Genomic DNA, 1153433 nt, shown 5'->3' on the forward strand with positions numbered 1-1153433 from the left:
GTTGGTCGTATCCATATAGTTAAAATGATGATTTTACCAAAGTTTTTATATTTATTTCAGAATATCCTTGTTTTTTTTGACTAAGAAGTTTTTTGATTGGATTAATTCTATTGTTTTATCTTTTATTTGGAATAATAAAAAACCAAGAATTAGTAAACGTCACCTACAAAATTTGAAAATGGGTGGAGGTCTTGCTTTGCCTAATTTAAGGATGTATTACTGGGCTGTTAATGTGCGATAAATGTCCTTTTGGTTTTGTTGGTTTGATAAGAAAGATCGGTCAATTTGGGTAGACCTGGAATTGAAAGCTGTGAAACAGTTTTATTTAACCTCATTATTGGGAGTTGCTTTACCTATATAATTAGCTAAAGTTACTAATTTAAACCTATCCCCTGTGATTAAACATTCTTTACAAATTTGGCTCCAGTTCCACAATTTTTTTAATCTTAAAAAAATTTAAACTTTGTAGTTTAATTTATCGAAATTACTTTTTTAAGCTTTCTTTGTTGATCCAATTTTTTTACTTTGGAAAAATAAAGGATTAATTCTTTTTTGGATTTATTTAAAGAAGATAGATTGATGTCTTTCGAACAATTAGTTGATAAATATTCTCTTTCAAACTCACACTTTTTACAATACCTTCAAGTTAGACATTTCTTACAAAAATACTTAAGTAATTTTCCTTACATATTGGAGGCTAACCTGTTAGATATTATTATGAGTATGAACCCTTCGATGAAAGGTTCTATTGGAAGAATTTGTAATTTACTTTTACAATGGGATAAGTGTCCTTTATTTAAGATTAAACAAGATTTGGAAAAGGAACTCAATTTGACTTTTATGACGGAGGATTGGACGCGGATTCTGAAGCTGGTTAACTCTTCTTCGATCTGTGCAATCATTCACTGATTCCATTTAAAATTGTACATCGTTACCATTTGACGAAGGAGAGACTGTCTAAAATATTTCCTAGTGTTGATAGTTGTTGTGATAAATGTAAAACTGAGACCGCTATATTGACACACATGTTTTGGTCTTGTTCTATATTGGAACAGTTCCGGAAGTCAATTTTTTCGACAATTTCTAAAACACTTAAAATTAATTTACAACCTAACAAATTAACTTTGCTCTTTGGAATAATTCCTCAAAATATTTGTGGTAGTTCTGTGTCTGACCAACATGTTATTGCATTTGTTACATTGATAGCTAGGAGGGCCATTTTGTTGAAGTGGAAGGATACATCAGCTCCCACTTTGTCACAATGGTTCTCTTAACAGATGCTATGTCTTAGTTTGGAGAAAATTAGATGTCAAACCTTTGAACCTTTATTTGATTTTGAGAAAAGATGGGGTTCATTTGCTCGTTATTATCATTTGAGTTAATTGATAGATTTCCTCTATGATCTAATTGTAAATTTTTGGGATATTTTTTTCTTGCTGGCGGTTTGATGTTTATCTTTAGAAGCTTTTTGTATGACGTATGGCTCCGGGTTGTACACCTGATGAGTTTTTTCCTTCCCAGTTTTTCTGTTTAGTAGGGTTTTTTTTATTATCACCAAAAATTTTTCAATCCTTAAAATAACGTATTTCTTTTTCTTGAGACATTGTAAGTGTTGTTTACTTCGATGTACTCTTGTTAAATTCAGAGTTCAGCAAAGGAGGACAAAGGGTTTAATTAGGAAGGGGAAAAAAGATTATGAGAGAAAACTGGCAGCGAACATAAAAACTGACTGTAAAAGTTTTTATAGATATGTAAAAAGGAAAAGACTGGTAAAGACAAATGTAGGTCCCCTGCAGACAGAAACAGGTGAATTGATTATGGGGAGCAAGGACATGGCAGACCAATTGAATAATTACTTTGGTTCTGTCTTCACTAAGGAGGACATAAATAATCTTCCAGAAATAGTAGGGGACAGAGGGTCCAGTGAGATGGAGGGACTGAGCGAAATATATGTTAGTAGGGAAGTGGTGTTAGGTAAATTGAAGGGATTGAAGGCAGATAAATCCCCAGGGCCAGATGGTCTGCATCCTAGAGTGCTTAAGGAAGTAGCCCAAGAAATAGTGGATGCATTAGTGATAATTTTTCAAAACTCATTAGATTCTGGACTAGTTCCTAAGGATTGGAGGGTGGCTAATGCAACCCCACTTTTTAAAAAAGGAGGGAGAGAGAAACCGGGGAATTATAGACCGGTTAGCCTAACGTTGGTGGTGGGGAAACTGCTGGAGTCAGTTATCAAAGATGTGATAACAGCACATTTGGAAAGCGGTGAAATGATCAGACAAAGTCAGCATGGATTTGTGAAAGGAAAATCATGTCTGACGAATCTCATAGAATTTTTTGAGGATGTAACTAGTAGAGTGGATAGGGGAGAACCAGTGGATGTGGTATATTTGGATTTTCAAAAGGCTTTTGACAAGGTCCCACACAGGAGATTAGTGTGCAAACTTAAAGCACATGGTATTGGGGGTAAGGTATTGATGTGGATGGAGAATTGGTTAGCAGACAGGAAGCAAAGAGTGGGAATAAACGGGACCTTTTCAGAATGGCAGGCGGTGACTAGTGGGTTACCGCAAGGCTCAGTGCTGGGACCCCAGTTGTTTACAATATATATCAATGACTTGGATGAGGGAATTAAATGCAGCATCTCCAAGTTTGCGGATGACACGAAGCTGGGTGGCAGTGTTAGCTGTGAGGAGGATGCTAAGAGGATGCAGAGTGACTTGGATAGGTTGGGTGAGTGGGCAAATTCATGGCAGATGCAATTTAATGTGGATAACTGTGAAGTTATCCACTTTGGTGGCAAAAATAGGAAAACAGATTATTATCTGAATGGTGGTCGATTAGGAAAAGGGGAGGTGCAACAAGACCTGGGTGTCATTATACACCAGTCATTGAAAGTGGGCATGCAGGTACAGCAGGCGGTGAAAAAGGCGAATGGTATGCTGGCATTTATAGCGAGAGGATTCGAGTACAGGAGCAGGGAAGTACTACTGCAGTTGTACAAGGCCTTGGTGAGACCACACCTGGAGTATTGTGTGCAGTTTTGGTCCCCTAATCTGAGGAAAGACATCCTTGCCATAGACGGAGTACAAAGAAGGTTCACCAGATTGATTCCTGGGATGGCAGGACTTTCATATGAAGAAAGACTGGATGAACTGGACTTGTACTCGTTGGAATTTAGAAGATTGAGGGGGGATCTGATTGAAACGTATAAAATCCTAAAGGGATTGGACAGGCTAGATGCAGGAAGATTGTTCCCGATGTTGGGGAAGTCCAGAACAAGGGGTCACAGTTTGGGGATAAAGGGGAAGCCTTTTAGGACCAAGATTAGGAAAAACTTCTTCACACAGAGAGTGGTGAATCTGTGGAATTCTCTGCCACAGGAAACAGTTGAGGCCAGTTCATTGGCTATATTTAAGAGGGAGTTAGATATGGCCCTTGTGGCTACGGGGGTCAGGGGGTATGGAGGGAAGGCTGGGGCGGGGTTCTGAGTTGGATGATCAGCCATGATCATAATAAATGGCGGTGCAGGCTCGAAGGGCCGAATGGCCTACTCCTGCACCTATTTTCTATGGTTTCTATGGTTATTTTTGAATAATATAATAATAATAATAATAAAAAGATTTGAAAAGAAAAGAGGAGCGTGATAGGCATAAGACTGCTTTATCAATCCCGTTTGGTCTGTATGAATATCTTCGCATGCCATTTGGGGTCTGCAATGGACCGGTGACTTTTCAAAGGCTCATGCAGGCAACCATGAATGACTTAGTCTTTCCAAATCATGCTTGTGTACTTGGATGATATTCTGGTGTACTCACAGACTGTCCAAGAACACCTGGAGAGACTTGACACTGTGCTTAAGCACCTCAAGGAGACTGGTCTGAAGGTAAAACTGGAGAAATGTCATTTTCTGCAGTCAGAGGTCAAGTTCTTAGGACACCAGATATCATCCAAGGAAATAGGCACCGATCCTGAGAAGGTCTCGTCTGTTCAGCAGTGGCCAGTACCATCTACAGTTAAGGACTTAAGATCGTTTCTTGGCTTTTGCAGTTATTATTGACGATTCATTCAGGGATTCTCAAAGATTGTAGGTCCACTGCATGATGTAGTGAATTTGTGTACTAATGTAGGGAATCCAAGTGAAACAAACCAGCTGTTAGAACAGTCTTGGACGGAAGAATGTCAAACTGCCTTTGACTTGCTCAAAGAGAAACTGACCAGTTCCCCCATCCTTGGCTTTGCCGATTTCACCCAGCCCTTTATAATGGAGACAGATGCCAGCAATCATGGGCTCGGAGCTGTGTTATACCAACAGCAGGGAGAGGCAAAGAGGGTTATTGCATATGCAAGCTGGCAGTTAAGGAATGCCTAAAAGAATGATAGGAATTATAGCAGCATGAAATTGGAGCTGCTTGCACTTGTGGGCTGCAGTAGAGAGGTTTCGTGGATACTTGTTGGGTTCCAAATTCACTGTTTTGTTCAAGATTCAAAGATTCAAGATTCAAAAAACTTTATTGTCATTCTAACCATACATCAGCTCTGCAGGGCAGAATGAGACAGCGTTTCCCAGGAGCAGTGCAATCATAACATAACAAACACAACACTAAATAATAAACATAACAATAAATACTAAAATACAACAGCCACATGTCCATTAAAATCAGTTATAAATGTCCAGTGCAAGTTAAAAGTGTCCAAAGCAGAGTCAGGTAGAGCAGCTATTTAGCAGTCTGACTGCCTGTGGGAGGAAGCTGTTTAGTAGCCTTGTGGTTTTAGTTTTGATGCTCCTGTAACATTTGCCTGATGGCAGAAGAACAAACAGTTCATGGAGAGGGTGTGTGGGGTCTTTAATGATGTACCGTGTCTTCTGGAGGTCTTGGACAGAAGGTAGGGAGACCCCAATAACCTTCTCTGCTCCCCTAACCACCCTCTGCAAGGCTTTTTTGTTGACGGCACTGCAGCTGGAGTACCAGATTGTGATGCAAATGGTCAGCACCCTCTCAACCATGCCTCTGTAGAATGTAGTTAAGATGTTAGTGGGGAGTGATGCTTGTTTAAGCTTCCTCAGAAAGTGCAATCTCTGCTGGGCCCGTTTCACAATCCCAGTGGTGTTCCTGGACCAGGTGAGATTGTCCGAGATCTGCACCCCAAGGAACTTGATGTTTTCCACTCTCTCCACTGTGGAGCCGCTGATGCTGAGGGGTGTGTGCTCTGGCTGAGACCGTCTGAAATCGACGATCATCTCCTTGGTTTTGGTGACATTAAGCATCAAATTGTTATCCCTGCACCAGCTCTCTAGGTGTTTGACCTCCTCCCTGCACATAGTTTCATCATTTTTGCTGATAAGCCCCACCACTGTGGTATCATCTGCAAATTTAATGTTCAGATTCTCCTTGAATCTGGCTGCACAGTCATGTGTTAGCAGTGTAAACAGCAATGGGCTAAGCACACAGCCTTGTGGGGATCCAGTGCTCAGTGTGATGGAGTCAGAGATGTTCCTGCCAACACGGACTGACTGTGGTCTCTCTGTCAAGAAATCCAGAATCCAGCAACACATGGCAGTGTTAAGGCCATGCAGCGACAGTTTCTCCACTAGTCTCTGCGGGATGATGGTATTGAACGCTGAACTGAAATCTATGTACAGGATTCTGGCATAAGTGTCTTTGTTGTCCAAGTGAGAGAGAACTGTGTGCAGTGTGGTGGATGTTGCATCCTCCGTAGGGCGATTTGGACGATAAGCAAACTGCAGAGGATCCAGCGATGAGGGGAGGCTGGCTGTGATATGAGGCTTGACAAGCCGTTCAAAACATTTCATCACTATGGGGGTCAGGGCAACGGGACGGTAATCATTCAGACAGGCTACAGCTGATTTCTTTGCTACAGGGATGATTGTGGAGGTTTTGAAGCATCTGGGGACAATAGCTTGACTAAAGGAGAAGTTGAAAATGTCTGTCAGGACATCTGCTAATACATCAGCACATTCCTTGAGCACACGTCCAGGGATGTTGTCGGAACCTCCCGCTTTTCGTGGGTTGACCCTGGCAAGAGTCCTCCGTGTTTGCTCTGGATCAATGATTGGAGCTGGCTGGTCAGATGGTAAAAAGGGACTGGCTCTCCCGCTTCCATTGCCTCCTTTGGATAATCTTCATAAAAACAGAGCTCAGATTCCTTAAATCTAAAAACTCTCTGTTTTCTTGCCTGTCGCATTATTTGATCTTTAATTTTAAAATGATGAAAACAAACCAAAACAGATCTTGGTTTATTTGGATCTTTAAATTTCGAAGTAAAAGCTCTGTGTGCTCTTTCTATAGTAGGCGGCTGTGATAATATGGTGGGAAATAAAGTATGAAAAAGCTTACCAAAGTAAGCAGTTAAATCTCCATCTTCAGCTCTTTCTTGCAGCTCAACAATTCGTATATTCCTTTGGCAAGTCTAGTTTCCAGGTCTATAATCTTATTTTGATATCTTTCCAAACAGGTTGTAGCTTCAAACAATTTTTGCTTAGTTATCTTCAATTCCTCTTCCTGTGTAATAACTTGAGTTTCCAAGTCTTTAAGTTTTCCCAGAAATGATTTTATTTCATTACTATTCTTTTCCAGTTGGTCTTTAATTGATCCATTCTGATTTTTAATTGAATTCAGTGTCTGAACCATATCTTCAGCCCATTACCTTTGGCTCTAGGTTCAGACAAGTTCTTCCCACTCCTCGTAGACATAGACTTATTGTTCCCCCTCAAGAATCAGCAAATAAAAATTTTAAATTCAAAGTTTAAACTAGGGGGAGAGAAACAAAACTAAGAGCAGCACAAGATTGCTGCTACTCCATTCGCAGACAGTCCTTGATGAGGCCTCCATAAGTCCGGCAGCAGTGTCTGAGATACTGGCTAGTCTCAGTTCAGTTCTATTTAGAGAAGCAGTTAAGGAAGTTAAAAGTACCCTTGTAGTGAGCGAGTAATCGAGGACAATTACTTGAATGCAGGGGAGAATGTAACCAGGTGACCTTCGAATCGTATTCATTCTCGTTAAAAGTGTACTTAGGCATCCATTGGGGTAATACTAGAATAGTTGTCTGTGCCTTTAAGTGGAGACGGTGATGTCATTACGCACACGCGGGATAGTGGGGAGACCATTTTTGTTTTCCGCAGAAGAAGCTGGTGGGGCTTTGGGATTAAGTTCCTCCCAGAGATACTGGACATGGTGAGGAGAGGTGAGTGTTAATTGACAATATCCATGTGAATTCGTTTATGCTTGTTAGAGAATCGAGAATATCGGTAATTTGACATGTTTACATGTGAATGCTTTAGATTTTCATGAGTGAAGGCATCGGTGCTGGATAGCGTGGCTTGTGCAAAGTTCCTTACCGGCCAAGTAGGTCAGTCTTTCTGTAATTTAACCACCAGGCAATATCTTGTAAAAGTTGTGCCAAAGTGTACCTTTTGTCTAACTTCATTGTATCATGATTGATTGTGAATGTAACAACGTAACGTGAATGTTTAGTCTGTGTTTGGAAGTTCAGCACGTGTGTACTAAAAAGTAGTAGACGTCTTGGATGAGATGTATTCACCTACATTTTCACAGCTGTGTATAAGGTACAGGGTTGGTGGGATTCTAATGTTGTTCGTATTGTGTTCCTTCAGAATTGCCTCTACCGTATTAGTTCTGTACGGTTTGCTTTATATACTTTTATACTGCATACGTGATTTTTTGATACACAAGTGTGTAGATCGAAAGTTAAGCTAAGATTGTAATGGCAGGAACTGGTTGTAAATTGGTTCGTTTTGTTTTGCGACCCTCTTCCAGCACTAAAACATCTGAAACAGATGAAGGAATTAAAAGCCGAAAAAGTATTTGTTGTCCTGAGTGTGTACTTTTCCCCAGGCTACAGAATATGTCTAGGCTTTTGTTGTGAAAGTTGCTTATCTGATGATATGTGTCTGCGATGCTACTGCAAATAAAATTTTCATTGCACCTGTGCATACATGCATTTGTGCATTATGACAATAAACTCGACTTTAACCTTGATTTGTTTGGTGTTTCCATCATTTTCTGATACAATGTAGTTTCAGCGATGTTAGTTCCGGGATAAATATTAAGCAGCAGGCCATGTTTTCACATTATGGCAGCTTTAACAAGTGACTATGTCACATGCTATGTTTATGATACATTATTGCAGCACACGCTGCTAATTAGTTGAGAGCTTACTGCTTTCAATAAAACAAACTCTTTGCAATCAGCCTCATTTATGGAGCCAATAATGCAAAAGAATCTACAAACAGTACATCAGTGTCTAGATTAGGAACTTGCTTCTTGAAGGTGTAACAAAACATAATCAAATGCAAATAGCTCAAGAATAATAAACACGAAAAATTCTGCAGATGCAGGTAATTCAAAGCAACACACACAAAATGCTGGAGGAACTCTGCAGGTCAGGAAGCATCTATGGAAATGAATTGATAGTCAACATTTCAGGCCAAGTTTCTTCAGTATGGAGTTTTAGAAATTACCGCTCTTGGAATCCAGCACCAACCTGATTTTCCCCATCTAACTGCATATTGAAATCACTCATGACTATTGTAACATAACCCTTTTGGCATGCGTTTTCTATTTCCCGTTGTAATTTGTAGACCACATCCTTACTACTATTTGGGGGGTCTGTATATAACTCCTATCAGGGATTTTTTTTGCTCTTGCAGTTCCTTAGCTCTATCCACAATGATTCAACACCTTTCATCTCTTTCTAATGATTTGATTTCATTTTTACCAACAGAAAAACGCTATCCCTTCTGCCTTCTTGCCTATCCTTTCAATAGAAAGCACATCCTTGGACATTAAGCGCCGAGCTATAATCTTCTTTCAGCCACGATTCAATGATGACCACAACATCGTACATGCTAATCTGTAACTATGCTACAAGTTCATCTACCTTATTCTGTATACTATGCACATTCAAATATAACTCCTTCAGTCCTGTAATCACCATTCTTGATTTTATCTATCTTTTACATTGCAAATCATCCTGTTGACCGCCATTTTGCCCTATCTTCAGTCTCTCCTTGCTAGGAGTCTCTCTATACATTGCCCCTTTTTGTCAACCAACTACATCTTCAGCAAGGTCACTCCAGTTCCTATTCCCTGCCAATTAGTTTAAACCCACACAAATCACTCTAGCCCACAAGGATATTGGACCCCCTCAGTTTCAGGTATAACCTACTCTTTTTGTACAGGTAATACCTTCCCCAGAGGAGATCCCAACGATCCATAAATCTGAACCCCTGCCCCTGCACCATTTCCTCAGCCATGCGTTCACCTGCCAAACCATCCTATTCTTACCCTCACTGACACTTGACACAGGCAGCAATCCAGAGATTACTACCCTGGAGGTTCTGTTTCTCAGCTTTCTACCTAGCTCCCTAAAATCTCTCTTCAGGACCTCCTCACCTTGTCTACCTATGTCGTTGGTGCCAATATGCACCAAGACTTCTAGCTGCTCACCCTCACCCTTGAGAATGTCATGGACATGATCCGAGACTGCTGATCCTGGCACCAGGGAGGCAATGTACCATCCAGCTGTCTCTATCGCGCCCACAGAATCTCATCTCTGTTCCTCTGACTGAGGAATGTCCTGTCAACACTGCAGTCCTCTTCACCTCTCTGCTCTTCTGAGCTACAGCAGTGGCAGAGACCTGGTTACTGTGGCTTCCCCTGGTAGGTCATCCCCCTCAACAGTATCTAAAGTTGTTAACTTATTATTGATGGGAATGGCCACAGGTGTACTCTGCACTGGCTGTGCATTCCCACCTTCTCTTTACAGTCACCCATTTACCTGTCTCCTGCAACCCAGGGGTGACTACCTCCTTGTAGCTCCTGTCCTTCACCTCCGCATTCTCCCAAAGGTCATTGAGCGCTGCAGCTTCTTAAGACATGCTCAGTGTACCTAATGCAGACGTGTCTATCTGAGAAACTGGACATCTCCCAGACTTCCCACATCCTACACAGTCAGAGTACAAAACACTGCATAGCTGGGGCCCAAGCCAGTGCCCAAAGCTATTCCTTGAGTTTGGAGAAAGATGGAGCAGCCAAAGGAAACAAAGTTCAAAGTGGGGACCAGTTTGGCCAGACAGAGATGGGCGGTGATTGAGGGGGATAAGTTGGTTATTTTGTGAAGCAAGAAGTGAAGAGCACTGAGGCCTTCTTGATGGGAGATAGAAGGGCATAGATAGGGACTGAACATGCATGGCGAGGATGTGGTGATCAGTGCCAGGGAATTGAAAGTTACTGAGGAAATTGAGGGCATGAAAAGTGTTGCAGATGTGGGCGGGAAGGGATGGAACCAAGGGAGATAGAATGAAATCAGGAAACGAGGACACGAGTTCAGTTTGGCAGGAGCAGACAGAGACAACAAGCCTACCTGGACAGTAAGGATTGTGGAGCTTGCGTTGGAGGTAGATTTCTCTAAGTAGAGCAGTGGTGATGACAGCTTCCTGAGATTCAGATAAACTCAGCCGTTCGCCCTGTAAGGAACAACTCAAGTGATCCAGCACTCTCAGGACCCTGGTGATGCTTGGCTGGCTGCCTTTACAGACTGCTGAATTTTACTCCTATTATTTCCTTAACAGACTTTTAAGATGTCAATGAGTAAATATTCTGCAAGGTGAATTGCAGAAAAATGCAACGACAGAGACAAAAGGAGCTCTCATCTGAGGACATGCTGAAAATGTTGAATGGATATTGCAGCCTGGCACTGTCTAAGCTACAAGTGTCGTTCATCATCCATCTACCAGAGGGAATGGCTTGCGAATATTACTCAGGTTAAGAACATCATCAGAGATAGTTCAAAGTACACTTATTATCAAAGTAAGTACACAGCATACAACCCCGAAATTCATCTTCCCCACAGAGAGTCACGAAACAAAGAAGAAGCGTGGAAAATCATCAAACATCAAACACCGCCCCCCCCCAGTGCGCAAAATAAATCACGCAAATGGAAACAGAAACACAGACTATAAAACACAACAGGCGTATTTCAGTACCGTTCAGCTCAGTGTTCATTATCTATAGGTTCCCCGCCCCCCCTCAACCACCAACCGATTCAAAAATCGGCCAATAGTTGTCACAAAAAAGAGAACAAGCAGAACTAGAACTAGAAATAGAACACGTCATAAAAACTGAATGAGAATTCGAATCTACAATCTGCATCGATTCAACCTTGCCCTGGCCCCACCTGCCATTAGCATCGAGGGAGAGAGAGATCATTTGAACACGAGGACCCTCCCTCGGGAGCAGCGAGTCAGACACCACCACACGTGGACACCTTGTCCGGAAGCAGTGAGCAAGAGGCTGATAGACGGTGTTAAACTCGGCTCCGCAACCGCCTCGATGATTTCAGTCTTCCATGTAGATCAGGAGCCGCAAGATCAATTAATGTGCAAACTGGTAGCTGAGAAAATTCAGACAAAATTATTTTTTAAGCAAAGAGCATAATATCTGAGGGAACAAGTGGAATGGCTGACAGATGGAGGTGGAAGAATATGAAGCAATTGAATTTAGAATATATTTCTAGAGGAAGAGGCCAGCAAAACTGGATAGGCATGGAAGCGTACCCTTCCTGGACCAAGTGTTATACAAAAGCATATTAGGGAATTAGTTGACCAATGGAAACTTCTTGAATCACACATGCCAAAAGGCAAGGGCAACTAGTAGATTCATGTTGGGAGCCATGAAAGACAGACCACAGACAGCAGTATTGCCAATATTCCAGATTGCCCCTTTGACTTAACATGTTCAAGGACATGAAGGCAACATACCGGTGATTACAGAGTCATGATTTTTGTAAATGGAAGCAAATAGAATTGGTAACTGATTCTGATCTCGCTCACTTGTCGATGAGCTACAGCAGGTGCTGCTGGGAACAAGACATTTGATTTGGCCATCTCCATTTGGAAGTTGCTGTACCTGCAAGTGAATCCTAGACACATCTTTCAGAATCTCATGGAAATGTTATGCACTGTCCAATATAATGTCATGCCTAGAAAGCTGTCAACAACCATGGTCAATTCAATGAGAAGGCAGATACTGATGGAGAATTCACTACATGCATTGTATTCTGACTGAACACAAGGGGTTAAAAAAGGATGTGCTCATCCTGGATAGGGTCCAGAGGAGCATCATGGGAGTTATCTGATGAATTATGTCTCCGGGCCTGTATTCAGTAGAATTCAGAAAGATAAAACTTACCAGATACTGAAAGTCGTGAATAGAGAGCACTTGAAGGGGATGTTTCCATTAGCAGGGGTGTCGAATATCCAAGGGCACAGCCACAGAATAAAGGGATGTCTCTTTAAAACTGAGAAGAGGAGAAATTTGTTCTGCCATAGGATGATGAACTGGGGAATTCCTTGGCACAGAGTGCCGTGGAGGTACAGTCATTGAGTGTAGTTAAGGCAGAGGCTGATAGGTTCTTAATTGGTAAGAAGGATAAGGGTTATGGGGAGAAGGTAGGAAAATGGGGTAGAAGATGAATCAGCCATGATCGAATGGTGAACCAGATTTGAAGGGCTGAATGGTTTGAAACTGCTCAGATATCTCATGGTCCTATGGTATTACAGGCTTCATTGGCACGGCACATAACATATGTCCTTTGAGTAACTCTTCACTTCCTCGCACAATGACATGAGACGCAAGCAAGTCCATTAGCGCCATGCGGCAAGGTCTCACAGGAGGTCTAAATGAATACGTTGCAGCCTCCACAACCATTCGCTCACTCCACCTCCATTGCACAGTGGCAGCAGTTTGTACCATCAGCTGGTACAAACTGCTCACCAAGGCTCCTTAGACAGCACCTCTCAAACCCAACACTTCCAAGAAGGACCCAGGTATCAGAATCAGGACCAGATTTATTATTACTGACTTACAAGAAGTTAAATATGTTGTCTTGTAGCGCAGTAGAGTGCGAAGATATAAAAATAGCTATAAATTGCAAAACAAGCAGTACAAGTAAAGGAATAACAAGGTTGTATTCATACATTTGTGGACAATTGAGGAATCTGATGGTGAAGGCAAGAAGCTGTTTCTAAATCTCTGAATCTGCGTCTTCAGCCTCCTGTACCACTAAGTCACACACCATCTGGACATGGAAATATATCACTGTGCTTTCACTGTCACTGGCTCAGTCTTCCGGAACTCCCTCCCTAACAACATTGTGTGGATAACTATACCTCAAGGAATGGAACGGTTCGGGGCAGCAACTCTCCACCCTACTCAAGGGCAGATGGTGATGGGCAATTGAACGCTGGCTAAACCTGTGATGCCCACATCTCTTGAATGATAAAAAGCAGTCATAAAAGAGCTTCCATCTTACTATACAAGCAGTACAAAATCTAGTTTTTGTGGCATATTGATGGAACTTGCCGCATTGCTTCAGATTAACCTAAGGGACTCATGATATCCTTGTAGATTATGTTTCCAATTTAGAGATTAGGGAATAGAAAGAGTGCAAGGAGACTGTAATATTCTAAGAGGGCATGATGGTGTAAGACGGGAGTGGTTATTTTAGAATATAGAACAGTATAGTCCCTTCAGCCCATGATGTTGCACCAACTTTATAAATAGACTAAGATCAAATCTAACCATTCCCTCCTACACAAGCTTTCAGTTCGCTATCATCCATGTAGTTATTTAAACATTTATTTTGAATAGAACAATGTCACATCAATTAAACTGAAAATAAAACAGTGGACAAGATATTCAGCTGTGCAGATGTCACACAAGGGAGGTCATGCTGGTGGATAACCATGGTCATGGCATTAGGGGACAAAGAGGTACTTACTGAAGTGACAATACTGGACTGAAGTGATTCAAATGGGAAATACTGCAGGGGTGGACTTGATGCTAAGTGAAAAGGGCACAGAGTTGAAGAGGGTGCAGGTATCAAGGGCGAACCTTAATGAAGCTCTAAAGAGGGTGGGAATAGTCTTTGATACCAACGTACAGAAAGGCAGATTGAGCTATGAAAGTGGATAATAGTGCAAGGGACCAATCGTGTGAAAGTTGGATGTCACCCATGCAGAATGAGAATCTAAACCGTGAATGAGATCCACAGCAGTGCAATAAATGCTTGCTGAGAATAGACAAAAGATTCTCAGACTTAGTTTGGCACTTGTTCAAAGCAAATCAGTCTAGAGACATTTTCTTCTTTTGTTTTCTTTATTTTCCTGCTGAGAACGAGAGAGTTTATTGCTGAAATTGGTCATTTTACACTTTGGGACCTCATTACATGACAAACATCATTCATTGTCAGGCTTGGAACAGATCAGATGTGCATTGATGCCATTTATCGTGTAAAAACTCACTTGAGACATGGAGCTGCCAAATCATTTTATGGGCACTGACAGACGAATTAACCTCAGGAGTTAAAGCATCAGTGAATTATTGCACTTCCGAATGCAATTACCCTGTCTCAGTGATGGCCGGTCTGAGGCAACATTAACGATCAATTCTTTCCTCACATAAAGGTTTTAATTATTTAACTCTTGAAATTAAATGGATTTTGCAATACAATAGTTTTAATATCAAAGTTATATGGAAATATCAATCATGTTAACACTTCAATATCCCAAGTTCATCATTTATCAAGCAAAAGAACTTGACCATGTTCCAACAAAAATACACATTGATATAGAATTTACATCACACTCGATTAAATGTGGACTGCAGTCTTGGCGCAATGTTCGCTGTACAATTCCGATGAGACCAGAGGCAGAGAAATAAAATTAACCAGCTGACTTTTACTGCTCGTTATTATTAGGTTCTCAGTTCTTATTTTTCATGCCATTAGGGGGGGTTCCATCAGATTATATTTGCATTTGGTAAAAATAGTTAATACTGCTTCTTAAGAACTTCAGTTACGTGATGTACCTATCCTTCATTCTGCTTGCAGTAATGTCATTTTGGAAAAACCTCTGTAAAATACGTCCTGCAAGATTGAGTCCAAGCTTCTCAGTAAGAAACATAGATGAGCCAATCAAAGTGCAACCAAGCAAGGATAGAAAAGAACAGAGACCGGGAACAGAAGAGCAAATAAAGCAAACTTGAGTTGCAGATTATTGCTGTAGCATCTGAGTGGATTCTCATTCTAACTACACATGTTGCCAGGAATGTATCAAATCACAAAGATAACTGCAACTGGCCAAAATACATGCATCTGATTTCACTTTCTCCAACTACTTTGTGCAAATATTAAAAGCGTACATCACATAGACACACACATTGCAGATGTAAAGTTTGCTTGCTTCACTACTTGGAATGTAGCCCACTTCCAATACCATGTCCTAATTCTTAACGGCCTCCAAAACCATTGCACTTTATTGACTATTTTTTAATGATCACCTACCCAAACCAACTAGTAATGAGGAGTAAATGTAGTCTTGTTCTTGAAGGCCTAAGTTTTCCAATATGAGAACTTTTATCTGCGGAGTTAAATCTGCCTAGAAATAAGTGATCTCTAAACAAACTCAATTCACCCTGATAAAAGCTACAGAGAGAAATTACTACATCACATCACCTCCAGTGTAATGTTGAAGGAATATGTCTTAAATTGCCATGTTAGGCATTTCCTGGATCCTTCACACTGTAGTTGAAAGTGTAATTACATTATTATACCTCATCCCCAGCCCATCACAGTCAAAAGATTTTAAATTCTTTGAATTAGCTTGGAATAGACCAGTTGGCTTAATTTTGATTTGTCGTAAATTGGAGAATTGCTTTGTCGAGCACATAGGCTTCAGCCACCAAAAGAGGAAACTCCCAGGGGCCAAACATTTTAATTCCTATCGCTACATGTCAGTGTGTGGCCTTCTCTTGTATCAAGATGAGGCCAACCTCAAGGTGGAGGGGCAACACTTTATATTCCATCTGGGTAACCTCCACCTTGATGGCATCAATATTGATCCATCCAGTAAAATAAATTTTCCCTCCCCACCTCTTCTACTCCCCAGTCTGGCCTTTTACCTCTTCTCACCTGCCTTTCACTTCCCCTGGATCCTCTCCTTCCTTTTCTCCTATGGTCCAGTCTCCTCTTCTATCAGATTCCTTGTTCTCTAGCCCATTACCTTTCCCACCCACCTGGTGTCACCTATCAACTTCTAGCTAGCCTCCTCCCCCTCCTCTCATCTTTGTATTCTGGCACTTTACCCCTTCCTTTCCAATCCTGAAGAAGCATCTCTGACTGAAACATCAACTATTTATTTATTTCCACAGATGCTGCCTGGCCTGCTGAGTTCCTCCAGCATTTTGTGTGTGTTGCTTTGGATTTTCAGCAACTGCAGACTCCTCGTGTTTACAATTTTGATTCTGTCATGTGCTGTTTCAACACATCCCACAGTCAGAGGTGAACCCAATGTTCAATATTATTGTTAGACTGCTTTACCGTATCTACTGTGAAAATGCCATGCAATTCCTTGTTCAGAGATTGTACAGTAGGAGCACAGATAGAGTAAGACATAAAGAAATAAATTCCTCCACTCCATTATATATCTGTGTCAGTGAACGTGTGCTTAATAACAAACACAGGATCTAAATCCTTCGAATCTACATGGTGTCCCTCCATCCCGAGAAAGGAAGTGCCAAATGTGAGACCCCTCTCATTTGAGTTCCACTTAACTGGTCATCCATGTGTTAATTATTCTTTCTGCGAAGAAATGTTTCCTGACACTTCCTTCCTTTACCAGGTTATTATTAAACTCACTGTAAAGAGTGCGGTGATTTTATTAAAAATTCAGTCTTAGGACTCTGGATAAAAATTCAATGATTCAATGTTTCTCAGCAACTGAGTATTGGATAAATTTCATTTGTCATGCTTTGGCCATGATAGAGACATTCTAACAAAGAGAATGATCTGAAAGTAGGATATAAATACTCAGAAGGTCATTCAGTGTCTGAATGGGGAAAATAAAGTAGTACATATATAGCCTGTTAAACTATACTGAGAAGGAGAAAGAATGGCATTCACCACTGATCGAAATGAAAAATTCCCATCAAGATCTGGGAACCGTGCTGGGGTGTTCTTCCCCTTTAACAGTAATGATTGCTGCCAAGCATCGGGACCCGCTCAGCCAGTCTGATGATATCTTTGTGCTTGTGGCTATAATAGCCCAATTGCCAATTTGTTTGCCTGAATTCCATGCTCACTGTGCCAGCCTGCCCTTGACAGCTCTTTTATGAAGTGGCCTGGACAGCAAGTGATGCTATACCTGGGGTAAGTGTACACTCTGTCCCCTCCACCAGAATATCCCAGTAGCTTTTTCACACTCTAAACATCTTTGAACAGCTTTTAAAAGAACCTTATAATCAGAGAAATGTAAAAATAGCGTGTAGGGTCTTTTAAATGTATAATGTAAAAATAAAATCAATGGATTCAATTTTGAACCTGTTGAGGTCCAAGGAATTAATTAAAACATTAATATAAGGTTAATTGAGGAAAATATGTATAAAACTACTAGCCTCCGCGTGATTTTCTTTTAGTCAAAGTTGGCAAATCCTATCAAATAATTTAAATAATCAAAAAGTTCACAGATGCTGGAGATCTAAATGAAAAGAAAAAAAAGCTGGATATACCTGACCAACTGAGTATTTACAGTATTTTCTGTTTTTTAAATTAAGTTGTGGTAATTGGGTCATCCACAACTAGCTTGAAACTGAGAGGCCCGGTGCAAAGTAGATCCACCTCCCTTAACTCTACCCTCATCCCCAGCAGCTTTGTACATCTGTTCTTTGCTTTGGACCCAATGGTCAGAGACAACAGAGCCCAAACTCTAAGGTACCTTCAAGAGGACCACAGTCTTGCAAAAGGGTTTGGAGGCTTGTGTGCCTCAATGACCTGAAGAGCTATCTCGGCTGGAGTTAGGGCCCTGATTTTGGCTCTTGGTAGGGTCACTCATGCCAAACAGGTCAAAGGGTAGAGGTCAGACTAAGAGTGGTCCACCAGTCCTCCAAATTCCTGCGTTCAACTCAGGGCTAACAACCCTGACTGGTCAAAAACTAATTGTTATGGGAACAGCTGTGAAGAATCTTTCTATACAGACAGAAATGGAGGACCTTTACACTGCCCTAAGATCCAGCAGTGTAACGGGCAGTAGGTAAGTAAACTGTGAGGTAGACATGTGCACAATCTGGCCCACATTTACTTCATTTCAACAGAATAACTATACTCCAGAAATACTTCATACCATCCTAAAGCATTAGGGATCTTTTTCGTAAGGATGTGAAAGGTATTACAAATACTCAAGAACGTATTACTTTTCTTGGAAATAATTGTCTGACGAAATATAATCTAGGTACATAAAATCAAAGTTTTAGGCCGTGAAAAATAGAAAAATAGAGGGCTATGGGTAAGCCTAGGTAGTTCTAAGGTAAGGCTATGTTCGGTACAGCTTTGCGGGGCCGAAGGGCCTGTATTGTGCTGCAGGTTTTCTATGTTTCTATGTTTCTAAAATTACCACATTGTCACTTGGTTTATTATAGCATTAAGAACCCACTTACATCTCATGATAGTTTCATGTTATTTTGCAGAATAACTGGTTATTTTAATACTGAAGTCACTGAAATGTCATTAATTTCCTTTAGATGACTTGGACGAAGATTGTGGAAATTTCACAACATATGTCAGTGACACTAAACCTGATTCTGAATGTGTTGAATCACCAAAAGCAATCTCAGGGCTTCAATGCTGAATAAAGCATGCTCAGAAATCACAAAGGTTGCTGTTTCACTATGTAATTAAAGTGAATCCTAATGGTTCCATTGACACTATTGCTGCAAGTTCTGGCCCATTCCAGGCTAAGGGAGCTTTGGAGAGACCTAACTGGTTGGCAGTTAGTTTGGGGGAATGACATTTGAAAAATATTCCTCTGGCCACTATTCTGACAGTGCTATTAATCTATTTCATGTATTTAATATTGCCAATAATAATTATTGATTTGTTGCATGTTTATTTGCACAATTGTCCATAAAATTAGAAAGAAGAGACTTTAACATTACAAAAACAAAACTGGAAAATAATAAATATATATAATTGACTGAAAACATAAATATCAAGTACAAAATAAATCAAAAAGGTTAATGGAATATTGGCCCTTATCTCGAGGGCAATGCATTATAAAAATGGAGAATTGACGTTTCTGTTGGTTACAGAGAGCTTTGGAGCATTGTGTTCAGATTTGGATATTGCACCTCAGGAAGGCTAGATAGACCATGAAGGAAACCATCAGTGCAAATACATAAAAATCTTACGAGGTTATGAATTCATAACAGATTATATGTTTGGTTTTCTCACTTTGAGGTTAGCAGACTGGAGAATTGTCAGACTTCAAATTATAATCCAGGTACATAAAATTAAATTCCCACAAGTATCTGATCGGATTTCGATGAAGGACAAATAAATAGAGATAAGGTACAGATCAGCCAGGATTTAGATAAAAAATGAACGGGTTTGATTGATATAATTTTTAAAGGAAAGATTAGCTTTATTTCTCACATGTACATCAAAAGATTGAAACATGCAGTAAAATGCATCATTTACATCAAAGTTTAACATAATCCAAGGATGTGCTGGAGGGAACCCACGAGAGTCGCCACACTTCCAGTGTCAATATAGCATGCCCATACTTTACTTACCATAAACCACAAGTCTTTGGAATGTGGAAGGAAACTACACAGTCATGGGGAGAATGTGGGTTTGTAGGAACTGATACATTGTCAGAGGTGCCGTTTGACAAATAAAATGTTAATCCAAGCCATTGTCTGTTCCAGATGATGTTAAACTAGCCTCACGCTGATTCAAGCAGTGAATTCTCAAGTTGTCCAGACCTATACATTTTCCCATCAACTAATATAAAGAAGGTAGATTAACTGTTGATTGGTCTTATCAGATACTTGAGGGAACTTGCTGTACACAAAAATTGGCTGCTATGTTTGACTGCACAACAGCAACTGTACATCAGAAATAATTAATTGGCTGAGAACTGTTTTGCAACTCCTTAATGAGTAGAATGTAAATAACTTTACATGTTCTACTAACCAGGAGTATTAAGGAGAACCTTACTTCCCATCCTTAAGAAACTGTCAGCAACCCAGATGTATACAGCTTTTTTTTCAAAAGAGAGTAAATGACTTCCAACACTAAACAACGGAGTATATGGGTTTGGATCTGATTGCAGTGCACATCTCAGTCCAGTTACTATGATGCTACTCCATTTTTCAGTTCATAGAAGTTGTTTTGGGAACAGCATGGGGAGTTACGGGTCAGATTAGGATTTAATAGAGGGATGAGGGGAGTGAGAGGTCATGGGAAGTATGTGAGGAGTCAGGAGAGAAGCTGTTGTTCAGAGCCCCTGCACTCCATGGTTAAAGGTCAGTGGTCCTGGAGGCAGGCACAGAGGATGGACCACCAGGTCAGTGCATCTTGGGCCTGAGGCCCATGTGGGTAAGAGGCACAAGAGTCAGTGACAAACACTCCCGTTCTCCACCCCCACCCCCCCCCCAACCTTGCAGGTCAGCACGTCCCGAGGTTGAAAGTCTATGCAGGTTCCAGGATTGAAGGTCCATGCGAGTCCGAAAGTCAAGGCCTAGGGTTGGGTCAGCAGGGACTGAGGACAAAGACCAGCGATCCCCAGACTGGTAGGTCCTGGGTTGGACATCGTGTAGGTAGGTGGCACGAGGGCCAGTGAATCTCCATGAATCTCAGAGTCGGAGGTATCCTGTATGTGAGTCCAGAAGTTGAAGGCCGAGGACTAGAGGTTTAGAGACGGCCTGACCTGGGGGTTGAAGGCCTGTCTGTGTGTTTGAGTTAAGAGTGGGCAAGGGGCTTTTTGCTGTTTTTGTTTTGTTATGTCATTGCAGTGGGCATGGTATGCTGGTGCTGGAATATGTGGCGACACGTGGAGGCTGCTCCCTACACATCCTTAGATGTGTAGGTTGTTAATGCAAATGATAGATTTCACTACATAATCTGACGTACATGTGATAAATAAATCTGAATCTGAATCTCACCTTTCTCAGGCAGTCATTCCACCTTCCCACTGCTTGCACACCACGCCTCTTTAAACCTTTTCCCTCTCACCTTAAACCTGTGCTCTTTAGTGTTCAACTCCAAAGACATGCAGGTTAGTAGGTCAATTGGTCAAATCAACGTAATTGAGCGGCGCAGTCTCATTGTACCGGAAGGGCCTGTTACCATGCAGTGCCTCGGAATTAAAACATAAACTCCTTATCCTGGGGAGAGACTGTGATTATTGACTTTACCACATAATTTTATAAACCTATGTAAGATCACTACTCAAGTTCCCATAGTGAGAATAAACCCAGACACTACAATCTCGACTCGTTACTCAAGCCCTACAATCCAGGCAACGTCCATGCAAATTTTACTTGCATACTGCCTAGTTTAATTGTATCCTTTCCCACAGCATGGCAACCAGAATTTAACAGAATACTCCAAATGCGGCTTAACCAGGATCCCAACATTTGAACTATTCTAATACGACATCCGAGCTATTTTGCTCATTGCTTAGATGGATGAAGGCAAGCATACCAAGTGCATTCTTCACCACTGTCCGCCTGTGTTGCAGCTTTCACAGAAGTGTATGCATGCTCCACGAGAGCTCACTGTTTAGTAGCACTCCCCAGGGACCTGCCACTGTGTATGACCAGACCTGGTTTAACTTCCCAAGCAGCATCACTTCTGGTTTGTCTGAGTTAATTTCCATCTGCCATTCCTTTGACCATCCTCCCAGATGACTGAGATCCTGTTGTAACATTGGACAACCTCCTTCACTCTCCACTATCCAATATTTGTGTCATTTCTAAATATATGAATCATGCCTCCTACAATCTCTTTCAATTTAGAAATATATATGGTAAACAATCATACACTGTATATTATAAAAATATAATATAATATATAAAACACAATTTAATTAATAAATTTAGTATAATATAATTTATAAAAATATAATATAAAACATAGTGCTATAATATAGCACTGATCCCTGTTGTCTCAGCCTCCAATCTACAAAGCAACCACCCTCTGTCTCCTAACTCCAAGCCAATTTTTTGTCCGACTTGCTATCTCACCCAGCATTCCATGTAATCTAACATTCAGACCAGCCTGTCACGTGAAGCCTTACCAAAAGTCTTGCTGAGGCCCATGCAATGTCCACCAGCTTGCTCTTGTCATTGCCTTTCTTCATCTCCTCAAAACAATCAGTCAAATTTGTGAGACATTTTGTGATCTCCCACGAGCAAAGCCCTGCTGATTACGGTAATCAGTCTTTGTATTTCCAAATTCAAGTGAATCGTGTTCCTTCCTGTAAGATCCCCACAACTGAAGTTAGCATTACCAACTTCCAATTCCCTGGCTTGTCCTTAAATAAAGACAAAACATTAGCTATCTTCCAGTCTTCTGGTACCTCACCTGTAACTAATGTAGATTCAAAAATCTCTGCCAGGACCCCAGCAATCTCTTCTCGTTCTCCCCACAAGAGATCATAGAAAAGTACATCACAGGAACAGGCCCTTGCCCAGTATATCTCCTTTGAAATTGCCTCCTCTCACCTGAAAGGCATGCACTCTAGATTCAGACAGTTTAACCCTGGGAAAAGGATACCAGCTGTCTGTCTCTCTTAATCTTATAAACTTTTATCTGTCAGATCTCCTCTCAGCCTCCACCACTCTGTCCAAGATACACCTGGTTCACAGCCAGATATCTGCCCACCTTTATATGCTTCAAGACTTCCAGCACCTCATTCTCTGTAATGCTGATATATTTCAGGCTACTACTGCATTCCTGGTAAGACTAAATTAGTTGGGTTTGATGTCAGATTAGATTTGCCTCGTACTTAACATGGAAATTCACTAATTGATGCATTTTGTGTTACTGCCTGTTTCATTTCTGCTACAGGAACCAATGTGAAGTTCTGAAGTGACTGCCAAGTATTGATTCAGGAATTAGCACATCTATTTTTTTCAGCCCCCAGTGATACTTTCTGTATTAATTATCTGAAAATCTGAATCACCAGTTTCTTAAGGCCGTTTCCTGAAATAGGCAGTACTTTTTATAAGTTAGAAAGCCACTTTCAGCACTGTCAACGTAAGCCATTAAATGTCTACAAGAAAGATCCCTCTTCAAATTGGAAGTTCAACATCATGGGCCCTACATTGGTCATTGGTGTGAAATCTAGGATGGGATAAGATGCTGAAAATATAACCAGCTCTGTTGCTAGTGGGTGATGCAGTTACAGACTGCAACCTGAGACCCCATTTAGTGCATTATGCTAAAAGCAAGGAATTTGTAAGTGCTCCCTCCTATCTATATGAATGTCTAACCAGAGGGTTTGGGAGAGTAACATTATATGTATTTATGGTATGACTTCAGAAAATAGAATGGAATAAGAAGAGGCCCTTCAGCCCACATTTTTGTCCCAGACTAATTAAGCCAATGATCCCTAATGAAAATAATCCCTTTTGCTTGCACATGGTCGATATCCCATCGATTCTCTCCACACTAATAATCTCTTGAATTCTTCTATTGTTTCTGCCTCCACCACCACCTTGCATCTTCGATGCATCTGCCACTTGTGTAAAAAGTTGTCCCACAAATTTCGTTTCAACTATACTCCTCACATATTAAATGCTTGTCCTCTAATAGTAGATATTTCAGCCTGGGAAAAAGATAGTAGCTATCTAGTCTGTCCATGCTCCCCTTAATTTTCTATCAGATCTCATTTCAGCCTCTGTACTCCAGAGAAAACAACACAAGTTTGTCCAATCTCTCATTATACCAACTGCCCCTTATTCTTGCTGCATCCTAGTAAACATCTTCTGAATCCTCTGTAAAGTCTCCACATCTTTCCTGTAATTGGGTGACCAGGATTGAATGTAATACTTCAGATGCAGCCTAAGCAAATAACTTCCTGACTCTTAAATATAATGCACCAATAAAGGAAAACATGTCATATGCTTTGTTTATCACTTTACTAAGTTGTGTGGCCACTTTCAGAGAGCAATGGACTTGGACCTCAAGATCACTCCGCTGTTCTGTTTTGGCTGCATATAACCCCTCAAATGACGAAGTATGATTTGGCCAAACAAATAGCTTTAAAACTGTTGCTGATTCTTGACAAGACCCTACATATGTGCATGATTGTCACCTAGACGATAGAGTTCTGTACATATCATCAAACTCAGACTCGCCGTTGCAATTAATGGATCAAGCATTTATTGCAGACTTCAAAGGATTCTACTTGTGTATGGTATTTGTTTAAATTATCCAGGCTAATGAAAGACAGAGTGGAACATCAAGCATTCTGTGCAGAAATAAGGTCGACAAATATGCATTGGGAAAGATTTAATTAGTAAATAACTTGTAGGTGTGTAGTGGAATCAGCCGGCTCCTTGCATGCTTTCCATCCGTGCTGGGTTGAGCGTTGAGCTACCAACTCAGCCTCATAAAAAAAACAGTCAAATGCTATGGAAACAGCAAAAATAGCACCCAATGCACCGCAAGGCTTGAAAAGGAACAACAATAACTTGTAGTTTAGCATCTGTTTCAATGCAGACAACTGGCGGATATTACCTCCTGTACCTAATGAAGTGGCCACTGAGTGTACGCTTGTGGTCTTCTGCTGCTGTGACCCATCAAATTCAATGTTCAACGTGTTGTGCATTCAGAAATGTTCTTCTGCACAGCACTGTTGTAACTTATGGTTATTTGTGTTACTGTAACCTTCCTGTCAGATTGAAACTGTCTGGTTATTCTCTTCTAACTTTTCTAATTAAAAAGGCATTTTCACCCACAGACCTGCCACTCACTGGATTTGTTTTTGTTTTTGCAACTTTTTCCGAAAACTTTATAGACAGATGTGTATGTAAATCCCAGGAGATCATCAGTTTCTGAGACACTTAAACCATCCCATCTCGTATCAACAATCATTGCAAAGTCAAAGTTACTTAAATCACGTCTTCCTCATTCCAATGTTTAGTCTCAACAAAAATAGAACCTCTTGATCATGCCTACATGCTTTTATGCATTGAGTTGCTGCCACATGATTGGCTGATTAGGTATTTACTGTGCCCATAATAAAGTGGCCACTGAATGTACATTGAGGTAATCAATGAATGTATGCACATAATGATCACATAGAAATGGAAAAGGCAAGGAAGTTGATGACCAGTGCTACTGTGACTTCAGATTTCCATCTTACCCAATTCTGGTGCAATCTGAGATTTTGCTTGCCTGCAGAATTGGAAAACTTTTCTCCTCTGTTGACTATTTAGCTCTCTTACATGGAAACTTCTGCACAAAGTGTTAAATTAGTCATGCACTCAGGCTAAGAAAGGAGTTACAATGCATACAATGCATAGACCAGTTTGTGTTGAATGGTGATAAGCAAAGACATTTTGCAAAGTTTTTGATATCAGTAGCAGTTCTGAAATTGTACAGAAAATGCTAAAATCTGTTTTGTAGATTTGCCTCCTCACTTAGTTATCCAATTAATTTTAAAATGATTGTTAATTCAAAAGTGCTCCTGCAGTGATTTGAGCAAGAACAAGAGATGCAAGAAACAATTTTACTTTGAAAGAGCCAATGAAGTCATTAATTTCATTTATATGTTGATTGTTGCACAGATTCACTTTCTCAAAGTGTTTCCAGCGCTTGGGCTACAGCTGACCTATATTTATTACCAATATATTCATTTAGAATCTTCAACCTGCACAAATACCATTGTAGCTTTTTCCCCTGCCTATTTCTCTATCCTCCTCCAGCACTGCAATATTCCATTTTATTTTCAGATTCACGTGCTCCCATCCATACCTGATTCCCCTTCGCTTTACCATTGACAGTCATGTCTATTGAAGTAACAGACAATCTGCTGGAGGAACTCACCATCTGTGGGAGGAAAGGAATTGATGATATTTCCTGTGAAAACGCTTCATCAAGACAGATTTCGTCATTTGCTTCTCTTGAGTCTCCTGGGCACTGCATCTCTCCTGTCTATTGTTAACTTGGCTCTGAACTTTGAAATATTTTTCTTCCTATATTTCCATTTCTTTCCATTCTGTTTAATAACACTCCCAAAGACATACCTCCATAATCAAGTTTTTAGTTACTCCTTTTTATCAGGATGTGTTTTGTATTCCCTAATAAATCATGTTCTTGTGCAACCGTGAAGCATATGCAACTTTAAACATGCTAAATAAGTATCAAATGTTTCCATAGGGAAGTTACATCATGGGTATTGACATGTCTTTTTCTATGTTGATACACAAAGTAGGACTGTTCGCGTGTTGTGTCTGCTTTGGAGTTACAATGGGCAGCTTTGAGACTACTGAGAACCGGGGAAGCATTCCCTAAATGGGAATGAATAGATCCAGTTTATTATTAACTATAAATATGAACCCTAGAACTTTTAACCCCTTCCATTTTTTGACGAATTCATATAGAATCATAGAGCACTACAGCACGGAAACAGTCCCTTGGGACATCTAGTCAGTGCCGAAATGGGACTAGTCTCTGCCTAGTCCCATCGACCTGCGCCGGAACCATAACTGTCCATACCCTTCCCACCCTTGTGCATATCCAAACTCGAACCTGCATCCATCACTTCTGCAGGCAGATCATTTTACCCTCATACCACCCTCTGAGGAAAGAAGTGACCCCCCCCCCATCATGATTCTCTTTTCGGACAGTTTGTTTGAAGAAGGGGGAAGTGCAGGGGAGCGAAGAGTGTGGGGCTGACAACAAAGTTCTCTAAAGAAACACGAGACAGAAAAATGTTTAACAAAATATAGGCCAGGCAGCATCTCTAGGAAGAGGTGCCGTCGACGTTTAAGTAACTTCCTTCAGTTAGTCCTGACGAAGGGTCTCGGCCTGAAACGTCGACTGCACCTCATCCTAGAGATGCTGCCTGGCCTGCTGCGTTCACCAGCAACCTGGATGTGTGTTGCGTGAATTTCCAGCATCTGCAGAATTCCTGTTGTAGGTTGTTGTTTAAAGAAACGTTTTTGTTGGTACTATGTGGTACCATTACTTTTTTCAGGACCATGGAGAGTGACCTGATTCGGTCTTGCTTCTTCGGCTCCGTAGAGAAAGAATCGCCGCTCAAACATCAGGGCCCTGTGTATGAAATGAAGCCACATGACTGACAAATCTGCATTTTAATATGGTAAAACGTGAATAAAAAGGGTCGGTGACACTGAAGAATGGTTATTAACATTTCCGGCAGTATTGCAATGCAGGCTGTGTAAGTGCTGAATATATGCCCTCAACTTATTCAGCAGGGCATCACTGCCACTTATAATTACAAAGGACAAGAGCGAGAATCAGTTCAGCTGCAGAAAGGCATGACCTGAGAGCGGCAGCTCATTTCACATTACATTTATTCAATACAACAATGTTCTATAATTTCCCAGAGCATTCTCAGTTGCATTTTTACACAGTCACACCTTCATTTGTTGCCGGCCGCTGGAACTGGCAGCTTGTCACAACTATTGATCGCAGCCGGGTTGCAATTTACGTGAATTCCTAGTGACTCCTCCCCCCCCCCCCCCCCAAATTCTACAGCGCTCGCCCTATGTCCCGGGGAACGAGCCATGGGTTTTAGAGAACCACATAGCCCGCAAGAATACGAAAACCTCAAACCAATGCCACCAGCCGCAAAGAAGAGATGCTACTTGTCAGAACAACAACTGTGTGCACGCAGCGGTTCCATAATCTTAAATGTCTCGTCCATCACGGTGATTTTTGCCCCTTCGCTTACGTTAACACAGAGTTGTTCAAGGTCGCTGCAGAGGTTAAGAAAGTTCCAATGCACTTTTTGTTTTGCCAGGAACAATGGGATTTCAAATTGGTTCATTCAAACGGGTAAGAGCGCACTTTGTTGTTAGCAGGGCACATTTCCTGGTTCTAAACTAGATCAGTCCCAGTGCGGCACTGGGAAAGGGATCGGCAATGTTTGCAGCTGTCAATAATGTTGGGCCTGACGCTGCACCCGCGCTGTTAATTCGAACACATTGCTTAATTAGCATCGATTAGTGTATAACCCCGGAGCCATTTACTGAAGAATTGCCAATCAGACACTATTATAAAACTAAAGCCAACCATGCAATTAGTGATCAACGGTGTGAGACTGTAATAGTGCCTGTGGCCGCACGAAACCAGAAGAGGCATCCTGGAGAAAATTTGTGTCGCGGTTGTAATCTTGGTGATTGCGTGGAAAGGCGCCAGTCGGCACGTTGAGTCCAAATTAGCCCTGTGCAAGCGTGGTTTATGTAGTCTCACTTCCCAAGCAGCTCGGCAAAGATTTTTTTTCTTTCAGATTCTTAATCAGATCCCTTTAAGCTCAAAGATATCACCAAAATTAGAAATCTTTTTTGAAGATGGAGGTGAATAAAAGTTGTATATTAAACATAATCTTTGGATTCGTAGATTGATAGAATCATAGAGTTATAGAGCATGGAAACCCGTCCTTCAGGCCAGCGCATTAATACCAAACAAGCTGGATACCGGAGCTGATTCAATTTGCCTGCATTTGGCCTGCTTCCCGGAGTCTTTCCGATCCGAATGTCTTTTAAATCATCTTCTACTGCCTCCTGTGGCAGTTCATTCTCATTACTGGCTGGAAGCATAGCGGTTAGTTCAAAGCCACTCCTGCGATCCAACTAGTATAACTTTATTAGAGCCAGTGACTGGGGTTCAGTTCTGCCACTGTCTGTGAGGAGTCTCTGTGTTCTGCCCATGACCACGCAGGGTTTCCTCTGGGTGCTCCAATTTACTCCGACATTCCACAGACGTGCAGGTGAGTAGGTTAATTGTTCACGTAGGGTGATTGAGTGCCATAGACCTATTACCTTGTTGTATCTCTAAATTTTTTTTAAATCCATATGCCTACCATCCTCTGTGTGGGGGGAAAATGCCTCTCAAATTCTCCCTTGTATCTTTCCCTTCTAATCTTAAATCTGTGCCCTCTGGTTTTTAACTCTATTGGCCTGGGAAGAGGGCCCTCACCATCCAGTGTGGAGACATGCCCAAATGATTATCACCTGTAACACTTGTATCAACCATAACAAAGAGCTTGCTGGTGGCATAAATCAATTCTTCCTCAGAGGTGACCTGGATCTCCTTCACTTTGCCTACCACTGCAACAGGTCACAGCAGATCTAATTTCACTAACTCTTCATTCTGCTCTGGACAACAGGAACACATACATCAAGCTGCTGTTACATGACTACAACTAAACATTCAACACAATCGTCCTCACCAGACTTATTACCTGATACATGGGTGATTTAAGCGGGGCCAGATTGAGAAGGTCAGGGTGTCAGGACCGGAGGTGAGAGATGGGCCAGTTCTGTTTGCTGCTCTGTGATGTTTACTCAGTTCTATGGTGAGGCGAGGCTGTGGCCTGCCATGTCTGCAGTGATGCCTAGATTCATGTCTTTTGCAAAACTTCAGTTCTGAATGTTAGCAACACACATCAAAGTTGCTGCCTGGCCTGCTGCGTTCACCATCAACTTTGATGTGTGTTGCTTGAATTTCCAGCATCTGCAGAATTCCTGTTGATTGAGTTCTGAATGCTATTTGCTTACCTTTACTGTTTGAACAATTTTCTTTCTTTGTGTGTACTGGGTGTTTGAGTCTTTTTGTAGTGGGTTCTTTTGGGGTTTCTTTTTTTTGTGGCTGCCTGTAAATAAATGAATCTCAAGGTTGTGTTAGAGTGAGTTTTTTTGGGTAGATGATTTGTTTACACTTAAATGACTTTGGCCACCAGACTTCTATTTGACAAAGTACTGTGGATTGAGTCCACCACAATGGGCTTCCTAAAAGGGTGTGAATATCAGATGCTTCTGGCGCCGTAGTTTGACCTAATGCTGTAGTTCGAAGACAGTATTATCTGTGCATTATAAATATTAATTGTCTTCTATGTCAGCACGTAAAATGCCAAATAAATCCTAAAGGCTGTGAATACTAACCCAGACATGTTGGCATCGGAAGGAAAGGATGGTGTGATATTTTGCATGTAGCTTCAAAAGGAAGCATTGTCTATGCATTGTCTATAACTTTTTAAGTAGCGATTGCCTTTGTGTTTAGCGTATAAATATCAAGTCCACATTTAGCTAGCAGACCTTTCTGTGGAAAGCGTCTCCGTCCGTAAGATGCCTGCTGTACCTTGTGTCGAATAAAGAAGCTGCTTTGTATCTACCGGTGACTCTGTCTCTCCAGTAATTTCATCCACGCTACAACAGTTGTATAATGTATACATACTGAGATAATAAAAGTACTTTGAACTTTGTCACCAAGTTTCAAGACTTGGGTCTCTGTACCCCTCTCTGCAATTGGATCATCAGCTTTTTCATTGCCAGACTTCAATCAGTGAGGGCTGTTAACAACATCTCCTCCTCAATGATCATCAACATGTGCACCTCCTGCTTTACTCCCTGTGCACACATTATTGTGGGCCTAAGCACAGTTCCCATGCTATTTACAAATCTGCCAATGTTATCACTGGTGTTGGATGAATCAGGTGGTGATGAGTCAGTGTACAGGAGCACGAAAGAGGTGCTGCAGCTACAACTTCTTCCTCGATGTCAGCAAAACTAAAGAACTTATTGTCGACTTCAGGAAGTGGGAAGAGGGCAAATGTCCACCAGTCTGATTGAAGGATCAGTGGTGGGGAGAGTCACCTTCTTTAAATTCCTGGGTGTTTATATATATATATATATTGGATGATCTGTCCTGACCCCGGCAGACAGATGTAATCATAAGGGAGGCACGTCAATGTCTTTATTTCCTTCAGAGGTTAAGTAGGTTTGACTTGTCACTGAACACGCTATCAAATTTCTACAGATCTTCTGCTGAGATTATCTTCGATGATTGCATCATGGAATGATACGGCAAACAGATTGCACTGGAGTGCAGGAAGCTACAGAGAGTAGTGGACTCAGCCCAGTACATCAGCACTCCCACCATCAGTGGTATCTCCATGAGGGGCTGCTGTAAGAAAGCACTATCCATCATCCACAGTCCCCATCATCTGAGCTATGCCATCTTCTTTCAGCTACCACTGAGTGGGAGGTACAGAAGACTGAACTCTCACACCAGCAAGTTCAAAAACAAATAATTCCCTGGTTTTTGAACTCAGCTGCACAACACAGATCAGCATCTCGATACAACGGCACTATGATCACTTTGAACACTGCAATGCAATGGATTTTGTTTATTTTTGGTTCTAATTGCATTATTTCCTGTACAATTCTTGTGCATATAATTTGTCTCTGATTTATATTTTTTCTTCTGAATGTCATGCCACCAATTCTATGTGACAGTAATACTACTGTAAGTAAGTTTTACATTGCACCTGTTCATTCACATACTTGTGTATATGATAGTAAACTTGGCTCAGCTCTAAAATAGCCTCCCATTTGCCAGATGTCCATTTATATCCTTACAGTCTCAACTTTTGCAAGTTCTTGTCAAATGCCATCAAAATTAACCCTGCCCAGTTTAGAACTTTAAATTGTGGACCAGTCCTATCCTTTTCCATCTCTAATCTAAAACTCAGTGCTGTTTGCTAAGCCCCCTCCTTTACTCTCTGTATACCCATGACTGTGTCGCCACCCACAGCCTCAATATGCCAATTAAATTTTCCAACGACACGACTGTGATTGGCCTAATCTCCCTAAACAGAGAAGAAGTCATCACCCTGACACAGTGATGTCAAGAAAACAACCTCTCCCTCAATGTCGCAAAAACAAAGGAGCTAGTTGTGGACTACAGGAGGAATGGAGACAGGCTAACCTCTATTGACATCAATAGATCTGGGGTTGAGAGGGTCAACAGCTTTAAGTTCTTCGGCATAAACATCACCGAGGATCTCACGTGGTCTGTACCGGCTGTGTGGTGGAAAAGGCACCACAGTGCCTCTTTCAACTCAGATGGTTGAAGAAGTTTGGTATGGGCCCCCAACTCCTAAGAACTTTTGATAGGGGTGCAATTGAGAGCATCCTGACTGGCTGCATCACTGCCTGGTATGAGAACTGTACTTCCCTCAATCACAAGACTGTAGAGAGTGGTGTGGACAGCCCAGTGCATCTGTAGATATGAACTTCCCACTATTCAGGACATTTACAAAGATAAGTGTATAAAAAGGGCCTGAAAGATCACTGGGGACCCAAGTCACCCCAACCACAAACTGTTCGAGCTGCTACCATCCGGGAAATGGTACCGCAGCATAAAAGCCAGGACCAAGAGGCTCCAGGACAGCTTCTTCCACCAGGCCATCAGACTGATTAATTCTTGCTGATATAATTGTATTTCCATGTCCATGTATGTCCTGTTGTACATTCTATTTATTATAATTTACTATGAATTGCACATTGCGCATTTAGACAGAGATGTAACATAAAGATTTTTATTCCTCATGTATATGAAGGATGTAAGTAATAAAGTCAATTCAATTCAATTATGGTAACTGGTCACAAAGTATATCCCCACTGATACACCAGATAATTCCCCAGCCTCATTTCCTTTGAAGGTGTTGAGAATAGCCATTGTTACGAGAATACACATAAAATTAAGATGTTTGCTGGCCTGGGCTAGCATCAGTGGCATCAGCAGTTGGTCTGCCACCTGCCCTCAGGGGAAGGAGAGATAAGGAACAATGGAGCAGCGTCTGGAGATGTGTAATGAAGGGATGTGGGAGGGAGAGCTGTCTGGAGCGGCTCCCCCCTTTGAACCCTGAACTGTTTGAAGTGATGGACAGGCGATACCCCAGCAGGGGGATAAAAAGGGACAGGTTCGCTAAGACAGACACACACGCCACCCGAGGTAACGAGACCCTGGAAGCGGTGCGCCTCTCACGAGTGGTGAGAAGTACCGGACAACGCACAGGGTGGAAAGGTACGATCAGCGGGAACCCGGTGTGTGTCCGCCCTTGCCTGGGTGCCGGGTTCACTGCAGAGGATCGACCGCATCTGGAGGAGGGGTCACAGTCGGTGACCTCAGGTGACATCACCAAGGACCTGCCCAAAAGCTGTTTGTGAGCCATCTCGCTGGTCTGTGAGCCATCCCGCTGGTCTGTGAGTGAAGCAGTGTTCTGAATGATCAGTTGTTCCTATTCTGTCTCTCTTCCCCCACCTTGTCCATCGCCATGGCAACGATTACTGCGAACTGAACTACAAACTGGACTGAACTTTGAGTCATTTTGAAATTGGTCATTTACCCCTAGACAACGATAGAGCTTGATTGATGCTGTTATCTTAATTCTGTGCACATGTGTGGTTATCATTGTTGAATTGTTGCATTTATTATCCTTTCGATTACTGTGTTGCTTGTTTCTTTAATAAAACTTTCTTAGTTCTAGTACTCCAGACTCCAACTGAGTGATCCATTTCTGCTGGTTTGGCAACCCAGTTACGGGGTACGTAACATAAGTGGGGTTCTCGTCCGCGATTTTGAACGCTAAATTTGGGACGGAGTAAATTGATTGGGTTAAAATTCCCGAAAGAAAGAAAAGACAAACAGCAGAAATGGAGGTTGAGGAATTTATAAAGGCGCCGACCTTGGAGGCATTAGAGGATGCCAGGAAATCGGAATTGATAGCTGTGGCCAAACGGTTGAATCTTTCTAAGGTGAAGTCGACAATGAGGAGAGAGGAGATACACAGAGCTATTGTAGAGCACTATGTATCTAAAGGTGTGTTTCCCCAAGGTGAGCTGGGGGTGGTGTCTATTGAAAAACCTGCTGGAGACGCGGTACAGGTACAGCTTGAAAAACTGAGACTCGAGCACGAGTTCCGGGTACGGCAGTTAGAACACGAAGAGAAGCAGGTAGAAAGGCAAGAGAGAGAAAGACAGTTGGAGAGAGAAGAGAGAGAGAGGGACAGACAGTTGGAGAGAGAAGAGAGAGAGAGGGACAGACAGTTGGAGAGAGAGGAGAAACAGAGGGAAAGGGAATTTGAGCTGGAGAAGTTAAAGATAAGGGCCGAGCAGGGGCTCGTGCCGAACCAAGGTGGAGGGTTCCGGGCGACCCAGGAGGTTAGGCTGGTTCCCCCATTTGACGATACCGATGTGGATCGGTACTTTCTCCATTTCGAAAAAGTGGCCATAAGTCAGGAATGGCCGAGGGATAAGTGGGTTGTCTTACTTCAGAGTGTACTGAAAGGGAAGGCCCAACAAGCTTACTCCGCTTTATCCGCGGAAGATGCCCAGAAGTATGAGGTGGTGAAAGAGGCCATCCTCAGGATTTATGAGTTGGTCCCGGAGGCATACCGGCAGAGGTTCCGGAATGCGAGGAAGCGGTGGGACCGCACGTATTTGGAGTTTGCTCGTGAGATGCAAACATATTGTGAGCGTTGGTGCGCCTCGAAGGGGGTAGAGGGGGATTATGACAGACTGCTGCAGCTGATTCTGATTGAGCAGTTTAAAGGTTGTGTCCCTGAGGGTATGAGACCCTACCTCGATGAGAAAGAGGCAGCCACGTTAGCCGCAACTGCTAAGTTAGCGGATGAGTATGCGTTGACGCATAAAATGAAGGTTGCCCCGAGTAAAGGCTACCAGAAGGGTAGTCAGGACGGCGGGGAGAGTCCACCGGAAAAGTCAGAAAGTAAGCCGGGGACTAGTGAAAAGGATAAGGTAGACCGGGAGCAGTCTGGTAGGAAGTCTCCTGGGGTCGTCTGTTATAATTGTGGGAAAGTCGGACACTTTGCGTCCAGGTGCTTTGCCCCAAGGAAGGAGACGGGGAAAGGAAAAGCGGAAATTTTGAATGGCTGTATCGAGCTGTTAAGCGAACCGCTAGGGAAGGACAGGTCTGAAAAAGTCCAGGAGGGGCGCGAGAGGTTTATCTCGGCCGGACTGGTGTCAGTGAAGGAGAGGTTAAAACCAGTTCCAGTGCGGATCTGGAGAGACACGGGAGCGTGTCAGTCACTAATACTGAAGAGTGTATTAGAGTTTAGCTCAGAGACCCAGACTGGGGAGGTAGAGGTCAAAGGTGTTGGGGAAGGGACAGAGTCAGTCCCTTTGCACCAGATACATTTACAGAGCAACCTGGTCTCTGGACTAGTCACGATCGGGGTGAGGTCCGAATTACCGATGAAAGACGTGGAAGTCTTGCTCGGTAATGACATCGCCGGAGGAATCGTGTTCCCAGTCGTGAGATTGACGGGTCAGCCTGCCAGCATGGAGGCCCCGCCCGCGATGGTGAATTTGGCTGAAACATTTCTGCCAACCTTGTATGAGACAGGGTGTAGTGAGATAAGAGGTAGTGAGGGAGCTGGGACGGACGTAGCAGTAGCCAGGAAAGAATTTGTGCAGACGCAGGAGCGAGACGAGGGGCTGATGGTTTTTGCCGAGACCGCTCTCTCTGACACAGCCTTGACAAGCTATTGTGCGGATGAGGAAGTGCTAAGGAAGAAAGGGAAATCAAGTACAGCATCCGCAGATGAGGAGTGGGGGGTGGTGCAAAAGAGTTATGGGGATGAGGTTTTTAACATGGCCCACGAGGTACCCCCCGGTGGACATTTTGCGGTGCTGGAGGAAACAGTTGGTGGAATCATGAAAGAGATTTACCGGCTGCCCAGGGGGAAGAATGTTATTGATCATGACCGACGCGAACTGAGACGGTCACCGGCTTTTGATATGCTAACAAACCTAGTCGGTGTTAGCGTGGAAATCAATGAAGCTAGGGGCCCCCTGCTAAGAGAAAAAAACCATTTTGAAAAGATTGGGATGGGATCGGTCAGATGGGAGAAGGCTATTGTTTTGGCCAGGTCTACTGATACGGTCTCTCCCTTAATCCCCGAAGGAGTAATTAAACGACTCGCACCCATGTGTTTGATTGTCCCGAGGAAATGCAAAGAACTGGGACGTTGGGTTATGTCTGTTACAATAGGGCAGCCAAGTAAACAACACCCATATTTTTTGAGTAATTCAGTGACTAAAGGGCTGATGAACACAGAGGTGTGTATTGGCAATTTAACACGGCTGTCTGAAGCCAGTTTGATAGTGAACCTTGAAAAAAATGAATTCGGCCACACGAGAGTCACTTACCTGGGAATTGTGGTGACACAGGGGCAGCTGGCAGTGATGCAAGCTACAGTGCAGGCTATCGCTGACCTCCCAACCCCGACAGACAAGAGGGCCCTCAGAAGGCTTTTGGAGATGGTGGGGTACTGCAGGAAGTTTTGCAATAACTCTGCGGTCAATACCCGTCCCCCTCCTACTAAGCCCTTGCGAGAGAAAATTGAGTCGGAATGGGACGACCCTTGTTGTGGTCCGGGACAAAACCAAATGAGAGGTTACATTGGTCGCAATTCATCAGTGCTTTTGGCCACTATGAAGTTTGCTGAGTTGGAGCCTGGTCTAAGGGATTATTAATAACACGTGTAAAAGGAACAGAAAATGTGATGACTGTCTGTCAAGGTGTTGACAGCTTCAAATTCTCTGTATTAGCTAAATAACTGTTAAAGATGTATATTGTGTATGTATCAGATAATGTAGTCATGTTTGTAATTTTTACCTCCCGGTAAAAATCCTTAAAGGGGGGAAGTGTTACGAGAATACACATAAAATTAAGATGTTTGCTGGCCTGGGCTAGCATCAGTGGCATCAGCAGTTGGTCTGCCACCTGCCCTCAGGGGAAGGAGAGATAAGGAACAATGGAGCAGCGTCTGGAGATGTGTAATGAAGGGATGTGGGAGGGAGAGCTGTCTGGAGCGGCTCCCCCCTTTGAACCCTGAACTGTTTGAAGTGATGGACAGGCGATACCCCAGCAGGGGGATAAAAAGGGACAGGTTCGCTAAGACAGACACACACGCCACCCGAGGTAACGAGACCCTGGAAGCGGTGCGCCTCTCACGAGTGGTGAGAAGTACCGGACAACGCACAGGGTGGAAAGGTACGATCAGCGGGAACCCGGTGTGTGTCCGCCCTTGCCTGGGTGCCGGGTTCACTGCAGAGGATCGACCGCATCTGGAGGAGGGGTCACAGTCGGTGACCTCAGGTGACATCACCAAGGACCTGCCCAAAAGCTGTTTGTGAGCCATCTCGCTGGTCTGTGAGCCATCCCGCTGGTCTGTGAGTGAAGCAGTGTTCTGAATGATCAGTTGTTCCTATTCTGTCTCTCTTCCCCCACCTTGTCCATCGCCATGGCAACGATTACTGCGAACTGAACTACAAACTGGACTGAACTTTGAGTCATTTTGAAATTGGTCATTTACCCCTAGACAACGATAGAGCTTGATTGATGCTGTTATCTTAATTCTGTGCACATGTGTGGTTATCATTGTTGAATTGTTGCATTTATTATCCTTTCGATTACTGTGTTGCTTGTTTCTTTAATAAAACTTTCTTAGTTCTAGTACTCCAGACTCCAACTGAGTGATCCATTTCTGCTGGTTTGGCAACCCAGTTACGGGGTACGTAACACCATTTCTCTAGTTAGGTCACAATCAACAAATTCAACTCCATCTAAACCCTGAGCTCTGAGGCAGACCCAGTCAATATTAGGAATGTTGTAATCACCAATGATTACAACCTAGTTATTCCTACTCCTATTTGTGATTTCTGTACGTATTTGCTCCTTTAATTCCCGCCAACTGTTTTTAGCTAATGTTAACACCGTCAAAGTGATCATCCCTTTTTTTTCATTTCTAAGATCTATCCAAATAACTATTAGGACATTTCCCTCCCACCCCGGAATATCCTCTCTAATCAAAAAATCTATTTTGTCTTTTCTTTTACCCAACTCTCCCATGCTTGTAGCCTCTATAATCTGGAACACCCTGAGCTCCCAGTACTGCCCATTTCTCAACCACATTTAGACAATGTCTACAGTATAATGTCTCATTTGCATCTACAAATCCATGACCTGAGCTCATTTGCCTTATCTGTCAGGTTTCTTGCATTAAAATAACTGCAATTTAACTTATTATATCTTTGACTTTCCCCTGCCTGCTTATCTACTAGTCTGAGTCCCACCTCACAGCCAGACTAGTGTAACCCTCTCATCAGAGCTCATATGCCAGCTTGGCTCATCAGCTGACACTGCTAACAGCCACGTGACTCAGCAGTGAGAAGGCCACCTATCTAAATAACTTACATCTGGGGTCAGTATGATTTGGGGTTCCCAATTGGGAATTCTGAAGAAAGGAACCTTAATTTTAGTGAATGCTGTGTGAATACTGCCCATACACAATTATCAGTCGCCAAGGAATAACAGATCATACACCAGTATAAAATTATAAAGGAAGTATATTTACTAATTTCAGCTTTATCAAACGATTAATAGGAAAATAAAAGAAAAAATAAATAAATAAAAGGGCCCAGTACAATTAAACCAGTCTAAATGCACACATAAACGTGTATCGCTTTACTCGCAGTGCATAACTCTCATCATCAATCACAGGTAGAACTTCTCTTCTTGAACTCCTTCGTCTCGCAAAGCACTCCTTGCATTAAGGTGTTTCATTTGGAAAGGATCTTCCAGGCATCTTCCCTGATCCACTCCTCTCCGCATAATCTGCCAAAAGACCACATACCTGACTGGTATCCATCAGAAATCTCTTTCTGCCCAGCTCTCTCCAGGACCTTCTCTCCATCCCGCCATCCTGATTGGCTGACACAATATTCCTAAGTTGAACAACATGGCGTCTTATCTTTAGTCGAAACCTAAGCACTCCACCAGCAGGACACAATGCTTTTACAGAAAACTGCTAAAATTAAATACCTCACAACATAGCAGTAGAAATATTAACCAGGCACATCACAGCAGTAGAAATCTTAACCCGGGCATTACACTGTTTAAATGTTCCCAAGTAGTTCAAGTGAATGTCCCCACATGGATGGTTATTTCCCCTCCAGTTCAGAAGCATCTCATCTTTCCTTTGCAAGCCACCTCTACCCAAAAAATGTTTCAGTGGTCAAGGAAACTGAATCCTTCTCATCTGAACTAGCATCTCAATCACACACATATTTGCTCAATCCTCTTTTTCCTATCCCCTCTATCATGTGGCACAGAGATCAATCCTGAGGTCCTGCTTTTTAACCTTCTGCCTAACTCTTTTCTTCACTTTCCAAGATCTCATCCCATTCTCTACTTATGTTGTTAGTACCAATGTACACCATGGTACTTGGATCTCTGGCTGCTTGGCAATCTCCTTGAGAATATTCTTCAACCATTTGGAGACATAATTGACCTTAGCAACAGGGAGGCAACACCTAAACCTGCAGTCCTGTGTACACCCACAATATTTCATGGCTGTCTCCTTTAGTATTGAATCTCCTGCCACTACTGTTCTCCTGGACTCTACTAGATATTAAGTTTTCGTATCATAGATGCAGGAGAAGAATAAGGACAATTGGATGTTGGGAGGCTACAATTTCTGAAAAGAACTACAGAGTAGGAAAAGAGGTAATGTATCTTCTTCTTAACAAAGGGAATTCACCAAAGGAAAACAATATAATGAGTGGCCTAACTTAAAATGGAGAAATGTTGGACGGGGGTGTGGAATTGTTATTTTTCTTGTAGTTTAACCTCCTTGTTTGGACTTGCATATAATTATCTATGTACTAGTATGTGTTCAGTGAATATTCCAGTAATTATGGTACTGGTGCTTCTGCATTTTTCTAGAAACTTCTTAGTTTTCAGTACCAGGTGTCATGCCACCTGAATCTGGTTGTTTTCTAGGTTAATTGTTATCACTGGAATGTCTAGGATTCACTAGAATTCAGAAGAATGAGGGGTGACCTCATTGAAACCCATCAATTGGTGAAAGGCCTTGATAGAGTGAATGTGGAGAGAATGTTTCCTGTGGTGGGAGAGTCTAAGACCAGAGGACACAGCCTCAAAATAGAGGGGCGTCCCTTTAGAATGGAGATGAGGAGGAATTTCTTTGGTAAGACTGTGGTGAATCTGTGGAATTTTTGCCACAGTCAGCTGTGGAGGCCAAGACTTTACGTATATTTACGGCAGAGGTTGATGGATTTTTGATTGGTCAGGCATGAAGGGATACAGGGAAAGGCAAGAGATCGAGACTGCAAGGAGAATTAGATCGGCCTTGATGAAATGACAGAGCAGACTTGATGAGCCAAATGGCCTAATTCTGCTCCTGTATTTTATGGTCTCATGGAATTTGTGCTATCTCCTCTCTGAGTGTGAGACAACAGCAACTGCTTTTCTCCTTGTTTCTTTTGCATGTTCTCTTGGCTCCTCTTTCTTGTTCATTTTTTGTTCTCGTAACATTTAATAAAATGGTCGTAAGCAACAAGTTTTGTCTCAGTCTTGACTTCTGATGAATCTATAGATTGCAAAATGTATCAGGGTTCATCAGGAACTAAGGAAGTACTTCAAACAATGAAGAAAAAGAAATAATTACCCTTTAATGAAACACGTTTCATGTCTTCAGGATCTCCTAAAATCCTAGCAGTTTTTGTAAATTTTCAATAGATTTTGCTGAGCAGGGAAGATTGTTAACAGGAAAAGGAGAAATGGCACAAAAGGCTGCAAAATGAAGGGAACATCAGTAATGGAATAGAAGGGAACTTCCACTCCCAAACAGAGGGAACGGTGGGATCTGGATCAATGTTACATTACAAAAGGCATTGTTAAGGATAATTAGCTTTGGTTGAATATGGAAAAAAGGTAAAGGAACCTTAAACTTGAAAGCCAAATAACTACACACATTAGAAATATAAAATAACAAAACAGATGCTGCCTGATATGCTGAGAATTTCCAGCATTTTCTGTTTTTATTTATTAATCTTGATAGATTTGCAATGAGTAAAATTCCACAGAAATATCAAAGGCCATTAATCAAACGTAATGAACTGATCAGTGTACCCGTGAGTGGAGGGAAGGCTAGGAACATCTGATGCAGGGTTGATGAATGTGCAGTTGACACATCAACAAAAGAGTGTTTGAGATGCATATCAGACAGTATCTGTTGGAGTTTATATTTCCTATATGTGCAGCTATTTGGCCTTCAGGTTTAAGGTTCCTTTATCTCTTTTCATATCAACCACTTTGCTGTTTGTAACCTAACACTGATCTAGATCCCACCATTCTCATTGTTAGTGAGTGGAAGTTTCCTTCAGTTCTATTGTTGGTATTCCCTCATACAGTTTGCTGTCTTTTGTTCCACTTCTCCTTTTCCTGATAGTAACCTTCCCTGCTCAGGAAAACCTATGGAAAATTTACAGACAGTAGGGAGGAGGTCACACAACTGAAATGATTTACATGGGCAAGTTACTGATGACGACTAGTACCTGAGGAAACCATGAATTAGAGTCACAGAGTTATATGGCACAGGGACAGGCCACTTACCCCAGCTTGTCCATGCAAACTAACCAAGTTGGTTCCATTTGGCTGAATCTAGCCCATTTCCTGCTAAACTCTTCCTATTCATGTACTTGTGTAAATACATTTCAAATTCTACAATTGCAGTCACCCCTTCTCTCGCAGCTTGTTCTAAATACCCACTGCCCCATGTGTGGAAAAACTTGCTCATTCAAATTTTTCCCCTCTTGTATTAAATCTGATCCCCGCCTCCCAATTTTAGACTCCCCTCCCCTCAGAAATAGATTGTGACCATCTAACGTTTCTATGCTGCTTCTGATTTTATAACTTGGTACAAGGTCACCCTCAGCCTCTTACACTCAAGGGAAAGATGCCACAGCTTATCCAGTTTCTCCTTCTAACTCTAACCCTCCAGTCCCAGTAATATGCCTGTGAATATTTTCTTCACCCTTTCCAGCTTAATGACATCATGATATAAAGAGAAAAACAGAAGAGACATAAAAAAAATTATAATGTTTGCAATTCAGTAGGATTTTTAAAGCAGTTTGTTTCAGGGAATAATTTTTCCAAAACATTAGATTAAATTATGAGGACACTCAGTCCTCGTTTATTGTCATTTAGAAATGGATGCATTAAAAAATGATACAACGTTCCTCCAGAATGATATCACAAGAAAACACAGGACAAACCAAGACTAAAACTGACAAAACCACATAATTATAACATATCGTTACAACAGTGCAAAGCAATACCATAATTTGATAAAGAGCAGACCATGGGCATGGTAAAAAAAAATCTCAAAGTCCCGATAGACTCATCATCTCACGCAGGCAGCAGAAGGCAGAAACTCTCCCTGCCATGAACCTCCAAGTGCCGCCAACTTGCCGATGCAGCACCCTGGAAGCACTCGACCGCAGCAAACTCTGAGTCCATCTGAGAACTTCGAGCCTCTGACCAGCCCCTCCGACACAGCCTCTCCGAGCACCATCCTCTGCTGAGCACTTTGACCCCGCCCCGGCCGCCAAGCAACAAGCAAAGCCGAGGACTCGGGGCCTTCTCCTCCGGAGATTCTGGATCACACAGTAGCAGCAGCAGCGAAGCAGGCACTTCAGAAGTTTCACCAGATGTTCCTCCGTGCTCTCACGTCCATCTCCATCAAATCAGGATATCAGGATTGTGTACGGCACCCTACTTGGCAAATAACAGACATCACCACCGGAGTGGCCGCTGCGAGCTGTTTCAAGTAGCAGCATTTATGGATGGGACAGTAGTGTACCAGTCAGCGTAACATTATTACAGCACCAACAACACAGGTTCAATTTCTGCCGCTGCCTGTAAGGAGCTTGTATGTTATCCCTGTGTCTGTGTGGATTTCCACCCCGTGCTCTGGTTTTCTCCAACATTCTGAAAGCAGATTGGTTAGTAGGTTAATTGGTCACATGGATATCATTGGGTGGCATGGGCTCATTGAGCTGGAAGGGTCTGTTACAGTGTTGTATCTCTAAATAAATAAATGTTAAATGTATCTTTAATTTGAGATAAAATGCATTCTACGTGCAGCAGAGAAAGGGTTAACTCACTTTCTAAAGAGTTTGGGACAACTCAGTGGTGCCACATCAACATTGTCCTACATTCAGCGTTTGGTCTGACTGTGTTGCACTACTTACTGATATCTGTGTTCTTCCATTATAGTTAGCAACACTTTAGGTCATGCTATGATAAGATGGCAGTGTGCTTGGATGCAGCGGGCATCTACAGGGTTATCTAAAGGTGTTATTGACTCTTTTAAATGACTTTTTTTATGATCACAAGACCCCGCTGGACATTAAGAACTTCAAATGCTACCCCATCAGTGAGTTGTTCATTGACGGAGGAGCTGGAGGATCTGGACCTGGTGCAAACTGGTGTTGCTGCCTGCTACAGAGAGTTGTTGTGCAAAGGTGCTGTGCAGACTAACAGCGAGTCATTGTCCTAGTCATTTTTCTTGTGATTGCAAGACCCTGTTGGACATTGATAATGTAGAATACTGCAAGCCTGGTTCACTGTTTTTTTTTTGGTGGTGCAGACGGCAAGGGACTGCGTGGCCTTGGTTGTAGCACAGAGTTGGCCTCATGCCGCAGTGTTGCCTGTTGCAGCCGCCCATGAGGGACCACACCAGCGACAATGTGGCACAGCATCCATGGTGCCATTGCTGCTGCCCTGCAGTGTATGCTCAGAAGAAGACAAGCTGGATTGCATTCATCTGCAGACTGCTGCGGGCTTGTTCTTGGTGACAACGTACAAGGACTCAGAAACTTGGACTATATTATATATATTGGGTGACTTATGGTTTACTGCTATCTTATATGTGCTATATGTGCCTTGTGCTGTATATGACTGTTTGTATTGTGCTTTGCACCTTGGCCCCAGGGGAACGCCGTATCGTTTGACTGTAGTCATGGGTAGTCATGTATGTTTAAATGACAATTAAACTCTCTACCATTGATCACATCTACATGGAGTGCTGTCATAGGAAAGCAGCATCCATCATCAAGGACCCACACCATCCAGGCCATGCTCTCTTCTCACTCTGCCATCAGGAAGAAAATACCGGAGCCTCAGGACCCACACCACCAGCTTCAGGAACAGATATTACCCCTCCACCATCAGAGTCTCGAACCAAAGGGGATAACTTCACTCACCCTATCGCTGAAATGTTCCCACAACCTATGGACTCACTTTAAAGGACTTGTCATTTCATGCTCTTGATATCCATTGCCTATTTATTCAAGTATTTATTTTTATATTTGCACAGTTTGTTGTCTTTTGCATATTGGTTGTCTGTCCATCCTGTTGGATGCAGTCTTTCATTGACTCAATTGTGTTTCTTGTATCTACTGTGAATGCTAACAAGGAAATGAATCTCAAGGTTGTATATGGTGCATATATGTACTTTGATAATAAGCTTTGAAATTTGAACATTGAACTTAAGCATTTGACTGTCTGCCCAGCTATAAAGAGGTTATGTCTCACTGTTCCAGGAATCCACATCTAATTTTGACCTTCAGTACTGCCTGCATGAAGTTTACACATTGTCTTTGTTACTATGTGGGTTCCTCTGGGTGCTCTGTTTTCTTCCCACATCCGAAAGGAGTGAGATTTGTTAGGTTAAATAGTTTGTAAATTGTCTTAATGTGTCAGTGACTCAGGATCTGGGGCAGATGATGGAAATGAGAGGAGAGGAAAATAGAATTAGTGTAGCATTAGTGTGAGTGGGTTTTTAATAGTAAATATAAAGTCAGTAAGTGGACTGGCCTGTTTCTATGCTGTATGAATCTGTAACTCTATGACTTGTGCCCCTGGGGAGAGAAATTTGCCGCCTTTATCTGGTCTGTCCCATACAGTACAGTGCAAAAATCTTAAGCACATATATATAGCTAGGGTGCCTAAGAGTTTTGCACAGTACTGTAGTAATTTTATGTATTACACTTTACTGCTGCAAAAAAACTCAAAATTCATCATATATGTGGGTGATGGTAAACCTGATTCTGACATGGGTCTCTACTGTGGACTGAGAGTGGGACATTCTGTAATGATCAATAAATGAATTGTTTGGAATCAAAGGACTTTGCCAGGTGTCTCAGGGCTGGGTGTGTCTGCACCCATGTCATCCGCTCTGTGTTGACAAATTACAGTATTGTGTAAAAGTCTTAGGCGCCCTAGCTATATATATATATATATATACCTATGACTTTTGCACAGTACGTACTGTATGCAGCATCAAACCTACAGCAAAGTGTCTTACTCATAAAATGCTGGAGGAACTCAGCAGGTCAGGCAGCATCTGTGGAGTGAAATAAACAACGTTTTGGGCCAAGACTCTTCATCAGGAAGAACCAAGGAATCTTAATTGTCTCTTCTAATGATCCATCCCAGTCCCAGGAGCATTTTGGGATGGGCAATTTATGCTGGCTTCATCAATAAGGCCTACATCCAATAAATAAAAATGATTAGTTATCAATAACCAGGTCAATGTTTTCAGGAGCATATAGACAGAGAGATTAAGGCAAAGGTGCAAATCAAGAAGGAAACCCCATTTGTTGTGTAACAGGGCTGTGTGCATTGCATTCTAAGACTGCAAATACTTGTGTAGTAAGGGGTGAGTCTTTGGAAGATTTTATCTGAACAGACTCATTAAATGGAAAGTTAACCATCTAATGTTGGAGGATTTTTTTTATTGGAATTAGGAACATTTTCTGCTGTCTTCACAACACAAAAAAAACGATTCCCACAGCATGCTGCAAAAAGCCAGGCTCAGAAGGATCTCTGAAATATTGCTTCTTTAATCTTTGATTCTGCATATAGTTTTGTAAACATCTTATTTAGGAATTCCTTTGCATTCATTGTCAGAATCCTGAGGTGAAGTATAACACTGGTGTGAGTTGGATTCCTCAACAGTATAGGGGATTGTCAACCTCAGCAATACAGCACCCCCTACTGCACTGGTGTGGCATTTCCATTTACCACCCCATAATTAGCACTGGGGCTTAAGGAGTCGCAACTTAATCCTAGGTGTCAATTCTCAGTAGGTATTTTTTTTCATGAGCTTTCATTCAATGGACTGAGTTCAACCGATGGAAGGCTTTGCTTTCAGTATTGCCTGCAGAGAGGGTTAACCATTATCCTCTTGTTTACAGTTATATTTAATCTCAAGTTGTGTAAGCGAATCAGGGAGATTTCCCGCCTGCTTGTCACATCTCCCTAGCCTACACAGCAAAGGAAATAAGCATGAGTGTTGTAACCAAACAGATCAATAAACATGATTGAAGATTATACCTATATTGATAGATAGAAAGATAGATATGATATATAACTCTTGCTCTTCAAGGTGAATGGTAAGTCTTTAACCACCTGTCCGATCCCAAGTATTTACAAAACATTGAAATTAATGGGTAATGCTGAATGACTGACAGGAAGGACATAATTTTGATGAAAAGTTTAGAAACCATCAGGTGCTGTTAGAACCCGCCAGCTGTCTTCATTATAATCAAATCCATGCACTGAATTCTTCTAATGTCAAACATAATACAATTGCTCATAGCCAAAAAAAAACAAATTAGCCTGAGCTGTTAATTCCAGGTGGAAATTCAAAATGAAAGTTAGCTTTTCACGGCAGCAGCACAGTACATATATAAGCATAAGTATGAGTTAACATCAACTTAAATTGACATAAAATTAAAAATAACTATATGACAAAATAAGCAAAATGGTAATCTGCAACTTGTGGGAAAGTAAAGGAATTACAGTCTAAGATGGTTTTGGGGTTTTTGATGAAGGGTCTCAGCCCAAAACATCGATTATACTCTTTTCCATAGATGCTGCCTGGCCTGCTGAGCTTCTCCTGCATTTTGTGTGTGTTGCTCGGATTTCCAGCATCTTTAGATCTTCTCTTACTTGTTAGAGTTTTTCAAGAACCTGATGGCTATGGTGAAGATGCTGTTATTGAACTGTAAGGTGTGGCTTCTTGAGACTCCTGTACCTCCTGCCTAATGGCAACATCAAGAAGAGGGCAGGCCTGGATGGCAGGAATCCCTCCTGAGACATGGCTTCTTACAGGCGTCCTTGATCATGGGCAGGGCTGTAACTCTGATGGAACTGGCTGAGTTCATAACTCTCGATCAGCTCTTGTATTGCCAAGCATTGAAGTATCCAGATCAGGCTGCAATGCAACAATTGAGAATGCTTTCCACTGTTTGCCAATGTCTCCAATGACATGCTGAATCTCCTTGAACTTCTAGGAAAGTAGAGACACTCATAAAGGCCTTGGTATCAGACGTCATAGAGAAACATATCATGAAAAAAGTTTGCAGAAAGGTTAAACGTGATTTATTAACAATGAAATTATCAAAATGTGGATTGTCATAAAATAATACCATTGAGTATGCTGAGGTTGATTGAACACACTGACTGGTGCATTGGTAATTTCTACAGTCCACTAAAGCCTGATCTGTGGCAGGTAGCATATACAAAATAAAGGAGAACTTATGAACTTCCACTTCAAATTGCCTCCAATTTAAAATTTTATCTGTTTACAACTCTGATCAGTTTCAGCAGAGGACACAACTCAGATTTAGAAATCAATATGAGTGACAGGTATATTTTCCAATGGATTTTGCATCATGTCTTTGAACAAAAATAAACACCGACAAATAAACACAGCAAGGTTTTCAGGAGAAACATTTTTAGACGAGAATGGTTAAACTGAGGAAATTCCAATCACATGGAAGAATTAAAGTGAATAGTGTTTGCAATTAAGGAGAACTTGGAGATGTAGGGCCAGAGTGTAACAACATAAAGAATTGATGAAGTACCTCTGAAGTGTATGAGGAAATATACCACCCGGTATAAAGCAAGCTCCCATGACCAGCAACACAATCAGAAATGGATTTAGTATCCCTGACATATGCATGACTATTTATTTTTTGTTTTGCAGCAGCAGTATTGTGGAAAAACGTAAAAATCTATAAATTTCAAAAATAAAGAAAATAGTGCAAAACAAAAAGGTATGATGAGGTAGTGTTCATGGTTTCGTGGACCATTCAGAAACCCGATAGCAGAAGGCACCTTTAGGTTCCTGTACCTCCTCGCCAATGGTTGTAACGAGGAGGGAGTGTGTTCTAGATGGTGATGGCCCTTAATCTGGAGATACTGCCTCTTGAAGGTACATTGGAGCCTCTGTCCCAGGCTGTGATGCTATCAACCAGAATGCCCTCCACCTTCTAGAAAACTTTAAGAGTCTTTGATAACACACCATTTGTGGAGGAAAGTACAAAAGCCTTAAGTCGCACGTCACCAGGTTCAACAACAGCTATTTTGCTATGACCATTCAGTTCTTGAACCAACCTGAACTATGCTTAGTAGTTTAGTATAGCCAATATTGCTCAATATACATTATGACCTCTTTGACCACTTTGCAATGCAATGGACTTTGTTCTAATGCAAATCTTTATAGTATAATTTTGTATAATTTATGTTTTATTTATTTTTCTTTAGAATGTTCTATCCCTGATCTTTGTGCTAACGATGCTTCTGCAAGAAAGTTGTTAATTCTAGCTCTGCATACATGTACCTCTGCATAAGACAATAAATATGACTTTAACTTTCCAGTGTTTGTTTAGATACTTTCCAAATGAAAGGACACTGACATAAAATGTTAAATCTAGTTTGTTTTTTTTTTGTGTTCTCTCTCTCTCTCTCTCTCTTCTCCCCCCCTCCCCCCACCCCAAATGCTGTCCCTCGGGCTGTGTATTTCTTGTGTCTGCTGTTTCTTATTCAATGAACATTATCCTTTCCTAAGTTGGAAACTCCATTTTGTACAGTACTGTGCAAGAGTCTTAGTCACATGTAAAACAGTTCCATAAAGCAAAAATGTTTTCAAAAGTAATTAAATGAAAAGTTTATAATAACAAAAAAAATACAATGAAGATCAATAAACAGTAAAAAAAAACACTAAATCAAATCAATATTTGGTGTGACCACACTTTGCCTTTAAAACTGCATCAATTCTCTTAGGTATATTGTTGTTCAACTTTATAAGAAAATTAGCTGGTAGATTGTTCCAAGCATCTAGGAGAACTTGCCACAGTTCTTCTGAAAACTTTGGCATTAGTCTCTCCAGGTAATCCCAGACAGTCTCGATGAAATTGAGATCAGGGCTCTTTGGAGGCCATATCATCTGAAACCATATGAAAAATCCAGGGAGCCTAAGACTTTTGCACAGCACTGTAGTATGGGAATGCCAAACACTGGAATAGGCCTTCTGAGGACAAAGACTCACAGAACAATACAAGGTAAGGACAGGATGCTCTGGTGGATGAACACGTGGCTGAGGAACTGGTGTAGGGGGCAGGGTTTCAGATTTCAGGATCATTGGGACCTCTTCTGGGGCAGGTGGGACCTGTACAAGAGAGACCGGTTACACCTGAACTACAAGGGGACCAATATCCTTTCAGGGAGGTTTGTTAGTGCTGTTGGGGAGGCTTTAAACTAGATTTGCAGGGGGATAGGAACCAGAGTGCCAGAGCAGATAATGGAGCAGGGGTGAAAATAAATGATGTTAAAAGTTCATGCTAATTCACAAATAAAAGGGTTGTGTGTGGTGGTAATAATCTTCTGAGGTGTGTCTATTTCAATGCAAGGAGTATTGTGGGGAAGGCAGACGAGCTGAGGGTGTGGATTGACACATGGAATTACGGCATTATAGCCATTAGTGAAACTTGGCTACAGGAGGGGCAGGACTGGCAGCTTAATGTTCCAGACGTGATAGAGGCAGAGGTATGAAGGGCGGGGGGGTGGTGGCATTGCTAGTCAGGGAAAATATTAAAGCAGTGCTCAGGCAGGACAGATTAGAGGGCTTGTCTACTGAGGCCATATGGGTGGAGCTGAGAAACAGGAAAGGTATGACCACATTAATGGGGTTGCACTATAGACCACCCAATAGTCAGCAAGAATTGGAGGAGCAAATCTGCAGAGAGATAGCAGACAACTGCAGGAAATATAAAGTTGTGATAATAGGGGATTTTAATTTTCCACATATTGATTGGGACTCCCATACAGTTAAAGGTCTAGACAGGGTAGAGTTTGTAAAATGTGTTCAGGAAAGTTTTCTAAATCAATATATTGAGGTACCAACTAGAGAGGATGCAATATTAGATCTCATAGAACGTAGAATAGTACAGCACAGTACAGGCCCTTCAGCCCACAATGTTGTGCCGACCCTCAAACCCTGCCTCCCATATAAGCCCCCACCTTAGATTCCTCCATATACCTGTCTAGTAGTCTCTTAAACTTCACTAGTGTACCTGCCTCCACCACTGACTCAGGCAGTGCATTCCACGCACCAACAACTCTCTGAGTAAAAAACCTTCCTCTAATATCCCCCTTGAACTTCCCACCCCTTACCTTAAAGCCATGTCCTCTTGTATTGAGCAGTGGTGCCCTGGGGAAGAGGCGCTGGCTATCCACTCTATCTATTCCTCTTATTATCTTGTACACCTCTAAAATGTCTCCTCTCATCCTCCTTCTCTCCAAAGAGTAAACCCTACCTCCCTTAATCTCTGATCATAATGCATACTTTCTAAACCAGGCAGCATCCTGGCAAATCTCCTCTGTACCCTTTCCAATGCTTCCACATCCTTCCTATAGTGAGGTGACCAGAACTGGACACAATACTCCAAGTGTGGCCTAACCAGAGTTTTATAGAACTGCATCATTACATCGCGACTCTTAAACTCTATCCCTCGACTTATGAAAGCTAACACCCCATAAGCTTTCCTAACTACCCTATCCACCTGTGAGGCAACTTTCAGGGAACAGTGGACATGTACCCTGAGATCTGAGATCCCTCTGCTCCTCCACACTACCAAGTATCCTGCCATTTACTTTGTACTCTGCCTTGGAGTTTGTCCTTCCAAAGTGTACCACCTCACACTTCTCCAGGTTAAACTCCATCTGCCACTTCTCAGCCCACTTCTGCATCCTATCAATGTCTCTCTGCAATCTTTGACAATCCTCTACACTATCTACAACACCACCCACCTTTGTGTCGTCTGCAAATTTGCCAACCCACCCTTCTACCCCCACATCCAGGTCGTTAATAAAAATCACGAAAAGTAGAGGTCCCATAACAGATCCTTGTGGAACACCACTAGTCACAATCCTCCAATCTGAATGTACTCCCACCACCACCACCCTCTGCCTTCTGCAGGCAAGCCAATTCTGAATCCACCTGGCCAAACTTCCCTGGATCCCATGCCTTCTAACTTTCTGAATAAGCCTACTGTGTGGAACCTTGTCAAATGCCTTACTAAAATCCATATAGATCACATCCACTGCACTACCCTCATCTATATGCCTGGTCACCTCCTCAAAGAACTCTATCGGGCTTGTTAGACACGATCTGCCCTTCACAAAGCCATGCTGACTGTCCCTGATCAGACCATGATTCTCTAAATGTCTATAGATCCTATCTCTAAGAATCTTTTCCAACAGCTTTCCCACCATAGACGTAAGGCTCACTGGTCTATAATTACCCAGACTATCCCTACTACCGTTTTTGAACAAGGGAACAACATTCGCCTCCCTCCAATCCTCCGGTACCATTCCCGTGGACAACGAGGACATAAAGATCCTAGCCAGAGGCTCAGCAATCTCTTCTCTCGCCTTGTGGAGCAGCCTGGGGAATATCTGTCCTAATGTATTTTAACAACTCCAACACCTCCTCTCCCTTAATATCAGCATGCTCCAGAACATCAACCTCACTCATATTGTCCTTACCATCATCAAGTTCCCTCTCATTGGTGAATACCGAAGAGAAGTATTCATTGAGGGCCTCGCTCACTTCCACAGCCTCCAGGCACATCTTCCCACCTTTATCTCTAAATCGGTCCTACCCTCACTCCTGTCATCCTTTTTTTCTTCACATAATTGAAGAATGCTTTGGGGTTTTCCTTTACCCTACTCACCAAGGCCTTTTCATGCCCCCTGCTTGCTCTTCTCAGCCCCTTCTTAAGCTCCTTTCTTGCTTCCCTATATTCCCCAACAGACCCATTTGATCCTTGCTTCCTAAACCTCATGTATGCTGCCTTCTTCCTCCTGACTAGATTTTCCACCTCACTTGTCGCCCATGGTTCCTTCACCCTACCATTCTTTATCTTCCTCACCGGGACAAATTTATCCCTTACATCCCGCAAGAGATCTCTAAACATCGACCACATGTCCATAGTACATTTCCCTGCAAAAACATCATCCCAATTCACACCCGCAAGTTCTAGCCTTACAGCCTCATAATCTGCCTTTCCCCAATTAAAAATTTTCCTGTCCTCTTTGATTCTATCCTTTTCCATGATAATTATAAAGGCCAGGGAGCAGTGGTCACTGTCCCCCAGATGCTCACCCACTGAGAGATCTGTGACCTGACCCGGTTCATTACCTAGTACTAGATCTAGTATCGTATTCCCCCTGGTCGGCCTGTCCACATACTGTGACAGGAATCCATCCTGGACACACTGAACAAATTCTGCCCCATCTAAACCCTTGGAACTAATCAGGTGCCAATCAATATTAGGGAAGTTAAAGTCACCCATGATAACAACCCTGTTATTTTTGCACCTTTCCAAAATCTGCCTCCCAATCTGCTCCTCTGTATCTCTGCTGCTACCAGGGGGCCTATAGAATACCCCCAGTAGAGTAACTGCTCCCTTCCTGTTCCTGACTTCCACCCATATTGACTCAAAAGAGGATCCTGCTACATTACCCACCCTTTCTGTAGCTGTAATAGTATCCCTGACCAGTAATGCCACCCCTCCTCCCCTTTTTCCGCCCTCTCTATCCCTTTTAAAGCACTGAAATCCAGAAATATTGCGAATCCATTCCTGCCCTGATGCCAGCCAAGTCTCTGTAATGGCCAGTACATCATAATTCCATGTGTGTATCCAAGCTCTCAGTTCATCACCTTTGTTCCTGATGCTTCTTGCATTGAGGTACACACATTTCAGCCCTTCTACCTTACTGTCTTTACACCATTTATTCTGCTTCTCTTTCCTCAAAGCCTCTCTGTATGTTAGATCTGGCTTTACTCCATGCACTTCTTTCACTGCTCTATCGCTCTGCGTCCCATCCCCCTCGCAAATTAGTTTAAACCCTCCCGAACCATGCTAGCAAACCTACCTGCAAGGATATTGCTCCCCTCGAGTTCAGGTGCAACCCATCCAATCTGTAAAAAGCATGGATTGGGACAGGTTGTTCTCTGGCAAGGATGTGATTGGTAAGTGGGAGGCCTTCAAAGGAGAAATTTTGAGAGTGCAGAGTTTGTATGTTCCTGTCAGGATTAAAGGCAAAGTGAATAGGAATAAGGAACTTTGGTACTCAAGAGATATTGGAACTCTGATAAAGAAGAAGAGAGAGATGTATGACATGTATAGGAAACAGGGAGCAAATAAGGTGCTTGAGGAGTATAATTAGATTAATTAGATTATGAAGACACGCAGTCCTCTCTTATTGTCATTTCGTGATGCATGCATTAAGAAAAGATACAATATTTCCTCCGGTGTGATATCACAAAACACAGGACAGACCAAGACTGGAAAAGAAACTAACAAAACCACATAATTATAACATATAGTTACAAAAGTGCAATAATACCATAACTTGATGAAGAAGTCCATGAGCACAGTAAAAGTTCGAAGTCTCTCAAATGTCCCACATCTCACACAGACGGGAGAAGGAAGAAAAACTCTCCCTGCCATACCAACCACAATCCGACTCTGAGTCATCCGAAAACTTCGAGCTCTGATCAGCTCTCTGACACCGAGTACTGAGCGCCATCTCTATCTGAACGATTCGACCTCCATCTCGGTCGCCAACAGCAGGCAAAGCCGGGGATTTTGAGGCCTTCCCTCCGAAAGATTCCCGACTGCGCAGTAATGACAGCAGCGAACGAGCGTTTCAGAAATTTTTCCAAATGTTCTTTTGTGCTTTCACGTCCATCTCCATCAAATCAGAATTGTCCTCGGCCCCTATTTAATGGATATGATATCATTTTCATCGGAGGGCTGCGAAAAGAATATTTAAGAAAGAAATCAGGAGGGCTAAAAGAAGACATTAGGTTGCTTTGGCAGTAGAGGTGAAGGATACTCCAAAGAGCTTCTACAGGTATATTAAGAGCAAAAGGATAGTAAGGGATAAAATTGGTTCTCTTGAAGATCAGAGTGGTCGGCTATGTATGGAACCAAAAGAAATGGGGGAGTCTTAAATGGGTTTTTTCCATCTGTATTTACTAAGGAAACTGGCATGGAGCCTATGGAAATAAGGCAAACAAGTAGTGCGGTCATGGAACCTATACAGACTAAAGAGGAGGAGGTGCTTACTATCTTGAGGCAAATCAGAGTAGATAAATCCCCAGGACCTGACAGGGTATTCTGTCGGACCTTGAAGGAGACTAGTGTTGAAATTGCAGGGGCCTTGGCAGATATATTTAAGATGCTGGTATCTACGGGTGAGGTGCCGGAGGATTGGAGGGTAGCTCATGTTGTTCTGTTGTTTAAAAAAGGCTCTAAAAGTAATCCGGAAAATTATAGGCCGGTAAGTTTAACGTTGGTAGTAGGTAAATTATTGGAAGGAGTATTAAGAGATAGGATCTACAAGTATTTGAATAGACAAGGACTTATTAGGGAGTGTCAACATGGCTTTGTGCGCAGTAGGTCATGTTTAACCAATCTATTAGAGTTTTTCAAGGAGGTTACCAGGAAAGTGGATGAAGGGAAGGCAGTGGATGTTGTCTACATGGACTTTAGTAAGGCCTTTGGCAAGGTCCCGCATGGGAGGTTAGTTAGGAAGATTCAGTCACTAGGTATCCACAGAGAGGTAGTAAATTGGATTAGACATTGGCTCAATGGAAGAAGCCAGAGAGTGGTAGTGGAGGATTGCTTCTTTGAGTGGAGGCCTGTTACTAGTGATGTGCCACAGGGATCAGTGCTGGGTCCATTGTTATTTGTCATCTATATCAATGATCTGGATGATAATGTGGTAAATTGGATCAGCAAATTTACTGATGATACAAAGATTGGAGGTGTAGTGGACAGTGAGGAAGGTTTTCAAAGCTTGCAGAGGGATCCGGACCAGCTGGAAAAATGGGGTGAAAAATGGCAGATGGAGTTTAATACAGACAAGTGTGAGGTATTGCACTTTGGAAGGACAAACCAAGGTAGAACATACAATGTAAATGGTGGGGCACTGAGGAATGCAGTAGAACAGAGGGATCTGGGAATACAGATACAAAATTCCCTAAAAGTAGCATCACAGGTAGATAGGGTTGCAAAGAGAGCTTTTGGTACATTGGTCTTTATAAATCAAAGTATTGAGTATACACTTGAGCAAGGCACTTAATCACACGGTGCTCTGTGACGACACTGGTGCCAACCTGTATGGGTCCTAATGCCCTTCCCTTGGACAACATTGGTGTCATGGAGAGGGGAGACTTGCAGAAGGGCAACTGCCAGTTTTCCATACAACCTGCTCAGGCCTGAACCCTGGAGAGTGGAGACTTTCCAGGCGCAGATCCATGGTCTCGCAAGACTAACAGATTGATTATAAGATTATAAGAGATTATAAGAGTTGGAATGTTATGGTGAGGTTGCATAAGGCATTGGTGAGGCCGAATTTGGAGTATTGTGTTCAGTTTTGGTCACTAAATTACAGGAAGGGTATTAATGAGGTTGAAAGACTGATGAGAAGGTTTACAAGGATGTTGCCAGAACTTGAGAAACTGAGTTACAGAGAAAGGTTAAACAGGTTAGGACTTTATTCCCTGGAGCAAAGAAGAATGAGGGGAGATTTGATAGAGGTATATAAAATTATGATGGGTATAGATAGAGTGAATGCAGGCAGGCTTTTTCCACTGAGGCAAGGGGAGAAAAAAACCAGAGGACATGGGTTAAGGGTGAGGGGGGAAAAGTTTAAAGGGAACATTGGGGGGGCTTCTTCACACAGAGAGTGGTGGGAGTGTGGAATGAGCTGCCAGATGAAGTGGTAAATGCAGGCTCATTTTTAACATTTAAGGAAAGCTTGGACAGGTACATGGATGAGAGGTGTATGGAGGAATATATGGTCCAGGTGCAGGTCAGTGGGACTAGGCAGAAAAATGGTTTGGCACAGCCAAGAAGGTGCTTATGGTCCTATGGTTTTTGTTTGTAAGTTGGTTGGTATCAGCCCAGACACCAAAGCCCATTTAAGAATTTTTCCGACTAAAACTGGTGTGGTTCTTTTTCTGGGCTGAACATATGTTTTCTCACTTTCTTTGGCATTGATTGGCAGCCAAAAAGGCTTTGAACTGCATAAACATGAATGATGGGGCTGTGGGACTTCAATAACATAACAAGCTCCATCTGTTAAAGCATTGGTCTGCATGGTTCTTGTAAGAATGCTGAAGAATACCAGGCTCCAGTGACAGGTTTACTTCTCCAAACAAAAACATTTGATTAGTCCCTTGATCAGTCTTAAATGTGTGGGATTATTGTCAAACTCAAAGGAGGGTTACCTAAGTGCTGACTTTTCTTCAGTGCAACGTCTTTCATCATAAAGCAACTCGGTCACTAACATCATATTCCTCTCCCGCCCCCACCCCACCCCACCATCTGACTATCCTCACAAAAAGGGACAAGCATAATTTTTTACATGAACAACAAGCTCAAGTCTGAGCGTTCACTAATCAAGAACCACAAGCAATACCATATATCATACAATTTAATGTTGGTCACCAGCCCCTCAGCCTCAGTGAATAAATGACTTCCATATTCTGTCTTTAAAGCAGTTCAGGTTTCCAACATCTGCAGAATCTTTTATGTCTATAGTACACATACTGTTCATTAGGACAACCATGGCTGTAAAAGGCCATTCTACTCTTGAAGTTCTTCTCCAGCTTCCTGTCTACCAGAATCTGCTTTAACTGAAACCTTGCAGCTTTGATTATCTGAATTCCTGCCGCCCAATATAGCAGATTATTTCAATGATCTATGACCGTATCATACTCCATAATATCTATTCTAAATTTTCCTTTCAGTTATTTAAATAGATGTCTTCATGTCATATTAACCTGAATTACTTTAAAATAATATTCCAGGTTTCCCTTATCTATATTGCTTAAGGATTTATATATCTCAATGAATTTCTTTGTAACATTCTCTTTGGATTGAAGGTTTATGTCTTCCTAATCTTTCCTGCATAGTTCCGCCTTGCACTTGGGATCATCCCTGGTGCTTATCTCTGAAGAACGTGCATCCATTTTATGCTGAGGTATTCAAGAAGGATCCCAGTATTCAGTGTGATCACCCTTCTTGCTCCATGTCCCAGGACACCTTGTGCTTCTTTCTGTTACTCATGCAACGTGCTCATTAAATGTTACAAAGCCTTCTGCTGCTTCTAGCTCTCCTTCCAAATCTTCACTTGTTACTTGTACACTTTCACTCAACACACAGCAGTGTGCAGTTTTGTGTTAAGTTTTAATTTCTTGTTAATATCTGGTTTTTACAAAATGCCTGTGCGATGGTTTTATCTTTCTGCACTTTTGTGTCACCCACAGATTTGACAAGTTTACAACTGGCTTTGACATCACATTATCTATGACAATTAGAAGCAACAGGAATCGAAGTGCTGATCTCTGCAGGCCTCCATTCACACCATCGTACTTCTGTTAACTAATTCCACGTCAATCACCCAGACAGGAGTGTCCATTACAAAATGCTATCTAGAACCAGCACAAGCTGGATCAAACACAGTATAAGGACCAGATAGAGCACAAAGCGGAAACCACTGAAAAGCTACAGAGACTTGCACTAACAATGGATCGTCCTTTGTGTAATTCTCACACAGGATGTATGATAACTACCACTGCAAAATACAAAATAAGAGTGTCAAAGGTTACAGGAGAAGGCAGGAGACTGCGGTTGAAAGGGTTGAGCAAAGTCAAGATATGGTATGTTATGTAGGACTAGATGCTAATATCCCTTATCTGCACTCCTGAGACGTGCTGCCTAGACTCTGTGGGGTGGCCAAGTGAGTGGTGGCATCTTCTGGGATATCAAGTGGGCGCCCTCTTTCCTCAGTGTTTCGCTGATAGGCCCACGATACCGCCGGAGGGGTGCCCTGGGAGGACGCAGTGGAGGAGGCCTACGAGCGCAAGAGGCTGAGGTATGCTGAGCTCGCAGCCGATGCGCAACAACGTGGCTGGAAAGCAAGGGTCCGACCGGTGGAAGAGGATTTGTAGCCACATCAACATCGAGGCTACTCCGGGAGTGGGGATTGCGAGGGAAGACACATAGACAAGAGGTCAAAGACCTCTCCAGAGCTGCTGAAAAGGGTAGTCAGTGGCTCTGGATGAAGAGAAAGGATTCCAGCTGGGCCCCCAAGTGAGTGAAAGGCATCTAGGGGGTGAGCCGGAGACGTGACAGCACTAAATAGCAACTACTTTGCTTGCATTTTCAGAAACAGCTCTATTTCTATCTTTGATATCTCTTTTTTTTCCTTTGCAAAGTTCTTTTGAAGACCCTGACCTGGAGTTGCACTCTGACTTTGGTTCTTTGCAGGAATGGGTCTCGCCCTATTTTGAGATCCCAAGGACGCGGCCTGGAAGACTAGCATACCTTCAGGGAGATGGATTTTCATGGCTCTGGAGACGGGCTGATTCAAGGCCGGTGCCCCTGACTGAGGCATCACAGGAGAACACGGAACATCGGGAGCAGTTGGTTAGCGGCTGGCTGTGTGTCTGGAGACCTGAGCCTTTCCGAGGCCAATTCACTGGGTGTAGAACCCTGAAAAAGTGACGCAACAGACTTTTAACTTCGTAATCAGCGAGTCGTTTGTTATGTCTCCCCTCTCGCTGTGAAACGGGGACACCCCTTTTTCTCTTATTAGTGAGAGAGAGGGAGAGAGAGAGAGAGGCTGTGGTATGTCGAATTACTGGGTGAACGAGTAGTTTTTGGGATATGGCAAGTCTACACCTTTATTGATACTCGCTGCACGCATCAGTGCTCGGTGGAGGGGACTGATGATTTTTTTGCTGGTGGGGGTGGGGGCGGGGTTGTCGCTTTGCTGCTTATGCGTGGGAGGGGGGAGCTGGGGGGGCTTTGGGGTTCTTACTTTTAACTGTCATTCATTCTTTGGGGCACTCTGTTTTCGTGGATGTTTGCGAAGAAAAGAATTTCAGGATGTATATTGTATACATTTCTCTGACATTAAATGTACTTATTTAAATTATTGAACCTTATTATTAATGAAATGCCGGAGCAGACTCAACGGGCTGAATGGTGTAATTCTGCTCTTATGTCTTATGGTCTTATGACATGACATCAGTGTCTAGCCAGACAGATTCAGCAAGTGTTGAGCAAGAAATGTATAAGCTATTCAAACTGTCCAGGCCACAGCAATCAGCTCATTTAACTTTCTGTTGAATTTAACTTCTTTAATGTCAACATGCTTCAAACTTTACCCGATTACTTCCAGTAAGATGGCGCCATTGTCGTGACTCTGGGTGCAGCTCTGTTGGGAATCATCAAATATTCCCATTTAGGATCACTACTGCTGAAATCTGTCATGTTTTGTAACTCCATAAACATCAAACTAATTGAAGGAAAAATATGGAGAGTCCAGAATGCACGTCATAGTTTCATTTTTACTTCAAGCGAGTCGCACACTTATGACATGGCGGTGTGATGACGTATGCCATTCACATACTTTTACATATAACACGTAATGAGTTATTTAAATGAACAAGAATGGTTAATCAAAAATATATTTATAATATTACTCAAATATTACATGTGTTTTAAATACACAACAAAATTCACAGTCATTGCTATGGATAGGCTTTCAGTGTCCATTCAGATGTTGGGTGGCAGAGAGAAAGAAGCTATTCTTGAATCACTGAGTGTGTGACTTCAGGCTTCTGTACCCCCTTCCTGATGGCAACTGTGAGAAGAAGGCATGTCCTGGGTGGTGGGGGTTCTTAACGATGGACAGTGCCTTTTTGAGGTACTGCTCCTTGTAGCTGTCTTGGATACTATGGAAGCTAGAACCCATGATGGAGCTGACTAACTTTACAACTCTCTGCAGCTTACTTAGATCCTGTGCAATAGTCCCCCCTCCCCACCTCCCCATACCGGATGGTGATGCAGCCAGTTAAAATGCTCTCCACAGTACATCTGTAGAAATTTTTGAGTTTTTAGGTAACATTCCAAAATGGCATTTGAGCTGTGCAAAGCCACACAGTCATGGTTGTCGAGAGTGTAGAGCAGTGGGATAAGCACACATCCCTGTGTTGCGCCAGTGTTTATCAGCAAGGAGGAGATACTATTACCAATCCGCACAGATTGTGGTCATCTAGTTAGGTGGTCGAGCATCCAGTTGCACAGGGAGGTACAGAGGCCCAGGTTCTGTAGCTTTTTGATCAGGATTGTAGGAATGATGCTATTAAAACACTGAGCTATAGTAAACAAACAGCATCCTGACATAGGTATTTGTATTATCCAGGTGATCGAAGGCCGCGTGGAGAGCCAATGCGATTGCGTTAGCTGTAGATCTATTGTGATGATAGGCAAATCACAGTGGGTCCAGGTCCTTGCTGAGGCAGGAGTTGATTCTAGCCATGACTAACCTTTCAAAGCACTTCATCACTGTAGATGTGAGTACTACTGGATTAAGGCAGCTCACACTGCTCTTCTTAGGAGGGGGGGAGCAGGGATCATCAACTCAGGCCTAAGAGGCCAGCGTTGGGCATTTTCATGCCTTACAAGGCGCGGAACGAAAGACTGTGTGGCGCGCCACTCCTCACACAGACATAGAGCAATGTGTGGTTAAGTGCCTTGCTCAAGGACACAACACGCTGCCTCAGCTAAGGCTCGAACTGGCAACTTTCAGATCACTAGACGAACACCTTAACCCCTTGGCCACATGCCCACACTCTTCTCAGGCACTGGTATAATTGTCGCTGTTTTGATGCAGGTAGTAACTGCTTCATCAAAAGCAGCATCATTTTGTTTAAAGAATAAAGAATGTTTAAAGAATCTATCAATACTTAAAATCGATGAACCTCAGACAGCAAACTTGGGTTGTGAGTGCAGTTCCCCTTTAAAAGAAACAGAAGCGGGAATGCCACACCACTCTACTGGTATGATTAAAACTCACAGATCTTAAACTTCCATTCCTGGTAATCTTACTGGTGGGTATACAGTCTCTGGAAAATAGAACTGAAAACCTTAGAGCAAGATTGCTGTACCAGAGGGCCATCAGGAATTGCTGGGCACTCTGCTTTATGGAAACATGGCTCACCCCCACTATTTGAAACACAGTGCTGCAGACCAATAATTTCTCTGCAAAGAAAGGACAGCTCAGTCTTTTAAAAGTAGAGGAGGTGAAGTATTCTTAATGATCAACTCATCATGGTGTACAAATGTGGCGGTTCTGTCCCTGTCCTGCTTACCCAACCTGGGACATTTAGTGGTCAAGTGTTGTCTATTTTATCTGTCGAGGGAGTTTTCCACCATCGTCCTGGTAGCTGTGTACATTCCGCCCCAGACCAACAAAAGGCAGGCACTGGAGGAGCTGAGCAACGTAATCAGCAGTCATGAACTGTAAACCTTGATATTTTTCCTATCATTGCAAGGGATTTGAATAAGAAAACTTGAAGAAGTCTCTGAACAACCACCACCAACGTATCACTTGTGGAACCAGAGGAGACAACACACTTGACCACAGTCTTACTGCGCCCACGTATTGAAAAGTCCGATCCCATATCTTCCAGGTATGACCAAAGGGAGGCAAAGGGTGAAAAAGCAATTCCAATTAAGGTCAGAGACAGAATCGGATGCACATCCTCTCAGATAGGGTTTACAGACCATTACTTCCGACAAAATGAAACCTAACATCGTGAATGGCTGTGACGCTTCACTTCTGGAATGGCACAACACCATTTATGCACATTTTGAAAGGGAGAATAACACCACACCTGTGCAATTCCCTGCAGTAAATGGTGAACCTATGATCTTTGTCTTGGAGGCCAGTGCCAGAACACCTTTCCAGAGGGTAAACCCTCATAAGGTGTCATGCCATGATGGTGTACCTGGTAGGGCACTGAAAACCTGTGCCAACTAACTGGCAGGAGTGTTCAGTCACATCTTCAATCTCTCACTGCTGCATTTGGAGGTTACGACCTGCTTCAAAAGGATGACAATCATACCAGTGCCCAAGAAGATCAGAGTGAGATGCCTTAATAAATATCACCCAGTGGCATTCACATCTACTGAGACGAAAATGAACCCATGAACACGACCTCAGTATTTTTTCCTTTCTTTTTGCACTATTTATTTAATTTAATTTTTGTATGTATATATACTGTACATGCGTACATCTGTATATATTTGTTATAATTTATAGTTCTTATTACGTATTGTACTGCTACCGTGAAACAACAAATTTCATGAAATATGCCAGTGATATTAAACCTGATTCTGATTCTGCCAACTGTACCAAACCTATTCATCCACCATCACCCATCCAATTCCCAAGAACAGGGAAAAGAAACACAAATCGTAAATGCTCTTTGAATAAAGGAACGTAAAATTCACCTTGGGAAACCCAAATTGACTGAGGTTCTGCTGAGCTATAGTCGCTGGGAGACACATTTCCCAATACACACTCAGCTTCGAGATCTAATTGTTGGTGGTCTGACATGGGAACTCATGCTGCTTTACAAGACTATTTAGAGTTAGTTACCTTATCCCAAGGGCAGACCTTTCATCACTAAACACGTACTTTCTCAAGTCTAATTCTGATGGATTCTCAGTGATCTGTCTGGCTTTTCCTGCGCTATTTCATACATCCCTGGATAAATGAATGTTCTAGTGAGGCCTGACTTGGAGTACTGCGAGCAGTTTTAGCCCCCTTATCTTAGAAAGGATGTGCTGAAACTGGAGAAGGTTCACGAAAATGATTCCAGGATTGAATGGCATCATTTCAAAACCATTTGATCGCTCTTGGGCTGTATTCACCAGAATTCAGAAGAATCAGGGGTGACCTCATTGAAACCTATTGGACGGTGAAAGGCCTTGATTGAGTGGATGTGGATAGGATGTTTTCTATGGTGGGAGAGTCTAAGATCAGAGGACACAGTCTCAGAATAGAGGGACATCCTTTTAGAATGGAGATGAGTAGGAGATTTGTTAGCCAGAGAGTAGTGAATCTGCAGAATTCTTCACCACAGGCAGCTGTGGAGGCTAATTCTTTATGTATTTTAAAGGCAGAAGTTGATAGATTCTTGATTGGTCAGGATCCGGGGAGAAGGCAGAAGATTGAGGCTGAGAGGAAAATTGGATGAGCCATGATGAAATGGAAGAGCAGACTCGATGGGCCAAATGGCCTAATTCTGCTCCTATATCTTATGGTCTTATGGTATATCTATCATTGGTCTGACCCAAGTGGAAAACACTACACTTACTTGTATTAAGTATCTTCAGTCAAGTATCAATTACTTTCTCATTACATCTAATTCTGGACCATCTAATCTTCTCAGACAGCTTGGACACCATATGTATTTTTGAATCATCTGTGGATCTATGCATTTTCCACACTCCAACCTATTGTTGTTAATTCATCAGTAACAATGATGAAATCAACAACTCCTATCTCAATTGTTCAAGCTCTCTTTAGGTGATTGGGCTTTCTGCAAAATCACTGCCAGAAACCTGGGACTCTGTTCCATTTAGAAATATGAAGAGTTGGATAGATTTACTTCTGCAAGACAGCAGAGGAAAAAGAAAGTATTCCATTTATGGTGTAGATTTATGATTTTGCTATAATTCATATCAATGTAACAGCTTTAATGTAATGGCACTTCCCATAGATTTTCATGGAATAATTATGAATTCAAAATATATCATGAAGCTACACAAAGAAATTATAGTTTAGGCAATCAAGTCAGATAGAGACAGACAGACAGACAGACAGGGAGTTTTGAGTCATAGAATCAAAGATAGATACATCATAGCCCTTCGGCTCACTTTGTCTGCCAACCATCAAATACATATTTACACAAATATTACATTAGGCTCTATCTTTTATTCTTCCCACATTCCCATCAACTCTCACTGAAGTCCATGACTCAGCTACATGCTTGAGGTAATTAAACTACCAACACTCATGTCTTTGTGGGAGGAAACTGGAGCAATTGGTTCAAATCCATGTGGTCACAGGTTTCCTGCAGTAATGTGGAGGAAAAGATATTAAAAGAGGTTTAGGGAGATGAGTCTGCCAGTTAAGGCCTGGACAATTGGAGGACAGCAGCACAGAGTTGGTGAATTAAAGCTGGGGTTGTGATAATGGACAAGATTGGAGTCTTGCAGAGTTTTCATTGGACCGTAGGCATGAAGAAAGATACATGTATAGAGGTGAATTGTGAGATCATGTGGGGTTTGAAATCAACAGTGTGAGAATAACTATTTGTAGAAATGAAACAGGATAAGCAAGCACACCAGTAAAGAATGAACAGGATCAGAATAATAATGATAATAATGGCTGAGTGTAGTTTTCAGATTTATATTTCATATTACTTACTTACTTAAGCCCATCACCCCTACAGGGGCATCGGCTACCAACAGCAGCTCACCAGAGTCCTCAATCCTGGGTTAGTCTTTCAAGTTGTATCCTTCTCTTCCAGGGATGGCTTCTTTGGAGCTTCAGTTGGTGTTTCTCTATCTCTGGGTTTTTATGGGATGGGGTTGCTAGCCCTATACCCAACCCTTCTCCTTTCACAGCCGGACTTGGGACCATCTATGGCAGGGTTAAATTTTATACATTTTTCTCATTTTCTCATGACACAAAATAGAGCAATTCCATCTTTCGAGATCACACCACGGATTCTTTCATGTTCACTCTCCTAAGAATTTCTCTGAAACGTACTCTTCAGGAGGGGAGGAGAAGATGGTGGCGCAACGCAGCACGCGCGGCCATTCCAAATTGATATCGTATTTGTTAAATAGGGGCCATGCACAATCCTGATTTGATGGAGACGGATGTGAGAAACATGGAGGAACATCTGGAGAAACTTCTGAAGTGCCTGCTTCGCTGCCGCTGCCACTGTGCGATCGAGAATCTCTGGAGGGGAAGGCCCCAATTCCTCGGCTTTGCCTATTGCCTGTTGCCGGGGCCGGGATCGAAGTGCTCTGCAGAGATGGTGCTCGGTGCTCAGTGTCGGAGGGATGGTCGGAGGCTCAAAGTTTTCGGACGGACTCAGAGTCGGACTGTGGTCAGGTGCTTCCAGGATGCTGCATCGGCAAGTTTGCGATGCTGGAAACTCATGGCAGGGAGAGTTTCTCCCTTCAACCGTCTGCGTGAGATGATGGGATTTTCGAGAGACTTTGAGACTTTTTTTTACCGTGCCCATGGTCTGTTCTTCATCAAATTACGGTATTGCTTTACACTGTTGTAACTATATGTTATAATTATGTGGTTTTTGTCAGGTTTTTTTAGTTTTGGTTTGTATTGTGTTTCTGTGATATCATTCTGGAGGAACATTGTATCATTTCTTAATGCATGCATTACTAAATGACAATAGAAGGGGACTGCATGTCCTCATAATCTAATCTAATAATCTAATCTATCCTCCTTTCCATCTGGAGGTCATTTCCAGTAGCCAATTAACCAACCAAGCAGCATATCTTTGAGATGTAGATAAAATAAGAGCACCACAAAAAATCCCACACTGTACAAGCAGAAGTGCAAACTCCACTGGAGGTTAACAGTGAACATGGATTACTGAAGCTGTGACCCATGTACCACCCCCAGGTGTATTGACACATGAAAGATTTCTGCACAAACTAAGAGGGCACAAAGTTAAATGTTATTTGTTAGCATGGGTTGAAGTGCAACTAAGCAAGAGAAAATTATCATGATAATGGATTGCGTTCACACTGGGGTAGAACAGGAACCTTTTCAGCTACTTATAATTTTTAAGGATAAATATTACCTTTCTTTGTCACACATGCACTGAAACATCAAAACACACATTGAAATGTGTCGTTTGCATCAATGACCAGCACAATCCAAATACTGTGTGTTGGGGGAAGCCCGCAGGTCTCACCAGGCTTCCAGTGACAAGATAGCATGCTCACAACTTAATAACCCTAACTCATATATCTGGAATGTGGGAGGAAAACAACATTGTAGTGATGGGGAGAATATACAACGTCATTAGAGGGAGCATCAGGAACTGAATCCTAATTACTAGCACTGTGCGGCATTACGCTACCCGCTACACTACTGTGCCGCCACCTGACTTGGAGTAAACCACACTCAGCTGAAATGAATATTCCAGGTCCATAACTCTCATTGCATTGAACAATTAATTTTTATGTCATAATTCTATTAGGGATTAAGAAGGTTGGAAACACTTGTGGGCTCCTAATGAAGTCAGCCTCGATCATTATTTTTTCCCACTTGGAGAAATGTTGTAAAGTATCAGCATTTCTTAAAGTTTTATTTCTTATTTCTAGAAATAACACATTTCTTCTTCAGCACTGTTTGTGTTACTCTTCATCTTTATTGTATTGTCTTTTTTTACTTAAGGAGTTATTTAAACTCAACAGGTCCATTCCCCTTTTGTCCAGCAATCCATTCTACTCAGATGCCCATCAGCTCCCCTTCGATTCTTCTGGCACCTACCAAGACGAAGGATGGTTGCCAATGGCCTGCACATCTTCGGGATGTAATAAGAAAGCACAGCACTCAGCAGAAAACAGTGTGGTCATGGATAGAATAGGCGATCTCCACACAGACAGTGCCCAGGGTTATGATTGTGCCTGGGTCCCTGAAGCTGTGAAGCAGCAGTAGTAATTGCTGAGTCCTCATAAAGGCACAATGATACTGGTTGTCAACGTCCTGTAATGCCCACTATCTTCCCAGATCACTGGAGGAGTCCGTCAAGAGTTATTGCATTATCAAGTAATCAATAAACCATGAACACAAGTTCACCAAAGTAAATGCAGATATGTTAGTGGTTGGCTGGGACATGTTAATTTAATCCAGTTATAACATACAAGTTCCGTTGGCTGATGAATGTTAAATGCAACTTTAAAGTCATTGCAAATACTACTTATTCCTTTATTCTTACATATAAAATCTTTCTGAGCAGATTTTCCTCTTGGGTGTTAAGCAGGGATGTAAAATTAACCAGGCGTCATAACGCAAATAAAGGACTACTACCTTATATGAACCAGTAGCACAGCATACCAGTTTTATTTACAAATGCATTACAAGTTAATGAGAAGCCTTTTTCCTATTATTTTTCCTTTAGACATGTGAAAGCTGCAACTTTGATACCATCCAGCCACAAGCCAGCATGAGTTTCTTTGGATATTTTGCTCTCTTGGCAGCCACCAGGGTCAATGTCATGGGCCGCCTGTGCTTATTACCAATGGTCCAGATTCCTTTGATTTTGCTGCGCTTTGAGCTACAGAATGAGATGTAATACACAACAATTCACATTCTGCAATCCAGTATCGCAGTACTTCTGATGTTGCAAGTGCTCTCATTCAAAGTGTTTTATTAACGGTAATGTATATTAAAGCACAGTTGTAAAAGCATTTCAAAATTCTAATGCTGATCACTTAACATTCTCCCAAAATGTTAGCTCATTCTGAGGTTTACTGCCTAATTCATTTAATTCCAACAATTTCCTGATGATAAATGATAGGTTAACTGATCTAACATTCCTCAATTTTTGTCTCAATCCTTTTTTTCAATAGAAGTATTATATTTGCTGTTTTCCAAATCTACAGGAGCTCTCCAGAATGCTATTATTTTGAGGATGTTTTAGTGTCTTCTATCATGAAGGCCAATCTAAAATAGTTACTTACGGTCTCTGTCGTTTCCTCATTTCTCATTATTAATACTGCAGTCTTATCCTCTAAGAGACTAGTACTTCCTTTAATTTCTGTCTTCCTTTTTAAAGACCTATAGATTTTTTTTACTGTTTGTTTTAATATTATTTACTAGTTTGCTTCCATACCATATCTTCTCCCCCTTTAAAAGTATTGTACTTGCTCATTGTTGGTTTCTTCAAATTTCCCAATCTCTAACCTTTGTGACATTGTATGCCATTAATTTCAAGTTGATACCATCCTTAACCTGTGGTCATATAGGTTAAAGGAACAGGCAGGTGAATGGGGTTCGGAGGGAAATGGATCAGCCAAGATGAAAGGGCAGAGAGCAGAGCAGAGCAGAGCAGACTTGAGCCGACTGCCTAATTCTGCTCATGTGTCTTATGGCCTTAACCTCCTTAGTACATCCTTCTCAAAAGCTTTTCTTTATTAATGGAATCAAACCTTGCTGAAATTTAAGTGTCTGCCTTTGCTGATCTACCACTTTGCTAACTCTCCCACATTGTAATTGCCTTTATTTAAACTTAGAATACAAATTTCAGACCAAAGTTTCTCTTGAGTTTGAAATTCTGTCATTCGATGATCACTCTTCCCTCAGGGGTCCTTTACCATGCGATCATGAATTAATCAGATCTCATTACACAATATCATATCTGAAAAGCCTCCCCAGAGTTGATTCCTCAACACATTTCTCTAAAATAGAAATCACATACTCTATGAAGTCTATAATTTCATTTTTAAAGTTGCCCTTGCCAATCTGATTTGTCTAATCAATATGATTTGGCAACATTGGCACCTTCGTGCAATGTATTAATAGAGTCATGCCTTGAGGAGTCACAGAGTCAAAAAAGTATACAGTACTAAAAGCGCCCCATATCCATGCCAACCTTTTTGCCCATTTACACTAATCCCGTTTGTCTGTACTTGATTGCTATCCTTCTGTGCCTTGCATACTTACCTGCCTATCTAGTTGACTTTTCTCTGACTCCACCAACTACTCTAGCTGAAAGTTTTAGATATTATTCAATTTCTGTTCAAAGAGAAACTATCACCAAAAACTCTTTCCCCTCACCTTAAACATGTGTGTTCTTGTCTTTGATACCACTAATTGAGAAAAGGATCTGATGATTTAACTAATCTATGCCTCATACATTTATATAGCTCCATGTAGTCACCCCTCTTTCAGTCCAAGGAAAATGAAAACCCAGCCCATGTTAGGAGGTCAGTTGCAAGGGAATTTACAGTAAATGCCAGGAAACTTGGAAGCATTGACGTAGAGAGAAATTTTCAGGTCCAAGTCCATAATACCCCTACAGTAATAACGCAAGTGGATAGGGTAGTAAAGATGATATGTGACATGCTTGCCTTTATTGGTTGGGGCATTGAATATAAAAACTGAGATGTTACATTTATAGCTTTACCTTGACTCACATCAATGCACTGCTGTAATAAGTGTGCGCTGTATGAACGGTAAGCAAGACAAGTTTTTCCATGCATCTCAGTACAAGTGACAACAGTACTATTGTAAACCAACTTAAGACCCTAAAAAAGGGTCTCGGCCTGAAACGTTGACTATTTACTCTTTTCCATGGATGCTGCCTGACCTGCTGAGTTCCGCCAGCATTTTGTGTGTGTTGCTTTGGATTTCCAGCATCTGCAGAGTTCCTCGTGTTTGTGGTCTTCTAATTCGGACATTATCCTGTGATTCTCCTTCACACTCTCTTCAGTGCAATCACATCCTTCATGGTGCTGCAAGCAGAATGAAACACAACACTCCAAGTGCACTCTAAGCAGTATTTTGTAAATTTGCAATATAATATCTTAACTTTAATATCCTATCCCCTGACTTATAAAGGCAAGCATGCCAGATGCCTTCTACACACACACTATCTACCTGAGTTGCTATCTTCAGCAAAATATGGCCTTGAACTCCAAGATCCCTCTGTTTCTTACAGAGGCACTACCATTTACTGTGCAAGACCTATCAATATATGACTTTCGAAAGTGCATCACCTCACACCTGTTGGGATTGAGTTCCTTCTGTCAAAGCTTCACCCAACTTTTCATTTGATCCGTATCTTGCTGAACCCTCAGACAAACTTCTTTTCTTTCCACAACTCCACAAACGTGGGTGTTGTAGCGACAGAAAAAGTGATCCAAAGTCAATTGCTGCCTGCCTGTGACTGTATAGACTTGTTATATTTGTGTGACACAGCCATAGCTCCAATGAGTCGTATTTATTATTTCAATCATTTATTAGCAATTAACAAACATAAAATTAAAGATTATTGAGCATTATCTCAGCGGTCAGCAAAGATATGACCTCCACCAGCTCCAAGACACAAAATTGCCATAAAATAAGCAAGAATAATTAACTTATTCCCATTACTTTTACCAAGCCCCCACTAATGTGATCTGTTACCATAATAAACACAATAAACATGCAACAGAGAATACATGGCTCCTGCAAGTGTCATTCACAAACTTATACCTACTAGCAATATTATATATCATAAGCTAAAAGGGTCTCTGCACTGAACTCTGTGGTACACAAACAGAAAGGGAAAAAGAGAAACACAAACTGAAAATAAATTGCAAGTTAGGACAATAAAAAAAAACTCCTCTTCAGTGTCTAAGTGGCCCTCCCTCAGCTGGGGCATTTAACCAGCACAGGAACCATTTATTGCTTCAGACAGAACTGACAAGTGCAAATTTCCACATCGTGCCATTATAAATCGTATGAGCCACAATCTTCTAATACATTATAAATCATAGATTTAAAAGAAAACACAAACAGATTTGACAAAGAGATCATGTAAAAGCAAGTAAAACATGAATCTGATGACAGACTAAGAGTTATCTCTACTTCAATATTTTATTTATCAAAAGCATAACTATTAATACAAGCAAGGGGAACCACCAGTCCCTTCAATTCTAAAGAGGGTTCAAAGCTCAAGTGTGACTTTTATTCTATGTTTTTGTTGCATTGTGTTGCATTCTTTTTTTAAAATGTGGACACGGTGCTATAATAGTCAATGCAGATATTGGAGATGTAAGTCACTAGTTAACGGCTAGATGTGAGGAAGGGCTTTTTTTAATTATGATGGCTAAATGTAATAAATTCTCCTTCTTAATACATGGGTCGATGGGTCTACCAATCCCATCCAGTCGCCTGTGAAAGTGAAGGCGACGGCTGGAACATTTAACCCAGCCGCGTCAAAATTTGAACTTGGCTGACGTAAGAACGTAGGCATTCAGTCCCTGGAGTCTGTTCTGTCTTTCAATGTCATCATAGTGAATGTGGACTTTAAACTTCAAACAACTCTGAATAACCGCAATCATCAAACAGCGACACAATGTTTGTCTCCCAGGTTTATGTCGGGGTCAGTGGAGGAAGAGGTCTATACCTTCTCCGCACATTTTTTTTTCCAAACACACGCATCCGTGCACAGCTCTGAGTAGGATTTAGTGAACGAGAGAGGGGGGCATGTGGAAGATCAAAATAATCCTGCAGATGTGTTTTGGTGTTCGGTCACTGAAAATATACAGGGAACCAAAACAGAGACAAAGTACACCTTCTTTTCTAATCAGTAGGGAAGCTTGAATGATTTGAAATTGCACGAAAATGTGCAAAATATTTAGGCTCTATTGGATATAATTAAGTGCTAATTAATTATAAGATTTGCTTCATGTGTGCAGAAGTAAAAGCGCCTTTTACGTTGAATAATGCAGTGCGAAGTAATAATGTGGTTATTATGGGGAGGTCCCGAAATCCCTTTTTACAATATGTCTCTCCCATAAACGTTGTCTTAGATTTCGGTGAGAATTGTTTTGTTTTATTCCCTGCAGTGTAGCTGTCAGTTCCGGGGCATCCATCAGACAAATGGGAGCTGAGTTTGCATTGACAGGGAGAGCCTGTGGGGGGAGGGCAAGGTGTGTGGAGGGTGGGGGTGTGCTACTGGAATGGGAGGGAGCTGGTCACCGTTGATGTCACAGCCAAGAGACGGTCATGATTGGATCTAATTATAATTTGCAGCAGCAAATAGACAGGCTTCCCTGCACGATTGACTTTAAAGTGTATGGTGCCGAGAGAGAGAGAGAGAGGGAGAGAGAGAGAAACTGATAGAAGAGGAGAAAGTAGGATTGTTGCATTCAAAGACCGGTAGGGCAAAGTAGAGGTGGCAACGTTGAAGGGTCGCCCGAGGGCCGCTTGTATATCGGCCCGAGCCAGAGCCACCTCGCTCTCCCAAGTGCTTTAGTGACGAGAGGACAGCTCAAGAACAGAGGTACAGAGGTTCAGAGGGTTGGCAGGCAAAAAGGAAAGAGAGAGAGAGAGAGAGAGCGTGCGCTGCAAGGGATGAAAGTGTGAGGGAGGTGGGAACGAGTGACTCGCGATCAATAGACAAGGGAAAACTGGAGTGGAGGAGAGAGGGAGACGAAGGAAAAAGCAACGCATTTAAAGCCACTCTGAACCAGCAGCGTGTTCTCAAACCTACGGCAATGGCATCGGTACTGGTGAGCAACAGAGCCTCGGCAACTCCGGGCAGCCAGCTGAAATGCAAGTTCAAGAGGAGGAGAAGGAGGCGATCGAAGAGGAAAGGTAGGATGCTCTTCCCTAATGTGTGACGGCTCGGTCCTGGGCTGTGTTATTGCCGCCCGGGAAAGTGATAGGGAGTCCTGTCGCCACTCTACGTTTCTGCTAAACAGGGATATTCCCCGGTAACGGTAGCTAAAAGTATAATTGATGAATAATTGAAGAGCATAGTGTTTATCCAGGTTTTGACGGCGCGGTCACAGTATGACAAGGAAAGACGCCGAGATTAGAGGTTGTTTTTGACTGTGGATATTTTCCATTCTGATTATAAATAGTATTATTTAGTGTCACGCGGAGCAATCCGGTTGTGTCGAGGTACTAAATAAAGCACATTCCATGTGTTGAGAGCAGCTATATCTTGCCTGTACACATCGCTCCTTTGAGATGACAGCTAGTGATTGCGCGGGACAGACGTAGACAGTCCGGTTACCAGAAGTTGGTACTCTCACCTTGCCCCCTTCCTCCCGCGGATTTCGGTATTTTGTCTGAGCTCGAAAGGGCAACGGTGCAAAATAATTCATTTTTAAAATCTCAAGTTGTTTGTGGAAGTTGACATGTTTGGGATTGTACTCGGACCTGGGGGATCTGCGCTTTTAACGGGCAAAGGCGTGGACAACCGACCGGGCTAAAGTTGACAACAGCGATTGCAACGTGCAAACTGCCGACATTGCTGAAGAATCTTTCGTGACAAGTGATTCTAGCAGAGGCCTGATGCGGGCAAGTCGGAGCCGAACCTCGCCAGGGCACAGTTGCCACGCCGCTCTGAATGAAGTGTCATTCCAAGCAACCTGTGCAGCAATTCCCACTCACCGCTGGCCAAGAAGTTCGCCGCTGTTGCTTCTTCAGGCAGCAACAAAAAAAAATCAAATCGCAAAATACTCCCTGTTTGACTCTAGCACACGGTTGTCATGGAAACGCAGCATAACACAAAAGTTGTTTGTTCCTGCAGTTTATCTTTTCAGTTGAGAATTTGTTTTGAAGAACTGTTCTGGTGCCGACTTCAAACCTGCTCTTGTATTCAACCTCCATCGCCCTCCTCCCAGCAGTTGTTCTTAATTTAACTGTTAGAAGTTTTTGTTTAAGTACTAGTCGGATATCAGGAACAAACCAGCTTCTGAAATGATCCTAGCATAATTGGTCAATATTTTAATCATTCTACTTGGTGCTACCCTGGGGCGAAATTGTTCCAGTATTCACTCGCAATACCTAGCAAAGGGATAACGACTGAAACAAAAACATGTTTTGAAATATTTTTGATGTTAAAGATAGAAAAGCGCCATGATTTGCAGGAATTTCATTACAAAGCAAGTGACAATCTCTCAAACTTCGCACTGTTGTTCTTGCATTTTGCGCTAAAATTAGCGTGGTCGTCGTTTCTGATTCGCATCCCAAGGACATTTCGTATGTAAAGTTCAATACTGTTTTGACGCCTTTCTGGCAATTTTCTGCTGCTCAGTAAAATGAATGACCGGCATTTTTATCTGTAAACTTTAAAGAAAATGAGTCTTCTCGCAGTTCGGCCCTTCTGGGGTTGAGGTCAAATTAGATTCGAAATCCTCACTCCTGAATTAATGTGGCCAACTATTAGCTCAGAGGGGCGGAACGCATTTAGTGACTAATTCACCGTGGAAGTACGAAAACGTAGCAGTATTGCTCCACAGCATGACACTACCTAGGGAGGGTAATAGCGGTGTCGGCAAGAGCAAGGTAACTCGAAAACAAAAAGATAATACTGGCCAAATTGCCGGAGGACAGCGGGGATCGGAGGAGTGAAGGAACCGAGACGGAAAACAGAGAAATAAATGGGTAGAAACTGCACTGGAAGTTAAGCACCGGAGCAGAGAACATTGGTGTATCTTTCCTTCGAGTTGTATGTCTGGGGTTGGGGTAAACAATATCGGCTGAGAAATGGCATCTGGCTGCTCAGCTCGCTTGTCCGTCCGTCTCTGGCAGTGGAAAAGGGCTTGTTTCGCCTTTACTGGGTTGAGCGACGTTGGTCTGCCTCTCCAGAGTCGGGCCAGCTGAGCTCCGGCAGAAGTGATCCCGTACCTCTGCCGCCTCCTGAGCCTTATCGCCGACACCCTCTGCTAACAGCCGAATAGAGAATCGTGTGGATTCCATGATAACATTAAATTGATTTTTTTAAAAAATCTCCATCCTTCATCTAATTCCACCAAGCTTTCATCGTCGCCCTTCATCCTCAGTGATCCGTGTAATGACAGCAATTTGAGATTGCATCAAGGGCATTAGCAAACGATGGCTGAGCTCAAAATACATAAGTGAAATTATCTCGGCATGGTGTGCCCGTTCTGGGTATGCAAGAAGTCCTGCTTTCCTGCCCAACACTTCCCCTTTTTATCCCTAACATTAGCTGGTGGTATGTATCCACGTTGGAGATGGCAGTTCTGTACCAAACAATTCATTCTCTACGAGCGCGAAGCGATTCGGACACTCATGGGTTGCTGTGAGCAATTTAGAATTCCTCCTTTCCTTGATTGATTCTCGGCAGTTGATTCTTTTTACTGCTGTAACAACCCAGCTTTGAATTTTAATTGCAGATTGTGGGGAAAAAAAGACAAGACGTACTAAAGCAAAACTCGCACTATCTGTGATGATCTCTTTTTATGTATACCGGAATGGATTAACCCTCACTCGTCCCATAACTTCTAGGCCAAGCCTTCCAGTCCTACAACCGAATGCGTATTCGATTATATTGTCATAGCTGATTTGTCCCTCTGTATAAACTGCCTGATGACTCCACTCACCTGAGAAACTCCCTGGCAGAATGCCGTTTGCCATGAAGAATGCAGGAAACGCCACAGATTTGAGAATGGGAGCTCCAGCATTTCCAGGCTGGAGATATCGGCGGCGGGGGGAGGCAGGGGTAGGAAGAGTAGGGGGAGCTAGTGTTTCGGTGCTTGGGGATGTTCAAGAGGGGAAAAAGAAACGAAACGGGGTGGAGGAAGAGACTGATAGCAAAAAGACGAACCAATTAAGCCAACACCAGGAGGTGCCCAGCGTGGAGTTATCAGCAGAACTTGGCCTCTGTGCAGACCAGCTCTCCTGGAAGCGAGGGGAGTTCGTGAAGGAAAGCAAACAAAATCATTGAAGCGGGTTTTTATAAACTGTTTAAAATGGGGATCTGGGGAGAGGGAGCTTTCAAGGACGGAGGGTAAATGGCCGGTGGCTAGGTCAAACCGTTAACTTGTTTCGTTCAGTTTGCACAGCCCACAAAAAAGTGACAAAGATTTCACTCAAAAAAAATGGTCAAATGGAGGATTCATGTCCCTTTTAAAACTTATTTTATGTTAAACATATTATGAGTTTTGTCTTTAACCACTTGCAGGTGTACACAATGTAATAAAACTATCCATTTTTCAAGGAAGCAAATGAGCATTATTTAAGAGTTTAATTCTGCCTTCATTCTCCGGTGGTGGAGCATGGCCTAGTAAATTGAAGACAACGTTTTCATGCTCTGAACCTTAGCTAATAGTTGTAATCTTCTGTCAGTGCGTAGCTTGCCTGCTCCTTCGCTGATCTGATGGCAGAATTGAATTCCATCTGAACAAGTAAGGCGGGGGGGGGGGGCTGCTAGCGCAACCTCGAGTGACACAAGGCCATCTTCCCGCCATGCTTGTAACGAGATGCCGCAATCATCTCGCGTCCTTGCTGACGGAGAGCGTAACTGAAGCGTGCAGATGTGAGCAGCCCCCCCCCCCAAAGTTAAACCTCGACTCTCCTTGTGCAACTTAAAATCGTGCAGCTAACAAGTAAAAAAAAGCAGGCTCGTTTTAGAGGATGATTACTTCGGGAGCTGGGGTTTTCTTTCACAGAGAAACACTTGCAAGCTGCTTTCTGGACAGAGATAGAGGTGGTCCTGTTAAAATTGTAATCTCAGCTGGGAGCTTTGCAAGGGAGAGGAGAAACGCCATTACAATAATCAATCCTTCCTCTTCAATAACCTAATGGAGAGCAAATCATTAGGGTGAATTATTAATATGCGTACCCAATACACAAAGCTCTGTGCTGGAACTAATTCATTCAGAATACGGGTTTGGGTGGCCCATCCTCAATCGTCCTCCAGAAGATGCAGGCGTGCTACCTTCTTGAAACATTTTTTTTTGTGCTGGATTTTATTACGCAAGACGGTTCTTTCAAGTGCAATTAACGTGAGTTACATGTAGGCCGGACCTGTTAACGGGAAGCTGAATTAATTTCCAAATAGACATTTGTGTATTTAGCATATTTCAATGCCTGGTATATTCAGTTAATTGACGAAATTCAAATCCTTAGTCTGGATCTCGGGTCCAGCATTAAACCAGAACGCCACAGTTCCTAAACTGACCGTATTTTTTTAAAAATGCTTCACTGTGCAATTAATTCTATTATTAAATATCAGATCAAAATGGATGATATTTCCGAAGCTATCTGGATGAGCTTCCAAAATCACAAGGAGCTGATGGGGTTGAATGATTTTGTTCTTGTGATGACCTTAAACTTTTATGTGTACTGACTATACAGGAAGGACCATGGACAGAGTGGAGTTCAGTTAAGTTTTATTAATTGCTACCTGGGTCACTATCCATTATTACACTGCATCACCCTAGTTTGGTCCCTGATCAGACTAGTTAAATGGCTTTTACTAGTACAAATTAACACCAGAAACTCAACGTGGAAATGTAAATGATTCGTACTCTTGCTGTTTCACCTTGCCCTGCTTCCCATTGAGATCTAGACAGCAGCAGAATTAGGACCTTCACCCCGTAGTTTGCTTCACCATTCTGATTTATCCCCCCCCCTCCCTTGGCCCCATTCTTCTGCCTTCTCGCTATAACCCTTGCAAATGAAGAACATATCAACCTCCTCTTTAAACAGACCCAATGATGGTTATCAGTGGCAATGAACTAGACAGATTCACCAACCCCTGGCTAGAGAAATCCCTCCTGATCTGTTCTATCGGGATGTCCTTCTGTTCTGAAGCTATGCCCCCAGTCCTAGACTCTTCCACTATAGGAATCATCCTCTCCACATCCACTCTACCAAAGTCTTTCAATATTCAATAGGTTTCAATGAGTATCTTCCTCTCCCCCCCCCCCCCATTCTTCTAAACACCAGTGAGTTCAGGCCCAGTGCCATCAAATGTTCCTTATAGTGCAACCCTTTCATAAACTTCCTCTGGAACCTCTCCAATGCCAGCACATCTTTTCTTGGATAAGGGCCCAAAAATGCTCTCAATACTCTCAATGCCTGACCAATGTCTTGTAAAGCCCTGGCACCACATCCTTGCTTTTGTATTCTAGTTCTCTTGAAATGAATGCTAAGATTGCATTTGCCTGCCTTACCACTGACTTAATTTAACCTTTAGGGAATCCTCCATGAGGACACTCTTTGCACCTCTGATTTCTGAATCTGCTTCCTGTTTAGAAAATGGTCTGTGTCTCTATTCCTGCTACCAAAGTGCATGACTATACACTGTATTACATCTGCCACTTCTCTGCCCATTCTCTCAATCTGCCCAAGTCCTTCTGCTGACTTTCTGCTTCCACAACATTACCTCCCACCCCCCACCAGCTTTGTTTGTATCATCTGCAAACTTGGCCACAAAGACAAAGGTTTGGTGGCTTTTAACTGGTATGTGCAGCAATTAATTATTTCCAGCACTTTTCCCCAGTCTGCTCTGTGTGTACAAACGTCACGGTTATACATTATGATTATTATTTCATAAATTCAGTTTTGATACGAGAAAAGATCTCTGGGCCAAACACTCTGAAAGCTGTCACCCCTGATTGATAAATACTAGAAATGGAATATGCTATTCGCCCCCTCGAGCCAGAGCTGGTATTCAGTTAGAACTCGGCTCTGTAATCCTTGAGACTCACAGCAAGTACTCCTGTCAATCTCACTTGTGGACTTCGATTGATTTGATATTTGCAACCTTAGTGGGATTTTCAATGCCCACCTCCCTTTGCGCGAGGAAGTGCTTCCCGACATCAACCTGACGGGCGTTATTTTGCTGGTGTTGTATCTAATGATTTCACTCACTCAGAAGAGAACATACTTTCACTCCTCATCTAATCGGCTCAGTTCTCTGAAACGGCCGCCTTTTACTTAGCGTTTTATTTTTCTGAACATCTGCACATTGCACCGCCGCTTGACCCGCCAAGTGTGGTAAAGGCAATTTCACTGATACTGTCCAGAACTAAGGTGTTTTAGTGACAGAACTCGACTGGAAAGCTGTCCCGCTGTCATCTATAGTCTCAGAACTTCCTGACTTCTTTCGTCGCCCCAGAGTATCTAAAGCTGCGGACTGGTTTCATGGAACAATAAACCCATTTGCTGGAGGAATTTAACGGATCGAGAAACATCTGTGTATGGGACGAGGAACTGTCCACTTTCCGGGTCGATAGCTAGCATCATAAACCTCCCCGTCACAGGTGCTGCTCGACCTGCGAAATTCCTGCAGCATATTTTTTTGGTGCTTCAGATTCCAGCATCTGTTTGCATTTGACCCATTTGATGGTCTCATCGATGCACATTTTTGTTTCAAATGTCTATCAGAAATTAAATATGCGCGCGAATAAAAAAAAACAGCGCAAAGTTTCCAGGTATATTTCATTACATTTATTGTACACTTCCTGAAACTAGTTTTCGCTGTCCGCTAGGTGCATGTGGCCGTAAGTAAATATTTTCATATCATAAATTAAATGCTGGAGGAACTCAGGCCGCACATAATGTTAAGGAATAAACAGTCGACGTTTAGAGCCGAGACCTTTCATGAAGACTCGGGCTAAAGCAGCGGAAGTTCACTCCTTTCCATAGAAGCTGCCAGACCAGCTGAGTTCTTCCGGCATTTTGTGTGTGTTTCCCTGCATTTCCAGCATCCGCTGAAACTCGTGTTTTCATAAACGTTTTTCTTCCGACCTCATGTACAGGGGTTTTCCCGGGGACCTCAATCCCTGGGGTGAATGGTTGGTTTGGGGGCGGGGGGACAATTTGTCAAAAGATTTGGCAATTCCAGACAACCGGCGAAACTTAGGAGGAGGGTGAACAGATATGTTGTGTGAATCGCCCAGCAAGTTTGCACAGACACTGCTATCGAATTGGAACATAATGTCCTAGCTGCAAGGTGCGGAGAACCACAGAAAACAAAGAGAAAATCTCCGCCGCCTTCTGGTTCTAATCCAACACGGGCGCTGGGTAGAAAAGAATGAAGTTGGCGGTAGTGATTATTTTGTACATGGTTTTGAATAGTGATGTTAAGCCATTCGTTTTAAAAATCCAGCTCTTGAGTTCGCAAGGTAGATGCGAGGGAAGGAGGCGCAATTCGCATGTGACCCCAGGCCTTTCACCCTCCACTCCCACCACATCCCCGCTGTTCCATAGGATTGTTTTAATCAGCCTTGTTTTACACAGTAATGCAGCTTAAGTGTGCAATCGGCATTGGATGTGAGTGTAACGTGTTATTTATCTACAAGCTCATTCTGTAATTCAGAAGCTTTCCATCGCAGGTAGATGCAGTACAGTATGTGCTAAACTTACGCAGTAGCGGCTTTGATGGACCAATCGCTAGGAAATGTTGCAGATTAATTTGATTTCTTTTGGGCGGGAGCCGTAAGTAGACCTTGCGCCGATTTCAGTAGATTGTGTTGGTCTGTTCCGGCGAGGCAAACCCATATTTTGTGCCAGATATGCATGTAATCCAAAGACTGTAACCTAAGCCAAAGTAGAACTCTTGTTCACAATCGGGCAGAAGACCTGTGCGCACTGCCACCGGGTGTCACAGTGACGCCCCACCCAAGGGTGAACAACCTGCCCGTACCGGTGAAGGGTCTCGGCCCGAAACGTCGACGCTTTATTCCTTTCACTAGATGCTGCCTGAGCTCCAGATTTCTTCCAGCATTTTTGTGTGTTACTCTGCATTTCCAGCATCTCCTGTGTGCTGTGATTTGCTACTTGTACTCATTGTTTTGGTCCACGCTTGAAGAACAGGAACAGCACCTGACGACCTTAATACTACAACAATACACCATCACAAACCGCCTCGGTAGAATAAGAGAGCAGAGAACTGGGGAAATTATATACGTACACACACAATTCGACAGTGCTGCGTCCGCCCAAACTCGAGTATTGTCTGCCCGAACTATTCCATTTTCCAAAAGCAAGCGGTACAATGCCTGTTATAAACTAGAAATGTGTTATAAGAGATGCCCCTAGTTCCTTTTCATTTCCAATTTTCAGCTCCACATCTTGACAAGAAGTACACGAGCGGCTAGTGTAACACAAAATCTGATTCTGTGTGCTCATTATTAGTTGTGAATGTTCCTTCATAATGGGATATTTTGTGTGCAAAACAGTTCCGCTCTTTTACTTCTACAGCGCTGAAAGATGCAATAGATTTATGTGGAGGTATAAAGCAATCAATATTTGGTTGCAATTCTTGGTGAAATGCTTCCTCGTAAATTGTAAGGATGTATCATAAAAATTCTTTCGCGTCCTGCCATTGGACACGGAGTATATGCAGAATGGATGGCTCTTCAATTTAATCTGAGTAATAAGTGTGATGCTGATTACTACCTTGGCACGACACTATGGACGCAGGTATATCGCTGGAAATCTTGTTCATCATTTTAAGGTCTAATTTCCTTATCGTTAACGGCTCTACTAACCCAGCAGAAACAAGTTCGCTTTTCAGTCATTCTGAATCTTTCGGCAGAAGTTCGGGGTCAAAAGACGAAATGAGAAATCGTGGAAATGGCGTTCCATATAAATCATTCACAATAACTTCGTACATGAGATATAAATCATATTGAAAACCTCCTGGTTGCTCGTGTACCTTGCTCACTCTTAAATCCCCACAATGAAACAATGTAACAAAAGTAAATAAAGTCAGTACAACATGTAAAACCAGAGATGTCGGCAATAACCATTTCCTTGTTATTGGTGAAGAATGCAGACCCGTGTTTTTTTCTTTGTTCTCTAACTACACATTTTGTTTCCTATCTGAAATAACAGAATAATTACCCTGTAACTAGTTTCCAATTTCAAGTTTATTGTCATTCAACCGTGCACATGTATACAGCTAAACGAAACGACGTTCCTCCGGGACCAAGGTGAAAAATACAGTGCGTACATCACATACGGCGCATGAAATATTAGCATAATTTTAAGACATATTCTGCAGATGTACAGGTTGACATAAAGTGCATGTACGTCATATACAACAGTATAACGCTGCTGGCGGGGCCATAAATAATGTGTACTGGCTGGGCTGGGAGTCTTTCAGCCTGGGATAAAAAGCTGTTGCCCAGTCCTTGTTCTATCATATGACACGATGCGATGTTCTATTTACGTTTTCTAAAGGAGAAAAAGTCGGAACCTTTCCACAAGTGATTGTTCATATTCTGAGATGCACGATGTTTTGTTTTACCTTGAGCCAAGGTAACTGTGCTACTTGGAAGTGTGTGCACAATTACGTGCAATCATACAGTAGAGAAACAAGCCTTCGTGACTATGCCGCCCGAATTACCTAGAACCTTTAACAAACTAAAAGGATTGGCTATCTTAACGCCAAAATAAATTAAGTACTTAATTTAGAACAAAAGATGCAATCCATTTGCCTGACAGATGAGGCAAAAGTTGAAGAGCTGTAGTTTACAAATCCTTTAATTGCGAGAACTTGGAATTATTGGAATTGCATGTTAATCAGATTTCGTATCTCTTATTTAAAACGAGAGACGAATATTTTAACATAAATAGACAATTGTTAATTCTCGTGGCAGACTCCGAGAGAGGCATTTACCTGTCTGTCGTGGGTCAATTCTGCTGAAGAATTACGGCGTTAAGTTTCTTATCGCCGATATCAATAGGCGAAGATGATGCACGAGTCACTTCACGTCTCATTAATAGAAGCTGCGTGTAATCTAGACATGTGAAATAGTTTCAGTTTGCACCGAGAAATGAAGACTGCGCAGAAAGGAAGCTCTGCATGAATAGACTAGTCATCGAGGAAGCAGTGGAGATTTATTTAATGGGGCGGGAGGAGGGAGATTTATCGAAAAAAAAACACGGTTTATCCGCTTTCAGAAGCCTTCGCCGATTGTTACATCGTTTAATATCGCAATCCCTGCTCGCTCGTTCGCCCCGTGGCTGCATAGCTCCAGAAGCCAAACAGGTCCGCAAAATGCCTCCGGATTTCCCAGCTTTATACATACTCTCACTGCCTTGTTAACGCACGGGGGGGAAAAACCCACTAGTTCGCTGCTAGATACGAGCCTTGCTAGGTTTATTTGGATCTCTCCTTGCAATCAAAATAAAATCTCCTGAAGCATTTAACGGATGCTCTTTCATAACCACAAGCTCTATTGCACTAATGCCTCTGACCCATTTATATCAATGTGCCAGTTTCCCCTAATGCTCCCCCATTTAATAGTCATTAATGGCCATGCTGTCAGTTTTAGACATGATGTCTGGGTGTGCGGAGTAATCCCGGTTAGTAACGCAAACACACACGCCGCAGACGCTGAGCGGGTCGGGCAGCAGAGTTGGTCGGAAAGGGGTGAGGGGAAAGCGGGCAGATGAACGAATTAGTGGTCATTTTACTGTCTACAAGACCAGCAGAAAGTGATCGGCAGGCCAGGCCGCGTCTGTGGGATGAGAAACGGAGTCGAGGTTTCAAGTGGAAGAAGTTGTATCCTGAGAACGTGTGCTGAGCGAGTTAACCAGGATCGGAATCTCCGCGTGGCCTGACGAGAGATCAACACACACTCTCGTTCAATTTCAAACGATTAGTTCATATTCACACTCTGACTGTTCCAACGGCCCTTTACATTTACACAGGGAGAGAGAGAAAGAGAAACGGTCTCCCCTTAAATTCTACAAATCACAACGATCAAATCAAGGCAATATACCACAGCCTGCTTCTAAAATGGCGGTTTCTCCGCCGTTAGCCACTCAGGATCACTTCCACTATTACCTCTGGATGCCTCTCATGTTTATTTTGGCTTTTTTCGGGCGCTTTATTAAAATTTACATTTGTTCAAGCTTCCGACATCGTCATCTGTGCCCTCGGGCCAACTCCTAGGGGAAAGTACTGAAGGTTTTGCAACGGGAGTTAGAAACGTTGTTGTTTGTCTACCTGAACCATTCGGTCCAATTAAGCAATCCGATCGTTTAATGAGACTGTGGCCCAGCCGCGCCGTGATCTATTTTCATTTTCCCGCGTTCCTGTACCCGGCACCCTAGAGGAACCAAGCGATTAAGACATTGAGAAAGAGAATTTTTTTTTCCTCTCTAAATGAAAATGTTTAAAGAAGCTGTGAAGGTAGGATCTTTTATATAAAATCTAGAAACACTCAGCATGTTGGAGAAAAGTAGGTGGAAGGAGAAATGGCCAACTTCAAAGACATTTTTAGAATATTTCTTCGAGCCTTATTGTTCGTTTGTCCTTGCTCTGAAAGGCGTTTATGCCTTGAGCTTATGCTCATTTGAAGTAGTTTTTCAGCAAATATCCTTTTAGAATATGTTGCATTATTACTAGTGCTGAAGACTAGGCCTCGCCATTCTGATTTGAGGAGAATAATGTTTCTGAAAGGCAAACATAGTTCTTTTTGCTAACTGGTTAAAATTTCTGCACCATGTCCAGCATGGAATGGGTATGGAGAGAATGTTTCCTGTAGTGGGGGGGGGGGGGAGGGTTTGGATCCAGAGGTCACAGGCTCAGAATAGAGGGACGTCCCCTTAGAAAGATGAGGAATTCCTTCATCCAAAGGGTGGCAAATTTGTGGAATTCATTGCCACAGATAGTCACTGGGTATATTTAAAGTAAAGGTTGATTGGTTCTTGATTAGTAAGGGGGTCAAAGATCATGGGGCAAAGGTAGGAGAACGAGGCTGATGGAAATAATAAATCACCCATAATAGAGTGGCAGAGCAGACTCGATGGGCTGAATGGCTTAATTCTGCTCCTATGCCTTGTAGTTAGCACCAACACCAAGAGAAAGATGAAGTAATTTTCTGGAATGTTGGGAATAAATAGTTGTTTCATTTTTTTAAAAGTCAAAAGACCTTTTAAAAGTGTTGGAAACATTTTGATAACCTTTTTCAGTTAAATTGTGACTTGCTGTTTTCAATACTGTATATCAGGCACAGAAATGCTGTGGCTAAATAATCAGAATATTGAAGAAGCTTTAACCTTTTTGAGGGTACAGTGTAAAATTGCCCAAAGCAGCAATGAACTAAATATAGAAACATAGAAAATAGGTGCAGGAGTAGGCCATTCGGCCCTTCGAGCCTGCACCGCCATTTATTATGATCATGGCTGATCATCCAACTCAGAACCCCGCCCCAGCCTTCCCTCCATACCCCCTGATCCCTGTAGCCACAAGGGCCATATCTAACTCCCTCTAAATTATAGCCAATGAACTGACCTCAACTGTTTCCTGTGGCAGAGAATTCCACAGATTCACCACTCTCTGTGTGATGAAGTTTTTCCTAATCTTGGTCCTAAAAGGCTTCCCCTTTATCTTCAAACTGTGACCCCCGTTCTGGACTTGCCCAATATCGGGAACAATTTTCCTGGATCTAGCCTGTCCAATCCCTTTAGGATTTTATACGTTTCAATCAGATCCCCCCTCAATCTTCTAAATTCCAACGAGTACAAGCCCAGTTCATCCAGTCTTTCTTCATATGAAAGTCCTGCCATCCCAGGAATCAATCTGGTGAACCTTCTTTGTACTCCCTCTATGGCAAGGATGTCTTTCCTCAGATTAGGGGACCAAAACTGCACACAATACTCCAGGTGTGGTCTCACCAAGGCCTTGTACAACTGCAGTAGTACCTCCCTGCTCCTGTACTCGAATCCTCTCGCTATAAATGCCAGCATACCATTCGCCTTTTTCACCGCCTGCTGTACCTGCATGCCCACTTTCAATGACTGGTGTATAATGACACCCAGGTCTCGTTGCACCTCCCCTTTTCCTAATCGGCCACCATCCAGATAATAATCTGTTTTCCTATTTTTGCCTCCAAAGTGGATAACTTAACATTTATCCACATAGGTTCATTAACGTGTTTCAAAGGAACTATCTGAGAAGCAGAGATAATTTGAATCCACATTATTTTTAAACTAGGTATTTTCTGGAGTTGTAAAAGGGCTAATTTATTCAGCTCATTCAACATGCAAAATGCATTGATATACAGCAGTCTCTCTGTATTAGGCATATATAATTGATTTCTATTAAGTAAATAACCCATTTTGTGAAAAACTTAGATCGGATTGCTATCAGGATTGTGGAGGATCGACATACGTCTGCATATAGTTTTAGATATAAGAATTTACATCATTCATTCAAACTTCTGTTTGGAATGAACTGAGTTTTGAGGATACTGACTGGAGTACTTTATCAATATCTCTCTTGTGATGGGGATTAAAAATTCTAGTACACATGTCCTGTGCAAGAAAATCCAGGGCTTCAGTGAATAGGCAAAAACCTAGCAGCAAAAGTGTGTTACTGCTTTAAATGTGATTGGGAGTGCACATTAGAGACCATGAAATCTTTGTGAAATGCTGGTATCTCAACAACCCAGTGCCTTCCTATACAACTTTCATTAAGAAAGCTACACAGTGGAATAATAGATGGTTTGTTACAGGCCAGCCAGCCTTCCCCCTTGGATGTCACAAATTACAGATTGGATTATTGCCTCAAACATTGCCATATATCCTTGATCACTTAATACATTGTGCTGAAGATCTTGCTAAGTTGGCAAGCTTATTAAACATGCTAACCTGACTTCACTGGACTAGTAAAACTCAGAATCAGGTTTATTATCCCTGTATTTCAAGAAATTTGTTGTTTTGAGGCGGCAGGATAGTGCAATACATTAAAAAAAATATACGGAGTTACAACGAGAAGTATGAAAAGCTAAGGTGCAAAAAGAGTTTCTGGGTTCATGGTCCATTCAGAAATCTGATAGTGGAGGGAAAGAAATTATTTCTTTCGGTGTGTGTCCTCAGGCTCCCGTACCGTCCTCCCTGATGGCAGTAATGAGAAGGGGGCATGTCCTGGATGGTGAGGGTCCTTAATGATGCCACCTTCTTGAGGCGTCACCTATCGAAGATGTCTTCGATGATTTGGGGGGGGGGGCTAGAGCTGGCTGAGTGTGCATCCTTCTGCAGAAAGACAAGTATGCTAGAATGTGCTGCTGAAGTTCACCAGCTCTATCTCGCCCACCCTCAGGCCCACCACCAGCAATTTCAAATACATTGAAAGGAAAATAAATGTACATTGCGTAGTAGTTAATCCATCTTTGGAATGAATTAATGATTACCTGTGCACAGTGACAGTGCTGAGAAACTATTGCTGCTTTGAGCACATTATCATAACACATACCAAAAGCCACTGAAATTTACACAGCATCTACCGTGCAGCATAACTCGAGTGACACTCAAATAAAATTTGACACGTAACCACAAAACTATATTGGGGCAGCTGATCAAAAGCTTGGTCAAAAGAACAGTATCGTGAAGGAACTCCAAAGCATAGATCCTCAGCGTTGAACGTATGATACTCATTGGTGGACATTATAATAATCATGCGATCAAGAAATCGAAATGGGAAAAGTTCCAAAATTTTGGTGGAGGTTGGGGTAGAGGGGGGGCGCGGGTGGGTTGCTGGTGGGAGGTGGTTAGAAATCATAGTAAAAGGCATGTCAAGTACCATGGATGTACTTGAAAGGAAGGCTGAATGTTTTAATCTTCGCGAGTTAAAGATGCTGAAACTTCAATAGACCACGTTCACACTTGGAACTAAGCCATGCCTAAAAAAAACAAAGGCTACTTTTTCAAAGATCCAACACACAAAGAAAAAATCTATATATATGTGCTGGAAATCTGAAGTAAGAATAAACGGGGAAAAAAAAGCTAAAAATTTTCAGCAAGGCTGACTGCATGTGGTGAGGAAAACCATTTATTTTCCAGTGGTCCTCCACTCAAAGTGCTAACTTTGCTTCTCCCTCCGCAGATGCTGCTTGACATACTAAGTACTTGCAGAATTTCCTGCTCTTGTCTATCTAATCATTAAATAGAGTAAGGATACATATATCAGGGCAAGGCATGTTGATTCCTCCAAAAACATTTTGTGGAAATGGGGCAGGGAGAATGGGGAACAGTGGTTGGGAGGGGGGGACATTCAAAACTAAGGTTAAAAAAAGGGCTGTTTCTAAACATTTAAAATGTTTCTGTCCTTTAGGAAAAAAAAGACAATTAAAATACTGAAAACATTTTAAATGCCAAAAAAATTTTAATTCTAAATACACTTAATTTAAAAGAAACTTAAAGTTGGCTATCTACTTAAATTAATATCACTTTCCTACTCCAGCCACATCTCCCCTGATTATCTTAATATCCAGAAATGTATTAACCTTTACATGAAATGGGCCAGCAAATGAGCTGCTGCCACTCTCTCACAGGAGCTGTTTACCTCCAACAAATTTATAGGGAAGCTCTCCAGGCTCCAAGATGTGTGTACTCCACTAGAGGGAAAGAGTTTATGTCGAATTACCAGACTTAATCCAGAGAGGGAAGGGTTTCTGAAAAATAATGGCAAGCAACTTTGGGGCTTGGCAGAGAAATTCAGAAATGTTCACAGGCACTGGGGGAAAATGTCAGTTTAATGTTTCTCCACAACGCTTGGATCAATATCAATTGCGTGAAGGAATCAAAAGTAATAGATTCAAGTTTGCTGACTTACCATGCACTTTGATTTGGGAAGGGGATACAGAAGATCTTAAGGTTATATACAAGCAAAAAGGATGTGTGAGGGCACCACATTTAATTTTGTTTACAAAACATAGAATCATTCATTTGATAGAAAAGGGAACCCCAGGGGCTCCGGGGACCATGCATGACGCGACTGACAGAAATTCTGCTGTGTGTTTTTCAAGCTAGCAATAATAGTAAAAAGTTTCATGGTATTCAGTAATATCCGGATACAAGTGCATTTGGAGTGATTAGTATTGTTACTATAGAAAATGGATAACATGCACAAAATGATGGAGGAACTCAGCAGGTCAGGCAGCTTCTATGGAAAGGACTAACCAGTCAATATTTTGAGGCGACACCCTTCATCAGGAAGGCTGAGTGTGATTTCCAGCATCTGCAGAATCTTCTTGTCTTTGTCCAAAGAGGGTATTTCTGATTTGCAGAGAAATCGGCTTATGGAATATTCACAGGAATGGAACCCTTGCTTAACCCAGGGACTATCTGTGCTGTATATATATTTTTTAAAACAGAGATTGAATGTGTTAGTGCTTGGAGTGACCTGCATAACTATTATCCTGGCTGTAGTGTTTAGAATTGTGGGTCACAGTCCCAAAATCGGGCATTCGGGATGGAGATGGAAAGTTTTTTTTTCCAGCCAGAATGCTGTGAATCTAGAATTAATTATGCAATGGGGGTCTGAATGTTCATGGTATTCATTAATGACTGGATTTATTTAATACAGAGGTTGATAGATTACTTGGATGCTAAGGGAAGCAAGGGATATGAGTTTAGAGTAGGAAAGTGGCACAAAATTAAAGCAGCCACCATGGTACTATTGAACAGAAAATCGTTATGAGAGCCCAAGTGCCTTCTATTTCTTGTGTATGAGAGTTGATTAATAAAATAAAAATACAAAATGCATTAGAATGACTTAAGGTGAATTGAAAATTTTGTAATCGATGCCAGTGGTGGGGATCTGAAATCAAAACAAAACTGAAAACACGCAGAAGGTCAAGCATCTTTCGTAGGAAGAGAAACAAATACCACTTGTTTCCCTTAAGGGATACCCTTAAGGTTAACCTCCAGGATGAGTCGTTGGTGAAGAAGGCGAATGCAATGTTGGTATTCATTTCTAGAGGAATAGAGTATAGGAGCAGGGATGTGATGTTGAGGCTCTATAAGGCGCTGGTGAGACCTCACTTGGAGTACTGTGGGCAGTTTTGGGCTCCTTATTTAAGAAAGGATGTGCCGACATTGGACAGGATACAGAGAAGATTCACTAGAATGATTCCGGGAATGAGAGGGTTAACATATGAGGAACGTTTGTCCGCTCTTGAACTGTATTCCTTGGAGTTTAGAAGAATGAGGGGAAGCCTCACAGAAACATTTTGAATGTTGAAAGGCACGGACAGAGTGGATTTGGCAAAGTTGTTTCCCATGATGGGGGAGTCTAGTACGAGAGGGCATGACTTAAGGATTGAAGGGTGCCCATTCAGAGCAGAAATGCGAAGAAATTTTTTTTTAGCCAGAGGGTGGTGAATCTATGGAATTTGTTGCCACAGACAGCAATGGAGGCCAAGTCATTGGGTGTATTTAAGGCAGAGATTGATAGGTATCTGAGTAGCCAGGGTATCAAAGGTTATGGTGAGAAGGTGGGGGAGTAGGACTAAATGGGAGAATGGATCAGCTCATGATAAAATGGCGGAGCAGACTTGATGGGCCGAATGGCTGACTTCTGCTCCTTTGTCTTATGGTGTTATGGTCATTGCAGATCAAAGATCCTCCATGAGGATGCTGCCGGATGTGATGAATATTATCATTAATAATGATTGAAGAGATCATTTTAGCATGTTTTGCCTTTGTATCTAAAAAAAATAATAATTAAAGTATCTGAGTTTGGGAAGGATGGATGTGTTGAGCTATTATAAGCACATAAGAATTAATAACAGTATCAATACACATATAGTAGCTAGTCTTGGCTCCCAGCATATTTTGGGAGGGAATCAAAGCATATTCTCTGTTGAACCAGATGATACAGGCTATGTGAAATGGATTAATAGATGCATCACCATCATTACTTATCATACTTGTGATAACACTGGTGTGAGTAACTGCTCCAAAGCCAATTCCCTGATGATGCTGTCAAGTATTAATTATTTAAACAAAACAAGACCTTGTTTTCACAAAAAAAAATATGCTTTCTAAGTTTTTTTATCTTCAAGCATTAATGTTAGTGTTTTATGCAAAATTCCTATAATTTATAATAATGAATTTTGAGGTAAAATATCATTCTCTATCTACGAATGCAGAAGGATTTTTGTTTTCTTCCTTCTCCTTAAAGATAAACCTGTTTTATATCTAGTAAAGTTCCAGGATAATTCAGTGGGAAAAGCTTCTTCAAATTGATGCATGTTTTAAAGAAAGCCTGGTGGTATTCAGGGTGCAAGGATCAGTGACAGACTGACCTTCTGTTGGTCAGATATTGTTCTGCGCCTCTTCGTAAAGGGCAGTGCCTTCAAGAGAAACTATTTAGTGAACTATATTCTTATGTCAAGGAAAGCCAAAGCAATATTTATATCATGCAGTGCATGTACTTCAGTGTCATTTACACTCAGTGGGTACTGTATTAAGTACGCCTGTACACCCAGTTAATACAAATATCTAGTCAGCCAATCACCTGGCAGCAACTCATTGCATAAAAGCATGAGACATGATCCAGAGGTTCAGTTGTTCAGACCAAACATCAGAATGGGGAGGAAATGCAATTCAAATGATTTTGACCATGAAATGATTGTTGGTACTAGACAGGGTGGTTTGAGTATCTCGGAAACATCCAGTGAATGGCAGTTCTGTGGATGAAAATGCCTTTTCAACGAGAAGTCAGAGGAGAATGGCCAGACTGGTACAAGCTGATAGGAAGACGACAGTAACTCAAGTAGCCACGCTTTACAACAGTGGTGTATCCTTGAATGCATAACACATCAAATCTTGAAGTAGATGGGCTACAGCAGCAGAAGACTACAAGCACACACTGTGACCACTTTATTAAATATGAGAGGTACCTATTAAAGTGGCCACTGTGTGTATATGATAAACTATATTCTTGTTGGGGATGGTTGAAAGCCAAAACAGCATTTTTTATGATGCAGTGCATGCACTTCAGCATGATTTATATTAACTTGCTGTGTATTAGAAAATGAATGGAAAGTAAACCATTTTGAAGAGCTCTTTGTGACTGCATTTGTTTTCAGACTTGCAGGAAGCTTGCTTTCACGATTGTTTCTCTTATCACCCATTACTATTAAATGTGCTGTCAGTGTTCGAAGCTCATGTTTGTTTAACATGCAATCTGTCAATTTATAGAACAGTTCCAAGTCGTCTTGGCCTTGGAATTACATTGAGGGATGATTGCATGTGAATGCATAATGCAGTCATCTGAAATTGTCTTTGTTCACAATTTTAATAGAGGCTTTACCCCATTGCAAGCTAATACCTCTGCTAAAGGAGACAAAGAAAATTCAGCTGAAAGCACAAAAACACTTGGGTGCCATTAACCTACAGCATTTGTTCTATTTTATACAATGTACTTTGGTTATTAAGTTGAGAGTCCAGTCTTTTAGGCTCCACAATGCTGATTGTAAAGCATTCTCACAACATTTGTTTTTCTGTGGAACAACACAGCAAAGGAACAGCCCCTTCGACCTACAACATTGTGCTGAACTAATTAAGCTAATGACAGCTAATTTCCAATCTACTAAAATCTAAGAAAGTGTTTGTAACAATTGGTTAGGCTTTAGATGAGTAAGCAAAGATCAAAATATTAATAATTGGCCCCAAATTTAGGTGGATCGAGCCAGCCCTATTAACTTGTCACATCCATTAACACACAAAATGCTGGAGGAACTCACCTGATCAAGCAGCATCTATGGAAAAGAGTAAACAGTTGACATTTTGTGCCCCAGACCCTTCTCAGGACGCAAAATGTCGACTGTTTGCTCTTTTCTATAGATGCTACCTGACCTGTTGGGTTCCTCCAGCATTTTATGTGTTGTTTTTGGATTTCCAGAATCTGCAGTTTTTTGTGTTTGTCACTTATCCATTACACCTATTCTTCGATGGAGTGGTTCACTAGGTGAAGTGCTCCTGACTTCAATGATTGTAGATCAGCAGCAAGTTGAGGCAAGCTGGAACCCGCTCTCAAAACAGTTCATAAATCTTTTCAGAAACATAGAAAACCTACAGCACAATGCAGGCCCTTCGGCTCAAAAAGCTGTGCTGAATGTGTCCTTACCTTAGAAATTACCTAGGGTTACCCATAGCCCTCTATTTTTCTGAGCTCCATGTACTTGTCCGGGAGTCTCTTAAAAGACCCTATCGTATCCGCCTCCACCGCCGTCACTGGCAGCCCATTCCACGCACTCACCACTTTCTGCGTTTTTTTAAAAAAACTACTTACCCCTGACATCTCCTCTGTACCTACTTCCAAGCACCTTAAAACTGTGCCCTCTCGTGCTAGCCATTTCAGCCCTGGGAAAAAGTCTCTGACTATCCACATGATCAATGCCTCTCATCATCTTATACACCCTTATCCTGTCACCTCTCATACTCTGCCGCTTTGAGGAGAAAAGGCCAAGTTCATTCAACCTATTCTCATAAGGCATGCTTCCCAAACCAGGCAACATCCTTGTAAGTCTCCTCTGCACCCTTTCTATGGTTTCTACATCCTTCCTATAGTGAGGCGACCAGAACTGAGCACAGTATTCCAAGTGGGGTCTGACCAGGGTCCTATATAGCTGCAACCCAACCTCTCAGCTCCTAAACTCAATCCCACCATTCATGAAGGCCAATGCACTGTATGCTTTCTTAACCACAGGGTCAACCTGCACAGCGGCTTTGAGTGTCCTATGGACTCAGACCCCAAGATCCCTCTGATCCTCCACACTGCCAAGAGGCTTACCATTAATACTATATTCTGCCATCATATTTGACCTACCAAAATGAACCACCTCACACTTATCTGGGTTGAACTCCATCTGCCAAATCTTAAAACAAAGATTGAAAAAAAAACTTACAATTAAAATTGTTTAATAAAAATAAAAGTATAACATTCCAATTATCAATGCCAGGAAACATTTAAAACAAATACATTTAAGAACGTAAGAGAAGAACAGGAGTAGATAACTCTGCTCCTCAAGATAGCTCCACCATTCAGTGTGATCTGTCCCAGGCCTTTTCTCTTCTGTAGAGTTTCTCATTGCTCTCAATTACCTGATTGTTTTAAAATGCTTCTGCTTCCTCATAACCTAATTTGATAATTGCCTGGAATAAGAATTCTGGGGTCTCACCACCCTCTGAGAAGTTCCTACATAATGTTCAATAACATAATGATGGAGTAGTCATTTAAAACTGTCACCTCATTCAAGGTTTGCCCATTGGTGAAATCGATATCTGCTGTCATGACCCTAAAAATCTGTTGTTTCAATCAGATCATACCTCTTTCTAAATTCCAAAAAGAATTTAATTCCTAGACCTGTGCCCTACCGCTGGCCTATGCCTGATACATTAATGTTTTGTTTTTAATCAAGCATAAATTGCATTTTGGGAAAACTCTAATTACCTTGACCATCGCCTTCATAACCATTCCTTTGCTGAACTGACTACCGTCACTGAACTTACGGTTTGTCTATTCTGAAATGAGTCCAGTTGGCCTTCATGAGGATTCAAACATTGAAGTAAGTCTGAATGATCTTGGTGGCTGGCAATGAGAGAGTTCAGACCTTTAGATACACTTGTTAAGGAACATGAGATGACATCTTGCTAATGATGATGAACATCAGCGGTACCACACAGGAGAGGCCACCACACCATGCTTTGTATGTTCCAATGGAACAGCAAGCACGCATGTGCCCCTTGAATGAGTCTTTCACTTGTATGCTATGGATATCAGTTCATGGGTCTTCAGAAGGGTTTCCTGGTGGAATTTCTGCTGAAAACCCACCACCAATGACACTACCCTGTGTCAGTATTTGTCCTTCGAGAATCCACAAGGATATCCTGGGACAGATTGTAGGAGGCAGTCGATGATTTGTAAACACAAGAGATTCTGCAGATGCTGGAAATATTGAGCAGCACATGGAGAATGCTGGAGAAACTCAGCAGGTCAGGCAGCATCTGTGGAGGGGTGAAAACAATCAACATTCAGGCCAAGACCCTTCATCAGTTAATAATTTGTTCCTCTTTATTTTATGACCTCTACCCTGGAAATGCTAAGACAAGCTTGTAGGACAAAGGAATTCAAAATTAGATTTTGATGACAGTTTTGGGCTTCCATGTCTCAAACTGCAAGAGCATCTTTGCAACATGCCATTGAAGTGGCACCTGTCAGACAAGGTTAGTAGATGGTAATGGATGATTCGTTTCTGTGTGAAAAGTGAGGCTTTGTTCCATTGTTTGATAATACTATTGTGAAGTAATCTGGGATTCACATATGTGACTGTCTGTCTGTCAGGGGGTTCCCAACCTGAGATTCACTGACTCCTTGCTTAATAGTATTGGTCCAAGACATTAAAAAAAATTTGGAACTCCTGATCTCTGATATATACATGCATCTGTATCTTCAGATTATATGCATGCAAGCATTATGTACTTTAGTGCGTGAATCCCAGAATTCTTAAAAATGCTATATGTACATTCAGTGGCTGTAATCCATCCACTTCAAAGTTCGATGTGCTGTGTTTTCAGAGTTACCTTCGGCACACCACTGTTGTAATGTGTGGTTATTTGAGTTGGTGTCACCTTCACTGGATATTTTTTCTCTTTTTCGCACTATTCTCTGTAAATTCTAGAGACTGTTGTGCATGAAAATCCCGGGAGTTTCTGAGATACTCAAACCACCCCGTCTGGCACCAACAATCATTCCATGGTCAAAGTCACTTTGATCACATTTCTCCCCTTTTCTGATATTTGGTCTGAACAACAACTGACCATGTCTGTATGCTTTTATCAATCAAGTTGCTGCCACATGATTGGCTGATTAAATATTTGCATTAATGAGCAGAGTGTACCTAATTATGTGACCACTGAGTGTATATACTATGAAAATGTGTACATACTAATAGCATATCCATATGTGTATTATATATACAGACATACTATCAATTTAGTACTTCTGTGCCTAAATAAGGTTAGCATATTACAACTGGCAAAATAACGTAAAAGGACATTGTACATCTTGTGAAACTCGAGTGATAAAGTAGTACTCCACGCCACTTGTAGTCTGTAGTCTGTTGCATTAGTTTTGCTGTAAGTTGCCTCATAGTGTAAGTTAGTGGCCCAATAAAATCAAATGGTCATTGGGCATATGTGAAAAGAATAAGATGCAGGGATATATGCAAAGAAGGAAGTAATGAGATTGCTCCTCTGGTGGCCAGTTTGAACTTAGTGGACTGACGGGCCTGTTTAGTCATTATAAGTATTAGATAAAAATTGTACGAGTAGTGCACTATGCAAATATTCCTAAAGATGTATTCCATGTAAAATGTCTTCCAGCTTGTATTGATGAAGAAATGTAATTTCACTGATAAATGATCTGGATGAAAATTGTGATAAAGTCTGCCTTTGAAAGGCAATTTGCTAACACGACATCATTCTATTAATCAAGATCAAAGACTCATGGTATTTGGAAGGTTAATGAAGGCCATTCATGTTGCGTTGTAGAAATCTAGTTTCCTATTCAAAGTCATCACTGAAATATTCCCTGGTTTAGGAGTCGCTGTCCTCGACTGAATTTTTAGCATCGAAGGTGAATGGCAGTTAATTCTCTGGAGAGTTGGAGATAAAATGACCAGGAAAGAAATAGCTCAACTTCTCAAATTAGCATAATTAGTAATTATCTCCTAATAGCCCCTCTTGGATTTAAAGACTTGGCACTTGAATTTCTGTTTAAAGTTCAGTGAGGAAAAACAAATTTCACACTGAAATGTCTCAATAACACAGCTGAGCTATTGGGGTAATCATCTGTTTTAGGTGCAGTTTCATTTAGAACTGAGGCTGAAAGTGTCTTTCTTTGTCTCTATCTGTATCATAAGTATGCATACATGTCTCTCTGTGTCATATGTGTGCATGACCGTCCCTGTCTGTGTGCCTGTGTATCATTGTCTGTCTTGTGTCTGTATGTCTGTCAGTTTGTGGGCATTTAACTACTTGAGTATATTGTACTGTGTGAAAAACATAAATCTAAGTGCTAGAAATCTAACCTAAAAACATAAAGCACTATATCTGGTAAAAGGGTAATGTATCATCATTTTAAATAGACATCTTTCATCAAAACTTCTGACAAAGAATTTCCAGTGTTGTGATAATACAATTCTACATTTTCTGATGTAGCTTAACATTTTTTTTGGAAGGAATGATAATCCTGTGGAGGAAACAAGGCACACAAATCTAAAACAAGACAGTCACAGAGCAAAATTTTAAAGGTATGTGAGACATTACATAGTGAGGCAACAAGGAAGCAAGAAGGAACTGGATGTTATGGTCATGAAAAGAGCACAGGTGGTGGGAATACGGAGAGTATGGACTTTGGAACAAAGTGAACAAAATAACCACTTACACTTTTAATTTTCCAAAGTCATGTCAAGAAATAAGGATTCTGGTGAGACAAAGGAAGAGCCTGGTCTAGAGCCCAGAACCTCCAAGCGCCAGAAGCTTTTGTCCCAAGCAACACAGTTCAACAGCACCGGATCAAGTGGCCCCCAGCCAGCAACAAGAACGAGTGGCTCCAGTTCGATGGGGATGTAGCAAGGATCATAGAGTTGACAGCCAAGGGAGATGTTGATAGACGGCTTCAGACAATGACCACCATCATTGTCAACTTTGCCACAGAGAGGTTTGGAAAAGAGGAGGGAAAGACCATCAGGTCCCAATACACTATGAACCGCAGGGCAGCCCAGATCCACCAACTGTGCTAAGAGTTCTGGTCCCTGGCATGGCAGTTCACGGTAGCAACGGAGGAGGAGAAACCTTCCCCGGTTGAGCTCCAGAACATCTGCAGGAAGAAGCTAATGACCCTGCGCAGAGCAGAATGGCACAGCAGGTGAGGGAGAGAAAGAGCCAGGAAGCGAACTGCCTTCATAGCCAATCCATTTGGTTTTACAAAACAGCTCCTAGGGCAGAAACGCAGTGGCCACCTTGTGTGCTCTAAAGAAGAGGTAGACCATTTCCTTCATGACATCCTGAGCAACCCTGCAAGGGAGCAAGAGCTGGGCCTCCACAGAACCCTTACAAGTCAACTACTCCCCATAGTGGAGTTCGATGCGAGGGAGCCCTCCTGGAAGGAAGACCAGGAGGTTGTGTCTTCAGCCAGAGCCAGTTCTTCGCCAGGACCCAGCAGGGTACCCTACAAGGTGTACAAGCACTGCCCGGAGCTTCTCAAGATTCTTTGGAAGATCCTGTGAGTGATCTGGCTCAGGGGGACAGTGGCAGACCAGTGGAGGAATGCAGAGGAATTTGTTGAACTTGGAGCAGTTCAGATCTATCTCGCTGCTTAGTGTGGAAGGGAAAATCTTCTTTAGTGTCTTGTCCCGCCGGATGGCGGACTTTCTCCTCAAGAACACTTACATCGACACTTAAGTGCAGAAGAGTGGAATTCCCAGAGCTCCTGGGTGCCTGGAACACTCTGGAGTAATCACACAGCTGATCGGGGGGGGGGGGGCCGCACATGGGGAAGGGAGACCTGGTTGTGCTTTGGCTAGATCTCACCAATGCGTATGGGCCAATACCTCAAACCGGTGGAGTTTACACTGGACCAACACCATGTTCCCAGAAAGATCAAGGACCTCATCATGAACTACTACAGGAACATCAGACTGAGAGTCACTTCTGGAGCTATGACATCAGGCTGGCATAGGCTGGAGAAGGGGATTATAACTGGGTGCACAATCTCTGTTATTCTCTTTGCCCTTGCCATGAATATGATATTCAAGGCAGCTGAGGCAGAGCGTAGAGGCCCGATGACCAGGTCTGGTGTTCGGCAGCCCCGACCAGAGCCTTTATGGATGACCTCATTGTCACGACAACATCAGTTCCTGGCAGCAGGTGGATCCTCCAGGGCCTGGAAAAGCTCATCGCATGGACAAGGATGAGCTTCAAACCAGCTAAATCCAGGTCTATGGTGTTGAAGAAGGGCAAAGTGGTGGACACGTTTCATTCTACCTTGGATGGCACTACAATTCCATCTATCACCGAGAAGCCAGTCGAGAGCTTGGGGAGGGTCTTCGAATGTCACCTCGGAGATGCAGCTGCCGTCCGATCAGCTTCCAAAAGCTTGAGAGCTGGCTCACCACGGTGGACAAGTCAGGTCTACCTGGAAGGTTCAAAGCCTGGATTTACCAGCATGGCATCCTACCCCGAACCCTATGGACGCTACTGGTATACGAGGTGCCTGCGACAACTGGAGCTGCTGGAGAGCAAGGTCAGTGACTACCTTCGAAGGTGGCTGGGCCTACCTCGTAATCTGAGTGGCGCAGCACTGTACGGAAGGTGCATTGAGCTGAGACTTCCCTTCAGCAGCCTGGACGAGGAGTTCAGGGTTTCCCACACAAGAGAGGTGCTGCAGTACAGGGATTCCAAGGACCCTAAAGTGGCAGCAGCAGGCATCCAGGTGCGGACGGGTAAGGAGTGGAAGGCACAGGAAGGGCTGGTGGTAGCAGAGTCCCGGCTGAGACACAGGGCTCTGGTAGGGACAGTGTCAACTGGGCGAGCAGGGCTGGGCTCCATTTCACAACCTTGCTATGACAAGGCCAAAGGCAAGGACAGACGCCAACTAGTCCTGGAGGAAGTACGGGCTGGCGTTGAAGAGGAGAGGAATAGTAGGATGATGGGCATGTGGCAGCAGGGAGCATGGACAAGGTGGGAAGGTGCGCTGGAGCGGAAAATCTCCTGGTCTGACATCTGGCAGGCAGAACCCCAGCTCATTAAATTTATGATCCAGGCTGTCTATGATGCCTTGCCAAGCCCTGCAAACCTCCATGTCTGGGGCAAGAGCAATACACCAGCATGTCCTCTCTGTCCAGGAGGAGGATCACTGGAGCACATCCTTCGCAGCTGCCCTAAAGCCTTGGGGGAAGGTCGCTACCGGTGGCGTCATAACCAAGTGCTGGAGGCAGTGGCAGAGAGCATTGCGATGGCCATGACCACCAGCAAACAGAGTGGTCAGAGGAAGAACATCTTCTTTGTCAGAGCTGGAGCACAGCCCCTACGTCAGCCCAGACCAGCATCATCATCGGGCCTCCTTAGCTCCGCAGCAGATTGGCTGCTTCAAGTTGACCTGGGGAGGCAGCTGAAGTTTCCCAACCAAATAGCAACAACTTCACTGAGGCCGGATGTGGTCCTTTCTTCAGTGTCCTCGAAGCAGGTTGTCCTCATCGAGTTGACAGTTCCCTGGGAGGACCACACTGAGGAGGAAAACGAGCGGAAGTGGGCCAGGTACCAGGAGCTGGTGGAGCAGTGCTGGAAGGGCCACTGCGAGCCCATCGAAGTAGGATGCAGGGGTTTTGCCGGCCACTCACTCTGCAGAATCTATACTCTACTTGGCATCACTGGGGCTGGCAAGAGGAAAGCCATCAGGACCATCACAGAGGCCTCTGAGAGAGCCTCCAGATGGCTATGGATCAGGAGGGGTGACCCGTGGGCCAGTGCTGCTGGGACACAAGCTGAGGTCTGATCAACCCCGGCTGGGTCACCTGGGCAAGGGTGTATGATGCTGAAAGACCCGAAACACCCGACGACCCCAGATGATGTGTCCCAGCGCATCCACAGCGTGTATCTCAGAATCCTTCTATTTCTTAAAATACGCTGCTGTGCCAATATCTCAATAACCTGCACTGAACATCCATGCAGAACCCTTGATGCAATTTTTGCCTGGATATTGTAGGAGTAATATTAAATTACAATGCTCATTAAAATCAAAACTTGATAAAATTCCAACAACAAATCATTTTTATGTATCATGCACCTTTACCAATGCACATCAGTGGAAGTTTAAATGGTTTGGCACAGACTAGATGGGCCAAAGGGCCTGTTTCTGTGCTGTACTTTTCTAATACTCCAGATTTTGAGTGGATGTATTCTCTTCCATAAAAACTTAATAATTCAGTTGAAATAGAGGTTAGAAAGGTACACACGCCATGCTTTTCTTCACCATAGAAAATAGAGTACAGAAGAGAACCAGGCCCTTCAGCCCATCATGATTGTGCTGACAATGACATCAATAAAAAAAACTACTCCCACCAGACTGGTTGTGGTCTATATCTCTCCATTCCCTGCCTGTTCTTGTGCCTGTCGGATTGACTCTTGAGTATTGCTTTCATCTCCTCCCTGGTAGCATGTGTGTGTGAGGGGTGGGGGTGCAGAGGAACCAGAAAACAAAGTGCCTCACAGATCTCCTTTAAACCATCCCCCCCACCCCCGTCATCAGGCTATGCCCTTTGTTATTTGATGTTTCTAGCCTGGAGAAAATGACTATAAGACCATTAAATATAGGATCTGAATTAGGCCACTTCGCCCATTGAGTCTGCTCTGACATTTAATCAAGGCTTTTTTTTTAATCCTATTTTTCTGTATTTAACCCATAACCCCCTTGTTAGTCAAGAATCTGTGTCCTGTCATTTTACACCAGCTAGGGTCCACAGACCCTCAGTTAATGGTAGAGGTCTGCAGCATTAAAAAAGGTTGGGAACCCCTGTTTTACATTTGTATGTAGTTCTATCACGTTTTCTCTGGCCTCAGACGATCCAGAAAAAAAATCCAATTTATGGTGTGTTAGCTTTCATAAGTCGAGGAATAGAGTTTAAGAGTCGCGATGTAATGATGCAGCTCTATAAAACTCTGGTTAGGCCATACTTGGAGTACTGTGTCCAGTTCTGGTCGCCTCACTATAGGAAGGATGTGGGAGCATTGGAAAGGGTACAGAGGAGATTTACCAGGATGCAGCCTGGTTTAGAGAGTATGGATTAAGGGAGCTAGGGCTTTACTCTTTGGAGAGAAGGAGGATGAGAGGAGACATGATAGAGGTGTACAAGATAATAAGAGGAATAGGTAGAGTGGATAGCCAGCGCCTCTTCCCCAGGGCACCACTGCTCAATACAAGAGGACATGGCTTTAAGGTAAGGGGTGGGAAGTTCAAGGAGGATATTAGAGGAAGGTTTTTTACTCAGTGAGTGGTTGGTGCGTGGAATGCACTGCCTGAGTCAGTGGTGGAGGCAGATACACTTGTGAAGTTTAAGAGACCACTAGACAGGTATACGGAGGAATTTAAGGTGGGGGGTTATATGGGAGGCAGGGTTTGAGGGTCGACACAACATTGTGGGCCGAAGGGCCTGTACTGTGCTGTACTATTCTATGTTCTGTGTTTGTCCAACATCTCCTTATAGCTAATACACTGAAATCCAGAGAACATCCTGGTGAACTCTTTTGCATCTTCTCCAAAGCCTCCACGTCCATCCTGTAATGTGTCCAGAAGTGCACACAGTACTTCAAATATGACCTAACTGAAGGGGTGTTGAGCTGCAACCTGACTTTCTGAATTTTGTATTCAATTCCCTGACCGATGAAGCCAAGAATGCCGTATACATTTTGTTTCAGCCTGTCCATCTACTTTTGTTTCCACCTTCAGGGAGCTGCTTTAGATCCCTGTGTATATCAGTGCTCCTAAACAACCTATCAATTACTGTATTCTCTTACATTTGACGCCCCAAACTGCATCACCCCATACTCGTCCAGATTAACCTCAATTTGCCATTTTTCCTCCCATGTTTCCAACGCCTCTATATCTTGCCATATCCTTTGACAACCTTCCTTGCTATCCACAAACTTACTAATCAGACATAAAGTGAGGTCTCACTTTAAAAGACTGACTTGCATTAACATAACTGAGAAAGACTGTGATCTCTTGGCACCACTCTGTTGCAGACATGTGCTCTGTGTTAGTCTTATTTACAAAATCAGAGTTGCCGTGAACATTAAACAGGTCATCACATTCTCATGGATCAAGGGTGTTACCCAGAAAAGTATCACTAGAGTTAAAGGGTGAAATTGAGAGAAGAATGAATTTTCATCAATTCCATCCCCATATTATTCTATTTGTAAGCAACATTTCAAAAACCTATTAATAAAATATTAATTCATCATATCCTTCAAATACACCACAGCATTGATTTTTTATTATTCTTATAATACAGAAGTTATGTGGCCTTTTCCAAAAAGGACTGATAGTGAACACATTTCCATCTTTAGACTTGTATCATATAGCTTAAAGGAGTAATTTGCATAATTCACATATCACACTAATCATTGAATGATGTGCTCAGATCAGCAAGATATACTGTCAGGCAATCTCGGGTACTCCACGATGCTGGGTAGATTCCTGAACTCTCTTCCTTCAGATTCTTCACAGGGATGCCCTAATATGTACCATCATTGGCCTTGTGAGATTTCTCTTTGCCATTCTGTTTTCCTTTCTTTCTAGATGCTAGTATTTTGGTGTGAATTCCTAAACATTTCCTGAGATTGTTTTAAAATTTTGGCATTATTTCATTCATACTATATTTGAAGACAAGTGTGATACAGCTGACAAGAGCCCACTGCTCCATTATATGATGCCATGACCTGAAATCTTTATTTGGATTTAAAATGACAGAATTACACTGAATTATAGCATAGAAACAGGCTGGTCAGTCTAACTGGTCCATGACAGTATTCAAAATATACATGAGCCTTTTCTCTCCGTTCCTCATCCAGCTCTTATTGACACCTCCTTTCTCCTTCGTGCACTGTATGTATCAAAGTTCCCTTTTAATGTTTTTACAATATCACCCTTGCCTATTTGCAGTAACATTCGAACTATATTATGTGCAAAGCAGTTTCTCCAGAATTATTGATGGGATTTATTAAAGTCTATCTTGAATATGAGAAACTATTGTGCAGTATAGAACTGTAGTATATTTATTTAATGTGTAAGTATCGTGTGATTTTTAGAATATTATGTGTTGAGCTAACTATACACACTACAATGTAGAGTAGTTTAAATCGCGCTGTACAATGTGCAGTGTTTACTAGGTTTGGCACCTCATGTAATGAGTATTATTCTTGCATTTCTATCCATTTTGGGCACAAAAAAGTGACCAGAACATGTTGCTAAGCTACAAGTGGCACGGGGATTGAAAGAAGGGTTAATTCTTCAAAAAAAAAAGGCCAAGATAGTATTCCTACATCAGACTAAAAATTGCATTTCTTTAAAGTTTATGCTATGAGCTTTGTAGATTACAAAATGATTTCAAACTACCAAGTGAAGGTGGGAATCCGTTTCAAATAGAAGAGGCTATAGTTTGAAACATGAAATGGCATTGTTTTTTTCTGAAACTTGAACAGTAATATAAATTGTATGCACCCAGGTCATGAAATAAATTGGTGTTTTTGAATTTTGGGCTCTAATCCCACCTGGAATGAATAGCGGATTTTCACTTGCCCTGTGTTGAAAGTGAATTGAACCCAGGCTTTCACATCCAGATCCTGATGGACAAAACAATACTGCTGATAATTTACCTTTGATTAATAATACAACTTTCTCTGAGATGCGATAATCATGATTGGTCTGAGAAACGGTGGTGGGGGTGGGTAGTGGAATCTAAGTTGTGTGCTCAGTGGATTTTATATTTAAATAACATTTAAGAAGCATTATTTGGTTAGCTCCACTATATCGATTCCCTGATCCCTAATGCTTTGGTTTCAAAATCCTGTCTTTATAGACAAATCCATACATAGACCATTCTAATGTTCCCCTATTACTTCTAATCAACTGGCATTGCTGCTCAGCTCTTTGCTGTAACAAGCTTGGCCTGCTGGGTTTCCTGCCCTTTTTATGCCAACATGTTGATGTTGTTCTCCGTCATTATGGTCTTGCTTTTTAATATTTGTTTCCTAAATATGTGCAATTGCCTTAGTTTGTTTTTATAAGGTGCCCTGTCTTCCCATTTCTGCCTTTGTCTGCTTTCTCTAGTTTGGTCCCCAACACCTGCTGAATGTGCAGAATTCCTATTCAGCATTGTTCTCTGTAGAACATCTGTCCTAAGAGTACTTGCGCCTGAAATGCATCCCCTTTTAGTAGCACTTACCATACTATTTCATACATAGTACTGAATAATGAAGGCAAAATAGAATAGAAACAGTTTTATTTATTTGAGATACAATGCGGAACAAACCCTTCCGGCCTTGCGAGCCACACCTCCCAGCAATCCCCTGATTTATTCTGAGCCCAGTCTCCGGACAATTTGCAATGGCCAATTAACCCATCGACTGGTACATCTTTGGACTGTGGGAGGAAACCAGAGCATCTGGAGGAAACCCACACGGTTGCGGGGAGCACGTACAAATTCTTTACAGCCAGCGGCAGGAATTAAACCCAGGTTGCCTGTACAGTAAAGCGTTGTTTTAACCACTACACTACCATGCCATCTATTACTACATCTCACTGGGAATGAAATTCCAGACTTTACACATGATAAACTTCAAAGTTTCAAAGTAAATTTATTATCAAAGTGCAGACAGTATGTTGCAATATACAACCCCTAAAATTCATTTTCTTATGGGCTTTTACTGTAGAACAAGAAAAAAGAATCAGTGAAAAAACACACTCAAACTGGTATTATCAATGTGCAAAAACAAACTGCAAATACAAAATAATAATGAATAGTAAATGAATAATACTGAGAATTATGTTGTAAAGTCCTTGAAAGTGAATCTGGGGGTTGTGGAATCAGTTTAGAGTTGAGGTGAGTGAAGTTATCCACTCCAGTTCTGGAGCCTGATCGCTTTAGTGTAATAACTGTTCCTGAACCTGGTGGTTTGGGACCTAAGGCTCCTGTATCTTCCTCCTAGTGGCAGCAGTGAGAAGAGAGCATGGTCTGGATAGTCACAAATTGATATAAATGGTAACTAGAAGATTAGCAGAATTTTTTCTGTCTCATCCTGAATGTCAGTTCTGGTCATCACATTACAGGTAATACATAAAGGCTTTGGAAAGGGCGCATAAGAAGGTGGCCAGGATGTTGCATGCATTAGGGCATTCAATATAAGCAGAGGTTGGACAAAATTGGATTGTTTTCTTTGGAATGTTGCAGCCTGAGGGATAACCTGATAGAAGTGTATAAAACTGAGGTATAGATAAGGTTGATGGTCAAGTTTTTTCTCCCTCCTGGATGGAAATGTCAAATATGGGGGTGTAGTTTTAAAGTGAGAGGAAATGTTGACCACAGAATTTTTTTTTTAACGTAGAGATGTAGGTGCCTGCAATTTGCTGTCGTAGGAGGTGGTGGAAGCAGAAATTATAACGACGTTTAAGAGGGATTTAGACAAGCCCTGGCAGGGGACGGCGGTACATAGACTAAGTGCAAGCAGATGTGTAGTTTAAATTTGAATCCAAGTGGCTTAATTAAGAGAATGCCATCTTAGCTGTAAATCCTAGGCATCTGAAATAAAACCAAAATTGCTGAAAACACTTGAATCAGGCAGTATCTGTGCAAAGAGAAAAGTATTTAACATTGCAGATTAAAAAATGTTTCCAACATTTTCTGCTATTTATACCACTTTAATTTACCAAACACATTCTAATCATGTTCAAAACTACATTAAGGGGTTAGATCAAGTTAAATCACAATACTTAGCAGCCTGAAAGATAATGTTACCATGGTGAGTATAGCAGCCAGTTTGTGGATCTTTTGTCAGCACCGAAATGGCCAAGCTCTGTTAAGTACTTATTCTTGCACCAAGGAAATACTCTTTTTAAGACCACCTATTCACCTCGCAATGTCTGAAACTTGGAACTTGGTGCATGGTTAGTAATATTTATCACAGTGTGGCATGCATCTGGGTTTTAAACAGACATCCCACCTCTCCCGGAAGTCTCCCGCATATTAATAGTGGCTCTCTGATGCCCACAAATTATATACAATATCACAAAAATCAATTTTTTTGAGAGAGAGCGAGAGATAAAGCGAGAGCGACCACGAGGGAGAGAGCGCGAGCGAGAACGCGCCATGGCAGAGTGTTCCAAAAAAAGAAACTATAAAACTTACGTCACCCCAGACTACACTAAAGTGTACCCCTGCCTAATAGGGGTCAAAAATAATGACAGTGTTGCTCGCTGCACTGTTTGCAACAGTGACTTTTCTATTGCCCATAGTGGGTTAAGACTGTAAAAGACATGTTGAGGTGAGTTTAACAGGTGTCATTCGTTTATTAGCATAGCTAATGTTATTTAAACTAGCTGGCTAGCTGCTCAGGAGCTACTCTATTGCAGACATTCCACTTCTCCTGGAAGTTCCGGGAGTCTCCTGCAAATTGATGGTGCTACCTCCCTGAAATGAGTTTTTGCAGGGTGGGATGTCTGGTTTTAAATCTTAACGTTTTCAAAGCATGAATTGAGATTGAGGTAAAATAAACAAGTTTAATAATCTGCTGCAATGTGTAGATTAATCTATAGTGGGGGACGGTGGGGGGGAATACTAAGTACTTTCTGAACCTATTTACAGCCATTGGATAACATTTGCCTCCTGAACCTTTAAAGGTGCTGGGACAATAAAGCAATAGTAAGCTGGCAGAGTGCAGTTTTTTAATCTGTAAAAATTCGGGACAAGACATTCTCGCCACAATTTTCCAAATACCATAAAGAGACAAGGCTTCTAATCTCCCCAAAGATATTTGCTCTGAAGCCAGTGTAGAGAAGGTAAATAAAGTGACAACCCCTGAAACAGCTACAGTCCATGAATGACAAACAAGATCTTGCAGAGTCTATTGCTTTTCCTGCAATCAACCGTTTTGACTTTCAGTAGATGATTGCCGCCAGCAGGGCCTTGCTGTGAACGTGGATTAGTGAAAGCGTGAATTAGGAAAGGTGTTGAGGGGGCGATTGTAGGGTTAAAAGGAGGCTTTCTTCCAATGTTGTGCGGAATCACTAATCATTTCCACCCTGGAATGTAGCAGCATAACCCTACCACTTAAAAAGAGAGAAATAGAGGAATTACCTACTAACTATCCTGGCATGAGGAAAATGTTGGAATCAGGTTTATGTCATGAAGTTTTGTTGTTTTACAGCAGCAGAGCAGTGCATGACATTAAAAATTACTGCAAGTTACAAATTAAAGAGTACAAAAGAAAATAATGGGGCAGCCAGTGTTCATGGGCTTATGAAATCTGAATGGTGGAACAGAAGCCGTTCTTAAAAAGTTGTGGGTCTTCAGGCTCCTGTTCTTCCTCCCCAATGGTAGTAACACAAAGAAGGCATGTCTCAGATGGTGAGGGTCTTTAATGATGGATGCTGTCTTGAGGCAGTGCCTTTTGAATATGCCTGTGATGGACTTGCTGAACCTACATCCCTCTACAGCCTCTTGCAGTTCTGTGCACTTGAAGCTCCCTACTGGGTTGTGATGCAACCAATTAGAGAACTCTGTACATCTGTATAAATTAGGAAGAGTCTTTATTGACGTACCACATCTCCTCAGACGCCAACTGACATAGAGCCACTGGCATGCCTTTTTTTAAGGTTGGGTATAGGATAGATTCTCTGAGATGTCGATGCCTGAGAAGTTGAAGCTGCTTACACTCTCCTCTCTGAACTCTTCCAAGCTGAAATTTAAAATTGCGTTGAAATAGCAGTAGGATTGAACAGACTCAACATAGATTAAGAGAATCATGCTTGTTGAATGTGCGTTTTGAAGGTATAACCAGCAGAAGACAAGGTTGAAACAGTGGATGACGAAGGGTCTCGGCCCGAAATGTCGACTGTACCTCTTCCTAGAGATGCTGCTTGGCCTGCTGCGTTCACCAGCAACCTTGATGTCTGTTGGATGTAGTGTTTTGTGTTTTAGAAGGTCTTCAGTAATTTATTGCAAAACAGATTGATAAATAAAATTAGAATATATAGTTTTGGGGATAGTATGTGGGGCTGGAAAGAGGACTGATTAACATAGAAAACAACAGAACTAGGCTGGAAACATAGAGAATGCAGATGCTGTGATCTGGAGCTGAAAAACTTTGGAGAAGCTTGGCTATTCAGGCGATATCTGTGGAGGCAAAGAGACAGTTTATGTTTTGAAGCGACACACTGAAACAGGCCCTGACCCACCGAGTTCCTCCAACTCTTTGTTTTCAGCAGTTGAGCTAAACTATTAAATCATGGATTTGAAGCCTGTGACTAATGAGGTGTTACATTACCAGCTGTTCTCAATACACATCAATGATTTGGAAATGGGAACAAGTGTAAAATATCCAGGTTTGCTGACAATGCAACACTGTGGCAGTGTCAGGTTGGGAGTAGAATTCAAAAGGGCTTCAATGGGATTTGGGTTGCATGTTCGTACCAAATGTAATGAGGAAAAATGTGAAATCATCCATTTTGGGAGAAATAGCAGAAAATCGGAGCGTTTGTAAATAGCTTGAGATTGAAAAGTGTCCTGATGGAGAGTCTCGGCCCAAAACATTGACAATTAATTTCTCCCCACAGATGCTGCCAGCCCTCTGAATATCAACACCTTTCACCTCAGAGGTACAAGAGGAACTCAAATGGACCTGGTTGTCTGACTAAATGAATCACCAAATTAACATGCAGTTGATCTACTTTTAAATTTCTTACTAGCTCTTCCTTTAGTTAGTCGTGACGAAGGGACTCGGCCCGAAACGTCGACTGTAACTCTTCCTAGAGATGCTGCCTGGCCTGCTGCGTTCACCGGCAAATTTGATGTGTTGCTTAACATACAGTTGATTAGGAATGACAGTAGTATGTGGACATTTTTGAAGAGGGGATTTAAGTATAGGAGTAATCTATTGTGATTACACAGGGCCCTGATGAGATTATATCTGGAATTTTGTGAATGGGCCTGGTCTTTCTTCCTCCCTATTACACTGTATGGATAATGAAAATTTACCCTTGCAGAATTCACAAGTCACTACCCAAAGACAGGTGTGTGCGTGTTTCTATGTGTGTATGTCTTTATGTATATGCGTAGTAAGATAGTTTTCATGGGTTGGTTGATTGTTCGTTCAGAAATATGACAATGGAAGGGATGAAGCTGTTCCTAAAATGTGTGTCTTTAGGCTTCTGTACCACCTCGCTGATGGGTGATGGAGGTCCTTAATAATGGATGCTGTCTTTTTAAGTTATCACCTTTTTTGAAGATGTCCATCGTTGGGGAGGTGAGTGCCTTTGGTGGAACTGGACATGTTTGCAACTTTCTGCAGCTGTTCCTGATCCTGTGCAGTCACCCCTCCATACCAGACGGCGGTGCAACCAGTTAGAATGCTCCCCATGGGATATCTGTAGAAAATTGTTGGAGTTTTTAATGACATCCCAAATCTCTTCAAACTCCTAATGAAATATAGCTGCTGACACTCTTTAATAGTTTTTCACTTAGGAAAATTGGAATAAAGACCTTCACATCGGACGTGGTTCCCAACCTTTTTTATGTCACCATTAACCGAGGGGTCTGTGAATCCTGGATTAGGATCCCCTCATCTGGGAATCCATGCTCCATACTGTAGGAGTCCTCTCTGTGTGATAGGTTGAGTACAACAAAGTTCAAACTAATCTCCCTGAAATGAGGGACTCTGAAGAGAGATGAATGACACTGGGCCTTACCCTTCAGAGTTTAGAAAAAAACTGGGATCTGATTGAAGTGTTCAAAATTCTCTTAAGGCCTGGCAGGATGAATACAAGAATGACATTTCACTGGTGGGATATCACAGTCTCAAAATGAGGGATTGACCTATCAGCCCAGGGCTTCCCATCTAGCAGCATGGTAAATCTTTGGAAGTCACTAGCCAAGAGAGTTGTGGAGGCTCAGTCTGTGATGAAGATTTTTGGGGATTAAATTAATCACAGGAAGTGAGGTTAGTGCAGGAAAATAACACTAGTAATAGATCACAGTGAGTCATGGAGCAGCACGAGGAGACAAATGGTCTTTTCTCCTATTTCCCTTGTTCTTATGCAAATATCATCTCAGTATGGAAATATTTTTTCCATGAGGTGTTAGTGCCTATTTGTGTAACATGCTGAGCATTGAGCCAGAATAGTTCAGAACCCTAAGACTGAGACTTAGTCTCGGATGGCACCCCAGTGTTGTGCAGGGGGAATGCTCCTTTGTCGGAGATGCTGCTAGACACGAAGGTCCCTGAGGCAGTATGTTGAAGAGCTGTGGATTTCTCCCTGTGGGACATCTAACTTTCCAAAGCACTCTCAATCAGATGATCTAGATGGCGTTAATGTTGCTTTCTCCATATAGGTTACAGTACAGCTTGCATCACATCCCCACAGTACTTCAGAAATGGTGAGCAACTTTTCAGAACATTCTGAGATTGTGACAGTCAGCACATAAGTACAAGTCTTTTTTTTCTAAATAATAAATTTCTTTTGAAATCTCTGCTCCCTGCTACTAATGCCAATAAGATGAAGACTTGGAGAGCAGTGTGTTCTAATGTGGCTAATCTCTAAGTGCCTGTTGTTTAAGCCTCTGAATCGCTTAAAATATATGGCTGGTTTAAATTAGAACACTGAGCCACTTAATTATAGAGAACGAAAGGACATTATTGCCGAGCAGAGGTATTGAATTTACAGTCGAGCACCTCTGCAGTTTAAAGGGTTGGTTGTCAGACGATGCAGGCTGCATCTCTCAATTACTCAACATAAAATCTGCACAACCTTCCTTATCAATGACCACCAGCTTCTGCAAATATTTTGGTTTATTTTTTTCTTCAAATAGCATTTTCATTACTTGCTGTCAACTTCTCTGGGAATATTAATCATAATGGGATGGGATTTTCTGTCAAGAGGGCTAAGAGGGCTGAAAGCAGTGCTGTCATGCATGTCATGTCTTATTAGGCTTTTTTTTAATGAATTCTGTGTGTGCAAATGCAAATTGGGCTCCGCCCCCATTATGATAGTGGGGCAGATGGGAAATCTGTTTGACATGTGAATTACAAATTCACTGTGTGCATCTGATTCTGATCAATAGTTAATTTCATGCAGATTGGGCTTTATATTTAAATTGCACTGCAATAAAGGAAATAATATTAATTAAAGTTGTTACAAATGCCACAATTAACCTTGGGCCATGATGTAGCTTCTGGCAGACATGGTATGCAAAACAGTGAGCATTTCATTGAGGAGAGAGGGGGAAAAAAAAAGAAATAAAAAGGACAAAGTGAAAAGGGAAACTAGTCGTAAATGTTGAACTGGCGTCGACTGGACCTGATGTAGATTGGGAGACCGCTTCGCTGAGCACCTATGCTCTGTCCACCAGAAAAAGCGAGATCTCCTGGTGGTCACCCATTTAAATTCAGACATGTCAGTCCACGGCCTCCTCTACTGCCGCAATGAGGCTACACTCAGGTTGGAGGAGCGACACCTTATATTCTGTCTGGGTAGTCTCCTACCTGATGGTTTGAACATTCATTTCTCGAACTTCCGGTTATTGCCCCTGCTCTCCTTCGCCATTCCCTATTCCTGTTTCCCTCTCTTACCTTGTATCTTTATCTGCCCATCACCTTTCTCCGCTGCTCCTCCCCCCCTTCCCTTACTTCCATGGTCCTCCACCCTCTTCTATCAGATTCCCCCTTCTCCAGCCCTGTAGTCTCTTTCACCAATCAGCCTTCCAGCTCTTTACTTCACCCTTCCCACTCTCCCAGTTTCACCTAGCACCTGCTACCTTGTATTTAATCCTCCCCTCCCATCACCTTCTTACTGACTTCTCATCGTTTTTTTCAGTCCTGATGAAGGGTCTCGGGCTGAAGCATCAACTGTTTACTCTTTTCCATAGATGCTGCCTGACCTGAGTTCCTCCAGCAATGTATTGTGTTACATAAATGCTGAAAATTGGAGTTGGGAATCCTCATACTCTGAGGTGACGACGAAACAGATGAAAGCAGGGTGGTAGACATTTTTGCATGGACTTTATCGACAATGTCACAGATGATAGACTGCTCTGGGAGGTCAGAATCTGGATGAACGAAACAATTGGATACAAAGTGATAGTTAAGGGTTTACACTCAATCTGTTGGAAGAGATCAGTGGGTCCAGCAGCATTGGTGGGAGGAAAGAAACTGTTGCTGTTTCAGGCTAGAACCATACCCCAAGTAGTGAAGGTTTGTTTTCCAGACCAAAGGACTGCGACCAATGGTGTTTAACAAGGATCTATGCCGTTGCTTTGGTTATCGTTGGGAGTGATCATAAATTGTATGATTAGCAAATTTGTAGATGACATCAGAAATTGGGGGTATAGTGCACAGTGAAGATGGTTGTGAAAGTTAAAACAGGCTATTGATTTACTGGGAAAGTGGGCAAAGGAATTGTATAAGACATTGGTGAGATCACACTTAGAATATTATGTAGGGTTCTGGTCACCCTGTTAGAGGGAAGACATCACTAATAATGTCTTTCCTATAACTGATCATTTACATGGATTCTGCTGGGACTTGAGTAATAGGGAGAGGCCAAGCAGGGTAGGACTATATTACTTGTATTGTAGGAAATTGAGGGGTGACCTTATAGAGGTGCATAAGGTCATGAGGGGTATAGCTAAGGGGAAAGCAAATAGTCTTCTCAGAGAAGAGGAACTAACAAAAAGTAGATTTAAAGCATGAGGTGAAAGATTTGAAAAGGGCCTGTGGGGAAACTTCTTCACACAGAGGGTGGTGCATATACAGAGTGAGTTGCCAGATAAAGTGGATGAGGCAGGTTAATAACAGCATTCGAAAGACATCTGGATGGGTTTAGACCCTTTAGAGGGAGATTGCCAATGGGGTTAACTTGGTGTGCACCATGATCATCGTGGACAAAGTGAATCTCTTTCCATGCTGTATTACTCCATGAATAGCAGTGATGCTTTTTGGAAAATATCACCATGGTCGGATATAGTTAATGGCAGGACCCTGGGGAGTGTTGTTGAACAGAGACCTGGGGATACGAGTGCATAGAGACCAAGAAATATAAGCACATGGATTTCTGAAAGTGGCAACATGGATAGATAGAGGTGGAGAATCTTGACTATTTGTGTCTTGGTCTGATTTGACAATTCAAATGTGCAGGAAGCTGCAGTGAGCAATGGACTCTGCCCAATACATCATAGCTTCATATGCATATGACAATAAACGGACTTTGACTATTTGTATGGACAGGAAAACTGCAGCTCAGCAACTTGTAAGGTGGAAAAACTCTGGCTTCCCTTTCACTAGGATGCCAGATGCAGACAAATGATCTCACTTGCCTCCTATAAACCCTCACAATCCTGTCCCATCTCTATTCATCTCCCTACCTACCCTCTCCTCTGACACAAACTCTGCCAATATCATCCAATGTATCTCTATTTTATCCCATGTTTGTTGCTTGTAGCCTTTTTCCTAAAAAGAAACTTGCATTTCTTCACAAACACGAGGAAATCTGTAGATGCTGGAAATTCAAGCAACACACACAAATGCTAGTGGAACGCAGCAGGCCAGGCAGCATCTATAGGAAGAAGTACAGTCAACATTTTGGGCCGAGACCCTTTGTCAAGACTAACTGAAAGAAAAGATAGTAAGAGATTTGAAAATGGAAGGGGGTGGGGGGAGATCTGAAATGATAGGAGAAGACAGGAGGGAGAGGGATGAAGCTAAGAGCCGGAAAGTTGATTGGCAAAAGGGATACAGAGCTGGAGAAGGGAGAGGATTATGGGACGGGAGGCCTAGCGAGAAAGAAAGGGGGATGGGAGCCCAGACGAAGATGGAGAGCAGGCAAGGAGTTATTGTGAGAGGAACAGAGAGAGAAAAAAAAGAGGGGGAAAAAATAATAAATAAACAAACAAATAGATAAATAAGGGATGGGGTAAGAAGGGGAGGAGGGGCATTAACAAAAGTTAGAGAATCAATGTTCATGCCATCAGGTTGGAGGCTACCCAGATGGAATATAAGGTGTTACTCCTCCAACCTGAGTGTGGCCTTTCTTTAAAAAAGGAAGACATCTCCTTCATCTAGTACTCCCAGTGTGGCCTTCTATATATTGGTGAGACCCGACGCAGACTTGGAGACCATTTCGCTGAACACCTACACTTTGTCCGCCAGGAGAAAGCAGGATCTCCAGTGGCCACACATTTTAATTCCACATCCCATTCCCATTCTGACATGTCTATCCATGGCCTCCTCTACTGTCAAGATGAAGCCACACTCAGGTTGGAGGAACAACACCTTATATTCCGTCTGGGTAGCCTCCAACCTCATGGCATAAACATTGATTCTCTAATTTCCATTAATGCCCATCCTCCCCTTCTTACCCCATCCTTTTTATTTATTTATTTATCTATCTATCTATCTATCTCCTTTTTTCTCTCTCTGACCCTCTCACAATAACCCCTTGCCTGCTCTCCATTTTGCTCTGGTGCTCCCCTCCTCCTTTCTTTCTCCCTCGGCCTCCCGTCCCATGATCCTCTCCCTTCCCCATCCTTGTATCCCTTTTGCCAATCAACTTTCCAGCTCTTTGTTTCATCTCTCCCCCTCCTGCCTTCTCCTATCATTTTGGATCTCCCCCTCCCCCTCCCACTTTCAAATCTCTTGCTATCTCTTCTGTCAGTTAATCCTGACGAAGGGTCTCGGCCCGAAACTTCAATTGCACTTCTTCCTCTGGATGCTGTCTGGCCTGTTGCATTCCACCAGCATTTTGTGTGTGTTGCTTGCATTTCTTCAGGGCCTTTCATGCCCCTTTTTAGGGTGCCTCATTTTCTTTCCAAATAAGTACTTTTTTTCTCTTGGAAGTACATTTGCAAATTAGATAGTGTGACAACCAATCTACGCACAAATAGCAATGTGGTAGTGAAAATAAAATCCTGTTAAGGATATTGGTTTACTGACAGTCCTGGGTTTTACTGGCCTGATCTGGACCCTGTTTAAATTTCCAAATCTGGATATGGTATACAAGTAATTGGGATTATGATAGGTCAGAGAAGATAACCATCATCAGAGACCCCCACCACTCAGGTTCTGCTCTTTTCTCACTGTTGCCATCAGGTTGAAGGTACAAGAGCCTCTGGTCTCACACGACCAGGTTCAAGAACAGTTACTACACCTTGAATAAAAGTGGTTAACTACACTCACTTGCCCCATCATTGAAATGTTTCCACAATCAATGATCTCACTTTAAGGACTATTTGCCTCATTATCTCATGTTCTCACTATTTATTGCTATTAATTTATATTTGCATTTACATAGTCTGTTGTCTTCTGCACTCTGGTTCATTGATTCTGTTATAGTTCTATAGATTTGCTGAGTATGTCCACAAGAAAATGAATGTAAGGATTGTATATGGTGATGTATCTGTACTTTGATAATAAAACTTACTTTTGACTTTGAGAGAACTTTATTTTATTGTCGCCATACAATTGATATTGGAGCATACAATCATCACAGCGATATTTGATTCTGTGCTTTGCGCTCCCTGGAGTACAAATCGATAGTAAATATTAAAAATTTAAATTATAAATTGTAAATAGAAAAGGGAAAGTAAGGTAGTGCAAAAAAACCGAGAGGTAGGTCCGGATATTTGGAGGGTACGGTTCAGATCCAGGTCAGGATCAATTTAGCAGTCTTATCACAGTTGGAAAGAAGTTGTTCCCAAATCTGGCCGTATAAGTCTTCAAGCTCCTGAGCCTTCTCCCGAAGGGAAGAGGGACGAAAAGTGTGTTGGCTGGGTGGGACGTGTCCTTGATTATCCTGGCAGCACTGCTCCGACAGTGTGTGGTGTAAAGTGAGTCCAAGGACGGAAGATTGGTTTGTGTGATGTGCTGGGTTGTGTTCATGATCTTCTGCAGCTTCTTCTGGTCTTGGACAGAACAACTTCCATACCAGGTTGTGTTATACCCTAGAAGAATGCTTTCTACAGTGCATCTATAAAAATTGGTGATGGTTTTAGGGGACAGGCCAAATTTCTTCAGTTTTCTCAGGAAGTGAAGGTGCTGGTGGGCCGCCTTGGCAGTGGGCTCTGCTTGGTTGGACCAAGTCAGGACATTCATGATATTGACCCCGAGGAACTTAAAGCTTTTAACCTGTTCTACTTGCGCACCACCGATGTAAATTGGGTCGTGCAGTCCGCTACTCTTTCTGAAGTCAACAACCAATTCCTTTGTCTTGCTGACATTGAGGGATAGGTTATTGTCTTCGCACCATGTCACCAGGTTCTTAATTTCCTCTCTGTACTCAAACTCATCATTACCTGAGATACGGCCTACAATTGTGGTGTCATCAGCAAACTTATATATTGAGTTCGATGGAAACTTGGCTGCACAATCATGGGAGTACAGTGAGTACAGCAGGGGGCTGAGTACACAGCCTTGTGGGGCACTGGAGCTCAGAGTGATTGTAGAGGAGAGCTTGTCCCCTATGATGGTTCTTTTTCTCCCTGCACTCCCAGAGTTTATCTTTAGAATCGTATCTGTAACTCGTGTGTTGATTCATGACCTGAAAATATTTTAACATTCTTCTAATTGTTGCTGGTTTGCTGTTCTGGGAGGCTCTATTCTTCCTCAATGGCTCAGGAAGGTGGTTAACCACCACCTTCTCAAGGGCATTTAGCAAGAAGGGCCAGTTTGTGAGCAGCAACTGTTAATAAATTAAGAATAATTGATTGATTGCCATGATTAGTCAACAGCTGTGATCATGTTGTGTCAGGTGACTACACGGGCAAGAGTCTTTTTAATCTGTTTAGCAATGCTTTCATCCCTAATTTTGTAGGCTTTGTGAGGACCCTTCTCTGAGCCTCATCAAATCAATCCTAGATCAAATTCAATACCGTCAGCGAGAGGTTAAAGTAAACACGAATTTAAATTTTATATGTGGCCCTGAGGCCCCATGGTGTGCATTATGCAACTTGCAAAGACAAACAACATGTACATTTGTGCCCTGTGGGGCTACCCAACGAAGAGAAGGAAGAATAGATAAGTCGCATATCAATATGCTAAATGCTAGTACAAAGTGGAGCTGCTAATGGATCCAGGAGCCACTAAACAGGGTTTCTCTTTTACACATTACATGCATGAAAGAGATGAAAACTGCTGGATGAGATACAAATGCCATCTCACTCAGACTGTCATAAGCCATTAGGAAGATAAAAGGTTAGTAAAACAGCTCCTGGATGGACTGGGGTAAAGTGAATGGGAGAAAAAGCAGGAAACAGCAAAGACCTGACACACCAGTGGTTAGTGTTCAGTCTTTACTCTAGCCTTTTAAGGCCATTTTAAATCTGCCTGCCTATTTACTCATGTTTCATTGGCTCCCGTTCCCTGGAGCCCTTTCAGATTCAGATACAGAAAATATGGTCTTCCAGCAAAGTACATTATAGCTATAATTACAACTGATAAAAGGTATTTCCTTTTCAACAGATAAATGCTTTGCACATCAGAAATACCAGCTGGCAGTGGAGAAAGGTTTCAATTTGGCAAAAAAATATATTTTCTTTATAATGGAGTTTTCTTTTGTCTTCAGGAAGGGGTAGTTTTAAAAGTAATGTTTCTTGGTGTGTGTCACTGCTATTTATTTGTATTTTGACATACAGTCATCACCATGTTTGTGGAAGGGCACACAGACTCCTGAGCGGCAAAAGAATAGATTTAACTGGGACAGTTCCGGATAGGAGGGATCTCAGCTACAGGATAAAACTGAAGAAACTGAGGCATTTCTTGCTGAGATTGAAGGGAGATTTTATGGAGGTGTATAAAAAATTATGATTGGTTGAGCTAATATAAAGAAAACTATTCCCTTTTGCTAATATTATGAGGTATGGGGAGACAAATAGTAGAGCAGCTACTATTAGGCAGGGGTACACTTTAGTGTAGTCTGGGGTGATGTACGTTTTATATATTTTTTTGGAACATTCTGCCATGGCACTCTCTCCCTCTCTCACACATGCGCTCTCGCGCTCTCTCTCTTGATCGTGCTCTCTCTAGCACTCTCTCTTGCGCTCGCTCACTCTCAAAAAAAAAAATCGATTTCTGGGATATTGTATATAACTTGCGGGCATCAGGGAGCCTGTGTGTGTGTGTGTAAGTGTAAGGTTCATCACCCCAGTGTGCGGGCTAGGGGTAGAATCTCTCAAAAGAAATTCAAAGTTAATTTATCAAAGTACAGATATGTCACCCTATACAACTGTGAGATTCATTTTCTTGCAGGCAATCACATTAAATACAAGAGACACAATAGAATCAATGAAAGATGGCACCCAACAGGACGGACAACAACCAATGAGCAATAAAAAACTACAAACTGTGCAAATACAGAAAGAAAAGAAAGGGGAGAAAAGAGCAATAATAATAATTAACAATGAATATCGAGACCAGAAGATGAAGAGTCCTTGAAATTGAGTTCATAAGTTGTGGGAACAGTTCAGTGATGGAGATGAGTGAAGTTGTCCCCTCTGGTTCAAGAGCCTGGTGGTTGAGGGGTTATGATTTTTCTTGAACCTGGCGGTGCAGGTCCTGAGGCTCCTGTACCTTCTTCCTGACAGCAGAGCAAGAAGAGAGCATGGCCTGGATGGTAGAGGCCCTTGACGATGGACGCCATTTTCCTGCAACAGCACTCTGTGTAGATGTACACAGTGGTGGGGAGGGCTTTACCAGAGATGGTCTGGGGAGCAGTTGTTAGGAAATGTGCTGCCTCTGGAGGCCAGAAACCTGCATTCAATTCTGACCCTTGGAGCTGGCATTAGTATATCTATTACGGGTAAGGGTGGCATGCTAGCATAGCGTTCAGTGTAATGCTATTACAGCTCGAATGACACGGGTTCAATCCCTGCCACTGTTTATATAGAGCATGTATGTTCTCTCCATGTTTCCTTCAGGTGCTCTGGTTTCTTCCCACATTCAAAAGGCGTACAAGTTAGTAGTTTAATTGAGTGGTGCGGGCTTATTGGACTAGAAGTGCCTGTTATGCTGTATTTCTAAGTAAATTAGTTAAGTTAGTTAACTAAGTGCTTTGGTCAGGTAATGCTTTGATTGAGCAGACTCGATGGGCCGAATGGCCTACTTCTGCTCCTTTGTCTTATGGTCTATGGTCTTTTGGTAACATTTTCTTTAATGTAGCAAATGGAAATGGCCAGGAACCCAATGCCTACAAAATTGATCAAAGTTGAGACCGTCGATGATTTCAAAAGAAAATTGGATGGGTATTTGAAGGAAGTACTGCTGTAGGGCTATGGGATGGTGACTGTCTGCATCACTTTACACAGAGCTGGACAAAGGGCTTTGCACTATTATTCCTGCAGTAGTATGTAACTGCAGCAAAACTCTGAGGGAGTGGGATCACAATTATTTATTCGCAATGAGAAATTATTCCATAAAGTACCAAAAGAAACAGTTAAGAGGAACGTTTCGACTCTTGAAGGGCCGGGGGGGTTATATAATAACTAAAGGTTGTCCTATAGCCGAAAGTTCACGAATGAATGAACACACACTTAAGGTAACTCTCCAAAGAAGCAGAATCAATGTAAGGAAAATGTCTTTTTATGCAACCTGGGGTAACAACTTTAAATTTACTGGTTGATATTGATTCAGCAAAGAAAATGGGACAATTACTGTAAAGGAGAAAACTTGCAGCTAGATTACAGTCAGCCAGATCAAGAACAGACTTGATGGGCCAAACGGCTCTATTGCATGGACCTAACCAATAATTACAATAATAAACTGGAGATTCTTAGCCCACTTTAATAACACAAATCTTCGGAATACTCTTGGTTCCTTCTTATGGAATTTGAAATGGGAAGCAGAATAGCAGTTTGTATTTATGTTAATTTCCTTAGAGAAAAGGCTTTCGCCTTTGTCAAAAGATTGTTTTAAAAATATATATAGTGCAAACACAATTTGCACAAGAATTTGACATCCTTTGCCCTGGCTGCACTAATCTTGGGGGAGGGGGTAGTGGGGGGGTGGAGAAAAGGTAAGAATCTTGTTTGAAATCTTTAAAATAAATAAATTGCAGTAAACACTGGAAACTAGATGTTGGACAACATCTGTTGAAAGAGAAAGAGTTAACATAACAGATCCAGGGCACTTTGTCAGAATGACAAAATGTTATATTAACTCTTTCTCACTCCAGCAAGTACTGCCAGACCCGCTGACTGTTTCCAGTATTTTTATAAGGTAATTCCTTTCAAACCAAGCAGCATAATTGAATAGTAATATCAGTATTCAAAATTCACCTTGGGCTGCAGAGATAAACATGATGAACAGTGAAAACTGCACATTATGAAGGTTCTGTTTCTTGAGGCCCATCTATTAAAACCAATAGAATTTCAACAATAGAACATACTGTATAGTCCGTATATTTTATATTCACAGCACTTGTGAAGTAATGGCTGCAATTAATGTGGATGCAGAAACCATGAGATTGTGGGGTTGCTTCCCACAGATTTCAGAAGCACCTTTCTTGGAAACGGTTATTTCATCCTATCTCTCAACCAATATGCAAATAATTGACATGGGCATTACTGGCGTACCATAATGTGAAAGAACAGATAATCTCTACAAAACAGACGTGGCTGTCGTGAACTGTCAGTCTGGAGGAACTTTTTATCAGGAGAAAGAGCCCAACGTCGTTCAAACATATGATAATTTTCTCTCCTGTGCAGGAGACAGAAAGTGTTTACAAGACATGAAAAGAACGTACAAGTGGAGAGTCTCCTGAGATAAAGGAAGCCTTAGCATACTGACTGCACCTCTGATATTCGGTAATAGTCCTTATGAATTCTGCATCTTCAGACAGTTAAGTGAGTGAAGTTGGCAGACACCACGCACTGAAACATCAGAAGAAAAATTGTGTTATCATCAATGGATCCAAAATGCAGTTAGCATTTTTCTATTTTGCCAGCTGGGTAATTGTTAATTTGATACATGTATTCCCATAATGTGTGAATCCTTTTGTAAAAACAAATCGTTCAAAATAGGCCCTCTGAATATTTAGTGCACAAATGCTTAACAACACAAGGCTTAGGTGGATTTTGGATGGATATATAAAGGATTCAAACACTGATATTAAAAGACTAACTCCAAGGCAGACAAATCCTTTGACTTGCACTTTCTGGATGCTGAACAACAAGAAGATGAACATCCCCAATTTGCCAGACTTGGAAAAAGCTGAATTCATTGTTTATCTTGGGGTCGCCAAGTCTAATCACTTGCAATGTGTATTTGACATATCTTCCTCATTATGAGATGGCTGTTAGCTCCTATCCCTTTTGCAGAAAAGACAGATTATCCTCTCATCTTTGGCAGTATTATAAGTTATTTGGTGAATGACAGCATCGTACAATAAACATCTATTTGAACTGTGGATCCAGATATATCAGTTTGGAAGTCTTAATTGTTCAAGCCACACTTTCTCTACTAATATACAGCTCTTGCACTTCCCAGTGACAAATGAGTTAATTCACAGCCGTTCTCGAAGTTCAAGTATATTGTTTTCTGACGGTACATATATACAACTGAAGGAAACAACATTCCTCTGGACCATAGTGCACCCACAAAAGATACATCACACCCAGCACATAAAACAAAATATTACCATAAATAGTTAATAAAATAATTTAAAGTGCATGCAGTGCACAGCACTGCTAAGCAGTAAACAGCTCGTCATTCTAGTGTTGAGACCTTGGTGGTGATAAGGTATTAGTCTGATAGTCTGAGGAAAGAGGTGGAAGGGTGGGTTAGCTGATGACATGAAGGTTGTTAGTGTTGTAGATAGTGTAGAAAGTTATACAGGATGCAGAACTGGGCTGAGGAGCTGCAGATGGAGTTCAATCCAGAAAAGTGTGAAGTGTTACACTTTGGAAGGTCAAATATGCAGGCAGAATACAAGGCGAATGTCAGGATTCTTAGCAGTATGGAGGAACAGAGGGATCTTTGGGTCCACGGCCATACATCCCTCAAATTTGCTGCACAAGTTGATGGGGTGGTTAAGAGGGCATACAGTGTGTGGGTCTACATTAGTCAGGGATTGAGTTCAGGACCCCCAAGGTAATGTTTCAGTGCTCTAAGGCTCTGGTTGGACAACACTTGGAGAATTGTGTTCAGTTCTTGTCATCTCATTACAGGAAGGGTGTTGAAGCTCTACAGAGGAGATTTACCAGCATACTGCCTGGATTAGAGAACATGTCTTTTGAAGAAATTTTGAGCAAGCTGGAGCAAAGCTTCTCCCTTTGGAGAAAATGAGGATGAGAGGAATCTTGATAGAAGTGTATAAGTTATGGCATATATAGATAGAGTTGACAACCAGCACCTTTTCCCCAAGGAGGCAATTTTTGCACAGAAAGCAGGTGCCTAGAATGCACTGCTGGGTGTGGTTGTAGATGTTGATACAGTAGGGACATTTAAGAGACTCTTAGGCACATGAATGTAAGCAGAAGTAGAGAGTTATATGCTGTGTAGAGGGGAAGGATTAGATTGATTGGGGAGTAGGTTTATATAGGTCGGCATAATATTGTGGGCCAAAGGGTCTGTATTGTGTTGTACTCTTTTATCCTTTAAAAAAGGAGCATTCCTTAAATATAAAGCTCCCATTTCACTTATTTAATATCTCAAAATAATAACTTTGTACAAAGAATTGGTTAAGGTTGTTACAACTTGGGTAGACTGGTGGCGCGGTGGCACCAGCGCCGGACTCCGGCCCGAAGGCTCCCGAGTTCAAATCCAAGTCGGGCCACCCCCCCGAGCACGCTTTCCATCCATGCCGGGTTAAGCGTCAAGCTAGCCATTCGGCCTCGTCAAAAAAAAAGTGTCGCGTCAGGAACGTTCATATCGTGACACGGTTATTCCGAAAGGAGACCAATCCTGACACCATGTGCCAGACAAGAATGGCTGGTGTGACACACTTTAAAAAAAAAAAAATTTGATCCACTGTGTTTGTAGTAACCCTTTGCAGAGGAATCCAGTCTACCCCATCCTTCCCCTCATCTCTCTTGACCCTGCATTTATTTTTTATCTATCAAACATTTATCCAAATCCCTTGTGAAGGCCACAATTAATACTGCATCTGCTGCGCTTTCAGAAAGCACAATTGGTGGCACAGTGGCATGGTTAGTCGAGCCACTGCCTCAGTGCCAGGGTTCAACACTGAGCTCAGCTGCCATCTGTATGCAGCTTGAATGTGATCATGTGGCTCTCCAATTTGCTTCCACATCCTGAGCTCATCTGGGTTAGTAGGTTAACTGGCCACTGTAAATTATCCCTAATTTGTAGATGAGTGTTGGAGGAGGTGAGTTGATGAGGATGTGGAGGAATAAAAAAGATGGGATTAACATAGGATTTGTGTGAATTATGGCAATTGAGGATGCGATGGGCTGAAGACCACGTATCCCCATGATTCCTGGTGATGGCTGCCCAACTTATTCCTTGCGTAACACAAAATGCTGGAGGAACTAATGAGGACAGGCAGCATCTCTGGTGGGAAACCAGTAGGCAATGTTTTGAGTTGAGATCAATCATCTGCACTGGAAGAGTGGAAGTGGCCAGAATAAAGTGGTGGAGATGAGGGATGGATCTAAAGCTGGCAGGTACTGGATGGACCCAGGTGAGGTTTGGTAAGGTGAAGGGTAGGTACTGCTTCAGAAGCGGGGAGGAGATAGATCAAAGTGACAAAGGGTGGAAGATAATGGAATCTGATTTAATAGAAAGGTAGAGCGTGGAATAAAGGGAGAGTGCTAGAGTGCTAGGGAAGGAAACAGATAAAGGACATTGTGGGTGATGGGTAGATAGGGTGATGGGGGCCAGGAGGATCAGAACAGGAGAGAAAGGATGTACAGAGGGCAAAGTTAATGGAAGTAGTTAGTGTTCATGCTGTCAGGTTGCAGGTTACTCAGACATTTCTCTTTCATCCCCACAGGATCTTTACCTTTTGCATCTGTGTTCTATGGTCCTTGAATTCATCATAAATGAAAACAGTTTATCCTGACCTGTCACTTCCGTAACTACTATACCAAGGTTTGATGCACTTCCATCAAATCTCCTTGCAACTTCGCTTCTGCCATGGAGATTGTCAGAGGTATTTTGTAGCATTTGTGGGGATAACTACCCACACAAAGCTGTGATCAAAATACTGCAGGTCCTAAAAAATTTAAATAAATGTGCTAGCAATTCTGCAAAATCAGGTGGCAGAGGGAAATAGTCAAAATTTCAGTTAGGTCATTAACCAGAAACACTATCTCTGATTCTCCTAAAACACATGCTTGACTTGCTCAGTACTTCCAGCATTCCTTCTTATCTTACATATTTGATATCTTGGTTTGGCTAGCATGGTTATTTTGCAAGCATTATATTTAATTGCCCTAATATCCATCATTTATCTTTTTCTCGCCTAATTGTGAAGTGTTAACCCAACCAGGCACCGTGCAAAAGGGACCTCAGTTTGAGTTATACGGTTAGTTGATGCGAGATTAAGACCCGGCATTTATCTTGTTTAGTCTAACTCCAGATGAAGCCTTGATAACACCCCAGACTTGGCGGTGATGCACAAAAAGAGCACTGTTACACTGGCACATAACTAATGGAGCCTGCAATGCACGCTGAAGGAACATATTGAATTGGCTCTGATATATGATTTTTCAAAGCAAAAGATAAGTGGAAGTTTTCCAATCTAGAATGCAGCACTCTTTGATCTGCTCAGCTCTCAAAACAAACACTAATAGGCCATTTGACCCAGTCTTCTATCAAACCATATTCCCTGTAAACAAACATCATCAGCATACCAAATTTCTTATACAGCCAGAAAAAAAAATGGACATAGTTTCAAGATGAGAAGGAGAAAAAAAATTAAAGAGAATGTGTGGGGCAAGTGTTTTTGTTTAAACACAGAGTGGTAGGTGCTTGAACATAGTGCGAGGGAAGCAGGTACATTAGTAGTATTTGAGGATTTTATTTAGGCACATGAATATGGAGGAAATGGGGGAATCGAGGGATATTGGATCAATTAGATAAAATTAGTATCATGTTAGGCACAGACACAGTGGGCTGAAGGTGCTTTTTTCTGTGCTGTACTGTTCCATGTTCAATGTAAACATTGCTGGTCCACTCACTCAGCCAAGCATTAAAGCTATTACAGCTCGACCTAAACAGGCGATTCTGCAGATGCTGGAAACCTTGAGCTACACACACAAAATGCCTGAGGAGGAACTCAGCACTGATGCCTCCTGAACTGCCGAGTTCCTCTATCTTGTCCTTTGGCTTTTCATTTTGCCAGACTATTGTTAATAAAAATGCTGGAATTTTGTTATTGTGAAGCTATTTAGCCCAGATTTCATTAGTGTATTGTAAAAAAAAATTCTTACAATCCACTACCTAAAATCCACTGCCCATGAATAGTTAAAACTTTTATGAGCAATGCGAATGGGAGCAGGCGTTTTTTTTTACAGAATGCAAAAATACTGCTGAAGCTAAAAATCTGAAATTAAATCAAAGATGATTGGAAATAGTCAATGAATTGGGCAGCTACTGCAAAGAGAGAAAACTGAATTATCATTTCAAGTTGATGACCTAGCATCAGAACTGCTAAAATCTTCCTGTTATGTTTTGTAACTCCAGAAATTAATCAAAAGAAAAGCATAGGAGCTTGGGGGTAACTTGCCTACTTAGTTTTCTTTCAGTGAGATGCTCACATATGATGTGGCATAATGACATGTGCCATTTACGTACTACTACGTACCTACAGTGAATTATGTAAACAAACAAAAAATGTTTAATCAAACAATATATTTACAATATCACTCAAATACTACTAAAGTATTGAATCTGGCTGCAATATGGCCTGGTATGGGGACACCAATGCCTTTGAGTGAAAAATCCTACACAAGGTAGTGGATTCAGCCAATTACATCACAGGTAAAGCCTCCCAACCATTGAGCACATCTACATGAAACATTGTCATGGAAAAGCAGCATCCATTATCGAAGATCCATACAACCCAGGCCATGCTCTTTTCTCTCTGCTGCTATCAGGTAGAAGGTACAACTGTTCTCAGGCCTTGCACTACAAGGTTCAAGAGCAGTTAGAGCTTTGACCAGTGGTCAATCCGTACATCAGAAGTTTGGGGAGGAGGGGACTTCAATTAGGTCCACTGTCCGAGGATAAAAGGCAGAAGCGGCTCGCAGCCGAGCAATAGAGCTTTGACCAGCAACTAATTGGCATTTGGGATTGATTAGTAAGAGCAAATTAAAGGAAGGCAGGGCAAGCGCATCAGCCATCATTGCAGTGGACGTCGTCTGAGTGGATATAGAGTGGTGACCTTAAGGCTTCAGCTCCTTGAGGCTTCAATGAAGAGTGACTTCACTCAGAGAAAGCAAAGAAAAGGAAAGCTCTTCTGTTTTTGTTCTCTTCATATCTGCTCAGCTAGGACAGCAGGGATGCCAGGCAGATAGTGAAATGCTCCTCTTGTGGCATGTAGGAAGGTAGGGAGACCTCCAGTGTCCCTGACGGCTGCAACTGTGAGAAGTGCATCCAGTTGCAGCTTCTAACAATCCGTGTTAAGGAGTTGGAGCTGGAACTGGATAAACTCCCAATCATTCGAGAGGCTGAGGGGGTGATGGATAGGACATACAGAGAAGTAATTACACCCAAGGTGCAGGGCCCAGGAAAATGGGTGACAGTTAAGAAAGGGAATGGGGTTAAAGAAACAGTGCCGAGTACCCCTGTTGCTATCCCCCTCAACAACAGGTATATCAATTTGGATGCTGCTGGGGGGCGGGGATGACCAAACAGAGGAAAGTGCTCAGTGGTTGAGTCTCTGGCACTGAGTCTGCCTCTGTGACTCAGAAGGCAAGGGGGGAGAAGATTTAGGGGAATGGACAGGAGGTTCTGTGGGTGAGAATGAGATTCCCGAATGGTATGGTGCCTCCCAGGTGCCAGGGTCAGGATATATCAGATCAAGTCCTCGGCGTTCTCAGGTGGGAGGGTGAGCAGCTGGAAGTTGTGGTCCATGTAGGTATCAATGACATGGGCAGGATGAGTGACAAGATTCTGCATAGGGAGTTCAGGAGTTAGGTGCTAAGTTAAAGGGCAGGACCTCCTGGATTGTGATCTTAGGATTGCTACTCATGCCACATGCCAGTGAGGCCAGAACTAGGAAGATTATACAGTTTAATACATGGCTAAGGAGTTGGTGTAGGAGGGAGGGCATATGATTTTTGAATCTCTTCCAGGGAAGGTGGAACCTGTACAGAAGGGATGGTTTGCACCTGAACTGGAGGGGGGACTAATATCCTAGTGGGAAGGTTTGTTAGTGCAACATGGTGGGGTTTAAACTAGAGTTTCAGAGGATGGGAACCAGAGTGCCAGAACAGGTAGTGGAGAGATTTCTGGATGCAATTCAGAAAGCACAGGATATATACATCCGAAAGAGGAAGAAGTATTCTAAATGAAAGATGACACAACCATGGCTAATAGCAAAGTCAAAGCCAGCATAAAATCCAGAGAGGGCATATAATAGAGCAAAAATTAGTTGGAAAATTAGAAGACTGGGAAGCTTTTAAAAACCAACAGGAGGCAACTTAAAAAAGTCATTAAGAAGGCAAAGGTGGAATAAAAAAGTAAGCAAGCCAATAATATTAAAGAGGATACCAAATGTTTCTTCAAATACAAAGTGTAAAAGAGTGGTGAGAGTGGATATCGAACCCCTGGAGAATGCTGCTGGAGAGATGGTAATGGGGGACAACAAAATGGTGGTAGAACTGAATAAGTATTTTGCATCAGTCTTCATGGTGAAAGACACTAGCAGTATAGTGGAGGTTGCAGGTATCAGGGGGTATGAAGTTTGTGAAGTTACCATAACTAGAGAGAAGATTCTTGGGAAACTGAACTGAAAGGTCTGAAGGTTGATAAGTTACCTGGACCAGCGAGTGTGCACCCTAGAGTTCTGAAGGAGGTGGCTGAAGAGGTCATGGAAGCACTCGTAGTGATCTTTCAATAATTGCTAGATTTTGGAGTAGTTCCAGAAGACTGGAAAATTACAAATATCAATCCACTCTTCAAAAAGGGAGAGAGGCAGAAGAAGGTAAACTATAGGCCAGTTAGTCTGACTTCAGTGGTTGAGAAGATGTTGGAGTCGAGTATTAAGGATGAGGTCTCAGGGTACTTGGAGACACGTGATAAAATAGGCCATAGTCAGCGTTCTCTCAAGGGAAAATCTAGCCTGACAAACGTGTTGGAACTCTTTGAAGAAATAACAACAGGATAGAAAATAGAGAATCAGTTAATATTGAGTACTTGGATTTTCAGAAGGCCTTTGACAAGGTGCCATGCATGAGGCTCCTTAACAAGCTACGAGCCCATGGTATTACAGGGAAGGTTCGAGCATGGATAAAGTAGTGGCTGATTAACAGGATGCAAAGAGTGAGAATAAATGGAACATTTTCTGGCTGGCGGTGGATGATTAGTGGTATTCCACAGGGGTCTGTGCTGGGACAGATTCTTTTTACGTTATATGTCAATGATTTGGATGATGGAATTGATGACTTTGTTTCAAACTTTGAAGATGATATGAAGATAGGTGGAGGACAGGAAGCTTTGAGGAAGTATAGAGGCTACAGAAGGACCTGAAACAGATTAGGAGAAAGGGAAAAAAATGGCGGATGGAATACAGTGTCAGGAAGTGTGTGGTCATGCATGGTGGTAGAAGAAATGAAAGGATTGACTATTTTCTAAAGGGTGAAAAAAAATATAAAAATTGAGGTGCAAAAGGGCTTGGGAGTCCTTGTGCAGGATTCCATAAAGGTTAATTTGCAAGTTGAGTCTATGGTGAGGAAGGCAAATGCAATATTAGCATTCATTTCAAGAGGACTGGAATATAAAAGCAAAGATGTAATATTGAGACTTTATAAAGCATAGGTGAGCCCTTGCTTGGAGTTTTCTAAGCAGTTTTGGGCCCCTTATCTTAGAAAGGATGTGCTGAAACTAGAGAGGATTCAAAGGAGGTTCACGAAAATAATTCCAGGATTGAATGGCTTGTCATCTGAAGAGTGTTTGGCTCTGCGCCTGTATTTGCTGGAATTCAGAAGAATGAGGTGTGACCTCATTGAAACCTATGAAATGGTGAAAGGCCTTAATAGAGAGAATGTGGAGAGGATGTTTCCTATGGTGGGAGAGTCTAGGAGCAGAGGACACAGCCTCAGAATAGAAGAGTGTCCTTTTAGATCGGAGATGTGGAATTTCTTTAGTCAGGATGTGGTGTATCTGTGGAATTCTTTACCACAGGCAGTTGAGGAGGCCAAGTCACTGGGTATATTTAAGACAGAGGTTGATAAGATACTTGATTGGTCAGGGCATGAAGGAATGCAGAGTGAAGGCAGGAGATTGTGGCTGGGAGGGAAATTACATCAGCCATCATGAAATGGCAGAGCAAACTTGATGGGCCAAATGGCCTAATTGTGCTCCTGTACCTTATGGTCTCATTACCCCTCAACCATCAGTCTCTTGAATAAAAGAGGATAACTACATTCATTCTATTTCTAGCATTCGCACCACCAATAATCTCACTTTAAGGACTCTTTATCTTGTTATTTTATGCTCTCTTTATGTATTACTATTTACTTGTATTTGCAAGTTTGTTGTCTTCTATACCTTTGCTCTTTCATTGAACCTGTTTACAGTTATTATTCCATAGCTTTACTGAGTATGCCTACAGGAAAAAGAATCTCAGGGTTGTATGTGGTGACATGCATATACTCTGATAATAAATTTAACTTTGAACTTTGAACTACATGGTATAGTATATAATGCAACTATTATGTAGACACGCACAGCATAGTAAATTTTAAATTGTCCCCTTCAGGCCTAAATATTTAATTACCATTGAGGATTTATTACTCTTGCAGGATAATATATTTCCTGACAAGGGGATGGTTATTCTGCTTGCAGGCGTGACTGTGAAACAATGTCAGATTCTGAGACTTCCTAGTGATGCTTGTACCAGTTGACTCTGGGACTGCAGAAAGTGGTTCTGACAGCTGTGGACACCTTTCTTCTTTAAAAATTGACTGATTGTTGTGTTGTCTCCAGTTGACATCAGATGCAATCTCCACAGTGTAGGAGATAGGATCACTTCTGTCCTTAATCTTTCCAAGTATCTACTTTTGATCAATCTGTAGTACCTCGCCAGTACTGCCTGTCAAGCAGTGAAAGATTGATCCTCCTTGCTTGAGGAACCCTGAATTTCTCTCAGCTGGTTCTTCTGTATACTCCTTCTGAGACTGGGTTTGAGGTGATCCAAGCGGAGCACAAGGGACAACCCAGGAACAACATAGCTGGTGAGTGTTGGTTGTGGAGTGTGCTGCATTGTGATATGCAAAGAGAAAATTGGCGAGCTTCTGATTCAGTGTAGTGTGCTTTGCTGGCATTGTCCATAGTGTGTTCTTTAGACTCTGGACAAACTTTTCCACCAAGCCATTATGACTGGGTGGTGTGGTGCAGATGTAATGTGTCTTATTCGATTCATTTTCATACATGACTGAAATTGTTCCACAACAAACTGTGGTCCATTGTCACTGACTAAGTGTTCTGGAACACATCAACAGTGTGTGAGGCTGTAGAGAAGGCTATTGGGAACACATCTGACCACTTTGTAGTTGCATCCTACTACCAAGTAATATGTGCCTATGAATCGTCTGGCTAAATTCACATGGATCCTCTGCCAGGGCAATGCAGGTCATTCCCAAGGATGGAGAAGCACTGCTCCTGGCATCTTTTGGATGTGTTGGCATCCCAAGCAGTGCATGGTGAACTGCTTGATCTGATGATCTGCTATCCCAGGCCACCAGGCAAAAGTTCAAGCCAATGCCTCGATTTTGACCATGCCTAGGTGACCAGCATGTAGCTCCTCCAACACTTGAGCTGTCAGATTGGATTGGTGCAACAACTCTCAATCCCCAAATAAGGCAACCCCCTCGTCGTCCCCACCCCCGCCCCCATCAAGGTTAAGTTCATCCCGGCACTGGTAAAAATGGGGGAGCTGGAATTTCTGCTGCACATTCCAGCCACGTAGACCTGAGACAGTGTGGGACTTTTTTGGTTTCCCTTTGGATCCTCCCTGTCGTAATAGGGTGACTTTCGGTTTGCATTTGGGAGAATACGTCAAGACAGTGTCTTCTTTTGTAAATTTTTCAGGTATCTCCTTCTGCAAGGGAAAATGGGACAATCCATCAGTGTTTCCATGATGAGTTGTTCTCTGGGATTTGATCTTGTAATGGTGTTCTCCAAGAAACAGAGCCCATCTCTGCATTCGTGCTGCTGATGGTAGTGAAACACCCTTCTGTGGATTGAAAATGGACATTCTGGTTGATGATCAGTAACAGGGATAAACTCTCTCCCATACAAGTACTGGTTGAAATATCTTATACTCCAAACCAGACTCAAAGCCTCTGTCAAGCTGTTCATAAATTTCTTCTGCAGCATTAAGGGAACGTGATGTAAAGGCTATGGGGTGTTTGCTTCCATCACTCATAACGTGTGACATGATTACACCTATACTATAAGATGAGGGATCATAGGCAAGATTCACTTTATGATGTATGTTATAATGTGCAAGTACACTGTCTGACATCACCACTTTCTTTGCCTTTTGGAAACCCACCTCACACCGCTTTGTGAATTGCCTTTTCTTCCCAATCTGCAGTAGTGAGTTCAAGGGGTGGTGCACATTAGCCAAGTTTGGCAGAAACTTGTTATAGTAAGTGATAAATCCTAAAAAGAACAACAACTGTAACATATCCTTTGGCCACTACTTTAATTTTCTCAGTATACTTGTGTAAGTCTTGTGCATCAATGGTGTGACCACCGTACAAAATGCTTGGTTTAGAGAATTCACAGTTGTCGTGTCGTGCTCTGATTCCCAAGCTTCAAATCTTTTTGACACTGTCTTGGAGATGTTGCATAAGAAACAGGAACAGGAGTAGGCCAACTGACCCGTTGAGCCTGCTCTGCTATTCAATAACATCATGGCTTATCCATCCATGGACTCATCTCCACCTACCTGGCTTTTCCCCTTAACTCTTAGTTCCCCTACTAAGCAAACATCTAACCATCCTTGTCTTAAATATATTTACTGACATACCCTCCACTGCTTCATTGGGCAGAGAATTCCACAGATTCACCATTCTCTGGGAAAAGCAGTTCCTCTTCATCTCCATCCTAAACCTACTCCCCTGAATCTTGAGGCTATGTTCTTTAGTTCTAGTCTCATCTACCAATGGAAACAATTTTCCTGCCTCTATCTTATCTATCCCTTTCATAATTTTATATGTTTCTACAAGATCTCCTCTCATTCTTCTGAATTCCAGTGAGTGCAGTCCCAGGCGATTCAATCTCTCCTCATTGTCTAACCCCCTCATCTCCAGAATCAACACGGTAAACCTCCTCTGCACGGCCTCCAAAGCCAGTATATCCTTCTTCAAGTAAGGAGACCAGAACTGCATGCAGTACAGGTTTCCCCCGCCATCCGAAGGTGAGCGTTCCTATGAAATAGTTTGTAAGCCGGAATGTCGTAAAGCGAAGGAGCAATTACCATTTATTTATATGGGAAAATTTTTTGAGCGTTCCCAGACCCAAAAAATAACCTACCAAATCATGTCAAATAACACACAAAACCTAAAATAACAGTAACATATAGTAAAAGCAGGAATGATATGATAAATACTCAGCCTATATAAAGTAGAAATACTTTTCTACAAACATCGCCGCACTGTCCACCGTAGCAAAAATCTCATGCAAGCGCTCTCGGCAGAAACACTCTCTCCAGTAACCTTTAAGCTATGAAGTGCCAAATCATATCAAATAACACATAAAAATACACATCCTATGTAAAATAGAAATAATGTATGTACAGTGTAGTATCACTTACTGGAATCGGGAAGACAGCACCGAGCACACTGATGATGGTGTGTTAGGCTGAGTCGTTGGAGGTTGGGGTGGTACAGTGGTCCCCACCCTCCAGACCGCGGACCAATACCGATCCGTGAAGAATGCAGCGGTGCAGCGGTAGTCGGGATGCACCCAGCACATCTTTAAGAAAAAAGCTGAAATAATCAAGCTAATTAATTAGGTGCCACCTGGTGAAGATGTCATCTATCCTGGGCAGAGGGTATTGATCTACTTTCAGTATTGGGTTGATGGTGACCTCAAAATCACAGATACCGACAGATGCGTTCTTCTTGCTACTGGGACTAGGGGCATTGCCCATGGGTCCACTTAAACTTGGAAAGAATTCCTTGAGTCCCCATGTGATCCAGCTCAATGGTTACCTTATCACAGATGGTCTAAGGAACCAAATGGACTTTGCAAAACTTGGGTGTGGCATTTTCATTTAATACGACTTTAGCCTTTATGTTTGAGTTTTCCAGTGCCACACTTGAGCACTGCTGTGACATCATCCAGTACCATCCTTAACTCGCGTTCAGTTGACTAATACAGGGGATGTGACATGCAAGTGGTGGTTGGATTCTCCAATCAAGTTGTAGTTGTCTTTGCCAATCACGGCCCCACAATGCTGGCTCTCCCATTTGTACCACGTACAGGCCCAATGTGGCTTGTTGGTTGTTATATTTCATTGTTAGGAATGTCATTCTCACAGGAGTTATCTTTTCTCCAGGGCAAGTTGTTAGTTGGGTATCTGCAGTTCAGCATCTTCAAAATGCCATTTAGCCTCATTTTCTGGAATGACTGAAGCAGCCGAGCCAGTGTCCAATTCCATTTTGATTACTTTCTCATTCACTTCTGTGTAAGCCATATTGCATTTTAATTGTTAGTTTTCTCACTGTAAATCTCAAGGGTACCTAGTCCTGTTTCACCTTCATCCCTATCAGATCTTTCATGAACAGCATACAGATTAGTGCTCCTTTTGAAACTGCAACTTGACTTCTTAACTTTTTCTCTTGCCTATGCAGCCCATTTATTGCTGTTCATGGCATGCTCTTTCTATTTGTCCTACTTTGTAGTATTTTCTGCAGTTTTGCCTTTGAACCTGCTTTGGTCTGGTGTATGTGAGCCCCTGCCACAATGGTAACACAAGTTGCTTAGCCAGGTGGGTTTCTGTTTAGATTTTGAAAATTTATTCACACACACTTTCATTCCTGACTTCAACTCAATTATGTCTCTGGCTGCTGTTTCCATTGATAAGCAGTTTCAACTGCTCTTTTAAATTTGAGTTGGGTTTCATTTAGGAGCTATTTTTGGAAGTTGTCTTGTAAGATTACATAAACTAAATGATCTCTTAGTGCATCAGTAAACTCATCACTGAACTGACAATGTTTGGAGCAATTCATCAATTCAGTCACGTAAGCTGAAGTGGATTCCCTTTCCTAGGGCATTCTGCAATCAACAATGTTTTTGTTTCTAAATGTTCCTGCATTATGCTCACAACATCAGCAATGCTCCTTTTGGCTGGTTTGGTTGGAGCAGTTGAACTTCTGAGCAAACCATGTGCTTTGCCACCTATCGCACTCAGCAAAGTTGACAGTAGTTTCTTATCGACTATTCAACTTGCTTTAAAATACTGCTCAATTCATTCAGTATACATCATCCAGTTACAGTATATGTTGTGCAATCAAACAAGTCTATCTTTTCTGATGTAGATACATAGAATAGATTCATAGCCAACCATTTCTGCTTTATTTATTTATTATTATTATTATTACCCAGTACTTGCTTTTTATGAATCCATGTATTTCATCTGTTTCCTACCTTTTTTTAAACTCTATCTTCTCCCTCCCCTTCCAAAGGGAAAAAAAAGCACTACACTTCAGCAGGTAGATTGTATACTCATTCGTTTTAAAATTTTCCTATTGCCACTGTTATGTTTTGTAACTCCATAAATTAATTAAAACGATAAACACAGGAACCTGGGATAACTTGTCCACTTAATTTTTTTTAGTGAGATGCTCACTTATGATATGGTGGTGTGATGTCATGTGCCATTCATGTACTACTTGCATATAACCAAAATGAATTTGTTAACAAAGGATGCTTAATCGAGCTAGATTTGCAATATCACTCAGCTATTTCTGAATATTAAATACACAACAGTTCCTTGCCTTGAAGCATTAACTGTATGATTTTCCTTTCTCCACAGATTTGCTAAATGCTTCATGCCACTTTTTGATAATCGCTCTCATTTTTTTGAATAGTATATTTTTAAAAAGGGAGGGTTGAAATGACACTATGTTCTGCTGAAAGAAATGTCAACCATAGGATGCAGACATCCCCGGCAATTTTATAAATTGATGTCCAACTGTGATAATTGCAGTAAGTAACATTCTTGGTTGTTAGCTTAAGGAACTGTCCAATTTGTAACAAAGAGCCATTGAAAATCTAAATGGGCTTTAAGAGAGGGAGCTTTTTGTAAAATCCTTAAATAGGGAAAGTGCTTCCCAAAGTATATTTTCACTCTGACTAAATAAAGAGTTGGATATTGATCCTAAGTTTGTAATAAGAAGCACCCCAATGGGTATTGATTTTGATGCGTAGTTCACAGTGGGGAACACCCAATTAGACAGACAATGAATATATTGTAACATAAGGAATGCCTCAAAGAAGATTGATTTCAGGATGTGGTAAAGGCCATTTTGTTAGGTAGTGATTTGGTTACAATAAGAAACACTTCCATTGACCTTTGATTTGTGCTGTGATTACAATGATGTTAAGTTGCAATGATGATGAAGGATGTTTCATTGAGATAGGACCACTCTGGATAACCAAGATATTCAGGGTCTTCCATTATCATTCAACCTTCTTTTCAGACACCACTCTAACCAGCTCCACTATTGTGATCCTGTATTTAAAATGAGATACCTACTGGAGTCCTTCTAAGAGTCATACACTAACCGAGTAAGAATGACAAGTTTCCCTCCCAAAAGGACAGTACTGAACAAGGTAGGTTTTTAAATACAGTCCAAAAGTTTTCTGATCACCATTATGAATTCCTGATATTTATTCTTGAGATTATTTAATTAACTCAACTTAGATCTCAGAGCTTTGAGCACCACAGTAGTGTAGCAGTTAACATGATGCTATTACAGCTCAGGGTGCCGGGGTTCAGTCCTGACTTCCTCCCCTTGGAATGTGTGGGTTTTCCTCGCCTGCTCCGGTTTCCTCCCACAGTCCAAAGGTGTACAGGATAGGTTAATTGGTCTTTGTAAATTGTCCCGTGATTAGGTTAGGGTTAATGAGATTTTTTGGGGTTTGCCAGGACAACAGTGCTCGAAGCGCTGGAAGGGCCTACTCTATGTTGTATCGCCAAATAAATCAAATCTTCTCTCTCTGGATCATCGGTCCGAGCGTTTGGAATGCAAGTCTAATAATAAACCGTGCTTCTACATCCTCAGCTTCTCACTACAGCAATTTACCACCATTAAAATGACTACAGTGATTATTAATTGGACAAAGATAACTGTAGAGAAGGAAGCAAAACAAAGCAATAATACAATTTCCCAATGAGATGATAGAAGATAAGCTTAAAAAATAAGAACATGAGGAGTATTAGAAGGAATGTACTATACTGCCATTTGTACCTGCTCTATCTTTCAATAAGAGCATACCTAATATATGGCCTCCGCTTCACTTTCTTGTCAAGTAATAGAGAAAATGAAGAGAAATCAATATCAATGTACTAAAAAAATAGACTTCTTAATGTTCTTTGTTTGAATATTGAGGATTGATTCCTTAATACTTAGTTTTTAGAATTCCACAAAGATGGGTTCATATAACAAGCTTATATGGCAGAGTTAGACTGAGTTTAACTTTTTCAAGTGTTTGACAAGGTCCTTCTTGTTAGTCTGGTCCAGACAATGATCTCTTGGGATCCATTTGGTATTCATTTTATCTACTGCATAAACCAGCTGCTGAAGAAATCCAGGGGGGTCAGGCAGTATCAACGGATGGAAATGGACAGAAAACGTTTTGACCAGTTGAATTCCTCCAGCATCTTGATGGTTGCTCCAGATGCTACCGTCTGTCTCCTCCTGCATTTCCATTATTCGCTGTGCCTGAAAAGGAGGATGAAAATTTAGCTTGGTTATAATATCAGAGGGGAGTGATGGATAGGCGTTTCTCCCACTGGAGGTCTGTGAACAGTGGTGTTCTGCTGGGACTTCTGCTGTTTGTAACGTATGATTTGGATGAAAATATGGGTGGGCTGATTAGTAAGTTTGCAGATGACACAAAAACTGGCAGAGTCGTGGATAGTGAGGAAAGCTGCCGAAGGATTCAGCAGGGTATAAATATGGGTGGAAAATAGCAGATGGAGCCTAATCGGAACAAATCCTCACCTAGAGGGTCTGGTTTAGGGGCAGCATGGTAGCACAGAGGTCAGCATAACACCATTACGGTCCTCGTGACCCAGAGCAACACACACAAAATGCTGGAGGCACTCAGCAGGCCGGGCAGCATCTGTGGAAATGAATAAACAGTTAACGTTTTGGGCTGCGACCTCTCATCGGGACTGGAAAGGAAATGGGAAGACGCCAGAATAAGTAAGTGAGGGGAAGAGAAGATGATGGGGGGAATGAAGTAAAAAGCCGGGAGGTGATAGGTAGAAAAAGTTAAAGGGGTGGAGAATCAGTGATCTCGGTTCAATTCCACTGCTGTCTGTAAAGAGAATGGACATGGTCCCCACGACCAAGTTCTGGGTGCTCCGGTGTCCTCCCATATTCCAAAGGGCACAGGTTAGGTTAATTGGCACATGGGTATAGTTGGGCTCTTTGAACCTGAGCATGTTACCATGCTGCTCCTCTGTTTAGAGAAGCAGCATTTTGGGAGGTCAAGTGCAAGTATACAGTGGCACAACGCTCAGGAACACTGATGCACAGAGGGATTTTGGGCTACCTGAAAACATCAGATGTCGTGGTGCACATCGGTACCAATGACATAGCAAGGAAGAGTGAAGAGGTCCTGGACAGTGAGTATAGAGAGCTTGGTAGGAAGTTGAAAAGCAGGACCTCAAGGGTGGTAATCTCAGGATTGCTACCTGTGCTAGGTGCCAGTGAGGGTAGGAATAGGATGCTCTGGAGGAGGAACAAGTGGCTGAGGAACTGGTATAGGGGGCAGGGTTTCAGATTTCAGGATCATTGGGACCTCTTCTGGGGCAGGTGGGACCTGTACAAGAGAGACGGGTTACACTTGAACCACAGGGGAACCAATATCCTTTCAGGGAGGTTTATTAGTGCTATTGGGGAGGCTTTAAACTAGATTTGCAGGGGAATGGGAACCAGAGTGCCAGAGCTGACCGTGTGGCTGGGGTGAAAATAAATGATGTTGAAAGTTTAAGCAAATCCGCTGATAGAAAGGTTGTGAGTGGTGGTAAAAAGCTTCTGAGGTGTATATATTTCAATGCTAGGAGTATTGCGGGGAAGGCGGATGAGTTGAGGGCGTGGATTGACACGTGGAATTATGATGTTGTAGCAATTAGTGAAACTTGGCTACAGGAGGGGCAGGACTGGCAGCTTAATATTCCAGGGTTCCGATGTTTCAGATGTGATCGAGGCAGAGGAATGAAAGGTGGGGGAGTAGCATTGCTTGTTAGGGAAAATATTACAGCAGTGCTCAGGCGGGGCAGATTAGAGTGCTTGTCTACTGAGTCCTTATGGGTGGAGCTGAGAAACAGGAAAGATATGGCCACATTAGTGGGATTGTACTACAGACCACCCAATAGTCAACGAGACTTGGAAGAGCAAATCTGCAGAGAGATAGCAGGCAACTGCAGGAAACATAAAGTTGTGGTGGTAGGGGATTTTAATTTTCCATACATTGATTGGGACTCCCATACTGTTAGGGGTCTAGATGGTTTAGAGTTTGTAAAATGTGTTCAGGAAAGTTTTCTAAATCAATATATAGAGGGACCAACTAGAGGGGATGCAATATTGGATCTCCTGTTAGGAAACGAATTAGGGCAAGTGACGGAAGTCTGTGTAGGGGAGCACTTTGGTTCCAGTGATCATAACACCATTAGTTTCAATTTGATCATGGACAAGGATAGATCTGGTCCTAGGGTTGAGGTTCTGAACTGGAAGAAGGCCAAATTTGAAGAAATGAGAAAGGATCTAAAAAGCGTGGATTGGGACAGGTTGTTCTCTGGCAAAGATGTGATTGGTAGGTGGGAAGCCTTCAAAGGGGAAATTTTGAGAGTGCAGAGTTTGTATGTTCCTGTCAGCATTAAAGGCAAATTGAATAGGAATAAGGAACCTTGGTTCTCAAGGGATATTGCAACTTTGATAAAGAAGAAGAGGGAGTTGTATGAAATGTATAGGAAACAGGGGGTAAATCAGGTGCTTGAGGAGTATAAGAAGTGCAAGAAAATACTTGTAATATAATTTTTATTGAGTTTTCAAAAAGAATACATGAAAAGATAAAATCTACCCTCCCCCCTCCCCTTAACCCTCCCCCCCCCCATATATAGTCCTACCTAAAAAGAAAGAAAAGAGAAAAAAAAAGAGCCGCCTGGGTATTGGAAGGTTTCCACATGCTCCATGGGATTCAAAATAAATTTGGTATAATTATTCGTTACTTTCCCCAAGGGACCAAGATCTTTATCGGAGCACTTAAATATGCCATCCTATCTTTTGTAAATAAGGGCGCCAAATATTCAAAAATGTTACATATTTATCTCTTAAATTATAAGTAATTTTTTCGAGTGGAATAGAACTAGCCATTTCATTATTCCAACGATCCATACTTAAATACGAATCAGATTTCCAAGTAACTGCTATAGTCTTCTTAGCTACTGCCAATGCAATTTTTATAAATTCTTTCTGATATTTATTCAATTTAAGTTTCGGCTTAATCCCTTCAATATCACCTAATAGAAATAATACAGGGTTATGTGGAAGTTGAGTTCCAGTAATTTGTTCCAATAAGACTCTTAAATTTATCTAAAAGGGTTGAATTTTAAAACAAGACCAAGTAGAATGTAAAAAAGTACCAATTTCTTGATTACACCGAAAGCATTTATCGGATAGATTTGAATTTAATCTATTTATTTTTTGTGGTGTAATATATAATTGGTGTAAAAAATTATATTGTACTAATCTAAGTCGAACATTTATTGTATTTGTCATACTGTCAAGACAGAGTCTTGACCAATTTGTTTCATCAATATTAATATTCAGATCTGTTTCCCATTTTTGCTTTGACTTATGGGTTCCTTGTTTAATTGTCTGTTCTTGAATCAAATTATACATACAAGAAATAAATTTTTTAATTTTCCGTTTTTGAATTAAAATTTCAATTTCATTAGGTTTTGGCAAAAACATTGTTTGACCCAGCTTACCTTTTAAGTAAGCCCTTAATTGAAGGTAACAAAAGAAAGTATTATTTGATATTTTATATTTATCCTTTAATTGTTCAAATGACATCAATATACCTCGTTCAAAACAATCTCCTATAAATTTAATCCCTTTTTGGTACCAATTATATAAAAGTTGATTGTCCATTGTGAAAGGAATAAGTCTGTTTTGGAACAAAGGTCTCCTTGCTAATAGAGATTTCTGTGTTTCATTATCAACATTTATCTTATTCCATAGATCAATCAAATGTGTTAGTATAGGAGATTCTTTCTTTTCCCGTATCCATTTAGATTCCCATTTATATATAAAATCTTCAGGTCTATTTTCTCCTATCTTGTCTAATTCTATTTTAATCCATGCTGGTTTTCGATCATCGAAGAAAGATGCAATAAATCTAAGTTGATTTGCTTTATAATAGTTTTTAAAGTTTGGAAGTTGTAACCCTCCTAACCCAAATTTACATGTCAATTTTTCCAATGATATTCTTGACATTTTACCTTTCCAAAGAAATTTTCTCACACATTTATTTAACTCTTGAAAAAATTTCTGTGGCAATTGTATTGGTAATGTTTGAAACAAATACTGTAATCTAGGAAATATATTCATTTTTACGACATTGACTCAACCTACTAATGTTATTGGTAGTATCATCCATTTGTCAAAATCTTCTTGAATTTTTTTCAATAGTGGTAAATAATTAAATTTATATAAATTCTTTACATCATTATCAAGTCTTATACCTAAATACTTTATACCATTTACCGGCCATCTAAATTGGGTTACTAATCGACATTGACTATAGTCTCCTTTAGTAAGAGGTAAAATTTCACTTTTATCCCAATTTATTTTGTAACCTGATACCTTCCCATATTCATCCAATCTAGAAGATAATTTATGTAACGAATGTTGTGGGTTTGTGAAGGAGATCAAAACATCATCGGCAAAAAGATTAATTTTATATTCCTCCTGATTAACTCTAAAACCCATAATATCTGGATCAATTCTGATTAGTTCTGCTAATGGCTCTATCGCCAGTACAAATAAAGCAGGTGATAATGGACAACCTTGTCTAGTTGACCTTTTTAACTGGAATGATGTTGAAATTTGAGAGTTTGTCACTACTTTAGCCTTAGGGTTAGAATTTAAAGTTTTAATCCAATTTATAAAAGATGTTCCTAACCCATATTTTTCTAATACTTTAAATAAAAAATCCCGTTCTAATCTATCAAATGCTTTTTCTGCATCCAAGGCTACTACTATACTCTTCTCGTCCCTTTTTTGTGCCAAATGAATTATACTGAGTAGCCGGGTTACATTATCTGCCAATTGTCTATTTTTAATAAATCCTGTTTGATCCATATGTATTAATTTTGGTAAATTTTTAGATAATCTATTCAATAAAATTTTTGCTATTATTTTATAATCCGTATTCAATAAAGAAATAGGCCTGTATGATGTTGGTTTCATAGGATCTCTGTCTTTTTTTTGGCAATACTATTACAATCGCTGTTGAAAAAGATTCTAGAAGTTTATGTATTTTTTCTGCTTGACGTATTAGTTCCATAAAGAGAGGAAATAATAAATCTTTAAATTTTTTATAAAATTCAGGTGGAAAACCATCTTCTCCTGGAGATTTATTACTTTGGAGTGATCCTAAAGCTTCTTCAACTTCTTTTAATGTAAAAGGCATATCTAATCCCTTCTGTTCTTCCAAATTCAATTTTGGAAGAGATATTTGTGATAAAAACCTTTCTATCTCATTAACATCATTTTGAGATTCTGATTGATATAATTCAGAATAGAAATTTTAAAGGTTTCATTTATTTCAAGAGGTTTATAAGATATTTTATTTGCCCTTGTTCTAATTGCATTTATTGTTTTGGAAGCTTCTTCTGTTTTCAACTGCCAGGCAAGAATTTTATGTGCTCTCTCACCTAACTCATAATACCTTTGTTTAGTTCTTATAATTGCTTTTTCCATTCTATATGTCCGAAGCGTATTATATTGTAACTTCTTATTGACAAGTTGTCTTCGTTTTTCTTCTGACATATATCTTTGAGATTCTTTTTCTATATTTGTAATCTCTTTTTCCAATTGATCTAGTTCTGCCATATATTCTTTCTTAATTTTAGATGTATAACTTATTATCTGGCCCCTAAGATATGCTTTCATCGCATCCCATAATATAAATTTATCATCCACTGAATGAAAATTTGTATCCAAAAAAAATTGAATCAAGAAAATACTTAAAGAAATCAGGAGGGATAAAAGAAGACATGAGGTTGCCTTGGCAGTCAAAGTGAAGGAGAATCCAAAGAGCTTTTACAAGTATATTAAGAGCAAAAGGATTGTAAGGGATAAAATTGGTCCTCTTGAAGATCAGAGTGGTCGGCTTTGTGCGGAACCAAAGGAAATGGGGGAGATCTTAAATAGGTTTTTTGCGTCTGTATTTACTAAGGAAGCTGGCATGAAATCTATGGAATTGAGGGAATCAAGTAGTGAGACCATGGAAACTGTACAGATTGAAAAGGAGGAGGTGCTTGCTGTCTTGAGGAAAATTAAAGTGGATAAATCCCCGGGACCTGACAGAGTGTTCCCTCGGACCTTGAAGGAGATTAGTGTTGAAATTGCGGGGGCCCTGGCAGAAATATTTAAAATGTCGCTGTCTACAGGTGAAGTGCCGGAGGATTGGAGAGTGGCTCATGTTGTTCCGTTGTTTAAAAAAGGATCGAAAAGTAATCCGGGAAATTATAGGCCGGTGAGTTTAACGTCAGTAGTAGGTAAGTTATTGGAAGGAGTACTAAGAGACAGAATCTACAAGCATTTGGATAGACAGGGGCTTATTAGGGAGAGTCACCATGGCTTTGTGTGTGGTAGGTCATGTTTGACCAATCTGTTGGAGTTTTTCGAGGAGGTTACCAGGAAAGTGGTGAAGGGAAGGCAGTGGATATTGTCTACATGGACTTCAGTAAGGCCTTTGACAAGGTCCCGCATGGGAGGTTAGTTAGGAAAATTCAGTCGCTAGGTATACATGGAGAGGTGGTAAATTGGATTAGACATTGGCTCGATGGAAGAAGCCAGAGAGTGGTGGTAGAGAATTGCTTCTCTGAGTGGAGGCCTGTGACTAGTGGTGTGCCACAGGGATCAGTGCTGGGTCCATTGTTATTTGTCATCTATATCAATGATCTGGATGATAATGTGGTAAATTGGATCAGCAAGTTTGCTGATGATACAAAGATTGGAGGTGTAGTAGACAGTGAGGAAGGTTTTCAGAGCCTGCAGAGGGACTTGGACCATCTGGAAAATTGGGCTGAAAAATGGCAGATGGAGTTTAATACTGACAAGTGTGAGGTATTGCACGTTGGAAGGACAAACCAGCGTAGAACATACAGGGTTAATGGTAAGGCACTGAGGAGTGCAGTGGAACAGAGGGATCTGGGAATACAGATACAAAATTCCCTAAAAGTGTCGTCACAGGTAGATAGGGTCGTAGAGTTTTTGGTACATTGGCCTTTATTAATCGAAGTATTGAGTATAAGAGCTGGAATGTTATGATGAGGTTGTATAAGGCATTGGTGAGGCTGAATCTGGAGTATTGTGTTCAGTTTTGGTCACCAAATTACAGGAAGGATATAAGTAAGGTTGAAAGAGTGCAGAGAAGGTTTACAAGGATGTTGCCGGGACTTGAGAAACTCAGTTACAGAGAAAGGTTGAATAGGTTAGGACTTTATTCTCTGGAGCGTAGAAGAATGAGGGGAGATTTGATAGAGGTATATAAAATTATGATGGGTATAGATAGAGTGAATGCAAGCAGGCTTTTTCCACTGAGGCAAGAGGAGAAAAAAACCAGAGCACATGGGTTAAGGGTGAGGGGGGAAAAGTTTAAAGGGAACATTAGCGGGGGCTTCTTCACACAGAGAGTGGTGGGAGTATGGAATGAGCTGCCAGACGAGGTGGTAAATGCGGGTTCTTTTTTAACATTTAAGAATAAATTGGACAGATACATGGATGGGAGGTGTATGGAGGGATATGGTCCGTGTGCAGGTCAGTGGGACTAGGCAGAAAATGGTTCGGCACAGCCAAGAAGGGCCAAAGGGCCTGTTTCTGTGCTGTAGTTTCTATGGTTTCTATCACAAAGTTGACAGGGCAGTAATGAAGGCGTACAACACAGTTGCCTTCATAGGTCGAGCTGTTCAGTATAAAAGTCAGGAAGGAGTGTACTAGCTATATAAAACTTTGGCTCAGACACATTCTGGTTGGCACACTGCAGTGTGGATGTGGAGGCTTTGAAAAGAGGTTCACCAGGATATTGCCTGGATTAGGTTCACTCAGACCCCGATGAGTTCCTCGGAGGTGGAGCACAATGTAACTTACTGCTATGCGGGGCCATTATAACAGTATGTAAATAGATATGTGTGCCTGATATTTAAAAAAAACAAATCTGAGATATATGATATGTTATTTTATGTATACACAGTAACCTGTGGAGTAACAGCCACACAAATAGGCCTAACCTGTACATCTGTGGAGCAGCAACGCATCACAGCAGCAGCAGGGGAGGGAAGTGGGTGGTGGTTACATCTCAGACGAGGGACTGGGCTGTGGGTTCTCCTCTAACTTCGGCTTCTTCTTCAAGTAGGCATTGGGATTTAATTGCTTTTTCTTAAGTTTCCTCTCATGAAGCAGTTCTTGGTAGCAGGAAATCATGTTGAGAATACCTCTGTTTGCCTCATTTTTTCGCTCCCAGTCAGGGTCATTGTTGATGAGCTGGTCCATGGTTTGTGTGATCATAACGATGCTCACGCTGAGGAATTTTGTGGTGAGGTTTCTTGCCGCTGTTTCCTCTTCTCCATCCGTGTCCTCAGGATGCATTGCTCTGTCAGGTCTTGAAACTTTGTTATTAAGGCTCTCGCCATGAGAATGCAGAAACTCTTCAAAATTCTGGTCACCTACTGTACCTAGAGGAAAGATATCAATAAGACTGAAAGTTAGTTAGTTACTGCCTGTTACTCGATGGTGTTTAGGGCTGAAACTAAGTCCTCCATCTCTGTCTCTCCTTAGCCATGTACCTTTGCACACAGATACAGAAGGATTTTCATTGCTGTTTCTGTAAAAAAAAAATTTTTGACCAGTCAGGATTGTTAGTGCTGAGCTGAACCTCTGAACCTGGGGGACCAGTGGACTACTCTTAGTTTGGCCTCTACCCTTTGACCTGTTTGACATGTGCCCCTACCAAGAGCCACAGCATAAGGCCCTGACTCCAGCCAACATAGCTCTCCAGGTGAAGGAAGCACGCAAGCCTCCAAAGCCTACAACAAGGCTGTGGTCTCCTCGGAGGAAGACTGAAAGAGTGCAGAGAAAATTTACAAGGATGTTGCCAGGACTTGAGTATGTGTGTTATATGGAAAGATTGAATAGGTTAGGAATTTATTCTCTCAAATGCAGGAGAAGGAGGGGAGATTTGATGGAGTTATTCAAAATTGGGAGGTATAGATAGGGTAAATACAAACTGGCTTTTTTCCACTGAGGTTGGGTAAGACTAGTACTTTAGAGGTCATAGGTTAAGGGTGAAAGGCGAACTGTTTAAGAAGAATATGAGGGGGAACTTCACTCAGGGTGGTGAGACTATGCTATGGGTTGCCAGTGTAAGGAGTGGATTTGGGTTCAATTTCAACATTTAAGACAAATTTGGGTAGGTATAGGAGGGATATGAGGGCAATGGTTCCAGTGCATGTTGGTGGAACTAGGCAGATTAATAGTTTACCATGGACTAGATTGACTGAAAGGCCTATTTCTGTGTGGTAGTGTTCTTATAACTATATGACTTTAGAAAGATATCCACTGCGTTAACATTTTCAGAAGACATGGCAAAATTTATCTGCAAATTTTTGCTTTGCATTTGTATTGTCACTTAAGCAGAAATATTTTCTCTTTAACAATAGATGAAATTTGTCACATTTTGATTATATTTCTGCAGCAGCATAGCACGTAGACGTAAACTGCCATTCACTTGAACAATAGCAAGACTCCAGTCTTTTCAGTTCAAAAGCTCAAAGGGTTTGAACCTTGAACACTAAGCCAGATAAAATAATTGAAAGAACAGTATAATTGTACATATTGTAACAGAGAGCTTAGCAAGAAGCATTGAAGTTGAAGATTGCTTTTAGTCAGAATGTGCAAATGGAATTGCCACTACAAAATGGCTCATGGTAATCAGGAAACGTGACCTTAACTTTGTCTGAGCTCAGTCTATCCATGAGGTCAGAGGTTCTGCATATTACTTTTCTGTGAGGTGAAAAATGTCTGAGGTAGCCCTTTGAAGGGACAATGGACAGATTGGAAATTTTGTAGATACAAGAAACTGCTGATGCTGACTCGTGGAGCAGAAGGATGGACTCTTGACTTCATAATCTACCTCTTTGTAGCCTCGCTCCGTACTGTCTGTTTGCGCTACACTTTCTCTGTAACTGGAACACTTTTTACTCTAGATTAGTTTTATTTGTTACACCTACATCGAATCACAACGAAATGCATCGTTTGTGTCAATGAACAACACGGTCTGAGGGCTGAGCTGGGGGCAGCCCACAAGTGTCGGCACATGTCTGGTGCCAAAATAACATGATCACATTATCCCACACTCTGCTTCAATGCCACTGTTTTAATGAAATGATCCATATAGATCACAAGCAAAACAATTTTACACTGCACTTTCAGTACACGTGACAATAATAAATTTTTTTACTAATCCCTCAAGCAAAATGTTTGGAGGAGCAGCACGGTGGGGTTCAGGGGAGGGATTGGCAGGGGAGGTGAAAGGAATTGTTGCTGTTTCAGGTTGAAGACCTGTACCAGGACAGATCGGGAGTTTTGCTTTATCTGCATGGTTTAGATTTTATGTATTTGACACTTCATGATAAGATGAGATACAACTTTATTTATCCCAAAGGAAATTGTTGTTGTAAGCATACAAAATGTGCATTAAAAAGTAATAGTGCAATGAAACCATATACATATACTTAAAGAGGAGGAGTTGTAGAGTCTTGTAGCCACGGGGAGAAAGGATCTCCTGTGGTGTTCAGTGGTGCACCTGGGTGGAGTCAGTCTGTTACTAAAGGTGCTCCTCTGTTTATCTAGTACGTCATGGAGAGGGTGAGAAGGATCGTCCATAATGCTCCGTAGCTTTTGCAGCATCCTCCCCTCAGGTACAACCTCCAGGGAATCCAATTCCACCCCCAGAACAGAATCAGCCTTCCTGACAAGCTTATCGATCTTCTTGGTGTCAGCTGCTCTCACGTTGCGGCCCCAGCAGACTACAGCGTAGAATAGCACTTTGGCCACCACTGAGTCGTAGAACATCTGCAGCATTGTACTGCAGACGTTGAATGACCAGAGCCTCCGCGGGAAGTACACGCGGCTCTGTCCCTTCTTGTACAGAACACCTGTATTTTTAGTCTAGTCCAGTTTTCTTTTTGCCTTTAACTCCGAGTGAAGTCATCGGGACACTGTCATGATGATGTTTTTTTAGCAGGCTTTCTTATTTTTATGAGGCCGAGTTGCTAGCTCGATGCTCAACCCAGCATGCAAGGGAGCCAGCTGGTTTCGAATTCGGGAGGCTTCGCTCCGAAGTCCAGCGCTGATGCCACTACACCACTAGCCGGCCAGGCCAGTTTGTTGTCCAGGTGAATTCCCAGGCATTTGTAGTCCCGGATGATTTCCACATCTGTTCCCTTGATGGAGATGAGAATGCATGTTGTTTTCACTTTCCTGAAGTCCACCACCACCTCCTTTACTTTAGTGATGTTGAGCTGCAGGTGATTCAGCCCACACAAGGCAACAAAGTTGTCCACCACTTTTCTGTACTCAGACTCCTAACCCTGGCTGATACAGCCCACAACTACAGAATCATCCGAAAACTTCTGCAGGTGGCAGGACTCCGAGTTGTATCTGAAGTCTGAGGTGTAGATGGTGAACAGGAAGGGGGACTGGACAGTTCCCTGAGGTGCCTCTGAGCTGCTAACCACAGTATCTGATACACAGCTCTGCAATCTCACACACTGTTCAATACTCAAGTATTCCAAATGACCTGTATATTGACCATGACAACATGACGCTCTGACTAATTTCTTCTTCTGTACCTTGACTGATGATTCTGTGTGCAAGCCCGAATACTTGTAAAAAGTAAATTGGATAAAATAAAATAAGTACTTGTTTTATCCAAACATGGATGCATATTTTTCTAAAAGTGCTGCTTGAAACAAAATGCCAATTGGAGAGCAGTATCTGAAGACATGCTGGCTGGTGGTGTAGTGGGATCAGTGAGTGGTCCCAGGTTCAAATCCAGCCAGCTCCTTGCACGCTTTCCATCCATGCTGGGTGGAGCACCGAGCTAGCAATTCAGCCTCGTAAAAAAAAACAGACAAAATGCTTAATAAAAGGCAAGGTTGTCACCAAACGCATCTCAAAGCGCGGAGAGGAATAACAACATCAGAAGGCCTGGACGGAGTTTGCAGTACACAGATGCTCTCTTCCATTCCTTTGTTTCAGTGGCTGCACTTCACAAGTACTTCATCGCCTGTGAAGCATTGTGTGCGGGGGGGGGGGGCACCCTAAAAGAATGGCAGTAATATTTCAGGCCAGAATGCTAGAAGCTGACAAGGAGCATATCATAATGCATGCACAGTTGGTCATATCACTTCTGTTTTCAAAAGAACAAGAAGTTAATTTTGCTTTCAGCTGAAGTCTGGGGAAAGTAAAAGTTACCTGGAAGAGAGATACAGTATAGTAATGGGGCCTTCTGCCCCAGCAAGCACAATTACTCTACTAACCTCTGTGTCTTTGGAGTGTGAGAGGAAATTGAAGTGCTTTAGGAACCCACACAGATGTGGGGAGAACTACCGACAATTTACAAACAGGGATGGAATTAAACCCTGGTTGCTGGCACTATAATTGTGAAGAAATTATGACTTTATTACGTGAAAACTTTAAATCATGCAAAAGCACCACTGAAGCCAAATGATGCTCAGATACTCCCGCGCATTCTGCAGAGAAAAGCCAGTTTTTCCCCACCTTGCGCCTCATAGTTTCAAACACCTTCTGAAACCACCTGATAGCAAATTTATGTAAAAGGATTAACTATTCCTCTATCCACAAGAATCTTCCCTGTCTCTCACAAACTGGGCTGAAGCCAATCTGATTGGAGTGCAATTTCCCCTGCAGCCAGCCACTAAAGACATGCATTATCATTTATTAAGCAGGTGTTAAATTTTATTGCTCTGTTATCATGATCCAGGCTTCTAGTACATTAAAGTGATTCACTTTTAATTTACAATCCAGTGCTGACTAAATTAACAGCTGCATGTTGATATGCTCACTCGCTAGCACCACCCCGGTAGCGGTCTCCATTTACTCCTGATGGCAAAACTTTATAGCTGAGATGTTATTTGTGGTTACAAATGTAATTAGTGATTTCTTAATTAGATTGACAGTTAACATAGGATTATCAGAACTGCTAATTGGACATGTCTCTGTGGTGTTTTGTTAAGTGCTATTTAAGTGATTTCTTTCTTGTTCCTTTTCACTGTATTGGCAGTCATTGGGCGAGCTCAGGTTAAAGTGTAGGAGAGAGGAGATGGAGGGGTTCAGAACCCCAGGCTATAAGAATGCAAGATGATAGATGGAGTGTGATGGAGTACTCTCCGCTTACATGGATGAGATCAGCTGTAGCAGGCGTAGGTAAAATGGGTAGCCAAGAGAACTTTTCCCAGGGCAGGAATGGCTCATACGAGGTGCCATAATTTTAAGATGGTTGAAGGAAATATGGAGGACTGTCTGAGGTAAGTCGTTTTTTAAAGAATGGTAGACGTGTGGAAGGCTCTGCCATCGGTGGTAGTAGAAGCAGGCACATTTGGGGCATTTGAGAAACTTTTAGATAGACACATAAATGATAGAAAAATGGAGGGCTATGTAGGAGGGAAGGGTTAGATTGATGATGGAGTAGGTTAAAATGTCACACAAGATCATGGTCTAAAGGATTTGTACTATGCTGTCATATTCTATGTACAAATGCTTAAGATGTTCACCAACGTACAGGATAAATCAACCCACTTGATAGACTCTGCGTCCACAACCATTCGCTCACTTCATCTCTGATGTACAGAAGCAGCAATCTGTACCATCGACAAGATGCACTGCAGCACCTTTCAAACACAACAGCTCTACCAGCTAGATGGACAAGGGCAGCAAGAACTTAGGAACACCACTACCTGGACGTTGCCCACCAAGTCACACACCATGGACATGCATCACCGATCCTTCACTGTCGCAGGGTCAAAATCCCAGAACATCCTCCCTAATAACATTGTGGGCAGACTGAAAGACAGCAGTGGTTCAAGAAGGCAATTCATTACCTCCAACAAAGAATGGGCATTTAATGCCGCATCCCTTGAATGAATATATAGTTTTTTTTTAAATGAGAAGTTAAAAGCAGGAATAGGTCATACATTTTCACCATATAGAATTTAGGGAGAAAATAAAATAGAATTGGATAGGATTAGAGCATAATTGGGCACCTGGTGGTCAGGATGGATTCAATGAGCTAATGGAATTGTATCTCTTGATCACTATGATTCATTTAAAATTCAGAATCATCAATCCAAGGACACAAGTCCAAACCTCATTACAGCTGTTGGGTGAGTTAAATTCAAGTATTTTTAAGTAAATCTGTTTTAGTACACCATTGTTATAACAGTGACTGTGGTACCTCTGGATTGCTTTAAAACTCTTCCTAGTTCACTTATGGGATGGGACTCTGCCTGCCTGGCCTGATCAGTGTGTCACTTCAGACCACAGTAATGTGGTTAACCTTTAACTTCTCTCCATATAGGGCAAACAAGCTAGTCTGATCAAGGGAAAATCGGGAGTAGCCTTGGCCAAATCATTTACACTCATGGCCACTTTATTAGGTAGGAGGTATGAAACTGGGAGAGGGAGGTATGAAGTAAAGAGCTGGGAAGTTGTTTGGTGAAAGAGATACAGGGCTGGAGAAAGAGTAGTCTGATAGGAGAGGACAGAAAGCCATGGAAGAAAGAAAAGGGGGAGGAGCACCAGAGGGAGATGATGGGTAGGCAAGAAGATAAGGTGAGAGAGGGAAAAGGAGATGCGGATTACCAAAGGTTTGAGAAATCGATATTCATGCCATCAGGTTAGAGGCTACCCAGAAGGAATATAAGGTGTTGTTCCTCCAATCTGAGTGTAGTCTCATCACAACAGTGTAGAGGCCATGGATAGACATATCGGAATGGGAATGGGAAGTGGAATTAAAATGGGTGGCCATTAGGAGATGCTGCTTTTTCTGGCGGATGGAGCAGAGGTGTTTGGGGCAGTGGTCTCCCAATCTACGTCTGGTCTCACCGCTATATAGGAGACCACACTGGGAGCACCGGACACAGTACCTGACCCCAACAGATTCACAAGTGAACTGTTGCCTCACCTGGAAGGGCTGTTTGGGGTCCTGATTGGCAATGAGGGAGGAGGTGTAGGGGCAGGTGTAGCACTTTATCCGCTTGCAAGGATAAGTGCCAGGAGGGAGATCATTGGGGAGGGACGAATGGACAAGGGAATCACGTAGGAAGCAATCTCTCTGGAAAGCAGAAAGTGAGGGGGAGGTGAAAATGTGCTTGGTGGTAAGACATCGTTGGAGATGGCAGAAGTTACAGAGAATTATGTGCTGGATGCGGAGGCTAGTGGGGTGGTAGGTGAGGACAAGAGGAACCCTATCTCTAGTAAGGTGGTGGGAGGATGGGGTGACAGCAGACGTGTGTGAAATGGAAGAGATGCAGTTGAGGGCAGTGTTGATGGAGGGAAGGGAAGCGCTTTCTCTGAAGAAGGCGGACATCTCCTTCACTCTGGAATGAAAAGCCTCATCCTGAGAGCAGATGCAGTGAAGACAGAGGAACTGAGAGAAGGGGGAGGCATTTTTACAAGTAACAGGGTGGGAGGAGGTACAGTCCAGGTAACTGTGAGAGTCCGTGGGTTTATAATAGACATCAGTAGATAAGCTGTCTCCACAGTTAGACACAGAGAGATCAAGAAAGCAGAAGGAGGTGCCGGAAATGGACCAGGTAAATTTGAGGGTAGGGTGGAAGTTGGAGGCAAAGTTGTTGTAGTTGAGGTGCTATGCATGGGTGCAGGAAGCAGCACCAATGTAGTCGTCACTGTAGCAAAGGAAAAGTGAAGGACAGCCACCAGTGCCGGCTTGAAACATAGACTGTTCCACATAGCCAACAAAAAGGCAGGCATAGCTGGGACCCATTCGAGTGCCCATGGCTACACCTTTTGTTTGAAGGAAGTGGGAGGAGCCAAAGGAGAAATTATTAAGAGTGAGGGCAAGTTCCGCTAGATGGAGGGGAGTGGTGGTGGAGTGGTGAACTGGTTGGGTCTGATGTCCAGAAAGAAGCGGAGAGCTTTGAGCCCTTCCTGGTGGGAGAAGGAGGTGTATAGGGAATGGACATCTATAATGAAAATAAGAAGATGGGGGCCAGGGAACTTGAAATCATTGAAAAGATCCAGAGTGTGTGAAGTGTCACCGATATAGGTAGGAAGGGACTGAACTGGGGGGATAAAACTGAGTCGAGGTATGCAGATATGAGTAGAATCCTTAACAGCTTTGATGTACAAAGGAATCTTGGGGGTCCAAGTCTATAGCTCACTGAAGGTGGCCACACAAGTAGATATGGTAGTAAAGAAGTCATATGGTATGCATGCATTTATTGGTCAGGGCACTGAGAATTAGTCAATAACTTGTGTTCCAGCTATATAAAAGTTATATTGCTTCATTTTAGGAAGGCTTTGGGAAGGTTGCAGACTAGTTTTACTGGGATGTTGCCTGGATTGGAGGGTATGAGCTATGTGGACAGGTTGGAAAATCTCGGGATGCTTTTTCTGAACAATCAGAGACCTGATATAATTTTATAAAATTATGAGAGCCATAGAGAGGGCAGTCAGAATATTTTCCCAGGGTGGAAGTATCAAGTACACATTTAAGCTGAGAGGGGTAATTTTTAAAGGAAATGTACTGTTTTTTTTACATGGGGAGTGATAAATGCCTGGAACAGGCTGGCAGGAGTAGTGTTAGCGGCAGATGCAATTGTGACTTTTAAAAGGCTGTGCAGGAAGGGGTTTTTGGGAAATTGATGATCGTGCTGCCTTTCTTTTCTTGGTTTCATGGCTACCCAGAGAAGAAGAATTTCAGAGTTGTACACTTTGCTAATAACTGAACCTTTGAGATGGACAGATGAATGTGCAGGGAATGGAGGGGTATGGATTATGTACAGGCAGAAGAGAATTAGTTTAATTTGGCATGGCACTTTGTGTGGACTTTGCGGAGTGAAACGCCTGTTCCTGTGTTATGTGTGACATGTATTCGCAGTGATTTACATTTCTAAAACTCAACAGCTGCTTGTAGATACTTTGTAAGATTTTCAGTTCACATGCGGCTGACAATTTCAGTGTCAATTGCTTGATGGCAGCAAGAGAATACGTCGTTCCTGAAAGCACATGACACATTTTCAGTTAGTTTTCAGGGCATAGCCTTGACTGATTTCAGTCCAGTGGGGTTTACCATTTCAAGATTCTGTTTCTTTCAGAAATATTTAGGTCAGAAATGAATTTTTAGATTTTTATTTTATCTTATTGAGATACAGTGGAGAATAGCCCCTTCTGTCCTTTTGAGCTGTGCCGCCAAGCAATTCCCTGATTTAATCCTAACCTGATCACAGAACAATGACCAATTAACCCACCAACCAGTTCATCTTTGGACTGTGGGAGGAGAACAGAGCACCCAGAGGAAACCTATGTGGTTACAGGGAGAACGTACAACCTCCTTACAGACAGTGGCGGGAATTGAACCTGGGTCGCATGTACTATACCGCTACACTACCATGCTGGTATTTTGTAGATTGTATAGGTACAGAGGAGGCCACTAGGCTTATAAGCTCCAAGCACTTTACACAAACAGGAGAAAATCTGCAGATGCTTGAAATCCGAGCAACACACACAAAATGCTGGAGGAACTCAGCAGGCCAGGCAGCATCTATGGAAAAAAAAGTACAGTTGACATTTCGGGCTAGTTGAGCCATTGCCTCATAATTTCAGGCTCATGTTCAATTCTGACTCTGGGTGCTGTCTGTGTGGAGTTTGCATTGTGATGGCATGGGTTTCCTCCCACATCCCAAAGATATACTGGTAAATTGACCTGTAAATTGTTCCTCCAGTGTAGATGGATATGATGTAAAGGTTGGGAGACTGAAAATGTGTTGGACTAGTGTCTTGTCTTGTCCATACTGCACCAAACGCCACCACTGGGCTATAAACGTGCAGGAGTAATGTGTGGTTAAGTGCCTTGCTCAAGTACACAACATGCTGCCTCTGCTGAGGTTCGAACTCACGACCTTCAGATCAGTAGTCCAATGCCTTAACCACTTGGCCACGTGCCATCTGTCACTGGACCTGTTACCATGTTGTTTTGTCTTTATCTCTCTAAAGCATGAAGAAATACATTGGGTCATAAATATAACAGTATACAAATTAGAAGCAGGAATAGATTGTTTGGTCTTTTTGCCATTTAATAATAAGATAGCCTCACTTTAATAGCAATTCTGCATTCCCAGTCTTTTATCCCCAAAAGGATCATGAATTTCTATTCCTCTGCCTTAAAAAATATGTAGACTTCCAGGTGCCCTTTGGAAAAAAAAGTTCCAAAACCTTGCAATCTTCTGAGAGAAAAAAAATCACCTCAAGTTGGTTTTAAATGGACAATCTCTTGTTTTAGTCAGTGACCCCTAGTTCTTGATTCTCCCTCAAGAGATAGTATCCTCCCCACACAATCCTGTGAACAGCTCTTAGAAGGTGTTTCTCTCAAGCCCCTTCTCATGCTTTTTGACTGAGGTAGGGAAGGCAGCAAGTGTCTTTGGGGGATTTGGAGGTGAGTCATTCTTTGCTTGGGGTGATAACAGGATGTTGGGAATTCAGCTCAGCAACTAATGGGGTATTGTGGCCGTGAACAGTTTTTAGGAGTGAACATCGAAGAGTGAGAGAATAAGGGAGGAAATGCTAAGGTTTCTGACTTTGTACCATTGCTAGAAAATGGTAGATGGCTTATTGGTAGCTTAGAACATAATAACAAAAGCAATAGAAGCAGGAGTAGGCCATCTGGCCCATTTAGCCTGCTCTGTCATCAATGTTCATGGCTGATCTGGCCGTGGACTCAGCTCCACCTACCTGCCCTTTCCCTGTTACCTTTAATTCCCCTACTACTCAGATATCCATTTTATCCACTTATCTATCTATCCATCTACTCATCTATCCATCTTTCCATCCAATAAGTATATTTAGTGAGGTAGCCTCTGCTGCATCTCTGAGCAGAGAATTCTATTGATTCACCACTCTCTGGGAAAAGCAGTTTCTCCTCATCTCCATCCTATTCCAATGAGTATAGTCCCAGGTGACTCAATCTCCACACATAGACCAACCATCCCACCACCCCCACATCTCTGAAATCAATCCAGTGAACCTCCTTTCCATCTCCTCCAAAACTAATATATCTTTCCTCAAGTAAGGAGATCATAATTGCATGCAGTTCTCTAGGTGCAGCCTCACCAGTTGCAGTATAACCTCCCTGCTCTTAAATTAAATCCCTCTGGCAATGAAGAGCAACATTCCATTTGCCTTATTGATAACCTGTTGACCTGCAAGCTAACCTTTGAGATTCATTCACAAGCAATCCCGAGTCCATCTGCACAACAGCATGCTGCATTCTTTCACTATTTAAATTATAATCTGATATTTTTGTTTTCCTTCCCACGTGGCTGACCTCACAGTTACCAGTGTTGTACTCCATCTGCAAGACCCTTGCTCACTCACTTAATCTCTTCGCAGACTCTCGGCATCCTCTGCACAATTTTCTTTTCCACTTAATTTAGTGTCGTCAGCAAACTTAGATACACTACGTTTGGTACTCTCTATCAAATCGTTAATGTATATCATGTACAATCGTGAGGCTGCCACCTCAAGGCACTCTGTTCACCATTGACCACGAACCAGAGAAACGCCCATTTATCACATCTCTCTGCTTTCTCTCTCAATGCAAATATATTACCCCCAACTTATCCTTATCTTATGGATAAACCTTTTATGCGGTGCCCTGTTGAATGCTATCTGGAAATACAAAGATATATTGTTCATCTGTTCCCCTTTGTCCACTAAGCTCATTATATCCTCAAAGTACTCCAGTAAGTTTGTTAAACAGAACCTGCTCTATATGAATCCATCGCAGCACACACAAAATGCTGAAGTAAATCAGCAAGTCAGGCAGCATTATTGGAGGAGAATAAACAGTTTTGACATTTCAGGCTGAGCCCCTACATCAGCACTGGTCTTTATGAATCATGATGTTGTCTGCCTGATGGAGCCACTCCTAACCAGATATTTCACTATTTCTTCCTTAATAATAGCTGCAAGCATTTTCCCCACTACAGATGTTAAGCTACCTGGCCTATAACTACCCACTTTGTGCCTAATCCTTTTTGTAAACAGTGGCATGACGTTCACTATCTTCCAATCCACTAGGACCTACCCAGTGTTGAGAGAATTTTGGTACTTTATCACCAATGTGTTTAGTGAAACACTTGCCATTTCTTTCAGTACCCTGGAGTGCATGCCATCAGGCCTTGTCTACCTAGTTTCCTCATCACTGACTCTTTAGTGACAATGATTGTATTGAGCTTCTCACCTCCCATTACATCCATAACATCTCGTTGGCATGTGAAATGTGTCCTCCACCATGAAGACTGATACAAAGCAGTTATTCAAGGCCTCAGCAATTTCCACGTTAGCCAATATTTATTCCTCTTCTCGTTTTTCAAGGGAAATACATTTAATTTAGCCACCCTTTTCCACCTTATATAAATATTAAGTATTTTATTTTTTTTATTTTGTGCTAGTTTACTTTCATAATCAGTCTCTCTTTTCCTTATTACTTGCTTGGCAGTTCTTTCTTGTTTTTTAAATTTTTCCCAGTCTTCTGGTATCCCACTTCTCTTGGTGACTTTGTATGAATGAGGTTTTAGTTTGATGCCCATTTTATTTCCTTAGTTAATCAGGTCTGGCTCTCCCCTTTCTCACTGTCCTTACTTTTAACTGCAATATTCTTTTGTTAAGCACTGAAAAAAATCTCTTTATTCAAATACAAGGTTCATTCAAACAAGCTTCCAATTCTGCCCTGAGCACAATAATTCGACTACTATTGAGAGATGTCAGTGTTGGACAAGTCCTTAAAGTGAGATCTCCAATCACAAGCCAAATACCTGGGGATTCTGCTACCACAAAAATACACCTAACTGCAGTGGCCGACTGATTTTAATGTGTAGACATGAGGAAATCTGCAGATACTGGAATTTCAAGCAACAAACATAAAAGTTGCTGGTGAATGCAGCAGGCCAGGCTGCATCTCTAGGAAGAGGTACAGTCGACGTTTCGGGCCGAGACCCTTCGTCAGGACTAACTGAAAGAAGAGCTCGTAAGAGATTTGAAAGTGGGAGGGGGAGGGGGAGATCCAAAATGCTTCACCTCTCCCCCTTCCTTCTCCCTAGGCCTCCTGTCCCATGAAACTCTCATATCCCATTTGCCAATCAACTGTCCAGCTCTTGGCTCCATCCCTTCCCCTCCTGTCTTCTCCTATAATTTTGGATCTCCCCCTCCCCCTCCCACTTTCAAACCTCTTACTAGCTCTTCTTTCAATTAGTCCTGACGAAGGGTCTCAGCCCGAAACGTCGACTGTACCTCTTCCTAGAGATGCTGCCTGGCCTGCTGTGTTCACCAGCAATTTTTATGTGTGTTGCTTGATTTTAATGTGTGTTTCTTTTACCATTGTCTCCTTGTTTTCCTTTGGCTGTTCTTTTGTTATTTTTTTTTACTTTGCTGTTTTTGCCTGGCTGTGAAATTTCATCATGTTCCCTTTACATGAAAGAAAGAGACAGCTGACGAGACAGGACTATTGGCAGCATGCACAGTAGTAGTGAAATCTTTTTGCTTCCTTTCAAGGGAACATGCCAATGTGCAGGGCCTCTATTGTAACTGACCATGTTTCTATAATGTAGATCTTTTTGATCCAGTGTAATATCTCCTCAGGTGGCGTGATGCCAAATCTAGTTAGATAATACTCTTGTAAAGTGTTTTGTAAATTGATATTAAATTAACATCATCTATGTTAAGGACACAATGTAAATACAATCTGTTCTTTGTTATGTTTTCATTACACTGCATACACTGTGGACCAAGCTGTGGAGAACCATGGTTATATTTTTAAGCTTAAGTTACAGTAGGTGTAGAGGAAGGTTGAGTTTAAATGGATTTATGCAAAAATCTCTGAACATTTGTTTTGGCACGTGGCCAGTATCCATCAAAGAGCTACCAGTTTAGCCACTCTCGGGAGATGGGTTGGCCATCTAAATGTGGCATTCCATGCCGATAAATTAAAATATATAGTGATGCGCGGTGGAATGGCTTCACAGACCATCCCATTTCAGTCTGTGCCAGACTACACTAATACAGGCCATGGAGAATTAAGTCATCACAAGGATCATGGGGTCATTGGCACGGGTGGTTGCCACAAACTCTGCGTGTTACACTTGTAGCTTCACTGGAACATGTTGAGGGTGTTATGAAGTGGATCCATTAAGCACTATTACACTTTCAAGGCAAGTCTGAATTATGTGCTCAAGTTGTTGGAAAGGATAGAGTTGGAATGTGATGGGAGTATAAGAACAGGTAGGTGTTATACTTCACTTTTAAAATTTGTTTTATTAATTTCAATGCAACCAGACTTTGGAAACAGAGTTCCAACATACAGTCCTATATCATATGGTTAATGTAAGGTTCAATAACTTAACTGCTTACTTTCCAGATCATTAAGAGGATGAGCAGTTCAGAATCTCACCACTTTTTAATCCCCACTGAGCCATTTAAAGCAACCACAGACTTGACCACCGAATGCTGAAGCTGTTCTCAGGTCTACTTCATTCTGAGAAAGTAGGGGAAAGTGCGATGACTGTAAGGTAGCATAGCGGTTAACACTATCACTTTACAGTGCCATCAATCACCAATCGGAGTTCAATTTCCACTGCTGTCTCCGAAGAATTTGGGTTCTTTCTGTGACCATGTGCTTTTCTTCCGGGTGTTCCCATTTTCTCCGACCTTCCAAAGACATATGAATTAGTGTTAGTGAGCTGTGGCCATGTTATGTTGATGCTGGAAGTGTGGCGACACTTGTGGGCTGCCCATTACAATCCTCGCTGATTTGATTTGATTTGATGCAAAAAAATGCATTTCACTGTACGTTCTGATGTTTTGGTGTACATGTGACAAATATCATTAAACCTTTCCTGCTTTGAACGTGAACCCAATAGCACAAGATTTCTCAAACGGCAACAAAAAGCCCTGTAATTATCACTGTGGTTTTCCATTGGCTCGCGTCTTCTACAGCCTGAGAGATGAGAGACCTGATCTGTCAGTACGTGGACAAGTGAATTTGAGTGTTTTTATTTTATTCTGGACAGAACTATCAAAATCAACTTCAAGGTAATTAGGTGATAGTTATTAAGAAGGTGACAGTGAGCCATCTTTCTGAGCTCTGCAATATTTGCAGTGAAGATTGCAAGTGTTAGTACAACAGAGAGACTTACTGAATAATTAAGGCAGGGCAGTGGTTAATTGCTCTGTATTTGGAGTCACATACAGACCAGTCTAGGTAAAGGCTATGGATCTTATTCCCTGAAGAAAACTGACTGTCTCTCGATCACAAGAAATTCTGCAGATGCTAAAAATCCAAAGCAACATACAAAAAAATGCTGGAGAAAATCACCATTTTGGACACTAGTGTTTTTTTAAAAAAAAATCCCACTTTATTTAACTACTTGACATTAAATTACTCACCACCTCAGGTGGGACTTGAACACTTGATTCTGGACCTTTTTGACTTCTTGATTACTAGTCCAGGTACTTAACCACGATACCACCATTCCCGATTGGGGAAGGTGGAGGGATTTGGGTGGTTGATAAGTTTTTACTTAAAGTAACCCCTCGCTGTTCATGGATGAGTGCCATTAACAGCTGTTTGCTATCACCTGCCAGGGAGATTAAACCGGACCAGCTTGTGAAGGTCCTAAACAGCTGAAGGGATAATCCATCCTCACCTGACTAGAATGGTTGGGATACTCTACTGGGCAGCGTGCTTGGTTCTGTTGAAGGTTTTAATATTGTTAGACAAACTACTGTTTGCGGTTGATTTAAGTGTTGAGCGATTCCTAATGGAGCTATCAGACCTTGCTCATTGGCTAATGGTCTAATTAGGCACATCTGCTAGATTGTGAGGAGACTGTCCCTGTTCTGATGCCGGCAAGAATGTAATTTGTCATCCTGGAAGCTGATGACCGGCAAGTGAGTGACTCCAGGCCCAAGAAGAGCACCAGCAATCTGTCTTACAACATAATGGCTGCATGCCATGGAAGTGTTACAGTGCATCAGTGCAGCCTATCAAGAGGGATATTTCCTCACACTTTCATATCCTTCAGGCAATTTTCCCTCCCCCTGACAAACACATACATCAATCAATCCTTTTAATCCAGATTTGAAAATGTGTCGGATTTGTGGCACTCTTTTCCTTTTAATATCTTAAGTTCCGATAGAAGGATTTTCTTATTCCTAATTATCAAGCTACAACAGGACAGTAAAGAAATATATCCTACTTTATAATTTTCTTACCTGTGATTGACTCGCTGGCCAGACCCTTCAAAATTGCTCTTATCGCACCTCAAGAAAGCCATGATCTGTAATGGGGAGGGTTCAACAAATCTTTGGGGGGACTCTCCCACACACAACTCTGAACAGATCATTTTCACTAAGAGGCTAAGTACTCGGCACAAACGGAAGTGCATCTGTTTTTAGCTGAGTTTAGTTGGAAGTATTCATGGAGTTGTGGAGATTGCTGTGGAAACATGTTTAATAAAATAAAACTGTCTAAGTTTGATAAATATGAGTGGGACAATTAGTGAGCTCTGCAGAAGAAGGGCATTTGGTCTGTTATATTGTTCTCTCAATGAGCTGTCCGCTTTGTCCTGTGTTCATGGATATTGGTTGTCCCCTTTCATAATTCTGCTTCATGAATTCCTACAGTCCATTTACTTCTTTAGCAGCATTTGGAAGTCTATTCCATACTTAATCTACTGAATAAAGTTCATTCCTCTATCTTCCTTAACCGATTGTAGATGAGCCCTCTAGTTATCAGATCACATGCATGTGTTTTTGTTACGTTTTGGTTTTTTTTTTGATTAAACCTGCTTGAGAGAACAAGTGATTTGAATAAGTGCTTCTTTATAATCTATAACAATTTGATTACGTCTGGGTAATCAGGAGTCTTGGGTTAGTCCGGGGAAGCAACACTGAGGTAAAAAAATCAGCTATGATCTTACTGAAAGGCAGAGCAGACAAGAAGGGCTCGCTGGGCCACACCTGCTTCTGTTATGTGTGCTTGAGCATTCAAAACCATTCCAGCTTTCAAGAAGGCAGATCTAGGCAAACAATTGTATGGGATAATTAAATATTATTGTTGGTTTGGATTGATTGTGACAGCACTTCAAGTGGCGTGCATAGTCATATATGTCAGCATGCTTTCAGCCGATTCGATTCTAGTTGTACTTTGGATGGAGAACATCCATTTAAGTGCAGTTTAACTATGAATTTGGGCTCTGTTAGTCCTCACTGGCAAGTAGAGACCTAACTCTAGTCTTCAGTGACTCATTCAATTACATTGAATACATTTTGGAAGCTGAGTGAATCACAGTAACCCAGCTATAAAGTATGTTTAGAACTACAGACCGTAATGCAATTGTAAAGCATGTATGTATGTTCCTGTTTATATACCAACAATATTGATTTATTTCACAAGGTACTGTAGAACATTAAAACTATTAACACATTGAGAGTTCAAGGTGGTTACATTACTATTCCAGACTGTAAACAAAAAGAAGCAGATACATGATTTAGTGTGAAGAGAGATACAATTAACATTTCATGTAAAATATCAGGCTAAGGGGTTTCCTGTTTTGATGGTGTCTTCAACTAGAAATTTTAACTCTGCACCTCTTCCCACAGATGCCTCCTAACCTGCTGAGTACTTTCTGCTTTGAGCTTAGATTTCCAGCATCTGTAGCTTTTTGTTGTTGATTTCATTTCACTTGGTTTTCTTGCCCAATCAGAATCACTGTTGAATATACACATTGATGCAGAGTTAATTGCCTTAAAGATACACTACTCAAATAGGGGGTGAATTTCCAGGCAAGTATGCTTCCATTTTCAAACAATCCAGGAGTGCTCATACTCAGCAGATTCTGACCTCTTTTTGTTATTATTGGCCTAAATTTGGACTTCACATCAAGGAGTGGACATCAATGAAATCTCCCCACAAAGATTCACCAGTCTCATTGGTGTGGATTTCACCACTCACAATGTCAGTTTTATTCTGAAATTAGTCATAGGGGATCTCTGGCATTCAAAAATGGTGATCTTATCAGGAATCAGCAAGGAGTTCTCAAGGACAAAAATAAAACGCTCGGCAGATTTTAGTCTTTATTAATATCTTTTTCATGGTCAATTACTATGAGATTGGGAGGCTAAAATATATTTGCTACTTGGAATTTGTGCTTGTACATGTTAACTGTTATTATTGTAATTCTGATATCTGTGTATCATTACTATTATTGTTATGTTTAATTTTGAAACCTAATAAAAAGATTGAAAAAGATTTTAGCCTTGTAAGCATTCTCCTAACATCAAAATAATCAGACAAGCAAGATTTTTGAAACACAAGATTCTGCAGATGCTGAAAATCTAGAGTAACACACATAAATTAGTGGAGGAACTCGGCAGATCAGCATTTATGGAAGGGAATGAACAGCCTATTCCCGCTCCCTTTCCAGTCCTGATGAAAGGTCTTGGATCGAAATATCCTCTGTTTATTGCCCTCTCTGGATACTGCTGACGTTTCATAAAGGTGTTTCAAAGTTATATATTTTCAAAAATTATTTTCTCCACACTTAGTATAAGTTTCTCCAGGGTGAATTTGTTCAGCTGTAGTTATAACCAATTTAAATTCATCTGCATCCCATTCTTCAAAGCTTAATTTTGTTAATTTAATAAACATTCCTGTCAATTCACTAATTTTAATTAAAAGCATTGGATTGACATGGCTTCGTAATGAAACCTAGGATGAGGCATTTCTGTGATTTACTTCATACTTACAGGTCCCATAACCTGTTGCCCATTACCCTATGTAATGGTCAATTGCCTGATATCTCAGTGAAAGTCCTGCTGCATGTTCCAGGCCATTATGTTAACTCTGTTCCCAATGAAAGCACGGTCACCTGCAAACCCAACACTTTCTCCGGCCACTCAGTGGACTGGCCTTGTGCTTGGGGAGGTGATTTCATTTGCCATTTTATCGGTATTGGTTATAGGTAGTCTATCCGTCAAAGGTTTACCATCCACCTATACAGTGAATATCTACAGTGCATATTCCTACATACTCTTGGATTGAAATTAAGGCAGTGCAGTCCATTGACGGATTCTCTCTGCTCTCCTATTAACCAGCCTACTTTCAATTCCCAACTGTACTATACATGGTAACACGAGTATTTAAATAGAAATTTACAGAGCATAATGTTGGCTCCACCGTAAATCGGCAAGCAATTTGTCATGACAAGTGATTTATCATTGAGGAGAGTTAGAAAGCCACCATTGTTACTGCCTATCGGATTTTTTATTGCAGGATCTCCGAATGTACAACAAACTGCACAACACACTGCAATTTGTGTGAACCAGCAAGGATAACTTCACTCACCACAACACTGAACTGATTCCACAACCCATCGACTCACTTACAAGGACTCTACAACTTGTATTCTCAGCATTATTTATTTATCATTACTTGTTTTTGTATTTGCACATTCTGTCCTCTTTTGTACATTGGCTGTTTGTCTGTGTGTGTGTGTGTGTGTGTGTATGTGTGTAGTTTTTAATTGATTCTATTGCATTTCTTTGTTCTATTGTGAATGCCGGAATGAAAATGAATCCCAGGATAGGCTGCCCTTTGAACTTTGAACTTTGTGCTTCTGTAAAACCACTGAGGGGTAAAATATGCAGAGTTTTGTGTAGACTTGGTACTTGAGTGTTTGGTCTAGATGAATTATAGAACTAAATTGTTTTCATATGTTGATGCTGGAAACCTTTCTTAGTTTTTCATTAGGGTGTTTATTAAACCTCTTGCCTTATTTAACAACGAATCCATAATTGCTCCAAAGCTCTTTCCAGTACATGCGCATGGTAGATTGGATGTAAAAAAAAAGAACTGTTCGTTCCAGCAACCTTTCTCCGTTATGTATTCAAATAAATTTTCTGCCTCTGGAAAAATAGATCTTATATGGTTTGTGCAAAATAATTATTTTTTAAAGCTGTCATCTCATTTTGTTTACTATAGCATTTTTGGTTTGAATTAGAACTGACTAAATAGTGGTGATGTGTTACGAGAATACACATAAAATTAAGATGTTTGCTGGCCTGGGCTAGCATCAGTGGCATCAGCAGTTGGTCTGCCACCTGCCCTCAGGGGAAGGAGAGATAAGGAACAATGGAGCAGCGTCTGGAGATGTGTAATGAAGGGATGTGGGAGAGAGAGCTGTCTGGAGCGGCTCCCCCCTTTGAACCCTGAACTGTTTGAAGTGATGGACAGGCGATACCCCAGCAGGGGGATAAAAAGGGGACAGGTTCGCTAAGACAGACACACACGCCACCCGAGGTAACGAGACCCTGGAAGCGGTGCGCCTCTCACGAGTGGGTGAGAAGTGCCAGACAACGACAAGGGTGGAAAGGTACGATCAGCGGGAACCCGGTGTGTGTCCGCCCTTGCCTGGGTGCCGGGTTCACTGCAGAGGATCGACCGCATCTGGAGGAGGGGTCACAGTCGGTGACCTCAGGTGACATCACCAAGGACCCGCCCAAAAGCTGTTTGTGAGCCATCTCGCTGGTCTGTGAGCCATCTCGCTGGTCTGTGACTGAAGCCGTTCTGAATGATGAGTTGTTCCTATTCTATCTCTCTCTTCCCCCACATTGTCCACCACCATGGCAACGATTACTGCGAACTGAACTACTAACTGGACTGAACTTTGAGTCATTTTGAAATTGGTCATTCACCCCTAGACAACGATAGAGCTTGATTGATGCTGTTATCTTAATTCTGTGTACATGTGTGGTTATCATTGTTGAATTGTTGCATTTATTATCCTTTCGATTACTGTGTTGCTTGTTTCTTTAATAAAACTTTCTTAGTTCTAGTACTCCAGACTCCAACTGAGTGATCCATTTCTGCTGGTTTGGCAACCCAGTTACGGGGTACGTAACATAAGTGGGGTTCTCGTCCGCGATTTTGAACGCTAAATTTGGGACGGAGTAAATTGATTGGGTTAAAATTCCCGAAAGAAAGAAAAGACAAACAGCAGAAATGGAGGTTGAGGAATTTATAAAGGCGCCGACCTTGGAGGCATTAGAGGATGCCAGGAAATCGGAATTGATAGCTGTGGCCAAACGGGTGAATCTTGCTAAGGTGAAATCGACAATGAGGAGAGAGGAGATACACAGAGCTATTGTAGAGCACTATGTATCTAAAGGTGTGTTTCCCCAAGGTGAGCTGGGGGAGGTGTCTATTGAAAAACCTGCTGGAGACGCAGTACAGGTACAGCTTGAAAAACTGAGACTCGAGCACGAGTTCCGGGTACGGCAGTTAGAACACGAAGAGAAGCAGTTAGAAAGGCAGGAGAAAGAGAGAGAGTTAGAAAGGCGGGAGAGAGAGAAAGAGTTAGAAAGGCAGGAGAAAGAGAAAGAGGTAGAAAGGCAAGAGAGAGAGAGGGACAGACAGTTGGAGAGAGAGGAGAAACAGAGGGAAAGGGAATTTGAGCTGGAGAAGTTAAAGATAAGGGCCGAGCAGGGGCTCATGCCGAACCAAGGTGGAGGGTTCCGGGCGACCCAGGAGGTTAGGCTGGTTCCCCCATTTGACGATACCGATGTGGATCGGTACTTTCTCCATTTCAAAAAAGTGGCCATAAGTCAGGACTGGCCAAGGGATAAGTGGGTTGTTTTACTTCAGAGTGTACTGAAAGGGAAAGCCCAACAAGCTTACTCCGCTTTATCCGCGGAAGATGCCCAGAGGTATGAGGTGGTGAAAGAGGCCATTCTCAGGATTTATGAGTTGGTCCCGGAGGCATACCGGCAGAGGTTCCGGAATGCGAGGAAGCGGTGGGACCGCACGTATTTGGAGTTTGCTCGTGAGATGCAAACATATTGTGAGCGTTGGTGCGCCTCGAAAGGGGTAGAGGGGGATTATGACAGACTGCTGCAGCTGATTCTGATTGAGCAGTTTAAAGGTTGTGTCCCTGAGGGTATGAGACCCTACCTCGATGAGAAAGAGGCAGCCACGTTAGCCGCAACTGCTAAGTTAGCGGATGAGTATGCGTTGACGCATAAAATGAAGTTTGCCCCGAGTAAAGGCTACCAGAAGGGTAGTCAGGACGGAGGGGAGAGTCCGCCGGAAAAGTCAGAAAGTAAGCCGGGGACTAGTGAAAAGGATAAGGTAGACCGGGAGCAGTCTGGTAGGAAGTCTCCTGGGGTCGTCTGTTATAATTGTGGCAAAGTCGGACACTTTGCGTCCAGGTGCTTTGCCCCAAGGAAGGAGACGGGGAAAGGAAAAGCGGAAATTTTGAATGGCTGTATCGAGCTGTTAAGCGAACCGCTAGGGAAGGACAGGTCTGAAAAAGTCCAGGAAGGGCGCGAGAGGTTTATCTCGGCCGGACTGGTGTCAGTGAAAAAGAGGTTAAAACCAGTTCCAGTGCGGATCTGGAGAGACACGGGAGCGTGTCAGTCACTAATACTGAAGAGTGTATTAGAGTTTAGCTCAGAGACCCAGACTGGGGAGGTAGAGGTCAAAGGTGTTGGGGAAGGGACAGAGTCAGTCCCTTTGCACCAGATACATTTACAGAGCAACCTGGTCTCTGGACTAGTCACGATCGGGGTGAGGTCCGAATTACCGATGAAAGACGTGGAAGTCTTGCTCGGTAATGACATCGCCGGAGGAATCGTGTTCCCAGTCGTGAGATTGACGGGTCAGCCTGCCAGCATGGAGGCCCCGCCCGCGATGGTGAATTTGGCTGAAACATTTCTGCCAACCTTGTATGAGACAGGGTGTAGTGAGATAAGAGGTAGTGAGGGAGCTGGGACAGACGTAGCAGTAGCCAGGAAAGAATTTGTGCAGACGCAGGAGCGAGACGAGGGGCTGATGGTTTTTGCCGAGACAGCTCTCTCTGACACAGCCTTGACAAGGGAACTAGTAGGCTATTGTGCGGATGAGGAAGTGCTAAGGAAGAAAGGGAAATCAAGTACAGTACCCGCAGATGAGGAGTGGGGGGTGGTGCAAAAGAGTTATGGGGATGAGGTTTTTAACATGGCCCACGAGGTACCCCCCGGTGGACATTTTGCGGTGCTGGAGGAAACAGTTGGTGGAATCATGAAAGAGATTTACCGGCTGCCCAGGGGGAAGAATGTTATTGATCATGACCGACGCGAACTGAGACGGTCACCGGCTTTTGATATGCTAACAAACCTAGTCGGTGTTAGCGTGGAAATCAATGAAGCTAGGGGCCCCCTGATAAGAGAAAAGAACCATTTTGAGAAGATTAGGATGGGATCGGTCAGATGGGAGAAGGCTATTGTTTTGGCCAGGTCTACTGATAAGGTCTCTCCCTTAATCCCCGAAGGAGTAATTAAACGACTCGCACCCATGTGTTTGATTGTCCCGAGGAAATGCAAAGAACTGGGACGTTGGGTGATTGTGGTTACAATAGGGCAGCCAAGTAAACAACACTCATATTTTTTGAGTAATTCAGTGACTAAAGGGCTGATGAACACAGAGGTGTGTATTGGCAATTTAATACGGCTGTCTGAAGCCAGTTTGATAGTGAACCTTGAAAAAAATGAATTCGGCCACACAAGGGTCACTTACCTGGGAATTGTGGTGACACGGGCAGCTGGCAGTGATGCAAGCTACAGTGCAGGCTATCGCTGACCTCCCAACCCCGACAGACAAGAGGGCCCTCAGAAGGCTTTTGGAGATGGTGGGGTACTGCAGGAAGTTTTGCAATAACTCTGCGGTCAATACCCGTCCCCCTCCTACTAAGCCCTTGCGAGAGAAAACTGAGCCGGAATGGGACGACCCTTGTTGTTGTGGTCCGGGACAAAACCAAATGAGAGGTTACATTGGTCGCAATTCATCAGTGTTTTTGGCCACTATGAAGTTTGCTGAGTTGGAGCCTGGTCTAAGGGATTATTAATAACACGTGTAAAAGGAACAGAAAATGTGATGACTGTCTGTCAAGGTGTTGACAGCTTCAAATTCTTTGTATTAGCCAAATAACTGATAAAGATGCATATTGTGTATGTATCAGATAATGTAGTCATGTTTGTAATTTTTACCTCCCGGTAAAAATCCTTAAAGGGGGGAAGTGTTACGAGAATACACATAAAATTAAGATGTTTGCTGGCCTGGGCTAGCATCAGTGGCATCAGCAGTTGGTCTGCCACCTGCCCTCAGGGGAAGGAGAGATAAGGAACAATGGAGCAGCGTCTGGAGATGTGTAATGAAGGGATGTGGGAGAGAGAGCTGTCTGGAGCGGCTCCCCCCTTTGAACCCTGAACTGTTTGAAGTGATGGACAGGCGATACCCCAGCAGGGGGATAAAAAGGGGACAGGTTCGCTAAGACAGACACACACGCCACCCGAGGTAACGAGACCCTGGAAGCGGTGCGCCTCTCACGAGTGGGTGAGAAGTGCCAGACAACGACAAGGGTGGAAAGGTACGATCAGCGGGAACCCGGTGTGTGTCCGCCCTTGCCTGGGTGCCGGGTTCACTGCAGAGGATCGACCGCATCTGGAGGAGGGGTCACAGTCGGTGACCTCAGGTGACATCACCAAGGACCCGCCCAAAAGCTGTTTGTGAGCCATCTTGCTGGTCTGTGAGTGAAGCCGTTCTGAATGATGAGTTGTTCCTATTCTATCTCTCTCTTCCCCCACGTTGTCCACCGCCATGGCAACGATTACTGCGAACTGAACTACTAACTGGACTGAACTTTGAGTCATTTTGAAATTGGTCATTCACCCCTAGACAACGATAGAGCTTGATTGATGCTGTTATCTTAATTCTGTGTACATGTGTGGTTATCATTGTTGAATTGTTGCATTTATTATCCTTTCGATTACTGTGTTGCTTGTTTCTTTAATAAAACTTTCTTAGTTCTAGTACTCCAGACTCCAACTGAGTGATCCATTTCTGCTGGTTTGGCAACCCAGTTACGGGGTACGTAACAGATGAAAGATCATTGAAATGACACTGTGAACACAAGAGATTCTGCAGATGCTGGAAATCCAGAGAAAAGCATGCAAATTGCTGAAGGAGCTCAGCAGGTCAGGCACCCTCAGGGCCTCGGCCTGAAATGTCAACACTTTATTCCTTTCCATAGATGGATTCTGACCTCCAAAATTCCTCCAGAATGTTCTGTGTTACTGTAAAGGCTGATCTATACTTGTGCATCAAATGTACGCCGTAGGTACGGCGTAGCCGCATGCCATATGCTGTACTCTACGCCGAACCCTACACCGTAGCCTAACGCACGCCTCTCCCAAAATGTAACTACATGTCGTGGCGACACAGACCACAACAGCTGTGATTGGTCTGCTTGGTAGCATCGCATTTCCTCCTATGCGGCAATAACTTCCCATTGGGCGACTGAAGGGCAGGGAAGGAACTCTGGCTGCAATGCTTTCCACAAAGCTTTACACACCTCCGAAATTATGGAGGACCCTGTGCTTGAAGCCAGTTTGTAGCTAGCTGCTACAGCCTGTTGACTTCCACCCGAAGCTAAAACTCCAATGGTGATTGCCGGTCTCTGAGTAGACTGTGCAGACACTGATGCAAAGTAAATGGTTGGAGACGATGAACCAAATCGTCAAATCTACCTGCCGACATCCAAAAATATTTGAAATGCATTTCCTCGTCCACGTCTCTCACTGGCGGGACAAGCACAGAAAATCCACCCTCCTTCAGTTTCAGTCTCCATTGTTTGAAGTTCGAGTTTCTTCGTGTTGAGTTTCAACATGAAGAAACTCAACACAGTGGCATAGAAACCCCACCGCCAACTAGCGTTTTGGCGGTGAATTGCAGAGAGATGCAGACACACCAACGCAGAAGTATAAACGCTAACAACGGCGTAGCCCACTTGCACAAGCATAGATCAGCCTTAACACTGGTTATGTCGACTACGTAAATCAAGGGAAACACGCTCCGGCCCTGCCAGAAATGAGAGGTTGAATTGCAAGCCTCCAAAATCCCTCTGTTTGTGTGGATGCTGCATGACTTGTTACCCTGTTACAAATCAGTACCATGAAATAACAGACCGTACACCATATACAATGGAAAGATTTAGCTTTATAATTCCTAATTTGACTAAAGGGTTAGGAAAGAAAGAGCAAAAAAAAGAAAAGGGCCCATTTTAAATAAAACAGTCTAACGTGTACAAGTTGGAGCTCATGATTCCCCTTCACTAATCCTCCCTTGATCTCCCCGGCCTTCATCGAGTCACGGCCCCACTCTGGGTCGATTCCTCCGACCTCTTCTCTCCGACGTCTTCTCTCTTCTCCCCTCACAAAAGCCCCAAGCTCAACCTTAGTGTCCCTCACCAGAGAAACCTCCCCTGAATCAGTTCATCCCAATTGGATGGCACACATTTCTCCTATCTCTTATCTTCAACAGTAACCCAAACAAGCAGCTTACACAGAGAACAGAAAAGCACAACAGAGAAAAAATATGAACCATGTGACCAGGGCATTACATTACTCTGAAATGACACCGTAATCATGTTCTTCTTTCCACAGATAGCCTGGTTTCAGTATTTAAAGTATCCTGATTTTATTTCAAATTTCCAGCATCTGCAGAGTTTTACCCCAATTTGAATCTCGAAGTTCCTGCATTGACTTTTTTCTTTCAACCTTTCTCTTTCCTCATCTACTTTAATTAGCTGCTTTCTGCTTGCATTGCATAAGTCACAGAAAGAGGCCCTTCAGCCCATTCAGTTCATGCTGATGCAATCTTCTAATAGATCCATGTACAGTACCCATCCAAGCTTCTCTTAAATGTTACAATCGAACTCTCATCTACAGTACTACTTCCACTAGCAGCTCCTTGCGCACTCGCACCACCCTATGAGTGAGGAAGTTTCCTCTCAGATTGCACTTGTATATTTAATTTTTCAGCATAAACCTATGACCTCTAGTTCTCGCCTCACCCAACCTGTGGGTCTAAAGCCTGCATTGCATTCACCCTGTCTCTACCCCTCTTAATTTTGTATAAGATCTTCCCTGATTCTTCTTCACACCTACGAACAAACTATTCAAACTTTCTCGACAACTTAGGTCCTCAAGATCCAGCAACCTCTTTATGCATTTAAAAACAAGGTTCTGCAGATGCTGGAAATCCGGAGCAACACACTCTCAAAATGGTGGAGGAAATCAGCAGGTCAAGCAGCATCTATGGAGGTGAATAAACAATCGACACTTTGGGCGAGAATCATGCGTCAACACTGGAGAGGAAGGGGGAAGATGCCAGAACAAAGTGGTGGGTGATAGAGGAAGGAGGGCAAGCTAGAAAATGATAGGTGAAACCAGGTGGGTGGAGGAGGGGGAATGAAGTAAGAAGCTGAGAGGTGATAAGTGGAAAAGGTAAAGAGCTGGAGAAGAAGGAATCTGATAGGAGAGGAGAGAGATCTTGGAGTCCGAGTCCATAGGACGCTCAAAGCAGCTGCGCAAGTTGACTCTGGTTAAGAAGGCATATGGTGTATTGGCCTTCATTAATCGTGGAATTGAATTTAGAGCCGAGAGGTAAATATAGGACCCTGGTCAGACCTCACTTGGAGTACTGTGCCCAGTTCTGGTTGTCTCACTTCAGGAAGGATGTGGAAGCTATAGAAAGGGTGCAGAGGAGATTTACAAGGATGTTGCCTGGATTCGGGAGCATCTCTTATGAAAATAGGTAGAATGAACTCAGCCTTTTCTCCTTGGAGCACGGAGGATGAGAGGTGACCTGATAGAGGTGTATAAGATGATGAGAGGCATTGATCATGTGGATAGTCAGAGGCTTTTTCCCAGGGCTGAAATGGTTGCCACAAGAGGACACAGGTCTAAGGTGCTGGGGAATAGGTACAGAGGAGATGTCAGAGGTAAGTTCTTTACTTAGAGAGTGGTGAGTGCGTAGAATGGGCTGCCGGCAATGGCGGTGGAGGCGTATACGATAGGGTCTTTTAAGAGACTTTTGGAGAGGTACATGGAGCTTAGAAAAATCGAGGGCTAAGGATAAGCCTAGTAATTTCTAAGGTCGGGACATGTTCGGCACAACTTTGTGGGCCAAAGGGCCTGTATTGTGCCGTAGGTTTTTCTATGTTTCTATGTAGGAGAGGGAAGGAGAAGGGGCACGAGGGAGAGGTGATAGACAGGGGAGGAGAAGACAAAGAGGCCTGAAGTGGAAGAATTAAAGAGGGCAGGGGGTTTGGGAGAAAAATTACTGGAAGTTGGCAACATCAAAGTTCATGCCATCAGATTGGAGTCTACCAGGACGGAATGAGGTGTTGCTCCTACAACCTGAGAGTGGCCTCGTCATGGAAGAAAGGGAGCCTATATGCTGCCGACATGTCAGAATGGGGACAGGGATAGGAATTAAAATGGTTAGCTACCGGGAAATCCCACTTTTTGCAGATGGAGCGAAGATGCTCGACAAAGCAGTCCCTCAGTCTCTGTCAGGTCTCATCAATGTAGAGGAGGCTGCATTGGGAGCACTGGATACTGTAGATGACCCCAACAGATTTGCAGGTGAAGTGTTGCCTCATCTAGAAAAGCTGTTTGGACCCCTGGAGGTGAGCAAGGAGGTGAAACACTTCTGCCACTTGCAGGGAGGGAGATTACTGGGGAGGGACAAATCAACAAGAGAATTATGGAGGGAGCAATCTCTGTGGAGAGTGGAGAATATCAGGAGGTATAAATGTTTGGTGGCAGGGTCCTATTGCAAATGGCAGAAATTGCAAAGAATGGTATGTTGGATGTGGCAGCTCAGGGGGTGGTTGGTGAAGACAAGAGGAACTCTATCCCTGTTTAGGTGGTGGGAAGATGGGCTGAGAGTGAATGTCTGGGAAATGGAGAAATTGACAAGCTCAGCATGGGTGCATAAAGCATCACCAATGTTGTCATCGGTGTAGCACAGAAAGAGTTGGGGAGTGTACCAAGGAAGGCTTTGGACATGGACTGTTCCACATAGTCAATGAAAAGGCAGGCATAGCTGAGACCCATGGAGGTGCCCCTGGCAACACGTTGAGTTTGGAGAAGGTGGAAGAATCCAAAAGAGAAATTGATGAGGATCAGGACCAGTTTTGCCAGAAGGAGGAGTGTAGTGGAGGAGGGGAACTGGTTGATTCTGTTGTTGAGAGAGAAGCAGAAAGCTTTAAGGCTTTCTTGATGGGGGATATAGGTGTTTTGGGACTGGACAACTATGATGACAATGAGATGTTCAGGCCAAGGAATTGAAAGTTACTGAGATCAAGAATATGAGAAGTGTTGTGGATGCGGGTGGGAAGGGACTGAACCAAGGGGATAAAAGTCAAGGTATGCAAACACAGGACAGAAGCAGGCAGAAACAATGGGCCTATATTGTAATGTAATTGCTGAAGCATTGTGTTGAGGCTCACTTTAAGAGGCTGGTCTTACACGATGATGTATTTCATGAGGTTCTGTTATTGCACTTTGTGTTCAGTTTTTGAGGTACAATAAATGAGTTGTTACAATTTGTCTTAACCATGAAACTCCTCATGTCATTTTATTTGTAAAAGAACTCCAGAATTCTGAAAGAGGTGGCTCAAAAGATCACGGAGGCATTAGTAACAATAATCATGAGAAATCACCAGTTTCTGTAATGGTTCTGGAAGACTGTAAAGTTGCGAATGTCATTCCACCTTTCAAGAAGGGAGAGAGGCAGAAGAAAGGAAACTACAGGCCAAGTAGTTTGACCTCAGTAGTTGGGAAGATGTTGGAGTTGATTGTTAAGGACAAGGTCTCTGGGTACTTGGAGGCATGTGATAAAATAGGCCATAGTCAGCATAGTTTCCTCAAGGGAAAACATGCCTGACAAATTTGTTGGAATTCTTTGAAGAAATAACAAGCAGGATAGACAAAGGAGAATCAATTATCATTGTGTACTTAGATTTTCAGGAGACCTTTGACAAGGTGCCATACATGAGGCTGCTTAACAAGCTACAAGACCGTGGTATTACAGGAAGGATTCTAGAATGGATAAAGCAGTGCCTGATTGGCAGGAGGCAAAGAGTGGAAACAAAGGGACCATTTCTGGCTGGCTGCCAGTGCTTCACAGGGTTCTGTGATGGGACTGATACTTTTTACATTACCTGTCAATGATTTGGATGATGGCATTGATGGCTTTGTAGCAAAGTTTGCAAATGATGTGAAGATAGGTGGAGGAGCAGGTGGCTTTGAGGAAGTAGAGAGGCTACAGAAGGACTTAGACAGATTAGGAGAATAGGCAAACAAATGGCAGATGGAATACAGCGTTGGGAAGTGTATGGTCATGTACCTTGGTAAAAGAAGTTGAAGGGTTGACTATTTTCTAAATAGAGAGAAAATACAAAAGATTGAGGTGCAAAGGGACGGGAGTCCTTGTGCAGGATTCTGTAAAGGTTAATTTGCAGGTTGAGTCTGTGGTGAGGAATGTAAATGCAAAGTTAATATTCATTTCAAGGGGACTAGGATATAAAAGCAAGGATACAATGTTGAAATTTTATAAAGCGCTAGTGAGGCCTCACTTGGAGTATTGTGAGCAAGTTTGGGCCTCTTATCTTAGAAAGGGTGTGCTAAAACTAGAGTGGATTCAAAGGAGATTCATAAAAATGATTCCAGATTTGAATGGCTTGTCATATGAAGAGCCTTTTACGGCTCTGGGCCTGTATTCAATAGAATTCAGAAGAATGAAGAGATGACCTCACTGAATCTTATCGAATGGTGAAAGGCCTTGATAGAGTGGATGAAGAGAGGATGTCTCCTATGGTGGGAGAGCCTAAGACCAGAGGACATAGCCTCAGAATAGAGGGGCATCCTTTTAGAATGGAAATAAGGAGGAGGAATTTCTTTAGCCGGCAAGTGGTGAATCTGTGGAATTCTTACCCACAGGCAGCTGTGGAGACCAAGTGTTTATACATATTTAAGGCTGAGGTTGATAGATTTTGATTGGTCAGGGCATGACAGCATATAGGGAGAAGGTAGGAGATGGGGGCTGAGGAAATTTGGATCAGCCATGATGTCAGAGCAGACTCGATGGGCCAGATGACCAAATTCTGCTTCTGTATCTTATGATCTTATGAAAACCTACAGGCCTACCTGGACAGTCAGCTTTGTGGACCTTGGGTTGGAGGTATAAACCAGCCATGTGGGGTAACAGAACTATGAGAATGGCCGCAGAGGCTGGGAGATCTCCAGAATTGAATAAGGTTGGTGATGGTGCGGCAGGCAATGGCCTGATGGTCCCAAATGGGGCCCTTTACAAGGGGTAAGTAAGTGGAGATGCCACCTGGCCACGGTCCGTCACACTACCCCTTTTGCAGGGTTTGATGGTGAGGTTGGAATTGGTGTGGAGAGAGTGGAGGGCAGTGCGTTCAGAGGGTTAAAATTTGAAGAGGAGAGAGGAGGGCTGAAGTCGAGCCAGTTGATGTTTTGTTAGGGATATAATCAGTTGGAGGAGTGGAAATTCACAATTTGTGGAAGGGATAAGAGAGTGTGGTAACTTGCATTTTTTTAATAATATAATAATAAAAAAGATTTGAAAAGAGAGTGTGGTATCAGAGATCACTGGAAAAAGAATTCATCTGATCCCTCCATATGGAAGCAGCCAAGGATGGGCTGAGTTCATGGTACGCATACGGGGTGCAAGGACTGTGTAGTAGGATTAAAAGTTTTCTTTGAGTCATATTACTAACAGTACACACTGTGCTAGAGCTACGAACCGGTCTCATTAACACAAATACGTGCGCATTCAAGTACCTGCGCCAAAAGAGAGTCCCTTCCGCACGAAGGAGGCCCAGTCAATTCACCACCCTATCAAGTGACTGCATGTACACCTGGCACATTCACACAATCTATCTGATACGGTACAGTTAAATAATATCAGAATATCCTCAATCTCCATGTTTCAATTAAGATCTGTGATATTCGGTTGCCTTTTGTGTGTGATACAACTTAATTCTAGTTTGCTTATTTTATTTTCTATTTAGCGATACAGTGTAGAGTAGACCCTTCCGGCCCTTTGAACCACGTTGCCCCAGCAACCCCCGACAAACCCAATAAACCCTATCTTAAACACAGGACAATTTGCAATAACCAGTTAACCTACCCAGTGCGCCTTTGGACTGTGGTAGGAAACTGGAAGATCAGGAGAAAACCCACACATTCCACAGGGAGGACATATAGAGACTCCTTCCAGAATGGCGCTGAAACAGAACCCCAAACTCTGGCGCACCCTGAGCTGTAATAGTATCATGCTAACCACTATAATAGCAAGGCATCAAAGAGGGTACTAGTCTTGGATGTCAGTGTACATTGACTCAATGGTATTTATACACATACACAACAATCATCCCATATTCCAAAGACGTATGGTTAGGGTCAGTGAATTGTCCCCGTACCGTGTTGACACCGGAAGTATGGCAATGCTTGTGGGCTGCCCAGCCCAATGCTCACTAATCTGATTTTATTGAAAAAAAACACATTTCACTAATCTTTTGAAATACATAAAGGACCCATAAGGAAACTTTGCTGAACCCATGGATAAAATTCGACTATGTTATCCATGAAAATGTTCTGTGCAACAAAATTTCTCGGTCTTTTCCTCTCACCAGTGAAGGCTGAAATTGGTACTCTTAAGATGTTCAATTGAATGTGATTTCCCTATTACTCTGGTTAATCAGACTGTGAGCAAGTCACTTTTATTAAAAAATAACATCCCTGTGGTAGTTAACTTGTCAAATCATTCATTAATGTTTCTGAGGCAAGGAATGTCATAATGTGAAAGAAGTGCTGACTGAAGCACAATTGCAAAAAAAAATAGGCTGACACTGAAGTTAACAATTTTTAATGTAGACCACGTCCAGGGACTGCACTGAATGACCTTTAGGGAAGGTTTTGCAGGTAAAGAATCGGCGTGGCCATAAATCAATCTTTTTTACACCTGTCAGGCTTCTGCATTGAACAGGAGCCCGCCACGTGCAAGTGGCCAGGACTTGGAGCAAATCTGCCTGCGGGCTTTTTCCGAGTATCAGATTTCACTCCTCGTCTGTACGAACAAGAGAAAAAACACAGTTGACAGAGAGCAATTACTTTGCATTTTACAATACTTTGCACTGTGTTTTCCCCACTGCTCTGAGCATTTGTAAGAAAGCAGCAAGCTGGTTCGGTTCAATTTTTGTCTAAGCAGAATTAATAAAAACCTATCAATCTCAAAGTGGAATTGCAATCCACACTGGTGCAGTGCCCTTGTCATGTGTGTAACAGGTAATGTAAAAGTCCAGCTACCTCCACACCATATTAAACAAAAAAACCCCATGATGCTGATGCAAAGCCACAAAGGCCTTGAGAGTATGCTGTGTGACATTGGTGTACAAATGTTTAATGTGTTCATGTAAAGTTATTTCCTCCGCTGTTTTAACTGAGGATTTGACCTTTAGGGTAGCAATCTATCTACATTCCAGTTCTCTAACTGCTCAGTACTGTAGTGCTGAGTCTTGGGGTGATAGACTTACCATTAACTGCCAGCGCATCTCCCCGATCCAATGTGCAGGGTTGGACATCTGGAAGGTGCTGAGTTGCCCTTTGCAACTAGCTGTAGTTCTCTTCAGAGCCATGGCCAGCCACCAGTGGTAATTTCATACATTCCAAGATCTCTTCTGTTTCTCGTTCCTGCACCTTGACCACCTCTAGTTTAGTCATGCCATATGGTGAATATATCCCAGTTGTCAACACCAGTAGTTTTGGAGCAAGAGGTTAAAAGAAACATTGGAGGAACCCAGCAGTTTGGGCAGCATCTGTTGAGGAAAATAGACTGTCAATGTTTCAGGTCAAAATCCTCCATCTGGACTGAAAGGTGGAGGAGGAACAAGGGCTGACAGGTGATAGGTGGCTCCAGGTGAGGAAACATGACAGGCAGATGGAGGACAGAAGAATAGAAATAGCAATAGGAGCTGAGAGGTGACAAAGTGCTGCAGAAGATGGAAGTGTTTCCAGTAATTGTGGAATTCCTTCCTTAAGCTTCTACTTCTATCTTCTTTCATCCTTTAATCTACTGCATCAAACTAATTCTGGTGAAACTTTTGGTCAGTTGCCGATTTCTGCTTAAAAAATTTGATATCAAATTTCCAATGGTGGTGTTACTGAGAATAAAGGTGTTGTATAAATTCAAGTTTGCTGCTGTTCAAAGACAGCAAAAGCCAATTTTTAACAATGATTATACAGCCATCCCCCTTTGATATAGGTTTTTATTGTTATTTAAAATGTTTATTTATACTTATTGTTTTCTATTGTGTTCTTTATGCATATTGTGTTTTTTAATGCTGCATCAGATCTAGAGTAACAATAATTTTGTTCTCCTTTACACTTGTGTACTGATGAATGAAAATAAACAATCTTGATTTTTTAATTTTCAAACTTTTGCTTTAAGAAAGAAGGCATTGACAAACATCTTTGGGTAGGTACATAATGTGCAATTGTTTCAACAGTGAAAGGGATTAGGAATTATTTCAGAGTTAAGCTGTTTGTTTTTGAATGTGAGATCCTTAAAACCAGCAACTCCAGTGGAGGGAACAGAGAAATAGTTGAATGAAATCATAGGGCCACAGATGGGGTGAATGCACCAAATCTTTTTCCTAAATTTAGGAAGTCAAGAACTAGATGGCATAGTTTAAGGGTGAGAGGGGAGAGCTTTAATAGGAACCTGATGGGCAGCATTTTCACCCAGAGTTTGGTCTATATACTGGATGAGAGGATGTAGATAAAGCAAGCACATTAACAACAATTAAAAGGTACTAGGGCAGATAGATGGATTGGAAAGGTTTAGAGGGATTTGGGCCATGTGTGGGCAATGGGACTAAATTGGGCATCCTGGTCAGCATGGAATAAATGGGCCAAAGGGCCTGTTCCCGTGCTCTATGATTTTATGACTTAAGATTCAATAAAATATTTTGATAAAAGTTGTAACAGGATTAGCCTTGCACTTTCCAGTAACTAATTTGGGTAGGGTGCACAGTTTTCTCGCTTGCTTTGAGTACATCAAAGCCAAATCCACAATCCAGGCTCTTGTGCTAACTTCAAAGGGTATTTGCTTAAAGCCCAGATGGGATGTGGCTATTGGCGACAGGTCATGTGTTCTAATGCTCAGTTCCATGTCCAACACAATACAACTCATTTTTCTTTCCACTGTATGCTGTTGAGTGAAAAGAAGGAATCTAATAGATGAGGGTTACAATACATCACCTTTGTTCATGTCTCCATAGAACAACACTTGTACTGAGTCAAAAATTGAAAATCAATAATGGTAGCAACAAAGGAGAACACTTCCAGTGTCCCCATCTTTTATTGTAACTTTACCATCAATGTCAATGAGATTGGGTCTGTTTCCATACAGTAAGGTTGGAACCTTATTCAGAAGAACATACACAGCTATTTCTGAAGGCACTTGATAGTAAACACATTGATACAGTAGTTCTGGAGTCACATATCGACTACCCTGGATGAGATCAGCAGATATCCTTTTCTGAAGGGAATTAGTGATTCAATCCCATGGTTTGATGATCATTGGTACTGATATGGGCTGTTGAGTTGCAGCATTAGTTAATCCCCAGGAATTTAAACTCCCCAGCTGTTGAGATTGATTTTAGGCTCCAATCTCCAGACCACTGGTCTAGGTTTCCAGATACATGTCTGGTGAATCGGATTCTGATTTATTTATCATATGCCCACTGAGTGTTGCCCCACATTCCGGCGCCAACATAGCATGCCCATCGTGCTCAGCAGAACAACACAGAACACAACGAAACAGGATGCAGTAAGTGTCAAAGCAACAACAGAACAAGCCCCATTACTCTCTCTTACCCACCCACCCACACATGCACATATGCAGCCCTCTAACCCCAGGGCAGGCTGTCTTCTCTGGCTTCCAGTGGACTTGTGAACTCTCTGACATTGGGCCTTAGGGGTTTATTGATCTTTGCATCGCCTACCCGCATGGAACTCTGATCCCAGACCTCCATCAGTCCCCTGTCTTCACTGGACTGCCAGCCCAGCATAAGACTGTGTCGATATTGCGAGCCTTCAAAGGTGGAGTGGAGGCTTAGACCCTGGCCTGTCCTCTAATTCACCTACATCTCTGTCCCTGAGCCCTAACCTGACCCCTGGTCCCCTTCTCTATCCCCAAAGCCATTCCTACAAACCTAAAAGAAATTTAAAAAGCAGCTAAGTCTGAGCCTCGACCTCGAGGGAGACCACAGCTCAGCTCTATCTTGAGCAGAAGCTCCACCAGGCAACCTATGTGACACCATTTTCAAAGACTTATGGATCTGTATTCCCGGATCTGTCTTTTCTACTGCATTCCTCAGTACCCTACTACTCACCATGTAAGTCTTGGGTTTACCCTCCCAAAATGCAACACCTCACACTTGTCTGCACTCAATCCCATCTGTTATTTTTCAGCGCAAACACGAGGAAATATGCAGATGCTGGAAATTCAAGCAACACATATAAAATGCTGGTGGAACGCAGCATCTATAGGAAGAAGCGCAGTCGACGTTTCTAGCCGAGACCCTTCGTCAGGACTTCTTTATTTTTCAGCCTTTTTTCCCATCTGGTCCAGATTCCGCAACAATCTTTGATAGTCCTCCTTACTGTCTACTACACCCCAAATCTTAGTGTCGTCTGTGAATTTGCAGATTCGGTTTTCCACATTTTCATCTAGATTGTTGATATACATTGATTATAGAATATAAAAGCAAAGATGTAATGTTGAAACTTTATAAAGCACTGGTGAGGCCTCACTTGGAGTATAGTGAGCAGGTTTGAATCCCTTATCTTAGAAAGGATGGGCTGAACTAGAGAGTGTTCAAAGGAGGTTCATGAAAATGATTCCAGGATTGAGTGGCTTGTCATTATGAAGAGCATTTGATGGCTCTGGGCCTGTATTCACTAGAATTCAGAAGAATGAGGGATGACCTATTGAAACCTATTAAATGGTGAAAGGCCTTGATAGAGTAGATATGGAGAGGATGTTTCTCATGGTGGGAGAGTCTAAGGCCAGAGGACACAGCTCAGAATAGAGGGGTGTCCTTTTAGAATGGAGATGAAGAAGAATTTCTTTAGCCAAAGGGTGATGAATCTGTGGAATTCTTTGCCACAGGCAAACTGTGGAGGCCATGTCTTTATGTATATTTAAGTCAGAGGTTGATGGGTTCTTATTTGGTCAGGGCATGAAGGAATATAAGGAGAGGCAGGAGATTAGGGTTGAGAGGAACATTGGATCAGTCATGGTGAAAAGGCAGAGCAGACTTGGTGGGCCAAATAGCCTATTTTAGCTCCTATATCTTGTGGTCTTATGGCAATCAATAATGTACCCAGTACAGATCCCTGTGACACACTACTAGTCACAGGCCTTCAGTCAGACAGCTACAACCACTCTCTGGCTTCTTCCATGACGCCAATGTTTAATCTAATTTACTACCTCATCTTGAATGCCAAACAACTGAACCTTCTTGAACAAACTCCCATCCGGGACCTTGTCAAAGGCCTTGCTAAAGTCATGTAGACAATACCTGCTGGATTGCCTTCATCACCTTTCCTGGTAAATTCATTGAAAAACTCTGTATAATTGGTTAGACATAACTTACCACACACAAAGCCATAAACATGCTGACTGTCCCCAATCACTTCTTTTAAACTCTCTCTCCCTCTACGAAATCTGGTGTCTCCTCGGGACTGTAGTCACAGAAAGTGCTGTTTGAACCACACGCTTTTTTTAAAGTCTCGCTATTCAATCCAGTGTCTCCTCAGGACTGTGATGTGTAGTATGTGTTCTCTGCAGTTTTGCACAAGTGCTAATTCCAGTCGCTTTTTGGAAGATTCCTGGATGATGTGATTCACATCCTGATGCATGTTCTATGCTGGTAAGTTAATTGGTTACTGTGTCCCTTGAGAGGTTTACGGGAAAATAATTTTTATCAAGGCACCGAAGAATGCATCCTATCTGGGTGCATGCTCTGCCCATGCTGGTAACTGGTCTGCCTATGACCGCAAGAAGCTGCTTAAGGCTGATTTATACTTCTACGTCAAATGGACGCCGTAGGTACAGCGTAGCCGCAAACCCTACACAGAGCCTATGCGGATCCCTATGCCGTAGCCTGACACGCACCTCTCCCAAAATGTAACTACGCATCGCAGCAACGCAGAACGCAACAACTGTGATTGGTCCGCTTGGTAGCATCGCATTTCCTCTTACGCTGCACTAGCTCCCCATTGGGCAACTGAAGGGCAGGGAAGGAACTCTGGCTGCAATGCTTTCCATAAAGCTTTACAGACCTCCGAAATTATGGAGGACACAGTTTGCTTTTACGATAAAAGACACTCGCTTTAAACTTGTTTACCCCAAGAAAGACTACCGTGACCATGAAGCCTTGCACGGGCAGATGTGTGCGCATGCGTGACGTGCGCAAATTGCAGAGCGATGCAGACACACCAACGCACAAGTATAAATGCTCACAACGCGCGTAGGCTACAGCGTTCATTTGACACACAAGTATAAATCAACCTTTAGAGTTGTGGCACATCTCAGCACATCACAGAAACAAGACTTCTCTCCAACAGATTCTGCTTTTACTTCTCTCTGCCTCAGTAAAGCAGGCAATACGTTACCTAATCACACCAGATATTCTCCCTTCATCCTCCCTCCCACTGGACAGATGTTGCAAAAACCTTTTGTTCACATTCAGAGACAGATTGTTGGCTCTGCACCAGTCCGTTAGCTGCTGCACCTCCTCTCTGTATGCTGACTCGTCATTCTTGCTGATGAGACCCACCACGGTCATGTCATCGGCGAACTTGATGATGTGGTTCGAGCTGTGTGTTGCAGCACAGTCGTGGGTCAGCAGAGTGAACAGCAGTGGACTGAGCACACAGCCCTGGGGGGCCCCCGTGCTCAATGTGATGGTGTTGGAGATGCTGCTCCCAATCCGGACTGACTGAGGTCTCCCAGTCAGGAAGTCTAGGATCCAGTTGCAGAGGGAGGTGTTCAGGCCCGGTAGACTCAGCTTTCCAATCACTTTCTGAGGAATGATTGTGTTGAATGCTGAACTGAAGTCTATGAACAGCATTCGAACGTATGTGTCTTTATTGTCCAGGTGGAGGTTGATACCAATGGCATCGTCTGTTGAACCCATGTCTTCACAGTCTAGCTCATTAAAGCCTTATGGTCTGCCTGCACTGCACTTTCTCTGCAACTCTAACTCTTTATTCTGCACTCTGTTATTGTTTGTCCTTGCATTAACTCAATGCACTGTTGTACTAAAATTATCCACATGGATAGCATTAAGACAAGTGTCTCACTGTGCTTTGGTTCAATAATAGTTCGAACAGCCGCTCTTCTTGGTCATGGCAGGAGGATGTTTTCGAAATTCTGAGATTAATGTGATTATTGGACTGTAGTTTATATTGCTGTCCTTCAATTTTCTGTTTTTTTTTCTTGTTGCCAATTGGCAGGTTGGGGTTCCGAGTGGGCGATGTGTTGGTTTTTGTGTGAGGGAGGGGTTGGGGATTTGGGGTTTGATGTTTTTGCTGGATTTTCTGTGTGGCCGATCTGTTGTTTTTTGTGTGGGAGAAGGGTTTGGGGGGATACAGTGCTGTTGTCGCTGTTCTTTTTTTGTGGAGGAGGGGGTTGGGGATTTATTGCTGTTTGTTTGCAAGGGAGGAGGTCGGGGTCACTGCGTTTGTTTTATCGTGAGGGAGGGTGTTGAGGGTTTGGGGTTTTGATATTCCAGCTGCTGTTTTCCAGGTTTGTTTTAGTGCGAGGGAGGGAGTTTTGGGAAGTTCAGGGTTCAGTGTTCTAGCTGCCACTTTTCATGTGGGCAATCTGTTAGTTTGTTTGTGCGAGAGAGAGGGTTGGGGCTTGCAGTTTGTGAGTTTTATTTCTTTATCCTTTACATGCGGGGGGTGGGGTGTTGATGTCTTTTCTTTCAACAACTCCCATAATTTTTCTGTATTTCGCAATTATCTGGAGAAGACGAATATCAGAGTTGTATTGCAGATGTGTATTTTGACAATAAGATGAACCTTTGAACTTTTGATAAATCAGTTTACCAATTTACCAAATAAGACGGGGGTGCAATTTTGAAGATGTTCTGCTAGCAGATGGAATGAACCTGATGGGATGAATGGCATCCTCCATTGTATTAATCAAGAGTATTGGACGCACAATGTGGAAATAACTGTTGATGTGATATACTGAGAGCTAGGTTAGCACCATAGCACCTTCTGTTCTCTTCATTCAAGTGACATACTAATCAGATGGAGAACTATCAACAACAATCTTATGTTGACTTGAATGCCTTAAACTTAGCAGCAGTCGTGCCTCATATCCAACTGGCCTACAGCAAGCCAACCTTCACTGGAACTGGAATTGTCATGTGCACCAAGATCACCAATCACTTATCTTGCACACTGTACATACAGATCAAATTATCACACAGTTCATGTAAAGAAATAGTGCGTCTGGATGTCTGGATATCTTTGATAATAGTTTCAAAGATACATTTGCTTCTCCAGGCTGGAATCCAACTACCACTCAAAAGGTCTCCACTTCAACTGTGTGCGAATTAAGTACCACCTGTTACATCTAAATCTGCGGAGATTGTCATTGGTTCCCATCTCCAGTTTAGTAAACAGCGTGCTAAGATAATTTTTGAGTTTTTTTTAAACTTGATCATGAGGGAAAATATTGGGCTATGTAGGAGGGAAAGATATATTGATTGAGAAGTAGGTTAAAAGGATGGCATAACATTGCAGGCCAAAGTGCTTGTACCATGCTGTACTGTTCTATGTTCTAGAAACTAAGGAAAAGAGGTTGAACTTCTTCCTGGATTTCAGTGTGGAAAGTTAGCTCCATGACGGTTTTTGGAAAGTTTGTCTTGTTATTCTGGGCTTCAACCTCCTCTCCAGGAATTGCCCTGCTCATCTTAATTCAATGCTGCAGCCTGCCATTGATAGTACTTGCCCATGTTCAGGGTGAGGTGGACAGGCAGCAGAGTGGTTGGACTTCTTCCTTCCATGGTAGGTTATGAGATACAGAGACCTTTCTCGACTCTCAGGCCAATATTACTAGGCTGTTCACCAACGTAGTGTATGTCATACTGTATTCCATTTTGAAAGTTCAGAAATATAGTCTGTTTGTGTTTTAGTCACCATTATGGTGTTTTTCTATTTGTGGCTCATTACGCAGGCATGGAAGTGAGACACTCACTGGAGGGAGGGAGGGAGGGAGAGAGAGAGATATTCTGTGTGGAACTGCTTTCTGTCGGTATAAAGAATATCTGTTCACTGAGTTCTTAATCTCTAAGTGAACCCATTGGAAAATACACAGACTATTTTTTGTAAGACACAATAAGCAAAAAGCATGTGCAGAGCCCTTGAATAACTACACACAATGTTGCAAATCCACATAGTAGCTCTTCAGATGACTTGCTCCTTAAAGGAGTGACAACTTTAAAACATTTTGTTCAGAACCTATATTACATACATAAATGTCCTTCCTTATATTCCCTTTAAAGCTCTTACCCCTTACCTTATACCTATTCCCCATTACTTTAGATACTTCTGCTATGGTGAATTTTACTCCACTTTAGAAGTTTACTCTGGCCTCAGTCCACTCCAAGGTAAACAAAGACCAGTCTATCTCATGTCTCCTCGTAAATGAAATGCTCCATCCAAGGAACCCCCTGGTGAATTCCTCAGTACACTTTCCAAAGAGTTCGGAGAGTAGGATTGAGAAGGATAATAAATCAGTCATGATGGAATAGTGGAGCAAACTGGATGGGCTGAATGGCCTAATTCTGCTTCTATATCTTATGATCCTACAGTCTTAATCCAATGGCCAAAATCTTTCTCTTCATCATATGGGAAACTAGGAGGATTATATGGGGATCCATGCAGTAATAATTGATCCTCCTGTTGTTTCCTGGCCAGAGTGTCACTTGGTATATTTTTTCTGGCATATAGAGCTAATGGACAATGCTGAGCATTGCTGGATAGGACCTTCTACCGGACAATGCAAAGCACAAAAGAAGGAATGTTATTCAGCCTCTCCAGCTTTCCTATTCACCAGCGTAGGTACAGATATTCCAAGTGTAGATTCTGTCCCTCCCATTTACTCTCCCCGAGGTAAACCTCTGCCAGCCTATTCCCTAAACCCAAAGGTAATATTGTGAAGCATGTAATTTATGTGCTGTATGGTCCCAAAATATGTCAGAGACTGAAAAATGACGCAAAGCTAATTTGTAATAAATTTTGGCTACAAGGGCTAAGGAAATTAGTTTGCCACATTGCATGTTTTTTTTCTTTAGAGTTTGGTCCAAGAACTTTCTTGGCCTAGTTTAGTTTCGGTCCTGTTTGATTAACGAGGTTGAGTTTGTGCTGACACATTTATATCTTCACAGTTCACACACAGCAATGAAGAATAACAGTCTGCTGGTGTTGTAAAGTGCATGCACTCTTTGGTTACATCTGGCCATGTTTTTCTGACTTTATTTGTCTTCAGCAAATTTATGTGTACTTGTGCTTTTATTTGTTAAAATAAACAAGTGAATTGGCAATAATATCACATGCATGCTCAGGGTAATATTCACAGTAATATTTCGTAGAACAAAAAAATAGTACAATACAGTACAGGCCCTTCAGCCCATTGTGTTGTGCTGGCCTATGTAAAACCACTCCAGGTTCAATCTAACTCTTTCCTTCTACATAGCCCATAACCCTCCGTATGACTATCTAAGAGTCTCTTAAATGCCTCTGTTGTATCAGCCTTTACCACGACCCCTAGCAATGTGTTCCAGACACCTAACATTCACTGTGTCGAAAGAAAACACTACCTCTGACATCTCCCCTAAACTTTCGTCTTCTCATCTTAAACGCTACCATGTTTTGAGTCACCAGAGAATGTAATTGTCCAGTGTATCCAACAAACAAGTAGGACTGGTCTTTAGCATTTGTGAGTATCTTGAAACCACGTGAAGTTATCTTAAGGCAGAATGAGAACACTAATGAGGAGCACTGTTTTGTTTAGCTGTATATGTGTGTATGGTTGAATGGTTAAACCTGAACTTGAACTTACTTGCTGGAGCACAGGAGAATGCGTAGAAGTTTGCTGGACAGTCATATTCTTTTTCCCGGTGTTTGGGAGTTCAAAACTGGAGGCCACAGATACAAGATACAAGAAAACAGACTAAAAAGAGACCTGAGAGATAACTTTTTTACACAAGAGGTTAAGGAGTTCCTGGAATGAGATGCCAGAGGAAGTGGTCAACATTGAGTAGGCATTTGGATAGGCATATGGAGCAGAAGGGCTTGGAGAGCTATGGGCCAAACATGTGCAATTAGTACTAGCAGGGACGATGCCATGGTTGGCCTGGACCAGCAAGACTGAAGAGCCTGCTTCCATGTTGTGTTACTCTTTGAAACTACTCGAATGAATGAAAATGTAAACTCCTAAAACTTAAAACTAAAACTGAAGCTTAAACAATGCAAAGATAAAATTAAAATAGATTGTTTTGAAGAATGCCTTGGGCATAACTTTTTTTGTTTTTCATTTAAAAAGAAAAAGTTCAATGATTTTTAATGTTTGCTGTCCTATATGTTTGCAGAAATCACAATGGAACTTCAACAGGTACATTGACGTGAGGTGCTTCTCAAAGGGAGTTGTTGAAATCCAATGATTTTGTCAGTGGTCACTTTCAGCAGACAAATCCATTCATCCAGAGCTGCCACTGTCAATAAGACATAGTGCAGTTTTTGAGACTCCCACCGTCCATGGATCTCGGAAGCACAATATATAATAATTTCTTGCAAATGCGCTGAATAAGCATTTGATGTCACCACAGAGAACTCTCTCAGTGCGTACATTGCACACAGGATGCAGATCAAAGACTCGGAAATGCAGTACTGATCCTCAAACAACTCAGTTGGGTTTTGATAACATTCTCATTGTGTAGATTCATCCAGCATGGAAACAGGCCTTCACTCCAACTGGTCCACGCTGACCAAAATTCCCATCTGTTATTTCCATTAGTCCGTGTTTGGCCTATATCCCTCTAAACCATTCCTACTCATGTAGATATCCAAGAGTCCTTTAAATATTGTTAATATGCCTGCTTCAACCACTTTCTCTGGCAGCTTATTCCATATAAGGACCACCCTCTGAATGAAAAAGTTGCCCCTCAAGTTCCTAGTAAGTCACTCCCCTCTTAGCATAAACCAATGTCCTTCAGCCTTTGATTTCCCCAAACCTGGGAAAATGACTGTGTGCGTGCATCTGATCTATGCTCCTCATCACTTTATATACTTTTATAAGATCACCCCTGGTTCTCCTGTAGTCCAGTGGATTCTCAGCGTGAAGTGTTTGTTGCTAGAATGTTTTATGTCCTGGGATTCTCAGGCCTGTGTAAAATTGTGCAAATTTTCAATTTCCATGTGGGATTTAAATGTGTATTTTTTGGGTTTAAGATCTGTTATAGGACTTGCTAGTCATAGAGTCACACAGCACAGAATTGGACTCTACAGCGTAATGAGTCCGTCACACATACAGGGGTTCCCAACCTGGGGCCCACATTCCCCTCAGTTAATGGTAGGCGTCCATGGCATAAAAACGATTGGGACTACAACCAGACGTCATGGGTTAAGGGGGAAAGGTGAAAAGTTTAAGGCGAACATGAGGGGAAACCTCCTCACTCAGAGGGTCGTGAGAGTGTGGAACGAGCTGCCAACAGAAGTGATGCATGCAAGCTTGATTTTAAGGTGTAAAAGAATTTTGGACAGGTACATGGATGACAGGGGTATGGAGAGCTATGGTCCCAGTTTAGACAGTTTAAATAGTTCGGCACAGTCTAGGAGGGCCAAAGGACCCAATTCTGTGTTGTATTTTTCTATGTTTTTATTTCCCTAAACAACTTCTGCACTCAAATTCATTATTCTTTCTTCATTGCCACTAGACACTAGACACTAAAATACTACAACACAGTACAGGCCCTTCGGCCCTCAATGTTCTGCCGACCCATATATCCTGAAAAAAAAACGTACTAAACCCACACTACCCCGTAACCCTTTATTTTTCTTTCATCCATGTGCCTGTCCAAGAGGCTCTTAAATACCCCTAATGTTTTAGCCTCCACTACCATCCCTGGCAAGTCATTCCAGGTACCCACAACCCTCTGTGTAAAAAACTTACCCGTGATGTCTCCCCTAAACTTCCCTCCCTTAACTTTGTACGTAGTCATCAGGACTAAATCCTGGAACTCCACACTTCCAACAGCTTTCAGCTGAAGGAATACAGTGACTCAAAAAGTTGCCTCACCATCACCTTCTCAAAGGTCGGTTGCAAGTGGCCTTGCCAGTGATGCCTGCATATTAACAAAAAATGAATAGTAGACATGAATGATCTTAAGAGTATTCCTGGCACTTTGTTTTAATTTCAAATTTTGGCAATCATCAGGAGACAAATCCGAATACAAATCCAAATCAGATTTATTATAAAACATTGAATATTACAGCACAGTACAGACACTTTGCCCCATGATTTTGTGTCTACCTTTTAACCCATTCCAAGAACAATTTAACCCTTTTCTGATTACATAGCCCTTCATTTTTCCTGTCTCCATTGCCTCTCTAAGAGTTTCTTACATGCCCCTAATGTACCTGGCTCTACCACCATCCCAGGCAGGCTGTTTCACACTCTCACCACTCTTTGTGGAAAAAAAAGCTTGCCGCTGACATCCCCCTATACATTCTTCCAATCACCTTAAAATTATGACCCTTGTCTTGATAGTAGAGTGGGAAAAGAATCCAGTGAGCAGCAATTCTGTGGGTGAAAAATGCCTTGGTTAATGAGAAAGGCCAGAGTAGTTTAAGTCTCTGGCTGAGGACCTTGCCTTATCATCTTGTACACATCTGTCAATTTTCATCTCCCATCCTCCTCCTGTCCAAAGAGAAAAGCCCTAGCTCCACTCAACCTTTCCTCATATTAGATTCTCTCTAATCTAGGTAGTATCCTGGTCAATCTCCTCTGCACCCACACTGTTACTTCCACATCCTTCCTCTAATGTCGCAGCAGTGTAATAGAGCTTTGACCAGTGACCAATCGGCATTTGGGATTGATAGGTAAGAAAAAATTAAAGGAAGGCAGAGGCAAGCGTAGTGGCCATTGCCCCTGTGGACATAGTCAGGGTGATGATCTTAAGGCTTTAGCTCTTCGAGGCTTCAGCGAAGAGAGGCTTCACTCGGAGAAAGCAAAGGAAAGAAAAGCTCAATTTTTTTTTCCTTTTCTTTATATCTGCTCAGCTAGGACAGTTGAGGTGTCAGGCAGGATAGGAAATGCTCCACTTATGGGATGCGGAAAGGCAGGGAGACCTCCAGTGTCTAAATTTGTGGGAATTTAGAGAATTGGGAAGCTTTTAAAACCCAACAGAAGGCAACTAAGAAAGTCATTAAGAAGGTAAAGATGGTATACGAAAGTAAGCTAGCCAATAATATTAAAGAAGATACCAGAAGTTTCTTTGGATACATAAAGTGTAAAAGAGAGGCAAGAGTGGATATTGGACCACTGGAAACCAATACTGACCAAGTAGTAATAGGGGCAACGAAATAGCAGATGAACTGAATAAGTATTTTGCATCAGTTTTCTCTGTGGAATACACTAGTAGTATTGTGGAAGTTCCAGGTGTCGGCGGCATGAAGTGTGTGAGGTTACCATAACTAGAGAGAATTGTTCTTGGGAAACTGAAAGGTCTGAAGGTGGATAAGTCACCTGGAACAGATGGTATGCACCCCAGAGTTCTGAAAGAGGTGGCTGAAGAGATTGTGGGGACATTAGCAATGATCTTTCAATAATCATTAGATTCTGGAATGGTTCTGGAACACTGGAAAATTACAAATGTCACTCCAAGAAGGGAGAGAGGCAGAAGAAAGGAAACCATAGGACAGTTAGTCAGACCTCAGTGGTTGCGAAGCTGTTGGAGTTGATTATTAAGGGTGAGGTCTCAGGGTACTTGGAGGCACATGATAAAATGGGCATGGTTTCCTCAAGGGAATATATTGCCTGACAAATGTGTTGGAATTATTTGAAGAAATAGCAACCAGGATAGGCAAAGGAGAATTGGTTGATGTTGTGTATTTGGATTTTCAAAAGACCTTTGACAAGGTGCCACATATGAGGCTGCTTAACAAGCTATGAGCTCATGGTATTACAGGAAAGTTTCTGGCATGGATGAAGCAGTGGCTGATTGGCAGAAGGCAAAGAGTGGGAATAAAGGGAGCCTTTTCTTTTTGGCTGCCGGTAGCTAGTGGTTTTCCTCAGGAGTCTGTGTTGGGACTGATTCTATTTACATTATCTGTCAATGACTTGGATGATGGAATTGATGACTTTGTTGCAAATTTTGCAGATGATATGAAGATAGGTGGAGGGGCAGGTAGTTTTCAGGAAGTAGGGAGGCTACAGAAGGACTTAGATTAGGAGAATGTGCGAAGAAATGGCAGATGGAATACAGTATTGGGAAGTGTGTGGTCATGCACTTTGGTAGAAGAAATGAAGGAGTTGACTATTTTCTAAATGAGGAGAGAATACAAAAAGCTGAGGTGCAAAGGGACTTGGGAGTCCTTGTGCCGGATTCCCTAATGGTTAATTTTCTGGTTGAGTCGGTGGTGAGGAAGCCAAATATAATGTTAGCATTCACTTCAAGAGGGCTAGAATATAAAAGCAAGGATGTAATGTTGAGATTTTATAAAGCACTGGTAAGACCTCATTTGGAGTATTGTGAGTAGTTTTAGGCCCCTTATCTTAGAAAGGATCTGCTGACATTGGAGTGAGCGTAAAGGAGTTTCACAAAAATGCTTCCAGGATTGAATGGCTTGTCATATGAAGAGTGTTTGATGGCTCCAGGCCTGTATTCGCTGGAATTCAGAAGAATGAGGTGTAACCGTATTGAAACCTATCAAATGGTAAATGGCCTTGATAGAGTGGATGATGTGAGGATGTTTCCAATGGTGGGAGAGTCTAGGACAAGAGGACACCACTTTAGAATAGAAGGGTGTCCTTTTAGAATGGAGATGATGAGGAATTTCTTTACACAGAGAGTGGTGAGTCTGTGAAATTCTTTGTTACAGGCAGCCATGGAGGCCAAGTTTTTATGTATATTTAAGGCCTTGATTGGTCAGGGCATGAAGAGATACGAGGAGAAGACAGGAGATTGCAGCTGAGCGGGAAAATGGATCAGCCATGATGAAATAATAGAGCAGACTTAATGGGCCAAATAGGCTATTTCGTCTCCTATAAGTTATGGTCTCATGGACCAGAAATGCTCGCAATATTCCAAGTGTGGAATCTAACCAGGGTTTTATTATCACTGGGTATGTTGTGATGTTTGTTGTTTTGTGGCAGGAGTACAGTGCAAGAGATAAAACAATTACTATAAGTTTCAATAAATTAATAACTTTTGTGAAAGTGAAATAGTGAGGTAGTGTTCATGAGTTAAATGACCATTCAGTATCATTGGAGATATTTAAAAAATTGCGTTACTTCTTTATGTATCCTTTGAATTGTTTCTCTTGGTTTAAAATGTTGGAAAATATAAAAGAGGGAAGAAGGTTATTTTGCTGAGTTATTGGCTAAAAGCAAGAATAGAATCCCATTCCCAGTGCAGTAATTTTTGGACATACCATGCGGGAAGGATTTGTGTGTTTGTGCACCTCTGGTTTAATGTAAAGTCTGTGCCTTTTCAAAATAAAGTAAGTACTTCAATGCTATTTCAACCTGCAGTAAATCTGTCCTTGGAGGTGAATAAGTTCAAGGTAAGTAAGTTCAAGGTGAGTGAGAGAACGTGAAGGAACGTGGGTGGGTAGCAACTTAAAGAATCACTCCAACGGCTTTTGCGAAATTCATAAATGTCAGGCGTTATACCACACGGCTAAGTCAGTAGTCAATAAGAAAATGTCAATCCTGTGCAAGCATCTCACTAACTTTCTGCTTAAAGATACAATGCGTGCACTGGCTGAGATATTTAATTTAATCAATAATCTTTTAATTCTGTCCAGGGGATCAATCTGGCATTTCCAGATATGTTATTAATGCAGGGAGAAGATGCCAAGCACATCGGGCAGTACACTTGCACAGCAGAAAAGCTTTTTTTAAAGAAAAGAAGAGATAATTGGGGAAAAAATATCTTGACAGTACAGAATCCTTTTACTTGCAGGAGGAAAGGAAGGAAGTAAAGGAGCATGGGGTCCTGGGAAGAATGAGATGGAAGAAACAGTTACAAATTCCTAGTTGAGAAGCATAATTTAAATGGAGGACAGAACTGAAATTTTGGAAGAATTTTCTTGCATCCTAATTCTACCCAGCTCTTAAAATTCTAGTATTAGGTTGTTAGAAGAGATGCATGGTCAATGGACAAATATTTAACAATGCATATTTACATTGAGGCAGCATTTTTAGGGTCATTCCTGGATTTTCCTGTCAAATTTTACTCACAACAGAATCAGAATCAGAATTAGGTTTATTATCACCGGCATGTGACGTGAAATTTGTTAACTTAGCAGCAGCAGTTCGATGCAGTGCGTAATCTAACAGAGAAAAAAAATAATAAATAAAATAAAAAAAAATAAATAAACAAGTAAATCAATTATGTATATTGAATAGATTTTAATAAAACATGCAGAAACAGAAGTACTGTATATTAAAAACAAGCACCACTTCAAGAATTGTGTGAAGGCCCAGCAGCACAGTTTTTCATTAACTAACCCGGATCACTGATCTGAGGGCACAGGTTCAAATAACTAAACAGGTCTAGTATGGAAATCTTTCATTAGTGTTGGAGAGCACTAAATTACTGGAATGGTGAAAATCCCATTTGGTTCAGTCTTTCAGAAAAGGCAATCTCTTATCATTCTCCAGTCTAGTCAATCTGTGTCTCCAGATCCACTGATGTGACTGACAACTGTCCTCTGAAAATGGTCCCATAGTCATTCATTCTTAGAGGCTATTAGGGATGTGCAATAAAACCAGCCTTCCCTGTAGATAAACTACACAGGCAATACAATCAATCTCAGAGGAGTTACACTAACTCAATTCAATAATCAGGAGAGCTGAATCTACAGGAATTCACAGATTTCTCATTCTGCGTCATTGCCATCTGATGCTGCATACACCCCATCACTAGAGATCAAAGTCAAAGTCATTGAGACCCATCCTGACGAAGCAACTTGGTACCCCCAGTTTTCACTTCCATCCATACATGATGCCTGATCTGCTGAGTTCCTTCAGCATTTTGAGTGTTCACACAAAGTCACGTTTACTGTCATATGAACAAAGTACACGTGTGTACAGGTGCAATGTAGCAGCATCACAGGCTCATAGCTTTATATAGTATAAGTAGTATTCATGAGGGTAATATAAATTAGGCACTTTTTAATGAGAAAGATCACAATTAGAACAAAAACAACAGGAATTCTGCAGATGCTGGAAATTCAAGCAACACACATAAAAGTTGCTGGTGAACACAGCAGGCCAGGCAGCATCTCTAGGAAGAAGTGCAGTGGTGTCTCGGCCTGAAACGTCGACTGCACCTCTTCCTAGAGATGCTACCTGGCCTGCTGCGTTCACCTACAATTAGAACAAAGTCCATTTTAGTACAAAGTGACCAAAATGTGAATAGTGTTGGAAGGTTCTTTGCTCCGGAGATTGAATTTGCCGTAGCAAAACTTTGGATTCCGTAAGTGTTATCAGACAGACAGCAATGATACACAGACTGGTGGAACTCTGCAGCTTCTGTAAACTGAAAAGGCCATTTCAAAAACAAGGGAATACTTGAATAATGCAAAACCTTTCGCAACTTCAAGACGTCACACAATGCTGCAGCCAGTAGAGATCCTTTGTAGTTCTGTTGGTTGTTGTACTGTTGGTAATGCCCAATCATCCACAGCCATGTGACAATAATTAGGTAATTTGTTCGCGTGATGTTGTTTCATTGGTAAGTATACATTGGGATAAGTACTTTGCTCTCTTTATATATTCACAGGATGTGGCAGACCAGGCTATTGAAAGTAGTATGAAACTCTCTCATACTTTGCTAGTTGCCACACTTTCATTGAAGCCACTGAACTGGTGTGTTCCTAATCCGAGAGTGCCATGCAGTGAAATTTACGTCACTGTTTAGTGCATCCTGAAATCCCTTCTTCAAGCCCCGCTGTGTGAATGGTTGTCATTGTCTGTAGACACCATTTTTTTGCAAACCACTTTGCCTCCTGTGTGATTTATAGAATTTTTTTAGGAATGATCTGAGGAAGTAGTGAGGAGCTCTGGGATTGAGGAAATGGTGGCAAGGAGCGATGCTTGCAGACTGAGGAAATTGTAAACTGGTCCTTACAGTAGCATTGCACAGTGGGAATGGTAAAGCACGACTGACAGGTCTGTGATAAGGCTACATGTCTCCTTGTCAACTGTACTGATAACCCCCGGCCTTCAAAGCTTATGCCTGAAAGGATAGGGTTGTATATGTTTTTCTTGGCCGAGTAAAAGGCTTGTTGTGATAAGTATGGTTGGCTTTTTGTATAATATACAGGTAGGTGATTAATTTGTTGCTGTAAGCCTTGAGCCAATGGGGATAAAAAAAAACTAGTCATGGCAGCTTAGGAAATATGATGGAATGTTGTCTCTAATGCAGTAACTCAGAGGCTGATGCATACGACGTGCCCACAAATACTACCTAATCTAGATATGGCTCCTGAGCAAAAAGGCTTCTATACCAAGTAATTTTTGACTCAGGCTCATTTAAATGGGTCCTCCTATAATTTACTAATTTAAGTTGAGTGTAAGGAGCATCATAGCGATAGGAATGACAGTCCCTTTTTCATCACATTACATTTTTTTTCTCACACTGCCGTCATTACGGGAAATAGGCAGGGGAATGGGTTTGAGAAGGAAAATAAATCTGCCATAATCAAAATGCGGAGCAGAGTTGATGGGCCAATTGGCCTAATTCCACTCCTGTATCTTATGGACCATTATTTCCTGCTGCCTGCCGACACTAGGGGTAATTTACACTGACCAATTACCGAAACGATCAGCACAAGTTTGAGATATAGGAGGAAACTCAAGCACCTTGGGAAAACTCCTGCAGTCACAAGGAGAAACTGGTGTCTCTTAAAAAAATACTTACGAAGCTTTAGAAAATCTAAAATAAATACGGAAATACATTTCATTCTGTGCTCTCCAAGTTCCAGTTCCAGCATGTTGCTTGTTTATTTAATTTTCGTTCTATCCGTCCTCATCCACCTAAGACAATGCCAAATGCATTATACCACCTGGACAACAGTGATCTCAACAATATTCCAGAACTTAAAACACCTTGTTTCCACTCATTTACAATTCTAATAAAAAGTCAGTGATTTGAAATGTTAACTATTTTTCTCTCCACATATGAATTAGAATTGGATTTAATATCTGTGTCTTACATAATGTAAAATTTGTTGCTTTGTAGCAGCAGTAGAGTACAAATATGTGAGATTACTATAAATGACAAAACAAATAAATAGTGCAAAAACAGGAATAATGAGTTTCCATTCATGGGTTCATGCATTGTTATGAAATCTGACGATGAAGAGGAAGAAGCTATTCCTGAATCATTGAGTGTGCGTCTTCAAGACTTCAGTACCTCATCCCTGATGGTAGGAAAGAAAAGAGGTCATGTCCTGGGTGGTGAGGGACTTTAATGATGGATGCCGCCTTCCTGAGGCACCAGCTTTGAAGATGTCCTCGAATGTAAGGAGCTGTGCCCCTGAGGGAGCTGACTGAATCTACAACACTCTGCATCCTCTAGTAATTTGTGTGTTTGAGTCTTCACACCAACCTGTGATGCAGTCAGTCAAAAAGCTCTCCAATATACATTTATAGAAATTTGCAAGAGTCCTTGGTGACATATCAAATCTCCTCAAAATCCGTTGGCAAATTTTCTTCATGGTTGTACCCAGGTCAGATCCTTGGAGATGTTGACACCCAGGAAGTAAGTATTTCCTGTGCATTTTTTTTGTACAATGACTGTTTTTCAATTTTCTACAGCCTCATAGTACTTGGTTACTTGTAAAGCATGATATAACGTATACATAACATTTTTAAATCTTTAAAAGATTGCACTCATCTTTAATTCATATTTATTTGTAATGCCAATATTCTTCGGTCTCAAGTAATTTGGACTGTTATCTTTCACAGTACACATCCTGCCATCATTGCACCAGTTCCTTAAAACTTCATCCAAAACCTACACGTCAATAAGATTTCTTAGGAACTTATGGATATCTGCACAAAACATTCTGCTGTAATTACTTTGAAGCTCATTGTGACTCTCTGAAGTGGGACTAGCTTAAATATGTATCTTGGTCAGCATGAATGAGTTGTGCCAAAGGGCCTTGGGTGTGCTGTATTACTCTATATCTCCACAAAACTCAGAGCAGGGTGTCTATCCAGTTGTGGATGCTATAGAGCCTCAAGGTGTTACATGTGGATGATAATCAGTTTCGTGAGTTGATTATCTTACTGGATTTAACCTCCTTACTCTGAAGTAGGCTTCAGCTCTTGGTTTTCACCTTTCTTGTCCAACTGGCTGTTCTTCATACAAGAGTGTATTTCAAAGGAGGAGGTCACCACAATTCCTACCGGTGGCCTCTCATCAGATGGACTGTGGAAACTTATTTACCCCTTCTGTCAACTGACCCTCCTCAAATATTTCATCAGCTACTTACTTTTCTCCATCATTAAGTAACATATTTCACCAAAATGTCATTCTAATTATTTTTATATAATATTTCAAAATTTCCAGTCCAGCAATTTCCTGCAAGAAAAGTTCTGATGGATCAATGGCAGCTCACCAGTTAATTTGATGATTTAACCAATCCTTAATTCCAGAAGTCGCTGTAAATCCGGAACATCTGACCTTCAGGTATTGATAAATGAAATCGCCTGATATATTTAGATTCATTCGGGATTGCACGCAGAATGACTTTCACTGTCTGCTATTGGTGCTCGCTAATATTTATTGATCTGTCTGAAGTAGTGAAAAATGATTGAGTAAAAGAGTGCTAAGTTTAGACATTGCATTAGCCAGTGAGCTAGATGAGTACACGAGTAATTAGTGTTACAGTAGATCGGAGCCATAGAGTCATGGAGCACAGAGAGAGACCTTTCAGCCCAGCAAATCCTTGTCATCTGTCAAGTATCTAACTGTCCTAATTCCACTTTCCTTCACACAACTTGTAGCCTTCAAGAACATTATCTTTGGTATAAATTATGTTTAACTGTACAGGATTGGGACAAAAACGTAATGGTACACAATTGGAACAAAAACGTAGTGCCAAATGGTCAAAGTGGCCATTGTGTTGCTGAGGGGGCCATTATTGAAACCTGTCAAATATTGAAAGGCCCTGATATAGTGGACATGAAGTGGATGTTTCCTTTAATGGAGTGTCTTTACAAGGATGTCCCTTTTGGAACAGAGGTGAGAAGGAACTTTTTTAGCCAGAGTGTGATGAATTTATCAAATTCATGGCCACAGAAGGTTTTGGAGAACAAATCATCAGGTGTATTTGAAGCGGAGGTTGATAGGTACTTGATTAGTAAGGACATCAAAGGTTACAGGAAGAAGCCAGGAGAATGGAGTGAGAGGGATAATAAATCAGCCCTGATGGAATGGCAGAGCAGGCTCGATAGACCAACTGACAGAATTCTGCTCCTATGTCTTATGGTCTAAATTGTAGTGATTGGGGTTCCAGGTTAGTTGAAATGCCAAATGATTGAAGGGAAGAAGCTGTTCTTGAACACGGTGGTGTGGGTCTTCAAGCAGCTATACCTCATGCCTAATGATAGCTGCAAAAAGATGGCATGGATGATGGACGTTCTTGTGGCAGTAACCCTGATGGTGGGGAGTGAAGTGCCAGTGAGATACTGGGCTGAGTCCGCTGCTCTCTGCAGCTGTGAATATAAAATGCTGTGCTAGACCCAGGATGCAACCCATCTGGAGAAGTTTGCTAAAGTATTCAGTGACTTGCTGGACCTCCTTAACTTCCTAAGAAAGTAAATAAGCTGGCTCACTTTCTTTGTGATTGCATCTATGTGCTGGGCCCAAAACAGGTGATGTGATATGTTAATGCCCAGGAATTTAAAGCAACAAACCCTCTCCACCACCAGTCCATCAACGTAAACTGGGGCATGTTCATCCTCCTTCCTATTCCTGAAGGTCACAATCAGCTCTTTAATTTTACTGATAGCGAGTGAGAGGTTGTTTTTGTGGCACCACTCAACCAGGTGTTCTATCTTGCTCCTGTAAATTGAATTTTTTAACATCCCTGAGATTGCCTGCCTCCATGATCACTTTAGGCAGCGTGTTTTCAAATTTTCATCGCCCATGATTAAAAATTACTTTGTCAAATCTCCTCTAAATTAGTGCACATGCGCCAGTCGTGCATGCAGCCTGGTACATCCATTCCGATCTATTCTCACTTTCTTTTTCTTACTTTTTAATTTACGTTATTTTTTGTATTTTTTTTCCTCAAGGTAACAAATCGAAGCTGCACCCTCTCTAACATGCTGGTAGAGAGAGTTTTATTTGGGTTTTCTTTAGTGCTGGAAATGGTTACATCCCGACACGCGGGACAGAAACAAGGTCGCATTGTGTATTCCACGGACCAGCAAATACCGGCCGGTTTAGCGAACAGAGCGGTGGACACCCCTGCTGAAACCCAGAGGAAAACACACAGAGGGGGATCACAAAGCCAAGGAAAGAGGACCGGGTGGAGACAACAGAGACTTTTGGAGAAGAGGAGTTCGGTGGTGAATACCGTTCCGGCTGACCGGAAGTGCACTGAGAACGGTAAGCGTAAAGGAGTTGGGTGCTTACTGTTCTGGCTAACAATGGATGGTGCAATCCGGGGTATATTACGATCGAGGAACGTGTTTGCAGACTGGATATTGAACTTTTTACTGTTGGACTTCGGCCACATTCCACCGTGATATAACACTTGGCGGCAGGGGAGGTCGTTCCTACCTGTGGCCATCGAACGTGCAGCTCCTCCCGTGGAGGGTCAGACACCCTGAGCCAATAGACTGGTCCTGGACTTATTTTCCATCTGACATAGTTTGCATTTTGTTGTTTGATTGTTGGGGGTTTTTGTGTTGCTATATTTACGCTCTGTTCTTGGTTGGTGCGGCTGTAATGAAACCAAGTTTCCCTCAGGATTAGTAAAGTATATCTAAATCTCCCATTCCTTACTTCAAACCTATCATCTCCCAGCTTGTACTCCTTGCCCTCCCCACCCTTCTTATACTGGCTTCTTTCCCCTTTCTATTCCCATCCTGAAGAAGGGTCTCAGCTCAAAACGTTGACTGCTTATTAATCTCCATAGACCTGCTGAGTTCCTCCAACAGTTTGTTACTTTAAACCAGGGGTTCCCAAGCTGGGGTCCACGGACCCCTCGGCTAATGGTAAGGATCCATGGCATAAAAAAGGTTGGGAAACCCCGCTTTAAACCTATGCCTTCTAGTTTGATATGGCTCTACTGTAATCCTTCCCCAACCTAACATAATCTTTCCACGCCGCTCAGTCATCCCCCAGTCGCAGATTCTACCATTTACCTTTATGCTTGGGGCACCTTACCTATCCAAATATTGGGATGTGGGAGGAGACGGAACCATGGAGAGGAAACACAAACCATCAGGGGAAGAACATCCAAATTCCGCACAGACTGCACCAGAGGTCTGCATTGATCCTGGCTTGTTGGAGCAGTGAGACAGCTGCTCTATCAGCTGTCAGTACTAACCCTGATATGCTGTGCTGCAGTGTCGATTGCTATAAAGTACTCTCGCTAAGTAATGTGGCGTCACAATGACAAAGCTTCTTTGAATGATGCAGATGTAGCTCAGTTCTGGGTATCGTGGAACATGCCTACCAGAAAACGGAACAAAACTAGCCAGTGTGCTTCAAAGCAGTTCTTGAGCCCTCAGATTAAAGCAGCAAGTCATACACAGAAAGCCTGCAAAATCCTCGCAGCTGCTGTGAAAATTATACTAACACGGGGGAGCTATTAACGTGTTTCTGTTCCTAACAGGAAAGAAAATCCACATTCATTATTCTGGTGTCGGTTTTGTGCTCTCACCTACATTAGAAACTTATGGCATCCAGCTGCTTGTCTGGAGACTGGACTAAAGAATCCATATTGACTTGTGTACGCAGTGTCAATGGAGCATTGCACTGTCATTCTGAACTGAGAAACTCTCTTCTGTCTCAGGCAGATATCAAAGATCCGGCAATGCTCTTGTGACTCTGACCAATATTTAATTTGGCATTTGATATCTATGGAAATAAACAATATACTCTAAATGGATAAATGTTAGAAAACACAGAGAAATGAAGAAATAGAAGTTTAGAAAAATAAATATCTGAGTTTCTGAGATTATAGTTATGGTATATGCACAGTTATAAGGATGCTGAAGCAAAATATAATTTTGTATCAGAGTAAGCAATTATCTCTAACGTTAAAGAAAAATGGACATTTTGATGTCTGAATCTAAAACTGCATGAATAGTGCTGTCAAGAGAAAATTTGCAGATGCTGGAAATCCAAACAACATACACAAAACACTGGAGCAACTCAGCAGGCCTGTTGAAGGGTCTCAGCACAAAACGTCGACTGTACTCTTTTCCATAGACACTTCTGGCTTACAGAAGTGGTTTGCCATTACCACCTTCTGGGCAGTGTCTTGACAAGACGGGTGACCACAGTCATTATCAATACTCTTCAGAGATTGTCTGCCTGGCATCAGTGGTCACATAACCAGGGCTTGTGATATGCACCAGCTGCTCAGACGACCATCCACTATCTGCACCCATGGCTTCACGTGACCCTGATCGGTGGCTAAGCAGGTGCTACAGCTTGCCCAAAGGTGACCTGCAGGCTAGTGGAGGGAAGGAGTGCCATATACCTCCTTTGGTAGAGATGTTTTTCCACCCCGCCTGCCATATTATTACCACTTTTATTACACAACCTTAATTGCCCTTGATATTGAGCTGTCCTATATCATTCAGATGATTCCACAGTGTTATAAGGTGGGGAGTCTGAAGACGTGGGCCAGTGATGATGAAAGACGTGATATATTTGCAAATTAGGATGGTGCGTGACTTGAAGGGGAACACACAGGTTTTCCATCCATCTGCTGTCCTTGTCCTTGATGGGGGATTATGAGTTTAGGATAAATTATTCCAGTAACTGCTGTGCATTTTGTAGATGGTAACTGCAGCAGCCACAGTGGCCCAGTATACAAAACTAGAAAAAAATGCCCATTTTAGTGCAGAGTGCAAATTAAATTAAATGGCTTAAAAGCATGTTGTTTACTGAAGTAGTCTCCACTGCTTTGGAATGGCTTAAAGCCATGTAGTTTAGTTTGGTAGTTTCCATTGCTTTAGAAGATCAGACCTCAAGTATGCAACTGTGTTGCTGTTAGCTGCTAGCAAAGTGTCGCCTTTGTCTGGAGATCAAGTATTCACCTTTAGTGCATGAGAGATCCATTCAGAAGACTGATAACAGTGGGCCCGAAGCAGTTCTTGAGCCTGGTGGTATGTGTTTTCTGCCTGATTAGAAGGCGTGAAGAGGGAAAGATTGGAGTCAGGGAGTTTCCTTGTTGACTGCGTTCCTAAGGCAGCAGGAAGTGTCGACTGAGTCACTGGAAACGAAGTTGGTGTTCACAATGTGTTCACAACTGTCTGTAATGTTTTGTGGTCTTGGGCCCAGTAGTTGCCACTCCAAGCTGTGATACACCCAGACAGAATGTGTCCTATGGTGCAGATGTGGAAATTGGTAAGAGTAATCAGGTGAATTAACAGGTTTTTGCATTTATTTTAAAAGGGGCTGTGCTCTTCACAGGCTAAACCAGCACTTAATTGTTCATCCCTAAATGCCCTCTGAAGGTGGTGCTGAGATGCCTTCTTGAACCCCAAGTAGTGCTGGGGCCTTTGACCTGTTCAAGTAACTCGTGAATAATCTGTGCCAGCACCTCTACATTCCCTGACGTATAACCATATAACCATATAACAATTACAGCACGGAAACAGGCCATCTCGGCCCTTCTAGGCCATGCTGAACCCTTACTCTCACCTAGTCCCACCAACCTGCGCCCAGCCCATAACCCTCCATTCCTTTCCTGTCCATATATCTGTCCAATTTAACTTTAAACGACAACATCGAACCTGCTTCAACCACTTCTGCTGGAAGCTCGTTCCACACAGCTACCACTCTCTGAATAAAGAAGTTCCCCCTCATGTTACCCCTAAACTTTTGCCCTTTAACTCTCAATCATGTCCTCTTGTTTGAATCTCCCTTACTCTCAATGGAAAAAGCCTAGCCACGTCAACTCTATCAATCCCCCTCATAATTTTAAACACCTCTATCAAGTCCCTCCTCAACCTTCTACGCTCCAAAGAATAAAGACCTAACTTGTTCAACCATTCTCTGTAACTTAGGTGATGAGACCCAGGTAACATTCTAGTAAACCTTCTGTGTACTCTCTCTATTTTGTTGACATCTTTCCTATAATTCGGTGACCAAAACTGTACACAATACTCCAAACTTAGGAACAATAAATACACAAAACTTGAAAGAGATAGTAAAATGATCTTTACATTCGGAAGGGCTCCTTTTTATATTTCTGCATAATGTTATCTGCTGTGATGGTGGCTTCACCACCCACTTACTGTCTCCAGTTTATGATGAGTTGTGGAGGTGCTTGCTAAAGAGATGCTGATGACTTTGGGACTGCATAAGATATCTTTCTCTTTTGTCACGCTTCTAATGGGAAGGAAAAGTGAAGCACCGACTAAGCTGTCATTATCATAAATAAACCGTTTATTGTCCTCATTATATTAGCCACTGGGAGGGGACTGGGTAATAGATAATGGCACAAAGCCCATGATCAAATCCATTTGTCGTTGATCCTGCTGATTGAAGTGTCGAGGAACGCTGAAGTCATCAAGCTGACAGCAGAAGGCAAGCGGGTGCTCAGCACTGTCCACCAACCTCTTGCTGGCAGCTTCCGGAGGAAGGTGGCTGTGTGTGATGGTCTCTCTCTCCCCCTTGCCTGCTGCTCTCAGAAGAAAGCCCTTTCATTTGAACTCTCTCTCTCTCTCTCTCTCGTTTAATGCTGCTGGATGATTGTGCTGGTGTCTTGGCTCTTGGGCAAGGTTTAATTGATGCAGTTTGTGGCTTTGGACTCTGTAGTTCACGTTATGATGCCTGGACTCTTTCGATTGTGTGGGTTATATTCTGTGTACTTTGCTTGTTATTTTTGCCGTTTACTCGATTTTTTTTGCACCTTGGGGAGGAGTGGGGTTTGATGTTTTTTCTTTGGTTCTGCATTGTTTCATGGCTGCCAATGGGAATTCAAACCTCGGTTGTATACTGCATACATACTTCGATAATAAATGTACTTTGAGTCTTTGAATCGTTAAGATGGGCAGCAGGATTAATCCAAGTGATTACAGGACTGTAAGCCTTACATCATTAAGAGGGAAGTTACTGAAGAAAATTCGAAGGCTTAGGTTTTACGTACATTTTGAAGGGAGGGCCTGATAGGGGAGAGTCAGTTTTCTATAAACACAGAGATACTGCAGATACTGGAAATCCAGAGTAACACACACAAAACGCTGAAGGATCTCAGCAGGCCAGGCAGCATCTACGGAGAGGGAAAAACAGTCGACGTTTCCAGGCAAGACCCTTCATCAGGACTCAGTCAATTTTGCTCTGTGTGGGGGAATATCCTGTCTGTATACAAACAAGAGGAAATCTGCAGATGCTGGAAATCCAATTAATACACGCAAAATGCTGGAGGAACTCGGCAGGCCAGGCAGCATCTATGGAAAAGAGTACAGTTGACGTTTCGGGCCTTTCGATAGGGTCTTGGCCCGAAACGGCAGCTGTACTTTTTTTTCCATAGATGCTGCCTGGCCTGCTGAGTTCCTGCAGCATTTTGTGTGTGTTACCCTGTCTGTATAATTTAGATTGGAGGATTTCAGTTATGGGAAAGATTGGATAGACAAGGTTTGTTTTCCTTGGAATGAAGGTGGGTATGGGGAGACCTGATAAATGTATATAAAATTATTAGAGGCGTAGATAGTCAAAATCTTACTATTGCCATGGTAAGGGTATCAAGAACCAGTTGACTTAAATTCAAAATAAAAGGAAGGAGTTTGAGAAGCAAGATTATTTTTATGCAGAAGGGATAAGAGGCAACACGATAGGACAGCGGTTAACCCGATGCTATTAGAGCTTGGGGCATTGGAGTTCAGAGTTCAATTCTGGCACCGTCTGTAAGGAATCTCTGTACATGCTCCCTGTGGAACATGTGGGGTTTCCTCACACAGACCAAAGATGTACTGTGTAAGTTAATTGGTCATTGTAAATTGTCCCGTGATTAGGTTAGGGTTAAATCGGGGTTGATGGGGCAGCACAGCTCGAAGGGCTGGAATGGTCTACTCGGCGCTGTATCGCTAAGTAAATAATATCTGGAACGTACTGCTAGAGGAGGAGATACGTTTGTAATTTATTACTTAAATTTAAGCTTCCAAACGCCATGGTGGGATTTGAACTCAAGCCTCAAGACCGTAAGACGTAGGAGCAGAATTAGGCCATTCAGCCCATGGAGTCTGCTCTGCCATTCCATCATGGCTGATCCCGAATCCCACTTAACCCTATACAAATCAATCCCTTCTGATCTTTGATAACAGACAAAGCCCCTCACCACTAATCTACCTCCCAGGCACTCTACTGCCTTTCAGGCGAGACACTAAACTAAGAACCATGTCATTTCTGTTAGGTGGACGTAAAAGCTCCTGTGTCATGACTTTAAAGAATGCTAGGGGTATTCTGTCCACTGACCTGATCAATAGCTTTCCCCCAATCAACATCATTGAAGAAAATGCAATGTATCTGTTTCTTTGTCGCATGTACATCAAAACATAGAAATATGCAGTGAAATATGTCATTTGTATCAAAGACTAACATGCCTGGGGGGCATGCCATGCTTCTGGCGCCAACAGGACTCACACTTCCAGTTACAGGAACAGTTATTATCCCTCAACTCTTAGGCTCTTGAACCAGCGAAGTTGAATAAGTGAACCACTTCAATCTGTTTCACTTGCCTGATCACTGAATGGTTTCCACAACCTATGATTCACTTTCTTCATTTCATTTTCTCAATATTTATTGCTAATTTATCTATCTTTTTATCCTCTTTTTGTATTTGCACAGTTCGTTGTCTTTTGCACATTGGTTGTTTGTCCGTCCTGTTGGGCGTGGTCTTTCATTGGTTCTATTGTGGTTCTTAGATTTACTGAGTATACCCACAAGAAAATTAATCTCCGGGTTGTATATGGTGACATATATGTACTTTGAGCATAACAAGACCACAACTTATTGACCTTAACCTTGGGAATGTGGGAGGAAATGACAGCACCCCTGAAGGCATGGGGATAGACTCCTTATGGACAATGGCGAGATTTGAACCCCAATCTTAAAATTGCTGGCACTGTAAAGCATCACACTAACTGTGCTGCCTTGGTTTCTTGTGTCTGTTGTTTCTGCGTCTTTCTGATATTACAACTATGGTAGGTTTCAGAAAGACTTCATTGTCCTTGGTTTGCAAAAGGTCCTCCATAAAAATAAGCCTTTTCTCAGTCCAGATATAAATAAATATGGTTGTAATGATAATTACAATTATAATGTGCTGTAGGAAAAAGTCTTGGAGCAAATTAAATGGAGAAAGGTCAGGGCCTACAGATTATTCCTTAAACATCTCATCACCTCAATTTACCTCTTCACTGTTTCGTTTCAATATACATAGACAAGTATTTTTACTCTGTTTTTATTTAATTCTCTTTTTCATCTGCTGGTTTATCTCCCTCAAAATTCTCCTTTCAGGTCGCTTTGTTGTGGAATATCTTAAATTCCAATGTTAATGTCTATTAAATCCTCTCTTTGTTATGGAGATTTTTAAACACCACTATCAGTCTCTGATAATGCCCTTCTCTGCCATTGCTATAAGAGCTAATAGAATTCATAAAATTTTGCAAACTCCTAAAAGCTTAAATATCTGTAAAGCCCAATTTTGTTTTTGAATACATTTTCAACAGATTATTGCCATAAACTTAGTATTCCACATATTCATATTCTTTCCAAACTCTTGCAAGTTCCTAACCAAAGTATCCGGTTTTACCAAGCTAATTCCATAGATCTAAAAAACTGAGAAGAATTGTGAAAAATATGGGACCTCACTTGGACAACATGTTCTGCCATTGACAGTTCTGGTTTAGACAATAAGACAATAGTGACATTCATGAAGGAACTGTAGAATGACCTAAAGATGCTACTGTCACCAAATTCTGACTCAAATGGAAACGTTTTCCTTAGAAAAGGGAGGGATAAGCAAAGACTCTAGATAGAGTTTGGTACTAAAAGAGACCATTTAGACCATGGACTCATTCCAATGATCTTATCAATCACACTCCTTCTGTTCCTTCCCTTTTTTCTCTCCATAGATGGTGTGTGAGATGCTGAGTTACTCCAGTTACTTCAGCATGGTACCCAGAACTCTAGATTTAGTAGCAACACTTATAAAAATAAGTGTTGCTACTAAGTCTAGAGTTCTAGGTACCATTCTGAAGCAGATTTTTCTTTTTAAATACTCAAAACTACACAAGAGATTCTGCAGATGTTGGAAATCTTGAGTAACACCCACAAAATGCTGGAGGGACTTAACAGGTCAGACAGCAGCGATGGAAGGGGAAGAACAGTCAGCATTTTGGACCCCAAAATTTTGCTCCCTTCATTTCTCGTTCTGATTAAAAAGTTTTGGCTCAGGAGAGTAATTGCTTATTCCTTTCCATAGATATTGCTTGACCTGCTGAGTTCCTCTAGCATTTGGCCGTTCTGGCCCAATGAGTTGTATTGTCTAATAAACCAGCTATTTAATCCTAGCCTAATCAAAGGATAATTTACAATCAGCAATTAACATACCAAACAGTACGAATGTGGGAGGAAACCAGAACACCCGAAGGAAACCCATGTGTTCACTGGGGGAATATACAAGTTCTATACAAACAGTGTCAGAATTGATATCTGAACTCCAACGTGCTGTAATTATGTTGCACAACTGCTACACTACTATGGCGCCCCAAAGCATACCAATAGATTTAAGGAATGTTGACATTTTGGATACTCTACTTTTTAGAAGGTCTGATGGAGCTGAAATTTTAAAAAATGCAAATAAATAACAAAAACAGCAGATGAGAGAGATATTCAATTGGCCAGGCAGCATCCGTGGGGAGGAATTTTGTTTGTGTTTCCCATTCTGTTTCTTTTTGAAAGCCCTGATTTACTCTTTTCCGACATTCTTACAGGCAGTGAATTTGGAACTTTAAGATAACGTAAGAGTTTGAAAGATTGGAGTGGAAAAATTATTGTTTCCAGTATTGTCATATGGGAGAGACAAAGCCAGAAATTACAAACATAAATCAGTCAATGATGTCTGCATCCTCTGAATAAATACAAACAACTGAGTCAGAAGAAGTTCTTCACAGAGAATGATAGAAAAATAGAGCTCACAGTAACAACAAACGTTTAAAAGCACTTACCCACGTAAAGAAAAGCTGGATATCCACATCAGGAATACAGGAAGGGGTTAGAGAAGGGATGGTGGGAGGGGCTATCTGAAGCCTGGGTGCTGTTCTCAACCAGTCTTACTTACTATTCTACTATAGTACTGTTGGCTCAATATAATACAGTTTAAAAAGCAGAGTAGAGGTACTCTGCAGGCCAGACAGCATCTCTGCAAAGAGAATTAAGGTTTTGACCAAATATCCAGTAACCATCAACCTGCAGCACCAGTTCTGTTTCCCTCCCCATGGATGCTGCCTGGCCAATAAAATATCTTTCTTGTTTTCGTTGATTATTTGTAGTTCTTTTCATTTTCAGTCATTGGAGTTTGATGGTACGCCCCCCCACTCTTCAGCTCCACCATACCTACAAAAAGCAAAGGATCCAAAATTTCAACCCTTCTACTTCCAATATTGCACTGGAACACATGAACCTCAGTTATGTTTAAAGTGGAACAGCTGATGCTTATGGTCATCAGCAAGGGCAAGAAACTCTCATACTTGGACTGGTTGTTTCCTGATTCCTTCCAATTTACATTAGCCAGTTAGTCATCATTACCCAGCCTTCAAAACAACTTTTTCACTAAATTTAAATCTCTGGGATATTAAATTGTGAACAGCACTTGAATTGCCTGAGATCTGAACTCAATGGGCTAAATTCGGGAAGATTGGCTTAATATACAGTAGATGGGTACTGGTCAGCATAAACATAGTGGGATGAATGGTCTGTTTCCATGCTGTATGACTTTATGATCAGTTCCCCTTCCAGGTGGAAATGAAGGATCATGTATCTGATTAAAAAAAACATTTAACCCTGGTTCCTGGTGAATATTTTCCCTCAAAATATCCCAAACATATTTCAAACTTCAAAGTTCCAAATAAATTCAAAGTTCAAAATAAATTTATTATCAAAGTCACCTCGTACAACTCTGAGATTCATTTTCTTGCAGGCATACACTGTAAATCCGAGAAACACAACAGAATCAATGAAAGATTACACCCAATAGAATGGACAAACGACTAATGCACAAAAGATCACAGACTGCTCAAATAAAGAAAGAAAGAAAAAATAAATAAATAGGCAATAAATATCGAGAAACTGAGATGAAGAGTTCTTGAAAGTGAGTCGATGGGTTGGGGGAACAGTTAAGTGATGAGTTAAGTGAAGTGATCTCCTCTGGTGCAAGAGCCTGATGGTTGAGGGGTAATAACTATTTCTGAACCTGGTGGTGTAAGTCCTGAGGCTCCTGTACCTTCTTCCTAATGGCAGCAGTGAAACGAGAGCATGCCTGGTTGTTGGGGATCCTTGATGATGGATGCTGCTTTCCTGCGACTGTGTTTCATGTTGATGTGCTCAATGGTGGGGACAGATTTACCTGTGATGGGCTGGGCCACATGCACTATTTTTTGTAGGATTCTCCATTTAAGGACACTGGTGTTTCCATACCTGGCCATGATGCAACCAGTCAATATACTGTCCTCTACATTTCTATAGAAGTTTGTCAAAATTTTAGATGTTATGCTGAATCTTTGCAACCTTCTAAGGAAGTAGAAGCACTCCTGTGCTTTCTTTGTAATGGCACTTAAGTGCTGGTCCTCTGAAAAGATAATACCTAGGAATTTGAAGTTGCTGACTCTTTCCATCTTTGATCCCCTGATGAGTACTGGCTCATGAAACTGCAGTTTCCTCTTCCTGAAGTCAATAATCAGCTCCTTGGTCTTGCTGACATTGAGTGAGAGGTTGTTGTGGCACCACTCAGCCAAATTTTCAATCTCCCTACTATATGCTGATCTGTCACCTCTTTCAATTCGGCCAAATACCGTGTTGTTGTCAGCAAACTTAAGTACGGCATTGCTTAGATTGTGCTTAGCCTCGCAGTCATAAGTGAAAAGTGAGTCAAGCAGGGGGCTGAGCACACAGACTTGTGGTGAAGCTGTGCTGGTGGAGATCATGGAGGAGATGTTGTCAATCTGAACTGACTGGGATCTGCAAATGAGGAAACTGAAGATCCAATTGCATAAAGATGTATTGAGGTCAAGGTCTTGAAGCTTATTGATTAGTCCTGAGGTGATGGTGGTATTGAATGCCGAGCTGTAGTCAATAAAGAGCATCCTGATCAGTGCATTTTGCTGTCCAGATGTTCCGAACATCTGTTGTGAACCTTTTGTGATAGTAGGCAAATTGGAGTGGGTTTTAGTTGCTTCTCAAGCAGGAGTTGATGTTTTATTGCCATCCTCTGAAAGCACTTCATCACAGTGGATGTAAGTTACCATATTCTTCTTAGGGACCAGTATAATTGAAGCCTGCTTGAAGCAGGTGTGTTGGAGTGAGCCATGTCTCCATGAAATGCAGAACACAGCAATTCTTCATTTCCCTCTGATGTAGCAATCTTGCCCTTAGGTCCTCAATGTTGTTCTCCAGTGAATGCACATTTGCTTGCAAAATGCTGGATAGAGGGAGTTTCAATCCTCTGCGTCTCATCCTGGCTTGGAGTCCTCCTCTCCTTCCTCCCCTCCGGCCATTGCAATGTACTTTTGTCTGCTTAAAGTTGTCATCCCTGCATGCTGGAGATTTAATACTGTCAATATCATATTGCCTTTCTGGGTTTATGCTGGGCAGAATTTGCTGCCACATTACAACAATGGCTAAACTTCAAATATTTCTTGGACTGCAAGTGTTTTAGGACATACTAGAAATTATATCTAAGGAGTTATTTATGTGCAAAGAAAATTTAGAAACTGCAGATGCTGGAGGTCTGAAACAAAACAAAACAAAACAGAAAAAGCTGAGATGCTCATCAGGTCAGGCACGTTCTGTGAAAGGCGAAAAGTGTAACATTTCAAGCCACTCTGATGAAGGGCTGCGGATATAGAACATTAAACCTTTCTCCTTCCACTGTTGCTATCTTACCTTATGAGTGTTAATTTCTGCTTTTATTTAACTGTAAAATTTTCTTTATTTTCTAAATGCAATGCTGGACTTGCTGATGCAATACCCATTTGCCCATTAATTAAAACATAAGATGGGAAAAAGAACATGTAAAATTAGTATTCAGTCATTTTTTGCTGTTGCGTGTTGGCCACAAAGCAAGGCACCTAATCTTGGTGTTCAGACCAGTATTTACATAATGGGAAATTAGGCACTTAAAACAGCTCTCCCCGACCCTTCAATTCATTTATCTTCACCTGCCTACTTGTATCTCAGCACCTGCTCTAAATTCCCACTACAATACTAAGCATTAGCATCTGAAAACAAACATAGTGGTTGTTTATTGTGTGGAAGTGACTAGATCCCAGCCTCCTTTATAAAATGCTGAGCAATCTTGTAAATATCGAATTGGAAATGGTTTGTTATTACATGGACCCTTCGTACAGAGAAAAACGTGTCTTGCATACTGTTCATACAGATCAATTCTTAATGCCTAGTGGTAGTACAAAAAAAAAACAACTGGCTACAGTATAAAGTCTAACACCTACAGAGAAAGTGCAGTGCAGGTAGACAATGTACAAGATCATAATGATTTAGACTGAGAGGACAAGAGTTCATTTTATCATACTAGGAAACCATTCAGTCATTATATAACAATGGGTGGAAACTGTTCTTGAGCATGCTGGTATGTGCTTTCAGGCTTTTGCATCTTCTGCTCAATGGGAGAGGGGAGAAGAGAGAATATCTAGGGTGGGGTCTTTGATTATGCTGCTTGCCTTACTGAGGGAGTGAGAAGTGTGAAAAGATACCATGGAAGGAAGGTTGGTTTCCATGATTTGTTGACCTATGTCCAGAACCTGCTTGTTCCAGAGCTCAGTCGTGCTAATGTTCAGGCATCTGTGGTTGCTAATGCCTGTGAGTTAATAGTGGCAGTGGATTACTCTGCTTAGGTCTGGATGTCCAAGTCAGTGCACTTACAAAAAAGATTCAAATTTTGCATTCTCTGGCTGAAGAAGAAAAGTATGTGAGATACCATTAGTGCTAGTGTGCAATAAGGGTCCTTAATGACTAACCACTTCCTCAACTCAAACTCAAAGTGCTCAAAATCCTCAAGCTTCCGTTATCTGTTAATACAACGTTTCCAGCAGCACCTTTGAAACAGTATGACGCCTGACAGGAAGGATATAATGCGCACAATCGCAAAATTCAGGACAAACCATAACATTTATCATTAACATTTATATCATTCATTGTGCCGTAAAGTATTTTAGCCCCCTGACCATGAACACACCAATGATCAATAGGTCTCCCATGCCATTACAGATGTGGGGGTGGGAACCGAACTGAAGAGACAGAGGAAGGGGTTGTTGGCTTACAAATAGAGAAAGTTTGGAGACAGTGCGAGAGGGAGGATAGGCAGGTCATAGAGTAGGGATGTGCTCAGTCCGATGGTTTGAGATGTGTCTATTTTAATGCAAGAAGCATGATGAACAAAGCGGATGAGCTTAGAGCGTGGATCAGCACATGGAGTTATGATGTAGTGGCCATTACAGAGACTTGGATGGCTCAGGGACAGGAATGGTTACCTAGAGTGCCAGGCAATAGATGTTTCAGAAAGGACAGGGAGGAAGGCAAAACAGGTGGGGGCATGGCACTGTTGATCAGGAATAGTGTCACAGCTGCAGAAAAGGAGGAAGTCATGGAGGGATTGTCTACTGAGTCTCTGTGGATGGAGGTTAGAAACAGGAATGGGTCAATAACTCTAATGGGTGTTTTATATAGACCACCCAATAGTAACAGGGACATCGAGGAGCAGATAAGGAGACAGATTCTGGAAAGGTGTAATAATAACAGGGTTGTCGTGTAGGGGAGATTTTAATTTCCCAAATATTGATTGACATCTCCCTAGAGCAAAGGGTTTAGATGGGGTGGAGTTTGTTAGGTGTGTTCAGGAAGGTTTCCTGACACAATATGTAGATAAGCCTACAAAAGGAGAGGCTGTACTTGATCTGGTATTGGGAAGTGGACCTGGTCATGTGTCAGATCTCTCAGTGGGAGAGCATTTTCGAGATGGTGATCACAATGCTATGTCCTTTACCATAGCATTAGAGAGGGATAGGAACAGACAAGTTAGGAAAGCGTTTAATTGGAGTAAGGGGAAATATGAAGCTATCAGGCAGGAACTTGGAAGCATAAATTGGGAAGAGATGTTCTCAGGGAAATGCACGGCAGAAGTGTGGCAAATGTTCAGAGGATATTTGTGTGGCATTCTGTATAGGTATGTTCCAATGAGACAGGGAAAGAATGGTAGAGTACAGGAACTGTGGTGTACAAAAGCTGTTGAAAATCTAGTCAAGAAGAAATGGAGCTTTTGGAAAGCATCAAGTTGGATAAGTCTCCAGGATTGGATGAGATATAACCCTGACTACTGTGGGAGGCAAGGGAGGAGATTGCTGAGCCTCTGGCAACTATCTTTGCATCATCAATGGGGATAGGAGAAGTTCCGGAGGATTGGAGGGTTGCAGATGTTTTTCCCTTATTCAAGAAAGGGAGTAGAGCTAGCCCAGGAAATTATAGACCAGTGAGTCTTACTTCAGTGGTGGTAAGTTGATGGAAAAGTTTCTGAGAGGCAGGATTTATGAACATTTGGAGAGGCATGATATGATTAGGAATAGTCAGAATGGCTTTGTCAAAGGAAGGTTGTGCCATACGAGCCTGATTGAATTTTTTGAGGATGTGACTAAACACATTGATGAAGGTAGAGCAGTAGATGTAGTGTAAATGGATTTCAGCAAAGCATTGATAAGCTACCCCATGCAAGGCTTATTGAGAAAGTAAGGAGGTATAGGATCCAAGGGGACCTTCATTTGTGGATCCAGAATTGGCTTGTTCACAGAAGGCAAAGAGTGGTTGTAGATGGGTCATATTTTGCTTGGAGGTCGATGACCAGTGGTGTGCCTCAGGGATCTGATCTAGGCTCCCTGCTATCCGTGATTTTTATAAATGATCTGGATGAGGAAGTGGAGGGATGGGTTAGTAAATTTGCTGATGACACAAAGGTTGGAGGTGTTGGGGATAGTGTGGAGGGCTCTCAGAGGTTACAGCGGGACATCAATAGGATGCAAAACTGGGCTGAGAAGTGGCAGATGGAGTTCAACCCAGATAAGTGCGAGGTGGTTCATTTTGGTAGGGCAAATATGATGGCAGAGTATAGTATTAATGGTAAGACTCTTGGCAATGTGCAGGATCGGCGGGATCTTGGTGTCCGAGTCCATAGGACACTCAAAGCTGCTACACAGGTTGACTCTGTGGTTAAGAAGGTATATGATGCATTGGCCTCATCAACTGTGGGATTGAGTTTAAGAGCCAAGAAGTAATGTTACAGCTATATCGAACCCTGGTCAGACCCCACTTGGAGTACTGTGCTCAGTTCTGGTCACCTCACTGCAGGAAGGATATGGAACCTATAGAAAGGGTACAGGGAAGATTTACAAGGATGTTGCCCTGATTGGGGAGCATGCCTTATGAGAATAGGTTGAGTGAACTCAGCCTTTTCTTCTTGGAGTGACGGAGGATGAGAGGTGACCTGATAGAGGTGTATAAGATGATGAGAGGCATTGATCATGTGGATAGTCAGAGGCTGAAATGGCTAACAAGAGAGGGCACAGTTTTAAGGTGCTTGGAAGTAGGTACAGAGGGGATGTCAGGGGTAAGTTTTTTACGCAGAGAGTAATGAGTGCATGGAATGGGCTGCTGGCGACGGCGGTGGAAGTAGATATGTTAGGGCCTTTTAAGAGACTTCTGGATAGGTACATGGAGCTTAGAAAAATAGAGGGCTATAGGTAAGCTGAGGTAATTTCTAAGTACGTATATATTTAGCACAGCATTGTGGGCGGAAGGGCCTGTATCGTGCTTAGGTTTTCTATGTTTCTATGCTAGATTTCATCACTTCAGGAGATATCCCCTCTACAGTCTCTAACCTGATTGCTGTCCATCAGATATATTCAGTAGCTATATTCTACTTCTATATATTGGTGAGATCTGATGCAGACTGGGAGATCGTTTCGCTGAACACCTACGCTCTGTCCACCAGAGAAAGCAGGATCTCCCAGTGGCCACACATTTTAATTCCATGTCCCATTCACATTCTGTTTTGTCAATCCATGGCCTCCCCTACTGTCAAGATGAAGCCACACTCAGGTTGGAGGAACAACACCTTATATTCCATCTGGGTAGCCTCCAACCTAATGGCATGAACATTGATCTCTCTAATTTCCATTAATGCCCCGCCTCCCCTTCTTACCCCATCCTTCCTTCCTTCCTTTCTTTCTTTCTTTATTATTTTTTCCTTTTTTTCTCTTTCTCTTTTTTCTCTCACTGTCCCTCTCATAATAACTCCTTGCCTGCTCTCCATCTTCCTCTGGTGCTCCCCTCCCCCTTTCTTTCTCCCCAGGCCTCCCGTCCCATGATCCTCTCCCTTCTCCAGCTCTGAATCCCTTTTGCCAATCAACTTCCCAGCTCTTGGCTTCATCCCTCCCCCTCCTGTCTTCTTGTATCATTTTGGATCTCCCCCTCCCCCTTGCACTTTCAAACCTCTTACTATCTCTTCTTTCAGTTAGTCCTGAGAAAGGGTCTTGGCCCAAAACGTCGACTGTACTTCTTCCTATAGATGCTGCCTGGCCTGCTGCATTCCACCAATATTTTGAAAGCTGTTTGTTTTTAAACTTAAATATTGTTCAATTATGTATTTGATGAATATCTGTAAATATTAGTTACTACATAAATAGAAGGGATAAAATAAAGAAAAAAATCATCATCTAAAAAGCCTGCTGAAATAAATATGGTTCACTGAGATTGAACTGTGCAGGTACACTTACAGATCTTTAACAAGAGAAAATGTGCAGATGCTGGAAATCCAAGCAACACACACAAAATGCTGCAGGAACACAGCAGGCCAGGCAGCATCTACAGCTGATGTTTCAAGTCGAGACCCTTCATCAAGACTTTCACCAGCTACATTCAAGAAGAATATTACATTGCATATTCTTCAAGTTTACTGAGTAGAAATAGTAGAAATAACCTACAGTTTTTCAACCATCTTCAATCACTTGGTACCAATGAATGCAAAGGTTGTACATTTTATCAACTACCTTCAATACTAAATGCAAAGGACTTTCAAAAAGACAATACAATAAATATTACGCTGGGCATCCAAATTATAATACACTGGAGTTACACAAAGATTGTTAAAGGGAAACAGGAGGTTTATGGTTTGAAGTCAGGAAAATCCTCTCAATCGGACGAAACAAAAAATAAGAGCAGGAGGCAGAAACCAGCAGTTCGATGCTGAAGCTAAGATGACTTGTTTCAAGTAATATGATAGGTCTCGTGGATCTGCTGTATATTTCCAGTACTCATTGCTCTAACTTTGCTTAAAAAGGATTTCCATAGATATCAACATCTTATTGAATCAATCAGAAATAAATGTAAAAGTAAGAAGTTACTTTGAAGACAGTTAGCAAAAGTGAGAACAATTGTGCACATAGCAGGATCCTGTGGACAGACATGAAGTGTTTGACTGGCTAATTGCAACTAATAACAAACCTGGTTCTTGCAGAGGGCTGAGACTGAATGCTACAAAGGAAACATATCTAGGGAGCCCACGATTTGTGCAGTGTTATCAGAGAAGCCTGATTAATTGTCCCCTATGATCTCTCTTCCGTAAGCACTTAAGGAGTTTTCTGTCTCGACAGCTGGGAGGGATGTGCCCAGAGACAAGTCAGGCTTGATGTCATCTCACATGTATACACTGAGTCGCTGCACATCTCGAAGGAAGCAAGTATCATAAAGAGCTGCCCCTCATCCTTTAATCTGTCGCAGTGAGATGACAACAAGCAATAAAGCACATCATCCCAGGGTGATAAACAAGTGCCAGAATGCTGATTGCTCTCCTCCATGAAGCTCTGGCACAAAACTACTTCAAAGCATATGTTCAGCCCTTCAGCTCAGGTTTTGCATGCACTAATCACTGAGAGAAAATTGCTACTTTGTAAACTGGTGTTGCCACTGTTAAGTCAGTCAATATTTGCATTAGCGCCTTGGCAGAAGATCCTAATACGAGTCTGAGAAGGAAATCTATTGAAACATTTGGAAGTTACATTAAAAACATTGGAATACCATATATTACATGAGAATTTCAAATGTTAATTGGGAGTATTATACAACATATTTATTTTATGCCTCTGCTGCTAGCTTCATCTCCATGAAACCTGAATTATTTTTTTAATTTTGACAAAAATGAATAAAATATACATTGAAGTGGCTGGAGTCAGGGTACACAGTAGTTCAATGTCGATCACTTTAGATAGTTCTATTCTAGACATCACAAATTTCAGGCTCAGATCAATATCTTGTGTTCTTCAAAGAACAAGAAATGCAAGTTACAGGCACGGTGGGGGGGTGGTTGGGGGGGGGGAAGAAGCTGACTTGGAAGGACTGGCAAGGACTTGCAGCTGGTCTGACTTTTAGTTAGTTACTGCCTGTTACGCCATTGGTATTTCAGGCAACAATGACAGTCGTTTATCTCTGTTGTGCCCCAAGTGTGGTTCTGGGTCCTCTACAGTATGGCGGTCTGGTCTTCTGCGTTTTCTCTGCCATTCAGGGATACAATGAAGTGCTGTCTTGATGAAGGAGTTGGCCTCTCTTTTTATCACATGCCCAATCCATCTCCAACGTTTCCTCTTGATGATGGTGGCCATGTCCTCTTGATGACACTGAAGGAGTAGAGCATGGTTGGAGATCTTCCTTGGCCAGAAAATAGGGAGGATCTTCTGGAAGCTCCTGCTGTGGAATGCCAACAGCTTGGCAAGATAATTCTCTGCCATGTGCCACCATTCTGACCCTTACAAAAATGTGGACTGAATATAGCTGTGGTACAGTTTCATCTTGGTGTGGACACTGTACTTGGTTGCTCATTGATCTGAATCTGGTTCTAGTTTTGCTGAGCATGCACTGGATATGGACTGACTTTTACTTCCTATAAAAGCACAGTCAGGTCATTTGCGAGCTTGCATTTAAGGGAGTTGCAAAGTGGATTGATTACATGCAAAGCTAAATGCTAACTCTAGAGATGTTGAGAAATAGGAGTAGGATAAAGGCACAATAGCCCCCAGGCTTGCTCTAGCATTCAATATCAACATGGCTGATCTGATCATTGGTCTTAACTCCACTAACTTGCCTAAATCCTCTGTTCCAAAAATTTGTGTAGCTCACTCTTGATTAGTTCAATAACTCATTTATCATAATTCACTCCAGCGAATTTCAAACATTCCATATCATGTAAAAAAAACTCTTTCTTTATCTCTGTCTGAGTGGGGGGGGGGCGTGGGATGCCTTATTCTAACATGATCATTGAAAGATGATCTTAGAGAGGTGTATAAAGTCATAAACATAGAGTATAGATGGGATATTGGCATAGACAGGGTGAATCCACTCAGGGCTGGGGAATAAGAACTGCAGAGTTTAGGTTTAACGTGAGAGTTTGAGGTCCCACCTCAATGCCCCTCCTCTTTCTTTATTCAACTCTTTCCTTTTATTCCATTATCTACTGACTCGCCTATCAGATTCCTTCAAATTCAACCTTTTGCCTCTTCCACCTCTCCTCTCACAGCTTCTCACATCCTCAGCCTTCACCCACCCACCCTCCTTCCGTCTCACCTAGTTGCACTATCGTCTGTCAGGTTGTACTCCTCACCATTCTCCCACCTTCTTATTCTGGCTTCTTCCCCCATCCATTCCAGCCCTGATGAAGGGTCCCAGCCTGAAATGTCAACTCTTCATTCCCCTCCATTGATGCTGCCCGGCTTGCTGAGTTCCTCCAGCATTTTGAGTGTGTTGTTCAAGATTTCTGGCATGGGCAGAATCTCTTGTGTTCCTCTCACCTTAAACCTGTAGTTTCTGCGAAAAGGGGAAAAGAGTTCTGATATCTGTCCTATCTATACTCTTCACATAATTGTACATACTTCTATCAGGTCACTCCTTGGCCTCAGTTACTTATTATGGAATCATAAAATTGGATAATTCAGAGGTTGTTCCCATCATGCCCAGGCCGATTCTGGTAAGCTATCCAGCGAATCCCATACTTCCCCCCAGCTAACTCCCACCATGTCCCCAGAGTCCAACAAAATCTTTAAGTTTCTCAAGCATTTATCAATTCCCTGGACAACTGCATCTATTTCCATCAGCCTTTCAGTCAGTAACTGACAGATCTTACTGACGTATAGAACATAGAACAGTACAGCACAGTAACAGCCAATTCATCCCACAATGGCTGTGCCGGTGATACCAAGAAAGGTTAAATCTCTTCTTCCTGCACTTGCTCCTTAAAGTGCTGTGGAAAAACTTCAAGCTCATAATCTGGCCCCTGCTTCTCCCAGTGATGACTTAAACCCGTGCTCTCTAGTTCTCGCTGCAATTACAAACTGGACGTAGTTTCCCCTTGTTTATTTTATCACCGTTCTAAGTGTCTCTTTCAAATCTCCTCTCAACCTTCATTACACCAGCATGGTTTATCCAAAGGGAGCAGGTTGAGGGGGTGGAGACTGGAGACGGGGTGGGACGGCTGGGGTGTAATGCTGACGGTGTGAACTACTGCAGTGTGAAACATGACTAGAACTTGCCCTTATTTCAATACTTCTCATTGTACAAGTCTGAAAAGTTGGAAAGCACTTGTGTAAAACAAGGGCAGGGACAGAATAATTTTCTAAATACCTAATTGAAATACGAGCTGATCAATCAGTAATTTATTACACCACCGGAAACATGTCAAGCCCTATTCCCTGGAGCTAGAGAAGTCAGTAACTTGTTGACATCCAAGGCATTTTCATATTAAAGACATTTTTTTAATAATTTCTTACATAAAATATTATTTTTCCTGTTTTCCCATTTAAGTGGTAAACTCATGACTTTGTGCATTTGCCACACATGACAGGTTTTAAGATACATTGGGATAATTTTCATCAGAAAGCCAATCATTTTAGCCCTCGTTGATCAAGCACTCTATCATACGAACAAAGTCAACACAAGTTATTATTTGGCTTGTTTCCAGCGTGTACTGTATGGAAAGGTCATATTTTTTAATAGCTTTGTACACCGTGGTAATCAAATTTGTAAGCCTAAAGAAATGAACTACTTGAATGCATCAAATTTCTTCTGCATGGTTAATCTCAGGCATTCTGTCCCCAACAATGTCACCCCTGCATAAGAGTGGGAGGCACCCAAGCTCCAACTTGCTTGTATGCATGGGACCAATTCTTATGAAGGCATGAAAAATATTTTCCCAAAAGCAAAGGCATTAGGGACTCTTTAATTTATTGAAATGATAATATCCCCTGGTTTTAGCTGACCACCATGTCCAGCACCAAGAGATTAATCTTGCAACATTCTGCAAGAGTTTGATACCAGAGTGTTATAGAATTTAATAGCCCTAATTCTCCTATTAGAAATGGTTTGAGCTATAGCTTTATGGACTTAGAGACTTTCTGGGACTACTCAACAACACCATGAACATTACTTGCTAATTCTATTTTATGATAGAGTTGCTGGGAGTTGTGTACAGGCCACCTAACAGTAGTAGTGAGGTTGGGGATGGTATTAAACAGGAAATTAGAAATGCGTGTAATAAAGGAACAGCAGTTATAATGGGTGACTTCAATCTACATATAGACTGGGTGAATCAAATTGGTAAGGGTGCTGAGGAAGAGGATTTCTTGGAATGTATGTGGAATGGTTTTTTTGAACCGACGTGTCGAAGAACCAACTAGAGAGCAGGCTATTCTAGACTGGGTATTGAGCAATGAGGAAGGGTTAATTAGCAATCTTGTTGTGAGAGGCCCCTTGGGTAAGAGTGGCCATAATATGGTGGAATTCTTCATTAAGATGGAGAGTGACATAGTTAATTCAGAAACAAAGGTTCTGAACTTAAAGAAGGGTAACTTTGAAGGTATGAGACGTGAATTAGCTAAGATAGACTGGCAAATGACACTTAAAGGGTTGACGGTGGATATGCAATGGCAAGCATTTAAAGGTCGCATGGATGAACTACAACAATTGTTCATCCCAGTTTGGCAAAAGATTAAATCAGGGAAGGTAGTGCACCGATGGCTGACAAGGGAAATTAGGGATGGTATCAATTCCAAAGAAGAAGCATACAAATTAGCCAGAAAAAGTGGCTGACCTGAGGACTGGGAAAAATTCAGAGTCCAGCAGAGGAGGACAAAGGGCTTAATTAGGAAAGGGAAAAAAGATTATGAGAGAAAACTGGCAGGGAACATAAAAACTGACTGTAAAAGCTTTTATAGATATGTGAAAAGAAAATGATTGGTTAAGACAAATGTAGGTCCCCTACAGACAGAAACAGGTGAATTGATTATGGGGAGCAAGGACATGGCAGACCAATTGAATAACTACATTGGTTCTGTCTTCACTAAGGAGGACATAAATAATCTTCCAGAAATAGTAGGGGACAGAGGGTCCAGGGAGATGGAGGAACTGAGGGAAATACATGTTAGTAGGGAAGTGGTGTTAGGTAAACTGAAGGGATGAAAGGCAGATAAATCCCCAGGGCCAGATGGTCTGCATCCCAGAGTGCTTAAGGAAGTAGCCCAAGAAATAGTGGATGCATTAGTGATAATTTTTCAAAACTATTTAGATTCTATACTAGTTCCTGAGGATTGGAGGGTGGCTAATGTAACCCAATTTTTAAAAAAGGAGGGAGAGAGAAACCGGGGAATTATAGACCGGTTAGCCTAGTATCGATGGTGGGGAAAATGCTAGAGTCAGTTATCAAAGGTGTGATAACAGCACATTTGGAAAGCGGTGAAATCATCGGACAAATTCAGCATGGATTTGTGAAAGGAAAATCATGTCTGACGAATCTCACAGAATTTTTTGAGGATGTAATTAGTAGAGTGGATAGGGGAGAACCAGTGGATGTGGTATATTTGGATTTTCAAAAGGCTTTTGACAAGGTCCCACACAGGAGATTAGTGTGCAAACTTAAAGCACACGGTATTGGGGGTAAGGTATTGATGTGGATAGAGAATTGGTTAGCAGACAGGAAGCAAAGAGTGGGAATAAATGGGACCTTTTCAGAATGGCAGGCTGTGACTAGTGGGGTACCGCAAGGCTCAGTGCTGGGACCCCAGTTGGTTACAATATATATTAATGACTTAGATGAGGGAATTAAATGCAGCATCTCCAAGTTTGCAGATGACACGAAGCTGGGCGGCAGTGTTAGCTGTGAGGAGGATGCTAAGAGGATGCAGGGTGACTTGGATAGGTTAGGTGAGTGGGCAAATTCATGGCAGATGCAATTTCATGTGGATAAATGTGAGGTTATTCACTTTGGTGGCAAAAACAGGAAAACAGATTATTATCTGAACGGTGGCCGATTACGAAAAGGGGAGGTGCAACAAGACCTGGGTGTCATTGTACACCAGTCATTGAAAGTGGGCATGCAGGTACAGCAGGTGGTGAAAAAGGCAAATGGTGGGCTGGCATTCATGGCAAAAGGATTCGAGTACAGGAGCAGGGAGGTACTACTGCAGTTGTACAAGGCCTTGGTGAGACCACACCTGGAGTATTGTGTGCAGTTTTGGTCCCCTAATCTGAGGAAAGACATCCTTGGCATAGAGGGAGTACAAAGAAGGTTCACCAGATTGATTCCTGTGATGGCAGGACTTTCATATGATGAAAGACTGGATCGACTAGGCTTATACTCGTTGGAATTTAGAAGATTGAGGGGGGATCTTATTAAAATGTATAAAATCCTAAAGGGATTGGACAGGCTAGATGCAGGAAGATTGTTCCTGATGTTGGGGAAGTCCAGAACGAGGGGTCACAGTTTGAGGATAAAGGGGAAGCCTTTTAGGACTGAGATTAGGAAAAACTTCTTCACACAGAGAGTGGTGAATCTGTGGAATTCTCTGCCACAGGAAACAGTTGAGGCCAGTTCATTGGCTATATTTAAGAGGGAGTTAGATATGGCCCTTGTGGCTAAAGGGATCGGGGAGTATGGAGAGAAGGCAGGTACAGGGTTCTGAGTTGGATGATCAGCCATGATCATACTGAATGGTGGTGCAGGCTCGAAGGGCCGAATGGCCTACTCCTGCACCTAGTTTCTATGTTTCTATGTTTCCATGATTTGGAGGAGGAAGCGCGATGTACAGTTTCACATGCAAAATGCTGAAGGGACTCTGTAAATCAGGCAGCATCCACGGAGGTGAATAAACAGTTGATGTTTTGGGCTGAGACTCTTCACCAGGACTACTGAAGGGTCTCCGCCTAAAACGGTGACTGTTTATTTTTCTCTCTAGATGCTGTTTGGCTTGTTAAGATCCTCCAGTATTTTGTGTGTGTTGCTCAAGATTTCCGGCATCTCCCGAATCTCCGGTGGCTTTGGGATGTAAAGTATTCAAGGTCATTGACAGTGCATTGAGGTAGTACAAGGTTAAAATAGTACCAACGTTACAACCATTGTAACCACAGTGTAACAGCTACAGAAGTGTAGTGATCCTAACAAGCGTACCAATTAATAGTCCTATGACAGTGGGTGAAGCTGTTCTGACAGTACATGATTTCAGACTTTTGTACCTTCTGCCCAATGGAAGAGGAGAGAAGAGCGAATGTTGGGGGTGAGGGAGTGTGAAAGATAAGAGGGCGATTGTTTAAAATTGAGATCTGGATGTTTTTTTTGGTGGTTACTTGGATGAAAAATTTGGCAGTATGTTGGAGAAACCAATGATAATTGGACGTTTTTGGCTTTTACCCAATTCCTCACCACCTTAGTATGATTCAATGGTTCCATTTAATATCAGAGAATGTATACAATAAACAACCTGAAATTCTTACTCCCCGCAGACATCCTCGAAACAGAAGAGAACCCCCCAAAGAATGAATGGCAGGAAAAAACATAAGAACCCAAAGTCCCTCCCACGCACGAGCAGCAGCATGCATCATCGAAATGAACAATTATAATTGTGAATTTAAGTCCCAGTAAAATACAATTTTTACCAGAGTGTAATGGAGGCACCTTGGGCACTTTTACATATCCCAAGGGCCGCATTCAAGTGTACAGGACAGCCACAGGAGTCTCATTTCATACATACTAGAGGGTCTTGTGTTAGCTGCGGGAGCCTGTTTTGGGATTCTGAGAAGCACATATATTGGCTATGTTCCTGCTGCTTACACCAAGTCCGAGCAATCAGAAGTCCGGAATAGAGACAGCGCCATAAATTGACAGAACTATTTCTATATGTGGCTTGTTCTTTGAGCCTTGGCTTCTCACCTTGACTGGTGAGTTAAAAGAAATAGTTCTGTAAAAGGCCAGAATTGTCTCCAAAAAGAATGAAAAGAGTATTGATTGATTCAGAGGTCAGAGATGAACATGCATTTTATTTATTTTTAAACATAAACGTAGCAAGTTCTTTACACAAGATTAACAGGTTTCTATTGACAATTGGCTTAGCTGTGTACAATACTGTGCATGGCATTCTGCATAATTACGACAGAGCTGGATTTTACAGCTTTCTAAAGACTACTTAGTTAATATTCAGTGCCAGGAATTGGAATCTGAGCTGCATTCAGAGCAGAGCCAAGCATTCCTCTCAGTGAGGTGGAAGGGAAAGTGGAAGCTGTAACAGCTGGCCCTCGATACCAATCAGTTTGGGGTGGATGCAATAGGGTATGGAGTGGGCACAGTAGCAACCCCCTTCATTGCTGCTGACAGAAAGGGAAATGACACACTTAGAGAATCACAGAAAATATGCAATTCGGGGAGGAGGCTATGTAGCCCATTGATAAAGTACTGTCCAGTCTGATCCCACCCTCTGTCACTATGTCCATAGGTGGTACATTTACTGGAGATGTAACTTCACATTTCCAGTCATCCACATTCAGTCCTAATCTTCAATGCTGTGTTGGTAAGGTTTGAAGTTTGTGCCTTTTACTCATTGATTGCTTGTCCATCCTGCTGGGTGTGGTCTTTCGTTGAGTCTATTATGATTCTTGGTGAATAGGCCTGCAAGAAAATGAGTTTCAGGGTTCTATCTGGTGACATAGCTGTCCCTTGATAATAAATTTACTTCGTATACTTTTGTACTTTCTACATTCTCCCTCTGACCAGGTGGGTTTCCACAGGCTACTCCAGTTTCCAGGCATAGAGCTTTACACCAAAGAAGGAAGCCCTTCGGCCCACTGGGGCTTTGCTGACCATGGTGAGTATCTATACCAGGGGTTCGCAACCTGGAGTCCACAGACTCCTCAGTTAATGGTAGGGGTTAATGGCATAAAAAAGCTTGGGCATCCCTGGTCTATACTAATCTCACTTGCCTGGATTAATTCCATTTCCCTCTATGATTTGCTTATTTAGGTACCTGTTCAATGTTGCTATTGTCCCTGCCTCCAAGTACTTCCTCTGACAGCTCAGTCTAGAATACTGCAGCACTTTCTGTAAAGAATTTACTCCTCAGATCCCCTTCGAACTTCCTCCCTCTCATTTTAATCCTATTAAATCTCCTCTGTTTCACCTTAAGCTTTCCTCCCACATGTTGGACTCTTCTGGGTTGATAGAAATCATTGGCCATTGGCGAGTGTGTGGGTGAGTGGTAAAACCCAGGGGAACTGGTGAGAGAACAAAAAAAAATGGAGTTAGTGTTGCATTAGTGTAAATAGGTGCTTAATGGTTGTTGTTGACTGGTGGGCCAAAGGCCCTATTAAATTGCTTATGACTTTATGATTGTGCAGGCAGAGACATATTGGGAGGATATTCCAAGAACTTGTTAAATGTGATGAAGATTCCTGCCTGTACTACCCTTTCAGGCAAAGACTTCCATACCCCTACCACTTCCTGGATCGAAATCGGTTCCAAATTAATCATCCTATAAATTAATCTCAGTCAGAATGAGAGAAGATCTCACTGAAGCATACAAAATCCTGACAGAGGTCTTCAAGCTGGATATCGTGAAGATGTTTCCTTTGACTGCGGCAAGGGAGCATCTATTCTAGAACTAGAGATGACTGTATCAGGGTGTCGGGTAAAACAATTATGATGTGGAGCAATTGAGCTCAGAGAAAAGGTGAATTTGTGGAATTCTCTTTGGCTGAAAGCTGTGAAGGCCAAGTTACTGGATATGTCTAAGAATTAGAAAGGGAAAGACAGATACACATGGAATATAAATGCATTTCTAGTCACAAAAGGTCAAGGGATATGGGAAAGGAATAGGAACACACGTTTAAAATATAGGATCGGTATTGGTTGTATTGAACGGTTGAAAAAGATTGAAGGGCTCAGTGCTGACTCCTGTTCAGATTTTCTATACTTTTTTAGGTTTTTAATCCCTCTATTAAAATAAATATATTCTTATTCTTCCTAATAGGTTTGCTTTGGCATAATTTTATCCACCTCAATTAAGTTTCAACTCTGTCCTTTATGTTCCAAAAACCTGAACTTAACTAGTCTAGGCTGCAACTTTCCAGAACTGGCCACGTCCTCGTAAATCTCCTCCACACTGCCTCAAATGTAGTCATTTCCCTGTACTGTGGTAACCAGACTGTACACGGTAATTGAGCTGTGGTCTAAAAAGTATGGTATGCAATACCAGCATACCTTCCCCGCTTAATTCAATTAATAAAGGAAAACATTCTGTAGGTCTTTTAATCCAACTTATTGACCTAGTTAGTTACCTATAAGCATCTGTGGATACAGTATATGCTCAGAGCCACTTCATTCTCTGCATAGTCAAAATTCTCCTACTTATTGTCTTGTTGCACCTGGGCTAACAGTACAAAAATGAAGAGTGAGTTCACCAGAGGGCAACTCAAAACTTTTAAGAAAAGTGCCTTTAGTAATATATTATTTTGAATTTATTGTGTGTTGGACACTTCAAACTGACTTTTGAAGACAGTGCAAAACACAGGAATTTTGGAAGTGTGTTTCCTGAAACAGAAATTATTCAATGTTGCTCTTGTTTCTTCCATCATTTCTTCGTATATCAGATTTCTTAGCCTTATACATATACTACATAACCCAAGGGACACTAATGAATAATTGGCAGTCAGATTGTGCCTACATACAGTATATCACATTGTAGTTCCTGTTTGCCCTTGACATCTCAGGTTCAGGGTCAACCACACTTATGTTAGATTGCCATATCCTTGGCTTTTGTTCACTGGTTTATGTTTTTGTGTATTAAAGATATTGCACAGAATGTTAATCTATCATGTTAATGGCATAATTTCTTTGATTAGGGAAAGTTAACTAAACTTTGTACCACAGAGAATACACCAGCCTGCATAGGCTGCTTACAAGATTGCTTTTTGTTATTTACTCATTCATGCATGGAGAATGCCGCCTTGCCAGCATTTAGTACACAGCCCTTGCTGAGCAATTAGCTGCGCGGTTAGCGTAACATTGGAACAGTGAGTTGCTGGTCTCCGCTCCCGTTGTTTCAGGAGGGACCTCTCTCCCTCGCCAGAGAGAGAGAGAGAGAGAGAGAGAGAGCCTGTCTGAGATGCCAAGGTGATGGATTACAGATTGTAGTTTTGATGGACTCTGGATTAAAATTTCATTGGGGATTGTATGGTGGAGTGGTCGGTGTTTCTGCTGGTGCTTGTATGGGGGGGGCAGACATTTCTACCATTCATCCTATGGGGTTTCTTGTTTCATAGATATCTGTGAAGAGTAAGAATTTCAGGATGTATACTGTATTCATTCCCTGATATTAAAATAAACCTTTGAAACACTGGATGCAGATAAAAATCAACATCATTAAAGGATCTAATAGTCATTTATAGGCCAGATAGATTAACAATATCAGAGGACATTGGTAAACCAAGGAATTTTTTACAACAATCCAATAGTTTCATGGTTACTGTTGCTGAGCCTATTTTATTTTTTTCCACAGATGTTTACAAATTAACATCAAAAGTAATTGGCAGAAGTTTGGTTAGGGGTAATTATCTGTATTATACTCCATTGCTTTGTAAAACAGACATCGTTAGAAATGTTGCCATATCTCTGCCAAATAGATACAGTATATAGGACCCTGGTTACAGCTACATAGGACCCTGGTCAGACCCCACTTGCAGGACTGTGCTCAGTTTTGGTCATCTCACTACAGAAAGGATGTGGAAACTATAGAAAGGATGTAGAGGAGATTTACAAGGATGTTGCCTGGATTGGCGAGCATGCCTTATGAGAATAGGTTGAGTGAACTTGGCCTTCTCTCCTTGGAGCGACAGAAAATGAGAGGTGACCTGATAGGGGTGTATAAGATGATGAGAGGCATTGATCATGTGGATAGTCAGAAGCTTTTTCCCAGGGCTGAAATGGCTAACATGAGAGGGCACAGTTTTAAGGTGCTTGGAAATAAGTACAGAGGAGATGTCAAGGGTAAGTTTCTTACGCAGAGAGTGGTGAGTGCATGGAATGGGCTGCTGGTGACAATGGTGGAGGTGGATACAATAGGTCTTTTAAGAGACTCTTGGATAGGTACATGGAAAATAGAGGGCTATGGGTAACCCTAAGTAATTTCTAAATTAAGTACATGTCCGGCACAGCATTGTAGGCCAAAGTGCCTGTACGATTTGTACGATTTGGTTTAGGGCCATCTACAGTATATAGTGAAATTACTTCATTTCTTGGCTTCCTAATGTCTCTGTATGCAACTAGGAACTATCTGTGTTAAATATGAAATTTAGACATTCAACCTGCATGACCTCCATGACAACATGAGCAAATGGTCAAACAGAGGAGTCGTCACCTGCTTCACAGTTGAGGGGTCCTCGTCAGATATTGATCTCTCACATCATGCCTTGCAACTCGATCAGATTTTACTGCTTCGACAGGACCACCAAGTAGATGAAGGCAGATAGAGTAGGAAAGCCTTTCTATTGAGGGTAATAATGCAACACCTGTAATGAATGGCCAATTGGCAATCCTCTTGGCAGCCCCCACATGAGCTCAGTTCCCTTATTCCTAAAACTACAACAGATCAGATTTCTATAACCAACAAGAATAATTAAAAGTCAACCGATTAGAAAGAAATTGAGTCACCCCATTTAAGGTTTATTTCATTAATGATAGGCATTGTGCTCCACATAACAGCCCTATGCAGAAATAAAATATCCTCCAACTCAAGCTGATTCATGTCAAGGGAGAATCATTGGAATAAGCATTTGAAATATTCCTGTGTTTGTATTCACAAATATATGTACTCTTTGTAAATGCAACAAAGGATGCATTGTGATAGACAAGGCCGTTATTTTTCTTACTTCAATGCAGAAATCTCATTTAAACATCATAATTAGAAATTATAGCATGTGTTTGCTTTTCTACTGGGTATTATGTACATATAACAACACACTTAACTAACCCTCGGGCATTTAAAAATACCAAGGTAAATTCAATTAAGCTTTATCTGCCAGGAAGCACATGAAGAGCTGTAGCATGAATGACCTTGTACAGCTTTCTGGAGATTTTAAAATGCAATGCTTCTTAAAAAGAAATCCTGTTAACGAGAGAGTTAAAATTCAGGGAAAGACAAAACCCATTGTGACCAGCATGTCTCTGTGCAATCATCAGTAGAACTAACTATTACAGTCAATTTAATAGCTTGAAAATGAACTCATTAGTGGTCTTTTATCAGTGGAAAAAGTCTATTAAATCCGGATGTGTGGAGAAGCAGTACGGAGCCTCATTTCCATCCCACTTGTGACCTGAACAAATCACAGGAATGGATTGTAAGGCACAGGGTCAGGCCTGAGTGCAAAAAGATATTTTTCACACTACGCCAAACTTGCTTTACCTTTCGGGTTTCTGATGCGATTAATTTTCATTTACAATCGGCTTTCCATACATATTTCATCTCCCATCACCTGCCACTACCTGTTTGCCCATCACTCCGAAGTCAGATTAAGCCCCGGAAATATTATGTTAAAGGAACAAGAAGATTTAATTGAATTCTCAATGATATTTGAACAAAATTATGATCACCACCCATCATACAAATTTTTTCAGCATGTGTGTTTCTTTGTGTGATTTAATTTATTCAAATAAGATTTGTGGCTACTCAACAAAAAAATGTTTCAAGTCCTTTCCGATCTCTAAAGAAAGTGATTAGTGGTTCATGTGAACCAAAATCCAGGGTCACTCAGATCCAAAATAGGGAGGAAAATACAATGCGCTCCCTATACAATGAACAGCTGATCTTAGAGAGAATGTAGATATAGAACAGTTATTGCGATCACAACAAAGGAATGAAACCAGATTATTGCTGGTAATGACATGCAAATTGTTGTATAAAATATTTGCCCAAAGCTTTTTTTTAAAATTGGTTGTGGTTTATACAGTAATTTTGAGCAATAATTATTACAATCCTGAACAGTCCTTCAGGCATTTTATCTAGAATGAAGGTTCATTTGCTAAAAAAAACAGTTTATTGAAAATCTACAATATTGCAATTACTATATCAATGTATTAGGACTTCACTTAATTGATTAACATACTCAGCCAAAACCTATCATAACACACTCCTCCTCAGATTCAGACGCAATATTTGGCTCATCTGAGGGGAGCAATAAGGTTTGAAGTCAAACTAATAAATAACTGGGAATCCAGCTTGTGGATACTGTGACCTCTCAGTGTGTCGGTTTCTAGAAATTGCTACAAAATCAAATAGTAGAAACCGAAGATGCTGAGAATACTCAGCAGCTCAAAGAGCTTCTGTTGAGGAAGGGACAGTTTTAATATTTTAGGTCAGTGCCTTTGCATTAGAATCTATCCTGATCATCTAAATGCCACCATTGTGAATAGATGCTCACCTCAAGCTAAGAACGTTGAAATGGTAAATGAGACCTTTATTCATTGATGCTATCCATTAAAGCAGGGACTTTGCACATATTTAATTATCATGACACAGAGGTCCACATGTAGCTTTTTCTGAATACTCACCTCCATTAAAAAGCAGCTCCCCCAAGTAATGAAGCATATTTTTAATTTGTACATGCTTGGATCCAATGTTAGAAACACAAGGGATTCTGCAAATGCTGGACTTCCAGGGCAACACACGCACAGAAGGGTGGCATGGTGGCATAGTGGCTAGCACAGCACTTCACAAGATCAGCAACCCAGGTTCAATTCCCACCGCTGTCTGTAAGGAGTTTGTACGTTCTCACAGTGACTACGTGGGCTTCCTTCAGGTTTTTCCACATTCCAAAGAAGTACAGATTGGTTGGTTAATTGGTCATTGTAAATTGTCTGTGATTAGGCAAGGGTTAAATTGAGGGTTGCCGGACAGCATGGCTTGAAAGGCTGGAGGGCCTATTCTGTGCTGTAAGTCAATAAATAAATAAATAGATGTTGGGGGATCTCAACAGATCAGGCAGCATCTACGGAGAGAATAAATAGTCAATTGTTCAGACCAGGAATCTCAATCTCTCTCCCCTCCCACTAAAGGACAAGGAACACATTGCAATTAGTGGTCTTTAATTCCCTTGCTGCCCCATAATCATTTAACTGCTGACATCTTCAGCTCTCAATGCTTTCATATGTTTTCATTTTAGATACCTTCTTGAGCTGTGACTGGGGGCAAGGGAGTGGTGGTCTGCACTTGCTTGTATTATATTAATAATTATATTCTAGAACAATTTTCCCAAGCCCTGCCGCCAGCATCATTGAGCAAACGAAAAACAGATATGAACCAATTACTACATCCTGCTGAATTGTATCTAGAATAGTCCATCATTCTGGACTGAATACCACACTGCAGAATATCAAATAAAACAAAACACCTCAAATAAATAGCTTTTTCCTTACTTACTTCATTAAGTTCATGAAAGGTACACCATTTTTTTCTACTTTTTTAAACTACTAGGAATTAGTTTATGTCGGTAGCTAAATCCAAACAGCTCCAAATATCCAAATATTCTCCCCAACATACCAACTAAATAGAAGATATCAGATTAGATCAGAGAGTTGGAATATAATCAATCACGTAATCTCACATCACATGAAACAATCTGAATATCCTATTCCTACTTCTATATTTTTTTTAGATTATGAGAACACTCAGTCCTCTTCTATTGTCATTTAGAAATGCATACATGCATTAAGAGATGATACAATGTTTCTCCAGAGTGATATCACAGAAAAACAGGACAAACCAAAGACTAACACTGACAGAACCACATAATTATAACATATAGTTACAGCAGTGCAAAGCAATACCATAATTTGATGAAGAACAAACCATGGGCACGGTAAAAAAAAGTCTCAAAGTCCCCGAGTCAATCGACTCCTGAGTCCCCGATAGCAGGCGGCAAAAGGGAGAAACTCACTGCCATAATCCTCCAGGCACCGTCAACTTGCCGATGCCTCGGAAGCAGCCGACCACAGCTGACACTGAGTCCGTCCGTCCGAAAACTTCGAGCCTCCGACCAGCCCCTCAGATACAGCTTCCCGAGCACCATCCTCTGCCGAGCGCCTTCGACCTCGCCCCGGCCGCTGAAACAAGCAAAGCCGAGGATTCGGGGCCTTCTGCTCCGGAGATTCTGGTTACCACACAGTAGCAGCGGCAGTGAAGCGGGCATTTCAGAAGTTTCTCCAGATGTTCCTCCGTACTCTCATATCTATCTCCATCAAATCAGAATTGTGCACGGTCCCTACTTGACAGATTACAGATATCATTCATCGGAGAGGTCGCAGGCGCTGCCGTCGCGCCGCCAACTTTTCCTTCTCCTTTCATTGAAGTGAAAAGCATGACATTAAAAAATCCTTGAAAGACATATGCTTCTCGTTATAAATGCAAGTTACATAGAGGTATATTCAGCTGGTTACAAAAAATAGATGCACACAGAGAACTAACAAGGAGGCTTGTAAAAGTTGGTTTGCTCGGTGAAGATTCCTAGCTTTTATAAGAGACCATAAGACTTATGAAGTTGGCCATTCGGCCCATCGAGTCTGCTCCGCCATTTTATCATGAGCTGATCCATTCTCCCATTTAGTACCACTCCCCCGCCTTCGCACCATAACCTTTGATGCCCTGGCTACTCAGATACCTATCAATCTCTGTCTTAAATATACCCAATGACTTGGCCTCCACTGCTGTCCGTGGCAACAAATTCCATAGATTCACCACCCTCTGGCTAAAAAATTTCTTTGCATCTCTGTTCTGAATGGGCGCCCTTCAATTCTTAAGTCATGTCTTCTCGTACTAGACTCCCCCACCATGGGAAACAATTTTGCCACATCCACTCTGTCCATGCCTTTCAACATTCAAAATGTTTCTATGAGGTCCCCCCCTCATTCTTCTAAATTCCAAGGAATACAGTCCAAGAGCGGTCAAACGTTCCTCATATGTTAACCTTCTCATTCCCAGAATCATTCTAGTGAATCTTATCTGAGCCCTCTTCAACGTCAGCACATCCTTTCTTCAAGAGGTTGCGAGATTAATGGTCACTCATTTTTAATTGTACCCAGTAAAAAAATAGAACTGTGTAATCAATTCTTTTTTCTGGTACTCATGGATATTTAGTTAGTAACTTCAGTGATCATTTTTACTAATCACTAATGCAAGTTTATTAGATGGATAAATCTTTGAGTGACATTTTTGGTGGCTGGGTTGGTAGTGTTGAGGAAGGAAAGAGTCTGCAGAAATCTGAACAGATTAAAGAATGTAGAAAGAAATGGCAGATGGAATACAGTACAGGGGAATGTATGGTCATGCACTTTGGTAGAAGGAATAAAGGCATAGACTATTTTATAAATGGTGAGAAAATTCAGAAATTGAAGGTGGAAAGAGACTTGGGAATCCTTGTGCATGATTCCCTGAAGTTTAACTTGCAGGCTGAGTTGGTGGTAACAAGAGCAACTGCGATTAACTTTGAGAGGACTGGAATATAACAGTAAGGATGTAATGCTCAGTCATTAATAAGGAATTTGTCAGACCACATTGGAGCTTTGTGAGCAGTTGGGCCCATATTTAAGAAGAAATATGCTGGCATTGGACAGTGACCAGGGAGGTTCACAAGAGTGATCCTAGAAATGAAAGAGTTATTAAAAGGGTATGGTCCTGGGCCTGTACTCACTGGAGTTTAAAACGACTGAGGATTTCATTGAAACCTACTGAAAATTAAAAAGCCTAGATACAGTGGACATGTACAGGCTGTTTCTGATAGTGGGAGAGCCTAGGACCAGAGGACGCAGCCTCAGAATACAAAGACATCCCTTTAGAACAGAGACGAGAAGGAATTCCTTTACACAGAGGGTAGTGGATCCATGGAATTCATTGCAACACACTGCTGTGGAGGCCAAGTTATTGGGCATATTTATAGTGGAGGTTGAAAGGTTCTTGAATAGTAATCAAAGGTTATGGAGAAAAGGCAGGTGAATGGGTTTGAAAAGGATAATAAACCAGCCATGATTAAATGGTGGAGCAGACTCAATGGGCTGAATGGCCTAATTTTACTCCTATGTCTTATAGTCATATGGCCTTAATTTCAGATAAATGGTTCATATTATACATAAGGCTTTCACTTGGGTATAAATCCTGAGGTAAGGGCTTACCAGTATGTAGAGTGACATTGTAAATGCTTACAGGTTTAGAGTTTAATGCGTAGGAATATATTTTCTGTTTGGTGCTTTCTTTTATAAGAAAATTTATTTTAGCAGATGAGTATGTTGCACTCTTACCAGACTAACTTCTAACACCAATGTTCAATTATCTTCATATGATTAAATTTTTAAGATATTTAGTATTAACACACCAAATAAATGGAATAATATTTGCTCAGTAAGTGATATTCTGTAGTAATTTTGCTATTTCAAGCAGATTCATTACCACCTGGGGAAGTATTTGTTAAAGTTGCAGCCTTCTATGCCTGGGAGAGGATATTTTAAGCAGAAAATAATATCAGAAGTATGTTATCAATTCTGATTTGTTTTAGAAAGATGCCCCAGTGAAATGTTAACATCGACCTTTGTTAAAAAGGGAAATGCTGAGCTGCACAATATTTTTCTTTCTATGCAAAGCAAACTGATAGCTGCAATCTTATTACCATTCCGAAGTAATCATCCTTCATCTTCGTGCTTACATCTTTTCTAATCTAGCGTCAAAGATTAAAGTCTATTGTGTAGACTTGACAGGTAGCATTATACCTACAAAATGAGGTTAGGAAAAGCACTGCATTCTGTACAAGACCACTGTAAAAACATAATTGGTCCCCCACTCCATTCAGCCACTTTCTATTTGTTCCAGGAAAGTGTGAGTAGAATTTGAATTACAAGGAATTTTCAGCACACTTACTGCTCAGATGGTTTTGTGCCAAAGTTAATGCTCAACATGAACATCCTCTCATTCCTCTTCTTCAAGCCCAATAAATATATTCTCCTGACATTTGCCCAAATAACCTCACCTTTAAATGTATTTGTGTTACTTGCCTCAGAGAGTAAAGACTTCCAGTCTCTGTACTTTCTAGACAAAAATGATTCTGGTTTACTTTGTTAAGTTTATTAGTGACTTTATGTTTTTTTCCTGACTGTTTATTCTCACCTCAATGTCAAACGTTTCGAAGGTACATTTAAAGTCAGAGAAATGTACACAATATACATCTTGAAATTCTTTTACTTCGCAACCATCCACGAAAACAGAGGAGTGCCCCAAAGAACGACAGTTAAATGTTAGAACCCCAAGGTCCTCCCCCCCCCCAGTTCCACCCTCCCATGCATAAGCGGCAGCAAGCAACAATACCCCCTCCCCACACCGGCAAAAAAAAAAGAATCGACACCTACCATTGAGCACTCAAGTCTGAGCAAAGCAACAGCAAAGACACAAACTTGCAGTTACCCCTAAGACTTCGCGTTTCACCCTGTATTCAACATACCACAGGTTTTTTCTCTCCCTAATAAGGGAGAAAGAGGTGTCTCCGTTTTCCCAGCGAGCAGGCAGACATAACAAACAACCAGCTGGTTTACGATGTTAAAAGTCCGCCACGTTGCTTTTCTCGAGCTCTTTGCCCAAAAGTCTGGGCACACAACCGCAAATATTCTGACTCCCCTGCCAACACACGGGTCTCCTGTCATGACACTGACCCTCGACCTGCCCAGCTCCAGCGCCCCAAGATCCTAGGCTTCCAAGTCTGAGCCCTTGGGGTGCCGAACAACAATGGGTAGTTATGAAACCCTGAGAGTGGGTCCAATTCCCACAGTAGTCAGCGTGAAACTCCAGGTCAGGGTCTTCAAAAGAACTCTGAAAGGGTAAAATAAAGATAGTAAAGATGGAAACAGCTGTTTCCGAAGATGCAAGCAAAGGAGCCGCCGTTTAGCGCCGTCATCACTCTGCTCCACTTCCCATGTGGAAACAACTCAACTTCTACCCCATAAAATCCTTCCATAGCGACCATAATGAGCTCATTCACTATACTTGCGATGAACGCCCCATCATTAGTGTGATTATCCCCATTCAACAATCATAAAATATAGTCATTTCAGTGTACACACACTCAACATTTTGGGAACAAATTCTTTCGCTCTTCCATCAGGGGACAATGTACCCAAAAACACCACCCTATGCACTACTTTTTTGTGTAGTATACACACACACATATACACTCAAAGCCTACTTTATAAGGGGCCTCCTGTACCTAATAAAGTGGCCACAGTGCATGTTCACGGTCCAGTCCTCTGCTGCTGTAACCCAATCATTTCAGGGTTCGGGGTGCGGTGCATTCAGAGATGCTCTTCTGCACACCACTGTTGTAACACATGGTCATTGTCACCTTTCTGTCAGCTTGAACCAGTCTGGCCATTCTCGTCTGACCTCTCTCTCATTAACAATAAACCGCTGCTCACCGGATTTTTTTTTCATATTATTTGCACCATTCTCTGTAAACTCAGGAGACTGTTGTGCATGAAAATTCCAGGAGATCAGCAGTTTCCAAGATACTCAAACCACCCCGTCATTCCACGGTCAAAGTCACGTAGATCACATTTCTTCCCAATTTTGATGCTTGGTCTGTACAACAACTGAACCTCTTGACCATGTCTGCATGCTTTTATGCACTGAGTTGCTGCTTCATGATTGGCTGATTATCGGTAGATATTTGCATTAACGAGAGGGTGCACAGGTGCTCCTGCGTATATTATCGTAATATATAGTATATTTTATGTATTACACTGTACTGACTCCATGAAACAACAAATACCACCACATATGTCAGTGATAATAAACCTGATTCTGATTCTGTACAGAAATCCCACATGTTTTTACAGAGATGTAATTACAATCTTGACGTTGCATGCCCATACTTTTTCACATTTTTTCCTCACAACACTTGATTCAGTGCATCAAGTCATTGAGTAATGCAGCATAAAATCAGGCTTTTTGGCCCAACTCATCCGTGCTGACCAAGGTGCCCACCTAGGTTACTCCTATTTGCCTGTGTTTGGCCCATATCCTTCTAAAACAGGGGTTCCCGATCGTTTTTATGCCATGGACCCTTACCATTAAGCAAGGGGTCAGCTTGGGGACCCCCCACTTTAAAGCTTTCCTATCTATGTACCATCCAGGTACCTCTGAAATAGTGTTATTTACCTCCCTTCAGCTACTTTTTCGGGCAGGTCATTCTACATACACACCATGCTCTGCATGAAGAGGTTGCTCCATAGGCTTCCTTTTTATCTTTCCACTCTCACCTTAACCCAAGGTCTTCTGTTTGTTGGCTTCCTATCCCTGGAAAAAAAAAGACTGTGCTTTCATCCTTCATGATTTTATACACCACTGTAAGATAACCCTTCAGTCTCCTATGTTCCAAGGAATAAAGTCCTACCCTGTCCAAACTGTCCCTATAACTGAGGCCATTGAATCCCAGCAACAGAGTCAAAAATCTTCTTTGCACTCTTTCCTGCTTATTGACACCTTTCCCTTGACAGAGTGACCAAAACTGCTCACAATATTCCAAGTACATCCCCAGCAATATCTTGTAGAAATGCAACATAAATACCCCCTACCAGTCGCAGAGCATTCCCATTTCCCCCCACTTATTTTGAAGTTCAAAGTAAATTAGTTATTAAAGTACGTTTATGTCACTATATACTGCATTGAGATTCATTTTCCCGCAGGCATTACAGGAAAAATAAATTAAGTAGAATCTTCGAAAAACTAAGCAAAAGCGAAAACTGCAAACAACAGGCATCAACAACTAACGTGCGAAGGCAAACGAACTTCACAAATAAATAAAAATGACCAAGAATATGAATTGTAAAAGAGTCCATGAATGCCTCTTAAACTCCGTGGTCACTTTATTACATACCTCCTGTATCTAATAATGTGGTCACTAAGTGTATGTTTGCGATCTTCTGCTGCTGTTTGCCATCCACTTCAAGGTTCGACGTTCCATGTGTTCAGAGATGCTCTTCTGCACACCACTGTGGTAACGAGTGGTTATTTGAGTTGCTGTTGTCTTTCTGTCAAGTTGAAACAGTCTGTCGATTCTCCTCTGACCTCTTTCATTAACAAGACATTTTCGCCCACAGAACTGCAGCTCACTGGTTGTTTTTCCTCACACCATTCTTCATAAACTCTAGAGACTGCTGTGCATGAAAATCCCAGGAGATCAGCAGTCTTTGAGATACTCAAACTACCCCGTCTAGCCACAATCGGTCAAGCTCGCTGAGTGTATTTCTCTGTATCCTATTCTCTCTCATGTCCACCAACTTTCAGCGGACTGAAAAGCTCAAGCATATAGACATTAAGAAAGAGGACGTGCTGGAGCTTTTGGAAAGGATCAAGTTGGATAAGTCACCATGACGATATATACTTCAGTCTGCCGTGGGAAGTGAGGGAGGAGATTGTTGAGCCTCTGGCAATAATTTTTGCATCATCAAAGGGGACAAGAGAGGTTCCAGAGGATTGGAGGGTTGCAGATTTTGTTCCCTTATTCAAGAAAGGGAGTAGAGATAGCCCAGGAAATTATAGACCAGTGAGTCTTATTTCAGTGGTTGATAAATTGATGGAGAAGATCCTGAGAGGCAGGATTTATGAACAGTTGGAGAGGCATAATAAGATTACGAATAGTCAGCATGGCTTTGTCAAGGGCAGGTCGTGCCTTATGGTATTTGATAAGGTACCCCATGCAAGGTTTATTGAGAAAGTAAGAAGACATGGGATTGAAAGGGACTTTGCTGTGTGGATCCAGAAATGGCTTGCACACAGAAAGCAAAGAGTGGTTGTTGACGGGTCATATTCTGCTTGGAGGTTGGAGACCAATGGTGTGCCTTGGGGATCTCTTCTGGGTCCCCTTCTCTTTGTGATTTTTATAAATGACCTGGATAATGGAGGGATGGGTTAGTGAATTTGCTGATGACACAAAGGTTGGAAATGTTGTGGATAGTGCGGAGGGCTGTCAGAGGTTACAGCGGGACATCGATAGGGTGCAAAGGTGGGCTGAGAAGTGGCAGATGGAGTTCAACCCAGATAAGTGCGAGGTGGTTCATTTTGGTAGGTCACATATGATAGCAGAATATATTATTCATGGTAAGATTCTTGACAGTATGGAGAATCAGAGGGATCTTGGGGTCCGAGTCCATAGGACACTCAAAGCTGCTGCGCAGGTTGTCTGTGCGGTTAAGAAGGCATATGGTGCATGAGCCTTCATCAACCGTGGGATTGAGTTTAAGAGCTGAGAGGTAATGTTACAGCTATACAGGACCCTGGTCAGACCCCACTTGGAGTACTGTGCTCAGTTCTGGTCACCTTACTGTAGGAAAGACGTGGAAACTATAGAAAGGGTGCAGAGGAGGTCTACAAGGATATTCAAGCAACACACATCAAAGTTGCTGGTGAACACAGCAGGCCAGGCAGTATCTCTAGGAAGAGGTACAGTCGACGTTTCAGGCCGAGACCCTTCGTCAGGACTAACTGAAGGAAGAGTTAGTAAGAGATTTGAAAGTGGGAGGGGGAGGAGGAGATCCAAAATGATAGGAGAAGACAGGAGGGGGAGGGATGGAGCCAAGAGCTGGACAGGTGATTGGCAAAGGGGATATGAGAGGATCATGGGACAGGAGGCCCAGGGAGAAAGAAAAGGGGGGGTAACCCAGAGGATGGGCAAGGGGTATAGTCAGAGGGACAGAGGGAGAAAAAGGAGAGAGAGAGAGAGAGAGAGAGAGAAAGGATGTGTGTATATAAATAAATAAAGGATGGGGTACGAGGGGGAGGTGGGGCATTAGTGGAAGTTAGAGAAGTCGATGTTCATGCCATCAGGTTGGAGGCTACCCAGACGGAATATAAGGTGTTGTTTCTCCAACCTGGGTGTGGCTTCATCTTTACAGTAGAGGAGGCCGTGGATAGACATGTCAGAATGGGAATGGGATGTGGAATTAAAATGTGTGGCCACTGGGAGATCCTGCTTTCTCTGGCAGACAGAGCATAGGTGTTCAGCAAAGCGGTCTCCCAATCTGTGTCGGGTCTCGCCAATATATAGAAGGCCACATCGGGAGCACCGAACGCAGTATATCACCCCAGCCGACTCACAGGTGAAGTGTTGCCTCACCTGGAAGGGCTGTCTGGGGCCCTGAATGGTGGTAAGGGAGGAAGTATAAGGGCATGTATAGCACTTGTTCCGCTTACAAGGATAAGTGTCAGGAGGGAGATCAGTGGGGAGGGATGGGGGGGAACGAATGGACAAGGGAGTCGCGTAGGGAGTGATCCCTGCGGAAAGCGGGGGGGGGAGGGAAAGATGTGCTTTGTGGTGGGATCCCGTTGGAGGTGGCGGAAGTTACGGAGAATAATATGTTGGACCCGGAGGCTGGTGGGGTGGTAGGTGAGAACCAAGGGAACCCTATTCCTAGTGGGGTGGCAGGAGGATGGAGTGAGAGCAGATGTGTGTGAAATGAGGGAGATGCGTTTGAGAGCAGAGTTGATGGTGGAGGAAGGGAAGCCCCTTTCTTTAAAAAAGGAAGACATCTCCCTCGTCCTGGAATGAAAAGCCTCGTCCTGAGAGCAGATGCGGCGAAGACGGAGGAATTGCGAGAAGGGGATGGCGTTTTTGCAAGAGACAGGGTGAGAAGAGGAATAGTCCAGATAGTTGTGAGAGTCAGTAGGCTTATAGTAGACATCAGTGGATAAGCTTTCTCCAGAGATAGAGACAGAAAGATCTAGAAAGGGGAGGGAGGTGTCGGAAATGGACCAGGTAAACTTGAGGGCAGGGTGAAAGTTGGAGGCAAAGTTAATAAAGTCAACGAGCTCAGCATGCGTGCAGGAAGCAGCGCCAATGCAGACGTCGATGTAGCGGAGGAAAAGTGGGGGACAGATACCAGAATAGGCATGGAACATAGATTGTTCCACAAAGCCAACAAAAAAGGCAGGCATAGCTAGGACCCATACGGGTGCCCATAGCTTCCGCCACCTCCAACAGGATCCCACCACAAAGCACATCTTTCCCTCCCCCCCGCCTCTGCTTTCCGCAGGGATCGCTCCCTACGCGACTCCCTTGTCCATTCGTTCCCCCCCATCCCTCCCCACTGATCTCCCTCCTGGCACTCATCCTTGTAAGCAGAACAAGTGCTACACATGCCCTTACACTTCCTCCCTTACCACCATTCAGGGCCCCAGACAGTCCTTCCAGGTGAGGCGACACTTCAGCTGTGAGTCGGCTGGGGTGATATACTGCGTCCAGTGCTCCCGATGTGGCCTTTTATATATTGGCGAGACCCGACACAGACTGGGAGACCGCTTTGCTGAACACCTATGCTCTGTCTGCCAGAGAAAGCAGGATCTCCCAGTGGCCACACATTTTAATTCCACATCCCATTCCCATTCTGACATGTCTATCCACGGCCTCCTCTACTGTAAAGATGAAGCCACACTCAGGTTGGAGGAACAACACCTTATATTCCGTCTGGGTAGCCTCCAACCTGATGGCATGAACATCGACTTCTCTAACTTCCGCTAATGCCACACCTTCCCCTCGTACCCCATCCGTTATTTATTTATATACACACATCCTTTCTCTCTCTCTCTCCTTTGTCCCTCTGACTATACCCCTTGCCCATCCTCTGGGTTCACCACCCCCCCCGTCTTTCTTCCTGGACCTCCTGTCCCATGATCCTCTCGTATCCCTTTTGCCAATCACCTGTCCAGCTCTTGGCTCCATCCCTCCCCCTCCTGTCTTCTCCTATCATTTTGGATCTCCCCCTCCCCTTCCCACTTTCAAATCTCTTACTAACTCTTCCTTCAATTAGTCCTGACGAAGGGCCTCGGTCTGAAATGTCGACTGTACCTCTTCCTAGAGATGCTGCCTGGCCTGCTGCGTTCACCAGCAACTTTGATGTGTGTTGCTTGAATTTCCAGCATCTGCAGAATTCCTGTTGTCTGCAAGGATATTGCCTGGATTGGGGAGCATGCCTTATGAGAATAGGTTTCGTGAACTTGTCCTTTTTCCCTTAGAGCAATGGAGGATGAGAGGTGACCTGATAGAGGTGTATAAGATGATGAGAGGCAAAGATCACATGGGTAGTCAGAGGCTTTTTCCCAGGACTGAACTGGCTAACACGAGAGGGCACAGTTTTAAGGTGCTTGGAAGTAGGTACAGAGGAGATATCATTGGTAAGTTTTTTACGCAGAGAGTGGTGAGTGTGTGGAATGGGCTGCCGGCAACAGTGGTGCAGGTGGATACAATAGGGTCTTTTAAGAGACTCCTGGATGGGTACATGGAGCTTAGAAAAATAGAGGGCTATGGATAGCCTGAGGTAATTTTAAAGTAAGTACATGTTTCGCACAGCTTTGTGAGCTGAAGGGCCTGTATTGTGCTGTAGGTTTTCTGTGTTCTGTGTAACTTCCTTAGGTTCTCCTGCTGCCCACCTATAGTAGGAATAATTTACGGTCAATAATTAAGCTACCAACCAGCATGTTCTTGGATGTGGGAAGAAATCAGAGCATCCAAAGGAAACCGACACAGAAAGAGGATGCCAAGTACACCAAGATAACCATGGTGTCTGGATCTTAAGACTTTCAAACCCATTTGCCATTCTTGATGAAACATAAGTTAAGGGTTTGATAGAGTTTTTAACCAGAGAAATGATTAGTGGTAGGGGTCCATGGCACAAAAAAGGTTGGGAACCCCTGGATTAAAGGTAAATTGATGAACAAGAATGTTCTTGCAAATCATTACAAGTTGCGAACGTATCAGAGTTTCGGAAACCACCACTCTGAACCCCATGTGCGTTGTGTGAGCTAAGCAATACCTGTTTCTTCTTACGTTAGGGTAATGGCATTGTTTTTTACATTCATCTCAATGGACATATCAACATCTCACCTGAAGAATTGCATCCCAGAGAGTGAAACACTCCCTAGATCCTGTACTGAAGGGTCAGGCAGGATTTTGTATCCTCATCTTCAGCTATCTGTCCATGGCTCGCCTGAGCTTTGTAATGTGTGAGACAATCTAATTTCAAGGCGAATGATTGTCTGATGGGCAGCGCGCTTTGCAGTGACACAAAGAAACCAATCAGACACCCAGAAGCCCACAAGGCATGGATGGAGTTACCAGTCAGTAGACATTTATCTGAAAATAGACTGAGTAGCACAGGCATCAGAATCCAGCCCCAGGTTCATTAAATTGAAATGAATAAAGAGCTTCCACAGGATGATTCAAAGTCACTGGAAATTACTCCAATATCTCTCTGTCAATTTAGAGCGGACATATCTTTTGTTAGGCATTTCCGTCTGTTCTTTCTGTGATTTGAGTTTTCCATCATTCACAGCTGTCCTGCTCTTCCGTCTGGTGATTTGAGCCCACTTTTAAATGCAATTGCTGCACAGAAGGCCATTCTACAGCTATTGGAATGCTGGCCTAATAAATATTTGGGCCACGATTCATAAGAATCACACAGCAAAAGAAAAGATATAGCACAAACATGGACTGTCTGGTTCATCTATGCCAAACATGATGCCGATCTTTATCAATCCTATTTGCCTGCATTAGGCCTGTATCCCTCTACAGCTTTCTTACCTGAGTACCTATCCATTGTCATTGTATCCAGCTTGATTCTATCCCCTATGTTGAAAAGTTTACTCTTCAGATCTCTTTTGTGTTTCTTCCCTCTCACCTTAATATTGTGTCTTCTAGTTCTGGGAAAAAAATTCTGATTACCTATTCTATCTATGGCCCCTGTAATTTTATAATTATCTGTAAGATCACTCTGTTCGACTCCTACATTTCACTGAGAATAAATGAAGCCTGTCCAATATCTCCTTGCAACAACAGCCTTCCTTTCTGGTGCATCTCTTCTGCACTCTCTCTATTGCTACCACATCCTTCCTACAGTGTAGCAACCAGATCTGTACATAATAATCTTAAGTGTAGTCTCAGCAACACATCTGTAACAGAACATCACAAATATTATACTCCATGTTTTAGCCTATGAAAGAAAGCGTGCCAAATTCCCTTTTCACTACCCTATCCATCTGTGACACTCAGCGAGCTGTGGACTTTCACCCCAGGATCTCTCTGTACTGTACATCACTGTTCTAAGGTCTCTCCACTTACTCTATCTGTCCTGTAAGAGTTTGACCTCCCAAAATGCATTACCTTACACTTGTCTGGATTAGGTACTATCTGCCACCACTCTTCCCAGCATTTCAGGTGATCTATGTTCTGCTTTATTCTTGGACAACTTTCTTTGCTACCTACAACACCACCACTTGTTCTGTCATCTGCAAGTATACTAATACTGAATTCTCATCTAAGTCAATAACATATACGTTATGAACAATAATGGTCCCAGAACTGCTCCTGCTGTAAGTTCAAGATTTCTGGTCGTCCATCCACCATTATGGTCTGCCTCTTATCCCCAGCTTCATTTTGCATTCAGAGGGGATTTTCAGGAGAATCCTGAGCAATAAACAAACAACTGGAAGAACTTAGTAGGTCATGCAGCATCTATGGAAGTAAAGGGATGGTCAACATTTCAGGTTGAGACTAAACAGTTATAGTCGTAGGCCAATGGAGTCAGGTGGAATAGATGGAGAGAGCAGTGGTGAGGCAGAGGTTGGAAGTGGAATGAGATAAGGATGGATATAATGGATAGATGGAACCAGAACCAAGGGAGAAGAAACCCAAGAGATAGGTGGATGAAACCAGATGGAGAAGGATAACTAGGAGATCAGGTGAGGGAAGTAGCAATGGAAAGGGTAAACAAAGAGATGAGATCCTGTGTGGACTGGGAGGGGGGACTGGAAAAGGCACCCAAAGAGAGTGTGTAACCTGAAACTAGATAATTCAAAGCAATAAACACAAAATGATAGAGGAAATCAGCAGGTCGTGAGGCACCTATGGAAATGAATAAACAGTCACTGTTTCAGGCCGAGACCCTTCTTCTGGACTGGAAAGGAAGGGGGAAGATGCCAGAATAAAAAAGGCAGGGTGAGGGGAAGAAGAAAGCTAGAAGGTGATAGGTGAAACCAAGAGGGTAGGAAAGGTAAAGGGCTGGAAAGGAAGGAATCTGATAGGAGAGGAGAGTGAACCATGTGAGAAAGGGAAAGAGTAGGGGACCCGGGGGAGGTGAGAAGAGGTAAGAGGCCAGAGTGGGGAATAGAAGAAAAGAGAAAGGGAGGAGTATTGGAATATAAGGTGTTGCTCCTCCACCCTGAGGGTGGCCTTATCGTGGCACAAGAGGAGACTGTGGACCAACGTGCCAGAACAAAAATGGGAATCGGATTTAAAATGTTCGGCCACCAGGAACTTCTGCCTTTGGTGGATGGAACGGGGATACTCGGACATTGGGAAGTTACGCTCCATTGGGTTGTTGGCTAATTCAGTGGAATATGAGATGCTGCACTTCTGGCTTGATTTTGGTCTCACTGTGGCAGTGAAAAAGGTAGACGACAGACAAGTCAGTATGAGGATGGAGATGCAGTTGAAATGACACATTCATCAGCAGGGAGATGTGAACTGAAGGAACCCCATTATGATATCAATGTCCAGCTGGCTGCATGTGCCTACCTGAAGTGTCAACACTCTGCATGATCACACGTCACCAAGTCTTGCTGAACTTACTGCCATTGCATACAGCAAGCTGCTGTATTCTTTGCAAAATTCTGAACGCGAGCCTCTCCATGGCTTTGGGCTGCCACTTGCAACATAGGATTTGATCTAAACCAATGGCGGTCCCAAAGACGCTGAAGACATGTGCCCTGACCTTCCCCATGACTTCCCTAATCCTCATGATAGACTATTTTCACAGCTCTTCCGGCACCCACAGAGACAACTCCTTTTGAGCTTCGACCTCCATCCCGTGCTTCTTTACAGAACTTCCAGGACCTGTTTTAATTCAGAAACCACGGTGAAATTTGCCCTAGTGGTTTCTGAAAGGGAAGATTGATAAAATTTGCTATTTTTAAGCAGAGGCTTCCAATTGAATCTTCGGAATTATGCATATGCTAAAGGTAAGCTCTATTTTTGAAGCAATAACATGTTGCTGTAGAGGGAGATTTTGCTATATTTGTTCTCTTTTTAATTTGAGAGGGAATGGCAAGATTCCTGTAACTCGGCAATATCAAAATACAAATTCCAGGACAAATTTCACTGAAGTCTGATTTTTTAAAAAGTATCCTACGGAACAAATGAGAAAATCTGCAGATACTGGAAATTCAAGCAAGACACACAAAATGCTGGAGGAACTCAGCAGGCCAGGCAGCATCTATGGAAAAGAGTATAGTTAATGTTTCAGGCTGAGACCTTTCATCAGGACTGGAGTAAAAGAGATAAAGAACATCAGTTTTTGTAACGGTTCCATTTTTCCTGTTTGAGAAAATAGACCGAGACTGAGTATTCAGCAAGTTCCTCTAGTGTAAGGAAAAATCTTGCCTTTGTTGTGCTTTCAGACACTCTCATCTAAAATATTGTAATGTGCTGATGCTCTCCTTTGGGATAATGTTAAAATTCCACTTCAATTATGCTCAATAGACAGTATTAGACAGTACCAGTCAATTTTGCATTCCATTTTCCTAAGTAGTTTGTGAGACTGACTGCTAACGGCCATTTTGTGCAGACTACTGATTGGTGGCCAAAATCTACAAGCTACTCCAACTTGGAAAGAGGTAAAAAATCTGAATGCTTGACCAAATAAACCACAGCCATACTTTTACAATAAATTCTCAGACATTATTTGATATCTTAAGTTGCAAGCACAGCACTTGAGTTGAGGAAAATCAATTTCCATTCCTGACCTGAATTTAACTGCTGTACAAACAGAATTAAACGGCTGAATTTGGAAAATAACAAATGGGGATTTATTATTGAACAGTGATTCTTGAAGTACATATTTCTGTCAGAGCGCATATTGCATTAACAGCATTGTACACCAATATACCAGTCAATTATATGTTCGGACTAAGATTTACGATACTCAGTAAGACACACAAATATTCCAGCAATGTGGAGACGGACCAGTTGTCTTCTATTGATATGTATTTACAATTCAGCTATATTCACAATTCAACAAATAGCAATTCAGATAAAAGGTCATATGAAGGCAACAAGGCAGGAGAACCATTCAGCTAATTGTACTTCATCAATTTACAATTAAGATCCCATGCGACATATATTGTGTCCAAGGATTTCTTAAATAATTGCAGGGTTATTGGCTCCAGTTTGTGTTTTGACCATTCTTATTGTGCAGAAGACTCCTGACAGCTTGGATCTGCCCTCTCTTCTGCTCTACAGTTTCATTTGAAGCATCTATTCTCGGTCTATCTTTGCCATTCCATGCACAGTTCTTTTCATTCTTTGAACAGAGTTTGCTTCCTTCTTGATTTTATTCATTTTAAGCTAATGGTCAGTCTTTTGAGTTTTTTTTAAAGAGTCAAGAGCATGTGTGGATGTGGGAGAGAAACTGAGCAACAGGGATAAAAGCTCCAAAAATCACTTAGTACATAGGGTTACCCAATATGCTCCTCCAGAAACAGTCAAACTTAAATTATTACATCTACTTTAAGCTATATTTGAGCTTGTCACTTGTGACATGGGTGTATTTAAGACAGACATTGATAGATTCTTGATTGGAAAAGGTTTTAAGGGTTACAGGTGAAAGGCGGGAGAACGGGATTGAGAAAAGATCAACCGTGATTGGTAAGAACATCAGACTCGATGGGCCAAATGGGCTAATTCTGCTACAGACTTATCACTGAGAGGACATTTTGAATCAGGGTGGCACAGGGGCATGGCAGGTAGATCTGCTGCTGCATAGCACCAGGGACCCTAGTTCAATCCCAAACTGATGTGCTGTGAAGTCGCATATTCTCCCTGGGACCCATGTGAGTTTCCTCTGGGGGCTCCGGTTGCTGCTTGCATCCCAGAGCCACGAGGGTTGGTAGCTTAGTTGGTCAGGGTAGGTTGCACCTGGTAAATAAGCGAGTAGTAGAATCTAAGGGAAGTTATTGAGAATACGGGAAGAATATAATAAAATAAATTAAATAAGCAGTGCAAAAAGAGGTAATGTTCATGGGTTGGGTTGTTGTTCATTCAGAAATCTGCTGGTGGACGGGAAGAGGCTTTTCTTATTTATATTTAACATGAACTGTTATAGATGGTGATGATGTGCTCGAGACTATGGCATTGATTATCGGAACAGTATCCTGATGTTTAATGATGATGCTTCGAGCAGACACAAAGTAACATTGAAGCTAGTTTCACAACTTCAGTGATTTAGACTGCAAATATCATGCATGGAATCACACAGCACAAAAGGTGTTTGTTTAAGCCATCTCACCTGCTTTCTGCAATATTCTCCTCTGTACTTAACCAGTTCCCTTTCCGGAGCGACTGTTGGATTGAGTGGCTGTTGCGTTTGTGTCATCCTTTCTTTCAGGATGTGTACTCTAGCTTATAGCATAAGTACTTTCTTTTTTAAATCTTTTTATTAATTATTATTGAAAATCAACAACAAAAAAATACATTGAAGTAATCAAGTCAACATATCAATATGTACAATAAGAATTAAACTATCAACCAAGTTAAACAATATATCAATAATAAAAAGAAAAAACAAAATGTTAAAGCTTTTTTTTTTGGAAAAAAGAAAGAAGGAAAAAGAACCCCTACTAACTAAAACAGAAAAAAAGACCCCTAACAAAAAAAAATGGAGAAAAAAAACCATTTGGAGCTCAAACCCGGAGCTATACGCCATTGATACGCCAACCAAATCCATTTACCCAAGAATCAGAAGGGGACCATCTTAATTAACTCAAATCAAATGACAGTAGCGGGCAAAAGAGCCCCACCTTTTCTCAAAGTCAAATCAAGGAGCAGAAGTTCGACTTCTGATTTTCTCCAAACTAAGACATAACATCACCTGGGAAAACCATTGTATCAAAGTGGGAGCAGAAGCATCTTTTCATTTTAATAAAATAGCCCTTCTGGCCAATAGTGTGGCAAATGCAATTACATATTAGTCTAATATAGAAACACTGTGAATATATTGAGGGATTATACCGAACAAAACTGTCAATTTATTAGGTTGTAAATTAATTTTTAAAGCTTTAGAAATTGTAGAAACGATTTATTTAAACCTTCACTTAGTGATCCTTCCTTTTCCCTTTGGAAGAATAAAGGAATTTATTCCTTTATGGATCTGTTTCAACATAAGTACATGGATAGGAAATGTTTTGAGGCACGTTGGCATAAGGTGGGCAAATGGGACCAGAGTCAGCATATTTCTGTGCTGCATTGCTCTGTGACTCCGTAACATACCAAAGGAAATCAGACAGCACTAAAACAAGCTCTTCAGGCTCTCATGGTAGACCATCAAGTGCTAATCCCGTTTCTAGCACTTGACCCATGAAAAACTTCATCCTCAGATCTCCTCTTAACCTTCTCTTAGACTTATGCACCTGCTTCCATGTGGCTTTGCCAGTGGGAAAAGTTTCTTACTATCTACCCTCTTTTTGTCCCTGATAATTTTGTATTCCTGAATCAGAAACTAAACCCCACTTGGCCCACCCCAGCCTCCATTGCTCCAGTATAAAAGTAAGTCTTCTCATTTTCTCCCTAAGCTCATTTTGTTGAGCTTAAGGAATAGGAGCAAGAGTTAACTGTGGGGCTGAAGAGCTGCTCCATCAGTCAGTGAAACTGAGGCTGAGTCAGAGTTGTACAGCAGAGCAAAGGGCCCTTCCCCTCATTTCATCCATGGTGCCTACCCACACCGATCCTATTTGGCTGCATTTGTGTCTATCCAAATGCCTTATGCCTCCACCACGGTAACTGGCAGCTCATTCCAAATAACCACCACCCTCTATGTGAATAACAACCCTGCTTTAAGCTTTAAGCTGAGGTGTCCACCCTCAGCTTGGACAATGTTTTGTTCAGCTGCTACATAATGTCCAATTCTTATACTTAATGCTCTGGTCTATAAATGCTGAATGCCTCCTCCACTACCTATCCACTTGGGTTACTATTTTCATAGAGTTGCACCCCAAGTTTCCTTTATACATCAACATTCCTGACATACCTAACATTTACTGTATGTACCCTGTTAGTACTGGACATCCCAACATGCACTACCTCACACTTAACTGGATCAAATACCATATCCTATTGCTTTGCCAAACTTTCTAATGTGTTATCCCTTTGCATCCTTCTACATCTCTGTCTTACTGTCTGCAACTCCACCAATTTTCCAGGTCACTTATATACCCTCAGTGGCTGCTTTATAAGGTACACCTGTACACCTGCTTATTAATGTAAATATCTAATCGGCCAATTATGTGGCAGCAACTCTTTGTATAAATGCATGCAGACATGGTCAAGGTGTTCAATTGTTTTGACTAAATATCAGAATAGGGAAGAAATGTAATCCAAGTGACTGACTGTGGAATGGTTGTTGGTGCCAGATGGACTTGTCTGAGTATCTCAGAAAGTGCTGACATCCTGAGATTTTAATGCATAATATTCTCTAGAGTTGACAGAGAATGGTGCGAAAAACAAACGAAAAATCCAGTGAGTGTCACAAAACAAGAGAAAATCTGTAGATGCTTTAAATCAAAGTGATACACACAAAATGCTGGAGAAATTCAGCAGGCCAGGCAACAGCTATGGAGAGTCTCGGCCCAAAATGCTGACTGTTTACTCTTTTCCATAGATGCTGCCTGGCCTGCTGAATTTCTCCAGCATTTTGTGTGTATTCCTGTGAGTGTCAGTTCTGTGGCCAAAAACGTCTTGTTAATGAGAGAGGTCAGAGGAGAATGGCCAGACTGATTCAAGCTGACAGGAAGGCGACAGTAACTCAAATAACCACGCATTACAACAGTGGTGTACAGGAGAGCATCTCTGAATGCACAACACATCAGACCTTAAAGTGGATGGGCTACCGCAACAGAAGACCATGAACGTACACTTGGTGGTGACTTTATTAGGTACCGGAAGTTCACTGAGTCTGTATAGCAATGAACAATGGTCCCAGCATCAATCCCTGTGGAACTCCACCCATTACAGATTTCCAGTCCGATAAACACCCCTCAGTCATTGCCTTCAACCTCCAGTATTAAATCCAGTTTGTTTACACATGATGCATCCAACGTGTTCTGACTTTCTAACTAGCCTACCATGCAGAATTTTGTGAAAAGCCTTGTTGGAATATATGTGAACCATATCTACTACCCTGCCTTCATCAATTTTCTCTGTTACCTACTTAAAATACTCACTAAGTTTTGTGAGACCGGTTTCCCCCTGAAGAAAACCAGGTTGCCTCTCCCTTATCAGTCCCCATCATGTTGACTCTTCCTAATCAGAGTAGCAAAAAAAAACTGCAGATGCTGGAATCTGAAGTAAAAGCAGAAGATGCCGGGACACGTAACAGGTCAGGCAGCTTCCACGGAGAGAGAAAGGCTGAATAATCCTTCTGCCTGAATGTTAGTTTGCCACTTAACCTCATACGGTCACGAGTAAATTAAAATCCACCCCAGCTTGCTTGCCTTGTGCTATTTGATTAAATAGTTCCTGCTAGTTTTTGCAAGGTGTTGAAGGAAAGGATGCTGGTAGAGAAATTTGAATGTAAGATCTTTTTTATAGTCTGATGCTTGGCATGATCAGTAGGAAACTGTGCACCCATCTGACATTGCACAGGGTCATAGATTCATTTCTTAATAGTTATCCAGTTTAGCCTTGACAGGCAGCGAGAACTAATCAAGCTCAACACCAAATGCTTCCTGTTCCTGTAGCTATCTGGACTCAAAAGCGTTCTGTAAAGAATCCAATGCTTAATTCATTTCAATTTTACTTCAATTTAACGTTATTAAACTCGACACACTGATTCCCATTTCACCACAGGCAATATCAAAGGCTTAGTCAATGATGTACGGACAACAGAACTGAGAAGAACAATGTAAACTGAGCTGCTAAAAATGGTATTGAGAATAAATTACAGCATTTACCATTGACATTAAAATAATCCCACTGGAAAGTTATCAATAAAAGTCCGCCTGGCCAGAATTATCTTGTGGATATTAAATATGATTTTACCCTCTTTTCATGATGAGTTGACTCAAAAGAAAGAACAGTTCAAATTCTATGGCACAGCATAATCTAAAAAAGAAATATTTACTATACTTAAAAAGGACTTGTGTTTACATAGTGCCTTTCCTGACCTTGGCATTTCCCAGATTAACTATCAGCCAATGGAGTATTTCTAAAGTAGATTTTTTTTGAAAGGGGAAAGAATACAGTTAATGGAAGGAGTCTTAATGGCACTGATGTACAGAGGGATCCGTTGCTTCTTGAAAATGGCCACACAAGTAGACAGAGTGGTAAAGAAAGCATATGGCATGCCAGGACATTGAGTATAAGGAGCAACAAAGTTATGTTGGAACTTAAAACAATACAGCACAGGAGAGGCTCTTTGGCCCACAATATTGTGCCAAACTTTTAACCTACTCTAAGATCAATCTAACCCTTCCCTCCTACATAGCCCTCCAATTTTCTTTTATCCTAAGTGTCTCTTAAATATCCCTAATGTATCTGCTTCTCCTACCCTGCCAGCAATGTATTCCATGCACCTACCACTCTCTGTGTCAAAAGCCTACCTCTGACATCCCAAACTTCCATCTAATGACATTAACACAAAATAATCTGCAGATGCTGGGATCAAAGCAACACTCACAACACACTGGAGGAACTCAGCAGGTCGGGCAGCATCAGTAGAAACGATGAGTCGACATTTCAGGCCAGAACCCTTCTTCAGGACAGAAGAGGGAAGGGGCAGAGGCCCTATAAGGAAGGTGGGGGAGGGTTGGAAGGAGAAGGCTGGTAGGTTCAGTTGAAAGACAAAGGGGTGGGGGAGGGGAAGCAGAAAGACAAAGGGGTGGGGGAGGGGACATTAAATGTATGTCGTCTCATATTGCCATTGACTTCCTAGTAAAGAATGGCTGTCCATTCTATCTATGCCTCTTACAATCTTATACACATCTAACGTTGGAGCAGTATAACACTTGGTTTTGACAAGACGGAGTAGTGTGTGCACACCATTACATGGAGGACGTGGAGGCTTTAGAAAGGATACAAAGAGAATTTATCAGGATGCTGCCTGGAATAGAGGGTATGAGCGACAAGGAGAGATCAGATAAACTTGGATTATTTCCTCTGGAGTGTCCGAGGCTGATGTAAGTTTATAAAATTCTGTGAGGTATATGTACGGTAGATTGTCAGAATCATTTTCCCAGGGTAGGAATGTCAAACGCTAAGGATCATGTATTTGCGGCAAGAGGGGTAAAGTTTAAAGGAGATGTGCGTGGCAGGCTTTTTAGACAAACCAAAACGAGCATTGCGACCTGCCACAATAACTACTATCTGGTAGCACTTACATTAACTGTCGTGAAATGCTTCAAGAGGTTGGTTATGGTGCAAATCAACTCTTGCCTCAAAGATTACCAGCATCCACTTTAAACTTGCCTACTGCTATAGCAGGTCGACAGCATATGTGATTATTCTGCCTCCTCACACTGCTCTGAAGCATCTGGATAACAGGAACTCATACATTTGGTTGCTGTTGATTCACTACAGCTTAGCATTCAACATTATGATCCCATCCAAACTCATCATTGTGCTGCAATACATAGGCCTCTGTTCCTTCCTCCTCGACTGGATACTCAACTTCCTCATTGGAACACCTCAATCAGTGAGGACCGGTAAAATCTTCTCCTCATCCCTGAGCACACAGCCGCCCCCCAAGGCCGTGCTCTACTCTCTATGCACACATGACTGTGTGGCTATGCAGAGCTCCAATGCTTTCCTCAAATTTTCCAATGACACTACTGTTGTTGGGCAATCATAGATGGCAATGAGGCAGCTTAATGGAGTGAGATAGGACGCCTGGTTGAGTGGTGCCATAACTGACGCAAGAGGTGGTTCCCAAAATCTTTTGGGTTATTACCTCCTTGCCTCCCAGAACCCTCCCTCCCTTTCCAGCCATTACATGAAAACTATTAAGAATGTTGATTTACAATGCAGTGTGAAAGAAAACAGGAACTGCAAATTCAAAGCAATGGCAAATAATTGCAAAAATTGGTCAAATCTAGTGTACTCAAAGCTGAAAATAAAATTATTATTTATTAAATACAATGATATTAGCTTCTAAATATCAGACTGAATGACAGTCAGAAAGAGTCTCAGATCCTCACATTCAGTAATTTGAAGTCTGTTTCGTTGCTTTGAGAGAAGTTGGGTGACTGCACTGAAACCATGCTGCACCAAATCTGATATTGGAAAGGCAATAAACAACGTCTCGACTGTTCAGTGATTTCTTTCTGCAAGCAGAAGTCTTGATGTGATTTTTTTGAATCTCGGCTTCAGCTCAAAGTCATTTTGTGGCAAGATCAGTTCTTCCTCCATCCTTCTTGGTAATTCCTCATTACAAGTGTTCAGGAATGGAGTTATTACCCTATCTGGAATTTGGATTGAAAGAAGATCCTGAAATCTCTATGACATGTCTTTATGAAGTTTACTGGGGAGGACACAATATACTTGAAAATTGTGAGCTGGGGTTCTGACTCAGAGAGATTTGGAAATTGGAAAAGGTCGGGACGCCCAATGTTGCACTTAAATGGGGTTAAGCTGGATGACTAATTTGACTTCGATAAGATTAACATCATTTCCTTGCAATTGAAGATTGATTTTATTAAACTTTGTGAATAATTCTGATAAATAAGTAATGTCATGCCGAATATTTTTGAGATGAATACTCAATAAAGCATTTGAGTTTTCAAAGAATTTTATCACAGTTTCAAAAAGTGCATGAAAGCTTCTCAGGCAGTTTTCTTTTGAGAGCCATCTGACTTCTGTGTGGAACAGCAAGTATTCACAATGTTCATCATTCTCAATACAAAGCTCTTGGAATAGTCAAGATTGAGAGCATGAGACTTGATTTTACTTATCACCATGATAAGACTATTTAGTGATTGGTGCAGCCTATCATTTAGGTTTTTTGAGACAAGATGTTATCTGTGAATTATGCAGTGAATGGTAAATATGTTAGGTACAGCTTTCTTCAAGAAAGTGATAACCTCACAGTGGCATTCTGTCATTGAATGTTGGTGAGTGGAATGTGCTTCTCTTTGAAAAATTGCTCAACAACCTAAAACATTGACTCCCCTTTGTATTTGTTTTGAGCCTCCTTGCAAAAACAATTCTTGAACTCTGCTTTCATCTTTTATGAAGCAAACATAATCAAGAAGCAAAGATTAGTTGCCTGGCAAAGGCTACTCATCCGATTGCAGAGCAAATTCTTTTGTCCTAATTATATCAGACAATGCTTCTTCCACGTTCTCAAACAATTCATCTATTTGTCTTTGACCAGATTTGTTGCTGAGCAGAATCGCTTTAATTATTTGGTCTGGTGACTTATGCAAAACCATACTCAAAACCCACTTTACTGCTGGCAGAATCAGTTCTTCCCCAATTGAATGGGGCTGTTCAGATTTAGCAACAAGCATTGAAATATTGTATGAAGCATGCAAACCATCACAGCCCCTTGCTCCAGGGCCCATAACTATTTAACCCTCTCCACAACCCCCGTCCATCTCCGATGAACCCTTTAATGACAAAAAAACCCTTAATTTCTGACTACTGCCTTATGTTCCCTCTCGTACCATGCCACTCCCTCCTATCCCTGCACCTGTCCATAACCTCACCAACTTCCCCAGTTATGGTAGCACCAACCAATCCCGCTGCTACTGCCACGCTCAACTTTAGTCAACAGATTTGTTGCTCACTACGTGATGCCGCTTACATCATCACATTGCCGCCAGGGCTGGTTTTGACCCAATCTCATCAAAGAAGAAATTCTCATCACGCCCCGGTGTTGATTAGAAACATTGCATATGTGTTTAATCAGTTCAAAGCAATAAATTTAATAAGTTAAGCCCTCAGCTGGCCTCCTTGCCAACAAGCACCCCCACTGCCCCCAGGTGGGTGATTTCACCCACTTTGGGAACTGTTCTAGACGCAGGAGCCTGGAATAATGAACAATCTACTGGAAGGATTCAGCTCAAGAGGTCCTCTCCCCCACAGAATGTTGCTGACACTCTGACTTCATCCAGCGGATTGTTTGGTGCACCTGCGACTTACTGCTGAAGAGACTCCCGCAAGAGAACGTCTCAATTGAATATTTGCTAATTAAAAATGTGTCTATTGAACATTTGTTAATTAAAAATATGATTAGGCCAGGCACTAAACTTCTGAGTTGTGGAGATCTATTTGAACTATTGGGCGGTCAATCATCTTTCACAGGAAGAGACTTTAAGTCTCTACATCTGCGGACGTTACTGGTGGCATGAATGAACTCCTCCATGTGCACGCGCATGCACACGCACACACACGCACACAATGCGGTCTGCAGCAGCCTTAACACAATGTAGAAGCTGACTCCATTAAAGTAAATAATGACAGGTGATTCCCTGTGGGTTTGCACTTGCACTCATCGCTATCTCCTGCAGCACAGGCAAATCAAAAGTGTCAGCTACTTATAGGCTACATTGTACTTAATTTAGTCAGTAATGATCAGAGAGCTCAAACTTTATCCTGGCAGCTGCAGACATTTTCCTTTCACTCTCCTACTGAGGAGGTGCTGTGGCTGACACTAAAGGCCAGGCAATTTGTGAGGACGATCATTATGTTTTGGGGCCACTTAATTCATGCTTGCCAGGATGAAAGTAAAGGAGCTATCAGGTTTTAAGCAGTTGACTTAATCACCTAAATGGTTCTTGCAGAGGTCTATGGAATAAAAGATGAATTAATGTGTGACTAAATGTTGCATACATATATGTGGTTGGGGAATTTCGTCCTACCCCATTCCCTCAGATGTGTGAAATTTAATATGAACATCAGTAAAATTAATCTTGCTCTTTGAATTATTTCCATAACTTTCCTGAATAATTTCTATCATTTTCATGAATAACTTCTATTATTTTCTAGCATTTTCCAGATGTCTTCAGATTCATAAAAAGGTACTCGTGTGGAGAAATCTATAAGCTGTAAATTGCCATTGGCAATATTAGAGAAGGAGGCATAATGTCTTTGTATAAAAAATGCGAAATTCGTTTAAAGAAAGAGTGAGTGATATGAAACAGATGGATTACCCAACAGTAATTTACAGCACTAAGTGTAAGTACGTTGGTCTGTTTCCGAGTCCTGATTCTTCAGTTGATCTTAAATTGCTTAGGGAAACAAATTCTGAAGAGTTTGGCATTCTGAGAACTCAGACTGGTGTTACATTTTGGCCCCACCAGCACTTCAGTTTGGAGATTGTTGAGCAAGGGCTAACTTTCCAGAGCACCAGCATTTACCACTATGCTGTGGAGAATGTACAAACCCCATTTCCAGAAAGGTTGGGATATTTTCCAAAATGCAATAAAAACAAAAATCTGTGATATGTTAATTCACGTGAACTTTTATTTAACTGACAAAAGTACAAAGAAAAGATTTTCAATAGTTTTACTGACCAACTTAATTGTATTTTGTAAATGTACACAAATTTAGAATTTGATGGCTGCAACACATTCAACAAAAGTTGGGACAGAGTTAAAATGAGATTGAAAAGTGCACAGAATATTCAAGTAACACTGGTTTGGAAGACTCCACATTAAGCAGGCTAATTGGTAGCAGGTGAGGTATAATGACTGGGTATAAAAGTAGCGTCCATCAAAGGCTCAGTCTTTGCAAGCAAGGATAAGTCGTGGCTCACCCCTTTGTGCCAAAATTCGTGAGAGAATTGTTAGTCAGTTCAAAAGGAACATTTCTCAACGCAAGATTGCAGAGAATTTAGGTCTTTCAACATCTACAGTACATAATATTGTGATAAGATGCAGAGAATTCAGAGACATCTCAGTGCGTAAAGGGCAAGGTCGGAAACCACTGTTGAATGCGCGTGATCTTCGAGCCCTCAGGCGGCACTGCCTAAGAAATCGTCATGCTACTGTGACAATTATAGCCACCTGGGCTCGGGAGTACTTTGGAAAACCATTGTCACTCAACACAGTCCATCGCTGCATCCAGAAATGCAACTTGAAACTGTATTACGCAAGGAGGAAGCCATACATCAACTCTATGCAGAAACACTGGTGAGTTCTCTGGGTCCGAGCTCATCTCAGATGGACCGAAAGACTGTGGAACCGTGTGCTGTGGTCAGATGAGTCCACATTTCAGCTAGTTTTCAGAAAAAACGGGCTTCGAGTTCTCCTTGCCAAAGATGAAAACGACCATCCAGATTGTTATCAGTGAAAGGTGCAAAAGCCAGCATCTGTGATGGTATGGGGGTGCATCAGTGCCCACAGCATAGGTGAGTTGCATGTATATGAAGGTACCATTGACTCTGAGGTGTATATTAGGATTTTAGAGAGACATATGTTGCTATCGAGGGGATGTCTCTTCCCGGGACGTCCATGCTTATTTCGGCAGGACAATGCCAGACCACATTCTGCACGGGCTACAACAGCGTGGCTTTGTAGACACAGAGTGCCTGTGCTTGACTGGCCTGCTGCCAGTCCAGATCTATCTCCTATTGAAAATGTATGGCGCATCATGAAGAGGAGAATCAGACAACGGACTGTTGAGCAGCTGAAGTCTTATATCAAGCAAGAATGGACAAAATTTCCAATTGCAAATCTACTACAATTAGTATCCTCAGTTCCAAAACGATTAAGAAGTATTATTAAAAGGAAAGGTGATGTAAGACAATGGTAAACATGCCTCTGTCCCAACTTTTGTTGAGTGTGTTACAGCCATCAAATTCTAAATTTGTGTATGTTTGCAAAATATAATTAAGTTGGTCAGTAAAACGATTGAAAATCTTTTCTTTGTACTTTTGTCAGTTAAATAAAGGTTCACGTGAATTAACCTATCACAGATTTTTGTTTTTATTGTATTTTGGAAAATATCCCAACTTTTCTGGAAATGGGGTTTGTAGATACTGGCCCTGAATTTTCAGAGAGGCATCAGCTGCTCAAGCCCATCCCTCAGCAACCCACTGCCCATGCTCACCTTTCACTGGTCTTCTTACAGCAGCCTGTTGGAGAGGGCTTGGTCAATGTCAATGTCAGATTCAATTTATTGTCATATGCACAAAACTACATGTATGTACAGGTGCAAGGAGAAACATGCTTATAACAGCATCACGGGTACATAGAGAAACATTAATTATGCACATTTTTAATGAGAAAGAACACAATTAGAACAAAAACAAAGTCCATTTTTGTGCAAGGTGATCAATGTTCTCATAGTGTTACATGAGTTATCGAGGAGTTATACATAGAACATGTATGCACAGGTGCAATGAAAAACTTACAACAGTGTCACATGCACACAGCATCAGAAACGCAACTGACAAGAAAAAAAAACTAAATTAAACTTAAATTATATAAAATGACACAAGAAAGAACACAACTAGAACTTTAAAAAGTGTGAAGTCCATTGTAGTTCATAGTGGTCATAGCGCTGTTACACTGAGGCCCTCCGGACATAAAGGAGAGAAAACTTCTTTTTTATTTCACAAGCTGAGATTTAGTCGAGCTGCAGGCTTTCCCCAAAGCATAGCTTTATAGACTTCATTCACAGAGTACTCCCCAGCACACATATCTAAGTGTGTTGCTTGTTAGCACAAGTGACACATTTCATTGTGGGTTTCGATTTATATGGGATAAATAAATCTGAATCTGAATCTGTTGCTGTTCACGGAGACCCCTGGGCAACTTTTTGCCAGGCAAACAAGAGACTGCAGGCCCCAGCCAAGGTGAAGAAGATCTGAACCCAGGGTAAGCCCAGGCAAAGCTGCAGGTCTGGACAACATAAACAACAGGAATTCTGCAGATGCTGGAAATTCAAAGGGTACACGAAGGGTCTCGGCCTGAAACGTCAACTGTACCTCTTCCTAGAGATGCTGCCTGGCCTGCTGCGTTCACCAGCAACTTTGATGTGTGTGGCTGGACAACATACCTGGTTTTGTGCAGAGAGATTAGGTGACCCAGCTAACAGAGGTCTTAACGGACATATTTAATATCCCTTTGCAACAGTCCACTTCCTTGCAAGCTTCAAGCAAGCCACCATCATTCCAGTGACCAAGAGAGCAACAGTAATTGGCCTAAACAATTACCGCCCAGTGGCACTGACTTCAACAATCATCATGTGCTTTTAGCAGCTGGTAATGGATCGTATAAAAATGCCAACTTCCAGCTAAATTGGACTCTTTCCAACTTGTCTACCACTCAAACCAGTCCACTGATGATATCATAGCCTCTTCCCTCCACTCAGTCCTGTCCTACATAGGAAACGATGCCTCATTCTCCAGGGTGTTGCTTACTGACTTCAGCTTGGCTTTTGACATGATCATCCCTTAGAGGATGGTGGGTACTCAACTTCCCTCTCTGTAATTGGATATCGGACTTCTTGATGGAAAGACCCCAGTCAGTCCGAGTTTGCAGCAACATCTCAGGTTCCATCACACTGAGCACTGACACCCCCAGTGTTGTGTGACCAGCCCGCTGCTGTTTGTGCTACTAACTCACGACTGAACTCCCAGATCCAGTTCAATCCACATCATCAACTTCGCTGATGATACAATAGTGGTTGGCCTCATTGGCAACAATGAGTTAGCATACAGAGAGGAGGCAGAGAGGCCTGTCAAAACAATAACCAAAGTCTCAACATGGACAAGAAAACAGAGATGATTGTAGACTTCAGGAAGGTGCAGGTCAACTACCTGCCATTGCACATCAATGGCTCTGCAGTAGAGAGAGTGAAGAGCACAAAGTTCCTTGATGTGCTCATTACTGATAACCTATCCTAGACCCTAAACACCTCCACTTTAGTCAAGAAGACACAGCAGTGTCTAAACTTTCTGAGGAGATTGAGACGTACAAGGTTCCCTGTCCCCATTCCAACAACTTTCTACAGGAGCGCCATTGAGAGTGTCCTGTCTGGTATGAAAGCTGCAAGGCATCAGACAGCAAGACAGTAAAAACTGTTGAGAGGATCATGGGGTGTCCCTCCATCCTATTTGTAACATTTACCATGAGTGTTGTATACGAACAGCCCAAAACATTGTTAAGGGTTCCTACCACCCATCCCTCAATCTCTTTGACTCACTGCCATTAGGAAGGAGGTACAGGAGCATCAGGACTAGTTCTGCCAGTCTAGATAGCAGCTTCTTCCCTCAGACTGTGAGACTAATCAATACCCTGCCACCACCAAGGTCTCATCACCAGGACAGTGAGCTGTTTACTACATTGTTTATTGTTGACCCGTGCTGCGCACTTCACGTGCATTTTCAATTGTATTTAAACTTATTTGTGGTAACATCTTCATTTTTGTGCTGAGTGTGATATATGGGTTGTTGGGGCACAGTGGTTCGGAGGACCGATGTTTCATTTGGTTGTATATATGTACAGTGTGATGACAATGCCTTCTACAGGATATCTCTTAATCAAGCTATCCAGATCACTCCAACGTTCTGGGAACACCTTTACACCCTGCTGTCATCATTTCAAACATCCGTTCTTTAAGTAGCAATACTCTGCAATATCTGGCAATCCATTCCATAGGTCATGGTAAGACCCTACGAATGCTGGCTGCCATGGTTACAGTTGCTAGACTAAAGGCAGGCTGCGGTGAGAACTTGCATCAGATTGATACAGTAAACTATCTCAAAAATGATAAAGGGAATCCCAACAATGTTGTTCTGAGAACCTGATAGCAGTTGATCTAAATGTTTATGGCACTTTTAATTACAGGGTTAGGAGGAAGCACGCTGCTGTTTTAACACCATTAATACCAGTACAGCAATTTCCAGCCTTAAATATCTCAGGACATTTTTATCAATAATTTTGTCAATGCAAATTGTACACCATGATAGCATGGCCGTTAGCATGACGTTATAGCAGCTCGGGGCATTCCGGCGTTCAGAGTTTGATTCCAGCGCCATTCATAAGGAGTTTGTAAGTTCTCTCCATGAACCGTGTGAGTTTACTCTAGGTGCTCTGGTTCCCTTCCGTGGTACAAAGACGTACCAGTTAGTAGATTAATTGGTCACGGTAAATTGACCTGTGATTAGAATAGTGTTAAGTAGCTTAGGAGGAGGAGAAGATGGCGACGTGACGGCAGCGCGCGTGGCCTCTCCAGTGAATGATATCTGTAATCTGTCAAGTAGGGGACCGTGCACAATTCTGATTTGATGGAGATGGACGTGAGAGTACGGAGGAACATCTGGAAGACTTCTGAAATGCCCGCGTCGCTGCCGCTGCTACTGTGTGGTAACCAGAATCTCCAGAGCAGAAGGCCCCGAATCCTTGGCTTTGCTTGTTTCAGCGGCCGGGGTGAGGTCAAAGGCGCTCGGCAGAGGATGGCGCTCGGGAGGCGGTATCGGAGGGGCTGGTCGGAAGCTTGAAGTTTTCGGACGGATGGACTCAGTGTCGGCTGTGGTCGGCTGCTTCCAAGGCATCGGCAAGTTGACAGTGCCTGGAGGTCTATGGCAGGGAGTTTCTCCCTTTTGCCGCCTGCTATCGGGGACTTGGGAGTTGATCAACTGGGGGACTTTGAGACTATTTTACCGTGCCCATAGTTTGTTCTTCATCAAATTATTGTATTGCATTGCACTGCTGTAACTATATGTTATAATTATGTGGTTCTGTCAGTGTTAGTCTTTGGTTTGTCCTGTTTTCCATGATATCACTCCGGAGAAACATTATATCATTTCTTAATGAGTGGCCACTGGGAGATCCCGCTTTTTCTGGCGACTCCCTTGTCCATTCGTCCCTTCCCATTGATCTCCCTCCTGCACTTACCCTTACAAGCAGAACAAATGCTGCACCAACCCCTACACCTCCTCCCTCACTATCATTCAGGGCCCCAAATGGTCCTTCCAGGTGAGGCAACAATTCACCTGTGAATCTGTTGGGGTCATCTACTGTATCTGGCGCTCCTGTATATTAGTAAGACTCGATGTAGATTGGGAGACCACTTCGCCAAGCACCTATGCTCCATCCTCCAGAAAAGGTGGGATTTCCCAATTGCCACCCAGTTTAATACAACTTCCTATTCCCATTCCGACATGTTCGGTTCATGGCCTCCTCTACTGTCGCAATGAGCCCACACTCAGGTTGGAGGAGCAACAACCTAACAACCTTATATTCCTTCTGGGTAGCCTTCAACCTGATGGCATGAACTTTCTTGAACTTCCATTAATGACCCCCCTCAGCATTTCCCATTCCCATTTCTCTCTCTCACCTTATCTCCCTACCTGCCCATCACATCCCTCTGGTGCTCCTCTCCCTTTTCTTTCTTCCATGGTCTTCTGTCCTCTCCTGTCAGATTCCTCCTTCTCTAGCCCTGTATCTCTTTCACCTATCAACTTCCCAGCTCTTTAGTTCACTCTTCACCCCTCCTGTTTTCACCTATCACCTTGTGTTTCTTCCTCCCTTCCCTCTTCCTTCTTAGTCTGACTGCACATCACTCTTTTCTCCAGTCCTGAAGAAGGGTCTCAGCCCGAAACATCGACTGTACTCTTTTCCATAGATGCTGTCTGTCCTGCAGAGTTCCTCCAGCATTTTGTGTGTGTTCCTTAATGATGGATGCTGCTCTCTTGCAACAGCACTCTATGTAGATATGCTCAGTACTAGGCAGGGCCTTACCCGTGTTGGACTGGGCCATATCCACTACCTTTTGCAGGATTTTCTATTTAAGGGCATTGGTGTTTCTATACCAATTGTGTGCAGTTTTGGGCTCCTTATTTTAGAAAGGATATACTGACATTAGAGAGGGTTCAGAGAAGATTCGCAAGAATAATTCCAGGAATGAAAGAGTTACCGTATGAGGAACATCTGGCAGCTCTTGGGCTGTATTCCCTGGAGTTCAGGAGAATGAGGGGGGGATCTCATAGAAACATTCCAAATGTTAAAAGGCCTGAGCAGATTAGATATGGCAAAGTTATTTCCCATGGTAGGGGATTCTAGGACAAGAGGGCACGACTTCAGGATTGAAGAGTATCTATTTAGAACAGAGATGCGGAGAAATTACTTTAGTCAGAGAGTGGCAAGTCTGTGGAATTTGTTGCCACGAGGGGCTGTGGAAGCCAAGTCATTTAAGGCAGAGGTAGATTGATTCTTGATTAGCCAGGGCATCAAAGGATATGGGGAGAGGGCAAGGGAGTGGGGACGACTGGAAGAACTGGATCAGTCCATGATTGAATGGCGGAGCAGACTCGATGGGCCCAATGGCCTACTTTTGCTCCTATATCTTATGGTCATATGGTCTACCAGGTCATAATGCAACTAGTCAATATATTATCCACCACACATCTGTAAAAGTTTGTCAAAGTTTGAAATGTCATCCCAAATTTTCACAGATTTCTAAGAAAGTAGAGGTACTGCTATGTTTTCTTTGTAATTGCACTTATATGCTGGACCGAGGACAGATCCTTCTGAAATGATAACACTGAGGAACTTAAAATGCTGACCTTGTCCACCTCTGATGTCCCAAAGAAGGCCAGCTCATGGACCTCGGGTTTCCTCCTCCAGAGGCACCAGACGGACTCCTCATTTGGCTGGAAGGGCCTTTTCCATGCTGTATCTCTAAATAAATACTAAATATATAAATTCATCCTGACAAAACATAACTTCATTCTTGTGTTTGGCATTTTCTCAGAAGATGATATTGTAGAATTTTGCTTTTATAAAAAGGATATGTCTTACTCTGAATAGAAAGATGAGTAAAGCAGAAGAATAGATATTTTTCTTAGATTAATAGCTGTTTCGGAACAGAATGACAAAGTAATTAAATTATGGCAAACAACAGGAATTCTGCAGATGCTGGAAATTCAAGCAACACACATCAAAGTTGGTGGTGAACGCAGCAGGCCAGGCAGCATCTATAGGAAGAGGCGCAGTCGACGTTTCAGGCCGAGACCCTTCGTCAGGACTAACTGAAGGAAGAGTGAGTAAGGGATTTGAAAGCTGGAGGGGGAGGGGGAGATCCAAAATGATAGGAGAAGACAGGAGGGGGAGGGATAGAGCCAAGAGCTGGACAGGTGATAGGCAAAAGGGGGATACGAGAGGATCATGGGACAGGAGGTCCGGGAAGAAGGGTCTGACGAAGGGTCTCGGCCTGAAACGTCGACTGCGCCTCTTCCTATAGATGCTGCCTGGCCTGCTGCGTTCACCAGCAACTTTGATGTGTGTTGCGTTAATTAAATTATGGGCTGTTTAAGATTTTTATTGTCAGGAACATGTGACATTGAGACCTTCTTGCTTTGTTAAGTCACAAACAGGGTTTGTTTCTCTTCAGGAGCAGAAAGCCCACATCTTGCAGATGCTGCTGCTTTCGTGACATGTCACCACTGGGATGCCACAGTAGAACAGCAATTTGTGTGATGCTATTACAGCAAAGGGCATTAGAGTTTGGAGTTCAATCCCAGTGTCCTCCCTAAGGAGTCTGTACATCTTCCCCATGGAATGCATTGGTTTACTTCGAGTGCTCCAACTTCCTCCCACAGTCCAAAGAAGTACCGGGTTGGTTAATTGGTCATTAATTGTCCCGTGATTAGGTTAGGGTTAAATCGAGTTTGCTGTGTGGTGTGGCTCACAGGTCCGGAAGGGCCTATTCCGTGCTGTATCTCCAAACAAAAATAAAAGTGAAAGGTCACAAGGGTGCTGACCCACTGGAACGAACTCAGCACTTCTGAGGAGATCTCTCCAGGGGGTAAGGGAGAATGGATATTGAGATGGAATGGTGGAGTGTGGAGATTGCGGAACAAAAAGATTGGAAGGAACAAACTATTGAGGAAAGTAATGTTTCTTTATCCAGTTCACAGATCAACAAGTCTGCAAGTGAAATTTACCAGCTCATGGAGCCTTGACATAACAAAAATCCAACCGCAATCATTCATAGAAATGTCAGGGGAGGATTAATTTAACATAAATCTGATATCCTTTGTGTGGTGGATGGTATATTAACTCACACACAATTCACTAGAAAACCCATTGGCACCCAGACCACTTCTATCCACTTTACCATAGTTTGAACCGCTGCACAGAGGCAGCTTCACTCCTCTCCTCAGAGTCAATCTGAGCAGGACCCTTCACATGACAAAAGACAAGTGAGAGCGAGTGTGGACTGGCATGACTACTCAACAAAAGTTGTCTCCACCAAGAGAAAGAGTACTTATAATATAGACCAATACTGAATAAATTCTATCAATTCAAACAATAGCTGAAAATGAATTGTAGATCATTGGAGATATTGCTTCTCATTCTAACAAATGTGCAAGTGTGTACAGACTCACACAAACTCTCTCCTGTACCAATGCCCATACAAAAGTCAGAATTCGAATGTCTTTCACCTCCATTTGGACAAAGCCAATGAAGAACAGGCGGAGGGCTTTGCTTATTGCACCATCAACAGGAGACTGTCTTGCAGCTTATGAACATGTGGATCTTGGGATCCACGTCCATAGGTCCCTCCAAGTTGCTGTGCAAGTTGATAGAGTGGTTAAGAAGGTATGTGGTGTGTTGGCCTTTATTAGTCAGAGGATTGAGTTCAAGAATCGTGAAGTAATCTTGCAGCTCTATAAAAGCCTAGTTAGACCACATTTGGAATATTGTGTTCAGTTCCATTCTCGACGTAGGAAAGATGTAGAAGCTTTAGAGAGAGTACAGAGGAGATTTGCCAGGATGGTGCCTGCGTTAGAGAGCATGTCTTATGAGATCAGGTTACGTATGCTCGGGCAATTCTCTGTGGAGCAAAGGAGAAAAGGAGGTGACTTGGTAGATGTATACAAAATGATAAAAGATATAGATCAGGTGGATAGCCGGAGACTTTTTCCCTGGACAGAAATAGCTAATATGAGGGGGCATAATTTCAGGCTGAGACCCTTCATCGGGACTGGAAAGGAAGGGGGAAGAGGCCAGAATAAGAAGGTGGGGGAGAGGAAGGAATACAAGCAGACCGATGATAGATAAAGCCAGGTGGGCAGGAAGGTACATGGAAGGGGGATGGGGGTGAAGTGAGAAGCTGAGAGGTGATAGGAGGAAAAGATAGAAGACTGAAGAAGGAATTTGATAGGAGAGGAGAGTAGACCATGGAGAAAGAGAAGGAGGAGGGGCCCTAGAGGGAGGTGATAGGCAGGTGAGGAGACGAGAAGGGGTAAAAGGGGAGCCAGAATGGAGAATGGAAAAAGAGAGACGGAGAAGGAGAGAGAAATTACTGTAAATTGGAGAAATCAATGTGGAAGCTATCAGGTTGGAGGCTACCCAAATGGAATATGAGGTGTTGCTCCCCAATATGAGAATGCCATGGACCAATGAGTGGGAGCTGGGAAGTGGAACTAACTATGAATCCTCTCTATGGATGCTGCCTGTCCTGTTGAGTCCCCCAGCATTTTGTGTGTGTTACTCTAACCCTATTTGCCTGCATTTCTAAACCTCTCCTCTCCATGTACCTGCATATTTGTGTTTAAAACATTGTAATTAGACTCTCCTCTATGTCTTCCTCTAGCCGCTCTTTCCATATACCCGCCAACATCTGTGTGGAAAAACCTGCCCGTCTTTTAAAACCAGTGCCTTTTTGGTTTAGGTTCCACTATCTTGGTAGATTTACCTTATCTACACCCCTCATGATTCTATAAAGCTCCATAAGATCACTCTTCAGAATCTTACACACTTGAGGGGAAAAGGCCCACATTCAGCCTCTCCTTGTAACTCAAGCACTTCAGTTGCAGTGTTATTTATTATATTCCTGTTATAAATATTCTGAGCATGCAAGAACTAGTAAAGTGACCCCTCATTCAGGGAAAATAACATGCTTCGCTTTGCAGAGATAAGTGATACTAATGTGGCAGCTGCAAGCATTATTGCAGATTGTACCATGCCTCCCTAGAAAGATTGCTTATGCAGTATTGCTCGTGGTCTCACTGCTGAGGCACCCGTTTGAATGTAATACTGGGAAAAATCTTCATGTCAGTCAAAGCTTAATCTGTGGATGTTGGAAGGCATTTGAGTCTAAAATTGTCCATTCAGAATGTGAAAGTCAGTATGTGTGGCCATCTGAATATGTTCAAAGTAGCCGAGTGAACCCTTAATTTTATTGTGTTTATTGCATGTTATAAATTCTACTCCCCCCCCCGCAAAATTGTATTGTTCAGTAGGTACTGTGCACAATCCTAATTTGATGGAGATAGACATGAGAAACACAGAGAAACATCTGGAGAAACTTCTGAAATGCCTGCTTCGCTGCTGTTGCTACTGTGCAATCGAGAATCTCCGGAAGGGAAGGCCCCAAATCTTCGGCTTTGCCTATTGCCTGTTGCCGGGGCCGGGGTCGAAGTGCTCAGCAGAGATGGTGCTCGGTGCTTGGTGTCGGAGGGTTGGTCGGAGGCTCGAATTTTTCGGACGGACTCAAGAGTCAGCTGTGGTCAGGCGCTTCCAGGATGCTGCATCGGCAAGTTTGCGGCACTGGAGGTTCATGGCAGGAAACGAGTTTCTTTTCTTTCTACCGTCTGCGTGAGATGATGGGACTTTCGAGAGACTTTGAGACTTTTTTTACCGTGCCCATGGTCTGTTCTTTATCAAATTATGGTATTGCTTTGCACTGTTGTAACTATATGTTATAATTATGTGGTTTTTGTCAGTTTTTTTTAGTCTTGGTTTGTCTTCTGTTTCTGTGATATCTAATCTAATCTAATCTAAACTCAAATTGACATTGGAGGGAGGAGCAGGTCTTTGACAATTTGTGGTATCATTGGGTCGTAGGGTCACAGATTTATACAGCATGGGAAATGGCCTTTCAGTCCGACTTGTCCATGCTGACCAAAATGCCCCCTACAACCTAGTCTAATTCTTCGGCTATTGGCCCCTAACCTTCTAAACCTTTCCAATCCAAGTACCTGTACAACAGTCTTTTAAAAGGTAATTAGTTAGGTGTTATGTTTTGTAACTCCAAAACATGAAGATAACTGGAATGCAGTCTGGAATGCGGGTGTAACTTTGATTTTACTTTAAGCGAGGTGTGTGCTTCTGACACGGCAGCGTAATAATATATGCTATTTACATACTCTTAACCTGCAATGCATTATATATTCAACAAAGATTGCGTATTCAAACAATACATTTACAATATTACTGAAATATTAAATACGCCACAGTTAAGTGCATACTTTGCCCATAAATGGGTCCTGCTTCATGGTTGGATTGTTTCCATCTAAGCTATTTTGGCTTTCAGTGGTTGTGTGAGCTAGTTCTGCAAGTTTGCAGGGTTGTGTAGTGGTATGGGACCATGGGGAGGTAGCTTATGACATAGAGTAAGGCCTTCAGAATATACATGGGAAACATTTCTGCATCCAGAGGACAGGAGAAATTTAGAACTCATTTCAACGAACAGCAGTTGATAGTGGGACAATTGTTAATTTTAGATTTGAGTTTGAAGGATTCTTGTTTACCAAACACAGAAAGGAATTTCAGTAGAACATATACAGTTAGGTTACTGATTAGTATTGCCTGCTGATTTGAAGAACCGGGCTTGAAGGGAGTAAACAGCCTGTTTCTATAATGCATGACATGTGGCTCTACAAATATCAATGATATGAATTTTTTTTATTAGCATATATGTTTTTTCAGCTTTACTAATTATATATATACTAATTTGTTGAACTTCTGTATTTTATAGCTGTAGAAGATTATATATCAATAAAAAGATTTTAAAGATGAAATGAAATGATATAACCATCACATTGGATGATAGTTAAGATACAAATATTGGCAGGATGCAAGGTAGAACTCTTCCTGCTCTTTTAAAATCCCTAAACCATTCTTCTTAGACATTTTGCCAGGACCAAGAATGGTTTACCTCGACTGTGGGTTATGAGATAGCTGATGAGGCCAATAAGGGAGCCACAGACTCTTCCATGGTTGAGGTGTGAGTTCCGTGACAGGATAGACAAGTGGGCAGTGCATTTCCTTCATTCAGCTCTGCAGGACGTCTGAGAGATCCCAATGTTTAGCCTTGAGGTCATGTGGCTCCTCCATTTTAAGTGGCAATGGGCAAGAGATTCACAGGAGTTAGTGGGGACAAGAACCATCAATGTCTCTGAAGGAGACCATTCAGTCCATCATGTCTGTGCTGTGCAATCAGCTATGCACATCTCATCCAAGAAAACAGCATGCATAGGCCGGGCTGCTTTACTTCTCCAAGGGACATCAATGAACCAATTGTAATCTTAGCACCATTCACACAGAGTTTCAGTCATTTTTACTGATGACACATTTTTCTTTTATTTCCAGGCTGCACATTCTCCTGCCAACAGATGACCCAGTTTATATTGATGACTTTATCAACATCTAAATTTGTCAGTCAGAATTCATCACTTAGGATAAATGGCACAGCAGAACTAAATAATTTTATCAGCTATTGCACGAAGCACCACAGCACTGATCTCTGGTCTGATCACAGCCCATTGTCAACAACATGTCATAATGTTAAAAAAGACAAATGTCATCAATACAAAGCAATTTGACTTTTCTAATGCTAGTGATTTTTTGAAAGGAAGATTTTTATCGGTATAATAACACAATAATTGCAGCTACCCAACTGCAGTCTTTCTATGAGAATTGAATCAAATTAAACTCTATTTTTATCAGAACTGTTTTAGTGAATCTGGACAGTTTCCTGCAATTAGCATAAATTAATCTGTGCAAGACAATCTTCCAGCTACTTATGTCTGTTAACTAGACTCCAATGAGTAATGATTTACAGTCAATTAATAACACATTATATCACTTTTACTATTAAACAGCCAAAGATAATTCTGTTTTTTAATAACATATTTCTGCAAAATAATCATGGCCGTAACTGTGACATCAGAGTTCCTTAATAATAAAAAAGCACAAAACTGAGGGCATGTTTCTCAACTTGGCAGAAGCATCGAGTAACTAAATAATGCATACAAGTACAAGAATTACATCTGGGGAGCCCTTGGTGTTTTAAAGATGTGGTGCATGTTTTAATGGAGGCCGTGGTCCTTTCCATGGAATTGATCAATTTTAATACTCTGTATTTTCCCCTGGCTCTAATAAATTGATGGATGAAGTACATTATATTCATTCTAACTTTTTATACTTCAGTAATATTTATCCATTAACCCATTGGGTATCTTTGCCTGTCTGCTTTCATTCTGGAGATGTAATCCAGTTTGGTCTTTCTGCCAAACTAGTGGTTTCATATACATTCCTTCCATATTTCTAAGTGTGAGGGGAATAGTCTGTAGGGCATATAAATGTCCTATTTGCCAGCTGTAGTTATTTGATTTAACATCAAAAGAAATAGGCTTCCAGCTGTGGTAAGGAAAACAATATTTCTCCTTGAATGTTGACAGCAGAAGGAAGGAGGGCTTCTTCTGTGATCTTCAGCAACATGTCCATGAGCTGTACTTCTACACTAATGGTTTCAAGGATTTGAATTAGCTAGGTGCCTCCTATACCCAATAAAATGGCCACTGAATTTATGTTCATGCTCTTCTGCTGCTGTAACCCATCCATCTTAAGTTTCGACGTGTTGTGTGTTCTGAGATTCTCTTCTGCACACCACTGTTGTAAAGCATGGTTATATGAGTTACTGTTGCTTTCCTGTCAACCTGAACCAGCCTAGACATTCTGCTCTGACCTCTCTCGCTAACGAGACATTTCTCCCCAAAGAACTGGCGCTCACATATTTGTTTTTCTCGTACCATTCTCTGTAAACTCTGAAGATTGTTGTGTGTGAAAATCCCAGGAGATCGGCAGCTTTTGAGATACACAAACCATCCGTTCGGGCACCATTAATCATTCCACGGTCAAAATCACTTCGATCACATTTCTTCCGCATTCTGATGTTTGGTCTGAACAACATTTGAACCACTTGGCCATGTCTGCTTGTGTTAATGCATTGTGTTGCTGCCACATGATTAACTGATTAGATCCTTGCATTAACGAGTAGGTGTAACCATTGGCTGAAACTGAGGCATGCATGTAATGGTGGCGATCAAAAATTAATCTCTCCTTTGGGTCTGTGTAATTTCCAGTTTCTAAAATGTTCAAAAATTCAGCTAAAATATGATAATTATTTCTTTCGATGAAAAAGCCTTATTTTTATTGTTGATGAAGAAAGGTATCTTTTTTAGTGTGTTGTTCGTGGCTTTTGCAGTTTGTGGAAGGAGAATCAGGCATACAATACCTTTTCATGGCTCTCACTTTTTGTTGATAATCAATGGAACATAAGGAAGCCAATGTTTTAAAATTTCTTAAAAAGGCTTAATTTTTAAATAAATTTTGTCATAATGAGTAAGTAGGTTCAGAGTTCCAAAAGTGATGTTATATCAGCACAATTAATATCCTGTTTCGTATGCATTTTAGGTTGAGGATTACTTACGAGGTGGTACCTCACAACCAGAATATGACTGCATTAGAAAACATTAATTCTCTCAACTTTGATTCGATTTATAAATTTCTCGGACCAAAACATCAACTGTTTATTCCTCACAATAGGTGCTGCCTGACTTGCTGAGTTCCTTGAGTACTATTGTGTGTGTTACTCAAGATTTCCAGCATCTGCAGAATCTCTTGTAGTTGTGTCTCCATTCTTTAGGGTCCGGAAAATGAGAGGTTACTTCATTGTAACATCTGAGGACTCAATAAGGCATAGAGGGATTATTTTCCCTGGCTGAGTCTAGAAATAGTATTCACAGTCTCAATAAAAGGAATTAGTACTGGAAGTAGGAGAAATCTGTTCAACGAAAGAGTAACGAACCTTCAGAATTCTTGACCTTAGGATCTAACTTGTGTAATTCAGAACAGATCAAACCAGTGACAGCCACTGAAAGGAGGAATGCATTGATGGATACAATTCTAATCCAGGCAAAATGAATTAATATAGACGGTCAAAAGGTCAACATGGCAGTGGTGGTCCATGTTGTACGGTCATGTATAACACCTTCATTCTAAAAGTGTTTTGGATAATAAAATACTCAAGCGATAATTAGATAGAGCAAAAAATCAATGCTGAAATGGAAGCTAAGACATAATGTTTCTGAATGGCAGAGCAGGCCCATGGGACTTCTCTCAGTTATTGGTCTTACTCTAACATTTTAAGCCCTTTTTCCACAGTCCCCCTTTTTCACCTCATGCCCCCTCCCATCTGCCTCTCTTAATCTTCTCTCCTCTTATCCAACCAATTTTCTTGTCTCTCTGTCTTTCTGTCTCTCTCCCACTCCCTCCTTTTCCCTCTCCCTATCTACCTCTACCTTAATCTCTCTCTCTACCTTTATCTCTATCTCTCTATCTCACTCTCTCTCTTCTGAGTCACTGCCCATCTTAGATTCCCTCTCTAAGTCTTGGCCCTTTCCCTCTCCTTCCCCAATATTACAGTTCAGGGCGTCGAAATTCAGAGTTCAATCCTGGCATCCTCTGTAAGGAGTTTGTACATTCTTCTCATGACTGCGTGGAATTCCTCCAGGTGCTCTGGTTTCCACCAATAGTCCAAAGACATACTGGTCAGTAGGATAGTTGGTTATTGGAAATTGTCCCGTGAAGACGCTAGGGTTAAATTAGAAGTTGCTGGGCAGTGTGGCTCAAAGGACTGGAAGGGCCAGCTCCACACTCCACCTCTAAGTCAATAACCTTTCTCTGCCTCTGTGGTGTCCAATATACAGTATATTGGGAGCTTTGGTTTCTTTCACTTTAGATTCATTCCCGTTTCTATATATTTGCCATCTGAACCAGCCAGATACAGAACTGCTTGTGTCCAATAGACATACTCTTGAGTTTGATCAACAGTGAGCATTTTCACAGATCCTATATCAATACTGTCATTCAGACCAAGGAACCAAAAGTAGTTGTCTTCCACATGCACCATACAGTGTCTAAAGCCAATATGAGAATGCTCCTCAGCCTTTCGTTGTTGATATAGCAGACTATTGCTAGACCACATTTGTCTGGTGGCTTTGTTGATGAATATATTTAACTCTAATATGATATACAAACTATGTTCCTTATATCTGTAGTACTTACTTAGTACCCATTATGCTACTGGTGTTTAGGGCAACAAAGAAGGTCCTCTGTCACTGGTGGTGTTCAGGGCTTCCTTCATCGTCATGAGCTTCCTCTTGGTTTTCACTACTGTCAGCCATGCAAGTCCCGGGTGGAAACGCAGGAATACCAACACATTCAGATGTAAAAGGATTCTTCATTACTGTTTCAGTAACAATTTTGTTTTACCAGTCAGGGTTGTTAGCCCTGAGGTGAACCCTCGAACCAGGAGGACCACTCTTTGTCTGGCCTGTACCCTTTGACCTGTTTGGCATGGGTGACCCTACCATGAGCCCAGACTCCGGCCAGCATAGCTTTTCACTGGAATTACCAATCCTTTGTTATCCAGCTCCTTCACCTCTACCTTTCAAATCTGTCTCTGCCACCTCCTCCTTTTGGCTTGACCCCTCCACCCCCTCTAATTAAGTCTCGTATCTAAGCTCTCATTCCCATCTTAAGGTGCAGGAATACCTTATGATTACCTCTCCATTGATGGGAAGCTTAAAAGTCTTCAGTTTGGTTTTTACCTAGCCTGCAGATGTGAGGTTCTTCTGGATACAGCCATCACAATATCACTCTGGATTTCAGACCACTCCTTAAATGCGCAAGCATTAACAGTCAAACTCAAGGGATCAAAGGTTCATTTATTCTCAAAGTATACATCCAGCTGTGAGACACCAGACCAGGTCATCTGATTCCAAACAATTGGTTTATTGATCATTACAGAATGTCCCTCTGGTGCTTGCCACTCCCTTCTCCCTTCCCTACCATGATCCCCCTGCCCTGCCACCATCCCATTATCCACAATTGACATATCTGAATCAGGTTTATCACATATGTCGTGAAATTATTTTTTTGTGTGGCAGCAGTACAATGCAATACATACAATTACTACAGTACTCTGCAATAGTCTTAGGCACTTTATATAGTACTGTAAGTGGATGAGAGAGATGTGAAGGGCTATGATCTCTGTACAGGTAGGTGGGACTAGGCTAGCACAGATTAGATGGCCCAAAGAGGCTGTTCCTGTGTTGTCGTGCTCTATGACTCTAAAATCCCTGATCCACTTCTTTGCTCTTTATATCTGTGCCCTCTCCATCCTAATGTGGTAGCACATGCCTTCCATTGTTCCTCTTTCGCTGCAGTCAATCTTCGGTGACAGAGCCTTCATCAATCTTAGCACTGCAGTCTGAAACTCTCTCTTTAAATCAATAAACCCTTTCGCCTCACAGTATTTGTTCCTTATTTCCAAATCCTCCACAGAATCTTATCACTTTTATGCTGTCTTTAATCACCTCCCCTTTACCACAATGCTGCTCGGGACCTGGATCAGTCAACGTGGGGGAACACAAGTTATTTTAATGCATGATAAAGCACCGTACTAGGGTGAACTATTATTTTTGGCCAAACTCAAGATTAATATATATATATTGCTATTTTTTCAATTTAGCCAATGATTTACTAAGTATTTATGAGATGCATATGATGTGTTTTAAATGATAAAGAGAACAAATAATAGAGAATTCTGACCTTGAGACAAATAGAAAATGGATTCTTTCTCTAGTGTCCTTCGTGGCCCTGGGATGCCTAAAACACTTTATCGCCATTGAAGAACTTGCCACTGTAATGCAGGCAAACGCAGAGCTCTCATGCACACAGCAAACTCCCACAAACAGCAATGAGGAATCGTCCAGAAAATGATTTAGGTGCAGAATGAGTGTTATCCTTGGCACAGGAACATCTCCCCTGGGCTTCCTAGAAATAGCTTCATGAGATATTTTACATCTCATGCAAAAGGCAGCACCTCAGAGGGATAAATGCTATCACTGAGTTAACCTCACAACTTGAACATATAGATCGCTGATTTGACCAGCCTTCAGAAGCACCAGTTAGAGACAGCTTAAACGCTGTTATTGTGCTGGCTTGAATTGATTTTTCATTTGAAGATCTTCACACTTGAGTGCCTTGTCTTGTGGTTCAGTTGCTATTCACACAGAATGTTGTGTTTGGAACATAGGAATTACAGATGATAAAAGCCTAGCATCACCTCTTCCCTTCATCACGATACAGAAATGTTGATGCTAAAAGCTAACTTTAGCTTTCAATCTCTATCGAGACTCTTGGCATTTGTAACAAAAATAAAAATGTAGATTGAGGCACAGGAAACTGAAAATACAGAGATAATTTTTAGGATGGCACATTGTGGAAAGCAATAAAGTGTATGTTTAATGCAATCTATATAAATGAGGGAACAAAGTGTAACATACAAACATAAGAGATTCTGCAGATACTGGAAATCCAGAGTAACACACACAAAATGCTGGAGGAACTCAACAGGTCAGGCAGCATCTATTGAAAGGAATACAAGGTTTGGGGCCAAAGACCTTTACCTTGACGAGATGAAAGGGGGAAGAAGGATAGCGCGGTAACATAGTGGTTTACACAACGCTTTACAATACCAGTGATCCGATTCAATGCCTGCCACTGTCTGTAAGGTCTCCCCATGACCTCGTGGGTTTCCTCCAACAGTCCAAAGATATGCTGGTTGATAGGTTAATTTGCCTTTGTAAATTGCCCTGTGATTAGGCTAGAGGTTAAGTCGAGGATTGCTGGGCGGCGCAGCTCGAAAGGTCGGAAGGGCCTATTCCACGCGGTATCTCAGTAAAAATAAAAACAAAAGCCAGAATGAGCAGGTAGGGGGAGGGGAAGGAGTAGAAACTGGAAGGTGATAGGTGAGGCTAGGTGAGGGGGAAGGTAAGTGGATGGCGGATGAGCGATGGGGGTGAAGTGAGAAATTGAAAGGTGATACATGGAAAAGGCAAAGGGCTGAAGAAGAAGGAACCCGAAAGGAGAGGAGAGTGGACCATAGGAGAAACGGAAGGAGGAGGAGCACTCGAGTAAGGTGAGAAGCAAACAAAAAGAAGAGAAGAGGTGAGAGGGGAGCCAGACCTGTGAATGGTAAAAGGGAAATTACCAGAAGTTAGAGATATCAATGTTCAATTGTACGCCAATTGTAATATACTCAGGTTTGCTGGATAAAAGCTTGGATGTCACCAATCTTAATGGGAATCCAATTTAGGTAAGAAAGTAGGCTGCAAAAGCATACAAAAGGTGTCAACCATATGGCTTTGATAAGGCCACATCTGGAATATTGTGTACAGTATTATAATCCACACTTAAAGAGGGACAGAAGAAGATTTACTGGGCTGATACCTGGAATAGGTAAGCTGCCTTATAAGGAAAGGTGGGGACTCTAGGTATGTGTTTGTTGGAGCTTGCGGCAATCTAATTAAAATGTAAGAGATACTGAAGGATCTCAACAGGACAATGTGGAATAATACATATCTAGATTCTCTGGTTAAAGAAGAGATCACACTTTTTTTTTCTCTCAGGGCTTGTGATTCCTTTCGAACCTGCTACCTCAAAGGCCAGAGGAAGTAGGATCCTTGAATATTTTTAAAGGCTGAGTTTAACATATTTTAGGTAAGCAAGGGGTGAAAGACTACTACTACTACTACTACTACTACTACCACCTCTACTACTATGAGGTGAAAGACAACCTTGGATAAAAGACAATGTGGAGTTGAGGTTACAGACAAATTGGACATCATGTTATTGAACTCCATCAGTATAGTAGTGCTAACAATAATGCGGCTGTCTCACACTTCTACCAACCCAGGTTCAATTCTTCCTGCAATTGTGTGTATTTCCCTGGGGTACCCTGGTTTCTTCCCAAAGGTCAGCTGGCTGTTAGATTGATTGACAGTGTAAATTGTTCCTAGTGTAGATAGGTTGTAGGAGAACCAGGGAGATGTTAATAGACATGTAAGAAAATATGTCACATGGAAATAAATAAGAAATGGGATTCATTGTTTTGAGAACTAAAGTAGGTACAATGGCCAATTATTCTCTTTCTATGTCTTTGCACAGCATTAGAAAGTAGGATTGAGAAGATAAGTAGTCTTTCCCTGGTCCTAATACAAATAATCGTGTGTATGTCGACAGGTCAATAGTCAACTATATTAACATAAATCTTCCATGTCATGATGGAATGAGACGAATACTCAAATGAGCAGAGACTCTCTAAACTGCTTCTACTGTTGTGAACAAGGTGAACCACTTTATCATGATCTGTGTTCTATCTGCAGGAATCACCTCTCAATGTTCTCACTTCTTGTGACACCTTTTCAACATTCAAAGCTGAAGGAACCGAGAAGATGTGGCAATGATGAAGAGCCCACTACTTAGTAATTCATTGCACAGAACCATTCTCTAACAATACTCTCTTGTCTACCTCTTGCTTCAGTGAAGAAAATCTGCAAAACCTTGTTCATGTGTGACTCCAGACCCACCAGTATGCCTCTGAAACGACATCGTCAACCGTTAAGTTCAAAAGCTAAACCAGATAACAGATGACTCTTCACTGTAGAGTCATTAAGCCAGAGGGTAATACAGAATGAAAGCAGGCCCTTCGGATCAACCTGTCCATGTAAAACATGGTGACCACCAAACTAATCCAGTTGCCTGCATTTAACCCCTTCTATCCACGTATTTATCCAAATGCCATTTGGATAAGTACTGTATGGAAATGGTCTCTTCAGCCTATTTTGTCCGTACCAACTGTAAAGCCTATCTATCCTAATCCCACTTGCCTATATGTAGCGCCCATCTCTCAACTCAACCTTCCTATACGAAAACCTGTCCAAATGTACATTAATCATTGTACTTGTTTCTGCTTCTAACACTTCCTCCAGCAGCTTGCATTAGGAGGACTTGAATCTTAAGTGAATATTGTCACACAAGTTAAGGCTGCTGCTGTATAGACAGGGAGTGGAGCCAAATCTGTGCTGATTTGCTGCTAACATTGGCCCTTCTTCAGTCCAATCCAATCACACAGAGAGGAGAAATGGCTGACAACTGGCGTCAATTCCCCACATTGCCCTGGGCACGAGAGACAAAGATCAATCCAATTTCAGACTGAATTTATATTGAGGAGCTACCTACCTGTACTGTCTATCAAGTAGCCCTCAAGGCATTTTTATAGAATCTTTGAAATCTGCAGCTCAAAATGAGGTCATACGGTCCATGCCAGCATCAGTTTAGTCAGAAGAAATGTAGATCAGAAATGTTATTTTATTGCAAATATAGCTTTTAAATTAATACCTCTAATAAAAGACAGTTTGAAACACTTTCCCAACATATCATCTTGCCCTATTTGCTGTATTTGCTTATAAATTACTAGATTTATAATGTACAGTTTGATGGTTACAAGCTGTAATCAAACGTTTTAAACAATTAATATTAAAGCAGTACAGCATCTCATCAAACATTGGTAAGCCTCTGATGTCTGCAGCTTTTTGTCAGCAATTTCAAGCCCACTGGAGAAATGACACATGGACTAAAATGGTTAAAATCAGCTGCTTCTTTTTTCTTGCAGTCTAGGAGTGCTCCTAATGTCTTGTGACAAACTCATTCAGTGGTAATGATCACCTTTGGGGATTTTCAAGTGTTGTGTCTTTTTGACCGCCGGCATTGAATTGTAATCAATAATTTGCCATGTTGGCTTTTCATGTTGTGTTTCCTGTTGGAATTGAATGAACACAGGCTATTACTGATCAGGAAATCCCTCTGGCTTTCTTTCTTGTATGTGTTAGTGGGAGTATGAAACAAGACAGCAATTAATAGTTGTTTCTTTCGACCTGAGGGGACCAGGTTCTTGGAAACAGCAAGGCGAGTGGTACTGCTTTTTTAAAATGAGTTTGGCTCCTCGGTGGTGCACCTTAATCATTTATTGGTCTCTAAGATTTGTCAGCAATGACAAGGCTTGCCATTTCTGGTTGGGAGCATTTCTGGAGGATAATGCGTGCATAATTGGGTGCTTAAACATATTTTGGTTCACATCCATGTCCTTGAAAACTACTTTGAAAATTACAATGTTGTAATGTTGAATATGAAACACTAAAGACATCTTCAAATTACAATTTACTTGAACAATATGCTAATGAAGCTACAGGTCTACAGCTATTCATAAGCATATTTCTGGTTTCTATAAAAATTATTGGCTCAAGTTTTTGCTGCAGAGGTTGCACTAGGGTGAACACAATTTCAAAGATTACTAATGAGCATCACCTCGTAATCTACAAGTTCAGGAGAGCTTGCGGTTAAATAGCAGTCCTGACTAAAACATGTCACAATCAATAAACAGTTTTTAAGATATATTTACTGTTGTTATGCAGTGAAATGCAGCATGCAGTTTGCAAGTGCCTACAAACGACAGAGGTAAATGACTTTATCTCTGGATAGTATACAGCTATATTCTGTATCATTGTATTTTACTGATATTCTATACGTGCTTGTTGTCTTGTATTGCAAGGACTGGGCCTCAAGCCACGGTGTCACCTGGGGTGGGGGCGATGTGGCAGAGTGTTCAGACTGGAGTTGGTGCTGCTCCCCAGTGTTCGCTAGGTGGAAATTGGGCTCCACTATGATCGACTGTGGATTGATGGTGCAAGTTTTGGGACTCGTTTATTGCCTGATTGTGCTACCATTCGTGCTTGTTATCTTATGTGTGCATGGTGCTGTGTGTGACTGGTGGTACTGTGTTGGAGTAATGTTTGGCTTTATTTGTGAGTATTCATATATAGTTGAATGAAAAATGAACTCGAAATGAGTTGAATTACTAGCTTGCCGATGAAGAAACTACCACGGAAACAGCCTGCCATTTTGGTGCAGGAGTGCTGAGGGTCCTTTTATAAACATTGCCTAGCAATCATGCCGAATCCTGTTGTGCTCTAATCAATTGCTAAATTTCTTGACCCCTGTCACAGAGTCTATGTTCCTTGAAACATCCCTTGAGCCATAATAGAATTTATCAGCAGCTATATTTTTATATTTTATCATTTTATTATATTTCATCATTACATTATGAAGTACTTTGGGATGTCTTAATTTTAATCATACTTCCATATTTTTTTCAGTATGAGGATGTTGCTGAGACTTGAGGGACTGAGTTATATGGAGACGTTGAGCAGGTTATGGGTCTTGTATCTTTGGAGCACAAAAGAATGAAGCAGTGATCTTGTAGAGATGTGTAAAATCAGGATAATGACAATGTACACAATATTTTTTCCCCAGGGTTTGAGAATCAAGAACTTAAAGGACATAAGGTTTAAGGGGAGAGGGGAGAGAGTTAATATGAACCCAAGGATCAACTTTTGCACCTAGAATGTGCTACCAGAGGAAGTGGTTGAGGCAGGTACATTAACATCATTTGAAAGGACAGGGACATGTATAGGAAAGGCTTAGACCTGGAGTTCCCAACTTGGGGTTAATGGACCCCTCAGTTAACGGTAGAGGTCCATGGCACAAAAAAGGTTGGGAACCCCTGGCTTAGAGGCATATGGTCCAAATGCGAGCAAACAGGACTTGCTGAGAAGGAAATCTTGGTCAGCATTGACGAGTTGAGCCGAATGGCCTGTTTCCAGTCCTATTCCTCCTACTTAATTCCCTGTTAGTTGTTATCTCTCTCTCTCTCATGCTCATCAACTCCACCCTGATTCCACAGCCAGCCACCTATCCAAGGAATAATTTATAGAACTATACCCACAGTGGCCATTTTAATAGGTACCTCTAGTACATAATGAAGTGGCCAATGAGTGTACGCTTGTGGTCTTCTGCTGCTGTAGCTCATCCACTTCAAAGTCCAATGCTTTATGTGTTCAGAGATGCTCTTCTGCACACCACTGTTATAATGTGTGGTTATTTGAGTTACTTTTGCCTTCCTGTCAGCTTGAACCGGTCCTCTGACCTTGCTCATTAACAAGGCATTTTCATCCACAGAACTGCCACTCACTAGATGTCTTTTTTTGCTTTTCACATCATTCTCTGTAAACTCCAGAGGCTGTTGTGTGTGATAGTCCCAGGAGTTCAGCAGTTTCTGAGATACTCAAACCACTCTGTCTGGCACCAGCAGTCAATACACAGTCAAAGTCATTTAGATGACATTTCTTCCCCATTCTGATGCTTGGTCTGAACAACAACTGAACCTCTTGCACATCTGCATGCTGTCACATGATTGTCTGATCAGATATTTACATTAATGAACAGATATACAGGTGAAAAATAAAGTGGCCACTGAGTTTATAGGCTACCTGACCTGCTGAGTACCTCCAGCATTTTGTGTATATTACCCTACAGAAGTAACTGCAGAATCTGCAGAATCTCTAATGTTAATAACTTATTGGACTTGATTAATCTATCATCACGTCTTTGCAGTGGCAGTGACTCCCGTCCAGATCCGTTTTGATCACATGTTGTTTTTATGTCACGTCGTGGATGGCATCAGGGAGGAAACCAGAGTACATGGTTCTGCTCTGCTTCCAGCTCAAGTGACGACGTGGCGTTTGTATGCTTTCTGACTGGTCACAAGAATCACATACAAACTTCACACAAACAGCACTTATGATCAGGACCGAGCCCAGGTCAGAGAAGCTGCAGGGCAGCAGTACTAACTACCGCACCAATGTCCCGCTTCCTTCACTCCTGCCCCTGTCCCCCACTCTACCATTCTACCATCGTGCGACTATATTTTGCAAATTGCCATATTAATTGACATTTAACTTCATTTTTACTGAAGTTCCTGCAAATGGTGAGATCTCTTATACTTAATGTAAAAGGGATTTCTATTACTATTTCTATGATGAGAGTTTAGCTTTATTTGTCACACGTACGGCAAGACGTACAGTGAAATGCATCTTCTATGTTGAGAATGTGCTGAATGTGCCCACAAGTGTTGCCATGCTGACATAACATGCCCACAATTTACTAACCGTAACTCACGCGTCTTTGGAATCTGGGAGAAAACCAGAGAACCTAGGGGAAAGCCATGGAGAAAACACATAACCAAAGCATCACTGGCACCTGCCTACCCGCCTTCGAGGACATACTATACAGAAAGGTGCCGGAAAAGGGCCAGTAACCTCATGAAGGTTTCCACCCACCCTGCTCAGGGACTGTGTGTCCCACTCCCATCAGAGAAGTGGCTGTGTACGTCCACCACAGGAACACCAGACTCAAGAACAGTTACTTTCTCCAAACAGTAAGACTGATCAACACCTCCACCCACTAACCCACCCCTCTACACCCCCAGTCACCACTGCCTTTGTCGTTTCCTGTCAGGCACCTTATGTACAGACACACCTGTAACTAGTGTCAATTTATGGATATGCAATCTATCTATGTATATAAGCTCTCTTATGTACTTAAATTTATAGTGTTTTTTCACTGTTGTGTTTTTTTGTGCTGCATCGGATCTGGGGTAACAATTATTTTGTTCTCTTTTACACTTGCATACTGGAAATTACATCAAACAATCTTGAACATACGAACTCCTCACAAACAGCGACGACAGCAGCAGGAATTGAACCCCGATCTTACAGCGGGTGCTGTAAAACGTTACGCTAGCCTCTATGCTGCCACGCCATTCATAATTCCATTCATAATGGAAGAACATAGATAAGGAGGAATTTCTTTAGCCAGAGGGTGATGAAATTCATTGAAATTCTGTGAAATTCATTGCCATGGGAGGCTGCGGAGGCTAAGTCATTCGGTATATTTAAAACAGAAGTTGATAGGTTCTAGATTAGAAAAGGCACTAAAGGTTACATGCAAGAGGCAGGAGAATGGGGTTGAGAAGGAAAATAAATCAGCCATGATTATGAAAGACATTGATTGTGTGGATGGCCAGAGGCGTTTTTCCAAGGCTGAAATGGCCAACGCGAAGGGGGGGGGGCATAGTTTTAAGGTGCTTGGAAGTAGGTACAAGGGGAATGTCAGAGGTAAGTTTTTCACACAGGGAGTGGTGGGTGCATGGAATGCACTGCCAGTGAAGGTGGCAGAGGCAGATACGATAGGGTCTTTTAATAGATTCTTAGATAGGTACATGGAGCTTAGAAAAATAGAGGGCTATGCGGTAGGGAAATTCTAGGCAGTTTCTCGAGTAGATTACATGGTCGGCACAACATTGTGGGTCGAAGGCCCTGTAATGTGCTGTAGATTTTCTATGTCTATGCTGTAATTGCAGAGAAAACTCAAAGGACTGGATAGCCTAATTTGCGCCTATGTCTAACAGCTGTATGGTCCAACATTAAACTTCTGTTGCTATGATCCACTAATCAATATATGCTGCAAAAGAGGAACGCTTACAAGTGATATCTATGTCAGTGAACATCTTCAGAGCATGTTCAGCAAACAGCATTTCCTGCAGTGCCGCCCTGCTATCCTCCTCTCTGACGAGGAGAAAATGTACACTTAAGTGTAGCTTAATTGTGCACTGGAACATCAAGGAACCTTACTGATTTTAGACAGCAGCTGACATAACCGAGTGGGGTGATGCTGCAGGATCGAACTACGTGTGTCAGGTGGAATTGTAATAAGGGAGTAAAAAAAAACCTGAAGCTGGTGAAAATGGAAAGTAGAAAAAAGGTTGTGATTATTCAGTGAAGGTGACAGGATTCTGCTGTGCATGCCATTTATCAATCAGGAGCTTGATTGATTGCTTCAGCTCTGACCGAGGACAAAGTAAGTGATGTATAATTTGTTAAAAAAAAGTAGAAACATCAGATTAAATTGATGAGTTTAGAGAGGAATATTAGATTTCAAACTGATTTTACTAAGTTGCATTGAGACACATTATTGCTCCTGATTACTATGTGATCTTCCTTGGCATTGCACATGTTAACAAGTTAAGTTGGAGGGTATGCTTTCCTGTTACAGAACAAAGTTCCAAGTTCAAAGTAAATTTATTGTCAAGGTGTGTATTTGTTACCATGTTTATTTTTTATGTATTTATTGACAATATTTAGTAACGTGAGGAAAGGAATTGAAGCAGCAGAGATGTGGTTTTTGAGGAGGATGCAAAGAATATCATGGACAAAACGAATATCTAACGAGGATGTCATGAACAGAGCAAACACAAAAAGAGAAATAATGTATAAGATCATGAAAAGGCAGCGTGACTTCATTGGACATGTGATTAGGAAAGAGGAGTTAGAATGCACGGTAATTATGGGAAAGATTGAAGGGAAGAAAGCAAGAGGAAGACAAAGACAAATGATGATGGAGGCAGCAGCCAGAGAACTGGAAATGAATACCAATGAATTGATCCACTTGACCCGAAACAGGAGTGTGTGGGCCATGGCAGTCAAAGCTCAAACTGGGGCACGGCACCTGATGATGATGAAGATTTATTGAGATAGAGTATGGAATAGGCCCTTCCAGCCCTTTGAGCTGCACAGCCCAGCAATTCCCAACTTAATACCAGCCTAATCGCGGGACAATTTACAGCGACCAATTAACCTACCAAACAGTGTGTCTCTGGACTGTAGGAGGAAACCACAGCACCCAGAGGAAAAACCCACGCGGTCACGGGGGGAGCATACAAACTCCTTACAGGCTGTGTTGGGAATTGAACCCCTGTCGCCTGCACTGTAAAGCGCTGTGCTAACCTCTACACTACTGTGTCACCCCACCCCCCCAATACTCCCCCGAGATTCATTTTCTTGCAGGCATTCACAGTAGAACAAAGAAATACAGTAGACTCCATGAAAAACTATGCACAAAGACCGACAAGCAAACAATTTTGTGCAAAAGAAGACAAACTGTGGAAATACAAAAAAAGTTATAATATTAAATAAATAAAATAATGCTGAAAACATGAGTTCTAGAGCTCTTGAAAATGATGGCATACAGTGAAGAGCAAGTGTTTTATGTTGAAATGAGTCCCAGGGAACGTAACACAGGAAGTGGGTGGAATGGTGGTGTAGTGGTTAGAGTAACACTATTACAGCACCAATAACCTGGATTCAATTCCCTCTACTGTCTCCCCGTGACCGTGTCAGTTCCTTCTGGGTGCTCCAGTTTCCAGTTTCCTTTCACATTCCAGAGACGTATGGGTTAATGGGTTAATTTGGCACGAGGGTGTAATTGGGTGTCACCGGCTCATTGGGCCAAAAGGGACAGTTACTGTGCTGTATCTCTAAGTAAAAAATTTAAAAATAATATAAACTATCAGTAATGATGTTACCTATGAGAAAGCATATGGTACTTTTTACCTTTTTACATTGGCTGCTACTTATGGCTGAGATGGAGATGATTAAATGATTTCCCTGGCAATGCCATTGGGTAATCACGCCGCTGTGAGTGACTGCGATTGATTTTATGCACATAATTTATATGTAACTATTCTCCACCCTCAGCATTTTTCTGGAAAAGAAAATATCTTGCAAGAGCTTGAAAAAGCTACTGAAGTTCCTGTCAGAAGTCAAACAACTTTTTTCGTGAATGCACACGGACTTTCCTAGGGAAAGTCTAGGGATGAAACCAAAGGGGAAAATTCTTCATGCATTGGGTGATGCATATCTGGAATGAGCTGCAAGCAGTGTTTGAGGCAGGTACATAATAACATTTAAAAGACGTTTGGGTAAGTGCATGGATAAGGAAGGCTTAGAGTGATATGGGTCAGATGTGGACAAATGGGACTAATTTAGGTGGGCTCCTTATCTGAAATAGACAAGTTCGGCCAAGGGGCCTGTTTCTGTGCTGTATTACCCCATGACTCAATAAGTCCTGTTTCCTCTGTTCTTTGAGTGAATTCTTTTTGCCTCAATGAATTGACTACCTTTACCTTGTAAGAGAGATTTTTTCTGTGAGCCCGGATTTGCGACTGCCTACCTCCAGCTGACTGTCTGATGGGTCTTGCAGCAGTGACTCTTGTCAAGCTCTGTTTTATCACACTCAGCTTTTATGTCATGTAATGAATAGCATCAGGGAGATTGGTTCACAGTCTGACATGAATTCAATTGCACTCTATTAACCAAACTTGTGGGATTTCTGCAGGTGGTTTGAAGATCAACTACCCCTACTAACAGGTCATTTGTTTGGGTTTAAGAGAAACGGCAGCCGAGGCAAATTGTATTTTGGGAAATTGTTATCACTATAGAAAATGTTGGGAAAAGCGTGTTTCTTCCAAACATATCACTGAATCGAAGAGCCATTGATTGCAAGATACAGACAAGATTCTCAGGGCTCCGCAGACCATAGAAATTCAGAAATAGAGTAAGTTCCAAAGGTGACTCTGGGGTGACAAAAACATTATGGTGATAGTGTGCCAAGACAGTGACTAACCACAGAAACCATAGAGCACAAACAAGATACAACAACCCAAGGGGAAGTGAACTAACGTCAAGACCTGATGTAAAACTGTGCCTGCAAATTATTGACCGGACATAAGGAACTGGTAGCTGTGTCAGGGCAGGGTCTAGGTCCAAGGCCACTCCCACAGGCCCCAACTAAATAAAACTAGGAGAGTGGCAAAGCCATTAAAATGGGTTTGAGGAATGAACTAGGAGCAACCTATCTTTACCCAGGAAGCAGTTACATGACTAGGCCTGAGTTTGATGATAGCATCTGGCACCAAACTAGATGAAAGTTTTAAGAGGGAAATTAATAATTAGTACATGTCGTGAATTAAAGATAATCTTTCCAGCTTTGACAATAAGCTTCAGAGGAATGGACAGAGGTGATTGGGTGAACTGGTCCCACCACCGTGACTCACCTACTGGCCATACGTAAATCATTCAGATGCAGAGGGGCAATTTCACTAGCCACTCGCTACATATAGTTCAGCAGTAAGGTCTCAGCTGGGTACCATCTGTAATACCAATACAGCCTTTCACAGCTGCAAAAGCTGGGGTGGTTGTTGTCAGCTATAAAAACAAATTGATTTTAATAGTTTTTAAATGCCTTTTATGTTCAGAGACATTTGAAGACCATTAAAATATGTGAGTAATTCATAAAATATTAAAAGTTATTAAAGAATATGGTAAATAAATTAAACATCTAACCAGAGTTACAGTAAAATACTTATAAATAATAAAAGAAACATTAAGGATGAAAGATTCTATAAGAATAATATGAGGGAAAGAGTAACTAGGGAGAGAGCAGGCCCCCTTCAGGATCAGTGTGATAATTACTGTATGTGTGGACCCACAGGAGTTGGGCAGGGGGTTAAATGAGTATTTTCCATCTGTATTTACCATGGGGAAGGATGTGCAAGCTAATGAATTCAGGGAAGAGGATAGTGATACCTGAAGCTTATCAACATTACAAGGAGGAATTGTGAATTGACTTCAAAAAAATAAAGGTGAAAGCAAGGAAGGAGGTTGCTGGAGCCCTGGCAAAGATTTTTGTATCTTCATTAGTCATGGGTAAGGTACCAGAAGAATGGAGAATGGATAATATTGTGTCTTCATTAAAAAGGGTTGCAAAGGCAAGCCAGATAACTGCAGGCCAATGAATCTTCCATCAGTGGGGGAAACCAACTAGAAGTGATTCTGAGTGATAGGGGTTATTGTATTATGATAGGCAAGGATTGAGGAAGTTTTGAGTAGTTGAGAAAGAGGATTGATGAGGGAAGGGCAGTAGATGATGCCTACATGGTCTTTAGTAGGGCGGTTGACAAGGTTCTGTATGGTAGGCTCGCCCAAATGGTTAAAATCATGGGGTACAAGGTGAGATAGCAAAATAACTTGGTGGTAGAGGAAGGTTGCTTTTTGGATTGAATACCTTTGGCCAGTGTTGTGCCACAGGGATAACTGCTAGGTCCTTTAATGGTCATCGTATTTGCAAATGATTTGGAAGAGAATGTAAGTGGCATGATCAATCAGTGTGCAGATGACATCAAAATTGTTGGTATACTGGAGAATGAAGAAAGCAGTTAAGTTAGTTGGGTAAGTGGAAAGGGAATGGTTGTTGTAATTTAACTATGGTGGTATAGTTGTATCACAGTTGGCACAACGCTTTAAAGCATAAGCTGCGAGATGGGGGTTCGATTCCCACCACTGTCTGTAAGTGTTTGTACATTCTCCTCGTGACCGCGTGGGTTTTCTCCTGGTGCTCTGGGTTCCTCCCACATTCCAAAGGCATACAGTTAGGGTTAATAAGTTGTGAGCCGCTAACATGGCGACAGTTGTGAACTGCTCGCAACAATCCTTACTGATTTGATTTGAAGCGAAACAACACACTCCACTGTATGTTTCAATGTACATGTGACAAGTAAAGCTAATCTTCATCTGACACAAACAAGAAGTGATCCATTTTTAGTAGCTAAACCAGGCCAGGACATATTGTGAATGGCTTGGCCTGGAGGAGTGCTGTATAACCATATGAATCTATGAATCCTTCTAAAGTAAAGCAAAATTGTTTAAACTATAACTTTCCTTCCCCCGGATTCTAAATGCACAGCCATCCAATCAGCTTGGAAATTAGCTAGGACTCAAATCCTGCACTAGGTTTGACTGCATATGTGATCTGAGATGCTCAGAAACCTCAGCCACACTGGGCCTGTTTCGAGATTTACGAGTATCCCTTTGGCAGAGAGCACACTGACAGCCTCAGCTTTCTGAAAGTGTCAACAAGTCCCAGACATACAGAGGTCACAGTGTGCACTTGTGAGTCTTGAGCTTAGTTTAGTTTAAGCAGCTAGATGCAATAGCTGATGGGATCCTACTCATTGTTTCCAAGAGTTCAACAAAAATATACAAAAAGAGGTGCAGGATATTCTCCCATTGCAAAAAGTAATATAAAACAGGTAAACTTATTCACTTTAAGACCATAAGAGCATAAGATATAGGAGCAGAAGAAGGGAATTCAGCCCATCGAGTCTGCTCCACCATTCAATCATGGGCTGATCCAATTCTTCCAGTCATCCCCAATCCCTTGCCATTTCCCCATACCCTTTGATGCCCTGGCTTATCAAGAACCTATCTATTTCTGCCTTAAATGCACCTAATGACTTGACCTCACAGCCACTCGTGGCAACAAATTTCACAGATTTTCCACCCTCTGGCTAAAGTAATTTCTGCACATCTCTGTTCTAAATGGATGTCCTTCAATACCCTCTTGTCCTAGACTCCCCTGCCATGGGAAATAACTTTGCCATATCTAATCCTTTCAGGCCTTTTAATATTTGGAATGTTTCTATGAGATTCCCCCCTCAGTCTCCTGAACTCCAGGGAGTACAGCCCAAGAGCTGCCAGACGTTCCTCATATGGTACCCCCTTATCTTTCACTTTATCCTCCATTTTATCCCCAGTCACCTGAGCTGCAGGATAGAGGATTGAAAATTATCCAGCTAAGTTACTGAATACAATATGTTCATCAAAATCAGAATATGTTTATTTTCATTGACAAATGTCATGAAATTTGTTGTTGTTTTGTGTCAACAGTACAGTACAAGACATAAAAATTATAATAAGGTACTAAATGAATAGATAGATAGATAAACAGTGTTCATGGTCCATTCAGAAATCTGATGCTGGAGGGGACGAAGCTGGTCCTACAACTTTGAGTGTGGATTTTCAGGCTCTTGTAACTCCTCCTCAATGATAGTGCCTGATGGTGACATCCTTAATGATGGATCTGCCTTCTTAAGTCATCACCATTTGAAGATGTCCTCAAAGCTGATGCAACAAAACACATTGATGAAGGTGGAGCAGTGCACGTAGTGTATACGGATTTGACAAGGTTTCCCATGCGGGGCTTCTTTAGAAAGTAAGGAGGCATGGAATCCAAGGAGACCTTGCTTAGAGGATCCAGAATTGGCTTGTCCACTGAAGGCAAATGGTGGTTGCAGATAGTTCGTATTCTCCATGGAGGTTGGTGACCAGTGACGTTCCACAGGGATTTGTTCTGGAACTCTTCCTTTTCATGATTTTTATAAATAACCTGGATGAAGATGTAGATGGATTGGTTAGTAAGTTTGCTGATGACACAAAGGTTGGGGGTGTTGTGGATAGTCTGGAGGGTTGTCAGAGATTACAGCGGGATAACGATAGGATGCAGAACTGGGCTGAGAAGTGGCAGATGGAGTTCAAGTGTGACGTGGCTCATTTTGATAGGTCAAATTTGAAGGCAAGATATAGTGTTAAAGGTAAGACACTTGGCAGTATGGAGGATCAGAGAAATCTTTGGGTCCGTTTCAGTAGGACACTCAAAGCTGTTGCGCAGGTTGACAGTGTTGTTGAGAAGGTGTATGATGTGTTAGCATTCATCAACCATGGGATTGAGTTCAAGAGCCATGAGGTAATGTTACAGCTATATAAGACCTTGGTCAGACCCCACTTGGAGTACTGTGTTCAGTTCTGGTCACCTCACTACAGAAAGGATGTGGATACTATAGAGGGAGTACAGAGGAGATTTACAAGGATGTTGCCTGGATTGGAGGGCGTACCTTATGAGAATAGGTTGAGTGGACTTGGCCTTTTCTCCTTAAAGCGACAAAGGATGGGAGGTGACCTGATAGAGGTGTATAAGGTGATGAGAAGCATTGATTGTGTGGATAGCTAGAGGCTTTTTCCCAGGGCTGAAATGGCTAACACAAGGAGGCATAGTTTTAAGGTGCTTGGATGTATTTACAAGGGGGATGTCAGGGGTAAGTTTTTCACACAGAGAGTCGTGGGTGTGTGGAATGCACTGCTGGCAATGGGGGTGGAGGCAGCTACAATAGGGTCTTTTAAGAGACTCTTAGATAGGTACATGGAGCTTAGAAAAATAGATGGCAATGTGGTAGAGTTATTCTAGACAGTTTCTAGAGTAGGTTACACAGTCGGCACAACATTTTGGGCCAAAAGGCCTGCAATGTGCTGTAGATTTCTATGTTCTATGTTCTATTGTAATAGAACCCCAAATAGTCAGTCAGGAATTAGAGTAAAGGAGGCTGAGGGATGATCTGTTAGAACTATGTAAGATCATTAAAAGGATAAATAGTCAAAATCTTTTCTCATCAAAAATATAATGATTTAAGTTGAGGCAAGGAATTTCAAAGGCAGAAGATCTTTACAGAGATTTGCTGGTGTCTGCAACTCGCTGCCAGAGGAGGTGGTGGAGTCAGGCACAATCTTCATGTTTAAGAAGCGTTTAGACAGTAAACAAGGTATGGAAAGATACATTCGTAGTGCAGGCAAATAAGACTAATATAGATGGGCAGCAGGTTCATCATGGACGTGATGTACCAAGGACACATTTCTGTGCTATGCAACTTTACGACTCTATGAACTTATGTGAGGAGGATTCCTCCCCAGACACCCCCACTTAGCAGCTCTGCACCAGAAGACTGGTGATTTAATAATTCTCCAGAGATATATGTCCAAATGTCTCATCTGCTTCTCCGCTGCAATTTTGAGGGCGATCATTTCAAGCTCATCTCAGATGCTTGTGCAGCAAGGGAGCAAGGGTGAAATGATTCCAAGGCAGTTTTGACGGCAAGGAGAGAACTTGGGTTGAGTTAAGGATTAATGTACATTGAGGCTTCTCCAGGTCAAATTTGACCCGTACCTATTGAAATGGATTTTACATCTCTGAAATATTAATTAAGGATTAATCACCCATTTATTAATGTCAGATAGGCTATTTATACATTCTATAATATTTTATAATAATTCTATACCGAAGGGTCTCAGCCTGAAACATCAACTGTACTCTTTTCCATAGATGCTGCCTGGCCTGCTGAGTTCCTCCAGCATTTTGTGTGTGTTGCTTGGATTTCCAGCATCTGCAGATTTTCTCTTGTTTGTGATGAGAGAACTTGTTTATCCATGGCTTTCTTGCCAATATTTGTCCATCAATAAGACAGATTGTCTGGCCATTATTACACTGTTGTTTAACAGCAGTTGATGTGTGCAGATTGGCTGCTGTGGATCCAATATTACAGTTGTATCAAATCACTTCAGAATTACTTAATGGTCTGGAAAAACACAATCATGGGAAAGGACATGATAGGTGCCATCTAAATGGAAATCTTTATCTTTAACCCTTATATACAGTTCATATTCTATACCTTCACAATATGGTCCGGGTCAATTTTGACCTGGCCCGTGAATCCCTTCATAACAATTGTCTATACCAAATTTTGAACCACAGATCTATTTAGATTGTATAAATAGCCTATCTGACATTAATATATGGGTGATTAATCCTTAATTAATGTTTCAGAGATGTAAAATCCATTTCAATAGGTACAGGTCAAATTTGACCCGGAGCAGCTTCAATGTACATTAATCCTTAATTAATGATTCAGAGATTTAATATCCATTTCAATAGATACAGGTCAAATTTGACCTGGAACAGCCTCAATGTACAAAAATTTGTAGCACCTGTACAAAAGTATGAAATTTTAAAATATTTTCATTTTTGCGCATTTTGGGTCACTTCAGGAAAAACCATCAAATTTTGGCTTAAAAAAATGGCATTTAGGGTGCTTTTACTGCTGTCAAATGTCAAAACAAGTCAAAGGATTAAATGATCTCCCTGTCCAAATTAAAGTCTTCAACCTTCTGGTCATATACACCTCAAGAGAAAACTTTGGAAGTTGTACAGCCAAGAAGATCGAGGATGTTGTTGCCAGGACCTTCGTTATAAGAAGCAGTTGGGCATCTAAGGTTTTACTCCTTGGAACATGGAAGACTGGAGAATAACCTTATAGAGGCGTAAAAAAGTCATGAGGGGCATAGTTATAGTGAATACACACACTCTTTTTCCCCATGGAAAGGGAATCAAAAACTAGAGTCCACAGGTTGAAGATGAGGGGGGAAAGTTTTAAAACGTACTAGATGACCAACTTGTTCATGCAGGGGTGGTGAGTGTGTGGAATGAACTGTCAGAGAAATTTGTTGACATGGGTACACAAACAATATTTAAAAGATTTTGGGTAATCAAGGACACGACCCACCTAGCCAACACACTTTTTGTCCCTCTTCCCTCCGGGAGAAGGCTCAGGAGCTTGAAGATTCGTACGGCCAGATTTGGGAACAGCTTCTTTCCAACTGTGATAAGACTGCTGAATGGATCCTGACCCGGATCTGGGCCGTACCCTCCAAATATCCGGACCTGCCTCTCGGTTTTTTTGCACTACCTTACTTCCCATTTTTCTATTTTCTATTTATGATTTATAATTTAAATTTTTAATATTTACTATCGATTTGTAATCCAGGGAGCGGGAAGTGCAGAATCAAATATCGCTGTGATGATTGTACATTCTAGTATCAATTGTTTGGCGATAATAAAGTATAAAGTATGTATATGGATAGGATAGGTTTAGAAGGATATGGGCCAAATGCAGGCAAATGGGACTAGCCTCAGTGGGTACCTTGATTGGCATGGATGAGTTGGGCTGAATGGCCTGTTTCAATGCTGTATTACTTTATACATCTATGGCTCAATACCTAGCTAGGACAAATCTCCTGCGTCTGTCTCAGCAATGGCATTCATTGTTCAATCCACTCAAGTTCAAATTCATTGTCATTTATCTGGACATATGCATACAGCTAAACAAAACAATGTTCTTTGGGAACCAAGGTGCAAAACATAGTTTGAATTTTAACTTGAATTGTATATATGTCACATACCGCACATAAAATAATATTAACACAATATATTGTAGGTACTATTTCCATAACGTTGCTTTTGTTTTACTGTTGCCAGTCCTCATAGTTCCTGTAGTTCCTCCCTTGCTAATTTACTCTTTTTGGTGGTTTGCCACTTTTCTTATAAATGTATAGTATCACACATTGTGACCAGAGGTTATTGCTGTGCTTCCATATGTGGGGATAAATGATCTACCTTTTTCATAATGTACTATAATTCAGAGTCAGGTTTACTTATTGCATGTGGTGAGGGTCTCAGTCAGTCAGATTTGACCATCGATATTGCATTCTAGCTGTCTAGAAAGAGAGCTACCTGGCTAATATCCTCACAGCCGGCAATTGAGACAAACATTAACTTGGAAATGTAGCAAATAGATTTAAAACTTTTATTAGCAATTTTAAGCGTCACTGATAATATTAGCTCATTGTTTAACGAAGAGAATTTGCAATTCCCGGATCTGCTTTACTTGAGTTTGCATAAAGATAGGCCATGGCCAATATATAATACACATTTCTATGCAAGTAGAAACAACTGCAGTGCCCATAGTCAGATTATATATGCAATAATTTTGTGGTTAAGCCACTAATGAATCAGATATAAGCATGTTATGCAATTCCCACTTCTTTATAAGTCTGTATGGTATTCAAGCTTTTGTTCCCAAATGGCTATTTAGTGGAAAACATACGAGTGCTAACTGACAATCCTTTCGCCTAGTAGCTGGAAAGCATCAAGTTGGAGTGGTTATTAGTGTCTTGGGGGTTGTTTATATAAAAAATAGACCAAGCGAATGTTCTCAGAGACTCTTTTAAACCTTAGTGCACCTAGTTTGAATGCATCCTCAGATGACTGACTCAAAATTTGAAGACTTCTCTTCAGGGGTAATAAATTCATCTTTGGTAGCTATTACTAAATGTGTGTTTAAGTACTAAACAGGATTATAGTCACTGGCTTCAATACCTGAAGGCAAGGATCACCAGTGTTAGTGATCAGAAACAATTTTCTCATCCTCTATTATATGGAGAAGGACCACTTTAATGGTAGTGTGACTTTTGATTTTACAACTGCATCATTTGTAGAAAATTGTCTTCCAGTTGTGGAATTCAGATTCAGGTTTACTTATTGCATGTGGTGAGGGCCTCCCTCAGTCAGATTTGACTGTCGATATTGTATTCTAGCTATCTAGATACACAAGCTTGGGCAGTACGATATGGAGAACAAATTGTTGCAACTGATGAACCCAAAGGATCGGCAGAGACCAATAGAATTTGGTATCAGCAACATCGCAGGAGTTGCCAGTCAGCGTTGAACTCAGTGTAGGACTGCCTTAGGGACTCCAGCTCTGGAATTTTCCCTCAGGGTTTACTTCAAAGCCTTCCCCCTGAGTAGGTATAGCCGCAAGACAGTGGAGGTTTGAGATAACACACACAAAATGCTGGAGGAACTCAGCAGTCCAGGCAGCATCTATGGAAAAGAGCACAGTCGACGTTTCAGCCTGAAACCTCGACTGTACTCTTTTCCATAGATGTTGTCAGGCCTGCTGAGTTCCTCCAGCATTTTGTGTGTGCTGCTCAGATTTCCAGCATCTGCAGGTTTTCTCTTGTTTGTGATTGGAGGTTTGAGATCAGAGTTTTCCTTCTCCTAGATGAGCTGCTAACCATGGCTGATGAGCCCCATCTGCCCGATACGAATGATTTTAAGGCGCCAGTAACCTGCCTTTTCCCCTTCTCCTGTCAGTAGAAATGGTTGTAGCTAAGCCACATGTGAAGGCTTGGAGCTGGACTTGGTTGTCAGAAGCTATTTGAGGCGCACGCCACTGGGGGCATTTAATACTTAACACATTTAATACATTAATTACTCTCATAACTACCTCAACTATACCTCTTCCCTCCCCGCCACATGCAAAAATGCCATTCCCTATTCCCAGTTCCTCCGTCTCCGCCGCATCTGCTCCGAGGATGAGGTTTTCCGTTCCAGGACATCTCAAATGTCCTCTTTCTTTAAGGATCGTGGCTTCCCTTCTGCTGTCATCAATGATGCCCTCACCCGCATCTCCTCCATTTCCCGCACTTCGGCTCTCACCCCATCCTCCCGCCACCACAACAGGGACAGAGTTCCCCTTGTCCTCACCTACCACCCCAACAGCCTCCGGATCCAGCACATTATCCTCCGCAACTTCCGCTACCTTCAACAGGACCCCACCACTAAGCACATCTTTCCCTCTCCGCCCCTCTCCGCCTTCCGCAGGGATCGGTCCCTCCGTGACTCCCTGGTCCACACGTCCCTCCCCATGGATCTCCCACCTGGCACTTATCCCTGTAAGCGCAAGTGCTGCTCCTGTCCCTACACCTCCTCTCTCACCACTATTCAGGGCCCAAAACAGTACTTCCAAGTGAGGCAACACTTCACTTGTGAACAACAGGAATTCTGCAGATGCTGGAAATTCAAGCAACACACATTAAAGTTGCTGGTGAACGCAGTAGGCCAGGCAGCATGTCTAGGAAGAGGTACAGTCGATGTTTCAGGCCGTGACCCTTCGTCAGGACTTCACTTGTGAGTCTGTTGGGGTTATCTATTGCATCTGGTGCTCCCGGTGCAGCCTCCTCTACATTGGTGAAATCCGACGCAGATTGGGGGACCGCTTCGTCGAGCACTTCCGCTCCGTCCCCCAAAACAGACAGGATCTCCCAGTAGCCACCCACTTCAACTCTGCTTCCCACTCCCATTCAGATATGTCCATACATGGCATCTTCTACTGCCATGATGAGGCTAAACTCAGGTTGGAGGAGCAACACCTCATATACCGTCGAGGTAGTCTCCAGCCCCTTGGTATGAACATAGAATTCTCCAACTTCTGGTAATTCCCTTCCGCTCCCTTCCCCTATCCCTATGTCATTCTGCCCCCTCCCCCAGCTGCCTACCTCCTCCCTCTTGGTTCCACCTCCTTCTGCTACCCATTGTGTTTTCCCCTATTCCTTCTTCACCTTTCATGCCTATCATCTCCCTTCCTCCCTTCCCCCACCCCTTTATCTTTTCCCTTACTGGTTTTTCACCTGGAACCTACCAGCCTTCTCCTTCCCACCCTCCCCCCACTTTCCTTATAGGGCCTCTGCCCCTTCCCCCTACAGTCCTGACGGAGGGTTCCGGCCCGAAACGTCGACCGATCTTTTCCACGGATGCTGCCCGACCTGCTGAGTTCCTCCAGTGTGTTGTGCGTGTTGCTTTTAATACTGTTACGAGAATACACATAAAATTAAGATGTTTGCTGGCCTGGGTTAGCATCAGTGACATCAGCCAGTGGTCTGCCACTTGCCCTCAGGGGAAGGAGAGATAAGGAACAATGGAGCAGCGTCTGGAGATGTGTAATGAAGGGACGGGGGAGAGAGAGCTGTCTGGAGCGGCTCCCCTCTTTGAACCTTGAATTGTTTGAAGTGATGGACAGGCGATACCCCAGCAGGGGGATAAAAAGGGACAGGTTCGCTAAGACACACACACGCCACCCGAGGTAACGAGACCCTGGAAGCGGTGCGCCTCTCACGAGTGGGTGAGAAGTACCAGACAACGCCCGGGGTGGAAAGGTACGATCAGCGGGAACCCGATGTGTGTCCGCCCTTGCCTGGGTGCCGGGTTCACTGCAGAGGATCGACCGCATCTGGAGGAGGGGTCACAGTCGGTGACCTCAGGTGACATCACCAAGGACCCGCCCAAAAGTTGCTTGTGAGCAATCTCGCCGGTCTGTGAGTGAAGCAGTGTTCTGAATGATCAGTTGTTCCTGTTCTCTGTCTCTCTTCCCCCACGTTGTCCATCCATCCTGACGAAGGGTCTCGGCCTGAAACGTCGACTGCACCTCTTCCTATAGATGCTGCCTGGCCTGCTGCGTTCACCAGCAACTTTGATGTGTGTTGGTCAAAATTCTGGTTTAGTTCAGTCTGATCCAGAAATGATCACATTCACAATGCAATCAGATCCAAAGTTGTATGCATTAACTAGGTGATATAGAATTATTCACATTGTCCTCACCTCTGAATATGAGACTAAGAAGCAGATCTTGATCCATCAGCTCTGTGCAGTCAAGAGGAGTTTTACCAGTAGAAAACCATAGAAAAACTACAGCACAGAAACAGGCCTTTTGGCCCTTCTTGGTTGTGCCGAACCATTTTCTGCCTAGTCCCACTGACCTGCACACGGACCATATCCCTCCATACACCTCCCATCCATGTATCTGTCCAATTTATACTTAAATGTTAAAAAAGAACCCGCATTTACCACCTCGTCTGGCAGCTCACTCCATACTCCCACCACTCTTTGTGTGAAGAAGCCCCTCCCAATGTTCCCTTTAAACTTTTCTCCCCTCACCCTTAACCCATGTCCTCTGGTGTTTTTCTCCCCTTGCCTCAGTGGAAAAAGCCTGCTTGCATGCACTCTAACTATACCCATCATAATTTTATATATCTCTATCAAATCTCCCCTCATTCTTCTACGCTCCAGGGAATAAAGTCCTAACCTATTCAACCTTTCTCTGTAACTGAGTTTCTCAAGTCCCGGCAAATGTATGTATGTCCCAAAGTATGTTTCCCCCACCCCCCCTTTGTCTATTCTCTACTCTGGCCCCTTAGCTCTTCTCACCTGCTTATCACCTCCCCCAGGTCCCCTCCTCTTTCCCTTTCTCCTATGGTCCACTCTCCTCTCCTATCAGATCCCTTCATCACCTTTCCTACCCACCTAGCTTCACCGATCACCTCCTAGCTATCCTCCTGCCCCCCTCCCCCAAGTTTTATTCTGTCAAGTTCCCCCTCCTTTCCAGTCCCGATGAAGGGTCTCAGCCCGAAACGTTAACTGTTTATTCATTTCCATAGATACTGCCTGATCTGCCAAACTCCTCCAGCAGTTTGCGTGTGTTACCAGGATGTTGCCTGGGATGAAGACTTTTAATTATGAGAAGAGAATAAATAAGCTGGGTGTGTTTTCCTTGCAGTGGAGAAAGCTGATGGAGTATACAATATTGTGAGGGACATTGATAGATTTGCTGGCAGGAAACCTTTCGCCCGTACATAGCTATATAAAACCAACAGTCAAAAGTTTCTATAGGAAGAGGCGCAGTCGACGTTTCAGGCCGAGACCCTTTGTCAGGACTAACTGAAGGACTCTTCCTTCAGTTAGTCCTGACGAAGGGTCTCAGCCTGAAACGTCGACTGCGCCTCTTCCTATAGATGCTGCTTGGCCTGCTGCGTTCACCAGCAACTTTGATGTGTGTTGCTTGAATTTCCAGCATCTGCAGAATTCCTGTTGTTTGAGTCAAAAGTTTAAAGGGTAAGAGGTTTGGAGGGAATCAGAATCAGAATAAGAACTGGGTTTTTTATCAGGGGATCTCAGAAAGATTTTTTTCACCAAGGATGTGTCTAATATCTGAAAAGGACGGCCTGACAGAGTGGTGTAGGCAGAAACTCTCACATTTAGAAATATCTGGACAAGCATGTGGATTCTGAGGCATAGATGCCTAAGGATCATGTGCTGGAGTTGTGGTTGGAATACAGGGGTCAGTATGGATTCTTTGGATCAAAGGGGTTGTTTCTGTGCTGTACGATTCTATGACACGAAATGAAAATATAAGCAGCTCAGTCCTCAGTAATTATTTCTTTTCACTGAACTGAATGGTTCCTCTGGCCTAGGCACCTGGCACAGGATGCTTGTGGTGATTTCTTTCCTATGTGCAATGGGAGAATCTCCACAAGATCACACCCCACAAGGAGTCCAGTCTCAAAGCACAGCTCATAAAGGACCTGTGAGTATCCATCATTGACTATGGGATTCCTGTATTTGTGATCACAAACACAGGAAGGCCACATTTGGAATACTGTATTGTGTTCAGTTTTCCATTGCTCTGTTGGAATTTAAGCCTGATGAGTTTGATATGGTGCATTTTAAAGGGATGCCGCTAAGCTAGAAAGAGTGAAGGAGAGATTTACAGGATGCTGAAAGGACTTGAAAGACTGAGTCATGGAGATAGGTTGAGCAGATTGAGACTTTCTTCCTTGGAAGATTGGCAAATGAAGGGTAATCGTATAGTGTATAAAATCATTTATTTATAGATTGAGATACAGCCTTCCAGCCTTCAAGCGGCACTGCCCAGCAACCCTCCGACTTAAGCCGAGCCTAATTACGAAGCCGTTTACAATGACCATTTAACCTACCGACTGGTACATCTTTGGACTGTAAGAGGAAACTGGAGCACCCAGAGAAAACCCACACGGTTCACAGGGAGAACATACAAACTCCTGACAGACAGTGGTGGGAATTGAACCCAGGTCGTTGGTACTATAAAGCGCTGTGCTACCGTGCCCCGATATGGTCAATGTGCACTGTCATTTTCCCAGGGCTGGGAAATCAAGAATTAGACAGCAAGGGCTTGAGGGGCAAGGTTTAATAGGAACTTGAGAGTCAACATCTTCATCCAGTCTGTGGTCAGTATTTGGAATGAGCCACCAGAGGAAGTGGTTGAGACAGGTACATTAATAACATGGAACAATGGAACTAGCTTAGAAGGGAACCTTGATCGGCGTGGGCCAGTTGGACTGGACGACCATTTTCGGTGCTTTGTGACTCTCTGTCTCTATACATCCAAAAGCTGCTGACAACTTGATTGAGGAATGGCAGTGGTTTTGCTGATGATTCGCCTAAGATTCCGTGCAAGTGTGATTATATCCTGTCAGCTGAAATCTGATGCATCGCACTCCATATTTCCACAGTCTTTCTGCACTGTCTGTCTACCACTGCCCCTGAGCAGAGAATCATACACGAAGTAGTGGATATGGCCCAGTCCACCGCAGGTAAAGCCCTGCCTACCATTGAGCAGAACCACACGGAGTGCTGTTGCAGGAAGCTAGCATCCACCGTCAAGGACCCCCACCCTCCAGGCCATGCTCTCTCCTCGCTGCTGCCATCAGGAGGAAGGTACAGGAACTTCAGGACTCACACCAGCAGTTATTACCCCTCAGCCATCAGACTCTTGAACCAGAGGGATAACTTCACTCAACTTCACTTGCCCTATCAATGAACAGTTCCCACAATTTATGAACTCATTTTTAAGGACTCTTCATCTTATGTTCTCGATCATTAATGCTTATTTATTTATCTATGATAGATTGATTAATTCACTCATTCATCATTCATTCTTTTGTATTTGCACAGGTTTTTGTTTTTTGCACGTTGGTTGTTGTCCATCTTGTTGGAAGTGGTCTTTCATTGATTCATTTGTGTTTCTTGGATTTACTGTGTATGCCTGCGAGAAAACAAATCTCAGGGTAGTCTATAAAGGCATCCATTAGTCTTGCGAGACCATGGATCTGTGCCTGGAAAGTCTTCACTCTCCAGGGTGCAGACCAGGGCAAGGTTGTATGGAAGACCAGCAGTTGCCCATACTGCAAGTCTACCCTCTCCACAACACCGATGTTGTCCAGGGGAAGGGCATTAGGACCCATACAGCTTGGCACCAGTGTCGTCGCAGAGCAATGTGTGATTAAGTGCCTTGCTCAAGGACACAACACGCTGCCTCAGCTGGGGCTTGAACTCACGACCTTCAGATCGCTAGTCGAACGCCTTAACCACTTGGCCACTTGCCCACACAGGGTAGTATATTGTGACATATATGTACTTTGATAATAAATTTACTTTGAAGTTTGAACAGCAACAATGTAATATGGGCTTCAAAGGTACATTTAATGTCAGAGAAATATATACAATATACATCCTGAAATTATTTTTCTTTGCAACCATCCACAAAAACAGAGGAGTGCCCCAAAGAATGAATGACAGTTAAATGTTAGAACGCCAAAGCACCCCCCAGCTCCTCCCTCCCACGCGTAAGTAGCGGCAAAGCAACACCCTTCCCACCAGCAAAAAAAAGTACTGGCACCCCCCACTGAGCACTCAAGCGTGCAGCAAAGCATCAATAAAGACACAGACTTGCAGTACACCAAAGACTACTCGTTCACCCGGTAATTCAACATACCACAGGCTCTCCCTCTCCCTAATAAAGAGAAAAGAGGTGTCCCTTTGCAGCAAGAGGAGAGACATAACAAATGACTCGCTGATTTATGATGTTAGAAGTCTGTTTTGTTGCTTTTTCTGAGCTCTGTGCCCCAAGAACTCAGGTATCTGGCCACACAGCCAGCAGCCAGCTTTCTGCTTTCGATCTTCTGTGTACTCCTGTGACACATCAAGCAGCGGCACTGACCTCAAGTCCACCCACAAAATCCGGAAAACCTGAAGGCATGCCAATCTTCTAGGCCCTGTCCTTGGTATATCGACAGCTGCCAGTCGTGAGCCCCCATGAGCGGGTCCCATTCCCACAAAGAACTGAAATCAGCATGTAACTCCAGGTCAGAGTCTTCAAAAGAACCCTAGAAGGGGAAAATAGAGATATTAAAGATAGAAATACAGCTGTTTCCGAAGATGCAAACAAAAGAGTTGCCATTAGGCGCCATTGTCTCCTAAGCTCTACTCTATAGAAGGTAAATTGAATGGGAAACACTGTTGCACAATGCAGATATTTTTACTGAACAGCACGAGACAACCTTTTCATTCACTGTGAAGGAAAGAATCGAATTCACCCTCTACTGTAAACATGATGGATGGTTAACTGACATTCATTGACCAGGGAAAGACCACAACAGGTCATCAGCAGGCAGGTTTAGCAAGGCCTGGTTTTTGGAGATGTCACACCTCATTAGCGGGTCTGCAGGTAGCAAAATAGACTACAAAGGCAGATTTTTTTTACAAGCCAAACAAACAAGTCTTGCAGTCAGCTTTATGATGACAACCTCCCCTCAAAGGGAAGGGGAACGTCGTCTGGGGAGAGATGAAACATGTTCTCCTGTCACCCAGCATACAGGATAAATGAATGGCCTAGAATCCTGCCATCAGCGACAATCCCATCTGGGAACAAATGGAAGAGAAGAGTTTGATGTTATAAATCACCATAATTTGTTACAATTTCTAAAGACAAATATGACAGGATGGAATTACTTTGTGCGCTGAGACAGTCATTTGCCGAAGCTATAAAGTGCCCATATAAATCTTTGGATGAGATATATTTAATCTGAGAGAAGAGAACAATATCATTTCAATGTGTTCTGTTTACATAGAATTCAGCCACAGTGCCTTTTTCTGTGTGATTTGCCTGTGAAAAGCGTTGTTTTATCTTCGTGTTATTCAGCTTTTACTGAATGATGTTTGATGTCATGTGGACAATTTGCAGAACATTACCCTAAGCTACAGACTGTGCCACATTAGAAACGCATATTTCAAATCTTACAAGTGGTTTCTTCGACTTTCTAGGACCTGCCATGTCAAATAAGGGTAAGCCTGGACAATTCAAGGTTCTGCACACTAAAAGATATTATGAGTTTTTAAAAATATTTTAAATGCCTTATAAATCCTCAGCATTATATACTCGCTTTTATATTTTAGTCCTCTCAAATTAATACTAACCTTGCATTTGCCTTCCTACCACTGGCTCAGCCTGCAAGTTGATCTTTGGGGAATCCTGGATGAGGACTCGCAACTCCTTTTCCTACTTTCTGAATTTGCTCTGCATTTAGAGGGATATGGGCAAGACAGAGGCAAATGGAACTAGCTTGTGGGGGAGGGGAGCATTGTGGTCAGCATGGATGAATCGGGCTGAAGGGCCTGATTCCATGCTGTATTACTCAATCACTCTATAACGTAGGTATCAGGAGTGAAACGTTTTTTTTGTTTTATTCTCCTTCAGTAGGAATATGGGAAAGGCTCCTAATTCTTCTCTGAGGTCTTATTTGCTTGTTAAGCAATGTTGATTCCTGATTTTAAATTTCTGACACTGGAAAGTTCATCATCATATAACAATTACAGCACAGAAGCAGGCCATCTTGGCCCTTCTAGTCCGTGCCGAACTCTTACTCTCATCATGTGATTGATCTTACATGTCCTTGCCTTTGTACATACAGTACATTCCTATTTCTTTTGCCTTACCATTGGCTCCAAGATCTGTACTTCCCTTCCCAAGCCTCCCTCCCTCTCCTTTGAGAATTCTGCCCCAAAACCAATCTTGAACACTTCATTCTGCTTAAAGTAAAAGTGAGATCTCTAAAGAAACCAGTTACTTAGAAGATGTGCCTGTAAACTACGGAAGCCTACAGAGTGAAGCTGTTGATCATGGTGGCAATCTGTGACATACAGTAAATACATTGTTCCGTCTGAAGCTGTGTCACACAGACCCGGAGACCTGAAGTTATATAATTCCCTTCAGTCTGGTTCCCGAGGCACTTACTCAATACAGGAATACATTTCCAATATAGGCATTGTTGTAAAGCTGACCTGGGCACAGCAAGCTCCCACACACAAGGAATTCTGCAGATGCTGGAAATTCAAGCAACACACATCAAAGTTGCTGGTGAACGCAGCAGGCCAGGCAGCATCTCTAGGAAGAGGTACAGTTGACGTTTCAGGCCGAGACCCTTCGTCAGGGTCTCGGCCTGAAACGTCGACTGCACCTCTTCCTAGAGAAGCTCCCACAGCAGGGTTGTAATTCCGAAATATTGATTGAATGGTAAATGTTGTCAAGGCTACCAGGGAGACCTCCCCCGCTGTTTCTACAAAACATTGCCACAGGCTCCTTTCCATTCATTGAGGGAGCAAAGGTGGCCTTTGGTGCTACACTTCCTCAGGGCTCTGGTTGCTGGAGTGGGTGTTAAACCTCTTGAATTGGAGTTAAGTGTTTGAAACTATGTTGAGCTAGCCAATATTAGACAGGCTCAAGTGTACAGTTGGCCTAAATTCACCTGGATAAACATCAGTCTATCCCATGACCATCAAGAAACATAGAGCATAGAACTGAGAACAGTAACGGGCCCTTCAGCCCACAATCTCTGTACTAACCATGGCAATTTTAACCTATCCCACCTTCCTGCACATGATCCGTATCTTTCCATTCTCTGCTTACTCATGTGTCTGACTAAATTTCTCATGAATGTTACTTTTGTATCTGCTTCCATCACTTCCCCTAGCAGCACGTACCAGAAACTAACCACACTCTGTGTAAGGAAAAACTTGTTACGTAAATCTCCTTTAAATTTTCTCATCTTAAAGCTATACCCTGTAGTATTTGAGGAAAAGACTCTGACTATCTACACTGTCAGTGCCCTTCACAATTTTTGAGTACTTCTATGCCCCCGAGCCTTGGATACTCCAAAGAAAACAATGCAAGTTTATCCAATCTCTTCTAATAGCTAATATACTCCATTCCAGGCAACATCCTGGTGAACAACTTCTGCACCATCTCCAAAATCTCTACATCCTGTATTAGAGTGATCAGAGCTGCACACAATACTCTAAATGTGGCCTAACCAACATCTCATACAGCTGCAACACAACATAACAATTTTTATACTCAGCATCCTGACTAATTAAGCCAGTATGAAATCTGCCTTGTTTATTAGCCTTTGTATCTGTGTTGTCATTTTCAGGGAGCTATGCACTTGCATCCCAAGATCCCACTGTACATCAGCATCTCAAAGGTTTCTGCCATTTACTGTATATTTTCCATGTACTGTATACTCCTGGCTTGAAAAGTACCTCATGTACAAGTTGGGCAGAGGTGGACTAGACTTGTGCCTTTTATTGGGCAGAGGTGTGAAGAAATGATTGAATAATAGGAGCTGCCAAGTAGGAAGATGGATGAGAGAGGAAACTCAGGTGAAGACCACAGCCCAATCTCTGGACCGAAGGAGGTAAAATTAAGGGGCTAAACAAATCCAGGGAGAAATATACGTGAATAATGTCAGCTAAGGTAACACAAATTTGTTCATTCAAACACGAGGAAACCTGCAGATGCTGGAATTTCAAACAACACACATAAAAGTTGCTGGTGAATGCAGCAGGCCAGGCAGCATCTCTAGGAAGAGGTACAGTCGACGTTTCGGGCCGAGACCCTTCGTCAGGACTAACTGAAAGAAGAGCTAGTAAGAGATTTGAAAGTGCGAGGGGGAGGGGGAGATCCGAAATGATAGGAGAAGACAGGAGGGGGAGGGATGGAGCCAAGAGCTGGACAGGTGATAGGCAAAAGGGATATGAGAGGATCATGGGACAGGATGCCTAGGGAGAAAGAAAAGGGGGGGGAAAGCTCAGAGGATGGGCAAGGGGTATAGTGAGAGGGACAGAGGGAGAAAAAGGAGAGAGAGAAAAAGAATGTGTGTATATAAATAAATAACGGATGGGGTACGAGGGGGAGGTGGGGCATTAGCGGAAGTTTGAGAAGTCAATGTTCATGCCATCAGGTTGGAGGCTACCCAGATGGAATATAAGGTGTTGTTTCTCCAACCTGAGTGTGGCTTCATCTTTACAGTAGAGGAGGCCGTGGATAGACATATCAGAAGTTGATCATTGTTGCATTCAAAACAGAAGATATTTGCACTGGTTCTGTTGTTACCATCTGGAGATTGATGCCTTGGACCCTATTATGCCTATTAAGCCAGTTAGTGAATCCTTCCTGCAGAATTTGCTGTTCTCCATTTTGGTGACAACAGCAGCATCATAAATACAAGAGGAACTTGCACTGTACTGGAGGAAGTCCACAGGTCAGGCAGCTTCTATGGCAAGGGATAAATAACCAGCGTTTTGCACCAAGAGCCACAGTCCTGGGGAAGGGTCTTAGCCCGAAACGTTGACTGTTTCTCCCTCTCTATAAGATGTTGCCTGACCTGCTGAGTTTCTCCAGCACTTTGTGTGTGTGTGTTCCTAGAGCAGCATCATTCTTATTTGTTAGAAACATTAGCTTGTACATTTACTTTCACAATATTCAGCCAGAGGAATAGACTAGATTACTGCAATGCAGTCTTTACTGACCTTCCAAAGCAATCCATTGACAAACTTCAAATCATTCTGAATGCTGCTGGAGAAGGATGAGGGAGCATATCACTCCTGGCCTCACTACTCTGCATTGACTTCCTGTACCTTTCAGAATTGCTCTCTCACTTGTTTTTATAGATCTCAATGGTCTGTGACCAAACTTCATCACAGAATCACATTCGGTTTATTATAACCCTGCTCAAGCTCCCAGGTCTTCTTCCACCGTTCTCTTAAATTTAAATAATCTTCCTCAAAATATAATTGGCAGGCCAGATTTTTTGAACTAGGCGCCTGAACTTCCAAACCCAAAGCCTAAAACTATAAGAGATGCAGACTCAGGTGACACTTTGAAATGCCAGCTCAAAACCTATTTATCTAACCTTGCTTTTAACTAACATCTTTTTGTCTTTTATTTTCATATTTGCACATTATCCCATTGTAAACCACTTTGAACTACATCACTTGTGTGAAATGTGCCCTGTAAATAAGTTATTATTATTATTTTTTTTATCTTTTATTTGTTCAAGCTGGTAAAACCTGAGGTACAGGCATAGCCAAGCACACTCATTTCTCAATTGCTAAGAACTCTCGGACTATTCTCGTGGTGTTTTGTGGCTTTCTGAAGATTTACATAGATATTGCTGTATGGGCCTAATTGTTTAATGCTAGTGTGTAGGGACTTTGGGATGATACGAGTTGTAGATATTACTAATGGGACAAAGTATACCCTGTTCATGTTCCATAGTTTTCAATTTACTCTTTTAATTTGGCATAGTTTTGATGTTCCTCACTTCTTGATTTATAAAAGTTCTGTGTGTCTGGAATGGCTCTAATTATTAAGTATGTTGTTCTTGTTTGTTTATCTTGTATTATTATATCTGATTATTATGGATTGTCTTATCTGTAATAACGGATCGATCGTAATATAATTTGTGGGGCTGTAGCTCTAAGAGTGGATTAGGCTCGTATTTACAGTAAGTATGGTGTCTTTTATGAGTTTGTATTTTAAAGCAAGACTTTGGCAAATGATATTTGCCACTTGATTGTGTCTGTAAGTAAAACTGCTGCAGGATAGTCACATTCTTTTTTGGTTTCTCTTGCCATTTTTTACATTTATCATCCTGAATTTCTTGGTCTTTTATTCTATATTTTGATAAGTTTTTGTGTTAACCACCTGGTCTTGTACGGCCACAAGGAAGCCCTTTGTTTCCGGGAAGAGGAATACTAATAACTATTCTAATTTTGCACAGGAAGAAAGAGAGCCCAGTTTTACCAGCCTCTCTAGATTAGAAAATCCATGCAATGCGGGTAAAATGAGAAGTATAGCCTGACTAATATTTACAATGTTTGTAGTTATCTTAGTTATTGAGAGACACAGCGCGGAACAAGATCTTCCAGCCCAACAAGGCGCACCATCCAGCTACCCAGCTATTTAACACTAGGCTAATTACAGGGCAATTTCCAATGACTAAATAACCTATTAACCAGTACATCTATGGACTGAGGGAGGAAACGCACGCAGTACATGGGGAGAACATACCAGCTCCTTACAGACAGCGCCGGAATTGAACTCTGAACTCTGGAACACGCCGAGCGGTAATAGTGTCGCGCTAACCACTACATTGCTGTGGTGTCCTTATTCTCTTTGAATATTACTCTCCTTGAAGTAGGTTGTAGAACTGGGCAGATATCCAGACAGTGTAACACCCAGTTATCCAAAGGGTAGATTAGATTAAGCTTGTCACCTCTCTGTAAAACAAAAAAAAATCTAGCTGAATACTTCAATATATGAACGAGCCTCATATATTGGAAAAGTTCCATTATAAAAACATTCTTCAGCACATTGATATTCAAATACGAAGGCAGGTTGTTATTTTATAAAATTTTATTATTGGTGTTATTTAGTAACCTTTTGTCTGATTTTCCCTTTGAAATTCTGAGGTACTTTTTTATACTGTCACAAACTCTATTGAGTCCTGTTTTTTGTCACTGTTTTTAGATTTTTCAGTCTATGTGTTGACAGACCTGCATAATGCATGGTAGCATTTCATACAACACAGTGCATACTGAGTACACACCACAAAATGATACAGGGAAACCTGTACACTATTTCTTCTGTTGTAAGGTACTTTCAAGTGTCAGGTGCAGTTCACCATTTTCAATGCATTAATATGGAAATAGCCCGCTGTGTGCTGTGTATTTCAATCTAGTGTATAATTAATTTTAAAAAAGCCTAATAGACGTACATGACAGATTGATAAAAGCACAATAGAGTGAAAGAACACGAAGGCAGAGATTTAAAACCACTGTGCAACGAATTACTGCCCCATGCCTGTGCAAATCCACCCCCACTGCTCGCAAAGGTGGCCCTTTTGTAGACTCCCACTTGTTAGTTGCAGGAGCCTCTTCAGTTTATGCTGTTTAAGTTCTTGTGTAATTCTTAGTGCTCAAAGGCACTGTCAGACTATATTCAAAAGCCCTGAGTCTATTGGACGGCACAGTGGCGTAGTTAATGGAGCTGCTTCCTCACAGCTGCAGTGATCCTGGTTCAATCCCGAACTCCAGGCACCACCGGTAGAGTTTGCACACTTTCCTGAGAGCCAGAATCCTTCAGTAAAATCGTTATTTCATTTGTGTCTTAAAGTGAAATTACAAGCTGCGATTTGCAGCGCTCATAGTCCAAAAGTGCATTTAGCAGAATATCTAGTAGTTTCATGAGCTACCCATAAAATATTGCCGTAAATCAACAGCGCCATCTTGAAAGAAAAAATAGAAGCTTGATGGTCAGAATATGCAGTAGGTTTAAGGTGAGATGGCTAAGATTTATCAGGAACCTGAGGAGCAATGTTTTTTCACACGGATGGTGGTTAAAATATGGAACAATCTGGTAGAGGAAGTGGTTGAGGCAGGTACGTTAACAACATTTAAAGGACAATTGGACAGGTACTGTACATGGATAAGAAAGATTTAGAGTTATCAGTAAAATGTGGCCAAATGGACTACGCTAGATGGATATCTTGGTTGGCATGAAGGGCCAGTTTTCATGCAGTATGACAAATTTTTAAAGTGAATGTAATAACACAAGGACCTAAGCTGCTAGTCTGGTTGTGGCAGGCCACTGCAAATTGACATTCAATCATTTCTATTGATACTTATGTAAGAGTACTTTCTTAAATGATATAACACGCTGTACAACCTTTGAAAGTGATAACTCTGTGAGTCTAAGGAGATGCTTCCTGAATTAATACCTCAGTGAGCTTGTTCTACTTTTAAGCATGTGCCTTCAGAGATAATAGCGATTTACTTTGTCACTTGTTATAATCTCTTTAAATACTGCTATTGGATTACATCTTAATCACATATATTGGCAAGAATGGAAGCCCAGAAGACCCCTGCTGAACACCACTAGTCACCAGTATCCAACTAGAAAAGGTCCCCTTTATTTCTAGTCTTTGCATCCTGCCAGTCAGCCAATCTCCTAACCGTGCTCTTATCATTTCCTGTAATACCAATGACTCCTATCTTGTTTAGCAGCCTCATGTGTAGCACCTTGTCACAGGCCTTCTGAAAATTTAAATAAACAACATCCACTGACTCTACTTTGTCTATATTACCTGTCACCCCTCAAAGAATTCCAACAGGTTTGTCAGGCAAGATCCCTTCTTAAGGAAACTGCACTGACTTCGGCCTATTTTATTACTTGTTTTCATGTACCCCGAAACATCATCCTTAATAATGGATTCTAACATCTTACCAACTGCTGAAATCAGACTAACAGGCCTATAATTTCCTGTCTTTTGCTTCCCTCCTATTTTAAAGAGTGAAGTGACATTTGTGATTTTCCAGTCCTCAGAACTATTGTTGATTCTAGTGTTTCTCGAAAGATCACTACTCATGTCTCCACAATCTCTTCAGCTACCTTTCAGCTACTACACCCTGTGGTGTAGTCCATTTGTTTCAATGACTTATCTACCTTCAGACCTTTCAACTTCTCAAGTACCCTCTGCTTTGTAATCATGCGTCTACTCTCACTTACGCACACTGGCACTCTCAAATTTCTGTCATGTTGTTGGTTTCTTCCACAGTGAAGACTGACACAAAATACACATTCACTTATTAAACAAACCATTGGTTCATAATTGTTGGAAGCACTCAGCAAATATATTATGCTTTTTGTCCTGTGTTTGCCCACTAGGAACACAGTTTTACTGTTTCTATCCACATTGGGCCCTTTCAGAATTTACTCTAATTCAAACCACTTCCATAGTTTTAATATACTTTGTGATTCAACTGTTCTACTAAAATACAAATTGTTTTCCAGAGAAAAAGCCTATTCAATATTCCCAGCTAATTCTAGTATATTCTGTATTCTAAGTCTACAGAAAGTGGCAGATACAGCCCAGTTCATCACAGGAAAAGCCTTCCACACCATTTTGCACATTTTAAATGTTCTGCCACATGAAATCAGCAACCATCATCAAGGACTCCCACCTCCCAGGCCATGCTCTCCTCTCACTTCTACCATCAGGAGGTGCAGGAGCCTTAGGCCCCACACCAACAGGTTCTGGAGTAATTATTACCCTAAACCACCATGCTCCCGAACTGGTGTGGATAACTTCACTCCCCACAACTCTGAACTAATTCCACAGCCTACAGACTCACTTTCAAGGACTCTACAATTCATTTTTGCAATATTGTTTATTTATTTTTGTCTTATTTGCACAATTTGTCTTCTTTTTCATATTATTGTCAACAAAATAGGGAGAGTACAGAGGAGATTTACTAGAATGTTACCTGGGTTTCAGCACCTAAGTTACAGAGAAAGGTTGAACAAGTTAGGTCTTTATTCTTTGGAGCGTAGAAGGTTGAGGGGGGACTTGATAGAGGTATTTAAAATTATGAGGGGGATAGATAGAATTGACATGGATAGGCTTTTTCCATTGAGAGTAGGGGAGATTCAAACAAGAGGACATGAGTTGAGAGTTAAGGGGCAAAAGTTTAGGGATAACATGAGGGGGGAACTTCTATACTCAGAGAGTGGTAGCTGTGTGGAACGAGCTTCCAGTAGAAGTGGTAGAAGCAGGTTCAATTTTGTCATTTAAAAAAAAATTGGATTGGTATATGGACAGGAAAGGACTGGACGGTTATGGGCTGAGTGCAGGTAGATGGGACTAGGTGAGAGTAAGCGTTCGGCACGGACTAGAAGGGCCGAGATGGCCTGTTCCGTGCTGTAATTGTTATATGGTTATATGGTTATTTGTTTGTCAGTCTTTGTTGTGTGTAGCTTTATTGTATTGTAATTTTTTTATTTTCCTGTACATGCAAGAAAATGAATCTCAAGGTAGTATATGGTTACATATATATACACTTTGATAATAAATTTACTTTGACTAATTCTGTTCATGGGGCACACAGAATGATACACAAATGCCCTCACTTGAGATTGGAAACTGTGGTGCTTATAGTGTGTTATTAGGCTAATTCTAATGCATCTCAAGGTTGTAACAAAAATAGATCAAGTTTACAGAGGCTTGAAATCTGTGAATAAAAATGCAAAATATTGTGAGTACTCGGCAGGCCTGGCAGTGTATGGAGTGAGAAGCAGAGTTAACATCTCAGGTCAGGGACTTCTCATTATAATCAGGAAAAGTGAGAAAAAACACAGACTGCTGGAGAAGTGCATCTATGGAAAAGACCATCTATGAACTCTGCCTATCCTGCTGAGTTCCTCCAGCATTTTCTGTGCGCTGCTCAAATTTCCAGCATCTGCAGGTTTTCTCTTGTTTGTGAAAGTGAGAAAACAAATAGATCTTAAACCGCAAAGGCATAGAGTAGTGATGAGAACAAAAGGAATGTCTGTGAGAGGTAAATATCATGGTTGTACAGACAATGCACTTGCTTTCAATATCATCTATGAGAAGATATTTTTTAGATTTAGATTATGAGAACACTCAGTCCTCGTTTATTGTCATTTAGAAATGCATACTTGCATTCAATGTTCCTCCAGAGTGATATCACAGAAAAACAGGACAAACCAAAGTCTAGCACTGACAGAACCACATAATTATAACATATAGTTACAGCAGTGCAAAGCAATACCATAATTTGATAAAGAACAGACCATGGGCACGGTAAAAAAAAAGTCTCAAGTCCCGATTGACTCCTGAGTCCCCGATAACAAGTGGCAAAAGGGACATACAGTGTGGACCAGGACCAGCCGCCCTGCTCAGCAATTCCCCAATTTAATCTGAGCCTATTTACAAAACAATTTACAATGACCAATTAACCTACCAACCGGTACATCTTTGGACTGTGGAAGGCAACCAGAGCACTTGAAGGAAACCTCCACGGTCACGGGGAGAACATACAAACTCTTTACAGGCAGCAGCGGGAATTGCACTTTTCACCAAGTTGAAGATCTTCCAGCAACACAACTGGGAGCTCTGGGTAACCCTTGGGGACTAAATGGAGAGGTCAATATGGTTAACCAATCCAAATTTGCTTCTTCCAGTATCCACGGAACCTTTACACATTTGTAGAAAGTTAAAGCTCCTGACTAGTTTTCCACCCACCAGTACAAATCCGCAGAGCCCCTAATACAGCAGGACTATTACTGTCCACACTTTGTGAAAGTGACGATGTCTCAGGAAGCCCTGCACCATGTTCAATAAACAACGGATCCAATCCTTTCATTTGTTCTGTTTTGAAAGCAGGTTGAAATCATTATGCTAATCATCTGCTAAGCCTATTGGACAGGAAGGTCTATAAACCTATTTACACTGTGTCTTCAGATCAAGAACACCGAACTAAATACTCATATCGACGCTTCAATTGCCTTTAATTTAAATACCCCATGTTTTTAAATGTCCTATGTTTTTAAAAGAAGCATTCATATCAATACAACCAACACACATCAAAGTTGCTGGTGAACGCAGCAGGCCAGGCAGCATCTATAGGAAGAGGCGCAGTCGACGTTTCAGGCCGAGACCCTTCGTATATTCATATCAATATAACACTCTGAGGTGTGCAAGCAAAGGAAGAGTGTGGCTGATAAATTCCTTTTAAAGTCAAGGTGAGAAGTGACTTCAATGACTTGGGTTTGCTGTTCTACTAACATAAGGAAGGATAAGCTGCTTAACAGAGGGCCTCACTCTTTTATGACCTACAGTGTTCTGTATTGCATTAAAAGTATTCAGCAATTGGCAATTGGTCTTTAATTTGACTTAATTAATCTTAATTATGTTAGGACCTACAGCTGTCATAAACCTAGCAAGGATTCCAATGGAAAACATTCAGCTTTGGGCTGTGATGAGCTTCTAAAAGGCCCCTGTGAGATTCTCTTTGAAAACCTGAAATAGCCATAGATTCATACAACACAGCAACAGGCTTTTTCACTCATTCTATTTACACCAGCTATCAAGTCCTATCTATACTAATTCTGTGACTGTGAATTGGTTCATCTTAACACAGTCACTCGAGGACCTCACGCAGGAGAACCATATCTCCTTCATTAATGAAAAGGCCCAGCAGAGGATTAACTCTAGTGGCAGTTGGTAACATTCCATCATCTGGTGCAATTCTACACTGCCATTATAGAGAGCGTCCTCACATCAGCTGTTATTGTCTGGTTTGGTGCAGTATCCTTTCATGGTACACGAAAACTACGATGAACTGTCAAGACAGCAGACCAGGTCACTGGCAGCAGCCTACCATCACTGCAGAACTTGAATGTGTCCAGGAGAATGAAGCAGGCTGGGAAAGTCATTGCTGATACTACCCACCCTGCAATCTCCCTTCTGCAAAGTGCTATAGGGCTACGAAAACCAAAACTTCATGCCACTTTAAAAGTTTCCTTTCCCTAGACAGTTAATCTAATCAACCATTCCACTTAACCTCCCCACCCCCCTCTATCTATTACCTCAGTCACTGTGTCGCACTGTCAACACTTTAAACCACTCTTTGTAATGCTGCTTAATGTAAATGCATGCTGGTATTTATGTATTTATGCACATTTTACTCCACATCTGTACTTTTAATTTTATTTTTACGTAATTCTTTATAATTGTTGAATTTTGTTGTTTTGTTGCATGTCGTGGCAACACACCACAGCAAATTCCTATTACATGTTAATGTATATGACAAATAAAATTGATCCTTGTTCCTTGATCCTTGATGACTTGAATGAATCCCACAAATTCAAATGAAAAGGCTCAGCATCATTCCACAGGAAATCATAACATTATTGACACACCCACGTTGCCATCATGGCAATGAGCAACAGCTCCATTTATCCAGCAACCATGGTGAAAATTACTTTGCACATTTAATAAGCCAGGGTGGAGAACTTCAGGTTTGGGAAGAGAAGTTTGGTGGTGGGAGAGAATTCTAAAGGTGGGCTCAAAGAAGATTGTTTTGGGCGAATTGGTAGAGGAGAGGTAAGTCACTTTCTTACAACACTGAAGGCCATTCAGTCTTTTGAGTTTCTGCTGGCTCTTGAAGCACCTGCATCAATCTCATTCTCCCAATTACTTCCCTGAAATCAATTCTCTCTCACCTGCCCATCCACTCAATTTCTCCTATCAGCCAACTCCACTAGAGACCATTTATAGTGACCAATACATACTGTATACTAGTACGTCTTTGGTATGCAGAAGGAACTCAGAGGAGTGAGAGAAATCCATGCACTCGGAGGAATAATGCAAACTCCTCAGAGAGAGCACTGAAGAAGTAAAGATTGAACCCTGGAACTGTCCAACAGCAATAACCACAGTGCCAGAGTGGTGTATTGTTTTTTGACCAATTCAGCAACAGATGTTTGCGATCTCAGAACTAACTTCTGTACCGATTCAAAACTTCCTGAGAAACAGAAGTGTATCGACTGCAACAGATAATGTGTAGAAGTTAACTTGGAGAGAAGTCATTGTGATTGTAATTGTGCAAAAAGTAGTCTTGAGGTCAATTCATTGGCAAGTGTTAAAACTAAGAAAGTGGCCAAGCAATGAAGCTAAATCAAAAGCACAAGAGATTCCGCAGATGCTGCAAGTCCAGAGTAACACACGCAAAATGCTGGGTCAGGCGGCATCTATAGGCAGGAATAAACAGTCGACGTTTTGGTCTACGATCCTGATGAAGGGTCTCGGCCTGAAATATCGACTGTTCACTGTTCCATTGATATTGCCTGACCTGCTGAGTTCCTCCAGCACTTTGTGCATGTTACAATGAAGCTGAATGCTTTGTGAGACTCTGTGCAAGAAGGGACTTGGACTATTGGCTCCTGAATTAGCTGAATGCTGTGAATGTTATTGAAGATATTTGTTCTTCAGATAATAGAAGTGTGGAGATAGAATTGCTCTTAAACGGCTTTATAAAAAATCCATTCATCCTTAGCTCCCACTTCTGTGCACAGATGTTAACTACTTTGACATGGTTCTTCTACTTTCCTGACATCGTGGAGAAAATAATTTAAAAGGAGTTTCAGATGTATGAATTTACAATTTCAACAGGATGCTGGAAAAGGCACCACTTTGATAATGTTATAAGTGTTTGATCTGTTCATTGGCAAGGTTTTTCCACAAAAAAAACTCCATTAGGGAGCTTTGAATAATACCTCAAGCTGCTCTGAATAGGCATTTTCAGCTCAGCTACACAACATCCTGGTTAAAAGGGGGAAAATAGAATAAGTCTAATGTAAGAATATTGATTAAAAATAAAAGTAGCACTATCGTACTGCTAAAAATTCCACCAGGAAACACAGGAACAGGAATAGACTATTCTTCCCCTTGAGTCTGTTCTATCTTCCAATATGTTTATGGCTAACCCTTATCACTATTGACAAAAGCACAGTCTCACGTTCCAAGTTTCAAAAAGTTCTATGACGGAGAGGGTACCCTTTGTGAGGGAAAAACCAAGAGCATTGTGCATGCCACAGTGCAAAGACAACATTGTAAATCCTGGGGTAACAAGCCACTTTGGGATCTTGAGATGACCTATTGCTTCCCGTAACATGGTGGCCTTTCTGAAAAGTCAGAAGCCTTCTGTTGTAGCATTTTCTGTTTGGCTGTGCTATCGCTAATCAAGGAGAGCTGCAGCAGTTGATCACATTCTTCACATTAACTTCACATTAACACCATGGCTGTCTGCTGCTGTCTGATAAACTTCAATCTCCTCTCAAATAAAACAAAATCCCCAACAGTAATAACACTTAACCATGAATTTAGAGAGACTGTGTAACGAACTTTTAGAACTCGGTTCATTTAAATAGTGTTTAACGGTATTGAGGCGCTAATCATAAGGAAAACAGGAGCTGATCAGTATTTAAACCTTTGTCCCATGGTGAATTTCTGTTGCAATATCCTGCAAAAATCCTTTGAAGTGTATTCATTTCAGGCTCTACTGCCCCAAAGGATCTATTCTGACTTAGTTAATAGCAAGAAGGTATTAGAGTAAATTTTTTTCACTTATGGTGTTCAATGAACATCAAAAATAAAATTAAAAGAGGCTCTCAAAAGAATATTTCATTGGATTTGCTAATGTTGTTGGCTGTAATGGTAAGGTAATAAAAGCTTATTCGCCACCCACAGAAGGAAGCACTTAATGGAGCCACAAGAGATTCTGCAGATGCCGGGATTCTTAAGTTACACACATAAAATGCCGGAGGAACTCAGCGGACCAGGCTGCATCTATGGAGGGAAATGAACAGCTGACATTTTGGGCCGAAATCCTTTATCATGTGTAGTGAAAGATGTACTTGTGCTGAACTGCAGTATATATGTTTGCTGTTTATGTCCAAACAAGGAATGGTTTCTACTTCCAGTTGCTTTCTTTTGAGTTGATCCACCAGCTTTTCTGTAAAATTCTGGTACTGTTCATTTACCCACCTTCAAAAGAAGAGAAAGAGCCTGTCAACTCACCCGGAATTTGAGCAGATGATCAGATCTTGTTTCTTGGATGGAATTGCACTTGCTATACCAGTTTTGCTTTGGCCACAAATAATTTTACAGCCCTGTGCATTCACTTTCCTGGAGAACTGGCCTCAGTAACCATCCTATGAGGCAGAGAAGTCTACAGATGTTCACTAGACTGTAGAGCAACCTCCAGCAGCCTTTTCACATCTTTTTTCGCCCTCAAGCACCTCCAAGCAATTTTGAAAGTTGTTTGGGGCAAGCTGTACAACACAGATACAGACCATTTGGCCCATTTCATTCATGCTGACCAAGTAGCCCAACACAGCTGATCCCATTTGCCTCTGTCGGCTCCATATCACATTAAACCTTTCCCATTTATGTACCAATCCAAATGTCCTTTAAATGAGGTAACTGGACACACCTCCACCACTTCCTCCAGCAGCTCATTCCATACTCCCTCCACCCTCTGTGTGAGGAGGTCAGTGCATATGACAGACATGGTCTTGAAAAAATCTTTCAATTAAGAAAGTTATAAGGAACCCCAACATGTATAATAAGGAAGCCATGTAACTAATGATGGTCATCAAAAAAGAACTTTATTAAATCAGCCTTTCTATTATAATTTATAGTTATTTTATTATTATGTTTTGCAATGTACTGCTGTTGCAAAACAATAAATTTCATGACATATCAGTCAGTCAGTGGGTGCCGTCCCGAATCTGGGGTTGGCGGCTATGCACCTCCATCTTCTTTGATCTTGCGACAGCACCAAGTACAGCCTGTCCTCCAGTTTGTTCTCGCTGGCCGCCTTGGCACCGTCCACTGCCGCCTCCGCCGAACTCGAGCCCAAGGCCGTGTCGGCCTCCAGCCGCGGCCGCTTCTTTGAGTTCGGCCCTTCCTTAGGCGGAGGCCTTGGACAGGTCCAGACACAGGGTGCAGCGCCCAAGTTCATCGTGTCCCTTCTAACTAGGTGCATAGCATACGATTCGTAGATACGTGGTGAGGCTTTAATCTCTTCCACGGAAGATGTCCGTTGGCTCACAAGGAGCTCATCCGCCCTTTGTCAGGTCTTGGTTTTTTTAGTCCTGCTGGGTGTCCTCACACCCTCCTCACCAGACTAAGTCCAGTGGGGGAGCCGGCCCAAGTCGCCGACCACTCGACCACGGCACCTGCCCCCCGCCGAATCTCTCTGAGCATCTGGCGCCCGACCGAAAACCATGGCATATGCCGGTGATATTAAACCTAATTCAGGCTCTGATTCTAAATCAAGCTTCTTGGCCAGGCTCAAAATGGTGGGTGATATTTTCTACAGATGGCAACTTTTACGTTTATGATGTGAAAAATTATTTGGAATGTGCACTGGAGACTATTCACCAGAAAATAGTGCCTTTACTTTCAAACTGTAGGCAATAAGTTCCAGCCAGAAGGGCACCCACTTCTCTGTAAAACCTTTGTTGTGAAAACAGAGTGGGGAAACAAATGAAAATGGTTCATCTGTTTGCAGCCATCTTTGTTTTTCTCTCCCCTTCAGACTTCTGCTGGTACGCCAAGCTATGGCAACCCAATGGAGTCAAACATGATGAGTTGCATAGTTCAATACAATGCATGCTCCTAAAGCATGGCCGCTTGAATTTGGAGGAAAGAGTCCTCAAATTCTCAGTTAGCTGTGGGGGAGCTGGAAGTAACACTGCTAAATGCACTCAGGAGGAACAACTTTAGGAACAGCCTGTTACTAATATTTGTTTCAATTGTTAGAGTTAAGAGGAGGAAACTGGGAGAATGGGAAAAAGAAGTTGGAGAGCTCTGTCCTGAAAATCTAAGGTCAGCATTCATTCTGGGGTAGCCCATTATAGAAAGGATGCGGAGGCTTTGGAGAGGATGTAGAAGAAGGTGACCAGAATGATGCCTGGATTAGAGGGCAGCTATACTGTAAGGAGAGACTGCACAAACTGGGTCATTTCTTCTGGAATAGTGGAGGCTGAGGAAAAACCTGTTAGAAGTTTAATAGATGATGAGAAACATAGATACAGAAGAGTGACAGCCAGTATCTTTATCCCATGGTTAAAATGTTTGTCAATAGAGAGCATGGATTTTAGATGAGAGGGGTAAATTCAAAAGAGATTTGTAGAGCACCTTTTATACACAGATAATGATGGGTGCCTGGAATGCACTGCCAGCGATGGTGGTGGAGGCAAATATGATAGAGGCATTGAAGAGATTCTTAGAGAGGCACATAAACGTACAGAGAAAAGAAGGATTTGAGCATTAGGTAGGCAGAAGGGATTCGTTTAGTTTGGCATTTAGTGATCAGTTTGATTATTTCAGTGTGACATCACGGGCCAAAGGGTCTGTCCCTGTTCTATCAGGGTGCAGTTTTATGAAGAGGTACTCACGAAGCCGCAGGAGCAACACAGAAGACAAAGGATCTCAACACAAACCATTGACACTCCACTTCCCTCCAGAGATGCTGCCTTAATGCACTGAGTTACTCCAGTGCCTCCCTTTGAGTTGCTTAACGTTATCAAAGTTGCTGGTGAACTCAGCAGGCCGGGCAGCATCTCTAGGAAGAGGTACAGTCGACGTTGCAACTTTGATGTGTGTTGCTTGAATTTCCAGCATCTGCAGAATTCCTCGTGTTTGCTTAACGTTATGTTTAGTTTGATAAAGCAGAAGGGAAATAAACCTTCCTGGTCATGAGCACGTCCGGGACAAGTGGTCACAAGTACAAAATTATACAGAAGTTCAGGACTGGTTGAAGAAAATAGTATTAATTCATTAAAGGGGAAATTCTAATTTTACATGCATTGCTGGATTAGAACGGGCTCAACCAAGGAATTCAGCAAACCCTGACATAAATCACTTGGGCAAAACATGAGTTCCTTCTGTTGAAGTTTCTCTTCCATTCCATGGAACACAATGGTTACTATGATAATCAGGAATGGTTAGGAGTACATGATAAACAGTTTGCAATCCAGCTACGTGCCTTTTAATTTACACTATTGAATTTGTCAATGAGGTGCGTCACTCATTAGAATATTCTGAATCAGTCACTTGAGCTTCATTGATGGCCTCCTGCCAGACTTGGCAGTTTACTTTAACAGTTCCTTTGCTTCCAGCTCATAATTTAACAAGAGGCTTATGTTTCCCATGAGTACTATTCTATACTGCAGATTAGATAGAAAATGACAACAGGGATTGGTTTTATTTACCAGCTAATAGCTGAAAGTTTGAAGGAGCACTGCCTTGTCTGGTTTGATACCGTATTGCAAATGCACTCACTACATTCTTCAAATCTGCATCCAGCTGGTCAAACATTCAGTGATGAGGTTTTATTTTAAAAGTTCAATTTCTTTTAAAAATGAAATCCTAAGTGGTGTTTGCATATTTCACAGATCCATGCAATTAACCCTTAAACCAACAGAACATTGTCTTCATAGATTTAGCCAAGGTCTTTGTCACGGTTGACAGAGAAGAGCTCTGGACAACACTGCCAAATTTGGGATGCCCACACAGGTTCAGCAGTCTTACTTGTCTCATCCACAATAACATGACTGGCCTTGTCCTCTCAAATGGGGAAGGCTCAGAGCCACTCCGTATCCCAAATGGTATGAAGCAATGGTGTGTGCAGTCCCCCGTGCCATCCAGCGTACTCAACCGTGCATTCAGGGATCTTGAGCACAGGGTGTACTTACAGTACAAACTTGATGGATCATCGCTTGATCTGTGTCACCTCGAATCCAAATCTGAGATGGTTAAAAGAGTCATTCTCAAAGCACTCTATGTGGACGACTGCACTCTAACGGCCCACGCAGAGTCTGATCTGCAACTGGTTATTGGTAGGTTTGCAGAAGCCTCATGTTTGTTTGACCTCCCCATCAATGTGGACAAAACAGAGGCTTTATTTCAGCCTGCTTCTGGATCTGCTGCTGTAATGCCTCCGTTACCATCGAAGGCACAACACTGAGGGTAGTAAAGGGATTTAAATACCTTGGTGGTGTTATCTCCACTGGTGGGTCTTTGGATAAAAAAGTCAACACCAGGATCTGCAAGGCTATTCAGAGTCTGAGCTGCCTTTGATCATGTGTGCTAAGCCAGCACAATATCCAGATGTTCAAGATCAACTTGTACAAGGCTGTTGTGCTCACTGGCCTCCTGTATGGTTGTGAAATATGGACCATATACAAAAAGGCACTTCCACATACGCAGCCTGAGATCCATTATGGGTGTCCACTAGCATGACCATATCACTAACTTAGAAGTCCTCAGAGAGCAAAGACTACCAGTATTGAAGCCATGATCCTGAAAGCACAACTTTGTTGGACCGGACATGTTACATGCGTGGAGGTCTCCAGGCTCCCTGAGCAGCTGCTCTGTGGCCAGTTATCACGGAGAAGCAGAAAGCATGTAGACCCTGTAAGAGGCATAAAAACTGTGTCAAAGCCAGCATTGCTTATAGTGGGCTTGCTCTCTGGCATTTGGAAGATGGGTCATGAGACAGACCTAGTTGGCACGCCTTGGTTAAACTTGCTCACAGCAACTTAGAAGACAGGTGTCACAGGGGTTTGGAGACCACCCAAGAGTAGAGCAAAGCACAGTAACAGCCATGCCTACATGATCAGGACAAATCCCTTGTCCCCACTGTGAACGTCTCTGCTGGCCAAGAATTGGCCTCCACAGTCACCTCCACACATCAGGTGAGCTGCATCATCGTCATTGAAATCAACAGATAACAAACAAACCCAGATATCATAGACAGCAACTCTGCAGATGCTGGAAATCCTGAGCAATACACACAAAGTGCTGGAGGATGTTGCCCGAACTACTGAGTTCCTGGAGGAACTTAGCAGGTCTGGCTTTATCTACAGAGGGGAATAAACAGTCGACTTTTCGGGTCGAGATACATCAGGACTGAAAAAGACGCGGGCCGAAGGCAGAATGAGGAAGTGAATGAAGGGGGAGGAGTACAAGCTGGCAGGTGATAGGTGAAACCAGGTGAGCGGGAAGGTGGGTGGATAATCGGAAGAGATGGAAGAAGTAGACAACTGAGGAAGAAGAGATCTGATACAACAGTGAACTAAAGGGGAGGAGGGAAGCCAGATGGGCAGGTCATGAGTGTGGGAAAGAGGAGGAGAAGGGGTAAGTTTTGTGTTTGGTATTCTGTGTTTCTCACTCGTTTTCTCTATTGTTGCAGTTTGTGCGATTTACTTAGTTTTTGCATGTGAGGGGGGTGCAGTTTGATATTTTTCTTTGAAAGAGTTCCATGATATTCTTTGTTTCGTGGCTGTTGGAAGATGAATCTCAATATTGTATACTGCATACATACTTCGACAATAAATGTACTTTGAATCTTTGAGAGGGCCACCAGAATGGGAGGGGGTGTGGTGGGAAAGGGGAGTGGTCACCAGAAATCAAAGAAACTGATGTTCATACCATGAGGTTGGAGACCACCCAGACAGAATAAAGGTGCTGCTCCTCCAACCTGCATTTGGCCCCATCGTAGCAGTAAAGGAGGCCATGGACAGGCATGTTGATGTGGGAATGGGATAGATATCAGCCCTGGTCAGCAGCACTAAGTGGATAATGTAGTGATAGCAGTAGGCTGTACTCTGCCTCCAACTTTCAGCCCCATTGATTTCAATATAACAGCTTCAGCTACTACGTACCACACTGGTGGGAGGTGGGGGTTGGGGTGGGTTTCCAGGTGCAAATTTTCTTTCTGCATCTTATTACTGGTTCCTTATTCTTTACAAAGAGATGGATTTTCTTCTTTTACTGCCTATTTTGTTTTGGAATTAAGATGGCGGCAAATAACATGGGACCACAAGAGGTTCTGCAGATGCTGGAAATCTTCAGCAATGCACACAAAGTGCTGGAGGATCACAGCAGGTCAGGCGGCATCTGTTTCTCTCCGTGGATGCTGCCTGACCTACTGAGCTCCTTTACCGCTTTGTGTGTGTTGCTGTAAATGTTGTGCGTTTGCTTTTGCTGCCACACCAGTGCAGTCCTGGTGCTGCACTGATAGAGTACTGCACTGAGTTACAGAATCGTGAATGTCACTGTTACGGATATATGAGTTACGATAGAAAAAAGGATGGCTGGAATCACTTAGCACTATAGTGCAGGGGTGCTTTTTTAACTAAGTGGATCAAAAATCAAACTTGTATAAAAATTAGCGAAAATAGCGTAAAGAAATCTGCGACTATTTACACAAAGACATCCAGCACATATTAACTCCGTACTTCTGCTTGGTCAGTGTGAATGCCTGGCAGCTCAACCTCTGTCTCTGCCCTACCAAGAGCAACCTGCCCCCTTTTTTTAGGCATCAGGACACGCCATTTCTAATTGACCACAAAGTTAACTTAAGACCACACATCAATTAGAATATGATGCACCCCACAATGTAGTTACAATCATATTACAAAATAAACAGAAGAATCTACCTTAAGGACAGTATACAAACAATATATATATACACATCCCCATTACTATATAAATGGAATATTGCATCGAGTGTGGCGGGAAAGGCACCATTAGGCCAAGCCCTTTATGAGGATACACTGGGGAAGACACTGAAGTGCGCACACCCAGCAGAATGACAAGACTGCGTGTTTGTGTGTGTGTGTCGCTTTCTTGGGTGGACATGAAACAGGGACTGTGTCACTCTCTCAAAGCACAGCAGAGCTGATTCCACTGAAGGTTCAGTCAGTATAACTAAAGAGTGATTATCTGGTCATCACTACGTTGTTCCCTGTGGGGAGCTTTCTGTGTGTACACGAGCTCCTGGATTTCTTGCATTGTTCCAGGAGTACAACTCAAAAGGCCACAAAGCCTTCTGGGATACCCTGAGGTCAGGAAAGTTGTGTTCAAAATGCAAGTCTTTTATGCATTTTGTTAAAATAATGTGCACGAGTTTACACATTCCCTGTTGACTATTTTAATAATCTATTTTAAAAGAATCAAAGAATTTTAGGAAAATGAGCTATACTTTCTTCTTTTGTTCTAATTGTGTTTTCTTGTAAAAATTGTGTTGTAGCGATGTGCTACACACAGAGCTAGAAATAAGACACACAGTCTGTAAGTCGCACTCGAGACTCGTTTATTCAAACTTCGCGGCACTGGCTTTTAAGCAGTTCCCCTCCAGCCCTCTCCGGGCAGAAATGACATCAGAGGTGCATTACAAAAGTATCTCCCCGCATGCGGGCTATTTTGTGAGCCGGTTCGCTTGTGTAGAAAGTGGGTCGCCACAGTATTATGCTTTTCTTATGTATACTGCTTATATAATGTTACATGCCTGTGATGTTGATGCAAATAAGTTTTTCATTGCACCCATGCATATGACAATAAAGTCAACTTTGGCCATAAGACCATAAGGTATAGGAGCAGAATTAGGTCATTTGGCCCATTGAGTTTGCTCTGCCATTTCATCATGGCCAATCCATTTTCCCTCTCAGCCCCAATGTCCTGCCTTCTTCCTGTGTCTCTTCAAGCCAACACCAATCAAGGATCTATCAACCTCTGCCCTAAGTTTACTTTGACATTGGTGCAACTGTATGTGAAGAGCCTCACGACAGCATCTGTAAAGTGATTGGCTGGTTGGTGAGCTGGGTCCTGTCTCCAGCCCGTTACCCCAGTCGGAGCTTTTGTCTGTCCCAACCAAGAAAGAGGACAAGGATAGAGTTCAAAGTTCAAAGTAACTTTCTCCCCAGCCTGTTTCACCCCCATTCCTTGCCGGCTGAAGTCTAATGGGTTTAACCGTCTGGATTAGGTTTGAAATGAAAAATGTTCCTCAGTATTTGATCAAAGTGGCTGGGACAAGTCACTGCCAATGCTTTATAAATTAATACACGATGGTGATATATTACCATATACTACTTGAGATTAATTTTCTTGCAGACATTACAGGGAAAATGATTTACAAAAAGCCAGACATAAACAAAGACTGACATCAAGCGTATGAATAGGAGTAGGGCACTGGAAACCTCGAGCCTGCGTCCTTGCTCCCTACAATACAATCACAATTGATCGAATTGTAACCTTGACACATTCCAGCCTCTACTTGTAACCTTCCTCTCCCTTAATTAACAGTAATCTGGTTTGGGTATCAGAATCACAATCAGAGTTATTGTCAGTGAATTAAATGAGATAAAATTCGTTGTTTTGCAGCAGCCAGTACATTGGTTTGCTATAAATTACAAAACCAAATAAGACACCACAATAAAAATAATCCTACATCTACCTTGCTTTGCCAACTCTTCTTTAAACAGTAACCCCCATTAGACTGTTCATCAAAAGGAAACGTCCTCTGCACATCCACCATGTCAAAGTTAAGCCTGTAAGTTAAATGATGTGCTATTATATATCTCCTCACATGGTTCCATTTTATATTGCTTGTCAGTGTGGTGAGTTGGTGCTGAGCAGGTATGGCACTGCACAGTTACTATGATGAAATCTTTCAAGGTGAAATATTGTTAGTACCGGTCAGATGCATCCAGGTAAGACCCTGAAAAAGTTGCTGCCACGATGGTTTCTATTCGGCAAGTCTCAAGATCAAGTTCAAGCTATTGCCATGGATACGTCCCCAGATTATACTGGAAAAGCTATGAGAGTTTGTCTAGAGAGGGCAGCCAGTGAATTTGACTGGAAAGGGAGCCATAGACTTTTACAACTTTGAAACAGTACATTCAGCTCCCCCCGCCCCACCCGCCCCTGATATCACACCAAACAGTGGGCATCCATTTCTATTATTCCTATCTTATTGCACTTGGCCCATTGCCTTCTATGCCTGGGTGATTCCAGTGCTCATCCAGATGCTTACTGAATTATACAAGTGCTTGTCAAGGAGAGGGAAAAGGTTTTGCAAGGGGAGAAATTTTTTTACGAGAGGCGCGAGAGACTGCAGAAGCTGGAATCTGGAGAAACATGCAATCTGCTGGAGGAGCTCATTGGGAGGAAAGGAATTGTTGATGTTTTACTTCAGAACTTTGATGTAAAAGTTCGTGCTTCTAGGTCAGGTAAGGTGATTAAAGTATGAGCTGCTAAATTGCCCTTGCTTAAATAGCAAGGTGGAACAGTAGTTTTGTAGTTAGTGCAATGCTTTAGAGCAGCAGCTGTAAGATCGGGGTTCAAATCCCACCGCTGTCTGTAAGGAGTTTGTACGTTCTCCCCGTGACCGCGTGGGTTTCCTCTGGGTGCTCCAGTGTCTTCCCATATTTCAAAGGCATACAAGTTAGAATTAGTGATCTTCTGGCACGAGAAGTATGGTGACACTTACTACACATTTCACTTTGTTTTGATATTTTGACATGGATGTAACAAATTAAGGTAATTTTTAATCTTTGCCAGGAGTTGGGTCATCAGGCTATCAAAAAATGTACCAATCCTTAGGCTGATTTGGCATTGAAAGTAAAGCTCGACCACCCCTTGCTTGTGTGTAGTTCTTTTATGTAAAATTCCCCAGTTATCCCAGTACTTGGTCAATATTGTACATCAACATCCTGCTAATCACCTGTATATCCCAATGCTGTTTATGATACTATGTTGCTGCAATAATTGCTTGATAAACACAAGAAAACTGCAGATGCTGGAAATCCAAAGCAACACACACAAAATGCTGGAGGAACTCAGCAGGTCAGGCAGCATCTATAGAAATGAATAAACAGTCCTCTAAATGCCTGCAAGAAAATCAATTGCAAGGTAGTGTATGGTAGCATAAACATATGTACTTTGATAATAAATTTTATTAAAAGTTTAAAAATGTTAATAACTTTTAACTCTATTTATGTGCTTTCATTATAATCTGATACACTGTTGTAAGTGCTATGGTGAATGGGAGTGTTTGGTGCAGAGCAGTGCACTATCCATTCTTCATGTACAAGCATACAGAGTTGTAGCAAGATGGTGCATTGATTCATCACCCCAGTTTCACTCCTAGTGGATGAAGAACAAAATTAAAACTGCAGATGGTGAAAATCCAACATAACAGCCGAGAAGCTGGAAATTCTCAGGCAGCTTCTGCAGAGACAGAATTGGAGTCAATAATGTTGGTTGGCAAACCTTGATTGACCTCATGAAATTTCAGCTCTGCTTTGTTATCTCTCTGCTGGTGCTGCTGATTATTGGCGGTGGGTTCTGCTTTTATTGTCCTCACTACTGTAGATTTTCTACAAATAAGAATTCGCAGAACTTCAGATTCATGTATTGACAGACTCATCACAAAAATAAGAAGCTAGATACAAAATGCATCCACCATCCTCGGCAGATTTTGTAAGAGAACTGCCTGTGGACTTGGTGCTGAGTCCAGGAGGGAGCAACAGATCCCTCAGTGACCACTGGCTAGCCAGCAATGTGATCCAACCCATTAATCTGAAGCTTTGACTCAGATGGACATAGAAGAACCTTGGTTAGAGAGCATCCAGAGGAGTTATCCCTAATACTTGGTCAATAGTGTATACTAACACTGATTGCTAATCTACTGTATATCCCAATGTTGTTTATGTTAGTATGTGAAGCAAAGATTGCAGCAACATTTCTTTCAATAATAACTACACATAAGAGTAACTGCACAAAAGTAATTGCACTTGTTGGTCGGGAAGTTCTTGGGATTACCCATAAATAATGTAAAAGAAACTATGCTCTTGGCTGTTGTGTTCTTCCTGAGCAACACACACAAAGTGCTGGAGGAACTCAGCGGGTCAGTCAGCATCTGTGGAAATGAATAAACAATCGACATTTCAGGACAAGACCCTTCGTCAGGACTTCCTTCTTCTGAGGGTTGGACCTAAATGTAAAGGAACATCTGTTGTATGAGAATATGAAATTGTTTGTATGTAGCATGAGAGGAGTTGGGTGAAAAAACAAATGTACAAAAAATACATTTTTTAGAATAATAACTGCAGTTTATAAAAATTATCCCTTGCTAGAAAATCAAATATTTCTTTAGTAAGTATCTTTTTAAGGAAGCACTGTTCTCAGTATAGTTTAGAACATAGAGCATTATGGCACAGCCTAGGTCCTTCAGGCCTCGGTATTGTGTTGACCTTTTAACCTGCTCGAAATCCATCTAACCCTTCCCTCCATTTTTCTTTCAATAGGAAGTAGATCACATTTCTGTTTAATGTATTTTGCATGTAATGAGTACTGCTCTGTTGGAGAGCATAGTGGTCAGTGTGACGTTATTACAACTTGGGATGGAGTTCAGAGTTCATTTCCAACGTCCACTGTAAGAAGTTTGTACGTTTTTCCTGTGACAGCATGGGTTTCCACCAGATGGTCCTGTTTCCTCTCTCAGTCCAAAGACATTTTGGTTAGTAGGCTAATTGGTCATTGTAAGTTGCTCCTGTGATTCAGCTAGAATGAAATAGGAGGGCTGCTGAGCCAAAAGAGCCTGTTGCGCACTGTATCTCTAACTAAAAATAATAATAAAATACATATAAGACCATAAGACATAGGAGCAGAGTTAGGCCATTCAACCTATCGCGTCTGCTCTGCCATTCCATCATGGCTGATCCCAGATCTCACTCAACCCCGTACACCTGCCTTCTTGCTATATCCTTTGGTGCCCTGACCAATCAGGAACCGATCAACTTCTGCCTTAAATATACCCACAGACATGGTCTCCACTGCAGTCTGTGGCAGAGCATTCCACAGATTCACCACTCTCTGGCTAAAAGAACTCCCTCCTTAATTCTCTTCTAAAAGGTCGCTCCTCAGTTTTGAAGCTGTGCTCTCTCATTCTGGATACTCCCACCAGTATCCATTCAACATTCGGTAGGTTTTAATGAGATTACCTGGCATTTTTCTAAATTCCAGTAAGTACAGGCCCAAAGCTGCCAAATGCTCTTCACATGTTAAACGTTTCATTCCCTGAATCATCCTCTTGAACCTCCACTGGACTGTGTCCAATGACAACATATCCTTTCCGAGATATGGGGCCCAAAATCCTGTTGACAATACTCTAAGTGTGGTCTGACTAGTGTCTTTTAAAGGCTCAGCATTATCTCCTTGCTTTTATATTTTATTTCCCTTGAAATAAATGCCAACATTGCATTTGCCTTCTTTACCACAGACTCAACCTGTAAATTAACCTTCTGGGAGTTTTGCATGAGGATTCCTAAGTCTCTCTGCAGCTCTGATGTTTGAACCTTCTCCCCATTTAGATAATAGTCCACACCATTGATCTTTTCACCAAAATGCATTATCATACATTTCCCAACACTGTATTCCATCTGTCACTTTTTAGCCCATTGTTCCAATTTGTCTAAGTCCTGCTGCTTCCTCAGCACTACCTACCCCTCCACCTCATCTTCGTATCATCGACAAACTTTGCCACAAAGCCATCAATTCCATTATCCGAATCATTGACAAACGATGTGAAAAGTAGCGGTTTCAATACTGACCCCTGAGGAACACCACTAGTCACTGGCAGCGAACTAGAAAAGGCCCCTTTTATTCCCACTCACTGCCTCCTGCCTGTCAGCCATTCCTCTATTCATGCCAGTATCTTTCCTATAACACCATTGAATTTTATCTTGTTAAGCAGCTTCATGTATGGCACCTTATCAAATGCCTTCTGAAAATCCAAGTAAATGACATCTACCTCTTCTTTGTCCACCCTGTTTGTTACTTCCTCGAAGAAGTCTAACAGATTCCCCTTTACAGAAACCATGCTGGCTTTGACTTATTTTATCATTAATCTCTAAGTACTCCAAAACATCATGCTTAAAAATAGACTCCAACACTTTCCCAAGCTCTGAGGTTAGGCTAACTGGCCTATGATTTTCTTTCTTTTGCCTTCCTACCTTCTTAAAGAGCTGTGTGACATTTGCAATCTTCCAGCCCTCCAGAACCATGCCAGAATAAGTGATTGTTGAAAGATTATGACCAATGCATCCATAATCACTTCAGCAATCTCTCTCAGGTCTCTGGGATGTAGTCCTCTAGTCCAGGTGCCTTAACAAGTCAAGTCGAGTCACTTTTTATTGTCATTTCGACCATAACCGCTGGTACAGTACACAGTAAAAATGAGACAACATTTTTCAGGACCATGGTGCTACATGAACAATACAAAAACTACACTGAACCACGTAAAACAACACAAAACTACACTGGACTACAGACCTACCCAGAACTGCATAAAGTGCACAAAACAGTGCGGGCATTACAATAAATAATAAACAAGACAATAGGCACAGTAAAGGGCAGTAGGTTGATGTCAGTCCAGGCTCTGGGTGTTGAGGACTCTGATGACCTGGGGGAAGAAACTGTAACATAGTCTGGTTCTAAGAGCCCGAATACTTTGGTGCCTTTTGCCAGATGGCAGGAGGGAGAAGAGTTTGTATGAGGGGTGTGTTGGGTCTTTCATAATGCTATCCAGCTTAAAGGTCTTTCAGTTTTCCTTGCACCTTTTCCTTTGTAATAGCAATGGCACTCACACCTGCTGCCTGACACTCATGGACCTCTGGCACACTGCTAGTGTTTTCCATTGAAGAGAGGTGCAAAGTACCCACTAAGTTCATCTGCCATTTCTTTGGCCACCATTACTACCTCACCAGCATCATTTTCCAATTGTCCAATATCAACTCTCACCTCCCTTTTTATACAACTGAAAAAACTTCTGGTATCCTTCTTTATATTATCGGTTAGTTTGCCCTCATATTTCATCTCTTCCCTTCTTATAGCTTTTTTTAGTTGCTTTTTCTTGGATTTTAAAAGTTTCCCAATCATCCAACTCCCACTCACTTTTGCTACACTATCTGCCTTTTCCTTGGCTTTTATGCAGTCCTTAATTTCCCTTGTCAGCCATGTTTGCCTAGCCCTGCTATTTGAGAACTATTTCTGTTGAACCTATCTATCCTGCACCTTGTGAACTATTCCCAGAAACTTCAGCCACCTCTGCTCTGCTGTCATCTCCACCAGTATCCTCCTGTAATCCACCCAGGCAAGCTACTCTCTCGTGCTTCTGTAATTCCCTTTATTCCATTGCGATACTGATACATGTGCCTTTTGCTTCTCCCTTTGAAATTGCAGTATGAATTATTATGATCATTGCTTCCTAAGGGCTCCTTTACATTAAGCTCCCTAATAAGATCTGAGTTATTACACAACACCCAATCTAAGATGGCCTTTCCCTGAGTAGGCTTGAGCACAGGTTGTGATGGCATCTGTTAGTCTCGCGAGACCATGGATCTGCGCCTGGAAGGTCTTGCTTCAGTCTGTGTTCGAGCAGCGTCTGTTGTGGCTGTAGGGGCCCACACGGGAGTGACCGTCTCGGCTGCAGCGAATGCACTTGAAGGCACTGTCCTTCAGTGTTGTCTTGGTGCTGTTTGTCCAACGAGTGCGCTTTTCTTCAGCAGCAAGCTTCAGCTTCTCTTCTCCGCTTTTTAGACCTCTGCATAGTTCCAGCCTCCAGTGAGAGCGATCGCTTGCGATATCTTCCCACCTCTCGATGTTCATATTCAGTGACTTCACGTCTCTCTTGCAAACGTCTCTCGAACGAAGATGGGGCCACCCTTGTGCTCTCTTGCTGGAGGCCAGTTCCCCATACAGCAGGTCTTTCGGGATCCTCCCGTCTGACATGCGGTGTACGTGGCCCAGCCAGCGGAGACGACATTGTTGGAGCAGAGTGAAGAGGCTGGGTATCTGGGCGCGGGCCAGGACCTCATTGTTGGTGACTCGGTCAGTCCACATGATGTCCAGGATGCGTCTCAGGCTGCGAAGGTGGAAGGCATTGAGACGCCACTCTTGTCGGTAGTAGAGGCTCCAGGTCTCGCTGCCGTAAAGCAGTGTGCTGAGGACGCAGGCCCCGTAGACTGCAAAAAGAAAGCTGACGGTGTGTGTCGTCAGCTTTCTGCTCTCCCAGACTCTCTTTGTCAGCCCGGCGAACGTTGAGGCTGCTCATCCCATCCGTCTATTGATCTCGGGGTCTAGGGAGAGACTGTCCGTGATGGTGGAGCCAAGGTATGTAAACTCATGGACTACCTCCAGCTTGTAGTTGTTGATGTTAATGGCAGGGGGGTGCTCAACGCCTTGGTCCAACACGTTGGTCTTCTTCAGGCTGATGGTCAAGCTGAAGTCCTGGTGGGCTCTTGAGAAGCTGTCCATGAGGCGTTGCAGTTGCTCTTCAGAGTGTGTTGCCAGTGCCGCACCGTCTGCAAACAACACGTCCCTGATGAGTACTTCACAAACCTTCGTTTTCGCCCTCAGCCGGGACAGACTGAACAGCCTCCTGTCCGATCTGGTGTGGAGGTAGACACCAGCAGTTGATGTTCCAAAGGCATGCTTCAGCATGACTGCGAAGAAGATGCCAAACAGGGTGGGGGCAAGCATACAACCCTGTTTCACACCGCTGCGGATGTTGAAGGCCTCCGAAGAAGAGCCATCGAACTGAACGACGCCCATCATGTCGGTGTGAAATGATTGAACTATCCTGAGGAGACTCGGGGGACAACCAATCCTGGCGAGGATTTTGAACAGGCCGTCTCTGCTCACAAGGTCGAAGGCCTTTCCCTGAGTAGGCTCGAGCACAAGCCGCTCTAAAAAGCCACTTCATAGGCATTCAACAAATTTCCTGTCTTGCGATCCAACACCAACCTGATTTTCCCAATCCCCTTGCATATTGAAGTCCGCCATTACAATTGTGTCATTACCCTTATTTCATGCCCTTTCCAGCTCCCTTTGCAATCTCAACCCCACACCTTGGCTACTATTTTGAGGTCTATATATGATTCCCATAATGGGTTTCTCAGCACCTATAATAGTAGTATTAGCTTTGCCTTGGCCCATCTGTATTTACGTCTAGCTTAGGCTTGTTATGAGCTGAAAACTAACTGTTACATACTTAATGACTATTGGTTTACTAGAAATGATCAGGGCCCAATACAATAAGAGCATAGCTGGTTTCATCTGGTGCACAGCAGGTTAGGTAGGATCCTGAGCAGTTTATAGCTGAAGAAAAAGAATCATATTATATGTGATCCAGAAAAAAAAGGCATGTAGTTTACTGAAGGAGCGTCAGTCGGCTTCATAACAGCTCTGACTTCATTGTTTCAATCCCCACAGTGTCCTGCTGTCATCAGCTCCATCTGTAAAGGTCAGATAGAGTGAAATGGATTGGATTTTACATTTTCACAATCTGGGGAGCTTTAGAGTAGAGAACTATAAGGAGTGTTCCATATGTCAGCTATTCAAATGCAAATCACAAGGGCCCTTCCATATTTGAAACATTTTACAAAAAGTCACAGGGAGCACCTTTCCACTCTTATCACTTTCCCACAAATGAGGGCTTCCCTTTTTATAAATATTTTTTCTTCAGTCGGAGCGAATTTCACGTGTGTTAGAAATGGCAATGCTCTGAACAGCGGAACATTTGGGCTGTGACATATACACTGAAGTGACACTGAGCATTTGTTGATCAAATAGATCAACCCAGCCCAGTGCTAATATCCCTCTATATAAATCAGTCAAATTCTGCTAACCTCAGAAGAGTAGTCCCTATACGCACAGGGAGGTTGATATCTAGAATGTACTGCCTGAGGAGCTGGAGGAATGAGATACAGTTTCTACATTTATACAACATTTAGGTAGACACTTCAATGGGCAAGGTTTAGAACGATATGGTCCTGACGCAGGAAACTGGCATTAGTATAGATGGGCAGAAAAAGGTCAGCATAGGCATTGTGGGCCAAATGGCCAGGTTCGGAGAAATACAACAGAAGCCTGAAGGTCAATTGAAAATCCAGATTGAAGCCAAAGGTCGATCCGAAGTCCAGATCAAAGCCCAAGGGTCAATGATAAGTCCAGAAGTTGAGACCTGATAACCGGAGCCCCAAGTCTGCGAGTTCACTGGGTAAGTCAAAGGCCCAGTGTCAGCAAATCCACAAGTCCACTAGAGGCTGAAGAAGGTTTGTCCTGCATGTGTGTGTACATTGGTGGGTGGTGGGAGGGAGGAACAGCGCTTGATTTGCTGTTGCTCTGCTTCATTGAGTTCTGTGTTGTTCTGCCAGACACAGTGGGCATGATATGTTGGCGCTGGAATATGTGGTGACATTTGCAGACTGCCCCCAGCATATCCTTGGGTGTGTTGGTCGTTAACGCAAATGACGCATTTCTCCGTATGTTTCAATTTACACATGATAAGTAAATCTGAATTCTATGACTGCACAATGGCAGCTCAATGGAAGAGGTAAATTTGCATGGCAGACTCTTTTGCTGGGAGCTAGTTTAAACTCACTGTGAATCAATTCCAATTAAGGCATGTTTTACAAATCAGTAACCACTGAATTATCCGTCCAAACTAGAACTGAACTTCATTCTCTGTTTTTTCATCATTCATTCCCATGATGCTGACCTCCCTGGCAGAGCTAACACTGATTCCTAACTGCCCCCAAACAAAGTTGGCCATATGGCCATACTGGAAAGCATGTCATCATGTGAAGGTGAGAATGCGTGACAATGGCAGATTTCCTTCCCTGTACGACGTTATTGAACAAGAGTCAGTCTTCATTGTGGAAGCCACTAGCAGTGTGACAGAAATTCAAGAGTGTCAGGAGGCAGAAATGAGTGTAGTAACTATTACTGAGGAGCAGGTGCTTAGGAAGCTGAAAGTTCTGAAGGTAGGTAAATCATCTGGACCCACTGGACTACACCCCAGGGTTCTGAAAAAGATATCTGAAGAGATTCTGGAGACATTATTAATGATCTTTCAAGAAACTCTAGAATCAAGAATGGTTATGAGGGACTGAAAAATCACAAATGTCACTTCACTCTTTAAAAGGGGAGAGAAGTTAAAGACAGGAATTTATAGGCCTACTAGTCTGACTTCAGTGGTTGGTAAGATGTTAGAGTCCATTATTAAGGATGGTGTTTCAGGGTACATGAAAGCACATGATAATATAGGCTGAAGTCAGCACAGTTTCCTCAAGAAGAGAGTTTGTCTGACAAACCTGTTGGAATTCTTTGAGACAGTAACAGGCAAGATAGACAATGGATGTTGTTTACTTGGTTTTTCAGAAGGCCTTTGACAAGGTGCCAGACATGAGGCTGCTTAACAAGAGAAGAGTACCTGGTATTACTGGAAAAATATTAGTATGAATAGAAGATCCAGGCCATGCCCTTTTCTCACTGCTGCCATCAGGTAGAAGGTACAGGAGCCTCAGGACTTGCACCACCAGGTTCAAGAACAGTTACTACCCCTCAAACATCAGGCTCTTGAACAAAAGGAGACAGCTACACTCATTTAAGGACTCTTTTATCTTATTAATTTCAGGCTCATTATTTATTGCTATTTCTTTATTATTTGCACAGTTTACAGTTCTTGATCTTTGCAGTTTATGCTTACTATTCTATAGATTTGCAAAGTATATACGCAGTAAAAGAATCCCAGGGTCATATGTGGTGACATGTATGTACTCTGATAATAAATTTTACTTTGAACCTTGAAGATTGGCGACTGGCAGGAGGCAAAATGTTGGAATAAAGGGGGCCTATTGTGGTTGGCTGCCGGTTACAAGTGGTGTTTCTCAGGGATTGGTATTGTGACTGTTTCTTTTCATGTTATACGTCAGCGATTTGGATGATGGATGGATGGCTTTGTGGTCAATTTGCAGGTCAGTGGAGGGGCGAGTAGTGTTGAGGAAGCAGGGAGTTTGCAGAAGGACTTGTACAGATTCTGAGAATGGAATAAAAGTGTAGGCTATTTTCTAAATGGAGAAAATTCAAAAAATCAGAGGTGTGAAGGGACTTGAGAGTCCTGCAGGATTCCCTTAAGGTTAACTTGCTGGTTGGGTCGGTGGTAAGGAGGGCAAATGCAATTTTGAGAGGACTAGAATATAAGAGCAATGATGTGATACTGAGGTTTTATAAGGCATTGGGCAGACCACACTTGAAGCATTGTGAGCAGTTTTGTGCCCCTTATGTAAGAAAAGATGTGCTGGCATTGGAAAGATCTCAAAGGAGGTAGATGAGAATGATTCTGGGAATGAAAGGGTTAATGCACATGGAGCATGTGATGGATCTGGGCCAGTACCCATTGGAGTTTAGGAGAGTGAGGGAGGGACCTCCTTGAAACCTATTGAATATTGAAAGGCCTAGATGAAATGGATGTGAAGAGGATGTTTGCTGTAAGGGGTGAGTCTATGACCAAAGGGCACAGCCTCAGATGAGAGGGACTTCCATTTAGAACAGAGATAAGAAGCAATTTCTTTCACCAAAGAATGGTAAATCATTGCCATGACAGCTGTGGAGGCCAAGTCATTGAGTATATTTAAAGCAGAGGCTGATAGATTCTTGGTTGGTCATGGCATCAAGGTTACGGGGAGAAGGCAGGAGAATAGGGTTGAGAGGGATAATAAATCAGCCATGATGGAATGGCAGAGCAGACTTGATAGACCGAATGGCCTGGTTTGTTCCTATGTTTTATGTCCTTCTGGTCTTATTTAAATACTTGAATCTGAATTCCCAGCTCCAGTTATGAGATCGAACTCATCCTGCCAGGTCACTGGTGCAGTTCTCTGTGTGCTAATCCAATTGTTTAGCCTGTAGGCTGCCTATCATGAGTCTTGATACATTGGAAGTTGGTGTGACAATCTAATGATTTGTTTTAAAGTGTAATTGACTGGGATATTGGAAAGTAAAGAGCTTGCATCTATTTATGACCTTTTTAAATCCTCAGGAAGTCTCAAAATGCTTTAGCCAATGGAATATTTTTGAGGCTTTGTAATGTAGAATAAACTCATTGATTGGATTAAATCTAACTAATTCCACTGTATATTGTAATTCCACTCCCAATTCCCAATCTGACATGTTGCCCCATGGCCTCCTGTACCACCAAGATGAGGCCACTCTCAGGTTGGAGGAATGCCACCTCATATTCCATCTGATTAGTCTCCAACCAGATAGTATGAAAATCAATTTCTCCAACTTCTGCTCATTTCTCCCCTCTCCACTTCCATTCCATACTTTGGCTTCCTTGCCTATCACTTCCTTCTAGTGCCCCTCCTCCTTCCCTTCCTCCCATGGTACACTCTCCACTACTGTCAGATTTCTTCTTCAGCCCTTTTCCCTTTCCACCTATTGCTTCCCAGTTTCTCACTTCATCTCCCCCTCCCCTGGCTTCATCTATTGGCGGCCATCGTGTATGTCTTTCCCTCCCCCACCTTATTATTCTAGCATCTGCTCCATTCCTCTCCAGTCCTGATGAAGGGTCTTGGCCTGAAACGTCAACTGTTTATTCCTCTCTATAGATGCTGTCTGACCTGCTGAGTTCCTCCAGCATTTTGTGTGTGTTGCTTTGAAACCGACTTTGACTCTGAGGGTTTCACTTGGCCACCAAGTAAAACTTCTGTACTTCTCTAGTATTTCATGAATGCTATGCAATGCAAACGCTGAAGTTCACACATTCACAAAGCCGTAATTAAACGCCCTGATGAAAGGTCTTGGCCCGAAACATTGGCTGTACTCTTCTCCATAGATGCTGCCTGGCCTGCTGAGTTCCTCCAGCATTTTGTGTGTGTTACTTGGATTTCCAGCAACTGCATATTTTCTCTTGTTCATAATTAAAGTTGTTCACTGAAAAAAGTGTTTCTGTGTAATGCCTTGCACTTTAGTTGGCCACATACAGATCACTGGATTGTCCTGATCTTGTCTTGTGGTTCCATTTCACCCTGCACAATTTCTATTGCAGGGCCTTCAATTATGCTTCATGTTTTGAGCCTTTTTATATTCTCTCAGTGGTCACTTTATTACATACCTTCTATACCTAATAAAGTGGCCACTGAGTGTACGTTTGTGGTCTTCTGCTGTAGTCCATCCAGTTCAATGTTTGACATATTGTTCATTCAGAGATGCTTTTCTGCATACCACTGTTGCAATGTGTGGTTATTCGAGTTACTGTTGCCCTGCTGTCAGCTTGAACCAGTCTGGCCATTCTCCTCTGATGTCTATCATTAACAAGTTACTTTTTCCACAGAAATGATGCTGACTTGATTTTCTTCTTTGCTTTTGTGCCATTTTCTGTAAACGCCAAGTACTGTTATGTGTGAAAATCCCAGGAGATCAGCAGCGTCTGAGATACTCAAACCATCCCGTCTGGCACCAACAAACATTTTACTGTCAAAGTCACCTAGATCACATTTCATTCCCATTCTGATGTCTGGTCTTAACAACAACTGAACCTCTTGACCATGTCTGCATGCTTTTATTCATTGAGTTGCTGCCACCTGATTGGCTGATTAGATACCTGCTTTAGCGAGCAGGTGTAAGGTGTACCTAATAAAGTGGCGGGTGAGTGTATTTTGCCTTATTTGATAACATTGCACTTTCTCTGACCCAATCAATCCATTATATTTTCAGATTACAGGGCTGGTCTGATCTATACCTTGGAAAGATGATTAATTGAAGTCTAAAGTGTCCTACTGAGATCAGGATGTACTGATGTTTCGGGCCCGTATGCTTTAGCTCTGAGAGTTGCAAGACCTAGCACTGAGTGGCTAGAAGCTGTGTGCATTAGCTGAGTGGTTGTTAATTCGGATATAAACCTGCTAACCCTGGAATTGTCCCCCTGTGGGGTACAATCTGCCCGACGTACAGGGAGTGCCGATTCCTTTTATGAGCAGCTGTGAAGTGTCCAGGACGGAAGTCACGTCTAGAGCTCTGGCGTCTCCAGCACTCAGCTGCTATCATGAAAGGGACCAGCTTAGGACATGCAACAGGACAAGCCCACGATTTCTGTGCCAGATATAACATCAAATTAAACTAAATCTCTTCTGTCAGCACATAATTGGATTATTATTGTCAAAAATATGAAAAACCGTGAAAATCTTTTTTTGTGTACCATCCAGATGGTTCATTCCAAACACAAGTACATTGAGGTAGTACAAAAAGGAAAATCAAATTGCAGAGTACTGTGTTACAGATGCCGAGAAACTGCAGTGTAGGCAGACAATAAGGTGGCCAATCAGGCAGAATGACAAATGGTGGTGGGGCTGGTGGAGAGAGGAAATGAACGGCTATTGAAACCAGTCTTAGATTTCCAAATTTAACTTCGACTGAGAAGATTGATTACTAATCGACTTTAATGGAGCTGAATATTAGGGGCTGGTTGCAGCCAATACCCTGAGAAATGATCATGCATATTTATGAAATGTTATCCACCCAATGCTTTTCCCAAGCCTCTATAAACTAGTCAGAACATAGAGCAATAGAACAGTACAATACAGGAACAGGCCCTTCAGCCTATAATGTAGTGCTAAATTAATTAAACCAGTAATTAATGCCTAAGTAAACTAATTCTTTCTGCCTGCATGATGTCTACATTCTTCCATTGTCTGCAGATTCACATGACAATCTAAGAGCCTTTTAATTTACCACCACCACTGGCAGTACAATCTGAGCACTCAGTGCTCTTCTGCACCACATATTTCTGTTGAGATTACCCACTCTCACATTAAATGCATGTCATCTAATTAGACAATCGACCCTGGGAAGAAGATACCACTGCCTGCTCTATCTATGCCTCTCATAATCTTAAAAACTTATATCAGGTCTCCCCTCAGCTTCCACCACTCAAGAGAAAGCAGTTCAAGCTCGTCCAAACTCCTCTTGGGATGTATGGATTTTGACTATTTTCAATGTCCTTTCTTGTCCAGATGCCAACATTACTTTGACATCAGTCTTGAGGTTGGAAAAGAAGTAAATGTTTCTTTTTAAAGGAACCTAATAGGAAATTGCATTGTGGTTACGTTACCAGGCAGGTATCATTGAGATCAGAGCCATTGGGCTAGAACCATGAGTTCAAGTTCAACCACAGCAGTTGGAAGATTAAAATTCAATTTACCAAATAAATCTGGAACTTGAGAAAGCAGTCTCATTAACAGTAGCCATAAATTAAAAAAACACTGCCATAAACACCCATAGTATTCATTAATGTCCTTCAAGGAAGGAAATCTATGTTCTATATGTCACTTCGATATTGGAGAGGGCCATTTGGCCATTGAGTCTATGCCAGCTCACTGAACAATCCCAGCCCCTTCTGATTTTCCCAATAAACTATTCTCCCACATTCCAATCAATTCTACTGCCCATCTACACAGAGGACAATTTGCAATGAACGTTCATCCTGCCAGTTAACACATCCCAGAATCTGATTAGAAATGACACTTCTTATCACTGACATATGTTATGAAATTTGTTGTTTTGCAGCTATTCAAAGGCCTAAAGGTTCACTTCATTGTCAAAACATGCATGAGAAATACAACTCTGATGTTCGTCTTCTCCAGATAGCCATAAAATACGGAACAACCGTGGGTGACGTTGAAAGAAAAGATATCAACTCCCCCACATGAAAAGGAAAAAGAAACTAAACTCGCAAACCCCAAACATCCCATTCCCTCCCTCGCACAAAAACCAATAGACCACCCACACCAAACTCCAAACCCATTGACAATTCCTTTCTTCCCATATATGACCATAAAATAGTAGGGCATCAACAGAATGGTTAAAAAGGTTTATAACAAAAAGAGGACACAGCTTCTGCAATAGTTGTCTGTAACACTGGGCAGGTCAGTACTGGGCTCTGCATGAATAGGGAGATGTGATTGTACAGGAGATAGTGCAGAGAAGAGATATAAGTAAGTTGACAAGACTGGAAAGTTGTAGCTATGAGGAAAACTCAGACTAATTTCTTTGAAAGATAGGAAGTTGTATGAAGGTGTGTAAATCTGTGAGAGACCTAAATGTTGTAAATAAGAAGACTTTTTTTCCTTAGCAGAAAGATCTAAATCCAGGGAGAATAGATTTAAAATAATCAGTTGAAAGATTAGAGTGAGGAGGAGGAGGAAAGACCTTTCTGCCCAGAGGATGGTGGTTACCTACAGCTCATTGCCGGAACAGGAGTTGAGAAGCAGAAAGCCTGCCTTGGGGGTGCTTCGGAGGAGTCCATGGACTTTGAAGAGCTATGGGCCTGGTGCAGGTTGCTGTCCCTGAACGTTGTCGACTCGGCTGAGCAAATGGCCCCCCATATGATAATATTTTCCGTGACTACAAGAGCAGTATCAGCACAGGGACTGGGCCTGCTTAAGAAGCCAGGGCAGTAAATGTCAGCCCTGTCAGCACTGCCCGTCTTTTCAGGAATTTTGTTTAAAATCCTCTGATTGGCAGTGCAGTTTTAAAAACCATGTAGCATGAAAAGATTCTTTTCAAATATGCCATGAGGATCTCATGTGACCTTTCCATTGTTGGTTTGAGAAGCTGGGGTGGACTTACATTCCACAGGGTTGTGCTTCGATCCAAATGCCTTTCAACTACTATGTTTAACATTTCTCGAAGATCGAAGCTTGTCACGTGAAGAAGATCACTTGGAGAAACAAGTTTAACTGAGGAGCAACAGCAAAAGCTGAAGGGAAACAGCCACATAAATGCCATGACTACTGCAATAGGTCAGAGCCAGGTCTTCTGCAATGAATGTTCAGCTCCTAATTCATTAAAAACGTTTCAAAGTTCAAAGTAAATTGATTATCAAGGTATGTATATGTCACCATATGCCACCTCGAGATTCAATTTCAAAGTAAATTTTATTATCAAAGTGCATATATGTCACCTTATACAACCCTGAGATTCAATCTCCTGCGGGCATGCTCAGCAAATCTATAGAAGAGTGACTATAACAGGATCAATGAAAGATCGATCAGAGTGCAGAAGACAACAAACTGTCCAAATGCAAGTATAAATAACTAGCAATAAATAATGAGAACATGAGATAATGAAATAAAGAGTCCTTAAAGTGAGATCATTGGTTGTAGAAACATTTCAATGATCGGGCAAGTGAGTGTAGTTACTCCCTTCTTTTCAAGAGCGGTTGTTGATTTCTTGAACCTGATGATGTGAGTCCTGAGGCTTTTGTACCTTCTACCTGGTGGTAGCAGCAAGAAGAGAGCATGCCCTAGGTGGTGAGGATCTCAAATAATGGATGCTGCTTTCCTATGACAGCGTTTCATGTAGATGTGCTCAATGATTGGGTGGGCTGAGTCCACTACCTTTCGTAGGATTTTCCGTTCAACGGCTTTGGTGTTTCCATACCAGACCGAGATGCAGCCAGTCAATATACTCTCCACTAGACTTTGGAAGTCTGTCAAAGTTTTAGATGTCATGCTGGTTCTCCACAGGCTCCTAAGGAAGTAGAGGCACTACCTTCCTTTCTTCATAATTGCACTTACGTGTTGGATCCAAGACAGGTCCTCTGAAATAGCAACCCCCAGAAATTTAAAGTTTTCTTGTGAGCATTCACAGTAGACACAGAGAAGCACAATAGAATCAATGAAAAGCTACACACAAGCAAAGATGGACAACCAACCAATGTGTATAAGAGGTGTAAAATCGTTAGTTTGTATATTCAGTTCAAAAGTACATTTCTTAAAGGGAAATTACAGGCTGCATCTTGCAGCGACAGTGGTTCAGAGGAAGTATATGTCAAAGTTTTTGTGAGCTATCCGCAAAACATCACAATTTATCACCAACTCCATCATTCATTCACTAGGCAGCAGATAAATAGGATGGAAGACTCTCCATTCGCCTGGACATGTGCAGCTTTAGCCTTACACAAGAAGTTCCAGTTTGACACCACTTGCATTAGCTTTGATATCTATTCCCTCCATCAGACGAATTCTATGCCTTTAGACCATCAGAACAGAATCAGAATCAGGTTCATTATCACCAGCATGTGACGTGAAATTTGTTAACTTAGTAGCAGCAGTTCATTGCAATACATAATATAGTAGAAGAGAAAAAAATAATTAAGTAAATCAATTACAGTATGTATATTGAATAGATTAAAAATCTTGTGAAAAAACAAATTATATATATATAAAAAAGTGAGGTAGTGTTCACAGGTTCAATGTCCATTTAGGAATTGGATGGCAGAGGGGAAGAAGCTGTTCCTGAATCGCTGAGTGTGTGCCTTCAGGCTTCTGTACCTCCTACCTGATGGTTACAGTGAGAAAAGGGCATGCCCTGGGTGCCGGAGGTCCTTAATAATGGACGCTGCCTTTCTGAGACACCGCTCCTTAAAGATGTCCTGGGTACTTTGTAGGCTAGTGCCCAAGGTGGAGCCAACTAAATTTACAATGCTCTGCAGCTTCTTTCGGTCCTGTGCAGTAGCCACCCCCCACCTCTCCACCATACCAGACAGTGATGCAGACTGTCAGAATGTTCTCCACGCTACATCTATAGAAGTTTTTGAGTGTATTTGTTGACATACCAGATCTCTTCAAACTCCTAATGAAGTATAGCCACTGTCTTGCCTTCTTTATAACTGCATTGATATGTTGGGACCAGATTAGGTCCTCAGAGATCTTGACACCCGGGAGCTTGAAACTGCTCACTCTTTCCACTTCTGATCCCTCTATGAGGATTGGTATCTGTTCCTTCGTCTTCCCTTCCTGAAGTCCACAATCAGCTCTTTCATCTTACTGGTGTTGAATGCCAGGTTGTTTCTGCGGCACCATTCCACTAGTTGTTCGCCCTCTTGTCACCACCTGAGATTCTACCCACAATGGTTGTATCATCAGCAAATTTATAGATGGTATTTGAGGTACACCTAGCCACACAGTCATGGGTATACAGAGAGTAGAGCAGTGGGCTAAGCACACACCCCTGAGGTGTGCCAGTGTTGATCATCAGCGAGGTGGAGATAGTATCATCAATCCACACAGACTGTAGTCTCCCAGTTAGGAAGTCGAGGATCCAATTGCAGAGGGGGGTACAGAGACCCAGGTTCTGTAATTTCTCAGTCAGGTTTGTGGGAATGATGGTGTTAAGTGCTGAGCTATATACAGGCAAGCTGCTTGCTTGGTTCTTTGCTTGTAGAAGTTGATTGATTCTCGATTGGTCAGGGCATGAAGGGATACTGGGAGAAGCAGGAGATTGGGGCTGAGAGGAAAATTGGATCAGCCGTGATGAAATGGCAGAGCACACTCGACGGACCTAATGGCCTAATTCTGCTCCTATATCTTATGGTCTTATGGTATTCTCCCTCCTCTTCTATCCACATTCGTTCCATCCACTACAAGCTGCAGTTTGTGGTATCTACAAGTTGCTCTGCAGTTACTGATTCAGGCCACTCGAATAGTATTTCCTAAAGCCTGAATCTCTCTCATGGGAAAAGGCAAGTACAGGAGGTACTGTATGTGAAAGCACCACTAAATACATATTCCCCTCATTGACTCAGACTGGAAATACATAGTCACTCGGTTTTAATCCTGGATCGATTACAATGGGGGAGTACCTTCACCAGAAGGACTTCAAACTCACTGCCACTTGCTTGAGGGTAATTATGGATAAGCAATAGATGCCAGCCTTGTTCAGCGATACCCTCATCCTGAAAAATAAATACAATTATCCGGCTTTGCAACAAACCAAGGCTTCCTTCACCACTGCCCAAGACCTGAGCACACTTCAAATCCCATGATTTGCGGTAAATGTTTTCATAAACAGCTTCGGGAAGGAAATCTGAATACTTGAGAGGATCCCAATGGATCTCTTTTTTGGTGTTTGAACGCAATTCATACTGCCTAGAACTACAAGGAAGCAAACACACACTGCAGGTAGGGGATGCTGTCAATGTATCCCCCTTTCCAAGTCACGCCAGAACAGTAAACACAGCTCTCCATAAATAATTCAATATCTAGAGGAGGTAAGGTGGCAGATAAATGACAACATCACCTTTTTCAGGTAACTATTCAAGTTACTAATGTCAGCAGAAACAAGGAAATCCCTCTCCTCGCACACCTTGTGCTCATGAACTGGAACAGTTTAGAAGGGGCCCACAGGAAGCTTCTCAAGACATATCAAGGTCAACATTTCCAATGCAAGTATCTTTTTAAAATGAATCGGGCATCTATTTGACAGACCATGATATTCTTTTCCAAACACCGAAAGAGACGGATGAAAATTGGGGGATTGCAAAACAATCTGATAGTTTGCTCTGACATGTTTTGCAAAAAACATTTGCAGTTTATTCAGTGTCTGCTACTCTGGATTTCCAGCTCTGCAGAATTGTTTGCATTATAGGAAAGATGTCAACAAAATTGAGAGAGTACAGAGAAGATTCACTAGAATGTTACCTGGGCTTCATCTCCTAAATTACAGAGAAAGGTTGAACAAGTTGAGTCTTTATTCTTTGGAGTGTAGAAAGTTGAGGGGGGACTTGACAGAGGTATTTAAAATTATGAGAGGGATAGACAGAGTTGACGTGGATAGGCTTTTTCCATTGACAGTGGGGGAGATTCAAACAAGAGGACATGAGTTGAGAGTTAAAGGGCAAAAGTTTAAGGGTAACATGAGGGGGAATTTCTTTAATCAGAGAGTGGTAGCTGCGTGGAACGAGCTTCCAGCAGAAGTGGTTGAGGCAGGTTCAATGTTGTCATTTAAAGTTAAATTGGATAGCTATATGGACAGGAACGGAATGGAGGGTTTTGGGCTGAGTACAGGTCGGTGGGACTAGGTGAGAGTAAGAATTCGGCACGGACTAGAAGGGCCAAGATGGCCTGTTTCCATGCTGTAATTGTTATATTGTTATATATGGTTAAGTTTTCTGCTACTTTGAACGCTTATCCTGAATCGGTATAAAGTTAAAGTGATCATCTATCTTCTATTGATCCTTAAATTCTTTCTTTCTAAGTAGAAGTCATACATTGTTTAGTAAAATAGGAGAAATTGTTTAGATATTGGCAAGAATTTGGGTACGGTGGGTGAAAATCCATTAGTCCTATCGGAGAAAACTTGATGCTGGAAGTCTGAATAAAAACAAAAATACTGGAGGTACTCAACATTATCAGGCAGCATCTAAGGAGAGTAAAACAGAATTAACATGCAAGGTTGGTAACATTTCATTAAAAAGGAATCGATGCCCCATTTTCATAAATTATTTACATGAGGCATGCTGTGGGATAATTTTGTAGTATTTAGTGGCAGGGAGAAGTCAGGTAGCAAGTACATTGGCAGCAAGTACTTTGTTTTCACCACCAGTTTGAAAGATAGAACTGCCTTTCAGTTATCATCACTATTTGTGCACAAGACAACATTGCCTCTGGAGAAGGGACTGTAGTTTCTAGAGCTCAAACGCTTTTGTACCACAGCAAAGCAAAAAGCAATCCAGGCGGATGAGCTTATCAATCATCACCCTACTAATGTCGTGTCAGTACAGTTAAGTGTTCTCCATGAAGTGGACACACAATATTAGAACATGATAAACTGCTCGTCGAACACATTACCTGTGGCATCTGTCAACTCCTCAGATGGAGAGAGGAGACTTTTACCGTTTACAAGACTAGGTGGAAAGTCATAGAGAATGAAGAATTCAATGTTATGCCACAGCAGTAGGGCACTTGGCTCATGAGGTTTACACTACAGCATCAGCCTCATTCTACTGCTTTCTCTCTGGAGCCTCCAAATCATTCCCTCTCAACCCATTACTGTTTTCAATTTGAAGATGCTGACAGTTTGCATTTCCACCAACTTTGTTAATCATTATTTCTACTTTTTGAAATGGACTAAATGGGCTAAAGGACCTGTTTCTCTCCTGTAGTGCTCTGTAACTCTATAGGAAGAGTTGGCATTAAAATATCAAACAGCAACTCTTGGCAGCCACAAGCCACTGTCCCTGATGTAATTCCTTTTGTCACCTCTTGTTTAAAAACTAAATGATCAGAAAAATCAGAAATGTATTTGCAATTGTTTCTCTTGCATTTAATTGCTGATGGTTGATTATAATCCCAAGCAATAAGTTCTAACATTCCCCAAAAGAGGATCATTAAGCTTGTGTATACTTTTTCCACACACTGTAAAGTTTATGACATTTCTTGTAGTTTGGCTTTTGATTGCTTTTTTTTCAATTTATTCTAACATAATTTGTGTGAAATCTTGCTAATTAACAGTCAATGCAACATTCACAGACTGGTGCAATGCATTGCATTTGCCGATGTTATGTTCTCATTTTCTAAAAAAAAATGACATGAATTTATTTCCACAACTATTTAGGTCACAATATAATTTAGTCACAAGCCCATCCTAAATGTCATTTAATGACAATTTCTCTATCAAAAATTAATCCAGATAAATTATTCACCTTGGCTGAAATTGCAAACAAGCTGAGATTTCGGACCAGGTGAGGTATTGACAAAGGCACGTTTGCTCATGAAAATGTTGGAAGATTTTTAAAATGCTCACTTTGATTATGGAGAGCACTTGTATTGAATACCTATCCTCTGCACAATCTAGTACTGTAAGTTTGCTTCACAGGATGGAAACTTCAATGGCGTTGTCCATTGAAACTGTTATAAATCAGCCACATTGATGGGTCAAGTTCAAGTATATTGTTAACAAAGGCATAAAGACAGGATATAAATGCCATGAAAATTAGCTTAATGCAGCAGCAGCAAAGTACACTACAAAAGGAGGACAAACATAAGTTAACATAAAGTTAAATTAACATAAATTATACATAACTTACATGTGTTCGAAATAAATGACACTAGTGCAAGATTGAAAGAGAGGAAGAGAAAAATATAGTCCAACTTAGTGTCTGGAGGCACATGCAAGTCAGACAGGTAAGTATGACAGATTTCCTCTCTTAAAAGATGTTCGTTGAACCTAATAGGTTTTTATGATAATGTGGTAGTTTCAAGGTTACCATAGCTGACACTGGCTTTTTTAAAAATATCTCAGCTAACATTGTGATATTCAGACTCTTGTCCCTAGATCAATAGTCCAGGTATTTGGACACTGTTTCTGCAACCTACCCAGTCTGCTACACGGCATTGTATTAGATTGACAGTTAAGTCATTTTAGAATGCAAAATTGGAATGCAAGAACTGTATCTAATGCCTTTGGGACACCCACAAAATACTGGAGGAACTCAGCAGCTCAGGCAGCATCTCTGGAGAGGAATAAAGAGATGTATTGGGCCGAGACCCTTCGTCAGGACTGGAAAGGAAGGGGGATGTAGCCAGAATAAGGAGGAGCAGGGAGGGGAAAGAGTACAAGCTAGAAGGAGATAGGTAAAGCCAAGTGGGAAGGTAGATGGGTGGGGGAGGGGGGTGAAGTGAGAAGCTGGGAAGTGATAGGTAGAAAAGGTGAAGAACTGAAGAAGGAATCAGATTAGAGGGGAGAGTAGACCATAGGAGAAAGGGAAGAAGGAGGGGCACCAGAAGTGAGGAGAAGGGTAGAAGTAAAAAAAGAAAGCCAGAATGGGGAATGCAAAAAGAGAGAAGGGAGAAACTATCAAGCCTTTTGCATAAATATAAACAGTTTTGCTGGGCTGAATGACCTACCTGCACTGCAAATGTTATGTTAAAAAAAACACATAATATAGCCTAATGTCAGAGTAAAGCAAGAAAAGATTCTATCCAATGGTAGACCGTTTTTCTTTATTGCATGCTTGAATGTAATGTGCCAGGACGTGGGAGGTACTATGTGTTACACAGTTAAAATTAACTTTACAAGGATTTAACACACTCGGATGTTAAGTTTAGAATAATCCTTAAAAATTATTCTATGTATTCTTGAAATGAAGGATATTTTTCATCCGTTTAATATCTATAATTTATTATTTATAATGGAAATTTATCCACAAACACTCTCTCTCTCTGCTTTCCTGCAAAAATTTATTTTAAGAATATGTCTCCAGACCCCTTTGGTGAGATGTCGGAGCTGTAAACCATTGTGTTGAAAATGCCAAGTACAAAATTGCTCTGATGTGACAAAAACAATTCACTCTTCTCTCTTCACATCTGCATGAAGAATGAGGATTCCAGTGAGCTACACATGCTGTGTGCTTAATATGTGGAGACACATGCAACTCTAATCAGATGCTGACAAAGGGACTACTCAAGGGCAAATCTTTTGCGCTTTGCAGTTAAATGAACCGTGTCTGCTAACATACCCCTGGAACACATCTTTTAAGGTTATAGCATTATAGAGCTATAATGAGAAATTAAACGGCATTGAGAAAAATGATGACCTCAAGAATAATGCTCTGAAGACAGATGTTATCGTGGTTTGCAGCTTACTGAAATTCCTGGAGCAGAATTTCCAGAAGGTCTCTGAAGGTTTTTTTTTAAAAGGTTCCTCTTTGGGTCCTTTGATATTGTGTCCTAACTTCAGCTGCTGGGCTCGTTGTAAAACTAAATTGTCATCTTCCTTCACACAAAAAAAAATCCACTGAATGCGTTTTTTTTTCAAAAGAATGACATCTGAACATCTTATGGTACAGATACCCATACCACGGTTTGCTGAGAGGTAAATTGGTTTCAGTGATGTAAACTGAGGAGGGGCATTGATCAGGATATTTGGAGAATTCCATTCTCTTCTTTAAAATAGTACATTTGAGCTTTTACATCAATCTGCAAGGGCAACAAGGGACCTTCCTTTAACATCTTGCCTAGAGGCAAGCCCTCTGGCAACGAAGCACTCACTCACAATGACACCCAAAGATTCAGATTACATTTTCTGTGTCAATCCTGGAATGGAGATTTGCTGTCTCATGGTAGAGAAGCCATTTTGCCTCTCAGTCCATTCCCACTGTTCAATAAAATAGTGGCTCTTTTGTGATTTCGCCTTCCTTCCTTTTTGCCAAAACATTCTACCAATTTAGTTGTCCAAGGTTATCTCAGATATACAATTAAAATTGATCTAACTTTAATAGTCACTTAGAAGAGTAAACCAAATGTACGTCACTACTTCCATATTAAAATATTTTGAAATTTCATTCCTTCATCTTGATTCTCTATCCCATACCTGCTTTAACCTCTGACCGTGACTCAAGGATAGTATCTCTTTTTTGACTAGTCACAGTTACAGCCTTTAAGAGTGAACTTAATTTTTTAAAAATGAGCTGCTGGAGGAACTCAATTGGTCAGGCAGCATCAGTGGAGGGAAATAGACGGTTGATGAAGAATCTCAATCTGAAACACTGTGATCTGCAAGTAGCTCTTTTATTTTGCTCCAGATTCCATAAAGCACCATCTCTTGAGTTTCCAATGGATTTACCAATTTCAGCTAACCAGCCTTTCAAGTTTATATCACAACCAGCCAGTTCTGATGAACGATGGACTGCTTATGACATTAACTCCATTGATCTTTTTTTTCTGAAGAAGGTGCCTTATCTGCTGAGTATTCCCAACATTGTCTTTCATTTCAGACTTTCAACAAAGACAGTGTTTCATATCTCACAGCTGCAGCAATTTTTCTTTTTCTTTCATCTGTTTTTATTGATCTTCTGCTTGCACTTCACCCAGACAGGTCAGTTGTAATTAACAAGACTTCTGTATCTTTCAACAGCTGACACCCACACTAAGCACTCACTAAAACTCCTGTACCTTATAAAGTGGCCACTGAATGTATGTTCGTGGTCTTCTGCTGCTGTAACTCATCCACTTCAAGGTTCGACGTGTTGTGCATTCAGACACATTTCTCTGCACACCACAGTTGCAATGCGTGGTTGTTCAGTTACTGTTGCCTTCCTGTCAGCTTGAACAACTCTAGCCATTCTCCTCTGACTTCTCTCACTTACAAGGCTTTTTAGCCCATAGAACCGCTGCTCTCTGGAATTTTTTTGCTTTTCACACCAGTCTCTATAAACATGAAAATCCCAGGAGATCAGTAGACTCTGAAATACTCAAACCACCCCATCTGGCACCGACATAGTCAAATTCACTTAGGTCAAATTTACTTCCCATTCTGTTGTTTGGTCTGAACAACAACTGAATCTCCTGACCATGTCTGCATGCAATCATGCTTGCCATTATTAGCTGAGGCATTGAGTTCAAAAATCAGGAAGTTATGTTATAACTTCTTATAAAACTCTAGACAGGTCGCATCTGGAGTACCGCACACAATTCTGGTCATCCCATTATAGGATGAATGCCAAGGCTTTGGAGTGGGTGCAGAAGATGTTTACCAGGATTGGAGGACACGTGCTAATACAAGAGTTTGGACAAACCTGGGTTGTTTTCTCAGCAGCGGTGGAGGCTGAGGGGAGATCTGATAGAGGTTTATAAGATAATAAGAGGCATGAATAACTTAAACAGTCTTTTTTTCCCAGAGTAGAAGTATCTGATACCAGGAGGCATGCATTTAAGGTGAGCGGGATAAATTCAAAGGAGGTGTGAGGGGCAAGTTTTTTTACACTGTGGTGATTGTCTGGAACACACTGCCTGGGGTGGTGGTAGAGGCAGACACATATGTGATTTTTAAGAGATGTTTAGATAGGCACATCAATGTCAGAGAAATTAGAAGGATATAAACATCGTGTAGGCAGAAGGAATTAGTTTAGATGGCCATTTGATTACTAATTTATTTAGATTAGATTAGATTATGAGGACACACAGTCCTCTTTTATTGTCATTTAGTAATGCACGCATTAAGAAATGATACAATGTTCCTCCGGTGTGATATCACAGAAACACAAGACAGACCAAGACTGAAAAACTGACAAAAACCACATAATTATAACATATAGTTACAACAGTGCAAGCAATACCTTGATGAAAAACAGGCCATGGGCACGGCAAAAAAAAGTTCAAAGTCTCTCAAAAGTCACATCTCACGCAGACGGGAAAAGGAAGAAAACTCTCCCTGCCATGAGCTTCCAGCGCCGCAAACTTGCCAATGCAGCATCCTGGAAGCACCGGACCACAGTCCGACTCGAGTCGTCTGAAAACTTCGAGCCTCCGACCAGCCCGCCGACACCGAGCACCATCTGTGCCGAGCGCTTCGACCCCAGCCCCGGCCGCCAGCAACAGGAAAAGCCTTCCCTCCAGAGATTCTCGATCGCACAGAAGCAGTGGCAACAAACCGGACATTTCAGAAGTTTCTCCAGATGTTCCTCTGTGCTTCTCACGTCTGTCTCCACCAAATCAGGATTGTGCACAGCTCCTATATAACAAATACGTTATCATTTCACCGGAGAGGCCGCGTGTGCTGCGTCATGCCGCCATCTTCTCTTCCCTCCTTCAGAGCAACATTGTGGGCTCAAGGGCTTGTTCCTGTACTGAACTATTCGATGTTCTATGAGTTTCTACCACATGATTGGCTGATTAGATATTTGCGTTAATGGCTGGTTTACCTAATAAAGTGGCCATTGAGTGTACATATGATTCAGTTGCCCTCTACCACCCCCATTGAGGGATATATGTGCCCTGTGTTCTCCTCACCTCTCCCACTTCTCTGCAACCTAAAACATGTTTGATTTCTTACTTTTCCTCATTCTGACAATAGGACATTAGCCTGTATTATGTTATCCTTGTTCCTCACTCCACAGATGCTGCCTTACTTGCAGAGTATACTCAGAATTTTCATTTCACTTTTGAAAAATTCTGGCTTCATTCTTTAGACTACACCTCTTTGTTAGATTTACCACTGAAATTATGTTCTTAGTCATGCTGTGCTTCAATAACTGGTCCCCCATTTGTTATTGAAATTAATATGGCTTCTCCTCAGACTATGACAGCGTTCACGATCCGAACAGTTTTCATTGTCAGAAATGTGTTCACGGACTACAGCCGTGGTCCCAGGCAGCATAAGGTGCCTGCGGCTTCACAGCACCTGGCAAGTGCACTCTGCCAGTCTCTCATATGGGCTGTACATAAGTCATGTGCTTGAAAGTGTGAAGGAACTGTTCTGTAAACTGCAAATAGCCAAAGACACTTTGGAATCCACTTGTAAAAGTTGGCACACAGTAGTAACAGTTTTGGAACAATCTGGTGAGTCAACATTTGCCAACATTGCCATATAGTTTGATTTGGTCATTTTACAAAGCAATATCTTAAAATGGGATTGGAGTAGTGAAAAGAGGGGGTGAAGTTTTTCTAGCATCTCTTTGCTATCTCTGGAAATTTGTTCTGCATATATTGCCTGATGTGTTTTCCTCCACTGATGTGGGAATTGAAGCTCAGCAAATAAACTCACTGGCTGTAGGGAACTTCGATGGTATTGGCAATACATGGCAATGCTTTGTGGGAAGTTCACAAAACTTCAAGACATACTTCTTCTGAACTACTATCACTGCAATTTGCAGCCTGACAACTTCCTTTCAAGTACAATTTATCATGTTTTGCACAGTGCGTGTTTGTTCACCTTTGTTTCTGTGCAGTTTTTCATTGATTCTGTTGCGTTTCTTTGGATTCACTGTGAATGCCAATGAGAAAGTGAATCTCAGGGTAACATCTGGTGACATATATGTACTTTGATAATAAATTTACCTTGACTTTGACTTTTGACTGTGGATGAAAGTTGGATGGCTACCCTCAGCACTGAGTCTGGGCAATGGGTCAGGTCCGATATGACCAAACTCAACGCTGTTAGCATTTCACTCTGGACAGTTGTAACAGCAAAGCTCAGGAAATCTCCTCTCTGTCAGAATATACTCGAAAATTTGGATATATCATTTCATATTAATTTAAATAGAATCACTGTATTTTTCATTTATTTTGTGTTATACCATCTTAGTGTTACTAACGTGCTAATGCCACAATCAACACTGTAAAAACTTGCCGAAGGAACCAATGAAAAATATACTAATTATATTTAATTTGAATTAAGTTGCAGTCATTCTACTCACGGTAATGCAATTACATTTTCTAACATTTTCATCTATAATTAATCTTAATTACTTTTATTTTGTTTTCTTCGTTCTTAAATGTTATCCAATGCCTTTAAATGGTTCCCCTTATCCTCTTGGATTTCATTTTCCTGTTCCACGAATTTCAAAGCCATCCATTTGGTTCCTGACAGAAAACTTGCCACATATTCAGAAACTGTACATCCTAAATAGCTGTCATCAATATAAGACTATTGGAAGACTATTTAACAGTCCTCTATTACAATCCGGTGGGCTCCTGACTTCATAACCTACCATGTTATGGTGTGACACATTATTGTCTGCCTGCACTGCACTTTCTTTCTGACAGTAACACTTCATTTCATATTCTATTATTGCTTTCCCCTTGTACATCTCAATGCGCTGATGTGATGAATTGATTCGTATAGTTAGCATGCAAAACAAAAATTTTCATTGTACCTCAGCAGCAGTGAGAACAATAAACCAAATTACCACTACTTAACCTGAGCAGCAGAGGCTATGAAACCCCTCAGACTTATGACACGGTTCACTAAGGTCATAACTGATTACATTTTTGGCATAAAATTAATTTTTAAGTCCTATTCCTTTCACCCTTAATTCTCTTGTAATCCAAAAATCTGTCAATCACAAATTCTGATGTTCTTGACCATAGCACTTTGGTGTGGAGAATTCTACAGCTTCACAGCCATCTTGCATGAAGCTTTTAACTCACACCCTGCACCTTACCAGAAGCACCTTCTTCCATTTCCAGATCTCCTGCTACCAAGCCTTTTCCCACACATTTTGTTGTAATGACACCCGACACAAAGACCAGTTGGCTCAAAGCTCTTGCACTTTTGTCCAATTTTGTCCATTCAACTAAAGACACAGCCCAGAATGATGTGGCAGCGTAGTTGACTAATTATCTGAAGGCGTAAGTTCAAATCCCACAGTGACAGCAAAAGAGCTTGGGTTCGGTTAATTAAATAAATCTGGAATTAATAAACTATTATCATTATTAATGATCATGAGATACTGGATTGTTGAAGACAAACCATCTGGTTCACTAAAGACTTTTGGGGAAAATGTCTACCGTCCTTACCGAGTCTGATCTGCATGTGATTCTGGACATATTTTGCAGTACAGATATCATTTGAAAAGGCCGAGCAAGCATCCAAGGGCAATTATAGGCAGACAATAAATCCCAAACTTGCCAGCAATGTCCTCACCATTCACACCAGTCTGCTATGGTACTATTTTCTTGTTTTTACAAGCCATCCTTTAAGGGTCAAGCTCATTCACCTCACCAAGGTATTGAAAATAACTGATAATTTAAACTGACGCAAGTTATCCGCCAGGTTATAACACAACTTCCATCTCTGTGAACTGTTCATAACCTCCAACAATTTGCAAGTCAGAAATGCGACTGCAAACTGAGTTCCCAGAAAACAGAAGATGCCTGGAAGCCCGGCATGCAGCAGCTGGTAAATCCATCACGCTGGTCTCCCAAATGCTCGTTCGTAAGTAAGAGCTGCATATAAATAGGACATTCATAAGCTGGGAAGGACCATCTCCCATCAGGCGTAAGATGTAAAAGCCTGAAGGCACGTTAAGCACCCCTTATCAGAAAATGCCAAAATTCAAAATATGAATTTTTTTTTTGAGTGCTAATATGGCATCTCAAATGGAAAATTCCACAAGTCACTGGGAAGATTCCCAGGCGATGTGCAGGTCTCTGTGCACCACAGTTTGAGCAGTGACCTCAGCAGGTATGTAATGAACAGAAGTTAATGAAAAATAGAAAAAACATTGCATAAAGCAAACAATGAAGATTTTGATTGTGTTTTGAAAGAGTCGATTTGTGAGTGTTAGAGTGAATATATGCCGCTCAATGGTATGCTGATCATGAAACAAGAAAAGATCTATCATGACAAGCTGAAAGTTGAAGGTGAATATTGTGAATATTCAGCAGGCTGGTTGCAGGAATTTAAAGAAAGGCACGGCATTAAAGTTTTAAAGATCTGTAGTGATAAAGCATCTGCTGATCACGTAGCAGAAAAGAAATTTATTGACAATTTTGCCGCTGATGAAAGTCTGACTCATGGAAATGCTGCATCAGTATGAATGTGATCAACAAGTGTAATGCAAAGACTGCTTCCCAGTAGCTCATGAATTCAGAGTCAGGAATCATAGTGATAATAAACAGCCACTGACTGTGCACCTGGGCAGCCCAGGTAGTGATAGCTTACCTTTCTGATGGTTCAATGTAAACATTATTGTTTCATGCACAAAAGTATTAAAAATGTTATATACAACTACCTTCAGGGTACATGTATAAGTTGCTGTTTATGTAACATCAATGGATTTCATGTTTAGGCTTGAGTTCCACCCACAAGGTACTTTATTATATGGATGCAAATATTCCAAAATCTGAAAAAAATCTGAAATCCGAAACACTGATACAATTCTGAGTCATGCCATCTGCAGAAATTCTCTGATGATTCAGCAATAGTTGGGTGTATAAAGGGAGAATGGAAGGCTGAACACTGGGCCCGGGTGGAGGACTTTGTCAAATGGTGCAAGCTGAATCATCTGCAGCTCAACATCAGTCAGTCAGGGGAAGATGGAGATGGACTTTAGGAAGACTAAGCCTGCATTGCTCTTGTTACTACTGATGATGAGGACATGGATGTGGTGAGGACCTACAAGTACCTGGGGCTGCACCTGGATAACAGACTTGAGTGGAGCACCAACACAGAGGCTGTGTACGAGAAAGGCCAGAGCCGCCTCCACTTCCTGAGGAAACTGAGGTCCCTTTGGAATATGCAGGCCTCTCCTTCACATGTTCTATCAGTCTGTTGTCACCAGTACAATCTTCTATGTGGTGGTGTGCTGGGGCAACTCAACACGGGTGATGCCAACAGGCTAAATAAATTTATTAGAAAGGCTGGCTCTGTTATAGGAGTCAAACTGGACGCACTGAAGGATGTGGCAGAAAAAAAAATACCCTGCAGAAAATCCTAGAAATTCTGGACAATGTTTCTCACCCCTTGCATGCCACCTTGGCTGAACAGAAGAGCACTTTTGGTAGAAGACTAAGACAACTGCACTGCTCCAAAGAGCGCTTTGTGAGGTCATTCTTGCCCTCAACCATTAGGCTTTATAATGAGGGAAGTGATGACCCCCCCACTCCTGTTAGACTGTTTGAGGTAACTTATCTTTTATTCGTTCTTACTTCTCTTCGAATATTTGTCTGTTTGTATATCTGTGCACTTGTAATGCTACTGTGGCACTATAATTTCCTTTGCGATCAATAAAGTATCTATCTATCTATCCATCTCTCTACTTCCAGCCCCAAGCATTTTGGATAAGGGGTGTTCAATCTGTATCACCGAGCTTTGGGGGAGCTTCTATCCCACTGTCATCAGTCTCTTCAACAGATCTCTTGTAAGATAAGATGGACTCTTGGCCTTACAATCTACCTTGTTATGATCTTGCACGGAACGACCACTCTCCGCTGAACATCGACGACTCTGCCGTAAAGATCGTTAAGAGCACCAAATTTCTTGGTGTTCACCTGGCGGAGAATCTCCCCTGGTCCCTCAACACCAGCTCCATAGCAAAGAAAGCCCAGCAGCATCTCTACTTTCTACGAAGGCTGAGAAAAGTCCATCTCCCACCTCCCATCCTCAACACATTCTACAGAGGTTGTATTGAGAGCATCCTGAGCAGCTGCATCACTGCCTGGTTCAGAAGTTGTTCCATCTCAGATCGCAAGACCCTGCAGCGGATAGTGAGGTCAGCTGAGAAGGTAATCGGGGTTTCTCTTCCCGCCATTACAGACATTTACACCACATGCTGCATCCGTAAAGCAAACTGCATTATGAAGGACCCCACGCACCCCTCATACAAACTCTTCTCCCTCCTGCCATCTGGCAAAAGGTACTGAAGCATTCGGGATCTCATGACCAGACTATGTAACAGTTTCTTCCTCCAAGCCATCAGACTCCTCAATACCCAGAACCTGGACTGACACCAACCTACTGCCCTCTACTGTGCCTATTGTCTTGTTTATTATTTATTGTTTTGTGCACTTTATGCAGTCCTGGGTAGGTCTGTAGTCTAGTGTAGTTTTGTGTTGTTTTTTACGTAGTTCAGTGTAGTTTTCGTATTGTTCATGTAGCACCATGGTCCTGAAAAATGTTGTCTCATTTTTACTGCATACTGTACCAGCAGTTATGGTCGAAATGACGATAAAAGTGACTTGACTTGACACTTTATCATTTACCTGCACTGCACTTTCTCCAGTAGCTTTTTACACTTAATTCTGCATTGTATTGCTTTACTTTAATCCTAGCTCAATGCACCATGTAATGATTTGATCTGTATAAGCAGAAGGCAAGACAAGTTTTTCATTTGCATTTTGCTTCATGTGACAATAATGAACCAAATAAACCTGTACCAATGCACTTTATTAATGAAAGAACTCACCGTCCAAGGCAGCATTCTTCCAAACTGACTCTATTTGGAACTATATAGTCATAGTCATAGTCATAGTCATACTTTATTGATCCCAGGGGGAAATATGTTGCAACACAGTGTAGTTAAACAGATGACACAATACTTGAGGGGGTGACAGCCTTAAATTTTTATTTTAATTTTATTTTATTTTAAATATTTTAAAGGTACTTGGACAGGTAGATGGATAAGAAAAAGATTTAGAGGGATAATGGTGGAATGCAGGGCAGATGGGATTAGTTTCAGCAGGATCTTAGTCAGGAGCAAATGGCCTGTTTCTGTGCAATATCACTCCATGACTCTATGACTGATATTCAGCAGCTTTGATGTGTGTTGCTTGAATTTCCAGCATCTGCAGAATTCCTGTTGTTTGCATTATGTATCACACTTATGTTTGATAATATCATGATTCTCCTGCCTGGAAATCTCTTCTTAATTTCACTTGGTTTGATTTTGACTTGGATTGAAGATAAATATTGAAAAAGTAGTAACATTTAATTGTCTGTTTGCTAATGAGACCAGTGCATCCAAATATTTATCTTATCTTTACTAGTCTATTTTCTTTTCTCATCAAGTTCTAATTTGTAACCTTTATCAAATTTTCTTTCACCTCTCAGTGCCTTGTGTACCCTCAGCTAATGCCACTCTAGCTCCAATCATTAGACTACATGTACTTAACAGGAGACGCTTTCAATAGACGATTGTATTTAACCCGAGACATATCTGTTGATCCCTTCTCATTTCCATTTCATTCTCCGCGTGCAGAAAGCTAGACTGGATCTAAACCATCCTGCTTTGTGACTTTGACATACTGGAACAATCTAATTTGATGTTGATAATTGTCATAGTTTCTTGGCTGCTTGGCCTCTTGTATAAATTACTGGATTAATGAGCCAAATAAGAGTGAAGAACCAAAGACAGTGAAAATAGACAAATTGGTGAACCTCAAGCAGGATGCTGCTTCTCGCCACCTTTCATTCTTTTGGATAAAGGTTAAATGGAAGGTGCATGCCAAAGTAATAAGATGTAACATGCCATAATTAAGGAAGTTTCCTCACGTATTCTCCCTGCCTTGCAACACTGCCTAAAGCTGCACCTGAGGAATTACTTCTTTCCTGATGTTATAGTCAAAAATACTAATGTTTCCTGAAATAGTTAAGTGCAGTTTCTTTTTATGTCACTTCCATAAAGTCTCTTAGTCTGTTTTCAATGTGCTAAGTGCTGCCGTGATAAAGTCAATGACATTTTTTCCCTAGAAGTTACCTTCTTGATCTAAATGGGACGATGAGGAATAGGTTTGCAGAGAGGAAAGGAACAAGGAAGAGAAGCACAAGGCCATAAAAGAAGTAACCACAGGCAAACAGCAGTGGTTATCAATTTTCCCTGATGATCTAAGTGAAATTGCTTGCACCGCTTTTGGGTCATAATGGAGTTTGTAACCATTTCCCCTCTCAGTGCGGTCAGGTCAGTTAGTTCAGACCTGAACACTTCCTTTGAACAGTAAAATAGGGCAAAGTCCTTCATGGCTAACAGATGTAAGTGCAATGTGCCTTTGTTTTACATGCTCTCAGTCACGACTGTCCTTAGACAGTTCATTCAAACAAGGTCCCAGTGGCAGCATGCAGTTCACAGCACAGATGAGCAAACATTGTCTGGATGTTCAGTCGAGTTCAATGCAAACCTGACCCCAGGGCCTTCAAACTTGGCCCTGGTCCAGAACTCTGAAACTGTTATCATAGTCAATAATCCAAGTGCAGATGTGGCTCAGTCCCAAGTCCTTTAGTGTGCTGAGATAACAGTGAAGAATCCAGGTGTAATAGAGGATGATCTATAGATCAGTTGCGCCAGGAGTGTCGGATTATTTTGTACACTTGAACCGCTCTCTAAAAGAATAAGTTTGTGGCTTTTGTTGCCAGAATAATTTAATGTAATTTAAGTGTCAGTTGTGGCTTAGTGCGCAGCATCCTTGTATGGGTCAGAAATGTCAGTGTTTATGTCCCTCTCTGCGAAAGAGCGCAGAAGTCCAGACTAAATAAAGCGAATGCGAACACGAGAGAGTCTGCAGACGCTGGAAATCCAAAGCAACACACATACAGAATGCTGGAGGAACTCAGCAGGTCGGGCAGCATTTATGGAGAAGAGTAAACAGTCGATATTTCAGACCGAGACCTTGTTCAGCACTAAAAGGGAAAGCGGCAGAGTCAGGGAAGAAACGATACCAAGACCCCACATGCACTTTCTAAACAATTTAAAAAATGGCCATATTTCCTACAAAACAGTTCAAGGGTTCTTTATCAGATATGGAGCACATTAGGATATCCTCACTCTCTGAGAGATGTCATGGAAATGCTCATTTTTCTAACATTGAAAAGAAATACTTCAAGTTTATTATCATTCGACCGTATATGTAAATACTGCTAAACAAAACAATGTTCCTCCAAATCAACTCACCCACAACATGAGGTAAAATAACCACAAACAATTTACTTTACTTTACTTTATTGTCACCAAACAATTGATACGAGAACGTACAATCATCACAGCGATATTTGATTCTGCGCTTCCCACTCCCTGGATTACAAATATTAAATATTAAAAATAGTAAAAATTAGTAAATATTAAACATTTAAATTATAAATAGAAAACAGAAAAATGGAAAGTAAGGTAGTGCAAAAAAACTGAGAGGCAGGTCTGGATATTTGGATATATATTATTTAACAAATAATAAGGTGCATTTATGACAGCAAGTTAAAAAGTAACAGACTACTCTGCTGGCACCTCATACATGATGAGACCTGAGTGGTTGCAGGAAATTCAGTAGGCTTAAGGAATGCCACTTCTGTGAAGTTTAAGTCTTTGATTGAGAATTGTTGGAAATTTTTAAAACATTTTTTTTCTTCCCCTGCTTTTATTTTCCATTGTTCACCTGATTCAACCTTGAACTGACCCACTCTAAATTTTCATGGCCTACACTTTGGCCCTTCAAATTGAATGGTTCACATGCTACACAGAAATTTAATCTTGTGGTCTTTTTATATTGCTCTGAAAATGCAGCTTGGATTTTCCCAATGTGAGTGGCTCTTGGTTATCCAGCATAAATTCTGTAGCTCGTGTGTATCAAGTAGAATTGGTAAATTGGTAAGTGTACTGAAGACTGTAGAAAATACCATTCACCCAGATCATTTCATTACAACAGTACAGTGAGGTAGTACTAGATAAACCAATAACAGAGTACAGATTAAAGTGCTTCATTATAGAGAAAGTGCAGTACAAATACACAATAAAGTTCTATGCCATAATGACATAGACAGCAAGCCCATCTTTTCAGACTATTTGTTCTATAACATCGGGATAGAAACTCTGAGCCTGGTGATGCACACTTTCAGGCTTTTTATCTTCTACCTGATGGGAAGAAGAGAGGAAGTCCAAGTTACATGAGGTCTTTGATTACAATGACTGCTTTCCTGACACAATGAGAAGTGTAATCTATGGAGGGGAGGCTTGTTTCCATAATGTGCTGAGTTGTGTCCACAACTCTGCAGTTTCCTTTGGCCGTGAACAGAGCAGTTGCTGAACCAAGCCAAGATACGTCTGGAAAGCATGTTTTCTATGGTGCATCTTTAAAAATTGTTAAGGGTGAGAGGGGAAGTGGAAACTGAAAACAGTGCATATGTTCAGGAAAACAATTACTATGTTCTGCACGATTATAGTTGCTATGAGATGGAGACAATTCCTTGTGGACTCTATGCACCAGTATTAAAAAGCGAGGCTCTCTGGACCTATCTGCGGAGTTGGAGATGGTTCCTTGTGGGTGAGCGGAGCTTGTCAGGACTTGCCCATGGAGAGGGAGATTACTTGTATTATTAATAAGTTAGCAAGAACCAACAAAAAGAGCGAGGTTTAAGCAGAGTGTTTCTTGTTGGAGTGGCCATTTTTGAGCGGACCAGTGTTAAAGCGGTCAGGCTCTGGCTCAACAGGCTTGGGCGAGAACAAAAGTTTGAGAAGTTATAGGCATAATAAGTACAGGCAGGTTGGTATTTCAGGCAGTGGAATGGTCTCCTGTGAGATGTGGGATTTCAGGGTACCTGACAAGTCTCCCCGATGAATGCATCTGTGAGAAGTTCATCCAACTGCAACTGCTGACTGACAAGGTCAAGGAACTGGAAATGCAGCTGGATGTATCATGACTGTCCGGGAGGCTGAAAACTGCATAAATACGTCTTTTACTGAAACAGTCACACCCAGAGTGCAGGTTTCAGACTGTAGATAGGTGACCACCAGGAGAAGTAAGGGGATAAACAGTCAGCACAGGGTTCCCCTGTGTCATCACCCTCAGCTACAAGCATACCCCTTTGAATATGGCTGGAGGGAGGGAACAACCTATCAGGGCACCGCAGCTGCAGCCAGGCCAGTGACTCTGTCGCAGGCTCTGAGGCTCAGCTGGGAAGGGTAAAGTCAGGCAGAGGGGCAGTGATAGAAGACTTGATTCTTAGGGGGATTGACAGCAGATTCTGTGGTTGCAAAAGAAGCCAGGATGGTGTGTAGCCTCACCGATGCCAGGGTCCAGGATATCTCAGAGCAGCTGCCGAAGATTCTCAAGAGGGAGGATGAGCAGACAGAGGTCATGGTGCACATTGGCACCATGGCATACTAGAAAGGGGGAAGAGGTCCTGTGCAGTGACTGTAGGGAATTAGGGAAGAAGCTCAAGATCAGGACCTCCAAGGTAGTATAGTAACCATATAACCATATAACAATTACAGCATGGAAACAAGCCATCTCGGCCCTTCTAGTCCATGCTGAACTCTTACTCTCACCTAGTCCCACTGACCTGTACTCAGCCCATAACCCTCCATTCCTTTCCTGTCCATATATCTATCCAATTTAACTTTAAACACCAACATCGAACCTGCCTCAACCAATTCTGCTGGAAGCTCGTACCACACAGCTACACTCTCTGAGTAAAGAAGTTCCATGTTACCCCTAAACTTTTGCCCTTTAACTCTCAACTCATGTCCTCTTGTTTGAATCTCCCCTACTCTCAATGGAAAAAGCCTATCCACGTCAACTCTATCTATCCCCCTCATAATTTTAAACACCTCTATCAAGTCCCCCTCAACCTTCTACGCTCCAAAGAATAAAGACCTAACTTGTTCAACCTTTCTCTGTAACTTAGGAGATGAAACCCAGGCAACATTTTAGTAAATCTCCTCTGTACTCTCTCAATTTTGTTGACATCTTTCCTGTAATTCGGTGACCAGAACTGTACACAATACTCCAAATTTGGTAATCACTGGATTACGCCCTGTACTACGCGCTAGTCAGCCAGGAACAGGATGATGGTACAGATGAATGAGTGGCTGAGGAAATGGTGCAGGGGGCAGGGTTTTAGACTTCTGGATCATTGGGATCTCCTCTGGGGAAAGTATGACCTGTACAAAAAGAACATGATGGGCCTGAGGATGGGGCAGTTTGTAGATAAGTTGTTGCATTGTGACAGGCAGATGATTCGGCAAAAATGCAGTCAGTGGGATGAGGTGAAGTGTAACATGGGGACACAATCTTACAGGATGATGAATACAGGACAGAAAGTGTTGTATTTGAGTGCATTCAGTGTATGGAATAAGATGGATGATCTTGTAACATAGTTAGAGATTGGCAGGCATGATGTTGTTGGCATCACTGAGACGTGACTGAAAGAAAATCATAGTTGAGCTTAGCATCCAGGAATACACTTTGTATCAGGTAAGCGAGGGAGTGGTGTGATCTGTTGGTAAAGAAAAACAGAGCCATTGCCTTTAGTACTGGCTTCACTTGCCTCTGCTGCTCATGGCTGTGGACTCAGTTTTGGGGAATCTGTGTTTTGATACTCAGTGTTTTCTGTGTTATTTGTTTCTTGTTCTTTGTATGATTTGTTCTTTTCTTCACGCTTTTGATGGTCTTGTTATGTGTTTTTTTTTAAAGATGTTCTGTGGTGTTTCTTTGTTTTGTGGCCGCCTGCAAAATGAATATCATGGTTGTAGACTGTATACAGTACCTACTTTGATAATGAGTGTACTTTGAACTTTGAAATCAAATCCCAGAAAGGATAGGCAGGTGGGTAGAGGGGGGGTCGGTGATTCTTTTGGTAAAAAATGAAATCAAATCGTCTGAAAGAGGTGACATAGGGTCGGAAGATGTAGAATCTTTGTGGGTAGAGTTAAGAAACTGCAAGGGTAAAAAGATCCTGATGGAAGATATATACAGGCCTCTGAACAGTAGCCAGAATATGGGATATCAGTTTCAACAGGAAATAGAAAAGGCAATGTTACAAAGGTCATGGGGAATTTCAATATGCAAGAAAATTGGGTAAATCAGGTTGGTGCTAGTTCCCAAGAAAAGGAATTTGTAGAATTTTGAGATTGCTATGACAAGGTTTATTGGAACAGCTTGTGGCTGAACCTTCTGGAGGAAAGGCAGTTCTGAACTAGAGGTGTTCTGTAATGAAACAGACTTGATTGGGGAGCTTAGGGTAAAGGAATCTGTAGGAGAGAGTGATCATAATGTGATAGAATTCACCCTGCAGTTTGAAAGGATGAAATAAAATCAGATGTACCAGTATTACTATGGAGTAAAGGGAATTACTGAAGCATGAGAGAGGAGCTGGCTAAAGTTGATTGGAAGGGGTCACTAGCAAGGATGACGGCAGAACTGCAATGGCTGAAGTTTTCTGGTGTTAGTTTGGTAGATGGAGGGTAGATACATCCCAAAGATGAATAGTATTCTAAAGGGACGATGAGGCAACCATGGCTGACAATCAAAGACAGCGTAAAAGCTAAAGAGAAAACATAATATTACAGCAAAAATCAGTGTGAAGTTAGAGGATTGGGAAGCTTTCAAAAACCAACAGAAGGCAACTAAAAAAGCCACAAGGAGGGAAAAGATGAAATATGAAGGTAAGATGGCCAATAATATCAAAGAGGATAGCAAAAGTTTTTCAGATATGTTGTATAAAAAGTAAAAGAGAGGCGAGAGTAGATATTGGACCACTGGAAAATGACACTGGAGAGGTAGTAATGGGGGGGGGGCGGGGGACAAAGAAATGATGAACAAATTTTAGCAGTATTTTGCACCAGTCTTCGTTGTGGAAGACACTAGCAGCATGCTAGAAATTCAAGAGTATCAGGGGCAGAAGTGAGTGTAGTTGCTATTACTAAGGAAAAGATGCTTGGGAAGCTGAAAGTAGATAAGTCATCTGGAACAGATGGACTACACTTCAAGGTTCTGAAAGAGGTAGCTGAAGAGACTGTGGAGGCATTAGTAATGATCCTTAGAGAATCACTAGATTCTGGCTTGGTTCCAGAGGACTACGAAATTGCAAATGTCACTCCACTCTTTAAGAATGGGAGGAGGCAGAAGAAAATAATTTATAGGCCAGTTACTCTGACTTCAGTGGTTGAGAAGGTGTTCAAGGCTATAATTAAGAATGAGGTTTCAGGATACTTGGAGGTACATGATAAATAGGCCAAAGTCAGCGTGGTTTCCTTAAGGGGAAATACTGCCTGACAAATCTATTAGAATTCTTTGAGGAAATAACAGGCAGAATGGACAAAGGAGAGTCAGTGATATTGTTTATTTGGATTTTCCGAAGGCCTTTGACAAAGTGCTGCATATGAGGCTGCTTAACAAGAGCTCATAGTATTAGTGGAAATACGTAAGCATGGGTAGAAGATTGGATGATTGGCAGGAGGCAGAGTGTCAGAATGTTCTGGTTGGCTGCCGGTAATAAATGGTGTTCCGCAGTGGTTGGTATTGGGACCGCTTCTTTTCACATTATATGTCAGTGACTTGAATGACAGATTTGATGGCTTTGTGGCGATATTTGCAGATGATACAAAGATAGGTGGAGGGACAGATAATGTTAAGGAAGCAGGAAGTCCGCAGGAGGGCTTGGACAGATAAGGAGAATTGGCAAAGAAACGGTAGATAGAAGTGTAGGGTAGTACATCGTCACTCAATTTTGTAAAAGGAATGAAGGTGTAGACTCTTTATTAAATGGGGAGAAAAATCAGGAATCAGAGGTGCAAGGAGACTTGGAAGCCCTTGCGTAGGATTCGCGAAAGGTTAACTTGCAGGTTGATTTGGTGGTGAGGGAGGCAAATGCAATGTTAGCATTCATTTTGAGAGGACAAGGATATAAGAGCAAGAATGAGATGCTGTGGCTTTATAAAGCATTGGTCAGACCATACTTGGAGTATGGTGAGCAGTTTTGGGCACCCTATCTAAGAAAAGATGCACTGACACGTGAAAGGGTCCCAGATGAGGTGCACAAGAATGATTCCAGGTATGAAAATGCATGAGGAGAATTTGACGGCTCAGGGCCTGCAGTCACTGGACTTTAGTGGAATGAGAGGGGATTTTATTGAAAACTATCGTATATTGAAAGGCCTTCACAGAGTGGATATGGAGAGGATGTTTCCTATAGTGAGTGAGTCTAGGACCAGAGGGCAGTGCCTCAGAATAGAGGAATATTCATTTTGAGTAGAGATGAGAATAAATTTCTTCAGGCAGATGGTGGTGAATCTGTGGAATTCATTGCCATGGATGTCTGTGGGAGACAAGTCAATTAGTATATTTATAGTGGAGTTTTGATAGGTTCTCGTTTAGTTGGGGTGAGGGTCAAAGGTTTGAGGAGAAAACAGGGTTGAGAAGGATAATAAATCAGCCATGATGGAATGGTGGAGCAGACTTGATGAGCTGAGTGGCCTAACTCTGCTCCTTTGTCTAATGATCTTACAGTTTTATGTCCTTAATTCTTCCTAATTAAGTTTCACCATAACTACTATTAAATGGCATACTGTATCTTTAATGATTAAGAGCTATTACACAAATAGAAATCATATATTCATTAAATAAAAAGGCCAGTGGTGGCCAGATTTTAGCTTATTTATTTCACTATCAGTCTGATCTATCCTGTGCTTGGGTTATTATATCAGGGGTGTCATTTTTACAACTGATTTCAGTCAAATGAAATTGGAGCTGCCAGCACCACCCCACTGGTTTGGATAAAAATAGTTTTCATTCTAAATATCTGGGGCTGATTAGGCTCACATACTTTAGAGCTAAATGATGTTTTGTTTTAAGTAAATACTGCTGTCAATCCTAGTTACCTAATAAACATCCATTTACTGCTTTGGACTTGTCTCAGGATAGATTTAGTAAAGCACAATTTTCACAGTTTTCTCTTTAGTCTTCTATTCTTGGAAGCCTTGTGGTAAGTAGGAATCTATCACTAATTGGTTAATGGCTCACGAGATTTTATTCTGATAAATGTTCCTTCACTGAGGGTTAACTGGAAAATACTGACAGAAAAAAATGTATGAAACAAGTTCAGTAATAGGTTGAAAAAGAATTGACTTTATATTTTACAAAGGAATGACAAGAGGGTTGTGGAAAAAAAACTAACAGAATAGCTCCTTTATTGAGCCACTTCAAAAAATATCAGCTAAATAGTCTGCTTTGATAGTATTTTAATTATCAGTCATTTTTAATTGAAGAAGTAACTTAAAATCTAGTCAAGGTTTAATCTGACTTTTGATTAAATCATCTCGAGCTTTTGCTTGCATACCACTTGAACTCTCCCTCCCACACTTATTCTGGCTTTCTCTATTGCCATAAAGAGGCCAAGCATAAATTGGAAGAATTAATAAACAAGAGAAAATCTGCTGGAAATCCAAGCAACACACATAAAATGCCAGAGGAACTCAGCAGGCCAGGCAGCATCTATGGAAAAGAGTACAGTCGACGTTTTAGACCGAAACCTTTCAGCAGGACCGGAGAAGTAAAGATGAGGAGTAGATTTAAAAGGTGGGGGGAGGGGAGGGCGAAACACAAGGTGATAGGTGAAACCGGGAGGGGGAGGAATGAAGTAAACACAAGGTGATAGGTGAAACCGGGAGGGGGAGGGGTGAAGTAAACACAAGGTGATAGGTGAAACCGGGAGGGGGAGGGGTGAAGTAAACACAAGGTGATAGGTGAAACCGGGAGGGGGAGGAATGAAGTAAACACAAGGTGATAGGTGAAACCGGGAGGGGGAGGGGTGAAGTAAAGAGCTGGGAAGTTGACTGGTGAAAGAGATACAGGGCTGGAGAAGGGGGAACATAACAGCAGAAGAAAGAAGGCTATGGAAGAAAGAAAAAGGGGGAAGAGCACAGGGGAGGCGATAGGCAGCCAAAGAGATAAGGTGAGAGAGGGAAAAGGGGCTGGGGAATAGTGAAGAGGGGGCATTACCAGAAGTTCGAGGAATCGATGTTCAAGCCATCAGGTTGGAGGCTATCCAGACAGAATATAACGTGTTGGTCCTCCAATCTGAGTGTGGCTTCATTGTGACAGTAGAGGAAGCCATGGATAGACATATCGGAATGGGCATGGAAAGTAGAATTAAAATGGGTGGCCGCTGGGAGATCCCACTTCTTCTGGCAGAGGAAGCTTAGGTGCTCGGCGAAGCGGTCTCCCAATCTGCATCAGGTCTCACCGATATACAGGAGACCACATCATAGTCATAGTCATACTTTATTGATCCCAGGGAAAATTGGTTTTCGTTACAGTTGCACCATAAATAATAAATAGTAATAAAACCATAAATAGTTAAATAGTAATATGTAAATTATGCCAGGAAATAAGTCCAGGACCAGCCTATTGGCTCAGGGTGTCTGACTCTCCAAGGGAGGAGTTGTAAAGTTTGATGGCTACAGACAGGAATGACTTCCTATGACGCTCTGTGTTGCATCTCGGTGGAATGAGTCTCTGGCTGAATGTACTCCTGTGCCCAACCAGTACATTATATAGCGGATGGGAGACATTGTCCAAGATGGCATGCAACTTGGACAGCGTCCTCTTTTCAGACACCATCGTCAGAGAGTCCAGTTCCATCCCCACAACATCACTGGCCTTATGAATGAGTTTGTTGATTCTGTTGGTGTCTGCCACCCTCAGCCTGCTGCCCCAGCACACAACAGCAAACATGATAGCACTGGCCACCACAGACTCGTAGAACATCCTCAGCAGGAGCACTAGCAGAATGGGAATGGGAAGTGGAATTAAAATGTATTGGAATGGGGATGGGAAATTAATCTTTGTATTGGGCAGCTTATGGGTTAATGGTATGAATATTGAATATTTTAGTTTCATCCCCAGTATTCTCTTCACACACAGACACTCATACCCCCAATCTAGTTTTCTTCTTTTGTGCACATGTCCCCTACTACTCCTCTTCTTCCGTTTGTTTATCATTCCTACCCTATCTGGTTCCATCTGTCATCTACCAGCCTCTTGACACACATTGCAATTCCTACCCCCACCTCAAACTGTGATATACCAGCAATCTTTCCTCTTCCCTCTCAGTCAAGATGAATGGTTTTCATCCAAAATGTTGATTTGCATATTCTGCCTCCACAGATGCTGCTTGACCTGCTGAGTTCTTCAAGTATTCTGTTCTTTATAAAATTTTTCATAGATTAATGTCAGTAGACTTCATAGTGCTAATAAAATGCTTCAAAATAAAAGGAAAGTGTTGCTTAAAGAGGTCAAATTGGTCCACAGTACTGATATGCTGTGTTAAGGAACACAGAGTATGTAGGCTAGATTTTCTAATTTATCCTTAACATAGGTGAATGAGCATTGTGACCTTGCAGAATGTTTTAATAACACTGTTGAGAGCACGGTTGAGGAACTTTGCTACATTGACTTGCATACTGGGTCTCCGCAATATCTTGGATTTAGAAAGAGAGGAGCAGAAGCACAGCTCTGATTCCAAGTCCACCAAAAAAGTCACGTTAATGCTCAGTCCTTCCAACTGGATGGTGTCCCATTTTTCTTTTAAACAAATAACTGTAAACAGACATGAATAAAAAAGGGTAGATTAACTTCCCTTTTAAGACGGACTATTCATTTTGATTAACTATTACTGTAAAGTTAAACATTCACATTGGCGATTGTGAATACACACACACACACACACACATACACACACACACAAGCCTACATTGTATTTGTACATAGTGTATGTGTGTGTACATGTATGTATGTATACATTTTTTCCTAGAAATACAACAAGGAGATAGCAAAATTCTAGCTTCACTTTTATGTATCCTCACTTAAAATTCCACAGTGATGTGCTTGTGGCATCTTCCACACAGAGTTCAACAGTTTAGTCTCAAAAATTACATGGGTGACTATTTTCTTTATTCTTCTTGATTGTGGCATCTCTTTTAAATAAAATATTTGCAGACCATTGGAGTCCCCAAGCCTGAAATAAAAGCGCATAAATAGCCGATAAAAGTGGAAAGACGTTTGAGTGGATCTGTGTGTTGATTTCAATTTAAATTCAAATTGCAATGTTGGACCAGGAGGCATATTTTTCAAAGAGTATTGAGCACAAGTGAAAGTAGATATAAATCTCGTGGTGCTTCTGATCAGAAAGGCTTTTGCTATTACATGCTGAGGCTTTCTATCAGTTCTATTGCCGACCTGTGACATGGAGGGAGATAAATATCCCTCTGCCATTTGGCTCACTTAGTAATGTCGGCGGGGGGAGCAGCTAAGGAGGGGGAGGGGGAGTGAGGAAGGATGACAAAATGATGTAGCTGGGTACTCATGGCATCACATTACCCTAAGCTGGCAAAATTTGTAATATGCTGATTCAGAGGATGTAACTGCAAGCAGCACAGGTATAGGTAAACATCGTCTTGAAACATGCAAAGGAACTAAAACAAGCTCCTGCTTCCTTCAAGGGAGATGAATTTGCCACAAATTTAAGTCAAGCCATGATCTGTTCCATGGCTTTCTGTCAGGTCGCTGTCTCTGCTATGCACAGTACAGAACATCTGACAAAATAGCAACAGAAATGAACCTCCAGATTCACAGTTTAGAGAAAATCTGCAGATGCTGGAAATCTGAGTAACACACACAAAATGCTGGAGGAACTCAGCAAGCCAGGCAGCATCTATGGGAAAGAGTAAACTGTCAATGTCTTGGTCCGAGACCCTTCACCAGTCCTGATGAAGGATCTTGGCTTGAAGCATTGACTGTTTGCTCCTTTCCATAAATGATGCCTGGCCCTCTGAGCTCCTCCAGCATTTTGTGTGTGTTGCTCCAGATTCATATGTTTAATAAAACATAAACCATTAGACACAACTGTGGTTATGCTACATCATATATGTTTAAAGTGTTGGCTCATACATAAACTTCAAAACCAATAAGTTTAACATCTTCAGAATTATCATGTGAAACATTCTTTAGTATTGGAATTGATTTATTACTGTCACATGTACCAAGGCACAGTGAAAATCTTGTGTTGCATACTGTTTATGCAGATCAAGAGGTCCATTCAAAAAACTGATAACAGAGTGGTAGAAGCTCCCTTTGAGCATGGTTGTATGTACTTTCAGACTTTTGTATCTTTTGCCCAATGGGAGAGGAGGAACAGGGAATGTCAGGGTTTGATGGGGTCTTTGATTGTACTGGCTGATCCACTGAGGTAGTGGAAAGTATAGGCAAAGTCTCTAGCATGGAGGCTGGTTCCTGTAGTGTGCTTCTTACAGAAAGCTTGATATTATGAAGGTGGCCATCAATAACAGCCCATTATAGTCAAATGAGCCTATGTTTATATATTACTTGTGGCATTAAAGTACAAAATAAAATTTTCGGAAGCACTGTCTGTAGTGGGAGCGATTTTCATTATAATCGTTAACAACACCTGCAGCTCCTCTCAATCTTCCATGTTCATATTTGGACATTGCAACAATTCTAAAATTTACTCCAATTTTTAATTAAAATTAAAAAGCAAACTTTTCCAGAAATATATGACCAACATTAATGCGTTTTAGGGCAATACAAGTGATTTTCCGTGACCCTTCTTAGTCTTACTGATTCATTTTTAAAGTACTCCCCTACACTTCTTATACTCCTGACAGGACTCCCCTATTATTAGTTCCTATGCCTGTTTTTTTCCCTCTTTATTCAACCCTCAATAGCTCTTGACAGCCTGATACTTGTTATTCCTGGCTTTTACCCTTATAGGAACAAGGTGGCCTTGAACTCTTGCTTTTTCTCCTTTGAATGCTTCCCTTTGTACAGATGGAGACCTACTTTCAAGAAAGTATTCCCTGTGTATCTTGGCCAGGTCCTTCATTACATTAATGAAGCTGGCATTTCCCATAATGTATTACTGGTTTATCCCTACTCTTTTCTATAACCACAGCACTGGAGACATAAGATTCACAAGGAAAATTAAACATGTTATATTAAATGATACAAAAGAGAACAAGAACAAAACAAAGCCCATTGCGGTGCAAATTGGTTATGGTGCTGTTACACTAAGGTTGTGACTAGTGTGGTGCAGCTTGGTTCAAGAACTAAATGGTTGAAGGGGAGTAGTTCTTTTTGAACCTGGTGTGGTATGATTTCAAGTTTCTGTACCTCCTGCCTGATGGTCGCTGCGAGAAGATGGCATGCTTCAGATGGAGGGGATCTTTGATGACAGGTGCTGCCTTCTTTAGGCAATACTTAATGTAAATACTTCAGTTAATGGAAGGGATATCCCCCTGATGGATGGGCCAAGTCCACCAGCTTCATACCAGAAGACCATAAGTCCATAAGATATAGGAGCAGAATTAGGCCATTTGACCCATCAAGTCTGCTCCACCATTTCATCATGGCTGATCCACATTCCCTCTCACCTCCAATCTCCTGCCTGCTCCCTGTATCCCTTCATGCCTGGGCTAATCAAGAATCTGTCAACCTCTGCCTTAAATATACCCAGTTACTTGGCCTCCACAACCAATGCAATGTAATGACTTCCACAGATTCACCCCTCTCCGGCTAAAGAAATTCCTCCTCATCTCCATACTAAAAGGACAGCCCTCTATTCTGGCCTGTGTTCTCAGGTCTCAAGCTCTCCCACCATAGGAAACAGCCTCCCTACATCCACTCTTTCGAGGCCTTTCAACATTCAATAGGTTTCAATGATGTCACCCCTTGTTCTTCTGCATTCCAGTGAGTATAGGCCCAGAGCCATCTAATGCTCCTCATATGACAAGCATTTCAATCCCAGAATCATTTTTGTGAACCTCCTTTGAACCCTCTCCAATGCCTGCACACATCCTTTCTTTAGATAAGGAGCCCAAAACTGTTCACAATACTCCAAGAGAGGCCTCACCCGTGCTTTATAAAGCCTCAATGTTACAGCCTTAATTTTATATTCTAGTCCTCTTGAAATAAATGCTAACTTCACATTTGCCTTTCTCACCACCACCTCAACCTGCAAATTATCTTTTAGGAAATCCTGCACAAGGACTGCCAAGTACCTTTGTACCTTAGATTTTTGAACTTTCTCTCCATTTAGAAAATAGTCTATGCTTTTATTTCTTCTACTAAAGTAATGACCAAACTTGGCCAAAAAAGAATCAGTCCCAACACCGACCCCTGTGAAACACCACTAGTCACTGGCAGCCGACCAGAAAAGGCTCCCTTTATTCCCACTCTTTGCCTCCTGCCAATATGCTAATGTTTTATCCATGTTAGTATCTTTCTTGTAATACCATCGGCTCTTAACTTGTTAAGCAGCCTCATGTGTGGCTGCTTACATTCGAATTGCTGTAACAGTATAACTTAAGAGGCCAATATTTCGAAGAATATAAATCTGTTGTACACCAAACAAGCAACATTTCCTTTTTGAGAGATGTTTTTACTGCAACTGTCTTTGAGTACATCTAGATAGTATAAAATAATCCAACCTATGCTTAAGGGCATTTATAGTTTTCTGGTTCATTGCTGCACCTCGCTATCTCCAGCCAACAATATTGACATTTAGTGTTTCCATGTAAACAGGCTGATTGAAGGACAACTGGCTGGAGGTTTATGCTGTGCAGTGTTTAATATCACTGCAATGTTTGTCAGTCATACAGATTAACTGCATAAAAATTCAAACCCAACAGCTAATTAATCATAGGAAATGAAAAATAGAGGTCATAATGAACTCAGCTCAGATAATTCACAATATATGAAGATGATAGAGTTGGAAGTTAATAACTTTTTACCTATCGTTCTCTTCTTCAAAGTACTTGATTCTACTATTAATTGGTCGGACAAAGTAACTCAAAAGTAAAACTCTTTGCATGCTGAAACTGTGTAATAATATCACAGAATGCTAGAAATACTCAGCAAGTCAGGCAGCGTATCTTAAATAAACAAGATTACCCTTTCCAGAATTTGGATCTTGGGAAGTACGTACATAAATTATTGCCGCATGCCAATCTTGGTATTTCTTGGCATTTACAATGACACTGTCTGTTCCTTGTTATCAACTACGCAGCAAAGCTGTAGCTCAGTGATAGTACAAAGAAAACTTGTTCCCTTCTTGCCGAGTCTTTGAATTGATATTTATTCGTGAATGTGAAAGCAAGTGCTGGTTGTTTCATGTTGTATTTCAGCTCTCTGCATGTGATTCTTTGCAAAATCTCAACTCTTCTCACCAACTGAACCATAAACTGTGCAAATTTGAAGTTGTTTGGTTTAATTTATTTAGTGTTCTATTTGTGAGATGCTTCACTGAGTTTAAAATAGCCCACTTTCATGTTGGTGAAATAGCCAGCTGGTGGTATAGTGGCATATGCACCTGACCTCGAGGCAAGTGGCCCTGGGTTCGAACTTGGCCAGCTCCTTGCACATTTTCTATCTGTGCTGGTTGAGCACCGAGCACATCAATGCAATGAGACCCTTGTTGCAACTATTAAGCAAATAATCTGCTTGGAATCAAGTAAGAGACTAAGCAGCATGCTGTGATAGAACTCATAGGACTAGTTCCTGAAGACCAGTCATCAATAAAATAACAGAGGAAAAGAGCAGTGCACAACTAAAGACAAAAGCGGGTGTTGAAGGGGATGACACACCTACAACAAAACCTGGTCTGTCACAGTGGAAGAAACCATCAGCTTTATAAAGGGATATTTATGAGACCAAGTGTCCTGTATAAATCTTTGATAACATGAAACATCATTTCAAACATAGAAGTTAGGGAATTAAAACCTTTTAGTGAAAAGACTACATGTTATTAGATTAGAATCAATAGAGTGAATAGTAATAGATTCATTTCTAAACTGCAATATTAATTTGACAGATACAATTTACAACATGCTTGATGTGGACCACACAGTAAAGATCTTAGACAATAAACTTTTTTTTCTGGAAATATGACATTTTAAAACAAGGTTTAAGTTGCTATTATCAGACCATTTTCAATTAACATTTCTGTAAATTATATATTACGTGGAGTCTTAGAGCAAGTAAACATGCTCTTCAAAGTTCAAAGTAAATTTAACATCAAAGTGTATTTATGTCATCATATACAACCCTGAGATTCATCTTCTTGTGGGCAGTCTTAATAAATCCATAACAGCATCAACTGAAAGACCACACCAGCTCGGAGTGTGCAAAAGACAACAAACAGTGCAGGCACAAAAAGAAAGAAACAATAATAATAATAATAAGTAAATAAGCAACAAATATCAAGAATATGAAATGAGAAGTCCTTGAAAGTGAGTCCATACTTATCTGGAGGAAACTTATCTGCTTCCAGAATGAACTTCAATCAGCAAACACGGGAGGATTTGAATCTGGGTTGCAGGAACTTTAAGGTCCACAGTGGTGTCCTTACATCTGTGACTGTAGCCAGTCATACTCAGAATCACATCGCAAGGGAGCAGATCCATTGGCCCAATTGGTCCATACTAACAAGATGCCCATCCAAGCGAGTCCCAATTGCCAGCATTTGGCCCATAACCATCTAAACCTTTCCAATCCATGTACCTGTCCAACTGCCTTAAAAGTTGTTATTCTATCTGCTTCAACAACTTCCTCTGCAAGCTTGTTCCATATTTGTATCACAATCTGTGGGGGGAAAAAAAGCTGGCCCTCAAGTTCCTATTAAATCTTTCCCTTCTCAGCTTAAGCCTTCAGTCCTTGTGAAGAAAATACTAAAGAAGAAACATCACTGCCACACACAGCAAATGACATTTAAGCAAGTGCAAGATGATAATTGCATTTTTTTTAAACCATCTGGTTAACCCTGACACTGGAAGAAATACTTGAACTGTCACGCACCGCTCAAGTTTATGAGCTCTCACCTGTTCTCACACTGATCACTGACACTATTACAGATTCTGGACCAGTTACACACAGCTCATTGACGCTTTTACTGTTACAGAATCTTGACTGGTCATACACCTGTGGCTGTTCTCATTACAAGCTTGATCCATTACGCTCATCACACTGTCACAATTATAGGCACCAAGCAATCACATACCACTGATGGACACAATTACAGACTCTCTACTTGTTAAACACCTTTCACTGACACTTCTTCAGATGCTTCACTAGACTCACAAATCTCATTGACATGCAACCCAATGAGTCTCACCTCTCACTGACACTAATATAGATACGAGATGGTTACATTCCTCTTACTGCCACTATTACACACTTTCAAACAGTCTTATCTCTCTTATTGACACTATTACAAGCCATGAATCATGCTTCTCACTGCCACTATTACAGACACTAGACAAGTAACATATCTTATTGATACCATTACAGGCTTTCAACAAGTCACACATTTCTCACTAATGCTATTATAGACATTCAACCGTATCTCTCACTGGCTGTAGACCAGAGTTGCTGGATAATGCATTTCAATGTTAAATTGAGCCTCCTCTGTTCTCAAAGGTGAATGTAGAAAAAATCCACATCTCCAATAGAAGGGCAATTAACCATAATGTCCTGAGCAAGGGGTACATCCCACCAAATAAAAGAAAATGTGGTCATTACTTCTGGGAATTGTGTGATTGCACATCGTCTCCACTTCCTTGTCTATATAATCTTAGACTTATTAGGGTTTGTATAAATTCATTTCCTATCCAAAATTAAGATGTTTGGGAAGACTTGCTAAATGCAAAGTTAGGGAGAATTTACTGTAAGGCAAAATGTACATCTTTCTCTTTGCCCAACCAACTATGACTTGGACTAACAGAGGGCACTTTATGCTTCCTGTTTGGACAGCTGTTTTGCTTTAGCACTGGTCATCAGTCAGGAGAAAATCATCCATGAGGTCTCCAGCAGAAAGAATCCAAACCATTCAGGCCACTGGTTCTACTCGTGAGTTAAGTCCCCTAATGGATCATCTATGGCACACTGATTGACCTGCCTAATTTGGGTATTACATGTCTTGTCACCAATTAGTTTGCAGCTACTTTGATCTTGAGCACCTTGAATGCACATACAAAATGTAAATAGATGTTAATTTATGTTAATATATTCTTTGTTTATCATTTAAACAAATAGAATCAGGTAAAATTAGACTGCTAGAAATCTGTACACATTGACTTTGTCATTTGCAGGTTTCTGCTGTTAATTCATTGATCAAATCAGCATCTAATGCTAATCAGGCTTGCTCACACTGTCTTTTGTAGCATTGCAATCACTCGAGTCGAGTATGATGTCATCCCATGGGGTTGTCTACTGGCTGGTCCTCAGGTGGTTGTAGAGGCTGATCCAGGATCCATGTATTCTGGTGCAGTGTGGGCAAGAGTAAGTGGTGGCTGTGATTGGTGGTTGGGTCTTTAGGTTTTTCAGTCTCTCCTTTCACAGTTGCTGCTCGTTCTCTGTGCCACAGCAGAGGTCGTTCTCATGTAGCACAACTCCCTGTTGAACAAATTTCCCCCAGATGTATCCAGTCTTCCCAGTTTTTAGATGAAATGCTGAATTTCTTCAGGCTGTTTTAATGTTATCTTTGAAGCATTTCCTTTGCCCACCAGGGGCTCGATGACCTTCTTTCTGTTGGGAGTAACGGATCTGTTCGTGGAGACGTAAGTTAGGCGTCTGAATGACATGACCTATCCATCGGAGTTGGTGTTGCTTTTATGAAAGAGGTCTTTTATAAACTCCTGCAGCAAATAAGCATTTCTTTATTGATATGAACCTCGTATCCTTAAAGGGAAAATTTGAAATTTTGATTAGCCAAAGACTTTTGGTTTTTGATAGAATCTAAAAAAGAATACAAATAATTAAACTGTGGAGATACTTCAACATTTTGTAGCTTGCAATGTTGCTTTTAATTTATTTTGATTTTGACAAGTACCTGTAACTTGTTGAATACCTTGTTGACCAGTGCATGCCATCAACCTCTCTGACTCTTGCCAATGATGTACAGAGTCAGAACCAGAATCAGCCTTATTATGTAACCGGGTAACCGTCAGATCTTATTCAGTATCGTTAAAAGAGTACTTAGGCATCCATCCGGGTAATGCTAGGAGAGTTGTCTGTGCCTTTAAGGGAGACGGTGATATCATTACACACGCGCGGGATAGTGGGGAGACCATTTTGTTTTCTGCTGAAGACGCTGGCGGGACGTTGGAATTGAGTTCCTCCCCAAGACTGGGCATGGTGAGGAAAGGTGAGCATTAATTGACGATATCCATGTGAATTGGTTTATGCTTGTTGGCGAATCGAGAATATCGGTAATTTGACATGTTTTACATGTGGATGCTTTAGATTTTCACGAGTAAAGGCATTGATGCTGGGTAGCGTGGCCTGTGCAAAGTTCCTCACCAGCCAAGTGGGTCAGTCTTCCTGTAATTTAACTACCAGGCAATCTCTTGTAAAAGTTGTGCCAAGGTGTACCTTTTGTCTAACTTTATTGTATCAGGACTGATTGTGCATGTAACCGCGTAACGTGAATGTTTAGTCTCTGTTCGGAAGTTCAGCACGTGTGTATGTCTCCGATGGGATGTATTCGCTTACAGTTTGCGTTGTTATCTATAAGATGCAGGGTAGGTGGGATTCTAATGTTGCTTGTATTGTGTTCTTTCAGAATTGTCACTACCGTATTAGTACCATGTTAGTTCTGGTATTTTTTTATGCTGCATACGCAATCCTGTCCATACACAAGGGTGTGGATCGAAAGTTAAACTGAGATTGTAACGGCAAGAACTGGTTGTAAATTTACATCAAAGTTGCTTGAATTTCCAGCATCTGCAGAATTCCTGTCGTCTGGTTGTAAATTTGTTCGTTTTGTTTTGCGACCCTCTTCTGGCACTTAAGCATCTAAAACAGATAAAGGAATTAAAACCCGAAAAGGTATTTGTTGTCCTGAGCGTGTACTTTTCCCTAGGCTACAAAATTATAATGACATATGAAAGTTCTTGTCTTGTGCCAGCAGTACAGTGCAAGACATAATAAATTGCTATTAAGTTACAATAAATACATTTTCAAATTTCAAACTTTCAAACTTAGTGAGCTGTTGTTCATGGGTTAATGGACTGTTCAGAAATCTGATGTCGGAGGAAAAGAAGCTGTTGAGAAAATGCTAAATGTTGGTCTTCAGGTTCCTGTAACTCAGGGGTTTCCAACCTGTTTTTTATGCCATGGACCCTTAGCGCTAACTGAGGTGTCTGCAGACCCCAGGTTGGGAACCCCTGCTGTACCTTCTCCTTGATGGTAGTAATGAGAAAGGGGCATGGCTTGGATGGTGACGGTCCTTAATAATCTGCATTTGTGGTTAATTTGCACTGCTAATGTATTTAAAAAGGAGTCATTAATTTCTTTGTTTCAGTTCCTTTTAAGCATCGCAGTATTCTTAATAAAGGAACATCATGCAGTTGTCAGGTGTGAGAGCAGGACTGGATGATAAGGTAGGGAGTAGGGGACGGTGTGACATTACTACATTTACTCCGCTGCAGAGGACCCAGGCCTTTGAGGAAACTATGATAACACAACAGCATTGCCAATAAGCACAGTGGTCATGATGTTCCATTCTCAACTCTGCAGTGTGAAGTGTGGATGGCAATTGTTCCTAAGCTGGTATTTACAAGGATAAACGCAAATGACACTTACTGTCTGTGATGGAAGTGGTAGGGTCAATCGTTCTAGCACCTGAATTGAAAGAATGGGACAAGGTTTAATTTTGAGTGCGAGGACAGAGTGAGAAAGAGGTGACTGGCTGGTGACAGCTTTTTTTTCTCTTCTGTCATTGCATTTAATACTCTTGAGAGAATGGAGGGGAGCTGGTGCACTGAGCGACTGCAGCCTTTGTGACAGGTTTACAGTGCTGTTTCATAGCGAGTTCTTGGATGTAGATGCAGCACTGCAGAGGAACGGTGAAGTATTTCCAAGTTGAGATAGTGTGCATCTTGGAGAGGAGTCAGCAGGCGTTTTCCACCGGCCACCTGCCTGTGTCCTTCCAGGTGGCAGATATTCTAAGCTTATCACGGAGGGCAGGAGTGGTGGGAGTTGATAACACGCTGCACATCACAGGCTGGGTTCTTGTCCAGTCTTCAGCTTGGTGGAGAGAGTGCCAGTCACTTGTATTGGTGGATCTGCGCTCAGTCAGATAAATAGAGTATCCAACCTGCTTAGTTTATCAGGTCATGTGTGGAACAGATTTGCAGCAAATTACTTGCAGATGCCACAATAGGCAAAATGTTTTCTGGCTGACCCACTGAGGAGCCTCAGTTCAATTCCTCCTGTTGTTTAATTAAGATTGATCAAAGGCTTGAATTAACTATTAGCTTAGAAAGTGGATCTATTAGCACACTAGTGATGCTTTCTAGGGGAAAGCATGTCTACTGGAAGATTGGCCCAGCAACTGGTGTGTGCACGATTTGCCCTAGTGTGCCAGTAATGAGATCACAGGTCATGTTCTGCATATTTCCTGTATTCTCAGTAGAAATAGAAAGCAAGTAGCTTTCCGTAATAGCACAGATTTACCAAGATGCTGCCTGGATCAGAGAATATGTCTCATTTTCTGTTGTTATTTGAGGAGAGGGGCAGTATGAGTGTGGGGGCAGTTTGTTGTTCTCGGTGTCAGATGTGGGAGGCCCTGGAGTCTCCAATTCTCCTGGACGTCTATATCTGCACCAAGTGCATCGAGATGCAGCTCCTAAGGGACCACATTACGGAACTGGAGCTGCAGCTCGATGACCTTCGTCTGGTCAGGGAGAGTGAGGAGTTGATAGAGAGGAGTTACAGGCAGGTGGTCACACCGGGGCCACGGGAGGCAAACAAGTGGGTCACGGTTAGGAGGGGGAAGGGGAAGAGTCAGGTAATAGAGAGTACCCCGGTGGCTGTGCCCCTTAACAATAGGTACTCCTGTTTGAGTACTGTTGTGGGGGACAGCTTACCCGGGGGAAGTGACAGTGGTCGTGCCTCTGGCACAGAGTCCGGCCCTGTAGCTCAGAAGGGTAGGGAAAGGAAGAGGAGGGCAGTTGTGATAGGGGACTCGATAGTAAGGGGGTCAGATAGGCGATCCTGTGGACGCAGTCCAGAGACCCGGATGGTAGTTTGCCTCCCTGGTGCCAGGGTCCGGGATATTTCTGATCGTGTCCAAGATATCCTGAAGTGGGAGGGTGAGGAGCCAGAGGTCGTGGTACATATAGGTACCAATGACATAGGTAGGAAAAAGGAAGAGGTCCTGAAAGGAGAATATAGGGAGCTAGGAAGGGAGTTGAGAAAAAGGACTGCAAAGGTAGTAATCTCGGGATTACTGCCTGTGCCACGCAACAGTGAGAGTAGCAATGCGATGAGGTGGAGGATAAATGCGTGGCTGAGGGATTGGAGCAGGAGGCAGGGATTCAAGTTTTTGGATCATTGGGTCCTCTTTTGGCGCAGGCGTGACCTGTACAAAAAGGATGGGTTACACTCGAATCCTAGGGGGACCAATATCCTGGCAGGGAGATTAGCGAGGGCTACTGAGGTGACTTTAAACTAGAATGGTTGGGGGGTGGGAATCAAATTAAAGAGGCTAGGCGAGAGGAGGTTAGTTCACAACAGGGGGATGGGAACCAGTGCAGAGAGACAGAGGGGTGTAAAGTGAGGGTAGAAGCAAAAAGTAGTAAGAAGAAAAGTAAAAGTGGCAGGCCGACAAATCCAGGGCAAGCATCAAAAAGGGCCATTTTTCAACATAATTGTATAAGGGCTAAGAGAGTTGTAAAAGAGCGCCTGAAGGCTTTGTGTGTCAATGCAAGGAGCATTCGTAACAAGGTGGATGAATTGAAAGTGCATATTGTTATTAATGATTATGATATAGTTGGGATCACAGAGACATGGCTCCAGGGTGACCAAGGATGGGAGCTCAACGTTCAGGGATATTCAATATTCAGGAGGGATAGACATGAAAGAAAAGGAGGTGGGGTGGCGTTGCTGGTTAAAGAAGAGATTAACGCAATAGAAAGGAAGGACATAAGCCGGGAATGTGGAATCGATATGGGTAGAGCTGCATAACACTAAGGGGCAGAAAACGCTGGTGGGAGTTGTGTACAGGCCACCTAACAGTAGTAGTGAGGTCGGAGATGGTATTAAACAGGAAATTAGAAATGTGTGCAATAAAGGAACAGCAGTTATAATGGGTGACTTCAATCTACATGTAGATTGGGTGAACCAAATTGGTAAAGGTGCTGAGGAAGAGGATTTCTTGGAATGTATGCGGGATGGTTTTTTGAATCAACATGTCGAGGAACCAACCAGAGAGCAGGCTATTCTGGACTGGGTTTTGAGCAATGAGGAAGGGTTAATTAGCAATCTTGTCGTGAGAGGCCCCTTGGGTAAGAGTGACCATAATATGGTGGAATTCTTCATTAAGATGGAGAGTGACATAGTTAATTCAGAAACAAAGGTTCTGAACTTAAAGAGGGGTAACTTTGAAGGTATGAGTCGTGAATTAGCTAAGATAGACTGGCAAATGACACTTAAAGGATTGACGGTGGATATGCAATGGCAAGCATTTAAAGATTGTATGGATGAACTACAACAATTGTTCATCCCAGTTTGGCAAAAGAATAAATCAAGGAAGGTAGTGCACCCGTGGCTGACAAGAGAAATTAGGGATAGTATCAATTCCAAAGAAGAAGCATACAAATTAGCCAGAAAAAGTGGCTCATCTGAGGACTGGGAGAAATTCAGAGTTCAGCAGAGGAGGACAAAGGGCTTAATTAGGAAGGGGAAAAAAGATTATGAGAGAAAACTGGCAGGGAACATAAAAACTGACTGTAAAAGCTTTTATAGATATGTAAAAAGGAAAAGACTGGTAAAGACAAATGTAGGTCCCCCACAGACAGAAACAGGTGACTTGATTATGGGGAGCAAGGACATGGCAGACCAACTGAATAATTACTTTGGTTCTGTCTTCACTAAGGAGGACATAAATAATCTTCCAGAAATAGTAGGGGACAGAGGGTCCAGTGAGATGGAGGAACTGAGCGAAATACATGTTAGTAGGGAAGTGGTGTTAGGTAAATTGAAGGGATTGAAGGCAGATAAATCCCCAGGGCCAGATGGTCTGCATCCCAGAGTGCTTAAGGAAGTAGCCCAAGAAATAGTGGATGCATTAGTGATAATTTTTCAAAACTCGTTAGATTCTGGACTAGTTCCTGAGGATTGTAGGGTGGCTAATGTAACCCCACTTTTTAAAAAAGGAGGGAGAGAGAAACCGGGGAATTATAGACCGGTTAGCCTAACGTCGGTGGTGGGGAAACTGCTGGAGTCAGTTATCAAAGATGTGATAACAGCACATTTGGAAAGCGGTGAAATTATCGGACAAAGTCAGCATGGATTTGTGAAAGGAAAATCATGTCTGACGAATCTCATAGAATTTTTTGAGGATGTAACTAGTAGAGTGGATAGGGGAGAACCAGTGGATGTGGTATATTTGGATTTTCAAAAGGCTTTTGACAAGGTCCCACACAGGAGATTAGTGTGCAAACTTAAAGCACATGGTATTGGGGCTAAGGTATTGGTGTGGGTGGAGAATTGGTTAGCAGACAGGAAGCAAAGAGTGGGAATAAACGGCACCTTTTCAGAATGGCAGGCAGTGACTAGTGGGGTACCGCAAGGCTCAGTGCTGGGACCCCAGTTGTTTACAATATATATTAATGACTTGGATGAGGGAATTAAATGCAGCATCTCCAAGTTTGCAGATGACACGAAGCTGGGCGGCAGTGTTAGCTGTGAGGAGGATGCTAAGAGGATGCAGGGTGACTTGGATAGGTTGGGTGAGTGGGCAAATTCATGGCAGATACAATTTAATGTGGATAAATGTGAAGTTATCCACTTTGGTGACAAAAATAGGAAAACAGATTATTATCTGAATGGTGGCCGATTAGGAAAAGGGGAGGTGCAACGAGACCTGGGTGTCATTATACACCAGTCATTGAAAGTGGGCATGCAGGTACAGCAGGCGGTGAAAAAGGCGAATGGTATGCTGGCATTTATAGCGAGAGGATTCGAGTACAGGAGCGGGGAGGTACTACTGCAGTTGTACAAGGCCTTGGTGAGACCACACCTGGAGTATTGGGTGCAGTATTGGTCCCCTAATCTGAGGAAAGACATCTTTGCCATAGAGGGAGTACAAAGAAGGTTCACCAGATTGATTCCTGGGATGGCAGGACTTTCATATGAAGAAAGACTGGATGAACTAGGCTTGTACTCATTGGAATTTAGAAAATTGAGGGGGGATCTGATTGAAACGTATAAAATCCTAAAGGGATTGGACAGGCTAGATGCAGGAAGATTGTTCCTGATGTTGGGGAAGTCCAGAACGAGGGGTCACAGTCTGAGGATAAAGGGGAAGCCTTTTAGGACTGAGATTAGGAAAAACTTCTTCACACAAAGAGTGGTGAATCTGTGGAATTCTCTGCCACAGGAAACAATTGAGGCTGGTTCATTGGCTATATTTAAGAGGGAGTTAGATATGGCCCTTGTGGCTATGGGGATCAGGGGGTATGGAGGGAAGGCGGTGCAGGCTCGAAGGGCCGAATGGCCTACTCCTGCACCTGTTTTCTATGTTTCTATGAGGCTAGGCTGAAGGAGCTAGGGCCTTTCTTTTTGGAGCAAAGGAGGATGAGAAGTGACTTGATAGAGGTGTGCAAGATGAAGAGAGGCATAGATAGAATTGAAAGCCAGACACTTTTTCCCAGGATGGAAATGGCTAATACAAGGGTTTACAGGAAGCATAATTTTAAGGTATTTGGAAAAAAATTAAAGTGGGGGGGGGGAATGTCAGGGGTACGTTTTTACACAGAGAGTGGTGGGTGCATGAAACACACTGCCATGGGTGGTGGTAGAGGCAGATACATTGGGGAGACTCAGAATATCATCTCAACCCTGTTTTGTCTCAATTCTATAGCAACCTTCTTTCCCATGGCTACCATGAGTTTTGTGAATCCTCAAAGTTTCAGGCCCTTACTCTGGGGTTCTAACCTTTTTCTGTCAATCATTCTTTGTTTTATTTTCTCTCAGTTTAGTGGATGTCTGCGAAGAGTAAAAATTTCAGGTTGTGAACTGCGTACATTCTCTGATATTAAATGGAGCCATTGATCTTTACACAGAAGACACTCGATTATTTCAAGTACATGTTTGCTTCCAATGATCAGCATGGCACTCTAAACACCACAGCAAATGCAAGCACTACCGAAGTTTTGTTGCGCATGTCATTCCCTGTGCAAAGTAGTATAACGCTACTTTTACAGAAATTTGCCCAATTTCATGTTTTTATTCTGGGGTCGCGCTCAAAGTAGACACTTATGTTGACCACCGCACATATTTAGCCTATGTCTTGTGGGGGCGTGGCTTATTTCGGTCAAAAGCCACTTCCGTTGTGTCGATGGTGATTGGCCGGCTTGCAAACGGCAGATGCTCTTCCCATTGGTTGGCTTGCGTGCCACAGCATCTAGTGTTCAGTTTCAAACACATCAGGGGTATAGAGAATAGCATGTGTGAGAGATTCTCTCTCTTTCCCTTTGTTTCCAGGCAATGCTGCACAAAACCCTTGGGAAGGTATGCTCCGTGCGCATTTTTAGCTGAGTATCTGTCTGTTAAATATTTAGTTCTGTAGTTTATGTAACATTAGGGGATCTTAAATGTTTGGTAGAATTTTTTACTGTTTGTAAATAAATGGTTAATATGCTTACTCACAGTCAATGTTTTCTGCCTCACTCACCAAACACATGAAACTGTTTCAACATTACAGCCGACCAAAACCTAATATCTCAATTGCTCTGTGCTATATTGTTATGTAATGCATTCAGTTTATTCATTGCTGAATAATATAACAGGTGGCCCCCCAGTGAAAAGATGCTGCACAAATCTGTGACAAAATCAGGTGAAATGTAACATTAGATTACGAGAACACTCAGTCCTCTTTTATTGTCATTTAGATATGCATACATGCATTAAGAAATGTTACAATGTTTCTCCAGAGTGATATCACAAAAAACAGGGCAGACCAAAGACTAACACGGACAGAACCACATAATTATAACATACAGTTATAGCAGTGCAAAACAATACCATAATTTGATGAAGAACAGACCATGGGCACAGTAAAAAAATGTCTCAAAGTCCTGAGTCGATCGACTCCCAAGTCCCCGATAGCAGGCGGCAAAAGGGAGAAACTCCCTGCCATAAACCTCCAGGCACCGTCAACTTGCCGATACCTTGGAAGCAGCCGACACTGAGTCCATCCATCCGAAAACTCCGAGCTTCCGACCAGCCTCTCCGATACAGCCTCCCGAGTGCCATCCTCTGCCGAGCGCCTTCGACCTCTCCCCGGCCGCTGAAACAAGCAAAATCGAGGATTTTGTGGCCTTCAGCTCTGGAGATTCCGGTTACCACACAGTAGCAGCGGCAGTGAAGCGGGCATTTCAGAAATTTTCCAGATGTTCCTCCATGCTCTCACATCTATCTCCATCAAATCAGAATTGTGCACGGTCCCCTACTTGACGGATAACAGATATCATCACCGAAGTGGCCACGCGCGCTGCCATCGCACCGCCATCTTCTCCCCCCTCCCGGGAGGTTTATTGTTATGCAACTGGGTAATCTGATTTTACAAATTTGATGCCTTGGAGATAGATGTTCCCCATGACTGTAAATTGCAGTATATTATAGACTGATTGCTTCTTATCTGCAATATGTGTTTGTATTTGACAGCGGTCTTTAAAATAGACCTTCCCCCAGATACCTACAAAGAATATATTGCTCCATGTCTATTGTCAACAGTTGCACCTACACCGTTTAATGCAAACAACGAGCTACAAGTTCACAATTCTTTCAGGGTCCATCTTTCTTTGTTCACCATTGGCTGCAGTAAAAAGGATAAAGCACTAAGGAAAGAGAAAGACTTGCAGCACAGCAGAGCAAGCAAACTTAGAGACGTTTGCATTTCAGGATATGACTGCACGTCTTACTGATGTGTTTCACGAACCATCAAAGGTTCAGACATTTTTGCCCTGATAAATAAATCACTCTAACATTCCACAAGGCTGAAGTGCCAGCACACCTACAAAGACTGAGCTTGTCAACTTCATTTTCTTTCAGAACGAGGGCTTACTGAATGGAAGAAAATCTTTTCTCCAACCTCAACTGTTCAAATCTACATGTTCTGAGCAATTGACTGCCAAACAAACACATGCTGAAAGAGAAGCAAAAAATGCCCAGTAACGCTCAGGAAGTTGAGCAGCATCTATTAAAGAGAAACCGTTAATTTATCGGTTGAGGACCCTTAGTCAGAACTGAGATTTAGCTTTCGGTAGCATGGGAAGTCAGAGAGCTGATAATAGTTAAGAAATATGTTACAAAATAGCCAATTATAGCTCCAAATATATAGTATTGTGCAAAAGTCTTAGTCACATACACTTAGCTAGGATACCTAAGAATTTTGCACAGCACTGTATTTGTCAACATGGAATGGACAGCAAGTTTGTAAATCTGGCAGGAATAAAGGATATTGGGAACGGCGAGGATGGAGCACCGCAGGAAGGGTGTAGGACAGGTGGCAAAGAAGGAGTGCCAGGCGAGGGGGTTGGTGCAGGTACAGATACACCCAGCCCTGAAAAACCAGGCAGGGTCGTTTGATTCCAAACGATTGGTTTATTGATCATTACAGAATGTCCCTCTGGTGCTTCCAGTTCCCTCCCCTCTCCCTGACCCTTTCCCACTCTCAGTCCACAATAGAGACCCATATCAGAATCAAGCTTATTATCACTCACCAATGTCATGAAATTTCCATTCTTGGTGGTAGCAGTACAGAGCATTACATAAAATTACTACAGTACTGTGCAAAAACCTTTTGCACAGTAATGTACACTCAATGCAACGGCCACTTTATAAGGTACCTTTTTACACCTGCTCATTAATACAAATATTTAATCAACTCAATGCATAAAAGTATGTCGACATGGTCAAGAGGTTCAGTTGTTGTTCAGACTAAACAGAATGATTGTTGATGCCAGATGGGGTGGTTTGAGTTTCAGAATTTTCAGAGAATGGTGAGAAAAACAAAACATAAAAACATCCTGTGAATGGAAGTTCTGTGGGCAAAAATGCCTTGTTAATGAGCAAGGTCAAAGAAGAACGGCTAGGCTGGTTCAAGCTGAACTCGAGTAGCCTTGCATTACAACAGTGGTGTGTAGAAGAGCATCTCTGAATGCACAATACTTCAAACCTTGAAGTGGATGGGCTACCGCAGCAGCAGGCCATAAAAATACACTCAGAGGCCCCTTTGTTAGGTAAAGGATGTATCTAGTACAGTCGCTAATGAGTGTATAAGCCATATGAAAAGGAACAATTAGAGCAGAGGTAATTAAACTATGTATTTCTAATTACTTAACTAGCAAATGTTTTCAACATCCTTTGACATCTGTCACAAAAAAACCCATAAACTAAGTTGATAGAATGGTTACGAAGGCATATGGTGTACTGAGCTTCATTAGATGGGACGAGTGAGTTCAAGAGCTACTAGGTAATATTGCAGCTCTGTAAAACTAGGTAGTGAAAGCGGCAGATACAATAAGAACATTTACAAAACATATAAATGGTAGAAAAATTGAGAACTATGTAGAGGGGAGGAGTTAGATTGATCATAGAGTAGGCTTAAAGTTTGACACAACCTCATGGGCCAAAAGCCTTTTACTGTGCTGATGTGTTCTACGATCTATGTTCATTTACAGAGGAAGTGCAGCACAGGTAGACAAATAAAGTGCAAGGGCTCTGATAAGTAGATTGAGAGATTAAGAGTTCAAAAGTTCACCTTTTAGTATATGAGAGGTTTGTTTATTGTGGGATAGAAGCTGTCTTTGAATCTGGTGGTTTGTGCTCTCTGTTCTTTGTATCTTCTGTTTGGTAGGAGAGGGGAGAAGAGAGAACATCCCAGGTGGGTGTGCCAACATGTCAGATGAATTTTTCTCCAATTTCTCACATGGGAGAACCAACCCTTAGCATCTGATGTTAATCTGTGATTTGAGCCCTTTTACAAACTGCATTCCTAGGTCAACCGAGTTCAACTTGCTGTCTCATGTGACAGAGGTTTACCAGGACTGGGAATAGATTCACCTCACTTACTTTATTTTCAACGTTAATTATGTGTGATACATGCAAGACCTTTGTTGCTCTCCACTTCTAGTTGGCTGTATGAAGATGGTAAGGGGCTTCAACTTAGCTTCCAGAGTCCTTCAAGTGGCCTGATAAAAATAAACAGAATTTTAGGACATTGTTTCAGCAGAGAAAAAGGATGGTGGTATACATCCGATGTTGAGTGACCTGTTCAGAGTGTTGAGTTATTCTCAGTAGTGAAGTGGACAGGAAGAGAGTTAGCTTGGTGAGTTACAAAATATAACTTACATATAGACCTGTCTCTGAGGACTGCTGAGTTATTCCAAGAAAAATGAACAGATATCATCAAAACCACCAGAGTTGCTAGTAGTATGAAATAAGGCAAACAATGGTGGAACTATTCAACAGGTTAGACAGCAGCAGTGGAGAGAGAAACAAAGTTCAGATGAAAGTCATTGATACCCTAAAGGTTAACCTCCAGATTGAGTCGGTTGTGAAGAAGGCGAATGCAATATTGGCATTCATTTCTAGAGGTATAGAATATAAGAGCAGGGATGTGATGTTGAGGCTCTATAAGGCACTCGTAAGACCACACTTGAAGTATTGTGTGCAGTTTTGAATTCCTTATTTTAGAAAGGATATACTAACATTGGAGAGGGTTCAGAGAAGATTCACAAGAATGATTCCAGGAATGAAAATGTTACCATATGAGAAATGTGTGGCAGCTCTTGGGCAGTATTCCCTGAAGTTCAGGAGAATGAGGGGGATCTCATAGAAACATTTCAAATGTTAAGAGGCCTTGACAGATTAGATATAGCAAAGTTATTTCCCATGGTAGGGGATTCTAGGACAACAGGGCACAACTTCAGGATTGAAGGACATCCTTTTAGAACTAAGATGCGGAGAAATTAATTTAGTCAGAGGGTGGTAAATCTGTGGAATTTGTTGTCACATGCAGCTGTGGAGGCCAAGTCATTAAGGCAGAGATAGATAGATTCTTGATTAGCCAGGGCATCAAAGGGTATGGGGTGAAGGCAGGGGAGTGGGATGACTGAAGAAATTGAATCAGCCCATGATTGAATGACGGAGCAGACTCAATGGGCCAAATGGCCTACTTCTGCTCCTATATCTTATGGTCTTATGGACTGAAACATTAATTACCAATCTTTAGTAGTCCAGGGCGACCTGCAGAGGCTGACTAGTTGGGGCCAAGTTTAATGGAATAGCTGTGGGACAGTCAGAAATCTGATGGCCCAGAAGACCTCTTCCAATGTCGTAAGAAAACATGAGAATTTGAAAATTTTTTTCTAATTTTAGCATGAAATCAGGAATGACAGCTACAGCAAATGGCCACTAATCTTAATCATGTGACCTACCATTTCTTAATATTTAACAGCAGTCTGAGAATAAATGTTGACATGTTCTATGTTAAAGGCACATCACTAAGCCTTCGTCAGCTAACAGCAAGATCTAAACTGTCCTTTTGACAATTGGAGAGAAGGTCGTCACACTCTGCAGTCATTTAACCAATACTCAGAGGTGATTGGGAGATGCAGACATGTGGAAGCAGAGTTGTTACTTCCTGATCATGCATGCTGATGGCCTCTTCTTTAGTTTCACAATGCTCTTCTGTTGGTGATTGCCAGTACCTCTCACTTCCCCATGATGTTGACTGATTTGATTTGAATAGAGTTGTCTCCCTCTTAGTGCATTTTAGCAAAATCTTTTCTGGCTTATATATAACATTTTAGATCATAAGCATTTTGATAACGCACTAAAATATTGCCAGAGTTCCCTTCCATTAATTATTTGGTGGCCACCATTGGCCAGCAATTCAATTGGACCCACCAGAAATATGTGTTTAAGATTACACCACTGGTTGAATAGGCATACTCAAAGCCTTATCACCATTTAAAAGGCATACATTAGGGATGCGAATGAATACTCTGTACTTGCCTAGATGAGCTCCAACAACAGACAAAAAAAACTGATACCATCCAGGACAAAGCAATTTGTTTGATTGGCACTCTATCAACCAATCCATCTAACATTGCGGTGTCATGACTACAGTCTACAAAACCCATGACCTTTACTACTGAGCTGGACAAAGTACATGACATAAAATCACCAAGTTCCATCTTGACTTGGAAATATGTTACCATTCCTTTGTTCTCTTTAGCTCCAAGTCTTGGAATTCCTTTCCCAACAGCATTACAAGAACACCTTCACCCGAAGGACTAAAATGATTCAGAAAGTAACTATCCACCGTCATTTCAAGGGCATTTAAGAATGGGAAATAAAAGTTGACTTTGCTATCAAAAACCATGTGATGAAAAACCAATTCTTTAAAAAATCTGCTGGACATGCTTTACAGTTTCTAATAGCACACCACACTATCACAATATTACAGGCAGCAACTCCAAAACAGCAGTAGGCTGTTGAGCTTCTGACACATTGCATTGAGTATAAAAGTCAGGAAGCTATATAAAACTCTAGATATACAGCATTTCTATTGTATTAAATTCAGGACATTCTTTGCAGAAGGGACGCGGAGGTTCTGGGGAGGGTGCAGAGGCATTTCACCAGGATGTTGCCCAGATTAGAGAGAATTAGTTACAAGGGAAGCTTGGACAAATTTAGACCATTTTTACTGGAGTATCAGAGCCTGAGGGGAGACCTGATAGACACTTATAAAATTATGCAGGGTAGATAGCCAGAGTCACTTTTTCAGGGTGGGAAAAAAAAAAGACATTGAATACTAGAGGGCCTAGTTTTAAAGTGATACAAGGAAAACCTAAGGGAGATGTACATGGTAGGTTTCTATACAGACTGTGGTAGGTGGCTGTATTCGTCTGCTAAGTATCATTGTGGAAGCAGATACAATAGTGATGATGAGAGGCACCTAAATTAGATAGGCACATGAACAGGAAGGAAATGGAGGGATATGACTCATGCTAGGCAGATGGGATTCACTTGAATTTGTATCATGAATGGCATAGATATTGTTGTCTCAACCGCCTATTTTATTCTGATCTACGTTTCATGTTTTTAGCACTGTTCCCACATTTTGTTGGATCATGACTGATCTTTATTTAAACTCCATCCATACAGTGTTGCTCCGTAACCCCCTAATGACCTTGCTATCAATCCCTGTATGTTTTAATTGACCCGGCCACAACAGATTTTTAGTGTAGGTTGATTTACATTCCCATTACCTGCAAAGTTATGGAGGAAGTGATATTCTCGGTGTAATTTTCTGCTAATGAACTAATGCACATTGTTACTGCCTACTGACCCTGCAAGAGTTCAATTAAGAAGCATTTTCTTTATCTGAAAAAAAATACCTGCAGATGGTTTTCAAGAAGAAAGGAAGTACAAACATGCAATGAACACAACCTCAATCATTGTCCTCTTGGCTAATCCATCACTTAATCCTAAAATATCCATGTGTAACCAGCAATGGGAAGTAATAGGTTGTAGTCACTTCAATAATCAGTTGCGAAGTGTATAGAATCCTTTCCATCCAATACCATCTGGGCAACAAGTATAGCCAAGAGTAACTGTCCATCTTGTGGTAAAGATAATGGATTTGAGACCCGGTAGTTTGGGATTATTTCAGGTACTTCTGCAGACCGTCACCCCTATGGGGGCAAAAGCCATGGGTACCAGCTCTCCAGAATCCTGTCTTTGGCAGTTCTAAAGCTCTAGCTTTTCACAGGATGGAGTTGCTAGTCTCAGGCCTAACCCTCCTCGTTTCACAACCAGGCCTGAGACCATCCATGGCAAATTATTACTTTAGATATTGTGAATTTTATTTATTGCTTTCACCAATTTCTTTACACTTCTTTGGCATTTTTTTATTTAACAAAGTGTCTTAATTAAAACTTTTAGCTCATGAGTCTGCACAATGATATTTGTGATGCAGTAAAATATTTAGTCAATATGTCAAAATTTTAATAGGAATTTTCCTAAAAGAGAGAGGAAAAGATTTTTACACAAGGAAAACACAATTTCCACCCTTTATTTATACAGTCAAATAAAAATTTCCTCAACATATTTAAAAACAGATTACTATCCACTATCACATATCAATCTGATAGCTTTTGAACTTTTAATTATCTGGAAAGATAGATCATAGATGTAACTTATCAGATTCAGTAATACAGGAAGAGATAAATGGCTTCTTCTCCAGGAATCCTATTCTCTCCAGGGACCAGAGATACATCACATCACTGAGGAATCTTTCTGATACATTCAATTTCAGGATTGAGGCAACCAACAGGAAAAAAAAATTCAAAGGGCCAAGTAATTTCTCTGAGAGTTGGAGAAAAAAAGTATTAATGAAACCACATAGATTTACAATCATGACCTATTTTCCTCCAGAGGTGACCATCTCTATCCTAGGCAGACCAGAAACCATCATACCTCATTAAATATTGTGACTGTATTTTTCCATGCTTATAATCTTCCACCGTCACTTCGAAACATTATTCATCCAGTTCTGTTTTTGAAAAGTTAATCAATAGAGCATTGATTGCTCTCTCTCAGAGTCTGCTGAACATTAACTAGACAAAAGAGAGAAAAATCTCCTAAGTAGCTGTAACATTTGAGTCCTTGAGATTGTTAGCATTATTGTCTTGATCTGTAATCATAATCTCTGTTAAATAACCTGTGGTGGACACCTTTATTTAAAACCTGTGCCCTCTCAATCTGTAACCCAGTTCCTCATGAATAACATTTTAGTTTTGCAGTCTATTTGTATCTTCAACCTAATCTCCTGAAATGGTTAGGCCAACTGGTGTCTAAAACTGCACATGGGGTTACAAATGTGCTCCTACCGGTGAGCTATAAAGGTTAAAGTGATCTCTTTCAATCATTAATCAGGCTCCCTTGTGAACTATGGCATTGCTTGATTATATCTGGTGCTGTTGCTGATTGGATACGTTCAGTGATCATACTCAGTGCTACCTCTTTACAGCAATCATGCTCCACATCCTTCCTTTACTTTTGTACTTTTTGTTATGGATATTCATTCACTGGGCTATGAGAAGTTGCTTTTTGCTTTTAAGTTTCTCAGTTCAAACCCTGAAGTGGTTATGTGCATCTGAATAATCAAGAAATTTCTTTACATTTCTGCTGTTCAGTTAGATCTGATCAATCCACACCGAGTTTTGTGAGTGGTTTTGAGCTCCTTATCTGAGAAGGAATGTGCTGGCATTGGAGAGGGTCCAGAGAGGTTCAGGAGAATGATCCCAAGAACAAAAGGGTTAACGTATATGAAGCATTTGATGGCTCTGGCATATACTTTAGAAGAATGAAGTCGAATCTCATTGAAACCTATCAAATATTGAAAGGCCTGGATTGAGTGAGTGGATATGGAGGGAATATTTCATATAGTAGGGGAATCTCAGACCAGAAGACAGAGGCTCGGAATACAAGGATACCCCTTTAGAACAGAATGAGGAGGAATTTCTTTAACCAGAGGGTAGTGAATCTGTGGAATTCATTGCCATGGACGGCTGTGGAGGCCAAGCCATTTGGTATATTTAAAGTGGAGATTGATATATTCTTGATTAGTAAGGGTATCAAAGGTTAACATGAGGAGAAGGCAGGACAATAGAATTGAGAAGGATAATAAATCAGCATGATGGAATGGTGGAGCAGAATCAATGGGCAGAATGGCTTAATTCTGCTCGGATGTGGTATGGTTTCACTCAGCAGAAGCAGTTTAATTAGAATCTGGCATAGAGGAGGAGCTGAAGTGTGGAGAAGATCTGGGTAGGTTGGTGGGGCAGAGTGACCTACTTCTGTTCTATTTTCTTGTGTTCATCTGCTTGGAACTGATAGTATCCAAAAGCAAAACACTATGAATGCTGGAAATTCAAAATGAAACCAGAAACATCAGAAATACTTTGCAGATCAGACTGCAGCGGTGGGGAAGAAAATGGATTAACATTCCAGATCACTGACCCAATGTCTAATCTGTGATAAATCAGGGATAAAACAAGTTTTAAGATTGTGAGAAGGGGAGGAGAAAACAAACATGATCTGTAACGGGATGTAGCCCAGGAGAGAGGAAGTGACTGAGGGAAAGATGGATCAAGAGGGCAGTAAAGGAGCTAGTGAATAACAAAAGGGTAGATTTGGAGAAGGATACTAAGAAAGCATGAAATGTGAAATGTTTGCTTCATGATAACAGTGATAAAATTATAATATTTTATTTAAAAGTAGGGGCAAGGTTTTCCAGCGGGTTACCACTTCTGGTCTCAAAGAGCAGGAAAAAAATCCAAATTCTCTTCTGCAAATGGCAACCAATGACTAACATTAAACTGAGAATAAAGAAGCTGGGACTAAGGTAGATAAGTTAGATCACTGATCAAACATAACCCTTGAATGGTGGAACAAATTCATGGATCTAAATGTTCACTCCTGACCTTGGGATTTTATCAATAGGGAAGAAATGATATATTACCTAAGTCTTCTAAATATCTTCTCAAAATTCCTAAATTGTTAGATTTCTTCTTAAGCTGTCCATTGAAGTGGAAAACGACTTATCTCCAGTTGAGTTCTGTAGGTGTTAAGGTGATGAATAAGGAAAATGTGAAAAACACCAACTTTGCCACAGAAGGGCTAGGAGATTCTCAATATGGCAGCTAAATGGGTGGTATGGGAGATGGTGCCTTCAATTTTTCCACTTTTTTTGGGCTCCCACATCCTTCTGATGAAGGGACTCAAGGTTGTCCAGCATCCTGTTGCTCTATTTGTATGTGTCAGAGCCCAGGGATTCCCATGAGTTAAAGCTTTTTTTTAATGCTGATGCTGGAAATCTGAAATAAAATCAGAAATACTGGAACCACTCAGCAGGTCAGGCAGCATCTTTGACAGAAAAAAGACAATCAATGTTTCAGGTCCAAGACCGCAGAGTGTTTCCAGTATTTTCTGTTTTTATCACCGATTCCCATGAGTGGTTAGAGATGTGAAACATTTTAAAGGGAACTCTGAAATCATCCTTGAATTCGTGTTGTGTTTATGGAATGAGCTGACAGATAAGGTGGTTGAGGGACTCACAGTAAAAATATTTACAAAACATTTGGATAGGAAGGGTTTAGGGAGATAGGGGCCAAACACAGGCAACCGACCTTGACGTTCTCAGTACCAGTCCAAATGCTCTCTGCTTTAAGTGGTCTGGGCTGGAGATTTCTAGGAGCCAATGTGGATGTTGCAATTCTTCAAGGAAGCTTAATGGGCACCTTGGTCAACATTGCTAAGTTGGGCTGAGGGGTTTGTCTCCATGCAGTGTTACTCTATGACTCTGTGACTAATCTGTTCTGGTTTAAGGATTCTGGTTTGTTTGCCCTTCTTAATTGCAATTAATGCTGGGACTGTGCGTCTAAGAGAAGACCTTGATGTGGTTACTCAACCAGTAGATTGACTGGATGTTGCAGAGCCAGTGCTGATGGCTCTTCTCAGGAGCTTTGAAGTGACTGCGCCACGTCTCTGAAATCTGCTGAAGGGCAGGGATCACTGCTTTGTACCAGGCTTAAGATCTTCATCGTCAAACACTCTTTTCCTCAAACAGTCACAGGTTTTGTTGCCACACCAAAGGCCATGATGAAATTCAACATCAATGTCTGGCTTTACTGAGTTGGTTGGCAGGGTATAAAAACAGGCCAATATTTTCCAGCGTGTTGTCACAGAATTTTATTGCCAGTGTTGTGATTGAGCATTAGAGGCAGCTCGGTAGAGGATCTTTGATCTATGAATGTTTAGAGTAAGTCCCAATCTTTCCTATGCTTTAGTAAATTAGTCAATGCTGACTTAGAGTTCTGGAATTAAAAAAAAATCAAAGATTACTGGAAATACGTAGCAGCTCAGAGCCCTGAAATAACAAGCAAAAAAAAAAAATCTGCTGAAGGAACACAGCAGATCGTGTAGCATCTGTGGGAAGACAGGGATTGTTAATGTTTCAGGCTGAAACTTTGCTCCAGGCTCAAACCTGAAGTAACACACACAAAATGCTGGAGGAGCTCAGCAGGTCAGGCGGCATCTATGGAAGTGAATTAACAGTCGACATTTCAGGCTGACACCCTTCTTTGGGACCGGAATGTTGGCTCTTTTTCTCTCTCCATGGATGTTACCTGATATGTTGAGCATTTTCTGATTTTATTTCAGATTTCCAACATCTGCAGCCTTTTGATTTTCCTGATTGGAAGCTTGATCTCCAGATGTTCACATATTGAAGCTTCTTCTAGATACTGTGATGGCCAAGCTTTGGTTCTTGGTTTCTAATTTGATTTTCAGATTAGCTCCAATTCAACAGGATGCATGTAAGGTGAAGTGCAACTCCATGGCATGAAAAATGCAGAGGAGTGTTAAGCCAACCTTGCAACCTTGCTTGACGTTATTCTATGCTGAGTAACGAACTGTGTGGTCTCATTTGTCTTACTATTAAACCCTTTCAAGATTTTTATTAATATTATATAAATTGCATAAATACAAATACAAAATTCATAAGGATACAAATAAGTAATCACAGTAATATGATCACAGTATCCCATATACCAGATCAAGTAGAAAAAAAATTGAATTATGAAATGAAATAATATAAGATAATTGTATTTTATTAAAAAAATCTACCCCCATGTCTTACTATCAACAAGCCAGATAAATAACATTCTTCTTCTTAGGCATTCCATTGGGATCAAGATGGACATTCCAGCACTGAGTTCTGTGGCTTCAGTGATGGCTAATGAGAACAATATGAGAAATGTGGACTCTTCCACAGATGGAGCAGAAGGTTGTTAACAAGGCAGGCAGATGAGCAGTTTGTGAGATGCTTTGCTACACCCACTGCTTGTATAGGTCGTCTCTAACTGATATAAATGGCCTTACATTTCTCAATACCAGTCCAAATGCTCTTCTGTACTTTGAGGTGTCTGTGCTGGAGATTTCTAGGAGTCAGCCTGGACGTTGTAATTATTAAAGAAGCTTTGAGCACATCCTTGAAACACTCCCTTTCTCTGTCTTTCCATAAAAGAGCTCGGGATTGTGGATATATTTGGGAAGACTAGTGTTGTGCAACACACAGGATGCTGGCAGAACTCAGCAGGTCAGGCAGCAAGAAGGAAATGGACAGTCAATGTTTTGGATTGTGACCCTTCATCTGGGACTAAGCAAACAGCTTGTCCTGTGCGATGTAGCAAAGTCAGTTTAGCTGGAGCCTCATTACTGGCGACTTTGGTCTGGAAGAAAAGAGAAAGAGACAAAATGTTTTATTAGATAATAGACTCAAAGACTGTGCTATAGAAAGGGTTTATACTTTGGGCTTCTGAAGCTCTGGAAAATACATCTGGGAATATGCAGATAATTTGGAAGCAGAGCAAGAAAGATTTTTGTACATCACTGAAGCAATTCATTTCTCTCATGACAAGCACTGAGACTAATGGATATTTTAATTTTAAGAGGGAAGGCTTATCACAGCCATTGGTTTTGAAGCCTTATTTAATGCTGATTTCTTCTATAAATAAAATAAATTTATTGCATAATACATAAGCAGATCTAGTGCTTGACTATTTATAATGGATCATCAAAAAATGGCTGTGATAACATAGAAAAGCAAGTTAATGAAATAATATATTAGTCAAGGGAAAATTAAGTTCATAAAAGCACAGTGATGAATGGCAATAAAGAAAGTAAAGCTTCAAATAAATAAAAATAAAAATTCCATTATTACTTCTTACTCATAGTAATAAGTAGTGCATTATAGCAACTTTCCCAAATTCCCCCAGCTATTCCTTTCGATTCCAAGCGGTCTTGCCATGACTACTTCCTGACTGCACGTCTTCACAATATTCTCATCAACATCCCCAGGTTTCAGATGACTGAATTGTACAGCACGTTCAACCCACTCAACCCGTGTCAGCTGTTAGCAAGGTCTGAGCAGTTGGTTGTAGTTTCCCACTCTACCGTATTTGGAAGGGTATGTGCAATTTTACTTTAATAGGTATTATTGGTACTTCTCTTCAGGCAGAGCTCTTCCAAATCATAACAAGTTGATAGCATTGTTGAGGAGGTGTATGGTGTGCTGCCCTTCATTAGCCAGGGGACTGAGTCCAAGAGATAATGTTGCAGCTCTATAACAACATTGTTAGACTACATTTGGAGTATTACCATAGAACCATAGAACCATAGAAACTACAGCACAGAAACAGGCCCTTTGTCCCTTCTTGGATGTGCCGAACCATTTTCTGCCTAATCCCACTGACCTGCACACGGACCATATCCCTCCATACACCTCCCATCCATGTATCTTTCCAATTTATTCTTAAATGTTAAAAAAGAACCCGCATTTACCACCTCGTCTGGCAGCTCATTCCATACTCCCACCACTTTCTGTGTGAAGAAGCCCTCCCTAATGTTCCCTTTAAACTTTTCCCCCCTCACCCTTAACCCATGTCCTCTGGTTTTCTTTCTCCCCTTGCCTCAGTGGAAAAAGCCTGCTTGCATTCACTCTATCTATACCCATCATAATTTTATATACCTCTATCAAATCTCCCCTCATTCTTCTACGCTCCAGGGAATAAAGTCCTAACCTATTCAACCTTTCTCTGTAACTGAGTTTCTCAAGTCCCGGCAACATCCTTGTAAACCTTCTTTGCACTCTTTCAACCTTATTTATATCCTTCCTGTAATTTGGTGACCAAAACTGAACACAATACTCCAGATTCGGCCTCACCAATGCCTTATACAACCTCATCATAACATTCCAGCTCTTATACTCAATACTTTGATTAATAAAGGCGAATGTACCAAAAGCTCTCTTTACGACCCTATCTACCTGTAACGACACTTTTAGGGAATTTTGTATCTGTATTCCCAGATCCCTCTGTTCCACTGCACTCCTCAGTGCCTTACCATTAACCCTGTATGTTCTACGTTGGTTTGTCCTTCCAACGTGCAATACCTCACACTTGTCTGTATTAAACTCCATCTGCCATTTTTCAGCCCATTTTTCCAGCTGGTCCAAGTCCCTCTGCAGGCTCTGAAAACCTTCCTCACTGTCTACTACACCTCCAATCTTTGTATCATCAGCAAACTTGCTGATCCAATTTACCACATTATCATCCAGATCATTGATATAGATGACAAATGACAATGGACCCAGTACTGATCCCTGTGGCACACCACTAGTCACAGGCCTCCACTCAGAGAAGCAATTCTCTACCACCACTCTCTGGCTTCTTCCATCGAGCCAATGTCTAATCCAATTTACCACCTCTCCATGTATACCTAGCGACTGAATTTTCCTAACTAACCTCCCATGTGGGACCTTGTCAAAGGCCTTACTGAAGTCCATGTAGACAATATCCACTGCCTTCCCTTCATCCACTTTCCTGGTAACCTCCTCAAAAAACTCCAACAGATTGGTCAAACATGACCTACCACGCACAAAGCCATGTTGACTCTCCCTAGTAAGCCCCTGTCTATCCAAATGCTTGTAGATTCTGTCTCTTAGTACTCCCTCCAATAACTTACCTACTACTGACGTTAAACTCACCGGCCTATAATTTCCCGGATTACTTTTCGATCCTTTTTTAAACAACGGAACAACATGAGCCACTCTCCAAGCCTCCGGCACTTCACCCGTAGACAGTGTTCACTTTTATAGACAATAGACAATAGGTACAGGAGTAGGCCATTTGGCCCTTTGAGCCAGCACCGCCATTCACTGTGATCATGGCTGATCATCCACAATCAGTACCCCGTTCCTGCCTTCTCCTCATATCCCTTGACTCCACTATCATTAAGAGCTCTGTCTAACTCTTTCTTGAAAGCATCCAGAGAATTGGCCTCCACTGCCTTCCACAGATCCACAACTCTCTGGGTGAAAAAGTTTTTCCTCAACTCCATTCTAAATGGCCTACCTCTTATTCTCAAATTGTGGCCTCTGGTTCTGGACTCCCCCAACATCGGGAACATGTTTCCTGCCTCTAGCATGTCCAATCCCTTAATAATCTTATATGTTTCAATCAGATCCCCCCTCATCCTTCTAAATTCCAGAGTATACAAGCCCAGTCGCTCCAATCTTTCAACATATGACAGTCCTGCCATTCTGGGAATTAACCTCGTGAACCTACGCTGCACTCCCTCAATAGCAAGAATGTCCTTCCTCAAATTTGGAGACAAAAACTGTACACAATACTCCAGGTGTGGTCCCACCAGGGCCTTGTACAACTGCAGAAAGACCTCTTTGCTCCTATACTCAACTCCCCTTGTCATGAAGGCCAACATGCCATTAACTTTCTTAGCTTTTGGTCGCCTCATTATAGGAATGATGTGGAAGCTTCAGTGAAAGTAGAAAGGAGATTTACTAGGATGCTGCCTGAATTAGTGTGCATGTCTTAGGAAGATACGTTGGGTGAGTTAGGGCTTTTTCTCTTTGGAGAGAAGGAGGATAAAAGGTGACTTGATAGAGGTGTACAACATTATATAAGACATATGTCGAGGGTGGACAGCCAAAACTTTTTACCAAGGTGGAAATAGCTAACACCAGGGGATATAATTTTAAGGAGATTGGAGGAGACTATGGGCGGGGGGGGGGGGCGAGGAGGGAAATGTCAGAAGTAGTTTTTTTACACAGATAGTGTTGGGTGTGTGGAATGTAAGGAAGGAAAGATAAATGTAGCTATTGCCTTGTCAGAAGCACCAATTATTAATCTAGAGTCTTTGGTCAGCAAAACCAAGGAGCTGATTACTGACTTCAGGAGCAGGAAACTGGAGTTCTCTTTGGGGGACCAGAGTTGGAGAGAGTCAGCAACTTTAAGTTACTCGGTGTTATCATTTCAGAGGACCTGTCCTGAGCCCAGCATATAAGTGAAATTATGAAGAAAACACGGCAGCGCCTCTACTTAGGCATTTGCAAAGATTTGGCTTGACACCTATAACTTTAACTGATTTCTATATTTGTGTGGTGGAGAGTATATTGACTGGCTTCATCACAACCTGATATAGAAGCATCAATGCCCTTCAAGAGAAAATCCTACATAAAGTAGTGGATATGGCCCAGTCCATCATGGGTAAAGCCCTCCCCACCATTGAGCATGTCTACATGGAGCGTTGTCGCAGCAAAGAAGCATCCATCATCAAGGTGTCCCACCACCCAGGTCATACTCTTTTCTCACTGCTGCCATCAGGAGGAAGGTACTGGAGTCTCATGACTCACACCACCAGGTTCAGGTACAGTTATTACCCCTCGTTCATCAGGCTCTTGAATCAAAAAATATAACTTCACTCAGTCAGTCACTGAACTGTTCCCACAACCTCGGGACTCATTTTCAAGAACTCTTCATCTCATGCTCTTGAAATGTTTTATTTATTTATTTATATATTTATATATTTATTATTATTATTATTATTTTCTTTCTCTCTGTATTTGCATAGTTTGTTGTCTTTTGCACACTGGTCGTCTGCCATGTTGGTGTAGTCTTTCATTGATTCTATTACGGTTATTGGATTTATTGAGTATACCCGCAAGAAAACACATCTCAAGTTTATATGTGGTAACGTATGTATACACCTTGATAATAAATTTACTTGGAACTTTGAGATTTAATCTAATGTATTCAAGACAATGTAAAAACAATATTCAATATGGAAACAAAGTTTTTCTGGAATTTTAATCAATTTCATTGCTTCATTTTGAAAGCAATTGACTGGAGAAGAAAGGTCATCAACTCAAAATATTAACTGTTCCTCACTCTCCACAGATGCAGACTGACCCGCTGAGTATTTCAGCATTTTCTGCTTTACTTAATAAATCTTTCATTTCACAGCTGTTTGGGAGACCTTGCTAAATACGAACTAGTGCCTTGTTTGCCTACAAAGAAATAATTCATTTGGTTTGAGATACCCTGAGGAGAATTTATGTGAAAAGCTTTTGCGATCTGGAACAAATTGTTTGAAAGTGCAGTGGAGGGAAATTCAATCACTTCCAAAAAGGAATTGGATAAATATTTGAAAGAGGTACAACTTGGAAGATTCTGGAGCCCTGCTTGAGTAGGGGCCAATTATATAACTCTTTTAGTGCATCTGTACTTAATATAAGATTTGTTTTTGAGAGAGCCTGAGGCCCTGTCAGTTCTGAGAAGCACTGTTTCTACATATGTACCCCAATCTCACTTGGAAGTCACCTAATCATGAGAGAGATTAGAGGCACAGAGCTATACAGCAGGCCCTACAACCATCATCCATTCTTTTACACAAATCCAACATTAATCTCCGCATTATTATATCAACTCCCCCTTCGATTCTAACATGCACTGGCACACTAGGAGCAGCTTATAGTGTCCAATTAACCTATCAACCCGCACAGTTTAAGGATATGTGAGGAAGTCAGAAGACACAGAGGAAGCCAGTGAGAAGAGAGAAACTCCAATCCACACAGACACCTGACAGTTAAATGCCAGACATCAATGCAAGATGAAATCATTGAAGATGGAGTCTACTGTAGGAACCAAGGTACTTACTTAAAATTACCAGTATTCCGTTTGTTCATCGAGGAAATGGTCCTTTTCCATCAGAACAAAACAAGTGTATTCACCCATAAATACTTTACGTCCCAATATGATACTGTTCTCATTTTACACAAATTTATGTTGATGTTCATTTAAGCATTGAACTACATCAGTATTTACTCTGTACTGACAGAGAGTAGTACCAGGAATGTCACAAAAAGCTGCTGTAAAAACATTACAGCAATCTGAGACTAAAAGGTTTTTAATGTGCGAAGCCTGAAAGACTCATAAATAGACAAGTCAAATCCACTCAACACACAAATACTAATCATGGTGCCATGAGGGGGAAGTCTACTAAATGCCATTTTAGATTCCACAGTAGATTTTTTAAAGACTATACAGCTCCTTTTCTCTGAAGTGATTCAGTCACTACGGTAACCGGGCATGCTGTGGAGCTCTAAGGATTTCTCAGTCATTTATTGTTTTCCCTCAAGGTGTTAGAAACACTGCCCTGATACTTGGAATTATGTGTTTCCTGCTGTAAACTGCATTGTTTTCACTTTACAGGCTGCAGTAATACTCCTTTTAAAGGTAGCATAATTGGATATTTAATATTAATGAGCAGCAGGTTTCCAACAAAAGTAGATGTTGTGACAGAGGCAATATGTCCTGCAAAGGTTATCCTATTGAACATAAAGCTTAGAATTAGCCTGGGTTCTCCACACTACTCCACAGGGCTTTGGCACTCTCTCCTGATTTCCCAGCAGCTGCCTTAGTCATTCTTGGATACTTAAATCAGACTAATCCCATGACCCTTTATAATCGACTGATTTTTCTTCTTCTTTTTCTTCTTATGTTATTATTATTATCCCTTGGAGTTCAGGATGGCTTGTACTCTTGTTCATGAGTTCTAAGGTGGCCAGTGTGGGACCCACAGACATGGATGGGTCAGGAGGAGGCAGTCTGTCAGAGTGGACATCGGTGTTGTTTGTGTGATGGTGTGCACATTCAGATTCTCATGCAGGACCCTTGCATGTGTTAATGATTTTATATAGAATGTGCTCTTAAGGTTGTCAGAAACACAACACACATTCAGGGCAGTCATGCCAGTGTTTCTGAGGAGACCAGAGGAGTCAAGGAGGTGTTGAGCAAGTTCTTGTGCAGCTTCCTCTCTCCACTTGATAATCCTCTCCTATAACAGAACTCAGTACAGGGAGTCTGTTTTTTGTGTCTGGTGTCAGACATATAAACTAAATGCCCTGCCTTCGTAGTCAAGTTAGTATATCTAGTGCCTCAACTGCTGGGGATGTTCACCTGGGAGAGGACACTAGAGTTAGTTCACTTATCCTTCCAGTGTTTTTGTTTTGGTCATATTATTACATTGCCTCAAGATGTCTCAGTAGTCTGTGTCTCTGGAGCACATCAGAAATAGAGTAAGATTTAATATGTCGTGAAATTTGTTAACTTTATGGCTGCAGTGCAATGTAATACATGATAAATAAAAAAGGTAATCCACTTAAAACATGAAGTTTCATAGGGAGAAAGTAAAGTCTGACATGGCAGTATTTCAGTGGAGTAAGGGAAATCACAGTGGTATGAGAGAGGAGTTCACCTGAGTAAATTGGAAGGAGCTGCTGGCAGGGATGTCAGCAGAGCAGCAATAGTGTGTGTTTCTGGGAAAAATGAGGAAGGTGCAGGACATGTGTATTCCAAAAATGAAAAATACTCAAATAGCAAAATTGTACAACTGTGGCTGACAAGGGAACGTCAAAGCTAATGTAAAAGCAAAGGAGGACATACAACAAAGCAAAAATTAGCTGTAAGATGGAGGATTGGGAAGCTTTCAAAAACCTACAGAGAGCAACTAGAAGAATCATAAGGAGGGAAAAGATGAAATATGAAACAAGCTGACAAACATTATCGAGGTAGATAGAAAAATAATGTTCAAGTATGTAAAAACTAAAAGAGAGATGAGAGTGGATGTAGGGCCACTAGAAAATGAGACCAAAGAAATAATAACGGGACAAGGAAATGGCAGCTGAACTAAATGAGTACTTTGCATCACTCTTCGCTGTGGAAGACACTAGCAGTATGCCAGGTGTTGAAGCATGTGAAGGTGCTCAAAAAGCTGAAAGACCTAAAAGTATATAAGTCACCAGATGAACTGCACCCAAGGGTTCTGAAATAGGTAATGGTAGAGATTGTGAAGGCATTAGTAATAATTTTTCAAGAATCATTGGACTCTGGTATGGTTCTGGAGGGCTGGAAAATTGCCACTGTCATTCCACTTTTTAAGAAAGGAGGGAGGCAGCAGAAAGGAAATTATGGATCAGTTAGCCTGACCTAAGATGCTGGAGTCAATTGTTAAGAATGAGGTCTTGGAGTTCCTGGTGACACAGCACAAGGTAGGAGAAAATGGTTTCCTTAACGGAAAACCTTGCCTGGTGAACCTGCTGGAATTCCTTGAGGAAATTACAAGGAGAAAAGATAAAGGGGATGTAGTGGATGTTGTGTATTTGGACTTTCAGAAGACCTTTGACAAGGTACCACATGTGAGGCTGCTTACCAGGTTAGGAATCCATGGCATTTCAGGTAAGTTATTAGCATGGTTAGAGCACTGACTGATTGGTAGGAAGGAGCAAGTTGGAATGAAAGGATCCTTTTCTGGTGCCTACCAGTGACTAGTGGTGATCTGCAGGGGTCGGTGTTGGGACCGCTTCTTTTTATGCTGAACATCAATGACATAGATGATGAAATAGATGGCTTTATTGCCAAGTTTTCAGATGATATGAAGATTGGTGGAGGGCCAGGTATTGTTGAGAAAACAGATAAACTGCAGAAGGACTTAAACAAATTAGGAAAATGGGCAAAAAAATGGCAAATGAATGCAATGTTGAAAAATACATAGTCATGCACTTTGGTAGCAGAAATAAATGTGCAGACTATTTTCTAAGTGGGGAGAAAATCCAAAAATCTGAGGTATAAAGAGACTTGGGTGACCCTGTGCAGAGCACCTTAATGGTTAACTTGCAGGTAGAGTCAGTGGTGAGGAAGGCAAATGCAAAGTGAGCATTCATTTCAAGAGGTCTGGAAAATAAGAGCAGGGATGTGATGCTGAGGCTTTATAAGGCACTGGTGAGGCCTCACCTTGGGTATTGTGAATTTGAGATTTTGGGCACATCATCTAAGAAAAGATATGCTGGCATTGGAGAGGGTTCAGAGGATGTTCACATGGATGATTCCAGGTATAAAAGGGTTATCATATGAGCAATATTTGATGGCTCTAGGCCTGTACTTGTTGGAACTTAGAAGGATGAAGGGGATCTCACTGAAACCTTTTGAACGTTGTGTGGCTTAGACAGAGTAGATGTGAGAAAAGGCGTTTCCATTATTGAGGAGTCTAGGACAAGAGGGCAAAGCCTCAGGATAGAGGGGCGTCCATTTAAAACAGAGATGTGCAGAAATTTCTTTAGCCAGTGTGTGGTGAATTTGTGGAATTTGTTGCCTCAGGAAGCTGTGGAGGCCAGGTAATTGGGTGTATCTAAGGCGAAGCTTGATAGGTTCTTGATTGGCCACAGCATCAAAGGGGGGAGAAGGCCAGGAGTGGGGCTGAGGAGAGAAAGTGAAGGATCAGCCATGATTGAATGGTGGAGCAGACTCAGTGGGCCAGATGGCCCAATTCTATTCCAATGTCTTATTGTCTTATAGTTGTATAAATATAGAAAAAAACTGTGACATTAAATATATATATGTTTATTAAATAGTTACGTTAAAATAAGCAGTGCAAAAAAACAGGAATAAAAAGTAGTGAGATGGTGTTCATGGGTTCAATACCCATTTAGGAATCGGATGGCAGAGGGGAAGAAGCTGTTCCTGAATCACTGAGTGTGTGCCTTCAGGCTTCTGTATCCCCTTCCTGATGGTAATAGTGTGAAGAGGGCACATCCTGGTTGGTGGGGATCCTTTATGATGGACACCACCTTCCTAAGGCACCGCTCCTTGAAGATGTCTTAGATATTATGGAGGATAGTACCTATGATACGCCTGACTAATTTTATATGTTTCTGCAACTTAGGATGGCAGGGAACTGATACCTGCTAGGCTGCAAATTTCTGCTATCTCTGAGGTCTTGTACACTTTTTCTCAACCAACTAAATGCTGCTGCTGCCTCATTGAATGCAGCAGTGAATGTCACCATTTATAATTGCTTTCCTCGAGAAGAGGTTCATGAGATGCGGACGGTAATCCCCATTTTCTAAGATCACATTGTGAACTTTCATTGTCGGAGGTCAGTGTAGTGGATTGGCACAGGACTTTGGTCTGATGGATGTTGAGATTAAGCACTATTCTCTTGAATGGTGAACAAGTTGATGATTTTCCTAAGGCTTGTCTGCAAAACTGCACAAAAACATGTGTCACCTGCATACTGCAGTGTGGACTACTGAGGTTTTTCCATTAGTTCTGAAGATTAGCTTCACTCCCACAGAAAGCTGATTAGAGGTCAAATGTAGCATTGCAGTGAGAAATAATTGAGTAAAGCGTTCTGGCAATGGCACAGCATTGTTTGACACTGAGATCTGTACTGTTGCCAATCTGTTGGTCGGGACCATGGCTTGAATGCAGACGCAAGATGGAGACAATTTTATGGGGGCCACCAAATTTCTACTGGCTCCCCCGATCCATGGAGTCAAAAGATTTAGTGAATTTGAAGAAGGTGCTACTCCCCGCACTTCTGTTGGAGTTGTCTTGCAGTGAAGGTCATACCCCTAGATTCACAGCATCCGCATTGATTCAAGTAACATCCACTGGGAGGAGGCAGTTGAGTAGGACACTATAGAAAACAGCTGTAAAACCTCTCTGTGGCTGCCGTATCTTGAAGATGTTCATGATTACAGCACCTCCGGTCCCTTAGAGTATCCCCCCCCCCCACCTTCCTGCTGTAAATTTCAGACTGAAGCACTTTGTTACCCAGCTTTAGGATTTTAGTGAAAATGCATGCCATTCATGCCCATGGTCTTATTGTTCTTGAGTTGGGTTATGGCCTTCTTGACTTCTTGTCAGTCAGGACTGTTGAAAAGACTTTTCTGACTAGATTGCTGGACAAGGGAATCGAGGTCTTTGAGTATTATTTGGTAGTATTTTGGCTGAGGATTTCTTTGAGGTTCTGTCCATCACCAAATACTACACAGAGATTCTGTTATTTTTCTGTGAATGCCTGTAGGAAAATGAATCTTAAGGTAGTGTTTGGTGACATATATCAGAATCAGAATCAGGTTTATTATCACTGGCATGTGACGTGAAATTTGTTAACTTAGCAGCAGCAGTTCAATCTAGCAGAGAGAGAAAAAAATAATAATAAAATAGCATAATAGTAAATAAACAAGTAAATCAATTACGTGTATTGAATAGATTTTTTTTATATGTGCAAAAACAGAAATACTGTATTTTTTTTAAAAAGTAAGGTAGTGTCCAAAGCTTCAATGTCCATTTAGAAATCGGATGGCAGAGGAGCAATCGCTGAGTGTGTGCCTTCAGGCTTCTGCACCTCCTACCTGATGGTAACAGTGAGAAAAGGACATGCCCTTGGTGTTGGAGGTCCTTAATAATGGGCGCTGCCTTTCTGAGACACCGTTCCCCAAAGATGTCCTGAGTATTTTGTAGGCTAGTGCCCAAGATGGAGCTGACTAGATTTACAACCTTCTGCAGCTTCTTTTGGTCCTGTTCAGTACTTTGATATTTTGATAATAAATATACTTTGAACTTTCAACTAATTTACCCAATTCCTGGTTGAAGCCTTGCTTGTTTGAATTATGAATCCCTTCTACATCACTGAAGACCTTGCAGGACCACAGTCAACAGCAGGTTGCTGAGACCCCTGTATTCTTTCCCACCACCATCTGTTCTTTAGGTCTTCTGCTGGACCTCTGCCTGTAGAGCTGTCTTTTTTTAATTTTGAAGGATAGTGGGGCTGACAGTCCAGGAATATCTTATGTTACCTGTCGTTTAGATTCTAAATCTCCTGGTCAATCTCACCCAACCAGCCCTAGTTCTTCTTAGCAGAGAAGTCTCTTCGCACGTGCCAGCTCTGTTGGACTTCAGGGCGGGCATTAGCTGTGGACAGTCTTCTGACCCTGTAGACTAGAAGTTGGCAGATGTTGGTGAAGAGTTGTTTGAGAAGAGTTAACTTCATGGGGCTCTTGAGAGCTTCAATATAGATATCACCCTGGCAACAATTTTAGTGACGTTGATGTTTTAGGGCCAGTTTGATGAGTATAACAGAGTGGATTAGGCAGCGATCAGTTCTAAAATTGTTGGTGCCCATCATGGTGCAGGTGAGATAAGCTTCCCTACTCAGATAATAACGTAGTGTGTCCCGTGCAAGTCCTTGTACTGGGTGTGTTACCATGACATCTTTCTTTTGTAGCAATCTGATAATGTAGGGTATTCATTGTGACGAGTCTGTGGTCCGAGCATTTTGTTAACAGCACTGTTGTAGTTAGCCTTCCCTGTGCCTTTCCTGCTGATCAAGCCCTTCCCTCAGCTTTTATACCACTGTTATAAAACTCTTGAATGGACACCTTGTACATCTTATTTGTCTATATCCAGCATTGTAACACTATATTCTGCATTCTGTTCTGTGAGGTTTTTTCATACTACCTCAATGTACTTCACTGTGAAATTATTTGTTTGGATAGTATTCAAACAAGTGCTGGATTCACCGTATTTCATACATATGACAATAATAAAATCAATCATGAGTGGTTTGCATCCGTTCGCACCTTTGTGCTGACATCTCCCAGGGTGATCAGTGTGACCCCCCCTCCCCCTTTGGGATGCAGATCGGAACATTTTCAAGGCCTCCTTGGTCTAAAGCTTTCAGGTTAAAACGTGCCCACTAATGACAACAGCATGTCAGCTCTATGTATAACTGAACTGATAGATCGATCTGCTATCTCCACAAAGGGAGTAGAGCTCACTCTGTGAAGGTGACAATATTCTTCATATTTGCCCTGCAGGAAGAAGTCACACCTGTTGATCTTTAAACTGGTGTTCTCCTTCCTGGTCTGTCTGGCTCAGTGCGACAAAGCAAAATCAAATCTCCTGAGTTCCAGTGCCATGATAGCAGAGGAAGTGTTCAGATCTGTCAGTGCCATGAATGTTGACGAGGGCCCTAATATTCCAGATCCCATCCCTCGTTTTTCATAGAGTCACTCAGCGCAGAAACATGCCCTTCTGCCAGAGGAAGTGGTGGGTGCAGGCTTGATTTCCACATTAAGAGAAGTTTGGATCAGCACACGGACGGGAGGTGTATAGAGAACTATTGTCCAGGGGCAGGTCGATGAGACTAGGCAAAATAACAGTTTGGCATGGATTAGATGGGCTGAAGAGCCTGTTTCTGTGCTGTAATAATTTATTGTTCTATTACTCTATGAAACACTGAGTGCATGCTGACCTGCCAGAACCCATCTACACTAATTCTGTAATAATCCCATTTTGTTGCCCCACATTCCCACCAATCCAACTGCACCCCCAATTTCTACCACTCACACTAGAGGCAATTTATAGCAGCCAACAAAGCTATCAACCAATATGAATTTGGGATAGAAATCAGACTAACTAGAGGAAACCCCCATCGTCACAGACAGAACATGCAAACTCCACAGTGACAACACTGGAGGTGAGGACAAAACCCAGGTAACTGGAGCTGTGAGACAGGATTCATCGAGTAATGTTTAGTATCTTGCTCCAACCTCACACACGGCTCACAGACCTGACCACCCCCACCTCCCCCTCCCCCCCCAGCTCCGGCCACACACTTACTCCCCCCATCCCATACCCTGGCCTCAGACGCATACTAGGCCCAAGTCCTTGTCTTCAGCCCCACACCAAGTCCAGGTCTCTATCTTTCTTTTCTTTTCAAATCTTTTTATTATTATTATATTATTCAAAAAATAACACGAGTACATCGAAGTAAGCAACACTGAAAATGTCTCAAGGAAAAAAAAATTATTTTAGAGATTGATAAATTTTGGTAATGATAAAAAAACCTACTAAGCAGAAAAAGTGTGGGGGAGGGGGAAAAAACCATTAGGTGTACAACCCTAGAGCCATGTGTCGTGCAAAGAGCTTCTAAAGATAAACATCAAACCACCAGCAAGAAAAAAAAAACAAAACTTTACAATTAGATCGTGGCGGAAAGAGCCCAGGTCTCTAAAGTCAGTTCCTCAATATCCACAAGCCACATCTCTGATCCTGCCTCCAGCTGCACACCCTTTAAATTCAGCTCAATACTTACTGCTTCTTAGAAGTTTATCAGTTTTTGTCAAAGTTCAAAGTAAATTTATTATCAAAGTACATGTATGCCACCATATACGACCCTGAGATTCATTTTCTTGCAGGCATTCACAGTAGAACAAGGAAATACAATAGAATCAATTAAAAAAACTACACTCAAACAAAAAGTGACAAAAGAAGATCAATGCATCAATACAAATCAATGAGTAGGTAATACTGAGGACATGGGTTGTAGAGTCCTGGAAGGGTTGTGTTCAGTGATGAGTTCAGAGTTGAGGTGAGTGAAGTTATCCACACTGTTTCAGGAGTCTGCTGGTTGAAGGACAATAACTTTCCCTGAACCTGGTGGTGTGAGACCTAAGGCTGGATTGCAGTTCTCCCCAGTTATTGTCTCAATGTGAAAGAAATACCGCAAGTCATTAGATATTAGTTCATCAAAGTTGCTGGTGAACGCAGCAGGCCAGGCAGCATCTGTAGGAAGAGGTGCGGTCGACGTTTCAGGCCGAGACCCTTCGTCAGGACTAACTGAAGGAAGAGTGAGTAAGGGATTTGAAAGTAGGAGGGGGAGGGGGAGATCCAAAATGATAGGAGAAGACAGGAGGGGGAGGGATAGAGCCAAGAGCTGGACAGGTGATAGGCAAAAGGGATATGAGAGGATCATGGGACAGGAGGTCCGGGGAGAAAGACGGGGGGGGGCGGGCGCTGGGAGACCGCTTTGCTGAACACTTACGCTCTGTCCGCCAGAGAAAGCAGGATCTCCCAGTGGCCACACATTTTAATTCCACATCCCATTCCCATTCTGACATGTCTATCCACAGCCTCCTCTACTGTAAAGATGAAGCCACACTCAGGTTGGAGGAACAACACCTTATATTCCGTCTGGGTAGCCTCCAACCTGATGGCATGAACATCGACTTCTCTAACTTCCGCTAAGGCCCCACCTCCCCCTCGTATCCCATCTGTTAGTTATTTTTATGCACACATTCTTCCTCTTACTCTCCTTTTTCTCTCTCTGTCCCTCTGAATATACCTCTTGCCCATCCTCTGGGTCCCCCCCCCCTTGTCTTTCTTCCCGGACCTCCTGTCCCATGATCCTCTCGTATCCCCTTTTCCCCTTTTGCCTATCACCTGTCCAGCTCTTGGCTCTATCCCTCCCCCTCCTGTCTTCTCCTATCATTTTGGATCTCCCCCTCACCCTCCTACTTTCAAATCCCTTACTCACTCTTCCTTCAGTTAGTCCTGACGAAGGGTCTCGGCCTGAAACGTCGACCGCACCTCTTCCTACAGATGCTGCCTGGCCTGCTGCGTTCACCAGCAACTTTGATGTGTGTTGCTTGAATTTCCAGCATCTGCAGAATTCCTGTTGTTTGAGATATTAGTTCATCTTTAATTTCAGTTGATGTGATGCTTCAACAAACGAGGAATGTGTTTTAGTTGGGGAATAATTACTTCAGAGGGATTTCCAACTGAATCAGCGTTTTATGATCAGTCCTCCCACTGAAAGAAATATATAAGATTCTGAGAAATATGGAGTAGAGAGTCAGATTTTTTTCCTCTCAGTGGGTATTTAAAGCAAAATGATATGGATTTAAGATGAGAGGAAGGAGTTTTAATGTGAATCTAAGGATAAAGCTTCATCTGCAAAGAATGTGATATTCGGAATGTATTGCCAGAGGAGATGGTGAAATCAGACACAATTACTACATTTAAGGGATATTTGGAAAGGCACATAATCAAGTAAGGCAGAGAGGGATACAGTGAAGCAAGTTGGGTTTGATGTAGGCACAAGCACTGCAGATGCTGGAATCTCCAGAAACAAACAAGAAGCCGAAGAGACTCAGCAGGTCGAGCAGCAACTGTGAAGGGAAATGGGCAGTTGATATTTCAGGTTGAGACCCTTTATCTGCATTGGAACTGGATTAGTGTAGAAAGGCAAAATGTTTCACTTGGATGCAATGGGCTGAAAACCACATTTTAATCTTGTACAACTCTTTGAAATCAGCAGAAGGACAGCACTTACAGGCGTATCAATATCCAGGAACCAGCAAAAGAGAAACACGTAAATATGGAGAAGCCAAGTGAGCAACCAAAACTGTCGAAATAATTTTTAGAGCATTAGAATTGCACTGGAAGAAATGTGCCCTCTTTTGGGGGGTTAAATGAAATCTACTGGTCAAAAGCTGGACATCCTGTCAGATTGGTTTTCTATTTTGGCTGAATCACAGTGAGTAAAGTAGGAAAGGGGATTAACTTGCTGACAATGGGAAATTGAAAATTGTTATTGTAGCTGATCCACTTTACTGTAAAATCTACCATGTCAGCATTTAAGTTGCTGGTTACCTTGTCTTTCGTTCTGCTTTTAATGGCAGTTGCTCGCAACAAAATGCACATTTAATATTCCACTATATCACAAGGCTGGGAGGAAAGGTTGAATGCAACCCGAGAAACCCTCTCTGTACAGAGTCCATGAAAGTTCACACTGCCACTGGCTGCCCTCCCACATCACGCACTCTTCCAATTTTAGATAATACTTTCTCCCACCATTCAACAAATTGAAATCAAGTTAATTAACTTTACAAACTTTATGTATCTCAATATGCACCTATTTTAGAGACTTGACTCTGTATTAACTAATTTAGCTATCTACATTAGCATGCGTATGGCATATGAGTGAGTTCATGCCACAAAATGGCTGCTTACGCAATGAGAACAGCACTGATAGCCTGGACTTTACAACAGGGATAACAGAGAGACCATACCAGCCCAAAACATTTGTTGCATAAGGAAGTAATTTCATGCTTCAGCATGGGTGTTAGCTCTAAGCTTATCACTGAAGTGCCTGTGGAACTAAACTTACGGACGAGTGAAGCAAGCAGGAAGGAAACAACAGGAGTTCTGCAGATGCTGGAAATTCAAGCAACAGAAGAAGGGTCTTGGCCTGAAACGTCGACTGCACCTCTTCCTAGAGATGCTGCCTGGCCTACCGCGTTCACCAGCAACTTTGATGTGTGTTGCAAGCAGGAAGGAAAGCTGGTTTGGATATTTCCATTAGTAGAAGAGCCTAGAAGGCTCTTCACACAGCCTTGGGCCACCTGGACAATACAAACACCTATGCAGGATGCTGTTCATTGGTTATATCTCAGCATTTAACACCATCATTCCCACAGTTCTGAATGAAAAACGACAGAACCTGAGCCTTTGTACCTCGCTCTGCAATTAGATCCTCAACTTCCTGACCGGAAGTCCACATCTGTACAGATTGGTGATAATATCTCCTCCTCAATGATGATCAACACTGGCATATCTCGGGGATGTGTGCTTAGCCCACTGCTCCACTCCCTCATGACTGCGTGGCTAGGCACAGCTCAAAAGCCATCTATAGATTCGCTGATGATATAACCATTGTTAGTAGAATCTCAGATGGTGATGAGAGGGTGTACAGGAGCAAAATATACCAGCTAGTTGAATGGTGTCACAGCAGCAACCTTGCACTCAATGTCAGTAAGTGAACGAGCTGATTGTGGACTTCAGGAAGGGTAAAATGAGGAAACATGAACCAATCCTCATAGAGGGATCAGAAGTGGAGAGAGTGAGCAGTTTCAAGTTCCTGGGTGTCAAGATCTCTGAGGAACTAACCTGGTCTCAACATATAGATGCAGCTATAAAAGCAAGACGGTGGCTATACTTCATTCGCATTTGAAGAGATTTGGTTTGTCACCTACAACATTCAGAAACTTCTATAGATGTACAGTTGAGCATTCTGATGGGCTGCATCACTGTCTGGTATAGATAGATAAATAGATAGATACTTTATTGATCACAAAGGAAATTACAGTGTCACAGTAGCATTACACTTACACAGATATACAAATATTAGGTGGGGAGCGCTACTGCACAGGACCAAAAAAACCTCCAGAAAGTTGTAAAATCGGTCAGCTCCATCTTGAGTACATAGTATCCAAGACATCGTCAAGGAGCAGTGCCTCAAAAATGAAGCGTCCATTATTAAGGACCCCCATCACCCAGGACATGCCCTCTTCTCACTGTTGCCATCAGGAAGGAGGTACAGAAGCCTTCGTTAGTAGAATCTCAGATGGTTCACACTCAACGATTCAGAAACAGTTTCTTCCCTTCTTCTTCATTCGTAAGATGCAATTTAATGTGGATAAATGTGAGGTTATCCACTTTGGTGGCAAGAACAGGGAAACAGATTATTATCTGAATGGTGGCCGATTAGGAAAAGGGGAGGTGCAACGAGACCTGGGTGTCACTGTACAACAGTCATTGAAAGTGGGCATGCAGGTACAGCAGGCGGTGAAAAAGGCGAATGGTATGCTGGCATTCATAGCAAGAAGATTCGAGTACAGGAGCAGGGAGGTACTACTGCAGTTATACAAGGCCTTGGTGAGACCACACCTAGAGTATTGTGTGCAGTTTTGGTCCCGTAATCTGAGGTAAGACATTCTTGCCATAGAGGAGGTACAAAGAAGGTTCACCAGATTGATTCCTGGGATGGCAGGACTTTCGTATGATGAAAGACTGGATTGACTAGGCTTATTCTCGCTGGAATTTAGAAGATTGAGGGGGATCTGATTGAAACATATAAAATTCTAAAGGGATTGGACAGGCTAGATGCAGGAAGATTGTTCCCGATGTTGGGGAAGTCCAGAACGAGGGGTCACAGTCTGAGGATAAAGGGGAAGCCTTTTAGGACCGAGATGAGGAAAAACTACCTCACACAGAGAGTGGTGAATCTGTGGAATTCTCTGCCACAGGAAACAGTTGAGGCCAGTTCATTGGCTATATTTAAGAGGGAGTTGGATAAGGACCTTGTGGCTAAAGGAATCAGGGGGTATGGAGAGAAGACAGGTACAGGTTTCTGAGTTGGATGATCAGCCATGATCATACTGAATGGCAGTGCAGGCTCAAAGGGCCGAATGGCCTACTCCTGCACCTATTTTCTATGTTTCTATGTTTCCCTTCTACCATCCGATTCCTAAATGGACATTGAACCCATGAACACCTCACTTTTATATATATATATATAGATATATACACATATATATATGTTTGTGTGTGTGTGTGTGTGTGTGTGTGTGTGTGTGTGTGTATATGTATGTAAATGTATATATAATTTCTGTTTTGCACTATTTTCAATCTAACTATTTAATATACATATATATACTTATTGTAATTGATTTACTTTTTTTTCTTTTTATGTTATCATCTATTGCACTGCTGCTGCTAAGTTAATAAATTTCACGACACGTGCCGGTGATAACAAACCTGATTCTGATGCTGAATCTAAGTGTACAACCGCAAAATGAAGGGATATCCCTTCAGAACTGAGGTGAGGAGCAATTTCTTCAGTCGGTGGTGAATCTGTAGAATGTGTTGCCACCAAGGCTGGGGAAGCATTAGGCGCATTTAAAGCAGAGATTGATAGGTTTTATAAGTTATTAGTTATGGAGAGAAGGCAGGAGAAAGACATTTTTAAAAAGTCATGATTCAATGGCAGAGGGGATTCTCTGGGCCAAATAGCCTAAGTCTGGTCGTATATCCTATGGACTTATTTCTACATGTGTGATTATGGAGGTTGGGGGTAGCCACTGGGGAACTCCAGGCCAATGTTGTGAATTTGAAGTTAAATTTTTCACAGCATTACAATTTTATTCCAGTGATTAGCTTTTAATGTGATTTAACATTAATCCCATGCTGCTGCCAGAACCTGGTTCCCTTTAGTTGTCCACTGACAACTGTCTGGTTGCTTTTATATCGAGGAGTGAAGGCTGAGTTTGAGCTTTGCTCCAAAGATGAGCAGAATATCTGGACCAGGGCCATCACCGAAACTGGCAGAAGTCCCATATCAGGTTCTACTGCCCACTGCCAGAGCTGGATCTGTTGCCCACTGCCATGGGGTGGCACAGTAGCGTAGTGGCTAGCACAACGCTTTGCAGTACAGGGTTCAATTCCTGCCACTGCCTGTAAGGAGTCTGTATGTTCTCCCTGTGACCGTGTGGGTTTCCTCCGGGTGCTCTGGTTTCCTCCCACATTCCAAAGGCGTACTGGTTGGTAAGTTAATTGGTCATTGTAAATTGTCCCATGACTAGACTAGGATTAAACTGGGGGATTACTGGGCGGTGTAGCTTGGAGGACCAGGAGGGCCTACTTCATGCTTAATCTCAATATAACTAAGTAGCAGGATCTGCTGCCTACTGCCACAGCTGGCCCTTCATTTCCAGTGACATTTAACTCTTTCAGTATGCCAGAGTCATTTCAGGCTGGAGCCAGAGGCAAAAGTCACAGCAACTGACAACATAGGAACAGGCTATAAGTGTGCTGCTTGTCTGGTTTAAAGCAAACATTGTATTTTCTTTGAACTCAACAGAGAAGTGCAGTCTTTTCAAATGCACATTTGTGAAACTCCTGCGGATGAGAGAGACCATTAGAACTAGCAAATAGCAACTCATTCATTTCTCGGAGTTAATGGGCATTACAAGGATTGTCCGTACATTATTCCGAAAGGCCAGCCTCACCCTGGTGAAGTGTCACTTCAGTCACAGTCACCAGAACACATTGGTTTAAGGTATAGACACTTAAAGTTGTCTTTTTTTTTGAGTTGTTGGCTTTTTGGGCGAGCACAGCCTTGTTAGCTTGATATTGCTTAATGTCCTTCTAGAAGTTTTGTAGGTTGGTACATGTGCTTAAAACATGACTATTAATAGCTAAGAGTTTCACTCACTCAACAGCAGCTGTCATCATGACATTGCTGAATGCACAAAGCTGAACTAAGGGCACCATTAATCTTCAGTGTCTTCCTAAGATCAGAAGTGAAAAACAATCCAGAACCAAAGAGCCATCAGTAATATAGCTGCTCCTCTCTGTCACCTCTGCTTGAGTCTATACCATCCTGTACCTGGTCAGCTGCACAGGGTAGGCAGGGTATGGGGCTCAGTCTTTAGCTCCGCTGTTATCTATTTCCATAGATGCCAGAAATTCTTAGGAACTTATCCGGTTCTGACAAGAGGTAACTTGATTTGCAGTTCACAAGACATTTGAGTGATTAGTTTGTGTGTGTGTGTGTAGTAGAGAGAAACCATAAAACCACAAGGTATAGGAGCCATTCAGTCCATTGAGTCTGGTCCAGTATCTAATCATACCTTATATACATTTTTAACTCCATTTACCTGCCTTCTCCGATACCTTTAACCTTCCGAACAATCTCCAGAAACTATCAAACTTTGCCTGAATGTCTTGGCCTCCACTACCCTCTGGCTAAAGCAACTCCTGCTCATCTCAGTTTTAAAGGGACATCCCTTTATTCTGAGGCTGTACCATGGGATCCTAGACTTTCCGACTGTTGTTGACGCAAACTATGCAATTCACTGTATGTTTTGATGTACACGTGACAATAAAGTTGATCTTTTATTTTATATTTAGTGGGAACATCGTCTCCCCATCCACTCTCTCCAGGGCTTTCAGTATTTGAAAGAAAGCGGAGAGAGGAAATAAAGAAAGATAAGGGGAGAGGAGGAATCATCTATGACTAGAGAAGTGTTGGGGGGATTTCTTAAGTGTATCCCTGTTATATATTCCTGTCTCCTACAGAAATCTCAGCAATGCTGGTTTTTAGGGTAACTGCACCAGTTGGGTTCATGAGAGCAGACAGAAGAGAAGTTCCTGCCACCATCTATGACACCCCCTATCTCTCCACATCTTGGCCAATATACAATGGATTCTGGTTAGTTGGGCCATTGGTTAATCAGAGCAGTCGCAGGAGACTGTTGCTGAACCATTTCTAACCAATGTCAGTCACATGCACTAGTTGGACACTATACCAGGCCTAAAGCGAAAATTTTTAAAATAGCGTCAATGTGTTTGTGTCCAAAAATCAGTGATTTTTGTCACAGTTAGTCGGCAAGAAATAAATAGTAAGACAATTCAGAACTGTTTTGCCCACTGAGATTTCAAGCATTCAGACTTGGAGATGTTAAAAATGACCAGGTGTGAAATGAAACAATTTTACTGCTTCAGAAAGTTAGAAGCTACAAAAAATTTGAAGGTATCAACAATCATCTTGAATGTTACATTGAAAATGAAGATTAAGAGGATGCAATCATAGAAAGCTTTGTGTGAAGGCAGTCCATTGTCTACACTAGGAGTCTGTGCTGATTTTGTTCATTTACAGTCAATCAGAAGAGCACTGCAGTGTACACTCATTGAATTCCTCTGCTGTTAACTAATTGGAACTAACACACAGTTTTATAGTACAGTAGTAGTATTGGTAATGTTCTAAGTTGTTCTGTATTTCATTTAAATACATAATTTGTTACTTAGTTAAATGATAGTTTGTCTTTTTTTATACCTTTTTACCTATTTCTTTGAAACTTCAGCAATTTGGGGCAGCCCCCTAATTGAGCCAAAATGTATGGGTCCTGATGTGTCCCAATTAACTTGACCCCACAGTGTACCCAGAACCAATATAAATGAGATGAACATGGAATAAATAAATCAATCTGAATCTGAATCTGAAATGATCACTGGTCTTTGGGGGAACCAACAATCTTATTTCTTGCATCATAGTGGTAACTACTCTCGATGGAAGTTATGGTGGACATACTCTATATGCAAGTTCTTTCATTGCAAATGAAGTGATGTGTACATTATAAAATGTAAAAAGTACTGTCACTGTTGCTGATTTTACTTTGTTCAGGCCTAATATTGCATCGCGCTAATGATTTTTTTGCCTTGCTATGGAGTTCTCGAGTCTTGTTATTGCTTTAGCTGTGCAGTGCATCATTTCAGACACAATGGCATATTGTGTCATTAGTAAGAGAAAATTCCCAGTTCCTTATTGTGTCAGCAGAGCTACTCAAAGGCATTCATGGGATAAAAAATAGTTATGCACAGAGAGATTAAGGAGGCTATTTAACCCCCGTGGAGGTGCCTACGTTTGCCAGTCAATTGTACCAGTGAGGCAAATGATCAGTTTTGATGGCTTTGATAAAAGCGAGATGGATGACTGATACCAATGAGACAGCTTCTTCTCCTCTGAACAGAGCAATGCAGTGACCTTTCACCTCAGCAGCCATACAGAAGCCCAAATGAGGGGGCAATGGCACCTCCCATATGACTATGAGGGATGGGCAGGGCGGGGAGAGGGAGTCAGACTGTGAGTCGAGCTGACACATTCTCTCATTCCTTTTTTCTCCTTCTAGTTTGTTCTCCTCCTCCTGTTCTGAAGACCCATGCTGGGGTATGGCTCCATTGCACCACCAGGCCTTCAGTCCCTCACCGAACAGAGTACTCTTCATGTGAGAGCAGCGAGCGTAAGTGTCAATGAGATTTTCAACCACTCGGGGTGCCATTGCCTAACCTAACATCTGTGCCCTACCATGTTCTGGCAGAACTCACTTCTCAGAGCAGCACCTCCCTCCTTCTTCTCCTAAGCGTACCATAGAGATCTTAGCGTGCAATGTTATAGTATCTCTGGGATTCCCTTGCCAAAATTCTTCATCTCTCAAGCTCTCTACCTCCCTTCCAGACCTTTTTCTCGTGTCGTCTTGACCAACTTTTTGGTCAGCTATCCTAATCTCTCTTTTTGCCTCAGCATCAGTTTCTTTAATCTTAAGATCTTGTGAAGAACCTTGGACCATTTTATCATCTTCCAGCGGCTACATAAATGCAAATTATCAATGCTTTCATGGAGTGACTAATGCATTTAAAATCAACATTTCATGATGCATTTGCAATGGACAACAGAATGGGCTGAAGCTGCACAAAGTACTTCCTATTCCAATAATGATTTGCCTCATCAGCCACCTCTGAACATCTGTTTTCCCATCCCTTGTCAGAAATGTCACTCAAAGGTTTTAGCTGACAGTTGCTTTTTTTTTGTGACCTCATATTGCTTTTCATGGGTACTCTGTTTTGCCATAACGTTGCCAGATATTGTTGCTAGGATGTTGTCCCTAATGACACCATGTATGCCGCGTGTGTGATGTTTGAAGTCAAACTTAAACACAAGAAGAAGCAGATCCACAGAGTTCTTCACATGCTCATCTTCGGTAAAAATCTGTAATTCAGTGTACACCCCAAACACAGTTTCTAAGTCTTTAGATCAATAATGTTTGAAATTTTGGAAAAGCTGACCAGTTAAGAGATGTTGTGAAAGAGTTCCCAGGAAAAAGCGTGGAAGTAGAAGGGATAATGTGGTTACATACCGAGTGCTTGTGATTTCTTATAAAAGCTCTTTAATATCATCCTTGAGTTTCAATTCTTAAAGATCAAAGATCATAAGGGTTAAAGATTAGCTTTATTTGTATAGTACAGTATATCGAAACATACAATGAACTATGCCATTTGCACCGAGGATGTGCTGGGCACAACTATCACCATGCTTCTGGCATTGTCAGTCAATTATCCATAATAGTTTCATAGCAAAAAACTATTATTCATGTGTGATTTTATTGTATTATCAATAAAATCACATATGAATAAATCCATAAGTTTTTTAATATAAAATCCTTCAAAGATATTAAAGGAAACAGAGGTACATGATTAAATGTGTTTAGATAAACAATAGCTGACAATAATAGATATGGTGGGAATAGCTATGCAGGTTGAGAACAGGAATTCATGACATTAATCATACAAACAGCTTATACAAATAAAAGTAGCAGTGTTTAACACATTATAAATAAATAATGTGCTGGCAATGTAGTGACTGTGTCAGTTTGTATTATTGATGAATACCCTGAAGGAAACAATGGCCTTTGCAGAATATGGGCTTTTGGATCGAATGGTCCTATCAGCCTCCTAAAGAATGCTGACTTGTGTTTTCATCTGCCAGCATCTGTAGTGGCCCAGAAGGTGCTGAGGTTTAGAAACAGGTGGCACTTTGCACAACAGAGTCCCAGTGGGGCCAACAACTGAAGCTTCTGACTTGCCATGTCTTTATACAGCCTAGGACAACAAAAACATGACAAGATGACAGATAGTAGTTTCAATATACAGTGACAAACAAATTAGTGCAAAGATGCTTTCTACTGAATACCAGATGTGTTGAATTCTGTGAAATGGAACAAGCAATGAAAAATTGTCAATCTCCCATCTGCGCCTTCAGTGTGCGATGTGTGTGTTAAGTCCTTGTGGTTTTGTTTAGTTGTCGACTGCACTTAAGTGGAAATTTGTAATTTTTGTCTCATTAATGGGTAAATTTCGTGGTTTAGCCAGAATTCTGGGAATGTACTAAATCCTTCTAAACAGAGTCTAAATTCTCCTGCTTTACCTGGAAAAAAATTGACATACACAAAAGCAGAATTTTTTAAGTTATGAGAGACTGGGGAACAGTGCTGTTCAAAGGAACTTGGGTGCCTTTGTACACAAGTCACTGAAAGTCAATATACAGGTTAAGAAAGCATATAGAATGTTACCCTTTATAATGACATGGTATAATTGGAGAATTTGTTATTCCTCTCCGCACCTTGTAGTGTATTGGGCAGCAACTTTGCCGTTTCTCTAGCATTTTGTCTGTTTTTCAAGGCAGCGTTGATAGCTTGACGCTCAACCTAGCACAGATGGAAAACATGCAAGAAGCCAACCGGATTTAAACCCGGGATCACACGCCTCGAAGTTTGGTGCTGATGCCACCACTCCATCGGCTGGCTAACTGCAAAATTAAGCAATTCTTAATGCAATTCTACATGGTCTTCCTCCCACCAGCCCTGCACCCCCGATCAATCTGACCTATCAATCTGTTCCTTTCTTCCTTATGTAGTAAACTATTTTCTTAAGCAGAGTTTCGGTGTCTCTCATCAACTGGCATTTATTGCTCATCTCAGTTCATCATGCAAGGAGGCACCTTCTGCAGTCCTTTTTCTGGGGGACACCACAGGGAGTTGGAGGTCAAGTTAGGTTTTAGGGTAAGGATGAGTGGAAGTTAAAGATCACGGCCAATTAGTGAAGAGTCAGGGACCAGACCCAGTGGCAGAATCCAGGCTGGAGTGCTCCACTATCAAAAGCCAGTGATGTCAGTTCGACAAGCACTGTGGATGAAGATCAGTGATCTCCATAATCAATGACTGAGGTCAATGGGCCCTATGGATGAGGCTGTTGACCCAGCATGTCAGCCAATCCCTGAAGGTTGGTGAGTTCTGGGATCAGAGGTCCATACGAGCTGGAGACATGAGAGCTGGAGAACCCCAACCCCCCAGGTTGTTAAGTCCAAGAGTTGGAAGTCCATGCAAGTCCTGAGTTCAAGGCCTGGAGTTCAAAGTCCATGATGGAGAGGTCTGGGTTGATACAGAATATCGAAGCTCAAAGGTCAGAGACTGAATATGGTGAACCTGGAAGTTGGAAGTCCCATGTCTGTGAGTCCATGACTGAGATGCTGGAAGCCCAGAGGTGGCCTGTCTGTGTGTGTAAATGGGAGGGAGGAAAGGAGCATATTTTTAGGTTATTGTTCTGTTTTGTTGCTGTTGATCTGTAGTTGCTATTGTTCTTGTTGCTTGTGTTATTCTGCTGAACATTGTCAGCATGCTCCGTGTGGCAACGCTTGTGGGCTGCCCCCAGCACATCCTTAAGTTGTGTTGGTTGTTAACATAAACAATGCATTTCATCGGATGATAAATAAATGATTTTGAGTCTGAATCTGATGAAACTATCCCACACTAATGTTGGATAGGGAATTTAAATGTAGCAAAATGAAGGAATGGCAGTAAATTCCCATATCAACGTTGTGCACCTTACAGGTATTGGTGTTCTTTGTAATAAAACTACTGTATTTGGACCCACAGTTGTTCTGGACATGATGCTATTCATTTGAATTAAGCTGAATTTATATCACTCATGAAACTGTATTTTTAAAGTCACAGCACAGCATAGAAACAGGCCCTTCAGCCCACCACGTCCCTACTGACCATCATGGCTTTCTATATTAATCCATATCTGACTGTGCCTTTGTCATTCAGCTATCTGTCCCCAGATGCCAACTAATCTTTCTGTGAAAAATTTACCTGTCTGATCCCCTTTAAGTCTCTTGCTTCTCATTGTAATCTTCTTCTAGTTTTAGTTTTAGACAATCTGACCTTGGGAAACAGAGCTTGTCTATCTACCCTATCTATGCCTTTCATAATTTTTTTACCCTCTATCACTCCTCAGCCTCCTTTACTCCAATGAAAACAGACCCAACCTATGCAATCTCCCATTATTGCTCATGTTCTCCAATCCAGATTTACCTGTAGCTCATACTTCAGGGTGACTCAGTGACTCGTAGAAGGGAAGGCAGAAAGTCTTCAATTTAAATATCATTAATCGTTATCTACTGGCTGCACTTGTAATCTATGTTAAGGCTTAAAGACAAAGTAATGATATCTTCTTTGAGCAGTGTGGTCATATCAGCTTTGAATAAATTTAGCACAAAGCCAGTATAGAATGAAACAAACTCTTTTGTGGATATTTAAATCATTGCAGTTCTCAACTTCGATGTGATAAAGTCAAAGTTAAAATTTCAGTCTAAAATCAAGATGTGGAAGCTAGTCATCTGGATGTAATTTTAACTTGCTACTATTAGAAGCCATGCGAAGTGGAAGAATATCTGAACCCTTCCATGTTATCCCGCTCCCTTTAATAAGCACATTTTGATTGAAGCACTTCAGATGAATCTCATCATAAAGAATGTACTTGGGTCATTTATAATCAGCACAGAACAAAATGCTGAAGCAGAGCTGTATGTTTTAAGTGTTATAAACAGAGGCTGTAATAAGCATCTTTGAAAGTGTGGTGATCTCTTTTTCCTTGTCATTCATCAATACATTTTCAACCATGCTAGACAGTTAAAAACAGATTGTACACCAGAAACCTTCACATGATGGATGAATGCACCATTTGAGAGGTTGCTCGTCTCCAGGGAAAATACCTCAGAAATGTGTCTGTGACAGCGGCTGATTATTATGTTAAATGGTCACCTAAAATCAGGTAAATATAAATAAAATGGACACCTGCCAGTAACGCAAAGAGATTTAAAGGAATCAAAGATATTGGAAGTTTTGCATGGAAACTCTGTAAAGTTATAAATTTGGCAATAGAATTCACTATCTATTTCTTTGGCTTTAAAAGCCTTTTGGATGTGGTTCACTGTGAGGCAGAAAACATAAAATTTCGTCTTGGTTAGCACACAGGTATTATCAGGGTCATAAACCTCTGATTCAGTAATACATTTAGCAGTACTTTACATACAAACACAGGTGAAGGCAGAACAAACTTGCTCCACTACTCAACAAAAGCATGGCTGACCTGATTTTGGCCTGAATTTTGCTTTGGCACCTGTCCCCCATAAGACTCGATTCCCTGTTTGCCCAAAAATCTGTCTTGAGTGTGCTGTTGATATTCTCGAAACTACAATATGCGTGCAATTGCAATGAAAGTGCTAATCATTGACCTCGATTACTTTGTAATTGATGTTCAGTTATGTCAGAATTACCTCCTACATTATGAAAATTCATGATTCGGAGGAAATAGTAAGGTTACAATTACAACTGTGTAGTTGACATTGAGAGGTTTCTCATTTTCATAGGTGCTTATTGCTGTGCAAATTTATAATTCTTAAAACATACATTGCATTAGTAACTATCCTTCAAAAGTGCTTAATTGGGTTGTAGAGCACTCCAAAATGATCCGAGGTCGTGCAAGACATTATTTCAGTGCAAGTCTTTTACTGCATACAAATTAATTTACAATTGCAGCTCAGAAAAGCTGAGAATGATGATTTTCCAGACACAGAATCATAGAATCATACAGCAGGGGAACAGACCAATCAGCCCAAGCCATTCACACTGACCAGTGGGCATCCATTCCCATCTCCCAGCATTTAATCCATATCCTTTTATTCCTATGCGATACAAATGCTCATCTCGACACTTCATAAATACTGTGACCCAGCCCTTACCAGTTTCTCAGGCAGCGTATTTTAAGATATTTTGGGTGAAGAAGTTCTCCCTCATGACACCTCTAAATCTTTTCCTCCTTACCCCAAACCTATATTCTCTGTTTTTAGCTACCTCCAGATATGGAGGAAGGTTCCCTGCAGAAGACACTATCAATATCCCTTGTAATTTTATATATCTCAGTCATGTTCCCCCTTAGTTTTCTCTGCTCCAGGAGGGAGATTAACAAAGAACATGCATCATAGAACAGCACAGTACAGGCACTTCAGCCCACAATGGTGTGCTGATCTTTCAACCTACTCTCAGATCAATCTAACCCTTCCCTTCCCTATAGCCCTCCATTCTTCTTTCATCCATGTGCCTCTCTTAAATGTCCCTAATATATCTGCCTCTCCCACTACCCATGGCAGTATGTTTCATTCACATGCCACTCTCTATGATAAAAAAAAACAGCCTACGACTTCCCCCATACATTCCTCCAATCACCTTAAAATTATTTCCCCTTGTAGCAGCCATTTCCACCCTAGGAATAAGTCTCTGGCTATCCATTTGATTTATGCTTTTTATCACCTTATACACCTCTAAAGAGGGAATTTCTCCAGTCTCTCATAGAGTCATAAAGTCTTTGAGCACAAAAGCAAACCCTTAGAGCACAAGAGCAGACCCTTTGATACAACTCATCAAAGTTGCTGGTGAACGCAGCAGGCCAGGCAGCAAGCAACTTTGATGTGTGTTGCTTGAATTTCCAGCATCTGCAGAATTCCTGTTGTTTGCCTTTGACACAACTCATCCATTCCAACCAAAATGCCTGTCCAATCCAGTCTCACCTGCCCACGTTTGACTCAGATCTCTGTAAACCTTTCTTATCCATGTGCCTATTTATAATTGAACATACCTATCTATAACTGAATTTCCTCATCATTGAAGTAATCCATCCCAGGCAAAATCTTGGTGAAGCTCTTCTGCAACCTTTCCAGTGTTGTCACATCCATCCTGTTCCACGGTGACCAGGTGTGTACATAGTACTCCTTCTGAGCTCCAACTAAGTTTCGAGCACAATCTCCCTACTTCTGTACTCTGTGCCCCAACTAATGAAAGGCAGTACCACATAAGTTATCAATCTGTGTGGCCATCTTCAAGGATTTATAGATTTATACGTCAATGTCGTTCTGTTCCTCAGTACTCTCTTAGACCCTACCATTCATGGTGTTTGTCCTGGCCTCATTATCACTCATGTCACATTTGTCTGGATTAAGCTCCATCTGCCCAATTTGCCAATTTGTTTAACACACATCAAAGTTGCTGGTGAATGCAGCAGGCCAGGCAGCATCTCTAGGAAGAGGTACAGTCGATGTTTCAGGCTGAGACCAACTTTGATTTGTGTTGCTTGAATTTCCAGCATCTGCAGAATTCCTGTTGTTTGACAATTTGTTTGCCCCATTTGCCACCACATCTGTATTTATCTGCAGTTTGACACTACTTTCCACACCAGCAACTCCATGAATCCATTAGTTGCTCCAAACTGCTAATTACATTTGAAGATAATACTACATTGATTGGCCTTATCTAAAATAATAACGAGGCAGCCTACAGAGAAGTCATCACCTTGACACAGTGGTGTCAAGAAAACAATCTTTCCCTCAATGTCACAAAAACAAAGGAGTTGGTTGTAGACTACAAGAGGAATGGAGCCAGCCTAACACCTATTGACATCAAGGGATCTGGGGTTGAGAGGGTAAAAAGCTTTGTTCCTTGGTATACACATCACAGAGGATCTCATTTGATCTGTACATACCAGCTATGTGGTGAAAAAGGCACAACAATGCCTCTTTTACCTCAGATAGTTGAAGAAGTTTGGCATGAGTCTCCAAATCCTAAAGACTTTCTTACAGGGACACAATTGAGAGCATCCTGACTGGCTGTATCACTGCCTGGTATGGGAATTGTTCTTCCCTCAATCGCAGGGCTCTGCAGAGAATGATGTGGACAGCCCAGCGCATCTGTAGATGTGAACTTCCCACTATTCAGGACATTTACAGTGATAGGTGCGTAAAAGGGGCACGAACAATTACCGGGGATCTGAGTTACCCCAACCACAAACTGTTCCAGCTGCTACCATCCAGGAAATGGTACCACAGCATTAAAGCCAGGACCAATAGGCTCCGGGACAGTTTCTTGCACCAGACCATCAAACTGATTAATTCACACTGACACAATCGTATTTTTAAGCTATATTGACTGTTCTGTAGTATGTCTTATTGAACATACTATTTACTAAAAATGACTATAATTTGCTCATTGCACATTCAGATGGAGATGTAACATTAAGATTTTTACTCCTCACATATGCAAAGGATGTAAGAAATGAAGTCAATTCAATTCAATTCAACAAGAGCTTTTCAGCCTAATGCCAATTCAAATTTCTTGATGCATGTCCCCTAGGTTATGCCGTACCCTGTGTTTATCAAATGATTTTGTAGGAGCAGTAAGTGATTCTGCCTCACTGACTTTCCATAGAGTGTGCTCCGCACTCTTACCACCCTACACTAACAGAAAGGTGTAAAATGTGTATAACCACGTTAATAAATGACTGTTCCCAATGTAAGTCTTGTTAAAACTCTTCTGCAACCTCTCCAGCGTTTCCTCTCCAATCTTGTGCACAAAGGGCATACACACCAATCCTCAGAGAGGGATCAGCATTCTAACTGGCTGCATCACCAACTGGTATGGGTGGGGTGGAGGGGCCCACTGCGCAGGTCCACTAAGCTGAAGGGAGTTGTAAAATTAGTCAGCTCCATCATGGGCACTAGCCTCCGAGTGTCCAGGAAATCTTCAAGGAGCAGTAGCTCAAAAAGGTGGTGTCCATTATTAAGGGCCCCCATCACCTAGGACATGCCCTCTTCTCATTGCTACTATCAGGAAGGAGGTACAGAAGCCTGAAGGCACACACTCAAAAATTTAAGAACAGCTTCCTCCCCTCTGCCATCTGATTTCTGAATGGACATTGAACCCATGAACACTATCTCACTACTTTTTCTATTTCTATTTTTGCACTACTTAGTTAAGCTGCCTATTTGATATCTATATACTTACTGTAATTCACAATTTTTTCTCTATTATTATGTATTGCTTTGTACTGCTAGTGCAAAGTTAACAAATTTTGCAACATATGCCAATGATATTAAACAGGATTCTGATTCCATAATGTCTGATGCATAGACTACAATATTATTCTCAAATGCAGCCCAATTCTCAGTACCAATATAACACACAAAATCTGTTCAAATGACAACCTTCATGGGTATTGTTTATACAGTGAGCAAAGGCATTTTTGAGACACCCCGCGAAGGTCTTTGTGGCATCCTAGTTATTCCGCAGATGGCAAATGTGAAATGTTTTCCTTAATTATTCTGCTTTTATTTTCATTCTGCTTCTCTAAAGTATTTGCCGTTTATGTTTGCTTACTGTTTCAAAAAATAAATAGCTTTCTGGCCTAATTTTCTAATTGAAATGAATGAATTGGATGGGGTTAGGAAAGGTTCACCAATTTATGTTAAATGAAATCCTTGGAGTTTGCACATGGATGAAATAATTAAAGGTGATGGCATGCTTCTGTTGGAGAAAGGCTCAGTTGCTTCTTGTTCTCTTAATTAACTGTTAGATTTACACTTTCTCTCTTTGAATGTAAACTCTCTTTGTTGAATTTAAGCTTATCAAGTCGAAGTGTGTCGCTGTTGAGGATTGGAATATTTCCCTGTACATCCTCTTGTCAGCATTAGGCTCACACAGATGTTGAGTAAAGCTCTCTCTAATCTTCTCCATCATCGAGACAAGAATTTTTTCTCCCTGTTTGGAATATATAAGTGACTTATGAGGATGAGGACAATTCGCCAGGGTCTCTATTTCTGGCAAAACCTTTAAAGTTCTCAAACAATTGGACTGTGATTATATAAGGAAAACTGTAAGCAGCAAGTATCATCTGCCAATACGTGCCTTGTTGATAACTCATAGTAACCAGATAAAGTTTTTGAGTATCTCTCAAAAAAGGATATTTGTGGTTTTGTTGCAAGCCAATCGTTTCTGACCCAGGACATCATTGTAGGAGTCTTGGGTTTTCCACCATCTTCAGCTGTGAAATGCAGATCAGTGCTGTTGCTCAATATGGAATTTAGGGAATAGCTCGGTGCCCATACAATGAGCAAGGTAGGAGAAAGTACTGGTGGGTTAGCTGTGTGAGTCTCTGTGCTTGAAGTGGATTTTGGTCACTGACCTCACTCCTGAGGCGGGGTTAGAGAAATCTCAGGAAGAAATGGAAGGTTCAGAGGTAGACTATTGAAAATGAGAACAGAATGGGAATCCAAATTATGGTCTTAAAGAGGAAAAACACCAATTTTGCAGATCTGTAGCTTTATGTCCTGATTAGCTTTTTGTTCTTCTAGCCCCCAAATGTGGTTAAAACCTTTTCAAGCCTGATGTTTGTTGTGCTCAGACACAAGACTCTCTTGTAGCACTCTTGTTCACTCAACCTGGAACATCTGATGATTAAGTGCCAACCATTCTACTTACCAAGGGAGTTCTCTGTGGTCCTCTGATACATACTGCCAAAAACACTCGATGCATTGAATGCTGCGATTACCAAACATGAAACAGCCTACCCTAACGCCTTCTAAATAATTGTTGGACACTTCCATCACATTTGTTTGAAGAAAGCTCTGCCCAATTATCATCAACTTATCATTGCCAACATTGGGAGTCCCAACACATTTAATCACTTTTACGCTATGATTCAGAATGGCTCAAGTTCCATGCCTAGCCTGCATTTTGGGAAATCTAATCACTGAGCTGTCCTCCTACCTGCATACAGGCAGAGGCTAAAGAGAAAAGCTTCAGATAGAAGGACAACAACTCAGTCATGGGAGACTGAGGATCAGCTTTGTGATTGATAGACTGGGCCATGTTCATGGACTCCTCAGTAGATCTGAACGAATACACCACAGACTTTATAAAAACAGTCATAGCTGAGTGTGTCTCCACAAAATCATTCTGAGTCTTCCCTAACCAGAAGCCCTGGATAAACTATGAGATCTGAAAACTGCTCAGGTATTCAGGTCTGGCGACCAAGTAATACAAGATGTCAAGGTACGATCTCCGGAAAGCCATCTCACACGAGAATGGCAATCCTGGACCAAACTTGAGTCACTGGGGGATGCTCGACAGCTATCACATGGCTTGAGTGCTCCTACAAAGTGAAATCAAGTGACAAGGCTTCATTCCCCAATGAGCTCAATGCCTTTTATGCTTGCTATGACCATTAAAACATGGAAGAACCTTCACAAACTCCCTTACCCTCCAGTGACCCTGTGATTTCAGTCTTTGAGGCCAACATGAGAGCATCCTTCAGGAGGGTGAACCGACAGAATGTATCCGGCGCAGATGGGGGTACCTGGCCAAATACTAAAGACCTGGCTTCAATTACATCAGTGCCTAAGAAAAACACGTAACCTGCCTCAATGACAGTCAGCTATTCGAACTTACCTCCACAGTGTTGAAGTGTTTTGAGAGCTTGGTGATGAAACCTGATCACCTGAACTGCAATTTGTATCCATTCCAATTTGTCTACCGTCATAACAGGTCCACAGCAGATGCCATTTCATTGGCTCTTCACTCAATCCTGGAACATCTGTACAGCAGAGATGTATACATCAGAATGCACTTCATTGACTACAGCTGGGCATTCAATACTATCAACCCCTCAAAACTAATCAATAATCTCAAGTCCTAAGCCTCAATACCTCCTTGTGCAACTGGGTCCTCAATTTCCTCACTTGCAGACCCCAGTCAGTTCACATTAGCAACAACATTTCCTCCATACACTCCATCAGCACAGGTGCAGCTCAAGGCTGTGTTCTTAGCCCCCTGCTCTACTTATGACTGTGAGGCTAAGCATAGCTCCAATGCCATATTTAAGTTTGCCGATGACACCTCTGTCATGGGTCGAATTAAAGGTGTGATGAATCAACATATAGGAGTGGGATTGAAAGTCTGGTTGACTGATGCCACAACAACAACCTCTCACTCAATGTAAGCAAGACCAAGGAGATGATTATTGACCAGGAGGAAGGAATCGGAGGCCCATGAGCCTCATTAGAGGATCAGAGGTAGAGGGAGTCAGCAACTTTAAATTCCTCGGTGTTACCTTTTCAATGTACCTGTCCTGGGACCAGCACGTATGTGCCATTATAGCAGTGCCTCTACTTCTTAGGAGTTTGCGTAGATTTGGCTTATCATCTAAAACTTTGACAAGCTTCTATAGATTTATGGTGGAGAGTATATTGTCTGGTTCCATCATCGCTTGGTATGGAAACACTAATTCCTTGCATAGAAAAGCCTCTAAAAAGTAGTGGATATGGCCCAGTACATCACGGGTAAAACCCTCCCCACTATTGATCACATTTATATGGAGTGCTATTGCAGGAAAGCAGTGTCTATCATCAAGGGTTCCACCATCCAGGCCATGTTGTCAATGTCTTCCTCTTCCTCTTTTGTATTTACACAATTGGATGGGTTTTTTTGCACTTTGGTTGTTGTCCATCCCGTTGAGTGTGGTCTTTCCTTGATTCTCTTGTGTTGCTTGTACTTACTGTGATTGCCTGCAAGAAAAGGGATCTCAGGGCTATACATGGTGACACACTGTATTTTGATAATAAATTTACTTTGAACTTTGAACTAAATTTCATTGCCAAGTGAAAGTTTCCCAATTATCGTTGAGGCAAGTTATTTGTTGGTATGTAACCAAGGATGAAAAATTTCAACAATGCAGGGGCCAGAGAAACCAGACTCCTTTTTCTTTATAGTGGAGAATAATTAAAAGTGATCCTGAAGATGTGTGCAAAACCACATATAGTTTTGTTTTTAATCACATAAGGAGAATCTGTGGTCACCATGTATTGGACGATGCAGTTTAAGTTAATTGGCAACAGAAGGAGAGTGAGACTCCATATGGACTGCATGGAGGTCAGCATCCAATGCACGTCACTGGACTTTGAGCTGCAGAACTGACTGCTGTGTCACTGTGCCCTGTCACCAGGTTCTGTGGTGTTACTGTTCTGTGAACTCCTCTGCCCTATACTTCCTTTTAAAAGCACTGAACAGTTTATTGGTCTCTCGTTCTTTCTTTCATTGTCTACTTCAGGCTGGAATCGTGTGTCGAAAGTGCCTGAACTCATTTCCTTATTAAATGCAAGCTGCATGCAGCTAGAGCTGTATAGTGAAGCTGCCTTCAAGTTGTTCTGTCTCTTTTAAGACCACTAAAGGTAATTGCTGCATCTTGAGTTCAGATGCAGGCTAATTGCTATTAATGTTAATATGAATCAATCTGAGACTGTTTTCTTGAGATAGCCTAATTGGTTTGACATGAAGTGCCTTGCCAGTATCATGATGGATGTGTTATAGAATACACACACACACACACACGTAAGTCATATGCTGGGTATTACTTTCACATTTGATCTTTAAGGGCACTGTTATGTTTGGATCACTTTTACAAATACACTGCTTGAGTGCTTTAAGCTTTTATCGATAAACTTACAACTTCGGCTTCCTGATACAGTTACTACCCAAAAGCAGGTTACCAAAAAAACATGTGTAACACTCAAACAACAGGAATTCTGCAGATGCTGGAAATTCAAGCAACATACATCAAAGTTGCTGGTGAACGCAGCAGGCCAGGCAGCATCTATAGGAAGAGGCGCAGTCGACGTTTCAGGCCGAGACCCTTCGTCAGGACTAACTGAAGGAAGAGTGAGTAAGGGATTTGAAAGCTGGAGGGGGAGGGGGAGATCCAAAATGATAGGAGAAGGCAGGAGGGGGAGGGATAGAGCCGAGAGCTGGACAGGTGATAGGCAAAAGGGGATACGAGAGGATCATGGGACAGGAGGTCCGGGAAGAAAGACAAGGGGGGGGGGTGACCCAGAGGATGGGCAAGAGGTATATTCAGAGGGACAGAGGGAGAAAAAGGAGAGTGAGAGAAAGAATGTGTGCACAAAAATGAGTAACAGATGGGGTACGAGGGGGAGGTGGGGCCTTAGCGGAAGTTAGAGAAGTCGATGTTCATGCCATCAGGTTGGAGGCTACCCAGACGGAATATAAGGTGTTGTTCCTCCAACCTGAGTGTGGCTTCATCTTTACAGCAGAGGAGGCCGTGGATAGACATGTCAGAATGGGAATGGGATGTGGAATTAAAATGTGTGGCCACTGGGAGATCCTGCTTTCTCTGGCAGACAGAGCGTAGATGTTCAGCAAAGCGGTCTCCCAGTCTGCATCGGGTCTCACCAATATATAAAAGGCCACATCGGGAGCACCGGACGCAGTATATCACCCCAGTCGACTCACAGGTGAAGTGATGCCTCACCTGGAAGGACTGTTTGGGGCCCTGAATGGTGGTAAGGGAGGAAGTGTAAAGGCATGTGTAGCACTTGTTCCGCTTACACGGATAAGTGCCAGGAGGGAGATCAGTGGGGAGGGATGGGGGGGACGAATGGACAAGGGAGTTGTGTAGGGAGCGATCCCTGCGGAATGCAGAGAGGGGGGGGAGGGAAAGATGTGCTTAGTGGTGGGATCCCGTTGGAGGTGGCGGAAGTTACGGAGAATAATATGTTGGACCCGGAGGCTGGTGGGGTGGTAGGTGAGGACCAGGGGAACCCTATTCCTAGTGGGGTGGTGGGAGGATGGAGTGAGAGCAGATGTACGTGAAATGGGGGAGATGCGTTTAAGAGCAGAGTTGATAGTGGAGGAAGGGAAGCCTCTTTCTTTAAAAAAGGAAGACATCTCCCTCGTCCTAGAATGAAAAGCCTCATCCTGAGAGCAGATGCGGCGGAGACGGAGGAATTGCGAGAAGGGGATGGCGTTTTTGCAAGAGACAGGGTGAGAAGAGGAATAGTCAGATAGCTGTGAGAGTCAGTAGGCTTATAGTAGACATCAGTGGATAAGCTGTCTCCAGAGACAGAGACAGAAAGATCTAGAAAGGGGAGGGAGGTGTCGGAAATGGACCAGGTAAACTTGAGGGCAGGGTGAAAGTTGGAGGCAAAGTTAATAAAGTCAACGAGTTCTGCATGCGTGCAGGAAGCAGTGCCAATGCAGTCGTCGATGTAGCGAAGGAAAAGTGGGGGACAGATACCAGAATAGGCACGGAACATAGATTGTTCCACAAACCCAACAAAAAGGCAGGCATAGCTAGGACCCATACGGGTGCCCGTAGCTACACCTTTAGTTTGGAGGAAATGGGAGGAGCCAAAGGAGAAATTATTAAGAGTAAGGACTAATTCCACTAGACGGAGCAGAGTGGTGGTAGAGGGGAACTGATTAGGTCTGGAATCCAAAAGAAGCGTAGAGCTTTGAGACCTTCCTGATGGGGTATGGAAGTATATAAGGACTGGACATCCATGGTGAAAATAAAGCGGTGGGGGCCAGGGAACTTAAAATCATCGAAAAGTTTAAGAGCGTGAGAAGTGTCACGAACATAGGTCGGAAGGGATAGAACAAGGGGTGATAAAACAGTGTCGAGGTATGCAGAAATGAGTTCGGTGGGGCAGGAGCAAGCTGAGACAATAGATCGGCCAGGACAGGCAGGTTTGTGGGTCTTGGGTAGGAGGTAGAAACGGGAAGTGTGGAGTGTGGGAACTATAAGGTTGGTAGCAGTGGATGGGAGATCCACTGAGCGGATAAAGTCGGTGATGGTGTGGGAGACAATGGCCTGGTGCTCCTTAGTGGGGTCACGATCGAGGGGTAAATAAGAGGAGGTATCCGCGAGTTGTGTAACACTCACTTTGCCTAGTGGCACGATCTCGGGGGTGGTAACTCCCCTGCCCGGCCAAACTTTAGAACTCCCATATGGGTAGATGCTGCGTAAAGTGTCCCCTGTGTCAAACCAGTACCCGGAAATAACAAACAGTACACAATATGGAGTTGAACAAGTAAGATTTTATAACTCTTACTTGGACTATGAGACTAGTAGAGAACAAAATATAAAATAAAAGGCACCAAGAATTTATTTAATCAGTTTGTGCACATTCGTTGGAGCTCATGGTTTTCCTTCACTGATTTCTCCTTTGATCGTCGTTGACCTTCAGCTCCCGCCAGAACCCTGAGGGTTGGGCGGCCACCGACTCCTCAAGTCGCGTCTCCTCTCTTCATTCCCCTCGCGCCTTCTCTCCCAAAGCCCACGGAAACAAACAGCTTTCACACAAACAAGAAAGAATAACATCTTGCCCATTGGTTAGCAACTGAATTCCAAAGTCCCGTTATCTCTACCTATAACCCAAACATGCTGCTACAGAGAACCCATTACCTTAGCCGTTAACATTACAGAGAAGCCATTTTATTATAATACTACAGAGAAGCCATTTTGTTAGCCTTAACAGTTAACATAAAAGAGAAACCCTGACACTTACTGTCCAGTAATACCAGCTATACTGGAGCAATATCAGAATTAGAGCAATATACTGTTATCTATTGGCAACAGGGAGATTATGTGGATAACTTCACTCACCTCAATGCTGAATTGATTCCACAACGTATAGACTCACTTTCAAGGACTCTATAACTCATGTTCTCAGTATTATTAATTTTCCATTTATTTATTTATTTACACAATTTGTCTTCTCTTACACCTTGGTTGTTTCTCAGTCTTTGTGTGTAGTTTTTCATTGATTCTATTGTGTTTCTTTGTTCAACTATGAATGTTCACAAGAACCCATCTCAGGGTAGTATATGGTGACATATACTTATTTTGATAATACATTTACTTTGAACTCTGAAGAAGGATGACAATATAGTGGTAACATGAAAACTAATTGCAGCATTATATTATGCATTTTCTGGAGAAATATACACTACAGTGCAAAAGTCTTAGGCACATATACGTAGCCAGGGTGTTTAAGACCGTTGAATAGTATTGTATTTGTCAATGTGGAGTGGAGGGTGAGTTTTGTAAATTTGGCAGGAGCTAAGGATGTCGGGAACGGCAAGGGTGGAGTGCTATGGACGGGGTGTGGAACAGGTGGTAAAGAAGGAGTACCAAGGGCAGGGAGTGGCACGGATGCAGAGACACCCAGCCCTGAGACACCAGGCAAGGGCATTTGATTCCAAACAATTGGTTTATTCTCTGGTGCTTCCCAATCCCTCCCTTCTCCCGTCCCCTTTTCCCAACAATGATTCCCCTCTCCCTGCCCCCTTCCCACTATCAGTCCGCAATAGAGACCCATATCAGAATCAGGTTTATTATTGCTCAAATATATGATGAAATTTGCTTTATTTATGGGACTGGAACAACTATTAATTCCCTTATAATCTCAGAAGTTTCTGACCAATACACAAGTATAGGCCACTTTGTTAAAACGTTTCTGAATAATTACAGGAATATTAGAACCACATAATTGTTATGGGTGCAGACATCAGTGCAAAATCATAGATAGCCAGTTCTTTTTCAGCCACCAACCCCCACCTTCCCCCAGTGACAGAAGCAGGAAGGTCAGTGATGCATCAAGATCACAGAATAGTACAGGCCCCACAGAATCAGAAACAGTAGAAAATCTGCAGATGCTGGAAATCTGAGTAACATACACAAAATGCTGAAGGAACTCAGCAGGCCAAGCAACATCTAGGAAAAGTATACAGTCGACATTTTGGGCCGAAACCCTTTGGCAGAACAGGGTCAGAATCAGAATCGCTTTTAATATCACTGACATATTTCATGAAACGTATTGTTTTGTGGCAGCTATACAGTAAAATACATAAAATATACCACAAGTTTTGAAAAGAAATATAAATTTAAAATTTGAGTAAATAGTGCAAAAAAAGTGAGGGGAGAATACTGAGATAGTGTTATGGGTTCTGATGGCGGAGGTGAAGAAACTGTTGCTAAAACATTGAGGGTGTATCTTCAGGCTCCAATACCTCCTCTCTGATGGTAGCAGTGAGAAGGAGCCATGTTCTGGGTGGTGGAGATCCTTGATGCTGCCTTTTGAAGATGTCACTGAATCATAGCTGAAAGAAGATTATAGCTAGGAGCTTAATGTCCAAGGATACACATTGTATTGAAAGGAAATACAGGAAAACAGAGGGATGACATGGCTCTATTGGTAGAAAATGAAGTTAAATCATTAGAAAGAGGTGATATAGGGTCAGAAGGTGTTGAATCGTTGTGGATAGAGCTAAGGAACTGTTGGGGTAAAAAGAACTTGACTGGAGTTATATATGGACTCCCAGACAGTAGTAAGGATGTGTTCTCCAAGTTACAATGGAAGATAGAAAAATCATGCCAAGAGGGCAATGTTACAATAGTCATGAGGGAATTTCAATATGCAAGTAGATTGGGAAAATAAAATTGATGCAGGATTCCAAGAGGGGTAATTTCTAGAATGCCTATGAGATGACTTTTTAGAGCAGCTTGTGGTTGAGCTCATTGGGGGATCACTTATTCTGGATTGGGTGTTGTGCAATGAACCGGAATTGATTAGAGAGCTTAAGGTAAAGGAACTCTTTGGGGAAAGTGATCATAATATGATTAAATTCACCCCTAAATTTGAGAAAGGGAAGCCAAAGTGACATGTATCAGTATTACAGTGGAGTAAAAGAAATTACAGAGGCATGAGAGAGGAGTTGGCCAGAATTGATTGGAAAAGAACACTGGCAGGGATGACGGCACAGCAGCAATGGCTGAATTTTCCAGAACCAATTCAGAAGGCACAGGATATGTACATCCCAAAGAGGAAGAGGTATTTTGAAGGCAAGATGACATAACCATGGCTAACAAAGGAAGTCAAAGCCAACAGAAAAGCTAAGGAGAGGACAAGTTAGAGGATTGGGAAGCTTTTAAATACCCACAGAAGGTAACTAAAAAAGTCATTAAGAAGGTAAAGATGGAATATGAAGGTAAGCTAGGCACTAATATTAAAGAGGATACCAAATTTTCTGCAAATACATAAAGTGTAAAAGAGAGGCGAGAGTAGATATCGGATCGCTGGAAAACAATGCTGGAAAGTTTGTAAGGGGACAAGGAAATAGCAGGTAAACTGAAAAAGTATTTTATATTAGTTTTCACTGTGGAAGACTGATGAAAGTTCCAGTTGTCAGGGGGCATGAAGTGTGTGAAGATACCATTACTAGAGAGAAGGCTCTTGGGAAACTGAAAGGTCTGTAGGTAAATAAATCATCTGGACCAGATGGTGTTCACCCCAGGGATCTGAAAGAGGTGGCTGAAGAGATTGTAGAGGCATTAGTAGTGATCTTTTAAGAATCACTCGATTCTGGAATGGTTCCGGAAGACTGGAAAATTGCAAATGTCACTCCACTCTTCAAGAAGGGAGAGAGACAGAAGAAAGGAAACTATAGGCCAGTTAATCTGACCTTAGTCATTGGGAAGATGTTGGAGTCGATTGTTAATGTTGTGGTTTCGGGGTACTTGGAGGTGTATGATAAAGTAGATCATAGTCAGCATAGTTTCCTCAAGAGAAAATCTTACCTGACAAATCTGTTGAACTCCTTGAAGAAATAACAAGCAGGATAGACAAAGGAGAATCAGTTGATGTTGTGTACTTGGATTGTTAGAAAGTCTTTGACAAGGTGCCACACATGAGGCTGCTTAACAAGCTACTGGCCCATGGTATTGCAGGAAAAATTCTAGCATAGATAAAGCAGTGGCTGATTGACAGGAGGCAAAGAGTGGGAATAAAGGGAATCTTTTCTGATTGATGTCAGTGACGAGTGGTGTTCCCATGAGGTCTGTATAGGGACTGATTCTGATTACATTATATGTCAATGATTTGGATGATGGAATTAATGGTTTTGTTGCAAAGTTTGTGGGCGATATGAAGAAAGATGGAGGGGCATGTTAGTTGGTTGGCATCTGTCTGTTTGAAAGGACGATTGGTGATGATCATCATCAGAAGCCTGGGCAGAAGGTATGGAGATCCTGAGATGTCCAGTCATCAAGATCACCTTCTCAGCCTCATAAATGTAGTCTAAAGAAAAGCTTATGGAGCAATACATTTGGCACCAGCTTAGCTGCAGGGGCTGCCAGAAGGACGTCCAGCTGCCTCAGGGGTTCCACTTCAGATTTTCTGTTGGGTTTACTCCCTTAGCCTTTGTCTCTCCTGAGGCTGCCCACAATGCAATGGGGCCATTTACCCATAGCTGGGGATCTGGTTCATGAACACCAGGGCATGTCCACACACCGGTGGGCCTGCATGCCTTCCTCCCCCCCTCCTCTGTAGTTCAGCCTGAGTCCAAAAGGGGTTCAGTTTCCATGTGTTTGCCAGCAAGGAGGCACTACATGCGGCTTGCCATTGGAGAGGCTGTGTACTGGCAGAGACAGACTTACACATTCAGCTCTCCTTTTCGCAATACTGCTAGCCAGCAGTGGAAGCTGAAGGTGAGAGTAACAAGCACTACCCATTATACTACCACATTAGATGCATCACAACAAACATGTAGTTTTGAGGAACTAGGGATGCGACAGAAGGACTTAGACAGATTAAGAGTATGGGAAAAAAAGTGGCAAATGGAATACAGTGTCGGAAAGTGTATGAAACTGAAGAGGTTGACTACTTTCTAAATGGAAAGAAAATACAAAAATCTGAGGAGCAAAGGGATTTTGGGAATCCTTGTGCAGGATTCCCTGAAGGTTAATTTTCAGATTGAGTCTGTGGTGAGGAAGGCAAATGTGATTTAGCATTCATTTCAAGAGGACTAGAATATAAAAGCAAGGATGTAATGTTGAGACTTTATATACTGGTGAGGCCTTACTTGGAGTAGTACTGTGTGCAGTTCTGTGTCCATTATCTTCAAAAGGAAGTGCTGTGACTGGAGAGGATTCAAATAAAGGCTCAAGAAAATGATTCCAAGATTAAACGGCTTGTCATATGAAGAGCATTTGATGGCTCTGAGACAGAACTCACTGGAATTTAGAAGAATGAGGAGCGACCTAATTGAAACCTATTGAATGGTAAAAGGCCTTGAAAGAGTGGATGTGGAGAGGATGTTTCCCATGGTGGGAGAGTCTGAGACAAGAGGACTCTCTCTCAAAATAAAGGGGTGTTCTTCTAAAACAGAGATGAGGACTTACTTTAGCCAGAGAGTGGTGAATCTGTGAAATTTGTTGCCACAGGTAGCTGTGGAGGACAAATCTTTATGTATATTTAAGGCAGAGATTGATAGATTCTTGATTGGTCAGGGCATGAAGAGATTTGGGGGGAAGGCAGGAAGTTGGGGCTGAGAGGAAAAATGGACCAGCCATGATGAAATGGTGGAGCGGACTCGATGGGCCACATCACCTAATTCTGCTCCTATATTTTATGGTCTTATGTCCTTGATGCTTGAGAGCTTGGTGCCCATAATAGAGCTGTTTACAATCCTGTTCAGTGGACCCTCATACTAGTTAGTGAAGCAGCCAGTTAGAATGCTCTCCACAGTACACCTGTATAAATTCTGAATGTCTTTTGTGAAATACCAATTCCCTCAACTTTTAGTGAAATATGGCCATTGTCATGGTTTCTTTGTAATTGCATCAATATGTTGGGCCCAGCATAGATCCTCAGAAATGCTGACACCCAGGAACTTGAAACTGCTGTCCCTTTCCACTGCTGTCCCCTCCATGAGAACTGGTATGTTGTCTCTTGACTTCTCCTTCCTCAACTCCACAATCAATTCCTGGGTCATACTGATGTTGATTGTAAAGTTATTGTTGCAACATTGCTCAACCAGCCCATCTATCTCACTCCTGTGCATCTCCTTGTACTTATTGTTTGTAAGAACAATCCAATTAGGCCCATTTCCTTCCTCCATTCACACAGCCCTGCTTTAAGCACTTATCCAATTTTCTTCTGAATATTACTGTGAAATAGTTTCTCAATTAGTCTTTTGGACAATGGTGTCTGGATCCATTCTCAATGTTGACGTATACTTTCTTGTGTTGCTTGCGGTTCCTTTTGCCAATCCAATACAATTTTTGTCTTTTGGTCTTCTGTCTCACTGTCCCACATAGAAACATAGAAACATAGAAAATAGGTGCAGAAGTAGGCCATTCAGCCCTTTGAGCCTGCACCACCATTCAGTACAATCATGGATGATCATCCACTCAGAACCCTGTACCTGCCTTCTCTCCATACCCCCGATCCCTTTAGCCACAAAGGCCATATCTAACTCCCTCTTAAATATAGCCAATGAACTGGCCTCAACTGTTTCCTGTGGCAGAGAATTCCACAGATTCACCACTCTCTGTGTGAAGAAGTTTTTCCTCATCTTGGTCCTAAAAGGCTTCCCCTTTATCCTCAAACTGTGACCCCTCGTTCTGGACTTCCCCAACATCGGGAACAATCTTCCTGCATCTAGCCTGTCCAATCCCTTTAGAATTTTATACATTTCAATAAGATCCCTCCTCAATCTTCTAAATTCCAGAGAGTATAAGCCTAGCCGATCCAGTCTTTCATCATATGAAAGTCCTGCCATCCCAGGAATCAATCTGGTGAACCTTCTTTATACTCCCTCTATGGCAAGAATGTCTTTCCTCAGATTAGGGGACCAAAACTGCACATGCTGGAATCAGCATCTCTGACTTCCTCTTGTTAAAGTGTTCATTTGTGAATGTCTCAGTAAGATATTTTTCACCTTCTCTTTTGATCCTAAGGCTGTAACCAAAAAATTCAGACTGTGGGCACAGTATCTGCGTAGGCATAGGGATGGTCAATGTTTCGGGTCAAGACCCTGCATCAGGACTGTGAGGGCAAAGGGAAGATAACCAGTATGAAGGCGCTGAGGGGAAAGAATGGGGCAGGAGCTGGTGAATGGTAGATGAAACGAGGCGAGGAGTAGATGGATGGATGGAATCAGGTGTGGGAGAGACAAAGGTTGGGAGGAGATAAAAGGAGACTTCATGGGGATTGTAGAATCTACTAATTAAGGAAGATGAAGCAACCAACACACATAAAAGTTGCTGGTGAACACAGCAGGCTAGGCAGCATCTCTAGGAAGAGGTGCAGTCGATGATTCAGGCCGAGACCCTTCGTCAGGACTAGCTGAAGGAAGAGTGAGTAAGGGATTTGAAAGTTGGAGGGGGAGGGGGAGATCCAAAATGATAGGAGAAGACAGGAGGGGGAGGGATGGAGCCAAGAGCTGGACAGGGGATAGGCAAAAGGGATACGAGAGGATCGTGGGACAGGAGGTCCATGAAGAAAGACGGGGGGGGGGGGACCCAGATGGGCAAGGGGTATATTCAGAGGGATAGAGGGAGAAAAAGGAGAGTGAGAGAAAGAATGTGTGTATAAAAATAAGTAACAGATGGGGTACGAGGCGGAGGTGGGGCATTAGCGGAAGTTAGAGAAGTCGATGTTCATGCCATCAGGTTGGAGGCTACCCAGACGGAATATAAGGTGTTGTTCCTCCAACCTTGAGTGTGGCTTCATCTTTATAGTAGAGGAGGCTGTGGATAGACATGTCAGAATGGGAATGGGATGAAGCAACCGTTAGCCCATAATAAAACCATAAAACATAGGAGCCGTATTTGGCCATTCAGTACATGAAGTCTGCTCCACCCATCTATCATGGCTGATATATAATCCCCTCAAACCTATTCTACTGCCTCTTCCCTATTACCTTTGACACCCTTACTAATCAAGAACCTATTAACTTCTGCTTTAAATATACCTAATGATTTGGCCTTCAAAGCAATCTATGGCAATGATTTCCACAGATACACCGCTACCTAGCTAACAAAATTCCTCCTCATCTCTATTCTGAAGGGTCATCATTTATATTCTGAAGCTGTGCCCTTTGGTCCTAGATTCCCCCACTACAGAAAACACACCCTGTCCGTGTCCACTCTATCTAGGCCTTTCAATATTCGATAGGTTTCAATGAGATCCAGCCCTCCCCCACCATTCTTCTAAACTCCAGTCAGAACAGGCCCAGAGCCATCAAACACCCCTCATAAGTTAACCCCTTCATTCCTGGGATTATTCTTTTGAACCATCTCAGGACTCTCCAATGCCAGTGCATCGTTTCTTAAATAAGGGGCCCAAAACTGTTCACCATATTCCAAATGTAGTCTCACCAATACCTTATAAAGCCTTAGAATTGCATCCTCGCTTTTATATTATAGTTAAGAGTGGAACCAATTAAGGAATATTGTGGAATCTGCTAATTAAGGAAGGTGAAGAGTAGAACGAGATACAGGAGGGATGATGGGCAGGTGAAGAAAGTAGAGGAAAGGGATAGAGGATCCAATGGGTTGAGAATTTGACTGATAGGCAGATAAAACCAAATGAGAAAGGGATAAGTCATAGTCAACATAAAATTTATTATCAAAGTACCTTTTCTTGAGGGCATTTACAGGAAAATAAAGGAATACAATAGAATATCTGAAAAACAGTACATAAGCAAATACTAACAAACAACACCAATGTGTAAAAGAACTGAGTAACTGGGGTGTGGCTGTGGTGGTTGGAAGAAGGGATGTGAGAGAACCTAGGTGGATCAGTAAGAGAGGGAAAGGAACACAGAGTGTGGGTTACCTGAAACTGGAGAATTTAATACTCATGCCATAGGGTTAGAGACTACCCAGGAGGAATATAAGGTGCTGCTCTTCTTATCTGCATTTGACCTTTGCCCAACAGTGGAGAAGGCCGAGGACAGGCAGGTCAGTGTGGGAGTAGGAAGGGGAGTTGAAATGTTGTGAGCTTAAGATGGCCATTAAAATAAAGCACAGACACTCAGCAGAACAGTCACCTCGTCTATGCTTGGTCTTGATAGTCCAGGGGAGGCTACATTATGGAACCTGAATGCAATAGACAAAGTTGGAGGAGGTGCATGAAGATTTCACCTGAAAGGTCTGTTTAGATTCCTGGATGGTGATAAGAGAAGGAGGTATATTGGTAGATGTGGCATCTCCAATGGCTGCACAGTATGTTTGAAGGGTTGGGGAAGGATATGGTAACCAGAAGTCATGGAGAGAGTGGTGTGTTTAAAGTGAAGTTGATAGGTTCTTGATTAGTCAAGCAGAGCGATATTGATAGGGCACTTGCTAGATGGAGGGATGGACAGCAGATGCTGTGGCCATGAAAGAGAAGCCAGCCAGAATGGTGTGTTTCCTCCCGGGTCCTAGGGTCCAGGATGTTTCAGAATGGCTACAGAAGATTCTCAAGAGGGAGGGTGAGCAGTCGGAGGTCGTGGTGCACATTGGCACCAATGACATAGGTAGAAGGGGGAAGAGCTCCTGTGCAGTGAGAATAGGGAGTTAGGGAAGAAGCTGAAGAGCAGGACCTCCAATGCAGTAATCTCGGAATTACTCCCAGTACCATGTGCTGGTCAGGGGAGGAATAGGATGGCGGTACAGATGAATGAGTGGCTGAGGAAGCGGTGTAGGGGGCGGGTTTCAGATTTCTGGATCATTGAGATCTCATCTAAAGAATATACAGTATGACCTGTTTAAAAGAAAAAGGACAGGTTGGACTTGAAACTGAGAGGAACCAATATCCTTGCAGGCAGGTTTGTTAGAGCTGTTTGGGAGGGTTTAAACTAATTTGGCAGGGGACTGGGAACTGGAATGATAGAGCTGATGATGGGGTCGTTGGTGTACAAGTCAATGCAGTGTGTAGTGAGACTATGAGGAAGGACAGGCAGAGGACTGGGTAAAACTGCAGTCAGTGGAATGAGTTGAAGTGCAACATGGGGGCAAAATCAAAAAGGGTGATGAATACAGGACTGAATATGTTATATTTGAAATCTCACAGTGTACAGAATAAGGTAGATTACCTTGTAGCGCAATTAGAGATTGAAAGGTATGATGCTGTGGGCATCACTGAGCTGTGGCTGAAAGAGAATCATAGTTGGCAACTTAGCATCCAAGAATACACCTTGTATCAGAGGACAGGCAGTTAGGCAGAAGGGGTGGGGTGGCTCTGTTGGTAAAACATGAAATCAAATCCTTAGAAAGTGGTGACATAGGATCGGAAGGTGTAGGATCCTTGTGGTTATAGTTAAGAAACTGCAAGGGTAAAACGGCCCAAATGGGAGTTATCACCAAGCCCCCGAACAGTTGCCAGGATATGGGATATAAATTTCAAAAGAAAATAGAAAAGACATGTAATAAGGTCAATGTTACAGTAGTCATAGGGGATTTCAATATGCAGATAGATTGGGGAAATCAGGATGGTGCTGGATTCCAAGAGAGGGAATTTCTAGATTTATCAGATGGCTACAAGATGACTTTTTAGAATAGTCTGCAGTTGAGCCCACTAAGAGAAAGGCAATTCTGAATTGAGTGTTGTGTAATGACCCAATTTTGATTTGGAAGCTTAAGGTAGAGAAACCCTTAGGAGGCAGTGATCATAATATGATAGAATTCACCCTGCAGATTGAGAGGGCGAACATGAAGTCAGATGTATCAGTATTGCAGTGAAGTAAAACGAATTAATGAAACATAACAGGATGAATTGGAATGGGACGCTTTCAGAAATGATGGTAGACTAGCAATGGCTGGAATTTCTGGGACAATTCAGAAGGTGCCGGATAGATACAACCCAAAGATGAATGAGTATTCTAAAGGAAGGATGAGACAACCATGAGTAACAATTCAAAGGCAACATAAAAGCAAAAGAGGGGGCATATGATACAGCAAAAAATTAATGGGAGGTTAAAGGATTGGGGAATTTTACAAACCAACAGAAGGCAAGTAAAAAATCCAGAAAGAGAGAAAAAATGAAATACGAAGATGCGCTGTTGAATATATAAAAGAGGATACCAAAGCACTCCAGCATGTGGTGAAAACTGCCCAGCAGATTATCGGCACCCAATTGCCCACCATTGAGAACATCTAGCATAAATGCTGCCTGGGCAGGGTGAAAAGCATTATCAATGATGCATCTCACCCTATCCATGGACTTTTTAACCCTCCTCTGTACTAATGGGTGTCAGGGAGGGGTAGCGCCTCTGGTGCGGGGACATGTCACGTCCTTTTCAGGGTGGTTTGTCCACCTTTGGTCCCCACCTGGCACTCAGCTCTCACCTGTGGCTCCCTGTAGCTGTTTGCATGCGACAGCGGCCACACCCCGGGCAACGGCTTTGACAAGCCGGCTAAACCAGGTGAGGGTAGCCGATGGGTCTCAAACCCTCGGTGAGATAGGGAGTTGTCTCTCTCAGCATGCGAAAGCAGACTCCGGCGGATTGAGCAGATGAGACCAATGGAAGGTCCAATGGTCAAGAAGGCGGACTCTGCAAGCGTCGTGGAACGTGTAGAGCACAACAAGACACAGAAGATGTCCTGGTCATCCACTGCGCCTAGTCCCATCTCCAGCCTCGACTCTTGATCCATATGGGAACTGGGAAGGGAGAGTGAGGCTGACGCTGCACAAATCTCCCTCACTTAAATCCAAATCAAGAGCTAGTCTCGGCACTATCTGCCGGCTGGTGGCGCAATGACATCAGCACCGGGCTCCGGAGCAAAGGTTCCCAAGTTTGAATCCAGTCGGGCCGCTCCCAGGCACATTTTCCATCCACGCCGGGTTGAGTGTCGAGCTAGCAACTCGACCTCGTAAAAAGTACTAATGGTGTCGAGGTCTTCATCAATGACAATGGATGAACCTTACTCTCCTCCCATCCGGTAGGCGCTACAGGAGCCTCCAATCCCGCACCAGCAGGCATAGCAAGAGCTTCTTCCCTGAGGCTATGACCCTGCTGAAACTCACGTCACAGCGCTAAGCAGTATTGCACCCATATTGTACGGTCTCAGTACTTTTATATTTGTATGCTGTAGCACTTACTTTTTATTTGCAGTTATTTTGTAAATATCACTATTCTTTGCACTTATAGTTAGATACTAACTGCATTTCATTGGCTTTGTATCTGTACTCAGCACAATGACAATAAAGTTGAATCTAATCTAATCCAATCTAATGTTTTTTCAGATATATGAGAGTAAAAGAGAAGTGAGAGTGGATATTGGACCAGTGGAAAATGACAATGAAGAGGTAGCAATGGGGGACAAATAAATGGCAGACAAATTTAATCAGTTTTCCATGTGGCAGACACTACCAATATGCCAGGAACTCAGGGGCCAGAGGTGAGTGTAGTTGCTGTTGTTAGGACAAGGTACTTAGGAAGCTGAAAAGTCTAAAGGTAGATAAGTAATCTGGACCTCTTGTTTAATTTCTTGTTTTAGTTCCATAGTTTCTGGCTCTGTTTCTTCCTCTTCTTGTTTTTCTTCCACCTTGAGATCAGACATTGGTACTTCAGGAGCAGTCTGTTGAGAATTTGTGTCTGTACCACTGAGGTCGATGCTCAGCCATCTGCGCTCTGACTGAGCTAACTGAAGAGATTGTGGAGGTATTAGTAATGACCTTTTGATAATCACTAGGTTCTGGAATGGTTCCAGAGGACTGGTAAATTGAAAATGTCACTTCACTCTTTAAGAAGGGAGAGAAGCAGAAGAAAGTAAATAATAGACCAGTTAGCCTGACTTCTGTGTTTCGGATGATGTTGGAGTCGATTATTAAGGATGAGGTTTCAGGGTACTTGGTGGCCCTTGATAAAATAGGCCAAAGTTAGCATGGTTTCCTTAAGAGGAAATGGTGCCTGGCAAATCAGTTGGAATTATTTGATGGAAATAACAGACAGGATAGTCAAAGGATAGTCAGTGGATGTTGTTTGCTTAGATTTTCAGAAGTTGCTGCACACGAGGCTGCTTAACAAGATAAGAGCCCATGGTATTGCAGGAAAGATACTAACATGGATAGAAGATTGGCTGATTAGCAGGAGGCCAAGTTTAGGAAAAAGAGAGCCTGTTCTAGTTGGCTGCTGGTGACTAGTGATATTCCACAGGGGTTGGTATTGGGACTGTTCTTTTCACATTTTATATCAATGACTTGGATGAGGGAATTAATGACTTCATGAAAATGTTTGCAGATGAGACAAAGATAGATGGAGGGGCAGGCAGTGTTGAGGAAGCACAGAGCCTGCCGAAGGACTTGAACAGATTTGGAGAATGGGCAAAGAAGTGGCAGATGGAACATAGTGTAGGGAAATGCATAGTCATGCATTTTGGCAGAAGGAATAAAGGTGTAGATGTAGACTATTTTCTATTATGAGGAGAAAATTCAAAAATCAAATGTACAAAGGTTAACTTGCAGGTTGAGTCGGTGGTAAAGAAGGCAAATGCAATGTTAGCGTTCAATTCAAGAGGTGGAGAATATAAGAGCAAGGATGTATTACTGAGGCTTTATAGGGCACTGGTAGTATTGTGAGCAGTTTTGGGTTTCTTAGCTAAGAAAAAATATGCTGGCATTGGAAAGGATCCAGAGGAGGTTCATGAGAATGATTCTGGGAATGAAAGGGTAAACATACGAGAAGCATTTGAGGACTCTAGGCCTGTACTCACTGGAATTTAGAAGAATGAGGGGGAGGGATTTCATTGAAACCTTTCAAATATTGAAAGGCCTATATACAGTGCACGTGGAGAGAATGTTTCCTATAGTGGGTGAGTCTAGGATTAGAGGACACAGCCTCACAATACAGGCACATCCATTGGAATAGAGATAAGAACGAATTTCTTTAGCCAGAAGGTGATGAATCTGTAGAATTAATTGTCATGCACGGCTGTGGAGGCCAGATCACTGAGTATATTTAAAGTGTAGGTTGACAGGTTCTTGGTTAGTCAGGGCGTCAAAGGTTATGGGGATGAGAGAAATAATAAATCAGCTATGATAGAATGGCAGAGCAGACTTGTTGGGCCGAGTGGCCTAATCGTGTTACAGTAAATGTTTACGGAAACATGGCCACCAAATTATTATGTATGAAAGGGAGGTTTATGTCCATTGCACATTAAGGGACCTTAAATCCACTGTAACTGGAGAATCAAGAGGATTGAATAATGCCATCATTACTATTGGTTCCAAAATCAGCGTTTTTGTTACAGTATGTGTAAGTTCCCAATAAATGTACGTAGAGGAATACGGAGGCCCCCTGATAAAGAAGGCACTGCATCTAATAGATTGAGGCACCATCATTACACAGTCAAATTTGAGCAGTTTCTATTGGGAGCAGATGAGAAATAACCATCTGGAAGACCCAACTCAACAGCTGACATGGTGAACTTGAGTTCTAATACACTACCTGAGATGCGTGATTGCAGTGAGAGACTAAATATAGTATATAACACACACTTGAGTCTATGGTTCAGGATATTAACCAAGATAGAACAGGAGATATTCATGATGTTCAACAGGAAGATCTATGACTTTGGTGGAGGAACATGTATAGAATAAGACAAATGGGTCACTTTTGCCACTTTGGCCTCAGGGCTCTTTTATAAACTGTGGTTGCCTATTCTTTAAACTTTGACAGCAACATTCTTCACTCCAGCATCATTGCAAACTCCTAAATATGGGTGAAGTTTCAACTACTAATTACTCAAATTGAGTTTGTATTAAAATAGAATAGTGTAGATACTGAAAATCTGAAGTGAAGACAAAAAATGCCAGAGACACAAGATGCTGCAGGTACTATAATCTGATTCTAAGAACAGGTGAAAGAATTCCGCAGGTCACACTGCTTCAGTGAAGGCAAAGGGATGATATACTGTGCATTTTGTGTTGAGACCCTACATCAAGACTGAAAGAAACTCTGCAGGTCAGACAGCCTCTGTGGAGAAGAAAGTTAATATTTCATATTAATGATCCCTCAACACTAGTGAGTTCAAACTAAGTTGTGCCTGGAAATGTGGAGCAATTGGCAGGCATAAATCTGTCTCTCTTATTTGCTGCCAGCAATTTTAGCAACAGGAATCAGAATCAGAATCAAATTTATTATCACTGACATATGTAATGACATTTGTCGTTTTGCCACAGCAGTATAATGCAACACACAAACAAAATTACTATAGTTCAATAGTTCAATAGCTCCATTTAATATCAGAGATTGTATACAATATGCAACCTGAAATTCTTGCTCTTCGTAGACATCCATGAAAACAGAAGAGTACCCCAAAGAAAGAATGCTAGTAAAAACATTAGAAGTCGAAATCCCCCTTCTCCCCCCCCACGCACAAGCAGCAGCAAGGTATCAAGTCTCCCCCTCCCCTTTCCCAACTTACCTCAGCAAAAAGAATCAGCACCCATCACCCACCAAGCAAGCAATAGTGAAGCCCTCAAGAGCGACCACAATCTGCAGTACAAAAAACTAATCGTTCACCCGACCAACATGCCACAGGCTCTCTCTCTCCCTAATAAAGGGGAAGAGAGAGGGAAGACCAACAAAAGTAAAACAACTCACTGATTTACAGTTAACTTCTACCGAGTCGCTTTTTTCGAGTTCTCCTACTCAAGAACCGGCAGCAAACTCTCCCCCAACAAAAGAAAGTGTTAAAATAAGGTTATAATATAGGTTACTGTATATATATATAGATAGTGCAAAAGGAGAACAACATTGTGAGGTAGTGTTCATCATTTTCACAAGCCATCAGAAATCTAATGGTGGAAGAGAAGCTATTCCTAAAACATTGAGTCTGCAACATCATGCTCCTGTACCTCCTCCCTGATCGTAGTAATGAGAAGGGGACATGTCCTGGACGGCAAGCATATTTAATGATGCATGCTGCCCTCTTGTCTTTGCAACAAGATGTAAGACTGCAGATCTTGATCATGGGGAGTCTAATGCAAGTGATGAAACTAGATGAGTCTACAACCCTGTGTAACCTTTTTTGATTCTGTGCATTGGAGGCTTCATATAGGTGGTTCAATTCACGAATGTATTCCTAAACATACTTAATGATGAGCAGAACTTGCATTAGCTACCTATACAGCCTCAGGACATCCCAAACTAAGTGCTTTAGGAACCTGTTCACTACGGCTGCCAATTCGTGCACAGGAAGCTCCCAGAACTGCAGTCTGATCATGATTTGTGCTAATGAAGGGTCTTGGCCCAAAACATCAGCTGTTTATTTCCTTCCGTAGATGTTGCTTAACCTTCTGAGTTCCTCCAACATTTTGTGTGTGTTGCTCAAGATTTACAGCAACTGCAGAATCTCTTGTATTTATTATTGGATAACCTATTGCAGCGATGCTAGTCAACAAATAAATATTGTCCAAAACTTCAAGAATAACTCTAAGCTTCTTTTTATAATGTTGTGCAATATTTTTGCCATCTAAAAGTGCAGGGAGGTCTGCAGTATTACATTATGTTGCAAAGATAGTGACTGTAATTGTGCAACCCTCCCCAGAGTAGTCATCTTGGTTTTTTCCTGCTCCATTCTCTGGAGTGGAATTTAAGTCTTAGCCAAATACACCTCAGTAGATTAACTGACCACTGCAAATGTTCTAGTCTTCCTTATCACTGTAATTGTGGGACCTGGAGCTTATCTAGAAGGTCAAGGTGCAGAAATGCTGGCCTCTCACTGTGCTATAAATCACAGGAGGATGTTTAATACTTGCATATTGAAACCACAGAGCAAACAGAATAGTGGCTGGTGCCAAGCAGGAATTGAACCAATGATGATTCCAAAATTAGCAATTCTAACAAATTAAATTCACTGTCTGTTTGCAGAGTATTTTCCTAAGGGTTTTGCTGTAGCAGTTCAGACTCAACAAACAGCATGCTATTGTCACTTGTTTATAGTAAATCCAATCCAAGGAAACCCCATTTATGGTGAAACAATTCCAGATCCCATGTCACTTATCAAGTAATGTAATGGATAATATTGAATATAATAATGCAAATTTGCCATTGTTTGTTACACAACGTAATGGGAAATTCAGTGTACACAACTCCAGAGAGAGCTGCCTCTGGTCATTCGGCATTTGGTAAGTGTGCTAACACGATCACTTAATCACTCAACTGCAAGGTAACACAGCAGGTAGTGCTGCTGTCTCCCAGCTCCAGTGACCCAGAATCAACCTTGACCTTGGGCGCTATCGTTGCAGAATTTGCAATTTCTCCTTGTGAATATGTAGGTTTCCCATGGACACACATGTTTTCTCCTACATCCCAATTATGTGTTAGTAGTTTATTGTCTACTGTAAAATTAACCCAAATGTAAGGTGGCCGTTGAGAGGGAAAATAGGGTGTTAATGGACATGTCTGAGGGAATAGGCTACAAGATTTCTCTGAGAGCTGGCACGTGCTTAATGGGCTGAATGGCCTCTTTCTCCGTCTTAAGAAAAGATTAAATAAAGGTGTAGTTCTTAATTGGCTTTGGTTTAAACCAGTCTTGAATCCAGATTTTTTTTTTCTTTTTAAACAGTTATATCATCGGCCTCACAAATTGGAAAAGACAAGCACAACACGTTTAGTGGAAATGAAAGAGAAGTCTTTAAGTAATTTTTCAATCAGTATTGCCATTAATAGAATATTAGAGTTGCTGTGCCTGTACTTTGAAATTGTAGCTGTCTTCATGTTCTGAGCATATGCATATAATTCAAGACTGATGACAAAGAAGAAGACTTGGCTTTGCTTCAGTAATAAAGTTCTGGGTTGTTATTTGGACGACAGGGCCCAAACTGACTCCGAAACAAAACAATGAACTTTCCCCTCTCATCTGGATCACCTGTCACCTGTCAGCTTGTACTCCCTGCCCTCCCCCATCTCTTTTTTTCATTCTAGCGTCCGCCTTCTTTTCCATCCCGATGAAGGGTCTCAACCTGAAACATTAACTATTAATTTCCCTCCATGGATGCTACCTGATGTGCTGAGTTTCTCCAGTATTTTGTGAGTGTTGCTCCAGATTCCCAGCATCTACAGAATCTCCTGTCCTTCAGTGAAGTCAAGACTTTGCGGACAACCGCTAATTCTAACCCGCATATCTTTGGAATATGGGAGGAAACCAGAATACCCAGAGGGAACTCGTGTGGTCACAGGGAGAACATACAAATTTCTTACAGACATCGGTGGTAAGTGAAGCCCGAGCGGAAACAGATGATGCTGCAAATCTTTGCACTAGCTGCTATGCCATTGTACCATGGGTTTCTCCTGGGTGCTTCAGTTTCCTCTCACATTCCAAAGACGTACAGAATGGAACACACATCAAAGTTGCTGGTGAACGCAGCAGGCCAGGCAGCATCTCTAGGAAGAGGTACAGTCGACGTTTTGGGCCGAAGGGTTTCGGCCTGAAACGTCGACTGTACCTCTTCCTAGAGATGCTGCCTGGCCTGCTGCATTCATCAGCAACTTTGATGTGTGTTGCTTGAATTTCCAGCATCTGCAGAACTCCTCGTGTTTACGTACAGTATGGTCAGGGTTACAGGGTTAGTGAGTTGTGGGCATGATTAGTTGGCACCAAAAACGTAGCAACGTCTGCAGACTGCCCAGCAAAAACCTCACTGATTTGATTTGACAACAAATAATGCATTTCATTGTATATTTCAATGTACATGTGACAAACAAAGCTAATAAAGTTAATCTTTAAGATTAAAGGTCTTTACCCTCCAAACATCAAGCTCCTGAACCAGCATGGAGAACTTTGCTCACCTCAACACACTGTCTGATCACTAAACACAACCTATGGGGTCTGTAGTGTTCTCGTGCAGTGTGTTGAAACTCTGACTAAACACCAAGTTAAACCTGAGCCAATGAAGACAGAGTCGTAGTAAGGTTAACCATCTACTGTTCACTCTTCCACATTAACATTGTATAGTGAAAACTGTTGATAAAAAAAATACGAATACCGCGGTTGTTTCATTCTGGAGACTGCGCGCGCTCTCTTCTTTCAGCGAGTGTCTCCAGCTGCCCCGAGTAGCGGGCAAGGGGGTCGCGTCAAACCGCCGCCAGGCCCGAGCCGACCCCGCATTTGAAATTGAAAAGCCGGCACGCGTGCCGCCCCAACCGCTGCTTCCTTAATAGAAACCGCGTTAATATTTTTACTTCAAATACATTCTTATGAACTTACGGCATTGCTTCTATAATGTTTCTTTGTGGGTGGAAATGGAGCTCTTCATGATCATGCTGCACACCTTCACAACTTCTCCGAATAGGAAGTTACACATAAGACGCGGCGAAACTAGAGGTGACGTCATCACATGCCGCAATACCATAGACAATGAATTTACCTTTGTTAAACTGTAACATAATTATCAACCTTTAACTTTAACTAGAAAATAGTTACAAACAAATCATTTAAAACGTAGACCTGACAAAGTCAAATAAATGCCTTAAGGGCAACACAGGGTCAGTTTCAAGAATTCTACAACTCGTGTTCTCAGTTTTATTTATTTACTTGTTTTTCTGTATATGCACAGTTTCTCTTTTACACATTGGTAGCTTGTCAGTCTTTGTGTGTAGTTTTTCATTGATTCTATTGTAATTTTTTGTTCTACTGTGAATGCCTGCAAGAAAATGAATCTCTGGAGAGAATATGGTAACATATACTTTGAACTTTGAAGTTCAATCTGTAACAAGTCTCAAGCTGCAATGACACTGTCCTGCCACTGGTGGTGCTGTAGTGCCTCCTCTGGTGAATCAATGCTGATTCAACATCACAAACTTACACTGACAGTTTAAATGACTTTCGCTTGTACTTAGGCTGTTCCTCAGGATGGACAGCGATGTGTGTACTGTGGTTTGTTGAGCTCTGAAATTACTGACAAAGCCAAGGAGGGCACTGTAGACACTTCCACAGATGGAGACAGAGGGCCCACCACTACATTTCCAACCCTCCATATGACTTACACAAACACATCATCTTGAAAGGGCTGTGATGCAGTCTGGCCTAGTGCTCTATTTGACTTTAATGTCCTGGCTAAACTGTGTCAGGCCTTTTAGTGATTGCTACATATACCAAATACTTTGCCTCCACAGCTATACATGGCAATGAATTCCACTGATTCATTACCCTCTGGCAAAAGAAATTCCTCCTTACCTCTGTTCTAAATGGACGTGCCTCTATTTTGAGCCTGTACCCTCTGGTCCTAGACTCCTCCACTATAGGAAACATCCTCTCCACATTCATTCTCTCTAAACTTTTCAATATGCAATAGGTTTCAGTGAGATCCCCTCACTCTTGCAAACTCCAGCATGTATATCTTTCCTTAGATAAGGAGCCCAGAACTGCTCACACAACTCCAAGTGAGATCTGACCAATTCCTTATAAAGCCTCAGCATTTGCATCCTTGTTTTCGTATTCTAGTCCTCTCGAACTAAATGCTAGCATTGCATTTGCCTTCCTTATCACCAACTCAATCTGAAAGTTAACCTTTAGGAAATCGTGCATGAGGACTCCAAAGTCCCTCTGTAACTCTTTTTTTTTTTAATTTTCTGTCCATTTATAAAATAGTCTGTGCTTTTATTCCTTTTACCAAACTGGCATGACTATACACTTTCCTACACTATTTTCCATCTTCCATTTCTTTGTCCATTCTCCCAATATGTCTAAATCCTTCTGCAGACTCCCTGCTTCCTCAACATGCTGAAATCCCTAAGCAACCTAATCAATAATTTCACTAGTCTGCCTAACAAATATGTATTAACTCGTATTTCTTTGTGTTGAATTTCACTTGATATTAGGGCATAGCTCAACCTCCAAGATTTACTTTCTGTCAACAGATGTTCCAGGAAGAAGGCCTCCACACTTTACCTGAGGCCTATTTGGTGTCTAGAATATGGCAGCTAAGTCATAGGGAGAAACCTTAGTGAGATGGAGGTAATGCATCAGCTTGGTATGAGTATGGAATGTCAGAACCATGGCTGGTTGGTCTTGGTCCAGCATAATCCAACTCATAATCTCTTATAGAATGTCAATCAGGTCCTTGTCTCTCTGGGCTTAGCCAGTAGTTTTTCAGAAAAGAACGGCGGGAAAATATCACTGCAGCTAAAGCGATGGGGTGGGGTTGGAGTAATTTTTGGCTGACTGTTGTGGTGGTACCTATCACATAGCTTGGGACTTAATATCATTTGTCTTTAAGGCTGTTTGGGAGATCAAAGCCTCACACCCCATAGATATTAATGGGTTTTCCAGTTTCATTTTATTGCCAGATTTAATCTGCAATAAGCAGCTTTAAAAAAATTCCATGTGAAGAGAATTTAATTCTTATAAGCACATAATTTTCTTCCTCAGTAACACTTCAACGGACCTGGATGTGGAGCTAATCTAGTGCCACTACCTATCATTTCATTAACTATAAAGTGTAGAAAACCGTGTCACCTCATGGATATTAAATTATACATCGATGTGGAGTTTGGAACATTCATTGTCTTTCAATTCCCCATTCTCATAATACCTTGACTTCTTCCATTTACAATTTAAGCAAACTGCATTGTAATATTTGAAACATTTTTGTGTAAATGTTAAGATAATATCAACATGCTGTACATCAGTTTCCTTCTTTCAAAGCTGTCCATTGGTATTTAGATGTTCAATCTTCATGCTTTTTTTTGCATCGACTAAGAATATAATGCATTTGTGAAATTTAGATGTACATAGCTGCTTATCATGTCAATGGGTTAAAAATGCTTTGTACATGTTATTGACATGCATTTATTTTTGGAAGAGAATTAGTGGTCAGAGTAAGTGGCAAGACCCAAAATCAAGTAACAAGATCTCAGGGTAGGCATCCAACTAGACATGATAACCCCAATTTTATCTGAAATTGGGCCAAACCAAGAGCAAAGTCAATGAGCATTACAGCTCACAAACTAGCCCTTTGGCCCACCTTGTCTGTACCAACCTGGTCTGCTTAGCTCCACCCCACCCCCATCCCTTTCATCCCAAAAACTCTGTGGGCCAAAGTGAATTTAGATTATGAGAACACTCAGTCCTCTTTTATTGTCATTTAGAAATGCATACATGCATTAATAAATGATACAATGTTTCTCCAGAGTGATATCACAGAAAAACAGGACAAATCAAAGACTAACACTGACAGAACCACATAATAAAAACATATAGTTACAGCAGTGCAAAGCAATACCATAATTTGATGACGAACAAACCATGGGCACGGTAAAAAAAAGTCTCAAAGTCCCCGAGTCCATCGACTCCTGAGTCCCCGATAGCAGGTGGCAAAAGGGAGAAACTCCCTGCCATAAACCTCCAGGCACCGTCAACTTGCCAATGCCTGGGAAGCAGCCGACCACAGCTGACACTGAGTCCGTCCGTCCGAAAACTTCGAGCCTCCAACCAGCCCCTCCAATACATCCTCTGCCGAGCACCGGCCGTTGAAACAAGCAAAGCCGAGGATTCAGGGCCTTCTGCTCCAGAGATTCCAGTTACCACACAGTAGCAGCGGCAGCGAAGCGGGCATTTCAGAAGTTTCTCCAGATGTTCCTCCGTACTCTCACATCCGTCTCTATCAAATCAGAATTGTGCACGGTCCCTTACTTGACAAGTTACAGATATCATTCACCGGAGAGACCGCGCCAGCTGCCGTCACACCGCCATCTTCTCATTTGAATCAGTCATATCAATTGAGATCTCCCTATAAGAACATGCATGGGAAGGGAAGCAAGAGCTCAATTCCTTCACCCACACTCTCCAATTATCACTGTTTAACATATGCTTCCAAAGGGCAATCAAATTTCTGTTCCTCTGCAAATCCCTGCTTCCCAATATAGAAGCAACCAATTAACTTTCCCCATCTCCTCAACCCCATCAAAACACACCCTAGTATGTTATTTACGTCAATTTCCAGTCTGCTTGAATCCTTTTGAAAGAATACAAAGTAAACTTTCATATTATTAATCTCAGTGGAAAATGTCAGGTGGGAAGTGAAGAATATTTTCAATAACTGCGGGAAGAAATATTTTAGTTGAAAATTTAATCAGCACTCTGACATAGGAAAACATTGGCATTTCCAGGACCTGCCTTGCTGGAACCTCAGGCAGATAAGAGGAAATCCCAAATGTATAAGAAATTATTCCGTGAATGCACACAATGCTTGTGTTGTGCAATAACTTTATATTATTTGATCACAGATGAGGTGGAGGTGCCCACGGGTGGATCATGTCTGAGATCAGACACAATTGTTAGACACTCAGATAGTGATAGTCAGAGTAAAGCCTGCCTCTGGAAACAAAATTAAACTACTCAAGATCTAATTTTCTTGGTATAAGGCGGATTTGTGTGTAATCTAGTGGTCAATAAAAAGAGAACAACTTATTTGAAAACTCAGAGGCAGGCAACAACATTAAGCCTGTTGCTCTGTCAGCATCCATTGTTAATGGACACATAATGTGCATTAAACAAGACCACTCCAGTATCCCAGAGCTACAGTGCCTCAGCTATTGCCCCACCTTCAAAATAAATCTTAAAAGATTTTTAACAACCCCACTTCCCAATTTTTTCCCCACTCCCTCTCTTCCTTTCGTGCAAATTGGCAAATAGAAAATGTGATCTCACGACTTGAGATCTCTCAAAGTATTGGCCTAACTTGAGCAATTGTGAAAATGCTACAATCAGTAACCATGCTAAAACACCTGAAAACTAATAATAGGACTTAGCAAAGGCAATGTGGATTAATGAAAGGCAGATCATGTTTGACAATTCGAGTTCTTTAAGAAGGCTAGATTTAGGAGGGTGTTCCCAGGGCCAGAGGACCCGAGTTATAGGGCGAGATTGGCCAGTCTTCTTTCCTTGAAATGTAGAAGAATGAGGCATGATCGTGATCTTTCAGAAATGTGTAAAATTATGAGAGATAGAGATAAGGTGGATGGTTACAGTCTTTTCCCCAGAGTAGGGGAGTCTCGAATTAGGGGCATGAGTTTAGGATGAGAGGGAAAGCTTCAAAAGACTTGAGGGGCAATTTTTTTTTCACACAGAGGGTGGTGAGTATATGGAATGAGCTGCCAGAAGAACTGGCTGAGACAGACACAATAGTATCGTTTAAGAAGCAACGGAATAGGTACATGGAGGGTTGGGACTGAGAGTGATATGGGCCAAATGATGGAGATTGGGACTAGCTGGGTGGGGCAAAAGGGCTGTATCTATGCTGCATTGCTCTGTGATTCTATGCTCAGTGACCACTATATTATGTAACTCCTGTACTTAGTAAAGCGGCCCACTTTGTGTATGTTTATAGTCTTCAAGGCTCAACGCTTTGTGTGTTCGGAAATGCTCTTCTGCAAACCACTGTTGTAATACATGGTATTTGAGTTGCTTTCTACTTCCTGTCAAACTCGGATTAGTCTGGCCAATCTCCTCTGACCTCCCTCGTTAACAGGTGTTTTCACCCACAGATCTGCTATTCACTGGATGGTTTTTTTTTGCTTTTGCACCATTCTCTATAAAAACTAGAGACTGTTGTGTGTGAAAATCCCAGGAAATCAGCAGTTTCCGAGATAGTCAAATCACCCTCTCTGGCACCAACAATCATTCCATGGTCAAAGTCACTTCGACTGCATTTCTTTACCATTCTGATGTTTGGTCTGAACAACAATGGAGCGTCTTGACCATCATGTCTGCATGCTTTTATACATTCAGTTGTTGCCACGTGATTGGCTAATTAGATATTTGCATTAATGAGCAGGTGTACCCAATAAGGTGTCCGCTGAGTGTATCTGCCTGATATAAAAAATGCAAGGCGACCAGCAGATATGGATTATTTAGATTTTTCAAGGGTTTTCATTAAATTCCCACAACAGGAGGTAAGCGAACAAATATTCAGCACCTGGAATTGGAGACAATATATTGAGAAATGGTTAATAGAAAGTGTGTCATTTGATAGTTGGGTTCCAGCTATTCATATTCTGTATCAATGATCTGGCTGAGGGGACCAAATGACAAATCATGGTACCAAACCAGATGGGACTGTAAGTAGGAAGGAGGGTCCAAGGGGTGATAGAAAAAATAAGTGAGACCACAGCAAATGGAACACAATTTTGACAAACATGAGGTCATCCATGCCACCACACAAAGCAGAAAAGCAAGGATTTTTCTTTAAATGGTGACAGACTGAGATATGTTGATGCTCCAAGGGACCTGTGTGTCCTTAAACACAAGTCACTGAGAGGCAACATGTGAATGCAGTGTGAAATAGGAAGCAAAATGACATGTTGGCCTTTATTATGATAGCATGCACCCACATGAGTAAAGATGACTTCTATAGGCCTTGGTGAGACCTCGTTTAGAGTATTTTGTGCAGTTATTGCGTCTTTACCCTTGAGGAAGGGTAGAAAAGAGTCATTACATTGGTTCGTAGCTTGGCAAGGTAGAGACTGAGTAGATTAGCCCTCATGGCCCAGTGCTTTAAAAGGTGAGAGGTAATCTCTGAATCTTGCAAAATTCTAACAGAGCTTGACAAGGTAGAACCAAGAAAAGTTGGTGCCCCTGGCTGGGGAATCTAGAATCCGGAGACACAGTCTTGTAATAGTGAGAGGCAATTTAGGGCTGAAAAGGAGAATTTCCTTCATGCAGAAGGTGATGAGCCTTTGGAGCTTGTCACCAGAGATATGTGAAGGCTCAGTGAGTTCAGAGGATAGCTATTTCAGCCAATACCCCTCTGCTCTAGAGTTCAACTGGAGTTCAGTCTGATGATAATTGTGTTGAGTTATAGAGCACTACAGCACAGAAATAGGCCCTTCAACTCTTACAGCTCATGCCAACCTCATCTTCTGTTTAATCCTGTCGACCTGCACCTGGGCCACAGCCCCCCATACACCTGTCATCCATGTACCTATCCAAATTTACCTTAAATGTTCCAGTTGAACCTAATTCTACCGTTTCCACCATCAGCTCGTTCCACACTTGCACCACCCTCTGAGTGAAGAAGTTCACCCTCAGATTCCCCTGAAGTATTTCACCTTGCCCCCTAACCCTAGGACCTCTAGTTCTAACCTAAGGAGAGAAGGCCTATATTCAGTCACCCCATCTGCACCCTTCATATTGGAGTTTGCATATTGTCCCAGTCTCTCAGTCTCTCTGTGGGTTTCCTTCACATGCTCCGATGTCCTCCCTTGTTGACAGGTGTGCAGGTCATTACATTAATTGGCCACAGTAAAATGCTCCCACTGTAGATGAGTGGTAGAACCTAGAGTCTCTACCAAAATGGTATTGATGGAGATTAAACTGAAATTAGTGGAAATGGATGCAGACATAGTGAATTGAAGGTCGTAATTGTGCTCTTCGGGACCTTAAAGGTAGCTTGCCCAATGAGTCATCAGAAGTTTCCGCTGATTCAATCTCACTGGCTGATAAACCAAGACATTACACTCATACTGTCAGAGAGTTCTAATGCACAGAAACAAGCCTTTCAGCCACTGTAAAACTCCTATCTACTCAAATATTATTTGAGTCTCATTTTTTATTCTCCCTCATTCCCGTAAATTACTGACCTCCTCCCACTGCCCCCAGATTCTAACACTAACCTATGCACCAGGGGCAATTTTTATAGAGGTCAATTAACCTATCAACCCCCCCACATCTTTAGGATATGGGATGAAACCCAAGTTCTCAAAGGAAATCCATATGGTTACAGGGAGAATGTGCAAACTCCACATAGACAGCACCGGAGGTAAGGATTGAACCTGGTGTTCAGCTAAACCACATTAGTCTAGTTACCTAGCTGTAAAACTGATCACTAGTCGCCTTCTTTTGCTTATTTTATACCATTCTCTAGCACCTCTACTTCCTCAAAAGGCAAAAAAATGTCCCCTTTGCCCTTCACCAAGCTTTATCGATGCACCACGTAAACACTCTACATGGATGCATTACATCTTGGTATGGCAGGTACTCTGCCAAAGAACACAAGAAGTTCGGTGAGTTGAGGGCAGAACTCAGCACGTCATGGAAACCAGTCTCCCATCCAAGAACTCTGCCTATACTTGTTGCCTAAGGAAAGCAACCAGTATAATCAAAGAGCCCACTCATCACAAACATTCTCTCATTTCCCCCCTCCTATCGGGCAGAAAATGCAAATGCCTGTAGGTTCATACAACCAGACTGAAGGACAGCTTCTATCTCCCTGTTAGAAAACAATTGAATGGTTCCCTAGCGTGACAAAATAGACTCTTAACCTCACAATCTACCTCATTATGGCCTTGGGGATTATTGTCTGACTGCACTGCACTTTGTCTGTAAATGTAACATTTTATTCTACTTTATCGTATTGCTGTCCCTTGTGTACCTCAATGCAATGTTGAAATGAAATTATCTGTTTGGATGGCATGTAAAGCAGTCTTTCACCGTACCTTGGTACATGTGACAACAATAAATCAATTTACCAATTTACAATGTCATCATTGTGTATATGTTTTCTCACTTTACACACGACCAATTACTTCAACTTTAGTGAAGGAAATCCCGTCAGCTGTAAACACTGGGTCAACACATCCAGCTTAGAACGCTTTCAGCGTATTTCCTTGGAAAGGATTGAACAATATGAAACCCAGAAGGTTTCTTGAAAAGACTAATTCTCTCAAGAGAATGTGTGAAATGACTTGACAATCTGCCAAGAAAGAAAATTGAAAAGCAACAAGAACAAGAAATGTAACTGGTGGAAGATCATAGCAGGTGGGAAATATTTATTAATCCATTCTGCCAGGGCTGTTTAATGCTGGTTAATGTTGGATTTAAGAGTTCATTGAGTCAAGGTTCAAATCCTAGTCTAGAGACTTGTGTACAGATGATCAGATTAGCATGTTAAAAACTGCAGGTGTCCTGTTAGAGGTATCATCCTTCATATGCTTTCACCCATGTCAGTGTGTGAAAGATCCTCTGGAGCTGGTTTAAGGAAGAGTAGAGGAGTGGCACTGATAATTAATGTTGATATTAGCACAGTAGAAAGCGATAATGTTAGTTCAGACTACAAGAGTACAGATGCAGTTTGGGCAGAGATGAGAAAATAAATGGTGTGGCATAAAAATAATCCCACCAGTGCATGGAGACTGAGAGATGATTTTATAGAAGTGCATAAAATCATGAGGGACATAGACTGGGTGAACACATTGTCTTTCACCCAGGGGTGGGAATCAAGAACTGGAAGGTGAGATAGGAAAGATTTAATAGGAACTTGAAGGCCAGCATTTTTTTTGTACACAAAGAGTGATATGTGTGTGTAATTAGCTTCCAGAGGAAGTGGGAGAGTCAGGTACTGGTACAATAACAAAGGCAGCCGACCAAGTACATTTAGATTATGGGCCGAATGCAGGCAAATGGGATGAAGCTTGGATGGACATCTTGGTTGGCATGAGCCAGTTGGGCTGAAGGGCATATTGCTGTACTGTGTGACTCTATGGTAGGACAGAGACTAATAATGGTAGCTTCTCAAAAAGGTGTAGTTGTATGTGTGTGTGTGTATATATATATAGCTACACATACTGTATGTAGCTAGGGTCCCTAAGACTTTTGCACAGAGCTGTGGTAATTTTATGTATTGCACTGTACTGCTGCCACAAGAAACAAATTTCTCTTTCAATATTTTTATTAGTTTCTACATAAAAGAATACAGAGTACATGAAGATATATATTATAAACTTAAAAAGATAAGATAATATCAAATACATTATATTAGAATCACACTTGCAAATCACAATACCCTATATTCATGTAAATTAAATTAAATCATAATATTGAAATGTAATAATTTTATTATACAGAAAAAAAATCTAAACCCACTACCAAAATCAAAGCTGTTTGGTAAAGAAAAAAGGGAAAAAAAATCCTTATCATATAAAGTGAAATATGTTATTAGCCACCATCTGTACTTTAAGAGGAAGTTAAAGGTTTTGAAAATAGTTCAGAAATGGTCCCCACAATGTTTGAAAGTCTTGACTAGATTCAGAAATTGAACAACGGATCTTCTCTTAATTTAAGCATGACGTAACATAATGTAACCATTGAGCGTGAGTAGGCGGAACGCCATCCTTCCATTTAAACAAGATCGCCCTCCTAGCGATAAGAGAAGTAAACACCAAAATGTGCAAATTAGGTGTCTGCAAAATAATATTTTTTCCTCCAACAATACCGAGCAGGGCCGTCAAAGGGTTAGGCTTAAAATTTACCTTAAAAAGTACCGAGAAAGTTCTGAATACTTCCTTGCAGTATCTTTCAAGACTCGGACATGTCCAAAACATGTGAATTAATGAAGCTTCTCCATGATTACATCCATCACAAAGGGGAGATATAGCCGAATAAAAACAAGATAGCTTATCCTTAGTCATATGAGCCCTATGGACCACGTTAAATTGTAGGAGGGAGTGGTGGGCACATAACGAGGAAGAGTTAACCAATTTAAAAATTTCATTGCAAGTTTCCTCAGAAATTGAAGTCTGTAAATCTTGTCCCCAGAGATTTTTAATTTTGTCTAAAGGAGCATTTCTCATTCCCAACAACATGCCATAAATATTGGATATTGAACCGTTATGAAATGATTTCAATTAGAAATTACATCTAGTAGGTCCTTATCGGGACTATTAGGAAATGAATGTAATTGAGAACGCAGAAAGTCTCTAATTTGTAGATATCGGAAAAAGTGGGATTTTGGTAAGCTATATTTAGCTGACAATTGCTCAAACGAAAGGAGACTTTCTCGAACAAACAAATCCTGGAAGCAATTATTACCCAATCTATCTCATTCTTTAAAAACTGGATCTGTCATAGAGGGTTTAAAAAAATAATTAGAAAAAATGGGACTTGAAAGAGAAAATCCCATTAAACCAAAATATTTTCTAAATTGTACCCAGATCCTCAGAGTATGTTTAACTACCAAATTATCAGTTAATTTACTTAAGGATAAAGGAAGTGAGGATCCAAGAAGAGAAATGATAGAAAATTTATTAACAGAGTTAGCATCTAAAGAAACCCATATCGGACAGTCCTCATGGTTAATATAATATGACCAAAACGTAAGATTTCATATACTGACTGCCCAGTAATAAAACCTCTATTCTTTTTAGCTTTTTAAAGATGAACCTTATATAGTCGAGAATGTTTATTTTTCCATATATAAGAAGATATAATAGAATCAAGAGAGTCAGAAAAGGATTTAGGAATAAAAATGGGTGAGGCCTGAAAGAGGTATATAAATTTAGGTAAAATATTCATTTTAATAGAGTTAATTCAGCCAATCAATGATAACGAAAGGGGTGACCAGTTTGATATTGCACTTTTTACATAATTCAGATGGGTAACGAAATTTTCTTTAAGTACATGTTTTGTCTCCATGAATATAAAATTGACTTCTATCTTTTAGGAGTTGAGTTTCAATTGGATAAGTTAAAAGAAGATCATATTTAGTTTGAATTTCAACATGCCTTTTATATAAAGCAGGATCTGGAGCCAAGGCATATTTTTGGTCTGATTGTTTCAACTGATTAGCTAACTCAATTCTCTCTTTATTAGCTTTTTTCTTGACACTTGCAGTATATGAAATAATTTGTCCTCTAATATAGGCCTTAAAAGCATCCCATATAATAAGACTAGAAGTCTCTTCCGGTGTACTCTCTTCAAAAAAAAAGAATAATTTGTCTCTCCAGAAACTTTTAAAAATTTATATCAGATAGCAAAGTTAGATTAAAGTGCCAAGATCTGTTTGTTTGAGGAAGACTAGGGAGATTTAAAGATTAAAGCACAGGGGCATGATCTGAGACAGCAATCTCTTTATATTCACAGGATCTAACTAATGGAATCATTTGGCTATCAATTAAAAAAATAATCAATCCTGGAATATGTATGGTGGGCATGAGAAAGAAACGAATACTCCCTGTCTAGTGGATGTAAGAAACACCATACATTAACAATACCACATTTCATTAGAAAAGATTGAATAAACAAAGCTGATTTATTAAGTGTCGCTGGTTTAAAAAATGACCGATCTAAAGCTGGATCTAACCAGCAATTAAAGTCTCCTCCCATCACCAATGAGTAAGGGCTCAAATCTGGCAAAAACGAAAAAAAAAATGCTCAAAGAATTCTGGGTCATCTGTATTCAGGGCATACATTTTAACAAATACCATTAATTTATTATCTAATTTTCCTGACACTATGTCAAAATACCCATTAGTATCAGACACTACTTTATGTTGGACAAAGGGAACTGTATTATCTATAAAGATTGAAATGACCCTAGACTTATCTTGAAAAGAGGAATGAAAATGTAGCCATCTGCATCTACTGAAAAGGCGTAAATTATCACAATTACATACATGAGTTTCTTGTAGAAAAATAATTGGAACCTTAAGTTTTTTTAATATATGCAAAAATCTTATTCCGTTTCACAGGGTGAGTTAATCCTTTCGCATTAAGACTAAGTAAGTTAATAGTTTGATCCATTTTTAATACTATTTAATAGAAAGGTTAAAGTAATAACCACTGGAATGTATATTAAAACCAAACAATAAACCTTGAAATGTGGTAACCAAGCAACAGATTTGGCTAAAAATCCAAAACAGCTTCCAGAAAAAAAAATCCATCCATCCCCCACCCTCCTCGCAAAGTCAGAAAGCCGACGGCTAAATCTAATGACGTCACCCTCCCCAAAAAAAACCTACTGGTTTAGCTCCTAATTAGTTTCAACGTTAACTACATTCCAACCTATACACAGACACAGACCGATCTACAAATGTGGTGTGAAGAGGTTGGTTCTGAACTGAGAAACTGCTTTCCTTAAGTATGACGAGCTGTCGGTGAGAAGAACGAGATCAAAGCCATCAACACATTCACCCTACCAGTTATCCGATACCTAGCCGCAATAGTGTGCTGGCCAAGGAACGAACTGGCAATCCCTGACATCAAGACCCAGAAACTATTAACGATACATGGAGGATTTCATCCAAAATCCAACACTGATCGACAGTAGACCTGCTGGGATAAAGGAGGTTGGGGATTTGGAAGTGTCAAGGCCACAGTCCCAGAACAAATGCGAAAATTCCATGAGTATGTCAGGAGGATGACCCCGAAGGACAACCTGCTAGGAGAACGCCTCAGACAGCAGATACGTACTTTGACAGTGACTTGACTTTGAACTACTCACCCACTGAAAGTCTGTCACCTGACCAGATTCATTGCCTAGTATACTAGATTCAATATGGCCTCTCCCCAAGTCAACATTTCCCATGTTGTGGACACACATAACAAATTATACCCCATTTATACCTCTTGAACAATGGAGGTAATCAGTATTAGAAAAGTTGAAGTCACCCATGAAAATAACCATGTTATTTGTGCACATTTCCAAAATCTGCCCACTACTCCTTAGTATCCCTGTTGCTATTTTCTTTGAATTCTGCAGAATCCTCTACATTAACATCAATGTGTGGTTTACATCTATTTTCTTGCAGCATAAGATACCTCTTATGTTTCTAGGCTTGCTTAGAAGAACCAGTGATCAGTAATTTGTTAGACATAATGCTCAGTGGTATTCCTCTGAACCCTGAGTCAGAATGCTGTGGACTGATGTCTGTCTCAGGAGACTAAAGCTCAAGTTCGAGGCCAACTTCCCAGCACCACAGTCAGGCAGCACTGCAGTGTCTGAGATGCATCTTTAAATCCATCACTCTGCCTGCACTCTCAGGATCTAAAGGAACCCATGGCATTACAACGAAGAACAGAGGAGCTCTCTCCTGTGTCCTGCTAAACATTTACCCATTAGACAGCATCATTAAGATAAGATAACATAGAACATAGAACAGTACATCACAGTACAAGCCCTACAGTCCATGACATTGTGCTGACCTATACAAACCTACTCCACAATCATCCTAACTTTTCCCTCCTAAAAAGCCCATAATCCTCTATTTTTTACATCCATGTATCTATCTAATAATCTCTTAAATGTCCCTCTACCTCTACCACCACGAGCTGTGCATTCAAGACTCTGTCTGAGTAAACTTATCTCAGACATCTCCCCTAAACTTTCTCCACTCATCTTAAACAGATATTCACTGCTTTTCTCCACTGCTGTCCTGCCCACTCTCGCTATGCTGCTCAGAATGCTCTATAAACTCGCCCCTTATCCCCCTTCACTCCAAAGAGTAAAGCCGTAGCTTGCTCAACCTTTCCTCATAAGGCATGTCCTTTAATCCAGGCAGCTTCTTGGTAAATCTCCACTGCACCCTCTCATCCTTCCCATAATGGGAATTTCCCAGTTATTAACAAATTTCCATTTGCATTCCCTTCAGTAGGAAGAATTCCAATTGCAGCATCAAAATGGGCACTAAAAAATGAAGAGCAATTCAGAGGCAATAAATTGGTGCCCAATGCTGTGGAAAGTGCTGCAAAAATAAGTGGAAATTGTTATCCCTATTAGTTTTTACTACCAGCAGTAGTTGGGGCATAAGGCAGGTTGCAACCGTCATGTGTGGGGCACCAAGCAGCCATCTTCTGAGATGATCACTTTAGAAAATTTATACTTTCACCATATTAACCATTATTATATAAAGTGCATATGCGGTCTATTATACTACCTTAAATCAGGCCTTCTTTAAACTTTGGTGCAATACTTCACCTCAGAACCAGCATACCTATTTGGAAAGGATTGAGCATTCCAACCAGGGACCATTCTCTGCTGTGAGGCGTCTTCTAAACACACAGTTTAAAAGAAGTGCAGCAGTATAATATTTAATTGTAAGTGAAAGATTGTGATGATGTGAAGAACAGATTTGAATTTTGACCACTGATAATAATTGATGATTTGTTGGCTGACATTTTATGTTTGTACATGTTTGAGGGAGGATTTCAATGTATGGGTGTACAAATTAGGGACAAAGAAAGGCCACTCAGCCCTTTGAGCAGTCAATTTATTCAATAAGTTCATGGCTGTTCTAATTGTCACAAACACTCCATATTGCTACCTCCCTGGTAGCGTCACCAAATTGCGATTCATTATTAAGGGCTAATAAAAATAAGGTAGGGACATGGAGAGTGGCCATTGTTAGAGTGGACCAGCATTAGAGTGGGGAGGCATTGGCTCAACAGGCTTAAGAAAAAGAAACTTAGCTTGCCCAAAACTGTTCTTAAGCAAGAACAGGCTTGGGTGAGGTAAGTTTCGTCTTCTTCATTCTTCATCAGTTATTGCAGCAAGAATGGTGCCAGGGGCTGTGTTGTGTTTTTTTTGTGTGAAATGTGGGAATTCTAGGAGACATCTAGCCTCCCGGATAACGACATCTGCACCAGGTGCACGGACCTGCAGATCCTCAGAGAATGTGTTAAGGAACTGGAGCTGCAGCTCAATGACCTTTGACTTTTATGGAAAAATGAGGAGATGATAGAGCTTGGTGTACCTGATGCAGATGTGGTTATCCAGGAGGCTGTATGTCTCCCAGAATTACCATGTCTCACACAATGAACACAACACAGACCCTGGAGACATTCTCACTGCACTAACTGTGTCCTAACAGATGAAGAATGTCCCTCTCACACAATGGTCACTCTGCTTGCCCCTGCCTTACTTTTATTCAGCCTTTCTAATGAATTTCCCTTAATCATCTTTTAACAAGCATGAAGAAACTGCTGTAATTGTGTTTAAATGAAACACTAACACCTCAGCTTTATTAATGCTCTTGGAATCTCACAAAAGAGTAAGGTGTGTTACTATGGAAGTAGATTTTTTTTTGAATTTGCACTGTTTGCTTTCTTTTGCATAGTTGTTTGGCGGTCTTTGTCTATAGTTTTTCATAGATTCTGTTGTATTTCTTTGTTCTATTGTGAATGTAGCAAGAAAATTAATTTCAGGGTAGTGTATAGTGACATATACATACTCTGATAATAAATTTACTTTGAACTTTGATCTTTGGTTTATGAAAGAAGTGTGAACCATTGAAACACAGTTTTAAAGCTGCCAATGTTAGCTATACCAGTGTCAAAAGAACCAGAGGGAAGAAAATTAGAGAGTAATCTTTCTACACAGCAAGTTGTTGCAATTTGGAATAGGCTGCCTGAAGGTGTGGGGAAGCTGGTTCAATTCTAACTTTCATAGGGAATCAATCCTTTTCATTTACAAACCAGGCTACTTACAGTTTCTCTACCAGATTTTGAATGAATCAATAAACACAGTTTTTTTTCCATTAAGAAATGGCTTCTTCCTTGCAGTTGTTTGAATCAAAGATCTCACAAGTCTTCATTATCAATGTTGATTAAGCTGGTCAAAGCAACATCCAGAAAAGAAAAGTGACAGGGACATTTCTACTAAAGGCATACTAAATCTCCTCCCTCTGTGCTGTGGAGTCTATGAATGCATGATTTTCAAAAGAATGAAGCAATGTTAAATCTTCAATGTTTAAAGTGAGGATTTTGAGGATTTGAAGACTTGAAGGTTTGCACAAGGTTGATCCTTGGGATAATGCTGTTGCCATATGAACAACAGTTGAGCAGATTGGATCTATACTCATTGGGACATGAGGAGTATTATCTTCTTGAAGCATGTAGCACTGAAGAGTTTGATTGAAAAGACGCCCATAGGATAATTTGCCTCATGGGAGTTAACTTCCTATCTGGGGCAGGACATGAGCTTTGTTTTAGAAGGAAATGCCATCCATTTACCAGGGGAGATTTCTTCACTCATAGTTGTAAATGTCTGGATTTTTTTTTTCTAGACCAGGGTTTCCCAACCCTTTTTATGCCATGGACCAATACCATTAAGCAAGGGGGTCAGAGACCCCAGGTTGGTAACTCCTGACCTAGACAGTTGTGGTTAAATTAGAGAATATATGTACATAAGTATGAGATGGACAGGTTCTAAGATTGTTAGGGAGGGACTCAAGGTTAACAGGCTTCAGACAGGAAAGTGGAGCTGAGGACTGGATCAGCCAAACTTATTTAATGGCAGAGCCAGTTCAAGGAGTCAGCTGACTAACTGCTTTCATTTCTTACATTGTTGTGATTTAATAAAGAATTCAATGTTAAGAGTGCCTACAGTTAGGTCAGAGAATTCCAATTTATGCCCTCACGGCAGTTGATCATTCCCAACAAAACTATAGTGATGTTTTCTCCTGTCTTGTTTAATTGGCATGATCTTACGTACCATCTTGTGCCCATAGATTCACCTAATGGGAAACATGTCGCACCATCTAATTCTGCAAAGAGGAAATTAGTCTGTGCTTTCAATGGTTTCTCTCGATACAATGCGACTATTCACTCAGCCGCACACACAATGCTTTTAGCTAAGTCGAACGTTAGCCACATCACAATAAACTATTGATGCACTAGTTTTTTTAGCAGGTTAGATAGATCTCTTTATAAAGCAGCTTATAACAATCATTTAGAGTAGGATGGCTGATCTGACTCTGTAAAATGACTTATTCTCATAGCCTGGATTGTTGGGGGCCATCTGGCCAATCCATGTTGTGTATTTAGTGTGCACAGTTTAATGGCAGTTATTAATAGCATTCATTAAGTGCCTGGCAAAGCAGCATACTGAAAACATCATCTGATGATTGACGTCTGCTCCAGTAAATGTTCGCCATAAATGCCAACCATCTGCATACACTGCACTACGATCAATCGGACTCTTAGCTTTGAGGGCCCGGACTAGCAGAATGTACATTATTTAGTCTTTTAATATGTACCCTGTTAAAGTGTGGGCATAAATTTTCCTGCTGGGTGCATTGAAGTGGAGTCAGCCAAGGGCTGAATGCTGTTTATCCTTCATAAGCATCTTTTTTTTTTGTGATCTTTTAGGAATATCCACAGCTGGCTTCAGTCAGGCTAAAATACATACAGATTCTCAGCAGAGGGTGGGCAGTAGAGATATGTGAGCTTCTAGTGTAAAATACGGTTTATTTTCTAGGCATGGTGTAACCAGGATTCAGTCTGCCACATCTATAGATCCAGAGCATTAAACTATGGTAATCAGGAGAAAATCTGCAGGTGCTGGAAAATCCAAAGCAACACACACAAAATGCTGGAGGAACTCAGCAGGCCAGGCAGCATAAACAGACGACGTTTTGGGCCGAGACCCTTCATCGGGACTGGAAAGGAAGGTGGTGTTCTCAGAGTAAGAAGGTGGGGGGAGGGGAGGAAGAAGTACCTGGTGGCAGGCAGTAGGTGAAACCAGGAGACGAGGAGGGGGTGAAGTAAGGAGCTGGGAAGTTGATTGGTGAAAGAGCTAAAGGGCTGGGGAAGAGGGAATCTGCACAAGATGACCGTGAAGACAAGTTCCCAGGAAGAGTAGGTGGCTGCGGTAGCAGGTCTGGGTGAGCACGTGGCCGAAGTGTCATGGTCAGAAGAGATTACAGGAGGAAGAGCAGTGAGAGAGGGTTTCACTGAAATCCCATCAAAGAAAAGATTTAAACTTCTTCAGGGCAGGCATCCGTCAAAAAGACCTCGCAGAGTTAGGAGGATCACAAACAGGAGAAAATCTGCAGATGCTGGAAATCCAAAGCAACACATACAAAATGCTGGAGGAAACTATAGTGTTATTGCTTTGCGTTTGGCATTGACCTAACTCAGGTTGTTTACCACAGTGGTCTATGTGCCTAAATCGTGAAAATTATCCTGTCCTTTCAGGAAAATTATCCTGAAAATTACCTGTGCATTTGTCACTGTAGTTACTGTTCTGCAGTTAAAGTCATTGATTGCAAAAAAAACTCAGACACATATATCTACCTCTTATAGATGTATATCTACATTGTTCCTGTATCAATGAGCACTCCCCATTTCTGTACCAAAAGGGTCGCATTACCGCTCTGCAAGGGGAGAACTGTACTGCTCCTGTTCTGTGGATATGCTGCGATGCATCTGTACTAAGGAAGCACTGCACTTTTGCTGTATTGCAGGAACACTACGATGTGTTTGTAGTAAGGGAGTGCTGCACTGTTGTACTGAGGGAGCACTGCATTGTTACATAATAAAGGACTGTTGCATTATTGCTGCACTGTAGGGAGGACTGCACTACTGTTCTTGCACTGCTGCACTATTCACGTACTACAGAACATGGCAATGTTCCAGTACAGAAGGAATGCTGCATTAATTGTGTATGAAGGAAACGTTGCATGTTCCTTTACTAGGAGACTCTGCACAAGTTGAGGCATTTAAACAGGAGATTAAACTAAAGAACTGTTAGCCCTGAGAACATGTATAGAAGATCTCATGGCACAACTGTAAAGAAGAAATGATTATTCATTACTAGGGGCCTTGGACAATTCTGATTTGATGGAGACAGACGTGAAAGCACAGAGGAACATCTGGAGAAATTTCTGAAACGCCAGTTCGCTGCTGTTGTCACTGCGCGGTTGGGAATCTTCCAGAGGGAAGGCCTCAAAATCCCCGGCTTTGCCTGCTGTTGGCGACCGAGATTGAGGTCGAAACGTTCGGACAGAGATGGCGCTCAGTACTGGGTGTCGGAGAGCTGATCGGAGGCTCGAAGTTTTCGGATGACTCAGAGTCGGACCATGGGTCAGGCATGGCAAGGAGAGTTTTTCTTCCTTCTCCCGTCTGCGTGAGATGAGGGACATTTGAGAGACTTTGAACTTTTTACTGTGCTCATGGACTTCTTCATCAAGTTATGGTATTGTTGCACTGTTGTAACTACATGTTATAATTATGTGGTTAGTTTTTTCAGTCTTGGTCTGTGATATCACACCGGAGGAAATATTGTATCATTTCTTAATGCATGCATTGCTAAATGACAATAAAAGAGGACTGCGTGTCTTCATAATCTAGTGCTCTGGCTAATATTTATCCCTCTATCCACTTGATTAAAACCAATGGTTGCATTTCTGAGTTCTAGATAACTGTGTACCAATTGGACAACCACATTTTCCAGAGACACAAGAGACTGCAGATGCTGTAATCTGGAGCAATAAACAATTTGTTGGTGGAACTCAGCAAGTCGAGCAACATCCATGAAAGGGAATGGAATTTTAGATGTTTCAGGTTCAGACCTTCGTGATGCAGGTTTTCAGTCGGAAATGACAACAAATACTTTCCCCCATCAGATACCGCTCAATGCTCAGTGTTTATCTAGCAGATTGTTTTTTATTGAACTGCATTTTGCAGATCGGAACAGCTCCTACACTTCAAACAGGGCTTATTTAACTGCGAAGTACTTAAACTCTATGTAAATGCAAGCCTCTTTTTAATAAACTGCCTTAGGATATTTGATTACATTATATCATGAAATAGTAGAACAGAGCATCAGATTTGTGCAAGCTTAGTTCAGAGTCTGAGTAACGTGTGTGGTTTTGAGCATTACTTCAGAGAAGAATTACTTCACACACTTATGGAAAGGCAAGGATGATACAAAGGTCAATAAACAAGTACTACGAAGAGATACGTGAGACACTGTTCACTTGAGAAAGGAATACCAAGAAGCGATCTTCAAATGTTGAAGTGTTTAGCAAAGTGAGCAAAACATGATTGACTGGATTTTATGGTCAGTGGCAAATGGTTGCAGTCAGTGCTGATCTCACAGAAGACAACCCATGAGGCTTTAATAATGGCCATACCATGGATTTTCCCATTCCCCCAAATGACAGGCATTCTATAGGGGTCTGTGGTATCCAGGTCCACTGGAGTCTTCAACTAGCGAAAGCAGCCAATCAAGTTGAAGTGTTTTCCGAGGCAGTAAGCAAGTAATTAATCATTTAACCAGAAGCAAATCGCTCTTGCAAGCTAAGCATTGAAAATGTTATTTTTATCTCTTATACTAGCCGTGTATTTCCACCTCTTAAGGCGACACGGTAGCTACTGAAAGGTCTTGGCCCAAAACGTCAACTGTACTCTTTTCCATAGATGCTGCCTGGCCTGCTGAATTCCTCCAGCATTTTGTGTGTGTTGCTTGGATTTCCAGTGCCTGCAGATTTTCTGTTGTTTGTGATGACTCTGTGGAATTCATTGCCACAGACGGATGTGCAGACTAAGTCATCGGGTATATTTAAGGTGGAGGTTGATAGGTTCTTCATTAATCAGAGCATCAAAGGTCGTGGGGTGAAGGCAGGAGAATGGAGTTGAGAGGAATAATAAATCAGCCATGATGGAATGGCAGAGCAGACTTGAAGGCCCGAATGACCTAATTCTGCTCCTATGTCTTATGGTCTTAGATTATTGGTGGTATTAACAAATTAACAAACAACCTGCTGGGTGAACTCAGCCAACTGAGCAGAGTCTCTGGAAGGAAAGGAATTGTCAATCTGGTTCCAATCGCTGTTTGCCTCTCCCCTAATTGTTCCCGTTTTCAATTCCCTTAGTTATCAGAATCCAGCACCACTTTGTCTTCCTGCTTAAATCCCTCCAGCAGCGTTCTCCTATCTTCACACTCATCCCACCTTACTCCAGCTGTATCTTTCCCCTTTGGGGGCAGAACATGGAGTTGAAAGGGATAATAAATCATGATTGAAAGGCGGAGCAAACTCAACGGGCTGAATGATCTAATTCTGCTCCTACGTCTTATGGTGTTATGGTCTTTTTCTTCTCTCTCTTTGTTTGCCGTCATTGATCATTCATCTGTCACTGTCTCCCAACTCCACCTCCCTCCACCTCGCTTACCTGATACTACCTGTGTCGTCCAACAGCAATCACCTCAGAATCCTTTCTCATAGAAGCATAGAAACTAGGTGCAGGAGTAGGCCATTCGGCCCTTCCAGCCTGCACCGCCATTGTATGATCATGACTGATCATCCAACTCAGAACCCTGTACCTGCCTTCTCTCCATACCCCCGATCCCTTTAGCCACAAGGGCCATATCTAACTCCCTCTTAAATATAGCTGATGAACTGGCCTCAACTGTTTCCTGTGGCAGAGAATCCACAGATTCACCACACTCTGTGTGAAGAAGATTTTCCTCATCTTGGTCCTAAAAGGCTTTCCCTTTATCCTCAAATTGTGACCCCTCATTCTGGACTTCCCCAACATCGGGAACAGTCTTCCTACATCTAGCCTGTCCAATCCCTTTAGAATTTTATACGTTTCAATCAGATCCCCCCCTCAATCTTCTAAATTCCAGCGAGTATAAGCCTAGTCGATCCAGTTTTTCATAATATGAAAGCCCTGCCATCCCAGGAATCAATCTGGTGAACCTTCTTTGTACTCCCTCTATGGCAAGAATGTCTTTCCTCAGATTAGGGGACCAAAACTGTACACAATACTCCGGGTGTGGTCTCACCAAGGCCTCGTACAACTGCAGTAGTACCTCCCTGCTCCTGTACTCGAATCCTTTTCCTATGAATGCCAGCATACCATTTGCCTTTTTCACCACCTGCTGTACCTGCATGCCCACTTTCAATGACTGGTGTACAATGACACCCAGGTCTTGTTGCACCTCCCCTTTTCCTAATCGGCCACCATTCAGATAATAATCTGTTTGCCTGTTCTTGCCACCAAAATGGATAACCTCACATTTATCCACATTAAATTGCATCTGCCATGAATTTGCCCACTCACCCAACCTATCCAAGTCACCCTGCATCCTCTTAGCATCCTCCTCACAGCCAACACTGCCACCCAGCTTCGTGTCATCCGCAAACTTGGAGATGCTGCATTTAATTCCCTCATCTAAGTCATTAATATACTGTATATTGTAAACAACTGGGGTCCCAGCACTGAGCCTTGCGGTACCCCACTAGTCACTGCCTGCCAGTCTGAAAAAGTCCCGTTTATTCCCACTCTTTGCTTCCTGTCTGCCGACCAATTCTCTATCCACATCAATACCGTACCCCCAATACCGTGTGCTTTAAGTTTGCACACTAATCTCCTGTGTGGGACCTTGTCAAAAGCCTTTTGAAAATCCAAATATACCACATCCACTGGTTCTCCCCTATCCACTCTACTAGTTACATCCTCAAAAAATTCTATGAGATTCGTCAGACATGATTTTCCTTTCACAAATCCATGCTGACTTTGTCCGATGATTTCATCGCTTTCCAAATGTGCTGTTATCACATCTTTGATAACTGACTCTAGTATTTTCCCCACCACCCATGTCAGGCTTACCGGTCTATAATTCCCCGGTTTCTCTCTCCCTCCTTTTTTAAAAGCGGGGTTACATTAGCCACCCTCCAATCCTCGCCACTCCCCTCCTTCTCTTGAAGCCGTCTGTCTCACCTCTTCACTCTCAGTCCTGCTATAGGGTTTCTACCCGATACCTCAACAATTTCTTTTCTCCCACAGGCTCTGCCTGACCCCCTGAGTCCTTCCAGCAAATTGTTGCTCTAGATTCCAGCATCTGCAGTGCCTTGTCTGCATTTAAAGAGAAAGTAGATTTTTTTGAGAGATCAGGAATTAAAAGCTCTGGGGAAGAGTCCAAGGCAGTGATGATCATATTAAATAACAGGATAGGCAAGAGGGTCTGAGTGACCTTCACCTTCTCCCTACATTTGTTTGTCCTTAGGTTTCTTATCAAGTATTTATCTGCCCCTGCTTTAAAATATTCAAAGACTTTGTTTTCACCACCATTTGACAACAAGTGTTCCAAAGACTCACAATCCTCTGGCAGAAAATTTTCACCTCATTTTTGTCTTATATTTTAAACATTGACTTCTCATTCTAGACTCTCCGCGAGGAAAACATCTTAATCATATCTGTCAAGGTATCTCAGAATCTTATATGGTATCAGTCTAATCCTTCTCATCCTTCTAAACTCCAGTGGATGCACACCTGGTCGATACAACATCTCCTGACAAGACAGTCCTCCCCTCCCCTTGAGCAACACACACAAGATGGAGGAACTCAGCAGATCAGGCAGCAGCTATTGGAGGGAAATTAACAGTTGATGTTTTGGGCTGAAGCTCTTCATCAGGACTGGAAAGGAAGGGGGTGAGAGCTACTCCCCTTTGTCTATACCCACCGCATTTGTTTTCCCTCATTCTGGTAGACCTCTCACCCCTTCTCCTCCTTTCCCCATCCATATCATCTGCCTATCACTTCACACTGCTCCTCCACCTTCTTCCTTTTATTCCATGGTCTACTCTCCTTTCCTATCAGATTTCTTCTTCTTCAGCCCTTCTACTTATCACCTCCTGGTTTCTTGCACTACATCATTCCCTTCCTCCCCCCCCCCCACCCCTCCACGCCACCCCTCACCTGGACTCACTTATCACCTGCCAGCATGCATTCCTCCCCCTCCCCCCATTTTATTCTGGCTTCTGCCCCCCTTCTTATCAAGTCCTGATGAAGAGTCTCGGCCCAAAACGTCAACTGTTTAATCCCCTCCATAGACGCTGCCCAACCTGCTGAGTTCCTCCAGCATCTTGTGTGTGTTGCTCAAGATTTACAGCAGCTGCAGAACCTCTTGTGTTTCTGTCTGGCCTCTCCTCCCCTTATCATGCATCAGTCGAATAAATCTGTTCTGAAACAGATTTTGGCTGCAGTCTACCACCTCTGCAGGGCTTGTACATCTCCAGGACAAAGAAACAGGCAGGAAAGATCACTGCGGACACTACCCGCCTGCAAACTGCCTTTTCCAAAAGCTCCTTTCTGGAAAGCGCTACAGCTATTGGACCAAAAGCTTCATACCATCTTAGAAGTTTCTTTCCCCTGGCAGTTAATCTGATCAGCCATTCCAGTTAGCCTCCCATCTATTACCACTGTCATTGCACCGCAAACCCTTCAAACCACTTTTTTATAATGCTGTTTACATTGTAAATACATGCCGATATTTAGTTTTTTTTATGCACATTTTATTTCAAATCTCTAACTTCATTTTTATGAAGCTCTGATATGTCAGTCCATGGCCTCTTCTTCTGCCAAGATGAGGCAGCCCTCAAGGTGGAGGAGCAACACCTTATATTCTGTCTGGGTAGCCTCCAACCTAATGACATGAATATCTATTTCTCCTTCCAGTAGACAAATTTCCCCCTCCCCCATCCTCAACGCTGATCTTTTACCCCTTCTCATCTGTCTATTACTTCCCCCTGGGTCCCCTCCACCTTCCCTTTCTCCTGTGGTCCACCCTCCTCTCCTGTCAAATTCCTTCTTCTTCAGCCCATTGACCTTCTCCACCCACCTGGCTTCACCTTTCACCTTCCAGCTAGCCTCCTTCCCCTCCCCCCCCACCTTTTATTCTGGTATCTACTCCCTTCCTTCTCAGTCCTGAAGCAGAGTCTCGGCCCAAAATGTCGACAACCTATTCATTTCGACGGATACACGAGGAAATCTCTGCAGATGCTGGAAATTCAAGCAACATACATCAAAGCTGCTGGTGAATGCAGCAGGCCAGGCAGCATCTCTAGGAAGAGGTACAGTCGACGTTTCGGGCGACGGATGTTGCCTGACCTGCTGAGTTCCTCCAGTGTTGTGTTTGCGTTGCTTCATTTTTATATCACTCTTGATTCTTTATAATTGTTAAATATTTTGTTTTTGTTGTTGCATGTCACACCCTGACCAAAACACCACAGCAAATTCCTAACACCGGTAAATGTATATGGTGAATAAAGTTGATCCTTGAACTGCTTCCAACACAATAAAGTTGTTCCTTAAATAAGGAGAATAACGCTGTACACAGAGCTTCAAATGTAGCCCCACAAATGTGTTTAAATTCCACAGTTGCTGCAGTGGGAATTGAACTCAGGTTTTCTGTATTGTTCGTCCAGGTGTTTGACTTATTAGTCCACTACCCTAACCACTGTGCCAGTGCCCTGCCCTAATGGAGCAGCCTCAGTGATCCCTCTCCACCAGTATTTCTTCTGCTCCTTTGTTATCTAATTCCTACAGCTTGTGGGTATCTGCGCTGCAGCTTGACACACTGACGGTGGGTGTTCTGCTGAACATTACTCTTTAGATTCTGGTGGGCAACTGTTCTTCCTGCTCTGAAACAGGAGCAGATGGCACATTATGAGAAAAGCAGCACGTTTGGGTGCTGACATTAATTGCTCCATTATGAGCAAGAGCCTAATCACTGTGTGTGAAGTGCTTCAGCCGGCCTATAATGGAATCAGAACAGCTGAATCACACAATAAACGCCATCAGTTCTCCATTTCCCCCAACCATCTGAAAAGATCTCTGATAGCTTTCTGTAGTAGGCTTGGGTTCAACTTCTTCTTTCAATATAGTCAATATACACTCAGTGGCCACTTTATTAGGTACCTACTGTATGTTTGTGGCCTTCTGCTGCCGTAGCCCATTCACTTTGAGATTCAATGTGTTGTGCATTTAGAGATTCTCTTCTGCACACCTCTGTTGTAATGACAGGAAGTTACTGCCGCCTTCCTATCTGTTTCAACCAGTCAGGCCATTCTTCCCTGATGTCTTTCATTAACAGAAGATTTTCACCCACAGAACCACCACTTTCTGTAGGTTTCTTGCTTTGCAGTCAACAGGACACTAAAGCCAATTAGTTTATATGAACGTTCATGCGCCACATGAGCCTACAGTATTGTGCAAAAGTATTAGGCACATATATATATAGCTAGGATGCCTAAGACTTTTGCACAGTTCTGTAGTAATTTTATGTGTTGCTCTATACTGCAGCCACAAAAACAACCATAGCATATGTGAGAGATGATAAACCTGATTCTGATATGGGTCTCTGCTGTGGACTGAGAGTGGGAAGGGGGCAGGGAGAGGAAAATCACGATTGGGAAACAGGAAAGGGAGAGGGGAGGGAGCAGGATTAATCAATAAACCAATTGTTGGGAACCAAATGACCCTGCCTGGTGTCCCAGAGCTGGGTCTATCTGCACCCACACCACCCCCGCCCCTACCACTCTTTCTCTGTCATCTGTCCCACACCACACCTGCGGTGCTCTACCCTCTCCAATCCCAACATCCTTTGCTCTCTCTCCGCTCCACATTGACAAACACAGTACTGTGCAAAAGTCTTAGGCACCCTAGCTATATACTGTATTCTGTATGTGTCTAAGACCTTTGCACAGTACTGTCCCTCTCTACTTCCTCACCTAAGTCTATCACCAAAACCTTCAATTTCCTTCTCACCCATCTATATCCATCTGAGCTATTTATTCCATTCACTTCATCTTCTCTTTGCGATGATGACTTACAGGTTCGCAACACTCTAGATAAAGAAGCTTTTCTAAATTCTTCACTGGATTTCCTGGTGACAATCTCGTCATGATGGCCTATAGTATTGTTCTTCCACACAGAACAAAACACTCTCTCTTTAATCATTCTATCACGTCATTCATCCGTATTAGATTGCTGCTCAGCCATTCTTCCTCAAGGGCAAAGAGATTCTTAATACCCTCCCTCAGTTCAATTATTGTTTGAAGATGAACAATAAATGGTGATCTTACCAGCAAATTTATATATGGTGAAACAATGCATTGGAAATAAATGAGAATTTATTACCCATGTTCATTCCCCCAAATTAAGGAGGCACGTGAATCAATCTCATTCAAGGCCCTGCAGTCTCATCATTTCCATCGCTGATAGTTCTGTAAATTCTCTATATATTGTATATATAACTGCTGTGGTGGGATGTCTCCAAATTAATGGTTCAGGTCTCTGGATATTTACCCAATAAATTAACCACGAGGTTAAGACTCCCAGACATTATGCCCTTTCCAAGGCCAGTTTATCCATCCACCGATGTGGTATTCAGGTGAATCCATCAGTCTGATCTATTATAGCTTCCACCAGTTTGCATTCCAAATACCCCCATTAGTCCTTTTGTCACCCATTCCTTAGCATTTAGTCATTGATGCCTTGAATCCAAAATCTCTATGCTTTCAGCTCATAGTATCTCATCTTTTGGACAATATTCTAATTTGTTTCTCATGGGTGTGAAAGAGCCACACTACCCTGCTTTACTCTATTTTACTTTTACCAACCCTCTTGTTCTTTCTATGAAGGGTGTTGATGAAGGCTCTCAGCCCAAAACATCGACTGTTAACTTTTTTCCTAGGTGCTGCCTGGCCTGCTGAGTTCCTCCAGCATTTTGTGTGTGTTGCTTGGATTTCCAGCATCTGCAGATTTTCTCCTTTGTGATGAATCTGTGGGTTTTTTTTTCTCCTTTGTGATGAATCTGTGGAATTCATTGCCACAGACGGATGTGCAGACTAACTCATTGGGTATTTTTAAGGCGGAGGTTGATAGGTTCTTGATTAATCAGAGCATCAAAGATCATGGGGTGAAGGCAGGAGAATGGAGTTCAGAGGAATATTCTGCCACCTGAGATTGTGGCTGAACCTTCGTTTCCTCAAAAGTTATGCTTAACATATGAGGAGTATTTGATTACTCTGGGCCTGTACTCAATGGAATTCAGAAGGCTGAAGGGGGGATCTCATTGAAACCAACCAAATATTGAAAGACTTGGACAGATTGAATAGAGGGAGGAGATGTTTCCATTAGTAAGAGAGACTAAGATCCAAGAATGCAGCCTCAGATAATGGTCCATCTTTTTAGAATGGAGATGAGGAGGAATTTCTTCAGCAAGAGGAACTTGTTATCATGGAGGAATATCGAGGCCAAGTCATTAAGTATAGTTTTAAGGCCAAGGTTGATGGGTTCTTCAGTGGTAATTGCCCCCACCTCCTCCTCATCGCCAGTCACTAGACCCCAATTGCACAGATGTGAATGTCTTTGATGTCATATGCAAAAATCTCCACTTGAATGGTTAATGCTAGGACATAAAGGTGAATTTCTGGCTTTGATCTTTTCTACTTATATCAAAAAACCCCACCATTTTGATATAAACAGGACTGTCCTGATAGGCCTGTTGTTTCCACCTGCTCTTGCCCCACTGAACTTACTTTCATATCTTGACTCCATCCTGTCTCCCTCTGTCCAGTCCCTTCCCACTTACATCAAGAGTACCTCTCATGCCCTCCACCATTTTAATAACTTCTCAATCCCTCATCCCAACCATATCAGCTTTACTGTGAACATCCAGTTCCATTCCCATCAGGAGGGTGCTTGAGTGCTCTGCTTCTTCCTTGCACAAATACCCAATCAGTTTCTTTGCACTAATACTCTCATCCACTTAGCAGAACTTGATCTTACCCTCAACAATTTCTTTTTCAATTCCTTCCACCTTCTATAGATCGATGATGTAGCCATAGTCCTTAGCTAGACCTGTGTTTTTGTTGGCTAACTTTACATTTTCCCTGCTATGGTAACATCTCAACCACCACTACCACGTACCATCCTTCCCCCAACTCACTTCCCGGTCTTTTTCCCCACTCTGTCAATGACTGTATTTGTTCAGCTCTCCCCATCCCATAGCATTCTCCCCTGCAAATGAAGGAGGTTAATACCTGTCCTTTCACCTGCTTCTTCCAGGTGAGGTAGAGGTTCATCTGCACTTCCAACCTGATATTCTGCATTTGGTGTTCTTGGTGTGGTGGTTCCTCAACTTTGGTGAGACCATGTGTAGACTGGTTAACCACTTTGTAGAGCACCTGCATTCTGTCCATAATGGACAACTTGTTGCATGCTATATTAAACCCTCTTCCCCGGCCCACATTGATCTGTCCTCGGCCTTCTCCGTTGGAAAGCAAAATGTAAATTGGAAGGACAACATCTCATGTTCTACTTGGGCAGCTGAAGTCCCATGGTATGAACACTGAATTTGTCAATTTCTCCTTCCTCACACACACCCACCTGTCCACTTAGTTATCTTCTCGATTTGATCATCTCTCCCATTACTACTTTCCATCTTGTTCCATCTGCAGATCAGCCCCTCCCCATCTGGTTTCACTTATCATCTGCCAACCCTAACTCCCAGCTGTCCCCTTCCCAAAATAATATACTCTTATATACTCTATACACTGTCTGTCTTTTCTTTTTTACCTCTCATTCCGGGGTATCGACCTGAAACATCATCCTACAGGTATTGCCATCACAGATGCTACCTGACCAACTAATTTCTACCAGCAGTCTGCTTTTATTCTGAATTTCAATCTCCATTGCTCTATGTTCTTTTAGAATGAGGTGCTTTAATTTAAATTTAAATTTGCTTTTACAGAATGCATCTGGGGAAGAGTCTGGTTCAACATCTGAATCAACTTCAAACTTGCACCCAAAAATCTGTCAGTTCTATCATCACCATCAGTGCTCCTAAAACAAATCTCTCACTGTAAAAGCAAGATCTTCACGCATTATTAAAATTACAGCTGGATAAGGTCATCTCAATGTGAATCAATTCCCTAATGCCCCAGTCAGTATCCCATAGTGAGCTTCACACACATAAACTGTGTTATGGATGGTGTCAAGGATGGTCATTTACAAGGTGGAAATATATTGAGAAGGAGAACTAAATAAAGTATTGCAGAGTGCAGTAGCACCAAGGGATTCAGACTAACTGACAGGAGCAATATTGGCTTCAAGTTGGTTTTAGTTTCCCTTTGGCATTTGACTTTTTAAACTGGAGGATGAAGAAAAAAATCATTGCAATGATTTTAAAACTAAAACTGGAACCCTGTACCATTTTTAATAATTCTGCAAAAAAAAAGAATTAAGATAGTTTATTGCTAAATAGGCTAAATAGAGCCGACTTTCAGCCAAGGATCCAGTGATACCATCGGCCATTCATCTCTCTTCTTACCAAGGATGTCCCCCCATGGTTGTCCAAGCGCAGGGGTCCAAACTAAGCTCGAGGTCAGCTGGCAGGGCACCTGACTTCAGCTCTCCTGTTGAACCCAGCAGTGAGTGCCAACATAGACGGCAGGGTCTCAAGGGCAGACATTCCAGCCTGCAAAAGCTCATTTCAGGGAGGGAGCACCATCAATTTGCGGGAGACTCCCGGAACTTCCGAGAGAGATGGGATGTCTGCAATAGAGTAGCTCCTTAGCAGCTAGCCAGCTAGTTTAAATAATGTTAGCTATGCTAATGAACAAATGACACATGTTAAACTCACCTCAACATGTCTTTTACAGTCTTAACCCACCATGGGCAATAGAAAAGTCACTGTTGCAAACAGTGCAGCGAGCAGCACTGTCATTATTTTGACCCCTATTAAGCAGGGGTACACTTTAGTGTAGTCCCTCTCTCTCTCTCTGTCTCTCTCGTGGTCGCTCTTGCGCTCGCTTTCACGCTCTCTCCCTCTCTCTCGCTCGCTCGCTCTCAAAAAAATTGATTTCCGTGATATTGTATATAATTTGTGGGCATCAGGGAGCCGCTATTAATATGCGGGAGATCCCCGGAACTTCCGGGAGAGGTGGGATGTCTGCAAGGGCACTTCACAATCATCTCTGTAGGCTTACACCAAGGAGTGTGGGGCAGACATATTGGAATCACCAAACATGTGGGAAAGCAAAAATACCAGTAAAAGCCTGGCTAACGTAACTATTCACAATTCCACTGACACCAGGTAGACAATCTCTGAAGCGTATTGATAATATCTGGGGTCTCCAATCTTGTAAAGACACTGCCCAGAAGAAGGCAATGGCAAGCCACTTCTGTCGAAAAATTTGTCAAGAACAGTCATGGTCATGAGATCATGATCACCTACATCATATGACATGGCACATAATGATGAAGATAATGAATGTAACTGCAACATCTTGTATTATTTATTACCATTTTAAGGTATTCCAATACTCTTAAGTTTTTTTTATATTATTTAAATCTACCTCAGTAATTTTAAATTAAGTCAGGCAGCATCTGTGGAAAGAGAAATAAATTGAACCTCTCAGATCCAAAACCCTTTATTAGTTGAGCCAGAAAATGTAAGTTAGGTTGACCACCACAGGCGATGTGTTCAAGCTGTGTTCCAGGTCCAGCCAAAGGAGACACATGAGACTGCAGCAACAAGCAACCTTCTGGAGAAACTCAGTGGGTTGAGCTGCATCTGCGGGAAGAAATTGTCAACGGTTCAGGCTGAAACCCTGCATGAGACCCAGCCCACCGTGGGAAGCTGAGGTATTGACAGTAAAAGTCAAGCATGTGTAGAGGTGGTAACAGCAAGCAAGAGAAGGAGAGGATGGGTCAGGAGAAGATGGAGAGAATTGGAGAGGAGAGTGCTATGCACAGACACAAGAGACTGCAGATGCTGGAATCTAGAGCAACAGAGAGCCTGCTGGGGGAATTCAGTGGATCTAACAATGTCAGTGAGGGGAAAGGATTCGCTGATGTTTCGGGTTCTGATGTAGGGTTTTGACATAAACATCGACATTTTAAAACCAACACAGATGCTGCTTGACCTGCTGAGCGCCTCCAACAAACTGCTTGTTCCTCTAGAGTTAAATGCAGACCAGCACCCAGCCGGGGGTAAAGATATCCAAGAGGCAAGAATTACCAGCCGTGTAAAGATGTCAGAAAAAGGAGAAAGGCTGAATATTACACTCAATGGAATGAAGGAATTCAGGCAATAACGGCTTGCTTCCACAGCACAGCACAAATCTTCATTTGAAAATTAATGAACTGTTAAATCAGATTTAAACAAAATCTTGTTTAACTTATTGAAGCAGCTCTGTACTTTTTAAAACATCCTGTTTAAGACACCTGCATTTCGTGAACTTTTACTGCAGTGAGCATTGACACACTGCTGTAGGTGAAGCAGAAGGTAAACCATAAACACAAGAGATTCTTCAGACGCTGGAAACCCAGAGCAAAACGTACAAAATGCTGGAGGAACTCACAAGTCAGGCATAGAGGGGCATAGGCAGTCATCGTTTTGGGCCAAGATGAAGGGTCTCTACCCTGAAAGTCGACAGTTTATTCCTCTCCATCAGTGCTGCCTGACTTGCTGAGTTCCCCCGGTATACTGAGCGTGTTGCTCATTTTGAGTGATTTCCCATTCATATTACAATTGGAAAATTTAGCCCTCGTCCACTCGGAGCAATCTGTCGAATAGATTAGCAGGCATTAGTGAAAGTGCTTGTTAAAAGACAGTAATGAGGGTGTGAGCCAGCTTTGTAGAGTTCCGCAGGCAAATGGACATTGAGCATTTTACTGCAGGTTAGACCTGGCATTAGTGAGATTAATGAAGGCAATGGTTCAGAACCAACAACACAGCCATGGCACAAATAGAGAAAATAAGCAGCAGATTTTATCACAATGACTGTGGTTGATAGGCTGGTGTGGCAAGAGTGGGGATTCTTCTCCCCATTGTTCTGTTAATTTGTTTTGCTGAGACTGAAGCAATTGGAGAACAAGAGTAAACAGCCTTCCGTCGTTAATGCATTACCATTTCTCCAGGTCAGCTTTTCTTTGCTAAAATCAGCGAACAGCAAGTGTGCAGAAGGCAGGGGAGGTGCCTGACACACGGTGAGTGCTACCCCAGGCATTCATACTGCAGCATGATAATCACATACCTTGGACGGAGAGGAAGAGTAACACCTGAGCAGGCTGGCATTCAGCAGGGAAGCTGTGCCACCTGTCCATATAGACCTATAAATGTACAGCTTGCCATCTGCCATGTTCTGGTGGCAATATGTCAATGTTTTTTTGCTTATATAGGAGATAGAATATAGAACAGTACAGCACAATACAGGCCATTTGGCCCACAATGTTGTGCCAAACTTTTAACCTTCTCCAAGTTCAACCTAACCCTTCCCTTCCGCATAGTCCTCCATTTTACAAGAATGGACAAGATGGCACCAACCAGCAAACAACGTGACCAACGGTGACATCCAGCAGACAGTTCACAAAACTACTTCTTTTACTTCTCCTCTCAAATATGTTTCTGTTACTAAGCTGTGTGTGATAGGAACAATGTAGCTTACATTGAGGTGGTGTGTTTCTGTACTACTTGAGCAATCTGGCACTCAGCTGTCTCTGAGGGAGTTTGGTGAGGTTTGGAGTGGAGTTTGCAGCTTGGAGGCCTGGAAACCTGCACATAGGGTGTGAGCCCATGATCGACTCCATTGCTTCTCTCCAGCTGACACATTGAGCAAGGTTAAAGTCCACGAAGACGAGAGTGGAGGATCTGCACCATCTGCCTGTATTTGACCGATCTTCCTCTCCCGTCTTGCTAGTTGCTGTCGGAGGAAAGTGCAGGAGTCTTGGGGTCCACCTTGCAAGGATTGATTGGAGAGTCTGCGGACTCACTTTGGGGGACGTTAGGGTTCATGTTGCATGTGTTCCTGGATTCCGGTTATTCTTTTTTTTAGCCATTTTTGAGCAGTTTAATCGGGGCAATCGATGCGGTCTGGGGCGCTTCAGTGAAGAATGCTTTGCCCTGCGGCCAACAGTGGCTCAGCAGCACGACACTGAACTGAACTAAACTGAATACTACTGGCCTCCTGGTTTGATGTTTGACGTTCTATGTGTTATCCACTCGCTTTATGCCGTTTGAGCAATTTCTTCTTTTTTCGCCCATTGGGTTTTTGATGTTTTAGAAGCATAGAAACATAGAAAACCTACAGCACAATACAGGCCCTTCAGCCCACAAAGCTGTGCTGAACATATCCTTACCTGAGAAATGAGCTAGGGTTACCCATAGCACTCTATTTTCCTGAGCTCCATGTACCTGTCCAGGAGTCTCTTAAAAGACCCTATCGTATCTGCCTCCACCACTGTCGCCAGCAGCCCATTCCACACACTCACCACTCTCTGCATAAAAGACTTACCCCTGATATCAACTCTGTACCTACTTTTCTTGAACAGGTTCCATATTTCTTCTTTTCGCGGCTGTCTGTGGGAAGATGAATCTCAGGGTTGTATTCTGTATACATACTTCGATAATAAATGTTCTTTGAATGTTTGAATTTTACTTTCATCCTTGCACCTATCTAAGAGTTACTCAAATATCTCTAATATACCTGCACCTTCCACCATGCCTCGCAGTATATTCCATGCACTTACCACTCTCTGTGTAAAAAAAACAACTACTGACATCTCCCCTATACTTTCCTCCAATCACCTTGAAAGTACGTCCTCTCATATTAGCCACTCTTATCGATGCCTCTTATCTTAAACACCTCTTAAACAACTCTTCTCTCATCCTCCTTCACTCCAAAGAGAAAAACCCTAGTTCACTCAACCTTTCCTCATACAACATTGCGCTGTAATCCAGGCAGCATCCTGGTAATCTCCTCTGCATTCTCTCTACAGCTTACAAAACCTTTCCGATTGAACTCCATCTTCCACTTCTCAGCCCATCCTGTCAATGTCCCGTTGAAACCTGTGACAATCTCCTACATTATCCACACCACCACCAACCTTTGTGTCACCTGCAAACTTCCTCACCCATCTTTCCATTTCCACATCGAAATCAGTTATAAAATCACAAAAAGCAGGGGTCCCAGAACATCACAGTCACAGACCACACAGAATATAGTCCATATGCTGCCACTCTCTGCCCTCTGTGGGCAAGCCAATTGCAAATTCATGCAGCCAAACTTCCCTGGAGATCCCATGCCTCCTGACTTTCTACCATGAAGAAACTTGACAAATGCCTACTTAAATCTAGATGCATCACATCCACTGCTTTACCTTCATTAATTTCCTCAAAGAACTCAATGAGGCTCATGGGGCACAGCCTGCCCCTCAAAAAGCCAAGCTGACAATCCCTAATCAAACTATGATTCTCAAAAATGCCTGTAAATGCCATCTCTAAAAACCCTCTTCAATAGTTTGCCCCCATTGATGTAAGACTCACTTGTCTATAGTTCCCAGGATTATCCTTATTAACTGTCTTGAACAAAGGAATAATATTTGCAAACTTGCAATTTTCTAGTACTACTCCTCTGGCTGGTGAGGACAGTAAGATTTACCGGGATGCTGCCTGGATTAGAGAATATGTTTTATGAAGAAAAATTGAGTAAGATAGGGCTTTTCTTTTTGGAGCGAAGGACATAAGAGGTGATTTGATAGAAGTGTATAAGATGGTAAGAAGCATAGATAGAGTGGACATTCAGCAACATTATTCCAGGGCAGAAATGGCTAATATGAGAGGGCATAATCTTAAGGTGATTGGTGGAAGGGATAGAGGGGATATCAGGATAATTCTTTTACACAGAGTGATAGATGCATGGACACACTGCCAGAGGTGTTGGTAGCAGCAGATACTTTAGGAACATTTTAAGAGACTCTTAGACATATATAGGCATAAAATAAAAATGGAGGGCTAGGGAGGAAGGCTGGGAATCATCTTGGAGCAATTTAAAGGATTGGCACAACATTGTGGGGAACTGTTCTATGTTTTATATTATTTTAAACACAATGTCTACCACCATCTATAAAGTAAAGCTGAAACATTCACAACCATGTTCAGTCAAAAGTGCTGGTTAGATAATCTCTCCAGCTTCCTTCTGAAATCCCTACCTACACAGAAGTCAGCCTTCGCCAGTTTGATTTACTCCATTCAATATTAAGAGAAAGGTCTATGGGATCCAGTTGTACCTGCAGTCAAGCCATTACAATACACTCATTTGCCCAACAATATGGAAATGTGTCCAGGTGTATCTTGTCCATTAAAATCGGGACTGGACCTATCATATCTGCCTAACATCTATCTGAACAGTCTTCCCTCATTCATCAGCAACGTAATGAAGAATATCACCAGCAGCCCCATCTACTCCCAGCAATCATTACCCAGGTGAGCATTCACTTATCACAGCTTGATCCAAACATGGACAAAGAGTTGAACTTGAGAGGTGAAGAAAGAGTGACTGTCCTTGACATCAAAGCAGTATTAACTGAGTGCGGCATCACGGTGTCCTAGTCAATTAATTTCAAAAAGAAAGCACATATATTTGGACTCAAATCTTACACAAAGGAGGATGGTTGTGGTTGCTGGAGGAAAATCATCCCAGCCCATTTAATCATTGCAGGGATTCTTGCAACCGACAGAATCAAAGATCCCTCCCACTCGAGACATTCTCTCTTTTTACCCCTCCCACTGGGAAGAATTTACAAAAGACTGAAAACACATATCACCGAGGTCAAGGACAGCTTCCATCCTGCCATTATCAGACTACTGAATGGTCTTCTTGTACAATAGGGTGGACCTTTGACCTCACACAATACCTCATCACATCCTTGCACCTTGCATCTGCCTGCATGGCACTTCCTCTGTAACTCGAACTCTATTCTGTCATTGCTTTTCCTTTGCACTACCTTGATGTAGTGCAAGGCAGTGCAAAGGAAAAGCAGTAACAGTGTATTAATGTGATCTACATCACATGCAAAACAAAATTTTACACTGTGCCTCAGTATGTGTGACAATAATAAACCAATTTACCTTATTTACCAAACATTTCCATTTCATGCCCATTACATGGACTGCCATGGACCGCCTGGTGTTTGACTAAGAAGTGAGATCCTGGTGTGATTCAAAATACCACCTTCTCCTTGCTCTGTGAAGATGCCATTTAGGCATGGAATGATACACTTTCTGTGTGCCCATCCTTCGGATTGTTATTTGTACATGCGCACAATTGCTGACTGTCAACACATTGCCCCAATTTTTTTTTTGGGGAGTTCCTCAGTATCCATGTCTCCCCACTTCCCTGTCAACCACTTCAGGACTTCCGCTCAAATACAAACATCAGGATCAGAATCAAATTGAACTTCACTGACAAACAGTATGTCATAAAATTTGTTGTTTTGTGGTAGCAGAATGGAGCAATACATAAAAATATTACTGTAATTTACAATCTGAAATATAAAAAAAACGCAATAAAGAGCAAAATAGTGAGGTAGTTTTCATAGGTTCTTGGACCATTCAGAAATCTGATGGTGGATGGGAAGAAGCTGTTCCTAAAACCTTGAGTGTGGTGTCTTCAGGCTCTTGTACCTCGTCTCTGATGGTAGTAATGAGAAGAGGGCATGGCCTGGAAGGTGAGGGTCCTCATGTTGATTGCCGCATTCTTGAGGGAACGCCTCTCAAAGATGTCCTTGGTGATGGGGAGGCTGGTGTCCATGAAGGAGCTGACAGAGCTTACAACCCTCTGTGGCTTTTTCTGATCCTGTCCATACAGGCAGTGATGCAACCAGTCACAATGCTCTCCAGGGTACACCTGTAGAAAATTTGCAGGAGAATTTGATGACATACCAAACATGCTCCAATGTTGGACTCCTCATGGAGTCTGCATAAAGATCTGGAGATAAGTTGAGGATGTTTTACCACTCATTTGAAAAGAAGGGAATGGCCAAGGTGTATATTGCTTACTTCTGATGTTTTCTTTCATGTATGTGTGCTTTCAGAGGTTCTTGTTTGGTTTAATACTGTTTTAATGATAATTTATGGAAATTTCTATAGCTTTTGAATTTCTAAATGTTTGACAACATGATGTAACTGGCTGTCAATGTTGTCTTCTCCTTTTTTTCTGATTAGAATTTGTTCTATCTCCCTGCCTTTTAACCCCCTCCACTCCTGATGGCATTGAGCCACATAAAGCATTTTCAACGTGTAAACCCTCACTGTCAAGGATTAAGCAGTTGGTGCCTGTTAAGAGAAATCTAATTCACTGAATTCAAACTTAAAATCAGAGGCTAGCAATAAAAATAGGAAACTCAGCATTAACATCAAACTGTATCCCATGTAAATTATATGACATAAAAATTAAAGATACCGTAAATTTTTCTCTGATCTCCAGTGTCCAGGGGCAGGTCATTAAATTAGTTCTATCAAATACACAACAGATTTTGCAGATACTGGAAAACCAAAGTTACACTCTCAAAATGCTGTAGGATCTCAGGTCTGGCAGAGTCGATGGAAAGGAATAAAGTGTCGATGTTTCAGACCGACACCCTTCTAGAAAGGACTAAAAAAGGAAGGGGGGAGCAGCCAAAGCAAGAAGATTGGGGGTGGGGGGAAAGGAGTACAAGGTAGGAGGTCGTAAACACAAAATAATCTGCGGATGCCGTTGCCAAAGGAACACTCACAATGTGCTGGAGGAACTCAGCAGGTCAGTCAGCATCAGTTGAAAAGATTAGTCGACGTTTCAGGAGGTGATAGGACAAGCCAAGTTAGGGGGAAGTTAGGTGGGTGGGAGAGGGGTAATGAAGTGAGAAGTGGGAGATGATAGGTGGAAAAGATAAAGGGCTGAAGAAGAAAGAATCTGATAGGACCATGGGAGAAAGGGAAGGAGGAAGAGCACCATAGAGAGGTCATAGGCAGGTGAGGAGAAGAGAAGGGGCAGGTCGGGGAATGGAAAAAGAGAGAAAGAAGTTTGGGTGGGAAATTACTAGAAATGAGAGAAATCAGCATTCATACCATTAGGGTGGATGCCAGCCAGGCAGAATATGAGGTGAGATGTTGCTCCTCCAACCTGAGAGTGTTCTCATCATGACAGTGGAGGAGGCCATGGACCAACAGGTCAGACTAGAAGGGACGGTGAAATTAAAATATTGGCGACCAGGAAATCCTGTTTGTTACAGATAGAGCTAAGATGCTTGACAAAGCCTCCCCCAATCTACGTCTGTTCTCAAAGACGTAGAGCAGGCTGTTTGTTCTACTGAATTTCTAATTCTATGATTTAATTAAAAATCTCATATGATGATTAATGGATGAGAAACTTTTGTGACATTAGTTATGAAGTCACAATCTATGAACATGTTACCAGATCCCGATTTCAAATGAGCTGTTTTGTTTGTATTTCAGACTTTGCCCCTAGTCTACTTCTTTAACCTGAAATACTAACTCTGCTTCTCTTTCCACGGATCCTGCCTGACCTGCTGAGTATTTTCTGTACTTATCCCACAGACATTTTATCTGCTGTGGTGAACCTGAGTACATTACAGCTGGAATGCATAGTTCTGCTTTTGCCTTACCAGAGAATCAATGTGCAGAATGCCTATCATCCTGTTGTGTACATCCCAACCTGAAACGGGCTTTAGGTTCATCCCACCTTACAGATCTTTGTCCATAGCCCTGCAGGTTGTTTTCTTCAAGTGTCAAAGAATGTTCTTCAGCCTACATAGAACTCTCACTCTGGTTGATATGACTCACATCATTTTTCCACTCTCAGGTGCTCTACCCACTCAAATCTCTTTTCCAACCATTTAGTTTCCTTGATTTTCTTACTTTCTTGTCAGACCCGTGGTATGAATAAAATTCACACCTACACTTCTCTTGGCATCCTTCAAGGCACTCTTTATAAGTAGCATCTTCAACTACCTCATTATACTCTATCCATACCTGACTCACACTCATTCTGCTCTCTTGGTCATCCCACATGTAATTGACTCACTAATTTGCTGATAAATCTAGAAATCTTCCTTAACTGTCTACCTTCTGTAAATGTGCCTCTGTGATCAAGCTTATGATCGTCAGTGCTAATGGTGCTGAATTAGGTTTCAAAATACTCATGTAAGGTGCTTTGGCATTATTTACTTATATTAAAGGGTGTATTAGAAACACGCAGTAATTTTGCCATATTAAAAGATAAATTCAGAGAAATCAGGCCATTTTGGAACCACATGTGTCTGCATTTTTGATAGCTGCTCATTATTTTCCTGGATAATAGGCATTGTCACAGTTCATAGAGTCCTAGTGTGGTACAATCAGAGAAAATGGCTCTTTGGCTCACAATGTCCATGGCAAAATCCCACTGGCCAACAATTTGCCTGTACCCTTCTATATCTTGCTTATCTTAGAGCATGTCTAAATGTCCCTCAAAGTGTGGTGATTGTATTCGGCTCCACTGCCTTTTCTGACAGTGAGTTCCAGATATAAAACATTCTCTGCACAAAAATAAAAATCTTTCTCATAAATTCTCTTTTAAAGCTCTTTCCCCTCTCCCATAACCTATGCCCTCTTGTGCCCCTACCATAGTTAGAAGATTCTGACTATCTATGCCTCTCAAAATTTTAAATACTTCTTCAGGCTACCCTTCAGACTCCTTCACAAGCCTGTCCTATCTGAAGCCCACTGTAAATTTAAAATCCTCCAATGCAAGCAACATCCTGGTCAATCTCCTGTTTACTCTCACCAGTGCAACCATATCCTTCCTATAATATGCTGATCAGAACTATGCATATTATTCCTCATGGAGTCTGACTCATGTTGCTCCCAATTTTTCTTCAACTTGAAGAGAATGTTGCTTATACTACTGTGAGAATAATTATAATATGAATGTAGGGCACTGCAAGTCTAATAAAACTAATGTTCTATTATATGCTTCTATTTTCAGATAAATTAAACACCCTTTCTTCATTCATCGGTCCATTCAAGTATTTCAGCCCTGGTTTGGAAAATACTGAGGATGAAGATAATTTGAGTGAGTGTCGTTTCCTTTCTGGTTAAACAAATCATGAGCAGCACTACAATGGAATTAAAACTCAGCCCCTGTTGCCAGACAAATCCTTGACATAATAACATGTCTGGAGTTTAAATGAATGGATGAGCTAATGCTTGCATTGAAATAATGGACTGCTGATTGACACAGAAAACACTCAGTTAACATCGACTGAAGCAAACAAATCTAATTTGTGCCTAATTTCTTATTAAGGGCATACCAACATGTTCCAACCAGCATTACAGAGTTGAACACAAAAGGAAGGATTTGGTTTTAGGAAACTGCAGTACAAACTTCGAACCATCTGGCTATGGACAGCAACGTAGAACCAATTATCCATATTCCCCCTTTTATAATGGTCAATATAAATATAAGACATTAAATAGCTCTATCTTGTAACATTGAGGATTTAGAACTATGAATATTAAATATGAAAATTATGAAATTATCTCAGACAGAATTATTCCACTGGGTAAATGCACCTCAGTGTAGTGCAGGTCACTTTGTCCAAGAGCCCTCATTTGATTGTGGGAGCGCAATGAATTAACTGAAGTAGCAATGATATCCACAGGGAGGAGAGAGTTTCAATTTTCAGTGAACGTATGAATTTCATTGTTAGCAGATTCCAGATAGCAGTCATTCTTTGTGTAAAATGCTTCCTCTCTGATTTCCTTTAAAACACCCTCCTCTCACCTTAAACCAAATGCCCTCTTAGAACAGAGACCAGTACAGCACAGGAACAGGCCATTTGGCCCACAGTGTTGTGCTGAACCAGCTGAAAAGCAAATCAAAAAGACCCAAACACTAATCCCTCCCACCTACACGATGTCCATATTGTTCCATCTTCCTTACATTCATGTGCCTATCCAAAAATCTCTTAAAAGCCTCTATATGTATTTGCCTCTACTACCATACAAGGCAGCACACTCCAGGCATCCACAACTATAAGTAGAAAACTTTCCCCCTACATCCCCCTTAAAACTCTCTCCCCCACCACCTTCAATGCATGACCTCTGGTATTAAACATTTCAATCCTGAAAAACAGGTTTGAATCCTGTAACAATTCTGGGAAACAGGTCTCCGTCCACTCTATCTATGCCTCCCATAATCTTGTAATCTTCTATCAGATCTCCTCTCAGCCTCTGACGCTCCAGAGAAAATAATTCAAGCTTATCCAGCCTCTCATGATAGCGCATGCCCTCTAAACCAGGCAGCATCCTGGTAAATGGCTTCTGCACCCTCTTGTTCTTGATACCTCTTTGGGACGTGAGAGAAAACCAGAGCATACAAGGTGAATGGACGCATTTATGGAGAGAAGGTGCAGAAAGCACCAGAGGTCTGAATTGATCCTGGGTAACTGCTGCTGTGAGACAGCTACACTATATGTGGATGGAAAAAATGAAGTAGATGTTATGAACTTGGATTTAAGTTATTGGAATTGTTTTATTATTGGCACAGATACCAAAAAGAGTGAAACATCTTCCTTGCAAACTATTCATACAGATCGAATTATTACTCAGTACACTGAGATAGTACAAGGTAAAACAATAACAATGCAGAACATACTTTATACTTTATTGTCGCCAAACAATTGATACTAGAATGTACAATCATCACAGCGATATTTGATTCTGCGCTTCCCACTCTCTGGTTAACAAATATTAAATATTAAGAATATTAAAAATAGCAAAAATTATTAAATATTAAAAATTTAAATTATAAATCATAAATAGAAAATAGAAAAATGGAAAGTAAGGTAGTGCAAAAAAACCAAGAGGCAGATCCGGATATTTGGAGGGTACGGCCAAGATCTGGGTCAGGATCCGTTCAACAGTCTTATCACAGTTGGAAAGAAGCTGTTCCCAAATCTGGCCATACGAGTCTTCAAGCTCCTGATCCTTCTCCTGGAGGGAAGAGGGATGCAAAGTGTGTTGGCTGGGTGGGTCGTGTCCTTCATTATCCTGACAGCACTGCTCCGACAGCATGCAGTGTAAAGTGAGTCCAAGGATGGAAGATTGGTTTGTGTGATGTGCTGGGCTGTGTTGACGATCTCCTGCAGCTTCTTTCGGTCTTGGACAGGACGACTTCCATACCAGGTTGTGATGCACCCTAGAAGAATGCTTTCTACGGTGCATCTATAAAAATTAGTGAGGGTTTTAGGGACTGGCCAAATCTCTTCAGTTTTCTCAGGAAGTAAAGGCGTTGGTGGGCCTTCTTGGCAGCGAACTCTGCTTGGTTGGACCAAGTCAGGTCATTTGTGATATTGACCCCGAGGAACTTAAAGCTTTTGACCTGTTCCACTTGCGCACCACTGATGTAAATTGGGTCATGTGGTCCGCTACTCCTTCTGAAGTCAACAACTAATTCCTTCATCTTGCTGACGTTGAGAGATAGGTTATTGTCTTCGCACCATGCCACCAGGTTCTTAATTTCCTCTCTGTACTCAAACTCATCATTACCCGAGATACAGCCTACAATTGTTGTGTTATCAGCAAACTTATATATTGAGTTTGATGGAAACTTGGCTACACAATCATGGGTGTACAGTGAGTACAGCAGGGGGCTGAGTACACAGCCTTGTGGGGCACTGGTGCTTAGAGTGATTGTAGCGGAGAGCTTGTCCCCTATTTTTACAGCCTGGGTCCTGTCTGTGAGGAAGTTGAAGATCCAGCTGCAGATCTGAGTGCTAAGGCCCAGGTTCCGGAGCTTAGGAATCAGTTTATTTGGAATGATGGTATTAAAGGCAGAGCTGTAGTCAATGAAAAGGAGCCTTACGTATGCGTCTTTATTCTCCAGGTGTTCTAAGGAGGAATGTAGGGCCAGAGAGATGGCATCTGCCGTTGACCTGTTGCTCCGGTAGGTGAATTGCCAAGTGTCGAGGTTGACCGGTAGACTGTGGTTGATGTGTGCCATAACCAATCGCTCGAAGCACTTCATAGCAATTGATGTCAGAGCCACAGGTCGATAGTCATTCAGGCATGCCACCTTGCTCTTCTTTGGCACTGGGATTATCGTTGCCTTTTTAAAACATGAGGGGATCTTAGACTGAAGCAAGGAGCCGTTGAAGATGACAGCAAACACTCCAGCTAGCTCGCTTGCACAGGCCCGGAGAACCCGTCCTGGGACGCCATCTGGGCCCGTTGCCTTACTTGGATTTATCTTCAGGAAGGCCCTTCTAACGTCCTCCTCGGTGACGATGAATCTTGATGCCAGCTGGTCCGGTTCATCCGGAGGGAGCGGGACGCTCCTCTACTGTTCAAATCTTGTGTAGAATACATTAAATTCGTCAGGAAGAGAAGTGCCACAGTTATTGATATTCCCAGCCTTTTCTTTGCACCCAGTGATCTCATTTAGACCCTGCCATAGTCTACTGGCATCCCTTTGGTTAGCCTGGGCTTCCAACTTGGCTTGACATTGCGTCTTGGCACCCTTAATGGCTTTCCGGAGTTCACGCCTGGATTCTGTGTGGTGACTGGTATCCCCGGACCTAAAAGCCGCAGCTCTAGCCTTTAAAAGGGACTTGACCTCATAATTCATCCAAGGTTTCTGTTTCGGGAATACCCGGATCACATAGTGTAATCGTTTCAGAGAAAGTGCAGTGCAGGTAGATAATAAGGTGCAAGATCATAATTCATGAAGTCAAATCCATCTTATCATTCTAGGGAACCTTTCAATAGTTTTACTGAATAGTTTTATAGAAACTGTCCTTAAGTCCAGTGATTCATGCTTTTTGTATCTTCAACAATATAGACGGAGGTGAAGCGAGAACCTCTGGAATGGTGGGTTCTTCGATTATGTTGGCTACTTTTCTGAGGAGGTGTCAAGTATAGACAATATATTCATTGTAATAGCTATGAGAAGTTACAGGAGAATTGTACAAGTTGTGAAATAACGTGGAGAAGATTCAAAATACATTTATTTTCAAAGTATGTATGCAGTATATAACAATAGACAATAGACACTAGGTGCAGGAGTAGGCCATTCGGCCCTTTGAGCCAGCACCACCATTCACTGTGATAATGGCTGATCATCCACAATCAGTATCCAGTTCCTGCCTTATCCCCATAACCTTTGATTCTGCTATCTTTAAGAGTTCTATCCATCTCTTTCTTGAAAGCATCCAGAGACTTGGCCTCCACTGCCTTCTGGGGCAGAGCATTCCATATATCCACCACTCTCTGGGTGAAAAAGTTTTTCCTTAACTCCGTTCTAAATGGCCTACCCCTTATTCTTAAACTGTGGCCTCTGGTTCTGGACTCACCCATCAGCGGGAACATGCTTCCTGCCTCCAGCATGTCCAATCCCTTAATAATCTTATATGTTTCAATAAGATCCCCTCTCAGCCTTCTAAATTCCAGAGTATACAAGTCCAGTCACTCCAATCTTTCGACATATGACAGTCCCACCATCCCGGGAATTAACCTTGTGAACCTACGCTGCACTCCCTCAATAGCAAGAATGTCCTTTCTCAAGTTTAGAGACCAAAACCAAAAATGGGAGGTGTATGGAGGGATATGGTCCGTGTGTAGGTCAGTGGGACTAGGCAGAAAATGGTTCGGCACAGCCAAGAAGGGCCAAAAGGCCTGTTTCTGTGCTGTAGTTTCTATGGTTCTACAGTACTCCAGATGTCTCACCAGGGCCCTGTACAGCTGCAGAAGTACCTCTTTGCTCTTATACTCAATTCCTCTTGTTATAAAGGCCAGCATGCCATGAGCTTTCTTCACTGCCTGCTGTACTTAAATGCTTGCTTTTAGTGACTGATGTACAAGAACACCTAGATCTCGTTGTACTTCCTGTTTTCCTAACTTGACTCCATTTAGATAATAATCTGCCTTCCTGTTCTTACCACCCAAGTTGATAACCTCACATTTATCCATACTAAACTGCATCTGCCACGCATCTGCCCACTCACCCAGCCTGTCCAAGTCACCCTGCATTCTCATAACACCCTCCTCACATTTCACACTACCTCCCAGCTTTGTGTCATCGGCAAATTTGCTAATGTTACTTTTAATTCCCTCATATAAATCATTAATATATATTGTAAACAGCTGCGGTCCCAGCACTGAACCCTGCGGTACCCCACTGGTCACCGCCTGCCATTCCAAAAGGGACCCGTTAATCGCTACTCTTTGTTTTCTGTCAGCCAGCCAATTTTCAATCCATGTCAGCACTCTGCCCCCAATACCATGTGCCCTAATTTTGCCCACTAATCTCCTATGTGAGACTTTATCAAAGGCTTTCTGAAAGTCCAGGTACACTACATCCACTGGCTCTCCCTTGTCTATTTTCATAGTTACATCCTCAAAAAATTCCAGAAGATTAGTCAAACACGATTTTCCCTTCATAAATCCATGCTGACTCGGACCGATCCTGTTACTGCTATCCAGATATGTCGTAATTTCATCTTTTATAATTGACTCCAGCATCTTTCCCACCACCGACGTCAGGCTAACCGGTCGATAATTCCCTGTTTTCTCTCTTCCTCCCTTCTTGAAGAGAGGGCCAACATTAGCCACCCTCCAATCCACAGGAGCTGATCCTGAATCTATAGAACATTGGAAAATGATTACCAATGCGTCCACGATTTCTAAAGCCACCTCCTTAAGTACCCTGGGATGCAGACCATCAGGTCCCGGGGACTTATCAGCCTTCAGACCCAACAGTCTATCCAACACCATTTCCTGCCTAATATAAATTTCCTTCAGTTCATCCATTACCCTAGGTCCTTTGGCCACTATTATATCTGGGAGATTGTTTGTGTCTTCCTGGTGAAGACAGATCCAAAGTACTTGTTCAACTCGTCTGCCATTTCCTTGTTCCCCATAATAAATTCACTCGTTTCTGTTTTCAAGGGCCCAATTTTGGTCTTAACTATTTTTTTCCTTTTCACATACCTAAATAAGCTTTTACTATCCTCCTTTATATTCTTGGCTAGTTTACCTTTGTACCTCATTTTTTCCTCTGCGTATTGTCTTTTTAGTTACCTTCTGTTGCTCTTTAAAAGTTTCCCAATCCTCCGGCTTCCCACTTGTCTTTGCTATGTTATACTTCTTCTCTTTTATTTTTATACTGTCCATTACTTCCCTTGTCAGCCACGGCCTCCCCTTACTCCCCTTAGGATCTTTCTTCCTCTTTGGAACGAACTGATCCTGCACCTTCCGCATTATTCCCAGAAACACTTGCCATTGCTGTTCCACTGTCATCCCTGCTAGGGTATTGTTCCATTGAACTTTGGCCAGCTCCTCCCTCATAGCACCATAGTTCCCTTTGTTCAACTGTAATTCTGACACTTCCGAGTTTCCCTTCTCCCTCTCAAATTGTAGATTAAAACTTATCATATTATGGTCACTACCTCCTAATGGCTCCTTTATCTCGAGGTCCCTGATCAAATCCGGTTCGTTGCACAACACTAAATCTAGAATTGCATTCTCTCTGGTAGGCTCCAGTATAAGCTGTTCTAAGAATCCATGTCGGAGGGACTCCACAAACTCCCTTTCTTGGGGTCCAGTACCAACCTGATTCCTCCAGTCTACCTGCACGTTGAAGTCCCCCATAACAACTGTAGCATTACCTTTGTGACATGCCAATTTTAGCTCTTGATTCAACTTACACCCTACATCTACACTACTGTTTGGGGGCCTGTAGATAACTCCCATTAGGGTCTTTCTACCCTTAGAATTTCTCAGTTCTATCCATACTGACTCTACGTCTCCTGATTCTATGTCCCCCCTCGCAAGGGACTGAATATCATTCCTCACCAACAGAGCCACCCCACCCCCTCTGCCCATCAGTTTGTCCTTTCGATAGGACGTATACCCTTGAATATTCATTTCCCAGGCCCTGTCCACTTGAAGCCAAGTCTCTGTTATTCCCACAACATCATACTTACCAATTTCCAACTGGGCCTCAAGCTCATCCACTTTATTTCTTATACTCCGTGCATCCATATACAATACTTTTAATTCATTACTCCCCCCGACCTCCCATATCAGTTCCTATATCACTTGGCCATACTGTACGATCCCTTCTTGAGCTTTCTGCTCTGTTGATTCTGCTGTCATTCTTAACTTTTCTTATTCTCACTTTCCCTTTATCTCCATCCTTATGTTTCCAGTTCGTCCCCTCCCCCCCACAACTTAGTTTAAACACACCCGTGTTGCAGAGGCAAACCTGCCTGCCAGAATGCTGGTGCCCCACTTATTAAGGTGCAACCCGTCCCTTTTGTACAATTCATCCTTACCCCAGTTGAAGAATGTAAATCCTTGCTTCCTGCACCAGTTCCTCAGCCACACATTCAGATCCATTATCTCCCTGTTCTTGACCACTCCAGCACGGGGGACTGGAAGCAAACTGGAGATAACCACCCTGGAAGTCCTGCTTTTCAGCCTTCTTCCGAGTTCTCTGAAGTCGCGCTGTAGAATGTCATTCCTCTTCTTCCCCACGTCATTTGTGCCGACATGCACCACCACTTCCGGATTTTCACCTTCACTCTTGAAGATTCCCTGCAATCGGTCCGTGACATCCTGGATCCCGGCAGGGATCCTTGAGGTTCATCCACCCTGATAGAGAAAACTATTTGAAACTATTTGGTAAGGAGAAAAAAAAGTCAGGGGTACATAAAGTTTTCCTTTTCCCAGTATTTGGAGGTGGTGTTCAGTTTTCTGCTTAAGGGTCAATACCATTTGCTGCGTATATCAATATTTTGATATTGCCCAAAGCAGGAAATTTCATGAATTCTTCAAGATAACCAAAGGAATGCAAAAAGCCTTTAATAAGTTTAGGGATGGGTTGCAATGTCAATATTCACTCTCAGTGAAATATAAGCAATGTGTTTCAGCAAAACAAAAGAGTAATCATATTCTAATAGGCACAGTGCTGTGGATGAAGTGTTTGGGGTACAATATTTAATGAAGCAACAGATTCATAAAACAGTAGAAGTACTAATGGTACTCTTAAGTTTAATCTTAGATATAAAAGTCAGAATGTAATGATGATACTCGCTAAAACCATATTAAAACCTCATTTAGAGTACTGGGAACACTATGGGGTCTGACATTAATGGATATTGGAGCTTTAAGGAAAGTATACCACAGATTTATTTGAACAGTGACATGTAGAAATAAACAAAACAAATAAGGACTTGAAAAGTTTGGTCTTATCTCATTAGTACAACAGGATAAAATGACAGAACATTTGAAATGGCTCAGTGGAAAAAGGCAGCTATTCCCCAGAGTTGATGGGCAAACAACAAGAGGCTGTGGGGGCAAGGTTGATGTGTTGTGAAAGTCTAACACAAGACATATGAGCAGAGTTAGGTGAATCAGATCAGGTTTAACATCACCAGCTTATGTCATGAAATTTGCTATTTTTGCAGCAGCAGTAAAATGCAGAGGGGAAGAAGCTGTTACTGAATCACTGAGTGTGTGCCTTCATGCTTCTATGCCTCCCTCCTGATGGTAACAGTGAGGCGAAGGCATGATCTAAGTGCTGAGGGTCCTGAATGAGGGATGCTGCCTTCTTGAGGCTTCGCTCCTTGAAGATGTCCTGTGAACCACAGAGGCTAGTGCCTACGATGGAGCTGTCTAAATTTATAAGTCTGTGCAGTTTATTTTGATCCTGTGTAGTAGCAGCTCCCGCCCCCACAACCCCCAATACCGGACAGTGAAGCAGTAAGTTAGAATGCTCTTTATAGTGCATCTGTAGAGTGTCTTTGGTGATATACCAAATCTCCACGAACTCCTAATGAAATATAGACACTGTCGTGCCTTCTTTGTAGCTGAATCGACATGTTGGGCCCAAGATAGATCCTGAGAGATATTGACACCAGGAACTTGAATGTCCATGGAGTCTGCTCTACCATTCCGTCGTAGCTGATTTATTATCCCTGTCAACCTATTCTCCTGCCTTTTCCCTATAACCTTTGATACCCTTACTAATCAAGAACCTAGTGACCTCTGCTTTAAGTAAACCTAGTGACTTGATTTCAACAGCCTTATGTGGCAATGAATTCCACAGATTCACCACACTCCGTTCTAAAGGGACATCCTTCTATTCTGAGGCTGTGCACTGTAAGAAGCATCCTTTCCACGTCCACTCTACTTAAGCTTTTCAACATTTGATATGTTTCAATAAGCTCCCCCTTCATTCTTCTAAATTCCAGCAAGTACAGGTCCAGAGCTATCATACGCTCCTCATACGATAACCCTTACGTTCCCTGAATCATTCTCGTGAACCTCCTCCGAACTCCCTCCAATGTCAGCACAGACGCTCTTAGATAAGGACCCCAGAACTGCTCAGAATACCCCAAGTATGGAGTTTATTTCCGCAACTAGTGTCTGGAAAAAAATGACAATGTCTAATTCAAGCTGAGTGGGAAGCAATGGATGAAAGTTGAAGAACAATGGGAAGGGGATGAGTTAATATAAGTACAATTTTTGGCTCACTTGTGATGGAGAGTGTAAACATGGGTGTCAGTAACAATTGAACATAGTTAAGTGCTTTGCGGAGATGGTGTGCAGAGAAGCTGCATGCCCGACACCTGCTCCTGGAGATGGGGCAAGTCAACAAAACAGCAGAATAGAAAACATAAAATACAAGAGATTCTGCAGATGCTGGACATCCAGAATAACTCATGCTAATTGCTGGAGGAGCTCAGCAGGTCAGGCAGCATCTATGGAGGGGAATAAATGGTCGATGTTTCGGGCCGAGACTCTTGTTGGAGATATTAGCACTCTCTAAAAGAATAGGATACACAAACACTAGACCTCCCAGCACACGCACACACAATTTGTTCCTCCACTGCAATCCCTGTATAATTCCCCCCAACACCTGAAAAATTCAGCTTTCATTGAAGGACCTTCTCACTGTAGTTACACTCACCATTGGTCTGATCTGCCAAATACCATACATTGAACCACTGGCTTCACAACAATAGCTAGGGTTTATTGAACAATGGTAATATTTCCACAACAGTTCCCTCTTGAACAGAAGAAGAAACAACTGAAAGATGGCTGGAAATTCAGAAGTTTGTGCTTTGTTTCTTAAGAATATTTTTTCAACTAATTTGGCGAGTACAGACCCAGAGCTATCAAATGTTCCTCATATGATAACCCTTCCTTTCCCAGAATCATCCTTGTGAACCTCCTCTGAACCCTCTCCAATGCCAGCACATCTTTTCTAAGATGAGCAGCCCAAAACTGTTCACATTACTCAAGGTGAGGCCTCACAATTGCCTTATAAAGCCTCAGTATCACACCCCTGCTCGTAACATTTAAAACAGAGATGTGGAGAAATTTCTTTAGCCAGAGGGTGGTGAATTTGTGGAATTTGTTACCACAGGCAGCTGTGGAGGCCAGGTCGTTGGGTGTATTCAAGGCAGAGCTTGATAGGTTCTTGATTGGACACGGTATCAAAGGTTACGGGGAGAAGGCCAGGAACTGGGGACAAGAAGGATCAGCCATGATTGAATGGTGGAGCAGACTTGATGGGCCAAATGGCTTAATTCTGCTTTTATGTCTTGTGGTCTTATGGACTTTTAAACTGGTCACTTTGTTTAATTGTAGGTGCCAACAGTATACAGGAAACCCTTTGGCTTTTAAAGCACAGGGCAGTGATAAAGTGACAGTAATCGAATATAATGTTTTTATTAGGCAGTTATAATCAGCACAGGAGATTTTAAAAAAAATAACCATTTCCTCACATGAATAATCATCGCCTGGTTTACCAGAGCAAGCTCAGCTAATTAAAAATATTTATCTTTGCATTATTTTCTAAATGTTCAATTAAAAGATAAATGTGCATTCCCTGTTGCCTCAGGAATTTTAGAGCTTCACAAGAACCACTTGGAAGTTGATTTTTTAAGATCATTTTAAATGGTCATATTGTAATATTATGGGAATTGCTTTATCAATGCTGCATGTCTTCGGCAGGAAGGAATTACTCAAATCGTAATGCAGACTCAGTAAGGTTTTCCCACAACACTTAATTTTAGACATTACAACCATATAATAAAAATGTCTGGTTCACAAGATTATCCATATAATTTTCTCGCAAAAAATTTGACCAAAAGCAATTACAGATCTGTTGGCTGAGTTCCCCCATATGGCATGGGACAACCAAATAGTTATGATCCATATGCAAGCATATGCAATCTCTCAGCTGTCCAGCAGCACCTTAATCATTATATCCTCACTTCACACCAGACCCTACCTCTGTGCAGACTGGTGTAAAGCATCAATGCATCATTCCACTGGAATGGACCTAACCTACAGGACGATTGGGCAATTGTTTGGCCTGTGACACCTCCCCACCTCGGAACTTCTATCACTGAGCTGCAGTGTGCAGGTGACAACTGCCTAGGCCCACGTCTGGGGACCAAGCTCCATGTCATCATCAACTCATATGCTGAATGATACAGCAGAATCGGCTTTACAATTAACATCCTCAAAAAAAAGGATCCCTTAATAAACTGCTCTCACTCTATAGCACTGCCCTCCAACAGAAAATGTCCATGTCAAAATCCTCAGAAAATCTCAGGAGCGATCAATCATTCAAGTTCACCATTACCTTCAGTTCATAGCCTTTGGCCAGCTGGGAAAGAAAGTACTTGAAGAACAGGATGTCAAACCTAGTACAAAACAACCATGCACCTCTGAAACTATTAAGAGCAAGCAAGCTTCTCAAAGCACAGGAAAGATAGCTCACACGCTGTCAGCCAAGTCCATTGGAAGGATAGTTAGGTCAATGCTAGTGGCCTCTCCCAGTACTTATCTACAGAATTGACACCCTATTGAAATCTGATGGTGTTAGGTGTCTGGGCAGTGGAAAGCCACATGTTCTAAAAGCCTCTTAAAGATAAAGGTTAACTTTATTGGTCTTATGTACTTTACAATGAAATGTGTTGCTTGTATTATTTTATTTTTTCCCTCTATATCTGGGTGCAGCCCACATATGTCACCATGCTTCTGGCACCAACGTAGCATTACTAATGCTACTAACCATAACCTTACGTCTTTGGAACGTGGGAGGAAGCTGGAGGACCCAGAGGAAACCCAGGCGGTCACAGGGAGAGTGTACCGGCTGCTTCTCGACAGTGTCAGGAATCAAATGCCAATCAGTGGCCGCTGGCATTGTAAACTCATTTCCCTAACCCCTAGCAACATCCCTACAGATTTCTGGGGACTTCTGTCTTGTAATTGCTCAAAATGAAGTGGAAGTATTTGGGTTGGCGTAGTCCATTAGTACAGGGTATGTCAAAGGAGTTCACCTCCACACATCACACCCCACCTGCTCATAAAGCACTTCCGGTGGTAGATTGTGCAAGGCCCACTTTGGTCTCATCAGTCTCCTCAGAGTCCTCAGAACTAGAATGGGGACATTACCCTCTAATACCAAATGAGAGCCTGAGAAAAATGAGAGAGAATCCAGTGCCCATTTCACTTCTCTTTTCACCCACATCAACTGCAGTGTACAGTGTTTTCACATATTTCTTTTGAAACCTAATAAATTTTTGTCCGTGCATTTAATTTAACACAATTCAGACTGACTTGCAATAAGCCTGTACTATACTATGACCAACTCACATTGATAAAAAAAAAATACAGCAATAAATACTTCAGTTAGAATGTGGTAAAGATTAATTTAAATCCACTTGGTCTGGCAGCTCATTCCACACTCTTACAATCCTCTAAGTGAAGAAGTTTCCCTTCATGTTCCCCTTAAACTTTTCTCCTATCACCCTTAACCTCAAGATGTAGTCCCACCCAACCTCAGTGAAAAAAGCTACTTACATTTACCCTATCTATACCCCTCATAATTTAGCATACCTCTATCAATCTCCTCTCAATCTTCTATCTTCCAAGGAGCGAAATCCTAACCTACTCAATCTTTCCTTTCAACTCAGGTCCTCCGGACCCAGCAACATCCTTTCGCTATACTCTTTCAACCTTATTTACATGTTTCCTGTCAGTAGGTGACCAAAACTGTGCACAATACTCCAAATTAGGCCTTACCAATATCTTATACATCACATGAGAATGTCACGATCTCTCTCCATTTAGATAATAATCGGCATTTTGACTCCTCCTACCAAAGTACATGACCTCGCCCTTCACCACACTAAACTCCATTTGTCAGGTTTTGACACAGTCAATCAATCTATCTATGCCCAGAGCCAGAATTAGAGCATCCTCATCAGAATCTTCATATGAGCAGCAAACCTGGAAACTTTACATTTGGTTCCCTCCTCCAGGCCATGAATGAAGACAGTAAACAACTGAGGACCTAGAACTGATCTCCGCAGTATTCCATTGGTACATTTCTCCAGACTGAAGATGACTCATACTCTTGTGCTCTCTAGGTGACAGATAGTTTTGAAACCATCCTGATATATTTCCTCTGCATCTAACTTAGATCACAGAGGATGGCAATTCTTCATTTCAGCCATAATGGTGACCATAATTGATGAAATTCAGTTAAGATATAGAAAGAAAATTGAGCAGTAATTAGAGAGAGGACAGCATGTTTACAGACTCAAGAGAACCTTTGGAACTGAAAGAACTTTGTATAACAATGGCTTTGGGTGTGATTTTGAGTTTTAAAAAAAGTCCTACATCTTAGCTTCTTAAAGAATGTAGAAGATTGAGAGGAGATTTGATGGAGGTATACAAAATTATAAGGGGCAGAGATAGGGTAAATGTAAGCAGGCTGAGGTTGGGTGGGACTACAGCCAGAGGTCATGGGTTAAAGGTATGAGGTCAAATGTTTAAGGGGGCCACGAGGGGAGACTTCTTCACTCAGAGGGTCGAGAGAGTCTGGAACGAGTTGCCAGTGCAAGTGATGTAAGCGAGCTCGATTTCCACATTCAATGGAAATTCTGATAGTTCGCAAATGTATGTAAAATAATAGTTTTGGATAGGTACATGGATAGTAGGGGTCTGAAGAGCTATAGCCTTGTTGAATGTTGCAGATAGGAGCAGGCAGTTTAAGTGGGTTGGCACAGACTAGATTGGCCAAATGGCCTGTTTCTGTGCTGTACTTTTCTATGACTAAGAATGCAACTTCCTTTCAGCATACTGAAGTTCATTGTACACTTGGGAATTTTTTTACCTTAAAATAAAAACATGAAATTGAAATTCTTTTTGTGTAAAAAGAATCCCAAATATGATCATCTGTATGTGTATATATAGTTCCCTCCTTCTTTAAGTAGATTTATCCCTTGCACATTCCAAAAATAACCTGAAAAGTTAGCTAGATTTTGCACTTCTGAAGTGTTCTGGTTTCGTAATTTATTTTACTTTCAGTGTACCATAATACTGTTAAAAAGACTGATCAGCAACTTCCAGAACATCACCAGTCCAATGAAGCAGGCAGATACTTAAAGTGAAAAGTTAATCCTGACACCAGCACAAACTAATCAGTATACACAGATTCTCGGGGACAAATGTCAGAATGGATTAAAATCATTGGGCTGAGGCAGATTTACCAGCTGTTGTGATGAACCCTTCCTCTGGTACAAATTTGTCAGCACTCCAGTAAAATTCCAGCAGCAGGCTGCATTTGTACATTCTAATCGGTGACGGTGCTACTTTCCACAAGCCACTGATATGAGAATTCGAAGAATGCAGCTAGCTCACCGTCCATCAGCTCAAGATCAGATTTGACTCCAATACAATCTGTGTGGAGTTTGCATGCTCCTCCTGTGACCATATGGGTTTTTTTTAGATTATGAGAACACTCAGTCCTCGTTTATTGTCATTTAGAAATGCATACATGCATTAAGAAATGATACAATGTTCCTCCAGAGTGATATCACAGAAAAACAGGACAAACCAAAGACTAACACTGACAGAACCACATAATTATAACATATAGTTACAGCAGTGCAAAGCAATACCATAATTTGATGAAGAGCAGACCATGGGCACGGTAAAAAAAAGTCTCAAAGTCCCATTCGACTCCCGAGTCCCCGATAGCAGGCGGCAAAAGGGAGAAACTCCCTGCCATAAACCTCCAGGCACCAACAACTGCCGATGCCTTGGAAGCAGCCGACACTGAGTCCGTCCGTCCAAAAACTTCGAGCCTCCGACCAGCCCCTCCAATACAGCCTCCCGAGTGCCATCCTCTGCCAAGCGCCTTCAACCTCGCCCCGGCCGCCAAAACAAGCAAAGCCGAGGATTCGGGGCCTTCTGCTCCGGAGATTCCGGACCACAAAGTAGCAGCGGCAGCGAAGCGGGCATTCCAGAAGTTTCTCCAGATGTTCCTCCATACTCTCACGTTTGTCTCCATCAAATCAGAATTGTGCATGGTACCCTACTTGACAGATTACAGATATCATTCACCGGAGTGGCCGCACGTGCTGCGTCGCGCCGCCATCTTCTCCTCTGAATGCTCCATTTTCTTTTCTTTCCACATCCATACCATTGATTCTAATGCTGAATATGACTAAAGGGACATTCCTTTTGCAAATTTACAACTATTCTGAGTAAGGCCACCAGTTCACTACGAATGAACATCGATTGAACTTTGTAGCACGGAGATGCGTCAAACTGAAGGGGACCAGATTTATTTGGATAGGTCACTTCCACCCCACACAGAGGGATTTACATCCCTGGCTCACTTGGATATGAGGAAAGCACGGGTTAGCAGTTCTGATGAAGGGTTTCGGACCAAAATGTCGACTGTTCATTCCCTTCTACAGGTGCTGCCCGACTCAATTAGTTCCCTTAACATTTTGTGTGTGTTGAGCAAGAGTTAACATTTCATCACGGTGGTAGGTCACTGATCCGTGGCATTAACTATTTCTGTCTCCACAAAAGCTGTCATACACGCTGAGATTCTCCAGCATTTTGGGTTTAATTCAGAATGCAGCATTATATTACATTTGAATATTTTTAATCCATCTGCTCTGATAACATGTCCAATCTTTGTGCCAGTGCATTGTACATCCAGCGTTGTTGCAGTCCTAAGTTATTTTTGACATAGTTTTCTAAGCGTCCACAACAAGCAATGTTGTTATTTTCCCTGAAATCTCAAAATACTTTGAAGAACAGAGAAGGGATTGGACCCAGCCTAGAATAAGCAACTTATGAAAACACAGGGCAAAAAAATCACAGTTGTACAGTCATAAAATACGGTCAAGACCAATTCACTCATGATAAGAAAAGAAAACTGTTTGTGGCAGACAAGCACAAGAAAATCTGCAGTTGCTGGGAATCCGAAGCAACACACACAAAATGGTGGAGGAACTCAGCAGGCCAGGCAGCGTCTATGGAAATAAGTAAACAGTCACCGTTTTGGGCCTTGATAAGGTGCCACACATAAGGCTGCTTAACAAAATAAAATCCTATGGTGTTGCAAGAAAGATACTGCAATTGATAGAGGAATGGCTGACAGGCAGGAGGCAGCAAGTGGGAATAAAAGGGGCTTTTTTTCTGTTTGGCTGCCGGTGTTTCTGTTTGACTAGTGGTGTTCCTCAGGGGTCAGTATAGGGACCACTACATCTCACAGTGTTTAGACCATATGACATAGGAGCAGAATTAGGCCATCTGGCCCATCGAGTCTGCTCCACCATTCCATCATGGCTGATAATTTTTTCTTCTCCTCCTCAAGCCCAGTTCTTGGCCTTCTCCCTGTAACCTTCAATGCCATGTCCAATCAAGAACCTATCAATTTCTGCCTTAAATACACCCAACGATTTGTCAAGATTTGGATAATGGAATTGATGGCTTTGTGGCAAAGTTTGCAAAGTTAGGTGGAGGGGTAGGTAGTGCTGAGGAAGCAATGCAATTGCAGCAGGACTTAGACAAATTGGAAGAATGGGCAAAAAAGTGGCAGACTGAATACAGAGTTGGGAAATATATGATAATGCATTTTGGAAAAAGGAACAATAGAGCAGACTATTATCTAAATGGGGAGAAGGTTCAAACATCAGAGGTGCAGAGGGACTTAGGAGTCCTCATGCAAGACTCCCAGAAGGTTAATTTACAGGTTCAGTCTGTGGTTAAAAAAAGGCAAATGCGATGCTGATATTTATTTAAAGGGGAATAGAATATAAAAGCAAGGAGATAATACTGAGCCTTTATGAGACACTAGTCAGGCCACACTTGAAGTATTATCAACAGTTCTGGGCCCCATATCTCAGAAAGGATGCGTTGTCATTGGGGAGGGTCCAGAGGAGTTCACAAGGATGATTCTGGGAACGAAGGGGTTAACATGTGAGGAGTGTTTGGCAGCTTTGGACCTGTACTCACTGGAACTTAGAAGAATGCAAGGGGTTCTCATTGTAACCTACTGAATGTCCTTAGGACTAGTTAGGGTGGATGTGGAGAGGATGTTTCCTATGGTGGGGGTATCTAGAAGTAGAGGGCACAGCCTCAAAATAGAGGGGCGACCTTTTAGAATAGAGGTAAGGAGGAATTTTTTTCAGCCAGAGCGTGCTGAATCTGTGGAATGCTCTGCCACAGACTGCAGTGGAGGCCAAGTCTGTGCATATATTTAAGGCAGAAGTTGATAGTTTCCTGATCGGTCAGGGCATCAAAGGATATGGAAAGAAGGAAGGTGTCCGGGGTTGAGTGGGATCCAGGATCAGCTATGATGGAATGGCGGAGCAGACTTGATGGGCTAAATGGCCTAATTCTGCTCCTGTGTCTTATGGTCTTATGGTCACATCTGTTAACCCACAAGAATAGCTACTGGAGACCTGCAGATCCGCAGAAACGAATTAGTACCTAAGGGAGTCTGCAGATTGTAAGAATTCTCTTTCCCTAGAAGCAAAAAAGTTTGTATTGTAGCCTGCTTTGGTGATTCGGTTGAAATACGGGTTCGGTCACACAGTAACTGTACCATCCCCTTGTTTTTTTTTTAAACAGGTACCAGTAGCGTGGAGGTAAAGGAGAATCGTAATGTAGGTAACTTATCGTTGGAAGATCATACACGGACCTCTGGTGATCGGCAAGTCTTTCGCTGTACGGACATATCCAGAAGTGGAGCATCGGGATTGAAAAGGAAAAGGCCACTGGAGGAAGGGAACAATGGACACATGCACCCTAAGGTGCAGCTGAAATGTAAGAAATTGTCATGGTCAGTGATGCCAAAGAATGCCCTTGTGCAGCTAAATGAGCTGAAGCCCGGACTACAGTATAAGATGGTCTCTCAAACCGGACCTGTGCACGCGCCCATTTTCGCCATTGCAGTCGAAGTGAATGGCTCTCTCTTTGAGGGCACGGGACCCACCAAAAAGAAAGCAAAGATGAGGGCAGCGGAGATGGCCCTGCAGTCTTTTGTGCAGTTCCCGAATGCTTCCCAGGCCCATTTCGCCATGGGGAACTGCGTAAACCCCAGCGCGGACTTCACGTCCGACCAGGCCGACTTCCCCAACACACTGTTCAAAGAGTTCGAGCCCTCGGTGCAGAGCGATGGCCTGACTTGCTGCAGTCCTGCTGACAACGAGCTGCTGTACGGTGGTTGGCGGCATGGACGAGTACTTTGCCACACGTTGGACTTAATGGTCCAAGCCAAACAGAACAAGCACAAGATGTCGTTCCCAGCAGCTGGCAATAAGAACCCAGTCGAGATGTTAAATGAGCTGCGCCCGGGACTGAGATACGTGTGCCTCTCGGAGACAGTGGAGAGGCACATCAAGAAATTTGTGATGGCAGTGAGGGTGGATGGGAGAACGTTTGAAGGCACGGGACGCAGCAAGAAGCTGGCAAAAGCCCAGACTGCACAAGCTGTTCTTCAAGCTCTCTTTAACATCCCGCCAGTGCCCAGTGGAAAGCCTTGTCAAATGCCTGACAGGAATAAATGTCCTCGTTTACCACAGGTGAGAATTGCCTGCCAGCCTTTGGCAGACCTTGGAAATTTCACACCGGGTCGTTGGCTGATCTCAGGTAACCTTCATTTACACAGTATGGTAGACGAGAGAGAGATGATGCAAAATAATTGCAAGGTGTTGAGCCATGAAACACATTTCAATCTACCTATGGTTTTGCAGAAGCCTTAGTAAATTAATGGAAAGTTCAGTCTCTGCAGCAAAGTTACTTTTTAATACAGATTTTTAAGAGCTTTTGTCAATAAAACACAGATGCAAGGGTACAAAATATATATCAGATGGTTTCTTCTTTGAGGGTATAAAGAAAAACGTATGAAGAAAATTAGCACTGCAAATATGATGTCATTAGAGCTAATGTTGCTTTACAGAAGTGACCAATTTTGCAAGATCACTCTATTTATCAAACAAAATGGAGCTTTAAATGAGGTGTCCAATCCGTTAGAGACTGCAACTGTCTAAGGATGGGCAGTCACCTTTTGGCTCTCTTGTGCGCAAACCGGTGCTGGTGATGTCAGGAATGATCAATAGGAATGACAATTGGTTGTTGTACAATAAAAGGACTCTCGGCCTAAGGTGATCGGGGTGAAAGAAGGTACCTGGTTGGAGAGCAGGCACTGATAGCTGAAGGGAGAGGACAGACATTGGCGGGGTAAGCTCTGAGACTCAAGGAAATCTGGGGGCAGCACAATGGTGTAGTTACTAGCTCTGTGCTTGAGATGCAGGTTCCATCTTGGTTGCTAGAGTTTGCATGGTTTTCCCTCCGACTTCGAGTGCTTCCTCCATGTTCAAATAGTTCAAATGGTTCAAGTTAATATACTGTTTACAATTTGAAAATCTTACTCTTCGCAGACATCCACGAAACAAAAAAGAAACACCAAAGAATGAATGACAGAAACACTGAAACCCCCAAAGCAGCAGCCGAAGCATCAAACGCCCCCCCCCGGCAAAATCACCAACCCCTCCCCTTCCCCCACCGTGCAAGGGTCTCCTGTTTCATCCCACCTCCCGAAGATGTGCACAATAAAGTGGCCTTAGTGTGTTGGTTGAGTGTAGCGTCTGAGGGGAGTTAATGAGAAAATGGGAAGAATAAAAGATGAAATTAATGTAAATGGTGATATGTGAATGGTTGGATGGTTGAAGGGCGGTACAATCGCAATGTACATGGGTTTGTTCCAATGTAATATCTCTCTCTGCTGCTCTCCAGGGCTGCCTATGGATCATTTCACAAAAGAGAAACCTGGACCAAACTAGGCCAATTCATACTGTTGTCTCCAGCCTGGTCTCTGATGGTTTCTCCACAAGGAGGTATTCTTCTTTGTCCAAGTAAAAACATTGACGCTGTACCAATAGCAAAGGAATTGTGACACTTGCACATCAGATTAAGTCCCCACTGACCATTCCGTGAGCCTTGAGCAACCTAAAATAAACAGAAATTAAAGGCCAAATGGAACAGTCGTGGGATTGTAAATCACCTTGCCTGATTCGGTTACATTCAACTCCACTCAATCATTGCTCCTCTCAGCCATTCCATTTTGTTAAAGGAGCACAGAAACCCTCACACCAAGTTGAAGTCAGTCCAGTGAGTAGCACAGCAGGTCTGTGAGAATCCAATGATTGTAAAAGCCTGAAGGCCTTGGTGTTCCTTTTCCTAAGGGGAAGAAGCAGAGGTGATCTGATGGAGAGGATGATCAGATGGTGAAAGCCTCAGTGGGGTGGATTCGTGGAGATGTTCTGCTCCTGAATAAGTCCAAAATCAGAGGCAATAAATCTATTAATAAACCCAGTAAAGGCTTGAGAGGTCTACTTTACTCTGAACAAAGAGAAACAGAGGCAAATGTTATTAATGCACTGAAGAGATAATTTAATAAATACTTAGAGGGGAACGGCGTAGAAGAATACACTAACAAATTTGGATGATACATAGAAACATAGAATGAAGAGGATGGATATTGGGCACGAGCAGATCTACTAGGCCAATGTCCATTCTCTGTGCTGTTAAATCTTTTGGAATTAAATTGAAACAGAGGCCCTTGTTGGTCCCGGTTAGGAATTATCAGGAAAAATGGAAATTGAAAGTGGTGCCTAGTTGTACCCGCTACCCAGAGACAAATGGCTCTTTCCTACAGACAGATGGATGGACAATCCAAATTTCACCCCTCAAGTGACCAATGTGAGCACACCACTTGCACTAGATTTCTGATAGCAAATCATCACAGAGAACAACAAAACTGAAGTGGCAGCATTTCAGAAGCACATCAGAAGCAGGACATCTTCACCCCATTACTAAAGGCTCAGGAGGTGGATTCAAAACTGTCTGCTCCACCCATGACCTGAGAATGGCATCTGAAATTGTCCAAAACGCCCGGAGTCCAATGTTGGTCATGGGAACCACAAATGCTCTCTCTGAGTTTGGTGTAAGAGACATCCCATAATATTATTATCCCTAAAGAGTCATTAATGTAATGAAACCTCCCTGCATACAATACAGCCTGCACTACCAATGTAACTTACTATAATTGCTCATCCAACATACACTGTGCATTCATTGTCAATCCAAAATGCACTTAGCAGGCATTGTTTGTCCTTTTAGTCCCTGTGAGCAGTTTGACAATTCCTGAGGCAGTTCAGAATCAACCATATTGATGTGCATTTAGACCTTGTCTAAAGTGGCGCATATAAAATGCTGGAGGAACTCAGAAGGTCTGGCAGCATCTGTGGAAAGGAATAAAGAGGTGACATTTCAGGCCAAGACCCTTCACCAGGACTAAGAGAAAAAAGGGGGAAGAAATCAAAATAAGAAAGTGAGAGGGAGGGAAGGGAGTACAAGCTAGAAGGTGATAGGTGAATCCAGATGAGGGGAAAGGTAGGTAGGTGGGGGAGGGGCATGAAGTGAGAAGCTGGGACGTGATAGGTGGAAAAGGCAAAGGGTTGGAAAAAGGAGGAATCTGATAGGAGAGGAGAGTGAACCATGGGAGAAATGGAAGAAGGAGGAGGGGACCCAGTGGAAGGTGATGGGCAGGTGAGGAGAAGAGAAGGGGTAAGAGGGGAGCCAGAATGAGGAATAAAAAAAGAGAGAAGGGGAAGGGGAGGGAGAAATTATCTGAAGTTAGAGAAGTCAATGTTCATGCTCTCAGGTTTGAGGCCACCCAAGCAGAATATGAGGTGTTGCTCCTCCAACCTGACGGTTGCATCAAGGACTGCCATGTCAGATTGGGAATGGGGATGGAATCGAAGTGGTTGGCCACCCAGAAATTCTACTTGTTACTGATGGAGCAGAGATGCTCGACAAAGTGGTCCCTGAATCTGCGTCGGGTCTCCCTGATGCAGAGGTGGCCGATCCGGGAGCACTGGAGGCCATAGATGGCCCTGACAGACTGGCATTGAGGTCAGTCACAGGTGAAGTCAGCTTGTCTACGTAAGGATAGCAAATTTCCATGAGCTGTAGAAACCAGCTTTTACAGCAGCCCTGCTATTCCATGCTCACTCTGACTGATCCTATCTGGTTCCAGATTTTATTTAATTAACCACATTTAAACTTCCCAGTTACTGTGATGAGGATTTGAATTTACATCTCTGGATAATTTGTTTAGGCTTTTGGATTAATCAGTAACTTAACCAGCACACTTCCCTGTCCCTTTGCAGCTTACTGTCAACTAGCACTGCATCTTTTCTGTACTGTGGCACTCTATTCTGCACTCTGCTATTGTTTTATCTTTTACCACCTCAATGCACTGTGTAATGAATTAATCTATAGGAATGGCATGCATGACAGTTTTTTTTTCACTCTGTTTTGGTACATGTGACAATAATGAACCAATTTATTAATTTAGTTCAGTGGCTGATAAACCAGAGGACATGAAGATTATTTTGTTCCTATATTTGAAGAAAAAATATATTTAGGATTTTTCCCAGGGGTGTGACTTGGTCTGTCTGCCAAAGGACATAAAAGTGATAGAAAACCTGTGGTCAGACACAGAAAATCATATCTAATCAATGTGTCTGAAAGACTTGGACCCCTATTGACATCAATGGATCTGGGTTTGAGAGGGTGAACAGCTTTAAGTTCCTCGGCATACACATCACCGAGGATCTCACATGGTCTGTACATACCAGCTATGTGGTGATAAAGACACAACAATGCCTCTTTTACCTCAGATAGTTAAAGTTTGGCATGAGTCCTCATATCCTAAGGACTTTCTACAGGAACACAATTGGGAGCATCCTGACTGGCTGCATCACTGCCTGGTATGGGAACTGTACCTCCCTCAATCACAGGACTCTGCAGACAGTGGTGCGGACAGCCCAGCACATCTGTAGATGTGAACTTCCCACTATTCAGGACATTTACAAAGATAGGTGTGTAAAAAGGGCCTGAAGGATCATTGGGGACCCGAGTCACCCCAACCACAAACTGTTCCAGTTGTTACTATCCAGTGAAAGGTACCACAGCATAATAGCCAGGACCAACAGGCTCCGGGACAGCTTCTTCCACCAGGCCATCAGACTGACTAATTCATGCTGATACAATCATATTTCTATGCTATATTGACTGTCCTGTTGTAAATAATATTTATTACAAATTACTATAAATTGCACATTTAGATGGAAACATAACATAAAGATTTTTACTCCTCATGTACATGAAGTATGTAAGTAATAAAGTCAATTCAATTCAATTCAATTCAAGTACAGAACAACGAAGCAACACACACAAAATGCAGGAGGAAGTCAGCAGGCCAGGCAGCACAACCAATACCTAAGGTAGTATATTCCACTGCAGCTGACAACCTACACCAGTACCCCTTCCTCTGGGAGTGGCCCAAACAATTTATACTCCCTCCAGCCCCTTCCCATCATCAGCCATCGACAGCAACATTCCAGAAAGTTCAGCTCAAACAGGGAACCTAAGATGGCGTTGGAGCATCGGGACACCGCAAGATTGCTTCAGCAGAACCATTCAGTACATTTATTAAAATTATTCTACTCTTTTGAATCTCACTTCTAAGTTCCCATAAATCTCAACACTATATTTTGGATTCTGTTTTCTTTTTACTGCCTTGATGTAATTATGCTAGGCATGATCTGTCTGAATGGCTCACTCAAAAATATCTTCTCACAGTATATTGGTACATGTGACAATAATGAGCCAATCAGAAGCCCTCACCCACCCCTAACCATCAGCTTCCCTTTTTTTTAGTTACAAATGGAATACTTGTTAATCTGAGGGTTCACCCAGTAGTTGACATGTAGAAGCATTTCAAGAATCATGCAAAAGAGAAATGTTCATCTTGGAGATGTTGCAGATTTCATGACCCCTTTTGTGAAAAAAGTTTGTTCATTCCTGATGAAGGGCCTCGGCCTGAAACATCAACTGATTATTCCTTTCCTTAGATGCTGCCTGATCTGTTGAGTTCCTCCAGCATTCTATGTGTGCTACTCTGGATTTCCAGCATCTGCAGAATCGCTTGTGTTTATGAGTTGTTCACCTACTCTCTAGCCTGTTTTTTCTCCAGATCAATCGTAGTTGATCTGCACCCAAACCCATCTATCCGTCTTTGCCCTACATCCCTTGGTATGGCCACCTGACAGAATTCTATTGAACTAAGCTCCAATTTGCTGAGCATCCATGGAGCTTGGAGAGGTTTCAGACTTCTATGACCCCATTGGTGAATAGCTTCACTCCTAAATAGCCTCAATCTAACCTTGAGGGGAGGGTTGCCCCCACGAGAGGAATCAGCAAAAATGTATATCCCCTTTCAAATTCTTCTGATGTTTTTAAACAGCTGGACACTACCACCTCATCAATCTCACCCATTCAGGAGAATAGAATCTAGATTTGTGTTTCTTTTTGCCGTGATGGAGCAGGAAATCAGCACCCAACATCTCTGGGCAGTTTTGCATGCTGCCCATCTAATTTCAAATGCCCACTTTCATTGCACAATGAGCTCTTTGTCTAAGTTGCTTGCTCTTGACAAGACTGAAGGCTTAAATGAAAGCAATATAGGAACAATTGGTAAATATGACAATGAAAATAATACAAAAAGCAAAAAAGATTGTATTTAAACTAAAAGTGATTGATTTACAATGATACTGAAGGGGTTAATCCATTGGGGTTATGCCAGATCACAAGAATAGCAAATCCCCTCTTCCCATTCCCCTGTAGCCCTGAAACTGTATGGTCTCTCACATCCCGACCAATTCTTGCAAACTTTTGCTCTTAGAGTGCTTTGCTTTTTATACCATCTTGCCGAGATAAAGTGAATGCAACCATTATAAGCTCAGTCCCGTAAGGAACAAGTGATGATACAAGGTGGAAAAAGAAGGCTGAGAAACTTCCCAGTCAGCTCAATCCTTTGACCACATGTATAAACAGGACTTAAATTAACAATTGTGAAATATTTGTCAATAATGACTCGGGTAAATAGCTCGAATATTTTGTGAGCAAAAATGTTCAGTGCCATAGCTACATCATCTTTCTTAGGCCTTAGGGCAAAATCTTTGGAAACAATTCACACACTGTATTTGCATTATGTATTTACTGAAGATACGTACATAATGCTTTGAAAAATTTTGTTCCTGCTAATAGTGTTTTGTCTCATGGGGCCTATTTAGAACCAGTTAGCCTTCCTCTCAGCCCTAATAGTGTAGAATCAGCATTTATGATAAAGTAGAATTTTAATCTAAAGAGTAAATTAGGAGGACGTTATTGAAACCTATTGAATATTGAAAGGCTTAGATAGAGTGGACATGTTTCCTATAGTGGAGGAGTCTACGACCAGAGGGCACAGCCTCAAAACAAGCATATCCCTTTAGAACAGAGATGAGGAGGAATTTCTTTAGCCAGAGGGCGAATCTGTGGAATTCATTGTCACAGACAGCCGTAGAGGCCAAGTTATTGGCTATATTTAAAGCGGGGGTTAATAGGTTCTTGATTAGTAAGGGTGTCAAAGGTTACAGGGAGAATGGGTTTGGCGGGGATAATAAATTAGCTGTGTTGGAATGGCAGAGCAGGCTCGATGGGCTGAATTACCTAATTCCGTTCCTTTGCCTTATGGTCTGATGGTCATTTTGGTAGACAATAGAAGATAAGGATCTTGTTAAATTAAGGCTACGTCCACACTAGACCAGATAATTTTGAAAACGCCGGTTTCGCGTAAAAATGATAGGCGTCCACACAAAGCGTTTTTGAAAATACCTCCATCCACATTAAAACAGGTATTTGGGCGAATCCCCTCCTACTGGGCATGTGCAGGACACATCTACAGAAAACAAGCGACATGTTTGGTGTTGAATCTCGCTGTGAAAGTGCGTGTTTGTGCAGTTACAGACTAGAAAAACTTTAAAGGAAATTGCCAAATAACGGACAACTGTTGGCTCTCGTGCAGGAAGACTTAAAACTAAAAAAAACAAATACTGGAGCGTATGGAGGCAACCGACAGGGAGTTCGCGGACAGTATGACCCGGCTGATGACGAACATTGAAAAGCTGACTAACTCTGTTGCGTTAATAAAGCACCTTGTTAAATGTATAAAACATGTCTGCATCAGTGTTATCTGGTATTTCCATACAATGTTACATTAGGCTGTTACACATCTATTGTCAGAGAAGTACTTGTATAAATAGGTAAACCACCTTCATACAAGCAAGGACAGAAAACAGGGCAAAGTGAGTATACTTACTTATCCAGTAGGTTATGGGTCAAAGTACTTAGTGAGTACATTTCTAACTCTTCTGGCTTCAGTCTCGTTGCCGTCTGTTCTGAAATTGTTAGGTTGTGTGGGGGGTTGTGCTCAAGAAAACAATGAAATGCCGCACTGCTGCCACCATCTGTTCCGGCTCGTCATGACAGCGGTTTCAGAAATCTCTGGTTACCCCGTCCACACTACTCCGCCCAATTGGCGTTTTCAAATTTACACACTCTGGAGAGTGTTTTAGAAAACCTCTGTTTTCGGGGGAGGAAGACGCTGTTTCAGTGTGGACGGAGGGTCAAAACGAAGAGAAAAAGCTTCAGTTACGGATTCATCCAGTGGAGTGTGGATGTAACCTAAGATGGAGGCACAAGAGGTGCAGAAACTGGAATCTACAGCAAAGAACAAACTTGTTTTGGTAAGATGGTGTCACGTGTGGTTGTGGCAGTCACTCTGAGTCCAACTAAAGGTGCAATTGTTCATCCTTTACATCTTTCTTATGATCGCAAGACACTGCCGGTTATCAAGAACATTAAGTACTGCAGGTTTACCTTGCTCATTAGCGATGTAGCTGGGCATGGTGTGGACTGTGCTACCACTTGCTACAGGTAGGCATTGGAGTCAGTGTGTGAAGGCAGTGTGCAGTCTAACAAACGGAGTGATTTGTTGTCTTGGATATTTTTCTTGGGATGACAAGACCTGGTTGGATATTGGAAATGTAGAATACTGCAAGTCTTGTTCACTGGTTTATTGGAAATACTGATGGTGGGGGAGCTGTGTGGCCTTGATTGTTACACAGGCTAGGCCTCAAGCCATGGATGTCACCTGTTATAGCCACCTGGGTGAGAGAGGCGATACAGCACAGAGTGGGCCCATCCTTCCCTTCAAGCTACGCTCCCCCAGCAAAGCCACAATCCCGATTAATCCTAACCGAACCACAAGACAATTTATAATGACTAATTAACCTACCAGGTATGTCTTCAAACTGTGGGAGGAAACCGGAGCACCCAGGAAAAAAACATGCTTTCCACGGGGAGGACGAACAAAACCTCCTCACAGAGCGCCTCCGGAATAGAACTCCAAACTCCAGAACACCTCGAGCTGTAAATAGCATCGCACTAACCGTTACTCTACCCTGGCGCCCAAGGGGGTGTGGGAGAGAGCAGAGGTGCGGTGGGCATGCTGAAGTTCATGTTGGTTAGGGGCTGGCCCCTCCTCTCAGTGCTGCCCTCTAGAGTTCATTCTGTGGATATCAAGCAGGATTGTGTTTGTAGACTGCTACGGGCTTGTCTTTGCCGACAACATCCAGGCACCAGCAATCTACAGGACATGATGCTCAGAGACTTGGGCTATATTATATTTTTTAGACTGACTGTATGTTTACCACTATCATATATGCTCCACACATGCCTCGTGCTGTGTGTGACTATTAGTACTGTGTTTTGGTCTTGGCCCAGGGGAGCATGGTTTTGTTTGGCTAAATTCATGGGTATTTATTTATGGCTGAATGACAATTAAACCTGAACTTGAACTTGAACAAAGTCAAGCAACATCTCAGGAGGGGAAGGACCACTCAGCATTTCAGGTCACAACTCTGCAACAGTCCTTCCTCTCCACAGATGCTGCCCGACCCACAGAGTTTCTCCACCAATTTGTATTTGCTTTCTAATACTAAGGAGTCTGCCTGACTGAAAGTCTTTGAACTTTAATACAACGATGCAAATAAATGAGTGGTGTGAAATTTGTTCTCGAATTGCACTGTTGCCATGGATGTAGCCCATGTGGCACTTGATCTTTTGCCAGTTTGCTCTTCAGTCTGAATGATGCTCAATTCACCTCCAAGTTTGTCAAACGTGTTCAGGAAAGTTTTCTAAATCAATATATAGAGGTACCAACGTGAAAGGATTCAATACTTGATCTCCTATTAGGGAACCAGACAGGTCAGGTGACAGAAGTATGTGTAGGTGAACATTTTGGGTCCAGTGACCATAATGTAATTAGTTTCAAGTTAATTATGGATAAGGACAGGTCTGGTCCTCGAGTTAAGGTTCTAAATTGGAGAAGGGCCAATTCTGAGGAAATCAGGAAGTGATCTAGGAAGAGTGGATTGGGATAAGTTGTTTTCTGGCAAGGATGTGTTCAGTATGTGGAAGGCATTCAAAGGTGAAATATTGAGAGTGCAGAGTTTGCATGTTCCTGCCAGGATTAAAGGCAAAGTTAACGGCATGGGGAACCTTAGTTTTCAAGGGATATTGGCGATCTGGTTAAGAAAAAGAGAGATGTGTATAGTGGGTATAGGCAACAAGGAACAAATGAGGTACTTGAAGAGTGTAGAAAATGTAAGAAAATATTAAAGAAGGAAACCAGGAAGGCAAAAAGAAGACATGAGGTTGCTTTGGCAAATAATGTGAAGGTAAACCCGAAGGGTTTCTACAAGTATATTAAGAGCAATAGGATAGTAAGGGACAACATTTGTCCCCTAGAAGATCAAAGTGGTCGTCTATGTGTGGAGCCTCACAAGATGGGGGAGATCTTAAACAGTTTTTTTGCATCAGTATTTACTCAGGAAACTGGCAAAGCGTATATGGAAGGGAAGGAAACAAGCAGCAGTGTCATGGAACATATGGAGATTTAAGAGGAGGAGGTGCTTGCTGCCTTATAGCGAATAAAGATAGATAAATCCCCCAGGCCTGACATGATATTTCCTCGGACCTTGAGAGAGACTAGTGTAGAAATTGCAGGGACCCTGGCAGAAATATTTTAAGTGTCCTTAGACATGGGTATGGTGCCGGAGGATTGGAGGGTAGCTCATGTTGTTCTGTTGTTTAAAAAAGGCTCCAAAAGTAAACCAGGTAATTACAGGCCAGTGAGCCTGACATCAGTAGTAGGTAAATTATTGGAAGGTGTTCTGAGAGATCAGATATACAAATATTTGGACAGCCAAGGGCTGATTAAGGATTGTCAGTGTGGCTTTGTGCGTGGTAGATTGTGTTTAATGAATCTTGTAGAGTTTTTCAAAGAGGTTACTCAGAAAGTAGACGAAGGAAAAGCTGTGGATGTTGTCTACATGGACTTTAGTGAAGCCTTTGACAAGGTCCCACATGGGAGGTTAGTTCAGAAGCTTCAGACACTAGGTATCCATGGAGAGGTTGTAAACTGACTATGTGTTGACTAAAATTGACTATGTGGGAGAAGACAGAGAGTGGTAGTGGATGATTGCTTATCAGACTGGAGGCCTGTGACTAGTGGTGTGCCTCAGGGATCTGTGCTGGGACCATTGTTGTTTGTTGTCTATATCAATGATCTAGGTAATAATGTGGTAAACTAGATCAGCAAGTTTGCTGATGACACTAAGATTGGAGGCATTGTGGACAGCGAGGAAGGCTTTCAATGCTTGCAGAGGGACCTGGACCAACTGGAGGGGTGGGCCAGAAAGTGGCAGATGGAATTTAATGCAGACAAGTGTAAGGTGTTGCATTTTGGAAGGACAAATCAAGGTAGAACATACACAATAAATGGTAGGGCACTGAGGAGTGCGGAGGAACAAAGAGATCTGGGAGTTCAGATACATAATTCTCTGAAAGTGGCGTCTCAGGTAGACAGGATTATAAAGAAGGCTTTTGGCATCCTGGCATTCATAAATCAAAGTTTTGAGTATAGGAGTTGGGATGTTATGGTGAAGTTGTATAAGACATTGGTGAGGCCAAATTTGGCATATTGTGTACAGTTCTGGTCACCTAACTATAGGAAGGATATCAGTAAGATTGAAAGAGTGCAGAGAAGATTTACTAGGATGTTGCTGGGTCTTCAGGAGTTGAGTTACAGGGAAAGATTGAACAGGTTAGGACTTTATTCCTTGGAGCATAGAAGAATAAGGGGAGATTTGAGAGAGGTTTACAAAATTATGAGGGGTATAGACAGAGTAAATGTGAATAGGCTCTTTCCACTTAGATTAGGAGAGATGACATGGCTTTAGGATGAAAGGGGAAAGGTTTAGGGGGAACATTAGGGGGAAATTCTTCACTCAGAGGGTGGTGGGAGTGTGGAGCGAGCTGCTATTTGACATGGTAAATGCCAGCTCACTCTTAAGTTTTAAGAATAAATTGGATAGGTACATGGATGGGAGAGGTCTGGAGGGTTATGGACTGGATGCAGATCAATGGGATTAGCGGAATAATATTTCGGCATAGACTAGAAGAGCCGAACGGCCTGTTTTCTGTGCTGTAGTGTTCTATGGTTCTATGGTTCTAAGTTCTTCAGTGACTTTCCAACAGTTAAACATATTGCTACATATGGTACAGGAACATTTTTCTCTTTAATCTCTCACTGTGTATATCTGCTGAGATTGCTAGCCAGCTGTGCACTGGGTCTGCACCACTCTCAGCACTGCTGACCTCCTAGCTTCCACAGAACACTCTCATCAAGTGCACTGATACGCACAAGTGCCTTCAGAAGCAGTCGTACAAGTAAATTCTGTTTTCTTTTCCCATCTAATTTCCTTCCAGGTCCCCTCTGCCTTTCTAAAGGATGTTAATTCCTATTTGATTTCAGCACTTTGTTTGGTCCTTTACTCTGGAAGGTGAGATCCCCATAGAACTGTCCTTCAGCCCAGTAAAGGCTGATTTATACTTGTGCATCAAATTGACACCGTAGGTACGGCGTAGCCGCGAACCTACGCAGTGCCTACGTGGATCCCTATGCCGTAGCCTGACGCGCACCTCTCTCAAAGTGTAACTACGTGTCACAGCAACGCAGACCGCAACAGCTGTGATTGGTCCGCTTGGTAGCATCGCATTTCCTCCTACGCTGCAATAGCTTCCCATTGGGCGACTGACGGGCAGGGAAGGAACTCTGGCTGCAATGCTTTCCACAAAGCTTTACAGACCTCCGAAATTATGGAGGACACATTTTGCTTTTACGAAAAAAGACGCTCGCTTTAAAGTTGTTTACCCTGCGAACGACTACCATGACCATGAAGCCTTGCACGGGCAGGTGTGTGCGCATGCGCGACGTGTGCGAATTGCAGAGCGATGCAGACACACCAATGCACAAGTATAAATGCTCACAGTGGCGTAGCCCACTTGCGTAGGCTACGGCGTAAGCTGGTACACACAAGTCTAAATCAGCCTTAAGTCTTACCTGGTTCCGAAGGCAGCAAGGTAGTGCATGCTGTTACAGTGGCTGAGTCCAAATCCAGCACCTCTCCGTAAGGAGTTTGTATTTTTTCCCCGTGACCATGTGAGCATGTTTTGTTGAAGCCGGAAATATGACAACACTTGGAGGCTTCGCTCAGCGTATATTTGCACTGTGTCAGTTGTTGAAGCAAATGGTGCACTTCACTGTTTGTCTTGATGTTTCGGTGTACATGTGACAAATAAAGCTAATCTCTCTCTTTCTTTCTCTCTCTCTCTCTCTCTCTCTCTCTCTCTCTCTCTCTAATGGAGCAATACTGTAGTCACAATCCCCACTTCTTTCACAAATTATTGTCCTTCTTGTTCAATCCTTTATTATGCCACTGACTGATTCTACACTCATTGGCCACTTTATTAGGTACACCTGCTCATTAATGCAAATATCTAACCAGCCAATCGTGTGAGAGCAACTCAATGAATAAAAGGATGCAAGAGGTTAACCAGTCTGGCCATTCTCCTCTGACCTCTCTCACTAACAAGGCATTTTTCCCCACAGAAATAACATCAGAATGGGGAAGAAATGAGATCTAAGTGACTTTGACCATAGCAAACCATTGGTGCCAGAGAGGGTGGTGTGAGTATCTCAAAAAACTGTTGATCTCCTGGGGTCTTTATGCAAAACTATCTATAGTGTTTACAGGGAATGGTGTGAAACACAAAAGAAACATCCAGTGAGTGGCAATTCTGTGGGCAAAAGATGCCTTGTTAATAAGAGCGGTCAGAGGAGAATGGCCAGATTGGTTCAAGCTGACAGAATCAGAATTAGGTTTAATATCACCGGCAGAGGTCATGAAATTTGTTGTTTTTTTGCGGCAGTGGTATACTGCAATAAAAATCTATAAATTACAATAAGAAATATATTTAAAAATTAAATTAAACAAGTAGTGCAAAAAGAGAGCAAGAAAAAAGAAAACAATATTGAGGAGTGTACATGGGTTCATTGCCCTTTCAGAAATCTGATGGCGGAGGGGAAGAAGCTGTTCCCTAAACAGTGAGTGTGTGTCTCCAGGTTCCTGTTTGATGATAGCATGAGTAGAGGACACGTCCTGGGTGTTGGGGGTCCTTAATGATGGATGCTGCCTTTTCGAGGCATCGCCTTTTGAAGATGTTCTAGATGCTGGGGATGCCAGTGCCCACGATGGAGCTGGGACAGTTCGCAGCTTTCTGCGGCATTTTCAAATCCAGTGCAGTTGCCCATCCATACCAAACAGTGATGCAGCCAGTTAGAATGCTCTCCAGGATACATCTGTAAAATTTACAAGAGTTTTTTTGGTGCTATCCTGTCACCTCACGCTCCTAATGAAATACAACCACTGTCATGCCATCTTTGCAATTGCAACAGTACGTTGGGCCCAGGATAGATCTTCAGAGATGTTGCCACCCTACACCCTGGTTCGGAGAAACGTCTTGTTTCTATATATATTATATGGTTTTATACGTTATATACATGTATATAGTTAAATGACAATAAACTTCACTTGACTTGACACCCAGGAACTTGAAGCTGCTCACTCTTTCCACTGCTAATCCCTTAATGTGGACTAGCGCGTGATCCCTTGATTTTCCCTTCCTGAAGTCCATAATTACTTCCTTGGTCTAACTGATACTGAGTACAAGATTTTGTTGTGATACCACTCAATCTCACTCTTGTACTCCTCCTTATCACCATCTGAGATTCTGCCAGCCATTGTTGTGTCATTAGGGACCAATGACGTGGGTAGAAAGAGTGAGAAGGTCCTGAAAGGCGAGTTCAGGGGGTTAGGCGCCAAGTTAAAAGACAGGACCTCCAGGATATCAATCCCAGGATTGCTACCAGTGCCATGTGCAGGCGAGTTTAGAAATAGTAAGATAGCGCAGATCAACACGTGGCTGAAGACATGGTGCAGGAGAGAGGGCTTCAGATTTATAGATAATTGGGCAGTTTTCCAGGGAAGTTGGGACCTGTTCCGGTGGGACGGTCTACATCAGAACTGAAGGGGGACAAATGTTCTTGCAGGTAGGTTTGCTAGAGAGGCTCCAGTGGATTTAAACTACAAACACAAGGGGGGAAGGGACCCAGAGCGTAGGAACAGATGTAGGGGAGAAGGAAGAAAAAGGAGATAGTAAAGTTGTTAGTGATAAACAGAGAGTAAGAGGTGGAAAATTTCTTAAATCCATTTATTTTAATGCTAGGAGCATCGTAAGAAAGGTGAATGAGCTTAGAGCATGGATTGATACCTGGACATATGATGTTGTAGCTATTAGTGAAACATGGTTGCAGGAGGGGTGTGATTTGAAACTAAATATTCCTGGATTTCGTTGCTTCAGGTGTGATAGAATCGGAGGGACAAGAGGGGGAGGTGTTGCATTGCTTGTCAGAAAAAATATTACAGCGGTGCTCTGGCAGGATAGATCAGATGGCTCATCTAGGGAGACTATTTGGGTGGAATTGAGGAATGGGAAAGGTGCAGTAACACGTATAGGGGTGTATTATAGACCACCTAATGAGGAGCGAGAATTGGAGGAGCAAATTTGTAAGGAGATAGCAGATATTTGTAGTAAGCACAAGGTTGTCATTTTGGGAGATTTTAATTTTCCACACATAGACTGGGAATCCCATACTGTAAAAGGGCTGGATGGTTTGGAGGATAGTGTGTGCAGGATAGTTTTTTACAGCAGTACATAGAGGTACCAACTAGAGAAGGGGCAGTGTCGGATCTCCTGTTAGGGAATGAGATAGGGCAGGTGACAGAGGTATGTGTTGGGGAGGACTTCAGGTCCAGTGATCACAATGCCATTAGTTTCAATATAATTATGGAGAAGGATAGGTCTGGAGCAAGGGTTGAGATTTTTGGTTGGAGAAAGGATAACTTTAAGGAGATGCGAAAGGATTTAGAAGGAGTGGATTGGGACAAATTGTTTTATGGGAAGGATGTAATAGAGAAATGGAGGTCATTTAAAGCTGAAATTTTGAGGGTACAGAATCTTTATGTTCCTGTTAGTTTGAGAAAGGAAAGGTTAAAAGTTTGAGAGAGTCATGGTTTTCAAGGGATATTGGAAACTTGGTTTGGAAAAAGAGAGATATCTACAATAAATATAGGCAGCATGGAGTAAATGAGGTGCTCGAGGAATATAAAGAATGTAAAAAGAATCTTAAGAAAGAAATTAGCAAAGCTAAAAGAAGATAAGAGGTTGCTTTGGCAAGTAAGGTGAAAATAAATCCAAAGGGTTTCTACAATTATATTAATAGTAAAATAATAGTGAGGGATAAAATTGGTCCCTTAGAGAATCAGAGTTGACAGCTATGTGTGGAACCAAAAGAGATGGGGGAGATTTTGAACAATTTTTTTTCTTCGGTATTCACTAAGGAGAAGGATATTGAATTGTGTAAGGTAAGGGAAATAGGTAGGGAAGTTATGGAAAATATGATGATTAAAGAAAAGGAAGTATTGGCGCTTTTAAGAAATATAAAAGTGGCTAAGTCTCCAGGTCCTGATAAGATATTCCCTAGGCCCTTGAGGGAAGTTAGTGTAGAAATAGCAGGGGCTTTGACAGAAATATTTCAAATGACATTAGAAACAGGGATGGTGCCGGAGGATTGGCGTATTGCTCATGTTGTTCCATTGTAAACTTAGCAATTATCAGCCTGTAAATTTGACGTCAGTGGTGGGTAAATTAATGGAAAGTATTCTTAAAGATGGTAGATATAATTATCTGGATAGACAGGGCCAGATTAGGAACAGTCAACATGGATTTGTGCGTGAAAGGTCATGTTTCACAAATCTTATTGAATTTTTTGAAGAGGTTACTAGGAAAGTTGATGAGGGTAAAGTGGTGGATGTTGTCTACATGAACTTCATTAAGGCCTTTGACAAGGTTCAACACGGAAGGTTAGTTAGGAAGGTTCAATCGTTAGGTATTAATATTGAAGTAGTAAAATGGATTCAGCAGTGGCTGGATGGGAGATGCCAGAGAGTAGTGGAGGATAACTGTCAGCTTGGAGGTCAGTGACTAGTGATGTGCCTCAGGGATCTGTACTGGGTCCATTGTTGTTTGTCATATACAAAGTGTACGTTAATAATCTGGATGATGAGTTGTAAATTGGATTAGTAATGATGCAGCTGAAACTAAGCTAGGTGGCGTTGTGGAAAATGAAGTAGGCTTTCAAAGCTTGCAGAGAGATTTAGGCCAGTTAGAAGAGTGGGCTGAAAGATGGCAAATAGAGTTTAATGCTGATAATTGTGAGGTGCTACATTTTGGTAGGACGAATCAAAATAGGACATACATGGTAAATGGTAGGGCATTGAAGAATGCAGTAGAACAGAGGGATCTAGGAATAATGGTGCATAGTTCCCTGAAGGTGGAATCTCATGTGGATAGGGTGGTGAAGAAAGCTTTTGGTATGCTGGCCTTTAAAAATCAGAGCATTGAGTATAGGAGTTGGGATGTAATGTTGAAATTGTACAAGGCATTGGTGAGGCCAAATTTGGAGTATTGTGTATAGTTCTGGTCACCAAATTATAGGAAAGATGTCAACAAAATAGAGAGAGTACAGAGAAGATTTACTAGAATGTTGCCTGGGTTTCATCTCCTAAGTTACAGAGAAAGGTTGAACAAGTTGGGTCTTTATTCTTTGGAGCGTAGAAGGTTGATGGGGGACCTGATAGAGGTATTTAAAATTATGAGGGGGATAGATAGAGTTGATGTGGATAGGCTGAGTAAGGGAGATTCAAACAAGAGGACATGAGTTGAGAGTTAGGGGGCAAAAATTTAGGGGTAACACGAGGGGGAACTTTTTTACTCAGAGAGCAGTAGCTGTGTGGAATGAGCTTCCAGTAGAAGTGGTAGAGGCAGGCTCAATATTGTCATTTAAAGTAAAGTTGGATAGCTATATGGACAGGAAAGGAATGGAGGGTTATGGGCTGAGTGCAGATCGGTGGGATTAGGTGAGCGTAAGCATTCGGCAAGGACTAGAAGGGCCGAGATGGCCTGTTTCCGTGCTGTAATTGTTATATGGTTATATGGTTAAAGTCTGGAACTCCATACGCAAGAACTCTGTGTGAGTATCTTCACCAGAAGGACAGAAGTGATGCAAGAATAAGGCTCATCATCACTTTCTCAAGGGCATTTATGAATGAGAAATGCCACTGGCTTTTGCAAGACACATACATGCTAAAATAGAAGCATTTTAAGAATCAGTTGATCTGATAATAGAAAACTGAGTTCTCTGTATTTAGATTCAAATGGTATGGTTTGATTTTGAATTATCTCTTTGGACTCCATTCACAACACACAAAATTTAATTTTAGAGTAATTTCATGCTGATACTTCATCTTATTTTCTTTGAATAGAGAAAGTCAAATGTAAGTTCCTTTGAAATCCCACATAGAATTTGGAAAAAGCATGTGCCTTGTTACTAAGGATGAAAAAAAAGACTTTCAGGTATGTAGCTTCTCTCATGACCCCGAGGCATCCCAAAGTAATTTACTTTCAATGAGAAACAGTAGATCTTGTTATGTGGAGAATATGCCAGCCAATTCAGGAATGACACGTTCCAGCAGGCAACAATGTTGTTGTCTATTTCATGATGTTGAGTGGAGAAAAAATCTTGGATCGGACACAGGGTGTGAACTCCAATGAGGCAGTGCCATCGAATCATTTAAATCCACACAGGAGAATAGGCAGAGCACCCCCAGGTTATAATTCCATCTGAAGACAGTATTTCACTGGAGCATAAATTGAAATTATATGACCATGACCATAAGACCCTTTACATAAACCCTGTGGAGTTTGTCATTTCTGAATTTGGCTTTTTGACCCACCGGATCTGCTCTGCCATTCCATCATGGCTGATTTATTATCCCTCTCAATCCCATTCTCCAGCTTTCTCCCTGTAACCTAATCAAGCACCTATCAAGTTCTTAGAAAGACTCTACTCTCTTAGAAGTTTGCACAGATTTGGCATGTCACCAAACACTTAGACAAACTTCTATAGATACATAGTGAAGAGCATCCCAACTCGTTGCCTCATGGCCTGGTATGGAAACACCAAAACCAGGATTGGAAAAGCCGACAGAAAGTAGAAGACACTTTCACAAAGCCACCCTCCCCCCCCAACCAATGAGTACATTTCCATTAAGTGCTGCCACAAGAAAGTAGCATCCATCCTCAAGGACCCCACCATCCAGGCCATGCCATCTTTGCACGACCACCATCAGGCAAGAGGTACAGAAGCTTTAGGGGTCCTACACCACCAGATTCAGGAACAGTTATTACCCTATAACCAGCAGGGCATGGATAACTTCAATCACCACTACTCTGAACTGATTTTACAACCTACAGACTCACCTTCAAGGACTCTTCATGACTTATGTTCTCAGTATTATTTTTTACTTGCACAGTTTGTCTTCTTCTGTTCTTTGTCAGTCTTTGTCTGTTTATGTACAGTTTTTCATAATTCTATTGTCTTTCCTTGTTCCCCTTATAAATGCCTGCAAAAATGAATCTCAAGGTAGTATATGACAACATATACATATTTTGATTATAATTTTACTTTGAACTTCAGTACCTTGAAGTAAGAATGTGAAATATGCATCAAATGTAACAATCACAGTTTAATTACTACAGCAAAACTCTGTCAAGAGTAAATGTTTAATTACCATTCCACAAAAATCAATCCAGTTGCTGGATAACAGTAGAGAGCATTTTATAGCACACCCATAAAATTCAAGCTGTTGTTGGCTAATGCAACTCAGCATCTTGTGGTTTGTGACAGTATGCACTGAACTATCAGTCACTGTCGTGGCTCCAGTTCGCAGGACTGGCTGTCTGCTGATGTCACAGTTTGTCGGCTGTCAGTTACAAATTAGGAGTACTGAAGAACTTTGGTTCTTTGGCTACCTGACGCATTTGTTTGTCATTTTGATCTGCCATATCACGTGTTGATTTGGCAGAATAAGAGAGTAAATAATGTCACAGCAGTAAAAGTGTCATCTTGTCTGATGCTTTTCCAGCAGTAATGTCCTGTTGGAGTTTGATGTATGACTGGACTTGGGTGCTCATAAATTTGGACCCATCCAAAGTTCAGTTGCTGATAAAGGTTAGCTCGACCAGTTGCCATAAAAAAACATAATACATCTGGATAGGATGCTTCCTGTGGTGCACCAATTAAAGTTGGTGAGGGTCAAAAGGGATATGCCGAATTTCTTTAACCTCCCAAAGAAGCAAATAAGATTTCTTGGCCATGGTATTGACATGGTTAGACCAGAACAGGCTATTACTGATGTTCAATCCTTGAAGCTGACAAACCTTTTGACCTCAGCATCGTTGATGTAAACAGGAACATGTCCACCTCCCTCCCCCCCCTCCTGGCCAGCTCTTTTGACAAAGGTCTAAAGTCAAAAATAAATTTATTATCAAAGTACATATACCCAGCAGATTCTTTATTAGGTCCAACTGTACACCTGCTTGTTAAGCAATCATCAAGCAATCATGTGGCTGCAACTCAATGCATAAAAGCATGCGGATATTGTCAAGAGGTTCATTTGTTGTTCAGACCAAACATCAGAATGGGGAAGGAACTAAGTGACTTCGACCATGAAATGATTGTTGGTGCCAGATGGGGTGGTGTAAGTATCTCAGAAATGGCTGATCTCCTGGAATTTTCTCACACAACAGTCTCTAGAGTTAACAGAGGATGGTGTGAGAAACAAAAAACATCCAGTGAGTGGCTATTTTGTGGGTGAGAGAGGTCAGAGGAGAATGGCCAAACAGGTTCAAGCTGACAAGAAGGTGACAGTAATTCAAATAACAACACGTTACAACAGTGGTGCACACAAGACCTAGAACCTTGAAATGGATGGGGTGCAAGCAGCAGATGACAGCGAGCTTACACTCAGTGGCCTGCCTATTAGCTATAAGAATTACCTAACAAAGTGGCCACTGAATGTATACTACCTGGAGATTTATTTTCTTGTAGCCATTTATGGAAAAATAAAGAAATACAATCATGAAAACTGTACATAAACAAAGGCTGACAAACAACCAATGTGAAAAAGAAGACAAATTGCGCAAACAATAAATAAGTAAATAAAAACTACTGAGTACATGAGCTGTAGTCAGTTACTTCAATGCTGAGACAGTTTGGCATTGAGGTAAGTGAGGTCATCCATGTTGGTTCTGGAGCTTGATGGTTGTAACGTGATAACTCTGTCTAAACCTGGCGCTATGGGATCTAAGGCTCCAATACCCAATGCCATAGTGAGAACAGCACATGGCTAGGATGATGCGGGGCCTTAGTGCTGACAATATAAGGAAAGGTTGTTGTCATGACACCGTGCCACTAGGTTCTCAATCTCCATCCTGTACTCTGACTCATTGTCATTTAGAATTCTGCCCACCTTGCTGGTTTCATCTGCAAACTTGTAGACGGAGGTAGAGCAGAATCTGGCCGCATGGGAGTGGGGAGAAGAGTAGAAGGCTGAGCCTTGAGGGCCACCAGTGTTGCGAATAATCATGGCAGAGATGCTGCAACCTATCCTTACCGATTGCAGTCTATTGGTCAGGAAATCAAAGATGCTTTGCAGGTCTAAGAGTTCGGAGATGAGTTTCAAAAGTAATGAATGTGGAACTGTAGTCTAATCCAACCTTTTTACCTTTTGTGTCTTTCTGTAATTATATTTAAGCCTCAAATGCCAAAACAGCATATCGAACAAAGGCAGATGAAAAAGCCAGACACTGTGCAAAGTGAAAACCAGTAGGCAGTTGACATCTAGTCATGTACAGGTCAAGTTGCAGAGGGTTCCAAATATCAATTCAGTTCCCAGTAAGCTTCTTGAGAACACCATTCTAAAGCAGCAAATTTTGGGTTGCACTGAAAGTATTCAGCAAACATTTTCCACAATGCATCCCCATTCGCACAGTTCCTCAGTTTCCACTTTGGCATGTGTAGGTTTTGATTCAGGGTTTGCAATTCTGTTTTTGTAACGTGTCATCAGTTGCGATAAAGTATGAGAGATTGTAAATAATTTGATCCTGCTCCCAATAATTCAGATTTTTACTGCAAAAAAAATGTTTCTAGGGATCCACCCGCAGTCTATGATCTGCATGATATGCTATATCATTTCTGGGATATAGCAGGGCATGATTTTTTGATTGCCCTCTGGTATAAAACTAGTATTATAGACTGAGTACCCATGTTTTGTAAGCTGAGCACTCATAAAACTGAAACAGATAATAAGATTATAGCATCATAGAATTGTATAGCACAGAAATAGTCCCCTCAGGTCAACCGTATCCATCCCGATGCCTATCTGTGCTAACCACGTTTACTAGCACAAAGCTCAAATCCTGCTATACCTTGCCTATCTTTCCTGCATTTTCAAATGGCTTTAAAACTTTGTAATTGGATCTGCCTCTGCTACCTCTAGAACTTCATTCCATGTACAACTCATGTTCTCAGTATTATTTATTTACTGATTATTTATTATTTTTATTATTAATGGTGTTTTGTATTTGCAGATCACCTTCTTTTGCACATTGATTGTTTGTCAGTCTTTGTGTGTAGCTTTTCACTGATTCGATTGTATTTTTTTGTTGTATTGTGAATGCCCATAAAAAATAATCTCAGCATAATATATGGTGACATAAGTGTTGTTGTTGTTGTTGTTGGTCCATCGTACGTCAATGAGGACCTCGACACCATTATTGATGGTGTCGAGACTAGCGCGTGACTTGGATTTAATTGAGGGAGAGTTGCGCAGCGTCAGCCTCACTCTCTCTTCCCAATTCCTATCTGGATCCAATGGCAGGACAGAGTCTAGATGGCTGGAGATGGGACTAGGCGCAGTGGATGACCAGGACGCCTTCTGTGGCTTGTCCTGCTCAACACGTTCCACGACACTTGCAGAGACCGCCTTCTTGACCGTTGGACCTTCCATTGGTCTCGTCCACTCAATCCGCCGGAGTCTGTCTTCACATGCTGGGATAGACAACTCCCTATCTCACCGAGGGTTTGAGACCCGTTGGCTACCCTCACCTGGTTTAGCCGGCTTGTTGAAGCCATTGCCCAGGGTGTGGCTGCTGTCGCATGCAAACAGCTACGGGGAGCCACAGGTGAGAGCTGAGTGCCAGGTGGGGACCAAAGGTGGACTAACCGCCTTAAAAAGGACGCGACATGTTACCCCACCAGAGGTGCTACCCTTCCCTGACACCCCATACACCCCATAAGTGTACTTAAGTAATAAATTTACTTTGAACTTTGAACTTTTGAACTTTGGACTTCAGAATAAATACCACCCTCTGAATGGAAAATCCTATCTCATAATCAAAGCAGAGAGTAGTGGAAATGCCCAGCAGATCAGGTCATGTCTGTGGGAAGAGAAATGGAGTTAATGTTTCAGGTTAGAGACCCTTCTCCTGGTGAAGAGTTTTCAACCTGAAACGTTAACTTCACTTCCCACAGGTGTGGCCTGACCAGAATGTTTTGATTTTGTTTTAGATTTACAGCCTCTATCCTTTTTTGTTTTTAACTTACTCTTCATAGCTCCTTTAAATTCCTTCCCTCTCACATTAACCTAGTGCCCTGAGATCCAGACTCCCTGCCAATGCTCTGACTATCGTATTCATATACACGTATTGCATTGCAGCAAGTAATCAGTCAGACTAAAGGAATGTTCACTTTGATGGAAGGAGTTGGGGTGCAGGGGTAAGGATATCTTGCTGAGTTACAGTCACAGACTTAGAATAATAGAGATATACAACACAGAAAAAGACGTTTCAGCCCATTTTGTCCATTCAGATCAATTTCCCAAACCGAGCTACTCCTGTTTACCTGTGTTTGGCCAAATCCCTCTATGTAACTTTCCAATCCATGTAACTGTCCAAAAGCCTTTAAAATGTTGTAATTCTGCCTGCCTCTACTACTTCCTTAGGTACTTGAGTCACATACTCACCACCCTATGTGTAAGAGACGTCTCTTTTAAATCTTTCCCCTCTCACTTTAAACCTATGCCCTCTAGTTTTGAATCCCTTACCCTGGGGAACTTATTTTGGCTATCCACCTTAATTATTTCTACCATGATTTTATAAAGCTCTGTAAGGTCACCCCTCAGCCTCCTTCATTCCAGGGACAAAAGGCAAATTTGCCAAATGTCTTATTCAACATCCTGAATACCTACTGTATGTCACCACTTTCAAGGAGCTATCACTTGATCTCTTTATTCTACAGTACTCTCCAGGGCCCTAACATTTAGTGTGTAAGTCCTGCTCTGGCTTGTTTTATCAGACTGCGATGCTTTTACTTATTCGTATCCATCTCCATCCACCACTTCTCAGCCCATTAACCCAGTTGATCAAGACCCCGCTGTAATTTTAGACAATCTTTTTCACTGTCCACTATACTTCTAGTCATCTGCACACTTGCTGACAAAGCCACCTATAGTTTCATCCAAACTGTTAACATAAGTGATAATTAACAGAGAACCCAGCATCGATCCCTGCAACACCCCACTGGTCACAGGCCTCCAATCCATGAAAAAATCCCCTGCTATAACCCCTGTCTCTTTTACATTGAATTGGCTAGCTTGCCTTGGATTTCATGTGATTTAACTTTCTGAACCAGCCTACCATGTGGTACTTTGTCCATGGCCTTGCTAAAATCCATGTAGACAACATCTACCTTTTTCAATTGTCTTGGTCATCTTTTCAAAAAGCTCAACTAAATTGTTGAGAATTGAAATTTCCATGCATAGATCATGCTATTTCTATTTAGTCCTTATCTTTCCAAATGTATTAGGTTTTATCTCTCAGAATTCCCTCCAATAACTTACCCACCACTGATAGTAGGCTCGGCTGTCTGTAGTTGCCAGTCTCTTCTTTGAAGCTATTTTTCCTTAAGGTATGACATTAGCCACCTTCTTGTTTCTATACACCTCACCTCACTCATTTTGTACAAAGCTTTGGTAAAATTGCACCAGGACTGTTATATTAGGGGTTTTTTTTCTCACTAAGAAAAGATATACTCTTCCAACAGGAAAAGAAAAGTCACTTGGTTAAATTCTGAGATCAAGGGAGTAATGATGGAGGGGAGGTTGAATCGGATGATCTACATTTTCTACGGTTTAACAGAGTTGGAGGAGGCCTCATAGAAAAATACAACATTTTAAGAGTGTTTAACAGAGCAGGTGCTGAGAAACTGTTTCTTCTTACTGAACAGTCTATAACCAAGAAATTCACCTGACCATTGAGGTAAGCAGAAATTTCAAAGTTGCAGATCTAGCTCAGTGGGCAAAGATATATGCAGTGTACAGACTGAGACCAGTATTATTGATTATTGGGGATATTGCAGAGACATATGACATGAAAATATCCTGCAAACCACTGAGTCTGTGCAACCATACAGTATCCAATTTATTCTTGCCATATTCCTTGGAAATCCCCCCCAAATTCCACCACTGTGGACAGTTTACAGTGGCCATTTAACCAATGAACCTGCAGACCTGTGAAATTTTGAAGGACTCAGAAGTTCCCGGAGGAAACTCATCATCTCAGTGAGAATGTGCAAAATCCAGACAGATAACACCAGAAGTCAGCACTGTGGATTGCTGAAACTGTAAAGTAGTGTCAGACACCATTGCACCACCCATTAGCCATTGTTAGTTATTATACTCAAAAGCATAACAGCTTCAAAGGACAATATAGTCAATTCATATTGCTATTTGAAACTACACAGAGGAAGATGATTTCTCTCACATTGTTTATGCATATGCTTAACGGCCAACTAGGGACAAAATTTCCAAAATGTGCAGCATTTACGTTATTGTAAAACTCTATAAGTTCTCCTCGTGGTTATGTTCTTGATAAAAAGACAATAAGACCATAAGACATAGGAGCAGAATTAGGCCATTTGTCCCCTCAAGTCTGCTCCACCATTCAATCATGGCTGATCTTTTTTTGCCCTCCTCAGCCCCACTCCCCGGCCTTTTCTCGGTAACCTTTGATGCTGTGTCTAATCAAAAACACAACAATCTCCACTTTAAATACACCCAATGACCTGGCCTCCACAGATGCCTGTGGTAATAAATTTCACAAATTCACTACCCTCTGGCTAAAGATATTTCTCCACTTCTCTGTTTTAAATGGACTCCCCTCTATCCTGAGACTTTGCCCTCTTGTCCTAGACTCCCCCACCATGGGAAACATTCTTTCCACATCTACTCTGTCTAGGCCTTTCAACATTCGATAAGTTTCAATGAGATCCCCCCCTCCTTTCCTTCTAAATTCCAGCAAGTACAGGCCCTGAGCCATCTTGCAGTCCTCAAATGTTAACCCTTTCATTCCCAGAATCATCCTTCCGAATCTCCACCGAACCATCTTCAATGCCAGTTCATCTTTTCTCAGATAAGGAGCCCAAAACTGTTCACAATACTCCAGGTGAGGTAATGTCTCTTAAATAAATTCTCAAAATTATCCCCCTAGTGGTCTTCTTTAGAAGCTGTAAGGCAGAAAAGGTTTTTCATTTGTATATCATTTTAGGAAGTCTTAAAACAGCTTAAGGAACTTTGACAATGTAAAAATACATCTTTAATAGTGGCATAAGCTGTAGTAATTTCCCCACTCGTTTTCTCTTCCTCATACTATAAACAGTTCTAAAGTTAGTGTGGCTAAGTGGAGCAAAGAAGTGGGGGTGGGGGATATCAGTAAAGGGAGAGGTGAAAAACCTTCTCCTGTATTCATGATTGAATACTTTAGTTGCACATGGGATGTTGGAGTTGGTAGCAAAGCTAAAATTTACTGCTTATCCCTAAATGCCCTCAAGAAACTGCTGGTTCTCTTACCCACCCTTTTCACACCTCATGATCGAAGCTGTTTGCATTTATTATTAGAGACATAGAGTAATGGAGCTTGGAAACAGGCCTTCTGCTCAACTAGTCCATGCTGATAAAGAGTCCATCCAAGTTAATCCCATTTGCCTTCATTTGGTCCAAACCCTTCCTATCCATGTACCTGTCCAATGGTCTTTTCAACGTCGTCATTGTACCTGCCTCAACTACTTCTTCTGATAACTCATTCCATATAATAACATTCTTTGTGTAAAAGAGTTACCTCTCAACTTCCTATTAAATCATTCTCCTCTCACTTCTCTCACCCTAAACCCATGTCCTATGGTCCTTAGTTCCCCAACCCAAGGAAAAAATTGAACACACTTATCCTATCTACATCCCTTTTGATTTCATACACCCATATAATCTCAGTCTTAAGACCATAAGATGTAGGAGCAGAATTAGGCCATTCAGCCCATTAAGTCTACTCCACTATTCCATCCTGGCTGATCCTGGATCCTACTCAACCCCATATACCTGCCTTCTTTCCTTTGATGCCCTAACTGATCATGAAACCATCATCATCTGCTTTAAATATACCCACAGACTTGGCCTCCACTGCAGTCTGTGGCAGTGCATTCCACAGATCCACTACTTTCTGGCTAAAAAAAAATTCCTCCTTATCTCTATTCTAAAAGGTCACCCCTCAATTTTAAGGCTGTGCCCTCTAGTTCTGGATACCCCCACCATAGGAAATGTCCTCTCCACATCCACCTTATCTAGTCCTTTCAACATTCGGTAGGTTTCAATGAGATCAATGTCTTCTATGCTCCAACGCATAAAGTCCTAGCCTGACCAACATCTCTCTCAATAACTCAGTCCCTTAAGTCCTGGCAATACCCTTGTTTATCTTTTCTGCACTTAATAACATTGTTTCTATAGTTGTGTAATAAAAAAAAACCTATTCTGGCAATATCCTTGTTAATCTTTTCTGCACTTAACATTGTTTCTATGGTAGTGTGATAAAAATCCATATTCTCTTGTTTTCCACTGTTTTACAAGCCTTTTTTTCATTGGTCCTTTCTTGTCCCTGCTTCTCAAAATGCTAAAACCTGTTTATCAAAAACATTTCCTCAACCTTAATAAGAGGTATTGACCTGAAATTTTTTGCATCGGTCTCTTCACACACATGCTGCCTGTAAAATAAAGTAAAGGCATCCGTTAGTCTTGCGAGACCATGGACCTGCACCTGGAAAGTCTTCACTCTCCAGGGCACAGGCCTGGGCAAGGTTGTATGGAAGACCAGCAGTTGCCCATGCTGCAAGTCTCCCCTCTCCACGACACCAATGTTGTCCAAGGGAAGGGTATTAGGACCCATACAGCTTTGCACCAGTGTTGTCGTAGAGCAATGTGTGATTAAGTGCCTTGCTCAAGGACACAATACGTTGCCTTGGCTGGGGCTCAAACTCACGACCTTCAGGTCGCTAGTCCAATGCCTTAACCACTTGACCACGTGCCCACACCTATGCTGCCTGACCTGCAGAGTATATCCAGAGATTTCTAGCTTACATCAAATTTCCAGGATATATGATATTTTGGTATTAATGGTGGTATTTCAGTCTGTCCTCAAGAACCTACATCACTGGAATTTTCTCTTTCACTGAAGCAATAAAGAAAATAGATATGGGGTGACACAATGGTTCAATAGTCACCTCACTGCATCAGCACCATGGATTCATTCCTGACCTTGAATGCCGTCAATATGGAATGTGCATGTTATTCCAGTGAATGCATAAATTTTCATCAGTGCTCCAATCTCCTCCCACATCCCAAACATATAAGTATAGATTAATGGGTGACCATAAAATTACCAGTAAGAGTCAAAAGTAGAGAATTGAAAGAAATGAGAGAGAGGGTGAGAGATAAGTGTCAGAGCAACGGGGCAAATGGGATCGATGAGATTGTGCTACTGGGAACCAGCATGGACTTGAATGGTCTCCTCTGATATGAAGTTCAGTAGAGTTTAAAGTTTGAAATTCACCTATCACACCCAGACTGAGCTGGAACAAGGAGAATATTATTTTGTTAAGATGCCCTTTATTGCTCACTCTGATGGCATCCATTACAATGTGGAATCAGGCTCGCCGAAGAACCAAAGTGTTTATACTTCCCTATTTTCCACTGTTTAATAGAAATGAGAACATCCCATTATCAATATTTCACATTTCTACATTAAAGCCCAGATCCAGCCCTCAAAATCCTTCTGGTAACATTTGACAGCAAGCCTAATTTTTCTTTAGAACTTGGCCATCAACAGAGTTCACGTGTATGAGTGGATATTATTCCATTTTCACTACCACTGAACATTTGGACAACTAATGGGTTGCAAGGTATAACAATTGCATAGGATACTATGGACAATGAAAATTCTATTGGCCACAATACATAGCAACAAAAAGAATTATGTTGGCCTCGGTCTCCTCTGTTTGGCTTAGCAAAAATTTAACATCATTATTCACACTTTTATTTGAACCTGGATCTCTGCACTTGTGGCAAGAACATATTTACTGACTATTTCTTATTGAAGGCAGTATTAGACTTGGTTAACGAGTTGTCCATCTGGCCTTTGGTTCATGAATTATGGATAAGGTTTTCTTAAATCACCTACGTAGAGTGCAGCAAGATTTTAAACCAGCATCGATCAAAGATATTTATCGAAGTAAACATAATAACCCCTTTCCAGTGGAGATAATGTGCTTAGTGATAATTATGACACATTACATTTTGACCCAGATTTCATTCCATTATAGTCATTACACTGAATGAGATAAATTGGTTTATTATTATCACACGTACTGCTTCCTTGTCTCCTCTGCCCGATAGGAGTGGGGAGAAGAGAGAATGTCTAGGGTAGATGGGTCTTTGATTATTTTGGTTATTTTATCAAGGCAGTGGGAAATATAGACAGAATCCATGGAGGGGAGGCTGGTTTCTGTGATGTGTTGAGCTGTGTCCACAACTCTCTGCAGTTTCTTATGGTCACAGGCCAAGCAATTATCACACCATGATACATCTACATAGAATTTCCGATTTAAGAGTATTCACACTGGTTCTAACCATACTGTTCATTTTGTAGTGAATTTCTAGACAAGTTTCTTTCAAAGTGGAACTTTGCTGCATTTCTTCTGTGGGGTATTCAGCAGGTTAAGATAGAGAAGTAGGAGAAATCTTGCTGAAAGGCTTCAGTACACCGTGTAGTCATGTACATCCAGCTGAAGTGCATCAGTGAAGGAATGTGTAAAACTGGATCGCAGACTGGAGGGATGTCATAGTAGCGGAGTGGTTAATACAGGGCTATTCCATTTCGGGGCGTCGGAGTTCAGAATGCACTCCTGGAATCCTCTGTAAGGAGTTTGTATGTCCTCCCCGTGGGGTGCGTGGATTTTCTCTGGCTACTCTGGTTTCCTCCCACAGTCCAAAGACGTACCAGTTTTCTGGTACATCTTTGTTCAATTGGTCATTGTAAATTGTCCCGTGATTAGGCTTAGAGTTCAATCGAAGCTACCTGGTGACGAGGCTCAAAGGGCCTGAAAGGTCTACTCCACACTGTCTCCCTAGATTAAAAAAAGATAAACAACTGTACTATATGTAATCTAGCTGTCTCACATTTCAAGTGCAATAGGATCAATCCCAGCCTCCCGTGCTGTTGGCATGGACTTTCCACATTCTCCCTCTGATGAGATATTTGCATTAACAAGCAGCTGAACAGGTGTACCTAATAAAGTGGCCACAAAGTGCAGTTGGCACTTAACTGATTTGCTGAGTAGAAGCCTTTGACATTGCCGTACAGGAAATAATACCATTCTAATTCCGCTACACAAAACGAGAGGGATTCTTATACCTGGTGTGTTTTGGCTCCACTTTGTGACAAGGGAATAACTGAAAAATCAGAGCATTTGCGTTCAGTGGAGTGGCCACTTTATTAAGTGCACCTTCTCGTTAATGCAAATATCTAATCAGCCAATCATCTGGCAGCAAATCAATGTATAAAAGCATGCAGACATGGTCAAGAGGTTCGGTTATTGTTCAGACCAAACATCAGAATGTGAAAGAACTCTTCCGGTCAAGATGGCGCCTGCATACAACACTCCTTCCGTCAACATCTACTGGATAGATTATGAAACCATATATTTCACTTGTATTATGTCTTTTACGCTTGTCTTTCATCTTGGATGTGATTCTGGAAACGTTGGAGCCTGTGATTTGCTGCTTGGAGATCGTTTGTGTGTTCCAGTGCTCTGCAGTCTTCAAGAGGATTCTGGAAGGCAGAGGCAGTGTGCGGGAACCTCATGGCGGGCAAGCTGCGGGCCGGGGCACAAGCCGATGTTCGACTCCGTTTCGCCAACGGGAGCTTCCATTGTGCGCTGATTAAAGATACGAGGGAGATTGAAACACTGAGGTGAATGCGGAGGTTTTGAGATCATTTGGGTGTTCCAGCGCTCTGCAGTCTTTGCGAGGATTCCGGGAGACACAGGCAGCGGGAGTGAACCCCATGGTGGGTAGGCTGCGGGACGGAGCGCAAGCCGATGCTTGGCTCCATTTCGTCGATTAAGGCTCCCGTTGTGCACCGACTAGAGCGATGAAGGAGAATGAAACAGTGAGGCAAGTACGGAAGGTGAGCGCCGGATGCCTGCCTTTTGATCGCTCTGCTACTGGAAAGAGGGAAAGTGGAGAGCCTGGTGTTTTACCCAGAGATTGTTACTCAGGTTTTCTGCATTTTTGATAGGGACTTGGACTATAGAATTTTTTTCGGTCTTATAGTTTTTTATATTCTGTTTTTATTTCTCAGTCTTTCTCATTTTTTTGGGCAGGGGAAGGATATTTGGGGATTGATGTGCCTGTTCCATTTCAATTTGGTTTTTTTGTGCGGAGAGGGGAGATTCAGGGGTTGATGATCATGCTGCCTTTCTTTCCTTGGTTACATGGCAACCTGGAGAATAAGAATTTCAGAGTTGTGTACTATGATAATAAATTAACCTTTGAACCATTGAAATGTGATCAAAGTGACTGTGGGTTTGGGTATCTCAGAAACTGCTGATCTGTGATTTTCACGCACAACGGTCTCTAGAGATTACAGAGAATGGTGCAAAAAAAAACAAAAAAACATTCAGTGAGCAGCAGTTCTGTGGGGGAAAATGCCTTGTTAATGTGAGAGGTCAGAAGAGAATGACTGAACTGTGTCAAGCTGACAGTGACAGTGATTCAAATAACCACACTTTACATCAGTAGTATGCAGAAGAGTATCTCTGAGTGAACAGCACATCGAAGTAGATGTACTACAGCAGCAGAAGACCAAAAAATATTCATTCTGTGTCCACTTTATTAGGTACAGGAGGTACATAGTAAGGTGGCCACTGAATGTAAGTTAGCTCATTGTACATTGTAAAGCAAATGTAGGCGCTGGATATCTGAAATAAAAATATGAAATAAACACAGAGATTCTGCAGGTGCTGGAAATCCAGAGTAACACACCCAAAATGCTAGAGGAACTCAGCAGGTTAGGCAGCATCTACAGAGAGGAATAAATGGTCAACGTTTTGGATCTGATGAAAGGTTTTGGCTCAAAACGTCGACTATTTCTTCCTCTCTGTAGATGCTGCCTGACTTTGTAGAGTTCCTCTAGCATTTTGCATGTGTTACTACAAGTATGAAATGGTGGGAATAGTCAGCGAGTCAGGCAGGAGCTGTGGAGAAGGAAACAGAGCTAATCTCGGATTGGTGGCTTTTCCTTTTATAACCTGCTATATTTTATTCTTTCTGAGCAGATAACCTGCTATATTTTATTCTTTCTTAGCCATAATTGATGGCAACATCATTGGGAGAAGTGAGTGCCCGGGAATTCCTGAAAGACTGAACTCCATCGCTGTCAATCAAATTAGAAAATCCAGCTGGATTCTGCAGAAACAGATCCAGCGACAAGTCATGATACAGGGTCTTGTCAATCATCCCTCTGCCTTCACTGAATCTGCCTGACCTGCAGAGTTCCTCCAACAGCTTGACGTTCTTTCCCTATGATAGCATCTGCTATCTCTTGTGTCTCCAGATCTGTGTAAATGGTGACTTCATTATTGATTGACTACTGCCTCAAGTCCTGTACCTATGCCAGAAATTGGAATATAACCCTCCATCAGGTTGCAAGGCTTTGAAGATAGCAATGATTCACATAAAATTTCTGTTGGGGGAAAAAAATCAATCAGGCTTATTTAGAACATCACTGGAGATCGTAAAGCTTTCAAATACTGACTAGAGAACAGCCTCAGAAGAGACTTCACTGCTGAACACACTTCAGTATTTGCGCTGTTTGATCAAGGTGCTTCGGCATGGAACTGGATCTGCGGCTGTGGCCACAGGCAGCGACACAAGCACTGAACTGACTGACTCGGTGGCTGTGGCTATGGCCAGCGGCTCGGGGACCAGCGTCACTCACCTCAGCGGCTCATGGCCGTGGACTCGCTCCTGGGCACTCTGTGGTTTGATGTTTAACCTCCTGTGTGTTATCCGTTCACTTTTTGTTGATTGCACAATTTGTCCCACACATTTGATGGCCTTGTTGCATGGGGTTTTCCTTAAACTGCTTCCGTGGTGTTTCCTTGTTTCGTGGTTGCCTGCAAGAAGGCGAATCTCAAGGCTGTATACTGTAAACATACCTGGATTATAACTGCACTTTGAACCTGATACTTCTGCGACAAAGTGTTGTCATTACCAGACAACCCTGTTAGGGACAAGAACACTTGTATTGTATGGTATGGCATTTTCATCCTAAATAATCAAACAATTAATCGGCTCATGTAGCCTGGATCTCGGGACAGATGTGGATCATTCATCATTCGTGGAAGAGCATCAGAAAGATGTGACATCTCAAGCAATTATTTGGCAAGTGGTTCACAGCTTGTAGCCCTGCCTCTTCCAATTGTAATACTGCTGGGTATGCTGATAAGGCTGTCAGAGAAAGAACAAAAGGGCTTGGATTTTTTGGCACTTTTCCCTTGACATGTATGAGCTATAAAATGAGGCTAGACGAACTTGAATTGTTTTCCCTGGAGCAGCGGAGGATGAAGGGAGATCAGATAGAAGCTTATAAGATTCTGATAACCATAGATAGGGTAGATATCAGAATCTTTTTCTCAAGGTAGAAATGCCCAGTGCAGTTATGGTGGATTACAATGGTTGATTGAGGGCCTAACCCTGCATAAGCATAAAATGGTTCCAATTTGTTTGCAATTGCAGCCTCTAATGTCAGCAGAAAGACCCACACCCATACCAACACACACAAAATGCTGGTAGGACACAGCAGGCCAGGCAGCATCTCTAGGAAGAGGTACAGTCGACGTTTTGGGCCGAGACCCTTCGTCAGGACTAACTGAAAGAAGAGCTAGTAAGAGATTTGAAAGTGGGAGGGGGAGGGGGAGATCCAAAATGATAGGAGAAGACAGGAGGGGGAGGGATGGAGCCAAGAGCTGGGCAGTTGATTGGCAAAAGGGAAACACAGCTGGAGACACGGGAGAAAGAAAGGGAGAGGGAAGCACCAGAGGAAGATGGAGAGCAGGCAAGGAGTGATTGTGAGAGGGAAAGAGAGAGAAGGGGGGGATAATAAATGAATAAATAAATAAAATAAGGGATGGGGTAAGGGGAGGAGGGGCATTAGTGGAATTTAGAGAAATCAATGTTCATGCTATCAGGTTGGAGGCTACCCAGACGGAATATAAGGTGTTGTTCCTCCAACCTGAGTGTTCATTTATTATTCCCCCCTCTTTTTTTCTCACTCTCTTTCCCTCTCACAATCACTCCTTGCCTGTTCTCCATCTTCCTCTGGTGCTCCCCTCCCCCTTTCTTTCTCCCATGTCTCCAGCTTTGTTTCCCTTTAGCCAGTCACCTGTCCAGCTCTTGGCTCCATCCCTCCCCGTCCTGTCTTCTCCTATCATTTCGGATCTCCCCCTTCCCCTCCCCCTCCCACTTTCAAATCTCTTACTAGCTCTTCTTTCAGTTAGTCCTGACGAAGGGTCTTGGCCCGAAACATCGACTGTACCTCTTCCTATAGATGGTGCCTGGCCTGCTGTGTCCTACCAGCATTTTGTGCGTGTTGCTTGAAATTCCAGCATCTACAGATTTTCTTGTGCACGTTCATACCACTTGGCCACCATAAGACAGAGAGCAGAATTAGGCCAGGCAGCCCATCGAGTCTGCTCCGCCATTCCATCATGGCTGATCCCAAATCCCGCTCAACCACATGCAGCTGCCTTCTCGCCATAACCTTTGATGCCCTGACCGATCAGGAAACGATCAACTTCTGCCTTAAATATACACACGGACTTGGCCTCCACAGCAGTCTGTGGCAGAGCATTCCACAGATTTACTACTCCCTGGCTAAAAAATGTCCTCCTTTCCTCTGTTCTAGAGGGTCACCCCTCAGTTTTGAGGCTGTGCCCTCTAGTTCTGGATACCCCCAACATTGGAAACATCCTCTCCACATCCACCCTATCTAGTCTTTTCAACATTCAGTAGGTTTCAATGGAGATCATGGAGAGGTGTTTACTGATGCAAGCGAATAGACTCAGAAGCAAGCACACAGCACCCTTCAAGTACCCTGGCCTTTCTGAAATCTTCCAGCCCCCTGTTCTTTCACAGCATTAGAAGTCCTATATCACTGTATGGTTTTGTTAAAACAAACAGATCAGGTACAGAGGGCTCACATTAATGTTGTTTTTAGTTATTTACCACCATAACAGCCCTTCTGGCCCAACAAGCCTGCTCTGCTCAATCACACCCATGTAAACAATGAACCTACTAACCCATTAATCTTTGGAATATGGTTGAAATCAGAGCACCCTGAGGAAACCTATGCAGCCACAGGGAGAAAATGCAAACTCCTTACAAACAGCAGTGCAATTGAAACAGGGTTACTAGTGCTGAAGTTGTGTTATGCTATCCTCTACACTACCATACTGCCCCCATAGGAGGAATGAATAGAAATGTCGAGAATACGAGACATCTAGTAGGACCTTGGAGTGCAATGCATATTTTGCTGAAAATAGCAACACTTGTATTTAAGGTGGTATAGAAAACTTCCATAGTATTGACCATAATGTGGTGTATAACAGTTAGAAGAATGCAGGGGAATCTCATTGAAACCTACCGAATGTTGAAAGGACTAGATAGGGTGGATGTGGAGAGGATGTTTCCTATGGTGGGGTATCCAGAACTAGAGGGCACAGCCTTAAAATTGAGGGGCAACCTTTTAGAACAGAGGTAAGGAGGAATTTTTTTAGCCAGAGGGTAGTTAACCTGTGGAATGTTCTGCCACAGGCTATGGTGAAGGCCAAGTCCATGAGTAGATTTAAAGTGGAAGTCGATAGTTTCCTGATCGGTCAGGGCATCAAAGGTGTGATGAGAAGGCAGATATACGGGGTTGAGTGGGATCTGGGGCCAACCATGATGGAATGTCGGAGCAGACTCAATTGGCTGAATTGCCTAATTCTGCTACGATGTCTTATGGTCTTATACTTTTATAAGACCACAACCATAAGACATAGGAGCAGAATTAGGCCATTTGACCCATTGAGTCTGTTTCACCATTTCATCATGGCTGATCCATTTTACCTCTCAGCTCCAGTCTCCTGCCTTTTCTCTGTATCCCTTCATGCCCTGGCTAATCAAGAATCTATCAATCTCTGCCTTAAATATAAATAAAGACTTGGACTCCACAGCTGCCTGTGGCAATGAAGTCCACAGATCCACCACCCTCTGGATAAAGAAATTTCTCCTCATCTCTGTTCCAAACGGACGTCCCTCTGTTGCTTTGAAAGTCAATGCAGGGTTTATTGTCAGATGCACAAGTATTTTTCTGCACGGGAGCAATGAAAAACTTACTTGCAGAAGCGTCACAAACACATAGCATCATATAAGAAGCATTAACAACATAAACATAAATTTAACGTGAATTATACGCCAATTTGACAAGAAACAAAATTAAAAACAAAGCCTTTTTTAGTACAAAGTAATTAAAGTGGTCACAGTGTTGCTGAATGGTACTGATTAGTGTTTTGCCTGCAGATTCATAACCAAATGGATGAAGGAAAGAAGCATTGATCAGGGCATTGAGTATAACAAAAAATCATATATAAAATTTTGGTTAGTCCATATTTGGTGTATTATATCCAGTTCTGATCACTGCATTGCAGGAAGAATGTGAAGGCTTTCACAAGGATGTTAGCTAGATTAGAGTGCATTAACTATAAAAAGAGATTAGACAAACTTGGTGTTCTCTCTGGAGTGTCAAGGATTGATGGACAGCCTGATACAAGTTTATCAAATTAAGAGGGGCAGAGAAAGGGTAGACAGTTGAGTTTTGTTCCCAGGTAAAAATGTCAAATATTAGAGGGCACTCTTTAAAAGTGAAAGTGGGAAACTTCTGAGGAGATTTATGAGGCAAGTTTTTTTTTCACACAGAGGGTGGTAAGTGCCTGGAACATAATGCCAGGGATGTAGTGAAAGCGGATAAGATAGCAACGTTTAAAAAGCATTTCGTTGATGCAAGAACAAGCAGGGAATGGACGATTATGGAATACGTGCAGGCAGAGGAGCACTTTAAATTGGATCTTGGTTAGCACAAACATCGTGGACAGAACGATCTGATTCTGATTGGTTCTATGTTCTGTCGGAGCCCAGCCTCCAGTGTCGTGAAGACAGCAGTGCCAATGGCACGGTAAAACAAAAGTAGTGACTCGAGGACCCATTAGACAGTAATCAACAGTAGAAGTGTTTCAGAAATTATCTCACGTTGACACTAATATGCCCTGAAGATGAACTTTGGTGTACCTGCCATTACCTAGCAACAATGAATTTCCAATTGACCTGAAAAACAAAGTCTAGGCCAGCTCAAGAGAATGTGCAGGGGGACAGAGTAATCCAAATGCAGGTTACTAGTCAAGTCAAGATAAACTGAATCAACACAGAGAGACAATCGATTTTGATCTAACTGCCTTATCAGCTTGTGACACAGGAGACTGCAGATGCTGGAATCTGGAGCAACAAACAAAACGTTGGAGGAACTCATTGGGTTGGGTAACATATGTGAAGGGAACTGGACAATCAAAGTTTTGAGTGGAGGGCGTTCACCTGGATCTCATGATCAAATTTGACTCCTGTCCTTTGATAGTGATATCATTCAACTTTGACTTTAGTACTTCGATCGTGATGTCATTCCTTTTGGATTCCGGTACAAGTCCTAATCGGGGAGTATAATGAGACTTGAAAGTCTTGTGGCTTTCACACATCAGAGAGGTAGATAATTTGTGCCCCCGTTGATTCCTGCTTTGAGGCCAAATCAGACTCATAGACCTGCAGTAACCTCGTTCACAGCAGCAGTCTAAAATTCAACCAGAGACCACTGGCACAAAAGCAGTTTGTGAATAATGTTGGATTCGACATAACAGAAGCAAACTTTGGAATGTAAGAGAAGTAAACCTTCAGAATGGATTTGGATTTATGGAATGTGGAGGCAGTTTTCAGACAATTTTCATAACTTCAGGATATTTCAAATTGCATTAAAAGTCTTTTTAAAGGACAGTTGGACAGGTATGTTGATATGACATGTTTGGAATATTAACTTAGTTGCATCATGGTCTGGTACAACAATTTTAGCACACAGCAATCTAAGAAGATGCAGAAAGTGTTTGATCTGCGCCATAAATGACATTCATGTCCCTCCGCATCATTGGTAATACTTACAGGAATTGCTGCCATCGTCAAAAATGCCCACCATCCAGGCCTTGCCATCTTCTGGAGGTACGGAGACACGGAGGCCTGATGTTCCACACCACCAGCTTCAGGAACAACAACTTCCTTTCAATCATTTGGTTCTTAAGCCAGCTGGAAAAACACAAATCACTACAGTTGAACAACACTATGACCCCTTTGCACTAAAATAGACCTTACTTCTATATGTTATATACTTGTATATAGTTAAATGACAATAAACTTGACTTATTTTGTTTCCTGTAGTCGTGTTCTTATCATTTATGTTTAATGGATGTTTTTCTTGTGAAATCTGTTTTTCTGACCTTGTGTGCCTATAATGAACCTGTACATCTACTTGGGCAAATGCCAATAAACTTGACTTTGACTTTATGCAACAAACATGGGCTTAGATGAATATCTTAGTAAGGTTAAAGGGCTTATTTCTATGCTCTATGATTCTATTACACACAATTAAAATTAGAACATGAACTAGATTAGGGTTTTTGATCTAAAATGATAACTCTGTCTATACCTATTGGTGACTCAGTAAAGCAGCCGGCATAATCAAAGACCCCACCCACCACAAACATTCTCTCTTCTCCCCTTTTTCCATCGGGAGGAAGATACAAAAGCCTGAAAGAATGTAGCAACAAGTTCTAGAATAGCCTCTCCCCTGATGTTATAAGATTATTAAATGGTTCCCTAGTATGATAAGTTGGACCCTTGACCTCACAAGAGTCCAATCTGGTTATGATCTGGCACCTCATTGTTTATCTGCACTGCACTTTCTTTGTAACTGTTAAACTATTCTGCTTTCTGTTGTTTTGCCTTGTTCTACCTCAGTGTAATGGTTTGATGTGTATAAACATTATGCAAGATAAGCACTGTATTGTATGTGTGACAACAATAAACCAATTCCAGTTTCAATTTCCGAATTCTCTTCCCATAGATGCAAACTGACCTGGTGAGCAATTCCAGCATTTTCTGTTTTTATTATTATAATCAATTTAATCATTTTTTTGGGTATAGTCATGGCTGTAGTATTGGAATCATGACAGTCCACTTCCCTATAGCTGGATCCCACAAAGAGCATGGTGATAAGGCCAAATTAAATAAATGTTATTGATTTAGGGATACATATTGGTAAGGTAATCAACAAAAACTACATTGTTTTATTTTTGAAATAGTTCCAAAGACTGTTATTCATCCACCTGAGAGAGTGGACAATGTCTCAGTATAACCATCTCTTTGGAAGGTGGCATCTCCAATTGTGTAGCATTCCCTCAGGGCTACACTGCAGGAATAACTTAGTTTAAAGTATCTGGAGAAAGAGTTTAAATCTGTTTTTAAATGCAATTTATTGTTTCTTATTCTGTATTTCAGCAATGGTGCTAATGGCAGTGGTTGCTATGGTAATGTTACCAGCCCCTTTGTGCTGTAAGTTTCTCTTGGAAGGAGGAATGTTCTGTTTTGTAAGGAATGTGTTCAGCTTGTGAATATCAATGCTAGATGATTATCGTCATCAGTGCTGACAGCAGTGAAAAGTAATATAAATGTTTTTAGACAGCTCCTTGGGATCAAAAAGACCGGCCTCCTTACTGCTTCTGTGGGCCCTGAGATGGCTAATGAGGCTGGTTTGGGACCCACAGGCTCAGGTACAGGTGGGACCTGAGGCTGTTGGTTGGGTAGGCAGTTTGTAAGGTGACGTACTCCTCAGGATGTCGACAAGGCCATACCTGAGGTTGGCCGCACATTTAGGTCCCCTTAGCTAAGCAAAGGATATGGTAGTATTGGAGGTAGTCCAAAAGAGGCTAATTCCTGAGATGAGTGTTTTGTCTTATTGAGAAAGACTATACAGTTTGGGTCTGTATTCTTTCAGCTTTGGAAGACTGAGGAGTGACGTTATTAAAACGGATAAGATCGGAAGGAAGTTTTATAGCATGAATGTAAAGTTTCTATCTGTGGCAGAGTCACAAACAAGCAGATAAAGCTGCAACAAAGAAGAGGCCACACGTTTCATACTGAAGTGTGTAGAAATTGCTTCTCAGGAGTTCTCTGTCCCAGAGGGTGGTGGAGTTCAGATTATTGCATAAATTTAAGGTAGACTTTGATAAATATTTGCAGGATCAAGGAATTGAAGGTAAACAGAAGAGAATCTGCAGGTGCTGGCCATACAGACAAAATGCTGGAGTGACTCAGCAGGTCAGGCAGCATTTATGGAAGTAAATAAACAGCCGACGTTTTGGGCCAAGACCCTTCAACAGGAATTAAGAGCTATAGGGAGCTGGTACAGATATAGAAGAGAAATTGAGACCAGCATAGATAGGCCATGATCATGCTCTTACTTCCTGCGTTTCCTAGGGTCTCTATGGGATTCATATTCTAAAGCAGTCCTGCATAAAGTGCAAAAAAGTTTAATTGTCTGGGCAATTCCCTTCTTCTCAGCCTCAGCATCTATCTGCTGGTTAGAGTGTGTAAGAATAAATATATAGAAACCTTTAATATAACAAATATACCCCAATGTATTTCTTAAGTGTATTGTCACACGTTGACATTGAGCCACATAATGTAGATGAACAAAGGTTTGGTTAAAAAGACAGGTTCTAAGAGCTATCTCAAAACCAGAAGGAGAGACTGAGATTCCACGACTGGTAAGATCACATCTGAAGTATTCTCCATGGTTTTGATCCCCTTATTTCGAAAGTACTGGTGCTGGAGACAAGGTAAAAGAGAATCACTGAGCTAATTCCAGTGATGAGAGGATTTTCCTGTAACCAATGGCCAGTAAAATTAGTAAACACAAGGAAATCTGCAGATGCTGGAAATTCGATCAGCACACACAAAATGCTGGTGGAACACAGCAGGTCAGACAGCATCCATAGGAAGAAGCACAGTCTCTTTTTCCCATTAGTCCTGATGAAACGTCAACTGTGCTTCTTCCTATGGATGCTGTCTGGCCTGCTGCGTTCCACCAGAATTTTGTGTATGTTGCTAGTAAAGTTAGATCTACTGGATATTATTGGGAGTTCAGAATAATAAGGGGTATTCTTATTGAAGCACATATGATCCTGCAGAGAAATGACAGGGTGGGTGTTGAGATCTTTCCACTAGCAGAGAATTTCAAATGAGGAACATAGTTCCAAGATTAGAGGACAGTCACCTAAAACAGCTGTGTAGGAGCTGAGTGGTGAACCACTGAAATTCTCTACCCCAGAGAGTTGTGAATGCTATATTAGAAGGCTATACTTTTTGACATAGAGGGCAGAATTAGGCCACTTGGCCACTGAGTCTACCTCGTCACTTGATTGTGACTGATTTATTTCCCCTCTCAACCTTGTTCTCCTGCCTTCTCCCAGTAACCTTTGATGCTCTGACTAATCAAGAACCTATCAACCTCTATTTTAAATATACCCTATAACTTGGCCTCCACACCTGTCTGTGGCAATGAACTTCACAGATTTACCAGCCTCCGGCTAAAGAAATTCCTCCTCATTACTGAGTGTATTTAAGGAGGACGTAGACAAAGTTTTAAAGGATAGTGGAATCGAGGGCTGTGACGAACTCGTACAGAAGAGAAGATGATACCTGGGGTAGTTCAACCATAATCATATTGAATGGCAAGGCAGACTTGAGAAGCCAGGTGACTTATTCTGCTCCATTTTTGTTTGTGTTATGAGGAAGAAGGAGTGGATAGAAACAAAAATAAAGGTCATTCCAAAGGAAGGCACAAAGGCCATCAGTGGTGGAGAGACTGGAGTGCTTGGCAGTATTAAGTGTGCAAAAAATATATATATTCATTTATGAATTATCAATGGTAGACTATCTTCTTTGACTTTATCCTAATGATACTCTTTTATTCTCACAGTTGGGTGCCTTACGCAAGATGTCTTAGATTCTGCCCTGAGAATGTTTGGATATACAGAATTTCTGTAATCCTGGCTGTTCCAGTGCCTTGTGTGGATGCTTTGTTACCTTTTTGAATATGCTCCTGATTATTTTTCCTGAGATATGATTTTCTTTACCTTCGGCTGCCACGTGGCCTCCGGTTGTCGCTCGTGAGATGTCCGTGAGAAGCTCTAGGCATGTTACAAAAGGACATAAGAAATAGGAGCAGGAGTAGGCCATCTGGCCCATCGAGCCTGCTCCACCATTCAATAAGATAATAGCTGATCCAACCATGGACTCATCTCCACTTACTTGTCTTTTTCCCATAACCTTTAATTCTTCCCAGTTTGTCCAGTAACCAGTTCATATCCTAAACATAAGTGATTCTGTAGATGCTGGAAATCTTGAGCAACACACACAAAATGCTGGCGGAACTCGGGATGTCAGGCAGCATCTATGTAAGTGAATGAGCAACTTTTGAGCCAAGACCCTTCATCAGGACTGGAAAAGAAGGGGGCAGAAGCCAGAATAAGATGGTAGGGGAGGGATAGGAGTACAAGTTAGCAGGTGATAGGTGAGACGAGGTGAGGAGGAAGATGGGTGGGAGGGGAGTGGGGATGAAGTAAGAAGCTGGGGGGGGATATGTTGATGAGAGAACGCACTGAAGATGAGGGGATCTAATAGGAGTGAACACTGGGCCGTGGAAGAAAGGGAAGGAAGAGGAGAAACAGAGGGAGGTGATGAGCAGATGGGGAGAAGAGAAGGGGTGACGCGGCAACCAGAAAGGGGAAAGGAAAAAGAGAGAAGGAGGGAGGAGGAGGAAATTACCAGGAGTTAGAGAAATCAAGGTTCATGCCATCATGTTGGAGACTATCCAGACGAAGTACAAGGTGTTGCTCCTCCAAACTGAGTTTGACCTCAGCATGCTAGTAGAGGAAGCTATGAATGGGCAAGGGAAGTTGAATTGAAATGGGTAGCCACCAGTGGATCCTGCATTTTTGTGGTGGACAGAGCAAAGGAGCTCATAATCCCCATCGTTGTTTCTCTTCCTTGCTCCCATTGCCACAGAAACTATTTGCTGTCATTTCCTATCTACCACTCCTTGGGGCTGCAGAGCCTATGCAGTCAAATCCAAAGGGAAGTCTAGAACCAGTATACAGCTCACCTTACGCAAATAAAATGATTAAGCATGTAGAGTATGGACAGCCACCATCAAATGTGCTTCCCTCCCTGTGCTACACATGAGAGGTATGAGTCACCAAGGAAGTTGACGGTGATGACTATAATACCCTTGTGTGAAATATGTTCCTTCCTTGACATGGCCACACACATAAGCTTAGTCTTTGCTCCACACCCTTCCTGGTGACAGCTCTAAAAATGAATCTGTGCCATGGGGCTGGTTCGCTAATCCTATATTGTCCATATTGCTCCATCCTCTACACATTCATGAGGCTCTTGAAAGCCTCTAGCACAGTTGCTTCCTCTACCACCTGTGGCATCACATTCCAGGCACCTACCACTCTCCGTGTTTAAAAAAAAGCTTGACCCGCACATCTTCTTTGAACTCACTCCCTTTCACCTTAAATGCTTGTCCTCTAGTAATGGACATTTCAACCCTGGGACAAAGTGCTAACTGTCAATTCTATCTACACCTCTCATAATCATATACATCTCTATGAGATTTACTCAAGCAAAGCAGATTGTGTCCCAACCAACTTGCTAAATTGATAATAAATAGATCCCAATGGTCACTCCGTACATTTTTTTGAATTTCAGTGCTATGAATTAATTGCATTTTAAATTTCAACTTGAAACCTTTCTTCATTATTTAACTTTGATAGCAGGACACTGTTGTACTGAGCCCTATTTTCTGGGCAACAGAAGACTGTTATTCAGAAGGTTAAAGTGCTTTTTCCTTTGGCCTGCATTGCCATTTGTAAATGGTCTGAATGCAAATGTTTGTTTTATTTTTGCTGCCTATGTGGAGGAAGAACTAAAGACCTGAGATTGAACACAATTATTTTAATACAAAACGCTCTCTGACTTCGATTACTTTGCTACCCACTGGACCCCTTGAGGCATTTACTGGCTGCTCAAAGTCTCATGTAAAAATGCTAACCTCTTAAAAGCACCAGGTCAGAATGTTTAATTGGTATCAGTTTGATTCTTTCTCTTGTGTGAACACTGTTAGCATTTCTTTTAATTATTCCTGTGTTCAGTGTTTAGAGTGAGTATTCTCAAGAATGAATGTGATTAACGATTGTTGTTCAGTTTGTCTGGAACCTTGCTGGAAGGCAGGCTGAGAGGTTTTCCTGCTTTAATCCTCGGTAAATGATCCCAACAGGGTGGAGGCTGAAATTACATTAGGGCCCAACGGGAGAGGAAGGAAATTAGAGGCCTGCTCTTTGCTGAAGCCTATCATTGACGTTCATTGGGGCAGGATTAGCTGGAAACCTTTGCAGCCAGTTACAAACACGAGAAAATCTGCGGATGCTGGAAATCCGACCAACAAACACCAAATGCTGGAGGAACTCAGCAGGCCGGGCAGCATCTAGGAAAGGAGTACCGAAATGTCAGCTTGTACAGTTTTCCATAGATGCTACCAGGCCTGCTGAGTTCCTCCAGCATTTTGCATGTGTTTGCAGCTAGTTGGTGGCTGCAGCCCAGCGTTGATCTGGCATTAGAGGCATACAGCATGGATACAGGCCCTTTGGCTCAAATGTCCGTGCCTATCTGAGCTGGTCACAATTGGCTGAATTTGGTCAATGGCCCTCTAAACCCTTCTGACCCCTCAACCTGTACAAATGTCTGTTTAATGCCTTTACCTGTTCCTCCAGCAGCCGCTTGTTCCGTATACCCACCACCCTCTGTATGGAAAAAAGTTGCCTTTCAGGTCCCCTGTAAATTATTGCCCTTGCAGCTCTATGAAGTAAGTGCACTTGGACCTGGGCTGACATGGAGTTTTCTCCAAAGACCCCAGAATCCTAGAAATTTTCAAACATTTCCGGAGACTATAGAACAAATCCATGGAGCTTTTTCATTTGGGAACTAGTAGAGTGGTAATCTTCCCATTGACAAAGGATTGACCGGATGTGAAGCAATAACCTCCTGAAGGAATGCTGCTGTTGTTCTGAATGTGCAGAGGACGTTGGAGGTTGTACTGGGCAGGTCAGTGGCAAACTCTCTCCGGGCTGGTCCGATCACGTCTCATGTTGAGAGCACCCCAGCAGTGTTGAGTTCAGAAATGATAATCACATACACTTTCATTGACTGTCGTGCAATTGCTTGGCAGGCTACAGTTTAGCAAGAGACAGCACGACTGGTAGGAAGCAGCCTCAGGCATATTATTCATCGCTAAGTCTCAGATGAGCCCCATGGTTAGCAGTTAACACCACCATCTGCTTTGAAATGTAGTGCTTAAAAAGTGATGAAGGCAGGGATTCAGACAAAGTTTAAGCAGTAACGGACTAAATGAACAGTTGGCATCGATGGTACTTTACACTCAGTGGCCACTTTATTAGGCACACTTGCTCATTAATGCAAATATCTAATCAGCCAATCATGTGGCAGAAACTCAATACACAAGAGTAAGCAGACATGGTCAAGGGGTTGAGCTGTTGTTCAGATTAAACACCAGAATGGGGAAGAAATGTGATTTAAGTAACTTTGACCGTGGAATGATTGTTGGTGCCAGATAGGGTGGTTTGAATTTTTTTCAGAAACTGCTGATACTCTGGGATTTTTCTGTAAACGGTCTTCAGAGTTTACGGAGAATGAGGTGAAAAACAAAACAAAAAGAATCTGGAGAGTGACATTTTGTGGATGAAAAATATCTTGTTAATGAGAGAGGTCAGGAGACAATGGTTCAAGCTGACAGGAAAGCAACAGTAACTTAAGTAACCACACATCACAATTGCAGTGTGCTGAAGGGCATCTCTGAACACACAACATGTTGAACCTTGAAGTGGATGTGCTACCGCAGCAGAAGACCATGAATGTAAACTCAGTGGCCACTTTATTAGGTACAGGAGATGCATAATAAAGTGGCCACTCAGTGTATGCTCATTATGGGCAAGGCTGGCTGGATATGCTGGTCTACTCCCAAAGCTATAGACCCCTGCCAAATTCAAGGTGTTTAATGACAGGTTTCGTACTGCCAGAAGATTCCACCTTAAGGCTATGTGCTTTGCTTCCTTCAGAGCCCAAGTGTCAGATTTAAGTGGAGATAATGAATGCATTACGGAATGGAGAAAATTTTGCAGCGTCCATCCATATTAATTGCTGCTTAACAACCAGTTAATGAGCAATAAGAAAACCTTAACCCCGGAGTCGTTTGTTAATGCGCATTAGAAATATTTACTCCCAAAAGTAAATTTAAAAGCATCAGCAAACGTTTTCTCCTGCTCAATTAATGCTAAATCTCAGTCATCAAGGCCTTTAACACACAATTACCACATGCACTAAACTAAAATGAACAGGGTAAATTAACTCTCAGTGGCCTTGCTCTGTATATTTTCACACTGCAGCATCTCAGCACGGGTACTGATTGATGTAAAAATGTACAGAATTACAATATCACCTCCTCATATCACTAGTAAATACAGCAAAGTGTGATTTATTTGGAAGCTGTAATTAGGCAGCCATCCTCAATAGATGCACTGGAACATGCAGGAAATTGATGGGAAAAGTGATGTATTTGGCCAGAGACGCCAATGACACATTATAAATTTGAAGCTTCTGCGAGATCTTTTTTCTCCACAAAACCTGATTTTTTTCATCATACATATGTGTGGAACTTCTGTATGAAGATTTTCCATTAAGAAATGTCACCATTTTTAAAAAAAAATGCAGATACAAGAGACTGCAAGTACTGGAATCTGGAGCAACACACACAAAGCTGGAAAAACCTAGCAGGTAGAGAAGCACCTATGGAGGGAAATGGTTACTCAATATTTTGGTTCCAGTCTGGATCTTTAATCTGTCTGACCTTCCGATTTCTTCCAGTCTATATCTGTTGCTTTAAAATACAAGCTGCCTGTGTAACCTTTCCACACTGTGTTTACATTTTTCTACCAGTGGTGGTGATGTAGGTCCTCTTGCATCGTAAATAGGTTAACACTGAACTACACCTGTCTGACCATTTAAGAATATAACTAGTTTTTACTAATTAACTGAAAATAAAACCAAGAAAATTATATCAAGGTCTTCTTTTATGAGTGTCACTTATCCCTTGTAAGAAAGTTGTTGGCTCGAGCCCCGTTTCATATCTTAGCATGGTTCCACAATTAGGGAATGCAGCACTCTGAGGTAATTTTTTCCAAACATAACATTAAAGTTAAACCTCCTGTCTTAATATTATTTAGAGATGCAATATTGTATCAGGTCTTTCCAGCCGAACAAGCCCACATCACCCAACTGCATTCATGTGACCAACTATCCTACTAACCCTTACGTTTTAGGAATATGGGAGAGTAATCCAAGATGGTGGCAATGAACCACAGTGACATTCAGCAGGCTTCTGAATATACTGCTTTTGAATTAACCCCACTTCAATCTGCAGTGTTTAATTTCCCTTTAAGATATTTATTGTTTACTTTATTTTATACTTTATTGTTGCCAAACAATTGGTACTAGAATGTACAGCGATATTTGATTCTGCGCTTCACACTCCCTGGATTACAAAAATTAAATATTAAAGATATTTAAAATAGTTTAAATTAGTAAATATTAAAAATTTAAATTATAAATCATAAATAGAAAATAGAAAAATGGAAAGTAAGGTAGTGCAAAAAAACCGAGAAGCAAGTCTGGATATTTGGAGGGTACGGCCCAGATCTGGGTCAGGATCCGTTCAGCAGTCTTATCACAGTTGGAAAGAAGCTGTTCCCAAATCTGGCCATACGAGTCTTCAAGCTCCTGAGCCTTCTCCCGAAGGGAAGAAGGACAAAAAGTCTGTTGGCTGTGTGGGTCGTGTCCTTGATTATCCTTGTTTTGTTTTGTTTATTTATTTATTATTTCTTTTTGCATTTATACAGTTTGTTATCTTTTGCACACTGGTTGGTGTGGTCTTTCATTGATTCTTTTATGGTTATTGGATTTATTGAGTACGCCCAAAAGAAAATGAATCTCAGTAGTACATGGTGACATACATATTCTTTGACAATAAATTTACTTTGAACTTTAAAACTGGAATATCTGGAGGAAGCCCATGGGGAGAACATACAAACTCCTTACAGACAGCTGTGGAATTGAACCTGAGTCGTTAGCGCTGTTATAACGTTATGTCAACTATTATACTATCATGACCCCACCCCTTCCCAAAGTTAGATATCTATAGTTAGATATAATTTTTTTTAAACTTTGCAGAAGGAAGTTCTCCTTTTGTGCTGATTTTTAGCTTTCATCCATGCTACTACAGGGAAAACCATCCAATCATTGATAACATTAATGTTTGTTGGTACTTTCTTTGTGCAAATTAGTACAAAGTGGCAGCAGTAGCATAATAGGTTGTGAGATGCCTTGGAATGCCCTGAGGATGTATTATTCTATACAGCTACAAGCTCCTTTGGTAATTGTTTAAAAAAGATACTGCGCTTTCATTACAAATAAATCTTCTATTTCTACTTATCTGTCTCTCCTGTTCATAAAAGATTCTGAATTTGATTGCAATTTCTTTTCTCAGTGGTTTAGATTCTGGAAGCATTATTGTCTCATGAGGTCATCCATAAAGAGGTGGAGGAGGAATCCTTGGCCAAATAGACTAAATCTCTGTGTTTTATATTGGCACAGTTCTTTCACCCTGGACATTGACTGTTTCAACATTCAGTGCCACCCAAAGACCTGCAGTTTAAAGAAAAGCATTTACTGTGTGTGTGTGTGTGTGTGTGTGTGTGTGTGTGTGTGTGTGTTTAAAACACATTTCTGCAGAGCTTTAACGAGAGCTGAACATATCAATAAGTTAGTAACAAAGGCATGCAGGAACCTGTCCTTTATCAAATGAAACACAGAATGTAAGAGCAGAGTGGTTATATTAAAACTGTATACAGCACAAGTTGGACTACATTTTGTGTACTGCACATAATTCTGATAACCACATTGTAAAAAAGATATGATTGTGCTGGAGAGAGTACAGAGGAGATTTCCAAAAATATTGCCAAGGCTAAAAGTTGTAGCAACGATGAAAGCTTAGATCAGTCATTATGTTTCCTTTGGAATGGAAGAGCCTAAGGGAGGACATATTTCTATATGAAAATAGAAAGGACATATTTCTTTTAGTAGAAGGGTCAGGTAAGGAAGGGCATAGATTTAACTTAATTCATAAAGGATTAGAGGTGGTTGAGGAAAGGCATTTCATCTGGAGAGTGATAGGGGTCTGCAATTCATCGCCTGAAAGTATGATGGACACAGATACCCACACAAATTCTAAAAAGAAGTGGACAGGTACTTGAAGAGCCATGACCAGACTAGTGGCAAAAGGGATGGGATTCTCTTTTTTGAAGAGTACAAGTACAGTGGGTCAAATTGCCTCCTTCTGTGTCATACGTTCTGTAAGATTTCATGTAAAAGCCTTAAAACAAAAGATACAAAGGTAGTCATGGAAACCAACAAGGCTTAATTAGACTACTTCTTGCTTTCCTAAAGAAAAGCTGGCTCTTGATGAGGAAATTATCTAATCAGACGTTTATGTTTCACCATAATAACACACCAGAACGGGTAGAATAATTGGTGTTAAAATTACTGGAATATTCAATAATGCTGAAATATTTGTGATGCTCTGCTCATTGTAGAAGATCGTCTTTGTCACTTCACTCTCAGCTCACAGCTTATTTCATGTAAGTAGAAACAGAAGTCTCAGAGTTGTAAAGTACATTATTAATTGGTAAATGGGTTCATTATTGTCACATGTACCAGTGAAAAACATGTCCTGCATACTGTTCATGCAGATCAATTCATTATAACAGAGTACACAGTAAAGTCCAATGGTTATGGAGACGTCAGCCCACCATGACCAGGCTGACCATCAACTAACCCATTGGCACCAAACTCATTCGCTAGCTGTTGACTGTAACCTCCTATGCCTTGATAATTCAGGTCCTTATCTAGGTAGTTAAATATTGTGAGAGTACCTTCCTCTGCCACCCTCTCAGGCAACATGTTTCAATGTTAACCAGCTCCTGGGTGAAAAGAAATTATCCCTAGATCTTGATTAAACCTCTTCCCCCTTAGCCTTAACCTATACTCTCTAGTTTTAGATCTCTCTCTTATGGGGAAAGTTTCCAAATATTAAACTAATCCACGTCGCTCTTAACTTTGTACATTTCTCAGTTCCAATGAAGCCTCCCCTGTTCAAAAGGAAACAAAGCAAACCTATCCAAACCTGTCTTCATAACTAATACCTGAATACAACTGAGAAGTATTCATTTAGGGTGTCATCTCTATGCACAGATTGCCATTTTAGTTCCTTATGGTCTCTGATTACCTGCTGGGTCTTAATACACATATAAAATGCTTTGAACTGCTCTTTAATTTTGACTACCAGTGGTATTTTCAGCCTGCTCTTTGCCCTCCTACACTTTCTGCACTCATGAGGGGCCTCCCTTGTTCTTACTTCTCTATGCCAGCCATGTGCTTTTCTTTTCTTCATCCAGGACTCAATGTCCCTAGGCATCCAGGATTCTTTGGGTTGTCTCTTCTTGGAATACTTTGGACTTAAACTTTCATTATTTTGCTTTTGAATTTGCTTTTGAAATGTGAGCTAAGTGACTTTCACCATAGAATGACTGCTGGTACCAAATGACTATCTCAGAAACTGCCCGTCTCTTGAGATGGAAACATAGAAAATAGGTGCAGGAGTAGACCATTCGGCCCTTCGAGCCCGCACCGCCATTCAGTATGATCATGGCTGATCATCCAACTCAGAACCCTGTACCAGCCTTCCCTCCATACCCCCTGATCTCTTTAGCCACAAGGGCCATATCTAACTCCCTCTTAAATATAGCCAATGAACTAGCCTCAGCTGTTTCCTATGGCAGAGAATTCCACAGATTCACCACTCTCTGTGTGAAGAAGTTTATCCTAATCTCGGTCCTAAAAGGCTTCCCCTTTATCCTCAAACTGTGACCCCTCGTTCTGGACTTCCCCAACATCAGGAACAATCTTCCTGCATCTATCCTGTCCAATCCCTTTAGGATTTTATACGTTTCAATAAGATCCCCCCTCAGTCTTCTAAATTCCAATGAGTATAAGCCTAGTTCATCCAGTCTTTCATCATATGAAAGTCCTGCCATCACAGGAATCAATCTGGTGAACCTTCTTTGTACTCCCTCTTTGGCAAGGATGTCTTTCCTCAGACTAGGGGACCAAAACTGCACACAATACTCCAGGTGTGGTCTCACCAAGGCCTTGTACAACTGCAGTAGTACCTCCCTGCTCCTGTACTCGAATCCTCTTGCTATAAATGCCAGCATACCATTCGCCTTTTTCACCACCTGCTGTACCTGCATGCCCACTTTCAATGACAGGTGTATAATGACACCCAGGTCTCGTTGTACCTCCCCTTTTCCTAATCGGCCACCATTCAGATAATAATCTGTTTTCCTGTTTTTGCCACCAAAGTGAATAACCTCACATTTATCCACATTAAATTGCATCTGCCATGAATTTGCCCACTCACCCAACCTATCCAAGTCACCCTGCATCCTCTTAGCATCCTCCTCACAGCTAACACTGCCGCTTAGCTTCGTGTCATCCGCAAACTTGGAGATGCTGCATTTAATTCCCTCATCCAAGTCATTAATATATATTGTAAACAACTGGGGTCCCAGCACTGAGCCTTGCGGTACCCCACTAGTCACTGCCTGCCAGTCTGAAAAGGTCCCGTTTATTCCCACTCTTTGCTTCCTGTCTGCCAACCAATTCTCTATCCACATCAATACCTTACCCCCAATACCGTGTGCTTTAAGTTTGCACACTAATCTCCTGTGTGGGACCTTGTCAAAAGCCTTTTGAAATCCAAATATACCACATCCACTGGTTCTCCCCTATCCACTCTACTAGTTATATCCTCAAAAAATTCTATGAGATACGTCAGACATGATTTTCCTTTTACAAATCCATGCTGACTTTGTCCGATGATTTCACCACTTTCCAAATGTGCTATTATCACATCTTTGATAACTGACTCTAGCAGTTTCCCCACCACCAATGTTAGGCTAACCAGTCTATAATTCCCTGGTTTCTCTCTCCCTCCTTTTTTAAAAAGTGGGGTTACATTAGCCACCCTCCAATCCTCAGGAACTAGTCCAGAATCTAAAGAGTTTTGAAAAATTATCACTAATGCATCCACTATTTCTTGGGCTACTTCCTTAAGCACTCTAGGATGCAGACCATCTGGCCTTGGGGATTTATCTGCCTTTACTCCCTTCAATTTACCTAACACCACTTCCCCACTAACATGTATTTCCCTCAGTTCCTCCATCTCACTGGATCCTCTGTCCCCTACTATTTCCAGAAGATTATTTATGTCCTCCTCAGTGCAGACAGAACCAAAGTAATAATTCAATTGGTCTGCCATGTCCTTGCTCCCCATAATCAATTCACCTGTTTCTGTCTGTAGGGGACCTACATTTGTCTTAACCAATCTTTTTCTTTTCACATATCTGTAAAAGCTTTTACAGTCAGTTTTTATGTTCCCTGCCAATTTTCTCTTATAATCTTTTTTCCCCTTCCTAATTAAGCCCTTTGTCCTCCTCTGCTGAACTCTGAATTTCTTCTAGTACTCAGGTGAGCCACTTTTTCTGGCTAATTTGTATGCTTCTTCTTTGGAATTGATACTATCCCTAATTTCTCTTGTCAGCCACTGGTGCACTACCTTCATTGATTTATTCTTTTGCCAAACTGGGATGAACAATTGTTGTAGTTCATCCATGGGATCTTTAAATGCTTGCCATTGCATATCCACCGTCAACCCTTTAAGTGTCATTTGCCAGTCTATCTTAGCTAATTCACGTCTCATACCTTCAAAGCTACCCTTCTTTAGGTTCAGAACCTTTGTTTCTGAATTAACTATGTCACTCTCCATCTTAATGAAGAATTCCACCATATTATGGTCACTCTTACCCAAGGGGCCTCTCATGACAAGATTGCTAATTAACCCTTCCTCATTGCTCAATACCCAGTCTAGAATAGCCTGCTCTCTAGTTGGTTCCTTGACATGTTGGTTCAAAAAACCATCCCGCATACATTCCAAGAAATCCTGTTCCTCAGCACCCTTACCAATTTGGTTCACCCAATCTATATGTAGATTGAAGACACCCATTATAACTGCTGTTCCTTTATTGCACACATTTCTAATTTCCTGTTTAATACCATCCCCAACCTCACTACTACTGTTAGGTGGCCTGTACACAACTCCCACCAGCATTTTCTGCCCTTTAGTGTTATGCAGCTCTACCCATATCGATTCCACATCCTCCCGGCTAATGTCCTTCCTTTCTATTGCGTTAATCTCCTCTCTAACTAGCAATGCTACCCCACCTCCTTTTCTTTCATGTCTATCCCTCCTGAATGTTGATCTCCCATCCTTGGTCACCCTGGAGCCATGTCTCTGTGATCCCAACTATATCATATTCATTAATAACAATCTGCACTTTTAATTCATCCACCTTGTTGTGAATGCTCCTTGCATTGACACACAAAGCCTTCAGGCTCGCTTTTACAACTCTCTTAGCCCTTATACAATTATGTTGAAAAGTGGCCCTTTTTGATTTTTGCCCTGGATTTGCCAGCCTGCCACTTTCACTATTCACCTTACTACTTTTTGCTTCTACCCTCATTTTACACCCCTCTGACTCCCTGAACTTGTTCCCATCCCCCTGTTGTGAACTAACCTCCTCTCGCCTAGTCTCTTTAATTTGATTCCCACCCCTCAACCATTCTAGTCTAAAGTCACCTCAGTAGCCCTCGCAAATCTCCCCGCCATTATATTGGTCCCCCTAGGATTCAAGTGTAACCCGTCCTTTTTGTACAGGTCACGCCTGCGCCAAAAGAGGTCCCAATGATCCAAAAACTTGAATCCCTGCCCCCTGCTCCAATCCCTCAGCCACGCATTTACCCTCCACCTCATCGCATTCCTACTCTCACTGTCGCGTGGCACAGGCAGTAACCCCGAGATTACTACCTTTGTGGTCCTTTTTCTCAACTCCCTTCCTAACTCCCTATATTCTTCTTTCAGGACCTCTTCCCTTTTCCAACCTATGTCATTAGTACCTATATGTACCACGACCTCTGGCTCCTCACCCTCCCACTTCAGGATATCTTGGACATGATCAGAAATATCCCGGACCCTGGCACCAGGGAGCAAACTACCATCCGGGTCTCCGGACTGCGTCCACAGAATCGCCTATCTGAACCCCTTACTGTCGATTTTCACACACAACCATTTCTAGAGATTTTGGAGAATGGTGCAAAAAACAAACTATAACATGCAGTGAACAGTGGTTCTGTGGGCAAAAACACCTTGTCAATGAGAGAGGTCAGAGGACAATGGCCAGACTGGTTCAAGCTGACAGGAAAGCGACAGTATTTCAAATAACAACACACTACAACAGTGGTTCCCAGAAGAGCATCTGTGAATGCACAAACACGTTGAACCTTAAATTGGATGGGCTGCGGCAGCAGAAGACCACAAACATGCACTCAGGTACCTCCTGTACCTAATAAAGTGACCACTGAGTGTACGTCATCAGTGCTGAGGTTGACAGCTTCAGGATCCTAGAAGTGAACATCACTGATGATTTGTGGATGGACCAGGCCTGTCCTAGTCCATCCACATTTACACCACAGCTAAGTAAGATCCCTCATGCCTCTACCTCCTCGGAAGGCTAAGGAAATGCTACATGTCCCCATCGACCCTTACCAATCTTTATTAATGCACTATAGAAAGGATCCTATCTGGATTCATAATGACTTGGAATGGCAACTGCTCTTCCTGTGATCACATTAAACTGCAGAGAGTTGTGACATGGCTCAGTGCATCATGAAAACCAGCTTTCCTTCCATGGACTCCGTCTATGTTTCCTCAGTAAAGCAGCCAGCATAACCAATAGCCTCAAAGCACATACCACCAGGCTCAGGGGCAGCTTCGACCCTGCTGCTATAAGACTATTGAATGGTTCTCTGGTACGATAAGATGTACTCTTGGCCTCACAACTTACCTCATTATGATCTTGCATATTACTGTTTACCTGCACTGGACTTCTTCTGTATCTGTTATATTTTATTCTGCATTCTCGTATTAGAGTGATAGAGTCATGGAAAAATACAGCACAGAAACAGGCCCTTCGGCCCATCAAGTCCATGCTGAACTATTTAAACTGCCTGCTTCCATCGACCTGCAATGGGACCGTAGCCCTGTGCAGGTCGATGGCAGTGGGCAGTTTTACCTAGTTCTACCACAATGCACTGTGTCATGATTTGGTCTGTATGAACAGGATATAAGACAAGCTCTTCACTTTATCTATGTACATGTGACAACCATGAAAACAATTCCATTTCCATTTCTAATCAACCCTGACCATAGGCTGCAACCTGAGTTTCAGGAATATTCATTCTTCCAAACAGCAATGTGAACTTGCATAAAGGAGATTTTTTTGTGATGTGATGTCACACAGGCAACCATGCTGCAGCACGGTCTGAGGATGTGCATGCAGTGCTCTCTATTACTCTGGCAATTGGCTTTGCCGAGAATTCAGCCCGTGGTGACTTGAACCAAGCTTCTTCCTTTCCAAGGGGAATGGAAGAAGCAGCAAGGCTTCTGTCAATGGTAATGAACACGTGATACTTGCTAGTTAGGGGCCTGGCAACAAAAAGACTTGGCCTTTGTGAGCGATTAATTGTCATAGACCAGCTGCTTCACAAGTCCACTTCCCACTGTGTCTTCCTTGAAATTAATTTAATTGGATTAAATAGGGTCAATTACACTCTTACACACTGGACTGCAATTATTGATACCATATTATTTGATGTGCTCAGCTGAATATTTGCAGTGACTTAGATAAAATAACTTGGCTAGCGAAGAGAAATTTTGCAGTCATCTTTGTGAGGGGTTTATAATTTGTCTGTTCATTCACTCCACGTGGACATTGGAATGCTGGCATTTATTGTTCCTAAATCTAGGAGGGGAGTTAAGTGTCAACCACTTTTAAAGATGCAACATTGCATATTTAGCCAGTCTGGTGAGAGAAGAAAATTTTCTTTTCTGTGGAATATTCTTCAGCGCTCCAGCTTTTCGTCTGCCAAGTAAAGTCCAGTGCCATCAGGATGAAACTTAACTCCTTGTCAGGTGCCTGTTTTAATCCTGAGTTTTGTCAGAAGGATACCTCAGGAAAGCCATTCCCCTGCCCTCTTTGCTGGCTGTTGTTACCTGATTATTGTGACAAAGGGCCAGCACTGCAGTGCAGCAGTCAGAATAACACTTTACAGCCCCTGCTGTGAGGTCAGGGTTCAATTCCCACCGATGTCTGTAAGGAGTTTGTACATTCTCCCCGTGAATAATATTTGTTTCCTCCAGATGCTCCGCTTTCCTCCCACATTCCAAAGGCATACGAGTTGAGGTAGTAAGCTGTGGGCATGCTATTTTGGTGCCAGAAACATGGCGACCCTTGTGGGTTGGCCCAGGTCAGGTCAGGTCAGTGGTCAGGTCACTCGTCTGAGTGCTGCTGGTACCACGTAACCCACTACTGCCTGTCGCATGGTCGGGTGGTCGGCAACTAAACCGGCTCCCCCACCTGGCTTGCCTGGTGAGGAGGGTGGCTAGACACACTGCAGGATGAGAAACAAGACCTGTCAAAGGGCGGATGAACTCTCTCATAGGGTCAACGGCCATCTAGCACATACATGCCGTGAAGTGCAGAAAGGGTATCCCTTGCATCGAAGCCTGGTCTGGCCATTCACTGCAACAGAACTTCCCCCGGCCGTCTTGGACCCCACCGTGCCACTGGATCCAGGAGGGGATGTCGAGAGGGTGGATCTGGACCTGTGCAAGCCCCTACTCACCTAAAATCCACTCATGTACACGCTGTTCCTTTCTGAGGAGTGGGGTACCAACCCACAAACTGACTGAAAGGAACCATCGTCATCCTATGGGATGGATAGCCAGAGAGAGAGAGAGGCCCCAGCACATCATCAGTGCAAGTAACACATATCACTGTATAGAATGTAGATCATAAATTATTACAGGTCCTTCAGCCCCTGATGATGTGCCAAACTTTTAATCTACTCTAAAATCAATCTAATCTTTCCCTCTTACTCTGAATTTCTATCATCCACGTGCCTATCTAAGAGTCTCTTAAATGCCCCTATCTACTTGTACATCACCCTGGCAGGGCATTCCACACAGCGACGACTATCTGTGTAAACAAAGCACCTCTGACATCCCTCTTATACTTTCCTCCAATCACCTTAAAAAAGTACGTTTTTAAGTTTAAATGTACATGCGACAAATAAAAATAATCTAATCTTTAAAGATGACCATGCAGCCCGAGATGTTTGCCAGCGCCCAAGCAACGCATTTTTGTTTTCTGTCTCCTTATTTGCCTGTCCCTTGCAACATATTCTCAATCACATGTTAATCAACTCCACTTCAATTCTTTCACTAGTTACACTATGTGGTAATTTACAGCAGGTGACTAACCTACCCACACACCTTTGAGATATTGGGGGGGGGGGTCACGGAAATCAGTGCAACCACTAGTATCCCAAGCAGTCTCAGGAGATGTGCAAACTCTAAACTTCCCCATCTAACTAAAAGAAAGTCCTTTCATTTCAGTCCTAACTGGCCCAACACCAATTCTGAGACTGTGAACACTTGTTCTAAGCACCTTAGCTAGATGATGATTGTGAGAAGAATGCCGACAAGCTTCCTGAAGTATAGTCTTGCTGGATGAGGACATGGAATAGAATGTGAGAAAAAGCTAAGTGTGTAGAAAAAGGAAAAAGTAGACTATAGTTTAAATGGTGAGAAAGTGAGAAGTGATACTGTTCAGAAGGACCAGAGTGTCCTTGCTCTGAAAGATAGTGTGCAAATACAGCAAGCAATTAGGAAAGCAAATTCTACATTGGTCTATAGTGAGAGATAATATGATTACAAAAACAAATAAAGCCCTGATGAGACCACATATGGAATATGAGCACAGATCTGGTCTGGTCTATGCTTGTGAAAGGGAAAGTGCAAAGAAGGTTTAATAGATTGATTCTTGGGATGAAGGGAATTGTTCCTTGAGGAAAAATGACATTGGACTTATTCTCTCTAAAATGTCTGAGGATGTGAGATGATCTATTTAAGATACATAGTTCTTGAGGAGCGTGACAAGGTTAACACAGAGATGCAGGCCGGGGTCTCTTCACTCAATCACAAGATAATAGTCGAATCATAAAGTCATACAGTGGAGAAGTAAGTCCTTCAGTCTCACCAGGTCCATACAGACCATCAAGGGCCTATCTTTATTAATCACATTCACCTATACTTGCTCTTGTCTTAATGATTCTTCCTTGCCCTTCCTTGATTAATGATTCAAGTACTCATATAAGTGTTGTTTAAATGCTGTGAAAATACCTACCTTGAGCATCTTCACACATAGTGCTTTCCAGATTCAAAAACTTTCCTGAGATCAACTCTTATCTTCTCACTCCTTAAAAACTGTGCTGTTTGAGCTTAGATATCTCAATTATGGGGAATAGATTCTAACTATCCACTCTATCAATGCCTCTCACAGTTTTCTACACCCATATCAGTCTCCTCATCCCAAGGAAAACATGTCTGTATAGTTTCTCAGCCTGTAACATCGACTGTTCACCCCCCCGCCCATAGATGCCGCTCGAGTTTCTGAGTTCCTCCAGCATCCTGTGTTTGTTGCTCTGTATAGTCCCTCATTATATCTGAATCATTCCATCCCAAGCACTATTCACGTAAATCTCCTCTGTGCCATCTCCAGTATATTCAAATTCTTCTTTTAATGTGGTGGCCTAAACCACACAATACCGCAGCTGAAGTTTTACACCGTCATGCTGTGATATTCTATGCCCCAGCTAATGAAGAGCAGCATCAAGTCAGCGTTCTTCACAACTTTATGTAAGTGTGCTGCCACCTTTAGGGATCTATGGAGTTGTACACCAGGGTCCAAGTGTCTCTCAATGTTCCCTCAGCCCAACCATCAATGATGTATGTCCTGCTCTTCTTAGAAATCACAGATGCATCACCCTCACCCTTATTGGGAATAAATTTCAACTACTATTTCTCTGCCCAACTTACAAGCTGCTCATATGGTTCTATAACCGAAAACTAACCTCCTCACTATCCTATTTTGTGTCATCTGCAGAGGTACTCATCTTAACTTTTGTATTTATACCCAAACCATAAGACCATAAGATATAGGAGCAGAATTAGGCCATTTGGCCCATCGAGTCTGCTCTGTCATTTCATCATGGCTGATCCAATTTTCCTCTTAGCCCCAATCTCCTGCCTTGGCCCCGTATCCTTTCATGCCATGACCAATCAAGAATCTATCAATCTCTGCCTTAAATATACATAAAGACTTGGCCTCCACAGATGCCTGTGGCAAAGAATTTCACAGATCCACCACTCTCTGGCTAAAGAAATTCCTCCTCATCTCCCTTCTAGAAGGACACCCCTCTATTTTGAGGCTGTTTCCCCTGGTCTTAGACACTCCCACCTTAGGAAACATCCTCTTCATATCTACTCTATCAAGGTCTTTCACCATTCAATAGATTTTAATTAGGTCATCCCTCATTCTTCTAAATTCCAGTGAATACAGACCCAGAGCCTATCAAATGCTCTTCATATGACAAGCCATCCGATCCTGGCATCATTTTTGTGAACCTCCTTTGAACTCTCTCCAGTTTCAGCACATCCTTTCTATGATAAGGGGTCCAAAACTGCACATAATACTCCAAGTGAGGCCTCACCAGTGCTTTATGAAGTTTCAACATTACATCCTTGCTTTTATATTCTCGTCCTCTTGAAATGAATGCTAATATTATATTTGCTTTCCTCATCACAGACTCAACCTGCAAATTAACCTTTAGGGAATCCTGCACAAGGGCTCCCAAATCCTTTGCACTTCAGATGTTTTGTATTTTCTCTCCATTTAGAAAATAGTCAACCCTTTCATTTCTTCTACCAAATTGCATGACCATACACTTCCTGACACTGTATTTCATCTGCCATTTCTTTGCCCATTCTTCTAATCTGTCTAAGTCATTTTTGTAGCCTCCATATTTCCTCAAAACTACACATCCTTCCACCTATCTTCATATCGTCTGCAAACTTTGCAACAGAGCCATCAATTCCATCATCAAAATCATTGACAAATAATGTAAAAGCCATTACTGTAATGAAAATTATCAGGCCTCCAGCACTTCTTCCAGGCCTTCCCATCACAAAAAGAGCCCTGCACCATTGCCCTCACTTTCCTATTAGGAAGTCAAATTTGGAACAAATTTCCCACCTTGCCTTGGCTCCCCTGAGTTCGGCCCTTTTAGTACTGAGCTTCCACATGACACTTCGTCAATAGCCCTACAAACGTCTGCAGAGGGGACATCAACCACACCAATATACTTTGTTACTTCAAAAAGAAGTTACTCAGGACTGAGATGAGCTGAAATCTTTTTGCCCAAATGGTGGTGATCCTTTGAAATTTACTACTCAAGAGGACTGTGGAACCTTAGTGGCTGAGACTATTTATAGAATCATAGAGCATTACAGCACAGAAATGGGTCCTTTGGACCATCTAGTCCATACTGACCTGGTTTTAATGCCTAGTCCCATCTATCTGCACCTGGACCATAGACCATAGCCCTCCATAACTCTCTCATCTATCTACCTTTTCAAACTTATCTTAGAATGTTGCAATTGAAACCACATCTACCACTTCTGCTCACAGCTCATTCCACACTTAGACCACCCTCTGATTGAAGTGGTTCCCCCTCAGATTCTCCTTAAATTTTTCATCTTTCAGGATAAACCTATAACCAACAGTTCCAGTATGATTTAAGGGAAAAAGGCCCGCAAACATTCACCCTGAACTTAAATGATTCTGTAGATGCTGAAAATCCTGAAAACACACATACAATGCTGGAGGAACTCAGCAGGTCAGGCAGAAACTATGGAGGGGAATGAACAGTCAGTGTTTCAGGTCGAGACCCTTCAAGAGTCCTGATAAAGAGTCTCCGCCCAAAATATTGACTGATACAATCAACTTCATAATTTTGTATAGATCTTAAAAGATCTCCCCTCATTCTCCTACACCTTAGGAAATAAAGTCCTAACCTATTCAAACTACCCTTCTAACATGAGTCCTCAAGTCCCAGCAACAGCCGTGTAAACTTTCTCTGCACCCTTTCATGTATTAATGTGTGGCTAAGAGACTGCCGTGGAGGCCAAAGCTTCAGATTCCTGGATCATTGGGGCCTCTTCTGGGGGAGGTACAACCTGTACAAAAAGGACGTGTTACACCTGAACCCAAAGGGGTCCAATATCCTAGCGGGCACATTTAATAGAGCTGTTAGGGAGAGTTTAAACTAATGTGGCAGGGGGTTGGGAACCGGAGCGAGAGGGTTGAGGAAGGGGAAAACAGAAATAGATCAAAGATAGCGTGCAGCAGGGAAGATAGAAAGAACAGGCAGGAGATGAGGCTTAATCACAGCCAGTGGCATGAGTTACAGGGCAATAGAGGCGTGGTGCAGGTGAAACAGAAAGCAACAAATACTGGACTGAAAGTGTTATATTTGAACGCACACAGCATAATGAATAAAATGGATGATCTTGAAATTCAGCTATAGATTGGCAAATTTGACGTTGTGACCATCTCTGAAACTAGGCTAAAGGATGGCTGCCATTGGGAACTGAACATCCAAGGATATACGATGTATCAGAAAGATAGGTTAGTAGGCAGAGGGGGTGGTGTGGCTCTGTATATAAGAAATAATATTAAATCAGTCGAAAGAGATGACATAGGATTGGAAAGTGTACAGTCTCTATGGGTTGAGTTAAGAAATGGCAAGGGTAAAGGAACCCTAATGGCAGTTGTATACAGGCCTCCAAACAGCAGCCGGGATGTGGATTACAAATTACAGCAGGAGATAGAAAAGGGGTGTCAGAAAGGCAATGTTATGATAATCGTTGGGGAGTTTAACATGAAAGTGGATTGGGAAAACCAGGTCAGTACTGGACCTCAAGAGAGAGAATTTGTAGAATGTCTAAGGGATGGCTTTTTAGAACAGCTTGTTGTTGAGCTCACTAGGGGATCGGCTGTGCTGGATTGGGTGTTGTGTGATGATCTGGAGGTGACAAGAGAGCTTAAGGTTAAGGAACCCTTAGGGAACAGTGATCACAATATGTTCAAGTTCACATTGAAAATAAAATCCAATGTGTCGATATTTCAGTGGAATAAAAGAAATTACAATGACATGAAAGGGGAACTGGCCGAAATTGACCAGAAAGGGACATTTGCAGGAAGGACAGCAGAGCAGAAATGGCTGAAGATTCTGCAAAAAAATGAGGGAAGTGCAAGACAGAAATATTTCAAATAAGAAGACATTTTTGAAGGGAGGGACACTACCGTGGCTGACAAGTGAAGTCAGAGCCAAAGTAAAAGCAAAAGAGAGGGCATACAAGGAAGCCAGAACTAGTGGGAAGATAGAGGATTGGGAAGCTTTTAAAAACTTGCAGAAGGAAACTAAGAGGGTCATTAGAAAGGAAAAGATGAATTATGAAAGGAAGCCAATGGCTAATATCAAAGAAGATACTAAAGTATATAAAGGGTAAAAGAGAGTCAAGGGTAGATATAGGACCAATAAAAAATGACGTTGGAGTTATTGTAATGAGAGATGCAGAGATGGCAGAGGAACTCAAACCACATTTTGCATCAGTCTTCACAGTGGAAGATGTCTGCAGTATACCGGACATTCAAAAGTGTCAGGGAAGTGAAGTTTGTGCAGTGAAAATTACAACTGAGAAGGTGCTCAGGAAGCTTAACGGTCTAAGGGTGGATAAATCTCCTGGACCTGATGGAATGCACCCTCGGGTTCTGAAGGAAGTATCTGGAGAGTCTGCAGAGGCATTAACAATGATCTTTCAAGAATTGCTAGATTCTGGCATTGTACCAGATGACTGGAAAATTGCGATGTTACTCCACTATTTAAGAAGGGTGGGAGGCAGCAGAAAGGAAACTATAGATCTGTTAGCCTGACATCAGTGGTTGGGAAATTGTTGGAATCGACTGTTAGGTATGAGATTACAGAGTGCCTGGAGGCACATGACAAGATAGGCCAAAGCCAGCATGGTTTCCTGAAAGGAAAATCCTGCCTGACAAACCTACTGCAATTCTTTGAGGAAATTACAAGCAGGATAGACAAAGGAGATGCAGTAGATGTGGTGTTCTTGGATTTTCAGAAGGCCTTTGACAAGGTGCCGTACATGAGGCTGCTTAGCAAGATAAGAGCCCATGGAATTACAGGGAAGTTACAAGCATGGGTGGAGCATTGGCTGGTCAGCAGAAAACAGAGAATGGGAATAAAGGGATCCTATTCTGGCTGGTTGCTGGTTACCAGTGGAGTTCCACAGGGGTTGGTGTTGGGACCGCTGCTTTTTACGATGTATGTCAATGATTTGACCTACAGTATTAATGGATTTGTGGCTAAATTTGCCAATGATACAAAGATAGGTGGAGGAATGGGTGGTTTTGAGGAAACAGACAGCCTGCAGATAGTTTAGGGGAATGGGCAAAGAAGTGACAAATGAAATACAATGTTGAAAAATGTATGGTCATGCACGTTGGTGAAAGAAATAAACAGGCAGACTATTATTTAGATGGGGAGAGTATTCAAAATGCAGAGATGCAAAGGGACTTGGGAGTCCTTGTGCAAGATACCCTACAAGTTATCCTCCAGGTTGAGTCAGTTGTGAAGAAGGCAAATGCAATGTTGGCATTCATTTCTAGAGGTATAGAATATAGGAACAGGGTTGAGATGTTGAGGCTCTATAAGGCACACGTGAGACCACACTTGGAGTATTGTGTGCAGTTTTGGTCTCCTTATTTTAGAAAGTTTATCTTGATATTGCAGAAGATTCAGAGAAGATTCACAAGAGTGATTCCAGGAATGAAAGTGTTACCGTATGAAGAACGTCTGGCCGCTCTTGTGCTGTATTCCCTGGAGTTCAGGAGAATGAGGGGGGTTCTCAAAGAAACATTCCGAATGATAAAAGGTCTGAACAGATTAGATATGGCAAAGTTATTTCCCATGGTAGGGGATTCTAGGGCAAGAGGGCACAAATTCAGGATTAAAGGACGTCCTTTTAGAACTGAGATGTGGAGAAATTACTTTAGTCAGAGGGTAGTAAATCTGTGGAATTTGTTGCCACAAGCGGCTGTGGAGGCCAAGCCATTCGGTGTATTTAAGACAGAGATAGATAAGTTTTTGATTAGCCAGGACATCAAAGGGTATGGGGTGAAGGCAGGGGAGTGGGGATAACTGGAAGAATTGGATCAGCCCATGATTGAATGGTGGAGCAGACTTGATGGGCTGAATGACCTTCTTCTGTTCCTATATCTTATGGTCCCATGGTCTTTCAAGCTTATTGATTTTGAGGCAGAGATTGATAACTTTTTACAGATATTAAGGGAATGAAGGACATTAGGGATAATTCAGGAATATTGGGCTGAAGTAAAAGATCGCTACGATCTCGGACAGTAACAAATAGGCCTAAGGATTTGTTCCTACTTCTATGGAGTGCAGTGAGTGGGGGATTATAGTGGAAGGTGAGGGTAGAATTATTTGGGATACCTTAAGGCAGCAAATAGTTTTACAGATCTAAGAAACTGATAACCCAACAGCCATAATGGCATCCTGTTTATAGTCAGCATTTACTGAGAACGGTATGAAATCTGTGATGTACCAGGGGGCCAATTACATAAAATATTTTATGTGCTCATGCTGTTAGTGAAAGAGCTTTAAAAATTAATATAACTCAATTTCAGTTTGAAATTTATTCTGGAAATCACAATTTACATTTTATATTTGCCGTAAATGTTACAGTTACAGCTAAAATGAGACTATTACTGTGGATGGAAAAACAAATTGTATAAATATTAAGGTAAACCACAGAACTGTGCAGTAATCATTCAGGCAGTTTTGAGATTGCATTGAATCTCAAATACGACCAGGTTAGAACTCCCGTTTGAGGCCCCCTTTTAAGCCATCGACATATCTTAATGTTTGACCCTTCCAATATTGGGATCAACTATCAAGTACACTCGTGTGGAGATAACTGGCAAAGTGAGAAGTAACTATGCACCCTAAAGTTCACACAAACATCTACCACCCTTCCTTCATCAGTCTTTTTAGTTACCCCCTCAAATTAGTAATTTGTGAGGCAGGATTTCCACAGCATAGAGCTGTGCTGACTGTCCCTGTTCAGCCTTTGCCTTTAGAAATGCATTTAATTCATAAGAACATGAGAACCCAAGAAACAGGAGCAGGAGCAGGAGCAGGGCATTAGACCTGTCAAGCCTGCTCAGCCATTCTATAACATGGCTCATCTAGCTGTGGACTCAGCTCCACCTACCTTCCTTTTCCCCACAACACTGAACTCCTCTGCTATGCAAAAATGTATCTAACTGTGTCTTAACTACTTGAAAGAGGTAGTCTCTACTGCTTCCCTGGCAGAGAATTCCACAGATTCACTACTCTCTGAAAAGAACTTCTTCCTCATCTCTGCCCTAAATCTACTACCCTGAATCTTGAGGCAATGTTCCTTAGTTCTAGTTTCACCTACTGGTGGGGAAAAAAAAACTTTATCTATTTCTTTCATAATTTTATATGATTCTATAAGATCCCCTTTCAGTATTTGAATTTCATTGAATATAGTCCCAAGGCAACTCAAACTCTCCTCATGGGCTAAACACATCAACTCTGGAATTAACCTGGTTAATCTCTTCTGCTCCAATTCAAAAGCCAGTATATCTTTTCTCACGTAAGGAGACCAGAACTGCACACATTTCTCCAGGTGTGTTCTTAGCAGTACCGTACAATTGCAGCATAAACACCCTGTTTTAAAATTCAATCTCTCTGGCAATGAAGGCCACATTCCATTTGCTTTCTTATTAGTCTGTTGCACTACAAACTAGTATTTTACTATTCCCAAGTCCCCCTGTACTGCACCATTTATGTAATAATCTGATCTTCCATTTTTCCTTCCATATTGGATAAGCTTGCATTTGACATCATTGTACTCCATCTGCCAGACCCTGTCCACTCACTTATTCTATCTATAACTCTCTGCAGACTCTCACCGTCTTCTGCACAATTTGGGTTTCCACTTAATTTAGTGTAATCAGCAAAGTTAGATATGCTACAGTCTGTCCCCTTTTCCAAATCATTCATGTATATTGTGAAAAGTTGCAGGCCCAGCACCAGCTCCTGCAGCACCCCACTCACCACTGACAGACAATCAGAGAAACCCCAATTCATCACGTCTCTGCCTTCTATTGGCTAACCAATTCTTCTAAAGCTTTTATGAGGAACTTTATTGAACGTCTTATGGAAGTTCAAGTATTCAGCTTCCACCTGCTCCCCTCTAACCACTGTGCTCATTATATCCTCAAAAAACACCAGTAAGTCATGATATTCACTGTCTTCCAGTCTGCTGAGATCTGCCCAGAATCCAGAGAACTTAGTGAAGTCCTATCCTATTTTTCTGCTATCTTCTAGCAAAGTGAGGCTCATTGGCCTATAATTACCTAGTTTATCCTTACTGCCCTTCTTAATTAATTAAACAACATTATCCAGTAAGCAGAGAAGAAGTTTGAAGACCATTCTCAAAGCCTTCTTAAAACAATGCAACATCTCCATTGATTCCTTGGAATCTCTAGCCCACGTTCAGTCAATGTGAGGAAGAAACACCTTAGATGATACTGAGAGCTTTGAGTCCATGGATTGGGAACACAGGTTGTAACTAGCTGAAAGGCACACAGCTAAGGTGTGAGATCAGACTGCATGAGTTTTGACTTTTACTTCCTAGAATTTGGAAGATCAAAGACTCATCTGACTGAGTATCTGCTTTTGTAGTATTTCCCAATCAAGCTTTGAATCCAGTTTGCCATGTCGAGTTGTTCACTAACATAGAACTGATGTGGACATTAGAGTGACACTTTCATAGGGAAGCGGACTGGGCACAGAGTCAAAGAGCCTTTCGGTCCATTATGTCTACACCAACCTTCTGGATTTAATGAATATTTGAAAAGTGAGAAAATGTAGATGACAGAGATTTGAAATAAAAACAGAGGGTGCGGGAAATGTTCAACAGGGCAAGCAGAACCTGTGGAGAAAGAAGGAAGAGTTGTAGCTTAAGGTCATCAGCTCTTCAGATTGGAATATCACCTATTCTTCTATAAAACATCTCACCAATGCTTGAACATTTGGATGGAGGACTCTTACTGAGTATTGCCTTGCCCAATGATATCAAAAAGATAAGATTTTGGATTTAATTGTGGGGAATACGTAGTGATTCTTCAGTCTGATTGTCGGCTTTTGTGGGAAGAGAACAAGAGGCCGTCAGAAGTCAAACAACTAAAGAAGCCATTTCTGTTTTCACTGGGAAAGTCAGTAACAAGACTGTCCAAGTATAATTTGAAACCATGATTGTTTCCATCAAACAATACACCAGAGCCTGAACCACAAAATATCATTTCATTAAGTTTTAAAGAGTGGCTTTTACCCCAAAATGTCTTTAAAATAAAAGCTTATAAAGGGTTTCACGGCTGACATAGAGGAACTATTTCTTCTGATGATGGAATCCAGAGCAACAGGAAAGATTGAAGCTGGTTGCTGAGCAGTAAAGTCAGGAAGCAAGCTTTCACATACAGGATAAAGGAAATGTGAGCACTTTCTCCCAGCTTACAGAAACTGAGATGGACAGATTTTTTTGCAAGATGAGAAAAGTCAAGGATTATGGATTATTGGAAAGTAAATAGAGCTGAAGACGAATCATCCTTGATTCAAATGAATTGCTGGAACAAGCTTAAATGCTAAGTGGCTCCTCTTCAGATGTTTTACTTCAAAGTTTTGACTTTCCTGCTTAACGTTTTATCTCTAGATCACCCATTTCCCGAAAGCTGCAAAAAGTGACCCCCACATTATTATTACCTGTCTCTCATCTCTCATCCTCTATGGAGAGCCTCTCCTTCCATAGCACCAGCTCATCAATTGCAGGCAATTGCCTGCTTTCCCCACTTCTATAAGTAAAATCCGGAAGATGTTTACTACTTTTCCCAGATTAATGGCCAGAAGAGATTACAGTGATATATTTGTAATGTTATTAGGAGGAGCAAGCAAAAATTCCTTCTGCCGAGAATTGTTTTAACCCAACTCCACTGCCTGGCCCTTTGGGCGTGTTTAATTGTTTCTCTCTTGCCAGCCCACCACTTCGTGCAGTCCTACAGTGATAGTTGATTTCTCTGCAGGAGTTTGCCAATGAGTGGGTCAAGCACAAAGATGTTTTTATATATTTAAAACAAGCAGTATTTGATTTAGGTCCTGTACGCTCCTGCACTTTGTTGGTAATCATGAAATTAAATTATTTTCCTTACAATACCAAAGATGCTTACTATAATACTGAATGCAGAAAGATGACGAAGTATTATTCAATAATGTCGAATGACTGCTAATTATGAGTAATGGGAAGTGCTAATTATTGGAGTTACCCTTTCGTCCTGTAATGAATCTCGTGTTTTTTTTTCTCTCTGTAAACAGATTGTGCTGTTGTACCATCAAACCTCTAACTTCTGTTAGAGACAAAATAAATTACGTGCCTGAGGGTGAAACTTGAAGTGGAAAAGAAAACAGCTGATCTTAGTTGGATCAGCTAATTCCATCATGTGCAACATAATCCACAAATATAAAATCAGACTGAATATCACCACAAAAACATGAGGAACTTGAGGAGTAGCCAAGAAAACAGAAAGTAAGAGCAGAGTGAAATCACTTGCCCCCTCAAGACTGCCCTGCCATTTAACATGGTTATGGCAAGTCTATCCCTGGCCTCAGTTATATATGTCTTTCAAGAATTTATCTAGCTCCTTTTTAAGCACCTTCTGTGATCTAGTCCCCAACCCTCTGGGGCCACGAGAGTTCTGCAGATGTTGTAAATTCCTCACAACATGTTGGAGGAACTCAGCGAGTCAGGCAGCATCCATGAAAGAAATGAACAGTCATCATTTTGGGCCAATACCCTTTGGCAGGACTGGAGATGTGAGATGCTTGCCTTCTTTAGCCAGAATATAGCAGAATATAGTCTGAGGGCAAGGATATAGTCTTGGTACCATATTAAGCCATCGCTGAAATTGAATGCAATTCCAGTTGCCACACTGTAGGGAGGATTAGATTTAACTGGAGAAGAGATTCATCAGAACATTGATTGTGATGAAGGTTGGATAGGATGATCTTGCTTCTCCTGGAGTAGAAGCAGTTGAGAGGAGACATTTTAATAATGTAGGGTGCATCCGGAATTTTTCCGGGCAGTGGACGACTTCCTCCCACACAGTTCTGACGTAGTTGGAATTACCACTTGAGGCAAATTACAGCAGTGGTTTGCCATTGCCTTCTGCCGGGTGAGTTTTTTTTTCAAAGAGATCACCAGCTCTTAACCCCGCGCGGATGGAAAGCATGCCGGGGGGAGCCGGCTGGGTTTGAACTTCGGAACCTCTGCCTCACAGTCCAGCGCTGATGCCACTACGCCACCAGCCAGCACGAGACATTATAGAGGTATAGAAAAATATGTAAAGCATAGATGGGATGAATAGTAAGAAACATTTCCCCATGATAAGGGCATCTAAGAACATACAAGTGTAAGGTGAGGTGTAAGAGTTCTAGAGGTGACCAAAGAAAAACTGGTTTTCACCCAGAAACTGTTGCATGCTGGAATGCACTGCCTGGTAAGCGGTGAAGGCAAGTATCTCCACAGCATTAAAGAACATCTGGATAAGTACATGAATCACCAAGGTGTTGTAGATTACAAGTCAAGTCACTTTGTATTGTCATTTCGACCAATACTGCTGGTACAGTACACAGTAAAAATGAGACAATGTTTTTCAGGACCATGGTGCTACATGAAACAATACAAAAACTACACTGAACTGCGTAAAACAACACAAAAACTACACTAGGCTACAGACCCACTCAGGACTGCGTAAAGTGCACAGAACAGTGCAGGCATTACAATAAATAATAAACAAGACAATAAGCACAGTAGATTGGTGTCAGTCCAGGCTCTGGGTATTGAGGAGTCTGATGGCTTGGGGGAAGAAACTGTTACATAGTCTGGTCATGACAGCCCGAATGCTTTGGTGCCTTTTTCCAGATGGCAGCAGGGAGAAGACTTTGTATGAGGGGTGCGTGGGGTCCTTCATAATGCTGTTTGCTTTATGGATGCAGCGTGTGATGTAAGTGTTTGTAATGGCAGGAAGAGAGACCCCGATGATCTTCTCAGCTGACCTCACTATCCGCTGCAGGGTGTTGTGATCCGAGATGGTGCAATTTCTGAACCAGGCTGTGATGCAGCTGCTCAGGATGCTCTCAATACAACCTCTTTAGAATGTGGTGAGGATGGGGGGTGGGAGATGGACTTTTCTCAGCCTTCGCAGAAAGTAGAGATGCTGCTGGGCTTTCTTTGCTATGGAGCTGGTGTTGAGGGACCAGGTGAGATTCTCCGCCAAGTGAACACCAAGAAATTTGGTGCTCTTAATGATCTCTACGGAGGAATTGTCGATGTTCAGCGGAGAGTGGTCACTCCGTGTCCTCCTGAAGTCAACAACTGTCTCTTTTGTTTTGTTCACATTCAGAACCAGGTTGTTGGCTCTGCACCAGTCCGTTAGCCGCTGCACCTCCTCTCTGTATGCTGACTCATCGTTCTTGCTGATGAGAGCCACCATGGTCGTGTCATCGGCGAACTTGATGATGTGGTTCGAGCTGTGAGTTGCAGCACAGTCGTGAGTCAACAGAGTGAACAGCAGTGGACTGAGCACACAGTCCTGGGGGCCCCCGTGCTCTGTGTGATGGTGTTGGAGATGCTGCTCCCAATCCGGACTGACTGAGGTCTCCCAGTCAGGAAGTCTAGGATCCAGTTGCAGAGGGAGGTGTTCAGGCCCAGTAGGCTCAGCTTTCCAATCAGGTGCTGAGGAATGATTGTGTTGAATGCTGAACTGAAGTCTATGAACAGCATTCGAACATATGTGTCTTTTTTCTTCAGGTGGGTTAGGGCCAGGTGGAGGGTGATGGCAATGGCATCGTCTGTTGAACAGTTGGGACGGTACACAGACTGCAGAGGGTCCAGTGAGGGGGGAAGCAGGGTCTTGATGTGCCTCATGGCGAGCCTCTTGAAACACTTCATGATGATGGATGTGAGAGCAACAGGACGGTAGTCGTTGAGGCAGGACACTGAAGACTTCTTCGGCACGGGGACGATGGTGGTGGCCTTGAAGCACGTAGGAACGATGGTGCTGCTTAGGGAGATGTTGAAGATGTCAGTAAAAATCTCAGCTAGCTGGTCTGCACATCCTTTAAGCACTCCGCCAGGAATATTGTCTGGTCCAGAAGCCTTCCGTGGGTTGACCCAGCACAGGGTTCTCCTCACATCGGCCATGATAAGACACAGCACCTGGTCATTTGGAGGAGGGGTGGTCTTCCTTGCCGCCACGTCATTTTCCGCCTCAAAACGAGCATAGAAGTTGTTCAACGCATCTGGGAGGGAGGCATCATCAGCACAGGCAGGTGGTGTTGTCCTGTAGCTAGTGATGTACTGAGTGCCTTTCCGCATACGCCGTGTGTCGCCGCTGTCCTGGAAGTGGCTGTGGATTCACTGGGTGTGTGCACGCTTTGCCTCTCTGATGCCCTGGGACAGTTTGGCCCTTGCTGTTGTTAGGGCTGCCTTGTCACCTGCTCAGAAGGCAGAGTTACAGGTCCTCAGCAGCGCATGCACCTCCGCGGTCATCCATGGCTTCTGGTTAGCGCGAGTAGTGATGGTCTTGGCCACAGTGACGTCATCGATGCACTTGCTGATGTAGCTAGTCACTGATGCTGTGTACTCCTCTGAGTTGGTAGAGTCGCCATCAGTTGCAACCTCCCTGAACATGTGCCAGTCAGTGTGCTCAAAGCAGTCTTGAAGAGCAGAGATGGCTCCTGCTGGCCAGGTTTTCATCTGCTTCTGAACTGGTCTGGAGCGCCTGACGAGTGGTCTGTATGCTGGGATTAGCATAACAAAGATGTGGTCTGAGTAACTGAGGTGGGGGCAGGGCTCTGCCCGGTATGCGTCGAGAATGTTTGTGTAAACAAGGTCCAACGCGTTCTCCCCTCTCATTGCAAAGTTCACGTTCTGATGGAATCTGGGGAGCACTGACTTAAGGTTCACATGGTTAACATCTCCAGCGACAATAGACAGTCCATCAGGGTGTGTGTTCTGCAGTTCGCTAATAGCCCCATATGGTTCACAAGCGCCTCCTTAGCATTAGCACTGGGGGGAATGTAGGCACCGACTATAAGGACAGCAGGTCAAATCTTGGTAAATGGGATTAATATTGGGAGATACTTGATTGTCAGCATAGACATAATGGGCCAAAGGCCTGTTTCTGGCTGTATGACAAAAAATCCAGGACTTTTTGAAGAACGAAGGCAAGTGGACAAAATGGATTTGCTTTATTTGTGGTCAACTTCATAGAAAAGTTGTGCAGACCAATGGACCAATATATTATTTTACCTCTGACTGGATTTGATTGTAGAATGAGTGCACCTGTATTGCTAAGAATCACTTTCTGGAGTTTGTTTGAGATTTTGTGGATATTATTTCTCAACAGCATTTGACAATATTGCCAAACATTGCAACACAAGTCTACTTTCTATATATAGTGTCTTTAAAGTAGTAAAATACATCTCAAGTCACCTCACCAGTGTACCTTTGAACCAGATGTTTGTAGTTTTTTTTCCACTAGGATTAGTCAAGAATCTAAATCTGGATGACAGTTAATGGAGAAGGGGAGGAGATCTGAAAATGAATTAAACTTCAGAATAGAACAAAAGGTTACAATTTGGACAGAGATAAATATATTCCGGCTGAGGCAATATGTTTCCAAATTAGGTATGCTTATTTTCTAAATTACATTTTTTGATGGAACAATTTGCCTAATCTTATTATTGGCACGTGAACATCTGTTTAGTATCAAAAAATGTAACCTCTGTGGCTGATTACTGAAGAGCTTATCAATATTGATCCAGGCTGCTGTAGAATAAACTGGGATCTTGGTATTCTGACGATGTTTTCAATTCATGTCTGTTGCATTTCAATAAGCTTTCCTTAATATTGAGTCACAACCTTGTTGACATGCCAGTCAAATGCAAAGGTCTTCTAAGAAGTTGTTGTCAGATGTGAGGTGCTGTTTGGTTTATGGATTTGAACCAGTTGCCATAAATTCAAAATGTTCATCACCCTTTGTCACAGACTCATGGAGTTAAAAGAATGTTTTCTTACACACACAGTGGTTGATGTCTGGAACTCAATGCAAAATGAGGTGGTAGTGTCAGATACAATTGCTATTTTAAGAGACATTTAGACAGACACTTAAATAAGCAAGGCATTGAAGGATACAGATCTAATGCAAGCAAATTTGTTTGGTGTAGATGAGCTTGGTATTTACTTGGGATGAAGAGTCAATTTCTGTGCTCTACACTCGATTACTCTATAGCTCAATGAAACAGACGCTCTTCAGTCAATCATCCCTGGCTCTAAGATTTCCCTACTTTCCCAATTAGCCCTCCGCGATATCTCTAAAATCCAAAACAATTAACAAAACTAATTTCTTCCCAAAAATTTCACCCCTTGGGTTCCAAGTTTCAGGTTACTGAGAAGTCGGTGGTATTTGCTCCAAAGCCAAATATTCTTGCCAAGATATGATGCCCAGAACTTTTCACAATACTCCACGTGGTAACTTAGCTGCAATGAAGCCATGGAAAAACTTGAAAATATCGAGCTAAGGTAGTTCCAGAGTCAACACAGGCCATCGGACGTCCAGCTGAGGAGTTATCAGGTGACAGCTGGATCATTGAATAAATATGTCTCATAATGCTGACATACAATTATCAGATGGTTTATCTCGCTAACTGCATTGTGAATTACCCATGCAGATGCAATACCTTATTGTAACATTGATGTTACATGGCCCTTTTTTTTATGGCAGAGTCCAATCATGATGTCTGCAAGCATAACTGGTACTTGAAAAATTTCCTCCAGCCTGGCATTGAGATTTCCATATTTTGAAATGGGAGGATATCCTGCAAGCAGCAATTTTAATATAAAATAAGTCAAAGCTCAGTCTGCTTGCTACGGGGTGGAAAAGACCCCAGTTTTACTCCCAGCCAGTTAGCTAATCTCAAATGAAGTTATAGTCAAGGGACTGTGTTGACTTTAGAGTCTCATGGTTTGAATGAAGGGAAATTGTTGCCAAGTTTCGGTTTGAAGGGTTTGGATGAAGGATATTGACCTGAAAGATCAACTTCCTTCCACCTCCACAGATGCTGCCTGTCTCACTGATTTTCTACAACTGTTCGTCTGTTGTTCCGACTTGCAGCACGAGCAGCATCTAGTGTCTTCGCAGTCTGGTAGATGCCCACTGATCCTAGTGGTGAGGTCAGCATGTGATTGTTGTTCCTGCCGTTTATTCACAAATGCTGGATTTTGCAGATGGTGGAAATTTTGAACATCAGACTCAAAATGCTGGAGGAGCTCAACAAATCAGGCAACATCTATGGAGGGGAATAAACAGTTGATGTTTTGGGCCGAGGCCCTTTGTCAGTCCAAATAAAGGGTCTCAGCCTGAAACATCAACCGTCTATTCCCCTCTTCAGATATTGCCTGCCTTGCTGAGTTCCCGATGCCTATTCATCCACCAACACTTGTTATCAAGCCTTATGAAATGGGCAAGTATCACCTGTTTGAAGGCCTTGTTGAATAGTACACTGGGAAAGTTAATGACAGGAGAGAAAAACGGTGTTGAGAACACAATTAACTTAGAATTACAATACTAGAGACTGCAGTGGGTTATCGTTAAAGATATTAATTTAGAATGACCTATCATTCCTTTCTGTTTGCTCATAGGGTGTGACTGCCATTGGTAATTTATCTCCTACCCCTAAGTCCTCTTGAACCCTCCTCCAGACAGCAGTCCATGCCAGGAGAATGGGACTTTCTAAGATGGGATGGACAGAATTTTGTAAGCTTAACTGGTTCGGAGAAAAGGTGATTAAATTAACTACTGGTTTACATAGGCCTCAAACTAACGGAACGAGAGAACAGACTGAGGGGACATATTCCTAATTTTACCTTGTTCCTAGGGGGCCCAGGGTGAGGATGGGCATTCATGGTAGGGGAACCTATGTGAAACTCAATTTGCAGTTTACTGTGAATGTTAATTATTTAGTGCTTTGAGAGCCTTTAAAAAGAAATGCGCACTCATTCACTGTGCGATAAGCAAATATAGTAACATGCAGTAGGATATAAGTTTGAGGAAGGAAACTTGAAACAACAGCCAGCTTCTAAATACTTTCTTCCAGCACTTGGGCAGCTTTGGGCAAAGGCTCTACTAATGAGATATGATGTTTAATGAATTAGATAACTGCAGGGCCACTCAACAGCATGATTGTTAAAACTATGTCACCAAGTCTTTTGATCAATAAAGCTGAATACGTTGGTAAGAAAATCTGAATAATATGATTTTACTTGTCTATACTTTGCAATATTTTATCCTTTACGCAGAGAAGAAAGAACTCAATAGATATTCCCTGCTAAGGGCTAAATTAGCGCAGAGATGGATTTGTGTACTTGATTATAGATTAGTCTGTTAATTTGCTAAATGAACAGTGTTTAGTTCTACATGACGCTGATTTGTGTTTTAATGGTTTGCCTCCACTTTAATGAATAGGTGTAAACACTGATCTCTTTTCATTTGAATTGGAAGCTTTCACTCCTTGTGGAGTCATCAATAAAATGTCTGATGTAACATGCTGAAATAATAGGACCAGTTCTGTCTGTTCATCAAACCTGTGACCTTTCTGACATTCGTCATTGTTCTGATGACTTCCTGAATGGTGATTTCACGGATGGCATGCATAATGGTCTGTGCTACACTCCTTCTAGCTTCCTCAATTTATTTCGTACAAGGAAGAAAATTTAGATGAAAGGACCAGCGAGAAAAAGCAGCCCGAAGTAGTGAGAGCCATCATGGGGGAGAAAAGAGAGGGGTGTGGCTATGGTGCTCTTAAAGATGCTCGAACTTATAGCTTTCGCCTAGACTAGTAGTTTATCACCGCTTTCTCATGGCAACGCATGTCGGCCCTGGCAGTGATACCCATAACATTAACAATGAAAAATATAGACACAAGAGATTCCGCAGATGCTGGAAATCCAGAGTAACACACATGCAAAACACAAGAGGAATTCGGCAGGTTTGGCAGCATCTATGGAAATGAATGAACAGTTGATATTTCAGGACAAGACCCTTCATCGGGACTGGAAAGAAAGGGAGAAGAAGCCAGGATGAGAAGATAGGGGAAGCAGAAGCTTTTCAAGCTAGAAGATGATGGGTGAAGCCAGGTGAAGGGGAAGATAGGTGGGTGGGGCAGGGATGAAGTAAGGATAAGACCATAAGATATAGGAGCAGAATTAGGTCATTTGACCTATCGAGTCTGCTCCCCCATTTCATTATGGCTGATACATTATTCCTCTCAGCCCCAATCTCCTGCTTTCTCCCTGTATCCCTTCATGCCCTGACCAGTCAAGAATCTAGCAACCTCAGCCTTAAATATTCGTAAAGATTTAGCCTCCACAGCTGCCTGTGGCAAAGAATTCCAAAGATTCATCACTCTCTGGCTAAAGAAATTCCTCCTCATCTCCGTTCCTAAAAGGATGCCCCTCTATTCTGAAGCTGTGTCCCCTGGTCCTAGACTCTCTCACTATAGTAAATATGCTCTCCAAATCCACTCTATCAAGGCCTTCCACCATTCGATAGGTTTCAATTAGGTCACCGCTCATTCTTCTAAGTTCTAGTGAATACAGGTCCAGAGACATCCAATTCTCTTAATATGACGAGCTGTTCAATCCTGGAATAATTTTCGAGAAGCTGAGAGGTGATAGCTGGAAAAGGTAAAGGTCTGAAGAAGAAGGAATCTGATAGGAGAGGAGAGTGGACCATGGGAGAAAGGGTGCCAGAGGAAGGTAATGGGCAGGTGAGGAGAATGCAAGGTGTAAAAGGGGAGCCAGAATGGGAAATTGAAAGACAGAGAAGGGAAAGGGGGAGAAATTTCTTAAAGTTAGAGAAGTCAATGGTCATGCCATCAGATTGGAGGCTACCCAAACGGAATATGAGGTGTTGCTCCTCCAACTGAGAGTGGCCTTGTCTTGGCATTAGGAGAGGTCATGGACCATCATGTTGGAATTGGAATTAAAATCGTTGGCCGCCAGGGCACCTTGCTTGTTGTGGACAAAGAGAAGATGCTCGGCAAAGCGGTCCCCCATTCTACAGTACTGTGGATCTCACTTACAGATGCCCTTGAGTCTTTAGGCTCATTCACAGAGCAGTGGATTATAAATACAAGGAAATGTGCATAGAAATTTATTAGACCACTGTGCTGCCTAGAGTCCTGGATATCCCAGGTGAAAGTGTGGAGAAAAGAGGACAGCAAAGGTTCAGTAGAACATAATTAGGAATCAGAGTTATGAAGAAAGGCTCAGCGGAGCAGAGACAATTAAGGAGGAATGTAATAAAGGTTTAAAAGATTAGGAAATGTTTTCGGAAGGGTGAACAGGAAAGGATTATTTCTGTGAATGGTCAAGAGGGCACCATCTGAGATTTATCACCAGAATTAAGAAAGAAGAAAATGGAAGGAAATATTACACGCAGAGCCCTATTAGACCAGGCAAAGCTTTCTCTTCAAATTGGTATTTAATTATAACATCTTCAAAGGGATTTTAAAAAGAAAGCATAAGTACAGGAGGAATGACCAGGAAATTTCAATCAGAATATAAGTTCCGGTTGAAAAGTTAACACCGGCAAGGGTGCAATAGGCCTTCTGTGCAGTAGCACGTCTGCTTCTAATTTCACTGGAAGGTATTTGTTCACGTTTGTGAAGTAGTTGATTGAATTACCACTTCCCCCGTCTTGTTGGTTTAAATTTGACAGAGAACATCCTGCATTTATTGTGAATTCTTACTGAATGAATAATAAAACTCATACACAGTTATTAAAACTTGTGTTTTGTTCCCATATTTCAGAACAAATTATCATTCGTGCAATCTTTCCAAACCTTGCATTTGATGTAGTTTGCTGTTTAAGCTTCACTGTTCTGCAAAAACCTTTTCTGACCTTTGACATAACCCAACTAGGAGATGTTACTTTCACCATGGGATGTTTTAAGTCTGGTTACTGAGTGAACAGAGACACTTTAGCAAGGCATGTTGATTGGCTTCACCTAGAGGTGCAACTTGTTGCGTGAGGAACCTGTTGATCCTAGTAGATCCCTGTATGAATATTCTCTTTTCATTATCTTGTTCACTTTGAATAGAGGATTTTAATGGCTTTCTTACTGCAAAATATGTCTAAAATCTCCTTTTGAACTGGAATAAACACGTAAGTCTCATAAGAAGATGGGAAAAGGGTCAGAATGGACAGTGGCTGAAGGGCCAGTTTCATTGCTTTACAATTTTATAATTCTAGGAATTTATGACACTGTAATATTTAGCTACACTTAATGAAAGTTAGAAGTGTTATGTTTTGGAACTCCAGAAACTAATTGAAAGAAAACCACAGAGCCCAGGATAACTCGTCTACTCAGCTTTTCTTTTAGTGAGGCACTCCAATACGGTGTGGTGACATAATGACGTATGTCATTCATGTACTTATTACCTGTAATCTATAATGAACTATGTAAACATACAGAGAATGCTTAATTAAACAATATATTTACAATATTACTCAAATATTACTGAAGTATCAAGTACACTACACTCCTCTCTATTTATCCATAACCTCCAAATCAATAGAGAAAGTACCTCAACTCAAATATTGTATTGCTCTCTCGTCAACTAAATATATATATGTGAGAGTTGTGGCTGTGAAACAATGTCAGGTTTTGGGGCCTCCTTCATGGTGGTTGTAGAAGTACACTCTAGGGCTGCAGGCAGCTTTGGAGATCTTTCTTCTGGATATGTTGGCATCCCGAACAGTGGAAGGCAAGCTGCTTGATCTGCTGAGCCATCCCAGGCCACCAGACAAAGCTCAAGACAACATTTCATTTTTACCAGCCCGAGATGACCAACATGTAGCTCTCAACTTGGATGGTACAACAACACTAAGTCCCCACATACGGCAAGTTCACTCTGGTGCTGGTAAAAATGGGGGATCTGGAATTTCTGCTGCACATTCAAGCCATTTTGGGTATTCCTGAGACAGTGTGGGGTATTTCCAGTTTCCCTTTGGATCATCTCTGCTGTATTAGGGAGACTTCTAATTTGCATTAGGGAGAATATGTCCAGAGGAGTGTCCTCTCTTATAAATTTTTCAGTGATTTCATTTTCCAAGAGTAAACAGGACAATCCATCAGCATTTCCATGATTAGATGTCCTCTTGAACTTGATCTTGTAATTGTGTCCTCCAAGAAACAGGGCCCACCTCTGCACTTGTGCTGGTGCTGTTAGTGGAACACCCTTCTGTGGATTTAAAGTGGACACCAGTGGTTGATGATTAGTATTGAGGGTAAAGTCTCTCTCCAATACAGGTACTGGCTGAAACATTTTACATCCCAAACCAGACTCAAAGCCTCTCTCTAAATCTGTGCATAACTTTTCTATGCAACGGTAAGGGAACGTGATACAAAAGCTATGGGGTGTTCACTTCCATCACTCATGACATGTGACATCACTGCACATATATCATAAGGTGTAATAGACAAGCGTTACTGGACAATGTGAATCATAATGTGTTAGTAGTGTCTGACATCACCATTTTCTTTACCTTTTTGAAAGCTACCTCACATTGTTTTGTCCATTGCTATTTCTTCCTGATCTGTATTATTGATTTCAAGGGGTAGAGCACATTATCCAGGTTTGGCAGGAACCTTTTATGGTAATAGACAAATCCTAAAAAAGACCGCAACCGTGACATATCCTTTGGCCTCAGGGCATCCACTACTGCTTGAACTTTCTCAGCACACTTGTGTAATCCTTGATGTGACCACAGTAAAGGCTGACTTATACTTTTGCGTAGCCCTACGCCCTAGCGAGCATGCGTAGTTGTGTCTGCATCGCTCTGCAATTCACCACCAAAACACTAGTTGGCGGTGGGGTTTCTATGTGGTGTTGAGTTTCTTCATGAGAGACATGGACGAGGAAATGCATTTCAAATATTTTCGGATGTTGGCAGGTAGATTTGACAATTTGGTTCATCGTCTCCAACCATTTATTTCACATCAGTGTACAGACGTGGCGGAGAAAAGCAACCGGAAATGCGTAGGAGGAAATGCGGTGCTACTAAGCGGACCAATCACTTTTGTTGCGGTCTGCGTCACCGCGACGCGTGAGTTACATTTTTGGGGAGGTGCATGTCACCCTATGGCGTAGGGTACGCGGTACCTACGGTGTACATTTGACGCAGAAGTATAAATTGGGCTTAAGTGATGTTTGGCTTAAAGAAATGACACTTGTTGCGTCATGCTCTGATCTCATAATCTAATCTTTTTAACACTGGCTTGAGATTTTGGAGTTGGTCCTTGTCATCCTCACCAATAACAATGACGTCATCCAGGTAACACTGAGTGCCTGGGCAGCCTTGCAGCTCCTGGTCCATAGCTTTCTGCCAGAGTGCTGCTGCAGATGCTGCTCCAACAATATGATGTGACCTTAAAATCACCACAGATCCATCCTTCTTGGCTACTGAGACCCCTGGTATTGCTCACGGGCTCCACTCAACCTTGGAAAAAATTCCTTCTGCCTCCATGCCATCTAACTCTCTGGCTACTTTATCACAGATGGCAGAAGGAATCGGATTGGCTTTATAAAACTTGGGTGTGATATCTTCTTTTAACATATTATATGTTTGAGTTTTCCTTTGCCATCCATGAACACTGCTGTGTCATCATCCAGTACCTTCCTTAATTCACTTTCAGTTGACTTTATTGCAGGGCATGTGGCATGCAAATGGAGGGTGGATGTCCCATTAATTTGTGGTTGTCTCAGCCAATCACAACCCACAATGCTGGCCCTCCTGATTTTACCACATACAACCCAAATATAGCTTCTTGGTTGTATTTCATAGTTACGAATATCATTCACAAAGGACTTATCTTTTCTCCAGTATAAGTTCTTAGTTTGATTCTGAAGGCTTCAGTTCAGTATCTTTAAAATGACGTTCAAATTCATTTTGTGGAATGACTGAGACAGCCGAGCCAGTGTCCAATTCCATTTTATTGCCACTCACTCCTGGTGTAAGCCATATTGATTGTCTCTCGTTAGTTTCCGCATTGTAAATCTCAAGACTACCCCGTCCTGTATCACTCTCATCATTCTCAGAAATTTTTAATCAACAGCATGCAGATTGGTTCTCTGTTTGAAACTACAACTTAGTGAGGCACTCACATATGACGTGGTGACCTACCATTCATTTATTTATTACGTAATGAATAATGTAAACAAAGAATGTTGAATCAAACAATATATTTACAATATTATTCATATATTACTGAAATATTAAATAGACTACAAAAATTCAGAAGATACAATGGGGTGCCACAGTAGTGAAATGGTTAGCGTGACACTATTACAGCTTGGTGCATCGGAGTTTGGAGTTCTATTCCAGAGCTGTTTGTAAGGAGCTTGTATGTTCTCCCTATGACAACATGGGTTTCCTCCAAGTGCTCCAGTTTCCTCCCACGGTCTAAGAATCTACCAGTTAGTTTGTTAATTAGTCATTGTAAATTATCCCACAATTTGGCTAGGGTTAAATAGGTGGGTTGCTGGACCGCGCGGTTCATTGGACTGGAAGGGCCTGTTCCACACAATATCTCTGAGGAAGTAAATCTAAGTAACTGACCTCAATGAGACCAGCAATACTCTGAGAGGAATTGACAAGAACTTGCTGCCTTAGGCTGGCGACTCGACAACCAGAAGGTATAGTCTCAGATAGCTATTGAGGGTTAATGAGAAGAAAATGCTCTTGTTGGTTGGAAATCCTTGGAGGTCTCTATAGAGGACTGTGGATAAAATCAACAGCATTAAAACACTAAAGGAGTTGGTATGCAATAGCAAATTGGATGTGAAAACAGCAATAAAACTCATTGAGTGATGGAGAAGGTTCAAGAAGCTGTAGAGTCTATTCCTGTTTCTTTTTGTAAGTCCTAATTCTGTACTTTTGACACTGGAGATGAATACCACTTGAAATGATTGGGTTAATATGTACATTAAATGGTGGAACATTATACAGTTGGATATCAATTCAAGCATCATGCTAATAATAAATGTTGATGTAGGTGCAGCATCCAATCTGGAGAAGAATGGTCCTTTTGTACACACGCCAGAATGCACAAAGGAAATATGGTAGTTTATGCCATAAAGGAATCTTCAGTTTGCAAATAACAAATCTATATCTGTCAATGGAAGCATAATTAACATTACTGTTAAACTAACTGCTTAACAATTACATGAGTTTCATAAACACAGGAGATATGATCCTTGGATTAATGAGGCAACTCAGTTTTTTAAATAAGTTCAAAGTAAATTTATTATCAAAGTGCATATATACAGTCGACCTTCACTAATCCGACTACCTGTAATCTGGTTCCTTCAATAATCCGGCGCTGATTATGCTTAATGTAATCCTTCTGTAATTCAGCATTTTCACTAATCCAGCACTCCTCAGGTCCCAATGGTGCCGGATTAGTGAAGGTCGACCTGTGTCACATATACAGGCCCTGAGATTCATTTTCTTATAGGCATTCACAATAAATCAACAATAGATTAATAACCATAATAGAATTACTAAAAGATCGCACCAGCTTGGTGTTCAACCAGTTTGCAAAAGTCAACAAACTGTGCAAATAGAAAAAATAATTAATTAATTAATAAGCAAGCAATAAATATCAAGAGCATGAAATCAAGAGTCCTTAAAAGTAAGTCCATAGATTGTGGAAACATTTCAGTGATGGGGCAAGTAAAGTTGAGAGGTTATCTCTATCCTATATTATATTCTAGTTAATTAGATTTTTAAAATTTACACTTGTAAGTATACATAATATAATCAAGTATTGGCTAGTATATTAATAGTTGTTCTTGCTGTTTCATTTTCGTAAGTGTTATCGATTCTGAGTTACTGAGTTATTTTTCTTAACAATAGACACAGAAACACTGTCACAAATTGCTTATTGTGTTCTATTCCAATTTCCACAAGCAATGGAAATAAAAGACTAATCCCGGTTAGTGAAGGTTAATTTACAAATTGCTGCCATGATATTAGTTATTGAAATTTTCTGTAGAGTTTAATTAGTATCATTAGCAAATTCACTTTAATGATAATGCCTAGCAGTTGCAACACTACGACAGAAATCCCCCTTGCTGTTGTGCAAAGCAGGTAGGAACAAACTGGTGGCTTACTTTTTAAGCCACAGTTACCTTTTTTACTCCTCAAAGTCAACAATGTGCTTATATTATGGATTAGTTTAAGATTTCTAACTTTAAAAGCAATCATCAAATAACTATCAACACTGGGCAATAATAGAAAAATCTGAAATTTTTCTGAATATTTCCAATGTTTTCTGCTATTTTTGAATCAGAATCAGGTTTAATATTACTGGCATATTTCGTGAAATTTATTGTTTTGTGGCAACGGTACATTGCAATGCACAAAAAATCTATACATTACAATAAGAAAACTATCAATATATGTTTGTAAAAAAAATTAAATAAGTGGTGCAGAAAAAGAGTAAAAAAATGAGATAGAATTCATGGGTTGGTTCATTGCCCTTTCAAAATTCTGATGGCAGAGGGAAAAAAGTTGTTCCTAAAATATTGTACCTCCTCCCTGATGGTAGCAATGACAACAGGAAATGGTGATTCTTAATGATGGATCCAGCTTTTTTGAACCATCGCACTTTGAAGATGTCATTGATGCTGGAGACACTAATCCCCATAATGGGCACCAAAGGAATTTGCAGTCCTCTATATCTTATCCCATCCTGTGCAGTGGCTCCTCCATACTAGATGATAATGCAATAAGTTAGAATGCTCTTCACAGTACATCTTTAGAAATTTGCTAGAGTCTTTGGTGACATACCAAATCTCTTCAAACTCCTAATGAAATATAGCCTCTGCCATACTTTCTTTGTACTAGCATAAATATTTGGACCCTGGACAGATCTTCAGAGATTTGATATTGTAGTGTTCACCGGGCTTGGCAATCAGCCGATGGACATTTCATCACCAGTCGAGTTGACATCCTCAGTGCGCAGTTGATGGTGTTTCTCTCTGGGAGTGCTCACCTTTATATAGGCTCCCATTTGCTTGCCTCAGTCCTGATTGGCTACCTCCTCAGTTGACCTTTGAATTCTATTGGCTCTTAGGGATTTGTAGATGGCGTCTATTTTGATGTGTTTGTTTATGGAGTTATCAGAAGAGAACCACGTCTCTAAAAATTTTCGTGTCCCTGCTTTGTGTTTGCCTGCAGCAGAACCTCTGCGATGACCCAGTTAAAGTGATGTTCTTCTTAGTCCTCATGCACTGAGATCAGCAACAGTGGATCATGTCTCTGTATCACCAGTTTGTGTTCCGGTAAACAAGTTGAGAGTTTACGCCTTGTCTGGCCAACATAGTTCAGGTCAGGAGACAAACAAGCTTACAGTGAAGCACGGGGGAATCTCCGCAGGGGCATCAGGGATGCAAAGCACAAATACAAATTGCGCATTGAAAATCAGTTTGATAACAACAACCCCCGCAGTGTGTGGAAAGGCATTAAGGCGCTGACAGACTACAAAACCAATAATCTGCTGCCAGATGATGACACCACACTGCCTGATGTCCTAAACCAGTTCTTTGCCCGCTTTGATACTCAGAGGGGGGAGGCGGCTCCACTCATCAATCTACCTGGCGATGAGTCCACACTGGTCCTTAAGCAACACCAGGTGGGACCCACCCTGAGGAAAGTGAATGCGAGTAAGGCAGCTGGCCCAGACGGAGTGCCCGGCCGGGTACTGAGAGCATGTGCCGGCCAGCTTGCTGAGGTGTTTACAGGTGTAATTAACCTCTCACTGCAACAAGTTGTTGTTCCAACATGCCTTAAAACCTCCACCATCATCCCAGTGCCCAAAAAAAATCAGCTGTGAAGTGCCTGAATGACTATCGCCCTGTAGCGCTGACACCCATAGCCATGAAGTGCTTTGAGAGACTTGTGCCCTCACACATTAGGGCTATAATCCCACCTGATCAAACACCAGTTTGCCTACCGGGCAAACTGCTCCACAGAGGATGCAATCACAACAGCCCTCCGTATTGCTCTGACTCACTTAGAGGAACCGAACACTTACGTGAGGATGTTATTTGTGGACTTCAGTTCTGCATTTAACACGGTCATTTCCCATAAACTGGTCAGCAAACTGAACACTCTTGGCCTTGGTTCCTCCCCGTGCTCATGGGTCATGGACTTTCTCACAGACCGACCACAGCAATTCAGAATTGGTCAGCACACCTCCACCACCCTCATCTTAAAAATAGGCACCCCGCAGGGCTGTGTGCTGAGCCCTATGCTCTACACACTCTTCACACATGACTGCACCCCACTCTACACCTCCAACTCCATAATTAAATTTGCGGACGATACCACAGTGGTTGGCCTGATCTCGGACAAGGATGAAACAGCCTACAGGCTTGAGGTGGATCATCTGACGGAGTGGAGTAAGGACAACGACCTGGTCCTTAACACTTCTAAAACAAAAGAGATGATCATTGACTCCAGGAGGTCAAAGGACAGAGTACACACCCCCCCTCCATGTACATGGAGAGGTAGTGGAAAGTGTGGAAAACCTAAAGTTCCTTGGAGTTATGTTGTCAAAACAGCTGACATGGACCACCAACACCTTGTTGCTGGTAAGAAAGGCACAACAAAGACTCTTCTTCCTCAGAAAGCTGAAACAGGCCAAACTCCCACAAAAGCTGTTGCTTAACTTCTACAGAAGCACAATTGAAACTATCCTGACCAACAGCGCCACCGTGTGGTATGCTAGCTGCACAGCCGCTGAGCGACAAGAATTGCATCGCGTGGTGAAGGCTGCCCAGTGAATGGAGCTCCCAGGACTGGACTGGACACCATCTATTCCAGCAGACTCAGGAGAAAAGCAATCAGCATAAGCAGAGACACCACACACTCCGGCCACTCCCTGTTTGACCCGCTGCCGTCCAGCAAAAGCTTCAGGACACTAAAAGCCAGAACAAACAGACTGAGGAACAGCTTCTGTCCCAGAGCTGTGGCCTCCATCACACCACTCCCACAGAACAATGACTGAAACTGTGAGCACACACATACACACACGGGGACTCAAATACTTGCACTAACGGCACTTTGTGCATTACTGTGATATTCTGGTGTTGCTGCAACTTATTTTCTGCTACTTATCTATTTAATATTGTTTTTCTGTTAGTCTTGTTTTTATCTACCACTTTATTTAATTGCCTGAGAGGAAGCCAGAGTTTCATTGTACCTACGTATAATGACAATAAAGATCATTCAATTCAATTCAATTATTGTTTTGAGAATTGAGCCAATAGAATTCAAAGGTCAACTGAAGTGGTTGTTACTCAGGACTGGGGCAAGCAAACGGGGACTATATAAATGAGAGCACTCCCAGAGAGAAACACCAACAACTGTGCCCTGAGGATGTCACCTCAACTGGTGATGAAACATCTGCAAGCTAATTGCCAAGCTCAGAGAACACCGCAACATCAAACGCCTCAACCCAAGCTGCTAATATTCACCATCTTCAGAGATGCTGAGGCCTAGGAACTTGAAACTGCTCCACCATTCTTTCCGTTGCAGAGCCCTTGTCGAGGACTGGCGAGTGTTCCCTCAACTTCCACTTTCTGACGTCCACAATCAATGCCTTGGCCTTACCGACATTGAGTGGAAAGCTGTTGTTGTTGTTGTGACACCACTCAACCAGCTGATCTGTCTCACTCCTGTCTGCCTCCTTGTCACCATCTGAAATTCTGCCAACAGTTGTGCCATCGGCAAGTTTATAGATGTCGTTTTGAACTGCGCCTAGCCACACGGTCATGAATGTAGAAAGAGTAGAGTAGTGCACCACTGTTGTTTGTCAGCAAGGAAAAGATACTATTCCCAATCCACATCAACTGTGGTCTCCTGTTGAGGAAGTCAAGGATCCTGTTGCAGAGGGAGGTACAGAGGCCCAGGTTTTTGGAGCTCTTGATTAGTATTGAGGGTATGATGGTGTTGAATGCTGAATTGTAATCAATAAACAGCAGCCTAATGTAGGTCATGTAGTGTGGGCACGTGGCCAAATGGTTAAGGCATTCAACTAACGATCTAAATGTCGTGAGTTCGAGCCCCAGCCGAGGCAGCGTGTTGTGTCTTTGAGCAAGGCACTTAATCACACAGTGCTCTGCAACAACACTGGTGCCAAGCTGTATGGGTCCTAATGGAGAACATCAGTGTCGTGGAGAGGGGAGACTTGCAGCATGGGCAACTGCCTTCCCTACAACCCTGCCCAGGCCTGCGCCCTGGAGAGTGAAGACTTTCCAGGCGCGGATTCATGGTCTCACAAGACTAACAGATGCCTTAAAAAATGTAGGTATTGCTGTTGTCCAGGTGGTCTAAGGCCTGGTGGAGAGCTAGTGATATTGCATCATCTGTAGACCTATAGTTGCGGTAGGCAAATTGCTATGGGTTAGGCAGTTGATTCTGGCCAAGACCAACCTCTCAAAGCACTTCATCACAGTAGACGTGAGTGGAACTGGGTGATGGTCCTGGGGCAGCTCAACCTGCTCTTCTTGTGTGCTGATATGATTGATGCTTTTCTGAAGCAGGTGCTTCAACTGCTTCATACTTCTGGCATCTGCAGGATTTTGCATTTTGCACACCAGACAAATTCTGACCGTGTGATCTTCATGCACAAATGCTATTCTGGAAGGGTTTATCCAACTCGGAAATATTTAGATAAAAGTAATGCAATCCAGATATTTAATGGGCCTCAGGAAACAGCAAATGTATTCCTTGTTTCTTACTCTCACTTCACCTGTGGGTTTTGAATTTATGTTTCCCCATTTCCTCATTACAGCCTCCCAAGTTGTGGAGTTTGGCAGTTTTATCATTTACTTTATTTAACCAGAGAACACTGCTCTTCCTGAAATTTAAAGGTGTTTCTCCAATGCATACCTTATGTTACGTACCCCGTAACTGGGTTGCCAAACCAGCAGAAATGGATCACTCAGTTGGAGTCTGGAGTACTAGAACTAAGAAAGTTTTATTAAAGAAACAAGCAACACAGTAATCGAAAGGATAATAAATGCAACAGTTCAGTGATGATAAACACACATGTGCACAGAATTAAGATAACAGCATCAATCAAGCTCTATCGTTGTCTAGGGGTAAATGACCAATTTCAAAATGACTCAAAGTTCAGTCCAGTTTAGTAGTTCAGTTCGCAGTAATCGTTGCCATGGCGGTGGACAACGTGGGGGAAGAGAGAGATAGAATAGGAACAACTCATCATTCAGAACGGCTTCACTCACAGACCAGCAAGATGGCTCACAGACCAGCGAGATGGCTCACAACCAGCTTTTGGGCAGGTCCTTGGTGATGTCACCTGAGGTCACCGACTGTGACCCCTCCTCCAGATGCGGTCGATCCTCTGCAGTGAACCCGGCACCCAGGCAAGGGCGGACACACACCGGGTTCCCGCTGATCGTACCTTTCCACCCACTCGTGAGAAGCGTACCGCTTCCAGGGTCTCGTTACCTCGGGTGGCGTGTGTGTCTGTCTTAGCGAACCTGTCCCTTTTTATCCCCCTGCTGGGGTATCGCCTGTCCATCACTTCAAACAGTTCAGGGTTCAAAGGGGGGAGCCGCTCCAGACAGCTCTTCCTCCCACATCCCTTCATTACACATCTCCAGACGCTGCTCCATTGTTCCTTATCTCTCCTTCCCCTGAGGGCAGGTGGCAGACCAACTGCTGATGCCACTGATGCTAGCCCAGGCCAGCAAACATCTTAATTTTATGTGTATTCTCGTAACACTTCCCCCCTTTAAGGATTTTTACCGGGAGGTAAAAATTACAAACATGACTACATTATCTGATACATGCACAATATACATCTTTAACAGTTATTTAGCTAATACAGAGAATTTGAAGCTGTCAACACCTTGACAGACAGTCATCACATTTTCTGTTCCTTTTACACGTGTTATTAATAATCCCTTAGACCAGGCTCCAACTCAGCAAACTTCATAGTGGCCAAAAACACTGATGAATTGCGACCAATGTAACCTCTCATTTGGTTTTGTCCCGGACCACAATAACAAGGGTCGTCCCATTCCGACTCAATTTTCTCTCGCAAGGGCTTAGTAGGAGGGGGACGGGTATTGACCGCAGAGTTATTGCAAAACTTCCTGCAGTACCCCACCATCTCCAAAAGCCTTCTGAGGGCCCTCTTGTCTGTCGGGGTTGGGAGGTCAGCGATAGCCTGCACTGTAGCTTGCATCACTGCCAGCTGCCCCTGTGTCACCACAATTCCCAGGTAAGTGACATTCGTGTGGCCGAATTCATTTTTTCCAAGGTTCACTATCAAGCTGGCTTCAGACAGCCGTGTTAAATTGCCAATACACACCTCTGTGTTCATCAGCCCTTTAGTCACTGAATTACTCAAAAAATATGGGTGTTGTTTACTTGGCCGCCCTATTGTAACAGACATAACCCAACGTCCCAGTTCTTTGCATTTCCTCGGGACAATCAAACACATGGGTGCGAGTCGTTTAATTACTCCTTCGGGGATTAAGGGAGAGACCTTATCAGTAGACCTGGCCAAAACAATAGCCTTCTCCCATCTGACCGATCCCATCCTAATCTTTTCAAAATGGTTCTTTTCTCTTATCAGGGGGCCCCTAGCTTCATTGATTTCCACGCTAACACCGACTAGGTTTGTTAGCATATCAAAAGCCGGTGACCGTCTCAGTTCGCGTCGGTCATGATCAATAACATTCTTCCCCCTGGGCAGCCGGTAAATCTCTTTCATGATTCCACCAACTGTTTCCTCCAGCACCGCAAAATGTCCACCGGGGGGTACCTCGTGGGCCATGTTAAAAACCTCATCCCCATAACTCTTTTGCACCACCCCCCACTCCTCATCTGCGGATGCTGTACTTGATTTCCCTTTCTTCCTTAGCACCTCCTTATCCGCACAATAGCTTGTCAAGGCTGTGTCAGAGAGAGCGGTCTCGGCCAAAACCATCAGCCCCTCGTCTCGCTCCTGCGTCTGCACAAATTCTTTCCTGGCTACTGCTACGTCTGTCCCAGCTCCCTCACTACCTCTTATCTCACTACACCCTGTCTCATACAAGGTTGGCAGAAATGTTTCAGCCAAATTCACCATCGCGGGCGGGGCCTCCATGCTGGCAGGCTGACCCGTCAATCTCACGACTGGGAACACGATTCCTCCGGCGATGTCATTACCGAGCAAGACTTCCACGTCTTTCATCGGTAATTCGGACCTCACCCCGATCGTGACTAGTCCAGAGACCAGGTTGCTCTGTAAATGTATCTGGTGCAAAGGGACTGACTCTGTCCCTTCCCCAACACCTTTGACCTCTACCTCCCCAGTCTGGGTCTCTGAGCTAAACTCTAATACACTCTTCAGTATTAGTGACTGACACGCTCCCGTGTCTCTCCAGAACCGCACTGGAACTGGTTTTAACCTCTTTTTCACTGACACCAGTCCGGCCGAGATAAACCTCTCGCGCCCTTCCTGGACTTTTTCAGACCTGTCCTTCCCTAGCGGTTCGCTTAACAGCTCAATACAGCCATTCAAAATTTCCGCTTTTCCTTTCCCCGTCTCCTTCCTTGGGGCAAAGCACCTGGACGCAAAGTGTCCGACTTTCCCACAATTATAACAGACGACTCCAGGAGACTTCCTACCAGACTGCTCCCGGTCTACCTTATCCTTTTCACTAGTCCCCGGCTTACTTTCTGACTTTTCCGGCGGACTCTCCCCTCCGTCCTGACTACCCTTCTGGTAGCCTTTACTCGGGGCAAACTTCATTTTATGCGTCAACGCATACTCATCCGCTAACTTAGCAGTTGCGGCTAACGTGGCTGCCTCTTTCTCATCGAGGTAGGGTCTCATACCCTCAGGGACACAACCTTTAAACTGCTCAATCAGGATCAGCTGTAGCAGTCTGTCATAATCCCCCTCTACCCCCTTCGAGGCGCACCAACGCTCACAATATGTTTGCATCTCACGAGCAAACTCCAAATACGTGCGGTCCCACCGCTTCCTCGCATTCCGGAACCTCTGCCGGTATGCCTCCGGGACCAACTCATAAATCCTGAGGATGGCCTCCTTCACCACCTCATACTTCTGGGCATCTTCCGCGGATAAAGCTGAGTAAGCTTGTTGGGCTTTCCCTTTCAGTACACTCTGAAGTAAGACAACCCACTTATCCCTCGGCCAGTCCTGACTTATAGCTACTTTTTCGAAGTGGAGAAAGTACCGATCCACATCGGTATCGTCAAATGGGGGAACCAGCCTAACCTCCTGGGTCGCCCGGAACCCTCCACCTTGGTTCGGCACGAGCCCCTGCTCGGCCCTTATCTTTAACTTCTCCAGCTCAAATTCCCTTTCCCTCTGTTTCTCCTCTCTCTCCAACTGTCTGTCCCTCTCTCTCTCTTCTCTCTCCAACTGTCTTTCTAACTCTCTCTCTTTCTCCTGCCTTTCTAACTGCCGTACCCGGAACTCGTGCTCGAGTCTCAGTTTTTCAAGCTGTACCTGTACCGCGTCTCCAGCAGGTTTTTCAGTAGACACCTCCCCCAGCTCACCTTGGGGAAACACACCTTTAGATACATAGTGCTCTACAATAGCTCTGTGTATCTCCTCTCTCCTCATTGTCGACTTCACCTTAGCAAGATTCACCCGTTTTGCCACAGCTATCAATTCCGATTTCCTGGCATCCTCTAATGCCTCCAAGGTCGGCGCCTTTATAAATTCCTCAACCTCCATTTCTGCTGTTTGTCTTTTCTTTCTTTCGGGAATTTTAACCCAATCAATTTACTCCGTCCCAAATTTAGCGTTCAAAATCGCGGACGAGAACCCCACTTATGTTACGTACCCCGTAACTGGGTTGCCAAACCAGCAGAAATGGATCACTCAGTTGGAGTCTGGAGTACTAGAACTAAGAAAGTTTTATTAAAGAAACAAGCAACACAGTAATCGAAAGGATAATAAATGCAACAGTTCAGTGATGATAAACACACATGTGCACAGAATTAAGATAACAGCATCAATCAAGCTCTATCGTTGTCTAGGGGTAAATGACCAATTTCAAAATGACTCAAAGTTCAGTCCAGTTTAGTAGTTCAGTTCGCAGTAATCGTTGCCATGGCGGTGGACAACGTGGGGGAAGAGAGAGATAGAATAGGAACAACTCATCATTCAGAACGGCTTCACTCACAGACCAGCAAGATGGCTCACAGACCAGCGAGATGGCTCACAACCAGCTTTTGGGCAGGTCCTTGGTGATGTCACCTGAGGTCACCGACTGTGACCCCTCCTCCAGATGCGGTCGATCCTCTGCAGTGAACCCGGCACCCAGGCAAGGGCGGACACACACCGGGTTCCCGCTGATCGTACCTTTCCACCCACTCGTGAGAAGCGTACCGCTTCCAGGGTCTCGTTACCTCGGGTGGCGTGTGTGTCTGTCTTAGCGAACCTGTCCCTTTTTATCCCCCTGCTGGGGTATCGCCTGTCCATCACTTCAAACAGTTCAGGGTTCAAAGGGGGGAGCCGCTCCAGACAGCTCTTCCTCCCACATCCCTTCATTACACATCTCCAGACGCTGCTCCATTGTTCCTTATCTCTCCTTCCCCTGAGGGCAGGTGGCAGACCAACTGCTGATGCCACTGATGCTAGCCCAGGCCAGCAAACATCTTAATTTTATGTGTATTCTCGTAACACTACCCACTGGGAGGGTAAATTAAACCCTTGAGTCCATACCAGCCAGCAGAGAGCTACATGAGAAAATAAGGGGCAGGTGTAGGACACCTGACCCTTGAAACCTGAATCTCCATTCAATATGATCTGTCCTAAGTCTCACCTCTTCTTCTACTCTGGTTCCCTGTAGTCCTTAATTACCCGCTTTCAAAAATTTAGTTAGACCACTGGCAGAGCAAATTTCCCGCTTTCTCGGCTTTATCTGATTTTCCATTTATTTGTTTTAATTTAGTGAACATCATAGAACACATCTGTTTTCTCCAGCCTGCATCTCACAATGGATGTGATTGGTTGCCAAAGGCAAACATTTATATTACCTGCCTGTCATTGTTGTTCTAAGCTATTAACGCAAAGTAACAAAATGTTTTAATACAAGGCCTTCCTTCCTATTGTTAATCCCGATACATTGTGGTACTCATAGAGATTGCCTGATTCCTTTTCACTTTAAAAACCAAGTGTTGTGGAAAATGAAAATCTGAAATAGGTACAGAATATTCTGGAAATACTCAGCTGGTAGGGCAGTATTCTGCAGATAAGACAAATTGAGCTTAGGTTTGAGGTTGCTGACATTTTATTGTGTTTCTCTCAGTTTCCCTTCTAGGGAGAGATACCTGAAGAGACAGAAATCTCTATGGCCATAATTGTTACTTAAAACGAGGCCACACTCCTCTCTGGGAAGCTGCCACCTAACACAGAGTTGTCTTCATCTTGTAGGTGATGCACCATCAATAACTCCAAAAGACTGGAAGTAGAGTAAATACTGAAAGGCTTTTATTAGCAGTAAAATGTGACCTCCACCATGCTGAGTGTCTGCCCCTGGACTGAGAGAAGGAGAAATGGCGCAATCGCCTTTATTCAGGAGTCTGTGGGAGGAGCCACAGGAGCAGTCAGCAGAGGGGCGTGTCCAGACAGGTAACCCAGTTACAACATATATGTATGGTTTGCCACAGTAGGGGCAATGAAATCTCCTGTGTTTGGAGGCTGACTACTAATGGCAGGAAGTACAGAGATGAGTTAATTTCTGTCTCTTGACAGGACAGTCCCAAGTCTGGAGATTTCATTATGCATATGATGAAACAAATCCTGGGGAGACGAATTTGCAAATGAAGCAGTTGTGAGCCAGTAAGTACGCCACAGCGCTTTGAATGTTTCTTGTCCGTAGCGGTGAAGTCCAGCTACAAAAGTATTTGGTTTATTGTTATCACATGTACAAAGATGCAGCGAGGAGTTTAGTTTTGCATGTCTTCCGTACAGATCATTTCGAAACATAGAGTAAGGGTATCAACGCAGCACAAAACAATAATAGACTGCAGAATATAGTCTTACTGTTACACTGAAAATGAAGTGCAGGTGGGTAACGAGGTGCAAGAGTTACGACGAAGGAGATTGAGAGGTAAATAGGTGAAGAGCTCATCTTTATCACACAAGAGCTCCATTTAAGGGTCTCTTAACAGCAGGCTAGAAGCTGCCCTTCAGCCTGCTTCAATTTCTGTAAAGATAACTGCCAAGAAAAAATTTGTTAAGTGGAGTTTTGGTAACTGGAAAATCTGGGGGAAATGCACTGTAGGCATAATGGAGCAATGTATCACTATGCATACAAAGAAAGATACACTAATAGTTATAGCCAAAAATACCTCAGTGTGTCAAATAGCCAAATTCCACGGATTCAACAGCTTCTAAGTAAGAATTCATACACTGAACACTTGTAAATTGAGTAATTCCTGTATTCCTTCAATGTTCAAAGTTCAAAGTAAATTTATAATGGAAGTTTATATTCTAAGTGTCACCATATACAACCCTGAGGTTCATTTTCTTGCGGACATGCACAGTATATCCAAGAAACACAAGGGAATCAATGAAAGATCGCTCCCAACAGGATGGACAAACAACCATAGTCATAGTCATAGTCATAGTCATACTTTATTAATCCCTGGGAAAATTGGTTAAACCAATGTGCAAAAGGCAAGAAACTGTGCAAATACAAAAGAGAAAAAAATAGTAATAAATAAATAGGCAATAAATATCAAGAACATAAGATGAAGAGTCTTTGAAAGTGAGGCCCTAGGTTGTGGGGTGAATGAAGGTGAGTGAAGTTACCCCCTCTGATTCAAGAGCCGGATGGTTGAGGGGTAATATCTGTTCCTGAACCCAGAGGTGTGGGTCCTGAGGTTCCCGTACCTTCTTCCTGAAGGCAACAGCGAGAAGAGAGCAAGTTTTACAAATTTAGAAAATACAAAGTTGCAGTAAGCTGTGTACATACATCTACTGATGCCTCTGGACACATCTTCAGTGATGTTCCTGGAATTATTGGGTGTTTCGGGTCTTTCAGCATCATACACCCTCCTCCAGGTGACCCAGCCGTGGCTGATCAGACCCCAGCTTATGTCCAGATGGCTAGCTACTTATGACTCCAAGTCGTCCCTCTTTTGAGCCACAGCCATCTTGAGGCCCTCTCTGCCACATCGGTGGTACTGCGGATGGCTCTCCTCTTCCTCTCTCCCTTGATACCCAAATTGCTGAAGGCTCTAGCTAAGGAACGGGCTGCGAATCCCCTACAGCCAACCTCATATTGACCCCTCCCTTCGCCATTGCCTCCAGAATTTGGTTGACATCTTCATCAAACTGCTTCCACAGTGAAGTCATGTTAGCTGCAGGTGACTTGATCCACCTCCTGTTAGATTTGATGTTAGAGGGATTAGTTTGCAACACTTGGAGGTCCCGGGCACTATGGGGTGACTCCGGGCCTGGCCCCTCCTTCGTCTCACCAGGTTGGTCACCTGCGCGTTGTGCTGCTCCTGCTCCCACCAGACACTTCAACCTCGCTTGGTGGATCTTCAAGCCGTGATCGTTCTTGCAGATTTTACTGGTAAAACTTTATTCTTCATGGAAGTGTGATGACTCTGAAAGTAGGTTCTTGTCAACTCTTTATTGAAACATGAAGGGAAATAAAAGCTAATGAACAAGGTAAAAAGATAAAAAGAATTCCTGTCAGTGAGAGGAGGAGAATTTATTTAAGGTAGTCGTTCCTGGATAGAAATAGTAGTCATCTAACAGTAATCATAAAGCAAACAAACATAGAAACTTTAAATCTAAAGTGGAAACAAGGTGCTGGAAGTGCTCAGCAGATCAGGCAGCATCTGTGGAAAGAACAGCATTAATGTTTCATCAGAGTTCCTGCAGAAATATGATTATGCTGAAATATTTCTCTCTCCAGAGATGCTGAGTGACCTATTCAGGACTTACAGGTTTTTATTTCAGGTTACCAGTATCTGCTCTATTTTTACATTTATTTATGACTTAAGGTTGTAATGTCATGCTAGTGTTTTGAAAGATATCAAACCTACTAGAGAACTAGTACAACAAATAAGTAGCTAAATATATTTGAAGGAAAACCGCAACAAAAAAATTTGCAGATGCTGGAAATCCAAAACAAAAATAGAGAAAGCTCAAAGTATTCAATGGGTCAGGCAATGTTAGAGGGGAAAGAGTGCTAATATTGGATCACCAATAACCTGAATTGTCAGTTCTCCATTGCACTAATGCTACCTGGCCTGTTGAGAGTTTTCAGTACTTTCTTTTTTCAAAGGATGGTATGTTTAATTTAATTCTATTGCTTGTCTTGGAAATAAGGAATAGGTAAATATTTCAAGACAATGGTGTTAAAATTGGTAAAAGTAAACATGTATTAAAGTCAAGACAAAAAGAGAAGTTGGGAAAAAATATGGATGCTCTATAAATCTCTGGTTCAACCACAGTTAGAGTATTATGTTCAGTTCTGGTTGCCTCATTATAGAAAGGATGTGGAAGCTTTAGAGAGGGTGAAGAGGAATCTTACCAGGATGCAGCCTGAATTAGAGAATTTTTTTTTAATGAGAAAAAGTAGAGCAATCTAGGATTTTTCTCTTTGAGCAGGTGACTTGATAGGGGTGTACAAGATGATAAGAGGCAGAGATAGGGTGGACAGCCAACAACCTTTTCCATGGGCAGCAATGGCTAACTCAAGACAGTATAATGTTAAGGTGATTGGAGGAAAGTATAGGGGAGATGTGAGAGGTAGGGTTTTTACATAGAGAGTAACAGGTGCATGGAACTCACTGACAGGGTGGTGATGGAGGCAGATACCGTACATTAGAGGCATTTAAGAGACTCTTAGGTAGGTGCATGGATAAAATAAAAATGAAGGGAGGAAATGGTTGGATTGATCTTGGTGTAGGTACGACACTGAGTCATGTCATCTACAGAAAATTCTCTGATGATAGCAATAGTTGGCTGTATAAGGGGAGGTCAGGAGGACGAATACAGGGCCCTGGTGGAAGACGATGTCAAATGGTGCAATCTGAATTATCTGCAGCTCAACATCAGTGAGACAAAGGGGATGGAGATGGTGATGGTGATGGACTTTAGGAAGACTTTAGCCTGCACTGTTCCCTCTCACTATTGATGGTGAGGACCTACAGGTACCTGGGGGTGCACCTGGATGACAGACTTGAGTGGAGCACCAACACAGAGGCTGTGTACAAGAAGGACCAGGGTCACCTCTACTTCCTGAAGAGATTAACGTCCTTTGGAGTGTGCAGGCCTCTGCCTCACGTTTTACCAGTCTGTTGTTGCCAGTACAACCTTCTATGCGGCGGTGTGCTGGGACAATGACGTCAACACGGGTGATGCCAACAGGCTCAATAAACTGATTAGAAAAGCTGGCTCTGTTATAGGAGTCAAACTGGACTCACTGGAGGTAGAACAAAGGACTTTATGGAAAATGCTGGCTATTCTGAACAATGTTCCTCACCCTCTGCATGCCACCTTGACTAAACAGAGGAGCACATTGAGTCATAGACTAAGACAACTACACTGCTCTAAAAAGGTCATTCTTACCTCGGCCATTAGGATCAATAATGAGTCAACCTATAGCCAGGAAAGTGATGACCTCCTCCTGTTGGTTTGACGTAACTTATTTTTTTATTCTTTCTTACTTCTCTTCTAATATTTGTATAGCAGTGCACATGTAATGCTACTGTGACACTGTAATTCCTTTGGGATCAATAACATATCTATCTATCTAAAATGCCGGCAGAGCATCATGGGCTGAAGGTCTTGAACTGTGCTATGTTCTATGTAAAGAATATTTGGGGTTTTTTTCTGAATCTGGGTGGTGCTGACAGGGCCAGTTTTTATTGCAGATCCCGAGCTGCCTTGGAGAATGTGATGCTGATGAGCCTCTTTCTTGAATCACTGCTGTCGTTCCTGCACTGCCAGTGGGGAGGGTATTACAGACTTTAGAGCCATCAATGCTTAAGGAATGGTATTATATTTCCAAGACAAGGTGATGTACGACTCGGAGGGGAACCTGCAGGTGACGGTGTTCCAAGGCCCCTGCTGGCCTTGTCTTTACGGTGATAGAGGTTGTGGTTTTGGAAGGAGCCTTTGCACTGTATATAATGGATCTTGCTGCTATGTGCACCAGTGGTAAAAAGGACAAATTTGTAGGGTTGCGGATGGGTTATCAGGCTGGCTCTGCCCTGGATGGAAGAGTTATTGGAGCTTCACTCATATAGGGAAGTTGAAATGCTTGTGGATTGAGCCCTGTAAAGGTGGATCGGTGAAAGTCAAAGTAAAAATAGATAATAGAGAATTATTGCAAATGGGTAAATAAAGAAGGGTGTTAAATAAACTGTAAAGAGGAGCTACTGTATGTACCTGGTAAAAGTGACTGATGTGCAAATCAAGGGTTAAACTGTGAGAGTGAAAGGGAAAGAATATACACAGGATTGCAACACGCATAAAAGTTGCTGGTGAACGCAGCAGGCCAGGCAGCATCTATAGGAAGAGGCGCAGTCGACGTTTCAGGCCGAGACCCTTCGTCAGGACTAACTGAAGGAAGAGTGAGTAAGGGATTTGAAAGCTGGAGGGCTTTCAAATCCCTTACTCACTCTTCCTTCAGTTAGTCCTGACGAAGGGTCTCGGCCTGAAACGTCGACTGTACCTCTTCCTATAGATGCTGCCTGGCCTGCTGCGTTCACCAGCAACTTTTATGTGTGTTGCTTGAATTTCCAGCATCTGCAGAATTCCTGTTGTTTGCGTTTAAATATACAGGATTGGATGTGCACATGGCATAGCCAAGCGACTGAGAGAGCACTGTGGTAATCCCGGCTGTCTAGGAATCAAAAGGTTAGTAAAAGAGATGAAAGACACAATTGATCTGCCGGCGTGATGCCAGGAATGTCAAACTCTGTAAAGAGAGATTACATCCAGTGGAGTAGAGTTAATTGTAATTTTATTTATGAAGGTTATTATTATCGGACAGATTGAAAAAAGCTATCTTCTATGGCTGGGGAATCAGGAAAATGTGGTTGACAATTCGGCAATTTTCCTGACTGTGGAGTGACGTGTAGAGAGTTATAAGGGCCAAATAATGGAGATGACAAAAGATTTGTTGTTGCTGAATAGTTCTTTAGAAAGAATGGAAGAAAGATGTCTAATGTCTAATGGAGGAGTGGATTTAGTTTTGAATAGCACATAGCAAGAGGCTAACCTGGGCACAAAATGTGCTGAATGACTTCTTTTGGTGTGGTAATTAGGGATGGCTCTATGGCTGAAGAGAAAGAACGACAAAGGTGACAAGAAAGAGAACTGAAGCAGAGCTTCTCATATGGTAACCTATCAAATTGCTTACCTGATATGGCAGGAACTCATAACCAATCAAATCTCTGAGTTGAAAGTCCCAATGATGGGTCTTTGACTTGAAAATTTATCTCCATTTCTCTTTCCACAAATGTTGTCTGACTTGTTGATTGTTTCCAGCATTTTCAGTTTTTATTTCAGATTTCCGGCATCTGCAGGTCTGTATATTTCCAAATCCTGGAGCCAGAGCAGATGCCGTGCTAGATCCTGGCAGGTTCACTGGCCACTGCGGTTCGCACATGGCTGGCATTTGAGCCTCATCCACATTCTAGACAATATGAGCCCAAACAGAATTTGAACATGTGGTTCTGCTCTCCACAGGTCCTCATTCTGTTAAACAGCATTGCTAGAGCAAAAGATTCAGATCAGAAAAGACAATTCAATCACTCCCAGAAATGAGGTTAGAGAAATATAGAGTCTGTGCACCTCCAATCATTTCTCCCCTATGGCTTTCCCCACCACCCTCCCTTGTTACTGCTTAAAGTAGTAAAGTTATTACTGTTTGCTTTCAGGGTTCTTTGCTCCTTCTTCCTGAACAATCATGCTGCTCAAATTTCGCTCTTCTTACCTTTAATCCTCTAGAGTGGAGGAGGGAGATAGAGGCAAACTCACTAGGAAAAGGGCAGGCCCAGTAAATTAGGTTTCAACATTTCAGCATCAGGAGGGAAAAAATTCAGGGGACGTGAAGCAAACATTTCCCTTACACAGGCCAATTCTGATCTGGTATTCACAGCCTGTAGGAGTTGTGGAAACAGAGTCAATGAGGGCTTCCAAAAAGGATTTGGATAGACTCTTAGACCATAAGACATAGGAGCAGAATTAAGCCATTCAGCCCATCGAGTCCACTCCACCATTTCATCATGGCTGATCTCGGATCCCATTCAACTCCATACACTTGCACTCTCACCGTATCCATTGATGCCCTGACCAATCAGGAAACTATCAACTTCCATTTTAAATGTACCTATGGACTTGGCCTCCTCAGCAATCTGAGGCTGAGTATTCCACAGATACTCCACTCTTTGGCTAAAAAAAATTACTCCTTACTTCTGCTTGAAAAGGTTGCTCTTCAATTATGAGGCTGTGCCCTCTAGTTCTGTATACCCCCAGCAGAGGAAACATCATCTCCACATCCACATTATCTAGTCCTTTCAGCATTTGCTGGGTTTCAATGATTCCCCATGCATTCTTCTAAATTCTAGTGACTACAGGCCCAAAGCTGCCAAATGCTCCTCACCTGTTAACCCTTTCATTCCCAGAATCATTCTCCTGAACCTCCTCTGGTCTCTGTCCAATGACAATACATCCTTTCTGAGATAAGGGGCCCAAAACTGTTGACAATACTCCAAGTGTGGCATGACTAGTGTCTTATAAAGCTTCAGCATTATCTCCTTGTTTATATATTCTATTCTCCTTGAAATAAATGCCAACATTGCATTTGCGTTCTTTACCACAGACTCAACCTGTGAATTAACCTTCTGGGAGTCTTGCACGAGGAATCCTAAGTCCCCTTGTACCTCTGATGTTTGAATCTTCTCCCCAATTAGATAATAGTCCACACTATTGTTCCTTTTACCAAAATACATTATCATACATTTCCCAACACTGTATTCCATCTGCCACTTTTTTGCCCAGTCTTCCAATTTGTCTAAGTCTTGCTGCAATTGCATTGCTTCCTCAGCAATACCTACCTGTCCACCTAACTTCGTATCATCTGCAAACTTTGCCACAAAACCATCAATTCAACTATCTAAATCATTGACAAACAATGTGAAAAGAGGCAGTCCCAATACTGACCCCTGAGAAACACCAGTAGTCACTGGCAGCCAACCAGAAAAAGCCCTTTTACGCTCACTCGCTCCCTCCTGCCTGTCAGGCATTCCGCTATCCATGCCTGTAACACCATTGGATTTTATCTTGGAAAGCTGTGTCATGTGAGGCACCTTATCAAATGCCTTCTGAAAATGTCACTTCCTCAAAGAATTCTAACAGATTTGTCAGGTAAGATTTCCCTTTACAGAAACAATGCTGACTTTGATTTACTTTATCATTAGTCTCCCAGTACCTCAAAAGCTCATTCTTAATAATAGACTTCAACACTTTCCCAACCACTGAGGTTAGGCTAACTGGTCCTGACGAAGGGTCTCGGCCTGAAACGTCGACTGCGCCTCTTCCTATAGATGCTGCTTGGCCTGCTGCGTTCACCAGCAACTTTGATGTGTGTGGCCTATAATTTCCTCTCTTTTGCCTTCCTCCCTGCTTAAGGAGTGAACTGACATTCGCAATTTTCCAGTCCTCCGGGACCATACCAGAATCAAGTAATTTTTGAAAGATCACGACTAATGCATCCATTATCTCTTCAGCAACCTCTCTCAGAACCCTGGGATGTAGTCCATCTGGTCCAGGTGTCTTATCCACCTTAAGACCTTTCCGTTTGCCTGGCACTTTTTCCTTTGTAATAGCAATGGCACTCACTCCTGCTCCCTGACACTTATAGACCTCTGGCATACAGCTAGTGTCTTCCACAGTGAAGACAGATGCAAAATACTTGTTAAGTTCATCTGCCATTTCTTTTTCCCCCAGTACTACCTCACCAACATCATTTTCCAGTGGTCACTCACCGCCCTTTTACTCTTCATATTGTTACGTAACCGGCAACAAAGAATATTAATCAAGACAGGTTATATAAAACCAACCAAACATTGATTAAACATGTATAAACGATAAGGGAAAAAAACAAAGGAAAACTTTAACTGGAAGTTAACAAATTATGCAGCCGTTCACCAACTCCACTCAGCTCTGGTTCTTAAAGCGTTAAATGCGAAAACAGTTCTTAAAGTGATACAGTCAGATATAGTTCTTAAAGCGATAACTTCGAAAGTCCAACAGATTTACACGTTCAATTGGGAGAGACTTCTCTGGAGAAGGATTTCTTCACAGACGCAGCTTTATTGCTGGTTCTGTCCACAGGATTCACGATGCCGAAAATAAACAGTTTAAATCGACTGACCTTAAATTCCTTTAGAGAGAGAGAGCACCTTTTTGCATGAACTCATTGCTCTTTCTGGCAAGAGTTATCTCGATGCAGGTAGCTACTCCTCCAACGAAGACTCAATAAGGTCGATCCTTTATTAAACTGCCAAACCATGCCGACTCCTCTCGATTCTGCACTTCGATGAATTCTTCACTCTTCCTTCGAATGTTGGAATTGAGTAAATCAACACATCTAGCAAAAATTTCCAGTCCAATAATACAATATTTTGTAAGAGAACGCACCTTCCGTTTTAAAAATGAAACTGCGTCACAAAAACAAACGCAACAGAAACGGACGCACAACATGTTCTACCTGGAAATCTACAAACTCAAAAATCCCCACTGCGTCACCTGAGTCGATCCTTATAGTCACGGGGCACATGTCATCACGTGACCTCACGTCGGCGGGAAAATCACATCAGGTGACCTCCAAAAGGCCATTACATCATTCTCACAAAAAAAAGGTCTCCTTGAGCATGTAACAATATAACTGAAAAAAACTTTAGGTATTCTGCTTTGTATTATCGGATAGTTTGCTCTCAGATTTCATCTTTTCCCTTTGTATGGCTTTTTAGTTGCCTATTGATGGATTTTAAAAGCTTCTGAATCAACTTCTTCTGTGGGATATATCTATCCAGCCACCTTTTTCTGCTGTGTTCCCCGCCAATATCCCCCTCCAATCCACCTGGGTAACCACCTCTCTCATGCCTTTGTAATTCCCTTTATTCTATTGTGATACTGATACATGTAACTTATGCTTCTCCCTCTCAAATCGCAGTATGAATTCAATCATATTATGATCACTGCCTCCTGAGGGCTCTCCTACGTAAAGCTAACTAATAAGATCTGGGTTATTACACAACACCCAATCTAAGATGGCCTTTCCCCAAGTAGGCTCGAGCACAAGCTGCTCTAAAAAGCCATTTCGTGGGCATTCAACAGCTTCCCTCTCTAACGATCTGACACCAACCTGATTTTCCCAATCCCCCTGCATACTGAAGTCCCCTATTATAATTGTGACAGTACCCTTATTACATGCCCTTTCCAGCTTCCTTTGCAATCTCAACCCCACATCTTGGCTACTATTTGGAGGCCTATATATGATTCTCATAATGTTTTTTTTTTACTTTTGCATTTTCTTAACTCCACCCACAAAGATTCAACATTCTCTGACCCTATGTCACCTCTTTCTAAAGACGTAATTCCATCTCTTACCAAGAGAGCCACACCACCGCCTATGCCTTCCTGCCTGTCCTTTCGATACAAAGTATATCCTTTGATGTTAAACTCCTAACTGTGTCTTTCTTTCGAGTCAATGATACCCACAGCATTATACTGACCAATCTCTAATTGCGCCACGAGTTTGTCCACCTTATTCCAATTGCTACACGTATTTAAGTACAACATCTTCAGTCCGGCGTTCTTCGCCCTTATGAATTTTGCCTTTGCGATACAATTTAACTCTTTGCTCCCAATCACTTTTACCCAATCATTGGCTTGTTCTTTCTTACATTCATATGACATATTACAAATGTACATCATCTGCTTGTAAACCTGCTGGTTCATCCTCAGCTCTGTCATACTGGTTTCCATCCCCCTGCCATGTTTGATTAAACCACACTCAACAGCTTTAGCAAAGCTGCCCACAATGATATTTGTCCCCCTCGGATTCAAGTGCAATCCATCCCTTTTGTACAGGTCACACCTGTCCCAGAAGAGGTCCCAATAATCCAGAAATCTGAATCCCTGCCCCCGCTCCAATTCTTTTGCCACGCATTTATCCACCACCTCATTCTATTCTTATTTTCACTGTCGCGTGGCACAAGCAACAATCATGAGATTACTGCCCTTGAGGTCCTGCTTCTCAGCTTCCTTCCTAACTCCCTGTGTTCTGTTTTCAGAAACTTCTCCCTTTTTCTACCCATGTCGTTGGTACCAAGACAGCAGCTATACTTTATTAGGAGTTTGAAGAGATTTGGCACGTCAACAAATACACTCAGAAACTTCTATAGATGTACCGTGGAGAGCATTCTGACAGGCTGTATGACTGTCTGGTATGGAGGGGCCGAAAGAGGTTGCAGAGAGTTGTAAATTTAGTCGGCTCCATCTTGGGTACTAACCTACAAAGTACCCAAGACATCTTCAAGGAACGGTGTCTCAGAAAGGCAGTGTCCATTATTAAAGACCTCCAGCACCCAGGACATGCCCTTTTCTCACTGTTACCATCAGGTAGGAGGTACAGAAGCCTGAAGGCACACACTCAGCAATTCAGGAACAGCTTTTTCTCCTCTGCCATACAATTCCTAAATGGACTTTGAGCTCTTGAACACTCTGTCACTTTTTTTAATATATTATTTCTGTTTTTTGGCATGATTTTTATTCTGTTCAATATACGTATACAAGTTTCTCCCGCCATCCGAAGGTAGAGCGTTCCTATGAAACGGTTCGTAAGGCGGAATGTCGTAAAGCAAAGAAGCAATTACCATTTATTTACACCGTTTGTATATGGGAAAATTTTGTGAGCGTTCGCAGACCCAAAAATAACCTACCAAATCATGCCAAATAACACATAAAACCTAAAATAACAGTAACATATAGTAAAAGCAGGAATGATATGATAAATACACAGCCTATATAAAGTAGAAGTACTTTTCCACAATCATTGCAGCACTGTTCTCTGTAGCGAAAATCTCACGCAAGCGCTGTTGGCAAAAATGGCACAAGCGCTCGTGGCAGAAAGTCTCACAAGCGCTGTTGGCAAAAACACTCTCTCCAGTAACCTAGGAAGCTGCCAAATCATGCAAATAACACATAAAAATATACAGCCTATATAAAGTAGAAATAACGTATGTACAGTGTGTTATCATTTACGGGAATTGGGAAGACAGCTTGCCGAGCACACTGATGATGGTGTGTTAGACTGAGTCGTCGGAGGTTGGGGTGGTGCAGTGGCCCCCACCCTCCAGGCAGCGAACCGATACCGATCCGCGAAGCATGCAGGGGTACAGCAGTAGCCGGGAGGCACACAGCACATCTTTAAGAAAAAAGCCGAAATAAACAAGCTAATTAATTAGGTGCCACCCGGCACGTAATTGTCAGCCCAGGTCAAAGGCGATGCAATCGGCAATCTTAAAGATGTGCTGTGTGCCTCCCGGCTACCGCTGCATTCTCCGCGAATCGGTATCTGTCCGTGGCCTGGGGTTGGGGTGGTGGGACACTGGGGTGTCATCTCATCGTTATCTGTTTCCATTAGGGCAGGCAGGTCATCTTCTCCTATGACTGCCCGCCTTGCTGTCGAAGGTCGAGGTTCGTCGTCTGCTGTGGCTGATGTGGAAGGCTTGCTTGACTGCTGAGCCTCGCGCATTTTTCTATCACACAGTTCTTTGTAAGCACTCAAACCATCTTGCAAATATCCCTTAAACCTACATACCCTTTCAAAATTAAGGTCATACTTTATCATTGCAGCGAAAATTTCATGCAGTTGCTTCACATTCAGTTCCTGGACGACTTCACTTTCGCTACTGAATGCGGTTTCCATTGTTATCCTTTCCTCTTCCAATTGCATCAGCTCTTCATCTATCAGTTCTTGGTCATGGGATGCCAAAACCTCTTCAACATCATATTCGTCAACTTCCACAAGCCAAACTCACTTTGTCCTTGCTTCATTCACCATGATCGAAACGCTTAATTATGTCTGGTTTTACCCTAAGTGTAACACCCTTACGAGCTCTTTTAGGCTTTTCCGATATCTTAGAACTCATCTTGCAAACGGCTGCTCACAGGCACGTGTTTAAGCAATGCCGGCGAGAATGCCATTCCCAGGGAGGAGCAGCTGCTCGGGGCGTGCGCTGATTTTTTTTTATCGTGCGCTGCTTTTTTCGCGCGCTGCCTTTCTTAACAGTGAAAACACCTTCTGTTAGCGAAAACAGGTAACTAATGTAGGTCTTTCGTAACAGTGAGGTTTCGTAAAGCAAACGTTCGAAAAGCGGGAGACACCTGTACTGTAATTGATTTACTTATTTATTTATTATTTTTATTTTATTTTTTTCTTCTATATTATGTATGCCTTGATGCTAAGTTAACAAATTTTACCACACATGCCAGTGATAATAAGCCAGATCACCCTCCTTTTTCAGGATACTGTGGATGCATTCAGAAACATTGTGGACCCTGGCACCTGGGAGGCAAACTACCATCCATGTTTCCGTTTCACATCCACAGAATCACCTATCTGTCCCCCTGACTATAGGGTCCCTGATTACTGCTGCCACGCTCATCAATTTCCTGCCCTTCTGAGCCACAGGGCCAGAGGCACAGCCTTGTTGCTTCCGCCAGGTAGGTTGTCTCCACCAACCGCTCCCCCTCCGCCCCCGCCAACAGTACTTATTGTTGAGGGGGATGGCCACAGGTGTGCTCTCCACTATCTGACATTCTCCCTTCACTCTCCTGAGATTCATCCATTTATCTGTTTCCTGTAGCCTTAGGGCGAATACCTTCCTGCAGCACCTGCCTATCACTGCTTCACTTTCCCTAATAAGCCAAAGGCCATCGAGATGCAGCTCCAGTCCCCTAACACGGTCTCTAAGGAGCTGCATCTCGATGCATTTGGCACAGATGTGATCACTTGGGGAGGCTGGCAGTCTCTCAAAAATCCCACATCTGACACCCAGAACAAAAAGCTGGACAAATCCAATCCAGGTAATGATTGCTCATTCAGTCCATTCTGAATCGTCAAAAAAGAATGAAGCCATCATCAAAAATATTATGAAATGTCACTTACTCACACATAATCTACCAGTGGGACTCAGTTTGGGTCCCACCAGTAATGCATGATTTCAGCCCTCATCTCAGCTAAGCTGGTGCCTTGTTTGTTGACGAAAATGACACATTTCACTGTATTTTTTGGCGTACGTGTTAAATAAATGAATCTGAATCTGAATCAATAAGCGGTGTAGTTGTTCACCCAAGCTACTATGACACTACTTCACAAACTAGCAACATCTACCACCAAGAAGAATGGCACACGACACCTTGCACTTGTGAAGACCACAGCCTGGAGAATCCCCTCCAAGCCATGCACCAACCTGGCCAGAAGTTCTTCATGGTCTCACAGCACCATGAGAGTAGCAGAGGATGAAGTGGTTCAAGAAAGCGACTCATCGCCATGTTCACAAGGGCATGAACTCCTTGAGTTGAATCCCTAGCCACCAGACGTACAGTCTCTGATCCGGTGCCATGGCCAATATATGTATGTGGTTGGTTCGTGTAAGGTTCTGGTCAATCTATTCACCCATGTCCTAGTGAAATATCCAGTCACCCTCAGAGGCAAGTGAGAGTAAGTTGCCTCTTCAGCAGAGACATCTAATTTGACATGGGCCCCCCTCAAAAACACTGGTTACTGAAATTACTGAGAATGCACACAAAGTTAGTCAGCATCTGAACATAGGAAAGGCATGTTTCATCAGAACAGGATAAGCAGCATATGTACAGAGAGCAACTTCAAAGATCATAGATGCTTCTTTAGCAAAATGACTTGCTAATTCTCCTCTGCCATAACAAAATCAACTTTAACAATTATGCATTTCTGGGTAAAGTAATTATGACCGTAACAACATTTATACTGTGTTAATAACCCATATAGATTTCTTATTCTCCTGAGTAATGGTTTGCTTTTCTTTGTTAATTTAACAGGGGTACTACACTGTAATGCTAACTCACGTAACAGTACAATTTGCAATCTCTAAATTTCAACCTCTGCAATAGCTTAATGTTCTTAATAAATATGAATCATTATGACTGATTAAATGGCAAGTTTTGAAGTTAGCAGTTCACGGAGAGTTATCAGTCTGTAGTAACAATGCCTGAATGAAGAAATAACATCATTTAGATTAATGCCAATAAGTTTGTTCTCTCTTGCCAGAGTTTTAGCAATTTTGATTTAAGATAAATAAAAATGCTGGAAATACTCAGCAAATTTGGCAGCAGCTAAGGAGAGAGAAGCAGAGTTAGCACTTCAGATTAATGACTTTAGAAGGTCAATGGCTGAAACATTAACTGTATACGTCTCTGGGTAGATGCTAACTGACATGCTGAGCATCCACAACATTTTGCACCTCAAGTTGCTAGAATTGTCAGGATTTTGCTTTCTCTGCCTCAGAAAATAGATTCTTCTGCCAATTTTTGAATTTGCCAGACAATGCGCCTATGTCAGACAGATCGAAGAAAGGCAACACAGTGTATTCTGGTTAATTGTGCCATCGATTAATTGGGGCAACCATTCATTTAGGACCACTCTTAAAGAACAAAATCTAATCGAGAAAATAACTGGGATTCTCTTTGTTTATTTGGAAGCTCAGCTGCTTAATCAGGACAGGAGACTGTAGGTGAACACTTTTTAACTCCTGAGTGTCGCATGCACATCGCGTGGCCATTAGACACTGCACCATACCTTAAATAGTGTCACTTGCATGATTGTGTTCTAAGGTGCTAATTTTTGTCACTGAAAGTTGTTGAGTAACAAATAGTAAGACAATTCAGAACTATGTTGCTCACTTGCAGTTTCAAGCATTTAGGCTTGGAGATGCCAGAAATGGCTGGGAGTGAAAATGAAACAATTTCACTACTTCAGCATGTTAGAAACTACAAAGAATTTGAACTATTGACAATCATCTTCAATGTTACAATTATAATGAAGATTTGGAGGATGCAATCATCAAAAGCACTGCTTGAAGGCAGTCCAGTATCTGCCCTTGGTATCTGCGCTGATTTTGTCAATTAACAGTCAATGAAAGAACATGTCAGTATACTTTGAATGAATTCCTCTGTTGATAACTATTAGGAACTAATACACTGTTTTACAGTAGTGTTTGTAATATTCTAATTTATTAAGTATTTCATTTAAATACATGATGTGTTACTCAGTTAAATGGTAGTTAGTCTTTTCATAATTTTTTAATTATTTCCACGAAACTTCGGCTAATTGGGGCAAAATGTATTGGTCCCAATTAACTGAAATCAACTGTATTGTCTATGTGATTCAGTTCTACAAGTTGAAAGCACAGACAGGGTGGACAGCAAGAAACTTCTGTCCATAACAGAGATATCTAAAACCACATAGAGGTGAAAAGTGTTTAGAGGGGATCAGAAGAAGAAGAATACAACATTTAAGAATCATCTGGATGAACAATTGAATTGCCAAGGCCTAGTAGGCCATAAATCAAGTCTTGAAAAGTGGGATTAGTATAGATAAACACTTAATGGTCAGTATAGACATGATGGGATGAAAATCCTGGTTATGTACTCTACGACTCCATGTGCAGGAGCCAAAGGATCTGAGTGCACGTGTGCAGAAATCTTTGAAACCAGAAGGTTAGCAGAACAGACTGAATGGCATGGGTGTTAATGGAGAGAAATATGAGAAAGCTGTTTAAAAGGCTCATGGATAAGCACATGAACATACAGAGAATTAAAGGATGAGGACCATATACAGGCCGATGGGATAAGCTTGGATTGGCTTTATGATTGGCACAGGCATCATGGGCTGAAGGGCTTGTTCCTGTTCCTGTTCCTGTTCCTCTGCTGTCTCTGTTCCATGTTCCTGTTCCTGCTCCTGTGCTGTGCTGCTCCATGTTCTCAGTAAGTTGAAGAAGAGTCAGTTTGTCAGTTTGTCATTTGTGGTTGTATGGGTGCATGCACACATCTGTGTCTGATCTGAGTCGAAGCAACGTGTGTGCGAGTGTTTCTGTGTGTAAGTTTGTGTGTGTGAGTCTGTCTGTGCGGGTGGTGTGAGCGAGTGGTGTGTGTGTATGTATGTGGTTATGTGTTTGTGAGTGTGTATGTTTATGTGTATGTGGTTTTGTGTGTGTGTGTGTATATGTGTGAGTGTGTGTCTGTATGTGTGTGTGTGTGAGTGTGTGTGTGTGTGTAATATCAGTTCCCTGTGAGAACCATACCCCTAAACTCACCGATGCAACTAAATGTTAAAAATTCATATTGCCACAGAAGAGATCTGTGTTATCATTGAACAAACAAGGGTTTCAGTGGCTATGACAGTCTTACTCCCCTGCCATTAATGGACAGTAGGTTTTAAAAACTATGTCCACTCATAATTCTGGCAGAGTGCAAGATGTTGGTGGGAGGGTGCTTTCCTACCAGGATGAAAATTCAGATTTGGTTTTCAGATGCTATATCACTCAAGCAAGAAAGGGTGCATTATGTACATAGAACATAGAACATAGAATAGTACAGCACAGTACAGGCCCTTCGGCACACAATGTTGTGCCGACCCTCAAACCCTGCCTCCCATATAACCCCCCACCTTAAATTCCTCCATATACCTGTCTAGTAGTCTCTTAAATTTCACGAGTGTATCTGCCTCCACCACTGACTCAGGCAGTGCATTCCACGCATCAACCACTCTCTGAGTAAAAAACCTTCCTCTAATATCCGCCTTGAACTTCCCACCCCTTACCTTAAAGCCATGTCCTCTTGTATTGAGCAGTGGTGCCCTGGGGAAGAGGCACTGGCTATCCACTCTATCTATTCCTCTCATTATCCTGTACACCTCTATCATGTCTCCTCTCATCCTCCTTCTCTCCAAAGAGTAAAGCCCTAGCTCCCTTAATCTCTGATCATAATGCATACTCTCTAAACCAGGCAGCATCCTGGTAAATCTCTGTACCCTTTCCAATGCTTCCACATCCTTCCTATAGCGAGGTGACCAGAACTGGACACAGTACTCCAAGTGTGGCCTAACCAGTTTTATAGAGCTGCATCATTACATCGCGACTCTTAAACTCTATCCCTCGACTTACGAAAGCTAACACCCCATAAGCTTTCTTAACTACCCTATCTACCTGTGAGGCAACTTTCAGGGATCTGTGGACATGTACCCCCAGATCCCCCTGCTCCTCCACACTACCAAGTATCCTGCCATTTACTTTGTACTTTGCCTTGGAGTTTGTCCTTCCAAAGTGTACCACCTCACACTTCTCCAGGTTGAACTCCATCTGCCACTTCTCAGCCCACTTCTGCATCCTATCAATGTCTCTCTGCAACCTTTGACAATCCTCTACGCTATCTACGACACCACCAACCTTTGTGTTGTCTGCAAACTTGCCAGCCCACCCTTCTACCTTGTGGTACAGTCAGATCTGTTAAAATAAATACCTTGTGTGGAGAAGACAGGGGTCAGTGACATGTTTTCTCAGGTATTTGAAAGCAAGTCTTTCCCTGACATTTTGATTGTGCTAACTCAGAAGAGGCATCCGGTATCTTTACAACTTTATTCAAGGCAAAATCATAGAACATAGAACATTACAGCACAGTACAGGCCCTTCAGCCCACAATGTTGTGCTGACCTTTAACCTTCTCGAAGATCAATCTAACCCTTCACTCCTTCATATCTCTCCATTCTTCTATCATTCATGAGCCTCTCTAAGAGTTTGCATGTCTTATGAAGATAGGATGAGCGAGCTAGGAGGATGAGAGGTGACCTGAGAAAGGTGTACAAGCTGACGGGAGGCATAGATCAAGTGGATAGCCAGAGAATTTTTTCCAGGGTGGAAATAGCTAATTTAAGAGTTTCTTCAATGTCCAAGGGTGTCTGCCTCTATCACCACCCCTGGCAGGACATTTCACACACCCACCATTCTCTGTAAAAAAAACACCACTGACGCCCCCCCATTCCCTTACACTTTCCTCCAATCACCACAACTCAGCTTGGCACGCTCAGTTGGCAATCACATCTGTGCTGTGCAGAATAGAGCAAATATCTCCCATATTCATACACAGCAGGAAAAGGGGAGTCACAACCTGGAGTCTAATCTGATGCTTGTTCCATCTGATCACAGCCCTCCTGTACTAATATGTTCCTATTGACTTCCTTTTTGACATATCTTTTACTATTCACTGGCCATTACCATCTTCTCTCTCCATGACTGCTTGCTAAGGCTCTCCACCAGAATACGAGTCACATTATCCTCCACTTTCTGAAGAGAGCTGGACTACGCACATCAATATTCACGACTATCTACCGATGTTCAGTGGAGAGCATCCTGACGTGCTGCATCACTGTGTGGTACAGGAACCTCACTGTGACGGGAAGGACGGCTCCACGACGGGTAGTTAAAACTGCCCCACACGTCATCGACCCCAGCCTACCTGCCATCAAGGACTTGTATGCAGAAAGTTGCCGGAAAAAGGCCAGAAATATCAGGAAGGACCCACCCACCCTATTTACGGGCTGTTTGTCCACTCCCATCAGGGAAGAGGCATCGCAGCATCCACACCAGGATCATGAGACTCAAATCTCAATTACGTCAGCCAAGTCTGATCAATGTCTCCACCCATTAACCCAACCCACCACCCCCCACCATCTGCATCCACATCAGCCGCTCCTCTCCACAGCCCCTCAGCACCCTTCGTACCCTTACGCACTGCCACTTTACAGTTACATGTACATTTTGTTTTATATGATCACTTTTATATTTATATTTATTGTGTTTTTATTCTTATTGTGCGTTTTATGCTGCATTGGATCCAGAGTAACAATCATTTCATTCTCCTTTACACTTGTGTATTGAAGAGTGACAAAAACCAGTCTTGAATCTTGAAACTTGAATGCTATGAGGTTTCGGGGAGACGTAAACAAGCTGTGTGAGTGCGTAAATACATGCCAGATAGAACATAATGTTGAAAAATGTGAGGTTATCCAAAATGGCAAGAAAAGAGAAATACTAAGTATATTTTCATCTGATGACAGGCTGCTCAATATTGGTGGCCTAAAGGATGTGGTGTCTTTGTGCATGATTTATTTAAAGCCAACATGCAGGTGCAGTAAATTAGGTTTTCGGCTTGAATGTGCAAAGATCTAAGTACAAGAGAAGGGATATTTTTCTACAATTACTGTAGATGGCACATTCTTGATAGCAGCAAAAATGCTGCACCTGCCCATTCACTTCCTCACTCACCTCCATTCAAGGCCCCAAGCAGTCCTTCCAGGTGAGGCAACACTTCTGTTGGAGTCACCCATTGTATCCGGTGCTCCTGATGCAGCCTCCTCTACACTGATGAGGCCTGACTTGGATTGGTTCGTCAAGCACCTCCGCTCCATCCACAAAAAAAACGGGATTTCCTGGTGGCCAACCATCTTAACTCCTATCCCCATTCCTATTCGGACATGTCAGTCCACGGCCTCCTCTTCTGCCACCACATGGGACCACTCTCAGGTTGGAGAAGCAACACCTCAGATTTCATCTAGGTAGCCTCCAACCTGTTGACATGAACATGGAACCTTCCGTAATTCCCCCACTCCCACCCTTCTCTCTTCCTCAATTCCCTACTCTGGTCTCTTAACTCTTCTCCTCAGCTACCTACCACCTCCCCCGGGGCCAGTCTTCCTTCCCTTTCTGCCATGGCCCATTCTCCTCTCCTATCAGATTTTTTCTTCTCCAGCCCCTTATCTTTTCCACCTATCATCTCCCAGCTTCTTATCTCATTCCGCCCTCTCCCAGCCACCTCTTCCAGCTTCTCCTCCGTCCCCTCCCCCACGTTCCTGTTATGGTATCTTCCCCCTTCCTTTCCAGTCTTGGTGAAGGGTCTCAGCCCAAAACATCGATTATATATTTACTTATTTAGATGCCGTCTGATCTGGTGAGTTCCTCCAGCATTTTGTGTGTGCTTATCTCACACAAGATACAGTCTCAGTCAAAGACTATATTCAGAACAAAGATTAATCAAGAATTGAGTTAACAAACGGGCTCAATGTGCTAAACAGATTGTCGTGGTCTCTCTCTTAAATTCTTGTGTTATTCCTTTAATGTTTCTTCATTGGACTCTGCAAGAGCCTCTGGAATTCCTTGCTTGAGAAAACAATATCATTGTCCACTTGCCACCTCTTTCACCCATCAATTCTTCCACCTCTAAACTTCATGGGATGTAATTTCATGCACCACACATCAGGAAACATGACCAGGTCTTAAAAGAACATACACCCATTGAACAGTGATCCACAGGAACAGGCCATTCAGCCCTCAACATCTGTGCTGGCCACATTACCAAATTAAACTCATTCCTTCTGCCTGCACATGGTCCATGCATGCCCTTGTGCCTATATAAATGCTTTCTAAATACCACTATCACATCTGCTCCCGCCACCTTCGCTGGCAGCTCATTCCAAGCACCTACTACTCTCTGTAAAATGAAACTATCTTCATTAAACTGTCGATCTATCACCTTAAAGCCATGCTGTCTAGTGTTTGATGTTGTAGCCCCGTGATGCCTCTCATAATTGTATACACAGAAAATTACCCTCCAGCCTCTGATACTCCAGACAAAACAGTACAAGTTTGTGCAACTTCTAAGAAGCAAATGAGTTGATTTACTCAGGTAGTGTGTGTTAGTTATTCTGGTTTTATTCTCCTTGGAACAGAAAAGATTAAGGGGAGAATATATATAAAATAGTTAGATTAAAAATAGTGCAAAAATAGTCATTAAGAAAAGGAAATGATGGCATTAGGGAGTAGGAATTCACCTTTGACATCCAACCTTAAATGTGTACATGCCTTGGCTGTCAGATGTAGATTTAGATTATGAGGACACGCAGTCCTCTTTTATTGTCATTTAGTAATGCATGCATTAAGAAATGATCCAATTTGTTCCTCCAGAATGATATCACAGAAACACAAGACAAACTAAGACTAAAACAACTGACAAAAGCACATAATTATAAAATATAGTTACAACAGTGCAAAGCAATACCATAATTTGATGAAGAACAGACCATGGGCATGTAAAAAAAATCTCAAAGTCTCTCGAAAATCCCATCATCTCACGCAGACGGTAGAAGGAAGAGAAACTCTCTCCCTGCCATGAGCTTCCAGCGCCGCAAACTTGCCGATGCAGCACCCTGGAAGCACCCGACCACAGTCCGACTCTGAGTCCGTCCAAAAACTTCGAGCCTCCGACCAGCTCTCCGACACCGAGCACCGAGCACCGAGCACCATCTCTGCCGAGCGCTTCAACCCCAGCCCCGGCTACAGGCAATAGGCAAAGCCGAGGATTTGGGGACTTCCCCTCCTCCCCTCTACAGTACTAGCCTTTATATATTTACATATTCAGTCCCATTGCAGTCAATAATATCAATATGTAGAGAGGGCAGCAACATAGGAACATAGAAAACCTTCAGCTCAATACAGGCCCTTCAGTTTACAATGCCGTGCCGAACATGTCCTTACCCATAGCCCTCTATTTTTCTAAGCATGTACTTATCCAGAGTCTCTTAAAAGACCCTATCATTTCCGCCTCCACCACCGTTGCCGGCAGCCCATTCCATGCACTCACCACTCTCTGCGTAAAAAACTTACCCGACATCTCCTCTGTACTTCCAAGCATCTTAAAACAATGCCCTCTCATGCTAGCCATTTCAGCCCTGGGAAAAAGCCTCTGATTATCCACAAGATCAATGTCTCTCATTATCTTGTACACCTCTATCAGGTCACCTCTCATCCTCCGTTGTTCCAAGGAGAAAAGGCCGAATTCACTCAACCTATTCTCATAAGGCATGCTCCCCAATCCAGGCAACATCCTTGTAAATCTCCTCTGCACCCTTTCTATAGTTTCCAGGTTCATCCTGTAGTGAGGTGACCAGAATTGAGCACAGTACTCCAAGTGGGGTCTGACCAGGGTCCTACATAGTTGCAACATTACCTTTCGGCTCTTAAACTCAATCCCATGGTTGATGAAGGCCAATACACCGTATGCTTTCTTAACCACAGAGTACTAGCTTTGAGTGTCCTTTGGACTCGGACCCCAAGATCCCTCTGATCCTCTGCACTGCCAAGAGTCTTACCATTAATGCTATATTCTGCCATCATATTTGACCTACCAAAACAAATCACCTCACACTTATCTGGGTTGAACTTCATCTGCCACTTCTCAGCCCAGTTTTGCATCCTATCAATGTCCCACTGTAACTTCTGACAACCCTCCACACTATCCACAACACCCCCAACCAATGACAAAAACTCTTACTTGTGTTTACCTGTGCTGTTCAAAGGTGAATTTCTTCCTGCTAACCTATTATCCTTCTAAAAATTACTGCATTCAGCAGTTTGCAGTTTCAATTATTTTGTCCCTAGATTACTATGGATAATTGTTTATTCATTGGCAAATTTTTGAGAAAAAAACTAGGAATCAGATAAGCTACAGCAGTTGAAATTTTATAGACAAAGTCTTAATAATGATAAAACTATTTCCTAGTTTAACTTATCTAGACTTTTACATAATAATCAGTTTATAAATTTTGTAATTTCAGTTTCTAAAACTCATTTTTAAAAATAATGTAAAATTCCCATTTAATAAAAAATGTACTTTGCATAAAAGCTTCTATTCAAAATTGTTGGGTGGAAGTATTAGTTTTCCTAGGTTAACTCGAGAGTAGATTTTCTAACACTTGTTTGATGAAGCTCAGCTTAGTTCCTGAAAGAGGAAAATCAATCCTGAAAATAGTCAGCAAGTTAAGAAGAGAGAGAAATAGAGTAAACGTTTCAGGTCAATGGCCTTTCTAAAATGTAGTACATAACTTCTGTTTTTTTCACTAAATAACTGTCATCAGTGTGTCACGTATGTGTGAAGGAACTTTTTAAAATGTTTTTGATCAAATCAATATGGCAGCCATTAAAAAAGTAAAAAACAAGCCTTCACTTATTCAAACACGAGGAAATCTGCAGATGCTGGAAATTCAAGCAACACACATGAAAATTGCTGGTGAACGCAGCAGGCCAGGCAGCATCTATTGGAAGAGGTACAGTCGATGTTTCGGGCCAAGACCATTTGTCAGGACTAACTGAAAGAAGAGCTAGTAAGAGATTTGAAAGTGGGAGGGGGAGGGGAGATCCAAAATGATAGGAGAAGACAGGAGGGGGAGGGATGGAGCCAAGAGCTGGACAGTTGATTGGCAAAAGGAATATGAGGCTGGAGAAGGGAGAGGATCATGGGATGGGAGGCCTAGGGAGAAAGAAAGGTGGAGGGGGGAAGCCCAGAGGATGGGCAAGGAGTATAGTGAGAGGGACAGAGGGAGAAAAAGGAGAGAGAGAGAGAGAGAGAGAATAAATAAATAAATTAAATGATTAATAAATAAATAAATAAATAAATAAATAACAGATGGTGTACGAAGGGGAGGTGGGGCATTAACAGAAGTTAGAGAAGTCAATGTTCATGCCATCAGGTTGGAGGCTACCCAAACAGAATATAAGATGTTATTCCTCCAACCTGAGTGTGGCTTCATCTTGGCAGTAGAGGAGGCCATGGTTAGACATATCAGAATGGGAATGGGACGTGGAATTAAAATGTGTGGCCACTGGAAGATCCTGCTTTCTCTGGCCGACAGATCAACGGTGTTCAGCGAAATGGTCTCCCAGCCTGCGTCGGGTCTCGCCAATATATAGAAGGCCACATCGGAGCAGCGAACGCAGTATATCACCCCAGCTGACTCACAGGTGAAGTGTCGCCTCACCTGGAAGGACTGTTTGGGGCCCTGAATGGTGGTAAGGGAGGAAGTGTAAGGGCATGTGTAGCACTTGTTCTGCTTACAAGGATAAATGCCAGGAGGGTGATCAGTGGGGAGGGATGGGGGGGACGAATGGACAAGGGAGTCATGTAGAGAGCGATCCCTGCAGAAAGCAGAGAGAGGGGGGAGGAAAAGATGTGCTTAGTGGTGGGATCCCATTGGATGTGGCGGAAGTTACGGAGAATTATATGTTGGATCCGAAATCTGGTGGGATGGTAGGTGAGGACAAGGGGAACCCTATTCCTAGTGGTGTGGCAGGAGGATGGAGTGAGAGCAGATGTGCGTGAAATGGGGGAGATGCGTTTAAGAGCAGAGTTGATGGTGGAGGAAGGGAAGCCCCTTTCTTTAAAAAAGGAGGACATTTCCTTCGTCCTGGAATGAAAAGCCTCATCCTGAGAGCAGATGTGATGGAGACGGAGGAATTGCGAGAAGGGGATGGCATTTTTGCAAGAGACAGGGTGGGAAGAGGAATAGTCCAGGTAGCTGTGAGAGTCTGTAGGCTTATAGTAGACATCAGTAGATAAGCTGTCTCCAGAGACAGAGACAGAAAGATCAAGGAAGGGGAGGGAGATGTCGGAAATGGACCAGGTAAACTTGAGGGCAGGGTGAAAGTTGGAGGCAAAGTTAATGAAATCAATGAGCTCAGCATGCGTGCAGGAAGCAGCCCCAATGCTGTCATTGATGGTGCAAAGGAAAAGTGGGGGACAGATACCAGTATAGGCTTGGAACATGTATTGTTCCACAAAGCCAACAAAAAGGCAGGCATAGTTTGGAGGAAGTGGGAGGAGCCAAAGGAGAAATCATTAAGAGTAAAGACTAATTCCGCTAGACGGAGCTGAGTGGTGGTAGAGGGGAACTGGTTAGGTCTAGAATTCAAAAAAGAAGCGGAGAGCTTTGAAACCTTCCTGGTGGGGGATGGAGGTATATAGGGACTGGACGTCCAACTTATTCAGCAGATTTGTAAGCACTCAAAATTTCAAGATGCTTCACAGCCAGTGCAGTGGTTGTTATGGTGACAAATATCTTAAAACACCTTATTTGGCTACATCAAGGTTCTACCAAGAACAATGGGATGAGTGCCTACCGAATGTTTTCTTTTGGTTTTTGTTGAAGTGAGGTTTTCAGCACATTTAGTAGGCACTCATCCCATCAGCGGCTTATCTTGAGGTAAGAATACAGAACGAAAGCTGGAAAAATAGTTGCATTATAGATCAGCTATGATCTAACTGAATGGTGGAACTCCAGGGACTGCTTGGCAATCTCCTTTTCATGTGTTTTATTGTTATGAACTATAGATGAGCTGAAATCCTACCATAATTTACTGTGAGACATTCCAGTTCACATTTTCTATATTCAGTGTTCATTTCCTTCCTGGGAGACCCATTTAAAACATTTTATATTGAAAACGGAGTGCCCTTAAAAATGTGATAAATATTTGACTATATCAGAATGTTATTAATTCTGGCCTAGTGCAACTATTGATTGCAGTATAGCTTATTGTATTTCTCGGAGACTTTTACCCAATGCTTTTTTTGTCTGTCCAAATATTATATTTTTAAAAAACCATAAGAGTCCTGAAGGACAGAATGAATGCAGTCCATAGATAGCTGACATCAATAAGTTATAAATATTTCAGAGTTAGAAAAGATAGAGCAGATTAACTAACAACAGGCCTTCCAGTAATAACTGGGGACAAGAAAAGGATGACCCAATCAAGGAGAGGTGTCTAAGGGCACTCTTCTGCCAGCAACACGTTATTCCCAAAAAGGTGCAAATTTGACATTCTGTTTTTGATTTCCTGCTCAATTGTTTACATTTTTAAAAAAAAAGACACCTGAAGCTATAAATCAAATGTCAAATGCAGCAGCCTAGTGGAACCATATCAATATTTCATGATGTATGGTTAGTTGGAAAGCCAAGAAAGAGCAAGCCTTCCAAATGTGACACGCACTATGCTTTGCACTCGGCCAGCCATAGCATGCTCATTCCAGCAGTAAATGAATGTAAGAAACATGTACATACTGGGAGAGTTTGGTGCACCGAGCACAGCAACATTTTGAACTCTAATTATAAAGCACCGGTTTTAATGAAATGCATTTGATTTTCTTTTCCTGTTTGCTGTTACAGTCATTTCGAGGCCCAGACCCTTTTGTTTAACTAGTATCCCCATACATATTAAGGGCTTTTATTTGCAATCATGTATGTAATACATTTTTAGAAAAGTTAAAGCATGGTTGCCCCACTAATTTCCACATGGGACCTAATCAAAAGAAACAGCAGAAAATCTTCTATTGATGATATTGTTCTACATCTCTAAACGTCTCGTCTTGTTTTAGCCAATAAAGCATGTTATTAGTGCAGTCACTGTTGTAACCAAAAAAATCTGCTGCAATATAAATACCCGTACTGGGGTAGCGTTCAAGAGCAGGTATAGTGGAGATTTACAAAGTGTTGCCAGATCCAGGGAATGATTATTATGAAAAGTGACCACCTAGGCTGGGTGTGTCGTCTTTAGAACAATGAAGACAGAGGGGAGATTTATTTGAAGGTGGCCAGAAACAGCGATGATCTGCTTGCACTCAATATTAGCAAGACTAAGGTTATGGTGGTGGTTTAAAGAGATTGTGGTGGTTTAAAGCGAAGGGAAAGTCAGAAGAACGCACACCAGTCCTCAGTGAGGGGTCAGCTGAGGAAAGGGTAAACAGCTTCAAGTTCCTTGCCATCAACATCTCAGTAGGTCTATCGTAGGCCTAACACATAGATGGAATCAAGAAGAAGGCACACCAGTGGTTCTACTTCATTAGGAACCTGAGGAGATTTGGTGCATTACAGAAGACTCCAACAGATTTCTATACATGTACAGTACAGAGCATTCTGAATGGTTGCATCACTGCCCGATATGAAGCCTCCAGCCCACATGATTCTTTCCACTTGCTGCTACTGCAAAACAAATTTCATATCATATAAGTCAGCCTTTAAGAAATCTGGTTCTGATTCTGAGGGTGCATTGATTTTAGGTGATTGGTAGAGGATTGGAGGGGAATTGGGAAAAATGTTAAGTCATGCATGAAGTGGTGGGGTCTGAATGCTAATACCTGAAACAAAAACGGAAAGTGCTGAAAACACTCAGCAGCTAGGGAAAGAGATACATAGAAACATAGAAACATAGAAAATAGGTGCAGGAGTAGGCCATTTGGCCCTTCTAGCCTGCACCGCCATTTATTATGATCATGGCTGATCATCCAACTCAGAACCCCGCCCCAGCCTTCCCTCCATACCCCCTGACCCCCGTAGCCACAAGGGCCATATCTAACTCCCTCTTAAATATAGCCAATGAACTGGCCTCAACTGTTTCCTGTGGCAGAGAATTCCACAGATTCACCACTCTCTGTGTGAAGAAGTTTTTCCTAATCTCGGTCCTAAAAGGCTTCCCCTCTATCCTCAAACTGTGGCCCCTCGTTCTGGACTTCCCCAACATCGGGAACAATCTTCCTGCATCTAGCCTGTCCAACCCCTTTAGGATCTTATACGTTTCAATCAGATCCCCTCTCAATCTTCTAAATTCCAACGAGTACAAGCCCAGTTCATCCAGTCTTTCTTCATATGAAAGTCCTGCCATCCCAGGAATCAATCTGGTGAACCTTCTTTGTACTCCCTCTATGGCAAAGATGTCTTTCCTCAGATTAGGGGACCAAAACTGCACACAATACTCCAGGTGTGGTCTCACCAAGGCCTTGTACAACTGCAGTAGTACCTCCCTGCTCCTGTACTCAAATCCTCTCGCTATAAATGCCAGCATACCATTCGCCTTTTTCACCGCCTGCTGTACCTGCATGCCCACTTTCAATGACTGGTGTATAATGACACCCAGGTCTCGTTGCACCTCCCCTTTTCCTAATTAGCCACCATTCAGATAATAATCTGTTTTCCTATTTTTGCCACCAAAGTGGATAACTTCACATTTATCCACATTAAATTGCATCTGCCATGAATTTGCCCACTCACCCAACCTATCCAAGTCACCCTGAATCCTCTTAGCATCCTCCTCACTGCTAACACTGCCACCCAGCTTCGCGTAATCTGCAAACTTGGAGATGCTGCATTTAATTCCCTCATCCAAGTCATTAATATATATTGTAAACAACTGGGGTCCCAGCACTGAGCCTTGCGGTACCCCACTAGTCACCGCCTGCCATTCTGAAAAGGTCCCGTTTATTCCCACTCTTTGCTTCCTGTCTGCTAACCAATTCTCCATCCACACCAATACCTTACCCCCAATACCGTGTGCTTTAAGTTTGCACACTAATCTCCTGTGTGGGACCTTGTCAAAAGCCTTTTGAAAATCCACATATACCACATGCACTGGTTCTCCCCTATCCACTCTACTAGTTACATCCTCAAAAAATTCTATGAGATTCGTCAGACATGATTTTCCTTTCACAAATCCATGCTGACTTTGTCCGATCATTTCACCGCTTTCCAAATGTGCTGTTATCACATCCTTGATAACTGACTCCAGCAGTTTCCCCACCACCGACGTTAGGCTAACCGGTCTATAATTCCCCGGTTTCTCTCTCCCTCCTGTTTTAAAAAGTGGGGTTACATTAGCCACCCTCCAATCCTCAGGAACTAGTCCAGAATCTAAAGAGTTTTGAAAAATTATCACTAATGCATCCACTATTTCTTGGGCTACTTCCTTAAGCACTCTGGGATGCAGACCATCTGGCCCTGGGGATTTATCCGGCCTTAATCCCTTCAATTTGCCTAACACCACTTCCCTACTAACATGTATTTCCCTCAGTTCCTCCATCTCACTGGACCCTCTGTCCCCTACTATTTCTGGAAGATTATTTATGTCCTCCTTAGTGAAGACAGAACCAAAGTAATTATTCAATTGGTCTGCCATGTCCTTGCTCCCCATAATCAATTCACCTGTTTCTGTCTGCAGGGGACCTACATTTGTCTTTACCAGTCTTTTCCTTTTTACATATCTATAAAAGCTTTTACAGTCCGTTTTTATGCTCCCTGCCAGTATTCTCTCAGAATCTTTTTTCCCCTTCCTAATTAAGCCCTTTGTCCTCCTCTGCTGAACTCTGAATTTCTCCCAGTCCTCAGGTGAGCCACTTTCTCTGGCTAATTTGTATGCTTCTTCTTTGGAATTGATACTATCCCTAATTTCTCTTGTCAGCCACGGGTGCACTACATTCCTTGATTTATTCTTTTGCCAAACTGGGATGAACAATTGTTGTAGTTCATCCATGCAACCTTTAAATGCTTGCCATTGCATATCCACCGTCAATCCTTTAAGTGTCATTTGCCAGTCTATCTTAGCTAATTCACGTCTCATACCTTCAAAGTTACCCCTCTTTCAGTTCAGAACCTTTGTTTCTGAATTAACTATGTCACTCTCCATCTTAATGAAGAATTCCACCATATTATGGTCACTCTTACCCAAGGGGCCTCTCACGACAAGATCGCTAATTAACCCTTCCTCATTGCTCAAAACCCAGTCCAGAATAGCCTGCTCTCTAGTTGGTTCCTCGACATGTTGGTTCAAAAAACCATCCCGCATACATTCCAAGAAATCCTCTTCCTCAGCACCTTTACCAATTTGGTTCACCCAGTCTACATGGTAGATTGAAGTCACCCATTATAACTGCTGTTCCTTTATTGCACACATTTCTAATTTCCTGTTTAATACCATCTCCGACCTCACTACTACTGTTAGGTGGCCTGTACACAACTCCCACCAGCGTCTTCTGCCCCTTAGTGTTACGCAGCTCTACCCATATCGATTCCACATCTTCCCGGCTTACGTCCTTCCTTTCTATTGCGTTAATCTCTTCTTTAACCGGCAACGCCACCCCACCTCCCCTTCCTTCATGTCTATCCCTCCTGAATATTGAATATCCCTGAACGTTGAGCTCCCATCCCTGGTCACCCTGGAGCCATGTCTCTGTGATCCCAACTATATCATAATCATTAATAACAATCTGCACTTTCAATTCATCCACCTTATTACGAATGCTCCTTGCATTGACACATAAAGCCTTCAGGCGCTCTTTTACAACTCTCTTAGCCCTTATACAATTATGTTGAAAAGTGGCCCTTTTTAATGCTTGCCCTGGATTTGTCGGCCTGCCACTTTTACTTTTCTCCTTTGTACTTTTTGCTTCTACCCTCACTTTACACCCCTCTGTCTCTCTGCACTGGTTCCCATCCCTCTGTTGTGAACTAATCTCCTCACGCCTAGCCTCTTTAATTTGATTCCCACCCCCCAACCATTCTAGTTTAAAGTCACCTCAGTAGCCCCCGCTAATCTCCCTGCCAGGATATTGGTCCCCCTAGGATTCAAGTGTAACCCGTCCTTTTTGTACAGGTCACGCCTGCGCCAAAAGAGGTCCCAATGATCCAAAAACTTGAATCCCTGCCCCCTGCTCCAATCCCTCAGCCACGCATTTATCCTCCACCTCATCGCATTCCTACTCTCACTGTCGCGTGGCACAGGCAGTAATCCCGAGATTACTACCTTTGCGGTCCTTTTTCTCAACTCCGCTCCTAGCTCCCTATATTCTCCTTTCAGGACCTCATCCCTTTTGCTACCTATGTCATTGGTACCTATATGTACCACGACCTCTGGCTCCTTACCCTCCCACTTCAGGATATCTTGGACACGATCAGAAATATCCCAGACCCTGGCACCAGGGAGGCAAACTACCATCCGGGTCTCTGGACTGCGTCCACAGAATCACCTATCTGACCCCTTTACTATCGAGTCCCCTATCACAACTGCCCTCCTCTTCCTTGCCCTACCCTTCTGAGCTACAGGGCCAGACTCTGTGCCGGAGGCACGGCCACTGTCGCTTCCCCCGGGTAAGCTGTCCCCCCCAACAGTACTCAAACAGGAGTACCTGTTGTTAAGGGGCACAGCCACCGGGGTACTCCCCATCACCTGACTTTTCCCCTTCCCCCTCCTAATACAAGTCAATGTTCTGGGTCTGTGAGCAATTGATAGAACTAGGAAAAAGAGAGATACAAGGTAGTTTACAGCAGGAGGGAATGTGAAGGGAGGGGACGTGTAGAACAAAGAGAATGCCTACGATGGTCATCAAGGCAGCTTAATGGGAGCATTAGGCATCATGTTCAGTACTGAAACAACGGATCGAAAAGCCTGATCCTGTGCTGTACTGTTACGTTTTCATGTACTATGTTGGCAGCACATTCTTAGTCTGTGTTAAGTGTTGTTAATGATGCAATTGTGGGAAACTCTTTTAACAAGTGCATGAGTGAGTGCTTGAAGGGTTGTAAACCAAGAGCTGTGAATGGGACGAACCTTGGGTTGGCCAGCATTGACACACTGTGCTGAATGGCCATTTTCTACACTACAAGTTTCTATGATTAAATGATTACTTTAGGATCTTAATGTATGTATGGAGAGGGATCCTGTTAGCCATCCCAAATGGTAGAAATATCCATCTTCATGAATTTACCAACAAGCTAATTTACGTTTTCATCACTGAATAGAAACTTTCCCAAGTACCAGTGTGAATATGCAATGGTTGGTATGCAATGTGTCTTTTGGACAAAAAATATGCTTTTAAAACTACTTCTTGAGAATCTTAAGAGAAAGAACTTGGTGGCATTTGATTCATACTGCTTAGAGTGTGTGGGATGTACAGTATGTGATGTGGTGTGTTTATATGTGTGGGAAGGGGTGTGTGTGTGGCGTGTGTGTAGGAGGAATCACTTTGATCAATATGTCCAGTCCACCATTTACAAATAACCTGATTTTAAGTAGTGCTACAATATCTTTAAATTCACTGAAGAATAAATGCCATTTATATTGAGATATTGAAAATAATTTATTTTCAGTAAATTGTACTCATAGCTATTAAAACATACTTAAGCTGAAAATATTTCATATTAAGAACCCTTTCAGGGAACAACAAACAAGCACAATTAGCACAATGTCACAATAGTGACTAACTCTATTCTGGGCAGCTCACGTTAATGACAAAAATATTTTTCAAACAAGTGTTGAGAATAGATATTCATTTTCGCAGTCAGGGTAGTCTAAAAACAGATTTCATGTGAGGGGGGAGTAATCTGAAAGATCTAGAGGCAAAGTTTTCACATGGGGAGTGGGTGGTAGGTCTATGAAACAAGCTGCTAGAGGAAGTGGAAGAGACAACTGACTGCAATGTTTAAAAGGTTGATGACAAGTACATGGTTAGGAAAGGTGTTAGGATAACATAGATCTATAGAAGGCAGATGGGATCATTCTAGATAGGCATTACTGTCATGGATGAGATGGTCAAAGGACTTATTCTATGATTCTATGAGCTCTGGTAGTTTAGAGAGCTTTTGCATGGGTTTGGCCAGTTTTAGGATTCTGTATCACAGTTTAGAAATTCAAGTTTGCATCGTCTGAAACACTTCCTATTTTGAAGGTAAAATGGAGAAGGCATAACAGTAACTACAAATAGCTGAGATGCTTCTGTCTCTCTCACACACACACACACACACACACACATACACACACACACACACACACCACCCCCTTTACAGGTAGCAGCAACACCACAATAGATGAAATACAGTATATGCATAGCTCCTGCAGAAGAACCAAACATTATATAATTTTTAGGCCAGGCCCTGAATCCAATATTTATTTTAATTGACATGCTGTGAGGAATAGGCCCTTCTGCCCCTTCAAGGCGCGCCGCCCAGGAACGCTCTGATTTTAATCCGAGCCTAATCGTGGGACAATTTACCAATGACCAATTAACCTACCAACCGATACGTCTCTGGATTGTGGCAGGAAACTGATACGGTCACAGGGAGAGCGTACAAACTCCTCGCAGGCAGTGGTGGGGTTTGAACCCCGGTCGCTGGCACTGTAAACCATTGTGCTAACCACTAGGCTACCATGCCTTTTGTAATACTGACGTAATTGCATAATATAGAAAAGCAATCATAAATGGACAGAACTATTCCAGTTTTAAGGTAATATCCAAATTTCAGGAAAATATTGAAACCTATCTAATTCATTTCCAGTGTTTATTTACTAAATCATTCATTCTGGAGAAAAAGGTATCTTATTCGACTGAATTATGCAGTTTGAATTATCAGTGCATTGATCCCTATTGCTGCTAACTGCTCCGCTAACTAAGTAGCTCTGATTTAAAAAGAAACATATCACTGGCAGGGCTGAGCTCATTCTCTCTGTTCCCAGCAAGCATACGTTCCGTCAGTTAATGTGACACATTGACTGCTTTCCACAAAAGCTACCTAAGAAATGGCCTGAACACCAAATGGGATTATGTGTATAATTATGTCTTCAAAAATAGCTTAAATTGTACACTTACAATGGATATGTAGCTGGAATTACAATGTGTGCAACTGACTATAATATCTGTAGATCCATTTCTGTTGTGAAATAGAAGACATTTCACTAAGCATTTACATATTTTAGATCTGATATTGACTTGTTTACTAGATTTAGGTTGAAACAGGAGTTTCCAATATTCACTTACAATTTTACAGGGCATTTGTAAGCTTTCTTGTGTAAATTTGACCTATCGCTCAAACTTATTTGCATCCAGCAGGCATGTAATATATTTACAGAGCTTGTATCCATCTTCAGATTTAAATAAAAGGGAACGAGATGGGAAGGGAAGCACATTACTGAAAATGATCTGCCCAGTTCTCATAAATAGAGCAACCAAAAATCTGTTGTGTTTCTTATGCCGTGGATACACATTCTGGGCACAACTTAATGTTTCTGCACAGGATTTATGAGCTGTGCCAAGTTTATGCCCTCAATTTGATGCCACATCCAAGTGGTGAGGGTGGTTTACACCACTCGTCTACATGCAAAATGAAGTCAGCCCAAGGAACCAGCCCAAAACACACACAAGGGCAGCTTAGGGTCAGATAAAAGAAATGTTTTGTCATGGGATTAATTTGTCTTCCAAAACCACAGAGTCACATAAACACCAGAGGCACGGAAAGAGGCCCTTCAGCCCATCAAGTCCATACCAACCATGCATTATATTAATCAAATTCTATTCTCCCTGTATTTCTGTTAACTGTCCAAAGCATTTACCATTTATTTCCATATTGGGAGTGGCCAGTTAACCTACTCAGCTGCCTGTATTTGAAATGTGGGTCGAAACTTCTATAGTCACAGGAAAATTGGGCATATCCCAGACAAGCAGTATCTGAGGTCACGATTGAACCTGGGTCATGGGTACTCTGAGGGAGTCACTCTGCTAACTTCATTAACTATAGCTCCAGTCTAACTATGTTAACCAAAAAAATTTTGCATGAAGCACCACAATGATGCTTGCTGTGCAACGGAATTTTCTCAGAAAACTGATTGCTGACCAAGAAGGGTGAGTTACTGCTCTGTCCATGAAGCCTAAGATGTCCTCTGTTCCATTTGTGAGGCAGACCTGAAAATTCACTGAAAGTCGGGTGTGTGCTGTGACACAAAGTGGCATGCGGTCAACGCTGCATCAATCTCAACTGCATGGGTGGCACGGTAGCGTGGTGGTGAGTGCAGTGGCTCTGCAGCACCAGCGATCACTGATCGGGGTTCGATCCCCGCCACCACCTGTAAAGAGTGGCTTTTCTCCCAGAGCTCCAATTCCCTCCCACATTCCAAAGGTATACTAAGTTGGTTAGTAGGTTGTGTGCCCACTATATCAGCATCAATGGAGCAGCGACAACTGCAGGCCACACCCAGCACAATCCTTGCTTATTTTGCCTTGATGCAAGTGATACAGTTAGTGGAACATCTCAGTGTTTTGATGTGCAAGTGACAGATGAAGCTTATCATGTTTCCCTTTTGGGAAAGGCCACATTTGCAGAAGCAACCCTTTGCAAGGATTGGCGGTGTGTCTCTGGTGTGGGATCCGGCAGAGCAGGTCACAGCCTGAGACCTAGCCTTTGGGCACAGGCATCATTTGGATGGTATTTCAGCAGTGAAAGATGCCATAGGTGGGTGTTCCTCACAAAGCATCTCCACAATCTCCAATCCTGCACGCCACCGACCATGATCCTGAACTTCCAAGCAATCACATCACCCACACACATTACTTGCACAATTGTCCATCAGGATTGTGTAAAGGGAAGAACTCTGTGCGCATTAATCATACGAGGCTTAGAGTTTCATGTACTGTAGTCTTTTATGGGTCATAAGTGGACCGTGTACATTTAACACACCTTTCAAAGGCCCAATCATTTCTCATGATGGTCAGAACTGCACCAAGTAAACCAGATAGGTTTTCTTAATTTACTGTAGCTCCACCATGGCGTTTGGCGAACTGACTACTACAGGTCTATGCGTGTGTGAGTGGGTGATTGGGTGGATGGCAGAGAAGAAAGGGGCTTGGTTTGTTAAGACCGTAAGACCATAAGATATAGGAGCAGAAGTAGGCCATTCGGCCCATCAAAACTGCTCCACCATTCAATCATGGGCTGATCCAATTCTTCCAGTCATCCCCACTCCCCTGCCTTCGCCCCATACCCTTTGATGCCCTGGCTAATCAAGAACCTATCTATCACTGCCTTAAATGCACCCAATGATCTGGCCTCCACAGCCACTCGTGGCAAAAAATTCCACAGATTTACCACCCTCTGACTAAAATAATTTCTCCGCATCTGAGTTCTAAATGGACATCCTTCAATCCTGAAGTCATGCCTTCTTGTCCTAGAATCCCCTACCATGGGAAATAACCTTGCCATATCTTCTTGTTGTTGTTTTGCTGCTTTTTTTTTGGCTGAACATTATAGGCATGCTTTGTTGGTACCAGATGTGTGGTGATACCTGCAGGTTGTGCTGGTTGTTTACACATTACAAAGAAAGCACAGCAGCGTCACTATTTTCTTAGGAGTCTGCGAAGATTTGGCATGTCATTGAAAACTGTAAGAAACTTCTATAGACGCATGGTGGGGAGTATAATGAGTGGCTGCATTATAGTCGGGTATGGAAACACCAATGTCCTTGAATGGAAAAGCCTACAGAAATTAGTGGATACAGCCAGGTCCATCATGGGTAAACCCCTCCACATCACTGAGCACATCTACAGGGAGCGCTATTGCAGGAAAGCAGCATCCATCATCAGGTACCCCCACCATCCAGAACATGCTCTCATCTTGCTAGTGCCTTCAAGGAAGGAGGTACAGGACCTGTAGGTCCCACACCACCAGCGTGCAAAGTCAGTTCTGGTGGACTGGGCGGATGAGATTAACGACGAGATCCAACAGCTAAGAAGGGGATGCTGCAATGATCAAAGGACATGACACTGCACAGAAGACATCATTATGATCCACTGCAGCCGAGGAAGTCTCCATTCATGATGATTTTTTTGTATCTTTGGCCCAAGATTGTTGAGCCCGAGAAAGTGGAACTGCCCCAGTGTAGTAGCTTTTTCACTATAAAACTCTTCCCTCACAGGTTTTTCGCCAAGCAGCTCTTTACCGAATAATGAGCTGCATAGAAAAGCATCATCGTCGGAAACAGCGGTCAGGAGCAGTTATTAATTCCCAACCATCAGGTTCCTGAATCAGAGGGGATAACTTCACTCTCCCCAACACCAAGTTGATTCCACAACCCATGGACTCACTTTCAAGGACTCTGCAACTCGGGTTCTCAATACTACTTATTTATTTAATAATATTTTAGGTTTTCTTTTTGTTTTTTGTATTTGCACAATTTACTGTCTTTTGCACGTTGGACCCTGATGAAACGTCTCAGCCCAAAATGTCGACTGTTTACTCTTTTCCATAGATGCTGCCAGGCCTGCTGAGTTCCTCCGGCATTTTGTGTGTGTTGCATCTACTCCCAATCTCTGGCTTTTCCCACAAAACCAATGTCTAATCCAATTACTACCTTGTCTTGAATGCCAAGCAACTGAACCTTCCTGACCAACCTCTCCTATAGGACCTTGTCAAAGGCCTTGCTAAAGTCCATGGAGACAACATCCGTTGCCTTGCCTTCATAAACTTTCCTAGTAACTTCTTCAGAATACTCTTATGAGATTGGTTAGACATGACCTACCATGCACAAAGTCATGCTGACCATCCCTAATCATTCCATGTCTATCCAAATAACTACAACTATCAAATAAAATCAAGTTTAATTGTCATTCAAACCATACATGGATACAACTGAATGAGACAGTGTTCCTCTGGGGCTAAGGTGCAAAAACATACACGCGCATTCAAAATAATACGAAAGGAACAAAATAAGAACATGTAAGAAAACAATTTTTTTGTTCAAATCACTGAGCAACGAGTCCTGCAAAATGATGGTTCCCAACAGTTCAGCTTGTAATTCCATGATCTAACACTGGAGGGCAGCACGGATGGGAGAATTCACCCCCAACCAAGCCCAGACGCCACACTACAACAAAAGCCCAAAGACTGTTGCTTAGTCCTAGCTATGACCGAGGCATCACAGCTGCCTCACCGCCTGTCTCACCATCAAACAAATGAAGCAGGCCGGCAGCAATCAATGTCCTACAGGGTGTTGTGATCACAAAAGAAACGTCCAAGCCAGTCACTCACGCTTTCACACCAACTCTAAGGCACCAACTCCAGTGCCTCCGGGTAGCATGCAGCAGCTCTTCCATACTCAATCCAGCTTCTCCTGCAGCCCGACGGCCTGACTCAAATCCATCATCTAATAGCTTTCCCGCGACTGATATCAGGCTCACCGGCCTATAATTTACTGATTTATTTTTGGAGCCTTTCTTAAACAACAGAACAACTCTAGCTACCCTCCAATCCTCTGACTCCTCACCTGTAGCTAAGGATGTTTTAAATATCTCTGCTTGGGCCCCTACAGTTTCTGCACTAACCTCCCACAGGGTCCGAGGGAACACACTGTCAGGCCCTAGGGGTTTATCCACCCTAATTTGCCTCAAGACAGCAAATACCTATGCCTTTGAAATCATGACCTCCCTGCTGCTTTGCTCACTTTACAGGCTCTGTATCGAGAAGGGAGGTGTATGGGGTTGAGTGGGATCAGGGATCAGCTGTGATGGAATAGCAGAGCAGACTCAATGGGCTGAATGGCCTAATTCTGCTCTTATGTCCTATGGTCTTAGGGTTTTATCCATCTTCCAAGTAAATACAGATGGAAAAAATCCATTTAAGACCTTCTCTATCTCTTTTGGCTTCATGTATAGATTACCACTCTGATCTTCCAGAGGACCAGTTTTGTTCCTTGCTATCCTTTTGCTCTTAATATATTTGTAGAAACTCTCAGGATTCTCCATTCTGTGAAAACATTAAACCATTCAGAATTCAAAACATTTGCATGTTTTGATGTATGTGCGAAAAATAAATGAATCTGAATCTTAATAACAACCATTGCCTTTGTTTATAGTAGGAAGACGGGGTAACAAATGTGCTAATCAACAGAGAGAGCTTCTTAACTTTTCATTTTACTAAGTTTAAATTTACCGACAGTGTACACAAATCTCCCAATTCTAATTCTAATTGGCAGTGCCTTCGTTTGATTGCACCTTGAAACCATTACCTCGGAAGTCTCTACTACAGTGCTGCTACAACAGAGCAGTGGAAACCAAGAGATCGATCAATGGTTTGAACTCAGCTGTGCAATGCACCAGCACCTCACTGGGAATGGAGAGACCCATTAACATAAAGGCTGCAAATGGATAGGGTTACGCGGACTGAATAGGCTTTCATCAAACATGTTTCTGCCACTTCAATCTCAACCCGATTTCTATTTAGAAAATAAGATTTTCTCAACTATCAGGCACCAAGTAATTGAGGTTAGCTCTGGTTCCTCCTCAGGAGCCGTGAATAATTGTGTCATCAGCAGCAGGAAGCCTTACTCAACTGACAGAAGTTCAGACCTTTCAGTTTTACCATCACCCATAGTTAACACTCTGAAAACAGAACATGCAAAATTTACACCCTTACATATAAGTAGAACTTCCCTTTGTGGGATTTGCAGCTCCAATGCTATACTTAAGTTTGCCGACAGCACTACTGACATTGGCCGAATCAAGGGTGGTGATCAGCATATTGGAGGGAGATTGAACATCTGGCTCAATGGTGCCACGACAACAACCTCTTACTCAATGTTAACGAGACCAAGGAGCTGATTTTTAACTTCAGGAGGTAAAAAACAGAGGTCCATTATCCAGTCCTCATCAGGGTATCAGAAGTTTAGAGGGTCAGCAACTTTAAATTCCTTGCTACTATCATTTCAAAGGACCTGTCCCGGGTCTGGCATGAATGCCATTCCATCGAAAGCACAGCAGCACCCTATTTCTTCAGAAGTTTGAACCAGTGTCCTTGTATGGAAAAGCCTACAAAACGTAGTGGATGCAGCCCAGTCCAGTACAGGTAAAGCCCTCCCCACATTGAAAACATCTACAAGGAGCACTGTTACAGGAAAGCAGCATCCATCTTCAAGGACTCCTACCATCAAAGCCATGCTCTCTTTTCACTTCTGTAATCAGGAATAAGGTGCAGGAGCCTCAGGACCAGCAGCACTGGATTTGGAAACAGTTATTACCCCTCAACCATTAGTCTCTTGAATTGGAGGGAATAACTTCACTTAACTTCACTCACCCCTTCACTGAATTGTTTCCATTGAATTGAACTCACTTTCAAGGACACTGCATCTCATGTTCTCAATATTTATTGCTTATTTATTTATCTTTTATCGTTATTTTTTCTCTCTCTTTTTGTACCTGCACAGTTTGTTGTTTTTTTTTCATCTCGGTTGCCCACCCTATTGGGTTTGGTCTTTCATCGATTCTATTGTGTTTCTTGTATTTACTGCGATTGCCCACAAGAAAAGGAATATCAGGTTTCAGCCCGAAGCGTCAGCTCTTTTCCTAGATGCTGCCTGGCCTGCTGAGTTCCTCCAGCAGTTTGTGTGTGTTGCTCAGGGTTGTACATGGTGATGTACTGCATATGTACTTTGATAATAAATTCACTTTAAACTGTGAACTCTGTTAGAAATTCTGAATGTGTGGCATGCAGAAGCAATTTACTAATAGATCAAGTTGAATATAACAGGTAAATAGTGACAAAATCCAAAAGGCTTACAAAATCTTCTTGCCATTTGTTCATACTTGACCTAACCAATACAAAGGCAGTGGGCCTGCAAAATAAAATGCTTGTTATTCCTGCTCTTATTTTGATGGTTTCTATTTCACTCTGGAATTTAACCCTTGACTAGAATAGTGAAATTCTTTTCATGAAATAATAATGAAGGCAGTTCAGAGAGCTCTGTTGGGCAGGTTTTATTGGAAACAGAAAGGCAGCTAGCTCATTTTAGAATCGGAATCAGGAGTATGTAGTGAAATTTGTTACTTTGTGGCAGCAGTACAATGTAATGCACCAAAATTTACTATAAGTTTCAATAAGAAATATGAAAAAAATGAACATTATGAGAGGTTTGACTGTTCAGAAATCTGATAGTAGAGGGGAAGAAGCTATTCCTTCTTCTTGCGAAAGTTCAGGAACCTGATGGTAGTACTGAGAAGAGGGTATGTCCTGGATGGTGTGGGTCTTCAATGATAAATGCCACATTGTTTCAGCAACACCGTTTAAAGATGTTCTCAATGGTGGGAAGGCTAGTGGCCTTGATAGATCTGGCCAAGTCTGCAACACTCTGCAGCTTTTCTGATCCTGGTGCATTGGAGCCTCCATACTAGGCAATGAGGCAACCAGTCAGAATGCTCTCTGGTGGTACAACTAGAGAAATTTGCTGGAGTTTTTGGTGACACACAAAATCTCCTCAAACTCATAATGAACTATAGCTGTATCTATGCCTTCTTATTGCGTCAATACATTGGGCCCAGAATAGATCCTCGGAGATGTTGCCACCCAGAAATTTGAAGCTACTCACTCTCCCAACTGCTAACTCCTCGATGAAGACTGGTATGCGTTGTTCCAGTTTGTCCTTCCTGAAGTCCACAATCAATTCCCATCATTTCCCAACCCATCCAAAATGTATAGAAGAATGTACTAATTAGGTCAATAGTAAATTCTGTTGGCCCTCACCATGTCACATGGAGACCCAGCCCTCAAACTGTACCAAACCATTTGCAGTTCTAACAAGTCACCATTTGGTACTTTTCTAAGACCTGAATACCTGTAGTATTCAAAAGAAGGTCAGTGAACTCGCAGCACAAATCAGTATAAACCAATTTCCCCCGGGATCAATAAAGTATGACTACGACTATAAAGGAGTATGTTTTAGTGGCCATTACAGAAACGTGGTTGCAGGGTGGAGAGGATTAGGAATTAAATATCCAAGGATATCAGGTAATACGGAATGATTGGCAGGAAGGTAAGGGAGGTGGGGTAGCACTCTTAATTAGGGATGAGAGCAGGGCAACAGTGAGAGACAATGTAAGACCTAAGGAGCAGAATGCTGAATTCATCTGGGTAGAGATTAGGAATAGTAAAGGGAAAAATCACTGCTGGGAGTTGTCTTTAGGCCACCGAATAATAACATTACAGTGGCACAGGCAATAAATTGAGAAGTATCTGAGGCATATAAGAATGGAACAGTAGTTATCATGGGGGCCTTTAACTTGCATATAGATCGGGTGAATCAAGTTGATCGAGGCAGTCTTGACCATAAGACCATAGAGATGGAAGCAGAATTAGGCCATTCAGCCCATCAAGTCTGCTCTGCCTTTCCTTCATGGCTGATCCCAGATCCCATTCAACCCCACACACCTGCCTTCTCACCATATCCCTTGATGCCTGACCAATCAGGAAATGATCAACTTCCCTACAGACATGGACTCCACTGCCATCTGTGGCAGAGTATTCCACAGATTTACTACTCTCTGGCTAAAAAAAAAATTCCTCCTTACCTCTGTTCTAAAGGGTCAGCGCTCAATTTTGAGACTGTGCCGTCTAGTTCTGGATACCCCCACCACAGGAAACATCCTCTCCACATCCACCCTATCTAGTCCTTTCAACATTCAGTAGGTTTCAATAACATAGGTCTTGACAGGTAGATAGATGGATATACTTTATTGATCCCGAGGGAAATTGGGTTTCATTACAGCTGCACCAACAAAGAATAGAGCATAAATATAGCAATACAAAACCACAAACAATCAAACAACAATATGCAAACTATGCCAGATAGAAATAAGTCCAGGACCAGCCTCTTGGCTCAGGGTGTCTGACCCTCCACGGGAGGAGCTGCAAAGTTCGATGGCCACAGGCAGGAACAACCTCCCATGACGCCCAGTGTTGCATCTCGGTGGAATATGGCCGGAGTCCAACAGCAAAACTTCAGCTATGAGGAGAACTTCATAGAATACATACATGATAGCTTTCTTGAACAGCATGTTACTGAACCTACAAGGGAATGTGCTATCTTGGTTCTGCTCCTGTGCAATGGGACAGGTAAAATTAGCAATCTTGTAGTTAGAGATCCTCTTGGAAACTGTGATCACAGTATGATTCTTAAGCAAACAGAGGGTGCAATAGGTCAATCTAAAACCAGTCTGTTATAACTAAACAAGGGAGACGACAATGAGATGAGGGAGGAGTTGGATTGGGTAGACTAGGAACACAGGCTCAAGGATGGTTGAGGATCAGTGGAAGACTTTTAAAGAGATTTTTCATAACGCTCAACAGAAGTGTATTCCAGTTAAAAGTAAGGAGAATAAGGGTGGGGAGAGCCAGCCATAGATAACTAAGGAAATAAAGAAAGGCATCAAACTAAAAGCTCGTGCGTACAAAGTCACCAAGAGTAGTGGGAAACTGGAAAACTGGAAAAACTTTACAAAGCAACAAAGAGCCACCAAGCAAGCAGTAAAGCAAGGGAAGATGGAATTATGAAAATAAACTAGCACAAAATATAGAAATGGAAAGTAAAAGCTTTTATAGTTATATAAAGCTGAAAAGGGTGGCTAAAGTGAATGTAGGCTCAATGGAGGATGAGAATGGGGAATTGATATTGAGTAATGAGGAAATGGCCGAGGCTTTGAATGACTATTTTGTGTCAGTCTTCATGGTGGAGGACACATCTAACATAAAGAGAAAAGATATGGATGCAATGGGAGGTGAGGACCCTGATACAATAGCTATCACTAAAGAGGTAGTGCTGAACAAACTTGTGGGCCTAAGGATAGACAAGTCCTCTGGTCCTGATGGAATGCATCCCAGGGTACTGAAATGAATGGCAGAAGTTACAGAAGAGGCTTTGGTGATAATTTACTAAAATTCGCTGGACTCGGGGCAGGTCTCGGCAGATTGGAAGAAGGTGAATGTCACACCACTGTTCAAAAAATGATGTAGGCAAAAGAGCATAAGACCATAAGACAAAGGAGCAGAAGTCAGCCATTCGGTCCATCGAGTAGGCTCTGCCATTTTATCATGAGCTGATCCATTCTCCCATTTAGTCTCACTCCCCCACCTTCTCACCATAACCTTTGATGCCCTGGCTACTCAGATACCTATCAATCTCTGCCTTAAATACATCCAATGACTTGGCCTCCACTGCTGCCTGTGGCAACAAATTCCATAGATTCACCACCCTCTGGCTAAAAAAATTTCATAGAAACATATAAAATAGGTGCAGGAGTAGGCCATTTGACCCTTCAAGCCTGTATCGCCATTCAGTATGATCATGGCTGATCATCCAACTCAGAACCCTGTACCAGCCTTCCCTCCATACCCCCTGATCCCTTTAGCCCCAAGGGCCATATCTAACTCCCTCTTAAATATAGCCAATGAACTGGCCTCAACTGTTTCCTGTGGCAGAAAATTCCACAGATTCACCACTCTCTGTGTGAAGAAGTTTTTCCTAATCTTGGTCCTAAAAGGCTTCCCCTTTATCCTCAAACTGTGGCCCCTCGTTCTGGACTTCCCCAACATCGGGAACAATCTTCCTGCATCTAGCCTGTCCAATCCCTTTAGGATTTTATACGTTTCAATCAGATCCCCCCTCAATCTTCTAAATTCCAATGAGTATAAGCCTAGTTCATCCAGTCTTTCTTCATATGAAAGTCCTGCCATCCCAGGAATCAATCTGGTGAACCTTCTTTGTACTCCCTCTATGGCAAGGATGTCTTTCCTCAGATTAGGGGACCAAAACTGCACACAATACTCCAGGTGTGGTCTCACCAAGGCCTTGTACAACTGCAGTAGTACCTCCCTGCTCCTGTACTCGAATCCTCTTGCTATAAATGCCAGCATACCATTCGCCTTTTTCACCGCCTGCTGTACCTGCATGCCCACTTTCAATGACTGGTGTATAATGACACCCAGGTCTCGTTGCACCTCCCCTTTTCCTAATCGGCCACCATTCAGATAATAATCTGTTTTCCTATTTTTGCCACCAAAGTGGATAACTTCACATTTATCCACATTAAATTGCATCTGCCATGAATTTGCCCACTCACCTAACCTATCCAAGTCACCCTGCATCCTCTTAGCATCCTCCTCACAGCTAACACTGCCACCCAGCTTCATGTCATCTGCAATCTTGGAGATGCTGCATTTAATTCCCTCATCCAAGTCATTAATATATATTGTAAACAACTGGGGTCCCAGCACTGAGCCTTGCGGTACCCCACTAGTCACTGCCTGCCATTCTGAAAAAGTCCCGTTTATTCCCACTCTTTGCTTCCTGTCTGCTAACCAATTCTCTATCCACATCAATACCTTACCCCCAATACCGTGTGCTTTAAGTTTGCACACTAATCTCCTGTGTGGGACCTTGTCAAAAGCCTTTTGAAAATCCAAATATACCACATCCACTGGTTCTCCCCTATACGCTCTACTAGTTACATCCTCAAAAAATTCTGTGAGATTCGTCAGACATGATTTTCCTTTCACAAATCCATGCTGACTTTGTCCGATGATTTCACCGTTTTCCAAATGTGCTGGTATCACATCTTTGATACCCGACTCCAGCAGTTTCCCCACCACCGATGTTAGGCTAACCGGTCTATAATTCCCTGGTTTCTCTCTCCCTCCTTTATTAAAAAAGTGGGGTTACATTAGCCACCCTCCAATCCTCAGGAACTAGTCCAGAATCTAAAGAGTTTTGAAAAATTATCACTAATGCATCCACTATTTCTTGGGCTACTTCCTTAAGCACTCTGGGATGCAGACCATCTGGCCCTGGGGATTTATCTGCCCTTAATCCCTTCAATTTACCTAACACCACTTCCCTACTAACACGTATTTCCCTCAGTTCCTCCATCTCACTGGACCCTCTGTCCCCTACTATTTCCAGAAGATTATTTATGTCCTCTTTAGTGAAGACAGAACCAAAGTAATTATTCAATTGGTCTGCCATGTCCTTGCTCCCCATAATCAATTCACCTGTTTCTGTCTGTAGGGGACCTACATTTGTCTTAACCAATCCTTTTCCTTTCACATATCTATAAAAGCTTTTACAGTCAGTTTTTATGTTCCCTGCCAGTTATCTCTCATAATCTTTTTTCCCCTTCCTAATTAAGCCCTTTGTCCTCCTCTGCTGAACTCTGAATTTCTCCCAGTCCCCAGGTGAGCCACTTTTTCTGGCTAATTTGTATGCTTCTTCTTTGGAATTGATACTATCCCTAATTTCCCTTGTCAGCCACGGGTGCACTACCTTCCTTGATTTATTCTTTTGCCAAACTGGGATGAACAATTGTTGTAGTTCATCCATGCGATCTTTAAATGCTTGCCATTGCATATCCACCGTCAACCCTTTAAGTGTCATTTGCCAGTCTATCTTAGCTAATTCACGTCTCATACCTTCAAAGTTACCCTTCTTTAAGTTCAGAACATTTGTTTCTGAATTAACTATTTCACTCTTCATCTCAAGGAAGAATTCCACCATATTATGGTCACTCTTCGCATCTCTGTTCGAAAGGCAGGTAACTATAGGCCAGTTAACATCTGTAGTTGGGAAAATGCTTGAAGCTATCATTAAAGAAGAAATAGCGAGGCATCTGGAAAGAAATGGATCCATCAGGCAGATGCAGCATGGATTCAGCAAAGGCAGGTCCTGGTTGACAAACTTACTGGAGTTCTTTGTTGATATATTGAGCACAGTGGATAGAGGGGAACAGAAGGACATTATTTACTTGGATTTTCAGAAGGTGTTCAATAAGGTGCCGCATAAAAGACTTATCCATAAGATAAGGATGCATAGAGTTGAGGGTGATGAATTAACATGGATAGAGGATTGGTTAACTAATAGAAAGCAGAGAGTTGGGGTACATGGGTGTTTCTCTGGTTGGCAATCAGTGCTGAGCAGTGTGCCACAGGGGTCAGTGCTGGGCCCATAACTGTTCACAATATACATTAATGATCTGGAAGAGGGGACCGAGTGTAGTGTATCTAAGTTAACTGATGATACTAAATTGACTGGAAAAGCAAATTATGTAGAGGATACGGAGAGTCTGCAGAGAGATGCAGATGTCACAGCATAAAGACAGGTCAAAAGACGTCTGGTAAAACTTTGGAGTGGAGAGGGGGAAAAGGATTGGCAACAGGCTATGTGAGTGGGCAGGGATCTGGCAGGTGGAGTACAATATTGGTAAATACAAGGTAATCCATTTTGGAAGAGAAAATGGAAGATTCGATTATTACTTAAGTATTTAAATGGTAAAAAATTGCAGCATGCTATGCAGAAGGACTTGGGAACCCTTGTGCATGAATCACAAAAGGTCGGTTTGCACGTGTAGCAGGCTACCAAGAAGGTTGGCCTTCATTGCCAAAGGGATTGAATTTAAGAGCAGGGAGGTTATGCTGCAACTATACAGGGTACTGGTGAGGCCGCACCTGGAGTACTGCGTGCAGTTCTGGTCTCCATACTTGAGGAAGGATATACTGGCTTTGGAGGCAATGCAGAGGAGGTTCACCAGGTTGATGAAGATGAAGGGATTAGACTATGAAGAGAGATTGGGTCACCTGGGACTGTACTCACTGGAATTCAGAAGAATGAGAGGAGATATAAAATTATGAAAGTTGTTTCCACTGGTAGGTGAGACACGAACTAAGAGACATAGCCTCAAGATTCGGGGGAGTAAACTTAGCATGGAGATGAGGAGCAACTGCTTTTCCCAAAGAGTGGTGAATCTGTGGAATTCTCTACCCAATAAAGCAGTGGAGACTACCTCAGTAAATATATTTAAGACAAGGTTGGATAGGTTTTTTGTATAGTAGGGGAATTAAGGGTTCTGGCAAAAGGCAGGTAGGTGGTGATGAGTCCGTGGTTAGATCAGTCATGATCTTATTGAATGGCGGAGCAGGCTCGATGGGCCAGATGGCCTACTCCTGCTCCTATTCTTGTTCTTATTTGAGAACTAACTCCAAAGTATTTTTTCATGAGCAGTAGATCCTGTTGACAGAATAGTCAGTCCAGTGATTTGAAAACAGCAGCTCATTTGACAGAGACATGAAAAATAGCTCTTCTTCAAACAAATGCAAGTAATAAAGATGGATTTTCTTCAGAAGTGCAGAATCGCTTGAGTGATAGCTTTGTGGATCAAACTAATAACCCGGGAGAGAAGAAATTCTAATTGTAGATGGATGCACTTTCAGTCACTTTTTTGTTTTATTTTGTTATGATAAAGAAGTTGAGAATAGTTTTATCAACTTGACTAATCCTTCTGCCTTCCATAACTGTTGCCAATCCTTTTCCCCCTCTCCACTCCAAACAGTTTTACCAGACGTCTTTTGACCTGTCTTTATGCTGTGACATCTGAAATATCATTCCCTTTTCCTAAAATGGTTACTGTGAATAACAAATAACGCTGGAGGACCTCAGCAGGTAGGGCAGCATCCATGGAGAGGAATAGACAGTTGAAGTTTCGGGCAGAAACTCTTCACCAGGACTGGAAAGCGAAGGGTCAGAAGTCAGAATAAGAAGGTGGAAGGAAGGGGAGTACAAGTTGGCAGGTGATCATTATGTAAAGTTTTTTTTAATGTTGTACAATGTGCGCTAGATTTTCACAAGTTAGTTGCTATTGATGCCATGCCAGAGATGTTGGCCAGTTCCTGTAGCTCCTGGTGAAAACATGTTCAACTTTTCAGTGGCTTAACCCCTCCCTGGTTTCTCCAGCCCAATAAATTACCAACCCAATAAAAACAGGCATTGTGCATCCTAAGTTTTCTATCTTCTACCACATTAGAATAGATGATCTAAAAATTCTCAAGAAGTTTGGCAGGATGGTTATTCCTGTAGGAGCTTGCTCATTTAACACAATTACCAGTGCTAGAGTCAGAGGGCACAAGTTGATCTTAGATAAATATCCTTCGCATTTGTCTCTACCTTCTTTCCTGTGTATTTTAACTTGTAGGTGGTTCAAGAACCAGGCATTGCCTAGTACCTTGCAAAATTCATCTCATTTTCCACAAAGATTACTGAAGTTTTGGAGGAAGGCTGATCTCAGTAAGAAATGATTTAAACACTTAGCAGATTGAAAGAGAAACAGTTAATGCTTTAGATTCAGTGCCTTCAGCAGAGAGTCCAGGTTGTAATGAAGAGTCTTTAACCTGGAAAGTTTACTGATTCTTGATCCACAGATGCTGTCTGGTCAGTTGGGTGTCTCTAGCATTTTTTGTTATTATTTCATATTCCCAACACCAGTGGATACTTTTATATTTATACCTGATCTCAATCTGTCTACATCTATTTTCAGCACTAGGTAACAATTAGGCATTGAAACCCTGCCTATAGCCTTTCCAGCCCAGGGATTGTTGGGTTAAATGGAGCACTCCACTGCCTCAGCTGAGGTCCATTGGCACAGCACTACACAACTCTCTAGCTACACAACTCCACATCACATCAGGAAGTGGCTTGATGCATTCTTTGTGAAATTCGCTTTCATGGGCCAACTCTTTAAAAAAAAGAAACACATCACCAAAATGAGTGCAGATATGAAAAACAGAAGATCACTTTATATTCAAGAAGATTGATGGACTCCCTATGGGTAAATCAATCTGCTTTCATCTTGCTAATAGAAAGCGCTGACTTAAGGCAGTTACAAATTACTGCCACTTATTCCTCTCTTCCGAGCAGCAACAGTTACTTTAAGATCATTTGGGATAGAGTTTCTGTACTGAGATTTTCTTATACCTTCATTAGTCATAGGGTTGTACTGTACAGAAATAGGGTCTCCATGGCAACCTTCTAGCCCATTTACACTGATCCCATTTGCCCACGTTCGGACTGTATCCTTCGCTGCTTTCCCTATTCAAGTGCCTGATGAAACACATTGTGAATTGAGGGTGGCGTGATAGCATAGCAGTCAGCGTAATGCTTTACAGCGCCGGCAATCGGAATATTGGGGTTCAACTCCTGCCGCTGTCCGTAAAGAGTTTGTTCTCCCCATCACCATGTGGATTTCCCTTGGGTGCTCCAGTTTCCCTCCGCATTCCAAAAATGTACAGCTTGGGGCTAGTAAATTGTGGGCATGTTATGTTGGCGCTGGAAGCATGGCAATAGTTGTTCTAAGTTCAAATTTCGAAGTAAATTTTATTCTCAATGTACATACATGTCACCTTGTACAACCCTGAGATTCCTTTTCCTGTGGGCAGACTCAGCAAATCTATAGAATAGTAACTATAACAGGATCAGTGAAAGATCAACCGGAGTGCAGAAGACAACAAACCATGCAAATGAAAATATAAATAAATAGCAAGAACATAAGATAATGAGACAGAGACCTTAAAGTGAGAGCATTGGCTGTGGAAACATCTCAATGATGGGGCAAGTCAAGTTGATTGTAGTTAATGCCCTTTGAATCAGGAGCCTGATGGTTGTGGAGTAGTGACTGTTCTTCAGCCTGGTGGTGCAAGTCCTGAGGCTCTTGTATCTTCTACCTGACAGCAGCAGTGATAAGAGAGCATGGCAGGGGTGGTGGATTATCAGTAGCACATCCTCAGACTCTGCAATGCAGATGATGTATTTGACTGTATGCTTTGAGGTACATGTGACAATGTAAGATCATTTTTAATTGTTAGATATAAATAGTGATTGTGATGATTGGCTTGTTTTCAATACGTTTTTATTTTGCTGTATGTCTATCAAAGTGATGGACTGGTTGGAAACACTATGTTCTCCATCGATACCCACGGTGCTGGGGCCACACAGTACCTGTGAGCACATGGGTGATCTAATGATAATGGAATGGGGCGATGGTTTGGCTGTGTCACCAACTCCATGCTAGAGAGGTTGAACTGAGATTTAAAGTACTGACTATTGAACTCAAAAAAAAAAGTTATTTTTTAAAATATCTGGAAAGGGGCAATAGCTTAAAGATAAAGAAAAAGCTTTCAAACTGAAATTCCTGTCAGTGGCTGCACGGATCAAAGAAACAAGAAGTTCAGCAACTTCAGGCACTACTGATGTGCTTTATACTTTATATACTTTATACTTTATTGTCGCCAAACAATTGGTACTAGAACGCACAATCACAGCGATATTTGATTCTGCGCTTCCCACTCCCTGGATTACAAATATTAAATATTAAAAATATTTAAAATAGTAAAAATTAGTAAATATTAAAAATTTTAATTAAAGGTCATAAATAGAAAATAGAAAAATGGAAAGTAAGGTAGTGCAATAAAACCAAGAGGCAGGTCTGGATATTTGGAGGGTACGGCCCAGATCTGGGTCAAGATCCGTTCAGCAGTCTTATCACAGTTGGCAAGAAGCTGTTCCCAAATCTGGCCATACGAGTCTTCAAGCTCCTGAGCCTTCTCCCGGGGGAAAGAGGGACAAAAAGTGTGTTGGCTGGGTGGGTCGTGTCCTTGATTATCCTGGTAGCACTGCTCCGACAGCGTGCGGTGTAAAGTGAGTCCAAGGATGGAAGATTGGTTTGTGTGATGTGCTGCGCCATGTTCACAATCTTCTGCAGCTTCTTTCGGTCTTGGACAGGACAACTTCCATACCAGGTTGTGATGCACCCTAGAAGAATGCTTTCTACAGTGCATCTATAACAATTAGTGAGGGTTTTAGGGGACAGGCCAAAATTCTTTAGTTTTCTCAGGAAGTAAAGGCGCTGTTGGGCTTTCTTGGCAGTGAACTCTGCTTGGTTGGACCAAGTCAGGTCATTTGTGATATTGATCCCGAAGAACTTAAAGCTTTTGACCTGTTCCACTTGCGCACCACTGATGTAAATTGGGTTGTGCAGTCCGCTACTCCTTCTGAAGTCAACAACCAATTCCTTCGTCTTGCTGACGTTGAGGGACAGGTTATTGTCTTCGCACCATGCCACCAGATTCTTAATTTCCTCTCTGTACTCAAACTCTTCATTACCCGAGAAACGGCCTACAATTGTTGTGTCATCAGCAAACTTATGTATTGAGTTTGATGGAAACTTGGCTACATAATCATGGGTGTACAGTGAGTACAGCAGGGGGCTGAGTACACAGCCTTGTGGGGCACTGGTGCTCAGAGTGATTGTAGAGGAGAGCTTGCTCCCTATTTTTGCAGCCTGGGTCCTGTCTGATGTATTGCAGAAAGTAAAAATTTCCATGTAAGAAGCTGGTGAGAATGATACCTCTCTATATCACCTTATCAAGAAATTGTTTTCACCACACCTCACAATGTAAGTTGTAACCACTTGGCAAACTCACAACAGGCTTCATGTTTTTGTCTTTCCATCTACATCTACTGTACTTGTTTTTACTACTGATTGATTGGTTTGTAAGCATTATACTCTCTCAGCAGTATGAAGGTTACATGCATGAGCGCCTATGATTGGATGGAAATATTACGTTTGACAACAGTAAAGTACCAGTGGTATTGGGGCAGTACAATACCGTGAACACGTGGATAAGAAAAGCAGAAAGAATTCTAGATTGTGACTGTGAGAAGGAGTTGGACTTGAAAGTCATCATAGTGAAAGCAATCTGAACAATGAACAGTATAGCACAGGAACAGGCCCTGCTGCCACCCTGTCTTCACCAACCATGATGCCAATCTAACTAATCCCGTCTGTCTGCACATGTTCTGTATCCCTCTACTCCCTGCCTATTCTCACGTGAATGTCTTAGTGCCTCTAAAATACTGCTATCATATCTGCTTCTCCAACTTCCCTTCAAGAAAGTGAATCCAAGGAAAGCACCCGGTCCCGATGCAGTACCAGGCTAAGTCCGGAAGACCTGTGCCAACCAGCTGGCTGGTATATTCACCGATATCTTCAATCTCTCGCTCCAGCAGTGTGTGGTACCCACCTGCTTCAAGCAGGCTTCAATCGTACCGGCAGAGAGTGGTAACCTATCTAAATGACTATTACCCCATGGCACTTACATCCACAGTGATGAAGTGTTTTGTGAGCCTGGTGTTGAAGTGTATCAGCTCCGGTCTGAATGGTGACTTGGACCAGCTCCCATGCACCTATCAAAGCAACAGGTCTACAGCAGACGCTGTCTCATTGGCTCTTCACACAACCCTGAAAACATCTTCACAGCAAAGATGCATACATCAGGATGCTCTTTATCGATTACAGCTCAGCATTTAACACCGTCATCTCCTCAAAACTAATCAGTCAATTCCAAGACCTGAGCATCAACACCCCCATGTGCAATTGGATCCTGGATTTCCTCGCTTGAAGACCCCAGTCAGTTTGGATTGGCAGAAATATCTCCATCAGCACAGGAGCACCACAGGGATGTGTATTTAACCCTCTGCTCCATTCACTTTACACCTATGACCGTGTGGATAAGTACAGCTCCAGCACCATATACAAGTTTGCTGATGACACCACTGTCGTGGGCTGTATCAAAGGGGGTGATGAATCAGCATACAGGAGGGAGATTGAGAATTTGGCTGAGCGGTGTAACAACAACAACACCTCACTCAATGTCAATAAGACCAAGGAACTGACTGTAGACTACAGGTAAGGGAAACTAGAGGTCCATGAGTCAGTAATCATCAGAGGATCCGAGGTGGAGAGGGTCAGTAACTGTAAATTCCTGGGTGTCACTATCTCAGTAGACCTGTCCAGGATCCATCATATAAATAATATTGTGAAGAAAGCACAACAGTGCCTCTACTTCCTCAGGAGTCTGCGGAGGTTTGTCATGTCATTGAAAACCTTGGCAAATTTCTATAGATGTGTGATGGAAAGTGTGCTGAATGGCTGCATTATGGCCTGGTATGAAGAATATACTCACCAACACTAAACTAGGCATGACAACCCGCCTCGGAGTACTGAAGTGTTACGTTTATCCAGTTATGTTATGTGGCTCAGAATGTTGGACAATAGGAAATGAATTGAAGCAGCAGAGGTGTGGTTTTTGAGGAGGATGCAAAGAATATCATGGACGAAACGAAAATCTAATGAGGATGTCATGAACAGAGCAAGCACAAAAAGAGAAATAATATATGAGATCATGAAAAGGCAACGTAACTTCATTGGACATGTGATTAGGAAAGAGGAGTTAGAGTGCACAGTAATTGGTACTCAAAGGCCTATAAAAGATCCTTCCCCTTGGAAGCTGGTCTCGCTGTATTTGGCTGCTGGCAATCTACTATTTGTTTTCCTGCAGCCATACAACAGTCTCTGATGCTGGGGATGATTGTTGCCAAAAGACTTATCTTGAGGGAATGGAAATCACCTTCTCCCCCTTCCTTTCGGAGATGGATGGCTGATATGATCTCAGTCATACAGATGGAGAAACTTAGGTTCTTGAGAACCAATTCAATTCAAAAATTTTCAGCTATCTGGGATCCATTTCTTGCCTACCTGGACGAGACTGGGGGTGGATGAGCAATTTTCCCCCAGCTGATTTCTCACGGCCCTCATTTGAGATTTAATGTTTAGTATTTTTGAGCACTTTGTACAATAGGCATCCCTCTGATGTTATGTCTCTTTTTTTTTGCTTGTTTCATTTTTATACATGTCTGAACTGGTATGTTCTTGTTGATATCATTGTTTTTTTTTGAAAATTTTGAAAATAAAGTATCTTTTAAAAAAGAATGCACGGTAATTATGGGAAAGATTGAAGGGAAGAAAGCAAGAGGAAGGCAAAGACGAATGATGATGGAGACAGCAGCCAGAGAACTGGAAATGAATACCACTTGACCTGAAACAGGAGTGTGTGGGCCATGGCAGTCAAAGCTCAAACTGGGCATGGCACCTGATGATGATGATGGGAACACCAATGCCTTTGAGCAGAAAATCCTACAAAAGGTAGTGGATTTGGCCCAGTACATCATGGTCATAACCCTCCTGACCATTGAGCACATCTAAATGAAACATTTAGTTCATCACGGGTAAAACTCTCCCAACCACTGAGCACATCTACTTTGTACATGAAACACTGCCGTTGAAAACCAGCATTATCATCAAAGATCCTCACCACCCAGGCTATACACTACTCTTTTCTTGCTGCTGCATCAGGTAGAAGGTACAGGTGCCTCAGGACTCGCACCACCGGGTTCAAGAACAGTTACTACCCCTCAACCCATCAGGCTCTTGAACAAAAGGGGAAAACTACACTCATTTAAGGATGGGCCAAATGGCCTAATTCTTCTCCTATATCTTATGGTCTTATAGTCTTATCTAGAAAAAGCGGTGCTTCAGAAAGGCGGCATCCATCATTAAGGATGGCCACCACCCAGGACATGCCCACTTGGCATTAGTCCCCTCAGAGAGGATATAAGGAGCGTGAAGGCACATGCCCAACAGCTTCTTACCCTCCATCATCAGATTTCTGAATAGACAATTAACCCATGTACAGTACCTCACTATTTTTGCTCTCTTTATGAACTACTCATTTAGTTGTATATATTTTTAATATTATTTTATATAACTTTATATTTCTTATTGTAATCGGTAGTATATTTTATGTGCTGCACTGTACTGCTACCACAAAACAACAAATTTCACAACAATATGTTAGTGACAATAAATTGATTCTGACTCTGATTACATCCCCTTCAATATTTCTCTGCTGCAATACACAAAGTACTGAAGGAACTCAGCAGGTCAGGTAACATCCCCATTGCTAGTTCTGGATCAGTACAGTACATCAGCTTCCTTCCTCGATCCCACAGGTTCCCTAACTGTGGTCTACAGACGCCTCGGTTCATGGTAGGGTTCGTGGTATAAAAAAGTTCAAGACCCATTCTGCTGTAACCCATTTTGTTATCAGGTGTGGCTCCAGTACTGACCTATGCATCATTCCAGGTCACATGTTGCCTACTTGGGAGTCCCACTCCTTCCCTACATTTTGTCTCCTACTTCTTTCCTTCTTTGTTTATTTCTCGATTGTTTTTTAGTCCTCCTTTGCTTAAAGCCCAGTACTAAATTTTACAACTTTACAAGTTTGCATTTACAACTTCATATCCTCTTTAATCTCCTCAGTTACCATGGTTGTTTCATCTCAATGCACCCCCACCGTCCCTTCAAGTACCTGGAAGGGATAACTCAGAGCTATTTGCCCAGTCCACCTTAATCAGTTCTCTCCGTATTGTCTGATAATTCTTTTAACTCTGGAATTCTGGTTTAGCACAATTCTTTCGGCCCCAAGTTCTTTTCACTCTTGAGCTGATCACTGAGTGTAAGGGGACAAGTGCCAATTAGCAAATATGAATCAAAGACTGTAGATTAAACAATAGATTCTCAGTAAGTGAACATGGTAAAAGATACCTTTTTCCCTGGAAAAGTTGTCAGTGAATGTGAAGGAAATGTGAGTGAGTAATTTGCACATTACTAACATACTTAATCACCACAGCAGAAAATAATGCAAATTTATTGGCAAACTCTCTTCTTGAGCACTGAATATTACAGACTTAACATGAATCAAAGACCTTCACCGTGTAATGAAGCTGAAAAGGATTAGCTAAATAATCTTTCATTGAGGGTTAATTTGCAGAGAAATAAGTACTTTTTGCTAATGATTTATCAGGTGATTGACTAATCATCCTGTTCTGTTTTGTCTGCACCCTAGGCATCAACCATGAACATCACAAACCATGGGTATATATTCAGTACTTCCTTGGTATTGCAGCCCGACAGGCAGCCTTGTAAAGTGAATATAGGCTTGTTGAATTTTTCTCCACTTACCCTAAATCACAATCAGGTTTAATATCACTGGGATACGTCATGAAATTTGTTGTCTTTGAAGCAACAGTACAATATATACATATATATAATTATATAATTAAATTCAATAAATAGTGCAAAAATAAGAAATTATAAAAGTAGTGAGGTAGTACTCGTGGTTCAATATCCTTTCAGAATAGCAGAGAGGAAGAAGGTGTTCCTAAATCATTTTTGCATGTGCCTTCAGGCTTCTGTAGCTCTGCCCTGCTGCCCTAATGGCAGCAATGATAACAAGGCACGACCTTGGTTGCTGGGGGTCCTTAATGATGGTCACCACGTTTTTGAGGCATCACTTCTTGGAAAAAAGTGCTTAGAAAAATTGGTACAAATGAAACAGTACACTCAAAATGCTGGAGGAACTCAGCAGGCCAGGCAGCATCTATGGAAACGAGTAAACAGTCAACATTTCGGGCCGAAACCCTTCAACAGGACAGCCCTGCTGCAGGGTCTCGGCCTGAAACGTCAACTGTACTTTCTTCCAGAGATGCTGCCTGTCCTGCTGAGTTCCTCCAGTACTTTGTGCGTGTTGCTTGGATTTCCAGCATCTGCAGATTCTCTCTTGTTAGTGATTGGTACAAATGAACATTGGTAAAATTGGTACAATTAGAACAAATGGTAGTGCTTAGAACAATTCTCTTCCATGGTAACCTTAATATCTTGCTGCCCTGTACATGTCCTGATTGGTGGGTCCATCACTCTGGGACCTTTTTTCCCTGGAACATAGGAAGCCAACAGGTGACCTTGTAAAGCTATACAAATTCATGAGGAGCATGAATAAGGTGCAACTATTGGGACAAATCGCTGATTTGGTGAGACATATCAGTCAGTGCTTGATGCTCCCTGTTGTAGTGAGGAAGTAGGGTGATACATCAACCTTTATGAGTGAGGATTGGATCTGTCACCTGAACGTAAATTGGAAAATGTACTCAGCTCAGGGATGGCAAAGCTGTATCTGAACACCCTACTATATGGGAATGGAGATACAGTATATTCAAAGACTCATGTGATCGTATTTAGGGCCAGATTAAACCAGTTGTGAGAAAGTTGTCATTAACAGTGGCTAATTTGTACTGTACTTGTGCAGAAACTAAATTAATTGGAAAATAATTAACTTTTGGTAAAGTAGATCCAAATGGATCAAAAGACTGGGATTTACAGTGGTATCGAAGTTCAATAAAACAGGGAAGATCTGATAATTACAAGATCATGCCCAATAAAATTGTGGATGATAAGTCTAAAATTAGAGGATATAGACATAAGGTAGAGGGGAACATTTTAAAGGGGACCTGAGGAGAAACTTTTTCACACAAAGCATGGTGTATATGTGGAACAAGCTATAGAGGCAAGTACAGTTACAATAATTTAAAAAAAACACTTGGACAGAGGGTGATCAGTATTTGAAATGATTTTCCAGAGGATGCTGCTGAGGCAGGTGCATTAGCAGCATTTAAAAGGTGCTTGGACAGGTAAGTGGGTAGGAAATGTTATTAAAAGGTTATTGGCCAAACGCGGAAATTTGGGATTAGTTTCAATAGGAATCTTGGTCACCATGGATCAGATGGGCCAAAGTGCTCTATGACTTTATAATTCTATAACATGCCAATCTACTGAACTCCTGCTGCACCAGAGAATGCCAAGTGTCAATACAAAACCTAACAGCAGGCACTTTGGCTCATGATATTTAACAAATTTTGAAAAAGATAGCTAAACAGCCCGGTTTCTATAATCTCAGTTTATTGATATAACAGGACCAATTCAGTGAGATGATATTCAAACCCACTAAGTGGAATGAAGCCATTGCATATGAGTAACTGTATTTTCTGGTCACTGCAATTAATGGCCTCAGTACCTGATCTATATTGTACTGATCTAAAATCTAAGCCATAGTAGTATCTTATATATGCATTCGATTACACACTCTGCTCTCCTCAGGTGTAAGCTAAGCATGCCACAATTTATGCAACACACATCAAAGTTGCTGGTGAACACAGCAGGCCAGGCAGCATCTCCAGGAAGAGATACAGTTGACGTTTCGGGCCGAGACCCCTCGTCAGGACTAACTGAAGGAAGAGTTAGTAAGAGATTTGAAAGTGGGAGGGGGAGGGGGAGATCCAAAATGATAGGAGAAGACAGGAGGGGGAGGGATGGAGCCAAGAGCTGGACAGGTGATTGGCAAAGGGGATATGAGAGGATCTGGGCCAGATTTATATTTGTTTTTCATAAAGTCTTATCAAATTGAAAGGGTGTGTGGCTCCTGCAAGAAATTATTGGAAGTTTGTATGCTTTGTCACAGGAAGTGCTAGATTAGCCGAAGCTTTCAAAAGAGTCAAGGATTATTACTAAATAAAAAGAATTTAAGTGAATACTTGGAGAATAGGGAATGCAAGATCAGCCTGCTAAGTGAAGCGTAAATTCAAAGAGAAAGCACACATTTTCCTTTCCACGTAGTCTTCAACAGTTCCTATATTTTCTGATCATTTTATTATTGTGCTTTGTTTTGATTTATTATATCACCCATGCTATTCAAGGGCCTCAAACGGAGGACTGCAGTTTTCCACAAGCTTTGCAAAATGCACTATTCCCTCAGAAAAGCTTTCAAATAAATAAGAGGCCAAACTCAGAAATAAAACATCCCAATAAAAGACGCTGAACTTTATTGCTCGGATCGGCGGAACGGACAGAGGGCAGGAGGGGCAATAAAGTTTGATGTCTTCCACTCTCAGAAACACAAAGGCAAAGGTGCTGTTGATGCTGATCTGCACAAAATGCATCGACATTTCTCCAGTGACCTCAAGTGGCAGTTTCCAATATGAAGCGCAAAAGAACAGACAGTCAATCAAAGAGTGAAATAACTCACATTGGATGTTCTCTGCGATCTCTGAATAAGATTCAGACTTTGTCCCAGTTTATTCTCTATAGGAACCAGGGAGCAGTACTGCATTTCAGAGACTCTCTCAGTAATTTGTAATTGGTTTATTATTGTCACATGTAGCGAGACACGGTGAAAAACTTTCATGTCATTCAGACAAAAGCATAAACACATCACGGTAGGTCAAAAGGGAAGGCAAGGACAATTTATCCCCTCAGAAGCATTTGAATGCTCCCATGACATTATTCGAGAAAGAGTGGAGGTGTCTCCCACATGTCTTGTCCCATATATATGCCTTAGTTAACGCCACCAAAAATCAGAGCAACAAACTCCTTATCTCAGTGTTGTATCAAAGCTCAAATTATCTGGCAATGGAGAAATAGAACACACAGGATTGGGATTAAAACATCTTGGTTCAAACCATCCTCAGTCCTGAGGGACAGCCAAAGAAGAAGAGATAAAAATAGTGACTATGTATCAGTAAATGCCCAGTCTGGAAAGTGACAGTATTGTTATTCAGGGTGCACACATCCCACATGAAGTACACATGAAGCAATTTATTGAATTTCCACTCGCAAACAAGAGAAAATCTGCAGATGCTGAAAATCCAAGCAACACACACAGAATGCTGGAGGAACTCAACAGGCCAAGCAGCATCTATGGAAAAGAGTAAACAGTCGACGTTTCGGGCCGAGACCCTTCATCAGGACTGGAGAAAAAAAGATGAGAAGTCAGAGTAAGAAGGTGGGAGGAGGGGAGGAAGAAATGCAAGGTAGTAGGTGATAGGCGAAACCAGGAGGGGGTGTGGGCTGAAGTAAAGAGCCGGGAATTTGACTGGTGGAAAAGATAAGGGGCGGGAGAAGAGGGAATCTGATAGGAGAGGACAGAAAGACATGAAAGAAAGTGAAGGGGGAAGAGCACCAGAGGGAGGTGATGGCAGGTAACAAGATTAGGTGAGAGAGGGAAATGGGAATAGTGAATAGTGAAGGAAGGTGGGGGCACGCCATTACCAGAAGTTCGAGAAATCGATGTTCATGCCATCAGGTTGGAGGCTACCCAGGCGAAATATAAGGTGTTCCTCCCCCAACCTAAGTGTGGCCTCATTGCCACAGTAGAGGAGGCCTTGGACTGACATATGGGAATGGGAAGCAGGTTATTGTTCTGACTGTGCCTAATGAGGGAGTAAATAATTATGATCATACCTAATGAAATCATTCATTTATATCGAAGTGGAAAGCTAAGGATACATCGTTGCTATGGAAATTTCTTTTCCCCCACCACTGTATTTGGCAGGCCATGCTCTGGAATCGTCTCCATTACTCTTTTAAAGTATTTTTTTTAATACAGGTGTTTGATCACCTACACTGTTATTATTTTAGGTGATTCAATCTCAGATATTCTACTATGTTGGAGATACTATTTTAACACAAGTTTTTGCTGAGAGATCTATATGGTATTGAATCATCAAAAAGCTGATCCACTGCCGCAGTCCTTTCTCAACAATGAGCCAATGTGTATTTAATCAGTCGACTACCTTTAGTGACAGAATCCTCTTCCCTTTCAGAAGCAGTCCCTTTGACTGAAACCTTTCATTGTTTTAAATTATTCAGCACCCATCGACAGCTCCCTGTGGGGGAAGGCAGCCAGGCCAAAGAGCAGCATGGAGACATTTGTTAGCACACACAATATTGACTTTGAGGAGAGTTCCGCAATATTGGCATTGGCGTTCTATATTACCTTAGCAAGAAATCCAGGAATGTACCCTGAGGGGTCATGAGACCAAATAATTTCTTCCTTTAGGAGTAATGAGCAGGAATCGAGGTAAGCACGGCAGCAGATGTGACCGAAATTTGCAAGTGGAACCTTTTTAATTCCTGGTTCACTGAAATATTATTTCAGTTAACACAAGTTAGGCTTGAGGTTCACTCTTCATAGACGCTGAACGACACTTGGAATGATTTAAATTGAAATTGGGTAAGGTTAGTAAGCTGATCTGTAAAAGAATGGAATGAGAAGAGATCCCATCGGCAATCACTTGCAATAGTTGAGAAAAATATCATTCCCAGATTATCAGATCACACAATCTGAAGTTCAGGTTGTCTGAATAAAATGTGGTAGATGAATGGCATTAGATTAGAAAGGATAAAAGATGGACATATTTTCGATAGATTTTTTTGCTTACTTTATTAGGACATAGAAATTTACAGCTATTACAGGCCCTTTGGCCCACAATGCTGTGTTGACCATGTAACCTACTCTAGAGACTGCCTAGAATTTCCGTAGTGCATAGCCCTCTATTTTTCTAAGCTCCGTGCACCTATATAAGAGACTCTTAAAAGACCCTATTGTATCCGCTTCCACCACCGCCGCTGGCAGTGCATTCCACACGCCCACCACTCTCTGTGTGGAAAAACTTACCCTGACATCCCCCAGTACCTATTTCCAAGCACCTTAAAACTATGCCCCCTTGTGTTAGCCATTTCAGCCCTGGGAAAAAGCCTCTGGCTATCCACACCATCAATGCCCCTCATCATCTTATACACCTCTATCAGGTCACCTCTTCCTCCAAGGAGAAAAGGCCAAATACACTCAACCTATTCTCATATTGGAGGGTATGCCCACCAATCCAGGCAACATCCTTGTAAATCTCCTCTGTACTCCCTCTATAGTATCCACATCCTTCCTGCAGAGAGGTGATCAGAACTGAACACAGTACTCCAAGTGGGGTCTAACCAAGGTCTTATATAGCTGTAACATTACCTCATGGATCTTGAACTCAATCCTATGGTTGATGAATGCCAACACACCATATGCCTTCTTAACAACACTATCAATCTACACAGCAGCTATCAACACGGGCCCCAAGATCTCTCAGATCCTCCACACTGCCAGGAGTCTTACCATTATATTATATTCTGTTTTCAAATTGGACCTACCAAAATGAATCACCTCACACTTATCTGAGTTGAAGTCCATCTGCCACTTCTCAGCCCTGTTCCGCATTCTATCGATGACCCGTCGTAACCTCTGACAACCCTCCAGACTAACCACAACACCCCCAATCTTTGTGCCATCAGCAAATCTACTAACCCACCCTTCTACTTCTTCATCCAGATCATTTATAAAATTCACAAAGAGGAGGGTTCCAGAACAGATCCCTGCGGAACCCCACTGGTCACCGGCATGCATGCAAATATGAACCCTCTACAACCATCCTTTGCCTTCTGTGGGCAAGCCAGTTCTGGATCCACAAAGCAATGTCCTCTTGGATCCCATGCCTCCTTACTTTCCGAAGGAGCCTTGCATAGGAAACCTTATCAAATGCCTTACTGAAATCCATACACACTACATCCACTCCTCTACCTTCATCGATGAGTTTTGTTACCTCCTCATAGAATTCAGTCAGGCTCATAAGGCACGATCTGTCCTTGACAAAGCCATGCTGGCTATCCCTAATCAGATTATGTTTCTCCAAATGCTCATAAACCCTGCCTCTCAGGATCTTCTGCAACAACTTGCCCACCACTAAAGTCAGATCCACTGGTCTATAACTTCCTGGGTTATCTCTACTCCCTTTCTTGAACAAGGGAACAACATCCGCAAACCTCCAGTCATCCTGTACTTCTCCTGTCCCTATCAATGATGCAAAGATCGTTGCAAAAGGCTCAGCAATCTCCTCCCTCACTTCCCACAGTAGTCTGGGGTATATCTCATCCCATCCCAGTGACCTATCTAACTTAATGCTTTTCAAAAGCTCCTGCACATCCTCTTTCTTAACGTCTACATGCTCAAGTGTTTCAGTCCGCTGTAAGTTATTCCCACAACTGCCAAGGTCTTATCCCCTGGTAAGTACTGAAGCAAAGTATTCATTAAGTATCTCCGCTACCTCCTACGACTCCATGCACGTTTCCACTATTGCACCTGATTAGTCCTATTCTCTCACGGCTCATCCTCGTGCTCTTCACATACTTGTAGAATGCCTTGGGGTTTTCCTTAATCCTGCTCACCAAGGCCTTCTCATGGCTCCCTCTGGCTCTCCTAATCCCATTCTTAAACTCCATCCTAGCAAGCTTGTAATTTTCTAGCACTCTAACAGTACCTAGTTTCTTGAACCTTTTGTAAGCTTTTCTTTTCTTCTTAACTAGATTTTCTACATACTTTGTACTCCATGGTTCTTTAACTCTACCGTGCTTTCCATGCCTCAATGGAACATAGCTATACAGAACTCCATGCAAATGTTCACTCAACATTTGCCACATTTCTGCCGTTCATTTCCCTGAGAACACGTGCTCCCAATTTATGCCCCCGAGTTCCTCCCTAATAGCATCATATTTCCCCCATCCCAATTAACTGTTTTCCCTCTCAATCACTATGGTGGAGGAGATAGAGTTGTGGTCACTATCTCCAAAATGCTCTCCCACGGAGAGATCTGACACCCGACCAGGTTCATTTCCCAATACCAGATCAAGTGCAGCCTCTCCTCTAGTTGGCTGATCTACATATTACATCAGGAAACTTTCCTGAACACACCTAACATACTCCACCCCATCTAAACGCCTTGTGCTAAGGAGATGCCAATTAGTATTAGCAAAGTTAAAATCTCCCATCACAAGTACCCTGTTATTATTGCTCTGTTCCAGATTCTGCCTCCCTACCTGCTCCTCAATATCCCTGTTACTCATGGGTGTCACTAAAAAACACCCAGTAGAGTTATTGCCCCTTTCCTGTTTCTGACTTCCAACCACACCAACTCAGCAAACCATCCCTCCATGACTTCCTCCTTTTCTACAGCCGTGACACTATCCCTAATTAGCAATGCCATGCCCCACCTCTTTTGCCTCCCTCTCTGTTCTTTTTGAAACATCTAAAGCCTGCAGCCATTCCTGTTCTTGAGACATCTCTGTAATGGCCACAATGTCACAGTTCCACATATTGATCAAAGCTCTAAGTTCACTATCTATTGTTTGCATGATGTGTTTCTTTCTCTCTCTCTGCACTTTGGGATTTTGTCAATCTTATTTTTAATGGGTTCTTTTGGGTTTCTTTGGCTTTTGGCTGTCTGTAAGAAGGCAAAGCTCTAAGTTGTATACTGCATACATACTTTGATAATAAATGTACTTTGAACTTTGATTTTTATCGCCACAGATTGTCCCAATGTGGTTTAGAATCAATGAGGTAGTTTTTGAAGTGTCAAAATTGTTGTAAATGAGGAAAACAGCAATCAAGTTACCCAAACACTACTGTGATAATGATAAATATCAGAATCTGAATACCTTCAATTACCACCGACTTAGGCAGCAGACCTCAATGAACTGTTTGACCTGGTCCACAACTGCGATAGTGCAGAAGTTTATTTGCCTGAAATGTTTCCTGGTGAGAACATGACAGCTCAGGTTGTGAGACCATGAGTGGAAGCTGCTCATGGTGAGGTGAGACATCATAGACATCTCTGAGGTTTGACAGGCAGCTCAGGCTTTGCAGTGGCCGTCCCTACTTCTTCACGCATCTCAGATGCAATACAAGCTGACGTCATGGGGCACCCTCGAGTTTTGAAAGGTGATTATCTACAAAATATCAGGGGTATCTGTTCAAGCACAAGTTTACCCAAGTTCAGCTTGCTGCTCTTATAGGCATACATGATTGGTTGTTTGTCATATTGAACAATGACAGGAAGGAGCCTGTGCGGGAGAGTTTTTAAAGGGGAAAACAGTTTCACTGGGGCAGTTCTACTCTCCCGGCCTCAGAAATGCAGGTCCAATGGTAGGAGTAGTGGGCACAACTAGGGTCTTCCTCTGTTTCAGTGGATGACCATGACTCCTTCTGTTCCTTGTCCTTCACTCACAATGAAGTCTTGCCATTGGATCTCAACCACCCTGTCAGCTGGAGCTGGCTTCGCATGCTGGCAGGGGCACGCCCCTATCTTACCTACGTATGAGGCCCGCTGGCTACCCTCACTTGGTCTAGCTCGTGTGTTGTAGCATGCAAACAGCTACTTGGAGCCGCAGGTGAGGGCTAACCTAAGGTGAGAGAGCTGCCCCAGAATGGACACAACAAGCCCCTTAACAAGAGGTGCTACCCTTCCCTGGTCACTCTAGGTACAAATACCTTGTAATCTAGCTTTTCACAACAGCAATGCAAGGGCAAATATAAATTAACATGGACTTAAATAAACAAAAACAGAAACATAACAACTGTAGTGGAAGTTTCAGAGAGAGCGAGAGAGAGAGAAGAAAAATATAGGCCAAGGTAGTGTTCAGTACATGAGGCAAAGGAGAGAGAGTTCTTCATTCATAAGACTTTGGAACTCTCTGCCAAAGAGGACTGTGAGACTCAGTCACTGACAAATTCATGACTGAGGGTAAAAGATTTTTAGGTTTTTTTGGAATAAATGGATATGCGGATTAGCGCAAGAAAGTGGCATTGAGGTAAAATATCACCCATTATCTTATTGTATCCATGAACAGGCATGAGGGGCCAAATGGCCAACTCCTGCTTCTTCCTCTTACCTCCCAATTCCTATACCTTCTTATACTGCCTGCATCACTTTCAAAACAGCTGGCTTCCACTGCCCTTCAAATACAAAAAGCAGTCCTTCATCCTGCATTTGTAAAATGCCACCCTTTTTCCACCCATTATTCCTCCTACCCCTTTCCCTTGCCCACCAAAATAATTCCCTCCCACTCCACCTGAAATGAAAAATTCCATGAAGAGCGCACCCTGATAATTTCACTGAGTTTCTAATGGGCAATGCTCTTTAGCAGAAGCGCACAACTGGAAAGCAGCTCCTAAATCTTCAAACTCAGTCAGATAATCGTAACGGTGAATTTTGTTAATGATACATCTAGGCCGTTTCTCTACCCTACAGAAATCTATGCAGAGGCAACAGAAAGCTGTCCTAAGAATTACCCAGTGCTTCTGTATTTGTAATATTTTCATCAGTTATGCCTCATAATCTTGGGTATTTATTAACAAATTATGCGCTTGAGAATTTTTTTTTACCTATTTCTGAATGTTTGCTCATTGCTGAATTCCCTCTGTGGCCCTAACATCGTGGACAGACTGAAATATATGGAGTGTGCAATGTGAATGCGCGTGATCAAACTGGCATTGAAGACAAACATTACATTATCTTCCATTTCATTTATGAACACCAGCAGTGAAAGCAATGAAATTTCAACATGCTAAGGTTCTGGTTCAGAATATTCCTCACAACAGTTTGTCTAAAAATTGACTATGAGCAGTTACCCCCTTTTGAAACTGGAAACTGCTCTTTCTTCAGCTGGCCAATCAAAACTCAGGGAGTTTGTTTATTAGGAATACTTCTGATGTAACTCTGTAGATATTGGATGCCTCAAAAGTGCTAAACCATGGCCACCTCCAGCAGGAGTAGGTGTAGCCAGTCCCTCCTTGGCATTCTGCACTTTTCCACCTCTCAGTGGCACCATCAAAGAGGACTAGCTATTAATGCAGTGGCTGGGTTATTGAAGCCGAGTGACTCACACTCTGTGACCCCAAGGGCTTTCCAACTCAAGTCGGAAACTTGACGGAATACTCTTGACTTGCTTGAATTAATGCAAATCCGGCAACTCTGCTGGGGTTTGCTCATTCTCCCTGTGACCGTGTGTTTTCCCTGGGTGTGCCAGTTTCCTCCCACACTCTAATGACGTACGGGTTAGAGTCAGTGAGTTGCAGACTCACAATATTGGCACCAGAAGTGAGGCGACACTTGCAGACTGCCCAGTACAACCCTCACTGATTTGATGTGATGCAGAAAGACGTATTTCACTGTATGTTTAAATGTATCTGTGACAAATAAAGAAAATCTCTCATCTTCAAAATACACTTATAAGCTTGGCATCATCCAAAATAAAGCAACCAGCTTGGCTGACTCTCCATTTGCAACACTGAACCTCTATTCCTTATGTGCCCATGTTTCCAAGTACTATTAACGAAGCCTCGGTATTGCAATGATTACCTAGGCTTGGTTAACACATCTCTGAGATCCACAACCTGCATCACATAAAATGACAAAGGCAATAACCACTTGCAAATGAATCACTTTCACGTTCTTCTTAAAGCCACACACCATCCAGATTTAGAAATATTTTATTTTTTACTTAGAGGTGCAGCACAATAACAGGTCCTCCTGCTTCAAGAGTCTGTGCCGCCCAACGACACCCATGTAACCAACTAACCTGAATGTCTTTGGACTGTGGGAGGAAATTGGAACATCATGTTGTTTGCAGGAGGAAATACAGTGGATTCCAGTTAACAGGGACACATTAGGACCAGCACAATTTGGCAAAAATATAGAAGCGGCCCCTGTTAGCCAAAGTTTTATGAAAATAGTTAAAAAGGTATAATAAGCACAAACTATAATTTAACTGAGTAACAATTGTGCATTAAAATTAAAATACAGAACAAATTAGAACACTGTCAATGCTACTGCAGTACTATAAAACTGTGTATTAGTTCCTAATAGTCATCAACAGAGGAATTCATCCAGTGAACCCTGTTGTGTGTGGGGGGTCCAGGGAGGGGTACCACCTCTGGTGAAGGGGCTTGTCGTCTCCACTCTGGGGCAGCTCACTCACCTTTGGTCCCCACCAGTCACTCAGCTCTCACCTGTGGCTCCAAGTAGCTGTTTGCCTTTGACAGTGGCCACACACTAGTACACCACTTTGACAGTAGGGTAGCCAGTGGGACTTATATACCAGTAAAACAGGGACATGCCTATCCTACCATATGAAGTCATCTCAGGCCAACTGGGCAGATGAGGCCAACAGTGGGATCCAACAGCTAAGAAGACGGTTATGCAAAGCTTCGTGAAGAGCGAAGGGCATGACATGGCACAGGAGAGTCATGGTTATCCACTGCAACCACTCCAGTTTGTGACAACTACTCGTACAACTGGGACCGGACTTCTGAGATCAAGAGAGTGGAACTGTCTGAGTGCAACAGCTTTTCCACTTTAAAAACTCTCCCGCACTGGTTTCACTGTCATCATCATATACAATGGCCATCCAACATACTGCCGTATTCTTTTGATTGACTGTAAATGAATTAAATTTGTGTAGACACCTAGTGCTGATAATGGACTGCCTTCATACGATTGCATCCCCAAAATCTTCTGATTCATTGTAATATTCAAGATGATTGTTGATTCTTGAAGAATTCAAATTCTTCATAGTCCCTAACTTGTTGAAGTAGTGAATTGGTTTCATTTTCAATCCCAGCCGTTTCTGGCATCTCCAAGCCTGAATGTTTGAAACCGCAGAGAGCAAAACAGTTCCAAGTTATCTTCCTGCTTATTTCTCACCAACTATCCGTGACAAAAATCATGGCTTTTTGAACACAAAGACACGCAAATTTAACATCTGCCGGACGATGCTGAGGATGTTCTACTAGTCCGTGGTGGCCAGTGCGATCATGTTTGCTGTTGTGTGCTGGGGCAGCAGGCTGAGGATAGCAGACACCAACAGAATCAACAAACTCATTCGTAAGGCCAGTGATGTTGTGGGGATGGAACTGGACTCTCTGACGGTGTTGTCTGAAAAGAGGATGCTGTCTAAGTTGCATGCCATCTTGGACAATGTCTCCCATCCACTACATAATGTACTGGTTGGGCACAGGAGTACATTCAGCCAGAGACTCATTCCACCGAGATGCAACACAGAGCGTCATAGGAAGTCATTCCTGCCTGTGGCCATCAAACTTTACAACTCCTCCCTTGGAGGGTGAGACACCCTGAGCCAATAGGCTGGTCCTGGACTTATTTCATAATTTACTGGCATAATTTACATATTACTATTTAACTATTTATGGTTCTATTACTATTTATTATTTATGGTGCAACTGTAACGAAAACCATTTTCCCCCGGGATCAATAAAGTATGACTATGACTATGATTATGACTAAATAACACTATTTAAAACCTGTTTGCCCTAAGCATGGTGTAGTATCTAATGGCCATACAAGTTCACACAACTGATGCTGGGTAGAAACTGTGTGGCAACAGCCTCCTTTCCCACTTAACAGCATAGTGTTCCAACTAAATGGAGGGAATTCTGGCTATTTTCTTGATTAGCTTTTGTTCTTGATTAGTTGTCCCAAATAAGCTGCTGCCCCGATTAACTGACAGACCAAATAACGTGAATTTACTGTATATTACTTCACTTTCATTTTCACTCAGTCTAAGTCCTTGAACTTCCTACATAACAGCTCTGCGGGAACACTTTCATCACGAAGCTTAATCTAGAAGACAATTCAGGGAGAATAGTAAAATCCTAGTGATGTCCACATGCAACAAGGAAAGTAGAAAAATTAGATTAGATTAGATTATGAGGACACGCAGACCTCTTTTATTGTCTTTTAGTAATGCATGCATTAAGAAATGATACAATGTTTTTCCAGAATGATATCACAGAAACACAAGACAAACCGACTGAAAAACTGACAAAAACCACATAATTATAACATATAGTTACAACATTGCAAAGTAATACCGTGATTTGATAAGAACAGACCATGGGCATGGTAAAAAATCTCAAGGTCTCTCGAAAGTCCCATCATCTCACGCAGACGGTGAATCTCCAGCTCTGCAAACTTGCCGATGCAGCATCCTGGAAGCACCCGACCACAGTCCAACTCCGAGTCCATCCGAAAACTCCGAGACTCCCACCAGCTCTCCAACACCGAGCACCAAGCACTATCTCTGCCAAGCGCTTCGACCCCGGCCCCAGCAACAGGCAATAGGCAAAGCCGAGGATTTGGGGCCTTCTCCTCTGGAGATTCTCGATCGCGCAGTAGCAGCAGCAGCGAAGCGGGCACTTCAGAAGTTTCTCCAGGTGTTCCTCCATGCTTCTCACGGCTGTCTCCATCAAATCAGGTTTGTGCATGGCCCCCTAGTTAACACATACGATATCATTCGGAACGGCCGCGTGCGCTGCATCGCGCCGCCAACTTCTCCTACCTCTTTAAATAAATCTTCAAATGCGTCAGCAACAAAGCATCAATTAGATACAATACTGTGAATCTTCTATTTGTAGTCTTCCTCCCTACCAAACACTCCAACATAGTTTTTATTTGCATGAAACTGTCAAGTTAATGCGAAGGAATCTCACCAACAATGGCCATAGCTTTAAAATCAGGCTGTTGGCAGAGCAGCAGCTGGCCAGTAGGTGCTTGGAAATTAGAAGTTTGGGAAGTAGGTGAGTTTCAGTCAATGGTGACAAGAAGCAAAGTCAAGGAGAGGATGCTCAGGGGTTGGACTAACCCTAACTTTCTCCTGTGGAGCCCAGAAATTGAAACCAGACACTCCTGGCCTCAAAAGCAAAGTTAAAGAAACGTTAATTAGTGGCCTGTTCTGCTAGATTCCATAGCTCATGAGGATATTGGATCTGCATCTGCATTTGACTGAATCTCTATTGCATTTCTTTGTTCTACTGTGAATGCCTTCAAGAAAAGGAACACTTGAATGCTTGTAAGAAAATGTACGTGTATGATGACATATACATACTTGGATAATAAATACTCTTTGAACTTTGAAACTTCTGAAGGACTTTATAATCTATGGTGCTCAGAAAAGGAAGGTAACATCAGAACCAATGTAAAGCAGATGCCTGAAATGTTGTTGCAAGTCAGGTTCTTGTATATAGGACAGTAAACTTGACTTTGACTTTGACATTGAAATTGGTTTGTAACTTTAACTTACTAACTGCTCACTAAGACAGTTTCTGCTGCTCGTGTGGGTTTAAAATCCTTAAACTAAAAAAAAGTTCATAAAATCTTACATGCATCTGTTAACATATCATATCTGTTAACATATCATGTTAAATATCCAAGTGCGAATACCGTAATTCCCACCGCCATCTGTAAGGAGTTTGTACGTTCCGCCCGTGACCGCATGGGTTTCCTCCCACAGTCCAAAGACGTACCAGTTGGTAGTGTTACGAGAATACACATAAAATTAAGATGTTTGCTGGCCTGGGCTAGCATCAGTGGCATCAGCAGTTGGTCTGCCACCTGCCCTCAGGGGAAGGAGAGATAAGGAACAATGGAGCAGCGTCTGGAGATGTGTGGTGGAGGGATGTGGGAGGAAGAGCTGTCTGGAGCGGCTCCCCCCTTTGAACCCTGAACTGTTTGAAGTGATGGACAGGCGATACCCCAGCAGGGGGATAAAAAGGGACAGGTTCGCTAAGACAGACACACACGCCACCCGAGGTAACGAGACCCTGGAAGCGGTGCGCTTCTCACGAGTGGGTGAGAAGTACCAGACAACGACAAGGGTGGAAAGGTACGATCAGCGGGAACCCGGTGTGTGTCCGCCCTTGCCTGGGTGCCGGGTTCACTGCAGAGGATCGACCGCATCTGGAGGAGGGGTCACAGTCGGTGACCTCAGGTGACATCACCAAGGACCCGCCCAAATGCTGTTTGTGAGCCATCCCGCTGGTCTGTGAGTGAAGCAGTGTTCTGAATGATCAGTTGTTCCTATTCTGTCTCTCTTCCCCCACCTTGTCCATCGCCATGGCAACGATTACTGCGAACTGAACTACAAACTGGACTGAACTTTGAGTCATTTTGAAATTGGTCATTTACCCCTAGACAACGATAGAGCTTGATTGATGCTGTTATCTTAATTCTGTGCACATGTGTGGTTATCATTGTTGAATTGTTGCATTTATTATCCTTTCGATTACTGTGTTGCTTGTTTCTTTAATAAAACTTTCTTAGTTCTAGTACTCCAGACTCCAACTGAGTGATCCATTTCTGCTGGTTTGGCAACCCAGTTACGGGGTACGTAACAGTAGGTTAGTTGTTCATTGTAAATTGTCCTGTGGTTAGGCTAGGGTTAAATAGTTTGGTTGCTGGGTGGCACAACTTGAAGGGCCAGGAGGACCCATTCCGCATTGTATTTCAATAAACAAATAAATAAATATAGTAATACAACAAACGATGGCTTCTAAGTTTATAAAACTCCCTGCAAAATGTTGTAGCTTGGAAAAATGCCTCTGTTTATGTGATATCAGCAAAACAGGTTAACAAGCAGGTAACTTAAAGGCAGCCCAACGTGAGCAATTAATGCTTCACAGACAATTATGTAGACATAAGTGATTCTTCTTGTTAAATTTTTAAACAAAGCAAACAAATTCCACAAAGAGCAAACATTTCTCTCTCTCTCTTCAGTCAGATGGTTACTCATTTCACCATTGCTTGTTCACTAGCTACATCTTCCGTAGCATACAATCATCAATTAAAACACTCGTTACAGTTACAAAACACAGGCACCAGTCCTTGGAGACAATACAGGCAATTGTTAAACTTGCTCAGGAATGCTGGAAATTTTTTTAAAAAGTCTGTAAAATTCTATTTGGTACCTTGAATTGCCTTCATCATTTAAGTTTCAAACAATGACTAATGCGAGGGGCCAAAATTTTAAGGAGATAGGAGACAGTCAGGATTGGCAACAACATCCCACCACAACCACAAGTTCTACCAGCACAGGTGCACCACAAGGCTGTGTGCTTAGACCCCTGCTCTACTCACTTTACACTTATTGCTGTGAGGCTAAATACAGCTCCAATGCCATATTTAAATTTGCTGAAATTTGATTCAGTGTCGTCAGCACTGAATCAAAGCTGGTGACATATCAGCATATAGGAAAGAGGTATATGGAGGAGAAGATGTCTGATGTGTTTTACAGAGAGTGTTAGGTGCATGGAATGCATTTCCAGGGGTGCTGGTAATGGCAGACACATTCAGGAAATGTAAGTGATTCTTGGATAGGCACTTGAATGATAGATAAATTAAGAGCTATGCGGGAGGGAAAGAATAAGTTGGTTAAAAGGTCAGCATAGCGTTGTGGGCCAAAGGACCTGTACTGTGCTCTAATGTTCGATGTTTACTTTTGGAGTTTTGGAAGACAGCAAGTTATTTTCTGCAGGGTAAACTTGAAAAAAAAGTACATAGGGTGTACTTAAAATGTTTGTATATCATTTTACTTCACAATTTTATACATAATGGGTTACAAGACTGTAACTGCAGTCTAAATCCAACGATACCACAAATATATTTTCAAGCTGTGTCACCTATGAGTGACAAGAAGGTGGTCAAACCAAAGCTAAGCTGAAGAAAGAAAAGAGCAGCAGGAAGTGCAGCACAACACTTTACAGTATGGGCGACCCAAATCCAATTCCCGCCACTGCCTGTAAGGGATCTGTATGTTCTTCCAGTGACCATGTGGGTTTCCTCTGAGTGCTCTGGTTTCCTCCCACAGTCCAAAGATATAGGTTAATTGGTCATTGTGAATGGTCCTCTGATTAGGCGAGAATGAAATTGGGAGATCACTAGGCAGTGCAGGTTGAAGGGCTGGAAGGGCCTTTTCTGAGCTCTAGCTCAATAAATAAAATAAGGAAGATATGTGAATTATGCCACTGCTAAACTGTGGCAGGTGCTTCAAGCAAAAAGCCTAAGCATGTTAGTATAATGAGAATAGTGACCAATGGAGAAAACCAAAGTCAAAGCAGTGTACTTCAAAGGGGGGTAGTCTTTGAAACAAGTTAGACATTTACTTTATCAGAAGTAGCCTTTATTTGTCTGAGGTTTCATGAAAATTTGAGAAATGACCCATATGAACATGGGAATTAGCTTAGAATACTTATGCAAATCATTAACTGGTCAGGAATCGATGAACTGTAATTATCATGGATACCTAATGCAGGAGATAACGCTGATTTAACAATGGATGACACAACAGTGGTGGGGCTCATCACCAACAACAATGAGGCAGCCTACAGTGAGGAGGTGGAAGAGTATGAGGCCTGGTGCCAGGCAAATAACCTCTTCCATAATGTCAACAAGACAAAGGATTTGATTATCAACTTCAGGAGAATTCACACCACTCACACTCCTCTTTACATCTTTGGCACAGCAGTGGAAACTGCAAGCAGCTTCATACTGCTGGAAGTACACATCACACACAGCCTCTCATGGTCCTAGAACACATCCTAAACAGTCAGGAAAGCACATCAATGCCCCTACTTTCTGAGGAGGCTGAAGAGAGCTGGACTTCACGTGTCATTCTACAAATGCGCAATAGATGCACAGTCTCAACAAGTCAACCAGATGCCATTTCATTGGGTCTTCACAATCCTGGAACGTGCGGGCAGTGAAGATGCATACATTAGGATGCTGCTCATTAACTACAGCTCAGCATTTAATACTATCATCCCCTTAAAACCAATCAATAAGTTTCAAGACCCTGGCCTCAATACGTCCTTGAGCAACTGGATCTTCAATTCCCTCACTTGCAGACGCAAGTCAATTTGAATTGGCAACAATATCTAATCCACAATCTCCACAAGGCTGTGTGATTAGCCTTCTGCTCTCCTCACTTTATACTTATGACCGTGAGGCTAAGTATACTTCTAATGTCATATTTTAAATTTACTGACAATACCACTGTTGTTGGCAAATGAAAGGTGGTAGTGAATCAGCATATAGCAGAGAGACTGACAATCTGGCTGAGTGGGGCCACAACAATGCATTATAGATTTCTGGAGGTGGAAACCACAGGGCTATGAGCTAGTCATCATCAGGGGGATCAGAGGTGGAGAGTGTCAGCAGCTTTAAATTCCTCAGTGTTATCATTTCAGATGATGTGTCCTGGGTCCAGCCATTATGACGAAAGCATGGCAGCGCCTTTACTTTTTCAGAAGTTTAAGATTCAGCATGACATCAAATTTCTGTAGATGTGTCTGATTACATCTTGGCCTGTTATGGAAACACCAATGCCCTTGAATGGAAAAGCCTACAAAAGTAGTGGATACAGCCCAGTCCATTACAGGCAAAGGCCTCCCCACCACTGAGCACATCTACACAGAGCACTGTCACAGGAAAGCAGCATCCACACCAAGGACCCCCACCATCCAGGCCATGCTTTCTTCTCGCTGCTACCATCAGTGAAAAGGTACAGGAGCCTCAGAACCCACACCACCAGGTTCAGAGCAATTATTACTCCTCAAACACCAGGCTGTTGAACCAGAGGGGATAACTTCACTCATCCCACCACTGAATTGTTCCCACAAATCTATAGAGTCACTTTCAAGGACTCTTCTCATGGTCTCTATTTATTGTTTATTTATTACTATTATTATTTATTTTTCTCCGCTCAAGCTAGTAAAACCTGAGGTACAAGCGTAGCCAAGCATGCTTATTTGTCAATCACTAGGACCTTTCAGACTATTCTCGTGGTGTTTAGTATTGTGACTTTCTGAAGATTTACATTGATCTTGCTGTGTAGGCCTAATTGTTTAATCTTATTGTGTAGTGCCTTCCGGATGATAGCAGTTGTAGATATTACTATTGGGACAATGTATACCTCGTTCATGTTCCAAAGTCTTTCAATTTCCTCTTTTAATTCAACTTGGAGAAGGGGAGAAGATGGCGGTGCGACAGCAGTGCGCGTGGACGCTTCGCTGAATGATATCTGTAATCTGTCGAGTAGGGTACCATGCACAATTCTGATTTGATGGAGACAGACGTGACAGTATGGAGGAACATCTGGAGAAACTTCTGAAATGCCCGCTTTGCTGCCGCTGCTACTGTGTGGTAACCGGAATCTCCGGAGTAGAAGGCCCCGAATCCTCGGCTTTGCTTGTTTCAGCGGCAGGGGCGAGGTCGAAGGCGCTCGGCAGAGGATGGCACACGGGAGGCTGTATCGGAGGGGCTGGTCGGAGGCTCGAAGTTTTTGGATGGACGGACTTAGTGTCGGCTGGGGTCGGCTGCTTCCAAGGCATTGGCAAGTTGACAGTGCCTGGAGGTTTATGGCAGTGAGTTTCTCCCTTTTGCCGCCTGCTATCGGGGACTCGGGAGTCCATCGACTCGAGGACTTTGAGACTTTTTTTTACCGTGCCCATGGTTTGTTCTTCATCAAATTATGGTATTGCTTTGCACTGCTGTAACTATATGTTATAATTATGTCGTTCTGTCAGTGTTAGTCTTTGGTTTGTCCTGTTTTTCTGTGATATCACTCTGGAGAAACATTGTATCATCTCTTAATGCATGTATGAATTTCTAAATGACAATAGAAGAGGACTGAGTGTTCTCATAATCTATCTCTTCTTTCAGTTAGTCCTGACGAAGGGTCTCGGCCCGAAACGTCGACTGTACCTCTTCCTAGAGATGCTGCCTGGCCTGCTGCATTCACCAGCAACTTTTATGTGTGTAACGTGCTTTTGGTGTTTGTTACTTATTGATTTCTGTAGGTTATGTGTGTTTGGAATGGCTATATGTATTAAATAAGTTGTTCTTACTTGTTTATCCTGTGTTGTTATATCCGGACAGTTATTATGAATTGTCCTATCTGTAATAACGGATTGGTGATAATATAATTTGTGGTATTCTGACTCTAAAACTAGATCAGGCTTGTATTTATAATAAGATGTGTTTCACGCAGATGTGCGGGCTTCACCGGTGATATACCAGGCCGAATCCACTACCTTTTGTAGGATTTTCCGCTCAAAGGCAACTGCTTAAACTACTTAAGTCAATTGGAGTGGCATTTAATATATTCATGAAAGAAAGTGACACCATTTTTGGATTAAAGAGTCAAGGAATATGGGGAGAGTGCAGGAAAATGATGCTCAGGTAAAACAAAATTAGTCAAAAACATACTGAATGGTGGAGCAGGAATGATGGACCAAATACCCTAATCCTGCTTCTGTTTTTTTATGTTCTTATTCAGAAATCGGGACTCCTATTGCTAATCTAATGGGATGTTTTGTTGGTTATTAACTCTCAAAGTTTCCATCAACATTTTGAAGATATTGTTTCCAGAGGACTTAGCATCCCGAAATATTAAAGATTTATAATTGTGCATACTTGAAGCCAGTCCAGTAAAACCAAACAAAGCGATGATGTTTAATTAAAGCATCTTTTATTAAGGTTCACATATTGCTGGCTGTATTTTCAGTGCTTGAACGTGTTACTTTTGTCAGCAAACCCACCGGGGAGGAAGGAAGAAAAAAGCTTGCTTTAAAAATATGTTCTACTTTGATGTTTTACATATAAAACAATGCTAGCTATGTTCACTGCTCTGAAAAATGATTCTTCTCTCATTAATTTTTGAGGAATGCAGAATAGAGATAGGGCCTAGGCACATACGTTGGCACATTCTGTGAATGTTCAGTCCTACTGTCAACTGCATGAAAGAAACTGCGTACTAATAAGTGATATCTAAGTATGACACCCGACAGGTGTCAGACAAAACACCGGACTTTTAATAAATCAGCAGCTAGGCCTATTCCGTAAAAAAAAATCACACTCACCCTGTGTTGAAATTTGTCTTTTTGAAGTTCAAATATGAATCAAACCACTCAAAATAGATCAAGGTTTGCATTTTCATTATTAATCAAAGTTTCCTGGCTCACAGGTGAGTGATACCTTAGTGTAAATTGATATCCGTAAGTGGTGTGATTTTGTAGGAGGGATTAAGCTTACTTCAGTCGTGCTTTAGGCAGCGTTTGTTGAATGGATCTAGCAAGACAGGCAATGCCTGTCTGACATTCAGACAAGATCTGCTCTAAATTATAGCCTTAGCTGCCTTTCGGGTAACATGTCATGTTCCATTAAAGGGCATTTAAAGGTAATATTGGAAGTACCGAGCAGTAGTTGCTATATCAGTACAGAGATCCAGATAATAAAATGCCACTTACAAACGAATGAATGGAAAGGCATTCAGAAATTCTGGACTTTTGATGGAATTTCTATCATATCTTGCAGTTTTACAATTTCTTTCAGAAACTTGGGCTGTGTCGGGCCATTTCACCTGTGATGTCAGAATCAGAACCAGAATCAGGTTTATTATCACAGGCATGTGATGTGAAATTTGTTAATTTAGCAGCAGCAGTTCAATGCAATGCCTAATATAGAAGAAAAAAAACAAAATAAAATAATAATAATAATAAATAACTAAATCAATTACAGTATACATATATTGAATAGATTTAAAATTATGCAAAAAACAGAAATACTATCTATTAAAAAAGTGCAATAGTGTCCAAGAGCTCAATGTCGATTTAGGAATCGGATGGCAGAGGGGAAGAAGCTGTTCCTAAATCACTGAGTATGTGCCTTCAGGCTTCTGTACCTCCTACCTGATGGTAACAGTGAGAAAAGGGCATGCCCTGGGTGCTGGAGGTCTTTAATAATGGACGCTGCCTTTCTGAGACACCGCTTTTTGAAAATGTCCTGGGTACTTTGTCGGCTAGTACCCAAGATGGAGCTGACTAAATTTCCAAACCTCTGCAGCTTCTTTCAGTCCTGTGCCGTCGACCCCCCCCCGCCCCACCCCCCCAGTACCAGACAGTGATGCAGCCTTTCTCCATGGTACATCTATAGAAGTTTTTGAGTGTATTTGTTGACATACCAAATCCCTTCAAACTCCTAACGAGGTATAGTCACTGTCTTGCCTTCTTTATAACTGCATCGATATGTTGGGACCTGGTTGGATCCTCAGAGATCTTGACACCCAGGAACTTGAAATTGCTCACTCTCTCGAGATGTACTTTCTAAAGTGTGGTTACAGTTGTAGTATGGGCGAAGTAAAGAAATAGCTGAGGTGTTTAGGTGCTACTGGAAAGGCAGGTTAAACCAGTGGGCCAGTGCATTTTTTGTGCGTGGGCATGGGACCCAGCCACCCCATTCCCTCCACCGTTCTCCTGCATTATTCCATGACCGCTCTTGCATGGCTTATGCTCATGATCTCAGTCAGCTGCATCTCTGAGAAAGATCAGAGCAAGAGGGTGGGGGTTTGTAGTCAGCTGAAGAGAGTGTGGGAGCTGGGAGGGGAGATGAGTGGTCAACATCATCATCGAATGGCTCCTGAGATGATGCTATAAAAGAGACCTACAGTGATATGGCAGGGTGGGTGTGAGATGTACTTTAAAATCTTAAAAGGAACAAATGCAGGAAGATTCAGGCATCCAACTCTATGGCGATCGAACTATCATTACTGCAGCAGACTCAAAGCATGCTTCTTCTGAACCTGCCTCACATTATTCACAGAAAAAAAATCGGTGGGTGGGCAACACGCAAATTTTCGTGAGTGCTGTTTTATATCACCCCATACATCTAAGCATAAGTACATGATAACCATCAAAGGCCCAGAAACAACTTGTCATGAGAACCATGCAGTAAGTATGGTTTGGGGGCTACAGTTGCATAGTGGTCAATGTAACGCCATTACAACTCGGGGCATTCCAGATGTCAAAGTTCAATTCCGTCACTGTTCAGTAATGAGTCTCTGTACACCTTCCCTATGGAATGTGTGGCTTTTCCATGAGAGCTCCAGTTTCCCCCACAGCCCAAAGACATACCAGGTGGGTTTTGATCATTGTAAATTGTCCCATGATTAGGGTGGGGTTAATTGCGGTTGTGGAGATGCTAGGGCAATGTGGCTCAAAGGGTCAGAAGAATCTCCTCCACACTGTGTCACTACATAAATAAATAACCATGCAGTATCCAGAGATAGAGGGTATGCACTTCAGGCAGGTGGAAGAAAATTCAAAGGAGATGTAAGTTTTATACACAGAGTGGTGGGTTACATTGTCAGAGGTGGTATTCAAGGCAGATACAACAGAAGTGTTTAAGAAGCTCATGAGAGTGCAAAGAATCAAAAGGTAGACACAAGAACGCGCAAAGAATGGAAGAATATGGATATTGTATTTGCGGAATAGATTTTAGTTAAGTGGTTAATTATTAGTTAAATTAGTTTGGCACAACATTTGGGTTGAAGGGCCTATACAGTTCTATATTCCAAGTATGATTCTTTCATGTGGTACCCAAAGCATTCAAGCAATGAAAAAATTTCCAGGCCGGTGAATATATTTGAAAGGCTTTGAGACTGATTTGTTCTTTCATCTATTCTCTGGAAATATGTCCATAGGCAAATGCATATTAAGACATAAAGGATATTACATATTGATTACAAAATAAAAGAGGTCTAAAATAAAGATCTGAAAATCACTAGTCTTGGATGTGGAAACCATTCTAAACTATGACAGAAGTGAATATAATGAATTTAATAAAGTGCACCTCTTCTGAAGCAGTGGAAAAAAAGAAGCTAAGGATAGTAGCATTTCTCATTGTCAGGAGCAGGGGGCAAAACAAATTAGTATTTGGGATGTGCACAGCTTGATCTGCATTTATTAAATTCCATCGTGCCTATTTATACTTTAAGAAGAGCCTGGGAATTATTAATGTAAAAAAAAACGATGAAGGGAAGATTAATAAAGGGCCATAACGTGTGACTGGAGATGGTGATGCAGATGGAGAGTAACCAAAGGAATAGGCTATAACACACTGAGTGAATCAGGCTCATTACCTCGCTGCTCAAGGTAGAAAGCAACTCAACTGGTAAGTGAAATTATCTACCATTTAATGCAGGAAAAGAAAGTCACTTGATTTTCATTTTGTTCAACAATTGCTCAATTCACACCCTCATTTTTATATTAAATATAATTAAATGTATATAAATTACATAGCTTTATATAATTATATAAAACTGAGAGCTTCCATTTCTAGATTCTTTCCTCCTCTTGAGTAATTGTTGAACTAAAATGAAAATCAAGTAACTTTCTTTATATATTTCTTATTGTAATTTATAGTTTTTCCTTATGTATTGCACCATACTGTTGGTGCAAAACAACAAATTTCATGACGTATGCCAGTGATTCTGGTTCAGTATTTGGGCTTTGGTGCATATCATGAGATCACATCACAGCCAGCCTCATTGCAATGCATTGTTTCCATGTCTTTCAGGAATTCGCTGATGCAGTATTTCACCTGGTCACAGAGAAATTCAAAGAGCTAACAGACAATTTGACCTCTTCACATGCACGGCACAAGGTACTTGCAGGAATCGTAATGACCAAAGGTAAGAAAATTCAAAAACCTGGAGGCAATTCTTCCTTAACGCAGAAGCGGTGCTTGGAGGATGCTTCCTTTTCTTTCCTCTTACAAACAATAAATAATACTCGACGTACCTCAATTCTCTTCCCTTTTTTCTCAGGGGCATTTTCTAAAAACAATGATAAACCTGATAAATAGATTGAAGAAATGGTGAAGGTAGTGCCCAAGTAATATTCAGGTGTAATTATCCTTACCATATATGCCACATGTTAGCGTGATGCCAAGTGGTTACTAGTTCGAGCCTTGGCTGAGGCAGCGTGTTGTGTCCTTGAGCAAGGCACTTACTGCGACGACACTGGTGCCAAGCCGTATGGGTCCTAATGCCCTTCCCTTGTACAACATCGGTGGCGTGGAGAAGGGAGACTTGCAGCATGGGCAATTGCCAGTCTTCCATATAACCTTGCCCAGGCCTGCGCCCTGGAAACCTTCCAAGGTGCAAATCCATGGTCTCATGAAACTAATGGATGCCTATTAATTATCCTTACCGTAGCGGGGAGAACGGAAGATACGAGGCACCACGGCAGCATAGCTGTTAGCATGATGTAACTACAGCTCAGGGCACTGGAGTTCAGTGTTTGTAAGAAGTTTGTATGTCCTTCCGGTGTGCACATGGGTTTCCTCACAGTGCTCTAGACAGTCCAAAAATGTAAAATGTACCATTGGTCACTGTAAATTGTTCAGTGATTATGCTAGGGTTAAATAGGTGGGTTGCTGGGCAGTGTGATTTGTTGAGCCAAAAGGGCCTGTTCTGTGCTGTATCTCTAAATAAATAGGGAATTGATAACCTATGTAGCTGCTGAGGATTGATAGAAAGTCAATAGATATTTCTCAATTATGCATTGAAACAAGCATTAAACAGTAAGCCATTTTCATGGGTAACTCCTATAACAGGTGTACGTAACAAGTATAATTTCCAAAACTCCTAACAGCTTTAATACCCATGATTCTGAATTCTAGTAAATCCTTGCTCTGATAAGATACTTATTTTTTACAAGTCACATACCCGAACAAGATTGGTGAATTGTACCAGATAGTGATGTGCTTCCGGTTTGCTTTCCTGATTCAGATTGTATTCGTCACACGAACATTGAAACATACAATGAAATGCGTCAGTTGCGTTAACAACCAACACAGCTAGGGATGTGCTGGGAGCAGCCTGCACGTGTCCCCGAACATTCCTTTGTCAACACAGCATGCCTACAATGCTTGGTAGAGCAACACAGAACACAACAAGCAACAAAACAACAACAGCAAAACAAGCCCCATTCTTCTCTCCCACACTCCCACACAGATTGACAGTCCTCCAATCCCAGGGCAGACTTCCGAACTCCAATCTCCAGTCTCCAGCCCTGTTACTGCATTCATGAGTTAATGTAATGGTTGTCATTCCTGATCAGCCGCGTGGGAACAAAATACACATGAGAGGCAAGCATTGATAGTAAAATAATGTCCAGATGCCAAAAGCGTAAAAAATTCGTTCTGCATTTAACAATGTGAGCTTGCTCAGAAAGGAATGAAAATCAGAAAATCAATTTGAAACTCTAAGTTCACACAAATTCACAGATATTTACAATATGGAAGAGTCTAGCACCAGAGGTACAGCCTCAGAATATAAAGACATACTTTTAGAACAGAGCAGCACACGCAAAAAGTGCTGGAGAACGCAGCAGGCCAGGCAGCATCCATAGGAAGCGGTACAGTCGACGTTTTGGGCCGAGACCCTTCGTCAGGACTCAACAGAGATGGGGAGGAATTTCTTCAAGGATGGTGAATCTGTGGAATTCATTGCCACAGATAGCTGTAGTGGCTAGCTCATTGGGTATATTTAAAGCAAAGGCTGATAGGCTCTTAGTAAAGGCGCCAAAGGTTACAAGCAGAAGGCAGGAGAATGGAGTTGAGAGTGAAAATAAATCAGCTATGATTGAATAGCAGAGCAAATGTGAGGGGCCGAATGGCCTAATTTGTTCCTATGTCTTATTTCATTCTCCGTTACACTCATATACATAAGAATGATAGTAAACAGTCTTGAACTTGAATCTTGAATCTTATAAATATTCCCCTCAAATATTACAACATAAAAATGCAAGATGCAGAGACAAAATAATACCCCTCCATCCTGCACTACAACTCTGTATGATCATGGATGTGACATTTACCATTTGTACTCTGCTTTTTAATGCTCCTATCATGCTAAAATGATTTTGAGTATCTTGCTTGTTGTATATTTAACATATCAGTGATATTTGAGTAATATGGTAAATATATTATTTGATTAAGCATTCTTTGTTATTTACATAATTCATTACAGGTTATGTATAAAAGTACGTAAAAGGCAAATGTCATCATGCCACCAAGTGTCTTGCTAAAAGTAAAACTAAGGATGTACATGAGTTATCTCGGCTCCATGTTTTTCTTTAAATTAGTTTTATGTTTTGGTGTTAGAGAACATTACAGGGACGATGAGGAAGTTTTAAAGGAAGCTTAGACAATTACCTACCTGTTGAAGTGCAGCAAGACATACGAGATTTTTAAAAAGCACAGTGAGAAATGGTCAAGTAAAAAAATAACGCAGCACATGCTTCTCACAACCCTTCATCATCCCTTGGTCTAAATGCTGGAGCTACCTGTCTAGGTAAGAGCTGTAACACAAGAAGTCGATTCAATGCAGTTTGAGCTAATTACAGTATAAATGCTGTCCTCTCCAGTTTTGACCAGATGCTGAAACAATGAATATTTTTGAGTCATTTGATGGAAAATAAATCAAATTTTAGAAGTAGAAGATGTTCAGAGAACGATAATGTAAGATTCAGAAGCAGGAGCTGGGTATTCAGCCTCTCAGACCTGGTCTGGATGATTTTTTAACTCAGCTTCTCTTTCTCATACTAAACCATTGCCTTACGTCAAAAAAGCTGTCAATCTCTGCCTTGAATATACTGAGCCTCAACAGTTCTCTCGATTAAAGAATTTCAACTTTCTATTATCCCCTGAATGAAGAAATGTTTAATCAATTCAGATTTGAATAATTTACTGCCTATTTTAAGTCTGTGATCTCTGGTTCCAGCCACCCCAGTCAGAGGAAGCATCATCCCTGCATCAAGTCACATGAGGGTTTTTGTGTATTTCAATGAGATCACCTCCCTTTTTCCTAAACTCGAGAGAGCATTGGCTCAGTCTGCTTAATATCTGCTCATAGAACACTTCTATCATCTCAGGAGTTTCGTCTGGTGAACCTTTTTATAAACCTCTATCACAAATGTATCTTTGCTTAGGTAGAAAGAGCAAATCCATAACAAGGTTGCAGTTATGATCTCACGAACACAAATAAAAGCTTCCTAATTGTGTCCTGTATATTACTCATATATTATTCTGTACCTGTACTCGGTACAAGGACAATTCTATACATACTTCTCTGAGATAGGTTTCATTCACATTTTTTCCATGTTTCCATTTGAGGCAATCATAGTCTGTGACAATAAATGAAAAATGGTCACTAATAAATTCATTTTTAATCAGTTGAAATTGCCTTATCCAGTGAGTGGCTAGAATGTAGAACTCACAACCATTAGAAGTTAAGTTGCAGTGTTATGAAACTGGTTAGGCTCCCTCTAGGGTATTGCATTAATTCTTGCTGGCCCATTATAAGAATAATGTGGAGGCTATGGAGAGGGTGCAGAAGACACAGAAACATAGAAAACATACAGCACAATTCAGGCCCTTTGGCCCACAAAGCTGTGCCGAACATATCCCTACCTTACCCATAGCCCTCTAGTTTTCTAAGCTCCATGTAGCCATCCAGGATTTTCTCAAAAGACTGTATCATTTCTGCCTCTACCACTGCTGCCAGCAGCCCATTCCACGCACTCACCACTCTTTATTAAAAAACTTACCCCTGATATCTCCTCTGTATCTACTTCCAAGCACCTTAAAACTATGCCCTCTCATGCTAGCAATTTCAGCCCTGGGGAAAAGCCTCTGACTATCCACACGATCAATGCTTCTCATGATCTTGTACACGTCTATCAGGTCAGTGGGTAGTGGGTAGTGGTTCCATATGTCACTACTACAGGGCGTGACGACCCTGCCTTATACGAGTCCCGGGCTCAGCTGGCTCCGGCTGACAGTACCCGGTATGGGCCCCTATCCAGGGTTACGGATCCCACTGCCTTGTGGGTATCTTCAGGAAAAGAGAAGACTAAGGAGTAAACCCTACACAAATTCGGAGTGGAGCCCCTAAGGCGCTTGGATGACATATCACGTCAACTCCCGGCAGCTCCTGCAGCCAAGCTTATACAAAATGTACTGCTTCGCATTCCTTTGGACCACATCAGCGAGACCAAAAGGGGAATCTTGATGTCTGGGCAGCCCAGGATCTTCATATTCATCGCCCAGGTCTGCGCCCCAGACGGGTGCATCCATTGTCTACTTAGACAGACGGAGCCATGATGATGATGATCTATCAAGTCACCTCTCATCCTACGTCGCTCCAAGGAGAAAAGGCCGAGTTCACTCAACCTATTCTCATAAGGCATGCTCCCCAATCCAGGCAACATCCTTGTAAATCTTCCCTGTACCCTTTCTATGGCTTCCACATCCTTCCTGTAGTGAGGCGACCAGAATTGAGCACAGTACTCCAAGTGGGGTCTGACCTGGGTCCTATATAACTGCAACATTACCTCTCGGCTCTGAAACTCAATCCCACGATTGATGAAGGCTAATACACCGTATGCCTTCTTAACCACAGAGTCAACCTGCATAGCAGCTTTGAGTGTCCTATGGACTCGGACACCAAGATCCCTCTGATCCTCCACACTGCCAAGAGTCTTATCATTAATACTATATTCTGCCATCATATTTGACCTACCAAAATGAACCATTTCACAATTATCTGGGTTGAACTCCATCTGCCATTTCTCAGCCCAGTTTTGCATCCTATCAATGTCCCGTTGTAACCTCTGACAGCCCTCCACACTATCCACAACACCCCCTACCTTTGTGTCAGCAGCAAATTTACTAACCCATCCCTCCATTTCCTCATCCAGGTCATTTATAAAAATCACAAAGAGTAGGGGTCCCAGAACAGATTCCTGAGGCACACCACTGGTCACCGGTCCCAATGCAGAATATGACCTGTCTATAACCACTCTTTGCCTTCTGTGGGCAAGCCAGTTCTGGATCCACAAAGCAATGTCCCCTTGGATCCCATGCCTCCTTACTTTCTCAATAAGCCTTGCATGGGGTACCTTATCAAATGCCTTGCTAAGATCCATATACACTACATCTACTGCTCTACCTTCATCAATGTGTTTAGTCACATCCTCAAAAAATTCAATCAGGCTCATAAGGCACGACCTGCCTTTGACAAAGCCATGCTGACTATTCCTATTCGTATTATGCCTCTCCAAGTGTTCATAAATCCTGCCTCTCAGGATCTTCTCTATCAACTTACCAACCACTGAAGTAAGACTCACTGGCCTATAATTCACTGTAAAACTCACTGGCTATCCCTACTCCCTTTTTTGAATAAGGGATCAGCATCCACAACTTCCAGTCCTCCGGAACCTTTCCCTTGCTCGTTGATGATGTAAAGATCATTGCCAGAGGCTCAGCAATCTCCTCCCTCGCTTTCCACAGCAGCCTGGGGTACATCCCGCCCAGTCCCGGTGACTTATCCTACTTGATACTTTCCAAAAGCTCCAGCACATCCTCTTCCTTAATATCTACATCCTCAAGCTTTTCAGTCCACTGCAAGTCATCCCTACAATCACCAAGATCCTTTTCCGTGTTGAATACTGAACCAAAGTGCTGTATTCATTAAGGACCTCCACAATTTCTTCCGGTTCCATACACACTTTTCCATTGTCACACTTGATTGGTCCTATTCTCTCACGTCTTATTCTCTTGCTCTTCACATACTTGTAGAATGCCTTGGAGTTTTCCTTAATCCTGTCCACCAAGGCCTTCTCATGTCCCCTTCTGGCTCTTCTAATTTCATTCTTGAGCTCCTTCCTGCTAGCCTTATAATCTTCTAGATTCATATCATTGCCTAGTTTTTTGAACCTTTCGTAAGCTCTTCTTTTCTTTTTGAATAGATTTACAACAGCCTTTGTGCACCACGTAGCTTGTACCCTACCATCTTTTCCATGTCTCATTGGAACGTACCTACTCAGAACCCCACACAAATATCCCCTGAAGATTTGCCACATTTCTTCGGTACATTTCCCTGAGAACATCTGTTTCCAATTTATGCTTCCAAGTTCCTGCCTGATAGCCTCATTGTTCCCCTTACTCCAATTAAACGGTTCCCTAACTTGTCCGTTCCTATCACTCTCCAATGCTATGGTAAAGGAGATAGATTTGTGATCACTATTTCCAAAATGCTCTCCTACTGAGAGACCCGACACCTGACCAGGTTCATTTCCCAATACCAGATCAAGTACAGCTTCTCGTCTTGTAGGCTTATCTACATATTGTGTCAAGAAACCTTCCTGAACACACTTAACAAACTCCACCCCATCTAAACCCCTCACTCTAGGGAGATGCCAATCAATATCCGGGAAATTAAAATCTCCTACCACAACAACCCTGTTATTATTACTCCTTTCCAGAATCTGTCTCCCTATCTGCTCCTCGATGTCCCTCTTACTATTGGGTGGTATATAAAAAACACCCAGTAGAGTTATTGACCCCTTCCTATTCCTAACTTCCATCCACAGAGACTCCATAGACAACCCCTCCATGACTTCCTCCTTTTCTGCAGCCGTGACACTATCTCTGATCAACAGTGCCACGCCCCCACCTCTTTTGCCTCCCTCCCTGTCCTTTCTGAAACATCTAAGGCCTGGCACTTGAAGTAACCATTCCTGCCCCTGAGCCATCCAAGTCTCTGTAATAACCACAAGACGTTTAGCAGGATGAAGCCTGGATGGACACATGGTATAAGGCGAGGTTGAAAAATTAGAATTGTGCTCTGTGGCGCAGCAGAGGCCGAGGGAGAAACCTGATAGAAGCTGATAGGATGGCCTGGTAGTGTAACAGCTAGCACAATTGTTTTAAGCTGCCAGCTGTATGATCAGGGTTCGATTCCTGCTGCTGTCTGTAAGGAGTTTGTGGAAATCTTGAGCAACAGACACAAAAGTACCGGAGGAACTCAGCAAGTCAGGCAGCACCAGCTGAGGGAAACAAACTCAACTGCTCATTCATTCCCCTCCATAGATGCTGCTTGTAAGTTTCCATTTCGTTATAAGGCCATAAGACATAGGAGCAGAATTAGGCCATTCAGCCCATCAAGTCTACTCCACCATTCCATCATGGCTGATCCCAGATTCCACGCAACCCCATACACCTGCCTTCTCTCCATATCCTTTAATGCCTGACTGATCAGGAAATGAGCAACTTCCACCTTAACTATACCCACGGACTTGGCCTCCACCACAGCCTATGGCAGAGCATTCCATAGATTCACTACTCTCTGGCTAAAAAAATTCCTCCTTACCTCTGTTCTAAAAGGTCACCCCTCAATTTTGAGGCTGTACCCTCTAGTTCTGGATACTCCAAACACAGGAAACATCCTCTTCGCATCCACCCTATCTTGTCCTTTTAACATTTGGTATGTTTCAATGTGATCCCTCCGCATTCTTCTGAATTCCAATGAGTACATCGCAAAGCTGACAAATGCTCCTCATATGTTAACCCATTCGTTCCCAGAATTACCTTCATGTACCTCCTCTGGACTCTCTCCAATGACAACACATCCTTTCTGAGATTTGGGGCCCAAAACTATTGACAATACTCCAAGTGCAGCGTGTCTAGTGTCTTATAAAGGCTCAGCATTATCTCCTTGATTTTATATTCTAATCCCCTTGAAATAAATGTCAACATTGCATTTGTCTTCTTTACCAAAGACTCAACCTGTAAATTAACCTCATGGAGTCTTGCACGAGGACTCCCAAGTCCCTCTGCACCTCTGATGTTTGAACCTTCTTTCCACTTAGATAATAGTCTGCACTATTGTTCCTTTTACCAAAATGCATTATCACACATTTCCCAACACTGTATTCCATCTGCCATTTTTTGCCCATTCTTCCAATTTGTCTAAGTCCTTCTGGAATCACATTGCTTCCTCAGCACTACCTACCCCTTCACCTCTCTTAGTATCATCTGCACACCTTGCCACAAAGCCATCAATTCCATTATCCAAATCATTGACAAAGAATGTGGAAAGTAGAGGTCCCAATACTGACCCCTGAGGAACACCACTAGTTACTGGCAGCCAACCAGAAAAGGCCCCCTTTATTCCCACTCACTGCCTCCTGCCTGTCAGCCATTCCTCTATTCATTTCCTGTAATGCCATAGGATTTTATCTTGTTAAGCAGCCTCACGTATGGCAACTTTTCGTCCCTCTTCCCTCCGGGAGAAGGTTCAGGAGCTTGAAGACTCGTACAGCCAGATTTGGAAACAGCTTCTTTTCAACTATGATAAGACTGCTAAATGGATCCTGACCTGGATCTGGGCCGTACTCTGCAAATATCCGGACCTGCCTCTCGGTTTTTTTGCACTACCTTAATTCCCACTTTCCTATTTTCTATTTATGATTTATAATTTAAATTTTTAATATTTACTAATTTTAACTATTTTTAATATTTTTAATATTTAGTATTAGTAATCCAGGGAGTGTGAAGCACAGAACCGAATATCGCTGTGATGATTGTACATTATAGTACCAATTGTTTGGCCACAAGTATAAAGTATAAAGCATCAAATGCCTTCTGAAAATCCAAGAAAATAACATCTGCTGCCTCTCCTTTGTCCACCCTGCTTGTTATTTCCTCAAACTCTAACAGATTTGTCAAGCAAGATTTTCCTTTACAGAAACCATGCTGACATAGAGTTATTTTGTCATTAGTCTCCAAGTAGCCTGAAACCTCATCCTTAATAATAGACTCCAATACTTTCCCAACCACTGAGGTTAGACTAACTGGCCTATAATTTCCTTTCTTTTGATTTCCTGTCTTCTTAAAGAGTGGAGTGACATTTGCAATTCTTCTAGTCCTCTGGGACCATGCCAGAATCAAATTATTCTTGAAAGATCATGATCAATGTATCCGTTATCCCTTCAGCAATCTCTTGGGACCCGAGAATGTAGTCCACAGGGCTATTATGGTGGTGTTGGAAGCATGACAGCACTTGCGACCTGCTAAGGGCAATCCATACTAATTCCACTCAATACAAATTATGTGTTTAACTGTATGTTTCAGTGTACATGTGACAAATAAAGCTAACCTTTAAAGGTATGAGAGGCATAGATATGAGAGGGAAATATATTTAAGACAAGGTTGGATAGATTTTTGCATAGTAGGGGAATCAAGGGTTATGGGGAAAAGCCAGGTAGGTGGAGATGAGTCCATGGTCAGATCAGCCATGATCTTATTGAATGGCGGAGCAGACTCAATGGGCCAGATGGCCTACTCCTGCTTATATTTCTTATGTTCCTATGTAGATAGAGTAGAAAGATTATACTTCTTCCCCGGCATCAAAACGTCTAATACTAAAGGGAAAGTTCAAAGAATGTGTGAGGGATAGGATTTTCACACGGAGAGATGGGTGCCCGGAAAGTGCTGACAGCCGTGGTAGCAGAGGCAGATTCCACAGAGACTTTGAAGAGGTTCTTTGATAGACACATGGATTTGCAGAGAATGGAGGGGTATGGACCACATGCAGGCAAAAGGGATTAGGTACCATTAACTTAATTAATTTGGCACGAAATCGGGCTAAGAGGCCTTTTACATATATTCGATGTAAAATAGAAATGATGAAATTAATAGCATTTAAGAGTAAACTGAATAAATGCATATGGTGCTAATGAATTAGAAAGTCACAGTGAATAACACGTACAAAATGAATAAACAGTGGAGTTTATTCCCCCGACTTGCTGAGTTCCTCCAGCATTTTTTTTTTGCATATTGCTCAAAATCTTCATCATCCCTTGTGCTGAGATATTGTTAAGATTGACTCACATGGGGTCCCATGAGGCAAGGACAAATTAGGCTAATGGCAAGTGGTGAATTTTCTGTGCAATGAATATACTGAATGAATGAATGTGTTAAGCTAGTAAGAGATGAAGTTGAAAAAGACCAAGCCATCGGAGCAGATGAGGCTTATCATGTGCAATCAATACAGAGCAGCAATCACTGCTGAACTGAATAGCCAGAAGCATACAGTATGTCTGATTGTGCCATTTCTAACCATTGATCAACAAGAAAGGTAGTGAAGTGCTGGAGGCAGCACAGAACAGACCACAGAACTGAACTTTAGTGGCAGGGGCTGACTAATGAAGAAAGGTCAGACATATTGCTTTTCTTTTCAGCTGGTTATCAGAAATTCAAGATGTGACATTTATAAAACTGTTAATAGCTTGAAAAATGTTGTCCCACTTTTAAATCATTATTTTAAATGGAATGGTTGGTGTAGAGTTTAGAAGGCCAAAGGCTGCAAGGAAACATATCTCAATGTTAATAATAAAATTATACGCTCTGTAATTTGAACTCAGGCACCTAAATTTAACTTGCCATAGTTGAAAGTTTTTTTTCTCTCGAAGTTAAAACAGCAAACAATTCAGTTACAGTGCATAGGTAAGAGGGCAATGTTTACACGGGAATTGAATAAAAGTGGCAAGGAGCAGATCGGTTTCACATAAGCAAAATCCGTCAGTATATGTGAAGTCGTAAGTGTAAAATTGAATAACAGTGAGAACTAAAGAACAAACTGAGGTAAAAAGTGACAGATTCTGTCCTCATGACTGTAAAGAAGAAAGTGTAGTTTTTGTGGACTCTTAGACGGTTTGACAGAAGATGAGCTTTATTTCACTACGAGCAATATATTTTGTACCTACATGCTTGCAGTTTTTCTTTGATATCAATGACAGATCATGAGAGATTCGTTGTCATTGTCCTGAAATATAGTTGTCTGCTTTGCATTTCACAAATCATACCTGTCCCAACATTTGCTAATTCATCTGGAATCCAAGCACTCTGAAATCACAAACATATTTCCCCTGTCTCTGTTGTGAGTAATTCATCAATGCTGTTTACCTAGAGCTGTTTGTATAATTTCCACAGCAGGCAAGACACCTCGAGTCCACTGAGTTCCAGCTAACTGTACCTGTTAGCTGAAGCATTTTCAGGCTCTCAGCAAGTTACTGAATTAATAGTGAAATTTGCTGTTCATAAGATGAGAAGACCATTAAGATGCATGAGCAGAATGTCAGCTTCGCTATTCCATCATGGCTGATTTATTTTCCTTCTCAACCCATTCTCCTGCCTTCTCCCTGTAATCTTTAACTCCCTTACTAATCAAGAACCTTTCAACCTCCACTTTAAATATGCCCAGTGACTTGGCCTCCTGAACTATCAGTAGAAATAAATCCCACACATTCACCACTTTCTAGCCAAAGGAATTCTTCCTCATCTCTGTTCTAAAGGGACCTCCATCTACTCTGAGTCAGTGCCCTCTGGTCCTAGACTCTCCCATGTCACCATCTTAAGTCTGATGAGAGAAGCATAGTTGAGTCTATACATCCCTATATGTTTTCACTTTAACTGTTCATAATGATCAAAACCTGACCCATTCAATTTAATCTTACTGTTATGGCTGGAATGTACATGTCTTTCAATGAAATCAAAAGATGAAGATTTTTATTAACTTGAAAATAAAAGTGATGTTGGAGACATTTTTTCTTGAGATCTGCAGCTGAAAATGTGTTCAAATTAGTACCTTTTTCTTGTTCACCAAGTACCTCCTTAGGCCACGATAAGTCTGTACATCAAAGACCACAAAGCCTTGTAAAAAGAAAATCAAGCTTTATAGCCCTTAGTAGAGTCAGTGCATAAGAGACAGTAGATCTGTGGTCAGGTGATTCAGGGTGAACCATTTCAAGGTTAACCTGAGCAGGTGAGATGATCATTCCCCTGAAAAAGGTGTGTTTTTTTTTAGCAACAATCTGCTGAAGGAATTGAGCAGAGGGATGTTAAACTGTCCTGGCGCTCTCACTGCTAGGGTGAATGGAGTCTGGGAACTGAGGTCCAGCCAATCACATCATCGTGCCACCTGACTCCCGATAACTGGCTAAAGAAGTGGCATTCAGAGTGACATTCCAAACTGGCATAATCATAGGGAGGTACGGAATGCAAACAGGAAACATCCCACCAAGTTCAAGCCACTAAACCTACATAAATTCCATTTTCTTATTCTCCCCAGATTCTCAGCAAGCTTTTAGTTACTCTTGAGTAATTTATAATGACCAACTAACCTACCAGTCTTTACAGCTTAGGGACATGGGAAGACCCGAACAAAAGAGGTTACCAGGAAAGTGGATGAAGGGAAGGCAGTGGATATTGTCTACATGGACTTCAGTAAGGCCTTTGACAAGGTCCCGCATGGGAAGTTATTTAGGAAAATTCAGTCGCTAGGTATACATGGAGAGGTGGTAAATTGGATTAGACATTGGCTCAATGGAAGAAGCCAAAGAGTGGTGGTAGAGAGTTGCTTCTCTGAGTGGAGGCCTGTGACTAGTGGTGTGCCACAGGGATCAGTGCTGGGTCCATTGTTATTTGTCATCAATATCAATGATCTGGATGATAATGTGGTAAATTGGATCAGCAAATTTGCTGATGATACAAAGATTGGAGGTGTAGTAGACAGTGAGGAAGGTTTTCAGAGCCTGCAGAGGGACTTGGACCAGCTGGAAAAATGGGCTGAAAAATGGCAGATGGAGTTTAATACAGACAAGTGTGAGGTATTGCACGTTGGAAGGACAAACCAAGGTAGAACATACAAGGTTAATGGTAAGGCACTGAGGAGTGCAGCAGAACAGAGGTATCTGGGAATACAGACACAAAATTCCCTAAAAGTGGCGTCACAAGTAGATAGGGTTGTAAAGAGAGCTTATGGTACATTGGCCTTTATTAATCAAAGTATTGAGTATAAGAGCTGGAATGTTATGATGAGGTTGTATAAGGCATTGGTGAGGCCGAATCTGGAGTATTGTGTTCAGTTTTGGTCACCAAATTACAGGAAGGATATAAGTAAGGTTGAAAGAGTGCAGAGAAGGTTTACAAGGATGTTGCCGGGACTTGAGAAACTCAGTTACAGAGAAAGGTTGAATAGGTTAGGACTTTATTCCCTGGAGCATAGAAGAATGAGGGGAGATTTGATAGAGGTATATAAAATTATGATGGGTATAGATAGAGTGAATGCAAGCAGGCTTTTTCCACTGAGGCAAGGGAAGAAAAAAACTAGAGGACATGGGTTAAGGGTGAGGGGGGAAAAGCTTAAAGGGAACATTAGGGGGGGCTTCTTCACACAGAGAGTGGTGGGAGTATGGAATGATCTGCCAGACGAGGTGGTAAATGTGGGTTCTTTATTAACATTTAAGAATAAATTGGACAGATACATGGATGGGAGGTGTATGGAGGGATATGGTCCGTGTGCAGGTCAGTGGGACTAGGCAGAAAATGGTTCGGCACAGCCAAGAAGGGCCAAAAGGCCTGTTTCTGTGCTGCAGTTTTTCTCAGGTTTCTATGGTTTCTAAAAGCCACATGGGCACAAGGAGAACGTGCAGATAGCACCCAAGGTCAGGATTGAACTTGATATGAGGCGGCAGCTCTACTAACCTCAGCATCGTGCATTTGTCCCGGACAGATTCTAGGGGAGGGAACCCAACCCTACGGTCACTTTGTTTAGATGCAGTTGTCAGCTCCTTTCAAATCTATAAAGTTATAGAAACTGTTTTGTGAATGCTTAGCTTGTCAGTTTCACCCAGAGGGCAAGGTTCTGGAACTCATCGGCTGAAAGGATTGTGGAGACAGAGAACATTGTTCCAAAATGGCCTCCTCCTGCTTTGTAAATCTGTTACTATTCTATCTATAAATTTTAAAATGTGTTATTTGTCAGTCTGTGATGAGATAGAGCTGGAAGGATGGTCAACCAAATTTACTTTCCTCTCCCAGGCTGATATCCCCACTGGTGAAGTACAAGTTGCAATAGATTAACTGCTTTGGATAGGCCATAAACAGACACTCTATTGTCTTTGTCACAGAAAGGATTTACCATGAACGCAGAAGCAAAGATTCCAGGATGAGTTCAAGCCTCCTTGAAACAGTGCAACACTGACTCCTGACAATCTCTGATCCATAATAATCTGACCATATCTCTGGAAGGTGCTGAAAACCCTGAGGCCATGCATCAGGTCCACACAGAAACACCATGTAGGAAGTAAAGGAAGTGGAGCAACCTACAAGCTATCTGCCCGCCCCATCAGCCACTATCTACTCCAGTCTGCTGTCTTCATATGGGTCTCATTGATCACTTCAGATCCCACAAAATAAGTCAGCCTTAACACTAGGTGACAGCCTAAGAACAAGAAGATAATCTACAAAATGAGGAGTTTAAGTGCCAGCGATCAGGGTTCAATCCCCACCTTAGTCTGGAAGGAGTTTATATGTTCTCTCCATGACTGCGTGGGTTTCCTCTGGGTGCTTCCGCATTCCGAAGATTTATGGGTTAGGGTTAGTGAGTTTTGGTCGTGCTGTGTTGGTGCCGAAGCACGGCCCCCAACACTTATTCAGGTTGTCATTGACGCAGACAAGGCGTGCACATGTCATAAATAAAGCTGATCTTTTTCTAATGTTTTTGAGTCAGAGAACTCAAAAGAAAAAGCAAGGCTTCAGACTGACTAACAACGAAATTACAGCAGTCGTCTCTCACTGTGGAAGGAGCAATATCTGTCTCTCCCTTGTTAGTGAGAGATACAGTCTGTGGGCTGTTAAAAACGTTGGAGTGAACAGTTAGTTTTTGATGGACTGTTGACCATGTCTCTCTTTGGGGGTTTTGCTGTTGCTGGCATGGTTGGTGGTGAGAATGCTAATGATTTATGCTAGAATAAGTTGGGGGAAATTGATGCTGCTTGCTGCTGCTTGGGCATGGATGGGAGCAGAGGACTTTGGGGTTCTTAGTTTTATCTGTCATTCATTTTTTGGGGGTTTCCTCCTGTTTCGAGGATGTCTGCAGAGAGTAAGAGTTTCAGGTTGTATATTGTATACATACTCTGATATTAAATGGAACTATTGAACTATTGAACACACAGTGCTCTTTGAGGATAATGATATTTATAAATGTGATCTGAAAATGAACTTAAATGTAATGAGTTAGTATGGCTTTGTTCACCACCGGAAAAAGAATAGGTTGATTTACATAGTGTATATAGCATTTTCCTGTGTTTCCAGTTGATCTATCCTCACTGCACTGTTAACAACAGGAATTCTGCAGATGCTGGAAATTCAACCAACACACATCAAAGTTGCTGGTGAACGCAGCAGGCCAGGCAGCATCTCTAGGAAGAGGTGCAGTCGACGTTTCAGGCTGAGACCCTTCGTCAGGACTAACTGAAGGAAGAGTGAGTAAGGGATTTGAAAGTTGGAGGGGGAGGGGGAGATCCAAAATGATAGGAGAAGACAGGAGGGGGAGGGATAGAGCCAAGAGCTGGACAGGTGATTGGCAAAGGGGATACGAGAGGATCATGGGACAGGAGGTCCGGGAAGAAAGACGGGGGGGGGGAGGGACCCAGAGGATGGGCAAGAGGTATATTCAGAGGCATGCAGAATTCGTTGACTTTATTAACTTTGCCTCCAACTTTCACCCTGCCCTCAAGTTTACCTGGTCCATTTCCGACACCTCCCTCCCCTTTCTAGATCTTTCTGTCTCTGTCTCTGGAGACAGCTTATCCACTGATGTCTACTATAAGCCTACTGACTCTCACAGCTATCTGGACTATTCCTCTTCTCACCCTGTCTCTTGCAAAAACGCCATCCCCTTCTCGCAATTCCTCCGTCTCCGCCGCATCTGCTCTCAGGATGAGGCTTTTCATTCTAGGACGAGGGAGATGTCTTCCTTTTTTAAAGAAAGGGGCTTCCCTTCCTCCACTATCAACTCTGCTCTTAAACGCATCTCCCCCATTTCATGTACATCTGCTCTCACTCCATCCTCCCGCCACCCCACTAGGAATAGGGTTCCCCTGGTCCTCACCTACCACCCCACCAGCCTCCGGGTCCAACATATTATTCTCCGTAACTTCCGCCACCTCCAACGGGATCCCACCACTAAGCACATCTTTCCCTCCCCCCCTCTCTCTGCATTCCGCAGGGATCGCTCCCTACGCAACTCCCTTGTCCATTCGTCCCCCCCATCCCTCCCCACTGATCCCCCTCCTGGCACTTATCCGTGTAAGCGGAACAAGTGCTACACATGCCCTTACACTTCCTCCCTTACCACCATTCAGGGCCCCAAACAGTCCTTCCAGGTGAGGCAACACTTCACCTGTGAGTCGGCTGGGGTGATATACTGCGTCCGGTGCTCCCGATGTGGCCTTTTATATATTGGCGAGACCCGACGCAGACTGGGAGACCGCTTTGCTGAACGTCTACGCTCTGTCCGCCAGAGAAAGCAGGATATCCCAGTGGCCACACATTTTAATTCCACATCCCATTCCCATTCTGACATGTCTATCCACGGCCTCCTCTGCTGTAAAGATGAAGCCACACTCAGGTTGGAGGAACAACACCTTATATTCCGTCTGGGTAGCCTCCAACCTGATGGCATGAACATCGACTTCTCTAACTTCCACTAATGCCCCACCTCCCCCTCGTACCCCATCTGTTACTTATTTTTATGCACACATCCTTTCTCTCACTCTCCTTTTTCTCCCTCTGTCCCTCTGAATATACCTCTTGCCCATCCTCTGGGTCCCTCCCCCTCCTTGTCTTTCTTCCCGGACCTCCTGTCCCATGATCCTCTCGTATCCCCTTTTGCCTATCACCTGTCCAGCTCTTGGCTTCATCCCTCTCCCTCCTGTCTTCTCCTATCATTTTGGATCTCCCCCTCCCCCTCCCACTTTCAAATCCCTTACTCACTCTTCCTTCAGTTAGTCCTGACGAAGGGTCTCGGCCTGAAGCGTCGACTGCACCTCTTCCTACAGATGCTGCCTGGCTCACTGCACTGTTAATGAGTTTGCTTTCCAATAAATTTGAAGGTGCTCACACAACCAACGATTAAAGTTTTACAATCGCAGATCATGCTAAAGTTTGGTTTAAAGGCAAATTTGTTTAATCAGGGTTGCATAATCCTTTTGTGTATCTTCTTTGCTTGACAACTCCAAGAGGAATACAGTAAGCAGTACTATACACCGTCCATTGCCTTCTTTGACCTCCCTTAAGTCTGTCAATCCATCAGTCAGAAATGACTGTGGAAATTCTTCCTCAAGTTCAGCAACTCATAAAAAATTACCCCCATCTTATTTGCTTCTTTGTAGCATGAAAACTATGAAGCTGTTAGGTTCATTATAGAACCAATCTCAATGAAGACCAGTGCCAAACAGGGCCCAATACTTTTCTTACAACAGGAATTCTGCAGATGCTGGAAATTCAAGCAACACACATCACGGTCTCGGCCTGAAACGTCAACTGTACCTCTTCCTAGAGATGCTGCCTGGCCTGCTGCGTTCACCAGCAACGTTGATGTGCGTTGCTCCAATACTTTTCTTACTTTTTCTCACCAAACTGTTGTCACAAACCTCCAACAAATTTATTGTATTTGTGGAGTTAACTTTCACAACAAGCAGGAAATTGTTCAACCTACAGCGATTACAGTTCAGAGCCAAGGAAAACCAAACCTTGGGTGATAACTGGGTGTCCAGCCGCAGTATGAAGATAATGCTTATGTTTGTGCCACTCAGAGACCACAGATCTGCAGCTTTAGCAAGCTGCTCCTTTTACACCACACTGATATCTGACAATAAAGGCTTCTGAAGAAATCCTGGAACAACCTTCCACATTTCAGAGATGTCTTGGTGCGATAGACATCATTGCTGAAATGTATCACAGGCTTCTGTGTGCCAGCAAGTTAAAAAAGTTGAAGTCTGTCCCGGGCCTTATAGGCCGATGCTTATGCCAGTTATGCGAAGCGACTGAGAGTACGAGACTCCCCCTGGATAGGACACCAGTCTGTCGCAAGGTTAACCCCCAGCATTTTGCTGGTACCCATTTTCAGCTGGGTGGACTGGAGCAGTGTGTGGGTAAGTCACTTGTTCAAGGACACAACACGCTGCCTCGGCTGGGGCTCGAACCCACAACCTTCAGATCGCTAGTCCAACGCCTTAACTACTTGGCCACGCGCCACACTGTGTGCCAGCAAGGACACCGAGTTTCTCAATAGATTTTACAGTGATTATTTCAGTAGCGGTTCCTTAAAGGTTTCATCTCCAGGGGAGGTAGTGGAGATAAGTTCCCACAATCTATTAAACGCTCCCAATGACATGTGTCGCAAATTGCCTCTGGCAACCAAGTCCAGCTGCTTGCTTTCACATGTGGCTGTGTGGAGAAGGGGCAAAAACATGTTACTGCCACCTTCAACTCAACCGCTTTGGGCAGATGGGGTTGGCAGCTCATCCAGGAGAAGATTTCTCATCTCAGATCTCTACTGCCTTGCAGCTCTACCCACTTTGGGAGTAAACATCAAGGAAAAACCATAGCTGGAATCCCTAAGGCAGTCCTATGTTGACTTCAGTGCTGACTGACAACTCCTGCGATGCCCTAGGTGTCAAACTGTATCAGTCTTTGCCACCCCTTTGGATTCGTCAGCTACATGGAGAGGGGCCGCTTGCTGCGTGGACAACAGCTTGCTCTTCATATCTTGCATTTCATGTAGACAGCTAGGACGCAATATTCATGGTCGACCTCGACCAATGGAAGGCCTCAGGATTTCAGTAGCTACAGACAATCACGGAGGATATCAAAGAGCACCACCTTGGGGAATAAACATCTGGCTCACCAACAACCATTTAACTATGGAGTCCACCTCTACACTTTCACTACTAATGCTTCAATCAGGTGAGCAGATACAGCCACAAGATCCTTTAAACAATAAGTAATCCCCCTTTTCAACGCACATCTTTTTTTACATGAAATATAATAAATTACTCAGCGGTTCTTCAAAACAGCCTGCCAGCTGAATAGTTTAGTAGATGCTAAGCCACTGGAGAGACACAAAATGAGTATTCTTTCAGGCAAATCTTGATTGTCTCAGTTTCTGTCAGTTAAGCTAATGAGATCCTTCAAAATACAGTCACCCAATGGAAACTAAAGTCATTAGCAACTTCTTCTTTGTCATTAAAATTAACAAAGTCGAGCCAGGTTTCTGATAATAGAAAAACATTCCCCTGAATGTTTAACAAATCCCTTAATATAATATTATATGCATTTATTTTAATACCAACTGAATTACTAATATTATTAGCATCCTCAGGCCATCTATTAGCTCAACTATCTCATTACCTCTTGTCATGTTAATGAGTAATATGTAAATCAGCCCTCATCGGGTTAACAATTAAAATATTGAAAACCAGTGCAACAAGCCTGTATCATAATAGATCTGTGTTTAATAGTCCGGTTAACTTTGAAAATTTGTTTACAATGGGCCCTTTTGTAAGAGCAGCCAAATTATTTAATTGGTTATGAATTTGATAATGGGGAAAACTGTAGAGTACAACAAGAAATCAAAGTACCAGTCAGGTAAACAGAAGAGTGGCAAATTACTTAATGACAAAACACAGAAGACTGGAGACACTAGAACGAGAAGCAAAAATCAAATGGTGGAAGAGCTCTGTAGGCCAAGCAGCATCTACAGTGGAAGATGGACAGTCAGTATTTAGAGTCCAGACCCTTCATCTGAACTGAAAGAGTAGAAGGGAAGTAGCCACAATAAAGAGGCGAGGAGGAAGGGCAGGGTAAAAGCTGGCAAGTGACAGGTGTATCCAGGTAAGGTGAGTTGATTGGCAGATGAGATCAAGTGATGTTCAATCCTGAATCTCTTTGAGGACAGTAAAAACAGGAAGGGAATTCAAAGGAAACGAGAAGAAGTGTGGAAAGGAGAGGTTTTGAAGTGGCTGTCTACAGATTCCATAATGTCAAACAGGACTGTTCTAGACCTTATGAAACACTACTTGAGCCAGACACCAAGGTACTGCCTGATACTCTTTACCTCGTCCTGCAGAAAATACATGGTCCCAACAGGCAATTGCAAAGCAGATTTGCAAGAAGCACAGTGGTGTGCTGCACCTAGTCTGACTACCAGACGTCTCCAGCGACCGGGGTTCAATTCTGACCTTGGGTGCTCTCTGTGTGGAATTTGCACTTAGCTGTCCCCTGATTAATCCAGTCTCCCCCCACACCCCAATGATGTGCCTGTAGGGAGGGTAATTGGCTCCAGTAAGTCTGACCCCAGGCACTAAAGCACCAACTTGTATTCATTACCAATAAAATGAAAGTAACCGAGGGTGATGTTGACCGCCACCTTCGTACAACTTCCCGTTGAATCAGAACTAGAATCTGGTTTATTGTCACTGACATACGTTGCAAAATCTGTTGTTTTGTGGCAGCAGAACAGTGCAAAATATTACTGTCACCGATATTATGTCTGGTTAAACGATCAAATTTCAAAGAAAACTTCATTGTCAAGGTTCATGTATTTCACCATGTACAACTTCGAGATTCATTTTCTTCTGAGCATACTCGGTAAATCCAAGAAACACAGCAGAATCAATGAAAGACCGCCCCAACAGGACAGACAAACAACACACAAAAGACAACTAGCTGGGTAAATATAAAAGAAAAATAAATAATAACAGTAAATTAAAAAACAATAAATAATGAGAACATCAGATGAAGAGTACTTGAAAGTGAGTCCATAGTTAGTGGGAACACTTCAGCGATGGGGCAAGTGAAGTTATCCCCTCTGTTTCAAGAGCCTGATGGTTGAGGGGTAATAACTGTTCCTGAACTTGGTGGTGTGGGTCCTGAGGCTCCTGTAACTTCTTCCCGATGGCAGCAGTGAGATGAGAGCATGGTCTGGATGCTGAGGTTCCTTGCTAATGGATGCTGCTTTCCAGCGACAGTGCTCCGCGTAAGTTTGCTCAATGGTGGGGTAAGGTTTCACCCGTGATGGACTGGGCTGTATCCAATACTTTTTGTGGACTTTTCCATTCAAGGGCATTGGTGTTTCCATAACAGGCCATGATGCAAACAGTCAATATACTCTCTACCACACATCTATAGAAGTTTGTCAAAGTTTTAGATGACGTGTCGAATCCCCACAGACGTCTAAGGAAGTAGAGGTGCTGCCGTGCTTTTTTTGTAATGGCACTTACGTGCGTGACCCAGGACAGATCCTCTGAAATAACAATATTGAGGAATTCTAGGTTGCCGACCCTTTCTGCTTCTGATCCCCTAATGTGGACTGGCCCATGGACCTCCTGTTTCTTTTCTCCTGAAGTCAATAATAAACTTGTTGACCTTGCTGACACTGAATGAGAGATTGTCGTTGTGGCATCACTCAGCCAGATTTTCAGTCTCCCTCTTATATGCTGATTTCTCACCACCTTTGATTCGGCCAATGACAGTGGTGTCATCAGCAAATTTAAATGTGGCATTGGAGCTGTACTTAGCCACACAGTCATAAGTATGAAACGAGTAGAGCCGGGGCCTTGCGGCGCACCTGTGCTGATGGAGATTCTGAAGGAGATGTTGATGCTAATTCAAATTGACTGGGGTCTGCGTGTAAGGAAATCGAGGATCCAGTTGCACAAGCAGGTATTGAGGCCTTTGTATTGAAACTTACAAATTGGTTCTGAGGGGATGATAGTATTGAATTCCAAACTATATTCAATGAAGAGCATCCTGATGTATGACTCTTCACTGTCCTGATGTTCCAGGGTTGAGTGAAGAGCAAATGAAATGCCATCTGCTGTTGACCTGTTGTGCCAGTAGGCAAATTGGAGCAGATCCCAGTCACTCCACAGGTTGCGTCACCAACCTCTCAAAGCACTTCATCACAGTGAATGTAAGTGCTACTGGACGATAGTCATTCAGGCAGGCTATCATGTTCTTCTTAGGTACTGATATAATTGAAGCCTGCTTGAAGCAGATGGGTGCATCAGACTGCCGAAGCCTGAGGTTAAAAATATTGGTGAACATTCCAGCCAGTTGATCAGTACAGTTCTCTAATACTTGGCCTGGTACCCTATCTGACCCCTAATGGGTTCACCCTCCCGAATGATGCTCTCACCTTGACCTCAGAGTGACAAATCATCGTGTCATCGGGGGCTGACGGAGTTCATGAACGTTCCTCCATGCTTTGACAGTCAAAGCAAGCATAGAAGGTATATGACTTGCTGAGTTCTTCCAGCATTTTGTGTGTGGTGCACTATAACATTAATCTCGACTGCAATTCTTTCCTTCTCGAAAGCAAAACAAGCCACGTGATCAAATTCAACAATAAAAGTGCCCAATTGTCCCTGAAATCACAAATGCACAGTGTATATGAAAGCCTTCCTGCTGCTTGTTAATGGCGGGCAGTTGGACAATGGCCCTGCAAGTCCTTCTGACTGAAACTAGGAAGTTGATAATTGTTGGTCTTCCACTATGCCTTTAACCAATATTTATTTTTTGCTGGATATGAAAAGTGCAAGTCATCTCCAATCTTCTTGCTCTACCACAAGCAAAAATACCAATAAGTTCTGTGGATTGACAACTCTTCAGCTCCACATACAACTGACGTTCTTATATTCATACTTTCCCCTGTTGAATTTGATACCTGCATGGGGAGCTGTGGCAGTCAATGTCCAGACCTTTGCTTTTTATGTAATGCTGTGCTGATCTAAATAAAGTGATAGATACAAAACTATCAAAAATTGCCAAAGGTTCGGCTTGTGAATATCTGTGGGTTTATCAAGTGCAGAAGCTTCAAGACAAGTGAGAGGCTCAGTCGAGAAATGATGTTGAAAATTATTGTTGGCAAGTGCGAAAGGAAGAAATTAATGAAAAAATATAAAAGACGGCAACTCTAAAATACACAACTTTATCCACAGGTATAGCACACCAAACAACTAGGATAGGGTGAATCAGATTGGATTATTTCATATAAGTGTGTTTAACATCCGGAATGGTTTTAATGATTTTAAGCAAGTGTAGCATAGGCATTTGGTATGAAATTGGTTCAGGAATAGGTTCAGGTAAAAGCAGATATAACAACAATGTTAAGGAGGCATTTAGACAGACTCATGAACAGGCAGGGAATAGAAGGATACAGACTGTGTGCACGTGAATGGTACTTGTTAGATTATAGAGCCATTAAGTCATAAAGCACTGCAGCACAGAAACATCCCCTTTGGGCCATCTACTCTATGCCAAATATTATTCTGCCTAGTCCCTTTGGCCTGCACCTAGCCCTCCGTATCCTTCTTATCCATGTATTTATCCAATCATCTCTTAAATGATGAAATCGAACCCACATCCACCACTTCCGGTGACAGCTCATTCCACACTCTCGCTGCCCTCTCAGTGAAGATGTTCCCGCTCATTTTCCCCCTGAACATTTTACCTTTCACCCTTAACCCATGCCCTCTAGTTCTATTCTCACTCAACCTCAGTGGTTGTACACCTGCTTGTATGTACCCGACTTATATCCCTCAAAATTTTGTGTACCTGTATCAAATCTGCCCTCATTCTGCTACGCTCCAGGGAATAAAGTTCTAATCTATTTAACCTTTCCCTATAACTCAGGCCCTCAAGTCCCTGCAAAATCCTTGGAAATTTTCTCTATACTCTTTCAATTTCATTGATATCTTTCCTGTAGATTAGCATAATAATCAGCACAGTCATCATGGACCAAGGGTTGTTCCTGTATTGTACTGTTCCATGTTCTCTGAATATAGGCAATTCTGTACAACTCCAGCAATCTATATACACTCTGTGGCCATTTAATTATGTACCTCCTGAACCTAATAAAGTGGCCACTGATATATGTTTGTGGTCTTCTGCTACTGTTGCCCGTCCACTTCAAGGTTTGACACATTGTGCATTCAGAGATGCTCTTTTTCACACCACTGTTGTAACACATGGTTACTTGAGTTACCTTTGTCCTTCCTGTCAGCTTGATCTAGTCTGGCCATTCTCCTCTGATCTCTCTCATTGACGAGGCATTTTCAACTACAGAACTGCCGCTCACTGGATGTTCTTTGTATTTCTTACCATTCTCTGTAAACTCTAGAAACTAGTGTATGTTAAAAATCCCAGGAAATCACCAGTTTCTGAGATACTCAAACCACCCCCTGTGACACCAACAAACATTCCACGGTCAAAGTCACTTAGATCACATTTCTTCCCCGTTCTGATGTTTGGTTCGCACTCCTGAACCTTTTGGCCATGTCTGCATGCTTTTATTCATTGAGTTGCTGCCACATGATTGGCTGATTAGATATGTGCATTAACAAGCAGGTGTATCTAGTAAACTGGTTACTGAGTGTATCCACAGATCACCAGTTTTGTGATATGAGCCAGTACTGCATGTATTTCAGAACATCACAGACTGACACATGTATTCTCATGCCATTAAGTATAACTCAATAGTTCAATATTCCCATTTAATATCAGAGAAATATATGCAATATACATACTGAAATTCTTGTTCATGGCAGACATCCATGAAAACAGAAGAGTGCCCCAAAGAATGAGTGACAGTTGAACGTTAGAACCCCAAATCTCTCCCACTCCCCCCTCCCACGGACAAGCAGCACCAAAGCAACAAACCCCCTCACCCCACCCATTTCCGCTAAAAAGCATCAACACCCTGCACTCACCAAGCATGCAATAGTAAAGCCCCCAATGAAGATCATGATCTGCATCCCCAAAAAAACTAATCGTTCACCCGACAATTCGACATACAAGAGGCTCACTGTCTCTCCCTTTCACAGTGAAAGGGGAGACATATCAAAACAAGTCACTGAATTATGATATTAAATGTCTGTTGCACCACTTTTTTTTCCCCGAGTTCTGTGACTTGAGAATCAGCACCGATCTCTCACCCACTGAAGAGGGAGAGAGAGAGAGAGAACGATTCACAGAGTTTAGAGTTTCCGACAGCTGATCCACTGTTCCCGATGTTCCGTTCTCTCCCGCGATGCTTCAGATTAGGGTCTTCAACAGAACCCAATCCACCCTGAAAGATTTCTTAGTGACTGATCGGGTTAGATAATCCCCTTGATGTCAGACCCAGATACAACCACTGGGACCATTTCCTCCGATATCTCCAAGGCCGCAAATGAAGCCATGGCACACGAAAAGGAGGTAAACCCCTAAGTGTGAGGTGAGTTACTCAATTGCAGTCTTAAGGTTTTGAAGATTGACTGAGCCTCTTATTGGAAACCAAAGCTCGTTATCAGTTTGTAGTTCAGCATGGGAGTCACTGCCTGCTTATCACACTCTACAGCTACCAGTCTCTGTCACCACAGCAGGGGATACTGTAACCATGGTCAAAGTACCTGGATTAGTTATGAGAGAGAGAGCTGGAAACAAATATTAGCAGTTCAGCGATAAATCTTTGTCAGCTTCTGTACAAATGATAAAAGTAGCATAGTGCCATTTTCCTTTATTCTTTCTGGCATTGTGTGATGAAGTAGACTGAAATGGTATTTCACATATAAACATTTAAGTGAGCCTGGAACCATTGAAAACTGCAAAGGTTTGCATCTTTTCCATGGAAGTGAGCTCAGGTAAAACCAGGCCAGTGACTGGATTGATGTTCATTCAAGGTCACACAGGAGTCCAAGTTATTGGAGCAACAAGGAAACCACCATATCTTAGACCACATGCATGCCATTTCTCCATTTCCCATTCTAATTATTATGAATTATGAACAAATTTGCCTACTTCAGCATAGCTGACATCTCTCTTCACATTTTACTTCAGAATTTCAATTCTTGACCTCTGCACCACCAGACAACCAAAGTTGGAACTTAGAAATAACCTTCCTCTGCACTTATATAATCACTTCAAACAGATGTGGTAGACCATTTAATTTTGTCCCCTTTCTGCTTTTGTTCGATAAATTTTGACAGGTTTAATTACGCAAGTTATTTTTAACATCTCATTTAAAAAGACAGGCTTTCAAAAGACCATCTACTTCTCCTGCATTGCCATTTAGTTCCATATGAATCTGTCACCGTCCAGCCTCATCCTTTTGTTGGAAGTGACAATCACCATCTTTTGGAAAATGAAAAGGCAGCTACTTGGCAAAGCAGGCAGGACAAAGGAGCTGTCCTTTTTTTACAAATGTAAAACTCACCACAGCAATCTCATTGTTTCTCTGGAAAGGGAAATGAAGAGAGAATTATTTTGACAATTCACAAACAAGTACAGATTCCTGCAACATTAATGCCTGGCTGACACTCAAGGGTAGGACAGTGTAATATGATTAACTTCAGACTTTCAAATTGTCAAGTATGCAGTTGCAACTTAATTATGGACCTTAACTCCAATCACTTAACTTAAGCAGAAATTGGTAGGATTCTGTTGCTTTGAATGTCTTTGAGCAGTACACAGAGATTCATTCATTACAATTCACAGGCATCTATATTCTGATTATTTGAAAAACTCTTAATTTTAGCTTTAGCTTTTTGGTAATGTCTAGGTATTACGGAATCATAGAAAAGTACAGCACAGAAACATCTAGTCTGTGCGAAACCACTTAAATTGCCTACTCCCATCGACCTGCACCCGGGTTTTCCTTCAAGCTAATGGAAGTCATTTTCATTTGGGGATTATCTTGGTGTCTGCCTAATCTTTATCAGGCACTATTTTAGACCATAAGTCCAAAAATTGAAGAAGCAGAATTAGGCCATTCAGCCCATCAGGCCAACTTCACCAATCAACCATGTCTGATTTATTTCAACCCCATTCCCCTGCCTTCTCCCCGTAACCACTAATCCCTTTACCAATCAAGAACCTATCAATCTCTGCAAACTTATGTGGAAACAAACTCCACAGACTCATTACCTCAGGTTGAAATAAATTCTCCTCATCCCAGTCTCAAAGGGATGTTCTTTTATACGGGGGTGTGCCCTCGTACAAACATCACAGAATCTCCTACTAATGGAAGTTCCTCTTCAAGTCCACTCATTCCAGGCCCTTTAGTATTAGGTAGGTTTCAATGAGATACCCCTCTGATCCTTCAATTTGTTTTCCATCAATGTTGTGTTTGGCAGATGTGCTTCTCAGCAGAATTTCAAGAGATCTGAAATTTAAAATCTGCCAGAAAGATAAAGCTTAGCCTTCTCCTTGTATTAAGATTTAACAATCTTTATACTTTAATCATCTGCACTAGTACTAATTGCATATATTGATGGATCCATTTGGAGCATGGAACCACTTCTATGAATCCCATGAGATTAAAGTGGTGGTGATGTGAATGCAACATTAGCTTAGGGACAGAAGCAGACCACAGTGGTTATTTGTCAGATTGAACACCTTCGTTTGCCACCGATGTTCAAAGGTCAAGTTTAATGTCAGAGAAATGTATACGATATACATCCTGAAATGCTTTTTCTTCGCAAAACATCCACGAAAACAGAGAAATGTCCCAAAGAATGAACGACAGTTAAAGATGAGGACCCCAAAGTCCGCGCCCCCCCCAGCTCCCCCCTCCCGCGCATAAGCGGCAGCGAGCAACAATCCCCCCTCCCCCCTCCCCCCACCAGCAAAAATAAACATGCATTGGTACAATCACCAAGCCTGTACCGACTGCAGGCTTCTCTCACTCCATTTAAACTATCAATGTTCCTCTAACATCACTGGGCCAAAATCCTGGACTCCCTTCCTGACAAGAATCTGCATCAGAAGGACTACAGTATCTCCAGAAGAGACTTTTGCAAGGCAAATGGATATGGGTAATAAAAATGCCTGCATTCCAAAATAAATGTTGGTACAGTACTAAAGCCTGCCTCCTTCTCTATGGCTATTCTTCGAGCTAAACATGCATAAAACGTGGAAATGTGGTAAACAATAGCAATTCCGTGTTCGCCATGATGCGGAACTTTTCTTCTGCCGTCTCCATCTCCGAGCCTACTCTTCCACCCCCACTGATGACCCCTTCTCTGGTCTTCAACCCTCCTCTTCTTCATGGACACCCTGCTCTGGTCTTCTGCCTGCTCTGGATCTCTTTATCGCTAACTGCCGACGGGACATCAACCGTCTCGACTTCACCACACCTTGTCCCCATTCCAACCTCACTCCTTCGGAACGCTGTGCTCTCCACTCCCTCCGCACTAATCCTAACCTTATTATTAAACCCGCCGATAACAGGGGTGCTGTTGTAGTCTGGCGTACTGACCTCTACCTTGCCCAGGCACAGCAACAACTCGCAGATACCTCCTCTTATTTACCCCTCGATCGTGACCCCACTAAGGAGCACCAGGCCATTGTCTCCCACACCATCACCGACTTTATCCGCTCAGGGGATCTCCCATCCACTGCTACCAACCTTATAGTTCCCACACCTCGCACTTCCCGTTTCTACCTCCTACCCAAGATCCACAAACCTGCCTGTCCTGGCAGACCTATTGTCTCAGCTTGCTCCTGCCCCACCGAACTCATTTCTGCATACCTCGACACGGTTTTATCCCCCCTTGTTCAATCCCTTCCGACCTATGTTCGTGACACTTCTCACGCTCTTAAACTTTTCGATGATTTTAAGTTCCCTGGCCCCCACCGCTTTATTTTCACCATGGATGTCCAGTCCCTATATACTTCCATCCCCCATCAGGAAGGTCTCAAAGCTCTACGCTTCTTTTTGGATTCCAGACCTAATCAGTTCCCCTCTACCACCACTCTGCTCCGACTAGCGGAATTAGTCCTTACTCTTTATAATTTCTTCTTTGGCTCCTCCCACTTCCTCCAAACTAAAGGTGTAGCTATGGGCACCCGTATGGGTCCTAGCTATGCCTGCCTTTTTGTTGGCTTTGTGGAACAATCTATGTTCCGTGCCTATTCTGGTATCTGTCCCCCACTTTTCCTTCGCTACATCGACGACTGCATTGGCGCTGCTTCCTGCACGCATGCTGAGCTCGTTGACTTTATTAACTTTGCCTCCAACTTTCACCCTGCCCTCAAGTTTACCTGGTCCATTTCCGACACCTCCCTCCCCTTTCTAGATCTTTCTGTCTCTGTCTCTGGAGACAGCTTATCCACTGATGTCTACTATAAGCCTACTGACTCTCACAGCTATCTGGACTATTCCTCTTCTCACCCTGTCTCTTGCAAAAACGCCATCCCCTTCTCGCAATTCCTTCGTCTCCGCCACATCTGCTCTCAGGATGAGGCTTTTCATTCTAGGATAAGGGAGATGTCTTCCTTTTTTGAAGAAAGGGGCTTCCCTTCCTCCACTATCAACTCTGCTCTTAAACGCATCTCCCCCATTTCACGTACATCTGCTCTCACTCCATCCTCCCGCCACCCCACTAGGAATAGGGTTCCCCTGGTCCTCACCTACCACCCCACCAGCCTCCGTGTCCAACATATAATTCTCCGTAACTTCCGCCACCTCCAACAGGATCCCACCACTAAGCACATCTTTCCCTCCCCCACTCTCTCTGCATTCCGCAGGGATCGCTCCCTACGCAACTCCCTTGTCCATTCGTCCCCCCCATCCCTCCCCACTGATCTCCCTCCTGGCACTTATCCGTGTAAGCGGAACAAGTGCTACACATGCCCTTACACTTCCTCCCTTACCACCATTCAGGGCCCCAAACAGTCCTTCCAGGTGAGGCGACCCTTCACCTGTGAGTCGACTGGGGTGATATACTACGTCCGGTGCTCCCGATGTGGCCTTCTATATGTTGGCGAGACCCGACGCAGACTGGGAGACCGCTTTGCTGAACACCTACGCTCTGTCCGCCAGAGAAAGCAGGATCTCCCAGTGGCCACACATTTTAATTCCACATCCCATTCCCATTCTGACATGTCTATCCACGGCCTCCTCTACTGTAAAGATGAAGCCACACTCAGATTGGAGGAACAACACCTTATATTCCGTCTGGGTAGCCTCCAACCTGATGGCATGCACATCGACTTCTCTAACTTCCGCTAATGCCCCGCCTCCCCCTCGTACCCCATCTGTTACTTATTTTTATACACACATTCTTTCTCTCACTCTCCTTTTTCTCCCTCTGTCCCTCTGAATATACCCCTTGCCCATCCTCTGGGTCCCCCCCCCCTTGTCTTTCTTCCCGGACCTCCTGTCCCATGATCTTCTCGTATCCCTTTTGCCTATCACCTGTCCAGCTCTTGGCTCCATCCCTCCCCCTCCTATCTTCTCCTATCATTTTGGATCTCCCCCTCCCCCTCCAACTTTCAAATCCCTTACTCACTCTTCCTTCAGTTAGTCCTGACGAAGAGTCTGGGCCTAAAACGTCGACTGCACCTCTTCCTAGAGATGCTGCCTGGCCTGCTGCATTCACCAGCAACTTTTATGTGTGTTGCTTGAATTTCCAGCATCTGCAGAATTCCTGTTGTAAACAATAGCAAGGTGTGCTACAGACTTCATAAATACATAAACAGACTGACTAACTGGAAAACTCTTTCAAAGATTTGCACAAGGATTGTTGAATAGGTTTCACTTTATTTCAAAGTTCAGAAGTTCAAAGTTCAAAGTACATTTATTACCAAAGTATGCATATATTTTACAACCTTGAGATTTGTCTCCTTACAGGCAGCCACAAAACAAAGAAACCCCAAAAGGACCCATTAAAAAAAATTGTCAAACACTCAATGCACAGAGCATAACAACATAGAACATAGAAATCTACAGCACATTACAGGCCCTTCGGCCCACATTGTTGTGCCGACCATGTAACCTATTCTAGAAACTGCCTAGAATTTCCCTATCGTAGAGCCCTCTATTTTTCTTAGCTCCATGTACCCTTAAAAGACCCTATTGAGAGAGGAAAAAAATATCATGTAAACAGTAAACATAAGCAAATAGCATTCAGAACTGAAGTTTTACAAAAGGCATGTTATTTATAACCTGAGGGATATGGGTGCTTGTTAGCAGAACCCACTTTTCATTGCCCTTCAGAAAGTAGTCTTAAACCTCCTGTTGCAGGCCATGTGGCGAAGGGGGCTCCCAGAATATTGAACGAAAGGATTTAAAAACTGATGACAGAGAAGGGACAGAGAAAAAAACAAGAGTTTCCAAGTCAGGATGGTGTTGAACTTGGAGTGGAACCTTCAGGTGGTGGTGTATGCAGGGGCCTACAGCCCTTATCCTTCCTGGTGGCGGGGTTTGTGCATCTGGGAGGTGCGAGGGGAGCAGTCATACTGATTCACTGCAAGGCATCTTGTTCACCCTCTGTATTGTATGAGACGATGGACTCAGAAGCACTGCATCCTACATCAGTGCTGTTTAACTTCTGTCCATGCACTGAAATAAAATCCACTTCCACGTCCTCTAGCCAGGCCAAGAGTTTACAAATGTTGCTGAACCACTAGCTGACATCAAGACTGAAATCTGAATATACCAATCTTCACCTCCATTGCTTGGTGTGGATATACAACTTAGCTCAGGTGATGCTGAGACAAGGTCTAGGAGTGAAGGCAGGAGTAAAATTTCAGTGGGCACAGTCACTATAAATGGTCCAATAAGAGGACTGGAAGCCACCCATGAGCCTGAATCCACAACTGAAATTCATCTTCCTTTTATCAGCAGGGAATAATGAGCAATATAATTAGTATAAGGAAGGAGTCACCACGGTAACGGTTAATGTGATACTACTACAGCTTGGGGCGTTGCAGCTCGGAGCCCAATTCCAGCACTGTCTGTAAGAGAGTATGAATGTTCTTCCCATGTGTGTATGTGTGGGTTTCTTCCAGGTGCTCCAGCTTCCTCCCACAGTCCAAAGACGTATCGGTTAGTTGGTCATTGTAACTTGTCCTGTGATTAGGCAAGGGTTAAATTGGTGGATTGCTGGGTGGCGTGCTGGAAGCGCCTATTACACAACATATTCCTATAATACTCAGTTCCGACTATCTTACACTCCAACTTGAAAGAGAAATTGTAACAGTATGGGAAGAATTAGAAAAAAGCTTTGAATGGTGCAACCTATGCAACTGATGACGGAACGCAAAAGATGGAGTCAACTTATTGCTCAAGAAATGCAAACAAAAAGCAAGGTGACCTGTCGGTGTTACTGACGGGCAGATCACTCCAAGAGCAGACAAGCAGTATCACTCCAGGAGCAAGTAGGGACAGTATCACTCCAAGAGCAGAGAGGGCTCTGTCACTCCATGAGTAGGGAGGGCAGTGTCACTCTAGGCACAGACTGAGCAATGTCACTCAGGGGCAGACAGAACACTGTCTCTCCAAGAGCAGGCAGCACAATGCCACTCCAGAACCAATACGAAGAGTGTGACCATTCAGTCCTATTAGTGTTGCAGCTGACAATTCACTCAAAAACCAGGATCAGCATGTGTGGCCATCATTACTGTTGGTGCTATAGCTGAACAGGATCATACCAGGAGCAGGTCCTGATGCAAATACAAAATTAGGAACAGGGAAGGCCATTTGGCCCTTTGAGCCTACTTTAAGATCAAGGCAGATGATGCACCTTAGCATCATTTTCTAGTAGCATCCCTATTTGTCAACATTAAGGGAATCCTCCGTATTCCAGAGGTCCATCCTCCACTGAGAGAAAATGTTACTCCTCGACTCTGTCTTAAACAGCCTGTCCTTATTCTGAAACTATGACCCCTGATTCACTTCAGCCAGGAGAGGTACACCTTTCTTCCATCTAGCTTCAAAAAATTTGTACCTTTCTTTGAGATCTTCTCTCATTCTTCAAAGCTCTGGAGAATTCAGTCCTACTCTACTCAATTTTTCCACATTGAGCCAATCTTCTATCTCTAGAACATGTCTTATGAATCTTTTATGCCCTTCTCTTTGGGAAATGCATCTATTATGAGGCAAGGAGATCAGAACTGTACATAAGACCATAAAATATAGGAGCAGAAGTAGGCCATTCGGCCCATCAGTCTTCTAACTATTCAACAAATTCCACAGATTTACCACCCTCTGACTAAAGTATTTTCTCCACACCTTTATCCTAAATGGACGTCCTTCAATCCTGAAGTCATGCCCTCTTGTCCTAGACTCCACTACCATAGGAAATAATTGTCATATAGAAACATAGAAACATAGAAAATAGGTGCAGGTGTAGGCCATTCGGCCCTTTGAGCCTGCACCGCCATTCAGTATGATCATGGCTGATCATCCAACTCAGAACCCTGTACCTGCCTTCTCTCCATACCCCCTGATCCCTTTAGCATCAAGGGCCATATCTAACTCCCTCTTAAATATAGCCAATGAACTGGCCTCAACTGTTTCCTGTGGCAGAGAATTCCACAGATTCACCACTCTCTGTGTGAAGAAGTTTTTCCTCATCTCGGTCCTAAAAGGCTTCCCCTTTATCCTCAAACTGTGACCCCTCGTTCTGGACTTCTCCAACATCGGGAACAATCTTCCTGCATCTAGCCGATCCAATCCCTTTAGAATTTTATAAGTTTCAATCAGATCCCATCTCAATCTTCTAAATTCCAGAGAGTATAAGCCTAATCGATTCAGTCTTTCATCATATGAAAGTCCTGCCATCCCAGGAATCAATCTGGTGAACCTTCTTTGTACTCCCTCTATGGCAAGAATGGCCTTCCTCAGATTAGGGGACCAAAACTGCACACAATACTCCAGGTGTGGTCTCACCAAGGCCTTATACAACTGCAGTAGTACCTCTCTGCTCCTGTACTCGAATCCTCTTGCTATGAATGCCAGCATACCATTCGCCTTTTTCACTGCCTGCTGTACCTGCATGCCCACTTTCAAAGACTGGTGTACAATGACACCCAGGTCTCGTTGCACCTCCCCTTTTCCTAATCGGCCACCATTCAGATAATAATCTGTTTTTCTGTTCTTGCCACCAAAGTGGATAACCTCACATTTATCCACATTAAATTGTATCTGCCATGAATTTGCCCACTCACCTAACCTATCCAAGTCACCCTGCATCCTCTTAGCATCCTCCTCACAGCTAACACTGCCGCGCAGCTTCGTGTCATCTAATCTGTTCAGGCCTTTTAACATTCAGAATGTTTCTATGAGATCAACCCTCATTCTCCTGAACTCCAGGGAATACAGCCCAAGAGCTGCCAGACATTCCTCATATGGTAACCCTTTCATTCCTGGAATCATTCTCACGAATCTTCTCTGAACCTTCTCCAATGTCAGTATATCCTTTCTAAAATAAGGTGCCCAAACTTGCACATAATACTGCAAGTGTAGTCTCACGAGTGCCTTATAGAGCCTCAAAATCACATCCCTGCTCTTATTTTCTATACTTCTAGAAATGAATGCCAACATTCCATTCTCGTTCTTCACCACCAACTCAACCTGGAGGTTAACCTTTAGAGCATCCTGCACAAGGACTCCCAAGTCCCTTTGCATCTCTGCATTTTGAATTCTCTCCCTATCTAAATAATAGTCTGCCTGTTTATTTTTTCCAACAAAGTGCATGACCATACACTTTCCAACATTGTATTTCAGTTGCCACTTCTTTGCCCATTCCCCTAACTACCTATGTCTCTCTGCAGGCTGTTTCCTCAACACTACCCTCTCCTCCACCTATCTTTGTATCATTGACAAATTTAGCCACAAATCTATTAACCCCATAGTCCAAATTATTGAGATACATTGTAAAAATCAGCGGTCCCAACACCGACCACTGTGGAAATCCACTGGTGACCAGCAGCCAGCCAGAATAGGATCCCTTTATTCCCACTCTCTGTTTTCTGCCGATCAGCCAATGCTCCACCCATGCTAGTAACTTCCCTGTAATTCCATGGGCTCATATCTTGCTAAGCAGCCTCATGTGCAGCACCTTGTCAAAGGCCTACTGAAAATTCAAGTATACCACATCTACTACATCTCCTTTGTCTACGCTGCTTGTAATTTCCTCAAAGAATTGCAGTAGCTTAGTCAGGCAGGATTTTCCTTTCAGGAAACCATGCTGGCTCCAGCTGTTCTGTAATCTCATCCCTAACAATCAATTCCAACAACTTCCCAACCACTGATGTCAGGTTAACAGATCTATAGTTTCCTTTCTACTGCCTCCCACCCTTCTTAAATAGCAGAGTAATTACTTGCAATTTTCCAGTCATCCGGTACAATGCCAGAATCTATCGATTCTTGAAAGATCATTGTTAATGCCTCCGCAACCTCTCCAGCTACCTCCTTCAGTACCCGAGGGTGCATTCCATCAGGCCCAGGAGATTTATCCACTCTCAGACCATTAAGCTTCCTGAGCACCTTCCCAGTTGTAATTTTCACTGCACATACTTCACTTCTCCGACACTCTTGAATGTCCAGTATACTGCAGATGTCTTTCACTGTGAAGACCGATGCAAAATATGCAGTCAGTTTCTCTGCCATCTCTGCATCTCTCATTAAAGTATCTCCAGTGTCATTTTCTATTTGTCCTTTATCTACCCTCAGCTCTTTTTTACCCTCTATATACTTAAAAAAGTTTTTAGTATCTTCTTTGATTTTAGTTGCCACCTTCCTTTCATAATTCATCTTTTCCTTCCTAATGACCTTCTTAGTTTCCTTCTTCAAGTTTTTAAAAGCTTCTCAATCCTCTATTTTCCCACTTGCTTTGGCTTCCTCGTATGCCCTCTCTTTTACTTTTACTTTGGTTCTGACTTCACTTGTCAATCACGATAGTGTCCTTCTTCCCTTTGAAAATTTTTTCTTATTTGGAATATATCTGTCCTGCACTTCACTCATTTTTCATAGAAACTCCAACCATTGCTGCTCTGCTGTCCTTCTGCTAGTGTCCCTTTCCAGTCAACCTTGGCCAGTTCCCCCCTCATGCCATTGTACTTTCCTTTATTCCACTGAAATACCGACACATTGAAATTTAGTTTCTCTTTCTCAAATTTCAAAGTGAACTCGATCATATTGTGATCACTGTTCCCTAAGGTTTCCTTAACCTTAAGCTCTCTTATCACCTCCGGATCATTGCACAACACCCAATCCAGCACAGCCGATACCCTAGTGAGCTCAACAACAAGCTGTTCTAAAAAGCCATCCCTTAGACATTCTACAAATTCTCTCTTTTGAGGTCCAGTACTGGCCTAGTTTTCCCAATCCACTTTCATGTTAAAATCCCCAACGATTATCATGACATTGCCCTTCTGACACATCTCTTCAATCTCCTGTTGTAATTTGTAATCCACATCCTGGCTGCTGTTTGGAGGCCTGTATACAACTGCCATTAGCGTCCTTTTACCCTTACCATTTCTTAACTCAACCCATAGAGACTCTATACCGTCCAATCCTATTTCATCCCTTTCTAATGATTTAATATTATTCCTTATACACAGGGCCACACCACCCCCTCTGCCTACTAACCTATCTTTCCAATACTCCATATATCCTTGGACATTCAATTCCCAATGGCAGCCATCCTTTAGCCAAGTTTCAGAGATGGCCACAACGTCATACTTGCCAATCTGCAGCTGAATTTCAAGATCGTCCATTTTATTTCTTATGCTGCATGAATTCAAATATAACATTTTCAGTCCAGTATTTATTGCTTTCTGTTTTAACTGCACCATGCCTCTGTTGCCCTGTAACTCATCCCACTGGCTGTGATTAAGCCTCATCTCCTGCCTGTCCTTTCTATCATCTCTGTTGCATGCTACCTTTGATTTATTTTTGTTTTTCCCCTTCCTCAGCCCTATCACTCCTCACTCCTATTAGATAATACTCTAAGTGCAATATCCACTGTGCTGCCAGGATAATCAAGGACACGACCCACCCAGCCAACACACTTTCCATTCCTCTTCGCTCCGGGAGAAGGCTCAGGAGCTTGAAGACTCATACGGCCAGATTTGGGAACAGCTTCTTTCCAACTGTGATAAGACTGCTGAACGGATCCTGACCCGGATCTGGGCCGTATTCTCCAAATATCCGGGCCTGCCTCTCGGTTTTTTTGCACTACCTTACTTTCTATTTTTCTATTTTCTATTTATGATTTATAATTAAAATTTTTAATATTTACTAATTTTTACTATTTTTAATATTTAATATTTGTAATCCAGGGAGTGGGAAGCGCAGAATCAAATATCGCTGTGTTGATTGTACGTTCTAGTATCAATTGTTTGGTGACAATAAAGTATAAAGTAAAGTATCCTCAAGGCACTGTGCAATTGCAACAAGTCCTCCTTACTCCTGTATTCAAATCATTTCACAATAAAGGCCAATATACTATTTTCTCACATCATTACTTCTAGTTTGGCCTTCAACAACTTGTGTCCAAATCCACCAGGGTCTCTTTGATTATCAGCACCATCATATTTTTCAACATGCAATAAGCATTCCTAGTTCCTGCTGTGGGTTTGAGAGATGTGATCAGTGGCGATACCAGCTCACTGCAGTACACGTTGTCCACCTTCTGTATTATATGAGAATGAATTCTGCACCACTGCATCCCGGATCAGTGAAGCCCAGCTGCTGTTGTGAATCAAAATGGATAATTTCACAATTTTCCATATTCTATGTTCTCTCCCATTTACTCATCTTCTCTATGACCCCCTGAAGCCTCTTTACATTCTCTCCCATACTCACAATCCCATTTCATTTATCATTAGCAGAGTTGGAAATATGACATTCGGTGCCCTCATACAATCATTGATACAAATGGTTCATGTTGTGAATAGTTGGTATTCAAACAATAATCCCACAGAACCTTAGTAGCTACAGGGGCCAACATAAGAACAATTCATTCTCACTCTTTTTTTCTGCCCAGAAACTAGTTCTCAAACCATGTCAATTTGTTATTCCCAGTTCCACAGGCTGGGCATACCATGCTGACTGCTGAGTTCCTCCAGCATTGTGTGTATGTTGATCTAGATTTCCAACATCTGTAGAACCTCTCGTGTTTATGATTGGCCATCAGTCCTGTTGGTGTTACTAGTGGATAGTGTCAATTCAGGAGCAGATGCAGGCAGAGTAGCCATTAATGAGTGATTGATGATGTATTAAGTTTAGTATTAAGTTATATGACTGATAATGGGTGAGGATAAGGTTAAGGTAAGTGACGGATGCCACTTTAGAGCAAGGCTTAGAACACATGACTGAGGCTTAGGGATTGAGTTAGCGATTGAAGATAAGTAATTTTGGTGTTTGGTAATTGGCTTATTTACATGTACTGAGCTAAAGTGCAAAGCTCTGTCTGCATGCCATCCAGACAGATCAGTCTATACGTAAGTGCATTGAGAAAGTACAAAAGCAAAACCAGTAACAGAGTGCAGAATATAATGTTCCAGTTGGAATAAGTGCAGAGCAGGCAGACAAATAAGATGCAAGGTCATGATGAGGCAGATTGAGATAGGGAGTTCATTTTTACCATTCAAGAGTCTTGTAAGTGCAGAAGCCTTGTGGCACATCTCCTCAAGCTTTTGTATCTGCTGATGGAAGGGGGGAGAAGAGAGAATGAGTGACGTGGGAGAGGACATTGATTACATTGGTTCATGGCCTTTCATTATATTCTGCTGAAAGCTGTCTAGGGGCACAATAGATCAAAGAACTTGACTATTAATTGTTACATAGAATGAAAAATCTCTGCCCTCAATTAGTTCACTCTGTGATGGCTGGGGTGGAGGGGGAGGGGATAGTGTGGTCTTGAGATGGAGAGCAGCATGGGATCAGAGGGCAGCTAAGAAATGCGGTGGAATGAGGCTCTAACCTCCTAGCCTATTGAAGTTAGTCCCTCTAGGGGTCCTCATTTTGTCCTGAAGCCCCAGAAACACTATTACTGAATACTGACTGTGTTTGGTGATAATCACTATGCCCCCTACCTACCTGAACAGCACCAACTAATATTGGTCAAAATTGGGAATGTATCTGGTGATCTTGCTGAGGTCAACAGTAGAGAATGAAAAGCTTCCTCCAACTATGGTACAAGCAAGCAAGTACCTTTGCCTGATTGTACTGTAACTTTAGCGAAATATTTTATGTTTGCTACCAAATTCTGGTGACGCTTATTTAGTAAAAGTCCATCCATCTCTTTAGGACAAAGTACTACTTAACTCGCTGAAATATATTTGCATGCATTCAGTGACACCAAAGATGTTCCAAAGTATCCCATGTAATAATTGAAATACTAATTACCCATCTTTGACTCTTGATTGAAAGCATTTCAATGAAGAAAGATTTTTGATCTTGTAAAGGACATATTAACTTCCAGTAGTAGGTTACTCTGTAGATGTGACAACTAGAGGTTTGCACATATTCTTCTCTGTGACCTTAATGTTATAGTTTAAAACCAGGGCAAAGCCGAGAACTGTGATCAGAAACTTTGCAGAGCAAATCCCAAGGGCAGTGAATTTCCTCAGAATGAAATGTTAAGATAGTTCCTATATTTTGAAATAGACTGACCCACGGAGTGATGCCTAAAGCCAGGAATCTGTGCTATTTTGAGGGATTTATAAATTATCTATAAGAAATCATCCCCACTTGGCAAGGAGAGTTGTAAAGAGATAGAGTCAGGTATAGCAATGCAATGTGTAATCCAATCTCACTGAAATACTTTGATGAGCAAAAACTACAAACTTCAAAATCTCCCATTCTTTCCTTAACAAAGAAGTCAACATGTACAAAAAGTTGAATTTTCTTCCTCAAATTATCACCCATTTTAAGTTTACTTTCCAAATTATATGAGAACCAGGAAGCTACAGCGTTTCTCCCTAGTGTTAGAAGCCAATGTTATGAACATGGTTTTGAGAAAATTGTTTTTATTTTAATTGGGAAGGAAGATGTCCAAAAATCATATATTGATATATGTACTATAGGAAGCAGCAAAACTAGCTTGCTTTACATTGATCAGAGAAGGAGTAAAGGTGTTTGCAAGGAAATTCATTACTTACACAGAAAGTTCTTTACTTACTGGCTTGTTAATGCGTGGAATATGCCTCTAGATAGAGGACAGCTGGGAAATTATTTCATAACTATTTGGAATAGTCCAGTGCTGGACTTTATGTATCTCTGAATGAATGAAGCAAGAATGATTTCCACTCACTATAAATATTGTGATTAAAATTCGGGGTACGATTAGAAGTTGGGGTACACAGGAGAAAGACCCCCAAAGCAACCTGTGAGGATATCCTAAGGCCATTGAAGAAGATTTAGCATTTTACTCGGCATGCCAAGGTGAACGGACTTCATCTCTGAATAAGTCCCTGCGTAGTAAGCAAAATGAACTCCCCATCCTCTATGGTTAGTTTTGAAAATCAAAAGAGATTTTACTGTAAACAATTGATAACTGGCTCACTTGAGATTAAGAACAATCGTAAATCACTTTTAAAAAAACAACTTTCTTTTGCTGTTTCCTCTTGCAGGTCTAAACATGAAGGATGCCCAGGTTGTTGCACTGTCAACAGGGACAAAATGTATAAACGGAGAATACATTAGTAACCAGGGTCTAGCACTAAATGATTGCCATGCTGAAATTATTGTACGGAGATCATTAGTTCGTTTCCTTTACTCTCAGCTGGAACTACACTTAAGGTAAACAAAGAAAAAAAATCATTTCCTCTGTTCATCTTCACCCTTTGCTCTACCATTATCTTCAGAATGAAGACAGAATGTGCGGATCAACCACAGTTAATGTCTTTCCAGATTCTCAATGCCTGTTGCACAAACAAGGACGAAGGTTTACTAATCACATTTAGTCCTACCTCTGGGAAGGTTTTAAAATAATGTTGAGGAATAAATTCAGAAACATGATACACTGCACATGTGAAACATATTTTCTATTCTAATTTAAGCCAGCCTATATTGCACACCTCTCATGTTCAGTTGTTGTCTGTATAGATGACCAAATAATGAAGAAAACAAGTATTTTAGAAATGTATTGGCCATTTCACTCCACACAGCATGTGGTTGTGTTCTGGATATTTCCCTAAATCTGTCCAACAACATTCCAACACCACTGTCTCTTGCTCCTCCACTCCCAGGAGGTAGGCAGCGGAAACAGCTTTCATATGTTATAAAGCCTTACAAGTTCGGTTTAGAAATTTCAAATTACCTTTATAGTAATATGGATGTAAGTAAAAATTTAACACCGTCCTTGTCCTTTTATAAGACTGGAACAGAATTCTGATGAATTGAGGTGGGGGTTGGAAAGGTTCCTACCACTCTGCATCACATCCTTACATTGTAATGTTCTTAATTAAGGGAATACTGCGATCCTAATTCAGTCGCACAATGTGCTCTCCAGGTGATAGTTGGTCAAAGAGAAGTCATACCTAATGAGTAAGGGAATATTCTTAAGCTCCATATTTTAGACTGAGGATGATCTGTACTGGAAGGTCTCCCAAACTGAGCAAAATATAAGCAGCAAGGCATAAAAATTAAGTCCTGCTGATTCCATTGGACCCGACCCATTTGTGATTGGATCAAAAGGCAGACTTCAGAATTGTTATCCTATAATTAATTCCAACTTATAGCATTTCTATGTTGCATGATTGAGTCTATTTCACTGATATCTATCAAACGAAACGTCCGCATGATTGTTGAAATACACATCAAGCATAAAGAAGTTCTTGTATTTTAAGTATTCTTATTATCATCCTTATATGTATACCTAATGCTAATACAGCAAAATGTCTATTTCCATATCTGTGTGATATGTACTCCAACAATGGACCAATTGAAATAGACTGCATGAATTCCAATAAAACAGAATTGATTATATAATACATTTTCCAAACCCCATCTCTTTCTTCTCCTCCACTTTCGTATACGATTGTAAAAGCTGGTGTCCTAGACCTCTCTTTCAAATATGTTGATTATTTGGTTACACCTAAGTCTAATATCAATACATGAAGGTGGCTTGTTTGCTTGGTGATCTGGAGTTAATCATCTGATGTCTACAGAAGCTAATTGATCTGCTTTGTAAACACACAATTGATTTCACCCAGTTTTTGTGCATTAAATAGGTTCTGGATTTTTCTCTACACCCAAATCAGAGGTCCCCAAAAAGCCCACTAAATTGGGACATACTGTAGAAAAACGAGGGCTTTTGGATAATCCGCTTGGTTGCATAGTTTATTAATATTTACACATGCACCAAGCTACAGTGAAAAGCCTTTATTTTGTCTGCCATCCAGAAAGATCATACCATAGCATACACATCAAGATAGTAGAAAGAAAATAGTGTGCAGAATATAGTGTGTAGTCACAGAGACAGCGCAGTGATGGTAGACAAATAAGGTACATTGGCCATGATGAGGTGAATTGAGAGATTAAGAGTTCAAAAGTTCATATGTTAGTGCATGACAGGGCTTTTCAAGAGTCTGAAAACAGTGGTATAAAGCTGACCTTGAGTGGGGAGATATTTGCTCTCAAGCTTTTGTGTCTATCTGCCCAACAGGAGAGGGGAGTGGTGGGAATGGCTGGGGTGGGAGAGGTCCTTGATTATGTTGGCTGCTTTCCCAAAGCAGTATGAAGTGTTGATGGAGCCAATGGAAGGAAGGCTGGTTTGATGATGGGCTGAGCTTCCTTCACAAATATCTGCACCTTCTACTGTCCAGGGCAGAGCCGTTGCAATACCAAACCATGTTGCATCAGGATAGGGCACTTTCTACGGTACAACATAAACATTGATAAGCTTCAAATAGATATGCTGAATTTCCTTAGCCTTCTGAGGAAGTAGATGCTAAGAAAATTCAGCATATGTGGTGTGCTTTCTTGGCCTTAGCATTCACCCAGCAGGATGAGGAGTAAATTATTGCTAATATTTACACTGAGGAGTGAGTTACCAGGAGTTATAAGGGGTAACTTCAGTAAGAGTTGATCTCTTGGTTCAACGGTTTCTATTTGGGGAAAGACTCTTCTGACATTTACGACATATAGTCCTTTACATACTAAATGAGGAAATCTATGACAGCAGTACTGTAGTATATTCATTTAAGCTAGCCGCTGAGCCTTTGTGGAGTATTCCAAGGTTTGAATCAGTCACATAGGAACTCATCGATTTTCTCAGAACAACACTGAATGACTTTCTGTTCTGGAGTAGAAGCAGGTCAGTATTAAGAAGGAGGAAGTGTAAGATGTCTTAAGGGTTGATAAACCCCCCCCCCCCCGCCGCTGCCCAGAATCTAGTTGCGATCTATTCTACATTGTTATGAGAAGGAAAGGAGGATATACGTAGCTGGGGCCCTGTCAGAGAACTTTGCATTTTTACTAGATGCAGGTAAGGTGCCAGAAGACTGGAAGAAAACTAATCCCTCTTTTAATATGACTTGGTATCTGTTGTGAAGTTCATTGTTATGTGGCAGCAGTACATTGCAACAGATAATAATACAAACTGTAAGTTACAGTAAATGTAAAATTAAATGTTAATTAAATAAATAGGTGCAAAAAGAGAAAAAGAAGTAGTGAGGTAGTGTTCATGGGTTTAATGTCTATTCAGAAGTCTGATGGCAGAGAGGAGGAAGCTGTTCCTGAATCACCCAGTGTGTGTCCTCAAGCTCCCGTATCTCCTCCCTGATGGAAGCAATGGGAAGAGGGGATGCCCTTGGTGATGGGTGTGCTTAATGATGAATACAGCCTCTTTGAGGCACCACTCCCTGAAGGTGGCCTGAATTCTGGTGAGGCTAGTGCCCACGATGGAGCTGACTGAGTTCAGATCTTTCTACAGCTTGTTTCAGTCCTGACCAGTGACCTCTTCCCATGCCAGTTAGAATGCCACCTGTGTAATGTTTCATAGAACAGTGTAGCACAGGATTAGGGCTTTGCCCATGATATTGTACCAAACTAATTTGCTGTTCCTTTTTTCCTTTACTTAAGAAGGGCAGTAGGAATAAACCAGGTAACTCAAGTCCTGTGAACCTTACATTGCTGCTAGGGAAATACTGAAGGAAATCCCAAGAGATAGGATTTATGTACATTTGGAAAGGCACGGGCTGTTCAGAAATAGACATGGGTTTGCACAGGTGAATTCCTGTTTTGCTAATTTGATTTAGGTTTTTTGAGGAAACAACTAAGAAGATTGATGTAGGCAAAGTGAATAGTTTATACGAACTTGTGGAGTGGTGCCACAGCAACAACCTGGCACTCAATGTCAGAAAGACAAAGAGCTGATTGTGGACTTCTGGAAGGGTAAGACGAAGGAACACATACCAATCCTCATAGAGGGGTCAGAAGTGGAGAGAGTGAGCAGCTTCAGGTTCCTGGGTGTCAAGATCTCTGAGGATCTGACCTGGTCCCAACATGTCAATGTAGTTATAAAGAAAGCAAGAGAGCAGCTATACTTCATTAGGAGTCTGAAGAGATTTGGCATGTCACAAATACACTCAAAAACTTCTACAGATGTACCATGGAGAGCATTCTGACAGGCTGCATCACTGTCTGGTATGGAGGGGCTACTGCACAGGACCAAAAGAAGCTGCAGAAGGTTGTAAATCTAATCAGCTCTATCTCGGGCACTAGCCTACAATGTACCCAGGACATCTTCAGGGAGCGGTGTCTCAGAAAGACAGCATCCATTATTAAGGACCTCCAGCACCCAGGGCAAGCCCTTTTTTCACTGTTACCATCAGGTAGGAGGTACAGAAGACTGAAGCCACACACTCAGCGATTCAGGAACAGCTTCTTCCTGTCTGCCATCCAATTCCTAAATGGACGTTGAATCTTTGGACACTACCTCACTTCTGTTAATATACAGTATTTCTGCTTTTTGCATAAGTCGAGGGATAGAGTTTAAGAGCCGCGATGGAATGGTGCAGCTCTATAAAACTCTGGTTAGGCCACACTTGGAGTAGGAGTACTGTGTCCAGTTCTGATCACCTCACTATTGGAAGGATGTGGAAGCATTGGAAAGGGTACAGAGGAGATTTACCAAGATACTACCTGGTTTAGAGAGTATGCATTATGATCAGAGATTAAGGGAGCTAGGGCTTTACTCTTTGGAGAGAAGGAGGATGAGAGGAGACATGATAGAGGTGTACAAGATATTAAGAGGAATAGATAGAGTGGATAGCCAGCGCCTCTTCCCCAGGCACCACTGCTCAATACAAGAGGACATGGCTTTAAGGTAAGGGGTGGGAAGTTCAAGGGGGATATTAGAGGAAGGTTTTTTACTCAGAGAGTAGTTGGTGCGTGGAATGCACTGCCTGAGTCAGTGGTGGCGGCAGAATCACTAGAGAAGTTTAAGAGACTACTAGACAGGTATATGGAGGAATCTAAGGTGGGGGCTTACATGGGAGGCAGGGTTTGAGGGTCGGCACAACATTGTGGGCCGAAGGGCCTGTACTGTGCTGTACTATTCTATATGTTCTATGATCATAGTATCCCATATTCCAAATCAATCATGTAGAAAAAAAGATTGAATTATGAAATAAAATAAAATAAAATAATAATAACAAATCTTCCCCCACTACCTTTTGTGTCATTAGCAAATTTACTAACTCATCCCTCCACTTCTTCATCCAGGTCATTTATGAAAATAACAAAGAACAGATCCCTGAGGCACGCTACTTGTTACCGACCTCCATGCAGAATATGACCCGTCTACAACCACTCTTTGCCTTCTGTGGGCAAGCCAGTTCTGGATCCACAAAGCAATGTCCCCTTGTATCCCATGCATCCTTACTTTCTCAATAAGATATATGGAGGAATTTAAGGTGGGGGGTTATATGGGAGGCAGGGTTTGAGGGTCGGCACAACATTGTGGGCCGAAGGGCCTGTAATGTGCTGTACTATTCTATGTTCTATGTTCTATGTACTGTTAGATGGTCAAAAAGGCCATGATATGGGCCAAAAGGGTCAGTGTCTGTCTTGTACAACTCTGGGGCTTAATGACTATTCTCATTTTAAGAAATCTTTCTCCTTTTCAAAGCTTTAGAAGATCACTTCTGTGGTCACAGGTCTAAGATGTCACAGAGACTGCCAAGGGGATGAGAGGCCAAGATGGGATGTTGTGAGGTGGAGGCAGGGAAAAAATGAAAGGCGGAGATGGAGACGGATATTGAGCAGGAAGGAGGAAATAGGGAGAAGGGAAATGGAGGAGGGAAAGAGAAAATCGGGGGAAAATAACAAAGGGATGGGGAAAATAAGAAGGTTGTAATAAGGGAGGATATAGGACAGTACTGGATGATGCGCCCCACTACTCTGAGGCTTTCCATGCCATAGTAAAGCCGCAGGATGTTACAGGGCCAGGAAATGCAGTAACTAGTGCACAGGTGCTATGATATTCTTATCTGCATCAGCAAAAGGGCTGATTTGTAAATCAATGTGCACCTGTCAGTGAAAATAAGTTCAAATCACGGCTGAGATCCTTTAAATTGCATATGGTTTCTGATACGCTGTGTAACTTGTTCCTTCCTTAACTTTGCATGAGCAACAAACAGTGGAGGTCTCAAATTTTCAACACATTTTCTGTCAATGTTAGCGATGAATGAGGACAATGATAATGTCATGATGTGAACAAAAAGTCAGAATCGGAATCAGAATCAGGTTTATTATCACTGTCATGTGACGTGAAATTTGTCAACTTAGCAGCAGCAGTACAATGCAATACATAATCTAGTAGAGAAAAAAAAATAATAATAAAAAATAAACAAGTAAATCAATTATGTATATTGAGTAGATTTTTTTAAAATGTGTGAAAACAGAAATACTGTATATTAAAAAAGCAGTTAGGTAGTATCCAAAGATTCAATGTCCATTTAGGAAGCAGATGGCAGAGGGGAAGAAGCTGTTCCTGAATCACTGAGTGTGTGCCTTCAGGCTTCTGTACCTCCTACCTGATGGTAACAGTGAGAAAAGGGCATGCCCTGGGTGCTGGAGGTCCTTAATAATGGTCGCTGCCTTTTTGAGACACCGCTCCCTAAAGAAGTCCTGGATACTTTGTAGGCTAGTACCCAAGATGGAGCTGACTAGATTTACAACCTTCTGCAGCTTCTTTCGGTCCTGTGCAGTAGCCCCTCCATATCAGAGTGATGCAGCCTGTCAGAATGCTCTCCATGGAACAACTATAGAAGTTTTTTAGTGTATTTGTTGACATGCCAAATCTCTTCAGACTCCTAATAAAGTATAGCTGCTGTCTTGCCTTCTTTATAACTGCATTGTTATGTTGGGACCAGGTTAGGTCCTCAGAGATCTTGACACCCAGGAACTTGAAGCTGCTCACTCTCTCCACTTCTGACCCCTCTATGAGGATTGGTATGTGTTCCTTCGTCTTACCCTTCCTGAAGTCCACAATCAGCTCTTTCATCTTACTGATGTTGACTGCCAGGTTGTTGCTGTGGCACCACTCCACAAGTTGGCATATGTCACTCCTGTACACCCTCTTAGTAGCCACCTGAGATTCTACCAATAATGGTTATATCATCAGCAAATTTATAGATGGTATTTCAGCTATGCCTAGCAACACAGTCATGGGTATAGAGTGAGTAGAGCAGTGGGCTAAGCACACACCCCTGAGGTCCACCAGTGTTCATTGTCAGTGAGGAGAAGCTGTTATCACCAATCAGCACAGACTGTGGTCTTCCAGTTAGGAAGGCGAGGATCCAATTGTAGATGGAGGTATAGAGACCCAGGTTCTGCAACTTCTCAATCAGGATTGTGGGAATGATGGTATTAACTGCTGAGCTATAGTTGATGAACAGTATCCTGACGTAGGTGTTTGTGTTGTCCAGGTGGTTTAAAGCCGTGTGGAGAGCCATTGAGATTGTGTCTGCCGTTGACCTATTGTGGCGATAGGCAAACTGTAATGGGTCCAAGTCCTTGCTGAGGAGTTCAGTCTCGTCATGAGGAAATAACATAAGCATTGAGCTACAAAGCCATTCAGCATGGAGACAGGTCCTTCAGTCACCCTAGTCCTTCTTGACCAAGATGGTCATTCACGTTAGTCCCATTTGACAGCTAATCCATCATAAGCAAAGCCCTCCCCACCATTGAATATATTTACATAGAGTCACACACACAAAATGCAGGAGGAACACAGCAGGCCAGGCAGCATCTATGGAAAAGGGTACAGTCGACATTTCGGGTCAAGACCCTTCGGCAGGACTGGAGTAAAAAAAGCTGAGTAGGTTTAAAAGGTGGGGGAGGGGAGAGAGAAACACAAGGTAATTGGTGAAACCTGATGGGGGAGGAATGAAGTAAGAACCTGGGAAGTCAATTGGTGAAAGAGATACAGGGCTAGAGAAGGAAGGAGTCTGATAGAAGAGGACAGAAGGCCATGGAAGAAAGAAAAGGGGGGAGGAGCAGCAGAGGGAGGAGATGAGCAGTCAAGGAGGTAAGGTGAGAGAGGGAAAAGGGGATGGGGAATGGTGAAGGAGAGACGGTGCATTACCGGAAGTTCGAGAAGTCAACGTTCATGCCATCAGGTTGGAAGCTATCCAGACGGAATATAAGGTGTGGTTTCTCCAACCTAAGTGAGTCCATGGATAAACATATCGGAATGGGAATGGGAAAACGAGATCTCCCAGTGGCCATCCATTTTAATTCCACTCCAAGACTCCCACCGCCAAAGCCATGCCTTCTATTCACTACTACCATCAGGCAGGAGGTACAGAAGCCTTAGGTCCTACACCATCAAGTTCAGGAACATTTATTGCCCTACAACCATCAGGCTCCTGAACTTCACTACTCTGAGCTGAGTTTATGACCTAAAGACTCACTTTCAAGGACTCTTTACAACTCAATGTTTTCAGTGCTGTTTTATTTGTCTTGATTGCCTTCTTTATGCACGCTGGTGTTTGTCAGTCTTCGGTTATGTATAGATTTTCATAAAATTCTATTGCATTTTGTTCTTATAAGTGCAAGAAGAAGAATCTTAAGGTGGTATATATAATATATATGTACTTTGATATAAATTTACTTTGAACTTTACTTTAATCTTGAACCTCTGAACCTTTCCTGTACATTCACTGTACTTGTCTGACTGTCTTTTAAAGTTCAAAGTAAATTTATTATCAAAGTACATATACGTCACCATGTACAAGCCTGAGATTTGTTTTCTTGTGGCATACTCAGTAAATCCAAGAAACAGAACAGAATCAATGAAAGGCTGCATCAACGGGACAGACAAACACCAATGTGCAAAAGACAACAAACTATGCAAATACTAAAGAAAAAATAATAATAAATAAATAAATAAGCAACAAACATCGAGAACAGGAGAAGAAGAGTCCTTGAAAGTGAGTCCATAGGTTGTGGGAACAGTTCAGTGTTGGGATGAGTGAAGAGTAAAGTTACCTGCTTTGGTGGCTGAGGGGTAATAACTGTTGCTGAACCTGGTGTTGTGGGTCCTGAGGTTCCTGTACCTTCTTCCTGATGGAAGCCACGAGAAGAGAGCATGGCCTGGGTGGTGGGGGTCCCTGATGATGGATGCTGCTTTCCTGCGACAGCACTCTGGGTACATGTGCTAAATGCTGGGGAGAGCTTTACCCGTGATGGACTGGGCCATATCCTCTACTTTTGGGAGGATTTTTGTTCAGGGCTTTGGTGTTTCCATAATAGGTTGGAACGCAATGAGTCAATACATTCTCCATCACACATCAATGGAAGTTAGTCAAAGTTTTAGATGTCACGTTGAATCTTTGCAAACTTCTAAAGAAGTAGAGGCATTGCCGTGCTTTTGTCACAATGGCATGCGTCCTGTACCCAGGACAGATCCTCTGAAATGATAACACACAGGAATTTAAAGTTGCTGACTCTTTCCACCTCTGATCCTCTAATGAGGGCTGGTTCGTGGACCTCTGGTGTCCTCCTCCTGAAGTCAATAAACCATAGTCATAGTCATAGTCATAGTCATAGTTCATTGATCCCGAGGGAAATTGTTTTTTGTTACAGTTGCACCAACCAAGAATAGAGTATAAATAAAGCAATATAAAACCATAAATAGTTAAATAGTAATATGTAAATGCCAGGAAATAAGTCCAGGACCAGCCTATTGGCTCAAGGTGTCTGACCCTCCAAGGGAGGAGTTGTAAAGTTTGATGGCCACAGGCAGGAATGACTTCCTATGACGCTCAGTTTTGCATCTCGGTGGAATGAGTCTCTGGCTGAATGTACTCCTGTGCCCAACCAGTACGTTATATAGTGGATGGGAGACATTGTTCAAGATGGCATGCAACTTGGACAGCATCCTCTTTTCAGACACCACCATCAGAGAGTCCAGTTCCATCCCCACAACATCACTGGCCTTACGAATGAGCTTATTGATTCTGTTGGTGTCTGCTACACTCAGCCTGCTGCCCCAGCTCACAACAGCAAACATGATAGCACTGGCCACCACAGACTCGTAGAACATCCTCAGCATCGTCCGACAGATGTTAAAGGACCTCAGTCTCCTCAGGAAATAGAGACGGCTCTGACCCTCCTTGTAGACAGCCTCAGTGTTCTTTGACCAGTCTAGTTTATTGTCAATTCGTATCCCCAGGTATTTGTAATCCTCCACCATGTCCACACTGACCCCCTGGGTGGAAACGGGGGTCACTGGTGCCTTAGCCCCCCTCAGGTCCACCACCAGCTCCTTAGTCTTTTTCACATTAAGCTGCAGATAATTCTGCTCACACCATGTGACAAAGTTTCCTACCGTAGCCCTGTACTCAGCCTCATCTCCCTCGCTGATGCATCCAACTATGGCAGAGTCATCAGAAAACTTCTGAAGATGGCAAGACTCTGTGCAGTAGTTGAAGTCGGAGGTGTAAATGGTGAAGAGAAAGGGAAACAGCTCCTTGGTCTTGCTGACATTGAGTGAGAGGCTATTACTGTGGCATCACTCAGCCAGATTTTCAGTCTCCCTCTTATATGCTGATTTGTCACCAACTTTAATTTGGCCAATGATATTGATATCATCAGCAAACCTAAATATGGCATTGGAGCTGTGCTTAGCCTCACAGTCATCAGGATAAAGCAAGTAGAGCAGGAGTCTAAGCACACAGACCTGTGGTGCACCTGTGCTGATGGAGAATGTGGAGGAGATGTCGTTGCCAATCCGAACTGGTTGAGATCAGCAAGTGAGAAAATCCAGGATCCAATTCCACAAGGAGGAATTAGGCCAAGGTCTTGAAGCTGATTAGCTCTGAGAGGAAGAAAGTATTGAATATTGAGCTGTAGAGCATCCTGCTGTTTGCACCTTTGCTATCCAGATGTTCCAGAGTTGAGTGAAGAGCCAGTAAAATGACGTCTACTGTGGACCTGTTGTGCCAGTAGGTAAAGTAGAGCAGATCCAGGTCATTTTTCAGGCAGGAATTGATATGTTGGATGTAAGTGCTACTGGATGTTAGATATTGAGGCAGATTATCATGCTCTTCTTAGGCACCGGGTATAGTTGAAGTCTGCTTGAAGCAGGTGGGTACTGCAGACTGCTGAAACAAAAGATTAAAAATATCGGTGAACGTTGCAGCCAGTTGATTAGCACAGGTCTTTAGTACTCGGCCAGGTACCCCATCTGGGAAGGATGCTTTCTGTGAGTTCACTCTCCTGAAGGATGCTGTCACGTCAGAGTGAGAAATCACAGAGTCATTGCGAGCTTTGGGAGTTTGTGAAGGTTCCTCCATGCCTTGACAGTCAAAGCAAGCGTATACAGCATTGAGCTCAAATGGAAGCAAATCCTTGTTGTCACCGATGTCGTTTGGTTTCACTTGGGAAGATGTAAAAGCATTCAAGCCCTGCCACAGTTGCTGAGAGACCTTCATTGACTCAAGTTCAGTCTGGAGTTGCCACTTTGCCCGGGAGGTGGCTTTCCGAAGAGCATACCTGGACCTCTTGTATCTTATTTGGTCGCCAGACCTGAAGGCCACTGATCTGGCCCTCAGTAGATTTTGGATATCAAGGTTCATCCAGGGCTTCTGGTTGGGGAAAACACTGAATGTTTTTGTGGGTACACACTCATCCAATTCTGTTTAAACTCTTCTTGGGCTTCCAGCTGGGTACAGGTATCGATTATAACCAACGTTTCAATGACAAACTCTGCTATCTTCATCAGCGATGATGCCTGGGCATATCTAGTCCGGTGGTATTTATACCCCTGTAGTCCATCCCTCCTGATTAGTTAGTCCTCGTCCAATCAGGTTTTCACTCACCCACCCTGTTTACAATCGAATTCCTGTTCTTACATCTTTGTTAAAATTCTTTTCCTCTAGTTTTATTTCAATGGCTTCCTTTACTAGATGGTCCCAAAAGTGAAATGTGACGGGATGTGCCTTGTCCAGTTTCTTTGGGGCACCTATTTCTACCCTATGACTACAGTAGTGACAGGGATCTTAAACTGCATACTTTCCTTCATCAGCCACAACATTGAGTACAAGGCTTGGTATGCTATCTTCTAACTGTACGTGTTGCTGGTGAGACCACTCTTGGAGTATGATGTACGGTTCTGATTTCCCATCTAAAGGAAGGATATCATTAACCTGTAGGAGGTGCAGAAAAGATCGTGGGGATGTTACCAGGACTGAAAGGCCTGAGTCAAAAGGGGAGACTTCATAGGCTTGGACTTTGCTGGAGTTTGGGAGGTTGAGGAGGAGAAAGCATAAACTAAATGGGCCCTGAGGGGCAACTTTGTCACACAGAGGCTAGTGACTATATGGAACAAACTACCAGAGGAACTGCAGATACAAGTAAAATTATAATATTTAAATCAACTTTGACGTGTGTTGCTTGAATTTCCAGCATCTGCAGAATTCCTGTTGTTTATAATATTTAAATGTCATTTGGACCAGTACATGGATAGAAAAGACCTAGAGGCCTATGTGTCATGCACAGACAAAAGGGACCCAGCTCAGACAGATATCTTGGCCGGTATGGACAAGTTGGGCCAAAGGGCCTTTTTCCACACTGTATAAGTCTATGACTCTGATTCTACGTGTGCTTAAGGATGTTAGTGATCAGCTGCTTTCTTCAGTCCTTTGGTGTAAGTTTTCTCATACAGTGATGAGAGGAGGGAATACCAGGATGTACAGGGATTGACTAGTTCCCTTTAGATCCATTAAAATCATTTATTGTTCCATTTTCCTCGCTCTAGTGACTAGTCCATGTCTGCAAATGGTAAACAAGCGAACTAGAGATTCAGACACCGTGGAAAAAAAGATGATAAAGGGATTGAGTCTAGGACCTAAGGGCAGAGCCACAGATTAAAGGCACATGCCTTTAGAAGTGAGATGAGGAGGAATTTCTTCAGTCAGAAAGTGTCGAATCTTCGGAATTCATTGTCACAAGGAACTGCAGAGGCCAAGTCAGCAGGTGTATTGAAGACAAGGTTCTTGATTGGTCAAGTGATTAAGGATTATAGGAAGAAAGCAGGAGAATGAGGTTGAAACAAAAACATCATGATTGAATAGCAGAGCAGGCTTAGTGGACTGAATGGCTTAATTCCGCTCCTAGATCTTATGGTATTCAGATCTTATGGATAGATTGAATTGAGTGAGGCAGTGAGTGCAGAAAAAGTTGTTCAAACGTACGGGGAAATTGCTTTTGAGGAGATGGGGAAAGAGCATGAACATGACGCCAACTTGCTGCCAAACCCCTACTTTAGCTCCAACAAAATTAAGTGCAAGGTGGCCTCCGACACATCTAGCTAACAGTTTAGGAGCCTGAAATTTGGATTTCTGCCTGTTCCTGTAGGATGGAGATTGGTGCGTGAGTTCAGGTGACCTACATTGGGAGGTGAGGAGGATGGACTGAAGATCACAAACAGCATCAAATAACTCTTTTTTTTGTATCTGAGTGAGTGACATGAAATGTTCTGTAGATAAGCAGGTTGTCATGGCAACCTCTCCAAGGCTCAGAGCAGCAATTTTACAGCTTCCGCTTTCTCAGAAAGGTGCATTTAATTTCAAAATCATTTGCACTTCAACAATTTTTGGAGCAAATATTTACTGTGGAAAGCATCTTTGAAAATCTGCAAACTTCAAACTGGAGCAAACTGAGATTAGTGCATGAAATCAAACTATTGAATAGTCTGTAAATAACTGCATTCCCTCCTTAACTGGTCTGTCGATAGCAAAAGCTTTATTTCAGATAGATTGCCCCTTAATCGAATGTTTCACAGTAGGTGAAAGAAATTGCCTTTTATTGCAATCAGCAAATAGTTGAAGAATAAATGATTGCTATAAGAAAATAAATGGGGAATAAAATATTTTATTGTTATTTGTATGCAGTCAATTAAAGCAGGTTTTAAAATTAAATTACCTTTGATCAGAAAAAAATTTGGAAGTACTTTTAATGTTGTCAATAAGTGAGCAGATTGAAATGTTTGGAGGCAATTCTATCCCCTTGGTAAAGAAAGGAAATAAACTGTTTATTGGGCCAACTGAGAACATCCACAGCTAAAGGAAAAGGCCACCATTTTTTCCCTTTCCAGTGAATTATGTCTCCAGAGTTCACAGCATGTCTAGTGGAGATAGCAGAGTGGTTCAGTCTGCAAACTCCTATGGGTAGCATAGTGGTTAGCACAATGCTTTACCGTACCGGTGATCCAGGTTCAATTCCCACTGCTGCCTGCCCGTAAGGAGTTTGTATGTTTTCCCTGCGACCAAGTGGATTTCCTCTGGGTGCTCCCGTTTCCTCCCATGGCCCGAAGGTGTACCAGTTGGCAGGGAAATTGGTCAATGTTGGTTGTTCTGTGATTGGGCTAGGATGAAATCGGGGGATTGCTGGGTGGTGCAGATCGAAGGAATAGATGAGCCTATTCCGCGCCGTATCTCCATAAATGAATAAATATTGTGAGGCCAACTTATAGGCAAAAGCATAATTACTAATGTCAATATTGGCTTCAGTTCGCCATGGCACCGGGCCGTTCAGGCACAGAACTGGGAGCAGTGCATGTATTTCTGGTCGCCCCATTATAGGAAGGATGTAGAGATTGTGGAGAGAGTACAGAGGAAACTTGCCTTGATACAGCCTGCATTGGAGGGGCTGAGCAATACAAACATCCCACCTCTCCCAGAAGTTCCGGGAGTCTCCCGCAAGTTCCAGGAGTCTCCTGCATCTCGTTAGTGGCTCCCTGATGCCCAGAAATTATATACAATATCCCAGAAATAGATTTTTTTGAGCGGGAGAGGGAGAGGGAGAGCGAGCATCCTGATTGGTCTCTCTTTGTGCTAAGAGTGGTTCCCAACCACCAGGCCGCGAGGTAACAATATGATTTGGCGACATAAAACGATACGAGTCAGCTGCACCTTTCCTCATTCCCTGTCATGCACTGTTGAATTTTAACACACGCGAGGTCATCAGTGACACATTTGCGAATGTCCCCAGTGAATCATCCAAGTCAGCGTGGGAAAAAGATCAACTCCTCGAGCTTGCAAATGACAGTGGGCTGAAAAGTATGTTTGACATAACATCTCTGCTGGTATTCTGGATCAAAGTCAAGGCTGAATATCCTGAGATAGCCACGAAAGCACTGAAAACGTTGCTTCCATTTCCAACATATTTCTGCGAAGCAGAGTTTTCTGCAATGAATGCAACGAAAACTAAATTGCGGAATAGACTGGACATAAGGAACCCCCTTCGAGTATCACTGTCTCCCATCACCCCTCAATAGGACCGTCTTGTTGCAGGAAAACAAGCCCAGGGCTCCCACTGATTCAGCGATATTGGTGTGTAGCAATGATTTTATATGTTCATAGGAGGAAAATATGCGCTGTGTGTTTAATATCCAAACGTTACTTAAAATGTTATGATGCTATTGACTTACAAGTGACTTACCAGTGGTCCCCACCCTCTGAAGCCAATTGCCAATTGCGTCATCTCTGATCTGGGCCGACATTTACGTGCCGGGTGGCACCTAATCAATTAGCTTGTTTATTTTGGCTTTTTTCTTAAAGATGTGCTGGGTGTGTTGCGGCTACCACTGCATGCTTCGCGGCCTGGAGATTTGGGACCACTGTTATAATTGACTTATCACTATATTCATGCGAGGAAAATATGCGCTGTGTGTTTAGTATGAAATTCGTTAGATAAACCCCTTTAGAAACGAAATTGAGTGTATTAGCCACTTACAAGTGACTTATCACCTATATTCCAATCACGTATAACACCCACCACCCCTCCCCCCCACCCCCCGGGTCGGCCGGTCCGCAAGAATATTGTCAATATTAAACTGGTGCACGGTGCGAAAAAGGTTGGGGACCTCTGATTTAAACTAGCTGGCTATCTGCCAAGGAGCTATGCTATTGATGTCCTACGTGATGAGGCCAAACTCCCTGTAGACTTGCTTAAAGTTGTAATAGAATAAACATGATAATATAATATAAGTACATATTTTTAATGTCACATTTGCTGCATATACCCAACTTGGTTTACAGATTAGACAAAATCACTAAACAAAGTATTACATACACCCTTGGAGGTCGACGGGGGGGGGGATATGGGGTTGCGGGGGGTGGGGTGCTACCTCCCTGAAATGAGTTTTTGCAGGGTGGGATGTCTGGCAATAAGGAAAGGTTGGACAAATTTGGGTTGTTCTCCCTCGGGCATCAGAGGCCTACGGAAGACCAGATTGTAAAATTGAGAGAGAGCCATAGACAGGGTAGACAGTCAAAATCTTTTCCCCGGGGTACAAATGTCATACACCAGGTGAGGGGGAAGTTTAAAGGTGATGTGAGGGACAAGGGTTTTACACTGGCTGCAGTAGGTGCCTGGAATGGACTGCCAGGAGTAGTAGTGGATGCAGGCTGTTAGATATGAAGGGAAAGGAAGGTTGTGGATAATAGACGAGAGGGGGACATTTAGTAGAAATTGGCATCAAGTCAGCACAACATCATTGGCCACATGGCCTGTTCAATGCTGTACTGTCAGGTGAAGTTGCAAAAGATGGTATGCATCAGCTACCCTCCTGTTAGAAGATTTATAAATCCTTACAAGTTAGCAGATCTACTAATGCTCACAGCAAGTTTGATTTTCTCCCTCGTGAATTACCAAATATTGATAAATTAAATTCCATGCCCCAAATTGTGTTATCTTTGGTGGAGCAGTTGTAAACATCTGCTCTCCTTTATCCATGGTGTCATTTCCTTGCTTTGTGCTACCAAAAGTCCAAGAGAGTACAATATCTGCTCTGAATCAAACCTGCTGACTTCTTTTATTCAAACATATAATAATCCACTACAACAAGTTGCAAAGTTAATCCAGGCAGGCTTTGTAAACAGAAATGTAGGCAGAACGTGCCAACAATGTGAATGCAACAACTTTTTTTATATCTGAGCTCAGATGCTGGTACTCACATCAATGTGAATAACATGCTTTAATAATGCTGTGAAAAGCACCATCCAATTACACAACATATGATTGTATGCAACGAAGATAATTTTGTCTCAGTTACGTATTCCAGATGTGAAATAGACTGGGGGAAGTTCATGGATGAAATGTATTTGCTGAGAAATTGACACCTAGCCAGAGTACTGAAATCTGACATCCATATTGCACTTTCAGTACTCAGTCAAAGAAGACATACAGCACAGAAATACGCCCTTCCACCCTTCTCATCCATGTTGACCCTTTTGCCAATCAGCACAAATCTAATTGATCTAAATCTGTATCCTTCTTTGCCTCCTTAAGTGCCTGAAAAATGTTTCTTTATCACAGTGATTGTTTCTGACTGCACAACTTTCTAGAGTAGGAAGATCCAGATAATCACTCTGCAAGAAAATATTCTCCTCAAATCCCCTTTAAAACCCTTTCCTCTACTTATTTAATTTTGATTCTACCATGGGAAAAGATTCTATCTATCTGAAAGATGCCTCATATACTTTAATATAGAACTAACAGGTCACCCCTCTGCCTCTTTTCGTCCATGGAAAGCAAACTCTGCCTATCCCGTCACTCCCCATAACTAAAGTTCTCCAATCTGGGCAACATCCTAGCGAATTTCGTCTGCACTGTCTCCAGCACAGCTACATCCTTCCAACACTGTGGTGGCTAGAATTACACATCATACATAGAAAGGGTGCAGAAGAGATTTACAAGGATGTTGCCTGGTTTGGGGAGCATGCCTTATGAGAATAGGTTGAGTGAACTCGGTCTTTTCTCTTTGAGCAGTGGAGGATGAGAGGTGGCCTGACAGAGGTGTATAAGGTGATGAGAGGCATTGATCATGTGGATAGTCAGAGGCTTTTCCCCAGGGCTGAAATGGCTAGCACGAGAGGGCACAGTTTTAAGGTGCTTGGAAGTAGGTACAGAGGAGATGTTAGGGGTAAGTTTTTTTTTACACAGAGTGGTGAGTGTGTGGAATGGGCTGCTAGCGACGACAGGGTCTTTTAAGAGACTCCTGGACAGGTACATGAAAAATAGAGGGCTATGGGTAACCCTAGGTAATTTCTAAGGAAAGGACATGTTCGGCACAGCTTTGTGGGCCGAAAGGCCTGTATTGTGCTGTAGGTTTTCTGTGTTTCTATATTCTACTTCAGGTGCAGTCCAACCAGTGCATTTCAAAGTTGTAATATAATGTCCCAAACTTTCTATTATATGCCCAACCCATAAGGGCAAATCTGCCACTTGCTTTCTTCATCACTGTATCCACCTGTGTTGCCAATTATAGGGAACTATAGACCTGAATCCCTTTGTTTATCAACATTCTTTCATGCTCTACTATTGACTGATGTGCATTTTAACTTCCCAAAGTTCATCTCCTTGCCCTTGGGATTAAATTGGATTTGCCAATTCTCCACCCAACTATCTATCTGATCTATACCCTGCTGGGCAAATTTCCTCACTATCCACAACACCAACAACTTTCATACCATCTTCACATTTACAAATCATATCTCCTGCATTCACATTTCAGCTTATGGAACTCTTTCTGTGGAAATCAGTGGAACTAAATTATCCTGCACTATCATATATCACATTTAGCTCTTCTGACCAAACACAAACTTCAAGACAACTGAATTTCTGAAGTGCATTGAGGATCATTTTCTGCAATACAACGTCTCAGAACCAACAAAGAGACGTTTTGCAATAACAAGTATAGCTGATAATTCTTCCCTTCATGCGGGACAGGTAGAGTGCATTGGAGGATTTAACAAAACCATGTTTAGTTCTTTGACAGCCTTTGATTAGTCTTTACATACACATATGTGTTTGCAGGCAGATGCTCTTACTAGGAAAATTATTAAACGTCCGAATGAACAAAACTCAGCCTCTGCCTTTTTGTTTGTTGAGATCTAACATGCTAATGACAAGGAATGCGGTTCCTGATATCATTTAGGACTATAAAGAATTATTTTAAAAGAGTAGTGGCAATGAAGAGGAGTCAACAACTGCCTGCATTTATAAAAAGGAAGGGAAAATGGCCATACAGAGTTCATTTTCAACCATGGGACAAATTTTGGAAGGAATATTGATGAAAATAAGCAGGGGTCTATCTTAATAAGGATGGTGTGGGTAGAGAGGTGCCCTTCCTTACAGTTTAATTAGAAACCTGCTGAGCATGGAGAAACCCAATTCAGATATCAAGATCAGGGATCAATTTTATTTGTCGTATACACTCAGTGGCCACTTTATTTGGTACACCTACACACCTACTCATTAATGCAAATACCTCATCAACCAAGCCTGTGGCGGCAAGTCAATAGAAACACAGAAATCTACAGCACATTACAGGCCCTTCGGCCCATAATGTTGTGCCGACCATGTAACCAACTCTAGAAGCTGCCGAGAATTTCCCTACCGTATAGCCCTATATTTTTTCTAAGCCCCATGTACCTATCTAAGAGACTCTTAAAAGACCCTATTGTATCCATTTCCATCACCTTCGCGGGCAGTGCATTCCATGCACTCACCACTCTCTGTGAAAAACTTACTGCTGACATCCCCTCTGTACCTACTTCCAAGCACCTTCAAACTATGCCCCCTCATGTTAGCCATTTCAACCCTGGGAAAAGGTCTCTGGCTATCCACAAGATCAATGCCTCTCATCATCTTATACACCTCTATCAGGTCACCTCTCAACCTCCATTACTTCAAAGAGAAAAGGCCAAGTTCACTCAACCTATTCTCATAAGGCATGCTCTCCAATCCAGGTAGCTTCCTTGTAATTCTCCTCTGCACTCTTTCTATAGTATCCACATCCTTCCTGTAGTGAGGTGACCAGAAATTAACACAATACTCCAAGTGGGGTCTAACTAAGGTCTTATATAACTCTAACATTACCACACAGCTCTTGAACTCCATTCTATGGTTGATGAATGCCAACACACTATACACCTTCTTAACAAAACTGTCAACCTGCACAGCAGCTTTGAGTGTCCTATAGACAGGGACCCCAAGATCTCGCTGATCCTCCATACTGCCAAGAATCTTACCATTAATACAATATCCTGTCATCATATTTGACCTACCAAAATGAACCACTTCACACTTATCTGGGTTGAACTCCATCTGCAACTTCTCAGCCCAGTTTTGCATCCTATCAATGTCCCGCTGTAACCTCTGACAGCCTTCCACACTATCCGCAACACGTGTCATCTCTTTCAATATTTTTATTAATATTAATATTATATAAATTGCATGAATACAAATACAAAATTCATAAGGATACAAGTAAGTAATACGAATTACATTACATTTAAATTATGGTAATATGATGGATTCTCAATGTTCCTGGATTTCAGTGCTTTAAAAGGGATAGAGAGGGCAGAAAAAGGGGAGGAGGGGTGGCATTACTGGTCAGGGATACTATTACAGCTACAGAAAGGGTGGGTAATGTAGCAGGATCCTCTTTTGAGTCAATATGGGTGGAAGTCAGGAACAGGAAGGGAGCAGTTACTCTACTGGGGGTATTCTATAGGCCCCCTGGTAGCAGCAGAGATACAGAGGAGCAGATTGGGAGGCAGATTTTGGAAAGGTGCAAAAATAACAGGGTTGTTATCATGGGTGACTTTAACTTCCCTAATATTTATTGGCACCTGATTAGTTCCAAGGGTTTAGATGGGGCAGAGTTTGTTAAGTGTGTCCAGGACGGATTCCTGTCACAGTATGTGGACAGGCTGACCAGGGGGAATGCCATACTAGATCTAGTACTAGGTAATGAACCGGGTCAGGTCACAGATCTCTTAGTGGGTGAGCATCTGGGGGACAGTGACCACCACTCCCTGGCCTTTATAATTATCATGGAAAAGGATAGAATCAAAGAGGACAGGAAAATTTTTAATTGGGGAAAGGCAAATTATGAGACTATAAGGCTAGAACTTGCAGATGTGAATTGGGATGATGTTTTTGCAGGGAAATGTACTATGGACATGTGGTCAATGTTTAGAGATCACATGCGGGATGTAAGGGATAAATTTGTCCCGGTGAGGAAGATAAAGAATGGTAGGGTGAAGGAACCATGGGTGACAAGTGAGGTGGAAAATCTAGTCAGGAGGAAGAAGGCAGCATACATGAGGTTTAGGAAGCAAGGATCAGATGGGTCTATTGAGGAATATAGGGAAGCAAGAAAGGAGCTTAAGAAGGGGCTGAGAAGAGCAAGAAGGGGGCATGAGAAGACCTTGGCGAGTAGGGTAAAGGAAAACCCCAAGGCATTCTTCAATTATGTGAAGAAAAAAAGGATGACAGGAGTGAAGGTAGGACCGATTAGAGATAAAGGTGGGAAGATGTGCCTAGAGCCTGTGGAAGTGAGCGAGGTCCTCAATGAATACTTCTCTTTGGTATTCACCAATGAGAGGGAACTTGATGATGGTGAGGACAATAGGAGTGAGGTTGATGTTCTGGAGCATGTTGATATTAAGGGAGAGGAGGTGTTGGAGTTGTTAAAATACATTAGGACAGATAAGTCCCTGGGGCCTGACGGAATATTCCCCAGGCTGCTCCACGAGGCGAGAGAAGAGATTGCTGAGCCTCTGGCTAGGATCTTTATGTCCTCGTTGTCCACGGGAATGGTACCGGAGGATTGGAGGGAGGCGAATGTTGTTCCCTTGTTCAAAAAAGGTAGTAGGGATAGTCCGGGTAATTATAGACCAGTGAGCCTTACATCTGTGGTGGGAAAGCTGTTGGAAAAGATTCTTAGAGATAGGATCTATAGGCATTTAGAGAATCATGGTCTGATCAGGGACAGTCAGCATGGCTTTGTGAAGGGCAGATCGTGTCTAACAAGCCTGATAGAGTTCTTTGAGGAGGTGACCAGGCATATAGATGAGGGTAGTGCAGTGGATGTGATCTGTATGGATTTTAGTAAGACATTTGACAAGGTTCCACACAGTAGGCTTATTCAGAAAGTTAGAAGTCATGGGATCCAGGGGAGTTTGGCCAGGTGGATTCAGAATTGGCTTGCCTGCAGAAAGCAGAGGGTCGTGGTGGAGGGAGTACATTCAGATTGGAGGATTGTGACTAGTGGTGTCTCACAAGGATCTGTTCTGGGACCTCTACTTTTCGTGATTTTTATTAATGACCTGGATGTGGGGGTAGAAGGGTGGGTTGGCAAGTTTGCAGACGACACAAATGTTGGTGGTGTTGTAGATAGTGTAGAGGATTGTCAAAGATTGCAGAGAGACATTGATAGGATGCAGAAGTGGGCTGAGAAGTGGCAGATGGAGTTCAACCCAGAGAAGTGTGAGGTGGTACACTTTGGAAGGACAAACTCCAAGGCAGAGTACAAAGTAAATGACAGGATACTTGGTAGTGTGGAGGAGCAGAGGGATCTCGGGGTACATGTCCACAGATCCCTGAAAGTTGCCTCACAGGTGGATAGGGTAGTTAAGAAAGCTTATGGGGTGTTAGCTTTCATAAATTGAGGGATAGAGTTTAAGAGTCGCGATGTAATGATGCAGCTCTATAAAACTCTGGTTAGGCCACACTTGGAGTATTGTGTCCAGTTCTGGTCACCTCACTATAGGAAGGATGTGGAAGCATTGGAAAGGGTACAGAGGAGATTTACCAGGATGCTGTCTGTTTAGAGAGTATGGATTATGATCAGAGATTAAGGGAGGTAAGGTTTACTCTTTGGAGAGAAGGAGGATTAGAGGAGACATGATAGAGGTGTACAAGATAATAAGAGGAATAGATAGAGTGGATAGCCAGCGCCTCTTCCCCAGGGCACCACTGCTCAATACAAGAGGACATAGCTTTAAGGTAAGGGGTGGGAAGTTCAAGGGAGATATTAGAGGAAAGTTTTTTACTCAGAGAGTGGTTGGTGCGTGGAATGCACTGCCTGAGTCAGTGGTGGAGGCAGATACACTGGTGAAGTTTAAGAGACTACTAGACAGGTATATGGAGGAATCTAAGGTGGGGGCTTACATGGGAGGCAGGGTTTGAGGGTCGGCACAACATTGTGGGCCGAAGGGCCTGTACTGTGCTGTACTATTCTATATGTTCTATGATCATAGTATCCCATATTCCAAATCAATCATGTAGAAAAAAAGATTGAATTATGAAATAAAATAAAATAAAATAATAATAACAAATCTACCCCCACTACCTTTTGTGTCATTAGCAAATTTACTAACTCATCCCTCCACTTCTTCATCCAGGTCATTTATGAAAATAACAAAGAACAGATCCCTGAGGCACGCCACTTGTTACCGACCTCCATGCAGAATATGACCCGTCTACAACCACTCTTTGCCTTCTGTGGGCAAGCCAGTTCTGGATCCACAAAGCAATGTCCCCTTGTATCCCATGCATCCTTACTTTCTCAATAAGCCTTGCACAGGGTACCTGGTCAAATGCCTTGCTAAAATCCATAAGCACTACATCTACTGCTCTACCTTCATCAATGTGTTTAGTCACATCCTCAAAAAATTCAATCAGGCTCATAAGATATATGTTTCCTTAAGATCCATTCTCATTTTCAGTTTCAGTAAGTATAGTCTCAGTCAGCTCAGTCACTCTTCATAGGCTAAACTGTTTAGTTTCCAAACTCAGCTTTCACCTGTTTTGTATATTAAGATGTAACAGAATCAAATCTGGATTTAACTAAGAGCTTAGTAGCTAGTGAATATTTTTCTCCAGTAGTAGCCATTATATGTTCAATTTCAATGAAGAAGTATGTTACCTAGTTGTATCCTTAAGTGTAATATAAAAGGAAAACTGCCCTGTCTGAGCTTCTGTCTTTGGTTTTAATCGTTTGGTGTAAGTTATTTCAAGCTTTCCCTTGCAGTGTTTGCAGAAATGTCACTAAATTGGTTGTCACACCTAAGTAGTCACTGTGCAGTACTTTGGAACATCCCAGAGATTTTTAAAGGGCAATATAGAAATGGAGTTCTTCCATTACTTGTCTCGAAGCAGCTGAAGTAATGCTTGCATTAGAATTAGAATCAGGTTTATTATGACTATTTCATATGACATGAAATTCATTGTTTTGCAGTTGTTGTACAATGCAAAGACATAAAATTACTAAAAATTACAAAATAATTAGTGCACAAAAAAGGAACAATGAGGTAGTGTTTGTGGGTTACTTGACCATTCAGAAATCTGACTATGGAGGGTGAAAGCTATTCCTGAGTCTCTGAATGTGGGTCTTCAGGCTCCAGTACCTCCACTATGATGGTAGTATTAAGAGGAGGGAGAGATTCCTTAATGTTGAATGCTGCCTTCTTAAGGCAACTCCTCTTAAAGATGTCCTTGACGGTGGGGAGAGTTGTGCCCATGATGGAGCTGGCTGAGTAGATCGTTTTGTGTTTTACATGTGCACAGTTGAATGACAATAAACTTGAACTTGCATTTAAACCCTCTGCAGGCTCTTGCGATCCTGTGCTTTGGTAGCTCCATAGCAGGCTGTGATACAACCAGGCAGAATCGTCTCCTCCATCCATTCATAGAAACTTGCAAGAGCCTGTGGTAACAAGCCACGTCTCTTCAAACTGCTAAAGAGGTTGGGCCCAAGACAGATCCTCAGAGATGTTGACATCCAGAAACTGAGAGCTGCTCACCCATCCCCACTGCTGACCCCTCAATGAGGGCTGGTTTGTGTCTTCCCAACTTCCACTTCCTGAAGTCCACAATCAGTTCCTTGGTCCTGTCGACACTGAGTGCGAGGCTGTTGTTGCGACACCACCCAACCCCCAATCAACCTCACTCCTGTACGCCCCCTCATTGCCATCTGTGATTTTGCCAACAGCAACGCTATCATCAGTGAATTTATAGATGGTATTTGAACGCAGTTTAGTGCAGAGAGAGTGGAGCAGTAGGCCAAGCAAGCATTCTTGAAGTGTGGCTGTGTTGATTGTCAGCAAGGAGGAGACGTTTTCACCGATCTGTACTGACTGTGGTCTCCTGATGAAGAGGTCAAGGATCCAGTTGCGGATAGAGGTACAAGGGCACAGGTATAGAATCCTGGTGATTAATACTGTGGGAATTGAGCACCAAGATGTGATCAATAGACAGCAGTCTGTTTTGCTGTTCTCTATTGTCTAAGGCCGAGTGGAGATCCAGTGAGACTTTGCCCACTGTACACCTGTTACAAGGCCAGGTGAATTTCGGCGGGTCCAGGTCCTTGTTCAGGCAGGAGTTCATTCTTGCCATAACCAACCTCTCAAAGCACTTCATTACAGAAGATGAGAACCCTGCCAGGCAATAATCATTGAGGCAGCTCACCCGACTGTTCCTGAGCCATAGGATTGCTGCCCTTTTGAAGCGGGTGAAAAACTCAGGGTGCAGCAGTGCAAGCTTGAAGATGTTTTTGATCACTCCAGCCAGTCGGCCAGCACAGATTTTCAGTACCCAGCCAGGTACAACATTGGGGGTTCACCCTCTCGTGGGATGTTCTGACACTGGCCTCCTAGATAGGGATCACAAGGTTTCCATTAGAACAGACAGCCATCGATACCAGGGGATCATGTGTTTGCGCCTCTAGTGGACTGGGTTAAGCAGTGTCTGCTGTGACTGTGGAGTCCAATGCGTGAGTGGCAGTCCTTGCCACGCTGTGTACAGCAGAAGGCTGAGGCAGCTCTTGGGAGCTTTCGGTGGGCTCCCTTTTCCTCTGCTTGCTGCAACAGAGTGGTCTTGCACCTTGAGAGAGCCTTTTTCACCTCCTGCTTCCAGGCACACCTGTCTGAGGCGAGTGACTGCCACGTGTTGGTACTAATATCAAGGGCCTTGAGGTCGCGCTTGCAGGTGTCCTTGTAGTGCAGCTGGGGTCCTCCTGTTGGCCTCTTTCCAGACTCCAGAGAAGATTCCTCAGTATGCACCCATCTGCCGCGTGCAAGACATGGCCTCGTCAGCACACAGGCCCCTGTTTGAGGAAGGTGAACGTGGAGGTGGTGCCTGCTCTCCCGAGCACTATGCTGTTGGTAATCTTGTCTTCCCAGGTGATACCAAGCGTGCGTCTGAGGCAGCGCATACGGAAAGCGTTGGGTCGCTGCTCTTGTTTTGTGCGCAGGGTCCAAGTTTCGCTGGTGTAGAGCAAAGTGCTGAGCACACAGGCTACGTACGCCTCGACTTTGGTGTTCACGGTGAGTCTGTTGTTGTTTCAGACACTGAGATTTGCACAGAAACAGCATTACTCTCACTTTACGAGCCCTTTTGATCAGATCACAATTCTACCTTCCGAGCTCAATGGTTAATAAAAGGCTGGCAGTTTTAGAGATTTGAGTTGACGTCCTGCAGAGATCCACTCAACATCGGTGCTGAACTTTACCTCATCCCTTTTCCTCATGTCAAGAACATCCCTGCTTTCAAGTCAGGCTTTGTCGATGCAATATATGGCAGCAGCTTTGTTTGCAGGGTTGAGGGCAGGGTGAACTGATCCATTATGTGGTGGCAATCTGTTGTTCAAGTAAAGCCAGTGTGGCTTGCTGCCATTTTCCCTTGCAGGCACTCCAGTGAATTAGTTCACAGCATGCGGACTGGAAAGTCCACTGCTCAACCTTAGGGACATAATTAAATTTACACATATTATCTCATCACTCAAGGTAGTGGGGCTATTAAGTCGCATTGTGGCACACGTCCAGCTGTTGGCAGCATTCTGTGGGTGCTGCAAGGTTTACGAGTTGTACTGCAACAAGGAAAGCAAGTATCTGACAGCCTTTCTTTACATAATCCATAACAAATCAAATACAGTGTAAGTTCAAAGTTCAGTTTATTATCAAAGTACATATATATATCATCATATACAACCCTGAGATTCATTTTCTTGCAGTATTCAGAGTAGGACAAATAAATGCAATAGAATCAATGAAAAATTACACACAAAGACCGACAATGAGCCAAAGTGCAAAAGACAAACTGCAAATACACAAACAAATGAATAATACTGAGAACACAAGATGCAGAGTCCTTGAAAGGTTGTGGAATTAGTTCAGAGCTGAGGTGAGTGAAGCTATCCACACTGGTTCAGGAGGCTGTTGGTCAAACTGTTCCTCAACCTGCTGGTGTGGGATCTCAGGCTCCTGTACCGCCACCTAATAGTAACTGCGAGGAGACAGCATGGCCCGGATGGTGACAACAGGGACTGGATCAGTCAGTGAATTTGTTCACAAAGGCAGGAAATTATTCCACAAAACAGGAAGGAGTTATATAAAGCTCAACGCTGTGCCGTGAAACATTAAAACTCAATCCAGTAATGACCAGTACAAAGGGAATCCGATCCAAAGTATTTATATTTCTTTTTCACTCTGAACCACACTGAACATGTTACATCTTCAAATATCCAGCCCAAAGCACGTTCATCACACTCCCTCCTGGGATGAGAGGGTTGCCCTATTTCTATATTCTTTGAGGCTTAGAAGAACAAGGGATGATTTTATTTAAACATGTTTGGTTCTATGGGTTGTGACTGAGGAGAAGCTGAGATGTTTCCACTAGTGAGAGGATCTTGAACAAGGGGACATGCATTTAGTGGCCACTTCAGTAGGTACAGGAGGCGCCTAATAACGTGGCCAGTGAGTGAATGTTGGGGTCTTCTACTGCTGTAGCCCATCTACTTCAAGGTTCGACATGTAATGTATTCAGAGATGCTCTTCTCTTCTACACACCACTGTTGTAACACATGATTATTTGAGTTACTGTCACCTTCCTGTCAGCTTGAAGCAGTCTGGCCATTCTCCTCTGATCTCTCTCATTGACAAGGGAATTTTGCCCACAGAACTGCTGCTCACTGGATACTTTTTTTTGCTTTTGCACCATTCTCTGTAGACACTAGCGACCGTTGTGTGTGAAAATCCCAGGATGATCAGCAGCCCCTGAGATACTCAAACCATCCCATCTTGCACCAGCAATCGTTCCACGGTCAAAGTCATTTAGATCACATTTCTTCCCCATTCTGATGTTTGGTCTGAACAACAACTGAACCTCTTCACCATGCCCGTATGCTTTTATGCACCGAGTTGTTGCCACATGGTTGGCTAATGAGATATTTGCATTAATGAGCAGATGTAAAGTGTGCCTATCAAAGTGACCACTGAATATAGTTACAAGAGAAGAGGGTGGTAATTGAATACTGAAGCTTGTGAAAATTTCTCCTCATAGAGGATGGTAAAACTCTGGAACTTTCTACCCCAGAGGATTGTGGAGTCTAGATCATTCAGAAGTGATTAAGAGGAGGTAGATACATTTTTTGTAGTTCAGGGAATTGAAGGTTGTGGGGAACTGGCACAGACAATGTGTTAAGGCCTGGGATGATCAGCCATGATCATACTGAATGGTAGGGCAGGTTTGAGGGGCTCAAAGCAATCTGCTGGAGGAATTTAACCACAAGTTTCCAGGTAGTCTATTCATACTAGTCTAGTCAGCTCTCTAATCAATAAAAAATGCCTTCCCTCCAAAGTCAATATGTCCTTTTTAACAAACAATGCCTCCAGGGCATTGTAAAACTGTAGTATAATATCCCTGCTTATATTCTGTTTTTTTAAGCGTGTTTTTTTTTATTTCAAAATATACTTCATTCAAAAATAAATATATACAATAAACCATTCAATAACTTTCCATCTTTTACATACGTTTCCATTAAAGTCAGTACATATCCATATTTATGGCCACCCACGTGGCACTCCAGTTGTTCAGCTTACCACATCATTGTTGAGGGGTATACCCCCCGCCACCCGACCCCTTCCACTCCCGCGGGTGAAGAAACCTACACCGTGGTCCTTCCTCACCGGGCCCTTGCGGTGGCTGCACTTTTTTTTAAGCGTATTATACCAAACATACAGCCATTCTTGGTTGGCACGTGGCGTCAGGATTAACTGGGTCACGTTATGAATGTTCCTGACTCGACCCTTGTATATTTATTACGAGGCTGAGTGACTAGCTCGACACTCAACCCGGCACAGATGGAAAGCGTGCTGGGGGGGGGGCTCAACTTGGATTCGAACTCGGGAACCTTCGCTCCGGAGTCCGACGCTGATCTCACTGCTCCACCAGCCGGCCTTATATTCTAATACACCATATCGAGAAGTCAACATCTCGTTAGCCTTTCTGGTTATTTTCTCATATGCAATATTTTAATAATTATTCCCCAAGTGTCTTTGGATCTCCATTGCTTTAAGCTTTGTACAATTTAGAGAGTAATTTGTTTTGTCTTTTTTAAGTGTGAAGTGGATGACCGCATATTTGCCTGCATCAAATTCTATTTGTTATACTTAGCTAGTTCACTTAATTATAATATTACTTTGTAATTAACGTGTCTTCCTCCACCACTTAAATCATCACCCCTGTGTTCAACTCAACGAGCTTGGAGATGAGGCAATCATATAAGTTGTCTGTAAATTAGACAATAGTTTTGGCTTCAACTCAGATTCTTCTGGGATCCCTCAGGTCACATACAGTCAATGTGAAGACCTACCTTTTCTTTAACCTTTGCTGCTTGACTTTGGTAGAACTATCAGAAATGGAGTTCAGCTACACACATACAAAAAAAAAAGAAAATAATCTATAATGCAAAAAACTTTTTGCATCTGCCTAGTTTCACACAAGAGAAAACCTGCAGATGCTGTAAATCTGAGCAACACACACAAAATGCTGAAGGAACTTAGTAGACCAGGCAGCATCTAGGAAGAGAGTACAGTTGACACTTTGGGCCGAAACCCTTCAGCAGGACTGACTAATTTATTTACTTATTTTCTTTTGTTCCCACTCATCACATACCAGCTTCTATCACAGCAGTCCCTTTTACTTCTTTCCCCTGCACCCTCAGTGCTGAGGCACGGTCTCAACCTGAATTGTTGGCTATCTATTGCCTGCTGAGTTTCCATCAGTTTGCCTTTTGCTGAGGATTACTGGATGCACTAAGTTACCTTTAATTCAGGTTCAAAGCAAATAAGTATCAAAGGGAAGCAGTTCAGCATGTGTGAGGGAGAGTAATTTGTAAAGGTGCAAGGAAATGGAGAATGGAGAATAAGACTAATTGCCCAGGTAGCTAGCGTGGACCTGATTTGCCAAGGTCACCCTTCTCAATGCCTTGAGAAAACAATTAACTGCTTAAGTTTTGATTACATTACTTTGGCAAGTAACACACATAAAAGTTGCTGGTGAATGCAGCAGGCCAGGCAGCATCTCTAGGAAAAGGTACAGTTGACATTTCGGGCCGAGACCATGCTGCCTGACCTGCTGCGTTCACCAGCAACTTTTATGTGTGTTGCTTGAAATTCCAGCATCTGCAGATTTCCTCGACTTTGGCAAGTCCCTGCTTTGATTATACGTGTACTTTTATTTAAAAAGGGCAGCAAAGGCAAGCCAGAGAAGTATAGGGCAGAGTGTCCAATGTCACTGGTGGATAATTTGCTGGAGGGGATCCGATATGGATGGACAAGGTCTATTTAGGACTTGTCAACGTGCTTTTGTGTGTGAGAAATTATATCCGACAAAGAGTTAGAGTTTTCAAAGTGTAATCAAGAGGATTGATAAGGGCAAGATAGTGGGTATTGTCAATGTGGATTTTAGCAAGGTCTTTGACAGCTTCCATATGGCAAGCTAGTCTGGAAAATAGATTGTATGGGATCCAGGGATAGCTAATAGAATTTATAATTTGCTCGATGGTAGGAAGCAGAGAGCGACAGCAGAAGACAGCTTCTCAGGCTGGAGGCTTGTGTCTAGTGGTTTGCCACAGGGGTCACTGCTGGGACATTTGTTATTCCTTACTTATATTGATGATAGTCCGCAGATGATGCTAAAATAGGTGGTGCCATAAACAGTGAAGAATTACTGGAGAATCATGATCAGCTGGATAAGTGGGCGTAGGATTGACAAATGAAGTTCAATTCAGATAAGTGCATGGTGTTACAATTTGGAAAGTCATATCAAGGTAGGATTGTTGCATTGAACCTGAGGAGTGTTATAGAGCAGAGGCACCTTAGAGTTCAGCTACACGCCCTTTCGAAAGTGGCATCACAGGTAGTCAGGGAGGTTATGAAAATGATGCTGATGTGGTAGTAATGGGGGACAAAAAATGGCAGATGAGCTTAATGGGTACTTTGCATGGGTCTTCACTGTGGAAGATACTAGCAGCATGCCAAAGGTCCGTGAGTGTCAGGGAGGAGGAGTGAGTACCATTGCTATTACAAATTATCACTTGATTCCAGCATGGTCCCAGAGGACTGGAAGATTGCAGTTGTCACCCCACTCTTTAAGAAGGGAGGAAGGCAAAGGAAAGGAAATTATAGGCCAGTTAGTCTAACCTCAGTGGTTGGGAAATGTTGGAGTCTATTATTAAGGATGAGGTTTCGAGGTGCTTGGAGACTAATGATAAAATAAGTCAAAGTCAGCTTGGTTTCTGTAAAGGGACCTTGTCTGTCAAAACTGTTAGAGTCCTTCAAGGAAGTAACAAGCAGGGTGGATAAAGCAGAGGCAGTGGATGTCATTTACTTGGACTTTCAGAAGGCAATTGATAAGGTGCTGCTTAACAAGATAAAATCCTACAGGAAAGGTACTGGCATGGATAGCAGAATGGCTGACAGGCGGCGAGGGGGAATAAAAGGGGCCTTTTCTGGTTGGCTGCCAGTGACTAGCGTTGTTCATCAGGGGTCAGTATTGGGACCACTACTTTTCATATTGCTTGTCAATGATTTAGATAGTGGAATTGATGGCTTTGTGGCAAGGTCTGCAGATAATACAAAGACAGGTGAAGGGGTAGGTTCTGCTGAGGAAGCAATGTGATCGCAGCAAGGCTCAGACAAATTGGAAGAATAGGCAAAAAAGTGGCAAATAGAATACAGTGTTGGGAAATGTATGATAATGTATTTTGGTAAAAGGAACAATAGTGTGGACTATTATCTAATTGGGAAGAAGATTCAAACATCAGAGGTGCAGAGGGACTTAGGAGTCCTCGTGCAAGACTCCCAGAAAGTTAATTTACAGGTTGAGTCTATGATAAAGAAGGCAAATGCAATGTTGGCATTTATTTCAAGGGGATTAGAACATAAAAGCAAGGAAATAATGCTGAGTCTTTCTTGTCAGGCCGCACTTGGAGTATTGTCAACAGTTTTGGGCCCCAAATCTCAGAATCAAAATTCTTTGGACACATCATGCGAAGAGAGACATTAGAAAATTTAGATACAACTGGAAAGCTGGAAGGAAGAAGAAGCAGAGACAGAAAGAGAATGAAAATGACAGATGGAATAACATCATGGTTAGAAACAGGGCAAGTGACAACTACAATTCGGAGGGTCAGGGACGGTGATGCATGGAGAGACATGAGCGCCCAGGCCGAACAGCAAGGCACCTGAATGAAATGAGCTCAGAAAAAGATGTGTTGTCATTAGAGAGAGTCCAGAGGGATCAGGAGGATGATTCTGGGAATGAAAGGGTTAACATATGTGGACCGTTTTGCAGCTTTGCTCACTGGAATTCAGAAGAATCCAGGGGGATCTCATTGAAACTATCGAATATTGAAAGGACTAGATAGGGTGGATGTGGAGAGGATGTTTCTTATGGTGGTGGTGTCCAAAACTGGGAGGTACAGCCTCAAAATTGAGGGGGAACCTTTTAGAACAGACGTAAGGAGGAATTTTTAAGCCAGAGAGTAGTAAATCTGTGGAATGTTCTGCCACCAACTGTGGTGGAGGTCAAATCCGTGAATATATTTAAAACAGAAGTTCACAGCTCTCACAGCTATCACAGCTATCTGGACTATTCCTCTTCTCACCCTGTCTCTTGCAAAAACGCCATCCCCTTCTCGCAATTCCTCCATCTCCGCCGCATCTGCTCTCAGGATGAGGCTTTTCATTCTAGGATGAGGGAGATGTCTTCCTTTTTTAAAGAAAGGAGCTTCCCTTCCTCCACTATCAACTCTGCTCTTAAACACATCTCCCCCATTTCACGTACATCTGCTCTCACTCCATCCTCCCACCACCCCACTAGGAATAGGGTTCCCCTGGTCCTCACCTACCACCCCACCAGCCTCCAGGTCCAACATATTATTCTCCGTAACTTCCTCCACCTCCAACGGGATCCCACCACTAAGCACATCTTTCCCTCCCCCCCCCTCTGCATTCTGCAGGGATCGCTCCCTACGCAACTCCCTTGTCCATTCGTCCCCCCCATCCCTCCCCACTGATCTCCCTCCTGGCACTTATCCGTGTAAGCGGAACAAGTGCTACACATGCCCTTACACTTCCTCCCTTACCACCATTCAGGGCCCCAAACAGTCCTTCCAGGTGAGGCCACACTTCACCTGTGAGTCGGCTGGGGTGATATACTGCGTCCGGTGCTCCCGATGTGGCCTTTTATATATTGGCGAGACTCGACGCAGACTGGGAGACCGCTTTGCTGAACGTCTACGCTCTGTCCGCCAGAGAAAGCAGGATCTCCCAGTGGCCACACATTTTAATTCCACATCCCATTCCCATTCTGACATGTCTGTCCATGGCCTCCTCTACTGTAAAGATGAAGCCACACTCAGGTTGGAGGAACAACACCTTATATTCCGTCTGGGTAGCCTCCAACCTGATGGCATGAACATCGACTTCTCTAACTTCCACTAATGCCCCACCTCCCCCTCGTACCCCATCTGTTACTTATTTTTATACACATATTCTTTCTCTCACTCTCCTTTTTCTCCCTCTGTCCCTCTGAATATACCCCTTGCCCATCCTCTGGGTCCCCCCCCCCTGTCTTTCTTCCTGGACCTCCTGTCCCATGATCCTCTCGTATCCCTTTTGCCTATCACCTGTCCAGCTCTTGGCTCCATCCCTCCCCCTCCTGTCTTCTCCTATCATTTTGGATCTCCCCCTCCCCCTCCAACTTTCAAATCCCTTACTCACTCTTCCTTCAGTTAGTCCTGACGAAGGGTCTCGGCCTGAAACGTCGACTGCACCTCTTCCTAGAGATGCTGCCTGGCCTGCTGCGTTCACCAGCAACTTTTATGTGTGTTGCTTGAATTTCCAGCATCTGCAGAATTTCTGTTGTTTGCGTTTTTAAAACAGAAGTTGATGGTTTGCTGATTGGTCAGGGCATCAAAGAATATGTTGAAAAGGCAGGTGTATGGAGTTAAGTGGGATCCAGGATCAGCCATAATGGAATGGCAGAGAAGGTTTGATGGGCTGAATGGCCTAATTCTGCTCCTATGATTTATGGTCTTTTAGTTTTATGGTGAGGAGTGCTTCTGGCACGCTGGCCTTCATCAGTCAGGTTACTGAGTATATATGCAAGTTAGGATATGTTATGTTTCAGTTCTGCAGAATGGTGCTGAACCTGCTATTGGAATATTGTGTCCAGTGTTGATTACTCTGGCAGAGGAAAGGTGTTTTAAACTAAAAAGAGTACAGAAAAGATTTGCAAGGATGTTACCAGCACTCAAGGGACTGAGTTATAGGAAGAGACTAGTGAGGCTAGGAGACCGAAGGGTGATCATATAGAGGTTTATAAAGTCATAATCAGCATATGTCAACTGAATACATTCAGTCTTTTTCCCAGGGTTGGGGAATCAAGAACTAGAGAGCATAGATTTAAGGTGAAGGGGAAATGAAGTGATAAGAGTGTGGAATGATCTGCTAGAAGAAGTGACTAAGGCAAGTACAGTAAAAACTTCCAAAAGGCAACTGAACAAGTACATGGATAGGAGCTGTTTAGAAGGATATGACCAAACACGGGTCCTGTTTGAGCCAAAGGGCCTGTTTCCGCACCACATGACTCGATAATTCTGTGAATCTAGTGAGCTTTAATTACAATCACTGAAGAATTAGAAATAAAAGGAAGTTTCAAGATGCAAACCAAATCATCAGAGGAGGAAAGAATAAAAGGAAGAGTTCAAGTCCAAGTTCAAGTTTGTTATTGTCGTAGACGGGGTATAAATGCAGTGAAATTAGCTTTTTGATGCAACGGGGCAGACTTGGACAGACATGTTAACATAAATTAACATAAATTATACATAATTTACACATGTGAAAGTAAACAGCGAAATAAACAATGATCCTTGTGCAATATTTGGAGAGAGAGAGAGAGAGAGAGAGAGAGGGAGAAAAGATATATAGTCAGATGCGTGACCGAGATGTCTCGGGTCGGTTCAGAAACCTAGCTGCAGTAAGGAAGGAGCTGTTGTTGAACCATGAGGTATGGGTTTTTTGGCTCCTGTGCTTCTTGCCTGATGGCAGCATTAAGAAGAGATGCTAATGGACCCTGATGATGGATTCAAAGCAATCCTGTATACATGTCTAGGCCTTCTTTGAACACACCTTCATGCTCCTCTCTGATGGTGCTACACTCTTTAGTCTCTGCCTCTCTGCAGGAAGTAGAAACTCATCAAGGTGGTCAGATTGCCCAGGATGTGGGTTTGGGATGGCATAGTAGGCATTCTTGATTGTGGTGTAACACTGATTAAGTGTGTTGGGTCCTCTGGTGTTACAAGTGAAATACTGGCAGTAGTTCAGCAGAGGCTTCTTCAAGCCAGCCTAGTTGAATTTGTGGTAGAATAGAATACAGTAGAGACTAAATCTCTAAAGGGGATAAGGAGCAAGGTACAATGGAGGGTATGGTGATGGCACAGTTGTTATATCGTCGAACTCGTAAACAGAGGCCAAGGCTAACAATCCAGAGACCAGAGTTCACATCTCGCTATGACAACTGTAGAATTTAAATTCAGGTTTTTAATCAGTAAATAAAAAAAATAAACAGTGTGTCTTTAGTCAACATGGTATAAAAACCATTCATCTGAAGGATGTGGTTCAGAGCAGGAACTCTGCCATCCCTATCTGGTCTGGGACTCAGATCACTGTGATTAACTGAAAGAGAGCCACAGGAAAGGATAATAAACACCCACATTCTGGGGGAGGAGAGGACAATCTCATAGGTTAAATGCGGTAAGAGGAGGTCTATGTGAAAGCAGCATGACTATTGTCTGAAATTGATAGAACCAATCTTCAACCTGGAAGTCTGTAACATACGTTGCCACTGAGGTCTCTGAGTACTTTATGTTTTTATAACCTCCACTGCAATGGGCAAGACTTTGCTGTCCTGTACAAAGTGCCTTAACTGCTTGTCAAGAGGAAAAAGTTAAGTCTATGTGGAGGGTTTTAGTTCATACAGTATAAAAGAGGAGCAGAACGTTCAGTCCATAATATCGTGCCAACTTTTTAACCAACTCCAAGATCAATCTAACCCTTCCCTCCTACCTTGTGTGAAAAAATCTGCCTCTGACATCTCTTCCCCCCCCCCCACCATACCTCCAATCATCTTAAACTTATGCCCTCTTGACAGACACTGGCTGTCCACTCTATTTACGTTTCTTATCATCTTCCATGCCTCTATCAAGTCACTCTCATCCTCCTTCACTGCAAAGAGAAAAGCCCTAACTTGCTCAGCCTTTATGCTGCACGTAGTGGGTTAGATAGTAATCTCACAGGTAGCAGTAATAATCGAGTAGACTGTTCTGTTTTAGGCAGTGTTGGGCGAAACGATCTTCATTACAGTTTGTATTCCTACAGGTGGATCTTATCTATGCTTGAGGGATTTGGAAAGATCAGGAATTGAGTGCACTCCAGTTTCTGCCCTGAACTCTCATTCACAGTTTTGTAAAGCATAAGGCTGTGAGTGGAAAATGGGAAATCGGCAGCTTTCAAAGGAATATCATCACAGGTGCATTAGTGTAACTACCAAAACCCTGTTCACACCATCCCATTCTCTTTTATAGTTCATCTGAGGTAATGTGCTCCACTTTAGTCTTGAAGATTTAAACATTATTGTTTTTACAACTTAAACCATCATACGAGCCTCCCAGAGCAGACAGCTCACTTAAATAGGCACAATTTATGAAGCAGAGCCTAACCTTCCCTGTACGTTGAACAAGATATAGCTCCCCTTAAATTAACAATCTCCCCCGGAGCTGTAAGGCAGCATTAGGGACAGTGGATAGTCCAGTATAAATATTCATCTTCAGTACTCCCAGCGCAGAGATCTGCACAGCTATTTCTCTGCCTGATGCACTAAAATTGAAAATCTATCCTTATTTATCTGATAATTGGACAATATTAGACCATATGCTCAGAGCCAAAACAATTGTTTTCCATTGCAGAAATAGACAATGATGTAAGTTATAATCAGCAGATAAAAATAGCAGCACCATTCTTAAACCTGATTAAGAAATTTAATTGCATGCAGAGCAAAACATAATAAATTATTTTGAGATTCTTCATTCCAGAATTAAATGAAGTTCTTTTAACCATTAATACGTTTCTTGTATGGAAATTGACTGTTCTAGAACCTACTGTTCATGTGGAAATCATAGATTCATAGAAGTAGTTGAAATGCGCCTTTTAGCCCAACTGTTCCATGCAGAATAAGATTCCCATCTAAGCTACTCCCATTTGCCTGGGTTTAGCCTATATCACTCTAAACCTTTCCTAACAATGTACTTGTCCAAGTACCTTTCAAATGTTGTTAATGCCCTGCCTTAACCCCTTCCCTGGCCGTTTTTTCCAGATACTGACCACACTCTGGGTGAAAAAGTTGCCCCTCAGGTTCCCTTCCCTCTCTCCTGAAACCTGTCTCCCTTAGCTCTTGACTCACCAATGCTGGGGAAAAGACTGTGAACATTGAACCTATCTATGTCCCTCATGGATATAACTCCATAAGATCACTCATTCTCCTACAATCTGATGAGAAAAGTCCCAACTTGCTCATACTCAACTCCTCTCCACATGTCAGTCGTTTAAATCCCAGGATGATCCTCATAAATCACCTCTGCACTCTTTCCTGTTTAATGACATCTTTTCTATAGCAGGGTGACCAAAATTAACAGGATCTTCCAAATACCACCTCATCATTTTTATAACTAAAACAGAACATCCCAAGTTCTGCACTCAGTTCCCCGACTGAAAAAGGCAGCATGCCAGAAGTCTTAGAGACATAGAAACATAGAAAACCTACAGCACAATACAGGCCCTTCGGCCCACAATGTTGTGCCGAACATGTATTTACTTTAGAAATTACCTAGGGTTACCCATAACCCTCTATTTTTCTAAGCTCCACATACCTATCAAGGAGTCGCTTAAAAGACCCTATCATATCTGCCTCCACCACCGTTACCGGCAGCCCATTCCATGCACTCACCACTCTCTGCGTAAAAAAACTTACCCCTGACATCCCCTCTGGACCTTCTTCCAAGCACCTTAAACCTGTGCCCTCTCGTGTTAGCCATTTCAGCCCTGGGATAAAGCCTCTGACTATCCACATGATCAATGCCTCTCATCATCTCATACACCTTTATCAGGTCACTTCTCATCCTCCGCCACTCCAAGGAGAAAAGACCGAGTTCACTCAACCTATTCTGATAAGGCATGCTCCACAATCCAGGCAACATCCTTGTAAATCTCCTCTGCACCCTTTCTATAGTTTCCACATCCTTCCTGTAGTGAGGGGACCAGAACTGAGCACAGTACTCCAAAGTGGGGTCTGACCAGGGTCCTATATACCTCTCGGCTCTTAAATTCAATCCTATGGATAATGAATGCCAATGCACTGTATGTCTTCTTAACCACAGAGACAACCTGCACAGCAGATTTGAGTGTCCTATGGACTCGGATCCCAAGATCCCTCTGATCCTTCACACTGCCAAGAATCTTACCATTAATACTATATTCTGCCATCATAATTGACCTACCAAAATTAACCACCTCACACTTATCTAGTTTGAACTCCATCTGCCACTTCTCAGCCCAGTTTTGCATCCTATCAATGTCCCGCTGTAACTCTGACAGCCCTCCACACTATCCACAACACCTCCAACCTTTGTGTCATCAGCAAATTTACTAACCCATCCCTCCACTTCCTCATCCAGGTCATTTATAAAAGTCACGAAGAGTAGGGGTCCCAGAACAGATCCCTGATGCACACAACTGGTCACCAACCTCCATGCAGAATATGACCTGTCTACAACCACTCTTTGCCTTCTGTGGGTAAGCCAGTTCAGGATCCACAAAGCAATGTCCCCTTGGATCCCCTGCCTCCTTACTTTCTCAATAAGCCTTGCATGGGGTACCTTATCAAATGCCTTGCTGAAATCCATATACACTACATCTACTGCTCTACCTTCATCAATGTGTTTCGTCATATCCTCAAAAAAATTCAATCAGACTCGTAAGGCACGACCTGCCTTTGAAAAAGCCATGCTGACTATTTCTAATCATATTATACCTCTCCAAATATTCATAAATCCTGCCTCTCAGGATCTTCTCCATCAACTTACCAACCACTGAAGTAAGACTCACTGGTTTATGAATTCCTGGGCTATCTCTACTCCCTTTCTTGAATAAGGGAACAACATTTGCATCCCTCCAACCCTCCGGAACCTCTCCCTTCCTCATTGATGATGCAAAAATCATTGCCAGAGGCTCAGCAATCTCCTCCCTCACTTCCCACAGTAGCTTGGGGTGCATCCCATCCAGTCCCAGAGACTTATCCAACTTGATGCTTTCCAAAAGCTCCAGCACATCCTCTTCTTTAATGTCGATATGCTCAAGCTTTTCAATCTGCTGTAAGTCATCCAGCAATCACCAAGATCCTTTTCCATAGTGAATACTGAAGCAAAGTATTCATTAAGTTTCTCTGCTATCTCTTGCGGTTCCATACACACTTTTCCACTGTCACACTTGTTTGGTCCTATTCTCTCACGTCTTATCCTCTTGCTCTTCACATACTTATAGAATGCCTTGGGATTTTCCTTAATCCTGCTCGCCAATGCCTTCTCGTGGCCCCTTCTAGTTCTCCTAATTTCATTTTTAAGCTCCTTCCTGCTAGCCTTATAATCTTCTAGATCTCTATCATTACCTAGTTTTTTGAAACTTTCGTAAGTTTTTCTTTTCCTCTTGACTAGCTTTTCAACGGCCTTTGTAAACCACGGTTCCTGTACCCTACCATTCTTTCCTTGTCTTATTGGAATGTACCTATGCAGAACGCCACGCAAATATCCCCTGAACATTTGCCACATTTCTTCCGTACATTTCCCTGAGAACATCTGTTCTCAATTTATGCTTCCAAGTTCCTGCCTGATAGCTTCATATTCCCCCTTACTCCATTTAAATGCTTTCCTAACTTGTCTGTTCCTATCCCTCTCTGTGTTCTTCCATCGTCGACATTGATGAGGACCTCGACACCATTTTGATTTGGATTTAAGTGAGGGAGAGATGCGCAGCGTCAGCCTCATTCTCTCTTCCCAATTCCCATCTGGATCCAGTGGCAAGACAAAGTCAAGACGGCTGGAGATGGGACTAGGCGCAGTGGATGACCAGGACATCTTCTGTGTCTTGTCCTGCTGTACACGTTCCACGATGCTTGCAGAGACTACCTTCTTGACCGTTGGACTTTCCATTGGTCTCGTCCGCTCAATCTGCCGGAGTCTGTCTTCACATGCTGGGATAGACAACTCCCTATCTCACCGAGGGTTTGAGACCCATTGGCTACCCTCACCTGGTTTAGCCGGCTTGTCAAAGCCGTTGCCCAGGGTGTGGCCACTGTCGCATGCAAACAGCTACGAGGAGCCACAGGCGAGAGCTGAGTGCGAGGTGGGGACCAAAGGTGGACAAACCGCCCTGAAGAAGATGCGACATGTTCCCCCACCAGAGGTGCTACCCCTCCCTGACACCCCATACACCCCCATCCCTCTCTAATGCCATAGTAAAGGTGATAGAATTGTGATCACTATCTCCAAATTGCTCTCCCACTAAGAGACCTGACACCTAACCAGGTTTATTTCCCAATACCAAATCAAGTACAGCCTCTCCTCTTGTAGCCTTATCTACATATTGTCTCAGAAAACGTTCCTGAATACACCTAACAAACTCCACCCCATCTAAATCCCTCGCTCCAGGGAGATACCAATCAATATTTGGGAAATTAAAATCTCCCACCACGATCACCCTGTTATTATTGCACCTTTCCAGAATCTGTCTCCCTATCTGCACCTCGATGTCCCTATTACTATTGGGTAGTCTATAAAAAACACCCAGTAGAGTTATTGACCCATTCCTGTTTCTAACTTCCACCAACAGAGACTCAGTAGACAATCCCTCCATGACTTCCTCCTTTTCTGCAGCCGTGACACTATCTCTGATCAACAGTGCCACGCCCCCACCTCTTTTGCCTCCTTCTCTGTCCTTTTTGAAACGTCTAAAGCCTAGCAGTCTAAGTAACCATTCCTGCCCCTGAGCCATCCAAGTCTCTGTAATAGCCACAACATCATAGCTCCAAGTACTGATCCACACTGTAAGCTCATATGCTTTGTTCATGATGTTTCTTGCATTAAAATAGACACATCTGAAGCCATTGGTCTGAGTGCATCCCTTCTCTGTCACCTGCCCATACTCCCTCTCACACTGTCTCCAAGCTTTCTCTATTTGTGAGCCACCACCTGTTCTTCCATCTCTTCAGTCCCCCCCCCCGCCCCCGTTCCCTAAGGAGCTGCAGCTCGATGCACCCAGCGCAGATGTGGCCTTCCGGGAGGCTGGGAGTCTCCTGGACTTCTCGAATCTGACAGCCAGTACAGAACACCGGCCTCACAGACATATTTCCTGTTTCTATTCTTGCCTTGAGTTGTTGTCGCCAAACTCCTGTTGAGCCAAAGCCATCCTACTGGTCTACCTCTACTCTGTCGCCCACTCTATAAAGCTGACTCCCTTTGCATATCCTCTTGTACTTGATATTTCTACTCTGGGGAAAAAGATTGTAACTGTCCACCCTATCTACAAACTCATATCTATATGTACAATCTCAATTTTGGCTGTGATATAGAACTGTATTCAGGTGAATGACCCCAAGCTGGAATTCAACCTAAACCAATGGAGTCTTGTGCAAAACCAACATATATACAGCAAGTATTCTGGCTACTTCAATCATGTACTAGCTGTGGAAACAAATTGGTTTGCATGTTTTGCCATAAAACAAAAATGATAACGCATCAAAGTTTGACAGGAATGTGCCTTGGGATTGATATACTGAGGAGGCAAAGAAGTGCAAATGAAATGCAAGCTATTTCCTCAAAATGAGCCCACACAAAGGCAGGAGATATTTCTCCCGGACAGTTCATAACAAGTAGATGGAAGTTGACAACCCCAGCACAAGTTAAATTTGAAGCTGGAGAATGGATTGGAAACGAATTAGTTTAAATTCCTTGATAGAAAAGGAGATTGAAACAAGTTTAATGCGGTGGATGTCAAGGTGTCCCCCTCCTTGCCATCGTCAATAAGATACGGCCTGATATATTCCTCACGCATCCTCTCAACTATGTTTTGGGCAATGTACTTCTGGAAAAGTAATGAGATGCAAAACCAATATGATTGTTTCTATTCCTCTAGATTAATACAAAAAAAAGTGTTCCATAAAAAATCTTCTCCTTTGGGACCCATTGTATTTTCCTGACTAATAGCAGAAGTTATTTGCCATCATTACATTTATAAAACAAATGAAGGACGACAAGATCGAAAGATTCTTTGGGTACATCGATCAGAGAACTGGGTGCTGTAATCAATTTGTTTGTTTGGTGATGTTTTCTGGCATCACAGTAAGCTGCTTCAACGTCGAAAGAGTTCGGATGGAGCATTCCAATGTGAATAATTTTGGGGTGACTCTATTGATTCTGACCAATCTTTATCAATGTACCATAGACATATCCTATCCAGATGCATCACGGCTTGGTATCGCTGCCCGAGACCGCAAGGAACTATAGAGAGTTTTTCACACAGTACAGCACACCATGGAAACCAGCCTTCCCTCTATGAACTCTATATATACTTCTCACTGCCTCAGCAAAGCAACAAGTATAACCAAGGACCCTTGCCAGTCTGGACATCATATAAATTAGCCTCCCCTCGATGGATCTGTCTATACTTCTTGTTACCTTGGCGAAGCAAAGTCAAAGACCCCTCAGAAACCAGAAATTCATTTCCCTCATCCCATTAGGCAGAAAATACAAACGTCTGAAAGCACTTACCATCAAGCTCAGAGACAGCTCCAATCCCACTGGTATAAGTTGAGTGACCTCTTGACCTCACAATCTACCTCCTCAGGGCTTTGCACCTTATTGTCTGCCTGCACTACACTTTTTCTGTAACTGTAACTGCAATACTATGTTCTATATTCTACTATTGCTTTTCCCTTGAACATCCTGGAATTTCTTATGTTTTGAAATTATCTGTGTGCACGGCATGCAAACACCATTTCTCACTGTACTTGGTACATATGACAATAATGAAGCAATTTGCCTATTTACTAATCTTCTCAAATGAACCCATGCTCTCAGGAAAGGCTCCACATTGAAATACCTGTCTCACAGATTTTACACTATGGTTCACCTCCTTATAGCCACTTATTGATTGCCATGCATAATACTTTGACATTCCATTGGTTCATTATCACACCAGGGCAAGTAGGTTGTTCATTCGGGAGAAAAGCTAAAACCTAATATGCAGTTCTATAAGCTGGAATCCAACCCTAGCCAGGCAGATAATGAACTGAGAACCAGAGGCTTCAACCATTCATCTGACAATGTGAGTTTGAATACCTGCATAATTTAGACAAAAATGTAGATGGTACGTTTGCAGATGGCACAAAACTTGGTGGAGTTGTGAATAAGACTGTAGAACATAAGAGCAGAATTATGCCATTCAGCCCATCGTGTCTGCTCCACCATTCCATCATGGCTGATCCCAGATCCCACTCAACCCTATACACCTGCCTTCTCGCCATATTCTTCGACACCCTGACCAATCAGGAAACTGTCAATTTCTGTTTTAAATATTTCCACGGACGTGGCTTCCACTGCAATCAGTGGCAGAGCACTCCACAGACTGGCCATTCTTTGACCAAAAATTTCCTCCTTACCTCTGTTCTAATAGGTCCCTCCTCAATTTTGAGGCTGTGCCCTCTAGTGCTGGACACCCCCAACATAGGAAACATCCTCTCCACATCCTCCTTATCTACTCCCTTCAACATTTGGCCTGACCAGTGCCTTATAAAGCCTCAGCTTTAGCTCCCTGCTTTTGTATTCTATTTCCCTTGAAATAAATACCAACACTGCATTTGCCTTCTTTACCACAGACTCAACTGTAAATTAATCTTCTGAGAGTCTTGCCCGAGGACTCCTCAGTCACTTTGCACCTCTGAAGTTTGGACTTTCTCCCCATTTAGATAATAGTGTGCACCATTGTTCCTTTTACCAAAACTGTATTCCATCTGCCATTTTATTTGCCCATTCTTCCAATTTGCCATAAAGCATCAATTCCATTATCTGAAACATTGACAAACAACGTGAAAAGTAGTGGTCCCAATACTGACCCCTGTGGAACACCACTAGTCACTGACAGCCAACCAGAAAAGGCCCCCTTTATTCCCACTCACTGCCTTCTGCCTGTCAACCATTCTTTTATCCATGCCAGTATCTTTCTTGTCACACCATAGGATTTTATCTTGTGAAGCAGCCTCATGTGTGGCACCTTATCAAATGCCATCTGAAAATCCAAGTAAATGACATCCACTGCCTCTCCTTTGTCCACTCTGCTTGTTACTTCCTTGAAGAACTCTTAACAGATTTGTCCGGTAAGAATTCCCTTTACAGAAACCATACTGACTTTGACTTATTTTATCATTACTTTCCAAGTACCCAGAAACCTTATCCTACTACTAGACTCCCACACTTTCCCAACCACTGAAGTTAGTCTAACTGGCCTATAATTTCCTTCCTGCCTTCTTAAAGAGTGGAGTGATGTTTTCAATTATCCAGTCCTCCGGGACCATGACAGAATCAAGTTTCTTGAAAGATCATGACCAATGCATCCGTTATCTCTTCAGCAACCTCACTCATCCGATCCGCCTTAAGACCTTTGAGTTTGCCCAGAACCTTTTCCTTTGTAATAGCAATGGCACTCACTCCTGCTCCCTGACACTCATAGACCTCTGGCATACAGCTAGTGTCTTCAACAGTGAAGGCAGGTGCAAAGTACCCATTAAATTCATCTGCCACTTTTTTGTCCGCCATTACTACCTCACCAGCATCATTTTCCAGTGGTCCAATATCAACTCTCACCTCCCTTTTACTCTTTATGTAACTGAAAAAACTTTTAGTATCCTGCTTTACATTATTGGCTAGTTTGCCCTTATATTTCATCTTTTCCCTTCTTATGGCTTCTTTAGTTGCCTTTGTTGGATTTTAAAAGCTTTCCAATCATCCAACTTCCCACTCACTTTTTCTACCTTATATGCCCTTTCCCTGGCTTTTATGAAGTCCTTAACTTCCTTCCTCTGTGGAGCGGATCTATCCTGCGTCTTGTGAACTCTTCCCAGAAATGTAAGCCGTCTCTGCTCTGCCATCACCCCTGCCAGTATCCTCCTCCAATCCACCTGGACAAGCTCCTCTCTCATGCCTCCGTAATTCCATTTTTCCATTGTGATACTTTCCATCTGACTTAGGCTTCCCCCTCTCAAATTGCAGTATGAACTCAATCATATTATGATCACTGCCTCCTCAGGGTACCTTTACATCAAGTTCCCTCACAACATCTAGGTTATTAAACAACGGCTAATCTAAGATAGCCTTACCTCAAGTAGGCTCAAGCGCAAGCTGGTCTAAAAAGCCACCTCGTAGGCATTCAACAAATTCCCCCTCTTGCAATCCAAAACCAACCTAATTTTCCTATCCCTCTGTATATTGAAGCCCACATTACAATTGTGTCATTACCCTTATCACTTGCCTTTTCCAACTCCCTTTGTAATCTCAACCCCACATCCTGGCTACTATTTGGAGGCCTATACATGATTCTCATAGTGGTTATTTTTACCCTTATAGTTTCTTAGCTCCACCCACAAAGATACACCATTCACTGACCTTATGAACACTTTCTAAAGATGTAATTTCATCTCCTACAGCAGAGCTACACCACCGCCTATGCCTTCCTGTCTGTTCTTTTGATACAAAATATATCCTTTGAAGTTAAGCTCCCAACTATGGCCTTCTTTCAGCCACAACTCAGTGACGCCCACCATGTCATATCGACCAATCTCTAATTGCATCACGTATTCATCCACCTTAATCCAAATGCTATGCACATTTAGATACAGCACCTTCAGTCCTGTATTCTTCGCACTTTTAAATTTTGACTCTGGGGCACAACTTAATTCTTCGCTTTGTCTGCCTTTGTACCGAATCATTGGCTTATCCTTCATTACATTCATAGAACATATTACATCATCTACTTGTAAACCTGTTGGGTCATCCTCAGCTCTATCATCCCAGTTCCCGACCCCCGCCATACTAGTTTAAACTACTCCCAACAGCTCCAGTAAACCTGCCCGCAAGAATATTGCGCCCCCTCGATTCAAGTGCAACCCAACCCGTTAATACAGGTCACATCTGCCCCAGAAGACATCCCAATTATCTTGAGATCTGAATCCCTGCCTCGCTTCAATCCTGCAGCCACGCATTTATCCGCCAGCTCATTCTACTCTCATCCTCACTGTCATGGTGGCACAGACAATAATCCTGATATTACTACCCTTGAGGTCCAGCTTCTCAGTTTCCTTCCTAACTCCCTATATTCTGTTTTCAGGACCTCCTCCCTTTTCCTTCCTATGTCATTGGTACCAATATGTACCACGGCTTCGGGTTGATAGTGAAGTTATCAAAGGAGGCAGCAGGCTATAGATCAGTTGGAGAGATACGTGGGAAAATGGTTTAATCTGGACAAGTGTGAGGTTTGATCAAATGTAAGGGCAATGTATACATAAATGGCAGGGCCCTGGGGAACCCTGACATACAGAGGGATCGTGGGGTACAGGCCCTTAGCTCCCTGAAAGGGACAACACAAGTAGATAGAGTGGTAAAGAAGGCAAAGTCAAAGTGAAAGTAAATTTATTCTCAAAGTATATGTACTGCACGTTACTGTATACCACCTTGAGGTTTATTGAAGGGAAATGACATGCTTGCCTTCATTGATGAGTTATTGAGTATAAAGTGTGGTGGTTTTGTTGCACTGTATACAATATTGGATAGACCACGTTCAGAGTATTTTGTCTCGTTCTGTTCACTGTGTTACATGAAGGATGAGGGCACTTTGGAGAGGATGAAGAAGAGGTTCACCAGGAGGTTGCCTGGATTGGAGTTATAAACTATAAGGAGAGGTTGGACAAGCCTGGATTATTTTCTCTGAAGTGTCAAAAACTGAGGGGCAGCCTGGTAACAGTATATAAAATGACGAGCGCTATAGATAGGATGGACCATCAGAGTCTTTTTCCCAGGGTGGGAATGTTAAATGTTTGAGGGCATGGCTTTAAGGCGAGAGGAGGAAATTTAAAGGAGATGTGTGAGTGGTAGGTGCCTGGGACACACAGCTGGAGTGTGCTGGAAGCAAATACATTAGTAATGTTTACGGGGCATTTCGAGAGGCACATTTACATGCTGGAAATGGTGGAATATGAATCTCATGCAAACAGATGGGACTAGTTTAATTTGGTATTAAGGTCATAAAGTCATCAAACACTACAGGACAGGAAATGGCCCTTTGGCCCATCCAGTCCAACCTAGTCCTGACGATCTGCACCTAGCTATGTCCTTCCACACCCCTCCTATTCAGGTACCTACCCAAATTTCTTTTTAACGTTGAAATCGAACCCTTATCCTTGACTTCTGCTGGCAGCTTGTTCCATACTTTCATCACCCTCTGGTCAGCACAGATAACAGCCTGTTCTCGCACTGTACTGTCAACATTCTATATTTACACCCCACAGTGATAAGACCAAGTAGCAATATTGGAATGAATGAGAAAATTCTCCACCAAATTTAAGACCAAGTAAAAGAAACTCTGCTTTTTCAAAAAAAAACAGCATTGAACATCAGTCAGATTTCACTTTTAAGGAAGTGGTTCAACTGAGATAGAAATAAGCTATCAGTCACAGTGGAATGAAAGTATTCATAACATATCTAAATACTCCAACATCAAGATGAAACAGCAGGGTCAAAGGTCATTTGCAATTTACATTTTAATTACTTGTAAAACTTCCTGTTTTCTGTAGATCTGTAAAAGCCAACTAACATCTTGTGCCAAAGCAGCATTAGAGGCGAAAGGTTAATTTTGAACCCCAATCAAGTTCAAATTTGAGTTTATTGTCATTTAACAGTATACATGTATATCACTAAATGTAACAACGTTCCTCTGGACCAAGGTGCACAACAGAGTACATATAACATACACACAACACATAAAGTAATATTACCACAAATAAATTAAAGAGTAGTAAGATGTATTCCAGAAGATGTAGCTTCTTCATTTATCTGAGCATTGTAATGGTTAAACTGGGGGCCTTTTCAAACCAGGAAGGGTTAATAGAAAGTGCTAAATGGCATAGTTCATGAGTTGTTATCTTTGATTGTGTAATTTCAAATCCATTGAGATACGTCTGCGGTCCTTCCACCGTAGATTTCACCTGCTGTCTGGTTCAGCGTGAACTGATTTTGCTATTCACGACGTCTAAGACAGCTGAGAAATCAGGCCTTTCTTCACAAGGTAGCCACATCTCTTAAACTCAGAAAAAACACTAATGATAATGAAGTCAAGCAAGACTATTTTTTCCACTCTACAGTCAACAACTGCACCATTTTACCTTGTCTAAAAGAAAATCATGGAATGATAGAATGAGGTCAGTTAGTCCATCAAACCAGTATCTGATTAGTTCTTTGAAAAAGCCAACTAATTAGACTCCAACCCTTGTACCGTGGAATGAAACAGAATTCAGCCTTTGTGCATTCCTGCCTGGAAATGCTCTATTTCAGCATCAAGCAACTCAGCGAGTCAAGCAGCATTTGTGTTGAGAAATGAATCGTCAATGTCTCACGTCCAAACCCCACATCAGATTGTTTGTTTTTCCGGATTCCAACATAATGCAGTTGCTAATGTCTTTAATGTTTCAGCATGCTGTCCTCTGTTTCCAAAATTCACTTTCAGAGGCAGAGTACAATCGAGGAAAGCTATTCAAAAGCCTAAACAGTGCCACAAACAGGGGATGAATTTCATGGACAGGGTTTTATTTTTAACTTCAGCAAGGCCCAGTGTAGCCATCAACTGTTCTTTTTAAAGATAATTGGTTTATTATTGTCACGTCCAGAAAAGCATTGTTTTACATGGCATCTATATATATCATTACGAAACATAAGCACATTGAGGAAGTTGAAGGGAAATGCCAAAACATGCAGAATATGCTATTATAATAATGGGAAAAAACAGTGCGAGTAGACAAAAAGGTGGCGGGACTGTGATGAGGAAAAGTGTGAAGACAAGAGTCCATTTTATACAAGAAGCCCATTCAATGGTCTTATAACAGCAGGATAGAGCTCTTGTTGAGCCTGATGATACCTGTTTTCAAGTTTTTGCACCTTTTGCCCGTGGGGAGGGAGAAGAGGAAAGAACATCCAGGACGGAAGGGGTGGGTGATTCTTCTGGCTGCTTTTCCAAGGCAGTAGGAAGTGCCCACAAAGTACATGGCAGATGCTTTCCATGAAGGACAGAGCTGAGTCCACGACTCTGCAATTTTTTTGTGGTCTCAGGCAGAGCAGTTGAAATCCCAGGCTGTGATGTATCTATTAAAATTGGTGAGGGACAATGGGGACATGTCAATTTTCCTTTGTCTTACGAGGAAGTAGAGTCATTAGTGTACCTTCCTGGCCACAACATCTACTCGATTGAACCATAACAATTGCTGATGTTTACTGTATCTAACTAAACAACAAGCAAGAATATGCCCAGTGCAATAGCAACATTGGTGAAATAGTAGCAAAGTAAAGCAAGTGCCGAGATTTATAAAGCATACTGATTAAGTTAGTTTCTCTGTAACAGTGTCAGAAGGGGTGCTATATTTTATTACTCTTACCAATGAAAGCAGATGGCATTGCGATCCAACACCAGGCACATTTAAGAAATGCCAAAAAATCTAGTATTTTCTGCTGTGGTAGTCAGTCTACCTTGGCTCTCTATCTGCAAGATGGAATATTACCTCCAATTTAGATCATTTGGAGTATTATCAGCAGTTTTCGGCCCCTTATCAATGAAAGGATTTGCTGGTATAGGGGAAGGTCCAGAGGAGATTCATGAGAATGATCCTGGGAATGAAAGTGTTAATGTATGAAGAGCATTTGGAGCCTCAGGACTTGTACTCACTGGAGTTTAGAAGAATTGGGAGGGTGATCTCATTGAAACCGATGAAATATTGAAAGGCTAGTTAGAGAGGATATGGAGAAGATGTTTCATACAATGGGAGAGTCTAGGACAGGAGAGCACAGCCTCAGAATAGAAGGATATCCATTTAGAACAGAGGTGAGGAGGAATTTCGTTAGTGAGAGGGTGGTGAGCCTGTGGAATTTATTGCCACAGATAGCTGTGGAGAACAAGTCATTGGGTATACTTAAAGCATAACTGATAGGTTCTTGATTAGTCGGGGCATCAAAGGATATCTGGAGAAGGCAGGAGAATGGGATTCAGAGGGATAATAAATCAGCCATTATGGAATGATGGAGCAGACTCGATGGGCTGAATGGCTAATTCTGCTCCTATGTCTTATGGGCTTAAAAGCCAATGAATGTTACAGAATAACGTTTATTAAAAGAAGACCAAGTTTTCAGTTAACTTAATGCTCAGGAGCATTCAAATGTTGCCTTTACATTCAAGGGACAATTTGAAAGCTCTGGAAAAGTTTTTTGAAATTAATATACAGTAAACATAAAAATAGTTCAGCAGACCGTCAGTTCAACAGAGATAGGAACTCTTGGAAGTAGATAGCAGGGCAAGGGAGAGCAGAACAGAGTTAACATCACGCACAACACGCTGGAGGAACTCAGCAGGTCGGGCAGCATCCGTGGAAATAATCAGTCAACGTTTCAGGCCGGAACCCTTCGTCAGGACTGTAGAGGGAAGGGGCAGAGGCCCTATAAAGAAGGTGGGGGAGGGAAAGAAGGAGAAGGCTGGTAGGTTCCAGGTGAAAAACCAGTAAGGGGAAAGATAAAGGGGTGGGGGAGGGGAAGCAGGGAGGTGATAGGCAGGAAAGGTGAAGAAGGAATAGGGGAAAGCACAATGGGTAGTAGAAGGAGGCGGAACCATGAGGGAGGTGATAGGCAGCTGGGGGAGGGGGTAGAGTGAAACTGGGATGGGGAACGGAGGGGGAGGGAATTACTGGAAGTTGGAGAATTCAATGTTCATACCAAGGGGCTGGAGACTACCCATCAAGCAGGTGACTTAGGATTTATTTACAAGTCTCTACCATTAAGGCAGCAAATGATTAGAGAAATATATAGAAATTTCTATAAATAAAAATAGAGAGAAATCAAAAATAGATTAGAGAAACTGAAATGTGTTCCTGGGAAGCTAACAACTTGCTGTTCTACAGACCACACAAACTGTAACAAAATATAACCACACATTGTCTGCCCTAATATGTGTATAATTACTGTAGCAAATTCAAAGATGGTCTCTTTATTATTATAGCTCACATATAAGACCATAAGTCCATAAGATATAGGAGCAGGTTAGGCTATTTGACCCATCGGGTCTGCTCCAAACATTTTGTCATGGCTGATCCATTTTCCCTCTCAGCCCCAATCTCTTGCCTTATCCCTGTATTCCTTCATGCCCTGACTAATCAAGAATCTATCAACCTTTGTCTTAAACATACTCAATAACTTGTCCTCCACAGCTGCCTATGGCAACAAATTTCACAGATTCACCACTCTCTGGCTAAAGAAATTCCTCCTCATCTCCACCCTAAAAAGACATTCCTCTAACCTGAGGCTGTGTCCTCTGGTCTTAGACTTCCCCGCCAGAGGAGACATCCTCTCTACATCCACATTACTGAGGCTTTTCAATTTGAATAGTTTCAATGAGATCCTCACTCACTCTTCTGAATTCCAGTGAGTACTGCTCCAGAGCCATCAAATACAATGGTGGAGGAAAGAAGCTGTTCTTAAATTATTGAATGTGGGTCTTCCGGCTCCTGGACCTCCTCGCCAGTGATAGGAGTAAGAAGAGGGCATGACCCTGATAGTGAGGGTTCTTCGTGACGGATGCTACCTTCCTGAGCATGTCCTCGATGGTGGGGAGAGTTGTGCCCCATGATATTACTGGCTGAATCTACAACCCTCTACAGCCTCTTGCAATTTATTATTGGAACCTCCATACCAGGCTCTAGTGAAACCAATCAGAATGCTCTCCACCGTGTACCTGCAGAAATTAGCAAGAGTCTTTGGTGACATTCTGTATTAAATCTCCTCAAGCTCCTAACAAAGTCTATCAGCCATAAAGTTCCCTCAATGAATTTGGACTGGACCAAATTTGTCCAGGTATTCAGTTTGGGTTAATAGGGATTACTTCATGTAAAGCCTGAATGCCACAAGATTATCGCAAGTAAAAGGTGGAAAATCAATTTGCAATCAACGAACTCCCGATCTGAAAATCAAATACAGGAAATTTAACCTTAACATTTAGTTTGGCGTGATTTATGTGACAGTTTATTGTGCTAAAGAAGTGATTGCAACAATTAAATGGCCAAAAGTCATTAGGCCATGCTTGGAGTGCAGGAGGATATTTTCTAAAATAAACACCAAATTGTAAATGAATTCAGTTACAAAAGCAAACAACTCTTTGTGCAAACACTGGCATTAATTTCAAATTCTGTCAAGATTAATGTTATAAAAGTAAATCCAACAATTTAGATAAGCTTCTCCTATTGAGAACCTAATACAGTTTTCTCAGTGAGAATTAATTTAATTATGGCACTGATCTAATCTCTGTGCTTCCAAAAGTAAACAGCCAGATGACTGGGAACGTTCAATCTTTGTTCATCGAAAAGAGGGAGGCTACAAGCTGAAAGAAAGTATCCTTTTCCATCTGTACATCAGTACACCTCCATGTGGAGACGCTCGCCTGAACTCCCACCGAGAAGCGAGAGCTGAATGTAAGTATCAAGATGTTATATCAGCTCTGGATATACTGAGTTATTGTATAACTTGGAATTGCATAAAAAACATATAAAACATGCACTGTGGGAACACTGAAGTATTATAAATTCCTTTTATAGGGTTGTCAGCTGTAGGCTTTTGGACGAAGTTTCATTGGATTTTGGTCAGCATCCTAATCAGTCACAGGGGGACATTCCACAGCCTTCACCCTCACAAAATCTACCTGTTATTATTTCACGGTAGTGTCAATTGCTTCAAAAAGTTCAAAGTTCAAAGTAAATTTATTATCAAAGTATATATGTGATATACAATCTTGAGATTCATCTTGTTGCAGGCAGCCACAAATCAAAGAAACACAACAGAATCCATGAAGAACCACACACACATCAAAGACTGACAAACATCGTAATGTGCGTAAAAAAACAATTGTGCAAACAACTAGAAAAGTAAACAATAATACACAGAACATGAACCGCAGAGTTCCTGAAAATAAGTTCACAGCCACAGAGTCAGTGAGCCTCCCTTTAAACCACAGAGCCAAACAGGTTGAGATGAGATGATTTCAACTATGGGAAGCCCTCTAGACAGCATTCTCCATTGACTGTTTATTCCTCTCCATGGATGCCATCTGACCTGCAGAGTTCCTCCAGTATTTTCTGTATCTTTCTTAAGATTTCCAGCCTGTGAAGAATCTCTTGTGTTTGAATCATATGTGAAATATCACTCTTGTAACTTCTGTAAATTGTAGCATCTTCTTCACTACATCATCACTGTGCATTTGCAATATGTGGAATGTGGAATACTCTACATGAGCCAATGAAGTTGCTTCATTCCTCACATTGCCATCCCTCCTTACCACCCTTCCCATGTGTCCCAGGAATAATAGTTGATAGGCATCCGTTAGTCTCGTGAGACCATGGATTTGCACCTTGGAAGGTTTCCAGGGCGCAGGCCTGGGCAAGGTTGTATGGAAGACCAGCAGTTGCAGACCATGCTTCAAGTCTCCCCTCTCCACACCACCGATGTTGTCCAAGGGAAGGGTATTAGGACCCATTCAGTTTGGCACCAGGGTCATCGCAGAGCAATGTGTGGTTAAGTGCCTTGCTCAAGGACACACACACGTTGCCTCAGCCAAGGCTCGAACTAGCGACCTTCAAATCAGTAGACGAATGCCTTAACCACTTGGCCACACACCAGGAATAATAGAGCTGTTAGATACGTGGGTTATGACCAAAGAAAAAATGGTTGGAGTCACTTTGCACTTTAATGCAAGATGTTACTTGGGTGCGTCAAAAATCAAATTTACAAAAATGAGCAAAAATAGCAAAAAGGAGGCTTATAAATTTTTACAAAAAGGTATCTACCTGAAAACACAATAATAGCTCCATTTTATGTTTGTCCAGTATGAACTCTTGGCAGCCTTTATCTCTGTTTCCTACTGAGGGTGATGAGCCCCATTTATTAGGCACCAGGACATAACTTCATAACTTCTTTAATTATCCACAAGGTTAGCTTAAAGCTACTCGTGAATTAGAATATGATGCACCCCACAATGTAGTTACAATAATATTACAAAATAAACAGAAGAATCTAACTTAAATGCAGCATACAAACAATCTATACACGTTTACACATCCCCATTACTAAAAAAAATTGAATTTTCCACCGTGTATGGTGGGAATGGCACCATAAAGTCGACCTGTGTGCATCAGCTTGGTTTAGGACCCCTTATGAGGATATACCGGGGGGATGGGGGGGGAGACATTGACGTGCGCACACTCAGTGCAACCACAGCAGAATGACAAGCCAACGTTTGTGTGCGTGTAAGTGTGCGCGTGTGAGTTTACCGAGCGCTCTTGTCACAAGGACCCATGTGGACAAGGACACAACCAACCCTTGTTTAGAGGCCCATTTCAAGGATGACCATTTTCTACACCATCTAGCCTTTGATACTCCTCAGTGGTGCTCTCTATAAAACGTAGCACCTTTGGCAAATTATTCATTCACATGAGAAAAAGCAGCTTTTTAAAATCTGAGATTTTGTAAATATCTGATGACATTCCCTCATAGATTTGTGTCACTTCTCACAGTTAATTAGCTGCTTAATTATTTTCTGCAAATCCATTGTAACCAGCTGTTTCTTTTGCTTCCAGTAACAAAATTCCATTCAATTAAATCATAAACTTCAAATGAGTATGTTTTCTCTAATTATGCTAGGAAATATTAAATCATGCTTTCTTTTTGGCTAAGGTTCCCCAAAGTTGCCTCAACAACTGATGGATTCCTCTGTGATATAAATTAAGAAAATAAGAAATTTGCAAGTAAATGTGGCTTGTAATCCCAATTTGTAATCCACCAGAATTCAACGGCAGGAATGTTTAAATAGAAACAAATTTAACATTGCTTACAGCATGTACATTAACACATAATATATTTGAAGAAACTATGTTTACACACGTTCAAGGGAAAGGAAACATTAATCATTCATCCCAGGCTGATTTTCTGTTGTCAGATTTGCTGTTAAATATACTTAGATGTCTTAGTATGCAGTAAACCTTTTTTTTAATTTGAGGATTGTTATACTTGACTTCTGGCGATTTGATTGGGATAACGATCAGAGGCACATATTGGAGCAAGACAGCAGAGGAACGAGCTTTACCTCTCCACACCCTGTCATATTTTTGATATCACTGTGTGTGCAAACGTATACAATATGCATGTATTTACCTTTGCTTCAGTACCATTGATGCATAAAACTGACTTTCTGCCGTGGATTGAACCCACAATTATTCCACTGCAGCACGCCTTGAATAAAGGATGAACTTTATCCCGCATGGTGCCGCAGCTAGTAGAGCACTGCCTCGTGCATGCAGCAACCAGGGTTCGATCCTGACCACCAGTGGCATCTGTTGGAGTCTTCCCTGTTATTCTTCACGGGTATCCTCCAGGTGATCTGGTTTCCTCCGCGTCCCAAAGAGGGTGTGGATTGCTAGACTGACCAGCCACTGTAAAAGGCCGCTGGCGTGTGAGTGGTCAGATCCGGAGAGAGCTGATGGAGTGTGGGTGGGATAAGATTCGATAAGTGAGGGATTAGTGTAAGTTGGTGCTCAGTGGTCAGAGATGACCTTCTGAGTTCAAGGGGCCAGTCCTCATGATGCATGATACTATGACTGTAAAAGTCAAGGACATAATCAGGCCCACTACCCAAGGATGAAAGGCAGCAGTGTGTCAGTACAGCGAAAAAGAGCTTTGACCAGCGGCCAATCCGAACATCGAAGTTTTGAGAGGAGGGGACTTCAATCAGGTCCGCTGCCTGGGGATAAAAGGCAGTAGAGGGTTGGTTCAGCAAAAAAAGAGCTTTGACCAGTGGCCTATCAGCATTTGGGATTGATTAGCAAGAGCAAATTAAAGGAAGGTAGAGGCAAGTGCAGCAGCCATTGTCTGAGTGGTGATCTTGAGGCTTTAGCTCTCGAGGTTTAGGCGAAAGAGGCTTCAGTCAGAGAAAGCAAAGGAAAGAAAAGCTAATTTTTTTTGTTCGCAAACACAAGGAAATCTGCAGATGCTGGAATTTCAAGCAACACACATCAAAGTTGCTGGTGAACACAGCAGGCCAGGCAGCATCTCTAGGAAGAGGTACAGTCGACGTTTCGGGCCGAGACCCTTCGGCCCGAAATGTCAACTGTACCTCTTCCTAGAGATGCTGCCTGGCCTGCTGCGTTCACCAGCAACTTAAATATAATTTTTTTTGTTCTCTTCTTTATATCTGCTCAGCTAGGACAGCAGGGATGCCAGGCAGGATAGTGCAATGCTCCTCTTGCGGGATGTGGGAAGGCAGGGAGACCTCCAGTGTCTCCGATGACTACAACTGAGAGAAGTGCTTCCAGCTGCAGCTTCTAACACACCACATTGGAGTTGGAACTGGATGAACTCCAGATCATTCGGGAGGCTGAAGGTTTGTTAGATAGGACATACAGAGAGGTAGTCACATGCAAGGTGCAGGAGACAGGAAACTCGGTGACAGTCAGATAGGGGAAAGGGGTTAAGGAGCCAGTGCAGAGTACCCCTGTGGCCATCCCCCTCAACAAAAGGTATATCACTTTGGATACTGTTGGGGAGGATGACTTCATAGAGGAAAGTCACAGTGTGTAAGTCTGGCACTGAGTCTGCCTCTGTGACTCAGACGAGAAGGTGGAAGAAGAGGTATGCTGTGGTGATAGGGGATTCTTTAGTTAGGGGAATGGACAGGAGGTTCTGTTGGCGAGAACGAGATTCCTGAATGGTATGTTGCCTCCCAGGTGCCAGGGCCCAGGAAATCTCGGATCATGTCCTCAGCATCCTTAAGTGGGAGGGGGAACAGCCAGAAGTCATGATTCATGTCGGTACAAATGACATGGGTAGGACAAGTGATGAAGTTCTGCATAGGGAGTTAGGTGCTAAGTTAAAGGGCGGGATTTTCAGGGTTGTGATCTCAGGATTGCTACCCATGCCACATGCTAGTGAGGCCAGAACTAGGAAGATTATACAATTTAATACATGGCTAAGGAGTTGGTGTAGGAGAGAGGGCATAAGATTTTTGGATCACTGGGCTCTCTTTCAAGAAAGGTGGGACCTGCGCCTGAATTGGAGGGGGACAAATATCCTAGCAGAAATGTTTATTAATATTGCACGGTAGGGAATTAACTAGAGTTGCAGGGGAATGGGAACCAGAATGCCAGAAGAGTTAGTGGAGAGGTTGTGGAGGCAGATGTTGGTAAGACCTCAGACAAAGTAGAGAATCAAAAGGTTGAGCTAGTGTGAGTAAAGTCCTGAGCTGCATATATTTCAATACAAGAAGTATCATAGGAAAGGCAGATAATAGTGCTGAAGATGAGGTAGCTGGTTTACAAACAGAGGCAATGTGTAGTGAGGAGAGGCTGTTGATAGGGCAAAATTGCAGTCAACAAGATGAGTTGCAACTTATAAAGTGGACAAATTTGAAAAGGGCTAAAGGAGTATTTGAAAGCACACAGTATACGGAATAAGGTAGATGAACTTGCAGCACAGTTGCAGATTGGCAGGTATGATGTTTTAGGCATCACAGGATCATGGCTGAAAGTTTATAGCTGGGAGCATAATGTCCAAGGATACATATTGTATCAAAAGGACAGGCAGGAAGGCAGAGGGGGAGGCATTGCTCTGTTGGTAAAAAATGAAATCAAATCGTTAGAAAGAGGTGACATAGGGTCAGAAGATGTTGAATCATTGTGAATAGACCTAGGAAACTGCAAGGATAAAAAGACCCTGATGGGAATTGTACACAGACCCCCAAACAGTAGTAAAAATGTGGCCTACAAATTGCAATGGGAGATAGGAAATGTATGTCAAAAGGGCAATGTTACAAGAGCCATGGGGGACTTCAATATGTAGGTAGATTGGGAAAATCAGGTTGGTGCTGGATTACAGGATGGAGAATTTCTAGAGTGCCTATGAAATGACTTTTTAGAGCAGCTTGTGGTTGAGCCCACTAGAGGATCAGCTATTCTATGTTGAGTGTTGTGCAATGAACCAGAATTGATGAGAGAGCTTAAGGTTAAAGAATCCTTAGGGGAAAGTGACCATACTATGATCGAATTCACCTTGAAATTTGAGAAAGAGAAGCTAAAGTCAGGATTATAGTGGAGTAAAGGGAATTACAGAGGCATGAGAGAGGAGTTGGCCAGAATTGATTGGAAAAGAACACTGGCAGGGATGACAACAAAGCAGCAATGGCTGGAATTTCTGGAAGCAATTCAGAAGGCACAAGATATATACATCCCAAGAGGAAGCAGTATTCTGAAGGAAAGATGACACAACTGTGGCTAAAAAGAGAAGTCAGAGCGATAAAAGCCAAAGAGAGAGCATGTAAAAGAGCAAACATTAATGGGAAGTTAGAGCATTGGGAAGCTTTTAAAAACCAACAGAAGGCAACTAAACAAGTCACTTAGAAGGTAAAGAGGAAGTACAAAAGTAAGCTAGTCAATAATATTAAAGTGGATTCCCAAAACTTTCTTCAAATACATAAAGTGTAAAAGAGAGGTGAGAGTGGATATCAGACCACTGGAAAATGATGCTGGAGAGGTAGTAATGGGGGACAGTGAAATGAAGGATGAACTGAATTAAGTATTTTGCATCAATCTTCACTGTGAAAGACACTAGCAGTATGGTGGAAGTTCCTGGTGTCAGGGGTCATAAAGTGTGTGAAGTTACCATTGCCAGAGAGAAGGTGGTTCAGAAACTGATAGGTCTGAAGGTAGATGAGTCACCTGAACCAGATGGTGTGCATCCCAGGTTTCTAAAAGAGGTTGCTGAAGAGATCGTGAAGGCATTAATAATGTCTTTGAAGAATCACTATATTCTGGAATAGATCCAGAAGACTGGAAAATTGGAAATGTCACTCCACTCTTCAAGAAGGGAGAGGGGCAGAAGAAAGGAAACTAATGGCCAGTTAGTCTGATCTCAGTGGCTGGGAAGATATTGGAGTCAACTATTAAGGATGAGATTTTAGGATACTTGGAGGCACATGACGAATTAGGCCGTATCTGCATGGTTTCCTCAAGGAAAAATCTTGCCTAACAAATCTGTTGGAATTTTTTGAAGAAATAACAAGCAGGATAGACAAAAGAGAATCGGTTGATGTTGTGCACTTGGATTTTCAGAAGGCCTTTAACAAGGTGTGACACAGGAAGCTGCTTAACAAGCTACGAGCCCGTGTTGTTACAGAAAAATTCCAGCATGGATAAAGCAGTGGCTGATCGGCAGGAGACAAAGAGTGGGAATAAAGGGAGACTTTTCTGGCTAGCAGCCTGTGACTGCTGGTGTTTCACAGGAGTCAGTGCTGGGACCCATTCTTTTTACGTTATATATCGATGATTTGGATGATGGAATTGATGGCTTTGTTGCAAAGTTTGCAAACGATAAGTGGAGGGGCAGGTAGTTTTGAGGAAATAGAGAGGCTACCAGAGGACTTAGACAGATTAGGAGAATGGGCAGAGAAATTGCAGATGGAATACAGTGTCAGGAAGTGTATGGTCATGCACTTTGGTAGAAGAAATGAAAGGGTTGACTATTTTCTAAATGGAGAGAAAATACAAAAAAATCTGAGGTGCAAAGGGAGTTGGGAGTCCTTGTGCAAGTTTCCTTAAAGGTTAATTTGCAGCTGGTGAGGGAGGCAAATGCAATGTTAGCATATATTTCAAGAGGGCTAGAATATAAAAGCAGGGATGTAATGTTGAGACTTCATAAAGCACTGGTAAGGCCTCACTTGGAGTATTGTGAGGAGTTCTGGGGCCCTTATCTTAGACAGGATGCGCAGAAACTGGAGAGCATTCAAAGGAGTTTCATGAAAAAGATTCCAGGATTGAATGGCTTGTCACATAAAGAGCATTTGATGGCTGTGGGTCTGTATTCCCTGGAATCCAGAAGAATAAGGGGTGAATGGTGAAAGGTCCTTATAGGATGAATGTTGGGAGATTATTTCCTGTGGTGGGAGAGTCTAAGACCAGAGGACACAGGCTCAGAACAGAGGGGCACCCTTTTAGAACTGAGATGAGGAGGAATTTCTTTAGATAGAGAGTGGTGAATCTGTGGAATTCATTGTCACAGGCAGCTGTGGAACCCAAGTCTTTATGTATATTTCAGGCAGAGTTTGTTAGGTTCTTGATTGGTCAGGACATGAAGGGAACGAGGAGAAGGCAGGAGATTGGGACTGAGAGGAAAATTGGATCAGCCATGATGAAATGGTGGAGCAGACTTGATGGGTTAAATGGCCTAATTGTGCTCCTATATCTTATGGTCTTATGTGTTGGCGTGTGGCCAAGTGGTTAAGGTGTTCGTTTAGTGATCTGAAGGTCGCTAGTTTGAGCCTTGGCCGATGCAGCGTGTTGTGTCCTTGAGCAAGGCACTTAACCACACATTGCTGTGTGACGACACTGGTGCCAAGCTGTATGGGTCCTAATGCCCTTCCCTTGGACAACATCGGTGGTGTGGAGAGGGGAGACTTGCAGTATGGGCAACTGCCGGTCTTCCATACAACTTGCCCAGGCTTGCACCCTGGAAACCTTCCAAGGTGCAAATCCATGGTCTCACGAGGCTAATGGATGCCTATTTATGGTCTTATAACATTAAGAAAGGTATTAATGAAGTTGAGTTAAACAGTCCCTCTGCAGAAAGACATTCTGCTCAGCTGTTTAAGGGAGATGATTACAACAAGATATGCAGGGAAGAAAGGACAAATATTTTAATAGGAAGCATGAGAAAGTCCAGAGCAACACATACAAAATGCTGGAGGGACTCAGCAGGCCAGGCAGCGTCTGTTGGTTTTAATAGGAACCCTTTCCTGCATCTGATTGAAAGGACTAAGGGCTGATGCATTAACATTAACATATCCCTACTACAAATCCCATCATTTTCCACATCTTTGTTTAAAATATTAAAAAAGCCTGCATGTCACTCAAGGATTGGACTCAAGATGGCCATTAATCCCAAGAACAGTTGATGTGTCTTGGAACTCTAAAGTCATTCAGTATTTGGTCTAAGGAAAAAGGTACTTTGTCCCAAATTCCTCTTGCTCTCTCCAAACCCAATCCCTAGGATAGATAGCACGAGCACACATTAAAGAACAAGATGTTGCTCTCTGTCCTCACTCTTGTGAGTTGGGATGCAGGAGATACCAGTGCAGCACAGGGACAGGCCCAGTGTCTGTGCCAAATATGATTCTAGATTGAATTAAATCCCTTCTGCCTACAGGTGATACGTGGGGACCTCCACTGGACAAGGTCGATCATGGAAGTTGCATCCTAGCTGCCAACATGATACATAAGTCAGGACATTACAGTACAAAGAGCAAGCTGTTGCCTGTGTAGCAGGCTCTCCCCTCCACACAGCTAATGATCCCAAAAGAAACGGCAGAGACTGATACAGTTTGGCACCCGCGGTGTCGCAGGAGTTGCCAGTCAGCGTTGAATTCAATGTAGGACTGACTTTGGGACTCCAGCTCCAGATTTTTCCTCAGGGTTTGCTCCCGGAGCCTTCCCCATGAGTGGGTATAGCCACAAGGCTGAGATCAGAGTTTTCCTTATCCTGGATGAGCTGCCAACCATGGCTGACAAGTCCCATCTGCCCAAAACAATTGGTTTTAAGGCACTAGTAACGTGCCTTTGCCCTTTCTCCTGTTAGTAAGAACTTTTCTGCCAGATTTAAGGAGTTGGGGCCTAAGCAGCATGTGGTGGCTGGACTTGCTTGTCAGAGACTGTTTGATATGCATGCCATTGGGAGCATTTAAATAGGTAGTGGGGTCTTATCCCTACTCCCAACCCCGGTATCGTGATCCACATCAGCTCAGCAGGTCAGGCAGCATCTATGGTGGGGAATAAGCAGTTGACCTTGCAGGCCTACACCCTTCATTATGACTTATATCCCTCCATTCACTGCATGTGCCTATCTACACACATCTGCTTTGAACTTCCCCCCCTCATCTTAAATGTAAGTTTTCTGATATTTATCATTTGCACCTTGAGAAAAAGATTCTGACCATTTACCCTTTCTCATAAGTGTATAAATCTCTCTCAGGTCTCTCCTCACCCTCTGACACTCCAGAGAAAGCAACCCAAGTTTGTCCAAACTCTCCTTATAGATTACATACTCTAATCCTGGGGGCATCCTGGTAAACCTCTTCTGTATTGTTTCAAAAACCTCCACATCCTTCCTATAATGGGTTGACAAGAAATGCACACAAATAGAAAACAGTGCTTGCAACCTTTATTATTCTGTCAGAATTCCAGGTGAATGCTTCTTCACTCTAGGCTTCAGTGTGTGAGTTGAAAGCGGTATTTTCTCTTTTTCCAGTGCAACACAGCAGGCCATTGAGCAGGAGAGTTCGGAGCCACCTCAGAACGAAGATTGAATCTGGAGAAGGCACCATTCCAATCCGGTCCTCCAACTCCATCCAGACGTGGGATGGAGTATTACAGGGAGAACAACTGCTGACAATGTCCTGCACTGACAAGATTAACAGGTAAAGCAGGCAGACTGGAACACTTAAGCGAAGCTGCGGCCTCCAGCCAACTGCTTTTCCATTAACCTGGTTTATCACTCAGATACATTTTATCATTTCATCTAGGCAGCAGACAAAGATACATGCAGAAGATCTGCAATAAATGTTTTCCATTCACTGAGATAGAACTTAATGTGATTGTAGAAATTAAAATACCTTTTGAGTTAATGGCTTCTCACTTTTCTGCTATTGGTTGACATATATTCAGAGATCAACATTAAGGTGTTGTTTCTCTTACAAGATCTAGAGTGATGCACCAGGATAGTCCAAGTAGAGAGAGAGAAAGAATGCCAAGTGTAGGAGTGTATTTCTACACACAGTATCATTTCATCTTCCCAGGTTGATTGTTAATAGGGACTCCACCTCCTAAGTCCCGTTCACAGTATTTTTTTTACAATTTAAGCTTGGAAGCAAGAATAAAAATCATCTGCGTAGAGTCATACAGTATGGAGACAGTCCCTTCAGTCCACAGAAGGTTGAGCTCCCAGAGCGGGAGAGTTATGCAGTGGTTGCAGGTGCTTTGCCATTGTTCTACCCAAGGAGCAAGACACCAAGAAGAAGAATGGAATTCAAAAGTTCAAAGTACATTTATTATCAAAGTATGTATCCTTTATACAACCTTACAGGCCCCCACGAAACAAAGAAAAATTCAGTAGAACCCATTAAAAACAAGAAAAGACTGTCAAACATCCAGCGTGCAGAGAGAGAGAAAAAAACAAATCGTGTAAACAATAAAAGTAAGCAAACAGCATTCAGAACAGAAGTTCCCAAAGCCGACATCACAGCATCCGGTCTACTGGTTGAAGGCCACAGCCTACGTCCAGCACAGAGGCGAGCAAACCCCACAGAGCAGCAAGCTGAATCGGACCGTCCCTCACCTCCAACCCCGAAACGCTGACCATTTCCATCTGGTCCAGCACTTAAATCATCCAAACCTTGGGCCATTTTTCACTTTCTCTCACTTAAATACAGTATTCCCTCCAGAGTAGTTAAGGCAGAAGTTTTGAAACATTCTGTAAATATTAGTTAAGTCACCCTATTATAGGAAGGATATAGGGACTTTGGAAAGGGTGCAGAGAGGTTTACCAAGATGCCTGGATTAGAGGATACAAGCTATCAAGAGAGGTCAGGCAAACTTGGGTTGTTTTCCATGGAGTATCAGAGGCTGATGAAGTTGACCTGATAGAAGTTTGCACAACAGTGATAGACAGAGTACAGTCTGATTCTTTTCTCCAGGGTGTAAATGTAAAACACCAGTGGCATGCTTTTAAAGTTGGGGAGGGGGAGCATTAAAGGCAACGTGTGGGGCAAGTGTTTTATGCAGAGAGTTGTAAGTTCTTGGAGAAGGTTATCGGGGCAGTGGAAGTGGGCAGTTTGGTGGAGATTACGAGGCTTTTAGATAGACACATGAAGATGAAGGGAATGGAGGGATATGGGTGATACACAGGAGGAGGATATTTAGTATAAATTGACATCAAGATTGTCACAACATCATGAGCTGAGTGTCCTGTCCAGTGCTACGCTGTTCTAAGTTCTATGAATCATGTACAGGCAAAAGAGATTTAGTTTAATTTGGCATCAGGTTCAATGCAGGCATTGTCAGTCGAAGAGCTTGTTCCTGTGTTGTACTGTTCTATGCTGTAAATAGCTGGATTTCTTTGGGGGAGACAACCATAAGAGGGTCTGGATTGAGATGGGTTGAATGGTCTTCCCCATTCATATGTGTAGCCCCCCTGGCTAGCCTCAGGGTTGCTCAACTCACTGTCGTCTAGGGAAACAGCCCTCGGCCCCGCCAAACTGGGTAATTAGTTTGTGTGGATGCTGTGTGATGTACCCCACCCCACCCAAATAACAGACAATACACCCGATACAATTAAATGATTTACAGTTTCTAGATATTACTGGAACTATATAATTAATAGAGAATAAAATATAAAAGGAAAATAAAAGGCGCCAAACTTATCAAAAGTTCAATCTCTTCGTGCGCAAACAGTTGGAGCTCAGGACCCTTCTTTTCCACCCTGTGACCTCAACTGGCCACCTGGGACCAACGACGGTGGTCGACCAGATGCTCCACGAGTCTGTCTCTGTCTCCTCTCCTCGCCGAACACCCCGCTCGGGGTCCGACCCCATTAGCGGGCTCACAACACCTGGTCCATCCTCTGTCTCTCTCTCTCTCCCGCCTTCTGCCCCCAAACCTCGCACATACAATATCTTACAGATACACCATAAGCATAACAACTATCGCAATTGGTTCTTAACGTCTTCTTACCACAGTCTAACCCAAAACAAGCTGCTAGCGCAAGAACTTTCTCAGCGTTTAACATAACAAAGAAGCATTCCTAAGTATAACATAACAAAGAAGCCATTTTAATTAGCCTATGCAGTAACATAAAAGACGAAACCCCCTTACATATGTATACAATGAACTTGTGAGGATGCAACTGTTACCTGTGCTCAGACTTCTTAACTTACTTCAAGGTGAGAAGGGGTAAGTTCAAAAGAGGATACAGGGCAAATATTTTACACATGGAGAGGTGCATGCCTGGTCCCTTAAGATTGTTATAGCCAGGGTGGTGATGGGGACAAGATACTACTATCTATGAAATGCTCCCAGTGGCGTGCACCTCAAGTAGCCTCTGACAACCAAGTCCAGCTCTTGGCCTTCACGTGTGGCTTGGCTACTAAGCCCGGCGGAACCGTTTCTGCTGACAGAAGAACAGGCAAAGATGGGTTACTGGTGCCTTAAAACCAGTCACTTCAGGCAGATGGTGCTCATCAGCCGTGGCTGCCAGCTCATCCTGGAGAAGGAAAGCTCTGTCTCAGACCTCCGCTGCCTTGTGGCTATACCCGCTCATGGGGAAGGTTCTGTGAGTAAACCCCAAGGGAAAAATCAAGAGCTTGAATATTAATGTTGAGTTCAATGCTGATTGGCAACTCCTACGACACTGCTAGTGCCAAATTGTATCGGTCTCTGCCACTCCTTTGGGTTCATCAGGTGCACGGAGAGAGGGAGCTTGCTACATGGGCAACAGCTTGCTTGCCATATTGTACTGCCCTGACTTGCGTATCTAGAATGCATCATCCAATGTCAACCCTAACCGATGGAGGCCTCAGGGTGTATGCCTGAAATGCTTTGCCAGGGGTAGTGGTGGGGACAAGTACGATAAGGACACTTAAAGCAGATGGATGTGCAAAGAAAGGAGGGATATGGACTTTGTGTCGACAAAAGGCGCTAGTTTAACTTGGCATTGAATTTCTCATTTTATTTGTTCAGCACAATATTGTGGGCCATAAGGCCTGTTCCTGTGTTGTACTGTTCTATACCCTGTCTGTTAATGATCACATATAATCAAAGTATAATAAGAGTAAAACTTTCTTGAGGGAAATGTGATAAATCTCAGCAGAATATCAAGGCCATGGTGCAAAGTAACACTGTAGTGCCGGGAAGCTAAATGAACAGGAAGGAAGTTTAATATCAAATTGCATCAATGAACAAGGTTAGACAAAGAACCCATGGTGAAGAAATAAAATTAAAGGCACTGTATCTGAATGCATAAGGCATTCGCAATAATATTGCCAAATTTAGGCATAAATTGAGATAAATGGATTTGATTAAATAAACATTAGATAGAAATGGTTGCGTGGTTACCAAGGTTGTGAAGTACATCTTCTTGAGTATTTAATGCATGGAAAGGAAAGATAAAGCAAAAGAGTTGGTGGGCTACCCCAATAATTAACGAGGACATAATGACAACCGAGGAGTATTATTTTGTCTCCGAAAACCGTACGCGTAAATAGAAATATTGATCAACAAGGGGGAAAAGCACACGAGCGGTAGTTTATAAGCTACAGAAAAACTGCAACATGGTTGAAATGATAAATAATCATTATAAAAAATAATACAGAAATAATTGAGGGCTTGAAAGGCAGGATTTTTGAAACATTCCGTAAATATTGGTTAAAGCTGCGCTTGATGGTGGTGAGCAGGTGGGTTGCCAGAATCACGTTGATTGTCACTAAAATAGGTCATGAAGTTTGTTGCTTTGTGACGGCACTCCAGTGCAGGCATAACAAATTACTCCAAGTTCAAACAAGTAGATAAATAGTGCAAAAGAGGAATAGTGAGGTAGTGTTCATGGGATTATGGACCATTCAGAAATCTGATGGCACGGGCGAAGAAGCTGTGGCTAAAGCATTGAATGTGGGTCTTCAGGCTCCTGTTTCTCCACCCTGATGGTAGTAATGAGAAGAGGACATATGCTGGATGGTAAGGGTCTTCTTTCTGGAGGCACTGCCTATTGAAGATGCCCTCAATAGTGGGGAGGCTTGTGCTGTGATGGAGCTGGCTGAGTCTTCAATTCAGCACTCACTCCTTATGATGAAATGCTTTGAGAGGTTGGTCATGTCCAGAATTAACCCCAGCCTGAGCAAGAACCGGTTGCGATTTGCTTACCACCACAATAACTCTATAACAGGTGCAATACCACTGGCCTTAGCCAATTGTTTGACTGGTCTTACATTTATGACCGTGAGGTTAAGTACAGCTCCTATGCCATTTTTAGGTTTGCTGATGACATTGTTGTTTTTGGCTGAATCAAAGATGGTGATGACATGGCATACAGGAGGAAAATTGAAAATCTGGTTGAATGGTGCCACAACAACCTCCCACTCAATGTCAGCAAAACCAAAGAACTGATTATTGACTACAGGAGGAAGAAACCGGGGATCCCATTAGGGGATAGGAGATGGAAGTCCAATATGCAATTTAGCTTTTGTTTGTGCCTAAAGCTCTCACCTTTCCTTTTGATAGAGGTCAAGGAATTGGAAGGAACTCTCCAAAATGCCAAAGCAAGAAAATGAAATGCATTTTGGAGATGATGGCAAAGGAATCATTTTCATGCCCAGGCCCGAGAGCTAGGAATGAGCCATTGTTTGGCCTTTCAGTGCCAGGCCAGATTAAAAAGGTCAGGGTGTTGGGGCAGAACCAAGGCAAGGCAGGGTTGGAGGCGATTCGATGCGGCAGAACTGAGGCAAGGCAGAGCTGAGGCAGCAGGCCCAATGCCCAGGCCCAAGAGTGAGGTTCAATCCAAGGTTTGCCAATTTAAGCACCAGGCCAGATTAAAAAGGTCAGGGTGGCAAGGGACAGGACCAGTGTTCAGTTCACTGCTTCGTGAAGTTTACTCATCTCTGTTCAGGAATAAGGCTGTGGCCTCCAACTAACGGGCGCCCTGGTCAGCTGCAGCAATGTTGGCTTCGTGGCTGTGTTCTCACTTCTGTGGACTTCAGTTTGGAATGTTATTTTGCTTCCTTTTATTGTTTGCATGATTTGATTTTTTTCTGCACATTGGGTGTTTGACAGTCTTTTTTTTAATGGGTTCTATTGATAGGTTGATCAATCTAGAGATTGATAGGTTCTTGATTGGACATCGCATCAAAGGTTACGGGGAGAAGACCGGGAAATGGGGTCGAGGAGGAGGGAAAAAGAGGATCAGCCATGATGGAATGGTGGAGCAGACTCGATAGGCCAAATGGCCTAATTCTGCTCCTAAGTCTAATGGTCTTATTGGGTTTCTTTGTTTTATGGCTGTCCGTAAGGAGACAAATCTGAAGTTTGTATATCCTACACATACTTTGATAATAAATGTACTTTGTTCTTTGAACTTTGATGTGGCTCAAGCACCCATACAATAGAAGTAGGATGGGAGTAAGAGGTTCCTTCTTATGAGAAGCACAGTGGTAGTGAGATCCAACAAGGCATCTGTGTGTCAATTTACATTGTACCCAGATTAACACTATGATCTGTCTAGTAAATACACAAGTAGCATTTTCAAAGTACCTCAGTTTTAAAAATCTGAAGAGAGTAAATGTTACTGTACCTGTGATATTTAAATGTTCTTATTTGATTAGGAATCCTACTATTTTTTTGGATAACGTGGTTGCCTGGCATGCGGCTTCAGTAATTAACACCAGAAAATATGTGAATCAAACCTGCAGATTGTCACACCTCTGTGCCTTGCCCTGCAAACTCTGACAAAAACAGACCCACTTGAAATGTATGTTTGACTGCAATTTATACCAACTGTAAATGATGCTGTTTATTAATATGCTCCTCGTTTCATCTTGATTCAATTGCCCTAAACTTGCTTAGAGAAGCGGTTAATAAGACAAGACTCAGATATCATGCTAAATAACAGGTGGAACTTCACTGAAAAGCTCTTTGGGCTATTGTTCCCAGATGACAATAAACTTAGCTGTTCCAACCAACAACAGTGACCTTATCTGCCTTACACAGCCAACACTGGTTTTCTTAGATGACACTGTTCCAACCTGCTTAATGCAGACAATGGCAGCATTGCTGCTTTATTTCAGAAGATGTTGAATCAGTTTGCTTTATCTAGACAACTTTTTGGTTCAGAATAGTGAGCTTGTCTGTTACTTCCGAGCATTGATATGCTTAGATGCCATAGTGTTTGCCTCTCGTATTCGACGACGCTGATTTTCTCTCCGTTATCAATAAGCTGTTAATTGTGCTTGCATTGTCAAGACTGAACCATTGTCCTCGGCATAAACTATTTTACCATGAAAACATTTATTATCTACCACGAGATGTGGGATGGACTCTGTGTATGTGCTATAAGAGCATAAGACATAGGAGCAGCATTAGGCCATTTCACCCATCGAGTCTGTTCTGTCATTCTATCATGCCTGAAATATTATCCCTCTCTGTGCCATTCTCGTGTTTCTCCCCATAACCTTTGACACCATGACTAATCAAGATGCCTGATAATGCTTGGCCAGGTAGGAGAAATCCACACTCCAACAGGACATTGAGTAAGCTAGTCAGGACTTCTCTATGTTTTGTTGCCATTACAATATTTGACAACATTTCTGTTTAGATCACTTTCACAGTTCCAGGTGGTGAGGTTCAGAAAGAAGGACTAATCCAGGCCTGTACCCATCAAGCTGCCAATGATTTTTCATAGGCCAGCCCTTTTAATTCCTATCCCCAGTCCCATTCTGTCAAGTCAGTCCAAGCTCTCCTCTTCTGCCACAGTGAAGCCACTCCCAGGTTGGAGAAGCAACACCTCCTATTCCATCTAGGCATCCTCCAACCTGAGAATATTGACTTCTCCTTCCGGTAATTTTTTCCCTCCCCTCCCCTCTTCTTCTAATCCTCACTTTAGCCTCTTACCTCTTCTCCTTACCTGCCTATCACCTCCCACTGGAATCCCTGCAACTTTACAAATTTTCCTCACCATGTTTTGTATCTAATTTCCTTTTAATGGATGCAATGGAACCTGCCCCACCACAACTGCAGGCAGCATGTTCCAGATTCCAAACACATGCTGAGTAAAAAGGTTGTTCCTCATGTCACTGCTAATTTTCTTCACTTTTATTCTGTACCTGTGACCTCACGTCTTCAACTGATCCATCAAATGGAGCAGTGTCCCTCTATTACTCTTGTCTGGCTCCTCCACAATTTTGTATTCTTCTATCAGATTTTCCTTTAGCCTTTTCAAAGGTTCAAGATTCAAAGTATATTTAATATCAAAGAATATATAAATTGTACAACCTTGAGATTCGTCTGCTTACAGTCAGCCACAGAGCAAAAAAAACCTGAAATGACCCAATTTTTAAAAAGACCAACACCCAATGTGCAGAGAAAGAGAAAAAGCACAACTCATACAAACGATAGAAGCGAGCAACTACATTTCAAACTAGACTGAGTCCCTAGGTCCAAATCCCCAGAACAGCCCAGTGTAGGCCCAAAGCCTTGGTCTCAGTTCATCATATTGCCGGGGCAAATCATCGCGAAGCTGTCAGACACAAAGCACAGCAGCTGGGGTTGTCTCACAGCCTCAGTGTGAAATCAGCTCGACCGTCGCCTCCAGTTCCAACACCTTGCCTTTCCAGTATATCCGGGCCAGCGCTTAGATTGTCCAAACAGCGTCACATTAGGACCAGGGCCCCGCCACAGTGAATTGCTCCATGCCTAGACCACGCCACCCAGCCCAAAGCCGTTCTTGAACTCTCCAAATCAGCTCAACACTTAGAGCAATTCAACCTCACACCCAAGTTAGTTGGACAGGCATCGAAACTCCTCTGCCTCGTCTCCTCCTCTTCAAACTGCTCACTCCAACTCCATCCGCCTCGATTTTGCAACACACCAGCATGGCTGATCCCTTGATCGCTTCACCTTCACTCGCCTCTTCACTGTTTGCTGTGACAGTTCATCACAATTTACTTCCGAAAAGGTGACATTAATAACATTATAATCAAATTTCTTCACTAAATTAAACAGTCCAATATTCATTCAAAGAAATAGTCTTCCGTCCAAAGGAATTTCCTCAGGACCAAAAAACATTTGGACAGATACATTTATAGGAAAGGTTGAGGGAAATCGGGTGGCAGAATGGTTAACATTACACTTTACAGCGTCAGGTTCAATTCCCACTGATGCTGGCTGAACATTCTCCCCGTGACCATACGGTTTCCTCCCACATTCCAAAAAAGATGTATAGGTTAGGGTTAGTAAGTTGTGGACATTCTATGACCACAAGCATGGTGACACTTGCGGGCAGCTCACAGCACATCTTCAGGCAGTGTCAGTTGTTGATGTAAATGACTGATTTCACGTGTCATAGTCACAGTCATAGTCATAGTCACAGTCATAGTCATAGTCATAGTCATAGTCATAGTCATAGTCATAGTCACAGTTTGAGGATAAAGGGGAAGCCTTTTAGGACCGAGATTAGGAAAAACTTCTTCACACAGAGAGTGGTGAATCTGTGGAATTCTCTGCCACAGGAAACAGTTGAGGCCAGTTCATTGGCTATATTTAAGAGGGAGTTAGATATGGCCCTTGTGGCTACGGGGATCAGGGGGTATGGAGGGAAGGCTGGGGCGGGGTTCTGAGCTGGATGATCAGCCATGATCATAATAAATGGCGGTGCTGGCTCGAAGGGCCGAATGGCCTACTCCTGCACCTATTTTCTATGTTTCTATGTTTATTGATCTGGGGGAAATTGGTTTTCGTTACAGTTGCACCATAAATAATTAATTAGTAATAAAACCATAAATAGTTAAATAGTAATATGTAAATTATGCCAGGAATTAAGTCCAGGACCAGCCTATTGGCTCAGGGTGTCTGACCCTCCAAGGGAGGAGTTGTAAAGTTTGATGGCCACAGGCAGGAATGACTTCCTATGACGCTCTGTGTTGCATCTCGGTGGAATGAGTCTCTGGCTGAATGTACTCCTGTGCCCAACCAGTACATTATGTAGTGGATGGGAGACATTGACCAAGATGGCATGCAACTTAGACAGCATCCTCTTTTCAGACACCACCGTCAGAGAGTTCAGTTCCATCCCCACAACATCACTGGCCTTACGAATGAATTTGTTGATCCTGTTGGTGTCTGCTACCCTCAGCCTGCTGCCCCAGCACACAACAGCAAACATGATCGCACTGGCCACCACAGACTCGTAGACTCGTGGCAAATAATGCTAATCTCTGTAATCTTTCATTTTTAAATGGGGCATGCTCAGTTGGGAAACTTGGTCAGCACGGATGAGAAGGACCAAAGGGCCTGTTTTCCATGCTGTGACTCTTTGATTCTCTGACCTGTCCAATATCCCCACATACCTCCAAAAGCAGGGTGACCAGGATTTAGTGCAATATTTTAGCTAAAACCAGACCTGTGCTTTATAAAGGTCCAGCACCACTTCCCTGCGTTTATGCTCAATGGTTTGATTAATAAATCCAGCATCTGGCCTACTGTGCCTTTCTTGATGGGATCCACCTCCTATCCCAGCGATTAACCACGTGATTACCCTTCAATTATTAGATAAGGGATCAAAACTGTGTGTAGTATTCCAGATATGGCCTCAACAACACAAGATCCCTCTGTAACTCACTTTTTGTGCAGTCTCTTTCTATTTTATTGAAACGATAGAAGTGAAGTTAATTAATAACTGGAATAAAATAATGACTGAAATTATATGCAGAATAATTTATAGCTAGCATTGAAAAGGGTATAATGGTATGAATTCAAGAGAAAGCACAGAATAATAGAAATGATTGCAAGTTAGTGATCTCAACAAGACCTTCTAATGCTGATTGAACTGCAACAGGGAAGCTCAGATAGTTTCCTGCAGTTGCTTGATTGCAGAGTTTCAATTGCTGCTCAGAATCACTCCATGGCACCTCTTATTTTTAGGTAAAATATGCTGCTATTGTTACGAGCATTCTCTATCTCATTCCAGAAATCTAATGGGTGTAGGTTGCATGCTGTTGAAGCTGGTTTGACTGGAAGTCTAAATAAGTTCAAAGTTCAAAGTCTATTTATTATCGGGATGCGTGTATGTCACCATGTACAACCCTGAGATTCATTATCTTACAGGCATTCACAGTAGAACAAAGAAATACAATAGAATCAGTGAAAAACTACACACAAACAAATACTGATAGACAGACAATGGGCAAAAGAAGACAGACTGTGCAAATGCAAAAGAAAAATAAATAATAATAATAATAAATAAATCAATAAATAATTTAATACTGAGAACACGAGTTATAAAGTCCTTAAAAGTGAGTCCATAGGTTGAAATCAGTTCAGTGTTGAGTGCGTGAAGTTATCCACATTGGTTCGGGAGCCTGATAGTTGAAGGGTAATAACTGTCCCTGAACCTGGTGGTGTGGGACCTAAGGTTCCTGTGACTTCTTCCCAATGGCAGCAGCAAGAAGAGAGCACGGCCTGGATGGTGGAATTCCTTGATGATGGACGCTGCTTTCTTGTGGCAGTGACCTTGTGGATGTGCTCAATAGTGGAGAGGGCTTTTCCGATGGTGGACTGTGCTGTATACACTACTCCTTGTAGGCTTTTCCGTTTTTGGGCACTGGTGTTTGTGTTTACCATCATGTTATGCATTGATTGAGAACGTTGATCAGAAGGAAATTCAGTGTCTGCCTGGCTCTTGGTGAAATCCTGGAGGCAACTAGGTGTGTCAATGAACAGTCTCAGACTTTGTGTTCTCAAATGCTCCTGCACATTCCAGCTCTGCTAATGTTAATAAACAGCATTGATTACCTCATGCTTTCTGCCATCCTGACCCACTCCTCATGCCACCTACATTAAATTACAGTGAATGTTAATGGACAGTACTGTCAGCCAGAGTCAGAATGTGGATCACAGTGTATGACTCAGAGACAGTTGTCAATTGTGCAGAAGAAACTCTCTATTGAAAAGAGGAAATAGAACCTACAGCTACTTCTTCCATAAAAAGGGAAAGGTTGATTTCTGCAGGAAAATACAGTAAATGCAGAGCAGTAATTGTAGAAATCACAATCCTTTAAGTGATTAAGATAGATTTAATGCATTAAATCATTCCCACTCACTTAAAGGATTATGGATACCAGGCTTGATGGACAGTAAAATAAGCCAGTCGGTAATCAGTAAATGATTTAATGCCGTCTGTACAGCGATGTATGCCATCCAGACAGATCATTAAGTCCAAAAAGCTGTTACAAAAGAAAAACAGAATGGAATGCAGAATGTAACTTTGCAATTACAGAGAAAATTAGGCGCAGGTAAACTAATAAGGTACAAGGGTCTAGACAGGATAAACTGAGAGATCAAGATTTCATCTTTATCGCATAACACGTCTTTCAAGAGGGCGACATATAACAGGGCAACAGAAGTTGTCCTTTGGCCTATGTTCTCAAACTTTTGTATCTTCTGCCCAGTCGATGAGGGGAGAAGAGAGAATGACCAGGTGGGAGAGATCCGTGATTGTGCTGGCTACAGAGTCAATGGAGGGGAAACCAGTTTTCATGATAGACAACTCTCTCTGATTTCTTGTAGTCATGGGCAGCACAATTGCCATATTAAGCTGTGATGCTTTGAATAAGCGTGCATTCTATGGTGAGCACAGCTTGGTATGATAATGGCACTTAAAATTGGTGAAGGTCGTCAGGGACCTGCAAATTTTCCTTAGCCTTCTGAAGATGTAGAGGTACTAGGGTGCTTTCCTGGCCATAGCATCTATATAGCTGGACCAGGACAAGTTGTTGATATTATGCTGATACCTATACCTTGGAACAGTTAACAATTATTATCTCTCATTCATCAGGCTCTTGAACTAGAGGAGATAACTTCACACCGTATCATTAAAGCCTATAGACTCACTTTCAAGGACTCTTTAACTCATATTCTCAATACTTATTGCTTATTTATTTATTATTATTATTTCTTTCTTTTTGTATTTGTACAGTTTGCTGTCTTTTGCACACTGGTTCAATGCCCAAGTTCGTGTGGTCTTTCATTAATATTATTATGGTTATTATTCTATTATAGATCTATTGTGTATGCTCACAAGAAAAATGAAACTCAGTGTTGTATGTTGTGACATATATGTACTTTGATAATAAATTTACTTTGAACTTTACCTTCAGTCGTGCTGGAATTGCCAGAAAAAGAGTTCATTCTGACTGATTGTTTAATGTGACTATTCACCAATTTGTCCATTAGCCAAATTAGAGAATTTCATTGCAAGCCAAATTCCACATGTCTCTGTCCCAGTTGCATGTCTCTGAAAGGCAGCAACATTCAAAACCAGTTAAGAAGCCTTGGACAGGTGCTATGGTGTCAAAGATTTGAGAGCATTCTAGTGGCAGAGTTTAAAGATATATTTAAAAGCAAACAAACTGCAGATGCTGGAAATCTAAGATGGGAATAGAAGACACTAGAAATGCTCAGCTATGCACAATTTTAATATAAAATGTTCCAGTATAGAATTCATCAGTTTCTTGGTTGGTGTTCTATAATGATTTGTGTTGAGTGCTGAATTTAAAATTCCCTTGCCAACAACCATAACTTGTATTTATGTAGTCAGTTCAAAACTGAATTAGTTTCATGATACTTCCCAGAAGAATTTTTACTGAGCCACATGGAAGCTGAGGGGCAGATGGCCAAAAGTTTAATCAAAAATTCAGGTTTTAAGGAACATCCTCTGAAGAAGAAGAGACAGGGAGGTAAAGTGATTTAAGGGAAGGATTCCGGGTAACACTTAGTTCCCTGAAATTCAATGGCCAGTTCCAATGAACAACTGAGTGTAAACAGTTTCCCTCTCTGCAGATGCTGCGAGCTATTTCCGTTATTCTCTGTTTTTAACCCAGAATTTAGTAGCTGAAATCACAGCTGCAGAAAGAGGAGCAATTAAAATCTGAGGACCATTAAATACCAGAATTTGAGGAGCTTAATTATATCAGAGCATTCCAAAGGCTGCAATTTCGCCCATTCTTTTTCTTCCAATATAAGACCATAAGATATAGGAGCAGAATTAGGCCCATCTGCTCCACCATTTCATCATGGCTGATCCAATTTTACTTTCAACCCCAATTTTCTGCCTTCTCCCCTCATTCCTTCATGCCCCAACCAATCAAGAGTCTAACAAACTCTGCCTGAAATATACATAAGGACTTGGCCTCCACAGCTGGCTGTGCCAGAGAATTCCACAGATAGACAACTATTTCCATTTCAGATTTCCACTCTTAGGCTAAAGAAATTCCCCCTCATCTACGTCCAAAAGGATGCTCCTCTATTTTGTGTCCTCTGGTGTTAGACTCTCCCACCTTTGGAAACATCCTCTCTACATCCACTCTATCAAGGCCTTTCACCATTTAATAGATTTCAATTAGGTCACCACTCATTCTGAATTTTCTTGAATACAGGGAGAGCCATCAAAAGCTCTTCATATGACAAGCCATTCAAACCTGGAATCATTTTCATGAACCTCCTTTGAACCCTCTCCAGTTTCAGCACACCCTTTCTAAGATAAGGGGCCCAAACTGCTCACAATACTCCAAGTGAGGCCTCACCAGTGCTTTATAAAGTTTCAACATTACATCTCTGCTTTTATATTCTAGCCCTCTTGAACTGAATCACAAACAAGAGAAAATCTGCAAGTGCTGGAAGAATCCCAGCTCTTTACTACACCCCTCCACCTTAAGATTTCAACAATCACCTTGTGTTTCTCTCTCCCCTCCTCTCACCTTTTAAATCTCCTCCTCAGCTTTTCTCTCCACTCCTGCCGAAGGGTCTCAGCCTGAAACGTCAACTGTACTTTTTTCCATAGATGCTGCCTGGCCTGCTGAGTTCCTCCAGAACTTTGTGTGTGTCTATTGAAATGAATGCCAACATTGCATTTGTTTTCCACACCACAGACTCAACCTGCAAATTAACCTTTAGGGAATCCTGCACAAGGACTCCCAATCCCTTTGTATCTCAGTTTTTTGTATTTTCTCTCCATTTAGAAAATAATCAACCCTTTTATGGGAGGCAACATACCATAAAATATAGGAGCAGAAGTAGGCCATTTGGACCATCGAGTCTGCTCCGCCAATCAATCATGGGCTGATCCAATTCTTCTGGTCATCTCCACTCCCCTGCCTTCTCCCCATCCCCTTTGATGCCCTGGCTAATCAAGAACCTATCTATCTCATCCTTAAATGCACCCAATGACTTGCCTCCACAGCCAAAAAATTCCACAGATTTACCACCCTCTGACTAAAGTAATTTCTCCGCATATCTGTTCTAAATGGAAGTCCTTCAATCCTGAAGCCATGCCCTCTTGTCCTAGACTCCCCTACCATGGGAATAACTTTGCCATATCAAATCTGTTCAGGCCTTTTAACACTCAGAATGTTTCTATGAGATTCCCCCTCATTCTGCTGAACTCCAGGGAATACAGCCTAAGAGCTGCCAGATGTTCCTCATACGTTAACCCTTTCATTCCTGGAATCATTCTCATGAATCTTCTCTGAACCCTCTCCAATGTCAGAATATCCTTTCTAAAATAAGGAGCCCAAAACTCCACAAGATACTCCAAGTGTGGTCTCACGAGTGCCTTATAGTGCCTCAACATCACACCTCTGCTCTTATATTCTATTACCATCTGGGAATCTCATTCTTACCCACAGAATCTCCTGTCCATTCCCCTACTAACGAATCCCCTATCACCACAGTGTGCCTCTTCTCCCCACTTCTCTTTTAAGTCACAGAGGCAGACCGAGTGCCAAAGACTTACCCACTGTGACTTTCCCCAACAACCTCCAAAGTGAAGTACCTGGTGTTGAGGGGGATGGCCACAGCAATACACTGCACTGTTTCACTAACCCCTTTCCACTTCCTGACTGTCACCCAGTTTCCTGTATCCTGCACCTTGGGTGTTACTAACTCTGTACATGTCCTATCTATCACCCCTTCAGCTTCCCGAAGGGTTCATCCAGTTCCAGATCCAACCCTTTAACGTGAATTGTTAGAAGCTGCAACTGCATGAAGTTCTTGCAGTTGTATCCGTCAGGGACACTGGAGGTCTCCCTGCCTTCCCACATCCCGCAAGAGGAGCATTTCACTATCTTGCCTGAGATCACTACTATCCTAGCTGAGCAGATATAAAGAAGGGAAGGGGAAAAAAAACAACTTAACTTTGGGCTTTTCTTTCCTTTGCTTTCTCTGTCTGAAGCCTCTCTTCACATTATAGGTGATATGTGATGCATTATATGATGCTTTATCTTAGCATCTGTGTTTAATCTCCTTGTTTGCTTGGAGATTTTGTGTAAAATGTGAGTCATCAAGAGAGGTTGAGATGAGTATTAGGTGCTGACATTACCTGCCAATGGAAAAATCAAACCTGCATATGTATTTAACTAAAACCGGGCACTTACTTTCATATTATTTTCTGGTAAAGCTTAAAAAGTTTTAAAGATTTTTATGCCTTCAATATTTTGCAGTAATCAATATTTAAACTGGTATCATCAGACTTACACTAGAAGGTAAAACGTACAATTTATGATTCCAGTATTAGGTGACAGGTTTTGTTGCCCTGTAGAAGGCTGTGAGGATGGTGGGCTGGTTCAAGCCAGGGGAATGAGTTTAGTAATCAATTACCATCCACAAACAGCCATTCCATACTGGTGAATACAATTGGAAATTTGTTTACAGTGTAGAGAGCTGTTGTAGTTTTGAAAGTAATTGGTAAGTGGTTTATTATTGTACTGAGTTACAGAGAAAATCTTTGTTTTGCGTGCCGTGCATACTAATCATTTCATCACATCAGTACATCAGGGCAGTGCAATAAAAAACGAAACATAGAGTGTTACAGGTGATGCAGCCAGCATAGTTTGTCAGTCAATAATATTGCAGGTTCAATGGTTTAAATCATAGGGAGCACCATTCAACTTAGGGCTCTTGACAGGTTTGTTTGCTCCTGGCAGCGATAGCCCCACAAGCAAGTATATTTACTTTGTCATTACTCAGCTTGTTCTATATTAAATTGCACTCAGTCAAACTGCAGAGAAGATCACTTTTTTCATTCTCAAGTGCAAACTACTGCAGGTACTGGAAATCTGAAAACAAAAGTCTCACCAGGCCATGCAACGTTGAAGGGAAAGGAGACAAAGGACTGAGGTTGGGTTAATAAGCTTTCATCCAAATTCTATTCAATTATTCTGACCTCTAGCTGGAAATCACCTCTTTGTAATGCAGCTGTTAATATATATTAAAGTACATAACAAATACCTGTATATACGGTGTATAAAATTAAAAGAAGCATGTAAAGGTTAGATTGTCAGAATATGCTTCCTCATGGCAGGAGTAATTAAAGCAATTGGGGACAGGTTTAAGTAGATTGAAAGGGAATTTGAGGAGAAAAGTTTTTTTTTAACACAACTGGTTGATGTGGACCATGCCATAAAGCCATTAGACAGAGGTGCAGATTTAGGCTGTTTGGCCCATTGAGTCTGCTCTGCCATCCCATCATGGTGGACTTATTATCCTTCTCAACCCCATTCTCCAGCCTTCTCTCTAACTTTTGACATCCTTACTAATCAATAGCCTAACAACCTTTGCTTTAGGTATAACCAATGACTTGGCCTCCACAATTGTCTGTGGCAATGTATTCCACAGATTCATCACCCTCTGACTAAAGACATTCCTCCTCATCTCTGTTCTAAAAGTATGTCCTTCAGTCCTAGACTACCCCATTACAGGAAACGTCCTCTGCATGTCCATTGTACCTGGGCCTTTCAATATTCACTAGGTTTCTATGAGATCCAACCTCATTCTTGAATTTACTGCCAAAGGAGGCAGTTTAATGGGATACAATTTCTATGTTTTAGTAACATTTAGACAGGCACTTAAATAGTCATTAGGTAAGCTGGGTATAGGAGGATACAGACCTTATGTTAGTAAATGATATTAATGTAGATTGGCAAGAAGTTCGGCATGGAAGTGGTAGGACAAGGGGATCGTTTCTGTTCCATATAAATCTCTGATTCTGTAATGTGATTTAACAGCCAAAATAAATCCACTATTTGCAACATATTGGAAAAAAGTTACTAGCTACTTCCCCTTGATAGTCACCAGAATATTAAGGAACAGATATGCAGGTAGATTAGGGAAAGGTGTAAAACAACAGTTATTGTAATGGGTGATTTCAATTTCTCTGTTATAGACTGGGACCTCCTGAGTGCAAGAGAGTGAAATGGGGCAGAATTTGTCAGATGTATTGAGGAGGATTTCTTAAATCAATATGTGGAGGGGCCACACTGGGCCTGGTGTCGCATATGAAGCCTGGCCAGGTGACTGACCTTTCAGTTTGGAACTATGATCACAGCTCCTGAAGCTTTAGGACAGCTGCAGATAAGTATGGATCTTGCAGGACAATATTAAATTGGAGAAAGGCAAATTACAAGAGTATTAGGCAAGAATTAGAGGGAGTCAATTGGGAAGAGTTGGTTTGGGGCAAGGTGAAGGGTGTTTAAAGACCAAATGCAGAGCATACAGGACAGGTATGTTCCAATAAGGGGGAAGGACAAGTCAGGGCACCTTGGATGTCAAGAGAAATGGGACGACACAGTAGTGTAACAGTACAATACTTTACAGTGCTGGCTAGTTAGGTTCAATTCCTGCTGCTGACCGTGAGTAGTTTGTACGTTCTCCCCTTGACCATGTGGGTTTCCTCCAGGTGCTCTGCTTTCCCCCAGAGTCCAAAGACATACTGGTTGGTAGGTTAATTGGTCATTGTAAATTGTCCCGTGATCAAGCTCAGATTAAGTCGGGGATTGCTGGGCGGCGTGGCTCGAAGGGCAGGAAGGGCCTATTCTGTGCTGTATCTCAATAATAAAAAGCAATAAAGCGATGAATTTAGTCAGGAAGAAAAACAAAATATATATATATAAGGTTTTGGATGCTAGAATCAAATCGAGCCCTTAAGGATCACAAAGAAACCAAGAAAAAACTCAGGAAGGGAATTGGGAAAGCCAGAAGGGGCCATGAAAATTCCTTGGCAAGTAGCATTAAGGAGAACCTCAAGGCATTCTTTATATAGACCAAGGGAATATAATTAGGCACCAGGTAGGACCATTCAAGGATAAAGAAATGAATGTGTGCTTGGAGGCAGAGGACGAGGGTGAGAACCTAGGTAATTACCCTAGGTCTTTACTAAAAAGGAAGGGCATCGAGTATCGAGAGATCAGTGTGAAGCATGTAAATTGCTAGGGAACTTTGAGATCTGCAAATGATACAAAGATTGATGGTGTTGTAGATAGTTAAGAGAATGGCTAAGGATATAGTGGGATGTAAATCGGTTGCACATACGAGTAGAGAAATGGCAGATGGGGTTAATCTAGCCTAATGCGAAGTGTTGCTCTTTGGGACATCAAACGTAAAGGGACCGAACGCTGTTAATGCAATGTTTATGTGTAAAGGAGCCTTGGGGCCCACGTCCGTAGCTCCCTGAACGTGGCTACCAAGGTTGATAGGGTGGTAAGGAAGGCACATGACATGCTTACCTTTATTAGTTGAGGGACTGCATTCAGGAGTTGGAAAGTTATGGTGTAGCTTTATAAATCCCTAATTCGGCCGCATCTAGAATATTGCATTGATGTCTAATCACCCCATTCTGGGAATAATGTGGAGACTTTGGGGAGAATGCAGATGAGGTTTGCCAGAATGCTGCCTGGATTGGAGGACATGTGTTGTAAAGAAAGGCTGCAAAAGCTTGATTCCTATTATCTGAACGTCAGGGGCTGAGAGGATATCTGATGGAGGTATAAAAGATTATGAGAGGCATAGACAGGGAAAATAGCCACTATATTTTTCCCAGAGTTGAAACATCTAATAATAGAGGCCACGCAGTACCAGTGGGAGGAAGTCTATTCAAAGGAGATGAGCGAGCATGTGGAGAATATTAGATGCCTGGTGTGATTGTGGAGGCAAAGGCAATTGAGATGCTCAAGAGGCTGATAGATGAATGTGATGAATGTGCAATAAATAGAAGGCCTTTGCGTAGGTAAAAGGGTTTAGTTCAGTTAGACACTTGATTACTAATTTAATTAGTCAGGCACAATACTGTGGGCCAAAAGGCCTGTCCTTGTCTGTGCTGTTTCTGTGGGATATACTGCATATAACTGTAATGGATAATAGCTATAACTATTATGGATAATAGTGGGGTGGAGATACGACTCTACCAAAAGGGGTTTAAGGGGTGCTCCTACCCACCGCTAGTCTGTAGGTCAGCCTTGGGCAAGGAGTAGCACCTGCTGAGCCGCCCTCTCCCCCCCTGTCAGGGTCGGGTGAAGCCATGGGAGAAGGTGGTGGATGGTCATATGAGCAGCTGATACACATCACAAGTCCTGGTTATGCGACCACTGACCCTAGGCAGACAGTCGCTGAAGAGTATTGATAACGGCTGGGGTCGCCCATCTTGTAAAGACACTACCCAGAGGAAGGCATTGTAGAACTTCTGTAGAAAAATTTGCCGAGGACAATCATGGTCATGGAAAGACCATGATCGCCCACGTCATATGACAAGGCACATAATGAACGAACAAATGGATCAATGTGTCAGCTTGAAGGGTAGTTCATCAATGGAACTGGAGGAGTGTCTCTACTGAACATCCCATTGTGCTGTAGGTTTAAGGAAACTAACTACAAAAGTACCAGGAATACATGGAGCCGTTTCTTAGCTCCAGCTCCCTTCATTGTTGTGGGGAAAATTTATTTCCTAATTGGTCTGATTAACAAATGTAAAGTAGATGTAATTAGCATAATTCAATCAGCTCTTTCTCTTGATGGCATAATGAATATACTGTTCAGCTTCCATAAGGAAAGGGTTTACAAATCCTGGGTTGCAAAGGAATGTCTTTTTTTCACTCTAATTAACTTAATCAGCCCAAGTGATATACATCTAATTACCATAATTGATGTTTTTTAATGTTTATAACACAGATTGTACAGCAAGTTAAAAATAGAATTGCAACTGACTTGATCTTATGTCTAGTTATGAAGTTAACACTTAGTCATGGTGAGTTGATATCAGGTTTGCCAAGAGAAAGCTGTTTTGAATTTGGTTCCAGATTGGTTGTTTTTTGCTACCCACTCCCCTCCCCCCAAAGTTTAAGGGCTATAAACAAGATATTAATAGGGGTCAAAGTGTAACTGAGGAAATAAAGAAATAAAAACAGAAGAAGTCAGGGAAATGAGGAAATGACGGATATATTGGTGTCATCATCTAAGCTTCTGTGGATTGTAGAATGGTTCCTGTAGATTGGATTTTGGTCAGTGTCACCTCAAGAAACCCTGATCTGCTGTCCTGAGAACAGGTCGAGTTAAATAGTTTCATTTATAAAGCTGGACTGCAGCAGCTAGGGATGTTCTCAATGGAGCAAGGAAGCTTGGGAAGAGATTTAATAATACTGTACAAGATCATGATGAGTTTAGTTACAGTAAATAATAGGAAGCTCTTCTGGGCCAGGAGAAACCAGTTAAAAATTTTAGATCTAAGGAAACCGTTATCACACAATGACTACTTTGGATATGGAAAGTAGAAACTTAATGGAAATAGAATCAGTATGGGCTTTCAAGAAGACATTGATTCAGCACTTGGGGGAAAAAAAATAAATTTTAGAACCCTAAATCTAAACAAAGGAAATTATGAAGGTACAAAGAGTGAGTTGGCTATGTCAAGAGATGTTACATGAATTGCATGGCGATAGCTAATATTTCAAATTCAACGTTAAAAATAAATGGATTATCAAAGTACATATATATTACCATATAGGGCCTTGAGAATCATTTTCTTGAATACATTCACAGGAAAAAGAAAAGACAACTATCAGAGTTGTATTGTATATGCATACTTTGACAAAATAATCCTTGAAATACAATAGAATTTTATGAAAAACTATACATAAACAGACAAAGCCTGTGAAACCCCGCTGGTTTCCTTGGCTGTGTAAGTCTAGTAAAGACACATTCCGGTCCCACCAAACCCAGGAGATTGAGACAGCTCTCTCACCCCAAATTCCGGTTTGTGTGGATAGTGTGTAATTTGTAGCCCTGTTACAACTTAGTGCCAAGAAACAACAGACAGCACACTGCATACAATTAAAGGAATTATATTTATGAATCTTAACTAAAGGGTTAGTAAAGAGTAGAAAGAAAAAACAAAAAGGGCCCATTCTAATTAAACAGTCAAATGTGCCCCTGTTGGATCTCAATTCACCGACCCTCAGTCGATCTCGCAGTCGAGCTCCATTGGATCACAATCTCCCCACCATGTTGTATCCTACAACCATATCTGTCCAGCGTCTCTCTCCATTTCACGCCAAACAAAAGACCCAGTTTACATTCCAAAGCATCCGTTATCTCTAACCATAACCCAATCACTGCTTCTACAAAAAGACTATTATGTTAGCAGTGAAATCTTTCCCAGGGTGTTGAACCTGACAAACAACCAGTGTGCAAAAGAAGACAAACTGGGCCAATAAAAATCATAATGAGAACCTGTGCTTTAAAGAGTCTTAGAAAGTGAGTCTATAGATCATAGAATCAGTTGAGCAAAGTGGTGGATTAAGTTATCCTCACCTCCTCAGAAGCTTGATGGTTGTAGTTCCTGAACTGGAGGTTGGGGACAACAGATTTCTATACTATCTGCCTGATGGTAGTTGAGGGAAGAGTTTGGGGGTCTTTGATGAAGGAAAAATAATTGCAGCTATACTCCATTCCTGATCATTTTTAGATCTTGGACCAATGTTTGGTTCTGATGGAATGATGCAAATATTGAGCCTTTGTTAATATCATACACTGTTTTTTAAGATAATCACATTGTACATGAGGCACTTCAGTTCCCAAAGTACATAACAAAGCAGCATATACAGTATTGTGCAAAGTCTTAATCATATATCTAGGATGCCTAAGACTTTTGCACAGTACTGCAGTGATTTTATGTATTGTACTGTACTACTGTCACAAAAATAAAAGAAACTTCATGATGTATGTGAGTGATGATAAACCTGATTCAGATATGGGTCTCTATTGTGGTTTGAGAGTGGGAAGGGGGCTGGGAGAGGGGAAATCATGGTTTGGAAAAGGGGAAAGGAGAGGGGTGGGAGCAGGAAGCATAAGAGAGACATCCTGTAATGATCGATAAACCAATTGTTTGGAATCAAATTACCTTGGCGGGTGTCTCAGGACTGGGTGTGTTTACATCTGCACCACCACCCCACCCCCAACCTGCCCCTGGCACTCCTTCTTGCCACCTGGCCCACATCCCTCCCATGGTGCTCCACTCTCACCATTCCCACCTGATTTGCAAACTCGCTCTCTGCTCCAAATTGATAAATACAGTACTATGCCAAAGTCTCAGGCATCTTAGCTGTATAAATGTGCCTAAGACTTTTGCACAGTACTGTAAATAGACAATAGACAATAGGTGCAGGAGTAGGCCATTCAGCCCTTCGAGCCAGCACCGCCATTCACTGTGATCATGGCTGATCATCCACAATCAGTGTCCAGTTCCTGCCTTATCTCCATAACCTTTGATTCTGCTATCTTTAAGAGCTCTATCCATCTCTTTCTTGAAAACATCCAGAGACTTGGCCTCCACTGCCTTCTGGGGCAGAGCATTCCACATATCCACCACTCTCTGGGTGAAAAAGTTTTTCCTCAACTCCGTTCTAAATGGCCTACCCCTTATTCTTAAACTGTGGCCTCTGGTTCTGGACTCACCCATCAGCGGGAACATGCTTCCTGCCTCCAGTGTGTCCAATCCCTTAATAATCTTATATGTTTCAATCAGATCCCCTCTCATCCTTCTAACTTCCAGAGTATACAAGCCCAGTTGCTCCAATCTTTCAACATAAATGCAGCTCTCTCTGACTTTTCCACCAAGGACAGGGTAGGTTAGAATTAACAATCACATGATTTCAAACAGATGTTCAAAGAGGCATTTTTCACTGACTTGGTCCTTTATTAAAGGAGCTTTGACAGCCTCAAGATGAGTCAGGAGCTTAATTCCCCTCAGCACAAACGATGCAATTCAGCACATAGAGAGCCCACCCTACGTCAAGTGAGAGAATCACAATCAAGTTCATTATCACTAACATATATCACAAAATTTGTTGTTTTGCAGCAGCAGTACAGAGCAAGGCATAAAACTTACTCTCTAAGTTATAAAGTATATCAATAGTGCAATAAATCAATAACAAAGTGGTGTTCATGGCTTCATGGGCCATTCAGAAATCTGATGGCGGAGAGGAAGAAGAAACTGAGCTTTTGATATGAAAAATGGGATCTTGTGACAACGTAACGTATAAAGAAATTGAGTTGCTATTGTACATCTGATCTAAATATAAACAAAAGCAACTGAAATTAAACAACCCAATGCAAGGAAAAATTTAGTCACTCATATAGTTTTCCTGCCACACCTAATGCTCCGCTGCTGTTGACTTGTAGCACAAGGCACAGATGGCATAATTGTCCAAGGAGAGGTCAGTGCAGTTCGTCAGCATCTGAAAGACATGCGCAAGAACTGAAAAATGATACATTTATGAGTGAGAATGATTGAAAATTCTCACCGAAGAGAATTTTCCGCATTGATTTTATTTGTTAAAAAAATTATTTGGAATATTCTTAATTTCTTAAAGCTTTGAAGAAGAAAGGCTTGTAGAACACCTTGCACAAAATCATGAAGTTAATCTTTAGGTAAGATGTTACTTCTTTGTTTTAATATTGCTAAGTGTTGGGCTGAAGCCTTGCTCTAAAGAGAAGAGTTCGTTTTACGATTTGCCAAAAATCTGTCATTTTCATTTGGCTCTGAAACACCAGTTAACATAAGTTGTGTTTCAAATATCACCCCTCTCTGCCTATTTGTTTCACTGCTAATTATTTTCTACCAAAGTTCTTGCTAGCGAAAAACCTGAGACCCAGCTAATGTGAGCTATGTTTACTGGAACAAGTCTTTTGTGAACTATTCTTCAAATCCAAAGCTCAGCTAATCAGAAGGGAAATACAATCACGGTAAGCTCCAGTTAAACCTATGCCACATTCTGCTGGGGATAAATCTGGGAATTGAAAGAAACCCTTCTCTTTTCTCAAAGCGCAGTGAGAAGTCCTTCAGATTAAAGCAGGCAGCTCTCATCTCCATTTTGCTTCCAGCTTTTCTAAATCCTGGGAAAGCTCAGACAGTTACAGTTGTATTTCAATCACACCCCAGTTTATATCAAAGAGGAACTGAGGACACAGAATCAATTGCTGCAGAAATAGATGCACCTGGAATCATATCTCACAATTTTCAATTGCTAATTCTTCACTACCACCTAAAAAAAGCTGTTTGTACTATCTTGGAAAAGATTGCAGGCAAATGGGATTAGAGTAGATCAGAAAGCATGGGCACTGAGGACGGAAAGGACAACTTCTGCGCTGGATAACTCGCTGACTCTATAGATATTAAGGCAGATGACACGTTCTTGTTGCTACAGCAAGTACTTCAGTCAGCCTGCAGTGCACTGCAGCTGTTATCTGTGACGCTTCCTCAGAGTTTCCCACTCTTAGTGGGAAGCACTTTCAGTTGGAATTTGCAAATCATTATCAACCCTAACACAAAATGTTAGTTCCTGTCAGCTGCAACTCAAACTTATTTATAATTGTCACCTTGTAAAACGCAATTGTCTGCCAAGGAGAAGCAATAGCGTCCAGAAGCACTACACATTGCGGTGGTGTTGGGTTCACTATCCTCAAAGCCCTAAGCTCAGAAGGAGATTTTATGCTCTATCCGATACAGATATCGAGGGTACCCTCACTGTAGGGAGGTTACACTGTATCAACCTAGTCTTCAAAGACGAGCCTAGATCCCTGTCTAGTCTCTGTGGCAAGCTCTAGATACCATTATGCACTGTTTGTGTAGTGGTGGGTTCCCCCACCCACCCATGGAGGAGATACTTCCAGCTAACACAGCTATTTAAACACAGTTTATTATATTTTTAATGATACACATTTAAATTTACACAAATAGTTCTTAACACACCTCCAACACTTACAGAGGATTTCCGATTTATAAAAAAAAATTCCAAATGACAAAAGACTTATCAACTACAATGGATGTCCAAACACAGGTACAATTCTTACACACTAAAAGAACATAGAAACGGAAATACAGAAACATGTATAGGCATCCGTTAGTCTCATGAGACCATGGATTTGCGCCTTGGAAAGTTTCCAGGGCGCAGGCCTGGGCAAGGTTGTATGGAAGACCAGCAGTTGCCCAAGCTGCAAGTCTCCTCTCTCCATGCCACCGATGTTGTCCAAGGGAAGGGCACTAGGACCCATACAGCTTGGCACCGGTGTCATCGCAGAGCAATGGGTGGTTAAGTACCTTGCTCAAGGACACACACGCTACCTCAGCCAAGGCTCGAACTAGCGACCTTCAAATCACTAGATGAACGTCTTAACCACTTGGCCACGCGCCAGCACAGAAACATAGAAACATAGAAAACCTACAGCACAATACAGGCTCTTCGGCCCACAAATTTGTGCCGAACATGTCCCTACCTTAGAAATTACTAGGGTTACCCATAGTCCTCTATTTTTCTAAGCTCCATGTACCCATCCAAGAGTCTCTCAAAAGACCCTATCTTATCTGCCTCCACCACCATTGCCGGCAGCCCATTCCACGTACTCACCACTCTCTGAGTAAGAAACTTACCCCTGACATCTCCTCTGTACCTACTCCCCAGCACCTCAAACCTGTGTCCTCTTGTGGCAACCATTTCAGCCCTGGGAAAAAGCCACTGACTATCCACACAATCAATGCCTCTCATCATCTTATACACCTCTATCAGGTCACCTCTCATCCTCCGTCGCTCCAAAGAGAAAAGGCCGAATTCACTCAACCTATTCTCATAAGGCATGCTCCCCAATCCAGGCAACACCCTTGTAAATCTCCTCTGCACCCTTTCTATGGCTTCCACATCCCTCCTGTAGTAAGGTGACCAGAACTGAGCACAGTACTCCAAGTGGGGTCTGACCAGGGTCCTATATAGCTGCAACTTTACCTCTCAGCTACTAAACTCAATTCCATGATTGATGAAGGCCAATACATTGTCCGCCTTCTTAACCACAGAATCAACCTGCACAGCTGCTTTGAGCGTCCTATGGACTCTGACCCCAAGATCCCTCTGATCTTCCACAATGCCAAGAGTCTTACCATTAATACTATATTCTGCCATCATATTTGACCTGCCAAAATCAACTACTTCACTACTTATCTGGGTTGAACTCCATCTGCCACTTCTCAGCCCAGTTTTGCATCCTATCAATGTCCCACTGTAACCTCTGACAGCCCTCCACACTATCCACAACACCTCCAACCTTCGTGTCATCAGCAAACTTACTAACCCATCCCTCCACTTCCTCATCCAGGTCTTTTATAAAAATCACGAAGAGTAAGGTTCCCAGAACAGATCCCTGATGCACACCACTGGTAACCGACCTCCATGCAGAATATGACCCGTCTACAACCACTCTTTGCCTTCTGTGGGCAAACCAGTTCTGGATCCACAAAGCAATGTCCCCTTGGATCCCGTGCCTCCTTACTTTCTCAATAAGCCTTGCATGGGGTACCTTATCAAGTGCCTTGCTGAAATCCATATACACTACATCTACTGCTCTACCTTCATCAATGTGTTTACTCACATCCTCAAAAAATTCAATATACCAGCAAGTTGCAGATGAACAAGTCATCTGTTGCAGAAACTGAAGGTTGTAGAATAAATTCTAGTTCTTCTCTTGTCACTCTGTCTTTCTGTCATTCCCTTTGTCCTTCCTAACGATCCCAAGTTATACTGTTTTGCCACATGTGATTTTTTTTTTTCAAATACCTTTGCTGGGACAAAGTAATTCACTCTGGTGGTCTAAATGCTTCTGGGGACAGAGATCTCGAACACCCAAAGTTAGTGTTGTGATAGCTGACTATCTGAGTATACAAATATTCCAGCCATTGATTAATCTTACTTGTGATCATATTTGATGTGCTAAGTGACAAAATCAGTCATCTCTGCAAACTTGGCTGATGCATGTCAATTAACATAACCCCATTGTCTTATGTTGATTAAACATAGATGTACAAGTCATCATTGTTTACTTGTTTACAACAGGAAACTGAGCAAGGAATATTGGTTAGAGGTTTAACTTTGTCACAAACAAATCTGACCCTTTGAAAAGGTTGTGCTGCCGAGCTAGAAAGCTGAGGTTTGCAATTAGCCGCTCAGGCCCTGGAAAGTGAATATCCATTACAGCATCAATAAATGGCTGTGGTAAAATGTAGACAGGAGAGAAATATCCTCACGTTATATTTCACAAATTTCTAAGTGCATTTGTCAATCAAAACAAACTACTCAGGCTGCGGTAGTTAGTTCCAATGGTATAGTTTTATCTCTGCAGAAGGGTTTTAAATTCACACCAGATTGATGGTGATGGACATTTCCACCAGCTGGTGGCTTGAAAGGCACAAACTGTGATGAGGCTGACAGGACCCAACCCAATTCTTATTGCCACATAAAGATGGCTATAACTGGAATAATTTTCAGCATATTGGCAACCATAAGGGAGGGTAATGTCAGCAATTGAAATGTCAGGTTGAAGCAGTAATTGGTGCTCTTCAGAGACCCAGGAGGCATTGACAGATGCACTTGGAGTGGTGGAATGGAACCAGCAACTGACATTATACCAAAAATACCTGAAAGTGAAAAAGACTTGAAATGCTTTCTGTTCTCCAGTGCTCTTGCCTCTCACCTCAAGGACTGTCAATTAGCCACAAGATATGAGGAGAATGATCTGGATAAAGCTGTCAAGTGGAGGTGACAAGTTTGTGTCAAGTGACTAAAGAAATAAAGACCAACACAAACTTGAGGGCATGAACAGCTTCTGGTCACTTACCCCCCACCACTTCATCCACCCACCTTCCCGCCTCACCTGGTCTCACCTATCACCTGCCAGCTTGCACTCTTTCCCCTCTCCTCACCTTCTTAGTCTGGCTTCTGCCCCCTTCCTTTCCAGTCCCAATGAAGGGTCAAAGCCCCAGACCCCAGAAGGATCTTGTTTATTCCCCTCCTTTGATGCTGCCTGATTTGCTGAGTTCCTGAAGTATTTTGTGGGCGGTGCACCCTGGAAATCAATGTGCTCGGGAGAAGTAAACTGGCCTTGATTCAAGTAGCAAAGAATAGCCATGTCTCATTGATTTCCTTATATTGCCATTGAAATATTTGGACCAGAATTTCAGTATTGCAACATTTGGTGACATTAAGCCATCTGTCAGGATTTTCCAGGCACAAACATGTAAATTTGTAATTGTAATCACAAGAGATTCTGCAGATTGCAACACATTTGCAATCATAACTGGTTGTGCAAGGCACATGACTGCTCAGGAGCCTTCAAGGACCTCTGCTCCTAACCATGTTGCCCAGGCTGGGGTGGAAATTTCCTATCATGAATATTCCTGATGAGTTCCTGCAGCATTATGAGCACAGTCCTCGAGAGCAAGAGGGATGGGAGAGGACTTATACTTGGCACGTGGCCAAGTGGTTAAGGCATTCGACTAGTTACCTCAAGGTCGCTAGTTCGAGCCTCAGCTGTGGCAGCATGTTTGTGCCCTTGAGCAAGGCACTTAATCACACATTGCTCTAGTCTGTGCGAGGAGTGGCGCCTCACAGACTTCCAATCTGCGCCTTGTAAGGCATGAAAATGCTCGACGCAGGCCTCTGATGGTCTGAGTTGACGTTCCCCTATGCTTGGATTCAGTGAGTGAGGTACAATCAGGTTTCACCAAGGAGAAGGACGTAGAGGTTAGTAAGAACAGTGTAGGGCAAACATAGAGCCAGAGCACTTTGAGATCAAAAAGGAGGTTGTGCTGGCTGCTTTGAAGAGTATCAAAATGGACAACTCACTGGTGCCTGATGGGATATACTGAAGGAAGCAAGAGAGGAGATTGCAGGGGCCTTGACAAAGATTTTTCTATCCTCACTAGCAACAGGCAAGGTCCCAGAAGACTGGAGATTAGTCAAAAATATTCTTTTGTTCAAGAAGGGAAAGGGAAATAAGATTAATCCAGGCAGTTATAAGATGCTGAGTAACACATCAGTTCTAGGGGAGCCATTGGAGAGAATTCATAGGGATAGGAACTATGTGCATTTGGAAAAACTTGGCTGGATTAGGAACAGTCAGCATGGCTTTGTGCAGTGCAGGTCATGTCTTAAAAACCTAATTTGAGTTGTTTGTGCGGGTAATGAAGGAAATTGACAAGATTAGGACATGTGAATGTTTTCCACGTAGGTTTTAGCAAAGATTTGACAAGATCCCTCTTGGAAAGCTGATCCAGAAGGTTAAGGTACATGGGACCCACGATGACTTGGTAGTTTGGATTTAGAATTTGCTTGCGCATAGAAGACAGAGTGAAGTGGACAGTGGGTTTTATTCTGGTTGGAGATCTGTAACCAGTGATGTTCCTCAGCTATTGGGGTTTACATTGTTTGTGATACATGTAAATAATTTAGATGCAAATGTAGTTCGGTAGTAAGCTTGTAAACAATACAAAAATTGGAGTAGTGGACGGTGTAGAGGGCTGCAAAGGATACATTAGAATATAGATGGGGACAGATATGGACATAGAAATGATAGATGGAGTTAATCCAAACAAGAAAGGTGTGTAGACTTTGGAAAGGATGCACAAGACATTTACCAGGTAGAGGGTATAAGCTATAAGGAAAGTTTGAACAAACTTGGGTTGTCTTCTCAGAAGCATAGAAGGCTGGGAGAAGACTTCATAGAGTATAAGATTATGAGAAGCATAGACAGAGTAGACTGTTGTAATCCTTACCCCAGGTAGAAATGTCAATTCTTGTATTTACATTTCATGTAAATGCTGGATGTTGCATTTTGGAAACACAAATAAGTGAACTCTGAACGGTAAAACTCTGGGGAATGTTGTAGAACTGAGGGATCTAGGAGACAAGAACATGTTCGCTGAGAGTTCCTGAAGAAGGCTCTTGGGACGTTGGCCTTTCTCAGCTGGGGCACTGAGTATAGAAGTTGGAATGTTGTGTTGCAGTTCTACACAATGTTGGTTAGACTGCGTTTGGAATATTGTGTTCAGTTCTGGTCACCCTACTAAAGGAAAGATGCCAATAGGCTGAAAAGAGTGCAGAGGAGATTTATGAGGAGGTTTTCAGGACTCGAAGCACAGGGTTGTGGGGAGAGGTTAAGCAGATTGGGACTTTTCTCATTGGAGCATAGGAGAATGAGGGGAGATTTTATAAAGTCATAGAACACTACAGCACAGAAACAGACCTTTTGGCCCATCTAGTCTACAGTCAACTGTTAATCTGCCTAATCCCTTTGACCTACACCTGGACCAAACCCTCCATACCTCTCCCAACCATGTACCTATCTAAATTTCTCTTTAATGTTCATCCACCACGTCTGCTGGCAATAGATTCCACACCACCCCATTCCCCTTAAACATTTCACCTTTCACCCTTAATCCATGACCTCCAGTTCTAGCTTCACCCAACCTCAGTGGAAAAACGTCTGCTTGCATTTACCCTGTCTATACCCCTCATAATTTTGTATACCGCCATCATACCTCCCCTCATTCTCCTACACTCCAAGGAATAACGTCTTAACTTATTCAACCTTTTCCTATAATTCAGGTCCACAAGTCCTGGCAACATCAATGTAAATTTTCTCCGTCATCTTTCAATCTTATTGACATCTTTCCTGTAGGTGAGTGACCAAAACTGCACACAATGCTGCAGATTAGGCCTTTCCAATGTCTTGTACAACTTCAACATAACATCCTACCTCTTGTAGGATGAGGGGCATAGACAGAGTCAATGCACACAGTCTTTTTCCCAGGTTTAGGGAATCAAGAGATAGAGGACAAAGCTTTAAAGTGAGAGGTTTAATAGAATTGTGAGGAATAACTTTTTCATCTGGAGAGTGATCAGTATACGGAATAAGCTGACAAATGAAGTGGCTGTTGCAGGTATATTAACAACCTTTAAAAGGTACTTGGACAGATACATGCATTGGAAAGGTTTAGAGGAATATGGGCCAATCATGGGCAAATGGGAATAGTTTAGATGGGCATCTAGATCACCATGAACCAGTTGGACAAAAGAGTTTGTCTCTGTGCTGTTTGACCCTATGACATTATGATTCTATTAAAGGACATGCATCTACAGTGAGAGGGGAAAGTTGAAAGAAGATGTGTGGAGTGAGTTTCCTTACGCAGAGTATGATTGGTGGCTGGAATAAGTGACTGCGGGAATGGTGGAAATGGATAGAATGATGATATTGTAGAGGCTGTTAGATAGACACATGATTATACAAGGAATGGAGGGATATAGATCATGTAGAAACAGAAGAAAATTCAGCGTTATGTTTGGTGCAGACATTGTGGGCCAAAGAGCAAGTTCCTGTTCCATATTGTACATTCAACGAGCGAGGGCAACCTAAGGAGTTGAAAACTGCCAGTTCCCCACTCCCACCCCAAACACACCCAACATCACAGCTCACATGAGACCGAGGGATAGAGGGCAGCAAGTTTTAAAAGTCTGGTGTACATTAAGATGATGCTGGTGCACCATGGTGACGTTCTAACAGCTATGTACAATACTTTTAAACATACCTCTTACGAATTACTGATCCTATTATGGTTTTTATACTATTGAGGATTTATTGAGTATGCCCACAAGCGAATGAATCTCGATGTTGTATACAGTGACGTAGATGTACTTTGAGAATAAGTTTACTTTGAACTTTTGAACCTCCTGATGTAATTCTGGTCAGAAGATGCAAACGTACCACCTGAGGAAATTCCTCTCCAGACACTCTATCAAGCTACATATTTCAGAATCAGGTTTGTTATCACTGTCAGTATGACATAAATATGTTGTTTTGCAGCAGCAGTACAGCAAAATGACATAAAATTACTATAATTTCAAGATAAGTAAATAGTGCGAAAAAAACAGATAATGAGATTGTGCTCATGGCTTCATGAACCATTCAGAGCTCTGATAGCAGAAGGGAAGAAGATGATCCTGTGGGTCTTCAGGCTCCTGTACCTCCTCCTTGACAATAGTAATGAGAACATGGCATGTACCAGACAGTGAGGGTCCCTAATGATGGATGCTGCCTTCTTGAGGGAGGACCTACTAAAGATGCCCTCGATGATGAGGAGGATGTCTGTAAAGGAGCTGATTGAGTCTACAACCATCTGTAGCCTCTTGTATTGGAGCCTCCATACCAGGCTATGTATCTAGCTGTGATGTCGTCCAGTTGCAGAAGGAGGTACAAATGTCTTGGGTGAGAAACTTGGTGGCTAGTACTGAGAGGATGGTGGTATTGGATGCTACACTGTAATTGATAAACATCAGCCTGACATATGTTTTGCTGTTGTCTAGGCTGTCCAAAGCAGAGAAGAGAGCCAGCAGGATTACATTTGCCGTAGACCTGTTGCAGCAGTAGATGAATTGCAGTGAGTCCAAGTCCTTGTTCAGTCAGGAGTTAATTCTTGTAGGTTACGTGGTCGACACAACATTGTGGGCTGAAGGGGTTGTAATATGCTGTAGATTTCTATGACCAATCTCTCAAAGAACTTCATTACAGTAGATGTGAGTGCTACCAGCGATAGTCCTTGAGGCAGTTCATCTGGTATGTTTGCTGCCCTTTTGAAGCAGGTGGGAACCTCGGGCTGCAGTAGTGAGAGGTCAGAGATGTCCGTGAGCACTCCAGTTAGTTAGTCAGCAACGGTTTTCAGTACCCGGTCCGGTACACCATCAGGACCTGATGCCTTGTGAGAGTTCCCCCTTTTCTTCCGTTTCAAGGCATGTGTAAGAAGCATTGAGCTCATCGGAGAATGAAGTATCACTGCCATTTATGCTGTTAGACTTTGTCTTACAGGAGATAATGGCAGACAAACACTGCCACAGCTGTCATGCATCCTATTGTGCCTCTAAATTGCCTTTTCACTCTCGTGATAGTGTTCCAATGAATAGGTTATACAGTACCTGGACATTTTGTAGGATTCTGAATATCTGGTCTGGGACACCACAGATCACAGATGGATGATAATTTTTTCCCTCAAAGGGATGATGTGGAAACTAGGAATAGGATATATTCAAGAACTGACTCAACGTGATACAGTTACTTTGCACCACAAGCAGGTGTTCTCTGAAGCAGTTGCTTTCTGGGATATGGTGTCTCAGTAGACAGATAGTGTTAGCATCACATAATCTAAGTGAATAGGGAAGCTTGTTCCAAGGGCCAACTGGCATTTCCCAATGAGTTACACACTTAAAGGCATGCATAATTGATCCCTTACCTTTAATGCCATAAACATATAATATTTCAAAATTATTCGCTTCCGCTGCTCTGGAACACAGCAACAACAAGTCAGAAACTGGAATAACAGAACCAGGGCAATGTCATAGAAGGGTTTCATTTTATTTAGAGAAATTGAATGGAATAGGACCTTCCAGCCCTCCAACCGCACCACCCAGCGAACCCTGACACGCCAGTGTAACCCTAACCCAATCACATGACAATTTACAATGACCACTTAACCTACCTGGTATGCCTTTGCACTGTGGGAGGAAACCAGAGTACCTGGAGAAAACCCACACATTCCACAGGGAGGAGGTGCAGACTCCTTACAGATTATATAGGAATTGAACTCTGAACTTTGACGCCCCAAGCTAGAATAACATCGCACTAACTGTTATGCCACCATGTTTCAAAGTTCAGAGTTCAAATTTCGAAGTAAATTTATTATCAAAGTACATGTATGTCTTAATTGGCAATTGGTTGTATTAAGTGTAATTTGTTGGTGTTGCAATAAAAAATTAATAATAAAAAAAAGTACATGTATGTCTCCTATTGTGTTGGCACATGGCCAAGTGGTTAAGGCGTTCGTCTAGTGACTTGAAGGTTGCTAGTTCGAGCCTTGGCTGAGGCAACGTATTGTGTCCTTGAGCAAGGCACTTAACCACACATTGCTCTGCGATGACACCGGTGCCAAGCTGTATGGTCCTAATGCCCTTCCCTTGGACAACATCGGTGGCGTGGAGAGGGGAGACTTGCAGCATGGGCAACTGCTGGTCTTCCATTCAACCTTGCCCAGGCCTGCACCCTGGAAACTTACCAAGGCGCAAATCCATGGTCTCATGAAATGAACGGATGCCTATAAATAATGTCTCCATAACCTACCTTAAGATTCATTTTCTTGCAGGCATTTAAAGTAGAACAAAGAAATATAATATAATCAATGAAAAACTACACAAAAGACTGATAGACAACTAATGTGCAAAAGACAACCTGTGCAAATCTGTACTAAAAACAAGTAATAAATAAATAAATAGATAGATAGATAACCCTAAAAACATGAGTTGCATAGTCCTTGAAAGTGATTCCATAGGTTGTGGTATCAGTTCAGAGTTGAGGTTAGTGAGGTTATCCACGGTGTTTCAGGAGCTTGATAGTTGAAAGGTAATAATTGTTTCTGAACCTATTGCTATAGGACCTAGTTTTGATAAATGTATTTTTGACAGAGGCATACCAAATAGTGGTATAGATAGGGTAAATGCAAGCAGGCTTTTTCCACTGCGACTGAGTAGGTCTACAACTAGAGGTCATGGGCTAATGGGTGAAAGGAAAAATGCTTCAGGGAAACATGAGAGGAAACACCTTCACTCAGAGGGCGGTGAGAGTGTGGAATGATCTGCTGGCGTAAGTGGTGGATGAGGGGTTGATTTTGGATAGAAATTTGGATAGGTACATGGATAGATCCAAGAGAAATTTGGATAGGTACATGGATGGCAGGGATATGGAGGACTATGGTCTGGGTGCGTCAATGGGACTAGGCAGATTAATTGTTTGGCACAGACTAGATGGGCCAAAAGGCATGTTTCTGTGCTGTGGTGTTCTATGACTGGATGACTCTAGAGACTCCTGTACCTCCTTCCCAAAGGCAGCAGTGAGAAGAGAGATTGTCTGCACTGTGAAGGTCTTTGATGATGGATGCCACTTTCTTGTGCCAGTGCTCCTTGTAGAGGTGCTCAGTAATGGGGAGGGGTTTTCCTTATAGTGATGGGTGGTATCCATCACTTTTTGTAAGCTTTTCTGTCCTTGGGCATGGGTGTTTCCATACCAGGTAAAATCACGTTCAAAGTTCAAAATAAATTTATAAATCAAAGGACATATATGTCACCATATACAACCCTGAGATTCGTTTTCTTGCAGGCATACTCAATAAAAACACTAACTATAATAGAATCAAAGAAAGACCGCACTGACAGGGTAGACAACCAGTGTGCAATAGATAACAAACTGTGAAAATACAAAAAGAAATAATATAATAATAAATAAATAAGCAATAACTGATGAGAACATGAGATGAAGAGTCTTTGAAAGTGAGTCCATAGGTTTTGGGAACAGTTGAGTGATTAGGCAAGTGAAGTTGAGTGAAGTTATTCTCTCTGGTTCAAGAGCCTGATGGTTGAGGGGTAATAACTATTCCTGAATCTGGTGGTGTGAATTCTGAGCCTCCTCCTCCTCCTAAGGTACCTTCTTCCTGATGGCAGCAGCGAGAAGCAAGCATGAACTGGGCGGTGGGCGTCCCTGATGATGGATGATGCGTTCATAGGGACATAGGGACCACTCCGTTTGGAGTCATTCCTTAGGGTCACCAATACTTTTGGGCTAAAGAAGTTGAGTTCTTTAGCCCAACTTTGTGATAAGTCTAAACTACTTGCATTTACTAATGTGCAAATACCACAGCAAGTTCAGGCAATTGCAGCTATGTGATAATTTTCAGAGTTTGAAGTGGGAAGCGTGACACTCCTCCTGCATTAGAGTGGATCTGACTGCCCAGTTGATACGGTGAATAGTGATAAATTTCTGTGCCTTCACCAGGAGCATTCACAGGTAGGATCATACAAAATAAATCTATTTCAATTGAGGTTATGGTTGAACAAACATGACTTCGGCATTGAAGGTGCCCGTGTGAACCCTTCCAAACACCAGTGAATTGAAATGTCTGTGTACACCCACATCTTACTCTTAAATCACTGAATAAACTCACTGCAGAAACTTAAGTCAATTATTTCAACTCTGATGTAACCTGTTAGCAATGAGGTGTTAATTACTGCCAATCAACTTCTCTGGCACTGAAAATTAATCATTACAGCTGTGGAATGTCATTTCTTTAGGCCTTAGTTGTTGTTTATTTTAAACTTGTTTATTTTAACTGAGCACAAGAGACCCTGCAAATGCTGGAAAATCCAGAGTAACACACACAAAATGCTTGAGGAACTCAGCAGTTCGGGCAGCCTCTATGGAGAGAAATAAACAGTCAACTCTTACCATCTTAGCCCCTACCCCTTCTCTTCTCCTCATCTGTCCTCCACTGCCCTCCAGTGTCCCTCCTCCTTCCCCTTCTCCCATGGTCCACTCTTCTCTCCAATCAGATTCCTGCTTCTTCAGCCCTTTACCTTTTCCACCTATCATCTCTCAGCTTCTCACTTCATCACCCCATCTCCCCCATTCACCTTCCCCCTCACGTGTCTTTACCTTCCAGCTTGTCCTCCTTCCCCTTCACCACCTTGTGACTCTGGCTTCTTCCTCCTTCCTTTCCAGTCCTGAAGAGATGTGAACTCATTATTTTAACAGAGACGGTTTTTTAAAATCTTTTTTTCTCTCTTTTAATCCAAATCTTGGTTCCTCCTCTGAAGATCTCTCCCTCTGTACTTGATTTGTCTTTGAACTCACCAGCCTAATTTTCTTTATCTTCTCAGTCCTCAGCCCTGCTCCAATCCAACCAGTGAAGAGCCTTCCAATGTGCTTGCTCTGGGTGGGCGGAGCCTGACTGCCCTGGAGTAACCCTTTCCACCTCAAGTCAAGTCATGTTTATTGTCATTTTGACCATAAGCTGCTAGTACAGTACACAGTAAAAACGAAACAATGTTCCTCCAGGACCCTGGTGCTACATGAAACAACACAAAACTACACTAGACTATGTGAGACAGCGCAAGGCTGCACTAGACTACGTAAAACAGCATAAAAACTGCACTAGACTACAGACCTGCACAGAACTACATAAAGTGCACAAAACAGTGCAGGGCAGTACAATAATTAATAAATAAGACAATAGGCACAGTAGAGGACAAATTACAATATAATAATAAATGATGTAGATGTCAGTCTAGACTCTGAGTATTGAGGAGTCTGATGGCTTGGGGGAAGAAACTGTTGCACAGTCTGGTCGTGAGAGCCCGAATGCTTCAGTACCTTTTGCCAGATGGCAGGAGGGAGAAGAGTTTGTATGAGGGGTGCATGGGGTCCTTCACAATACTGTTAGCTTTGCGGGTGCAGCGTGTGGTGTAAATGTCTGTAATAGTGGGAGGAGAGACCCCGATGATCTTTTCAGCTGACCTCACTATCCACTGCAGGGTCTTGCGATCCGAGACGGTGCAATTTCCGAACCAGGCAGTGATGCAGCTGCTCAGGATGCTCTCAATACAACCTCTGTAGAATATGGTGAGGATGGGGGGTGGGAAATGGATTTTTCTCAGCCTTCGCAGAAAGTAGAGACGCTGCTGGGCTTTCTTGGCTATGGAGCTGGTGTTGATGGACCAGGTGAGATTCTCCACCAGGCAAACACCAAGAAATTTGGTGCTCTTAATGATCTCAAAGGAGGAGACATCAATGTTCAGCGGAGAGTTGTCGCTCCGTGCTCTCCTGAAGTCAACACCATCTCTTTTGTTTTCTTCACATTCAGAGACAGGTTGTTGGCTCTGCACCAGTCTGTTAGCTGCCGCACCTCCTCTCTGTATGCTGACTCATCGTTCTTGCTGATGAGACCCACCACAGTCGTGTCATCGGCGAACTTGATGATGTGGTTCGAGCTGTGTATTGGAGCACAGTTGTGGGTCAGCAGAGTGAACAGCAGTGGACTGAGCACACAGCCCTGGGGGGCCCCCGTGCTCTGTGTGATGGTGTTGGAGATGCTGCTCCCAATCCAGACTGACTGAGGTCTCCCAGTCAGGAAGTCTAGGATCCAGTTGCAGAGGGAGGTGTTCAGGCCCAGCAGTTTCAGCTTTCCAATCAGGTGCTGAGGAATGATTGAGTTGAATGCTAAACTGAAGTCTATGAACAGCATTCAAACGTATGTGTCTTTTTTGTCCAGGTGGGTGAGGGCCAGGTGGAGGGTGATGGCAATGGCATCGTCTGTTGAACGGTTGGGACGGTACGCGAACTGCAGGGGGTCCAGTGAGGGGGGCAGCAGGGTCTTGATGTGCCTCATGACGAGCCTCTCGAAACATTTCATGATGATGGATGTGAGTGCAAGGGGACGGTAGTCGTTGAGGCAGAAGAAGGCTGAAAAGCAGGACTTCCAGGGTGGTTATCTCCGATTTGCTTCCAGTTCCCCGTGCTGGAGTGGTCAAGAACAGGGAGATAATGGATCTAAATGTGTGGCTGAGGAACTGGTGCAGAAATCAAGGATTTACATTCTTGGACTGGGGTAAGGATGAATTGTACAAAAGGGACGGGTTGCACCTTAATAAGCGGGGCACCAGCATTCTGGCAGGCAGGTTTGCCTCTGCAACATGGGTGTGTTTAAACTAAGTTGTAGGGGGGAGGGGACGAACTGGAAACAAAAGGATGGAGATAAAGGGAAAGTGAGAATAAGAAAAGTTAAGAAAGACAGCAGAATCAACAGAGCAGAAAGCTCAAGAAGGGATCGTACATTATGGCCAAGTGATATAGGAACTGATATGGGAGGTCGGGGGAGTAATGAATTAAAAGTATTGTATATGGATGCACGGAGTATAAGAAATAAAGTGGATGAGCTTGAGGCCCAGTTGGAAATTGGTAAGTATGATGTTGTGGGAATAACAGAGACTTGGCTTCAAGTGGACAGGGCCTGGGAAATGAATATTCAAGGCTATACATCCTATCGAAAGGACAGACTGATGGGCAGAGGGGGTGGGGTGGCTTTGTTGGTGAGGAATGATATTCAGTCCCTTGCGGGGGGGGACATAGAATCAGGAGACGTAGAGTCAGTATGGATAGAACTGAGAAATTCTAAGGGTAGAAAGACCCTAATGGGAGTTATCTACAGGCCCCCAAACAGTAGTGTGGATGTAGGGTGTAAGTTGAATCAAGAGTTAAAATTGGCATGTCGCAAAGGTAATGCTACAGTTGTTATGGGGGACTTCAACGTGCAGGTAGACTGGAGGAACCAGGTTGGTACTGGACCCCAAGAAAGGGCGTTTGTGGAGTCCCTCCGAGATGGATTCTTAGAACAGCTTGTACTGGAGCCTACCAGAGAGAATGCAATTCCAGATTTAGTGTTGTGCAATGAACCGGATTTGATCAGGGACCTCAAGGTAAAGGAGCCATTAGGAGGTAGTGACCATAATATGATAAGTTTTAATCTACAATTTGAGAGGGAGAAGGGAAACTCGGAAGTGTCAGTATTACAGTTGAACAAAGGGAACTATGGTGCTATGAGGGAGGAGCTGGCCAAAGTTCAATGGAACAATACGCTAGCAGGGATGACAGTGGAACAGCAATGGCAAGTGTTTCTGGGAATAATGCGGAAGGTGCAGGATCCGTTCGTTCCAAAGAGGAAGGAAGATCCTAACGGGAGTAAGGGGAGGCCGTGGCTGACAAGGGAAGTAATGGACAGCATAAAAATAAAAGAGAAGAAGTATAACGTAGCAAAGACGAGTGGGAAGCCGGAGGATTGGGAATCTTTTAAAGAGCAACAGAAGGTAACTAAAAAGGCAATACGTGGAGAAAAAATGAGGTACGAAGGTAAACTAGCCAAGAATATAAGGGAGGATAATAAAAGCTTCTTTAGGTATGTGAAAAGGAAAAAAATAGTTAAGACCAAAATTGGGCCCTTGAAGACAGAAGCGGGTGAATTTATTATGGGGAACAAGGAAATGGCAGACGAGTTGAACAGGTACTTTGGATCTGTCTTCAGTAGGGAAGATACAAACAATCTCCCAGATGTAATAGTGGCCAAAAGACCTAGGGTAATGGATGAATTGAAGGAAATTTATATTAGGCAGGAATTGGTGTTGGATAGGCTGTTGGGTCTGAAGGCTAATAAGTCCCCGGGACCTGATGGTCTGCATCCCAGAGTACTTAAGGAGGTGGCTTTAGAAATCATGGATGCATTGGTAATCATTTTCCAATGTTCTATAGATTCAGGATCAGTTCCTGTGGATTGGAGGGTGGCTAATATTGTCCCTCTCTTCAAGAAGGGAGGAAGAGAGAAAACAGGGAATTATAGACTGGTTAGCCTGATGTCAGTGGTGGGAAAGATGCTGGAGTCAATTATAAAAGATGAAATTACGACACATCTGGATAGTAGTAACAGGATTGGTCCAAGTCGGCATGGATTTACGAAGGGGAAATCATGCTTGACTAATCTTCTGGAATTTTTTGAGGATGTAACTATGAAAATGGACAAGGGAGAGCCAGTGGATGTAGTGTACCTGGACTTTCAGAAAGCCTTTGATAAAGTCCCACATAGGAGATTAGTGGGCAAAATTAGGGCACATGGTATTGGGGGCAGAGTGTTGACATGGATTGAAAATTGGCTGGCTGACAGAAAACAAAGAGAGGTGATTAATGGGTCCCTTTCGGAATGGCAGGCGGTGACCAGTGGGGTACCGCAGGGTTCAGTGCTGGAACCACAGCTGTTTACAATATATATTAATGATTTAGATGAGGGAATTAAAAGTAACATTAGCAAATTTGCCGATGACACAAAGCTGGGAGGCAGTGTGAAATGTGAGGAGGATGTTATGAGAATGCAGGATGACTTGGACAGGCTAGGTGAGTGGGCAGATGCATGGCAGATGCAGTTTAATGTGGATAAATGTGAGGTTATCCACTTTGGTGGTAAGAACGGGAAGGCAGATTATTATCTAAATGGAGTCAAGTTAGGAAAAGGGGAAGTACAACGAGATCTAGGTGTTCTTGTACATCAGTCACTGAAAGCAAGCATGCAAGTACAGCAGGCAGTGAAAAAAGCTAATGGCATGCTGACCTTCATAACAAGGGGAATTTGAGTATAAGGGCAAAGAGGTCCTTCTGCAGCTGTACAGGGCCCCGGTGAGACCACACCTGGAGTACTGTGTGCAGTTTTGGTCTCCCAATTTGAGGAAGGACATTCTTGCTATTGAGTGAGCGCAGCATAGGTTCACAAGGTTAATTCCCGGGATGGCGGGACTGTCATATATCGAAAGATTGGAGCGACTGGACTTGTATACTCTGGAATTTAGAAGGCTGAGAGGGGATCTTATTGAAACATATAAGATTATTAATGGATTGGACACGCTGCAGGCAGGAAGCATGTTCCCGCTGATGGGTGAGTCCAGAACCAGAGGCCACCGTTTAAGAATTAGGGGTAGGCCATTTAGAACGGAGTTGAGGAAAAACTTTTTCACCCAGAGAGTGGTGGGTATATGGAATGCTCTGCCCCAGAAGGCTGTGGAGGCCAAGTCTCTGGATGCTTTCAAGGAAGAGATGGATAGAGCTCTTAAAGATAGCGGAATCAAAGGTTATGGGGATAAGGCAGGAACTGGATACTGATTATGGATGATCAGCCATTATCTCAGTGAATGGTGGTGTTGGCTCAAAGGGCCAAATGGCCTACTCCTGCACCTAGTGTCTATTGTCTATTGACACTGAAGAATTCCCATTTCCAGAAGTTTACGGCAAGGCAAAGAATACCTTTGAGATTAAACAATGCAAGGACAAATCTAACCAGCAGCAGATGCCATTTAATTTTCTTAGACCTTTTGTGCTGCAGTGTCGATACCTGAAAGATGCAGCTGAAAGCTGAAACACAATATTAAATACATGAACAATGTAAATCAGTTCACACAAACTGAGCTATGCTGAGGCTATTGACTCTGTTACATTTATTTGGGATTAAATACAACTACATCGTGGATTAAGTACAATTATGCAAATTATGTTGACAGAGTGCAGTAAGTACTTCCCAGTGGCAGCAAAATGGACTAATTGTTTCTGTATGAATATCATCTTCAATTTGATGCGAGCTTTCAGGCTGGTATTTAAGTAGATGAAAATGTTACCTTAACGACCCACATTGGCAGAGAACTTCTTCCCTCAATCACTAATGCCAGATGGTTGCTTTTTCTTGCATGATATTAAAAGATGTTTCTAATTCACAGTATTGATTCTGCTGGTGAGTTAATATGTGGACTAAATTGTTTCTGTTTGAGAAAATTACTGAAGGAACTTTATTTTATGGTGATTTGTGTCGCAGGTTCCAAAAAAACAGATTGCTCTCCAGGTACAGAACATTGCCTTTAACAGTCTGTAATTATCACAAAGTATTCTCTGTTAATTGACTGATTCAGGAAGCTAAATATAATGACTACTTATTAATCATGAAAGGAAATATACAGCGGCAAGGCAGCTGCAATAATTGCACTAACGATGGAGAAACGTTAATTAATGAAAAGAACAATGATGTAAAAAATTAGGTACATAATGTTTAGCCACTGACTTAATATGCTTTGGGAACTCATTAGTGTGTGTGGTATCAATGGTGTGATGGAGACAGTTACAGCACCCACACTGTGAACCTTATGCCAAGAGACAGACACCAGTCTTTGTTGCTGTGGATTTCATTGGGAAAGTAATCTTGGTGGCACATTCATTATCATTTTAAGCACAAATGTAAGAAATTAAGAGTCGGCCATTTGCTACCCCACACTTGATCTGCCATCACTACAACTATGGTTGGTTTTCTGTCTTAGCACGATTATCCTTCACTAACCCCAGGATCTTCAATGGGAGAAATCTGTCTTATGATTCTGCTGAGTCTTTTGAGGGGACAGCAAAGAGAATTAATGGAGTCAGAACAGTTGATGTGGATTACATAGTTTTTGGCAAGGCTTGTGACAGAGTCCTGGTCCATAAGGTTGTAGCATATAGAATCCAAAGGAAGTTTGCAAATTGGATCCAAGATTGTCTTGGTTCGCGGGGGCAGAGGACAGTAGCCAAGGGGTCTTTATCTGAGCAAAATCCTGTAACCTGTGGTGCATCGCAAGGATTAGGGCTGGGACCATTGTTGTCCATCATATATAAATGAGTTGGATGAGAATGTAGGTAAACTAAATAGTTAACTTGATGACAACAAAATATTTGTGGAGTTAGGAATGCTGTGAAAGGATACAGAGAGACATAGACTAATTTGAAAGCTGGATAGAGCAGAGGCATTTGGAAGTTAAATCTGGGCCAGTGTGAGGTAATGTATTTTGGGACTTCAAATACCAACAGGACATATACAGCAAATTTCCAGGACCTCAGGAGTATTGATATACAGAAGAATCTTGAGATGCAAGATCACAGCTCCCTGATAATGGCAACAAAGGTTCGAAGGATTGAGGAGAAATTATTTTACATGTTTGCCATCATAAGTTGAGGGTTTGAGTATAATGTTGGGACGTCATGTCACAGCTGTGCAAAACACTGGTTTGGTCACACCTGGAGCATTGTCTGCAGTTCGGGTCTCCACACTACACGAAGGATGTAGTAACATTAGAAAGCGTGCAAAAGAGATTCTCCAGGATGTAGTGTGTGGAGACCAGAACTGCAGTACAACTTGACCAGTGTTCTGGGCACCTGCAACACGACAGCCTGACTCTTATACTCAGCTCCTCAGCCTGTGAAGGCAAGCCTACTGAATGCCATTTTCACTACCCTGTCTCCCCCTGCCTCACCATTTTCAGGGAGCTATGAACTTGCAGGAATCCGGGGGAAGTGTGAATTTGCTTTGCATGGTATTAAACTGATTATCATAATAAGTACATTATCCATTTGAGTCCATGCAATTGGAAAAAAGGCAGATCTTCCCCTCCAATGTTACTGCAAAGAGAGCCATAATAAACATCTGTTGTTAACAAATATTTAGGAGCAATAAAAAATTTCAATCCACCTCTAAGTACAGAACCTGTAACCAATAACTTATAACAGTGTTAAATTATAATAAACCCTGTTCCCTGAAAGCAGACTTGTCGTGCAATATCAAAACACAGTCTGCTGGAGGAACTCAGCGGGCTGATGCAGGGTTTTGACCCAAGGTGTTGATAATTTCTTCCCTCTCACCGAAGCTGCTCGACCCTCTGGGTTCCTGCAGTAGATTGTATGTTGCCCCAGATTCCAGCAGATGCAGTCCCTTGTGTCTCCTGTAATATCAATCCATTTTGTAAAACTAAGTTCCTCATCTTAGAGAGTCATAAGTTCATAAGGAAAGCAACACAGTTCATCAAGCCAACACCAGCCACTAAGGACCTATTTACACTCGTCCAGCATTCATCCCATCTTTTATCCTCTCCAGAATCCCATCACCTTTATTCAGCTTCTACCACAAACCTGCACTCTAGGGGAAAATTTACAATGGCTAACATAGCTACCAACAGGCAGGTCTTTGGGATGTTTGAGGAAAGCAGATCACCCAGAGGAAACCCACATAGCCACCGGGAGAATGTCCTAACTTCACACCGTCATCACCAAGGTCAGGATTAAATCCAGGTCTCCCACTCCACCTGCTGCAGCCGAACTCATTTAAGGTTGCAAGAAATGATGTCAATCTATTGAATTGATTGCAGACATACAAAACAAGTCATCACTTATGGCTGGACCTCAGCAGCATTTCATTTCAGGAGGAGGTGAAACCACTAATTACAACACTGTCGATTGATTAAGACAATTCAGTATTCTCATTTCTACCTATTTTCCACTCCCGTTTTACCCCCCTGAGCCTAGCTGTGCCTACATTCTGGGACCTGTTTTGGATTGACACTTGTTTCTGCAGTTGTAAGGGTAAGAATTAAAGTCTGCCATGCTAGTTTAGTCCCACAGGACATATTAAAGCTATATTTAAACAAAATATAAGGATTATTATTGGAAAGCTGGCATAAAAAGTAATCTCATAACAATTGATTGCATCGCATTTATAAATGTTTCATAGCTAATGTTTATTAAAAATTAATAAGCCATGTTACACAATGTTATTACATCTATAAACTGGTTTGTATATTGTGGCTTAACTGAAATATTGCAAATAATTCTAATGATTTAACTTGGGCTTTATCAAAAGCTGTTAACAATTTAGTATAATTGTTTAGCTACATGAGTAATAATAGTGATGTTCATTTTCTCTTAAGTAGACTGGGAACTAAATGTACACAGACATTTAGATAGTTGCATGAAATTTTAATGTTTGCAATGAGGGCCTTCAGCCTTAGTTTACTTTAGTTTCATCGGATTATTTCCGTTTATACAAAATGATACTGCAAATCTCAAAAGTAGAGCAGTATCCTCATCAGTGTCGTGGTTGTGTCTGTGGACTAATAATTTAGAGATTGAGAATAAGAATCTTGATAACGAGAGTTAGTTGGTTGGTGACAAGATGGCTGCAGAAGTATGCCCACAAGAAAATGAACCTCAGGGTTGTATATGGTGACATATATGTACTTTGGTAATAAGTTTACTTTGATCTTTGAACTTTTTTTGCAGTTTGAGAATCTGAATTCTATCATTGAAGTCTGGATGCAAAAAAATGACATCCAAAAATTTACATATACATGAAATAAAAATTTGCTTTCATGCACTATGGGGGGTGGTGGTGAGAATAGGTTTTCTTAAGAAACACAGAACTCAACCACTTTACTAAGACAACTATCTAGCTTCTGGTTCCCAGCGGGAGGCCACTTCCTTTGGAAACTGATTCTACCTCTTCTCTTGATACTTGTACAACAATACTTTATCAAACATTATAACATCCAATGTTGGTTAATTAGAACAATATTAGAATATAATCAGAATTTCCTACAATAATGTCACCACTACAATTACAACTGAGAAGGTGCTCAGGCAGCTTAATGGTCTGAGGGTGGATAAAACTCCTGGACCTGATGGAATGCACCCTCAAGTTCTTAAGGAAGTAGCTGGAGAGATTGTGGAGGCATTAACAATGATCTTTCAAGAATCAATAGATTCTAGCATTGTACCGGATGACTGGAAATTTGCGAATGTTACTCCGGTATTTAAGAAGGGTGGGAGGCAGAAGAAAGGAAACTATAAACCTATTAGCCTGACATCAGTGGTTGAGAAGATGTTGGAATGGATTGTTAGGGATGAGAATACGGAATACCTAGAGGCACAAGATAGGCCAAAGCCAGAATGGTTTCCTGAAAGGAAAATCCTGCCTGACTAATCTACTGCAATTTTTTGAGGAAATTACAAGCAGGGTAGACAAAGCAGATGCAGTAGATGTGGTGTACTTGGATTTTCAGAAGGCCTTTGACAAGGTGCCACACATGAGACTGATTAGCAAGATAAGAGCCCGTAGAATTACAGGGAAGTTACTAGCATGGGTGGAGCTTTGGCAGATCGGCAGAAAACAGAGAGTGGGAATAAAGCGATCCTATTCTGCTGGCTGCCAGTTACCAGTGGACTTCCACAGGGGTCGGTGTTGGGACCACTGCTTTTTACAATGTATGTCAACGATTTGGACTATGGGATTAATGGATTTGTGGCTAATTTTTCCGATGATACAAAGATAGGTGGAAGAGCAGATAGTGTTGAGGAAATAGAGAGCCTGCAGAGAGACTTAGATAGTTTAGAGGAATGGGCAAAGGAGTGGCAAATGAAATACAATGTTGGAAAGTGTATGGTCATGCACTTTGATGGAAGAAATAAACAGGCAGACTATTATTTAGATAGGAAGAGAATTCAAAATGCAGAGATGCAAAGGGACTTGGGAGTCCTTGTGAAGGATGCCCTAAAAGTTAACCTCCAGGTTGAGTCGGTGGTGAAGAAGGCGAATGCAATGTTGGTATTCATTTCTAGAGGTATAGAATATAAGAGCCAGGATGTGATGTTGAGGCTTTATAAGGCACTCGTGAGACCACACTTGGAGTATTGTGTGCAGTTTTGGTCTCCTTATTCTAGAAGGGATATCCTGACATTGGAGAGGGTTCAAAGAGGATTTACAAGAATGATTCTAGCAATGAAACGGTTACCGTATGAGGAACATCCGGCAACTCTTGGGCTGTATTCCCTGGAGTTCAGGAGAATAAGGGGGGATCTCATAGAAACATTCTGAATGTTAAAAGACCTGAACAGATTATATATAGCAAAGTTACTTCCCATGGTAGGGGAGTCTAGGACAAGAGGGCACGACTTCAGGATTGAAGGATGTCCATTTAGAACAGGGATGCAGAGAAATTACTTTAGTCAGAGGGTGGTAAATCTGTGGAATTTGTTGCCACAAGAGGCTGTTGAGGCCAAGTCAATGGGTGTATTTAAGGCAGAGATAGACAAGTTCTTGATCAGTCAGGGCATCAAAGGGTATGGGGAGAAGGCAGGGGAGTAGGGATGACTGGAAGAATTGGATCAGCCCATGATTGAATGACAGAGCAGACTCGATGGGCCAAATGGCCTACTTCTGCTCCTATATCTTATGGTCTTAAGAAGGAAACTGTTCAGGCAGGTACATTTGCACTCAGTGGCCACTTTATTAGGTACCTCCTATATCAAATAAAGAGGCCACTGTGTGTACGTTTGTGGTCTTCTGCTTCTGTTAGTCCATCCACTTCAAGGTTCGACTTGTTGTGCACCCAGAGGTGCTCTTCTGCACACCATTGTTGCATGGTTATTTGAGTTACTGTTGCCTACCTGTCAGCTTGAACTAGTCTGGCCATTCCTTTCTGACCCTTCCCATCAACAAAGCACTTCCGCCCACAGAACTGCCACTCACTGGATTTTTTTTGCTTAACGCACCATTCTCTGTAAAGTCTAGAGACTGCTGTGTGTAAAAATCACAGGGAATCTGCTGTCTCTGAGATAGTCAAACTACCCTGTTGGCACTAACAATCATTCCACGGTCAAAGTCACTTAGATTACATTTCTTCCCCATTCTGATGTTTGGTACGAACAACAGCTGAACCACTTGACCATATCTGGATGTTTTTATGCATTGAGTTGCTGCCACATGATTGGTTAATTGGCTGTTTGCATTAACAAACAGGTGTACAGGTGTACCTCATAAAGAGGCACTGCGTATATGCCAGTGATGAAGAACCATTCTGATGATCTGAACTCACTTCTCCCAGCCTGTTGCCTTATAGTTATGACATATCAATAACTCAGCTGCATGCTTTTAAAATGGTCGAGGTTTCTGTCTTTACTAGAATTTCATAAACATATTTCCACTCAGAATATAAAAAAACTCAACTTCCTTCTCCTGCAAGCTTAAATCTTCTGACTTCTATCACTCTCCCAGTCCTTCTCGTAATTTAATACACTTCAGTGAAAGCACTCTTCAGTTTCCATTGTTCCAAACAAGCTCAGTACTCCCAATTTCTCCTCATACGTTGGGTTCTCCAAACCTTGTAAGCTTTCTCCTTACAGCTTGATGGGCCTGAGGAATTACAATAATGACTGACTTTCCTGTTATTTGGACCCAACCTGAACGCAGAGTTTAAGGAACGGTTTGGTAAGTATCTTCTATGTTTCCAGCTTCAGTCATTCATCTACTACTCCATGAATTAATCAATAAAGCAAAATATCCGATATGTTTCCTGGTGCCTTTAGGGATCTGTGTACTTACACCCTCTGAAATCCTCTCCATCTTCAGGATCTAACTATATGAATTCTCTTGCTCCCCTCACACTTCTCCAGGATGATTTTCATGCTGAACTTTTTTATTACTCTTCTGGGTAGACTCACAATATTTCTGGATGTTAGACTACAAGACCATAAGACTGTAAGCAGAGTTAGCCCATCTGGCCCATTGCGTTTGCTCCACCATTTCATCATAACTGATCCTTTTTCCTCTCAGCCCCAGTCTCCTGGCTTCTCCCTGTAACCCTTATGCCCTGACTAATCTAGAAGATATGAACCTCTGCCTTAAAAATACCAATGACTTGGCCTCCACAGCCACCTGTGGCAACAAATTCCACAGATTCGCAACCCTCTGGCTAAAGAAATTCTTCTTCATCTCTGTTCTAAATGGATGTCCCTCTATTGTGAGGCTGTGCTCTCTGATCCTAGACTCCCCCACTATTGGGAACAATCTCTCCACATCCACTCTATCAAGGCCTTTCAACATTTGATAGGTTTCAATAAGATCCACCCTTATTCTTCTGAATTCCAGTGATTACAGGCTCAGAGCCATCATATGATAAATATTTCAATCCCGGAATCAATTTTGAGAACCTGCTTTGAAACCTCTCTAATGTCAGCATAGTCCTTCATAGATGAGGGGCTCAAAACTTCTCACAGTACTCCAAATGAGGCCTCACCAGTGCCTTATAAAGCCTCAACATCACACCTTTGCTTTTATATTCTAGTCCTCTCAAAATGAATACTAACACTTCATTTGCCTTCCTCACCTCCAAATCAACCTGCAGATTAACCTTTACACGATCCTGCACAAGGACTCTCAAGTCCCTCTACACCTCAGATTTTTTAAATTTAGAAAATAGTCTATGCTTTTATTTCTTCTACCAAAGTGCAGGCAGGACTATAAACTTCCCGACACTGTATTCCATCTGCCACTTCTTTGTCTATTTTCCTATTCTGTCTAAGTCCTTCTACAGACTCTCTGCTTCCTCAACACGGCCTGCTCTTCCACCTATCTTTGTACCATCTGCAAAATTGGCCACAAAGCCATCAATTCCATCATCCAAATCATTGAAGCCAGATCAGATTTACACTGGGCTTCTAGCCAGATTACCCCAATGTAAGAAGTCCTTTCACTTGCCTCAGGAGATCTTGACCTGGTCACTCAGATCATCTTTCAAGTGATTAGTTTTGTGAAATCTGGGGACACAAGGAAGAGTCACTTCATCCCACAATGACAGAGAGAACTTTGCCGTGAGTCCTAGATGTTCAGGTCCCTTTGCATCTCTTCTTCTGCACTGTGGTTGACAGAGTACACAGAACATAGAACATGGAACCGTGCAGCACATGAATAGACCCTTCATCCTATAACGGCTCCCCATGACCACAATACCAATTTAAAATGCACATCTGCCTGTATGGGGCCAATACTCCAAAATGCCTTGCATGTTGATGTCGATAGAATCATAGAGGGATAGAAAACTACAGCACAGGTCCTTTTGTCCACCAAGCCCAAGCCAAACCATCTAAACTTCCTCGGACAAAATCATCGGACAAAGTCATCATGGATTGGTGAAAGGAAAATCATGTCTGACGAATCTCATAGAATTTTTTGAGGTAACTAGTAGAGTGGATAGGGGAGAATCAGTGGATGTGGTATATTTGGGTTTTCAAAAGGCTTTTGACAAGGTCCCACATAGGAGATTAGTGTGCAAACTTAAAGCACACTAATTGGGGGTAGGGTATTGATGTGGATGGAGAATTGGTTAGCAGACAGGAAGCAAAGAGTGGGAATAAACGGGACCTTTTCAGAATGGCAGGCGGTGACTAGTGGGGTACCGCAAGGCTCAGCGCTGGGAACCCAGTTGTTTACAATATATATTAATGACTTGGATGAGGGAATTAAATGCAGCATCTCCAAGTTTGTGGATGATACGAAGCTGGGTGGCAGTGTTAGCTGTGAGGAGGATGCTAAGAGGATGCAGAGTGACTTGGATAGGTTGGGTGAGTGGGCAAATTCATGGCAGATGCAACTTAATGTGGATAAATGTGAAGTTATCCACTTTAGTGGCAAAAATAGGAAAACAGATTATTATCTGAATGGTGGCCGATTAGGAAAAGGGGAGGTGCAACGAGACCTGGGTGTCATTATACACCAGTCATTGAAAGTGGGCATGCAGGTACAGCAGGCGGTGAAAAAGGTGAATGGTATGCTGGCATTTATAGCTAGAGGATTCGAGTACAGGAGCAGGGAGGTACTACTGCAGTTGTACAAGGCCTTGGTGAGACCACACCTGGAGTATCGTGTGCAGTTTTGGTCCCCTAATCTGAGGAAAGACATCCTTGCCATAGAGGGAGTACAAAGAAGGTTCACCAGATTGATTCCTGGGTTGGCAGGACTTTCATATGAAGCAAGACTGGATGAACTGGGCTTGTACTCATTGGAATTTAGAAGATTGAGGGGGGATCTGATTGAAACGTATAAAATCCTAAAGGGATTGGACAGGCTAGATGCAGGAAGATTGTTCCCGATGTTGGGGAAGTCCAGAACGAGGGGTCACAGTTTGAGGATAAAGGGGAAGCCTTTTAGGACTGAGATTAGGAAAAACTTCTTCACACAGAGAGTGGTGAATCTGTGGAATTCTCTGCCACAGGAAACAGTTGAGGCCAGTTCATTGGCTATATTTAAGAGGGAGTTAGATATGGCCCTTGTGGCTACGGGGATCAAGGGGTATGGAGGGAAGGCTGGGGTGGGGTTCTGAGTTGGATGATCAGCCATGATCATAATAAATGGCGGTGCAGGCTCGAAGGGCCGAATGGCCTTCTCCTGCACCTATTTTCTATGTTTCTATGTTTCTATGTCCCGTCGACCTGCACCTGGACCACAGCCTGCCACACCCCTGCAATCCATGTACCTATCCGACTTCTAACCTTTGAAACCAAAACCACATCCACCACTTGCACTGGCGGCTCATTCCACGCTCTCACGACCCTCTGAGTGAAGTAGTTTCCCCTCATGTTCCTTAAAACGTTACCTTACACACTTAACCCATGACCTCTCGTCGTAGTCCTCCGTGGAAAAAGCCTTGCATTTACCCTATCTATATCCCTCATAATTCTGTATACTCTATCAAATTTCTCCTCAATCCTCTATGTTCTAGTGAATAAAGTTCTAGCTATTCAATCTCTCCTTATAACTCAGGTCCTCTAGTCCTGGCAACAACCTTGTAAATTATTGCTGTACTCTTCCATCTTTTCCTGTAGGTAGGCGACCAGAACTGCACACAATACTCCAAATTAGGCCTTATCAACATCTTACCCAACTTCAACATAATATCCCATCTTCTGTACCCAATACAACGAGGGGTGATTGATAAGTTCATGGCCTACGGTAGAAGGAGTCAATTTTAGAAAACCTGGCACATTTTTTTTTCAGTATAGTCCCCTCCTACATTTACACACTTAGTCCAGCGATCGTGGAGCATACGGATCCCTTCTTTGTAGAAGTCGGCGTCTTGGACCTCCAGGAAGTGGTCCACAGCAGGGGTGATTGATAAGTTTGTGGCCTAAAGTAGAAGGAGATTAGCTATACAGCTCTTGTTAAATGCATGTGCATTTCAACTCTTTGAGTGATTATGCAGAAAGTTTGAAGTTAATAACTCATCTCCTTCTACCTTAGGCCATGAACTTATTTAACTACCTTATAAAATAAAATTTATATATATATATATATACACATCCAGAGAATATACTTGCTGTAACTCACTATTTCACTTTTTTTTCTATATTATTATGTATTGCATTGTACTGTTGCCACAAAGTTAACAAATTTCACAACATATGCCGGCGATATTAAACCTGATTCTGATTCAAAATTAAAATCGACCATCCATGATAATCTTTCTGAATGTCACAGTGGGGATAAATGATCTAACCTTGCATTTATTTCATGTTCTGTTGATTCAGACTATCAGACAAGATACAGTGGCTAACAGCCATTATAAATTCTGATGTTATCTCTAAACTTTTGATCTGGATCTCACTAGAATGGATTTAATCTGTAATATCTTTAACCTTCCTGCTCTTTCATTTCATTCCTCCACCCAATTAACACGACTGCTCACAGATTTTTTTCAGATGCATTTGGACAGTGGTCTGCTCTAAATTGTTAATCGCCCTGCAGCCCATTCATCACTTAATTGCAGTGAACTGCAATTAGCGGACGAGGAGCTAACTGCGCCAAATAAACTGCAAGTTCAGATGGAAAGTGCTCAGCTGGGAACAATCTGCTTGAGGCCCCTGCTTAGAATAAACACGTCCTGGCACGGTGAAATAACTCCAAAGGAAATACAAGTCAAGGGCATTCCTGCTTGCTTATTAACTCTCTCCTGCTTCTAACTGTATTACAGGTGGAACGTTCTGGGCACACAGGGATCGCTCCTGAGTTATTTCATTGAACCGATCTACCTGCAAAGCATTGTGTTAGGAAGCACCCACCGCGTTGACCATCTTTCCCGGGCGATATGCCATCGGCTAGAAGATATCGGCCAGCTGCCATCACCCTACCGATACAACCAGCCTCTCCTCAGTGGTATGTTGTCAGCCTGATGAACACGCAGACGATCTCCGCACCACACTGAGACCTGTGGTGTATCCAGTAATTGTTACGCCGCAGGTAGAATGTAACGAGTCGACCTTCCAAATGACTGAAGACCCTGAATGTTAGAGTTAATGACAAGGCAGTTGGGTTTCCATTCCTTTCCACCTGTTAATCAGCCCGGTCTGGCCAGCACTGAGCAAAGTTGCAGACAAGCTCAGGGCAACTGAGTCGCGACTGGTTGCATTTATTATTTTTCTGGAAACCTGCACACTGGTTCATGATTCAATTCACCTAAAGGGCATGATAACATAAAGGTTCTGTTACCAGACCTGCAGCAGACTTCTGGACCACTGATCCACAGACATGAGTTCAAATCCCACCACTGGAGCAGCAAAAAGGGTTTCGGGCCCCTTATAAGACCATAAGATATAGGTGCAGAGTTAGGCCATTTGGCCCATCGAGTCTGTTCGCCATTTCATCATGGCTGATCCATTTTCCCTCTCAGCCCCAATCTCCTTCCTTCTCCCCTTATCTCTTCATGCCCTGACTAATCAAGAATCTATCAGCCTCTGCCTTAAGTATACCTAATGACAGCCTCCAAAGCCACCTGTGGTGACATATTCCACATATTCACCACTGTCTGGCTAAAGAAACTCCTCCTCATCTCCATTCTAAAAGGACGCCCCTCTATCCTGAGGCTGTGTCCACTGGTCTTGGACTCTCCCAACATCCTCTCCACATACGCTCTAATGAGGCCTTTCAACATTTGATCAGTTTCAATGAGGTCGCCTTACATTCTTCTGAATTCCAGTGAGTAAAGGCCCAGAGCCATCAAACGCCTATCTGAGAAAAAATGAGCTTGCATTAGAGAGGGTCCCGAGGACATTCACAAGAATGTTCCCAGGAATGGAAGGGTTAATATTTGAGGAGCGTTTGATGGCTCTGGGCCTGTACTCACCTGAATGAGAGGAGATCTCATTGAAACCTATCTAATATTGAAAAACCTAGATAGAGTGTATGTGGAGAGGATGCTTTTATAGTGGAGGAGTCTAGGACCCCAGAGGGCACAGCCTCAGAATACAAGGATGTCTCTTTAGAACAGGGACAAAGGGGAATTTCTTTAGCCAGAGGATAGGGAATCTGTGGAATCCATTGCCATGGATGGCTGTGGGGCCAAATCACGGCATAAATTTAGAGCAGTGGTTGATAGGTTCTTGATTAGTAAGGGCATCAATGCTTATGTGGAAAAAGCAGAGTAATGGGGTTGAGAGGCATAATAAATCAGCCATGATGGGATGGCAGAGCAGATTCGATGGGCCGAATGGTATAATTCCACTCCTAGGTTTTATGTTTTATGAAATTTAAGCAGTTACATAAAACCAAAATTTGAAAATAAAATAATCTTGATACCAGTGAACATAAAACTACAGGATGGTTGCAGAGGTTAAAAGAAAGTAACCTGGTACACTTGCGTTCTTCGGGAAGTCAATCTACCATTCTTATCTTGTCTGGCCCAGCTTTGTGACTCCAAACCCACGAGCAGGGTTGCCTTTTTATTGCTATCCCTCTCGGGGGCCATTGGGGATAAACAATAAATGCCAATGTTGCCAAGAACATTCACATCCTGTAAGCAAATAAGTGAAAGGAAATGAATCTGCTCGCTCCTCTTAAACTGAGCAGATCAAGGCTGACTGTGAGATTCCACCTGTAAGGCTGGTTCCCAAATAATGCTTGTTTTCTGAGGTATATTTGAGAAGCTGGTTCATACAAGTAAAGTGGAAATCTGAAACATCAAGTCAAGACTAAGGAACGTACACCTATTACAACCAGACTTGCAACTCTCCACAAAATAGAATTGGATGAATTCATCATTACTCACTATGATCTCCTTCCCATGCACCTGAAACCCTATCACGTACTGTTCCTTATTTCCCCTCCCCAACCTATCAGCAGCATGTGAGTTCTAAAAACTCACACAGATCCTCAGTAAGCCTGGGTCCCATCTTGCCCTCTTTGAGTAGTGGTCTGCGTTTGTCACTGCTTCCTCTGTGTCTGTTGGGTTACACAGACAAGCCTACAACCATTGGGATAGCCCTTCAATTGTGTGGGGGCTTCTTCTGCGAATGGAAAGGGAATGTGTCAGTGCCTGTACTGGGCTGAACAGTTCTATGTCCAGTGCATGTGACATCTGGCTGACATGACCTCAAAGCTGTCAGTGGATCAGTGGTTGGAAAGTTTTGGTTGTGATGAGCTTGCAGGAGTGCTGAATGCGTGAAGCTGCTTAACTGGCAGCAGTCAGGGCTGAATGCAGACAAGCATGAGGTGTTGCATTTTGGGAGGACTAACCAGGGTAGGACTTACACAGTGAATGGTAAAGCACTGAGTCGTGCGGTAGAAGAGTGGGATCTGGAAATGCAGACCACAAGGGGTGCATGTGATCTTGATTTCAATGCTTAAGGGAAGTTTGGGTGGGTACATGCAACATAGAGATATATGGGGGGCTATGGTCTCAGTGCAAATCAATGTTAGTAGGCAGTTTAAATAGATCAGTACTGACTAGATGGGCCAAAGGGCCTGTTTCTGTGCTGTAGTGCTTTATGACTCTATGACTCTACTGATTGTTGGCAGATGTGTGATGGAGGGTGGTGAATTATACAGAGCCTGAAGGAGGGAATTAGGCATTTGTGAATATATTTGTTGACTCTGACAAATCAAGTGAGGTTATTGAAATTCTTGCTTCACTGTTGCCACATCCCCAGAGTTGGAGAGCTTGGACTGACCTTTCACTGCCTGTAAAGGTTTACTTCTCTCCCATACTCCACTTGCACTACTATAGAGTATGGACCACACGGTCAACGGCAGCATTTAATGTCCATTCTTGATTGTACCTGTCTGGACTGAGAAAATGGTTAAACATCAAAGAAAATTGGTGGAATTGCTGATAGTGAGGAAGGTTGCCAAGGGATATTGCAATCAGTTAAAAATCTGGGTGGAAATAAGGCCTATAATTTCCTTCCTTCTGCCTCCCTCCCTTCTTAAAGAGTGCAGTGGCATTTGCAATTCTCCAGTCCTCTGGAACCATTCTGCAATCTACTGATTATTGAAAGATCATTGCTAATGCTTCTACAATCTCTTCAACCACCTCTTTCAGACCCTGTGGTGTAGTCTATTTGGTCCAAGTGACTTATCTACCTTCAGAACTTTCAGCTACTCAAGCAGCTTCTCCTTAATAAAAACAACTACACTCACTTCTGCCCCCTGACACTCTCGAATTTCTGGCATACTGCTGGTGCCTTCCACTGTGAAGACTGACATAAAATACTTATTAAGTTCGTCCGCCGTTTCTTTGTCCCCCATTACAACCTCTCCAGCAACATTTTCCAGCGGTCTGACATCCAATCTCAGCTCTCTTTTATTCTTGATATATCTGGGGGGAAAAAAACCTTTTGTTATCCTCTTTTATACTATTGGCTAGCTTGCCTTCATATTTTAGTTTTAAGCTTTACTTTCTAACCCACGCACTCTGTTGTAGAATAACTTTTTTTTAATCTACAGAGGGCTCTTGTACTACAAGTTCATAGCTCTCTGTAATTGGCTACACAAGTAGATAGTTTGGTGAATGACATAATTGCCTTTATCAGTCAGGACATTAAGTGTAAAAGTTCTGAAACCAGGTTGCAGCTGCATCAAACTACAATTAGGCCACACTTGGAGTATGGTCTATCGTTCTGGTCGCAACACTATAGGAAGGATGTAGGAGATTTGTAGAGGTTGCAGAAGTTTGCCAAAGATATTGCCTGGATTGGAGTGGATTACCAATAAGGAGGAATGGACAAGCATGGACTGTTTTCTCTGAAGGCTGAGGCCAAACTGATAGAAGTATATAAAATTGTGAGAGGAATAGACAAGGTAAATGGTCAAAGTTGTTCTCCCAGGTTTGAAGTGGGGGAAGGTTTAAAGGAAATTTGTGAGGCGAGGTGTTTCTTACCACAGAGAGTGGTGGGTGTCTGGAATGCACTATCTGGGGAGGAGCTAGAAGCAGACACGAAAGCAAAGATAAAGGGCCATTTAAACAGACATGCGAACAGGCGTGAAATAGAGGGATACAGACTATTTGCAGACAGATAAGAGTAGTTTAGATTGGCATCATGGAGAGTGTAGACATGATGGGTCGAAAGGCCTGTTCCTATGCCCCACTGTCCTGTGTCCTTGTTCTGTGCACTACATTGGTGGGATTGAAACTACATTATAGGTTGGATCAGTAAGAAGAGCAGATTTCCCCTCTGAAGCATGAGTGAATCTAATGGCTATTTTATGAAAATCTAACAACTTTGTGGATGCTGTTATTAAGGCCAGCTTTATTTCCTAAATTAAAGTTTATTTAATTGCTTGAATTTAAGTCCCTAAACTGCCATGGAGAGATTTAAAATCATGTCTCTGGAACAACAGTCCAAAACTCTGACTGCTAGTCCAGTAACATAGCCGCTACGCTTCCAGACCCAGAGTTAATAGTCCAGAAACACCGGAGACCAAATTCCCCCATTTTGTGCTGCCCTTCACTATTTCCCAGCTCAATTTCTCTTCCTGCATGATTGCCATTACCCTTCCAGGTGTAGTGCACTTCCCTTTCAAAAGGTCCAGATCCGTTTTAAGCAATACCTTTCTAGCCCAGAGCAAATTGCAATATCGGGCAACTGATGTTTGCAGCCAAGAAACAAATTGGTTGGCACGATTGCGAAGGAAAACTTAATAAGCTGACAGCAGGACAATAGTGTGCTGAAAGCATTTCAGTCAGGATCACTTGGTGATATACCATTTCACACCACTATAGTACTGTGCAAAAGTCTTAGCAACACACACATATATATACTATACACACACACACACATATATAGATAGTTTGGGTGCCTGAGACTTTCGCACAGCACTATATTTGTCAATGTGGAGTGGAGTGTGAGTTTGTAAATCTGGCGGGAGCAAAGGATGCTGGGACTGGTGAGCACCATGGGGAGGGCGTGGAAAGGTGGAAAAGAAGGAGAGTCAGGGGCGGGGTGTGGCCGCCGGTGCAGACACACCCAGCCTTGACACACCAGGCAAGGTTATTTGATTCTAAACAATTGGTTTATTGACCATTACAGAATGTCTCTCTGGTGCTTCCCGCTCCCTCCCCTCTCCCTTCCCCTTTTTCCAACCATGATTCCCGTCCCCCTGGCCCCTTCCCACTCACAGTCCACAATAAGGACTCATGAAGTGTGTGAAAAGAGACACATATGTCATGAATTTTGTGGGTTTTTTGCGGCGGAAGTACAGTGCGATACATACATACAGTACGCTAGCTATGCATGTGCCTACGACTTTTGTACTGAACTTCACTGATCCAAGAGCCCAGGTTCAGACTTCACTTAAAGCACTGTCTGGGAGGAGTTTGCAATTCCTCCCCGTGACCACAGTGGTTTCCTCCGGGTCCTCAAGTTTTCCCTCACATCTCGAAGAGATTCTTGTAGACTAATTGGCCATTGTAAACTAAAACTTGGCGTGATTAAGGGGTCAGAAATAACAATAGAGTGTCGCTGGGAGAAAAGAGATAGAATAAGTTGCAGGGCTACAAGGAAAGAAAGGAGAAATGGATTTATAGGATCAACCCAATGGGACGAACGGTCTTTTTTTGCTGGTTTAAATGGGCAGGAGTTAATCACAATCCCCACACCTGTTTTCAGAAACCAGACGACTTAGCTCTGCCCACCCCCCCCAACTCTTGACCTCTGTTAAAATTAAAATAAGTTTCAATTTTATGCTTTACTTTCTAACCCATGCACTCTGTTGCAGAACAACATAATTTTTTCTATTATCTTAAAAATGTCAGTCATTAAGTTCTTAATTTAAGTTTAATTCACATTTTAGAGTTAATTGCTTACTTGGACTGAAGCCAAATTAATGAATCGCTGGCACTTGAGTAGAACACACAATTTTGCAATATTAAGCATCATGGCTTTCTAATGTTGCATTGAAACAACGGAAGAAAAAGCCATTGTTGAATAGTCACTGAGTACATTAATTTAATAAATTGAGGTTTCATTTTAATATGAATTCTGTGTGTGCTTTATTAGCAGTAAATTTTATCAAAACTCCTTGGAATATTTAATTCAACTGACTTTTGCCACTGGATTTCCCAGCAACCAGCAGTATATTGTGAATGTGAATGTCACCACTCACAAGGGACCTGATAATTATTTTATTTTACTCAGAGGTACAACATGGTAACAACCTACACCACCCTATTATACCCCTGTGACTAATTAACCAAGTAATCCTTACGTCTTTGGAATGTGGGAGGAAACCGTAGCACCTGGAGGAAATCCACGCAGTCACTGGGAGAACGTGCAAACTCCTTGCAGACAGCAGTGAGAATTGAACCCGGGTTGCTGGCACTGTGAAGCAATGCACTAACTGCTACACTGAAGTGGCGCCTGCCCCACCGCTGCCCAAAATACAGCCCCACAGCACAAAAATCCATTGCCCTTCAGCCCATAGAATCTGTGCTGATCATCGAGCACTTGCTTATACCCCAGTGAAGTCATTTTATTCCTACATTCCCACCAACTCTACCCAGATTTACCTGTGCACTATTAGCAGTATGTAGTGGCCAATTAACCCAGTAACTCACATGTCTTTGGGATGCTGGTGGAAGCTGGATCACCCGGTTGAAATTCATGCTGTCACAGGGAGTACGTGCAAACTTCACCCAGGAGGTCAAGATAAAACCTAGGTGGGTGGAGCTGTGAAACTGTTACTCCCACGTAAAATCCCTTCATGTCTTCATGCCCCGAATATCATGTTTCACTCAATAACTCCTTCATCCTTTGCCTTTCTAAGATCTTCCCATAAGAGGAGATCATCTGATCCATCAAGTCCATGCCAGTTCACAGAGCAATCCCACTTCCCCCCACACTTTCCCGTAACCTACTCTCTCTCCCTCTCTCTAAAGCAAAATCCACACACAAGAGGATAACACTGACCCATCGGCAAAATTACAGATGCATGAGTGAGCCATTCTGACTCATCCGGTTCAGTCCCTCCCTCGATGCTCCATAAACAAAGAATCAGAGGGGAATTAAGCATGTGTTTGGAATGGAGTAATATGGATGCCATAACAACAGATATTTCTCATCAGATCAGGCATCCGCTGTGGAGAGAGAAATGGTTAATGTTCCAGGTCAACGACCTTTCATCAGAACTAGAGAAGGTTGCGGAGAAAAGTGAGACAAGGAGCAAACAAAAGAAATATGGAAAGGTGGAAGTTGTAGACTGATTGACACATTTTGATGGTGCCAGCTGAGAGGATGGTGAATAATTTTGAATTACTCTGAGGCATAAGAAATGAAGGAAAATTCTAAGAGAAAGAAAACAACACTAGAACTCTAAGGTATAAAACACTTGTACTACTGGGTACCTGAAATAAAAGACAATTTGAAAACTGCTCAGCAGGTTAGGGAGCAGCAATTTGAAAACTGCTCAGCAGGTCAGGTCAGGTCATGGAGAGAGTAAAATGAAGTTAATATTGCAAGCTGCTGTATTTTCATCAGAACTGAACTTCCCTGATTTGAACTGGAAAGGCTGAGTTTGATCTGAAATCATCAAACTCAATGCTAAATTCCAAGAGCAGCAACGTCTGTCTTCAGAAAATGAGATATGGTTGGTTGCGCTCAAGTTCGGCTTTGTGAATCAGTGGAAGAGCCAAAGGCAGTGAAGTCAAGTGGGAGTGGAACTAAAGTAACGGGCAAATGGAAGCTGAAGATCATCTTCATCAACTGAACAGGTTTTCTGTAAAACAGTCACCCAATCTGCGTTTGATTTCTCCAGTGGAATAAAGACCACGACATAAGCAATGAATGCAATATTTAAACTGAGAGGGGGAAAAGAGAATTATTGCTTTTTTGGGTCCATGGATGTCAAGAAAGATAGTAATAGGGCAATCACTTAAGTCAAGTATGATGTTCTCCCAAGGGGTTATTCCCTTAATGGCAACACCGATACATGGCCTTGGTTAAGGAGGGGAGACTGATGTAAAGGCAGCCATCAGGGTCAGAATCCCCTACCAGGAGCTACAGTAAGCTCCAGACAGCATTGCTCTCGGGAACCCAGGAATTCACAAGCCACTCCTCCACAAGAAGATAACGATCCTCGGAGAAGGTCAAGAAAGAAAGAGAATTTTTAAAAAAGTAGTTATTCACTGAGGGAGTCATGTGCTTCATCCGGAAGTGCATCAACGATGTTATCCCCCAGAAGCCGGTCAGGGTCTTCCCGAACCAGAAATCTTGGAACAATAGTTCAGTGCGAGCAGCACTCATGGCGTGACGTAGAGCTTACATTGCCGGCGATCAGCTAGAGCTCAAGAAAAGCAGCTATGATCTGCGCAAAGCTATCAAGGCTGCAAAACAACAATGCAGGGACAAGACTGAGTCGAGATTCACAACGAACAGCACTCGTGACTTGTGGTGAGGGCTGCATACCATCACAGACTTCAAAGCCAAACGTTGTGGTCCCGCCAACATTGCGGCCTCTCTCCCAGATGAGCTCAATTGACTTTATGCTCGGTTCAATGTCACTAACTCTGAGCCTCCGAGGAAAGCCACCGTTACAACCTGCAACCTGGTTATCTCTGAGGCCGAGGTACACAGACGTTTCCCACGAGTGGACAGTCACAAGGCTGTGGGACCAGAAGGCATCCCAGGGCAAGTACACCATTGTCCCTGTATCGAAAAAGACCAAGGTAATATGCTTGAACGACTGGCATCCTGCTGTACTCACCTCAATAATAAGCAAATGCTTTGAGAGGCTTGCTACCACCCAAACTGGACCCCCTACAATTCGCCTACCGACACAACCGATCGACAGACGATGCAATAGAACTCGGCCTTGACCCTGCCTTGTGCAGCTGGGTCCTGGACTTCCAGTCAGATCGTCGGCAGGTGGTAAGAGTGAGTTCCCTCACCTCCACCCCTCTGACTCTCAATAAAGGAGCCCCTCAGGGCTGTGTACTAAGCTACCTCCTTTACTCCCTGTGTACCCATGACTGTGTCGCCACCCACAGCTCCAATCTGCTAATTAAATTTGCCAATGACACTACATTGATTGGCTTTATCTCAAACAATAACAAGGTGGCCTACAGGGAAGAAGTCATCACCCTGACACAGTGGTGTCAAGAAAACAACCTCTCCCTCAATGTCGCAAAAACAAAGGAGCTGGTTGTGGATTATAGGAGGAATAGAGACGGGCTAACCCCTATTGACATCAATGGATCCGGGGTTGAGAGGTAACCGCCTTTAAGTTCCTCGGCATCCACATCACTGAGGATCTCACGTGGTCTGTGCATACCAGCTGTGTGGTGAAAAAGGCACAACAGCACCTCTTTATCCTCAGACGGTTGAAGAAGTTTGGTATGGGCCCCCAATTCTACAGGGGCACAATTGAGAGCATCCTGACTGGCTGCATCACTGCCTGGTATGGGAACTGTACCTCCCTTAATCGCAGGACTCTGCAGAGAGTGGTGCAGACAGCCCAGTGCATCTGTAGGTGTGAACTTCCCATGATTCATGACATTTACAAAGGGAGGTATGTAAAAAGGGCCTGTAGGATCATTGGGGACCCGAGTCACCCCAATCACAATCTATTCCAGCTGCTACCATCCGGGAAACGGTATCGCAGCATAAAAGCCAGGACCAACAGGCTCCGGGACAGCTTCTTCCACCAGGCCATCAGTCTGATTAACTCACGTTGATTTGAGTATATTCTATGTTGCATTGGCTGTTCTATTTATTATAAATTATTATCAATTACTATGATTGCACATTGCACGTTTAGACAGAGACGTAACGTAAAAATTTTTACTCCTCATGTATGTGAAGGATGTAAGAAATAAAGTCAATTCAATTCAATTCAATATTGCATTTTCTGCAATTGCATGAGAAATTATGATGAGAATGAAAGTGATTGGTGGGGATGGAAGGGTGAATCAGGGAGCCATAGAGAGAGTAATCACATTGGATAGGGAGAGAAAGATTAGCCTGACGATGTTATCAGATTGAAAGTGACAGGAATCACAGATGTGGTTCATTGAATTGGAGGCTGCTGGCCAACCCCTCACCAGATTGGGAAGAGAGGCAGTGAGAGCAGAAATGTAGAAAAGCAAACAGACATGGTTAATACTCCTGTCAGCTATGGAAAAGGTGAAAGAAAGGTTAGGAGAGGGGGATGAAGTCAGGAAAGAACTGGAAGGGAAGCCATCATCATCAAAACAAGTATGATGGAGCCAGAGAGACTTGGCGAATAGAAAGGTGTCTTCGCAGAAAATAGGATGTGAGTCAAAGTGGCTCTGGACTTATCATTTCCTGACATAGAAATAGGGATGTCAAGAAAGAGAGGTGAAAAACAAGTATGGGTCCACATGAAAATAAGAGCTGCTCGGAAATTTGTACTGGAATTTCGGTATTTTTTATATTGTAATGTGTTCTGTATAGCTGGTTCTGTCTACTGGGTGATGCAAGGATCAGTAGTTATATCCCAGCTATTCATCATACATTTCAATGATTTGTATCAGAGAACTTTCTGCACCCATCTTCACTGTGGAACACATTAACGATATGGTGGAAGTTCCAGATGTCAGGGGTCATGAAGTGCGTGAAGTTTCCATTACTAGAGAGAAGGTTCTTTGGAAACTGAAAGGTCTGAAAGTAAATAAATCACCTGGCCCAGACAGTTTATACTCCAGGGTTCTGAAAGAGGTGACTGAAGAGCTTCTGGAGGCATTAGTGATCTTTCAAAATCATTAGATTCTGTAATGGTTCTGGAACACTGGAAAATTGCAAATGTCACTCCACTCTTTAAGAAGAGAGAAAAGCAGAAGAAAGTAAACTATAGGCCAGTTAGTCTGACCTCAGTGGTTGGGAAAATGTTGGAGTTGATTTTTAAGGATGAGGTCTCAGGGTATTTGGAGGCACGTGATAAAATGGCATAGTTTCCTCTAGGGAAAATCTTGCATGACAAATCTGTTGGAATTCTTTGAAGAAATAACAAGCAGGATAGACAAAGGAGAATTGGTTGATGTTGTGTACTTAGATTTTTGGAAGGCCTTTGACAAGATGCCACTATGAGGCTGCTTAACAAGCTACAAGCCCAGGTATAACAGGAAAGATTCTAACTTAGATAAAGCAGTGGCTGACTGACAGGAGGCAAAGAGTGGGAATAGAGGAAGCCTTTTCTGGCTGGCTGCCAGTGACCAGTGGTTTTCCACAGGGGTCTGTGTTGGGACCGATTCTTTTTACGTTATATGTCAATGATTTGGATGATGGAAATGATGGTTTTGTCACAAAGTTTGCAGACGATATGAAGATAGACGGAGGGGCAGATAGTTTTGAGGAAGTAGAGAGGCTACAGAAGGACTTAGGCAGACTACAAGAATGGGCAAAGAAATAGCAAATGGAATAGTGTCAGGAAGTGTATGTTCATGCACTTTTGTAGAAGAAATGAAAGGGTTGACTATTTTCTAAATGGGGACAAAATACAAAAAGCTGAGGCGCAAAGGGACTTTAGAGTCCTTGTGCAGGATTCTCTTAAGGTTAATATTCAGGTTGAGTTTGTGGTGAGGAAGGCAAATGCAATGTTAGCATTCATTTCAAGAGGACTAGAATATAAAAACAAAGATGTAATGTAATGTTGAAACTTTATAAAGTATTGGTAGGACCTCACTTGGAGTATTGTGAGCAGTTTTGGGCCCTTATCTTAGAAAGGATGTGCTGAAACTGAAGAGGGTTCAAAGGAGGTTCAAAGGAGATTCATGAAAATGATTCCAAGATTGAATGGCTTGTCATATGAAGAGCGTTTGATGACTCTGGGCCTGTATTCACTAGAATTCAGAAGAATGAGGGGTGACCTCATTGAAACCTACCGAATGGTAAAGTACCTTGACAGAGTAGATATGGAGATGTTTCCTATGGAAGGGGCGTCTAAGACCAGAAGACACATTCTCAGAGTAGAGGGGCGTCCTTTTGGAACGGAGCTGAGGAGGAAGTTCTTCAGCTGGCGAGTGGTGAATCTGTGGAATTCATTGCCACAGGCAGCTGTGGAAGCCAAGTCTTTATGTATATTTAAGGCAGAGATTGATATTCTTTATTGGCCAGGGCATGAAGGGATACAGGGGGAAGGCAGGAGATTGGAACTGAGGAAAATTGGATCAGCCATGATGAAATGGCAGAACAGACTCAATAGGCCAAATGGCCTAATTCTTCTTCTAATTTTTCTCTCGGCCATAAGAGGCTAAGGGGTGATATAGAGAAACGTAGATAGGAAAAATGGTTATAGGCTTTTTGAGGATAGGGAATCTTTAATGAGAGTTTTAAATTTAGAAGGCAAATATTTAAAGGCAACCTGAGGGCAGCTTAAAAACACAAGAGGCTGGGGGTTATGTCAGAGGCAGATGCAACTATAATGTTTGAAAGACACTTGGACAGGTTCATGGATAGGAAAGGTTTAGAGATACGTGAGCAACATGGTTTGCATGGAGGAGATGGTCTCAAGGGCCACTCTATGATTCTATGTCTCCAGGCTTGCAGCTCTCATAAGTCTGGGGGTAGGGGAGGGATGGAATGTGAACTGTAAGGAGGGTGCAAAGAGTCTCCAGTGTGACTTAGACAAGTTGGGTGAGTGGAAATATACAACTTAACATGGATAAATCAAGGCAGGACTTCCATGGTGAACAGTCAGCACTGAGGAATGCGGTAGGACAGAGGAATCTGGGAATACAGGTCCATAATTCCTTGTAAATGGTGTCACAGATAGATTGGGTTGTAAAGAGAGCGTTTGGCACGTTGGCCTTCATATTGAGTACAGCAGTTGGGATGTTATGTTGAAGTTGTAGAAGATGTTGGTGAGACTCAATTTGGAATACTGTGTGTAGCTCTGGTCACCTACCAACATGAAAGATATCATTAAGATTGAAAGAGAGTGCAGAAGAAGTTTACAAGGACATTGCCAGGGCTTGAGGATCTGAGTTATAGGGAAAGGTTAAATAGTTTAGGACAGTATTCCATAGAGCATAGAGAATGAGGGGATATTTGATACAAGTATACAATATTATGAGGGGTATAAATCGGGTAAATGCAAGCAGGCCTTTTCCACTGAGATAGATAGATAGATAGATATACTTTATTAATCCCGAGGGAAATTTGGTTTCATTACAGCAGCACCAACCAAGAATAGAGCGTAAATATAGCAATACAAAAACCACCAACAATCAAACAACAAAATGCAAACTATGCCAGATGGAAAATAAGTCCAGGACCAGTGTATTGGCTCAGGGTGTCTGACCCTCCATGGGAGGAGCTGCAAAGTTCGATGGCCACAGGCAGGAATGACCTCCCGTGCTGCCCAGTGTTGTATCTCGGTTGAATGTGGCTAAAGTCCAACAGTAAAAAGTTCAATATCCAGTCTGCAAGCACGTTCCTCGATCGTAATATGCCCCGGATTGCACCATCCATTGTTAACCAGATCAGTAAGCACCCAACTCCTTTATGCTTACCGCTTTCAGTGCACTACCGGTCACCGGAACGTTGGGTGAGACTAGATCTAGAGGTCATAGGTTAAGGGTGTAAGGTGAAATTTTTAAGGGGAACATGAGGGGCAGCTTCTTCACTCAGAGGGAATGGAAGCCTGGAATGAGTTGCCAATGGAAGTGGTGGATGTGGATTTGATTTCAACATTTAAGAGAAGTTTGGACAAGTACATTGTGGGTTAGGTTCTAGGTGTAGGTCGATGGGACTTGGCAAAATAATAATACAGCATAGACTAGATGGGCTGAAGGACCTGTTTTTGTGCTGTGGTACTCTATAACTCTAAAGATATCTTTTAAACATTCCCTTGTTCTGATAATGGTCATGAATTTGAAATCTTATTCTCTCTCCACAGATGCTGTCTCACCTGCTGAGTATTCCCAACATTTTCACATTTTATTTCAGATTTCCAACATCTGCAGGATTTCTTTTTGAATAGACTGCACCCGTAAAGGCAGGAAATTTTCTTCCATTTAGGACATCATTGAACCAATTTTTGTTTATTCATTCAAGGAATATGGGCTTCACAGGCTGTCAGTATTTAATTGCCCTTGCGAAGGTGGTACTGAGCTGCCTTTTTGAACCACCGTAGTTCTAGAGGTGTGAAAATACACACTGCTTTTTAGCCTCTATTACTGCTATCAGCAGTTTGTTAGCAGGCTATTAAAATCCAAATTCGTATTTTTAACTTGTGATGTGCTTTGAATTTTCATCCTCTGAATTTTATTGTTAATGGTTACTCTATAAAGCTTATTATCCTACTGAGCTAAACACTTCCCTCCATAAGTATATTGCTGAAATTTTAATTTACTTGGACTGAAGCCAAATTAAGCACTGACAATTATGCATTCCACACGGTCGGGATTATTAAGCACCATTGCTTTCTAATGTTGCATTGAAACAACACAAGGAAAACCAATGTTGAATAACGCTTGAGTAATCTCGTGCTTTTGTACAATTTTCTTTCTGGCATGGGGGGGGGCATTGGCAAATTTTCTTACTTCATATTCACATTCTTGAATAATTTCAGAAAATTGAAGATAAAATTTAGAATGTAAGCAAAGAGAGTGTTGACTTTTTTTTAAGAACAACACATTAACATGTTGACTCAATTTAACAGATCTCTATTGTTTAGATTTCCTGATGTTAACTAAGGGGTTTTCCATCAGGTGACCAGGGTAGGAGGATCACCCATCTCTATGGAGGAGCTGAAATGAAGTCAGTAAGAGTATTGGTTAATAAATGAACTCACGGCAACATTGATTCAGCTTAGTCATATTATCTTCTAACTAACTCCTCAAAGCCAATCCCAAACAGGTCATTCAGTAATGGTGAGACTTCCCTCAAGTGTTTTTTTTGTTTTTTGATATTGATAGCCACTTGTAAAATTTCACACGTCATCTTCCCAAGACTTAGTACTCATCTACAATGGATGTAGTATTAATAAAACATTTCCACACAGGTGTACAAAGAAAAACTCTGGTTCATTCTGTGTATTTGTGAAGTCCCATATATTGAAATTTATTAATTCTCCATCATAATTTCTTAGATGAAATTTTAAAAACACATGGTGAAAAACGTCTGGGAAATTCCTTTCTCAGTTGTTTTTAGGTAGTGGAAACTAGTCCATGGTTTCATTCTAGCCCTCATTCCCTGTAGGATGTCCTTTGCTTATACAGTATCTACCTCATCCAGATAAAAGTCCAGTTCTCGCTTTATGGGAGTCAATGAATCAATGTCCATCATATCAGGGATCTGGCTTTAGATCTTGGCCATTCTCTGGGAAAAATACTGGAGAGAAACAATGGAAAGCTTACACCTAGAATCATACTTTTAGTATTTGATGAAAAATACGAAGGCTATAAGCATTCATAGATCTCCAAAATATGGCACCGTGGTCCATCTGCTCATTTGTATCATATATCCCTTCGTTCGAACTTTTTACACAATTAAAAGCATGAGTAAATCGACCAGGATTCGGCCATTTGGATCTTCAAGCTTGTCCTGCCTTTCAAGTGATCATGGCTGATAGCCTCAGGTCTCACTTCCTCTACCACACCAGTTCCCTACTGTCCTCAAAAATATATCTGCTTCCTCTTTAAATATCTCCAGTGATCTGGTCTCCACAAACATCTAGGGTAGAAAATTCCCGAGATTCACCATCCTCTGGGAGGAGAAGTTTCTCTGTTCCTTAGTTTTAAGTGACCACTCCCTAATCTTGTAACTATATCGACTCATTCAAAATTCTCCACCTGGTGGAAACACCTTGACATCTCCTCCGTCATGTCACTGAGGGTTTTCAATCCTTATAGTAGCTAATATCACTCATCATCTTTCTAAATCTAATTTCTTCACCTGCTCAGAGGAAGGATCCTCTCATCCCAAGGATTAGCCTGATAAATCTCTTTTTGAAGCCTGGTATGACAGTGTCTCCTTTCTTAAATAAGGTGACCTAAACTCCAGATGTGACTTCACCAACATCCTGTACAACTTTTAACAATGCTTCCCTATTTCTAAACTCTGCTCTTTTTGCAAAAAAGTATTATGCTCTTTGGTTTCCTAACCACTCATTTCACTTCCTGGTTCACACTGAAGAATACTTTGATCCCTCTGTACTTCGTTCATCTTTGGTACTTCTCCATTTTGCTAGGTCTGCCTTTTTTTATTCCTCTTACCAAAGCACATAACCTCTCACTTTCTCACATCAGATTCCTTTTGCCACATTTTTATCCACACACTCGACCCATCTAAATCCTGTTGCAGGGTCCTCATCTTAATGTGCCTTCTACTTATCTTTATTTTTATTTCACTTAGAGATCCAGCACGGTAACAGGAAAGGCCCAGCAGGCCCAAATGGAGGCAAATAGACCAACTCAGATTGATAGGAGACAGAAGAGACTTCAGATGCTAGAATCAGAAGCAACGAGCTGTCTGCTTTGTTCTGATGTCAGGTTTTGACCCAAAATGTTGACAATTCTTTTCCTCTTACACATGCTGTTTGACCCAAACAACAGGAATTCTGCAGATGCTGGAAATTCAAGCAACATACATCAAAGTTGCTGGTGAACGCAGCAGGCCAAGCAGCATCTGTAGGAAGAGGCGCAGTCGACGTTTCAGGCCGAGACCCTTCGTCAGGACTAACTGAAGGAAGAGTGAGTAAGGGATTTGAAAGCTGGAGGGGGAGGGATAGAGCCGAGAGCTGGACAGGTGATAGGCAAAAGGGGATACGAGAGGATCATGGGACAGGAGGTCCGGGAAGAAAGACAAGGGGGGGGGGTGACCCAGAGGATGGGCAAGAGGTATATTCAGAGGGACAGAGGGAGAAAAAGGAGAGTGAGAGGAAGAATGTGTGCATAAAAATGAGTAACAGATGGGGTACGAGGGGGAGGTGGGGCCTTAGCGGAAGTTAGAGAAGTCAATGTTCATGCCATCAGGTTGGAGGCTACCCAGACGGAATATAAGGTGTTGTTCCTCCAACCTGAGTGTGGCTTCATCTTTACAGTAGAGGAGGCCGTGGATAGACATGTCAGAATGGGAATGGGATGTGGAATTAAAATGTGTGGCCACTGGGAGATCCTGCTTTCTCTGGCGGACAGAGCGTAGATGTTCAGCAAAGCGGTCTCCCAGTCTGCGTCGGGTCTCACCAATATATAAAAGGCCACATCGGGAGCACCGGACGCAGTATATCACCCCAGTCGACTCACAGGTGAAGTGATGCCTCACCTGGAAGGACTGTTTGGGGCCCTGAATGGTGGTAAGGGAGGAAGTGTAAGGGCATGTGTACCTCCCTCCCCTTTCTAGATCTTTCTGTCTCTGTCTCTGGAGACAGCTTATCCACTGATGTCTACTATAAGCCTACTGACTCTCACAGCTATCTGGACTATTCCTCTTCTCACCCTGTCTCTTGCAAAAACGCCATCCCCTTCTCGCAATTCCTCCGTCTCCGCCGCATCTGCTCTCAGGATGAGGCTTTTCATTCTAGGACGAGGGAGATGTCTTCATTTTTTAAAGAAAGGGGCTTCCCTTCCTCCACTATCAACTCTGCTCTTAAACGCATCTCCCCCATTTCACGTACATCTGCTCTCACTCCATCCTCCCACCACCCCACTAGGAATAGGGTTCCCCTGGTCCTCACCTACCACCCCACCAGCCTCCGGGTCCAACATATTATTCTCCGTAACTTCCGCCACCTCCAACGGGATCCCACCACTAAGCACATCTTTCCCTCCCCCCCCCCTGCATTCCGCAGGGATCGCTCCCTACACAACTCCCTTGTCCATTCATGCCCCCCATCCCTCCCCACTGATCTCCCTCCTGGCACTTATCCGTGTAAGCGGAACAAGTGCTACACATGCCCTTACACTTCCTCCCTTACCACCATTCAGGGCCCCAAACAGTCCTTCCAGGTGAGGCATCACTTCACCTGTGAGTCGACTGGGGTGATATACTGCGTCCGGTGCTCCCGATGTGGACTTTTATATATTGGTGAGACCCGACGCAGACTGGGAGACCGCTTTGCTGAACATCTACGCTCTGTCCGCCAGAGAAAGCAGGATCTCCCAGTGGCCACACATTTTAATTCCACATCCCATTCCCATTCTGACATGTCTATCCACGGCCTCCTCTACTGTAAAGATGAAGCCACACTCAGGTTGGAGGAACAACACCTTATATTCCGTCTGGGTAGCCTCCAACCTGATGGCATGAACATTGACTTCTCTAACTTCCGCTAAGGCCCCACCTCCCCCTCGTACCCCATCTGTTACTCATTTTTATGCACACATTCTTCCTCTCACTCTCCTTTTTCTCCCTCTGTCCCTCTGAATATACCTCTTGCCCATCCTCTGGGTCACCCCCCCCCTTGTCTTTCTTCCCGGACCTCCTGTCCCATGATCCTCTCGTATCCCCTTTTGCCTATCACCTGTCCAGCTCTCGGCTCTATCCCTCCCCCTCCAGCTTTCAAATCCCTTACTCACTCTTCCTTCAGTTAGTCCTGACGAAGGGTCTCGGCCTGAAATGTCGACTGCGCCTCTTCCTATAGATGCTGCTTGGCCTGCTGCGTTCACCAGCAACTTTGATGTATGTTGCTGTTTGACCCAGTTGGTTTCTCTCACAAATTATTTGTAACTCAAGTAGACTTCTTGATCACCAAGGATGAGATGGGCTGAATGGCCTGTTTCTGTGCTGTATAACTCTATATCTCTATTTTTATCATCATCATTGTTACGTGTTGGGCACGTGGCCAGGTGGTTAAGGTGTTCGTCTAGTAATCTGAAGGTTGCTAGTTCGAGCCTCCGCTGTGGCAGCATGTTTGTGTCCTTGGGCAAGGCACTTAACCACACATTGCTCCAGTATCTGTGCGAGGAGTGGCGCCCCACACAGACTTCCAATCTGCGCCTTGTAAGGCATGAAAATGCCCGACGCAGGCCTCTCATGGTCGACGTTCCCTCCCCTCCATCATCACATATGATGTGGGCAGTCATGATCTTAACCATGATTTATTCTTGGCAAGTTCTAGAGAAGTGATTCTTCTGGGTAGTGTCTTTACAAGATGGGTGATCCCAGCCATTATCAGTGCTCTTCAGAAACTGTCTGCCTGGTATCAGTGGTCACATAAGCAGGACTTGTGATATGCATCAGCTGCTCATACAACCATCCACAACCTGCGCCCATGGCTTCAGCTGACCCTGATATGGAGGGCTAAGCAGGTGCTACATCTTGCCCAAGGGTGACCTGCAGGGTAGCAGAGAGAAGGAGCATCTTACACCTCCTCTGAGAGAGATGTATCTCCATCCAGTCACCCATCTACTTTTAAATCATTGCCAAACTGGATACTAAATTATTACCAAAATTGCTTTTCAATTTGCTGCTAACTTCTACCTCTGCTGTCTCCATGGATATTTCATACATTCAGTGACCCCTATTTAAATGCTGAAAATAATAATTTGTGTATACTAGCACTCTTTCTTGTCTCACTGTCGAAGAGTCCAGAGGTAGTGTTTCCGTAAACAACTCTTCCTTTTAATTGCATTGTTACCAGAACTAATGGGAAGCACATCTCCTGGGGGAGGGAAATGTGACAGAACAAAACAGAAACCCGAAATAAGGATGAAAAGCGAAACAGAATCAAGAAAATAAAACTTCAATGGTCATAGAACATGGAACATTAGAGCCCATCAGCTCATGATGTTGCACCAAACTTTTGACGTACTCGAAGATCAATCTAGCCCTCCCTCTCACGTAGCCCTCCATTTTTCTATCATCCATGTGCCTATCTCAGAGTCTCTTAACTACCTCTAATGTATCTGTCTCTATCGTCAGCTCTGACAGCATGTTCCAGCACCCACCACTCTCTATAAAAGACTTATCTCTGATATTTCCCCCCCTAGAGATGTCTCCAATCACCTTAAAATTATTCCTCCGTGTATTAGCCATTTCCGGCCTGGAAAAAGTCTCTGGCTGTTCACTCAATCTATGCCTCTTATCATCATGTACACCTCTATCAAGACACCTCTTATCCTCCTTTGCTATCCTTATAAAACTTCACTCTAATCAAGGCTGCATCCTAGTTAATGTCCTCTGCACTCTCTCTGACTGAATACTATATTCTGAATGTGGTCAAAACTGGGCTTTATAGAGCTGCAACATCACCTGACAACCTTTGAGCTCTATCCCCGACTAACCTTTCTTGACAACCCTGTCAACTTGTGCAGCAACTTTGAGGAATCTATGAATATGAATCCCAAGATCCCTTTGTTCCTCCACACCTCTACGAATCCTGTCATTAACCCTGAATTCTGCCTTTAAATTCAACTTTCAAACATAAATCACTTCACATTTCTCTGGGTTGAACTCCATTCTCAGCCCAGCTCTGCATCTTGTTAATGTCCCATTGTAACCTATGGCAACCTTCTACACTATCCACAACTCCACCAACCTTCAAGTCATCTGCAAACTGGCTAACCCACCCTTCCACTTCCTCATCCAAGTCACGTATAAAAATCACAAAGAGCAGAGATCCCAGAACACATCCCTGCAGAACACCACTGGTCACTGACCTCCAGGCATAATATGCTCCATCTCCAACCACTCTCTACCTGGCTGATCCTTTTTTTCCTATCTCCTCCTCAACCCCAGTTCTCGGCCTTCTCCCCATAACCTTTGATGCCATGTCCAATCAAGAACCCATCAATCTCTGCCATAAATACACCCAACGACCTGGTCTTCACAGCTGCCTGTGGCAACAAATTCCACAAGTTCAGCACCCTCTGGTTAAAGAAATTTCTCTGCATCTCTGTTTTGAATGGATGCCCCTCTATCCTGAGGCTGTGACCTCTTGTCCTGGACTCTCCCACCATGGGAAACATCCTTTCCACATCTACTCTGTCTAGGCCTTTCAACATTCAAAAGGTTTCAATGAGATCCCCCTTCATCCTTCTGAATTCCAGTGAGTACAGACCCAGAGCCATCAAATGTTCCTCGGATCATAACCCTTTCATTCCTGGAATCACCCTTGTGAACCTCCTCTAGACCCTCTCCAATGCCAGCACACCTTTTCTAAGATGAGGGGCCCAAAACTGTTCACAATACTCAAGGTGAGGCTTCACCAGTGCCTTATAAATCCTCAGCATCAAATCCTTGCTCCTCTGACTCCGCGTATATAGAGTCATAGAGCAATGCGGCACATACACAGGCCTTTCATCCCAACAAGTCTCTGCTGACCATAGTGCCCACAGACCTGGTCCCAATTTAAAGTGTCTGGCCCATATCTTTCTAAATCCTGCCCCTCTGTGTAGCTATCTAAGTGCTTCTTAAATGATACTACTGTACCTGTCTCTACCAATTCTCCAGGTGGGTCATTCCATACGCTCACCATCCTCAAAAATTTGAAACGTGTTCAGATCAGTGGCAGCAAAGGCAGACTAGAATGATGATCAGGCTAGGAAACTGAGAACAGCTGTGACCATGGCTTTGGCTGCGAGAGCAATCCAGGCTTGTGTCGGAGCTTAAAAGTGACATTACAGGAGATCACATGGTTTGCCTCAGTGAAGCCCAGCCTATGAAGTCCATCTTTGTGTATCCCTGTGAGCACAGGTTAGATGGGCTCTTGGATGCCGCTGCCTGCAATTCCTTTGACTCCTTTTGTCCGTCTTTATGCCATTCAGCTAGCCAAGTGTTGAGTGTTTAACAAAATTGTTTGGAATTAAATTCTGACTGCAAAGAAAGACAACTTCTCAAATGTGAGAAGTGTACAGAATCACCAAGAAGGCTGTAGTGCTATAAGACAGCTCAGCAAAAACAATGCAGTTTGAGAGTTTTCCCTCTAAACAGAAAAGATTCAAGGTGCACAAATTCCTGTTTCTGCTTTCGACAGACATCATTCTCTCCATAATGTACTGGTACACACATCTCTCTTCATCAGTCTTTCCTTGTACCCAGCATTTTCCTCTGAAAATGTAAAAGACCCAACAATTTCCTCTGGACTACCTTCATCCACCACCATACAGGGATGTAGACATCCCTTTCAAGTCTGGCAGAGATTCATGTGCACCTCCTCCAACCTCATCTATTTTATTATTGCCTCCCTCATGTCAGGGTCAAAGATGTCTCAGTGTGAGTGCAGAACATAATGAAAGTGAGCAACTGGTGAATGGATTACACCTAAACTGGAGGGGGTACATGCTTCCTCTTCTATCCCTGATCGGTCCTACCTTAAGCTTAGTCAATGTCCTGTTCTTATTGTACATGTAGAACTTGGGGCATTTCTTAATCCTATTCACTAAGACCTTCTTATAGGAAAGATGTCAATAAAATTGAGAGAGTACAGAGGAGGTTTACTAAAATGTTGCCTGGGTTTCATCTCCTAAGTTACAGAGAAAGGTTGAACAAGTTAGGTCTTTATTCTTTGGAGCGTAGAAGGTTGAGGGGGGTACTTGATAGAGGTGTTTAAAATTATGAGGGGGATTGATAGAGTTGACGTGGATAGGCTTTTTCGACTGAGTGGGGAAGATTCAAACAAGAGGACATGAGTTGAGAGTTAAAGGACAAAAGTTTAGGGGTAACATGAGGGGGAACTTCTTTACTCAGAGAGTGGTAGCTGTGTGGAACGAGCTTCCAGCAGAAGTGGTTGAGGCAGGTTCGATGTTGTCGTTTAAAGTTAAATTGGATAGCTATATGGACAGGAAAGGAATGGAGGGCTGAGTGCAGGTTGGTGGGACTAGGTGAGAGTAAGAGTTCGGCACGGACTAGAAGGGCCGAGATGGCCTGTTTCCATGCTGTAATTGTTATATGGTTACATGGTTATATTCTCATGCCCATTTCTAGCTCTCCTAAGTCCATTCTTCTGCTCCTCCCTGGCTAACTTGTAACTCTCCAGAACCCTGATTGATCCTTACTTCCTAAACCTTAAGTAAGCTTTTGTCTTCCCCATGACTAGATGTTCCACATTTCTTGTCAACCATGATTTCTTCCCACTACTATCTTTTCCCTGCCTCAATGGGAGAAATCTATCTAGAACTCCATGCAAGTACTCCTTAAACAACTTCCACATTTCCATGTGCATTTTGCTGAGTGCATTTCACTTTCATGTTTCTGATAATAGCATCATAAGACTATGAGACATAGGAGGAAAATTAGGCCATTCAGCCCTTCATGTCTGCTCTGCCATTCCACCATGAAATTGGTCAGGGAATTGTGATCTGTCTCAAAAATGCACACCCACTGAGAGATCTGACATCTGACCAGCTTCATTGCCTAGTACAGATCTGTATGGTCTTGTATCTTGTCAGCCTGTCTATATATTGTGTCAGGATTCCTTCCTGAACACCACATAACAAGCTTCTTCCCATCCAGACCCTTTTGCTCTAAGGAGGTGTCAAATCAATGTGAGGGAATTTGAAGTCACCATTGACAACAACCCTGTTATTTTCGCACCTTTCCAAATTCTGCCTCCTGATATGCTCCTCAGTATCTCTGAACCTATTGGGAGGGTCTGTAGAATACTCCAACTGAATTAGCATTCAGAAAGATGTCCCATCAATGGAAACATGGAGAAACATGAGCAAGAATAGAGCATGAGGTCCTCTGACATTCAGTAAGATCGTTCAAGTTCAATCCCGCTTCAGTTTTCTCCCCATGTCCCTTGATTTCTCCAGCTCCAACATTGACGCACCATCAACCTACAGGACATGTCATTTAGGGACTTGGGCTACATTATATTTTTTTGTGTGACTGTATATTTACTATATGTGCCTTGTGCTGTGTCTGACTGTTGATGTTGTGTTTTGTACCTTAGCCCGGGAGGAACAGTGTTTTGTTTGACTGTATTCATAGGTATTCATGCAGGTAGAATGATAATTAAACTCGATCTCGTGCATTTGTTAACTCCTTCTTGAAATATATTTAAAGATTTGGTGTCAATTGTTTTCCATTGTAGGGACTTCCAGAGATTTGCTGCTCTCAGGGAGAAGTCATTTCTGCTCATCTCAGCCTTAAATGACTTACCCCTTAACCTTTGTCCCTATGATCTCAAAACACAGTAAAAAAGAGAGACAGAGAATAATAAAGAGACAGAGGGATAGGTAAATCTATATCTAACAATCTATATATATATATAAAGAACTGTGAAAAAGTCTAAGGCACATATATATAGCTAGAGTATCTAATACCTTTACACAGTACTGTAGTCATTTTATGTATTGCACTGTACTGCTGTCACAAAACAAAACAAATCTCATGGCATATGTGAGTGATGATAAACCCGATTCTGATATGGGTCTCTTTTGTGGACTGAGAGTGGGAAGGGGGCAGGGAGAGGGGAAGCATGGGTTGGGAAAAAGGGAAGGGAGAGGGGAGGGAGTGGGAAGCACCAGAGAGGCATTCTATAATGATCAATAAACTAATTGTTTGGAATCAAATGGCCTTGCCTGGTCCCTCAGGGCTGGGTGTGGCTGCACCCACACCACCCCCACACCGCCTACTCTGCGCCCTGTCCACTCCCCTCCCACAGGCTCCACCTTCTCCAATTCCAACATCCTTTGCTCCCGCCAGGTTTACAAACTCGCTCTCTGCTCCATATTGACAAATACACTACTGGTGCACAAGTCTTAGGCACCCGAGCTATATATATATATATTTGCCTAAGATTTTTTGCACAGTACTGTACTATATATAGAGAGACAGACAGACAGAGAACCTAGTTTAACTCTCCTTTGTGGTTTTAAGGTTCCACACACTTTAGCACATTAGAAATATTTGAAGTTTGCACTCAAAAGCAAGCGGAGCCCTTGTGATCAGGGCCCTATGAAAGGGGATGAGGTTGATTTAATATCTGTGGAAATAGAGATTGCTCATCAAGGCAAAAGAATGGCCTCTGGACATTCTGCTTAACATAGGACAGGTGCTGCTTCTATCGTATCAAGACATGCTTTACAGTGACATTCAGTGATTACTAATTGCCTGGTGAATCTGGCATCGTGTAGATATAAGGGAAAATTAAAAGGCATTGAAATGCTTTCTCTCCTATTTAGTGTCCTTTGTTAGTAATGTGTCAATACCAAGACTCCTTAAAATAACATGTGCACTCCATTAAAATGTTGCAGAACAAGTTCCAATAAGGTGCAGGATATGTCCAGGTTCAGTTCTGTGCTCCACCAATCGGTTATCCACTTAGGTTTCAAAGTACTCTCTTATAATTCATGCATTTGAGCTCAGCATGCGATGGAATCAGCAATTCCAACCCCTGGGGAAACAAAACTGTCTTTCTATGTGTCACTAAAGAAATCAAAGGTATCGACATTTAACCTCCCAGTAGGCTCATTGATTCAGGCTTTGCTTGTTTTCTGATTGCACTTGCTTTGGTGTTCCTGCAGGGGTCAGTAGCACAGGACTTCGCCAGCAGGGAAAGTCTCCAAGCTTCAGTGTAAACTGGACTCTGGGAGACTCCGACCTGGAGATTGTTAATGCTACAACAGGAAAGGGGGACCTGGGCTGTTCGTCCAGACTCTGTAAGCGTGCACTTTATACCCAATGGGCAAAGCTGTATGGCAAGGTAAGAATTATGTGACCTGGTGATGGATGTGCACTGTAGATGGACCAATACTGACACAGAACATAGACATGAATCTGTACAGCATAGGATCAGGCCTTTGGCCCATCAACTAGTGCCAAACTTATTAAACTAATGTTGTCAAGTTACACCACCTGCTTTTGCCAGTACATGGACAATATCCCTTCATTCTCTGCACTTTCACTTGCCTATCTAAGAACTTATTCAATGCCTCTGATATCTCTCCCTCCACTAACATCCTAGCAACACATTCTAGGCAACCACCGATCATTTGGACAGGTACTTGGGCTGAAAGGAATAGAGGGATATGATGTCATATCTGCCTCCACTAACACCCTAGCAACACATTCCAGGCAACCACTGATCATTTGGACAGGTACTTGAGCTGAAAGGAGTAGAGGGATAGGGACCTAACGCAGGCGAATTGGATTCACGCACAAAGGAGGTTGTAAAGGCCCATGTCTGTATTGTATTTTTCTATAATTCTGTGATTATGTGAAGCAGGAAATATACAAACCCTCCAGGTCCCAGCTCAGCTGCAAACGTACCCAAGGTCCTTACCGCTGATGTTTATTTTATTTAGACAATCAGCATGGTAACAGGCCCAACAAGCCCACAACACCCAGTTACATCCACGTGGCCCAGGTGTCCTGGACCACAAATACAAGCTCTTGCTGCTAACTGCTCCTTGCACCCTGGACCTCCTATTTACATTCCAGACCAATGAGGGAGCCAGATGCCCAACCAATAGGATTTCCAAACAATTAAATGCCAGGTGATTGGAGTGTTCCTGTACCTGGAATTCTCATGACAGCACAATTGGATTCTCTTAGTTCAAAGAGACATTGAAGGTGGAAGCAAGGAGAATTTAGGTGGCTGGAGACGCTGTAATCTGCAGCAACTGTTGGAGGCAGAAGGATGGTTGAAAACCTCCATCAGGATTAACGGCAGTCAGCAAAATGCTATCTTGCAGATCAAAGCGCAGACAGCCAAACACCAATTCCAAAGTAATAGAAGCAAAAAGCTCTGTAGTTGCTAGAAATTACAGAAAATGTTCATACGGTCAGGCAGTGTCTGTGGGGGAGAGAGACAGAGTCAACATTTCAAGTTACTGACTGAAACATTGACACTGCTTCGCTTTCCACAAATATTACTTGGCCTACTGAGTGCTTCCAATATTTTTGGTTTTGCATTGATTCCGAAGTCCCCATTGATGGTGGAACAACATTGCTATGTTCAATGAATTCTACCGTAGGCCTGCCTTTATTGCACTCCCAAAGTCATATTGGCATCTGCGAGTTAATTAAGTGAACTACAGCAGAGAGTTCGTTGTTGAGGAAAGCAAATGGTGGATGTTCATACTCATATTAGCATCTTCAGTTAAACTGGTTGGATTTCATTGGAGTTTGGAATGAATGCAGGGTGGCAGAGGAAAGATCAAATTACTGCTCGAAGTGAGAGAACAGATTTAATGTTCAGAACCCCAGTACACAAATGTTTCTAACAAAACATCTCTGTACTTGGCGCTAGACTTCACAGCTATTGGCAACATAATATAAGTCTAGAAATTATTGTTGGCAGTATAAGGAAACAAGACTTAGATTCTGAAATTCCATGTGGGATTTACCATAATCCTGCAGTAATTCTGGTGAGGAATCATCAAAGCTAACATAGCTAGAAATGACAATTCATGATGACCTAGGAATTCAGCAAGTTGCTCACTGAAATTATATCAGGGTTACTGTAGAGAGCCCATTGAATTGTAAGCCTTCATCATGTTTCAGACACTACCTTCACATGCTTTTTAGTGAAGGTATTAATTTATTCAAATGCACACACTCATTAATTAACTTTTACAATAGCATGATATAAAAGCCATTACTTACAGGTTTATGGACACTTGCATAGTGAAGAAAGGGATTCTCCAGTTTGCAATTTGTCTGTTTGATCTTCAACTCTAAGACTCCGAAACAATATGCTAGAAACACTCAGCAGGTCAGGCAGCACCTGGGGGAATGAGTTAACAACCTACATTCTTATTAAGGATCATTTATTTGGAATGTTATCTTTATTTTTCCCTTCACAGATGCTGCCCGACCTCCTGAGTATTGTCAGAATTTCCTCTTTTTTCCAGATTTATTTGTTTATTTATTTATTTAGCAATACAGAGCTGAGTAAGCCCCTGAAGCCCTGCGAGCTTCACTGCCCCAGCAACCTAGACAAACCCTATTAATCCTAACCTAATCACGGAACATAGATACCTACAGCACATTACAGGCTGTTTGGCCCGCAATGTTGTGCCGACCATGTAACCTGCTCTAGAAACTGCCTAGAATTTCCCTACCGCAGAGGCCTCTAGTTTTCTAAGTTCCATGTACTTCCATTTAAGAGGCTCTAAAAAGACCCGATTGTATCTGTCTCCGCCACCATCACCGGCAGTGCACTCCACACACCCACACTCTCTGTGTGAAAAACCTACCCCTGACATCCCCTTTGTACCTACTTCCAAGCACTTTAAAACTATGCACCCTCGTGTTAGCCATTTCAGCCCTGGCTATCCACATGACCAATGCTTCTCATCATCCTATACAGCTCTTTCAGGTCACCTCTCATCCTCCGTCACTCCAAGGAGAAAAGGCCAAGTTCGCTCAACCTATTCTCATAAGGTATGCTCCCCAATCCAGGCAACATCCTTGTAAGTCTCCTCTGCACTCTCTCTATAGTATCCACATCCTTCCTGTAGTGAGGTGACCAGAACTGAACACAGTACTCCAAGCGGGGTCTAAATAAGGACTTATATAGCTGTAACATTACCTCCCAGCTCTTGAACTCAATCCCAGGGCTGATAAAGGCCATCACACCATATGCCTTCTTAACAACACTGTCAACCTGTGCAGCAGCTTTGGGTATCCTGTGGACACGGACCCCAAGATCTCTCTGACTCTCCAATTTACAGTAACCAATTAAACTACCCAGTACATCTTTGGATCGGGGAGGAGACCAGTGGACATGGAGAAACACATACATTCCACAGGGAGGATGTACTCTATATAGAACAGCACCAGAATTGAACTCCGAACTCCAGAGTGACCTGAGCTGTAATAGCATCGCGCTAACTGCTACCATGGCGACCGAATTTGAAATATTTACCTTTAATTACTTTAGGATCAGTGCTTGCTTGTTCACACTCAGAGGTGGAAAAACAGCATTGCTTACATATCCGCTGCCTCATTATTAAACACCATGATCCTCCACTCACTCCTGAGATTTTCAGTTCTCCCTGGTTTTAATCATCATCCTGGCCATTAAGACATAGGAGGACATGGTCCTAATGTGGCTGAATGGGAATAGTGTAGGGCGAGCAGTAGGTCAACATGGGTATGATAGGTTTAAGAGCCTGTTTCTGTGTTCTGCAACTTCACGGCTCTATGATCCTCAACTTGAATCTCTGTTCTTTTTGCATCCATGATCTTCATAAGGAATCTGAGTAGAATTTGGTAATTCAACCCATCTAGTCTGTTCTGCCATTCAATCATGATTGATTTTATTCAACCCCATTCTCCCACCTTCTTCCTGTAACTCTAAATTCCCTTACCAATCAAGAACTCATCAATCCCTGTCTTAAATACACAATTTACTCTAAGTCATTTGGTTTCAAATGACGGCCTCCATGGCCCACGGTGGCAAGGAATTCCACAGATTAACCACCCTCTGGCTGAAGAAACTCCTCCACATTTCAGCTCTAAAAGGATGTCACTTTATTCTGAGGCTATACCATCAGATTCTAGGCTCTCCTTCTAATGGAAGCACCTCTCCATCCACTTTGTGTTGGCCTTCTAGTATCAGATAGTTTTCAATGAGATCTCCCCTCATCCTTTAGTCTACCTCAATCATACAGATTTAGTCAACGATCTTTATTTCATCCTATGAAATGCCGTCCATCATAAAATCTACAATTCACTCCCACAATCCTCAGTTCTTATCCATAATTGCTGTTTCGTTACTTGACCTTCAGATTGCCTTGTAGTCTCTAGTTGAACCTGATTCATTGTGATACCAACTAAAGCATCTGTTTTGGTTAAAACAGTGACTCACATCACTTAAGACCCTTTAACATCCATAAGAATGTAAACAATTGGAGCAAGAGTTGGTTATTCAGCTCTGCAGCCAGTTCTGTTATTTATCAAGATTGCAGCTGTTTTACTTTTTTTGCCATATCATCATTTTCCTGCACCATCTGTGTAATCTCTTGATTTCATGTATATTTATGATCATAAAAGCATAAGAAATAGCAGCACAATTAGGCCATTCGGCCCATTGTGTCTGCTGTGCCATTCTATCATGACTGATTTAATATCCCTCTCAACCCCATTCTCCTTCCTTATCCCTGTAACCTTTGACACCCAGATTAATCAAGAACCTATCAAACTTGCCTTAAATAGATCCAACGATTTGACCTGCACAGCTGTCTGTGGCAATGAATTTGACAGATTCACCACCCTATGGCTAAAGAAATGTTTCTTCATCTCCATTCTAATTGAATGTCCCTCTATTCTCAGGCTGTTCCCTCTGCTCTTGGACTCCCCCACTGTAGGAAATACCCTCTCCACATCTACTCCATCTAGGCCTTTCAATTTTCGATAGGTTTCTAAACTATCTTCTAAGCTATTCTTATCCTTCTAAACTATAGTGAGTACAGGACCAGAGCCATCAAATGCTCCTCATATGTTAATTTTTCCATTCCTGAGATCATTTTTGTGAACTTCCTCTGGACCCTTTCCAATGCCAGTGCATCTTTTCTCAGATAAGGGGCCAAAAACTGCTCGCAATATTGCAGGTGCAGTATGACTACTGCCTTATAAAGCCTCAGCATTATATCATTGCTTTTGAAACGAATGCTAACATTGCATTCCCTTCCTTATCACCAACTCAACTTGAAAGTTAACCTTTACCTTTACCTCATCCTCCCCTTAGGATTGTTCTTCTTTGGGATGCATCTTTCCTATACTTTCTAAAATGCTCCCTGAAGCTCCACCCATTGCAGTTCTGCCATCATCCCTGCTAGTGTCCCCTTCCAGTCAACTTTGGCCAACTCCTCGCTCATGCCTCTGTAATTCCGTTTGCTCCACTATAATATAGATAGGTCCAATTTTAGCTTCTCTTTCTCAAACTGCAGAGTGAATTTTATCATATTACGATCACTGTCCCCTAAGGATCCCTTTACCTTAAGCTCCCTAATTAAATCTGGGTCATAACATAACATCCAATCCAACACTGTCATTTCCCCTCATGGGTTCAACCACAAGGTGCTATAAAACACCATTTTGTAGGCATTCTAGAAATTCCCTCTCTTGGGATTCAGCAACAGCCTGATTTTTCCAATCTATCTGCATATTAAATCCTTCGTGATTATCACAACATTGCCCTTTATACATGCTTTTTCTATCTCCCATTGTAATGTGTAGCCCATGCCCTGGTTACTGCTCAGAGGCCAGTATATAACTCCCATCAGGGTCTTTATACCCTTGCAGTTTCTTAACTCCACCCACAAAAATTCTCCATCTTCCAATTCTATGTCACATCTTTCTAAGGATTTCATTTCTTATTTTTACCAAGGAGCCAGTTCTCCTCTGCTGACCTGGCAATCCTTTTGATACAATATGTACAAACACATATACACACCCACTTATGTATATATTTTTATACATATACATATATATCTTTTCTATATACTGTATATATAGTACATACATATATTAAGGAAATTGATAGATAGGCATCTCATGAGACCATGGATTTGCACCTTGGAAGGTTTCCAGGGTGCAGGCTTGGGCAAGGTTGTATGGAAGACCAGCAGTTGCCCATGCTGCAATTCTCCCCTCTCCATGCCACCGATGTTGTCCAAGGGAAGGGCACTAGGGCCAATACTGCTTGGCACCTGTGTCGTCACAGAGCAATGTGTGGTTAAGTGCCTTGCTCAAAGACACAACACGCTGCCTCAGCTGAGGCTCGAACTAGCGACCTTCAGATCACTAGACCGATGCCTTAACCACTTGGCCACGCGCCAACACATATTAAGGAAATTATATATAAATATATAGTAGATTCTAGTTAATTGGTCTATTGGTTAATTGGGGTATCCACTAATTTGGAACTACTCTTAAAGAACAAAATCAAATCGAGAAACTAGCCAGGATTCCCCTCTTTTATTTGGGACACTGTGTTGCTTAATTGGAGCAGGAGACTATTGCCATACATTTTCTAATTTGTGTCAGTCACATATACATCATGTAGCTGTTAGACATTACACCATGCTTAGAGCAAACAGCTTTTACATAGCATCACTTGCATGTTTGTATCAAAAAGCAGTGATTTTTGTCACTGATAGTTGGCAAGTAATAAAGAGTAAGACAATTCAGAACTGTTCTACTCACTGCGGTTTCAAGCATTCAGGCTTGGAGATGTCAGAAACAGCCGGGAGTGAAAATGAAACGATTTCACCGCTCCACCAAGTTAGGAACTACAAAGAATTTGAAGGTATCGACAATAATCGTGAATGTTACAATTAAAATGAAGATTTGGAGGATTCAATCATTGAATGCTTTGTTTGAAAGCAGTCCATTACCTGCACTAGGTGTCTGCACTGATTTTGTTCATTTGCAGTCAATCAAAAGAACATGTCAGCATACACTGGATGAATTCCTCCATTGATAACTATTAAGAATTAATACAGATTTTTATAGTACAGTAGTAGTTTTGGTATTATTCTAATTTATTCTGTATTTTATTTAAAAATATAATTTGTTACCTCGTTGAACAGTAGTTTGCCTTCTTTATACCTTTTTAACTATTTCCATGAAACTTCAGCTAACTGAAGTAGCTACATTATTGGACCAAAATTAACCGGAATCCACCGCATATATCATTTTGATTTCCTTAATCTTGATTTCCTTTATGTATCTTTGTTTCGAATGAATTGAGCCTCTGCAGTCCTGTGGAACAGAGAATATCAAAGGTGCAGTACCCTCTGAGTGAAGAAGTATCTCCTCAGCTTAGTGCTAAACACCCCACACCTTATCCTCACACTGGAATACCTGGCTCAAGACTCCTCAGTCAGGGGAAACTTCCTCCCTACATCCAGCATCTCAAACCTGGAGGAGTTTTGCAAGTTTCAACGGGATCTCCACCTCTTCTTCCAGACTCCAGTCTACAGTATACAGGCCTAGTCTCTCCTTGGAAAGACCTGCTATCCCTTGGACCAAGCTAGGTTCACTACCCTCCCTCTGGGTAAATAAATTATTTTTCATAACTGTACACAGCATTCCTAGTGCAATCTCGACAAGGCACCAAACAATTTCAGTAAGACTTCTGTATTCAGACCTCCAAAACATCCTGTGAGAATGAGCTTGCTCCTCATTGCTCATTTACGGTGGCTTTCAGTGGTTTGTTGCACAAGAACACTTTCAACATCAGCATTACCAATTTCTCACCATTTCAAAAAAAATGCTGTTTTTATGTTTCTATTCTCCAAAGTGGATGACCTCACATTTTCTATATTATATTGAACCTGCCCTTCACCTTGTCCATATCCTTTGAAGCCTTGTCACATCTCTTCCTTGTTATTAACCTATCTGGATTAGGTTCTTCAGCAAAGTTGGATTCCGTTCCCTTAGCTATAAGTTGCCAACTTCACATCATCAGGACATACCAAACTACTTGCAACTAATGAAGTACTTCTGAAGTGTACTTACTGCTATGATCCTTTGACTTAAGTAGCTTGATGTAAACGCAAGAGGAAGCGAATGCTGGAATAATTTGCTGGAGAAGATCACCAAGTCTAGCAGCATCTGTGGGAGGAAAAGAATAGTGGCCGTTTTAGGTCAAAGCCCTGCCTGATCAAAGTTAGAAGTAAATTTATTATCAAAATACATATGCTTCGCCGTATACAACCCTGCGATCGTGATGCAATTCTGAGTTGTTCCACCAGATTGTAACTTGATCTAAGTCCTACAGCAACAGACATGCTCAGGCCCTAATAATACACTGATGGGTCACTCATAGAACTCCTAAGCCTTGTAGAATATTTGCAGGAAATTTCCCATTCAACATTACTTCTTCAATAAAACATGGTTTATTGGATTTGCACATTAACAACTGCAAATATATATCCCTGAGGGAACCTATCAGTACTTTAATAAATGTCACAATGAGGTTTCCTTGTGATAAGAATTCCTTCCAAGTAGTCAGTTAGTGAAAATTATTTCTGACAATTCATAAGTGAAACATGCATGGCAACCTAAAAGCAGTCACATCAATATTCTCCACATACAGTCTTCTTAATATCAGGAATCCTCAAAACTTGCAACCCGAAGCTCTTCAGCTCAATTTATATCCCTTCAAATTACCTTTTACATTATAGGCAATTTCTTCCTTAGTTAAATGTTTTACAAATGCTCTTTTAATAAAATTTCATTATAATTGTAATAGAATAATGTTTTATAAATATATGTTATTTGCTCAAGTGTTGCTGGAACATAAATTGTTTCACTGTTTAATTTAAATTACATGATGAGGTGGTTAAAATAAGAGGTTTTGAAAAATCCAAGCTGCTTAAACATTTTAACCCTTTTTTGTTTCCCAGTGTAATTTATTGAGAGAAAACGATTTTGGTTCACATGTCATTGACCTGTTATTTGGAGAGGTTTTTGTATCAATGTCATTCCTTCCCTACAGAAATCTTCCAATGTTAGTATTTTAATGATTTTAGCGTTGCACTACTAGAAATCTTTTGTATGACATTAAGTTTTCCATATGAACATAGGAAGCAGGAACAAGAATAGGATGTTCAGCCATTTGTTAAACTATTGCTGATCTTCTTATTAAAGCCATCTTTCTGCATTGGTCCAATTTCCATTGCACTTACTTCTCTTCGTATCCAGAAATCTATCAGCCTCAGTTTTGGGTGAATTCAGTGAATACCCCCTGTGGTAAAGAATTCCAGAGTTTCACCATTCCCCCCTCATTGTCAAAGTCCTTGACCAACTACTGCTGATTTCTGACACTGTGACGATTGATTCTAGGCTCATAGAGTCATAGAACAGTACAGCATAGAAACAGGCCCATTGACCCATCTGGTCATGCCAAACTGTTGTCTTGCCTAAACCTGTCAACCTGCACGCAGACCGTAGCCCTCCATACCCCTACCATCCATGTACGTACCTATCCAAATTTCTCTAAAGTGTTGAAATTGAATCCACAGCCACTGCTTCCACTGGCAGCTCATTCCACACTCTCACCTCCGACTGAAGAAGTTCCCCTTTATGTTCCCCTTAAACAGTTCACATTTAACCCTTAACCCATGACCTCAAGTTCCAGTCGCACCCAGCATCAGTAGAAAAGGCCTGTTTCCAATTACCCTATCTATACCCATCATAATTTTGTATGCCTCTATTAAATCTCCCCTCATACTCCTCACTTAAGGGAATAGTCCTAACCTATACAAACCTTCCCTATAACTCAGGGCCTCAAGTCCCAGCATCATCCTTGTCAATTTTCTCTGCAAGGGTTGATTTATGAGGAGCACTTGATGGCTCTGGGCCTGTACTCTCTGGAGTTTAGAAGAATGGGGGGGGGGGCTCTCATTGAAACTCATCAAAAGCCCTCGATAGCATGGATGTGTAGAGGATGTTTTCTATAGTGGGGGAGCCTAAGACCAGAGGACACAGCCTCAATAGAGGGATATCCACTTAGAACAGAGATGAGGAGGAATTTCTTTAGCCAGAGAGTGGTGAATCTGTGGAATTTGTCGCCACAGTCGGTTGTGCATGCCAAGTCATTGGGTATATTTAAGGCAGAGGTTGATAGACTCTTGATTAGTCAGGGCATGAATGGTTACAGGGAGAAGGCAGGAGATTGGGACTGAGAAGGAAATGGATCAGTCATGATGAAATGGTGGAGCAGACTCAATGGACCAAATGGCTGAATTCTGTTCCTATATTTTATATTTTGTGGTAAGTAGTTGACCAGGACTGCACACAATACCCCAACTTCGACCTTACCAATGTTTTATAGAGCTTCACATAACATCCCAACTCTTGCACCCAAAATTTTGATTTGTGAAGCTCAGTGTAACCAAAGCTCCCTTTATGATCCTCTCTACCTGTGGTGCCACTCCTCTGTATGCAGGTTGTCAGGGCCTGTAGGAATTTTCTAAATTTCAATCAGATCTTCTCTACTCAATCTCTCATTCAGCAAACCAAATGTTCCTTGGAACCATTCTAGGGTGATCTTCACCAAGCTCTCTATATGGCAAGTACTATACATCAATTTTATTAAAAAGACCATAACTGTACACAGTACTCTGGAGTGGTCTTACCAAGGCACTATACAATTGCAATAAGACATCGTTCAATACTGTTGAGTTTAAATCCTGTCATAGTAAATGTGAACATAATTGTTTGCTGCATATACATGTTGGCTTTCAGTAACTAGTGCACAAGAGCACATTTGAACAGTACAGCCAATAGAATTGAATAGGAACTTAAGGGGACATTATCTATCAGGCTTACAAAGAAGGAGAAAGTGGGTGAGCGGAAAGAACTGGGGAGTAAATAGGCAGATAAATATACAGGTCAAGAAGGGAGTAGCATAGGCTGGATGGGCCAAGTGGCTTCTTTGCTGTATACTTATGACTCTTTGATTCAGCTGCAGCTCATATAAATGCCAAATGCATGCGGAGTGAGACATCCTCTGTTCATATGCTGAGAACTGAGAAGAGCAATGTAATTAATATATTCAGTGACAACTCCCTATCAGTAAAATTTCTCTGCACAGATTTTGTTTAATAGGCTGGTATAAAACCTCTAAGCTGAGCTAAGATTGTGCACATATGATTCCTTTTCAGTAATGGCTTTACTACAGTACCACAATGGTCTGTACTGGACTACAATGATTCAAGATTGTTTATTAATATTCAAAATGATTGTTACTCCAGATCTGATGCACAATAAAATACACAGTAAGCATAAATAACGCAATAAAAACATAATAAATATACATATATACATACACTCAGTTGCCACTCACCTGTACACCTGCTCATTAATGTAATCTAATCAGCCAATCATGTGGCAGCAATTCAATGCATAAAAGCATGCTGACATGGTCAAGAGGTTCAGTTGTTGTTCAGAACAAATATCAGAATGGGGAAGAAATGTGATCTAAGTGATTTGAGATTCTTAGGAGCTCCAAATTTCCTAAGATTTTTACGAACCATCTCTAGAGTTTACAGAGAATGGTGCAAAAAAATAAAATCCACAGAGTCTGTGGGTGAAAATGTATTATTATTGAGAGAGGTCAGCGGAGACTGGCCAGATTGGATCAAGCTGACAGGAAGGTGACAGTAACTCAAATAACCACGCATTACAACAGTGGCGTGCAGAGCGCATCTCTGAATGCACAGCACATCCTGTCTTGAAGTGGATGTGCTACAGCAGCAGAAGACCAAGAATGTACACTCAGTGGCCACTTATTAGGCACAGGAGGTACAAAATAAAGTGGCCACTGAGTACTGTTTACCACCAATATAACTTCAGTGCAAAACTACTTTAGGATGCATTTACATCCAGATGTTTATTTCTATCACTGAATTTGATTGCATGGATAACTATCTTGGTTAATCTTCTGTTTGCTCTTCTTAGGTTTTCTATCCTTTTCCTCTATAGCTGTAAAACTTAGTGAATCACAAAGGGTTATTACCATGATGTATCATAAAGGAAGCCCTTCTTCTATCCCTGAAAACATGCACTACACACAAAATTAATATTCATAGAAAGAAAGTTGTGAATTCTTTTCAGGAAATCTAATGATAATCTACCAACAAGATGGAAAGGGATTAACATTTGAAATACCTTTGAATGGATTTTGGAGTATTGTGAGCTGCTTTTGGCCTACTTATGTAAGGAAGGTGCTGCTGGCATTAGGGATGGTCTAGAGGAAGTCAACATGAATGAACCCAGGAATTAAAGTGTTAAAGTATGAGGCTGTTTGATGGCTGTGAGCCTGTACTCACAGGAGTTCAGAAGAATGAGGGGGGATCTTATTGAAACCCATGGACTATTGAAAAGCTGAGTTAGAGTGGACGTGGAAAGGATGTTTCCTAGTGTGGGAGAGTTATGACAAGAGGGTACAGCCTCAAAATTCAGGGACTTAGGAAAAGAGATGAGGAGCAATTTCTTTAGCCAGAGAGTGGTGAATCTGAAATTCATTGCCACAGACAGCTCATTGGCTATATTTAAAGTGGAGGTTGATAGGTTCTTGATTAGTAAGGGAGTAAAAGGTTACGGGGACAAGGCAGAAGAAAGGGATTGAGAGAAGTAATAACTCAGCCATGATGGAATGGTGGAATAGACTGGATAGGCCACATGGCCTAACTCTGCTTGTATGTCTTATGTCTAATGTATTGGTTTTATTCAAGACACGGTCAGGGACATTTACGCACCCTCTTACCTCAGGTTAAAGGTTTTATACCAGCATGTTAACTAAACCCTCTGTGGTGAAATGTTGGCTCCATAGGGAGTTGCCACTGAAAATATTAGTTGCTCTGCCGTTGTCAGCTCTTCAGCAACAAGCCCCACATCAAGTGAGGATATCTCACCCCAACAAACATTAGCAACTTGGTTGGCATTCTGTGGCTTATGGATTTTCTGCAATTGTTAACCTGAAGATATATGGGAACATCAACACTGGTTAGTAACAATCAATATCTTCATCAGTATTGATTAATGAGTAGTGTGTTTATTTTATTTTTTCATTGTGGACTTCCCTTTTCCCCCTACTGGTTGGTAAAAGGGGAGTTAAAATTTAAAACCTGACAAATTTATTCAGAATACAATATCTTCGTGCGCGTGTGTGTGTACACAAATGCATAGATATACAAAGATTCAAAGTACATTTATCTTCAAAATATGTATGCGGTATACAATCCTGTAATTCATCTTCCCATAGGCAGCCACGATACAAAGAAACACCATGGAACCTGTTCAAAGAACACATCAAACACCCAGTGCACAAAAAAAGAACAAATCATGCAAACAGCAAAAAAAAAACGAGCAAGAAACACAGAATATAAAACATCAAACCACACAGTCATTGAAACAGGCTAGGACTGTTCGGTTCAGTTCCGTTCAATTTAGCACTGTGTTGTTTACTGACAGCAACCTGCAGAGCCAGTCTGCCCCGATCAAAAATCACACAAAATAGCAATGACCTGAAACCAGAACAAACTTAACATCGAACACAGAGTCGAATCCACAAACGGCGTCAATTAAACCTTGCTCAAGATCCAAGAACCAGTATCAAGCAAGAGGGAGAGGTCAAATGCAGATACCTTCCTCTGGGAGCAGTGAGTGAGAGAGAGAGAAACCAGTCAAACGCAGGCTGACGGCACTGAACTCCCACTCACCTTCTGCTCTTGTCATTGATTTCAATTTTGCTCTGCGAGGTTGGCAAGAAACGGAGTCGATCGTGGGCTCGTACCCTGTCTCTGGTCTTCTCAGTCCCCGGGCCTGACACTCCACTTAAAACCTCACCGAACCCTTGGAGAGTGTAAAGCACCAGATCACTCAATCGACCAAAAACACACCATCAAAATATAAATCACAAGTTCCAGTGGTAGCCAGATCATATTTTGAAAGATGAAGAATTAGTAAAAGAAGCAGCTTCATGAACTATCACCTTTAGTGGTGTTGTTCACTGGCACCACCTTCTTCCAACAATACATAGATATAACTCTATTCATTTTATTTGTCTTTATGACGAGTGTGTGGTATTAGGTGGGAGAAGGGAGGGTCTAGATTAGAAATGGAATATTTGACAATATTGTTTACTCCAATATTAGAATATAACAAATTATCCATTGATTATAAGATCACATTTTATGAGGACTTGGTGTGTAAACTGGCTGTCGAGCTTCCAATACTGCAGCTGCTGCAGATATGACCATATGACCATAAGCCATAGGAGCAGAATTAGGTCATCTGGCTCATTGAAGGGATATGGGGATAAGGCAGGGAAAGGGTACTGATTGTGGATGATCAGCAATGATTACAGTGAATGGTGGTGCTGGCTCGAAGGGCTGAATGGCCTACTCCTGCACCTATTGTCTATTGTCTATTGAGTCTGCTCCACCATTCAATCATGGCTCATCCTTTTTTTAATTTTCTGTTCCTCAACCTCAGTTCCCAGCCATCTCCCCGTAACCTTTGATGCCATGTCCAATCAAGAACCTGTCAAGTTCTGCCTTAAATACACCCAACAACCCGGCCTCCACAGCTGCATGTGGCAATAAACTCCACAGATTCACCACCCTTTGGCAAAAGAAATTTCTCCGCATCTCCCTTTTGAAAGGGCGCCCCTCTATCCTGAGTCTGTGCCCTCTTATCCTAGACTCTCCCACCATGGGAAGCATCCTTTCCACATCTACTCTGTCTAGGCCTTTCAACAGTCGAAAGGTTTCAATGAGATCCCCTCTCATCCAGCAATTACAGACCCAGAGCCATCAAACATTCCTTGTAAGATAACCCTTTCATTTCTAAAATCATCCTTGTGAACCTCCTCTGGACCTTCTCCATGCCAGCACATCATTTCGAAGATGAGGGGCCCAAAACTGTTAATAATACTCAAGGTGAGGCCTCACCAGTGCCTTATAAAGCCTCAGCATCACATCCTTGCTCTTGTATTCTTGAAATGAATGCTAACATGGCATTTGCCTTCCTCACCAGCACAAGTTAACCTTCAGGTTGATTTGCACAAGGACTCCCAGGTCATATGAGTGTTATGATTTCCACCAGCTCAGGACCATCTGGCACTGCAGCACATTATCTGCCCTATCATACCTAAATGAAATTAATTCCTTCATTTAATTAAGTCAGTGCATTTAATTCTGTTGTTATTGCCTTAATGCCCAGTGAAGAGCTACCAGTCCATCCCTAGACCTGATCACTTGGCTGTCCTTCTCCTACCTGCATACAGGCAGTGGCTAAGGAGGAAGCCTCCAGAGACAAGGACAACAACGGAGGCAAAGGGGCGGCTACAGGACTGCTTGGAGTCGGTAGACTGGGCTGTGTTCAAGGACCCATCAGAGGATCTGAATGAATGCACCACAGTCGTTATGGGTGTTAATAAAAACAGTCGTAGACGAGTGTGTCCCCACAACATCATTCAGAGTTTTCCCCAACCAGAAGCCCTGGATGAACCAAGAGATCCTCATTCTGCTGAGGACCAGACAGAGGCATTGAGGTCTAGCAACCAAATAAGATAAAAGACGTCCAGGTACGCTCTCCAGAAAGCTATCTCACGGGCAAAGTGACAATTTCAGTCCAAAATTGAATCACTGAATGATGCTCGACAGCTTGAATGCTATTGCCTCTTACAAATTGAAACCAAGCAACTACGGCTTCACTCCCAGATGAGCTCAATGCCTTCTATACTCGCTTTGACTATCAAAACATGGAGGAACCTTCATAAACTCCCACAGCCCCCAATAACCCTGTGGCTTCTGTTTCTGAAGCCAACATGAGAGCATCCTTCAGGAAGGTCAACCCAAGGAAAGCATCCAGCCCGGATGGAGGCCCCTGGTCAAGTACTGAAGTCCTGAGCTGTTCAACTGGCTGTACTGTCCACCAATATCTTTAACCTCTTGCTTCAAGCAGGCTTCAATTACACCGGTGCCTGAGGAGAACATGGTAACCTGCCTGAATGACTATCATCCAGTACCACGGTGATGAAGTGCTTTGAGAGGTTGGTGATGAAGCCTATCAACTCCTGCCTGAGAAGCAACTTGGATCTGCTCCAATTTACCTACTGGCACAACACATCCACAGCAAATATCATTTCATTGGCTCCTCACTCAACTCTGGCATATCTGCTCAGCAAAGATGCATACAGCAAGACATTCTTTATTGGCTACGGCTTAGCATTCACTACCATCATCCCCTCAAAACCAATCAATCAGCTTCAAGACCACGGCCTCAATACCTCTTTGTGAAGTTGAATTCTCAATTTCCTCTCTCGCAGATGCCCGACAGTTCGGATTGGCAACAACATCTCCTCCACAATCTCCATCACCACAGGAGCACCACAAGCCTCTGTTTAGCCCCCGTCTATTCACCTCAAAATTAGGACTGTGAGGCTAAGCACAGTATATGGTGACAGACAGTACATGTACTTTGATAGTTGAAGTACAAGTTTCAAAGTCGAACGTTGAAGAGCCTCTCTCAAAGTCCATACTCCCTCGACACAGAAAAGGCTGTGCTAAAAACATGTGGTTCTGGCTCCACAGGCTTATTTTCCGAAGTACCGCTAATTCTGAGTCACCTGACTTCGGTTAACCGGTCCTAGCTAGTTACTCAGTTACCCAGGAGACTGCAGGATAAAGCCCTGTAAAAGAGCAGGAGACTTGTTCTGTGCCTTTACTACCTGTGCAGTTGACAATCCTTATCCTGGACCAATGTGAGCCTAGTGTCTTTCCAGCAAGGATAGAGCAAACTAGTCTATGACCCAATTTCCAGCTCATGCACTGTGTTAAGATCGCTCTTGACATTTTTCGTCTGATACTAGAGGACTTGCTCTTAAGGTGAGAAGAGGTAAATTCAAAGGAGATGTGCAGTAGAGGTTTTTACACCAAGGAATGGGTGCCTGAAATGTGCTGCCAGAGGTTGTGGTGGAGGCAAATATGATAGAGTCATTTAAAAGGCCCTTATAGGCACATGAATGGATCGAGAGGGACATTGTTCAGGCAGAATGGATTAGTCTAGTCAAATTACCGACCTGATGAAAGGTCTGGGCCTGAAACATTGACTGTTTACTCTTTTCCATAGATGCTGCCCAGCCTGCTGAGTTCCTCCAGCTTTTTGTGTGTGGTGCTTAAATTACTATTTTAGTTAGTTTGATGCTTTCTTTGAAAGGGTTCCATGGTGCTTCTTTGCTTCGAGGCTGTCCACAGGAAGATGAATCTCAGGGTTGTATACTGCATGCATACTTCGATAATAAATGTACTTTGAATCTTTTTCTCCCTCAATATGTTTGCCCTTGACCCTTTAATTACCGAAGGTGTCTACTGTTAGTTTTGAACATTATTGAGGTATGGAGCACATTATATGGGAAATACTTCAAACCCAAATTGAGGAGGTAGGGCTTGATGCAAAGCAGCCAAAATCAAACTGAAAGAAGGGGTAGGCTTGAGGGGCCGAGTGGTCTGCTCCTGCTTATAAAATCATAGAGAATAGCAGCACAGAAACACGACTTTCAGTCCAACTCGACAATGATGCCCATCCAAGCTAGTCCCATTTGCCAGTGTTGTTCCCATAATCTTCTAAACTATTCTCCTGGCATAATTTACATATTACTATTTATGGTTTTATTACTATTTATTATTTATGGTGCAACTGTAACGAAAACCAATTTCCCCCGGGATCAATAAAGTATGACTATGACTCTGACTATCTATGTACCTGTCCAGCTATCTTTTTAAATATTGTTATTGTACCTCCCTCAACCCTTTCTTCTGGCACTTTGTTCCATATCCACACCACCCTCTGTGTAAAGAAGTTACACCTCAGGTCTCTTTTAAATTGTGCCCTGCTCACCTTAAACCTACGCCCTCTAATTTCTGATTATCTTTCCCTAGGAAAAAGATTGCATGCATTCTATGCCCCTCGTGATTTTATACACTTCTATAAGGTCACCTCCAGTTTCCTACAATCCAAAGAATAAAGTGCTAGCCTGCCCTACTTCTCCCTTCTCCTGGCAATATCCTCGTAAGTGCTCCTTTTTAGTGATCTTATGTTCTCCCTTCAAATTATTAGACGGACAGATAGAACTTTCCCCTTGAAGTCCACCTGCCTCTCTAACATTAAAGAGCACCATTATTAAAGCAACATCGGAGACCAGTCTCACATAATTATGTTACTTCGTTTTTTTTCCCCCAATCTTTACAGTGGGATGCAGGTGATCCCACAAGGTGTACGAGGAATGAGGCCGGCTTCTGGAAATATAACGTGGAAATTAGCTGTTTGTGGACACAGCTGTTTGAGTCTCCTGCCAGTGCCGGCTCGTTCACTTTGTTTTTCTGCTCTCCTCCACAGCTGAGCACACGAACCTCGAGCCTTCGGGGAACGCCGTCTGTGTACTGCGAGGCCAAGCTGGCAGCCGAGGACTACCAGGCCGCCAAGCAGCAGCTGTTTAAGGCGTTGCAGAGAGCTGACCTGGGCACGTGGGTAAAGAAGCCCCCAGAACAGGACCAGTTCTTGCCCGCTGCGTAGAGATGACAGCACAGACCACGGCTTGTAATGTTCAAAGTGAACTTCAGTAAAGGAGAAAGTAAAAGCAAACCTCAAAATCTCCTCCTTTCTTCGGAAGACAGCTCCCATCATTGCCTCATCGAACCTGCTCACTCCTGTTTCCACAGATGGTGTTCATAGCAATGCAGACGCCAACAGCTCCATTGGTAATGAACTGCTCTATGGAATCCTCCAGTTCTTAACCTATAGCAGAAAGGCATTCACCCACCAACTGTTGGCCTAACAAAAGACATGACGAACAGTCTGAGGGCAAAATTGAATTGTAAAATCAACCCTTCATCTACTTCTCTGATAAGGTGCTTCTTTCCTCTCGCGCATATACATTTTGTGGTGGCCATTGAATACAATTTTATAATCAATTTCTTATTAATCTGATATTTATATCCAGGCCTCCTGGTGCACAAGCATTGAGATTCTGTCCAATTACTGTCCAAGCTTTGAGAAGCTGGCAATGATTGTTAATTAAACTTTGATCTGAAACAAATAGAGGCCGAGCTGGCTGAGCAGACATTTTTCCAGCATCTCTCCGGGCCTGTAGAGGTCGCTGCTGTGGGAAATGAGTCCCATCTGTCCGAGAGGCAAGTGAGCTAAAACCAAATAGGGAGAAGTTCATTGAAGCACAACAACCCTTCGCTGGAGTTGAGAGGGACCTCACACTGAGGTGCTTTTAGTTTGGATTAGGTGTGAAACAATAGCTAAAGGGATTAATGGTCATAGATGTCCTGGTTTAAGAATTGCACAGATAACAAGCGGCCTGGCAACTGAGGAATTGATCGAGTGCTTAACAGCGACCAGCCCAAGAGCATTGAATCAGCCTTGAGTGAGTGAAATTGCTACAACTTACAGCTGCGTACTTTCCACTTGAGAAGTGAGAAGTGGCTGTTGTAAGTGGCAGGTGGGAGGGTGCGATGTTAGCATACTATACACATAATTCAGGCCAGCTTGGAAGGAGGCTCACAGTCCTCACGACTGAGACGGTGCAGTGCTGCTTTACTATGCAAATCAGGTCCTGTGGTTGTTGAAGAACTCCTGCTGCAGAACATGGGGACAACTAGGTGAAATCCATCTGAGCTACTGGCAGTCCAAACAGGGTTGTCTGACAAACTCTGCAAGCATTCTAAGTGATACTTTCTTAAAAAGGAACAGGAAAATAATCTGGAGGGTTACCAGTCGAGTTTTGAATCACCCCCACATGAAGCTACCTGCAGACCAGCGTAATGAGTTCACCCTAAAAGTTATGTTTGACTTCATATCATTACAGTTGATATTATTTATCTACAGTAAATATTCAAAGGGCTTTGATGAGCTGGCGTATAACAGCAGACTAAAGAATGTGAATGTATGTGGACTCAGAAGATGTGTTTTAGCTTTTCAAGGCCACAAAGGAAGCAAAGTTCCAGAGCTTATTGCTCGAGGGATGGAAATGAAATGTGGTGACATTATGCTACATTGAGCCTTGGTTAGACCAGACTAAGAGCAATGTGTGTAGGACTGAATAGAAGCGATGTAGAGATGTTGCAGAGAAGATTGACATGGATTATACCAGAACTGTAAGTGTAGACACAACGAGAACAGTTGAACAAACTGGGTCTCTCCTCTTGTGGAAGCTCAAGCAGTGACCTAACTTCAAGTGATGAAAGTTTTGAAAAGAGTCCTGTCTGAGAACCCTCTCCTCGTGGATTCCTTTATCACTCCTATCAATCAACTTAGGATCTAAATCCCTTTGTTCACCTTTTCTTCATTCCCCACTCCCTACCATTATGTTACCCAGATAATTTACCCTTCCCCAATCTGCTTCTATCTGCCCTTCACCATTACACTTATCCTCCTGGGTTTCTCCTCCCTTGGCCTACCTCTCCTATCCGCTCCCCAATCTGCCTCCGTCTGCCCATCACCAATACACTTATCTTCGTGGTTTCTCCTTCCTTGGCCTACCTCTCCTATCCACTCACCAATCTGCTTCTATCTGTCCATCAAACTTCCAATATCAGTTTCCAGTTCCACACTACCTTCCCACTCCCCCTCACCCACCTGGCTAATCCATCCATTAACCCCACCTAACCCAACTCCCACCATCGCCTACCACCCCCCTCCCCTATACTGGTTTTCCTCTCTCTATACTCTCAGTCCTAATGCAGGGTCTCACCCAAAGCATCAATTGTCTCTTTGCCTCCGCAGATCCATTTGGTCCACTGAGGTCCTGCAACGGTTTATCTGGATTCCAGCATCTTCAATTTGGATACAGAGAAAATGTTCCCACGTGTTGAGAGCATGTAACTAGAGGCCACCATTTTGAAAAAGTCACCAAGAAATCCAATAGGGAATTTAAAAGAAACTTCTTCACCTGAAGAATATTGAGTACATGATAGTGGCTACCAAAGGGAGAGGTTGGAATGAATAGTGTAGATATATTTACATGGGGATGGACAAACAGATGAGTGAGAAGGTAATAGGTTTAATGAGGAAATGCAAGAGGAGATTCAAGTGCAGCATGCACACCAGCATAGAGCAGTTGGGCTGAATGGCCTCAGAATCAGTTATTTATTATCACTGTCCTATGTGATGCGAACTTTGTTGTTCTGCAACATAAAAATTATAAGAAATTATGAAGTAAGCAAATAGTGCAAAAGCAAAGGAATAACAAGGTAGTAACACACACAACGTGCTGGAGGAACTGGAGCAAGGTAGTATTCATGAGTTAATGGACCATTCATAAGACAGGGGAGGATGAAGCTGTTTCTGAACTTTTGTGGGGGGGGGTGGGTTCAGACTCCTGTACCTTGTCCTGGATGGGAAGGTTATTTAGTAATGGATTCGGCCTTGTTGAGGCAATGCTTCATCAAGGAGGAAGAGTTGTGTCCATGATGCAGCTAGCTGAATCTACAACTTTAGAAATCTCTTGAAATCCAGTGCACTGGAGCCTCCACACCAGGCTGTAATGGAGTGAGTCAGGATGCTCTAGAGCTTTTGGTGACATACCAAATGTCCTTAAACTCCTAACAAGTTTGAGCAGCTGGCATGCTTTTTTTCATAATTGCATCAACGTGCGGGAAAATCCTCAGAGATGTTGACACCCAGGAACTTAAAGCTGCTCCCTCTTTTCATCACTGACCCTTCAATGAATACTGGTGTGTGTTCTCCCGATTTCCCCTTCCTGAGGTCCACAATCAACTCCTTGCTCTTACTGACACTGAGTGGAAGATTGTTCTTCTTGCAATACCATTCCACCAGCCAATCTACCTCACTCCCTGTACGCCTCCTCATTGCCGTCTGAGATTTTACCAGCCACGGTGGTAACATTTGCAAATTTATAAATGGCGTTTGAGCTGTGCTTAGCCACACTGTCATTAGCGTAGAGAGTGTAGGGCAGCAGGATAAGGATGCATTCTAGGAAAAGGTGTATCTGAGTTAATTATCAGCAAAGAGATGTTATCACCGATCCCTGCTGACTTTAGTGCCGTTGACGTAGGCAGGAGCACGTGCCCTGCCTCCCTTGCTGAAGTCAATGACCTGCTCTTCTGTTGACATGAAGGGAATGGATGTTGTCATGACACCATGTCACTAAGCTCTCCACCTTCCTTCCCTTCCCAGTGAACTCGTCGAATTCTCTGCACGCTTTGAACAGCAGGGGATTGGTATGGCACCACCCACCCTGACATCCTCCGGTGCACCTGACCCACAGTCACCACTGCAGACGTACGATTAGCCTTTCTGAGAGTGAGCCCATGGAAAAAATCTGGCTCAGAATGGTGGCTTAGACGGTATCCCTGGCCCTGTCCTTATATCCTGCGGAGATCAGCTGGCTGAAGTATTTACAGACATTTTTAAAACTCTCCCTGCATCAGTCTGAGGCTTCCACCTGCTTTAAGAAGACATCCATCATTCTGGTACCTAAGGAAGACAAGATAACAGGCCTTAATGACTACTGCCAAGTGTCTCTGACATCCAGCATTGCGAAGTGCTTCAAGAGACTGGCCTTGGCAGTCATTAACTCCAGCCTCCCAAACAACTTCGACCCACATCAATTCACCTACCACCAAAATAGTTCAGGATCAGAATCAGAATCAGGTTTATTATCACCGGCATGTGACGTGAAATTTGTTAACTCAGCAGCAGCAGTTCAATGCAATACATAATCTAGCAGAGAGAGAGAAAAAAATAATCATAATAAATAAAATAAAACGTAACAGTAAATAAACAAATAAATCAATTACGTATATTGAATAGATTTTTTAAAATGTGCAAAAACAGAAATACTGCATATTAAAAAAAAGTGAGGTAGTGTCCAAAGCTTCAGTGTCCATTTAGGAATCGGATGGCAGAGGGGAAGAAGCTGTTCCTGAATCACTGAGTGTGTGCCTTCAGGCTCCTGTATCTCCTACCTGATGGTAACAGTGAGAAAAGGGCATGCCCTGGGTGCTGGAGATCCTTAATAATGGACGCTGCCTTTCTGAGACACCGCTCCCTAATGATGTCCTGGGTACTTTGTAAGCTAGTGCCCAAGGTGGAGCTGACTAGATTTACAACCTTCTGCAGCTTCTTTCGGTCCTGTGCAGTAGCCCCTCCATACCAGACGGTGATGCAGCCTGTCAGAATGCTCTCCATGGAACAACTATAGAAGTTTTTGAGTGTATTTGTTGACATGCCAAATCCCTTCAAACTCCTATTAAAGTATAGCTGCTGTCTTGCCTTCTTTATGACTACATCGATATGTTGGGACCAGGTTAGTTCCTCAGAGATCTTGACACCAAGGAACTTGAAGCTGCTCACTCTCCCCACTTCTGACTCCTCTATGAGGATTTGGTATGTGTTCATTCGTCTTACCCTTCCAGAAGTCCACAATCAGCTCTTTCGTCTTACTAACATTAACTGCCAGGCTGTCTAAGACAGATGACACTCCCTGGCCCTACACTCATATCTGTAGCATCCAGACAGTAGAGGCACCTGCATCTAACAATTGCCTATTGATTACAGCTCTGCCTTCAATACTATAATTTCAAACTGACTCATCACCAAACTTTGAGATCTGAGAATCAACACCTCCCACGGCAACTTGTTGACCAACAGACCGCAATCAGTAAGAACAGACAGCAATACCTCTGCCATGATCATTCTGAACACTGGTGATGCACAAGGTTCTGACCTCAGTTCCCTGCTCTACTCCTAGTACACTCATGACTGCGTGGCCGTTTTCTGTTCTAGTCCCATCGGCAGGCTTGCAGATGATACCACTGTAGCAGGCTGTATCTCAAGTAATGATCTACAGGGTTGGTAATAGCCATGGCATACTCATTCAGATCCAGAAACAAATATCTGAATATGGTCCAGTCCACCAATTCAAAGCGGTCCTGTATATGCTCTTCCACCTCCCTTGACCATACCCTTCTTTCTGGTCCTCACTACTGCTGCTGCGGCCCTCAGTTCCTGCCCTTACGTGGGGAGTAGAAGTACAGCCAGGAGATCGGACTCACCAAAGTGCAGGCATGCGATAGCACAGGAAGCATTCTTGATAGTGGTGTAACAGGTATTGAGTGTATTGGCTCCTCTGGTTCCGTAGGTGACATGCTGGTGGTAGTCCGTCAGAATTCTTTTCAAGCTAACTTGACTGAGGTCCCCCACCAATGATCAGGAGGGTGTCAAGGTGCAGTGTTATCACAGTGCTCAGCTCCTCCAGAACCAGCTTGTCATTTTCCAAGGGTGGGATGTACCTAACTTGTGCTTACCAGCTGGCTGGAGTGGTCAAGAGCATCTCCAATGCTCACTGATGTCGTCAGAATTTCCTCTGCTTCAAAGGGCAGCAATCATACCAGTGCCCAACGGGAGCAGGAAGGCCCATTACAGCTCCGTTAATTATATGTCATCTGCAGTAATTTTACTGTGTGTTTATGGTACATTATCACCGAGACACTTTGGAATGGGTAGGTTTTATTATCTTGATTTAAGTTTGAAATAGATGAGTTGACATGCTTAGCTGAGCATAAACATGAGAATCAGAATCTGGTTTAATATCACTGACATAAGTCTGAAATATTTTGCGGATTCTGGAAATCCAGAGTAACACAAACAGGAACTCAACAGCTCTGGCAGCATCCATGCCGAGGGATTAAGGCCCAGACCATTCATCAGGACTGATGAAGAGTCAAGACCCAAAACGTTGACTCTCCATTGATGCTGCTAACTTACTAAGTTCCTCCAGCATTTTGTGTATGTGTTATTATGCTTAGCTGAGGCTCAGTCTTATAAGAAATGAACCCAACTTCAAAGAAAGGAAAGATGAGATGGCTGGTACCCTTGGACATCCTGAGTCCAAATCAATTCCAGTCCCGAGAAGTGAATGGAGGCACATGAGGAGCTGAAGGTGCTGGAATTCTGGAGCAACACTCAAAATATGCTGGAGGATCTCGACAATCCTGATGAAGGGTCCTGGCCCCTGATGCCAACTGATCATCCCCTCCTTGGATGTTGCCTGGCCTACTGAGTTCCTCCGCATCTTTTGTGTGTTGTCCAAGAAGGGAATGGCTCCAAACAAAAATATCACCATATTCACTCTCCTCAAAATCCTATTTGCCTATGCAGCAATTTTCAAATGTTCAATTATCTCAACATTTTGATACTGTAGTAAGTGAGCACGGCAGCCTCCACCTTTTGTGCAAAAAGACTAGAGTTGGAGACTTATAATACATGGGTTCAAGGATTTGCATACTTAAGCAGCCTGTTTTGGGCAGGGGACTGGGCTCACATTTAAAGCCCAGTTGGTTCAGGCAGTTCCTAGGTGTGTCCAAGATGCCCTATCCAGCACCATCTCCCAATGGCAGACCAGCACAGGCTGCGAGTTCATTAAACACCACAAGCTGAGCACTGGAGGACACCAGTGAAGAGGATGAAAGCATAACCTTCAGGAACCCAGCCCATGGGTTCTCAGGGGTCCTGTGCCCTCCAGCACCTTCTTACAGAAACCTTTCTTCTCCGTGTGATAGACCCACAATCAGTTTTCTTTCTCAAGGAAAGACTCAGGCATCACTGTGTTTTGTTTGGAGCAGACGCTTTAAACTTGTGCTGCATATTTCTGCTGTATAGAGAACGTCCATCATTTCCCACAGTGCAGCTTACACAAAGATGGGAGCAGGATACTCCAGGTCTATGGCAGGAACAAAGAGAGGCACCGGAGAGCTCAGGAAACACAGGAAGTGAAAATGGCAGCTTTTCCTTTCAGGATTTTTGTCCTGGTGTAAACGTGTGGCTCCGGACTCATTTTTCTTTTAATTCAGCCCCATTAACAGAAAAACGTTTCCTTTCCCCCTGGAATTTGTTCTTGATTCATAAGTCATGATCTTATGAACCAGCGTTTTCCATTTGAGTCCAACGTGTGTTCCCTGATATTTTTGCTGTCTTCATTTTTAAATTTCATATTTAACAAATGTAAAAAGATTACTATTCTGTGTCGTGTGACACGACATGTAACAAGATTGGGTACTTTTGTTCAGCTCTGTTAGCATCTGAGAGAGTGCAAGTCTATTTTGAGGATGTAAAAAGTGTGTAATGCAATTGGAGCCTTGTACATAAAATAAAATATTGAACATGCAACTTAAAATATGGCTGTCCTGCCAATATTTCCTCCAACACTGGTGATAATGAGATGAACGTTTTCCACCTGAAGTCAAATGAAAGACTACATCGGAGTAACACACACAAAGAATTGGAGGAACTCAATGGATCAGGCAGCATCTGTGGCGAGAAAGGTGCAGTCGACATTTCGGGCCAAGTTCCTTCATCAGGACAGGAAAGGAAGGGGTCAGAAGCCAGAAGAAAAGGGTAGAGGAGGAGAAAGAGGAGGTGATAGGCAATTCCAGGTGACGGAGGAAAGTAGATAGGTGGGAGGGTTTCACGGTGTGTGCTGGCAATGTGAGAACCCAAGTGCAGAGGCAAGACAGACTCCCATGTCAAGACAGTGATAAGTTTATTCATAAGACTTCCAACAGAGCATCGGGCGGCTCAGCTGAGTGACATTGCAAGACATAACATTCTCAAACTAGGACCCCACAATTAATGCTAATTGGGCATCCAGTTAAATAATACATGTAGCACAGAATCCCCGAGCCTATCAAAATAAACTGAACAAGCTTAAACAGAAAACAGCAGGAGACTGCATTACAAAGAGTGAGACACTCAAGAAAAACCACAAGGAACTCTAAACAATTAATAATTCTTATTAAACAACAAGTAACCAATTCAGGTGCTCGAAAACTCTCGGAGCCCAACGCTCCCTGGCTCCCCACACAGGCCCATAAAGCTCATCACAGAGGGAAGAAAAGGGAATAATGTGAGAAAGTGGGATGGGATATAGTCATAGAGTCACAGAATCATAGAGCAGTACAGCATAGAAACGGGCACTTCAGCCCATCTTGTTTGTGCCGAACCACTTAAACTCTCTGGTCCCATCGACCTGCACCGGATCCATAGCCCTTCATATTCCTACCATCCATGTACCTAACAAACTTCTCTTAAACGTTTAACTTGACCTTGCATGCACCACTTGCACTGGCAGCTTGCTCCACACGCTCAGCACCCTCTGAGTGAAAAAGCTTCCCCTCCTGATCCTTTTAAACTTTTCAACTTTCACCTTTAACCTAAGACTCTAGTTCTAGTCCCATCCCACCTCAGTGGAAAAAGCCTGCTTGCATTTACCCCATCTTTACCTCTATCAAATCTCTCCTCAATCTTCAACGTTCAAAGGAATAAAGGCCTAAACTATTCAATTTTCCTCATAACTGAGGTCCTGGCAACATCTTTGTAAATTTTCTCTCAATCTTATTCCCATCTTTCCTGTGGATAGGTGACCAAAACTGCACACAATACTCCAAACTAGGCCTCACCAAAGGCTCAAACAACTTCAACATAACATCCTATCTCCTGTACTCAATACTTTGATTTATGAAGGCCAATGAGACAAAAACTTCCTACCTGTGATATCACTTTTAATGAATTATGGGCCTGTTTCCCAGATCCCATTGTTCTACAGCACTCCTCAGTGCCCTACTGTGTGAGACCTACCCTGGTTGATCCTACCAAAGTGCAACTCCTCGCACTTGTCTGCATCAAATTCCATCTGCCATTTTTCAGCCCATTTTATCAGCTGGTCCAGATCCTGCTTCAAGCTGTGATAGTCTTCCTCACTATCCATTACATCCCAAATCTTGGTGTCACACACAAATTTGCTGACCCAGTTAACCATATTATCATCCAGATCACTGATATAGATGACAAACAACAAAGGACCTAGCACCTAACCCTGTAGGACTCCACTAGACACAGGTCTCTAGTCAGAGAGGAAAGCATCTACTACCACTCTCTGGCTTCTCCCACAAAGCCAATGTCTAATCCAATTTACTACCTCATCCTAAATGCTGAGTGACTGAACCTTCTTGACCAATTTCCCATGTGGGATCTTGTCAAATGCCTTGCTAAAGTCCATGTAGACAACATCCACTGCTTTGCCTTCATCATCTTTCCTGGTAACTCTGTAAAATTGGTTAGGCATGAACTACCAGGCACAAAGCCATGCTGACCTTTCCTAATCAGTCCATGCCTATCCAAATACTCATATATCCGGTCCCTTAGAATACCTTCCAATAACTTTCCCACTACTGACATCAGGCCCACCGGCCTATTACTTCCTGATTTATTTTAAGAGCCTTTCTTTAACAGTGAAACTACATTAGCTATCCTCCTATCCTCCAGTACTAAGGATGATTTAAGTATCTCTGCTAAGGCCCCTGCAGTTTCTGCACTTTCCTCCCACAGGGTCTGAGGAACACCCTATCAGGCCCCGGGGATTTGTCCACCCTATTTTGCCTCAAGACAGCAAACACTTCCTCCTCTGTAATCTCTACAGGGTCCATGAAGTTGATGCTGCTTTGCCTCACTTCTATAGACTCTATGTCAATCTGAGTAAATACAGATGCAACAAAATCCATTTAAGATCTCCTGCATCTGTTTTGGCTCCACACGTGGATTACCATTCTGATCTTCCAGAGGAGCAGTTTTGTCCCTTGCAACCCTTTTGCTTAACATATCTGTAGAATCAATTAGGATTCTCCTTCACCTTGTCTGATAAGGCAAACTCATTCCTTCTTTTAGCCCCCCTGATTTCTTTCTTAAGTGTTCTCTTGCATTTCTTGTACTCCTCAATCACCTCATTTGTTCCTACCTGCTTATACTTGCTTTGCGCCTCCTTTTTTTTTCTTAATTGGGGCCTCAATATCTCTTGAAAACCAAGGTTCCCTAAACCTGTTATCTTTACCTTTTATTCTGACAGGCACGTACAAGCTCCTTACTCACAAAAACATTACTTTTGAAGGCCTTCCACTTACTAAGTACACCTTTGTCAGAAAATAGCCTGTCCCAGTCCACACTTGCCAGATCCTTTCTGGTACGGTCAAGGTTGGCCTTTGTGCAATTTAGAATTTGCATTTCACAGACCAAGCCTACCTTTTCCCATATTTACTTTAAAACTAATAACAGGGAGGGAGAGAGAAGCCGGGGAATTATAGACCGGTTAGCCTAACGTCGGTGGTGGGGAAACTGCTGGAGTCAGTTATCAAAGATGTGATAACAGCACATTTGGAAAGCGGTGAAATCATCGGACAAAGTCAGCATGGATTTGTGAAAGGAAAATCATGTCTGACGAATCTCATAGAATTTTTTGAGGATGTAACTAGTAGAGCGTATAGGAGAGAACCAGTGGATGTGGTATATTTGGATTTTCAAAAGGCTTTTGACAAGGTCCCACACAGGAGATTAGTGTGCAAACTTAAAGCACACGGTATTGGGGGTAAGGTATTGATGTGGATAGAGAATTGGTTGGCAGACAGGAAGCAAAGAGTGGGAATAAACAGGACCTTTTCAGAATGGCAGGCAGTGACTAGTGGGGTACCGCAAGGCTCAGTGCTGGGACCCCAGTTGTTTACAATATATATTAATGACTTGGATGAGGGAATTAAATGCAGCATCTCCAAGTTTGCGGATGACACGAAGCTGGGTGGCAGTGTTAGCTGTGAGGAGGATGCTAAGAGGATTCAGGGTGACTTGGATAGGTTTGTGAGTGGGCAAATTCATGGCAGATGCAATTTAATGTGGATAAATGTGAAGTTATCCACTTTGCTGACAAAAATAGGAAAACAGATTATTATCTGAATGGTGGCCGATTAGGAAAAGGGGAGGTGCAACGAGACCTGGGTGTCATTATACACCAGTCATTGAAAGTGGGCATGCAGGTATAGCAGGCGGTGAAAAAGGCGAATGGTATGCTGGCATTTATAGCGAGAGGATTCGAGTACAGGAGCAGGGAGGTACTACTGCAGTTGTACAAGGCCTTGGTGAGACCACACCTGGAGTATTGTGTGCAGTTTTGGTTCTCTAATCTGAGGAAAGACATCCCTGCCATAGAGGGAGTACAAAGAAGGTTCACCAGATTGATTCCTGGGATGGCAGGACTTTCATATGAAGAAAGACTGGATGAACTAGGCTTGTACTCATTGGAATTTAGAAAATTGAGGGGGGATCTGATTGAAACGTATAAAATCCTAAAGGGATTGGACAGGCTAGATGCAGGGAGATTGTTCCCGATGTTGGGGAAGTCCAGAACGAGGGGTCACAGTTTGAGGATAAAGGGGAAGCCTTTTAGGACTGAGATTAGGAAAAACTTCTTCACACAGAGAGTGGTGAATCTGTGGAATTCTCTGCCACAGGAAACAGTTGAGGCCAGTTCATTGGCTATATTTAAGAGTGAGTTAGATATGGCCCTTGTGGCTATGGGGATCAGGGGGTATGGAGGGAAGGCTGGTGCAGGGTTCTGAGTTGGATGATCAGCCATGATCATAATAAATGGCGGTGCAGGCTCAAAGGGCCGAATGGCCTACTCCTGCACCTATTTTCTATGTTTCTATGATCACTAGATGCAAGGTATTCCCCTACACAAACTTCTGTCACCTGCCCTGTCTCATTCTCTAACAGCAGCTCAAGTATCGGACACTCTCTCATTGGGACTTCTACATACTGATTAAGGAAACTTTCCTGAACATATTTGATAAACTCCATCCCATCTAGTCCTTTTACAGTATGGGAGACCCAGTCAATATGAAAGTTAAAATCACCTGCTATAACAACTTTACGTTACTTGCAGCTGCCCGCAACCTCTCTAGAAATTTGTTCCTCAGAGACTGTTGAGTGATCTGTAGTATAGCCCCATTAACGTAGCCATGCCTTCCTTATTCCTCATTTCCACCCATAACACCTGTCATAACCACAAATTCAGCAGCGCATCAGATTCGGCAATTGCCCTCATGAATATGCACGTGTCAGCTAATTACTTCATTGTGATTGTATTTAACTCCATTTATTCCATCATAGTTTTGTCGAGACTCGGACAAAGCTACGCTTCGTTATCTGCATTCCGCCTTGCCTGAGAAATTGGACTGTCGAGTCAACTGACTCTAAAGACTAGCGGTATTCCTTTTAGTTGTTCTTTTCGGCCGCAGAGTAGGCTTCATTTTCCATTTGAGTGTTTTAGTCTACGGCCCTGTTTGGCCTAGCGTTTATTGTTTTCTTTTTCCCTTTGACATTGTTCGCACTAAAGTCGACCCACTTCAGTATGTCTCACTCCGCACTTGGGCCATGTCCAAACCTGGTGACAACACCTCACTCGATGAGTCTGTCCCAACTGAGCACTGCTGTGACATTTTCCCTGACTTGTAACACCACCCCTTCCTCCTTTAATCCCTCTCGTTCTGTTGTATCTAAAATAATGGAACCCCAGAATATTGAGACCATAAGACCATAAGACAAAGGAGCAGAAGTAGGCTATTCGGCCCAACAGTCTGCTCCGCCATTTTATCATGAGCTGATCCATTCTCCTATTTAGTCCCACTCCCCTGCCTTCTCACCATAACCTTTGATGCCCTGGCTACTCAGATACCTATCAATCTCTGCCTTAAATACACCCAATGACTTGGCCTCCACTGCTGCCCGTGGCAACAAATTCCATAGATTCACCACCCTCTGGCTAAAAAAATTTCTTCGCATATCTGTTCTGAATGGGTGCCCTTCAATCCTTAAGTCATGCCCTCTCGTACTAGACTCCCCCATCATGGGAAACAACTTTGTCACATCCACTCTGTCCATGAGCTGCCAGTCCTGCCCCTCCTGAAATGAATGGCTACAATATCATAATTCCATGTGTTGATCCATGCCCTGAGCCTGTCTTCCATCCCTATGATACTTCTTGCATTGAAATATACACGCCTTTATATTCCTGACTTTGTCTGATGTCTTAACAAACATTAGTCTCTACAACCCCGTGATTATCTGTTCAGGCACTCTAGCTCCCATCCCCATGCATCTCTAGTTTAAACCCCTTCATGCAGCACTAGCTAACCTTCCCGTTAGGATAATAATCCCCCACCAGTTCAGATACAAACAGTCTCTTCTGTACAAGTCCCACTTTCACTGTAAGAGATCCCAATGATCCAAAACTCTGACACCCTCACTCCTACACCAACTCCTTAGCCGTGAAAAGTCATAGAGTCATAGAGAAGTACAGCCCAGAAACAGGCCCTTCAGCCCATCTAGTCCAGGATGAAACCATTTGAACTGCGTACTCCCAAAGACCTGCACAGGGACCATAGCACTCCATACCCTCTGAGTGAAGCAGTTTCCCCTCATGTTCTCCTTAAACTTCTCACCTTTCACACTTAAGCAAAAACTTCTGGTAGTAGTCCAATCCAACCTCAATAGAAAACCCCTGTTTATTTTGTATATGTTTATCAAATCTCCTCCCAATCTAGACGTTTTAAAGAATACAGTCATAACCTATTCAATCTTTCCTTATAACTCAGGTCCTCCAGACTTGGCAACATCCTTGTAAATTTTCTCTGCACTCTTTCAACCTTGCTTACATTTTTCCTATAGATAGCTGAACAAAACTGCACATATCCTTCAAATTAGGCCTCACCGACGTCTTATAAACTTCAATATAAAATCCCATCTTCTGTACTCAATGCATTGATTTATGAAGGCCAGTGTGTCAAAAGCTTTCTTTATAATCCTATCTACCTGTGACACCACTTTCAACTAATTATGTACCTGTATTCCTAGATTCCTTTGTTCTACGACACTCCTCAGTGCCCTACCGTTCACAGTGTAAGACCTACCCTGGTAGGTCCAACCAAAGTGCAAAACATCACGCTTGTCTGCATTAAATTCCACCTGCCATTTATCAGCCCATTTTTCCAGCTAATGCAGATCCCTCTGCAAACCATGATAGCCTTCCTCACTGTCCACCCCCAATCCTGGTGTTATAGGCAGATTTGCTGATCCAGTTCACCACATTATCATCCTGATTATTGATATAGATGACAAACAACAAAGGATCCAGCACCAATTCTGACAGCCTTGGTCACAGGCCTCCAATCAGAGAGGCAACGTCTAGGACCACTCTCTGGGTTCTGCCCAAAGCCAGTTTACTACCTAATCCTGAATGCCAAGCAACTGAACGTTCTTGACCTGCCTCCCATGTGGGACCTTGTCAAATATCTTACTGAAGTCCATATAGACAACATCCACTGCCTTGCCTTCATCCACTTTCCTGGTAATTTCCTCAAAAAACTCCATAAGATTAGTTGTGTGTTGAACTGTATGATCTTCCTATTTCTGACCTCATTAGCATGTGGTATGGGTAGCAAACATAGTCATAGTCATAGTCATACTTTATTGATCCCGGGGGAAATTGGTTTTCGTTACAGTTGCACCATAAATAATAAATAGTAATAGAACCATAAATAGTTAAATAGTAATATGTAAATTATGCCAGTAAATTATGAAATGTCCAGGACCGGCCTATTGGCTCAGGGTGTCTGACCCTTCAAGGGAGGAGTTGTAAAGTTTGATGGCCACAGGCAGGAATGACTTCCTATGACACTCTGTGCTGCATCTCGGTGGAATGAGTCTCTGGCTGAATGTACTCCTGTGCCTACCCAGTACATTATGTGGTGGATGGGAGACATTGATCAAGATGGCATGCAACTTAGACAGCATCCTCTTTTCAGACACCACCACCAGAGAGTCCAGTTCCATCCCCACAACATCACTGGCCTTACGAATGAGTTTGTTGATTCTGTTGGTGTCTGCTACCCTCAGCCTGCTGCCCCAGCACACAACAGCAAACATGATCGTACTGGCCACCACAATCGAAGAACATCCTCAGCATTGTCCGGCAGATGTTAAAGGACCACAGTCTCCTCAGGAAATAGAGACATCTCTGACCCTTCTTGTAGACAGCCTCAGTGTTCTTTGACCAGTCCAGTTTATTGTCAATTCATATCCCCAGGTATTTGTAATCCTCCACCATGTCCACACTGACCCCCTGGATGGAAACAGGGGTCACCGGTACCTTAGCTCTCCTCAGGTCTACCGCCAGCTCCTTAGTCTTTTTCACATTAAGCTGCAGATAATTCTGCTCACACCATGTGACAAAGTTTCCTACCATAGCCCTGTATTCCGCCTCATCTCCCTTGTTGATGCATCCAACTATGGCAGAGTCATCCGAAAACTTCTGAAGATGACAATACTCTGTGCAGTAGTTGAAGTCCGAGGTGTAAATGGTGAAGAGAAAGGGAGACAAGACAGTCCCCTGTGGAGCCCCAGTGCTGCTGATCATAAGATAGGTTGGGAAGGCAAAGCGTCAAGAAGAAGGAATCTGATAAGAGAGAACTGAAGACTGTGTAATAAACGGAAAGAAGGCATAGGTGGTGGCGAGATCATGAGGACAAGAGGACAGAGAAAGGGAAAACAGGGTCATAGAAATTAGAAGCAGAAGTAGGCTATTTAAACTCATCAAGCAAACTCCACCATTCAACGTGATCAGAGCTGATCATCTAAATCAACACTACATCACTAATCACTCCCCATATCCCTTGATTTTTTTTTTTGCATGTAGAAGGTTATTCATTTGATCTGTAAGTGCACTCAGAAGAAAGGAGATGGAGGACAGATCTATTATGATGGGCCTAGACAGTGAAAATGTTTTTTAAAAAACTCCAGCAGAGAAATCAATATTAGATTAGATTATGAGGATACGCAGTCCTCGTTTATTGTCATTTAGTAATGCATGCATTAAGAAATGATGCAATATTTCTCCGGTGTGATATCACAGAAACACAGGACAGACCAGGACTAAAAACTAACAAAACCACATAATTATAATATATAGTTACAACGGTGCAACAATACCATAACTTGATGAAGAACAGGCCATTGCACAGTAAAAAATTTCAAAGTTTCTCAGAAGTCCCACATCTCACGCAGACGGGAGAAGGAAGAAAACTCTCCCTGCTATGCCCGACCACAGTCTGACTCTGAGTCGTCCGAAAACTTTGAGCTCTGATCAGCCCTCCGACACCGAGTACCGAGCACCATCTCTATCCGAACGCTTCGACCTCAGCCTCGGTCGCCAGCAGCAGGCAAAGCCGGGGATTTTGGGGCCTTCCCTCCAGAGATTCTCGATCACACAGTAACAACAGCAGCGAACCAGGCATTTCAGAAATTTCTCCAGATGTTCCTCTGCTTCTCACATCTGTCTTCATCAAATCAGAATTGTCCATGGTCCCTATTTAACAGATACGATATCATTTCACCGGAGAGCTGCGCACGCTGCGTCACGCTGCCATTTTCTCCTCCTGCCTTTCAAAAGGACATTGACTTTAATTTATTGTACAACATTTGGAGGGGAGTTGGGGATAATCATTCCTCGAGTTGGTGAGCGCCTGGAGTAGGAATGGCCGGTGGATGCCGAAACCGTGAGTCTATTTTAAGAATGCCTGAAGGAGCAATTGAAGAGACATAACCAACAGAACTGTGGTCCAAGGGTTGGAAGCAGGATTAATCTCAAGCCCATATTTAACTGGAGTGAAATAATTTTTCTGCGATTCTATCGCGAGATAGTCCCTCTTCATTAGCGGTGCTATATATTGAGTACTGCTAAAGTCAGCTATAGGCCTACAATTCCCTGAAAATCACAGGCTAACCTTTAGGCCCCTGTCTCCAGCGCTTGCTTTATTTCAATGAGTTGTTCACCAGTACACTTGTGTCTCTCTCCTGAACATTTTTATCATTTTGTAACCCAGTTCACCGAAGTACCCCAGGATTGCTCAGGCCTCCAGCGTAGATGGATGACTTCCAGAATCAGAATCAGAATCAGGTTTATTATCACCGGTATGTGTTGGGAAATTTGTTAACCCAGCTGCAGTATGATGCAATACATGATAATATAAAAAGAAAAAAAAACAGGTAAATCAATTGCAGTAAGTACATATGTATATGGAGTTGATTAAAATAGTGCAAAAACAGAAAAAATACGTATATATTTTTAAAAATGGAGTACCTCTGCCATTTAACTTTCTGAGAACCAGGCACAGACCATGCAGGGCATTCTACTACCTGGTGTAGTTTTTTTTAAATACTGATGAGATTTGTGGATCACCATTGATGGACTGAGGAGACAATCAAGAATCATTGGAAGGTCCGGAGTCATATATCAGCCAGATAAGGGCAGCACTTATCTCCTTTAAACGACATCATTGAAACAAATGTGCCCTAATGCCATGATTACAGATTTTGTTTCAATCCTGCTTTTATTTAAATACATGATTTTTAAGTCAGAACTGATGGGACTAAAATTTGTGTCCCTGGATCAATAGTCCAAGCTTGCGAATGAAAGTCCAGTGAGGTAACCACAATACCACTGTACAACCACTGATATCCCTTCTATCCTGTTGTGTCCATTCTACCTACATAACATTTAATCCGTTGTCTGCACAAGAGATTCTGCAGATGTTGGAAATTCAGAGCAACACACCCAAAATTCTGCAGAAACTCAGCAGGACAGGCAGAATCTATGGAGGAGTATAAACAGGTGATATGTTGGGCTGAGACCCTTCATCAAGTCCTGATGAAGGGTCTCAGCCCAACATATCAAATGAATAGTTAAGTTAAATATATAGTGCAAAAACAGAAAAAAAAGTAGTGAGGTCATGCCCATGGGTTTAATGTCCATTCAGGAATCAGATGGCAGAGGGAAAGAAGCTGTTCCTGAATCGTTGAGAATGTGCCTTTAGGCTTCTGTATCTTCTTCCTGATGACAACAATGAGAGGAGGCCATGTTCTGGGTGGGGGGGGGGGGTCCTTAATGACGGATGCCGCCTTTTTGAGGCACCACTCCTTGAAGATGTCCAGGATATTATGGAGGCTAGTGCCCATGATGGAGCTAATTTTACAACTCTCTGCAGCTTACTTCGATCCTGTTTGGTAGCCCCACCCCACCCCCACCAGACGGTGATGTAGCCAGTCTGAATGCTCTCCACAGTGCTTCTGTAAAAATTTTCTAGTGTTTTAGGTGATTATTACAGCTCTATTTGCACTATTACAGCTCTCAGCTGAGTGCATTGATTTTTTTTGTAGTCCTAGAGAGGCTCTGATCTGAATTCAGAACTGCTGTTCATGTTAAGTTCTCTCAGCCTATTTATCATTGTCTCGTGCACTATCTTGTTAGAGATTTTTTTGCCACCTTTTCACTCTCCCCACACTCTCTGCCATCTCCCATTTTTTCCTTCTGCTGGCATTTGCTGCCATTCAATAATAGTTCAAATAATGCATTAACTCCCTGTCTATTTTTTAAATATTTCTATTTCTCTCACTACTTTATCCTTAAATCCCCAAATATGGATTGAGCTGCTAGGAGGAAATGCTGGGTATGGGTTCGATTTCAACATGTAATGGACAGCTACTTTGATGGGAATGGGTATGGAGGTCTATAGTCCAGGTGCAAGTCGATGGGACTAGGCAGACTAATAATTCAGCATGGACTAGATGGGCCAAAGTGCCTGCTTCTGTGCTGTAGTGCTCTGTGACCATTCTCAAAGGAAGGTCCAGGCCTGAAATGCCATAACATATCTACTCGCTTTGGATCAACACACACAAAATGCTGGAGGGACTCAGCAGGCCAGGCAGCATCTATGGAAAAGAGTCAACAGTCGACGTTTCAGGTCGAGACACTTCATCAGGACTCAGGAATTTTCTCGTGTTGGTGCACTCACTTTAGAGACGCAGAGTGGCTTGATGTTTATATGCTGTACTGCTTTTATTTCAGAATGCTGTGTAATCTCCACTTTTTAAATTCATTAAACTTTTGTTTTTAACTCAGACACAAAAGAGCGGGCAATTCTGTGCTTCTACACTGGAATGGATCAGAAGGGTTGTTGATGAGTTTGGAATATATTCGTTTGAGTAGTCAAACTAATTATCGGTATTCACAGATTTAATGGCTGCACTCTGGGGCTTCTTAGATTGCTGTTAATGTGATAATGAAATTAGATTGCCATTAGATTGCCTGGCTAGGTGTGAAAATAATGAGTTATGTTTGGACTTATGATCAGCTAAAGTGCTTTGACCAACTGGTTTACAAGAATATTTTGGACAATATAGGAACGTCATGCCAACAATGTTGTTTTTGCTTCACTACCATCCTCCTGGTTACTCTGAGGAATCAGTGAGCCCCATGAAAATATTGTTCATTGTCCCAGAAGTACCATGCAGTCATTGAAGTCATCCGGGAAATACAGAGAACTCTTCAACATTGAACTGTCTGTCGTTTATAGGGGAGACCTTTGTTTGGTCATTGAGGCTCGTAAGAACTGTATAGGAAAAGGTCATTTCGAGAGGTGCAGTGTTACGATACCTGGGTTATGACCAAAGAAAAGACGGCTGGAGTCACTTAGCACTTTTGTGCAAGAGTGTTTAAGTGCATCAAAAATCAAACTTATAAAACTTAGCAAAAAGAAAAATGCCAATATTTATCAAAAGATAATCACCAGGACACCCAACATTAATTCTGTATTTTCACATGGCCAGTGTGAACTGCTCAACCTCTCTCTGCGACTGAGAGTGATCTACCCCTTTCTTTAGGCACCAGACAGACCATTTTTAATTACCCACAAGGTAACTTAGGGCTACACATCAATTGAAATATGATTCAAACCATAACATAGTTAAAATAATATTACAAAATAAACAGAAACAACTGCCTTGAATACAGTGTACAAACAGCTTCCAAATAAAGGTGGCACGATCAAATGCACGCTACAGCTCACTTGTAGTTCAAGAGGCAAGAAAATCCACTGAAACATCTCTTAAAACACCTTTTCTGAGGTTGTGTTAAATTATCACCACAAACAGTGACAGGGGCAAGCAACAACGAGGCAAGTTTGGAAGAAGAGCCAGGATGATTCTTTTAAGAATCATTGACTCTGCAATGGTCCTGGAGCAGAAAGGAAATTATGGACCAGTTAGCCTGATCTCAGTGGTTGGGACGATGTTAGAGTCAATTGCTAAGCATGAGGTGATGGAGAACTTGGTGACACAGGACAAGATGGGACAAAGTCAGCATGGTTTCCTTAAGTGAAAGCCCTGCCTGATAAACCTGTTGGAATCTTTTGAGGAGATTACAAGTAGGATAGATAAAAGGGATGCAGTGGATGTTGTATATGTAACACCCTGGGAAAGGTTTCATTGCTAATGTAATGGTTTTTCTGTAGCAGTGATGTTTGGGTTATGGCTAAAGATAACGGGGGCTTTGGAATGCGCACTGTCCAATGAAGGAAGTGTTTTCTCTTGTCGTGTGCATGTGACCGAGGTGATCTGGGTCTTTTGTTTGGCGGAAGATGAAGCGAGAAGATGTCAGAAAGGAGAAGTCGTAAACACCAGAAAGGAGTGGGCTTGGAGTGGGGCCAGGAGCTGACGAAGCCCGGGGAAATCGATGGAGGACCAGCAGAAGGGAAGTGTGAGCTCCAATGTGCGCATTAGACTCTTTCATTAAAGTGGGCCCTTTTCTTTTTGTTTTACTTTACTAACCCTTTAGTAAATTAAGAATTATAAAGCTAAATCGTTTAATTGCATATGGTGTACTGTCTGTTATTTTGTGGTAATGATTTGTAACAGAGTAATGAATCACACAGCATCCACACAAACTAGAGATTTTGCACCTCAGATTTCATATGTTTGGCGGGGCCAGAGACTGTCTTCCTTAGACTAACGCCACTGGCCAAACCTGTGGGTTACACATATTTGGAGTTTCAGAAGGTCTTTGACAAAGTGCCACACGTGAGGCTCCTTACCAAGTTAAGAGCTCGTGATATTCCAGGAAAGCTACTGGCATGGTTAGAGCATTGGCAGATTGGTATGAGGTAGCGAGTGGGAAGAAAATGACCCTTTTCTCGTTGGCTGACAGTGACTAGTGGTATTCCACAGGGGTCGGTGTTGGGACCGCTTCTTTTTATGCTGTATATAAATGATTTAGATGATGGAATAGATGGCTTGTTGCCAGGTTTGCAGATGATAAGAAGATTGGTGGAGGGGCAGGTAGTGTTTCAGAAACAGGTAGAATGCAGAAGGACTTAGACAGATTAGGAGAATGGGCAAGAAAGTGGCAAATGAAAAGAGACCAGAGGGCCCTCTTCCTGCTCCTATTTCCTTACTTTCTTTCAAAACCCTCGAGCAAGTCATGGACATACAGCTCCAACACTCAAATGCTTGTGATCGTCACCTGTTGGGAAACATTGACAAAATTTATTATGAGAAAGAGGTCAGCAAATCAGCAAGAGCAGGTAGTGCATAGTGTGCACACAGCTAAAGACCTGTGTTTGTATGAATGATCAATCTGCTCAACAAACACAGAATATAGATGAACCATCAGAGACATAAACCAAGCTTTCATAGGCTCAGTGGGTTTACAGGAAAATCAACATTAGAGCCAAATCAATTAAGTACTCCCAAGAATCAACACTGGTTAAAGGTGATTTTGCTTGGTTTTGTGACATGCAGATCATGACTAATTGCATGTCGTCACTTGGCAGAGTTACCCTGTGAGTAACAACAAGAGAGCAGATGAGAGTGGAGGAGAATAATGAATTAAACTTGAAAATAATTTTAGGTGGCCTGAGAAGTTTTCATGGATCTTAAGGAGGCCATCTCAGAACCTTCTACAAAATATGCGAATGCCTTCAGATTCACGGGAATTTCTAGCACAGAGAGGTGCGATCACTCGAGTCGAGTAGATGCTGTCCTCAGAGGTTGTCTATTGGTGGGCCATCATGTGGCTGTAGAAGCCAGTCCGAGACCCACATATTCTGGCCTGACCTCACAATCCTGCTGCCCTTTGCCACTTGCTGATCACCATGGTGCGTAATCTAGGATGATAGGGGTGAATTCCCTCCATGGAGAACCCTTGTGTGTGACTTGGTTTTACGTGGGGAGGCTGATCCAAGGGCAGCCACCACACAGTCCTTGATAGATCGGAGTCAGGGTCCAGTAGCGTGGAGTGTAACACAACGGTGGGACCCCTCACTGCTGGATCCTTCCTCCATCTTCCCTGCCATTCTGATGCGACATCGTCTTTCTCCAGCTCCATCATTGAGATCTTGGTGGGATCACTCTTTGTCTGGAGTTTCCCCCTCGAGCTTCCTGCCATGGGTGACCCTACCAGGAGCTAAGCGCCAGATGGCTAAACTCCAAAATCAGGATTTCAGGAACTCTCAGGCCTTTCCGTCGTGAAACAGTGACAATCTACCAATGAACCTCTCAAAATAGAATCAGAATCATATTATCGGAAATACTCAGAGCAGGGCCTCAAGTCATGTTGTCGGGAGGCCCAGCGTGAATGTGGGAAGGTCTGCATCATCTCCTAAACTACCCATCTGCCCACCCCCTCAAGTGCCAATGTCAGAAAGCATGAGGGTCTCACATGGGGCCCATCAGAACCCAAACGAATGGAAGTGAAGCGAGTATTCCTCAGCCTCAAAGGAGAGGAGGAGCACTGTCATCATGTGATTTTTATCATATTAACCGGCTTTGCTGGTGTCAAATGGCTGTGTCAAGTGTGGTAGTGCTTGTAGCTCCCGTTCTTGCTTTCAGCTTCCGCCGCTGGCTAGCAGTCTCACGAAAAGGAGAGATGAATGTGTAAGTCTCTCCCTGGCGGTACACAGCCTCTCCAACAGCAAGACTCATGTAAAGCCTCCTCACTGGTGACACGCGGAAACTGAGCTCCTTTTGGACTCAGGCTGAACTACATCTTCTTCATTAAGATGGAGAGTGACATAGTTAATTCAGAAACAAAGGTTCTGAACTTAAAGAGGGGTAACTTTGAAGGTATGAGACGTGAATTAGCTAAGATAGACTGGCAAATGACACTTAAAGGATTGACGGTGGATATGCAATGGCAAGCATTTAAAGGTTGCATGGATGAACTACAACAATTGTTCATCCCAGTTTGGCAAAAGAATAAATCAAGGAAGGTAGTGCACCCGTGGCTGACAAGAGAAATTAGGGATAGTATCAATTCCAAAGAAGAAGCATACAAATTAGCCAGAAAAAGTGGCTCACCTGAGGACTGGGAGAAATTCAGAGTTCAGCAGAGGAGGACAAAGGGCTTAATTAGGAAGGGGAAGAAAGATTATGAGAGAAAACTGGCAGGGAACATAAAAACTGACAGTAAAAGCTTTTATAGATATGTAAAAAGGAAAAGACTGGTAAAGACAAATGTAGGTCCCCTACAGACAGAAACAGGTGAATTAATTATGGGGAGCAAGGACATGGCAGACCAATTGAATAATTACTTTGGTTCTGTCTTCAATAAGGAGGACATAAATAATCTTCCAGAAATAGTAGGGGACAAAGGGTCCAGTGAGATGGAGGAACTGAGTGAAATACATGTTAGTAGGAAAGTGGTGTTAGGTAAATTGAAGGGATTAAAGGCAGATAAATCCCCAGGGCCAGATGGTCTGCATCCCAGAGTGCTTAAGGAAGTAGCCCAAGAAATAGTGGATGCATTAGTGATAATTTTTCAAAACTCGTTAGATTCTGGACTAGTTCCTGAGGATTGGAGGGTGGCTAATGTAACCCCACTTTTTAAAAAAGGAGGGAGAGAGAAACCGGGGAATTATAGACCGGTTAGCCTTACGTCGGTGGTGGGGAAACTGCTGGAGTCAGTTATCAAAGATGTGATAACAGCACATTTGGAAAGCGGTGAAATCATCGGACAAAGTCAGCATGGATTTGTGAAAGGAAAATCATGTCTGACGAATCTCATAGAATTTTATGAGGATGTAACTAGTAGAGTGGATAGGGGAGAACCAGTGGATGTGGTATATTTGGATTTTCAAAAGGCTTTTGACAAGGTCCCACACAGGAGATTAGTGTGCAAACTTAAAGCACACGGTATTGGGGGTAAGGTATTGATGTGGATAGAGAATTGGTTAGCAGACAGGAAGCAAAGAGTGGGAATAAACGGGACCTTTTCAGAATGGCAGGCAGTGCCTAGTGGGGTACCGCAAGGCTCAGTGCTGGGACCCCAGTTGTTTACAATATATATTAATGACTTGGATGAGGGAATTAAATGCAGCATCTCCAAGTTTGCAGATGACACGAAGCTGGGTGGCAGTGTTAGCTGTGAGGAGGACGCTAAGAGGATGCAGGGTGACTTGGATAGGTTGGGTGAGTGGGCAAATTCATGGCAGATGCAATTTATGTGGATAAATGTGAAGTTATCCACTTTGGTGGCAAAAATAGGAAAACAGATTATTATCTGAACGGTGGCCAATTAGGAAAAGGGGAGGTGCAACGAGACCTGGGTGTCATTATACACCAGTCATTGAAAGTGGGCATGCAGGTATAGCAGGCGGTGAAAAAGGTGAATGGTATGCTGGCATTTATAGCGAGAGGGTTCGAGTACAGGAGCAGGGAGGTACTACTGCAGTTGTATAAGGCCTTGGTGAGACCACACCTGGAGTATTGTGTGCAGTTTTGGTCCCCTAATCTGAGGAAAGACATCTTTGCCATAGAGGGAGTACAAAGAAGGTTCACCAGATTGATTCCTGGGATGACAGGACTTTCATATGAAGAAAGACTGGATGAACTGGGCTTGTACTCGTTGGAATTTAGAAGATTGAGGGGGGATCTGATTGAAACGTATAAAATCCTAAAGGGATTGGACAGGCTAAATGCAGGAAGATTGTTCCCGATGTTGGGGAAGTCCAGAACGAGGGGTCACAGTTTGAGGATAAAGGGGAAGCCTTTTAGGACCGAGATTAGGAAAAACTTCTTCACACAGAGAGTGGTGAATCTGTGGAATTCTCTGCCACAGGAAACAGTTGAGGCCAGTTCATTGGCTATATTTAAGAGGGAGTTAGACATGGCCCTTGTGGCTATGGGGATCGGGGGTATGGAGGGAAGGCTGGTGGAGGGTTCTGAGTTGGATGATCAGCCATGATCATAATAAATGGTGGTGCAGGCTCGAAGGGCCGAATGGCCTACTCCTGCACCTATTTTCTATGTTTCTATGTTTTTCTATGTTTCTACAGAGGACAGGGAGGAGGTCTGGTCCCTTGCACATGTAGCGCACAGGCCCATCGGTGTGTAGACACACCATGGTGCTCGTGAACCAGATCCCCAGCTATGGGTACGTAGCCCCACTGTCTTGTGGGCATCCTCAGGAGAGACTAAGGCCACGGGAGCAAACCCAGACAGAAAACCCGGAGTGGAGCCCCTAAGGCAGTCGGACAGCATTGAACATCGGCAGCTCCTGCAACCAAGAAAGTGCCAAATGCATTGCTTTGCTTTCCTTTGGGCTACACTGGTGAGGCTGAGAGGGGGATCTTGACTACTGGACATCCCAGGATCTCCACAGCTTCTGGCCAGGCCTGTGCCCTGGAGAAGTCACTCCAGTGCCGCTGTCCATTGTCCTTCGAGACAGATGGGTGCCACCACCACCATCATCCAGCATTGTAATTAGGCACCGAACATCTCTTCTTTTTTTCATAAAATGGTTTGTTTTGTTTCCCTTAAATACCAGGAGAAAGCAACCTAGGGAATTCAGTCAAAGAAGTGAATAAACTTTTGATTTGAATTATTTCAATGGCTTTAAGTCTTCAAGCTTTGTCCTTTGCAGACTGTGTGATTCCTAGTCAACCCACTTGAAGAAAACAATACGTCAGCTCAGGGGGACAATAATAAGGCTTTTGTAAACCAGCAGTAAAAGAACAATTACATAAAACTCCGGCAATGAATGTTATAACATTATTATAGAACATAGAATATAGAATAGTACAGCACGGTATAGGCCCTTCAGCCCACAATGTTGTACCGACCCTTAAACCCTGCCTCCCATATAACCCCCCCACCTTAAATTCCTCCATATACCTGTCTAGTGGTCTCTTAAATTTCACGAGTGTATCTGCCTCCACCACTGACTCAGGCAGTGCATTCCACGCACCAACCACTCTCTGAGTAAAAAACCTTCCTCTAATATCCTCCTTGAACTTCCCACCCCTTACCTTAAAGCCATGTCCTCTTGTATTGAGCAGTGGTGCCCTGGGGAAGAGGCACTGGCTATCCACTCTATCTATTCCTCTTATTATCTTGTACACCTCTATCATGTCTCCTCTCATCCTCCTTCTCTCCAAAGAGTAGAGCCCTAGTTCCCTAAATCTCTGATCATAATGCATACTCTCTAAACCAAGTCTTGGTAAATCTACTCTGTACCCTTTCCAATGCTTCCACATCCTTCCTATAGTGAGGCGCCCAGAACTGGACACAGTACTCCATGTGTGGCCTAACCAGAGTTTTATAGAGCTGCATCATTACATTGTGACTCTTAAACTCTATTCCTCGACTTATGAATGCTTTCTTATCTACCCTATCTACCTGTGAGGCAACTTTCAGGGATCTGTGGACATGTACCCCCAGGTCCCTCTGCTCCTCCACGCTACCAAGTATCCTGCCATTTACTTTGTACTCTACCTTGGAGTTTGTCCTTCCAAAGTGTACCACATCACACTTCTCCAGGTTGAACATCTGCCACTTCTCAGCCCACTTCTGCATCCTATCAATGTCTCCCTGCAGTCTTCGACAATCCTCTACACTATCCACAACACCACCAACCTTTGTGTAGTCTGCAAACTTGCCAACCCACCCTTCTACCCCCACATCCAGGTTGTTAATAAAAATCACGAAAAGTAGAGGTCTCAGAACCGATCCTTGTGGGACACCACTAGTCACAACCCTCCAATCCAAATGTACTCCCTCCACCACGACTCTCTGCTTTCTGCAGGCAAGCCAATTCTGAATCCACCTGGCCAGACGTCCCTGGATCCCATGCCTTCTGACTTTCTGAATAAGCCTACCATGTGGAACCTTGTCAAATGCCTTACTAAAATCCACGTAGATCACATCCACTGCACTATCCTCATCTATATGCCTGGTCACCTCCTCAAAGAACTTTATCAGGCTTGTTAGACACGATATGCCCTTCACAATCTGCCCTTATGTATGCCAGAATACAGGAATATATGAGCAAGTGTAGGCCTCAAACTCTTCAAGCCTTCCCCACCATTGTATATGATTATGGCTAATCTATGCAGGCTTCATCTACCATTCCCCGTACCCTTCTACTCCTCGGTCAACCAAATATTTATTCACTTTCACTTTATATGTCTAATGATCCAGCTTCCACCATCCGCCAGAATTCCAGAGGTTTACCACCCTAGGAAAGAAAGATTTCTATTTGTAATGTAATGCGTAATATCAGACCTGGTGAGGCAGATGGTTAGCTGTGGTTGGCAGCTCATCTCGAAGAAGGACAATTCCAATCTCAAACCTCCACTGCCTTGCAGCTATACCCACACATGGGAAGGCTTTGGTAGTAAATCCTGAGGGAAATTCTGGAGCTGAAGTCCCTAAGGCAGCCCTACTTTGAGTTCAGTGCTGACTGGCAACTCCTGCGACGCTGCTGGTGCCAAACTGTATCTGTCTCTTCCATTCCATTGGATTCATTAGATGAGTGGAGAGGGAGAACTTCCTGCATAAGCAACAGCTTGCCCTCCATATTATACTGCCCAGGCTTGCGTATTCAGACAGCTAGGGTGCAACATCATGATCAACCCTCACCAAAGTAGGCCTCAATCTCAACCCAATATCAGAACAATAAAATATAAATTGTGACCCTGGAGTTTTACTTCTTCATTTCTCCCTATATGTACCAGAAAGGATGGAAAATTTCACAAAGGGCTGGTGATGCTCACTCCACAGGGGTAAATCTTCCCCTGATCATTTTTATATGACAAGGCTTTATTGACTGACATGAAGTGGTGCTAGGCCCATTGCTTGGAGCAATGCATCCAGTGGACAGTTGACAAGTCAAAGAGACACTGTTAAATGGATCAGGAAGGCTTGTCAATACAATGAGAAATGATGGGCAATGCAATACCTACAATAAATCAGGAACAGGCACAGATACCTTCATAAACCCTGTATCAATATTCCAAAGAAGGAGAGACAAGAATCACTGCACATAACACAAATGGATTCCCTGATTATGTGAGGTGAGGATTTCCTTTTGGAATAAAGTCATAGATTTATATTTTGAGCCAACTTGTAAACGTAATGCTGAATAATCTAGGAGTGCATGAATGTTGTCACTCAGTTAGTAATTAAATTTGACGTGTTCACTTTGTCCTTCGCCAATGAAGGCATCCTGTCCAGGTGCATCATGGCTTGATATGGCAACTGCTCTGCAGAGGATTGCGGACCTGGCTCGGTACATCACAAAATACAGCCTTCTGTCAACACTTCTCCATAAAGCAGAAAACATAATCCACCCTGGACATCCTCTCTCCTCTCTGATCAAGTAGAAGGAGGCCTCTCAATTCTGCACCAGCATTCAATAAAATCATAGCTAATATTGACCTCAATTCTACTTTGTTGTTTCATCACCTTTGGTCCCCTGTAGTCCTAAAAATTTGTTCATCTTGGCATTAAGTGTACCCAGCTGGGTAGAGAGCTTCCGAAATGTTAACTCCAACCCTTGAAGAATTGCTTTCTTACGTTCCATTTGCAAATTAGCTTTCAGTCAACCAGTTCACTTTGAACATCAATACCTCCCAATTTTCCATCATCAAAAAGTTGCTTGAAGGCTGATTAGTGCTTTAGGATCACTTCATTGACTAAAAGGTGCTAAGTACGTCTACGTTGATAACCATGCTCGTGTAATGGAGATGAAATATCACATGATAGACACTTTCCATGTGTGAAAAACACCGGTTCATTGGTTACTAAATTGGTTGTGTTGACACTAAGATTGTAGTTTTTGATTGTGAAGAAGATTGTTAAAGGATTCAGCAGGATATAGATCAGCTGGAGGTATGGATGGAGAGATTAATTCAGGTAAGTGTGAAGACCTACTCTTTGTAAGTGGACAGTGTACAGTAAATGGCAGGACCCTCAACAGAAGGATTTTGGAGTCCATAGCTCACTGAAAGTGGCAACATGGGTATATAGGGTGGTTAGGAAGACGTATGGCATTCTTGCCTTCATCATCTGAGGAATTGATTATAACTGTCTGGAAATCATTTTGCAGCTATATGAAACACTGACTAAGGGAAAATTTGGAGTACTGTGCTCAGTTCTGTCACATTACAGGGAGCAAGTGGAGGGTCTGAAGAGGTTCAACAGGAAGTTGCCTGAATTAGAGAGTATTGACTATAAGAAGAGGTTGGACAAACTTGAATTATTTTCTGGGGTGTCAGAGGCTGAGGGGGAGACCTAATAGAAGTTCATAAAATTATAAGGGCTATAGAAAGGGTAGACAGTCTTTTCCACCGTGTAGAAATGTCAGGCACTCGAAGACATAGCTTAAGTGTGAGAGGCGGGAAGTTTAAAGGAAGAGATTTGAGACAAATTGTTTCCTTTAAAACACCGGAACATGTTGCCAGGGAGGTGCTGGAATTAGATACAATAGTGAGATTTAAGAGGGCTTTACACAGACACGTGAACAGTGAGGGAATGAATGGATATTAACCACCTGCAGGCAGATGGGATCAGGTTAAATTGGCATCACAGACATAGCGTACTGTTCTAAATCCGCTGTTCTGAGAAATCTCCAATTCTGTGCTGGCTAGAGTATTAAAGTAGTCAACTTGACTACTACAAAGGGAGTTTGTGGAGTCCCTCCGAGATGGATTCTTAGAACAGCTTGTACTGGAGCGTACCAGAGAGAACGCAATTCCAGATTTAGTGTTGTGCAATGAACCGGATTTGATCAGGGACCTCGAGGTAAAGGAGCCATTAGGAGGTAGTGACCATAATATGATAAGTTTTAATCTACAATTTGAGAGGGAGAAGGGAAACTCAGAAGTGTCAGTATTACAGTCGAACAAAGGGAACTATGGTGCTATGAGGGAGGAGCTGGCCAAAGTTCAATGGAACAATACCCTAGCAGGGATGACAGTGGAACAGCAATGGCAAGTGTTTCTGGGATTAATGCGGAAGGTGCAGGATCAGTTCATTCCAAAGAGGAAGAAAGATCCTAAGGGGAGTAAGGGGAGGCCGTGGCTGACAAGGGAAGTAATGGACAGTGTAAAAATAAAAGAGAAGTATAACATAGCAAAGACGAGTGGGAAGCCGGAGGATTGGGAAACTTTTAAAGAGCAACAGAAGGTAACTAAAAAGGCAATACGTGGAGAAAAAATGAGGTACAAAGGTAAACTAGCCAAGAATATAAAGGAGGATAGTAAAAGCTTCTTTAGGTATGTGAAAAGGAAAAAAATAGTTAAGACCAAAATTGGGCTCTTGAAGACAGAAACGGGTGAATTTATTATGGGGAACAAGGAAATGGCAGACGAGTTGAACAGGTACTTTGGATCTGTCTCCACTAGGGAAGACACAAACAATCTCCCAGATATAATAGTGGCCAAAGGACCGAGGGTAATGGATGAATTGAAGGAAATTTATATTAGGCAGGAATTGGTGTTGGATAGGCTGTTGGGTCTAAAGGCTGATAAGTCCCCGGGACCTGATGGTCTGCATCCCAGGGTACTTAAGGAGGTGGCTTTAGAAATTGTGGACACATTGGTAATCATTTTCCAATGTTCTATAGATTCAGGATCAGTTCCTGTGCATTGGAGGGTGGCTAATGTTGTCCCTCTCTTCAAGAAGAGAGGAAGAGAGAAAACAGGGAATTATAGACTGGTTAGCCGACGTCAGTGGTGGGAAAGATGCTGGAGTCAATTATAAAAGATGAAATTACGACATATCTGGATAGCAGTAACAGGATCGGTCCGAGTGAGCATGGATTTACGAAGGGGAAATCGTGCCTAACTAATCTTCTGGAATTTTTTGAGGATGTAACTATGAAAATGGACAAGGGAGAGCCAGTGGATGTAGTGTACCTGGACTTTCAGAAAGCCTTTGATAAAGTCCCACATAGGAGATTAGTGGGCAAAATTAGGGCACATGGTATTGGGGGCGGAGTACTGACATGGATTGGAAATTGGCTGGCTGACAGAAAACAAAGAGTAGCGATTAACGGGTCCCTTTCGGAATGGCAGGCGGTGACCAGTGGGGTACCGCAGGGTTCAGTGCTGGGACCGCAGCTGTTTACAATATATATTAATGATTTAGATGAGGGAATTAAAAGTAACATTAGCAAATTTGCTGATGACACAAAGCTGGGTGGCAGTGTGAAATGTGAGGAGGATGTTATGAGAATGCAGGGTGACTTGGACAGGCTGGGTGAGTGGGCAGGTGCATGGCAGATGCAGTTTAATGTGGATAAATGTGAGATTATCCACTTTGGTGGTAAGAACAGGAAGGCAGATTATTATCTAATTGGACTCAAGTTAGGAAAAGGGGAAGTACAACGATATCTAGGTGTTCTTGTACATCAGTCACTGAAAGCAAGCATGCAAGTACAGCAGGCAGTGAAGAAAGCTAACGACATGCTGGCCTTCATAACAAGGGAAATTGAGTATAAGAGCAAAGAGGTCATTCAGCAGCTGTACATGGCCCTGGTGAGACCACACCTGGAGTACTGTGTGCAGTTTTGGTCTTCAAATTTGAGGAAGGACATTCTTGCTATTGAGGGAGTGCAGCGTAGGTTCACGAGGTTAATTCCCGGGATGGCGGGACTGTCATATGTTGAAAGATTGGAGCAACTGGGCTTGTATACTCTGGAATTTAGAAGGCTGAAAGGGGATCTTATTGAAACATATAAGATTATTAAGGGATTGGACACACTGGAGGCAGGAAGCATGTTCCCGCTGATGGGTGAGTCCAGAACCAGAGGCCACAGTTTAAGAATAAGGGGTAGGCCATTTAGAACGGAGTTGAGAAAAAACTTTTTCACCCAGAGAGTGGTGGATATATGGAATGCTCTGCCCCAGAAGGCTGTGGAGGCCAAGTCTCTGGATGCTTTCAAGAAAGAGATGGATAGAGCTCTTAAAGATAGCGGAATCAAAGGTTATGGGGATAAGGCAGGAACTGGATACTGATTGTGGATGATCAGCTATGATCACAGAGAATGGCGGTGCTGGCTCGAAGGGCCAAATGGCCTACTCCTGCACCCATTGTCTATTGTCTATTGAAGCAAATCAAGTCAAGTACAACTATTGGGACTATTAGATGTTGTATCAAGGTTCTTGCACTCTTGCTTGGCTGATATTAAGACTATTAGTTGAATTCTAGTTCAGTATTTAATACAGGTTTCCCAGTTCCTCTTAAGCATCTTTCCTTCTATCTGTTCCCACCTCAGCAACCTACATATGATATGGGCACAATGTTCAGTTTCTTGCCGATGAGTCAGGGCCATTGCAGCTTCCATTTTTTAATTCGTTTATTGAGATATAGTGCAGAATAGGCCCTTCTGGCACTTCGAGCTGTACCACCCAGCCATCCCTAACTTAATCCTAACCTAATTGGGGACAACTTACAATGACCTACCGACTGGTACGTCTTTGGACTGAGGGAGAAAACCAGAGCACCCAGAGAAAATCCACGTGGCCACGAGGAGAACGTACAAACTCCTTACAGGCAGCGGCGGGAATTGAACCCAGGTCACCTGTACTGTAAAGTGTTGTGCTAACCACGACGCTTCTGTACACAAGCGTCAACAACACTTCAAGGATAACTACTAAAGAATATAGAACAAACTGAATGATTCATTGCTCATCAGATTCATGTTTGACCATCAGTTGCAGCAGCATTCTAAAGCAGCTCGTTTCATGTGCTTCACTACTGAGCTTAATTAACACCATAAGACGTGGAAGGAGATCAGGCTGTCTGGCCCATCGAGTTGCCCTGCCATTCACTTGTGTCTGAATGGTTCATGGCACTCCCAGCCCCATTCTCCTGCCTTCTCCCTGTTCTGTAGTCATAGGGTGATACAACACTATAGCAGAGAAATAGGACATTCAGCCTATCTACTACATGCTAAACTATTAATCTACCCAGTCCTGTCAACTTGCACCTAGACCATAGCTCTCCACGCTTCTCCTATCCATGCACAGTACCTATCAAAATTCCTCTGCAATGTTGAAATTGAACTCACATCTGCCACTTGTGCTGGCAACTCTTTCCACACTCTCACCACACTCTGAATCAAGCAGTTCCCCCTCATGTTCCCATTAAACATTTCACTTTGCAACTTTAATCTATAACCTCCGGTTTTCTTCTCATCCAACGTCAGAGGATATTTGTCTATGCTCTAGGGATGACAATTCTATTCAACCTTTCTCTGTAACTCAGGTCCCCAAGACTTGGCATCATCCTTGTAAATTTTCTATGCACTCTTTCAATCCTATTGACATCTTTCCTGTAGGTTGGTGACCAAAACAGCACAAAATTCTCCAAATTAGGCCTCACCGATGTCCTATACAAATTCAACATAACATTCCCACACCTGTATTCAATATTTTGATTTTTGAAGGCCAATGTGTCAAAAGTTTTCTTTAGAATCAGAATCCGAATTAGGTTTATTATCACTGGCATGTGTTGTGAAATCTGTTAATGTAGCAGCAGCTGTTCAATACAATACATAATACAGAAGAAGAAGAAAAAAAATAATAATAAATAAATCAATCAATTACAGTATACGTATGTTGAATAGATTAAAAATCGTGCAAAATACAGAAATAATATATTTTTAAAAGTGAGGTAGTCTTCACGGGTACATCTATAGAAGTCTTTGAGTGTATTTGTTGACATACCAAATCTCTTCAAACTCCTAATGAAGTATAGTTGCTGTCTTGCCTCCTTTATAACTGCATCGATATGTTGGGCCCAGTTTGGGTCCTCAGAGATCTTGAAACTGCTCACTGTCTCCACTTCTGATGCCTCTATGTGGATTGGTATGTGTTCCTTCATCTCACCCTTCCTGAAATCCACAATCAGCTCTTTCGTCTTATTGACATTGAGTGCCAGGTTTTTTGCTGCGACACCACTCCACTAGTTGGCATATCTTACTTCTGTACGCCCTCTCATCACCATCTGAGATTCTACCAACAATGGTTATTTATAGATGGTATTTGAGCTGTGCCTTGCCACACAGTCATGGGTATATAGAGAGTAGAGCAGTGGATTAAGCACACAGCCCTGAGGTACACCAGTGTTGATTATCAACGAGGAAGAGATGTTATCACCAATCCACACAGATTGTGGTCTTCCGGTTAGGAAGTCGAGGATCCAATTGCAGAGGGAGGTACAGAGGCCCAGGTTTTGTAACTTCTTTATGATCCTATCTACCTGTAACCTATCTACCCTATCTGAAGGGTGGCCGATTAGGAAAAGGGGAGGTGCAACGAGACCTGGGTGTCATTATGCACCAGTCATTGAAAGTGGGCATGCAGGTACAGCAGGCGGTGAAAAAGGCGAATGGTATGCTGGCATTCATAGCAAGAGGATTCAAGTACAGGAGCAGGGAGGTACAACTGCAGTTGTACAAGGCCTTGGTGAGACCACACCTGGAGTATTGTGTGCAGTTTTGGTCCCCTAATCTGAGGAATGACATTCTTGCCATAGAAGGAGTACAAAGAAGGTTCACCAGTTTGATTCCTGGGATGGCAGGACTTTCATATGATGAAAGACTGGATCGACTAGGCTTATACTCGCTGGAATTTAGAAGATTGAGGGGGGATCTTATTGAAACGTATAAAATTCTAAAGAGATTGGACAGGCTAGATGCATGAAGATTGTTCCCGATGTTGGGGAAGTCCAGAATGAGGGGTCACAGCTTAAGGATAAAGGGGAAGCCTTTTAGGACCGAGATGAGGAAAAACTTCATCACACAGAGAGTGGTGAATCTGTGGAATTCTCTGCCACAGGAAACAGTTGAGGCCAGTTCATTGGCTATATTTAAGAGGGAGTTAGATATGGCCCTTGTGGCTAAAGGGATCAGGGGGTATGGAGAGAAGGCAGGTACAGGGTTCTGAGTTGGATGGTCAGCCATGATCATACTGAATGGCAGTGCAGGCTCGAAGGGCTGAATGCCCTACTCCTGCACCTATTTTCTATGTTTCCATGTTTCTATGTTTCTATGACACCACTTTCAAGGAATTATGGATCTCTATTCCCAGATCCCTCAGCAAGGACAAACCAGGGTAGGACTTACATGGTGAATTCAGAGGTAGGATGCTGAGGAGTGTAGAACAGAGGGATCTGGCAATACAGATCCATAATTTCTCACACTTCCAGCATCTCACCCATGGCTGGGGAAGTTTTAAATAATTAAGGTAAAAGAACCCTGAGGTGCAAGTGATCATAACAGGATCAAATTCACCCTGAAATTTGAGAAAGAGAAATGAAAGTCAGATGTATCAGTATTACAGTGGAATAAAGGGAATTACAGAGGCATGAGAGAAGAGTTGGCCAGAATTGATTGGGAAAGAACATTGACAGGGATGCTGGCAGAGCAGTGGATGGAATTTCTGGAAGCAATTCAGAAAGCACAGGATATATACATCCCAAAGAGAAAGTATTCTAAAGGAAAGATGACACAATTGTGGCTAACAAGAGAAGTCAAAGCCAACATAAAAGCCAATGAGAGGGCATATAATAGAGCAAAACTTAGTGGGAAGTTAGAGGATTAGGAAGCTTTCAAAAACAAACAAAAGGCAACTAAAAAAATCATTAAGAAGGTAAAGATGGAATACAAAAGTAAACTAGCCAATTATATTAAACAGAATACCAAAAGTTTCTTCAGATACAGAAAGGGTAAAAGAGAGGCAAAAGTGGGTATTGGACCACAGGAAAATGATGCTGGAGAGATTGTAATGGGGACAACAAAATGGCGGATGAACTGAATAAGTATTTTGCATTAGTCTTCACTATGGAAGACACTAGCAGCATGGTGGAAGTTCCAGGTGTCAGGGATCATGAAGTGTGTTAAGTTACAATAACTAGAAAGAAGGTACTTGGGGAACGGAAAGGTCTGAAGGTAGATAAGTCACCTGGACCAGATGGTGTAAAGCCCATGGTTCTGAAAGAAGTGGCTGAAAAGATCATGGAGGCATTAGTAATGATTTTTCAAGAATCATTAGAATCTGGAATGGTTCTGGAAGACTGGAAAATTGCAACTATCACTCCACTCTTCGAAAAGGGAGAGAGGCAAAAGAAAGGAAACTACAGGCCAGTTAGTCTGACCTCAGTGTTTGGGAAGATGTTGGTGTTGATTATTAAGGAGAGGTCTCAGGATACTTGGAGGCATATAACAAAATAGGCCATTGATAGAGTGGACAGCCAGGTGCCTCTTCCCCAGGGCACCACTGCTCAGTACAAGAGGACATGGCTTTAAGGTAAGGGGTGGGAAGTTCAAGGGGGATATTAGAGGAAGGTTTTTTACTCAGAGAGTGGTTGGTGCGTGGAATGCACTGCCTGAGTCAGTGGTGGAGGCAGATACACTAGTGAAATTTCAGAGACTGCTAGACAAGTATATGGAGGAATTTAAGGTGGGGGGGTTATATGGGAGGCAGGGTTTGAGGGTCGGCACAACATTGTGGGCTGAAGGGCCTGTACTGTGCTGTACTACTCTATGTTCTATGTTCTATGTTCAGCATGGTTTCCTCAAGGGAAATCTTGGCTGACAAATCTGTTGGAATTCTTTGAAGAAATAACAAGCAGGATAGACAATGGAGCCTCGATTGATGTTGTGTATCTGGATCTTCAGAAGGCCTTCGATAAGGTGCCACATATGAGGCTGCTTAACAAGCCACGAGCCCATGGTATTACAGGAATGATTCTAGCATGGGTAAAGCAGTGGCTGGCTGGCAGGAGGCGAAGAGTGGGAATAAAGGGTGCTTCGTCTGGTTGGCTGCCGGTGATTACTAATGTTCCACAGGGGTCTGACTGGGACTGATTCATTTACATTATATGTCAATGATTTGGATGATGGAATTGATGGCTTTGTTGCAAAGTTTGCAGACGATATAAAGATAGGTGGAGGGGCAGGTAGTTTTGAGGAAGTAGAGTGGCAACAGAAGGAATTATATTAAGAGAATGGGGAAAGAAATGGCAAATGGAATACAGTGTTGGGAAGTGTATGGTCATACACTTTTGTAAATGAAATGAAAGGATTGACTATTGACTATAAATGAAAGGAATGAAGAGAAATTACAAAAGGCTAGGAACAAAGGGACTATGGTGTCCTTGTGTGGGATTTCCTAAAGGTTAATATTCAGATTGAGTCTGTGGTGAGGAAGGCAAATGCAATGTTAGCATTCATTCCAAGTGGACTAGAATATAAAAGCAACGAACTAATGTTCAGACTTTATAAAGCATTGGTGAGGCCTAACTGGGGTATTGTGAGCAAGTTTGGGCCCCTTATCTTAGAAAGGATGTGCTGAAACTGGAGAGAGTTCAAAATTATTCCAGAATTTAATGGTTTGTCATATGAAGGGCAACACTCATAACACGCTGGAGGATCTCAGCAGGTCGGGCAGCATCCATGGAAAGGAACAGTCAATGTTTCGGGCCGGAACCCTTCATAAGGACTGTAGAGGGAAGGGGCAGAGGCCCTATAAAGAAGGTGGGGGAGGGTGGGAAGGAGAAGACTGGTAGATTCCAGATGAAAAACCAGTAAGGGGAAATATCAAGGGGTGGGGGAGGGGAAGCAGGGAGGTGATAGGCAAGAAAGGTGAAGAAGGAAAAGGGGAAAACACAATGGGTAGTAGAAGGAGACAGAACCATGAGGGAGGTGATTGGCAGCTGGGGGAGGGGGCAGAGTGAAACTGGGATTGGGGAGGGAGGGAAATAACCGGAAGTTGGAGAATTCAATGTTCATACCCAGGGGCTGGAGACCAGCCAGACGGTATATGAGGCTTATTGGATGTTTAAAGGCCTTACAATGGATGTGGAGAGGATGTTTCCTATGGTGCAAGAGTCTAAGACCAGAGGACACAGCTTCAGAATAGAGGGGCATCCTTTTAGAATGGAGATGAGGAGGAATTTCCTTAGCTGGAGTGTGGTGAATCTGTGGAATTCTTTGCCACAGGCAGCTGTGCAGGACAAGTTTTTATGTATGTTTAAGGCAAAAGCTGACAGATTCTTGATTGGTCAGGGCATGAAGGGATACAGAGAAAAGGCAGGAGACTGGGGCAGACAGGAAAATTGGATAAGCCATCTTGAAATGGTGGAGCAGACTCGATGGACCAAATGGTCTAATTCTGCTCCTATATCTTATGGTCCTAGAGTCTAAATATCTCTGCTAGGGCTTTTGCAATTTCTACACTAGCCTCACATAGTACCTGAGGCAACATCTTGTCTGGCCCTGGGATTTATCCACTGCAACTTTCTTCAAGACAGCAAACACCTCCTCCTCTCTAATCTGTAAACAGTCCATTATCTCGCTGCTGCTACGCCTTACTTCTATAGACTGAGTTTCCATCTCCCAAGTAAACACAGATGCAAAAAAACCCACTGAAGATCTCCCCCATCTTTCTTGGATTCATGCGCAACGGCCAATCTGATCTTACAGAGGACCAATTTTATCCCTGGTTATCTTTTTGCTTTAACATATCTGTAGAAGCCCTTGGGATTCTCCTTCACCTTGTCTGCTAGAGCAATCTCATACCTTCTTTTAGCCCTTCTGGTTATCTTCTTAAGTGTGGTCTTCCATTTCCGATGTTCAAGTACCATATTTGTTCCTGGCTGCCTTTACCTGCTATGCACCTTATTCTTTTTTATTAGCCAAGACCTCAACATTTCTCAAACACCAAGGCTCCCTAAACCTGCTATCCTTGCCTTTTATTCTGACAGGAACATACAAATTCTGTACTCTCAAAAGTTCACTTTTGAAGGCCTCCCACTTACTAAGTACACATTTGTCAGAACACAACCTGTCCCAGTCCACACTTGGCAGATCCTTTCTGATAACATCAAAATAGGTCTTTCTCCAATTTAGAATGTCAACTTGAAGACCAGACCTATCCTCCTCCATAATTATCTTGAAACTAATGTCATTATCATCATTAGATGCAAAGCGCTCCCCTACATAAATTTCTGTCATCTGCCCTGTCTCATTTCCTAACAGGAGACCTAGCATCCCACATTCTCTCATTGGGACTTCAATGTACTGATTAAGGAATCTTTCCTGAACACATTTGACAAACTGTATCCCATCCAGCCCTTTTACAGGCAGTGGCCAGGCGCTGTAGAGCTGTTCCTGTGCAGGTCTGGGGCAGAACTTGAAAAAGCAGCCAGTTTTCAGAGGGGGTCTTTGATTGGACGGTGGAACAGACAAAGTAGAAGCGTTCCAGCGCATTTCCACAGTGGAGTTTGAAAAACCCACTCTCTGTAAAAGAGAGATACTGTGTAGCGGAGAAGTCATCATGGAAGCGGTTGTCGTCGAAGTGGTAAGGCTTTGGCTCAACAGGCTTCGGTGAGAACAGGCGGAGGCAGGGTAAGTAGGTAAGTTTATTTCTTACTTTTTTTTATTTAACTCCTGAAAGAATAGGGGATATGTCTGCAGGGCCAGTGGTCTGTTCTGAGTGTCAGATGTGGGATTTCCAGGAGATTTCCAGCCTCCCTGGTGGCCCCATCTGCACTAAGTGCATCAAGATGCAGCTCCTTAGAGACGGTGTTATGGAACTGGAGCTGCAGCTCAATGACCTTCGCTTGTTAGGGAAAGTGAGGAGGTGATTGACAGGTCACCTGGCTACGGGGACAAATAAGTGACTGTCAAGAGAGGGGAGGAAAAACATCAGATAGCGGCCCTTTGGCCATCCCCCTCAACAATATGTGCTCCATTTTGAGTACTGTTGAGGGGGGCGATCTATCTGGGGGAAGCAACAGCGGCTGTTTCGTTGGCACTGGGTTTGGCCCTGTGGCTCAGAAAGCAGGGAACTAAAGAGGATGGCAGCAGTATTAGGGGACTCTATAGTCAGGGGGACAAATAGGTGATTCTGTGACGTGAAAAAGAAACGTATTTGCCTCCCAGGTGGCAGGGTCCGCGATGTTTCTGAATGCATCCACAATATCCTGAAAAGGGAGGGCGAGCAGCAGGGAGTCGTGGTACATATTGGTACCAGCGACATAGGTAGAAAAAGGGAGGAGGTCCTGAAAACAGAACGCGCAGATTTAGAAAGCAAGTTGAGAAGCAGGGCCTCAAGGGTAGTAATCTCGGGACTGCTGCCTGTGCCACGCAACAGTGAGGATAGATATAGAATGAGGTGGCTGAAGAATTGCAGCAGGGTTCAGGGATTCATATGTCGGGGCCATTGGGACCTCTTCTGGGGCAGGAGTAACCTGTACTAAAGAGGCATGTTGACTTAAGTCTGAGGGGAACCAATATCCTTGTGGGCAGGTTTGCTAGAGCTATTGGGAGTGGTTTAAACTAATATGGCAGGGGTTATAGGAACCAGTCTGATAGAGTTGAGCATGAGCCAGCAGGTTTACAAGTGTGTAACACGCGTTTCACTGCTAATGTAATGGCTTCTCTGTAATGTTCCACTGCTGAGGTAATGGTTTCTCTCTGGCAGCAATGTTTGGGTTATGACCAGAGATAACAGGGCATGTTAGCCAATGAGCGGGATGTTGTTCTTTCTTGTGTGTCTGGGAGCCAGGAATTTGCAGTCTTTTGCTGGGGAGAGATGAGGAGGGAAGACGCACATGGAGAGAGTTGGTAGACCGCCGGACAGAACGGACTTGGAGTGAGGGTCCGAAGGTCGGCGACGATCAGAGGAGGTCGATGGTGGACGAATAGCCTTATCAGTGAGCTCCAATGTCGCGCATTAGACTGTTTCATGAGAATGGGCCCTTTTCCTTTTTTTGTTTTCTTTTTCTTTTTTTGTTTTCTTTACTAACCATATAGTTAAATTAAGAATTATAAAGCTCAATCATTTAATCACATATTGTGTACTGTTTGTTATTTCATGGTACTGATTTGTAACAGGGGACACATCGTGCAGCACCCACCCAAACATGATTTCTTAAGTTTGGCCGGGCCAGGGGCTATCATCCCCTATATTAAGCCACTAGCCGAAATGAGAGTTACAGGTGTAATACGAATGTAAGGAAGGACAAACCAATGATTGGGTACAAATGCAGACAGAGCAAAGAGTTAAGTTGTACCATGGAAGCAAAATTCTTAAGGGCGAAAAATGCAGGACTGAAGGTGCTGCATTTAAATGCACGAAGCATTTGGAATAAGTTGGATGAACTCATAGCGCAATCAGAGATAGGTCAGTATGACTTGTGGGCATCACTGAGTCGTGGCTGAAAGAAGGCCATAGTTGGGAGTTTAATATCAAAGGATATACCTTGCATCAAAAGGACAGGCAGGAAGGCATAGGCAGTGATGTGGCTCTGTTGGTAAGAAGTGACATAGGGTCAGAGAATGTCGAATCTTTGGAGTTAAGAAACTGAAAGTGTACAAAAACCATCAGGAGAACCATATATAGGCCTCTAAACAGTAGGCAGGATGTGAGGTTGAGATTGCAAAGGGAGCTGGAAAGGGCATGTAATAAAGGTAATGTCACAATTGTAAAAGGGGACTTCAATATGCAAGGGGATTGGAAAAATCAGGTTGGTGTCGGATCACAAGAGAGGGAATTTGTTGAATGCTTACGAGGTGGCTTTTAAGAGCAGTTTATTCTTGAGCCTATCTTAGATTGGGTGTTAGGTAATAATCCAGATTTTATTAGGGAGCTTAAGATAAAGGAACCATTAGGAGGCAGTGATCACAATATGATTGAATTCATACTGCAGTTTGAGAGGGAGAATCAGAAGTCAGATGTATCAGTATTGCAATAGAATAAAAGGACTTACAGAGGCATGAGAGAGGAACTTGCCCAGATGAATTGGAGGGGGATACTGATGGGATGACAGCAGAACTGAGGTGGCTGAAGTTTCTGGGAATAGTTTACAAGGTGCAGTATAGATATGTCCCACAGAAGAAATAGTTCTCAAATGGCAGCAGTAGGCAACCGTGGCTGACAAAGGAAGTTAAGGACTGCATAAATGCCAAGCAAAGGGCATGTAAGGTAGCAAAAGTGAGTAGGAAGTTGGACGATTGGGATGTTTTTAAAATCCAACAGAAGGCAACTAAAAAGCCATAAGAAGGGAAAAGATGACATATGAGGGCAAACTTGCCAATAATATAAAGCAGGATACTATTTTTTTTCAGTTACAAAAAGAAGAAAAGGGAGGTAGGAGTTAATATTGGACCATTGGAAAATGATGTTCGTGAGGTCGTAATGGGGGACAAAGAAATGGTGGATGAACTTAACAAGTACTTTGCTTCAGTCTTTACTGTGGAAGACACTAGCTGTATGCCAGAGGTCCATGAGTGTCAGGGAGCAGGAACAGGAGGGAGCTATCACAAAGGAAAAAGGACTAGGCAAAGTAAAAGGTCTTCCTAGACCAGATGGACTTCATCCCAGAGTTCTGAGAGAGGTTGCTGGAGAGAGAGTAGGTTCACTGGTTATGATCTTTCAAGAAACACTTGATTCTGTCATGGTTCTGAAGGACTGGAATATTGTAAATGTCACTCCGCTCTTTAAAAAGGGAGGAAAGCAAAAGAAAGGAAATTATAGATAGATAGAGAGATAGATAGATAGATAGATAGATAGATAGATAGATAGATGGATATTTCATTGATCCCAAAGGAAATTACAGCATCACAGTAGCATGACAAGCACACAGATATGAATATTAGAAGAGAAGTATAAAGAATAAGTGTAAGTGCTACACCTGTGCCTACACCTCATCTCTTGCAACTATTCAGGACCCCAAGCAGTCCTTCCAGGTGAGACAACACTTCACTTGTGAGTCTGTTGGAGTCATCTATTGCATCCGGTGCTCCCGGTGAGGCCTCCTCTACATCGGTGAAACCCGACACAGATTGGGGGACCGCTTCGTCGAGCACCTCCACTCTGTCCACCACAATAGACAGGGTCTCCCGGTAGCCACCCACTTCAACTCTGCTTCCCACTTCCATTCAGATATGTCCATACATGGCCTCCTCTACTGACATGATGAGGCTAAACTCAGGTTGGAGGAGCAACACTTCATATACCGTCTAGGTAGTCTCCAGCCCCTTGGTATGAACATAGAATTCTCCAACTTCTGGTGATTCCCTCCCCCTCCCTTCCTCTATCCCTATTTCACTCTACCCCTTCCCCCAGCTCCCTCATGGTTCCGCCTCCTTCTTCTACTACCCATTGTTTTCAGGGCTATGACGTCAATACTTCCACTCCCCCACCCCTTTGTCTTTCAGATTACTGGTCTATCAAATGACGCTACAAGCATTCTTCAAATCCTTCCCCATCTTTCATTCTTCAGTCCTGTCGAAGGGTTCCGGCCCGAAACGTCGACCCATCATTTCTGACTGATGCTGCCCGACCTGCTGAGTTCATCCAGCGTACTGAAAAGCGTTGCTTTGATCTTTTACAGCATCTGCAGATTATTTTGTGTTTAGTATAAAGAATAAAACAGGTTACTACAAACAGTCTAACAGGAGGGGAGAGTTATCACTTCCCTGACTATAGGCTGACTCATTATAGAGCTTAATGGCCGGGGTAAGAATGACCTCATATAGAGCTATTTGGAGCTGCGCAGTTGTCTTAGCCTATTACTGAAAATGTTCCTCTGTTCAGCCAAGGTGGCAAGCAAGGGGTGAGAAACATTGTCCAGAATTGCCAGTATTTTCTGTAGGGTCCTTTGTTCTACCATTGCCTCCAGTATGTCCAGTTTGACACCTATAACAGAGCCAGCCTTTTGGCATTACCCATGTTGATGCCATTGCCCCAGCATACCACCACCCAGAGGACTGGACTGGCAACACAGACTGGTAGAACATGTGAAGGAGAGGCCTGTTTACTCCAAAGGACCTCAGTCTCCTCAGGAAGTAGAGGTGGCTCTGGTCCTTCTTGAACACAGCCTCTGTGTTGGTGCTCCACTCAAGTCCGTCGTTCTGATGCACCCTCCAGGAACTTGTAGGTACTCACCACATGTCACGGTCCCAATCGTTAATTCCCTATTTTCTCCTCATTTCCTTTGATTGTGCCACGGTTCCGACCGTTAATTTCCCATTTGCTCCTAATTCTCTTTGATGATGGCACACGTGGTTTCCATTAGGACCTGCAGCACAAGAACCTCAGCATTACAACCACTAGTCACCAGATCATTGGTTTTGCCTGTGTGATAATTAACGTTTCCCGGCCGCTTAGGACTGTATGTTCTAAGTTTTGCTCCAGTACCGAGCATTACCTGTGAAACTCTGTCTCTTCGTGTCAAGATCAGTTTTCTAAGGTCACTTCCAGTTCAGAGGTTTACCTGTGAAACCCAGCCTCTCCACGCCAGAATAAGTCTTCTCAAGTTTTACTTCAGTGTAACTCTGTCTCTCCATACTAAGAAGAGTTTTGTCTGCCGTTTCTTTCTCTACGCTCCGAGTCAAGATAAATTCTGTTCGTCTCCTGCCTTCCTGTTCTCCCTCCTGTTTGCCGTTCACGTCACATAGAAGTTTTAAACAGTTTTTACTAGAAGAGGAAAAATTAGAACAAACAATTGAATTATTTGCACTTTTAATTATGTGACACTTTATAAGGACCATCTTTGTATCCAAGTTCTGGGCAGAGATTTAGTTCCTTGCAGTCGTGGCATTCATTAACACCTCTTCAGTTCAATTTTTTTGACTTTCGTTTGGCAAAGGCAACACACAGTTGTCCGTCTTTTTTTTCCCTGAACGGCAGCGTATGTGTGTTCTTTGCTGTCCAGGGCTTACTTTCCACAGGGCGGCATGGTAGTGTAGTGGTTAGTTCAACACTTCACAGTTCCAGCTCCCTGGGTTCAATTCCCGCAGCTGCCTGTAAGGAATTTGTACATTCTCTTCGTGACCGCCTGTGTTTCCTCCCACAGTCCCAAGACCTACTGACTGGTAGGTTAATTGCCTATCATAAATCATCCTGCGATTAGGCTAGGATTAAATCGGGAGTTACTGGACGATGTGGCTCAAAGAACTAACTCTGCGCTGCATCTCAATAAATAAATAAATAAATCCCCTGGTGACGAAACACAATTAGAATTGTCCTCTGCACCCTACCTAACTAAATAAACTCTTGCAGCTACAAGTCATTATTAAAACTAGGCCAAAAATAAGTCCAATTTTAATATTTTTAACCATACAATTTAAAATTAACTTGCTATCCTATTAATAAACTCAGCTGCATTTGATAGACTTACTGGCAGAATTTTTTAAGAGATCAGTCTCCATTTGCATATAAGTGACTTTACTGCAATTTGTTGATCTCCAATGAAATTATTTGAATAATTACATTGAGTTATGGCTACAAAGTGTATTACATTAGTTATTTTCCATAATTTATAGAAATGAAAGCTTCAGGCTCTTTGTAGATATATTCTTACAGAATGGTTCATCAGGGAATTTTAATGTTTGATGTTTGCTTTCTGCAGAACGAGATACTGCGATATTCTAATGCCTTATATACAGTGCACTTCAAACAAGGACAGCAGTTCCGCAAATCACATTTGCTTAGTGTGCCCTCTAATGGTCCCTTCAATATAGTCGCTTTTAATTTTACAGTGGAGCTGTAATCATCTGTGTTCTTTATTTATACACTGACAATCAGTAATGATAATCTAGTTTATACACACATATGGGTATCTGAACAATGGCATAACATTTAATTGGTACAGTCAGACAAAATTGGCAATAAAACATCTGCTGCAATAATGCTTGTGACCATTCAAACTGCAGGGTGCTGGATTCCTTGAGGCACTGCACATGATTTAACTATTATGAGTCCTCAACATTAAGCCCGTGATCAAAGGAAAGAGATAAGTTTGCTTCTTGGGAATCATCAAGTCTTCCATAGCTAATTGGCATGTGTCTAATTTTAATTGCTGACATAATTCAGCTATTACAGCGCAGCTTTTAAGCCACGCACAGTTTGTTCAAGCATTACCTTTGCCAGTGCTGGGGAAAACCATTGCTGTGTTTACAGAGAGAAAGAAGTAATTGCCTTCTATGGTGGAAGAGAAGGATGGTGATAAAGAGAGATCAGATAAAGAAATGACACGGATGCCTATATAATTGTTCACTGTATTTGACTATTCATAAATAGTATTCTCCAAATTCACAACATTACTTATTTATTATTAATGGTATTGGCGTATTGTCTTATTCCAGGGCTGTGAAGTATTGAGACCAATGGATGTTTAATCATATATCAATCGCAGCTTATGGAACTAATAAATCGACATTCTGCTCAGGCTGGCAAAATCAATTTGACCATTATCAACTGTGTCACACCACCCTCAGAGCCTGTGGTGAGTACGCTATTTCCCATTACTTTCGGAGGACTATAGAACAAGGCTCACTCAGCAGACCCTACCTCCAAAAAAGTAGTTCAGTTACTGCCAGACTCAACATGCAGTGGTTCTATGACACACTCTTCCATTCCATCCTCTGTTCATCCATGTTCGTCTTGCCTGAGGGCTTTTGACATTTGGGTAAGTGGAAGTTGGTCAACATCTGTGAGGGCTGAAAGATTCACTGACCTTGACAAGAATAAACAAATTAAACTTGTGAGAGTTTCTTGAAGCAGATATAGTAACTCTAAAACTCAAGTTCAAATTCAACCTCCATAATCACCTCATTCATCATCATTGTGTGCCGTGTCGTATGACATCATCATTATATGACATGGGCAATCGTGCCCTCATGACCATGATTGTTCTTGGCAAATTTTTCTACAGAAATGGCTTCCCATTGCCGCCTTCTGGGCAAGATGGGTGACCCCCGCCATTATCAATACTCTTCACAGATTGTCTGCCTGGTGTCAGTGGTTGCATAAACAAGACTTGTGATATGCACCAGCTGCTCATACAACCATCCACCATCTGCTCCTAAGGTATCACATGACCCTGATTGGGGGCTAAGCAGGAGCTACACTTTGTCTCTGGAGACTAGCAGAGGGAAGGAGCACCTTACACCTCCTTTGGTAGAGACGTATCTTCACTCCACCACCCAGATCCCCTCATTACCCAACTCATACTGATAATTCTAGCCAATATTTACTTCACCTATTTTAATGGGCATTCCTTAGTGACTTCAGAAATAGTTCCTACTCTTGGAAAAAGACTGTGACTCTCTGCCCTATCTATGACGGTCATAATTTTATGAAGTTCTATAGTGTCACCCCTCAGCTTCCCATGCTGTATGAAACCATTCACAGCCCGCCCAATCTCTCCTCGTAAATCAAGCCCTCTCGTCCAGGCAACAGTCTTATCAACCTTCTCTGCCCCTCCCTAACTTAACTGTATCTTTCCTATAGCACATGACTGGAACTGCACAAGAGCAGCTAAAGCAACATTTTGTACAACTGTAATGTGATGTCCCATCTCTCATACTGAATGCCACAGACAGTGAAGACAAGACAAGCATACCATATCCCTTGTTCATCACCCTATCTACTAGTGTCATCACATTCTGGGAATTACATACTAAAGCTGTACCTCTAGGTATCCCTGTTCAACAATACACCGAAGACACAGATATTCACTGGTTACATCCTACCCTGGCTAACTTCCAAAAGTGCATGGCTTTGCTCTTGTTTGAGTTAAATTCCATCTTCCTTTCTTTGGCCCACTTACCCAGTTGATCTAGATCCTGCTGTGGTTTTGAATGTCCTTTGTGGCTGACAGTAAAACAGAACTGCTGGGGTCATCCATAAAACTACTAATTGTACCACCTACATCTGCATCCAAATCATTTTAGACATAACCTGTGGCACATATCTGGTCATCTGCTTCCAACCTAAAAGAACAACCCTCCGCTACCGCCCTTTGACTCCTACTACCAAGCCAATTTTGTATCTAACTCCCCCTGGATCCCATGCAGTAATAACCTTCCAGATCAGCCTTCTGTACAAGATCTTGTCAATAGCCTTGCTTAAGTCCATGTAGGCAACATCCTGACCTCATCAATTTTCTTGATCACTTCTTCAAAAAACACAAGTTGGTGAGAAAAGATTTTCCATGCAAAAAACCAAAATGTCTGTTGTAATCAGTCAACACACACAAAGCTCTGAAGGAATCAGCAGGCCAGGCAGCATCTATGGAAAAATTACCTTCAACATTTCAGGCCAAGACCTTTCATCGGAACTGGAGGGAAAAAAAGATGAGGAGTCAGAGTTAGAAGATGGGGGAGTGGAGGAAGAAATGCAAAGTAGTAGGTGATAGGTGAAACTGGGACAAGGGGAGAAGTGAAGTAGAGAGCTGGGAAGTTGATTGGAAGTTGACGGAATATAAGGTAGCCTCCAACCTGATAGCAGGAACACCATATATTCCATTTGGGTAACCTCCAACCTGATTGCATGAACATCAATTTCTCAAACTTCCAGTAATGCCCACCTGTCTCTTTCAACATTCCCATTTCCTTTTTCCCTCTCTCACCTATCTCCTTACCTGCCAATCACCTCCCTCTGGTGCTCCTCCCCCTTTTCTTTCTTCCATGGCCTTGGCCTTTTGTCCTCTCCTATCAGATTCCTCCTTCTCCAGCCCTGTATCTCTTTCACCAGTCAACTTCCCAGCTCTTTACTTCACCCTTCCCCCTCCCAGTTTCACCTATCACCTTGTGTTTCTCCCTCCCCTCTCCCCACCTTCTTACACTGACTCCTCATCTTTTTTCCTCCAGTCCTGATGAAGGGTCTCAGCCCGAAATGTTGACTGTACTCTTTTCCATACATGTTGCCTGGCCTGCTGAGTTCCTCCAGCATTTAGTGGGTGTTGCTTGGATTTCCAGCATCTGCAAATTTTCTTGTGTTTGTGATCCCTTATCAACCTTTGCCTTTCCAAATGCTGATAGGCACTATCTCTCAGAACCTTCCCCAATAATTTTTCGTTTCACCAGTGATGTTAGGCTCACTGGCCTGTGGTTCCTTGGCTTGTCCTTGTGGCCTTTCTTAAATACATGCACAGCATTAGTCAGCCTCCAGTCTTCCAGTTCCTTCCCATGACTGAGGAAGATACCAAAGTCCCTGCCAGGAACCCAGCATTTTCTTCCATTGTTTTCCACAACATCGTGGGATACACCAGTGATCAGAGAACAGATGGTTTATTTTTTTAACAACAGTTTAGTAGTCTTCTGTCACTATTACTGATAATAACTTTTGAGTTGTCATTTAACTAACCAAATACAAAATTATTGCAAGACTCAAATTCATTTCTTGGGATGATTAATCCAAGCTTTTCATTTATTAATCCTTCTGTGGTAATATATAAAGGTTGGTCTGCGATATTTTTCTAGTCAAAATGTATATACAGTCAAGTTTATGGCATCCTCATCTTCCTGGAGGTTAGAATGTAGAAGGGTACAGCATGGGAATAGACTTGGTTCCCCTCCTAACAATGGAACAAAATCAGCTACTCACCAGTCCTCTGGGAACTCACCTGTGTTAGAGAGCACACAAAGATATTGGCCAAGTCCCAGCAATCTCTTCTTCTTCATCTCTCAATAACCTGGTGTATATCCCATCAGGCCCTAGAGACTTATCTAGTCAAGTCACTTTTTATTGTCATTTCGACCATAACAGAGTCGGGAGGAGAGAGAGCAGCGCGCTGTGCGTGCGCAGCCCTCCGGTGAAAAATGATATTGTATCCATTAAATAGGGGCCGTGGACAATTCTGATTTGACGGAGGCGGACGTGAAAGCACAGAGGAACACCTGGAAAAATTTCTGAAATGCCAGTTCGCTGCTGTTTTTACTGCGTGATTGGGAATCTTCCGGAGGGAAGGCCTCAAGATCCCCAGCTTTGCCTGCTGTTGGCTACCGAGATGGAGGTCGAATCGTTCGGACAGAGATGGTGCTCAGTACTCTGTGTCGGAGAGCTGATCAGAGCTCGAAGTTTTCGGATGACTCAGAGTCGGACTGTGGTCGGGTATGGCAGGGAGAGTTTTTCTTCCTTCTCCCATCTGCGTGAGATGTGGGACATTTGAGAGACTTTGAACGTTTTACTGTGCTCATGGACTTCTTCATCAAGTTATGGTATTGTTGCACCGTTATAACTATATGTTATAATTATGTGGTTTTGTTAGTTTTTTTTTCAGTCTTGGTCTGTCCTGTGTTTTGTGATATCACACCGGAGGAAATATTGTATCATTTCTTAACGCATACATTACTAAATGACAATAAAAGAGGACTACATGTCTTCATAATCTAACTGCTGGTACAGTACACAGTAAAAATGAGACGTTTTTCAGGACCATGGTGCTACATGAACAATACAAAAACTATACTGAACTACGTAAAACAACACAAAACTACACTAGACCTCAGACCTACCCAGGACTGCATAAAGTACACAAAACAGTGCAGGCATTACAATAAATAATAAACAGGACAATATGCACAGTAGAGGGCAGTAGGTTGGGTGTTAGTCCAGGCTCTGGGTATTGAGGAGTCTGATGGCTTGGGGGAAGAAACTGTTACATAGTCTGGTCGTGAGAGCCTGAATGCTTTGGTGCCTTTTGCCAGATGTCTACCTTAATGTTCTGGCATTGGAGAACAGCAGAGGAGGTACACAAGGGCTTTTCATGGCCCCTCCTGGTTTTCCTAATTCCCTTACTGAGTTCTTTTCTGACTTCTTTATAATCTTCAAAGGCTCTGTCTGATTCTAGCTTCCTAATCTTTACAAACTTTTCCTTCTTCTTGACTAGCTTCATCACTTCCTTCGACACCCGAGGTTCCCTCACCTTGCCATCTTTGTCTTCTGCCAGGAACATACTGTACCTGTCCTATACTCTGTGCAGTTGGTTTTTAAACTGCCTCCACGTGTTGGATGTGGACTTGCCCAAAAAAGCTGTTTCCAATTAACCCTGCCCTAATGCTCTTGTAATTTGCCCTGCTCCAGTTTAATACTCTCCCACAAGGCCCATACTTATCCTTATCTATAACTATCTTAAACCTTAAGGAGTTGTGGTCACTATACCCTAACTACTGACCCGCTGAAAGATAGATCACCTGGCCGGGCTCATTACCCAACACCAGATTCAGCACAGCCCCTCCTCTTGTTGGAATATCTACATACTGATTTAAGAAACTTTCTTGGATTCACCTATCAAATTAGGTCATGGGATCGTCATGGGATCTTCAACTTTTCATAAACCTGCCTGCATATCTGTTCCCATTTTTGAGTTATATCCATATAGACTTCGTGGACAAGGCTTCCATTCTGTCCCCTCTGGGCTCAGCTGTGATATTGTCCCATCCTTGAGAAGGCAATGGAACAGGGCTGAAAAGGATAATAAATCAGCCACAATGTAATGGTGGAGCAGATGTGATGGGCTGAGTGGCCTAATATTGTTCCTGTGGCTTATGGTCTTATTCACAGTCCTGAAATTGATAACACTATTAATCTGCTATTGATTCTCCGGAAGTTGTGATGGCTTGCTCTCTGAGTCCTTGGCAGACCCTGTTCCCACATACTTTCAAAACTCTCCTGGACCCCATCCCATATTCCGCCTAAACTCAGCTTGGCCCCCTGCCCTTATTTCCAAACTCACTGAGGCTCTATGTCCCCACTCCTTATAAACTTACATGGGTGCGGGGAAATTACACTGCTGATTAACATCTGAAAAAGGTGAATTAAGGATGTGTGGCAGATTAATTGGAGTAATATTCTATAGTTGCAAAAGTCTGCCAGTCCAGCACCACTGTGAAGGTTTAAAATGATCAGTTTTACTGTAACAAAATTTCTGTTGTTTGTGGTATTTCTTTGCATGAATTTGCTTTGACATTTACCTTCAAGAAGAAAATTTATTTCACAACTATTGTGACAGCCTAAGGTCACAGTGGCTCTACAAAGGCAACCAGTTCTTTATTTCCCTTTTTTTTCACAAGATCAAAGCCGAAGTTCACCTAGAGGATAGAAGTAATTAATTTAGAAAATAACGATTCTAATCTTGCCTAATTTGCAGTCTCTTTCACTTACTGTCGTACCAGGTCATTGGCTGTCAATGCCGTAGCTTGGCAGGCAATTGCATACTGCAAGTCATTTTCGGCAAAGGGCTTTGCAGTAATGCTTCACATTGAAATAAGAGTCAGAACTTTTCAGAAACAAAGCTTGTATTTAGTATATGTATTGCACTGGGCTTCTTCCTTGGTTTATCCTTCTTTGTCTCCTCCAAGTACAACTGGACTAACCCAAGTCAGTCAAATAATGCATCATTCGACTGAATTTCTTTTTGAAGAGTTATCTGCCCGCTGGTACAAGGCAGAAAGTTTATTTCATATCCAGTGCAGAGGATTGTTTTCACAGGCGAGCTTCTTCCTGGTTGAATCATAATTTTATTGGTAGGCTCTTAATAGTGAACCCTCGTTAGCAACTGCGCTGAATTTGTCTCCAGGACGTGGGAAGGTCTGCAAAGAGGCGTTAGAAACTTCTTTGAAGACTTTTTGATTGACATCTTTGGGAATAAGTGTGGCAACTCTTTCCCCAGCACACTAAATCCATTCTTCACTCTACGCCCACTGAGGTAAACTGTCAATTCCATGTGGTTACTTCAGATAAGAGTGAATCACTAAGATCAAAAGCTGTTTAAAGCATGTGGAGCACTATTGATGTGTTCTTGATTTTTGTTTTGGAATAAGCACCTAGTGACAGCATATGGCATCATAAAAGAAAGGAAAGTTGTTCTTTTCAATGTTGCTTTTTAAATCTGATTCATGGTTGATGGATCGAAATCGTACATTCTCTGCCCATCAGCTATAAGTAAATATGACGTTTCTTACACATATTTCCATTTGATTGTCACAGAACATACAATATTACAGCACAGTACAGGCCTTTCGTCACACAATCCTGTGCCAACCTTTCAACCTACTCTTAGATCAACCTAACACTTCCCTCCTTTATAGCCCTCCATTTTTCTATCATGCATGAGCCAATCTAAGAATGTCTTAAATGCCCTGAATGTATCTGCCTCTACTACCACCCTGGCAGCACGTTCCACAGACCCTGTGTGAAAAAATACATGTAACATCCCCCCCCCGCCCCCCCCGGTACGTTCCTCCAATCACTATAAAATTATACCGCCTCATATTGCCATTTCTGTTTCCACTTCCACCCTGGAGAAAAATCTCTGGCCATCCGCTCAATCTAAAGGTCATCATTCTTCACCTTAGCTGTACAAAATTGTTTCACAGGTAAGACCATATATTGGTCAGGGAAAAAAAAACACTTTTGAAAACAAACAACAGGAATTCTGCAGATGCTGGAAATTCAAGCAACATACATCAAAGTTGCTGGTGAACGCAGCAGGCCAGGCAGCATCTATAGGAAGAGGCGCAGTCGACGTTTCAGGCCAAGACCCTTCATCAGGACTAACTGAAGGAAGAGTGAGTAAGGGATTTGAAAGTTGGAGGGGGAGGGGAAGATCCAAAATGATAGGAGAAGACAGGAGGGGGAGGGATGGAGCCAAGAGCTGGACAGGTAATAGGCAAAAGGGATACTAGAGGATCATGGGACAGGAGGTCCGGGAAGAAAGACCGGGGGCGGGGGGGGACCCAGAGGATGGGCAAGGGGTATATTCAGAGGGACAGAGGGAGAAAAAGGAGAGTGAGAGAAAGAATGTGTGCATAAAAATAAGTAACAGATGGGGTACGAGGGGGAGGTGGGGCATTAGCGGAAGTTAGAGAAGTCGATGTTCATGCCATCAGGTTGGAGGCTACCCAGACGGAATATAAGGTGTTGTTCCTCCAACCTGAGTGTGGCCTCATCTTTACAGTAGAGGAGGCCGTGGATAGATATGTCAGAATGGGAATGGGAAGTGGAATTAAAATGTGTGGCCACTGGGAGATCCTGCTTTCTCTGGCGGACAGAGCGTAGATGTTCAGCAAAGCGGTCTCCCAGTCTGCGTCGGGTCTCGCCAATATATAAAAGGCCACATCGGGAGCACCGGACGCAGTATATCACCCCAGCCAACTCACAGGTGAAGTGTTGCCTCACCTGGAAGGACTGTTTGGGGCCCTGAATGGTGGTAAGGGAGGAAGTGTAAGGGCATGTGTAGCACTTGTTCCGCTTACACGGATAAGTGCCAGGAGGGGGATCAGTGGGGAGGGATGGGGGGGACGAATGGACAAGGGAGTTGCGTAGGGAGTGATCCCTGTGGAATGCAGAGAGAGGTGGGGAGGGAAAGATGTGCATAGTGGTGGGATCCCGTTGGAGGTGGCGGAAGTTACGGAGAATAATATGTTGGACCCGGAGGCTGGTGGGGTGGTAGGTGAGGACCAGGGGAACCCTATTCCTAGTGGGGTGGCGGGAGGATGGAGTGAGAGCAGATGTACGTGAAATGGGGGAGATGCGTTTAAGAGCAGAGTTGATAGTGGAGGAAGGGAAGCCCCTTTCTTCAAAAAAGGAAGACACCTCCCTCGTCCTAGAATGAAAAGCCTCATCCTGAGAGCAGATGCGGTGGAGATGGAGGAATTGCGAGAAGGGGATGGCGTTTTTGCAAGAGACAGGGTGAGAAGAGGAATAGTCCAGATAGCTGTGAGAGTCAGTAGGCTTATAGTAGACATCAGTGGATAAGCTGTCTCCAGAGACAGAGACAGAAAGATCTAGAAAGGGGAGGGAGGTGTCAGAAATGGACCAGGTAAATTTGAGGGCAGGGTGAAAGTTGGAGGCAAAGTTAATAAAGTCAACGGGCTCTGCATGCCTCTGAATATACCTCTTGCCCATCCTCTGGGTCCCCCCCCCCTTGTCTTTCTTCCCGGACCTCCTGTCCCATGATCCTCTCGTATCCCCTTTTGCCTATCACCTGTCCAGCTCTCGGCTCTATCCCTCCCCCTCCTGTCTTCTCCTATCATTTTGCATCTCCCCCTCCCCCTCCAGCTTTCAAATCCCTTACTCACTCTTCCTTCAGTTAGTCCTGACGAAGGGTCTCGGCCTGAAACGTCGACTGCGCCTCTTCCTATAGATGCTGCCTGGCCTGCTGCGTTCACCAGCAACTTTGATGTGTGTTGCTTGAATTTCCAGCATCTGCAGAATTCCTGTTGTTTGATATTTCAGTCCTGACGAAGGGTCTCGATCCAAAACGTCGACAGTTCACTCTTTTCCATAGATGCTGCCCGACCTGCTGAGTTCCTCCAGCATTTTGTTTGTGTTGTTTAGATTTCCAGCCTCTGCAGATTTTCTTGTGTTTTTGATATTTTGGACACAATAGAAAGCAAAAGATATAACACTTCAATAAAGATCAATAACAGCAGCATTGCAAAGCAGTGTACATCTCAGGAACACACAAAAAAACATGTTTTTACACCATACTTTATAAAGTAGCAGTTTTCATGGCCACAGACAGTTTCAAAGAGTCATATTCTCTAAAAGAATTCACTGTGAGAATTCAGTGAATTGTGAAGCGACAACAAGCTCCTACAAAAACAACAGTTTATAATGACCAGATAATCTGTATTGCGAGCCTACTTCATCATTGATTGCCAAGGCTGACCCCTATGTCCCTATCATCTTATCCACTCAAAGCCTCGGTGTCCAAAATCTTCATGAAAGCCAAACATTTACAGGCCTCTGAGAATCTCAATGAATTCAGCATTCTGCACAAAGACATTTCACAACTTAGTTTAAATGGACAATCTTTTTTACTTTATATGAGATACACTGTATATATCCTGTCAATTCCTCTCAGAATCTGCAGCAAAAAAAACTGCAGAATGCTGAAAACCTGAAAGCAAAATAGGAAGTACGATAAACATCCAGTACGTCAGGCAGAGGATCAAAGACCTGAAACAGTGACTCTCTCTCTTTTGGCGGTTGTTGCCTTATATACCGAGATCTCACCTATTCTAGAAATAAATGTGTCCAGCAAAAGACAAAAAATGCTAGAAGAACCCAGTAGGCCAGGCAGCAGCGATGAAAATGAGTAAAGAGTCGATGTTTCAGGTCGAGGCCCTTCATCGTGACTGGAGAGAAAAGATGAGAAGTCAGTATGAGAAGGTGAGGGGAGGAGAGGAAGAAATATAAGGTAGTAGGTGATAGGTAGAACTGGGAGGGAGAGAGGCGAAGTAAAGAGCTGGGAAGTTGATTGGTGAAAGAGATACAGGGCGGGAGAAGGGGGTATCTGACTGGGGAGGACAGAAGGGAAGGGGGAGGAGCTCCAGAGGGAGGTGATGGGCAGGTAAGGAGATAAGGCGAGAGAGGGAAATGGGAATGGGGAATGGGGAAGGGAGGGGGCATTACCAGAAGATCAAGAAGTTGATATTCATGCCAACAGATTGGAGGCTACCCAGATGGAATATAGGGTGTTGCTCCTCCAACCTGCGTGCGGCCTCATCGCAACAGCAGAGAAGATCATGGACTGGCATGCCGGAATGGGAATGGGAAGTGGAATTAAAATGTGTGGCCACCGGGAGATCCCGCTTCTTCTCATGGAATGAGTGCAGATACTCGGCAAAGTGGTCTCCCAATTTATGTTGGGTTTCACCGATATACAGGAGGCCACACCTGGAGCACCGGCGACAGTAGATGACCCCAACAGACTAACAGGTGAAGTGTCCTGATGGAATGAATCCCAGGGTACTGAAAGAAATGGCAGAGGTTATAGTTATGATTATGAAGACACGTAATCCTCTTTTATTGTCATTTAGTAATGCCTGCATTAAGAAATGATACAATACTTCCTCCGGTGTGATATCACAAAACAAAGGACAGACCAAGACTGAAAAAACTGACAAAACCATATAATTATAACATATAAACGGGACCTTTTCAGAATGGCAGGCGGTGACTAGTGGGGTACCGCAAGGCTCAGTGCTGGGACCCCAGTTGTTTACAATATATATTAATGACTTGGATGAGGGAATTAAATGCAGCATCTCCAAGTTTGCGGATGACACGAAGCTGGGTGGCAGTGTTAGCAGTGAGGAGGATGCTAAGAGGATTCAGGGTGACTTGGATAGGTTGGGTGAGTGGGCAAATTCATGGCAGATGCAATTTAATGTGGATAAATGTGAAGTTATCCACTTTGGTGGCAAAAATAGGAAAACAGATTATTATCTGAATGGTGGCCGATTAGGAAAAGGGGAGGTGCAACGAGACCTGGGTGTCATTATACACCAGTCATTGAAAGTGGGCATTCAGGTACAGCAGGCGGTGAAAAAGGTGAATGGTATGCTGGCATTTATAGCAAGAGGATTCGAGTACAGGAGCAGGGAGGTACTACTGCAGTTGTACAAGGCCTTGGTGAGACCACACCTGGAGTATTGTGTGCAGTTTTGGTCCCCTAATCTGAGGAAAGACATCCTTGCCATAGAGGGAGTACAAAGAAGGTTCACCAGATTGATTCCTGGGATGGCAGGACTTTCATACGAAGAAAGACTGGATGAACTGGGCTTGTACTCGTTGGAATTTAGAAGATTGAGGGGGGGATCTGATTGAAACGTATAAAATCCTAAAGGGATTAGACAGGCTAGATGCAGGAAAATTGTTCCCGATGTTGGGGAAGTCCAGAACGAGGGGCCACAGTTTGAGGATAGAGGGGAAGCCTTTTAGGACCGAGATTCGGAAAAACTTCTTCACACAGAGAGTGGTGAATCTGTGGAATTCTCTGCCACAGGAAACAGTTGAGGCCAGTTCATTGGCTATATTTAAGAGGGAGTTAGATATGGCCCTTGTGGCTATGGGGATCAGGGGGTATGGAGGGAAGGCTGGGGTGGGGTTCTGAGTTGGATGATCAGCCATGATCATAATAAATGGCGGTGCAGGCTCGAAGGGCCGAATGGCCTACTCCTGCACCTATTTTCTATGTTTCTATGTTTCTATAATTAAAACATATAGTTACAACAGTGCAACAATACCATAACTTGATGAAGAAGTCCACGAGCACAGTAAAAGTTCAAAGTCTCTCAAATGTCCCACATCTCACACAGACGGGAGAAGGAAGAAATCTCCCTGCCATGCTGACCACAGTCTGACTCTGAGTCATCCAAAAACTTCGAGCTCCAACACCGGGTACTGAGCGCCATGTCAGTCTGAACGATTCGACCTCAACCTCGGTCGCCAACAGCAGGCAAAGCTAGTTGAGGCTTTGGTGATAGTTTACCAAGATTCTCTAGACTCTGGGCAGGTTCCAGCGAATTGGAAGAAGGCAAATGTCACGCCACTGTTTAGAAAAGGATGTAGGCAAAAGGCAGGTAACTATAGGCCAGATAGTTTAACATCTGTGTTGGGAAAATGCTTGAAGCTATCATTAAAGAAGAAATGGCAAATAATTTGGAAAGAAATGGATCCGTCAGACAGACGCAGCATGGATTCAGCAAAGGCAGGTCCTGTTTGACAAACTTACTGGAGTTCTTTGAGGATATAACAAGTGGAAGTGCAGATAGAGGGGAACAGATGGACATTATTTACTTGGATTTCCAGAAGGCATTTGATAAGGTGCCACATAGAAGACTTATCCATTCGATAAGGGTGCATAGAGTTGGAGGTGATTTATTAGCATGGATAAAGGATTGGTTAACGAATAGAAAGCAGAGAGTTGGGATACATGGGTGTTTCTCTAGTTGGCAATCAGTGGTGAACGGTATGCCCCAGGGTCAGTGCTGGACCCTCAACTGTTCACGATATACATTAACGATCTGGAAGAGGACACCGAGTGCAGTGTTTCTAAGTTTGCTGATGACACTAAATTGAGAGGAAGGGCAAATTGTGCAGAGGATACTGAGCGTCTGCAGAGAGATATAAGTAGGTTAAGTGAGTGGGTAAAGGTCTGGCAGATGGAGTACAATGTTGGTAAATGCAAGGTCATCCACTTTGGAAGGAAAAATGGAAGATCAGATTATTATTTAAATGGTAAAAGATTGCAGCATGCTGTTGTGCAGAGGGATTTGGGAGTGCTTGTGCATGAATCACAAAAGGTTGGTTTGCAGGTGCAGCAGGCTATCGAGAAGGTAAACGGAATGTTGGCCTTCATTGCTAGAGGGATTGAATTTAAGAGCAGGGAGGTTATGCTGCAAATGTACAGGGTACTGGTGAGGCTGCACCTGGAGTACTGCGTGCAGTTCTGGTCTGCTTATTTGAAGAAGGATATACTGGCTTAGGGGCAATGCAGAGGAAGTTCACCAGGTTGATTCCAGAGATGAGAGGGTTAGACACTGAGGAGAGACTGAGTTGCCTGGAACTGTACTCACTGGAATTCAGAAGAATGAGAGGAGATTGTATAGAAACATATAAAATTATGAATGGGACAGACAAGATAGAGGCCGGAAAGTTGTTTCCACTGGTAGGTAAGGCTAGAACTAGGAGACAGTAGAAGACAGGAGGGGGAGGAATGTGTTGCTTGAATTTCCAGCATCTGCAGATTTTTTTGTGTTTGTGTTTTTAAAAACTCTTTGCCTGTTCTCCATCTTCCTCTGGTGCTCCCCTCCCCCTTTCTTTCTTCCAAGGCCTTCCGTCCCATGATACTCCCCCTTCTCCAGCCTTGTATCCCCTTTGCCAATCAACTTCCAGGCTCTTGGCTTCATCCCTCCCCCTCCCCTCCCATTTTCAAATCTCTTACTATCTCTTTTTTCCATTAGTCCTGACGAAGGGTCTCGACCCGAAACGTCGACTGTGCCTCTTCCTATAGATGCTGCCTGGCCTCCTGCACTCACCAGCATTTTGTGTGTGTTGCATATATTTTTCACAGTACATGGTGGTTCGACACCACTTACTGGCAGAAGTCGGTATAGCAGCCACATTACTATTCATCATCGTTCTCATTTTTCATTGGCTAAGTGTTAGCACATTGCCCATGTGATACAATTGTGCAACCATTGATTGGTTTATTTTTATCTAAGGCATTTGTCTTAACTAGATTATATAGGTGATGGATTTTTCAGAGGCCCCATCTTTCTCTTCACCTTCTCCTTTGCTTTCCATTGAATCTCTGCTTTGTTTCTCACCCCTTCACTTAGTCTGCATCTTTGTTTAAACTTTAAAATGATCGATTGTTAAGAATTAAAACTGCTCGCCATTCTTGACCCCCGAAGAACCCGAAGGATCAGTAATATAACAGAAATCCAAAGCAGCGCCCCCCCCGCAAGTTATGACATTTTGCGTATCAGAAATTCACCCTTATACAATAATCAGTACCAAAAATTTACATATACATGAAATAAAAAATTGCTTTCATGCACTTTATATGAGGGATGGTGGTGAGAATAGGTTTTCTTAAGAAACACAGAACTCAACCACTTTACTAAGACAACTATCTAGCTTCTGGTTCCCAGCAGGAGGCCACTTCCTTTGGACGCTGATTCTACCTCTCCTCTTGGTACTTGTACAATAATACTTGATCAAACATTATAACATCCAATGTTGGTTAATTAGAACAATATTAGATTATCTTCAGAATTTCCTACAATAATGTCACCACTACAATTACAACTGAGAAGGTGCTCAGGCAGCTTAATGGTCTGAGGGTGGATAAAACTCCTGGACCTGATGGAATGCACACTCAAGTTCTTAAGGAAGTAGCTGGAGAGATTGCGGAGGCATTAACAATGATCTTTCAAGAACCAATAGATTCTAGCATTGTACCAGATGACTGGAAATTTGCAAATGTTACTCCGGTATTTAAGAAGGGTGGGAGGCAGAAGAAAGGAAACTATAAACCTATTAGCCTGACATCAGTGGTTGGGAAGTTGTTGGAATGGAATGTTAGGGATGAGAATACGGAAAACCTGGAGGCACAAGATAGGCCAAAGCCAGGATGGTTTGCTGAAAGGAAAATCCTGCCTGACTAAACTACTGCAATTTTTTGAGGAAATTATAAGCAGGGTAGACAAAAGAGATGCAGTAGATGTAGTGTACTTGGATTTTCAGAAGGCCATTGACAAGGTGCCACACATGAGACTGCTTAGCAAGATAAGAGCCCATGGAATTACAGGGAAGTTACGAGCATGGGTGGAGCTTTGGCAGATCGGCAGAAAACAGAGAGTGGGAACAAAGGGATCCTATTCTGCTGGCTGCTGGTTACCAGTGGAGTTCCACAGGGGTCGGTGTTGGGACCACTGCTTTTTACAATGTATGTCAATGATTTGGACTATGGGATTAATGGATTTGTGGCTAAATTTGCTGATGATACAAAGATAGGTGGAGGAGCAGGTAGTGTTGAGGAAACAGAGAGCCAGCAGAGAGACTTAGATAGTTTAGAGGAATGGGCAAAGAAGTGGCAAATGAAATACGATGTTGGAAAGTGTATGGTCATGCACTTTGGTGGAAGAAATAAATGGGCAGACTATTATTTAGATGTGGAGAGAATTCAAAATGCGGAGATGCAAAGGGACTTGGGAGTCCTTGTGCAGAATACCCTAAAAGTTGACCTCCAACTTGAGTCAGTAGTGAAGAAGGAGAATGCAATGCTGGCATTCATTTCTAGAGGTATAAAGTATAAGAGCAGGGATGTGATGTTGAGGCTCTATAAGGTACTCGTGAGACCACACTTGGAGTATTGTGTGCAGTTTTTGGGCTCCTTATTTTAGAAAGGATATACTGATATTGGAGAGGGTTCAGAGAAGATTCATGAAAATGATTCCAGGAATGAAAGGGTTACCGTACGAGGAACGTCTGGCTGTATTCCCTGAAGTTCAGGAGAATGAGGGGGGATCTCATAGAAACATTCCGGATGTTAAAAGGCCTGAACAGATTAGATATGTCAAAGTTATTTCCTATGGTAGAGGAGTCTAGGACAAGAGGGCACGACTTCAGGATTGAAGAACATCCACTTAGAACAGAGATGCGGAGAAATTATTTTAGTTAGAGGGTGGTAGATCTGTGGAATTTCTTGCCACGAGCGGCTGTGGAGGCCACATCATTGGCAGAGACAGATAGGTTCTTGATTAGCCAGGGCATCAAAGGATGTGGGGAGAAGGCAGTGGAGTAGGGATGACTGGAAGAATTGGATCAGTCCATGACTGAATGGCGAAGCAGTCTCGATGGGCCAAATGGCCTACTTCTGCTCCTATAGGGGCATTACTGTTGATAAAAATTTTGGTGGGACTGCATCTCCACTTCTAACATGGAAAAAGAGTTTATTACAAAATGTCTCTATAAAGATGGTTTTACACGAACACAACCTCTTTGTAACTGGGGAGAGGGAGGGAGGGAAGATTTCATATATTTTACACTCTGCATAGTTTATCAATACATTGTGACTTGGTTTTAGCAAGGACTAGGCAGCAAGCCACATTGCTGCCTGTCTACAGCTGCGCAGGAGAGAGGTGCTGGAGTCAGTGCACTTCACCAGCAGTGGTGTGGTATGGCATCCGAGCTGGAGTCACTGCTGCCCCCAATGCTTTCTCAATCGAAGACAAGCTTTATTGTGTTCGACTGCAAATTGCTACAATATTCACTGACTCAGGGTCTTGGATTATGTAGTTTTCGTCTGACTATATTTTACTGGTATCTTATATGCCATACAGTTCCTGTAAAAAGTATTAACCCCTGCTGGAAGTTTTTATGCTTTATTGTTCTAAAATATTGAACCTAAGTGGATTTGATTTGGGTTTTTTGATGCTGTTCAACAGAAAAGACTCCTTCGTGTCAAAGTGAAAACAAATTTCTACAAATTGTTCTAAATTTATTACAATTATTAAATATTGCGTCAGGTTTTTCTCCCAGATTTCCCTGTATTTTGCTGCATTTATTTTACCCTCTATCTACAAGTTTTCCAAGTCCTGCTGCAGTGAAGCATCCCCACAGCACGATCCAGCCACCACCATGCTTCACGGTAGAGATGATGTTGCGTGGTGTTTTGTCTGATAGCCAAAATGCTCAATATTGGTTTCATCAGACCACAGAACCTTACCCAGCTGACTTCAGAGTCTCCCATATTCTTTCCGGCAAACTTTAGACGAAATTTCATGTGAGTTGTTTTTCAACAGTGGCTTTCTCTTTGTCACTCTCCCATAAAGCTGTGACTGGTGAAGCACCCGGGCAATAGTTGTATGCATAGGCTGTCCCATCTCAGCACTGAATCTTGTATCTGCTCCAGAGTTGTCATTGGTCTCTTGGTGGCCTCCCTCACTAGTCCCCTTCTTGCATGGTTACTCAGATTCTGATGATGGCCTGCTCTTGGCAGATTTACAGCTGTACCATATTCTTCCCATTTCTTGATTGATTGATTGACTTAAATGTACTCCAAGGAATATTTAATGACTCAGAAATTTTCTTGTATCCATCTCTTGACTTGTGCTTTTCAATAACCTTTTCATGGAGTTGCTTGGAGAATTCTTTTGTCTTCATGGTGTCGTTTTTGTCAGGATGCTGACTCACCCGCAGTTGGACTTTCCAGATATAGGTATATTTTTACTACAATCAATTGAAACACCTTGACTGCACACAGGGGATCTCCATTTAACTAATTATGTGACTTCTAAAACCTATTGGCTGCACCAGTGATGATTTCGTGTATCATATTAAAGGAATGATTAATTATGTAATCTATTATTTTGTGTTTTATATTTGTAATTAATTTAGATGACTTTCTAGAGATCTGTCTTCACTTTGACCGAGGAGTCTTTTTTCTGTTCATTGTCAAAAAAGCCAAATTAAATCCACTGTGATTCAATGTTGTAAAACAATAAAACATGAATACATTCAAGAGGATGAATACTTTTTATAGGCATTGTATCTGCTTTGTGCTGTGTGTGATCATTGGCATCTTGGTTCCTGAGTAGCCTTGTTACCTTTGGCTATATTCATGGGTATTCATGCATGATTGAATGAGAATTAAACTTGAACTTGAACTACTGAACATTAAAGAATGTTAAAGAATATCAAAGAAACAATAGTGTTGTAGCAGTTGAAATATTAAATAGTTTAATTAAAGCTTATTTCCTATAGGGATTTTTCATGCAGGCAGAAGTACTTTCAGAAGTTGTTTGATAATGTGTATAAAGGGAAATTTTGCCATTGCTGGAGACTTTTTTTTGAACTGGAGTTGTAAGTGTGATGAAACTAACAGATAGGTTGGGTGAGTGGGCAAACTCATGGCAGATGCAATTTAATGTGGATAAATGTGAAGTTATCCACTTTGGTGGCAAAAATAGGAAAACAGATTATTATCTGAATGGTGGCCGATTAGGAAAAGGGGAGGTGCAACGGGACCTGGGTGTCATTATACACCAGTCATTGAAAGTGGGCATGCAGGTACAGCAGGCGGTGAAAAAGGCGAACGGTATGCTGGCATTTATAGCGAGAGGATTCGAGTACAGGAGCAGGGAGGTACTACTGCAGTTGTACAAGGCCTTGGTGAGACCACACCTGGAGTATTGTGTGCAGTTTTGGTCCCCTAATCTGAGGAAAGACATCTTTGCCATAGAGGGAGTACAAAGAAGGTTCACCAGATTGATTCCTGGGATGGCAGGTCTTTCATATGAAGAAAGACTGGATGAACTGGGCTTGTACTCGTTGGAATTTAGAAGATTGAGGGGGGATCTGATTGAAACGTATAAGATCCTAAAGGGATTGGACAGGCTAGATGCGGGAAGATTGTTCCCGACGTTGGGGAGGTCCAGAACGAGGGGTCACAGTTTGAGGATAGAAGGGAAGCCTTTTAGGACCGAGATTAGGAAAAACTTCTTCACACAGAGGGTGGTGAATCTGTGGAATTCTCTGCCACAGCAAACTGTTGAGGCCAGTTCATTGGCTATGTTTAAGAGGGAGTTAGATATGGCCCTTGTGGCTACAGGGGTCAGGGGGTATGGAGGGAAGACTGGGTTCTGAGTTGGATGATCAGCCATGATCATAATAAATGGCGGTGCAGGCTCGAAGGGCCGAATGGCCTACTCCTGCACTTATTTTCTATGTTTCTATGTTTCTATAAGCATAGAAGATTCTGCAGATGAACTCCGCTATCGACAATTCATGCCCAGCTGCAAAAGGAGGCTTGTTTATAGGGCCTGCAACGCTATCCCATATATTAGAAAAAACAAGTAGTACAGAAGCTCCAAAGGCCTCATCCCTGGGAGAGGAGACAGATCTTGGGTGGGTTACACCTTGAAAGACTGGCCCAGGACAGAGGACTCTGGCGAGGTGCTGTTGGTGGCCTATGCCCCATTAGAGGTGATGGACTTAAGCAGAAGAGATTCTTCAGCTGCAGTAAATATTGAGCAACACACAAAATGTGGAGGAACTCAGCAGGTCAGGCAGCATCTATGGAGAAAAATAAACAGTCGACGTTTTGGGCCAAGACCCTTCATTAGAACAGCCTACCAAGATATGCCTACAATTGCTTTCACAAGGGCTTTATAAGAACAGAGAATTGTTTTATATTCACTTGTTAATTTCCTGGATCGAATGAACAAACTTAACCTCAAACTTCAGCCGTGGCCAACTGCTATATAGTGGTGTCAAGGGTCATTTAAGATGCAGCCAGGATAAACTGAGTGTGATTGGGAACTCTGTTTACTTGAACAGTGTACACGCTTCCTGTTACTAAAAGTGTAATGAAACTATTTTCTTGAACAAAGTCATTGGATCAGAACCACATTGCAATGAATTTGGACTTTGGAAGTTAATCAGATATGACATGACCCAAACAGACCATGCTACAGTTACTTGTGCCACTCCAAATGAGGCCCCTCAGAACCTTTCCCAGCAACATGCTGACTCCCAATGTGAGGCAGCTGCTCAGTCTATCCCTTTGTGTTCTTTTACGTACACCATGAGCTGTGTTTGCCCTTCGCTGGTTTACAAAATGATAATCTGTACAATGACCACCCCTTTCAAAACCTGGAATAAATATTAGTTAAAATGGATTAGTGCCCAGCTCAAATATGTCCTCACTGGTTGGGTTGAGCTGTTCTCTGATCTTGGCAACTTACTTGTAAACATTTTGTCACCATGCAAGCAGACATCGTCAAGTGTACTGTTGATTGTGGTGTGCCCTCTGAATGCTTGGCCCTTATATGGTAAAGCCCTCCCCACCAGTGAGCACATCTACACAGAGCATTGTCGCAGGAAAGCAGCATCCATCATCAAGGACATGCTCTCTTCTCGCTGCTGTCACAGGAAGTTGTTACAGGAGCCTCAGGACTCTCATCACCAGTTTCAGGAACAGTTATTACTCCTCAACCATCCCCTTGTGCCAAAATGGATAACCTCACTTGCCCTGTCATTGAAATGTTCTAACAACCTATGGACTCACTTTCAAGGACTCTTCATCTCGTTCCCAATATTTATTGCTTGTTATATTGCAATAAATATATTGTTGCACAGTTTTGCACGCTGTTTGAAGGCCCAAGTTGCTGCAGTCTTTCATTGATTCTATTGTGGTTATTATTCTATTATGAATATATTAAGTATGCTTGCAATTAAATGAATCTCGGTGTTATATATGGTGACACATGTACTTTGATAATAAATTTGCTTTGAACTTTGAAATCACCCTGTTCTTTAAGCAAATCTGCATTCCAGCAAATTACTAAATGTTTGCTACCTGCTGCTCCAGTTAAAATGATACCTGATGCCTTCTGGTTCTCCTTGATTTACAACTTATCTCCATTAATGACTGCCCCAACACTGCCCTGAAGTTACTCTAACCAATATCATTAATAATGATGATTAAGGCAACCTATTCACTTCCTCCCTTTGACGTGTCTGAAATCTTTGACACAGTTGACTGCACTATTCTCCTCCAATTTCTCTCAGGTATTAGTCAGCTACATGGGACATCACTTTTTGATTCCATTGTTATCCAAAGATTCACGTGCAATACCCACACTATTATGTCCAAAGTTCCCTAAGGATCAGCTGTTGATTTTTTCCTACTTCCCTTCTGCATTTGTATTCATTCTGCAGTCTAAAAACTAAGCATCAGTATCCACAGCATACTGATAATATCCAAATTTATATCACCATCACTCCATCAACCAACCCATACCATATTTGACAGTTTTTCTGGTACAATTGGAGGGAAGGTTTTCTCAAGAATCAATCATTAAGATAGTCTTCAACCTACTAGGAAATCCACTCCCTATTTTCATTGTTTGAATAAGATACTTAGCAGCATTGTTGTAATATTTGGCAGACATATCTGTCCCAGTGAGACCATCTTAGCTGAAACTCTCAACCCCTAGTTCATTACCCCTAGACTTCGCTATGCCATGGCATTTCTGGTCTGCCTCCCTCATTCTACCTTCCATAAGATGCAAAATTGCACTCCCTCTATCTAAACACACCAAGTCCCATTGATCCTTGTATCGCTGGCTGAACTCTTGCTCCTTGTTAAAATTCACATTCTTGCTTTCAAATTTTTACCCCCGGAGATCCACATGCACTCTATTGGCAATGTTGACGAGAGGAGGTAGGGTGGCTGGTAGGATGGTGTGAGCACAACAACTTGAGTCTCAAGGCAAAAGAGATGATTGTGCAGTCTAGCCACTCCTCACTGCACATAAACTACTCCTTTGTGGAGCGGGTTAGAAGCACCAAGTTTCTGGGAGAATAGTGGACAATCTCACCTGGTCCCTCGACAGCACCCCTTCATTTCCTGAAGAGATTCAGGCAAGCAAAGCTCCCCCTCCCCCATTCTAACCATTTTTTTATAGAAGCACCAGCGTGTATCCTAACCAGCTGCGACGCCAGCTGGTATGGAAAATGCAAGACAGCTGGCTGCAAGTCCCTACAGAGGATTACAAGAACTGCTGAGAGAATCTTTGGGGTCTCTCTCTACCCAACAGAGACATTTATCGGGAGTGCTGCATACACAGTGCCCTTAGCATTGCCAATGATCCCTCCAACAATCTCTTTGACCCCCTCGCATCAGGCAGGAGGTACCGTAGGATTAAGAACTGTTGGATAGGAAACAGCTTTTTCTTCCAGGCCATGAGACTATTGAACTCCCTGCCACCATCCTCGTCTCATCATGTATGAAGCACCAGTAGTGTTACATTGTTTACTTTTTAAACTTGTGTTGTAAGTGCAACTTACTATTTGTTAATTTATTTGTGATAATATTACTTTACGTGTTGTGCACCCTGGTCCAAATCAATGTTGTTTCATTTGATGGTATACAGTAACACTCACAACTCAGCAGGTCAGCAGGTCGGGCAGCATCTGTAGAAACGATGAGTCGACGTTTCGGGCTGGAACCCTTCGTCAGGACTGTGCACACATTTGATAGTATACAGTACTGTGCAAGTCTAAGGCATATGTAAAAAAAATTGTAGATAGATAGGTACTTTATTGATCTCAAAGGAAATTAATAGTAAAGTGAAGATGTTTTCAAAAATAATGAAAAGTTTCTAAATATAAAAAAAATAAAGATCAGTCAACAGTTAAAAAAAACTGAATCAAATCAAGCAACACACACAAAAATTGCTGGTGGATGCAGCAGGCTAGGCAGCATCTATAGGAAGAGGTATAGTCGACGTTTCAGGCCGAGACCCTTCGTCAGGACTAACTGAAAGAAGAGATAGTAAGAGATTTGAAAGTGGGAGGGGGAGGGGGAGATCCAAAATGATAGGAGAAGACAGGAGGGGAGGGGTGGATCTAAGAGCTGGAAAGTTGATTGGCAAAAGGGATATGAGGCTGGAGAAGGGAGAGGATCATGGGACGGGAAGCCTGGGGAGAAAGAGAAGCGGGGAAGGGAGCCCAGAGGGTGGAGAGCAGGCATGGAGTTATAGTGAGCGGGACAGAGGGAGAGAAAAAGAGAGAGCGAGAGAGAGAGAGAGTGAGAAAGAAGGGGATGGGAATAAAAAATATATTAAAAATATATTAAATAAATAAATAAGGGATGGGGTGTGAAGGGGTGGAGGGGCATTAGCGGAAGTTAGAGAAGTCAATATTCATGCCATCAGGTTGGAGGCTACCCAGATGGAATATAAGGTGTTGTTCCTCCAACCTGAGTGTGGCTTCATCTTGACAGTAGAGGAGGCCGTGGGTAGACATATCAGAATGGGAATGGGATGTGGGTCCGCCAGAGAAAGCAAGATCTCCCAGTGGCCACACATTTTAATTTCACGTCCCATTCCCATTCTGATATGTCTATCCACGGCCTCTACTGTAAAGATGAAGCCACACTCAGGTTGGAGGAACAACACCTTATATTTCGTCTGGGTAGCTTCCAACCTGATGGCATGAATATTGACTTCTCTAACTTCTGTTAATGCTCCTCCTCCCCTTCACACCCCATCCCTTATTTATTTATTTAATATATTTTTAATATATTTTTTATTCCCCCCCCCCTTTTTCCTCTCTCTTTTTTTCTCCCTCTGTCCCGCTCACTATAACTCCTTGCCTGCTCTTCACCCTCCAGGCTCCCCTCCCTCCTTCTTTTTCTCCCCAGGCTTCCCGTCCCATGATCCTCTCCCTTCTCCAGCCTGGTATCCCTTTTGCCAATCAACTTTCCAGCTCTTAGATCCACCCCTCCCCTCCTGTCTTCTCCTATCATTTTGGATCTCCCCCTCCTCCTTCCACTTTCAAATCTCTTACTATCTCTTCTTTCAGTTAGTCCTGACGAAGGGCCCCGGCCCGAAACGTTGACTGTACCTCTTCCTAGAGATGCTGCCTGGCCTGCTGCGTTTCCAGCATTTTTTGTGTGTGTTGCTTGAATTTCCAGCATCTGCAGATTTCCTCATGTCTGAATCAAATCAACATTTGTTGTGATCACCCTTTACCTTTAAAACTGCTTCAACTCTCCTAGGTATAATGTTATACAGTTTTATTTTTTAAAAAATTCAGCTGCTAGGTTGTTCCAAGCATCTTGGAGAACTTGCCAGTTTTTCTGCAGACTTTGCCTTCTCACTTGTTTCTGCCTCTCCAGGTAATCCCAGACAGTATTGATGATAGGAACATAGAAAACCTACAACACAATACAGGCCCTTCAACCCACAATGCTGTGCTGAACATGTCCTTACTTTAGAACTTACCTAGGGTTACACATAGACCTCTATTTTTTTAAGCCCCATGTATCTTTCTGGGAGTCTCTTAAAAGACCCTATCATATCCACCTCTACCACCGACACCAGCAGCCCATTCCACACACTCACCACTCTCCGCATAAAAAAACTTACCCCTGACATCTCCTCTGTACCTTCTTCCAAGCACCTTAAAACTGTGACCTCTCATGTTAGCTATAAAATGTTAAGAGCAGCCATACATCTGTTGCAGAACTCCTTGTTTTTCTCTGCTGAAGGTAGTTCTTTTATGACCATGACCATGTTTTTGAGTCATTGCCCCGCTGCAGAATGACATTGGGACAATCAGATGCCTCCCTGATGGTATTGTGTAATGAATGAGAATCTGCTTGTAGTTCCCAGCACTGAGGATTGCATTAATTCTGACCAGATAACCAACTCCCATTTGCTGAAATGCAGCCCCAAACTGCAGAGGGCCTCTGCCATGCTTCACTGTTGGCTGCACTCATCCATATAGTACTCTCCAGCTCTTCTTTGGAGAAACTTCCTCCTGTCTGAACTAAAAAAAAATCTCATTTTTATTTGTCAGCCCAGATCATTTGCTGCCATTGTTCAGCATCCCAATCCTTGAGATTTTGTACGTAGGTGAGTCTCTCGGCTTTGTTTCCACTTTGGGAGGAATAGCTTTTTGGCAACAACTCTTCCATGAAGACCAGTTCTGACGTGTTTTCTCCAGACTGTGGAGGGATGTACTTGGTTCCAGTGGTTTCTGTGAGCTCAGAGCTGACAGGAGTGCTGAACTTCTTCCGATTTAGAAAGGACATCATAACGCTGTATCTCTTGTCTGCTGCACTCAGTTTCCATGGCTGACCATTGCATTTCTGGTCCTCAACCTGGTTTATGTCTGTGCTTCTTCAGAAGAGTTTGGACAGCACATCTTGAAACTACTGTCTGCTGCAGAATTTCTGCTTGGGAGAGACTCTGCTGATTCCTTCTACACCCATTTCTGTTTCAGTTCATCAGTTTAGTTCATTCAACTCATTATGTCATTGATCATTGGCATCCTGGTTGTTATCTTTGTTTAATCATACACTGTACTCTATACCTACAAAGCAATTTTTACTTGAAAAGTGGTCTATTACTTAATTATGTCTGTTTGAAAAATACTGACACACTAATGCAGAAGCAAACATCTAAAACATAATTTACATAAAAATCTAGGGTGCCAAAGACTCTTGCACAGTACTGTATATTAAATACATTGAATGACAATACATTAAACTTGAACTTAAAATTATACCTATTTGAGCAGCTCCTAATTTTAATCATTCCCCCCTGATGGCTATGCATTCAACTACTTTTTCTTGGAGATACTCCTTAAACCTACCTCTTTGACCAAGTTTTTGGTGTTTACCTAAATATATCTATTTGTCTGTCATTATCTGAGTGGTGTCTTGGAGCATATTGTAATGCCAGTATAAATCACCACCTTTAAGTGAGGAATAAGAAAGATATGACCACATGAATTACAGGGCTATATTACTGACCACCCAACAGACCACAGGGTTTAGAGGAAAAAATTTGTAGAGAGATTGCAGGCTGTTGCAAGAAACAAAAGATTGTTATAGTAGGTGATTTTAACTTTTCACATATTGTCTGGGATTCCCATAAAAAGGACCAGATGGAATTGAGTTTGTCAAGTGTGTTCGGGAAAGTTTCCTTAATCAGTTCATAGAAGTCACAACTAGAGAGTGTGTGATACTTGATCTATTGGAGAATGAGACAAGACAGGTGACAGAATTTGTGTAGGGGAACACTGTGCATCTAGCAATCATAATGCCATTAGTTTCAAAGTAAATATGGAAGAAAGATATGTCTGGTCCATGGGTTGAGATTCTAAATTGGAGAAAGGCAAATTGTGAAGGCATCAGAAAGCATCTGGCAAGTGTGAATTGGAACAGGCTGTTTTCTGGCAAACGTGTACTTGGTAAGTGGGAAGCCTTCGAAACTGAAATGTTGAGAGGACAAAGCTTGGATGTTCCTGTCAGAATAAAAGGGCAAGGATGACAGGGTTAGGGAGCATTGGTTTTTGAAGCATATTGAGACCCTAGTTAAGAAAAAAAAAGGTGCCTTGCAGGTATAGGTTGGTAGGAACAAATGAGGTATTTATGGAGTATAAGAAATGCAAGAGTACACTTAAAAAAGAAATCAGGAGAGCAAAAAGGCATGATGTTGCCCTAGGAGACAAGGTGAAGGCAAATCCTAAGGGATTCTACAGATATGTTAAGAGCAAAAGAATTACAAAGGACAAAATTGGTCTTCTGCAAGATCAGAATGGTAATCTATGTGTGGAGCCAAAAGAGATGGCAGAGATCTTAAATGGATCAAGAGATGGACACAGCATCTACAGAAGTGAGGCAAAGTAGCAGGAGGTCACGGACATTATTCAGATTACACAGGAGGAAGTGTTTGCTGTCTTGAGGCAAATTAGGGTGAATAAATCCCCAAGGCCTGATAAGGTGTGCCCTTGAACCCTGAGGGGTGTTAATACAGAAATTCCAGGGGCCCTAGAAGAGATACTTAAATTCTTAATGACATGTGAGTACCAGAAGAATGGAGGATAGCTAATGTTGTTCCACTGTTTAAGAAAGGCTTTAAAAATAAATAAGGAAATTATAGGCTGGTGTGCCTGACATCAGTAGTGGGGAAATTATTGGAAGGTATTCTAAGGAGCTGGATATACTGTACAAGTATTTGGATAAAATGGACTCATTAAGAATGGTCAGCATAACTTTGTGTGTGATAGGTCATGTCTAAAAAATCTTATAGATTTTTGAGGTAGTTACCAGGGAAGTTGATGAAGGCAAGGCAGTGGATGTTGTCTACATGGATGTCAGCAAGACATTTGACAAGGCCCTACATGGGAAGGTGGTCAGGAAGGTTCAGTTACTTGGCATTCAAGAAGAGGTAGTAAATTGGATCAGACTTTGCCTTAGAAGAAACCAGAGTGGTAAGTAGATGGTTGCCTCTCTGAATGGATGCCTGTGACTAGTGGAGTGACGCAGGGATCTGGGCTGGGTCTGTTGTTGTCATCTATACCAACAATCTGGATGATGATGTGGTTAACTGGATCCTCAATTTTGCGGATGACACCAAGACTGGTGGAGTAGTAGGCAGCAAGGAAGACTATCAAAGCTTGTAAAGGGAGCTGGACCAGCTGGAAAAATAGCAGACTGAATTTAATGCAAACAAGTGTGAGCTGTTGCACTTTGGCAAGACCAGTCAGGGTAGATCCTATACAGTGAACTGTAGGGTACTAAGGAATATAGCAGAACAAAAGGATCTGGGAATACAGGTATATAATTCATTAAAAGTGGTGGCACAGGTAGATCAGGTCATAAAGAAAGCTTTTGGCACATTGGCCTTCATAAATCAAAGTACTGAGTACAGGAAATGGGATGTTATGATGCAGTTGTATAAGACTTTAGTAAGGCCTAATTTGGAGTATTATGCACAATTTTGGTCACCTGCTTACAGGAAATATTTAAATAAGACTGAAAGATTACAGAGAAAATTTACAAGAATGTTGTTGGGAGTGAAGAACCTGAGTTACAAGGAAAGACAGAATAGGTTAGGATTTTATTGCTTGGAATGTAGAAGACTGAAGGGAGATTTGATAAAAGTATACATGATTATGAGGGGTATAGACAGGATAAATGTTAGCAGATTTTTCCCACCGAGATTGGGTGGGACTACAACTAGAAGTCATGGGTTAAAGGTGAGAGATAAAAAGTTTAAAGGGAAACTCAACTCAGAGGGCCGTGAGAGTGTGGAACAAGCTGCTAGCACAGGTGGTGTATGCAAACTCAATTTCTATGTTTAAGAGAAGTCTGGACAGGAACATGGATAGTAGGGGTATGGAGGGCTATGGTCCGGGTGCAAGTTGATGGGAGTAGACCTAAAGGGCCTGTTTCTGTGCTGTATTTTTCCACAACTGTATAAACAGTTTTCATTAGTAGAAAAATGGAAATCTTTTGAGTCCAAAATAAATAGTATGCATTGTTTTCTGCTTAATATATTACACCTTAATTATGTACTTCATGTTTCATTACAAATCCTAACTACCACATTGAATTATTGTCATAAAAACATGTCAGATTTATCCACAGAATTTTAAGCCCAAGCATAATATTAAGAAACACGTTTATACTGCAGAAATACATCGGTTGCAAGCTGTAAATGGCAGAATTTGGCACAAGGTGTTCCAAACCAAAATTACTTAATTTTACTTCACATGTAAGTGACAGATGATTTACAAAACAAGATGCAATTTGCATTTTCTTATAAAAATATATGTGCCTTTCATGGAGAATACCCACAACCCTAGTTACCCAATCTAAAGTCATCGTATGTTTTACACACACTGCGGAAGATAATCGCCAAATAAACATCAATTAGCAAATAGCTTAATGGAAGAGATTCACTCCTACTGGAGACCACTGTGAAGTATGCCAAGAGGATGTGTATTAAAATTGCAGAGAGCTTCTGAATGATGCAGCACTCTCGAATGGCCAGCAGAAAAAGAAACCCATATGGAAACATAGATCGGCCTTGTTCCAGTACTCGCAGAGACAAACCTGTCCAGCATTGTATTATATCATGGTTTTGGGAAAGAAAAATCCAACTTAGATGAGAAATCACTGGGCTCTGTGGCAGCATCTTTACAATGCCTGTAATGGAAATAAACAGAATTCGGGAAAGACAAGCTGCATTGTATTTCACTTTTAATTTTGCACAGTTGTTTCATATTTACGCAAACACGCCGTGATGAGTGAAATGTGTACAATAGGCTTTTTCCAAAATAGAAGTCATGCACCAGTTTTTATTTTACTAAAGACAACTTACCCTAGCAATTTCTGTATTGCTTTTTGAACAAACTTCACAAAAATGTGCATACCAATAATCCAAATAGATCAATGTAACTCAGAAACACTGTCTGATTCAGCAATTTATTGCAACAAATCTGTTTTCTGCCATAGGAATACCCTTGGCAGCTTTTAGAACTGCTCATGAATAATGATATGGTCATCGCTGGATACATTCCACTTGCTTGTAAGCTGTTGTCACACTTCTGGACTGCATTTGAAACACTAGTCCCAGAACATTAAAACGTGATTTATAATATGCTCATTTAGTTCTTTAATGAAAAGAATAGCTACATTTTACGGAGTTGCCATGTAATTCAAAAGGAACCCAGTAATTTAAAGACAAGCAAACAAGAAGCCTGAACTGCATTGTTGCTTATTTAGAGTACTCTACAGTTTATGCCAAAACAATCTGCTACTTAAACAATAAAATACCCAGAACTCGACTTGTAAAGTGCCTTGTGTTGTTATGTCATCATAATTAAACTTGGCAATACAGCCGCTGCATCTATTCATCAAGAAGTTCCATGTATGGATTGTTACTTCAAAATCAACTAATCATTTGCAGATGTCAAATCCAAAACACTCAAAGATTTCAGTCTAATTTCCAGAAATAAAAGCATCGCCTGCATAAGCATAAATGCACTATTAACTCTGCCTGTGACAATGGACAATCATTAAATCCAACCCCAAAGCACAGATCATGAATATACTGCAATGGCAGATTTGGACAGAATCAAGCAGTTAATCGATTTGAGCTTTGAATAACACTAATCTTTGGGTTTAATCAAAGAAAATTATAATGAAACCAATACTTGATTATTCCAAGTCACTCTTGATACCAATGAATGTTAATGAAACTGGATTACAAGCTAAGCAGAGTACTGTAATATTTGGTCTCTTAAATGGCTGTAGGTTAAATCACTTAAAACTGAGTACTGTTGTGCTTAACCGTAATAAAATATGCAAATATGTTAAATCTGCAAGATAATTGCTTCTAAGTGATTTGAACTTGAAACTTAACCTGTATTGTGTGTTCAAATATCTGGTCATTGCAAGTAAAACTAGAAAATGTGATGTTCAGATACCAAAGTTAATGTATTTTTATATTCTTTATAGTATTCGTTAACAAAATTATTCCTTTTCATTTACTGATCTTTTTGAAGCAACCTGATGTCACTACATAATTAACCATATTTCCCATTCCCTTAGAATTAGGCTGGAGGTAGGGAGCTGCCTGTGGTTTTAACATCAGTTTAAGTCGCAAAGTTCAGAATAAACTGCTTGCAAAAAAAAACCCAACATCATTCTATATTAGTGTGCATTTTGACAAAATACATAAAGGGGTCTAGGCATAAAGGTCACCACATGATTATCTACACCACATTAAGTTACAAATCCACCAATTGTACACTATTATCAACTCATATGACAGCTGAACAGTTAATTTTCCTAATTCCAGACACTGCTGAAATTAGGGAATGAACTTAATACATATCGCACAAATGCACGGCAATAAACTGATTGTCAAATACTTACTGTATGTAAAGAGACTATTAAAGAACAAGATTTGGATGTGATGATGTGTCAAGATTGCTACATACTAACCTTGCATTTTTCAGAAGGCTACAAGTCAAATAAGTAGGATTTTCAGTAATAACAAACACACACCATTACCTGCACATAATTTATACTTAACAGAGCCTCAGATTTTTAAAAAAATGCCTTGCTCACACCACTACAGAATCCAACTATAACTTTAGTGAAATTATTTAGAGGTTTGCTGTTGAAGGTCAACCAGTTTTAATGACCAAAGAACACATAAATTACAAAAAAAAAGGAATATTTATAATAAATGCATGGTTACACACAAGACTGGTTTATTAACCAAGCACAGTTTTCATAGGCAATACATGCAGATTATGCATGTCAAGCCATATCACACCAATCACACTCTTAGCTGGAAGACTCACAGCATTAACAGCAATAGAAACATACTATGCATATAAAGAATAGAGTTCTTTCAAGTCTTTTCAGAAACACTTGATGGCATCTTATTTTTCTTGCAAAAGTGCTGGGATATTGATATTCCAACCAATAGCTTGACGATCAAAACCACAAGAAAAGAGGTTGCATGTGGGATTGTCCTCACTCCACGCTGTGCAGCACACCATACGTCGATGACCCTGTTGAAAACAAGGAAAAGAGACCAGAATAAATAAATTTTCCCTTTTGTTTTAATTTCTTCTGTAAGTGTGGTCGTCAACACTTTTTAGTCAAATACTATTTGACATTGTAGTCAAAGCTGGTTTTTAACAGCAGGTACATTAACAACATTTAAGAAGCAGTTGGAAAGGTCCATTAATAGGAAAACTTTAGAGGGATATGGGCCAAATGGGGGCAAATCAAGTTCAAGTTTAATTATTCAATTTCAAATTTAATTATGATTCACCCATACATAAATATAGCCAAACAAATCAGCATTTCTCCAGGGCTATGATGCAAAACACATTAACAGCAGCAAACAGCAGACTGCACACAGCACATACGGTTATCACTTCAGAAAACATAGAGTCACAAAAAAGAGAAAAAAATATAGCACCCAAGTCTGAGTGTAAGTTGATGGAAAGTTGTCCAGGTCCAGCTTGTACTTCCACAAAGCAAACACTGGAGAGTGCAGCACCAACGAGAGGGGCAACTCCCAACCAGCACGGACTCAAGTGCCTGCCACACCTCTGCTCTCTCCCCCACTGCCTTTGGCGTCTCTCTCCTGGGCAGCCGCAACAGACAATCTCACAACGTGGGCCTAGTCTTAGCTGCAACTGAGGCAAACAGCTCCCCCGCCAGACATGCCAATGAACCAGTATTCTATATTACCAATGCCAAACAGGGTCTTGCAATCATAATAGAAACATCCAAGACAATCACTTGTTCCTTTTGTTTGATTGTGCACTGTCTTGGCACGACAGTACACAACAAGTCCAGGTGAGAACACAACAAAAAAACACAGTAAGTTTAGCTTCATCACTATTGAGTGACTAACTGATAGGATAGTCCTGCAGTACTAGATGTTTTCAGTATCCAGCCGTGACTTGCGATTGTAAAAAAGACACAGAGGATGAACAAATACAGTCAACCTTCACTAATCCGACTACCTGTAATCCAGTTCCTTCAATAATCCAGCACTGATTATGCTTAATGTGATCCTTCTGTAATTCAGCATTTTCACTAATCCGGCACTCCTCAGCTCCCAATGGTGCCGGATTAGTGAAGGTCGACCTGTACGCTTTTGATTGGACCTGGAGTGACCACTGCATCTAAACAAGCTGCCATCTTAGAAAGGAATTTCAGTTGCTACGGACCTATTGAGCTGAAAGGTTATATGTCTTTATAACAACATGGAACAGTACAGGAATAGGTCCTTTAGCCCGTGAAGTGCCATTTTAATCTATTCCCATTTGTCTGCACATGCTCAGTATCTCTCTATTCCCTGCCCGTTCACACGTCTGTCTAAATGTCACTCTCATATCAGCTTCTACCACCATCCCTGGCAGCATGTTCCAGGCACCAACACTCCGTGTAAAATAACCTGTCTTGTAAATCTCCTTTAAACTTTCCCACTCTTACCACAATGCCAAGCCCTCTAATATTTGACATTTCCATCTTGGAACTATTCATTCCTCTCATAATTTTATATATTTCTGTCAGGTCATTCTTCAGTCTCAGATGCTCCAGAGAAAACAACCCAAATGTATCCAGCCTCTCCTTATAGCTAATTCTCTAAACTGGTAAAATCCTGGTGAACCGTTTTCACATCCTTTCTACAATGCAGCAACTAGATTTGCATGCATACTCTAAATGTGGCGTAACCCAAGTTTCACACAGCTGCAACAAGACTTCTTGCCTTTTATCCTCAATGCCCCAACTTATAGAAGTATGTTGTATGCAGACTTCGATGGGAGGTGTTCTTGAAAATACATACTGCTCTCAATAGTGACCTCACATCCATCTCCTCTACTTCCTGCACATCTGTCCTCACCCCATCTTCCCACCATCATTACTTACCTACCACCCACAAGCCTCTGCATCCAGCATATCATTCTCTGTAAGTCCAAACACCTACAAAGGGATCCTACCACTAATCACATCTTTCCCTCCCACCCCCAATTCTCTGCTTTCCACTCTCAACATAACTATCGTGACCACTTATCCCTCCCCACTGATCTTAATTCTGTGGGACAAATGCTACAGCTGCCCCTACACCTTCTCCATTACAATTATTCATGGACCCAAACAGTCCTTCCAGCTGAGGCAACATTTCACCTGCGAGTCCATCAGGGTCATCTAGTGTGGCTGATGTTCCTGATGATGCCTCCTCTGTATCGGTGTGATCTGGGGTACACTGGGGGAGCGCTTCATTGTGTGTGTTGCTCAAGATTTCCAGCGTTTGCAGAATCTCATGCTTACATACCGCTATTGGCATGCGTGATTGTGAATATATGCTCACTTTTTGTTGGGCAAGAAACTCTGTCAGTTTTAGACAAGTTTTTCTGCAAGTCAAATTTTATAAATTAGTTGATCAAATTCTGATTCCTTATATGTTGGCATTCAACAGCATCTTAAACAGATTGGAGCATTATGACCAGACAAATAGACAAACGCTCAAGCTGTGTTTCTTCAATCTACTTGATAATTGATCATTATCAGTTAATGCTTCAATTTGTTAGGTTCATCTGAAGCATACAACTTGTCAGGTCACAAATTATTCATACCTTGAACTCTTCAAACTCTACAAAAGGAATGAATCAATACTTTCTCAATGGTCTCACTTTTTAATTAAGATTCATCTAGCATAGGGCAAAGCTTTTCGTTCTAATGTCTCTTTAACATTTTAAAACGAACCATCAGATGACATCTTTGTTCCAATGAGAAGATAAAATTAACAAATCAAATTAACAACATCTCATAATCTAGTCACTTCATATAATTCTGGTTGTTCTCTGCAATACCCTTTCCCACCTCCAATATCCCTTTTGTAGTTTTTATTGCAGAAGTACATTTATTTCTCATGTAATTGCAGCCATGAATTATGAAATGGAAGGGTTTAGGATCCATATTGAGCTTTAGTGTATCTCAACTGACATATTTCCACACTCCCATAACCAATTATTTTGCTAAGCAGATTATTTTCTTTTTATTTGTGAAAATAATAGGTAGTCTCACACTATTAGATACAACACAAAAACAGGCCCTTCAGCCTATCTTGTCCAGACCAACTGAGGTGCCCATCATAGATTCGTAAAATTTTTTCCTTAAGTGTTTTTCATTGGGCATTCTGGTTCTGATTTCCAAAGAAATTCAAATCACATGTAGATCTGGCATTGATAATACTGCTCAGTATTTAACATTAGCTTTCCCTCCCAACCACTGAGCACATCTGCATGAAATGTGGTTGCAGGAAAGCAGCATCCATCATCAGAGATCCGACTACCCAGCCTATGCTCTCCTCTCGCTGCTACCATCAGGTAGATGGTACAGGAGCCTCAGGACTCATACCACCAGGTTTAACAACAGTAACTACCTCTCAACCATCAGGCCCTTGAAGAAAAGGGGATAACTACACTCATTTGCCCCATAATTGAAATGTTTCCCAGAATCAATGATTCATTTTAAAGACTCTGTTCTCGTTATTTATTGCTATTTATTTATATTTGCATTTGCACATTTTGTTGTTTTCTGCACTCCGGTTAATCTTTCATTGATCCTGTTATATTTACTGTTCTGTAGATTTGCTGAGTATGCCCACAGGAAAATGAATCTCAGGGTTGTATATAGTGACATGTATGCACTTTGATTATAAATTTACTCTGAACTTTGAAGGTAATGTATTCAGATTATATGAATATAGAGGCATGGAAATGCAACATTTGCAAGATCATACTTGTACAAAGGCTGACTTTAGTTTGCTACTGCTTTTCACTATTCCATATGTATATGCAACTCTCATGAAAGTTGCAATTTTACAAGCACTAGATCCTTTTTCAATTAATTCTCTGCTCAACTTTAAGGAGATGAAATAAATTTCAATACTTATCCATAGTTTCAGGGTGAAGGATTTACAAGTTTTCTTGATAACACTCAGCTTTTTGCATGCTTTGAATATTGTTATACATACAGAGGTGCTAGAAAGTTTGTGAAACCTGTAGAATTTTTTTCCATTTCTGCATAAATATGACCTAAAATGTGATCAGATCTTCACACAAGTCCTAAAACTAGATAAAGCGAACCCAATTAAATAATAACACAAAACAATATACTTGTTTGTTTATTTATTGAGAAAAATAATCAAATATTACATGTATTTGTTGGGAAAAGTATGTGAACCTTCCATGCATGAGCTGCTTGCTTCAGGTCCTACCACAACGTTTCTATAGGGTTATGGTCAGGACTTCGACTTGGCCATTCCAAAAAACATATTTCTTCTTTTTAAACCATTACATTGTTGATTTACTCTTGTCTTTCAGATCATTGTCTTGTTGCATTATCAAACTTCTACTAAGCTTCAGGTGATGAACTGCTACCCTGACATTCTCCTGTAAAAATGTCTTGATATAATTTTGAATTCATTGTCCCCTCAACGATTGCAAGCTGTCCAGACCTTGAAGCAGCCCCAAACCATGATGTTCCTTCCACCATGCTTCACAGCTGGGATGACGTTTTGGTGTTGATGTGCAGTGCACTTTTTCCTCCAAACATAGCACATGTGCATTTCTGACAAAAAATTCAACTTATGTCTCATCTGTCCACAGAACATTGTCCCACAAGTGATGTAGAACATCCAGGTGGTCTTTTGCAAACTTGAGATGTGCAGCAATGTTTTTTTCGAGAGCACTGGTTTCCTCAATGGTGTCCTTCCATGAACACCATCCTTGTTCAGTGCTTTTCTTATAGTGGACACATGAACAGAGACATAGAAACATAGAAAACCTACAGCACAATACAGGCCCTTCAGCCCACAATGTTGTGCCGAACATGTACTTACTTTAGAAATTACCTAGGGTTATCCACAGCCCTCTGTTTTTCTAAGCTCCATGTACCTATCCAGGACCCTATCGTTTCCACCTCCACCACGGTTGCCGGCAGCCCATTCCAGATCCTCACCACTCTCTGTGTAAAAACATACCCCTGACATCTCAGCAGGCCAGGCAGCATCTCTAGGAAGAGATACAGTCGACGTTTCGGGCCGAGACCCTTCGTCAGGATCCTGACAAAGGGTCTCGGCCCGAAACATCGACTGTACCTCTTCCTAGAGATGCTGCCTGGCCTGCAGTGTTCACCAGCAACTTTTATGTGTGTTGCTTGAAATTCCAGCATCTGCAAATTTCCTCATGTTTGCCCCTGACATCTCCTCTGTACCTACTTCCAAACACCTTTAAACTGTGCCCTCTCGTGTTAGCCACTTCAGCCCTGGGGAAAAAGCCTCTGACTATCCACATGATCAATGATCATCATCTTATACACCTCTATCAGATCACCTCTCATCCTCTGTTGCTCCAAGGAGAAAAGGCCAAGTTCACTCAACCTACTCTCATAAGGCATGCTTCCCAATCCAGGCAACATCCTTGTAAATCTCCTCTGCACTCTTTCTATAGTTTCCATATCCTTCCTGTAGTGAGGTGACCAGAACTGAGCACAGTACTCCAAATGGGGTCTGACCAGAGTCCTATATAGCTGTAACATTACCTCTCAGTTCTTGAACTCAATCCCATAGTTGATGAAGGCCAATACACCGTATGCCTTCTTAACCACAGAGTCAACATGCACAGTAGCTTTGAGTGTCCTATGGACTTGGACCCCAAGATCTGCTTTAGGAGGTTCTAGAGATTTCTGCAGGTCTTCTGCTGTTACCCTAGGATTGTCTTTCACCTCCTTCAGCATTACACGTTGTGCTTTTGGTGTGATCTTTGCAGGATGCCCACTCCTAGGGAGAATAGCAATAGTACTGAGTTTTCTCCATTTGCAGACAATTTCTCTTATTATGGACTGATGAACACTTGAGTCTCTAGAAATACTTCTGTAGCCTTTTCCAGCTTCATGCATCTCTACAATTTTCTTCTAAGGTCCTCTGAAAGTTGTTTTGATCGAGGCACGGTGCACATAAACAGATCTTCCTTGAGAAGAACAGACTCTGTTAGTAATCTGACTTTGTGCATCTTTTTTATAGGCTAGGGCACGTCTACAACCCACACCTCCAGTCTTATTTCATTAATTGGAACACCTGCTTTTGTAGAAGGCATTACCCCAGAGGTTCACATACTTTTTTCCACCAATACATGTAATATTGGATCATTTTTCTTAATAAATAAATGAACTAGTGTTTTTTGTGTTATTTATTTAATTGAATTCTGTTTATCTAGTTTTAGGACTTGGGTGAAGATCTGATCACATTTCAGGTCATACTAATGCAGAAATGGTGAAAATTCTCCAAGGTTCACAAACTTTCTAGCACCACTGTATTTTCTAAAGAGTGGTCAGTAGCAAGGTTTGAGCACAGGGACTCTATCACCAAGACGTTAAAAAATGCACCTATTCGTTTAGATACCTCTAGATAATCCCAATTCCAATAGTATGACTACATTTAAAAATCACATTGCCCCACTGGAGAGAGAAAAATTAAGTTTCAACATACAAATTAAATTACCTGACGATTGCTGCGGGGAAGGCGGGCTAAACGTACGCCTGACATATCGAATAGTCGGACCTGACGATTGTCATGAGGAAGCGCTATAATCCTCTGACTAACAGAAACACTTATCCTGCAATGAGAGCAAAGAAACACATCATGAAAATATCATTTGATTTATTCCAAAACTTTATATACGAAGCAAAGCCAAGCAAAGCAGCACAAGCTATTGGAAGAGAGGAGGAAAGGAAGAGCAGGAAAAGGTATCCCCTTCTCAAGTGACGGATTTTAAGACCCAGACTCTCTGTCATTCAGCCCCCAAGCCATCCAAGATATGAAAGGTATGTACCCAAAGAGCATACTCCACACCTTTGGTGGATATGAATGCCAGAGACTTAGATATATTACAGAGAATGGAAATAGGCCCTTCAGCCCATCTTGTCAATGCCAACTGGGATGCATTCCTAGCTAGTCCCATTTGCCTGTGTTTGGCGCATATCCCTCTAAATCACTTAATCACCTAAAGTCTGCCAGCATCTGCTCCTCTCCCTACTATTTTATTCTGGTTTCAGTCCCCTTCCTTTCCAGTCTTGATGAAGGATCTCCGCCCGAAACGTCGACTGTACTCTTCTTTTTATAGATGCTGTCTGGCCTACTGAATTCCTCCAGCATTTTGTGCGTGTTGCAAGGAGTTTAGGGGACTGACTACATCAGGGAGGTGGGAACAGAGAGTTTCAGATTGGGCAATGAAGGGCTGGCAAAGACAAGAAATCAAGGTAAGCATTTAAACTGCGACCAACATAGGACACTGAGCTTCAAGTGCCACAGTGATGGTCCAAAGGGATTACTGCACATCTTCTTGTAACACAGAAAGCACCTTGGAGTCACTGGGGTACGTCATTTCAGGAAGTACCCAACTGGCAAAAGTTTCATTTGAAGCCCATAAGATTGAAGCTTTTCAGCACAATTTAGATGTTGTCGATTTAACCCATTGAAAATCAAATTGGTGATCAGATCAAATCTATTTTTAAACTGCAATGCAGTAAAAGAAAACAGTGCTGCACGTGCTATTTCTAAGGAGTTAGTTTCAACTGAAACTAGCATGGACATGGTAGACAAATGATTTCCTTCTGCGCTACAATGTCAAGCAATTCCTAAGGGCAATATAAAATTACAAGAGGCATAGATAGAGCACCGATATCTTTTTCCCCAGGGTCAAAATGTCTGACACTTGAAGGCATGCATTTAAGCTGAGAAGAGGAAAGTTCAAACAAGATGTGCAGGACAAGTTTTTTTTAAACAGTGTGGTGGGTTCATGCACTGTCTACTGTGATAGTACAGGCAGATACAAAAGAGGCGATTAAGAGGCGCTCAGGCAAAATAGACCATATGTGGACAGAAGGGATTAATGTAAATAAATATCATTATCTTAATTAACACAGCACAACATTGTGGGCTGAAGGGCCTGCTCTGCTTCTGTACTGCTTTACATTCTATGATTAACCCAGCACACCAGGTTCCATTTTTGTTTCTCGTTAATGCTTCGGCTGTACTCGTGAAGAAACTGACTGATAAAATACTGGAAGCGAAAAAGCTAAAAATTATTTGAATTAAATGAATGCTGCAATCGGAGGACAGTTCCACTCTGCTGGCTGAATGAAATAAATAGTCTCCCTGATTTCCATGATACTGATTTACACTTTAATGTTAGTATTGAGAGTGGACAACATTTCCACTCTTTATTCCATTGGAGTATTTGCTGGGCATTGATAATGACTAAGAACCTTATATAAAAAAAACACTGCTGCCTAAGAAAGCTCTGCTGAAAAGACTTTTTAAACAAAATTCAACCTCCCACATTCAATTCCAAGACGCTATCTTAATAAGCATAATAATTAGATTTCCTTTTTTAAAAGCCTTCAAGCAACAGCAAAACACGTTAATTGTCACGATCCTTAATTGCATTTATATTCTATCAAATAACTGCAGTCAGCAACAGCTGAATGTTTTTTTTTCTGATAAAGAAATAGTAATTTTTCCAGTACTGTTCATTGTTCAGTGCCACTCCATCAAAGACATTGTAAAAGGGCTCAATCCATGTGACGTTTCCCAAGGAAAATGTTGCTACCCCCTCTGCCTCAACCAGAGCATGAGGATAGGAGGGCATCCATTTAAAACAGAGGTGTAGAGAAATTTCTTTCGCTAGGGGGTGATGAATTTGTGGAATTTGTTACCACAAGTAGCTGTGGAGACAAGGTCATTGGGTGTATTTAAGGCATTGAAAGGTTCTTGCTTGGACACAGCACCAACCTACTTATCCCACTCGACCTGCATATCAAAGTCGCATGACTATCGTAACATTGCCCTTTTGTCATGCATTTTCTATCTCTCATTGTAATTCGTTGGCCACATTCTTACGACTGTTTGCAGGTCTGTATACCCGAAGGCGAGTTAAGATGGCGCTAAACACTAACTCCTTTGCTTGCATCTTCGGAAACAGCTCTATTTCCGTCTTTAATATTTTCATTTTTCCCTTTCAGGGTTCTTTTGAAGACCCTGACCTGGACTTCACATACTACAAGCAAACTTCAGTTCTTTGCGGGAATAAAACCTTCAGTCCTGTATTGACGTTTTCGATTCTGTCTGCCTTTTACATTGTAACTCATCCTGTTGACTACAATTTTGCCCTATCAACCGCCCCTCCTCACTACACATTGCGTCTGTTTGTAAACCAGCTACCTCAACTTTAGCACTATTATCGGCCTTTCCTCCAATACTTTTTGCTTTGAAATATATGCGGCTTAGGACACGAGTCCCACCATGCTCAACCTTTTGATTCTCTACTTTGTCTGAGGTCTTACCAACATCTGCCTCCACAACCTCTCCACTAACTCTTCTGGCATTCTGGTTCCCATTCCCCTGCAACTCTAGTTTAAAAATAGCTGTCATACTCACAATAAGCAAACAGCCTTATGTGATAAGGATTTCATAAAGCTCAAACTAAGATTTATCAGAATACATATGTCACCATATACAACCGAGAGATTCATTTTCATGCAGCAGACTCAATAAATCTACAATAGAATCATGAAAAGACTGCACCAACTTGGGCATTCAGTGTGCAAAAAACAACAAACTGTGAATATACAAAAATAAAAATAAATAAGCAATTAATATCAAGAACATGAGATGAAGAGTTCTTGAAAGTGAGCCCATAGGTTGTGGGGCCATTTCGATGATGGGGCAAGTGAAATTGAGTGAAGTTATCCTCTTTGGTTCAAGAGCCTGATGGATGAGGGGTAATAGCCATTCCTGAGCCTAACGGATGAAGGGCAATAACCATTCCTGAGCCTGATGAATGAGGACCAATAACTGTTTCTGAGCCTGGTGGTATGAGTACTGAAGCTCCTGGTACCTTCTACCTAATGGAAGCAGCAAGAAGAGAGCATGACCTGGCTGGAAGGGTATCCCTGATGATGTTGCTTTCCTGCGACAATGCTTCATATAGATGTGCTCAATGGTAGGCAGGGCTTTATCTGTGATGGACTGGGCTATATCCACTACTTTTTGTAAGATTTTCTGTTCAAAGGTATTGGTGTTTCAATACCAAGCTGTGATGCAGCCAACCTTACCATAGATAACATCACCAAAACATATTTTATACCTTCTATGAGCAAAAGCTTTGATAAAGGACCAAGCTTTAGAATTTTACTCTCATCCTGCCTTTATGAATGAGTAATTCCAAAAAAATGTCAGAGTAACAGTCAGAAGTTTAGTGTAAGGTGATCGGTTCACTCCTGCCATCCCTCTACTGACCCTGTCACTTACTACGGCCATGGCTTTAACTTGGGACATAATCAGAGTTACTCAGCCTTTAATTAGAAGGTACTTCCTTGATAATCTCAGCTATACCAAAAGAAGGCAAGGATAAAATGGAATGTGGGTCATTTAGACCAATATCTGTTTTTAATGTGGATTATAGAATATTTACTTCCATCATAGCCAAACGATTAGAAGAGTTTCTACCCACACTGATACATAATGATCAGACAGGTTTTATACAACAACGCCAAACACAAGACAATATACAAAGGACACTTCACATTATGGATCATATTAAAAAAATGAAATTGAAGCAATAGTGATAAGCGTGGATGCTGAAAAGGCATTTGATTCGGTTAATTGGAATTTTCTTTACAGAGTTTTACATAGATTTGGTCGACATGACACAATTATTAAAACGATACAGGCACTATATGACAATCCTACTGCCAGGACTAAAATCAATGGATATTTATCTACTAGTTTTACCCTAGAAAGGGGCACGAGACAGGGTTGTGCATGGTCACCGATACTCTTCTCATTATGTCTGGAACCCTTAGCTCAATACATCAGACAAAATGAAGATATCAGGGGAATTACTATTAAAGGGACAGAGCATAAATTGGCCTGTTACGCGGATGACATTTTGATCTATCTAGGGCAACCAACATACTCCTTACCTAAATTGATGCAATCCTTTGAACAATATGGCCAATTATCAGGATACAAGATCAACATAGATAAAACCCAACTACTTTCATATAAGTATAGCCCACCAAGAGAAGTTGAAAGTAGATATCCTTGGGCATGGCAAACAGAGTCTGTCAAATATTTGGGAATCATTATGCCAAACGATTTGGCAAATTATCAGAATGCAATTATCAGCCTATATATAAAAAAGATTAAGGAAGAGATATAACAAGATAGAACCCAATTCATTTTCTTGGTCTCATTTCAAGGATTGAATCTATTAAAATGAATATACTGCCCAGACTACTATATCTCTTTCAGACCCTACCAATAGAGATTAACCAAAATCAATTCAATGAATGGAACAAGATGCTATCAAGATATATATGACAAGGTAAAAGGCCCAAGGTTTGTCTCAAAACTTTGCAATTAGCCAAGGAAAAGGGGGGAAGGGGTCTACCTTCTCTCACAGATTATTATTTTGCAGCACAGTTGAGAGCCGTGATATGCTGGTGCAACCCATCACATGACGCTCAATGGAAAAACATTGAGGAGGGGATACTTTCCATCCCCATACAGGCAATTTTGGCTGATAACAACCTACAAAGTTACATAAATAATACTGACAGCTATGCGTGAAATGGACTCTTAAAATATGGAAAACTATTATAAAAGAATATAAACTAGAGAGAGACACTGCAATTTTTAAATGGTGTGCATATGACTTGGATTTTATGCCGAGTAAACTGGATGCTAGATTTAAGGACGGGACAGCTAAAAGAATACAGGTTTCCCCCACCATCCGAAGGTAGAGCGTTCCTAAGAAACGGTTCGTAAGCCGGAATGTCATAAAGCGAAGAAGCAATTACCATTTATTTATATGGGATAACTTTGTGAGCGTTCGCAGACCCAAAAATAACCTACCAAATCATGCCAAATAAAACATAAAACCTAAAATAACAGTAACATACAGTAAAAGCAGGAATGATATGACAAATACGTAATCGGCAATCGCCTCTAATCTGGGCCGACATTTACATGCCGGGCGGCACCTAATTAATTAGCATGTTTATTTCGGCTTTTTTCTTAAAGATGTACTGTGTGCCTCCCGGCTACCGCTGCATTCTCCGCGAATCGCTATCTGTCTGTGGCCTGGGGGTTGGGATGGTGGGACACTGAGGTGTCACCTCATCGTCATCTGTTTCCATTAGGGCAGGCAGCTCATCTTCTCCTATGACTGCCTGCCTTGATGTTGAAGGACGAGGTTTGTTGTCTACTGTGGCTTATGTGGAAGGCTTGCTTGACTGCTGAGCCTCGCACATTTTTCTATCATACAGTTCTTTGTAAGCACTCAAACCATCTTGCAAACCTGTCCTAAACCAACATACCCTTTCAAAATTAAAGTCGTACTTTATCATTGCAGCGAAAATCTCACGCAGTAGCTTCACGTTCAGTTCCTGGACGACTTCACTTTCGCTACTGAATTCGGTTTCGGTTGTTATCCTTTCCTCTTCCAATTGCATCAGCTCTTCATCTATCAGTTCTTTTTTTTTATTGTCACTCTCTCCTTTTTAAATCTTTTTATTGAGTAAGTATACAAAAAAGGTAAGCCATATAAACATTAATACAATGTTAAAGTATAATAAAATTCCAAAAGGTATCAATACCAAAAAAAATACTACAAACAATGTAATTTAAACATAAGAAACCAAGATAACATAATAGTATACTAAATTTTATATATATCAATGGAAAAAAAGAAAAAAAACCCCAAAAAAAAACCCAAAAAAAAAAACCCACCGTGCAACTAACTAAAAGCAAGGCAAAGCAATGGGCTAACTTGAAACCAAACAGAGTTAAACTTAAAATCACGTCCTCAATCCCGACCTCCATTAAAAACAGTGAAAAAAAAACAAGGGTAAATATTACATTAAATGAAAATATCGAATAAAAGGTCCCCAAATCTGTTCAAATTTAAATGAAGAATCATAAAGGTTACTTCTAATTTTCTCCAAATTCAAACATAAAATCGTCTGAGAAAACCAAAAAAAGGTAGTTGGAGCATTAAGCTCTTTCCAATGTTGTAAAATACATCTTTTCGCCATTAAAGTAAGAAATGCAATCATTCTACGGGCTGAAGGGGAAAGATTACTAGAAATTTTAGGTAGTCCAAAGATAGCAGTAATAGGGTGAGGAGAGATATCTATATTTAATACCTTAGAAATAATATTAAAAATATCTCTCCAAAAAGTTTCCAAAGTAGGGCAAGACCAAAACATATGAGTTAAAGAGGTCCTGACGAAGGGTCTCGGCCTGAAACGTCGACTGCGCCTCTTCCTATAGATGCTGCCTGGCCTGCTGCGTTCACCAGCAACTTTGATGTATGTTGCTTGAGTTAAAGAGGCTATCTGCCCCGAACATCTATCACAGAAAGGATTAATATGCGAGTAAAAACGTGCTAACTTATCTTTGGACATATGTGCTCTATGAACCACTTTAAATTGAATTAGGGAATGTTTAGCACAAATAGAGGAAGTATTAACTAATTGTAAAATCTGCCCCCAATCATCCACAGAAATGGTAAGCCCCAATTCCTGTTCCCAATCTACCCTAATCTTATCAAATGGAGCTTTCCTAAGTTTCATAATAATATTATAAATCATAGCCGATGCACCTTTCTGACATGGATTGAGGTTAATTATCGAATCTAAAATATATGTAGGAGGAAGCATTGGAAAGGAAGAAAGTATAGTACTTAGGAAATTTCTAACTTGTAAATATCTAAAAAAATGTATTCTTGATAAGTTATATTTATTAGATAATCGTTCAAAAGACATAAGGGAACCATCTAAAAATAAATCCAAAAACCGTAAAATACCCTTAGTCTTCCAAGTTTGAAAAGCGCGATCCGTAAAGGAGGGAGGAAAAAATATGTTACCTAAAATAGGAATCGCTAACCCGAATTGATTAAGATCAAAAAATTTTCTGAATTGAAACCAAATGCGCAAGGCATATTTAACTATCGGGTTAGAGACCTGCTTAAGGCGTTTCGAATCAAAAGGGAGAGAGGAGCCTAAAATAGAGCCAAGTGTATAACCCTGAACAGATTGTAATTCCAATGCTACCCATTTAGGAATAGATAGTGTGTCCTGATCAAGTAACCAAAATTTCATATGTCGAATATTAATAGCCCAATAATAGAATCTAAAGTTAGGCAATGCTAAACCTCCATCTCTCTTAGCTTTCTGTAAATGTATTTTACCCAGTCTCGGATTCTTATTCTGCCAAATAAATGAAGAAATTTTAGAGTCAACTTTATCAAAGAAAGATTTTGGAACGAAAATTGGTAATGCCTGAAACACATATAAAAATTTTGGCAAAAAAAAATCTTAACTGCATTAATACGACCAATCAAAGTTAAATATAAGGGAAACCATTTAGATGAAAGTTGAGTAATATGGTCTATTAATGGTAAAAAGTTAATCTTAAATAAATCTTTGTATTTACAAGTAATTTTAATCCCAAGATATGAAAAATAATTATTAATCAATTTAAATGGAAATTTATAATATAAGGGAAGATGTTTATTAATCGGAAAAAGTTCACTCTTACTAAGATTTAATTTATAACCTGAGAAAAAACCAAATTGTGCTAATAACTCGAAAACAGCAGGAATAGATTTCTCAGGATTAGAAATATATAAAAGTAAATCATCAGCATAGAGTGATAATTTATGGGACTTTAATCCCCGAGTTATCCCAGAAATATTTGAAGATTCTCGAATAGCAATTGCAAGAGGTTCTAATGCAATATCAAATAATAGGGGACTAAGAGGACAGCCTTGTCGAGTACCACGAAAGAGAGGAAAAAAAGGTGAGTTTAAAGAGTTAGTACAAACCGAGGCTACAGGGGAATGATATAACAGTTTAATCCAGGATATAAATTTCAAACTAAAATTAAACATTTCAAGCACCTTAAATAAATAAGGCCATTCTACTCTATCAAAAGCTTTCTTGGCATCTAAAGAAATAACACACTCAGGAACATTTTGTGAGGGAGTATAAACGATATTTAACAATGTACGAATATTATAAAAAGAGTAACGACCTTTAATAAAACCCGTTTGGTCTTCCGAAATAATAGAAGGAAGTACTTTTTCTAGTCTATTTGCTAATAACTTAGAAAAAACTTTAGAATCAACATTTAATAAAGATATTGGTCTATAAGATGCACATTGAGCAGGGTCTTTATCCTTCTTTAGTATTAGAGAAATTGATGCTCTATTAAAAGATTCAGGAAGTTTACCAAGTTTCAGAGAAGCCTCAAAAACCCTACAGAGCCAAGGAATCAATAAAGAAGCAAAACATTTATAAAATTCAACGGTAAACCCATCCGGGCCAGGAGCTTTCCCCAGATTCATAGAAAAAATAACATTCTTAATCTCATCCATTGTAATGGAAGTATCTAATAAAGAAGACATATCCTGTGAAATCTGAGGGAAGTCTAACTTATCTAAAAAATCATTCATATATTTAGAATCTCGAGGAGACTCTGATTGATATAAAGAAGAATAAAAATCACAAAAGGTTTGATTAATCCCCACATGATCCAGTATCAGTCGATCATTTTGGTTATAAATCTGATTGATTTGAGATTTAACATAATTAGATTTCAATTGATTAGCCAGCAGCTTGCCAATTTTGTCACTGTGAACATAAAAGTCACTTCTTGATTTCTTTAATTGGTTTACAATCGAGGACGAGAGTAGTAAACTGTGTTCCATTTGAAGTTCAGTTCTTTGTTTGTATAACTCCTCAGAAGGAGCCATAACATATTTCTTATCAATTTCTTTAATCTTGTCCACAATTACCATCACTTCCTGCTTCTGTTTCTTCCTCAAAGCAGCAGAATACGAAATAATCTGACCCCGAATATAGGCTTTAAAAGTGTCCCAAAGAGTGTTAACCGAAATATCTTCTGTATGGTTAATTGTAAAAAAAAAGCTCAATCTGTTCATTCATGAAATTAACAAAGTCCAAGTCCTGAAGCAACAGCGAATTAAAACGCCATTGTCTATTATTTGGTATATTGGCCATAATTTTAATAGAAAGCTTAAGTGGAGCATGATCCGAAATGGTTATAGAATCATAATCACATTTAATCACTGAAGGAATAAGACGAGAATCAATAAAAAAATAATCAATTCTTGAATAGGAATGATGAACATGTGAAAAAAAAGGAAAAATCTTTTTCCTGAGGATGCAGAAAACGCCAAATGTCCGTCGACCCAGAATCAGAAAGGAAAAAATTAATCAAATTTGCAGATTTATTAGGTAAGGTCCGTAAAGGAGCCGAACGGTCCAAAGCTGGAGACAAACAGGTATTAAGATCACCGCCCCAGATCAATGAAAACTCGTTCAAATTCGGAAACTGATTAAACAATGATTTATAAAATTCCGGACAATCCATATTAGGAGCATAAACATTAACCAAAACTACTTTTTTATTAAATAGTAAACCACTAACCAATAAAAATCTACCATTCGGATCAGAAATAATATCCTGTTGTATAAAAGTAACTGAGGAATCAATAAAAATAGAGACGCCTCGAATCTTAGCATTGGAGTTCGAATGAAATTGTTGTCCCTTCCAGAATTTGAAAAAATGTAGTCTGTCCCCCCTCCGTACATGGGTCTCTTGTAAAAATAAAATTTGTGCTTTAAGTCTCCGGAACACTTTAAAAACTTTTTTCCTTTTAATAGGATGATTAAGACCGTTAGTATTCCAGGAGACAAAATTAATAATAGACTCCATAAATCCTAAAGTCAACCCACAACAAGGAGGATTGACGATAGGCGCGACCCACAAACCCGGAGAGGAAACAGAACATACGAAAGATACCGGGAAAAAGGACGCAACCAGTACTTCGATAATGTATATAGCCCAAAGAGAAACAAACTAAAATGTGAAGCCCCTCCCACCAACCCCCGCCCCAAGACCCCAAGGCAAAATCTAAAGCAGACCCGCCGGAAAGAAGCAAGCGCTAAAACTACCCCCATGACTTCCGGTATACACTCCCTAAAAAAAAAGGTATAAATATGAAAAAGATCAGCTAATTGTAAAACAGTAAAAAAAGTAAAAAAAAAGGTAGCTCAATTAAAATACACACACAACAGAACAAAAGCCAGAAAATATATATTAAAAAAAAACCACAATAAACCCCAAACCCATGAATAAACACAGCAACAAAAAAAAAGATTATTGACATAAAGTGGTTATAAAAAGCAAAACAGAATAAAATTTAAAAAAAAACTACAAAATTTAAGGCCACACAGGAAATACGTAAGATGACAAAAAGGAAGTAACCACCCAGAATCCCCTGGGAAAAGAAAGAAATGACGCAGTTGAAAAGAAAGTTTAGCAACCATATTAAGAAATCAAAAATAAACTTTCCTGCCCAAATAGGGCACGAAAAAGTTAAAACCAACCAATTCACAGCCTCCGATCAACGGAGATAATTAAAAAAGATAGCAATTAAGATGTTGAAAGTGAAAGTTGATCCAGATAACTCTGGGCATCCGATGGAGAATCAAAAAAACGAAGGACTCCATCTGACATGCGAATCCTTAGACGTGCAGGGTACAGCAGCGCTGGTCTTAAATCCATCTTATAGAATTCCGACATCACAGATCTGTAGCGAACCCGTTGGTCCCAGATTGGTTTACTGAAATCTTCCACGAATCGGAACCTAAGATCCGAAAAATCGATGAAACCTTTAGATCGAGCGAATCGAAACAGTCTCTCCTTGTCTTGAAAGTAATGAAAACGTAAGATAACATGCCTAGGTCTATCTGACCTAGACGAGTATGATGGGATTCTGTGAACACGATCCAGTAGCGGTGGTTGGTCAGGAAATACAGTAGGGAATGCATCTTTTAAAAGTTGAGAGAAATACTTCGTGGGGTTGTTAGATTCTACAGCTTCCCGCACCCCAATCATTCGTAAATTCTGCCGTCGCATTCTAGATTCCAAGTCAGAGTTTTTAAAAGTCAGAAAGTCAAGTTTCTTCTTCATTACATTAATTGTTTCCTCGATTTTCCCCATCTTAAGCTCACTTTGTTGCGCGAATTTTTGAAGATCAGATATAGCCGACTGATGTTCCGCAATAAATGTTTGCATCTTATCAATTGAATCGGCAATTGTCTGAAGATTAGTTGAGATTTCCGTATGAATCAAGTCTTTAACAGAGTCTGCAATTTCCGTACGAATCACCTCCCTAACAGAGGTTGAAATTTCCCTCTGAATTAGCTCCGATATAGCTTTCAAAGTCACCGGTGATTCAGTCGGGGGGAGAACCGTAGCTTTCGGTTTAACCGGAGGTTTACCATCCTTGCCGTTTTTCCCGTTCTTAGACATAGCAGATCTAAGTATCATCCAGTTGTCGGAGAATTCAGTTTAATTCAAAGCATTGTAAGAGTTGATGCCTTAATAGTTAATTAAAGTATAGCTGACCATAGAGAAAAAAAACTCAGAGGTAATGGAGCGAGTCAAGAACACGACTTCACTCCATGAGCGCTACCGGAAGTCCCCCCATCTATCAGTTCTTGGTGATGGGATGCCAAAACTTCTTCAACATCATCTTTGTCAGCTTCCACAAGCCAAACTTACTTTTTCCTTACTTCGTTCACTACGATCGAAATGCTTAATTATGTCTAGTTTTACGCTAAGTGTAACACCCTTACGAGCTCTTTTAGGCTTTTCTGATACCTTAGAACTCATCTTGCTAACGAATGCTCACAGGCACGTGTTTAAGCAATGCCGGCTAGAATGCTGTTCCGAATCCGGGGAGAGCTCGGGACGAATGCTGCCTTTTATCGGGCACTGCCTTTTTTTCTCACGCGCTGCCTTTTTTCGTAACAGTGAAAACATCTTCTGTTCGCGAAAACAGGTAACTAATGTAGGTCTTTCATAACAGTGAGGTTTCGTAAAGCGAACATTCGAAAAGCGGGGGACAACTGTAACAGCTATTTGCAATATAATGAAAGAAGGAACACTGTTCAGTTTTGAAATGCTCAAAGAGAAACACTTACTAGAAAAACAAGACTTTTACCGGTATTTACAGATGTGACAGTATGTTAATAGGACAGTTAAAAATGTAACCAAGGCAAGTACATGTCTGATAGAGCTATTTAGAAAAGCATATAATTCAGACAACAGTAGAATAATTTCAAGAGTGTATAAGAGTTTGTCAAATCTTAAAACACATTCAACTTCAAACATTAAAACAAAATGGGAGAAGGAAGGAGGGATAATTATATCTGAGGAAGACTGGACAATAATATGGAGGTATCAATGGAAGTGTACCAGTTCACAGAAATGGAGGGAGTTCGGGTGGAAAAACTTGATAAGGTATTTTATTACGCTCTCTCAGAAATCTCATTATGATAGCAACCTCCCTGTTTGCTGGAGAAATTGTAGAAATCAAAATGCAAACTATTATCATATTTTCTGGGAATGCCCCATTATCAAAGACTATTGGAGTGGGATACATAATGCCCTGCAGGACATCTTTAAATGTGAAATACCCTTAGACAGTATGACCATATATTTTGGGTATATACCTCAAGAATGGTTGAAAAGAGATAAATATTTAATGAATGTACTGCTGGTAGCTGGTAAAAAGACCCTTACCAGGAAATGATTATCACAGGAGAGCCCAACTTTAAATGTATGGATGGAAATTACAATGGACATTTACAAAATGGAGAAGATAACAGCATCTGTTAATCATAAGGTGGAACAATTTTATTCATACTGGGGAAAATGGTTTAACTACATAACACCTCATAGGCCTGATTTTATTCTCACAAGTCAATGAATATGTTGTAAAAAAAAATGATCACTCCCTACTCTGTACATGGTTTTCTTTTTTCGATTGTTCTTTCTTTCCTCTCCTTTCTATAAGTGTATACCTCAAATATTATGTAGAGATTTGTGACAAATATGATATGATATATATGTACAGTATCTGAAATACATCTTATGGAAATGTTTGTTTGATGATGAAATTCAATAAAAAATAAATTACAAAAAAAAAGGTACTTCCTCAACTTAATCAGTTAAAGGACACTTGACAGAGAAAGAATTTTGGAAAATGTGATAAAAAGAAATAAGTTTTAAATATGAAAGAGAATGCACGGCATGGCAAGCTATGTTCCCTCTAAGCTGTGCGCGTGTGCACGCGCACACGTTTTTCAACCAGTGCACAAAGGAAATTAATGTGCGCACAAAAGGTTAGTTACCTAAAATAATGTAGTAATTAATAATTATACTTATTGAAAATAATCTTCTAAATAAACACTGTTAACTAGTTAGTCGGTTTTTCAAATACCACAATGCACGTCACCAATTTACGTCACCTCACCTTTCCTGTTCTGGTTTGTACAGCTGCATCACGGCGGCAGCCATCTTTGGCGGACAGTGTTCATATTGTATAGTGTTCAAAGATCTGTTTCAAATCCTGTAGATAGCTTACTAAGTTTTTATTGAAAAAAATATTGATTCACTATGTCAAATTCAAGAGAAGCAAAGGGCATGAAGAAATTTGTTTAAAGTTGAATGGCTTAGCAAAATAATAGAAATTGCTACACCGAAGCTCATGAGGTCATGAACGTTCAGCTACGAGAAATACTTATGTATGATTCGGAAACTAGAGTTATCTGTATTGTCGTGATGTGAAAGTTGTTGGAGAATTTGCTAGTGGAAAGAAGTGGGATGATATTTGGAAACTTGACTTTTTGAAGTGTCATTTGGCAAGTAAATCGCATTTGGATGGTGTACAAAAGCTCAGGCAACAGAACCCGTCATTACCCGTTACAGGAGTGCTACGCATGTTACGGTTGAATGCAGATGAGCAAGAGCGAAAACGATCAAACGTCACAGTAGATACAAGTTTGCTGTTGACTTTTATAAATAGTCTTTGTGTTCATTTAGAAGAAAGGTTTCCTGAAGATGAGGTACAAGAATGGTCAGCTTTTGATTTCTCCGCAATTGCAGATTGTGACTTCACATTTGGTGATGAACAAGTTAATGCCTTATGTCTAAAGTATCATGATTTTCTAGCTGAAAATACTGTAATAGTTAGACAGTTTAAAGATTTCAAATTTTCCGTGCAAGAAAAAATTAAATCCAAACTGATTTCAAACTTTGCTCAAATGGTGGCATTTATACTTCAAAATGAACGGTTTTGCGACCTTGCACTGTTGATGGACATTGGGGGAACCTTTCTTGCGTCTAGTGCAGACTGTGAGCGAGGTTTTAGCCTAATGAATCAACTCAAAAACAAGCTGAGAAACCGTTTAGGTGAATGTTATTTGGATATGTTAATGAGAATCAAAAGCTATCAATTGGATGGAAGTTCTATTAGTCTAGATAGAGCTTACAAAGAATAGGTAAATGCCAAAGACAGGAGAGAGAAAAATAACTGAGTGACTTAAATATGTATGTTATTTTGTTGTTATTCTGTGCAGTTTTATGTCAAATATTCTGTAAACCTACATAAACTGTGCCATGCGTGCATTCAGTGCACACATACTTTTGTCACAGGAAAAAAATTTGCACAAGATTTTTGCGCACAATGACTACTAAAAATTAGAGGGAACGTTGATGGCAAGACAAACAAAGCAAAGGCTTCCTATCTATCCTTTAAGATATTTCTTATAAAAAGAGCTAAGTTCATAAACATCCCTACAAGAAGTGCATTGACATAGGCATTTCTGAATTTTAACTGTAATCCAGATCTAATAAAAAGACACAGATGTGCAAATGTCATTGCAAACCAAGAACAATAATGTCAAAATTTACTTAAAGCTTTGATTTTTCACTTGCATTTTAATCTGTAACCTTTGCAGTCCTAGAGTTTCCTTTTGACTTTGTGATGTAGGACCAGCTGTATTATATTTTTAATTCCACCTCTTAAAATACCAATGCTCATAAGTAATACAAGCAATTATAATCTCCTTATTCCACCTCTTCCATATGGTCCCCTCCTCTGGGTATGCTGGTTCATTCAACAGCCAATAACATCCACGTCCACAATCCTTGATGTGAATTTAGGCAACAGGCTTCTGGTATTGTGCTAAAGTGAGCTGGGGACGCAGCCTAATGCTATCCACACCTGACATTCACAACAACTCCAGCAGGAGCTACAAGATTAAAGAAACCTTGGATGATTGTTCTTTCATTTGCCCAGAATTATTGGGTTTCTACAAGATCAATAGCATTACCTGGAGATCAAACTCAACAAAGGACACATCTAATGGCCAATCCCCATGAACCACTTCCTCTGGAGGTGGAATTTTCAATTTATCAAATCATTCTGTCTTACCACAAGCATGGAGTGATCTTGAGCTTTGACAATGATGAGAATGGGGTAAGCACTGCATAAAAGAAATCAACTTCATGTTTTAGTTTGTTAGGAACATATTGTAAGTAGGAGCAGGAGGAAGCCTTTTGGTGCTCGGCACATCTGCTATTCAATAATATTAAGGTTAATGTTCTACCTCAAACTATTAACCTTCCCTTTGGTGAACAAGGAAGGATATACCAGGAATTGGAATATCATCATCACATGTATCAAGATACAGTGAAAATCTAGTCCTGTATACTGTGCATACTGATCATATCATTACACGGTTCATTGAGATAGAACAATGTAAAACAATAACAATACAGAATAAAATGTTAACAGATATAGAGAAACTGCATTTCTGGTAAAAATAAAAATAAGGTACACAATTGTAACAAGTTACACTGTAAAGTATGGAAAACATCTTATTGTACAAGAGGTCTATTGAAAAGTCTGATAGCAGCTGGAAAGAAGCTGTCCTTGAGCCAAGTTGTACCTGCTTTCAGGCTTTGTATCTTCTGCTCAGTAGAAGAGTGGAGAAGACAGAATGCCCAGGGTGGGTGGATGGAGTCTTTGAAATATCTGTTCAGAGTGCTGAAAGCAGAGAGCTGGATGTGTAGAGTGATAAAATCAAGCTGGAAATTATGGAAAGCGTGAACTGTTGAACGTGGAGAGTTGAGGCATATGGTTGTGAGCCCTCTTCACTGAGGTGAAGGGAAGACCAAGGTTAAGAAGGTCTCAACCTCTCTCAACCATCCTAAACACAGATACTCCTCAACCCTCTGAGTTCCTCAAGCAATTTATGTGTGTGTGTGTTTTTTTTCGCGTGTTAGAGATATAAAGTGGGAACAGAAGGGACAAGAGATAAGGACTAGAATCTGTGAGGGAAGAACTATCTGCAATAATACATCAACCACTTGAGGATCTTCAAAGTTCAAAGTAAACTTATTATCAAAGTGCGTATATTTCATCATATACTACACTGAGATCGAAGACAAAAACACTGGAGGCAGTGGATTCAGAGTCAGCGTGAAACAGGATGAAAACAGGTTTGTTAGCCCATTTCATCCATGCTGACCAAGCTGCCTAACTGAGCTGGTCCCATTTGCCTGCATAATTCCGAGCTCTTCCTATCTATACACCTATCTAAATGTCTGTTAAACACTGTAATCATACTCACTTCCACTATTTCCTTTGGCACACAACCACCACCCTCTGTATGAAAAAAATATCCTTGGGTGCTCTTAAAGTTTTCCCTTTAAATTCATGCTCTCTAGTTTTAGACTTCTATCAAGTGGGAAAAAGAAACAGTGACCATTCATTTTATCTATGCCCCTCATGATTTTATAAACCTCTTATAATATCACCACTTAGGCTTCAACGTTCTAGGGAAAAAGAAGTCCAGGCCTAACCATTCTCTCTTTTTAGCTCAAGTCGTCTAAACCCGGGAATGTTGTTGTGAATCTTTTCTGTACCCTTTCCAACTGAATGACATCCCTCTTATATCTGGCGGCCAGAACTGCACACAGTATTCCAGGTGCAGTCTCATCATTGCCTATACATTTAAAACACGACATCCCAACTCTTGTATTCAACACCCTGTACCCTGGTTGATCAAAGCAAGCATGCCAAATGCCTTCTCCACCACCCTGTCTACCCAGGTTACTTCTTTTAGTAAAGTATGTTCTTGTATCCAGAGGTGTCCCTATCCTACAGCAATAGGGCCCTGCCATTTACTATGGTAGACTTGCCCTGGTTTAACTTACCAAAATGTAATACTTTGTATTTATCCAAGTTAAATTCCATCTGCCATTCCGTGGACTACCTACCCAATTGACCTGGATCCTGTTGTAATCTTAGATAATCCAATATAGGATCAAAGTTAGTGGTCAACCACAAAATTATCAACTATGCTAACTACATTCTTATTCAAATTGTTGGTGGAGATGACAAACAGTGAGGGACTGCTGTTGACATGAGATCAGTAACTGTCTAGTCATAGCTAAGACAGCATAGTAACATGGAATTAAACAACATGGAAACAGGCCTTTTAGCCAACTGTCCATAACGACTAGGGTGCACCCTGCCACATCAATCTCATCTTCCAGCACTTGTTCCACTATGTCTTGGCAATACAAGTACTTACCGAGAGATTTAAATGCTGTCAGCGACCCTGGCACAGGCAGTGCATTCCAGGTATTGTAATCACTCGAGTTGGGTATAAAGTTCTCCCAAGGGATTATTCCCTTAATGGCGAATGGCTGTGTATGACTTTGTTTAGCATGGCGAGGCTGATGCATGAGCAGCCTCCACATGGACCACAACAGATTAGGATCCAGTGCCATGGAATGCAAGATGGTGGGGTCCCTTCACTGCTACAGCCTTTATCTACCCTCACTGCTGCTGAGATGTGTCATCACCTCCTGTCAGTTCCACTGCTGAGGTCTTGGTTGGATCGCTCTTTGTCTAGAACCTTCCCCCATGACCTTACCACCATGGGTGACCCTAACAGGAGCCAAGTTCCAGGCGACATCAACCCTGGAATCTCAGGAACTCAGAAGTCTCTCCATCACAAATAAAGTGAACATCCTTGGAGAAGATTCTAGGTGACGAAGGTCCCCCTCATATCCCCCAAAATCTCTTCTTCTTTACTCTAAATCTATGTCCTTCAATTCCATCAATTAAAAGTTGCACTTCAAGTCAGAAGCGCCCTACGGACGAGAGATGGGGCAAAGCTGGGTTATTGATGCCTTAAAACCAGTCACTTCAGGCAGATGGGGCTCATCAGCAGTAGTTGGCAGTTTATCAAAAAGCAGGAAAACTCTGATCTCAAACCTCCACTATCTTGCAGCTATACCCACTCACGGGGAAAGCTTCTGGAGTAAACTCAAGAGGAAAAATCCAGAGCTGGAATCCCCAAGTTCAACACTGACTGGCAACTCCTGCAATGCTGCTGGGGCCAAACTGTATCAGTCTCTGCCATTCCTTTGGATTTATCAGCTGCACAGAAAAGAGGAGCTACGTGGGCTACAGCATGCTCTCCATATCGTAGTGCCCAGGCTTGCGTATCACATAGACGGCTGGAATGCAACATTCTTGGTTGACCCTGACCAAGGGAAGGGCTCAGAAGATGCATAACCTTATACAAAACAGAATCTGGGACTTCAGGTACTGGAAATAGTTAATAGTTTTCTTTCCACAGTAACACTCAAAAGAAGACTAATAAAATGCTACTGAATGCAGCAAGCACTGTGTGACCTCAAAATCCTGTAAAATGGTATAGGCATGATTAGAATTTAATTCCACTTTTACAATAATTATCTCTCCTCACTATCAGGGGAAGGAAATACTAGTGGCCTGTCTATCTGCCCATTCCAAAATGAAAGAAGCAGGGTTGCTCGAGTGGCACCACTGATCTTCACCCAATTTTATGGGTGTGCTTCATAGATAAGTTTCTTTATTAAGCCAGGTTTGGTATTAAATGAGAAAATTGGAAAGTAGAAAACTAGAATTTAAATAAATTAACTGCAGGAGGGAAGTCACAAGCAGTAAAGTGCCTTCCACTTCTTGCTTAATTAGAACCTTTTACTTAAACTTCTCTTCCATAAATATGAAAATATAAATTTGTCTTACAGTTCTGACAAAGATCCACATACCATAAATATTAATCCATCTGCATCTCTCTGTGGATATTGCTCAACCTGCAGATGTTTCCACGATTCTGTTTATGTATCAGGAAATTAAATGGCGCATGTCACCTCCAGTGACCCGATATAAAATCAATACTGATTGACACCCTTGCTTAACTGTTCCTGTAGTATCTGGGTCAATACACAATTTGGAAAATACGAAGTGGATATAGACCCCCGGCACTATATTCAACACAACTGGGAAATGTGTTCAGTTTGATCTCAGTATAGAAACATAGGAACACAGAAAACCTACAGCACAATACAGGCCCTTCGGCCCACAAAGCTGTGCCGAACACGTCCTTACCTTAGAACTACCTAGGCTTACCCATAGCCCTCTATTTTTCTAAGCTCCATGTATTCATCTAAGAGTCTCTTAAAAGACCCCATCGTTTCTGCCTCCACCACCATTGCCGGCAGCCCATTCCACGCACTCACCACTCTCTACATAAAAAATTTACCCCTGACATCTCCTCTGTACCTACTTTCAAGCACCTTAAAACTGTGCCCTCTCGTGTCAGCCATTTCAGCCCTGGGAAAAAGCCTCTGCCTATCCACACAATCAATGCCTCTCATTATCTTGTACACCTCTATCAGATCACCTCTCATTCTCCGACGTTCCAAGGAAAAAAGACCGAGTTCACTCAACTTATTCCCATAAAGCATGCTCCCCAATCGAGGCAACATCCTTGTAAATCTCCTCCGCACCCTTATAGTTTCCACATCCTTCCTGTAGTGAGGCAACCAGAATTCAGCACAGTACTCCAAGTGAGGTCCTATATAGCTGCAATATTACCTCTCGGCTCTCAAACTCAATCCCATGATTGATGAAGGCAAATGCTCCGTATGCCTTCTTAACCACAGAGTCAACCTGTGCAGCAGCTTTGAGTGTCCCATGGACTCGGACCCCAAGATCCCTCTGATCCTCCACACTGCCAAGAGTTTGCCATTAGTACTATATCCTGCCATCATATTTGACCTATCAAAATGAACCACTTCACACTTATCTGGGTTGAACTCCATCTGCCGCTTCTCAGCCCAGTTTTCCATTCTAGCAATGTCTCGCTGTAATCTCTGACCGCTCTCCACACTATCCACAACACCCTCAACCTTTGTGTCATCAGCAAACTTACTAACCCGTCCCTCCACTTCCTCATCCAGGTCATTTATAAAAATCACAAAGAGTAGGGGTCCCAGAACAGATCCCTGAGGCATACCACTGGTCACCGGCCTCCATGCAGAACATGACCAGTCTACAATCACTCTTTGCCTTCTGTGGGCAAGCCATTGGTTCCACAAAACAATGTCCCCTTGGATCCCATGCCTCCTTACTTTCTCAATAAGCCTTGCATGAGGTACCTTATCAAATGCCTTGCTAAAATCCATACACACTACATGTACGGCTTCACCCTCATCAACGTGTTTAGTCACAACCTCAAAAAATTTAATCAGGCTCTTAAGGCACAACCTGCCTTTGATAAAGCCATGCTGACTATTCCTAATCATATTATGTCTCTCCAAATGTTCATAAATCCTGCCCCTCAGGATCTTCTCCATCAATTTACCAACCACACAAATACACAAATCTGAAGAATCATAGTGGAGCAGCCAAATTAATAAACGTTAATGCAAGCTGTGGGAGACACGGTTACGACCCAAAACGCCAACAATTCCTTTCCTTCCTCCAACCTGATAAGCTCCTCCAGCAGATTATTTGGAACTTTAAATAAGTCTGACTAATATTGCCAATACTTCTTGGAAATGTTGGAATCCTTCAATCCTCTGATGAAGGGTCTTTGACCCAAAACATTAGCTCTGTTTCTCTTCCCACAGATTCAATCTGACATGATATTTCCAGGATTTCCATTTTAATTTTAGAAATCCTTCCAGATATATTTTGATAGATACTCAATTTACAACCAAGAGAAATTAAATATATGTCGACAGCCATACAGGACTCCCTGTGTTAATATATCACATTCAATCCACCACGAGCAGCGTTTTTATGAAAGATTATTGGGTGAAAATTAAGATCACGTAATTCATGTATTAACAATTTTCAGACGTTTAACATTAGGAATAACAGAACACTTGGTTCCAATGAATAATCCCAGTTATCAAAACACCAAACATAGATTTTATATTGGCATGCCAGGTCCCATAGAATTTGGGTAGAATTGATTAGGTGGATTGAAAATTGGCTGAGGTAAGAAGCAGAGAATGGTTGTTTCTCAGAATGGAGGCCAGTGCCCCAGGAGTCAGTGCTGGGACCCTAGTGATTGATTTATATAAATGATGTAGATGAGAATTGTCAAGGCTTGATCATTACGTTTGCAGATCATATGATTTTAGGTGTAGTTGTCAAGATCGAAGGTGGCTTTCGTAGGGGGAGATGATCAGTTAGGGAAGTGGGCCAAGGAATGGCAAATGGATTTCAATACAGTTGTGAAGTAGTGTATTTGAAAAATCAAACAACCATAAGACTTGCCCTCTGAATTGTAAGACATTAGGGAGTGTAATGGAACAGAGGGAGCCGAGTACAAATTCATTGACACCAGCATCACAGGTAGACAGAGTGGTGAAAAAGATGTTTAGATTGCTGGCCTTCATCAGTCGTATGATTTAGAATATTATGTTGCAGTTGTGCAAGGCATTGGTGAGGCTGCACTTGGAGTGCTGTGTACTGCTATGGTCACTCTGTTAAAAGAAAGACATGGCGAAACTGGGAAAAGTTCACAAAGATGTTACTAGGACAAGGGAGCCTGAGTTATAGAGAACCGTTGTCAGGCTAGTTCTTTATTGCTTGGAATGAAGAAGAATGAGGGTATCCTTTAGCAATCTTTAAACTTATGAGAGGCATAGATAAGGTGGATGCCAACAATCCTTTCTCCGGGGTAGAGTCTGAAACGAGGGGCATAGGTTTAGGATGGGTGGTGTAAGATTTAAAAGGGACCTGAGGGGCAATTTTTTCACAAAGATGGTGTGCCAGTAGAAGTGATTAAGGCGCATACATTATCATTTAAGTAGTACTTGGAAGGGTGGGGTATAGAGGGAGATGAGCAAATGCAGGAACTTGGAATTAGCTGGGTGTACACTGTGGTTGGCATAGATTCACTGGGCTGAGGGCCTTTATCTGTGCGGTATTGCTCGACGACTTTCAATACTGCATGAACCGAAAGGCCATATGCTTTGAACATACTTAATATGTCAAAAGTGAGAGACATCTTCAGACCAAATTTGCTGAAGAAAAAAGCTTCAAATCCTGATTTTGTTAATACTGTAGAGTGTGGAACTAAAAAGTCTTGAATTTGCCATGGCAGGAAACAAATTTTTATTAGTATGTTTAAGTATCTCTTTCAATAATGACTCAACATAGCTTAAGACCAAATGTGTTTCTCTGTCTCTCTCTCTCTCTCTCACACACACACACACACACACACACACAGTTTCAGATCATTGCTGGCATTTCTCTCCCAGTCACATTTAGGTGTTTTGATAGAAAACAGAAGTTGAAGTGAAGACTACAAATGTGATTTGTGAATTTTAAGTGAAATGGAGAAAGACAGTAATAGTGGATTCAAAGCAGAAAACAGCTAACCTTTGTCTTGGCTTAGGAACAATGTATGGTATAGAATTAAAATGGATGGATGCATGGCATAATAATTAAGATTCTAAGGGAGAAGAGGATATTGGGCAAGAGAATGAATCAAGTGATCGGGAGAAAGAAAAGAAATTTATTTAATAACCTATGAATTATCATATCAAGATACAATTAAAAACATTCACCTGTTGACAGCTGAGTCAGTACGAATCGTTGCTATAGGAGATCGCATGTTCTTCAGATCCCAGACTTTCACAGTTCTGTCATCACTGCCAGATACAACATTATCCCCCACAGTAAAGACAGCAGATGTTACAGTACTGAAAGAGATTTAAAAAACAGTAAATAATCATTAAATAGCTTAACATCAAAACATCAGTTTTGAGCTATGAAATTGCTACCCAAGTTTCCTATCATTTATCTTAACAGTAAACCTTTGCACATTTGAAGCTAGTAAAGGATGATACTGAGTAACTAGTTCTTCCACTGACTAAGTATCAGCATCTTGGGTTATAAGAACTAACCAGCTTTTACATTGCTAGTGACCTAGGGGCATGTGCACATGTGCAAGTGAGTAAATTAGGTGGCATCTTTGTTTGGTATTTCCCAAATATTTGTATTTTATGATTTGAAGTCTTCACATACAGTATATACAAAAGATTGAAATGGCTCCATTAAATTCCCTGCTTTCAATATTCCCAGGAAATTTTGAGATTTATTATTTAACCTCAAAAGAAATTACATTGAAAAATAAAAGTTAAACACTAGCCATTTGATTTCCAAGACAGCCTAGAAATCCAACGAGATTCCAATCTTTGACCCTCAAAAGCAAATTACAACTTTTTGAACCGACACCAGAATCTTCTGGCTTGGAACCAAATTTGTCATCACACCCAATTAGACAATAGGCTACTGCAACCATGCCTTGTAAAGAGAAGGAGGGGTAACTGAAGAGGAGCGGACAACGTGTGAGTGGCTCAGGGTAGGAGTGGAGCTTTGAGGCTTTGGCTCAAGAGGCTTCAGCGAGCAGAGGCCGAGGACGAGCCTGCTCCCAGTGAGGTAAGGCCAGGTAAGGCCAGGTAAGTTCCTTTAATTAATTTAATTGACTTAGGAGTAGGTAATGGAGGCAGCAGTTAAGGCAGTCGAGTGCTCCGTATGCAGTACGTGGGAAGTCAGGGACAGCACAATTATCCCTGATGACAACGCCTGTAAAAGATGCACCCAGCTGCAGCTCCTGACAAACCGAGTTAGGGAACTGGAGTTGGAGCTGGATGAACTTCGGATCATTCGTGAGGCAGAGACAGAAACAGACAGGAATTTCAGGGAGACAGATACCCCAAAAAGTCAGGAGGCAGGTAGCTGGGTGACTGTCAGGAGAGGGAAAGGGAGTAGACAGAAAGAACAGAGCACCCCTGTGGCCGTTCCTACCAACAATAAGTATACCGTTTCGGATACTGTTGATGGGGACAAGTTGTAGTGGTCGCTTCTCTGGCACCGAGACTGGACCCTCAGCCCAGAAAAGGAGGAGGGAAAAGAGGAGAGCAGTAGTGATAGGGGATTTGATAGTTAGGGGGACAGAGGTTCTGTGGGAGAGATCAAGAATCCCGGATGGTCTGTTGCTTCCTTGGTGCCAGGGTCCACGATATCTCGGATCAAGTTCTCGGTATTCTCAGGAGGGAGGTGAGCAGCCAGATGTCGTGGTCCATGTAGGGACCAATGATGTGGATAGGAAGGAGGAGGAGGTCCTGCAAAGAGAGTTTAGGGAATTAGGTGCAAAGTTGAAGAACAAGACCTCCAGGGTTGCAATCTCAGGATTGCTACCCGTGCCACGTGCTAGTGAGGCTAGAAATAGGAAGAAAGAGAATGACAGGAGTGAAGGTAGGACCGATTAGAGATAAAGATGGGAAGATATGCCTGGAGGGTGTGGAAGTGAGCGAGGTCCTCAATGAATACTTCTCTTCAGTATTCACCAATGAGAGAGAACTTGATGATGGTGAGGACAATATGAGTGAGGTTGATGTTCTGGAGCATGTTGATATTAAGGGAGAGGTGGTGTTGGAGTTGTTAAAATACATTAGGATGGATAAGTCTCCGGGGCCTGACAGAATATTCCCCAGGCTGCTCCACGAAGTGAGGGAAGAGATTGCTGAGCCTCTGGCTAGGATCTTTATGTCCTCGTTGTCCACGGGAATGGTACCGGAGGATTGAAGGGAGGTGAAAGTTGTCCCCTTGTTCAAAAAAGGTAGTAGGGATAGACCGGGTAATTATAGACCAGTGAGCCTTATGTCTATGGTGGGAAAGCTGTTGGAAAAGATTCTTAGAGATAGGATCTATGGGTATTTAGAGAATCATGGTCTGATCAGGGACAGTCAGCATGGCATTGTGAAGGGCAGATCGTGTCTAACAAGACTGATAGAGTTCTTTGAGGAGGTGACCAGGCATATAGATGAGGGTAGTGCAGTGGATGTGATCTATATGGATTTTAGTAAGGCATTTGACAAGGTTCCACACGGTAGGCTTATTCAGAAAGTCAGAAGGCATGGGATCCAGGGAAGCTTGGCCAGGTGGATTCAGAATTGGCTTGCCTGCAGAAGGCAGAGGGTCGTGGTGGAGGGAGTACATTCAGATTGGAGGATTGTGACAAGTGGTGTCCCACAAGGATCTGTTCTGGGACCTCTACTTTTTGTGATTTTTATTAACCACCTGGATGTTGGGGTAGAAGGGTGGGTAGGCAAGTTTGCAGACGACACAAAGGTTGGTGGTGTTGTAGATAGTGTAGAGGACTGTCAAAGATTGCAGAGAGACATTGATAGGATGCAGAAGTGGGCTGAGAAGTGGCAGATGGAGTTCAACCCGGAGAAGTGTGAGGTGGTACACTTTGGAAGGACAAACTCCAAGGCAGGATACTTGGTAGTGTGGAGGAGCAGAGGGATCTGGGGATACATGTCCACAGATCCCTGAAAGTTGCTTCACAGGTGGATAGGGTAGTTAAGAAAGCTTATGGGGTGTTAGCTTTCATAAGTTGAGAGATAGAGTTTAAGAGTCGCGATGTAATGATGCAGCTCTATAAAACTCTGTTTAGGCCACACTTGGAGTACTGTGTCCAGTTCTGGTCACCTCACTATAGGAAGGATGTGGAAGCATTGGAAAGGATACAGAGGAGATTTACCAGGATGCTGCCTGGTTTAGAGAGTATGCATTATGATCAGAGATGAAGGGAGCTAGGGCTTTACTCTTTGGAGAGAAGGAGGATGAGAGGAGACATGATAGAGGTGTACAAGATCTCTTCCCCAGGGCACCACTGCTCAATACAAGGGGACATGGCTTTAAGGTAAAGGGTGGGAAGTTCAAGGGGGATATTAGAGGAAGGTTTTTTACTCAGAGTGGTTGGTGCGTGGAATGTACTGCCTGAGTCAGGGTGGAGGCAGATACACTTGTGAAGTTTAAGAGACTACTTGACAGGTATATGGAGGAATTTAAGGTGGGGGGGGGGTTATATGGGAAGCAGGGTTTGAGGGTCGGCACAACATTGTGGGCTGAAGGGCCTGTACCGTGCTGTACCATCCAATGTTCTATAATGCAGCTAAATACGTGGCTAAGGAGATGGTGCAGGAGGGAGGGCTTCATGTTTCTGGACAATTGGGCCTTGTTCCAGGGAAGTTGGGACCTGTTCCGACGGGGCGGTTTGCAGCTGAACTGGAGGGGAACTAGCATTCTTGCGGGTACATTTGCTAGTGCTGCTCCGGGGGGGGGGGGGGTTTAAACTAGATGTGCAGAGGGAGGGGAACCAGAGTGTTAGAGCAGATAGTGAGGTGGAGGAGGATAAAGGTCATGCGAGAACTGCATGTATAGACAGAAATCAAAGGTTTGTACGTTATAGAAATGTTCTCAGGTGCATCTATTTCAATGCAAGGAGTATTGTAGGTAAGGCAGATGAGTTTAGGGCATAGATTAGCACGTGGGATTACGACATTATTGCTATTAGTGAGACTTGGTTGCAGGAGGGGCAGGACTGGCAGCTTAATGTTCCGGGGTTCCGTTGTTTCAGACATGATAGAGGGGGAGGAGTGGCATTACTAGTCAGGGAAAATATCACAGCTGTGCGTAGACAGGACAGCCCAGAGGGCTTGTCTACAGAGGCCATATGGGTGGAGCTGAGGAACAGGAAAGGTGTGACCATAGTAATAGGGTTGTATTATAAACCGCCCAACAGTCAGACAGAATTGGAGGAGCAAACCTGTAGAGATATAGCAGACCAATATAAGAAACAGAAAGTTGTAATAGTAGGGGATTTTAACTTCCACATATTGACTGGGACTCCCACACTGTGAAAGGGCTAGATGGCTTGGAGTTTGTCAAATGTGTTCAGGGAAGTTTTCTAAATAAATATATAGAGGTACCTACGAGAGAGGATGCAATACTTGATCTCCTATTAGGGAACCAGACAGGTCAGGTGACAGAAGTATGTGTAGGCGAACATTTTGGGTCCAGTGACCATAATGTCATTAGTTTCAAGTTAATTATGGATAAGGATAGGTCTGGTCCTCGAGTTGAGGTTCTAAATTGGAGAAGGGCCAGTTTTGTGGAAATGAGGAAGGATCTAGGAAGAGTGGATTGGGATAAGTTGTTTTCTGGCAAGGATGTGTTCAGTAAGCCTTCAAAGGTGAAATTTTGAGAGTACAGAGTTTGCATGTTCCTGCCAGGATTAAAGGCAAAGTTAACAGGCATAGGGAACCTTGCTTTTCAAGGGATATTGGCAATCTGGTTAAGAAAAAGAGAGAGATATATAGCAGATATAGGCAACAAGGAACAAATGAGGTACTTGAAGAGTATAGAAAATGTAAGAAAACACTAAAGGAGGAAATCAGGAAGGCAAAAAGAAGACATGCGGTTGCTTTGGCAGATAATGTGAAGGTAAACCCGAAGGGTTTCTCCAAGTATATTAAGATTAAAAGGATAGTAAGGGACAAAATTGGTCCCCTCGAAGATCAAAGTGGTCATCTGTGCATGGAGCCTCAGGAGTTGGGGGAGATCTTAAAACAGTTTTTTTGCATCAGTATTTACTCAGGAAACTGGCATAGCGTATATGGAAGGAAGAGATACAAGCAGTAGTCTCATGGAACATATAGAGATTAAAAAGGAGGAGGCGCTTGCTGCCTTACAGCAAATAAAGGTAGATAAATCCCCCAGGCCTGACATGATATTTCCTCGGACCTTGAGAGAGACTAGTGTAGAAATTGCAGGGGTCCTGGCAGAAATATTTAAAATGGCCTTAGCCACGGGTGCAGTGTCAGAGGATTGGAAGGTAGCTCACGTTGTTCAGTTGTTTAAAAAAGGCTCCAAAAGTAAACCAGGTAATTACAGGCTGGTGAGCCTGACATCAATAGTAGGTAAATTATTAAAGTGTTCTGAGAGATCGGATATACAAGTATTTGTACAGCCAAGGGCTGATTAAGGATAGTCAGCATGGCTTTGTGCATGATAGATCGTGTTTAATGAACCTTGTAGAGTTTTTCGAGGAGGTTACCAAGAAAGTAGATGAAGGAAAGGCTGTGGATGTTGTCTACATGGACGTTAGTAAGGCCTTTGACAAGGTCCCACATGGGAGGTTGGTTCAGAAGGTTCAGACACTAGGTATCCATGGAGAGGTTGTAAACTGGATTCGAAGTTGGCTGTGTGGGAGAAGACAGAGAGTGGTAGTGGATGATTGCTTCTCAGACTGGAAGCCTGTGACTAGTGATGTGCCTCAGGGACCTGTGCTGGGACTATTGTTGTTTGTTGTCTATATCAATGGTCTAGATGATAATGTGGTAAATTGGATCAGCAAGTTTTTTGACAACACTAAGACTGGAGGCGTTGTGGACAGCAAGGAAGGCTTTCAAAGCTTGCAGAGGGATCTGGACCAACTGGGAAAATGGGCCAGAAAATGGCAGATGGAATTTAATGCAGACAAGTGTGAGGTGTTGCATTTTGGAAGGACAAATCAAGGTATGACATACACAGTAAATGGGAGGGCACTGAGGAGTGTAGAGGAACAAAGGGATCTGAGAGTTCAGATACATAATTCCCTGAAAGTGGCGTCACAGGTAGACAGGGTTATAAAGAAAGCTTTTTAGCATCCCGGCATTCATATATCAAAGTATTGAGTATAGGAGTTGGGATGTTATGGTGAGGTTGTATAAGACACTGGTGAGGCCAAATTTGGAGTATTGTGCGCAGTTCTAGTCACCTAACTGTAGGAAGGATATCAGTAAGATTGAAAGAGTGCAGAGAAGTTTTACTAGGATGTTGCCGGGTCTTCAGGAGTTGAGTTACAGGGAAAGATTGAACAGGTTAGGACTTTATTCCTTGGAGCATAGAAGAATGAGGGGGAATTTGATAGAGGTTTACAAAATTATGAGGGGTATCGACAGAGTAAATGCGAAAAGGCTCTTTCCACTCAGATTAGGAGAGATAAATACAAGAGGACATGGCTTTAAGGTGAAAGGGGAAAGGTTCAGGGGGAACATTACGGGGAGCTTCTTCACTCAGAGACTAGTGAGAGTGTGGAACGAGCTGCCATCTGACGTGGTAAATGTGAGCTCACTCTTAAGTTTTAAGAATAAATTGGATTGATACATGGATGGGAGAGGTCTGGAGGGTTATGGACTGGGTGCAGGTCAATGGGACTAGCGAAATAAAGTTTCGGCACAGACTAGAAAGGCCAAATGGCCTGTTTTCTGTGCTATAGTGTTCTATGGTTCTATGATTCTAACAGTGCCTGCAGAATGGGCAGAAATAATCAACATAAAACAACAAACATGATGTCCTTCCATGACCCTTACTAAGACTACTTAGTGAAGGATACTTAAGTGATCCTGCTTCCCCTCATAATTAGCGATATAGCGGCAGAATAAGGACTGCCCATTTAAGATAGAGACATGGAGAAATTTCTTGTCTGAATCAAGAATCTTCGTAATTTTCTATGTCAGAGGTTATGAAGGCCAAATTACTGAGTGCAAGGCCTAAACAGACTTTTGGTCTCTGGGAAAGTGAACATTTATGAAGCACAGACAGAAAAGTGGTACTGAACTAACATCAGACAAGTCTAAAATATTCATGACTGATAATCTGGCTTGAGGAGTCGCATGGAAAATTTCTGCCTCTCTTCCTTATGTATGCCTGAGACAGAAGGTCAACTAAACGTGAATCCTAAAGTGGTAGAATAGTTCTGGTCAATCTGTGCTTGGCTTGCTGTTTATTATATTGCAGTGTCTATACTATCAAAGTACTTCATTTGCTTTTCTGTGTTCAGTTGCAGCACAAAAACAATTGACTTCCCCTTGAAAATATTTTTGACTGCAATTGTACTCTGTGCACGCTGCTAGTTAAAGCGAATAGACCTAGTCTCTATCTGGGCCCAATGGACCTACAAAAAAAGATGAGATCACGTATGAACATTTAATGAAGTTTAATATTTTGTAATTTACAACGTCAGTTGTTCCTGTCTGTGTGTTACTCAAGGAAAGCAGATTTCACATACTGATCTGGATGCTGATTGAATTTAGCAGCATCCAAGCCACTAGAGGCCTTTTTTATGCCGGCACACTTAATTCAAATTGACATTAAATTAAGGTTTAATAAGGATTAAACCACAGTAATGGAGCAAGGTTCTTTAATTTAATACCACCCTTAAGCTAAAGCATACTACTTTAGCATAAAGGTGTCAACTTTGATGCAAAGACACAAAAGCATTTTTTAAACAATTGGTGGACAAGATAGAGTGTATTAATCACATTCCATTTATAAATAACACACTGTTTTTAATGAACTGTAATGACTCCAATATAATTAACTCATGAAAATATTGAGATCACAGCAGGTCAATTAGCCTCATGAAAAGTGAAGACAGTTAACTCCTCAGGTTAAAAAAAAAAGGTTGTTCAAAGATTATTCATAACAAAATGGTAAAAGCTTACTTTTTTCAATGAATCTGGATCACCAGCACTTTCAAATTTTATTCTAGGACGCACAACTTAAAGTAAGTCTGACTTTCATGTCTGACAGTGAAACCACACTAAATTAGAGAAATACTCCCAAGCAAAATCTGAGCAGTTGCATGCCAGTCATAATTAGCATGGAATCCCCAAACAAAATGCAGCCAAACTGACCAATTGTATAATGATCTCCGCAGAAAACAAGTCTTTGCACTATTGCAATAATGGTTACGAGATTGCCATTCAAAAGCACACATTTCATTCACACAGCAAGGTCTTCTGTTTCACAGAATCTGCATGTGATTCGTACAACACAAATAATGAAGCTAAGATAATCAATCTGGCAGCCAGCAAAACCTAATTTCAGCTGTCTTACTATTCCTGGAAGCTACAATCAGCGTGACACTTCTACCTTCCAGTCTAGCAGCCAAGATCTTTAGTGAGCCTCTTGTAATCTATGTTTATGAGAGAAATGGACCCATGAAGATGGACAACTGCCAGCAACTAAACTGAATGGTGCAAATTGGTAAACTCTCACTTCTAATGGTCCCTGTAATTTATTTTCCTTATACTTGAATGTTTAATTAAATATGCAAATGAAAGATTTAGGTATGCTTTTTCATCATTTTCAGAAGAAATGTATAAGAAAAGCAGCTTTCAGTCTCAAAAAACATGGAGTAGCTTGAATGAATTCAATATATTTCCAACACAGCAAAATCTAAAATCAAACAGAAGAGAAACAGGTCTTTTGGCCCACTACATCCATGCCAAGAGGCACTTAATGACTAATCCCATTTTTTTTTCTTTTGAATTCTAAAAAAACTACTCCTTCTCCTCTACCCATACCATAGGCAATCTAGAGAACATCTCTGGCACACTGGAGAAAACCAGAGCATCCAGGAAAGCACACATAGTCAAAGGGAGAACAAGCAAACTCCACACAGACAGCATCCTTGGTCTGGATCACTCTAGAACAGTGAGGCTGCAGTACTCACTGCATGACTGTTCCACATTACTATTTATAAAACCTTATTATTTAAACTCTGGGTTATTCAAATCCAGCTGTCCATTTTTATCCACAAACCACTAACTTAATCCAGCAGTTCTTTTTTGCTCCAGATTCCAGTATCTGGGGCCTCGTGTCTCTACCACTGTACTTAGGTACTGATGATTAAAATTTTAAGAAGACTTATCTAGATAGATTTAGTCCATTCAGAATTGAATCACAGAAACACTAAACACAGCAGGAGGCCACAGAGTACATACTACCTTTGCCAGCTTTGAAGTACTTTACTTTATACTTTATTGTCGCCAAACAATTTGTACTAGAATGTACAATCATCACAGCGATATTTGATTCTGCTCTTCACACTCCCTGGATTACACATATTAAATATTAAAAATATTAAGAATAGTTAAAATTAGTAAATATTAAAAATTTAAATTATAAATCATAAATAGAAAATAGAAAAATGGGAAGTAAGGTAGTGCAAAAAAACCAAGAGGCAGGTCCGGATATTTGGAGAGTATGGCCCAGATCCAGGTCAGGACCCGTTCAGCAGTCTTATCACAGTTGAAAAGAAGCTGTTCCCAAATCTGGCCGTACGAGTCTTCAAGCTTCTGAACCTTCTCCTGGAGGGAAGAGGGACGAAAAATGTGTTGGCTGGGTGGGTCTTGTCCTTGATTTTCCTGGCAGCACTGCTCCGACAGCGTGTGGTGTAAAGTGAGTCCACGGATGGAAGATTGGTTTGTGTGATGTGCTGCGCCGTGTTCACGATCTTCTGCAGCTTCTTTCCGTCTTGGACAGGACAACTTCCATACCAGGTTGTGATGCACCCTAGAAGAATATTTTCTACGGTGCATCTATAAAAATTAGTGAGGGTTTAAGGGGACAGGCCAAATTTCTTTAGTTTTCTAAATAGACACTATCCATTCCATTTCAGATGGAACGTAATGCAGACAAGTGCGAGGTTTTGCACTTCAGCAGGACCCACTAGGGCAAGTCTTACACAGTAAACGGTAGGGCACTGAGGAGTGTAGTAGAACAAAGGGATCTGGGAATATGGGTCCATAATTCATTGAAAGTGATGTCACAGGGTGTTAAGGTTATAAAGAAAGCTTTTGGCACATTGGCCTTTATAAATCAATGTACTGAGTATAGAAGTTGGAATGTTATGTTTGAGTTGTATAAGACATCGGTGAGGCTTAATTTGCAGTACTGTGTGCAGTTTTGGTCACCAACCTACATGAAAGATGTAATCAAGGTTGAAAGAGTACAGAGAAAATTTATAAGGATCTTTCCGGGTCTGGAGGACCTGAGTTTTAAGGAAGTATTGAATAGGTTAGGGCTGTATTCTTTATAAAGTAGGAGATTTGATAGAGGCATACACAATTATGAGGGGTGCAACTATAACCAGAGATCATGGGTTAAGGATGAAAGGTGAGAAGTTTAAGGGGACCATAAGGGGAAACTTCTTTACTCAGAGGGTCATGTGAGTGTGGATTGAGCTGCCAACACAAGTGTGAGCTCGATTTCAACATTTGAGAGAAGTTTGTATAGGTACAGGGATAGTAGGGGTATGGACGGCTATGGTCCTGGTGCAGGTCAATGGAAGTAGGCTGTTTAAATGGTTTCAGCATGGACCAGATGGGCCAAAGGGCCTGTTTGTGTGCAATACCTCTCTATGACTCTTACTTGACAACCTGGAATTTTCCAATTTAAAGAATTAATCTAATGCTCTATTGAAAATTACATTCCATTAGCATTTAAGATGGCACATTCTGAACCATTACAGCTATCACACAAAGCTGTCACCTCTTCTTGTTCTTGGGTCTGTTAAACGAAATCTGTTCCCTTCTGGTTACTGACACTTCTACCACATATCTCAAAAGTCTGTAAGGTGTTTTTCCAAATCCCCAATTTTATTTTGTTTTTAAAAATACAAAAATGGTTGAACTTTTTTTTTTAATCATGATTATATTACATTGGTTAGAACAGGGAGTTTTGAAAAAAAATTGACTTACCAAAATATAATTGAAATCAAGTTTATTAACTGGGTGCAATTTTAAAAATAAATTTCTTTATTAGGTTTATTGCAATAGTAATAAAACTCACTAAATATTCCAGGAAGTATACTGTTGCACACAAAAAATAAAATGCAATCATCTACAGCTTCTGTCAAGTTATTGAGAATACACCTTGTACTAAATACAGTATACGTGTCAATTCAATTTGCCACAGCTGCATCACTGTCATCCACAAAGCCGGAGAAGATAACACTTTGTTCAACTTAGATGACAATCATCTGTTCACAGATACTTGTCAGCCACCTCCACTCTCATTACAGTTTATCTAATAGATGCACAGAGACCAAAAGCGTAAACATTTATAGAAATGGATTTTGACTATGATGCAGGGTGATGCTCAAAATAATTCATGTTTATAAAGCAGCACCAGATAAACAATGCCGCGGATTGCAAGGCAAGGTTACAGGAACAATCTTCATGGAATGTGGCTAACAAATGCAGTAAAAAGAAATAAGTTTCTGTTCATTGCAGGTAATCTAAAAATGGCCATGATCAACAGGACAGTTGTCATTACCACTAAGAAAGACAGCTGCTTAGACCCAGTCTAAACTTGTGTTACTTAACTTGCAGTTTCCAAACCAATAGTTGACAATCATGCCAGAAAGTCACAAAGTGCAGACGGAAACACCATTTAATTAGATTGGTCAAAAATTGAGGAAAGGTTAACTAATCATGGAAATGATTTACTAAATTATAATGGCAATCTTAAAACTTTAAATTTTATATGGGAAAAACACCAAACTTGTAAATTCACTTCAGCAGTGTTATTATTGTTGTTCCTTTCCTCGTCTTGTGGCACATCGGGCAACAACCTTGCTGTTTCTTTAGTATTTTGGTCTGTTTTTTTACAAGGCTAATTTGCAAGCTCAACCCTCAACCCAGCACGGATAGAAAGCGTTCAAGGAGCTGGCCAGATTCGAATCCTGGACCACTTGCCTTGGCAGTCCAGTGCTGATAGCACTACACCACCAGCCTGCATTACATTAAAGTGAGAGAGCTACCACAAAAAGAAATAATTAAAAGGCATTGAGTACTGAAATAGAAGCCAATTACACTGGGTGATCTGAGACTACAAACCTGTTACCATCATTTCAGTCCAACATAATCACAATCAGGGTAATAAATTTCAAATGTATTGGTAACCCCAATACTGAAAAGGACAGTTGTGCAAAGCCTCATCGAAAACAACTTACCCATAAAGATGAAAATAAGAATTCATAAACCTGCCATTAAGCTATTACACTGAACCATAAAGTTCCATGAAACAGTTGGTTTATTGTTTAGTCAAGAGGTAAATCTGAAACACAGTAAAGACTACTCCTCTTGTCAAACCTGAGCAGCGATAAGACCCCTCATTTGCTTTATCAATCATAGGCTATAAATTTAAAAGCAGAATCCCACTGGGGTACAGCATAATACTGTTATTCCCAGGCAAAGCTGATGTCTCTGCCAAAGCACAACAAAACTCATTTATCTTGTCCTAGAGAGCAACGGAGCATACACTTCCAGCTGACAGTGCGGCAATTTCTCCTCACACACCACTGACTGTTCTGGAACATTCTGCTCCCTGAGCGGGTCTCAATCACCGAAAATACTGTAATGCTAGCACTCCTCATTAGAACTAACAGCTGTCTCTACAGCTAAAAAAACAAAAACCATTCTGCTTCAAAATCTGCAAAAACTTTTACACAATAAAATGGTGATAATGTAATTAAAGATTTGCATAACAACTAAAAATAACTCCTCACTACATTCCAGCATCCTGTGAATTTCAACAAATGATATAAGTTGTGACTGAACAGAGTATTCTATTAAAAAATACACAATAAAAAATAGAATTGGGATATTACAATGTGCCCATAAATTCTGAATGCAAAAATGAGAACTCTCTAGTTATGCAAAATCACAATTACAGTACTGGACTCACCCAAAGAAAACTATTTGTACAATGAAAGATACACTTTTGTCCGTTATACCCTGATGAATGCCGAAGGAGAAAAAGTACTCTGCATTGACAGAACTCGGTAACTATAATCTGTACACACACAATACAGACCCCCTTGAAATACATGTTTGGGAACAAGTGGGCTTGGGATGAGATTCTCTTGCTGAAGTTATTCTGTTGGAAGACAATCCTGCCAACCAACAGTGTACTTGCTGACATTTACTCTGCTAAAGGTAAAAGAAAATGTGTTTAAAGTAGAGGTTATGGCTGGATTAGTTAGGGGCGAGTAAAGAAAATCTACATGTGGTTAGACTACTATTCCAAGATGTTGCTGTCCTTGGAAACAACTGGGAGACTGAAAGCATGCAGCCGTGACCAAGGAACTTCTGGTGGATACCTGGAGCGATTAGGACAATCTGCCACTACAAACAACTATGTACGTAGTAGTTGCCAGTGATCCATTTAGAAACCAGGGAATGTTAGAGGGAGAAAGAGCCATGATTACAGTTGGAGAAGCTTCCAAATTTAATGAAACACTTAAAAATTTAATTAGCAAAGCTGAAGGATACAGCACTGCAAACCATTTTGTAAATGTTGTTAAACTAGCTAGAGGTTGCTGAAAGTTGTCACTGCTAACACTCTGCTTTTTAATGTGGCCATTATAGATAATTCCAGAGATGACCATTTTGTCCATGAGTTGAGCAAGTTCATTTGTGATAAACTATTGAGTCCCCAATTCAACATGGATTTGCCACATCAAGTCACACTGTCTAAGGACACAGTCAATAATGATCCACATGACCACTTTACCCAAAGCGGCTGAGAGATATACACAAAGCTGCAGACAGAGCAGCCAGTTCCCATCACAACACAAAGTGGTTAAGATTCCCAGAGGATTGGAGGTAGTCATGGTGTACACCTTAATGATGCACGCAAGTCCAAGTCTTGTCCATAGTCATAAAGGGGAACAGCAGAGAAACAGGCTCTTTGACCGATCTTGTCTGTGCCAAAATGTTACTCTGCTTTGTCCCATCGATCCACACATAAAAACAGCGAAAACCTACAGCACAAAACAGGCCTTTCAGCCCACAATGCTGTGCCAAACATGTACTTACTTAGAAATTACCTAGGGTAACCCATAGCCCTCTATTTTTCTAAGCTCCATGTACCTATCCAGGAGTCTCTTAAAATACCCTATCATTTCCGTCTCCACCACAGTTGTCGGCAGCCCATTCCACGTATTCACCACTCTCTGTGTAAAAACTTACCCCTGACATCTCCTCTGTATCTTCTTCCAAGCATCTTAAAACTGTGCCCTCGCATGCTAGCCATTTCAGCCCTGGGAAAAAATCTCTGCCTATCCACACGATCAATGCCTCTCATTATCTTATACACCTCTATCAGGTCACTTCTCATCCTCCGCCGCTCCAAGGAGAAAAGGCCGAGTTCACTCAACCTATTCTCATAAGGCATGCTCCCCAATCCAGGCAAAATCCTTGTAAATCTCCTCTGCACCCTTTCTATGGCTTCCACGTCCTTCCTGTAGTGAGGTGACGAAAACTGAGCACTGTACTCCAAGTGAGGTCTGACCAGGGACCTATAAAGCTGTAACATTATCTCTCGGCTCTTGAACACAATCCCACGATTGATGAAGGCCAATGCACCGAATGCCTTCTTAACCACACAGTCAACCTGCACAGCAGCTTTGAGTGTCCTATCGACTCAGACCCCAAGATCCCTCTGATCCCCCACACTGCCAAGAGTCTTACCATTAAAACTATATTCTGCCATCATATTTGACCTACCAAAATGAACCACCTCAAACTTATCTGGGTTGAACTCCATCTGCCACTTCTCAGCCCAGTTTTGCATCCTATCGATGTCCCGCTGTAATCTCTGACAGCCCTCCACACCATCCACAACACCTCCAACCTTTGTTTACTAACCCATCCCTCCTCTTCCTCATCCAGGTCATTTATAAAAATCACGAAGAGAAGGGGTTCCAGAACAGATCCCGGAGGCACATCACTGCTCACCGACCTCCATGCAGAATATGACCCGTCTACAACCACCCTTTGCCTTCTGTGAGTAAGCCAATTCTGGATCCACAAAGTCCCTTCCTGTTCCTAACCTCCACCCACAGAGACTCAGTAGACAATTCCTCCATGACTTCCTCCTTTTCTGCAGCCGTGACACCATCTCTGATCAGCAGTGCCACACCCCCACCTCTTTTGCCTTCCTCCCTGCCTCAGGGATCATGGCCCTCCGTACCCCATCCATGAACCTATTCAAATCTCTCTTAAATGTTCCAATTGAACCTGCATCCACAATTTAGCTGGCAGCTCGTTCCACAATTGCACCCTCCTCTGAATGATGAAGTTCCTCGTCAAGTTTTCTTTAAATATTTCACCTTTCACCTTAAATCTATGTCTTCTAGTTCTACTCTCACCGCAGTCTCAGTGGAAAAAGTTTCCTGGCATTTACCCTGTCCATACCCCTCATAATTTTCTATACCTCTATCAAATCTCTCATAATTCTCTTACACTCCAGAGGAAAAAAAATCCCTAAACTATACAACATTTTCTTATAACTCAGGCCATTAAGTTCTGGCAGCATCCTTGTAAATTTTCTCTGTACTCTTCATTCCTCAGAGTCAGAATGCTACAGGTACAAGAAGAGGGGCCATCTAGCCTGAGGGATGCAGAATAGGAAGGTGGAAATGTCACTTGCTCATATCATCAATAAAGTATAGCACCCAGTAGATTCCTTTGAGGGTCACATTACCAGGAGTGCAAGAATATCAAGCACCAATTCGCAGGACACTACTCTCCAAGCAGCATTAGCAGAAACCACAGTCACCATAGGGTTGGACTGTAGTACATCAGTAGGTGTCATTTCAAAACTGATTTACCATGAAAAGCTGAGTTGGAGATATCGCAGGCAGAGTTTTGCAGCTACAGAAGAGGGAAGAATCCCTCAGTTGAAGGCGTGTCAGTTGTAGTCACGTACAAAGACCAATGTGTCAACCTCTCCATCTCCAGAGTGAAAGGAAATAAACCAGCCCTGACAGGGATCAATTAGTAAGGCTCACTGAAGCCAGACAAGAGGAAGGTATTTCACACTGAAGCAAAACTCATGTTGTAAGACTATTTGGTAAAGAAATATCCAAAGGTTTCCAGTAAACCACACTCCAGTTCTAAGAATCAAGATTAGCATCCTCTGGAAGGGAAAGTACGGCAGACAAATTTGATAGTCATTGTATATATGTGTTATGGAGTTCCTCAAATACATCACACCTTCACATTCCTATTGGAACATCCCAATGGACTAAATCAAGCTCCAAAAATGAGCAATTTGAAAATGACAAGGTGATTTATTTTCTAAAGTTGAGAAATAAATACTGATCTGATTTACAGACAACTTTCTTTGCATACCCTTTTTAACTCTTGATGAATTCACTTTCACAAAATTTCATTTTTTTAAATCTTTCTTGACAATTGGTGACATAATAAATTAGGATCAAGCAAAGACTCCAAACAAAAGGAAAAAAGGTTATTATTTAAAAAAAAAGAAAAGACTAAGCGATATGAAGGTCTATGGCGAAAATTTAAGGTAGATAGCAAGAAACATTTCTCCTCAAGGGTGGTGTTCTCAGGATTGCTGCCAGTGCTGCGTGACAGAGATGGTAAGAATTGGAGGAGATGGCAGTTGAATGCGTGGCTGAGGAGTTGGTGCAGGGAGCAGGGTTTTAGATTTTTAGATCATTGGGATCTCTTCTGGGGAAGGTGAGACTTGTACAGATTGGTTGGGATGCACCTGAACTCGATGGGGAGCAATATCCTTGCAGGTAGGTTTGCTAGCATGGTTCGGGAGGGTTTAAACTAATTTGCGAGGGGGATGGGACCCAGAGTGATACAGCGGTGAAAGAAGTGCATGGAGTAAAGCCAGATCTAACATACTGAGAGGCTTTAAGGAAAGAGAAGCAGAATAAACAGTGTAAAGACGGTAAGGTAGAAGGGCTGAAATGTGTGTACCTCAGTGCAAGAAGCATCAGGAACAAAGGTGATGAACTGAGAGCTTGGATACATACATGGAATTATGATGTAGTGGCCATTACAGAGACTTGGCTGGCACCAGGGCAGGAACGGATTCTCAATATTCCTGGATTTCAGTGCTTTAAAAGGGATAGAGAGGGTGGAAAAGGGGGAGGAGGGGTGGCATTACTGGTCAGGGATACTATTACAGCTACAGAAAGGGTGGGTAATGTAGCAGGATCCTCTTTTGAGTCAGTATGGGTGGAAGTCAGGAACAGGAAGAGAGCAGTTACTCTACTGGGGGTATTCTATAGGTCCCCTGGTAGCAGCAGAGATACAGAGGAGCAGATTGGGAGGCAGATTTTGGAAAGGTGCAAAAATAACAGGGTTGTTATCATGGGTGACTCTAACTTCCCTAATATTGATTGGCACCTGATTAGTTCCAAGGGTTTAGATGGGGCAGAATTTGTTAAGTATGTCCAGGATGGATTCCTGTCACAGTATGTGGACAGGCCGACCAGGGGGAATGCCATACTAGATCTAGTACTAGGTAATGAACCGGGTCAGGTCACAGATCTCTCAGTGGGTGAGCATCTGGGGGACAGTGACCACCGCTCCCTGGCCTTTATAATTATCATTGAAAAGGATAGAATCAAAGAGGACAGGAAAATTTTTAATTGGGGAAAGGCAAATTATGAGGCTATAAGGCTAGAACTTGCGGGTGTGAATTGGGATGATGTTTTTGCAGGGAAATGTACTATGGACATGTGGTCGATGTTTCGAGATATCTTGCGGGATGTAAGGGATAGATTTGTCCCGGTGAGGAAGATAAAGAATGGTAGGGTGAAGGAACCATGGGTGACAAGTGAGGTGGAAAATCTAGTCAGGAGGAAGAAGGCAGCATACATGAGGTTTAGGAAGCAAGGATAAGTTGGGTATATTGAGGAATATAGGGAAGCAAGAAAGGAGCTTAAGAAGGGGCTGAGAAGAGCAAGAAGGGGGCATGAGAAGGCCTTGGCGAGTAGGGTAAAGGAAAACCCCAAGGCATTCTTCAATTATGTGAAGAAAAAAAGGATGACAGGAGTGAAGGTAGGACCGATTAGAGATAAAGGTGGGAAGATGTGCCTGGAGGCTGTGGAAGTGAGTGAGGTCCTCAATGAATACTTCTCTTCAGTACTCACCAATAAGAGGGAACTTGATGATGGTGAGGACAATATGAGTGAGGTTGATGTTCTGGAGCACGCTGATATTAAGGGAGAGGAGGTGTTGGAGTTGTTAAAATACATTAGGACAGATAAGTCGCCAGGGCCTGACGGAATATTCCCCAGGCTGCTCCACGAAGCGAAAGAAGAGATTGCTGAGCCTCTGGCTAGGATCTTTATGTCCTCGTTGTCCACGGGAATGGTACTGGAGGATTGGAGGGAGGCGAATGTTGTTCCCTTGTTCAAAAAAGGTAGTAGGGATAATCCGGGCAATTATAGACCAGTGAGCCTTAGGTCTGTGGTGGGAAAGCTGTTGGAAAAGATTCTTAGAGATAGGATCTATAGGCATTTAGAGAATCATGGTCTGATCAGGGACAGTCAGCATGGCTTTGTGAAGGGCAGATCGTGTCTAACAAGCCTGATAGAGTTCTTTGAGGAGGTGACCAGGCATATAGATGAGGGTAGTGCAGTGGATATGATCTATATGGATTTTAGTAAGGCATTTGACAAGGTTCCATACGGTAGGCTTATTCAGAAAGTTAGAAGGCATGGGATGCAGAGAAGCTTGGCCAGGTGGATTCAGAATTGGCTTGCCTGCAGAAGGCAGAGGGTGGTGGTGGAGGGAGTACATTCAGATTGGAGGATTGTGACTAGTGGTGTCTCACAAGGATCTGTTCTGGGACCTCTACTTTTTGTGATTTTTATTAAAGACCTGGATGTTGGGGTAGAAGGGTGGGTTGGCAAGTTTGCAGATGACACAAAGCTTGGTGGTGTTGTAGATAATGTAGAGGATTGTCAAAGATTGCAGAGAGACATTGATAGGATGCAGAAGTGGGCTGAGAAATGGCAGATGGAGTTCAACCCGGAGAAGTGTGAGGTGGTACACTTTGGAAGGACAAACTCCAAGGCAGAGTACAAAGTAAATGGCAGGATACTTGGTAGTGTGGAGGAGCAGAGGGATCTCGGGGTACATGTCCACAGATCCCTGAAAGTTGCCTCACAGGTGGATAGGGTAGTTAAGAAAGCTTATGGGCTGTTAGCTTTCATAAGTCGAGGGATAGAGTTTAGGAGTCGCGATGTAATGATGCAGCTCTATAAAACTCTGGTTAGGCCACACTTGGAGTATTGTGTCCAGTTCTGGTCACCTCACTATAGGAAGGATGTGGAAGCATTGGAAAGGGTACAGGGGAGATTTACCAGGATGCTGCCTGGTTTAGAAAGTATGGATTATGATCAGAGGTTAAGGGAGCTAGGGCTTTACTCTTTGGAGAGAAGGAGGATGAGAGGAGACATGATAGAGGTGTACAAGATAATAAGAGGAATAGATAGAGTGGATAACCAGCGCCTCTTCCCCAGGGCACCACTGCTCAATACAAGAGGACATGGCTTTAAGGTAAGGGGTGGGAAGTTCAAGGGGGATATTAGAGGAAGGTTTTTTTACTCAGAGAGTGGTTGCTGTGTGGAATGCACTGCCTGATTCAGTGGTGGAGGCAGATACGCTAGTGAAGTTTAAGAGATTACTAGACAGGTATATGGAGGAATCTAAGGTGGGGGCTTATATGGGAGGCAGGGTTTGAGAGTCGGCACAACATTGTGGGCCGAAGGGCCTGTACTGTGCTGTACTATTCTATGTTCTATGTTCTCACGGCAATATTGTAGATCCAGAAAGCAAAGGTTTAAGGTTTGGTGTATGAGGGTTAAAAAGGATCCAAGGAATCATTGTTTTTGTGCGGAGGGTGGTTGGAATCTGGAATACAACTGCCTGAGAGGGTGCTGGAGATAGACAAGCATTTGAATCATCACGATATAGAAGAGTATAGGTCAAATGCTGGAAAATGGGATGAGTACACAGATATTCAAAGGTCAATATGGATATGGTGAGCTGAAGTGTGCCGATGACTATCACACATGGTCACTGAGACTACCATCAGCTACAGTTATGCAACTGCTTTGAATAACTACAATATTCACCCATTGACTCTTTGACTCATACAGCACAAAACTAGCTCTTCAGTGTACACACACAAAATGCTGAAGAAACTCAGCAGGTCAGGCAGTACCTATGAAAAAGAGTAAACAGTCAACGTTTTGGGCCGAGACCTTTCATCAGGACTGGAAAGGAAGGGGAGAAGTCAGTGTAAGAGGTGGGGGGGAGAGGAGGAAGAAGTACAAAGTGGCAGGTGAAAGGTGAAACTGGGGGGGGGTGAAATAAAGATCTGGGAAGTTGATTGGTGAAAGAGATAAAGGGCTGGAGAAGGGGAAATCTGATAGGAGACGACATAAGACCATGGAAGACAGGGAAGGGGGAGGAACACCAGAGGGAGGTGATGGGCAGGTAAGGAGATGAGGTGGGAGAGGGAAACAAGAAATGGGGAATGGTGCGGGGTGGGGGGCAATTTCCAGAAGTTTGAGAAATTGATGTTCATGCCATCAGGTTGGAGGCTACCCAGACAGAATCAAGGTGTTGCTCTTCCAATCTGAGTGATTTTCTCATTTTAGCTCTTCAACCTTCCCTGACCACATTGACCATAATGCATCTATATATAGTAATCCCATTTTTCACTCTTAGGTTCATCAACTAGGCAAAGTTAATTCTTCAAACTATACTAGGACAACTGACTTCTGCATATGGGAGGAAAGGGGGCATCTGGAGGAAACCATTTGGTCACAAGGAAAACATGAAAACACCACATAGACAGCACTCAAGATCAGGACTGAAGCCAAGTCTCTCAAACTGCAAGACTGCCTCACTACTGTGATCCCATATTCTTGCAAATAAAATCCACATTTACTTCAAAATTAATACAAATAGATTTTCCACTAACTTTCATTTACCGAAGTAAAGTGAGTGGTTTTTAATGGTTAAACAGCCATTGATTACATATTATTTTAATAATCAGATTTTTATACAGTTGAGAATGGCTAAGTTGGAAGGGGTTCATTCTTACACAGTTAATAGACACACAATGTCCTGCTGGGAGTTTACAGAAAAACAGTTCGATGTCTCTGGTAAAATTTAAACAGTTTGCTCTTCAGCGATGTCCATTTTATTTTAACAACTGATCTCAAAATGCCTCCAAAGATGCAAACATCAATTACTTCAATACTGACCTGAAGAATGAAAATCTGGTAATATGAGTGCAACTGCCAGAGGCTGTGCAAGGCATGAAATCATGCACAAGGAAAGAAAGCTGAGTGCCCTAACCAAACCTTAATTCCCAACAATATCATTCATTGAGTGACCAAGTACTTAAAGTTAATGAAGCATGTTAACGATGTCAAATAATCTAGCCTCCATCGAAGAATAACATACGGAATTTAAGGGTTTTACTTACCTTTAACTATTTTAAGTTCAAGTTCAACTTTAACTGTCATTCAAACATGCACATTTATACAGCTAAAAGAACATGGTCTTCTGGGCCCAAGGTAAAAAAACAGAACACACAGCACATACTGTCACCATAACACTTACAGTCACAAAAAAATAATATTGACACTAGTCCAAGTGGTATGGCCTTAAGTATGATAGTGCATGGGGTGTTGTCCTGGAGCCATGTTTCTGCAAGAACAAGTACGCAGCAGTTCCTCATCTCGTGCTGGTTCAGCAGATGAAGGTGAACCAGCTTGTCTCACACTAGGTCAGCCACTAAAAATCCAGCTCATCTTCCCAAAAGCACACACTGGTGAGCAGTACAGAAGGGAAGGGCCAGCTCCCAACCCAGCACAGATTCCAACACATCCATCACACCTCTGTTCTCACCCACACCATTTCTGTCAGTCAACTCCTGCCTAGCTGGATGAAACAGGCATGGTCGCAGCATGAGGGCCTGGTCCATGCAACAACCAAGGCCATGCAGCTTCCCCGCTGTCACTCTCTCCAATGAACTAATGAACTAGGGTGGCAGTATTTTATATTACCAACATCCAACAGGGTCCTGTGATCAGATGTTTTGCCTCAAGACCAGAAGATAATGCAATAACTTATTTTTTCTCAAAGGAGGTACAATGTAAATGCTTGTTTTACATCTGGTCAATAATTTTCTTCAGTGTAAACAAAGAGTGCCTTACATTTGGTTCATAAGTACCTCCACTGTAAAATGTGGTCCTACTTGCTTGATGCTATTGAAAATGCTTAGCCACCTAAGAACTGAGTACCTAACTTCAGAAATCTAGATAGTGTTCAGAAATAACTTAGCTATTCTGACATACAAAGTGCTTGCATTTTAGAACCGTTAATTGATTGGTTTTTAATTAAGAGGTTCGTCTATGTTTTGTATCTTGGTGCACATCTTAGTGCAATTTGATGTTAGTACCCAGGTGAGGTGAGTTACAAGTGACAACTCCTGTAGCTAATAAAGTGGCCACTAAGTGTATGCTCATGGTTTTTTCCTCTGTAGCCCCTCCACTTCAAAGTTTGATGTGTTGTGCATTCAGCAATGTTCTTCTGCACACCACTGTCGTAATACATAGTTATTTCAATTGTTGTAACCTTTCCGTCAGCTTGAATCAGTCCAGCCAGTCTCCTCTGATTTTTCTCATTAGCAAGATATATTTACCCACAGAACTGCCATTCACCATTTTTTTTTTGTTTTTCACACTGTTCTCTTTAAACTTTGGAGACTGTTGAGTGTGAGTGTTTTTTTCTTCCCCATTAGTCATAGTCATAGCCATACTTTATTGATCCCTGGGGAAATTGGTTGATGTTTGGTCTGAACAACTAAACCTTTTGACAATGTCGCCATGCTTTTATGCATTGAGATGCTGACACATAATTGGCTGATTAGATATTTGCATTAACAAGCAGGTGTACATAATAAAGTGGCCACTGAGTGAGTATATATAAAAAAACCAGAAGTTGGGTCTTAAGATAATGGTAACAGTTAATAGCTTTCTTGCCATAACACCAAACTCAATAAGAAAGCTAATAAAATGCTACCAAATGATGCACGTAGTATGTGACCTCAAAATCCTATAAAAGGCCAAAGTCAAGTCAAGTCACTTTTTATTGTCATTTCAACCATAACTGCTGGTACAGAACATAGTAAAAATGAGACGTTTTCCAGGACCATGGTGTTATGTGAAACAATACAAAAACTACACTGAACTACCTGAATAGAAACAACACAAAAATACACTAGACTACAGACCTATCCAGGACTGCATAAAGTGCACAAAACAGTGCAGGCTTTACAATAAATAATAAACAAGACAATATGCACAGTAGAGGGCAGTAGGTTGGTGTCAAGCCAGGCTCTGGGTATTGAGGACTCTGATGGCTTGGGGGAAGAAACAGTTACATAGTCTGGTCGTGAGAGCCCAAATGCTTCAGTGCCTTTTGCCAGATGGCAGGAGGGAGAAGAGTTTGTATGAGGGGTGTGTGGAGTCCTTCATAATGCTGTTTGCTTTGCGGATGCAGCATGTGGTGTAAATGTCTGTGATGGCGGGAAGAGAGACCCCGGTGATCTTCTCAGTTGACCTCACTATCCGCTGCAGGGTCTTGCGATCCGAGATGGTGCAATTTCCAACCAGGCACTGATGCAGCTGCTCAGGATGCTCTCAATACAACCTCTGTAGAATGTGGTGAGGATGGGGGGTGGGAGATGGACTTTTCTCAGCCTTCGCAGAAAGTAGAGACGCTGCTGGGCTTTCTTTGCTATGGAGCTGGTGTTGAGGGACCGGGTAAGATTCTCCGCCAGGTGAACACCAAGAAATTTGGTGCTCTTAACAATCTCTACGAAGGAGTCATCGATGTTCAGCGGAGAGTGGTCATTCCGTGTCCTCCTGAAGTCAACAACCATCTCTTTTGTTTTGTTCACATTCAGAGACAGGTTGTTGGCTCTGCACCAGTCCGTTAGCCGCTGCACCTCCTCTCTGTATGCTGACTTATTGTTCTTGCTGATGAGAGCCACCACGGTCATGTCATCGGCGAACTTGATGATGTGGTTCGAGCTGTGTGTTGCAGCACAGTTGTGGGTCAGCAGATGAACAGTAGTGGACTGAGCACACAGCCCTGGGGGGCCCCCGTGCTCTGTGTGATGGTGTTGGAGATGCTGCTACCAATTCGGACTGACTGAAGTCTAGGATCCAGTTGCAGAGGGAGGTGTTCAGGCCCAGTAGGCTCAGCTTTCCAATCAGTTTCTGAGGAATGATTGTGTTGAATACTGAACTGAAATCTATGAACAGCATTCGAACGTATGTGTCTTTTTTGTCCTGGTGGGTTAAAGCCAGGTGGAGGGTGATGGCAATGGCATCGTCTGTTGAACGGTTGCGACGGTACGCAAACTGCAAAGGGGTCCAGTGAGGAGGGCAGCAGGGTCTTGATGTGCCTCATGACGAGCCTCTTGAAACACTTCATGATGATGGATGTGAGTGCAACAGGACAGTAATCATTGAGGCAGGACACTGAAGACTTCTTCGGCACAGGGACGATGGTGGCAGCCTTGAAGGACGTCGGAACGACGTGAATGTCAAGAATTTATTTCCACTTTTACAATAATTATCTTCCCGCACTACAAGGAAAAGGAAAAATGAGGGGTACGGGTTTACCTAATAAAATGGCCACTGAGTGTAGTTCACTCTTACTGTAAAAAGGATAATCCCTTTTCAATCTCTTAGTTATTTTCTAGGTTCAAGCGCTCTCCTGATGGCAAAGGATGAAATTTTTGCTTGCAAAAGTGGTGGATGACCCAAAGCAGAAAATCTAGCACTAAACTGAAAAAGCAGAGTTTTTAATTGAAACAACTGTGTCTGTCCCTCTTCTTCCTACCCTTTGATAAAAATGAGAATTCCGTTGCATGTGCTCTTTCATAATCAGTCCTAACTTCATCCATCTCCTTCTCCAATCTCCAGACCTTTCTTAATCCTCCAATATCCATGCTCAGCCTGGTCACTAGAAACGCAACCCCCAACCACCTTCACCTCTCCCGCTAATCAATCCCCTGGACTGTCTCACAAGCCAGGCCACAGAGGAAAAGTACTGATTACCAAATATTCATACACACAAACTTGTAATGCCCTGTTAATTGTGAATGAGACAGAAACAATTATCCACCATATATTTTATGGAGTAGAGACAACAGTATAAGCAAAACTGGCACACAAAATTCAAAATGGGACAGTTCTAATGATGACAGTTCAGAAGAAGACTACTATGCTTTAAAGATTGGATCTCTAGCACACAATTTACAATCTACACCGCAACTGGGATCAAGACATCTTCAAAAAAAATGCATGACATCCAATCCTGAGATTGGACAAGGGCAATTAAATGGATGGGAACATTACCACAGAGCACTCTGAATTAAAAGAAATATATCACTGCTCCTTATACAGGGCAGTGTCAAAGTCCTGGAATTCCCTTCCTACCACACTCTGGGAGTACCTTCAACCTCACAGGCGGTGGCATCTCAAGGTAACAGCTCACCCTTACCTTCTCAAGGACAATTAGGAATGGACATTGAATGCTGAAGTTGCTAACAACAACTGCATGCCAAAAAATTATTTTAAAAATAATGCCGCAATGTTAGCAAAGCCAACTTTCAGGTGAAGCATTAAATATTATAGCAGCAATGACAATGCACAAAGTACTTCACTGGCTGTAAATCATTCCGGACACTCCAAGGATGAGGTAAACTGAACATTAAAGCTAGGATAGAATCTGTGGACAAAGAACACAAAACCAGAGAAATAGAGGGCATACTGTTTGTAAGGGCTGTGAAACTGATTCAATAATAAAGTTTGCAAAAGAGCAGGATATACACCTATAAGAGGCTAATTTCAGGGTTGTGGAAAAAGATCAGGAGCACAAGACTAACTGGAAGGCCCTGTCAAAATGCAAATCAGGCCAAATAATGTTTTCTGTGTTGCATCACTCTTAAAGTAGCCATTACTGTAAATTTTAGAAACTGAAATAAGCCATTTTTTTCTTTTATTCCCATTTTATTTTAAAACACTTGCATCTAAGTGTTAGTTGCAGACTAGGAAAAAAAGCTATTTTTAATGCTGCTATGTGGCAGAGAAACATGGCTCACTGGCACCATCTACTGGACAGATTCTGCACAATCAAACCAAGAAAATCCAATAACAAAGAATACAGTTTGATAAAACTACTTGATTTATTAAACTTACCTTGTGCATTACAAAACTGACTGCTCCTGTTGGAAGCTTACGTCAAATAACCACTTATAAGTTTTCTTTTTAACTCATACTTGATGCGAACTGACAAGACAGTTTTTCATTCATTTGTTCCATATTAAGTATAAATATTAGGTTATTAAACATTCAGTTTGCTTTGTTTTTGATCTACTCAGTCCTCCTGCACTACTATTTAATCAAACAATTATAAATTTAACTTTGTAATCTTATGGTGATTTACTATCCCAATAAAGTTTAAATATTAAAAGGTCCACCATGTTTTAGCCAAAAACACATCTTGCACTTTCCATAAGCCTACCAAATGGGTTGTACATTTTTATTTTTCATTCATTAGGTGCAAGTATTGCATTTCTTGCTTACTCCCAACAGTCCTAGAGAAGGCAGTGATGAGTTGCTTCTTGAACTGATGCAGTGCACAACAATGTAAGTTATGTTTCAAGCTGAGGGGCTGCTAAAGAAGTTGTTAAAACATAGGAGATGAGCATTTGGTTCCCTGAATTTGTGCTGGTTCCCTGCAGAGAAGCCTATTTTGTTCCTTTCCCATTCTTACCCTACATAGTCATAACATTATTTTCCTTCAAGTGCCAAGTAATTCCTTCTTGAAAGCCTTGACTGTTTCCACTGCTCTCTTAGGCAGCAAGTTCCAGACCATAACTACTCTATGAAAATAAATATTTTTCTTCTCACCTCCATTGTATTTAATACCCAGTATTTGCCCTCCAATTACCCTATCTTAACCACTCATGATCTTTATACTGAAGTCAAATTTCCTCTCAACTTTCCAACAACACTAACCACAACTTCTCCAATCTCATCTTCTTCTAGAACAGTAAACATTTTCTACAACCATTGCTTAAACTTCACTGCAACCAATATCCTTGTTAAGGAGGTTCTCAAGTGAAATATTTAGACTGGGGGTCCCCAACCTGTTTTGCACAGCGGACCGGTTTAATATTGATGATATTCTTGCGGACCAGCCTACCCGGGGGGGGGGCGGGGGGCGGGGTGTTCAAGTTCAACAGTGCGTGACAGGGAATGAGGAAAGGTGCAGCTGACTCATATCGTTTCATATCGCCAAATCATATTGTTTCCTCGTGGCCTGGTACCGGTCCGCAGTCCAGTGGTTTGGGACCACTCATTTAGACTACTTTGACAGAAGACTGGGCATCATGCAGTGATAGAAAAGACAAATCGACAACTGCAACTTAGAATGTAGTGAATAGGAATGGTGCACTGTTGTATAAATTGTCACAGAAGAACAAAGTATTTACAATTATGATCTTACAGATTAGATTGGATTAGATCAGATTAAGAGGACACGCAGTCCTCTTTTATTGTCATTTAGTAATGCACGCATTAAGAAATGATATAATGTTCCTCCAGTATGATATCACAGAAACACAAGACAAACCAAGACTAAAAAAACTGACATAAACCACATAATTATAACATCTAGTTACAACAGTGCAAAGCAGGTTTGAAGAAACAACTGGGCTACTCCTATGTCATGTGCTATTGTATTCTAATTACGGAAAACAAGTGGGAGAGCAGGAGAACGAGATGACAAGAGAGCGAGACGTCAATACTGCAAATAAATGCTCCAATATTGTTTGAAACATTGTTATTCAAGGTGAAGGTAGTTTGACCATATGAAAGGGTGAAAGTAAGTCAACGGCCTAACTTCAGAGACAGACTGAATACTGTTTGGCTGAATACCTTTTTGCTCAGGCCATGAGATGGGAAGCTCAAATCTTAGTTCAAGATCTTTACTCCTCATGTATATGAAGGATGTAAGTAATAAAGTCAATTCAATTCAATTCAAGATTAAGAGGGAAGGTGCATTTTAGCAAGATGACATTATCGGACATCATCTTCTGTCAGAGGGTTGGAATTGCACAGGTGAAGTATAAAATTATGCCTCATCAGATTTATCTCCCCCAGACAATTATGAGTGTGTAGTTCCAGCAATATGGCAGAGGAGGAGAGAGAGAGAACCACAGTGTTGCCTTTACTGCAATTTCTCAACTCAAATAAAGGTGTTTCACCACAAAATAAATCATTCCTATCAGTTGTCATGTATTAAATCCTAAAATACGACTCTTCTACAACACTAGCATTAGTACATTCACACTACTCTGCAAACATAGGCAGGCAGTGGAAAACACTAGCCCTACTGTACCAATGATCGTTACATTACTGCACCAGTTTCCAGTGAGCTAGACCATGATGTGGAGCATTGAGTTCAGACTCAAGCACAAGGTATGGAGAATTTAAATTCAAGTTATTCAATAAAATTGGATTTGAAAAACTAGGATCACGATCAGTAATAAAGAAATTCATCTGGATGACTAATGTTATGGCTGCCCTTACTTCGTCATTCTGAATTATATTACAAACTGGTGCTTTAGAAAAACAACAAAAAATACTGATCTCTCAGGCTTTAGTATATTTGCCGAAGTAATACAACAACCGATGTAAACACTTACTCTGTGTGACCCTGAAAGACATTCACCGAGTGGATTGAAGGGTCCCGAAAATCCCACAGACGGAAGGTGGTGTCACGTGACGATGTTACCACAAGGCGCTGAGTAGGGTGAGTACAACAGTGAGTTAACTCTTGATCATGTCCTGATGAGGAAGGAGCAAAAAAATTAAACTTGCAATTTATTGAAGCAGTAGGAAATCGACATTACATGTTAATGCAGCGTTGAAGTAGTAGAAGGGTGGGTTAGTAAGTTTGCTGATGACACAAAGGTTGGGGGTGTTGTGGACAGTTTGGAGGGTTGTCAGAAGTTACAGCAGGACATCGACTGAATGCAGAACTGGGCTGAGAAGTGGCAGATGGACTTCAACCCAGATAAGTGTAAAGTGGTTCATTTCAGTAGGTCAAAGTTGAAGACAGAATATAATATTAATGGTAAGATTCTTGGCAGTGTTGAGGATCCAAGAGATCTTATGGTCCATGTCAAAAGGACACACAAAGCTGCTGCGCAGGTTGACAGCATTGTTAAAAAGGTGCATGGTGTATTGACATTCATCAACTGTGGAATTGAGTTCAAGAGCCAAGAGGTAATGTTACAGCTATACAAGACCTTGGTCAGACCCCACTTGGAGTACTGTGTTCATTTCTGGTCACCTCACCACAGGAATAATGTGGATACTATAGAGATGTTGCCTGGATTGGAGGGCGTATCTTTTGACAATAGGTTGAGTGAAACTGGCCTTTTCTCCTTGGAGTGACAGGGGATGAGAGATGACCTGATAGAGGTGTATAAGATGATGAGGGGCATTGACCCTGTGGATAGCCAGAGGCTTTTTCTTAGGGCTGAAATGGCTAACATGAGGGGGCATAATTTTAAGGTGCTTGGAAATAGGTGCCAAGGGGATATCAGAGGTAAGTTTTTCCACACAGACAGTGGTGGGTGCATGGAATGCGCTGCCAGCAAAGGTGGTGGAAGTGGATATAATAGGGTCTTTTGAGGGCCACTTCGATAAGTATATGGAGCTTAGCAAAATAGAGGGCTCTGCGTTAGGGAAATTCTAGGCAGTTTCTAGAGTAGGTTACATGGTTGGCACAACATGGTGGGCCGAAGGGCCTGTAATATGCTGTAGATTTCTATGTTCTATGTTTTCTCAATTATATTATTGTACTACCAGGTAGCCTTTGGAAATTATTGTCAGTGACTGATAGCTGTTCAATGTACAGTTGAAGAATATAGTTTTCTTTCCTTTGTGATCTCAAGGTTACTACAGAATTTTTAGGACAGGAACACACACAAATAGACATATACTGCATCACGGAGTTTACCATCTTATGCACACCTGTTAGGGAATGCACCAGCTCTGAAGTTTCGACATCGTAGAGGTTTGCAGTTCTATCCCAAGATGCAGTGACCACCTGCTTGCCTCCAACTAACCAGTCAGCTGCTATAACCACACCCTGGTGACTCTTGAGTGTAGTTGATGGAACTCTGATTGTTGGGCTTTCATTAGGACCCTCAGCATCTCCATCTGGCTCATCCTTGTCTGAGAAATCAACTTCCTCCTCCCCAGACATTTGCTATGACGTAATAGAGAGATATGAGAGCATAACCAGCAAATGCAGGATCCCCAGGCAAGCAGCAACACCCATTGTATCTGGCCACATGTTAAAATAATTACTGAAATGATTCAATTAAGATAAAGTATTCATTTTCCTAGTATATAATAGTTAATTTTTGATCATTTCTATTGCTAGTTTCTTGAACATGTGTCCATTTCAGCCAATAAGAGAGCAAAAACAAAACTAAGAATAGGAGTCTACTCCTTAAAATTTACCACCCTTCTGGAACTTCACAGAAAATATCCGACAATCTTGGTTGGGATTAAGTAAAATTAAGCAACTTTGAATTTGGAAATTTTAATAATACCAGTAAAATCATTCCAATCTCAAGCAGGACTGAAGTTACAATGGTAGATTGGCTAGATTGGGGTTATTTACTTTAGAAAACCACATCAAAATGAATAAAATAATGCGAGCTGTGGACAGGCTCAACATGAAGGGTCTTGTTTTGGAATCACTTAGATTTATTATCACTGACATGATGTGAAATTTTCTGTTTTGTGGCAGCAATGCAATACAAGATAGAATTGCTATAAATTACAGACATAAATAGTGCAAAGTCGAAGCACTACAGTTCATGAACTGCTCTGAAGTCTGATGGCAGAAGGGAAGAAGTTGGTCCTAAGTCATTGATTGTGGGTTTTAAGGCTCTTCCCTGACAGCGGTAGGTAGAAAAGGGCATGTCCTGATTGGTGAGAGTTCTTAATAATGGATGCCACTTTCTTGAGGCAACAATGCTTGAGGTTGCCGTCAGAGGCACAGAAGGCTGTGTCTGTGACGCAGCTGGTTGAGTCTATAATATTCTGTAGCCTCTCGTGATCCTGTGCATTGGATGCTCCAAAGCAGGCTGCAATGCAACAAGTCCAAGAACTCTCCAAATTATGTCTATATAAATTTACTAGTCTTGGTGAGATACCAAATCTTCTCAAACTCCTAAACAAAGTAGACCTGTTGGCATGCTTCTTCGAGACGGAACCAATGTGTTGGACCCAGGATGGCTCAGAGACGTTGATGTCCAGCAGCTTGAAACTGCTCACTCTTTCCAGCGCTGACCCTCAATGAGGACTATGAGGACTGGTGTGTGCTCTCCCAACTTGCCTTACTGAAGTCAATCAATAACGTGGTCTTGCTAAAGTTGAGTGTGAGGTTGCTATTGTGATACCACTCAAATTGTGATCCATCTCACTCCTGAAAGACACCTCACCGAAATCCAAGTCTTATTTCCAGTAGCATAGATGTCAACAAAATGGGGACATCGATTTAAACTATTTGGTAGTTGTAAGTAAAATGTTGACAAAAACATTTTCACTCTCAGAGTGGTGGGGGTATGGAACACATTGACTGGTGGAAACAGAAAACATCACATTTAAAAGGTACTTGGATGACTGCCCGCAGAATTATGGACTGAGCTATCGATTCAATCTAAATCACTTCTCTTTGCTTGGCACAGACACATTGGGCTAAGTAATCTCCTTCCATGACATAAATTCCAGTGACTTTATGATATTAAAGTCCATTTAAAGCACAATTTCCACATGCGAAGATAACTTTCACATATTTTTTGTTTAGTATCAAAACAAAGGTACGGGTGATAGAGCGGTGCAGATGCCTCACAGTACCAGAGATCTCGATTCAATCCTGACCTCCAGTGATGTCTGAATGGAATTTGCATGTTTTTGCTGTGAATTTCCTCTGGGTACTTCAGTTTTCTACTACATCCAAAAGGTGTGCAGGTTGGTAGGTTAACTGGCCACTATGAATTGCCTCTAATGTATGGGAGCGTTGTTTAATCTGGGGTGAGTTGATGACAATGTGGGAGGAATGGAAAGAAGGGATTAATGCAGGATTAGTGTAGTGTAAATGGGTGCTCAATAGTTGGCATGGCTTTATTGGTCGAAGGATCAGTCTCCATGTTGCATCTTTCTATAATACTAACAGGTGCTAAAGCCTGTGGTTATCATGTGGGATTTGAAACCAACAGTAAGATGAGTGCATTCCTTTAACAATATATAGAGCTACTTTTTAGAGGTCATACTAATATTCAATGGATAGGCTTTTGATTGGCAAGGACTTAAAGGATTATAACAACAAGGTGGGAAGATTTTTTTTTAAGCTATTCACGTGAGCATCATTAGCAAGGGAAGTATTTATTGACTATCTCTAAATAACCTTGTAAAGATGGTAGTCGCTGTTTAAATTCCTGCCGATCCCCTTGGTGAATGTACTTTGTAAAATTCAGGAGGATTAAGGAGTCTTATTTTTTTTAAATTTGGTGCTGGAAGAATAATATTTCTGCATCCAAGTCCACTGCTCCCTGAAAATGGCTGCACAAGTTGACAGGACAGTAAAGAAGGCATGCTTGCCGGTATTTATTGAGGCACTGTCAGGAAGTTATGCTGCAGTTTTATAAGATTCTGCTTAAGCTTTGTTTAGAGTGCTAGATTTAATTCAGAGCACCCTGTAATAGGAAGGGCTTGGAGGCTATGGAGAGGACGCAGAAGAAGCTTACCAGGATGCTGCTTGGATTAGAGGGCATGTACTCTAAGGAAAGGTGTATCATTTTTCTCTGGAGAAATGGAGCCTGACAGGACACCTGATAGAAGTTTATAAAATAATTAGAGACAAAGTAGACAGCCAGCTTCCATTTCCCAGAGTCAAAATGTCTAATACTAAAGAGCATACATTTAAGTGAGGGGGTAGGTTCAACTGGTTAAGTTTTTTTTTAACTTTTGAGAATGGTGGATGCCTGGAGTGTACTGCTTGGAATGGTCGTAGAAGCAAATAGATTAGGTTTTTAAGAGACATTTGGATAGACAAATGAATATGAGGAAGATGGAGGGATATGAACATTGTGTAGGTAGGAGGAATTAGTTTTTTTGTGGGGTTTTGATTTACTTTTTAGTTGGTTTGGTAGAACATTTTGAGACAAAGGACATGCTCCTCTGCGTACTGTTCTTTGCTCTAACACATGGGGCAAGATTTTTTTTTAGTATAGAGAGTGGTGAATGCTTAGAATGTGCCATCACCATGGTGGTTTAAACAGATGCAATAGAGGTGTTTCAGAGGCTCTTAGAGAGCCACAAGAATATGAAGAAATTAGAGGGATATGGACTAAGTGCAAGAAGGCATGAGTTCTCTTTAACCTCATTAGTTGGCACAATATCATGACAAAGTGCCTGTTCCTGGGCTGTTTTGTTTTAAATTCTATGTTTTTTTATGTTCTATGTATGAGTGTGGCACAAAATATGGAAGGATAAGTGGTTTTTTCCTAAGTCTCCAGTGTATTGCATTTCCTGGTGGTAGATTTGGAAGGCACTGTCAGAGAAGTCTCAGCATTGCTTTTGCATTTTGCAGGTGGTAAACACCAGAACTTTTTAACACCACAGATGAAATAGTAATCACACAAGATATTTGTCCTGGGGCTTAAGCAATATTGTGTCTGGTTTCTGGAAGTATTATTTTACAGATTATGAAACTTGAGAATCCAATGAAAGAATGAATTTTAAAGTTTTTAAGCTGGGAACATCACTCCCTCTTTTTCTAAAATTCAGTTAAGTTTTGGAATCAACATAACTATGACAAAATGGTAGGAAAATAACAGAACCACTACTAAAGAAAATAGATTATTAAGAATAGATAGGGAGAAATTGGCCACCTCATGTCTATATTCCCTGGAATGCAGGAGAATGAGGGGCAATCTTTAAAATTATGAGAAGTATACCATAGATCATGTGGATGGTAGCAGACTTTTTCCCCAGGGTAGGGGGAGTCCGGAACTAGCGGGAACAAGTTTAGGCTGAGAGGGGAAAGATTTAAAAGGGACCTTGAGGGCAACTTTTTCCACACAGAAGATTGTGAGTATATGGAATGATCAGCCAGAAGTGGTTGAGACAGACACAATGTTATCACTTAAGTAGTAGTTAGATATGTACAGGCAGCGGCACAGCTTACAGGGAAATTGAGAATAGCTGGGTAGGCAGCATAGTCCAGGGGTCCCCAAACTTTATTGCACCGCGGACCGGTTTAATTATTCTTGCAGACCGGCTGACGGGGGGGGGGGGGGGGGGTTAATCACGACCGAAATATAGGTGATAAGTCAACTATAAGTCACTTATCAGTGGCTAATACACTCAATTTTGTTTCTAAAAGGGTTTATCTAACGAATTTAATATTGAACACACAGCGCATATTTTCCTTGCATTAATATAATGACGTCAATTATAAGTCATAAGGGGGCAGAATCAATTCTTCACCAACAGTGAAAGGCTTCTTAGCCTTAGCAATACGGCTAGCCACTAAGTACGATGCTCTCAGAGCAGCAGCGTTTGTGGAGGTGGTGGGTCCCAGCATTTGCTTCTGTTCCGCTTGCTCACATTTTTTTCACTAAAAAAACTCAACGGGTTTGTCTTTAAGTGCAGGGTGCTTGGACTCAAGGTGCTGAAGCAATTTTGAGGGCTTCATTGTCTCATTAGACAGCCTGTCTCCACATATCACACACGGGGCTGGAGCTTGCAAGTCACCGGTCGCAATAAAGCCACATTTTATGTATGACTCGTCGTATTTTCTGTTGAAGGAAGCTTTCTTGTTTTTTGCAGTCTCGGCCTCAGCTGTCTCTGATCATTGTTAGGCCTTTTATGTCCCCTACCATCTCTTCCAAAAATACTCTCAAGCGACGTTTGTTTTTTACTCAGAGTAGTTGTAGGTTAATGACCGACTGATGTCCTCGCGTGGGTAATGACCTCATGTGCGTTCAAGTTCAACAGTGGGCGTGACAGGGAATGAGGAAAGGTGCAGTTGACTCATATTGTTTCCTTGCGGCCCAGTGGTTGGGGACCACTGGTGTAGTCGATAAAAAGTGTCTGGACCATATCCATGCCGTACTCTTCTATGCCTCCAATGAAAAGTATAATTATGAAAGGTCAGCATGGATTTCAAAAGGTCTTACCTGACTTCTGCTATAAAAAAGAAACCCAGAATGCAAACTCCCCCCTCCCAAATGCTGTCTAAACTGTTAATAACTCCAGCACTTCCAGTTTCAAATTGTGAATAACTACAGTATCTTACTATTGGATTGTAACATATTCATTCTGTTAACCACATAATTTGTCTAATAGTCCACTTAAGCTCCAAATATTGCCCAGGACCTTGACAGTGAGGGATTTGACAACGCTAATGCATTTAAATGTCAAGGACAGACTCTTGTTAAAAGCATTAATTTATAATGCACGGGTTACATAAATAATTTGCCATAAATCATTCATGTTTGAATAATTTCATTGAATATCTGCAGAGACAGGTTCATTATTTGAGGTGGTGCAACCGGTTTAACCAGGAAGGATTCCTACTTCTGACTTCATTATGCCAAAAAAGGCACTGATGCAGCAGATGTGGACGATTAGGCAGAAGGAATTTTACAGTGAAATCCTGCGGCTGAGTTGATTGGCCTCCTATTGCTACAGTATCTCTGCTTTCTTCAAGGTACTTCTCTAGCCATTGATCAGTTTTTCACTACCTGGGTTCCTTGATGCATATTCTGTTAAAGGGTAGCCATGTTTAGCTCACCTCTGGAGTTCATGGTTGGGCCAAGTTGGGACAGCCCGGGCCAAGATGGGACAGCCCAAACCAAGCATCAATGTGAGCAATTGCTAAACTACACACTAAACAGGATCTCAGTGGGTCAGGCAGCATCAATGGAGGTACATGGACAGTTGACATTTCAAGTCGAGACCCTCGGCCTGGACTGCAAGTTATTGCCAAGTGCTGTTTAACATCAGTATCGATTACACTTCCAATCACTGCTTAAGAGATTGATGGAACAATAATTAGCCATATTAGGCTTGTCAGTTTATTGGGCAGCATATACTTGAACAACTGGGTAGATTCCGTCAAGGCATCTGTGTCAGAACATGGTTAGAAGTGCAGCTAGACTTTTAGCACAACAATTGAATGGCTGTAAAAGTTTGAATGCTCCATCATTTCTTGAACAAAGTAACCACAAGGGAAATGGGCTATTCTCTCACAATATATCACTGAATATTTCAGCCTTGATTTTGCACTTGTGCTCGGCTCTGCCTTTAATGTTGACGGCACATCTTCTTCAGTTACTTAGTCAGATACCACCAGCCATGAAATGACTGCAGTGCTTTGATCATATTCCCTGCTTATGGGAATATTGAACTCCAGCTATAGAAGACTCTTCAGTATATGTTGCGTTCTATTGTAGGTTCACCTCAATCTTAGGTACTCTTGATGTTGTTCCAACATGACCTTCCTAAATTTTTCTAAATGAACCAATATTGACGAGATTCTACAGTGAAGGAGGAGGACAGAGGCCACGACATGAGGCCATAAACAAAAGTTAGTGGACTGAGGACCATTTGTGGGAGGAAAGGAATTATTGACACTTTGATTCAAAACCCTGCATTAGGAAATAGTGCACGTCTTGAAACAAGGCTTTGACCTGAAACATCGATATTTGCTTTCCTCCCACAGATGGTGCTCAACCCAATGAGTTCCTCAAACAGAATGTTTGTTCCTCCAGATTCTAGTATCTGCAGCCTCTTATGTATCTGGAACACAAGGGCAATAATATTCTGCCATTGCCAAAAGGCTACAATTCCTCATGGACACTCACTTTTAAGCTGATGGATCTTACAAGGAGGCAATGCTCCATATGGTAAGGGAACTTGTTCATAGTCTGAAGGCAAAACATAACTTTTCCACTGATCACTCCTATCAATGTTGCTATGGACAGCTATATCTGCAAAAGGTGAGAAGATGGTTCAGATTTACATCCAATGACCACTCTCCAACCACCCTTCCTAACTTTGTCCTTCACTCTGCCATTGAGGTGCTGCTGAACCACTTTTGCTGACTGACACTGAAACCTCCCACTCAAAGTAAACTTGGTCTCCCCGTTACTCATGGTGCTTCAGTTTGGAGTACTTATTCCTCAGATGAAGGAGGGAAGAGAGTAAATGGTAATCAACATTATTTGATGGGTTTCCAATGGAGCACATGGGATATGAAGTCCATGTCAAAAGTCACTGTTCCCCTACAGCATATCACCATCACTATCTTGCCACTGAGACAGGTCACTATTAAGATCCAACAGCAATGCTAACGACATTCAATATAGAATGAAAACTATGTAATTATAAAAGGAAAGTACAGACAAAATAATACATAACATTAACTTGCTGTAAGTTTAAATACATATAAAAGTATATAATTACTCACATTTGTGTCTATAACAGGCTGCGGAGTGGGCAGTTGCACCATGTATCGCCAGATGTGAGCTGTCTGATCCCCTGATGCTTTAAGTAAAAATAAAGAGTCTAAGAAACCAGCTCATAATTATTTATGTACATGTCAAAACAATATGGTTTACTGTATAAAATTATGTTGAGTGGCCATTCAAAAACAGCAAGAAAATTCTGATTGTTTTCAAACTTGTAAAGAAAGATTTAACATGAGTAAAATATTATAAACATGAGAAATAAACAAACAGTCAACATTTCAGGCTGAGCCCCTTCATCAGGACTGATGCAGGGTCTGGCCCGGAACATTGACTTTTCCATAGATGCTGCCTGGCTTGCTGAGTTCTTCCAGCATTTTGCATGTTTTGCTGAATAAAATATTATTTAGTTTTAATTGCTGTAGAAAAACTGTTACTATAATTATTGTTCATTTTAAGAAGCCAAATAGATTGTCAATCATCAAATGTGTCATATTTTTCTGAAGTATTTCTTAGAAACTGAGCCACCTCTTCTTGTGGTTCAATGTGCCCATATCCACAGACTCTGCACTGATGCATCATCTGACGGCACATACATGGTCACTTTCAAATAGCTGACCGTGTGACCGGAAAGCCAGAATAATTCACCATAATGTAGCACAAATGTAGTCCAAATGTCAAAATTGAAAAAAAAATCTCTGTAGAAATAATGCATCTGCAGGTCCTTTTGTGGTCCAGTGAAATTCTGTACTATTCCACATTGAAATTACGTTGGCAAAAAAAATGACAAAGCAAAATCTTTCTGAAACTGATTCTTTCACCACTGGTCTGCCTGCTGTTTCTGGCATCAACAATACCATGTGACAAAGCCAACCTGAAGAGTAACAGCTATATTTATGTCACTTAACAGTTACCACAACCAGACAGTTCTGAATTTAACTGTAAATTAAACATCACTCTGGTATTGTGGGCCCTCAAACCTGAACTTGGTTAAAACTTGATTATTTCCCCAAACATTCACTCGCAAGGCGCTAACAATCAACAGAATGAAATTCCACCATCTTTTCTCCAACTACAAAAGAGAATAAAAATTAAATGCTTAACCTACTTGGTCTGCCTAGCTCTCAATGATGCCTTGTTTTAACTCACCATCTTTTAATCTCAGCAGTGCTATTATTTTTGTGCAAGGATTAAAAGAGAAAAAGAATTTTAAAAACCAATACATAATCTTTGCTGTGTGAATACTCATTATCTCATTTATTTTTTGTTACAAAGACAAATGCTTTAACATTGTACCTAGAATGCAAGATAGTTGGGGCTCGATCCTTTTTGCTATGTACACATACGACAGCATAGCAGGCATTGTATACACAATAGTCCAATTATCACATCCAATACAGAAAGCTTAATTGAATTTATTCTATTTAACCTATTCTGCATTACTGTTAATTGAATAATCCATAAAATTATACTTCAAAATACATATGATTATTCAGTTTTATTGTCACCAGCTGTAGAAATGTTATTTGATACATTAACAACAATTCTGCATACTGTACCTGTGAGAGCTACCTGTTCTGCAGGATGGAACTTGATTGAATTCACTGGAGAAAGGAAAATAAAAGAAAATTATGGTATTACACTCAAAGCTCTAAATGTGCTGGTTAGTGTTTTATGGGCCGGCTGGTGGCGCAATGGCATCAGCGCCGGACTCCAGAGCGAAGGCTCCCGAGTTCAAATCCAACTCAGGCCACCCCCCGCCACCCCGAGCACGATTTCCATCCATGCCGGGCTGAGCATCAAGCTAGCCACTCGGTCTCGTGAAAAAAAGGGTCGAGTCAGGAGCATTCATATTGTGCCCAGTTAATCCGGAAAGAGACCAATCCAGACACCACATGCCAGACAAGAATGGCTGACTGTCTGGTGCGACATGCTAAAAAAAAAGTATTTTATGCAATAACAGTTATTTTGCTTTTATGGAGGATCTTCTCCTATTCCCATGCATTATTGACTCCTCCACACTACGTACCGTATGCATACCGAGTACAATCGCCTTGACTGTAACACATGCCTTGGAAATATATGAAACCAGCTTGGAAATGTCTCTATGGTTCTTTATATCCCTCTATTATTCCTTATATTCCCTGCAGAGTGGGGATTAATTACCTTCGAATAATTAAGATCAGAAGTCAATGTGAGGAACCATTGGCATAAAAACTAGACCTAACACGCTAGCTTTCAACAATTACTGTCTAAAAATGAGCCTTGCATTCAATTTAAAACCTCAATTATTTTTGTACTTTTTTTCAAAAAACAAACGTCAATCCAACCTTTGATTTGTTTTGGTGGAATGCCGAGTAATTCTTCCCCAGAAGATGAAAAGGAAAATGAGGATCTTCTTCCCCATGACTATCAAAGTTCTGAATGGTCCATGAACCCACGAGCACTACCTCATTACCTTGCTCTCTTACTGCACTCTTAAGGCCAATTTATACTTCTGCGTCCAATCTACGCTGTAGCTACAGCATAGCCGCATACCCTACGCCGTAGCCTGACGCGCAGCTCCCCAAAAATGTAACTACACATTGCGGCGACGCAGACCGCAACAACTGTGATTGGTTCACTTGGTAGCATCGCATTTCCTCTTACTCATTTCCGGTTGCTTCTTCTCGTCAAATCGTCAAATCTACCTGCCGACATCTGAAAATATTTGAAATGCACTTCCTCGTCCATGTCTCTCAGCGGTCGGACAAGCACAGAAAATTCACCCTTCTTCTGCATCAATCCGTTCAATGGCCGTAGACACCATCCCCTCCGAGGTCTTCTCTCTTTTCTGCGTTGCAGTAATTTAAGTAACTCCTGTTCAACATTTATTAGCTCCAACTCCAACATGATGCGCCCAGTTTCAGTCGTCCTTGTTTGAAGTACACGAAGAAACTCAACACAGTGGCATAGAAACCCCACCGCCAACTAGCGTTTTGGCGGTGAATTGCAGAGCAACGCAGACACACCAACGCACAAGTATAAATTGCTCACAACGGTGTAGGCCACTTGCATAGGCTACGGCATACAGCCTACACAGAAGTATAAATCAGCCTTTATTTTTAATACTTCTCTTATTGTAACTTATTCTTATCGTTTATTTCCTATTGTGTTTGTAAGACTTAAAAAATTAGTCAGCTCCATCATGGGTACTAGCCTTCGTAGTACCTAAGACATCTTCAAGGAGCGGTGCCTTAGGAAGGCGGCATCCATCATAAAGGATCTCCATCACCCAGGACATAACCTCTTCTCATTTATACCATCAGGAAGGTGGCACAGGAGCCTGAAAGCACATGCTTAGCAATTCAGGAACAGCTTCTTCCCTACTGCCGTCCAATTTCTAACTGGATAGTGAACCCAAGAATGCTACCTCACTACTTTTTTATGTCTGTTTTTTTGCACTACTTATTTTTAACATAACTATTTAATAGACATATATAAACTTACTGCCACTCAGTATTTTTCCTCTATATTTAACATATATTTCATTCTACTGTTGCTATAAAGTTAATGAACTTCATGACATGTCAGTGATAATAAACTTGATTTTGAAAGAGACTGGAAGTGAAAGTGGTCAAGGGTAATACGTAACACATTTTACAGCACATCTGACCTTATCTGTGAGACGTGGAAAGTAAAAAAAACAGGTAGGATGGCACAACTAATTCAGTTTTCCAAGATAAATTTTACCCTGTTTCGTTTTTTTAAAACTTTAATCTCAGAAGGATTTCCATTGCTTTATACCTAAGTGCTGCATATATTTAATGACATTAATTATGAAAATGATCTCACCTGACCCTGCATGACCCACGTATTTCAAGAGACACTTCCCTGTCTCAATACTCCACAACATAGCACTGTGATCTTTAAAGAAAGGTAATAAACAAGACCGGAGTTAACCAGTAATACAGACCATGTTTTCTCTTTTATAACTGTTTTCAATGTGAACAGAGGCTATCCAGTTTACAAAGGTAGAGGCTTCAAACAAAAATAAATGAACAAAAGATGCTTGTGTGAATCAATTAACAAATGAGGAAACAGAAGTATAAAAACACATCAGGTCGGACGTGGAATAAATAACAAAGTTTAATTTCAATTGGATTGTTTAAAAGAAAGGGAACATTCTATTTTATTCAGATTAAAATTGTAAAATGAACAAATATTCACCCCAAATACTCCAGAAAGTGACACAGATCGTCAATGAATAACAACAATGGTGTTGGTCTAAACTAAATTGGGAACACAGCCAATACTTTCTTCTGCCTGATTGTGTCCAAGGATATAGCCAGCAAGATCTATTTGTTTATCAGTTATATCTTTCAGCAGCTTGCAAGATCATTCTGGAACTAGCTGGAACTCTCGATGAAACATCAACCCGCCCCCCCACCCCCCAGTATATGAAACATCTTAATAAAATTGCCACCAAATAAACAGAATAATGGAATGCTACAAACTTGCCAGTTTAAGGGGTCTAAAAAGTTACCCTCAATGTCACAATCTAAGCAGAACTTGAGGTCTCCTTGCACATTTCTACACCTCATGACTTGATCCAGACAACATTCTTTTGAAAATAGTGGAAAACGCTCAATGAAAGGAACTCTTAATCAAAGTGATGATAAATTTTAACCAAAGGAAAATGATTTACAGTAAACCTTTATGCAAGACTACTCCACTGTAGATTATTACTACCAGCTAATTGCCATTCATTTCAGATTATTCTAGTTGACCGATGACATATTAGGACATTACCTAACTTGAAGCAACGTTTAATAGCTCATGTATCATTTTAAAAATCCTCCATTTGGCCAAATAAATTACTTTTCTTTTACAAGTAACTGAAAACAATGCAACACATTCAATGAATTGCCAGTTAGTGTACGTTGTTTATTTATATATCAAAGCAATAAACCACTGACCATATTATATACCATTTATTTTACTTTTGATCAGAGAACCCCTTCTTTCTGGTCTTCATGATCACACATACTGCCGTGACTGAGAAACTTAGTGGAGAGACACACAAACTACATTTGCAATCGTCCATTTTTTTTTTAGGATTACTCTGATTTGGCAGATGTCTTCTGCCAAATAGATATAAACTATTGCTGCATTGTTGTACATCCCATGTCAATGGTACATAATCAGCAAAGCTTTAAGTAACAGAGGCAAACTATGAAATGCACTTTCATCAACTTTGCAGATGCAAGCAAATTAAACTGATGTAGATAGGCAAATTATGAAGACAAATTGTTGGGTACTTTGTAATAAATATCTCAGGGCAAAGATTTCAGGAGTCAGAGCTTTAGATCATGAAAGGGATTTCCACACATACATCAGAAATCCATGTTCCCGATGTTCACATGACATGAAGTGGAAGGTTTAAAACAGTACTTCAGAATCATTCAAAAGAAAGCTTGAAGAACAGCAGTAAATTGGATCATCAACAAAGAGCAATGTACAAATCTGCCTGCACTTGCAAAATGGAAGTTTGTTTGTTGGTGGTTAGGGAGGAGGATGATTACGAAAACAATAAAGGAATAGGATACAAACTTCACAATTATAGCAGAATTGAAGAGAGTCCCTGAAAAACAATATGAAGTAAAATTTTACCAGCTGATGCTGTGCCCAGCACCACAGGCTGTAAGCGTGTGACACTGACATCCCAAATCCCATCCCTGTGTCCAATGTACTCTTTCACCAGCTGGCAGACAGCCCGAGAAGTCGTTGTCTTAAAACTTGATACAATCTTTCAAAAAAGAAAAAGACATTAAAATGTTGTACATATGCAGTTCTTTTGTGTATTTAAAGGACACAAAACTGAATTGCCTTCTTATGTTAGATTCAAAAAGCACCACTTGCCAGGTTAGTAACTCCACACTGATGCTTGCTGAAAGTTTCCATAATGCCTGATACGTGATTTCAGTCAGATTTATCCTGTCTTGTATTTTTCTCCAGGAAGAATATCAGCAATTTTCTTCAGGGGAATAACATTTGCTAATTACTTCTGATATGTTCAAGACATACATCCACTCTACAGTTGCAATTGAAATTAATCAATTGAACAGCTACAGCTGTGAAAAGGCCATCAGGGAGAATGCCAAAGGATATATGTGACCTTTCAGAGGTGGTGGCTGAGATTATTCCAATTAAATTTTCACTATGCAGATATAGAAATTTCATATAATTATGTCAGCATTGAAACTCCATTTGGATAAATGCATTCAAACAAAACAATCTGGCGAAGAAGTCATGGTTTTATAACAAGTTGGTCACTTGGGGGCTCGCGCACAATATATGTAAAGATAAAATACCCCATTGAAAAATCTAAATAACCTCAATTCCTTTAGCTAGTGAAAAGCCTATTTCCTCCAGTAACTGATGCAGCTGAAATTCTGAAGAACCTGATGGTCATTTTGCTTTAAGTCCTACAAGTGTGTGCAAGCAATCTGACTTGCATGCACCACCATTCTTACCCAGCCAATACATTGTCATATGAACTGGTTGCATCACCAACAATAATGGAGGGGCCACTGCACAGGATCAGAAAAAACTTCAGAGGGTTGGAAACTCAGCCAGCTCCATCATGGGCACAGACTCCCGAGGATAGCTTCAAAAGGCAATACCTCAAGAAGGTGGCATCCATCATTAAAGACTCCCATTATGCTCAGGACATGACCCCTTTTCATTGCTACCATCAGGGAGGAGGTACAGGAGACTGAAGACACACTCACAACGTTAAGGAACAGCTTCTTCCCCTCCGCCATTAGATTTCTGAACGGACGATGAACCAACCCATGAACACTTACCTATTTTTTTCTCACTTTTTGCATTGCTTATTGACTTTATTATACATTTATTTCATATTGTAATTTATAGTTTCTTTTACTGCACTGTACTGCTGACTCAAAGCAACAAGTTTCAAGACGTATGCCAGACATATTAAACTTAATTCTGATTCACAAGTTCTTGTTGCCATATTTTGCTAGTATTCCTCTCTACTTTTGTTAAAAGATGTTCTTTTCTGGTAATGTTGCTGCTAAAGGAGACTAAAGGCTTGCTAACAGCAGGAGGCCTACTAGGAAGAGATTCAAACAGGATGAGGACAAATGAGAACAGAAGAGAGGAAAACAGAGCAATACAGATATATTGAGATACAATACAGTGCATCCTGTGGAAATCTTAAGTAATAGACCATGCACAGAATAAGCAGACCAGGCAGTGACTACTGTTCCTACATCGCTTTCATTTGTTCTCTCTGTACTCTTGTATCCTCCTCCTTTTGCGTCTCTTCCTGAAATGCCAACTGCGACTAGCACAAGAGATAAGATGAGATTGAAAGCTCTGTCAACATTATTAATAACACCTTTTCTGAAGTAAATTATGGTAAACTATCACCGCAAACAATGAAGAGTCGAGCGACGGTGAAGCAAATTCGAGGGATGAACCATGCTGGTGCGTTGCACAATCGAAGCAGATGGAGTTGGAGTGAGCGATTCGGAGAGGAGTTATTGAGGCAGAGGAGTTTCGATGTATGTCCAACTAACCCGGGTGCAAGGTTGGATCGCTTTAAGCGCCAACCCAATTTGAAGAAGTCGAGAACAGCTTTGGGATGGGTGGGTGGCAAGGTCTAGGCCCAGTGCATTTTGCTGCAGCAGGGCCCAGTCCTAGTGGGAGGCACGATCTGCTGTTTGGCCTAAATAGACTGGAAAGGCAGGGTGTCAGGACTGGGGGCAAGAGTCGGGCTGGTTTCGCTCGCTTTCCCGTGATGTTCACTCCTCTCTCCGCGACACTGAGGCTGTGAGGCTGCCCTGGCTGTTGTGCTTCATATCTGTGAGCTTCCCAGCGATTTGTTCCACTAAAATGATGAACTGAGACCGAGGCTTGGGCCTTCTCCAGCTATTCAGACATAAAGACTCAGTCTGGTTTGGAATGCTACTGCTTGCTTCTATTGTTTGCTGATTTGTGTTTTTCTCTCTTTCGCTGTGCGCATTGGGTGTTGTTTTTTTTTAACTGGGTTCTTTCAGGTTTCTTGCTTTGTGGCTACCTGCAAGCAGACAAATCTCAAGGTTGCATAACTTGTACATTCTTTGATAATGTACTTTAGATCTCTGAATATTGAAGAAAACGTGTTAAAGCACAAAGCAATGGCACAGGAAAGACCACAATTTGCTCATTCTGATGAAAGGTAATCAAACTGAAATTTTAGCTTTGGATCTCTCTCATATGCTACCTGAACTGTTGTTACTGGCATGCTCTATTTTTATTTCAGATTTCTATCATCTGCAATATTTCGTAGTCAACTTGCTTTCTCTTCCTCTCATTTAATTGTTTCCTTTCAAAAGATCAAATTCATTTTGTGAAGTCGATCAACATTTAAAATCAGAAATTCAAAACTAATTTGACTTTAAAATGCTTGACATTGTGTGCATGTGCGTGTGCATACATACACACACATACACCATGGCAGCATAGCCGTTAGCACATTGCTATTACAGTTCCAGAGTTCAATCCCTGCATCCTCTGTAAGGAATCTCTGCAAGTCCTCCCTGTTCAGAGACAAGGATGTCTGGGTTTTCTCTGGATGCTCCAGTTTCCTCCCACAGTCCAAAGATCTACCAAGTAGGTTAACTGGTCACTGTAAATTGTCCCATGATTAGGTTAGGGTTAAATCGAGGTTGCTAGGCGGCGTGTCTCAAAGGGCTGGAAGGGCCCATTCCTCATTGTATCTCTAAATAAATAAATACATAAATAAATAAAATACACATATACGTAAATGGTTATGAGATTAAAAAAAGCATCCAGGCAACATAAGAATTGACTAAAATTTTCCATAATTACTGTACATGACGAGAAGAAATTAAAACAAGTCAAGGTCCTCTATAGTCAGAACAAGGCGAAATTATAATTGAGGACAAAGAAATAGCTTAATCATTAAACATTGGTTCTGTCCTCATAAAGAGGACACAAGTAATCTCCCAAATAAGTTAGGGAACTGAAGGTCTAGAGACAAGAGAAACTGAAAGGAATTATTATTAAAGAAACTGTGTTGAGAAAATTAATGGGGTTAAAGGCTGATAAATCCCCAGGACCTGCTAATCTGCATTCAAGTGTACTAAAAATGGACCTAGAAACAGCAGATGCATTGGTCATCTTCAGAAAATCTTTAGATTCATTCTTTACTAAACACTGATTATGCCACAATTAGAGTATTCTGTGCAGTTCTGGTCACCGCACTAAAGGAAAGATGTGATTGTGTAAGATATAGTGCAGAGGATTTTCACCATGATATTGCCTTGTTTGGAGGGCTTTTGGAACACAATTGAATAAGCTGGGCTTCTTTCCCTGGAGAGAAGGAAACTGAAGGGTACTTGACTGAAGTATACACGAATATGAGAAGCACCGGGTAGAAAATCAAAATCATTTCCACAGGAAACAATATCAAAAACAGAAGGCACAGTTTTGAGATGAGAAAACAATAGGATCTGAGGGGCAATTTTTTAATTTAAATGTAGCGTGCTTGATATCTGGAAGGTGCTGCCAGAAGTGGTGGTGAACTTCGATACAACTGTTACATATAGGAGGCATTCAGACAGGCACTTAAATAGGAAAGCCATAGAATGTTATGGTCCTGATGTAGGCAAATAGTATAAATGTACATGAACAAAAAAATTGACATGTAGGTGGTGAGCCAACAGGCTCATTTCTGTGCTCTACAAATCTATGATTGAGGTAGGGCAAATACAAGTTCACTATTTTACAAAGTAGGGAAGGGAAAAGTGTAGTGGGATACAGAAAAGTCCAATGTCAGTAGCAGGAATATTGCTGGCTCCCTTATAAAAGGTGCAATAAGAAAACAGTCATTATGATTTATAAAAGGGAAATCATCCTTAATAAGTCTTTTAATTTTAAAATAAAATTAAAGTAAAATAAAATATTTATTTTACTCATTGTTTGTCAGTCTCTGTGTGTAGTTTTTTCATTGATTCTACTGTATTTCTCTGATCCACTGTGAATGCCTGCAAGAAAATGAATCTTAAGGTAGTATATGGCGATATAGACATACATTGACGATACATTTTCTTTGAACTTTATACATTGAACAAGGGTTTTTTTTAAGGATGTAACTGGTAGAGTTGCACAGGTATAAGGGAAAAGTGGATATGATGCAAGATGATTGACAGACAGGAAACAGAGTAGGGGCACTCTCATTTCAATTGACAAGTAGTGATTAGTAAGATACTGCAAGAGTCAGTACCTGCACCCAATAATTCAGATTTATAAATGGTTTGGATAAGGAACTTCTCTAACTTTGGAGATGACAAACCTGGAATTGGGGCTGAGGCAAGAGTGAGAGCCATGACAAGGATGCAAAGAGATTCCAAGCTGAGTTGTGCTAGTGGGAGAATGTACAGCAGTTGCAGTGTAACATATATTAATGTCAGGTTATCCAATTTAGCTTTAAGAATAGATCAACTGAATGGTGATGAATTTGGAAAAGGGAAGTGGAGACTAGAGCTGTGTGGCCTTATACACTACTAACCAAAAATGTGTTCAGTTGGTACTGAGGAGGCAAATGCAATGTTAGCATACATTTTGAGAAAATGAGAATATAAAAACAAGAATGTAATGCTGTGGTGTTTTAAAGCATTGGTTATACTACATTTGGAAGTACCATGAGCAGTTTTGAGCCCCTTTTCTACGAAAGGGTGTACTGGTTGTTATGTACCCCGTAACTGGGTTGCCAAACCAGCAGAAATGGAACGCTCGTTGGAGTCTGTGATTACTAGGAACTAATAAAACTTTATTAAAGAAATAAGTAATACAGTACTCTAATCGTAAGGATATAAATGTAACAGGTTAGCAATGATAATACACACATACACACAGAACCAGGGTAATAGGAATCAACCAAGCTCTATCGCAGTCTAGGGGTAAAATGATCAGTCTTAAGTGAAGCAGAGTTCAGTTCAGTTTAGTGCAGTTCGAAGTAGTCGCTGTTGTTGCACCGTTGGAGAGAGAGGGGGAGAGAGAGAGTGGGAGATGCAATTGGTTTCAGGCAGACCTTTTGATGTCTTCGCAGTTGGTTATGGGCAGAACTTTTGATGTCTTCTAATCCCGCTGTGCTCACCGACTGTGACCCCTCCATTCCAGATACGATTGTTCTTCCGCAGTGAACCCGGCACCCAGGCAAGGGTGGACACACAACCCAGGTTCCCACCGATCGTATCTTTACACCCTGTGAGCCTCTGATCGGTTCCCGCGAACCAGTCCTCCAAACTTCCACCACTTGTGGGGGCACACTGCTCTTTCCAGGGTCTCGTGGCATGTCTCGTGCCTTAGCAAACCTGCTCCTTTTATCCCTCTGCTGGGGTATCACCTGTCCATCAAACTTCAGGTTCAAAGCAACCGGTCTGTCAATATCTGAATTGTGTTTCTTTCCCGTTAATCCCTCTCTTCTCTCTTATTAGCATTTTGAATGTTTCTCCATTGTCTTTCGTTATCCCATTAGCATCATCCGTCCGTTAGCTCTGCTTGGCGTCACACATGACATGGTATTGGAGAGAATCCAGAGGAAGTTTACAAGAGTGACCCCAGAATTTGTAAGAGTTATGTACTTGGACCTGTATTGCTAGAGTTTTGAATAATGGACGGGGTGGGTGGAATCTCATTCAAACCTATAAAATATTGCAAGGCCTAGATAGGATAGAGGTGGAGAAGATGCTTCCTACAGTGGGGGAGTCTAGGACCAGAGGACATAGCTTCAGAACAGAAGAAGGGGGTTGATTGGAATAATAAATCAGCCATGATGGAATAGCAGAGCAGACTCAATGGGCCAAATAGCCTAATTCTGCTCTTATGCCTTACGGTTTTCAGTCAAGAAAGTACATTGATTTTCTTTACAAGATTATACGAGTACTTGATGAAACCCCATATGGAATTGTGTATCATTATCTGGGGAAAAATATTCTCGCCCTGTAAGGAGTACAACAAAGGGTATTTACTAGATTGATTTTAGAGACAGAAGAATGGAAGGACTGATGTTAGGTGATTAGACCGTTAAAAGTATAGAATAATGAGAGGGGTTCTCAGAGCTCTCCAGTGTCCAGAGTCAGTTGCCAGAGACTTAGGATAGGAGTATGCCATTTAGAACCAAGATCAGGAGAAATGTCCTCACCCAGTACACAGTGAACGTGCAGAACTCTCTATACACAGGAGTGGATATCACATCACTGAATACATTCAAGACTGATCTATTCTCATTGTGTCAAGGGAATCAATGGAACAGCAGAGAAGGCAGGAATAGGATACTGAAGTGAATGATCAGCTATAATTATTTCAAATTGTTGAAGGGCTGAATGGCCTAGTCCTGCTCGTGTTCTGTTTCCATGCTGTTGCATATAGCTCAGGTTATCTTTCAGATTAACAACAGGCAAAGCTTCCAAACACTATTTCTTTCATTTCTATTCATTGAACTGCTGAACAGAATACAATGTGGAACCCTAAGAGTGTTGCAATAATTGTACTCTACAAAACGTTTGATCAAAAAGACTAACAAGCTTAGTCAAAATGATAAGCACTTTGTGTATTATCTAAATTCAATGAATTTTTCCATTTTGTTAGGAAAGAATTGGTAATTAAAGCAGGGAAATAGAACTTCAATTATTGCATATGAAAAGATAAAATTAGCAAAAATGCAAACAGCTGTAAAGCACATAATCCAAGTTGAGTATACAAACATCAATTAATGCCAGGTGTTAAACACTGGTAGCAAACTTAATGGATCTATTTTATGGTACATATTTAAAGAAAATACGTTTAGACACTGATTTTTGTTGACTCATTTGTGCACTCTTATTTTAAATCTTGAAAATGATGAAAGTAAATGAACAATTTATAGTGGGATTTGAGTACCACAACTCTATTTGTCCTCTTTTCCACATTATCGCAAGTTGATTGGTACTCCAGAATGGGCACTCTCTACTGTGCCAACATGACATTCCTATTTCATAAGACTATAAAACCACAAGATATAGGAGCTGAATTTGGCTATTGGCCCATTTACTACAATTACTTCTCAGTCATGCAAGCCAAGCTGTAGATACTATTAAAAGTATGCTGACACTCTTAAAGCGAGAAAGGGGGAACTTCATGAGCTCTAAATCGTAGAGATGATTTTTTTTTTAAATGTGATCCCCATAACACTGTATACCACCTTAACTATGAACTGATTCCACAACCTATAGACTCACTTTCAAGGACTCTATAGCTAATATACTCAGTTTTTTTTTACATTTGAACAATTTGTCTTCTTTTGCACATTGGCCATTTGTCAGTCTTTGATTTGTGTAGTATTTCATTGATTCTATTGTATTCATTTGTGACTGCCTGCAAGAAAATGAATCACATGTATAGTGACATATACATACTTTGATTATTTTGAATATTGTTCAAAGTAAATTTAATCAATGTTGATGCAGCAGTCTGTGGCAGGGACACTAAAATCAAATTGAAGTCTACTCCAAAAGTTTAAAGGAGAGAAACAAATAAGAAATTAAACAAAAACTTTTAAAATTCTGAGGGAACCACAGAATAAATACAACACATTCACTCCATCCCTTAAGGCATTTATAACTTTTCTCAAAGTGCACCAAGGTACAAGTTTATTAAACAAACTGGTGTTATGCATTGCCAAAATCAAATCTGCCAAACATATAGAAGTAACTAAAGAGCTGCAAGGATTTTCTATGATGCAAAAGATGGCTCAAAATGAACTTTAAAATAAATTTGCAAAAGCAACACCTTAGTACATTGAAAAGCAACGCACTAGTCGATTTGCACATCATGTATAGAACTTCTGTAATTAAATTGCTGTACAATGGACTATATTTTGTCAAGAGCATTTCCCCAAGATATCCTTAGGTATCAAGTTTTTTACAGTCACACCAGTGCTATGAATTTTACATTAGGTTGTAAGGAATTTACAGCAAAGAAACAGTCAGTACAGAGGCAAAGCTAGTTAAACTCTTCCCTTACAGATGATTTAATCCTGACCTCCATGGGGAATTTGTAGTGTCCCTGTGACTACATAGGTATCATCCGGGTGCTCTAGTTTACTCCCACATCCCAAAGACAAAATTGGAAACTTTATGTTACCCTAGTGTACAGATGAACAGTAGAATCTGGCAAGAATTTATGAGTGGAGAAATGGGATTGCTCTGTGGGTTAACATAGTTCAATGAGCCAAATAGTCTCTTTGTATATCACAAGGAAATATGAGCCACTTGGTTCAACTGGCTATGGTGTAAAATATTCTGCTCCATTCCCTCTAATGGACATCTAAATTTGGAATGCTGCAAGTCCAATTCACTGAATTATTGGTGGACAGTGGGGAGCTACGTGGCTTCAGTCATAGCTAGGACTAGGCCTCAGGTTGCGGTGTTGTCTGTTTACAACTGCCCAGAAGAGAGGCGTCGGAGTTGGTGCTCTCTACCGCAGGCGGTGTGACTTGGCATCCAAGCTGGAGTCGGTACAGTCCCCAGCGTCTGCTCAGCAGAAGACAAGCTGTATTGTGCTTCCCTACAAACTGTTGTAACATTCGTGTACTCGGCTTCTTAGATTATATTTTTGTGTGTGGCTGTATTTTACTGATCTCTTATAGGTGCTTGCTCTCTCATATATGCTTTATATGTCTTGTGCTGTGTGTGGCTGTTGATACTGTGGCCCCTGAGTAACACTGTTTTATTTGGCTGAACTCGTGAGTATTCATGTATGGTTAAATGACAATTAAACTTGAACTTGAAATGCCCCTTAAATCCATCCATGCTATTTAACTCATTCACTCTAGGTGGCAGCAATTACATTTTCTAAATAAAGCTTAGCCTATTTAGTGATTAACCTGCTGATGCTTCTATTTCAGCTGTACCTAATTTATCCTATTCACTGTATCTACACTATATTTCCTCATATGGCAAAATAAACAAAAAATACATCATCCAAAAGCTGGAAGAGCATGAACATCTAGATCTATTTTCTTTAGTATTGTGAGGATTACGAAATATTAGTCATAGAGGCTCACACACTATGAATCAGGAACTGCAGTTGTCAAAGTGAGACTTTGGTATGAAGATGACAGGGAAATAAGAATAAAACACCATCACTGTGTGGTAATATTAAATTCTGCAGACAAGAACAAAATATATGGCAGATATTCTTTGTGGGAAAACTAAATATTAAAAACAATAAAATAAAACAGAAAATGGAAGAGATAGTTAACAGAACAAGCAATATCTGTGCAGAGTACTCTGCTCCTGCTTGAGAGTTTTCCTAAGCTAGGCAGATAAGTAAACTCTAGTCCTGGCATAGTTGCACAGTAGCTTGAAGATGGTTTTATTATTCACCAACACGTTACAGTACGCAAGGAGAAGAGTAAAAAGACAGTATTTATCAGCATTCTCACAAAAGATAAGATTCAAATATTGATTAAAATTCCTTCGATTCATAAATGTGCTTCTGAGTAATGAATGAATAAATATATAAGCAATTATATAATGGCCGACCTGATGTCAAAGGTTAATTGCTTAACAGTGCAATAATAAGTAATCAACAACAGCGGTAAACTTTCAAGTAAGCAATAAGATAGAGTAGCTAGAAATAAAGCAGCAAACCACATTGGGGGGGACATGACACAGAGAAAATCAGTGTTTACATTTCAAGATGATGATTTTTCACCAGAACCGTTCTGATGTGAGCTTATCATCCTGAAATAGTCAATGTATTTCTCTCTCCTGAGGTGTTATCCAACCTGTATTTTCTATTTTATTTCAAATATCTGAACTATTTTGATCTTGAATAAGATAACAGAAATTAATTAGCAGATTTCTTCAAAGGTTTACTTTGCAATTGCTAATTAATGCACAACTAACTTACTACACAAAATAAATATACTACATTGTTATTTAAGTAAATTTATTTACTTTATTCTTTCCTTCCTCATATTCTCTTGTCTACTAAGGAAGAAAAAATTTCCATGGAGTAAAAGCTTTGTCCATGACTAAATAGGGTGGCTTAGCAACATGTATAACATTCTCTAGAGTTTTATACCTTCAACATTGCAATCATTGCAAAGGTTATTAACTATACATGCTAAACATCTTACTAACCCTAGCTACAGAATAAGTTATTTGAAAACTGATGCTCACTTTTGTTAGTATTTTATTTCTACTTTTACACTCAAGTTAAAAGGACAAACCTAATTTCAAACACACATTTGTACATTGTACGCTGTTAAACACGTTATCAATGTTTTAACAATGAATTATATGGTACCAAAGGCATTGGCTGTTACATTATTCAAAACACACCTCCAAGTCCATTAGACTGCAATAACTCCATAACGGTTACCAGATGATGCAACATGCAAATGGATTCACTGGAAAACAAATTACCCAGGAGTCTCCACCCCACAACTCCCAACTTCCCATGTTGAAGTTCCGCGCTCCAGCTGCTTTGCTTGGGAAAGAGTTTGACCGCTACACCATGAGCAGAAAAAAAGAGTTAAAGTATATCGCTTGCAGGAAATGAAGGAGTATTAGAGTATAATATTTTTAGATCTATTTGGACCACATTCTTTCAGGATCACTCCATCAAATAAACATCATTATTTAACCCCAAAAAAAATGTAACGATCTGTCAACTGTTTTCTTATTTACTGAGAAAGTAACAGTTTTTTTAAAAAAGCTTAAAATTACTGCTTCTTTAGTAACATTTGGATGGAATATTAATTTAAGTAAGTTCAATTTTGGAAGAAACAACAGTTCATGATTTATGCACATCAACAACATACCTTGCTCGTAGAGGCCTTGTATGTCGTTTTCAGTTTTTGAGATAACTGGCTGGTGCTGTGACTGGCTACATAAATACAGATAGAACCTTGGTCAATCAGTGAATGACGTACGCAAGTGAGATAATGAATGCTAAATATTTATTAACAGGATATGTTCATTTCTACACCATTCTCTTTCAGTAGCTTCCAACTTTTACTCTTTCAACTGAAAATACAGAGCTTCTGCAGATGCTGGGAATCTTAAGCAACATGCTAACTTGTAGACCTTCTCATCCCTTTTTTATTCTGGCCCTGTCTTCTTCTTTTCCAGCCCTGATGAAGGGTCGTGGCCTAAAACATTGACTGTTCCCCTCCATAAGTGCTGCCTGACATGCTAAGTACCTCCAGCATTTTGAGTGTGCTCATCTTTTAACTGTACGAGTCAGTTAATCTCCTCAGCAATTCACTTAATCATTTATCAGATAGCTTTCAGCCATACTGGCTATAATTTCCATCCTAACAAAGCCTCTTGCCCTACATTTAAAAGCCTGTGCAGACTTCATCAATAAAACCACATATTAATTGTTTCTTTTAATGCCAGTCACACAAGATGCTAGCTTATCTCCTTTGAAAAGAAACTCATGATTGTTAGTTTGAATTTAAAATGGTGATACAAAAGGTTAACTCTATAGCTGCTGTAAGAACACAAAAGTAAAGTCACTGGAGATAACTGATGATAAATATCGTGCACTTTGCCACCTAATTTAGGTCAAAATGATAAGGCATTTATATAAAATAAAACTCAAATTAGTTTTATGTTTTAGAAAAGGTGGAAAGAGTTATTAATCATTCATTCTCGTTTCAATTCAATCTCTGAAAAGATTCAATTTTAAAATATAATGAGTACTTATATTCTGCTTAATGATGCACATAAGTCAATGTCCCAATCAAAAAATTCCAGTGAAAACACCATTTAGTATCATTGATATCTCAGCACAAGATGGCGCCATTTAGTTATCATGCTGTGGTAGTGAGTCACCACCATCCTTAATATTTTCCCTTCTCCTTGCATACATCACACTCAACTTAAATATAGTAAATTTTCAGAGTTGTGTAATAACATACTTTAAGATTTATTTTTACATATTAACCTACTAGTCATACATTATTCCTTTTCTTGATTTAATTTTTGAAACTGAATTTACATTAGAATTTTCATTAGAATGTCTTATTTTACAAGGATATTGAAAAACAATTATATTTTTTTCTCTCCAACCTCTCACCACTGCCTTTAATTTAACAAATTGAGTTTCTAAGTTTCCAGTTTGTTTCCTTATGGAAGGGCTGTTCAAATTATTTGCAACATTATGGCTGCAGAATGCCAATATATCCATGTATAAAAAATATTCCATGAACCTTTTGCCTTCAACTGTCCTTTGCTCAGATCTCCCCCATCCACTGTCTGGCCTTCAGCAGTTAAACGATCATTCAAGGTTTCAATTTCTCTTCGTACTGCAGGGCAAGAAAGAAAAAAAAACAATTAGATTTGCCAAGGACACTGTGAATGAAGCCTAATTGAATAGACTAATAATGTACAGAAAATTTATGGCCCATTTATTCTATATAAAATGACACGTTATTAAGAAATAAAACTGTTACGTACTCTGCTAGAAATTGCTACAACATGTGAGTGGATATTTTTCATACAATTTATAGAACCAAGGTTAGTTGGAACACAGAATACTGCAGAGGAATAGGTCAATCAGCCAATCACGTATCTGCTGATCATGATGCCAATCTAAATTGACTCCAGTTGCCTGCACATGGCTGCATTCCTCTATTCCCTAGTTGTTCATGTGTTTATCTTTAAAACACTGTTATTGCACACCCCACAGCACTGTGTTCCAGGCACCTATTAAACTTGCCTCAAAAATCTCTTTCAAGCTTTCCCCCTCTCACGCTAAACCTATTCCCTCTTATATTTGGCATTTATGTCCAGGAAAATGACTATCAACCCTATCTATGCACCACTCAGTTTTAAATACTTCTTTCAGATCGCTACTTAGCCTCTCTCACTCCAGAGAAAACAGCCTAAGTTTGTCTAAGCTCTCCTTATAAAATCAGAAACAGATTTATTATCACTGGCATACGTCATGAAATTGTGTTCAAAGGACAAACATCCAATTTGCGCAAAAAGAATAAATGTGCAAACTATTAAAAAAGTAAACAAATAATACACAGAACATACACCACAGAGTCCCTGAAAATGAGTCCACAGCTATGGAGCCAGTTTCGTGCTGAAGTGAGAGAAACCTGACAGCTGCAAGGTAACAACTCTTCCTGAACCTGGTAGCATGGACATAAAATCTTGCACCACCTGCCTAAAGGAAACAGGTCAAACCCAAGCAAGTGGGACAGGCTCTGGTAGGGGATCTTGGCCCACATGGAAAAGTGAGCTGAACACTGATTCCACCTCTACCTTCGGCCTCAACACCTCAACCTTTTTAATCTGGCTCGGCACTTAAAATGGGTTGAACGTCAGTTCCTGTTTCTCCTCTCTGATGGCAGGAATGTCAAGAAGGCATGTCCCAGATGGTAAGGGTCTATAATATGAAAATCACCTTCTTGAAGCATCACCTCTTTAAGAAGCCCTTGATGGCAGGTAGGATTGTGCCCATGACTGTTGATACAACCATCTGCAGCTTGTTGGGATCCAGTGCCTTAGAGCTTCCATACCAGGTTGTAATGCAACTAGTCAGAATGTTCTCAGAATCTGCAGAAATTTGCAAGGCTCTTTGGTAACATACCAAATCTGCTCAAACTCCTAATGAAACAGATCCGCTGGCATGCCTACTTTGTGACTACATCAATATGTTGGGCCCAGGATTGATCTGAATCTATAGTGTGCAACTAAAATTATACACAATGCTCCAAATCTGACCTAAGCATGCAACTTTTTTTACTCAGTGTCCTGAATGAAGGCAGCAAGCACGTCCTATGCCTTCTTTCCAACACTATCCATCTGTGTTGCCACTTTTTGGGAGGTACGGACTTGCATCCCTAAATCCCTCTATACATCGATGCTCTTAAAGGTCTTATGAAAATAGAATTGGAACATGGGTTTAGGGCTGTCAGTTGACCCAAGAATGAAGTCCAAGAATGAAGAATGGGTGCTCAACAGCATTTACAGCATGTAGTTGCTTCCACTGTATTACCTTTGAAAAAGATAAAATCAACAACATTTTGACTACAAATACAGAAACTGTTTCATGAAGGTAGAAAATGTAATACAGGAGCTAAAGATGGTGCCAGAGGTTTTTGAAGACCTGGCAGACCTCTTCCTGTTCATCCACAAAACAGTTTAATTCCCTCTCATCTCATGTCTCTTTTTTTATTTTCAAGGTGGTTGGGATTCCTTTTTTTTAAATTGTGAAGCTATTGTAATCAATTCCATACTGCTCGGTTATTATGGCGATACAGATTGAATTAAAATTTATCCATTGCAAAAGGACAGCAGCTTGAAGATGATATTTCTCATATCCCATATAACAAAAGTCTAGAATATCTTTTGACATCTCTCAACATACCAGGACACATCGGATACTCACATTCAATATTTTCAATGTACAAATTTTCAAACTCTCGTTCAATCTGTCCAAATAGTTCCAGCAATGTTTGCCGAATTGTTGGTGGCAATTTTGAATCCTAGAGAGAAAGTAAAATTAAGAGTCACCAATAGAAAACACATCTTTCCCAAAGTGCTGCTACGGGATCACCACTTTATTCAGAAAACGAATGGTTTGCTTGTTTGAGTTTCTGAACCAAAGATAAACTTATTTTTCTCGACACATGGGCTAAGTTCTGCAGTAAAAATGCTCAAAACAAACTATAAAGCTTGTGTTTCTAAGTGATTCAAGTAAGTGAATCTTATTGCAGTAGGTTCTATACAAAAGTAATACAATGTATTTAACCATTTGTTTCTGCAAGTATTCACTTGATAAAAATGCCTAAATGCTTCCAAGACTAAAATTCATTTAGTCAAATTTCGATATGCATTCCATCTCGCTTCTCTAGTGAACACTTGGCATCTATTTAAAATCAATTCAAAAAATTTCAAACAGAAGTTCATTGAAAATACACTCAGTGGCCTCTTCATTAGGAGCATCTACTCATTGATGCAAATATCTATTCAGCCAATCATGTGGCTGCCACTCAATTCATAAAAGCATGCAGACATGGTCAAGAGGTTCAGTTGTTGTTCAGACCAAACATCAGAATGGGGAAGAAATGTGATCCAAGTGACTTTGACCAGGGAATGATTGTTGGTGCCAAAAAATGTGGTCTGAGTATCTCAGAAATTGCTCATCTCCTGAGAGTTTCATGTCTCTAAAGATTATAGCGAATGGTGCCAAGAAGCAAAGAACATTTGGTGAGTGGCAGTTCTGTGGGCAAAAACACTTTGATAATGAGAGAAGTCAGAGGAGGAAAGTCAGACTGGCTCAAGCTAATAGGAAGGTGACAAAAAGCCACACTTTATAATAGTGGTGTGCAGAAGAGCACATCTGAATACACAACATGTCAAACCTTGAAACGGACGGGCTACAGCAGCAGAACACACCAGCTTCCATTCCTGTCCCTAATGAAGAGGCCACTGAGTGTATATTGTTTCAATTAATTATGGTAAATCAACAGCTCAGCTAGTAGGCACTGGTGTTTTAGCCAATGAAATACACAACTTGTTTGATGTCACCAGTCAAGTACCCTTTCCTAACTAAATACTGTGTGAGTTGCCTGTTTGAAAACATAACTGAAAAGCAAAGTATTTTCATCACCGAGCAAAAACATAAGACAAAGACTAAACACATGGATGAGCACTGAAGACAGGTGCATAAATTTAACATTCCCACCACCCTCTGCCATCTATCCAGAATAACTAAACAAAATTTCCAAGAGAGGTTTTGCAAAAGGGGAGGCAGATTTGGTATCAAGCTTCTTTCTGTATTGAAAATCAACACTTCACTTAATGGTGCAGATGTAACAGTCCCAAACAAAGTACCATCAACTAGCTGAGAGCGGTAAAAGACTGAACATTTAGCCCACTGTAAACCTAAATACCCAATTTAAGGCAAATGAAACACTATCAACACTTCTGCTACAAGTGAATATGGTTGATAAAACTTAATTAATTCTCCATTGTCTGTTGTCAAAATACAATGATTTGCATCTGTAATAATTTTCAATTATCTTAGTAAAAATTGAAGCTATCCACCAATGCAAAGTTCTTGCTCTTGATTTCATCATATTCATCACTCACTATCTTGTGCACAGAGATCACCCTGTTACCATTCCATTAAAAACTCTGATTTCCACCGTCTTCACCCATAACTTGATCATCTCCAGACCCATGCCAGTCTTCTATTCTCTTCAGCTCTCCCAATATTCTAATTGCCCATATTCCCGATCAACACCAGTCATCTCTCAATCTTTTGCATTGGTTCGCAGCCTTCGTCTGTCAAATTTAAAATTCTGACCAAAATAATTTCTGCCAGTGCAACCAGCATGCCCTTTACATTACTCCCTACTGCCTGCCTTTGGTTCCTTGGACTGCACTTTGTTTCTCTCTTCATCACCTCCACAACTGAGAACATCTACAAGGAGTGCTGCCACAAGAAAGCAACCTCTATCATCAAGGATCCCCACCATCCAGTCCACACTCTCTTCACTCATTTACCTATTTATTAATTATTTGTGTTTTTTTTGTATTTGTACAGTTTCTCTTCTTCTGCACATTGGCTGCTTGTTCAGTCTTTGTGTGTAGTTTCCCACTGATCCTATTTTATTTCTTTTGTTCTATTGTGAATGTCTGCAAGAAAACGAAGTTCAGGGTAGTATACGGTGACATACACACATTTTGATAATAAATTTACTTTGCACATACACTGCATTTTAAATCCACTCTTTTGGGTTACTGCTTCCAATATGCCCTCCTTTTGCCGTTAAAGCATTTGTAGGCATTGTTCAATTGCAAACCGATACTGAAATTATTCTATCAAGTTGTGAGCAAGATGCAGTCTAGAATTCAGTGAATTGAATGACCATGATTATTTATTCTAACATGCATATAGCGAAAATAAATTTGCCAGTGGTTGGCGATTCCAAAAACTTAAATGATTTGATGGTGTTTTCACACTGCCAAGAAACTATGAGAGTTTGCAAAATGGCAAATCTGGTTTCTACTCCTTTTTCAAAAGTGGCTGCAAAAATCTAAAACAAAAGTATGGCATCTTCAAAATGCAGATTTGCTTCATTATAGGATTTGAAGTCCCATAATTTAAATGTATAAAGTGAATGTTTTTACTGATAAAATTAATGCTCTACAATTGCAAGACTGCTTGCCCATCCAGCCGTATCCAAGTTGCCAATTTAGTTGTAAATTCTGAAAATATAACATGTAAGGATTCATTGGGAGGAATTGAAAATTGAAGCAACTGTCAAGTGCACTATAAATTCACAGTGACCAACACATCAGATCAAGAATCCTACAGTGGCACTTCAGGCCAACACATGCTACCGAAAAAGCTAACAGTACAATATTTTATTTTCAATAGACGAGATGCTGTAGATGCTAGAAATCTAGAGCAGTACACAATGTGCTGGAGGAGCTCAGCAGGTCAGGCAGCATCTATGGATAGGAGCAGTTCATGTTTCGGGGGGGGAGACCCTGCATCCGAACTGGAAAGGAAAGAGGAAGGAATTTTGTTTTCACCATTACTGCTGACAATTTGAAGCAAACTGAAGGTCACTCAATGTATTTAGCAAATGTTTTGATATATTTCATAAAGCTTCATTAATTTCTTTGAACCACAGTAGCATAGTGGTTAGCACAACACTCTACCCCCAGTACAATTTCTGTCATTGCCTGTAAGGAGTATGTACACGTTCTCAATGTGAATAGTCTGAGATTCCTCCGGGTGCTCCGGTTTCTTCCCACAGTACAAAGATGTACTGGGTTGGGAGGTTAATTGGTCATTGTAAATTGCCCCTTGATGAGGCTAGCATTACATTGGGGAGGGGCAGTGCTGCTTGAAGGGCCGGAAGGACCTATTCCACGCTGTATGTCAATAAATAAAAGTTCTTGTATAGAACTAATTTCCTTCACTTCATACCAAACTAAATATATTTCTGTATTAGTCAAAGTTTAGAAAATACGATGCCATTTATATTTGATGCACAAACAATCTCATTATTGATGGATATCAAGCTCAAAGTCAATCGAGCAATCACTCACATACAAAGAAATCTTTGAATCTGCAAACTACCTTCAAACATGGCAGCTTGCATTTCATGTTTACCAACATTTGGTTTTAGTGATCTTACATGTGGTGCATCTCATTTTAAAAACAGAACAAAACACTGCGCCACCCATAATAATACTCCCATCATTGCAAAGCAGTAAATTTTCCAATTTACCACAAGAATTCAATGGAAAAAAAGAATAAAATTTTTTCAAATAAAAGTTGAAAGCAAGCAGATAACTGATTATGCTGTTTAAGAAAGGCTGCTTGCCTTTATACCTGATTAACTGTAGCAAATCACAGCTTAGTGATGAGCACATTGCAAAGGTGTTCATTTGTAAATTGGTCTGAATTTTTTAGATTAGTAAAAGTTTCTGTGAAGCTCATTAGTACACAATGTAATGCAATATTAGAAAGCAATGTTTTAGCTGGAATTGTCATACACACATTTATATCTGGCAATGTTCTTCTGATTCAATGTAATTAAGCAAAAAAAGCAGCTTGAACTAACGGTCTTAAAATTCAGTACCAGTCTTCATGATTATTTTAATCTAAGAGGTGATTATAAACCATATGGCGACTTTGTGCTACAGACAAAATAAAAACGAAGTGCTAGAAACATAAGACTATAAAACCACAGGACATAGGAGCAGAATTAGGCCATTTGGCCAATTGAGTCTCCTCTACTATTTCATCATGGCTGATTTAGTTTTCCTCTCAACCCCAATCTCCCGCCTTCTCCCAGTATCACTTCATTCCCTGACCAATCAAGAATCTATCAACCTCTGCCTTAAAGTATACAAGAAGACTTGGTCTCCACAGCTCTCAATGGCAAAGCAGTCCACAGATTCATCACTCTCCAGCGAAAGAAATTCTTCCTCACCTCAGTTCTAAAATGATGCCCCACTATTCTGAGGCTGTGTCCTCTGGTCTTATGCTCTCCGACCACAGGGAACACCCTCTCTACATCCACTCTATCAAGGCCTTTCACCATTCAACACATCTTTAGATGAGGTCACCCCTCATTCTACTGAATGTCAGTGTCAGGGCCATCAGATACTCTTTGATCCTTTCGATCCCAGAATCATTTTTGTGAACCTCCTTTGAACCCTCTCCAGTTTCAGCACATCCTTTCTAAGATAATAGCCCCAAAACTGCTCACAATACTCCGTGAGGCCTCACTAGTGCTTCATAAACTTTCAACACTACATCCTTGCTTTTATATTCTAATCCGCTTGAAATGGATGTGAACTTTGCATTTGCCTTCCTCACTACAGACTTAACCCACAAATTAACCTTCAGGGAATCCTGCACGAGGACTTCCAAGTCCCTTTGCACCTCAGTTTTTTTGTATTTTCTCTCCCTTTAGAAAATAGTCAACCCCTTCACTTCTTCTACCAAAATGCATGATCATACACTTCCCAATGATGTATTCCATCTGCCATTTCTTTAACCATTCTTCTAATCTAAGTCCTTCTGTAGCCTCTCTATTTCCTCAAAACCACCTGCACCTACACCTATCTGCATATTGTCTTTGCAAAAAGTCATCAATTCTGTCATCCAAATCCTTGCCATTTAAAGTAAAAAGAATCAGTGCCAACATAGACCCCAGTGGAACATCACTAGTCACAGGCAGCCAGCCAGAAAAGGCATCCTTTATTCCCACTCGGTGAGTCTTGCCAATCAACCACTTTACCCATACTAGAAACTTTCCTGTAATACCATGGGCTTGTAGCTTGTTAAGCAGCCTCATGTGTGGCATTTTGTCGAAGGCCTTCTGAAAATCCAAGTACACAACTGATTATGCTTTGTCCACCCTGCTTGCTACTTCTTTATAGGATTCCAACAGATTTGTCAGCCAAGATTTTCCTTTGAGGAAATCATGCTGACTACAGTCTATATCATGTGCCTCCAAGTACCCTGAGACCTCATCCTTAATAATTGACTTCAATATCTTCCCACCCAGAGGTCAGACTAACTGTCCTATAGTTCCCTCTTTTCTGCCTCTCTCCCTTCTGAAGAGTGGAGCGACATTTGAAAATTTCCAGACTTTCGGAACCCTTCCAGAATCTAGTGATCCTTGTAAAGATTATTACTAATTGAAAGATCTTACTCCACATTCTCTTCAGCCACCTCTTATAAAACCCTAGGGTGTACACCGTCTGGTCCAGGTGACTTATCTACCTTCAGCCCTTTCAGTTACCCAAGAACCTTTTATCTAGTAACAGTAACTTCATATACTTCATGAACCCCGACACCTAGAACTTCCACCATATTGCTAGTCTTCCTCAGTGAAGACTGATGCAAAGTACTTATTCAGTTCGCCTGCTGTTTCCTTGCCCCCAGTTACTACCTCTTTAACATTGTTTTCCAGCAGGCCGATATCCACTCTCACCTCTCTTTCACACTTTATGTATCTGCAGAAACTTTCAGTATGTTCTATAATGTTACTGACTAGCTTACTTTCATATTCCATCTTTACCTTCTTAATGACGTGTTTAGTTGGTATTTAAAAGCTTCCCAATCCTCTAACTTCCCATTAATCTTTGCTCTATCATATGCCCTTTCTTTGGCTTTGACTTCTCTTGTTAGCCATGATTGTACCATCTTGCCTTCAGAATACTTCTTCCTCTATCCTGTGCCTTCCAAATTGCTTCCAGAAATTCCAGTCATTGCTGCTCTGCTGTCATCCCTGCCAGTGTTCTTTTCCAATCAAATCTGGCCAATTCCTCTCTCATGCCTCTGTAATTCCCTTTACTCCACTGTAATATTGGTACTGGACTTTGGCTTCTCCTTCTCAAATTTCAGGGTGAATTCGATGATATTACGATCACTTGCTACTAAGGGTACTTTTACATTAAGCTCTCTAATCAATTCCAGTTCATTGCACAACACTCAATCCAGAATAGCAAATCCCCTAGGCTCACAAGCTGCTCTAAAAGGCCATTTCATAGGCATTATAGAAATTCCTCCTCTTCGAACTGATTTTCCCAATCTACCCTGCATATTGAAATCTCCCATGACTATGTAACATTGTCTTTTTGTCATGCATTTTCTATCTCTGGACAAAGCGTCTGATGGTGCTTGATCTGCTGAGTGTTTCCAGTATTTTGTTTTAAATTTAGATTTTCCAGTTTGTTTGATTTTCAGTCACAAATGAAAGTTGTCTTGCATTGTCCAATTTGTTTCATTTGTAAGTAAATTTAGTTCATTCGGTGTTTTAGTCTTCTCAAATTTAATTCTGTGGGCAACATGTTCCATCTACCACAGTACAAGGTTCCTTTTATTTCCACAGCACCTCTCCAACTGTGATCATTAATTCTCAAGGCCAAGCACTCTGCAGGGACAGAAAGCAAACAACTTCTGTCACATAAGCTTCTCTGCAATCCTTTCATCTTCCATTAATCTGTTTCTGAATATCAAAAAGGCACTTTATATATCAAAATGGCTGCAGCAGGCTTTGAAAAATTGTTCTAAAGTCAACGCAAAGAAATAATGGTAATCAATGGTAAGATGTAAACGTCTGAACAGTCTTTGTCATGTAGTTGTGATAACTTACTTTTTGTAAAGATGTCTGAATTAATCAAATCGTAGCCTTTTCTTAATAAGTTTTAGGCACATGTTAAAGAATTCTGGAAAGCGAAGATACTTTCAAAATAATGAAATGAAATGTTTCTAAATATCAAAAAATTACTATAAAGAGCAGTAAACAGTAAAAAAAACTAAATCAAATCAATATTTGGCATGACCACACTTTGCCTTTAAAACTGCATTGATTCTCTTTGTTACACTATTGTGCAGTTTTATAAGAAAATCGGATGGTAGATTATTCCAAACAGCTTGGAGAACTTGCCACAGTTCTTATGCAGACTCCGCTGTCTAGCTTGCTTCTTTCTCTCCAGGTAATCTCAGACAGCCTTGATGATGTTGAGTTCAGGGCTCTGTGGAGGTCATACCATCTGAAACTGTATAATAAACTAGGGTTTCCAACACTTTTACACAGTACTGTAGTTTCACAGTACTGTAATTAGCATCTGTATGATACTAGCTTTTACTTAGTAATTGAATGCCGATTTCTTACAGCAGTTTCAGCGATCACTTTTAAAATAAGCCTTAAATAAGCCATGCAGAAGTTCAGTGAAGCTATGGTGTGAAATAGTTCAGACATTTGGCCTAGAAGATGAATTTCACCCATGATATACTAAGTGGAGCTTGCTTAAAACACCAAATTTGGGGATCATCAAGTGGACATCCTTGCATTAAGAAATCATATGTAATTTTGCCCTTTTTACAAGCAAGAGAACGAGAATTGCACATGGGGCATAGGTACGCACTCCTTCCCATGGTAGCTATCTAGAATCTGGAGATGATGGAAAACCACTGGGATACTGTAAACATCAGGGATACAGACCGCATCACCTAGATGCACGACACACAAACACTGTGACCTGCCTGCCAAAGAACTAGCCTCGTGCTTAAAAGTGAACTGCTGCGTTCACCAGCAACTTTGATGTATGTTGCTGAATTAACAAATCAGATTGTACTAGGGGAGTTATTGAGAACATGGGGAGAATAAAAATTGAGAAGTACGACAGTGTAAACAGGTCCTCCCCACGTTATGGCAGTGTAATATTCCTGTGGAGATTCAACAGTCTGCAGATAATGGAATCTGAGCAACAACCTACTGGAGGAACTCAGTGAGTCAAACAACATCTATAGTACAGCTCTCCATTTAAAAAAAAGGCTGTACTTGTTGCCTTAGTTGCCTAAACGGTGACAAAATGACCAAGAGTAGATGGGATTTAGCCCAGGATGCTGCAAGAGGCAAGGGAAGAGATTTCTGTGGCTCAGGCTAACTTTTTAAATTTTTACTGGACACTAGTAAGGTGACTGGAAGAGAGTAAATGTCAACATAAATGTATTATCAAAGAACATAACTGTCACCATATACTACCTTGAGATTCATTTTTGCAGGCAGTTACAGGAAAATAAATAAATACAATAGATTTTATGAAACTATACATGAACAAAGACTGACAAACAACTAATTTATAAAAGACCAATAGTGCAAATAAAAAAACAATACAAGTTGAGTACCCTTATCCAAAGTTTTTGGAGCAAGAAGTGTTTTGGATTTTTGAATATATAGTGAACAGCTTAGAATCGCTATCATTTCCAACTCTGAATTTATGTGCCATCAGTCAGCAGTCTTTGGCTTACAATTGTTCATTATACATCTGTAGAGATGCAACCGTTCAGTGGGTTAGAATTTCATCAGGATGATCTTGGCAACCTCCTCAATGAACTTGATGCCATACAAAAGTGCATCTATACAAAAAGCAGTATCTATCATCAAGGACCCACAGCACCCAGACATTCTATCTTCTCACTGCTGACATCAGGAAGAAGGTGCAGGAGCCTCAGGACCCATACCAGCAGGTTCAGGAACAGTTATTACCTCTCAACCATTAGGCTCTTGAGCCAATGGGGATAGCTTCACTCAACTTCATTTGCCCCATCACCAAACTGTTCCCACAACCAACGGAGTCATTTTCAAGGACTCTTCATCTCATGTTCTAAATATTCATTGGCTATTTATTTACTATTATTATTTTGTTTTTTTTCTGTAATTGCAATTTGTTGCGTTTTGCACACTGGTAGTCTGCCTACTGGGTGCAGTCTGTCATTGATTCTATTATGGTTATTGGATTTATTGGCCTGCAAGAAAACAAATCTCGGGGTGGTATATGGTAACATATATGCACTTTGATAATAAATTTACCTTGAACTTTGAATTTCTCTGCTGCTTCATAATAAGCAGACACATTATCACAAATCTTTAAAAATTTAATGCTATGCCTTTTCTTAAATTTCTGCAACTAGCCTGCTGAATATTCACAATGACTTTCAATTTTCAGTTTGTTGTGATAGATCTTGGCTTGTTTCACAATCAGCATTTTCTCATTCTAACACTGACAAGACCTTCATTTTTTGCTCTATGTAGTATTTTTCATTAACTTATGTTCATTATGTATGTGAGGTCAGTTCTCAGGACTATCTCTGGTGTGCAGAGACCTACACTTCACCTGGGAACCTTCCCCACACCTTGAGAAATTTTTAATTTGCAACATCATAAGTATTTTGGATTTTGGAAGTTTTCGGCCTCAAAATCAATTTTGGTTTCGGAGGCTTTCGGATTTTGGAATTTCGTATGAGGACAACTCAATCTGTACTAAGGGCGAGTTGCATAGTCCTTGAAAATGAGGTTGTGGAATCAGTTCAGAGTTGAGATGAGTGAAGTAACCCATGGTGGTTCAGGAGCCTGAATGTTGTAGGGTAATAAATGTTTGTGAACCTGGTAGTGTGAGACCCAAGGCTCCTGCACCTTCTGCCCAATAATAGAGGTGAGAAGAGGGCATGGTCTGGATGGTGGGGGTCCTTAATGATGGATCCTGCTTTCTTATGGCAGTGCTCCTTGTAAATATGTTTAATGGTAAAGAGGCCCTCTTTTCAAGAAAGACAGAGGAGTAAGCCTCGTAAATCTTGACGCACATACCTAAATTCAGTGGGAGAAAAGATACTGGAAAATAAAACTGAGAGACAGGGATAATGATCACTTGGAAAGACCAGGACAAATCAGAGACACCCAACATGTCTTTGTCAAGGGCAAATGCTCTCTCGTCAATTCAATTCTGTGAAGAGTTAAAGTGTATCAATGAGGGCAGGGCAGCAGATGTTATTTACATGAACCTTGGTAAAGCACTTGACGAAGTCCCAAATGGAGGACTGCTTTAAAAGGGCCATAGAATTCAGGGTAATTTAGCAAAATGGATCCAAGATTGGCTTAGCCATAGAGGATAGAGGGTGATGGCAGAAGGTTACTTTTGTAATGGGATGCCTGTGACTAGGAGTGTTGTACCATTGTTTATAACACAACTGGCTTGAATGTATATGTGAAAGGTCAGATGAACAAGTGTGCAGATTGTGGATAGTCTTATGCTGCAGAGAGATATCAATATGTAGGTAAAAAAGGCTTAAAATAGCGGATGAAGTTAATCCAGACAAATATAAGTTGATGCATTTCGGGAGTACTAATAAGGTTAGGACATACAGCAGAATGATAGGATCACACAGAGTATTGAGAAACAGAGGGACCCTCGAAGTACTATCTCACAGATCCTTGAAGGTGGCAATGCTGATAAACAATTGTGGTAGACAACAGGCTATTGGCCTTGATTAGTCAAGGCACTGAACACTTTAATTGCTTAGGCGATAAAGCATCAAGTGCTGGGGTTAATATACGTCAGCGTTCACTGGTCAGTGTGGATATCGGTCCAAACGGATTCTTCTATTGCTATGCAGTTATGATTTGACATGAAGGACAACATGTGCAATTGCTAGATCATGAAAACAGAGGCACAGAAGGGCCCAAATGTACAGGGATTCATGCTTAGATTCTGATTTCTCTGCACAGGCTATGCTTTAACAAATCAGTCCTCACTAAAGTGTGTGACCTCCTTATGCTTGGTCTGCTTTGATAAGAGTAATTACAGTCTCCTAATAAACTTTTCTCAGGATCACAGTGATGTATTTTTGTTGACTATGTCATAAGACCATGAGACACAAGAACAGAATTAGGCCATTTGGCCCATCAAGCCCGCAAAGCCAACAACTCCATCATCTAGATCATTAACATACATTTACAGTTATATGTCCAGAATATTGTACCTGCTAATTTCTAACTGCACTATAAGCTCATCTACCTTGTTTTATATACTGCATGATTTCAAATACAACATCTTCAGTCCAATATTCACCACCCCTCTTCCCAAATTTGTCTGGTTACATTTTTATCTCTTTCTAAACTTTTTTGCTTTTTATTTCAGATACTTTAATAACCTCCCCTATGCTCTCCTTCCCCTTTACTTGTTAGCCATATTTTTCCAATCTGTTGAACCTACCCTCCTACTATTTAGCTTAAATCCTTTTTGACAACTCTAGTTACATGATTCACTAGGACCCTGGTCCCAATATGGTTCAGGTGGAGCCTGTTCCATTAGAGCAACTCTGTTCTTCACACACACTGATGCCAATGTCCCACAACTTCAAACCCAACTCTCCCACAACAATCTTTAAACCATGCACTTAACTCTCGAATCTTATTGACCCTATGCCAGTTTGCACATGGCTCAGGTAGCCAGGTATAATTATCCAGAGATTATTATACTTTTTTTTTTCAGTCCATAGTTTTTCATATTCCCTCAGCAGAACCTCTTTCCTCATTTTACCCACATGGACCAGGAGATCTAGATCTTTCTCCTCCCATTTCCATTTCCTCTACAGGTCAGATGAGATGTCCAAAACCCAGACATCAGGTAGGCAGCACAATCTTTTGGACTCTCAATCGTTGGGATAGATGAGATTATTTCAATGATTATAGTATCACCAAATACAACTACATTTCTCTTCTCTCTCCCCTCTTGAATAGCCCCCTGAATCTCAGTGCCACAGTCAAGTTGCTCATGCTTCTTACAGACAACATTCTCGTCTACACAGGGAACATGAATCTAAGACCTGACGGACAAGCAACCTGTACCTTCTGCAGATGTGGTCATCAGGAACCACAATGGAGCCCCACCAGCTCCCCTGTCATGGAGCTGCAATCCGTCACCTGATCTTGCATCCTTACTTATTTAATTATTGGAATTTGGTATCTTTTTATTTAATTACCACATCGCTAGTAATCAATGCCAGCAGTCACTCAACAGATCATTCCATTTAACAACTTACTGAATTTTATTAGAAAATTGAGAATTTAGTGAAACAGCTACTTTAAAGCAAAAGACTGAATAGAGATAAGGCTCCATCACAATTCACATTGCTTGTTGTGAGATATCAAATTACAATGGCTCTAATGAATGATGTGTTAACATTTTACTCAGATTTCATTTCTCTCTAACCTATAATAAAAAATGGATGATGTGTCAGTACGTGGGCTGACACATATCAACTCTTATCACAGTTTTACAAGAGGCTATTTCTGTTTTTTTGCCAACATGAATCACTGTGGACAAGTACAATTAATTTTTCCTCAGAAACAAATCATTACTGTTTTCCCTTTTTAAATTGAACAAAATTTATCTGAATTACTTTTACAATATAGCTATTTATTAGTTTAAAGAATCAAATTGTCTCTGGAGAATATGGATAGCAAAGACACCTTCATCAGCCTCTTATTTATTGACTACAGCTCCACTTACAGTTCCAAACAAACTTATCTCCAAATTCTTTGACCTCCTTCTTAAGGTTCACAAGAAAGTTTGCAGGAATGAAAGTGTAACCATATGAGGACCTATTGATCGCTATAGGCCTGTACTCACCGGAATTCAGAAGAATGAGGGGGGATCTCATTGAAACCTATCAAATGTTGAAAGACCTCAATCTGACAGCAATCTGAAGCAGTCTGACAGGCTGCATCACTGTCTGGTATAGAGGGGCTACTGCACAGGACCGAAAGAAGCTGCAGAAGGTTGTAAATCTAGTCAGCTCTATCTTGGGCACTAGCCTACAAAGTACCCAAGACCTCTTTAGGAAGCGGTGTCTCAGAAAGGCAGCGTCCATTATTAAAGACCTCCAGCACCCAGGGCATGCACTTTTCTCACTGTTACCATCAGGAAGGAGATACAGAAGCCTGAAGGCACACACTCAGCGATTCAGGAACAGCTTCTTCCCCTCTGCCATCCGATTCCTGAATGGACTTTGAAGCTTTGGACACTACCTCACTTTTTTTAAAAATATACAGTATTTTTGTTTTTGCACATTTTTATTAATCTATTCAATATAGATAATTGATTTACTTGTTTATTTATTATTTTATTTTATTTCTCTCTCTCTATCTGCTAGATTATGTATTGCATTGAACTGCTGCTGCTAAGTTAACAAATTTCATGTCACATGCCAGTGATAATAATCCTGATTCTGAGTGGATGTGCAGAGGATATTTCCTATGGTGTGGAAGTCTGGAACCAGAGGGCATAGCTTCAGAATAGAGAGTGAGGAATTTGGAATTCTTTAGCCAGAGAATGGTGAATCTGTGGAATTTGTTGTCAGAGGTGGCTGTGGAGGCCAAGTCATTAGGTATACTTAAAGCAGAGGTTGATGTACTGTATTCTTAATTAGGCATGGCATGAAGGGTTGTATGGGGAGACAGCAGGAGACTGGGGCTGAGAGGGAAACGGATCAGCCGTGACAAAATGGTAGACCAGAATCGATGGGCCAAATGGCCTACTTCTGCTCCTATATCTTATGGACCTTGACTCTCTTCAGTTTAGGTATATTAGTGACAGGTCTTTCATAAATGATTTTAGGAAACAATTCCTTGAGAAGAAGGTACAACTGATATTACATCTATTACTACTTTTGAAATTACATTTGTCTCATGCCCTCCCTCTGCAGCTAGAAGCTCGACTTCATGACTGACAGACTGCAATCAGTAAGGCACAAACAGCTCCGATTATCTTCAGCACTGATGCCTCCGCCAGGCTGTGTCCTCAGCCCTTAACTTACACTCTATATACTCACTACTGGTGTGCTCAGATTCTACTCTAACTCCATAAACAAGTTCGCAGATGACAACACCATAGAGGGCCGGAACTTAAATACTAATAAATCAAACAGCAGTAAGATGGAGAGCCTAGTGGAATTATGTCATAACAACAACTTTTCCATCAATGTCAGGAAAACAAAAGAATTCTTCGTTGACTTCAGGAAGCAGGGCAGAGCACACACCCTTCTCTCTACGTATCAATAGTGCTGGTGATAGTACAGAACTTCAAGCTCCTAGGCATAAATATCACTGTAGCCCCCCTGGCCACCCTCAGGGTCGCTTGGCTTGCCGCGTCTAGGGAAACAGCCTCGACCCCGCCAAACTGGGTAATTAGTTTGTGTGGATGCTGTGTGAGGTACCCCACCCCGCCCAAATAACAGACAATACACCAGATGCAATTAAATGATTTACAGTTTATAGATATTACTGGAACTATATAATTAAGAGAGAATAAACTATAAAAGGAAAATAAAAGGCGCCACACTTATCAAAGTTCAGTCTCTGTGCACAAAACAGTTGGAGCTCAAGGACCTTCTTCTTCACCCTGCGACACCTCAGACCACCTCGACCAGCCGCCTGGGACCAACAACAGTGGTCGACCAGACGCTCCACACGAGTCCGTCTCCGTCTCCTCTCCTCGCCGAACGCCCCTCTCGGGGTCCGACCCCGTTAGCAGACCTCACAGCACCTCGTCCATCCTCTGTCTCGCTCTCCCGCCTTCTCCCCCAAAACCCCGCGCATACAGTATCTTCAAATACACCAAAAACATAACAACTATCCCCATTGGTTAATAACATATTTCTTATCACACTCTAAACCAAAACAACCAAAACAAACTTCTCAGCGTTTAACACAACAAAGCCGCATTCCCCAGATTAACATAACAAAGAGGCCATTTTAATTAGCCTCTGCAGTAACATAAAAGTCGAAACCCCCTTACATCACCAATAGCTTGTCCTGGTCCAACTGTATATACAAAATGGCTAAGGAAATTCAGCATAGCCCCATTGATGATCACCAACATTTTAGAGAGGTGTTACATGCTCAAGGAGATGTGTTTTTTTTTGTGAGAATGATGTAATGGTCTTTTGGAGGTCCCCGATGTGATTTTCCCGCCGGTGAGGTCACGTGATGACATGTGAGCCATGACTATATAAGGGTCGACCCAGGTGACGCAGGGGTTTTTTAGTTTGTAGATTTCCAGGTAGAACGTGCTGTGTTTCCGTTTCTGTTGCGTGTTTGTTTTTATGACGCAGTTTCATTTTTAAAACGGTTGTGCATTTTGTTGCAAGATACCATATTATTTGGACTGGAAATTTTTGCTAGATGTGTTGATTTACCCAATTCCAACATTAGAAGGGAGAGTGAAGAATTTATCGAAGTGAGGGATCGAGGGGAGTCGGCATCATTTGGCAGTTTAATAAAGGATCGACCTTATTGATTCTTCGTTGGAGGAGTAGCTACCTGCATCGAGGATAACTCTTGCCAAAAAGAGAAAGGAGTTCATGCAAAAAGGTGCTCTCTCTCTCTCTCTCTCTAAAAGAATTTAAAGTCAGTTGACTTAATCTGTTTATTTTCAGCATCGTGAATCCTGTGGACAGAACCAGCAGGAAAGTTGCGCCTATGAAGAAATCCTTCTCCAGAGAAGTCTCTTCCAATTGAACGTGTAAATCTGTTGGACTTTCGAAGTTATCACTTTAAGAACTGTATTTGACTGTATCACTTTAAGAACTGTTTTCACATTTAATGCTTTAAGAACCAGAGCTGAGTGGCGAGTTGGTGTACGGCTGCATATCTGTTGACTTCCAGTTGAAGTTTTCGTTTGTTTTTTTTTCCTTATCATTTATCCGTGGTTAATAAATGTTTGGTTGTTTTTATATAACCTGTCTCGATCAATATTCATTGTTGCCGGTTACGTAACACAGGCATGGTAGAAAACATCGTATTCAGATGCATCACAGTTTGGCAACTGTTATGCCCAAGACTGCAAATTTCAGAGTTGTGGATACAACTCAGTCCATCGTGAAAACCAGCCTCCCCTCCATGGACTGTCTACCCTTGCCACTGCCTTGGGAAAGCACCCAACATAATCAAAGAGTCCACTAATGAAGCAGTGGAGGCTACATCAGTGAAGACATTTAAGACTAGGTGGATAGATTTTTGCATAGTTGGGGAATTAAGCATTACAGGGAAAAGGCAGATAGGTGGACATGAGTCCGTGGCTGGATTAGTCATGATCTTATTGAATGGCTAAGCAGGCTCGACAGGCTAGATGGCCTATTCCTGCTCCTATTTCTTATGTTCAAACTCTAGTCATTCTCCCTTCTCTCCCACCCCCATTTCCATCGGGCAAAAGAACCAAAAGCTTGAAGCCCCCTGCTTTACTTTTACTAAGTCACTTTACTTTCCTGACTGTGTGACTTAGTACAGCTCCAAGGCCAAAGTGAAATTTGCTGATGACACCACTGTTGCAGGCTGAATCAAATGTGCTAAGGAATCAGTAAGTAGGAAAGAGATTGAAAATCTGGCTGAGTGGTGCCATAACAAACTCTTACTTAGTGTCAGCTGATTATTGACCAGGAGAAAGAAACCAGAGGTCCAGAAGTCAGTTCTCATCAGAGGATCGGAGGTGAAGAGGGTCAGCAACCATAAATTCCTCTGTGTTATAATTTTGGAGGACTTGTGCTGGGCCCAGTGCAATTACGAAGAAAGCACAGCAGTGCCTCTACTTCCTTCGGAGTTTGCGAAGATTCAGCATGACACTATAGACGTGTACTGGAGAGTATAGTGACTAGCTGCATCACAGCCTGATGTGGAAACAGCAATTCCTTGCATGAATAATCCTACTATAGGTGGATACAGCCAGGTCTAGCAAGGGTAAAGCCCTCCCCACCATTGAGTACATCTACATGAAATACTGTCGCAGGAAAACAGCATCCAGCATGTGAGATCCCCGCCACCCAGGCATGCGCTCTTCTCACTGCTGCCATCAAGAAAAAGGTACACAAGCCTCAGGACTCACACCACCAAGTTTAGGCTCTTGAAGCAAAGGGGAAAACTTCACTCTAATTCACTTGCCCCATTACTGAAATGTTCCCACAGCAAATAACTCACTTTCAAGGACTCTTCATCTCATGCTCTCGATATCTATTGCTTATTTATTTATTAATATTATTTATTTCTTTTTGTATTTGCAGTTCATTATATTTTGCATACTGGCTGAACACTCAAGTTGGTGCAGTCTTTCATTGATTCTGTTATGGTTATTATTCTACAGATCTATTGAGTAGGCCTGCAGGAAAATGAATCTCCAGTTTGCATATGGTGACACATAGATACTTTGATAATGTTACCTGTCCTCAGTATCGATTCCTGTGAGTGTCTCGTGATTCCCGTGAGTATCGATTCCCATGAGTATTGATTCCCGTAAGTGTCCCATGACTTCGTTTTCTGTGAGCGTCACATGATGGCATATCCCACTGGTATAAAAAGGGGGACGGCCGATTGTTGGGGGTCACTTTGTTGGGGAGTCGCAGTCGGTGGTTACGCAATCGTAGAAAGAAAGCGAAGATTGCAGGCTTCAAACGTACCCAAAGGATTGGGGTTAATCAACGGCATTCGGTGCATTTCGGGTGTGGCTGACACTTGGTACAATCCATATGTGGTACGCACTTTTGTTAACCCTTACATGGTTTGGGTGCTGTGTGGTGACCACTTCGGCGAAAGGTCAGTTACCTTGAGAAAACTCACTCTTCGTGGCCTCTTCTGAAAAGGTACTTCTTGGCTGGGATCAGCGCCAATGGTTTCTTCGTTTCTTCAACAATCACATCATCGCTGCTCCTCTCACTTATTTCATGAATCACTTGGACTTCTTAGACCATCACTTTAAGACTGTGCTTGAGTAGGATCTGTTAAGAAATGTCTCTAAGTTCGACTGTTTGATAGCTATAGATGCATAACACTGTTAACTTCCGTTTAAGTTAGTTGTTTGTTTACTTTTCTATGTTTTTGAGTAGAGATTAATAAATTTCATTGTTTATCTATAAAAACCTAACTTAATTTCATATCTATTGCTGCTGGTACATTACAATAATAAATTTATTTTGAACTTTACCAGGCTCTTCAACAGCTACCACTGTTATAAAACTCCCAGACAGACCTCATGCATGATACAGGTGAACTCTAGATCTCGCTGTGAAGCTTGCACCTTATTGTCAGTCTGCAATGCACTCTCTGTAACACTATATTCTACATTTTGGTTTTGCTTCTCTCTTTGTACTGCTTTGATGTACTTACATTTTGAAATTATCTGTATGGACGGCATGCAAAACAAAGTTTTTCCACTGCCTCTCAGTACATAAGACAATAATAAGCCAATTACCAGTTAAGGTAATACTGATAATGAATTCAATTTTGAGCAAAATTCTTCTTTGGTATTGGTGATGTCACTGATACACAGTTCATTTAATAACATTAAGGAATAACAGTTACTTTTAAGCTTGGCCAAATACCTACTTAAGTATCTTTCAAAATTCAGCAACATGAACTTCAAACAGGATTTAGCATTCATTATGGAGAGACAGCAGGAACATGATAAAGAAATGTTAGATGGTAAGCAAATATTGAATAGCATGATAGACTCACTGAACTGATCTACCTATTCCTGGTCCTTTTATCCATTTCCTGCCCCAAATACTGTCTCCAGCTTCTCACTTCTCCACTGTCTTTTGGCCCCTGAACTACATTGCCATGACATTACCTTCAAATTCCTTGCAGAGATGCGTAGTAACTCCACTAGAACCTGAACAAAGCAAATAGCGCAAGAGATGGATCCATTTATGCTGAAGTATCACAGACTTTGAGGTAACCTAAGAAATGGGTATAAAATACTAAGGCTGGAATGCAAGCTTACTTGATAGATTATTTCAGTTTAAAGTTAAGTGAATGTTTATTGGGATAGATCCATCAACTTTATCTCTTGTCATTATGAAATGAAGACAGCAATGGTATGTGACACGTTGATGATCATTTGGACTCAACACATTAAATGACTGCAAGACATAGCGCTGTAATCCTTTAGATTTAGGAGATTAATGGGCAATGAAATTGAAATTCTCAAGATATCAAGGGGAATTAATAAAGTAGAGAGAATCAATTTCCCTTGTAGAATGTAGGAAAATTAGGGTGCACCCTTTCAGAAATAATGTTAGATATAGTTCCATGAGAAGAAAGTGCAATTGATATTATAGTAATCATTACATTTAACTTCCAAGATTTATAGTAGCTTGAAAACCAAAAGATTAAAAGTTATAGAAATAAGGATTATAAAAGGAGAAACTAAACGAATTAGCCACAATATCACTGAATGTTCAAAGGGCTTCATATATTCCTGCTGCTCCCATGTTACTATTAAAAACCATTCTACTTCACCAATTGTTAGCTATAGTTGATCATGTTGTATGATACTGTCATGTCCACATTATTACTGACATACTATAATAGATATAATGCTGATGATTTGTATTAACTAAAGAAACATTAATCATTAACAAACTCTAATACAATTTAAAATAGAAAAATAAAAACAAGCTTTTATACTTTGACAATTTAGACTTTCTTTACACATAATACATTTCAAAGTGTACGGTTTTCCTTCCTGTTTGCCACCCATGTTTATTATATCAAGGTAAATTAATGACTAGTAAACTGGCAGCAATATTTCCAATTGAGATGAACACTCTTTTACATTAAATGTATATGAACTGATAGTCATACAAAGTCAATTGCAAACTGTTATCAACTGGAAAGACAATTCTGATTTGATGGAGAATGGACATGAAAGCACAGAGGAACATCTCGAGAAATTTCTGAAACGCCCATTTGCTGCTGTTGTTACTGTGTGGTCGGGAACCTTTCGGAGGGTAGGCATCAAAATCCCCGGCCTTGCCTGCTTTTGGCGACCGAGAAGGAGGTCGAATCATTCAGACAGAGATGGCGCTCAGTACTCGGTGTCAGAGAGCTGATCAGAGTTCGAAGTTTTTGGATGACTCTGAGTCGGATTGTGGTCGGCATGGCAGGGAGAGGTTTTCTTCCTTCTCCCGTCTGCGTGAGATGTGGGACATTTGAGAAACCTTGAACTTTACTGTGCTCATGGACTTCTTCATCAAGTTATGGTATTGTTACACTGTTTGTAACTATATGTTATAATTATGTGGTTTTGTCAGTTTTTTTAGTCTTGGATTGTCCTGTGTTTTGTGGTATCACACCGAAGGAAATAATGTATCATTTCTTAATGCATGCATTACTACATGACAATAAAAGAGGACTACGTGTCTTCATAATCATAATGCAATGAAAATGCAGAGCCAATGGAATTAACAAGATGATAGGTGAATTCTTGATCTAGAGAGCAACATACATCAAAGTTGCTGGTGAACGCAGCAGGCCAAGCAGCATCTGTAGGAAGAGGTGCAGTCGACGTTTCAGGCCGAGACCCTTTGTCAGGACTAACTGAAGGAAGAGTGAGTAAGGGATTTGAAAGCTGGAGGGGGAGGGGGAGATGCAAAATGATAGGTGAAGACAGGAAGGGGAGGGATAGAGCCGAGAGCTGGACAGGTGATAGGCAAAAGGGGATACGAGAGGATCATGGGACAGGAGGTCCGGGAAGAAAGACGGGGGGGGGTGACCCAGAGGATGGGCAAGAGGTATATTCAGAGGGACAGAGGGAGAAAAAGAAGAGTGAAAGAAAGAATGTGTGCATAAAAATGAGTAACAGATGGGGTACGAGGGGGAGGTGGGGCCTTAGCGGAAGTTAGAGAAGTCAATGTTCATGCCATCAGGTTGGAGGCTACCCAGACGGAATATAAGGTGTTGTTCCTCCAACCTGAGTGTGGCTTCATCTTTACAGTAGAGGAGGCCGTGGATAGACATGTCAGAATGGGAATGGGATGTGGAATTAAAATGTGTGGCCACTGGGAGATCCTGCTTTCTCTGGCGGACAGAGCGTAGATGTTCAGCAAAGCAGTCTCCCAGTCTGCGTCGGGTCTCACCAATATATAAAAGGCCACATCGGGAGCACTGGACGCAGTATATCACCCCAGTCGAGTCACAGGTGAAGTGATGCCTCACCTGGAAGGACTGTTTGGGGCCCTGAATGGTGGTAAGGGAGGAAGTGTAAGGGCATGTGTAGCACTTCTTCCGCTTACACGGATAAGTGCCAGGAGGGAGATCAGTGGGGAGGGATGGGGGGACGAATGGACAAGGGAGTTGTGTAGGGAGCGATCCCTGCGGAATGCAGGGGGGGGGAGGGAAAGATGTGCTTAGTGGTGGGATCCCGTTGGAGGTGGCGGAAGTTACGGAGAATAATATGTTGGACCCGGAGGCTGGTGGGGTGGTAGGTGAGGACCAGGGGAACCCTATTCCTAGTGGGGTGGTGGGAGGATGGAGTGAGAGCAGATGTACGTGAAATGGGGGAGATGCGTTTAAGAGCAGAGTTGATAGTGGAGGAAGGGAAGCCCCTTTCTTTAAAAAATGAAGACATCTCCCTCGTCCTAGAATGAAAAGCCTCGTCCTGAGAGCAGATGCGGCAGAGACGGAGGACTTGCGAGAAGGGGATGGCGTTTTTGCAAGAGACAGGGTGAGAAGAGGAATAGTCCAGATAGCTGTGAGAGTCAGTAGGCTTATAGTAGACATCAGTGGATAAGCTGTCTCCAGAGACAGAGACAGAAAGATCTAGAAAGGGGAGGGAGGTGTCGGAAATGGACCAGGTAAACTTGAGGGCAGGGTGAAAGTTGGAGGCAAAGTTAATAAAGTCAACGAGTTCTGCATGCGTGCAGGAAGCAGCGCCAATGCAGTCGTCGATGTAGCGAAGGAAAAGTGGGGGACAGATACTAGAATAGGCACGGAACATAGATTGTTCCACAAACCCAACAAAAAGGCAGGCATAGCTAGGATCCATACGGGTGCCCATAGCTACACCTTTAGTTTGGAGGAAATGGGAGGAGCAAAAGGAGAAATTATTAAGAGTAAGGACTAATTCCGTTAGACGGATCTTACTAGCTCTTCTTTCAGTTAGTCCTGACAAAGGGTCTCGGCCCGAAACGTCGACTGTACCTCTTCCAAGAGATGCTGCCTGGCCTGCTGCGTTCACCAGCAACTTTGATGTGTGTTGTGTAAAATGTAGCTAGGTCTAACCAGATCCAGCTGCAAAGCAGGGACACCATGCATTCAAGCTTCTGATCATGGAAGTGGGAATTGTACAAAGAAGTTGATAACTTAAATTTAAAATGACTTAGCAAACTGGACTGAAAACGAGTTATGAACAGCAACACATACAGTTCTCCAGTGGATGTAAGGCACTATGTCATTTATAAGAAAAATGTGACACTGTTATAGCACACCCATGACAATAGCCATTTCGGACAGTGTTCAGTGTTCCGCTGGACACATCAGCATTTGACCATTCTATGTAAGAACAATTCAAGAATACATTTTGAAAAGATAACACAGACCAGATATTCAACACCTTGAAAGCCCTACAAATAGCTATAACACAGCAGACAACTGTGTCAATAAAACTTGAGACTCAAACATCATTACGAGGTTCAGCAATACAGCAGCAAGTCACACGTTACAGACACTTAACAAGTCTTTCTGTTGAGGCTTCAGAATTGAGCATTTGCTGTTGCTTGACTATTTCAAAGTATTTAAGTATTCAAAAAAATTCAAATTTAATGCAAAAGCAAAGATACTGAGTTCTCCCTTACCTCCATATTAGTTCCAAGTCACAACTTGAAATCAATGAGAATAAGGCAACATGAGCAGAAACTGTCCTTGCCAGCTTTGCATCTGAACTACGCTACAACTTGCAGTGAAATATTTTCCCTGGTGAACTGCAGAGAGCATTTGTAGAGAACAGGATACCCTTCAAAGAACAATCATTAATGTCAAAACCAACTTAGCTCTTCTCTATTCTGTCAACACCATATATAAGCACACATTGAAAGGAGGAATTAGCAAACACAACACTTTTTTTTAAACAAGACACAAAATCATGTGGTTGAAGGTAAAAGTTGCCATCAATAATGACAGCATTCAACAGACAAAAAATAACATTGCTTTTGCAAAGGTTGATTCCACACCCCCCTAACACACACAAGTAAAACAGCTTTGACATATCTGAGAGAAAAAAAACAAGCTTCCAATTAAATTAGTCCCACAAGGGTCATTTATATTTATGATACTGCTGGAAATATAACAAAAAATCATAAAATTTCACTTATTAACTTGATACAAGACTGTAAATCAAGAGTAAAAGCTTAGAATATGAGAAAAATGATGAGTGATCTCATCAAAACCTATCGAATGCTGAAAGGCCTTGATAGATGTTGAGAGGATATTTCCTATGATGGGGGAAATCTAAGACCAGAGGACACAGCCTCAGAATATTCTTTTAGAATGGAGATGAGGAAGAATTTCTTTAGCCAGGGAGTGGTGAATCTGTGGAATTTGTTGTCACAGACAGCTGTGGAGGCTAAGAAGTAGTAGTAGTAGTAGTAGTAGTAGTAGTAGTAGTAGTAGTAGTAGTAGTAGTCATACTTTACTGATCCCGGGGAAATTGGTTTTCGTTACAATTGCACCATAAATAATAAATAGCAATAGAACCATAAATAGTTAAATAGTAATATGTAAATTATGCCAGTAAATTATGAGATAAGTCCAGGACCAGCCTATTGGCTCAGGGTGTCTGACCCTCCAAGGGAGGAGTTGTAAAGCTTGATGACCACAGGCAGGAATGGCTTCCTATGACGCTCAGTGCTGCATCTCGGAGGAATGAGTCTCTGGCTGAATGTACTCCTGTGCCCACCCAGTACATTATGTAGTGGATGGGAGACATTGACTAAGATGGCATGCAACGTAGACAGCATCCTCTTTTCAGACACCACCATGAGAGAGTCCAGTTCCATCCTCACAACATCACTGGCTTTACAAATGAGTTTGTTGATTCTGTTGGTATCTGCTATCCTCAGCCTGCTGCCCCAGCACACAACAGCAAACATGATAGCACTGGCCACCACAGACTCGTAGAACATCCTCAGCATCGTCCGGCAGATGTTAAAGGACCTCAGTCTCCTCAGGAAATAGAGACGGCTCTGACCCTTCTTGTAGACAGCCTCAGTGTTCTTAGACCAGTCCAGTTTATTGTCAATTCGTATCCCCAGGTATTTGTAATCCTCCACCACGTCCACACTGACCCCCTGGATGGAAACAGGGGTCATCGGTACCCAAAGACACCACTAAGTCTTTGGGTACGTCAAAGGCAGAGGTTGACAGATTATTGATTAGTCAAGGAATGAGGAGATATGGGGAAAAGGCAAGAGATTGGGGCTGAGAGGGAAAATGGAGGGTCTATTTCTCGACTTCCTCCCGAGCTGGAAAGAACATCCTTCCCGCATTCACCTTGACAAGTTCAGTCAGAACTGTGTACATTTCAATGACATCTCCCTCTCATTCTTCAAAACGCAAGAGTCGGCAGATCTAGTCGACCCAGTCGCTGTTGATATGATAGGTCCACCATCCTGTGCTTCCTTCAGGACAAATAGGAACCCAAAACTGCACACAATACTTGTGATGTTGTCTCATCAAGGCCTTATATAATCGTAACAAGACAGCCCTGCTCAGGCACTGAAGGCCAACAAGCCAAGCATTCTTACCTGCATGTTTGCTTTCAGTCTCTTTCATACATCAACATTTCCCAATCAATCACCATTTAAATAGTAGTTTGTCTTTGTTTTCTTCCAAGCTTGACAAGTATTAGATATTTGCTGAATTACCTTAATATTTTTGTTTCTTCCATGTCCCTCCACCACCAGTTTAGCATCATTGGCAGACTTAGAAATATAACATTCAGTTCCCTCACCCAAATCATTGGTATATATTGTGAATAGCTGGAGCCCCAGCACTGATCCCTGGTCCACTGGTTCCTGCCCACCACCTCTGAAAGCCCAACTTATTCTTATTTCTTGCTCATTCAAGCAAGTTTCAATCTATTCTTTGTAATACCTGAGGTCCTATGTGCCTTTAATTCTGCACACAAAGCTTCCATATGGGACTCTATTATCGGCTTACTTAACAGGCACCACATCCACTGGCCTTAACTCTTCTACCAGTTACATCCTCGATAACACTTCAATGGTGAGAAATTGTTTCCATTAGAGAAAGAGCCAAGAACAAAGGGACATATAATAAATGTAATTAATAAAAGAACAATAAGTGTCATACTAAAAACAGTCAAACAATGAGTTGTTAGGTTTCAGAATGTATCACCAGAGGTATTATTTGAGGCACATTCAAAGACGAAGTTTATAAATTTGAGAGGCATATATGGGGCTCTCTGCCTCCCAGAATAGAAATGTCAAATACTACAAGGCACAGGTTTAAGGTGAGAGGAGGGAAGTTGAAAGGAGATACGTAATGCAAGTCTTTGTTTAGACAGAGTGGTGGTGTCTGAAACGCACTGTCAGGGTGGGTTGGAGGAAGCAAGCAGACACAATAGTGATATTAAAACAGCATTTCGACAGGCACATGAACGTGCAGAGAATGGAGAAATGTACATCCTGTACAGACAGATGGGATTCATTTAATTTGGCATCATGGCCGGCATGGATATTGTGGACCTAAGGGCCTGTTCTTGGAATGTACTTTACTATGTTCTATGAAAGACCTCAAAGAAAAAAACTCATGCATAGAGCCTGTATGAACTCAAAATGCTAAATGGTTTTCTTACATGCTGTGAAATTCTGTAATCTCATGAGTAAAGAAATTAAGGTAGATCCTCTCATTAGTGTTGTATCTGATAGGGTTTAAAAGAGTATAAGCTGGCCTAATTGAACCATCCAAGATTCCGATGGGTGTGGAGAGAATGTTTTATTTTACAGTATAATCCAGAACTGTTTAAAAAGGGAATTGCCCATTAAAGACAGATGATTTTTCTCTAAAGATGATCATGTATCTTTAGAACTCCCTTCCTCAAAGGACAGCGAAAGCAAATGTTGGATACATTTATGGCATAGGAGCTATGCATCTGTTCTCTATCTGCATTTATTCTGTGTTACGCATATATTATGTTTATTATGGTAACTAGTCACATGAGTGACTAGTAGTAAAAGTGAAGGGAATGAGTTACGTATTCGTGCTTTGTTTGGGGCAGCTTGCAGCTGGGGGCCGACGTATGTCATATCTTTTACTGACCGCTCGATTACACAAGTTTCATCGCTTCAAGTTGCTCATAAAGGATTGAATACATATCTTTGACTTTTGGAACAATCATTATTGGAGCTGAGGGCACGTCATACAAGTATAACAAATCTGTGGGGGTTACCAGCAGTGGCAATTTGGCTTGTTAGAACTGGCCGCTACAGGTAGGTTCTCAATAAGCAAGAGAGTAAAAGGTTCTTGGAGATAGATGGGAATGGTGAGTTTACGTTAGCAATCAGATAGGCCATGGTATTATTTAGCAGAGCAGGATTGAGGAGTTGAGTGGCTGACTCTTGATCGCAAGTCATACATTAACTAGGTCTTCAAAAGGATGGAATAAGTGAGATTAAAATAAGCAAATGCAAGATACAAAGAATATGCTAATGCAACAAACTAGGGAACACATCAAGAGAGTGAAACAGAATCATTTTCTGAAATTAGCAGCTGAAAGTACTGTGAATCCTGCAAAGTGAAATAAACTACGGCACTGCTGAATATCCGACGTCGATGAGCTCAGAGTTGAACACAGACGTCTGTCATGTATCCAGTCAGAACACGAGCACAGAGAAATCAGAGTGGGAGTAAAATGGAGAATTAAAAGAGATGTGCAAATGGAACCTCAAGGTCACACTTGCTGAACAAACAGACGCAGATTATATTGTTACAGTTACGGAGAAAGTGCAATGCAGGCAGACAAAGTGCAGGGTCCACTATGGGTAAACTGGGAGGTCAAGAGTTCATCTTTGAGTAAATGAAATTTATTTGGATGGAAAGATAAAGGAAACAGACATGGATACAGACATAGATGGAAGAGTGAAACTGTGCTTCTCAGAAAGAACAATATTTGGAATGGTGAAAGGGGAGAATATTTCTGCTGACGGAAGAAATATGATCCATTAAGTGTTAATAGTGAAGTGAAAGAATATAAAGAAAACCCTCTTCTAGTTATTAGAGGGAGAAGAAGCAGGACAGGATGTGGATCAGGCATCAATGAGGCTCCACGGACTGTGGTAGAGAAAATTTTTTTACGATTGAAGAGAAAGCAAGATTTTTTTTGTAGCGAGCATTTGGTCCATGATGACAGACGGGAAAAGCTCATTTAACTCAACAGCTGCTTTTATTGCGACAAGCACAAAAACAAACCGGGAACAATGACCTAGGGAGGGAACACACTCAGTCACATGCAGATGGGGGAGTTGATTATTACATATCCCAGTTAGTCAGGGTGACCGACAAACACACATGCAAATAACTATATAATCCAACCTAAAATGTAACAATAAATGAACTTCAACATCCCACCATAATCCCACAAAAGCATTTTAAAACAAAAACAATATTGCTGGCCACTAGGAATGCTGGGATGGGCTAGCAACTATTCTTCTCCCCCCCTCCCCCACCTTGGAGCATCACATTATGATAAAGACACCACAATGGTGGAATAATTAGAGCTGATGCAAGAACCAAAAACTTGAAAAATGAAACTGGCTCCTTACAGGAAGGAGAGCAAAAATATAAGTCATACAACTTGCTGTGAAAGTTAGAAGACATCACACAAAATGAAAAAAGATATTGAGGAAAGCTATCTTCTCCGCCAGAAGCGGGAGCTCCTTGTGGCCACCCATTTTAATTCCATTTCCCATTCCCATTCCGATATGTCAATCCATGGCCTCCTCTACTGTCTCGATGAGGCTATACTCAGGTTGGAGGAACAACATCTTACATTCTGTCTGGGTAGCATCCAACCTGATGGCATGAACATTGATTTTTCAGATTTCCAAAAAATGACCCCACCCTCTCCTTCACCACTTCCCATCCCCTTTTCCCTCTCTCACCTTATCTCCTTACCTGCTCATCACCTCCCTCTGGTGCTCCTCCCCCTTTTCTTTCTTCCATGGCCTTCTGTTCTCTCCTATCGGACCACTGCTCCCCCCCCCCTTCTCCAGCCCTGTATCTCTTTCACCAATCAACTTCCCAGCTCTTGACTTCATCCTTCCCCCTCCGGGTTTCACCTATCACCTTGTCTCTCTCTCCCCTCCCCATCTTTTAAACCTACTCCTCATCTTTATTTTCCCTGCTCAAGTGTCTCTGCCCAAAACGTCGACTGTACTTTTTTTTCATAGATGCTGCCTAGCCTGCTGAGTTCCTCCAGCATTTTGAGTGTGTTGTAAGGAAAGATATAATTGGAGAGCACGGTGAGAGCATAAGGAACATTGATTCAGTTTTCCAGTTCAGAGTGAGAGCAGAAGTTAAACCGATATAATCATTAATTGACTGCAAAACGTGAAGAAGGAAACCACAGTAGGGCCAAATCAATGAACAATTCACAAATCCCACAGGTACAAAGTGAAGCTAACAAATGTTTCCAAAATAACAACTTTAATTGGGAAAATCGCCACATTTTGATTTCAGGTTTTCAACATTCATAAGAACTCAAGAAATAGGAACAGAATAGGGCATCTGGTCCTCTGATCCTCCTTTGCCATTCGTCAAGATGACCTACTGCCTCTGGGATGAAAAATGACAAGCTCACCATAGCCATCCATTCCCTTTATTCTCAGAAATCTATCAACCTTAGTTTTAACTGAACAGAGCAAATAAACTACAGATTCATACAGCACAAAAACAAAACATTTATCCCACCATGCAGATTATCAAGCACCCAAACACACCAATCCTATTTTGTTCTCCCCAAATTCCCATCAACTACTTACAATTTAGTTCAAGTTTAATTGTTATTCAACCACAAATGAATATCCATGAATATAGCCAAATGAAATAGCATTACTCTAGGGCTAAGGTGTAAAACATAGTACTAACAGTTACACACAGCACATATAAGAGAGCAATAACATACAGTCACAGAAAAAATACATACAGTCCAAGTCCCTGCATCCATGAATGTTGCAGCAGTCTGCAGTCGAACACAATTTGGCTTGTCTTCTACGAAGTGAACGCTGGGGAGCAGCACCAACACTCTGGAGGATCACACATACTCTGACACCTCCCCCAGGGCAGTTGCAGACAGGCAACACCATAACTTAAGGCCTAGTTTTCGCCACAAGCGAGGCCGTGCAGCTCCCCCGTCGCTCACCAAATCAGTGAACTGAACTTGCAGCTTTCCTCATTAACAACGTCTAACAGGGTCTTGCGATCACAAGAAAAATTACTGAGATGATCACTCACTGTTAAACTGCATACCTCCTTCGCACACCCACCCTGACTCCTCTTTGTAGCAGGAAGCAACATGTTCAGGACTCAGTTTACTTCTTCACTACCCAAATATATTTGTGTATGGAATGATGTGTTTGAATGGCATGCAAAGGTTTCCACTATATTTCAATAGATGTAACAAAAATAATAAACAAGCCAACCAAACTGTATGCTTTCCATTAGAAATACCATTTTGGTAAAACAAAATGGAAAAACAAAATACTGATCGTATGAAACTAATGAATGCTAGTGTTCAGACAGACTGATATGCCATCACAGAATTCACTGAAAGCATGCAGTTATGGTCAATAATTAGCAAGCTATATAGAAAATTGGTCTTTACTTCTAGAAAAATAAGAGTACAGAAGATCTGTTATGACTATACAGGGTATTGGCAAGATCACACTCAAAATGCCATTGCGTTCTCGTTAAGTACAATGGAGATTGCAGAATAAGTTCACTCATTTGATTGCTAGAACAGTCTCATTTGGACTAGGAGGTTACTTTAATGAAACACAACATTGACTTGGCAAGTGCTGAGATGCTCCCCCAATGAAAGAAGCTTGAAATGGGATATGATTTCAGTAAAAAAAAAGTTAGGACTGAGATAAAGATAAATTTCTTCAGTGGGTTGTAAGTACTTGGATCATGTACCTGATATAGCTGTGGATACAATTATCACATATATTCAAGGAAGCAATAGAATTTTGGACTAAATGGCAACCAAGGATTACAGTGAATAGCAAAAAAAGTGGAACAAAAGCCAATGACCAGATCAGACATGATCATATTGAATTTGTAGAGAGGTCAACAATCCCATGACATATATCCCACTTCTGCAAATTTCAGAGCAAGAGAAAGAATTCCATGCTTTTCATGCTAACGATTTTAAGTCTGAATGCCAATGATTCAATAGTTATTATTCTTTAGGACCAAAATATATGTCTTTGTTTATGACAGACTGTATTTGCCACTTTTTGACCATTCCTTCGTTTGTTCTCTTGTAGCTTCCTTCAAACATTTTTTTTATGAATTACAGCCTGTCGGGATTATTGGCAAGGTAAGATTGTGGTGAACCACCTTAAGTAACTGCAGAACCTTCCAAAATCTGTGTTGACTCTGTTATCTTAATATTTAACCATTCCCCCATAATAGTGGACTCTAACTTCTTTATTAATACAAATCTTTAGCTAACCGGCTCAATTAGCTAAATAGAATATACGGGAACACAAGAAGCTGCAGAGATTAGTGGACTCAACCATTACAACACAGACATATCCCTCTCCACCATCAGTAATATCTAAAGGGTGTTGCTTCAAGAAAGCAACATCTATCACCAAAAGATCCCACTATCCAGATCATGCTATCTTCTTGCAGCTCGCATTGGGCAGGAGATACAGAAGCCTGAAATCCCATACCACCACATACTACCTTTCAACCATTTGACTCTTGAAACAATCTGCACAACCTTAATCATTACAGTTTATTAACACTGAGACTACATTGATCACTTTGCACTAAAATGGACTTTCTTTTGCTCTAATCTTGTTCTTGTAACTGTGTTCTTCCTTGTGTAAATTGTGCACAATTTATATTTGACTTGTTTTTCTTGTGAATACTGTTTTCCAGATGTATGTACCTAGCATATTGGTGAAGGTCAGTTTTTATTGCACTTCTGCATACATATACTGATGCGCATGACAACAAACTTGACTTTGACAAGCTCCATCACTTTTCAAAATAAAGTACATCATCTATCCTCTAGCACATATCAAAAGTAACTAAAATCCTCTTTTTCCTTCCTATTTTTACTTTTCATGTTAGTTTTAACTATTTGAAAACACTAAATTCAACCAGGGAAGGCTACAAGTGGTTGAACTAAAGGGTTTTAAGAAAAATCAATAGTTCATGCATACTTCTCCTTCAACCCCTATAATGCCCAAAGGATCAGATAAAAAGAAACTTAAGAAAATAGCATTTCAAATCCATCACATATTTCTGTCATCAACTAACAATTCTGCCCCACCACCCACCTTCCTGGCTTCTTGCTCTTCCCCAAACCATTAACCAACAAAGTACTTGTGCTCATGAAAAAAAAACAAGATTCCTAAGTATTATTAAAAATAATTTGCATGTTTTCTTTCATTTTATGGAATTATAATGAAATTAAAAATGTGCACGCCACCAGAACTCTCTAACCACATTCAGTACATTTACACCAACCTCCACTGACTGCCCACAGACTTCCTCACAGACAGCCGACATCATCGCTCCCTACAAATAGCAAGAAAACGAATGGCAATATTTTTATAGTTAGAAAACAAATATGATAACAAAAATTTCAGAGGAAATAAAAGGTTAAAATTCCATCAGTGGGTGATACTAACATATAAAAATGGTTTAAAGTCTCAAAATTCCTCAAGTCCAGGTAATGATCATTTTCTAAGTAATATGCACATATGTAGCTTTAAAAATTATTAATGTTTGGGAATAGAAAATAAACTTTTAAATGCCTGATTTCTTGCAATTCTCACTGACAATTTACTCACGTAGGCTATTACCCTAGACTGCAAAATTTTGATGGTAATACAGAAGCAAATTTGTGTGGAATACAAGTCTCTTCCTTGCTCTCATCATTAATAATTCCGCCACATATGCAACACATAAGGCTACTGTTACCACAGAAACAGACATTGAACAAATTAAGTTATAACTTAAGCCAAATTTATCTCAGCAGTCACCAAAAAGCAGAAAGCTCAATATCCATGCATACCCAGTGTTCCACATGCTGACACCACCGTGCACAGAAAAGAAGCAAAAGATGAGAGACAAGTGGAATGCCAGCAGAGAGGTCAGAACACAAGAGAATCAACTATTGCACAAGTCCAGAATTTATAGGAAGCCAGAACCATGGTAAGAGCAGTGGCAATTCCCATTATAAGCTACCAACTAGATCACCACAAGACTCATGTACAAGATGCCAAACACACCCATGTTGAGCCATGAAACAATAACCAAAATTCTAATCGATTAAATAGCAAACAATCAACTGTAAGAAACTCTGACCCATGTCTTATTTTCAAAAATTAATAAATAATTGCTATTACCACATTAAATCTATCCTTAAAAGGATTATTCAAACACTTTAAAATCATTAACTATTTTGATTATACCTGCTATATATCTGGTGAAATATTATCAAACTTAGTTAAAATAATTAAGTCATTCACAAGTATTTGACTGTAATAATACATTTCTGTGATAGTTACAATAAACATGAGCTAGATTTAATGTCTATTACTGCAATACATTTATTTAACAGAAATTGCTTCTTGCTTAATTATGTTTTATCTTTTCCCACTTTGCCCTCAGATGAAATGCAAGATACTGTTTAAAGTTATTTTTCATTTTGTGCAAATGTATGTGCACATTGCATAAAAATGGTATTTTGTATTCCATCTGCTTTCTCTTCAATATTTCAGCAGTTTAGAAATAATGATGTAATCTAAAAGCACACTGCAGCAGACTCACAGTGGTTAACTTTGTAAGCTTTCAATTTGAGGAAATTCACGTAAAGGATCATAATTGTATTCCTTTTAACTACTGAACTTTTGTTTAACACCCATAACAAATAGAATTATCAACAATGAAAACAGTATGCTAAAAATACTTACTTTCCAGCACAGATATTAAAACTGCAAAATTAATGTTTCAAACTGGGAAGAACAACTTCAGCCAAAACTTCAAACCTACTTGTTTGGAAGACTGGTTATGAGTGTTAAACATGCCCCTGCACTTGCCTCTTTCATCTGAGTTTAATAACACTGATGTGTAGAGCTAAGTACAAGAGACTGCCCAAAATCTTGTATTGATTTAACATTGGTGACTAGACAAATAGTACCATCTTTTGTCTCCTCAAGCTACATAATATCTATGTCTGGCCCAGAGTCAAGACTGGACAATAACTATTTTTAGCTGGAAACATTTCTAATTTCGCAGAATTAATGCAATAGGTAATGAGTATACCACAGATTCATTAGGATCCCTAATACTATCAAGCACAATCTCAAAGCTCTTTATAATTAATGATAATTTACAATACCTGTCCTTCTAGCATTTCGCGCTGTGATGTAACACGTTCCTGCTCAGAGCTGTTTGTTCTTCTGATTGAGATTGAGTGAGTTTTTCGTTTCTGTTTCACCTGTCGTGCAGTTGCACTGCTTCCACTTTCAACAGGCATCACTTCCTGGTGACTTCTTCACCTGGTGCTCTGCAAACATTTAAGAAATTAAGGGTCATATTTACATAATATAAACCCACACATTAAAGTAATAGAACTACAAGGAACAAAGGTGGTAATGCTTCTGGTGGAGTATAAAATTCATACTAACTATTTGCAATCCAATTGCATCATTTAAGGGGAACAACAGGATATTCAAAAGGGAGGTGTAGGCACAGCACTACTTCTTTTGCAACGTCATCACTGACATTGGCAAATGTAAGACTTGCAAACAAGAGGTAAATGAAAACAGTAATAAATTAAATAACTCCTCTCAGAGGCTGACATCAGAACATTTTACAAGAAGGTCAACCTTCACAAGGTGGTGGAGCTCCAAAAACCTGTGTCAACCAACTTCAGGGAGTGTTCAAGGACATCTTCAGTCTCTCACTGCTGCAGTCGGAGGTTTCCACCTACTTCAAAAAGGTGCCGATCATACCAGTGCCCAAGAAGAGCAGGGAGAGCTGCCTCAATGACTATTGCACAGCAGTGCACACATCTACTGTGATGAAGTGCTGAGAGGTTTCTCATGGCGAGAATCAACTCCTACCCAAGCAAGGACCCAGACCCACTGTAGTTTGCAATCGCCACAAAAGCTCTACAGCAGGTGCAATCTCACTGGCTCTCCATTCAGCCTTGGATCACCCAGACAATAGCAACACCTACATCAGGCTGCTGTTTATTGACTACAGCTCAGCGTTCAAAACAATCATACCTTCAGTTCTAATCAACTAGCTCCAGCTGGATCTTTGAGCCTCTGCAACTGGATCTTGAGTTCCTCAGCAGGAAACAATCAACACTGGTGCACCTCAATGATGCATGCTTAGCCCACTGCTCTACTCTCTCTACACCCATGATTGTGTGGCTCGGCACAACTCATAGACCATCTATAAATTTGCCGACAACACAACTATTGTTGGCAGAATTTCAGATTGTGATGAGGAGGAATACAAGAGGGATATAGATCAGCTGGTTGATTGGTGTCACAGCAACAACCATGCACTCAACGTCAGTAAAACCAAGGAATTGATTGTAAACTGCAAGAAAGGGAAGTCAAGGAACACATACCAAAGTCAAGTAATCAGAACCAGAATCAAAATATACACATTTGGAATAAAAAGCTAATTTGTGTAATAGATTCAAGATTTAAAGTACATTTATTGTCAACATATATATATGCAGTATACAACCCCGAAATTCATCTTCCCCACAGACAGCCGCGAACCAAAGAAAACCATGGATCCTGTTCAAGGAAAAACATCATACCCCTCATGCATTAAAAAAAGCAAATCGCACTAATGGCAACAGAAAAACAGAATATAAACACAAAATTGAAAGAGTGCAGGCATAATTCAGCTCAGCTCACTATCTACAGACTGCTCTGATCAACATCACCCAAAATAGCAACAAAAAAGGAGTGAGCAGCAACCAAAAATCACATGATATTGAACTACAGACCAATCCACAAACACCGTCGATTTAATAGTAACATAAAATTAAAGGAATACTGTAAAGATATATCTCATGCACAAGTGCCCTTCACATAAAGAAACAGACAAAAATTCCCCAGGGAGGGGTCTTAGATTGCTTCACTAGGAGAATTTCCCCCTTCTAAGAAAATCTAGAAATAAGGATCGTGGTTTAAAGATAAGAAGAAACCCACTTAAGACAGATGAGACAGTCTTAACTCTTCCCCAAAGAGCAGTGAAAGCATAGATGTAGGACACATGTAAGCACTGACACAAGAGGTTCTGAAGATGCTGGAAATCCAGAGCACCACACATAAAATGAAGCAGGAACTCAGAAGGCCAGGCAGTATCTATGGAAATGAAAAAACAGTCAGTGTTTTAGGTCTCGATGAAAGGTTTCAGCCCGAAACATCGATTCTTTATTCAATTCCATAGATGCTACCTGACCTGCTGAGGTCCTTTTACATGTGAAAACTGCCGTAACCAACATTTTCTTTGCTCAAGGAAGCATGACTGGATCCAGTAGTCACCCCAAGTTGCAGGTGGAAGGTAGCTAGGCAACTGTCAGAAAAGGGAAAGGGAATAAGCAGCTAGTGCAGAGTATCTCAGTGGCCCTTCCCCTCAATAATAAATACGCTGCTTTGGATACTGTTGGAGGGAAAACAACCTACCAAAGGGAATCCAAAGCAATTAAGTCTCTGGCTCAGTGGCTAATAAGGGAAAGGAGAAGAGGAATGCAGTAGTGATAGGGGATTCCATAGTTAAAGGAATAGGCAGGAAATTCTGTAGACATCTGGATGGTATGTTGCATCCCAGGTGCCAGAGTCAGGGATGACGCAGATCAGGTCGACAGCATACAGAAGGGAGAGGGCGAACAACCAGAGTCCTATTACATATTGGTACCAACAACACAGGTGGGAAAAGTGAGGAGATCCTGAACAGAGAATATATGGAGTTAGGTAGAAAGCTGAAAAGCAGAACCTCCAAGGTAGAAATTTCCGGATTGCTACCAGTGCCACACACCAGTGAGGGCAAAATCAAGATAACTTGGCAGATGAATGTGTGGCTGAGGAATTCATGCAGGGGACAGGTTTCAGATTTATGGATCATTGGGATCTCTTTTGGGGAAGGAATGACCTGTACAAAATGAACGGGTTACACCTGAACTTGAGGGGGACCAAAATCCTTGCAGGCAGGTTTGCTAGCATTGTTGGGGAAGGGTTTAAATTAACTTGGCAGGGAGATAGGAACTAGAGTGGTAGAGCTGAGGATAGAGCAGTTGGTAATCAAATTCATCCAGTGTGTATTGAGACTGTGAGGAAGCACAGGCAAATGATATGGCAAAATTGCAGTCAGTAGGATAAGTTGAAGCGTAACATGGGGGCAAAATCAAAAAGGGTGATAAATACAGGTGCCACGATAGAGTAGTAGTTAGCACGACACTATTACAGATCAGGGTGTTCTGGAGTTCAGAGTTCAATTTCAGAGCCATTCTGTAAGGAGACTGTACATCCTCCACATGGAATGCATGGGTTTTCCCCTGGTCCTCTTGTTTCCTCCCAAAGTTCAAAGACATACTGGGTAGGTTAATTGGTCATTGTAAATTGTCCCGTGATTAGTTTCGGGTTAATTGGGTTTGTTGGGGGTTACTGGGGCAGCGTGGCTCAAAAGGCCAGAAGAACCTACTCTGCACTGTATAGCTAAAGAAAATAAAAATATCTGAATGCACACGGGATGTAGAATAAGGTAGATGATCTTGTAGCGCAGTATGACATTGGCAGAAATGATATTGTAGGCATCACTGAGTTGTGGCTGAAAGAAGATCACAATTCAGAGATTAACATCCAAGGATACATATTGTATCAAAAGGACAGACAGAGGGAGGTGGGCAGCTCTGTTGGGAAAAATTGAAATCAAATCCTTAAGAGGAGGAGACATAGGATCAGAAGATACAGCATCTTTGTGGGTAGAGTTAAGAAACTGCAAGGGTAAAAAGACCCTGGTGGGAGTTATATACGGGCCTCTGAACAGTAGCCAGGATGTGGGGATACAAAGTACAGGTTTCCCCCGCCATTCGAAGGTAGAGCGTTCCTATGAAATGGTTCGTAAGCCGGAATGTCGTAAAGCGAAGAAGCAATTACCATTTATTTATATGGGAAAATTTTGTGAGCGTTCGCAGACCCAAAAATAACCTACCAAATCATGCCAAACAACACAAAACCTAAAATAACAGTAACATATAGTAAAAGCAGGAATGATATGATAAATACACAGCCTATATAAAGTAGACAACAGGAATTCTGCAGATACTGGAAATTCAAGCAACATACATCAAAGTTGCTGGTGAACGCAGCAGGCCAAGCAGCATCTATAGGAAGAGGCACAGTCGACGTTTCAGAGTGAGTCACTCTTCCTTCAGTTAGTCCTGACGAAGGGTCTTGGCCTGAAACGTCGACTGCGCCTATATAAAGTAGAAATACTTCTTACAACAATTGCCTGCACAGATCTCCATAGCGAAAATCTCACGCAAGCGCTGTTGGCATAAATGCGCTCTCCAGTAACCTTTAAAGTATGAAGCTGCCAAACCATACCAAATAACACGTAAAAATACACAGCCTATATAAAGTAGAAATAATGTATGTACAGTGCAGTATCGCTTACCGGAATTGGGAAGACATCGAGCACACTGATGATGGTGTGTTAGACTGAGTCGTCGCAGGCTGGGTGGTGCAGTGGCCCCCACCCTCCGCGCCGCCGACCCGATACATTACCGCGAAGCACGCAGGGGTAGCCGGGAGGCACACAGCACATCTTTAAGAAAAAAGCCGAAATAAACATGCTAATTAATTAGGTGCTGCACGGCACATAAATGTCGGCGCAGATCAGAGGCGATTGCCGATCGCATCAGCACAGATCTGGGGCGACAATTACGTGCTAGGCGGCACCTAATTAATTAGCATGTTTATTTCGGCTTTTTTCTTAAAGATGTGCTGTGTGCCTCCCGGCTACTGCTGCATTCTCCACGAATTGGTAGAGTACCTGTCCGGGGCCCGGGGGTTGGGGTGGTGGGACACGGGGGTGTCATCTGATCGTCGATCAGGGCAGGCAGCTCATCTTCTCCTATGACTGCCTGCCTCGATGTCAAAGGTCGAGGTTCGTTGTTTGCTGTGGCTGATGCGGAAGGCTTGCTTGACTGCTGAGCCTCATGCATTTTTCTATCATACAGCTGTTTGTAAGCACTCAAAACATCCTGCAAATATCCCCTAAACCTACGTACCCTTTCAAAATTAAAGTCGTACTTTATCATTGCAGCGAAAATCTCACGCAGTTGCTTCACGTTCAGTTCCTGGACGACTTTACTCTCGCTACTGCATTTAGTTTCGATTGTTATTCTTTCCTCTTCCAATTGCATCAGCACTTCATCTATCAGTTCTTGGTCATGGGATGCCAAAACCTCTTCAACATCATCTTCGTCAGCTTCCACAAGCCAAGCTCACTTTGTCCTTGCTTTGTTCACCACGATCGAAACACTTAATTATGTCTAGTTTTACACTAAGTGTAACACCCTTACGAGCTCTTTCAGGCTTTTACAACACCTTAGAACTCATCTTGCTAATGGCTGCTCAATGCAACGTGTTTAAGCAATGCCGTTCCGAATCCGGGGTGCTCGCTGCCTTTTATCACGCGCTGCCTTTCTTCGTAACAGTGAAAACACCTTCTGAAAGCGAAAACAGGGTACTAATGTAGGTCTTTCGTAATAGTTAGGTTTCGTAAAGCGAACATTCGAAAAGCGGGGGACACCTGTACAACAGGAGATAGAAAATGTATATAAAATAGTCAATGTTATGATAGTTATGGAGGATTTCAATTTGCAGGTAGATTGGGAAAATCAGATTGCTGCTGGATCCCAAGAGAAGGAATTTATAGAATGCCTTTGGGATTGCTTTTTAGAGCAGTATGTGCTGGAGCCCACCAGGGAAAAGGCAATTCTGGGTTGGGCGTCGTGTTACGAACCATATCTGATTAGGGAACTTAAAGTAAAGGAACCCTTTGGAGGCAGTGATCACAATATGACAGAACTCACCCTGCAGTTTGAGGGGGAGAAGCTAAAAATCAGAAGTATCAATCTTGTTGCTGTTGTTGAGTAACGTCGAGTCATCGTTGACTCATGGCGACCCTATGATAGTGTAGGTCTCCATAGGGTTTTCGTGGCAAGATACGCAAGTAGATTGCCAGGCCTTTCTTCAGCACAGATTCTGCTGCTGCCCGGGCTGGGACCCGGCCAGATTCGAACTTAGGCCCATTTGCCTCCAAGTTCAGTGCTGATACCACTATAGTCCTGACGAAGAGTTCCGGCCCAAAACGTTGACCGATCTTTTCCACGGATGCTGCCCGACCTGCTGAGTTCCTCCAGCGTGTTGTGAGAACAGTCGTTGCTATTTCTAAGGAGAAGGTGCCTGGGAAGCTGAAAGGTCTAAAAGTAGTTAAGTCACCTGGACCAGATGGCGTACACCCCAGGGTTTTAAAAGCTGCGGCTAAAGAGATTGTAAATGGATTGCAATGATCTTCAAGTATCACTAAGATCTGGAATAGTTCCAAATGGCTGAAAAATTGCAAATGTTACTGCACTCTTTAAAGGGGGGGGGAGCAAAAGAAAGGAAACTATAGGCCAGTTAGCCTAACTTCAGTGGTTGGGAAGATGTCCATTTATTGAGGATAAGATTTCAGGGTACTTGGAGGCACATGACAAAATAGGTCAAAATCAACATGGCTTCCCTGAGAAATCTTGCCTGACAAATCTGTTGGAATTCTTTGAGGAATTAACAGGCAGGATAAACAAAGGAGAATCAGAAAGAAGGGTTTTCCACAAAAACAGTGTTTTCCCCACAGACTGTGTAGATGGAACTAGAAAAAAAATTATGAACAACACGCTTATAAAAGGGTCAATGATTAACTAACATCTTTGTATAGCATCGCCTAATCTATCAAGAACCAACTGTATAACTGCTTGAAAGAACTAAGACTTGCTCATTTTGGGTTAAGTTTGTCTCTCCCGCCCCCCCCACCCCCCCACCATTGTCTTTGCCTGTCTGCAACTGACTTCTGTGACCAAGCATGAGTCATGTAAAGAAACAGAACAAGAAACAGTATAAGAAGGAACTGTAAGAAAGCAGGAGACTCAGTTTTGGTGGAGAGCACTGTGCTTTCTCATAACTGCTCTCTTGCCACCGAGATAATAAAAGAAGGATTTCACTGTTAACAGTCAGTGTGCTCAAGTTATTTACAACAGGATGAGCTGCCAGAGGAAGTGAAATAGGTGGATATAATTACATTGTTTAGAACACATTTAGGTGAATACATGTATAGGAAATGCTTAGGGTTTGGGTCTACAAGACACAAGCCAGGAGGGTGATAGAATACTCTCTACTTTCCCAGATGAGTGCCGCTACAATAGCATGCAAGAAGCTGAACATCATCTAGAACACAGCAACCCACTTGACTGTTAAATACACTTTCATTGTTTTTGCTCATAGTTTGTAATGACTGTGTACCATCTATAAAATGCACTGCAATTTCTTGCCAAAACAAGTCTAACAGCATCTCTCAAAGCTATAGGTTGTATCACGGATGACAGGCACATCAGACACTACCAGGTGGATGCTCCTTTCCAAGCCACATACCCTTCTGATACTGGGGGTAAATGAATCAGTATCCGATTTAACATCACCAGCATATGTCATGAAATTTGTTAACTTTCTGGCAGCAGTAGAATGAAATACATGATAAATAAATAGGAAAAAAAGTTACATTAAATGTATATATGTCTATTATGTAGTTACGTTAAAAGAAGTAGTGTAAAAACACAAATAAACAAGTAGTGAAGTAACATTCATGGGTTCAATGTCCATTTATGAATCAGATGGCAGAGGGGAAGGAGCTGTTCCTGAATCGCTGAATGTATGCCCTCAAGCTTCTGTACCTCGCTGCCGAGAGTAACAGTGAGAAGAGAGCTTGTCCTCTCCAGGAGCATCTCCTGGAACTCATTCTACAGTAAACACCCAACAGCATTGTGGGAACACATTCACCACATAAAAGTGGTAGTTTGGGAATGCAGTTCAATAGCAGCACCACCTCTAGGGCAGATGCTCTTACACATGATGACTGGATCCCAAAAAATGAACACACAGAAGATTACAGTTAATTGCCACACACTGGGACCAGTTCATTTTGGCCCAATTAAGTGGTTACCCCAATTAGCCGAAATTTCAATGTAATAGTTAAAAAGGTTTAAAAGTACACATGCAAGTACACGCAACTGATGCCAGTTAGAAACTGTTCAGCAACAATCTACTGCACTAATTAAGTGGCAGAGAGTCTCAAGCTAATGAAAGGAATCCTCAATTCTAGAGTAGATTTTATTCTTTAAGAGTTGTCCCAAATAAGTGGCTGCTCTGATTAACCAATGACCTAATTAACCAGAATGCACTGTATTTGTGTAAAAGAAAAAGCAGAAATTCAGTTCCTTGCACTCACTCTGCCATTTAATAAGATCATAGCTGATCTTTTTACTGCAGAGGCACTATACCAACACCGTACTTCCTTCATGTCCAAAAATCTATCACTCACACAGCTTCTAAAGCACTCTACAACACTTACTGGCAAACTGGCAGAATAAGGGTAGGGTCAGCAACCACAGGCCATTCAATTTTAGCTCAGTTTTGGGAAACATTTTGAAAAGATTTATCAGGGATATAATTAAGTCATTTGATAGAAAATTGATAAAGGAATGACACACTTGAAGAAGATAATACCTACAATGAATGTAAGTACATTAACCTCCACATAATTTGATACAGGGGCACATGACAGGTTTACCACACATGGCATAAAACTGAGGATTGCTGTGAACTGCCAAGAAATGAGTGAGAAGGTGGAAAGTGGCTCAAAATATAAACAAACTGGTGGAATACCAGACCAAACAATGTTTAACACAGAGAAGTACGAGTACGATGACATTTGACAGGAAGAATGAGAGGCAAATTAAATGATACTGTTCTAAAACGGGTACAGAAGCAGAGGTCCATCTATGCACAAAGCATTGAAACTGCCACGGCAGGTGCAGAAAACAGTTAATAAGGCATTCTGGACTTGATCAACTGAGGTAACGGGTATTAGAGCAGAGAAGCCATGTTGAACTTTTATAAAACATTATTTGGTCCTCATCTGAAGAGAATTTGTTCAGCTCAGTTGCCATATCATCAGACAGATGTGTAACCATGAGAGGGGGCCCAGAAAAGATTGACAAAGATGCTTCCTAGGATGAGAGACTGCATTTACAAGAGGAGATCAGAAAGACTAATTATGAGAAGGATGAGGAGAGGCTTGATGAAAGTATCTCATGAGGTTGTCTGGATCTTGTGGGTAGTGATAGATTGTTCCCTCTGGTGAGCATTTTAAAGGATAGAGATTACAAAACAATTAATAGCAACATGAGGAAATACTTTGTTTTATGCAGTGTGTGGCTGGAATCCAAAATCTGCTGTGTGCACAGATAGCAGAAACAGGTTCTTTCTCAGCCTCGAGGGAATTTCTTAAGTATACAGTATTGTACAAAAGTTTTAGGCACCCTAGATCTTGTATACAAATTTTGTTTTAGATGTTTATTTTTTGTTTTCTGCATTAGTGTGTCAGTAGAAAAGAGCAAGTTTTAAATTTACAAACATTCTTTTTCCAAAAAACTAAATGTTAGAGAATTTTTTGTATTTCATTAAATAAAATAACATATTAAGTAATAGTCCACTTCTCAAATAAAAAACCTGATTACTTTGTAAGTATATAGCCCAGTGCATAATTAAGCAAAGATAACAAGCATGTGCAAATGATCAATGACAAAATGAGTTGAATGAACTAAACTATTAACTGAAACACAAATAGATATAGAAGGAATCAAACTGGCAAAAGGAAAACCAAGCAAAAAGGTAAGGATGTGGCAGTTTAACCTTCAAATCATAAGACCATAAGATATAGGAGCAGAATTAGGCCATTTGGGCCATGGAGTCTGCTGCAGCATTTCATCATAACTGACCCACTTTCCTCTCAGCCCCAAACTCCTGCCTTCTCACCGTATCCCTTCATGCCCTGACCAATCAAGAATCTATCAACCTCTGCCTTAAGTATACATAAAGACTTGGCCTCCATAGCTGTCTGTGGCAAAAAATTCCAGATTCACTCCTCTCTGGGAAAAGAAATTCCTCCTCATATCCGTTCTAAAAAGATACTCCTCTATTGTGGGGCTGTGTCCACGAGTCTTAGACTCTCCTACCATAGGAAACATCGTCTCAACATCAACTCTCTCAAGGCCTTTCACCATTCAATAGCTTTCAATGAGGTCACCCTCATTCTTCTGAATTATTGTGGATACAGACCCAGAGGCATCAAACGCTCTTCATATGACAAGCCAGTCAATCCTGGAATCATTTTCCTGAACCTCCTTTGAACCCTCTCCAGTTTCAGCACATCCTTTCTAAAAAAAAAGTGGACAAAAACCACTCACAATACTCCAAGTGAGGCCTCACCAGTGCTTTATAAAGTCTCAATGGTACATCCCCACTTTTATATTCTAGTCCTCTTGAAATGAATGCTAACATCGCATTTGCCTTCCTGACCAGATTCAACCTGCAAATTAACCTTTAGGGAATTCAGCGCAAGGACTCCCAAGTCCCTTTGCACCTCAGTTTTTTGTATTTTCTCCCCATTTAAAAAAGTAGTCTTTTTTTTCTACCAAAGTGCATGGCCATACATTTCCAACACTGTATTCCATCTGCCAGTTTTTCATCCATTCTCCTAATCTGTCTAAGTTCTTCTGTAGCCTCTCTGCTTCCTCAAAACTACCTGCCTTTCCACCCATCTTCACATCATCTGCAAACTTTGCAAAAAGCCATCAATTCTTCATCCAAATCATTGACATTTAAAGTAAATAGAATCGGTCCCAAGTCAGACCCCTGTGAAACACCATTAGTCATTGGCAGCCGACCAGAAAAGGCTCCCTTTATTCTCACTCTTTTGCCTCCAGCCAACCAGCCACTGTTTTATCCATGCTAGAATCTTTCCTGTGATACCATGGGCTCATAGCTTGTTAGGCAGGCTCATGTGTGGCACCTTGTCAAAGGCCTTCTGAAAATCCAAGAACACAATCAAAAATTCTCTTTTGTCAATCCTGCTTGTTATTTCTTCAAAGAATTCCAACAGAATTAGATAGACAGACAGATAGATAGATATACTTTATTGATCCCGAGGGAAATTGGGTTTCGTTACAGCCGCACTAACCAAGAATAGAGCATAAATATAGCAATTCGAAAACCACAAACAATCAAACAACAAAATGCAAACTATGCCAGATGGAAAATAAGTCCAGGACCAGTCTATTGGCTCAGGGTGTCTGACCCTCCACGAGAGGAGCTGCAAGTTCGATGGCCACAGGCAGGAACGACCTCCCGTGCCGCCCAGTGTTGTATCTCGGTGGAATATGGCTTAAGTCCAACAGTAAAAAGTTCAATATCCGGTCTACAAATACGTTCCTTGATCGTAATATGACCCGGATTGCACCATTTGTTGTTAACTAGAATAGTAAGCACCAAACTCCTTTACACTTACCGCTCTCAGTGCACTTCCGGTCAGCCCGAACGGTCTGGAAGCCGTCCATGGAAAAGATTTGACCAGGTATGTCCTCATGCAGCCCCGTTCCAGTGAAACACGTAACATTGGACTCCCAAAATATTCTCTGACGCCTGACTAGCGCCGTGAACTCGTCCATATGTCCATTTTATTACCCACCGAACTCCTCTTCTCCATAAGTCTCTGTTGTCTCGACCCGGTCCTCTTTCCTCGACTTTGTGATCCCCCTCTGCATCCTCTGTGTGTTTTCCTCCAGATTTCAGCAGGGCTGTCCGCCGCTCTGCTCGCTAAACCGGCCGGCATAAGTGCAAGCAGCTGGTCCCTGGAATAAACGATGCGACCATGCTTCTGTCCCGCTAACGAGACGTGTCAGGATGTAACTATTTCCAGCGCTAAAAACCCAAATAAAACTCTCTCTACCAGCATGTTAGAGAGGGTGTAGCTTCGACGTATTACCGTGAAAAAAAATACAAAAAATAACATAAGTTAAAAAGAAAGAAGAAAGAAGTAAGAATACTGATCGGAACGGCTTTAACAGGCTGCATACACGACCGGCGCATGCGCACTAAATTCCTTGTGGAAACCATGTTGATTACGACCTATTTTATCATGTGCTTCCAAGTACCATGAACCTTATCCTTAATAATCAACCCCATCTGCCTAACCACAAACAAATATTACACCATGGTGAGAGTGAGCAGAACAACAAGACACATCCTGCATCAGCAATGTCTCTCCCAAGCAGAAGTTTCACAGCATACTGGAGTTTCAAGATGTGCTGTCCAAGCTCTTCCAAGAAGCACAAAGAAACACGCAAGGTTGAGAACAAAAAATCTCGTGGTCAGCCACAAAAACTGAGCGCAGCAGATGAGAGATATATCAAACCGACATCCCTTCTGAAGCAGAGCAAATCCAGCACTCCCATCTCCTCTGAACTCAAGGAAACTATTGGAACCCAAGTACATCCTTCTAAAGCCGAGAAGTCTTGTCAAAAGTGGTCTTCATGGAAGAGTTGCCACCAAAAAGCCATTTCTATGAAGTGAAAACAAAGCCAGGAGACTCATCTATGCATAAAATCACAAGGACTGGGGTGCTGAACAACGGCAGCAAGTGCTCCAAATTGACAGTCAAAATTTGAAATTTTTAGCTCAAACAGGTGGCAGTTTGTCTGCAGAAAAGCTGGAGAACGCAACACGGATGAATGTCTGTGACCAATAGTGAAGTACGGCAGAGATTCCCTGCAGGTTTGGGGCTGCATTTCTGTGAACGGAGTTGGTGATCTGGTCAGAATTAATGCAATCCTCATTGCTGAGAAGTAAAGCAGATTCTCATCCATCACACAATACTACCAGGGAAGTGTCTGATTGGTCCCAACATCATTCTGCAGCAGGACAATGGCCCTAAACACATGGCCAAGGTCAGAAAGGACTACCTTCAGCAAAAAGAAGAGAAAGGAATTCTGCAACAGATGGCATGGCCTCCACAGAACGCTGCTCTCAACATCGTCAATGCTGTCTAGGTTTACCTGGAGAAACAGAAGCAAACAGGACAGTAGAAGTCTGCAGAACTGTAGCAAGTTCTCCAAGGTGCTTGTAACAGCCTACCAGCTGATTTTTAAAAAAATAAAACTGCATGATAGTGTATCTAAGAGAATTGAAGCTGTTTTTAAAGGCAAAGAGTGGACACACCAAATATTGGTTTTTTTTTACTGTTTACTGCTCTTTATGGTATTCTTTGATAATTAGAAAGTTTTCATTATTTTTGAAAGCATCTTTATTTTACAGAATGTTTTTGCATGTGCCTAAGTCTTCTGCACAGTACTGTATGCAGAGGAGATCTATATAAAGCCACAGAGAAAGGAAAAAGGGAGTAGAACAATTAAATTGCTCCATTAAGAGTGCAGGCTCAAACAAGATGGAAGGAATTCCCCCCCTTTGGTGCTGTTAACTATTCTATGATATTATATTATGTAGAAGATAAATAAAAAAGATACAAAATTAAAATCATGACTGTGTCAGTCAACTCATTGATAATGAGAGTATTCTGACAAGCTTCATCAGGGAAGCTTAGAACATAATCAGAATCATTATCACTGACATGTGATGTGAAATTTGTTAACTTAGCAGCAGCAGTTCAATGCAATACATAACCTAGCAGAGAGCAATAATAATAATAAAATAAAACATAATAAATAAATCAATTACATATATTGAATAGATTTTTTTAAATGTACAAAATCAGAAATACTGTATATTAAAAAAGTGAGGTAGTGTCCAAAGCTTCAAAGTCCATTTAGGAATCGGATGGCAGAGGAGAAAAGTCTGTTCCTGAATCGCTGAGTGTGTGCCTTCGGGCTTCTGTACCTCCTACCTGATGGTAACAGTGAGATAAGGGCATGCCCTGGGTGCTGGAGGTCCTTAATAATGGACCCTGCCTTTCTGAGACACCGCTCCCTAAAGATGTCCTGGGTACTTTGTAAGCTAGTGCCCAAGATGGAGCTGACTACATTTACAACTTTCTGCAGTTTCTTTCAGTCCTGTGCAGTAGCCCCTCCATACCAGACAGTGATGCAGCCTGTCAGAATGCTCTCCACAGTACAACTATAGAAGTTTTGAGTGTATTTGTTGACATGCCAAATCTCTTCAAACTCCTAATAAAGTAATGCAAGACTAGTCAAAAATAAGACAATTATGTAGTTTACAACTACATTCCTTTGTTATGCTCTCAGGGCTTAAGACTACAACAAAACTTCAGATTAACATTTACTTGAAATACCAAGTGCACTTGGTCGCAGCATAATGTGATAAAAGAAACTTGAAATGAGGACAAGTAGCAGGGCAGCAAGGCATTGCTGGAATGCACACAAACGATGTGCACATGCAACTGTGCCAACAGAGAATTATAAAATATAACAAGCATTTAAGCCGATAAAACTCTTTGTACAATATGTAGTCACTAAATCCCCAAATTGCTAATAATCCTTCAGATATAAAACTAAAAGCCAGATTTCTAATATTTCTGTCAATGCAATATGGAGATCATTGATTATTTTAATGACATTCTCAATATATGACAAGAAAAGATAAAAGCCATCGCTTTCTGAGCTCACAATTTCAAAATCAAATATTTACAACTTTGAATTCATGGATGTGATGACATTGTTAATCACAAAGGTTAAAAAGGACACAACTGAAAAATGAAAGATTACATGTTGTGCTTGGACCAAAAAGAATGTGACATTCACATGATAATCAACCTTAATTACAGCAGATGGAGCCAAAAAAAATAGGAGTACGGGTAGCCTAGCCTGCCCTGCATTCAATATGATTATGGCCTATCCATGCAGTCCTTAGCTTCTCCCCTGTGCCATTTCTCCTTACCCCTTCAATTCACTCCTCAGCCTATCAAATATTTATCGACCTCCAATTCAAATAGTTCTGATAATCCAGTTTCCGCTATATGCTGGTGCCACTCTCTATGGGGAGTAATTTGATATAACTGAGTTCTAAACGACCGACCCTTTATCTTGCAGTTATGACGCTTTTATCAAGACTTTAGCACTAGTAAGGACATCCCCACATCTACTCCTGGTGTATCTCAGGCGATTCTAAGGCTCAGCCTCAGCCATTCCTTCTGCTTTGATGACTAGAATCACACATAATTTGCACAGTGACACCTAACCAGAGCACTTTTACAAACTGGGCTTAAATTTGAGCCTCACCTGATTATGATAACACCATGCTGAAAGATATGCCATCTGGACTCTCCTTTGAAAAAACAGATAACTAGAAACCATAATTCCTTTCTGCATGCAGTAACTGTTTACTGCATCATCATCCTGAAGCCTAGTTGGGGGGCCCACAAAAATCTGAGAAACTAGGAAAATTTACTTTACAAGATAAATCACAAGGATTGCTTGCACTGTGACTGTTTTGTTAAGACCAGATCCATGCAGTTCCCACATGCAGCTGCCAGCAGAGATCGCAGTTGACAAGTCCTTATTGCTAGAAATCAAAGAAAGCTGCCTCAGACTTAAAGATCTTTCTCCATGGAACCTTGAGTATAACGGCATAAGAGGCTGCCATAGAGTCAATGAAAACATGGAAGGAGGAGAAGTCATGCCTTCAGCGTGTAGGACCACACCATCACCCCTCAGCCATTCTCAACACTGATCGACACCTGTGACAAAAGTGGTGCCAGCCATTGTGAGACTGGGGCTCATCACCATGCAGAGATCATGGCATGCACTGCGATGAATACAAGTATCAGGAACTCAGCAATGTTATGTGAAATATGCAAAGCATTGAAAAGTCAATCAGATACAGACAGCTGCAGTTCCAGGACCAACTGAGAAGCCTTCAATTCACATCTCCCTGCCTAAATGCTGCAGAATTCACTCCTCATTAGACCAGTAGCTGATAAACAAGAATTGCACAGCATCATTGCAATCTCTGCCGTCTGTGAATCACCTGGAGAAATTTGCACTGCACTTGGGTGAATTGTGCCCAGAAGTACACAGTCTAAGTTGCCAAGAGAGGAGATTTACACCAGACATGAATTTTAAAAAGGCTTCTATGCCGTGTTTGTATATTAAAAAGGCATAAATGGAACCAATTTCCAGGCTAATTATTCAGATTCATGTTCCAGAATATCTAACACTGAAGCATTTCACCGCTACATGTACAAAGCAAAACAACCAGTTTGCACACAGGAAACTCTCACAGCCTATACTGTGATAATGATCTCATTTGCTGATGTTATTTGTTGAATCAGTACTGCTTGGAACGTCAAGAAATAACTGCTGTTGTACTTCAAAATAAAGCTGCAAACTGATTTTCAAATATGTGTGGGCTAATCATACTGCAGATATTGACAAATTAAAAGCAATGCTTGATTACAGTCTAAACTAAAACATTTTGCTCATCTACGTTAATCCCATCCATTCGCTCTAGGACTACATCCTATGCTCATCTATTTAAGCATCTAATGTAAACACCATTTTTAAAAATGTGGTAAATGCACCACCTTTGGCATTGGAGACGTGACAATGTGATACTGTGTAAATATATTAACTCCAAAATCCCCTTTTAAATCTCCTACCTCTTAGTTTAAAGCTATGTCTTCTTGTTTTGATACCCATAAGATGGGTAGCAGGTTCTATCTACTCTATCAATGTCTGTCATTTTCATACTCATTGAAAGGTGGGAACCCCTGGCCTAAGCTCACTCAGTACAGATTGCTTCAATTCTCTTTGACAGGGTCACAGAGAGACAAACATAGGAATGAGTATACAGCAGTCCAAACCAATCACCCATCCGTGCATCTCAAACTCTACCTGCTCCACTCACGAAAGAACATGCAGATCTTGGATCAATTTCTTTGATCACCTCAGAATCAGAGAATTCCAGTTAAAACCAAGTCATCTGCACAGGATCAAAAGTGGCAGCAGAGGGTTGTCAGCTCAGCCAGTTCCATCGGGGATGCAAGTCCCAACAACATGGAGGACATCTTCAAATGTCAGTGCCTCAAGAAGACAACATCCATCATTAAGGATCCTCACCACCCAGGATATGTCTTTTCTCATTACTACCATCAAGGAGCCTAAAGACCCTATTTTTTTTTTTAGGAACAGCTAATGTTTTAGAAACAATTTCTTCCCCTCTGCCAACAGATTTGTGAACGGTTCATGAATGCCACCTCACTATTCCTCTTTTGCACTTTTTTTATATACTGTTCTCATTGCCTGATTAAAACAACCGGCATAATCAAAGACCTCACCCACCTCAGACATTCCCTCTTCTTCCTTCTCCAAATAGGGCAGGAGATAGAAAAACCTGACAGACTTGGCCTCACAATCTCATTATGGTCTTGCACTTGATCGTTTACCTGCACTGAACTTTTCCCAGTCACTTTTACACTTTATAGGCATTGTTATTGTTTTACCTTATTCCAGTTCAATGCACTGTGCAGCAATGATTTGACCTGTATGAACAGTACACAAGACAAGCTTTTCACTGTTTCTTGATACACGTGGTAACAATAAACCAATGCCACAAGTCCCGGCAACAACCTTGTGAACTTTCTCTGTACTCCTTCAAGCTTATTTATTCCGTTCCTGAGGAGAGGGGACCAGAACTGCACACACACCCTAAATTTAGCCTCACCAACATTGTATATAACTTCAACACATCTTCCTAACTCCTGTACTCAATACCTTAATTTATGAAGGCCAATGTGCTGAAAGCACTCATTATAACCTGAGATAGTTGTGTCTATCCATCTGTGATGCCACTTTCAAGGAAATATAGATCAGTATTCACAGGTCCCTTTGCTCTATGGCGTACCTCAGAGTCCGACCATTCATTCTTACCCTAGTTTGTTCTCCCAAAGTGAAACACCTCATATTTGTCTGCACCAAATTCTATCTGCCATTTTTCAACCCATTTTCCCAACTGGTCCAGATCTCACTGCAAGCTTATATAGCCTTTCTTGCTGTCCATCACTGTTTCCCTCTACGCTCTGCAGGTGTGCGACCGTGCAGTAACTGAAATGCTCTCATGCACACAGCGCAGCTGGAATTAGTCGCAGCTAGAAGCTTACAAAACACAGAAGATTTCCTTTGTATTTCATTATACCCTCCAATTAATAAATACTAATGTATGTGATCTTTCCATTTTCATTTTAAATATTCATAGTATGCACATAACACAAAAAAAATTCAAAGTGCCGCACAATTTTCAGATCCTGTAAAAATTTCTTGCTCAGAGCAATGGTTGGTCTGCGCAATTGTAAAAAAAATTGGAGGAAATGCTGCTTTCAAATATGCCCCCAAACCTAGCAGCATACAGAAATTTGCTGATCCAGCTTACCACACTATCACCTAAATAATTAACACAGATGCTCAACAGACACATGAAAAGTTGGAAAGATATTCCCTTTTGGAAACTCTACCCAAGGTTGGTAAATTCTCGGAAACCCTTGAACTTACTTACTCCTACCACCAACTCCACAGCTCCCAACAGCGTAACTCAAATCCTGTTATAGATGCCCAGACACATCTTGGCTCCGTCAAATATCAACCCTTTAACTAACTGAACGTTGTCTAAATAGGGTCAACATTTTTACAGCCCAAACACAGGCCACTAACTGACTGTCCCACCCGTTACCCGGACTACCTCCAGTGACTAGGTCATCCCACTCCACGCCTGTTGACCCTTATCTATCCCATTACACATCTATTAATCACCCTCGCTAACTGTTAACCCCCAGCCCTACCCCGATAGCCCACCCACACCTTGACCATTACTTATCCTGTACCACCCCAGTTCACTGTTATTCCGACCCACAACCGATACCTAGACCGTTCCCTCCCTCATCGCCCACCCCGGCGACCGTTCCCTCCCTCATCAACCACCCGACCGTCCGTTCGCTGCCTCATCACCGACCCCGCAGACAGCTCCCACCCCCGACAACCACCTCGCCGGCCGTTCCCTCCCTCATCAACCACCCGGCCGTCCGTTCGCTGAACCCTTCACCCACTCCGCTCACCGTTCCCATCTCTACCACCCACCCCGACGATCGTTCCCTCCCCCTCCCCGTCACCCACCCCGCCGATCGTTCCCTCCCCCCCGGTCTCACCCACCATGACAACCGCTCCCTCCCTCGTCACCCACCCGGCTGTCCATTCCCTCCCTTTTCACCCACCCCGTTAACCCGCCCCGCCGAACACTGTTCTCGGTCCCACCACTGTTCTTTTCTCCATTTCTCACCTCCCTTCAAAACGACATCCTGCAAACTCATCCGGGCTGCACTGCCGCGAAAGGTGAAAGGTCAGCTTCGGAAAGCTTGGGACCCGGCTGCGCATGTGCGGGGCCGGCGCCAACCGCACTGCGCATGCTCTTTCCTTGCCACTCTCAGTGCAGCTTCTGGCCAAGTTTCCTCTAAGTTTTTGAATAGTGATACCTGCAAACCGGAGATTTGAATGCCGGCTCAAAATAGTCTACCATTAGTAAAGCTGGTATCAATTGCTCTCCTTTTGCTTTGTGTCTGGTAAAAGTTGAGGGAAGTTTCAGAAGTGCTCGAGAAGGTAAAGACCAATGAGTAAAGGTAAAAAAGGGTAACTCGCGAAAAGAGGAAGACGAGAAGCGAAGCGGCAAACCGAGGGAACAGAAACGGAACACAGTCATTATTGGAAGACTTCACCTGAGGAGGGGAGTGAGGTGCAAGACAAAAGATTGCAATGCAGACATAGTTAACTGCAAATGCTGGAGTCTGAAGCCAACAAACGATCTGTCAGAGGAATTCAGCAGTTTGAACGGCATCTGTGGAGGGAAGGAAATTCCGGAGCAGAGTCTCGATCCCCACACATGCTGCTGGACCTGCTGAGATCCTCTCCGTGATTGTTTGTTAATGGAGATAGGTTAAACAGATAAGGATTATAAGACCATAGATACTGGAGCAGAATTGGGCTATTTGGCCCATCGAGTCTGTTCCGCTATTTCATCATGGGTGATCCAACTTTCCTGTCAGCCCCAATCTCCTGCCTTCTCCCCATATCTCTTCATGACCTGACCAATCAAGAATATCGGCCTTTACCTTAAATATACATACAGCTGCCTGTGGCAAAGAATTGCATAAATTCACCACCCTCTGGCTGAAAAAATTACACCTCATCTCCGTTCTAAAAGGATGTATCTCTATTCTGAGTCTATGTCCTCTGGTCTTAGACTCTCCCACGAAAGTAAACATCCAATCTATCAAGGCCTTTCACCATTCAATATGTTTCAATGAGGCCACCTCTCATTCTTCTGAATTCTAGTGAATACAGACTCAAAGCCATCAGACACTCTTCATATGACAAGCCATTCAAACCTGGAATCATTTCTGTGGACCTCCTTTGAACCCTCTCCAGTTTCAGAATGTCCTTTCTAAGATTAAGGGCCCAAAATTGGTCACAATACTCCAAAGTGAGGCATCACCAGTGTTTTATAAAGTCTCAACATTACATCCTTGCTTTTATATACTGGTACTCTTGAAATGAATGCTAAAATTGCATTTGCCTTCCTCACCACGGATTCAACCTGCAAACTAACCTTTAGTGAAGCCTGCACAAGGACTCCCAAGTCCCTTTGCACCTCAGTATTTTGTATTTTTTCTCCATTTAGAAAATAGTCAAGCCTTTCATTTCTTCTAGCAAAGTGCATGACCATACACTTCCTGACACTGCACTCCATCTGCCATTTTTTACCCAGTCTCCTCATCTCTCTAAGTCCTTCTGCAGCCTCTCTATTTCCTCAAAACTACCTGTCCCTCCATCTATCTTCATATCATCTGCAAATTTTACAAACAAAGCTGTCAATACTGTCATCCAAATCATTAACATATAACGTAAAAGGAATCTGTCCGAACACAGACCCCCGTGGAAATTCACTGGTCACTGGCAGCCAACTAGAAAAGGCTCCCTTTATTCTCACTCTTTGCCTCCTGCCACTGCTTTATCCATGCAAGAATCTTTACTATAATAACCATGGGATTGAAACTTGTTCAACGGTCTCATGTGTGGCACTTTGTCAAAGGCCTACTGAAAATCCAAATATACAACATCATTAGATTCTCCTTTGTCTATCCTGCTTGTTACTTCTTCAAAAAATTGCAACAGATTTGTCAGGCAAGATTTTCCCTTGAGGAAACCATGCTGACTACATCCTATTTTATCACGTGCCTCCAAGCACACCGAAGCCACATCCTTATAATTGACTCCAACCACTGAGGTCAGACTAACAGACCAATAGTTTCCTTTCTTCTGCCTCTCTCCCTTCTTGAAGAGTGGAGTGACATTTGCCATTTTCCAGCCTTCCCGAACCATTCCAGAATCTAGTGATTCTTGAAAGATGCCACCACAATCCCTTCAGCCAGCTCTTTGGGGTGGACACCATCTGGTCCAGGTGATTTACACCCCTTCAGACTTTTCAGTTTCCCAAAAACTATCTCTCTAATTATGGTATCTTCACACACTTCCTAGACCCCTAACACCTGGAACTTCCACCATACTGCTGGTGTCTTTCACAGTGAAGACCGATGCAAAATACTTATTCAGTTCATCCGCCATTTTGTCGTCCCCCACTACTACCTCTCTAGCATCGTTTTCCAGCAGTCCAATATCCACATTTTTAGGTGCTTTATGTTGGATTTTAGAAGCTTCCCAATCCCTGACTTCCCATTAATTTTTGCTCTATTATATGCCCTCACTTTGGCTTTGACTTGTGTTGTGTCATGTTTCCTTTAGAATTCTTCTCCCTCTTTGGGATTTATATATCCTGTGCCTTCCAAGTTGCCTTCAGAAATTCCAGACATTGCTGATCTGACACCATCTCTGCCAATGTTCTATTCCAGTCGTTTCTGGCCAACTCTTCTCTCATGCATCTGTAATTCCGTTTACTCCACTATAATACTGATACATCTGACATCAGCTTCTCTTTCTCAAATTTCAGGGTGAAGATGATGAGATCAGATTCTGATCACTTGCCCCCAAGTGTTCTTTTACCTTAAGCTCTCCAATCAATTCTGGTTCATTGCACAACACCCAATCCAGAATAGCTGATCCCCTAGTGGTTCAACCATGAGCTGCTCTAAAAAGCAAACTCATAGGCACCCTAGAAATCTCCCTCCTGTAATCCAACATCAACCCAATTTTCCCAATCTACCTGCAAGTTGAATTTACCTCCCCCCCCCCATGACTATTGTAATATTGCCCTTTGGCATGCTTCTGTCTCCCATTGTAACTTGTAGGCAACACCCTAGGGGTCTATATACAACACCCTTCAGGGTCTTTTCACCCTTGCAGTTCCTTGGCTCTACTCACAATGATTCAACACCTTCCGACCCTGTGTCACCTCTTTCTAGTGATTTGATTTCATTTTTTACCAACAGGACAACACCACCTCTTCTGCCTTTCTGCTCATCCTTTTGATACAATTTGTATCCTTGGACATTGAGCTCCCAGCTATAATCTTTTTTCAACCATGATTCAGTGATGCCCACAAAATCGTAAGTGCCAATCTGCAACCGTGCTGCAAGTTCATCTACCTTATTCCATATGCTGCACACATTCAAATATAACACCTTCAGCCCTGTATTTACCCTTTTCGATTTTGACGCACCATGCTCAACCTTTTGATTCTGAACATAGTCTGAGGTCTTACCAATATGTGCCTCCACAACCTCTCCACTAACTGTTCTGGAATTCTGGTCCACCACAAAACCCCTATAACCTCACAAAGTAAGGAGGTATGGGATCCAAGGGGACATTGCTTTGTGGATCCAGAACTGGCTTGCCCACAGAAAGCAAAGAGCTGTTGTAGACGGGTCATATTCTGCATGGAGGTCGGTGACCAGTGCTGTGCCTCAGGGATCTGTTCTGGGGCCCCTACTCTTAATGACTTTTATAAATGACCTGGATGAGGAAGTGGAGGGATGGGTTAGTAAGTTTGCTGATGACACAAAGGTTGGAGGCGTTGTGGATAGTGTGGAGGGCTGTCAGAGGTTACAGCGGGACACTGATAGGATACAAAACTGGGCTGAGAAGTGGCGGATGGAGTTCAACACAGATAAGTGTGAGGTGGTTCATTTTGGTAGGTCAAATATGATAACAGAATATAGTATTAATGGTAAGACTCTTGACAGTGTGGAAAATCGGAGGGATCTTGGGGTCCAAGTCCATAGAACGCTCAAAGCAGCTGCACAGGTTGACTCTATGGTTAAGAAGGCATACGGTGCATTGGCCTTCATCAATTGTGGGATTGAGTTTAGGAGCCGAGAGGTAATGTTGCAGCTTACTAGGACCCTGGTCAGACCCCACTTGGAGTACTTGTGCTCAGTTCTGGTCGCCTTACTATAGGAAGGATGTGGAAACCATAGAAAGGGTGCAGAGGAGATTTACAAGGATGTTGCCTGGATTGGGGAACATGCCTTATGAGAATAGATTGAATGAACTCGGCCTTTTTCTCTTGGACCGACGGAGGATGAGAGGTGATCTGATAGAGGTGTAGAAGATGATGAGAGGCATTGATCGTGTGGATAGTCAGAGGTTTTTTTCCCAGGGCCAAAATGGCTAGCACGAGAGGGCACAGTCTTAAGGTGCTTGGAAGTAGGTAGAGAGGAGATGTCAGGAGTAAGTTTTTTTACACAGAGAGTTGTGAGTGCGTGGAATGGGCTGCTGGCCATGGTGGTGGAGGGGTGGAGGCGGATATGATAGGGTCTTTTAAGAGACCCTTGGACAGGTACATGGAGTTCAGAAAAATAGAGAACTATGGGTAACCCTTGGTAATTTCTAAGGTAAGGACATGTTCGGCACAGCTTTGTGGGCCGAAGGGCCTGTATTGTTCTGTAGGTTTTCTATGTTTCTAAACCCCACCGTGCAGAATTAACAAACCTTCCCGCTAGGATATTAGTCTCCTTCCATTTCAGGTGCAAACTGTCCCTTCTGTACACGTCCCACCTTCCCTCGAAGAGAGCCCAATGATCCAAAAATCTTATGCCCTTCTTCATACACCAACTCCTTAGCCATGTATTAAACTGTTTTCCCTTCTTACTAGCACGTGGCACTTTTAGCAATTCTGAGATCACGACCCTAGCATGAGAGAGGAGTTGGCCAGAATTGATCGGTTCCTGCCCTCTAAAGGCTGATTTATACTTGTACGTCAACTCGACACCGTAACCTACGCAAGTGGCCTACGTGAGTTGTGAGCATTTATACTTGCGCGTTGGTGTGTCTGCATCGCTCTGCAATTTGCGCACATCACACATGCGCACACACCTGCCCATGCAAGGCTTCATGGTCATGGTAGTCTTTCTTGGGGTAAACAAGTTTAAGCGAGCGTCTTTTTTCGTAAAAGCGAAATGTGTCCTCGATTATTTCAGAGGTCTGTAAAGCTTTATGGAAAGCATTGCAGCCAGAGTTCCTTCCCTGCCCTTCAGTTGCCCAATGGGGAGCTAGTGCAGCGTAAGAGGAAATGCGATGCTACCAAGCGGACCAATCACAGTCGTTCGGTCTACGTTGCCGCAACGCGTAGTTACATTTTGGGACAGGTGCGCGTCAGGCTACGGCGTAGGGATCCATGTAGGCTCCATGTAGGGTTCACGGCGACACCATAGGTACGGCATCCAGCTGACGCACAAGTATAAATCAGCCTTAACTTAGCACCTAACTGCCTGAACTCTCCATGCAGAACCTCATCACTTGTCCTACTCATGTCATTGCTACCCACATCCCTCATGGACCACAACTTCTGGCTGTTCACCTTCTCACTTAAGAATGCTGAGGACTTGATCTGAGATATCCCAGATCCTGGCACCCTGGAGGCAACATACCATCAGGGAATCTCATTCTCGCCCACAGACACTCCTGTCCATTTCCCTAGCCAACAAATCCCCTATCACCACGGTGTGACTCTTGTTCCCTCTTCCCATCTGAGTTAGAGGCGGACTGAGTGCCAGAGACCCGATCACTGTAACTTTCCTCTGCTGGTTTATCACCACCCCCCCCACCCCTGACAGTATCCAAAGAGATATACAGTGCCTATAAAAAGTATTCACTCCCCTTGGAAGTTTTCATGTTTAATTGTTTTATAACATTGAATCATAGTGGATTTAATTTGGCTTTTTTTGACACTGATCAACAGAAAAAATCTCTCTCGTGTCAAAGTAAAACAGATCTCTACAAAGTGATCTAAATTAATTACAAATATAGAACACAAAATAATTGATTGCATAAGTATTCACCCCTGCAAGTCAGTATTTAGTAGATGCACCTTTGGCAGCCTTGAGTTTATGTGGATGGGTCTCTATCAGCTTTGCATATCTAGATACTGCAGTTTTTCCCTATTCTTCTTTACAAAACTGCTCAAGCTCTGTCAGATTGCATGGGGATCATGTGTGAATTCAAGTTCAGCCACAAATCCTGAACTGAATTGAGGTCTGACTTGGCCACTCCAGGACATTATCATTGTTATTTTTAAGCCATTCAGGTGTAGCTTTGGCTTTATGCTTAAGGTTATTGTCTTGCTGGAAAACAAATCTTCTCCCAGGTCACATTTCTCTTACAGACTGCATCAGGTTTTCCTCCAGGATTTCCCTGCATTTTGCTGTATTCATTTTACCCTCTACCTTCACAATCCTTCCAGGCCTGCTGTAGTCAGCACCGTGCTTCATGGTAGAGATGGTGTGTTTTTGATGATGTGCAGTGTTTGGCTTATACCAAACATAGCACTTAGTCTGATAGCCAAAAAGCTCAATTTTGGTTTCATCAGACCATAGAACCTTCTTCCAGCTGACTTCAGAGTTTCCCACATGCCTCTGGTAAACTCTAGCTGAGATTTCATGTGATTTTTTTTTCCTCTTTGCCACTCTCCCATAAAGCTGCAATTGGTGAAGCACTCGTGCAACAGTTGCTGTATGCACAGTCTCTCTCATCTCAGTCACTGAAGTTTGTAACTCCTCCAGAGTTATCATAGGTCTCTTGGTTGGCTACCTCACTAGTCCCCTTCTTGCACAGTCACTCAGTTTTTGACGACACGCTGTTTTAGGCAGATTTACAGCTGTGCCATATTCTTCCTATTTCTTGATTATTTACTTATTTGTACTGCAAGAGATATACAGGGACTCCGAAATTTTCTTGTATTAATCTCCTGACTTGTGCTTTTCAATAACCTTTTTTCAGGGTTGCTTGATGTGTTTTGGCTTCGTGGTGTAGTTTTTGCCAGGATACTGACTCACCAGCAGTTGGACCTTCCAGATACAGGTGTATTTTTACTACAAACAATTGATACACCCTGTCTGCACACAGGCCTCCAAAGACATCTCCATTTAACTAATTATGTGACTTCTGAAACCAATTGTCTGCACCAGTGATGAATCTGTGTGTCATATTAAGTGGGGTGAATACTTAATACAATCAATTATTTTGTGTTTTATATTTGTAATTAATTTAGATCACTTTGTACAGATCTGTTTTCATTTTGGCACAAAAGAGTCTTTCTCTGTTGATCAGTGTCAAAAAACTCCCAAATTAAATCCACTGTGATTCAATATTGTGAACCAATAAAACATGGAAACTTCCAAGATGGATGAATACTTTTTATAAGCACTGTACCTGTTATTGAGGGGGATGGCCACAGGGTACTCTGCACTGGCTGCTTAACCCGTTTCCCCTTCCTGACTCTCACCCAGCTTCCTGTCTCCTGCACCTTGGGCGTAACTACCTGTCTATACAGCTTTACCTATCACCCCTTCAGCCTCCCGAATGATCTGGAGTTCATCCATTCCCAGCTCCAACTGCTTAACACAGAGGATGCTGTCCAAGTTGCATGCCATCTTGGACAATGTCTCCCATCCACTACATAATGTACTGGTTGGGCACAGGAGTACGTTCAGCCAGAGACTCATTCCACCGAGATGCAACACTGAGCGTCATAGGAAGTCATTCCTGCCTGTGGCCATCAAACTTTACAACTCCTCCCTTGGAGGGTCAGACATCCTGAGCCAATAGGCTGGTCCTGGATTTATTTCCTGGCATAATTTACATATTACTATTTAATTATTTATGGTTTTATTACTATTTAATTATTTATGGTGCAACTATAACAAAAACCAATTTCCCCCAGGATCAATAAAGTATGACTACGACTATGACTATTAACGCGGTTTGCAGCTGGATGCTCTTCTTGCATTTGTAGTGGTCAGAGATACTGTAGGTCTCCCTGCCTTCCCACATTTTGCAAGAGGAGCATTGCACTCTCCTGCATGTCATCTCTACCTAGCTGAGCAGATATAAAGAAGAGAAGGGAAAAAACCTTGAGCTTTGCTTTCTCTGAGTGAAGCCTCGAAGAGCTAAAGATTTAAGATCACCACTCTGACGATGGCCACTGTGCTTGCCGCTGTCTTCCTTTAATTTGCTCTTACTAATTAATCCCAAACACCGACTGGCCACTCATCAAGACTCTATTCCGCTGCCACTAACCTGTCTTGCCTTTTATTCTCGTGCAGTGGCCCTGATTGAGGGCCACGCCACGCCACACCACACCACACCACACGTCCTTCCCCTGCTTATCTGCTTGAGTCTTTTAGCATTTCTTTTTTTTTTGTTTCAGATTCCAGAATCTGTAATTTTCTTTGGTTTCTATTACAGAGGAGAAACTAGTAAAAACATTGTAGTCAAGGTGGTACATGAAGATACTAGCTTGGAGAGAGTATTGGTTACGGCTGGAGGCAGAGTGGGAATAATGGGAGCCTTTTCTGGTTGGCTGCTGGTGACCAGTGGTTTTCCACAGAGGTCTGATTCTTTTTACATAGAACATAGAATAGTACAGCACAGTACAGGCCCTTCGGCCCACAATGTTGTGCCGACCCTCAAATCCTGCCTCCCATATAAGTCCCCAGCTTAAATTCCTCCATATACCTGTCTAGTAGTTTCTTAAACTTCACGAGTGTATCTGCCTCCACCACTACTCAGGCAGTGCATTCCACGTACCAACCACTCTCTGAGTAAAAAACCTTCCTCTAATATCCCCCTTGAACTTCCCACCCCTTACCTTAAAGCCATATCCCCTTGTACTGAGCAGTGGTGCCCCAGGGAAGAGGCGCTGGCTATCCAGTCTATCTATTCCTCTTATTATCTTGTACATCTCTATCATGTCTCCTCTCATCCTCCTTCTCTCCAAAGAGTAAAGCCCTAGCTCCCTTAATCTCTGATCATAATTTATACTCTCTAAACCAGGCAGCATCCTGGTAAATCTCCTCTGTACCCTTTCCAATGCTTCCACATCCTTCCTATAGTGAGGCGACCAGAACTGGACACAGTACTTCAAGTGTGGCCTAACCAGAGTTTTATAGAGCTGCATCATTACATCGTGACTCTTAAACTCTATCCCTCGACTTATGAAAGCTAACACCCCATAAGCTTTCTTAACTACCCTATCCACCTGTGAAGCAACTTTCAGGGATCTGTGGACATGTACCCCGAAATCCCTCTGCTCCTGCCATTTACTTTGCACTCTGCCTTGGAGTTTGTCCTTCCAAAGTGTACCACTTCACACTTCTCCGGGTTGAACTCCATCTGCCACTTCTCAGCCCACTTCTGCATCCTATCAATGTCTCTCTGCAATCTTCGAACAATCCTCTACACTATCTACAACACCACCAACCTTTGTGTCGTCTGCAAACTTGCCAACCCTCTCTTCCGCCCCCACATCCAGGTGGTTAATAAAAATCACAAGAAGTAGAGGTCCCAGAACAGATCCCTGTGGGACATCACCAGTCACAATCCTCCAATCTGAATGTACTCCCTCCACCACGACCTTCTGCCTTCTGCAGGTAAGCCAATTCTGAATCCACGTGACCAAACTTCCCTGGATCCCATGCCTTCTGACTTTCTGAATAAGCCTACCGTGTGGAACCTTGTCAAATGCCTTACTAAAATCCATATAGACCACATCCACTGCACTACCCTCCTCTATATGCCTGGTCACCTCCTCAAAGAACTCTATCAGGCTTGTTAGACACGATCTGCCCTTCACAAACCCATGCTGACTGTCCCTGATCAGACCATGATTCTCTAAATGCCCATAGATCCTATCTCTAAGAATCTTTTCCAACAGCTTTCCCACCACAGACGTAAGGCTCACTGGTCTATAATTACTCGGACTATCCCTACTACCTTTTTTGAACACGGGGACAACATTCGCCTCCCTCCAGTCCTCCGGTACCATTCCTGTGGACAACAAGGACATAAAGATGCTAGCCAGAGGCTCAGCAATCTCTTCCCTCACCTCGTGGAGCAGCCTGGGGAATATTCAGGAATTTACGTTCTATATCAGTGATTTGGATAACAGAATTGATGGCTTTGTGGACAATGCTAAGTTTGGTGAAGGGGCAGGTAGTTTTGAAGAAGCAGAGAGGTTACAAAAAGACTTCGACAGATTAGGAGAACGGGCAAAGAAGTAGCAGGTGGAATACAGTGTTCAGCAGTGTATGTTCATGCACTTTAGTACAAGAAATAAAAGCATAGACTATTTTCTAAATGGAGAGACAATTCAAAAATCTGAGGTGCATAGGGATTTGGGAGTCCTCGCGCAAGATTTCTTAAAGGTTAATTTGCAGATTGAGTTAGTGGTAAGGAAGGCAAATGCAATGTTAATATTTATTTCAAGAGGACTAGAATAGATAGATAGTTTATTGATCCGAAAGGAAATTAGAGTGCTGCAGTAGCATTACAAGTGTACGGATATAAATATTAGAAGAGTAGTAGAAAGAATTAAGAAAAAATAAATTACAACAAACGGTCTAACAGGACGGGTCATCACTTCCCCAGCTATAGGTTGACTCATTATAGAGCCTAATGGCCGAGGGAAAGAATGACCTCATATAGCGCTCTTTGGAGCAGTGCAGTTGTCTTAGTCTATTACTAAAAGTGTTCCTCTGTTCAACCAATGGTGAGAAACATTGTCCAGAATTGCCAGGATTTTCCATAGAGTCCTTTGTCCCACCACAGCCTCCAATGTGTCCAGTCTGACTCCTATAACAGAGGCAGCCTTTCTAATCAATTTATTGAGACTATTGGCATCACCCGTGTTGATGGCATTGCTCCAGCACACCACTGTATAGAAGATTGTACTGGCAACAACAGACTGGTAGAACATGTGAAGGAGAGGTTTGCATACTCCAAAGGAACTCAGTCTCCTCAGGAAGTAGAGGTGACTCTGGCCCTTCTTATACACAGCCTCTGTGTTGGTGCTCCACTCAAGTCCATCATCCAGGTGCAGCCCCAGGAACTTCTAAGTCCCCATCATCAATAGTAACAGTGAGCAGTGCAAACTTAAAGTCCATCACCATCTCCTTTGTCTTACAAATGTTGAGCTGCAGATGATTCAGCTTGCACCATTTGACAAAGTTCTCCACCAGAGCCCTGTATTCATCCACCCATCCTCCCCTTATACAGTGGCATGCAAAGGTTTGGACACCCCTAGTCAAAATTTCTGTTACTGTGAATAGCTAAGCGAGTAAAAGATGAACTGATTTCCAAAAGGCATAAAGTTAAAGATTACACATTTCTTTAATATTTTAAGCAAGATTGCTTTTTTATTTCCATCTTTTACAGTTTCAAAATAACAAAAATGGAAAAGGGCCCAAAGCAAAAGTTTGGGCACCCTGCATAGCAGTACTTAGTAACACCCCCTTTGGCAAGTATCACAGCTCGTAAACACTTTCTGTAGCCAGCTAAGAGTCTTTCAATTCTTGTTTGGGGGATTTTCGCCCATTCTTCCTTGCAAAAGGCTTCTAGTTCTATGAGATTCTTGGGCCGTCTTGCATGCACTGCTCTTGTGAGGTCTATCCACAGATTCTCAATGATATTTAGGTCAGGGGACTGTGAGGGTCATGGCAAAACCTTCAGCTTGTGCCTCTTGAGGTAGTCCATTGTGGATTTTGAGGTGTGTTTAGGTTCATTATCCTGTTGTAGAAGCCATCCTCTTTTCAGCTTCGGCTTTTTTACAGACGGTGTGATGTTTGCTTCCAGAATCTGCTGGCATTTAATTGAATTCATTCTTCACTTTACCAGTAAATGTTCCCTGTGCCACTGGCTGCAACACAAGCCCAAACCATGATCAATCCACCCCTGTGCTTAACAGTTGGAGAGGGATTCTTTTCATGAAATTCTGCACCCTTTTTTCTCCAAACATACCTTTGCTCATTTTGGCCAAAAAGTTCTATTTTAACTTCACCAGTCCACAAGACTTGTTTCCAAAATGCATCAGGTTTGTTTAGATGTTCCTTTGAACCTCTTGAATAGAACTTTTTGAGTGGAAAAGTGGAAGAATTTGCTCATCCCATTCCTCTCTAGCTGGTGTGTGGCATGTGGCCAAGTGGAAAAGTGGAAGAATTTGCTAATCCCATTCCTCCCTAGCTAGTCGGTGGTGTGTGGCCAAGTGGTTAGGGCATTGGGCTCACGATCTGAAGGTCGTGGGTTCGAGTCTCGGCCAAGGCAGCGTGTTGTGTCTTTGAGCACATAACTACACGCTGCTCCAGTCCACCCAGCTGAAAATGGGTAAAACCAAATGCTGGGGGTTAACCTTGCAATAGGCTGGCGTACTATCCGGGGTGGGGGGTGGGGGGAGTCTCGTACTCTCAGTTGCTTCACGCCACAGAAACCGGCATAAGCACCAGCCTGATGGGCCACAAGGCTCGGGACAGACTTTAACTAAAATACCTCTCTAGCAAATAATTCTCTCTTAACTGCCTGTCCATTAGGTATTTTAATGGATTTCTGAGTTCTAGGTCACGACTACACCCTGAGCAAACCATTTGCTCACATCCTCCTTGTCTGTACTGGCCAAAATTTTATATTACTGCTCTTTGGTCTCTGAATTATCTACCAATTTAATTAAAATTGATACTGTAATAAAACCCAGTAATATTGCATACTTCTATCAAACCTCTTTTTTTCTGTGCTGTTTTCCAAGCTTGTTCATTCTAATCTTGCAGTTGAAATACTTCATTACTGGGATCTTTCCAATAAATCTTCTTTAGCACCTCTTAAAGACCTTCACATCTTTCTGACAACTTACTTTCTTAGATCCAAAGTGGATGGTTTAGCTCCCCATCCCCACAATAAATAAACTTTGATAGGTTTTATATGGAATTTTATCATGACTAATGATAGCACCCTCCAAGAGGTCCATAACCTTGTCATAAGGTTTGGAGTCTTGCGTGCCTCAATGACCCAAAGCTATGTTGGCTGGAATCAGGGTCTTGTGCTTTGCTCTTGGTAGAGTCACCCATGCCAAACAGGTCAAAGAGTAGAGGCCAGACTGAGAGTGGTCCACTGGGCCTCCAGTTTCGGCAGTTCAGCTCAGCGCTAACATCTCTGACTGGTCAAAAAACAATTGTTACGGAAACAGCAATGAAGAATCCTTCCATACAGACAGAGATGGAGAACCTTCATTGCTGCCCTAAGGGCAGTAAGTAAGTAAAGAAAGCACTCCCTTATTCACTCCCTCATGATAGATCATCTAAAAAAAAGCAAATAGATCAGGCAGACATGCCTTTCAGTTTCTCTAATCAGATTATGTTTGGTCAATTCTTAAAACACTCTATTCCTAGAATCTATAACAATTTGGAAAAAAAAATGAATATTAGTAAATTCACTAACAAATATTTTGCGTAAGTATAAAATTCCTTGTAATGTATAATTTTTTGAGTGGTTAGTGTTATCCAATCATATCCTAACATCCTAAATAAAAGACCGCAAATCCATTACAGAAACATTATAGTCAATACAGGTTAATAAACTTTGGCACTGATATACAAACAGTGGAGGAACATAACAGTCTGGTTCTCCGTGTGCATAAAAGTGGGATAGTGCCAAGACATGTTGAGGTGAGATTAGAAAAGCATATGGCATTTTAAGATTTTTAAACAGAGGCAGAGAGTACAAAAAAAAGATGACATTACAACTGGAGGATCCATTTCTCACCACACGTTAAAGCGTGAAGGTACTAGTGATAATAACAGCATAAAGATTTCAAGGTATGATGCCAGGGATGAATAATTGTGCACAAAAGATTTAACTGAAGGGCCAAGGTTATTCTTAGAGCAAAGAAGTTAGAGACTTGTTAAAGATGCACAGAATTATGATGAGCTTAGAGCAAATAAAAGCGAAAACCTATTATGCAATGTTGTTATGTTCTGGAAGGAAATGACACCTGGGGGGTTGCGGGAATCATTTGCAAGATTACAGAGAAGGGGTAGGAAATAGAATTAACTGGATTACTAAGAGCCAGTGCAGACTCAATGGGCCATATATGCACACACTGTATTGCAGAATATTCAAGAAGCATTCTATGATTCTTTCCGTTATTATGAAAACATTTCCTCATTTTCTTGTAATTGCGTCCATGATAAGGCCATTAAACAAACCAATTACTACTAACTATTAACTTTAGTGTACAATTGTAAGCCCAACAGAATGAAAAGTGGGAAATGAAAACTTTCTTGCCAAAAATGTAGAATGAATCTATTCTCATTAATTAATCATAGAGGCTCAAAAATCAATCAAATATCTTACTACCATCAAGTTAAACTTGGGTACTAAAGTAGGGCAGCAGCTAATGATCATAAAAAAGATCAAATCTCAGGGTTGCATATAATGTTATATATAGTATGTGCCTTGATAATAAAATTTACTTTGTAGAACAATAGTGGAACAAATTCTTTCACATTGAAAGAATAAGTAGCATCAAACATGGTTAGAAAAAATTTGAAAGATGCTTAGAAGTCACGAGTGATTGATGATGGCCAGGTAGCAACAAAACAAACAGAATGCTCAGCCAAATTAAAGTTCTTGGTCTGTTGCTCAAATTATATAGCAGTCTGAAAGTGTGTGGAGCACCCCATTTTCATAATCAGGTCACATTTCCAGTTTTATTTTGAGAGACTGCTGGAGTTTGGAAATGGCATTACAGTCACAATGCTGGCACACTGTGATGCTCTCATTTGTAAGTCACCTTGACCATCAATACCTAAAATACCGGAGCAGTCAACTTTCCACTAAAATTCTAAGTATGTTACCAGCTATTTCCCAATTAAACCAGGCACTAAAATTGGGATCAATATCAAGAATTCTCTTTCAGATGTTGGGAACATGCTGAAGTGGCAACACATCTAATAGTGGAGAATGTTCTGATGGCCTTCTGTGCTATCTTTAATCCAAAGGCTAGAATTTTTTCTGCTATAATGCTGAAACTTATGAACCTAAAGCCTATAATTTTGACTTACTTATCCCTATAATTCTTTGTTATGATAATTTAATAAGGAAAATAAAAGAAAAACTTCAACAGAGCTGAGAACTTTAATGTGGAAGGTAATTTATTCTTAGGTATGTATTGATACAAAATTTGTTTTGATGAAATTCGTATTAAAGAAGCTGTTACAAAGCCAGTGAAAACAAAATATACTTCTGCTATTAAAATTTATTACTCTGTTTAAAAGTGCAAACATCATTAACCATGAAGTGTACAATATTGCTACGTTTACAAGCAGGCGTATACCATGAACAGTATTTCCTCTGCATTTAGAATGATGTGTTATTGCATGAAAAGTTCTGATTCTGATGCCGACTTGAAAAATGGGGCACAAATTAATCTTACAACTGTGTAACAACAAGGAATTATTGATCAGCCCTTCCACTATTTGATGAATGGTTCAGCAGTTCTAATGTATGTTGGAGTTTTAGTTTTAAAATATATTTTAAGCATTAAAACATGGCCTTCTGATACACCTATTTGAAGTCTTAACTTTTTTATGATATCTGATGTCCAAAACCCCTCCTCCAAGATAAAAAAAAATCCATATTCTGTTACGGTTTCATTAAAGTAAATCTACTGTACACAAATGTTTATAGTCACACTCGGTCTATAGGCACAAATATACAGTATTTCTCTGCTGTGTCATAAACAATAGAATTCTAAAGATCTTATTTGTTTCACCTGCCATAACTTCATATTTCCTCCGCGTATCTTTGCTTACAATCCTCTATCTTATTTATACATTGGGAACAATTCATATTTCTCCTTTGTCTCTAGGTTTTGGTCATTTTTAAGCACAAATTTGGTTTTCTTAAATAAACCTTATTTCCTTGATTGATCTGGATTCCTTGATAAGTTTTCCATGACAACAGTGAAACATTTTCAAGCATTTCCCTTTATTGCACTGAACTGGAAGTGGACTGTAAACTTTTAAATATGATGATACATTTGGTTTAAAAGAAAATGCTACAATTAAATTAGATATAAAAAAGCAATACTTTTTGTCATTAAAATAATTAAATAATGTAGCAGTCACATTAGTAGGCAACTATAAAGAATAAAAGTCACCAATTTACCTTGAATGAAATGTTGGCCCCAATTAATTTTTTGCATTATTTCATAATCACAAAAAATGAATTATTTTGCACTGTGTAATTACTGCATCACAATTTAATATCTGATATTTAGGTTCTGTTAAATTCAAATCATGCTCCTTTGTTTTAAGACTCAACTTTAACTCTATACTGTTCATTGTTTGCAATTCGGCCCGAAGCATAATGGTAGAGTGACTTCAAAGCTTCTTTTAATTTATGCAGTCTGTCTAAAGTGTTTTCTTCATCTCCTCCATCAGGCAGCCCTGGTCGTTCTGGATTTGAAGACAATTTCATCAAGTTAATTTGCTTCAGGTTCTCTCTTTGTGCATTCCTGGCTGATTCCTCACTCCTTAATTTGTCTGCTAACTCTGTGTTTTCGTTCAACATTTCTTCTTTCAGTTCCATGCTCTGTTTCTCACCCAATTGTAAATTCCTATTAAGGTTGTCAAGCTCTATTTCTGGTTGTGATCGACTGGAATTCAGAACAAATGCATCAGTGTTTCGAGAGCGTTCCAATTTAATTATCTTATTTTGAGGTGCTTCAGTATGTTTCTCTCCGGGTAAAGATGAAACGGTGCCAGCTTTAAATGCCTTCATTTCTTCAATAATCCTTTCTTTATCTTTCAATATATTTTTTCTCTTTACTTCCTTTGTATCTGTAATTAATATTGTTAATCATCAATTTGGGTTAAATATGATTCTACAAATACTTTAAAAGCAGAGATAAGTAAATGTTATATTCAATAGCTTGAATGTTACATACAACAGCTTGCTCTCCATATCGTACTGCCCAGACTTGTGTATCTAGACAGCTAGGACACAATATCCATGGTCAACTCTGACCAACAGAGGCCTCAGACATTCAATAAGTACCTTTCATGCTTAGAATGATAACTGACAGTATATTTAAGGAGCATTTGTTTTCTAAGATAATATTCTACTGGTGCTGCAAGTAATGCAGTACACTAGTATTAAAAATAACCAATAACTGAAAAACACACATTATTGTTAAAGGCAATAAGCAATCTACACAACATATTAGCATTTCCAGTATTGTTAATAATGCCAGTAAGACTGAAAAAGAACTTTACTGTACTGCAACTTAGTGATGACAATTTTCTTGCCTCCACATGATATTTGGTTCAATTACAGCCTTAAGATGACATCTTAGGAGCTCAGGAGACAATGGCACACAGCATCAACTCCTGTGCTTACATCTTCAGAAACAACTCTATTTCTATCTTTAATATCTTTAATTTTCCCTTTCAGGGTCCTTTTGAAGACCATGATCTGGAATTACACGCTGACTTCAGTTCTTTGCAGGAATGGGACCCGCTGTCTGGGTCTCACGACCAGCTATTATTCGATATATCAAGGACGCAGCCTAGAAGGCTAGCTCGCCTTCGGAGTTTCGGGATTTCGTGGCTCTGGAGGCGGGCGGACTCGAGGTCGGTGCCTCTGCAGGAAATCGGCGTGTCATGGGAAACGGAAGACGTGTGCCCTGAGACCCAGTTCTTCGGGCACAGAGCTCAGAAAAAGCAACGCAACGGACTTACAACATTGTAAATCAGTGAGTTGCTTGTTATGACTCCTCTCTTGCTGTGAAACGGAAACACCTCTTCTTCCCTTATTAGGAAGAGAGAGTGAGCCTGTGGTATGTCAAATTACCGGGTGAACAAGTAGTCTTTGGGGTACTGCAAGTCTATGTCTTTATTGATGCTTTGCTGCATGCTTGAGGGCTTGGTGGGAGGGTGGAGGGCGTCAATGCTTTGTTTTGCTGGTGTGGGGGCGGATCATTGCTTTGCTGCTGCTTACGCATGGGGGGGAGCTGTGGGGGACTTTGGGTTCTAACATTTAACCGTCATTCTTTGGGGCACTCCTCTGTTTTTGTGGTTGGTTGTGAAGAAAAAGAATTTCAGGATTTATATGGTATACATTCCTCTGACATTAAATGTACCTTTGAAACCTTTGAAACATTAGATCAGTATTCAGCTATATTAGTTGATGTTTGTCACAAACATGGAAAATCTGCAGATGCTGGAAATTCACAGAATTATGGAGGAACTCAGCCAGTCAGGAGCATCTATGGAAATAAATAGTTGACGTTTATCAGGGCCTGATGAAGGTACTCGGCCTGAAACGTCGACTGCTTACTCTTTTCTATAAATGCTGCGTGACCTGCTGAGTTCCTCCAGCATTCTGTGTGCAATGCTTGATTGTTACCATTTTGATTAATGTACTCAGTAAGGCAGCAAACGCACTGACCGTCTTCTTCAAATGTAAAATCAATGGATGCAAATTGGTATTCTACAATGTACACAGGACACCAGTTGCATTTTCGAAGTAATAATAACAGAGTGTGCACATTCCATCCATAGTACATGATCAGATTTTCCTTGGGGCATTAGCTAAGCAGCAAGGAAGAGCTAAAATACACCACCCTGATCCATTAAAAAAAAACAAGTCCCTTCTTCCAACAATGGCTCAAGTTAGGGCAACACACAAAAGGCTGGAGGAACTCAGCAGGTCAGACAGCAACTGTGGGGAAAAAGCAGCAATCAACATTTCAGACTGACATCTTTCATCTCAGGAGCGGCATGATGAGTAGCAGTTAGCGCGATGCTTCACAGCACCAACCGTGAGATCAGGATTCGATTCCTGAAGCTGTCTGAAAACAGTTTGTACATTCTCTTACCCCATGACCCTGGGGTTTCCTCCAGGTGCTCCGTTTTGCCCTACATTTCAATGACATATGATTAAGGTTGGTGAGTTGTAGGAGTGATATGTTGGCACTAGCACCGTGGCAGCATTTGCGTGCTGCCAAGCACAATCCTCGCTGATTTGATTTGAAGCAAACAATGCATGTCACTGTAGTTTCGAAGTACACATGTGACAAATAAAGCTAATCTTTATTAAAATCGCTTTAAAAAGATAACGGGCAGTTAGCCAGTATGAAAAGGTGAAGGGAAGGGTTGGAGACAAGTTTCAACCCAAATTGTTGACTGCCCATTTCTGATCAGTGAAGCTCCTCCAGGTTTTTTGCATGTTGCTCCAGATTTCAGACCTGCAGTCTCTTGTGTCTCAAAGCACAAGCATGTTGATTTCCTGCTATCCCCAACTAGTGAGCTGCCCCAGGCCAGCCACAGTTCAGCCTGTAAATGAATGACTGCAATGCCTCAAACCTCCTCCTAGTAATAGAAGATGGTAATAAGTACACTACACATTCAGAGTTTAAATAAAGCCTAGCCTGCAGATGGCCATGACGATCTCACATTTTCAACTGTTCAGAAAAGTTAGAGCTCCATATTACAGCCCCGATTTCAACATCTGACATCTCCAATAGGATCCTACCACGAAGCATATCTTTCCCACACCCCACCCCCAACCTCTCCACTCCCCAGAGGGATCACTCACTATGTGACCCCTTGTCCACTTGTCCTTCCTCACTGATCTCCCTCCCAACATTTATCTCTGCGAGCAGGACAAATGCAACAGCTGCCCCTACACCTCACCAGCATTCAGGCCCTAAACAGTCCTTCCAGGTGAGGTGACACTTCAAATGCGAGTCTGTGGGGGGTCATCTGCTGTATCTGGTGCTCCTGGTGTGGCCTCCTCAACACTGGTGCAACCAGTTGTGGATTGGGTGACTGCTTATTTGAGCATCTTCACTCTGTCCCTGCAAAGGCAGGATCTCTCAGAGGCCATCCATTCCAATTTGACTTCCCACTCCCATTCTGACATGTCTGTTCATGGTTTCTTCGACTGCCATAATGAGGCCACACTCAGGCTGAAGGAGCAACACCTCATTTTCCATCTAGGTAGCCTCCAAACTGATGGCACGAGCAGATATTTCTCCAGGTTCTTCCCACCTCCCTGCTCTCTTATTTTCTATTCCCCATTCTAGTTATCCTCTAACCCCTTCTCTTCCCTTTACCTGCCTCTTCCTTCTCTTTCTTCCTATCTGATTCCTCCTTCTTCAGCCCTTTATATATCTATCCCCTTCCACCTTCTTACTTTAACCTCCCTCCCCTACACACCCACCTTCTCCCTCACCTACTCTCACTTATCACCTCCCAGCTTGTACTCCTTCCTATAGGACCACACGACCATAAGATACAGAAGAAGAATTAGGCCATTTGGCCCTTCAGGTCTGTTCTGCCATTTCATCATTGCTGATTCCATTTTCCTCTCAGCCCCAGTCTCCTGTCTTCTCGTCGTATCTCCTCATGCCCTGACCAAACAAGGATCGGTCAACTTCTGCCTTAAATATACATACAGACTTGGCCTCTGCGGCTGCCTGTAGCAAAGAATTCCACAGATTCACCACTCTGGCTAAAGAAATACCTCCTCATCTTCGTTCTAAAAGGTCGCCTCTCTATTCTGAGGCTGTGTCCGCTGGTCTTAGACTCTCCCACCATAGGAAACATCTTCTCCACATCCACTCTATCAAGGCCTTTCACCATTCGATAGGTTTCAATGAGTTCACCCTTATTCTTCTAAATTCCAGTGAATACAGGCCCAGAGCCATCAAACGCTTTTCATATAATATATGCCATTCAATCCTGGAACCATTTTTCCGAACCTCCTTTGGACCCTCTCCAGTTACAGCACATCCTTTCTAAGGAGCCCAAACCTGCTCACAATATTCCAACTGAAGCCTCACCAGTGCTTCATAAAGTGTCAATATTACATCCTCGCTTTTATATTCTAGTCCTCTTGAAATGAATGCCAACATTGCATTTGCCTTCCTTACCACAGACTCAACCTGCAAATTAACCTTTAGGGAATTCTGCACAAGGACTCCCAAGTCCCTTTGCACCTCAGTTTTTTGTATTTTCTCTCCATTTAGAAAATAGTCAACCCTTTCATTTCATCTGCCAAATGCATGACCACACAATTCCTGACACTGTATTCCATCTACCCTTTCTTTTCCCCATTCTCCTAACTTGTCTGTCCTTCTGTAGGCTCTATTTCAGCATTACTACCTGCCCCTCTGCCTATCTTCATATCATCTCCAATCTTTGCAACAAAGCCATCATTTCCATCATCCAAATCATTGACATGTAACGTAAAAAGAATCGGTCCCAACACAGACCCCGGTGGAACACCACTAGTCACGGGCAGCCAGCCAGAAAAGGCTCCCTTTATTCCCACTCTTTGCCTCCTGCCCAGTCAGCCACTGCTTTGTCCATGCTAGAAATCTTTCCTACCTGGTGTGTACACCATCTGGTCTAGGTGACTTATCTACCTTCAGACCTTTCAGTTTCCCCAAGAACCTTGTCTCCTGTAATGGTAAATTCACACTCTTCATGGCCCCTGACACCTGGAACTTCCACCATACTGCTCGTGTCTTCCACAGTGAAGACTGATGCAAAATACTTATTTAGTTCGTCTGCCATTTTGTTATCCCCTATTAATACATTTCCAGCAGCGTTTTCCAGTTGTCTGATATCCACTCTCCCCTCTCTTTTCTACTTTATGTATCTGAAGAAACTTCTGGTATCTTCTTTAGTATTATTGGCTAGATTACTTTCATATTCCATCTTTACCTTCTTAATGACTTTTTGGTTGCCTTCTGTTAGTTTTTAAAAGCTTCCCAATCCTCTAACTTCCCACTAACTTTTGCTCAATTATATGCCCTCTCTCACTTTTATCTTGGCTTTGACTTCTCTTGTTAGCCATGGTTGTGTCATTTTTCCTTTAGAATATTTCTTCATCTTTGGGATGTATATATCCTGTGCCTTCCAAATTGCTTCCAGAAATTCCAGTCATTGCTGCTCTGCTGTCATCCCTGCCAATGTTCTTTTCCAATCAATTCTGGCCAACTCCTCTCTCATGCCTCTGTAATTTCCATTTACTCCACTGTAATAATGATACATCTGACTTCAGCTTCTCCTTCTCAGATTTCAGGGTGAATTTGATCATAGTATGGTCACTTTCCCTAAGGGTTCTTTTATCTTAAGCCCTCTAATCAATTCTGGTTCATTGCACAACACCCAGTTCACTGATCCTCTAGTGGGCTCAACCACAAGCTGCTCTGAAAAGTCATTTCATAGGCACTCTAGAGATTCTCCATCCTGTAATCCAGCACCAACCTGATTTTCCCAATCTTCCTGCATATAGAAATCCCCCATGACTATTGTAAGATTGCCCTTTGGCATGCATTTTTTTTAATCTCCCATTGTAATTTGTAGGCAACATCCTTACTACTGTTTGGGAGTCTGTATACAACTCCCATCAGGGTCTTTTTACTCTTGTGGTCCCTTAGCTCTGTCCACAATGACTCAACACCTTCTGACCCTATGTCACCTCTTTCTAATGATTTGATTTCATTTTTTTAACAACCCCCTCTGCCCTTCTGACTATCCTTTTGATACAATGTGTATCCTTGGATATTAAGCTCCCAGCTATAATCTTTCAGCCATGACTCAGTGATGCCTACAACATCATACCTGACCATCTGTAACTGCTGCAAGTTCATCTACCTTATTCCATATACTGTGTGCATTCAAATACAACACCTTCAGTCCTGTATCCACCGTTTTTGATTTTGTCCGCCTTTTACATTGCAACTCATCCTGTTGACTGCAATTTCTGCCCTATCAACAGCCTCTCCTCACTACACATTGCCTCTGTTTGTAAACACAAAATACTCTGCAGATGCTGGGGTCAAAGCAACACTCACAACACGCTGGAGGAACTCAGCAGGTCATTTCCACGGATGCTGCCCGACCTGCTGAGTTCCTCCAGCGTGTTGTGAGTGTTGCCTCTGTTTGTGAGCCAGTTACCTTATTTTTAGCACTAATATCCACCTTTCCTACAATACTTCTTGCTTTGAAATGTATGCAGCTCAGGACACTAGTCACACCATGTTCAACCTTTTGATTCCTAACTTTGTCCGAGGTCTTACCAATATCTGCCCCCATAACCTCTCCACTAACTGTTGTAGCACTCTGGTTCCCATTGCCCTGTAACTATAGTTTAAACCCCACCATGCAACATTAACAAACCTTACCACTAGGACATTAGTCTTGCTCCTGTTCAGGTGCAAGCCATCCCATCTGTACAGGTCCCACCCTCCCTGGAAGAGAGCCCAATGATCCAAAGATCTTACGCCCTCCCTCCTACACCAACTCCTTAGCCACAGATTGAACTGTATAATCTTCCTAGTTCTGGCTTCACTGGCATGTGACTCGGGTAGCAATCCTGAGATCACAACCCTGGAGGTCCTGCCCTTTAACTTGGCACCTAACTTCCTGAACTTGCTATGTAGAACCTCGTCACTCATCCTACCCATGTCATTGGGACCCACAGGAACCATGACTTATGGCTGTTTATCCACCCAATTAAGAATGCTGAGGACTCAATCTGCGATATTCTGGACCCTGGCACCCGGGAGGCAACATAATACCATTTGGGAGTTTTGTTCTTGTGGACCTCCCATCCATTCCCCTAAAAAATCTCCTATCACCATAGCGTGCCTCTTCACCCACCAGCCCCCCCCCAACCTTCCCTGCTGAGTCACAGAAGCAAACTTGGTGCCAAAGACGCGACCACTGTGACATTCATCTGTTAGGTCATCCCCCCTAACAGTGTCCAAAGTGAAGTACCTGGTGTTGCGGGGGATGGCCACAGGAGCACTCTGCACTGGTTCCTTAAACCCTTTCCCCTTCCTGTCACCCAGTTTCCTGTGTGCTGCACCTTGGGTGTAAGTACCTCTCTATATGTCCTACCTATCACCGTTTCAGCCTCCTGAAAGTTTTGGAGTTCATCCAGGTCCAGTTCCAACTCCTTAATGTGATTTATTGGAAGCTGCACCTGGATACACTTCTTGCAGTTGTAGTCGTCAGGGACACTGGAGGTCTCCCTGCCTTCCCACATCCCGCAAGAGGAGCATTTCACTATCTTGCCAGTCATCTCTACTGTCCCAGCTGAGCAGATATAAAGAAGAGAAGGAAAAGCCTAAGATCACCACTATGTCCACTCTGATGATGGCCACTGTGCTTGCCCCTGCTTTCCTTTCTTTTGCTCTTACTAATCAATCCAAAATACCCATTGGTCGCTGGCCAAAGCTCTTTTTCATTGCCACAACCCACTGCTGCCTTTTCATCCTCAGACAGTGGACCTGATTGAAGTCCCCTCTTCTCCAAATATTCGATGTCCAGATTGGCCGCTGGTCAAATCTCTTTTTCCACTCCCTACTGGCTTGGGCCTCTCCAGTCCTGATAAAGGGTCTCAGGCCAAAAAGTTGACCGTTTATTACCCTCCTTAGATGCTGTCTGACAATTGAGTTCTTCCAGAATTTTGTGTGTTTTGCTTGGTACATGGATAGAAGAGGTTTGGAAGGATATGGGCCAAATGCATGCAAACTGGACTAGCTCTGATTGGCATCATGGTCAGCATAGATCAGATAGGCCAAAGGGCCTGTTGCATGCTGAGAGACTCTAGTTACAGCCTCCTATAAATTCTATTGTTGCACCTTCCATTTCTTCAACCCAATTATTAGAAAGGCCCCAATGATTCAACAAACTCTATCAATCCACCATTATTTTTCTGCCTAATTACTGATAAGATCTATTACATTTAAACTCGCATTACTTTTAAATGGGCAGAAATGTAGGCCTCTGTGCCCTAATCCAACTGTATTCTACATTAGTGCACCATCTTAACTGTGAATGTAGAATGTAGCGTAACTGATATTTTCAACAAAGAATAAAGTTGTATAATAATAGTATGTTTGTAATTACGCAGACAATGGACACTTCTGTGCTTATAAACTCATAACATGTAGAACAAGTTCTCTATAGGGTAAAACAGTGCAAAAAGAGCAGTCATAGTAACTTACAACATTGAACCAGTGTTACAGTGCAAAATATATTCTTGCAGTTGATCTCCACGTTTCTTGTAAGAATAAGGCTGTTCAGTTGTGGGAACTTGCATAAGCAGCATTTCAGAATATGGGATATGTAACTGCAGATTGAAAACATAATCAAGGTTAAAACAAATAAGTTTTGAATCTATTGCTAAATCTAGCTTCTCCTTTCCTGAAAAGCAATAATGTTTTTCTTATATTTTGCAGAAAATCTGTATTAATTGTTTTAGTGTTGCTCTAATAAGGAGCGGCATAATAGCGTAGTGGTTAGTGCACTTGCTTTACAGTGTCAGCAATTAGCGATCCAGGTTTGATTCCCGCTGCTGTCTGTAAGAAGTTTGTACATTCTTCCCGCGTGTTTCCTCCAAGTGCTCCAGTTTCCTCCCTTATTCAAAAACCTATGGTCAGGGTTTGTGAGTTGTGGGCACGCTTGCAGGATGCCCCAATGCAACCCTCAGACTGTGTCACTCACTGATGCAAAATGACGCATTTCGCTGTATGTTTTGATATTTCGATGTAAAAGTGACAAATAAAGATAATTTTCTTCAGAAACAGGACCAGGAATCAGCCTTAAACTATCTGCGGTTCCCCGTTTACCTCAACTTCACTTTCCCATCATATCTCTTGATTTCCTTATAGTCCAAAACAAAATTTGGTCTAAAAGTTGAGTATGTTCAATGATTGAGCAACCATAATACCTTAATTATATGTCAAGATCACCATCATTGTTAGCTATAATGGAATATCAGGAGACACAGGAGTTGATTGGTGCTTTCATAAACTATTAAAGAACCTCAAGTCATAACTGGAAGGATGACTAGCTAGAGGATGATAAGTGAAGCCAAGTGGGTCAGAAAGGTAAAGGGTTGGAGAGGAGAGTGGACCATGGAAGAAAGGGAAGAAGGAGAGGGTCCAGGGATAGGTGATACGACGGGTGAGGAAAAGAGGTAAGAGGCCAGTGTGGGGAATTGAAGAAGAGGTAAGGAGGAGGAAAATTTTAACTGAAGAAACTAAGAAAAGGGAATGTAGCCACTCTCCTCGCCGATCAGATTTCTAAAATCTCTAGTCCTTTACCTTTCCCATCTACCTGGCTTCACATGTCATCTTCTAGTCAGTCCTCAGTCCCCTCCCCCCAACCTTTTTATTATGGCATCTTTCCTCTTCCTTTCCAGTTATGAAGGGTCTCAACCCGTTTATTCATTTCTGTAGATGCTGCCTGACCTGCTGAGTTCCTCCAGCATTTTGTGTGTGTTGGTCTGCTTTTCCAGCATTTGCAGACTCCCTTGAGTTCAAGTCATGTCTGTCATACAGTCATCTCATGGCTGATCTCCATCTCCACATAACTCATGATCCGCTCTGTATCCAAATCTTATCTAAAGAGATGGCAAGGAGCAGGAAGGGGTACATCGTCAAGCTCTCACCATTCTTGGGCATTGGTGTTTCCATGCCAGGCCACGATGCAACTGCTCAGGATACTCTCTACTGTGCATCTTTAGAACTTTGTCAAGGTTTTAGAAGACATGCTGAATCTGTACAAATGCCTAAGAAAGTAAACAAACTTCTCAGACATTCGCTGTACAGACCACTCGAGCCTTTCTGCTTCCATGTGATTTCCATTACCAACTGGAGGTCACATCCAGGGTCACATGCTGTCTGCCCCATAGGTGGGGCTTCAAGCTCTGTAGGACCAGCAAAATGCCACCAGCGGGCAGCTTGATAACTAACAAAGTAATACCACTTTGGATGGATTATTGTTGTTTCTGAATGGTGAGATGTCATTGTGATCAGATCCTGTTTGTGTTGGATGGAGGGGAAGGGAAAAATACTGCGTGCTAGCAGAGAATTTTGAACTGAGTAGACAAGTCAAGTGAGCAGATCACTCCTACAAAAACAGAAATATGAAGCAGGTGGACTTCTCTCTGGCAAGTCGTGTCCCCTTCAATGCTCCTCACTCACATCCTCTCACTTCCCATCTCTATGAGCAGAACCCTGTTACGACTGTCCGAAGTAACTAGACCCACATATTCAGGGTCTGTCAGCTGCCATAACTACAGGCCTGGCAGTTGAAACAATGGAGGAACAATCCAAGTGTTGGTAGATAGTTGCACCATTGTCCTCAGACAAATCACCAAAAACTCTGTCCACAGTCAGATCATCCGGTGTAGGGAAAATTAATGCCCCTCTCCCTTCAAGAGGCAACCTGCGGCAGCTCTCTTCACCTCTGCCCCAGAGTCGTTCATTGCAGACTGTTCCTTTAAATGGTCATTCACAGCATTCAAAAGTTTACCCTTTAAGCTTGATCCCCCTAACCCTAAGAAAAACTATCAGCTCCTTCTTGAACATATTTAATAATTGGACTTCAACTGCTTCCTCTGGTACACAATTCCACAGATTCACCACTCTCCCAGTGAAGAAATTTCTCCATATCTCAGTCTTAAATGCATTTCCCCTTAGCCTCATACTGTGACCAATGGACTTGGATTTACCCACTATCAGGAACATCTTTCTGGCATCTAATCTGTCTAGTATGGTTAGAACTGTGTAAATTTCTCTGAGATCCCCTCTCATCCTTCTAAACTCCGTTAAATATAAGCCTATTTGGCCTGATCTCTTCATACATCAGTGCTGACAGCTCAGGAACCAGTCTGGTAAATCTTCATTGAATTGCTTCATCAAAAGGAATGGGAGCACCATTCAAACAGCCGAACTGCCCCCACATGAGTAACATCCATTTAACATTAGCACTAAGCACACGTATCCATTCAGACCCTAGACCACCCAAATGGTTGTGAAATGCGAAAAGTGCTGGGACTTTAAAGATCAAACCCAAATGTTATCACTTACAATTCCAGTATTATTTGATTTTTTTTCCCTAAACTAATTTGAACCAGTTAGAACTGTTGAAATGTATCATCATTTAGGACAAATAACATGCTTCATAAACACAAAATACTCTGCAGATGCTGGGGTCAAAGCAACACTCACAACATGCTGGAGGTACTCAGCAGGTCAGGCAGCATCCATGGAAACGATCAATCAATGTTTCGGGCCAGAACCTTCATCAGGACTGAAGAGGGAAGGGGCAGAGGCCCTATAAAGAAAGTGGGGGGAGAGTGGGAAGGGGAAGGCTGGTAGGTATCAGGTGAAAAGCCAGTAAGGAGAAAGATAAAGGTGTGGGGGAGGGGAAGCAGGGAGGTGATAGGCAGGAAAAGTGAAGAAGGAATATTCAGCCTTCTCCTTCCCACCCTCCCCCTACCTTCTTTATAGGGCCTCTGCCCCTTCCCTCCTCAGTCCTGACAAAGGGTTCCGGCCCGAAACGTTGACTGATCGTTTCCACGGATGCTGCCTGACCTGCTGAGTTCCTACAGCATGTTGTGAATGTTAACATGCTTCATGTAGGGATATAGTGATGTGGCACGTGGTATTGTTGCAAACCCCACCATGCTCACCAAACAAAGCTGCTAATGAAGTACTGTCAGTGGTGTCACCAGTGAGGCATCCATTAAATGACAGCTGATTGCTGAAGAAATCAATCGCTGTTAGTTTTAGCATACGTCATGGAACTTGGAAGAAGTTTCAGCAATCTGCACTGAGTTCTGAGTTCTAAAATCCACGTCTCCAAGTTTCAACTGAGTGTCTCTTTAAATGACAAGTCATAACATTTCATGATTTAATCCTCATAGCATAGAGATTGTGCCAAAATACTCATAACATTGAGATTATTACCATCTTCAGTTTTATGTCAATAAGGAGAAAAATGGGCCATGTGCAAACAATGACATCAATAGATACATGTATAATGCTAGAGAAATGTCAGATGTACTAAATTAAAGTCTAATTTTGTATAATAAACACAAAGTGACGGAGGAACTCAAATTTCCAGCATCTTCAGACTATTTTTACAATGAGCATTTTCATCAGGAAATGATTGTTAGCATAATCTATTAAATGTCAAATTAGTTTGTGTGTTGTCTGCAAAAATGCGAATCTATCCAACTTGAAGTTGAAGCAGTTAAAACACAGATATCTTCAGCTGCTTCAGTAATGACCTTCCCTCAGTTGTAAGGCCAGAAGCAGGGATGTTCACTGGTAACTATGCCATGTTCAATACCATTCTTGATCCCTCAGATAATATAGTCCACAACCAAATGCAGCAAGACCTGGACAATATACAAGCCTGCCCTGATACATGACAATTAATATCTGTACCACAGAAATGCCAGACAATAACTCTATATAACAAAAGAAAATACAGCAATTGCACCAACATTTAGTGGCATTAACTTCACTGACCCCCACCCCCTCCACCCCCAAACTATCCTTGGTGTTACCATCAACCAGAAACTGAACTAGAGCACCATATACACAATGTGGCTACAAGAAAAAGTCAGAGGCTAAGAATCCTGCAGCAAGAAACTCAACTCCTAACAAAATCTGTCCACCATCTCTACAAGGCTCAGGTCAGGAAGATTTTGGAATACATTCCACTTGCCTGGATCCGTGAAACTTCAACAATGTTAAAGGAACTCAACACCTTACAGGGCATAGCAGACCACTTGCTAGACACTTCATCTACGATCGTTCACTCACTCCATCACTGACACACTGCAGCAGTAGTCTGTACCATCTACAAGATGCACTAGAGCATCTCACCAAGATTCCTGAGCCAGCACCTTCCAAACCCATGACCTCTAACCAGCTAGAAGAAGGGCAGCAAAAGCACGGGAACTCTAAAACCTAGAAGTTGTCCTCCATACCACACACTGTATCTTCAACCACTGCTGGGTCAAAATCCCTCCCCAGCACCGTCCACACCTCAAGGACTGCAGCAGTTCAAGGACCGTGAGGAATGGGCAGCTGACCATTCAACAGCTACATCCCTCGAATGAAAAATGAAAAAGAGATCAAGACTTATATTTAGGCTTAAATCTAGCTCACAACCACAGTGAGCAGCATGATAGCGTAACGGTTAAGACATTGCTTTACAGCACAAGTGATCACTACTCGAGGTTCGATTCCCACCACTGCCTGGAAGGAGTTCTTGCTGTTGACCACGTGGGTTTTCTCGGGGTGCTCCAGTATTTTCCCACATTCCAAAGATGTACAGTTAGAGTTAGTGAGATGTGGGTGTGCTATTTTGGCACCAGAAACGTGGTAACACCTAACGGCCGCCTCAGCACAATCCTCACTTGATTTAACGCCAGCGATGCATTTCACCATACATTTCAAAGTTACAATATGCAGTGCCTATAAAAAGTATTCATCCCCTGTGAAAGTTTTCATGTCTTATTGTTTTACAACATTGAATCACCATGGATTTAATCTGACTTCTTTTGACACTGATCAACAGAAAAGACTTTCGCGTATAAGTGAAAACAAATTTCTACAAAATGGTCTAAATTTATTACAGTTGTGCCACATGCCAGTCATGGTAAGAATAGGATAATTTGGCTGGTGAATGTGTGGCTAAGGAACTGGTGCAGAGGGCAGGGGTTTAGATTAATGGATCACTGGAATCTCTTCTGAGGAAAGTATTACCCGTACAAAAGGGGCGGGTTACACCTGAACCTGAAGGGGTCCAATACCCTTGCAGGCAGGTTGGCTAGAGTGGTTTGGGTGGGTTTAAGCTAATTTGGCAGGGGGGTGGGAACCAGAGTGATAGTACTGAAGATGATGTAGTTGGTTTGCAAACAGAGGCTATGGGTAGTGGGACTCCGAGTAAGCAGAGGCTGATGATAGGGCAAAACTGCAGTCAACGGAATGAGTTGCAATGTAAAAGGCGGGCAAAATCTAAAAGGGTGAATACAGGACAAAAGGTGGTATATTTGAAAGTACATAGTATATGGAATAAAATCAAAGAAATCGTAGCACAGTTACAGACTGGTAAGTATGATATTGGAGGTATCACTGAATCACGGCTGAAAGAAAATTATAACTAGGAGCTTAATGTACAAGGATACACATTGTATTGAAAGGACAGGCAGGAAGGCAGAGGGGGTGGTGTGGCTCTGTCGGTAAAAAATGAAATTAAATCGTTGGAAAGAGGTGACAAAGAGTCGGAAGGTGTTCAATCATTGTAGATAAAGCTAAGGAACTGCAAGGGTAAACAGACCCTGATGGGAGTTGTATACAGGACCCAACAACAGTAAGCACGTGGCTTACAAATTACAATGGGAGATAGAAAATGCATGCCAAAAGGGCAATGGTACAATAGTCATGGGGGATTTCAATATGCAGGTAGATTGGGAAAATTAGGTTGTTGCTGGATTCCAGGAGGGGGAGTTTCTAGAGTGCTTATGAGATGGCTTTTTAGAGCAGCTTATGGTTGAATCACCAGCAGATCAACCAGGGCTGGGTGTTGTGCAATGAACCAGACTTGATTGGAGAGCTTAAGGTAAAAGCACCCTTGTGGGCAAGTGATCAGAATCTGATCAACTTCACCCTGAAATCTGAGAAAGAGAAGCTGATGTCAGATGTATCAGTATTACAGTGGAGTAAAGGAAATTACAGAGGCATAAGAAGAGTTGGCCAGAATTGATTGGAAAAGAACACTGGCAGGGCTGATGGCAGAGCAGTAATGGCTGGAATTTCAAGAAGCAATTCGAAAGGCACAGGATATATACATACTAAAGAGGAAGAAGTATTCTAAAGGCAAGATGACATAGCCATAGCTAACAAGATTATGACTATGAGGACACGCGGTCCCCTTTTATTGTCATTTAGTAATGCATGCATTAGGAAATGATAAAGATGTTTTTCCAGAATGATATCACGAAAGCACATGACAAACCGACTTAAAAACTAACAAAAACCACATAATTATAGCATATAGTTACAACAGTGCAAAGCAATACCGTAATTTGATAAGAACGGACCACGACACAGTAAAAGTCTCAGAGTCTCTCTAAAGTCCCATCATCTCACGCAGATGGTAAACCCCCAGCGCCGCCAACTTGCCGATGCAGCATCCCAGAAGCATCCAACCACAGTCCAACCCGAGTCCGTCCAAAAAACTTCGAGACTCCGACCACCTCCCGACACCGATGCACCGAGCACTATCTCAGCCAAGTGTTTCGACCCCGGCCCCGGCAACAGGCGATACGCAAAGCCAGGGATTTGGGGCCTACGTCTCCGAAGATTCTCAATCGCACAGTAGCAGTGGCAGCGAAGCTGGCATTTCAGAAGTTGCTCCAGATGTTCCTCTGCGCTTCGCATGGCTGTCCCCATCAAATCCGGATTGATGCACGGCCCCCTAGTTACACATATCGATATTCATTCCGAACGGCCGCGCACACTGCGTCACGCCGCCATCTTCTCCTCCCTCCAAGAGAAGTCAAAGCCAACATAAAAGCCAAAGAGAGGGCATATAACAGAGCAAAAATTAGCGTGAAGTTAGAGGACTGGGAAGCTTTTAAATACCAACAGAATGCAACTTAAAAAATCATTAAGAAGGTAAAGATGGATATGAAAGTAAGCTGGCCAATAATACCAGAAGTTTCTTCAGATACATAAAGTGTAAAAGAGTGGCAAGAGTGGATATAGAACCTTGGAAAATGATGCTGGAGAGGTAGTAATGGGAGACAACAAAATGGCAGATGAATTGTACAAGTATTTTGCATCAGTCTTCACTGTGGAAGACACAAACAGTATGGTGGAAGTTCCACGTGTCAGGGGTCATGAAGTGTGTGAAGTTACTGTTACTACGGAGAAGGTTCTTGGGGAACTGAAATTGTGAAGGTGGATACGTCTGTGCACCCTAGAGTTCTTGAAGAAGTGGCTGAAGAGTTTGTCAAGGCATTATTAATGATCTATCAAGATTAACTAGATTCTGGAACAGTTACGAAAGACTGGATAATGCAAATGTCACTCCACTCTTCAAGAGGGGAGAGAGGCAGAAGAAAGGAAATAATAGGCCAGTTAGGGTACTTGGAGGCACATGATTAAATAGACCATAGTCAGCATAGTTTCCTCAAGGGAAAATCTTGTCTAATGAACCTGTTGGAATTCTTTGAAGAAATAACAAGCAGATTCGACAAAGGAGATTCAATTGATATTGGGTGCTTGGATTTTCAGAAGGTGCCACACATGAGGCTGTTTAACAAGCTATGAGCCCATGGTATTACAGGAAAGATTTCAGCATGGTCAAAGCAGTGGCTGATTGGCAGGAGGCAAAAGAGTGAGAATAAAGGGAGCCTTTTCTGGTTGGCTGTCAGTGATTAGTGGTATTCCACAGGGGTCTGTGTTTGGACCGATTCTTTTTACATTATATGTCATTGATTTGGATGATGGAATTGATGGCTTTGTTGCAGATGAAACGAAGATAGGTGGAGAGGCAGATGGTTTTGAGGAAATAGAGAAAGCTACAGAAGGACTTAGAAAGATAAGGAGAATGGGCAAAGAAGCAGCAGTACCGGGACGTGTATGGTCATGCACTTTGGTAGATGAAATGAAAGAGTTAATTTTTTTCTAAATGGAGAGAAAATACAAAAATCTGAGGCGAAAGGGATTTGGGAGCCATTGTGCAGGATTCCCTAAAGGTTAATTTGCAGGTTGAGTCTGTGGTGAGGAAGGCAAATGCAACATTTGCATTCATTTCAAGAGGACTAGAATATAAAAGCAAGGATGTAATGTTGAGACTTTATAAAGCACTGCCGATGCCTCACTTGGAGTATTGTGAGCAGGTTTGGGTCCCTTAGAAAGGATGTGCTAAAACTGGAGAAGATATAAAGGATGTTCACAAGATTGATTCCAGGATTAAACATGAAGACCATTTGATGGCTCTGGGCCTGTATTCACTCGAATTAGAAGAATGAGGGCTGACCCAGTTGAAACCTATCGAAGGGTGAAAGGCCTTGATAGAGTGGACGTGAAGAGGATGTTCCTATGGTGGGAGAGTCTAAGACCAGAGGACACAGCTTCCGAATAGAAGAGCATCTTTTTAGAATGCAGATGAGGAAGAATTTCTTTTGCCAGGGAGTAGTTAAACTGTGAAATTCATTGCCACAATCAGCTGTGGAGACCAAGTCTATATGTATATTTAAGGCAGAGATTGATAGATTCTTGATTGGTCAGGACATCAATGGAAACAAGGGGAAGGTAGAAGATTGGGGCTGTGAGGGAAAGTTGGATCAGCCATGATGAAATGGTGGAGTAGACTCGATGGGCCAAATGGCCGAATTCTGCTCCTATATCTTTTGGTCCTATGGTCTTATTAAATACAGAAAAAACACTGGAACTGTTGAAAGAAAAGACATCAACCCTCCCTTCCCATATGAAATTGAAAAAGAAACAAAACTCATAAACCCCAAACCTCACACCCTCTCCCTCACACAAAAAAAAACTATCAGATCACCCACACGGAAAACAGCAGCTGGAAGATCAAACCACAACCACCGCCCCCCCCCCCCCCCAAGCATGCCTCAGACTGCAACAACTAATGGATAGGAGCTACAATCTTCCTACAAAGCAAAACCTAACATCATGAAGAGCTGTGATGGTTCACTCCAAGATGAGCTCAACACCTTCTTTGTATGCTTTGAAAAGGAGAATAAAACTGCACCTGTGCTAATCTGTGACCCTGTGACCTCCATCTTGGAGGCCAACTTCTTTTAAGTGGGTGAACTTTCACAAGGCATCAGGCTCCGATGGTTTAACTGGTAGGGCTCTGAAAACCTGTGCCAACTAACTGGCAGGAGTGTTCAAGGACAGCTTCAATCTCTTGCTGCTGCAGTCAGAGGTCCCTACCTGTTTCAAAAGGGTGACAATCATACCAGAGTCCAAGAAGAGCAGGGTGAGCTGCCTCAATGACTATTGCCCAGTGGTGCTCATATCTACTGTAGTGAAATGCTTTGAGAGGTTAATCATGCCCAGAATCATCTCCTGCCTAAGCAAGGACCTAGACCCATTGCAATTTGCCTATCACCACAATAGGTCTACAGCAGATGCAATCTCACTGGCTCTCCATTTGGCCTGGGATCACCTGTGCAATAGCAATACCCACACTAGGCTGCTGTTTATTGATTACAGCTCAGCATTCAAAACAATCATGCCCTCAGTTCTAATCAACAAGCCCCTATACACGGGCTTCTGTACCTCCCTCTGCAAATAGATCCTTAACTTCCTCAACGGGAGACCTCAGTCTGTGCAGATCAGAAATATCTCTTCTTTGCTGACAGTCAGCATTGGCGCACCTCAGGGATGCGTACTTAGCCCTCTTCTCTATTCTCCCTGCACCCACAATTGTGTGGCTAGGCACAGTGCGAAAGCTTGCTATAAATCTGTCAACATCACAACTATAATTGATAGAATTTCTGATGGTGATGAGGAGGCATACAGGAGTGAGATAGATCAGCTGGCGGAGTGGTGTCACAGCAGCAACCTTCCGCTCAATAAGACAAAGGAACTGAATGTGGGCTTCAGGAAGGTGAAGTCGAGAGAAATCACACCGGTCCTCATCTGGAATCAGAAGTGGAAAGGGTGAGCAGTTTCGACTCCTGGGTGTGAATATCTCTGTAGATCTCTCCTGGGCCCAACAGATTGACGCAATTACAAAGAAGGCACAACAGCAGCTATATTTCATTCAGAGTTTGAGGAGATTTGGTATGTCACCAAATTTCTACAGATGTACTGTGATGAGCATTCTGCCTCACCATCTGATATGGAGGGGCCACTACATAGGATCAGAAAAATCTGCAGAAAGTTGGAATCTCATCCCGCTTCATCATGGGCACTAGCTTCCCCAGCATTGAGGACACCCTCAAAAGAGAATGTCTCAAAAAGGTGGCATCCATCATGAAGGACTTCCATCACTTCTTCTCATTGCTACCATCAAGGAGGAGGTACAGAAGCTTGCAGACGAACACTCAATGTTTCAGGAACAGCTTCTTCCCCTCCGCCATCAGATTTCTGAATGGTCAATAAACCCATCAACACTACCTCAGTATTTTTCCCTCTCGTTTTGTACTACTTATTTAATTTAATTTATTTTTATATATACATTTTATTGTAATTTATAGTTTTTATTTTTATGTGTTGCAATATACGGCTGCCACAGAACAAGAAATTTCATGACATTTGCCAGTATTGTTAAATCTGATCCTCCAACTGTTCATAAACAGCAGCATTTGTTTATCAACGTGGCTAAATTGAAATCCAAACCAGAACCCTCTGAGTCACATATTTTCTCCAATTTTCTGTACACTGTCACTTTTTTTTTACTGTTACAATGAGGATCATAAACTATTGATCCATTTCTGTTGATGTCATCATGCACGTAAATACAGTGCAAGGTGAATCACAAAGGAAGTGCCACGTCCAATTCTCCAGTGAACAGGCTGTTTACTGGAAAAAGGCTGCAAGGACTTCAACAAATTGGCAAAGATACTTTCAATGCATAATTTATGCATGTAAAGGGCACAAAACTTTTTTTCCGATCTAGTTCTTGGCTTAGGTATTCTGCTTTTTTAACATTTAATTAGAATTGTTGAGCTGTGGTAGGATGACGGTTTTCAATCTTCTTTCAGCAATCTGTCCTAAACACAATGCCATGCAATCAAAACTGAAGCTCGGCAAATGCCAGGAGTTTTCCAATCCAGCACTGCAACACCATCCACAGGTCAGCTCAATAAAATTGTGAGCTGAATAGCTAAACCACAGGAAGCAGAAAGGTCCCAGGCTCCTAACCACAAGAGATTTTACAGATGCAAACACGAGGAAATCTGCAGATGCTGGAATTTCAAGCAACACACATAGAAGTTGCTGGTGAATGCAGCAGGCCAGGCAGCATCTCTAAGAAGAGGTACAGATGCTGGAATGCACACAAAATACCCAAGGACCATTGAGAAGGGCCTTGGCCTGAAATGTTGACTGTTTATTCATTTCTATAGATGCTGCCCAACCTGCTGAGTTCCTCCAGCAATTTGTCTGGTGCTCAAGATCCCAAGCTCAGTCCTTCATCTATCATGAGTTGGTCTGAGGTGGCAACATTATGCCCACAAGATAAGCGAGAGGAAAGTCGATCAGGATTCCCATTTCTTCTAAGGAATATTGCTTGAAATGTGCTATGCCAAAATTAGGAGTGCATTGATTTTACTGAGATAAAAACAAAAAATGCCGAAGCATCCCAGCAGGTAAGGCAGCATCTGTGGAAAGAAAACAGTTAACATTTCAGGGCAAAGACCTTTCATCAGAACTTTAACCTGAAACATTATTTAGTTCCCATTCCATGGATGCTGCCTGACCTGCTGAGATTTTTCCAGCAAGTTATGTTTTTATTTCAAAATTTCTGGAATGTTCTATGAGTCAATAAAGCTATCAATGGTCCTGCAGATAGCATTCTTTTATTCTTGCACCAAAGCTTAATGTATTCAACTAACAAGCTGTTAAAACTACTCAGAGTTAATCCCAAAGCAGACGGATTATGTCATGATTATTACATGAAATATACTGCAAAAAAATCCTATGAAGGCAGATTTTTAAGATTAAATGTTACTAGCCTGCCCGACTGCATTTCACATTTACATGATTACTGACCTACTGGTGAGCTAATTTTATATTAAATATTCACAGTAGTGAGACTGCACCAGGGGATATGGCTGGTTGCCATTCAAATATTTGTCTTCAATTTCACAAGGTGACAGCAAGCAATAAAAATGCAAACCCTTCCTGATAGAAATGGGAAGGTGACATTGCATCCTTCAAGGATGGTAACTTTCCAATTAAGGATCACTAGTGTATGTAGGAAAATTAAGGCAACCAGTCACGATTTCTTAATATCCTCACAGAAACCTTATTTATTTTTCTCTGCATCTTGTTTGACCAGAGTGCTATAATTGTGTTCCTTTTATCTTTATGCCCCTGAAAAGTAAATTTACTTCAGATTTGAATGTCAACGTTTGGCATAAGGTAGTTTTTGATAAGCCCACTTCATGTAACCATTTATTCACTAGTGGAAAAAGATAATAAATAAATCTGAAACTGGAGTTGAGAATTCACTGTAGTGATGAAGACTGTGGGATTGGAAAGCAAATACCCTGTAATTACAATTTCATACAAACAGTATCAAAAATGCCTAATTTCACAAATATATGGGATCACATTTACTTGATCATCTACACACTCCGTGGCCACTTTGCCTCCTGTACCTGATAAAGTGGCCACTGAGTGTACGTTTTGTGGTCTTCTGCTGCTGTAGCCCATCCGCTTCAGGGCTCGATGTGTTGTGCGTTCAGAGATGCTCTTCCGCCCACTCATGGTTGTTTCAGCTACTGTCACCTTCCAGTCAGCTTGAACCAGTCTGACCGTTCTCCTCCAACCACTCTCATTAACAAGGCATTTTCGCCCACAGACGTGCTACTCACTGGATGTTTTTTTTCTGTTTTTGCACCATCCTCTGTAAACAATATGGACTGTTGTGCATGAAAATCCCACCACGAGATAAAGCAATTTCTGAGATACTCTAACCACCCCATCTAGCAACAATCATTCAACGGTCCAAAGTCA

At 42.1% G+C, this 1153433-nt stretch overlaps 2 protein-coding genes across 6 annotated transcripts; one reads left to right on the plus strand and one right to left on the minus strand.

Annotated features, from left to right (window-relative positions):
• Positions 1–71919: 71919 nt before the first annotated feature.
• adarb2 (adenosine deaminase RNA specific B2 (inactive)) lies at positions 71920–904188 on the plus strand. Of its 2 annotated transcripts, XM_063044383.1 has the most exons (11): positions 71920–72396; positions 425160–425270; positions 500694–500780; positions 518669–519621; positions 695412–695526; positions 735939–736107; positions 788681–788832; positions 798698–798866; positions 852396–852577; positions 878061–878239; positions 896401–904188. In XM_063044383.1, exons 1-11 carry the CDS (start codon positions 72297–72299, stop codon positions 896575–896577), a joined length of 2394 nt encoding a protein of 797 aa, XP_062900453.1. In that variant the 5' UTR covers positions 71920–72296; the 3' UTR covers positions 896578–904188. The 2 variants fall into 2 exon arrangements, with proteins under 2 accessions (XP_062900453.1, XP_062900454.1); XM_063044384.1 differs by lacking the exon at positions 425160–425270.
• A 67483-nt stretch (positions 904189–971671) lies between these two features.
• Positions 971672–1114959, minus strand: wdr37 (WD repeat domain 37). 4 transcript variants are annotated; one of them, XM_063044386.1, is made up of 16 exons: positions 1114884–1114959; positions 1095794–1095961; positions 1093915–1093965; positions 1061931–1062027; positions 1059739–1059834; positions 1058344–1058408; positions 1057946–1058029; positions 1047111–1047246; positions 1045293–1045364; positions 1043018–1043062; positions 1041461–1041537; positions 1033942–1034179; positions 1032606–1032747; positions 1003907–1004041; positions 980531–980645; positions 971672–974015 (listed from the first exon to the last, which is right to left on the minus strand). In XM_063044386.1, the coding sequence occupies exons 2-16, from the start codon at positions 1095929–1095931 to the stop codon at positions 973884–973886; spliced, it is 1623 nt and encodes a 540-aa protein (XP_062900456.1). In that variant the 5' UTR covers positions 1095932–1095961; positions 1114884–1114959; the 3' UTR covers positions 971672–973883. The 4 variants fall into 4 exon arrangements, with proteins under 4 accessions (XP_062900456.1, XP_062900457.1, XP_062900458.1 ...); XM_063044387.1 differs by lacking the exon at positions 1093915–1093965; XM_063044388.1 differs by lacking the exon at positions 1057946–1058029.
• Positions 1114960–1153433: the final 38474 nt, after the last annotated feature.

The sequence above is a fragment of the Mobula hypostoma genome, chromosome 3 (genome assembly GCF_963921235.1).
Source record: "Mobula hypostoma chromosome 3, sMobHyp1.1, whole genome shotgun sequence".
Lineage (NCBI taxonomy): Eukaryota > Metazoa > Chordata > Chondrichthyes > Myliobatiformes > Myliobatidae > Mobula > Mobula hypostoma.

Bases quoted from the DNA above. Each gene is read 5' to 3' on its own strand.
- adarb2 (XM_063044383.1), top strand. From the start codon at position 72,297: ATGGCATCGGTACTGGTGAGCAACAGAGCCTCGGCAACTCCGGGCAGC. The intron at 500,781-518,668 runs GTGAGTGTCGTT...TTTTTTAAACAG, and splicing joins TGAGGATGAAGATAATTTGA to GTACCAGTAGCGTGGAGGTA. The intron at 852,578-878,060 runs GTATGTTGTCAG...GTGTTCCTGCAG, and splicing joins CAACCAGCCTCTCCTCAGTG to GGGTCAGTAGCACAGGACTT.
- wdr37 (XM_063044386.1), bottom strand. From the start codon at position 1,095,931: ATGCCTGTTGAAAGTGGAAGCAGTGCAACTGCACGACAGGTGAAACAG. The intron at 1,093,966-1,095,793 runs GTATTGTAAATT...TGCTATTTGTAG, and splicing joins GCGAAATGCTAGAAGGACAG to GGAGCGATGATGTCGGCTGT. The intron at 1,004,042-1,032,605 runs GTAAGTGTTTAC...AATCTCTTTCAG, and splicing joins GTCTTTCAGGGTCACACAGA to TACTGTAACATCTGCTGTCT.